Source organism: Chiloscyllium plagiosum, unplaced genomic scaffold (assembly GCF_037043375.1).
Source record: "Chiloscyllium plagiosum isolate Xiang-an unplaced genomic scaffold, Cpla_swu_hap1 HiC_scaffold_39, whole genome shotgun sequence".
NCBI lineage: Eukaryota > Metazoa > Chordata > Chondrichthyes > Orectolobiformes > Hemiscylliidae > Chiloscyllium > Chiloscyllium plagiosum.
In genome coordinates, this window is record NW_028270177.1 from 24,941,508 (window position 1) to 26,056,663 (window position 1,115,156).

The following is a 1,115,156-nucleotide window of genomic DNA, read 5'->3' on the forward strand; positions in this document are numbered from 1 at the left end:
GTTCCAAAGACTCACAACCCTCTCAGAGAAGAAATTCCTTCTCATTTCAGTCTTAAGTCAATACCCATTTATTCTGAGACTATGCATTCTAGTCCTAGACTCTCCCATGAGGGATAACGTCCTCTCAGCATTTACCCTCTCAAGGCCGTTAAGAATCTTGTATGCTTCAATGAGATCACTCAACCTGTTTAGCCTTTGCTCCTAAGACAATTCCTCTATATCAGGCCCAAGAGGCAGTGGTCCTGGTCTGCACCCATTAAGGTCCCTCCTGGCATATCATTGCCATGATGCAACCAAATCTAAAGTAGATGTGTTGCCAAACAATCTTTCAACAGAGGCGTAGGAAGGAACCCTTCTGTAAAAATCACTCCCATTTTACATAGTGATAGTAGACCCCTGTATTGGCCTTGCTATATAAGGCAGTGGTTCTGAAAGACTTAACATGGGAGACTGTATTAAGTTCCACCGAATCTGATGTCAGACTGTCTTGCATGGGACTAAGGTAGTACTTACAGAAAGAAGACTTACATCCACATTTCTCCTTATGGGCTGAGTAACCAGACTTTATCTTACTAATGTAACTTCTACAGGATTGCTAACATGCAACAATCTACATTATGTTTAAGGTCAGAACCGCCTTGTTAATATTGAGTACCCAGTCAGTGGCAGAAACCTACCCTCACATCAAGCTGTCAGTGATTGACCTTCCAAGCCAAACAAAACATGTCCTGTGAGGCTTTCCTGCCACAGTCCCTTCCCAGACAGCCATCCTCAGAAATGGTCTGGAGTCAGGATGGAGCCAAGTAATTGGTCTGTGGCCAGTTGGACTACTTTTAGCTCTTCTCTGACTCCAATCCTCATCGCTGAGGGAGGGATTGATGGAAACTTTATCATATCAAAAGGCAACTGTTGCAGTTGCTGGAGATTTGAGGGGATTACAGATTCTTTTATAAAAGAACAAGAGTTTTCAAGCGAAGATAACAAGAAAATCTGCAGCAGTCTGAAAGCAAGTAAATCCTGGCTACTATTTGACAATATAAGTAGATGGAATTATATTGTCCTATGTGCAAGACAGCAGGTAGTCAGTCAATCTTTGTCTTTCTCCTTCAGTCAACATGGATTTGTCTGTTGTTCAATATTGGCTTCTTCAGGTCTAGCTTATTATTGGGTTCAGACAAGCAACTAGATGGGAAAGACAGCCAAGAAAATAATTCATAGGGAAAGAGTGATCAATCCCCATTCAAATTAAACAAGTTTAATAACACATCGCAGAACTGGATTCATTAGTTGTTGTGGTTTGGAATGAGGGTTCTAAAGGGAAACTTATAAAAAAAATCATTTGATGCGCAGTGTTTAATCAATTTGGATTCTGGATGGAAATTAAACTTCATTCAGGACTTGAGAATGTAGGATTTCAATCCTCCTTCCTCCTCATCACCACCCCCACCGCCGGCCAATGCATACACTGAATTGTGAATATATGCAATGAGTGACCTCTTAGTCTTGAATTTGTTTGATGTCTTTTGCAATGAAGTAGATTGATATCTGCCTTGATTGCTGTTCTTAGTTCACAAGTGGAACTATTCTCATTTTAAAACTCTGCTCGCAAAGTGGGAACTGCTGTCAACACTATCTGACTGAGGATTTAAATCAGGAATGCACTTACCTCATGGTGTCAGGTTAGTTCCACAGTTGCCAACCAATTTGAAATGTCATCATATTATTCTTCAGCTCTTCACTTTCAAATTTGATCTTTTTAGAAGTGTGCTAAAAGGTAGATGTATTATCCAAGGTTGAAGGTTTACACCACCCCTACCTGTTGGAATGTAGCTGAGGGTGGGGGTAGGGTTGGGTCACAAGAGTTCTCACTACTTCCTGGCTTTGACCAGCAGCAGTGGGAGCAACTTTCTGCTTGGCAATATTTATACCCAGGAGAATGTGAGGACTGCAGATGCTGGAGATCGGAGTCGAAATGTGTGGTGCTGGAAAAGCACAGCAGGTCAGGCAGCATCTGAGGAGCAGGACAATCGATGTTTTGGGCATAAGCCCTTCAACAAGAGTATGGGGAGTCGTGGGGGAAGGTTAGTATCTGGGAGATAAATAGGAGGATGGGGTTGGGGGTGAGGTAGCTGGGAAGGTGATAGGTAGATGCAAGTGGGGGTGATGGTGATAGGTCGGAGGGGAGGGCAGTGCAGACAGGTGGGAAGAAAGATGGACAGGTAGGACAGGTCAAGAGGCTGGTGCTGAGTTGGAGGGTTGGACTTGAGATGAGGTGGGGGGAGGAGAGATGAAGAAACTGGTGAAGTCAACATTGATGCCATGTATTTGGAGGGTCCCAAGGCAGAAGATGAGACATTCTTCCTCCAAGCATTTGATGGCTTGGATTTGGCAGTGGAGGAGGCTCAGGCCTTGCATACCCAGGAAGGAGCCCTCAGAGGCAGGGACAAGAGCTAGATTTCAGCTGTAAGATCTCCCTGCCTGCTCAATCCATAGTCGCATCACCATTACCACTCCTGTCTGGCTCCAACAAAATTACCTCACTCACCCTCTTCTGGGTGTCCAATATTACTTCTGGGCCTGAAACCTGCTGCAGTACTAGCAGCGGCCACCATCACCAGTGGGGCTGATGAGACCAAAGAGCAGTTGGCCCTCCCTTTGGCTGGTGGAGGTGGGACCTTCTTCCCCCAGAGTGTCAGGAGACAATTTCAGGTCACTAGTTACTAGTTACTGGTTAAAATAGATGCATGACTTCCAGACCTAATGAAGGAGAACTCATCTGACTCATCAGTTGGCAGTGGGGCCACTACCTCCATGTTAAATCCTGGCCTAAATACTTATTGTGGAGGTGCCAGTGTTGGACTGGGGTGGACAAAGTCAGAAGTCACACCACACCAGGTTACAGTCCAACAGGTTTATTTGAAAGCTCAAGGCTTCAGAGTGTCGATCCTTTGTAAGGTGAAGTGGAGGGAAGCACACAGGCACAGAATTTATATACAGAGAGATAATGGCAAGATAATTCCAGGTAATTAAGAGTGTCACAAGGTAAATACAAATAGTGAGAGTGGAGAGTTGTCAGGCTGAATAACAAGTCTTCGCAGGCAATCAAGTGTCAGACAGTATGAGTAGAGTATCAACAGCTGAATAGCTAGTGGAGGGATGGCCTATGATCTGATTAATTAAGGCAGAGAGAGATAATTACAAAAAAATCAAAAATAAGATGGTTCTAGAGACACATCCCAAATAGCTGGAATAACAGTGGAGGCGATGGCCTAGTGGTATTATCACTGGCCTGTTAATCCAGGGACCCAGGTAATGTCCTGGGGACCTGGGTTTGAATTGCATCACAGCAGATGGTGGAATTTGAATTCAATTAATATCTGGAATTAAGAGTCTAATGATAACCATGAATCCATTGCTAAAAGTTGTAAAAGCTGATGAGGAAACTGCCGTCCTTACCTGGTCTGCAGACCCATAGCAATGTGGTTGACTCTTAGCTACCCTCTGGGCAATTAGGGATGGGCAATGAATGCTGGCCTAGATAGCAACACTCTCATCCCAAGAATGAATTTAGGAGAAAAAAAAACTCTTCATCCAGACACATGGAACAGCCAATATTTGCACCCCAAAATGCCAGCATTTTCATGCATAAGTTCAAGCAAGACTTCTTCACTGAACAGGACCTCAAATCAATATTATACACCAGATACATTGACGACATTTTCTTCCTTTGGACTCATGACACGGTATCACTGAAACGACTACACAACGATATCAACAAGTTTCATCTCACCATAAGATTTATCATGGACTCCTCCTCAGAATCAGTCTCATTCTTGGAGACATGCATCAGCACCAAGGATGGATATCTCAGTACCACACTCTACCGCAAGCCCATGGATGACTTCACAATGTTGCACTTCTCTAGCGTCCACCCTAAACATGTCAAAGAAGCCATCTCCTATGGCTAAGACCCGTGTAATTGCTGATTTGTTCAGAAGAAGGGGAATGTGATGGACACCTAAACATTCTGAAGGACACCCTGGTAAGAACGGGATTTGATGCTCAACTCATCGATCACCAGTTCCAACGTGCCACAGCAAAAACCTCAACAACCTTCTTGAAAGACAGACACAGGACACAACTGATAGTGTAGTCTTCATCACCTGTACTTCCCCAGAGCAGACAGACTATACCATGTTCTTCACAGCCTTTAACACATCATCGATGAGGATGAACATCTCGCCAAGGCCATCCCTATGCCTCCACTTCTCGCCTTCAAACAGCCACCTAACCTCAAACAGACCATCATTTGCAGCAAACTACCCAGCTTTCAGGTGAACATCAACCACAACACCACACAATCCTGCCATGGCAACCTCTGCAAGACATGTCAGATCATCAACATGGATACTACCATTGCACATGGGAACGCCACCCACCACGTGCATGGTACGTACTCATGTGATTCAAACAATGTTGTTTATCTTATACACTGCAGGCAAGGATGCCCCGAGGCATAGTAAATGAGCAAAACTATGCAAATGTTATGACAACAGATGAATGGAAACTGCACAACAACCACCAGGCGGGAATGTTCGCTCCTGTTTGGGGAACACTTCAGCAGTCAAGGACATTCAGTCTCCGATCTTTGGGTAAGGGTCCTCAGGGCAGCCTTTAAGATGCACAACAATGCAGAATCACCAAGCAGAAACTGAGTCAAGTTCCGTACCCATGAGGACGGCCTCGACCGTGATCTTGGGTTCATGCCGTGTTACATGTAACCCCACCATATTGTTCTGTGTAAGATCTTCCTTACTATTCTGTTTTGACACTATCACCTTGATGACTTGTCATGATCTCCCTACCTCAATTAGTTTGGAAGTACTAGCTTTTGGAGTGCTGCTCCTTTTGGCAGATCGTAAGACCTGCCCCACCAGCTACCTCATGAAGTAGCAGTGCTCCGAAAGCTAGTGTCTCCAAATAAACCTGTTGGACTATAACTTAGTGTTGTGAGATTGTTGACTTTGTCCACCCCAGTCCAACAGCAGCTCCTCCTCATCTTAACTAGTTTGAACTGGTTTGGATTACTTGATATTTTGGTTAGACCCTCGTCACGTGTTTCTTATAACTATCATGTTATTCCAGCCATTTGGATTTGTCTGAAGCACCATCTTATTTTTGATTTTTTGTAATTATCTCTCTCTGCCTTAATTAATCAGATCATAGGCCATCCCTCCACTAGCTATTCAGCTGTTGATACTCTACTCATACTGTCTGACACTTGATCGCCTGCAAAGACTTGTTATTCAGCCTGTCGACTCTCCACTCACACTATTTGTATTCACCCTTTGACACTCTTAATTACCTGGAATTATCTTGCCATTATCTCTCTGTATATAAATTCTGTGCCTGTGTGCTTCCCTCCACTTCACCTGACGAAGGAGCAGCGTTCCAAAAGCTTGTGATTTCAAATAAACCTGTTGCATATTAACCTGGTGTCATGTGACTGCTGATTTTAAATACTTACTGATTTTCTTTTCTTTCAAGGTCATTCCTTTTCAATCAGTTTGATAAAACCAATCAGACATGGGTTGATTTTTATCCTGGGAGAAAGTGAGGACTGCAGATGTTGGAGATCAGAGTTGAAAAATGTGTTGCTGGAAAAGCGCAGCAGGTCAGGCAGCATCCAAGGAGCAGGAGAATCGACGTTTCGGGCATAAGCCCTTCTGAAGAAGGGCTTATGCCCGAAACGTCGATTCTCCTGCTCTTTGATTTTTATCCTTACTGCCTTGGGATTTAATGACTGGTGTTCGTGCGATTCAGACAATGTTGTCTATCTTAGACGTTGCAGAAAAGGGTGCCCCGAGGCACAGTATATTGGCGAAACCATGCAGATGCACATTCTCCCTGTGTCTGCGTCGGTTTCCTCTGGGTGCTCCGGTTTCCTCCGACAGTCCAAAGATGTGCAGGTCAGGTGAATTGGCCATGCTAAATTGCCCACTGGTGTTAGGAGGGAAATGGTTCTGGGTGGGTTACTCTTCAGAGGGTCGATGTGGACTGGTTGGGCCGAAGGGCCTGTGAACACACTGTAAAGAATCTAATCTAAACGTGTTCCATTGTAGTATTGATCTGTTCTTCAGGACTCTAGTTCCAAGTCCTGAATATACATGTTGGCGTGGAAATTATTTGGTTTGTTGATTGGTGTGCTCCATCCTTTTTGTAGCAGACCTTGGAGAAAATACCTCTTTTCTTACAATGCATATGTTCTTGTGGTAAGGCTGAATAGCTTTGGTTTCGCTATTGTGAAGTTTTGGAAGCACATCTATGACAAGAAATCATTGCAAGGGTGTTCCAAAGTCCTGAAGATTTTCCATAGCAAGACCCCTTCATAAATAAGATTTGATTGCAATGGGCTATGGTTTATAGGATGTAGGCTGATGGTCCAACACGTATGAATCCTGAATTTGATTATGTTCTGTAATTCTGAAAACATGACACAGCTGATTGAAAATTTATAGATACGGACCTTATGCTAAGCTGCAGTAACCAGGGGAGTACCGTTAAGCATCGGAGTGACCAATATCTATCTGAAATTTTGATGTAATAATCAACTATAGTTTGCAAAGCCTGGAAATAGAGGCAGTGAAGCAGCTGAAGTCAAAAAATTTATTTCCACACAGTCCATGTTTTCATGCCTTATTGGTTAAAAAATAAGTTGTAATGTTTAATGACCTTTATTTCCAATACCAGAAACAAAGAATTTTTTTTTATCAGGGTTAAAAGAGCAAGATAATTGTTAAAAATCACACAACACCAGGTTATAGTGTGGCAGGTTTATTTGGAAGCACTAGCTTTCAGAGCTTTACTCCACAACCACCTGATGAAGGAGCAGCTTTTCATTATAGGACAACCCCATTATTGCAGGAGCCAATCAAGTGAAGGACCAAGTCTCAAAGCGTTTCCTTCCTTAAACATAGAGACTGAAGCTGTGCATAATATACCAGATGAGGTCAATGTATACATTGGGATTCCTGCTGTTGCACGTGTTACAGATACCTCATATATGGAAGACATGAATCATTTGCTCTTTATGCAAGCTGAAATAGGATTCATCAAATCTGTCTGTGGGATAATTAGCTACCTCGCTAATCAGTTGGCTTGCCAACCAATCAACACTCTTTTCTCATGCACTGTACATTAGTGCTCCCTTTGAAGTTTGATATTCTTGTGTCTGACCTAAGGAGAGCCTGACAGACAGCTTCAAAAAAAAATTCAGTTATAGCAGGATTAAAAATGAACTAAATAACATGCAAAGTATTCCAGCAAGTACAGCACCATGCTAATAGATGGCTGAAAAATAAAGATGATTTTTTTTTAGCAATTGCATTGCAATCTAGCGATTCTTAAATCCAGTTTAGTGCAAACTGCATTCTGGACTTGTCTTCATTTTGTTAAATAAATAGATGACTGAATGCTGAGGGTCCCAACAGGTCCTGGTGATCTCATGCTTCACTACACTTCTGTTTAATGCTATCGTCTGGTTTACATTCAGGCCACATTCAAACCCCCAGATTTCTTGAAGCACTTGGTCAGTTTTGGCCCACAGCTGAGTTCGTGAGATGGGCTACTATCACCCAAGCAGTTTTGTCATCCACTGGTTATATCTATTATTCCCATCTCTTCCTGAATTTCCCGGGGTTTTGAAAATCTTACTCGAATGTTTTTGCCTCCGCAAAATTATTCTGACTGCGTTCTGATAAGGAAAGAAAAAACCTGGATGTGAAGGAAACAAAAAGCCAAGAAATAAAAAGCCTCAAAAATGTAACAAAACTGTTAAAACCTCAACAACAATTTACTGAAGGGAAGAGAACTAAAAAGGACTGTGACCCTTTAAGAACTCCAGTGTGTTTTTCTGCACACGCACTTGGAGAATGCATACATGACAGGATCATCTATGCAGTTATTCAAGATCTATATGGAACTGTCACTCAATCCTGGCAGGGCTGATAGTTACCCTGTGGATTTTCCTTTACTTTCAGTCTGGATTACTGAGACTCCTAAGATAGGTTTTATTTAAGAAAATGATGGACAGTGGGTGACTAGAAAGAGTCAGAATCCTGTTTGATTTGTAGCCAGCACCCCTTTGATCACCAGGGCTTAGTCTGGAGAAAGCTCTTTAGCCTGACAGACTTGTTCTGTGCCATTTATGACAAGGATTATTCATACTTGGTTTCAGCAATATGTTAAAAAACTGATTCCAAAACAGAAAAATGATTAAAACTGAATACATTCAAACATTCAGAGTCATACAGCACCGAAAGAGTCTCTTTGGTCCAACCAGTCCATGCCAATCATAATCCCAAACTAAACCAGTCCCACCTGCCTGCTCCTGGCCCATGTCCCTCCAAACCTTTCCTATTCATTCACCTACCTAAGGGTAAACATTTTAAACCTTGTAACTGTGCCCGCACCCACCACTTCCTCAGAAAGTTCATTCTACATGCGAATCACTCTCTATGTAAAACATTTGCCTCTTATGTGTTTTTTAATATCTCTCTCCTCTCACCTTAAAATGTGACCCCTAGTCTTGAAATCCTCCTCCTAGGGAAAAGATACCTACCATTAACCCTTTCCATACCCTCATTATTTTATAAACCTCTCTAAGCTCACCTCTCAATCTCCTACACCCCAGTGAAAAAAGTCCCAGTCTATCCATCCTTTCTTTATAACTCAAATCTTCCATACCCGGCAAATCTCCTGACCCCTCTCTAATTGGGGCGGCATGGTGGCTCAGTGGTTAGCACTGCTGCCTCACAGCACCAGGGTCCCAGGTTCGATTCCAGTCTCGGGCAGCTGTCAGAGGGAAATGGGACTGGGTGGGTTACTCTTCGGAGGGTTGGTGTGGACTTGTTGGGCCAAAGGACCTGTATCCACACTGTAGGGAATCGAATCTAACTTGATAATATCCTTCCTAAAAGTGGACTCCAGAAGAGGCCTCACCAATGTTATACTAACTCCTGACCAATGAAATGTGTGAAAGATCACTCACTCAGACTTGAAGTCTCACATACAGGATAGTGTGAACTATTTACAACCACTAAGGGGTGACAGTGGTGTAATGTCACTGGAATAGTAATCTAGTTTAATGTTATGAGGGCACACGTTCAAATCCTACCATCGTAGGTAGTGAAATTTGAATCTAAAGGAGTAGGTTTGAAAAAAAAGCTTACTTAATTGTAACCATTGTCATGAAAACTGACCCAGTTCACTAGCCCCTTTTCAGGGAAGGAAATCTGCTCTCTTTATTTGGTCTGGCCTACACATGACTCCAGTCCCACAGTGAGGTGGTTGATTCTTAAATGCCATCTAGACAATAAACACTTGCCTAGCCAATGATGCCCACACCCAATCTGCATCTTAACAAAAACTGTTGTAAATATTACACCAAACTCTGTAATCCATCTCCTGAGGAATGATCTGTTCAACTGGTAAAATGCAAGGGATTCCAGGATCTGTGCCAAATCACTTGAGCTACCAAAGAGGACGGCACGGTGGCTCAGTGTTTAGCACTGCTGCCTCATGGTCCCAGGGACCTGGGTTTGATTCCAACCTTGGGCGACGGTGTGGAGTTTGCACTTTCTCCCCATGTGTGCATGGGTTTCCTCTGGGTGCTCCGGTTTCCTCCCACAGTCCAAAGATGTGCAGGTCAGGTGAATTGACCATGCTAAATTGCCCTTAGTGTGTTAGGTGCATTAGTCAGAGGGAGAATGAGCCTGGTTGGGTTATTCTTTAGACCTGTTTGACCAAATGACCTGTTTCCACAATGTAGGTAATTTAATTGCTGCATTAAAAGTTATATTAATTTAAAGAAATAAAAGGTGAAGTCACCACAGAAGACAGTGTCATCATAATTAGTAAAACATAAGCATTTCTATGAGATTGGAAATTCTGTGCATTCTTGGTCAAACTCAAAGGGACTGATTATTTGATCCCTTAACACGAGAGGTGTTGGGGAAGAACAGAAATTAGGAAAAGAGGAAAAAACTGTTCCGATCAATGTAGCTGAATTTTCACGACAATTGGGTCTTTGGCTTATTTTGTCAGAGTGAGCCACCCATCTGTTTAAATACGATTTTATATTTCAATGGATCTAATTTTAATTTTCTGCCTTTTCTCTTAGCAATTACAGTGTCATACAGCACGGAAACAGACACTTCAGCCCAACTAGTCCATGCCAACCATAATCCCAAACTAAACCATTCCCACCTGTCTGCACTCCCTTTGTCAACAGTCTCAAGCCTTGTAGCTTTTTTTGTCTTACACTATTGTTTCTCAATTGGCTTCAGGTACAAGATTCTGATGGTACTTTATGGATTCTTTTTCATCTGTGCTGATTAAAAATAGAGATTTTCTGTCATTCTTCACCCAACAAGACTTGATATTTCTGTAGAACTGTCAAATCTTGCCTGATAAATTCAGACATAGGATAGGGACCAATGGAATGAATATTCTGATGTCGGGTAATTATTGGAGTCACACAGATTGTGGTTCCATGTCAGGATGATGCAGAAACCCACAGCCGACTCTGTGGGAAATTCATGGGAATTTGATGATTCTGATGGATAATTCCCCTCCATCCAGGGCAGAGTTGGGTGGTCCGTGGTTGAGGGCAGGGGGAGTGAGTAGTCAGCATGAGTAGTTGAATTGTGTTGGGGTGTTAGTGAGGTCTGATTTGGAGTAGTCACATGGTTAGGAGGGTGCTTTAAAGAAACAGTTAGATTGGGTGGGGTGCTGGGGAGTTGGTGGTGGTGGAAATAGTCAGGTCTGGTTGGATAGAGGTTTGAGTCAATTTGGGTTGGGAAGATGGTTGAATGAATAGAGGCATAGTAGAGTGGGTTAGGGATTACTTGGGGTCCAGTTGATGGAATTGCCAGAGTCAGCGATTGAGGGTCAGCTTCTAGGTTTTAGATTAGGTTTTAAATTGTCTAATATTTCCTTGGTAATTATCGAGGCAAGGACTGCTGAACGATCTGAATTCTCTGACCTGAGCTTAGAGTCAGAGATATTGATGGTGCGTCGCTGGAAGCAGCGATGTTGAGTGTTGGACTTTTAAACTTCCTGGATAATTCCCACACAGGTCCCCATGCCAGCACTTCAATCTGGTCCTGACGGCACCTTAAAGCACACGTCCAGTTTCGGATACTCCAAATACTAGAGGATTTGGCCCATAAGTGTCAGTGATCAGGAGAATGGGATATGGGAGGGCAATTACTCTGGTTAATTGGGGCCTGGATCTCAGCAATAATGATTCACAACCACCACTAGGTCCTCTTTTGGCTGAGCTATGATCCACAGTAAGAAAGAAAGCGACATCTCCATTTATATAGCGCCTATCACAACTTTGTGATGTTCCAAAGCACTTTCCAGCAAATAAGATACTTTAGGACTGCATTCATGCTGTAAAGTAGGATGTAGCATTGATCTGCTTGCTCCTGACCGTGGATTACTAGACACAATATTGACTCTGACTATCTCCTTTTCACCAGCCATGCTGCAGTGCAGTCCTTAGCTCTGAGTGTCATAGAGTCCCAAACAGGAAAATGCACACACATCGACCTTGCACTGAAGCACCTCCATTGCACTGCACTGAATGATCGGGCATTGCACAGTTCCTCTTTTGTCCATAGTCTTTATTCTTCTTTCAATACCATTTGGCTAGTTTTCCTCTGCAAGGAATGAGAAATGTTTCAAAAAATTTTATAGCTTTCTAAATGATCCTAGAAAGTGGCCCCATTCCTTTAAAGTTTAACAACAATACTTTAAGAGCTGGTAGTATGTACAATGTCTCATGTCTCCTTTGCTGAACTCCTACTGCACTCACCCTGGTTGGCCCTTCCTTTTAAAGATTATGAACCTTTGATGAATTGAGAGAGGTGCTGCAGGTGCTATTCAGGCTGGCTGTCCAAAAGGACAAGATGGCCACCGAGTGGGCAGCATCTGGGCTCCTGTGCACACCCTCTTTGTCCGTTATTTTTCCTTTTTCCCTTTTCTCAAATGTACCCGATAAAGTTAGCTCTTCGGCAGGAGGGGGCTTCGGTAGGCTCTGGAGTGGCGATGGTGCCTTCAGAGGCAGCAGTGTGGGTCGCTCAGCCTCTGAAGCCTGGAGCAGGCCTCGCCCTTCCATGTGTAGCAGCTCCCTAGCGGTGGCAAAGTGTGGGCTGGCAAACCTGGTTCGGGCCTGGAGCAGCAAAGAAGGTAAAGCTGGTCTTTCTTCAAGTTACCTTTGTAAAATGTTATTCTACGCTAATGCGAATGGTGCCTCTGCACAGTGATGGTACACACTTCTCACTGTATTTTATATTGAATACATGTGACAATACAAGATTCAATTCAATCCTATAGGGTGCTTATAAACTCACAATGATCTATTGTGTCAGATTCAATAATATAAGCACCCTTGTGTAATTTACACTTTTGCGTGATCTGTTCGAAATGGGAGATGAAATTGCCTCTATGATATTGGTTTGATGAGGGTCACAGGAATTTTCTCTGATGAAACTAAAACAAACACTACCAGGAATTTCACAAAAAAAAAACCAAACTACAAAGAACACAAAGTTGGCAATAAGAATTCCCAGCACCTGCTTCCTAACCAGATGGCGATAAGTTCAAACACTTGAACTGGCTGGTACACAACTCATCTCTTATTGCTTGGCAAGAAATCCACTAGTTCTTTGACGAGTTGGAAGACAGACAAGGAAGTGCTGTCATAATTAGTTTGCTTCATTGTAAAAGCAACTCTTGACTTGTGGCAGAGCAGTATGAGAGTGTTTTACAAAGTCCACATTCAACTCCCCCAGCTGAAGAAAGGTTTTTGACAATAACTTGTTGTTCCTATCTGAAAACAAGAGGGTTAAACCTTTGCTGTCTAGTTTTGGATTCCCTACCCTGGGAAAATGACCTTGGCTACTCACCTTATCCATGCCCCTCATGATTTTATAAATCTCTATAAGGTCATCCCTCAGCCTCTGATGCTCCAGGGAAAATAACCCTAGCTTATTCAGCCTCCCCCTATAGCTCAAACACTCCAAACCCAACAACATCCTTATAACTCTTTTCTGAACCCTTTCAAGTTGAACGACATCTTTCCTATAGTACAGAGACCAGAGTTGAACGCAGTATTCTAAAAGTGGCCTAACCAATGTTCTGCACAGTTGCAACATCCCAACTCCTATATTCAATGCACTGACCAATATAGGCAATGCCTTCTTTCCTATCCTATCTACCTGCGCCTCCACTTCCTAGGAACAATGAACCTGCACTCTAAGGTCTCTTTGTTTGGCAACACTCTCCTGGACCCTATCATTAAATGTATAAGTCCTGCTCTGATTCGCCATTCCAAAATGCAACACCTCATATTTATATAAATAAACTCCATCTGCCACTCCTCGGCCCATCAGCCCATCTGATCAAAGTCTTGTTGTACTCTGAGATAACCTTCATCACTGTCCATCATGCCATCAATTTTGGTGTCTTCTGCTAATGTACTAAGCATTCTTCCTATGTTCATGTCCAAATGATGGATTCACATCCATCATCCCAGTGCCAAAGAAAACACATGCAACATGTCTTAATGACTGGGAAAGATTTAAAAGGGGCCTAAGTGGCAATGTTTTTACTCAGAGTGTGATGCATTTATGGAATGAGCTGCCAGAGAAAGTGGTGAAGAGGGGTATAATTATAACATTTAAAAGGCAACCAGATGGGTATATGAATAGGATGGGTTTAGAGGGATATGGGCTAAATGCTGGAAAATGGACTAGATTAATTTAGCCTATCAGGTCGGCATGGATGAGTTGGACCGAAGGGTTGGCTTTTGTGCTGTTCAACTCTATGACTCTTAAGTTTACTAAATGACATCACACGATCCCCTGGATTTTATGCTAAAATTCCTTCAGAAGGATATTCAACCACATGAATTCTTTTACAGCAATCAAGGGCCTGCCTTCATTTCGTGACACTCACTGGTCCTCACAGTGAAGATTAAACTCTTACTAGTAAGCCTTATTAATTCCTCAGTTACATCACCAAGATGCTCACAAGCTTTGACTTTGAACTTTGAGGTTTCAGGCAGCAATAGTTATGCTTCTTTTAATTAATGGGTTTTGATAGGTTTTGGAGAATTCTCAGAGATATCAATTTCGACATTTGGAATGATATAAATCACGAGGGGTGACAAGATCTATTTTGTGCCAATGAATAAATTGCTCCATTGGTTCCAAGTTATCATGGTAGGAATCTATAAAGTAGGGAAGCTAGAGAGAGAAGCTGCCAAAAAGGGATGCAACTGACACTTAAGGAAACATAGTGGGAGAGAATTGGAAGTAGTATCAAAAAGATGACCATCACTTTTAAAGAAACCAAACAGAAATTGGACACACATAGTTTAGACAATCTAACATTGAACATGTACTGTCCACGAGTTGGCAAGCCAGTTAGGTTTCAGTTAGTGCCAGAAAGGGTTCATAAGCGGCGATGCTTAATGATTGTGGCAAAGGGAATGCGTGGAAGGAACAATGGCAACTTGAGTCAACAGAAGGGAACAAAAGAAAAATATGTGTCCCATCAGCCAGAAATACTAGCTGGTGTTGCACAGCTGAGCAACTGAAAACTACTGCTTTTTATTGTCATTTCTTTTGTATTTGTTTCTGATAAATGTTTGCTCTGATCCTTTGAACTTGGTGAATAGGCGTTGTAATTTATCAGCAGTGGTAAACATTTAGATTGACTTTCTCAAACTTGGCTTGAATTTTTTATTGTAATTGGCTATGGGGGTTAAATGAATCTCAAAAGTTTAGACAATCAGTGCCAGACACCGAGCTGTAGGTCAAGACTGACTCCAACAGCCAGAGGTTCTATCAGAGGATCCCGATGAAGGGCTTTTGCCCAAAACATCGATTTTCCTGCTCCTCGGATGCTGCCTGACCTGCTGTGCTTTTCCAGCACCACTCTTGACTCTAATCTGCAGTACTGACTTTTGCCTCTATCAGAGGAGCCATGTTTTAGGTAATGTATTAGACGAGGCTCTGTCTGTCCTCTCAGTTTGATACAAAAGACACCATTGCATTATCCTAAAGAGGAGCGGAGAGGTTTTCTCTGGTTTCCTGTTCAATAATTATCCCTCAACTATTATCATTAAAATCCTGTGATTACTGTTCCAGGCACTTTGCTACATGCAAATTGGCTGCAACATTTCCTAATTTACAACAGTAATCTTCTCGAACTGGCATTGTGCAGAAATATGAGCGTGATTTTGTCAGGTAATGAGATATTAAGTGAAAAAGCACCGGGCGCAGCAAGTATTATCAACAGAATCACTGCTATCTCAATAGTCTGGATGTCTTTAAAGAAAGAAGGTAATAAACAGACATGGGGTAAGTCTTAAATGTTACTTCAAATGATAGTTTGTAACTTATTATAAAGTAAAGGACAATTACACATTCCCCTGTTCACTCCTTCCCTTGTGTGAACACCTTGCAACATTTTGGGGCATTTAAACAATTTTTTACTGGAATGTAGCTAGTGCTGTAAAAAGACAGCATTGTGCATTGTCCACATGCGATTCTCACCCAAGGATTCCCGTTCTGAATGATGTTTACAAGATCTGAAATCAGGTAATTGGCTGGGAGAAGCAGAGGAAGCTAAGTGGGTAATATTTTGTTCGGTTATTGTAGGAAACATGTATCCTAATACTGACAAAAACATCTGTGCCACTATCCACCTGGACACCTAAAATAGAACCTAAGGTAAATTTTGTGATGATATTGCACTTACTTTGCTTTATGAATAGAACAGATAACATAGACTCAGAGTCAATACTTTCTCAGCTTTGCTCATTGATCATCATATTTCTAACTAGTAACTAGTTATTCATTCTGAGCTAGGCTTCAGGTTTCCATGCAACTTTTACTGCTACACTGCTATAACCTCAGGGTGGCTAATTCTTCAGGTCATTAGCCATTTCTATCTTGCATCAATGTTGTGGACTGGTATGCAAAGTAGTTTGCCGGAACAGCAAGAAGTGATCTGGAGTTGCCTGGTGACTGCACTGACTTTCATGTTGAGAATTGTCACAGCTCCCATCCAGCTGAAGGCAGATGAGAAAACTGCAGAGAACTGAAGTGAGATTAATAATGAGATGTTGTTGTATACCAAAAGGCTGCTCCCCATCACTGGTGAGAATCCTATCTCACCATTCAGAGTTGGTTGGAAAATGGAACATCTTCCTCTCAATGTCGAGAAGCTCCTCACTGCCAACCTCCTGCGATTTTCCCAACTTTCTCGCTAATGCCCACATTGTTCAGTACCTGGGAAGATTCCACCCATTGCTACCAATCTGAGATGAGGTGATTGGAATAAAACAATATGTTATATTGAGCCAGATTTGGTATGTCTTGTACAAACTGATAGTCCATCAGAGAGACAAATGACAGTTGTATTGGTAAGACAGCAACAAGACTCTCAAGAGACTACTTCCCTGTCATTGTATTAATGCTGTCTATGGGTTTAGAGATCGATGATTTTTTGGCAGGGATCAGACTTTATCATATGTATCCAACAATTCTTTTGGCAAAAGGTGATTCTTAATCTGTAATATTTTTCATAGAAGGCATTTTTATTGTCGCTCACTACCTTGAGATTTATAAAAGTGTATGGCAATAAATAAATGTATATAGCTCTCATATCACTGTAAAAATCAGATAAATACAAACACTACTTAAAACATAAAAGTCTAGCCATTGCATTATGCATGAAAGCACACACACTGAACACACTTATTCCATACTGCCTGCTCACGTGGGTACAAGTGGAACATGAAATCTGGAAGTTCATGCAAATGAGCCAAACAGCAACAGACACTATCCATGAAACTATAATACAGGGGTGCAGAGGTAGGCCATTCAGCCCATTGAATCTGCTACATTATTCAATAAGATCATGGCTAACCCGATAATCCCCAACACCACTTTCCTGCCCTTTCTCTATAACCCTTGATTCCTTTTATGATTAAAAATTTATCTCAGTCTTCAATATATTTAACCAACTCACCTCTACAGCCTCGCTGCCTATTTGTTTGGGTGAGGATGGTGGATATAGAAGCCTGAACTCACGCACCAGCAGATTCTTCCTGGACGATATTAGCCTATTGAATGGACTCTCTAGCCTTCAGTAATGCTGAGCTTGCTAATGTTGATCTCTCCTGTATACCCTGTGCAATGTTACCTGCATGTCCCTGTCTAAGTCTTTTGTTCAGTACATCCTTGCTTGCTGTCTGTACTGCTTGTAAACAAAGCTTTTCACTGTACTTTGGGACATAGGACAATAAATCAACCAATCAAAGACAACAAGAAAATCAAGCCTCACTGGTGGCTATTTAAACAGTGCCAACACCCTGAGCAGTGCACTCTGGGCAGAAGATACAGCAGCTTAAACACTCGTACCAACAGGTTCAAGAACAGCTTCTTCCCCACCTTTATTGGACCTGTGAATGGACATCTCAAATTTCAAATCATATGTGTCGTTTCGTGCACCTTGTGTACAGCTGAACTTTGTATTCCTCGCTCTGTTCAATCACCCTATAACCTTTGTATGGAATGATCTGCCTATACTGCACACAAAACAAAATTTTTCACTGTACCTAAGTTCATGTGACAATAATAAATCAAATCCAACCAAATCAAAGAGGCAAGGAGAAGGCACATAGGTCCTCTGAGGCAAATGTGGAGGCCCTTGTCCATGTTAATATTTAATAGGTACGGGAGATGGATATTAAGCATCTAGCAGTTGAAGATAAGAAGATAAATAGATGTTGAGTATTGATGAGCTAAATACTTTTAAATAGTGCTCCTAAGGGTCTGTTTTATTTTTGTTTGGCTTGGTTTTGTCAAATGTGTTTTCATGAAAAGAGTTTCTTAAACATAAGTATACTTAAAATTATGCTGAAATATGTACATAAGAAAAGCCAGTCTGTGCTAGAGGGAAGAACAAGAACCAAAACAAGAGCAAGAGGAATGTTTAGGGTGAAGGATGTGGCAAACACCAAGCACCCACCACCAAAATATCTTCCCTCAGGATATACTTCACGAATCGGCTTGGGGATCCTGTAACAGTCCAAATGTGGTCAGGAGGAGGGAGATCCCGTTTGCCTGGGAAAAGCAGGCCTCAGACACATAATGTCAATACCAAGAGCCAAGTATGGGCGGCATGGTGGCTTAGTGGTAAGCACTGCTGCCTCATAGCACCGGGGACCTGGGTTTGATTCCAACCTCGGGTGACTGTCTGTGTGGAGTTTGGATGTTCTCCCTGTGTCTGTGTGGGTTTCCTCCTAGTGCTCTGGTTTCCTTCCACAATCCAAAGACGTGCACGTTAGGTGAATTGGCCATGCTAAATTGCCCGCAGTGTGAGGTGCATTAGGCAGGGGAAATGGATCTGGGTGGGTTACTCTTCAGAGGATCAGTGTGGACTTGTTGGGCCGAAGGGCCTGTTTCCACACTGTAGACAATCTAATCTAAAACTCTTAGTTGTTGGAGGATGGTAGTAAGGCCATAAAAGGTTTTGTGCCCTCACCAGAGTTTTTAAGGTAAGAATCTTACCTCTTCATTGATTTATTCTTGCCTGACACCTCCAAATGACATTATTTGCAATACTACACTCTCCCAGTCTACCATCAATGCTATTGTTATCACTCCATATTCATCTTCTTCTCCTCATACAAACCCCACATTTCGAGACTGTCACTAATAGAAGCATGCAGGAGTCGAACATTTAGTTCCTCCAACTTGCTCCGCCACTCAATAAGATCATAGGCTGATCTGCTTGTGTTTTGAACTCTGCATTCCCATTTATCCCTAAATAACAGTGGATTCTTATTAGGAAGTGGAATCAATCTTAAACATATTTACTGACCCCACCTGAAGAAGAGAGTTCCAAAGTTGCACAACCATCTGAGAGAAATAAAGTTTCCTCACCTCTGTCATGTTCTGGAAGAAATGAGGAAAATTAAATTTATATAAATAATTCACCATCCTAAAGACTCCAGTAATACAGCTTGTCGGATGTATCCTGGATTTTGTGTTGCATTTTAAACAGGAGATCTGAGAAATAGGTCAACTGCTCAATGCTTCCTTTGACATGTTAGTTAGTCACTGTCAAACCATGTATGGAACATGGGGGTAATTTTTTACACAACTTAAGAATATTACTCCAAGCTAGTAATGCTTTCACTGACCTGCACCACTGGAAATAATTGCTCATTCGGTATTGGCAAAGCCAGTTTGATTTTAGCTAAACCTACTCGGCAGTCATGGTTGTGTGAACTCCAGGTTGTCATGACAACAAGTAATAGTCTGCCACAGGTTATTGTAAACACAGTGACAGTTACAAAAACACAACCAATCTGCTAATTTTGCAGTATCTCTACCAGAGCAGCTGATTCAGGTCTATTCACTACCTAATGCTATTGTACAAGTTTCTACCAGAGTTCTGCACCAAAATGATCATTCCTGCTTTTTGCTGGATATCAATACTGTCACAAAAATAATGTCTTGCTTCTTTCCTCTCTCTTTACAATTGCTGATCTTGTTCCACATTTAACTTGTTGACAACATTTATTGAGGATCCAAATCCTATCCCAGGACTGGAGCTCAGCAATGCAGTACAGAGGAACCTCGATTATCCGAATATTGGATTATCCAGCAAGAACGCAAGGTCCCGACGCTTGGCTAAACCATTTTATCGGGCATTTGATTATCCAGAATTCAATTATCTGAACAAAATACTTTGTTCCTCTGTACTGAGGGAATACTAAACCAAAGACAGAAACTGCTGGCAAAACTCAACAGGTCTGGCAGCATTTGTGAGGAGAAAGCAGTGTTAACTTTTTGAGTCCAGTGACGCTTCATTAGAACTGTGTTATTTTCTGATGAAAAGTTACAGGATTCAAAATATTATCTCTCTTTCTCCCTCACACATTCTGTCAGACCTGCTGAGTTTTCTGTTCTTCTTTCAGATCTCCAGCATCCGCAATTCTTAGTTTTTTTTATCTGAGGGAGTGCAATATTGTTCAAGGAATGTATCAGATAGAATCATTGAATCCCTACAATGTGAAAGCATGCCATTCAGCCCATACCAACCCTCCAAAGATAGTTCCACCCAAACTCACCCCATCCCTTAACCGCACATTTCCCACGATTAAACCACCCAACCATATACATCCCTGGACACTATGGGCAATTTTAGCATGGCCAATCCATCTAACCTGCACATTTTTGGACTGTGGGAGGAAACCAGAGCACCCAGAGGAAACCCACTCAGACTGTTGCCTGAGGGTAGAGTTGAACCTGGTTCCCCGATGCTGAGGCAGCAGTGCTAACCACTGAGCTATTGTACAACCAGAAATCAAGGGACTTCTCCCAACTTCCTTATCACATTTCCAATAAATGAATTCACTTGCTATATATCTCAGGTTATGTGCAGGTTAGCCACTGTACTTTTCCATAACATTACCTTGTCTTCAAAACAAATCACTGTCTATGGAGGACTTCAGGGTATCCCCTGCTGCTAAGATGCAGATTGACTTTGTCTATATTCTACAACTTAGGTTGTCTCCCCAAATCATGTTCTCATCTTGCTGGTCTTGCCGTAGTTGATGACTTCTCTCAAATTCATTAATCTGTGGAAATCACTACCCTAGAGTGTGGCAGACACTAGGATACTGAATAAATTTAAAGAGAAAATAGAGAGATGTTCCATTACTAATGGGTTGAAGGATTATGGGGGCGGATATGATTGTATTAAATGGTGGAATAGGCTTGAGGGGCTGAAGTGTCTACCCCGTTCCTAGTCCTTACATCCCTGAGATGACTTGTTTTTTTTCCACCATAGTTTCTTTCAGTCGTCACCAGGTTCACTTTCTGTTTGGTTGCTCCTAAACCACAATGTGTTTTCCATTCCTAGTGGAATGGAGGGTAGGAGAGTTTCCCTCACCCTACTCTTTACACATTACCCTACACCAATTAGGTGTGGCTCAACTGACTGCCCTCTTATCTCTAAACCACAGAGTGATGGGTTCAGCTCACACTTCGGGGTTTCATTGTGCTATGTTTATATGATTTGGAGATGCCGGTGTTGGACTGGGGTGTACAAAGTTAAAAATCACACAACACCAGGTTATAGTCTAACAGGTTTAATTGGAAGCACACTAGCTTTCGGAGCAGTTCCCTGATGGAGGTCATTTTATTCTTTTGTAAGTTTTGGGGGACATAAGCAGAGAGTTGATTCTCACAATCTAAATTCCTCTCCTGAAATTCAAGGGGTCTGATTTAAATTGGAACATTGGACCGGAAAGTGACCATTCAATCCTTTGAATTGGATCCACTATTCAGAGAGATCACGGCTGATTTGCAACCGGATTCCATCCTATGCCCTTGTCGGGCAACGATTTATCAATCTCAGATTTAAAACAATTCAATGGAGTGCGAATGTACTGCTTTGTCAGAAGTAAGTTGCACACCTCTCTGATTCATTTGCTTCAAGTTCTGCTTTCTGACTTCCCTCCTCCTGAATGGCCTGACTCTGATGTGAAGGTTATGTTCCTTTGTCAAGTATCTGCATCACATCACCACACAGACACTCCTGGAATGCGAGAAGAGTGCGCATTGTTTGCCTCTGAGAAATGGCGATCACATTTTAAGAAGTCAGCTGTCAGCTTCCTTGAATTTGTCTGCTCTTTAATATCAGCCTGGTGCAGCCATTCTCCTGTGGCTGTTATCACAAAGAGTGACAATCAGGATTCCAACTGGTGACAGCTCAGAGCATAGTTTTTTTTCAGTCTACTCACAATCCGGTGATTACCACAGTGACCAGCTTAACTAGCATTAATGCTGAAAGGTACAATAGTATCTATTACATGCATGAGATGCTTCCCAAATGCTCTGATTTAAGTCAAGTATAAGGGATGGATAGTGAGCAGAATTGTGGACTACTTGTTGAACCTACAAAGCAAAATAAACATCCTCTGAATCCTAAACTATCAGTCTTGACAACTTGTCAGTCATTCAGTTTCACTGTAATGTCACTTAACACCACATAAATACTGTGGTTAAATACTTCTACTGTGAAGTGAATTAATTTTTACAATTTTTCCACCTCTGCTTATATTTCTCTGATTTGGTGCCCTGCTGTCCCATGAGGGAAATGTGTTACTGTACATGATGCCAGAACTAAGAGATAGTGGTAAGCTAATGGGAGGATTTGTGGAGCAGTGTGTCATATCCCTACTTCTGGGCCCAAGCTCCAGGTTCATGTTTCGCCTCAGCATCTGGAGACCATAATATGACAAGATCAAACAGGTTGATTATCAATCTGTAAATCCTTCCAACACACCTATGGCAAACAGGAGAAAGTGAGGATTGCAGATTCTGGAGATCAGAGTCAAAAAGTGTGGTGCTGGAAAAGCACAGCAGGTCAGGCAGCATCCGAGGAGCAGGAGAGTTGATGTTTCAAGCATAAGCTCTTCATCAGGAATAGCCTGAGATGGGGGAGTCCAGAACTAGAGGGAATAGTTTTAGGGTGAGAGGGGAAAAATATGAAAAGTACCTAAGGGGCAATGTTTTTACACAGAGGGTGATACATGTATGGAATGAGCTGCCTGAGGAAGTGGTGGAGGCTGGTACTATTACAGCATTTAAAAGGCATCTGGATGGGTATGTCAATAAGAACGGTTTAGAGAGATATGGGCTAAATGCTGGCAGATGGGACTAGATTAGGTTGGGATATCTGGTCAGCATGGATGAGTTGGACTGAAGTGTCTGTTTCCATGCAGTACATGTCTATGACATACACAGACACATATAATCACAGGCACTCAGACACACACACACATACACATGTAAGCTGAATACTGAATAATGGTAACCATAATCGTAGGGTGGCATGGTGGCTCAATGGTTAGCAGTGCTGCCTCACAGCACTAGGGACCTTGGTTCGATTCCAGCCTTGGGTGACTGCCCTTATGGAATTTATACATTCTCCCCTGTCTGCATGGAATTCCTCCCACAGTGTCCAGGGATGTGTAGGTTAGTTGCATTAGATAGGGGCAAATGTAGAGTAATAGGTCTGGGTGGGTTACTCTTCGTCCGGTCAGATGGACCTGTTGGGTTGAAGGGCCTGTTTCCACACTGTATGGATTCTATTCATGATGTAGAGGAACCAGTGTTGGACTGGGGTGGACAAAGTTAAAAATCACACAACACCAGTTTATAGTCCAACAGGATTATTTGGAAGCACCAGCTTTCGGAGTGCTGTGGAGTAGGATCATAAGACACAGAATTTATACAAAAGATCATAGCGTCATGCAACTGAAATGACATGTTGAACAAACCTAGATTGCTGTTACATCTTTCATCTTTTAGAATGGGTTGCAGGTTCATTGATATGTAAATTCCAGAACTTCTTTTAAGTCACATTCTCAAGACAACTTAAGGTTTTATAAAAAAAGGTGACACCTCAGCTCAGACAATGCATTAAAGAGTGAATGAAGAAAAACAAGGTTGCTACTTCAGTGCACTATTGAGAGAGTGATGCTCTTTTCAAGGTGGTGTTCTCTCAGATGCAACAATAAACCGAAGCCCCCTCCAGCTGCCCATGTGGATGTAAAGGGTCAGATGGTATTACTTAGAAGAAGAGCAGGGCAGTTGTCCCTGGTGCCCCTGGCCAATATGTACCCTATTCAACATCTCCGTCTCTCATCATTTCATCTTTAAGCTCAATCAGGGTTAAGATGGCAGATGCCAGAAGAATGCCAATTTTAATCTGTGGTGCAGAAACAGAATATTCATGGGAGTCCCCTGAAATAGTTATAACCTCTATACCAGTGGCTTCTTTTTGTTTTCTTATCTCCAGCAGAGCAGAAATACAAAACTCTTCATGTGAAGAACTGCAGGCTGTGGGCCATTATGTTATTGGCTGCACCTTGTACTGAGCACAGCAACAATGAGCTCTCCACCTGGTACAGTCCCAGAATAGGTTCTCTAACATTGTGGGAAGCATGGCATTATAATGTAGTTATGGGTCATTCCTGGGAGACCCTGCATCTTTTCAATGTGTTTTTTGATTCCTCGATGGAATATGGGCATCTCCCATATGCCCAAAGGGGAATTAAGTGTCATCCACATTGTTGTGGATCTGGAGTCACATGTAGTCAGATCAGGATATTAGTGAACGGGTTTTTGTGACAACCAATATAGTCATTTTTATGCCAGAGAATTCAAATTTCACCATCTCTCAGGGCGGGATTCAAACCTATGACCCCAAAACATTAGCCTGGAGTTTGGGATTACTAGTCCAATGGCATTAGCACTACACCATTCCCTCCACTGTCGCTGAATGGAGATTATACTGCAAGTTAGAGATGGCTGCATACAATGCACCTGGGAGACAAATCTGATCAAATTCCTGATTGAAATTGCTATGTTCAGGTTGGTGTGCATCAAAAAGTACTTTATATTAGCATAATATTGGACAAAGTGGGCTCAACCCCACCAACAATGCCAGTGTTCTCTGTCTGCTGCACACAATGAGCAGTTACACAGCATCCCACACAGATCACTAATGCATTATTAGTTTTAAGATACTGACTGTGTGTGGCAGTGAAAGAACACTGAAAGGTTCCATGCACTGAAATGAACAGATCACACACACATCAAAACATAGTGAAGTTCAAAGAGACACTGGCTATGTCATCTCTGTCACACGCTCAACTTTGTTGCACATTTTAATTCAATCTACCAGGGCTTGTGATGTCATTCGCCTGAGCATCAATCCTTTTCCCCATCAACGTGCACACATTGTGTGAAGATCGAAGTAGTGTCATTGATCAGCAATGAATCCTAATTCATTATAACTCATCCTTTAATGAGTGGGTCAGTGGCATTCTTCAATAAATTTACCACTGGGGTTAGCTGTTTATTGTGTGAATGATGTACACAGGAAGTTCAGTCCAAGTTCTCATTCAATTTAGCTGCCGAGTCCCACCCTGAAATCTGTCCTCATGTGGCTTTACAATGATTCCTATTATTGAGACTTGTTACATTTTAAAAATCTATATGTCAATCTTTATTATATGCCCTTTTTCAATGGCAACTACATAGGGACAATAAATACGGGCCCAGCCATTGACACCCACACTGTATGAGTGAATAAAAAAGATATAGATATATTTGTTATACTATGTACTTTCTCTTTGTTTATCTATATGCCACTCACTGTCTCTCTTTGATTGGAAATGCCACTGTAAAAGCTGAGAGCTGGGATCTTCTGAAACACATGAGCAATACAACGTTTCCACCACAGATGAAAAGTGACATTGGGAGGGAGGAGATTTATCACAGCAGAGACAACAGCAGATACAATGTACTAAACAATTTTCCAACACTCTGGACAGTTCACAGTTAGACTGACCAGTTGGAATCCATACCAGAAAGCACCATATGTCTCCTGGATCAACACTGCAGCTGATCAGCAGCACTAGAAATCCTTATTTAATTCTCTATCTCCTTAGAGAACGAGATCCTGAAGCACAATGTCACTCAACTTCTTAAATATCAAATGGTTTAATCTCAGGATAGTAACAGCCCACGTAGTTTAACATCAATGGTGCCAGCCAGCAGGTAGCTGCCAGGAAGAAGCAGTGGATCCAGGCTCAGTATTATCATGTGATTAACTAGAGAACACAGAGGAATTTAAAATTAAAATAATAGATTAAGAGAGCTTCTGATGATTTCTGAGCATATCTTTACACAGTATGATAGCTCATTCAATCATTCAGCATTTTTCACAGTCCAGCCTTCTGTGTTTTTTCTTAACTTGAATACATTATTGAAGATTTGCTTTATACTGTTCTGATGAAGTTAAATTATTCTACGAGAATAATCTCAGGAGATTCAGGTACTGGTTAACAATCGTTTATGTTGCCCACGCATTGAGAGAAGGCCCTGAGATAAATCTCTGGCATCAACAAGAAATCTCGGCTATTTAAACATTGCAAGTCATGTCGATAGTATGTTGCTTGGACAAACACCTTGTTTCTCACATATTCCAAAATGACAGAGGCTTCTAATATCTCTGTTCCCAGCCATTCATCGCCCTAGCTCCTTCCCTGAGGCTTTGCTTCATTTTCATCCTTGCCAAAACTTCACTGCATTCTCTTAAAAGTACGTACTCAAGGTGGTACAGGGTCACTTTCACATACCATCTCCCAGTAAGGCCTCAGAATCAGTGCTGCTTCAGTCATGTTGCGTTTTTACCAATTTCGATCTCTCTGCTACATCAGAATCCTGAGCCCACTTGTCAGTTTTAACTCTTCTTTTTAATCTGACTGTTTTTCTTGTCAGAGAATAAATGGAAGAAGAATCTGAAATAGATTATTTAAATGGTTGTTACTTATTAACATAACTCTACTTCATTCTAATCCTTGCTAACTCATTCCATACCTAATATTTCCCCAATAGTTCCTCTCATAGCAAAAATACAGGAGCTGGGACATCATGTTGGGGCTGTACAGGACAAAGGTTAGGCCATTTTTAGAATCCTGTGTACAATTCTGGTCGCCCTTTTATAGGAAGGATATAGTTAAGCTTCAGAGGGTGCAGAAAAGATTTACAAAGATGTCATCAGGACTGGAGGGTTTGAGCTATAGGGAGAGGCTGAATAGGCTGGGGCATTTTCCCCTGGAGTGTCGGAGTCATATAGGGTGATTAGCCAAGGGCATTTTCCTAGGGAGACAGAGTAAAAACTAGAGGGCATAGGTTTAAGGTGAAAAGGGAAAGAATTAAAGAGGTCCAGACGGGGTAACATTTTCATGCAGAGGGTGGTACATGTTTGGAATGAGCTGCCAGAGGAAGTGGTGGAGGCTGGTACAATTACAGCATTTAAAAGGCAAATGGATGAGTAATGATTAGGAAGGGTTTAGAGGGATATGAGTGAATTGCTGACAAATTGGGCTAGTTTAGGTTAGGATATCTGCCTGGCATGGACAAGTTGGACCGAAAGGTCTGTTTCCATGCTGTACATCTCTATGACTAAGTTGCATTAGACAGATTTTGATTGACAAGTGAGGTTGGGGTTATGAGAGACAGGTTGGAAGGTGGAGCTAAGATCACCATCAGATCAACCGTGATATTTGCTTTTTTCTGTGTTTTAAGCCAACACTACTACCTGTGCATTGGGAAACTAGTCTGGAGAATCTCAGGCTGTGGGTGTCTGCACACGCACAGTTCCTAAGGCTGCCTGTTCTTCTCGAAGTAAGGTTTTTCAGCACCTTATGTCCTGTGACACTCTTATATTTATATCTGTGCATAGTAGGTTATCAAATGCAGCTTTCTATGTTAGTATTCAAGACCCCTCTCCTCACATACTCATTCCAGATTGGTCTCCTGCATTTCTGATGTCAGACTCATGTGATGAATCACCTCATCTTGATTTGTTTGAATCCCCTTTGACCATAATCATATTGAATGGTGGAGCAAGTTCGAGGGACCAAATAGCCTCCTCCTGCTGTGATTACTTATGTTCGCAGTGTGTGCCAAAACACTTACTGTGGAATCAGTAACTGGTGAAGGGAATGCATTGTTGTAATGCAGGAAATGCAACAGACAACTTTCACTTGGTGAATCTTCACAAGCTACAATGTGATAATGAGCAATTTTTTTTTAGCTGTTCATTGAGGGACAGATATTGGTCAGAAAATCAGGGAGAACTCCTTTGTCCTTCTTCAAGTGGTACAGTGATCCTGTATATCCAAACTAAACAGTTTTAATGCCTTATTGGAAATATGGCTCTTCCAACAGCGTGATGCTGTCATAGTGCTGCACTGGACTGTTGGCGTCGATGATGTCCTCAATCTTCTAGAATGACCTCATGAGCTTTGGACACAGAAGCAGGACTGCTACCTCCAAGACAAGGCTATTACATAAGATTAGACTTATATTTGGTCCTTCCTGTAACAGGGAAAATATACTACTTGAAATAAAAATGGAAATTTTAATCACGTATTACTTCCTTCAGTCTCAGTTGATGTGAGGAACGTGGGTCTATGCAGGAGGCTGAATTGGATTGAATTGTTTCTGGAAAGTATCCTCTGCAGTTGGAAAAACCCTGGGTCTGCTGGGGTTCTTTTCCAGTCAAAAATCTGGCTCAATTAATAATATTTACCAGGATAGCATGTACATTTCATTTTAATGCATTCTTTAAAGGGATGTGGACAATTCTGACCAAAGCCGTATTTGTTTCCCATCTGTAATTTCCTTGGAGAAGGTGGTGGTGAGCTGCCTTTTTGAACCACCGCGGTCTGTTTGGTGTAGTTACACCGACAATGCCATCACGGTCAAAGTTCTAGGTTTTTGATCCAGCGACACTGAAGGAACAGAGATATCTTTCCAATCAGGAGGGTCAGCGACTTGGAGGGGAACTTGCAGGTAGTGATGTTCTCAGTTGTCCTCCTCGATTGTGGAGGTCATGGAATTGGAAGGTGCTGTTGAAAGTGGCTTGCTGGGTTGATGTTATCTGGTGTTAGCTCACATGCCACTGCCCATTCTGTCTCCTGAAGCCTTTGCAAACATATATTTAAAATGGCCCATTCATCAGCAAGAGTTCAATGAGCTGATTGGCTATGAGTGCTGCTCCTGACCTGTTTTGATGTTAATCAGTGCAATAACTGGGCCTATGCACATGCAATTCTTGACCTGGGCCTAGGAACATCTTTGAGTTATGACATAACCTGCTTTTGTAAGGTGTGATTGGTCACTTCAGTTCAAACAAGAGCAATACCAAATCAGATCGAAAATTCTCAATATGGGCCATCAATGTGAGCAGAGACCCAGATGATACTTGCACCCACATCTTCATTAGCACTTAAAGGACATGTTAACCTGTTTATTGTAATGTACTCGGCCATAGCAAGATGTGAGCATCATGATAATGTCACTGCCCTAATATTAGAGGTCCAGACTAATTCCAACACAGCAGCTGGGGGAATTTAAACACCATTATTAAAATTCTCAATATAAAGGTTGACTCATTTCATAACCATGAAATGATCATTGATTGCTGTTAATACACCACTGGTTCACTAATACCCTCTAGAGAAGGATTGTTGCTGGGTCTGGCCTACATGATTCAGGACCCACAGCAATGAAGTACAACTTTGGATGGCCAACAAATTCTGACCTTGCTAGCAATGCCCATATCCATGCAAAAATAAACTTCTCATAGTTACACAGATTAATTTCAAGGCTTAAATTACAGTGATTGATCACAAAGCAGGGATGGGAATAAACATTCTAACAGTTCTAATCCTGTGTGTCTGTGACTAACTGAGCATCAGTGTGCAATTCTGAGAGGAATTGGATTGTTTGGATTCAATACCAAGTGCCTCAGGGGATGGACTGCACCAAATACTGAGGCAACAAGGCTCTGGGCGTCTTGCCCAGACAGCTGCAGCTGGTGTAGGCCTGTGCTGGGTGACAATAACAAGAGAAGCAGCAGCTGTCATTGATGCAGCTTGCAGTAAAAAAGGGTCAAGTATCTCTAGCATGTGGGAAACCTGCAGTGGGCAGAACCTTCCCCAAAGTTTCAAAATGCGGCTGGACTGTTTAAACAGTCGTTATGTTAAAGAAGTCTGTCCACCTTTAAAGAGTGGATATCAAAAAAACTAACCGTATTGCCATTTTAAAATTGAGCATGTCTGGATTGTGGGTATTCACATTCAAGCCCAATTCTGTCGATTGTTTTGGATGAATATCTTAGCGATACAATGGTTTACAAATGTCAGACTTTCAGGTACTTTTTTTGATGTGCATCTTAACAGTGTAGTGTCTTATAAATGGAGGATTTTTAAAATTCACAGGATGTGGGCATCACTGATTGGGCCAGTGTTTATTGCCTATCACTATTTGCCCTTGAGAAGGTGGTGGTGAGCTGCGTGAGAATATTGTAATTGGCCATTGTTCAAAAGGAACACCCCACCTCAGTACAGTAGAACCTCCAGAGCCCTTGGTGTATCTTCACATATATAAGTCCCACAACCACCTACAACACCGCTAACTGCAAGGCAAAAAGCAGGTGGTGAACCTTGATATATTTGAATGGGGGAGTGAGTTTCCAATGGCCAGTGTGCTCATGCAGGTATAGACAGTTTTCACGAGCTTCAGGGAAGGATCTCAGTCGAGATTTACACTGCACGTATCCTGCAAGCCCAGTACTCACCATTATTGCTAGACAGTCACACAGCCATTCACCCATCAGTTAGAATAGCCATCTTTGCCTCAGCTGCTCTGTCAAGGCTCAGCTGCTGTGTGCACGGCTGCTGTCACTGAACAGTAACAATGAACCAGGGAAGGCTCTGGTTGGAAGTGGTATGCAAGATTTCCCCAGCAGGAGATCCGAGTGCACTCAGCACTACTCTCAAAATGTGATACGTTGACAACTAAAGATATTACATGTGGAGAAAATCATTGTAAATTAAAGAAGCTCTTGATGTGTTGGAATTGTTGCAAGTTTAGCTCCTCTTTAAAGCTGAGAAGCAGAATCTGGCTGTTGTCATGTAACTTTATCACCTGAGAGATTAGAATAATCTTAGGCACAATAATTCAGTCAATGGAAGGTACAATTGCTCTAGTTAATTATGAATGCATTAACATTTGGAAGGTATTGGATAATTCAACCCTTTGATCATTTTCCCCCTGGATTTTACTTTATGGGGATGATTTTAGGGTGGGATGAGAGAATGCTGGTGTTTATAGATGTTTACTCGGGGGATTGAGGGGCCAGTTTGATGGCATGTTGTAAGGTAGTTTATAAACTAGCTTTATTTTGAGAAAAAAAACACAGCAAGTTTCATTCACCTCCCGGAATGTACTTGGATTGACTTCCTGCTGTATTCAGCATGTTCCTTTCTGCTCACTGATAACACCATTTTCACATTGAAAGGAAGGAAATGGTATGTGAATACCTGGACAGGTTAAAGCCAACTTCTCAAAAGTTAAACTTTACTTCTTAAGTGTATACTGGAAAGTTATATTTGGTTTCATATATCTGCATTTTTATTGGTGCATTATTCTTAGTTGCTATCTGGCATTTTGTCTTTGTATTGTAAGAACATATTTCCAACTCTGCTTCTTTGCAAATGCATAGAGTCAGCGGCTTTTCTATGGTATTAGAATGGAGTAAAATGGGAATTCTTCAGTATTGCACTGGGAGGGAGGAAGAGACATTTGTTGAATCTTAGCAGTAAAAGATGCAAAGTCATTTTGGTCAAGTTTCATGAAGGGGTTTCACTTTGCAAGGCCTAACGAGTTTTCCCACTTTCCTAAACTCCACTCATTGCCACATCCCGAGGGTGCCCCATTCAGTCTATTCTCTCACCTGCTGTAGATGGAAATTCTTGCTACTCCCAGGATATCGTGGGCTCCCTGGTACTGGTACCATTTTTGAAGTCCTGCAATGCAGTTGCCCTTCACTGAGCACCTACTGGGACAGGAACCACAAACCAACCTTTCTCAGAGCACACACGGGCATGGGTGACATTGCACATACAAGTTTACAGCCTTAGATCTACCACTGGTTAATTACCAAGCCACACAAGTAAAAACAATGACTGCAGATGCTGGAAACCAGATTCTGGATTAGTGGTGCTGGAAGAGCACAGCAGTTCAGGCAGCATCCAAGGAGCAGCGAAATCAACGTTTCGGGCAAAAGCCCTTCATCAGGAATAAAGGCAGTGAGCCTGAAGCATGGAGAGATAAGCTAGAGGAGGGTGGGGGTGGGGAGAAAGTAGCATAGAGTACAATGGGTGAGTGGGGGAGGGGATGAAGGTGATAGGTCAGGGAGGAGAGGGTGGAGTGGATAGGTGGATTACGGAGGCAGGCACTGAGGAAGCAAATGTGGCTGTGGTAGCGAGTTTGTTTCACGACATGATTGAAGAGCTTCAGGGCAGAGGAAATGACCTGGAGTTGCAGTGGGAGAGGGACTCCCTGAGATTCTTGTAGAGAGAGGAGGAAAACTTCTTCAAGGCAGGCATCCTTGCAAGAGGATTCGCAGGAGGGTTAAAATCAACTAGGTAAAAACAATGACTGCAGATGCTGGAAACCAGATTCTGGATTAGTGGTGCTGGAAGAGCACAGCAGTTCAGGCAGCATCCAAGGGCATCTTTAACCACGTGGGAGGGGAAATTGCGGTCTCTAAAGAAGGAGGCCATCTGGTGTGTTCTATGGTGGAACTGGTCCTCCTGGGAGCAGATACGTGGTTAAAGATGCCCTCCAACGCATCTTGTCCACATCCCGCACCTCCGCCCTCAGACCCCACCCTTCCAACCGTAACAAGGACAGAACGCCCCTGGTGCTCACCTTCCACCCTACAAACCTCCGCATAAACCAAATCATCCGCCGACATTTCTGCCACCTCCAAAAAGACCCCATCACCAGGGATATATTTCCCTCCCCACCCCTTTCCGCCTTCCGCAAAGACCGTTCCCTCCGTGACTACCTGGTCAGGTCCACGCCCCCCCATGACCCACCCTCCCATCCTGGCACTTTCCCCTGCCACCACAGGAACTGTAAAACCTGTGCCCACACCTCCTCCCTCACCTCTATCCAAGGCCCTAAAGGAGCCTTCCACATCCATCAAAGTTTTACCTGCACATCCACTAATATCATTTATTGTATCCGTTGCTCCCGATGCGGTCTCCTCTACATTGGGGAAACTGGGCGCCTCCTAGCAGAGCGCTTTAGGGAACATCTCCGAGACACCCGCACCGATCAACCAAACCGCCCCGTGGCCCAACATTTCAACTCCCCCTCCCACCCTGCCGAGGACATGGAGGTCCTGGGCCTCCTTCACCGCTGCTCCCTCACCACCAGACGCCTGGAGGAAGAACGCCTCATCTTCCGCCTTGGAACACTTCAACCCCAGGTCATCAATGTGGACTTCAACAGCTTCCTCATTTCCCCTTCCCCATCTCTTCCTAGTTTCAAACTTCCAGCGCCGCACTGTCCCCTTGACTTGTCCGGACTTGTCCGACCTGCCTAGCTCCTTTTCCACCTATCCACTCCACCCTCTCCTCCTTGACCTATCACCTTCATCTCCTCCCCCACTCACCCATTGTACTCTATGCTACTTTCTCCCCACCCCCACCCTCCTCTAGCTTATCTCTCCACGCTTCAGGCTCTCTGCCTTTATTCCTGATGAAGGGCTTTTGCCCGAAACGTCGATTTTGCTGCTCGTCGGATGCTGCCTGAATTGCTGTGCTCTTCCAGCACCACTGATCCAGAATCTGGTTTCCAGCATCTGCAGTCATTGTTTTTACCTAGCTTACTAGTATTGTCACGTTAGGTGGCTTTAGTTGTACAAACTCTCCTGTGATCCTTTTATATACTTGGCAGATCCTAAACATTGACTCTGCACAAATAAGACCATAACAAAAGTAGGTGTTCAGCTCCTTGAACCTGTAGTGCCATTTAATAGGATCACGGCTGGTCCAACATTCCCCATTTCCACTTTCCTCCATTTTCCCCATAATCCTTGAATCATCTACTGGTCAAGAATCTAACTGAAGAGGAATCACTGAAACTGAAAAGTTATCTCTACTTTCCCTCCACAGATACTGCCAGATCTCCTGACTTTCTCCAGCAATTTCTGTTTTTGTTTCAGATTGCCAGTATCCCAGTTATTTGTTTTGTTAAGAATCTATCAATCCCAGCCTGAAGCGTACATAGGGATCCTACCCTCACAGCTCTCTGTGGCAAGGAGTTACAAAGACTCCCAAACTTCTAAGAGAAGAAATTGTTCCTCAACTCAGTCTTACGTTGGCAGACTATGCGTTCTGGTCTGACATTCTCCCACGAGGGAAACGTCCTCTCAGCATTTACCCTGTCAAGCCCCTTAGGTATCCTATACATTTCAATGAGATCAAATCTCATTCTTATAAACTCCAGTGAGTAGAGTCCCAACTTGATTAGCCTTTGCTCATTTGAAAATTCTTCCATACAAGGCATCATCCTGGTTAATCTTCTCCAGCTGCTTCTATTTAAATGATCATTTTCCTTAAATAAGGGGACCAAGACTGCTCACAGAACTCTAGTTGTGGTCTCACCAGCACCTTGTATGGTTGCAGTAAGGCTTCCCTACTCTTCTGCTCCAACTCCTGTGAAATAAAGGTCAACATCCATTAGCCTTCCCAACTACCTGCCGTACCTGTGGGCTAGCTTTCCGTGTTTCCTGCACAAGTTCCTGCAGGTCCCTTTGTGTTGCAGCTTTCTGTAATTTTCTTCACGCAAACAATACTCTGTTCTTTTGTTCCTCCTTCCAAAGCGACTTCATTTTTTTCACACATTATATTCCATTTGCCAACTTCTTGCTTTTTTCTTGACCTATCAGTAGAAATGCTGAAACTCCTTGGATAAGTGAGGGGTGGCATTTTAGGGAGAAAGGATGCGCATCATCTCTCCCTGGGTGAAAAGTCTTCAATCATATGTTTCTCAGAATCTGAATGTCTAAACCTTTGAAAAAAGATGATCCACATGTACCTATACAGCCAGTTTGCTTGAAAAGAATTAATTTATCTTTGTGAAACATTTTAGAGTAACATCGTTCCTGCAGAATCTGTTGTTATGAGAAGTTAATAGCATTTTTGTTATCAAAGAGATGTTTCAGTATTGATGTACAAAAGACAGATGGCAGATGGAGCAGTAATATAGCTCAATATCACAACTGCAAGAATATAACAATGTTCTAAGTTAATTATACATATCCTGATTTTATTAAGGAAATAATAGGCAGTGTTTAATGCTGGCAAGGTGGGTATTGTATGCTGCTGGAGAGGGACAAGGATTGCCTTCTTTCACCAAGGCCCACCTCATGAAACACTAATCAGGCAATTCAATGGACGGCTGCAGGCCTTCCCCAGGTTAAGGACCCTGCTGGTGGTGAGGTGGAAGAAAAAGTAGAGGCAGAAATCCTGTATCCCAGAGCTTTCAGACAATCGGTTGTCCATTGTAGGCCACTCCACCAGAGGCCCAGCATTGCTGAAAGATTGCTCACCAATGGTGAGTGAGGGCAGGATGGGGATCACCATGTGGGGGCCAAAGAGAGGGGGGATCAGAAGCAAGAGAGGGGTGTTTGTCCTTGATCCTAGGCCTCTTGAACACGCACTGAACGGTTTTGAATGAGGCACCCTCCCATTGCCAAAATTAGCAATGGCCAGGTGAAGTTTGCTTAAAATCCTTCCTACAAAACAAGATTCCTCAAAATGAATTAGAATGAGAGTGAATGTTAGCAAATTAACCGACAGATGAAGATGTGTGAGAAAGTGTATATAAAAAAAGCAAGGCTGTGCTAAGTCATTGTGAGCAGTGGGATATTGTGGCAGGTTCAGTAAGGCATAGGGAGGGCTGATGTGAACAGCAGAATCTAAGTGAATGTGCAACTGTGCTAACCCTGCCTGCACTGAATCCAGCAGTTCTTAATTATACAGTCATGCAGCACGGAAACAGACCCTTCAAATTCTTTCATTGGGTTGTTATGGACCAGGCCAGATCCCCTCAAAATATTTCAAGAAGGTAGCCCAGAGCTTAATTTTTCTAGTTGTTTTAAGCAGATGAAAGGTGGATATTCCAGGAGTGATGCAGCTGGTCAAACCACTCAATTTTAAATGAAACAGATTTTATTTACAGACTACCGAATGAAACGTGAACAAAAGAGAACAGAATATAAAATAACTTTACTGAAAACTCAACTGACTCTATCGCAACCCAATGTGCTGTTCCAAATTCCTGCTACATCCCCATAAACACTCCCCTTGGCAAAAAGGTAAATTCAAACATAGGTTCTTTCAAGTGAGATGTCAGAGAGAGAGAGAGTCAGCCAGAAAATATCTGCTGAAGCAGGGAACCTTCCTTCACCGTTGCTGTTTCTTTGTCCCCAGCAATTTCTAACAGCTAAAACTAAACCAAACTAGAAAAATCCCTGAACTGGGAGAACTGGCCACTCCCCTTTCATTGTCCAAGTGTTTAAAAAAAACAACCTGAAAGCCTTTATCCCTGATTGTGACCTCAGGCAGCATCTGTTAACTATAATCAAAGTAGCCACTCCCAGACAAATCAGAACCTCTACCTTTTACAAACTCATTTGAAAAATAAACAAAGGGACAAGATAACCTTTTTAAAGGAGCAGCATCATCACAGGGTTGTGGCTAGCACTATCTAGTATTTAATGCAGATCACAAGTCACTGTTGTAGTAAACAGCTTGCTGAGCTTTTTCAGAAGGTAATTAAGATGTAACTACATTACTGTTAATCCAGAAGATAGAAATTGAACCCACTTTACTGGTGTCACTCTGCATCATAAATCAACTAGACAGAAGTGGGTACTGCAGATGTTGGAGATTAGAGTCAAGATTAGAGTGGTGCTGGAAAAGCACAGCAAGTCAGGCAGCATCCAAGGAGCAGGAAAATCGACGATGCGGGCAAAATCCCTTCCTGATGAAGGGTTTTGGCCCGCAAAGTTTTTTTTCCTGCTCCTTGGATTCTGCCTGACCTGCTGTGCTTTTCCAACATCACTCCAATCTTGATCATAAGTCAACTGTTCAGCCAACTGAGCTAACTAATCCCCTTCTAAGTACAGATGTAATAAAGGACTGTTGCAGTACATAAGGATTTGAAGTGCCTCTCTTAGGGATAAGGAGCATGCAGCTGCAGGGACATTATATGTCTATACACTGAGTCAGAATACTCCACCACCGGTATCTCAATGTGAAGATGAGCAGTATTGCATTAAGTACGAGATAAAGGACTAAACAGAATGAAACAGAACATGACCGACAAATGATTTATTTAAAAGAGAAAAATGGCTTCACATCAGAGTTTTGTAATCATTTCCAAATATTAACTTTGATCCCATTATGACCTGTTAGATCGTGTACGTCCTGTTACACCATTGTCTGTCATCCATCGCCAATCTGACTCAACTGACTTAGTGGCTTCAGAAGCGCTGCAGATCAGGCAGCATCCAAGGAGCGGGAGAATCGACGTTTCAGGCATGAGCCCTTCTTCAGGAATGAGGAAAGTGTGTCGGTGCACACTTTCCTCATTCCTGAAGAAGAGCTCATGCCCGAAACGTTGATTCTTCTGCTCCTTGGATGCTGCCTGACCTGCTGCACGTTTCCAGCAACACATTTTCAGCTCTGATCTCCAGCATTTGCAGTCCTCACTTTCTCCTAATGGCTTCAGACCCACTAATGCATAACTGGATCCTCAATTAAGCTTTTGGCTCAATAGTTTAACTGTTTAACAATCTTCAATTAAAGCACTGAGGTCTTGTTATGTTAAACTGAGTTTTTCATTTGGTTTCACATTGGAGCAAAGTCAAAAGCAATCACAGCAATACTAACTATTATATCTTCACACTTAAAGGTGGATACCTCAGGGAATGGAGTGTATTATTTCCCCCTCCAACTCTATTTTGATTTAATCCCTGCCCTCCCCTTCACTGTTTGATCACGCAGCATTGCCCTCTGAGAAGGGCACTGCTTGTCCTTGGCCACTTGGGTGGTTCCTTTCTTCCTGGTTGTGGAAATTGAATAAAGATTTGCACATCTGTTGTCTTTCACTGTGTCTCACACACAACATGGGTGCTAAGGAAAATATAAACACTACCGCAGTTAGTTGGTAGTGTGGGGGTAAGGAAATTTAAAAAAATATATAATCAGAAAATAAAACTCCACACTGGCAAACCGCGACCACGGACAATGAATGTACTGCTGTAAACCTAAAAGCATGTGATCCAATGTAGCAGACTATCTAAGTATAGCCTTGCGTGCTAAAGTTGAATGGGGGTCTGTTCAGTTATCAGATTCTCCTGGTTCCCAAATGCATGTAAACGTGGTCTTGTTTAAGTAGGAGATGCCTTTAATTTGTTTGGATGGAGTTAAACTCCAATGTTTATTTGTTTTCTTGCTCTGCTACTGTACAGAACTGAACTTTGTGAGAATGTTTATATATAAAGATATGTTTTATGAATAAGGTATATTTTGAAATTTTAAAAAAATTATTGTACAATTAAGAAATGCTTTTGTTTGTTTGTTGGATAGAGTCAAACTCCAATGTTGGTTTGTTTCTTTTTATCCTACTGTACAGAACTGAACTGCTTCAGTGATTTTATATGCAGACAGTATAAAGATATTTTCTTGAGTATATTTTTAGTGTTGAAACAAAAAAATCGAAGTAGCAAATGATAATTGGCTGCTGTTCACATCTCTGCAAAGTCCATAGTGTGGTATTCAACTTTTATTCAAACAAATGCAACAAGCAAGTAGTTTAACCGTTGGGAATTGCATTACCACAAAAGCACAAACTTAATTTTAATTGACTTGGGAGATTTTGGAGTAGAAGTACTTTGAGTTGAATCTGAAATGTAAAAAAGCATTTACTGATTTTAAATTGTTGCTGAATGAAGCTTGCTTGAGATACTGAGCTAAATTTGGAATCATCACACTCAGTCAAAGAAAGGATATTCACACAATTAACTGCAAGTTACAAGGGAATAATGTAAAGGTATGGTCACCATTGTCCCATTCAAGAGAGACAGAGAGAGAGAGACGACTGATAGTGGTTTAACCTGAGAGTCGAGAAAGAGAGACCTTCAGAGTGACCTCAGCTGGTGTGAGGTTACCTCAGTTAGCTGGCTGGCTGATTTATGCTACATGGTGATACAAACAGTATGGGTTCAAATCCTGGAGAGGTTATTGCAAAGTTCCTGCCTTATCAAGTAACCCTCACATTAAACACATTTCATGTTGTGTCTCTCTAAGGAGAGAGCATCCCTATAGTCCTCTTGTTTTGGTGGGGTTGGTTAGCTCAGTTGGCTGGATGGCTGATCCGCAATGCAGGGTGATGCTGACAGCATGGTTCAACAGGGAATATAGGACTAACTGATTACAGTATAGAAACATGGGAATCATAGGATAGTTACAGCACAGAAAGCAGGTCGTGTGAGACATAGTGATATTGACCCTACCTCTAGGCTAGAAGATTCAAGTCCCACTTACCTCAGAGGTGTATGCTAACACATCTGAGCAAATTAATTTTAAAAAATTTATACAGGACTTTTGTCAATTGCACTCTTATGGCACAGCAGTAGTATCTCTACCTCTCAGCCAGGAGGCCTGTGTGAAGGTCCACCATCTCCTGAGGTGTGTAATAACATCTCTGATCATGTTGATTGTAAAATATGTATGGGAATAATTAATGACCAATATAGAACCACAGGAAAGAAAGGCACATGAGGCACAGTGGTATGTCCCTAACTCTCTTAAGGCTCTCCTGTTCCAGAGCTGTATCATACCATGTCTGAACAGATTGATTAGAAAATATCTCCAGCACGGAAGGAGACTGTTCAGCTCATTATGACTGTGGTAGATTTCTGCAAGAAAAAGTGAGAGAATCCACTCTCTCAATATTAACACTACAAATGATTTTTCTTAATTGTTGCAGGTTGTTTATTCAATTCTCTTTTGAAAGCCCCAGTTCAATCAGCCTCCACAGCACTTTCAAACACTTTTCCAGAATGCAGCCACTCACTGTGTTGAAGAGATTTTCCCCATGTCCTTGTCTGTGTCTTTTCTTGTTGTCAACCACCTTCAATCAATGTTCTCTGGTTCTTGATCCTTTCGATAATGGGAACGGTTTCTCTTTCACTCTCCCCACTCAAAACCATAGGAACAGGAGTAGGCCATTCAGCCCATCAAGCCTGATCTACCATGTCATATGATTTTAACTGGAGGAACACTTTATTGCCTTTTACCCACATTATCCCCATAGCCTTTTAAAAACCTGTGTTTTTTCCAACAGTTGACAATGGTTTCATGCTTATCATTAGACAGTCAGAGGTAGAGATACTACTGCTGTGCCATAAGAGTGCAATTGACAAAAGTCCTGTATAAATTTTTTAAAATTAATTTGCTCAGATGTGTTAGCATACACCTCTGAGGTAAGTGGGACTTGAATCTTCTAGCCTAGAGGTAGGGTCAATATCACTATGTCTCACACGACCTGCTTTCTGTGCTGTAACTATCCTATGATTCCCATGTTTCTATACTGTAATCAGTTAGTCCTATATTCCCTGTTGAACCATGCTGTCAGCATCACCCTGCATTGCGGATCAGCCATCCAGCCAACTGAGCTAACCAACCCCACCAAAACAAGAGGACTATAGGGATGCTCTCTCCTTAGAGAGACACAACATGAAATGTGTTTAATGTGAGGGTTACTTGATAAGGCAGGAACTTTGCAATTTTTATTGAATTTATTATCCATTGTCCGCCATGGTAGGATTCAAACCTGGGTCCCCAGAAGACTAATGGGTTTTTGGATTCTGGATTAATAATCTAGCAATAACACAAGTAGGCAATTGTCTGGCCCACAGATGTCACTTCCAAGGCCGTCATTTATAGAAAATTGGACGTGTCTTCCAGGTAGTCCATGCACATAGTAGACAATTTTGCTGTAAGGTTTCTTACAGAGCCTCAACTTTTAATGACACAGGTTAATGTGAGTCTTATGTGGCTTATTACTAAACATGGAAGTACTTTGAGGAAGATGGTGAGAGACCATGGAGAACATTTTGAATCCAAGCAACTGAAAGCTCTCATTTCCTTCAGTCTTCACTGCACATCTCTAAAGTCTTCATATCGTTCCTAGAGATTCCATGCTCTTAGATACATCCTTGTTAATTTTTAAAAATACCTTTTGATTTAGGAAAGGTTCCATCAGACTGGAAAGTAGCATATTTACCTGGTCTGGCCCACATGTGGCTCCAGACCTACAGCAATGTGGATACCTCTTCACTGCCCCCTGGGAAATTAAGGACGGACGATAGTGATGCCCATTTCCCATGAGTGAATAACGTAAGGCCCAGGAAAGAATAAATAGGAACGGAAATCTTTTGCTTACAGCTAACATCAAGATAACGAAGGCCAGATTAAGAGGCGGTGACTAAACTTTGGTCAAAGAGGTGAGTTTTATGGAGTATATGAAGCAAAGAGGAAATGTAAAAGGTGAAGGGACATAGAGAAGGCATTGCCCAAGTGTGTGCTTAGATAACTGAAGGCATGGCAGGTGAGGAAAGAGGATGAGGAAGAAGCAAAGAGAGCCAGAGAAACCAATAGTTTGCGGAGGTGGGAGGTGAAGTGGATGCTGTTGGGCTGCAGAAAGTTGTAGAGGATTTGAGATGAAGTGCCACAGAAATGTAGAAGTTATTTTTGTTGAGAAAGAGGTGGTGACACAATTTTGAAAGAGATGGAGGCAGTATACAAGGAGAGATACACATTTACAATGTTAGCAAGTACGGCAGTCAAGATGGAAAGTTGGGATGGTCAGCAATTAATGGGAATTGCTCTAAAGGGGCAGAGTAGACAGGCAGGAGGCTGGAAGAATACAGCAAGCCAGGCAGCATCAGGAAGTAGAGAAGTCAATGTTTTGGGTGTAACCCTTGTGCAAGGAAGGTTGTGGGGACAAGAAAGAGTCATGGACATGTGGCATTTGTCAGTAGAAGGATGTTACCACCAATCCTCTTTCCTTGACTGCATCTTAGGGTCTGAGTAGTTTACAGAGGTAGAAATATTGAAAACAGGAACAGGAATAGGCCATTTGACCCTTTGAACTTGCTCTGCCATTCAATATGCTAATGGCTGATTATCCAACTTAATAGCCTGTTCCTGCTTGTCCCCCATATCTTTAGATCCTTTAACTCCAATGTCCTATATCTAATTCCTTCTTGAAATCATCAATGTTTTGACACCGACTGCTTTCTGTGGCAGCGAATTCTGTGGTCGAGGATCAACTGCTATTGAATCTGGACAAGAAGAGGTTCTTGCCAGAAACAGGCTATCATTTATTGCATGATAGTACTCAGGTACAAGTTATATTAGCAACAAAAATATTGTTCTCCTGTTTTTCCACCCAGATCTGTGTGACATCATCAGTTTAGGTGGAGCTTAACAATCTACACTGTTAGCCCCTTTCGGAACCACTTCACCATACATTAACTCCCACAAATGGTTTTTGTGTCACAGTGGTAGTGTCCCTACCTCTAAGCTGGGAGATCACAGTTCACCTTACAATTGCTCCAGAGATGTGCAATAATATCTCTGAACAGACTGATTAGACAGTATTTCTATGCAAGCTTTTCTTCCTCCTATAGTTAGAATTTGTACATTCACGCATCTAAATATATTTACCACTACCTCAACTTTCTGAATTCATCAATTCAGGTGATCTGGGCATTTCGCAATTCTCCCAGAATGTGTTTTTCTCATGCTTGGAGGATTTGGTAGGTTTTTTTGGTTTGAGCCTGATTCTTATCTTGACGTTCTATAACCTGTAAATCATTCCTGTGCTCGAGGACCTTTTATCTCATGGATCTCTTTGATCTCTTATCCCAGCTAAATCAAGCACCTTACCTGCATCAATCTCCTGAACATCTTTCATGAAGGAATTTTTCCCTCCTAATTTGGGGAGGTGCCACATCTGGAGAGCCCTGAATTGCATTAATTTCTGTCATGCTGTTTGCTACCAAGAGAAGTCTCTTTCTTTGCAGTGGCCTGGATTTCTGAGCCAGTTAATTTCTTATTTTTGACTGTATCCTGAATCTTTAGATGTTGGTCTAGCATCCAAGGGGACACATGTAGCTCAACTCCATTGTGCATTAGTACATCTGTATTTTCAACAGCTCATTTTGACTTCAATATCTTCATTCATTCATTCACTGTGGCTGTTGAGCTGGAGTGCAAGATGTTTTCCCATCTTCAGTCATCATACTGAACTAGCTGCTTATTTAGCATTGCTCTGTCACTGGAGCTGATAATTCCACTTTAGAAGATGAAAAATTGACATGTTCCTCTTGAACTTGTGTCATTTCATCACCTGACATTTCTTCAGTGTGAAGAGGAATCTTTCCACACACTTGACAATCCTGTTTAATCACAGATTTTACGACGAGTGAGAGTAACAGAGAGCAAGGAACAGAATGAGAAGAGAAAGTGAAAATGAGAGAGAGAAAAAAATAAACCAGAGGGAGAGACAGAATGAGGAAAGAGAAACAAAGAGGGAGAGGGCATGTGAGGGAAAATGGGAGCAAGAGAGCGATGCAATGGGAAGAATTTTTAAAAAGTGCCACAACTCCTTAAAGCAGTAATTTTCTCATTTTGGTCCACAGTCCAAAATAAAGAAACATTGAAAGATGGATATTAGTGAGAGATGTCTGAGCCAAGTCAGTGGCACCATGGGCAGCTCAGCTGGGGGCAAGAAGAGTATATCAAATGACATCTTATGGATAGAGCCGAGAAACACAAAAGGAGCAGCCACACTGCAAGGCGAGTATTATAGACTCACAAATACTGTGAAGAATCGAGGAAAAAAAACATGTAGACAAATTTCTGAGTAAAAATCAACATGGCAATAAATCAACTGACGTGTGGTAATTTACATAAATGTGAGGTGCTGAATTTTGGAAAGGCAAATCAGGGCAGGGCTTAATGGTAAGGTCCTGGGGTATGTTGCTGGACAAAGAGATCTTGAAGTGCAGGTTCATAGTTCCTTGAAAGTGGAGTCACAGGCAGATGGGTTGTGAAGAAGGCATTTGATATGCTTGTCTTTATTAGTCAGTACATTGAGTACAGGATTTGGCATGTCATGTTGTGACTGTACAGGACATTGGTTTGGCCACTTTTGGAATATTGCATGCAAGTCTGGTCTCCCTGCTATAGGAAGGATATTATGAAACTTGGAAGGATTCATAAAAGATTTACAAGGATGTTGCCACGATTGGTGGGTTTGAACTATAGGGAGAGGCTGAATAGAGTGGGCTGTTATCCTTGGAGAGTCTGTGGCTAAGGGATGACATTATAGAAGCTTTTAAAATCATGAGGGGCATGGAATGGACAAGGTCTTTTCCCTGAGGTGTGGGAGTCCAAATCTATAGACCATAGGTTTATGGTGAGAGGGGAAAGATTTAAAAGGAACCAAAGGGGCAACTTTTTCACACAGAGGGTGGTGCATGTATGGATTGAGCTGCCAGAGGAAGTGATGGGAGCTGGGACTATTACAGCTTTTAAAAAGCATCTAAATGAATACATGAACAGGAAGGGTTTAGAAGGATATGAGGCAAATGCTGGCAAATGGGACTAGATTAATTTAGGATATCTGGTTGGCATGGATGAGTTGGACCGAAGTGTCTGTTTCCATGCTGTATGCCTCCAGGACTCTATGACTCTAAAAATATAACTGGGATGTAAGCAGTGTGAAAGAGGGCACAAAATTCCTCAACTGCATTCAAGAGAATGTTTTTTGCTAACACATACAAACCCAAAGAGGGGAGTAGGGCACTATTCTAGATTTAGTCCTACGAAATGAAGTTGGACATGTGGATAAATAGAAGTGGATGACAGTTTTGGAGATATTGATCAAGGTAGCACCATTATGGAAAGGATCAAATGTAGAAAGGGAGTGAAAACATTAAATTACACGTAAGCAAACTTTAGAAACCAGGGATGATCCGACTTTGGAAGACATGCTCAATGAATGAGTGAGATGTTTAGTCCTATAACCTGTGTGTGTCATTGGATAGTATCACCAGTCAATGTCTGGTTTATACAAAATATTCCACAATAGTGGATAAACATCTGATTGAGTATAAATTGCAAATATAATTCATGCCACTCAAGGAGGACCGAGAGAACTGTCAGATACGTTACAACAATGGGAAGATGACAGTGAAGGACAAAATTATGTTCAACAGGGCTTCTCGATAACATTCAGGCAAGTCTTAAATGTCACTAAAAATGGGTAAATTGTTGCATTTCAATCTGCACACTTTAAAATTGTCAATCCTCTTTGCAATGACTATTGGCCACACGCAGATCTTCATTACTTGATCATTCGTTGACAGTATTATGCTCTGGCAGTACACAGTCATTGTTTCTAAATTCATTAAGTGTCGTTCATCCACTGAATTCAAATTAAATGTTTTATCGTTACCAAACTCCCAAAAGATAATGTCAAATCCTGTCCAAATTTACTTGTAATTGCTTGAATAAGTTTGCTGAAAAAACCTGTCACTTAGTGATTTTGTTCATTGATATTCATTTTAAGAATTTGTGCAAATATTTAGCCATTTCAAAATACAATGATTGTACTTTAATCCAGTTGTTACGTGCACACAGATTTTAATGTAAAGAGGATTTTCATTACCACGGTGCGTTTTATCAACAGAGCCATGGATTCTTAGAAACATAATGACAAAAATGGAAGGGACTGAAAGGAATTTACAGAAGCAAATACCTAGCAACGGTCAACATGAGGTAACCATCCACACAAGTGACAAAGACACAAATGATAAAGACAATTGGAATTAGAATTAGCTTTTTTGTCACATGTACTCACGTGAGTAGTGTGAAAAGTTTACAAGTCTCCACTTACTGTGGCATCTTAAGTACCAAGGAATATAGGTACAGATTCTTAGAAGAAAAAAATAGAAAAATAAAGAAATTAAAAGTCCAGCAGTAAATTAGAAAAATAGAAAAATAAGAATTCAGAATAACAGTCCCTCCAACCGAGACTGCACCGGGCCTCAACTCAAGGCTGGGAGTCAGGGCCTATGCTGAGGCCGGGAGTCCGGGACCACGCTGAGACCGGGAATCAGGGCCCATGCTGAGGCTGGGTGTCTGGATCCACCTTGAGGCCAGGAGTCTGAGTCCATGCTGAGGCCGGGAATACGGGTCCACACTGAGGCCGGGTGTTTGGGTCCACCTTGAGGACTCTGAAGCTTGGAGTCCAGGCCCACGCTGAGGCTGGGAGTCTGGGTCCACCTTGAGGATGGGAGTTTGGGTCCACCCTGAGGCTGGGAGTCCAGGCCCACACTGAGGCCAGGAGTCTGGGTCCATGCTGAGGTTGGGAGTTTGGGTTCACCTTGAGTCCAGGAGTCTGAGCCCAACCTGAGGCTGGGAGTCCAGGCCCATGCTGAGGTCGGGTGTCCTTAGTCCACCTTGAGGCTGGGAGTCCCAGCCCATGCTGAGGCTCAGAGTTCAGACCCACACTGAGGCCAGGAGTCTTGGCCAACTCTGTCTTTCACCCCAGACATCGCTGATGTCACCCGAGGACAGGAGTTAAAAAGAAAAAAAGTGCGCTGAGTGAAAGAAAAAAATTGAAAGAAAATGGATGGAGCGGATGAGCTCCAGCTCAGGAATCCTACTCTGCCGCCATCTTGAATTAGGGAATTATTCCAAGACAGTTCATCAACAATTTTTCTTCCCATGAAAAATCCCACAATAGAACAAACTTTTGTAAGAAATAATCACAGTCCCATCACTTAACTACTTCAAAGACCTGATTTGAGCTGACACCATGGACTTACAAACCTCCATGGACATAACCTGAAGTTGCTCTGTCCTCATGGATTCTGCCTACTATGTCTTCTGGGAATCCGATTCAGTCCTGCTCTGTCAAGGCTGCTATCTTAGACTAGACTGTCACAACTCTGAGTCTGTTGCATCTGTTGCAAATGTTGGTGAGGCAATGCCAAACATGGTTGAGGCTGTCCTGGGAAATTGTCGCACAGCTATTTGGGATCTTGCAGCAAGACCTGCAGTCTTTGTGTTTAGCAAAAAAGTCAGTGCCAAGGGGTCCTCAAGGTGAATGCTGTGCACCAACTGTTTTGGTCAGTGGTTGTGTCCAGGGCTTTGTGGTGATATGTGGCCATTTGCAACAAATCTCACCTCGGGCCATAAAAGAGGTGCTCCACGCCCTCTTTCTTCATGCGAACAAAATTTTAATTTCGCTGCAGATGAAGACAATCACGTGACATGGATTGGCATGCAATTCTAATAAGCAATTCTTCTTTTCAATATTTTTAATATTGATTTGAGAAAACAAAGATGTCAAGTGCTTTAAAGCTTCAGTTAGTGAAACTATGAATAACAGTGTCTGACATTTTTATTAGGTTTGGAAGCAGTTTTATTTGCAAAGAAGATTTCTGAAGGAGTGGATCATCACAAGCAGTTCAAATTCAACTCTGCTAGGATCCTGGCCAACATTATTGTTCTGGTCCTTCTGTGTCAAGCTGAATCCTACAAGAACAGTGTTTTTCAATATAGCTCAAAACTCAGGGCCTAAAATCATGTCAGAATGGAGGTAGGAGGTTGGACGGAGTGCAGGAGGATGATGATAAGGACTCTATAAAGTTATAAATATTCTTCTGAGTCTTTAAGCAAGTTTTAAACCAAGAACTTTTCACTATGTGTAGAGATGTTGAAAAGGAGTGTTAAATTTACTCCATTGTAGTATGTATTTTTTTCTGTGACAAAATATCCTTTGTAATCTTAATCACACTTAATAAAACTTGAAGCGTCTTTGAACTCATTCACATTCCTAACATGACCAGACAACCTAATTTGTATGACAGCATTTCACAAACCTGTGTTGCTCCCAGTGATAGAGTTGCTTCCTGTCATATAATATGCTGCGCTTTTACCAAGTCTTAACGAAATGATACATTCTTTTTGAAGTGTTTGTGTTCCAAACAAAACCCATTTGTCAAAACCTTCCTCAAGAGGTTAGCGATGAAGCTGCAGTCCTCTCCAATTTCCACCACAAATATTCTTGTGGAATTTTAAAGTGCCATTTTTTATTTGTCATATTTCAATGACTTCCCACTTTCATGAATTTTTTGATGTATTTGTTACTACAATACACCAGCTTTATCCTTGATGAACTGAAAGGCTATAATTATTTATTTATTTCTTCAAACTACTATCCGCTGCAGCCTCGAATTTAGGCACTACTCAATTAGTCAAAAACAAAAGTGTTTAATTTATTTAGTCTTCATCTATTCTCATGTTTTTTAGTGTTAATTTAATTTTACTTTATGTTTAGTCTTATCTGCTTAGTTCAGTTTTGTCAGTTCTCACATTCCATCAGCACAGTGATTGGTTTTCTGGTTTCTAATCAAGGTTTCTGCAAGATCTACTGGTGGGTGGCTGAGATTTTGTCCTACGCCCACTTCAAATGTGAAGAAAATGTGTTTCTGCAAATTTCACTTGCCAGTATTCTTTATTTTCGAAAATGAAAGCCTCAATCAGGCATGATGAGAATGATATTGCCTTATGACAACTCGCTGAGGTAAAACAAGTCAGTTATGGTCATTCAGGGCTACTCGCAGCCTCTGTACCTGAAAGTGTGTGATCGAAAAAGCAGCATCAGTGTCAGCAGATGAAAATGAAAGCAAGAGTTTTCACGTGGAACTGATCACCTGGCTTCAACAATTGCTGCCATCTGACACCAAGAGAACCAAATCAAAAAGAGCACGCTGAAGAAAATGCATGACAAATATAAAGTCAGCAAAACATCAAGATCAATTTGAATGGTTGGATTTTGCATTGGTATTTTTCATTTGCCAAAGCATACATTTTTTGAAAGTGAAGAAGTTAGAGGAGCTAGGTCTGGAGAGGACTAGCTGGGTGGCTCTTTTGGGAGCCAGTACAGACACAATGGCCTCCTTCTCTTCTGTAAAATTGAATCTTGAACTAAATGCGGTCAATATTTTAAAAAAAACTGGGCAGCGTGGTTGTCTGGCAGGTTCCCTGTTTGATTGTGCTTTGCAGTGTCATGAGCCGAGACCAGGGGCTATTTTTTGGGCTTCTTTCCTTCAATCTTATTAATCCCTTCATGAAGCGATGTGTCACATAATGTAAAGATTGCATCGTTGTTTTTCTGGATTTTATTGAGGGACAGTAGTATTTTAATGAGTGGAGTTATATGTTGATACAAAATAGGAACTGAAGTAGGCCACCTCATCCCCGTTGAGCCTGTTCCACCATTTAATAGGAAAATGGATATTCCAGCATTTCTCACATCCACTTTTCTGCGTTTTCCCTGTAACCATTGATTTCCCGACTAATCAACAGTCTACCTATCTCAGCCTCAAATATACAGGTGGACTCTGTCCCCTAAACTCCCTGTAGCAAGGGGTTCGAAGCCTTTGCTGATAAGACAGTCCCTCTATACCTGTGAGAGAGTGCTCCAATACAGTAAAGACTCTTGGCTACCACAGTGACAGGCTGAATGCTTTACAAATGGTCAATCAAATACTCTCATATATGTACACTGATTATAATACCTGGCATTGTGCTGCAGACTCTGGGTTCTGGGCTTGTAGGCCGGGTCTGCATCTCTTCACATTGTTCTTACTCTGAAGATTGACCAGACTTTTCACTCTTACTTATACTGACTTTGGCTCCATCATTCAGTCCTATTCGTGAGCTTCCTGATGTTCTTCATCCATTGCTGCACAGCCTGAAGTGTCTGTCCTAATTCATTCAGACTTCTTTGTGGAGTGTCTTTATGTGGTATGGTCATTCCTGCTAGATCGTGGTATTTGCCAGCTCTGCCTGTACGTGGTACTGAGTAATGATTGTTTGAGGTAGTTTGTTACCACCAGTCCTCCTTTGTCTTTGCTTGGTCTTGGGCCTATTGAGAGATTTGTGGTGAAGGAAAGACAAACATCGACTGCGCCTGCAGGAACATTAACTTGGTGAAAGTTGCTCTTTGGTCTGCCCGAAACTGGTTGGACTTCCAAAGCAAGGAGTTCACTCCGACTGAGTGCAGACTGGCACATTCCAAGATATCTGCTGAGGAACACACTAAAGCTTGGGGCAACTACTGCCAAGGTACAGTGGGAGTAGACCACGGTCTGAGGTCTTCCTGCTGAACTGATCAGTTATTGGACCCTCATGGTGCCTCAAATGCCTGTAAATATAATCTGGTTCAAGTAAGAGATGCCTTTGGTTTGTTTGGGCAGAGTCAAACTCCAATGTTTGTTTTTTGCCATAATATGTTACAGAACTGAATTATGTTTGTGACTATGTGTGTATATAATATATATATAATATATATTATGAATAAAATGTATTTTGAAATAAAAAACAGATTTGTGGTGGAGGAAATGCCATCAGAGTGTATCTACAGAAGGGGTACTGCTCTTAGATCCTGAGAAGGTTTATTGCATGATAGCAGTAATTGGGCCAGGCATCATGTTCAGGACCCTCCCGAAGCTAAAACAGAATTGCGTGTCCCTACCCATAGACTGCATGTGATATCAGTAAAATGAGTGGAGCCAATGTACCATGTACATTAACCACCCCTCCCCCACCCACCCCCCCGGATCAATTACCTTAACACAACACTTTATAGCTATTGCTTTCACTTTTCTCTTTGTACACTCATTTCTGGGCTGGAGGATTTTCTATTTTCTGAACTGTGGAATGCCAGCTTTATATCATCCTGAGAACATCAGCAATTTACTTGATGCAGTCTTTTATTGTTGACATCAGTAGAAACTTCTGTTATTTTGCAAGACCTCAGAGATTATCTTTTGATTCAAGCCTTACTTATTGCTTATATAAAGTCTACATCAGTAATGCAAACGATATATTATGAACTTTTCATATATGTGGATTAATTGCTCCCTGGATACTCCACTGTGGGATAATTTCGCAAAAGAATCAAAAAATTAATCTTAATAAAAATCAAATTCCGTGTCATCACAGTACCACACTTGATTAAATTAAAGGAGCTTTTTCCTTAGTTTCACCAGCTAATAAATATTATTTGCTTGATATACATTTTTCACAACATTTGTCAGCTTGTGTTGCAATACTTTAATGATTACAAATCTTTTGAAAGTGAGAATTTGATTCCCACTTCATTAATCATACAGATAAGACAGGTTTCAAAGTTCCTCTCCATTAATTTAAAGATAAAATAATTTTAAATATTCAAATTGCTTTGCATGAGCTGTTAAACATTCCAACAGATCCAACCTGTTAGGCAAATATACAGCTCAATTTATATGCAAGAAGCGAATGTGATTGATTCAGTTTAAGTCATATGTCAAAAGGTTCTTCACCCTGAAATTGTTATACAAAGGACAGCTTCTCAACTCTGATTTATTAGGAAGAATGGATGCAATGTTCTTTAATTATCATGGTCATGACAGAAAATTTTTAGAATGATGGAAACAATTATTAGTCTATTGAATGTCAGATGGAATCTTCAGAAAGCCATGCTTCTCAAAAAATACCAACACAAGCTCCGAAAGCAACAATTCATGGCATTTGAGAGACGGCCTAGAATTAGGACTCCAAACTTCATATTTTTCTGAAGGGATGGCTCAGTGTCATATAACCTCAGACATTAGGACCAGGAGTAGGCCATTCGACCATTTAATAATGGCTGATCTGATTTTGGTCTCAACTCCACTTTCCTACCTACCCTTGATATCTTTTGACTTCTTTGTTTGTCTAGAAGTTATCTGCCTTTGCTTTTTAAAAAAAAATCAAGTCCTAGCCTCCACCATTCTTTGGGGAAAGGAATTCCAAAGACTCACAATGTCCGAAACAATTAAGAATGCAGGATAAAAAAACGAAAGAACTGCGGCTGCTGTAAATCAGAAACAAAAATTGCTGGAAAAACTCAACAGGTTTGGAAGCACCTGTGGAGAGAAATGAGAGTTAACGTTTTGGGTCCAGTGACCCTTTATCAGAACTGGGGAAGGGTCTGTGCAGTTGTGAGGAAGAGCCACTGCATCCGAAATGCTGCTAGACCTGCTGAGCTTTTTCAGCAACTTCTGTTTTTGTTTAGAACACAGGACGTTCTATTTGTACAGACTTAATAGATTTCCTGCGTTGTTATTCCTGTAAAGGCCAAACCCTGAAGTATGGTTGCTGATATTTACTGCAACCTAGTTACAAACTAAATAACAGTGCTTCACCAATCAATATAAGACAGTGCGTTTACTGAAGCAATAGACTGGGATGTGGGAAGTGTATTAAATCATGGACAGAAAAGTCAAGGTTCTGTTGATAAAATATTAGTAATTATATCAACTTACAAAACCTTTTAAAAATACTTTGTACTCTTCTCTTTCTCTAAAACCCTCAATCAGTTATTGACAGTGTTTTTGTCAGTGAATTGAAGAAATAATGTATAATAAATAAAATGCATTCTTGTCTAGTTTTGATTAAATGGTAGTTTTTAAAATCCTGACAAAATGGATAAGCATTTCAAAGGTATGAATGCAGTGCAGTGTTGAATCAATTAAATTTGCATCATTAGTTTAGCATAATAATATAAGTCTAAGATGATGAGTTTACTGGCTGTGGTATGGAATAATCTGCTCTTCAGCAAAGCCAGGTCATTGGCTACAAATACCTAACTGTTCATTTGTAATTTCAATGGGTCAGATATTCAAATTTGGACGGCATAATGCACTGTCTAAATTAAGTGGGAACCTTTTTGAAAATCTATATTCAAAGTTACCAGCAAATTTGAAACTTTGATTTAAATTTTCAAGAGGCAATTTATAATGATTATAGCTTTTATATATTGTTTTGCAAAACTATATACAAAGAATGAGCATGGTGGTCAGAGGTGTCTTTTTTTAGCATTGTTTCATCCACTGCAGGGTTTATTGTAAGTTTGATGACTGTTAATAGGGTCATAGAGTCACACAGCATCGAAACAAACCCTTCGATCCAACTCATCCATGCCAACCAGGTTTCTCTAACTAAACTAGACCCACCTGCCTGCACTTGGCCCATATCCCTCTAAACCTTTCCTATTCATGTACGTGTCCAAATGTCTTTTAAATGTTGTAATTTAACCTGCATCTACCTCTGCCAATTTATTCCAGAAACACACCACCCTCTATGTGAAAAAGTTGCCCCTCAGGTCTGTCTTAAATCTTTCCCCTTTCACCTTAAAACTAAGCCTGTTAGTTTTGAATACGCCTACCCTAGGGAAAAGACCTTTGCTATTCACTTTATCTATGACCCTCATGATTTCATAAACCTCTATCAGGCCATCCCTCAACTAGCTACAGTCCAGAAGAAAAAAGTCCCAATCTATCCAGTCTCCTTATAACTTAAAACCCTTTAGTCCTGGTAACATCCTTCTGTAACCTTGCTGCACCCTCTTCAATTTAATGCTAACACAGGGAGACCAGAACTATACACAATACTCCAAAAGTGGTCTCACCAATGTCCAGCCGCAACATGACGTCCCAATTCCTATACTCAATGAAGGTAAGTGTGCCAAACGCCTTCATCACCATCCTGTCTACCTGCGACACCACTTTCAAGGAACTATGGACCTAAGTCTCTCGTCTGGCAACACTTCCCAGGGCCCTAGTATTAACTGTGCAAGTCCTGCCCTGGTTTGTCTTACCGAAATGCAATACCATACATTTATCTGAATTAAAGTTCATCTGCCACTCGCGCTACTTTTGCAATGAGATGTCAAACAGAGGATGGACAGCGTCCCCTGCACCTTTTGAAGAGCAGGACGGTTCTCTCGAGTGTCCTGTGCTTATCCCTTGTGTGCTACTGGACCTCCAGTTTACAGTGTACAAGGATGGATGGGACCAGCATGTACCTGTCACCATTTCCCCTCTGAGGTAGCCAGTATAGCAACTGACTTGTACACCCTGGAAACCACTGGCCAGACTTCAACTGTGAGCCATGAACTTTGGAATGTCCAAAAAGAGTGCAATTTGCTAATCCAGTTGCAATGTCTCTATGTAGCAGGTGGGTGAGGCCAGGATCATTTTCCCACAGACCCTGCGCTGCAAATCTCTGACAACCAGTCAGAAAGACCAGGGACCGGCAGTGTGTACTGGAAAGGGAGGGGTTCAGTGTTTGCAGACACTGCTTCTCTACAAACCAGCGTGAAGATGGATCACGAGGGCTCAAGGAGGAACAAACAGAGAATGCTGGAGAATTCTAGCAGGTCTGTGCAGAGAGAAATGAGAGTTAACATTTTGGGTTCTTCTTGGGGGAGAGTCCAGCTGTGTGGGCCTGTGTACAAGGGGACAATACACAATACCTACCTGCCAAACAAACATGCTGCCAAGACCAGCCACCAGAGCCCCGTTATGTACCACACGACAAACACTCGAAGCACAACCCAACATGAGTCAGGTCAGCGTATAATTACAGTCGTGAATCTCTCAGTGTCTTCCATGTGGTTGGTCAGTGGAAACACTACCCATTGTGATCTATTTCTGTGCATGTTGCTCCTTAATTTTCCTTCCTAGCACTTTAATACCGGCCAAATCTGGTCTCACAGACACTGTTTTATAAGGTACTGGTTCTGGAAGACTTAATGCTGAAAGTGCATTAGCTTTACCCAATCTGATGAAATCCTTCGTCTTTGGGGAGAGGCGACTGTGTTCTAGGCTAGCCTTTGGAGAGAGCTGATTACTTGGTACTACTCTTGACAATCCTTAGTAATTATGACTAGTAATGCAAACTGTACTTATTGCTATCATGCAGCAAACTGTATTGTTTAACTAAGACCATAAGACCATCAGAAATAGGAACAAGTGGAGGTCGTTCGGTCCTTCGAGCCTGCTCTGCTATTCAATGGGAATATGGCTGATCTGACATTCCTCATATCTCATTTCCCTGTAACCCTTGATTTCCAAACTGAACAGTATTCTATCCGTCTTAAGTACTCTCAAGGACTGTACTCCCACAACTCTCTGTGGCGAGGAGTTCCAAACATTCACATTTTCCCTCTGGGAGAAGACATTCCTCCTGACCTCAATCTTAAATTGGCACCCCTTTATTCTGAGACCATGCCCTTTGGTCCTAGACTCTCTCATGAGGGGAAATATCCTCACAGCATCTACCCTGTCACCCCATTAAGAATCCTATATGTTTCAATACGAAATTCTCTCATTCTTCTAAACTCCAATGAGTAGAGCTCCAACTGTTTAATCTTTACTCATAATACAATCCTTCCAGAGCAAGGATCATTGGTGAACCTTCCCTGAACTGCTTTCATTTAAACAATACTTTGAGGACCAAGACAGCTCACAGTACTCCTGATGTTGCAGTAAGACATCCCTACCCCGATACTCCAACCCCTGTGAAATAAGGGCCAACATTCCTCTCGTCTTCCTGATCTCCTGCTGCAGCTGTGTGCTAGCTTTCTGTGCTCCATGACAAGTTCCCCCAAGTCCCTTTGTGTCGCAGCTTTCTACACTTTCTTTCTATTTAAATAATTCTCTGTTCTTTTGTCTTCCCTTCCAAAATGAACAAATTCACATTTTCCCATATTATAATCCATTAGTCAACTTTTTGCCTGGTTATTTAACCTATCAATATCTCTCCGTTTGTATCCTCGTACCTGCCATTCCACGTATTTTAGTGTCATCTGTAAATTTGGCGACAGTAATTCAATTCCTTCTTCCAAGGCATTATTATATATTGCAAACAGTTGCAGTCCCAGCACTGATCCCTGTGGAACCCCACTGGTCATGGATCGCCAACCTGAAAAGGAACCCCTTATGCTTGAACGGGTGGAGCCCAGCTTGACACCATCCAGGACAAAGCAATCCACTTGATTGGCACCACATCCACAAACATCCACTCCCTCCACCACTCGCTGATTCTGGCCCATGAGCCAATTCTGAGTTAAGACAACTGCCCCTTCTGTTTAGAGTTACCAGTGGTCTGTCCTCTTCCATTGACAGTTTGACAGGTTCTAGACATAGTACAGAGAAAGGAGGACTGAGTTACCTGAAACTCCTTTGTCCCATGATGCATTCCAGCAAAAGATGCAGAGATCATGAGGTGCAAGCGGCAGCATTGAGGGAAAATAGCAGAAGAATGGAGGATGGAAAGTTCCACCTGAACTTTGAATGTTAAACAATCTCACACTCCTCCAGTAAGGTGAGCTGTACTTATTATAAGGCAAATGCACACTGCCTGCTATATTTGTCCGAGATGACAGGATGATACAAGATGTTAATAATGTAACAGACTGAAGAATTACCTGTGCACTGCTAAAAGGACATGCTGCTTCACTGTTCAAGTAAACAGTCATCTCAGTTCCAGGACGTCTCTGCAGGAATCCCGCAGGGTAGTGTCCTAAGCCCAACCATCTTCAGCTGCTTCATCAATGACCTTCCCTCCATCATAAGCTCAGAAGTGGGAGGTTTGCCAATGATTGCACTAAGTTCAGCACCATTCATGGCTCCTCAGATACTGAAGCAGTCCGTATCCAATTGCAACAAGATTTGGACAATATCCAGGCTTGGGCTGACCAGTGGCAAGTAACATTTGCGCCACACAAATGCCAGGCTATGGCCATCACCAACAAGAGACAATCTAACGACTGCCCCTTGACATTTAATGGTGTTATCATCACTGAATCATCCACTATAAACATCCCAGGAGTTATCATTGGTTAGAAACTCCACTGGACTCACCATATAAATGCATTGGTTACATGAGCAGGTCAGAGGCTAGGAATACTGAGGCGAGTAACTCACCTCCTGACTCCCCAAAACCTATCACCATCCACAAGGCACAAGTCAGGAGTGTGACTTGCCCGGATGGGTGCAGCTTCAACAACACCGAAGCACCTTGACACCATCCAGGACAAAGCAATCCGCTTGATTGGCGCCACATCCATAAGTATCCACTCCCTCCACCATCGATACTCAGTAGCAGCAGTGTGTACTATCTACAAGATGCACTGCAGAAATGCACCAAAGATCCTCAGACTGCACCTTCCAAACACACAATCACTTCCATCTAGAAGGACAAGGGTGGCAGATACTTGGGAACGCCACCACCTTCAAGTTCCCCTCCAAGTCAATCACTGTCCTGACTTGGTAATATATCACCATTCCTTCACAGTCGCTGGGTCAAAATCCTTGATTTCCATCCCTAATGGCACTGTGGGTCAACCCACAGTTGCAGTGGTTCAAGATGGTAGCCCACCCCTACCTTATACAGAGCAACTAGGGACGGGTAATTAGTGCTGGCCAGCCAGCAGGGCCCACCTCCCATGAAATGAATAAATGTTAAAACACACAACTTTTACCAAACTTGGATTAACTGGAAATTTTGCTCAAAAAAAATTCCGTCCTTTGTTAATCTGTGGGGATCTTATGGTGATTGACATGAGAACAGAAAGGAAAAGGAACATTTGAAAGCAGACACAATAATCTTTGACTCAGAGGATTTATTTTGCTGTAATTTCTTTCACCATTTTGACATTGACTGTTGTCATATTACATTTTAAATTAATTCGTTGTTTATGTATTGAGGCCAGAGATTGGTACTTAAATACATCAGATCCTGGTGCATTGCTTTTCAATCGTTGTTTAAGTCTTTGTTTGGGCCAGATGCATAAATCTAGACATTGTTTAGCTTGGAGCAACATATGCAATACATTTGACTAAATGTAAGTATCAGATATTGAACATTAGAGATAAGAACTGAGATAAGACCTAACCCTCAGATACAGATAAATACAGATGAAATTTTGAGAGCTGTTATGGGCAAGTTTTATTCCATCATTTCACGTTACATTTCTCTCTCAATCTCTCCTTGTACTTATTTACCACCTATGGTTGTCAATATTCTGATTATAGGTGAGGTAAAACAGATGGCTAAGTCCTTTGTTTCATAGTTGTTTGTGGGATCTTGCTATACACCAGATTGTTACTGCTGCATTTCCTATTTTACAACAGTGACTGCACTTTATTGACTGTAAAACATTTGGGGATGTCTTGAGGTTATGACAAGCACTGAATAAATGCAATTCATCACTGAATAAAAATGTTACAGTATCTGGAATACTGCCTCCAATATTGGCTACTGTACTTACAGAAGCATGTTAATACATTTGAAGTATTTCAGAGAAGGTTAGCTAGACAGAATGTTTTGTGTCATGACAACAGCCTAGACAGACTGAGCCTGCATCCTCTGGAGTTTAGAACAGTCAGAATTGACTTACTTGAAACATATAAGATCCAGAGGGAACTTGATGGGATAATTGTCAAAAGGATATTTCCTCTCGTGTGAGAATTTAGAACTATGGGTCATAGCTTTAAAAAAAATTATGACAGAAATTAGGATTTTTTTTCTGTCTCAGAGGTTTGGAATTCCTTTCTTCAAAAGACAGTGGATGTGGAATCTTTAAATTTTTTAAGACAGAGAGGTACAGATTCTTGATTACCAAGGGCATGAAAGGTTCCAGGAATACTCTGCAGGAATACAGAGTTATGGTAATGATCACGTCAGCCATAACCGTATTGAATGGCCAAGCAGCGTACTCTAGTTATTTGTTAGTGTGGTTGCATCACTTCTTCCTCCTGCTCTACTACAGCTAGTCAGACCATGGGGCTGCTTGAGGGACATTGGGGTGTGAGATTTCACTGCTGTCTTTGTCATCTTCACAATTCTACAGGCAAACCACATCAGCCTCACTATGACTGGATTCTCAACACAATGAAATTAAAACATTTAATAATCCTCAAAACTGCTCCTTTGTTCTTAACCAGACTTTCTAAATAACAGATCTTGGACACCAAGTTTATATCTTAGACAAAAATTAATGTTTTATGATAAAGAATGTCATTTCAGCAGACTAACAACAAGGCAATCAACTTAATATCTATGACCAAAGCCCAATCTTCTTTGATCTTAAATCCCCACCCACACTCCAAGAGACAGACACAGTTAAGGAATAAATTAAAAAAGAAAATAAAAGAATTGTAATTGGTCAGGTGGGTAACCATTTCAACCAGGCCTTTATGAAATCCTTGGATGAGGGGATGTATTATAGCCACATAAATCTGTATATCCTGCATGAAACGTGAAGTCACTGGTCAATTCAAACAGCTTGGAGACATCTACTTATTTCCGACAAACTGGAATTCTTTTCTCAGAACTTCCAATAAATTGATAACTGGAGAATAATTTGAGAGAGCAAAAACCAAAGACAGCTCATTCTGTAAACCTACAAAACAAAACTACCTCCCACCCAGTCAGAACCTGTTCACTCCTTGTTTTCTGTTTTTTTTCCACATGGCCTGCTGTTAGCTCGTCAGCACCAGTCCTCCTTGGATTCACCAAGTCAACATCAAGTCCCTGAGCATAGCAACACCTCAGTCCCTAAACATCTACAGTGTCCTTACAGTCGTAATTAGTCCGTATTAACTTTTCTGGCCAGTTCCCAACTGCAAACATCTGTCTTCTCCCCTCTCCTCTTTTTAAAACCATTCAAAGTTTGAAGCTCAAATTCTCAACGATAAAAATGAGAAAAATAAAAAAAAATGATGATCTCTTCAATAAGAGCAACTATGTTTCATTGGCTGAGAAGAACTTTGAGAAAATGTGAAGAATGCTATAAAAATGTGAGTCCTTCTCACTTGTTTGCCCAGTGTGAAATGTCAGATTATGCTGTGCATTGTATTCTGCAAAAGCTGGGCAAAAACTGCTGACTCTATAAGCATAGCTGTGTGAGAGTATTTATTATGTTTCTGGACTAGTATTGCAGGTGCCTGCAATAATAATTCAAAATATGTGAGTTTAAATCCTGCCCAAATTAATTTAAATTCCAATAAGTGAATAAATGCACCAGCAAAACTGGCCATGTTGTCTCTCATAATCACAAATGTCCTTTAGGGAGGCAAATCAGCTGTCATTACTCAGTCTGGCTGTGGATTCATGTCAACATAGTTGACCCTGATTCCCCGTCTAAAGCAGCTTAGCAAGCTGTTCAGTTTTACCACTCTGCTTTCGACAGCTAAAGAAAAAGGTCCTCGTTATATGGAATTCATGCTTTAAGCCTTCAGGGCTGGCAGAAAGAAAATTACATTTAATAATAAGGAAGATGATACAATCCTTGTTTAAGAAATCTACAGAGTGCCTCCAGAAAATGAAGATTTAAATTCCATCGAACTGAATTTAAATTATATACTGTAACTAGCTCATCATTTCTAATTGGGTGGTGTTAAGGTGTATACAGCTTCCAATTATATGTATATGTTTGCAATTTGTTCCGGGGGTGGGGTACATGGTTTAGATTACTTTAGCTATGCTGCATGAGGAACTCTGGAGATCTGTTTTGTTTAGACACCAGTTAATAACGTTTTACAAACTTGATGTGAGGACCCGGAGTGAATAGTTCAGCGCATTATTAAGAAGAGTCGAGAGAAATAAATGTGTTGTTACCTGGCAAGGGGTCCAGCCATAGAGTAACAGGATAATCTGGAAGGTCAGACAGTCTATGTGTCGGTGTGCTAGAGGTTGGAGACAGGGAAACTGGATAATTCAGGAACAGACTGTAGTTTCTCTAATCAGAAAGATAATTACACTCATTAATAAGGGTCAAAATAGAGAAATAATGACCAGAGAAATCAGAAACATAATTGCATCAGATAATGCAATTTGTGTTAAATGTACATTGAATGAATTCAAAACATTTGAGAAAGTGAGGCTATCAATGGAATACCCACATTGTACTAATTACATTCACCAGTGCCAATGCAACATGGAGACAACAACTAGCAAACAAAGACCTGGCTTAGAACATTAAAACAAACCTGTGAAAGGAAATGTGAATACACAATTATATATAAAGAGGAAGTTATGTGGTACAGTGGGTAATGCCTCTACCTTTGAGCCAGGAGCACCGGCTTCAAGCCACTTGTCAGGGAACCCTTCTGATACGCCCATGAAGAGTTGGCAGAGTTTACTACTCATCAAGAACCATGTGGTAGCTGCCCACATTAAAAGACTCCATGGACAGGTTCTTACGATGAGTCAATCTTGTCTGGCATCCTTCGGTGCATCTCATTACCTTTCTCCTTATGTACATCAGCCCTCACAAACAGGCCACCCATTGTCATCCCCCCACCTTTTCTCATTGGAGAAGACAACAGCCCATAACAGAGCAGAGAAAGTCCAGTCTGGTAAAGGGGTGCCTGAATCAGACTCCTTACTGACTATAAGGAGAGAATTGTGACCCTCCCAGGTGAAGACCAGGATCGCTCTTGTGAGAATTCAGTGACATCTGTTTTCTAAAGCCATAGAGTCATAGAGATGTACAGCACAGAAACAGACCCTTTGGTGCAACTTATGCATGCCAACCACATATCCTAAATTAATCTAGCCCCATTTGGCTCCTATCCCTCTAAACCCTTCCTATTCATATACTCATCCAGATGCCTTTTCAATGTTGTAATTGTACCAGCCTCCACCACCTCCTCTGGCAGCCCATTCCATACACATACTATCCTCTGTGTGAAAACATTTTCCCTTAAGTCCCTTTTAAATCTTTCCCCTCTAGTTTTGGACTCCCCTACCCTGCAGAAAAGACCTTCCTGCCAAAATGTGTAAGAACCATTCTGTGGGCCATTGTCTCCCCCTATTCCCATAATCCCTGCTGTCATTCTCAATTTCACAACACCATTTTCACCACACTTCCTCTGAGGCATCTGTGCTGTCTTCATTAGACATCAACGACGGGGCATAACTTTTACCACAAGGCATAATGTCTTCTCTCTGTGCTGTGTGGCACATTCCGTAGACCTATCATTGACCAACCCAGAAGCCCCATCGGTGACCTCCTTTGAATACAGCCCTGGTGCCTCAGAAGAAGCATCAACAAAGCTGCCTCCTGCACTGCTCACCAGCTCAGGTACTGACACCGCAGTGAAGGGAAATAACCCAGTTAGCACCTCACAGCAACAGGTCTGCAGCTGGAGGGAGGAAGACATTGCCTAGGCTGCTGGCACTCAGAGGACCTCAGGAGACCAGACATATGCTCAGGCCCAGGCAGGAGAGAACCTGGTCTCTTTGGCAATCAGGGACTTCATCCAAATGCACAGGGTTGAGCAGCAGCAGCAGACAGGTACATGAGAGGCAATGACCCTCATTGCCCAGACACTGCATCAATGCAGTGAGTTACGCCCTTGTCTGCACTGCTGTATCGACGGGTTAGGGTCAGTCACTAGGAGCCAGGTCCAGCCCCATGAGGGGCTGCTCCCTGGCGCTGCCTTGTGAGGAGGGGGCATCTGGATTGGGGTCAAAATTTTCCATCCCAGTCCTGAAGACAAATGGGTAAGGCAATGGAGTGTAATGATATACTACAACACCAGGGCATGGCACACACAGGAACATCAAACCATGAAAGAAGCTCAGCTAACATACCACTCTTTAATGTCAATAGAATAGACAGAAAGTCAGGGCAGGTGGAAGTGAGGACTGCAGATGCTGGAGATTAGAGTCGAGGGTGTGGTGCTGGAAAAGCACAAAAGGTCAGGTAGCATCCGACGAGCAGGAGAATCAATGTTTCGGGCAAAAGCCCTTCATCAAGAATGAGACTGGGAGTCTTGTGGTTGGAGAGATAAATGAGAGGGGAGTGGGGGTAGGGGAACGATAGCTGAGAGTGCAATAGATGGACGAAGGTGGGAGGTAAAGGTGATAGGTCGGAGGGGAGAGTGGAGCAGACAGGTGGGAAGGAAGATAGACAGGCAGGACAGGTCATGAGGATGGTGCTGAGCTGGAAGGATTGGAACTGGGGTCAAGTGGGGGGAGGGGAAATGAGGAAACTGGTGAAATCCACATTGATCCCATTTGGTTGGAGAGTCCTGAGGTGAAGGTTGAGACGTCCTTCCTCCAGGCATTGCGGTGGTTAGGGAGTGGCGATGGACGAGGCCTTGTACCTGTATGTCCTCGGTGGAGTGGGAAGGGGAGTTGAAATGTTCGGCCACGGGGCGGTGGGGTTGGTTGGTGCGTGTGTCCTGAGATGTTCTCTGAAGCATTCTGTGATTTAGGTGTCTTGTCTCGCCAATGTAGAGGAGGCCATATTGGGAGCAATGGACACAGTAAAGGACATGTGTGGAAGTGCTGGTGAACCTTTGACGGATATGGAAGGCTCCTTTGGGGCCTTGGACAGAGTCGAGGGGGGAAGGTGTGGGCGCAAGTTTTGCAATTCCTGCAGTAGCAGGGGAAGATGCCAGGAGGGGAGGGTGGGTTGTTTGGGGGGGGGGGGTGTGGACCTGACGAGGGAGTCGCAGACGGAAAGCGGTTAGGGGTAGGGAGGGAAATATATGTTTAGTGGTGGGTCCATTTGTAGGTAGTGGAAATAGCAGGAGATGATGCAAAGTAAACGGAGGTTGGTGGGGTGGAAGGTGAGGACCAGGAGGATTTTGTTCTTGTTGAGGTTGGAGGAGTGAGGTTTGAGCGTGAAGGTGCGGGAAGTGGATGAGATGAGCTGGAGGGCATCTTCAACCACATGGGAGGGGAAATTGCGGTCTTTTAAAAAGGAGGTCATCTGATGTGTTCTGTGGTGGAACTGGTCCTCCTGGGAGCAGATGCGGGGGAGCCGATGGAATTGGGAATAAGAGATAGCATTTTTCAGGAGGCAGGGTGGGAGGAGGTGTAATCCAGGTAGCTGTGGGAGTTGGTGGGTTTGTAGAAGATGTCGGTGTTGAGTTGGCTACCGTTGATGGAGATGGAAAGGTCCAGGAAGGGGAGGGAGGTGTCTGAGATAGTCCAGGTGAATTTAAGTTCGGGGTGGAATGTATTGGTGTCATTGATGAACTGTTCAACCTCCTCATGGGAGCACGAGGTCATCAATGTAGTGGAGGAAAAGGGGAGTGGTGCCGTTGTAACTATGGAAGATAGACTGTTCCACGTACCCGATAAAGAGACAGGCCTAGCTGTGGACCATACAGGTGCCCTTGGTGACCCCTTTTGACTGGAGGAAGTGGGAGGATTCGAAGGAGAAATTGTTGAGGGTGAGGACCAGTTCAGCCAAATGAATAGGAGTGTTAGTGGAGGGGCATTGGTGGGGATGTCAGGAGAGGAAGAAACAGAGGGCTTGGAGGCCCTGGTTATGGCAGATGGAGGTGTAGAGGGACTGGATGCCCATGGTGAAGATGAGGCATTGGTGGCCGGGGAAACGGAAGTCTTAGAGGGGGTGACAGGCGTGGGTGGTGTCCTGAATGTATGTAGGGAGTTCCTGGACTGGGGGGATTGGGACAGTATTGAGACATGTGGAGATGAATTTGGTGGGGCAGGAGCAGGCTGAGACGATGGGTCAGCCGGGGTAGTCAGGCTTGTGGATCTTGGGTAGGAGCTAGAATCGGGCGATGCAGGGTTCCTGGATTATGAGGTAGGAAGCCTTGGGTGGGAGATCTCCTGAGGGGAAGAGGTTGTGTATGGTCTGGGAGATGATGGTTTGGTAATAGGAGGTGAGGTCATGGTCGAGGGAGCAGTAGGAGGAGGTGTCTTCAAGTTGGCGCCTGGTTTCAGCGGTGTAGAGGTCAGTGTGCTAAACTTGTCTGCTTGTTTGATGTGAGGTTGGGGTTGGAGCAGAGGGAATGGAGGGATGCGGGTGTGAGGGTGAGAGGTCGGATTGGGGGAGGAGTGTGGACAGGTTGAGGTGGTTAATGTCCCAGTGGCAGTTGGAAATAAAGAGGTCGAGGGCGGGTAACAGACTGACACGTGGTGTCCAGGTAGAGTCAGGCCAGGCAGTTAAAGGTCAGGTTCTCTTCCTGAACTGATATCCTTCACTGCACACAAAAGTGCTCTTGTATGTTCTGGCATAGGACTAGAGACACGTATCTCATAATGTCTGTAATAAGATTTATTCTCCACTTCACAATTTTTTTTTAGATTAGATTACATTACAGTGTGGAAACAGGCCATTCGGCCCAACATGTCCACACCGACCCGCCGAAGCGCAACCCACCCATGCCCCTACATTTACCCCTTACCTAACACTACGGGCAATTTAGCGTGGCCAATTCACCTAACCTGCACATCTTTGGACTGTGGGAGGAAACCGGAGCACCCGGAGGAAACCCACGCAGACACGGGGAGAACATGCAAACTCCACACAGTCAGTTGCCTGAGGCGGGAATTGAACCCGTGTCTCAGGCGCTGTGAGGCAGCAGTGCTAACCACTGTGCCACCATGCCGCCCGTGCCAAATGTGGAGAATAATTCTCAAATGTTTACTTTATTTCTCAGTCTCACCATCAATTTATGGTAAGATTCAAATATTGGTGCTTTTTCTCCTCTTCCTTCCTCTCAAACCTACCTCTCACCCCCTGACTGCACAATGGAGACCTCCTCAGCACTACATGAGCAACAGCCACATCAGGAGCACAGCACAGTCAGGGTGCAATGTCATTCACTGGGATTCAAGGAGCCGGCTCTTCCATGAAGAGCAGAATCTCTGCCCTCATGGTTTGGAGGCCTCGCCTGCTTCCACCAGAATTAGGTCTTTGAGGAATTAAGGAGTGCCCAGTGTTGATCTTTCTGCCTCATCCCCTGAGGCCCTCGACTGACAAATAAAGGCCCATTTAAAGGCAGTCCTGTGACTGTGCAGCTTTCCTGATAGCTGCTGCCCTTCAGACAGCTTGTCGCTCTGGGTGTGGAAGTATCTCTCAAACAAAGGCAACCATTGCCTGATCGGGAGATTGGACATTGGGTAGGAGGTGCCCACTGGAAGCTGCCTCTATTTCTGATCTCGCTTGCCTCGTTTTCCAACAGACTCTCTCAAATTCAACAAACACATCCCCTCCCCTCCCCATTGCCGTTTAGCAATAATGGTCTCATGATGAATCGCTCACCTGGGATTGATTAATGTGAAAGCTCAATTTGTTTCAAACAGTAAAACAGATTATAAATCATGAAACAAACATCACAACAACCATCTGAATTTTGCAGCTTACAAATTGAATGCAGACTAACAGTCTGGCAAAGTCAAAATATTATCTATAGATGACACATGGAATCCTGAGAGGTGTACTCTCTTAAAGGCGAAATACTTATACAACATTGATCACTGTCCTGGATCTGTTGTGAGCTCGGGACTCCAGGTGTGATGTTCTTCCATCAATTACTGTCTTCTCCATAGTGCTGCTGATCTCAAGAGCTGTCACTGCTGCCCGGCCCTCCTGCTGGGGTGTGAATACCCCAGTGTCTTGGTTCTGGGGAATGGTCTCACCACTACCTGATTGATGTGTGTTTCATTGGGTTTCCCTGAAAGGGGCAGTGCTGGTCACCCGCACTGGCTCCTGTGTCCTCAGACACTTCGAGAAGATTCATAAAGTCATAGAGTCATAGAGATGTACAGCACGGATACAGACCCTTCGGTCCAACTCGTCCATGTCGACCAGATATCCCAACCCAATCTACTCCCGTTTGCCAGCACCTGGCCCATCTCCCTCTAAACCCTTCCTATTCATGTACCCATCCAGATGTCTTTTAAATGTTGCAATTGTACCAGTCTCCACCACTTCCTCTGGCAGCTCATTCCATACGCGTACCACCCTCTGTGTGAAAAAGTTGCCCCTTAGGTCTCTTTTATATCTTTCCCCTCTCACCCTAACCTATGTCCCCTAGCTCTGGACTCCCCACACCATAATTTGTCTATTTATCCTATCCATGCCCCTCATGATTTTATTAACCTCTATAAGGTCACCCCTCAGCCTCCGACGCTGCAGCCTATTCAACTTCTCCCTGTAGCTCAAATCCTCCAACCCTGGCAACATCCTTGTAAATCTTTTCTGAACCCTTTCAAGTCCAAAGTATTCTGTCAAAAGATTCTCACAAGTTTTCCATTTTTGTTCCCCTCAGAGTACCTGAGCAGACCCCAAATAACAACTTTAGCTGAGAAACCTGTTTAATTGCTTTAACTGTGTGAAAAAGACATTCTTTCTTTATCGAATTTTCGTTCACCCCCACCAAAGTCATGATTAACCCTTCAAACCTTCTGTCCCATTGCCACTCACACAAAATGGGGTTCTGTATGCCACTTGCCAAACTTCACTGAGAGGAGACAAAACTTGGAGAGATTCATGGGCTACTTGACACATCCAACCCAACACTGCAAGGAGACCTCCAGGCACAGGGCTAAATGATATCAAACCACAGGCAGGCTTTGGGGAGAACTCTGAGCTGTTTACTGTACACAAACATCTTAAGACATGCAAAAGAAAGTTGTCTAGTAATGTCACCATTCATCATAAAGTCAGAAGTCACGTGACATCAGATTATAATCCAATAGGTTTATTTGAAATCACAAGCTTTCGGAATGCTGACTCTTTTTTCAGGTGGCTACTTCCACCTCATGGCTGTTCATCACGTCATTTTGTTTAAAACATACAGTTTGGACATTACCTACGTAAGCAACTTATAAAGAAATTGTTCTCTCAAAAACGTACTTTGAGTGATTCGATGAGGTGTCAGGGTGATATAAAATCTGATATATCTTTACAGGGAGTTTTTCTCAATTATTAGATTAGATTCCCTACAGTGTGGAAACAGGCCCTTTGACCCAACAAGTCCACACTGAGCTTCCGAAGAGTAACCAACCCAGTCCCATTTCCCTCTGACTGATGCACCTAACACTATGGGCAATTTAGCATGGCCAATTCACCTGACCTGCGCATCTTTGGATTGTGGGAGGAAACTGGAGCACCCGGAGGAAACAGACATGGGGAGATGTGCAAACTCCACACAAACAGTCACCCAAGGCTGGAATCGAACCTGGGACCCTGGTTGCTGTGAGGCAGCAGTGCTAACTGCTGAGCCACCGTGCCACCCATGTATGTGTCCCTACATACTTATAGAAATATAACAGATGCAGAATAATGTGAGTAGGGATTACAAACAATCCCACAATCTTCAATAATAGATAGTCTAAAGAAATATAATGAACACCATCACATTTTAACATTGTGATTTGTTCTTATGTCAATGAGAATTGAGGCCATATGGAACCTATAGGGTCATGGTATGGTTTGTAAACTTCACTGGTATACACTGGATCATCTCAGTTAGTGCTATTATTAGTTTTTGTAATATCCTGCCCTGGTTCATTAATGGCCTGCTAGGTCACACTGGCAAGCAAGGAGGCCACTGAATGAAGAGGATTAATGGATTAATTTGTGAATTGTCTGGACAGTTGAAATTTAACAAGCAAGAAAATTCTGACAAGAGTGGGATAACATTCAGAAATCCAATCCCTCACCTTCTCCCTTAAACCATTTCGAACATTTAATTCTTAAAACAAAAGAGAACAAATTCACCGAAAATAAAATTGTTTACTGGCAATTGCAGGTTTTAAATAAAACATTTTTCGCTGATTAGGAGATCATAAGATCAAAGATCATGTGTTCAATGTTCTAGCAGTTCAGCACAAAATCAGGACAAATTGAGTCACCATGGTAACTTGTATGAAATCTTCTAGTGCTGCAGATATAAAATGTTACTGACAGGTTGGACGCTGAACAACTTAAGTGGAAGGTTAGGAGTGAAAAAAATCAATTGCCCATATGTCCTGTGTTGTAGAATAATGATTCTGAGCAATAACGTGGGTCTGATATGATTAAAAAGTACCCAGTCTGTCAGTAATTAGTTCAAAGATGGATGACAATTTTCTCTGGTATTTTTTTATCAGCGTTTATCTTATCCTTTGCTGCACTTGTCACTTCAATCCATTTTCTAATGTCAGATCTGTCATTGCTCATGCTACACTTTCAATCAGTTTACATATCAAACAATTTTGCGTCATTGGGAACCTTAGGCATGTCCAGCAAAATATCCAGTCAGCACTTCTGTCTGAGGACAATCATGGAGATATCAACGTCAATGAAGGTGGTAACTGTTCTTCAAGCTTAAGGATTGTGAAAGGGACGAGGTAAAGTAACACACTTTGCAATCCTTGAAAAGCACAGGGGGAGCTTTCTGTACAACATGTCAAGGGTGGCATATGTTCATTTCAAAAACTTGTTGCTATCACAGCATTTTGCATTGGTTCTTGACACTTAGCCGATGCAAACCATAACTTTTAATCATCCACAAGTCAATAGCATATCATAAATTTCTTAAGGTCAATAAACACTATCTACAAGTTGCTGCTTAGAAATGGTTTGGAGAGGCTGATGTTGGACTGGGGTGTCCAAAGTTAAAAATCACACAACACCAGATTATAGTCCAACAGGTTTAATTGGAAGCTAGTGTGCTTCCAATTAAACCTGTTGGACTATAACCTGGTGTTTCTAACAGGAATGTTTTGTTATTTAATGAAATGTTTTTCTAATGAACCTGTTCAGAGATATTATGACATGCCTCTGGAGCAGGTGGCATTTGAACCCAGGCCTCCCGGGTCATGGAACAGAGAGATCACCAATTTAATATTGTCCTCCCCACCCACAATGGCCGGAGGTGGGTATTGTGGTGGAGTGGGTTATTTGATTGAGTGGGAAGGTATTGGCTAGAGATTTGGGGGGGGTGGTGTATGTGAAAGTGTGAGAAACCATACTCTCTGCCCTAGCTTCTGACCTTCACGCTTCTGCTTTGCAGCTGGAAGGCCTCCTGTCTGGTAGCTGCCTCACATTCACCTCTGGCAACAAATCCAGAGACTTCCATTGTGAGGGTTTGAGTGCAATCCTGGGGAATGGCGACCATTTCTGGTGACACTGCAGATTGGCTGGCAGCTCCCATTGGAGGCTTTCCCTCTCTGTCCAGTTCAGTGCCTCATTTCCTTGGAATTGCTTCATATCCAGGTCAGTGTCTCATTTCCTTGGAATCACTTCAGGCCTCCAGCAGAGACAGGATATGGCTCTCTCACTAGTAGGCCTCAGTAACCACCACCATTTGGTATAAAATTCCACCTCAGACAGCTAACTTGCTGAGTGCTCTCCGAGATTTAATCCAAAGTAAATTAAGTTTGTAAGAAGTTCTCTTTATATCCACTTTAAAACTACGACGCTTGAAAACAGACTGAAGTCATGGCTGTTACCTTGCCTCGGAATATCTTTTCATTTTTGTCAATGGTAATCTGTTCATTGATGCATTTGGCTGATCAAGCACCAATCCATTTGGAGAGAGGATGAACAAAATGATTTGCTTTCAATAAAACAAAAAACTGCCGATGCTGGAAAATCTGAAACAGAAACAGAGAATTTTTGCAAGGTTTGTGAAGATTTGTAGCTCAGGTTGAGGTTTAGGGTGTAGGTTTGCTCACTGAGCTGTAGGTTTGATATCCAGACGTTTCATTACCTGGCTAGATAACATCATCAGTGGCGACCTCCAAGTGAAGCGAAGCTGTTGTCTCCTGCTTTCTATTTATATGTTTGTCCTGGATGGGGTTCCTGGGGTTTGTGGTGATGTCATTTCCTGTTTGTTTTCTGAGGGGTTGATAGATGGTATCTAGATCTATGTGTTTGTTTATGGCGTTGTGGTTGGAGTGCCAGGCCTCTAGGAATTCTCTGGCATGTCTTTGCTTAGCCTGTCCCAGGATAGATGTGTTGACCCAGTCTTAAAGTATTTGGTCAGTGTTTGTCGGTTTTCTGTATACGCAGGTTTGTAGTTGTCCGACCAAAATACTTAACTACACCAGCAACCACCCCAACACACACAAACGAAACTGCATCAGAACACTATTCCAATGAGCCACCTCACACTGCACCACAGATGAACTTCAGAAAACAACGTATTCAAGAAGAACGGATACTCAAAAAATACAGTCCGCAGATTCCTCAGGAACAAACCACGACAAGCAGACCTAACACAGCCAGAAACCCTAACCACCTTATCATACATCAAAGAAGTCTCAGAAATGACAGCCAGACTACTAAGACCCCTCAGAATCCTAGTAGCACATAAATCCACCAACACTCTCAAACAAAAACCAACAAACTTAAAAGACCCAGTACAACCCATGGACAAAACCAACGTCATCTATAAAATTCCATGCAAGGACTGCCGCAAACACTACGTAGGACAAACAGGAATAAAGTTAGCCACCAGGATACACGGAACACCAGCTAGCCACAAAAAGACACGACCCTCTCTCCCTCGTAGCCCTACACACGGAGGGAAAAAACCCACCATTCCGACTGGGACAACACATCTATCCTGGGACGGGCTAAGCAAAGACATGCCAGAGAATTCTTCAACGCCATAAACAAACACATAGATCTAGATACCATCTATCACACCCTCAGAAAACGAACAGGAAATGACATCACCACAAACCCCAGGAACCCCATCCAGGACAAACATATAAATAGAAAGCAGGAGACAACAGCTTCGCTTCACTTGGAGGTCGCCACTGATGATGTTACCTGGCCAGGTAATGAAACGTCTGGATATCAAACCTACATCTCAAGGAGCAAAGCTACATCCCAGAAACAGAGAATGCTGGAGAAACTCAGTGAATCTGGCAGCATCTGTAGAGAGAGAAACACTTAAAACTTCAAGACCAGTAACCCTTCATCAGAACTAGACTTTTAATTTAATTTCACTCTTTTTTGCTTTGTCCACTTCAAATGTTTCATGATATGTGTGTAACTAGTTGTTGGCTGTCTTCAGACATATCTTTATATGTCTAGATATCAGTAATACAACATTATCTTTAAACTGTGATAATCATAGAGTCATGGAGATGTACAGCATAGAAACAGACCCTTCGGTCCAACTCGTCCATGCCCACCAGATATCCCAACCCAATCTAGTCCCACTGCCAACACTTGGCCCATATTCCTCCAAATCCTTCCTATTCATATACCCATCCAGATGCCTTTTAAATTTGTGATTGTACCAGCCTCCACCCCTTCCTCTGGCAGCTCATTCCCATACACATACCACCCTCTGCGTGAAAAAATTGCCCCTTAGGTCTCTTTTATATCTTTCCCCTCTCACCCTAAACCTATGCCCTCTAGTTCTGGACTCCTCCACCCCAGGAAAGAGACTTTGTCTATTTACTCTATCCATGCCCCTCATGATTGTATAAACCTCAATAAGGTCACCCCTCAGCCTCCGACGCTCCAGGGAAAACAGCCCCATCATACTTAAGATTTGAGCAAATAATCAAACAGGAATCATCATTAGGAATTACATAAGCAGAACTGATTAAACTCAGCATCTGTGGAGAAACAGAGTTAACATTTCAAGTCCAGTTGACTCTTGAAGAAGAGTTCAATTTCTTAAGGAGCATCGCACTGGATTCAACACTAATTCTGTTACCCCCTCCACAGATGCTGCCAGATCTGCTGAGTTTCTCTAGCAACTGGTTTCAAATTGCTGACATCAGCAGTTACTTTGCTTTTAAAGGAATCGACTTGAATGGCAGCTTGTCCACAAAGTCCCAAGTGCTCAGATGCAGAGATAGTATATGGTTCACAGGGTCTTTTGCATTTGGAATAGGTCTTGAACCGTCACATGGACACATACATTCAAAAGAAGTCTGAGAGGAAATTCCACAGCAGCTGAATATAATTTCCATGATGTGTCAGGCAAGAGTTTGAGAAAAACAACTAAACTTGTTTGAATTTTTTGATGAGAAAATGGACAGGGTTGAACATGATGCTAAGACTGTGCAATTATAGTGGATAGAAAGTAAAAGAAAAACTAATCTCTCTCACAGTACGCAGAAGAAGCCTAAAAAGGTGGGTCCCCAGAGTCACATAACTATCCATTGTTCTGTCGGGTGATGCATTCTCAATAACGAAAGGAGACATTTAGAATTCGATTAACCCTTGGACCACAAATTGGTCCCTCTAAAGATGTGACAAATCTGAGAAAATCAGGAGATTGGAGGGAGCAACAGTTTTCCTCACCCCCTGCCCCCGATTTTCGCCCTCCCCCCAGAGAATATAGCATAACTGATGCCACTTTGTGGAAAGTGGTTTATCTAAGTTGGCATAACAGTCAGCAGTCATCTTCATGCAATCTTTAAAATGGAAGCAATGAGGCACCTTTCCAAACAGAACTTCCCAGCAATGGTTCTGAGAAACATCTTCAACAAGGGGATTCTCGCTCAAGGTAAAAAGGCTTGCAGAAATCAACCACAGTTCTGCTGAGGGTTTGGTCAATCTGCAAGTGCCATAACCACAGATGCAGTGAGGAACTAGAAATCTTCTGTCTCAACAAAAGCCTGCTGTGTACTGAGTACAAGCAACCCTCAATTTTCAAAATACCGAATTGTTTGTAACTGCTGAATTCTCACTACAAGTTTTCAATCTCTTCATCTTTTGAAAGAGAATCTTCAAGCAAGTAACAAGCCTGCAATGACAACAGACTGCAAATTTCATCATTATAAATATCTTTTATCCATATCTACTTTGAATCTTTGGCACCTGAATTTTGTCTAATAATTTTGAATCTTTTTTTTACTTAGTAACATTCAACTATAGTTCTGTCATAAACTTGTCTTTGATTATGCTAAGTTTCGTTGCTGGTTATTTTTAAAATTAGAACATTCAAAACAAAACTAACAGGATGTTAAATGAGCTATACAAATTCACAATTCATGGACCATTGTAGAGAAGCACCTATATGGTTGATAAAAAGATAGCATGGTTAATATTGTTCATATGGGCTTTTATTAGGCATTTGGGAATATATTTGCGAGCAAATTTAATAGTTTAATAAGACATTGGATGCCAAAATGACAAAGGCAGAAAAACAGCTCTGGTGAAGATTATTTTTCATACTGGATAGTAGTATAACTGTTTTGTCCTGAGGCATTCATATTTGGAGCTCACAATTATCTGGTATATATATTCAATGACCTGGACTTATCTACATGGGAAATTGTTTCAAAATTTGCAGCTGATTCAGGAAGTGTGGAAAATTAATGAATAATGTGGACAGTAAGAAAGTTCAGGAAGACATAAACAGCTGTAGCAATGGTCACACATGATAGATGTCATTTAACAGATGTGTGGTGCAATGCATTATGGTGGGAAGACAGAGGAGAAACAATTACAATGAAATGCTAAAAATGTCAAGGTGAATGCAGGGACAGAGGTACTTCGGGGTGTCTGTATCCAAGCGTTTGAAGGTGGCAGAACAAATTGAGAAGGCTGCCAAAGAAAAGCCAATGGGATCTTTGGTTTATGAAGTGGAGACACTGAATACAAAAGCAAGGGAGTTAGTGTTATTCATTTGTTGGGTCCCAGCTGGAGAAATGTGTTCAATTAGAGCAGCGATGGAGAGATTCTTCATGAGGGGTGAAAGGTTTTTAGAGATGGTGGGAATATGGATTAGAGTCATAAAGTCATACAAGCAGGCCCTTCAGCCTACCATCAGGAGGTAGAGAAGTCAATGTTTCGACTCCAAACTAGTCCTGAAGAAGGGTTACACCTGAAACATTGACTTCTCCACCTCCTGATGCTGCCTAGCTTTCTGTGTTCTTCCAACCTCCTGTTTGTCTACTTTAGATTCCAGCATCTGCAGTATTTTTGTCTCTAATGTCAACTCACCATGTCTATACCGACCAACAAACACCAAACTATACTAATTCCATTTACCTGCATTGTGCCCATAGCTGACTCTGCCCTGGCATTTTAACTGCTTGTCTAGGTGTTGCTTAAATGTTGTTAGAGTAGCTGCTTCCACCACCCTCTTGGGCAGCACCTTCCATATTTCTAACACACTCTGGGTGAAAATAAACTTTTCCTCAGATCTCCTCTAAACCACTTACTCCTCACCTGAAACTTATGCCTCCTGGTCTTAGATATGTGTGTCATGGGAAAAGACTCTCATGATCTACCTGTCTATGTTTCCCTCATTTTTTGTTTATCTCAGTCAGATCCCCCTTAGCTTCCTCTGATCCAGAGGAAGTATACCCAGTCTACCCAGTCATTGTCTCAATAACGAACACGAAATGAATTTGGGATATTCACCAGCAATGCACGGTAATGTAACACAATAAAGTAATTGAGACCAATATCCTGTGATCTTTTTACCCATCTCCATTCAGAGGAAGGTGCAGACACTGAGAGCAATGAGATGGTGTTCTCGTATACTCTCAATTCTTGCCACCCCCCCTCAGCAAATCCGTTACCTTGCAGTGGAGATCAAAGACAAGGTCAGTAGTTTGACTAACATGGACATCATTTTTTATCAGACCGCCGATGATGTGAGGAAAGCTGAACAGCTCCTTCAGGATGCAAGAAGGGCAGGGTACGTTCATGGGAATGAAAGTCTTTGCTTATGTGTGACTTGGGAAGAACAATGGTAATTTTACTGGAATTGGGTTTTACTTCCAGTTGTTGTACTTGAGCTCCTGGCCCAGAGTCAGGGAGGTGCAAGATTCCTACAAACCTTTTCTTTCCCAACCACACTGCTTTCCACATGCACATATAATTGTGTTAATATATCAACATGTACACGCACCTCCAGGCATACCTGCAGAGCACATTGATTCACACACACAGGTATTCATGCACATAAAGCCTCCTGTGGTGAGAATGACCACCCTCAACCTTAAGACAGTGTTTACCTGAGCGTAGTACCAAAGAATCATGGTAAGATTAATCGGAGGTTGGTATCAAGTTTAGCATAAAGATACTTGTAGCTGTTGGAGGTCAGTCGTCTCAGCTCCAGGATACCTCTCCAGGAGTTTCTCAGGGTAGTGTCCTAGGTCCAACCAACTTCAGCTGCTTCATCAAAGACCTTCCCTCCATTGTAAGGACAGAAGTGGGGATGCTAACTAATGATTGCAGAGTGTTCAGGAGATAATCCACTCAGCCATGATCTTATTAAATCCTGGAGTACAAGGGGGATAATCTCCATTTATATACGTTTTTTTATTATTTAGAAATAGTTTTTTATTATACTGTTGTGAGTGTATTAGAGAGCCTTTATTTTTGTAAATTTTATATGCTCTATGCTCGGGATGTTCTGGATAGGGTTTCCCCTCCCGAGGGGTCTTGGATTTGCCCAGATGATTATGGTTGATCAGTCGGTTAAGTGGTGCACCTGGAATGTCAAGGGGAATAATTCGCCAGTCAAAAGGAAGAAAATATTATCAAATCTTAAGAAGGAAAGAGTTGATGTAGCTCTCCTACAGGAGACACACCTGTTGGCTAAAGAACACTTGAAATTACGACAGGGTGGATTTGATCAGGCCTTTTTTTCTTCTTTTAGCTCAAAAAGTAGGGGAGTTGTTATTCTTGTTCAGAAGAATTTCCCTTTCAAAATCCTAAATCAGATAAAAGACGAATCTGGACAATATATTTTGATTAAAGCCCTTATAAATGGAAAGGAATATGGGATTTTAAATTTGTACTGCCCCCCGGCACACCCCTTTAAATTTATAACGGAAGCCTTTTCAAAATTGATGGCTTTTGGTGCCCGTCATACAATTATAGGGGGAGACTTTAATTGTATTATGGATCCGGAAATAGATAGGATTCCCAAGAGTACTGCAGGAGTATCTCCCAGATCTAGACAATTGATGGATCTGAACAAAGAATTAGGATTAGTAGATGTATGGAGATGTCTTCATCCACAGGGCAGAGATTTTTCTTTTTACTCCAATCCACATAAATGTCATACCAGAATTGATATGTTTTTCGTCCCCTCGATTTTTTAAAATTCCATATCATCCTGTAAAATAGGTAGTGTAGCAATTTCCGACCACGCTGCTGTACATATGGAAACCAAGGCGAGGAACAATGGGACATCCCCTCGGCATTGACGTATGGACCCCTTCCTATTGAAAGATAGTAAATTTGTAAAGTACTTCTCTTAAGAATTTAAAACGTTTTTAGAAATTAATTTAGGTACGGCTAGCAACCCATCAATGATGTGGGAGACCATCAAAGCTTACACGCGAGGTTTGATCATCTCCTACTCAGCGACCCAGAAAAAATTAAAGGGAGAACAACAGCGTCTGCTTGAAGCCCGCTTAAAAGCAGCTGAAACAGCATATGCTGATAGACCTTCTATTATTAAATTGCAAAGGATTACGGCCCGTAGGACAGCTCTAAACACTACACTTACCCAAACGGCGAAGAGGGAAATATTATTTGCAAAACAAAGGTTATATGAATTTGGTGACAAACCGGGTAGATACTTAGCATTTCTTGCAAAGAAAGAAAAGGCCCCTCAAACTATTATGTCTATCAAGGAAAGTACGGGTATTTTGACTCATGATCATAAAAAGATTAATGCAATATTTCGAAAATTTTATTCTGATTTATATAAATCGCAGGATTGTGAAGACAGGACGAGGAGGATGCAATCATTTTTTAAAAATTTGACCTTTCCGGACCTAACTCCGGAACAAGTATCGGTCTTGAATGCTCCCCTAACAGTCCAAGAAATACTTGATGCAATCAGGCAACTTCAGAGCGGTAAGGCACCGGGCCCAGATGGTTTTCAAGCTGAATTCTATAAAGAATTTACAGGAGTATTGGCTGGTCCACTTATGGACATGTATAACTATGCATACAGTCAGGGCTGTCTCCCGCCTTCGCTGAAAGAGGCAAATATCTCTCTTATCCTTAAAAAAGGAAAGGATCCAGAAGATTGTACGTCATACAGACCAATATCCTTGCTAAATGTAGATTTTAAAATCCTTTCTAAAACGTTAGCAGTGAGACCAGAAAGGGTACTGCCACATATTATAAAGGAGGATCAGATGGGGTTTATTAAGGGCCGTAGATCATCCAATAATATTAGAAGGGTTTTGAATATGATTCAAGCCTGCCATCAGGGAAAGATACCAGGAGTAGTAATTTCATTAGACATGGAAAAGACATTTGATAGGGTTGAATGGTCATATTTGTTTTACACATTGGAAAGGTTTGGCGTTGGAAAGGTGTTTACTAAATGGGTCTAATGTATAGTGATCCCAAAGCAGTTGTGGTTACCAACGGATTAGGTTCGGATAGCTTCAGTGTGGGTAGGGGCTGCCGTCAGGGATGTCCCCTCTCGCCATTGTTATTTACGCTAATAATTGAACCACTGGCAGAAGCTATACGAGCTGATCCTAATATAACGGCCCCGAGGATTGGTACAGGTAAACATAAAATTACCCTTTATGCAGATGATGTTCTTCTATTCCTCAGTAATTCTCTGATGTCCGTACCTCGCCTAATCCAAGTTATTAATACATTTAGCGCATTCTCAGGCTATAAAATTAATTTTTCAAAATCGGAGGCTATGCCAATGGGTGGCCTTGCTATGATACCCCACTTAGTGGACGGATCCCTTTTTCCCTTTCGTTGGTCCCTGGAGGGCTTCTTATATTTAGGCATTTTTATTACCCCAGTATTTGGTCAGTTGTACAAGGCTAATTTTGTGCATTTACTGGAAAGGATAAGGCAGGACTTCCAGCGATGGGGAGACCTTCCAATTTCCTGGCTGGGTAGAATAGCACTAATTAAAATGAATATCCTCCTATATCCTATGAGAATGCTTCCGGTGATGCTGCCGAGGATGGCTCCACGTAAATTATATGGCTGGCTGGGTTCCTTTATCTGGAATCATAGATGGCCCCTCATTAAGCTGAAGAAGCTACATCTTCCACAGGCAAGGGGAGGAGTGGACTTCCCAGATTTTAGGAAATATCAGTTAAGTTCCCTATTAAGTTACATAGCTGATTGGGTCTTGTCTGATCCACAATCAATCTGGTTGGACATCGAGGCTTCTCAAGTAAAATACCCACTTATTAACCTTTTATTTTCAGACAAGAGGAAAATCATTACGGATCACTGTAAAAACCCTATAATACTAAACACAATTAAAGCTTGGAATATAATGCGGCAAAATGAGGGCAACTCACATAAAACATCCCCCTATGCGCCGATAGTGGGAGCATGGGGATTCCAACCGGGGTTTACAGATGCCACTTTTAAACTCGGGAGATCCAGGGGTATCTCATGTCTTGGGGACCTATTTAAAGATGGGGTCTTGATGTCTTTTGAACAGCTGCGTCAGAAATTCGGATTACCTAATGGACACCTCTTTTGATACTTCCAAATTCGAGACTATATACAGAAGAAGACTACGTTATTAGATAGTCTTTATAGATCAGATAGAGAATGTCGAGTGCTATGACCAATGGGGGTATCTTCTGTCAGTACTATTTATCACTTACTACATCGGGAGATATGGACAATCTACTTAAAATATGGGATCAGGATTTGGGACTAGAAATTTCTATAGAAACATGGAATGACATTTGGGAAAATGCTAGAAGAATTACCATCTGTAACAGAACTCAGGCTATCCAGCTGAAGATACTTCATAGGGCCCATATAGTACTGGATCGATTGGCAAAATTTAAGGCAGGAGCATCTCCAATGTGTCCCAAATGTAAAATAGAGGTGGGCACTCTTCTACATTGTCTATGGACCTGTCATAAGATCCATAGATATTGGACTAAAGTAGCAAGTACCCTGACAGAAATTCTAGGAACGGAAATTAAAGTGGACCCTGTATCTCTCCTTTTGGGCTTTTCGAACTTTCCCTCCCTGGACATGCACGGGAAGAGACTATTTTCTATTCTCTCTTTCTGTGCAAGGAAAAATATTTTGGTAAACTGGGTGGCTGAGGCCCCCCCTGGACTTTCAAATTGGCACAGATTAATTATGGAATGTATTCCCCTTGACTTCCTTACAAATATGGTGCACCGAAAGACTGAATTATTTTATAAAATATGGCAGCCCTTCTTGAATTACAAAAATACAGATATTTCGGCTATCCTAACAAGGGCTTTTATTTAATTGAGATTACGAACCTGGTTGGTCTGGGGCCCCTTAGGAGAGGAATCCCGCACGAATACGGGTTTTGTTACATTTGATGTTAACACATTCCGAGCATGTATCTCACTACTCAATTTCTATGTTATTTGTTGTTTTTTTTTTGTTTTTTTTCTCGCTGTCTTATTTGAATAATGTAAGAGACTTAAGTATACACTCTGGTTAGTTGTAGGTTAGATTAGTAGTTAGCTAAGTTTTGTTTTTTTTCTTTCTCGGTATTTTTTCTTTTGTTAAATTTTGGCTATTGTATATTTAAGATTTAATTGTATATCAATGTTTGTACTTGAAAGTTTTGTTTATTTTTGTAAACTTGTAAAAATGTTAAATTTCTAATAAAAATATCTATTAAATAAAAATCGTGAAGTAACCTTGAAAGACTGAATGACCTACTCCTGTTCCTATGGGCACCACAGTCTAGGAAGAATATTAAGGACCTGTGACAAGACACGATGAAGATTTACTAGAGTGATACAGGTACACAATCCTTGATCCAAAAAGCTCCGAAGTCCGAAGTTTCTTTCGTCAAGTTTTTTTTCTGTGTAATAAGGTTGTTTGGCATGCGAAGATGTGATCCAACTCCACACCCACTTAACCCACGTCACTCAGATGTGATGTGGCAGCGTGGCCCAGAACTGGCAGGTGTCAACTGTGTCTCAGCACTCATACTGATCACATGTGGGTCTGCTATTCGGTAAATTTTTTTATTTCACTGTGAAAATGTCATTTATTCTTAAATCCAAAAAATTCAGAAATCTGAAAAACAACTGGCCCTAAGGATTTCCGATAAGTGATTGAGTACCTGTGCCGAGGTGGGGGACTTTAATCAAGTGAAAAAGCTAGAGAAACTGGGGATTTTCTTCTTAGAGCAGAAAAGATTAAGGAGAAATTCACGGAGATACTCAAAATTATGTTGGTTTGACAAAGGAGCGGTATGCTTCCAGTAATAGAAACATTGAAAGCTAGAGAATACAGATTGAAGCTATTTGTAAAATGAGGAGATTAGGAATTCTTTTCTGCAAGTTCTGATCATAGCCTGAAAGAGTGGTGGAAATTAGATGTGTTACTCTCAAAAAGAATGGGATTAACACTTGAAGGCTGAAAAAGGGCTGTGGTGAAAGGACAGGGAAATGAGGTCAGTCTTACAATAGGGCCTCCTGCAAATGACCCTCTCTTCTGCTGTATCATTCTATATTTCTATGATATCAGGAGGGTTGTTAAAGTGAAAATTGTTAAATTGTCAACCTGGAGAGCATTCGAAGGATGACTTTGGCAACTGAAGGAATTATCTGACATGAAGAGTTGAATGGAACAAACTTCCGGCATTTGGACAGCATGTGAGAATTATAAATGCAGTTTCCCACATGATGGCGAAGGTCTCCTTATAGCTTCTATCCAGCTAAATCCAGGTAACATTGCACAATATTGTCTCTGTGATTATTTGCAAAAAAAAAACTATGTTTGCTTGATTGGTAATCCTGACATAAAGACAGCGTGCACACCCCTAATACATCCTCTGTAAAAGAAAACAGAAGCTCAAGAAGATGCTTACATGGACGTACGGTGCTCCATCAACACATGGGTTATTCCTTGGTATGGAGGATATTGCTCTTCTACAGGTTGGAGTACATTGGTGACACTTGTGAGGATCAGCGGATTGAAGTAGAAAAGCATGCCAATCCAGATCTTTGAGGTCATCATTAAGGTCCTAATGTTAGAGCAATAGCAGGACAGCAAAAGTGCTAAAAATCAGTGTAATCAAGGATGAAGAAGCTGAGCACTTTCTGTTCTCTATATCAGCTTTGACGGACCACCAAGTAATCCTATTGTGGACTATCACTGGGAAAATGACAGCCATTTTGATGTCACAAAGGTTCATCATTCGGACTTTGCCCAGCATCCTCGAACACTACCCAGGAGTTTATGGTTAAAAAAAACTTCAAGGCTGCCATCAAGTTCCTAGCTAAAAACAGAGCAGAGCAATGAGACCCACTGAAATTCCATCTCAATCAAGTTTCCAAAATCACACATCTCAAAAATAATGTAATATTTCCATAATAGGTCTGGACAATGAATGATACCTAGTTTGACTCGAATGCAACTTTCCTGTTTTCACATTATCTTCATTGCGTGGAGTAGAATAGCAGAACAGCTAGCTATCAGTGCAATGCAACTACTGATGGCAGAATTGTTACAGCTTGGTCGAAATGAGACTTTTAACATTCATTATTGATCAGTACATGTTGGATGGCAAGCAAGTTAACATTTTCACTTCAACTCTCAACAACTCTGACACTACTGACAAATAATATCCATTACTTTAGACTTGGTACAAAACTTGTCTTTACGTAGTGGTCAAGATGCTACAATATTTGAAACCACATTTTCACCATACTCCAAAATCAGATATTTCAACCTCAAAAAGAATCGAGTTAGAAATGCTGAACATTTTTTACATACAGTAAAAAATGGATCTTGACTCAAAAGGGGGATTTTCCAATACTTTATTGTACAATTGTTCACTAAATATATTTACATGACATTAATTTTAACATCAGTGCAATACATAAGAATGTTGCATATTAACAATTGTTGAAAATGTTGAAACAATGGGGTCACAGCCGAACCAATCATACAATTTTATAAAGCAACATTGTACAAGCGCATCATTGAAAATAGTAACAGCTTCACTATTTATCAGAAACATAGTAATTTCTTTGATTCAAATCACCAAAACAGCCAGTAGCTCTGTAAACATGTGGCCTCTTAATGTGGCATAAAAAATCGTTGAATGGATCTGAGATCCCTTTGGCAATTTTTGAAAATTAACAATGCCAGTTTGCTTGTGTGAGCTGTTCGTTTTTTTTAAGGAAAGTGGTTACAATGGCAGCTAAGCATCATCTTCACAGTGGTATGTCAGAAAAATCCAATGGAGCTAATGTGAATTGTTTGCACCTTGAGGATGGGGAACACCGTTTGTGTCAAATAAATCATGAAAGGTAAGAAATGCAGATGTAAAAGCAACAGCGGACTTTGTATAAATGCCTTAGTTTTGTGGAGGAATTAACAAAAATGTAAAAGATACGAGTACGTTTTAGGATGTAACTTAGCTGAGTTACACTAACATGCGCTGGATAGATACAGCCCAACATCACAGAGGTAACGAGACAGCATCTGCCACAAATGAGGGACCAACAAATACTTGTGTAAAAACTACAGAATAGCAATTTATTACTAGAATTCAATCATTTAGCAAATTGAAAAATAAAACACAAAATACCAGGGAAAAATTCCCTCAGGTAATCTTGATTTGGCACTTTATCAGAACAATTAGCTGTCTGAGACACCAAAGAAAATGTCTTTCAGTACTCCCCATTTCATCATCATAATTATGGGCTGAAGTACTTTATAATTATCTGCACACACCTGCACATATTCAGATAAACATACCCACACATTTAAACAGACATGCACAAAAGATAACTTCAACTTATGCTTTCTTGCCAGCTCTCTCTCGCTCTCTCTCTCATTCTCGCTCTCTTCATTTTATGTGGTTTCTTCAGTAGATCTGGTGTCTGATTTGAGGCGTACAAATTCTTTGGCCACTTCATCATTGGTCCTCTGTGAGAGTATTCTGAGGATTGTCAGCCCAGTTTCATCCATGTAAACATTTCTGATCAGTGCATACCACGATGCACAGCTTCCTCGCTCAGCTATGTCCTTTAACTGGATGACAGTCATTCCTATAATCCGGTCTTCTCTGGCAAAACAGTAGTCTTTCACAGAGATATGAAGTTCATAGGACTCAGGGCCATTCTCATTACTCAGGATACTGTATGTAAAAAATAAAATTGACATTTACTTTGGAGAACTTTCTCAACTACCTCCTTAATTTCTCTCATTCACCCTCATGTGTTAACAATTGTGTGTCTGTCCCTAGTCAACAGGACAGCACGCCCTTGGATTGCCATTTTCAAAATGAAACGCTTGGCAGGTTTTCCTTTCATTGCCCACCCCATGAATGCAATATTCCAGTGAACAAAGTGCTCCAATCAGCAACCAGTTGAAGAAATGACAAAACTACAACCAGCACCTACATTTTCAGAGTCAGACAGCACGGAAACAGACCCTTTGGTCCAACTCCTCCACACTGACCAGATATCCTAATCTGATCTCGTCCCAATTGCCAGCGTTTGGCCCATATCCCTCTATTCATATACCCATCCAGGTAGCTTTTAAATGTTAAAATTGTACTAACCTCCACCACTTCCTCTGGCAGCTCATTCCATACATGCACCACCCTCTGGATGAAAAAGCTATCCCTGAAATCCTTTGTAAATCCTTCCCCTCTCACATTAAGCCTATGCCTTCTAGTGTTTCCCCCACCCTAGGAAAAGGATCTTGGCTATTCACCCTCTCCAGTCCCCTCATTATTTTGTAAACCTCTGTAAGGTCACCCCTTAGCCTCTGGCAATCTAGTGGAAAAAGCACCAGCCGATTCAACCTCTCCTTATAACTCAAACTCTCCCAGCCCAGCAACAAACTTGCAAATCTTTTCTGCACTCTTTCAAGTTTTATAAGAATGGGCGATCAGAATTTTATGCAATATTCTGGAAGTGGCTTCACAGTGTCCTGTACAGTTGCAACATGACAGTCCACACCAGAAGGACAGGGGCAGCAGGTACATGGAAACACCACTACCTGCAAGTTTATCTCCAAGCTACTCACCATCCTGAATTTGGAAATATCTCTCTGTTCCTTTACTGTCGCTGGGTCAAAATCCTGGAATTCCCTCCCTAAGGGCATTGTGGCTTAACCGACAGCACCTGGACGATAGTGGTTCAAGATTACAGTTCACCACCACCTTCTCAAGGGCCATTAGGGACAGGCAATAAAAGCTGGCCCAGCTAGCGACGCCCATATCTCATAAATAAATCAAAACTAAAAGGTCTGCTGCCAACACTCTCATTCATGTTGTTGGTACTTTGAGATATGACTGTTCCAATGGACTCCTCACTGGTCTCCCACATTCTGCCCTCTGTAAACGAGAAGCTATGCAAAACTCTGTTGCTTGTGTCTTAACTTGCTGCCAGTCCTGTTTCTCTGTCACCCCTGTGCTCAATGACCTTGCATTGTCTCTTGCAGCAGCAGCATCCTGATTTTAAAAATCTCACGCTTGTTTTCAAATTCCTTCACCATCCCATGCCTCTCCATTCTCGCTTCCTCCAGCTCCACCTCCCTTTTAAACGTACGTACATATTGAATTCTGGCCTTTCCTTCCTGGCCCCACTGAATCTCTCCATCATCTCCAGCTGTGCCTTCAGTTGCCTAGGCTCTAATCTCTGATGAAGGGCGTACGCCCAAAATGTCAACTCCCCTGACCCTCAGATGCTGCCAGACCTGCTGTGCTTTTCCAGCACTCCCCTTTTTGATTCTGATTCTCCAGCATCTGCAGTCCTCACTTTCTTCTAATCTCTGAAATCCCATCCCCCCCCACCCCTCTCTGCTTTTGTTTCTATTCTTGTTCACTTAATATCTCCTTAATAACTAACTCTTGGACCAAGCTTTTGGTTGTCTTGCTGAATGTTACGTTAGGGAGCTCATTGTCATACTTGGCTTCACAATCCTTCTGTACAGCACCTTGGTGGTATCTGTGAGAGTGTAATCAGCAGTTTTAACAGATAACTCTCATCCTTTCTAGCTTGCAAGAAAGTTTTCTATTCTCTGATTTATCCTTTGACTCTACTTGCTCTGATCCTATTTATTGGTCTTTTTATCATACTTTATCCCAAGGCCTTGCTACGTTTACACTTTCCTTGTCTTCCCTCTATCATCTTTTCAAAAACGCAATAAAGTTGGTCTAAAAGTCTTTCCCTTGGAAATTCAAGCTGACTAGTATTTTTGATTTGTACATTTTTTTTGGTAGGGATTCCAATATCTTAACTTAGGGCAGCATGGTGACTCTGCAGTTAGCACTGCTGCCTCACATAGCCAGGGACCTGGGTTCAATTCTAGCCTCGGGCATCTGTCTGTGTGGAGTTTGCATATTTTCCCTGTGTCTACATGTGTTTCCTCCGGGTGCTCTAGTTTCCTCCCACAGTCCAAAGATGTACAGGTTAGGTGAATTGGCTGTGATAAACTGCCCATAGTGTTCAAGGATGTGCAGGTTAGGTACATTAGTCAGGGGAAATGTAGAGTAATAGGGTAAGGGAATGAGTCTGGGGGGGTTACTTGGAGGGTTGGTATGGACTTATTGGGCAAAAGCACCTATTTCCACATTCTAGGGATTCTATGATTAACTGACATTAGGTTGATGGGTCTACTACTAAAATCGGAATTAAATATTATAATATATCTTTATGACTTATACACATTGAAGGTATTGGCTTAAAATTAATTTAGTACTTGAAAATAACTTTAAAAAACAGACAGAAATCACATGATCACTTACAAGTGAAATGTCTCGTTGTATTTCGGGGACCAGGCATTATTTTTTGTCTTGGTGGCAAATTTTCTTTTCTTGTCACTGAGGTTCGGCCCAACCACATGAATTTCTACAAATGGTCGGAACATCGCCGTGGTTTGCCAGTTTAGCTCATTGACTGCGACAACTGCAAAGAGAATTCAGAACACCCCAGGGCTTAGAATAGTCATGTCAGCGACATTCGCCTGTTAAATAATATCCTGAAGACATTATCTTTCCTGGGTTAGGTTGTGGTCCTTACTTTTCACTGTGACTTTGTGCTCTCCTGTCCCAGGATGTGTGAAGAGATCCACGTGGACTGAGACTTCTCCAAATGTGCCGTTTGTGCACTGAACTGAAAAAACGAGAAACAATGTTTGTAAAACCAGAAAAAAAACTAATCTTAACGGGAAGCTTCCAGAAGTTCAGATATAAGCATAATTATATAATTCAAATAGAAGCATAATATACAATTATATAATTGCATAAGCATCAATCCAACACATAAGTCCTAAATATATATTTAATTATAATGCAAAATATAAAATCTCTGTTCTCTGAAAACGATAAATTGTCAATAAAGTCACAGCTGAAAATACAAGACTCAGCTTGATGGTTCTTTCTAGTTTGAAGGCCCATTGTGGATTTGAGCAGGGCGAAAGTGCTGTATTGTTCACACAATATTGTTATCAGTACAAGAAAGATATTTTGTCAAGTTAGGCCAGCTAAGAGAAGGCAAAGTACCAGAATACATCCTCGAATCTTGAAGCGATTGAGAAATGAGACCAAGAGGGCCCTCAAAATCTAATTTCAGGTTATGACTGCATTTGAAAGTTTTTGCTGGATGACTCTGTATAGATCCATGTAGGATCCATCCTTAAAAACGAGACAGGACCAACCTAGATGATCACAGATCGGTTATCTAACCGTCTGAGCTAGGAAATATTCAGAGGTTTTAACTAAAAATAAAGAGCCGCATAAATAGAGGAAACAGAAGTAGTCAGCACAAGAACACTGTTCTTGACAAAACCCCAAAGGATTCTGAGAGGAGGTAACAGATATGGTGTAGTGGAGATTTTGAGCTGTGCCTGGACTTTCGGAAAGCCTTTTACAAGGTACCATATGGGACATGGCCAAGGAAAATTAAGGGGTATTGAATTAGGGGGAGAATTGCTAGTTGGAATCACAACTGATTGAAAGGCTTGAAATGTTGACTTCTCTACCTCCTGATGCTGCCTGGCTTGTTGTGTTCTTCCAGGCTCCTGCTTGTCTACCCTGAAAGACATTAAAGGCAGCATCCAAGGACTCAAAAGCCTATGAAGCTATAAGAATTTTAGATTTTACCTCACAAAAGCGATAGAGTATAAATTCCAAAAAAAAGATAATGACGAACCTATATTAACACTAGGCAAGACCGTAGTTACAGAACGTTGTGTGCAGCCACCTCTACCACATGATATAGTCATTGAGATTTGACAGAAAGTATAATACCTTCTCTAGGGTGCTACTTAGTATGAATAAAGATTTGAATAGTTGGGTCTTTTCCATTATAATGCAGATTGTAAAGTGATGCAAGACATAGAGATTCCAGTAGTCGAAGGGTTAAGAATGAATGGCTACAGATCCAAGATTAAATGCAAACAGTTCAGCAGTGAGGCCTAGAGAAATTTATCACATGGCAGACTTGAGCCTGTGAAATCACTCTAGAATTAGCAGGTGAAGCAGAAACCAACACTATTCAGGATGAAACTGTAAAGTTGAATGAATGAAATATGTTGAAGTGTTGTAAGAACAGGATGGATAAATTGCATATTGACAATTGGCTCTAATGAAGTATAGGCAGTGTTATGAACCCTTCAAACATGTCTAGGAGATAGTCTCGACCTTAACTTTTATCTTATTTAAAGGTGCTGTGTTCCAGATTTAATTTGATTGGTTACCCGAGTCGGCTATAAGCAAAACATCCTTTATTCTTACTCTACACTTAAAATATAAACACAAGAAAGAAGAATTGACCCAATTTCAATTCTTTTGGAAAACCTAACAGAATAATAGATTATTTAATTACTAAACAGTGACTGTTCCAAAATAGTAAAATCTTATAAGCACACCTTTGGCAAAGGCAAATTCAGTAAAATCGATTGTCTCGTGCACAGTTTCTCAAGTCCAGGAGAAAAGAACCTGAAGAGAATATTCTGGCAGAGAGAGAGAAAACTCTACTGTTTTGCTGCAACAGGGATATATGGCAGCTTCAAAACCCTCAACAAATACTCAAAGCTAAACTGAAACCCTGGTTCGGTAGGAGCCTGACTCCACCCATTCATGCTGCTTCTATTGTTCCAACTTTAAAGAAACAATTCGAAGGCTTCAACAGCTGTTTACTTTATTGGTTTGGAAAAGATCACTCGCCATTCTGTCTCAACCTCCCTCTTCATAAATAGAATCAGGACAAAATACACCTCTTAAAGCCATTGTGTTGTCAAGTCAGAGTCATGGACTAACGAGCCAAAAGCTGCTTGCCGTGTTGCAATTTCTACATATTTGAAGATATAGTATATGTGCTATTTTTTGGATAATTTACTTTTTGTTTATTCACTATGGACTGTGGGCATCACAGGTTGGGTGAGCATTTATTGCCTGCTCTTAGTCTGTGAGCTACCTTCTTGAACTGCTGCAGCCCATGTGCTATAGGTAGACACATGATGCCCTTAGGGAGGCAATTCCAGGATTTTGAAAGAATATGAAACTAAAGCCCTGTCCATGAGTTCAGCTGGATATAAAAGATTCTACTGCATTCTTCAAAGAGGAGCACAGAATTCTTCCAGTGTCCTCTCTGATACTACTCTCAAATAGCACCGCCAAAGACATATTAGCTGATCATTTATTCCATTGCTGTTGGTTTGATCCTGCACTTGAGACAATCTATTTTTTCTGAATTTGCCTTTGCCAAGGGTGTGTTTATGGGACTTTACTATGTTGGAACAGTTATTGTTTCATTGTTACATAATCTACCATTCGAAAAGAGTTGAAGTTGGATCAATTCTTCTTTCTTTTATTTATATTTTAAGTGTAGAGAAAGAATAAAATATGTTTTTCTTAAAACCAAGTAGGGTCACCAATCGAATTACATCTGAAACACAGCACCTTTAATTAAGATAAAAGTTAAGGTCTAGGCTATGTTTGAAGGGTGTTTTGTCTGATTCATGACACAGCCCATATTAGAGCCAATTGTCTGCAATTTAGCTACCCTGATGACAACTGAAGAGCAACAACTGGATTTGACTGCAAAAAACTTTAAGATGTTTTGAGTATTTCCAAACAATGTGCGAACAATAAACTGTTAAATTTTAGTTACGTTTTTCAAGTTCTTTTGCAAAATAGAACTTTAATCATTAGTCCAACTAGTACATCTTATGCAATCACAATATTAATAGCTCATATTTGTCAGACAATGTGTGAAAATATAGTATACTTTATGCTGTACAGTAATCACTGAGAAGATTTCTCCAGTGATTTTCATTTCATTGTTAATTTGAGAACAAATGCATCAGCGGTAATTATTAACTAGTTGATATTATAAACATGCATAATTCATCCAAAACAGACAGCAGTAGATTTTGTTTGACAAATGTGGTCATCTGGCTAAGCGGTCAAAGGTGCTGGATTTAACCTCCAGTTGTTGTTGAGTCATGGGTTCGAATCCTGTTACCAGAGTCACACGTCATGTACCCCAAGCAGTTGCCTCAAAGGGACTGGGCAAGTTGAAACTTGCAGTATTTACTTTGGGCAGCATGATGGCTCAGTGTTTAGCACTGCAGCTTCGCAGCGCCAGGGACCCAGATTTGATTCCACCCATGGGTGACTGTGTGGAGATTGCACATTCTCCCCATGTCTTTGTGGGTTTCCTCTGGGTGCTCCGGTTTCCTCCCACTGTCCAAAGATGTACAGATTAGGTGGATTGGCCATGCTAAATTGTCCCGTAGTGTCCAGGGTTGTGCAGGTTCGGGTGGATGGGCCATGCTAAATTAGAACATAGAACATAAAACAGTACAGCGCAGTACAGGCCCTTGTCTTGAAAATATCAGTTTGCGCTCACAGCTAATAGTGTAATGTAGAGCTGGCAGTAATGTGTAATAAAGTTGGTTACACTATCCCAGGTAATCCTCTGGAACTCTGTCGACTCACTTCCAAAATGTGTGGCTATTTTTATGCATAAATACCCGATAAGTCTACAGTGCTTCTCATGATAGCAGACACAATCCAATCCGCGATACAATTCATTGTCTGCTCAGTTTCCTCTGTCATCGTGCCAATGCAAGACTGTTTTGGATAAAGACATTTGGTAATGTTGAATGTAATTTGTGAAAATTGCACTATTTTTGTGATTGCTGTACATCGGGTATTTAACTATAAGTATTCCAAAACTTTGTGGAAGTAATCTTCTGATTCTCATGTTTATAACACAGAGATTAACACGGTTATATTGTCATTCTGACTTTGTTGCACAGGCTTTCCACTTGACAGAGATGTGGTAGTTACAGTATAAGCCCAGGATCAGGGTCCAACTTGACCTTGTTGTGCAGAGGGGTAAGACTCTTTTCGGCCCCTCTACTCCCCAGGGGCATCTATCCAATCTAGGAGAAAGTGAGGACTGCAGATGCTGGAGATCAGAGCTGAAAAATGTGTTGCTGGAAAAGCGCAGCAGGTCAGGCAGCATCCAAGGAGCAGGAGAATCGACGTTTCGGGCTTAAGCCCTTCTTCAGGAATCTCCTGTAGAAGGACTTATGCCCGAAACGTTGATTCGCCTGCTCCTTGGATGCTGCCTGACCTGCTGCGCTTTTCCAGCAACACATTTTTCAGCATCTATCCAATCTGGTTAGCACACTCCCACGAAGTGTCAAGTCTGATTTAAAAGCAAAAATTTGGATAAGGCCCATCGAATGTCCTAGATTACAAAAGATTGATTGCCCTGTGCCCAACTGAGGTAATGCAGGCAGCACGCAAATGTCACTCAGATTCAAACGACTCTCACCATGGCTGTAAACACTACTGTTCAAAGAAGGTTGCAGGGTCTCACAATAACTAGGATTGCCAAGATGTCACCCAGTAGCTTTGGGAAGCAGAAACCCATTTCTAAGAATGATAGCTCTTCTACTCATTGCCAGCCTGTTGGGGATGTGAGAGTGTAAACTTCTGAACTTTAATAACTGCTCATGGATTGAAAGAAGCAGCAATAACTGCCTGGAATAGACTGTTAAGAGACAAGATAAACTGTTCTATAGGAATTCAAAGCAATTAGTCATGCCTAGGAAAGGACTAAGGCAAAGCTACATAAACAAATTAAACAACTGTTTTAACAGCTGCTTGATAAACGCCTGTTTTATGCCACAGGGACAAATGATTGTCCTGCAGAAAAGCTTAAAAGAGTTAACTGCAGGAAAGTTGTGTCTTCAAACAGACAGTCATTGCATGATCTAACAAGGAAGAGGGGAGCTACTTCTGATAAGAAGGCAAGCTACACACCTGATAGTTCCAGAGGAGTATTCAATATTGTAGATAAAAGAGTCCAAAGGATTATCAATAATGTCACACCACAAACTTTAAAGAGAGAAATTTGTGTAATTATTCATAGAACATAAAACAGTACAGCACAGTACAGGTCTTTTGGCCCACAATGTTTTGCTGAGCATTTATCTTAATCTAAGATCAACCTAACCTACACACTAATTCAACTCCAGGAATCCTTAGCAGAGAACTTTGAAGAACAGCACTACATAAGGATCATACTGTGGACATGGAGAGACAAACACTGTTGGTTCGAATAATTCCAACCATAATAAATTCCACCATTATCAGGTAATAGCCAAGTTGGGTTGTGAGGCTTCACATGTTTACTTGGGTCTTATTTTGGTTGCTACATGCAGTAAAGCTTAAATAATTGTTTCAGTATTTGATTGTCTGTGAGATTAATAAGTAGCTGAATTAAAGGTAGCTTGTAGTGATGTACACACTACGGAGAACTAGCCCTGGCTACTATTACCTCTGTCAGAGCTGCTCAAGATGGTGCTGCAATACATTCTGCAGGCTGCTACAAAATTTCACCTTCTTATAACCTTTACTTTACCAAACAGACTAAAAGCGTCATTTGCTAACCACTTCTTTCAGGAAGAAGGTTATATTATAAATTACAGAATTGAACTTTCCCTTTTATTTTAACATTACTGAAAGCCCACGTCATCAACAAGTTCCTCAGGGTTTACTTCCATTCCTTTCCTCTCTCAGTCAATTAACATTCAACCCCAGAATCGTCTTTCACAATGAGTATTTTTCCTGATGAGTCTTTCTCTCATGCAAGCAAAGTAAACCTCCGAGACTTATTAGAGATGCTTATGAGTTTCATCTTTTCCTTTTGAACGTGGCCCCCTCCCTGTATTCCCAGTGGCCCTTTGGCTCCAAGCTGCTCTTTTTCTCCCAGATTCTGGTAGACCACCTCTGGCTGAGTGATTCAAGATATCCATGAAAATCCTTACCTTTCAAAGCCCAAATCCATGATATTGAATCACAGCCGCCCTGTATCTAGATTGGAATACTGTTTATCTATCCTTGAAATCCCAACTCTCTTTTATTTTGGAAGTAGGTGAATAGTTCAAAGCGCAACTGTTTAGTAACCTGACGTTCTTGACAACTACCTGGGACTTTGTGAAAAATCACACAACACTAGGTTACAGTCCAACGGGTTTATTTGGAAGCACTAGCTTTCAGAGCGCTGTGGTGAAGGTCACCTGATGAAGGAGCAGTGCTCCGAAAGCTAGTGTGCTTCCAAAAAAATCTGTTGGACTGTAACCTGGTGTTGTGCGATTTTTAACTTTGTACACCCCAGTCCAACACCGGCATTTCCAAATCCTGGGACTTTGAAATCTAACATTCCAAACACAGATGCTGCTGCCATTGTCTCACAGTGTGACCAACTTCCACCACCTTACCAGAAAAACAACGTGGACCTCTCCTTAATCTTTAACTATCATTTCACTCAGGCCTGTTGCTTGGCAGATGTCTGAACAGATAACACAGGCCCTTCGTTTTACTCTATATTAAAGACACAGTACCAAAATGAAACAATCTTGTGAACCTCATATCTGTAACGCAAGATCTACAGGATGACTCTACCATGGTTGCTTGAAAAAACACAGTACACAAAGTAAATGATTTTTAAAAAGGTTGCAGAGTAATAGCTGCAATGAAAGTAGAGTTAATTGATATTCCTAGACTTGTTGCTATAACTGAGAGAGCCCTGAGGCTAAACTGAGCATTTAACTTGGCCCTCTCACCCATCTTAACATTAACTGCAAATCAAAAAGGTACACAGTCAATACAGGTCAACTTGAGTCATTTGAAAGCATTATTTGCTCTTAGAAAGAAGGCTGAAAGTTTAAATCTCTTGGGCTGATACTGCAGTGCACTACTGAGGGAATACTACAATATGTGAAGTCTTATGTTTCAGATGAGATGTTAAACTGAGGTGCCATCTATCAGCTGGAATACACTCTGGCACTATTCATAGAAGAGTTGGGAATTCTCCTAGTGGGTCAGTCAAAGATCTCTCTTTGAACTTGATCCCTTTTTCAGGAAAAGACAAAATTCCAATACAGGTAAAACAGACAGTATAACTAACAGATTAAAAGATGGCATAAATTAGTCCTGGAATTATGCTCTAAGATACTACGCTTTGAATTAAATGTCCTCTTTGCAAACCTGGTGCTGTGGTGCTAAAATAAATGGTTTGATGGATCTGATGTGGGCGCTGTTGGCTCAGTTGGCATTTATTACGCATGCCCTGAAGAGGGCGCTGGTGAGCTATCTTCTTGAAATACATTTTGGCCCCTCCGGCCGGCTTGGATTCATTACATTCTGGCTGATCAGATCACATTTTGAATTTAATCTCCTCAGTCACATCCAATGACGTTTGATTCCCTTGCCCAACAAGAATCCATCTCGCTCCACTATGAAAATACTCAATGTCCCACCTCTGCCACTTTCTGAGTCAGAGTTCCAAAGTCTCACAATCCTCAGACAGAAATAAAACCTTCTTATCTTTGTCGTAAAAAGGTGAGCCTTAATTTTTCTTAACAGTACCCCCTAGTTTTGGATTAAAATCCACCTTGTCAAGGCAATCTTATCTACATTTATTTTCTTCAAGGAGAAATAAATGGATTTCCACCAAAGTGTGCAGCGCGTTGACTGACACCTGGAGGCAGATGGATCAGAGACTCAGTGAGCTTCTCTGAGGCAATACTGAACATCCTGACTGTCAGCGTCTTCGGGGAGGGATCTGGGGTCAGGGGAAGGAGTCCACGTCATTCTTTCCTTTTAGATCCAGTTGCGCTCTTACACAGAACTGAACTTTGCTCTTCCCCATCACAACATCACCCGTGGTATTTCTCTTTCCCCAGCTATTAACCACTGTCAGTAATTCACCCATGTTTTCCAACTGAATATTTTCCAAGCAAAGCCCATTGCAAAGGGCAATACAAACCAACAAAGGTGAGGGAGAGGGGGAAGGGGCTAAATCAAAGTGAGTTTGGTTGGGTGGGGTGGGGTGGGATAATACAGCTGCTTACTTCTGAACCAGGAGGCTTAGGTTCATGTCCCACCTGCTCCAGACATGTGTCATAATGTCTCTGAACAGGTTAACTGAAAAAAGCTTGTCAACAATCCTCTACGTGGCTCGAATCTCTTTATCAACATGGTGTCTCGCACTGAATACAGGTTAAACCAGTTGCGAACCAAGATCGCCATTTTAATCATCCTTTTACCTTCTAAAATATTCAACCAAAATCATCTGCATTTAACAGCAGAATCATGGTAAGAAAATTTTAAACTCACATCTAGTCATTATCAATTTGATTTGATTAGATTATGATTTGATTAGATTATGATTAGATTAGATTCCCTACAGTGTGGAAACAGGTCCTTCGGCCCAACAAGTCCACACCGACCCGCCGAAACGCAACCCACCCATACCCCTACATTTACCCCTTACCTAACACTACGGGCAATTTAGCATGGCCAATTCACCTGACCTGCACATCTTTGGACTGTGGGAGGAAACCGGAGCACCCGAAGGAAACCCACGCAGACACGGGGAGAATGTATGGCATGGTGGCCCAGTGGTTAGCACTGCTGCCTCACAGCGCCAGAGACCCGGGTTCAATTCCCGCCTCAGGCGACTGACTGTGTGGAGTTTGCATGTTCTCCCCGTGTCTGCGTGGGTTTCCTCTGGGTGCTCCGGTTTCCTCCCACAGTCCAAAGATGTGCAGGTCAGGTGAATTGGCCATACTTAATTGCCCATAGTGTTAGGTAAGGGGTAAATGTAGGGGTATGGGTGGGTTGCGTTTCGGCGGGTCGGTGTGGACTTGTTGGGCCAACACTGTTTGATAACTGTCTGTTTCCATACTGTAATCTAATCTAATGTGCAAACCCAACACAGTCAGTTACCCAAGGCGGGAATTGAACCCGGGTCTCTGGCACTGTGAGGCAGCAGTGCTAACCACTGTGCCACCACGCCGCCATACAACCATCATGCCCCCTGAAATGAAACCTAAGCACAGATATTTGCAGCTATCAAAATGATAACAAAACAGATAGTGAACAACTTGGACATATATGGAAAGGAGTCATTTATACACTGCATTCTTTGGTAGCTAGCAATAGTCTAACTATAAAACAATAAAGGTATGACAGAAATGGTATTCACATTTTCAACTAACGCCTGATCTACAAAACAGAAACAGTTCTACTTGGATATAAAATTCATTTTATTCTTATACTGCATAGAATCTATTTTCCTTTGCTGATAAATAATTTACAAGGACTGGCAGCTGGGAGGATGGAATACAGTATTCACATTACACATGCAGGAGAAACAGCAGTAAAATAGGCAATGGTGATCTTGGCTTCCAAAACTGACACAATTACATAGTTATGGGACTGTCGGGGAGAACTATAAAACAAGAGGTGAAATGATTTCAGTTTTTGCAAAAGCATTCCTTAAAATATTCCTGAAACAAACCAACTTATTTCCAGAGAAGCTCATTCCTCTCAAGGCTGCATTGAAATATAGGTTTGTATAAAACTGTGGTAATCATCATATTTTATTGAGCTGCGATAGTCCCTAAACTAGGAAAGTACAACATGTCTGTTACTGCTGTCTCATCGGCAATTTTGCTATCTTCTGCATTGAAGTCACCAACTTACTCATTTCTATTCAAAAATGGAGACACTAATTCATGCAGTTGATCAGGTGACTAGCATCAAAATATGAAGATGAGACAGTGTTTTTAAACTTTTATCAACTAATAAACACATTAAAACTCTGAAACTATTTTTTAAACTTGGGAATCTCATTTTCAAATTAGAAGTAAATAATAAACACGGGATTTTAAAAGGTGTGAATCAACATTGACAAATAGAATAGAGAAGGCCAGGAAAATAGTTTTGGGATGATCTTAAAAGTATGAAGATATTTGACAGACAAATACAATAAACATATTTTCTATTGATAAGGAAACTGTCTGTGGAGCATCGATAATCACAGCTGAGTGAGGAGAGAGATTTCGAGAAATGACAGTTGTTACAACTTGGGATTGGCACAGATTGTTGTAAGGAGGGACAGTGGCAGAGACCACTACTTTTTGTTTATTAGGTAAACTGTCGAAGAGGAGAAAGATGCAGGTGTTTATAAACAGCAGAACAGCGGGATTAATTTTGCTTTGCTTTTGTTGACACAACTGACTAAATGGTGTCTTTCAGTACTGTATATGTCTGTGCTCCAAAGACCTGCAGCTCGCTGAGCCGATGTAAGTTTCTGGGATGAGACCTACTTGCACAATCTCAGTAAGAGTCCAGTCAGGATTGCTACATGAGCTGGGAAACCTGCAGTTAAAACTACCAGTTAGTGCAGACCATGACAACCCTTAGTTCTTTGCCACCTGCAGCATTCTGGGACAGCCATCATGCCTTGCAAAGGGAAACATTGCTGATGATTGTCAAGGACCAGAACTCGCTAAAGCTCGGAATCCTTTCTATAGTGTGCTGTGATGAAGCAGCATGGATGCAAGCTGGATTCGCCAGGACCGTGAGGAATCCTGCCAGTCTGTAAAGCTGCACAGCCTGCTCCAGTTACAGCCTGTTACCTTACAGGGAAGGAGAGGAAATTACTTGCTCAGGCAAGCAAGAAATCTGTCTTGCTTGAACATTGTGGCATGATTCATGTTTCTAATGTTGCCAGTGGCAGTATGGAAAGAGCTGGCAGCAAAGAACTAAGAGTTGTCATGCTCTGCAGTTACTGGAAGTTTTGTGGCGGACGACAGCTTTGACTGCAGGTAACGTTCCAGTGTGTGCTTGGCATATCGACATCACTCTGTAAATTGGTGAACTGCCATCTGAGCAATTAAGGATGAGCAATGAATGCTGGCCTAGCCAGCGATGCCCATATTCCATAAATGAATAAAAACATCCTTCCACAATCCCTAGTTTTAAAACAGTTCTGTCACTATTTCAGTCCACAATGAAAAATACAGAGAATAATGCAGCCATTACAAACTCTATGCAAGGTTCAGATGTGCAGTTAAAGGCTATTATTCAAAAGTTCCTGTCTGAACTTTGCTGCGTTGCTTTTATTTTTGAGAAAACAACATTACACTGTCTGCTTCACCATTGAAAAACATTGACAAGCAAAGAGACTGGTCCTGGGTCCACTTTTGTTTGTCATTTACATAAACGATTTGGACGAGAACTTAGGAGACATGGTTAATAGGTTTGTGGTATATTGGACTGTGAAGAAGGTTATCTACGATTACAAAGAGATCTGAATCATTTGGGTCAATGGGCTGAGAAGTGGCAGATGAAGTTTAATTTGGATAAATGCAAGGTATTACATTTCAGTAAAACAAACAAAGACAGGTCTTGTATTATAGATGGTATATCCCTGGGTAATGTTGCAGAACAGAGAGACCTACAGGTTTGAGTATAAAATTCTTTGAAATTTGCATCACAAGTAGGCAGGGTGTTTAAGAAGGCGTTTAGCATGCTTGCCTTCATTGCTTAGACCTTTGAGTATAGGACATTGGGTGTCACATTGCAGTTGCATGGGACATTGGTGAGACCTCTTCTTGAGTACTGTGTACAGTTCTGGTCACCCTGCTACAGCAATGATCCATATTATTAAAATGGACAGGGTTCAGAAAAGATTTACCAGGATGGTGCCAGGACTGGAGGGTTTGAGTTAGACTGGATAGGCTGCGACTTTTCTCACTGGAGTATAGGAGATTGAGGGATGACATTATACAGGTTTATAAAATCAAGAGGTGCATAGATAAGGTGAATAGCAAGGATCTTTTCCCTAGCGTGGGTGAGACTAGGCGGCATATTGTAAGGTGAAAGGAGAAAGATTTAAAAAGGACATAAGGGGAAACACTTTTACAGAGAGAGTGGTTTGTATGTGGAATGAACTTCCAAAGGAAGTGATAGATGCTGGTACATTTACATCATTTAAAAGAAATTTGGATAAGTATATGAATTGGAAAGATTTGGAGGGATATGGGCCAAAGCCAGTCAAGTGGGACTAGTTTTGTTTGGGAATATGTTTGGCATGGACTAGTTGAACAGAAGGGTCTGTTTCCATGCTATATGACTCTGTGACATGTGGTGGTTTAACCCGAGGGTCATCACCAGTCAGGCAAGGGGCAAGCTTGGGAAGGAGAGTCCTTCACGGTAACCTCAGCCCAGTGCAGGAACTGAACTCATGCTGTTGGCATCAATAATCATCATAAACCAACATCCAGCTAACTGACCCCTATTTATTAATAGATATAAACTGAACGCGCTGATATTTAGAGTTGGTAATAAGTAATACAAGTATACTTTTAATAACGTGATAAGTGTTAGCTACTGCTAATCATTCTGGCATTGAAATTGAGTTTGAGGTCTCATTTCTTTAGGTTTTGAGAGTTTTGACTAATTTAAACAATGTTGAATCATTTCATTCTGACTTCTCTTCTTCATTTCTCACTACCTGACTTCACCCACCTTCTCATATGTACTGTCTTCTCAGTTTTTCCCATGTTTAATTCTTTAAAGCTGATTGGTTAGGATTTAAGGAGATATCCCATTCCTGTATCTTGTTCTGCCAACACTGAATTTGGTATTGGCTGTCAGCATAGACTTAATTATGTATATGGATCTAATGTACAGCACAACAGAATTGTTTAGATATCAAAATGTTTTTATATATCATCAAGGATCCAAATCTGCAGCACTCCAAAACAAATTGGATATGGAGAAGAACACTGACTGTTAGTCACTTGAAAAATTTAAGGGAGTCAGAACTTACTTATGTGATTGAACTGAATACTGCAACAGAATTACTTTGGGGATTGAGAAAGAAGCTCCACACTCAGCTACGTATCAGCATGATGATGTCTTGTAGATACGTGTGATTTCACATCCACAAACACCAGGGTGACTCTGTATTAGTTATCAAACAGTTACACTGCAAACTTTGAATCAGTGCAAAGTGCTTTCATGCTACCCTGGTGCAAACTGATGAGCATTGAAGTGATTACAACATGGTGTTTTAGAAATCTGAAATAAATACAAATGCAAGTCACAGCAGCCCAACTACATCTTCAGCAAAAAAAATCTTGAGGATCTAGATGTGGCCCAACTTAATGGTGATAATGCAATTGCAGAAGATGTGTGGCTGAAGTTTGAGCAAGCTAACGTGACAACTGGATCTTTTCAAATTAAGACAGCTCTCAACTGGAGGCTGGTGAACAGAGATTGTTCAGCACTAGTTAGGTACACAGTTGCACAATTCCAATTTTCCTTATTGACTCTATGCTGTTCACATAGTACAACAGCAGTGCATAAATGCAAAGGAACTGAAGATATCATTGAGGCACTGGTTTGAAAATTCAAAAAGGAACTACCTGTGATTTTATCTCTCAATCCATATATTTATCCAATTTCATTTTGAATTTGAAGGCAGTCCTGCCCACCTGGTTCAATTATGTACAGACAATGTAAATTTAAAATAGAATTCCAGTTCACTCAGAACCTGAGTTGCTGTGACAACACATATTTTATATTACATGCCTGTTGTAGTCTGGAGCTAATCATAATGATGATAGAATCTCAGGTATTCTTCCTATCACATGGCCGACAAAGTACCTCTCACGCTAACTGATCGCCAGTCACACATAGCGGAAGGATATACAAATTGACAGTCAACCTACGTGGCATATTATGAGTCAACCTTCCCTGACCCTAAGGTCCTGGAGAGGGGCATGTTCCTGGAATTACTGGCTCAGAGACAGGGACGTTACCCATTTCGCCACTAGACCACCAAATGTAAAGTAGTGAAATCTAAATTCTTTCTTCACTGCTTTCTTCAATTCTTGAGTCTACATGGCCCGCTTCAGAACTGTACGGCCTGCTTCAGAACTATATGGTCCTTGCAGCTAAATAATATGAAGTATGTTGCACAGAGAATATGCTTTTTCACTGAAACAACCCGACTTGTGTCACAATTTGTGGTAAAACTTGCCACAAAAATGTAGCCAATTTAGTTTGATATATCATTGATATATCTTTGATATGTCCACTGTAAGAATGCAGATGCAAAGTCTGTTAATTAGCTAATCTGATGGGATAACTTTTTAAGATCATTCTAAGTCCACTGCTATTTGGAATATAAAATTCATTTATGGCAACTCCATCAGCAGTGCCAGTTAGTCAGCAAATAAATAGTTTTTCTCGTTGAATTTTGACAGGAATGTGCAGGGGTATCTTCAAAGACAAAATAAAAACCTGTCAGAGAGATTGACACCTGAAGTGCTACTGTAGGAACTAACACCAATTCATAATTATGGTGCTTTCCAATTAAAATGTCTAAGAAATGTTTTATCATTATAATGTAATGCAACAAAGTAGTTACTCTAAAAATAGCTTATTTGTCTTCAGGTAATAAATTGGTTCTGATTTTCCAGTCAAAATAATGGTGAGGTTAATCGCTCTCATTGTGATTAATCAGGAAATGGTGCTATCGCTTCAGATGAGGGGGAAATGCATGGTTAAATCCATTGCCCAAATCTTGCTGCTCTGCCTCACGACAGACATGCATCAAATGGCATGAAACTGCTACAGTATTGTGCAATAAATATAAACTAAAGTTGTCACACAACATCTTGGTCATTCCAAATTACAACCCTTTTCAATGATTTGTTAAATATTGCTTCCTTTCAATCAACTAGTTTGACACTGAATATTAATAATTACAATTATGGAGTCTCACTCATTCAATACTGTTATTCAGGTTTAAATAATTAATTCAATCGTTGTAGATTTCAAATTAAAATTAAAGAAAAATGATTTTTCACTCTTTCTTTGTCTGTCCTTCCTCTCTCTCCCTGTTTCAGTGTCTGATTGGCATTTAATTCAGCCATTCTAATGTACACTTGCTCTCCATTCTTGGGTTATTGATTTTACAATGTTTCAGTCTCACTCATTTGAGAGTGACAGCATCTCCCTGTCCTGGTCAATCAGGTCCAGATCCCAGTCTCTCTCACTGTGTCACGATTAGCTCATGCTTTCTATAGGCAATATGCTTCTGAAGAAAGGTCACTGGACCTGAAATGTCAACTCTGACATCTCTCCACAGATGCTGCCAGACCTGTTGAGATTTTCCAGCAATTTCTGTGTTTGTTCCATTTACTTAGCTTTCAACCACAGAGTTAGACACACAGAGTTGTACAGCACAGGAACAGACCCTTCAGTCTAACTTGTCCATGCTGACCAGATATCCTAACTTAATCTACTCCCATCTGCTGGCACTTCGCCCATATCCCTCTAAACCCTTCCCAGTCATATACCCATCCAGATGCCTTTTAAAAAGCCTCCACCACTTCCTCTAGCAGCTCATTCTATACACGGATCACCCTCTGCTTGAAAAGGTAGCCCCTTAGGTCCCTTTTAAATCTTTTCCCCCTCACCCTAAACCTATGCCCTCTAGTTCTGGACTCCCCTAACCAGAGGAACAGACCTTGTCTATTTACCCTTTCCTTGCCCTCATGATTTTATTAACTTCTATAAGGTCACCCGTCAGCCTTCGACACTCCAGGGAAAATAGGCCCAGACTTTTTAGCCTCTCTCTATAGCTCAAACCCTCCAAATCCGGCAACATTCTTGTAAATATATTCTCAACCCTTTCAAGATTCGCAACATCTTTCCTATAACAAGGAGATTTATCTACTGATGTCCGGAGTCCTGCCCATTCCAAACCGCATACTACTTGCTCACTTGCATTATCTTCAGACTGTCATACCCCTCCTGACCCTCTTATCCTCCTCTGCTAGCTCTCAAACTGGATGTCACTAGGTTTTCCTGCTGCTATGAAAAGTGGCCAACATCAGGTTTCAGCTTGGCATCATTCAAATTCCTCTGGAGAAGAAAGTCTGACCTACTTTCAGGGTTCTTGGGGTGGGGGGGGGGGGAAACCTTGTCCAAGAGAAAGCTATTGCATCAAACTATTTGGGTCAGAGCGAACTCCTGGACTGACTTTAAGGAAAGTGGAGAGAAGTTAGGATGGAATTTCCGAGATTTGCCCTGTAGTCCCTATCATCTGCATCCACAAATTTGCCTGGCTCTCTTTTCAAATTGCTTCTTGTGCTTCAGGGAATTGCGTTGCATTGTTGCGATGGGAAGAGTTCACACTGTAATACACAAAATGCGTGTGATAGCCTGAATTGAGTTGTAAAGGATTTTGTTTTTTTCTATCCATCATCATCATTTGCCCTACCCCAACAGATTATTCAGTACATTCACATTACACAGTCGCAGTAGAAGCTCAGATTCTTCTAATTTTCCTAGACAGGCTTTTACTACAACACTTTGTTCACAATCTTCACCAGTGGCAATTTCCTCAAAGTTCAATACCTCTCTTCTGTGAATTTATGAATATCCTGTAATAGATACATTATCACTTTTGTGATTCATCCCCTTTAACCTTTCCACAAAAAGCATTCAGAAATGATTTCCACCAGACTATTATCTAATGCATTTACAGTCATCTTGCTCTTTATCTCAAAGTTCAGCTACTTACTCTCAACATTAATAAATTACTCATTACATTTTACAACTTGACTTCATTATTTATGATCAGTTTGAATAACTATCCTTGGAAACAGTCAACATGTGGAACTTTATTAATGAGTGGTTACTTCATCAAAATTAATACAATTTCTGTGCGCACTAATTTATAATTTTACAAGAGCCCATCTATTTCCATTATAAATCTGTCACTGTGTTAAGCAATGAGGCAATTTCATGAGTGGTACGTGCAAGTACCCATGGTTGTAGCAACACAATAGAGAGTGTACATTACACTCCAGGACCTTGGTGCCAAGTAAATGAAACATAAATTCATGGTAAGTGTGTGAGTTGACCAATACACAGGTTAGTGCAAAGGAACCACTGCCTGCACACTACTACATTCCTGGGAAGTTATCTTAATTCTTCTAACATTGTTGATTATTCCCTCACCCATGTGCTTAAGAATGGCATGAATTACTGTTGTTGAACATACCTTCCACTCACCTTTCAAGTTTCAGGTCTGTACACACAAGGAGGAGGACAGCTGCCTTATAATTCTTCATTTCACTGCCATACCATGTAGTCTCTCCCCATGCTCTAACTGATTACCAAATACCTTAGTTGCTTTGTGTGTGAACTGTTACTTCACTAACAGTTCTTGCATTATTAGCTGATATAATTCTAAGATAAATGAATTCCTTCATAGTATTCAATTAGTTTTCATAAATATAGATCATTGGTACCACACATAGTTCATCAGGAACTGGTTAATAGTTTGACTCAGTCTTCGTCAATCCATAGGCACTAAAGGAGCTGCAAAGGTATTCATTAAAGCTGAAGAATGTACTGGCAAATTACTGCAGATACTGGAATCTGTCCTGAAAACAATAAATGCTGGAGCTCGCAGCAGGTCAGGCAGCATCCATGGAGAGAGAGCAAGCTAACGTTTTGAGGCAAGATGACTCTTCATAAGAGCTCTGATGAAGAATCACCTAGACTTGAAACGGTAGCCTGCTGACTCAGACCATGCTGCCTGACTTGTCACGGTCCCATGTTTTCAGTGAGGAATGTATTAACTGTGTGTATTCACCAATAGTATTTTGAGACCTTGTTTGATACACACAATCCCAATATATTTTTCGCAAATTCAGATCTGAATATCACTAGCTGTATAAGCCAGTATGTTGACGTAGATGAGTGCAAACAGTACAAGGTTCAGTCCCTCCTTCACACTATTTGATAAAGGGAAAGATTCAGACAGAATGTCCCTTCAGACAGTGCCACACATTTCATCACCAAACCTTAACAGGCAATTAGATTGCCTCATAAATTTCCAAAGTCCAATGTTAAAAGCTTTGATCGAGTCAACAGATACCATTGTATGGATCTGGATTTTGCGACTACCACTTCACCTAAATTTGGAGAGGAACAAACATCTATGATTCCTTCACAAGCCTTGAATCCCCATTGGATTCACGAAGCCTGTTGACTGCTATATTCAGGGACAGATGATCAAGGAGATTTCAATTCAGAATTTGGGTTGCTGTAGGTATGAAATATCAAGACTTGCAAATACTCTGATCCTAGATTAGAGTGGTGCTGGAAAAGCACAGCAGGTCAGGCAGCATCCGAGGAGCAGGAGAATCGACGATTCAGGCATGAACCCTTCTTCGGGCTCATGCCCGAAACGTCGATTCTCCTGTTCCCTGGATGCTGCCTGACCTGCTGCGCTTGTCCAGCAACACATTTTCAGCTCTGATCTCCAGCATCTGCAGTCCTCACTTTCCCCTCACAGAAAGTTGTAACAGCTCAGTGACCGACAGTATCAGGTCGAACAAGTCATAAAACAATTGAGTTCCAGGAGGTATATTTAGCACTTATTTGGCATTTGCTGTTAGCCCTGGTTTAAATGGTCTGTCTTTGATCCATGCACGTTAGACAGCTGCTATCACTGCCTGATTTATTTGTGAATGGAACATTAGACACACATCAAAATAGGGAATTTTCATCTATCACCAGCCAGAAAAGTGCCAGGGTTTAAAGTCATGTCCTTCAGTTGGGTAACTTATAGGAATGGTTATATTATTGTTAAGCCATAAGCGACATATTTCTCAGTCTCTGGGCGGATAGCTTCAACTAACTGTTGAGTTGGATCATAGAATAGGGATATTTTCCGTGGCATGGAAGTGACTGAGATGGATGCCTTGATCTTTGCTAGTTCTTCATTGACCACATTGTACTTGGTGGCCATGATATGTTACTGGCTTTGAAGTTTAATTTGTAGGTGGTTCACTGATCTCTGTATGTGCCACTTCTTCTCTTTGACTCTGTGGATCAGAGTATTAGGTAAAAACAAGGACTGCAGATGCTGGAAACCAGAGTCTAGATCAGAGTGGTGCTGGAAAAGCACAGCAGGTCAGGCAGCATCTGAGGAGCAGGAAAATCGAAGTTTCGGGCCAAAGCCCTTCATCAGGAATGATTCCTGAAACGTTGAATGTCCTGCTTCTCGGATGCTGCCTGACCTGCTGTGCTTTTCCAGCACCACTCTGATCTAGACACTGGTTTCCAGCATCTGCAGTCCTTGTTTTTACCTAATACTCTGATCCACAGAGTCAAAGAGAAGAAGTGGCACATACAGAGATCAGTGAACCACCTACAAATTAAACTTCAAAGCCAGTAACATATCATGGCCACCAAGTACAATGTGGTCAATGAAGAACTAGCAAAGATCAAGGCATCCATCTCAGTCACTTCCACGCCACGGAAAATATCCCTATTCTATGATCCAACTCAACAGTTAGTTGAAGCTATCCGCCCAGAGACTGAGGAATATGTGGCTTATGGCTTAACAATATTATAACCATTCCTATAAGTTACCCAACTGAAGGACATGACTTTAAACCCTGGCACTTTTCTGGCTGGTGATAGATGAAAATTCCCTATTTTGATGTGAGTCTAATGTTCCATTCACAAATAAATCAGGCAGTGATAGCAGCTGTCTAACGTGCATGGATCAAAGACAGACCATTTAAACCAGGGCTAACAGCAAATGCCAAATAAGTGCTAAATATATCTCCTGGAACTCAATTGTTTTATGACTTGTTCGACCTGATACTGTCGGTCACTGAGCTGTTACAACTTTCTGTGAGGGGAAAGTGAGGACTGCAGATGCTGGAGATCAGAGCTGAAAATGCGTTGCTGGACAAGCGCAGCAGGTCAGGCAGCATCCAGGGAACAGGAGAATCGACGTTTCGGGCATGAGCCCGAAGAAGGGTTCATGCCTGAAACGTCGATTCTCCTGCTCCTTGGATGCTGCCTGACCTGCTGCACTTGTCCAACAACTTTCTGTGAACAAGCTTCAAGACCACATTTGGAGATAGTCAGTTTCAGTCATTTAGAATGCTACAAGGGAGAACATGCAGCTCTATAGGCAGATATTCACAGGGTGGTCGAAGGGCAATCTGCAGAGGACACTTCATTTATCACACTGTAGGTTCAGATGTCATTCATTCGGGGAACACAACTGTCCCTTTCGGGATATTGATGATACTATGAAATTTTTTTTAGCCCAAATATGATGGTGCTCTGACTGCACTGGGGGAGCTTCCCCTTGAATTGCTGTTGTCCTTATGATGATGACACTTTTCTAACAGCATTAGGTTGACAAACGTCAAGACATCAAGCTTTGTGCCCCTTTAAAACAACTAAAAGGCAAAGTCAGCACAGTCCTACCAGTCCGACTGTAGGTCTGCTCTCTCATTACACAGAGAGAGAGAGATGACTGGTGATGGCTTAACTAGAGGGTCACCACAGCTCAGGCGAGGGAAGAGATTGAGAGGGTATCCTCAGGAATTGAATCCATGCTACTGGTGTCACTCTGCAACGCAAATCAGCAGTCCAGCTGATCAACTCCCATATGATGAGGAATAAAATGATAACAGGTATTTAAGTTGGGAGTAGCTATTATGTAGTCGTGACACAAAGAGAATGACAGGTTTCAAGATGGTTGACTGTTTCTTGCAGCCTGAAACTGTCACCAGGTTAGTAATGTTTCCTGAGGGTTTAGGTGTATGCTGGATCAGGAAGTAAAGCTGTTCCTGTTGGAATGAAAAATTCCCCATGCTGAGAGTGGTGTCATCTAGATTTTTCTAAATTTTCTAACGGTGCGAGTGGGTTTGCTGAATTTTGAAGTAGGTGGTTTAAACTGGGCTCTTCAGTCTGTGACTCTGGAGCTGCCTGTGGCTTATTAACAATTAATAGACAGTTCACACCTTTGATTGATTAAACTCGTTTTGATAGCAATTAAATGACTTGCTCCATTTTTTTTCAAATGTTTTTATCACTGTGGATGTGACGAAGCATTGTTCAATTAATAACATTATTGTAAAATTCTTCAAAATATTTTTGAAATGGTCCGCTGCTTATTAATTATATTGGCATTTGCATAACAGTACTGTGGCTCTTAAGGTATTGCATTTTTAAACAGCATTTTGCAAAAAAAAAAGGTGCTTTTTGTTACTAAAGTTACTGATCCCTGGTTTAATGCGACACAGAGCTCAAACGTGGTCTGCACTGAGGTGAAAGTTCATTTGTTTGTTTTATGGGAAATATCTTGAGGGAAATATCAGCCCAAGCAGCTGATACCTGCAAATTTCCCGGAGAGCAGAGATATATAACTGGCTCCATGTAGGGTAACATGTCCCATTCTGGATGCTACACTTTGACAAAGGATCTGAAAGCACTGGAGAGGGATTTACTAGAATGATAGTTACAGGATTTATGAGAGAATCTCTGTTGTTCTCAGAGCACGGAAAGTGAAGACATTTGAAGAAGTGCTGAAAATCATGAATAAAAGTAAATAATGGCAAGTTATTTCCAATAACTGAAGGACTTAAGGTTTAAATGTTTTAGTAGGGTCAGAGGTGGGGGTAAAAGAGGGGGAGGTGTGGCATTGCTTGTCAAAGATAGTATTACAGCTGTGGAAAGGATGATGGATGAAGACTCGCCATCTGAGGTAGTTTGGGCTGAGGTTAGGAATAGGAAAGGTGAGCTCACCCTGTTAGGAGTTTTTTACAGGCCTCCTAATAGTCCTAGAAACGTAGAAGAAAGGATTGCGAGGATGATTCAAGTGAAGAGTGAAAGTAATAGGGTGGTTGTTATGGGGGACTTTAACTTTCCTGATATTGATTGGGAAAGCTATAGCTCAAGTTCGTTAGATGGGTCAGTGTTTGTCCAATGTGTGCAGGAGGGTTTCCTGACACAATATGTAGATAGGCCAACAAGAGGTGAGGCCATACTGGATTTGGTTCTGGGTAATGAACCAGGGCAGGTGTTAGAATTAGAGGTAGGTGAGCACTTTGGGGACAGTGACCACAATTCGGTCACTTTTACTCTAGTGATGGAGAGGGATAAGTGTGCACTACAGGGCAAGAGTTATAGCTGGGGGCAGGGAAATTATGATGCGGTGAGGCATGACTTAGGATGTGTGGCTTGGAAAAGTAAGCTTCAAGGCAAGGGCGTAATTGATATGTAGAGCTTGTTCAAGGAGCAACTATTGAGTGTCCCTGATAAATATGTACCTGTCAGGCAGGGAGGAAAGGGTCGTGTGAGGGAGCCGTGGTTTAATAAGGAATTGGAATCCCTTGTTAAATGGAAGAGGGCGGCCTATGTAAAGATGAGGCGTGAAGGTTCAATTGGGGCTATTGAGAGTTATAAGGTAGCCAGGAAGGATCTGAAGAGAGAGCTAAGAGCAGCAAGGAGGGGACATGAAACATCCTTAGTTGGTAGGATTAGGGAAAACCCTAAGGCTTTCTATAGGTATGTCAGGAATAAAAGAATGACTAGGGTAGGAATAGGTCCAGTCAAGGATAGTAGTGGGAAGTTGCGTGTGGAGGCTGAAGAGATTGGGGAGACACTGAATGAATACTTTTCGTCAGTATTCAATCAGGAACAGGACATTATTGTCAATGTGAATACTGAGTCACAATTAAGTAGAATGGATGGCTTTGAGGTATGTAGAGAAGAGGTGTTGGAAATTCTGGAAAGGGTGAAAATAGATAAGTCCCCTGGGCCTGATGGCATTTATCCTAGGATTCTCTGGGAAGCAAGGGAGGAGATTGCAGAGCCATTGGCCTTGATTTTTATGTCCTCGTTGTCTACAGGAGTAGTGCCAGAAGATTGGAGGCTAGCAAATGTGGTTCCCTTGTTCAAGAAGTTGAATAGGGATAACCCTAGTAACTATAGGCCGGTGAGTCTCACTTCTGTTGTGGGCAAAGTCTTAGAGAGAATTGTAAGGGATAGGATTTATGAACATCTGGATAGGAATAATGTGATCAAGGATAGCCAGCATGGTTTTGTGAAGGGCAGGTCGTGCCTCACAAACCTTATTGAATTCTTTGAGAAGGTGACTAAGGAGGTGGATGAGGGGAAAGCGGTAGATGTGGTGTATATGGATTTTAGTAAGGCGTTTGATAAGGTTCCCCATGGTAGACTACTGCAAAAAATACGGAGGTATGGCATTGAGGGTGAGTTGGAGGTTTGGATTAGGAGTTGGCTGGCCGGAAGAAGACAGAGGGTAGTAGTTGATGGCAAAGGTTCATCTTGGAATGCCGTTAGTAGCGGTGTTCCGCAAGGATCTGTTTTGGGACCATTGCTGTTTGTCATTTTTATAAATGACCTGGAGGAGGGGTTAGAAGGTTGGGTGAGCAAGTTTGCAGATGATACGAAAGTTGGAGGAGTTGTAGACAGTGAGGAAGGACGTGGCAGGTTACAGCGGGATATAGATAAGCTGCAGAACTGGGCAGAAAGGTGGCAAATGGAATTCAATGTAGCTAAGTGTGAGGTGATTCACTTTGGTAAGAGTAACAAAAAGATGGGGTACTGGGCTAATGGTCGGATACTTGGTAGTGTGGATGAGCAGAGGGATCTTGGTGTCCATGTACACAGATCTCTGAAAGTTGCCACCCAGGTAAATAGTGCGGTGAAGAGGGCATATGGCGTATTGGCTTTTATTGGTAGAGGAATTGAGTTCCGGAGTACTGAGGTCATGTTGCAGTTGTATAAGACTCTGGTGCGGCCGCATCTGGAGTATTGTGTGCAGTTTTGGTCGCCATACTATAGGAAGGATGTAGAGGCACTGGAACGGGTGCAGAGGAGGTTTACCAGGATGTTGCCTGGTATGGTAGGAAGATCGTATGAGGAAAGGCTGAGGCACTTGGGGCTGTTTTCATTGGAGAAAAGAAGGTTTAGGGGTGACTTGATAGAGGTGTACAAGATGATTAGGGGTTTAGATAGGGTCGACAGTGAGAATCTTTTTCCACGTATGGAGTCAGCTATTACAAGGGGGCATAGCTTTAAATTAAGAGTGGGTAGGTATAGGACAGATGTTAGGGGTAGGTTCTTTACTCAGCGAGTCGTGAGTTCGTGGAATGCCCTGCCAGTAGCAGTGGTGGACTCTCCCTCATTATGGGCATTTAAGCGGGCATTGGATAGGCATATGGAGGATAGTGGGCTAGTGTAGGTTAGGTGGGCTTGGATCGGCGCAACATCGAGGGCCGAAGGGCCTGTACTGCGCTGTATTCTTCTATGTTCTATGTTCTATGACTGATAACCAGAAGCCACAGATATAAAGTGACGGGCAAGCAAATTAGAGATGGCATAGGAAAACCAGTTTTAAGCAATGAGTGGTTAGGATTTGGAACGCACGACCTGATGGTGGGGTAGTAACTGATTCATTGACAGTTTTCAAATGGAAATAGGATGAATACAAGGAGATAAACATTGAAGAGATCAGGAGAGTGAGACTAACTGGATTGCTCTTCAGAAAAGCTCAACACAATCGACTGAGTGGATAGTCTGTTTCTGTCCTATATTAATCTATGATTCTTTTCGATGTGATCCTTATTATTTGACTTGTCGAATTCCTGACATCTTATTCTTCACACCCTTCTAAATCTAGTGGACACTGTTTTATTGTGCATTCCTGCTTTAATACATAGACTCTATGTTCTGATTTCCTCATAACAACCGTAAGATTGCAGAAACTTGCTTATAAAGTGAACCATTTGGGTTGGCATGGCATCCATAATTGCTGACTGATGCACTCGGAACACCTTTTAGCATTTTAACTGTATTAAGAGGGTTTGCAAGTGTGTTTAGATTGATGTATCAGTTGTAAGTTGATTCTAATTCACAAGGAAGTGCACTGAGTGCATTTGTGTGTTTATGAGACCACAATAAAACCAGGCCAAAAAAAATCCTAAACTTCTCATTTGTTTCACTATCAGCTTTTTGAGGAATTTGTTCATGCATTACACATACGCACATTGGAAGGTATAATCCCAAATAGAGAGGGGCTGAGCAAGGAGGTGAGATTAGAGAAGCTTGAGGTATACAGTCTGCAAAGCAGAATGCTTTGGTAAATCTCAGAAAGGTTTCAAAGTTTACTGAATAATAAATTCAAAGTAAACCCTGATAACCTTTTCAGGAGCATCAGAGGGCCTCAAGGGTTGGAATAATCTTCCAGACAAGATTACATAATTGAAATCATAGGTGAGGCACAATGCTCAGGTACAAAAGAATTGGGGTTGAGGTGGTTGAGATTCAAAAACATAGCTATTTGTTGCCCTTGACTGTTCTTGTGTTCTTGTTCTGTTTGGTTGTAACAAATAGAAAACACAATCCATTTCACTGAAGTGTAATTTTCAATTTTATAAATCCTCTGGGGATCGCAAGAGTTGGCAAAGATGAGCGGAGACTTGAGTTTACAATAAATCTCATCTATTTTGCAGTGACAGGTCAATGTGATGCCCAGGGTTGCCATGTATTTCTCAGCTTTAGTCATTCGGAGAAGACCACGGTGAGCAGTACCATTTCATTGTTCACGACAACGGTGATTGACTAAAACTTCGCTTTCACTAGCACAATCGTGTGATCACTCTAAACACAGAACAACCTAAAAAATACCTCAAACGGGTTACAACAGAGCTGTTGCAGTTACTGGATCAACTTGGCAAAAAGTCATTTACAAAAGGGCATTCTTTTGGAGGCCAATATTATTTATCAAAAGAACGTATGCTTTTACGTTTATCACAAAATATAATTAGTGCTGAGGATGCTGAGAATCAATTACAATGATAAATTTTGCATTTTAAAAATGTTTTTCTCATTAAATAATGTGCCTCTTGTTTTTAAATTCGGGATGGGAGCTTCGCTGTCAAGACCTGCATTTCTTGCCCATCTCTGATTGGCTGTCAGACCTTGCAGCTGAGTCACCTTGAACCTCTGTAGCCCAGAAGCTGTAGGTGCACTGATAAGGAAGGGGCTCCAGCACAGTAATCTTGTGACAATAAAGGAACACAATACATTTCCAAGCCATGATGGTGACTGGCTTGAAGGAGGACCTCCACACAGTGACATTCATGTACACCTATTGCCTTTCTTCATATAGGTGTAGAAGTTGCATATCTTGGAAGGTATTGGAATAGGAAACTAGGGTAGGTACTGGAGGATTTGAGCTATAGTGAGAGGCTAAATAGGCTGGGACTGTTTTCCCTGGAGCATCGGAGGCTGAGGGGTAACCTTATAGAGGTTTATAAAATCATGAGGGGCATGGATAGGATAAATGGACAAAGTCTTTTCCCTGGGGGGGTCCAAACTAGAGGGCATAGGTTTAGGGTGAGTGGGGAAAGATATAAAAGAGACCTAAGGGGCAACCTTTTCACGCAGAGGATGGTATGTGTATGGAATGAGCTGCCAGAGGAAGTGGTGGTGGCTGCTACAATTGCAACATTTAAAAGGCATTTGGATGGGTATATGAATAGAAGGGTTTGGAGGGATATGGGCCAGGTGCTGGCAGGTGGGACTAGATTGGGTTGGGATATCTGGTCGGCATGGACGGGTTGGACCGAAGGGTCTGATTCCGTGCTGTACATCTCTATGACTCTATGTACGGAACAACCTTGGTTATCCAAACATCAATTATCCGAATTTTGGATTATGCAAACAAGATCTCAAGGTCCCGTAAAAATGTTATCTGTTATCTGAATAATCAGTTATCCGAACAAAATACTCCCACCCATCTCGTTCAGATAATCAAGGTTGTTCTGTACACGATAAACAGTGTGACCATTGTGCTCCATGGTTGAGACAGTGAAGGGTTATGCTGGTGGAAGGGGTACCCAATTGAAAAGACTTGGTCCTAGGTTGAGTCAAGTTCCCTCAAAGACTGTCATTCTCACCATAACTCTTGAGTTGAGCTATTTTGTCTCTGTCTGGACTGAGGTTGTAATGGGGTCTGGTACTGGAATGACCTCGGAGTACCCAGACTGACTACAGGTGAGTAGGTTATTACTGTATAAGTGCTGCTTGATAGCACTGCCATTGACACCGTCCATCATTTTGCTGAAGATTAATAGTAGACTGGTGGCGTGTGAATTGAATTGGTTGGATTTGTCCTGCCTTTTGTGGATATGACATAGCGAGTCAACTTTCACTTTACTGGGTCAATGTTGTAAGCTTACAGGAACATCTTAGCTAAGAATGTGACCAGATCTGCTGCACAAGTTATCAGGCGTACAGTGTTAATAGGCATATAGTGAGGGCATTGCTAGAGCCCAATGCAATATGCAGTGCCTGCAGCATTTTCTTAATATCAGGTAAGGTGAACTGCACTGGCAGAAGTTGGCATTTCTGATACTGAAGACCTCAAGAGGAGGCCAAAGCAGATTATCCACTTTGCAGTGTTGGCTGAAGATGGTTGCAAATTATTCAGACTTAGTCCTGCACTAACATACTAGACCCCAATTTGTGGAAGGGGACGTTTATCCAATTTGTACCTTCTGTTGGTCCTGTACTATGATTCCAGTATTAAAATGACTCCGTTTTAGAGAGTGCATGTTTACTAATTCTCACAGCTTTACCAAATCTGAGGTGCTTTATGAAATGTTCAGATTAGGATTAACAGTACAGTTACTCTATGGATTTGTCTGAGCACTTTTTATCACACTCGGTTTGTTTCTCATTTAAGCGGTTTACAATTAAATTCAGCAGGTCGGGCAGCATCTGTGGTGAGAAAGCAGAGTCAACATTTCGAGTCTAGTGACCCTTCTTTGGTTCTGAAAAAGGGTCACAGGGTTGAAATAGCAACTCTGATTTCTCTCCACAGATGCTGCCGGCAATTTTTATTTTTGTGTCTGACTTCCAGCCTTTCCTGCTCTTTGTGTTTTATCATTATTAAATTGCTTTGATCCAGGTTTAAAATTGCTATTAAAAATTATAAGAGTGCAAGCATTTGTTAAATTAAAACATGATTTACATTCCAGTTAGTCTAATAGTTTAAAATCTATTTTCTTATATGTGTTGATCTTCCGACGCACTCCCACCCAAGACAATGCTCCATTTGCTCAGCTTTGTCACACAATTGCTAGGGTCTCTTCACTATGCTTCAAGTTCCTGGGAAAAATCAGTTTGTTATAAAGAAAGTTACTGCAAATTTGCATCAAATTCATATGAGCTGAATCAATTGATAAACATTATAAATGGTTTCATTCACACCAGTTAGTGTGAATTTCTGGTGGGGAAGCTGGTGACCATTAAACTCCATTTGGAATGCCTCAAATGGAAAACAAACTCCATCCACGTTTCTTGTTGCCGTGGTAAGGCTGCCAACATCATCAAATACCCCTCCCACCCCGGTAATAGAAGGGCTTATGCCGGAAACGTTGATTCTCCTGCTCCTCGGGTATTGTCTGACTTGCTGCGCTTTTCCAGCCCTACACATTCCGCTTCCAACCTCCTCCTTCAGGCAGAAGGTACTGAAGCTCAAACACGTGCACCAACAGATTCAAGAACAGCTTCTTCCCAGCCATTATTAGACTGCTGAATGGACCTCTCCAATTTCAACCTAACGTTGACATGCTTTTGTGCACCTCCCGTGCAGTTGTAACCTTGTATGCCTCACTCTGACTAAACACCCAATGATCTGTATGTCCTTGTATGTTATGTACTGCTGTACTGTACTGCTTGCAAAGCAAAACTTTTCACTGTACTTCAGTACATGTGACAACAAATCAAATCTAGCAAAATTCTTCATGTGCGAAAAGTGAGCAAACAACATGCAGACTGTCCATAAAAACCTCTGCTCGAGAGGTAATCAGGTCTGTCACTTCAGCCATTCTTTCTCTCATAAGAACATAAGAGATAGGAGCAAGAGAAGGCCAGTCATATCTTCAATCTCACTCCACCATTCAATGGGATCACGGCTGATCTACTCAAACACCATTTTCCTGCACTGTCCCCACACTCTTCAGTCTCTGAACATGCAGAAATCTATCAATCACGATTGTATGTCCAAATCCTGCTGGGATACAGACTTCGAGAGATTCACCAGCCTCTGAATGACGAAAATCCACCTTAATTTAGTCTTAACTGATCTGTCCTTTATTCTGAGACTCGGTCTCCTGGTGCCAAACCCCTCTAGTCAGGGGAAACATCCTTCCTGCACATACATTGCTGATCAGAATGCAAGGGCTTTGTATATTTGAGTGAGGGTCTCTGTCATTCTTTTAAGCTCCAGAAAATTTGGCCCAGTCCATTTAATCTTTCCTCAGCCCAGGAATCGGTTTGGGGAACCGTCTTTGCACTCCTTCTGTGGAATGTATGTCTCAAGTTATTTGTTCTTTTCTGGCAATTAGTACTTTATGATTTTGTCATAATCTACCAAACATTTCACAGGATATTTAACAATATATTAAACTTATAATAAATGATTAATTTTCTTTTGAGATCCAAGTACTATGCATTCCCCTGCCTCCCCTTAAATTTGTAAATGTTAATAAATATGTAACTACTTCAGAAAGACATCAAAACAAACTCTATAAAAGGGCCTGTATGAAGGATTTTCATGTTGCAATGTATCTTCAGCACTTAAAGAAAACAATCTTTAGATTCCTCTCAGAATGACATAACGATATGTGCTAAATCACACATTAAAATGTCAGGTATTTAATGGTAAGATCATAATTTTAATAAAATCAAGCATTACAGTCAGGAATTCTATAGAAGCTAAAATATGAAACAAATTCAACAAAAAAGACTCCTTTTATGGTCATGCATAATCATTTCCTACATTTTGTTATCAAAAATAAAATATATAAAATCCAGAAGGCAAGTAAGAATGGGTTACTGGATGTCTGTAATAGCAAAATGAGTTGATTTATGCCCTGTATTGCCTTTCACTTTCATAATGAATGGACTGGGGACACAAAACACATGCAATTACAACTCAGGTCAATTTCTAAGTCGCAAATATTGTGCTTTAAAACATGGACCATGGCAACATCTTGCGGGGGCTAAATTTACTACAATGTAAAAACAGCAAGGTTACAGAAAGATTTATGATATGAAGTAACAGGATAATTGCACAGGACTTGCCCACAAATTCATGTAAAGCAGAACTTTGAGAGAGCTGAGGCAGGCCCCGCAGTAGCTCAATATTCCGACAAATACATTTTATGGCAAAGAGAATTAAAAGGTGATGTCGAGACAATGTGAGATGTCTTTATTTATCTATTTGTTCAAACCTCCCCACAGCCTGACCTTGTACAGGCATTGAAAATGTCAAGAGGTAGCTTTGGAAACCTTTTGCTGCTAAATGTGTTGTCTTCAGACAATGACACTGTGTTGTGCTGTGTCTCATCTTGAAACGATTCAGCTATTCATTGCAGGAGGCAAATTCCTTGTGGGCCAATCTCTTTGCCAGAGTGACTCCCCTTTCATAAAACAATTACAGCGCAGTACAGGTCCTTCGGCCCTCCATGTTGCACTGACCTGTGAAACCAATCTGAAGCCCATTTAATCTACGCTATTCCATTATCATCCATATGTTTATCCAATGACTATTTAAATGCCCTTAGAGTTGGCAAGTCTACTACTGTTGCAGGCAGGGCGTTCCATGCCCTGACTGATCTCTGAGTAAAGAACCTACTTCTGACACCTGTCCTGTATCTATCACACCTCAATTTAAAGCTATGTCCCCTCATGCTAGCCATCACCATCTGAGGAAATGCAGGATAGGACCACAGTTTGGAAAGTTCTTTGCTTCAGCCACCCTGGCCAAGCATCCTTGGTGTTGGGGTAGGTGGCTGTTCTCATCCTTTTCCTTTCTGGAGGGAATGCCTGCTCGTTGAACTGTTCCACCACGCCTGCCTTGGGCTTTACGAAAGCTGATCAACTCAATGGTTGAATCTTCCACCCCGTAATGATGTTGGGTTTTCATTTTGGTACCATAGTTTTGCACTCAACGAATCAACTTCCCTTTGTCTCCAATTGACTTTCTCGCAACTGGAGTTGCATTAGGTGTCACCTAATGCAACTCCAGTTAGTCGAAGCAGAAATATGACGGGTGTGCACAAACGCAGCTAATCTCCAGTAGTCAGTCCAGCAATTTTGGCTCATCCAGGGCATTGGTCTATTAAATTTTCTGTTCGCCAGCTGGGAATGGCTGCTTAATGCACCATAAACAGAGGTTTGGCTGACCTGAATTTGAATCATCACAATTCCACCCTATCAATCGATCAGTAATTTCCCACATTTACAATGCAATTTAATGCTTTTGCTTGCTCAAGTAATGCAGATGGGCAATACCTTACATTTTTGATTCAAAGGTAATTGTAAGTACAAATTAAAGCTCAGGAGTAGTGACACTGTACTGACTATCTTGGAGGTGAAACTCAGAAATGGACTCACTGGCATAGATAGAAAGGAATAGTGCAATTGGTTATCATGAGTTCTCACATCGCCTCACTCCCAAAGTTGCTTTCACTCCCCCCCCACCCCGCCAGGTTACATATCACCTCAAAAACAAGTGCACTTCCACGTGAATGCCATAAACTGACTTTTAGGAGCTGTACATATTTCATCAATGCATTCCCAAAATATTCCCACTTTCACCCATTCAGAGGCTGGGACAGCCTGGGAGTTTAGAGGGAGGTCAGATTGCTGGGCTTTTAGGTAAAAATCCCTCCATTTTTAATGGGTTTTCAGGACAGGAATCAGATTCAAGATGATGCCCACTATTAGAAAAAAGGTGAGGATTTTCAAAGATCCACTAACTCAGAGCTCAGCAAGGTGCCACCTTGCAGCTTATGATACTGAACCTTCAAACTCACAAACCCACGGGGGGTGGGGGGGTGGGTGGGGTGTGTGGGCTGTGATACACACTTCAGGGAGCCCAAGTACTGAGAGCAGGCCAGGGTTCGGAGTTGGATATGGGTGTATTGACCCTCTTCCAGAAGGCTTTTCTTCAGGGTTCGCAGTGTGTTTTGTGTCCAACAAACCAGTCCCACCTCCCACACTTCTGCAATAGAGCGGTAGAGATGAAACTGGCAGAGAAAGACTAAATGCAAGAAATCCTCTTAGTTCCACCTTCCTTAATGCAAGTTGGCGTGCCAGCAAAACATTAAGTGGAAAGTCAAGCAAAAAATGTTAGCTCTTTACTGGAGTCAGCAATGAAGCACAGCAGCAGGAGTTCTGTGATCAATGTATCTCATTGTTCAACGTGACTATTTCGTAAAGCTGTGCTTTGATGCTGCTAAGGACACCACAAACTGTATAGTATGCAGCACATGTGAACTGATTTGTCTTATGGTAAGAAATATCTGAAAATAATACTTGTTCCTGTTTACTTGTGGAAATTGGCTCTTCAAGTAATTCTTCAAGTAATAGTGAAGGCGGTGTTTGGTATGCTTTCCTTTATTGGTCAGAGTATTGAGTACAGGAGTCAGGAGGTCATGTTGCGGCTATACAGGACATTGGTTAGGCCAATTTGTTGGAATATTGCATGCAATTCTGGTCTGCTTCTTATCGGAAAATGTTGTAAAACTTGAAAGGGTTCAGAAAAGATTTACAAAGATGTTGCCAGGGTTGGAGGATTTGAGCTACATGGACAGGCTGAATAGGCTGGGGCTGTTTTCCCTGGAGCGTCGGAGGCTGAGGGGTGACCTTACAGAGGTTTAAAAAATTATGAGGGGCATGGATAGGGTAAATAGGCAAAGTCTTTTCCCTGGCATCAGGGAGTCCAGAACTAGAGGGCATAGGATTAGGGTGAGAGGGGAAAGGTATAAAAGAGACCTAAGGGGCAACTTTTTCACACAGAGGGTGGTACATGTATGGAATGAGCTGCCAGAGGAAGTGGTGGAGGCTGGTACAATTGCAACATTTCAGAGGCATTTGGATGGGTATATGAATAGGAAGGGAACAGTGACTATACTGCAAAAAAAAATTGCTTAATTGCCTGCAAAGATCATTGAGATGTCCTGCAGACATGAGAAGGTACTATAAATGTAAGGTCACATCAAATATAGACAGAAGTATACTAAAGAACAAAACAACATTGAAAGCTGGATAAAACATGCCACGAAATGGCTTTTTATGTTTGCATATTACTGATGCAATATAATTGGATATTTATTATGATGGTCCTTACCTTGTGAAGACTGGGTGCTGATAAATTTTTTAATCAGAGCGTCAGTAGTTTGAGTGTAGAGGCTAAGTGCATATTTCAAGGACTGCATGTCTGGACTCTTTTCTAGGAATGTCTTCTTGAGGCCATTTCCTCCAGCATGGAAATATTGCTAAAGGACGGGGAAATGCATCAAGTAAAGAAATTAAACAATGCGAACATGGCAGAAAAATCACATCAATGAGACCAATTTTTATAAAGTCACTATCAAATCTGCTGAGGGACAAATTCACACAAACACGTACTTATACTCTACAGCCCAATCAGATTGTTAGTCTAGAAATCATTTTTATAACTTGGAAATTAAGTACATAGGGCCATGACAATTAAAGTTATTTTCACATGTGCCGCTCATAGTGGAATCCAAAATCTGTCAATGGGATAATTTTACTTAGTTGAAACTTTATTGCTGGAACAGCACAGCAGGTCAGGCAGCATCCAGGAAACAGGAGATTCGACGTTTCGGGCACAGGCCCTTCTTCAGGAATCTGCAGATGCTGGAGATCAGAGCTGAAAATGTGTTGCTGGAAAAGCACAGCAGGTCAGGCAGCATCCAAGGAACAGGAGAATCGACGTTCCTGAAGAAGGGCGTATGCCCGAAACGTCGATTCTCCTGTTCCTTGGATGCTGCCTGACCTGCTGCGCTTTTCCAGCAACACATTTAAGCACAGCAGGTCAGGCAGCATCCAAGGAACAGGAGAATCGACGTTCCTGAAGAAGGGCCTGTGCCCGAAACGTCGAATCTCCTGTTCCCTGGATGCTGCCTGACCTGCTGTGCTGTTCCAGCAATAAAGTTTCAACTTTGATCTCCAGCATCTGCAGACCTCACTTTCTCCTCGATAATTTTACTTATTCTTGTATTGGCTGAATGCAGCAAATATCAGAAACTGGTTAACTGGGTGTATGAGGGAGTCTATTTAAATTAATGCACCAAGTATTTCGGGGTATCTGTCATACAGCACTCCTGGTCACACAATTGTTTGTATTTGCTACATTCAGATTCAGTGTTGCTCTTAAACAGAAAACAAGGAAAATGTATCCAATCATTGACAGGTTTGTACTTTACTATAGATTACTTTTTAAATGCAATTACAAGAAAAACAAGCAACAAGGAACACGACTGCCCTCTAAAAATTGGCAGTGATGCCCACATCCCATGAATGAATAAAAAACTGGAAGTAATGCCACAACTGACTTACCAAAGCCACCAATGGAAAGCCATGCTGCATGTGCATGCACTGTGCAGCCTGGAGGGAACATTGCAGCAGAACCAACATTGCCCCGAGCCAAACTGTTCCAGTAACACTACAACACAGGCATCTATCTGGCAAAGTGGAAAATTGCTCCGGTATTTTCTGTCTACAAAAAGCAGGACAAATTCAACCCTCCAATTATCACCCCATCGCTCTACTCTCAATCACCAGTAAATGATGGACAGGGCAGGAACTAAGCAATAACTTCATTGATGTTCAGTCTAGGCTCCACTAGGTCCACAGAGTCCCTGGCCTCTTTACAACCTTGGTCCAAGTAAGGTCAAAAGAACTGAACTGAAAATGTGTTGCTGGAAAAGCGCAGCAGGTCAGGCAGCATCCAAGGAACAGGAGAATCGACGTTTCGGGCATACGCCCTTCTTCAGGAACGTCGATTCTCCTGTTCCTTGGATGCTGCCTGACCTGCTGTGCTTTTCCAGCAACACATTTTCAGCTCTGATCTCCAGCATCTGCAGTCCTCACTTTCTCCTCAAAAGAACTGAACTCAAGGGAAGGTGTGGGTGAGAACTCTTGACAATGTTTGACTGAGTATAGCATCAAGAGGTCCTGGCTAAATGGAGTTACTAGAAATCGAGGGAAAAAAATCTACTTTGATTGAAATCATAAATAGCATAAAGGAAGATAGTTTGTGATTGTTCAGTGTCTATCATCTTAACTCCAGGACATCCTTGCAAGAGCTCCTCAGGATAGTGCACTTCCTTCAGTTGCTTATCAATGACCTTCATCCATTATAAGGTCAGAAGTGGGGATGTTCACTGATGACTGCATAATGTGCAGCACCATTTGCAATTCCTCAAATACTAAAGCAGTCCAGTCTATGTGTACTAAAACCTGGATAACCTTCAGGCTTGGGCTGATAAGTGGTAAGTAACATTTGCAACACACAAGTACCAGCCAATGACTTTTCTGTTAACAGAAAATCTAATCATTGCACTTAGCAATCAATAGCATTACCGTAGCTGAAACCTCTACTATTAAAATCCTGGGGTTACCTGTGACCAGAAGCTGAACTGGACCAGCCATATAAATACTCTGGCTATGAGCAGGGCAGAGGTTGAAAATTCTACAATAATTCTTCTCTTGACTTCCTAAAACCTGTCCATCAACCAGGCACAAGTCGAGAGTGTGATGCAATGCTCCCCATTTGCCTGGATGAGTGCAGCTGTAACAACTGCCAGAGGATGTGATGGAGGCTTGTACAATTGCAACATTTAAAAGGCATTTGGATGAGTATATGAATAGGAAGGGTTTGGAGGGATATGGGCCGGGTGCTGGCAGGTGGGACTAGATTGGGTTGGGATATCTGGTCGGCATGGACGGGTTGGACCGAAGGGTCTGTTTCCATGCTGTACATGTCTGTGACTCTGTGACTACAACATAGTTTTCTTTCTTTATATAAACTTTGTTTTATTATAACTCATGAATTCATTCCCTATGGCATTCTTGCAGCTGTGATATTCTGTATTGTTACCGCCATATTCAAGGTTAAGAGATTTGTATGAAATGGGCATTGCTGGTTAGGACAGCATTTATTGTCTGTCCTTAAATGCCCTTGAAGGTGAGGGTGAGCTTCCTTTTTGAACCACTGCAGTCTGTGTATTGTAGATAAACAATAAATCCTCCTTAACAATAATTTACAAAGAAACCTCGCAAGTTGACCAGAATCGCTATGAAATAAGCCTGCACTCCCACTTGGTGAGATCGTGATTCATCTGATTGTGGCCTCAACTCCTCCTTTCTGCATGGTATTCCCCCCCTCCCCAACCTCCCATAAATGCTTGATCAAAACTCTCTTTAATTCATCCTTGAATATATTTAAGGCCCTAACGTTCACTACTCCCTGTGGAAGAGAACTCTAAAAGAGTAATGATCCTCTGAAAGATGCAAGTCCCACTCCTCTCAATCTTCAATGGCAGACCCCAATTGTCTTTTGAAACTATATCTGCTAGCCCTGGTTTCTCCTGTGAGGGGACTATTCCCTCAGTATCTCCCTTATTGACCCTCCTCAGAATCTTACATGTTTCAATAAGATCACCTTTCATTCTTCTAAATCCCCAAACAATAAAGGCCCAACCTTTCTCCAAAGATATTGCCTTTCTCCCAGAAATTAGCCTGCTGAACACTGAATGTCTTCCAATGCAAGAGTACCCCTCCTTAATTAAGGCCAAAATTGCATGCAGTACTCTAGGTTTAGTCCCACCATTGCCATGTCCAGTTGTGACATACTTTCATGCCCCAGTCCCCTTGCAATGAAAGCCAATTTTCCATCTGCTTGTTGCTAACTTTTCATGATTTGTGGATGAGGACTCCCAGAATCCCCTATGCAGCAGCATTCATAATCTTTCTCCATTTAAATGTTTACTATAGGCAACAGTATGTCTGCTCGATTCTGATGAAGTTGGGGCCCATTTGTGCTGGGGTCAATCATTCTCTAGAAACTAGACTGGAACACCTGTCAACTCATTTCTTTCAGACGGTTAGAACTGGCTTAGGGTCCATCCAGCAGCCAGTTCAAGTGAAAGGTCAGGGATGCCTGGTTAGATGCAGCTTTATACATTTCTCAAATATACTGTAGTCATATTCATCAAACTACAGGTAAGTAACGAGATGACAGTCAGTTCTGAAATTCAACTCTGCCCATAATATGGTTTCAAACAGGCTAAAATAAACTTTTTTGTAACTTGTTCTCTAAGCTGAATTTGTTTAGTAACTGGTTGAAATTGTGCAGTTAATGACAACAGACCTGCTACCGAGCACAACTGAAATTTAAAATAACAGTGATGAATTGACCCAAAGTGTGATCTTGCTCAGCGAACTGGAAAAGTGCCGTTGTCAGCTGTTTTGGTCACTTTGTGAGGAAACAAAGTTGAAGTAAAAGTCGAAGAAAGTCGAATGTGACTGCCAAATGATCAAATTGCGAGCTCAGACGTTCATTCTGGTAGGTCAGAACAGATCCATCAACCTTGCAAAATGGGTTTTTTATTTGGCTACTTACCAGAGCTTAACTCAATTAACTTCATCCAAACTTAAATAAAATTGAAGAATCAATTAAACAAAATAATAGATTTGTAACGGAAAAGTAATTGCTGGTAAAATTCAGCAGGTCTGGCAGCATCTGTGGAGAGAAATCAGAGATAACATTTCGGGTTGAGAGACCCTTCCTCAGAACCCAAAACGTTAACTGATTTCTCTCCACAGATGCTGCTCGACCTGCTGAGGTTTTCCAGCAACTTCTGGTTTTGTTGCTGATTTACAGCATCCGCAGTTCCTCGAGTCATAGAGATGTACAGCACAGAAACAGACCCTTGGGTCCAACTCGTCCATGCCGCCCAGATATTCTAACCTAATCTATTCCCATTTGCCAGCACTTGGCCCATAACTCCTTAAACATTTCCAATTCATATACCAATCCAGGTGCCTTTTAAATGCTGTAATTGTATCAGTTCTTTTGGTTTTTATTCAGTAGCTCGGAGAATGTGGGTATACAGTATATGCAGAAGATGGGGTAGGGGAGGGGCAAACGATAGGTGGAGATGGAGGCCAAAGAGAGAGGAAAATAGTTGGGCAGACAAATGAATGGGTAAAGGTCAGCCTGAGGGAATCAGTAGCTGTTGATGGGGGACCATTAGTGACTGACAATGGGATGGTTGCAATAGTGAGCTATGTGATGACAAGGCCTGGCGGTTAGGACGTGGGAGGAGGTGCTTAGGCCCTAACATTATTGGATTTGATATTGAGTGCAGAGGCTACAAGGCCCTCAAGTGGGAAATGAGATGTTACTCTTCCAGCTTGTGCTGAGCTTCACTGGAGCACCACAGCAAGCCTGAGACAGCCCAAGTTCCAGCGAAGCTCAGTGCACATTAATTCTGCTTTCTCTCCACTGACGCTGCCATGGCTGCTGAGTTTTCTTTTTAACAATTGCTCCTCATGTTTCTGATTTACAGCATCTGCAGTTCTTCAATTTTTTAAAAATAGATTTGGAATATTGGGTGGAATTATAAAGGAGAAAGTGAGGACTGCAGGTTCTGGAGATCAGAGTCGAAGAGTGTGGCGCTGGAAAAGCACAGCAGGTCAGGCAGCACCTGAGGAGCAGGAGAATCGACGCTTCAGGCATAAAGCCCTTCACCTGAAACGTCGATTCTCTTGCTCCTCGGATGCGACCTGACCTGCTGTGCTTTTCCAGCACCACACTTTTCGACTGGAATGATAAAGGCCCACGCTGTTTGTCCCCTCTGCTTTTGTGTTGGGACTCAATGCTCATACAATTCAACTTCAACTTCAACTTCAAAGGGCATGGGAGACGCAGGCAATCCAATGGCAGGCGCAAGCTCACTGGTAGATTGTCACCATCCTGTGACAATGCAGCAGTTAAAAGTATAAAAGAATCTCCTGCACAGACAAAAAGGCTCTTCACCAAGGCAACAGCTCTACTGGCCACCCCCATTCTATTAGTGCATCATTCCTTCTCTGTCAGAACCCTTCAAACCCTCCCCCTCAAACCTCTATCCCCATAATTTTAAAGTGAAAGACAGGAGGGAAGTTGAGGTAAACCTTTTTCACCCAGATGCTGGTGGGGAATCTGGAAATGCATTGCCTGGGAAGATGGTTGAAGTGGGTAATCTCACAACTTTTAAAAATATTTGAATGAGCACTTGAAGTGTCATAACATTCAAAACAATGGGCCTTGTGTGGGAAAGTGGGATGACTGCAGTTAGTGGCATATTTTTGATGCTATAGACTTGATGGGTTGACAAACCTCTACTGTACTGAATGATACAATGATTCTATGATTAAATCCATCCAACTAAATTATATTTTAACTGTTCCAAGGTTTTGTCCCATTCTACCTCTGAAATCACATCATGTTCTGTTTGTAGCCCTGAACACTCAATTCATCCGCTTCTGTGTCTCCTTCCGTCCGTCCCTTCATCCATAATACATGACTATCCTTAAGAAACCTTCACCCTTTGATCTGACTCTCTCTACCTGGATCCCTCTGCCCTTATCTCTATCTCCTGATCAAACTTTGAAACTTTATTCAAAATACATCTAAGCTTTATTACCCTTCTCATTATGCTGCTGTGGCACGTTCATAGAGTCTCACAGGAAGGAAACAGATCCTTTGGTCCAACCAGTCCAGGTCGAACATAATCCCAAACTAAACTAGTTCCACCCTACCTGTTCCTGACCCATATCCCTCCAAACCTTTCCTATTTGTATACTTATGCAAGTTTCTTTTAAATGTAACTGTGCCCACATCCACCACTTTCTCAGGAAGTTAATTTCACACGGTGGCACAGTGGTTAGCACTGCTGCCTCACAGCGCTAGAGACCCGGGTTCAATTCCCGCCTCAGGCGACTGACTGTGTGGAGTTTGCACGTTCTCCCCGTGTTTGCGTGGGTTTCCTCCGGGTGCTCCGGTTTCCTCCCACAGTCCAAAGATGTGCAGGTCAGGTGAATTGGTCATGCTAAATTGCCCGTAGTGTTAGGTAAGGGGTAAATGTAGGGGTATGGGTAGGTTGCGCTTCGGCGGGGCGGTGTGGACTTGTTGGGCCGAAGGGCCTGTTTCCACACTGTAAGTAATCTAATCTAATCACATGCTAACCACCCTCTGTGCAAAACAGTTGCCTCTCATGTCCTTTTTAATTATCTCCCCTCTCACCTTAAAAAAAAGCCGCCTAGTCTTGAAATCCCCATTTTAGGGAAAAGCTACCTACCATTAACTCTATCGATACCTCATGTGCTTTTATAAACTTCCACAAGGTCACCTCTCAACCTCCTACACTCCAGTGCAAAAAATCCCAGCCTACCCAGCCTTTCTTTCTAACGCAAACCTTGCACACTTGGCAACATCCTGGTAAATCTCCTCTGAACCCTCGAAAGCTCTCTCTCTGGGCTTCAGCTCCATCTATCCTTTACTCCTCCCCCTTGTCCCCACTCCACCTTCAGCAATATATACCAACCTTTTCCCAGTTACAATCAGTTTTGAAGTTAACTCTGTTTGCTCTCCACAGATCCTACCAGACCGGCTGAGTTTTACCAGCAATTCCTTTTGTGTTACAAATCTATTAATTCATTTTTCAGATTTATTTAAGTTTGGAAAAAATTAAGTTAATTAAGTTAGGTTCAAGTAGATAGCCAGTCATGAAAGTACCTGAGATATTTCTCTACATTTAAGTTGCTACATAAATGTAAGATGTTGTTGCCCATTCCGTAATGTGTCCGGAAACAATCTTTTCTCATTACCCAGTAGCTACCCAGTATCCAACTTACATTAACTTGCTATAAGTAAAACATATCAAACATACACTGGAACTTGCTTCTCAATGTGGCATCATACAAATGGAGTTTATTTCCCCACATTTGTGTGCTGTATTGGCAACTATAACTATCATCATGTCTTGCAACTATACTTTATCTAGGTGTTCTCTGATCACATACCAGTAGGAAAATCCTGCTATAGGTTTATGAATAGAATGCTCTCACTGGGATTACAAAACTGTGCTCCTATTCACACTTTTACTTTATGCTGATCTTTTTAGCATGTCCAGTGGTTGTCATAAATCCCTCTCCTCCTTGTCTTACAACCTGTAAAGCAACGTGCTAACTGAAACACATAAATTCTAATAAAACAACACGGATCAGAGTTTAATTTAGAGCAATGGCAAGGACCTACGGGAAACAGCCCTTTTTATTTAACCAGGCATTTAATTATGGTGGCATCAAGTTCCTTGCACTGCTTTACACAAGAGAATACAACCCTTTGATTTTCCACACCTCAGCTGTGCTTTATTTACAGAACATTTCTGTTAAGATGTGACCTGAAACAATGTCATACTAACAGGAAGAACTCTGACAGATTTTGGTACAATAAGTAATCCCTGAAGATATTTCTTTGTGGTTGTTGTTTTTGGCAGCAGCTTCAATAAAACTGTGTGGCATTGTTTAGTCATCATACCGGGTCCCAATGATCACTCACGCGAGTTTTCTTAAACTACAAGTAGTTCTTTTGTAACGTGACAGTTGTGTTCTTGTGCAACCCCGCATTATAGAAAAATTGCGTTTTAGAAACAGTGCTTGAAGTGTTGGTGATGTAATCGTGTTTACAGCCAACACACGTTTTAAGAGTTTGCGCTTTAGAAATGGTGTCCCCAATTTGTTTATTGTGTTGCAGCAAAATTGCATTAACGAAACATGTGTTATAGCAGAACGATCTGTAATTGAAATATGTTTGCAACTGAAGAGAGGGAAAAATGTGATGGATTTTACGCTGGAATTAAAAAGGGGGCGGGTCAAATGGAACAAAAGTGGAGGCCAGCGTTTGTTAAGAGTTTGATTAAATAGCAAAGATGGCAAGGAACAAAAGGCAAAAGGAATAATAACTGTGGTCATAAAGAAACAAAGCACTGATGCAGACTCAGTGGGAATAGCAGAATAATGGTTCTGAAAGCAAAGATATGAGAACAAGATACAGACTGGCATTCTGGGCGGTAAAGAAATCCAGACAGAGAGGACAGAGCATGGTCTGAAGTTGTTGAACTCAATGTTGAGCCCAGAAGGTTGTGAAGTGTCTAACTTGAAAATGAAGGGCTTGTTTGACAGTTATCTACACAAGTGTTACACACACTGATAAGGGAGAACAGAAATCCCAGAGGGGAAAAAAAAGTGTAACTGGACCAGTGAATGATCAGTGTACCATGGGAATGGAGACCAGTAGATGCTACTGGTCCTGAAACCAGCAGTACTGGTCATGGCAGCAGTAACATGGCTCCTGAACAGGGATGCCTCTGTTCATCTCCGCCGCTGCCTGTAATCGGTGTGTTTGTTGAAAAGGAATGGGTATGTGTTTTATTAATCCTTGAATGTGTGGAAAATTTAATCAATCAGTATCAAGCCTGCCATAGCTTTAAATAAAGAGGATTATTTATTCATGTAGTCAACTCCAAAAAGTGAATGTTGCATCTCTGACTGAGTCTACATTTAATTTTGGAGAAAAACAATCTTGGAACAATAAATGATTTCTGAATATGGCATCAATTTCTTGCTAAATGAGTGATTTTATTCTGGTACAGTATGAAGGAGGCTGGTTGAGCACTATTTTTCACTATCATACTCTTAGAAGCATCAGAGCACTCTTCCAATGTTTATAATTTCTGTGATTCAAAGGTCAAATAAAGAAAAATGTGATAGTTTCCCACAGAAACATCAATAGATCCATCCAGACATGGGCATATCTCCTCATCTTTATTTCCAAAGGAAAATCCAACTTCCAAGGTAATCCCACTTCCTAGCCTTTCCCAAATTGACTCAAGAGCAGGCAGTTTGGACAAAGGAAAACCTACCCGATGTGACAAGTGGGAATTGAATACTTTTAAATTGGGCTTAGATGGATTCCTGTTAGGCGAGGCAATAAAAGGTCATTGAGGTTAAATGGGAAAGTCGAATTCAGAACACAAAGATGTCAGCCATGAATGGCTGAGCAGACTTGAAGGACCGAATGGACTACCACGGCTCCTAGATCATGGAAGTGCTTTGATCTCTGTTCCAGTAAGGACAGGTTTTACTGGTATCTGGGAGACGGTGGGTGGGCTGGGTTTGGGAGCGGACAGTAAAATCACGGAGGGTGCCCCAACTGGACGCGAAGAGTCTGCCCATTCGAGGAGTTGAGGAACCGATAATTGGTGGCTATTTCACAGGGCCATTGGCACTGTGTCGAGGCTGGGGATACGTCCTGCTTCATGTGGGCCTGCCCTGACAAATGGAGGTGGCCTCGGATAGCAACATGAGAGGCCAGGCTCGACAAGGCTCTCCACTAGGAGCAGTTCCCCTTCTGACCGCCTGCACCATGAATTTATAAAAAGGTATTTCTCCATCGACTTGGCACAGTCAGGTCTGCTGCCTGCCTCTGCAGTGACCTCCCCTCTGACAGCTTGCTGTCTGAACCAGCAGCTCCCCATATCATTGTCTTTAACTGGAAGGTGGATACACAGCAGTGCTGACAGCCAGGGTAAACCCCCCCAGCCAGGAAGCCAGGAAGGAGGACATTCACTGACAGGAAAATCTCATGCAACAGAACAAATGCTACCAGGGCAGTCAAGCTGGTTGAATGAATGGTCTGATAGTTAGCAACTATCCTTTGTAAATAGTTATTGTTGTAATGGTTAGTAACCAACCTGATTAAGTAAAGCAAAACTGACAAGTGCTCAAATAGCATAATCTTGATTTTGTTTATGTCCTGATAAATCTTAAAAAGTAAAATTGTGACATTAGTCAAAACAGCTACTGTGTATGTTCACATTATTGTGAAGTAATGATTTTATATAGGTTGGCAGGTGTTTGTTCACTTTCAGGCGAGTTGAGAAAACATGAATATCTGATTTATACTATCAGATCTGAAGAAAGGTCACTGGACCCAAAATGGTAACTCTGCTTTCTCTCGACAATGCTACCAGATCTGCTGAATTTCTCCAGTTATTTCTGCTGTTAGATCTGATTCACTCACTGGTGTGGTGTAATGGTGGTGTCCCTACCTCTTGGGTGGAAGGTCCAGGCTCATGTCCCAGCTGCCTTGGAAGTGGGCCTTGATATGTCCAAACAGGTCGATTTGATACTACCAGTGGATGTAAGGTACTGAGAGTCAACTCGCACTGAAGTCAGAGATGCAACTACTTCTAAAAACAACTGACACCTTACAAGGTGACAGAAACTACATAGCAGAATAGTCATAAAAATTGCTGAGTGTTCACCTTTCATTAATGCTATTCTACAAAATTAATTTACAATGAACTCCATTAACTGCTGCATTTAAAATAATTTCACATCCATCAAGCGGATGAAGATTTAATGCTTCATGAAGAACTATTGCAGACATCAACTTGAGTGAACTCCTTGGATCGCACTCTAAGCTGGATGTTTCTGGTGATCTACTGTCAAAACTAACAGGATGGAGCTAATCCCACACGTTTTAATGGATATTGAGAACGGGTGGATTATCGGACTCAAAACGTCAGTCTAAAACGTAGTGTTCAGGAGAGGAATTATAACATGGACCATGCAGACAACGGCAGATGAAGTCAATTTTTCATGGGCTGAGACACTGAGTTCCATAAAGCAGGAGGAAATCGAAGCTAACAGGCTCTGTGATGAGGCCCAAGTGCAGTACGTTCTGCCTTGTAAATATGTTAGTGGAAATTGAGGAAGCTGCTTGCTATTTTAATCATGATCCCTGCTTTGCTCAGGCCCCTTCCTTCATCTCTTATTCTGGATTATTGACGACTGGTGCCAGCTTCTGCTCCCACATGCTGGGGAGATTCACTGACATAGGGCTGAATCTTACTTTTCGATTAAGTGTGAGTCATGTTGAGTTGGATGGATTGATTCCCTTGATGAGGCTGAATGTGATGACTCTCATCCTATCTTATTAAATTTGCTGCATTAATTGGCAGTCCACTCCCTATGGGAGGCCTGCTTGATTACATTGCATTTCTGGAACAACCTGAATTATTCTGCATGTCTGGCACAGGCTCCATCTTTAAAAGACCATTGTGTATCTGGGCTGGCACTGCCAGTCCAGAGCTGTCCTGCTTGCTTGCTGACATTGGCTCACACTTGGCAGACAGGGGGACATTGGCAGCCCTCTGAGTAGGCAAGGACATGGCGTGCCTCCTGGACAGGGTGCTGCTGAGGTGGCATTTCCTCTTCCCCAGAGGACCAGCAGTGAAGGCTGTGACATCAGAGCTGGCCTGAGGTTACCACTCAGGTCAGACATCTTGAGGAATGCACAGCAATGTAGGAAGAAACACAATGTCCCTTTCCCCAATTGTTTCATTGTCATCATTAGATCCTTAATTCCAGATTTTTATTGAATTCAAATCCCACCATCTTCTGCCTGGGATTTGAACCTGCATCCCAGTAAATTACCTGGGTCTCTGAAATAACAGTCCAGAATATTACCACTAGGCCATTACCTCTCCAAATTATGCAGATGGTTTGAATCCCCAACAAATTTACTTTCTTACCAGTAAGCAAAAATAACTAAATCCTGTGAGTGGCAGTCTCAGAGGTGGATTTCTTTATCTTTTAATGTTCCTAGTTAAACTCAGAATGTCTGCCACAAGATAATCATTATAGCAAGCGACCTGAAGCCGAGGGAAGTCAATATCTGATATTTTTGGCATGCCATTGCTTCCAATTTTTCCATTTACTGACATCAATAGTTTAACGTGGCTAAAGGTGAATTCAGTCTAAAGGTGAATTTGACCTAAGGAAGGGTAACATCTCATGGGAATAAAGTAGTTTAATAATATTATACATTTTAGATGATTCAACACAGGAATTAAATAAATGATAAATGGTATCACTTGGTGAAAAACAATTTCATATGTAGGATGCAAGTCGAGTTCTAATAATTTGAGGACATAATAGAGAAAGGATTTTTCCAAAACTAGCACAAACAGAATTTTTACAAAAATGTTGTCAGGCAGTATGTTGACAACATTAGTTCAATCATAACAGAAGTAACTGTATTGTAACAAATGGTATTTGGCTTCTTAGTGAAATAACAACTCAATGAACATTGCTCTCTGTCCTGGGTACTGGCCATTTATAACTGAACTAAAGAATTCTACAGGGATAATATTAGGCTTTGCTTTGCAGTAATGTGAAATGATGATGGAAAGGAAAGTTGGTCAGGACACAAAATGAGCAGTAAGTTCCCTATCAACCATCCAGCACCACAATCCAAGACCGTTCTACCTACTGACAGCTTGTGGAATGTCAGTGTGTGATGAGTTTAATTTGGAGACTGAAGATTAATCCATTGCCAGTGAGAAAAATACTCTGTCTTTCTTTTTCCAAACCTTTATGTGCTGTCATAATTAAATGGGGAAACATCAATGCAGCTGTGTCCACTCAGAATCCAGCAAATATAAAATTACCTTGATTGTAGCCAACACTACTTCCATGATAGCACACTGACGTGGACTGAGACTTTTGACCTCTTCTCGAATCACATGATCCTATTTGAAAAGGATATTAACAAAAACATGTTCAGTTTACTGAAATGAATGAACATTTCAAAGTAACCTAACAGAGAAATTACTCATTGAGATCAGTTTGCCAGAAGCCTAAATCATACCAACGAATTACTGGGTACTGTTAAAGGATCTATGGCATTAGATAACCTTTACAGTAACAAGCAGGGTTTCTGGACTGAAAAATGCAGCACTTTAGATTCAGGATACAGATTTGTCTTGTAGGAACATTTTTAATAAAAGATGATGTATTATATATTTGTTACATGAACGCAGTATTTTGCATACGTTCACACAGGCTGTTATAGCAACTGTTTTTGATAAAGAATGGAGCTATTTAATATGTGTCAAACTGAAGTAATATGTAGTAACTCCAGTGTGACAGGATGGGTACAAAGCAAAAAGTTGAAATTTCCTGTCTATTACTAGCAAAAGTTCTGCTCATCCATCAATTAAAAATAAATAGAATGAGCTCTGATTTCCTAATTGTTTTGGTTGGATCTTGGGGGAATGTATCCTTGCATCATTAAAAAAAAGCAGTAGTTTTTATTTTCAATGAGGAATTTAGTTTTTGTAATACACGAGGGAATATTATTTGACAAGAGCATGGGAATCATCATTCACAAAAGTGTAATGCCCATTTTTTTTTAAAATTATGCAGATGAGCATAATTCAAGCTAAGAATCCTTCAAATTGCATGAGCATTGACTACACTGTGTATAGTATGGATTCACATAAAGAATTCAATTGTTCGTGCATGAGATATGGGTGAAAGGTATAGATTTCAATAAGGAAAGGTGGTATGAAATATAAACATTCTATACAATGCCAAGTGCATTTATATTGATACCTTTAGCTTTGATAACTGGCCCAAATCCTTAGCTGCACTGAAGATCATCTGTGCTCCCTGGATGAACAAGACAAAGAGAACATGATATCAAGTCAAAACAGTTGGCATGAATGTAGAAAATATCCTTTGAGCAACTACTTAGTTAAAAAGATTTAAAGGATCTGTAAAAGTGACCTTTTATGTTTAAACTGTGGTCAAGATTTTATGTGAATAAAATGCAAAAATAATTGACACTGTCTGAACTGATGTTAGGTTTGCAACATTTCTTGCTTGCAGATCATCAATATGATAAAGTCCATGAAAAAAAGTCATTGCAGCAGGTTGATCATAATTATGTGCTACTCCAAATTAGTATGTTATACAGCAATGAGGTAACAATTGCCAAATGCTGATATTTATGCACTGGGGAGGCTGACAGGGCTAAAGCAAGACTCTTCAATATAATTGAGTTGTTCGCTAGGCCTGTTTAGAGGGTGATAAAGAGCCAACCATATTGCCATGGGTCTGGGGGCACACATAGGCCACATCAGCCAAGGATGACAGATTTTCTTTTTGAAAACAAAATTATGACCAGATAGACTTTGAAAACTAGAAGCAAAATACGGCTGCTGCTGGAGATCTGAAAGAAAAACAGAAAATGTTGGAGAAGTGCTTGGGCTGGCAGCATTTGTGAAAAGAGAGAGAGAGAAAGAAAGAGAGAGAGAGAGAGAGAGAGAGAAAGAAAGAGAGAGAAAGAGAGAGAGGAAGAGAAAGAGAAGTGACTTTTGAATTCTGTGACTCTGCTTCAGAATAGGGTTCAGAAATGGGTTTCTCCAGCATTTTTGGTTTAGATTTTTACAAACATTGCTGGTACTAGTTTTATTTTAATACTAAATTCATTTAAAATATTGAAATTAAATTTCTCAACTTCTGAGATTTGAACTCATGTTTTCAGATCATTAGTCCAGGTCTATAGATTATTAATAACGTAACCACAATGCTACCATAGCCCCTGTAAAAATTTCAAACCAATAGTGAAACTTTACAGGACCCACAGACTGTCTGTGACTGTCACAGATTGGTTGTCTTTTTTATAATCAATGAAAACAAGTAATCTGTTTCTAAATCATCAAACAATTTGTTTCACTTGAAACCGTGACAAATGAGATAATGAAACATAATGTAACATTGCTCCCTATGCTTAACATCATGTAGGTGTCAAGACGTGCAGAAATCTACATAAAATGGTGGTGCCCTACATAGTCACAGTATAGTGATAAATTGTAGATTTACGCAAAACAAATTATGAATAAAGAAGCCCTAGATCACTGTAACTGTATGTAGTTCAGTAAGTTGAGTTACATGCTCAGGGTCTATATTAGACAATAAGACATTTAGATACAGAAGCAGAATTAGTTAATTCAGCCCATCGAGTCTACTCTGTCATTGGATCATGGCTGGTCTGTTTCTCAACCCCATTCTCCTGCCTTCTCCCTGTAACCTTTGATCCTCTCATTATCAAAAACCTCTCAAATTCTATCTTGAATTTACTCAATGTCTCAGCCTCCACAGCCTTTTATGGCAATAAGTTACACCGAGTCATCACCCTCTGGCTGAAGAAATTCCTCCTCATCTCAGTTCTAAAGGTTCATCCCTTCACTCTGAGGCTGTGCCCTCAGGGCCTAGTCTCTCCGACTAGTAGAACCATCTTCTCCACATCCATGCTATCTCGGCCCCTTATTACTCTGTCAGTTTCAGTGAGATTCCCCCTCATCCTTCTCAACTCCATTCAGTACAGATCCAGAATCCTCAACCGCTCCTCATGTGACAAGCTCCTCATCCCCAGGATCATTCTTGCAAACTTCCTCTGGACCTCTTCCAAGGCCAACATATCTTTCCCTAGATACAGGGCCCTCAACTGCTCGCAATATTCCAAATGTGGTCTGACCAGAGCCTTATACAGCCCCAGTGGGACATCCATCCCTGCTCTTATTTTCCAGCCTTCTCAAAACAAATGCTAACATTGCATTTTAATTCTAATGGAGACCAATTCAGCCTTATATCCTTCTGAAATCAAGGACTGCGTACCATATTTGAAGCTGTCAAGCAGAAGTTGAGACTACACAGATTACATCAAAGTATTTGTCTTTAGGCATTCCTGTTCATCAGGCAAACAGATATCAGCATGACTAATGATGGAAGTCTAGAGCTCCTAGAGAGACCAATCTCTGTGGGGATGCGCACCCTCTGATGTTCATAGTTAAAAATCACACAACACCAGGTTATAGTCCAACAGGTTTATTTGGAAGCACTATCTTTCGGAGCGCTGCTCCTTCATCAGGTGGTTGTGGAGTATAAGATCTAACACACAGAATTTATAGCAAAAGTTTACAGTGTGATGTAACTGAAATTATATATCGAAAACAACCTGGATTCTTTGTTATGTCTCTCATTTTTTAGAATGATCATGTTGGTTTCAGTTCTTTCATATGTAAATCGCAGAACTTTTTGAGTTACTTTCTCAAGTGAGCTTTAACAATTGGTGTCACGTTGGCCCAGATAGCGCACTGAAGGTGTGAGCATACCTCACAATCCAGGTCGTTTTTGACATATAATTTCAGTTACATCACACTGTAAACTTTTGCTATAAATTCTGTGTCTAATGATCTAATATTCCACAACCACCTGATGAAGGAGCAGCGCTCTGAAAGCTAGTGCTTCCAAATAAACCTGTTGGACTAGAACCTGGTGTTATGTGACTTTTAACTTTGTCCACCCCAGCCCAACACCGGCATCTCCAAATCTGATGTTCATGTATTGATTGTCTCAGACTGACTATCCTGACAGCACTTCTTAGGGCAGGAGCCTACCATGATAAACCGAGTTGATATTTTGGTGATGCTGTCATGGAGTTCCACTGTCAAAAGTTTGGCCTTTGGGTATTTAATTGGCTGTGCAGGACTCCATGCTGCTATATAAGTTACTGAGCATTCTCCCAGTGCTCTCAGAAAATCTTCTCATTCACCTGACTTGGATCTTGCTCCAGCCAAAATGATGGCCATATTTGCTTTTGTAGTGAATGTACTTAGAAGAAAGAAAATCCATCAGATGTGGGACACTTTAAAACCTGTTGTATAAATGCAATTTCTCTTTAGAGCTTTGATCAAAACTTAGAAAATGCTTTGATCAACATTTCTTTAATAGGTCAACTTTATCGAACATGAAAATGGAATAAATGTAATTAGTATAACTTATAGTTTATGGTTTAATTACCTGAGTTGCTCATGGAGGAGAAACACTTAAAATGCAGAAATTACAGGGCCATTTGAATGTTTAATGTTCTCCCACTAAAGCTCCTCTCTCTCTCTATGCTGTTTTGGCCGAGGCCATAATTTCAATTTGAAATCTGCTACAAATATATCTATTAAAACAGCAAAGTGAGAAATTTACTATAAGTTTGTTCAGTATTTACAAAAATTGCCAATATCTTTACCCCCCTCTGAGGTTATAATGCGCACAGAAACCAATCTCAGAATTAAAAATTGAAAATGCAGGAAATACTCAGCACATCTGGCAATGTCTGCGGAGGGAGACCTTTTTGATTTCTCTGTATTGTAGACTATTACTTAATATTCATAATAAGCCCACGTTGATTCCCACTTCTACACTTCCTTACAGCCTACAATTTGGAAGGACTCCATTCCGTCCTCCCACTTCCTCTCATTCTGTCACATTGGTTCCGATAATACAATCTCATACATCTCTTTGTTTTTCCTCAACTGAGAGTCCCTACCTTTCCCATTGTCATTGACAGAGCCCCTCGACTATATCCGCCACATTTTCTGTGCTTCTACTACCATCCTTTCCTCATCTGAAAAGATTCTCTGTGTCACCATCTTCCACACCTCCAGGTTCAATACTTGCCGGATCCTTTTCTGCTGGCTCCAGCATGAAGCAGAAAACCAATCATCACATCCTCCCATTCCCTTTCAGCAACTTGAAGAGACCGATCTCTCTGTGATACCCTGGTCCACTCCTCAATCACTCCAACACCCAGCCCTCTTCCTGTGGCACCTTTCCCTGCAAATCTAGGAAACGCAACACCTGCCCTTTTAACTCCTCACTCCTCATCATTCCAAGTGAAGCAGTGATTCACATGCACTACTTTCACTTTATTGTATGTGCTGCTTACAATGTATTTTTCTTTACACAAGGGAGACCAGAACAGATTGAAAGACCACTTTGTGGAATCCCCTCGTTCAGTCTGCAACATTAACCTGGAGCTTTCTGTGGCCTGTCATTTTAATTATCTACCTTATTCTCACACTAACACCTTTGTCCGCGCTCTGCTGCACTGTTCTGGTGAAGCTCAGCTTGAGGAATCACACCTCACCTTTCGATTAGGCACTTTAAGGCCAACTCCAGAGGGAGTTTAACAATTTCAGATTGTCAATTTTATTCTTTTTGTTTTACTCCTTTCCTTTTTCACTTTCCTCTCATTTTTGCTCTCTGACAGAAATACACCTGCTCCTGTGCATCTCCTGTTCCTTTCATTCCCCCATTGCTATTTCCTCTCACACTAGAGGACTAACTTCTTTATCATTCAATCTCTTCTGTCTTCCACCTTATCGCAGACCTTTCTTTGTTCCTGCCTCAAACATCCCTCACTCAAATCCGATTACACGTCAAAGTTGCCCCGTTCTGATGAAAGATCACCCACCCGAAAAGTTAACTCTGCTTCTTTTTCTACATGTGCTGCCTGACTTGCTCAGCATTCACAGTCTCTTTGTTGTTAATTTGGGGATGTGGACCTCACTTGCTGGGCCTACGTTTATTATCCAATCCTAACTGCCATTGAGAAGATCATGGTGAGCTGCTTCCGTGAGACGCTGAAGTCCATTTGGTGTGGGTCGACCCATGATACAGTCAGGGAGGGAGTTCCAGGATTTTGACCCAATGAGACTGAAGAAACGGTGACATATTTTCAAGTCAGGATTGTGAGTGACTTGCAGAGGAAGGTGTAGTGCTGGTGTACCCATGTCCCACAGCCCTTGTCCTTCTTGATGGTCATTGAGATGCTGGAAGAGGCTGACTAAAGAGCCTTGGTGAATTTCTACAGTTTATCTTGTATACTGTACACACAGATACTAGTGCGTGCTGGTGGTCACAGGAGTGAATGCTTGTGGATGTGGTGTCAATCAAGTAGGCTGCTTTATCCTGGATAGTGTGAAACCTCATGTGTGTTGTGGAGCTGCAGCCATCCAGTTAAGTGGTAAGTATTCCATCAGATTCCTGACGTGCTATGCCGACAGTGGACAGATTTTGGGGAGTCAGGAGATGAGTTAGTTGCTGCTGGATTCTTAGCCTCGAACAAGCTCTTGTAGCCAGATATTTATATGGTCAGCTTCTGGTCAATAGTAACTCCCAGGATGTTGATAGTGGGGAATTCAGTGATGGAGAAATGTCACTGAATGACAAGGGGTAATAGTTAAATGGTCTATTGCTTGAGATTATCATTGCCTGGCAGTTGAATGGAATGAATGTTACTTACCATTTGTCAGCCCAGGCCTCAGTATTATCAAGGTCTTGTTGCATTTGGATGTGGACTGTTCTGAGGGGGGCATGAATGATGCTGAACATTGTGCATGTATCAGTAAATATCACAACTTCTCACCATATGATGGAAGAAAGGTCACTCATGAAGCAGCTAAATTTGTTTGGCTGCGGATACTGGAGCGATACCTCGGAGCTGAGATGACTGACCTCCAACAACAACAATCACCTTCTTTTGTGCCAAGTAGGACTTAAACTGCAGAGAGTTTTTCTTCTGATGCCCATTGACTCAAATTTTATTCAGGTTTCTTGATGCCACACTGGATCAAATGTTGCCTTGATGTCAAAGTTCATCGTCTCTGTTTCTTTTTAAGATTTTCATCATCGTCAGTTTTGTGTTTTTTGTGTAGGTCTCAGTTTGGTGCTGAAATATAATACTAACTTCAACCCTGAATTATAAGAAATAGTCCTCAAAATACTGTATTTGTAACCCGGGTTGAATGTAAACATCTTATCCAATTTATTTCATCGATGTGGCTTCATAGACAAAAATGTTGGTCATGTTTGATGTGACAACGCTGTACAGATTGAGTCTTCTACTTTTCTTTACATTAATGACAGAATAGATGCTATTTGATTTTCTCTTAACTCTTACTAAAAATGTTAAAACACATGGGCTATGCTCAAGGTTGTTGTAAATTTTAGAACCGCTGAGGAAAACACAAATGGTGCAGTATTTCTGCTTTGAAATCAGCCAGCTATAAGGAACATTATCTTACTCTAGGGATCTTAGAGGGGAAAAACAAACCGTTTGCCTTAAGGTAAAGTCAAGTACAAGTAAATTCTCAGAGGGTTATCCTTCATAATGGGCACTGCTGTAAACTCAGCGAGCAAACCTACACCCTAAACCTCAACCTGAGCTACAAACCTTCACAAACCTTGAGTAAGCATTTCAGTCACAAACAAACCGAAGTACAAGTCCCAGGAAAGGCAGAATATAAAGAGCAGCTTAATTTGTTGAGAGCATTTGTAACAATCTGTGGTTGCAAGAGCTTATCAAAAGATAAGTATTTCCCTTCATGTCAAGCTGACAAGTGCCAATGGGTGGAATTTAATGTCCTCCTCCAAAACAAGTTGGAGGGAGTGTATGTGGCATTTAATTGGACAAGAGGGTGACATGCCCACTGTTTTCCCACATCTGCTCTGATTAAGTCCAGATTGGGAAGCCTCATGAAGTGTGGGAGACCACAGAACATCAATGACGAAAGTATAACTCAGTCTGAATAATAAGAGAAAGTGTGATTAGCATTTTTTTTTCTCAGAGGACATAATAAATGTTTAGAGAAGGGCAACTGCATCAGAAAATCCAGAACACAGATTGAGAAGAATTGGCATAAAAAGCTGAGTGGAATTTTTTGTTTTAGGAAGACAGCTGTTTATGATTTGGAATACATAGAGCGAGGGATGGTATGACTTTCAAAAAGAAATTTTTGAAAGGAAATTAGATATCTTGGGGAGGTTGTAAGCTAACTTGATCAGAGTGTGGGCACCAGGGTGTAATATTAAAAGTTGAAACACGAGTGCACGGAGGACTGGGACTTGTAGTGTTGGAGAGTTAGATTGTGTCAGAGAAAATACAAAAAGGACTAAATTGTTAATCTGGTAAACATTCATTTGATGACAGATGAAGGAGGTGTGTAGGTTTGTTCACATTATAGTTCTATTCCCATTCACAGACCCCAGTCTCTGCGAGAGGAGTCATGTATCTGCTACCCTTGTCCTTCTAGATGGAAGTTGTCGATTTGGAAGGAGGTGTCTGAGGATTTCTGGTGAATTTCTGCACTGCATCTTATTTAAAGACCTGTTCAGACATGTTATGACACACCTGAGGGTCAAGTAGGACTTGAACCCCAGATTTCTAACCCATTGATAGAGGACACTAGCACTGTACCACAAGTCAATTGGTTCTTCTAAATATGTCCTAACAGTTCCTCCATTAGAATCAGCTGCTCCTAGTCAGTAATGAAGCATACTTATTTACATTTTCAAGGTCACATCTTGTGGTGCAGTGCAGTTCCCTCTCTCTGGGCCAGAAGGTCCAGGTTCAGTTGTCACCAACCATGAATGTGTTTTATCACATGCCCAAGTGGGGTGGTTGAACACATTCAATCTTTTAGTTAGAGAAGCTCGAGCCTTTGGTCTGGATCACCACCCATCTCCTTGACCTGGAAATCTATTTTAAACTGGCAGGAGTTAGAGACTAAAGTTACCACAGGGAGATGGGAACTGGATAGAGCTGCTCCAGGTGTAGTCCTGCAGGGATTGAGGGCTGGTCAGAAACCAACGGATAATTGCCATCTTGTGCTACTAGGTTCCCTTCTGTGGAGTTTGTCACTACAATGCAGAAGATGCTCGTGAACACTTTTTGGGACAAGGCAGCAACATATGAGGTGCTGAGCCTTCTGCCCAGATAGGGAGGCCAGGATCAGCTCCAGATGGTCATGTTCTAAAAATTCACTTGTTGGACATGGCCATCGCTGGCTAGGCCAGCGGCACGGTGGCACAGTGGTTAGCACTGCTGCCTCACAGTGCCTGAGACCCGTGTTCAATTCTCGCCTCAGGCGACTGACTGTGTCGAGTTTGCACGTTCTCCCCGTGTCTGCGTGGGTTTCCTCCAGGTGCTCCGGTTTCCTCCCAAAAGTCCAAAGAGTGCAGGTCAGGTGAATTGGCCATGCTAAATTGCCCGTAGTGTTAGGTAAGGGGTAAATGTAGGGGCATGGGTAGGTTGCGTTTCGGCGGGTCGGTGTGGACTTGTTGGGCCGAAGGGCCTGTTTCCACGCTGTAATTTAATGTAATGTAATGTAATCTAATCTCATTTTGCTAGTCCCTATTGCCCTTGAGAAGGTGGGGTGAGCTGCCTCCATGAGCTGTAGGTTGACCCATGAAGCCCTTAGGGAGGGTTATCCAGGATTTTGACCCAGCGACAGTGAAGGAACAGCGATATGTTTCCAAGTCAGGATGGTGATTGGCTTGGATGGGAACTTGAAGGTGGTGGTGTTCCATGTATCTGCTGCCCTTGTCCTTCTAGATGGAAGTGGTTGTGGGTTTGGAAGGTGCAGTCTGAGGATCTTTGGTGAATTTCTGCAGTGCATCTTGTAGATAGTACACAGTGCTTCTACCGAGCGCCAGGCGGAAGATGAGGTGCTCTTCCTCCAGGCGTCGTGTTGCCTGAAACGTTCCACAAGTAGGCGGCCTGTATCCCCAATGTAGAGGAGGCCAATGTAGGGGAGACAGGCTGCCTACTTGCGGAACATTTCAGAGAACACCTCTGGGACACCCGCACCAACCAACCCAACTGCCCCATGGCTGAACACTTTAACTCCCCCTCCCACTTCGCCAAGGACATGCAGGTCCTTGGACTCCTCCATCGCCAGACCATGGCAACACGATGCCTGGAGGAAGAGCACCTTATCTTCCGTCTAGGAACCCTCCAACCACAAGGGATGAATGCAGATTTCTCCAGCTTCCTCATTTCCCCTCCCCCCACCTTATCTCAGTCCCAACCCTCGGACTCAGCACCGCCTTCTTGACCTGCAATCTTCTTCCCAACCTCTCTGCCCCCACCCCCTCTCCGGCCTATCACCCTCACCTTAACCTCCTTCCACCTATCACATTCCCAACGCCCCTCCCCCAAGTCCCTCCTCCCTACCTTTTATCTTAGCCTGCTTGGCACACCCTCCACATTCCTGAAGAAGGGCTTATGCCTGAAACGTCAATTCGCCTGCTCCTTGGATGCTGCCTGACTTGCTGCGTTTTTCCAGCAACACATTTTTCAGCTCTGATCTCCAGCATCTGCAGTCCTCAGTTTCTCCCAGTTCCGACATGCAGCTTCTGTTTGTCGGTCTTCTTACCTCTTTGTGGAAGACTTTTATATTTATCAGGAGTGGGTCAAAAGTGTGGAGGATCATTGCTTTCCATTGGAGCTCTCTCACATCAGGAGACTGCAACAGTGGTGAGGGAGTGGCTGCTCAGGAATTTCACTGAGGTGGATTCTCATGGCTGATGATTGGGAAGGATTGGGCTGCCGGACTGACCAGAGAGGTGGTAGTGCCGGATGTAAAGGCAATGGGCTGTATGGTGCCAAAACAACCCGTGTGCCCTGTATCAGTGATCCGTTTGCTGCAAGTTGTGTAATGGGCCTCAGAACCATGATGCTTGGCTTTGATCACACTCATGGTGGTTCAAACCTGTGGTGGACTGCTGTCTGAATGACAGAATTTCACACTGACCTCACACCGTCTCTTTGAGAAATTTGAGTTGTCTCATGGAACTTCCCTCAGTGCCATTCCATTCTGCATGGAGGGGCTCCCTGTATGGGCTGCTCCTGCTGCACACCCTCGACTTCCTCACCCTCGTCACCATTCAGACAGTGCATGCAGAGTTGCCCTGCCATTTGTGGTTGGCAGTGCCCCCTGTTGGTGGGAGGCTCTCTATGTGGGAGTCCTCCACTGTACACCAATGGGGCTCAGCGTGGAAAATGTTGCTTGCAGTAAGCTGGTGCAATACACCTTTAAAGTGGTTCACAGCCTCCCAGGCTGCCTGTGTTTTCTTGTGGCCTTGAGTTGTCCATATTCCCTATCGGTATGAGTTGTGCCAGATTGCAGCCTGGTTTCTGGTATGTGAAGGGGCTGCTTCCAGCTTTTGAGTTGGACTTCAGTCGCACGTTCCTAGCCATTGGTCAGCTGGTGCAGAGGGAGGTGGGAAAGTCAGAGCACCTCCTTGTGGGTCTGCTTCTGGGCTTGGGAGGGATCATTCAACTCAACTCAACTATCTGCCTCTTTCTTGTGGTTCTGTCTGCATCTGTGTCATACTCACCGGTAGACTTGAGCCGCCCCCCACCCCAGCTTGTGGATACCATGGGGACTGGTCTACACTCACAATGACATTTTAACTTAGATTTTAAGTTTGCTTTGACAATTTGATTTTCAAATACATGTTCCTTTGAGGAATCGTTATTCATTCATTTGGTTGAACGCTTTCAAAATGGTATAGGGACTCAGCAACACTTTTAACATCAGCATCGACGCAATTTGAAATGTGTGTCTGTAAACGCACCGAATGTGATTAATAACTGGTTGCTTTCAACTCTGTTAATGGCTTTATTTGCACTCTATGACAGTGTCCCAAGCAAATTATTTGATGCAAGACATTTCCATGGTTGTAATGGTGCGCAGCCAAGTTGGAAACACAGTCTATTTAAGCAAATGCTTTATAAATGTGTGTGCTTGGGAAGGGAAGAATAGCTAACAGTAGAGTACTAGCAGGGCAGGGGAGGAGGTGAAGTAACCTATATTGGCTTGCTTTCTTCTTTTGATTTTGGGAAGCTGGTTGAAGCACCAAGTTATGTTCTGGCATTTTCTACAAACAGCCATGTGGAATAAGAAAAGATAGAGCCCATAATTTTGATGAAGGAATGCATCCTGGGCTAAGTGCTGGAGAACAGGATTAGAATAATTAGGTAGTTTTTTTGACTGGCCTGGACTCAATGGGTTGAAGGGTATTTTTTTCTGTTGATCGCTGTGACTTTATTACTGTGTAAGAGATAGAGATATTCTAAAGGAGGTCAAGGACAGGATTTATCTGGATGCAGTTCAGAAGCATTAGAGGAGTTATAAGGCTATGTGGTGTCTTTTATAGACAATTAAATCATGGGAAGGAATTAGAAAGGTAGATTTCCAACAGAATGACTGAAATGTCCAAGAAATATAGATTAGTCATAATGAGGGTTTTTAAATACTAGGTACTGATGGGATGGTTACCGTGTTAAGGGCAAAGAAAGAGCAGAATTTCTGAAGTGGGTTCAGGAGACCTTTCTTGATCAGCATGGTCCAAGGGTAGACATCCACCCAATACTTCCCCTGCTGCTGATTAAATCAGAGTGGAATTAAATGGAAGACAGGATGGCAGGCATGGTGACACCCACCACGCTGGCACTATTTCAGGCTCCAAGCCCACCCTGGGGTGCCAGCCCATTGCCATGAGGTGGAATTGGGGAGTGGGAGCAGATAGGTAAAACCTTTCCTGCCAAAATGTTTAAAAGTGATCATTCTCCACCTGGAAGGGGACTCTGAATTGTTCGTTCCAGATCTGAAGTTTGTATCTTGGTGCAACTGATCTTGTCTCCTACGGGAATCATTGTACCTCTTAACACAAAATATTGTGGAACTGCAACAGAGGAATATACAAAATACTCAGCATACATTTTTAAGATTTGGAGATGCCGGTGTTGGACTGGGGTGGACAAAGTTAAAAATCACACAACACCAGGTTATAGTCCAACAGGTTTAATTGGAAGCACACTAGCTTTGTGGGCGGCATGGTGGCACAGTGGTTAGCAATGCTGCCTCACAGCGCCAGAGACCTGGGTTCAATTCCCGCCTCAGGCGACTGACTGTGTGGAGTTTGCACGTTCTCCCCGTGTCTGCGTGGGTTTCCTCCGGGTGCTCCGGTTTCCTCCCACAGTCCAAAGATGTGCAGGGTCAGGTGAATTGGCCATACTAAATTGCCCGTAGTGTTACGTTAAAAGGGGTAAATGTAGGGGTATGGGTGGGTTTCGCTTCGGCGGGTCGGTGTGGACTTGTTGGGCCGAAGGGCCTGTTTCCGCACTGTAATCTAATCTAATCTAATCTAATCTAATCTAATCTTTCGGAGCGACACTCCTTCATCAGGTGATAGTGGAGGGCTCAATCCTAACACAGAATTTATAGCAAAAATTTACAGTGTGATGTAACTGAAATTATACATTGAAAAACTGATTGTCTGCTAAGTCTTTCATCTGCTTGAATACCCTGATAGTTTCACTTCTTTCATGTAGAAATCACAAAACCTTTTTTAAAAAAGTTGCATTCTCGGATTAGCTGTTAACAATGGTGATAGCTAGACAATATGTTGAAGGTGTTAGCCACCTGTGTTCGCTGTCTATGCCATGATGTTTAGGTTGATTCTAATCTAAAAAGTGAGATAGTGGAGTTTTACATGAATTCATGCAGTTTTTGAGCTCAGAGTTCTACATGAATGCATGCAGTTTTTCAGCAAAGTACAATGTAACCCTGAAAGTACAAATTCACCCCACAAAATATATGTGTGCATGTGGGTCTTTGTCTGTCTGTGTGTCTGTCTGGGTTGGGGGTTGTGAGTGTGAGAAAGTGTATGTGTGTGTGTAGTGAGTATAGAGTGTCTTAAGTCAATAAGGGGGTGCATGTATGAGTGTTGAAGTGTGTGTGTCTGTAAGGGTGTGTGTGGGTGTCTGTGTATATGTGTGTCCGTGTGTATATGTGTATAGGAGTGTGTGTGTGTGTGTGTGAGAGAGAATGTCTGTGTGTGTGTACAGTGCAATGGTGGTCACCTGTAATGTGACATGAACCGAGGCCGAGCAGAGGCTAATAACTAAGTTTGGTACCCATAGGGAGGGCCTCAACCGGGACCTTGGATTCATGTCACATTACAGGTGACCACCATTGCACTGTACACACATACACACGGACACACATAAACACAGAGGTGCACACAGACACACACACTCCCACATGCACCCCCTCACAGACTTAAGACACTCTACACTCACTACACAACACATATACTTTCTCACACTCACAACCCCCAACCCAGACAGACAGACAGACAGACACACACACACACAGACAAACAAAGACTCACATGCACACATATATTTTGTGGGGTGAATTTGTACTTGCAGGGTTACATTTACTTTGCTCAAAAACTGCATGAATTCATGTAAAACTCCATTATCTCACTTTTTAGATTAGAATCAATCTAAACATCATGACATCTACAGAGAACACAGGGAGCTAACACCTTCAACATATTGTCTAGCTATCACCATTGTTAATAGCTAACCTGAGAATGCAACTTGTTAAAAAAAGGTTTTGTGATTTACACATGAAAGAAGTGAAACTATCATGGTATTCAAGCAGATGAAAGACGTAACAGACAACCAATTTTTCAATGTATAATTTCAGTTACATCACGCTGTAAATTTTTGCTATAAATTCTGTGTGTTAGGATTGAGCCCTCCACTATCACCTGATGAAGGAGCGTCGCTCCGAAAGCTAGTGTGCTTCCAATTAAACCTGTTGTACTATAACCTGGTGTTGTGTGATTTTAAACTTTGTATATTTTTAAGGATTGGATATTCTTAGCCTTTTAAGTAAACTCCCAGGCGATGAGTGATTGCTTGTATTTTAGTGGTTACTGATCAGCATTCAGCTGAAACTAATGCAGAGAAAGGGCATCTTCAACATTTAACACAGAACAAATTAAAACTGGCAGAGACTACATTTTCTTTGTGAGAGCAGTTGATTGGATTGTCATCAAGCAGTGAAAACCTCACTCAAAATCATGTCCCCCAAAATACAGAGTCAATTCCTTTCAACTCAGTTAATGACTTTCTTTGTCTCTGAAGTAAATTACTTGATGCGAGATGTCAGAACTGCCGTAATGGTGTCCAGCCAGGTTGAAAACACAGAATATTTAAGTAAGAGCTTTAAAAATATGTCTTTAGGAAAGGAAGAATAGCTGACGGGATGGAAGCTTGAGTTCAGAGTAGATTCCCGGCAGGGTCGGGGGTGGGGGTGATGTAACCCATGTTGGCCTCCCTGATTTTTTGGGGGGAATCTGGCTGAAACATAGAATTATGTTGATGGCATTTCTCAGCTTTATTTTAGTTGTATTCGTACATTTGCGTCCTCACTTTCCACAACATTGCCTCTTCTGAGCTGTGTGGTGGGCATTGCTTCCTTTGTTTGACGGTCTGAAATAACTGTATGGAGGCCGGTATCCTGTCACCGAGTGCCCCTTTATTTCCATGTGCCCAGTACATGGACTCTGAGCAGTAGGGTCAGAGTTAGTGCCTAGGTTGGGGAGACTCTCTGAGACTCTTGTTTATATCTGCCAGCCAAAGCTCCCTAATTAGCCCATGTTAACAGCCCCAATCAGAGATCTCATACTCAATAAAATCCACCTGGCCTTCATTCCACTCATATACTATCCTTCTATTCAGCTTACCATTTATATTCAGATTCATGACTTGGCAGTTTTTCTCCAAAGATGCTGGACCTGAAGTTCTCTCTGCACTCCATCTCCTTCAAAACGTTTCATTGGTTGGCAAGTGGACATTGATAGATGGAGATGTTATCATGAAGAATGCACCAGTTGGATGATGACTGACAGTTAACTACCAAGCTTTATTTAAACTAAAATTAGGCAAGTTGACTCTGATTGGTCAACGCATCTTTGAAGAGAATGGTCGTTGTCTATTTTGTTAAGTTGAAACTGGCAGATTACATGCACGTTATTTTTGTCTGCAAAGAACAGCCCTATGTATTAATATATCTATCGTCCAGTACACAGAAGTTCATTGTGAGCCCAGATTGCAAGCTTTAATTGGTGGTTAATTCTCAGTATACTCAGGATTACTCCAGTAAATACTCCCCAGTCATGGAATCTTATCAAATATTGATAGCGTATTTACCACTTGTCAAATCACCTGTCCTTTATATTTTCAGTATTTGACACCTCTTTAATACACTTCTCATCAGACATGTCTAACCACATAACAAACTCTACTCAAGGAAACATAATGTACTGAAATTTTAAAAATATCCTCATGGCCAGATTTGTACAACCATCAGTCTACGGCTTGATAGAAAGTTGCTGCCATTAGATTTACACAGGAATGAACAGAATTTGTTTTATTTAGAAATTTAGAACATAAAATGTTCTGGTGGTATGGATGTTATATAAGAAATTAAAATACCCATGCATACACATGCATCTCAAAAGGTGGGTGAGGAGTTATTATTGGGAGCTGAGGGAAAATTAAAAATATATTTATAAAACATTGCTGCAACAGGATCCAGATGGTGGAAGTGTGAAGTGTGAATGTTCCTCATGTTAAATTAAATTATCAAACTCAATGGTCCCAGCCTTGCGTTAATTTGTTTCTGCACTTTCAGAATGCCTGAAACTTCTGGCACTGTGTGGCAGTGGGTGGCCAAACTGTCCCCACATCTAACGTCACAGAGCAGCATGAAAGCCGTCTGAGTCTGTCATTCTCACATGCTGCGATTCAGAATTCAGAGCTGTTGCCATGGAAATGGTAGCACCTCCCCAGATCTGAGCTCACTGCTGTGTACCTGTTAATTTCAGAGCAAGCATGACAGAGACTATGGAACTGATGCCTTGTACATCACAGGACCCTGCCAGATTTGGAAGACATAGAAATTGACTTACTCCATTCTATGAGGAGACGGTAGAGTAGTGTTAACGTCACTGGACCACCAACCTGAATTCAACCCCACTGTGACAGCTGCTGGTGTTTAAATTCAGTGTGAATCTGAAATTGTAAAGCCAGTCCCACTAATGGTACCATGATGCTATTACCAACTGTTGCAAAACCTTATCCTTAATGTCTCTCCTGTTGTTCTTACCTCGACTGGCCTACATGTAACTCCAGACCCACAGCCACGTGGTTGACTCATGACAGCCCTCTGAAATGTACTGGAGAGGGGGCAGAGGAGATTTACAACAGCCAAGTACTGACTACATCCAGCCCACTCATGACTGGAAAACCTAAATACGTCATCAATATGTGATAAGATTCCATGACTGGGGAGTATTTACTGGTGTAATCCTGAGTGTACTGAGAATTAACCACCAATTAAAGCTTGCAATCTGGGCTCACAATGAACTTCTGCGTACTGGATGATAGATATATTAATACATAGGGCTGTTCTTTGCAGACAAAAATAACATATCCATATACTATGCCAGTTTCAACTTAACAAAACAGGCAACAACCATTCTCTTCAGAGAAATGCATTGACAAATCAGAGTCAACCTGCCTAATTTCAGTTTAAATAAAGCTTGGTAGTTAACTGTCAGTCATCATCTAACTGGTGCATTCTCCATGATAACAACTCTGTCTATTGATGTCCACTTGCCAACCAATCAACACACTTTCCTCATCCACGATTATAATGTTATTCCCTTTTACATTGGTGTTCTGATGAGTGCAAGCCAAAAATCTTGAAAAATTGTTTTTTTTTCCAGTGATAATCGAGGTCTATACTACTACTGGATAACTATTTGATAGCATCATAACTTGAGTTACAGGCAATCATGTGGAAATGGAAACTAAGTTTCATTCTGAAAGCAAACAAAGTGCTATCATAAGGTAAGCATAATAACCTGTATCTGATGAGTACAAATCTCTATTTACACAATCTAAACTGTAATAATATAACTTCAAAAATGTCTCCACAACTCACTCAATAGGGGATGCTCGTTTCTTAGGCCATCTATATGAAATAAGATTACCAAATCAAACTCAATCATGTGGGACAAAATCGTTCAAACATCTTTTGTGCCCTGCGAGATGCACAAAGAATTGTCATCAAACTTCTAACAGGGCATCTGAGATAAGATTTATATTGCACCACAGGACCAGCATTAGTTGCTGAATCTGATGCAGGATGCATGTGTTGGGGTTTGCCTATACTTCTGGAATTCAGGCACACTGAATCAGAGGGAAATATTAACTCCCTGTGTCTGGCAGAAACTGGGTGGGCAGGGTTGGTGAGCACTCAGCACCCGCTTTGTCCCCGATCTGTTGAAATTTTAAAACACCCGAGCTTTCAGACTTCAGATTCATTAAATATTCGAACCTGTAAAACCAGCATCATGTGAAATCAATAAGATGCTGATGACATTTGAACAAATCAGTCATCACAAGTCTGGTCCCATCATTGAAAAGTCCCAGTGAAGTGAGTTTGAATTTTCCCTTATTTCCCTCAGATTAAGCAGAGTTGTTCCTTTGGGATCCATCAGGTAGGTGTAGGTAACTGGTAGAGGAGATCCGGGTTATTTTCTGTTTAGTTGAATTGGAAAGTCAGCCAGTGGCATATTCTTGAGGTCCAGTCATTCCAATCAGCTGGTCCCCCCAGTGAATTACAGCACAGGTTCAATTTCTGAAGAATCATATCAAACTTGAAACATAACTCTGTTTCTCTCTCCACAGATGCTGCCAGATCTGCTGAGTTTTGCCCTGTCTCTGGAATCATTTTTGTAAATTCATTCACAAGGTATGTGTGTTACCTGCAATGCCACAATTTAATGCTCCTCCCTAATTACCCAGCAAGGTAGTTAATCAATCACATATTACGTGTAGGATAGGGGATTTCAAGACTGGGGGCATGTTTTTGAGATGAAAGGAGAAAGATTTATAAAAGATATGAGGTGAAATATTTTTACAGAGGGTACTTGGTGTGTGGAATGAATTTCCTGATGAAGTCACAATGTTTAAAAGGCACATGAATAGGAGAGGTTTAGAGGGATATGACAGATGGGATAATTTAGTTTGGGATTATGTTCGGCATGGACTAGTTGGATTTGAGGGTCTGTTTCTCTGCTCTATGTAGGCCAGAGTAGAAAAGTGTGGCACTGGAAAAGCACAGCAGGTCAGGCAGCATCTGAAGACCAGGTGCATTGACGTTTCGAATATAGGCCCTTCATCAGGAATGTGGCCAGACCAGTTAAGAATGGCAGATTTCCCTCCCTAAAGTGAATCCGATGAGATTTTAATGACAATCAACAGTAGTTAAAATCAACTAGGTAAAAACAATGACTGCAGATGCTGGAAACCAGATTCTGGATTAGTGGTGCTGGATTCCTGATGAAGGGCTTTTGCCTGAAACGTCGATTTTACTGCTCCTCGGATGCTGCCTGAACTGCTGTGCTCTTCCAGCACCACGTAGTTGTCAATAGGTTAGCTTTTAATTCCAGATTTTATTGAATTCAAATTTCACCATCTGGTACGGTGGAATTAGAAGCAATGTCCTCAGAACATGAACATGGGTTTGTGTATTATGAGTCCACTGACTGTACTGGGAGAAAGTGAGGTCTGCAGATGCTGGAGAACAGAGTTGAGAGTGTGTTGCTGGAAAAGCATAGCCGGTCAGGCAGCATTGAGAAGCAGGAGAATCGACTTTTCGGGCCAGAGTCCTTCATCAGGAATGAGGTTGGAATCCTTGGGGGCGGAGAGACAAACGGGAGGTGGGTGGGGCTGGGGAGAAGGTAGCGGAGAGTGCAATAGGTGGATGGAGGTGGGGGTAAAGTTGATAGGTCAGAGAGGAGGGTGGAGTGGATAGGTGGGAAGGTCTCACCTGTCAATCTTCCTTCACACCCTCCTGTCTCACCTATCACCTTTACCCTCACCTCCATCCACTCTCAGCCACCTTCCCCCCAGCCCCACCCACCTCCCGTTTATCTCTCCACCCCCGAGGCTGCCAACCTCATTCCTGATGAAGGGCTGAAACGTCGATTCTCCTGCTCTTCAGCTGCTGCCTGACCGGCTGTGCTTTTCCAGCACCACACTCTCAATTCCAGTGACTGCACTACCATCTCCCCTCGATCTATAACACTTTGCTTTTATTCGTTTCCCTAATGACTCCACTTTGTAGGATCACATGCCTTCCTGTTAGGAGTTGGAACACGCCTTCAAAAGCCTGCTGAGAAGTGAAGCCATCCTCTCACACTGTCTCGCCCCTTGCTGAGCCGTGGACTGTGAGACTCACTCTGATCTACACTGTGATTAGGACTGTTATAATGTAGGTGGAGCTAATCCTGCATTGCCACATATAGACCCACTTCCTGGATGCAATCAATTCTGCCTCTATTGGTTCATTAATCATTTTGTTTCACTTGAATTGACTGAGCTCGAGTCCATAGGTAATCATTTGCATGTCAAATACTGATTCTGTCTGATTGCTATCAAGACCACATGCTGTAACAAATCTGTAATGTTTGACTGAAGCTGAGTTGGCAATTCGATTCTCCCAAATTACATGATATTTATAAAACCAATGCATAGCCAGCAACTATTTATGCTTTTCAAAATTAATTTCTTTAAAAATGAGGCAACGATGTGAGATGTACACATCTTGACAATGTAACTGTCAGAAGGACCTTCACAATCACTAATATAAAGACATGGATGACTTCATGTTTAAATACACAGTCCATGCAAAAGCAATTGGAAACTATATTCCCTGACTTATAAACTTTATTGGTCATGTATTTATGGAATGAAATTACTTCCCTCCATGCTGATATTCATAGCTCATCAGTTATGCATTGTGCATCACTTGTAGTTTTGTCCTGTAAAGCTCTCGTGTCCAAGGTTTAACCTTTAGGTGATGATGTACTGAGCATGAATGTAGTTACTGTCATGTTTTTTATTTGCCACATAGCCTCTGGTAGTGCTCTAAAATCAAAGCTTTTAGTATCAACACTGTCAAAATTTACCAAACAGAAAAACAACAGATGTTGTAGAGAGCCTGATCAACTAAGTGGTTAAAAATACATTAAAACCAAATGGAGAAAGCACTAACCGAACAAAAGCATTCATCTGTTTTCATTACAACTCCTATTCACTTTCAGCTGAATCCTAAACAGGCAGATTTTAAAAGCTAGTAAGGGCAGACACTTGTGGTGCAGTGGTAGTGACTCTAGCGCTGAGTCAGGTTCAAGTCACAACTGGGACATAATTAGCAGTCACACTATACCAGATTCTCCTGTTCCCTGGATGCTGCCTGACCTGCTGCGCTTTTCCAGCAACACATTTTCAGCTCTATACCAGATTATAGTCCAACGGGTTTATTTAAAATCAGAAGCTTTTGAAGCGCTGTTCCTTTATCAAATGAAGTCCTGATGAAAGAGCAGTCATCCAAAAGCTTGTGATTTTAAATAAACCTGTTGGACTATAACCTGGCTGTCGTGTGACTTCTGATTGAGGCGTGTCATAGCATCTAGACATAGGAATAGGAAGTAAAATAGCCAAAATTGCAAATGACACTGAAGGAAGTGGTAAAGTAAGCGGCAATGAAGAAAGGAGAAATTTACAAACGGCACGGTGGCACAGTGGTTAGCACTGCTGCCTCACAGCGCCAGAGACCCGGGTTCAATTCCCGACTCAGGCGACTGACTGTGTGGAGTTTGCACATTCTCCCCGTGTCTGCGTGGGTTTCCTCCGGGTGCTACGGTTTCCTCCCACAGTCACAAAGATGTGCGGGTTAGGTGAACTGGCCATGCTAAATTGCCCGTAATGTTACATTAAAAGGGGTAAATGTAGGGGTATGGGTGGGTTGCGGGTCGGTGTGGACTTGTTGGGCCGAAGGGCCTGTTTCCACACTGTAAGTAATCTAATCTAATCTAATATGGATCGGTTAGGTGAATAGGCCAAATTTGGCAGGTGGAGTTTAACATGGATGAGTGTGATGTTATTTTGGTCAGAGGAATAGGAAGGCAACTTGTTATCTGAATGGAGAGAACCGTCACAGTGCAGAGGGATCTGGCTTTCCTCATGCATGAATTGCAGAGAACTACTGTGCAGGTAATAAGGGAGGGAAGTGGAATATTGACATTTATTAGTAATGCAATAGAGTGTACAAGTACAGAAGTGTTGCTGCTCCAAGGCATTAGTGAGTCAACCCTGGAGTACTGTATACAGTTTTATCCCCCTTACTTGAGGAAGGATGTAGTTGGATTGGAGGCAATTCAGAGCAGGTTCACCAGATTGATTTCAGAGATGAGTGGAGTCAGAGGTAGACAGTGGTGAAGGCGGCGTTTGGCTTGTTTGCCTTCATTGGCCAGTGCATTGAGTATAAGAATTACAATATAATTCCGCGGCTGTACAGGACATCAGTTAGGTCGCTTTTGAAATGCTGCATTCAATTCTGGCCTCCCTGCTATTGGAAGGATGTTGTTAAACTTAAAAGGGTTCAGAAAAGACTTGCAAGGATGTTGCTGGGGTTGGAGGATTTGCGCTATAGGGAGAGGCTGGATAGGCTGGGGTTGTTTTCCCTGGAGCTTCGGAGGCTGAGGGATGACCTTATAGAGGTTAATAAAATCATGAGGGGCATGGATAGGGTGAATCGTCAAGGCATTTCTCCCCAAGGTAGAAGAGGCAAAAACTAGGAGGCAGAGATTTAAGGTGAGAGGGGAAGGATTTAAAAGGGACCTGAGGGGCAACGTTTTCACAGAGTGTGGTGCGTGTATGGAATGAGCAGCCAGAGGAACTGGTGGAGGCTGATGCAATTACAACATTTCAAAAGCATCTGGATGGGATATGAATAAGAAGGAAGGAATAAAGGGATATGGGCCAAATTCTGGCAAATAGGATTAGATCGGTTGAGGATTTTTGGTCAGTTCAGTGTGGATGAGTTGGACTGAAGGGTCCGTTTGCGTGCTGTATAACTCTGGGAGGGGATTGTCTTATCAAGTGACATTGAAAAGTTTAAGCTTGTACTCTCCAGAGTTGAGAAGAATGAAAGGTGATCGAATTGAGAGTTATGAGACACTAAAGGGGATTGGCAAAATTGACATGGGGATGTTTGCTCATGTGGAGCAATTTGGAACAAGAGGTCACAGTTTAGAATAACAGGTAGCAGATCTAAAACAGGGATGAGGAGAAATTCCTTCTCCCAAAGGTTCATGAATCTCTGCAATTGACTCCCCAGAGTGTAGCAGATACTGGAACACTGAATCAATGTAAGGAGGAGACAGACCGAGTTTTTCTTGGTAACGGGTTGAAGGGTTATGGGGGCTTGCAGGAAGGAGGAGTTGGAGCTGAGATGAGATCAGTCATGATCATATCAAACGGCACACCGGGCTTCAGGGAGGCACAGTAGGCTTCAGGGATTGAAGTGGCTACCCTTGCTCTGAGTTCTGATAATCTCTAAGCAGGTACACAAGAAGTATCTACAAGACTTGAGGAGAGGACTCACTGTGGAGTTCAAACTTTATCCACTTTACAGCGTTAGACCCAGGAGAGCTTAATTACTGTCCTTTTTTGATAACATTCAGGAATCTCTATCTTGCCTGGATTCTAGTTTAAATATTTGCAAAGTAGATGTCTGAAAATGAATACTTTTTTTCACAAATGTTAACATTATTAGATTCATTTATTATTAGAATGGAATATTGAAAGAGAAAGGTTTTACTGCAGCTGTTCAGGCTCTTGGGACCAAGTCTGGACTGCTGTGTAAAATTCTGAGGTCCCCTTATTTGAAAAGGGATATCATGCAGTAAAAGCAGCTTCCTATCGGGTTCAATTGACTCATTCTTGGGATGAAGGGATTATCTTATAAAGAAAAGGTGAACAAACTGGGTTTCTCTCCATTGCAGTCGAAGATTTTCTTGAAACATTTAAAAAGGTTATGAGGGAATTTGATTGGATAAATACCAGGCAGTTTCCTCTTGTGAGGAAGATTAGAATGAGGGACCATAGTTTAAGAACCGGGATTTCCCTTTCAAGATGAAGAGAGGAAGAACTTTTTATTTCCCTCAGCTTGTAAATCTCTGAAATTCAGTTCCCCGGAAAGGAGAGGTGGCTGGCTGACTGAATTGTTTTGAATGGATAGGTTTTTAGTAGTTAACAATATCAAGAGCTATGGGACGGTGGAGAAGGTGTTGTCATAGAGCTGTACAGCATAGAAACAGATACTTCGGTCTAACCCGTCCATGCTGAATAGATATCCTCTATTAATTTAGTTCCATTTGCCAGCCTTGGCCCATATCCCTTTAAGCATTCCTATTCATATACCCATCCAGATGCCTTTTAAATGCTAATGGGAAAGTACAATTAAGACCACAACCAAATCTCTCCCTGTCCTTTTTCAATGTCACAGCTAGCCCAAAGGGCTGAATGGTCAATTCCTGCTCCTAAATCTAATGTTTCTATTTTGTTGAAACAAGTATAAATATTCAGCCAATACTTACGCTTTGGTCTGTTAATGGAGGCAGAACAATCTTTTTCTCGATGGCGTTCAGGACTAATTTCCAAAGTTCTTTCAGAACTCTCTTCAGAACAGTCTTCTCACATATTTTAGCAAACAGTGTGAGGCTGGAAAAAAGGGAGAAATATTGACTGACATCAGACAGTTGATGCATCAATGGACTTGGATGATAGCTCACAAAAGCTGAAGGCAAATTAAAACTGTACAGCAGCATCCCATCAGCATTTCAGCAATACATAACTGGCGAGGCAGCTTTCTGATAAGTTAAACTTAAGGGCCAAATTTCCAAACTGCTCATCTGATATTGGCATTTCAATACAAGTGATGCAACGTTCAGAAACAAATTACTGTAAAAACTATGAAGCTCAGGATGAAATGAACATTTTTGAGTTGACACATATTCTTGGAACTACGTTACTTTTTATCCAGAAGGTCCATTAGTGGCCTCAAGACAATTTCTGCATCCAGGGTTGAGCTGTTCCTGTTTGCAGACACATTCCCATTTCCCCGCATTTGATATAACTCATTGTTCATCTGCTTCACACATTCTTCAATCACAGACTGGAAGCTAAAGCAATCAAACAAAGACAGTGATAAAACAAAGCATGTGAAACCAAATATCAAACATTTCAGGCAGTAACGTTTTAAAAAATATAGTGTATCAGGTTAATGATGTTTGCACAAAATGTTAGTACATTGATTTGACCTTTTCCTTTACCTACATATCCGTTAACATCAAAAAAAGCAGTGCAGGGATTCAATTTTTAATACATGAATGACAAGGCCTTTGGTTGCCAGGTAACTGAATACATTGACACTTTGACAGACGGTGACCAATGCTATTGTTGAGAAAAAGTTGAACATCACACAATACCAGGTTATAGTCCAACAGGTTTAATTGGAAATACGAGCTTTCGGAGTGACGCTCCTTCGTCAGGTGGCTGTCCTGATGAAGGAGCAGTGCTCTGAAAGTTAGTGATTCCAAATAAATCTATTGGACTATAACCTGGTGTGGTGTGATTTTCAACTTTGTCAATCTCAGTTCAACACTGGCTCCTCCACATCATTGCTGAGATAGTACACTTTCCAAACACAATCTTGCGGTAGCTGACCTGAATATCACAGTAAATGGCAAACAAAGATTGACAAAGAGAAAGAATAGTCAATTTAGTCAGGTATTTATATTATGTTAAGACTCTCAGAAAAATGCCTGGGTGCTTTGTTAAGACCAAGAGACGAGTGGGTAAATTCCTCTCTTTGCGCTCTTGAGGTTGATATAATAGTATTTGGGATTTTAGAAACTAGTGCTTTTCAATTCAATATGTACTTGATCACATTTAAAGTTGTGACGGAGTAGGCCAAAGGGATCTTAAGGAGTTTGTTTATTGTAAACTCACTCAGCGAGTTGGTAATCTCAGTTGGCTGCATAGCTGTCTGTGACACAGAGTGATACCAACATGGGTTCAGTTCTCACATCCACCAAGGTTACCATGAAGGACTCTCCTTCCCTCCCTCTCCTGTTTCCTGAGGATTGGTGACTCTCAGATTAAACCAACATCAGGCATGATCTCTCTCTCATGAGAGCGCGGCCCTATGGTTTACTAAGACAATGGTTTTACCTTAAACTCACTCAAATAAAGGTTAAAACATATTTTTAAAAAATCAAAGAACTTATCTCAAAATCTGAAACACACGCGTACACCACATACTAGCACGTAAGAAAACAGGACCAGGTGACGCATGAGGGGAGGGGGAATTGGACAGTTCTTCGGTGAAGGCATAATATGACTTCATGCTGAAATTCACAGTCCACTTTGGGAGGGTGTGGGTGGGGGTTGGGGGTGTGAGTGGGGGTGTGCGTCGGGGTTGGGGGTGTGAGTGGGGGTGTGTGAGTGGGGGTTTGTGTGAGTGGGAGGGGTGCAAGTGGGGTGTGTAGGTGGGGGGTGTTAGTTGGAGGGTGTGGGTGGGGCATGTGAGTTGGGGTGTGAGTTGGGAGGTATTAGTTTGGGGTGTGTGGGTGTGGTTATGGGAGGGAGACTGTGTGGTTGCATCTGAACTGCTTCAGTTGGTCCTCGGACGTCTATAAACAGAAAAGAGTTTTGAATCTTAAACCGTCTCACTTCAGCATTGGTTCTTTTAATTAGGACGGACCATTTCTTGGCAGAATGGGGATATACCACTTCCAAAGAGAGTGAGACACAGAGAGAGAATGTTACATTCTGCACATAGCTCCTCTTGCAGATGTTATTGGATATTACTGTCTTCTACGGTGAAAAATACAGGCTAATAATCACGGCTTCACACAGGAGGACGGTTTTGGTATGTGCATTCTGGCTGGTGGCCTGCTTCTATTTGTTATCAAGAGCTTTGATGGTCCATTGTCAGAACTCCCCCTTCATTCTGTGATCCGGACCGAGATTTCAATGCTCTTCTATGCATAACAAGATTCAGATTTAAGTTTGTGAGAATCACAGAATCCCTACAATGTGGAAGCAGGCCATTCAGCACACCATCCTCCAAACAACATTCCACCCAGAGTCACCCTTTCCCTATAACCTTGCATTTTCCAAGACTCATCCACATAGCCTGCACATGTCTGGACACTATGGCCAATTTAGCATGGCCAATCCACCTGACCTTTGTTGCAGTAACACCTAGAGTCAAGAGCTCTCAGCCTCAGAGACATGGTGGGCTCTACATTTCAGACAATGAATGTTAATGTCCAGGTAATTACGCGTGGATAGCCTTTTCAGAATGTGGTAAACAGTTTCAGCTAGGTTATGTAAAGATTCCTTTGTATATTTCTAACAGTTTATCTACTTTCAGGTCAGGTGATTTTAGCAAACATTTTAAGGTGTCCCAGCTCATGAATAAACGTTTTCGCTCAAACTATGGCCCAAGGGTTTTTACTTAGTCAGTGAGGTTTAATGATTAGTAGCCTATATTTTACATCATTATGACAGCTTGAAATCTGGTGAATGTTGTTATGTAGGCAGCCCTTTATGAGTTCAGCCATACTGTACATACAGTGATGGGGTGCGTGATTCAGTTTGAGTGGAAGATGGTTGAGAAATGAGCAGGGAAGTGGGATTAATTAGAAAGTCTATTAAAGAGCTGGGTGGGTGCAGGTGTGATTGGTCAAATGGCCTCTGTCTGTGCTGTTATCATTCCAAGACTCAAAGAGAGTGAAGAACAAACTAGATCATCAGGAAAGCTCCTTACTCTATCAAAATAACACTGTGATCAATATGAACAACTATCTGAATGGCTGAACAAAGTTAAAATTCACACAACACCAGGTTATAGTCCAACAGGTTTATTTGGAAGCACTAGCTTTCAGTACGCCACTCCTTCATCAGGGGGTCATGGAGCAGGAGTATAAAACACAGAATTTATAGCAAAAGGGTTACAGTGTAATGCAACTGAAATGATATATTGAACAAACCTCGACTGTTGTTAAGTCTTCCATCTAGCCCAAATCCGGTCTTTCGTTACCCATGAGGATTCATGTAACAGTAGACACACACACACACACACACACACACACTGAATTTGTATGTGCAGAATGATATTTACAGGAATGATATTTACATTCTATTGTGCTCAAGAAATATACAACCAGTGGGCAATCAATGCAGGCAGTCAATCCATATAATATTTTGTAAATTCCACTTGGAAATAGAACCAGTCTGAGTCAAGATTGGGATACAGACAGACTCACACCTTTGAGGCATTGGCTGAGCTGAGATGTCACTTTTTAAAAATAAAACCTTAACTTATCTTGAGAATGTGACATAAAAGAAGTTCTAGGATTTACATATTAATGAACCAAAACCTGTAACCCATTTTAAAAGATTCTAAAGACTTTGCAACAATCGAGGATTGTTAATATATCATTTTACTTGCATGACACTGTAACCCTTTTGCTATAAATTCTGTGTCTTACGGTCCTACTCCATAACCACCTGATGAAGGAGCGGCGCTCCAAAAGCTAGTGCTTCCAAATAAACCTGTTGGACTATAACCTGGTGTTGTGTGATTTTTTTTAAACTTTGTACACCCCAGTCCAACACCGGCTCCTCCATGTCAAGAATGGCTGTGGTACAGCAGCATTCTCCATCCAATGCACAGGATTTGAGCCCAGGCCACACACTTCATTCATTAACAAGCTCATTGAACTTTCAATCTGTCAGTGTTCACATTAATAGCATGTAGATTTCATTATTTTATTTATTAAGCAAAATAGGTTGGGCAGGGGATAGAGGGCAATCTTTTATGTACAAGACAACCCTACTACATTGTCTCACTCATGCTTTTGATTTCTCAGCTTTCTTTGATTATTATGAAGATTTCATGCAAACATTGCTGTCACATCACAGAGGTTTCCTGCTCAGTGTATTGGTGCATTTGACATTTTACATGGAATATATTTTAACAGTTTTATTGCCCCAGATCATTTTATTATCTTGAAGGCAGTTTGTTACCACAGGCTCCGATTGCAAATTGCTAATGCGAATCTCAGAACAGCTTTTTCTCTTAGAAATGCAAGAAATTGGTTTCCTTGGTGATAATAAAGGGATTGCAGCTAATGACAATTCACTTGCAGAAATTATTCTTTCACGTTTCTTGAGCAACTATGAGATGCCTAATCGGTATTAACTTCCCAAACCCTTCGATGCAGCTTATGTATAGGAGGTACCTTGAGAAGAAGACCATTGGAAGACCTTAGGCAAAAGTGGGGACTGCAGATGCTGGAAACCAGAGTTTACATCAGAGTGGTGCTGGAAAAGCACAGCAGGTCAGGCCGCATCCGAGGAGCAGGAAAATCGACGTTTTGGGCAAAAGCCCTTCATCAGGAATGAAGGAAGACCTTGTTCCTGTGACAAAGTAAAAGTTCTCTCTGGCACTATAATGGATAGTTGTGGGAAAATATTGTACGGTGGAAGAGCCTCAGTTATGCAGAGGAGGTGGCTAAGGGGGAGCACATTACTGATGGTATTCTGTCTCAAAGACCTGGAGTATAAGATTAGATTAGATTCCCTACAGTGCGGAAACAGGCCCTTCGGCCCAACAAGTCCGACCCTCCGAAGAGTAACCCACCCAGACCCAGTTCCCTCTGACTATTGCACCTCACACTATGGACAAGTTAGCATGGACAATTCACCTGACCTGCACATCTTTGGACTATGGGAGGTAACCGGAGTACTTGGAGGAAACCCATGCAGACACAGGGAGAATTCTGTGTGGAGTTTGCACAGTCACCTGGGGCTGGAATTGAACCTGGGACCTTGGTGCTGTGAGGCAGCAGTGCTAACCACTGAGCCACCATGCTATGACATGACTAAGGTTACATCCTCAGGGTATTGCCTGAATGGTACTGCAACAGAGGACAATAAGGCCAGAGTTTACAAGGAAGTAAGACACTTGCAATGAATTTATTAACATTATGCAAAATTTATCATATGTGGCATGATGAGAGATAGATCTTTTTCCAAATTAAATCTTTAATGGATTACTTATCTTTTCTTATGGCTGAATTTTATGCATTTTTGGTCAATTCTGAGTCATATTGAGTTCTGTGGAGTTATTCTCACTGTGTGGCTGAGCAGGTTTTCTCTCTGTGTCTTACCAAACTCGCTGCACAAACCCTCATGATGAGAATCACATCTAACTTGCGCCCCATCTGACTCAATGATGTGCCCAGAGCAACTTGATGCTCAGTGAAGGTCTTCCCTAAGACCAACATCCATGTGGCTGTGCCATCTCCCAAAGCCAATTGATCATATCCAGAAGCTGTGCTGCTTGGCTGTGGAAAAGGTGGCAGAGAAGGGGAGGCTGGCATCACGCATCACTGAGAGGGACCTGGAGGTCTTTGTTAGGGGCGGGGGTGGGAGTGGAATGGAGAGGAGTCCTCTCCTGGGGGAACAGGCAGAGGAGGCCAGGCCATCAATATGACGCCACCGTGGTTAGACATTGGCACCACAGTCAGTGCCATCTCCATGCTGAGGAGGACTGGGCAGTAGTGCAGGGCAATCATCAATAATCTTTTCCACTCCACCAATGATCTCTGCTCCCTCACACCTATCTATTCCACCCAGCTCCCAACAATGCTTCTGCTCTCCCACCCTGCCTGTTGCATAAAGCAGCTTGACTCACTTGCTCTTGTTACTCCTCATACTCCCAAACCCCACAGCCTCTCCATGCTGCCTTCTCCCACCCTCAGGACACCCAGCTAACAGTGGCACCCGGCCTCAGCATTATCCTGTCACTGAGATCCCCCACATCACCCTCTCCTTTCTAGGGACCTCACACACTTCACTCTTCCCCAGCCCATCACCTGTGCTGTGTCCATGTGACCACAACTGAACCTCGACCTGCAGTCTGCCTTCCCACGTCGTGTGCGTGAATGGAGGCGACGGGGTGACAGTAGCTCACACCCTTCAGCAACCTGACCTTCCTGTGCCAACCCAGACCATGTCCAGACCCCTGGATGGTGGCCGCTCATGTCCCTGACAGTGACAGTCCTCCCTTGCCTCACCTACACTAAGGCCAGACCCTTATGGAGGCACAAAGGTGACGCTGAGAAAGCACAGCAGGTCAGGCAGCACCTGAGGAGCAGGAGAAACATTGATTCTCCTGCTCCTCAGATGCTGCCTGACCCTCTATTGTTTTCCAGCACCACCCTTTTCGACTCTGATCTCTCCAGCAGCTGCAGTCCACACTTTCTCCTATGAAGTCAAAGGACTGATGATGACTCACTCCCTGGGGCACAGAGGCACAGTGCCCCTGTGCAACACCACCCTGACCAGACGCCTGACCACAGCCAAATCCTGAGAGCATCCCCCACGGACCTCACTGCAGACTACTCCCCTAAGATGCTCAGACCTGTTCCACTGCTTACTGCAGATCTTTGTGTTTGCCATGAACACTGATGTGACGGGTACAGGTACTAGACTGACTTGACACATTGAGGTACACAAGGAAGCATGTGCCCTTGACTGAGGAATGCTGCACAGCACAACCACCTACCTAACTACGTCACTGTGCCAACTGCCAATGTAAGGCATGGTGGAGCAAGACAAGGCAAGCATGGGAAGGCATAGTGGTTGGTACCAGATGAAAGCTGAGAGAGCAAGGAAGGAGCCCTGGGAGGCAGCCTGGTGCATGCTGTGTTGTGGGTCCCTGTCCCTGTGTGGTGCCTGTACCAAGGCAGTCACTGCTGTTTGCTGGTGTGCCCTCCTAGACCAGCCTGCCCTTGCACAGTGATGTGCCAGTGTACTGGAGGATGCCAGGATGGTGGTGATAACCTCCTGAAATCACAGTGCCAGTGCCTGTGGTGGAAGAGTGTGTATGGTCGGTACTGGTAGGCGGGCAAGGTGAAAGAATTTTGAAGCAAGCGGCCAATTCAACCGAGCTAAGAACCTGCCCTGGTTTGTTTCCGTGAGGTGGTTTTGCGACATCTAGTTTGCAGCCTGGAGCAAGCTGAGCTGTTACAAGCTGTTTATCAAATGGTGAAGAGCTTTAGTGGGGCCCGGCCTGGTGAGAATCTCAGCACACTGCATGAGAAAGTGAACAAGATGTGGTGAGATGGTCTCAGCATAGAGGCAGGCCTCAGTGAATCTCATCTGATTCTAGCGCACATTGCAACATGGTAGGCCCTCAGCAGAGCATGGTAAGCTTTTGGCCACTGTTCACATCCTTTTGTATTTAAAACAAAGCAAAGGATTTCAAATAAGGACATGGAATAAAACAGTGGGGGAGCTGTAGATAAGAGAGAATGGGAAGGTAGCCACAGTTGAGAGTGTGTTGCTGCAAAAGCCCAGCAGGTCAGGCAGCATCCGAGGAGCAGGAAAATCGACGTTTTGTGCTGGAGCCCTTCTTCAGGAATGAGAGTTTTCTGAAGAAGGTCTTCCTGAAGAAGGACTCCAGCCCGAAACATTGATTCTCCTGCTCCTCGGATGCTGCCTGACCTGCTGGGCTTTTCCAGCACCACACTCTCAACTCTGATCTGCAGCATCTGCAATCCTCACTGTCTCCAAGGTGGCCACAGGGCAGGAAAGACGTTGGAAACAGCTGGGTTTCAAGACTAGAAGGAACAGCAGAACTCATGGTGTGTACCATATTATGTAGACATTTTTGATTTTATCTGTACCTTGTTATGTACACACAGTGTTGTGCACAAGGCTGTGAACAGCATGTAATAATCATAATGCACCATCACCGACTTCCACAGAACACTGAGGACACAGTTAGTCTTTTAGGAGAATCTACATTCAGTAAGGAATGAGACACCAATATCACTCCTGTAAATGGCAGCTACAGCTACAACCCTTCCAGGCAAATTAGATAAAGAAATAGCAATAGGATTTTGAGCTGGAATTAACAGGAGATATTACTGTTATAGGTTAATGAAGAACCTTTTAATACTGCCCTTAAACTAAGTGCAAATCTTAGTGGACATATGTTATACGTTTACAGCAGGGTATCAATGTGGAACTTCTGCCATTGCTTGCAATACTGAAAGATGAAGAAGGGAGTGGGTGGAAATTTGGATCAGAGGCAGAAGTGATCATCATACTTAATGATGGAGCAGTCTCAAGAACAAGTCTGACCCTGCTCCTATTCTCTACACTCTTAGAGCCTGGGGGCTTTGTTGCTTCGATGTGTGTGATGACATGAGGAGTTTTTGGTACTGTGGAGGCTACCTTCGGAGACGTTGCAACACTTGTGCATCGGGGTTTTCTGTAACTCGGGTAGGGACAGGGTGAGAATACAACATGTGGCAATTGTTAAAGGGCTGCATTTAAAATACTGTGCCGCCTTGGTTTGAAGATATTTACTCCTAATTGAAATGTAAACTTTGAAAGCCACCTGTTCACTCAAATCACCCACACAATGTGTTTTGTAGGAGAAGGCTACCCGCAACCTATGTGAAGATAGGACTCCATATACAGTGGGCAGATTACCGAAACATCTCAAACAGCCAAAGGGACAGGTCTGCACCCACCACCCCCTGGTAAAACCTCAGCTTCTGTTTACATTTTGCGGACAATCAGGGTTCTGCACTGGGACCTCAGTAACGGCTATCAGCCCCCTTGCTAGCTAATCCTCTTGGCTTTATCGACCAGGAATGACCAGACATTGGAGTCCAAGGTCATTGAGCCAGCAAACAGAATGTCAGCGATCTGGATAATATATTGATGTATGAACATGTAACTCTCTGGGAAATATCACCAGGGTTAGGTTGGAATATAGAGCAGGTCAGAAGTTCAGTGTGACAGTAACACACGGGGCACTGGTCATATGCTGGATGTACTCTGAAGGTCTAGCTCCAGCTGGTGGCATCATGTGATGGCAGCTTCTCTCTCTCACTGTGTTCAAGGCAGGTGAGGCAATTCACATGACATTGTTAGATAGGAGCCAGGCAACAGCTGGTCTCATGGGGATGCCTAAATTGAGCAATGGGCTTGAAGCCAGGAACAACCTACAGCATCAGTGCTACTGTTAGAGGGGTGCAACAAACAGATGCAGAAAAATGAATGAACTGCTCTCATCCACAACGTTCAGTTTGTCAAATCAAGAAGGACAGAAAAACTCCTAATTTGTGGCAAGTTGCAAACTGTTTAAGTGGTGGAATTGCAGACTGACATATTTGAGACTACCCAGGTCCCTGTTTTGTATCGATGTTCAACAAATGAGGACATGTACTGCGAAAGGCAGTGGGAATTATGGGGTCGATCTCAATCAGTTGGCATCAGTTTTGCCAGCTTCTCAAGCCAGCTCATGTTTCCAAAATGTGTTGACAGCTGATGACCCCCTGGTCCAAGGCTATAGGCATTGAGAGCTGCCACTGAAGGTCTCCTCAGGCCTCAGGTTTGTCTGGCAGCATCATGAGGTGGAGAAGTTGATGTTTCAGGTGCAGCCCTTCTTCAAGACTGGGGTTGGATGTGGGGGGGTGTGCGGGGAGGATGGTGAAGTGGGGATAGGTGAAGACAGGCAGAGGGTACAACACGGGAGGAACGAATCCGGGTGGTGGCAGGGAGTAGCAGGGGGTGGATGGAAAGGGAGTCGGGGATGGGGAGGGAGGTTACTTGAAATTGGAGAACTCAATGTTGAGTCCTCCGGGCTGTGGGCTGCCTGGGCGGAAGTTGAGGTGTTGTTCCTCCAATTTGCAGTTTGGTTCTTAGTGGCAATGGAGGAGGCCAAGGATGGTCATGTCGGAAAGGGAGTGGATAGGGGAATTGAAAGGGCGGTGACTGGCAGGTCAGGTTGGCTCCTGTGGGCCCAGTTGCGATGCTCAGTGAGCCGTTCCCTAAGTTTACGTTGGTCTCTCCGATGTAGAGAAGGTGACATTGGGAGCACCTGATGCAATAAACCAGGTTGGAAGAGAGGCAGGTGAACCTCTGTCTCACCTGGAAGAACTGTTGGCCCCCTGAATGGAGATGAGGGGGTTGGTGAACTGGCAGGTTTTGCATCTTTTCCGATTGCAGGGGAAAGTATCTGGGGGTTCGGGGGAGGTCGGAGGGGAGGGAGGCACAAACCAAGGGAATGGTCCTTGTGGAGGCAGAGAAGGGTGGGGAGAGGAAGATGCTCTTGGTGGTGAGGTCAAGTTGGAGTTGGCGGAAGTGTTTAAGGATGATGCACTGGATGCAGAGACTGGTGGGGTGGTAGGTGAAGTCAAGGGGGACTCTGTCTTTATTGTGATTGGGGGGGGGGGTTTAGAGCAGTGGAATGGGGAATAGAGATGGTGTGGAAGGCTGTCTGGATGACAGAGGGAGGGAAAGCACGTTGTTCAAATTAGGTGGATATCTGGGATGCTCGCGGGTGGAATGTCTCCTCGTCCAAGCAGGTGCGACAGGGATGGAGAAATTGGGAGAATGGGATGGAGTTCTTGCAGAGGTGAGGTGTACTCCGGGTAGTTATGGGAGTTTGTGGGTTTGTAGTAATTGCCCGTGTGGAGACTAACGCTGGAGATGGAAATGGTGAGGTCAAGAAAGGGGAGGGAGGCGTCTGAGATGAACCAAGTGAATTTGAGGGCAGGGTAGAAGTTGTGGGTGAAGTACCAGCAATTAACATTTGCGTTGGCAACAAGATTACTCTAATCTAACAGGGGCAACTAAGAGGTCAAGTCAGATTCCTCTACTTCACTTACTCTTGCACCTACACAGCAATGTAACTGGCAATCTGACATCTGACTGGACACAACTTTTGGAGGCAAATAGGAGTGATGGAAAATTATATATCCGGATGCAACTTTCTGGCCATTCACTTAAGTTTCTTAAATTACTGATCGGGAGGCCTTGTGTTGCAGTGGCACAGCATCCATGACCTTGAGTCAGAAACCTCAGGTTCAAGTCTGACTCTCGGGCTCAATGGACAGGGCAGGTGTGTTCATAATGCAGCCAAACAGGTTGAGTATCAATTTGCAAATTCTTCCAACACACACCAACAGCAGGCAGTAAAAATGGGAGGAGTTCCTAGTCAGCCATGTGACAAAGAGAGAGAGAGATTGGATATTCCTTCTAAACTAGTCACAGTTGCACACCAAGCTTGCACTGTAAATTGTTTTGTTGCCACAGCAACTCCGAGTCCTCGGAGAGAGTGGGGGGAGTAGTTAGCTCAGTTAACTGGACATGTGGTGAACCAGATCGATGTCAACACCACAGGGTCCAAGCACCTCAATCGCATGGGTTGATGTGGGATCCTCCAGCCTGTGATAGTGGTTAAGACACTGTAGATCAGATCTAGCCTCAAGTACAGAACTCACAAACAAAAAGAAATGACTAATAGTTCCCCAAAATACACCTTTGAAAGACTCTTTGTGTGATGTAAAGCAACTGGAATGACATACCCTTTCACAATATCAGAGAAGAACATGTAAAGTATTTGTGCAACTCATTCCTCATTTAGCCACTTAACTATTTCCACTATAAATACTTTACCTCGTGCCAAATGTATAACTCAGTTCATCCAAGACACCGTTAAGCTTGACTTGTAACTCTTTCAGGATACCACTTGCCTCAGCATCAAGCTGAAAAGGAAGCAATCAATCATGAAATGGCAGACATGCTATCAGGTAGTACACTGATTTCAAATAATGTTTGATCTAAAGCTTCATGTCAATTGTGGGATAAAGTTTTAAAGCGATGAATACTTGAGAAGAGCATCAATCATATTTGCTGTCTCAGATTTTATTGCTTTTCCAAATCAATTCAAATGAATCTGAATGTTTTATTTGTCTGTAGGTTGGGTAGAAAAAGATTCAAATCAAATACCAGGAAACTGGTACTAGATACTAGATGCTTTAGAACAGAGCTGATTAATTTTGGCTACATGCTGTATTGTTACGTGCAAGTAAACAGACATAGATGGCATTAATCACCAGAAGCTTAAGTGCCCAATCTGCTTAGTATTACTTTATTGGGATTTATTCGATTTTGAGAAATGCTATGACAAGCGTTGAAATGTGCACAGGGGGGCACAGTCATAAGCGAAATGATTCAATTCTCTTGTTCTCAGATGAGGCAAATCTTCATGATTTTCTTATTGCACGGCTGACCCCTTTAACCCCCAAAAAAACCGCAGCAGCTTGCTACTACAGAACTGATCTGTTGATTACTCTGTGCAGTGTAAATAGGACTGCTGTCAGCTGTGCAACAGACTTAGCAGACTTAAACCCTTTATTACAACACAATTAATCTCATACAATCACTTTATCCAACCGCATCATAATACTGAGAATGATAAGCCAAGAAAACATAGCAAGAAACAACAATGTGGATGTGCAATAAGTCTGCACCAAGGATTCGCAAAAGAATCTCATACATTAATGAGTTTAGTTCTTTGGTTTTCATTGAATCCTCTTTCATGGCATGCACTATATCTGCCCATATAACTTTTCCACCTTAACATTTTATGCCTCATTAAATGCATTTAGTTGAGCTCCATGCTTGGCTGTGGACTAGGCTGGATGGTAAATAAGGGGAAGCAAAGTTGCTCACAGTACTCCAGATGTGGTCTCACCAGTAACTTGTACAGTTATAGGAAGCCTTCCCTCCTCTTATACTCCAACTCCTTTGAAATAAGGGCCAACATTCCATTAACCTTCTTAATTGGAATGGTTAAACCAATCACCATTTGGCATGAGATGCTTTGTGGAAGATATTTTAAGAAAGGAATACAAAAGACAAATTGTAGGTTAAAAATATAAAATGGGGCCATCTGGCTCCACAAACCTGCTCCACTGTTCAATAGAATGATGGCTGATCCAATGTTCCTTATGCCCAATTTCTTGCTCTTTCCCCATAACCCTTGATTCCCATATTGATCAAGAATCAGGTTGTAAGTTTGCTCGCTGAGCTAGAAGGTTCTTTTTCAGATATTTCGTCACCATGCTAGGTAACATCATCAGTGAGCCTCCGGTGAAGCGCTGGTGTTATGTCCCGCTTTCTATTTGTGTGTCTTGGTCTGTTACGGTGAGTGATATCACTTCTGAATCTTTTTCTCAGAGGTTGACAATAAACACATCATTTTGGACCCCATTTACCAACCTCTGCGTACAAGAACCAGAAATGACATCACCCACTCTAACAGACCAAGACACATAAATAGAAAGTGTGATGTAACACCAGCGCTTCACTGGAGGCTCACTGATGATGTTACCTAGCATGGTGACAATACATCTGAAAACAAACCTTCCAGCTCAGCGAGCAAACTTACAACCTGAACATCAACCTGAGCTACAAATCTTCTCAAAAATCATCAAGAATCTACCTGTCTCGGCCTTAAATATACATAAGGGGTCTGTCCCCACAGTGCTCTCTGTGGAAAGGAGTTGCAAAGGTTTCAAGCATCTGACAGAAGAAATTGCTCTTCATCTCAGTCTTAAATTGGTGCCCATTTATTCCGGGACCATACCGTCTAGTCCCATACCTCTCCCATGAGGAGAAACGTCCTCTCAGCATTTACACTTTCAAGCCCGTTAAGAATTCTATACGATTCAATGAGATCATCTCTCATTCTTCGAAACTCCAGTGAGGTAAAGTCCCAACCTGTTTAGCCTTTGCTCATAAGACACTCCTTCCATACTAGGGATCAACCCAGTGAACTTTCACTGAGCTGGCTCCAATGAAATATCCTTCCTTAAATAAGGGGAAGCAAAATTGCTCACAGTACTCCAGATGTGGTCTCACCAGTCATTTGTAGTTATATGAAGACTTCCCTCCTCTTATACTCCAACTCCCTTGAAATAAGGGCCAACATTCCATTAGCCTTCTTAATTATCTGTTGCAGATATGTGCTAACTTTCTGTGGTTCATGTGCAAGTCACCCCAGGTCCCTTTGAGTTCAACTTCCCACAGTTTTTCACTATTTACACAATATATTTTTGTTCTCCCTTCAAGAACAACTTCACAGTTTCCCACATTATACCCCATTTGCCAACTTCTTGCCTACTTACTAAACCAGTCACCTTAATCTAACTGCAATGTTCTTGGGCCATTTTGACACATTGACCATGGCTAAACCTCATGTGTGTGAGGAAGGGGTTTACTTTGCAAAGGATTATTTTCATGGCCTTTAAACAGATTTTGAAGAAAATGAAGCAAAGGGATTACAACATTTCCTTGAGTAGTGATGGTGTTGGTTTACATTTTTTGTTGATACATGTATCTCACAAATTTCATAAACCTATTGAAAAGTTAGATTTGGTTACTTCTTGATTAATTCGCTAAAGTATTGTTACATTCCATTTCTAATATGAACAGATGAAACCAGCAGCATGCATCAGGTATTGAGAAGAGGTTACATTTGGTGCTGACCAGTCAAACATGCCAACTCAAGAATGATAGTGAACTCTATGAAATCACGGCTGGTCTGATTATAAAGGATGCTTGCAACAGTCAAGAGGAAAATATATGAATCATATACTTTGAGAACACAACTTTACATTTGAAACCGCTATACAGTTCCAAAGTAGCATTCAAATTGGTAGCATTCTCACTTCTGAGTCAAAGATTTGTGGATTCATGTTCCACTCTGGGCAAGAAAATCCATTCTAATGCTGAACTAAGGGTATGCGGCATTAATGGATGTGCATCTGTTGTACACAACGTTAAACTGAGGCCTTGTCTGCCCTCTAAGGGAGATGTAAAAGATTCCGTGGCACTATTTTGGAATAGAGAAGGGTAACTATGCCCAGTGTCCCATGCAGTATTTATCTTCCAATTAATGTCTCAAAGACAGACTATGGTAATTGCTGCCTGTGGGATCTTGCTGTGCACGGAGTGGCTGCAGCAGGTCTTGCAATGCAACAGTGACAATGCTTTGAAAGTACTTTACTGGCAGTAAAGGGTTTTGGGGTATCCAACAGTTGAGAAAGACATTTAGAAATTTAAGTCCGTTAAAAGACATTTGCAGGTCATATCTTTTCATTGCACAGAAAGGAAAATGTCAGTAACACTCAAAGAAATGTTAACTGTTTGGGCCAGATTATAACTCAGTATAAGTTGTTGGGTTCTGAGTAAATTAAAGTCTCACCCATTAACTCCAGCCAGGCCTGCAGCAACCACACTGATGAACGTGGTGACATTCACAACTCTTTGTCCCTCTCTGCAGATGATTAGCTTTCCTTGATGATCTTCGCTGGCCAGAAGATGTCCCTCAGTTATGGCTTCACTGGTGAGCCAGATCTCTCTACTGCACTAATTCTCTGTTGTACTTAGGGGGCATTTAATTCCCAGTCACTCAGTCTCCACCAATAACCATTACACCTGCACTCCATGACAAAAAAAAACCCTCCACACTGTTCACTTTTGTCACTGGTATACAGTAGTTACTGCTTAGAAATTTGGCTACACCTGAATTGTTTGAATGTCAGATAATGACCAGGTATAAGTATTCACTTTTCAGTTTGACTGTGCGCCTGTGGATTAATTATCTTAATTTTAATAACAATACAACAGTGACTGCACTTCAAAAGAATAATTCATTCCACTTTGTGACATTTCCCACATACAAGATAAGGTGGCATATAAATGCAAATCCTCTTTGTCTTCATGAACTGTCAAAAATTGACTTCTGCCCCTTTTGATAAGGCTCATTAATTGGTATTGGAGAATGAGAATTCGGAGAGCAACATTAGCTGCGGATGACTAGCCTTTCAATGTCCTCTGCCTACATCCCACCACTTACTTGCATCTGTTTTACTAAAATTTGTAAAACCAGGAATGACAGCATCTAAATTGTTTTAAATGATTTGATAAGATTCCTAAAGTACTGCTGGCTTAATATTGGAAATTTAATCCTTGAGCACATATTAAAAAAATGCTATTAATTTACTGAACGTAATTGATAGAGAACATTGCTATGTGGGCCAATCCATCTTACGGATTTATTTGGGTGTATTTCGCTTAACATATTGAAACAAACTTAAAAGCTATTCAAGAGGAGTTGATTTGTTCAAAAGACGTCCCAAATATTCTATTCCTTAATTAATATTATTTTTGAAGAATCGATGGGCATATTTTTGGCTTCCAGCAATCAAAACAAATCTGATTAAATAAAGTTTTCATAATTAAGTTACAAACAAAAGCTAGAATTATTTTAAATAAGGCAGTACATAGACCAGCATTCAAAATGGGGCTTTAACCTGCTAAAGTCAACTGTTCAACTACTCAACTAGGTGTCTTATTAAATATTGCAGCACTGCGTCTGAGGTGTCTACAGACATGTTCACATCATACTATGCAATATTAGGTGCAGTCAATATATTGTTAATATTGAGGATGTGTGTTGTGTTCTAATTTCGCCTACAGTTTAGCATATCTCTTGTAAAAGATCTTAAATTCTCAAGTTGCTTAGAATGCATCACAATTCACAATGTAATTACAAGTACAGACCAAGGGCTAAAACAAAACAAGAACATAAGGAACAGGGTATGTGTCTCAGTGAACCTGTTGCTCCTCTGTTTATCCTTCCATAGATGTGGAAGCCATAAGCAAGGTCTGTATTTTTGTTGCCCATCTCTCAGTTCAGTTAAGAAGGTGGTGGTGAGCAGCCATTTTGAATCAATTTAGCCCAAATTGTGAAGGTACATCCAAAGTGATGTTAGTCAGAGAGCTCCAGGCTTTTAACCTACCAACTCTGAAGGAAAAGCAATATAAACAGTTGTTCGGTAATATAGAATGACTTTTGCTATATTAAGAGACATGACGCTTTTTGTTTTACAGTCATCAGGGCACACGTAAGAATGCCAAATTTCAAAGGGAGCAACAATTTATACTGCATGAGAAAAGAGTGCTGAACGGTTGAGGTATTGACATGGCAAATGCATCAGAGAACAATTGCCCCCATACCGTTCTTTAATGGATGGGTTTGTTGGTAATGCAATAGCAAGGTACATATTCATCACAAATGCAGTTGCAGTGTCTATGATGTTTCTGGCAGCAATGCAGCAGCTAGATTCCTGCATCAAATAAGACTGGAATTGTACTAATTGCAATGCAGAAATTGTGACTTGCTTAACACAAATCTACAGTTAAGGCAGAAGCTTTGTTTATGAAATGTTTAGATCCTTGATATAACAACATACATTATGACAGTTGCAGCCAGCAAACAAAGCAGCGAGGGGAGTGGTGAGCAAGACTGTGAGGGTGGTGGCGAGGGCGGGAGTTACCCTGGCAATGAGGGGCTGGTGGGAGTGGGCAATGAAGAGATGGTGAGCAGGGCTTGGTGAGCTTGGAAAGCAAATGAATGAAATAGAGAAGGTACAAGTTAGACACACCGCCATTTTGCGAAGAAGAAATGCATCAAGTGTGAGGTATCAACTTAGATAAACAAAGAAACTGAAGAAAAACTTAGATTGAGAATCACTTGCAAAAACAGCAAGCAAGGGTCAGCTTCCAAAAATATGCCGGGCAGAAGTGTGGCCTCCTCTTTATGCTGGAGTGAGGTTTCAAACTCACCTACACTAGATTATGGCCAAGAATCCCTATTTCCACCTCAGTAAAAACACCTCCCTGCACCTCCACCTCACTTCATGGAGGCTAAAACACTTGATCACATCCTTTTCCATTTTTAAAAATCACACAACACCAGGTTATAGTCCAACAGGTTTATTTGCAAGCACTAGCTTTCTGAGCACTGCTCCTTCATCAGGTAGCTAATGGGGAGGGATCATAAGACACAGAATTTAAAGCACAGTGTCATGCAACTGATGTGATATATTGAATGAACCTAGATTGCTGTTATGTCTTTCATCGTTTAGAATGGGTTGCAAGTTTCCATTCATTAATATGTAACTCCCAGAACTTCTTTCAAGTCACATTCCCAAGATAGCTTAAGGTTTCATAAAAAAAGACGACATCTCAGTTCAGATAATGCACTAAAGGTGTGAGGTTAGAGTCTGTCTGTATCCCAATCTTGTATCAGACTGGTTCCATTTCCAAAATAGGAATTTATAAAATGTCACATGGATTTAAGATCAGAAAGGCAGCCTTTGTGAGGAGCCGGGGGAGTAACTAAACAAGTATTTTGCATCAGTGTTTACTGTGGAGAAGGACATGGAAGATATAGAATGTAGGGAAATAGATGGTGACATCTTGAAAAATGTCCAGATTACAGAGGAGGAAGTGTTGGAAGTCTTGAAATGCGTAAAAGTGGATAATTCCCCAGGATCTGATCAGGTGTACCCTAGAACTCTGTGGGAAGCTAGGGCCCCTTGCTGAGATATTTGTTACATCGATAGTCACAGGTGAGACGCCACAAGACTGGAGGTTGGCAAACGTGGTACTATTATTGAAGAAGGTTGGTAAGGACAAGCCAGGGTACTATAGACTGGAGGGCAAGTTGTTGGAGGGAATCCTGACGGACAGGATTTACACGTATTTGGCAAGGCAAGGACTGATTAGGGATAGTCAACATGGCTTTGTGCATGGGAAGTCACGTCTCATGAACTTGATTGAGTTTTTGAGCTGCCAGAGGAAGTGGTGGAGGCTGGTACAATTGCAACATTTAAGAGGTATTTGGATGGGTATATGAATAGGAAGGGTTTGGAGGGATATGGGTCGGGTGCTGGCAGGCGGGACTAGATTGGGTTGGGATATCTGGTCGGCATGGACGGGTTGGACCGAAGGGTCTGTTTTCGTGCTGTACATCTCTCTATAAGTAACAAAGAAGATTGACGAGGGCAGAGCAGTAGATGTGATCTACATGGTCTTCAGTAAGGCATTCAACAAGGCTGCCCATGGGAGACTGGCTAGCAGGAATACAGGGAGAACTAGCTTTTTGCATACAGAACTGGCACAAAGGTAGAAGACAGAGAGTGGTGGTAGACGGTTGTTTTTCAGACTAGAGGCCTGTGACCAGTGGAGTGCCACAAGGATCAGTGCTGGGTCCTCTACTTTTCATCATTTATATAAATGATTTGGATGCAAGCATAAGAGGTATAGTTAGTAAGTTTGCAGATGACACCATAATTGGAGGCGGAGTGGACAGCGAAGAAGGTTACCTCAAATTACAATGGGATCTTGATCAGATTGGCCAATGGGCTGAGGAGACCTTGGAGTGCAGGTTCATAGCACCTTGAAAGTGGAGTCGCAGGTAGATAGGATAATAAAGAAGGTGTTTGGTATGCTTTCATTATTGGTCAGAGCATTGAGTACAGGAGTTGGGAGGTCAGTACAGAACATTGGTTAGGCCACTTTTGGAATATTATTTGCAATTCTGGACTCCTACCTATTGGAAGTTTGTTGTGAAACTTGAAAAGGTTCAGAAAAGATGTATAAGGATGTTGCCAGGGTGGGGGAGCTATAGGGAGAGGCTGAATAGACTGGGGCTGTTTTCCCTGGAGCGTCGGAGGCTGAGGGGTGACCTCATAGAGGTTTATAAAATCATGAGGGGCATGGATAGGGTAAATAGACAAAGTCTTCCCCCTGAGGTGGGGTGGAGGGGGGTCCAGAACTAGACGGCATAGTTTTGAGGTGAGAGGAAAAATATATAAGAGAGACCTAAGGGGCAACATTTTCATGTAGTGTGTGGCACATGTATGGAATAAGCTGCCAGAGGAAATGGTGGAGGCTAGTACAATTACAATGTTTAAAAGGCATCTGAACGGGTATATGAATAGGAAGGGTTTAGAGGGATTTGGGCCAAATGCTGGCAAATGAGACTAGATTAGGTTGGGATATCTTGTCCGCATTGACGAGTTGGACCGAAGAGTCTGTTTTTGTGCTGTACACAGAGAGAGAGACCAAGAGAGTAATACAGACGGGGCGGGGGTGAGGTTTGGCGGTGGAGCATCTGCGTGTCTTATGACATTTTATAAATTCCTCCTTTGGAATTAGAACCATTCTGACTCAAGATTGGGATACAGACAGACTCTAATCTCACATCTTTAATACATTGTCTGAGCTGACACGTCACTTTTAACAAAACCTTAAATTATCTCAGGAATATGACTCGAAAGAAGTTCGAGGATTTACATATTAATGAATCGAAACCTGTAACCCATTCTAAAAGATGAAAGACATAACAGCAATCTACGGTTGTTCAATATATTATATCAGTTTATGATCTTGTGCTATAAATTCTGTGTCTTATGATCCAGCTGCATTAGCTACCTGACGAAGGAGCAGTGTTCCGAAAGCCAATGCAGGGGGAGCGATGTATCCACGGAATTGGTTTCTGTGGTTTCAGTTGTCTGGGGTTTGCTGCGGCCCGAAAATATTATTTGGAACATTCCAGAGCCGGGAACTACGGGTTGCCAGGGAGGTAAATTTCCTCTTGAAATGAATGGGTTTGCTACTATCCGTGGTTTCTGTCATTCACAGTAGGTCTTGGAACGTATGCCCGTGGATACAGGTGGACCACTTTACTTCTAAATAAACCTGTTGGACTATAACCTGGTGTTGTGTGATTTTTAACTTTGTCCACCCCAGTCTAACACCAGCACCTCTTCATCTTGTCCATTTTTGACACCGAAGAGTTCCAAGCTGTACAAAACTCAACTTTCCCTGGTCTGTTATCCTACAGTAATCTTGTTTGTCCAATTTGTCTGTAATTAATATCATGATTTGATATCATATCTTGTTTCCTTGCTGCCTTAGGTGAATTTCCCGGGCCTAGGCAAACACTCCCAGGACCTTGCCCTCCTCCTCCACATCTTCAACATTCTCCAAGTGCTCTACTTTGGCTCTCCTGAATGTGTTTTACATCTGTCCCACTTGCTTTGTTCCACAGCTTGTGACAGATTTTCAGCCATTACACCTTGATGCCGGGTACTCCATTCCATGACCATTTCTAGTTCTTGATATATGCAGGTTTGGAATTTATTTTTATCAAAACCCATATTTTCAACCGAACGTTTTAGTCATCCATCCTAACTCTTTAACCATGGCTCCTCTGCTTTTCTTTCCACATTACTCGCCCTCTATAAAGGCTTGGATATATTCCTCATTAAAAGCACAATATAAAAGCACATTTTTCTTGGATAAGTCCTGAAACTAAAGAACATCAAGTGGTACAACAATAGATCTGGGTTTGAGTCCCAAGTGCTCCAGAGATATGTATGAACAAGATAATTGAAATAAGTATAAAAGGATGCAGAATGGGTGAGGAAATGTCATTAGATTACACAGTGTCCCCGTAGGTCTCAGCTGGCATAGCACACTGAATCAATGGCTTTCATCTGGGATAACATTCCAATAGCTGAAAGCAGGATTTTAGTAGCAGGGTAGGGAATACTTGGTTCAACATTTGTCATATAATTACCAGGACCTGATCAAAATTGAGTTTGTCCTCACAATGACGTAAAAAGGATGAATTATCAGACAGATGACATGAATGAATTTCAGATATGATGAGCTCTTGAAGTAAACTCTGTTTTTAAAACATGAGGAAACAGAGGATTGCTCAATGTGAAGGTAAAGGCTCCGCAGCTTGTCATTATACAGTTTACCTTACTGCATCATATTTTGGACAAAGTAAAATTACTCAATAGATTATTTTATTCATTTTCTCCGTATGCAATTCTTAAAAGTGGGGAAAAAGATTTTAAAGCTGAATGCCAGCACCTAGATATTCTCCAAAGTAAACACAGTTTCACATTACCCAATGTACATATCATTGTGTTGTAATCTGCAGATCAGATTGAAATTGTATCACTGCCCTTGTTTAAATGATACTAATAAAACAACTCCCACTCTGCCCTTTTCTTCCAACACATTCGGAAGGTTAGAACATGACACCAAGCAAACTCCCTGAACTAATCTAAATGCAAAGTGTGAGCAGTTGACTGCACAGCAAAAGCATTAATGGATCATCTCAAACATGCCAATATTGAAGAATAACTGAAGAACTCACTACATTATTACAGTATTATTAAAGAATAGTTATATATGAAATACTAATGCCCTCGTTGAACACTGTCATGTCAAAGATTTTAAAAACAAATGATTTTTATCAACAACATTGCATACAAATTATAGATTATCATAGCAACAAGAACATGAAGTGTTCTCTTTTTTCTTTTGAAATAGAATTTATTTTCCAGAAACCATTAATTAAAATCACCAGTTCATTAAGTTGAGCAAATGCACAATTTTGATTGCAACCTTAAAAATAACATACCAATAGATTTGGTTTTGTTAAAGTTTCAAACATTAGAGCAGCTCAAACTTGGAGAAATTTACTTAAATCATACTTCCTTATAATTTAAATTCTGACCTTATATTTCCATAAATTTATACAGAATAAAAATGCTCCACTTTGGAGAAGACCTAACATTGATAGCACATCCAGTTATGCTGTGTAAATGATCTCCTTATTTGGCACCTTCTACCAATAAATCCACTATTTTCAATACAATTAGCTTGTCATGCATTAGAATTTAAGCAGTGGTTGAAAATAGTGATTGTAGATGGTAGTTATAATCACACTTGTAAATATATTAGTAAACTAAAATTATCTCCAGTCATGATTTATCTTTGACAGCCAGTCAATGCCATTGCCAAGCACAACTGTCTACAACAGTTTTACATTGACTTATTAAATTAGATCAAGAAAAATATAGTTTTATATTTGTCTTGATTTTCCATTTACAATCCTTGTTCACACAGACCTTACAGAAGGCATTTTCCCTTTCTTCCTGCAGCATAGTTGAATGCAGAACAAAAAATATTGGACAAAGACAAGACAAATTACAGATGGTGCACAAAACATGCAACAAGCTATGCTATTCAGAATATGTTAACAAAAGGTTTCCTCACACAACAGCAAACACAGCTAATCATAGGAACATCAGGAAATTACCAAATGTAAACAGTACTTAAGCAATGTACTAGTATTAAAAATGTATCCTAGTTCTCATCATGAAGCATATGTTTTTACTGCAAGAGGTAAAATTAATGACTGTAAAAACCAAATGATGTAATTTATAGCATTAAATCCTGGAAATCTTTGAGTTATGTTTATATATTTTACTGCATTGGCTTCTAGATTTTCAAAAAGCACTGACCTCTTTACCACCCATTGACTCAAACATTTTCTCCAGCTGGACCCTCAATTGTTGGATGTTATTCATCAGGATGCAAGGCTGCAAAAAAAGTTGAATTAATAAATCATTTACAAGTGCTTGACAGCGTTAATCAGATTTGCACACAGCAATATTGCACACAGCAATATGCAAGAATGTTGATGGTTCACAACTTGCCTATCGTTTCTACGGAAGAATACAATAAATGAATCAAACTTTGGCCAAAATGAAGGCCATGACAGATAATGCAGTTCATCTATGAGTAAAGACAACCTCATAACAGTCAAATGATACACACCCTGCACTCCACATAAGGTGTTTATTTGATCATTCCTCCATCTTGCAATCCTTGTATTTTGTTCAAATGCCTTCTTTCCCTCAATCTGCACCATTTTAATTTGATCTGTTCAAAATGCAAAACTGTAACAGCTCTACGATCACCTTCAGTTACTTTAGTACATAGTAACAATAAGGGTTAAGGTTATCTCATATTGTAGAAACACTAATTCATTCCTATGAAACATGGATTACAGTCCATTGAGTACAGGAGCTGGGAGGTCATGTTGTGGCTCTACAGGATATTGGTTAGGCCACTTTTGGAATCCTGCATTCAATTCTGGTCTCCCTGCTATTGGAAAGATGTTGTGGAACTTGAAAGGTTCAGGAAAGATCTACAAGGATGTTGCCAGGATTGGAGAGTTGGAGTTATAGGGAAAAGGCTGAATAGGCTGGGGCTATTTCCCTTGGAGCATCAGAGGTTGAGGGGTAGCCATATAAAAGTTTATAAATCATGAGGGGCATGAGTAAGGTGAATAGTCAGAGTACTTTCCCCAGGGTAGGGGAGTCCAAAACTGGAGGGCATAGGTTGAAGGTGAAAAGACAAAAAGGGACCTGGGGCAACTTTTTCATGCAGAGGGTGGTGTGTGTATGGAATGAGCTGCTGGAGGAAGTGGTGGAGGCTGGTACAATTACAGCATTTAAAAGGCAGCTGGATGGGTACATGAATATGAGGGTTTTAGAGGGATAGGGCCTAAATTCCAGCAAGTGAGACTAGATTAGGTTAGGATAGTTGGTCGGCATGGACGAATGGGACTGAAGGGTCTGTTTCTGTGCAGTACATCTCTATGACTCGATGAGAAAACATGAAGGTAGATGGATTAGATCGCAAAGTTTATCTGCCAATTAATGCATGGTGAAAAAGAGTACCAAGCTGATGCCTTTATAAACAAAGTTTAAATCACACTCTCTGCATATTCATTCACTGCTGACTTTATACTCATGATTTGGAGGTGCTGGTGTTGGACTGGGCTGTACAAAGTTAGAATTCACACAACACCTGGTTATAGTCAAACAGATTTATTTGGAAACACTAGCTTTCGGAGCACTGCTCCTTCATCAGGTGGTCTCCACAACCACCTGATGAAGGAGCAGCGCTCTGAAAGCTAGTGTTTCCAATGAAACCTGTTGGACTGTAACCTGGTGTGTAAATTTTGACTTTATACTCAATGGACAAAGTCTCTTTCACTTGCAAAAATCACTGGCTATAAGTAAGAGAAGAAATAAAATACATCGCTTTTGGCAAAAGTAATTAAATTTAGTGGATAGACATAATTGCAAACATATACTTATTACTAAATGATTGCTCAATAAATTACATAATCCTATAATAAAACAGATAAAAACAGGATCCAAGCTACTTTGTAAAATTATTAGCAATTTGTCTCAGAAGCACGGCTACTCAAAGAAAAAGATCCTTCATGAAACATTACTTGGCCAGTTGATTGCCAAACTGCAAGTGATGATCTAAATCCAATTAAGCATTTCTTAGGTCTACTATCCACAGCATCACTCGGGCAAATGGTGAATCGCTCTCTAATTCTCTCTATAATATAAGCTTGTTGAAATAAAGAATCCTCCAACTCAAACTCCACCCTCGAAAATATTTTTGGTAAAATGACACAGAAATTTCATTGAGTTATGCTAAATGTTGATGATTCAATATTTGTACAAGGTAACTTCAATGTCTCGTTATTAACTCCACAGTGTGAACTAAGCCCATCATATTATTATAGCCAAAGTCAGTGGAAGAGAAATAAAAATATCTGGGTTTTCCCAGAGCTACAATTACTTTGCACCTGTATAAAATCATAGAAAGTGATGAAACTAATAGAAGTGATAAAATAACGTGACACAGTTCCTTAAACCTGTCGATCTTTCTGAATACCATACTAACTGCCGTTGGTAGGATTCACACAAAGAAGGTGTTGGAATGAGATGCATAATTATAAAGATTGCAAAAGCATTTAAATAAATTTGCTGAAGAAATGACTCATTCCTCAAGTCTTGATTAAAATGATCAGGGCAACAAGAATTTTAATTTGCTGCCCACATTTGGATTTCAAAATGAAGACTTTCAAACTAAATTACATAGGTTGTTATACACTAATAAAAGCAAACAAATTCTACAAAAAAATTTGAGTGACAAATTTGTCGCTCATGTGACATTGAATCATACGGACGGAATTGCTGGATTGTGATTATAGCTGATTGAAGCCAGGAGAACAAGATCAATGCTGTAACTGGAGCAATGTCCCTAAGGAATGGAAGAGGAAGAATGTTCCTGACTGAATGTTCCATAGGGTTCCTAACTGCGATCATTATCAAGTGCCCTTTCACACAGAAAATCAACGTTTGGTGATTGAAGTGTCACACTTTGCTGTTGAACAGCTTCCTGACATTAAGGCAGAATTTTAACATGACACCATGCTGGGAGTGAGAATGGGGTTGTCAAGTGGTACCCAGCAGCACATGTCAAGCCAGATGCCAAGTGCAGTGAATCTCTCTGGATCTTTTTAACACAACCACTGCTTTTGCGTCTGACTTCCTGATTTCTCGACTGACCAGTAAATGTGTGCGGGTATTATGAGAGCCTTCATGAGTTAATTTCAACTTTGTTCGCTAAACAGGCACTGCAAAGATGACAATTAATAGATTCTGAAGATGGGGATCAAAAGATGTGGCTGCACCAGTTTTATTGATGCCTCACAGGATTTAATGCTGCAGGCTAAAAGGATCTACAGGGAGATCCTCTTCTCTCCCAGTGACAGGGAGAAACCCACCACTTAAAGAAAGAAGGCTTGGCTGAAGGTTACTTAGGTGGTGATGTTGCCAAAGTCCTGAATTCAGAGCTAAACATGGTTCCAGTGATCTACTGACATGACACACTAACATATTTAACTTGATATCTGTGTCAGACCCATCCCTTACTCTACATTCAAAAAAATCTACTTCAACTTTTCACTTTTCACAGCAGCTTACTTTCTTGGCTGCATCCATCCCTCTAACCCAGGCACATTCTCACATCCTCCCTCATCTGTCTATCCTCCAATAACATCCAACATCACAGGCTGACGGAGGTAATATCACTGATCTAGTAATATCGTGGCCCAGTTAATGCTGTGCAGAGATGAGCTCCAATCCCACAACAGCAGATTTTTTTTTGTTATTCATTCATGGGATGAGGGTGTCGCTGGCTAGGCCAGAGGGCAGTTAAGAGTCAACCACATTGCTGTGGGTCCAGAGTCACATGTAGGCCAGGCCAGGTAAGGATGACAGTTTCCTTCCCTAAAGGACATTAGTGAATGAAACTGGTTTTTCCAACAATGACTACATGGTCATCACTAGATTTTTAATTCCAGACTTTTAATGATTCAAATTCAAACTGGGAGTTGAACCCTGGTCCCCAAAAATATTAACTGGGTCTCTGGATTAACAGTTTAGCAGTAATACCACTAGGCTGTTACCTCTCCTGGAGTAATTTTAACTCAGTTAATAAATCTGAAAGTTAGTCTTAGTAACAGAGTCATCTGCTTCACTAACGTTCTTGACACATGGAAATCTACCATCGTGTGACTTCAGACTCACTACAATCTAACTGACCTTTAACAGCCCTCTGAAGGGGCCCAGTGAGCTATTTAATTCTGCGGCAAATCGGAATGGGCAATAAATGCTGGCATTGCCAGTAAAATCCACACCTTATAAAAGAATTAAAGCTTAATTAACATCTATTTGTTCATATAAAGCACCCGATAGCAATAAACATGTAAATGAAGCACAGGGACATGAGGAAGACAGGGCTGACCACTGTCCACTCTCCTCAGGATGAGGAAGACAGGGCTGACCACTGTCCACTCTCCTCAGGATGAGGAAGTCAGCTGTCCACTCTCCTCGGGATGAGGGGGACAGGACTGAGGACTGTCCACTCTCCTCGGGATGAAGGGGACAGGACTGAGCACTGTCCACTCTCCTCGGGATGAGGGGAACAGGACTGAGCACTGGCCACTCTCCTCGGGATGAGGGGGACAGGACTGAGCACTGGCCACTCTCCTCGGGATGAGGGGGACAGGACTGAGCACTGGCCACTCTCCTCGGGATGAGGGGGACAGGACTGAGCACTGTCCACTCTCCTCGGGATGAGGGGGACAGGACTGAGCACTGTCCACTCTCCTCGGGATGAGGGGGACAGGACTGAGCACTGTCACTTTCCTCGGGATGAGGGGGACAGGACTGAGCACTGTCCACTCTCCTCGGGATGAGGGGGACAGGACTGAGCACTGTCCACTCTCCTCGGGATGAGGGGGACAGGACTGAGCACTGTCCATTCTCCTCGGGATGAGGAAGACAGGACTGAGCACTGTCCACTCTCCTCGGGATGAGGAGGACAGGACTGAGCACTGTCCACTCCCCTCGGAATGAGGGGGTCAGGACTGAGCACTGTCTACTCCCCTGGGGATGAGGGGACAGGACTGAGCACTGTCCACTCCCCTCGGGATGAGGAGGACAGGACTGAGCACTGTCCACTCCCCTCGGGATGAGGAGGACAGGACTGAGCACTGTCCACTCCCCTCGGAATGAGGGGGACAGGACTGAGCACTGTCTACTCCCCTGGGGATGAGGGGGACAGGGCTGAGCACTGTCCATTCCCCTTGGGATGGGGAAGATAGGGCTGACCACTGTCCACTCCCCTCGGGATGAGGGGGTCAGGGCTGGGCACGATCCACTCCCCTCGGGATGAGGGAGACAGGTCCACATTATCAGGGAATGGTCACTGCTTCTGCAGGAGAAAGGGCCCCAGGCCGAGAAATGGCCCAATAATGGGACAAGCATTCATGACCAGGAAGAACATTAATGCAGACAAACGAGGCATGTTAGTGGAAGGAACAAATTATCACTAGTGAGTAGAGGGGAAATCTACCCTGCAAAAATCCGACAACTGTATTACCAGCGAGTATTTTGTGGCTTTACTTTCATTCAATCGGGAAATAAAAACAATACCTGTTCGTGTTGGTCCTTTGTCACATCACTGAAAACAAAGTTAAAAATCACAACACCAGGTTATACTCCTACAGGTTTATGTGGAAGCACTAGATTTTGGTGACAACATCCTGATGAAGGAGCAGTGCCCCGAAAGCTAGTGCTTTAAATTAAACCTGTTGGACTATAACCTGGCGTTGTGTGATTTTTAACTTTGTACACCCCAGTCCAACACCGGCATCTCCAAACCATCACTGAAAACATGAAAGATTTAAATATTTAGCGTTTTGTTTATTTCTTGGTTATCTTCTACACTGGGGCAAAATTCTTGGGATTGAGAACACAGCTCCTGGCATCATCTTCATTGAAATGAGGATTCCTGCTTCTTTATGGTTAGTTGTGATTTAATGTGCAGTTTCCAGGAAGATATTGTTATGGCCCAGTATGTACTAAATTTCCAGTCAACACATTAATATTTTAAAATAGGACAGAAGATGGTTGCATGAGGAACCTGACTTCTTTTGTGGATTGAAACCACTCCTGTATCTCAGGAGGAAACAAAAAATAATTCTTCATTGATTCGAAATTCTCTGAAAGCAATCAAAGGGTCTTGTTATCAGATTGAATGGAACGTTCAAAAACAATGACACAGTATCTCAAACCCTCTAGGCACCGGCCTGTTGTAACACACAATGTTGGAATCATCACAGACATCTCCATCTTATTTGGAAAATGACTGTGAATGTGATTAAACAGCCTCCTTTTCCATCACTTTTCAAATCAGCAAAAGCAGTTTTTGTAGGCAGTTCCATCGGAAATCTATCACACCAACAATTCAGTCATCAGAACACCGGAGTACAAACCTGCTGCCGGTCATTCAGCAGCCAAGGTAGCTCACAGCGAAACCCTGAAACTGGGAGACCCCAACAGAGGGGAGATGACTTCCAAACCATCCCCCCCCTCACCTGCACTGGCTTCAAGTTCACCTCAGAAATTCGAGTACAAGAAACCTCACAAAATGCTGAGAACTCATGGCTTTATAAGCTTCAGCTTAAAAGCATCAACTACATTCAAGAAAGCACACCTGCTATGCGGGAGAGTGTATATCAAGGCTGTGTTAACCATTCGAATAAAGGCAAAATACTGCCAATGCTGGCAATCTGAAACAAAGCTGAAAATGTGTTGCAGGTCAGGCAGCATCCAAGGAGCAGGAGAATGCCTGAAACATCTATTCTCCTGCTCCTTGGATGCTGCCTGACCTGCTGCGCTTTTCCAGCAACACATTTTCAGCTCTGATCTCCAGCATCTGCAGTCCTCACTTTCTCCTAATCTGAAACAAACACAGACACCCAGCAGGTCATCGAATCATGGAGCTGTATGGCACAGAAACCGACCTTTTGGTCCAACTCGTCCATGCCGACCAGATATCCCAAATTAATCTAGTCTCATTTGCCAGCATTTGGCCCATATCCCTCTAAACCTTCCTCTTCATATACCCATCCAGATGCCTTTTAAAGATTGTAATTGTACCAGCCTCCACCACTTCCTCTGGCAGCTCATTCCATACACGTACCACCCTCGGCATGAAAAGGTTACCCCTTAGGACCCTTTTATATCTTTCCCCTCTCACCCTAAACTCATGCCCTCTAGTTCTGGACTCCCCGACCCTGGGGAAAAGACCTTGTCTATTTATACTATCATGCTCCTCATGATTTTATAAACCTCTATGAGGTCACCCCTCAGTCTCTGACGTTCCAGGGAAAATAACTCTAGCTTATTCAGCTTCTCTCAATAGCTCAAATTCTCCAACCCTGGTAACATCCTTGCAATTTTTTTCTGAGCCCTTTCAAGTTTCACAACATGGTGTGGAGGTGCCAGTGTTGGACTGGAGTGGACAAAGTTAAAAATCACAGAACACCAGGTGAAGTCAAACAGGTTTATTTGGAAGTACTAGCTTCATAACATCCTCCCGAAAGCAGGGAGATGAGAATTAAATGTAGACTTCTAAAAGTGGCCTCACCAATGTCCTGTCCAGCTGCAACATGACCTCCCCACTCCTATACTTAATGGACTGTAATCCATGTTTTTATAATAATTAATAAATGCCACTTATTAATAAATAAATAAGGTGAGATAACCCTAACCTTAATCATTAACACATACTAAAGTTGGGAGACCAGAATTAAACGCAGTATTCCTAAAATGGCCTAACCAATGTCCTGTACAGCTGCAACATGACTGCCCAACACCTGACCAGTAAAGCCAAGCATACCAAACGCCTTCTTCACTACCCTGTCTGCCTGCGATCCGGCAGCATCTGATGTTAACATTGTGTGTCCCACAGAAGCCTCTTCTGAACAAGTCACACCAGGCTCCAAATGTTAATTCTGTTGCTCTCCCACAGCTGCTGAGTTCTCCATCATTTCCTGCTTTTGATACCGAGTTAGCTATAATTTGTAACAGGTTCCTATCTTCACCTGGATATAAACTTCGCCAATGTGAGAGGACATGTGAAACACTGCAGTTAATTTGGGTAAGTATGTGAGAATAAATACTGCTCTTGACTTCTGAACTCACAAACGTTTGCTGTGAGTTATTTCATAGTTTTTACACACACAAGGGCAAGGAGACAGACTTTCTCGTCGAGAGACATATCCATTATAGGCAGTAAGGAGACAAGTAAATTCTGCAGAATCTGCAACATAAAAAGGGAGTTTTCTGTAGTGAAAGTGACCACTGTAGTGAGAGTCAATTCAAAAGCAGTGAAAGTAAACCTGTGAAGGTGTGGAAGCAAACTCAGAGTGCACTTGCGGGGAGCAAATACCTTTCACACAATTATGCAAGAGAGCAGATGAAAGATTTCAATATTCCTGATGAAGGGCTTTTACCTGAAACTTCGATTTTCCTGCTCCTCGGATGCTGCCTGACCTGCTCTGCTTTACCAGCACAACTCTGATCTTGACTCTCTAATCTCCAGCATCTGCAGTCCTCACTTTCATCCCGTGAGATTTCAATACTTAGTCAATTGTTGACTGCCATTTGTTCAGCTCTCTTAAATGTCGTGTTTGGATATTATGTCACCTTGCTTTTCCTGGCAAGTTCTAGAAAATCTGGGAAATCTGTGCACACACAGCTGAGTCTTGAACCTCTTTTTGGTACTGCTCTTAATGAATTATTAATATGTTGAAGTTGCTAACCTCTCTTGCCTGAGGGGGTTTTGCGCTGCAGTTAAATGCAGAACGTGTTGTCAATTTCAGCACTTTTTAGCCCTCCCATCTGCTCCCAAACCCACTCAGTCCTGGAAGTAAAAACTCCCCCACAATGTGTAGGCTCCGTTGTGAAGAACAGTACTTTTGCACTTTAAATAGCACACTGGCTTTGGAAATATTACATGGCATGAGTCAACACCTTGAGGAGAGAAGCAAAGAAAAATATCATCTGAACAACACTAGAAAGTAGGGAAACAAAGAGCTTTTCAGCTAAATGATGGAATGTAATAGGGAGAACACAGGTCAATCCATGGAAAATCAAAATCCTTTGAGGAGCAACAATTTCTGATCCCTTCTGACTATTTATGACGCCATAAAACACGGTCAAACAATTTGCTCCATTACATTGTTAGTTGGAACTTTTCAGACAGTAGAACAAATGATCTCTTTGGTGCGTTTTCTCACTCTCTTTTGCTGTAAAAAGTCATTGCAATATTGTTTCAGTCACCAATCTTCTTGTAGTCAATATCAGGGTAATGAATGTGCCATTAAAAATGACCTACTCTGACCTGCCTATCACCATAAAACATCTGCTTTAATTAGAAACAAATTGAATTTGTGGCCATTCAAAATTTTTCAGACATGAGTGGGAACAACAAAAGATTTTTAACTTCAGAATTATTCTAAGGTTTCACCTCCAAACCTGATTGTTATCGGATATCGCCTGCTGTGGTTAAGACATCAATACTTTCTCAGGAGCATATATTATCCAAGTGCTTATAAGACCATAAGAAACAGGAGTGGGAGTAAGGCCATTCAGCCCATCGAGTCCACTCCACCATTCAATCATGGCTGATGGGCATTTCAACTCCACTTACCGTACTCTCCCCATGTCCCTTAATTCTGTGCGAGATTAAGAATTTATCAATCTCTGCTTTGAAGACATTTAATGTCCCAGCCTCCACTGTGCTCTGTGGCCACAGGCCCACCACTCTCTGGCTGAAGAAATGTCTCCTCATTTCCATTCTAAATTGACCCCCTCTAATTCTAAGGCTGTGCCCATGAGTACTAGTATCCCCGCCTAACAGAAACAATTTCCCAGCGTCCACCCTTTCTAAGCCATGCATTATCTTGTAAGTTTCTATTAGATCTCCCCTCAACCTTCTAAACTCTAACGATTACAATCCCAGGATCCTCAGCCATTCATCGTATATTAAAAGTGCTTGTTGGGATTTAAAGCAAGGAACCAAATTGCAAGTAAAGCAGTGACCATCTGAAAGGTGGTGAGGTTGGATTTTTTTTCACTGACGCAGAATACTTGATGGTTGATGCGTATTAATAAATGTTCATGTAGCAACAGCTGTGATGCACTACATCTCATTCCAAGTTGCATCAACAAATTACTATTTTACTCTCAAATATTTGGACACCAAACAACAATGGGCATTTTCTTTTGCATCAATACAATAATCAGACATTTGCCTTCCTTCTGGCACCTGCGGATTTTTGTAAATTCAAGTTTTTGAGACCATAATTTTAGGCAAAGCATATGAGGTTAACTTTTACAACAAGAAATTTGGGAATGCACAGGGCAGATGTAGGAAGGTTGTTTCCCCCTGTGGCAGAGTTGAAGAACAGAGGATATTACCTCAGAATAAGGCGTCACTCATTTAAGATAGAGATAAGGTGGAATTTCTTCTTAGAGGGTGGTGAATCTGCGGAATTCTTTACCACAGACGGCTGTCGAGGCTGGGTCATACTCAAGGTGGAGATAGACAGATTTTTAATCAGTAAGGGAATCAAGGATTATGGGGAAAAGGCAAGACAGTGGAGTTGAGAATTATCAGTTCACTGAATGGCAGAGAGGATCAATGGGCCGGAATGGCCTATTCCACTCCTCTGTTTCATCGTCTTAATACTTCAACGATTTATAATCCATGACGGGTGTTTGGAAGTGCCAAGTGACTGATAGTAACATGGAGATTGATTGCTTGTTCTAGTTCTGAATTCATAGAGGATAGCTGTCTTGGCCTATCTACCGATTAATGATAAAATTATGGATTTTGGGATTAAACTTTGTGGCTTGCCTTATACATGTGATAAATGAGAAACTAAGGATTTTGGGGTCAAAGTTGGGAGTTGACTCTTAATGAGATCGACTGTTACTTGGGTATGTACAGTTTGCAATGCTTGTCACCTTTCTTCACAGCTTCCAGCAGCTCCTCACTCCCTCCTTGCATCTCTCACTCTAGCTTAGTGTGCATCCCTGCCTTCCCTTCCTCCCACGATTCTGGCAGAATCTTGAGCCTCTTTGACCCAAACTCTACAGGTTGCTTTCTAAACCCTCCCATTTCTTCTTTTCCAATCTTTATCATCACTCTATTTCTCTTAACTCCTCACAAGGGTCAACAGTTACAGCTTTACAGTTTTGCTCTCTTTGATGAGTTTTTATATGCTTCTGCATTGAAAGCATATAAAGACAGAGTACTTTATTAAGGCCTTGACTTTTACTTTAGAGAGTATCGTTGTTCAGTTAATATTACCTAGTTGTGGTCTCTTTACAAAAAAACAACTTTTGTAAATCTTTGATTTTGTGCTTTCCTGATGAGGTTTTAAAAGTTGGAGCCAGGAAGTCTAACATAAGAACCTCTCAAATAGGAGTAGGAGTAGGCCATTTGAACCCTCAGGCCTGCTTTGTCAGTCGATAAGATCATGACTGAATCAGAAACAGAAATTGCTGGAGAAACTCAGCAGGTCTGGCAGCATCTGTGGAGAGAAAACAGAGTTAACATTTTGGGTACAGTGACCCTTCTTCAGAACTGGTTGATCTGTTTGTGGCCTCAACTCCACTCTTCTGCCTGCACCCCCGTTACCCATGACTGATGTGTCGATCAAAATTCTAACTCAGTCTTGAATATATTTCATGACCCAGTGTTCCATTGCTCTCTGGGGGAAGAGAATTCCTACAGATGAATAACCCTCTTCCAGAAGATATTCCTTGTCATCTCCATCTTAAACAAAAGAATTCTGATTTTGAAACTGTGCCCCCTCTCATTCTGGAGGGGAAACATCCAAGGCTTATATTACATTGTTTGTTTAATCATCACATCATTGGCAGAAGTGGAACAATGGCCCCTTAAGCCTGAATCAAATTAAAAAAAGAAAATGATCACATTTAACGAACAACACATAGAAGAATGTGAGCATTTGTTTGAGAATTTTGACAAATTCACAGTTGAAGACCTCCCTGATACTGGTAACTTCACTTCCATTTTCTAATAACAACACATAATTACTTTAACCTACTGAAACAACATGCCATATGTCCAGTGGGATTCTGCCAAACGCTACTAATTCATTCTAATGTGCGGAGGTGCTTGTAAATCTTGGAAAAAACCCTGCTCGGATATCAATTGTGAAGACAAATAAATGGAAAGAAGGTGGACCAGTTTTCCACAAACAAGGTTGAGAAAGGATTGGATAGAGATGTGAAAATCATGAAAGTCCTGGCCAGATTCGATAGGGAGAAACTGTTTCTATTGGCAGTAGGATTTGGAAGCAGGGGACAGAGGTTTGAGTAAACGGTGAAACACTCAAAAAGCAACATCATACAAAATGCTTTTACGTATAGAATGGTTAGGATCTGGAATGCACTGCCTTCGTGTGGAGGCAGCAGATTCAAAAGGATGCAGCAGGTTAGAATTCTTAAAGTCAGAAATGAGGCTATTCAGCCCATCAGGTCTGTAATGACTCTGTGCACAACATTCTATCCAGACCCAGCACCCCACCCTAACTCAACCATAACCCTGCATTTCCCATAGCTAACCCATCTAGCATGTAAATGCCTGGAAACAATTTAACATGGCCAATCCACCTAACCTGTCTTTGGACCTTGGGAGGAAACTAGAACGCCCAGAGGAAACCCACGCAGACACGGGAAGAATGTACAAACTCCACACTGACAGTTACCAAAGGGTGGAATTGAACCCGAGTCCCTGGCGCGGTGAGGCAGCAGTGCTAACCACTGAGCCACTGTGCCGCCCATTAGAGTTGCACAGCATACATCTTCAGTCCTGTTGCTGGCAAGTTCTCAGGGCCCATAGTCTTTGCAGCCTCCAAGCATTTTAGATAGCAAGTGGAGTGAATCGAATGGGCTAAAGATTGCCATCGGTGTTGCTGAGGGCCCTTGGTGGAGGAGACGGATCATCCACTCAGCACTTCTGGCTGAAAATTGTTGAATGCGCTTCAGCATTATCTTTTACACTACTGGGCTCCCCCATTATGGAGGGTAGGGATATTTGTGGAGCCTGTTCCTCCAAAGAGTTGTTTAATTGCCCACAATCATTCACAAGTGGATGTAGCAGGACTACAGACCTTAGATCGGAACTATTGGCTGTGGCATTGCTTAGCTCTGTCCATAACTTGCTTCGTATGCTGTTAGGCATGCAAGTCGCTCTGTTTGGTAACTTCACTACATTGATATCTGATTTTCAGATATGCCTGGTGCTGCTCCTGGCATGCCCTCCTACACTCTTCATTGAGCCAAGGTTGAACCTCTGGTTTGATGGTAATGATTGAGTGGGGGAATATGCCGGGCCATGAGGTTACAGATTATGCTGGAGGACAATTCTGCTGCTGTTGATGGCCCACAGCACCTCATGGATGGAGTTGTGAGACCCGCTCAAAGTTTGTCCCATTTTGCGAGGTGGTCGTGCCACACAACACAAGCGAGTGTATTTTCAAAGTGAAGACAAAACTTTATCTCCACAAAGACTGCGCCGATGCTTATGCGACAGGCAGACTGCTGAGGAGGCCTTCTTTTCCTTTTAAGCGATTGATGTAATTGATTGAGTAGCTTGTTCGGCCATTTTAGAGGGCAGGCAACCACATTGTTGTGCGTTTGGAGTCACATGGAGGCTGGGAAAGTTCAGCAGTTCCCTTTCCTAAAGGGCGTGAGTGAGCCAGATGGGTTTTTACAACAATCCACAATGATTATCATTAGACTATTAATTCCATATTTTCATTGCATTAAAACTTATAGATTCTAACCTGGTCCCCAGATTATTACGTGTGCCTCTGGCTTACACGTCTCGCAACAATACAACTCAACATCGCCTGCACTGCAGGAGAGCACAGGCTGATGCAGGATGTTTTGGTTGGAGATGGGAGTGAGAAACCCTGCTGCTAGGAAAACATCCAACTCTAGAATTGAAAGGTCAATCCCTAATAAACTCGAAGCAATGAACCATTCTAATCCACCAGGAATATCCCTATTTTTTAGGATTCATCTCCTTGTTTCTAATCAGTCTGCAATAAATAGATAAATTCTCGTACATTCACACAAACTTTCCACAGCAAACAATAACATGAACTAAAAGTTTTCATTATTGTGGGTTCTGTGTTTCTAACTGAAATACTGTGTATGTATTGTGTATTTTCTTCTAAACAAATCCATTAATAGGCTATGCATAAAATAACTTTCCTACCAACATAAATTGGTGTGACACAATGAGCAACATACCAAATAATAACTGATATCTACATTTCTCAGGTTAATTTTGTGGTTCATGTATCTTTACACTACTATAATTGCATTTAAAACATGATGTGGAGGTGCTCGTGTTGAACTGGAGTAGACAAAGTCAGAATAACATAACACCAGCTTATAGTCCAACAGGTATATTTGAAATCACAAGCTTTGGAAGCCCTACCCCTTCTGGACTTCACCTGATGAAGGAGCAGTGCTCCAAAGCCTGCAATTTCAGATAAACCTGTTGGACTATAAAACAGCAAGTTCTATAATTACAAACTTAAAACTAAGCATTCCTGTTGTGGAAACTCAGAGGGAGCTCATTAACAGTGTACAATAAACTTATTCCTAATTAGTAGGGCCCAGAAAGGGTCATTTGACGGACAAAGTATTTACGACTTACTAACTGTGTTTGCAATTCACTTCATAAAAAGTGCAATTCACTTCTGTTGAGCCAATATCCTGCATCAGTTTTGGTAATACATTTTGATAGCGTAGAATTGGATTCACAGTTCATGCACACAACTATACCTACCACTTTTTCCTTGGAACAATAGAGGTGGAAATCTTTTGCAACAATAGCAGCATATTGTAGGAGGACTTTACATATGGTCTGTAATGAAAATGAAAAATATGATCACCAGGTTTCATTCAGGTAAATTCCTGGTGATTTCTTTTACGAGATAATGATGGTGCATAAATATTTTTTTGGCTCTAGTACAACATGAGAAATAAAATTTATATTTGCGAACTCAGAGACTGCATTTTTTACTGAGTTTTTATAGTTATTGTGAATTTAATCTGACTGAATATCTTTTGGATTGTCAAAGTATGTTGAAAAACCTTCTTGCATATATCAGTTAAAATAATGACAACCCAGGGAAGGAAGCACAGTAACAACTCCCTGAATCTACAGAAATGCAGTAATAACCACAGAACACACCACTTTTCAAACACTCTTAAATTGGATTAGATTAGATTAGATTCTTTACAGTGTGGAAACAGGCCCTTCGGCCCAACCAGTCCACACCGACCCTCCGAAGAGTAGCCCACCCAGGACCATTTCCCTCCTAACACTAACACTAATGGGCAATTCAGCATGGCCAATTCACCTGACCTGTACATCTTTGGACTGTGGGAGGAAACTGGAGCACCCAGAGGAAACCCACGCAGACACGGGGAGAATGTCACCCGAGGCTGGAATTGAACCTGGGACCCTGGTGCTGTGAGGCAGCAGTGCTAACCACTGAGCCACCGTGCCGCCCTGTAAGTTCTTGTTTTTTAAAAATTATGAATGCATGTACCTTAGCAAATCTTCTCATGAAGTGTGCCAGTGCCTCTGGATTAGGACATTCAAGCTTTTTGATAATCTCAAAACTTTGATTCAGTTGAGTGAAGACATCCACAACAGAGCAAGAGAACAGAGCGTGTTCTGACGTTTGTAGGAACTAGATTAGAAGAGAAAAACAAATTGGATAATAGCTAAGCTCTTGAAATAAATGAGAGCGATCTGTCAAATGTAATTTACAATCTATTCCAAAGAAAATAACATTCCTGGTTACTGTTAAATAAAATCACAAAATATTCAGAACGTGTGCGTTTTAGCTGCAAGATAAGCAAGAAAATGCATTTGAGACTTGCCCCATCTTTCTTATCTCTCTCAAGTGCTCCGTGAAGAAACTCCATTGAGACAACTTCATTTTCATCCAGCCAATCAATAGCAAAAGGCTCAAACCATCTAATAAAAACAATCAGATGATGATGTTTTATTAAAATGCAAGATTATATTCATTTTAGAGTTTTATTTACCAACAATTCTGCCAGACTATAATGTCACATTACCATGGTTTCATACACATTTCACCGTAACATACACCTTCTTATCAACATTCTCAAATATTCTTAAAATGAGGATTGTATTACACAGATATGGGCGAAAACGATATATAATTTGGAAAGTGAGAGTTACACCAGTTCATTAAGAATTGTTAACCTGGAAATCTTCTGATCTTACTGCAACTCTACGACTGAACTGTCTGTATATATCGGCTTCCCTTTCAGCAAGGGCTGGCATATATTTAATCAAAAATATCCTAAGGGTCTATAAAATATAAACAGAAAGTGCTGGAGAAACTCAATTCCCATGTGACATTTCTTCAGAACTTGCTTTCTCATTGCATGGTACAGCTAGACCTACTGGCACTTTCTTTTATTTCAGATCTCCAACATCCACTGTAGTCTGTTTTTATAAATAATGTGCTTTTTCTTTTCATTTACTAAATGCATCTTACACCATTTTAAATATTTGTGTACAATTCGAATAACTTGAAAAGGTGTTGCAAAATGGCTTGGTCTTCCTCTGAAGAATAAAAACTTCAGTTAATACTTCAGTGGAGTACTGGAGTGCTGCACGGTGGGAGATGATGTCCTTTGGAGTCAACATTAAACCATTGAAACAGTTTGGCCTTGTGTTTTCTGGTTGTTACTTGCCACTTATCAACCCAAACTAGTTATTGCCCACATCTTGCTGCTTGTGGACATGGACTACTTCAATATCGAGCAGTCATGAAGATGTCTGAAGATCGTGCATTCTTCAGTGAAGTTCCCTGCTACTACCTCATGATGGAAGGATGGTCATTGATGAAGTAGTGGAAGATGTTTGGGCCAAGGACATGACGTTGAAGAACTCCTGCGGCGATGCTCCAAGAACAAAATGGTTGACCTCCATCATCCATAACTATCGAACCAGTTCTGAAGAAAAGTCACTGGACTGGAAACATTCACTCTGTTTTTCCTTCACAGATGCTGCCAAACTTACTCAGTTTCTCCAGCTATTTCTGTTTCAGATTTCCAGCATTGGCAGCTCTTTGTTTTCTTTTACCGTAACCAATGTTTTTGTGCTAGGTATGACTCTAACCAGTTGTGTTTACCCCATGATTCTTACTGACATCCAGCTTTGTCAGGGCTCCTTAGAGCTCAGTTAAATGCTGCCTTGATGTCAAAAGCAGTCACCCTGACTTCACTTCTAGAGTTTAGCCTTTTTTTTCAGGTTTGGACCAAGGCTATAGTAGGTCAGGAGTCGTGGGTGTGGTGCTGGAAAAGCATAGCAGGTCAGGCAGCATCCGAGGAGCAGGAAAATCAATGTTTCAGGCTAAAGCCCTTCATCAGGAATGAGGCTGTGAGCTGAGGGGGTGGAGAGATAAATGGAAGAGGGTTGGGACTGGGGGGGGAAGATAGCTGAGAGTGAGATAGATGGATGAGGTGGGGGGGTAAAGGTGAAAGGTTAGAGAGGAGGGTAGAGTGGATAGGTGGGAAGGAAGATGGATAGGTAGGACAGGTCATGAGGGCAGTGCCGAGTTGGTAGATTGGAACTCGGGTAAGGTGGGGGAGAGGAAATAAGGAAACTGGTGAAATCCGTATTGATGCCATGAGGTTGGACGGTCCTGAGACGGAAGATGAGGCGTTCCTCCTCCAGGCGTCGGGTGGTTAGGGAGTGGTGATGGAGGAGGCCCAGGACCTGCATGTCCTTGGCAGAGTGGAAGGGTGAGTTGGAGTGTTCGGCCATGGGGCAGTGAGTTTGGTTGGTGCGGGTGTCCCAGAGATGTTCTCTGAGGTGCGCTGTGAGTAGTTGTCCTGTCTCCCCAATGTAGAGGAGACCGCATCGGGAGCAATGGATACAGTAAACGACATGTGTGGAAGTGCAGGTAAAACTTTGATGGATTTGGAAGGCTCCTTTGGGGCCTTAGACAGAAGTGAGGTGGAGGTGTGAGCGTAGGTTTTGCAATTCCTGCAGTGGCAGGGGAAGGTGCTCTGAGGGAGGGTGGGTTGGTGGGGTGTGGACCTGACAATTGGTCAGGAGTTGAGTGTCCCTGACAGAACTCAACTTGAGTGTCAGTAAGTAGGTCATTACTCAGTGTCACTTGACAGCATTGTTGATGACCCTTCCACATGATCGAAAGTAGTCACATTGCATCACATTGCTGAACATCTGAAGGACAATGGACAATGGATCCCTAACGGAATCGGACAATGGGTTTCCTGATATTCACACTCCGAGACCCCTCTCCCACCCCCATCCCACTCTATAACTATCACTTACTCAATCTTCAAACTTTTCTCTCAGGGTCACACCAAGCCTGGCGCCTTAAACTGGGAACACAAACAGAAACGGCTGACAAACCTCAGCAGGTCTGTGCAGAGAAAGCAGTTAATGTTTCCGATCCAGTGACCCTTCTTCAGAACATTACCTGCTACCTACCTGCCCACTCCACCTATGCGTCAATGTCCATTTAAAGTTCTCAATGTCCTTATGAAGTTCTGAAGAAGAGTTACTGGACCTGAAACGTTAACTCCGCTTTCTTTCCACAGATGCTGCCAAACCCTCTGTGTTTTTCCAGAGGTTCGGTTTCTGTTTCTGATTTGCAGCATCTGCAGTTCTTTGTTTTTTTTTTAAAGCATTCAACTGGGGGTCACACCATGACAAGGTTTTTGGAAGCAACCCTCATGGGCAAGTATATTCTTCCCCATGTAATTCCTGGCCAGCCCAAGGCACATGGGTGTGATGTGGGTGGATAAACGTACAATACAGAGAAAAATTAAGATCTAGCATTAGGTTTAAGCAGCTTTCAACCATAAACCTTGTTTGACCAGCAACATTGCTTCTTCCTTTGAATCTAAAAGGAGTATTTTGCTGTTGAATAGTTATAACTGCCAACACCAAAGGAGAGTTGAAGGTTTTAACAGGCCATATGATGCAACAAGATACTGTAAAATATCGACTTATTCACCGAGGTATGGACTTGCAGCACTTTCTATTGGTGCTGCTGTTTTGTGGCCTTCTTTCATTCTTCAAAGAACGAGAAATACTTGTTAAAAAAGACCCTTCTCAAATCATATTGTGATTGTAACTGAAATGCATCTGGTAACAGGTCCTACTTGGCCAAGTCTTCAGCAGGCCTCCTGTACGTGAGCATTTCCTTACTTTCTCTTCGCTATCTTAGAACAAGTCCCTGAGGCAGAAGACTTTCTGGAATGAGGGAGGTTTTGGGAGACTGACCCCAGGGTTTGTTCCTTCATCTAAACTAAAAGGAGTAAATGATCCAGGGAGAATCCTGTATGACCAACCTAGCCAGAGCATGAATTCAAAAGCTTTCCTTCTTGGAACTGCATAAAACTACGCTGCATTTGCCTTACGGGGCTGAGATCATAAGAAGCTCATTCTAAGTAACAGGTTGTGTGTGATCAGAAGCAAAAGGTCCATTAGGGAGGTGAAACCCAGAAGAATAACACTTAATTCCTGAACCAGCCAGCCACTAAGTGCCTTCATAAATCATGTCCTGTTTCTGTCTTGATGCCTCGAGTTACAGTGCCTCTGGCTGCAGTTGTGAATAGAGCTGCACTGATGGGAGCAGGAGCCAAAGGATACACTGGACACAAAGAATGATGGAGGAACAGGTAACATTGAGGAAGCGGGGAGGGTGCAAAAGGACTTGGACAGGTTGGGACAGTGGGCAAAGAAGTGGCAGATGGCAGTGTGGGAAAATGTGAGGCTACATACTTTGGTAGGACGAATAGAGGCAGAGACTGTTTTCTAAATGTGGAAAGGTTTTGAAATCTGAAGCACACAGACTCAGGAATCTAGTTCATAATCCATTTAAGGTTAACATATAAGTGCGGTTGGCATTCAGGAAGGCAAATGCAAAGTTAGCATTCATTTCAAGAGAGCTAGAAGACAAGAGCAGGGTTGTACTACTAAGATTGTATAAGGCTCTGGTCAGACCACATTTGGAATATTGTGAGCAGTTTTGGGCCCCATATCTAAGGAAGGATATGCTGGCCTTGGAGAGGGTCCAGAGGAGGTTTACAAAAATCATCCTGAGAATGAGGGCTTGTCATTTGAGGAGCAGTTGTGGGCTTTGGGTCTGTACTTGATAGAGGTTAGAAGGATGACAGGGGATCTTAGTGAGTACTGAGAGTCCTGGATAGAGTAGACATGCAGAAGATGTTTCCACTAGTAGAATAGACCAGGAGCCAAGGGCACAGCTCACAGTGAAGGGATGACCCTTCAGAACTGAGAGAAGGAGGAAATTTTTCAACCAGAGGGTGGTGAATCTATGGAACACAAATTGCCACAGAGGGCCGTGGAAGCCATGTTAAGTTAAGGCAGAGATAGGACAGTTCTTGATTAGTAAGGGGAACAAAGGTTACGAGGTGAAAGCAGGACGATGAGGTGGAGAAATGTATCAGTCACGATTGAATAATGAAGCAGGATTCAACAGGCTGAATGTTCTAATTCTGCTCCCATGGTCTTGTGGTATATCTCCACCTTACCAAGAGTTCTTGCAGCCTTAGTGTCTAAACCTGAATCTTTTCTTCATCCATGTCTCAGTAACAGAATGTGTGAAAGAAGAAAATAAGTCAACCAAGATTTGCCCGTTTTTCAATTGAGTTAGCTGATGTACCATTGCCCTATCAGTAATACATGAATGAAACTGAGATTTATATCTAGATTCCTTCAAGAAGATCATGATAGCATACACTAGAATTTCCTGAATAACCAGATATATTCTATTCCAGGCAAGATATCCTTCTGCATCTTCCTTTTCCTTCTGTCTAAAAACCAACTGCTATCTCCTTTTCTCATCCAGCTGAGGCAATATGAGCAGCTGTCCCATTTAAATCTTGGTAGTCACCGTCAATGCCATTATAATCAGCAAACAGGGAGCACAATTCTACTGGGTAAATTTATTAATCTCAGTGTTTCGACTTCCTGGATACAATTCAGTTTTATGGCTTAATGAGAACAGAAATCTTATTACACAGGTTGTCTGATTGGACGAAGAGCAGACAAGCAAAAACACTGTCAGCCAGTCAGGGAGATTTAAGTAATGAAATACGTCAAGGTGTCAGCATCGTGCAAAACTTTCATTAACAGAAATGACAGAAACGGGATGAGAGATTCAGAGGTAGCAGAGGCTGAAGCATTGGTTATGGCTTTGGACTATGCAGTGGATTGCATATAGCAGGATTGATAAATAATGATACAAAATGTTAATCATTTTATCCAGATGATTACAGCGGGGCAGGGGAGCTGTATGACAAACTTGGCAGCTCAGTGACAAAAGCAAATCAGAAACAAAAATTGGCCAGTGTGATAAATAGACAGGTGACTGACAAATGCTTATTCCATGTAAATTTTGAAGGCAGATTTCACCTCCTCACTCAGGATATTTTGCGACTGAATGCAGGATTAAGAGGAATGGAATCTTACAACCTCAGTATGATGAAGAAACAAGTAGCATCAGAACGCTTGGTAACTGGCAATGTGATTAATTTAGACTCAATGCCCTAAATGGAACAGAACCACTCCCTTACTGTTAAACATTCCCATCAGGTAAAGATAACCAATCAGATCGCGTACGAAACCTTGCTATTGGGATAGAACTATTTTCTGGATGATCAACAAAAACAAAATTAAATTTTGTTACTTACAAAGAATATTCTGTGACTGCATCTTTGAAAGCTGGGAGATCTCGCATATATTCATTATAAAACCATTTTACTTTAAAGTGCAAATTCATATAATCAGCACTCTTGCAAAGTCGATGCTTTTCATGCTCTGTTGTAAAGCATAAAAGGAAAATAATGTCATATTTTACTTTTCTCTGAATAAGAATTGCATCAACAAATGAATGATTTATATTTCTATACTTTCACAAAGTGTTTCAACATAATGTTATATTTCAGCGAAACAATACTATTATTAAAATAGCATTAAATTATTGATATTTCTAAATATCAGATTAATGCCATGATTTTCTGGCGATTACTCTCAAATTTTAAGCATTGTGCATACTTTAAATTGACAGTTAATTCAACAATTTCAAAAGGGTGAAATATTGAGAATTATTATATTATGGGCAGCATAGTGGCTCAGTGATTAGCACTGCTGCCTCACAGCACCAGGGACCCAGGTCCAATTCCAATCTTGGGTGACCATGTGGATTTTGCACATTCTCTACGTGTCTGCGTGGGTTTCCCATCGGGTACTCCAGTTTCCTCCCACAGTCCAAAGATATGCAAGTTAGGTGGATTGGCTACACTAAATCTCCCCATAGCATCCAGAGATGTGCAGGTTAGGTAGATCAGCAACAGTGAATATGGGGTTATGAGGATAGGGTGAGACAGTCTGGGTGGAATGCTCTTTGGAGGGTCAGTGTGAACTCAATAGGCTGAATGGTGTCTTTCACACTAAGGATTCTATGATTATCATTCTGCTGAATACTCTGTTCATAGATAGTGAGTTAAGCTATTGGCGAGATTGAGATACAGCTACAAAAGCAGCCACAGAGAAAAGCTGATTTGCCTTCAATCCTGACCAACGTCACTTATCCTGAAAATGTACTGGCTCCCTTGTGATTTGACTAAAACATAATCAAAATACCTTCCCGATTATGAGGATGTATAGGGAAAAAGTATCCCAAAGTTTCACATGGTTGAGGGAAGGTCCATTGTAAAACTTGATGCTCCTACTAACACTTCTCTCTTAATAAACAATGAAATCATGGTGTTGTAAAAACTTCTCAATTAATTCAGCAAAATCTTCATTTGTTGACAAATTCTGTAGATCGTCTGCAATGACCTCTGAGTCTGCTTAAACTGTTTTCCACACTGATAGGCAAGTTAATGGAATGAATCAATAGTTATACACACATATATTTTAATAAATCTTCAAGGAAAATCATGACGACCTATAATTATTTATTGGGGGTGGTAGCAAATCCGTGCTGGAAGCTATGTTCCAGTCATATCAATCAGTATGATTTCTTTAAAAGGTGGACAGTGCCTTATAAAGCCACACATGTAACATGGAAAAGCTGCCTCGTGACAAGGAAAATGACCTCAAGGAACATCACTACAGACAGCCTGATATGTAACTCCTTTATAAGCTTAGGACAGCAGCCAGCTACTCTTATTACTGTTCAGGAGTGTCCAAAGCTGTGGAAATGTGTCAAATAATAGGAAAGTTTTAAAAATGATGCTCCTATTTGCCATATTAATAACAAAGATCATAATCTGCACAGTCTTAGGTTTTAAATGCGATATGCCTAGAAATTTCCAATTCATTTGCCAGCCTATTATATAAATGTACTGCGACAGCAATTAGCTGTCTGCTCCTGCTAAAATATAACTTAGATTCCACTCTTTAAAAATGCAATGTTGAACGGATTACTGGAAATGAATTCATGAATTGCAGAATCAGGAAACATTATTTCCCGTATTCTGCAAGAGTGAAGACAGCTGAGTAAGACATGAATTTTACATCACACATTATTTAGACAGTGTTTGGTGCAAATCTATATTTTTAAGTTCAATTGGCTTCATTGTATTTTCATATTTGTTGATTTATTGTTCCCAAAAGAATTCAGTTAAAATATGATTCCTTTTGCTTTGACAAGAAGTTATCTACATCCACCTTAAAAATATTCAGTGATTCCCACCTCCACTCCCATCTGAGGTACATCATTTCAAAGTTGCATAACCATCTGAAAGGAAAGAAAATCCCCACCATCTTGGTTCTAAAAAGGGTGACTCCTAATTTTAGAAGTGTCCTCAAGTTCAGGACTTATTCACAAAAGGAAACATTGTTTCCAAAGACATGTTGTCAAGATCATTCAGATTCTAATAAACTTCAAACAAGTCACCCTTTTGCTCCTCTCAACTCTTGTGAAAACAAGCCGAGTTTGCTCAACCTTTCTTCATAAGGAATTCAAGGTATCAATCTAGTAAACGTCATCCAATCACCTTCAATGTATTTATAACCTTCCTTAAATAAGGAGACCAAAAGTGCACACAGTATTCAGAACACTGTTTCACCAATGCCCTGTTTAACTGAAGCGTGATGTCTTTACGTTCATGGTGAACTCTTCTCGTGGTGAAGCAGAGCATTCCATTTGCCCTCTTGATGACTAGCATATTAGGTTTTTGAGCCTCATGCCCTAGATCACCTAAATCCTTCTACACCTCAGAATTCTGCTGTCATTCACAGTTTAAAGTATACTCTGCTTTTTTATTCTTCCTGCCAAAGTGAACATCTTCACATTTCTGACTTGATACTCCATCTGCCAGATTTTTGCCTACTCACTTAACCTAGTTATATTGGTCTGCATCCTTGTTATGTTATTTTCACAACATACTTTTCCACCGAGTTTTGTGATATTTATAAATTTAGTCATTACATCTTTGATTGCCTCATCTAAATCATTGATATGAATTGTCAAAGATTGAGGGTCCAGCACAGATGTGCGCAGGGAATCATATCCTTAGTTATAGATTTTTTAAAACCTGCAGATGCTGGAATCCAAGGTAGACAAGCAGGAGGCTGGAAGAACACAGCAAGCCAGGCATCAGAAGGAGAAGTCAACGTTTCAGTACTGAAAAAGGGTTACACCCAAAACATTGACTTCTCTCAGCTCCTGATGCTGCCCGGCTTGTCGTGTTCTTCTAGTCTCCTACTCGTCATAGCCTGCTAACTTGAAAAAGACCGTATTTGTGCATGTTCTCGGTTTTCTATCAGCCAGCCAATCTTGTAGCCATGCTGGTATGTTATCCCCCACTTTACGCAATCATCTTTTAGGTGGATCATGTCAAACACCTTCTGAAAATCCAAGCACAGCATATCAATGGGCAGGACATAAGCGACACTTTGAAAGAAAACTAAAATTACAACTTGTGACAAAATATATGGATGCTTGCATTACTAAGATGTAATTAGTATATGTCCTAATAATCAATAATTGATGTGTGCCATACATTGATTTTACTTTGAAATGGACATTATACGAAACAAATATTTACAACATTGAATGGACAGATTCATTCAAATGTCACATTTAAGATTGCTGAGAGTTTCAAGTTTCCAAACAACTTCTAAACTGCAAGTCTCCCCTTACTGAAAAACTATTAAGGTTGGATTAACTTTAAGATATAAAAACAGAATTCGCTGGAAAAGTTCAGTAGGTCTGACAATATATATGGAGAGAAATCAGAGTTTCGGGTTGAGTTACCCTTCAAGATTGGAGGACGGTTCACTTGACCTGAAACATTAACGCTGATTTCTCTCCACATATGCTGCCAAACATGTTGAGTTTCTCCAGCAACTTTTGGTTTTGGATTTCTGATTTACAGCATCTGTAATTGTTTCGGTTTTAACTTCAAAGTATGTTTATCTGACTTGCAAACTCTGCTCTGAAGCTTACACCATCCTGACTTGGGAATATATTATCTTTCGTTCATTGTTGCTGGGTCGGAATCCTGGATTTCCTCTCCTAACTACACTGAGAAGTGCCCTTACCACGCAGACTGCAGCGGTCCACTCACCACTGTCTCCTCTAAGGCAATTAACAACGGGCAATAAATGGTGGCCATGCCATATTCCCTGAACAACTAACAGATAAAGTTCAAAAGGAGAGCATTATTATGGAGGCTATTTGTTGTGTGTGATGAGCTAAAGTGGACTTCTATCATCTATGTTGTCTTATAATTTTTTTTATTCAGTGGATGTTCATGTCACTGGGAGATGTTCACCACAACTACAATACAGTCGGTTTTGCCATAACACGCATTTCCTTATTGCCAATTGGCTATAATGAAGAATTTGGACCACTACTTGTAGAATGTGAAATGCCCTTACCTACGTGATTCTGGTCCCATTGGCTTAAATGGTGCCACTATTACGCAATTTTCTTATAACGCAGGATCGCAAGGGAACGGAACTATCGGGTTATATCAGAACAGACTGGAGGTGGTGTCGGAAGCATCAAAGTACATGTTAGTCCTGCAAACAAGGCGTCAGCAGATATCACTGACAAGGGACACATTCATGTGTGGAACGTTTGGAAGATTTTGGCTTTCCATCAATAGAAGCTTCGTACATGACTTCGTCAAAGTTTGGAAGCTGTACTGCCATCAATCCTAGATGGAAGAGATGTCAATCTTGCTAATCATTTTCGGCGCACCCATCACATTGTTGTGCTTGGTTAATATGCATTAATGAACTGCATTCTTAATGAAATGAACATATTAAACAAAAATGAATTGCTACTTGTTAAGATTGCAGAACTCAAGTGACACTTTTCAGTTCCATGTCACAGCTAAAGAAAAATAATTCAGCTCTTCTCTTGATTATCTCATGGTTTAAAAAGGAATCAAACATTGTAGTGAAACTTTGGAGCTTTCACAGAAAAAAGATCCCAATAGAAAACCTCACGAAATTCATCCTCATTCAATAATTGCTAATATCTTCAATTTGTAATAAATAAAAATATTTTCTAAACTGGTGCTGTCTTTCTCCAAATTTGGTCACTCACCAAAGCAGTGGAATATCACTGTAATTGATATCTTGTGGTTTCCAATTCTTTCATCTCAAACCAATAGTAAGGTCAAAGTGAGTAATCAATTGTCCATTAACATAATTTAATTCTCTTTATTTTAGGGCAAATAAATATGCAGCATTGACAATCAATTTAAATTTATTTACACTGATTTATTGAGACCAAACCCTCCATATGAATGATAAATATTTGCTTTGTGAAGCCAATTGGGAGCTTATGTGCTGTAAAGATTTCAATTCATATTGTATCTTTTACCGAGTCCTTAATTAGTGGGAACTTTGTCGCAGTCACTCAAGTTCTACACTCCAAAGATTCATGAGGCTAACTAAAAATGAAGTTACTTAGACTTTTTTTTCTGATTATGTGAAGTGAAGGGGAATAGTTGTTTGACGCCTATTAATTATTCTCCCTCAAATTCAGCAATGCTGATTAAAACTGTTGTAAATAAACTATGAGTAATAACATGGGGCCTTGACATAAGAGCTTCTGACAAATGAACTACTGGGGAACAAGCTGTTAGGAGACACATTGGTGTTGGTTAATTGATGAGCAATGGTGTTCCTCTAATTTCTGGTACATCACAGAACACTTATGAAGACAGTACAACTCATAATCAGCTTTGCTGTTGATAATGACCAGTTATACAATTCAGTATAAAATCAGATGCTTAAGGCCGAATCCCGAATTATCATAATTTTACAATCATTGAATTCCAACAGTGTGGAAGCAGGCTATTCAGCCCATCGCATTCACACGGACCCTCTGAAGAGCATCCCAGCCCCAGACCTACTCCCTACCCTATCCCTGTAACCCCATATTTCCCATTGCTAACCCACCTAGCCACCTGTGGGAGGAGACTAGAGGAAAGCCACGCGCAGACAGCAGAATGTGCAAACTCCACACAGGCAGTCGCCTGACAATGGAATCGAACCTGGGTGCTGTGAGGCAGCAGTGCTAACCACTGAGTGACTGTGGTGCCCCCTTGTTTTGCTTATTTCAATACTGAACTATTTTGCAGATGTAAAACTCCCAATATCGATTCAGATTGAGCTTCTGTTAAAGAAACTTATTGACGCTGAACACCACAACCCCTGAACATCAGAAAGGCCATTATAACTGTTGGCCATGGCTGATTTGACCCAATCTATGTTAATGCTGGTCACTTTTAGTTACAAAATCTATAAATTCATTTCCTTGATGTGGGCTCAGAATACATTTCTGTTATATCTGCCTCCAGCTGTGGAACACATCCTGCCATTGGACGATATGCAGTTTGTCTGTGGAGAGAGAGAGAGGGGGAGTTAACATTTCAAGTCAGTTATGATTCTTCTTTGGAACTGGCTGCTAAGAGGAGTCATATTTGATTTGAAACGTTAATTCTGTTTTTCCACAGATGATGCCAGACCTGCTGTTTTCTCCAGCACTTTGTTTTTAGTTTATAGTTCCAGCATCCACAGTAGTTTGTTTTTGTGTTGATGTTTATCTGTGCTGTTTGTGAGGCAGAACTAATGTGTAATGAACTATTTACATGTTAAGACAATACCGTGATTTTGTTCTTCATCGTGCCATAGTAAATCCTTTGATTTAATAACAGATAACAATGTTGAAATGTCTTTCATGAGTAATTCTACCTCCTGAATCAGGTTTAATTACAAGCAGACACCCGGCAACACATAAATTATTCAGACTTTACCAACAGAACTGGGGTAAAAAAAGGGCATTGAGAAATTTGCATCTTGTGGTTACTGGTGCTCAATGAGCTTGAATTCTGTCCATTTACTTTTAATAGCTGTTAAATATTTGTGCACCATCTGTCACATCGACACTGAGGGAAAATTTCACACCAAAGTGTCCTGATTAAGATAAGAGAGTTATACATTGGGAGATTACTGCATCCTCTCTCTCTCAAAGTTTTCATTCAGATTTTGGTCAAGATTTTCTCCTTGTTTGAGCGTTAGAATCATTTTATAGTGAGATTCTCTCTGGGAAGACTGCATGAAACATTAATTTGTCATTCCAAACTCAAGGATCTAAATTTTAACTAATACAAAACATTAAGTTATTGTGCCTTAAAAATAAGTTGCTTCCTGTCTGCAGTATACAAAATGGATACAAGGTCAAGGAAATGATACTGTAACATTAAAAATCTATTCTTGAAATCTGGGCAGTGTAGGCAGTTGGGAGGTCTGTTGCAGCTGTATGGAACATTGGTTTGGCCACTTCTGGAATACTGCATGCATTTCTGATCTCCTTGTTATAGGAAGGATGTTGAGAAACTTGACAGTGTTCAGAAAAGATTTACAAGGTTATTTGCCAGGGTTTAAGTAATAGAGAGGGGCTGAATAGGCTGAGGTTATTTTCCCTGGAGCATCGGAGGCTGAGGGGTGACATTTTCGAAGGTTAATAAAATCATGAGGAGCATGGCTAGGGTGAACAGCCAAAGTCTTTTCCCTCAGGTACAGGTGTCCAAAACTAGACATCATAGGTTTAAGGCAAGAGGGGAAAAATTTAAAAGGGACCTAAGGGACAACTTTTTCACACAGAGGGTGGTGCGTGTATGGAATGAGCTGCCAGAGGAAGTGGTGGAGGCTGGTACAATTGCAACATTTAGACCATAGAACATACAGCATAGAACAATACAGCGCAGAACAGGCCCTTCGGCCCTTAATGTTGCACCGAACTGTGAACTATTCTCAGCTCGTCCCCCTACACTATCCCATCATCATCCACGTGCTTATTCAAGGATTGTTTAAATCTCCCTAATGTGGCTGAGTTAACTACATTGGTAGGTAGGGCATTCTATGCCCTTACCCCTCTCTGAGTAAAGAACCTGCCTCAGACATCTGTCTTAAATCTATCACCCCTCAATTTGCAGTTATGCCCCCTCGTACAAGCTGATGTCATCATCCTACGAAAAAGACTTTCACTGTCTACCCTACCTAATCCTCTGATTATCTTGTATGTCTCTATCAAGTCCCCCCTTAGCCTTCTTCTTTCCAATGAGAACAGACCCAAGTCTCTCAGCCTTTCCTCATAAGAACTTCCCTCCAGACCAGGCAACATCCTGCATGTTTTCCAATGTTTCCACATCCTTCCAGACATATGGCAACCAGAACTGTACACAATATTCCAAGTTTGGCCACACCAGCGTTTTGTATAGTTGCAGCATGATATTGCGGCTCCGGAACTCAATCCCTCTACGAATGAAACCTAACACACTGTATTCCTTCTTAACTGTATTTTTTTTTCACCCGCCGCCCCCCCCCCCAACACCCCTCGCTGCTGCCCACCTTGAAAACGGCCGTTTGCTGCTCCCTCCCACCCAGCGCCTCTGATCCCGGGTTCCACCCAGCAGTCCATTTAAAAGGCATCTGGGTAGTTATATGAATAGGAAGGGTTAAGAGGATATGGGCCAAATGCTGGCAAATGGGACTAGATTAATTTAGGATATCTGGTCAGCATGGACGTGTTGGACCAAAGGGTCTGCTTTCATGCTGTATATCTCTATGACTCGGCCAGACTGCTGACTGGACCTGCCCGTGAACCATGAGAACTCGCAGGGTGAAGATGTGCTAGCATTACTTAGAACCTTCCAGAATCTTATCCTGGTAATGATAATAGGTCAGTATTACACAGCAGCATGGTGTAGATCTTGAAAGTGAGTGTGTTTCCATACTGATGTTGCTCTTTCCCATGAAACCATGCATTTGGGAGGGGCTGCTGAAGAACACTCAACAGATTTACTGAGACTGTTTCCTGTAGATGCAGCCACTTACAGAGGTTTACAAAATCATAAATGGCATAGATAAGGAGAATAGCCAATGCCTTTTCCCAGCAAAAGGGAGTCCAAATCTAGAGGACAAAGGTTTAAGGTGAGAGGTAAAGATTTGACAGGGACCTGAGGAGCAACTTTTTCACTCAGAGGGTGGTATGCGTATGAAATGAACTGCCAGAGGAAGTGGTAAAGTCAGGCACAATTACAATATTTAAAATACTTTTGGATGGGTACATGAATAGGAAAGGTTTAGAGGGAAAAGGGCCAAATGCCGGCAAATGGGATTATTTCAGTTTAGCACACCTGGTCGGCATGGACGAGTTCAACTGAAGAGTCTGTTTCCATGCTGTATGACTCCATGACCCCATGAAATTTAAGCAAATGGATGCTGACAAACAGGCCAATTTCGTCCAAGGTGGTGGTCAAGTTACTTGAGTGCTGAACCCTGTAGTTTCTCTCTTTCTAAATGATACTATTCTTTATTTCTTCATGGGATATGGGCATTTCTGGCTAGGCCAATATTTATTGCTCATCCTGAATCACTCTTGAGAAGCTGTTAGCATGTTGATTGAGAGTCATATAGCACAGAAAAGGCCATTGAGCCCATCAAGTCTACACTGACCTATCTACACTAATCCCACTTTACAACACATGACCCATAGTCTTGGATGTTATAACATTTCAAGTGCTCACCCATGTACTTTTTAAAGGTTGAGGGACATGCATAGTAAAGCTAGGAGGAGTTCCAGGATTTTTGCTTAAAACTGCCCACCAATTTGGAAAGTAGTTGCCACCCGACATATTTTTACATTATATGCCATTACTCCATCTGCCAAACCTCAAAGCCCAGTTATAGCACTTTTCAGAACCTTTGAGAGCTCCCCAAAACTTGCTTTCCTCCCAACATTTGCATCAATATTATATGATCAATTCCTTCATCCAAATTATTCATATATATTTGGAATGGTTGAGACCCTAGCATTCAACCCAGTTGGTTCAGTAGTTGAAGTGAATGTTGCACAGCAAGTGACTGCTACTGTAACCATGTAGGTTTATAATAGAGTATTCAATATAGAAGCTACTGCTGGAATTTTCCCAGTTTTTGTTTGAAGTGTGGCGGAGTATTGTGCCCTCACTGCTGAGATAACTCACCCCACTGCCTGCCAATCTGCTCATTAATTACTTCACCCTTTTATTTAGATGCATGCCCAGTTTTTATATTTAATGGCTGCTGTGATTTTAAACTTTATAAACAATTTGGCTTAGACATCTTCTGTGACAACCACAGAGATTAATTCATTCACAAGGGCCTTTAAACACAAAATATCATAGTTTTTCCCCTGAAAAAGAAATAAAGCACCGTTCCAATGAAAAATAATTAGTGGACAACCAACTAAACATTTTAATTTGTGAACATCACTATTGGTCATCAGCCAAATCGTCTTTTCTCTGAATTAACACAACAGTAGCCTCAAGAGTATGAGTGAATTCTGCAGTGTGATGGTTAGTCATTGCAGCATTAATTCTGGGAATTACGAGGTATCTGTCTGTTTTCTGTGGAAGGCTTATCTGAAAGGACTCACTTGAGCGGCACTGAGCACTTGGAATAGTTCTTCGTTAGCTCTCAGCTCGTGATGGGAGTGCACATTAAGCTTTAATTTTCAGTACCCGAAAAGAGATAACCACACAGCTGCTGATTGACAAACAATTTGAAAGATTCGGAAGGAAAGAAGGCAAATGGACTAACTTTGATCTCCAGCATCTGCAGACCTCACTTTCTCCCCAAATGGACTGAATGCCCAATGTTCCTGTCAAGGTTCAGCCATACTGGTGACACGCATAGGGTGGATAACATCATCTGCCCATTTACAGGTGCTGTTCACACCCTGAAACTGGATCTTGCCTGATAGGTGCATGCCTGGAGCTCACATGATTCCAGTGTTGTGAGGCCACGAGACTAGCTCAGTAAATGGAGGCAGATTATTTCACCTCAGCTGTCATCGGCAGCATTTCATCAAAACATGCAACCTATAAATGGGTGCAATCCAATCTTAATTTTTAAAAATTCCTTCATGGGATGTGACCTTCACTGGATGGACTTGCAGTTAATGCCCATCTTTAATTGCCCAGAGGGCAATTAAGAGTCGGCCATATTGCTGTGGATCTGGACTCTCAGGTGAGGACTGCAGATCACTTTTCCTAAAGGACATTAGTGAACCGGATGGGTTTGTTTCTGACAATCGGCAAAGATTTATTATTAAACACTTAATTCCAGATTATTGTTGAATTCAAATTCCACCATCTGCCATGTGGGATCAGATCTAACCTCAGCAGTCCTGCCACATCTAGTTGTGAATGGCGGTGGGCAATTAAACAACTCACTGGAGGACGAGGCTTCACAAATATCCCCATCCTCAATGATGGAAGGGTCTAACACATCAATGTAACAGATAACGTTGAAGTATTCGCAGCCATCTTCAGCCAGAGGTGTTGATTGAACGATCCATCTCAATTCCATCCATAGATCCTCAGCATGACCATTTCTTGGGAAAATAAGGCAGGGCAGGTGACTGAGGTGTCAGTGGGGGAGCACTTTTGGGCCAGCGACCATTAGTCTATTAGTTTTAAAATAGTGATGGAAAAGGTCATACCAGTTCTAAAAGTTGAAGTTCTAATTGGAGGAAGGCCAATTTTGACGGTATTAGGCAAGAACTTTCAAAAGCTGTTTGGGCGCAGATGTTCGCAGGTAAAGGGATGGCTGGAAAATTGAGAAGCCTTTAGAAAGGAGATAACGAGTATCCAGAGAAAGTATATTCCTGTTACGGTGAAAGGAAAGGCTGATAGGTATAGGGAATGCTGGATGACCAAAGAAATTGAGGTTTTTGTTAAGAAAAGATGGAAGCATATGTCAGGTATAGACAGGATACATTGATTGAATCCTTAGAACAGTATAAAGACTGGAGGAGTATACTTAAGAGAGGAATCAGAAGGGCAAAGAGGGGACATGAGATAGCTTTGGCAAATAGAGTTAAGGAGAATCCAAATGATTTTTTACAAATGCATTAAGGACAAAAGGGTAACTAGGGAGAGAATAGGGCCCCTCAAAGATCAGCAAGGCAGCCTTTGTGTGGAGCTGCAGGAGATGGAGGAGATACTAAACAAGTATTTTGCATCAGTATTTACTGTGGAAAAGGACATGGAAGATCTATGATTTGGAGATGCCGGTGTTGGACTGGGGTGTACAAAGTTAAAAATCACATAACACCAGGTTATAGTCCAACAGATTTAATTGGAAGCACACTAGCTTTCGGAGTGCTGCTCCTTCATCCACAACACCTGATGAAGGACTGGCGCTCTGAAAGCTAGTGCTTCCAATTAAATCTGTTGGACTATAACCTGGTGTTGTGCGATTTTTAACATGAAAGATTTAGAATGTAGGGAAGTAGATGGTGACATATTGAAAAATGTCCATATTACAGAGGAGGAAGTGCTGGATGTCTTGAAATGCATAATAGTGGATAAATCCCCAGGACCTGATCAGGTGTACCCGAGAACTCTGTGGGAAACTAGGGAAGTGATTGCTGGGCCTCTTACTGAGGTATTTGTATCATTGATAATCACAGATGAGGTGCCGGAAGACTGGAGGTTGGCTTACGTGGTGCCGCTGTTTAAGAAAGGTGGTCAGGACAAGCCAGGGAACTATAGATCAGTGAGCCTAATGTCGGTGGTGGGCAAGTTGTTGGAGGGAATCCTGAGGGACAGGATTTATATGTATTTGGAAGAGCAAGGACTGATTAGGGATAGTCAGCATGGTTTTGTGCATGGGAAATCATGCCTCACAAACTTGATTGAGTTTTTTGAATAAGTAACAAAGAGGATTGATGAGGGCAGAGCAGTGGATGTGATCTACATGGACTTCAGTAAGGCATTCAACAAGGTTCCCCATGGGAGACTGGTTAGCAAGGTTAGATCTCATGGAATGTAGGGAGAACTAGCCACTTGGATACAGAACTGGCTCAAAGACAGAGCGTGGTGGTGGAGGGTTGGTTTTCAGACTGGAGGCTTGTGACCAGTGGAGTGCGAGGAGAAAGTGAGGTCTGCAGATGCTGGAGATCAAAGTTGAAACTTTATTGCTGGAACAGCACAGCAGGTCAGGCAGCATCCAGGGAACAGGAGATTCGACGTTTCGGGCACAGGCCCTTCTTCAGGAATGAGCAGAGAGTGTTCAGCAGGAGAAGATAAAAGGTAGGGAGGAGGGACTTGGAGGAGGGGCGTTGAAAATGTGATAGGTGGAAAGAGGTCAAGGTGAGGGTGATAGGTCGGAGTAGAATGGAGGCGGAGAGGTCAAGAAGAAGACAGCAGGTCAGGAAGGCGGTGCCGGGCTGGAGGGATCCGGCTGAGACAAGGTGGGGGGAGGGGGGATGAAGAAACTGGTGAAGTCCAAGTTCATCCCCTGCGGTTGGAGGGTTCCCAGTCGGAAGATAAGACGCTCCTCCTCCGACCGTCGGGTTGTTGTGGTTTGGCGGTGGATGAGTCCAATGACCTGCATATCCTCGGTGGAGTGGGAGGGGGAATTGAAATGCTGTGCTACAGGTTGGTTGGGTTGGTTCGTCCGGGTGGCCCAGAGGTGCTCTCTGAATCGCTCCGCAAGTAGGCGGCCTGTTTCCCCAATATAGAGGAGGCCACACCGGCTGCAGCGGATGCAGTAGATGATGTGGGTGGAGGTGCAGGTGAATCTGTGGCGGATATGGAAGTTTCCTTTGGGGCCTTGGAGAGAAGTGAGGGGGGAGGTGTGGGCGCAAGTGTTGCACCTCCTGCGGTTGCAAGGGAAGGTGCCGGGAGTGGAGGTTGGGTCGGTGGGGGGTGTGGATCTGACAAGGGAGTCGCGGAGGGAGTGGTCTCTACGGAAAGCTGATAGGGGAGGGGAGGGAAATATATCCTTGGTGCTGGGGTCTGTTTGGAGGTGGCGGAAGTGACGGCGGATGATGCGCTGTACATGGAGATTGGTGGGGTGGTAGGTGAGGACCAGTGGGGTTCTGTCCTGGTGGCGGTTGGAGGGGCGGGGCTCAAGGGCGGAGGAGCGGGAAGTGGAGGAGATGCGGTGGAGGGCACCGTCGACCACGTCGGGGGGGAAATTGCGGTCCTTGAAGAAGGAGGCCATCTGTGTTGTACGTATTTTGAACTGGTCCTCCTGGGAGCAGATGCGGCGGAGACGAAGGAATTGGGAGAATGGGATGGCGTTTTTACAGGGGGCAGGATGGGAGGAGGTGTAGTCCAGGTAGCTGTGGGAGTCGGTTGGTTTGTAGTAGATGTCCGTGTTGATTCGGTCGCCTGAGATAGAAACAGAAAGGTCTAGGAAGGGGAGGAAGGAGTCCGAGACTGTCCAGGTGAATTTGAGGTCGGGGTGGAAGGTGTTAGTGTAGTGGATGAACTGTTCAACCTCCTCGTGGGAGCACGAGGTAGCGCCGATACAGTCATCAATGTAGCGAAGGAAAAGATGGGGGGTGGGGCCAGTGTAGTTGCGGAAGATGGATTATTCCACATACCCTACGAAGAGGCAGGCATAGCTGGGGCCCATGCGGGTGCCCATGGCTACTCCTTTTGTTTGGAGAAAGTGGGAGGATTGGAAAGAAAAGTTGTTCAGGGTGAGGACCAGTTCGGTCAGTCGAAGGAGGGTGTCGGTGGAAGGGTACTGGGTGGTACGGCGGGAAAGGAAGAAGCGGAGTGCTTTGAGTCCTTCGTGATGGGGGATGGAGGTGTACAGGGACTGGATGTCCATGGTGAAGATGAGGCGTTGGGGACCGGGGAAGCGGAAATCCTGGAGGAGGTGGAGGGCGTGGGTGGTGTCACGAACGTAGGTGGGGAGTTCTTGGACTAATGGGGATAGGACCGTGTCGAGGTATGCCGAGATGAGTTCGGTTGGGCAGGAGCAGGCTGAGACGATGGGTCGTCCGGGGCAGTCAGGTTTGTGGATTTTGGGCAGGAGGTAGAAACGGGCGGTGCGGGGTTGTGGGACTATGAGGTTGGAGGCGGTGGATGGGAGGTCCCCTGAGGTGATGAGGTTATGGATGGTCTGGGAGATGATGGTTTGGTGGTGGGGGGTGGGGTCATGGTCAAGGGGACGGTAGGAGGAGGTATCTGCGAGCTGGCGTTTGGCCTCAGCGGTGTAAAGGTCAGTGCGCCAAACTACTACTGTGCCTCCCTTGTCAGCTGGTTTGATGGTGAGGTTGGGGTTGGAACGGAGGGAGTGGAGGGCTGCGCGTTCCAAGGGTGAGAGGTTGGAGTGGGTGGGAGGGGTGGGGGAGTTCAGGTAGCGGTTAATATCGCGGCGGCAGTTTGCTATGAAGAGGTCGAGGGCAGGTAGGAGGCCAGCACGGGGTGTCCAGGTGGATGGGGTGTGTTGGAGGTGGGAGAGAGTCTTGATTGAAGAAGAAGGCACGGAGGCGAAGGCGGCGGAAGAATTGTTCGGTGTCACTCCATGTATTGAATTCATTGACCCGAGAACGTGTGGGAACGAAGGTGAGACCTCTGCTGAGGACTGATCTTTCATCCTCAGAGAGGGGCAAGTCTGGAGGGATGGTGAACACACGGCAGGGCGGGGAGCTAGGACCTGGTGTGGGACTGGAGCTGGATGTGGGGGCGGGGTTAGGACTGGGGGCGGGGACAGAGGTCGGCGTGGGGGCGGAGTTGGACATGGTGATGGAGACCGGCGGGGGGGCGGGGCGCGGTGACGGAACTCGGCCGGGGGGTGGAGTTAGGCGCGGTGACGGAACGCGGCGTGGGGGCGGGGTTAGGCGCGGTGACGGAACTCGGCCGGGGGGCGGAGTTAGGCGTGGTGGCGGAACGCGGCGTGGGGGCGGGGTTAGGCGCGGTGACGGAACGCAGCGGGGGGGCGGGGTTAGGCGTGGTGACGGAACGCGGCGGGGGGTGCCACAAGGATCGGTGCTGAGTCCTCTAACTTTTCATCATTTACATAAATGATTTGGATGTGAGCATAAGAGGCATAGTTAGTAAGTTTGCAGATGACACCAAAATTGGAGGTGTCATGGACAGCGAAGGTTACCTCAGATTACAACAGGATCTTGATCAGATGGGCCAATGGGCTGAGAAGTGGCAGATGAAGTTTAATTTAGGTAAATGTGAGGTGCTGTATTTTGGGAAAACAAATCTTAGCAGGACTTATACACTTAATGGTAAGGTCCTAGGGAGTGTTGCTGAACAAAGAGACCTTGGAGTGCAGGTTCATAGCTCCTTGAAAGTGGAGTCGCAGGTAGATAGGATAGTGAAGAAGGTGTTTGGTATGCTTTCCTTTATTGGTCAGAGTATTGAGTACAGGAGTTGGGAGGTCATGTTGTGGCTGTAGGACATTGGTTAGGGTTGGAAATGTGTTGCTGGAAAAGCGCAGCAGGTCAGGCAGCATCCAGGGAACAGGAGAATCGACGTTTCGGGCATAAGCCCTTCTTCAGGAACGTCGTTTCCCGAAACGTCGATTCTCCTGTTCCCTGGATGCTGCCTGACCTGCTGCGCTTTTCCAGCAACACATTTCCAGCTCTGATCTCCAGCATCTGCAGACCTCACTTTCTCCTCGGACATTGGTTAGGCCACTGTTGGAATATTGCATACAATTCTGGTCTCGTTCCTATCAGAAAGATGTTGCAAAACTTGAAAGGGTTCAGAAAAGATTTATAAGGATGATGCCAGGGTTGGAGGATTTGAGCTATAGGGAGAGGCTGACCAGGCTGGGGCTGTACTCCATGGAGCGTCGGAGGCTGAGAGGTGACCTTATAAAGGTTTATAAAGTCATGAGGGGCATGGCTAGGATAAATAGACAAAGTCTTTTCCAGGACTAGAGGGCACAGCTTAGGGTGAGAGGGGAAAGATATAAGGGACACTCAGAGGGTGATACGTGTATGGAATGAGCTGCCAAAGGAAGTGGTGGAGGCTGGTACAATTTCAACATTTAAAAGGCATTTGGATGGGTATATGAATAGGAAGGGTTTGGAGGGATATGGGACAGATGCTGGCAGGTGGGACTAGATTGGGTTGGGATATCTGGTCGCTACGGATGAATTGGACTGAAGGGTCTGTTTCCGTGCTGTACATCTCTATGACTCCATTAAATTTACCAGTCTTCAGCCAATTCAATTGATGCCACATGATGTCAAGAAACGGCTGGAGGCACTGGATACCGCAAAGTCTATGCGCCCTGACAACATTCTGGCAGTAGCATTGAGGGCTTGTGCTCCAGAACTTGCTGCAACCTAGCCAACCTTTCCCAGCACAGTTACAACACTGACATCTATCCAACGACGTGAAGAATTGCCCAGGTATGTCCTGTACACAAAAAGCAGGACAAATCCAACCCAATCAATCATCACCTCATCAGTCTACTTTCAGTCCACAGTAAAGAGATGGAAGGTGTTAAGCATGTTATGGACTAGACCAAACTTCCTCAAAATATATTATGAAGACAGCCTAAGCCTAGCTTTTTCATATTTTAAAAGGTGAGTGTAAAGCATTGTGTTCCAGGTGCAAGTTGATTGGTGAAACGACCAGTCATGAAGCAAAAAACACTTTCTTCTTATACACCAGTTAAAATACAGACAAAACAAGAATGAGAAAAAAGCTCAACTGTAACTCTATCAAAATACTTAACAAAATAATAAACATGTTAACCAGTATTAACAGTTGTTCTGAGAGAGAGAGAGAGAACTGAAGTGTTTTGCAATAGTACGGGGAGAGTTACAGCAGTTTCCTAACCCTAACAGTTACTGAAAGTTAAACTAATAACCTGGTTCTGTGGGAGCTTGACCCCAGCCACTCATGCTGCTTCAATTGTTCCAATTTTAAATAAAAATATCCAAGGCTTCATGGGCTGTTTACTTTCTTGATTTGGAACAGATGGCTCTCCACTTAATCTCTTTTATTTTAAAAAAGGACAACATACATCTCTTAAAGCCACAGTATTATCACAAGCAGCACCTGCTCAGTAACAACCTGCTCAGTGATGCCCAGTTTGGGTTCTGCCAGGGCCACTCAGCTCCTGACCTCAACCAGCCTTGGTTCAAACATGGACAAAAGAGCTGAATTCCAGAGGTGAGGTGAGAGTGTCAGCCCGTGACATCAGGGCTGCATTTGACTGAGTGTGACATCAAGGAGCCCTCGCCAAATGGGAGTCAATGGGAATTAGGAGGAATCTCTCTGGTTGGAGTCATACCTGGCACTTAGGAAGATGATTGTGATTGTTGGAGGTGAGTCATCTGAGCTGCAAGCCATCTTTGGAGGAATTCCTCAGGGTCTTGTTCGAAGCTCAATGATCTTCAGCTACTTCATCAATGACCTTTCCTTCATCATAAGATCAGAAGTGGGAATGCTTGCTGATGATTGCACAATGTTCAGCACCATTCGCCACTTCTCAGATACTGAAGCAGCCAATGTTCAAATGCAGCAAAACAATATCCAGGGTCACCAGACCCAAAACATTAACTCTGATTTCGCTTCACAGATGCTACCAGCGTTACTGAGCAGGTTATTACTTTTCCAGGAACTTCTGTCTTTGTTGTTGTTGAAGACAATATCCAGGCTTGAGTTGTAAAGTGACAAGTAACGTTCATATACAACACAAATGCCAAGCAATAACCATCTCCAATAAGATGAAAGTGAGGGCGAAAGTGATTCCTGATGAAGGGCTTTTGTCCAAAGCGTCGATTCTCCTGCTCCTCGGATGCTACCTGACCTGCTGTGCTTTTCCAACACCACACTCTCGACTCTCATCTCCAATAAGAGACAATCCACCCATTATCCCTTGACATTCAATGGTATTACCATCAATGCATCTGCTTTTATCAACATTCTAAGAGTCACTGTTGACCAGAAACTCCAATGGACTTGCCACATAAACGCAGTGGCTACAAAGGTCAGAAGCTAAGAATACTGTGGTGAGTACCTCCCCTCCTGACTCCCAAAAACCTGTCCACTATCCAGAAGGCACAAGTGTGATGGAATACTCCTCACTTCCCAGGATGAATGCAGGTGCAAAAACACTCAAGAAGCGTGACACCATCAGGACAAAGCAGCCCGCTTGATTGTCACCACATCCACAAATATCCACTCCCTCCTCCACCAACGAGACTCAGGAGCACCAGTGTATACTATGCACAATATGCATTGCAGAAATTCACCAACGATCCTCAGACAGCACCTTCCAAATCCCCAATCACTACCATCCAGAAGGACAAGGGCAGTAGATACACCAGCACCTTTAAGTTCCCCTCCAAGCCACTTACCATCCTGACTTGAAAATATCTCGCTGTTCCTTCATGCTTGCTGAATTAAAGTCCTGAAATTTCTTGCTGGACAATAATGTGGGTCAACTCACAGCATATGGGTTGCAGCGGTTCAAGAAGGCAGCTCAGCACCATCTTCCGAAGGGCCATTAGGGACAGAGTCAGATGTCACACAACACTAGGTTACAGTCCAACAGGTTTATTTGAAATCACAAGCGTTCGGAGCGATGCTCCTTCGTCAGCTGACGAAGGTCAGCGTTCCAAATGCTTGTGAATTCAAATAAACCTGATGGACGATAACCTGGTGTCATGTGACTTTTGACCTTGTCCACCCCAGTCCAACATTGGCACCTCCATAACTAGGGACAGGCAATAAATGCTGGCTCCCATCTGACAGCCACATCCCATCAGTGAGCGAGATAAACCTGGGTCAGATTATTTTAACTCTGCTCACCTCCTAATTGGGCTGTTCAATTTTGTCATTGTCAACTCCTGTCACCAATATTCCATGCATTTCTTTGCAAGCTCTGGTGGCCCTATCCCAAACAGGGCCAGATCCGTTAGCATGGTAACTTCCTATGCAGTGTCAAAAAAATATTGACAACCTTGAAAAAGTTTCAGGTCTGCTGAGAAACTGATGTGTGTTTCTTCCTCTCTTAGCTGTTGCAAGAGGACCCCAGTCACATGCCAACAAGTCATCTCCCATGACATGGCACTCTGGGTGCTTGAAATCACCCAAAATATTGACTTTAAGGAACACCCCAGAAACTACTATGAGACAAGCTCATTTAATACAGTTGTCCAATGAGAAACCTGCAGCTAACGTGTCCCAATTGCAACAGAATCACAGTTGCACTGTAAAATTTCTAACTGGAATAAAAATAACCGACTTAAAAAGTGTCAAAACACATCAGAACATCCCATCAAAGAACATTCATGGAATTCTTTCCTTTCAATAGTTACCAATGACCTCACTCAACAAGATGATGGTGTTGTGGTCCAAAGATATGAGAAATTAGCATAATTGTCTAAAATTTTTTAAAAAGTTAATATTTCTAGATTCTGAGCTTGTTTACCCGGTGTGTTATGTGAATTGATACTATTCACACATTATGTAGCTGAGTTGTAGAAATCAAGATGGGATCCATTTCAACTACTGGTGTGGGTCAGCTCGGTCCATCCTAATCAGGGCATAGACTGGGCTGATAAGAAAAATCCCAAAGGTTACAAAGGGAAAATTCACTACACTTTCCTGTCCCTGTCACTACCCTGATTGATATTGTTGATAGAAGAGCATTCTTCAGGATACTGGTTGAGAGCACCGACTGGTCTCAGATGTAATGCCTCTTCCCAGGCTGTTATTGTGACTGTCACTGGACCCTTTAAAGCTCTGAGAAGAGAAGACCTTTCTTGGAAGGATTCACTAGTAGATCCTGGTCTCTAGTCCCTATCATTATTTGTCACTAACAGCCAGACCCATGAGCATGATGGAGCTGGTTAAGTAATATTTGAGATTATAAAAAATAATGACAGCTCGAAGAACCTTTAAGCTACAGGCATTTGAGCTGTGTCAGCAGCCCTTTTCCACAGCTGATGTATCTTACACAAAATCAGAAAGTTCTCCAAATGCACTGAAATAATTTGCACTAAAGTACAGAGAATCAATTCTGGTTTAGCGGTTTAAATGTCTCAGTGACAAAAGTTATCCAGACAAGTAATGTTATTAGTTCACTGGAGCATGTGTCTCTGTTGGTTAATGCAATAACATTTTTACTCACCAGCAGTCTATGGCTGAAGAAGTTGGGAAAAGGTCACAGATTTGACTTTGGATGACTTTTGTATTTTGTATGTGGGAGCAGGAGGCTGTTCGGCAGACTCTGAAACTTCAGTGATGTCCCAGGTAGGGTTGGAATGTCTACTAAAAACTAAGAACAATACAGCACAGAAACAGGCCCTTCAGCCCTCCCAGCCTGCACCACCACATTTTGCCCTCCATACTAAAACTGCCTTTACTGACAGAATCCGTATCCCTCTATTCCTTTCCTATTCATACACTAGTGCATGTGTCTTTTTGAATACTGTTAATGTGTCTGCTTCCACCGCCTCCACTGGCAACACATTCCAGGCACCCACCACCCTTGGTGTGAAAACCTTGCCTCACATATTTCTTTTAAAACATCCTCTTCCCCCTCGCCCCTTGAATACATGTCTCCTAGTAATTGACCCCTCCACCCTGGGAAATGTCTCATATTTTCCACTCAGTCCATGCCATTCACAATCCTATAAACTTCTATCAGATCATCCCTCAACCTCCTGTGTTCCAGTGAAAACAAACCCAGTCTTTTTTAGATTAGATTACTTAGATTACTTACAGTCTGCCCAACCTTTTCTCATGGCTAAAATCCCCCATACCAGGCAACATGCTGGTAAACTTTTACTGTACCCTCTCCAAAGCATCCACATCCTTATGGTAGTGTGGTGACCAGAACTGCACGCAGAATTCCAAGTGTGGCCTGACTAAAGTTCTATAAAGCTGCTGCATAACTTGTCTATGCTTATACTCAATCCACGTTCCATTGAAGGCAAGCGTGCCATAGGCCTTTTTCACTACCTTATCTACCTGCAGAGTCGCCTTCAGTGACCTGTGAATGTGCACACCCAGATCCCTCTGCATATCAATACTCCAAAGGGTTTTGCCATTCTCTGTATAATTTTCACCTATACTTGACCTTCCAAAATGGATAACTTCACATTTGTCTGAATTAAACACCATTTGCTATTTTTCTGCCCATGCCTTGAACTGATCTATATCCTGCTGTATCCTCTGACAATCCTCCTCACTGTCCGCAATCTACCAAACTTTGGATCGCCCGCAAACTTACTAATTAGACCAGCTATGTTTTTCTCCAAATCATTTATGTAGATCACGAACAGCAGAGGTCCCAGCACTGATCTCTGTGGAACATCACTAGTCACAGCCCTCCATTCCTTAAAGCATCCTCCCACCAATACCCCTGTCTCCTATGACTAAGCCAGTTCTGTATCCACCTTGTCAGCTCACCCGATTCCATGTGAATTCACTTTTTGTACCAGTCTGCCATGAGGGACCTTGCCAAAGGCTTTATTGAAGTCCATGTAACGCCAACAACTTCTCCCTCATCATTCATCTTCTCCACTTCCTCAAAAAACTGGATCAAGTTAGTGAGGCACAACCTCCCCCACAGAAAACTATGCTGTCTAACACTAATAAACCAGTTTGCTTTAAGTGCGTATAGATCTTGTCCCTGAGAATCTTTTCCAATAAGCTTCATCCACCCTCCTATCAAGCAGTACACTCCAAATTGCTAACCACATGTTGCAGAGGAATGTTTGTCTTCATATCAGCCAGTCTTTCCTGCCTGATCATACAATCCCTACAGTGTGGATGCAGGCCATTCTGCCCATCGATTCCACATCAACTTTCCACAGAGCATCGCATCCAGCCTTTTACCCTATCCCTGTAAGCCTGCATATCTCATGGCTAATCTTCATCCCTGAACATAATGGGCAATTTAGAATGGCCAATCCACCTAACCTGCACAACTTTGGATTGTGGCAGGAAAACCTTGCAGACACAAGGAGAATATGTAAATCCCATTCAGACACTCACTTGAGGTTGGAATCAAACCCGGGTCCCTGGCGCTGTGAGGCAGCAGTGCTAACCACTGAACTATTCTGTCACCCCAGTAATCATCAGACAGTAACTCTCTTTGTGGCAGTTCATAAGCACAGGGAGAGATATTATCCCCTGGGGTAACCATCACACCTCAGTGTGGAACAGTAAACTCTGATGCTTGGCTCCCATCTCTGCACACAGAATAGTAAACAAATTTGACTTCAACCGCCCGGATTTCATGCAATTCGTGACTTGCATGAATACTGTAGCTAACATCAGTGACACTGTTTTGGCCACAGGAATGTCACAGTGGAAGATGCAATGGGTGATCTGAATGTCAGGATTTTGTTCTTTCACTTTTCTGACAAATCCTTTAACCTTCCCCATTACGGAAGCTGCTGCACCAGTGCAAATGCTGCAATACATGTCCCAGGTAAGTTTGTTTTCCCTCAAGTAGGTATCTGATATTCCAACTATGTCTTTACCAGTTACATGACTGGGTAGCTCCTTAGTAAAAGGAAACATTTTTCTGAATTGAATTCCCATCAACATACTGGACATTGGTCAGCAGCTGGCAGTTTCCACTTCTATCGATGGACCTGTGGACCCGATTGTCCATTCCATCCACAGAACTGTAACCCCTCAATCTAGAGGCATTCTCGGAAGTTTCTTCTAAACCCCCTCGAAGTATATCATGCTCTTTCTAAAGTGTGCTGTTCCACACTGGCCGCAATACTGTCACTGATGTTGCCTGGGTCTTTTAGAAGTCAGCAAGTGTTATATTTTTACATATATTGGATATTTACGTGACTACTTAATCTCTTGTCAGGTTTGCCAATTTGTTACATCAAGGATCACAATTGGTCTGTTCAGCAAAAGAAAGATTATTTTGATTCTTATTGCTCAAGAGACACGTGATTGACAGTGACAAGTTAGAACAATAGGTTATTATTTTGAACTTGAGCATAAAACTAAGTAATACAGGCGGAATAATTTTATGCAAACAGCAAAGGTATATGGAAGAAGCAGCTGAGAAAGGTCATTTGCTACAAATCACATAAATGAGTTCAAAAAGGTGTTACACGTGCACAATTGCATCAAGTATCCGCTATTGCATTATGCAAAAATAACTCTAGCTACAGTGAAGCACATGATATGCTCATGACTTGACATTTATCACTGCCAAGACAAGTTTCTTCTGTCATATTTCCAATGCTTGCGACTGGACTACTATTTGCCTGCAGCCCTCCCAGCACCAAGCGTTTGATTAGCAAGAGCTGTTCAGCTACCATTGGGAAGAACATTTGATATAATCTCTAAGCACCACCAAGGTATTGAGAGATGTTGCATATTTCTCCAGCTTCAGCCTGCAAGGAAGCTGAGGTTCCTCACCATTATCACCCCCATAGCCACTGGCAAGATATATCTCACCCTGCTGTGAGGAATCTCAGTAAGGACACCCTGACTGATCAGATATCTGTTCAGTTAGGAGCATCGTTCCCTGAACATCCAGGGCAGGAACTTGCTTTGAGGCCTCCTCCCTCATCAGTGTCCCCTTTACTCAGTTTCTAAGGCAACAAGACTGTACTCATGTCTGAGAGCAACTAGTTTTTTCAGAATCCTTGAAGTCAGGGTATAATCCCATCAGTTGGTGCCACATAACTCCCTGTTGATTGCAAAATTGTATGGAACTCTAGAAATGATCAAACATTTCCACAATTACAGGAACAATCAGTAGAAGTCAATCAGTAGCTAATCTGCAAGTGACCGATGGTCATTTAACGAACGCTTGTCGGGCGTCCTTGCTACTACCTGTGGGCCAGTTTCATTCTGCCTAGACACCTCCGGATTTTCAGCATTCTATCAAACCTCGTCTGAACCTTCTCTTCACACAGGAAAATAGTCCCAGCATCTTCGATGCATCTGCAAAACTGAAGTTCCTTATCCCTGAACCTATTCCTGAGATCATTTACTGCATTTTACTCTCTCCAGTACTTTCACTACATCCCAAAATTTTGGCAACCAATACTGGACACAATACACAAGATGAGACAGAAAGAATGTTTTATTAACAATTAAAATTAGCTCCTTGCTCTTGTAATTAATGCAACTATTAATAAAGTCGAGAATACTGTGCGCTTTATTAAGTGCTCTGTTAGCCTATCCCAGCAATTTTCCCAGGTCCCTCTGCTCCTGCATCCCTGTTAGAACTGTACCTTTATTGTATGTTGTCTCTGTTCTCTTCCTCCCTAATTAACCCCTAATACTATGGTGCATTGATTTCACCTGCTACTTATCTGCCTCCTCACAGTTCACAATGCTTCCGAGCCCCATAACCTTCACAAACTGACCCCTGTCCATCAAGGTCCAAGTCATTGATTAATATCTAGAAACGCCAGGAAATACTGCACTGACCCCGCCACCCGAGACAGCATTCCAAACTCTCTATCTTACTGTTTGGTCAATATCTTAACAATGTCATTACTGTCCCTTTTAATCCACCATCTATACCTTTTTACTCAGATGTCTGTTGTGTGAGAGCGTATCAGATGCCTTTGCAAAGTCCACATACGTGACATCAACGTTCCCCTCATCAACCCTCTCTGTGACCTTTCTAAAAAGCTCTTGCAAGTTAGTCAGACAAGATGTGTCCACAGCTCTAAACAGATGTCGACTTTCCTTGATTAACTCAAATGTGTTAGTGGAATATGAGGTTTTTCCCTGTATTGCTTCTGGAAGCTTCCCTCCCATTGAAGTTAAACTGCCCAGCCTATAGGTCCTGCACTTCTCTTTAATGTCCATTATTGAATAAGGGTATCACATTTGCAAGTCACCTCTGACATCACCAGAGTCTGAGGAAGCTTTTGCTTCATTCAGTCACAGAAAATGGGCATCACTGGCTGGTTAGCCTAGCTGCCCTCGAGAAGGGAACGGTGAGCGGTTTAAGGGCTGCTGCAGTTCATTTGCTGTGGGTTGACCCATAATGCCCTTAGGGAGGGAATTCCAGGATTTTGACCCAGCGACAGTGAAGGAATGGCTATATATTTTCAGGTCAGGATGGTGAGTGTCTTGGAGGGGAACTTGTAGGCAGTGGTGTTCCCATATACAGCAAATGCTGCCCTTGTCCTCCGACATGGCAGTGGTTATGGGTTTGCAAGGTGGTGCTATGTGAAGGTGTCTTGGTGAGTTTCTGCAGTGGACCTTGTAGATATCACATACTGCTGCCATTGAGCTTTGGTGCTGAAGGAGGTGGAGACTTGTGGATGTGGAGCCAACCACTGGGCCACTTTGAATTGGATAGTGCCAAGCTCCTTGAGTGTTGTTGGAGCTGCAGCCATCCAGGCAAATGGAGAGTATTATACTACACTCTTCACTTGTGCCTGGTAGATGGTGGTCTGACTTTGGGCATTTCAGAGGTGAATTCTAAGCCTGTGATCTGCCCTTGTAGCCACAGTATTTATATGGCAGGTTCAGTCAGTTTCTGGTCAATGGTATTGTGAAGGACATTGATATTTGGGGATTCAGCCACAGTAACACCACTGAATGTCAAGGGGTGATGATCAGAATTTATTTTGTTAGAGATGGTCATTCCTGACACTACTGTGGGTTGAATATCACTTGTCAGCCCAAACCTGCACAATTTCCAGTTCTGCTGCTTTTGGATGTGGACTGTTTCAATACCTGAGGAGTTGCAAATGGCGCTGAACATTGTGAAACCATCTGTGAACATCCTCACTTCAGATCTTATGTTGGACAAAAAAAATCATTGATGAAGTGAACGAAGATGGTTCGGCCTAGGTATCTACCTTGAGAAACTCCTGTAGTAATATAAAATCCGAAAGAATGTGGATGTTATAAATCAGAAATTTCTGGAAGAGCTCAGCAGATCTGGCAGTATCTGTGGAGAGAAATCAGATTTAATGTTTTCGGTTGAGTGGCCCTTCCTCAGAACTCACTCAGAACCTTCCGAGGAAACGTCACTCAACCTGAAACGTTAACTCTGATTTCCTTCCATAGACACTGCAATACCTGCTGTGCTTTTCCTTAGTAATGTCCTGGGGTGGAGATGGCTGACCTCCAAAAAGCACAAGCATCTTCCTTTGTGCTGGATATGACTCCAACCTATGGACGGTTTTCTCAATTCGCATTGATTCCAGTTTTATTACAGTGCCTTGATGCTAAACGCTGTGAAATGCAGCGTTAATGTCAAGGGCAGTCACTCTCATCTCACCTCACCTCTAATATCTAACCAACTCCACTTCTCTCCTTTACTCTGGATGTTCCCCACAAAATATTCTCAGATTCCCTTTTATGCCAAGAAGCAGAATTTGCAGGCTCTCTGCTTGAAGGCAGCTTTGTATTTGATATTTGTTTACCATGTGACATGATCTGGTAATAACAACAAACGTGCTACACATTCTGTAGCAGAGACAATAACACATTAGCCTCCCACACAGCAAGATTCTCCTCTCCCTGGCAGCTATCTTCCCATAATGTGGATTAATGTTCGCTACCTTGCTGGTGTCAGTTTTGACTCTACATTGTAATATTTCATTTGACAAAAATGATACCCTTAGATCTGAAATTAACCAAAGAGAACTCAAAGAAGGAGGCTTTTAATTCAGAGCGAGTCCCGAGTGGTAAACTGTTCAGGAAGAGTGATTGCTCTCCCACCTGGGTTTAGATTAGATTAGATTCCTTACAGTGTGGAAACAGGCCCTTCGGCCCAACAAGTCCACACCGACCCTCCTAAGAGCAACCCACCCAGACCCATTCCCCTACATCTAACACTTATGGGCAATTTAGCATGGCCAATTCATCTAACCTGCACATCTTTGGACTATTGGAGGAAACCGGAGCACCCAGAGGAACCCACGCACGCACGGGGAGAATGTGCAAACTCCACACAAACAGTTGCCAGAGGTGGGAATTGAACCCGGGTCCCTGGTGCTGTGAGGCAGCAGTGCTAACCACTAAGCCACTGTGCAAGGGCAAGGGCACTCAGGCTGGAATCCAGGTGTGTGGCAGCAGGAAGGTTTCTTGCGGAGGGACGTTTGCTGATGCAGAGTCCACTTTCTGAATGGAGCTTCAAGGAACAATTCTGCTTGTCCTGGACCCACAAAGCAATATTTCATGCCTGAATGATCTCTTGAATCTTCTTACCAGCTGCTAGCCTGATCCTACTTTGGTATAGACAAGTACAGCAGCATTCCTGTCCCAGCATCCACTCCTTTGTCACTTTCCTACTCTGTGGGACAACACGGTGGCTCAGTGGTTAGCACTGCTGCCTCACAGCACCAGGGACCTGAGTTCGATTCCAACCTTGGAGGACTGTCTGTGCGGAGTTTGCACATTTTCCCCGTCTCTGCAAGGGTTTCCTCCGGGTGCTCCGGTTTCCTCCCGCAATCCAAAGATGTGCAGGTTAGGAGAACTGGCCATGCTAAATTGCCCATAGTGTTCAGGGATGTGTAGGTTAGATGCATTAGTCAGGGGTGAACATGGAGTAGGGGAATGGTTCTGGCTGGGTTACTCTTCAGAGGGTCAGTGTGGACTTGTTGGGCCGAACAGCCTGTTTTCACACTGTAGGGAATCCAAGTTCTCCTCTCCTTTGTCCACTCACTTTTCTCCTTCTCTAGTTCTATCACTTTGGGTTGTTGACTATCTCAGTTCTGGACCTCATCCAGTCCCCCTCTTTTACCTTCTGTTCCCTTCCTTTAGTTACCTATATGTCATATACTTCCACTGGAGGCATGGTGGCACAGTCGGGTAGTGTCCCTGCCTTTGAAACTGAAGTTCTGAACTCAACTCTCACTTCAAGACTTTTTGATCATGGAAGGAAGGTGCATGACATAGCTCAACAGATTGATATTCAACTCATTTATGATTCAACTCATTTATTCTTCGCTCATTTTCCCACTATTCCCCACCAGGGAGAAAAGCTGCATATGCACAGATATAAAACAAACACTTTCATTACTCATTCTCTTTGCTTCTCAAGGCTTCACTTCTCATTCTGCTTCACACTTCCCTTATTCCCTGCTCTCATTCATTCTTCTCTTTCACTTCCCACTCTCTGAGGTCCCTCTTTCCTTTCAGAATTAGAGGCCCAAGGTCTCCTCAGCTCGATGGATGATCTGGAAAGACTTGAGGGAGACGAGATGATTAAGCAAGAGTTTGAAGTGAGCTGAGAACTGTTTGGAGTAAGGAGGGGCTGGACATGTTGGGCAGCAAAAGAATAAGGCTGTGCTATCTGCGGAATGATCTGAAGTGAGCAAGTCGATAAATGAAAATCTAGAGCAAGCAGAAGAGTTAGATTGTAAGACAGGAAAGATGTAAATTGGGAAGGCAAGAGATTTTTACCATCAAACATACGCATCTAGCACATCACCTATCTATTACCCTCCATGTACCTTGAATTGGACTGATAACCTCAACATCTCAATGTCATTTTTCATTATTGCCAGTGTTTTACTTGTTAGAATTGCTTCGAGTTTAGTAAAGTGGATTAGAGGACACGTACAAGATATTTCATTGCTGGGTAGGTTTATTTATTGTGCAGGGGAGTCCATGGCTTTTTCTTCACTTAAGGGTAAACCTACACATCTAGGTTTCAGATCAAATTATTCTACTGTATTGGAATAATATTTTGAGAGAGGGTGAGAGATTGATTATAGAAAAGATTATGTATCTGGAACACCAAACAAATATATGGTTGCTAAATCAAATGAAGAAATAACCTGTTGTTATTTAACTCATTTATCACAGATACATTCCAAAATGTAATAGTTTACATTGTTTATAGGCTTTCATACAAAGTAAAATTAATTTACCAGATGTGCTTCTCATTTTAACATCATTAAGATGAGGAAAAGAGTACAACAAATGGACACAGTTTACACACAGCAGGTTACACTATACCTATGCACAGCCAGCCAATCTAATTATAATGATATACATTGACCACACAGAAAAGGAGGATTTTGGTGGCAAATTAAAGAGGGAGAGTCTTGTTTTGATTGACACAGACCGAACAGGCAGTATTTCCAGAAAAATAAGAGCAAGTTCCAACCCACAAATGCAAACTTAAACCGAGCATTCCTGGAATTTATAACACAGAGGTAATTAGAAATTGGAATAACCATTTTACACAGAATGCTTTTTCACTAGAACTGTCACATTAGTTGCAAAAGTACATTCTCAGATGCAGGAAAATGCAAATGCCAGCTCTATTTCTTTAACAGTTTGAATCTTGCCCTTTTTTAAAAAAAATGCTGACCATGATTATTCACACTGACTGGATGTTGTCAAAAGTCTTTAGCATTCCTCACTGAGGACTAACAATCTGCTTTCCTGCAGGAAAATGGATATTTTTCTAACCTTTTAAATGTGACATGTCACAGTTCTCTGAATATCTAGCTTAAATGAATCCAGGAGTAACACATACTATATAGTGCCTCAGTTATGTCACAGGAAGTGTGTGATGGAATGAAGTTCTGTCGATTTTATAGAAAACCTATAGGTTTCCAGATATTTTGCCTACAGTGAGTTAGAATTATATCTTCAGTGAACTAATTTGTATTTGATTTCTGAAAACATTCTGCCTGAAACTGTGAGTCAAATCGCGCACGCCATCTCTTGATCTAAAGTATGAGAAAAGCAAAATCTAAAGTTCTGAAGTTATCCACAAATAAAGTTCTAAAATGCATGCTCAAACATATTGATAAACCATGTGGCAAAAAGCCCGACTTTGATGTCATAGCTTGGGGAAAAGATACCTTAGGTTAGATGCACAAATGAAAATCATACAGATGTGTGCTGGAGAAGTTTCTCACTGTATACAATGAGCTGGAGGCAATGTAGGTGCTGCAGGAATGGCTGCACAGAAAAATATAATATAAGAGATTTTTATCTTTGAGAAAATTGTTAATGAGGGTACTCATAAAGATACTTATAGATCTGTGCAAATATACTGTTGCAAAATATTACGTTACAGTTATGTTACCAACTTTTCCAGTGTTTTTACTTGCAAGTAGTTGACAAAGCAAAGCAGGAGATAGTGCGGTGTGCAGATGCTGGAAAGTCAGAGTTGATAAAGAGAGGAGCTGGGAAAAAGCATAGCAGGTCAAGCAGCATCAGAGGAGCAGGAGAGTCAACGCTCAGGACTGGGGAAAAGTCCTGATCTGAAACCCCGACTCCCCTGCTCCTCTGATGCTGCTTGACCTGCTGTGTGTTTTACAGCTCTACGCTTTATCAACTAAGTCAAGAACGTTGTGCTGGGAAAGGTCAGGCAGCATCTTTAGCAACTAAGCAAACCAACCGTGACAATTATTTTGATCAGGAAATTGGATCTTATCAGTCAATTTTATTTCTTGCTCATTTTCATTTGTTCCTTTGATATCCCCAAGAAATAAGTTCTGAAATATAACAAAAATAAAAATTGCTGGAAAAGCTCAGCTCAGAACATTTTGAGGACGGATCACCAGACCTAACACATTAACTCTGATTTCCCTTCACAGACCCTGCCAGACCTGTTGACATTTTCCAGCAATTTCTGTTTTTGTTTCTGATATACAACATTCGCAGTTTCTTCAGTTTTTAAGTTCTGATTTGCTGCTGTTGATAGAATGATGATGCTGAAGTGTGAGCTAATAACAAACTTGGACATGAAAGTGTAATGTAACAAACATAAAGTAACACTGTTTTAATATTGCTCCCTTGGCATTGCTCATAGCACACCAGAGAACATAACATTGAAAGTGTTACATGGCAAAATGGGAAATGTATCACCACATAATAGATGGCAGTGAAAAATATACTGTTCTACTGGAAACACAACGAGAAAACTCATTTGATACGAGGTGAATTAAACAACATTCAGCTTGAGTTACGACCGCAGACAGGTACATTCCTTATATCTGTAGCTGGCTTCTTGGCAGTGTTCATAATTCTTTCTGCTTGCCTCTGCTACCTGGCTATCAGGTTCCAGATTGGCTAGTTGGTTGCAAGAGCTTTCCCCTTCAGATTTAGCTCACAGTTGCAGCCAGCCGTCCAAGAATGGCAACTAGAACCAGACTGCAACTCCATATATCCGACATCTGAGTCAGTGGGTTCAAAGATCTGTCTGGATCTTTTGGGAGGAGCTTTGAGTGTGCGTAACAGAGCAGGGGGTTTGGATCACCCCTGTGCTCCTGCTGAAGTGGTGTCAAAACCCATCAAACCAACTGAACTGATGAGAGAAAGGAATCACTGGAGTTCTGTGACGTCAGGATTGTCGTGATCTGAGTTAAAGAAGATTTGTAAAGGTACATCGTGTTGGTGGTAACAAGAATGGTGAATGGAATGCAGCTGCACGTGAATGTGACTCAACCTCTGAAACATTTAGGTGAAGAGGGTGAAATCCAACAAAATGGAGGCTGAGTTGAAAAGACTGAGTTTAAATGTGATACCACATTTGTGCAGGAAAAAAATGCAAATACTTGTATCTACGTGAGGTGTGTCTTTGTTTACTAACTATATAAATTGACAGTTTCTCTCATTATATGCAATATCATTCAGCTATGAATATTTGAGTTATATGCCGTTATTTCTTGTTACAGTAGAAGTTTTAAAATGTGAAACTTTGACTAATTATATTGATTTTCAATGCTATCTGAAATTTTTGAAAGCTTTGCAAGTTTCGTCCAGCTGTTTTAGGAGTTAAGTGAGCTCTGAGTTGCAGAGTGTCCTTAAGTGGTCATGGGTCTGGACTACAAGGGTGGAATAGTTGAAGTCTTTCTGATTTTCCCAGTGTTAGCTCTAAGCTCCAGCAGCAAAGTTTACTTTAGTGGGAGAAGATGGCTACTGAAACTCCAAAGTGAAAGAAAATAAGGAACAAACCACTTTTTGCCAGATTAATCAAACTGTTAGAAATTGCTACTGGATATATTCCTCTTCCCAGTCTGTAGTATTTAGCTTCAGCAGTAATGAGTTCTATAGGTTGTGAAGTCAAACCATCTGCTTGTAATTTCTTTTCCTGCTTCCTTAGACTTTTAATAATTTTTACAATCTTACTGAGACCCGATAGCTGCTGCCAGATTGCAGGTCTAGTGTGTGTAGTATCCATACAATGCTGTGGAATCCATCCACTCAGTGAGTCATAGTGTACAGAATGGAAACAGATCCTTCGATCCAACTCACCCATGCCGACCAGATATCCTGGATTAATCCAGTCCCATTTGCCAGTATTTGGCCCATATCCCTCTAACCCTTCCTATTCATGCACCCATCTAGATGCCTTTTAAATGTTGTAACTGTACCTCCCCCACTTCCTCTGGCAGTTCATTCCGTACATGTAAAACCCTTTGGGTCAATAGCTTTCCCCTTATATGCCTTTTATACCTTTCCCCTCTAAGCCTAAACCGCTAGCTTTGGACTCCCTTACCCTGAGGAAAAGACCTTGGCTATTCACCATACCCATGTCCCTCATGATTTTATAAACCTCTATCAGGTCACCCCCTCAGCCTCCGCACTCCTGGGAAAATAGCCCCAGCCTATTCAGCCTCCCCCATAGCCCAAACCCTCCAACCCTGAACCCTGAACCCTTTCAAGTTTCACAGCATCCTTCCTATAGCAGGGAGAGCAGAACTGAACACAGTATTCCAAAACCTTGAAAGTTGTTTCATTTTCATACCAGCTCTATTCGCCTGCTCAACAAGAAACAGTTAAAATGCATACTCTGCTCAGCCAAATCTTCAAATTCCACGCTACCAACCAACTGCCATATTATCTTCTTTTTTTTCCATGTGAACCACACGCAAGGATTGGTAAAACAAAATGGGTTCTTTATTTGAAAGTGAAACTATTTACAGACAATATCCACTAGGGGGCACATGTCTAGTCTCACCCATGTAACTTGGGGACTGGCCAACAAAGGGGATGAATCTATCCTGACATGCTATGGAATGAATATCAGTAGTTTGAGATGCATTCCCCAATGGGATGTGCAGATCATATTTCTTCAACTTTCCGTTAAAAGGAAATCGCCAGCCTGTAATAGACTCGACCACATTATTTACTAAAATGGAACCATTAAACATTGAGGTCAGCTTACAGACACTCTGCATCCACTACAGTCCCAATTATTAATCATCACTTTATATCTTTCACAAATTTGCACATCATGTCCCCAACACTGAAGCACAGTCATTAATGTAAAAGTAATTGACAGTGATCCCAAAATGAACTTTTCAGGATAGAAGTGCTGTGAGTGGACATCAATTTTCCTTTAAGAACATTTAACCAATTTTACTTCAGCAAATTATCATTAACTTGACATTTTACCCTTGGAGGTATCATACCTGTTGTGAGGTACCTTATCTAACACTTCCTGTAAGTCCGCATCATTTGTACATATTAGCTTACTCCCATCTTTTTGGAAACTATTTTGGGAGTTCATGTTAACATCATATGGGAAGACATATAGGATATCTCTAATAATACTTCTCAAGATGTTGCAAGCAAATTTTTGATTCATCAACCTTTTAAAGTGTGAACTGTGTCAGCATCCTCCCAGTTTGAGGAAGCAGTTTTCAAATGCAGTAAACGATCAAGGAGTCACACGTAGAGATTGTGTTACACCTGTCTGATTTGTTTAAGGACTCTGAGGTAGATATTACTCAGGCCTGCAGCTCAATCTATTTTAAGGTTCCTTATTTAAGGAAAATCTCAGCTGTTTTAACATGAACAAGTTTACTGTTAACAGTAACACTTACTGCTATTAGTCGAGCATCAAAAGGAATGGCTGAAGCAAAGAGCTCATTCAGTACCTCTGCCCTAAGAATCCTCTTTATCCTGTCATTGAGCACCTCTTAATGACTCACTACCATCTCAGGAAATTCCCTAACTCTTAGAATAAGTGACAAAGCTCTTCACAATACCACCACAGCTTTCCACTGTTCTCTTTCCATTAAGCTGACCTAAGAGGAGCTACAGTTTTACTGAAGTATGCATGCCAATGTTTTTCTTGTGTGAAATGTACTTTTAATCCACAAGATCATCTTTGTTAACCAGTTTTTGATTTTCGGTACAGCCAGTCAGCCTGCTTAGCTTCTCACAATACTCTGCTCTCCCGATGTTAGGGATATAGATGCTTCATTTCTGCTTTAAGTGGCTCTTTGATATATTTTAGATTCAGCATTGGAAGGTTGTGATTGACCATTTGATTTATCCAAATAATCAGTTGTTTTATTAAGGTCAGCTTTAACTATCTGGAATTAATAGATGTTCAACACCTTAGTTTTTCCCATCATTAGAAACCATTCAGCCTATCAAGTGTGTCTCTTTAATCAATCCGATCATGGCTGATCGTAGATTTTTATGTCTTTTACCTATCCTATTGCATAACACTATTAGCTATTGGTAATCAGAAATCGATCAATCTCTATCGGAAACACATAGATAGCCTGAGCTTCTACAGCCCTCTGTTTCAGAGAATTCCAAAGGTTCACAACTATCCGAGTAAAAACAAATTCTCCTTATCTCAGATTTAAGTCAATCCCCTGGTTCTAGACTTCATAACTACAGAGTCATAGAGATTTACAGCATGGAAAAAGGTCCTTCGGTCCAATTTATCCATGGTGCCCATCTTTTAAAATTAATCTAGTCCCATTTACCTGTATTTGGTCCATATTCCTCCACACCTATTCCATCCACATGCCTCTGAAATGACAAAGTAGTACTCACCTCCACCACTACTTCAGACAGCCCAATGCAGACACTGACCACCTTGTGTGTGAAAAAATTGCCCCCTGGACCTTTTTGTATCTCTTGCTCTCAATTTCACCCCAGGGAAAACATTTTATCTGCACTGACCCTGTCTATTCCTTGTACAATTCACTGCGATCACCTCTAATGTTTCCATACCTGAGAGAATGCAGGTCCAATTTGGCAAATGTCTCTTCATAGCACAGTCCTGTCATCCAAGGAACACTTTTGCTGAATCTTCATTGGACCCCTCCACAGCAATATCTTCCCTGAGATAAGACCATTAAAACCACACTCTGCAGAGCTCCAGGTATAGTATAACCAAGCTCCTCTTTACTAGAAGCAAGGCTTCACTCCTCCTGTACTCAAATGCTCTTGCAATAAAGCTAACATTCCATTAGCCTTCCTCATGGCTTGCTGCACCTTCAGTGACTATCGACAAGGAAACCTAGGCATCTTTACACATCTACACTTTTCAGCTTCTTACTATTTAAGAAACAATCTGTACATTTGTTTCTTCTATGTCACATTTTTCTGCATTCTATTCCATCTGCTGTGTTCTTGCCCATTCACCATTAAGCCTGTCAAACTCCACTCAAAACATCATCCTCACACATGAAATCCCAGTTACTTTTATATCATCTGCAAAGTTCGAAACATTTAGTCTCCATGACCAAATATTGTGAACAGCTGGACCCCAAATACTGGTCCATGCAGTATTCCACTAGCCTGCCCATGTGTGAATGACCCAATTATTCCAATACTGTCTAACAGGCAGAAAACACTCATTAATACATTACCTTCTATCCTATGTGTTTTCATTTTTCTCACCAGCCACCTGTGGGGGACCTTATCAAAAGCCTCTGAATATCTAGCTATACTATATCCATTGTCTTCCCTTTATCAATTTTGTTAATGTCATTTTCAACAAGTAACATATCAAGTTCATCAAACATGGTTTCCCATTGGCAAGTACATGCTGACCATGCCTAACCAGATATTTATCAATAATAGATTCTGACATTTTCCCAACTAATGTTACACTGACAGTCTGTAGTTCCCTGTTTTCTCTCTTGCTTTCTCCTTGAATTCAAGAGTGACGTTTGGCATCTTTTAATCCATGGGAACCACTCCAAAGTCTACTGACTTTTGGAAGATAATCACCAATACATCGACTATCTCTATTGCCACATCCTGCAGAACTCTGATCAACATTCAGCTCCAGTTACTTTCTCCAGAACAGTTGTACTGATGCCAATTTCTTTCAAATCCTCATTCTCCCTATCTACTTGGATCTTGAGTTCTGGGAGACGTTTGGTACCATCTGCTGACAAACAGACATTAAGTAATCATTTTGCTTCTCTGCCATTTCTCTATTCTCCATTTTAAATTCTCCTGATTCACCACTGTTTTAGCCAAATGTTTGCTTTACACATTCCTATAGAAGCTTTTACAGTCTGGTTTTATGTTTTTTCGCTGGATTGCAATCATATCCTATTTTCCCTTTCCTTATCAGTTGGTTTGGTCCTCCTGTGCTGTATTCTATAATTTTCTGCTATTTCAGAAAATTTTATTGGCCTTTTTGTTCTTATACAATCCTGAAAATCTCTTGCTAGCCACAGGTGACTGAACATTTTTGAAGTTTGCAATTTGAAGGAATGCATACTTACTATACCTCATGTAATAACTCTTTAAGGTGTGTTCATTGTCTATGCATAGTTATACATTTGAATGCATTTTCCCAATTCAACCTTTCCATTCTATAACACTACATCTAAAGTAGCATGGCATGAGTTGGCTGTATAACATACTGCTCTAGAAAACCATCCCTCACACACTCCAGAAACCTGTTCTCCATAGCCGTTGGTGGTCAGCAGAGAGAAGAGCCAGCTGGTCCTTACAAGTATCTGAAGGCCAGATGTAGGACTGAGATTATGTCTAGGTGAACAGAGACATTCTATAGCCATCTAAGGAAGCATGAGATTCTCTTGGTGTGGCCAGGTGGGAAGAAGAATTATTGGAGTCCTTTGGGAGTAGATTTGCGAAACTGCCCGAAAACTAACAGATGTCCCTGGACAGAGCCACTCAAAGTTACTGCTCAGTGAAAAATGAATACATGAATGTGGTAGTTGGAAATGACTGGGGACTGTTTGCTCTGAGACCAATATAATGTGTAACAAATATAAAAGAAGGGTAATCCTTTCTGTAATTAGAATTATAAACAGTCTACAATGATAATAATAGATTTTTTTTGTTATTTTTCACAGTAAAAATCTCACTGAAATATTCTCTTTTTAGCTATGAACTGGAAATTCATTTTTTTCGTTAAAAGTTATTGAGCTATAAGAAAATCTTGTCCTCTTGACACCTAATTAAAGTAGAAATCAATGATAAATAAATAATCCCCACCTTAGGCTCCTTCTCCGTTATTTTCAATTCTGGCAGAAAGAACATTTGGGCCTGATTTTAACTCTATTCAATGGAGTGGTTTGAATGAGTTAAATCTTGCCATATACTCCCACAATTTGATTTCTCACTTTAATATGGAATGTTTTCTCATTTCATTTTCACACTGTCCAGCCTTAGGCATATCATGCAAGAAATTCTATACAATTTAACAACTGCATTAATTTGGAATTTTAAGATTTTAGATGCTTCTTCATTATTGTTATTCTTCAGAAGCAGTGGCAATTCAATTCTATAAAAACAAAGATTTATTTCCTTCTACACAACTCAAAAGTGAATCCATTCAGACACCTTTAGCATGCAGCTTCTTTGGCTCCATTAAATACAAACTGACATTATTTCCAAAAATGTTAAAATAAACATTACGTCAAGATAGTATCTAACTAAATACATCATACTGTATTTTCAATACTTTAGAATTCATCTGGGGAAGTTTAAATTTTAAATGATTGGGCGCTATTCATTAGCTTGGAGCTAGGATATCTTCAATGTAATATAATAAATAGGAGCCTCATTAATCTATAGAATTCTGATCCAAATCATAGGGTCTGCTGGTGCAGTGATAATGTCCCTACCTCTAAGGCAGAAGGCTGGGTTCAAGTCCCACCCACTACTGAAGCAGCTAATAACATCTCTGAACACCTTGAGAAAGAAAATATTGGCGTCAAATCATTCCTAACTCTATATCTAGCATTATACTTTATTGAGGCGACCGACTTTACTTTGTACGACCTCAGATTTTTCGATTATGGGTTAATCCACAACATTTAAAAAACTTACTTTCCTATGGATTTACTTAAAAACAGATTTGCTGCACCGAAACACTTCATCCTCAGTTATCTTAACTAAAATCCTTAAATGGCTGGCTTTGTTCTTTACCACAGGTTTAAATACACCCGTCATTAAACCAGATCAATCAGCCACAGTTGCCAGTCATGCAATAAAAATAGGGACTAACATTATAACAAATACATTCACAGGAGGTATACTCAGGGGCAGATTTTCAACTTGAATAGCAAGTGAAATTACACGGTTTCTATTACAGATGGTTGAACCAGTTTTACAAATGGCAGTCTTACAAACAGGTAGTCGAGAATTCACCTCCTATTGGTCATTGCACAAATAAAATGCTGCTTTGGCTGGACAATACAGATGCCGCTTTACCATAAGAATTTCTTATTCATATTAGGAAATTAAATTTACGTGAACAATTTTCCCAGAGTTTGCGCAACACGAAAGATAATGCACTGCCTCTGTTACATGGCAACACAAGCAAAGAGAATCAGGGGCTGGATTTTCTGAGAAGTGAAAATCTCCAACTGATGCAAATTGCCACCCTGGATTTCTGGCAGGAGATTCTGATCAGGACTCCTTCAAAAATGCAGAGCAATCTTCCATTCTGAGCCGCCCTTTGGAGATCAGTCAAAGGAAAGCAAACTGTGCTCCCTTTTCAACAGCAGTCAGCTAAAACGGTCTGAAAATTAAAGGCCCACTACCGGAGGCAGTGACTTTGACATCTGCAGTCAATGGGTTAAGTATGTACGGCTAGTGTGAGGTGAGAGTGATGGGACATTCAACTGTCAGGTGGATTGGGGTAGGTTGCCAAATGGGTAAGAGGGTAGTTGGCCAGGTGGGTAAGGTGCCAAGGAGCGAGGTGAGAGGGGGACCAGGTAACTGATGGAATGATTAGGGGATGTAGGGTGGATGGGAGATACTGGGTCTGGCAAGAGTATGGAATGTGGGGTTTGGGTGTCAATTCTTGGGATGAGGGTCAGTTCCATCATTGGTGCAGGGGTTTTATGTCCAGGGGAGGGAGGTTGATTGGGTATTGGGTCTGGTGATAAGCCAGAGGAGTTGAGTTTGGTGGAAGGGTAGGTACTGGCAGTGGTAGGGACCAACATCAGGAGGGGAGGGATTGGGCACAGGGAGGGGTCATGTCTGTCAGAGGGAGGAGGGGGCTCAAGTCTTGAATGGAGGGAATGTCGGGTCCAGTGAAGGAGGTGTAGGATCATTGTCTGGAATCATAGGGCATCTGGCAGCGATGTAGTTGTGAGTGATGTATGTTGGGAGTTGGGCTAATAATTACTCTTTTTAATGGACTGTTTTTATCTGAGGAACTATTCACTTTTCTTCAGTGGAACCCTCAGAATTCTCCTGTTTCAATGGGTACTTTCCAATGGTTCTGGTGCAGATGAACTTCCCACAGGAGTCTCCAATTTCCAGGGCAATTCCATTGGAGTGTGCTATGATGGGGATTCCTAAATGCAATTCTGACATTTGCTTCAGAAACGAACAGCTTGTTATCGGAAAATCTGGGCCCATACCTACATCGCCTGCATCAGTATGGTGGTGAGTAAGCCAGGATTCACACATTGGGCTGAATCTTCCCATTTTTCAATGAGATTCTTTTGTTCTTATGGTCCAACATAACTCACTATGTCTTTTGTCAAGCTCATCATCTTATTAACTCTACACCTTGCTCTTCACAGCTGTACTTGTGGAATCTTGTGACAACTGTCACTATCACGTACATCCCATTCCCTAAAACTACATGAGGTGCACGGTGGCTCAGTGGTTAGCACTGCCAAAGTGCCACATAGTGTCCAGGGACATGGGGGCTAGGTGGATTAGACATGGGAAGTGCAGGGTTTAAGGTATAGGGCAGGAGGATGGGATGCTCTTTAGATGGTCAGTATGGACTCGCTGGGCCGAATGTCCTGCTCCCATAATTTAGGGTTCGATGATACATGCTTCCAAGTATGTGCAAAACAAGTGAGTGTTAAGAAAACATATTAGATGCATCCTGTGTATGATATGCGTGTATCCGTCTGCACAAGGCAATCTGAATGACTCATATCACTGTGAGTCATAGGTGAGTCTGATCTCCAAAGTGAAGTGTGGACCGGCAGAAGTGGTGTCTGTGTTCGTCTGAGAGAGGCCATGATGATGTACTGAGGCTGATGGTTTATCAAGACCAACCTGCCTGGAGGCTGATTGAGGATCATACAGGGACCTGTTGGTTTAATTTGCCCATAATCAGCACGATCCATACAGAGGATGATGGAAACATGAACCGAGTTTCTGTGGTGTCCTGTGCTCATTTAAAAAGCAGCAATGGACATTCACTGTGCCTTTAAAACTGATCACAGCCCAAGGTGAGTTAATCACTATTGGAGAGTTTCCACTAACTACTCTTGCTTGAAAATCTTTGAGGAAATTGTAAATAAATCTAAACTGGTTCTTCTGAGTCATTTGAACTTTTTCTTTAAATTTAGTAACAGATTACTGTTTCCCAATATCACCAAAAAGTACACTTTTCTAACAAGTCACTGTCAGGAATGTGAAAGCTGGTTTCTCATGGCTGGGAGGTTGATACGGGGATTTCAAATTGCTACAACTTGTGATAAAGTCAATTTCAACCTTGTTAATCAAATCTGACCGATTTATCCCACTTAAACAGATCAACATGTATTATATAAAACAATTTGTGATTTAAAAGAGCACACTTATAAATCTGAGCCAAACACAGTTGGTCAAGATAGGTTTTGGATGCTGCGCTGTGCAGCATCCAAGTTGAATAGAAACTCTAGAAAGGAGAACGTACTTCTCATCAAAATGGGCTCAGTTTTTGCCAATATGGGGACTTTCCCTAGTTATCTAGTACTTATTTAATTATGGAAAATATCACTAAACCGACCAATACAACTATGATTTAATTATTATACGTTGTGATTTTCACTCTGGCACTGTGCAACTGCAAATTCCTAAATCCATCATCACACATCCATGTCACCTAGCAAATATGTAGCGGAAAATCTAAGGAATAATCAGAGAGGGAGATCTTTATTCTGGTAGTTTCACAGTATGCAACTGTAGTTGCACATGGTTAATGTTTTGACGGAAGTAGATGGAAAACTTAAAACAAATAGTTCAAGATGCAAACAGAAAGGAACTATATATGACATTCATCAGTTTTATGTATTTTAATACATGCATGTCAAAAAATGAGGAAACTATGCAGAAACAAACCTCACAAATGCATCAGCATCAAATCTAATCTGTACTTTCTAGGATTCTCTACACTGGAGAATTGAGGATGCTTCAAGACAGAAATCAATAGATCTTTGGACACCAAAGAAATCAAAGAATTTGGGGATAGCATGTGTAGATCTCACTGAGGTAACTCAGCAGCCAAAATCTTTATTAAATCGTCGAGCAGGTTAATTCTGACATCTGCTCTTACTTACCTTATGTGTTTGACTGACCTTTCATGCTTAATTGTAATTCAACCCAGTCAAAAGTTATTCATAACAATAATACATCAATGTAAGTTAAATGTCAATTGCATCTTTGTACTTAAGCAGCTGTTTATTAACCTTGGCACCTTGCCCACAAGTCATTAAGAATTTATGTGGGACAGGCTTTACTTGAACCATGCTGGAACAAGTGTCCTGGCAAGTTGAGGAGGTGGGGCTGCAGAGTGGTCTTTGTGGGGAGAGGTGAATAAAGGCTTACAAAACAAAAGTATATGGCAGCATTTGCAGGCAGCTATTTGGACCAAAATAATCGAATTAAGGGCACAAAGAAAGGATAATAAGCATGATCTTACAGTCATTACAGAGTCATGGATATTAGGAGATCAAAGCTGGGCACTAAATATTTGGTATATGTGACTTTTTGGAATGACAATCAGTAAAGAAAGGATGGGGGGGTAGCTTTGTTAATACGAGATGGAATAAAAATGATAACAAGAAAGAGCTTGGATCAGATAATGTAGAATTCATAGTGGTGGAAAATTAAAACAGTTCTAACTCACAACAAAAATACATTAGAAGAAGATTGGTGGGGCGGGGTTCAAGGGCGGAGGAGCGGGAAGTGGAGGAGATGTGGTGGAGAGCATCGTTGACCACGTCTGAGGGGAAATTGCGGTCTTTGAAGAAGGAGGCCATCTGGGTTGTTCAGTATTGGAACTGGTCCTCCTGGGAGCAGATGCGGCAGAGGCAAAGGAATTGGGAATATGGAATGGTGTTTTTACAGGGGGCAGGGTGGGAGGAGGTGTAATCTAGATATACAGGGGACAGGGTGGGAGGAGGTGTAATCTAGGAGTAGCCACGGGCACCTGCGTGGGCCCCAGCTATGCCTGCCTCTTCGTCGGATATGTGGAACAGTCCATCTTCCGCAGCTACACTGGCACCATCCCCCACCTTTTCCTCCGCTACATCGATGACTGTATCGGCGCAACCTCGTGCTCCCACGAGGAGGTTGAACAGTTCAGCCACTTCACCAACACCTTCCACCCCGACTTCAAATTTACCTGGACGGTCTCAGACTCCTTCCTCCCCTTCCTAGACCTCTCCATTTCTATCTTAGGCGAACAACTCAACATGGACATTTACTATAAACCGACTGACTCCCACAGCCACCTAGGTTACACCTCCTCCCACCCTGCCCCCTGTGAAAACGCCATCCCATATTCCCAATTCCTTCGCCTTGGCCGCATCTGCTCCCAGGAGGACCTTCTTCTTCAAAGACTGCAATTTCCCCTCAGACGTGGTTGACGATGCTCTCCACCACATCTCCTCCACTTCCCGCTCCTCCGCCCTTGAATCCCACCCCTCTAATCGCCACCAGGACAGAACCCCACTGATCCTCACATACCACCCCACCAACCTCCAGATACATCGTATCATCCTTCGTCATTTCCGCCACATCCAAATAGACCCCACCAAGGATATATTTCCCTACCCTCCCCTATCAGTGTTCCAGAAAGACCACTCCCTCTGCCACTCCCTCGTCAGGTCCACACCCCCCACCTACCCAACCTCCACTCCCGGCACCTTCCCCTGCAACCTCAAGAAATGCAAAACTTGTGCCCACACCTCCCCCCTCACTTCCCTCCAAGGCCCCAAGGGATCCTTCCATATCTGTCACAATTTCACCTGCACCTCCACACACATCATTTACTGCATCTGCTGCACCCGATGTGGCCTCCTATACATTGGGGAGACAGGCACCCTACTTGCGGAGCATTTCCGAGAACACCTCTGGGACACCCGCACCAACCAACCCAACCGCCCCGTGGCTGAACACTTTAATTCCACCTCCCACTCCACCAAGGACATGCAGGTCCTTGGCCTCCTCCATCGCCAGACCACGGCAACACGACGCCTGGAGGAAGAGCACCTCATCTTCTGCCTAGGAATCCTCCAACCACAAGGGATGAATGCAGATTTCTCCAACTCCCCTCCCCCTCCCCACCCCACCTTATCTCAGTCCCAACCCTCAGACTCAGCACCGCCTTCTTGACCTGCAATCTTCTTCCCGACCTCTCGGCCCCCACCCTCTCTCCGGCCTATCGCCCTCACCTTAACCTCCTTCCACCTATCGCATTCCCAACACCCCTCCCCCAAGTCCCTCCTCCCTACCTTTTATCTTAGCCTGCTTGGCACACCTTCCTCATTCCTTAAGAAGGGCTTATGCCTGAAACGTCAATTCTCCTGCTCCTTGGATGCTGCCTGACCTGCTGCACTTTTCCAGCAACACATTTTTCAAGACATGAATTAGGCCTGACCTAGAATACAATAAATTATTCTGGTCTCCTTATCGAAGGAAAGATTTTCTGGCTTTGGAGACAATTCAGAAAAGGTTTACCAGGTTGATCTGGGTATAGAGTGATTTTCATTTCAGGAATGGCTGAGCAAGTTCGAGTTGAGATGAATGAGAGATTACCTTAGTAAAACATATACAGTTTTTTTTAGGTGTTTGATAGGGTCGAGAATGCAGAGAGATTGTTTCCATTTGTGGGAGACTCTAGTACCAGAGGGCATAATCTCATAATAGGGGTCGTGTATTAGGACAGAAATAAAGAAGACCTTCCTTTCTCAGAGCGTACTGTATCTGTGGGATTCTTTATTGCAGAGGCCTGTTGAAGCTGGGACATTAGTATATTCAAAGCTGAGATAAACAGATTTTTAATCAGTAAGGGAATCAAGGGTTATGGGGAAAAGGCAAGAAAGTGAATTGAGCACAATGACATCAGCCACAATCTCACTGAGTGGTAGAGCTGACTCAATCAACCAAATATCTCTCTCTTCTCCTCGGTCTTATGATCTTCTCTTAAGAAAAATTGAACAGGCTAAGCCTATATACATAGGACATTAGAAGAAAGAGAGGTGATCTCACTGAAACATATAAGGTCTTGAAATCTGAAGTTCTGGGTCGAGTAGTTACCAGCAGGCTGTTTCCGCTTGTAAAAGAGATTGAAACCAAGCACATGGCTTAACAATTAAAACAAATGAGCAGAGTATTTATCCTCAGATGGTCGTTAGAATGCAATATTCTCCTCCCCAGAAGAAGGCTGGAATTTTAAATGTATCCATGACTAAATAGGGGAAATGGGGTCACAGTGGATGGACATTTTGGTTGGCATGACCCAGCTGGGGTCAAAGGGCCTATCTCAGTGCTGCAGAACTCGATGACTCTAATTAGACAGACAAGGGAGTCAAGGGTCATGCAGCACAGACAGGAAAGTGAAGCTGAAGCCACGTCCAGATCAGTCATGGTTTTGTTGAATGTTAGAGCGGCTCAAAGGGCCAGAGGGCCTACTCCTGCTCCAAAATCCAAAATGTGTTCCTATATTCCTCATTGCAGAGTTGGCTGTGGGAATGTGGAATATCAATGAAAGCCTCAGCAACAACTATAAATCCCCCCCTGAGATTTAAGGGGGGGAATCTCTTTTATAACCATATAAATAACGGAAAAAGAACTTTTGAGGAGCGAAGCACAAATAAGGGGCTTGCATTTTTGGTGAATAACCTAAATAGTGAATGGAATATGCAAATGAAAATCAGACAATATATCTAAATAAGATGTTTGAAGAGGTAAGAACAAAGCTTTATGTCTCTTAAAAGTCTTTGGTAAGATGATGGATAAATATTACACTCTGAGGGCCTGTATTTTTCAGTTTGGGAAAAGTATGCAACTCTCTGCATTGGTGTGATGTACTTCGGAGTTGTAAAAAAGCAAGTCAGAAACCACACTACTGATAGTGGACTGTTGTGGATAATATAGAGGTATCAAGGTGTAATCAATATACTCCTAGCAGCACACTGTCATGTTAATGGAAAAACAAATGTTTGATTTCTCCCCCCTTTGGAAAGATGTCAGAAATTAATGAACAGTTGCTTAACTGCAGAGAACCAATTAGCATTTAATTTACTTCGATGTATCTGTGCTGCAAGTAACTTTGGGTCGTGCTTAAGTACATTTAAACATTAAAGGTCACCTTGTACATTTAAAAAGTAACAAACAACAGTAGTGGTTCTGAAAGAACAGTCAATGGCCTTGAAACATTAACTCTGCTTTCTCTCCACAGAGGCTTCCGTAAGTGTTGAATTTCTCTAGAAATTTCACCTTTTGTTTCAGAGTAAACATTCAACAACTCAGCGAGATTGTTTTATCTTATAGAGTCATACAGCACGGAAACAGACCCTTTGGTCCAAACAGTCCATGCCGACCATAATCCAAAACTAAACCAGTCCCACCTGCCTGTGTTTCATGTCCTTCCAAACATTCCTTACTCATGTACTTATCTACATGTCTTATAAACATAATAATTGTAACTGCATCCTCCACTTCATCCAGAAGATCATTTCACACATGAACCACTATATGGGTGAAAAAATTCCCCTTGTGTCTTTTTTTAAAATCTTTCTCCTCTCACCTTTAAAATATGTCCCTTAGTCTTGAAACCCCCACCCTAGGGAAAAGACACCTTATCTATATCCCTCGCAATTTTATAAACCTCTATAAGATTAGATTAGATTACTTACAGTGTGGAAACAGGCCTTTCGGCCCAACAAGTCCACACCGACCCGCTGAAGCACAACCCACCCATACCCCTACATTTACCCCTTCACCTAACACTACGGGCAATTTAGCATGGCCAATTCACCTGACCTGCACATCTTTGGATCACCCCTCAACCTCTTACACTCCGGTAAAAACAGTCTCTGCTTATTCCAGCCTCTCCTTACAACTCAAACGCCTGATTCCTGACAACATCCTGGTAAATCTCTTCCAAACCCTCTGCAGCTTAATAACATCCTTCCTATAAGAGGGCGACCAGAACAGGACACCCCAAGTACCTTGCCACACTATCTCCTCATCCTTTGATTCTATTAATCTAAAGATCTATTGATCTCTGTCTTGAAGCATCCACAGTTGTCTGGTGCAGAGAGTTCCAAAGGCCACAGGGTGACATTTTGGTGCACGGTTCAGGTTCCCTTTCATAAACACACTTTATTTTGAGCCATATAGAAACTCAGCCCTCTGGATACACAGAGAAATACGTCAAAATGGATATATAAACACCCTTTGCATGAACGCCTGTAAACCTCTGGATTATAAATTCTTCTACTCATATCCAGAATGCTCACATAAAACTTGTCAGGTTAAACTTATACCCTCCTCCAGAGAGAATGCTGTGCTGCCATCAGTAGCAGGAGGGTGTAATTTCAGAGTGATGCGTTCTAAATGAGCATTTTGTAAAATTGGGATACATAAAGGATATGAAAGATTACAAATGATACAAATTAATTTCAAAAAAATTTCAGATTGAATAAGCTCTGTACACTACGGCTCACCAATCCCATTTCACTTAACAATTAAGGAAGATTTACATGTAACTAGTGAGTTAATTAGGTTTCACTCTAGCAGTTTGATGTCATCAAAATCTTTGATTATATTACTAGATATGGACAGACATATGCAATCGTTTCATTTGTAACTTACACATTTGTAACACTGACAGTTATTTTTCTCCTGCCTATTAATAGTTTATTAAGAATACTGCTCATATTATTTTCCACACATAAATCATAACTTACTTTTCAATGATATATTCGTAATTGGTAATCTTTCTCGATTTATGACTTCAGGCAACAAATAACATGGATTGCATTGCTTACAGATATCTGCACTGAAAGCTGCTGTTGGCTAAATAAATGCAAGATTGAATAAACCTCACCATGAAGGTCACATACATCAATCTATATAATTAAAAGTTCTGTGGCTGTTGTGTTTTCATGGATCACAATTTGAAAGATACTTTCTTTCTTGCTTCAGCTCTCAGCCTGAGCTCCTTGTTCAGTTCTCTCAGACTTCAGTTCCCACTTTACCTCAGTGACTTAGGTGCCCCACTTAGTACCATCACTATGACCACACTCAGGCTGATCCAACTTTCTCTGTTATCCTCCTTGGTACCCACTCCAAAGCTGACACATGCTGAGTCCACCGCTGTCTCCAGATCAGATTCTAACTGCTCCACTGATTCATACCATACCACCCTCAGTGACAACTCCCTTCCTAAAAGCTGCATTGCCAACTTCCCTTGAGTGCTCTCATTTCCACAGTCTATGTGTTTCTAAACTCCTATCATTCATGGGTTTGCACATCATCATCACAGCCTGTGTTTTTTTGTAGTGATTCCTAGGAAAAAGGGTTTATCAACAGGAAAGGTTGAGCAGGTTTCGCCAATACCTATTAGAGTATACAGGAATGAGGGACCATTTTATTGTGACATATGAAAAAGTCCAGAAGAAACTTAACTGGATGGGTGCTGAAAGGAATTAATGTAACCACATAATTGAAATTTGTATGAATGAAGCAACAACTGGGGCTTGTCAAAAAGCTACAACATTAATAATTGAGATTTTAATCTGCACGTAGCCTGCAAAGATAAGATGGGTGAAGAAGTTGGATGCTAGCTTTTGGTGATTTGTGCATGAGGAGCCCTATATCTCCCTGTGCTTTCTGGAGTTTTTCTGTTTTCAAATAGTATTCAGATCCTCTACTCTCCTGCTAAAGTGTAGAACCTCACAGTTTTCCCAGATTATATTCCAGCTGCCAAGTTTCATCCTCTCACGTAACCTGTTTGTAATCCTTCTCGAGGCTATCTGCCTCATCCACCCTCTTGCCTTCCCGCCTATTTTGGTGTCATTTGCAAACTTGGTGATAGAACATTTATTTCTCTTTTCCAAGTCATTGATACACATTGTAACGGTAGCCTAAATGTGGAGTTCACAGAATGTTTCTTAGAAATTTAAGTTCTTGAGCTAAGCAGCAAGTACGTTACTCAAGACCTGGTATTGTACAAAACTATAGGTTAAATTAACCACTTTGTACTGATGGTGCTGAAGATAGCAGTAACAATATGACTGAATAGTCGACTTAAAGGAAAGAGTGGGATGAAGAATATTAATTTATGTCCACAGGTATTTTGTGTCAGTCTTCACTATACAGGATACAAGTGTTATGAAGATGGGGTCCACTGTACTTTTAAGGGAGTTAAAAGCTAACAGAACCACTTGACACTACACCAAGTGTTCTGAAGAAAATATAAGGTAACTTTTGGTCAAACAACTCGATTAGCTGGTTGCCTGGAGATGACAAAACAAATTTGAATTAGGCGAATCAGGTTAAATTATACCACCAAAAATACCAAACTCCAATCAAGTTTGAATTTAGTATATTGACAATCTTAAAAGTCAATGACACAATCTGATGCTTTGGGGGTGTAAGACTGGGGAAAATTGAACAGTTGGGAGGAGAACTGCCAAGCCACCTGCATCTGCAGACTGCCTGGAAAAAAATAGGGACCTTTATCGATCAATGACTAGTGAAACAGAAATCCCTAAGAAGAAGAAAAGAAGACAGAGGAAGATATGAGAAGATTTTACATTTGGCTGGTTTTGAAAAGTTAAATTTTGGTAAATCTTAATCAGGAGTTTGATCAAACTAGTATTATAGAAGGGAAAGTAAAAGATTGGTTAGAGGAAGGAGTTGTAAATAGTTGTTAGTTAATTATTCTCTGTTATATTTTAAGAAATAAAGTTGTTAATTTTTACATTAAATAGTTCTTGGCCTCTCAAATTTTCACAGAATACTGCACAGGATAAATCTTTTCTGTGTTGCTGGCTTAAATTAAGCAGGAGGGTTTATCCCGTGTCGTAACACAAGTCACATCCAAAATGTGGTTGCAAATCAGGAATTGGAAGGAAAAGAGGAACTAAAGAAAATTACAATCACACTGGAAGGGATCCTGAGCAAATTGCTGGAGTTGTGGGTTGACAGTTTCCTGCGTTCTGATGGGCTTCATCCTCAGAGCTTAAAAATGATCAGATTTTTTATGTTGGTTTTAATTTTCCAAAATTCGCTAGATTTGGGGAAAGCTCCATTATTAGAAAACAGTGAAGATACTTCCTTTATTCAAAAAGGGAGGCAGACAGCAGGAAATGACTGGTTTGTTAGCTTCACATCGCTCACAGAGAAGATGTTAGACGCTGTTATTAAAGGCACTATAGCAGGAAATGTAATGGTAACTGGGCAGGGTCAATATGGTTTTGTTTGTATTAGACTTGAATATAAATTGGACATATGTGCATACTAAAAGAAAGGAGATTAGAGAAGAGTCTCAGAACATGAAACATAGGAGCAGGAGAAGTTCACTTGGCTCGTCAAGCACACTCTGCAAACCAATAAGATCATGACTGAACTCTTAGTGCACTCTTAAACTCCACTTTCCTGCTTGTCATCCATATCCCTCATTTCTTTTGTGTGTCATATATCACAGAATGTCCCATTTTAGTCTTGAAAATTGTCAATGACATAGCTCCACCTGCTAATTGGGAATGGGGGAGAGAGTTACAATGACTCTCTGAGAGAAGAAACTCCTCCTCTTCTCCATATAAAGTGGACAAGCCCTTATTTTTAAACTGTGCCCCCAAACTTTAGTTTCTGCCAAGTGAGGAAACATCCTCTCAACATCCTCTGAACCTTCCATGTTTCAATCTTCTTTAGTCTAATGAGTACAGGTCCAAATCATTTAATCTTTTCTCATAAGGCACTCACTTCTTAAGAAAAATTAAGGTAGAAGCATAAAACAATGGAGGCGATTTGAACTCCTGACATGGAACAAATGGGCAATAGGCAGTGGGTATCTGTTCCTAAAGAGAGAGTAATCTTACTGCACAACATCTTCAATGCTTTGAGATTATCTTGACTTTCTGGTTACCATGAAACATAATAGAAGGCCTATAATTTGAATAATGGACAACCTAGATATCAACTAGCTGGCAATGACATAGATCTAGGGGGTGAGCCTACCCTACAGAACCACAGCAGCCTGAGTATTCCTGCTCTCGCTTCACAAAAAAAAAGTATTACTCAGAATATAGTTCTTTTGTTTCATTGCCCGGTATAACTGAGGGGAGTACACATGGTATGTTTCCATTTGTCTTTCAAAACAGTCCCATGTACATTTTCTCACATACAAGCAGAATGGAATCTCCTTTCTGGTTTAGGAAGGCAACTGGGATGAAGGCAGACACAAGCAGAATAATACACACATAGAGATAAAACTGAGAGGAGCACAGCTAAACTGACAGAGCAAGAAAAACATTAAAATGAAAACATGAACAAAACAAGAACAAAACAGTCGCAGGAAGAGGGATGTATTGTATTTTTTTCAGAGTGTAGAGGACCATCTATATTGCAACACATTTTACATTCCACAACACTCCTGCCACTAACATAGTACCTGACTTCAATTTACCATGAGAACTACTACAGTAGCACTAAATGTAGAAGCTACATGGGTGACTGGTAGTTTGTAATCTCAAGTTAGATCCCCATAGTTTGAATCGATATCTGAAACTGTGTTAAGTTGCAGCACACTGATTGGTCCAGATATCCAATAGTATCTGTTTCCATCATTAATATATTTTGATAAAGAAGTGTGATTTGAAATTGGAGGCTTTTAATGGTTACTAAATCACCATTTGTAATTATGCAAGAATAATAAAGACAAGTGACCTAATTAGTTGATCATTCAGTTGGACTTTAATATTAAATCTTTATTAAGGTCACTGGATAATTGCTTTGGACTTTATATCTATGCAGCGCAACAAGATACTTTTATTCCAAAAACTTGGTGCTTCCAATCACATTCATATTACAAGTGAGTCATTTCGGTATGTTCCAATTCTTAGAAAAATGTCAGGGTTGTCATAAATTACCTTCAAGCGCGTACTTCATGTCCTGAGCAAATAGCTGCCACATAACCTCAGCACTTACTTTTCCCATGTTAAGTTCTTGAGGGAATCTGAAATTGAAACACATATCTCTATGTCAAATACACACACTTGACTGCATAAAAATAGGTAATTTACTTTCAAAATAATTCAATTTGAACTACTCTATATTTGGAAAAATAGAATATAAATTGCATACATGCAATTTCCTTTGGTATCATTTGTTACAAGAATGTTATCAAAATTTGCAGCTTGCTCTACCCAATATCATACATTAATCTTCCCACCCCAACCCTGTCCTCCCACCAGTCTCAAGCTTTCTCACAACAGTACTAAGTACATTATATATTTTGCTAGGTAGGAACTCCTTTGCCATCCTTTTCAATTTTCCTTGGTCACATCCATGATACACCAATTACAGCTGAGAGGCCAGGCTCGATCCAAAACCTTATTCAATGCAGCTCTCCGTTAGCTGCTCAATGAGGTGAATGTGCAATCTGGTCATGAGCTTTCTAGGCAACTTTCTTTGATCTGTGGAGAGAACTGCCCTCTTTCCATTGATACTTCCAAGAATAATGTAGATAAAATGGACAGTTGAGAGGGAGCTGGAAGATGAATTTGAACTAGTGAATGATCATGGCACAGACTTATGGATGCATTAGTGTGATATGTCACAGTTCTGAATGCATTTCCAAGATGTAAAATGTACTGATTTGCTTTTGGACTTGTTCTAATATACATGCATGAATTATAATATGACGATTGACAAAACATTCATAAAAGTCACTTGTAAAGGAAGATAAGACCAGATCATTGAGTTGAAACAAAGTCAAGATCACACAAAGGGCCCAATGAGCAGATAGCAGCACTCTGGATTTATCAATGTTGGAATGCTATTTAAAAAAAATACTGCAATTCTTTGCGTGAAAGCCGACGTTGCAAATGAAAATATTTATATACAATTTTAGCAACAGAAAATTGCTTGGTATGGAACGTTGATGCTCCACACTAATAACAAATTCTTACTTTAAAAGTTAAAATTGTATTTTGACCCAGTATTGTCAGATGGAACGAAATGAATAATAAGCCAAAACTCTGATTGCTCTGACATGACAAGATGACAATTTCCAGCATCATAGTGTTCATTAGCTACTTTAACACTTGTCAGAAAAAATGCAAATATTCTTCCTTCAGTAATTAAAGAATTTAATAGCTATAAAAATGGTAACACAATTATTAAATGAAACATAATTCCAAACACTCAATATTTAATATAAATGAAATAGGACTACTGTCTGAGCAAAGGAATCTCAAGTTTTATCCATAAGTTTTCTATATGTGGAAATATTTAGCTTTGTTGGAACTGCATTTTTCATGAGCCAAAATTTCTTGTATCATTTTAAAAGATAATTAAAATGAATGTGCATAAGGGACAAATTAAGCTGCCCACACGCTTTCTGCAGTGAGCTGCAATGATAGCATGGATCAGAAGCACAATTGCAAAACTGCAGCTTTGACTCTTCAACCTGCATTTCCTGCTTCGGGGTGGGAGTTCAGAGGCCTTGCATTTATCTTACGTTTAATGAATACATGATGCTTTATTCTTCCCAAATGTCAATGGTGGCACTAAGACTCAAGTATCCCCACACTTGTGTAAAATTCCATCAGTGCTTAAAGCTACACTTAGGATGCATCACAACATTTTGAACCTTTGTGAAACTTGCTGGGGCTGTGGGATGTCAGGTTGCAGTTGCACAGGATGTTGGCGAGGCCACTTTAGGAGTACTGCATCCAGTTCTGATCAGGAAATATATTATTAAATTGCAGAGGGTGCAGAAAAGATTTACAAGGATGTTAGGAGGACTAGAGGGTCTGAGTGATCAGGAGAAGCTGGATAAGCTGGAGTGTAGTAGGTTGAACAGTGACCTTACAGATGTTTATAAAATCATGAGAGGCATGAATAAGTTGAATAGCAAAGGTCTTTTCCTTCAAGTAGGGGAGGTCAAAACTAGGGGGCATTTTTTTAAGGTGAGAGGAGAAAGATTTGAAAAGAACATGAGGGGGCAATATTTTTACAGAGTGAATTCGTATGTGGAACGAACTGCCGAAGGAAATGGTAAATGCGGTACAGTTACAACTTTTAAAAGGCATTTGGACAGGTACATGAATAAGAAAGCTTAGAGGGTTGTGGACCAAATGTAGGCAACTGGGGCGAGTTTAGTTTGGGAAACTTGGTTGGCATGGGTGAGTTGGACCGAAGTGTCTGTTTCCATGCTGTATGACTCTTTCAAAGGAGTGATCCCCAAAATGATGTGGTTATTTTCACTTTACTGTGGAATCTTGTCATGTGCAAATTGTCTGCCATGTACCTGCATTCCAACAATGCACAGTGCTTCGAAATGTCTTCATACGAAGAATATCAGAACGCATTCACTCTGAAGAGCATTAACAGTTGAATGAACAGAATAGACAGGGCACTCGTCCTCCTCTTCCGATTCTAATTTAGTTTGCAATTTTCCAATTCTCTCACCTATCCACTCACTCTTGAGGATGGTACCTATCTACTCTTCACTTCCCCAGAGTGACTGCTACCAAGTCACTAGGTATTTGCTGTCAATCCTGATGCTATCCTCACCTGTCAGCTACAGAACAGAACTGTCCACTAGAAGTGGTCAGCAAGCAACCTGCAGCAGTTAAATGTCATCACCTTCTCCAACCTCCCCCACTCCAACTGCAGCCTGAAGTCAGCAATGATGAGGAAATGATGTTCATAGAATCTGCTCTTAAGAAGGACTGGCGATTAAATATCGAAGTAGTGATTTTAAAGAAACCAAATTCTTGCACCTTCCATTTAGGACAATGCAAAGCAAAGCCAATTACAAGGTGGCTCCTGGCAAGTCATTTCAAATAGGGGATTGCAAGAAAGAGAACTTTCACAGCAGCTCTGCTTCATCATCTCTGCTGTCTTGCCTGAAATTCTTGCTGAAATAAATGCAAGAGGAAACTGTATTAATGTTCTGATATTCTTGTTATGAAGACATTTCAAAGCACTGTGTGTTGTTGGAATACAGCTACATGGCAGACAATTTGCACATGACAAGAATCCACAGGAAAGTGAAAATAACCACGTCATTTGTTTTTGGGGGATCGCTCCGTTGCTTTCTTTTCAACGCAGTACCAGAAACAGGAAAAGGATGTTTGTTTTTAAGCTCATGGAATTTACTGTTTAATTGCATAGCAGAGTTATAAAATTGCTAAAATGATACATTAAGGTGAAGCTTATTGTCTTGTACTCAATTGGACAGAGAAAAAAATATTTTCAGGAATGGGATTCAACCGTTTACCTTGTTCCTCTCTGGACCAGGGAGGTTGATTGGCATTGTACTGGCAATTAGCACATTTGAACAGGCTCCTATTTTCTTAATTACCAACCTCAACTTTCTGTGCTGAGTTTAATAGGCACTTAACCTGCAAATTCAGCAAGTTTTTAAAAATAACTTGACATTGATGTAAGATGCTGTTTGCTTGAAGCAAATGCTGGAGTAGGAAAAGTCAACTTTTAAGTTCTTAAGATTCACAATTCATGGTGTATCTTTAACTCCCTGAACCTGCAGGTCAATTTGTGTTTTAATAATGGAATCTGACATTAATACACTTTTATTTTTCCAGCAAGGCTTAATCCTATAGATGAGATCAATTAGGTAGAAGTGGATTCCTTCTAAAATTCAGGGATGAGGTTGTGGTACAATGAGATTGATGTAAACTATGATGATGAAACCAATGCATGTGAAGAGAGAGGTCTTGGACATTTTACTAGAGAGCTATATTTGAGAATCTATTATGTACAGGTGTGAATAAAGGTATGATGCACTACATTAGGAGTTGAAGAGCTTTACTTTCTGATAAGAAGCAAGCAGCCTCAGGGTCAGTGTATATTCAGGCACTCATAGCTCTAGAGACCCGGGTCCCAATGCGTGGGGAGCGAGTACTGGCTTAAAGCACAAGGTAAACCTGGCTTGCTTTTTATTTTAGAATATGAGATGTCACGAATGCAATGTAATAAAAATGATACATGTATACATATATCTTATTCATCACATCATTCTGCTCTGTCACAGTTAATTTCAAATAAATTTATTCAAGTGAATTTCTCTCAGCTAATTTAAAAGAAATTGCATTTTTAACTCAGTGTGTTAGCCTCAGCGTGATGTTTATCAAAACAAATGAGGTAAACTTCAAACTGGGGCTAATGGAAGAACAGAGCTTTGTGTACAGTGTAATGGATATTGGTCCCACTGTGATGAATAAGTGGTAACGTCAAATCTTTCAGATACCGTTGAGTCTGATTTCAATACCCATATGTTAGTAATGATGAACCCAGTGATGACATGTAAATGAGCTGGATTAACAGCTAACTGAAGTGGCCACCTCACTGATCAGGACTAAGCAAAGTGAGATTATTACTTTTGCTGCTATCAAATCTAACATAAAGGTCTAGAAATTGTACCACGCTATTCCAATTTACAGGCATTAATGGTCACAGAAACATTCAATATGGGGGGTGGACAATTTGTGCATTTGGAAATGCTTCAGAATAGGCACTCAGTACCTGACAGGGTGTTAGAACCTTTTCACATATATAAGTCATTCTGCTATAATGTGTGTTTCGTTAACATGAATTCACTTTAACGTGATTGATGAATTGGGGACGCCGTTTCTAAAGCGTGAGCTTTTAAAACGTGAGTTGGCGCTAACGCAGTTCCATCACCAATACTTTAAGCGCTGTTTCTAAAGCATGATTTTTCTATAATGTAAGGTGCACAAGAACACAACCATCATATTGTAGAAGAACTACCTGTAGATAGGGGTGTCATACCTATTTTGAATATTTTAAAGAATATTAACTATCTTGAGTACAGCTGGCAATAACATCTGCTGCATTCAGCACAACCACATCCATATCTAGTCAAACTGAGAATCCTTACCAAGAGGATCAGAGACTGCAATTTCTCCTGCTCTGCCCCAACCCCAGTACATACCTGTAGGCTTCTTGCAGTATGACCATATTAACTGATATCTACTTTACTGCACAGCTACAGGGCATTTGTGGATGGACAGATCTGATTCAACTGAAGCTCTAGGGCCAGTTTTGCTTGGGCCTACCTGTTCTGGAGTAGGGATTGGTATAATTTGTGCCAGGATGCTGGCGCTACATCATTTCTACTTTCTCATCTAGCATCCAAAGTTATTCCTGGACAATCTCATAAAAATATAGTCAATTATCAGGAAGAATGTTGTTCATCTTAGCAGTTACACAATATTTTTATTTTCGGATACAGAAGTGACAGACAGGAGGTCTCACTGTTAAGTAGAGCACACCAGATACAGCAATCCTTCGCTCCATGTTGTTTTGATAGGTATGTGTAATTTGCTGTATTTAATGTTATTTGACTTGGCAGGAAGATTGCCTTAGCTGGAATATGGCAGTCCCAAAGCACTCAGTTGTCTTGCTTGTCATCCGAAAGAATAAAAAAATTGGCATTGAGCCAACTGCTGTGGCAGGCTTGGCTATTCAATACTTGAGCCACACCGATCCTCAGTGCTCCAACACATTTTTAATGATTGACTAGTCAGCTGAGCTCATTAATGGGGCCTAGGGGGATAGACCTGTCGGAAAGCTGAGGTTCCTTCTAATCAGCTGTAAATAACTCTGCAAGTCAAACATAAAGGATGTTTCTAATTGAATAAACTTCCCTTTTATGAGATGATGCATGGTGATTAAACTCTAGTGGTAATATCAAAAGCACTCAGAGTGGAATTTAGGAAAATCAACACAGGTATCACCTGCCATCCAGAGCAGGCAAGAAGCCCAGATGTCTCCTTTCAGGACTGGAGCAGGCCATTCAGCTCAACAAACCTGCCCCACCACCATTTAATACAATCATAGCTCATTGAATATTTCAATGTCTTTTATCCATCCCATCTTCATAACCCTCTATGCTAATGGTGATCAAAAATCTATCAATTTCTACCTTAAACATATTCAAAGATAAGCAACCTCAACACTCTGTGGTAGAAAATTCCAAAGGTTTACAATGCTCTGAGTAATTCCTGACCATCGAGAGCTGCTCTTCGATTCGAGGCATTGCTCAGCAGCACCACTGATGGAAGCTGCTGGTGCTGCAGCAACATGAGGTTATGGGGGGTTTGCTGGGAGTGAAAGAAGAGTGTACTAGAGTGCCCCAGAGGGAACGGTCCCTGCGGAAGGGAGAGTTCCCGATACGCCCCGCCAGCCTCATGACAGCTTCCTTTGCAACCGAGTAAGGTGTAACACCTGTCCATTTATTTCCTCCCTCCTTAGTACCCAAGGACCCAAACACACCTCCCAGGTGAAGCAGCACTTAATTGCATTTCACACAATCTAGTCTACTGCATTCGCTGCTCACAATGTGGTCTCCTCTACATTGGGGAAATGAAGTGTAGACTGGGTGACCGCTTCACAGAACACTTGCATTCTGCCAAAAATAAAGACCCTGAGCTTCCAGGTGCCTGCAACTTCAACAGTTCCCCGGACAACATCTCTGTCTCAGGCTTGATGCAGTGCTCCAGTGAATCTCGGCGCAAGCATCTCCTTTTCCACTTGGGGACCCTGCAGCCTTCCAGACTCAGTATCGAGTTCAATAACTTCAGAGCTTGAGCTCTGCCATGTCCTTACCCCAACACCCTCACACCAGGCCTTGTTATTCACATAGTCTGTCAGTACACACAACCCATTGTTATACCAATAACAATCCCCATCAATAGCTGTTCATCCTCCTCGCCTGATCGTTACGCATTCCTGATGAAAGGCTTCTGTCCGAAACATCAACTCTCCTGCTCCTCAGATGCTGCCTGACCTGCTGTGCTTTACCAGTTTTTCGACTCTGACTCTCCAGCATCTGCAATCCTCACATTCTTATCCACTCCTTTGACTGTCCAACTGTTATTCTCTCTCTTTGGGCTCTGTTCCCACCTATAGTTTACTCTTAACTCCCTCCCCCCATCCTATCTTCTGCATATAAAACAACATTTTCCTCGCTACCGTCAGTTCCGAGGAAGGGTCACCTGACCTGAAACGTTAACTCTGATTTAGCCCCACAGATGCTACCAGATTCTGCTGAGCTTTTCCAGTATTCTCGATTTTTGTTTCTAATTTACAGCAGCTGCAGTTCTTTTGATTTTCAATTAGTCACTGGTCTGGACAGCTCTGCTATAAACGGCAGGCACAGTCTGAGCTCACTCACTGATGGGCAACACAAATGCCATGGTGGAGTGGCAGTGATTGATAGATTTTACCTTAAAGAATTAAATGGGCATCAAAAATCATCTTTGTAATTTAAGGTCTGGACAGTTCAGTAAATATTACAACATGCCACTAGTAAACATCTTTACAACCATAATCTGCTGATATATTAATAGCTCAAGGCTTATAGAGGCTCAATAGCAATTAGCATTGTTTACAAATGACACACTGGCAGGATACAATACACAGGAGTATTGGCTACTCTACTTCTGATTCACTAGGATGGCTACTGCAGTGAATTCTAATCAGCAGTCCAACAAATCTTTGGCAGAAAATCAACTCTGGAGGATCAGAGTGTGCAATAGAGTCTGACATGTGTCGTGTGGTGCCAATACTGTTATTGCACTCAATTCCAAGCATTCATTTTCAACTGCTTTAATGTAGGGCTTGCTTTGAAAGGGGTCAGTGTAAAATTAGAAAGTGTTAGGTTAGGAATTGAGTTCCCCTTTCAACATGCAGCCACAGTGTTATACAGATCAAAGAACAGGATGTGGACATCGCTACATCCAATCTGCGGTAAATCCTGGCAGTCAGTGGAAAATTGGGAGTTCAACAAATTGCTGCACATACACATACACCAAACTGTTAATCCAGGCTCCCTCCAATTGAGATCTCATGCTGAAATCTCAGCAAAAGGCTAACTGACACCTTTAGGAAATTGCACTAATTGCATTCGCTCTATGTTATACACAAAGATCTGATTTGCACTTATCATGCTTCTTGCAAAAAACAATTATAGAAAAGGAATAAATCCCGATTCTTGTTAAATAAATCACTGGTAGAAAGGAACAATGTTTTTAAAGTCTGATCTGCAGGTACAACAAGTAATTAGGAAGGCAAATGGAATGTTGTGGGCGGCACGGTGGCACAGTGGTTAGCACTGTTGCCTCACAGCGCCAGAGACCCGGGTTCAATTCCCGCCTCAGGCGACTGACTGTGTGGAGTTTGCACATTCTCCCCGTGTCTGCGTGGGTTTCCTCCGGGTGCTCCGGTTTCCTCCCACAGTCCAAAGATGTGCAGGTCAGGTGAATTGGCCATGCTAAATTGCCCGCAGTGTTAGGTAAAGGGGTAAATGTAGGGGAATGGGTGGGTTACGCTTCAGCGGGTCGGTGTGGACTTGTTGGGCCGAAGGGCCTGTTTCCACACTGTAAGTAATCTAATCTAATCTAATCTAATTGCTAAAGGGGTTCAGTTTAAAAGCAGAGAGGTAATGTTACAGCTGTACAAAGTGCAGGTGAGGCCACACTTGTGTGCAGGTTTGGTCTCCTTACTTAAGGAAGGATGTAATGGCACTGGAGGGGATGCACAGGAGGTTCATGAGGTTGATTCTGGAGTTGAGGGGGTTGGTTTAGGAGGAGAGACTGAGTAGATTGGGATTATATTCACTGGAATTCAGAAGAATGTCGGGGGGGGGGGGATTTTACAGAAACATATAAAATTACGAAGGGAATCGATAAAATAGAAATAGAGAGGATGTTTCCACTGATTGGTGAGACTAGGACAAGAGGGCATGGCCTCAAGATTAGAGGAAGCAGGTTTAGAACTGAACTGAGAAGGAACATCTTCACCCAGACGGTTGTTAATCGATGGAATTCCTTGCCCAGGGAAGTAGTTGACAGTACTTCAGTAATCGCTTTTAAAGCTAAGGTATATACTTTTTTGAAAAATAAAGGAATTAAGGGATGTGATGAAAACACGGGTAACTGGAGCTGAGTCCACGAAAAGATCAGCCATGATCTTATTGAGTGGCAGAGCAGGCTCGAAGGGCCAGACGGCCCACTCCTGCTCCTAGCTCTTCTGTTCTTAAAGAAACAGATGAAAATCATTGAAGCATCTTCGGTATTTTCTTTTGTGCTGGTTGAAAATACTGCATAAGTGAAAGCTTCTTTCATGATATCTATTAACCGAAGCACCCACTATTAATCCTTTTTCCTAAACCGTCAACTGTGCAAGTCTACATCTCTTCAGCTTTCACCATGAAATCCATGGTCTGTTAAACCAGCTGCCCAAGACTTTGCGCTTTTCGGTAGGATTGTCCCAAACCTGACAAGTTTCAGTCCCAAACCACCAACCCCACGTGACCTGAGGCTGCAGTAAATTTAATCACAAATATTGCAGCTTTGTCTTCTTACAAATGTGAGTTCTTTCATACAAATGAGGTAAACTGAGTTACATTTACCAGTCAATTTTAGAACATAACAAATTACATGACTAACGGAGAACTTATTTTAACTGTTCCTAATGGGAAGAAAATAAGATAGAATCAAGGACATTGGTAGTTTGTAAAAATAAAAATCATATTAGATCAGGGAAATTTGCTGATTTATTTCATTTTGTGATGTGCCAGTTGTTATCAGTAATGTGAATGGATCCAACAAAATATCATTCAAATAGACAGGAAGTGGCTCAGTGCAAACTTCTTTGGACTAGACACCCAGAATCCCAGGACCTAATATTCTGGGGCTGAAGATTCAAATCCCACCATGGAAGATGGTGAAATTTGAAATCAATAAAAATCTGTATTTAAGAAGTTAGCCCAACGATGACCATGCAATCACTGTCAACTGTTGTTGAAAACCCACCTGGTTCACTAATGTCTTTTAGGGAAGGAAATCCACCATCCTTACCTGGTCTGACCTACTTGTGACTCCATACCCACAACCATGTAGTTGACTCTTAACTGCCATCTGACAGGCCTAGCAAGCCACTCAGTTCAAGGACAAATAGGGATATGCAGTAGCTTCTGATCTAGCCAGCAATGTTCCCGCCCCACACAAAGAAAATAAATATCATTCAAAATACAAGCTTTTAGAGTGATAAACAAAAGTGCCTTAACACCTCTATTATTCAATAGTTCTATCAGTCCTCATTTAATAGATATCTTATTTTATACTCGTTGGAGCCTTCTGGTTTCATTATATATTTCCCTATTTGTTTGCATTTATTAACCCCATATCACTCTGGTGAATGGATTTTCTATATATGCCAGAGTCTAAAGTTTTAAAGGGATACATATATTTCGCCTTGGTTTTTGCAGACTAAAATGGGAGATACTGGGCCAGCAAACCATTTCAAATTTATTCCACAGTTCGATTAGATCGCAAAATGAGAGTTATGGCTTAAAAATTTATTTTTTTTAAAAAGGGTTTTGCTGGACAAATAATTTTGAGCAGCTGTGATGCTGCTCATCCGAGAAAACAGCCCACACAGGGGGCAGTGGCAACATTTTACAAATGGTGCAGCTTTAGGTTTGCAAATGGCTGTGAATGGTACCTCCGTGACCCCACCTACGACAGCCCTTTTCTGATCATCAACATTATCGTAAGACAAGTTCAATTAGGAGGCACGAAGTGATAGAGCAAACTTCGTGTGATCAGAGCTCAGATTTTACAAGTACACAACACAAACTGAACTGCCTGATATCGCAGGTCAGTTCAATGAAACTTGGATGTTTCCACCCTGAACATACACAAAAAAAGTACACTTTGTTTAGGTTGGCCCCATTCTTTTTTTCAGTAGCATTCCACTTCCCCTTTCAATAGTAACAAACTTCTTTAAGCTCTGACACATCTTCACTCAATAAGTTAATACAGTTGCCTCAAACCTTGTGGCTCTGAACAAACTGTCCTCCTGGATAGTCAAAACATCTGATTTTCGGGTGGTTCTAAAGTTAGAAAATTCATTTACAAATTGATAATGACGATCATGAAAGGTTAGGGGTAATCTGGTGGCCCAAAGTGGCTCTGAGTTATGCTGAGACTGTCTGGCAGAAGCCAATGCATCGAAGAACATGACCTAATATTTTTATATTCTTGCAATGAATAATTTACATATTTGGCAATATGCTTAGTAGGCTGTGCTTCCTGCAGATTTACTTCACATAAACTGTAAATTGGCTAAATAATAAACAGAAGTGTCATATCGCTTGTGCCAATAGTGAACAGATGTGCAGCACAAACATTTGACATTTTACCCTGCAATATTTTAGCTCTGCAATATTTTACCCAGTTTCAACTATTTTGATTCAAACTTACACTAAAATATCAGAAAGCAAATTAAACATTGCACATTAAGATTTCATGGTGTAATTTTAGAGCTAAGTGTAATTAATGTATGTTTATCATAGTTCAGTTTCTAAATTTTTCTGAGGTCACTCAATCTACTTGAGCATATTTACAATTAGCAAAAGTATAAAATATATTATTTCAAATTGTAAATTGCATCCAGTTCTTTATTTTAAAGAAAAGAGGATTGATATAACATTATAATTGTCAGAGTTAAAAAATGTGTTGCTGGAAAAGTGCAGCAGGTCAGGCAGCATCCAAGGAGCAGGAGAATCGACGTTTCGGGCATAAGCCCTTCTTCAGGAATGAGGAGGGTGTGCCAAGCAGGCTAAGATAAAAGATAGGGAGGAGGGACTTGGGGGAGGACGTTGGGAATGCAATAGGTGGAAGGAGGTTAAGGTGAGTGTGATAGGCCGGAGAGGGGGTGGGGATGGAGAGGTCGGGAAAAGACTGCAGGTCAAGAAGGCGGTGCTGAGTCCGAGGGTTGGGAATGAGATAAGGTGGGGGGGGGGGGGAAATGAGGAAGCTGGAGAAATCTGCATTCATCCCTTGTGGTTGGAGGGTTCCTCGGCGGAAGATGAGGCGCTCTTCCTCCAGGCATTGTGTTGCCATGGTCTGATGATGGAGAGGCCAAGGACCTGCATGTCCTTGGCGGAGTGGGAGGGGGAGTTAAAGTGTTCCGCCACGGGGTGGTTGGGTTGGTTGGTGTGGGTGTCCCAGAGATGTTCTCTGAAATGTTCCGCAAGTAGGGTGCCTGTCTCCCCAATGTATAGGAGGCCACATTGGTGCAGCGGATGCAGTAAATGATGTGTGTGGAGGTGCAGGTGAATTTGTGACGGATATGGAAGGATCCCTTGGTGCCTTGGAGGGAAGTGAGGGGGGAGGTGTGGGCACAAGTTTTGCATTTCTTGCGGTTGCAGGGGAAGGTGCCGGGGGTGGAGGTTGGGTTGGTGGGGGGTGTGGACCTAACAAGGGAGTCGCGGAGGGAGTCGTCTTTCCAGAACGCTGATAGGGGAGGGGAGGGAAATATATCCTTGGTGGTTGTGTCTGTTTGGATCTGGCGGAAATGACGAAGGATGATACGATGTATCTGGAGGTTGGTGGGGTGGTAGGTGAGGATCAGTGGGGTTCTGTCCTGGTGGCGATTGGAGGGGTGGGGTTCAAGGGCGGAGGAGCGGGAAGTGGAGAAGATGCGGTGGAGAGCATCATCAACCATGTCTGAGGGATCTCCCCCTCCCACTCCGCCAAGGACATGTAGGTTCTTGGCCTCCTCCATCACCAGACCATGGCAATACGATGCCTGGAGGAAGAGTGCCTCATCTTCCACGTAGGAACCCTCCAACCACAACTTTACCAGCAACACATTTTTCAGCTCTGATCTCCAGCATCTGCAGTCCTCACTTTCTCCCATTATAATTGTCAGCCTAATTCACAAATATGACAAACACCTTTAGCACCTCAGAGTACTATACTGCAGTTTATAGCATTCCTTTCCTACTGAAAGGCTTGTGTACTGTGTAACTGGCAATCTGTGACAAAGATGTTCTAATGAGGCTAATTTATCAAGACAAGATAGATTAAATCTTTGTGGCAAAATCATCCAAAATCCTCATTTTAGTTTTCTCATTTGAAGTATAAATAGTGTAGTTGTAATTTTAATGGAAACTGCACCAATGTGTGGCTCTGAACCAATATTGACTGCCTGAGTAAATTTGCAAATTAATGGCCAAGAATTGCCCATTTATGAATTATGTTTTTTTTGTGACTAGTGTGGACTCCATTTCCGAAAAGGGGATTGAAGATTTGGAACTGATTCTGGCACCAAATGAGTGCAATCAGCTCTCATCTCTTGTATATTTAATGACATCCTGCTTCTTACAATAACTTGTTATCATAGAACCCCTATAGTGCGGAAAGAGGCCATGATTCAACTCCTAAGTAGCTAGTGATCTGTTTGAAGGATTAACACAAGTTAGAAATGCTGGAACTGATCTGATTTTATCCATGAATTCCCTCATTGGGCAGGGGAGGTGTAAGCTTTTCTCTGTTTGCTCTGGACAATGAAGTTAGAAAACAACAAGCAGCAAATTTAATCAATATTCTCCCTAATAAAATTTTGAAAGCAACCAAATGGAATCCAAGTAATTCTGTTTAGCAACCATTCCCTGTTATTAATTTTATGACATGTTTTCATTCAGTTGCAGTTGTAATGTATATGCTAAATGGAAGAAATAAAATTGCACTACTGTGAAATTATTTGTAATCTTCAGCCTTGACATTGATGTCATTTTGCTACTTCATTGCCAACAAGAATTTTGCAAGTCAGTTTCCTGTTTAGCATTTGAATGCATATCTGAAACAGAACTTAAACTCTGACTTTACTTACTGGTTCAGGACAGGGGTATAGGCTGTCTTATCCTCGTCTATGCAAGAAACCATCAAAGTAATGAGTTTTGGCCAGAAATCTAAGTTTTTGATGGTGGGTCCCTGGTCCTCACGAGGAATCTCTTGCTTTTTACTCTGTTGAGATAAAAATACTCATTAGTTCAAAAGCAAAATGCAGTATTGGAGAAAATAAATTAATGCATCTTAATAGCTAATATTCAGGCTGTCCTTTTTACAGTATGCAGCTCAAAACCACAAAATACAGAACAACCAACATACGTTAAAGCGTAGTTAAAAAGAGGTAATAGATGGTTAAAAATTCTCCACAGGAATACCAATGCATCCCCACATATAATGTCTTGAGATATTAAGTGATGTGTAACATGTGCCCATATCTTTTTAAATTCCTTCTTCAGACATGAACATCAATAGGATAATACGTTGTTATTGTCTATCCCTAATTGGCCTTCGAAGGTGGTGGAGAGCTGCCTGCAATTGAGAGGCTTGCTGGGCCATTTTGTAAGGGAATTAAGGGGTCACACCAGACAATCAATGGCAGATTGATCTTTCATCCCTGAAAGATGAGACAAACGGGTTTTTAAAACAATCCTACAGTTTCATGATCACAGTCATTGAGAGTAGTTTTCAAGTGCAGATTTATTAGTTAATTGAGTTGAAATTGGAACTTCATGTCTCTAAAGCATGAGTTAAGTGTCTGGATTATGAGTCCAGTAACATTATCTCTGCACGACATTGTGCTGTGTCCTATTTATAAAGTTAGTTCATTGCTCTGAATGTATTATCTAAAACTTGCTGGGAAAGCCATAAATTCATGAGGGCTGAATGTCTAGAACCAACGCCATACAAATGGTTATGAGTCCCTTAGGGAAGGAATACCTACAACAAAGGGGCAAACAGAATAGAACCCAAGCACAATCTGTATTCAGGTACAGGAATTGAATATTAGGTAAAATCTAATTGCTTTTGGAAATTCAAATTTACTTTCTAAAGCATTTTTACCTCTTTATTCTTCTGTTCTACAGCTCATTTTTGTTCCAACATAAATTGAGTGGCAAAAATGACAGATAATTAGCAATTACATTGCTGAACTTTTGTACAATGCACAATCTGCTAGGAAACCAATTGGGAAATCCAGTTTGAGAACTCTAATACACAATGCAGAGATCTGGTTGCTGAATTTCTTTCTGACAAAGAGTTGGAAAATTTGCACATATACATCTTGATTGATTCATAGCAAAGAATTGTGTCTGTAACACAGCACAGAAGTGTCAACCTTCCTCCCAAGGCAGAATGTTTTGCTATAATTCTGCCTAACAAACTCTTCAGTGATGAAACTCATCACCATGAAGGGAATCAGAGCTAAGCATCAAATAGCTTGGGAGTTTGAACTTGCTGCTCTACAGTCATAAGCAAGTGTTTCCAAATCCAAACTACTGAAATCCTATATCATTTACCTGGCATGATCAAAGTCCATTGTGAAATTTGATAAGTTACAATCAATGTGACCAGCTGTACTGCCAATCATCAATAATTGCATTTTAAACCTTCTTTCAGTTGGCTATCCTCAACACTTCATTACTCCCTGTAAAACCGACTGTCATTTTTAATAACTCTGTAAGGTTATGTCTGCAAAATTGTCTAATTGTGCATTTCAATCGCATAACAACAATTGAATTTCTACTGGAATATTTTATAATTGAAACGCAGCAAAAAGAGCCAACGCACAAAAAATGCTGAGCCCTGTTCGTGCCTCCTGTGCTCTACTCCAGAAAACACAGTTTGGTGGAAATGCAGACGAGCACGTTTCCATCCCAGATACATGCCAGACATTTCTCAGAGTTGGAGGGAGGAAGAGCAGTATGAGAATGCATGGATGAGAAAGATTTTTGAAGCAGTTTGAGGTCACCTGGCCAATGATTCTATTTTTTAAAAATGTTTTTCTCACCAGGTACTTGCATTCTCCAGAGTCTTTGTTCTTTAAATTTGCTTCTCCGCACCATCTATACCCACAATTATGGGCTTGCCAATTGGAATTCCACTATCTGAGGGGCTAGGAAGAGTTACTAAAGGGACAGCAGGCCTATTTGTGTGGTATGAATTAGCACTGAGTCACTGGTACTGGCACACCTATATCTACATCACAGATGTGAACGCATCTCACTTGGGCAATTAGTTAGTACAGTTGGAGGTTCTAGCTGTCAAGGTAATTAATGACAGAAAAAAAAACAATAGTGTGCATTTTTATGAAGATTCAATTCATTCTTAGACGTGATGTTTCTTCAGAAAGAACACAAAGGTAATGTGACATTGTTAATGGGGTACTGCACAGAGGTGATCATCAGGAAGGAAAGTTGAACGTGTACAAGTCCACTATTGTTAAACCTACTCAGCAACAGTGTTATGATCCTAGCTGATGTTATTACTGGTCAAGTCAGATCCTAGACTGAAATCTGACTTGATAGGTCATATTTTGTTTAATTCTTTGGTTTTAATTAGATGGTCGTTCACTGAAATACAACATGCAATGTTGCAGGTTTAATGTTAACAACAAAACTGAAGTTTATTACCCAAAATAATAAACAAAATAAAATGAATCATTTTATATAACACTTACTTAAAGATTTTTGAGACACAACGCAAAATACAATCCAACTAATCACGCAAACCCTCCTTTATTGTACCCACATCACAGAGAATACCCTCCATTTCATATTTAAAAGGCATACTTCACTTGTGGCTTCCATGCGCCATCTTGAGAATCTGGCAGCCTCTTTCTGCAGCTTTCACACAACAGAGCTTAGACTTTCTCAGCTTGAAATAATCCCTTCATGGTTTTAAGCACTCACTTTTGGTCTCAAATTTTTAAACTAAACACCCTACATCAAAGTAATATTTTCTTTACACACAAGCTATTTACTTTCCCTTCACAGGGGAAAATGCTTGATACATCTTCTGCAAACCTTCCCTAATTGAAACTAAATAGCACTTTTTCCACACTATGGGTGTATCCCCTAAATCTTGCCAAAGATTTTAGAATTTACAATCTGAAAACTTCATGCACTTTATTGTTCATTTTGTTCACTCATAAACTGTCCAACTGTAAACAAATCCTCCTTACACTCAAGAAAGTTTCTCTGTGTGATATTTTAAAATAAATCACTAGGGCTACAGGAATACTTGTCAGTTAATCATTAAAATCCTTCAGAAACAGAAAGCCCATATGCCATTTGTTCAAAATTCAAAAATCTACAATGAATTATATTAAAACATACATATAGATCTCACAACTTGATCCCATGCAAGGACTGCACAAAACACTATATAGGACAAACAGGAAGACAGCTAACAATCCACATCCACGAACATCAACTAGCCACGAAACGACACGACCAGCTATCCCTAGTAGCCACACACGCAGACGACAAGCAACATGAATTTGACTGGGACAACACTACCATTATAGGGCAAGCCAAACAAAGAACAGCCAGGGAATTCCTAGAAGCATGGCACTCATCCACAAACTCCATCAACAAACACATCAACCTGGACCCAATATACCAGCCACTACAGCGGACAGCTGAAACTGACAACCGGAAGCGGCAGGGACAGGCCACTATAAATGCCGGAGGAAACACCACAGAAGCGCTTCACAGGAGGCTCCCAAGCACTGAGGATGTCACCTAGACAGGGGACGAAATGTTTGCAACAAAACTTCCAGCTCGGCGAACAGAACCACAGCAACGAGCACCCAAGCTACAAATCTTCTCACAAACTTTGTATCACAACTGTTAAGGGAATTGCCTTCTCATGGCCTAAGCCCTGTAGAAATCAGACAATAGAATACCGCCATGGGCTGTAAGAACACCTATTGTCAGTATGAATTTCAGAGTTGGCCCAGCAGAAAAGGGAGCTGCCAACCACAGTCTTAAGTCTGCATTCAAGGTTTCCTTATCTCTGATGCCTGGTGATCTTCAATTAATCCCTCACCTCTCCAGTTCATGCAAGCACTGTTTGTGAATGAAGATGCCTTTATAAAGGCTGTTATATTTCTACGTTCATCCCTTTAAACATCCAAACAATTTTCTGCTCCCTCAGCTAGTATGCTCCCTACACTTGCTGGAAGTGAGACTAGTGTAGATTTAGTGTGCTCTCAGCAGTATAGATGGGCCGAAGGTCGTCTTCTGTATGATACTACCTGGATCACAAGAACTATGCAAATGAGCCTGTCCATTTTGTGCCATAAGCATATTACCAGTGGGACTGGACAGCATTCATTTTTAAACTTTAAATTATATACTAATATCTGTTAGATGTTCCTGTATGTTCAACTGAAGAGCTTATAGTTTCCCCTGATAACCAAAGGTAGAATGTTTTGGTTTTGACTTGGACTCATTCTTCAGGAGCAGATGGAGATCACAACCCTGCATTGTGTAGGGATTAGTCTCCGATGGTGATTTTCCCAATTAGTGGTCAGAAGGCAAGTTGATCTTTCAGTTCAAGATAGCAGGTATGCTCATGACCCTGGAAAAGCAATGGGAGGACCACTTGGTACCAGTATTGTAGATAAAAAGTACATTCGACAGCTACACCACAATTTTGGAAAGGGAAACTTTCCACATGGTGGATAGTGGGCAGGGCCTCAGTGGAGCTACTGAATATCATTTCTACCTTTGCACAGCCACCCTGAGGCAACTGGTCAAGTTCTCAATGAGTTGGGAAGCTCAGGAAGCCAGAAAATTCCATCTCTCACAATGGGCTTTAATAGGAATTTCTAAAACCTTTATTCGGCTACTCACCACTTACAAAGTATGGTATAATCCTGATGCACGCACATCTCCTGGAAGATGCCCTAGGTTCAGGATGGAACCAGCAAGCTGGCAAATTGTCACCCATGTTTACGACTACATTTGCTCTAATTACAAAGTAAAACCCTACGCTAAGAAACATGTCGCTGAAGAAATTGTTCTTCAAAAGGAACTGAGATCCACTGAAAACATTATTCATATTCAGCTGAACACGAATATATTCTGCAAAGGATATTGGCTGCTCACATTATTCTGGAAGAGCTAAAAATAAGTGTTATGATTAAAAATGCTGTACATATTTTGACAAATTCTGGTTTACCAAATAGCTGTGTGTGTCATCATTACTGTGAATGCTTAAAATGTTGTCAGTTACTGAAATAAGGCAGTTATTAAGTACCAGCTTTGAATGCAATGTAAACATGCATAAATTGACCTGAACTTTCACAACCTATAACCTGAATAATAATTATTCAGGCGGGAAAGTTTGGGAGTACTCAAGTTCCATTAATTTATGAGAAACATACATTTGGGAAAAAATACTCCTGTCAAATCACACAAGGTCACATTACCATCCATCACTTTTGGGGGCAATGAATATTTCCTCACATAATTCCTTAGACCAAATGAGTGTCTACAGTAATGGTGTGTGTACTTGAGGCGAAGGATTGTTGCACATATTGCAGACAAATCACACACACATTCTGATCATTTGGATACAAAATGTATCTTTTATGTTTGACAGCTGTTAGATTAGATTCCCTACAGTGTAGAAACAGGCCCTTCGGCCCAACAAGGCCACAATGACCATCCAAAGAGCAACCCACCCAGACCCTCTGACTAATGCACCAAACACTATGGGCAATTTAGCATGGGCAATCCACCTGATCTGCATATCTTTGGACTGTGGGAGGAAACTGGAGCACCCAGAGGAAACCCACGCAGACATGGGGAGAATGTGCAAACTCCACATAGCCAGTTGCCCACGGCTGGAATCCAACCTGGGTCCTAGGCATTGTGAGGCTGCAGTGCTAACCACTGAGCCACCGTGCCACCCTGTTATGGATGCAAACTGCTCAAAAACATTGTACATCCAATGTGTTCTTACAGCTTCAGCTATAACTGAAACACATTGAAATCTTTTTTGGGACTAAGAGTCAGGGCAGGCATGTTAGATGCTAACTGACTCGCCACTCTCACTGCTAAGGCAACTCGAATGAACCAACTCATTAAGAGCTGACTAGTGAGCTTCAGCAAGTATCTCAGCCTATCACAGGCCTGGCCAGTGGCTTCAAGAGGGAGAGGGGTGTGTGTGAGGCATCGGGTTGAGAGGGGAAGGGATGACTTTAGAGTCCACCCAAGTACTTCCCACTGATGCCAGACTATGGCAATTGATGGTCCTCCCTTTCCCTCACAGCTTCCCCCACAGTTAGGTTGCCCTGGTTACAGATTTGGGAAAGCAGCCTCTTTTCTCACTTGCTAAGAAAGCGGGTAAACAGAGAGTGGCAGATTGAGGTCTTTGATCGACTATTTCAGATCATTGCCAAGATTAGAGTGGTGCTGGAAAAGCACAGCAGATCAGGCAGCATCTAGGGAGCAGAAAATCGACATTTCGGCAGGAGCCCTTCATCAAGAATGAGGGTTCTGATGAAGGGCTCCTGCCCGAAATGTCGATTTTCCTGCTCCTCAGATGCTGCCTGATCTGCTGTGTTTTTCCAGCACCACTCTGATCTTGACTCTGATCTCAGCATCTGCAGTCCTCACTTTTGTCTATTTCAGGTCATTACTTGGTGGTGGATTGAGTGTGTCCCAAATGGATATTCTCAACCAGAATGTAACTAGTGAGACGGTGAGGAGTGTCAGGTATAACACGTCCAATAATTTTGCCATCCCAGCATCCAACTGAGAAAAGTACAATTTGTAGTTTCCATCAGGATTGGAATGATTTCCATTTTAAGGTTCCTTTAGTTCACGGTTGTAATCAAAAGCAGGATTACATTTATGCATAAGTAACCTCATACATTTATAACAAAAATAGCTACAGCCCATCCGGTTCCTTTCCTGTGCTGTGGGCTACTGCAAAAGCAATTCTGATGGAAGGGAACTTGGAAATGACTCAGGATAATCATAAATGCAACGAAATTTGCAGAGAGTCCATTCAATCCACGGTGAACACACAGGGTGATAAGTAGCCATGTGGTCAAATCCTACTTTCCAGCACATGATTCACAGCCTTGTAGGTCATGACACTTCAGCTGGACGTTCAAGTATCTCTTCAAACATCATGAGGGCTCCTGCCTTGACCACAGAAACAGGGAAAATAGGAGGAATAGGGCAATCGGCCCTTCAAGCCTGATGTGTCATTCTATACGAACATGGCTGATCATCCAATTCAGTACCCTGATCCTGCTTCCGCCCCCATAGCCCTTGATTCCTTTTGCTCTAAGAACTATATCTAATGGCTTCTTGAGAATATTCAATGTTTTGGCCTCAAGTGCTTTCTGTGGTAAAGAATTCCATAGGCTCACCACTCTCTGGGTGAAGGAATTTCTCCTCATCTCAGTCCTATGTGGTCAGTCCTGTGTCCTTCGATGGTGACCCCTGGTACTGGACTCCCTGGTTGTCAGTAACATCCTTCCTGTGTTTACAAGTCTACTCTTGTTAGAATGTCAGATGTTTATGTGAGATCCCTACCCCATACTTTGGGCAGAGAGTACCAGACCTCCACACTCCATCACTGAAAATAATGCCCAATTTTCCTTTCAACCACTTATCTCTTTCCCTGAATCTACGCCTCATGGTATGGAACCTTCAATCACGAAGAATCAGGTCTTTCTATTATATCTAGAACTTTTGAAATTTTATACAGTTCAATTAGGTCTTCCTCAACCTTTCCTCATAATAGAAATTCTCCAATTTAGGTAAATCACATACATTTATTCTGTAGCTTCTCTCGTGCATTTATTCACATTCCTATATCGAGGTGACCAAATATTTAACATTAACTTTCGATGATCAAATAAAACAGGTGATAATGGATCAACCATCTGTTATGCACTTATCCCAATTTCCTAACTTAAAGCTGCCCACATCAACAGATGAAGTCTGAATTGTCTGAGGACATCTGCCAGTATGGGACATTTATCATAAGATCTCAAGCGATACAGTACTATTTTTCAATAACTCATTCACTGTCTATAATTTGGAGTCTTCAAAAATATTTGTGTATGCATTTTTGTAAGGCTTTGCCTATAAATGGATCTACGTAAAGTATTATTGTTGCACAAAACATACAGTCACTTGAACAGAGTACTTTGAGCATTTTGAGGTAATAGGAAATCATTCCAAATAAGGCAAAACATTGGGATGTGCCTTTGACTAAATTATGCCAAATTCACAACAAATTTACTGGGAAAATATAATATTTTGACATGATCGAAGACATAATTTTGAATTGAGAATAGCTTGATCTGCATTGACATAAAATATATTACGGATACATGAGGATAATTTGAAGCTCACACAGCTCAGCATGTCTTGTGGTGATGTCTGAAATTTGTAAATTAAATACTTGACACATCTATTTCAGGATCTTCCTGTCTTTGGCTTGCCTCCACTCTTCCAACATTTAGGAAAATAGCATCATCTTCAAAAAGCATGAGAGTCATTTTCCACTCTCAGCTAGTAACATGAAGGAAGGACTTTTTTTAAGCAATCTGACAGTTCTCAGCTGGATTTACAATCTGGTTCACATTCTGAATTTTTATCTTGCAAACAGTCCATCTGGAGATGATGTCACTTCCTCAGGAGTTTCTCAAACTGACTCACTTTTAAGACTAATGAAGCAACATTGTTCAGGCATCAATTGAATACATGATATCTCCTGGGATGTACAGATGGACTATCATTTGAAGGATATACAACAGAGAAATGTATTCGACTCAATTGATCTTACTTATTCTTTGCATAAATTTGTCATAAAAATGTTTCCTTTTTCATTTCACACATAAAATACAATAACCAAAAACGAAATTGATTGTGAGAATGTACGGTAAATTGGTGACTGTCAATAAACCCTCACATTTCAAATCACAGAACTGGCTTCAAGCCAAATTAGTATATGAGAAAAAAAAATGCAGCTTGATGGGTAGAGTTTTGTGCCTTGGGTATAATTGTTGATTCCAGCACAAATAGTATCCATTTCAGAAAATCCTACAAACTTCTTCACACTTGCATTTGCATTTCATTGAATGCCCTGAACCAGCACAATTGAAGAGTACTTTAAAACAAAATTTGAAAAAAGAAGATGCTTTAAAAATATTTCTTGATATATATCAGAATGGTAATTTTATAAGATTTTATTAATACAGCTCAAAATGGACATTTCACAGAAAAGAATTATTTTAAAATGATTACGCTGATAAACCATCTGTGAGCAGCTTTGAAAATACACAAAACCACCATTAGTTTGCTTGGGGGTGCAGTACTCAGAGTCTTTTCAAGCTTTCTTTGAAACATTTCAAAACAAACTTCATGACCCTCTGTTTAAATTTTCCAGTATTAGTATTGCCATTTGATCAACGTTACTGTGTCCAATGCCTGGAAACTCCTTCCTAACAGCAGTCCGGTTGTATCTGCACCACATGGATTGCAGCCTCTATGAAGTCGATTTACAATAGCCTCCTCAAGAGGCAATGAGGGAAGGGGATATTGCCAGCAATGCTTAATCCTCTGAACAAATAGGAAAAAATAATAATTTGGGACCTTCTAAAAGGCTCACAAAGTAATGCAACTAGGGGTAACTCCTAATTTTTAATTCACCTCAGGGCCAGGCGTGATTTGTAAGTGAAACTAAGCCAATTTTAAAAGCATTAACTAAAGGCAAAGAACTGGGGAAACAAATTTTGATGAACTCAATTTGCATTTAGAATTTAGCAATTTTGCGTACGAGTTATGCCAATACTGGGGGCTCTGTGCTCGAAAAAGTGTAATCGAACAGAAACTCCAGACCATGTTTATTTGAATTACTGCCTTTTCTTTCATTGGGAACACTATTATGAATTCCACTTTCTTATACTGAGACAGAATAACGATTTTGCATTAAGAAGATCTATCATTTGACAGAAGCCAATACCAGGAAGTTAAGTGCAGCTAACATCTCATTCATTTAAAACACAAGTCTGAATTTATGATTTGAGTTTTTACTGATTTGAGCTGGCTATGTCTGTTCCTATGTTCTGATGGTAATTTTCAAGTAATTGACTTACAACAGCTAATTATTCTACCATTTAAGGTTCCAACTTATAATTATTTTGGTAATCAGTGCTACTTATTTTCCTAAGGCTGGCAAGTGCATCTGTACAATTATCTGTTGTTTCACTATTGATAATGTTAATGCTTTACAGCTCTTATTCAGCAATCGTTCACTTAGACCAGAAAACCATACACGCCATTTCACCATTTAAAGTTATCAGGTCTGCAGCTCAGAAAGAGGTCATTCTGCACAAGTCAAAAGCAACCATCTATTTATTCTAATCATAACCTCCAGCACTTGACCATAGCCTTGCATGCCTTGGTGTACATCTCAATAGTTCTTAAATGTTAGGAGGGTTTCTGCCTTTAGAGAGAAAGTTCCAGATTCCCAACACTCTCTGAGTGAAACCCTCTCACATCCCCTGTAAACCTCCTGGCCTTTAAATCTGTGTCCCCTGCTTAATGGTCCCTCTACCAAGGGGGAAAGCACCTTCCTGCCTACCCTGTCTGTGTTCTTCATTATTTTGTACATCAATCATATCGCCCATTCAGTCTCCTCTGCTCCACGGAAATCACTCCCAGGCAAAGGTGAGGACTACAGGTGCTGGAAACCAGAGTTTAGATCAGAGTGGTGCTGGAAAAGCACAGCAGGTCAGGCAGCATCCGAGGAGCAGGAAAATCAACGTTTCAGGCAAAAGCCCTTCATCAGGAAAACCTTCCCAGTCTGTCCAATCTGTCCTCATAACTAAAACTCTCCTTCCAGACAACATCCTGGTGGATCTCCTCTGTGACCTCTGGCCTATATGTGACTCCAGACCCAATGTGGTTGACTCTTAACTGCCCTCTGGGCAATAAATGCTGGCAGAACCAAGAATACCTGCATTCCAAGAAAGAATTTTTAAACATTTTAAAAGACAAATCAAGGAATATACTGGAGTTAGCCTAATATTGGTTGCTGGGAAAATTATGAGGAATTATCATTAAAGACAAAGAGCTTAAACCCTCGGGGTTTGCGGGTTTTCGCAGCGTCTGTGTGGGTTTCCTCCAGGTGCTCCAGTTTCCTCCCATGGTCCAAAGATGTGCAGGTTAGATGGGTTGGCCATATGTACTGCCTAAAAATGTGCAGGTTAGGTGGAATATCTGTAGGAAATGTGAAGTTATCGGGATAGGTTTGTGAGGCAGCTCTGGGTGGGATGCTCTCTGGACGGTCGGTACAGACTCAATGGGCCGAATAGCCTCTTGTCACACTGCAGGGAGTCTACGATTCTGTGACAGGGGCAGCACAGTGGCTCAGTGGTTAGCACTGCTGCCTCACAGCGCCAGATACACAGGTTCGATTCCAGCCTCAGGTGACTGTCTGTGTGGAGTTTGCACATTCTCCCCACGTCAGTGTGGGTTTCCTCCTGGTGCTCCGGTTTCCTCCCGCAGTCCAAAGATGTGCAGGTTAGATGAATTAGCTGTGCTAAATTGCCCATAGTGCTCGGTGCATTAGTCAGAGGGCAATGGATCTGGGTGGGTTACTCTTCGGAGGGTCGATGTGGACTTGTTGAGCCGAAGGGCCTGTTTCCACACTGTAGGGAATCCAATCTAATGGTCTACTCCTGCTCCTGTGCTCCAATTTGATTCTTTGATTCACATTTGGCTGCTGGGAAATTGTAACAGCAAACAGTTGCTGAAATTGGGAGTTTTGTGTTTTTTATTCATTAGGGTGTCACTGGCCAGGCCAGCACATATTGCCCATCCCTAATTGCCCAGAGGGCAGTAAAAAGTCAACTGTGGATCTGGACTTACATGTAGGCCAGATCAGGTAAGGATAGCAGCTTGCTTCCCAAAAGGCCATTATTGAGCCAGGTGGGTTTTTCTGACAATTGACAATTTGTTCATGGTCATCAATAGGTAATTAAGAAGACAAATGGAATATTGTCCTTCATTGCTAGAGGGATGGGGTTTAATAACTGGGAGGTTATGCTGCAGCTGTATAGGGTGCTGGTGAGGCGGTCCCTGGAGTACTGTGTATAGTTTTGGTCTCCTCACTTGAGAAAGGATGTACTGCATTGGAGGGGGTGCAGAGGAGGTTCACTGGGTTGATTCTGGAGTTGTGAGGGTTAGTTCACAAGGATAGATTGAATAGACTGGAACTATACTTATTGGAATTTCAAAAAATAAGGGGGGGGGGAATCTTATAGAAACATAGAAAGGTTTGAAGGGAATGGACAGATAGAAGCAGGGAGACTATTTCAACTGGCAGGTGAAACTAGAAGTAGGACATAGCCTGAAATTATGGGGGAGCAGATTTAGGACTGAGTTGAGGAGGAAAGAGTTTTGAATCTGCCTGGTGAAGCAGTTGAGACTACGTTATTGAATGTTTTTAGGGCAAAGATAGTTAGATTTTGAACAGTAAAGGAATTAAGGGTTATGATGAGCATGTGGGTAAGTGGGGAGGAGTCCACAAAAAGATCAGCCATGATCTTATTGAATGGTGGAGCAGGCTCGAAGGGCCAGATGGCCTACTCCTATTTCTTATGAGATCCTAAATTCCAAACTTGTACTAAATTCAAAGTCCACCATCTGCTCTAGCAGGATTTGAACCCAGGTCCCCAGAATACTATCTGGGTGTCTGGATTAACAGTCCAGCAATATTGCCACTAGGGCTGTAGCCTATTTGCTACGCTTGCTATTCCTTGTACACAGGCATTCAAATACAATGGGGATGAGACAGATAACTTGGATATTGCCTCACTGTATTAGTGAATGCCCATTTCCAGCAGCACTGTGGATAACTGTGCCCTGGAGCCTGTGGCCAGTCCTGCTGCAGTGAGAGGATCCGTGAAAGTGAAACCTTCATGAAGATGGAACCAGGAAACATTTAGAGACTGCAGCAATATTTCAACGCGGTTGCCAGTTTCTAGAGCTTGGAACATTGTGGAGTGATCTAAACTGAGGAACATGAGTGAATGGGGGAAGATGTCAGCCTCGGGTAGGATAGCTGGCAAAATTAATTAACTCCTCCTTTATGGGCGCCAGAGATCCGGGTTCAATTCCCGACTCAGGCGACTGACTGTGTGGAGTTTGCACATTCTCCCCGTGTCTGCGTGGGTTTCCTCCGGGTGCTCCGGTTTCCTCCCACAGTCCAAAACATGTGCAGGTCAGGTGAATTCGCCATGCTAAATTGCCCGTAGTGTTAGGTAAGGGGTAAATGTAGGGGTATGGGTGGGTTGCGCTTCGGCGGGGCGGTGTGGACTTGTTGGGCCGAAGGGCCTGTTTCCACACTGTAAGTAATCTAATCTAATCTAATCTAATCCATTCACACTGGCACGTGCATATCTCCAGTAACACAGTGGGTAGGATTTGGAGTCCTGCCCAGCTGTCGGATTGATCGAGCTGAGAGTCTGGCGGGAGGCTGGCTCTGGTGGGACTCTGCCGTTTTGCTGCTTCTGCCCCGTTTATGTCCATGACAGGAAAGAGCATGGATGGTCTTCCTACTGTGCCACCAAGTGATGCCAGTAATTAGGTCATGAAATAGGCCTGCCGCAATGTTCCAGCAAGCCTCAGTGCAAGCTCAAAGAACAACATCTCACCTTTCATTTGGGGAACATGCAGCCCCTAGGACTCACTGTCAACTTTATTAACTTTAGGGCATGATTCCATCCTTCCATGTTTTTCCACTCACCCCCACAGCCAGTCCTGTTACATGGGTTGCTTTAAGCACAGTCACCCATTCTCACATACTCTTGTCACATTATGAAGTTTGCTTTCAGCACAGTCTGTCCATTCTCTGCTACCCTCAGCTCTCCTTATCACTTACCAGCTTCTCTTTTGCCTTAGACTATCATGCTTAATCCCCTTGTTTACTTCCTCCTTTCATGTTTCTCTCTCTCTCTGTCTTTGGGCTCCCTCTCCACCTATCCATTCACCTCTCCGTCTCCCCCATCTTCAGCATAAATACCATTTTGTCCAGCTGCTAATCGTTCTGAAGAAGAGTCATCAAACTCAAAACATTAATGCTGGTTTCTTCTCACAGATGCTGCCAGACCTGCTGAGTTTTGCCAGCAATTTCTCGTTTCGTTCCAGATGTCCACCATCTCCAGTTCTTTGTTTTATTATATAGCAGGCAAATAATGCCATTTCAGAGAGCAGTTAAGAATCAACTACACTGCTGTGGGTTTGGAGTTACATGGAAGCAGACCAGGTAAGGACAGCAAACTTGTTTGATTAGATTAGATTAGATTCCCTACAGTGTGGAAACAGGCCCTTCGGCACAACCAGTCCACACTGACCCTCCGAAGAGTAACCTACCCAGACCCATTTCCCTCTGACTAATGCACCATATAGCCAATTCACCTAACCTGCACTCTTTGGACTGTGAGAGGAAACTGGAGCACCCGGAGGAAACCCATGCAGACACAGGCAGAATGTGCAAACTCCACACAGACAGTCGCCCAAGGCTGGAATGGAACCCAGGTCGCTGATGCTGTGAGGCAGCGTTGCTAATCACTGAGCCACTGTCTGTGAATCAAATTACTGCAAATGCTGGAATCTGTACTTAAAAATAAAAAAAGAACGCTGGAAATACAGCAGGTCAGGCAGCATTGATGGAGAGAGAGCAAACTAATGAAAAGTTTGATGAAGAGTCATTGAGACTCGAAACAATAAACTTGCTCTCTCTCCATGGATGCTGCCTGGCCTGCTGTAATTTCCAGTATTTTTGGTGTTCAGTCTAGTAGATTTCTTTCCCTGAAGGACATGAATGAAATCTCCTCGATTCTAAGTGATGGTCCATATATTGGGACTGATCTTCATCTGTCTGCTCACACTAATCTACTTCATCCACTGCTTGGCAATCTATTCAAGTGCTTGTCTGTACACACTGCTACCTTTGCTCAGTGTATTGCACAGCTTTCTGCATCTAAATCACCTACCTAGCCTGTCGCCCCTTCTCTTGCTGTTCTTTCAACCTTGTGATTGTTTGCCCGTACAGCTCACAGCCAGACTTTCCATTCCACCCTATGTTTCCACCCTCTGTTCACTTTGCTGTCATGTTGCTTGTATCTTCTGTTGTCCATCTGTTTGCACTGCTGCCAATAATGTCAGAGTGCTCAGAGCAGATAGTCTGGTAGGCCAAACATGCCTTTCTCTGCCACAGCTAATCAGAAAGAAAGGCCTCTTTGGCAGTCATCAGTTTTATTGGAAGAAGGATAAAAATTTGAAACATACATTCAAACCCAGATACATAATATTAAAAAAAAGTGTGAGGCAGAGCTGGAAGACTATGAAATACTCTGTATATTGTCTTGTTAATTTCTGACAGCTGCATTTCTTAAAATCATGACAGTTCCGGTCGTCACAAATTGTTGCTCTAATCCTGATTTTTATCATTCAACTCACAGTTTACAGACAATCAGACAGGAATTGTAGCTCACTGCTAGCTTTCTGAAGCAATTAAGCCATCTATATTTAGATCGTGTATAATAAGGTTATGTGACTTGTAGTTTATCAACCAAACTCTCCGTTGACTGAGAGTGCTGAATAATATATAGGAGTTGATTCAATAAGTACCATTGTCGCAATGTTGCTTAAAGGAACAAATTGTCCTATCTGGAAATTTTGAGATGTTAAACTACAATAAGTGCTTACTGTAAGTAACTAAAATAGCTGCCATGTTGACTATTTTGCTCTGATTATAAACATTTCTGACCTTTTTACACACTCTTTGATTTGCAACTCATTATCTCTGGATTTTTAAATGCAGTTTATACAAGTTATTGAGGAAAATGGATTACCTGATCCACCAGCTGGTTGTACAGATCATGGCAGTTGTCAAAAATATATTTGTAGGTTGAGTCTAAGCAAGCTTTGACACAGTCTCTCACAACAGAACTTGCTCTTGGAGGGCTCTGTAATTCTTGAACCTGAAATGAGCCAATGATTGTACAATGCAAGGCATTAAAAGCAAGGACAGTGCTTTATCTAGATGAGAAATATCATGATATATGCATAAAGTGAATGCCTGCAGTAAAGCAAATAGGGTCGAAGAGTCTGGTGCTGGAAAAGCACAGGCAGTCAGGCAGCATCCAAGGAGGAGAATCGACATTTCAGGCATAAGCATTCCTGATGAAGGGCTTATGTCTGAAACATAGATTCTCCTGCTCCTCAGATGCTGCCTGACCTGCTGTGTGTTTTTCCAGCAACACACTCTTCGACTGTGATCTCCAGCATCTGTAGTCCTCACTTTCTCCTTGTAAAGCAAATAGAGCACAGAATTCAGATTCCAGATTTGTTTCCAATGTAATCACTTGTGGAGAAGGAATCAAATCAGATTTTTCAAGTAGAAGTACTTTCTCCTTTCCGAGTTACCTGATCACAGAGTCACATAGCACAGACAGAGACCCTTCGGCCCAACTCATCCATGCCGACCAAATTTCCCAACTAAATTAGTCCCACTTGCCTGCATTTGGCCCTAACCTTTCCTATTCATGTACCTGTCCAAATGTCTTTTAAATGTTTTAACTGTACCTGCATCCAACACTTCCTCTGGCAGTTCATGGCCTAGCAAGGCCAAAACCAACTGAAGTTCCTAGCACTGACCATGAATCATTTCAGTAAGTGGGTGGGTGATGGTGTTTGCATGTGTCGGTTAAGGGCTACAATAGAGCTAGCTGTACAACCCTGCCAAAATGAATAACAATCTCAAATGACAGGCTCAAAGAATGACCATTCTGATGAGCTACAAGACCACAGCCAGTGTCCGAGACCTGTACCCCAGCATACAGTCAGCATTTTCACAAACTGGGAAATAAATCAGCAAGGAGATGAAACATTGAAAGTTCTACTGATTGTTATTGTATTTAATGGAAAACATAGAACATTACAGGGCAGTACAGGCCCTTCGGCCCTTGATCTGTGGAACCAATCTGAAGTCCATTTATCCTATACTATTCCATTTTCATCCATATGTTTATCCAATCACCATTTAAATGGCCCTAAATTTGGCGAATTTACTACTGTTGCTAGCAGGGCAGTTCACGCCCCTAATTCTCTCTGAGTAAAGAAACCACCTCTGACATCTGTCCTATATCTATCACCCCTCAATTTAAAGCTATGCCCCCTCGTGTTAGCCATCACTATCTGAGGAAAAAGGCTCTCACTGTCCACCCCATCTAACCCTCTGATTATCTTAGGTGTCGCAATTAAGTCACCTCTCAACCTTCTTTTCTCTAATGAAAATAGCCTCAAGTCCCTCAGCCTTTCCTCCATACCAGGCAACATCCTAGTAAATTGCGTCTGAACCCTTTCCAAAGCTTCCACATCTTTCCTATAACGTGGTGACCAGAACTGCATGCAATACTCGAAGTACAGCTGCACCAAAGTTTTGTACAGCTGAAACATGACCTCGTGGCTCCGAAACGCAATCCCTCTACCAATAAAAGCTCACACACCAAATGCCTTCTTAATAATCCTATCAACCTGGGTGGCAACTTTCAGGGATCTAGGTACGTAAACACAGAGGTCTCTCTGCTCATCTACACTGCCAAGAATCTTACCATTAGCCCAGTACTCTTTATTCCTGTTGTTTTTTCCAAAGTGTCCAAAGTTAAATTTATGTTACTAAACAGAGCAGGATTGAAATATATTAGTTGAAAGTAGATAAGTGAACGACAGGGACTTTTCTGGTCCTGAACCTTCCTTTCTAACCAATTCATGGAGCATGCTTGTTAATAGCAATCTGAACTACACATTCTAAAACTTCTCCATCCATGGAAAAAATCATTCCCACTCTCTCAATAAAGTTTTACTATCGTGTTATGAACTCAACTAATTATCTGGCAGAGTTTTCATTGAGAACAGGTTCTTTCAAGGAAATAGGCGAAAGTGGGTACTGCAGATGCTGGAGATCAAAGTCAAGATTAGAGTGGTGCTGGAAAAGCACATCAGGTCAGGCAGCATCCGAGGAGCAGGAAGGATTTTTGCCCGAAACGTCGATTCTCCTGCTCCTCGGATGTTGCCTGACCTGCTGTGCATTCCCAGCACCACTCTTTCAAGGGAACGCTGTATCCTGATAGGAGGTCCTAAGGCAGTGTTAGTGTCTCTCTCTGTGGTTTGGTTTCAAGTCTCATGCCAGGACTTGTTGGTCAAAGATGATGCACCTATAATGCAGCCAGACTGACGCATCAAACTGCAAATCGCATCAACACACACCGATCGCAGGAATACAACTGGGAAAGGTTTATAATCAACCATGTGATGGAAAGAAATAAGAGCCTCTACTATCACTTTCCACAGCTTCAACAACCTTCAGGTAAAAGTGCATGTTCCCACAGCAACCCCGACTCTCTGAGGGGCTTACTGACTGGATAACTGGTGTGACTCAGACTATTGCCAACAGCACAGGATTCCATTCCCCCTTCTGACTTCTTCTTGAGGACCTGCCTCTTTGCTGTAGCCATTGTGGAGATTGGGATGCAGCGGATCAGACCTGTCTTCAGGCAGAGAATTGAAGAGGGCGAGTGCACCGTGACAGGTTGTGCTTGTTTTTCCTTTTGCTTCCCTTATCACACTTATAATATACAGCAGCCCCTGACCTGGGTCGCTTCACTTCATTCCAATAGCTAACATGGAGAACAAGCTTCCCTTAGAGATGAGAAGGATGGATGTGGGAAGCCCTTAAGACTGGAGAATGGTAGCAACTGAAGGTGGAGGAGACTTATTTTAAGTGCAATGTCTCAAGGAGCACATCAAATAAAATTGCACTTGGTCTATAGAGGGAACAGATTCAATGGGCCAAATGGCCTTTTCTTCTTCCTTAGAGCATGATAAGGAATACTTTTTTTCTCTCTTTGGAGTCAGAGGTGGAGGAGATGTGAGTGTGTAGTTAAGCTGTGCAGTTCCACATACAGTCTTTGTTGCTTGTCTGACATAATATTGTTTGTGGTAGATGCAGTCAATTTCACTGGAACAGCCACTTCATGACAAACGATTTCAGAGGACCCTGTAATTTCCTTAGAACTACTGGAGAGACACAAAACGGCTCAATTAAAGAAAGTCTACTCAATAACAGAATTAACCCAGATGTTGAAAATATTCTTTCAGAGAACAGATGCTAGATCGCTGCAAGAGCAAATAACCATGTACACTGTGTAATGCATTAGATCGATTCAATGTGGCAGTCAGTGCTCGCTAATAGGGTCACATCACCAGAGAAAACGTATCGGTGCGAATAACATTTAGCAAAACCAATTATCTACATCACAGCGTAAAATAAAACACAACATTTTGTTCAATGTATTTGCCATGTAAAGTAATGAGCAAACCTGCCTTCACCAAAAAAACAATTAATTTGCTTCTCCCTAATGTGCCACTAAAGTAAACTATTATCTTACCTTCATACGGAAAAATGTAATGCTGGTCAAAAGGTCCACAGTTGATTTCAGGTCTTGCAATCTTTCTGGGTTGCTGGCTGGGAAATTATCCTGGCAAGAGTAATGCGGAAACATTATAAAAGCAGAAAATACCGGAAATACTCAGCAGGTCTGGCTGCAACTGTGGAGAGGGAAACAGAGGTAATGCTTTGGCTTGATGACCTTTCACTATGTGTGGCACAGATATGAAATAATTTTAATTAAAAAAAACAGAAATAAAGCCAGTTATTTCATGGTATTCAGGAATTACACGTTACAGAAGCTAAACCTCCCCTCTGGCCTCTACAGTTTATGAATAGTGACAGTAAGAAAGAAATCCTTACATTTATATGCTAGTTTTTACAACTACTAGATGTGTCAGGATGCTTTACAACTCATGAACTACTCTGAGGTGTAATCATTGCTGTAAATGTGGGAATAATGTGGCAGCAAAATCACATGCAACAAATTCGCACCAACAGCAATGTGATAATGGCCAGATAATCTGCCTTTGTGATGTCGATCGAAAGAAACACAGTACTGGCCAAGGCAAAGAGCATAATTGTTTTATCTTCTTTGAGATAGTGTCACATGATCATTCATGGCCATCTGACAGGACAATCGGGGCCTTAGTTTATCATCTCATCCAAAAGACAGCACCTGCGATGGTACAGCACTCTCTCAGGATAGAATCAAGAGGGTCAAGCTGGATTTTCTGTTTTCAAATCCTAGAGTGGAACTTAAATCAACATCTTTTGACTTGGAAGCAGGCATGTTACCACAGAGTCACGCTTGAATCTGCCTCCTGAGACCATGTACTCAGAGGGAGTACTAGAAAACTTCAGACAGGTGTAGCTAGAACAGCTCCCAGTCTATGGCTTGGAGCTTGATGACCAGCTGGAAGCAATTCCTCGACTTACCGTATCAACTACAAAGACAGATACAAAATACCTGTCCAATACTTGTGTAATTTCCTGTTTTTAATTATTAATTCCCCAGTCTTGTCCTGCAAGAGGTTAGTGCTAATATTAGCTATTCTTTTCCTTTTAAATGCTTGTAGAAGTTTTTACAGATCTAATTAGTTTTCTCTCATTCACTAATTTCTTCCCATTGTTTAAACATCATCCTATGTCCAATCTTCTGACCAGGTGTGTTGGACATTTTTTGTTTCAATTGGATACTGTCCATTAGCTTCCTTACTTAGCCACAGGTTTCACATTCTCTCAGAGTCTTCCTTGCTCAATGTAATATATTTTTGTTCAGAGTTGTGAAATCTACTACTACTTCTCAGCCTTTTAACTTTATTTTTCCAGCTCACTTTAGCCAATTCTGCCTTTGTAACCTTGCAACTGAATATGGCTGTAATTTCAACTCCTTGTAAGTAAATCAAAAGAATACAAGTTGCGTAAAAATAACTAGTAAAACATGAGGGGATAAAATTTTATTAAGTATTTCTCTCGCACTGCTAAAACATGTTCAATTCACCAATATCATCATGAGAATACTATGTCAACTTGAAAAAAACATTTTTTTTCTAATCAACATGTTCAGAGATGTTATTGCACACATCTGAAGCAGATGGGACTTCAACACAGACCTCCTGGGCCAAGGGTAGGGACAGTCTACTGCACCACTAGAGGCCTTGGAACACTTCAACCCCAGGGCATCAATGTGGACTTCACCAGTTTCCTCATTTCCCTTCCCCCCGCCTTACCCCAGGTCCAACCTTCCAGCTCAGCACCATCCCCATGACCTGTCCTACCTGCCAATCTCCCTTCCCACCTATCCATTCCACCCTCCCCAGGACCTATCACCTCCATCCCCAACTCCATCCACCCATTGTACTCTTTGCTACCTTCTCCCCAGCCACCTCCCCCACCCCACTCTGAATGCTCCCTGCCTCTATTCCTGATGAAGGGCTTTTGCCCGAAACGTCGTTTTTCCTGCTCCTCGGATGCTGCCTGACCTGCTGTGCTTTTCCAGCACCACTCTAATCTGCACCACAAGAGGGCACATACCTAACAACTTTAAACACTACAGGTTCAATTAGATGCAGACATTCACAGATTAGCAGACAACCAGTAGACTGCATTAAGTACAAGAAGCAATTATTTTCAAAACTTGCAAACCAGATTGAATGGGTTCGATGATACTCATTCCAAACTTATGGCCTGCCAGCTTCCTGTAGCATATGTCTTCTTTCTTCTCTCCCTCCAATTTATTTAAACAAAAACTGCCATAAGAAATATAATTGTGAGACACCAGACTCATCTAAAATCTGAAAGCAGTCAAGAAAGGCACAAACAGCTGCGATTATCTAGTAGGAGACTGATTTTGTGCAGAGAAAGACAGTTAACATTTCAGGCCCATAACCGTGCACTAGAATAGTGTTTTGATGGAGATGATGCATTGCAGGCTGAGGGGTGACCTTATAAAAGGTTTATAAATTCATGAGGGGCATGGATAGGTAAATAGACAAGGTCTTTTCCCCAGGTTGGGCACAGGTTTAAGGTGAGAGGGGAAAGATTTAAATGAAACCCGAGGGGCAACTTTTTCACGCAGAGGGTAGTGCGTGTATGGAATGAGCATGCCAGAGGAGGTGGAGGCGCTGGGATAATTACAACACTTAAAAGGCATCTGGATGGGTATAAGAAGCATTTTGAGGACATGGGCCAAATGCTCGTAAATGGGAGTTGATTAATTTAGGGTATCTAGTCAGCATGGACGAATTGGGCTGTAGGGTCTGTTTCCATGCAGTACATCTCTATGATTCTATAACTCTAACTGCCTTTCTTCAAACTTAAAACACCAGTTTAGGATACATGTTTCTCATCCCCAAACTGAATATTAAGTTCTATCATGTTATGATCACTGTTGCCTAAAGGCTTTTCTTTATAATGAGGTCATTAATTAATCCTGTTTCATTACACATTAGCAGAGCTAAAATAGTTAGACCCCTGGTTAGCTCTAGAATGCTTGGAATTGCTCTAAGACATTGTCACCAGAACACTTTGTAAATTTATCTTCCAGTCTTAATTTACTAATTTGATTAATCTAATCCTTATGAAGATTAAATTATGGCTCACATTATTGCAGCTCCTTTCTTACAAGCCTCATTATCTCTTCAGTTATGTTCTGTCCTACAGAGTTATGGGAGCTATAAACTACTCCCACAAGTGAATTACTTCCTGTGCTATTTAATATCTTCACCCAAGTTGATTCTAAATCATACCGTTCTGATCAAAGGTCACCCTTCAGTACTCTACTAATCTCATCCTTTAATCTCCTGCAAAAGCTGAACCTCCTGGCTTTGTAACTGTTGTCTCCTCGCGACCTACAGCTGAAGCTTTCGTTAAATCTAAAGGTTTGGGTTTTATTTAATCAGAGTCATAAATAAAATGGGATGAGAAGACGTGTGGGAAGAATTTTGAAATGAAGGTGAACTCAGCTCCCTGTGTGAGAATATTTCACCATTACATATTGTTCTTACATACCCTATATTTAGAAAGGTCAATCCTCAGTGAGTTATGCAACTGATCCAGCAGCTTTATAAATTTCTCTCTCTGTGAAATAAATAAAACATAAGCTGTTACATGTCTTTGGAAAACATTCCTGAAACTCTAATTCTAATTCTTTAACCACAAATATTCATACAGATATTATAATAAAATTACGGGCAACTGCAGGTGGTGAAAGTAGCTTTCTCATGAATGTCACTTCTTTTCTGGTATTGTATTAAATTGATACTGCCACCGAAGTACAAGCATTTTAATGAGAGTCAACATGTACTTTGAAATGTTTTTGTTTCAGAGGGAGAGATGATGTTAAAATCAGTAGTGTATGAATGCATAATTGGACTTGGTTTTAGAAAACCTCTCTCTCCACACACAAATAAATCAATTTTAATACTGAGCTATCATGATGAATAGGAGTGTCAGCATAACTGATTAAGAGCATTCTTCTGTAATGTTGCAGGTAATCGACAGATAATATGAATTTGGCTAAGGCAATCAGCCCAAATTCTTAGGAACATGCATAGTTCATTTTCACAACCTAATTAATTCCGAAGAAACTATCATATTTTCAACTTGGATACTCAGGTCTTCAGGAATTGGAATGGGGTTAATGAGATTTTGGTGAAAAACAACTTGTCACACAGTTCTAAAACAAATTTTCTGATATTAAAAGAAAACCCGATTCATCGTGCACATTGTGATTCAGCTTTCTCTCGCTTTGTCTCAATGTAATTGATGAATAGTCAGTGATTGTATGAAACGTACATTTTTCTCTGAAGTTATTTTACTTTGGAGGTTAATATGCTCTTGCTGAATTCAGCCTAATGAATGCAGTTTGCTGTGAAATATGTTGTGCCATGCTTATAGTGAACCAACTACTAATACAGACATGTTTGAACAATTTAATAGATTTGTGATAATTATACATTTTAAACAGTTTTGGTGTTTAAGTATTTGAAACATCATAATAGGATTATGAAAATCTGTGTGTTCTTTCAGACTGTTAATTTTCAACATTTAATTTGTTAAGCAAATATTCAGCCAAGTGTTTTCCACCTAATTGGGTATCATGTCATATTAGCTCCAAACACAAGGTTACTTAGAAAGAAATTATTTATATATCAATTATTCATTGAAGAGATTTAGTTATGAAGAAAGATGTGAACAAATGGGCTGTTTGCTTTAGAAGAGACTCGTGTATGAGAAAATCTGATTACATGTTAAAAATGATGACGGATGATGTGGTGAATATGGAAATTCACCACCCTGTCAGTGAGTCAGTAACTTGATGACATAAGTTTAGGATCATCATCAAAACCACGAAAGGTGAAGAATGAGCATGGCGAGCAGATCAGACAGATGAATTGCAGTGGCACATTGCAGCTAATGCCTCCACGGAGATTCTGGGCCAAGTGGTTAACATGCAATTTCACATTTCCTCCAGTGTAAATTTGATCTCTCTTTTCCATGGAGTCTACGTACCGCTGGCAACACCAATATTTATTGCCCATCTGTAGTTGGCCTTGAACTGTGTGGCTTGATAGGCTATTACAGAAGATGGGGTAGCACGGTGGCTCAGTGGTTAGCACTGCTCCCACACAGCACCTTGGACCTGGGCTCAATTCTATGCTCAGGCGACTGGCTGTGTGGACTTTGCCCATTCTCCCTGGGTTTGCGTAGGTTTCCTCCCACAGTCCAAACATGTGTGGGCTAGATGGTTTGGCCATGCTAAATTGCCCATAGTGTTCAGGAATGTGCAGGCTAGGTGTATCAGCCATGCTAAATTGGCCCATAGTGTCTAGGGATATGCAGGCTAGGTGTATCAGCCATGCTAAATTGGCCCATAGTGTTTCAGGATGTGCAGGCTAGGTGGATTAGCCATGAGACACTCAGGCTGGCAGGAATAGGATAGTGTAGATCTGGGTGCAATGCTCTTTGGAGGGTAGGTGTGGACTTGATGGGCCGATTGGCCTGTTTCCACATCGTAGGGATTCAATGATAGTTAAGATCATCCATCTTGCTGTGGGCCTGATAATAGGGCTAAATTCAGCCTTTCAGACCAGCATATAAGCTTTGAATTATACAGCTCGCCTCTTTTGCATTTAGTTGGGGCAAAGCAGAGTGTGTGGTGTCTGGAGGTCAGTATGGTAAAATATGAAGACTCAATTGATCAGCAAAATTTCTAAAGCAAATACAATGTTGAGTTTTAATGAAGAACTTTGAAGTGTTTCAAGAAGATTTTCCAGCGGCTAAATTTCAAAATGCTTTGCATCAATAGAGCTAGATAGTTTAAAGGAAACAAAATGGATTTCAATTTGTGGCAGCCTTCTTCTTTGGTCTATTTTTATACACCTATTCCACTTTCGTATATTATCAGGATGCTTTCGTAATTTGCAAACAAGATTTCCACGTAAAGATGCAAACTAACATGGTACTTACTCCAAAGTTTGAAGCAGCAAATCGATCTGAGGCTGAAACACTTGTTGAAGCTGTAGTGTGTGCAAAGTACGCATTAATATTGGCCAACAAAGTGCTCATTACAGCAGGAACCCCTGGGCACATGTATTTGGATGACAGACAGGAGAAATGCCTACAAAAAAAAAAGCGTGTTAAGTCTTTACTTGTACATTTTTTGTCAAGGCCACCACCAATTTAGAAGTTGTTGTCATATTCAGATACATGGTTATTCCCACCCCAACCCTACTTGACTTCTCTGAACTGAAGTACAAATTTGCCTGTATTTCCAAATCTTCACTGCAGTACCTGTACCTTGCAGGTATCCAGAATGAATCAATTAATAAATATCATACCTTTTAGTGGGTATGTGTGAATGAAACAGCGACATAATCCCCATTCCCATTGTTCATTGCAGAACAAGAATTTAATTTGGTGCTAGGACATTTCATTGCCATCAAATATCAATTAACACGGAGAGCATTTTATCTGTGTTGGTTGATTTATTAATTGAAAAATGCCCACGTGACCAGGAATTGATGGAGAGGAAGGGAAGAGAATCAAAGTGGCAAAGTCAAGTTGTTCATGATTGCCACACTGCTATAGAACGACGCAGTTACACTAAGATTAGCAGAATCTCCCACCTCTCAGCCCCGAGAAACCTTTCCTCGGACATATTGAAGAAACAGTGTCAGAGATCAAACTCTGCAAGATCATCCCTGCGGAGGATTAACCCAAACATCTGCTGACACCTCCCTGCCAAATGCTCTTATTATCCCTTTCTTAAAGGGACTGGCTGAACCACAGTCATGGTTACTGATCCCTCTCTACTCCCTGCTTCTGTATTTAATATTGTAGTGGCCTTTATTCAGAGATGGAAAAAAGCAATGGATGACGGAGGTTTATAAAAGATCAAAGCTAAAAGCCAAGCTGGTCTCAAGTGGTGGACATCTTCCAACAGGATTCAGGGCATTAACCAGCTCCTCAACATTAGAAACATTAAAACTCAGAGTTGGACGGCAAAGGGGAGAAATAAAAATGGAAAGTACTGAAGGTCAGCAGCTCTGGCAGCATCAGTGGGGACAGAAACAAATGTGCCATTTCCAGCTGCAAATGACTCTTCTTATGAACTCTTATTTAAGTCGGGTGGAATTTTCTCTTCTGCAGGCCAGGTGTTATGATGAGCCGAAAAAGACAGAGGATCTTCCACTTGGGAACGATTCAAATCTTTGTTGGGTAATTACATTCTTCTCAGCACATTACACATGTACAGGGGCGGCACAGTGGCTCAGTGGTTAGCACTGCTGCCTCACAGCGCCAGGGACCCGGGTTCGATTCCGGCCTCAGGCAACTGTCTGTGTCTGCATGGGTTTCCGCCGGGTGCGCCGGTTTCCTCCCACAATCCAAAAATGTGCAGGCCAGGTGCATTGGCTATGCTAAATTGCCCGTAGTGTTAGGTGCATTAGTCAGGGGTAAACATAGGATAGGGAATGGGTCTGGACTGGGAACTCTTTGGAGGGTCGGTGTGGACTTGTTGGGTGGAAGAGCCTGTTTCCATACTGTAGGGAATCTAAAAACAGCACCACACTTTAGCAAGCTCTTCCGAAATGTTCTCCTGAAGTAAAGGAGGGAAGGGAAATGTGTTTCCCTTGAGGTGATTACAAGAAGTTATCTTGCCTGATGAAGAGAGCCTAGACATGGTTGGCTGTGGAGGTCAGTGCCCATAGGTGGCTCAAGAAAGCCCTGGCTCCAGCTTGGCAAGAATTTACTATGCTTTGCCAGGGTATATGCCTTTATCTACTTGATGCTTCGTGCTCCTGTGAAAGAAAGGTTGCACTGTGATGTTATACAATCTACAGCCGCTACACAGGAGAATGGTGCCAAGCATCATCATCAGATGCCTCATCTGTAACCAGTGTCTGTCACTCCATTGCAGCTACCAATAGCACGAGTGGCATCACAATGGCACTGCCTCTCACACATCCACCAAGGTCCACATTTAAAATATGGAATGAGCTACAGCACTCCAGCTCACCAACCTTTCATCACAAAGGGGAGAACGTACACAGTTGACAGGTTTTCACCAAATACTTGCTTGGGACATGAACACAATCATAAAGAATGGCCGCTTGAGTTGAGCTCCCTTTTGAGTTCAGCCCTGTTTAGCTGCCTTGCTTCGGTTTGCCGATGTCAGTCAGTGTCGCTGCTTTGCCTGGACAGGATTGCCAGTCAGGTCAGGTTTCACCACCAAGTGGTTTTAAGATTAACAAGCCACACCACACACTACTGAGATCTCTCAAAAGCTGGTCAACATTGAGAGGCTTCACTCTTTTACATATGAGTGTTTCCGCAAAAAGATGGCTTGGGTCTGAAGAGAAGTCACCTGACTTGAAACAATAACTCTATTTCTCTCTCCACAGATGCTGCCAGACCTACTGAGTTGCTCCAGAATCCTGTGCGCTTGTTTCTGCTGGCTCAGAGGTTGGAACACTACCACAAGACCCTCTTGAGTTTCTACATTGCTGAGCACAAATGAATCCAAAAATGCTCATCAGGTAAGTAGAGTTAGCACCCATTCATATACAATTTCCATTGGAATAATGACTCTTGTGGTGTAGTGATAATGTCCCTCCCTTTGAGCTGGGAGCGTTCAAGCCTTACCTACTCCAGGGGTGAAGTGTGTCATAACATCTTTGAAAAGGTTGATTACAAAATATCTACCATTATCAGGAATTCCAAATGCAAGACCAGATCAGTTGTCTTAGGATAGTCAGTGATTTAAATCTGGAATTTCTAACTTTGTAAGACCAGAAAAATCTCGGTTCAAATCCTGCCCAGTTTTGTGATTTAATTATTGCTACATGTTAAAGATGATTTATAAACTACAACTGGCATCAGGTGCTTGAGATTATTGATCCATTGAGATTTCAAGGATGATCCTTATGTTTAAATATAAACAAATGCAATGTTATTTTTGATGCACAGCACAATCCCAGCTCATGTCCCCACACAGTGTACTTTACATTTGAAATAAAAGGTTTATTTTCCATTTTAAAAAAAATCTTTATTAGTTATAAAATTTTGGTAATAGACTGACTGAACAGGCAGAGATCATAAGATGAAGCTTCCACTGATGAATGTCCAACCTTGCACTATCACATTGGAAAAAAACTTCATTCAAATGTACTCCTACTTCCCTCAAGCTCATTTAATAATTATTATTCTTATTATCCTGAGTCTTATTTGGAAATAACAATCCTGTTTTTAGATAACTCATGTACCCAAACATCCAGGCAAATTGTCAGCTCTACTTTCCCACAAGTCAGCTCAGTTAAAATCTAAAGTAAAGTTGCCATCATCCCAGAGGACCCTATGGTTATTCTCGCTCAACAGACTGAGATGACTGCTGGTGGTTTAACCTGAGTGTCACTGCACCTTAGTTAAGGAGAGAGGTTGAGAAAGAGAGAGTTCTTCATATTAACCTCAGCTTGTACCTACTCTGTTGGCATCACTCTGCATTCCAAACCAGCCTTCCAACCAACTGAGGAGAAAGTGAGGTCTGCAGATGCTGGAGATCAAAGTTGAAACTTTATTGCTGGAACAGCACAGCAGGTCAGGCAGCATCCAGGGAACAGGAGATTCGACGTTTCGGGCACAGGCCGAAGAAGGGCCTTCCTGAAGAAGGGCCTGTGCCCGAAACGTCGAATCTCCTGTTCCCTGGATGCTGCCTGACCTGCTGTGCTGTTCCAGCAATAAAGTTTCAACTTCCAACCAACTGAGCAAACCCAGCCAAGTTGTGTGGAAAATTGAAACCCCATCATGGCAGACTGCAACACTTCTCACAGCATGCTCCTGTGTATTGCAGTTAAGGCCCTTCATGTATTTCTTTTACAAGGAGAATCAGATAAGCACAACTGGGGAGGATCTCCGTGAGAGATAAGGGGCTGATTTTATGCTGTCTCCTGATGGGGCCTTACAATACTGGTGCCAGCTTCTGACAGTTGGAGAATACTATTCATGGTGCTGGACATTAAGGAGGGAAACCATCCCTCAGGGCCGAAGAGGAAGGCAGGTTCAGGAAAACTGGAATCAATGGGTATTGGGGGGCAAAATGTCCGCTGGTTGGATTCACACTTGGTACATAGAAAGAGATTTATTGTTGTTGGAGGTCAGTTATCCCAGCTCCAGGACATCTCCGCAGGAGTTCCTCAGGATTGTGTCCTCAGCTCAATCATCTTCAACTGCTTCATCAATCACCTTCCCTCCATCACAAGGTCAGAAGTGGGAATGATCACCGATGACTGCACAATGTTCAGCACCACTTGCGACTCATAAGGCATTGAAGCAGTCCATGTCCAAATGCAACATGATCTGGATAATATCCAGGCTTGGGCTGCCAAGTGGCAAGTGACAATTGGGCCACACAAATGCCGGGCAATGACCTCCAATAAGAAACAGTCTAACCATCACTCCTTGACATTTAATGGTGTTATCAACATTTAAGCCCTCACCCTCAACCTCCCCGGGGTTACCACTGACCAGAAACTCAACTGGACTCGCCACATAAACACACTGGCTACAACATTAGGTTTGAGGTTAGGAACACTGCAGCGGGTAACTCAACTCCTCACTCCACAAAGCCTGTCCACCATCTACAAGGTACAAGTCAGGCGTGTGATGGAATATCCCACTAGCCTGCATGGGTGCAGCTCCAACAACACTCAAGAAGCTTGACATCATCTAGGACAAAGCATTTGATTGGAACAAGCATTCATTTCCTCTACCATCGATACTCAGTAGTAGAAGTGTGTACTATCTATAAGATGCATGGTAGAAATTCACCAAAGATCCTTGGACAGCACCTTCCAAACCCTCAGCCATTACTATTTAGAAGGACAAAGACAAAGATATACGGAAACACCACCAGCTGCAAGCTCCTCTTCAAACCACTCACTACCCTGACATGGCAATATATTACCGTTCCTTCGCTGTTACTGGGTCAAAATCTTGGAATTCCTCCCTTATAGCATTGTGTGTCAAACCACAGTACAGGGACTACAGCCATTCAAGAAGGTAGCTCACCACCACCTTCTCAAGGGCAACTAGGGATGAGCAATCAATGCTGGCCCAGTGGATGGTGCCAACGTCCCATGTGTGAGTGAGAAAAACACCACAGACCTTGTGGTATAGCAACAGACCTTGTGGTATAGCTGTTAAGGAGGAAGTTTCAGGATTTTGATCCAGTGACAGTGAAGGAACGGTGATACATTTCCAACTCAAGATGATCTGTGACTTGAAGGCGAACTTGCAAATGCGGCTCCCATGTAACTCCTGCCTTTGTCCATCAAGTAATAAGGGTTGCAGGCTTGCAAGGTGTTATTCCAGGGATATCTTGGTGAGATATTGCAATGCATCCTGGATATGGTGCACCCTGCTGCTAACTATAAGTTAGTTATGGAGGGAATGAATGCTGAAGCTGTTGGACAGGGTGCTAATCAAGTGGGCTGCTCAGTCCTGAAAGGGCACTTGAACCTTCTTGAGTGTTGTTGGAGCTTCATCCATCCACCCAAGTGGACAGTATCCCATCAAATTCCTGATTTGTGCCTTCGAGATAGTGGACTGGCTCTTGGGGGGGGGGGGGGGGGGGGTCAGAGTTCCTGGAAAATGTTCAATCCTCCAAAATGGCCTGAATAGAGGATATTGGCAAAGGCTGCTCTGTTAATGGGTCCTCCAGCTTGGTGACTGTTTCTTTTTCTGGATTCTTGTTACAGATTCCAAAAAAAATGGCCTGAGTGGGCCCCTTATGTTTGAGGTGCCTTCTCTAACCCTGGAAAGTGGGATTCTCTGGGGTTTGATCAGTCCTCCAAATTAAAAGGTTTGCCCGTCATCCTCCATGCCAATGTAGGGCTCACCCATGTGAATACTTAACTAAAATTTCTTTTGAAGAGTATTTTCTGATTGAAATGAAACAGACTAACATTTCCTGCAAAATACTATCAATCCAAGGAATAAAACCCAAACCTTTAGCATTGGGAATAAGGTTGCCAATTCTGACTAGACGTTTTCTTGGAGATTTTATCACATGGGTTCTACTTCCAAATATTGCTCCCAGTCAAAAGCCCTTTCCTCTCATCTGTAGTATTGTTCCAACCAATAAAAGGAAGTGTTCAAAACTAAAAAGGATCAGACCATTTTTTTTCAGTATTGATTTTATTTGTCTCCTGGATTTTACTCGAGTTAGTGTCCAGGAGATTACATTCTAATTCTTGGAGATTGCAGGAGAATCCTGGTGAGTTGGCAACTCGATTTGGGAATGGGTGTTGGAGGTGAGAAAGAGTGTGAATGAGACAGCAACAAAGACCTCTATGAGGGAGGGTCCAGAGCTGGGGCAAACCACAAAAACCAGCTTGGATTTATGTTCAAATTTAATCATTGGTAAATCTAGTTCCAAAATTGTGTTTTGGTGTTCTGCTGAGTAGAAAGGATAAAAAACATACGGCCACTTAAAAACAGAAAATGAGAAAGTTGACAACAGAATGTAAGGTCAACAAAATTGTGTTGATTAAATTTTCCTAATACAAGGAAAATGTTGAAGCAAAAAAGAATAGATTAGATTAGATTAGATTAGATTACTTACAGTGTGGAAACAGGCCCTTCGGCCCAACAAGTCCACACCGACCCGCCGAAGCGCACCCACCCATACCCATTCCCCTACATCTAACACTACGGGCAATTTAGCATGGCCAATTCACCTAACTTGCACATTTCTGGACTGTGGGAGGAAACCGGAGCACCCGGAGGAAACCCACGCAGACACAGGGAGAATGTGCAAACTCCACACAGTCAGTCGCCTGAGGCGGGAATTGAACCCGGGTGTCTGGCGCCGTGAGGCAGCAGTGCTAACCACTGTACCACCGTGCCGCCCACAATAATTAGGCCTAAAGCTTTACATCCTAATTAGGCATGCATTTTCCTATAGGGACCAATGAGATATATATAGTGTGTCTTTAAGAAAAGGTCAATCTGAATTTGATTAGAAAAAAGAAAGTTAGAAAGTCCACATTTTTTAAAAGTCTCTTCAGTGATGGGCTAAAAATAATCTGAATAGATTTCATTGACGTTGCAATGTCAAGCAAAATGACAGCTGGTGTATTTGACTGCAACAAACACATTTTTTTGACTTAAGGATGTTAGAATAGACTTTTTTAAGAGACAAATGGTACACCAAGTTTTCACAGGTTTTAAAATCATTCCAAATTTAAATTCTCTTTTTACTATTATGTACAAATTATTTCAAGGCATCTATTAACTTGCGTTTGAACATTCAAAGTAGTGTGCATTGACCATATCTCAATAATCACCTCCCAGAGTGACACAATGGCTCAGTGTTTAGTAGCCAGGTTCAATTCCAGTATCGAGCAACTTTCTGAGTGGAGTCTGCACATTCCATCCATGTCTGTGTTTCCTCTGGGTCCTCCCACAGTCCATGTGCAGGTTAGGTGGACTGGCCATGGGAAATTGCCCATCGTGCACAGGAATATGCAGGTTAGGTTGATTAGCCATGGGAAATGTTAGATTACAGGGATAGGGTGGGGGTGGGGGGAGTTCTGGGTGGAATGCTATTTGGAAGGTTGGTGTTAACTCAATGGGCCAAATCACTTGCTTTCACATTCTAGGGATTCAATTAATTAAAAAGAAATCATTCTCAGGCTGTCAGCATCAGTGGGATTGTCAACATATAAAGTCCATGCCTAATTCTCCCAAATAGTTGTTACTGGGTCTTCTTGAACATTCTTTGTAGTGGTGCTTTGCTGTTAGTGAAGGGTTACTCTGCCAAATTATGCTTTGAAAGGGTGGTCATGGCATTAATCAACTCAAGCCTCCCCAATACTCTTGACCCACTCCAATTTGTCTTTCAGACCAACAAACCCATGCCAGATGCCATATCACTTGCCCTTCACTTGTCCCTACAACATCTTGAAACCAAGAACAGCTATGTAAGAATCCTACAGTTCAGCCTTCAACACTCGAGACTGATTACTAAACTTAGTAATCTCGGACTAAGCCCCACTCTCTGCAACTGGATCCTCAGTTTCCTGACCCACAGGCCACAGTCAGTGAAGACTGGGGACAATATTTCATCCTCACTAACACTCAACACTGGAGCTCCCTAAAGGTGCGTACTCAGCTCCCTACTGTACTCACTATATACCCATGACTGTGTCACCAAATACCAGACTAATGCCATTTACAAGTTTGCTGATGACACCACCATAGTTGGTTGAATCTCAGATGGCGATGAAACAGACTACAGACGGGTGGTGGAAGACCTGGAAAAATGTTGCACTGAGAACAACCTAGCTCTCAATACCAGCAAAACCAAGGAACTCATTATTGACTTTCAGCAGTATGTTACTCATGCCCCCTCCTACACATTAACAGCGCAGAGGTGGAGATCGTCAAGCTCCTGGGAGTGGTCATTCACCACAAGCTTTCTTGGACTCTTCATGTGGACGCTGTGGTTACAAAGGCCCAACAATGTCTCTTCTTCCTCAGGCAGCCGAGGAAATTTGGCATGACAGCGAATACCCTTGCCAACTTATATAGGTGCGCCATCGAGAGCATTCTGTCTGGATGTATGGTAACTGTACCATTCAAGATCGAAGACGGTTACAGAGAGTGGTGAACTCGCCCCGGACAATCACAAAGGCCAACCTCCCATCTACCAGACCCCGCTGTCAAGGAAAGGCTGCCAGCATTCTCAAAGATCCATCCCACCCTGGCAATGCTTTTCTCCAACCTCTGCCATCGGGGAGAAGGTACAGAAGCCCGAACACATGCACCAGCCGGTTTCAAAACAGTTTCTACCCTACTATTGTTAGAATACTGAATGGACTCACAAACTCTTAACATTCGCCTGTACCTGTGTTTTTGTTTTTGCCGCTGTTTACCTATTATTTACTTATATATGCTACTTAACTATGTGGTTGGCCTGTATTGCTCGCAAGACAAGGCTTTTCACTGTGCCTCAGTACACGTGACAATAAATCAATTCAATTCAATTCAGAAGACCCTTCTGATCCAACCATGTTATTGTGGGTCTGGAATCAGACCCTGGACTGGGATGTAGATTGCACAGGTCATTTCCTGTTCATGATGAGCAGCCAGAGGAAGTAGTAGAGGCGGGTATAATTAGAACAGAACATTAAAAAGACATTTGGACAGGTACCTGGATTGGAAATGTTTATAGGGATATGGGCTGAATGCTGGCAAATGGGATGAGTTGGGCTGAAGGGCCTGTTTCCATACTGTATGATTCCATAGCCTGTTGGTTTTGCATGACAACCTTCCAGCTTCATGGACATGTCAATCTGATACAGGCGCTTATGGTTGAACTCAAAATGCCTGGGAGAATATGAATCCAAGTCATCTGATTCATTCAGAATCAACATCAAGACAACCTGGGTCTAGGATGACTGAAAAAAAAATTATTGCAAATGAGTTACTCACGTCATGGCCTGGTAAATTGATTCAACTCCATAGCGCATTGCAAATTCATCCACGATTTCTTGACCAAAATCTTCAAAGTAGACCTTCCACGCTTCATCGCCTTTCACTTGCGGGATTTTCACAATACCATTATATTTTGTTTCAGTTAGGTGAGTGAATAGGCTCTGAAGAAAATAAGAGGAAGACTAAATTTGTGCATTGTATTTCCAGCCTTCTCGATCATTATATTCAATGCCAGAGACCCACAGAATTATCCTATTCACACTGCCTAAGCACTACTTTCATTTCAACACATATTATAATCTTTCTCCTTGTGTTTTCGAAAAATAAAACTGAACAAAGACAGGCCCAGGGTGGTGATTTATTTCTGGCAGTCACTGCTTACATACAGTATCAGATATTCCATTCAGTTGACTGCAAATGAGGTGAATGTCAATTGCTGTATATTACAGATACCCTCCTGTACTGCTCCACCATAAAGACAATACATTACAGTGGTATGTTTGTAGAAGTGGTTTTAATGAACAATAAAATGTTTTCTAATAATTAGATTAGCAGATAAGGCCATTAACCAGCTATCAGAGTCATAAGAAATCTATAGCATAGACAAAGGCTTTTCGGCCCCAGTGTCTCTCTGCTGGTCAAAACAATCACCTAACTATTCTAATCCTATTTTCTAGCACTTGGCCCATGGTCTTGTGAGCAAGGGCACATCTAAATACTTCTTAAATGGTACAAGGGTTTCTGCCTCTTACCACTCTTACAGGCAGTGAGCTCCAGATTTCCACCAGTGTCTGGATGAAAATGTTTCTCCTCAACCTTCTAAACCTTCTCCCCTTTATTAAAGCATTTGACAAGCTCCCTAATGGTAACTGATTCAGAACATTAATTTACATAGCATCCATGCTAAGTTGGTAATCTGGATACAAAATTGGCTCAGCCTTGGAAGACAGAGGGTAGTTGTGGAGGGTTGTTTTTCTGACTGGAGGTCTATGCCAGTGGTGTTCCATAAGGATCTGTGCTGGGCAAAGCTGCTTGCAATTTATATAAATGGTTTGGATGAGAGTGTAAGTGGTCTGATTAGTAAGTTTGCAGGCCATACAAAATTGATGGATGTGGATAGTGAGGCAGGTTATCAAAGGGTACAGCAAGATATAGATCAACTGTGAAGGTGAGTAGAGAAATTGCAGATGGCATTTAATTCAGGCAAGTGTGAGGTGATGTATTTTGGGAAGTCAAATGCAGAGGAAAATATACAGTAAATGGCAGCATCCTTCAGTGCATTGATATACAGAAGGATCTTAGGATGCAAGTCCACAGCTCCCAGAAAATGGCAACACAGTGGATAAGGTGGTAAAGAGGGTATAAGGCATGCTTGCCTTCATTGGGTAGCCGTGATATGGAGGTGCTGGTGTTGGACTGGAGTGGACAAAGTTAAAAATCACACAACACCAGATTATAGTCCAACAGGTTTATTTGGAAAAATAAACAAAGCGGGTACCGTTGGTAAATTTCAATCTAAATGAAAAAACACTCTGGAGCCTAGCAGGCACATTTGGAAAATTTTTGCGTATTTCAAAAGTTATGAAACATTAAACACAATAGCTGTATGATGTTGCCTTACCTCGTGTAAACATGTGTACTGCACATGATATGGGGCCACTTTCTCCTCGCCTTTAATTTCAACACTGATTTTCATTCTAATGGCGCCAGAAACTGCCGACTTGTCAGTTCTCTTCTCTGCGAAGAAGAAATACAGCCCATAATTCTGAGATATTCCACACTGCATCAAAATATCTTGGTGCTCATTTAAATGTTAATGATTTATAAATAGCATGAACGTGATACATTAGTGAAGTCCCTAAAGACTGTTCATCTCATCTTTCATTCAGATAATAGCAGTTACTCATATTGCAATTTGATGCTTCAAGCTAAGAATTATTTTATGATTCTCATTTGCATATGCTCAAAAGTAACTTTAGCAATCGAAAAACACAACAGTATGAATTACAGTCAGATCCTGTTGCAGAAAAATAGCGAGGCAAAGGAAGATTGGATTGTGTGTAAAGACGGATATAAATGGAAAGTTGGAAAGAAATTTTTTTAAAAACCCACACATGTTTAATCATTTATGAAGTGTAGGAATGAGACTCCATGGTTTCAGCTCTTGCTGTTCTGGGCTGAACAGATGAAGTGACATTAAAGGGAAATAAATGTCATTATTAAAAAGGTCCTTGCATTGTTAAATACTGGCCTTAACTCATGTAGTCAGTTCAAATGGCAATTAATATGCAAACAAATGCAGCTTCTTTTTTATTTGATTTGACGATGAATTCACTCTCTTTAACTCATCTTCCTTCTTACTCCTTCTCATGGTTATTTCTCAATCCTGCCATCTCATTGATTGAAGAGATACAAGCCTGTTTGCCCTGTTCACTCAGATCCCACATGTCCTGTTTCCTCACCAGATCATCAAATGCTCATATTATCAATAACTTTCTGGGCAATTTTTCTTTGAACTGAAGAGCCCTCTCGTAACATATTCTGGCCCAAAACTTAATGAGATTCAGCCAATTAAATTGAATCTCCAGCCATGTTCTTTGTTATCTTCACACATTACAGATTGCCATCATAATTCTTAAATTATATTCTCCTCAGATTTTATAGGTGTTCTGAAAATAATTGCCAAGTTTTTTGCTTTTAACGATGTTACATTTGGCCTGACTCTAGTTTTGCTTCTGTTAATTGTTATTTAATTGGCCCAAGCACGTCTTCAAACTTAGAATATTCGTGCAATCCCTCCCCCAAATCTGGCTTTTGATTTACTGATCAGCCTGCACCCTGTTCCAATTGTTACACTCCTGCATGGTGAATCCTAGTTAGACCCAACGCACCCTGTCAATATTCGATAAATTCCTGCTGCTATGCCCAGCGGTTACTCTGGGTAAATATCTGTTTCTGGTTTCTCTCGAGTCTTGGAGTCAGTTTTTGCTTCTCACTCACTTTGCTCCTGTGTTCTCATTTCCAGATGCACTGCCCAAATATCTGAAACCAAAGTAGCGAATTCTATCTTCTTTGGGGGACCCCAGTGCCTGAATCACCAGGGGGAATGCTACCTTTTACCAACAAGTGACAGTTAGCAAATAATCAGAGTTTCACAATCGAACAGTAAAGTACTTTGCAAACTTGCATCACTCTCAAAACCAGTTTCTCATTATTCATGCTCCATAAGATGCTGCCCATATCTAGACACACAGCAAATCCCAACCATCCATTTTACCTAAATCCTCACTGATCAACATTGGTTCCAGTTTGGTTATTCCGAAATTTTAAATTCTCATGCTTGATTTGTAATCCCTCCATGGTCTCACCTTCTCAATATCTTTAATGTCCTCAATCCTGCAAAATCAGTAAGACCTTAAACTGCTTGCCTTATATGTTGCCCTGATAATAATCACTCCACATGGGTTGCCCTGCCTTCAACTTGTTAGACTGAATCCTGGAATTCTCTCCATTAACTCCTCTTCTTTGTTAATTGTTTCTCTACCTGTAAGACATGCCTTCAAACCTAACTCTTTGACCTAGCCAGCCTTAAAACCTAACTCTTTGACCTAGCCAATCTGTTCTAATATCTCCTTGTGTGGCTACAATGTAAAGCAACTTGGGACGTTTTCCTGTATTAATGCAAGTTTTTGTTGATATCAGTATAAACAGCTGATAGCAAAAAATGGATGATGCATGGAAAGTGGCTCCTATTAATTAGAAAGATTTACGACAATTAATTTAATTCTTACATCAACTCCATATGCAAGTAAATACACTATCACTCATCCCACTTTCTAAACCTGCCATGCTATCTGAAATGATCAGTTTAGTACCAAATTGGGACATGTTACATTGCAACTGAAAGCTGAGTAGGACTTGACTAAACTCATTTCACATGAGATCGTTACAGCTGGAAGAATCATTTACCCTGTTTCATTTGAATCCAAATGGCTTCTTTTTTCACTCATGGGATGTGGGAAGTGGGCATCGCTGGCTGCTTGTTGCCCATCCCTAGTTGCCCTTGGTGGTGGTGAGCTGCTTTTTTGAACAGCACATGAACTGCATTGGTTCAAGGCAGCAGCTCTCCACCACCTTCTCGAGGGCAAATAGGGATGGATGAGAAGCGATGCCCAGGTCCTGTCAGGGAAGAAAACATTAAAATACCAGCCCAGCACCCACCTAGTTCCAATCCCTTTCACATGTACCATTACTACTAAGAGTTCTACATGTAATGTCTGTCCATAAAAATACCACTAATGATTATTGTGCTCAATTTGCCATTTGCTAGGTAAAAATCACAAGTTTCATCAAACAACAGAAAGATCAAACAATAGCAAAGATGAAAGAGATAAATTGCATTGCGGTATAATTGAGCAGATGCAATAAGCGATATACAGAGTGCAGTATCCTCTGGGGTTTGATTGTTATGAAAGCAAGTGTAAGTCAATAACAAAGATGTGGTAAGTGCTGCTTTAAGTTTTATACCTATTGTAAAAAGGACTCAAAGACAATTAATGAAAGAAAATATAAAAAGCTTTGTAAAGGTAATTATGTCAATGATAGTAAAATGGTATAGCTTTGTTCAGAGCAGAACAGAACTGAATTTAAAATTTTCACAGAGTAGAGAACTATCATGTGACAACAGATATAAAAAAATCATTGTGTGGTGTACCTAGTACAAACTGCAGAAGAAAAGTGAGTTACCGACTAAGCTGGAATGACAGGTTAGAGCACATCCGCTTTATTGAATCAACTCCTCCAGACAGTCATGTCCAAAAGCAATTCTAACTGCATCTCCCTACCCGAGCTGCCTCTTAGAGAGAGCTTGGATTCAGTCTGCTCCTTTTAGCATCAATGTGTTTGATTGAATAAGCTTGCAGCTGGTCAGTCAGACAAAGGTGTAGTCCTTTTCTTCCACTGGTGGGAGTGTCACTGGTGACCACTGCCAGCACTTGTCTGTGTTGGTTTCCTCCCACAGTCCAAAGATGTGCAGGTTAGCTGGATTGGCCATTCTAAATTGCCCAAAGTGTTTGGTGCATTAGTCAGTGGGAAATGGGTCTGGGTGGGTTCCTCTTTGCAGGGTTGGTGTGGACTTGTTGGGCCTGTTTCTACACTGTAGGGAATCCAATCTAATTTGACATAATGCCATGTCCTTACTAAGTTTGGGTGAATAAACATTGAAATAAATTATGGTTTGATTGTCCAGTTAGAAGTTATCAGACATTTATTGCACAATATTTACTAAATTAGAAGCACCTACAACTTGAATTAACAGGCATCAACAATTCTTAGCTGCGGTAATGTAGCTCTCTGCAGTCTCTAAGATTATATGAAAATGTGAAAATAACTCTAATAACTTTCCTATATAGATGCTCGAAGTCAAAATTAACAAATGCAGACATCAGAAAGTGTTTCCAACCATGAGAGTGATCAATGAATAGGATGAACAGAAGAGTAGATGCAGAAATTTGGAATTAAGAGTTAATTGGATATGTGTACAGGAGGGAATTTCAAGTCAGTCTGGATAGCTGAACTGTGATAGGCTAAATTAATTTTCTTATTTATAATTTGTTATGCTACAATTTGTTTTCAAATCTTTATTGCTTGACTTACATCCTACTTCAGATATTGTATAGATCTGTAAAATTATATAAAGTCATCTGGCTCCACAAAACACTTTTACATAAAACATGGGTAAACTGATGCTTGCAAAAGCTCAGAAGCACTGGTATATGACAAAAATCCTCCAGTTCATCTGCAATTTCACCTTAGTCTAGATTTGATGCAGTAAAGAATTCTATTTCGGATGCCAAGCAAATTAAAAAGGTTTGTAAATCATTCCAATTTAGTCTACTCGGGCTCTGGATGGGCAATTCAAGAAAACTTGTAACTTTTATCTCATTTCATTCCAGCAGATGTGCGTACAGTTGGAGATTATAACTTTATTATGGTGGCAATTGGTTTTTTATTGTGGAATAATGATAAATTCACTGAGGGTGAACAGCTAAGAAATTAGGTTACAGCCTACAGTCACAAAAATGTGAAAAAGCATTTATGCAGATGTAATAAAATTCCAAAAGCACAACTAAAATAAATTGAAAATTTAAACATAACATGGATATCTGAACTGCAAGACTCTAATCTGCGAGAGGAGTTCAGAAAATATTCTTAACCAAGGGAATAAAGTACTTTCCAAACTATCTAAACAAAATTAATTATAGCCTTTTGCTAACTCCATCTAAGTTAGATAGATAAATATTTATATTGCATTCTTCCTCCGTGAGTTGAAAGATATTCTGTTACGTAACATGGACATTAAACTACATAGAGAATAACTTGTATAATTCCAGATATATTACTCCGAAGAGTACAATATACAGGATTACAAGCTTAAGGACGATAGAGACCTTATATGGACATAGCCAGGATTGTCACCCCGCATGTAACTATGTTTGATGTCAAGGAACAAATGCAGGCAGTAGGCAGTAAACAATTCTTTGCTAAATTGATAGAATTTTAAATATCGCAGATGAATGTGATGGTGTAGATGTTGGTTGTGTACGTACATTGTAACCTGATTGCAAGTAGAAAAAAAAAAGACTATTTCAACAACATAAACATTGGAAAAACAACCATCTCACGTGAACTGGCATGCATGTGCACCCAAAGTTTAATCTGTGTCACCTTCAATTCTCAAGGGTGACCCATGCAATAATATGGACAAAACACTATTAAACTGGATGGAGTGAAGGATAGTGGATAGTTTGGATTAATTTGTTGAGGAATATTTCCATTAAATGAACTGAAATATACCTTAAGTACCATTAAAGTCAAACTGAATACCTTATATCGTGCATAATTTGCTTTGATTCATTAAATTTATAATTCACCCGAATTTCATCATGCTGATAAGAGTATGTAAAGGTGAACAAACCCGCTTTCATGTTTAAATATTCATGAAGAACAATGGGCAAAAGTAATTAACTGTGAGCCAACTTTGTTCCAATTTGATGTTTTAATATATTAGTGTGAATATAATGCTTTTAATCTTTCATTTTTAGTATGCATTCAAGGACTGTAGGTATCACTGCCTGGCCCATCATTTATTGCCTATTCCTGGTTGTCCTTGAGAGCTGTGGTATGCTGGCTTCTTGTACTGTCTATACAGTACAGCTACAGTCCATTTCATGTGGGTAAAATGCTGTCAGGAATGGATCTCCAGGATTTTGACTGGGTACCACTGAAGGAATGGCAATATGTTTCCAAGTCAGGATGGTCAGTGGCTTGGAGAGGAACTTGCAGGTGGTAGTGTTTCTATGTATCTGCTGCCCTTGTCCTCTAGATGGTGGTGGTCATGCTCTTGGAAGGCACTGTCCAAGGACCCTTGGTGAATTTCTACAGTACATCTTGTAGATGGTACACACTACTACTTCTGAGCAGAAGGGAATGAATAAATGTGGATTTCTTTTTTTAAATTCCTTCATGAGATGTCAGCACCATTAGCTGGGTCAACATTTATTGCCCATCCATAATTGCCCTTGAGAAGGGGGAAGGGGAATGAGGTGTTGCAGTCAATTGGTTTTAGGTAGATCCATAATGATATTACAGAGGGAGTTGCATTCTTTTGACTCAGTGACATTGAAGGAATGATAGTCTCCAAGCCACTCATCATTGCTTAGAGATATAACTTACAGATAGCAGTGTTCTCATTTATCCACTGCCATTGTCCTTTTAGCTGGCTGTGGTGGTAGCTGGAAGATGCTGATTAAGGAGCCTTGGTAAATTTCTGGAGATGTATTGTCAATAAAATGAGTTGCTTTGTCCTGGATGGAGTCAAGCTTCTTAAGTCTTGTTGGAACTGGAGTCATCCTGACACACTGCTGACCTTGTAGATGGTGGGCAGACTTTGGGGAGTCAGGAGGTGAGTTACTGGCTGCAGTATTCCAAGCCTACTCTTGTAGCCACTGTGCTTATGTGGTGAGACCAGCTGAGTTTCTGGTCAATGGCAACCCCCAGAATGTTTATAGTGGGGGATTCGATTATGGTAATGCCATTAAAGATCATGTTATGCTTAGATTCTCTCTTGTTGGAAATGGTCACGGTCTAGTACTTGTGCGGCACAGATGAAACTGCACATTGTGGCATAAAGTAGCTAATGTAGGGATAAGAGAGAAAAGAAAAGAGCAAGAAACAGAAATGTAAGGAGACTAAAATTACATAAATCTAAGTAAGGTTAACCTGAAAATTAGTGCCAAACCATTTAGGAATTAAAATCCAGAAGATCTTTTCCCATAAAATATTGAGAATCTGGAGCACTCACCCAAAAGGTTGGAATCAATTAAAATTCTTAAGACTGATGACATTTTTCTGTTGGGAATGGGTAATAAAAGGTAACGATCAAACAAAAGCAGATAAAATGAAGTTCAAGTACAGACCAGCCATGATCTATTAGAATCATAGAATATGCTCATGGGGCTAAAATTGTTATTCCATTTAAGCACTTCAGTAGAGGCCAAAACGTCACTGTAGTACTTTACAAGTAGGCATCAATAAATAATCACATACCTAAGTTGTACCAGACATCCATCTCACCGCTCAGTGTTCGTACTTCAATAATTGTTTGTCCAAGGAAATCATCTGATTCTTTCTTGAAATGCTGCTTAACCCGAGATTTAATATCATCATCTTCATCCCAAACTCTAACTTTTATTCTATCGGTGGAATTATGACACTCACTGTCCATAAATAAAACAATAAAGATTAAAAGCATACTATGGCATTGAACGCCACATTAGCGAATCTCGTTCTTATTTCAGGTAATAAAGAGATATTTATAAATGAAGTATCTTCTTTTTAACAAAAATAAGAAGTGGTTTGTTGGACTATAAATAAAACTTTCCTAAGAGCAATTAAGCTATGTTAGCCATCCCAAAAATAATATTTATTTATGTTTAGCTACGCATTGTGGCTTAGAAAACATATTTCTCCTATCATTGCAAATTTTCTTGAACAATTATCCAACATAAAACCAAATGAGACATCAGAGAAACCACTGCCAATGGTAGAGATTGAGCTTTGGAGTTAGTTAGATTCTGTTGCTGTGTGTGACCAGAATAAATTTCGGTCTGCAGTATTCTTCTACAACATGAGCCATTAAGATGATGAAAATATAGGTAATGTTTACAGTAATTAAGCATAAATAAGGCAAATTTCAGTCAAAACAAAGTAAATATAAAAACTCATTATTTCATATTTTCTCACCATGATTTAAATATTACAGGAGTTAATTTACTTTGAGGAAAAAAACTAAGAAACTAATTTGGTGCAGCTGACTGAAACCATGAAATTAATGGTTAATTTGCAGTTTCTGTAACTTGAGACTCAACACTTCAATAAGTATATTCAACAAGACACAAGTTAAAAAAAAATTCAAACTAGAAACAGCTATTGCCCATCTGCAGCCAATTAATGGCATTTTAACTAAAGTTTACTCAATTCAATAAGTATCTCAGAGGGTTACTGCAATTACTTATAGTGCACGATAATACCCTTAGCCTTCACTTTTAATTTAATGTAACAGTGTTTCAGTCACTTGCAGAATTCTCTGTGTAGTACTGTCATTTCAAACAGTCATTCACATACAAAATGGAGATGTTTTCACTACAGATGTAACAATCTCAGTTAGTACAGAATGCAGTCTTCACCAATTTGGCTAGTGAATATTCTGAGGCTCATTGAGCTCGGCATTCTCTTATATATAGAGTTTAAATCATTATTCATCTATGCCAACTGAAAGTATGGCGGAATATTGCATGAAGTAGCACTGAACATTTAATAGGTTCAGATTTTCTTTGTAAATATGGTTTCTCTTGTCGGTCTCAAGTGATTCAGTTTCTGTAATGCACCCTTGTCATCAGTAGAGTATGCAAAACAACAACTGCAATCATATGATAACAGAAAATGGAGCAGCAGGAATAAATAAAAAGTAGTGACAAGCTATTTAATGAACTTTGTAAATTAGGGGGAAGAAACAGAAGATAAGGAATGACTTGCTGAGATTTCGCTTGCAAACATTTGCATACAATAAATCTCCACAGGATTACTAGATTCTCTCTAAGCTGGAAGATACGGCTCTGAATAACCAGAATGGTTCATTGCACTTGCCTACTCGAGCACCATTAAAGATGGCATTAACATTAAGACTGATGAATTCCGGAGTAAGTGACCCTTTAGCAGTATGGAAAGTGATAAATACTGCTGAACAATCTATTTGGTCCTGAAAATTAATTCTACAAATGTGGGAACTCATTCCTTCAGAGGTTTTTAAAGAACAAAATAATAAAGTAATATTTTCTGCAATTGTCTCTGCTATAGTCTCATTTGCCTTTTTCAATCTTTATTTCTGCACAGAATTTAAACCTTATTCATTTCTTTTGGCTTACACTCTGCGACACGGATACTAATAGTGGAGTGGAACTTCCAATTACAAACTGTGATGAGGTTGCTCCTTTAACATGGTTATGTTGTACTTTGTTTTTTTTCAAGAGGGGTTGTCAAAGGCAGAGGTTCAGATTTGTCTGGGTTTAGGCCACTTTGCTAATGGCTACCAGATACTGCCCAAGGTAACTAACAGGGTAAAGGCTTTTAGGTTTTTTTTATTTGAAACACTTGTACAATGAAAGGAGGGTGGCCAGTTCTCCCAGTTTAGGCATTTTTCTCGTTTGAGTTAGTTTTAGTAGTTAGAAACTGCTGGAGACAGAGAAGTAGCTACATTGGAAGGAGGGTGCATGCGGCAGCAAATGATCCCCTGCTGATTCTCTCTAATATCTCTCCCATAAGAAACTGGATTTGAATTTACCTTTTTGTCAAGGGGTGTTTATGGGGACGTTGCACGAAATTGGAACAGCATCATTAAGTTGCGATAGAGTTGGTTGGGTTATCAAATCACTGTTATTTAAAATTTTGTTTTCTTTGGTTTGTGTTTCATTCAGTGGTGTGTAAATAAATTCTGTTTTACTTGAAGCCAAGTGGTTTGACCAGCTGCATCACTCCTGGGATATTCACCTTCCATCTGCCTAAAATAACTAGAGAAATTAACATCTGGACTATCTTCTCAAAATGTTTTGAGGTCCAGAACAGAACCCACACTTTAATATGATAGCGTTGTGTCAGTCCTAATCTCAGGCCTGAAGTCCAATCGAACCTGGAGCACTCTGGAGGAGGAGACAGAAGCAGCTGGCAGGGGGAAGATGCTGGTGGGATGGAGTCTAAATGACCACAGAGGGCATTGGATGGGACATGGGAAGCATCCCTGTGTTAAGTCGGTTACCTAGATAGTAATATGGAAAACAAGACTTGGGATAAAGGATGGACATTGAAAGCTGCTGAGTGGCTAAATTGTTCATTAAAACGTTTTAACTGTTAAGCAGCCTTCTGACCGAGGGACTTTGACCACACCTCCCACCTCCTCTTCAGGTGCCCAATCCCCGCAAAGGATGAGTTCTGTCCTTCATGACCCATTGCTGTTGTTTTTCACATTTTGGATAGTGCAAACTTGAGGCTCTTCCACAGAGTAGACAGTGAATAATGCACCAATTGACATTTTCAAGGCTGTATTCTGGGTGAAAGGCTTGAAAGAATGTAAATATCATTGAGTCACAGATCAGCCCATTATCTAATTGATGGAATGGAACAGGCTGGGGTAGTTGAATGGTCTACTCCAGTGCTCATGTTCCTACAAATTAAATCCCAGTTTACAAAGTGAGTTTTAATTCTCTTCAATCTCCTTTCAATTTTAATCCCGTGTGGCAAATCACTAAAGCTTTCTTGAATTAATGTAACAGCTACAGCAGCTGTAAGAGATGACCATATATGTGGAGAACTTTGACATTAGAGGCTGCAAATTGGTCTTGGCAAAGTTACTGTACGAACTGCCAACAAATCAGGATTAAATTCTGCACTGCGCCTTCTCAATGGAGGCACTAATCTGTGCATTTTAAAATCAGGTAATATCTCAGTTAAAAGAAAAGAAAGGAATTTGATATCATTGTGTTAGGCAGGAGATGGAAAACATTCCAAAAATCAGTACAAGTATTTTTTAATAGCCAACCACAAGCTGTAAGTATTGAACTGCAATGTTCAGGAGCAATATAATTAATGCATGCAGAAACTATTTGTTTCAAATTTCTAATTTTAAATACTTCTGAATCACAATTTCAATCAAGTACTTTTGTGAGAGTAGCATTTTAAACGGAAGCAGACTATGCATCTGTTCAGATCAAACCCTGGCAGATCAGTGAACTACCTTCTTAAACTTTTATCTTCTGGATATAATATCTTCACGTGGTAGTGAAGGTAGTGTTGTTGGCCATATTTCTTAGTTTGTTTGCCTCTAGCCAATATATATTTTTTTACAAACGGCAGATTTCAACAAATCTTGGGACAAAGGCATTGCCAAAGGAAAACTGATTCCTTTCCCTCAATAAGATAGAAACTCTTGCGAAAACGTATTTATTTTTCTTCAGCATTGTAGTTTAAGAGCTTTACTCAGGAAGTGGAAAGCCTGAACGAAGAGCTGTGTAATTGCAGGAATGGTTATACGGCAGTGTCTAAGCCTGGGCTTTAATGAGTATGTTCTTGTGTAGTGTTGGAGTTTCCGTAGGTTCAATATAAAATGTCATGAAGACTCAAAAAAAAGTGAAGTTACACAAAGTCCTTTCCCCAAATAATAATTTCTCAGAAGTAGCCAGAGCAGTTTTGTAAGGAAGGGGGGGAGAGAGGGAGAGAGAGAGAGAGAGAGAGAGAGAGAGACACACACAGTATCAGAGTTGTCTAAAACATGTGGTAAAACCAGGTTTGGAGAAACGCCAACAATTAAATGTAACACTAGATTGGAATACAATGAGTGTTGCAGATCACAATCTTGGAATAATATCCTGAAATCCAATTCCTAACTGAATACCAAAGTTCAAACCACACTATTTTTTTAAAAATCAATATGTTAAAGGAACTTGTCCATTGCTACACCATCATTTACTCTTACAACTAAAGTACGGGCTTTTCTGTGTGTTGGAAAAATGGTAATTAAGCTTTGAAGCTACTCTTCTAGGTCAATCTAATTCACTGTATTGATGATGAGCGTGGGTGTGGGGAAGTTTGTTAAGAAGCACATCAAAACCTTTGCATAAAAATACTATCATTATAAGGGGAAGAAAAGTGACATTTCTCAGAATGATTAAAATATGCATTTTGTAATTGGCTCCATTTTGTGTTCAGCTATAGGTGTGAAGGCATGGGTATATTTTGAGCACATCCAACAGTGAACAGTTAATAGATTATAATTAGTTCTAAATATGTGGCTCAGTCAGTTCAGAATGGAAGGAGTACTGCTGGTTTTGTTTTTGTTCTGTAGCTTTCACATCAGGGAGGAATACCTAGCATTCCAGCTAATTAAAGCCAAGAATCAGCCTTTAACCACAGAGGAGGCTTATGTGGCTCATCAGACACCAGCTGGACATCCCACAGTTAACCATTCATGCAAAAACGCCCAGCAAATGCCAGCCTTATGCTGTGCACATTTTAACGTTCAAGTTGTGTTCACCAAGAATTTTAAATCTTAAATTGACTTTGACCTATGCATGATTAGAACAAAAGTTATACTCCTGTACTTACAAGTGAAACTTTTCATCCCAGATTGGGTTGAGATTGCCAAAAATAGTTTTTGTTCTCCTCTTGGTTTTCCCCACTTGCACTGTGACATATGGGTCACTTGATCCTGTCTTGTCCTTTGCTTGTAAACCCTGAGCACAAAGCACTGTATGTACAAAGGAAAACATCAAACAAATAACTGCAGTTCAACATGTTAACCATCTACACATGCCTGATATTTTTTATTGATCAATAATTCTTGCAAAAAGTGTGTGTGGTTGTTAGGAGAAGGCCACTGGTCTAGCACTCCCAATGGGGAACCCTCAACTCAAAGGGAACGTCGATCTGAAATAGGAATACAACACTGTTCCACCAGTTCTCTGAACTGTGCCTTCTGAATTCCAAAAAGCCATGTTTGCTGACTGTTACCTATTTCACCACATGTCAAAGTCATTGAAGTTGCTCCTGATAGATGTTATCTGGGGATACACAAGGATGGGCTTTACCAAACCTTTGGAGTGGAAAGGCTGGTAAAGTGGGAGGAAGAGTCAGGAGGAGGCCAGAGTTAGCAGGTCAGGCCTACCCTTTTTGGAATTCTGAACAATGAGAGGTGACCTTACTGAAACCTACGAGACTCTTCGAGCGCTTGACAAGGTAGATGTATAAAGATTGTTTGCCCTTGTACAGCAGTCCGGGACCAGATTAAGGGATCTCCAATTAAGACCGAGGTGAGGGCAGAGACTCTGTGGAGTTGTTACCGCAGAGGGCTGTTGAGGCTGGGTAGTTAAGTATATTCAAAGCTGAGATGGACAGCTTGTTAATTGATTAGGGAATCAAAGGTGATAGAGAAAAGGCAGAAAAGCGAACTACACATGATTAGGTGAGCTATGATCTCATTGACTGGTGGACTTGATGGGCTGAATGGCCCACTTACGTTCCAATCCTACTGTCTTCCAACCACTATGCATCACACCAGTAGTACGACCAACAGCTGTATATTCAGAGTGCACTTAGCTTCCTCCGCTTTGGTAGCAATGGGAATCCCCATCACTTCCCAACCTCACTCCCTAACAAAGGAGTCACTCTAATCACCAGGGTCTATTTTCCTGTCCCCAGCACAGAAACAGAGAGATCTCATCGCCTCCTCAGGGCTGACTCAGTATAACAGTGTCCTCTCTTCTGTCCTTCCGCCTCAGCAATTACCACATCCTCCAGTGGTGGCGCTGCTGAGGCTACACTGCATTAGTCCTCGGAGCTAACAACTCTGGGATGATACCCTCCTGCCCCCAGTGGGTGCCAGTGGTAACCTCTTAGTTGGGCACTGCTGGTGAAATGCCACCTAGGAACCCACAGTCTCCCAGCGAGGGGTTGTGTCCTGTTTTCGGCCTCGTCAGAGACGCTTCTTCCCTGGTGGAAGGCGGGGGGAGCAATCTGCTGTCCTTACTAACTCTGACTGCCGAATGATAACCTGACCCTTGCCTCTCCTCTGGAGTGGGCCCAGCAATGCCACAAGCCTCAGGGTCACTTAGAGGAGTGTGAGGAAATAAGTGTTGGCTTTGCCAGTGACCCTCCCACATTCCATCAAACCTCTTGCTCTTTTTCTTTCCTATCCCCACAGTCAGTCTCCCTCCCATTTTTCCAAATGGTGAAATCCTTCCATAACCTACCTTTTTGGAACAGAATTTCTTTTAAGAAAAATAAAAGTTTTTCTGTAAAGTTCATTGTGAAGTCACAAGGTTGGAGAGCACTGAGAAAGGCCATCAAGTCTGTGCCGGTCAAAAGCAAGCAGCCCCATTTTCCAGCACTTGGCCTACAGTCTTGTATACCTGAAGGGTGCTATACAAATGCATGTCACTTCTTCCTTGATTTAACTTGACAATCTCTCCGTCCAACTGGCCTCTAATGCTACAGGACACTGGAAGCCTGCATTTCTGATGGTCGCCCTCAATCCCCTCTGAATGCACATGTTTCTACTGCCAATGATCTTTCTATCCATTTGAGGGAACTATGACTGGGGTCACTTTCTTTGCCCTTTGGAACCTGCAAGGTGGTGGTTTTTTCTCCCAGATCCGGTTGCAGCGTCTGTGATTCCAACATTATCTCCCCTTGGAAAGAGAGAATTTAAAATTTTCTAGCACCTATCACAACCTCAACACCGGGAGGTGCCTTCAGGTGAATGAGGCGTTTAGAATGGTCATTGTGAAGGTGGTGGCAGCCAATTTATCCAGTTGATGATGAACTTTATTTGTCGTGAAATTGGGTAAGGGACCAATAATGGCTCTGGAGCACCAGGGAGAACCACCTCTGCTCTTCCGATACTGGCTGTACATTTTGTAAATGCACTAGAACAGCATGGATGGGGCCTTGCCTTAAGGTCTCTTGGTTACAGGACAGTGCAGAGTTGCGCCCTGGTTTGGTCCCACAGTCTTGGGGTTGCCCAAAACTCTGTCCAAACTTGCAGAGAGTCCGCACAATCACTGACCTCCGCTGGCTGCCATTTTGCCATTATCTCATAGGAACATTGGAATTGGGAGCAGGAGTAGGTAGTACAGTTCCTTGAGCCCACTCTGCCATTTAACATGATCATGACTGATCTTTATCCTGGTCTCAACTCCACTCTCCCACCTCCTTCCCATAGCCTTTTATCCGATTTCTCAACAGAAACACTCATTCTTTCTTGAATCCGTTCATTGATTCTGCTTCCACTGCTCTCTGGGGCTGTGAGCTCCACAATCTCAGTGTCAAGGTTCCTGTCCTTGCTTTCAAACATCACTCAGATGCCTCCCTATCAATGTGACCCCGAGCCCAATGGCGTTTTTTTTTTTTTACACAGAGTGGTTCCTGTGTGGAAGGAATTGCCAGAAGAAGTGGTGGATGCAAGTATAGTTACAACATTTAAAAGATATTTGGACAAGTACATGAATAGGAAAGGTTTAGAGGGATATGGGCCAAAAGCAAGCAGTGGGACTAGTTTAATTTGGCAACTTGGTTGGTATGATGGACCAAAGGGTCTGTTTAACTTCATGATTCTAGTTGTACTCCTACTAATTCATTGTAATTTACTGCTCCATTAAAACAATCTATCCAACTGCACAAATTAAGTAATTTAAGCAAAATAACACCGACTTTGACTTTTCAAAATGAAACACCTTTGAATTTTGGGAAATAAATGAAATGAGGAAGTGTACATAAAGCAACTTTTCCCATTGATAACAAGTTTGTTAAAGTTCTCTTTTTAACCTTACGCGTGTATGAGTTCATTCACCTAGTTGTGGTTATTAATCCAAATGAAATTGTAAAATCTGTAGCAACAGCAGCTGTTTCCTCAGGCTAGAACTATTTTAGCACAAATGCTAAAACATAACTTAAAAAAAAATGTTTTTTGCTAACTTGAACGGTCAAAGGAAAACTTCAATTGATTCTTTTTAAAAAATTAACATCTCAAAATAGTTCTACATTTAAACCTAAAAACAGGTTTTCTCAACATTTTTTTTCTTTTTGCTTCTCTTCTGAAAGTAGTAATGCTCTACTTGTAAAAACATCCCTTTTTAACTTTACACGTTGTGACATTCCTCTGTGGAAGGTGGGATTTGAACCCGGATATTCTGGCTCAGAGATAGGACGCTAGCACTGCACCACCAGAATACTACATATGATTACTGTTTGTCCTTCAGCACTTCAATTAGAACGTCATTATATGTGTGAGCAGGCAATTTTATCATAGCTGAGGCCATCCTGCCCTTTCCTCCTGACTGAACACAGTTTAATTAGAAGGCACTGCTTAACTCAAAGCAGCTGGATTCCTGGCCAATTTTCTCCTCCTTTAGCCAAAGTTGCTGCAGTGCCCATCCCAACACCCCACAGAGATGAACTGGGCTTAATCAGCCACTCAGCTAAAATTGTGTTCCATGGGCTGAATTTATTCTCTGTAAAACCACCATATCAGTAGCAACACAGCAATGTCGAAAATATGAACAGGAGTAGGCCATTTGGCCCTTCAAATTGCTCCAACATTCAATAAGATCATGGCTGATCACTCTCTCCAGTACCCTGTCACTCCACAGCCTTTCAGAACTAACAATTTCTTGAAAACATTCAACATTTTGATTTCAACCGCTTTCTGTTGCAGAGAATTCCACAGGCTACCCACTCTGGGTGAAGACATTTCTCCTCAACTCAGTTTTGTTTTATTGCCATTGGGATAATTTACTTGCAGGAGAAAGCGAGACTAGGGTCCTGATATTTACTGAGCCATCCATTTGGAGGGTGTACAGGTTAATGAGTATCTTGCTGATTTTAACTGTAGGACGATCTTTAAATGTTTTTCCCAAGTGCCTGTCTGATAATCATCCTGTTTGACCTGCTTGCTATCTACTTTGTTCAAATGCCCTACTTTCCAGGTTGAACTTTACCCCTCAGTCAAGATTGATTTCTGTTCTGACAGAAGAAGAGTGATTAGCTGTAGGTATATGAGCAAGCTTCTGAAATTTCACTTGCTGGAAAGTGACATTCTACTTGTCAAACTGAACACGAGCACACCTTGTAAGCACACACAGTGGACTATAGACTCTGTTTTAGTGAGGACAATCTCAGTGAGAGCAGCACGGTGGCTCAGCGGTAAGCACTGCAGCCCCACAATGCCAGCGACCTGGGTTCAATTCCAGCCTCAGGTGACTGCCAGCATTGAGTTTGCACACCCTCCCAGTGTCTGTTCGGGTTTCCTCCGGGTACTCCACTTTCCTCCCACAGTCGCAAAGATATGCAGGTTAGGTGGATTGGCCATGGGAAATACAGGGATAGTGCAGAGGTTTGGTCTGGGTGGGATGTTCTTCGGAGGCCTGCTTCCACACTGTAGGGATTCTAATCTGGGATGTGTATGTTGGGACCTGATGGTAGCTCAGAAGGCAGGGCAAGTAATTACCCTTCCATGAATTCCATGTCTTTTTAGAACAAAGAATAAAGAAGATTTACAGCCCAGGAACAGGCCCTTCGGCCCTCTGAGCCTGAGCCGATCTAAATCCACTGTCTAAACCTATCGTCCAATTCCTAAGCATCTGTATCCCTCTGCTCCTTGTAGGTCTGAAGAGATTTCAATTTCCCTTTTGCTTTCTCTTTCCTAGACTCTGAGACTAAATCCTTAGTTGAATTAGCAAAAGATTGAAAATTATAAGCATTGGGATTGTTTACTCTGCAATACTGAGGATGTACCTACACTCCGCAGACTGCAGTGGCTCAAGAAAGCACATCAGCACCAGCTTCTCAAGGGCAAAGAGAGATGACCTATAAATGCTGACCTATCCAATGCCACCCACGTGAGAACGTAAACAGGCACATAGCATGGTCTTGTGAGGGAAGATCTTACAGAGGCTGACAAAATAATGAGGGGTGTAGATCAGGTAGCAGGTATCTTTTCCTGAAGGTGGGGGAATTTCAAGTCTGGGGGGGGCATATTTTTACGGTGAGATGAGGAAGATCTAAAAAAGACATGGGGCAATTTTTTTGGTTACACAGAGTGGTTCATTTGTGGAATGAACTTCCAGAAGAAGTGGTGGGTGCAAGTACAGCTACAACATTTAAAACACATCTGGATAAGTACATGAGTAAGAAATATTTGGACTACAACGTGGGAAAGCGCGAGGTCATGCACTTTGGTAGGAAGAATAGAGGCATGGACTATTTTCTAAATGGAGAGAAAATTCAGAAGACTGAAGTGCAAAGAGACTTGGGAGCTCCAGTCCTGGATTCTCTCAAGGTCAACTCGCAGGTTGAGTCAGTAGTTAGGAAAGCAAATACAGCAATTGCATTTATTTTGAGAGGACTCGAATATAAAAGCAGGGATGTACTTCTGAGCATCTATCAGGCTCTGGTCAGACCACATTTGGAGTATTGTGCACAGTTTTGGGCCCCATATCTCAGGAAAGATATACTTGCCCTGGAGCATGTTCAGAGGAGGTTCACAAGAATAGTCCCAGGAAAGAAAAGCTTAACAATAATTGGAATGTTTGAGGACTCGGTTTATACTCAATGGAGTTTAGAAAGACTGGGGGGGGGGGGGGGGAATCTAATTGAAGCACACAGAATATTGAACGGCTTGGACAGAGTAGATATTGGGGAGATGTTTCCATTAGTAGAAGAGACTAGGACCTGAGGGCACAGCCTTAGGGAAGACATTTTAGAATGGAGATAAGGAGGAGCTTCTCCAGCCAGAGAATGATGAATCTATGGAACTCATTGCCACAGAAGGCTGTGGAGGCCAGGTCATTGAGTATATTTAAAACTCAGATAGATAGATTCTTGAGTATCAAGAGGATCAAGGGTTACAGAGACTAAGTGGGAGAATGGCGTTGAGAAACTTATCAGCCATGACTGAATGCTGGAGCAGACTTGATGGGCTGAATGGCCTAATTTCTGCTCCTATGTCTTATGGTCTTGTGATATGGGCCCAGTGCAAGCAGGTGGGACTAGTTTAGGGATTATGGTCAGCATAGACTGGTTGGACCGAAAGGTATGTTGTATGACTATCTGCTGGAGATCCCTTCAGGGAGACTGAAATTAAAGAGGACGAAACTGATTAGTTTCTCAGCATTTGGTTACATAATGTACACCAACTTCAAAATCAAACACACCAACTCCCGATCATGCTTTAGTTACTGCTGTTGGGTTCATATGAAGCTTCATGACAGTGGACCATCGTTTGGTAGAAATGTTTACGTCAATCTTCTGAAAAAATCTAATGTGATTTGGGGATTATCTAGTTTCCTGGGCATTTCAAGCAAGCATTCTGGATGCCATTCAGATTAACTGAAATGCAACTATCTTCAGTTTTGTTCTGAGGAAGTCATTAAATGAAATCAACATCAGAGCATTTGAGGCAATTTACTCAATCATATATTTCTATAATTCAATCAGTTAAATGGTATATCATTCTTAAAACAAGATTAGCTCTCTAAATCTCTACAAGTGAGATTTCCCAGAAGATCAGGAGCTTCTTAGAATACATCTCTGCATGTTGAAAATTGTTTTCGATGTACAAAGAGCTAAATTGTTTTTATAAACAATTAAATCAATATGGTGCTCAAGGATTTAGACAAGAAGCAATTCCTACTAAATATATTATAGGATAGTCTTGTGAAGAATTGCTGGAGATGTTGTCACAGCATGAGCAAGCAGGGCAGAGGAATTCAGTCAGGGATGCACATTCCCAATTCTGTATTTATTTTGCGCAGTGCCAAGCGACTGTGAAAAAACCTGATTTCAATACTGACATTGAATATATTTAATAATCATAACGGACATAATGATCGTAACTAATGCACTGTAACTTCCCGCCAATTTAAAAAGGGGTTAAACCGTGCAGATTTCTTGTCAACTTGGCTGGGAGTGGGAGCAGCGGCCGAGTAAAGGCGAACCCGGGAGACTACAGCTAAGGTAAAACAGTTTGTTTCAAAATTACTTACCTGTAGCGGGCAGCGGTGTTTTTTATTCTCTCTTCACAAAAAGAGCGGGAGCAGCAGAGGAAGTGACAGCAAACAGAGGGGCAGCCGGGAAGGAGAACTGTGAGTATAAATACTCACCTTTTAATCACCAACGGTCATTTGAGTGGGAGCAGCGGAAGTGAGGTTGGAGCGCATAGCTGGGCGGGAAGGCAAGTGATTAGTATTTGAGTGGGTGTGTTCTAGACCCCAGGTAAGTGACTCAGTGTTATTGACTCAGTGTTCTTGTTTTTGGAGAAAGTGTACAGTCATGGCAGCGCAGGCGGTGGAATGTTCCTCCTGCAGGATGTTTGAGGTAGGGGTGACCACCGATACTCCTGCTGACTTCGTCTGCAGGAAATGCAGTCAGATCCTGATCCTCACCGGACGAGTTAGGGAACTGGAACTGGAGTTGGATGAACTGAGGATTATTCGAGAGGCTGAGAGGGTGATTGATAGAAGCTACAGGGACATAGTTACGCCGGAGAACCGAGGTAGCTGGGTAACAGTTAGAGGTGGGAAGGGGAAGAAGCAGGCAGTGCAGGGTTCCCCTGTGGTCGTTCCCCTAAAAAATAAATATACAGCTTTGGAAACTGTTGGGGGGGACAGCGTTGCAGGTGTAAGCTGCAGTGAAGGGGTCTGTGGCTCTGAGACTCAGAAGGGAAAGGGGGAGAGGAGGAGAGCGCTAGTTATAGGGGACTCTCTAGTTAGAGGGACGGACAGGCGGTTCTGTGGACATGGGCGAGACTCACGGATGGTTTGTTGCCTCCCGGGTGCTAGGGTCCGAGACGTCTCAGACCGTGTCTTCAGAATCCTTAAGGGGGAGGGTGTGCAGCCAGAAGTCGTGGTGCACATTGGCACCAACGACATAGGTAGGAAGAGGGGTGGGGAGGTCATTCAAGAGCTCAAGGAGTTAGGCTGGAAGCTAAAAGCTAGGACAGACAGAGTCGTCATCTCTGGGTTGTTGCCGGTGCCACGTGACAGTGAGGCAAAGAATAGGGAGAGAGTGCAGTTGAACACGTGGCTGCAAGGCTGGTGTAGGAGGGAGGGCTTCAGATATTTGGACAATTGGACTGCATTCTGCGGAAGGTGGGACCTGTACAAACAAGACGGGTTGCACCTGAACCAGAAGGGCACCAATATCCTGGGGGGTAGGTTTGCTAGCACTCTTCGGGGGGGTTTAAACTAATTTGGCAGGGGGATGGGATCCGGACTTGTAGTCCAGCAAGTAGGTTAGCTGTTTGTCAGGATGCCCAAGACTGTAGGGAGGCTGTGGAGAAGGTAGCACTGACAGGGACTACTTGCGGACACAGAGACGGGCTCAAGTGCGTATACTTCAACGCAAGGAGTATCAGAAATAAGGTGGGTGAACTTAAGGCGTGGATCGGTACCTGGGACTACGATGTTGTGGCCATCACGGAAACGTGGATAGATGTGGGACAGGAATGGCTGTTGGAGGTTCCTGGTTACAGGTGTTTCAGTAAGATTAGGGAGAGTGGGAAAAAAGGAGGGAGGGTGGCATTGCTAATTAGAAATGGTATAACGGCTGCAGAAAGGAAGTTTGAGGGGGATCTGCCTCTGGAGGTAGTATGGGCTGAAGTCAGAAATAGGAAAGGTGCAGTCACCTTGTTGGGTGTTTACTATAGGCCCCCCAATAGCAGCAGAGATGTGGAGAAACAGATTGGGAAACAGATTTTGGAAAGGTGCAGAAGCCACAGGGTCGTAGTCATGGGCGACTTCAACTTCCCAAATATTGATTGGAAGCTCTTTAGATCAAGTAGATTGGATGGGGCGGTGTTTGTGCAGTGTGTCCAGGAAGCTTTTCTAACGCAGTATGTAGATTGTCCAACCAGAGGGGAGGCCATATTGGATTTGGTACTCGGTAATGAACCGGGACAAGTGGTGGACTTGTTAGTGGGTGAACATTTTGGTGATGGTGACCACAATTCTGTGACTTTCACCTTGGTTATGGAGAGAGATAGGTGCGCACAACAAGGTAGATTTTATAATTGGGGGAAGGGAAATTACGATGCTGTAAGGCAGGATTTGAGGAGCATACGTTGGGAGCTTAGGCTGTCAGGGAAGGATGTGGTGGAAATGTGGAACTTTTTCAAAGAGCAGATACGACGTGTCCATGATATGTATGTACCTATCAGGCAGGAAAGAAATGGTCGTGTGAGGGAGCCTTGGTTGACGAGAGAGGTTGAATGTCTGGTAAAGAGGAAGAAGGAGGCTTACATAAGGTTGAGGAAACAGGATTCAGACAGAGCAGTGGAGGGATACAGGATAGCCAGAAGGGACCTGAAGAAAGGGATTAGGAGAGCTAAGAGAGGGCATGAAAAATCGTTGGCGGATAGGATCAAGGATAACCCCAAGGCATTTTATGCGTATGTGAGAAACCTGAGAATGACGAGAACGAGGGTAGGTCCGATCAAGGACAGTAGTGGGAGACTGTGTATTGAGTCGGAAGAGATAGGAGAGGTCTTGAACAAGTACTTCTCTTCAGTATTTACGAACGAGAGGGACCGTATTGTAGAAGAGGAGAGTGTGAAATGGACTGGCAAGCTAGAAGAGATACCTGTTAGGAAGGAAGATGTGTTGGACATTTTGAACAACTTGAGGATAGACAAGTCCCCCGGCCCTGACGGGATATATCCTAGGATTATGTGGGAAGCAAGAGAGGAAATTGCAGTACCGTTGGCAATGATCTTCTCGTCTTCACTGGCAACGGGGGTGGTACCAGGGGACTGGAGAGTAGCGAATGTTGTGCCCCTGTTCAAAAAAGGGAATAGGGATAACCCCGGGAATTACAGGCCTGTTAGTCTTACTTCTGTGGTAGGCAAAGTAATGGAAAGGGTACTGAGGGATAGGATTTATGAGTATCTGGAAAGACACTGCTTGATTAGGGACAGCCAGCACGGATTTGTGAAGGGTAGGTCTTGCCTTACAAGTCTTATTGAATTCTTCGAGGAGGTGACCAAGCATGTGGATGAGGGAAGAGCAGTGGATGTAGTGTACATGGATTTTAGTAAGGCATTTGATAAGGTTCCCCATGGTAGGCTTATGCGGAAAGTCAGGAGGCATGGGATAGAGGGAAATTTGGCCAATTGGATAGAAAACTGGCTAACCGGTCGAAGGCAGAGAGTGGTGGTAGATGGTAAATATTCAGCCTGGAGCCCAGTTACAAGTGGAGTTCCGCAGGGATCAGTTCTGGGTCCTCTGCTGTTTGTAATTTTTATTAATGACTTAGATGAGGGAGTCGAAGGGTGGGTCAGTAAATTTGCAGATGATACGAAGATAGGTGGAGTTGTGGACAGTGAGGAGGGCTGTTGTCGGCTGCAGAGGGACTTAGATATGATGCAGAGCTGGGCTGAGGAGTGGCAGATGGAGTTCAACCCTGCCAAGTGTGAGGTTGTCCATTTTGGAAGAACAAATAAGAATGCGGAATACAGGGTTAATGGTAGGGTTCTTAGTCAGGTGGAGGAACAGAGGGATCTTGGGGTCTATGTACATAGATCTTTGAAGGTTGCCACTCAGGTGGTTAGAGTTTGTAAGAAGGCCTATGGAGTATTATCGTTCATTAGCAGAGGGATTGAATTCAAGAGTCGTGAAGTGATGTTGCAGCTGTACAGGACTTTGGTTAGGCCACAGTTGGAGTACTGTGTGCAGTTCTGGTCGCCTCACTTTAGGAAAGATGTGGAAGCTTTGGAGAGGGTGCAGAGAAGATTTACCAGGATGTTGCCTGGAATGGAGAGGAAGTCGTACGAGGATAGGTTGAGAGTTCTCGGCCTTTTCTCGTTGGAACGGCGAAGGATGAGGGGTGACTTGATAGAGGTTTATAAGATGATCAGAGGAATAGATAGAGTAGACAGTCAGAAACTTTTTCCCCGGGTACAACAGAGTGTTACAAGGGGACATAAATTTAAGGTGAAGGGTGGAAGGTATAGGGGAGATGTCAGGGGTGGGTTCTTTACCCAGAGAGTGGTGGGGGCATGGAATGCGCTGCCCGTGGGTGTGGTAGAGTCGGAATCATTGGCGACCTTTAAGCGGCATTTGGATAGGTACATGGATGGATACTTAATCTAGGTTAGAAGTTCGGCACAACATCGTGGGCCGAAGGGCCTGTTCTGTGATGTATTGTTCTATGTTCTATGTTCTATGAAGGTTTCACGTGACGCATTTTTAAAGGGCAAGACCGCATTGGTGTTGATTTCTTAAAAATCTTTGCATCATTTAAAGTATGAGTTTCTTCTGTTTGCACAATACTGTATTGTACCTGGAGAGAGAGAGGGAGAGGGACAGGGAGGGAGGGTTACTGTGCAGGTGCAAGATAGTGTGCGTGCAAAAGCACGTGTATGCTGTGTGAGAGAGTGTGTGTGTGTGCCAGAGAGAGTGCACATGTGAGAGAGAATGCGTGCATGAGAGAGAATGTGTGTAAGAAACAGAATATGCGTGTGCAAGTGTGTAAGACAGTATGAGCGTGAAAGTGTCTGAGAGTGTGTCAGAGTATGTATGTGACAGAGCGAGTACGTATATATGTGTGCGAGTGAGAGTGAGATGAAGTATGTGATTGAGTGTGTGAGAGTGAGTGAGAGAGAGTGATTATGAATGAATGAGTGAGTCTGAGCGAGAGTGTGGGTGAGAGTAAGAGAGTGTGAGAGAGTATAGGAGAGAATGTGTGAGACAGAATTTGCAAGTGTGTAGATGGGAGTGAAAATGTGTGAGAGACAGAGTGCGCGAGAGAGTGTGAGAGAGACAGTGAGAGTGTATGTGAGCATGCGTGTGTGTGACAGTGTGTGTGTGTGAGTGTGTGTGTGTGTGACAGTGTGTGTGTGCGCGCACGCGCATGTGTCTGCGTGTGCTATTTATGGCTTTGCATTTCACTTTTCAATCACCTGCTTTAGATTCATTAAATGACAAGCTGTAACATACACACTTGCAGATACTGACATTACCTAGGACATGGATTGACATTAATAGACTTGATTCTTAAGATAAAATCTTGCTTGTTGAAGCTACTCAGCATCAGAACACAACATGAATAATAGGAACTGTCTATTGGTGAGATTGGAAATCAAACACTTCAAAGGCAAATCAAATTTGAGCCAATACATAATTTGATAAGCAAAAGTGTGAAGCTTCGAGCTCAGCTGAAAATGCACTGAAAAAGTCAAGGAAGCATTCTTTGGTGAGGTATAAATTAGACTAAAGCAGATAGATGTGGATTAAGGATTAGAACAGTTGTTTTATGTTAGGGTAGTTTGAATTAAGCACAATTTCTTCCACTGCCTCTGATGTTTATTACTGAAATCTATTGGGAATACCACATTTCACTATGTTTATAGAATTCCTACAGAAGCAGGCTATTCTGCCCATCAAGCCCACACCAACCCTCCGAAGAGCATCCCACCCAGACCCACTCTCCTAATCTATCCCTGTAAGACTGCATTTAGCATGGCCAGTCCACCTAACCAGCACATCTTTGGACTGTGGGAGGAAACTGGAACACCTAGAGAAAATCCACACAGATCCCTGGAGAATGTGCAAACTTCACACAGACAGTTGCCCGAGGGGGGAATCGAACCTGGGCCCCTGACGCTGTGAGCAACAGTACTAAACATTGAGCCACTGTGTTGCCCTACAGTGCCACCACCAAATCCGTCAATTGCTGTAAGTTGTATCCAGCGAGGATGTTAAATAATATGCTGTGGAATGGAACACTTCTTATTTTTGCAAATTGTGTTAACCAATAAACATTCGCGAGTGGCAGCGTGCCTCCGATGAACCGTTAGAACATCTCTGAGTGACCCAATAGTATATTAGAGCCAAAAGCCGACTCCAGGAAAGCACCTCTTTAATGCACTAACTTTAGTTCCATTTTACGTATGGCTTTTCTGGGAAAGATCCTTTCAAAGTCCTGCAAAAACGGCCTATTCTCACCCATTTATAAAGGGTGCTCAGAAGAATACACGTAAAGGGGACACACTGCACAATCACCATCCTAGGATGTGAAGCAACAATTTGAATTTATACCCCATCTTGTCAATAAACTCAAGGAGTTTGGAAGCCACTGGAACAGAAGTAATGCCTGTCAGAAACAACGCTATTAATAATGTAACTGGACGTCCGTGTTTTATTTAACATATAAGCCTGAGAAACGCCCAAACATAAATATATTCTGGTACTCGTGAGATGGTCTCAGTGATGTGACTCATTCTAACAAAAGTGTTCTATCGATAACTGACCTGTTATGTTTATCTTCGCTGACCATTTGGAAGTTCCATCCAATACACTCTGCTTTGCTGCTTTCAAATGTTGTGCATAGTCCTCTTTAGAAACTACAAACTGTTCCCGGATCAGCTCAAAGATCTCCGGCTTGTTTTTCTCTCTGATTTTCATCCTTTCCTTCATGGCTGTGATGATGTTTTGTGTTTTGTCCTCTGCACCATGTTTTGAGCTTTTCTCAGCTGCTCCTGACATTGGAAACGAGAGGTCAGTCAGTCATTCAGAATTTTAACTGAGCTGGGTTTATAAAGTAAAAACTACAAATGATCTGCGTTTATAAAAGAGAAGCTACCCAAACAATTCTGATGGCCTGACTTTGGTGCAGTAAACCATTTCAAATTACTTTCTCTGAAAATGAATTCCCAACAGCTACAACCTCTGGCTGAACAAAACTCCTTACATCACACCGTTCAATTGCATCTCTACAACAAAAAATTCAATACGTTCTGCTACTTTTATTTAATTATAAACCTCAAAGACAATCTCACAAGAAAATATAGATAAATGCCTGATGCCTAAAGACTTTGTAACCGAAGGAATCACTGGATTGCTTATTCCTTGACTTTTCCAGCAAAACAGTTCAACTTTTGGTAATTTTTATAAATAGCAAAATTTGAACTGGCAAAGTTGCTAATTCATGGATAGTTGCCCCATCTTTATAAAATTAAGTTGTTAAATATCTCAGTTAAATGGATTAATGTGACTTATGTGAGGTTTATTTGTAGCATTGGTTAAAATCCACAAACATTTCTGCCCCACTTTCTAAACCACTGCTGGTTTGCCTTCAACGTTTGTGTACATTCCTTTAATTTTCTACAGAATATGCCAAACTCTTATTGCGAGAAGGTTAGTGATAAGATATTAACATGATTGGGGGACCCAGGTGAGGGGAGGAGGAGGAATGGGGAGGGCGTGGACAGGAATTATCAAAGAGGTTAATGGGAATGTAAGATGGATTGAGGGAAGAACCTGAGAAAAGCCTCAGAATCATAAACAGAATGGGCTGGTTGCGTCTTAAATGCAAAGTGGGAATGCAGCCTGTGGTCTAAAAGACCTTCAGAGGTCTGGCCTTGGGGATTACTGATGGCCGGAAGAGATTTGGAATGATATTGCTGTAGCAGGACCTCCATACAACAGGTGGCAATAGTGAGGAGAGCATGTTAATTCCTTTCGTCCCCTTCCTGCTGGAAGCAGTGTTTTTGGCAAGTTGGTAGAATGTGGGGACAGAGGTCATGGGCATGAGACATGGAGTGAAGGAACAGAAGGCCAGGATGTGCAAGTAGCCAGTTTCTGATGCTGGCTGGAGAACCTTTTCAGGGATTTGGAGCTGGCATTTAGATACTGGATACTTAGCTGAAAGTCAGGGTAGGAAGGGCCTAGAGGAAAGAATGTACTCTCCCCCACTATCGCCACCTGTTGTATGGAGGCCCTTCTACATTCAGTAATGTCATTCCAAATTTCCTCCCGTCATCAGTAATCCCCAAGGCTAGACTTCTGTAGTTATTTTGGACTGAAATACTGAAGGGAAAATCACGTTTAACTAACTTACTTGCATTGTTTGAAGAGGTAACAGAGAGTTGATGGGAGTAATACTGTTTAAAGTGTGTAGGAATTTCCAAAATATGTTGATATGGTGTCACTCAACAGATCTGTGAGAAAACCTATAGCTCATGCAATAAATAGGCCATTAGCAACATGGTTACAAATGGTTAAAAAAACACAAAGGTATTTTAGAGGAGTGATGAGAAACAGACAGTAATAATTAATGGTGTTTTTTGGGGTGATGGAAGGTCTGTAGTGCATATTAAGATCTAGACATTGTTTATGTGTGCAGATGTAACATGAAAACTATGAGGAGCACAGTACAGAGCTCTAAAAGGTCAAAGACAAATTGGTGGAGTGGACTGATACGTAGCAGATGGTGTTCAATGCAAAGTGTGAGGTGATGCATTTTGGTAAAAACAACATGGAAATATAGTATCAAGTAAGAGCAGTATTTTAAAGTGTGCAGGAGCAGAAAGTAAGGAATCAATATGTATGTCACTAAAGGTGACAGGACAGACAGAGTCAGCAGATAATAAAGTAGACAGTATCCTAGACTTTATGAACAGGAGCACTGTAGCAATTCTAATGAGATTGGTCAGGTGGACCTCACAGAATATGTTAACCTCGTCTAATCAGGGAGCCCTGGCTGACAGATATAAGCATGAGTGTCAGGCATCCTGTTCACTCTGAGCGCTGGCTCTGAGGGAGCTGGATCAGCGTCAAGGACTTTCCACATGTAAATAAAGGGTGATTTGGTGACACCGTGCTGTCCTCTGAGGAATTATTTCAAGCCTATCTTACCAAAGCAAGGAGTTCAGGTGGAACCTGCACAAGGCACTCATTAGAACTCAGCTGGTGTACCATGTACCATTCTGAGTGGCACACTTTAGGAAGGATGGGAATCCATTGGAAAGAGTGCAGAAGCAGTTTTCGGTAATGGTTCCAGGGATGGGCACTTCTGTTATATTTTCTTTCTAACTCTTTCTCTTTGAATTCAATTTTTCTTTCCCTCTCTGTATTTTGCTCTCTGCGCATAATTTTGCTGTGAAAGCAACATTCTAGCTTGGAATTAATTTTGCAAGGTGCTGCAGGTCTCAGTGAAGAATCTTCAATCTGAATAGTTGAAAAGATACACAGTTGCATGCTGTCTCCACAGAGATCCTACAGCCCCTCTGGAGTGAACTACCATGTTGCTGCCTGAAAACAAAACTCACACAAAAAAAAATCAATAGGTAGCTCTAAGCATGACAAGCAGTGGCTGTGTGTCTACTGCTGACTGCAAAATCCAGGCAGTAAAACTGACATTTCTTTTTCTCACACTTGCTCACTGTTTCTCTCCCTTTCACAGATTAGGACATATAATAACTGGTCAGTGAAAATACTCACGTTGTAAACAATCGGCATTTAGAAGGTCTTGACATTTTTCATGGCATTTGACACCACACTCTGTACAACGCATGCCTTGCCTGGCTATGCCCCAGAGCAGCCCTTCACATTCATAGCAATAGGTAGGAGTTGTCGCAGTCCAAACCTCAAAGTTATGCGGAGTGGTTGATGACATTGGGTAGATTAAGGCCTGCAATGTTTTCTTGTAAACATGTGCTTTCTGTTAAAAATAAGATCGAGAAAATTTGGGTGTTTGTTATTATGAAGCACTGATTTAAAAACTTTAAGAAAATTTACTTCAATACGCCATGTTACAATTAGGTTTAGATTCCCTACAGTATGGAAACAGGCCCTTCGGCCCAACCAGTCCACACCGACCCTCCGAAGAGCAACCCACCCCCCTCTGACTAATGCACCTAACACTATGGGCAATTTAACACAGCCAATTCACCTGACCGCACATCTTGGACTGTGGGAGGAAAACCGGAGGAAATCCACACAGACACGGGGAGAATGTGCAAACTCCACTGAGTCGCCCAAGGCTGGAATTGAACCTGGGACCCTGGTGCTGTGAGGCAGCAGTGCTAACCACTGAGCCACCATGCCGCCCTATAAAACTGGCTGTGCTTGAAAATGGTATCACTGGAACCAACAGCATCTCTTCAACTCTGGACATGAGAATTCTTCTGTACATTGCTTTTGCCAATTGATTCATCCAAATCTTTCCTTTCGAATCAATTAAATATTTTGCTGTAGATATATTTCACAACAAGGAATAGGAATCTACTCTGTAAAGCAAACAAGTTGCAACCCTGAAAGGCTTGCATAGAAAAATACAAATGAGAGAATTTGTTAACATAGTTCTTTAGTGTTTCATTTGTGTCAATTATCAGAGGAATTTGTCAGGTTTTGTATCTGTAAAAACATCATTACAGATTATTTCTCAGAAACACAGAGTGTAATATGCTTGTGGTGTTGAGTTTTGAATTCGGAAGTTTTCTGTTCTGTAGCTCTCCATTAGCCTGGCTCTGAAGTGCAGATGGGAGGATTAATTTCTAATCCAGCCTGTCTTCTCAAGGTCACCGCTCAGGCGCTCTCTGTGGGAAGTCAGGTATTTGTATCTGCTGTAAGTTCTGAGGTGAATTAGGGGTCATCTAGTTGCTCGGAAATTAAATCTCCAGGTCAGAGTCAGCATGAAATGACCGACTTTTTTTTCCCCCCAAGTATTTTACATTTGTAACAAGGCTTGTGATTTGTTGTGTGAAACCTGTGAGTGATATTAAAAGCTACTTCAGTTAGAGATGTGGAGCGAATACTTTAAAAACGGAGACACTGAGACTTCACGAATCTCATTTTTTTAATTTTCGTGTTTGCAATTGGTCTTGAATTTGGGGAGATAAACATCAATGTGATTTTTTCACTTTGTGTGACAATGTGGGGGCAGATGTGCTAAAGTGAACAGTAGCACACCACCCCCACTGCTGAGGTGGCTAGACTTATCGTGTAGGCAAAAGTGAGGACTGCAGATGCTGGAGATCAGAGTCTAGATTAGAGTGGTGCTGGAAAAGCACAGCAGGTCAGGCAAGAGGAGCAGGAAAATCGACGTTTAGGGCAAAATCACTTCATCAGGAATGAACAGGAATGACTTATCGTGTGCCAAGCTGCTAGACAAGAGTTGATAGAAGTGTCATAAACGAGAATTTTGCCTTATCAGACGACCCGATACGGACATGCCAGGACTTCAGAAGCTGAAGTCTCTCAATCTTTTAAAGGCTGGCAGCCTGTGTACCCTAAAGGCTGACAATCGGGGCCTGGCGATCCAGGAGCAGGTAGGTCAGGGTTCTTTATCTTCAAGAGGGGGCTTCAGGGGAAGGAGTGTCAGGGAAGAAGGTATTTGGTTGGGGTCTGGTCAGAGACGAGGGGCAGGACTGTGGATTTCAGAGGCCACCCACTTGGCCATCACATCCTGGCCTGCAATTGCACCTCCCCCCTTCAGGTTGAGGCATTGTAGTCTCTCCCTTCCACCCAAAGCTGGAACTAAGGTCTCCCTGATTTCCCAGCAGGGAAACTGGCCACTATCTTTGCATGCTGGGAAGGCAGGTAAGCAAGGAGACATAGTAATGGGCAAAATCAACAAAACTAGGGTTCACATTTCAGGTGACAGAATCACACTTACCAAGTCTTCATTATTTATTGATGTTCTGTTGACCATGGCTAAAGATATACCTGCTTTTCGGGCAGCTAGAGTCTGTTGAGATAGATTAATATACAAATAGTGATGAGAAGGCATTTAAAAAACATACTCCAGGGAACTAATGAATGTCTATTGTAATGTTTTGCAAAGTAAAATGTGTATTAAAGCTTTTGTATTCTCCTAGAACCCTGGGGATGATTCTTCATGCAGTTATAACTGATGATTAACTTAGAACCAGTATATTATCCAAGAATCAATAGATGCTACTGATCTAATCAAATCGGATCTGGCTTTATCCAGTGACACTTAGAATAAAGAACAAACCCTCTGCCCCATCATCAGTGAGCCTGAGTTTTTTTTTCTTAATATGCTGTCAGGCCTAACTTCAATTATAGATTTGTGGCTATGGGATATTGAATGGGTTGATGTTCTGAATTGTTCCCTTGCTGTTCACAGGAGGAAAACAAAAGAAAGTTACCAAAATAATCCAACTTCAGAATAGCAAATAAAAGTCTTTATGAAAACAAAACTGCGAGGGAGTGTTTGGCTTTCACTTGGCAACTGTCAGCAGTGAGATGTTAGAAATGTGGAAATCACTGTGTAGGGAATCATGTGTAGGCATATCTCATTAGCTGCTGGTGAACACATTGCAGCTTTTCTTGAACAGGGTATTTAGTCAGTCAAGTGACCTTCAACCCAAGGTTGAGCAATTCTGTTGTATAAGAATGCTGATATCACTGACAGCACAAAATGCATATTTAATCTGCTCTTTATTAACTCAAGGTACTATACTCCATATATTTAGCTGTTCAAACGATCTGCAGAGTATTGGGCGATAAAACAAACGGTCCTAAAGCCTTTCCTTTCAAGGGCTTGATCATAAAAATGTTAAGCATGTGCAAAATAAGGGCTATTGCATCGTTTGTGAAAGTGAGCAATGGACAAAATCTGGATGGGATTTTGCTGGTGCTAATTGGAACCAGTGATGGGATTGGGGAAGAAAAGGACCACTGAGTGGGAAGGCAGGAAATCCCACCTTCTTTTCCGCAGTCAGCCATTTTCATGGAATCAGGGGAGGGAACAGATCTTGGAACCTGTCTGCTCCTCTGAAGGAGGCCATGTGGTTAACTTTTCAAAAATGTTCACAGTATGTGAAATAACTCCACAAAGGCTGGTATCCCATCACCAAGTCACCCTTTATTTATGCGTGTATTGTACATGACACTGACCCAGCTAGCTCAGAGCCGGCTCCTAGAATGAACAGAACGCGCTGACACTCCTGTTTATATCTGTCAGCCAGGGTTCCCTGATTGAACCAGGTTAACAGCCCCAATCAGGGAACTCCTATTCTATGAGATCCACCTTGGCTGATCTCATCCCAATCACTACAGCAGGGGGTAAATCGTAGAAGCTACACTAACTGCACAAACCATACTGGAGGCAGAAAGAAGCTAAGACAGAAGTAAAAAAGGTTTTGCCTCCTCTATGGTTCATCATGAAATGATGTCAGAGTGCTCAGTAAGGCGAGCCATGTTTGTGCTGTGGCTGAAAGCTGGAACTATCCAGTAAACAACATGGTTGGTAAATTGTCAGTTTTAGAAGCAACAATCTGTTTGACTTGAAATGCCAGCTCACCGGGCTTGCTTGAAAACACAACAATGAATAAGAATTAGACTTTCAAATGCTTGCAAGCTTTGTTGTCAAATACAAGCTCTGAGTTGTGGAAAACATACAAGGTCATTAACTTTCACGCAGTGATACAACGTCTGATCTTTTTCATTGCTTAAAAGACAGGAGAAAAAAAATGGATGTTTAGAGAAGAAATCTTATTCAACACTTGATGAGATTTCGGGAAGAGAATTCTCCGAAAGCATTTCACATACACTCCCTAAACCATTCCAAAAAAACTGCACCTTATGTTATGCTAATTAGCTGACCTGGAAATAATGAATGTAAACAGCACAACTTCATGTTGTTGCAAAACCTACCAGTCACATTAAGATCAGCCAAACAAGGCTGATATAGTTTTCAGTGAAACATATAATCAGTTTGTTGTGAATATTTTCATTACTTGTCAAAACCTATCATATTGCATATGTACAACTTTGAACAGAATTACTGTAATTCCAGGATACCTAATTGCATACGACAATACATCTAAAAGTAAGCTCGGAGAGCATTGTTAAAATGTGGATGCCGACATGCAAATATTGTGGAATATTTACTGGAGGACAAGAGAACACAACTAAAATTATCATTTTGAAATAAAATACTGCAGCTGTGTTTAAAGAAAAAGTGTTACCATTGCAGTAAGTTTGGCATTTTGTGTCTGTCAAACTGTAGCTCAGCTCAGCACAGGAAAATGCTGTTAATTTCTTCTAAAACCAGATGTTGGATGTGATACCAAAGACTAAAATCATGTAATCACAATTATTGTTTGTGAATATTTAACCACAAAAATATTTAAATTCTTATGGAGATCGAGTAAGGATTTCCATTCATTTAGGATATTTTCTTAACATGCTTACTTTTCCTGAAAAATGTAACTCAGTTCTGAAGATGTACATCATTTCATATGCTTTACAAACTGTTGTGGAATGGAGCTATTTAGCATTAACTCCCCAACCTACACTAAGAGGTGGTCAACAGATTTGGACAGTTCAGATAAAGCATAGTAACATTACCAGTTTCCATTCAGATAACTCCAGCTTTCACATCATTCTTAAATTTTGGCGGAAACACCATAGTCTAAGGTCTTTATGCCAAAGTATAATGGAGGTCCATTTTTGTATCGGACCTTCCCGGTCCATCAAATACATGTAAATAATACCTTACCATAAGACCATAAGACATAAGAGTGGAAGTAAGGCCATTCGGCCCATTGAGTTCACTCCGCCATTCAATTATGGCTGATGGGCATTTCAATGCCACCTACTCGCACTCTCCCCGTATCACTTACTTCCTTGTGAGATTCAGAATTTATCAATCTCTGCTGTGAAGACATTTAATGTTCCGACCTCCACTGTGCTCCGTGGCAATGAATTTAACCTTGCACAATGAAGAAATGCCTTTGGGCTTGTTGGAACGATAGAGAAGGTCAAACCCCCAGGGTTGTTTGGTCTCAATAAGCAAAGACTGTACAGAACCGAACTGATTTAGTAACTGCGTATGTACACAATTGTTTCTATGAATAAAGTATAGTTTTGCAATAAAGAAAGAAAATCAATCTGAGATTTTTACAGGGGCAGTGAGGGAGCATCAGGATTAAAAAAAATGGAAAGTGATATAGTTTGCTCCACATAGTCACCAATGGAGCAGCTTGAGGACTCATCACTTTAAACAAATGTGACCAAAGTATTTTGAATACTTCTATAGTGTTGTCAATTCAAACCATTATGTCACAAACTTCAGCGAAGTGAAAGTCATCCATTGAACTCTGCTTTAGCTAGTTCAGAGACTAATGTTTCAATTGTGAATTTCAAAAAATGCACCTCAGATTACTGAAACTGCTGTGCAATTAGTTCTGCACTTTTCCCTTAGCCCTTCATATTTCAAGTATGCATATTTACAAAGGGAAGTTAGTGCGCTTTCGTATTTGGGGCGTGTTAGAGACAAATGTGAGTTCATAGACTCTATATACTGTGGAAGCACGCCATTCGGTCTATCGAGCCCACACTGACCTCCAAACAGCTTCTCATCCAGACCCACCCGTCTACCCTATTCACGTGACCTTGCATTTCCCATGTCTAATTCACCTAGCCTGGACACTATGGGAAATTAAGCACAGCCAATTCACCCAACCTGCACATCTTTGGATTGTGGGTCAAAACCGGAACACCGCGCAGAAACCCATGCAGGCACGGAGGGAAGATGCAAGCTCCACACAGACAGTCACCCGAAGGCGGAATTGTGCTGTGACACAGCAGTACTAATCAGTGAGCCACCGTGCCACCCTGTTATATTGTCATCTGTCATTTGAATCTGACATCATTTTTACTATGCTTAGTAAGAGAAACCATTCATTTATTTTTGAATGGAAATCATCCTTGACCTACTTCTTTTTTTAAGTAGTTGTTACAACTGGGGCTGGTTAGCTCAGTTGCATATATCTGTAGAGTATCGTTCAGAATTACATCAACAGCACTGGGTTTGATCATTGTTCCGGCTGAGTTGGACTCTGAACTTGCCTCATTGCCCTGCATCATATTAAAATTACAGCAGAATTGAGAGTGCTGCCTATACAAGTAGTACAAGTGCTGCAACTGGTGCTTTCATGGTGGTATACTGTAAGAGATCTATATTTGAAAAGTACTTACCAAAGCCTGTTTAATCCCCGAAGCAAATGAAAGAAATACTTTGTTAGTTTCACTGATGGCAGTTGCAAGTAAATTATCAAAGTAAACGTCAATGATTTTCTTTAATAATAGGTATAAATAAACTTGCAATATAGTTAGCAACTGCAATGATATGCGAGTGTTATTATGTGATCAGCGTCACTATGTATTAGTTATTCAACAGACATGAAAATGTAACAAACCATTATTCATACAGAGTTTCTATTTTCACCTGAGCCTGGGTGGAGGCAAAATGAAGGTCAAGTAAACTAGCATCCCAGGGCACATGCCCCCACCACCCCGTCCCTCCAGTTGCTAGTTACTGAAAGATACTGTCCATACCCTAGCAACAGATCATGCTTCAGCAAATCTGATTTGATAAACTGAGGTAATATACTTCTAAAACGTGAGCACTTCAAAACCCGGGAAACAAGACTACATTTTCCTTCCGCTTATAAATCACTTGACCTGAATTTCATTTGCCATCTAAACACAGACAAACTATCTTTATCTCAAATGAAACATGATTGTTGAGCAAATTCAAGATAGCACTTACCAAATCTCGAACAATAGGCATCGTCTTCTTTCGACGCAGGTCTGGCATACTGTCAATGCCGTATAGCTCACTTCCAGGCCTATAACATTTCATACAATTCAGCAATGAGCATCATATAGCATAACTTAGAAAGCTACAATATAATTTTCACAATATTTGAGTTCTAGGTCCTATCATCTTCATTCTTCATAGCATTTAGTAGAATCTGCTAGGCATCAACATATGTGTGTTGCAGAAAACAAAATAGGCTGGAGAGCACAGTGGATCAGACAGCATTCATGGAGAGAAAACAGGCTAATGTTTCAAGTTTAGATGACTCTTCATCAGAGTTGACGTTACGTGTGGAGGGGTCACTTATGCAATAGAGAGGCAGGAGGTATTGTTGGAGTGCTGGGGGAGAAAGGATGTTGACAGTTCAGATTAAATAACTGGAATGTGAGAATGGCTGAACAAGGTGTGCCTAACTACCAGATTGGAAAGAACGGATGGTTCGCACTGGGGTTGGGGGAGGGGAGAGAAGGTGACAGAGAATGTAACAAGCAAAGCTAAAAGAAAGGGAAAGAATAGGTTCACAATCTGAAGGTGCTGAATTCAATATTAAGCCCAGAAGGTTGTAAAGTGCTTCATGTGAAAATGGGATGTAGCTCCTCCAGGTTTCACTGCGATTCGCTGGAGCATTGCAGCATGCCAAGGACAGACAAGCGGGCATGCGAGCAGGACGCTTTGTTAAAATATCAGCTACAGGAAGATCAGCGTCAGGCTTGCTCACAGGCCGGTGGTGCTCCGCAAAGCGGTCACCCAGTCTGCATTTGGTTTCTCCAATGTGCAGTAGGCCACATTGGGTGCAGCAAACACAATACACAAGACTGGAGATGGTACAAGTGAAATGCTGCTTCACCTGGAAAGGCTGTTTAGACCCTTGGATGGTGAGCAGGGAGGAGGGGAAGGAGCAGGTGTTGCACCTTCTGTGGTTACATGGGAAGGTGCCGCGGGAAGGAGAGTGGTGTTGGTGGTCAAGGAATGGAGTAGGGTGCCCCAGAGGGAACAATCCCTGCAAAATGCAGATGGGGAAGATCTATTTGGTGGTGGCATTCTGCTGGAGTTGGCTGAAATGGTGGACAATGATCCTTTGAACATGGAGGCTGGTGGGATAATAGGTGAGGACAAGGGGGACCTGATCACTCTATTGTGACTGATGGGGCGGGGCAAGGGTGGAAGCATGGGTGGTAGGTCAGATGCGGTTGAGGGCCCTGTCAACCACAGTGGGCCAGAAATCACGGTTATGGAAGAAGGATGCTATATTCGTACTGCTGTTGTAGAAGGTGGCATCATCCAAATAGATACAACGTGGGTGAATGAACTGGGAGAATGGGAGTGAATTCTTGCAGGACATAGGTGGGAAGAGCTATCCTGAAGGCAGCTATGAGAGTTAATGGCTTTGTAGTGGATGGCAGTGGACAGAGGTCAAGGAAAGGAAGGGAAGTGTCAGAAATGGATGCAAGGTATAGACAGGAGGTAACTGGAGGCAAAATGGTCAAAGTTTTCAAGGTCCAGGCAGGAGCATGAATCAGTAGTTGATAAACTGAAGAAAGGGGCAGGAAAATTGACATTTCAGGCAAACATCCTTCATCAAGAATGAAGGCAGGGAGCCTCCAGGGTGGAGAGATAAATTGGGGGGGGGCTGGGGAGAAGGTAGCCAAGAATACTATAGGTGGATGGAGGTGGGGATGAAGGTGATAGGTCAGAGGGGAGGGTGGAGTGGATAGGTAGGAAAGAAGACTGACAGGTAGGAAAGGTCATGAGGATGGTGCTAAGCTGGATGGTTGGAGCTAGGGTAAGGTGGGGGGAAGGGAAATGAGGAAACTGGTGAAGTCCACATTGATGCCCTGGGGTTGAAGTGTTCCGAGGCGGAAGATGAGGCGTTCTTCCTCCAGGCATTGGGTAGTGAGGGAGTGGCAGTGAAGGAGGCCCAGGACCTACATGTCCTCGGGAGAGTGGGAGGGGGAGTTGAAATGTTGGGCCATGGGGTGGTGGGATTGATTGGTGTGGGTGCCCCAGAGAGTGGTCTGGACAAGTGGAGATAGCATGGAGTCAAGGTAGGAGGAAATGAGCTCAGTGGGCAGGAACAGGCTGATACGATGGGCTTCCCGGGACAGGCTGGTTTGTGAATTTTGGGAAGGAGTAGAAGTGGGCTGTCCGGGGTTGGGAGACTATAAAGTTGAAGGCAGCGGTGTTGGGGGGTGGGGGCTGTTGGTGGATGGCAATTTCCAGAGGTAATGAGGTCAGTGACAGTCCTGGAAACAATGGTTTGATGTTCAGGTGTGGAGTCATGGTCCAGGGGGAAGTAGGAAGAAGTGTCCAACTACTGAAAACAAAAAATGCTGGAGAACACAGTGGGTCAGGCGTGGGGAGTTATATATGTGTACTAGGTACATTGTATTATCAAAGGGTGGTTCAGCAACCATTGCCTGCTGCTCTCTTTTTTGCCGTTTTCCACCCTTTTGTAATTTCCTAATCTGAAGACATTTGAGGGCTTTGAGTGGCTGCATTGAGGGCTTTGAGTGGCAGGAATTCTACAGAATCTTGTTCACAGCATTCATACATAAACCGTCAATGTGCCCTTTTATCAGGAATAGACTTCCAGCAGCGTTCGTTAGATCACTCTGACCATTTCCCCACTGTGGATCATTGAGCACAGATACAGTGCTCATCATCATCCATGCAGAGTGGTAGAGATGAAAACTTGAATAGAACCGATGGTTATGTTTTACATAAATGTTCATTATTGACAATCCATTTAGCTAACTATGATTTTAATGAATTTTGAATGGTTTTAGGGAGTTAGGTGAGAAGCAAAATTAGATGAAAAGAATCCAGATCTGCCTTTTGGGGTCTGCGCCTCTCTGATACAAATCAATGACTCAGAATAAGATGTTCCTGGGCTACGTGACTTGATTAATGTTTGGATAAAACGCTCATCTTTTTTCTCTTTCAAACACAGAACTGGCAATTAAGAACACACTTTTGTGGAAAAGCTAAGTTTCCAGCCATTCTCTTCATGGGTCAGACTGTAGTTGAAATGGCAGCGTATTCTAAGGGAAGTACCTTCAAGTGAAAGCATTAAACTACATTTCCACGCATAAAAAGCATCTCTTCACACAAACCCCAAAAGACAAATCGAGGTCTTTTCATGTGTCTTTTTTGTTTCTTATCTATCTCCCTGAAATCCATTCAAATGACGGTAAGTGCAAAATTCACACTTATGCAGAAAGGATTCTTCAATAGTGAATCTTTATGCACAACAAAGCCATCAGTTCTATTCACGGTTCCACATCCTCCTCCACCATTCACGTCCATCTTTCTGCTTGGATGGTTCTTCTTCGCATTGATCATGATCTGTCTGAAGAACTACTTCCTTTTATAGTCCCTTGAATATAATAATTAGTTTGACCTTACATCCCCATGTTCCATCCCTACCATTTACCATCACGGTGTGGAACTTCCTTGATGTTTTTTCTGCATCCATTACCATAACTTGTGGAGATTTTAGGTTTGTGTATAAGTACTGAATGGACTCACAAACTCCAACATTCGCCTGTACCTGTGTTTTGGTTTTTGCCGCTGTTTACCTATTATTTACTTAGCTAAGCTACTTAACTCTGTGATCTGCCTGTGTTGTTTGCAAGACAAAGTTTTCACTGTGCCTCGGTACACATGACAATAAATTCAATTCAATTCAATTAAAATTAGATCATAAACTCACTTCAAGCAAAGTTATTGTGACAGTGAAAGACCAGCACCAAGGACATTTCTGGATCAAATATTTTTATGTTACCTAATACAGAGGAACCTTGATTATCCGAATATCGGATTAGCCAAAGGAGATCTCGAGGTCCCGATAGAAACATTACATCAAAGATGTGTTTCCAACACTGATTGCGTCTTTTGTTTACAATGATTAAAAATGATCTCGGCTTACTGAAATGCTGCCAAGAACAGTCCTGGACATCGATGGGAGCCCAGGGACCGTCTCCAAATGACTGACTGCCTGCACTCTCTCTCTCCAAACATTTTCCCTGGAGTTCTACACAGGGGTGTACCCTAAACCCCCCTTCCCCAGACAAACTCTCCAAAATTGTCCTGTACAGGGCAAAGGTGGAACTTAACAAAAAGTTGCATTAAAAAGTGTGTGTGTGTGTGTATGTATGTATGTGTGTGTGTGTGTGTGTGTGTATGTATATGTGTGTGTGTGTGTATGTATATGTGTGTGTGTGTGTATGTATATGTGTGTGTGTGTGTATATATGTGTGTGTGTGTGTGTGTGTGTGTGTCACCCTCCCAAAGGCAGCAGCATCTTGGTGGTGTCTCATCCGGCTGTCCCGGAGAGGGGGTGGGGGGAGGCACACGGGGGCGTGGTTGGTGGGGCAGATGGGGGTAGGGTGGGGTGGGGTTGGGCGTGGGCAGGGGCGTGGGCAGGGAAGACGGAGTGTGGGGGTGGAGTCAGATGGGGGAGCAGTGCGGCGGGGGCTTTCGCGCGGTGTGCTGCTTCCTAAGCGCTTGAACGGGGTGTGGACTTAGCAAGTGCTCGCTGTGTCAATCCCATTGAACTGATGGGGGGGCGGGGGTGGGGGGACGGTGGAGTGCGGTGAAGGCGGGAGGCTTCAGCACCGCTGCAGGTCCCTTACACACAAGTGGGTGTGTGCTCAGAAACAAACCCTGAGACAGAGAGAGGGAGCAAGGCAGGCAGAGTGAGGAAAAAGGAAACTTCAGAAAACTCAGAGCCCCAGAGGAGAGGTATTGAATCAGTTAACCGAATAATCAATTATCCGAACAAAATACTGCCCGCCCATTTCATTCAGACAATCGATGTTCCTCTGTATCTTGTATATCTCTGGAATACTGCTTCTTAGATCTGCAACCGACAGGGTACCCTTCATTGTTCAGTATTTCCCAGGGGCTGAAAAATTACGCCATGTTGTTCGTGACCTGCAACACATTATCAATGAAGATGAGCACCTCACCAAGACCTTCCCCACACCTCCACTACTTGCCTTTAAACAACTGCCAAACCTCAAACAGATCATTGTTCGTAGCAAACTGCCCGGCTCTCAGGACAACTCCAAACAACCCTGTCACGGTAGGCGCTGCAAGACGTGGCAGAGTGTGGACATAGATACCACTATTACGCGTGGGAACACCTCCCACCTTGTACATGGCAGGTACTCATGTGACTCAGCCAACGTTGTCTATCTTATACATTGCAGACAAGGATGCCCTGAGGCATGGTACATTGGGGAAACATGGCAAAGGCTACAACAATGGATGAATGGGCACTGCACAACAATCAACAGACAGGAGGGTTCCCTCCCAGTTGGGGAACACTTCAGTGGTCCGGGACATTCAGCCTCGGACCTTCAGGTGACCATCCTCCAAGGCGGACTTCGAGACAGGCAGCAGCGAAAAGTGGCCGAGCAGAGGCTGATAGCTAAGTTCAGTACCCATAGGGAGGGCCTCAACCGGGACCTTGGGTCACATTACAGGTGACAACCATTGCACTATACACACACACACACACAGACACACACAGACACACACACACAGGCACTCCTATACACATACACAGACGCGCACACAGACACCCGCACACATCCTTACAGACACACACTCACACATGCACCCCCCTCACAGATTTAAGACACTCTACACTCACATACACTTTCTCTCACACCACAATCCCCAACCCCGACTGACTGACTGACACACACACACACAAATATATTTTGTGGGGTGAATTTGTACTTTCAGGGTTACATTGTACTTTGCTCAAAAACTGCATGAAGTCATGTAAAACTCTGTTATCTCACTTTTGAGATTAGAATCAATCTAAACATCATGGCATAGACAGGGGGCTAACACCTTCAACATATTGTCTAGCTATCACCATTGTTAACAGCTAACCTGAGAATGCAACTTTTTAAAAAAATGTTTTGTGAATTATACATGAAAGAAGTGAAACTATCATGGTATTCGAACAGATGAAAGACTTAACAGACAATCAATTTTTCAATGCATAATTTCAGTTACATCACACTGTAAATTTTTGCTATAAATTCTGTGTGCTAGGATTGAGCCCTCCACTATCACCTTATGAAGGAACGACGCTCCGAAAGCTAGTGTGCTTCCAATTAAACCTGTTGGACTATAACCTGGTGTTGTGTGATTTTTAGCTTCTTAGGCAAGTACTTTCCAGCTGAGAAGTCTAATTGTCTCCAGCGTTCCCTCATAAACTCAGTGAACAACTCCAAAACCTTTTCTTCTGCATAGTGATTCTTCACACTTGCCAGTACTTGGTTTCCCGGTTTTGTGGTGATCAGATTGGACACCACTGCTTTCTCAAATTAGCCTTTTTGCAAGTCCTTCCACCACACCAATGGCAGGCTGTAATATGTGAAAGACCCCTGTTCAGCAATGCTTAATGCATTGACAATTAAAGCTTCCTTTGTGGATAGTGTGCTGATTAAAATATTCTGCTAATTTCAACTGTCAAAATCTTGGGATGTTTCTTGAAAGATCTACAGACTTCACAAGCCTTGTTCAATACAACCATCCTTTTTCCAACAACAGTTGACAACCACACAATGTTTTCTCAGTGAGCTGTCAGCGTCAAAGAACATTCAAAAATTTCAAACACTCGAAAATAAAATCGATTTGGATTGAAATTATAAAGTTTTCTGAAAAGTTTGATTCAAAGTTAAATACATTTTCCATTCCTCTCGCCAGAGAGGAGCACATTGCATTGAGCACACAGCTTTGAGAAGATTTCACATTTCCCAAGCTGCAGGCAGTCACTGACTCTGTTTATATTGCTCTACTGGTGGTGCATATTAACTGTGAAAGCTATTGCAACCAAAATGGATTGTATTCTTGCAATGTCTAGCTGGTGTAGGAGTGTATGCAGAGAATCATGATGGCCAATGACAGTGTCATTGGCAAGTGACAGTGGCAAGAGGAAATGTGCAAACTCCTCAGCTGCAGTCACTGAAGATGAAATCAAACCTAGGTCCCTGGAGCTGTGAGGCAACATTGCTAACCACTGAGCCACCCAAAGTAAATGCTACAAGTTTCAACTTGTCCAGCTCTTTCAAGGCAAACTGCCTGGGCTACGTTACCAGTGACTTTGAGCAGTGGGATTCAAATCTATGACACTCTAGAGACTGGAGCTTAAATCCAGCAGCTTAAACCATTTGGCCACAATAAGTACTGCAGCCATTGAAATACATATTTGATGTTGGCTGCGTGGTGCAATGATTTATGTAAGCACACAGCACAGTGTTTGTGTGTTGCATGCGTCAGAAGAAATGCACACCCTGTAATCTGCAACACGGCCAACTTTGGGTCTTCATTAAGGCGGTGCTGGAAAAACACAGCAGGTCAGGCAGCATCCGAGGGGCAGGAAAATCAATGTTTCAGACAAAAGCCCTTCATCAGGAATTCCTGAATCATCAATTTCCCTGCTCCTCGGATACTGCCTGACCTGCTATGCTTTCCCAGCACTATTCTCATCTTGACTCTAATCTCCAGCATCTGCAGTACCCACTTTTGCCAACTTTGGGTTTGTCCAGTTATATGGGATTAGAAGCAGGAGTGGGTGATTCCACCCCATTTAGCCTGCTCCACCATTCAACTGAATCTTGGCTCCACTGACCTGCTTTTGCTCCATAACCATGATGCCCATAATCAATAAAAATCAATCCAGCTTTTGTCCTGTAGATCTTAATTGACCCAATATCCACAGCTTTCTTGAAGACAATAATTCCAGATTTCCATGACCCGCACAACTTCCCTTATGAAAGGGCCTACTTTAAGTTGAAGATTGTGCTACCTTTGTCTATGATTACCCCGCACGGGGAAATATTTCTTAATTTAAACACTTCTTAATTTAAAACATGATTAGATCAGGCCACATCTGTGCAATCTTTAAGCACAGACAAGCAACATCTATATAACATGCGATTATAATTTAACTCTTTAAGCCCTGGAATTATCCTGGTGAAATTTTGCTGTCTGCCTTTCAAAGTCAATAAATCTTTCCTGAGGTTTGGCACTGAACTGGATGAGATGCTTCAAAAGGGTCTTTCCAAGTCTCTCCACAAGTGAAGGATCAGCTCTTATCTGCTGAATTTCCATTAGCTTTTCCAACTGCTTTCTGGAACAATGCCCTAGCCAATTGTGATTTGTGCATACAGACACCTAAATCATTTTGATCTTTCACAGGTCCTATTCTCCATCTGTTAAGAAGATTTGCCTACTTGTATTCCTTCGATGTACAACTTCACTCCAAACCACTTTGAATTCCATTTGCTCATTCAGTTATTTTGATCTCACAGCCTTGCTCATTACCATTGTTCAGAAATTCAATAAGTATAAATATCGATGTTGCAACTTCTCCAGTCCAGGAGATAGGTTTGGAACCCAATCATTCTTTAATTTCAGAATTTTCTGGATCATTGAAAGACATTAGAAAGCTGAAATAACTTTACGAAGGCCAGTATCACCAAACCATTTTTTATTTACATGTGCATAATACCTGGACGCTGACCCAGCTAGTACAGAGTCGGCTCCTAGAGTAAGTCCATTGATATCTGTCAACCAGGACTGGCTGATTGGAGCTGTTAACCCAGTCCAATCAGGGAACTCATTCTCAATGAGATCCACCGAGCTGACATCATTCCAATCACTACATCCCTCCCTCTCTAAGTCCGAGGACATCGGCCCGTTCTTTATCCTATAGTTTCTCCTGGGATGTTTTTGCACCAGTGCCTCTGACTCTGTCTGGGTTACTGGCAGCATGTTCTGGACCATAGTCCACCTATAATGCCTGGAGTGTCTTGGCTGAAACCCATCTTCTTCAGGCAGTAACAGTGTCGAGGCTGTGACATCTGCCATGTCCACCTTGTCCCTCAGAGGTTTCTTTGACACCAGGTGGAAGGGGAGAACCCACAGGTTCTGACAGCCTTACCCGATGTTCTGAGGGGCCGGGTATGTTTGCTGCTGCCCAGTTTGTGAGGTTGCAGCTTTCATGTGATCCATGGACTGCCTCACCTACCCGACCTTTGTACATCACAGGGCCTGACCTCGTAGCGACCATGTCTCTTACCTATTCAGGCCATTCCTGTGGTTTTGATACCAAACTTCATCCCATGAAGTAAACTGTCTCTCTCGCTTGGAGGTGTATTGTGGCCGACACTGGTGTTCCTGATGCCATTTCACCCTCCCCACTCCCCTCCGCTCTGCTCCCCAACCCCCTCCCCCAGGTCCAGGAAGATCAGATTTAATCTGGTAACAGAGTTTTCTCCTCATTACCAATTCCACTGGTGCTCTCCCTGTAATTGTGTCAGGGACGGTCCTATCATTAATTAGGAACTGGGACGGTTTGGTATCTAGTGGAGCTGTAAGTTGTTTCTTTAAGCTTACCTTCAAAGTTTGGATTCCTCTTTCAGTCGGACTGTTGCATAAAGGACAATATGGAGTTGTCCTTATATGACAAATGCCACTTGACCTGAGGAAATACTCAAATTCCTGGCTGGTAAATGATGGCCCATTGTCTGTGACCAATACCTCTATTATCCCTGTGCTTGATGAATGAACTCTGTGTGCATCCAACCCCTCAGAATGGGCATTCACAATGCATAAAAACATAGAACCCATGAAAGGGACAGCATGATGTGTAAGCGAGTCCAGGATTTACTGGCCATTCCCACAAATGTGGAGGAGCTGTGGTGGTAAATGTTTTGATCTTGTTGGCACTCTGGGCACTGCCCCACCAACGCAGCTATGTCTGCATCCAATCCTGATCACCAGACATAACTCCATGCCAACATGTTCATTTTATAAGCCCCTGGATGACCCCGGTAGAGTTCAGCCAGTATCTGGCGGTGACCTTTGCTCGGGACAATCTCTCTTGCTCCCCCTAATAAAGTGTCATCCTCTACGGTAATCTGGTTTCATCAGGTCCAGAAAGGTTTCAGTTCTGGTCGTGATGGCCTTTTTGTCCTCCCCATCACCACCAGCTGTTTCAGTTTTGTCAAGGATGAATATTTTTGTGTCCCCAGTTTGACACTGTCAGCAGTGACCAGAAGGGTGTCCAGAAAGTTTAAAACCTGAACCAGGGGTGCATCTGCCAGCGGGAGGCAGCTAAAGCATCCACATTCGTCACTTGGCCTCTCGAACAATGTTCAAGCTTGTAATTGTACACACTTGGAATGAGAGCCCACTGCTGAATCTGACCTGAAGCTATGGGCAGCATGGCCCTGTCCTCTTTAAGTAGCCCTAGCAGCATTTGTGGTCTGTTACTATTACAAATGGATATTGGTGGAACATTCTCACACCAAAGATGACCACCAAACCTTCCTTCTCCATCAGCCGAAGTCCGGGAAGCATATGTCACTGGGTGTTCCTCTCTACTGGGCCACTGGTGAGTCAACACTAACCCAATACCATTCAGGGAGGCATCGCAAGCACCGCATCTTGCTCAGGATCGGAATGTGCCAACACCTTAGACAACAATGGTTATTTCTTCACTTCCCTATAAGCTACATCTTAGCTACAAGACCATTTCCAAAGCTGACCATTTTTCAACAGCAAATGGAAGAGCTCCAGAATGGAGGCCAGTAGGAATTTTCCATAATAGTTCTCCAAGGAAAGGCCAAAGGTCCAGTACATAGTGGGAGCTCCAGCACCTTTGATCACCCTCACTTTATCTTCCAATGGGTGCAACCTGGTCTTGTCAACTTTGTTGCCAAAGTAGTTCAGTTGGGGTGCCTGGAACACACATTTTTCCCTTCTGAGATGTACACTCGCTTTGGAGAAATGTTTAAGCACTATGTCCAAGTCCGTAAAATGCTCTTTACTGATCCTCCCAGTTATTAGCACATCGTCCAGATAAACAGCAATCTGGGGTAGACTTTCTCCAACATCCGCTGGAAAATGGCACAGACTAACGATACCCTGAAAGGCTGTCTCATATATTGATACAAACCCTTACGGGGATTAATTGCAGCATTTGTTTGGGAATCCACATCTGCAATTGCAGGCACCCATGGCTCATATCCAGCTTTGTGAGGGACAGCTCCCTGCCAACTTTGCGTATTAATCCTCAACGTGAGGGACTGGGTATTTATCCAGCTGCGAGAAGCAGTTCGGCCATTTGTTTGAAATCAGTACAAAAACAAACCGACCTGTCAGGCTTCACCATTGGTATGACTGGTGCTGCCCATTCCACAACCTGGACTGGTTTGATGATTCCTTTGTTTTCTAGTCTCCTGATTGCTGTCTCTACTTTTGTCCCTAAGGCAATTGGCACTGGGTAATCGTGCAGCATTACGGAATTGTTTCTTGGTCAACATGAAAGTGGACTTGGCTCCTTTGATGGGCTGTAGACCTTCCTGAAAAACTTCCAGGTATTTAATTCGGACTTCGCTCAGGCAGCCATCTTCTAATCAAAAAATGTTGAGGTGAATCTTTCTCAACCAATTTCACCCCATCAAACTTGGACCTGAGTATTTTACGAGGAGAAAGTGAGGACTGCAGATGCTGGAGATCAGGGCTGAAAATGTGTTGCTGGAAAAGCGCAGCAGGTCAGGCAGCATCCAAGGAACAGGAGAATCGATGTTTCGGGCATAAGCCTGAAGAAGGGCTTATGTCCGAAACGTCGATTCTCCTGTTCGTTGGATGCTACCTGACCTGCTGCGCTTTTCCAGCAACACATTTTCAGCCCTGAGTATTTTACTACAATCAATGGTAACTGAAGCAGCTGTTTCTCAGAGACCTGGACTAAAGTTGTCCCTTAATCTATAAAAGTTCCTCAGTGTAGGTTCTCAGTCTAGCCGAGGTCTTACACAAACCTAAGGATGGAGTCCAGAATGAAATTTGTTGAATGCTGGTTCTGCAATCACTGATATTACTGCACCAGTATCAATTTCCATTAGAAACGGGTGACCATGTAACCAGACACTTATTTTGATTGGTTCTAATTTTCATGGTGCCAAGCAATTTAACTGTTCCAAACCAGATGTAGGTGGTCTTCCCAGGGCCTGAACTCTCCTGGGTATTAGCCTCTGAATTCTGTCACTCAATTCAGGCCCGATGAGATTCTTCTGCTGACTCGAATCCGCATACCGGCAGCACTTACAATGGCTTGCCATCCTGGATCCACAAGAAAATTTTAACCTTTGGCTGAGGCTTGGCTTTGTTTTGGGGTTTTGCTGTGGACTGACCAAGAGTCCCTCTGTTCAGGGTGTGTCCTGAGTGAGGCTATGCGATTGCCTTCACTCAAGTGGTATTCCCCAAACTCAGTCAGCCTGTCGAGGGTGTCCACTTCCTTCAGAGTACCCTGCACCTCATATGCTCCATTTGTTGCACTTTCCAATGACAAAGCCAGGTGTGGTGACTGTTTGAAGTCCAGTTGGTAGGTGCTTTGGCACAGTTACACTCGGAATGTGTGGTACACGAAAGCACAGCAGATCAGGCAGCATCCGAGGAGCAGGAGAGTCGATGATTCGGGCATAAGCCCTTCAGCATAGTTATATCATTAATCTCACATACCAAACGGTGCCTCAGCATCTCACTCAGGGTTAAACCAAATTCTATGCCTCTACTAGTTGTCTTAACCTTGGAAAAAAGTTCTGATACAGATTGTCCAGGTTTTTGAACTGTCAAATAAAGGCAATAGTATCTCAGCATTAAGAGGCGGCATGAGGTTGTAATATTCTTTAACTAAATCCGTCAACACTTGAAAGATTTTATTGTCTGGTGCCTCAGGGAAAGTTAGCTTCCTAATACCCAACAAAGCTGTGGGTCCACAAGCTGTCAGGATAATTATTCGTTGCTTTTCTCATCTGTCCCAATGTCATTTGAGTGTGAAAAAATAACAAATTCTTTCCACAAACTGGGCCCAGAGGATCGAACAAGTCAAGCTTCCCAAATAGCGACATGATGCCAGAAATGCTTGCCCTAACTTAAAGACAACTGTTGCGAGTGAATCTCTGCATTGGCATGTTTTTCTCTCAACATAACTGAAATAAACCCATGAAGACTGGTATCCTGTCACCAAGCCACCCTTTATTTACACGTACGTAGTACCTGACACTCACCAAGCTAGCACAGAGCAGGCTCCAAGAGCGAGCAAATCCCCTGACATGCCTGTTTATATCTGTCAGCCAGGGCTCCCTGATTGGACCAGGTTAATAGCCCCAATCAGGAGCCCCTCTTCTCTAAGATCGACTGTGCTGACATCGTTTACAATCACTACAGAAACCTAGCCCCAAGTCCATGAACTGGAAAACACTGTAGACTTAAATAATTACAAGAAACATAAAAGCAATGTAAAACATTATAAAGCAGGAATAAAAAAAAATGTTTTATGCATCAAAATGTGATATTTTGTTTCTACTCCCAAAGCAATGTAACTTAAATGGTACCAAGTGTTGTTTAATACAGTTCAAATAATTTCCAGACAATGAACATTGACATACAATAGATTTCCACACTGGAAAGGTTACAATATCATTGTAGGGTCACACATTTCGACTGTAACTACGCAAAAGCACCCACTAGCTGAAGCCCAACTGCACTTCACACAGGCACCACACTGGCTTTGACATTGGAAAGTGCAGCAAGTGGAGCATATGAGGTGCAGGGTACTCCGAAGGAAGTGGACACCCTCGACAGGCTGACTGAGTTTGGGGAACACCACTTGAGTGAAGGCAATCGCAAAGCCTCACTCAGGACACACCCTGAACAGAGGGACTCCAGGTCAGTCAACAGCAAAAAATACAGTTGGCAATAAATATAAATCAATTCCAATATGAAATTGACTGCTGTATGTTATAAATTTTATAATACTGAAGATTTTCATAACTAAGTTGCCGCCCACACAATCACACTGGCCAAAAGGAACTAATAAACACAATGGTTTTCACAATCCAGCATTTGGAAAAATGGTAAAATGTTGTTAAGTCCCTGCGCTCCCAAACGAATGCAGCATTGGCTTCAAAATGATTGGTCAAAGACAAAAATCTTTTGTGGTCCAGAGCAGCAAATATAACAAAACCAGAAATTGGTGGAAAAGGTTTAGCAACATCTGTGGAGAGAAATCAGAATTAATGTTTCAGGTCAAGTGACCCTTCCTCAGAACTGACGGTAGCTGGGAAAATGGGGGCTGTTATGCAGAAGATAGGATGGGGGCGCGGGGAAATCAGCAAACAATAAGTGGGGATAGAGTCCAAGGGGAGAGAAGAACAGTTGGACAGACAAAGTAGTGGGTAACAATTAGCCGAGGTGAACGCGTAGTTACAAATCAGGGACTAATGAGGAACACCTCACTTTTAATTAAAAGTCGCCAATGCCCTTGTTTGCATGACATTTAGAGTCGTAGAGAGGTACAACACAGAAACAGACACTTCGGTCCAATTCATCCATGCCGACCACATATCCTAACCTAATCTAATTCCATTTGCCAGCACTTGGCCCATATCCCTCTAAACCCTTCCTATTCATGTACCCATTCAGATGGCTTTTAAATGCTGTAATTGTACTGGCCTCCACCACTTCCTCTGGCAGCTCATTCCATACACGTACCATCCTCTGCGTGAAAAAGCTGCCCCTTAGTTCTCTTTTATATCTTGCCCCTCTCACCCTAAACCTATGCCCTCTAGTTCTGGACTCCTCCACCCAAGGAACAAACCTTGTCTATTAAATCCATCCATTCCCCTCATGATTTTATAAACCTCTATAAGGTCACCCCTCAGCCTCTGACACTCCAGGAAAAACAGCCCCAGTCTATTCTGCCTCTCCATGTAGCTCAAACCCTCCAACCCTGGCAGCATCTCAGTAAATCTTTTCTGAACCCTTTCAAGTTTCACAACATCCTTCCAATAGGAAGGAGATCAGAACTGCACACAGTATTCCAACAGTGGTCTAACCAATGTCCTGTACAGCTGCAACATGATCTCCCAACTCCTGTACTCAATACTCGAACCAATAAAGGAAAGCATACCAAACGCCTTCTTCACTGTCCTATCTACCTCCGACTTCACTTCCAACGAACAATGAATCTGCACTCCAAGGTGTCTTTGTTCTGCACACTCCCCAGGACCCCACGACTAAGTTCTGCTCTGATTTGCTTTTCCAAAATGCAGCACCTTCCATTTATCTCAATTAACTCCATTTGCCACTCCTCAGCCCATTGGCCCATTGATCAAGATCCCGTTGTACTCTGAGGTAACCTTCTTCACCGTACACTACACCTCCAATTTTGGTGCCACCTGCAAACTTACTAACTATACCTCTTATGTTCGCATGCAAATCATTTATGTAAATGATGAAAATTAGTTGACCCCCAGCACCGATCCTGTGGGACACCACTGGTCACAGGCCTCCAGTCTTAAAAGATAACCTTCCACCACCACCACCACCACCCCCTGTCTTCTACCATGAAGCTAGTTCTTCATCCAAACGGCTAGTTCTCCCTGTATTCCATGAGATCTAACCTTTCTAAACAGTCTCCCATGGGGAACCTTGTTGAATGCTTTACTGAAGTCCATGTGGATCATGTCCACTGCTCTGCCCTCATCAATCCTCTTTGTTGCTTCTTCAGAAACCTCAATCAAGTACATGAGACACAAATGCCCACACACAAAGCCATGCTGACTATCTCTAGTCAGTCCTTGCCTTTCCAAATACATGTAAATCCTGTCCCTCAGGATTCCCTCCAACAACTTGCCTACCACCAATGTCAGACTCACCAGTCTATAGTCCCCTGGCTTGTCCTTACCACCCTTCTTGAATAGTGATACCACATGAGATTCCTGATGAAGGGCTTTTGCCCAAAATGTCAATTTTCCTGCTCCTTGGATGCTGCCTGACTTGCTGTGCTTTTCCAGCACTTTAATCTGGACTCTGATCTCCAGCATCTGCAGTCCTCACTTTTGCCTCGGAGATACTGAGTGGGCCTGCTCCACAAAGAGTGAGAATGGGATGACATGGAAGGAGTGATGGCTCTGGGGAGTGAATGGAGAAGCTTCATAAAGGCCTTGTGTAAATTGAACAAGGACTTCTGATCCCACCATTTGCACATAACGATTTCTGAGCTCCGAGTCCCAGGACCCCGGCTGATCTGGAGCAGCAGCATCTGGTGATGAGCATCGGATCAACGAAAGGAGGAAGAGATCGGGGTTGAGGGTGATGAGGGAGAGGTTGGCGTCATTATAGCCGAGTGGGCGATTGTGAATTAAAAAACAACAAGAACGAGCCACTGTAGTTATGATTTGGAAGTGCCGATGTTGGACTGGGGTGTATAAAGTTCAAAATCACACAACACCAGGTTATAGCCCAACAGGTTTATTTGGAAGCACTAGCCTTTGAAGGGCTGCTCCTTCATCAGGTCTTTACCAATCTATAATTTCAATTACATCACTCTGTAAACTTTGGCTATAAATACTTAACCAATGATCTTGTACTCCACAACTACCTGATGAAAGAGCAGCGCTCCGAAAGCTAGTGCTTCCAAATAAACCTGCTGGACTATAACCTGGTGTTGTGTGATTTTTATCTTACTGTAGTTATATTATTCAATTTAAAAAGAGATCCAAGATTGTGCTGGAAGATGGCAACACTTTGTGATTAGCAGACAAAACAATACTTTTCACTGTATTTTGGCACGTGACAATAAATCTAACCTAATCTAGTCCTCTGCCAGTACTATTTCTGCTATCTCCCTATGACAAAAAAAACAGTATTTTCTTAAGTACTCTAACTTTTATAAGAAAATAATAGCTTCTTGTAATTTTCCTCATTCCTGCAAGTTTTAGGGAAGATTGAATTATCCCTTAAGAACAATGTGTGCTGCAGATTCATCACCTTTCAGCAAAAATCACAATCGATCAATTCTATTTGTCTGCATGCAAAAATGTATCCTGTTCAATTGTACGATATGTATGCTGAAAGAATATCTGGGTCATTGATGTCAACTTGCTATATTGTGTTAATGCGTCCTTGTATCACCTGTCCATCATTCATCTGTGTTTGGAAGATTTCTTGCAATGCTAAAATGACATATGTCAATAAAAATAGAAGCAAGTCCATGCTCTTCAGCGCCTTGAGCCTGCTGCATTGTTCAGTAAGATTATGGCTGATCTCATTATAGCCAATTGACTGCCTGCTCCAAATAACCTTGGAAACCAAATAACTCTCCTCTCACCCTTGGATAAATTCAATGGCCATGCTACCACAGCTCTCTGTGGATCCAAATTCCAAAGGCCACTGAAAATAATTAAATACATGGATGAGATCATTACTGTTGAGAATTATTCTCTGTTCCAGCTACATTATTTAGGTTATTAAGTTGAAAAAGAGCTACTCTAAGTCATTTAATTTTCATCTATCTGTGAAATGCTTTTGAACTAATGTATGCCAACCAATTTTGAGACGTTCAACATCTCTCTAATTGGCCATTCCTATTTCCAAGTTCCAGTACAGTATAACGGCCAATGCAATCATTTTTAAAACACCGTAAACATATTTTGAGGATCAGCAAATGATACATGCACCTCATCAATTTCTAATGGAATTCAGATAAATATCAATGGTCCAGATTTATTTCCTGCATTCACCACGAGGCTGAAACCAGATGAATTTAAAATAATTGGCTCAGCAGCAAGTTCTGTTTTAATAACTTAAGTCAATAGTTGGCTTTGCTTTACTGACTTCTTTCAGTGGCTACAATTAGGTGTTCTATCTGTGATCTCCTCTGTCAGTGTCTCATTCTTCATTTGGATAGGGTTAAGAGGTGTGAAGTCCTCGCCCTTCTATCATTGGTACTTTAATGACAATTTTAAAGGTTGTAGGAACAACAGATTTTTATTTGAAAATAATTTTTTATGATATTTTTCTCTCAGCAGTTTCCATATTTGTCATTGTTACTGTATGGCACATTGGATGCTGGATGAATGGGCATGGAAGGGGTAGGAGTTTTATATTGATTTGGCACAGAGAAGGTGCAAAACATGCTGGGCATCAGATGTCTAACATCCACAATGGAACTGGTCAGGTAGAAGTGAAGAATGTAGACGTACTACACAGATCCGAATCTCACAACAATAAAACTGCAGGAATGGGAGTAGGAATCTCAGATCTGGTCACACTCCACAGTCATTTTGTATCCGTAAAATAATTGTTATGAGTGTGAGACTTAGGATATGTCAAGCTGAGATTTCTAAAGTAAGATTACGTTGTGATTATTTGAGCTGGTAAAGATTTCATGATTAAACAACACGACCACTAGTCACGAAATAGCACTGATGCAGAACTAGAAATCAGTTGACGTTGCAAGTCTTGATGCCTTTACTCAAGATCTGACCTCTCAGGTGCTTCTTGACCTGTTGAATATTGCCAGCTTTCCCATTTTGAAATTTTCAACATTTGTAATATTTTGCTTTTAGTTAGCTTCACCGTTAATGATTCAGTTGCCTCGGCACTAAGCTCCGGCATCCCTCATCTCAAGCCAATCTTTGGGCAGCATCCGAAGAGCAGCAAAATCGACATTTCGGGCAAAAGCCCTTCATCAGGAATAAAGCTTTATTCCTGATGAAGGGCTTTTGCCAGAAACGTCGATTTTGCTGCTCGTCAGATGCTGCCTGAATTGCTGTGCTCTTCCAGCACCACTGATCCAGAATCTGGTTTCCAGCATCTGCAGTCATTGTTTTTACCTAGTTGATTTTAACCCTACTGCGAATCCTCTTGCAAGGATGCCTGCCTTGAAGAAGTTTTCCTCCTTTCTCTACAAGAATCTCAGGGAGTCCCTCTCCCACTGCAACTCCCAGGTCATTTCCTCTACCCTGCTTTATTCCTGATGAAGGGCTTTTGCCCGAAACGTCGATTTTGCTGCTCGTCGGATGCTGCCTGAATTGCTGTGCTCTTCCAGCACCACTGATCCAGAATCTGGTTTCCAGCATCTGCAGTCATTGTTTTTACCTCAAGCCAATCTTTGCCATAGCTTCTTGTCCCCATTCTCACCTTTCCTAATAAGCATCAATACCAAATTTTGTTTGGCTTTTTGAGTGAATACACTTATATAAATAGTCTTGGATTTCACTATTACCTTAAGGGTGCTATATTGAATACAGATGGTGGCTATTTGTGCGCTGGTAGAACAGCTTAATCTTGCAAATGATTGAAATAACCAGAGATTTCAGTTCAGAGAAACCATGGTTTCCAAAATAGAGCAGAGTTCAGTCTCGCTGCTCCTTAACTATTAATCAGTTTATATTCCACTGACCATGAAGGTGCTATGCACCATTGATTGTTTGGTTCCTTATGATTAACTCAATGAACTGAGCATCTGATGACCAAAACTCCACCAGGCAGATTCTGAAGGGATCAATTTTATACTTCTGCCAATGTGACAAAGTAAACAGTCAATGCACTGAATAATATGTACTGAGCAACAATAGCAACATACAATGGTTTTACAATCTGTCCCAGAGCATATTGATTAGGCGCATCTATGATAAATGCAGCAGTACCAGGCAATCAATTCACCACACTGATAGAATCATTTGCACATTCACCTCATTTATCTGCAGAATTCCTGATGCCTAACTAGCTGTAACTGACTAGTTGCCAGAAGTAAAGTTCCGACTCCAAAGCAAGAGTCACATCAGACATTATCAATTTCATTTTTAATATAGATCTGATTGCTGTATCTCAATGGAAATCAGTTTTAACACTTCAGCAACAATAACTTTCATTTGCATTATTAAAATGCAGTAGTAAAATGTCTCAAGGTGCATCACAGCATTGTCACTCACTGTTTGACACCAAAACACACCAGAAATTTTAGGATGGGTGAATTACTGGTTAGTAATAGCAAACACATGTAGCTGAAGGAACTGAGTACAAATCTGGGAGGTTGATGAGTTCAAAGTTTGGGAGAAGATTTGTAGCTCGGGTGCTCGTTGTTGTGGTTCTGTTCGCCGAGCGGGGAATGATGAGTGGTAAGTTTACAGTGTTAACGGTATTTTTTTCTTAAAAATGTAATACAGCCTGTAATTAGTGATAAGCGCAAAGTACAGTGTAGAGTGTAGACCAAGTTTCGTTCTTGCAGCTTAGACAAGGCTGAGACTGTTGTAAAAGTTGAACAGTTGATTATCTAACTGGTTGAACCTGGTTTCTCTAGGCCCAGCTCTGTCAGTTGTAAAGACTGGGTTTCTTTAGTGCAGCAACATGACAAATGTGTGCAGCCCTGGGATGTTGGTGCGTGCAGACTTGATTGAAGGGGGAAGGAGCTATTTGTTTCTTTTTGATTTCCTTCCCTTCGTGCCCTGTGTGAATAGGTTCTAGCTATACTACAGAGAAAAGAGCTAGATCTTTGGTGAGTAGCAAATGTCTATTCTATTTTTAAGTTTTAATGCGGTAAATAAATTGGTGGTAAAGTTAACAAATCATGAAAAATAATATACATGAGTGAATAACATGACTAAACAATTAACTCAAACTCATTGAAGATGCCAAGATAGGTAATGTGTCAAGACTGCAACATGTGGGAGTTCCTGAAAGTTTTTGTGAGCTAGGGTAAATAGGTCTGTAGTAAATGTTGGAAGTTTTAGCAGCTTTGACTCAGAATTTATGAACAGGAGGCTGAACTACAGACACTGCAATGCATCAGGAAGACAGAAAGTTACCTGATTTCTTCCTATCAGGAAGTAGTCACACAATCTAGTCTTCTGATTTGATTGGTAGTGAGTGACAGGGGAATATGACTAAGTGAGGCAGATAAAGGGGCCCACAGGACAGGAATGCAGGAGCGTCAGCTTCTACACTTGTTCAATAGATTCAAGGTTCTCTCAGCTTTTACTTGGATGAGAGGACGGTCTGCAGGTTGGATGAGGAAAATGACCATGGTACCATGATGTTAGAAGCCATTCAAGTGATGGAAGTGACAATGAATGTTGGGATAATATACTGACGGGGATTTAGACACATTCTAGAGCCAGAGAAGAGATCTTTATTAGACTTAGTATTGTGTAATGTGACATGATCAATGAATGGCCTCAGAATAAAGGCACCCCTAGCCAGCAGTGACCATAATGTGAGAGAACTTTACATCTGGTTTGAAAGAGAGAAGATTGGGTCTAAGACACATATTGTAAAGTGAAGTAATGGCATCTACGTGAGCATGATGATTGAATTGGCTGAAGTGAATGACTATACTAGGGTAGGGGGAATACATCAATAGTGATAGACGTTTAAGTGAGTATTTCAGAATTTCAGAATAAGTAATACCTACTATCAAACACAATTCTAAAGTGTGGACCCACCATCCATGATTAACTGAAGTATCTTGGGAAACCATCAAACTTAAGGAAAAAGTCTTTAACAGCAAAAAGGTGAGTGGCAAGTGAAATGATTGGTCCGAATATAAAGAACAGCAAATAACGATTAAAAGCCTAATTAGGATTAAGAAATTGGAATATGAGCGGAAGATGTAATAACAAACAGGAAGAGTTTCCAAGCTACATTACTTAAAAAGGGAATAAAAGTAACTCAATGTGGTTCTCGGGGTGAGTGCAAGTGTGTAAACCCACACACAAGTACATCAACCATGTTCTTACTGAACAGTGAAATAAGCTCAAGGGAACAAATGGTTTACTCCTACTTCTGCCTGTATTTCTTATGTTCATATATAACATGTCAACTTAAATCAGAAACTATTACAGTGAACATGTACATTCTGATCGATGAAAAGAATTTTTAAAAAAATTATTGTACTTTTAATTTGGAAAATGTTGGTTTAATGGGATAACATTCCACTAATTGTTATTTTAACATCTCTCTGGCATTTCTTTGCAAACGATATTAATAGTAATTGCCAGTCTTGGTCTCCGAATGAATCACTGACAATGTAACATACATTAAATTAAAATAACCTTTCATTAGGACAATTACTGCAGAGACTTACAATCTCCTTTAGAGGATGTCTGTATTACGCTGGCCTCACGTCACTGGTGTGTCTTCTGATTTTATAGCCAGGATCAAAATAAGTATCTAAAATTTTAATGGTGCACGATTTCCTCTACCATCTTTGAAACAAGCAAGAAAAATGTTTGCAATGCATGGCTTTATAAATCAGAACACTTTCTGGGTACATCTAAGACCAACTTGATATGGGCATCAGGGGTCATTTAGCCATCCCCACCCCCACTGGTGAATTGCAGGCATCTGCTTGGTGTTGGCTCAATATCTAAGGAGATTTCAGTTTCAGCTTCCAACATTACCGTCAGTGGTCCTCAGCTACGTCCAAGTGAGGGCTAAAGCAGACTGTGAGCAGGACATGGGGAGCAGGATATCGAGAGAGGTGCACGGAGCAGGGATTTAAGAGTCGGGGTGAGCTTAAGTAGTGAACATTCGAAAAAGGAAAATGAGAAGTTCATATGGCCCCTCGAGTTTGTTCTACCATTCAAAATGAACAAGGCTGATCTTCTGCTTCATCTGCACGCTCCTGATCCCAATATCCCTCGATTCTTTGAGACGCCCAAGATCTTTCTCGTTAAATATTTAAAAATACACAATCCTTTACGTGAAGAAATTATTTGCATCTCCATCCTAAATGAGTGATCTCTAGATTGCATCCCATAGTCACCATTCTCTCAGTATCTAGCCTGTCAAGCCCCTTTACAATTTATATATTATGATTCGATCTCCTCTCATTAATCTAAATTCCAGGCAATATCACCTCAGTTTACTGAGCCTGTCAACATAGGATAATCCTTTCAATCCACTAGTCTACTTAAGAAAACTTTGATGTATCATTCCAATGAAAATATATCCTTACTTCATTGGGGAGACCAAACTGTACACTCTGGGTGTGGCTCTACTAAAAGGCACAGGAGCAAGACTTCCTTACTTTGTCCTCCATTTCCATTGCAATCAAGGCCAACATATCATTTGCCTTCCTGTATACTTTTTCACCTTGAAGCTAACTTTCTGAACATTAAGAAAAGATGCTGCTTTGTAATTTATAATACTGGAGTGAAAAATCCCATAGTTCTATATATCAAAAACAATCTTCCATAAAAAGAAAACACTGTGGATGCTAGGAATGGAAACTGCTGGGGAACTCATCATGTTGGAATCATCTGTGGAGAGAGAAACAGAGTTAACATTTGGAGTCCAATACGATTCTTCTTCAGAAACCAACAGAAAATGCTCACTCTGCTAAGTGCAAAGTTTCTCATTTGGATCAATTCACTCTCCTTCACACCCTAATTTACACTAATTATTTTCCATTGCCATTAAGAACCCCTTTTGCCTTTTCAATTAGGCCTCTACACTGTCTGTCTCTGGCTCCTCCTCTGCCTCTGTCAAACATGTAAAAGAAAATCTATTTTTTACCACTCTCTGATCTGAAGAGGAATCATACTGGACTCAAACCAGTATCTCTGTTTCTCTCGCCACAGCTGCTGCATGAGCTGCGGATTTTCTCCAACATTCTCTGCGTTTGTTTTAGAACCAAGTTGCCACCTGTCTACTCACTTAACCTGCCCACGTTTCTTTGCAGCCTCTTAGTATGTTCTACACGGCAGACATTCCCATCTCATGACTCTCCTCACTGCAGCAAGCTTGCAGAAGTAGACCTCCTGGTTCCACACTGAACGGTGTTCCTTTAAAAGCATCCCTGTTTGGTGATGGCCTCCAGCAGGTCCCTTTAAGCACCAGTGGATTGGCAGTCTGCAGACTGGTCTGTGCTGAAGACTGAGAATAAATTAATGCAACAAAGGGGGCCTGACACATCACATTTGCATTTGTGATGGGAATAATATTTGAGAACCAGCCCTTGACACCACCTTTTCTGCCTTTATCACCATACTGGCAGTGCACTTACAGCACTCAGTGAGCACATGCGCCCTTCCACCCACTCATCTCCAGCTCATTGAACTCTGAAATCAGGGGCTACATCAAAGATTTTCTATGACACAAAGGTCTACTTGAATTATTTTGGCCTTGCATGTTGCAACTGTTGGCCTATTTTTCTGTAGTCAAACGAATTGTTACACGTAAGCAATGCTTTTCAAATTAAACTTTGTTCAAACAGGTTTAAAATTCTCTTTTCAGTTATAAAGCTGCAGCCACTGAGACAAGAAGCTGTTTATATGTTAATGAATTAAGTGTTGAAGAGGCACTTCAACAAATAGAGGATGCAAGTATTAATTCATTCTGTGGTCTCTCACTTCCTATGAAAATCTACACCAGCCATCATTCAGGTCCAACTGTTTAGTTGATCCAAGGTTTGGAGTTTCTGTCTGCAGTTCATTCTGCAGGGGGTGTCGGAATGGGAGCGAGTATTGTTAAAAAAAAAATCACTGAATAGATTTGAAATTGGACAAGCAATCCATTTATTTCATACGTTCAGGAGTCCAGGAGGAAAAAGAACCAGCAGTACAGTGCAGAAAAAGTTATGAAATCTGTAAAACTATGTTGACTTAATGCACATCATGTTTCACATTAGTAAAGAGTAAATCAGGAATAATGTCTGACTTTTTTTTTCCCATACAGCAATGATCAACAAAGTTTGTGAGAAGATTTGTAGCTCGGTTACTCGTTGTTGTGGTTCTGTTCGCTGAGCTGGGAATTTGTGTTGCAAACGTTTCGTCCCCTGTCTCGGTGACATTCTCAGTGCTTGGGAGCCTCCTGTGAAGCGCTTCTGTGATGTTTTCTCTGGCATTTATAGTGATTTCTATCTGCCGCTTCTGGTTGTCAGTTCCAGCTGTCCGCTGCAGTGGTCGGTATGTTGGGTCCAGGTCGATGCGTTTATTGGTTGAATCTGTGGATGAGTGCCATGCCTCTAAGAATTCCCTGGCTGTTCCCTGTTTGGCTTGTCCTATAATAGTAGTGTTGTCCCAGTCGAATTCATGTTGCTTGTCATCTGCGTGTATGGCTACTAAGGATAGCTCACCAGAACGAAGGACCCGATACGCAGCATGAGCAAAACCAATGTAGTGTACAAAATCCCATGCAAGGACTGCACAAAACACAACATAGAACAAACAGGAAGACAGCTAACGATCCGCATCCATGAACACCAACTAGCCACGAAACGACACGACCAGCTATCCTTAGTAACCACACACGCAGATGACAAGCAACATGAATTCGACTGGGACTATTATCATAGGACAAGCCAAACAGAGAACAGCCAGGGAATTCTTAGAGGCATGGCACTCATCCACAGATTCAATCAATAAGCACATCGACCTGGACCCAATATACCGACCACTGCAGCGGACAGCTGGAACTGAGAACCGGAAGCGGCAGATACAAATCCCACTATAAATGCCGGAGGAAACATCACAGAAGCGCTTCACAGGAGGCTCCCAAGCACTGAGGATATCACCTAGACTGGGGACGAAACGTCTGCAACACAAATTTCCAGCTCGGCGAACAGAACCACAACAGCAATGATCACCATATAGAATGACTTTCTGCTTACAATAATTGGAGACCCATGAATCATCTGGTGATATTATAGGAAATTTTAGGACTTTTCTGAGTGGCCTTTCTATCTCGAACAACCTTGTGTTTTGTTGGAGTCATAGAGTCAGACAGCACGGAAACAGACCCTTCGGTCCAACAGTTCACGCTGACAATAATCCCAAACTAAACTGGTCCCACCTGCCTGCACTTGGCCAATGTCCCTCCAAACAATTTTTATTCATGCACTTATCTAAAGGTCTTTTAAACATTGTAACTGTACCCGCATCCACCACTTCCTCTGGAGGTTCATTCCACACAACAACCACTCTCCTGTCTAAAAACATTGTCCCTCGTGTCCATTTTAAATCTTTCTCCTCTCACTTTAAAAATTTGCTTCTTATTCTTGAAATTCCCTACCACTGGGAAAAGACACTTGCTATTCACCTTATCTATAACCCTCAACTTTAAAAAGCCTCTATAGCATCACCCCTCAACTTCCTAGACACCAGGGAAAAGATTGGAAACTTTTCAGCCTCTCTCTATAATTCAAACATTCCATTCCTGGGAACATCCTAGTTAATCATTTCCTGAAACCCCCCCTAGCTTAATAATGTCCTTTCTATAGCAGGGTGATGAGAACTGGACACAGTACTCCAGCACTCACCAATGTCCTGCACAACCTCATCATGACCTCCCAACTCCAATACTCAAAAGTCTGAGCAATGAAGGCAAACGTGCTAAATGCCTTCTTAGCCACCCTGTGACCCAAACTTCAAATAATTATATACTTGAACCCCTAGGTCTCTGTTCTTCAACACTATCCAAGGCCCTACTTTTAATTGTATAAGTCCTGCCCTTGTTTGTTTTATCAAATGCACTACCTTGCATTTATCCAAATTAAACTCCATCTACCACTCCTCAGCCCATTGACCCGATCGATCAAGATCTGAAGCTCTGACAGTTATGTCAAAATTCAGTCCAATATTGAAGTCTTCAAATTTTGCGCTTTTTGTGTATTCTCGTTTTTAAAATCTTAGGTGGTAGCTGTATTCCAATTCTCTGATCATGCCCGAGTACATTTCCAACTGGTACCTAGGGGTCTGTAAAGTCACAAATGAGCTGCCTCTGTGATTAGAACACAACAGAAACTGTTGCAACATTGTAAGCAGTGACTGAATCTGAACATCTCCCATTATCAATGCGTAAATCAGGCTGCAACATTTAGTGATTTCTTAAATTGCAAACTGGCACAAGTTGCTGCCTGAGTTAGGTTATTCTGTGACCAGTTTTCGGAAAGTAGCATCTCACATTCATTCTCCCAGTGGTTTATAATAACTATCAACAACTTCTCTTGCCTGGAAAGGAAATGTTTCTCAGGGTGGAATATCATTCCCATAGATTGTTCACACAGGATTAAAGAATAATAAGCTATTTCTTTTTCTTATCGTTCACTGGGATTTTTTTTTCTGATTTGCAGGTGTAAATATTATTATTTCAAGTCTGTCTGGGTGCTCCAGTTTACCCACAGTCCAGAGATGTACAGTCCAGGTGGATTAGCCACAGGGAATGCAGGGTTACAGGGACAGGGTCCGAGGGTGGGTCTGGGTAGGATGCTCTTCAGAAGGTTGGTGTGGATTTGATGTGCTGAATGGCCTGCTTCCACATTGTAGGGAGTCTATGATTCTATCAAGGAATCAAATCCAAGCCAGTCCAATGAAAATGGTTTATATCCAATTACTGTACACCGGTTAGGCAATAACATTGTTGCACTACAGTTAATCGTGTGACCCAGGTAATGTTCTGGGGAGCTAGGTTCAAACCCTGCCTTTGTGAAAATTGAATTCAATAAAAATCTGGAATTAAGAGGCTTATGATAACCATGAAACCACTGTCAATATTGGGGAAAACACGCCTGGTTCACTAATATCCTTTAGGGAAAGAAATCTGCCATCCTCATCTGGTTTGACCTACATGTGATTCCAGACTCACAACAAAATGATTGACTCTTAACTGCCCTCTGGGCAACTAGGGATGGGTAATAAATGTTGGACTAGCCAGTGATGCCCACATCCCATGAACGAATTTTAAAAACCTCACATTTGACTGGAAATGATGGACAAATGATGTGATAATAGTGAGGTACAATGCAAAGCCCTTTGAAATCCTATTTTGTGTCACATCACTTTAGTTTCGCACAGTATCCTTGAGCATTTGGTCAGATTAGGTCAGCAGTTGTTTCATTTCATTTTGGAAAATGTGCAATGTTCAGCAAGATGCGCTTTTCCCCAAAGCTTTGTTTTGCACAATATTCATGATGTCCATGCACATGAGAATGCACAGTTCCATTTTAGAAGCAAGGTGTTCACTTTGTGTCAAAAATCAAACAAAATACTCCTTCAGATGAAGACGACAAAGACAAATCAAACAATGCAATTCTAGTGTAGAAAACTGTTGCAGCTGTCTGAATGTAGTCTCACAAATAAAATGGCAAATCTACATTCATCACACTCAGAAGCACTGTATGATTTCAGAATTATATGTGGAAAATAACCAAATACTGATATTTGCCATTTGTCAAATTTACTTCTGATACTGGATTGCAGTTACCCTTTCAGATTTCTGTTCTTCAATTATGTAACCTCATGTTTGCTTTGAAAAACAATGTACACATATTTCAAGTATAAGTTAATAACCAAAAGTTCTTTAGAATTAGAATCCCTACAGTGTGGAAACAGGCCCTTTGGCCCAACAAGTCCACACAACCCTCTGAAGAGTAACCCACCCAGATCCATTCCCCTATCCTATATTTGCCCCTGGCTAATGCACCTAACCTACACATTCCTGAACACTATGGGCAATTTAGTAATTCACCTGGCCTGCACATCTTCAGACTGTGGGAGGAAATCGGAGCACTTGGAGGAAACCCACACAGACATGGGGAGAATGTACAAACTCCACACAGAAAGTCGCCCGAGGCTGAAATTGAACCTGGGTCCCTGGCACTGTGAGGAAGCAATGCTAACCGCTGAGCCACTGTGCCGCCCAATAGTTCATTTTATAGGGCAATTATTTTTGCTGAATATTGAAGCTTAAAAACATCACTCCATTACTGTAGATATTCAGCAGTTCGCAGCTTCCAGTTTAAATCCCCAGTGATTCTTCATAAATGCAAGTGGAATTTTAAAAACTATTTCATCATTTGTAATCAACAAATTTCATCATTATTGTCTTGTTCTTTTCATAAATATTTCTTCCTGCTATGAGTATAGTTTATTCCAAATAATCGAGTCCTCTTAATTAAAATGAGGTTACAATTCAATTATTTAGCTGTAAATTCCCACTTTGTGTTTGTTAGAATTCTTAAGTCAAATTTTTTGATCAATCATTTTTATTGCGCAAATAGCTGCATTATTAGGAGAAAGCTGTTTTATATGTAAATCATTAGTTTTCATGAATCCTTTTGTTTCTTAATCATCTACTATTATATAATATTTAGGCAGTTATTGAATCAGAGACATTATTTAACAGATTGGGGCCATTTGACCCATATCAAGTCCATATCAACTCTTTGAAAATCAATCCATTTAGTCTCATACCCAAGTAGTCTCCAAATCTCTGCAAATTTATTTCCCTCAAGTGCTCATCCAATTTTATTTTCAAATCATCGATTGTCTCCACTCTTTAAATCATCAATACCTGGTCATCACCACTTACTATGTAAAGGGAAATGTTGTTTCTCATATTCCCTTCTGCATCCCCTTGTCCAAAACCTTATATTTGTTTCCTCTTGCCAGTGTATCATCTGCAACTGGGAACATCATTTCTTTGTCTGTCATTTCTAACCTCATCAGAAACTTGCACCTCTACCAAATTTCACCTTCATCCGAGTTGTCCCAAGAAGAACAATTCTCCAACCTAACTTGATACTTCAAATCCATCAGCTCTGGAAGCATTTTTGCAATTCCCCCCTGCATTCTCTCAAATACTTTCACATCCATTCCAAAATGTGGTGAACAGAACTGGAGACAATATTCTTGTTGTTTCTGATCTGAGCTTTGTAAAGGTTCAGCATAACTTCCCTTTTTTTGTACTCAATGTCTCACAATGGAGCCCAAAGTCCCATATACCTTTATTAGCTCCTCTCAACACATTAGGCCACCTTCAAAATCCAAACACATGGCCCCAAAAGGTTCTCCCGGTCTCTGCATACTCTCTAGGATTCTGCAATTAAATCTCGCTTGCTTCTCCCTCACCCTTCTGCCAAAATGCATAGTCTCACACACCTCTGTACACACACTTCATCTGCCATTCTACCAGCTTATTCATGCTCTGTTGCAGTTATGATTTGGAGATGCCGGTGTTGGATTGGGGTGTACAAAGTTAAAAATCACAACACCAGGTGCTGCTCCTTCACAACCACCTGATGAAGGAGCGTCGCTCCGAAAGCTAGTGCTTCCAATCAAACCTGTTGGACTATAATCTGGTGTTGTGTGATTTTTAACTGTTGCAGTTAAATTGCATTATCTGTCAAACCTCTAAGTTTTGTTTTACTTTTTAAATCGATCAAGTTATTCAGGATCTAGTTGAATATTATTAAAGAGAAAGGTTACCAAAGAATTCCACCTTGCATTTATCAGGAATGACATAAAAATGCCAAATTTCAAATTATCACAACACAAATTATACTACAAAATAAGAGAATGCTGATTTGTTGTGCAGTCATGGCCAGAGTGTTGCCATGGAGAAATCAATAGGGAAATATAGGCCCTGCGGTAATTCAAAGGTTGCTATTCCTTTTGCTTGTGAAGAACAGGCCCCTGTGAAAGAACATATGCCACTCTAGCAAACTGTAATGAGCTATGTAATACAATAATAAGACAATACTATACAGCATAGGATCAGATCTTTCAGCCCACTGAGTCTGTGCCAAATCCGAATCCTTTTTTAGACCCGCTATTTATTGACCACATGTAGTACTATTCCTCAGTTTGCCTCCTGTTCATGTGTTATCAGGATACACCACCTCCACTAGCAGCACATTCCAGGCAACCACCACCTTCTGTGAGAGGAACTTTCCCTACACTTCTCCCCTAAACTTTCCTCCACTCATCTTGAAGCTGCATCCTCTTGTAGTTGAGCTTTCCACCCTGATAAAAACCCTTAACTATCTGCCCTATCGATGCCTCTCGTAATTTTATGAATTTGCCTGTCTCATATTGCTGGTTGGCTTAGGTATTAGCACACTTGAAATTGGTCAGCTCGTACTGTCCAACCACAGAATCGCTTCTCGTAGTGCATGTTCTGCTTTGGGTTTTGCAATGCAGGCTGGTTTGCACTCTGCGTACTGCAAGCAGCCAAAGCAACATGCTGTTTGATTCGGTCAGCCAGCCAATGTATAGCCTGCACATATAGCATCACACTGGGACTGAAATCATTCAGCGATCTGTTTGAGTACAGACTCTGCAGAGTATAGACTGTAGTTAACAGATCCCCGAAGAACACAAGCAGTAGTCTGCTTCCCTGAAATACAACATTTACCAGAGACTTTGGAGCATATTCTCATCTCCAGAATGTCTGAATGCACATGAGGAACAAAGAAATATGACAATTAGATTTAGATTTAGATTAGGTTAGATTAGATTCCCTACAGTGTGGAAACAGGCCCTTCGGCCCAACAAGTCCACACCGACCCTGCGAAGACCAACCCACCCAGACCCGCTCCCCCACACTTACCCCTGACTAATGCACCTAACACTACTGTCAATTTAGCATGGCCAATTCACCTGACCTGCACATCTTTATTTGCAAGAGATGAGGAAGTAATACAACGGAAATGGAGAAAATAAATATAAAGTAAAAAAAAAAGTTGGCCTGCATTGATGCGATGATGTGAATGCTGTTTTTTATGTTCTAGATTTAAAAATAAAACCAATGAGCATTAATTTGAAAAATGGCTGCTTATTAACGTTCCTCATACCTCCAAAAGTGAGTCGTGTAACCACAAACCACAGGCAGACAGAAGGAGGTCTGTTTTCATATGCTGCTTGTACTGGTTTTTGCTGGAACTTAAATTATTTGTTTAGATTGAGATATGGCATAGCTGCAATTGTTGCAAGTTGCCTGCATGCTGGCAGATTCAAAGGAACTGGCTTTCAAACTAACTGATGACCTCCAATAGCAAAAGGTGAACCATCAAGGCACAGCAGAGTCAGAAAGACCGCGTTTATGTGAACCCACAGAGGAGTCTTACTTTTGAGAAAAATCAATTCATTATTAGATGCCAACTTGCAGAATTTATATTGAAATTAGCATAATTTTACAATGAAATGTTGGAAATAAAGCTGAAAAACTCTGGAAATCAGCAAGTCAGGTATTTCTAGAGCTTTCTGCTTTTATTTGAGATTTCCAACATTCACAGTGCAGTATTCTGCCTTGCAAATAGGAAATGCAGGAATATTTTTGAAAATATTTTGTTTACATTCATACCTGACAAACCCTGATTGACAAAGCTCCCCAGTTCCCAGATAAGATACTGCATTAAATGTTTTTTTGTCACATATATCTAGTTCAAAATCCATGTTTCAGATATAACTTCTGGTTTTAGGATTTTAAAAATTTGAATTCTTGAAAATGGGGCCAATTGGTGGAGAACCCAGTAAAAGGAAGCTTGACGTATTTGTAATGAAAGAAGATTGGACTTAATGACATGTAAAGGTTGGGGCTGTGCTGTCTGTAGAAGTTAACAGCTAGAAGGGTAAGAATCAAAATACCATGTAGAGAAATTTAATGCATTGGTGACACTAATTTAGAACTTTTGGTGGAGTCACAATCCTTGCAGTAAGAAGACTCCAAAGACATGCTTTTGTTTTGGGAGTTTGAATTAAATTAATTTAGAGTCATAGAGTCATAGAGATGTACAGCATGGAAACAGACCATTCGGTCCAACCCGTCCATGCCGACCAGATATCCCAACCCAATCTAGTCCCACATGCCAGCACCCGGCCCATATCCCTCCAAATCCTTCCTATTCATATACCCATCCAAATGCCACTTAAATGTTGCATTGTACCAGCCTCCACCACATCCTCTGGCAGCTCATTCCATACACGTACCACCCTCTGCCTGAAAATGTTGCCCCTTAGGTCTCTTTGATATCTTTCCCCTCTGACCCTAAACCTATGCCCTCTAGTTCTGGACTCCCCAACCCCAGGGAAAAGACTTTGCCTATTTATCCTATCCATGCCCCTCATAATTTTGTAAACTTCTATAAGGTCATCCCTCAGCCTCCGACGCTCCAGGGAAAACAGTCCCAGCCTGTTCAGCCTCTCCCTGTAGCTCAGATCCTCCAACCCTGGCAACATCCTTGTAAATCTTTTCTGAACCCTTTCAAGTTTCACAACATCTTTCCGATAGGAAGGAGACCAGAATTGCACGCAATATTCCAACAGTGGCCTAACCAATGTCCTGTACAGCCGCAACATGACCTCCCAACTCCTGTACTCAATACTCTGACCAATAAAGGAAAGCATACCAAATGCCTTCCTCACTATCCTATCTACCTGTGACTCCACTTTCAAGGAACTATGAACCTGCATTCCAAGATCTCTTTGTTCAGCAACACTCCCTAGGACCTTACCATTAAGTGTATAAGTCCTGCTAAGATTTGCTTTCCCAAAATGCAGCACCTCGCATTTATCTGAATTAAACACCTTCTGCCACTTCTCAGCCCATTGGCCCATCTGGTCAAGATCCCGTTGTAATCTGAGGTAACCCTCTTCACTGTCCACTACACCTCCAATTTTGGTGTCATCTGCAAACTTACTAACTGTACCTCTTATGCTCGCATCCAAATCATTTATGTAAATGACAAAAAGTAGAGGGCCCAGCACCGATCCTTGTGGCACTCCATTGGTCACAGGCCTCCAGTCTGAAAAACAACCCTCCACCACCAATCTCTTAAACCATGGAGTTTTGTAAATCTATTTCCTTTTTCAGGTAAAGGAAGGAACATTAAATGATGGAAACTTAATCTAAAGATCTGTTTGAGGACATTTCAGAGCATGCCGCATCATAAAGAAGATAGGTAAGCCTCAAACAGGTTCTCGGATTTCAATTTATTTGGGCATTTGCTGAGAGTCTTAGTTACAACTTGGATTTTTGTGCAGTGACAGAAGATAACCAAAGTAGACAATAGTTAAAAATCACACAACACCAGGCTGTAGTCCAACAGGTTTAATTGGAAGCACTAGCTTTCGGAGTGCTGCTCCTTCATCAGGTGGTTGTGGAATTACTCCACAACTACCTGATGAAGGAGCAGTGTTCCAAAAGCTAGTGCTTCCAATTAAGTCTGTTGGACTATAACCTGGTGTTGTGTGATTTTTAACTTTGTACACCCCAGTCCAACACCGGCATCTCCGAATTAGACAATAGTTAGTTAGACCTATACTACAAGCAGTGAAGAAGCAAACTCCTCCATTTGTAAACAAGTAGGATTTAATCTCAGTTTGGATTTCATGAAGGGAAAGAAAAGAAGCTTGAAGAATTCATAGTGTGAAACTGGTGGAAAAATCTACACTGGCCGTCATAGAGTCTTGTGACAAACCAAAGGCATCAGTAGATTTGCTTAGAAGTATTGAAAAAGTGATCAAAACTAGACACTAAGGCCTTCACTTTCTAGAGAGGTAAATGAAAGCTTCATCTTAGAGTATTTGGAACCGAAAAGAATTAACATACTTTCCAGAGGACAATGGCTTATAAATGGACCCTGACAGAAATAATAACTTTATAAGATTGATGTATCTGATAAGGAAAAGCTTGGGAAAGAGAAAATAAAAGAGACTACACAATGCATATTGTCAAATTAACAATACCTGTTTTAAGTCCTTTAAGTACAATAAAATTTATTTCAATAGAATGTGAAATCTTGTGGCATAGTTGGAGAGATAAATAAAGTGTTCAGATTTCTCTTTAAATGTTGACAGTCCCAAAACAGATTGTAATTTTTTTGCAAATATAGAAATATATATTTGGGGTAAACAAAGTCTAATAGGGGTCAACAGAAATGTATTTCCGGTGTTTACCCAAACCTCATTCTGAACAAAGCACAACCACTGAGAAATTAAAACATAGCTATTCATCAAGTGAAGTCAGTGAAAGGTGCAGCAACATCTCAGTTGCCAAGTCAGTCAATTTAGTTTGAAATGCACAATATCATCATCTCGGGAACTGCAGTTACCACAATGCGTTTTGACAACTTAAGAAGATTATAGAACATAATGCACCCAAGGGACACCATCACTGCTTCTCAAGTTCAATTGTGTCAACTGTAACAAATGTCATGGACAATAATTTTTTTTTGACTCCATGTTACACTTATTTAATATTGAGCTCCAAGATTGCTGACAGAAAATGGGAGTATGTTTGACAGTGATATGAACAACATTGACTGGAAAAACCTGGCACATTTCATAGATGTCCTACATTGGCCACTATTATCATGCATTAATAAAATCACAGCTTCAATTCCCTCACATGAATATGTTTTTAATGTGAATAATTTAAACTAATGCTATTTTCTAAGCAACACTGAAAAGCTGAGGATTCACCACAATTTTGTCGCTGCTAAATCTCATAATAGTGACTACACTTCAAATGTACTTAACAGATTACAGTCACAGGGGCTGCAGTTTCACAATGAGGAGTTGATCATTCAGGACCAAAGTGAAATCACATTTATTCAGAGTATTGGGAATTTTCTCTCCCTGAAGGCTCAGCCATTGAATACATTTAAGTCAAAGACTAAAAGTTTTGGACAGTAATAGACCCAAGTGATTTGGAATGGGGTTAGGGAAGGTGGGATTGAGGTAGAACATCTGTCATGATCGTACTGCACGTCGCATTAACCTGAAGGGTTGAATGGCAATTTTTCTGTCACTATTTCTTATGTTTTGGCATCCTGAAGGATGATATAAAAGATGCCAATTGTTTCTTGATACTACTTTGATTTTGGGGAATTGCAGCAAAGAACTGGGTGACTCAATGCAGAGAATCATAGAATCCCAAGACTGTGGAAACAGACCATGTAGCTCCTCAAGAGCACACCGACCTTCTCAAGAGCATCCATCCTGATGCACGTCCCCTACCCTATCCCTGCAATTGCCCCTTGAAAAGCCTCAGATCCCTCACACGTAGAGACTGCCTACTCAAAACTGCTTTCTGACATTCTGCCACTGCTTATTGTGGATGAGGTATCGATGATGAAGGCGCGAGAATGGAGGTGAAAGCAGAAGCTGTTTCAGAAGTTGTGTCAAGAAACGGTGGCACAGTGGTTAGCACTGCTGCCTCACAGCGCCTGAGACCCGGGTTCAATTCCCGCCTCAGGCGACTGACTGTGTGGAGTTTGCACGTTCTCCCCGTGTCTGCGTGGGTTTCCTCCGGGTGCTCCGGTTTCCTCCCACAGTCCAAAAGATGTGCAGGGTCAGGTGAATTGGCCATGCTAAATTGCCCGTAGTGTTAGGTAAGGGGTAAATGTAGGGATATGGGTGGGTTTCGCTTCGGCGGGTCGGTGTGGACTTGTTGGGCCGAAGGGCCTGTTTCCACACTGTAATGTAATCTAATCTAATCTAAAAAAACCTTGTTGAAGTTAGAGGCGAATCCTGACCTTATGGAAGCTGTGGTGAGGAAAGTGGAGTGATTGGATCAACAGCAGGAATGAGGCAAGTCAAAACGATGAGTTGAAGTATAAGTGAAGTGGTCATGTATGAGATGGTCAGTCTGATAGAAGTGGAGAGAGAGAGAGAGAGAGAGAGAGAGAGAGAGAGCGAGAGACAACCATCTACGCACTGTTTCCATAGACAAAACCTTATCGCTGCTGTTTCTCTCCCAGTCTTCAATATTCCTGCTTATTTTTCATTTCTGATTGTTCCTAGCCTACACTGGATTCTAGTTACTCGTCTTAGATTTGAAGTTCTTATTCTCATGTTTGTCTTTGATTAATTTTGTATCCTCCCAGATAAAGGCCCCACTGCTCTACTCACTGATCATAAGTATCAGCTGTTCTATCTGATTTCTCAGGCATCATCCACAATTGATGCAGTGTTCTCAAGGGTCAAACCTAACACTATAGAATTCACAATACTGGTGCCCCCTATGGTGTTTTAGAATTCCTACAGTGCAGAAAAAGGCCATTCAGCCCATCGAGACATCCAGCAACCCATCCAGATCCCTCCCCCTCCCCACCCTATCCTTGTAACTCCACTTTTCCCATGGCCAATCCAGTTAACCTGCACATCTTTGGACTGTGGGAAGAAGCCAGGAGGAAACCCCCACAGGGAGAATGTGCAAACTCCACAAAGTCGTTGTCAAAGGCTGGAATTGAACCTGGGTCCCAGCTATTGCGAAACAGTGGTGCTAACTACTGCGGCACCGTGCTGCCCAGTAGGAATTTATTTGTATTCCCTTCCTCTCATTTCCCAGTTTTCTTTTCTTAAGTCAGTTTGCGAGTTCAGGAAATTTGCCTCATCTCTTGTTGAGCCTCCTCCGCGCATGAACCAAGACAGTGAGTCGTAACTGACAGCTTCATAGTGAGACACATCAGCCTTCAGCTACCCCTGTTCTCACCTGAAGTATAAACTTCCTATTAGGGATGAGGAGATAATGAACAGCAGAGGGAAATCTATCGGATTTTCCCAGTCTTTAAACAGGGAATAACAAAGCCAATTATTTTGCTGCTAACAGGAAGACTGATTATTTCAGCATTGACAACTGACTGATCCATGGGGCTCACCCAAAGTTAGCTCCTTTCTTATGTTTATTTTCATTTTCTAAGTGTTATGAAAGAAATTACTCTGATGTAAACTATAAAAAGAACAGATTGTAAATATTTTACAAAATGATCAAATGGAAACATGATTTACTAATGATCATTCCTACCAATCTTAAATGGAGAATAACATCGTTGAGCTTTTAAGTGCCTGAACAGGATCAAGTCAACTGCTTAAATATTAAATGATCTTTAAAGTTTGTGAACACACAGAACATGTAGAGGATGTTCACCTGTCCTACATGCACAATTTATTTTGGTAATTGACCTACTCTCTGAAATACATGTAAAATTAAATATACTGTGAGTTCCTATCCCCATCAAAATTTCAGTCACAAAAATAGAAATTGCTAGAAAAGCTCAGCAGGTCTGGCAGCATCTGTGGAGAGAAATCAGAGGTAACATTTTGGGTTTAGGCACCCTTCCTCAGAACCCATTTCAGTCTCTGCCTTAAATGTATGCAACCACTGAGCCCTCAGCTGGAGACAATTCCCAAGATTCTGTGAATAAATTCAATTGCACCCTGGTCCTGAACGAGGGGATGCCGGTGTTGGACTGAGGTGGATCAAGTTAAAAATCATACGTCACCAGGTTATAATACAAGTTTGTTTGGAAGTACAAGCTTTCAGAGCACTGCTCCTTCATCAGGTAGATAGTGGGGCAGGATACAGTAATTTATATGACTATAAATTCTGTGTCCTATGATCCTGCCCCACTAGCCACCTGAAGAAGGAGCAGCGGTCCGAAAGCTTGTACTTCCAAATGAACCTGTTGTATTATAACCTGGTGATGTGTGATTTTTAACTTGGTCCTGAATGACCAACTCCTTTTGATGAGACAACAGCCCCTCAGTTCGATATGTATCAGGTGTGCGAAATATCCTCTCAGGCTCCACTGTGTTAAATTGATTTCCTCACCATCATTTTATCTTTATATTCTCATGAATGTTTCGCTGATCATGTCCACCACTGTATTAATGACTCTTTGTTAGCGCATGGCTTATTAGGCAAAGGTACCATTTACCCTAAGTCAGCTTGATTGCGAGTATTAGTGAGTTAGATTCCTGACCCATGTGATAATCAAAGATAATGTTCTAAAGTGTAATTCGGATAGAACAATCAAAAGCAGGAACTCCTGATCAGATTTCCCTCCTTCAGCCAACTGCATCAAGGCCACTTTTATCTCCCCAGCTGAGCAGGTAATTCCCCATAAGCACAGCGCAGGGCCAAACCTTTATATTTCTGGTCTTAGCGAGTTTTGAGAAGATTTGCAGTTCAGGTTGGGGTTCTGGATGTAAGTTTGCTTGCTGAGCTGGAAGGTTTGCTTTCAGACATTTCATCACCAGACCAGGCAGCATCATCAGTGGGCCTCTGGTGAAGCACTGGTGGCATGGCCCGCTTTACATTTATGTGTTCATGTTTCCTTGGGTTGGTGATGTCATTTCCTGTTCTTTTTCTCAGGGGGTGGTAAATGGGATCCAAGTCAATGTGTTTGTTGATAGAGTTCCGGTTGGAATGCCACGCTTCTAGGAATTCTCACATGTGTTTCTGTTTGGCTTGTCCTAGGATGGATGTGTTGACCCAGTCAGAACGGTGTCCTTCCTCATCTCCATGTAAAGATACTAGTGAGAGTGCGTCATGTCTTTTTGTGGCTAGTTGATGTTCATGTATCCTGCTGGCTAGTTCTGGTCTAGATGTTACAGTTAGCAAAACAGCTGTGTGTGGATCAGAGTAACCCCCACAGCATGGGGTTCAATCCTTGCCTTGGGTTGAGTAGATTTTGGGGCTCGCCTCCTTGTCCTACTTGTGGATCAAAAGAAAACTACAACAGCATTTGGTGATAGTTGCTAATGCCCTGCCTTCAGGCAGAGAGCTTAAGAATAAGGTGTCATGAGCCATTGTCATTTTTATTATATTTTATTCCAACATCCATATGTTCTTTCCTTATTTCTTTACTTTAACTTCTATCATTTGCTGCCCCAAGCATACTTAAGTACAAAAGATGTGGAGCTTTCCCAACAAAGACTTAAAGGATCATTTTGTATCAATGACAGGAACTAGATTCTGAAAGTCTCAAGGAAGTCTCAAGCTGAATTCTCTGATTTGTAGATAATGGATGTGTCCATTATGATCATCCAGGAATAAATGGAGTTTGTTTTTTTTTCCTTATATTTCATCAAAAACTAATCAGGCTTCCACCTCCTCATATCTGATGGCCTGACACAAGCAAACAGTGCTTCTCATTCATCAAGAAAATGATCTGAGCAATTCATTCATTCCCTATTTGGACACCTTCACTGTTCACAACTGACTGCAACTGTTGGCTTACACCCCAGTGACTGCACTTTAGAAGTAACCTATTGTCTGTGACACACACTTTAGTGTGGGAAGAGGCACTTGGTAATTTTCTTGCAAATATTGGCAGTGTTGTCGGAATGGTATTAATGTCACTCAATTTGCAATCTAGCAGCCAGGTTACTGTTGTGGGGATATGGATTTAAAGTCCATCACTGCATCTGGTGGAACTCAAATTCAAATTGAATTGATCAGAAATTAAGAGCCAGTCTCAGTGATTGATAGTCTATTGTTGCAAAAGCCCGTCTGCTTCACTCTTGCCTTTTCAGGAAGGAAATCTGCCATCCTTACCTGATCTGGCCTACATGTGACTCCAGGCCCACAGCAATGTGTTTCACTCTTAACTGGATGGAGGGAGAAATAGGGAGACTTAAGGAGTGTGGAATTTGGACATTGGAACAGCTCCCAAAATGGCATCCCCACGTTTTGTTCCTCCGGTTTATACTCCAAAGCTTGGCAAATTTCCAGCCTCCCCCTTGGCTTTCCCAAACCCTTCCCACCTTAAAGGTTTGGGACTGTCTCTGTCTACAGCTGCCCTGATCTGCTTCCTGTGTCTCCTTACAGTCCTAGGCATGACCACAACCAGACTCTGGCACCATTGGGATTGTTGGAGCTGCTGCCCAATCCAATTGGCTGACAACACATGAAGGTGGGGGCTTCATGTCCAATGAGAAGTCGAGGTCTGACCCTCTATCTGTTTAAGCCATGGCCCAATTCGCCCTCACCTCAGCCGAAGAGTGCGGTGCTGGAAAAGCACAGCTGGCCAGGTTGCACCGAAGGAGCAGGAGAGTTGACATTTTGAACACAAGTTCTTCATCAGGATGGCAAGCTCTTCATCCTGACTTGAAACATCAACTCACCTGCTCCTCGGATGCTGCCTGACTGGCTGTGTCTTTCCAGCACCACATTTTTTTATACCTATGGCCAACAGTAAAAGTAGGAGTGTTTATGGTCAGGCAGGATTGTGAGGTAGCTCCAGTGATACGGCCTCTTTGACTCTGATCTCCAGCATCTACAGTCCTCACGTTCTCCTAGTCCTCACCACAGCAGCAGGCTTTTTAAAAAGCAATCTGTTCGGACTGAACTTCCCTTCCAGGCATGAGGAAACAATCTGTACATCTACTCATCCAAGAAAGCCTGCAGAAAAGCTACCCAGTCCCCAAACAGCTTAAATACCAAAGAAATTCAAGGCTGGATTGTTATTGAATTCTTTTGGCATTTAACAAGACCAATTTAATAGAGAAATTGCTCACATCTTGAAGAACATGGGAAAACTGAAGACTTGCCTTTCTTTATCCCCAGAGATCTTCAGTTTTAAATCAATTCTGCTAGTATTTTTCCCTTTTCCTGAATACTTAACCTCAAACTCAAAAAAAAAGAAAAGAAAAAGTCATAATTAATTTCAAGTGGCTAACTTTTATTGTGTGCTCTCCATTTCCTATTTCTGTGACTACTCCATGGCACCTTTAGATAATTTTCTCACCTGATGCATCTTATAATGAGCTAATCTCATTATAAAGCAAAACCAATTCCCCTCATTCTAGAGCAACTGTCTTTTCAATCCACTCCATTGACCATCAGTGGGAATCCATTCAATGTTTTCCAGGATGCAAAGATCCCTCTGCACAATTTCACAGTTTAAGCTCTGAATTCACCCAAGCTTGCCCAAGATATTCTTTCAGAAATGGCCTCACTTTCCACCATTTTAAGAACATTATTCATGTGTCTATCCAAACTAAAATGCACTTGATTACATCAACACTATTATTTGTGGCCAACAATCTCTAGAACACAGAAGGATATACAGAGGAACCTCGATTATCTGAATATCAATTATCCGAATTTTGGATTATCTGAAGAAGATCTCAAGGTTCCGATAGAAACATTACATCAAAAAAGGTGTTTCCAACACTGGTTGTGCCTTTTGTTTACAATGATGAAAAATGTACCTGGCTCACTCAAATGCTGCCAAGAACAATTCTGAACATCGATGGGAGCCCAGGCACTGTCTCCAAATGACTGACCTCCCGCCCTCGCTCTCACCCTACAATTTCCCTGGAGTTCTACACAGAGGTGAACCCTAAACCCCCCTTCGCCAGATAACCTCTCCACCATTGTCCTGTGCAGGAGGCTTCAGAATGCTGCAAGTGGGTGTCTGCTCAGGAACAAACCCTGAGACAGAGAGAGGGAGCACGGCAGGCAGAACGAGGAAAAAGGCAACTTCAGAAAACTCCGAGCCCCAGAGGAGAGGCATTGAATCAATTAACCGAATAATCAATTATCCAAACAAAATACTGCCCACCCATCTCGTTCGGATAACCAAGGTTCCTCTGTACTGTTGAAGAAAGACAAACACTTTTCTTTAAAATCAAACCCACAGGGACAGGTGATGTCCACAGGAAGTGGTAGAGTTAGATACATTTACAACATTTAAAAGATAATCAAACAGATACATTAATAGGAAAGATTTCAAGGGATATGGATCAAATGCGAGCAAATGGGACAAGTACTGTTTAGCAAACCTGGTTGGCATGGACAAGTTGGGTATAAGGATCTGTTTCTATGCTGTATGTTTCGATGACCATGAGATGTTTTTTATCCATATGCATTTACTGCTGCTGAGTATAATTTTGTGCTTCCACGTGTATCCCACAGTAGGTACCTTGCAACCAACTTGGTCTGAGAACTGATATATGATTATTTTTCTCACAGTTTTTTCGGACAATAACAGCTTCTTCATCAGACAACACCAGGTTATAGTCCAACAGGTTTAATTGGAGGCACTCAACCTGTTGGAATCTGTTGGACTATAACCTGGTGTTGTGTGATTTTTAACTTTGTACACCCCAGTCCGACACCAGCATCTCCAAATCATAATTACCAGCTTCTTCATCCTATTTTAGGTGCAGAGTTGAAAGCATTCAAAATGCTGGCTGTTCACCTGGTGGTAAATGCAAATAATTCAGGACTGTGTCGCTTACACTCAGAATAATGCACTAATATACTGCAAAGGAATCAGTTTCCCACGTATTATCGGGCACAGCAATGTGATCAATACTAATCAGAGTGTATGATGCCCTGACAAACATTGGCCTGGTGTGCAGATGCATTGTCTGAACCATTTTGACAAATCGTAAGCAAACATGAATTTAAATTAACTTTAGACTGCTAAAACAGATTATGGTTAGAGTGCAATTTAGAAGACTGCCAAAGAGAGAGATATAGCAATTTGGAATTTGCAACTTCATATAGGTCAACTGAATCCATCCTCCATAATTGATGTATTTATTCTCTGGCAGAAAATATTCATCATTGTCCTGAATCTGGTCTAGCTTATGAGAACTGACATTAGTACATGCAAACCACAATTTAAAATCCAATAAATCACTGCAAAAATTAGCAACAGAATATTACCTCTTAAATGTTGATAGGACACTGGGTCCAACTTCAGATCCTCATGCAATTACCTGAGGATTACTCCTAACACTTCCATAAACAGTCAGACTGCACCAGAGTGTCGGATAGGTCATGCAATTCCAATATTCACAATGGAATGTGACATGAATCACAGAATTATAGACCCATCTGTCAAGAGTTGGCAGAATGGAAAATGCCATCGTCAACTATGATTATTGAGAGTGCACAATCTACTGGAATGTTTATAATGGAATAAATAAACAAATCAGTTTATGGATTGAAAACTGTATAGATACAAAATGGAAGGAAAGTTTTAATAAACAGAAATCTCATTATTAGGTGGAAGAGGCAGTGACTTGTTATACTGGGTGTTTGTTAGTTGTACCACCCATTAGCAATGTGGACATGGTGCTTTCTGTATCAGGATATATGACATATTTAAAAAGATTGATCACCTCAAAGTGAAATAGTGTTAAGCCAGAACTGAAACTTTGAAAACATGTTCAACATGGTTGGTAAATTGGTATGAGTAGGCTGTGTGGCTGGAAGACAGTGTAGTAATGTTGGGAAGTGAAGTTATAAATCAAAACAGTTATGTGGGAACGTGTGAGGGGTCAGTCCTAATCGGCTTGACAGAGACTGTTAGGAAGATAGGGGCATGGAGGTTTGGGTGGGGATCCTTCAGTGACCTGGATAAGGCTTTGACTCACTGTGCCAAGTGCTGCCTTACATCCTCATGTGAATTGGAAATCAAAAATGGCCATTACCACACTTGGAGTGGGAGGACTACGTTTTTTTTCCTGTTTGAGAAGGCGGGCCCTACTTCAAGGGGCAACTGCTTTAATTGCTTTCACAGTACAGTTGCATGTCACCTGTGTGGCAGTGTCCATACCGCTGAGCCAGGAGGCCAGAGTTTAGTTCCCACCTGCTCCAGAGGTGTGCTGACTGGAAAATACCTCCTGCAGGTGAAGTGCAGGCAGTGACCGGCTGTGTGGAATATAAATTCTGATCATAGGTCACAGCATATTGATTATAATCATCTCAGTGAAGCAGAGGTAATCCCAGGTGACCTTCAAAGTGTCAGCCACGTACCACAATTCACAAAGACAATCTGGGTCTTCAGAGGCTGCATGGGGTAAGGAGCTGACTCCCTCTCAACTCGAACCGTATTCACCAACTTGCTCTTATATGCAACGCTGACATTCCTGGGAGATGTGGAGTGTGTGGTTAACAGTCAAGTACATCACTTACAATCTCCTATTGTATTTCCATGACATGGCTTGTGCTGCATGTATCGGAATAAAGTCACTATACCAAACTAATTTGGAAGCATTCCGTAGCCCTTCCTTCTCAGAGTCCTTGATCATTCTCCTGTATAGAGGACGAAGACAAACCATTATGTGAGAGTGACAGGATTGCTGACTGCTCACATGACTAAAGGACCCATTCTGTTTCTGATATTCCGCACACCGCAATCCAGCCACAGTACGGGTTATGTTCACTGTTGCTGCAGTATATCAGAGGTGCAGAGAAATGAACAAGCCACAGCAAGGCCAGGCCCAGCAGCAACCTCCAGCAGATACAGGACAGTCTCCAACTGAAGGTCCTTGGAGACCCAGAGTCTATCGTCTTCCAGGTGAGCGAGGTGGAGTGTCACTGCAAACTGACGCTGTCACAAGACATTTCGCGGAACTGTGCCAACAGGACCTGACACCTGAAGAGCAGGGCAACCATTCTATCCCAGCGCCTGACAGCCGCACTGAACTTTTATGCAACTGATTCCTTCCTAGGATCCTCTGAGGACCTGTGTGGGATCTCACAATCCTCAACTCATAAATGTGATGACGTACTTGGTGCCAGATCACACCATTGCATCTCATTTTCTCGTGATGAGGTCAGTGCTGGGCAGGAGGCTTTGCCAACATCCCTCAGGTGCAGGATACTAAAGACTGTACACATATCACATTGAGAGCATAATGCAACTAAAGTTCATCAACTGGAAAGGATTCTATTCCTTCACTGTACAAATCACCTATCATCATCAGCACCACATTCAAATGGCCTGTGCCAGCTACCCTGTGAACTGCCTGGGTGCTTATATCCTTGAGAACTCTTATGTTTCTGTTTCATTTAATGCACTGGATGCTTTACAAAGATGATTAGTGGGAGACTCGAGCTACCTTTGCAACCATGGCTGATGACTATATCATATAACCGTTTGTTAAGGCTGACATAGATAAAACATAGCCCAATATGCACAATTGGAGGGGATTGATGGACTCTGAAGAGCTGGGAGAGCTACCGCAGTCTTCTGAGGAAGAAGATAATGTTTCTCCTGCTCAATGTCCTTGTGTTCTATTTGACAGAGAGCAGCAGTGTCAGGAGACAAGCCAGACAGGAGCTGAGTGCCACCCAGTCCCCCAAGGTGAGGGCAGTTATCACTCACTAATTGTAAACATGTTGGTGCTCAAAAGGCAAACTGTCATTGTCTTTTCCCAGAAGCAAAAGCACCATTTGTGTTTTCTTTATCTTTGCTGTTGCTATTGCTGAATAGAAGTGCATGCTTTCAATTGTTTGAAGACTTCCTGGTCAGTCATAGCCCCACATTGAACAATGAGAAGATGTTCGATTAGGTGGGGATTGGGGAAAGAGTAACAATCCTTGAGCTAGGGTTCTAAAATGGAGTGACACTAACGATGAGTAACCTGTGCAGCTTGGTTCTTAAATAGCAATATCTTTACAAACTTGCACCAGTACTGGCATCGAAGTCTCAGCCTAGCCATTTACATGCCCTCATGCTTTTGGTTCCCCTCCCATTATGTGCACAGTTAAAAGGGAACTCCTGCCTGGCAGTGCTTAACCTAGCACATGTCTGTATGTTATAAATGGCGCCAGTGCTGGGAATCCCAGGACATCCTGCTAATAGCAACTACTTCTGCCCCTGGTGAGCGGTGCCTTACAGACATGGTGCATTGCTGATGTGTAGAGTTGTGGAGAACAGTGGAAAAAAAACTAGCTTGGGCTCACCTTCCAAAAGGTGGAGCTGCTTTCTGGTAAAATTCAACCCACCGATTCTCTGTCACTCAGCACATCTATCTAGCTTAGCTTTCAAATTATTCATTATTCCTGAATTCACACCCTCTGGGGAACAGCATGTCACTGACTATTGAGTCTCACAGAAAAAATGTTGCTCCTCTGAAATAACTACACAAAGGCATCAAGTCACCCTTTATTTACACATGCACCCTATATGGACTCTGACTAGCTAGCTAGCTCAGAGACCATCCCTAGAATGAGGAGACTGTCTGAGACTCCTGTTTACATCTGTCAGCCAGGGTTCCCTGATCGATCCAGATTAACAACCCCAATCAGGAATCTCACTCAATGAGATCCACCTGGCCCTCGATCCAATCACTAAATCCTCATTTCCATTTTAAGTAGGAGATCCCACATACATGGTTCTTCTGTAATATGACGGTTGCAACCCAGCATTATAGAAAAGTCATGCTTTAGAAACAGCACTTAACATGTTGTAATCACGTTACAGCCAACATGTGTTTCAAAACTTTGCACTTTAGACACTGACCCAATTCGTCAATCGCATTATGGTGAATTCGCATTAACGAAACACACGTTATAGCAGAATGACCTGTATTTATTTTTCCAACTCTCCATTAGTTCTAATTGCTCCCAAAAGGGAAACATTCTCTGAGCAGCAAATGTTACAAAAGGAAATTCTTACTCTTCAAATTCCAATGGATTTACCAATCTGATCAACCTTTCCTCACAGGATAATCCCTTCATCATGGATAGCAAGTGACCATTTTCTCAACTGCTTTTGATACAATTGTAGATATTTTCTAATCAACCTGTTCAGAGACATTACTGCACATCTCTGGAGCTAGTAGGACTTGAACCCAGGATTCCTGGCTCAAAGCTAGGGAGACTAACACTTCACCATTAGAGTCATCCTTTCAGAAATAAGGAGTTCCAAACCAGAATATGATACTCCAAATATGACCGCACTAACATCCTGCACAACCACAGAAAAACTTCCCTCTTTTTATACTCCATGCAATAAGCAACATCCCATTTGCCTTCTTAATCATTTGCTGTACCAAAGTACTAATGCTTTGTTGTTTTTATACCAGGACACTCAGAGCCCCTATAACTGCTGTTGCACAATCCATTTCTATTTAAATAACATGCAGCTTTTCAATTTTTTCTGCTAAAGTTGACAAATTCATATTTTCTCACATCTGCCAAATGTTGACCCACTCCAACTATCTATATACCTCAGCAGACTCCCTATGTCTTACATACAACTTACTAAGCTACCTTTGTAACATCAGCAAAAGTATCGTACATTTGGTCACTGACATTGATTGTAAATGATTAAGGTCCCAGCACAGATCCCGGTGGGGAATCTATTCATCACAGTTTGCAAACCTGAAAATGACCCATTTATCCCTACTCTCTGCTTCCTATTAACCTACCAATTCTCTCTTTCTCACTAATATGTTTCCATTTAGACCACAATTTTGTACATCATACTCTATGTTTTGTATATTGTGTGCACATGGTGTACTGCGTTGTAAATGTTATATGTGTCACCTTGTCAAATGCTATCTGGAAATCCAAGTATGCCACATTTACAGGTTGTTACTTCCACAGAGAGCTCTAATAAATTAGCCAGTGTGGTTTACCTGCACAAAACCATGGCGAGTCTTTCTGATCCCATTCGGATTTTTAAAGTACCCTGCTATAACCTCCTTACAATGGTATTTTCTCCATGGCTAACTGGATTGTAATCTCCTACTTCTGGTTAAAGTGAGTACTGCAGATGCTGGAGATCAGAGTAAAGATTAGAGTGGTACTGGAAAAGCACATCAGGTCAGGCAGCATCCGAGGAGCAGGAAAATTGACGTTTTGGGCAAAACCTCTCCATCAGGATGATGAAGGGCTTTTGCCCGAAATGTCGATTTTTGTGCTCCTTGGATGCTGCCTGACCTGCTGTGCTTTTCCAGCACCACTTTAATCTTGTCTCCTACTTCGTGTCTGCCCCCATTCCCTCCCTTTCTCGAACAGAGGCTTAATTTGCTACGTTCCAAGCCACGTTCCAAATTGACGTTGGTTTGCTTGTGTTAAGGATTCTACCTGGGCCAACAGCAATCCAACTCCCTCATCATTTAAGCTGCTATCCTTGAAACTAGCGCTGTTTAAGTGAAAGAATTCAAAAATTAATGGAGGTTGATATAGTGAACAAAAATCAAACAAGAACTCTTCTTTACTACTTAGGTTGCTTTTTTGAAACATGGTTCCTGGTGAAGAAGTCTCTTTCAAAATGCAATTGTTCTGTAATGAATTCATTCAACTAGTTTTCCCCATCGAATATTGCCCCTGCCGGGCCCGGTTTACGTAATGAGGGCACATAAAATTTGACTGGTAGCCGGCTCACCATCAATCTGAACTTCATCACTGGTAGGTGGCACAATGTCAAAATCAACAGCCTGCGAGCCATTTTTAAAAACTAGAGGGACCAAATGTGGTTCAGTGGTCAGCGCTGTTGTCTCACAGCGTCAGGGACCCCGGTTGGATACCCCACTTTGGACGAATGTCCGTGTGGAGTTTGCACATTCTCCCTGTGTCTGCGTGGGTTTCCTCCAGGTGTCTCCAGTTTTCTCTCAGAGCCCAAAGACATGCAGGTTAATTGGATTGGCGATGCTAATTGCCCCACAGTGTCCAGTGATGTGTCGGCTAGGTGGGTCAGCCATGGGAAATGGTTACAGTTGGATCTGGGCGGGATGCTCTTCAGAGGGTCAGTGTGGACACGATGGGCCGAATGGTTTGCCCCACACCACAGGGATTCTATGATTCTATGATCATTTTCAGATGACTGAATGAGCCTAATTTCACCCTCCACTTGTTCTGGGCTGTATATCCGTTATGATAATAGCTGCCCTCCAGAGAGGAGAATGTTGGACAGGGTTGAAATAACACATTGAATTGTCTGGAAAATCCATCAAAACAAAACAAAAGGTTGATGTTTGTGCAGCCATATGTGAACTGGAGAAGGTTCACTGGATTCAACTTTGGACGTGCTGTGTGTCTAACGCTAGATGAAATACCAAGTTAGTTGGAGAGATACTGAAATTCTGAATGAAATCTGTTCTGGTAAAGTCACAGTTTATTTTTCTAGTATAGGACACAACAAAAAGCACTGCTTGGCAGAATTAATTTAAGGCTTTCAAGTAAGATATATATTAGACAAATTACTGAGGTTACTAATACTGGACTGGACAGCTAGATGAGGCAAGGCTTCAGCGAGAACTAGGCCTTGGGTCATTTTTTCGCATTTTGACAGAAGTATTCATCTACACAGAATGCACACAAGGAGGTCAGTTCAATATTCTACAATGTTTAAAATAATTGTTAGAGCAACATAAAAATTTGTGAGGTCATATTTTGGGAATATGGCCAGTACCACAATTAACCATCTTAGAATATTGGGACTGATTTGCCCACATAAACAGTGGAATTAGGGAGTAAACTGCTGGCTATGTGGTGAGCACTGTTGCCTCTCAGTGCCAGGGACCTGGGTTCAATTCTACCCTTGGGCAACAGTCAGTGTGGAGTTCGCATATTCTCCTAGTGTCTGTGTGGGTTTCCTCTGGGTGCTCCTGTTTCCTTCCACACTCCAAAGATATGCAGGTTAGGTGGACTGGTCATGCGAAATTACCCATAGTGTCCAGGTAGGTCCAGGCTAAGTAGATTTGCCATGGGAAAAAGAGGTTACAGGGGACAGGGAGGTGGGGTGGAGTGCTAGATGACTTGATGGGCTCAATGGCCTCTATCTTAACTGTAGAGATTCTATGAATACATTTCAGTCATGACACCACAGGGAGCACTGGGATTGGTCATTCTGGGAGCGTTAGGTTTGACCCTTGAGAACAGGGTGATCAATTGTGGATAGAAGCATGATGCCGGAGAGATCAGATAGAAGAGCTGATACTTCAGGTCAGCAAGCATAGCAGTGGGGCCTTTATCTGGGAGGAGACAAAATTAATCAAAGACAAAAATGAGAATAAGAACTTCAAATCTAAGACTCGTAACTAGAATCCAGTGTAGGTCAGGAACAATCAGAAATGAAAAATAAGCAAGAATGTTAAAGACTGGGAGAGAAGCAGCAGAGATAAGTCTCAGTCTTTGGAAACAGGGTGTAGATGGCTGGCCCTCTCAGTCTCTCTCTCTCTCTCTACTTCTGTCAGGCTGACCATCTCATACATGACCACTTCACTTATACTTCAGCTCATTGTTTTATGCTTGCCTCATTTCTGTTGTTTCTGATCTGATCGCTCCACTTTCCTCACCACAATGTCCATATGAAATAGTTAGGAAAGGTTTAGAAGGATACGGGCCAAGTGCAGGGAAATGGGTTAGTGTGGGTGGACATTTAGTCGGTGTGGACCAGTTTGAACCGAAGGGCCACTCTCCGTGCTGTAGAACTCTGTGATTCATCATTTTCCCTCCACCAGGGTTCACCTCTACCTTCATCAAGGTTTCTTGAAACAACTGCTGAAATGATTTCTGCATTCACCTTATTTCTCGCACCTTCACTTCGGATACATCATCCACAATAAGCTGTGGCAGAAAGGTAGAATGCTTTTTACCGGAATGTCAGGAAGTAGATTTTGCATCGTCTTCCTGAACAGCAATGGACTAGGCATTGAGTGCCCCTGCCACATGCGTTTTGGGTGCAGGGTGGGGGAGACATGTCCCATAGCAAGAGTAACTAATCCATCATCATGACACCCAACCCCATAGCATGGAAGATACAAAGGCACTAAAATCAACAGTCCAGTCTACCAAATGTAAATAAATAACCACAAGATATGGGCAGGATGTTATTTTACAAAACTGCTTAAAATAGCAGGAGGGTGCAGGCAGCAGGGAACGATACTTGGAGAATGCCTCAGAGGTTAGCAGCATCCTCTCTTCCTTTCTGACCGCCTACAGGCCTAAACACTGTCATCCTGCCCCACCCCTTGCCTACCTACCAAAGGCACTGAAACCCCGCAACCTTCACCACCACCACCAAAAACAAGCCTTTGACATAGATCCTATTTATCCCGGAGAAGCTCTTTGTGGGTCTGCCTGGTCTCCGGGCAGCATCCAGGATGGAGCTTTGTTGCTGCCAGGACTGCAAGAGCTCCAGAAGTTGGGATATCCTCCCAGTGAGGGGCAGAAGGTCCACTCAGAGTTTGTTTAGCCCACCCACAGAGTGTCATGGCCGCATGATATCCTTCTAGCCAGCCAGACTGGGGCAGGGGCGATGGGGGTGGTTGTGGGTTGGGAGTGAGGGTGGGGGTGGGGGGGAGGTGGGGAGAGAAGAGTGTGGGGGCATTCATCTGACCCTCTGCCATTCCCAACCCAATCCATCATCTTTCGGCCCCTGATTTCGATGGACAGCAGCCTCAAGCAACATGAACCAGGGAGGTGTGGTATTATTGCTGGGCTGTTAATCCAACGACCCAGGTAATGTTCTGGGGACACAGGTTCAAATCCCAACATGGCCGATGGTGGAATTTCAATTCAAGTTTTAAAAAAAAATCTGGCATTAAGAGTCTAATGATGTCAGTTGTTGGAAAAGCCCATCTGGTCTTTTGGGCGGGAAGTTGCTGTCTTTATCTGGTTTAACAATGTGGTACACTTAACTGCCCCCTGGGCAATTAGGGATGCACAATGAATGTTGGCCTAGTCAATGACACCCACATCCCCTGAATTAATTTAAAAAAAACATTATTACACCCTTGGGCTCTACAATTATCTATTTTCAGAATTCTGAGAAAGTGACGGACTAAACAAGCTTGAGCTTCAGTCCAGTGAAAATTATAACAGCTTCCTAGGTGTGTGAAGTAATCTGTTAACACATCCAATTGTACCTCAGAAAATTATTTATAAAGTCCATATGCAATGGGGCCAGTAACATATGATTAAAAATTGTTTGCTACGATGTCAGTTCCGTGAGATTAGGACTTGATGGAATTTGAATGAAGCCAGTTCCATCACAATCCTGTAGAAAATTTGATAGTTAGTAAATATAACTGGTTCACTCTATTATGAGTCCAGTCCTAGACCATTAAGCTTCCTAAAGCTGTCAATGATATTTATAGAGAATAACGATTCCGATATGCCACATATACATAAATACTACATAACAGACTAATGCACTTGACAAAACAATCTAAAATATGGTCACTCTCTGAGCTGCAGTCTGCAGCTTATAAGTATACTTCAATTTTCAAAGTTCCTGATAAATAACTGAATAACCTGCGTTCTCAATGCAATATTTGTTTGAAGAATGCAAAAAGCTTCAAAATGTCCTCTGCTTCTCAGCTTGAAGCTCATAAACATATTTCAACTAAAATTCCCTCACCAAACAACAAACTCAGATTGACCTGGGTAAAATTTATTCCTAACTATTAGACTGTTACCTTAAAGGAGTATACAAATCCACAGTAACATCTGCATTGTGTGAAGCATTGTATAACATTCCTGTCCTTTACTACTGTTATGAAACTGGATAACTATAAATATACACTAAACTATATATGATATACCATTATAGATTAGGTTTAACAATCGAAACTGGTGATAAATAAAATGATAACCCTGTTTGCACCATGTCATAGGATAAAGCAGAGTAAATGGTAGAAACATGACCCCCTGTCTGGCCCAGATGAACCTGTCCCACTTGCCACTTCCTGGGATTCCAGCGTCTCGTGAGGACCGCACAGCAATACCAGCAATGGCCAGCACTCCTGGTGGCGCTACTGGTTTGGCCAGCTTCTGACCAACTCGCAGCTCTTCAAGGTGAAGGTGGAACCCCTTCTCCACACCAGGATTTTCCATGAGAAACTCCCCTCCTCAGCAACTAGGAAGCCAGACATTGGGAGATAGGCATTGTGTTTGGATTAAATTCCATCAGGTGTCCTGAAAATGGTTGTGAATGAGCTGCTGCAGGATGCCCTGCAACTCATAGACTGACCCCTGCAGTCACCATTAAATCCTGAACACTGGCTCTCTCTTCAAAGATGCAGCCTGTCTGAGCTGTGGGATGGTTTGTTTTCTCTAGTCATATATGTACGAGTGTAGCACGCTCTGATCAAGAAAATATTTCAAAGTATTTTCAGGTCACTTTCAGGAATGTGCAAATCATGAACTCAAACTTGAACAAATAAAATATTAAATCCTGAAAAACGATGCTGCATCTTGATTCTTTCAACACACCTTCAAAATTGTTCAACCAGTAGATTTGCTAACATAGCCTTATTTGTTGGCAATAATGTGTCGATAAAGGTGAGCACAAAGATGATTCAAAAACAAAATGTAAAAGGCAAAAGGTCGAGTGATTTTGTTTAGTTGTTCCATTGTCATTCCACAAAAAGACATTGCTGATGTGTGTTTAATTTTAAAAATACATAGGATATAAATTCAGCTCACCCTCCGGGGGTCTTGAAGCTTGAAAGGTTCGATGCATCAAATACATTACCACTTGACAGCTGAGCCTTTAATAAAGAACAAATAAAAAACTGTAAGCATTATGAAGTCCTAAATAATGTACATACAGTTTCAATGAAAAATTCAACTTTTTTTCTTTTGCACTTGCAACATGAAATACATTATGAAAAAGTATGTTTGTGGAAGTTTATTCTTAGTAATAAATGTCCTGTTTACAAATGCATCATATTTTCAACATATGACAAATGAGATAAATTATATCATGTATTTGTAAAGGTGGGTTCCATGCGATACAAACGGGATGTGAAATGAATATATTTACGATGATAACCATGTAAAAATGTAACAAAATTCAAATGAAATGATATGAAAGGTGAAACACAGCAATTTAGAACCTGTTGATCCACAGAACTGTTATCTGAAAAAGAACCAGGGAGAGGAGGACATAATACGTTAGATATTCAATATGCTAAAATTACATCATTTGATTGTCCACTCATACAAAATGCTCCACTTACTGCAGTCATGAAACCATACTTAACTTGAAACCAAATTAATGCAAACTTAAAACCAGAGGAAAACAGCTCCAAAACTTATAAAGTTGGTGAAAAATCTATTTCTAACTCTATAATTCCTATGCAGTAAATAGTTGCTACTGGCATGTTGTTTTTATTTAAAACACAAAACCCTTATTTAAATATTCCAATCATTGCTCCAATTGTGAAAGAAGTAAGAGCCAATGATTACAATTTTTACCTTTCAAGTTGAAAACACTCTATAACATGCCATTTAACCCAAGTACAGTTCCAATTTAAGTGTTTCTGCAGCTCATTACTTTTTATCATTATATTAAAAGCAATTTCCAGACTAAATACATTCTTGCGATGTTTGCCACCTTGACACACAACCTTGATTTGAACTTAATCACTGACTGAAATTTTTATTTGGAACTGTAAACAGTTCCTGAAAATGTTCACCAATTGAAACAGTTTCAATATTATGTTTTCCCATTGAGCCAGTTGAACCCATAATGGAGATAGCTTAAAAATTCAGCTCCAGTAATATGTGCATAAACAACATCAGTAGCTGCAGCCACATCAAAGTGCGACTGTCTGCGAGGGGTTAGATGGTGTGAAGAGAAGGGAGATTGTGGGCTTTCTCATTTTATGATTTATGTTCTTATAAAATTAATGTTTTTTGCATCAATAATGTCTATTAGAAATAGTTATTGTACTTTGTCAGAAGTTGATATATGAAACTAACCATTTGTTCAACTCAATTAATAGTGTTTCAAGAAAACAGGACATTAATAAGTAATACCGGTGGTGAAAAATGACTGACTATCACAGATTATACAACTGTGTTATAACTGGGGAAGAGGAACTCGAAGCAGAAGCTCTCAAAAGGCTTTCCCCAGTATTGTACTACAGCCAATAATATTCAACTGGCCAGATGTCAACAGTGAATCATACATAACACATATTGTGCCCAAACTCCATCCCTTTCACAATGGGAATTGCCTCTCAGCATCATTGTGTTGGGACAATCAACACAAGGAGTGTATGAGTTAAAGAAAAAAAGCTCACTGCTACCAAAGGAATGCAAATAGCAATGGGCACAATGAATGCAGTGTTTTGTTGCCCACATCCCATTCAAAACCATAAAACTACTCTTTTACATAACACAGTAGGATGCCACACAGCCCACTGAGTCCATGCTGGCTTATTTTAGAGAAATTTGATCGAGTCCTGTAGTCCGACATATTTACTTTGTTCCTGTGTCCACCCAATTTCTTTTCGAAATAATTGATTGCCTCTACTTCCACCGTGGGCACTGGGTTCAAGCACATTACCATTTGCAGTATAAATGAGTTCTTACTCGCATTCTTCCTGCATATTTTTGGCAAAACATATATCTATGTTCCCTGGTCCTTAAACCATACAATCATAGAGTCGTAGAGATGGAAAAAGACTCTTGGTCCAACTCGTCCATACCGAGTCATAAGTAAATCTAGTCCCATTTGATAGCATTTGGTCCATCTCTCTCTAAACCTTTCCTATTCATATACCCATCCAGATGCCTTTTAAATGTTGTAACTGTACCAAAAGTTCACCACTTCCTCATTCCATACACGCACCACCCTCTGTGAGAAAACGTTGCCACTTAGGTTCCTTTTAAATCTTTCCCCTCTCACCCTAAACCTATGCCCTCTAGTCTGGACTCCCTCATCCCAGGGAAAAGATCTTTCTATTTACCCTATCCATGCCCCCCGTGATTTTATAAGGTCACTCTTCAGTCTCTGACGCTCCAGGGAAAATAGACCCAGCCCATTCAGCCTCTCCATGTCGCACAAATCTCCCAACCCTGACAACATCCTTGTCAATATTTTTTGAACCCTTTCAAGTTTCAGAACATCTTTCCTATAGGAGAGAGATCAGAATTGCACGCAGTATTCCAAAACTGGCCTAACCAATGTCCTGTACAGCCGCAACGTGACCTCCCACTCTTATACTCAGTGCACTGACCAATAAAGGAAAGCGTACCAAACGCCCTCTTCACTATCCTATCTACATGCGACTCCACTTTCAAGGAGCTATGAACCTGCACTTCAAGGTCTCTTTATTCAGCAACACTCCCGAGGATCATACCAATAAATGTATACATCCTGTCGTGATTTGCCTTTCCAAAATGCATGACCTCACATTTATCTTAATTAAACTCCATCTGCCAGTCTTTGGCCCATTGGCCCATCTGATCAAGATCCCATGTACTCTGAGGTAGCCTCTTTCGCTGTCTATTACACGTCCAATTTTGGTGTAATCTACAAACTTACTAACCATACCTCTTTCATTCACAACTGGTAAGTGGGATAATTTTTCCCTGACCTATTCTATCCAAACCAATCATAATTGTACATCTTCCTTAAATCTCCTTTTCTCCAAGGATGATAACACCAGCATCTCCAATCTAACCTTGTTCAAATGCTCCATCCTTAAATGTATTCCAGTTCATCTTCTCTGCACTTTTGAAAGAACCTTCCCATCGTTCCTAAGGTGTGGTAACCTGACTGGAATGTCATACTCTGGCTGTTTTCAACATAGTTTCAGCATAACTTCACTGTGTTTGTTCTCAATGCCTTTAAGATCAGATCTGATTGGCTAAACACACTCTGAGATGCCCTATCACCTTCAAAGATCAATGCACGTACTCTCCCAGGTCCCTCTGTTTTCTGCACATTTGTTGTTTCTAAAGTCTCAGCTACTGCCGATGCCAAACTAACTGGCCTGTCATGATTTGGAGGTGACAGTGTTGGAGTGGGGTGGACAAAGATAAAAATCACACACCACCAGGTTATAGTCCAACAGGTTTATTTAGAAGCACTAGCTTTCGGAGCGCTGCTCCTTCATCAGGTGGTTGCCAAGATGAAGGATCAGCGCTCTGAAAGCTAGTGCTTCGAAATAAACCTGATGGACTATAACCTGGTGTTGTGTGATTTTTAACTGACCTGTGATTGCTAGAATTGTCCTCACTATATCTTTTGTACAAGGATAGCATATTTGCCAATCTCCTATCCTCTGGCAACTTTCCTGTATCAAGTGAAGATTAAAAGGTTATGGTGAGCTCTTTCACTACATACACTCTCACTTCACTTTAAAATTTAAAGTTAAAACAGTTTAGCATCTGCATAATGACAAAACCAGTCTACAATGAATGAAAATGCATAGCCACTGTTCAATTAAACAGAGCCTATTTTGTGATTTATTTCACTGTGACAGGAGGAATTATTAGAGCACGCACGTATTCCATGAACATCAATTTTGACTATTTTAGAAAATGGATGGACTACACCAAGGATTTTACGGGAAGAACTACCTATCCTAATTTCAAGAATACATCCCAAAGTCGTAGACTTTGCAGAAAGAGCTTTTTTTCTCTCTATTTGTGGACATTGAAAAAGACTTCCACCCCATCTGATCTTATCAATGTCCTGAAAACATAGATTGAGCTATTTTCCAACCTCCTGAATGCCATTATATTCCAACCCAACTTTGTGTAATCTCGCTTTATAATTCAACTCTGGGAGTTCAGGGGTTATTCTGGTAAATGAATAAGGTCAATCCATCATTCCTAAGGTCAATCCATCATTCCTAAGTTGCGATGCAAACAAAAACTGCTCACAATAAATCCAGGTGTAGTCTAACCAGGGCTTTGTATAATTGTAGCACGACTTCCACCACCTTGTATTCTAGTTGCCCAGAAGTAAAGGTCAAACTACTTTCTATACCTATGTGTGACATTTTGATGCTGTAAGTAATCAGATTGTCTGGTCTGTTTGGACAGTATTCATTTTTAGCTTTTAGGCATTTAGAAATTAAAACATATTTCTTTCCCAACCAAACTAATTACAGCACAAGACAGTCTAAAGCTACAGGTGATACAGCAACTTCAAAATTGATTGCATACCCACTAACTGCAGAACTCATTCTCTACAAAACTGTTGCTATATTGGCCAAGGTTCAATTTTATCAGAGAAAAAAAAGAGGTAAAATGTTATGCCTTTATTCTCTGCTTACTTGATAGTCTGAGATAAATAGCAGACCACAACTGGAATTGTTTTTTGAATCTTTGTTGTATTTTTTTCACTATTTCTTTTTCACACAGAACAGTCTCAACAGTCTCAAAGAACATGAAACAGAAATATTTTGTAGTTGCGTTAGTGCTACAGATGTGTTGTGAAATTAATTTTCACATTGAGCATTGGAATAAGTGCAAATTTGTTTCCCTCCACTGTAAGATATAAGATCTGAAACAGTCTGTTCGAAGCCATATGTTATAAAAGAAGGATGAGAGGCTTAGAAATTCTGAAATTGGTCACTTAAACAGAGGGTTTTAATGAGAAATCAGGAAGATTTAGCTTTGCAATTGGGCTGACCCCTTTGTTAAGTATTCCAGATGGGAACAAAAAGAACTAGGATTCCTTTCATGAGAGGGATGTCACTTTTACAATTATTGTCACAAATAAACTTGTTTTGAAACTTACATCTCACGATGATTCACTTGCTTTCCATTGGTTTTATTCAAGCGTGTTATTTTAGCAAGGAAAATGGAAAGACTTTTTGCATATACAGCACTAATTAATTAAGGAGCAGATATTAAAATGCAACAATATCAATACTAAGAGGAAAAAAAAGTGGATGATGTTGTTGCACAAAGTCAAATTGAAAATGGGAAGCTCCTATGAGCAACTAAAGATGAAAAGTACAAAACCACAGGTGTGGAGATATGAACAGTGGAAGTCCTGAGGTAAACTACTGAAGAAAGTTACTTCTGTGGAACCCATTGACATGCTTTACTACATTATATCAATGCAAGTTGCTGTTATTGATAGGGCCCAGTTCTGCCATTTTGGAGCTGGTGCACAGACATCAGACTGGCCAATTTCCTGATAGGCTTCAGGATTGCCAACTCTAGCTTTAACACCTCACCTGAAGTTCCATCAGCAACTTCCCTCCCCAATCCCCAGCAACTGTTTAAAGTGTAAGAGGCGATCTAGAAAAAGACCCAAAGTAGCCAGTTTTCTTACAGCTCTGCCAGTCGATCATTGAATCTGTGGCAGCCAAATGATAGAATCTCCATGAAATTTAGTGTCATAGGGTCTAAAACATAAAAATTTGTACAGTAGAAAAAAAGACAGTAATAGACAGAGTTAAATTTTGATTCAGCAATGAGACAAAATGCTGCAACTTAACTCCCATATCCAACAATTTGAGGATACATTATCATAATCCCAAGAAAATTGAATTGTAGAAATAAGAAATGTTTTGATTACGACCATGTATCATCAATGCCAGGTACGAATCAAACATCTCCTTTGTGAAACCCAGTTCCTTGCATTAGCATCAATCTTACTTCCTGTAACAGAGAGGTTTCAGGGTTTTGCAGTGTGGAAGCTTCCATTGTTAATGCACTGTGACATGTATGATCTATTGCTTAACCTGAAGCATCCCTAAGCTAAACAAAAAAAAAATCCATTCATGGTTAAACATGATAACTGATGGGCCACTGTAATGAATTATTTCCATTTGACTTGACACTACAATTTCTGGTTCTTTGATGGTAAATTGAGTATCAATCCACAATGGCACTCAGGTCTACTAAGCCACTGTTAAATACTGTGACAACTTGTGTGTGCAGAAACCAAACAGAAATTAAATAGATCAAATAGAATATCTAGTTTTTCTTTTGAATTTCACTTGTAATCTTGACAATGTATATAGAGTTATATATGGAGGGCCTCAAATTCTAAATGTGAACTTGATAAACCCCATTGTATCATGCAATCAAAATGTATATTTACTATAATTTACAGCATTTTGCAAAGGTACCTGATGCTTTATGTTCCTAATGTCACAATCCAAACATTCTGACATTAATCTTGAGTGCTACAGTCCAGATTAGAATTCTCAAAGTCTGCAATGAACTTGTACTACATTCCAATTCAGCTATGTCACATAACCTCCAAATCATATATGCACGGGGCCTGCCAAACTTTCCTCCAACTTGCAGCCAAATTCCATCAAAAACCAATTAATCTTGAATAACTGATGTGTTCCATCTCTTGAATAGATTAAAACTTGCTCCATCTCTTGAACAGATTAAAACTTGCAGTAGGAATCTGTTATTTCAGGAACACTTGATGCATTACTGCTCCGCAAATGATTTATGCCCATTATTTTGTAATAGCAGTCCTAGGGAGATCAGTCTAGGATATTCATCATTCTTCCATTTTTGTGACTCAACTGTGCACAATAAGAAATAAACAAAGAAGAGTAGAGTCCTAATATGGCACACCAATTGGGTTGCAATCAACAAGGTTGTTACCTTTTGCAAGTCCCACTTTCATCACTCTCAAAACTGAACACTTGGCTGCACATCACCATAATGAATGCAAGACATAAATAACTGGAATAAATGAATACTAGCCAAGCATTGGGAGGGGAGTTTTAACTATCTGCCAGCTCGGCAGGATGGTAGGATGGTAGGAGAGGGACATGGAAAAGAAAAGGTTAAACGTTTAATATTGGGAGACCCAAACCAAAACCATCATGACGGCTTAACTGGGAATGGGTTGGGGCTGGATGAGTGACCAGCACCATCTTATTGAGATGGCTTGCCTTAGATTTTGGCATCCATTTAGATATAATGCAATGCTGCTCTCCTGATCTTTTCTCACAATGATCTGCCTCTGTCTAAAAGAAACCCGTCCTTGCACTGACCTTCTGGATGGTTCTATTTTTCCTAAAGGGAAGCTCGTTCCTGTCTTCTTGTTCGTAGAATATCTCACTGTCATGTAGTCTTTCTGTCTTCTACCTTGTTTTCTAAAGCACTGAAGTATTTGGACGAGAGGACCAAAGGCTTAGTCGCTAAATTTGCTGACAACACAAAGAAAGGTGGGAAAGTGAGTTGTGAAGAAATAATAAGGAGCCTGTAAACAGCTATGGATAGGTTGAGTGGGAAAGTATCTGGAAAATGGAGCATAATGAGGAAAATATGAAATTATCCATTTTGGCAGGAAATATAAAAGATGGTGAGAGGTTGCAGAGCTCTAAGATGCCGGAGGATCTGGGCATCCTTGTGCATGAATCACAAGAGGTTAGTGTGCAGGTCCAGCAAGTAATCAGGAAAGCTAATAGAATGTTATCTTTTATTGCAAGGGGAACTGAATTGTAAGAGCATGCCTCAGTTACAGGGAATTAGTAAGACTGCGTCTGGAGCATTCTGTATAGTACTGGTCATTGTTTTTACAGAGGTATTTGAAGCTGTTAAGAGAACGTTTACAAGACTAATACCTTGAATGAGTAGATTATTTTAACAAGACAAGACAGACAGGCTAGGCCTGTAACCTCTGGGAGTGCAGAAGTGACTAAACTGTAACATGTAAGATACTGACGGGACTTGATCAGGAAAGGTTGTTTCCTCTTGTGGGAGAATCCAGAACCAGGGGTCAGTCTAAAAAAAAGGATCACTGATTTAAGACAGAGATATGGAAAAAAAACTCTCTCAAAAAGGTTGAGTGTCTTTGGAATTCCCTTCCTGAAAAGCACCGATGCAGAATCTTTAAATATTTTGAAAGCAGAGATAGATTTTTGATTCGAAGAGTGTGGTGCTGGAAAAGCACAGCCAGTCAGGCAGCATCCGAGCAGCAAGAGAATCAACATTTCAAGCACAAGCCCTTCTTCAGGAAGGGCTTATACTCTTCGACTCTGTTCTCCAACATCTGCAGTCCTCATTTTTTTTTTTAATAGATTCTTGATTAGTGAGTTTTGAGAAGATCTGTAGCTCAGGTTGAGGTTTTGGATGTAGGTTTGCTCGCTGAGCTGCAAGGTTCATTTCCAGACGTTTTGTTACCCTACTGGGTAACATCTTCAGTGGGCCTCAGGCAAAGCAATGCTGAAAATTCCTGCTTTCTGTTTATATGTTTGGGTTTCTTTGGGTTGGTGATGTCATTTCCTGTGGTCATTTTCTCAGGAAGTGGTAGATGGGGTCTAACTCGATGTGTTTGTTGATAGAGTTCTGGTTGGAATGCCATGCTTATAGGAATTCTCATGCGTGTCGTTGTTTGGCTTGTCCTAGGATGGATTTGTTGTCCCAGTCGAAGTGGTGTCCTTCCTCATCTGTATGTAAGATATTAGTGAGTGAGTCATGTCTTTTTGTCGCCCGAGGCCCACTCAAGATGTTACCTAGTAGGGTAACGAAACGTCTGGAAATGAGCCATGCAGCTCAGTGAGCAAACCTACATCCAAAAGATTCTTGATTACCAAGGAACTGAAAGATTACCAGGAGTATGCAGGAATGTGGAGCTTAGGTTAAAAGCAAATCAGCCATGATCTTACTGAATGGTGGAGCAGGCTCACAGGGTGGAGAGGCCTACTTTTGTTCCTTGTTTGCATTCACTTTGAGAATTCTTTTTAAAAACGTCTTATTTAAAATGCAAGTAAACAATTTCCAGGCAACACAGCATAAATCTTAGAAACCAAAATTGACACTAACATATAACAAATACAATAAAGAAATGTAAAACAAACATAAATTATACATGGATCTGTCCATCTTTGAACGATTAAATTTATAAATAATAATCACAACAATGTATTAAGAATCTTTACCAAACTATCAATGACATTCTGCATCGTGTGGTGAGGCACTATTATCGTGTTAAATGGGACAGACTTAAAAACAGGTCCAGCAGCTCAGAGCTGGGCATTCACAAGGTGCCACTGGCTATCAGCCAGAATGGGATGGTACCGAACCACAATCTGTAACTTCATGGTCCTGCATATCCCCATTTCATCCATTACTATCAAGCAAGGGAATCAACCTTGGTTCAGTGAGCAGGAGTGGAGCAGCACCAGGCACACTTAAAAAGGTATCAACCTGGTGAAGCTACAACACAGGAATGCTTGCAAGTTAAACAATAGACAGGGCTAATTGATCCACAACCAACAGATAAGATCTAAGTTCTACAGTCTGGTCATATCCAGTCAAGAATGAGGAATGCAAATAAAAGGCTAAAGCATTTGCAACACTTGTCAACCAGAAATGCTGTGTGGATAATTCATCTTGGCCTCCTCCTAAGATCCCTAGCATCACAGATTCCAGTCTGCAGCCAATTTGATTCATTCTGCATGGTATCAGGAAATGGTTGAAGGCATTAGATATTGCAAAGACTATGGGCACTGACAATGTTCAAGCAATAATACTGAAGGCTTGTTCCTTAGAACTAGCCACACCTATAGCTAAGCTGTTTCAGATTAGTTACAACACTTGCATCTTGCGGACAATGTCAAATATGGCCGAGGTATGTCCTATCCATAAAAACCATGGAAGATCTATCCAAGTAAATTACTGCCACATCAGTCAGCTCTCAATCATCAGCAAAGGGTCTTATGGCAGTGCTATCAAGCAGCACTTGCAAAGGAATAACCTGTTGGCTGATGCTCAGTTTAGGTTCCACCAGGGCCTCTCAGTTTCTGACCTCATTACAGTTTTGGTCTGAATATGGACAAATGAACTAAACTCCAAAAGTGAAGTGGGAGTGAATTCACTTGACATCAAGGCAGCAGGTGACCTAAATGAGCATCAAGGAGATCTAACATGGAGTCAAACTGGGAGTTATTGGCAGTTAGGTGTGGGTGAGAACTCACCATTGGTTGGAGTCATATCCAGTATAAATCAAGTTAATAATCTCAGTCTGGAATCCCTCAGGGTGGAGTCATTTGCTCAACTAACTTCAACTCTTCCACCAGTTACCTTCTCTCCATCATAGAGTCTAAAGTAGGTACTTTTGCTGATGATTGTACAATGTTCAGCACTATTTGTGATTCATCAGGTATTGCAGTGGTCTATATCGATTGCAGCAAGATCTGGACAGCATGCAGGATTGGCTGGTTAGTGTCATGTGACATACATGATACATAAGTGCCAGGCAACGATCATCTCCAATAAAAGAGACTCTAACCATTACCTCTTAATGCACATTGATGAATTCCTCACTGCTCAGCGTCCTAGAGGGTTATCACAGAGTTTTGTTTCTGATCAGTCATATAAATATGGTGGCTACAAAAGCAGTTAAGAAGCTGGAAATTCTGAAGCATGTAACTCAACTCCTGTCTCCCCAGAGACTGTTTAGGTACAAGTCAGGAGTCAAATAGGACACTTTCCATCTGGCTGGATGAGTGCAGCTCCACCAACAAACCAGAAGATCAACATCATCCAGGAGAAAACAGCCCGCTTGATTGACACCCCATCCACCACTGTCAACGTTCACTCCCTTCATCACTGACGATGACTGGCAGCAATGGGTACCATCTACATGATTCATTGCTGTAGCTCACCAAGGCTCCTTCAACAATACCTTCCAAACATATAAACCCAACCACCTAACAGACAGGAGCCACAAAAGTATGGGAGCAGTGCCTACTGCAATTTCCCCTCTAAGCCACACACATGTCTTGTCCCTGTGGCTCAGTTACTAATGGTGTACATTTACCATCAATTCAGGAGACCTGAATGTAACAATCTGAAGCAAGATGCTGCCAAATCCAGCTGTTTAAAAATTCATTCCAAACACATTATCAAATTCCAGATCTATGCTGAATCCTATCAAGACAGGATTCAAAGGTCTAAGCATAAAAAGCTCTTGAACTGCTCCACTGACTCCGAAATTGACTTCAGGAATAGTACATCATGGAGCGCACTTCTATTATAGGTGTCAACAGATAATGCCATCAGCACACCCCACTTTAGTTGAAAATCATTTGAAATTGTTTAAAACAGAGTTGATTTACCAAAGTGAAGTCACAGTTCAAGTTTTTACTTGAACATATTTGCATAATTACAAATGGAAAATCTTCCATGAACCAGCATAACTCTACTGTGTAATGTAACATAATTGTTTAATTCTTCCATTGCAATGAAAAGACTCAATATGTTTGAGTGATAAACTGGTGCCATTTTATTTCTAGCTAAGAATATTTTTTCTCAAAGTAACCCAACTATAAAATCATTGAAAATAACTTTTAAAAAAACTATACTATATAAAGCATTTACTTTGTTTTACTGACATACATTAGTCAGGCTGTTAGTAATTTGTTTTCTATTTGGTTGTACAGAACTTGAGGATTGCTTAAAAAGGAAACTTATGTTTACATCTTGCCTTCATCAGGACAGATGCAAGATTACCAAATTGCAAAGGGGACAGTTTATAGTGGTTGAGAAAAGGATACTGAATAGTTGAGAAATGGACTCTGAATGGTCATGATTTTGCCATGGAGAATACAGAAGTGAACAGTTATCCTCCCGGAAAGGAACTTATACAAATATTGTGCTTTGTTCAACAAAATAAAAATTTGAGGAGACAGATCCCCCATGGCAATGTCACAGCTAATCATTCTATTTATCACCAATGGATACCAACTTCTCATGCAATATAAACTGTTATTCCTTCTGAAATTTGCATCTGTCCCAACAAGGGCAAGATGGAAAGCTTTGACAGCAGGGGTCCCTCTTTAATTATACTCAAAATATTTTTTACATATTTGAAAATATGCTTACTGGTCCTCTTTCCACCCATAGAAAAAGCCTCACCACTTGAATACCCTCCTCAAATAGATGCAAAAGGTGCAACAGGTGGAAATTCACCAAGTTCATTCTCTCATTCTGGGTCTGGCCCGCTTTGTGGGCAGGGCCAACCCTCAGCCTTTTAAACTAGCTTCAAGATTGCAGAAAGTCAATTTATTTTCAATTTACCCTGCATTTAAAGTTCTTCAATTTTATACACTTGACAGTTTCCAGGCTAATTGCACCTAAGTGTTTAAGCTTATAAGCAATGTATTAATTTACTATAATAGAGTAAGTTTGAATGAGTCCCATTAACATTTGATGGATGCCAATCAGTTTGCAAGTGCAACAAATTCTATAACAAAGAATATTTGAGCACTGGTGTTCTTGCAACTACAAAATAAGTTGTTTTTTCCAAGAAGAAAAATTAGTTATGATAACAGATGGTCTCCTTGGTATTCAGTACAGCATCAATATAATTATTCAGTGATGGCTTGAATACTTAATCAAACAAATTAGGTATGGAAATAAAAATGTGAAAACAGACAGAGCTCCAAATCCATTATAGAGGCATTAACTGTACACACTGGTGAAGTAAGAATCTGTAATAGAATGTTAAGCAATTATTTTGCAGCTACAATTCCTCATATGGTGAGTTCTCGATTGCAGCTGAGCTGTTAGAATGGAATAAAGCAGAAGTGATGCGCTATTCCGCAGAAAGATCAGACCATATGTTCCTCAATTCCTTATTCTTGAGTTAGCTTAAGAAAAATGCCGAACTAAAACACAATTATCTCTTCATCATTCTAGAAATAGTGCACAGGTTACAAAGACGGAGATAAATAGCAAAATGCAAACTACGTTTTGTTTAAAGTAACTACATAGTAGTCTGCCATTTGTATCTGTTCAGCTTTGAAGTCATTGTCATAGACAGCAGTCAGACAGCGTGTGATAGTTATTTTCTCTCCTTTACACATTCTGTCCTCAGAATCAGAAGATTCTAGAAGGGCAGGAAAATCAGTGCAGCGGTGGATGGACAGGTCAGACCTTGTCCATGCCAGACTGAGGCAAATAAAGGTAGTGGCAGTCTGACTTATTTTATGGGAACCATGACCCCACGATAATAAAACACAATCTGAGGCTGTTTTGTTAGCAGCCACCAGTCAGGCTGTTCAATTACTACAACAGAAGAACAGTTCTGACACAAACTTTGCTCATTTCACCTTAGGAATTATAAACAGGATCTTACAATGCACACAGGAACCAACTTTGTATTTATACAGAGCCTCCCACTGGAAACAGTTGGCTATATTGTTTGCCATTTTACAGGCCTATACTAAAATTGCATTTCAACACCATCTAGAAATCATTCACTTATTTTGCATTTTTCTTGATTAGATATAATTTTCTTTTGTTGTGCTTTCTTGTGTACTTTACCCAGTTCATTTTGTAGTTTCTAAACTGCCTCCACTGATTCCAATGTACTTCCTAATTAATTATTATTAGAAGATATTTCTATTTTGCATTTTTATGATCTAGATCATGTGCATAATATAGGATCAAGAATGACATGGAATCAGAGCTTTGGGTCAGCCAACTACACCCCTCTAATATAACTCCTCTGACAAATGTTCATTACTTTCGATCTTTCAGCTACTTCACCATATATTCCCAGTGCTTACTCTGAATTCCCAGTGTTCACATTTGACAATTTTCTTTAAGAACTACATTAAAGATCATTGATTAACTTTGTTAAATGTCTTCAACTTGGGCTGTCAATAGTTGGGTAGCAAGTATTGCCTTTTGAATCCAAATGCTGCCTATTTGGTAAGAGTAAAAAAGAAATTCTTAAATTTACTCCCAATCACTGAGTCAAAGATTTTACATGTAATGGATGTAAGAACAATGAGTGAAGTAGCCTGTATTCATTTGTCAGCCTTTTTGAACATGGAACTCTTATTGATCTGTCTGCAGACTGTGGATAACTCCTCACTGTCCAATTACTGTCTCATCGTGCTTATCAGTGCATGGACAAATTGTCTCCCTCATTTCTTTCAGAATCTGGAATACTGGCAAAGCATGTTGATTTTTTTGTCTTGATGTCTTGGCGCACATTTGGAGCCTTCATTTCTATCAAGGTCATTAATTTTGTTTAGGCCATCTCATTGGGAAGTGTTGACACGAATAGGAGGCATTCGTAGAATATTTACTATTTTCTCAGTTTTGAGACTGTTTATGTCAATCAATCCCTTTTATTTTCACCCTGCACAATAAATAGAGCTTTCTGTTTATATTGCTTTATAATTCTCCTGTGACTTTCTCCAGCATTTTCAGTTTGTTTTGCTCTTACTTTGTGAAGGGTCAAATTTACTCAATCTGAGCTTGTGGGTTTTGTGTGATTTTTCTATGGCTCACTGTGATATCTCTGAAAGGTATTTCTCATCTAAGCTACTAAAATATTGTTGAATATCTAATCTATTTATAGATATCGATCTTTATCCTACAACTTTCATTGTTTCTACACTTCATTTAATTCAGATTTAAAGCTAAGTTACTGGCTCATGGAAACACCTGGTGGTGGTGAGCTAGTTTCCCATAAAATCCGTTTCTAGCCTTTGGAATGCTATTAGTAGCTGACTAAATCAAGCATTGGACTCTTGGAACATATTAATCAGAATTTTAATGCTCATTTTGGAGCAGAGACCAGAAATTGGTGCACACTGAATGTTACAGGAAATGCCAGCCTTGGACCTGTTGGTATAACTTTGTCTCTGAATTGTAAGACTGTGGGATTACCCAGGGATTTGACCCACAAACTATCATCTCAATTCAGCACTGACGGAGTGCTGTCTTTCACATAGGATGTTAAACCAAAGTCCATGTGCCCATCTCAGGTCGCCATTGAAGATCTTATGACACTATTTCAAAGAAGGGCAGAAATGTCATCCCCAGTCTCCTCATCAATATTTATTCCTCGGTCAACATCACAGAAACAAAATTATCCAATTCTGATCACATTGCTGTTCGTGGGCGTTCATTGTGCACAAGTTGGCTGCCAGCTGGTAGGTTTCCTACAGTACAACAGTGCCTACATGTCCATCGATTTACTTGTAATATTTAATTGGTTGTAAAGCCCGTAGGTCAACCTGAGGTCATGAGGATGTTATAGAAATGAACATCTTTCCTTTTCAGAATTATCAGACGTATTGATCTCACCAATACACCTTCAAGGATGGTGGGTGGGCGTTACCAAAAGGGTACACCGAGCAAGAAATAGTAACCTCAATGTACAGCAATGAGGAGCAGGAACCGCAGGAGTCAACAGTCACGTGGACTGATTCAGATCCCCACTCAGCTCAATCTGGACACTTTGATGAAATGAAATAAACATTTACCTTGCTTAAATTAAACAGAAATAAAACTGTAGCTCACAATGGAAGTTTTATCTGAGTAACTTGCAAAGATAAGAGAGTGAAAGAAATGTGCTAAGGCAAGGATCAGGGAAATGGCATCTGTGGTATAACCTCAGGCTAAATAAAACATACATTTGGCTTCTTGAGGTCCAATGTCTTTGCTATGTGCCTGGATCATTGCACTCGCCCTGTCTGAATGTGGGAGATAACAAAAATGCAGGAGTGCTGGACTTTATCAACACAGTATCAGTGCTAAACAATATTCCAAACTAAAGCAATATGCTTTACACTTTGCATTACAATTCAAGCTTATTACTGAGAACAAAGTATTTGTTCAGAAAGAATTTAATTTCTCACAAGGTAGATATAGTATTATTCGCTTTCAGTGTTATCTTACCTCAGTTTTTAGCCAAATTGCAACACTTTTTTTTTGGATTAATATATTTTAAGACAAAGATTGGTTTCACTGATATTCACCTGGTAATTTTAAGCAAGCATCAAACACACAGCAAAGTGGCCCATGTTCAGTTCTTTGGCCTGTATTTTCACTTGCATGTGAATATGTGAGTTAGGAACAGTCAATGGCCACTTGAGCCAGTTTCAAGATGGTTGCCATTCTTTTTGTGTTTGTGCTTGACAGAAGCCATACCTTAAAAGTATCCCAAATGCAGGATCTTTGGGAGCATGCAAATGTAAGATGGAGTCAGGGCCACTGCCCCTGGGTGCAGGTTGGCTGAGTTGACCACCAGCTGTATTTTGTTTGAACGGTAGGCCCTCCAACCCTCATCATTTACAACTCCTCACCACTTGCAATCCATTGTCCAAACCCAACCATGCAACTCCTGCCAGCTCACAACCCCAGGCTCCTTTTATAGCCCCAATGACAACATAATGCCAAGTCATGACCCCACCACCACCCTTCATCCTACGCCCTCCATTCCAAATTGCCCAGGCATACCTCATGAGCTATGGTGAAGTTAAATAAAATACAATCCTAAATACCTATTATAGATGTCACTAAATTTTAAAAGGCACATGCATGAAAGACCATTCAAAACTCACATATTTCATCTCCCAACATAACAGGGAAACTTACTTTCATGACCCCACATTAAAGGCAACTAATTCTAATAACCGCTTGGGGATGACAATCAAATCATAATTCTACAACACTTCCACAAACTCCACACTGTGATAATTATAGGAATTGGCAAATAGCCATTCATTAATAAGGATAGTCCTTAGGAATATGCAAACAAAAATCAAAACTACACAAACAGATTTCAAGTTCAAACAGCCTTTGAGATTGGGTTACCCTCATGCGCCAGTTACCTCCAGCTCCTGTTCATCTCCTAAACCCCAGCAGATATACAACCTGTTGTAAAGAGTAATGAGTTATCTGAAAACACGTTTCATTTCTCATTCTTGACCATCCTTGGAGTCTCCTCAACAATACAAAAATCTTAAGTGCCTGAAACACTCAACTGATCTTAGCTGGCGTACTATAATTAGTCTCAGCTCTCCATGTCTAGAGGGTGGAAACTACCTAAATGTCAATGGGGTCGGATTCAGCTCTGCTGATCCAAGTGGGCCACAGGATATTGCCCCAATGGGACAGGAGACAGGGGGATGAAACAAGGGTTTCAGTCCAATGATAGGGAGGGGAGACACAGCAAACCATCTCCAAATTGGCAGCTAGGGGTTTCTCCTAGTGCTACAAGAAAAATCTTAAAAAATGAAATGATTTACCTCTCTGCCTCTCACAGCCCCAATGACACTTCCTTCCAGCTTGCTATCAGGCCAATGTTTTTTGTACACTGGCCCCGAGATATTCAAGTGGTGCAGCACCAATAACATAACCGAAGTTGGACCTGCACATTTCCAACGCATACCTCCATCAATTGCTCTGAGCAGCATTTTAAAAATCAGAATTTGCAAGATTGGCGTGGAACGCTGATGGACAACTTTCGCAATGACTTTAACTGCTCACGTCCCTTCAAGTGGGCAGGGTGGAAACTGCCCTTCAACAAACATGTGAACAGTGGCTCCTTAGCCAAGGTGCCAAAGTTCCACCAATACCAATGTACACCAGCAGGAAATAAACACTCCAGAGAAGGGGAGAAAAGTGTCAGACGAACGAGGAAGCAGAAAAAGAAATAAAACGATCAGCTTTAAGAACTCCTACTCTTCAGGGGGAATGCCAATTATATTTTACAGACAAAGCGTCACTCGGGACACTGCTTGCTTTCAGCTTGAACAACTTTACATAAGCTCCCGCTAAGCAGAGGAAATGAAAATTTCCATGACTATGGCATGTTGTTAAAATATAGTCCCTTTCTGGCAGGTATTTCTCAACTTAAAAATGTCCTTCGGAAAGATTCATAGAGAGAAGCTGATTGAAAAGGAGAGGTGACCGTGCGATTAGACTGAAAACAAAATTACACGATTGTTTGGAAAATAAAGCTTGCAATATTTCCCACAATTCCCTCTATCACTGAAGACGTCTTCATGCTGCATGGCCACCAAAACCTTGTTATTAAAGCCTCACCTCTTACAGCAGCAGCAACAGCTCCAAGCATCTCATGGTTGTTGTATTGTTGGAAAATTAAATTTTTTTAATACACATAAAATGAAGGAGTACACTTATTTTTAATAATGCCACTGAAAGATGAGAAGTAGCTTTAGTCTCTATTTCTTATTCTCTTTACTCTGAAAACACACTTGAAATGAATTTTTCTGTCACCAACCCCCCTCCTACAGTGCCACAAAAGTACACAGGAAAAGTATATCTGGATCATGGTTTGAACTTGATCATTGGGAATGAAGAGTTCACCTGAAAAATGAAAGCAGGATGAGAGGAGAGGTGGACCTCTTGTCTGGAATTGAGGACTTGAATAAGGAAGGTGCCGCGGGTTGGTAGTGCAAAAGAGAATGGAAGGATGAAGTGAACAAGAGAAATTGGGAAAAGAGGGATTCACGGATTGTTTTGACCTCTGACCTCATTCTTCAACTAGCCAATGGATGCTCAAACTTCCTGTTTCATTCGCCAAATAAAGATTCCAAACTCGGTTTGATACAAATCTTCAAATTATCCAATATTTTAAATTAAAATCAGAGCAATAAATCACACTATAAAAAATAAATTGTCACTCACCCCCATCCCCCCCACCCCAACACCTTTCCCCCAAAGCAGATAGAAGTCTGCACACAAATCTTCCCTGTCACTCCAACTTTAGGGACCCATTCTCAATTCTGAACAACAACCCATACACAGTGAAATTTCACCTACACTTCTACAGCGCACTCAGCTTTTCTGATAATTTGGCATTTCATATAAAACAAGTGAATTCATTTAGTGCCAGTACAACAAGCATTAACGTTTACACTAACTGCCGTACCAGCAATTCAACCAATCGAAAACAACTCTCTCAACATAACAAAAACATTCCAGTTAATGGTCTAGAGGGACCATTCCTCATTTGATACACGTTAAAGGCACTATGTGAGGGATTCAGTCATTTAGTGTGACTCTTTTGTATAGAGGACATTACCTAAAGTTTGAGTTTGCAGACAGAAAATGAAAGAGATATATCCCAGGATTTTATATAGGGCTCATTTCCAAAGACATCCAGATGCCAAATTTCCCTGGGCTTAAAACTATCCCTGAATGCACAACTGATCCATTTCCATCCCATACCTTCAAGTTTTAGCAGTCTCCTACTTGCGACAAATTTGAAAGTATGTCTGTACATAGCCTGTCAAACTGACTGTAATACTGTCACACTTTTCTCGTGCACTTTTGTGGCACTGTAGGAAGGAGATGGTGACAGAAAAATTCATTTCAAGTGTATTTTTCAGAGTAAAGAAAATAAGAAATAGAGACTAAAGCTACTGCTGATCTGTCAGTGGAATTACTAAAAATAAGAGTACTCCTTAATTTTATGTGTACTAAAACATTTTGTATTTCATACAATATAAGAACAAGAGATGCTTGGAGATACTGCTACTATTTCTGAATAAATTGCCTTTTGAAGAGTAACACTATATCCTGAATCAAAATGTGAGGTCATTATACATGATTAATGTTATTTGTTTAATGGGGACACGCAGATAAAGTGAACATTTACTTTGCCAGGACTCGAACATATGTGTAATGGATAGACCAATATAGACAGCACAGATACTGTCTACTGAACAGTAAAAAACTAAAATATTATTTTAATTACACAATGATTCTGCCTGCACACAGCTGACAAGCTGAAGTGCCTCGTGAAGGAACAAAAACTTGCTAGATTGCAGCTATAAGTGCAGATCGCCGTTTTGTCTGTCAATACACATTGTAGTTGTAATGATGTTTCCTTAGTGTCAAGCCAGAAGTTAGATGGAGCACCTCAGGTCATGAATGAATTGCAGTGACAACAAGCAAAAACTGCTGCAGCATTTATTAGCCTGACTGTATAACTACTGCTGAGTGGCTCCGAGCCACACAGAAAATGATGGCATCAATACTACAAAGCGGAAATTAAGAACCAACAGGGTGGAAAAGAAGCTAAAGGGCCTACTGTAAATTAGAGAAAAATCCTACTTAGGGCAGGAATTTCCAGAAGTGGAATTCAAAAATTCCCTTTTCGGTTGTAGCCTTCATACCAAACTAAGCTCTTCATCTAATGAGTAGGCAGAGACAAGCTGGTACAATAGCTATAACAGCTGCTCGCAGTGGACCAAGCGTCAAAAGGAAGGCTGCAGAATTAGTCACAATAAAGCCAGAAAGATAGTGCCTGGCAATTGCTGGCAACCATGAGTGAAAGGAGAAAGGTCAGTGGAAAGTTAAACAGCGATTCAGCAATGGCAGTGCCTGCAGAGGATCCCAGTGAGCACCTCGGGGAAGAGTCAACTAGCAGAGACAACTGGGACGGATGTTCACTAAAAACAGCTTCAAAGAGACAATGTCATTTGCGCAATATATAAAAGATAGATGCAGGTTCTGCAACTCATCACTATCGATTAGTTTACTTGTAGAAAACCTCCTGATATTCCAGTCTCCATCAAAAGGAGATTATCTGGCTATTCACTCATTTGCTGTATTTGTGGGCTATTTTTTGCTCGAAATCAGCTGCTATACTAATCCCCACTGTAACGATAAATACATTTTATGCACCAACCTAGTTGTAAAGTGCTTTCAGAAAACACTATAAATTATACATTCATGAGTGTTTCTTGGCATGGATTGCTGCAGCATATGTAGAGATCAGTAAACCATGTGTCACAAAGAATCTTCAGGAATTACATATCTACAGGGCACCTGGACCAGATGGTATACACTGCAGATTCTGTTTGGAAATGAGCAAGGAAATAGAGCAGACTTAGATTAAAATTAATACAGATAATCAAAAGGATCAAAAATATAATCCCATATTGACAAAGATGCCATTACATCAAATAGTCATTAAGCATGCATTTTTAAAGCAGTATGAAATGCATTTATTTAGGTAACAGTGTCAGCATGGTTTTAAAAGCTATCACATCTCGGACTTCTTGTAGTCTTTTATAATGCTCGCTGATGCTATCGGCAGACAATCCCGTAACTGAAATCTGGCTCGATAGATCATTTTCTACTGTTTTCATTGAACAAGGTGATCTTTCACTGAAATGCCTGCAATGCTGCAGATTTGCTTTGACAATAAAACAGAAAAAGAAATGAAGATACAATACAACAAACCAAACTATTTACATATAACAGAAATAGAAAGCATTTGAAACACATGGTAAAATACCATCACATCAATCCCAATACCGTCATACTACAGTACTCAACCCAGAGGGGATTTTTTTCTCTGTCGCATCCATAGTTTTATATTAACTGTTTCTTTCAATACCCAGCCTTGAGAATTCAATAACCTCTAATCACGCAACTGAGACTAGACTTTCTCAGCTCTGAATAAGCCCTTTCTAATCAAATACTTCAGGTCTAGAATTACAAAGTAGAATCCTTACACTGAGCATACTTATTTCCTAACTATTCTGTATTATTTCCTTTTGTCAGGAAGAACTATTTCATTCATATGGCTTCCAATAAAACTTCTGTGAATTGGGCACCAAAAGCTTTCCAAGTTTTATCATGAAACAAAAACAAAAACAACTCTTGATTTTTCTAACTAAAAGTTAGCTACTGCCCTTCAATGTATACTTGCTGCGTTTGTAAAATTCTCCCCAATGCAAACAAGTTCCTATGAGGGCCTAAAGGACTCTCTCTCTTTCTTATTGATTTAAAGAAAATCATGGCTCCAGAAATACTGAAAAATTAATAATTTAAACCTTCTTATACGCAGCACAAAAAGAGATAGGATAGTCTATTATAAAAGGATATAATAGCAGAGCATTTAGAAACACAAAATAAAATCAAGCAGAGTCAGCATGTAGTGGAAATCATGCCTGACAGTCCTTTAGGAGGTACAAGCAAAATTGATAAAGGGGAAGCAATACCTGGAATATATTTGGATTTTCAGAAGGCATTCGATAAGATACAGCACAAATGGCTACTTTATGGTGTTGGGGGCAGTAACATTAACATGGATTTGGCCAACTGTTAGAAAACGGAGATGGGATGAAGGGGGTATTCTCAGATAGCAACCTGTAATTATTGTCACAGGGATCAATGCTGGGGTCACAATTATTTATCAGATAGACTTCGACAAGGAAGGCTTTTTTGTTCCTCTGAGAGGGTAGTGAAACCGTGGAATTTTTTTTTAAGAAGTAAAGACAGCTGGCAACGTGGGTTCATTAAGTATATCCAAGGCTGTGATGGATGGATTTTTTTTAATCAGGAAGGGAACTATGGGTAATGGAAAAAAGGCATGAAAGTGGAGTTGAGGTCTATCAGCTCGGCCATGATCTCACTGAATGGCAGAGCAGACTCAATGGGCCAAATGGCCTACTCTTGCTCCTACATCTTATGGTCAGGTGATCTAAAAGTTAGTCAAAAGACTTTATGGGCATCTTAAAAGAGGAGAGTGAAAAATAGAGGCAGAAGGAGGGATTGAGGTCTAGAGAGCTGAAAATATGCCTGCTCATGGGTGGAGCAAGAGGCCAAAATTGAGGTGTTTAGAGATTTCAAATTTATTTCTTTGCAGTGACACAAATGGATGTCCTGGTATGATCTGGAAGCACAGATCAGAAATTTGTGTGTGGTTGGGCCGGGTATTGGTGTAAATCAGCATGTAGCTTCAAGAAAAGAAATAAGAAATTAAATGGAGGGTAGAAAAGATAAGCCAAATAGCCTTGAAATATGCAAATGCTTTACAATTACATTTCCACCCCTTTCTATTTGAAGCCACCCTATCATCTCCCATCCCAACCCCAGTCAAGCATAACAATCACACCAATCAAAATCACTTTCAGGAGTCATGGGCAATGACAACAGGCTAGAGAATGCAACCACTCAGAAGACGATATTGGAAGTGTAGAGAGTGTATTCAGGAAGTAGTGAGATACAACACTTAAAAAGGTGGATATGGAAGAGAACATGGGCTGTCCTGACCTGCATTACAAGTTTATCAATAGCAACAAACAAATACATTGCTGAGCTACACACTGAGGATGTCCAGCCTCAACTTGGTGAAGGGTTTCTGTGAAACAAAGCAAGGTTTCACAGGTACAAGAAAGAAATGGTTTGGATGCAGCAGATTAAGTTGAACTTCGAGTCTCGCTGTCCATAAGATTCTTCTGGGCCAAATATCTGGTGGCACCCAAAAACAGAATGTCTTTGTAATGGCCTGAGGAATGGAGTTGTTGTGAGAATCTATGTGGTTGATACAATTTAACTCTAATTTTGGTTGGGCATTGTAGAGAGCATTTATATGCAGATGGAGTGCAAGAGTAAAATGGTAAAGCTGATTTCATACTCCCTGATATCGTCAAGCTTTAGTAAGGTCCTGGAGTATGGAACCCTGGGCTTACAACACCGTACCCTTCTAGACATTGCATCAGAAAGTATTAAAATCAACATGGTGTCAATATTGCAAGGAGTTAGTTGGAAGCCATTTGGAAGAATATTGAAAGTATAAACATTTTGGTTTTGACAGGGGTGGCATCAAGAATGGGAAGTTCAACAGTCAGGACAAAAGAACAAAGACACCATGAACAAGATGGACAAGAAAAATTTAGAAACAACAGAGGGGTGAGATACAGGAACAGCTGCAGAATAAGGAGGGTGAATGCCTGATGGAAGACGGACAAGGATTTCTACAGGAGATCAATACCCGATGCTTCAAGGGAAATGAGTTGCCAAACTTACAAATCTAACACAAGTATCGATGATAAATTATTTACTAAATGTGAATTATACTCTGATTGGGTGGGGTAATTTTGGTTGACAGCTTTTCAAACTTAGTTAAGCAATTAACTCCCATAATCAGTTTCAGCATGTCATAGAGTCATAGACTATTCAGCCTCAGCCTATTCAGCCTCTCCTTACAGCTCAAATTATTCAACCTTGGCAACATCCTTGTAAATCTAACAATGGGAGTCTCTTGTGATGTGAACTGAATATTCATAACTTGGGCAAGAATATTTTTTCAACTTGCCCAATAGCTGACCAAATTAATATTAAATGAGGTAAGGCTCGGTTTGGGGTACGAAGCTGCTTTATTCCACATTACATCAGTATAATCACTGTAATCAACTCAGTTCAATTGATAGAACTCCCTTTAGTTACCCCTATTTAGTCTCTCAATAGTTATGTTATTCCAGACATTACAATCAGAAAGTGATAAAAAAAAGTACAACACAATGGGATGAGCTGTCCATTAAATTCAAGGACAAACTATTCAGTTGGTTATTGTTCGCAGTTTATGAGAAAGCTGCATCAAAGCTAGCTGATCAGCATCTTAACTACTTGTAGTTTCCCTGTAAAAGACTCGTTATAAAACACCTCAGTCATCTGCACTGCCTTATTTCCCAAGAATAGGTCAAGTTTTGTACCTTCTCTAGTAGGTTATCTTTCTCTTCAAGTCTTGTCTGGAGAAATTGTCAAAAGATTCTGATCTTTGAGTATTAGGCAATAGAGATAAATCATTTGCATTTACTCGAGATGCTTGACAGATCAATATTAAAATTATTTTTGCAAGGTATGTGAAGGTTTATAGCTCAGGTTGAGGTTTAGGGTGTAGGTTTGCTCGCTGAGCTGTAGGTTTGATATCCAGACGTTTCATTACCTGGCCAGGTAACATCATCAGTGGCGACCTCCAAGTGAAGCGAAGCTGTTGTCTCCTGCTTTCTATTTATATGTTTGTCCTGGATGGGGTTCCTGGGGTTTGTGGTGATGTCATTTCCTGTTTGTTTTCTGAGGGGTTGATAGATGGTATCTAGATCTGTGTGTTTGTTTATGGCATTGTGGTTGGAGTGCCGGGTCTCTAGGAATTCTCTGGCATGTCTTTGCTTAGCCTGTCCCAGGATAGATGTGTTGTCCCAGTCGAAATGGTGGGTTTTTTTTCATCCATGTGTAGGGCTATGAGGGAGAGAGGGTCGTGTCTTTTTGTGGCTAGCTGGTGTTCCGTGTATCCTGGTGGCTAACTTTCTTCCTGTTTGTCCTACGTAGTGTTTGTGGCAGTCCTTGCATGGAATTTTGTAGATGACATTGGTCTTGTCCATGGGTTGTACTGGGTCTTTTAGGTTTGTTGGTTTTTGTTTGAGAGTGTTGGTGGGTTTGTGTGCTACTAGGATTCTGAGGGGTCTTAGTAGTCTGACTGTCATTTCTGAGACTTCTTTGATGTATGGTAAGGTGGTTAGGGTTTCTGGCTGTGTTAGGTCTGCTTGTCGTGGTTTGTTCCTGAGGAATCTGCAGACTGTATTTTTTGAGTATCCGTTCTTCTTGAATACATTGTATAGGTGGTTCTCCTCTGTTTTCCGAAGTTCGTCTGTGCTGTAGTGTGAGGTGGCTCGTTGGAATAGTGTTCTGATACAGCTTTGTTTGTGTGTGTTGGGATGGTTGCTGGTGTAGTTAAGTATTTGGTCAGTGTTTGTCGGTTTTCTATATATGCAGTAGTTCTCCATTGTCCTTTCTTTCGACTGTGACGTCCAGGAATGCGAGTTTGTTGTCGGTTTCTTCCTCCTTGGTGAACAATTAAAATTATTGTGAAATGCATAAGACCATGGTTCAGACTCTTGCTTGACTCCATGGTCTGACCAACAGGATTTTGAGAGACAAAGGTTTCCAACACAAAGTTTCTCCTGTGCCCACTCCTGTTTTCTGCCAGTTTTTTGTCGATGTATCAGGAATACACTGTGACACACAATTGTGGGTTAAAGCTGCATCAAGCCCTAGTCATGTGATTGGATCCAAAGTGGCAAGGTCCATACTTGCCAGGAACAAGTGCTTTATTGCCAATAGACTCACTGCCTTCTCTAGACGCAATTGCCCTCCAAGTGTTCTTACACATCAGTCAGAGTTTTGTTGATTTTTTTGTATAAATTCTTTATACAATAATTCTGGACACATCAGTCCCTCCCAAATGCTAGCTGCTCCTCTTACATTACCAGCTTAAGTATGGTGTAGTAGCTTTGATACATGAACATACAATGAGCTCCTGCATTATAATGATATTGTCCAAAGCTCACAAACAACCAGCACAGCAGCTTCAGAAGTTGAAATGTAATGTCTCATTATGTAAACATTTACTGGTTTGGCAAGTTGAATAAATTGTCTCTCTGCACTGCAGTGCAAAAGCTGACTGGACAGTTCATTCTATATAAAAGAAAAACAGCCACTCCTATGTTCCATCATATTCGCATCCTCTTTGCCAATCATGGTGTTGGGTGTGTGCATTCTTGCACAAGTTACTGCATTCCATATTTTGAGGGTCTATTATTCCCAACTAGTTAATAAAGCTCTTGTGAACTGGATGATAACTTTACTCGGATGTTATCTAGCAGAAAACTCTTGTAAGGTAAATAGGGACAAAGGAAAATCAAGCCCAAGTTAACTCCAATCTTATTATTCTTTCAAGGTTCTTTAAAGCAACTGCAGTTTTGTTCAACATTGCCAAGTTGTTTACTGTAGAAGAGGAAAGACTGTTTGTCATTTTGACAGAAATCATATCCAAAAGTAATTTGATTGGAAGGAACCCAAATTTAGTGGAGTAGCTTTTAAAAACAAAATCTTTCACAGGAAGTGGAGATTACTGGCCAGATGGCATATACTGATGAACGGCTTCTGCCCAAAATGTTGATTCTCCTGCTCCTCGGATGCTGCCCGACCTGCTGTGCTTTTCCAGCACCACACACTCTCGACTCTGATCTCCAGCATCTGCAGTCCTCACTTTCTCCTAGATAGCATGTACTACCCATCCTTAATTGCCGTTGAACTGCTCCAATTCCTGTGATGCAAATCCATTCTCAGTGCTACTAGGAGTGAGTTCCAGGATTCTGACTCCCAATGTTGGTGAAAGAACAGCAATATATTTCCAAATCAGGATGGCATTTGCCTTGAAGGGAAACTTGTAGGGGAATGGAGTTGCCATACATGTGTTACCTTTGTCCTGCTAAATGGGAGAGATGACAGGATTGGAATGTAATGATTAGTAAAAGGAATATGAAAATGTGGAATTGTGTTAATACCATGCACCCCCCACCCCCATTACCAGGAAGAAGATATGGCTCTCAGGGTGTGATGTTCCTATTTGTTTTTAAAAATTGTGGGGATGGACACACTAGATGGTGACCAACACAACACACCCACTATTGAGGAAACATGAACAATCAGAGATCTGGAGTCAAGGGCAGGTGGTTGGATTTCAGAGGCCGGCCCCTTGCCCTCATTCATGCCGCTGATTGCCCCTGGAGTGGGTCAAATGGAATGTTGATCACCACCTGCCATCCCAAACCTGGGAGGTTGCTGACCAGTAAGGAAACTAGTCATCATTCTCAGCTAATGGGAAGGCACATGTGATGATGATGCTCCTTTAACAAGGTTATGTTGTCATAGAGTCATAGAGATGTACAGTATGGAAACAGACCCTTCGGTCCAACCTGTCCATGCCAACCAGATATCCCAACCTAATCCACTCCCACCTGCCAGCACCCAGCCCATATCCCTCCAAACCCTTCCTATTCATATACCCATCCAAATGCCTCTTAAATGTTGCAATTGTACCAGTCTCCACCACATCCTCTGACAGTTCATTCCATACACAAACCACCCTCTGCCTGAAAAAGTTGCCCCTTAGGTCTCTTTTATATCTTTCCCCCTCACCCTAAACCTATGCCCTCTAGTTCTGGATTCCCCGACCCCAGGGAAAAATCTTGTCTAGTTATCCTATTCATGCCCCTCATAATTTTATAAACCTCTATAAGGTCACCCCTTAGCCTCCGACGCTCCAGGGAAAACAGCCCCAGCCTGTTCAGCCTCTCCCTATAGCTCAAATCCTCCAATCCTGGCAACATCCTTGTAAACCTTTTCTGAACCCTTTCAAGTTTCACAACATCTTTCTGATAGGAAAGAGACCAGAATTGCGCACAATATTCCAACAGTGGCCTAACCAATGTCCTGTACAGCCACAACATGACCTCCCAACCCCTGTACTCAATACTCTGACCAATAAAGGAAAGCATACCAAATGCTTTCTTCACTATTCTATCTACCTGCAACTCCACTTTCAAGGAGCTATGAACCTATAAGACCATAAGACATAGGAGTGGAAGTAAGGCCATTCGGCCCATCGAGTCCACTCCGCCATTTAATCATGGCTGATGGGCATTTCAACTCCACTTACCAGCATTCTCCCCGTAGCCCTTATTTCCTTGTGACATCAAGAATTTATCAATCTCGGTCTTGAAGCCATTTAACGTCCCGGCCTCCACTGCACTCCGCGGCAATGAATTGCACAGGCTCACCACTCTCTGGCTGAAGAAATGTCTCCACATTTCTGTTCTGAATTTACCCCCTCTAATTCTAAGGCTGTGCCCACAGGTCCTAGTCTCCTCACCTAACGGAAACAACCTCTTAGCGTCCACCCTTTCTAAGCCATGTATTATCTTGTAAGTTTCTATTAGATCTCCCCTTAACCTTCTAAACTCCAATGAATACAATCCCAGGATCCTCAGCCGTTCCTCATATGTTAGACCTGCCATTCCAGGGATCATCGTGTGAATCTTCACTGGACATCCTTCAGTGCCAGTATGTCCCTCCTGAGGTGTGGGGCCCAAAACTGGACACAGTACTCCAAATGGGGCCTAACCAGAGCTTTATAAAGGCTCAGTAGCACATCGCTGCTTTTATATTCCAACCCTCTTGAGATAAATGACAACATTGCATTCGTTTTCTTAATCACGGATTCAACCTGCATGTTTACCTTTAGAGAATCCTCGACTAGCACTCCCAGATCCCTTCGTACTTTGGCTATAGTGAAACTGCACTCCAAGGTCTCTTTGTTCAGCAACACTCCCTAGGACCCTAGCATTAAGTGTATAAGTCCTGCTAAGATTTGCTTTCCCAAAAATGCAGCACCTCGCATTTATCTGAATTAAACTCCATCTGCCACTTCTCAGCCCATTGGCCCACCTGGTTCAGATCCTGTTGTAATCTGAGGTTACTCTCTTCGCTGTCCACTACACCTCCAATTTTGGTGTCATCTGCAAACTTACTAACTGTACCTCTTATGCTCGCATCCAAATCACTTATGTAAATGACAAAAAGTAGAGGACCCAGCACCGATCCTTGTGTCACTCCACTGGTCACAGGCCTCCAAACTGAAAAAGAACCCTTCACCACCACCCTCTGTCTTCTACCTTTGAGCCAGCTCCGTATCCAAATGGCTAGTTCTCCCTGCCTTGTGTTTTTTTTAAAATCAGAGAGATCGTAAAAGACACAGACTTCGAAAAATCTCAGTTGAAGGATTTTAGGGTCAATTTGATTATATATAACAGACAATGCCTCAGACAGAAGGCTTTCAAGTAAAAATAAAAACACTTGTACAATAAAAGGGGAGTGGTCAGTTCTCCCAGCTCAGCAGTCAGGCAGTACTGAAGCTGCTGGTTCCTAAAGAAGCAGGTTTAGGCTGATCCTGCTCTCTCTCTCATGGCTTTTCTCCTGTCAGACCCTGGGTTTGGTTTTACCTTTTGTGCCAAGGAGGATTTATGGGGATTGTTGCAAGCATTGGGAACAGCATCATTAAGTGGGGATAATCGTTTGGGTTTACAGATAGAAAAAGTTATTCAGTATTCTGTTCTCTTTCATTTGTATTTCATTCAGTAACCTTGCAAATAAACTCTGTTTCATGTAAAACTAAGTGGGTTTACCAGCAGCATCTCTCCTGGAATATCTGTGTTACACCTGCTTAAAACAACTCGCAATGTTAGGGTTTGGGCCACTTTCTTGAAATGTTTTGCGGGGGTCTGGCCTGGTCCATAACAGATGAAATCGAGGAAGTGTCAAGATAAGGCCCTAAAGTGGCTATTCATTTCTGGTAGAAGGTTGAGAAGGCTGTTCGAGGATCTCCACTCCCAGGAAGGACTTACGAAGCAACATGGTAAGAAGGGTGTGACTATCTGACTAGCGCTATCTCACCCAATTGTTTCCCCCTCTTGCCAACTCCATAAAGGGAAAGGTCGCAGCATCAGAGCTGAAATAAAACAAAAACACAGCACAGCATATTGTGCGTCCATTATCTGCACAATACGTGCAGTATCTTAGTGCCCTACAGAATTTGTGCTCTAAAGCTCAGTGAGCGTGGGATGTAAATGTTCAGGGCAGTGAGGAACACAAATGTGGAGAACACAGAGAATGAGGCTGTTAAAACACCAAAAGTAGCATTCCCACCTCAGTGACCTAACGCAGTCTTCTTCAACATTACAGGCTCCAGTACAACCTCCTTTAACTTGTCACTGTTCCTGAAACAGGGCTGCAACCCTAACTCCTTCATATGTGGTCCCCAGGAGGCCACAGTCAAGGACAGTGTAGGAACTGACATGTGGAGAGAGGTAGCAACTGAAATCCTCCGACTGGACCATGGATGAACTGGCAAAAGGGCTTGCCAACGTTATTTAAGATGTTAGCGCAATACAACTTTCATCCTGCAGTGAACATTCTACACATTTGGAATTTGTTTATGTCTTTTGATGACTCTGTGGGAGATTACAGAACAAATAACTGCAACACATAAGACATGCAAATGCATCTTTAACAGCTAAAGAAAAGATGTTGGTCTAACCGGAGTTGAATCAGTTAGTTGTGTGCCATTCCAATACAGAAGTTATGCTTCTATGCTGAAATATTAAGAGCTGAAAAATAAATTAATGAAATGCTGGCTAGAACAATTAGATAAAACAAAAAGGGTCTATTTAGTTTAGAAGAAGAAATTTAAAATGCCCGAAAAATATAAGAAATGAACAGCATCTGTGTTCAGACCAGATAAGTTGATAAAGAAGCCTGACAATCAATTGAAATTGGACCCTATTGGTATGAATCCAACAATCTGTAATAGGACACCTATCAAATGTTGGCCAGCTCAAACTGGGAAGTGCAGAGGGTCTGGGTTTGGAGGGGGTGGGTTACAGCAAGGAGCTGTGATGTGGAGTAAATGGCCTGTACCCAGTATGTAGCTGTGTATAATATTAATGATTTATGATAAGGTAGCTCTACAGCCATTGCTTCATTGAGTCAGCCATGACTCAGTTAGTAGCACTCTCACCTCGAAGACACAAAGTTCAGGTCTCAATTGAGCACAGAAATCAAGGCTGACATGACAGGACAGCCCGGAGGGAATGCTGCACTGTCAGAGGTGCGGTCTTCCACTGGCAGTGTTGAACCAAGGCCCCATGCCTGCTGGGTGGATGCCAAAGTTCCCTGGGTAGTAGTTTGAGTCTGGAGTTATTCTCTGTGGCCTGTATCACATTGATCCCTCAATAACACCACAAAGGTCATCATCTCATTACTGTTTGTGGGAGTTTGCTGTGTGCAAATTGCTACATGTCCTACGTCACAGCAGTGATTATACTTTGAAAGCATTTCATTGGCTACAAAAGTGCTCGGAGATAGCTGGCAGTCATGAAAAGCATTGTCTAAATGCAAGGCTTTTTGGTTGGATTTTACAAACTAGTTGGATTTAAATATTTTGCTCATATCCAGATGGAACAAAGGTTACTTTCTGAAAGGCGTTGGACACTTTGGCCATGACTTGGCTGCTCACGTAGATGGGACATAGGGCACATAGTAAACAGCATTAGAAAAGACAGCAAGGGCAACAGAGAACAGAGAAAAACACAAAACAGAGTGTTTGATTGCAATTTCAAGAGATATGATCCGAACACTTTCAAAAAGGTTATGCAGATCAATATAAAAATGTCTTGAACGATTTGGACACTTTGCTGAAGAAAAAGTAGTGGGTACCCTAGAAACAACATTTTTCATGCAAGGAGCAGCGAGCAAGCATGAGCCATGTTCTAGAGAACTTACACAGAGGTCACATAACCCAGTTTGTGAATGGGACAAAGACAACTGCATTTTCGAAACTCAGAGAAAGAATTTAATTAGCCTGAGAAGTAACAGGCCACTGTTACACCTCTTTACCTTTGCAACACCTCTCAGCAAACTGAAACCCCATTAAAAACTGGGGGAAGAATCTGTGAAGTACACTTTCTTGGAAAATACCTGAAGCAAAAGAAATTCAGCTTGCTGCACCCCATCGCCAGCAGCTTGTTTATGCAGCATTGCTTCAGAATCATAAGACCATTTGGGACAATGTGTGGCCAGTGAGAATAACTCCAGACTCAAACTACTACCCTGGGAATTTTGGCATCCACCCAGCAGGCATGGGCCCTTGGATCAATGCTTCCTGTGGAAGACAGCACCACTGACAGTGTGGCACTCCCTCTGGGTTGTCCTGTCATTTCAGCCTTTATTTTTACCATGAGCTTGACTATTATTTGACCAAGGTACCTTAAAGTCAACACTGTGCAGCATTTTAATTTTCTTGCTACTCTTCAGACACATAATCAAGTTTGTTGTTTAAAGGGGTAAATATATCTATTTCCAAAATACAGACTACGTGCTAATAATTTTTGCATCTTTGAGTAAGTTTGTTTCTGGTCATTTGTTGTTGCCTGAAGAAACAAGCTGATTTGCTCTTAATACTGAAGCTGTTGGTCTGAGACCTATAAAACTCCCCTTCCTTTCACTCAGGAAATCATTGGGAATTGGCTCCTTCATTTTGATCTTGTTAGCTATGTTTTAATTGATGTGTGACAGCTGCATGTCTAAAAATATGAAATAAAAAATACTTGCTGCAACAGACTAAGTAGGGATTAAAAGGCAAGCCAATTCCCCTCCTCACCTGGTCATAACAAAACCTCTCCACAACTTTTTGACCCCTCCTATTGCACAATAATCCAATTGAGGCCGAACCATAGCTTTTTAAAAAATTTACAACATCAGTGCATGTGTTTTCCATGTCTCCTGAAAGGTTGCTTTGTCATGTTTAGATTAAACTCCCTTGCCGTGGATCGACAGAAATAGTTATCTCCATCTAGCTTTTCTGTTCCATAAACTTCAATCAACTCTTGGAGCTCAGATGTAATTCTGGTAAATCTATGCTGCCAGCATCCCCGCCCCCCCCCCCCCCCACCAAGTTAGTAAGTCCTTCTTAAAGTGAGGTACCTAGAAAAGCTCAAAATACTCCAGGTGTGATCTACCAGCAATTTGTTCAGGTGAAGCAAGCCTTTGCTCTTTATTTCTTATTTCTCCACATATAAAGGCCAGTATTCTGTAGTATTTTGACTTTTTTCCCTACCTTCCCATAATTCTTTAATGATAAATGTACAATGAACCCCAAATCTCTTCCCACGTCCACTATTTCTAGCTTTTAACTATTTAGAAAGTACCTAATTCCATCCCTTTTAGATCCAACATGCAAGATGTCATATTTGCCTACAATGAAATTCATTTGCCACAGATGTGCCCACTCACTTTATCTACTTTCTCTTTGTCAATTTATGCATCCATATACACCTTTGTACTATTGGCAAACTTCCTGGTAAATGGCTTTCCATAGTATCATCAGAGTTGTTGAAGGTGTTGAATATGAGAGGTCCCATTACAGGTGCCTGTGGGACACTGCCAGGCACATTAGAGTATCTGTCTTGGGGTGGCACGGTGGATCAATGATTAGTACTGCTGCCACATCGTACCAGGGATCCAGGTTCGATTCCACCCTCGGGCAACTGCCTGTGTGGAGTTCGCACATTTTCCCTATGTCTGTAAGGTTTTCCTCTGAGTATGTTAGTTTCCTCCTACAGTCAAAAGATGTGGAAGTTAGATGTGCTAAATTGCCCCATAGTGTTCAGGGACGTGCAGGCTAGGTGGATTTGCAGTGGGAATGGCAAGGTCGCGAGGATGAGGTGGGTCTGAATGGGATGCTGTTTGGAGGATCAGTGTGGGCTGAATGGCCTGCTTCCACACTTTAGGGATTCTATGATTATCCCCACCCTCTGTCACGTTTCCTAACCAGGTTACTAACTGCTTCAACTGCACAAGCTTTAACTTCAGTCAGCAGTCTCTTAATGCTTTCTCAAAGTGAATACAAATAACACCCACAGATGATCCCTGCCATTTCCTTGTTCTTCAAATGAACCTTGAATTCATGACAACACCTATATTTGGCAATATGCTAACGATTTTGCGCAGAAACTCTAAAGTGTTGCAATTTGAACCTGGATTCCAGTTGTACCCAAAATGGAATCTCTTGGACAAGATTTGTTTTTCGTTGTGTGCAATTTAGGCCCCATCATTCCTGTTGTAACAAGTGTTGCTGAACAAAGAGACCTTGGAGTTCAGATTCATAGCTCCTTGAAAGTGGAGTCACAGGTAGATAGGATAGTGAAGGCAGCGTTTGGTATGCTTTCCTTTATTGGTCAGAGTATTGAGTACAGGAGTTGGGAGGTCACGTTGCGGCTGTACAGGACATTGGTTAGGCCACTGTTGGAATATTGTGTGCAATTCTGGTCTCTCTCCTATCGGAAAGATGTTGTGAAACTTGAAAGAGTTCAGAAAAGATTTACAAGGATGTTGCCAGGATAGGAGGGTTTGAGCTATAGGGAAAGGCTGAACAGGCTGGGGCTGTTTTCCCTGGAGCGTCGGAGGCTGAGAAGTGACCTTATAGAGGTTTACAAAATTATGAGGGGCATGGATAGGATAAATAGACAAAGTCTTTTCCCTCGGGTCGGGGTTTAGAGTGAGAGGGGAAAGATATAAAAGAGACCTAAGGGGCAACTTTTTCACACAGGTTGGTACGTGTATGGAATGAGCTGCCAGAGGAAGTGGTGGAGGCTGGTACATTTGCAACATTTAAGAGGCATTTGGATGGGTATATGAATAGGAAGGTTTGGAGTGATATGGGCTGGGTGCTGACAGGTGGGACTAGATTGGGTTGGGATATCTGGCCAGCACGGACAGATTGGACCGAAGGATCTGTTTCCATGCTATACATCTCTATGACTCTAATTATTACAACATTGTATCCAAGAATTCAGCTAGGAAAAAGTGAGGATTGCAGATGCTGTAGATCAGAGTCAAGAGTGTAGTGCTGGAAAAGCACAGCAGGTCAGGCAGCATCCAAGAAGCAGGAGAATCAATGTTTTGGGCATAAGCCCTTCATCAGGACCACACTCTCAACCTCAAAAGTTCAGGCAAAATCTTTAACTTAGTCTGGCCAATTAATATTTCAGTTCTGTTCTAACTAACCACAGGCCCATTTCACCTCCCTGATTCCCACTTAGAGTTTATCCTTTCTGCCAATTTAATAAATATTAGAGAATGTAGGGGGAGGAAGAAAATCTACCACAATGACCAGTTCTCAGAAAAGCCTCACACACCTCCCAACATTTGCTTGTCTTGCTCTTTCAGATAAAAATTAGTTTGTTGGAGACTTTGAATGTTTGGATGTTTCCATTCATTCTCGGGACCCTACCATGCATAGAACTGACTAAAGTAACAAACAGGTCTTGTGACTGAACCTCAAAGGGGTAAGAATTAAAGAGCAGGAAGAAATGATTTGTTCTGTGGAGTGAGACCACATGACTATTGGGTCAAACTAGTCTGCTCAACCATCAGGCAGAGTTTTACACAGGCAACAACATTAAAAATAACCAAATGTCATGTGAAGTTGCAGAGTTCATTTCACATTCCATCAAGAGGTGCACGGTCAACACTTAAAAATAGATGGCAAGTTAAACTATTTGAGTGTCACAAATTACTGAAGGTGGGAAGCATCTTCAATTAGTTCAACTCCTGTTCAGTCTCTTTGAGCGGTTTTTAGTGGAGGCACAGAAGTGTCTCTAGTTGGTTTAAGAGCTGGCAAAACCTGCACATACACTGCCTTTACTACCTTCAAGGTCTGCCAAACAAAGCATCGCCCATACAATGGACAGCAGCTGTCCTTCTCCCAGGACCTAGCCCCCTGAGGGCAGAAGTCAGGCTCCTAAAAGCTGCTAGCCAATCTATGGCTGAACGCGGTGCATTGCTCAGCAGCATCACCAAAGGAGTGGTGGCGACAACCGGTAATGCATCCACATTCGGCCCAGGATCAGCGAAGATCTCAGACCCCTTGGTGAGTGATGGTAGGATGGATGTCCCAGGGTGGGATTATAAAGGAATGGACAGGAGTGTTGCTTTCTGAAGATAGCTTCCTTAATTGCTCACTGAGTTCCTTGGAATGAGGAACAACAATCCTAACACCTTTAGGACAGGGTCTCAAGCAACAGTGACAGCATTTACTTTTCAGGCTTCTCACCGAACAAGTTCCCTTGACCGCAACTGGATAAGTATCCGTTGTGACAGACGGAAGCCCTTCAGTCAGGCATTAGTGACCAGTTTAATGGGGGCCCTTCAGTCAGGTGTTAGCACTAACTCAGCATTTTGGTCATGGTAATCCCCTGTTAAGAAAGCTTTAGTTTTTATTTCAAACTTTTGAGAAGAACTGGAGCTCAATGATGAGCGATTTTGGTCTGTTACAAAATGAATTAAATATAAAACACTGTATCACCCATTTTTGGAAACACTGCTATCAAGCCCTTGCTGCAGAACAGCAAGTACCTGGGCTGCAGTTTTGGGAACGATTCCTGAGTTGGGGGTTGCAAAGCTGCTGAAGCCCATGCAAAATAAGTGGCAGGAATTCCACTTGCAGGCGTTCATCGATTGTGGTATTTATTAAAACTGGAAGAGTTCTGCAAAAGTTGGTAAAAGGCTCTTTAGTATCATGAGAAATGTAGGAGTATACTGTTAGGGGTGTGTGTGTGTGTGTGTGTGTGTGTGTGTGTGTGTGTGTGTGTGTGTGTGTGTGTAACATGCTATCGAACAATTGTACTGTTCCAATGAGAAACAATGCAGGAATAATGTCAAAATGTGAAATATAACTTGAACATCAACTTTCCCAGGAAATCGGATATGTACACTTGAACAACACAGCTCACTGTGGCATTCCATGTGTCCAAAGCAATTTGTCTTTTTAGGAGGGGGCGTATGATCATGTACCAGACAAACTCTAGGCTATAACTTTGACTTATGGAGCCATAGAGTTTGACAAGGCAGTCACAGGAACCAGATCAGCCTCGCTATCCTTTTATTGTTGATCCATGGCACACAGGAATCTGAAGCTGTCATGTATTTAATCAAAATTAATAGTAAAATAAATAATCTCATTGAGGTATGTAATATGATAAAGGGGATGGACAAAGTAGATACAGAGAGGATGTTTCCACATGTGGAGCAATCTAGAACAAGAGGTCATAGTTTTAGGATAAGGAATAGCAGATTTAAACAGAGATGAGGAGAAATTACTTCTCTCATAGAGCCGTGAATCTGTGGAATTCGCTCCCCCAGAGTGTGGTGGATGGAGAGATGTTGAGTAAATTTAAGGAAAAGGTGGACAGATTTTAATTAGTAATAGGTTGAAGGGCGATGGGGAGAGGCAGGGAAGAGGAGTTGAGGACTGATTGTATCAAATGGCGAAGCAGCCTTGAGCAGCTGAATTGCTCATCTTTGCTCTTAGTTACGTTCTTGTGTATTTGAGTTTTATGCTACCAAGTGAGAAAATAAGTGAAAAGGCAATAAAAAGAAAAGACAGACGAGCTAGAAAAAAAATAATTGTCTTAGTAGTTAAAATATCCTCTCTAAAGTTTAAACAGGGAGGCCAAGTACCTGCCTATAAGTTCATACATAGATGCTCAGAAAGAAAGAGTTAGGGCAAGGACTCACTCTTACTTAATCACATCCTGAAAATCTCAAGATACAAATACAGCTGTCTAAAATTAGTATTTTCAAGTCGTCCCATAGCAACATCTAAAATTTAACCTTATAAGTTCAGTCACTCGTGGGCTAGTTCCAAAGTGTTTAAACTATCTGACTTCCCTAAAAGCCAACTTCACTCACTTCATGGATTACAGCCGGTCGCCCATCCCATTCGATCCAGTATGGTTTACATGCACTTCTTGGTCCTATTTGTCACTGAATCTCAATTATATCAAGCAACAGGCAACAGCCGCTGCCTTACTGTCATTGTCCATATCCCAAGGACAAAGAGAAAGAAAAAATATTCAGTTTGTTTTTTCCACAACTACAGCTAGAGCAGAGTCAATCAAATCTCATTTTTTAAATATTAGGCATCTTACCTTTCAATTGGTTGCCTAATAATAACTATTGGTATTTCTGCATGGTGCAGTGGCTGACAGGTCTATAAGTACTTTGAATAACAAGTTCAACAACATTGATTAAACAGGGCATGTTGGCCAGGACTGCTCTTTACTTGATATTATCTGAACAAAAGTAATATCCTCCAGAATACCAAAATGTATTTGACAAAAGCAATGCAGGACTCCTTCAGTATTACAAATGAGCTGCAGTCTTGATTCTGTGCTCAAGTCCTGTCATGAGGCTTGAGACCATGAATTTTTGTTTCTGCTTAATATTAGGGTGATGAATGATTAATGATTATTAGTAAGTGCCAACGTGACAGTGAATATGACAGTCCAGGTTCAAGATCAACGTTCCCTCTGTGCTGTTGCTGGGAAACTCCATGCACACCTACCACTGTGTTGATACATGGCTTCCATTTCTGTTTCTATTGCGCATGGACCTCAGAGACTGAAAGGAAGGAAATGCTGTTCACGATCCATCTGCAATGGAAGTGTGTCAGCACACATCAGACAGACTGACTTTAAAAATCCTTTATAATCTGAAGACTGATTAAGTCAGGCCTGCCATTAACTCTATAAGTTCCAGCAATCATTTCACTCAAAGTACAATTCTACTGATGCTGAAAATCTGAAACAGACATAAGAGTACACTGGAGAAACTCAGCAGATCTGGCAGCATATGTGGAGAGAGATAGAGAGTTCAGGTTTCAAGTCTGGTACGATGCTTCAATATGACTCTTCTTCTCTCTATCTCTCTTGCTTTTAATCAGTTCACTTATTTAGTCACTCTCAGTTTCTCAGTGGAAAAGCATCTTCTGAAAGCTGACAAGTTAAAAAATGCTTTAACAGGATCTTGTGGCACAGTGGTAGTGTCCCTACCTCTGGGTCATAATGTCCAGGTCCACCTGCCTGCCAATGTTTCACAACATGTCCATAGAAATTGATTTTAATAATTATATTATTTTAAAAGAGGGTAAAAACACAGTTTACAAAAATTGGCACTTGGAATTGGAAGCAATGTATACATGTAGGCATGGAAGTTGTTAGGAGGGAGGTCATTGAGTAGGAATAATTGCCATGGACTCAAATTGGCAGCAATAATGTGTGCTTTGCTCTGGGGAATAAGCTTGTCCCTGTATTCATACGTGATTTAGATGAAGTAACAGAAAAACACATATCCAAGTTTGCTGACACACTATGTTAAGTGGTTCAGCAATTGTGCGTATGAAAATAGAAAGTTACAAGAGATATTGATACTGTAAAAAGCTCTGATAAATGGAGTTCAATGTGGAGAAGTATGCAGTCATCCTCTGTGATCTAAAGAAAGACAGATTATTCTCGACTTGGCAAAAAGCAAAGAGATTTAAGAGTTCTAGTACAACAATCTGTAAAAAGCCAAGTGGACAGGTACAAAAAGTAATTTAAAAGACACATGAAATCTTGGCCTTTATTCGATATAACACAAAGGGAATATACATGTCACAGTTATATAAATGTCTAGTTAAATCTCATTTTGAGGAATGCATTCTGATCTGGAAGGATATATTGTTCTTAGAGTGAAGTGTCACAAAGATTCACCAAATGAGACTGGCACTAACAGTGACAAATTTATCAGGATAAACTTCATGGACTCAGTTTGTATTCCTTTGAGTGTAGAACATTAAGTGCTATTTATCAGATACAAAACAGAGAGAGTAGATCAAGGTAAATTAATTCCACCACTGGGAGAGTCCACAGCAAGGGAGTCCACAACCTTACGATTGTAGCTAGGTTGATGAAAGGTGATGTCAATAAGGACTTCTTAATACAATGGGGAGTGGAAATCTGTTGTATAAGGGAATGATTCTAAAAGTGTTAATGATGGAATTATATTAGTTCATGATGGATGGAGAATCAGTCAGTCAGTCTTACAGAAGGTCCCAATGGACAAGATGTGACAAACCAAGCTCCTGATAAATGTGGCTATGTCTAATTACATACGTTGACCTTATAAATTGGCAAAACATCAAAGAAGGCAAGAATACTTATAAAACATTTAAAAGTCTTTAATAATTTCTTCAATCTGAGAACAAGTAAATTTTTTGAATGGTGAAAGATTTTCAGAAGTGTTCAGCTTCCAGGGGCATGGGTAGATAATTTCATTAATTATCTCAATAGATGAATGGAAAAACTATGACTGTGGAGCTTTGAAAGCAAAATTCATAAAAGACAGAATTGTTGACTGAGTTATTGATGAAGCTTTGTCAGAATTATTACACAACAAGAAATATTTCACTCTGGATAAAACTATTCAAACTGTGGTCGAAGCAGAAACCAGAGAGTCTCTCAGCCAGAACCCAAGAGGAAAAGAACACAATTTCAAGAGAGCAGCAAAACATTTTCATTTTATAAACCGAAAGATAATCTAAAGGGGCAGTGACAAACCATCACTGACAGTAAGTCAAACAGCAGACAACAAAAGTCACCATCAGTGCTGTAGAACAACAAAGCCTTATTAGGCACAAGTAATGCCCAGCCATGACAAAAGAATGTTACATCGGTAAGACTATAGATCACTTCCAGGAAATATGTAGAAGTAGGACACTATTTCAGAGCAGCAGAAAGTCAAACATTTACTCATATACACAGACCAATAGTGAAAATTACACAAACAAAATCAGTGGTTTAACTACTTCCTGTTTCACTGAGCTTATTAATGTCAATGGACATCTTGCTAATTTTAAACTTGAATGAGTATCACTATCCTATCCAATCAGATATCATGGCCGAAGAAGCAGAAGTTACAGCCTACAAAGTTGAGACAATATATTGCCAGTGGAACAACTCCCAAGATAAAGGTATGTTAAAAGTAAAATTACAATGCAAACTGTTTACAAGATCTGCAAATATATATTTGGTTCACAGTAAATACTCCTCACTTCAGAACCTGCATGTGTGCCATGCTCTCACCAGTCTGTTGGTACTTGAAGGAGTTTGACGAGTTTCAAGAGAAAACTTGATTCAGAAACAAACTGGTGTGTCAACCAACCACTCAAGGAGCAACAAGTAGATGATTTCAAAATAAAAACAGGAAGTGCTAGAAAAACTCAGCAACAGTGACAGCATCTGCGGACAGAGAAACAAAGTTAACATTTCGGGTCTGATATAATTCTTCTTTTGCGGTCCCAATGGAGACAGGTGTGACATCTTGGCACCTGACAGTGATAATTATGCCTAACATAATTCATTGTACTTATTGTTATAATGCAATAAGCAATACTGTGCTATGCAAGAGAAGTAACTCTTCTTGTTAAGACTTTTAATAAGTCATCCCCTACCACTGGTAATAACCAAACCCATTTAAGAGGACTGGTGCCAGCAGCTACACCAATCACTGGCTGCCAGTGTATGGTGCCCAGATCTCCATGTGATATTTCTTGCCAAAAAGCTTTTGGGGGTGAGGCCGTACGGATTTTTGTTCAATAAAAGGCAATTATTATGCAACTAAAGATGGAGAGATAAGATGCAAATCAGCCAAAATCTAATTTAATGTTGGAGCTTGTTTCAGAGTCTGAATGGCCTACTTCTGTTCATATGTTTATATTTCTAAAAATTAACTTGGAATGGCACTTTAACCTCTGCAAACAACTGAACATTAAATGTGACCTTCTAAATAAAGCATTTTTTCATTTTTTCCAGTTGCACTGAGAGATAAAAAAGAAGCCTGTAATTGAGGCTACATTTCAGAAGATATTCCTGCAGCACATTTCAAAACAGCCACATTTTGCAGTCCACTTGTATAATCCATTCCTAAATTTCTCACAGGATATAAAGAAAATGCTGAGATTTAGCCTAAGGATCAACCTCATTATGAGACAATTAAAATATTCAGGAGAAGAAAATGTCCTCTAACGCAGTGAAAGAAACCTGCAAAACTGAAAAATGGCACAGCATAATCCATTGGATTTATTCTTTATGTCTCCAAAGATAATGATTAATTTAAATGCAGGAAAGAATTAGAAATAATCACATGTACATTCTGTAGGTACAACACAACACAAGAAAAGGTTTGAAAGAGATCAACTATTGTACTGCATTAGGATTGTGAGGTTGCTGGTTATTTTAGACAAACCCCTGCAGGTATCAAGGAACTTCCAGGAACAACAATACTAGCTGAAGGAGAAAAGATTGCTACTGCATCTCCTGACTCCACGCCAAACGGTAATTTTCCAGGACTGGAAAAACATACCAATAACTGTTTCACAATTGGTCTGCATTGATTCTGGAGGAAGTTAATTGGTTATAAATGAAACTGGCTGGCATGGGGGGAGGTGTGTAGGTGGGGGAGGGGGGTATGAAAAATAGAAAAAGCAACAAAACTGCTACCTCTGCATTCCTGTCACATTAGCTTTAATGGATGGGAAATCATGTACGGAAGGTGTTCAATCTCACTGAGCATGCGCCAGGGAGACAAAAGTAGAATTTTATCTTCCACCATAAATGGTAGCCTGAAACCTTTCACTAAGGACTAGATAGCAACAATCTACCTTCTGGTGAGATAACTAGCCCAGGTAGTGGCTCCCACAATGTTACAAGAAGTACAAAATGACAATGTACAGACCTGGAAATAAAAACAACATAAGCACTTTAATTTACAGGTGGCATTGTGTCTTCTCTCATTATGAAATACACTTTAAACATTGGAGGCCAAAAAAATACCACATTTGTTCCTTATGTTGAAAATAGTAACTAAAGCCAGAATGATGTAAGTAACAGATACAAGTATAAAGCTATTTTGTCATTACTATGTAAACATAGCTTTCAGCTTGTATTTTATGCTTTACTTTTGAGATATTCTCCTTTGCGCTTTGTTTTAAAGCAATATAATCTAGTATTTAATTAACACATCAGTTGGGATGGTTTCATTATCTTTCCAGGTTGTGATGATTTTGTTCAGCTCAGCTCTATTCTTTCTTTAGTTTTCAAAGGAAGATTGCAAATAGCGTTGCATTATTTTTAATACTGTAAATTGGCACTAGTTCTTAATGGGGGAATCTATTGATGTTTTGTATTTATCCTAAGGGAAATAAATATATATGCACATAATAAAAACAACATTGAAGCATTTTGCTTTGCATTACCAGTGTTCCGTACAATTGTAAGGAATTAGCAGAAACTTTTGACTTACAATGTTTGATATTTTTCAAAGGACTCATTTAAAGCAATGTCACTACTGAACAATTCTATAAAAACAGCATTACCTATCCAGCAGGACTGACTATACTTTGCTATCTTATGTGGCAAGTTCAGTACCAAACCAGGCCAGTATAAATAACATGCCTTCCAGAAATTGCCAACTTCAAATAACTCTGGAGGAAACTGGAATTTGTAACAGGCTGTTAAATTAAAATGTTACAATCAAGAAATTATAGCTTTATTCAGGAGTGAAGCCATGAAAGACATTTTTATTGCGCATAGTAGAAATCTGAAATTTTCTCCTCTACAAAATTATGAGTACTGGAACAACCAAAAATTTCAAAAAAGAGGTTTTTGTTAGGCAAGGTTATTACGACGCATGGATCAAAGACAGCTGACCAGATTTGAGGTACATATCAGCTTTGATCTAATAAAATTGAAGAACCAATCTGAGGCACTAAATGGTCTATTCTTATATAATGGAAGCAATCACCAATTGCATTTCAAGTAATATCTCTGTCAGTGTACAAGTACAAATTGAAAAGATGTTTACCTCATGACTGATGAATGAGTTAATCTACAACAGAAGAGTGAGAAACATTTGAGGAGGAAACAATACCATCACTTTTTTGTTTAAAAACCAGTTAAGTAACCATGAAAATAAAAATGAAGAGAACTTACACCACCTTAGAGTGCACCACTGTACTGATTCAATCAGAGAATACAGTAAAGGTTGGTCACTTAAAGTTTTCCAGTAAATATCCCTAAGTAGCCAGTGGTTGAAAGTGAGATAATGCATTCCAACCAAACACTGAAAAATATTACACTAACGTGCCTTGATTTTCAGTTTAATGATAATGAACAAACACTTCAATAGGATTTGACATACATCCTGTTTCAATAAATGCTTAGAAAGACTTGATTAACACAACAAATCTAACTAATATATTTTTCTGTTGCAAAGGCATCACAAATTTAAATTAGGTAGACATGGTTAAAGTAATAAAAGTGAGTCATGGATGGATGGAAATGGAACCCTGAGATCACTGCCTGCAACTTTCTAGCAATGGGCTATAAATGCTGGCCCAGCTAGTCACATCCTATGAATGAATAAAACAAAAAATAATTTGAACTTTAACTTCATAGAAATCTCATTATGCTGTTGTTTTGTTTTCTGCCAAAACTGTGTGATTGTGGATTACAAAGAAATTCACCTTTACATACAATATAACTGCAGTGACATGTGCATTCGGACGATAAGGAATAGGGACAGAGTAGGCCATTCAGCCCCTCAAGCCTGCTCCACCATTCAATAGGACCATGACAGATCAGTCATTCCTCAAGTCCACTTTCCTGTGTTTTCCCTGTAACCCTCGATTCTCCTGCTGAGTTGTAGCATAACAATTTAGTAAAATAGCTTTGCCCATTCACGAGTTAAGAGGTCAATTTACAAGGGTATTTGTCAAAAATAAAGTCCAACTGTGCTATGTCCTCTTTATCCCTGATTAAATGTAAATCTTTATGAAAATAAAATTGGATTTTTCAAAACATCTATTCAGTTAAGCAAATGGTGGTAAAGATAAGAATGTAAATTCACTACAAATTACTGTATTCACAGGCTGAATGGTAAGGTCTGGTCTGTAAACCATCTATTTCTCAAACTTTCAGACCAACTAGTTATTACTCTGAAACTTTGAGCAATGCCAAAATGTAATTCAAGTACAAAGTACAAATAAATTATTTTAGGAAGAAGATACTTTATTCAGTCTCTTTCTACCTAATATTGCAATGAAACTGAAGGGCATTTTGAAAAGTTAGATATACTGTGAGTAAAAGTGCACAGTATTAGATTTCTCATCAAGTACCCATTGTAGTAATGGCTGACATTACCAATACAGATACACAGAGATTAATAAAAACCAAAAGGACTGTGGATACTGTAAATCAAAAACAAAAAAAAACAGAAGTTGCTGGAAAAGCTCAGCCAGTCTGGCAGCATCTGTGATGGGGAATCAGAGCTAACGTTTCAGGTCCAGTGGCCCTTCCGTACAACTGAGGCTCTGAGGAAGGGTGACTGGACCCAAGACGTCAACAGAGGGATTAATGGTGCTTTTGTATCTCAGCAAAGAATGGAACAAGAAATAAATATATTCTTACAAATTGTAAACAGATCAAAATACTTGCATTAAAGCTGGATTTTAAGTTCTAATGTACTGAGTATCCAAATCTTTAAATAGTTAAGTTTTGTACAATTTCCCACACAAAATAGAAGAGATGTAGAGCTCACAACATTTTACCAGAATCGTCAAATCATTAATTATTTGAAACCCAATTACAATAGAGTATGTGCTACACAAATCAGTGAGACCCTTTCCTTGTCTAAGTGCAGTACTTATGGCAAAGATGAACTATTAATCTTTGTGTTGTAATTGAACGTTGTAAATTGTCTTGAATGCAAGTGAAAATAATCAAGAGTTAGTGTTAGTCAGGGTGACAATTATCGCCTACTTCTTTGACAAAAGTAGTTCATTCCACACAATTAACATTGGATGACAGAAACACTTTCACAGTACAACAAATCCAAAAAGAATAGAAAATCCAAAAAGTTAAAGAAAACGTATGGGATAAACAGGAGTTGCTATTTCTGTGTGATATTGTAATATATAAGCACACAACCACCTACAGAGTCAGAATTTCACAAAGTAACAAAAATCTGAGTTCATTTCTATCTTATTTATTCAATTTTAAAGCTAAAGCCTAATTTCTGGGGCCTTGGCTTTCAGTGGGCAGTCAACAGCAAGTTACCCTATCTTTCTCTTTCTCTCACATCTTCTCACCCTGAACTTCAATTGTAGCTTGAAATCCAAAGGGAAGTCCTTTCTCTCCCACTGCCAGCAGGATGCTGGGCACACCAATAAGCAGTGCACATGTATCTTAACTCAGGAACTCAGTAGAAAAATTCAAATCTAGATCTTGCGATTAGATACCCAATACATTGCACATTATATTTAACTTCTGACTTTGGTTAGGTTCCCCTCTGCATTTCAACAAGTGTTATATTTATTTCCAAACATTTAGTACAGGTACCTGCAGAAAGAATCCTCTCTTCCATTTCTGCTACTTGTTGTCTATATGCTTTGCAAGCAGCTTGTTTGAATGTGGGTCTTATTTTGACTTTTTTTGGAACTTCAGGACATTCCTCTGGGATGGTTAGATTTTCAGATTCTCCTGATACACTCTGATGTTCATCTTGTTCGGGTTCTGCTGAGATGACAGCTGGGGATTCTATCTCTTCATCATTGCTTGTCTCATAAGGGATCTCATAACTGTCTCCTTGTAAATCTGGGGCTGTAAATTCTTCCAGACGCTCAGGTGACAACATTTGCTCATCGCTTGACTTGGGAAATGTTTTATTTTCCAGTTTTGCAAGCACTTCCTCCATCACCTCAACATAATCCATTTCGTTTTCCCCTGCCTGCTCACTGTCCTCATCTTCCTCAGCTCTGTAATAATAGGGTTCATAGTACAAGTCTGAATCAAGGGTAGTGCACGATTCATCTGCTGTGGATTGAGACAAAGTCCTGAACCGTCCCATAAAACTGCCTCTTTTTCCATCCTCACTCAGACTTTGGGTACTTCTGGAGTCCATTTTATTCCAAACAACCTCTAAGGCAGACTTAGCGCGTTGAAGTGACGATCCAAATTTTTGGAAGCTGAATCCTGTATCCGAGAGGTCAATACTCAGGCGGCTATGCCAGGATTTAGCTGGCACCTCCATTGAATCAGTGTCACTAGGAAGCTCACTCTGACTGCGACATCTTAGCGAATATTTATTTTGATACTGATAATTATCACTAGGATATGAATCACAATAGGGGTCATATGTGCTTTCCCACTGATTTTGAGGTTCCCTATCAAAACCAGAACATTCTGAGGTGTCAAGAGTTGTATCGAACGTTTCTTCTTCATATCCTTGGCCAACAGCCTGGTAATTTGCATCAAAGTCCATCGTATAGTCCAAGACATTTTGCTCAGACGGGCTATTTAATTCGGATGTAAAAACATGCTGTGAGGTGTCTAGACCAGAGTCTGTGCCTTGTTCTAAATGTTGCCATTCTTTCCATGGTGAAAGATCACCTTGCAAAGACAACTGTGAGTCACTGTAATGACTTCTATCACCAGAAACACAAAGCATTCCATTGCTCATGCCACTATCAGCGTTCTCCATGTTCTCTACTTCATTTTGTTCCATATAATGTTGATCTTCATAGTCATACTGCTGAGTACCCACATTGTTAGCCCAGGTAGCTGCTTCTTCTTCCTTACCTCTTAACCAAATATCTTTTTCTGAAGATGATACAACTGAGGCACCATCAGCTCTGATGAAGTACTGATTGTCCGTAAAATCTTCAGAGTAAGATATTGACTGGCAGAGTTTAGAAAAATCAGATTCTGAACGGCTGAGTTTGGTCGAAGTGTAATCGTTCTGGAGCCACGAGGGAGCCACTTCATTGTAATAAGGTTCCATCTGTTTCTGGGTCTCTTCAAATGGAGACGAGTGAAGGCTGTCATCAGTACATAACTGTGTTGAATCTGAATATGAGCTGCAAACTACAGTTCTGTCAATGTTAACAATGTTGTGAGATTCTGGGCCTAATTTTGAAGCAATGGACACTTTCTCAAAAACCGTTTTGGAACTCAGTTCAAAACTGTGATTGTTATGGCCTTCCTCCTGATCTTTGTCACTCGATTCAGGTGATGTCAACCCATCTCCTTTGGGTTCCTCCTCTGTGGTTGCTAACTTCATATTCATACTTTCGTATGTCTGGGATTTTGATGGAAGTGAAAATTCCTTTCTGTCCTTCAGATCAGAAAAGATCTCTGTAGAAATTCCAATGCCTGAGCCTTTCAACTTGTAACATTTTTTAAGAATTAAATCCCTGTTTTGGGGACTGTCAAAATATACAAGAATGGGACGAGGCTTGGCATTGGCGCAGTCTCTTTGTTGCCCTAGTCTGTGCACAAGTTCAATCTGAACAGTTTTTTGTGCATCTGTAAGTCCTAGTTTCTCTTCTATAATTCCATAAATTATGTTTTCTGTGTTTTCATGCAATTCTTCAGGCACGTTAATAAATCGTAGACTTACATTATTTCCTTGATAGTTCAGTTGTCTTATATAATCATGTATATCTCTGGTTTCTCTTCTGGACTGCACAAATCCTGAGCGCAATTGTTCAATTTCCGTTTGCACCACTTCCACGCTACTGGAAATTTCATCAATAGACTCTTTCAGAGCATTGACATGTCCGCGTAGCTCACATAACTCAGTTTCTATTTGGCTTATCCCCTGAAGCTCCTTAAAGATCATTTCCATGACATCATGAGTTTGACTAATGCAGCCAGTGGAACTGAATGCAGGTTCTAGTCCGCTCTTTTGCTGCAGACGTCCAGTTCTGTCCAGGGATTTGCTTCGAAAACCAAGAGATTTCTTCCATGTGCTCATTTCCGTATCTGAGGAAATACACTCTTGACTTTTCTTCCACTTGCGAAGCTTACGCAATGCACCAAGTCTCAATAATGTCCGATCTTGATCTGAGCTCCCATCAGATGCAGCTAGGCTGCTGACACTCTTCCTATTTCTCCTTACCGGCATCGTGTGCGACTTATGATCTTTTATTTTCTGCGAAGCACTTATTTCGTTCAATAACTCAGAGGTGCCACTATCAACAGACCACAACTCTGGACACAAATTGTCATTATTTGATGAGCTAATATTCTTTTTCAGCCCGTTCGCTATAGCCACTCTGTAACTCAATGTAGGAGAAAGTGAATATTCTGTTTTTCCTTCCTCGTCTTCAACAGATAAGTTATGGGCGGATTGACACTTAGCTATTCTTTTGACAGTGGTTTTCAGATTTGTTGAGAATTTTTGATTTCGTGCCGAATTAGCTTGCAGGTGTTTTTGTACTTTCTTATCTAGATTACTCTCTTTTTTCCTTGTCGTATTTGCTGGTTTCTTAGTAAACATTCCTTTGTAAAACTTTAAAAGGTAGACCTGGAGTAGATTCTTCAAAAAGGAAGAAATCATAGGGAAAGGCAACAAGTATCACTGATTCCGGTCAAAAACCAGGGCAGTTGCAATCAAGCCAGCCATACATTTCTCAGAGTGAGTGTGTCACTTTCAGCAAAAGACACATCAACAGCATCAAACCATATGTCCTAGTTCTTAGCAAGAAGACAGCATTTATAGAATGTGAAAGATTAATGCAGATAATTGTCAGAACGCAATCACAATGAATTTGTATCAGATGCAGCTAAAAGTCCTGGGGAAAGGGCAACAGCGCCGAACAGGGTGGAGATCCCATGTCTGCCTCTGTTACAGAAAAGAAGGTGTTAGCATTGAACAACTCAGAATTTTCAACGACGTCGTTTTAGCATTCAAAGCGAACATCAACATACAATGCTAGCAAACAATTAACTAGCTATGGCTACTAAAATACAAACATACATAAACATATTAAAATGCTTTTTGTGGTCAAATATTGCAGTAACAGTCTCATCTCAAAACTACTTGTTCTTTGTGAAACTAATGCAATTTAACTGAGAAAATAGTACACTTCAGTTCCATTTTTTATTATAAACGCTCCAGTTGTATGTAGTAGGAAAACTGAGCATGTAGCATTGCATTTTTTTTTATTCTTACATCTTCACTCTATTCATTTTTTTCCAACAAATTTTGTCATCACTATGCACAGGCCACTTTTCTAAAATTATTCACGAGAATTTGACTCATTCAACACAGCAATTCTTCTTTTGAAACGAAGAATGCATTATAATAGATTTCATATATACTTCATTCATTGTAGTTTTATATTTATACTTAACATAGTTTGCCAATAGTGCTTTGACAAGGACAATCAGAATGAATTGCAAGGGGCTCCGATATTGTCTGAATTTCTTCATTTGAACAGCGGACATTAAGAATACTATATGAAGATACTAGCTATGAAGAATTACAAAGATAAACAGTGTGGGGGAGCTAAACAAACAACCTAAATTTAGATAAACTACATGCTTCTGAAAGTTCTCAGTTTCAGCATTCTAAATTAGTGGAAGAATTTTCATCAGTGAGAGGGGAAGCAGGGATATGGAAATTCCCAGCTCAGCCTGCTGGTTTCAAGAGAATAGTTGAACCTCCATATGCATTCTGGACTGAGAACTCAGACATCCATTAAATTGTTGAAATAGCTGAATCCCCGGGAAACAATTGCTTGATTGACAGCTCTGTCTCTCAAAACTCTTTTGTCAATTTCACAAAGTTCAGAGAGACAAGAAAAAGAGGTTTCAAGTGCTTGCAGTTTTGGCTATTGACGATTTAAGGATCTGGATAATTGACCATTTTATTGACCTGTACTGAAATGATTTTGTTTAAAAGGTAGAATATTGTGAATTAATTACTTTTCTAAAAACCTTAGTGTTACCATAGGGTCGTTTGTTTCTATACAGTGGAGAATCTATCATAGCATAGAGTATATGAGGGTGATGGGTGCTGTGTGGGAGACCATAGTTTAGCATGAGGAGCATTGGCTTTTTTACTTTTTTAAAAGGTGCCTCACCCAGACTATGATTCATGATATCTCTCGGTGTCATGCACCACAAATCCTTTAAAGTTGGCCCAACACCATTAAAGTTATGGAGGACTAGCAGGTGTCTGTCCCTGCAATGGAGCCAGCCAGGTCAAGGATGGAGGCTGTGAACTTATGAGCCAAACCAGCCTGGGCCCTTAAATCAGCACTGAAAATCAGAAAACTCAAGTATGTGGCCAGAAATCCCAGAATCTGATCTTGACTGCCATTTTCACCCCTTCACAAAAGTGTCCCCAATTCCATGGAAATCCAGACCAGTGTCTCACATTTCAAACTCACACCTTTACCAATTCAAAGAAACATCGCAGTTCCTCTGCCCCAGCAACCCAAAAGAATCTGTAAAGTGCTAATATTTTAATCTGTTTATTTACTTTGAAATCTGTTTCACTGTTGTATGTAGTTATGTTTTTCCATTGCCAAACTAAAATGAGTGCTTAGCTCCTCTCCACGCAGTGTCACTTTTGTTTATTATCTGAAGGATGAATTTGTAGTCAGTTTTAAGTTACTGTTAGCCTCACAAGAGAAGATTTATCAAAAAGTTGTATTACTCATTGTTTAGCAATCTCAGAGTTGCAAGGGGAAATATTCTCAATGTGTCTTATTTTCACTTTTGACAGAAAATAAAAATAAACTATTCGATTCATGGAAGTACAAACTTTGACACTTCAAATTACCACACAAAATGCTAAAGGTGCATCATGGGTAGAATCTGTTAAATCATCGAGCAACTTCTTGAGCTCACTACTTTTGTACGTTTTCATAACATCACTAAAACAAACATTAACGTTCCCATGAAAATGCAATTTAAATAACTAGTGGAGAGGTAAACATTTAAAAACACAATGAACTCAAACAATTCATGTTTTAATGTTATTTTTTCCATCACATTTAATTTATAAGTTCTCAACTTCTCATTCCTTACAAAGGATCTTTAAAAGCTTTCATTTTCTTGTTTCCTCCTTTATATTAGTACTCAACATTGATGTAGGTGATGATAATTTACTAAAGTTGTGGGCCCTATTTTAATACCAGCTGAATAATAGCATCAAAGTCAAGATCATTGATCAAGTATGCCTCAAAGTCCCAGGATCTAACTTGGGTACATTTTGGATGTAATCCAATTTACTTTCTGTTGAACAAACAATCTCAGTTGGACAGTAGTTGTGTCCCTGCCTCTGAAAATATTTAAGCTATCTTGGTCCTAACTATTGACAACTGCTAGAACTCACATTGATGTGGTCAGGTTAATTATACTAAAAATAAACAGAACAGCAAGATTACAAGAATCTTTTTACAGAGACAAAACACCTCCAAAAAAAAAAGAATTAGTCTAAACACAAATGAGAGCAATGTTCAGCCAGTTCCTCCTAAATCTAGGTTGAAAAAAATGTTATGCTTTTATCTTTTAAAAACCCTATTATGAGTCATATACTCTATGTCTTTCTGTAGAAATGTCTGTTTCCATAGAACACCTTGCAAGAGAGGGCAGTCTTTTTCATAATGGTAAAATGCAATGTTCCAAGTTGGGTCTCTTCACTACACAGCAGCACATTAACCCTAGAATTGAACCTGCTGCTTAAACATCAACATTAGCAAAGGATTCAAGTCCATTTTATTAGCTAGAATACATAATAACTTCTTCAGTGTCACAGAAAACACAGCTGATAAAAATCACATGTAAAATATAATTATTTTCTTTAGAGATATCATTCAAGTTTCAGAACACTACATCCTTTTACTCAGAGCCATATGAGATTAATAAAAAGTCACACTTCACTGAACTGTTTAACTGGTAATTGTGCAAAATTGCATGAAATGAAGATGATTGTGTGTGGGGAAATGTGTAAATGCTAAGATGATGCCACTAATGTTTTGATAAAAAGGGAAGGAATGTGTCATGGTCATACTTGACATGATGGTGTTTATGTATCAAGTCTTTAAGAAATATACTGTTATTACTTTGTTGTGCCATGTTAACCTCCGTAGTAAAACTGCATGAACAACAGACTTCTTTCAAGGCTGCTAATGCTGCTGTATAACTGACTGATGTTTTTTCATTGCTCCAAACCTGGTCTTAACAACTTCTTTAACAGCATCATCCCACAGCATTGGCTAAATTCATAACTAAGCATGGGTTTGAGAGTAAGATGATCCTATCAAAGGTGTAACCTGGCAAGGGAGGTGTGTGAGGGAGGTATGTGGGAGTAGGGGTGGGGGGGGGGGGGGGGGGGGGGGGGGGGGGGGGGTGGACAGTCCAATGCTTCAAGACCAGACCACTCTCACAAAGCATATGTGAGCGTTTTCAACATGTGGAGCCTTTCTTCAAAATGTCTACAGAGCAATGAAGGTCCAACCCAATAATGTCAGAATCTCCGTTATTATATCTATGTTCTAGAAGAATGAAGAAGCTACGCAGAAAATAGTAACCTTTGCAAATTACTGAAGCCTGTGACATCTTGATTTTCATAAATATTAATTGCAGTATGAATTGGTAGGATTTTCTGCAGGTTTTGTGGGAACTTATTTCTAATGATTTCAAGTAATACAGTACATTATTGCAGGGCAAACTCGGGTGTACTAAGATATGCTTCAAACTGAAATGACCACCTCATCACTACTCTAACCACTGAAGGGTTATCAATGGGTAAAATTAAATAGTACTTTAATTTTATTCACCTGTCTCAATTGAGAGACACTTCAATTCCTGGGACAATTCTTTTATTTTTTGCAACACCAGGAAAACTTAACAATGTTAAAACATTAAATTATAAGCATATCTTTTTTTTAAATAAAGCATGATACAAGTTTGTTTCTTCGAGTCCATGCATGGTTTAAAACAATTTAGCTACTTTAAATTTGTGTAAAGTGTTGTTAAATAAGAATTCAATCTATGAAAACAAATTCTATCCTACCTATCAAAATGTACTACTGTCTGTCAATTTTCAACAACATTGAGATTTGTTCCTCTTCTAATAAAGTGTTTATCAAAAATAATTTTGATCTGAAAAGGCACATAATCAAAGCAAACCACCATAAACAGACTGAGCCTGCATACTGTATTAAGAATGTTTTGGCTTACTGTCATCAAGAATTTAATTTCCAATGTAAACTTAAATTTAATTCTACACATGCAGTTAATAGAATTGTCAGTCCACCTGTAGTTTCTTAAGTTCAGGTATGAGGTAGCATATCTCAGGGGTTGAATCACTACTTAGTACTAGACTGCAACTCTTAAAGACAAGGTTACTCCAGTAGCTGCATGGGATGAAGCAGGTTGCAAGAGCTAAAGACTGGGGAGAAAGTAGAAAGATGATACAACAAGCCAAAGAGTCTGTTTCAAGGTTGTTGGAGATCTTTGTGCAAGAGATGCACACGGGGAGTCAGGCAGAGATAAAGAGAAAGAATAAAAAAAAAGAGAGAAATTGTTTTCCTTCAGTGAGTTAGGAAGCACACAAGAGTTGAGAAGTCAGCGAGAGAAATAGGCAATATGGCAAATGCCTCCAATCTGATCCCAAGAACCTGGATGTAGCTCAAAAAGAAGTCTAATGACTTCTCATTAGTGGCCAAGGTAGGTGAAAGCATCTTCAGATGCTACAAGCCGAACACACTGCTCCATTCATCATTGATTATGCAGCAAACTCTATCAGTCTTGGTACATGTTATTGTGTTGTGTCACACCACCAGTATGTCAGTAAATCATTAAAGAGACACAATCAATGTATCATCATTGCACAGTAGCATGAGACCTCAGATGAAAAAGGCCTCATATTTCTTCTTAGCTCAGATCACTTGAAGCATGATACTCAACTGGAAGTGTGCCCCTCTGAATATCTTAATATTAGACAAGACCCTTATGTGCTTGAGGAATGTAATGCTTGCACATCATAGTTAGTTGTAGTAAATAATTCAATACCACAATTTCCATGCCCAGCATTGCCACATCAGGGAAAAATACCCAATCAGATAGACTCCTCATACAATATGCCTTACATTTTTGGCACAGCCTCCATATACTCTGCCCTAAAATGTACATCTCCCAGCATATATGTCCTGCCTGCTGTTGACCTGTAACAGGCATAACATGCAAGCAGTTTAGCATCACACTGATTGATGCATTTCGCTCCTTCTTGCGGTACCTGGTGACTGACTCTAGGTGACAACAGCAGAAGCTGAACAGTGGAGTGCAGACAAAGCTGCAGATGTTCATCTTCAGGGAGAAGACGGTGCAGGACATTCGTGAAATGATAACCACTGACAACCTGCATAAGAATGATGGTACTTCACCACCTATAACCCTACAGCTCCAATCTATTTCATGGCCATCCTCCTAGCTGTTATCATTCACAATCTTCAGATGGTGGAACCTCTTGCTTCCCCGGTCCCATTCCAGCCATTTTACTTTTGTGCCAGGGCAGTTTCCACTCAGTGGGTCACAACACCCAGTGGGAGTACAGGGCAAGATTCTGGGACTGCAAGATCCAAAGGAGCAACGGTTTCTGTGGAGCTGGGACTGAGTGTTAACAGTTATTTGGCCCCTGTAAATCCTTTTGTTTTTTTTCCCATTGGTGTGTGTGTCCTGACTGATCTTTGAAATGTGATTGTTGACATGCAGATTAAAATCTTCAACGGTGGGGTAGGCTCGTTTATTGTTGTTAAACCTTGCAATTTAAACAATTCCCACCACCTCAACCTTCTCCCGACATCAGACCCTGCTCCCCTCATGCAATAGGTAAAAATCAACACCTTTGTGAAATTCTTCACCAAAAGAGCGATAGAGGTTGGATCGTTAAGTCTCATGGCATGGTGGAACAGACCTGATGGGTGAATGGCCCTTCATTGCTCCTATGTTCTGTGGTTTTATGGAGAGAGGGGTCGTACAGGTTATCCTTTAGAGGAGTCAGTTTAGGACTATAATGGAATCCTATGCCTGTGTTTTTTTTTTAAATTTCAGATTTCCAACATCCGCAGTACTTTGCTTTCATATAAAAGAGGTGCTAGGTAAGTTGGAACAGAAAGAGCTATTATTTTTAATTTATTCACAGGTATTTGGGTGTCGTTGGCTAGGCTGACATTTATTGCCCATCCCTAGACACCATTTGTTGCAATTAGATACACATTTCAGTAGCTTGCATGGCCATTTCATTTGTGGCAGCTTTTATTCCAAGATTATGACCAAGAGGATTTTGTGATGGGCTGTAACTGGTGAAAAACGGGGATCTCATGTTTAATTCACATTGAATGATGTGCTCACAAACACTCCGTACGGAATGACAACCGCTTTCTTCTTTTCTTCCTCCTTTTCCGGAGGTGGTACTCAAATCACAATGGCAAGAGCTGGGTCCTCACAGTGACTAGGTTGAGAGAAGTTCATAAGATTGTGAATGGTATGGATAGAATGAAAAGTATGAAGCTTTTTCCCAGGATGGAGGGGTCATTTACCAGGGAACACAGGTTCAAGGTGTGAAGGGGGATTAAAAGAGATGTGTGAGGCACATTTTTCACACAAAAGGTGTGGAACGCGCTGCCCGAGGAGGTGGTTGAAGAACACACAATCACTGCATTCAAGAAGCACCTGGCTGAATCCATGAATAGGAAGGGAACAGAGAGATACGGCTCCTGTAAGTGAAGACAGTTTTAATACAGAAGGGCAAAATGTGTCGGCTCAGACTTGGAGGGCTAAGGGCCTGTTCCTGTGCTGTGTTATTGCTCTTTGTTGAGGTGATTTGCGAGAGTTTGTTCCCAGCAAAGTGTTTTACCTGGTGTGACAATGCCTATGTCATCTCCTGTAACTTAAGAAACTGTGGTTATTGTAGTATTAAAGAATCCAACTGATATTTATTACAACAAATTATGTATAAATATTACATTGCTCAGGCACATAAGTGTCTGGGCTAATAACAAGCTATTCAAATGCAATAGAGTATTATGTTTTTGGAGCATGCTTTCAGTGGAGAGTCATGTTTCAAATTATCCATTGTAGATGGAGTATGAGATCCATACACCCTCAGGTCACATACAATGATACAGTGATACTATCTCTTGAAGGCAGTTTGACACAGACAGTCTGACATAATATGACAGTGGTTGAAACAGACCACCAAGGACTGAAATACTTGTTCCAGTGAGAAGGGGTACACTCCTCCTGAGTGGTTGAGGCAGCATTGTTTCAACTTCCCAATTACTTGGTAAATGGCATTCATTGTCTGAGCATAACTCAGATATCTGAGTACTGGTATTTGGACTGTGGAGGAGAGTCATTGGCTAGATGTAGAGTGGATAGCCCTCATCGCCTAGAAACGATTTTCGACTCACATCCGGTAGAAGAAAGGCAATTGGAACAACAGACTGATGCGTGACGAATATATTGTGACTCTACCAGAAATGTAGGCACTCGCCGACAGAATATGCTGCACATGGTCACACACCCAATGTGAGTGGCAACATTTGTGGTTTCATTATGTGTCATGGTTGGGAGGTGCCCCTGCCTAAGCCTCAGGTGGAGAGACAAAGGCACTGTGTGCATCCTTCCTAGCAGACATGTGCACACTCCTCCTGCTTCTCCTGGTTCAGAGAAAAGTCGACAAGTTCCCTCTCTTCGCATACAGAATATCTACCATACTTTGATACTGCAAATGGAAGATGAACTGCAGGACGTTAGCTCTCCTCAGCAGCTGAAGATCTGCTGCCAAGAGACTGCAGAGTTTGGTTCGACCTCCTTGGTGAATCACAGACACACAACACACTGAGCCTGCAATGGGGAAAAGTGTCCTGAAAGAAACCTAGATGAGTTAAGCTGCCCCTTGGGAGTCCTTCTTGCCTTCCTTCCCTTCTTCTGCTGATGGCTTTGCTTCTTTGTTACCACTGCATCATCTCTGACCTGTACTGTAACCTAGTTGTCCTTAACTTTAGGCAGCATGCTGGCTGAGTAATTATCACTGCTGCCTCACAGCACCAGGGACCTGAATTTGATTCCAGTGTTGGGAGACTTTCGGTGTGGAGTTTGCACATTCTCCCATCTCAGCGTGGGTTTCCTCAAAGTGCACCGGTTTCCTCCCATAGTCCAAAGATGTACATGTTAGGTGGATTGGCCCTGCCTGTAATACCCAGGGAGGTCCAGACAATGGTAAATGCAGGGTTAGGGGGATAGGATGGGATGCTCCTCAGAGGATCAGTGTAGGTTCAATGGGCCGAATGGATTCTGTGATTCCCATGCAGAGTGTTACTATAGTCCTCGTGATTCAGAGGGGAATGGCGTGCTCAGAATCCAGCATTAACTCAATTCACAAACTCAAACAGTCTACTTGGAAACTAATAAGCGACTAACCTACAAGTTGTTGATGGTGTCTTTAAATTGTACTGCTGTAAATGTTTAAAGGGGGAGGGGAGGGTGTTACCAAGAGCGGCAAGCTCCATAATGGTGGGTCTGGCATCAAATCAGCATTCGATGTTGACTAACATCAAAAATGCCTACACTGCATGCTTCTGGCATGCACATGAAATGCCCATGCTAACGCCCACACCAAGCTGCTGTTTGGCTGCAGGCCATTCCCAAGGCTGGCAGAAGCTGTACAATTGCCACAAGAGCTTTGGCTGCTTAGATCCAAACCTGACAGCCATACCAGCTTGGGTTGTCAGGAACACATATCCGGCCAGTCAAGAACAGGATAACATTGTTGCCGAGTTCATTCTGAAAGGTTTAACCTCTTTAGACGTAACCACCATTTCAAGTGAAGAAACTGCATGGAGATAAGATCCCAATGAGTGGGATGAGTATGGTTAAAATGATTTTCTGCAACATACTTGTTCACAAGCCAACATCCAAGTGTTACCCACTTCCAACACACATCTCCATGAACGAAGGCTTATATAAAGAAACAGTTTGTGATCTGAGCTGCTGCCAGAGTGTCTTGCTATAACTGTTAGATATTGAAAAATAGGGCTGTTTAATTCTCAACATGCTGTGAACTGAATTTGAACTCTTGGAGATCCATGTTCAATGATGCAGTTAAGTCACAGTAGAAATTATTATTGGTGGAAATATAGGAAGCACACCTAAAGTAAATGCTATACACGTTGCCTAACAATGACTTGCCTTCACTTCTTTCACCTGTCAAAACAGTAAAGTTGTCACTGGAGCCAGATTTTCATCTTTATTGCCTCGACTATTTGCTCATGGAGCTAATTAGAGAATCTCTTTAGAGAATCCACTTGGTTTTCATTCTACTGATTTCAAAGGAGCAGTTTCATTAAGTTTCATAACAAGATGGGCGGTCCATTCTCTCTCTCTAAAGTTGACAATTTGTCTGTGCATTTTTCTTCAACATGGAAGCTTTACTGATTTAAACACTACAATGAATTAATTTGATGTGCTTTACCATGATAATATTCATTAAACAAGTGTGTAAACATTGTCTTTTTTTCTTCAGCTGGCAAATTCCAAAGTTTGCAAAGAAAGGTAAAAGGGTGCTGAGAAAGTGACATCATTCCATCATCAACTCAGCCTGACAGGATTTGTTAAAAAAAACACTTTTTTTAAGTTGAGAGGGAAAAATCGTAAACTATCAACTTAATCACACAAAGTTCATACTCTAGCACTTATAACATAGAATAGGAGGAACTTTGTCCAGCAGTTAATACAGCAGCACTCCAGCCCGAGACCCAAGACTGTCTAAAAACAGAGTTGATCAATCCTTCTAAATTATGGAAGGTCCATCAATTTAGGAAGGTCACGTCAATTGTCAGACGGAAAAGATCTTGTATAAACATGTATTAAAATGGATTTATCATTTTCCTTGCTCAAATAATGCAAGATACAGGATTTTGGCATTCCTTGGGTATGCAAGGTTTAACAGTCCAAATGTAAACTCTACCTCAGACCAGATATTAGTTCTTAAACTTCACAAGAAGCTCGACAGGCATGAAATGAAGGTGTTATTTTGCATAAAGACTTGAGGGGATCATGAAGCTGTGTCTTGATTTACATGATATAGCTCACATGGCATGTTGTTATGTTTAAACCTTCTATAAAAAAAGAGCATCGGAATGACAGAACAATAATTAAAATTACTTTCAGATGCAAAAATAGGAAGCCCTCGGTACTAAGCAGAAAGTGCAGGTACCAACTGCATGAACAACTGTCGAGCTATCTGAATAGTAGTTAAAAAAAAATCCAGCATACATTTTAAACAGGCTGCCTGTCCGTGGCAATGTTGCAGGCTGTTCATGCTGAAAGATTAATCAGGACACGGGAATGCATAAAACAGATGTAACACAACGTTTGCATGCCTAGTTGTGAATTCACTTAAAATTGCTGAATTACACAGCAAAAATGTAACACCAACATGGTGGCAATCAAGAAATTAATGTGTTCTTCAGCTATGCACTGAACTACAATCTTACAGCCCCGACACTAAAACTGTAACATACATTATATTTAAAGCTCTGAGGTATCAAATGAGATTTACTTACATTAGCAGTCCACGATTTGGGTACAACAGTTGATGCTACTATTGATTTAAGCAGAACAAAAGACAAGACTGAGCATCTTTAATAGTATTAAGTTGTGTCAAGCAGATTGATTGAAGCACTTTGAAACCAGTTGTGAAGAAATACATCTAAAAATTAAGTAATTTATACATTATGGATGCAGAAGAAACTGAAAGAGTCATACCTGTATTTTTCCAGATTTGTAATCATGAATAAAATACCCAGCAAACAAAGGAATATATGAGAATTTTTCCTTCAGTGCAGAAATACAAAGCAAAGAGCACACGTTTGATCTCCCATGCTTAATGAAAAAGGAAATGCTACAACAGACGGTAGAGCCGATCCACAGTGCTTCAACTCAAGTGCGATCAGGCATACTGGTACCCTGCAATGTTAGCTGTTCCTCTGAATTCCAGTGGTTTCCCTAAGCAGCATTAACTGCATCTTTACAACTTGCTACATGTAGTAAATTGCCGTCACTGTTCCCAAACATCACCTGAAGCATAATCTTCCCCTCCGCTTCCTTTCACGCTGCTTTGGCGTAGCTTTAGCACGAGATTAAGAGTCGGTGTCCCTGACAACTATTGAATTGCACGGCTCTCCTCAGCCACACCAGCCTGACAATCCTATCATCGTGTGCATCAGCTTCAACTTCACATAGCAACCTCCTTTGTGCCACAGCTTTATACTCTTCTGCCCACATTCTGAATGGCACGGCCACCAGTCTCTCTCCCCTCTGGTAACGTGTCTTCCTGCTTGGAGACAGTGTGAAATGAGCTCACCACATAAGAAAAACAAACCCTGCACACAGATATTACACATGCAACATTGTCACAGACCCACAGCCGACAGCAGATGCATTGCTTGCTGCAATACTGATAACAGTGCGAAGCTCTCCCTTAGGCTTGGTGAGGAAATCTGTTTGCCAGGATTGTGCTGTACCTGACCTTTCATTTATCAGCTCAACGTGACCTATTGCAGCAACCACATAACCATTTTGTATAATAGGGTGCAGTGTATAGCAGATTATTACTTTGTTACCTGATCTGATGATTGCTCCAACATATAATAAAATGTAAAATTCTTGCAGTTTATTCCAATGTAATTTCGACCCAACTATTTGTCCAATATAAACAATTAAAGGATGAGCACAACACAATAAGATGCAGCTTACTAATATCATGTAATTCAACAAGAGAATCACAGCTTCCAGTTTCTTTTCCCAACAATGCTGTAAACCAGTAATTAAGGAATTAAAACATGCCCGAATGAAGTATCCACTTATACATAATTATTTGAAAATAACTACTTCTTAATTATGTTGGAGAGGATTCAGGAAAATTAATGAATATCTAATGCATTGCATTTTAGAAACTGCAATAACAAGGATTTACAGAGATGCTGTGTTTCAAAAAAAACTTTCCGTGTATAAATTGTCCAAAGAACTGTCTGGAATCTCACTCTCCAAACACTCAGCAGCACTTTGCTGACGCCAGAAGTTCTGTCTTGTATACTCTTATTATGATGTGGAATTCAAATGAGTAAGTTTACAATAATTCATTCCAAATGAATATAATTGTTCTAATAACAGTTTCTGCAGGTTTTAAATTAAATCATCTTGCTGCAGAATTTGTCTGCAGCACCACGTGTTTTTTTAAAGAGTGAGACATTGTTGACAACTCATGGTGCACGCCATTAGTTTCCTTTGGTCCTTTTAGCTCAGAAACATATTTTGAACTGAAACCGGTTGCAAGTGAGCACTGATAGCGCCAATGACAAGGATGACAACGATCACCCAGGAGCAATACTGAAACAATAAGATTTAACGATTGAGGAAGGAACAGTAAAATCGGAGTAGAAAGAGAATTCAAGTCAACTGGGAGTATAGATAGACAAAGAGAACATTGGACTGAATTAGAACATTAGTGTGACAGAAAGGAACTTGAGAAAACAACATTTAATTTGAGATTTTTAAAACCTCTACAAACAATTGACTACTTCTAGAAATGAGATTGAACACATTTTTTTCCTACAAGTTGAAAGTCACTGCATGAACATTGCATTTTAAAAAACAGATACTTACACTCTTGGTTGCTAGACTTAATTTTCTCTGATAATATTAAGGGGCAATTAATGAGCAAATCCAGCAATTTTCTAAAGGTAATGGCAGAAGCTAAGAGGTGCCACCTGTCCAACGTTAAGTGGCAAAGAGGCATAAATTGACCAGCAAGCTCTGGACAATTGCAATGCCTGCATTGCCAGCTGATTTGCACATTAATATCAGCATGTATTATCAGTAACATTATTTTCCAGAAAATCTAATGAAATAAGATTCCTAAAGCTGCTAATATCATGACAGAATTCAGACAAGTTTACACTAATTGTACTTAATCATTCACTGTGCTTCATCATTTAAAGGGTTAATCAAAATGCAGAAATCTGACTTCCTGTGTACAGTTATGCACAGTACATAATAGTATTCATCTCTTATGTAATTTAAGTAGTTTATGAACTGCAGTGTCAAGCAACTAAGTTGCAAAAAGCATCATCATAAATATGATCTATTCAATCAGGATTTCTTGAAGAATGAAATATTCTGCTGGGAGCTACTGTAATTTTATGTGGATATATTGAGAACCACATATTGCCCACATAAAAAAGTTTGCTCAGCAATAAAATTAATTACTGAAAGAAAGCTGAATTTCACTTGCTTTATTAAATGTGTGATATAGAACACTACAGGGGACATCAATTCAAATCATGTCTGTAATTCAGTCTATATATCAAACACAGTCATTGAAGAGAAATTATAATTTTCAAAATTACTACAGAGACCTGAAAGGACTCACTGTGAGGAACAGCAAAACCATTTAGTCATTTGAGACTGTTCCACCAATTATACTGCTTTCCACAGTTCTTTTATATAGACAACCAAGTATCAATCAATCACACTAATATACCCTTACCACATTTCTCCAAACAATGTTACTTACAAATAAGCACGTGCAGATTCTGTTTCTCTACACGGAACACACTACCTAACACAGCATCAACCTTGACTCAATGCGAATGCTTCCATTTTTGATTCAGATGTTCATTGGTCAAAGTGCTTTTCCAGAGTTTTAAGCACATAACATACATTGCCGTTTGCACAACTGTGGGAGTGCAAGACCATCATATGTTTGTATTCTGGATTAGACATTAAAACAAAGCTCATTCAAAAGGCAGGGGAGTGGTTTGATTCATTCTGACAAAACATCAACAACCTGAGGCCAAACTATTTGTCATTTAATCTCTCACAGACCTTTCCTTTTGTTCTGAAGTCATACCAGACTTGAATCGTTAACTCTGTTTCTCTCTCCACAGATGCTACCAGAGCTGCTGAGTTTCCACAGCAACTTTTCTGTTTATATTTCCCTTTTGTTCTTCTATCCAGTGCCCATTTCCACTTACTCAGATTGATTATGTTTCCTGATTTCCCAGTTCTGTTGAAAGGTCCCTGATCTGAAATGCTAACTCGGTTTCTCCATCTCCACAGCTGCTGCTAGGCTGGCTGGGTTAGCGCTTTTTGTTTTGATTTAGATTTCCAACATCCACACGAGAGAGAATTTAAAAACAAAACTCTTTACTGTTTATGAAAGCTTGTGAATTAATTAGTTGATTTTTTACAACAGTGGCTACAATGAAAAGTATTTATTGTTCTGGCACGTTCCAAGAATGTGAAAGTTGCTTTTTAATTGCAAATCTACTTCCTATCAGAAGTTTTCCTCCTGCTTATAGTGTGGGCAGGTTTGGCCAAAGCTGGCAAGAGCTGAAGCTAAAGGCACTTAGGTCAATACAAGAACACTACTGGTCAACAAACAGCTAAAGCCCATAGTTTGGGAGAAGATTTGTAGCTCGGGTGCTCATTGTTGTGGTTCTGTTCGCCGAGCTGGGAATTTGTGTTGCAGACGTTTCGTCCCCTGTCTAGGTGACATCCTCAGTGCTTGGGAGCCTCCTGTGAAGCGCTTCTGCGATGTTTCCTCTGGCATTTGTAGTGGTTTGTCTCTGCCGCTTCCGGTTGTCAGTTCCAGCTGTCCGCTGCAGTGGCTGGACTAGAGGCACGGCACTCATCCACAGATGCAATCAATAAGCGCATCGACCTGGACTCAATATACCAGCCACTGCAGCGGACAGCTGGAACTGACAACCGGAAGCGGCAGATACAAATCCCACTATAAATGCCGGAGGAAACATCACAGAAGCGCTTCACAGGAGGCTCCCAAGCACTGAGGATGTCACCTAGACAGGGGACGAAACAGCTGCAACACAAATTCCCAGCTCGGCGAATAGAACCATAACAGCTAAAGCCCATGTTGAGTAAAAACAATTTGTCACTAACACTAGAATGCATTAATGGTCCATCCCAATTGACTTGAAGTGATTCTTCCTATGTCTACATGACATACTAAGCTATTTTAGAGGGGTAAGACCAATCACATCATGCAGGACATGTTATCTAGCTACAGGACCTACCATATCTGCCACAACGTTGCCTGAATCGCAGTTTCCAGTTTCAGTTTTACACATTCAGGCCACATTGATGAGCCACACTGGGCATCCATGCTACAGTACCATATAATAATGCACATGTGTCTGTTTAATGTAGCAAACAGACAGATGTGCTACACCCACTCACAGATATATCTGCATGTACTTTCTTGGAACTCAATTTAACACCCACTGAAGTGTACTCGAGCTCCTTGTTTGCATGTAGTGTTTGAACTGAAAGCAACTACATCACAGTCAGCTCACAGATAGACCTTTCGATATGATGCGCCAAGTTAATACAGTAGCATAAAATCTGTTTGGTAGCTGTCCTAATGGAAGAAACCACTTTTCCTCCCAGTCTTCACCTCTCAAAATGTGAAGGTGAAGTGTCAACAAACAGTCCTATCCAGGCATTCCAATGTGAACCAAAAACAACAGCATCATATCACTTTCATTTGTGGAAGGGTTTCTGGACTCTGGAGCAACCTTGGCACAATGTCATGAAACTGTACATCACAGAGTATAAATACCACAGGGTGGACAGTGTTAAAGTACACGAGAAGCAGCATTCTGGAAAACAATTGAGTGAGATTCTTGGGGAGGAATTGAGAGAGCATGGACGTGACCATGCAGAGATCATTCTTATCTAACATACCATAACCTGGTATATCTATGATTACTGTGTATTTAGTATTAAAATTGAATAAATTGTGTTCGTTTGAAGTCTAAGCCTGAAAACAGTCCTTGACTTTGCTTTTTCCTCAACCAATCTATCAAGAGCCCTAACTCACAATGTATGAAACTACACAACAAAAGAGCTGGCTTTTATGTTTCTATATTCATAGAACATAGAACAATACAGCGCAGAACAGGCCCTCGATGTTGCACCGACCTGTGAACTACTCTAAGCCCATCCCCCTACAGTATCCCATCATCATCCATGTACTTACCCAAGGATTGTTTAAATCTCCCTAATGTGGCTGAGTTAACTACATTGGCAGCCTGGGCATTCCACACCCTTACCATTCTCCGAGTAAAGAACCTCTGACATCTATTACCCATCAACTTGTAGCTATGCCCCCTTGTACAAGCTACCGTCATCATCCTAAGAAAAACACTTCCACCGTCTTACCCTATCTAATCTTCTGATCATCTTGTAAGTCTCTATCAAATCCCCTCTTAGCCTTTTTGTTTCTAATGAGAACAGACCCAAGTGTCTCAGCCTTTCCTCATAAGACCTTCCCTCCAGACCAGGCAACATCATGGTAAATCTCCTCTGCACCTTTTCCAATGCTTCCAAATCCTTCCTGTAATGGGGCGACCAGAACTGTACACAATATTCCAAGTCTGGCCACTCTAGCACTTTGTACAGGTGCAGCATGATATTGCGGCTCCAGAACTCAATCCCTCTACCAATCAAACCTAACACACCATATGCCTTCTTAACAGCACTATGAACCTGAGTGGCAACTTTCAGGGATCTATGTACATGGACTCCAAGAACCCTCAGCACTTCCACACTACCAAGAATTTTTCCATTGACCCAGTATTCTGCCTTCCTGTTATTCTTCCCAAAGTGAATCATCTCACATTTATCAGCATTGAACTCCATCTGCCACCTTTCAGTCCAATTCTGCAGTTTATCCAAGCCCCCTGCAACCCTCTTCTACACTGTCCACCACTCCACCAACTTTAGTGTCATCTGTAAACTTGTTAACCCATCCACCTAAACCTGCGCCTAAGTCATTTATAAAAATAACAAACAGCAGTGGTCCCAAAATAGATCCATGTGGCACACCACTAGTAACCAGATTCCAGGTTGAATATTTTCCATCAACCACCACTCACTATTTTCTTAGAGAAAGCTAATTTCTAATCCAAACTGTTAAATCACCCTCAATCCCATGTCTCTGCATTTTCTCTAACAGCCTACCATGTGGAACCTTATCAAATGTTTTACTGAAGTCCATGTACATCACATTATAGCTTCAAGTTTTATACAAGAGTTTCATGACAGAGGAAGAACGAAGTCAAACCCATGACCATTCTCAAGACATGCAGAGACCGTCAAATCTATTTCACTTGATAACGTCACAAGGATTTCCATCTGATAACTGAATGGTTACAAATTCCCAACAATTTGCTGAGATCTGGGAATGCCATCCGTAGAGTTGAAGAAATATAGTAGAACGCAAAACAAGAGGAGTGACTACTTCCCGGAGAACTGCACTCCTTCTGAATTAGGTGTCTCAATTTCTTTTCCTAATAGTACCAACAATTTTCTGTGTTTATCTTACTCTTTGCTTTACATTCCATGTCACCTTGTTCTTTTTTATGCATATTTCACTATTTCTTCAAATCCCTTCATACACTCATTTTCTGCTATGCTTCTCTCGATTAACATTCATTTCCTAGTCATTTCCCCCCCTAACATCTCAGCATCATTTGCCCACAAGGATAAATACTTACAGTTAGTGTCTTTATGATATAATAAATGCTATTTCCAACACGAGTACGGAATTATTTCAATAACTCATGTTTTGTTTTACTTTATCTCAGGAAAAGATCATCAAAATCAATATGAAAATAGTATTTTGCATCAGCTGGTGCAATTCCCTGTTTGAAACCAATTTGAACAACTAATTTGGCATACATTTTCATGTAATAGTGTACAGAGTTTAGAAAGGAGTTTTTAGCCTCACTGAAGACTCCAATAAAATAAATAAAATAGAAATGGGGGCCATGGTTTTATTGGCAGGAGTTCAAACTTGACATAAACTGCACTGTAGTTTATTGAATCTTGCCAAAGAACATCTCTAAAGGGAATAAGGTGCAACACAGATTAATGTTCCCCAATCAGATTCTAGATGCAAATCACTTTTTTTTTATCATGCTAAATTACAGGTTAATGATGCAAAAGACTCACTTGACTGCTAGCCACTATTCTGCTAAGGTGGCAGAAGTCCAATAAGCCGAGGACCGGAATACAGAAAGAATGCAGAGCTTGGTTTTACAAAGTACTAATTTCAAAACAGAGGAACTTACGAGTAAAGTTTACATTACTGGTAACGCACACATCAAAGCACTGGATAGGGGAGTAAAACTGTAACGTCTCCGATTCATTTTACGAGTCGGAACAAATGGGAGACTTGCTGCCGAAATACCGACAAACATCTAACGAGAGCCGTAGACAACCTTACAAAAACACGATCACAATCCCGATTATCACTCAGTTCATGGAGGTGCTGCTGTCTATAGTATCAGGATATCTTGTAGAATTAAAGGTAAAGTATTCACAAACTAGTGCAAAGCCTTTTAGTAAGAGATTTTAGTTGGTCACGAACACAATTAAAGTTATTTACATCTATAACTTAAATGGGTTAATTGAAGTTAAGTTTATGTGAGAAAAGTTAATGATCAAAAATTGCAGGACGCATACCAACATGTGTCAATTTGAAATGACATGATACAATATAAATTCAGTACTGGCTGTGATTATCTGCATGTTTGCATCTAAACTTTTCACAGCCCCCTTACTCTATTTTATCAAAGTTTCAACAGTATTCTTATGCAATTCTACACAACCTAAACAATACTAAAAGGAGACAAGTCAGTGGAGTATTACACCTTGCACTCCTCAGAATTAGGACGCATAATGAATTTGAATAAAGGGTGGTCACTTTTTACAGCATAAAGGCACTGCTAGATCAGGTGCACAGTGGGATATGTTTGCATGTGCTCGAAGCTACAATTATGAATATACAAGACCCTGTTTCTACAGTCAAAAGGATTTGCACACCTTTATCATGGAAAAGGTTCATAGAGCCTGCCAATCCCTGCTGCATTTCCATGGCAACACCCTGCCCAATCAGAGTCTACCTGCTTGGTCCCTGAGAGCTAAGATTGATCATTAACTGTTCTTTGCTGCATCTCAATGCGAAAGACAGCCTAATCAATCAGCACACTTTTCTCATGCCATATAATTTGCTGTCTGTATTTTTCCAAATTTGTTCCTTGTCTCCTAGTCATGATGATTACACAGTGAACAGCTTCAACTTCGTGTCTCCTTTTATTGATATTTAAGTTAAGCCCATAGTAAGCCCATAAGAAATAGGAACAGGAGTAGGCCATTCGGCCCCTCAAACCTGCTCCACCATTCAGTTGGATCCTGGCTGATCGGACGTTCCTCACATCTACCTCCCTGCCCAATCCCCGTAACCTTTGATACGACCAAACAATTGAGAATCCAGCTCAGCCTTCAATATACACACGGACTGGGCACTGCCAATACTGCCCCACCCTCCCAAAAACTCCCTCTGGCAAGGAGTTTGCAAAGACTTAAGAGAAGAAATCCATCTTATCTCAGCATTAAATTGGTGCTTCTTTATTTTGGAATTATGCTGCCTGGTCCTCAACACTCCTCTCTGCATTTATCCTTCAAGCGCTTTATATGTTCTTATATGTTCATGTCATTGACTTCAGGAAGCAGAATGGATGACACACCAATGAATGTATCAATGGTGCTGAGGTGGAGGTGGTTGAAAGCTTCAAGTTCCTTGGAGTATATATCACCAATCTGTCCTGGTCCTTTCATGTCAACACTACGGTCAAGAAAGCACACCGATGTCTTTACTTCTTTAGGAGGCTGAGGAAATTTGGCACATCCCCAATGACTCATCAATTTTTATCGCTGCATCATATAAAGCATCCTATCTGGTTTACTATGTATTTGATCTGCCTAAGACTGCAAGAAATTACGGAGAGTTGTGAACACAGCAGAGTCCATTATGAAAACCAACCTTCCATCCATTGACTCTATCTATACTTACTGTTGCCTTAGGAAAGCAGCCAGCATCATCAAAAACCCTTCCCATCCCAGTTATACTCTCTTCCACTCTCTTCCATTGGGCAGAGGATACAAAGTTTGGAAAACACTTACCAACAGGCTTAAGAATAGCGTCTTCCCTGATGTAACGCACCTCTCATATCTTTCTTTTTGCCTTCTCTGTAGCTGTAACTCTATATAGTGCATTCTGTTTTATTACCCTCTTGTACTAACGTAAGGTATATGATTAGCACACAATAAAATACTTTTCACTGTATCTCAGCACATGTGACAATGACAAATCAAATCCAATCACAGCTGAGATGGCCAAAAGGAGGAATCAGGTCAGGAACCGTGATGACATTGCTGAAATAATTGGGTGCTGGAAAGTGGGGCAGGAAAGTGGGGCGGGGAAGGGGGGGAGGGGGGGGCAAGGGGGGGAAGGGGGGGGTGCATGGCCACAAACATTATTGTAAGTAGGAGGAGGAGAATGGACATTAAAATGCTTCACACAGGATGGAGAAGTGAAGGAGAGATCATTCATGATAACTGTTGTGGGGTTGAAAGCAATTGAATTAAAGAGGAGATGCCTTGGATACTATAGACTCCTTTGAGGAGAAAGTGAGGTCTGCAGATGCTGGAGATCAGAGCTGGAAATGTGTTGCTGGAAAAGCACAGCAGGTCAGGCAGCATCCAGGGAATAGGAGAATCGACGTTTCGGGCATAAGCCCTTGAAGAAGGGCTTATGCCCGAAACGTCGATTCTCCTGTTCCCTGGATGCTGCCTGACCTGCTGTGCTTTTCCAGCAACACATTTCCAGCTACTATAGACTCCTGTTCAGCTTTTGCCTCATTCCCACTTCAGATCTTTGTAATTGGATACCATCTCATCCAAAGCACAAATATAATGTGCACAAAAGCTCAATTTTTGACTCCCTTTCTTTCATCTGCATGATGCTCGTGAGTGAGAAAATATGTAGATAGGCGATAGCAAGCATGTAGGAGAGAAATATTTCATTTATGATAATGTGCTGAATGAACAATTTCCCTCATCAACAAGCCTCAGGAACAATCAAGCCACATTGTTCAGCTGGTGCTGGGCCTTTTGGACCAGGGCTCCTGTTTGCATCCCTTGCTGACCTGCTCACTTGCTGTTTCCCCTGAACAGAAACTCAAACGTAGACAAATACAAATGTAAAATAACTGTGAATGCTGGATATCTGAACACAAATGCTGGAAAAAAACTCAGCACAAAACAAAGCAAAGGAATATCCCAATGAGAGCAATTCACTAAAAGGAGACAAAAGACTGTGGATGCTGCAGATGTGAAAAACAGAAATTGCTGGAGAAACTCAACAGGTCTGGCAGCAGCTGCCACAGGAAGTCTGTGATTCAATGCTGCCAGACCTGCTGTGTTTTGCCAGCAATTCTTGTTTGCGTGTGTTTGAGAGCAATTCACACCTTATTTAGAATGCCCTCTGTTTATATCTATGTCCCTCACTCTCTCCAGCTCTTGCATCATAAAATCTTTTGTTACTTAATTTCACGTGGTCTCTGTAGAACTGCTGTCTTCCTGCCCACTCCCCCACTCTTACATTTACATCTTTTTTCAGTTCTGATTAAAGAACAGAGACTTCAAATGATAACTGTTTTTCACCACTTGCCTCACCTGCCAGGTTCATCCAGGAGTTTTCCTTCTTATTTTAAAAACACAGACAATTTCAAAGCACCTTTAACAGAGGAAATTGTGGGCTTGCTTCCCAAGTATTTGTGTTTCTTAACTTGAAAACGTCTAGTGGGTTTTTAATCATGGGCTTAGACAGCTGAACAAGGTCAACAGGGAAAAAAAACCTCCAAGCTGCTCAATTCATCCAGTTACATTTGGAAAGAGTGGCTTTTTGCTATCGGCATTATTGTAGACTTTTATACGGTAATTATAAAAGCCAATTATTAGAACCCAAAAGAAACCAGATTGCCTGATATTACTTGCTTGTATGAAGTGTTTCAAATTAGTTTGAATTTAATAAATTTATGAAATACTGGAACAGCAGAAAAGTACAAAAGGTTTAATGTCCACACATTTCACTCATCCAAAAAGGAGAATCCTTAGATTCATAGAGTCTTAAAGATGTGCAGCACAGAAACTGACCCTTCAGTCCAATTTGTTCATGCCGACCAGATGTCCTAACTTAATCTAGTTCCATTTGCCAGCACTTGGCCCATATCCCTCAAACCCTTCCTATTCATATATCCATTCAGGTGCCTTTTAAATGTTGCAATTGTACCAGCTTCCACCACTTGGCAGTTCATTCCATAGCATGTAGCCCCCCCCCCCCACCTCCCCCCCGCATGAAAATGTTGCCCCTCCGGTCCCTTTTGTATCTTTCCCATCTCAGCCTAAACCAATGCCCTATGTGTATACATATTTATGCTAACAGATGGGTACCAGTCAACAGGAAATTGGACTGGGCACTGATGTATTGAAAATGAAGGATGCTTACAGCAATGGTTGATGATACAGTGTAACTGGTAATTAGAGAGAGGATTAATGTAAATGTAGGGCTGCTATTACTTTTGTGACTGAGCATACCTACAATCAGCAAGATTAATTAACATTTGCTGTCATCCTAGTACAGGAGGCTCCCTACAGTGATATGGCTGAGATTTACATTATCCTGGTCTCCATCAATGTATCCTTTTTGTTGATGTACATAATTGGAGAGTTGTGTCTCCTTGGTTAATGACTTGGGCATTCCCTGTATAAAACATAATAAACATAGTCCTAAATCATCATTGGCAATTACTCGTCAATGATTGCCCACTGAGGAAATGCTGTGTCACTGGTCACTGGTTCGGTGCGTCCTTGTGTGGCTGATGAGCTGCATCTCTGACCACATGTTTGGCAGGTGTTTCTGGGAGTTGGGATTGGTGCTTGGTCTCCAAATCACTTGCATTCCTTCCTCAGATTCCTTTTCCAAACTCCCTCTTGCTGTTGAGTGTTCTTGAAGCATTGTGATCCCTCATAGAGGAGCTTCCTCCAAGTTGGTTTCTTCTGAGTGAAGGTCTCCCACCCATTGATGTCTATGTTGCATTTCTTGAAGGGAGCTTCAGGGAGTTTCTGAAATGCTTTCTTGGTCCTCCTCTCATTCCAGGGCCTTCCAAGAGCTGAGTGAAGAGAATTTGCTTTGACAGTCACTACTCAAGTATCCAAAGCACGTGGCCAGTTGGTTTCAGATGAGTGTGGTCTCAATGCCAGTGCAATTGGTTGCTTTAAAGATGCTGCTGCTAGTACGCCTGTGCTCCCAGCTGATGTGAAGAATCTGTCTAGGTAAAAAAATAAGCTGGCCTCTCTATGGCATCGAAGAAGGTCTCAAAAGCCAGGTCCCACTATTCTCAAGAGTTATTCAGACATAAAAGCATTATTATTAACAACCAGAAATTTGCCTCTATGCTTATCACAACCAGTTGAATAAGACATTGATATTCAGTGTCAGAGTCCATCTCTGACAATAACCTATTGTTATGAATGTAAATAAACCTTGATTTAAATTTAGAAAAGCATTTCCCTCATGGTCATTTGATTTCCTCCTTCTGTTTATTCTGAAAACTTGGCATAAGTGTGGTTGACTCAATTGCAACATAATTTTCCTCCCTTTCATCCCTCTCTCACCACACATCTTCCCCACACCCCCACCCCGGGGGGAGTTGATCATTGCTGATATTCTCAAATTCTTGGCAATTCCCTCCAGTCAATATATTTTGGGTCTTTCCACAAAGTTCAGTTCAAACCTGCCCAATGCATACTTGAATTCAAACAATAGAAAGCAAAGGAACATAGGTCATTTTGAGATATTGATTTTCTTTTTGATGCTTATGAATTACTAGTTATTTTTGGAGGAGGCTTAATCATAACTTGAAGTGAAATCAAAAATGAATTGACCAATTTTTCTGACATTGAATTTGTAGATGTTGATTCTGAAACAAGAGATGATAAAATACACATGCATAGCACGTGTGCCCATAGATACCTAATTTTTTAAGACAAGTGCTTACACACCAGGAATCAAAGTGCTGTCGACAGCAATGCATTAATAATGTATTGCCAACAATCTACAAATTACATGGCAACACCAGGAAGTATGCATGAATGTGATTATATTTTCAGGGAGTGGAATTAGCTCACTCACTCACGAGTGTTAGTTGTGGCTCAGTTGCCAATGCTTTTTGCCTCTGAATCAGAAGATTGTGTGTTTACATCATATCCCAGGTATCTCAGCACAATAAACTCCAGGCTGCTCCTCCAGTGTTGTGTGGAGCGATGGCTGCACTTTCGGAGACGTGATGTTTGAAATGAGCCCCCATCTGCTCTCTCAGGTGGATGTAAAAGATTCTGCAGCAATATTTTTTAAGATCAGTGGGGTCTTACCTCCAGTCTTCTGGCAATATTTATCCCACAGTCAATATCACAAAAACTGATGATTTGGCCGTTCTCACATTGCTATTTATTTATAGGTGTGAGAAATTCCTATTTAACTGGAGGTCAACAATTCTCTTTGTTACATGGAATTCAAAACAATCAGTAAACATTTTTATATAAGTGACCCAAATAATCTTACTCCTGTTAGAAATAATCTAATTTCCTAAGAAAACCTTACATTTTCAAAATACTTCTCAAACACAGACAAGACTATTTCTCCCTTCAAATTATATTGGTTTTTACTTTATTAAAAATTTTAAAACAGTAGACTTATCTCAACAAATTTTGTTTAAAGCGTCCCTTTTCACATGAGTAACGATTGGATAATAAATGTGGAAATAGTCTCTAAGGAGCGACGGTTCATTTTAAAATGGCACAATATCGAGGATTTTTAAAGGAAGCTTAATTTCACAATGGTTCCCTCCATCTCGAAATAAAAACCGAAGGAATTGCAGATGCTATAAATCAGAAACAAAACCAGAAAATGCTGGAAAAGCTCATCAGATCTGGCAGCATCTGTGGAGAGAAATCAAAGTTAACGTTTCAGGAAGAGGGACCCTTCATTAGAAGAACGTTCTAAGGAAGAGTCACTGGACCCGAAACATTAAATCTGATTTCTCTCCACGGATGTTGCCAGACCTGCTGAGCTTTTCCAGCATTTTTCTATTTTCCATCCCAAATTATGTTGGTGCCTTTTGATCATGTTTTACAAATTTGCCAACTGTGAGCAGGTTGTCTATTTTAATGTTTGAGGAAAGATTCTGCAGTAGATTCAACTGTGCACCTGCAACACAGAATATGGGGTAAGAAGTGGCAGCTGTGTCCCTCTGGTGGTAACATAAGTAAACTGCAATGTGATGGCTCGGGTTTTCACAATATGCCATTATTTTTAAAACAAATCGTGCTGCCTAATTTATCTGAATTTATTGAGCTTTTTTCTAAACACAATCAATCATAGAGTCATAGAATGCTTTTATTTTAAATGTTGTTGAGTGTAAAGGAAGAAGTCAGAGAAAATACAAAAGGCAGCTATATATTGTGCACTGTATGAAATGCACAATCTTAACAGAAATTGTAATAATTGTGTAATAATAATAAGTCACATTAAGGCTAATAAGCATCAATAACTTTGGTTTTACTCAGTGAGTTAAAATAAAAATTCAATTGTTATGAACTAATTCAAGTGGAATTATATTTTCAATCAGGATGAGTTTGATTGTTCATTGTTACATTTTGGATTAATTAAAACTGCGCAAACTAAAGTGATTATGTGAAATTACAGCATGCTGTGTCTTTGAGTCTTTGATCAGTGTCTCAGTTACTGGCAATTAGAATGCATCAGCTCTTTTTAGTGTTAATTGTTGTACCTCAAAAGGTGACTTGTATTTCTTTTGTGTAGAACTAAAGTGACAGCTATTTTAAGTTCTTAGATTTGAACATTTGATTGAGAAGATTTCTGACCGTAATTTCAGTCCCGCAAATCATTCTCTTTGTGGAAATACCTGCTTATTAACAATGCTGAATTTTCCTGCATCACAGCACTGCAGTTGCCAGAGATTTTTTGTCAGAAACATTTAAAGGAATACACCACTAAAATATCTAGCGAAAGAATTTCCTTTCAATGAGATTCATAATGACACATAATTGCCTTATTTGCTCAGGACTTTGAATGTAGGCATTAGGACATCACGTAGAGGTTCTACAGGACATTGGTGGACCCCTTCTGGAGTACTGTGTACAGTTGTGGTCTCCCTGTTATAGGAAGGATATGATCAAACTAGACAGGATTCAGAAAAGATTCACAAGCATGGTGCCAGGACTTGATGGTTTGGGTTAGACTGGATAGGCTGGCACTTCTTTCACTGGAGTGTGGGAGATTGAGGGGTGACCTTATGGAGGTTTATAAAATCAGGAGGGGCAAAGATAAGGTGAATAGCAAGAGTCTTTTCCCTCGGGTTTGGGAGTTCAAATCAAGGGGCATATTTTAAGGTGAAAGGCGAAAGATTTAAAAAGGACAATGAGGCGCAACTTTTTTTTTTACAGAATGGGGTCTGTGTGTGGAATGAACTGCCAGAGGAAGTGGTGGGTGCAGGTACAGGTACAACAGTTAAAAAGCATTTGAATAAGGTACATGAATAGGAAAGGTTTGGAGGGATATGGGGCAAATACAGGCAGTTGGGACTAGTTTGAAAACATAGTCAGCGTGGAATGGTTGGACCAAAGGGTCTGTTTCTGTGCTGTATGAATATGACACCGTGCCCCATTTCTAATCTGAATAATTTGCATGTTGCAATTTAGGACACCAGCAAGTGAGACCTCAGGGGTTTTTCTGGGATTCGGGTTGGTGCAGGAGGAGTCACCTGTTCACCTGAATTCCTGGTCAGAAGTAATCGGAGTGTGTGGTAAAAGCAGAGGACAAAAGAAATGACCAGACAGCGGAACAGTGAACCTTGTGGAAGGATAAAACCAGTTGAATTCAGGACAACGCTATTCACCTATGCCAGCTGGTGGAAGACCTGGTCACTCGCTAGTTTCCCTTGACAGCCTCAGCTGTACTGACTGATGCAGAATTGACATACACCATGAGAGAGAAGTCTCCGGGGTGGAGGACAGACTACTGACCACCACCATTCCCTTACCCAAAGATGGGTTAGAATGTAACTCCCTGCCACAAACAGCAGTCATTAATAAAGGTGCATCGAAGAAGGAAGCCTCATTAATACTTAGATAAGAAAGGAGTAGACTGATTTAACGTGAAGGAAGGTAGGAAAAGTGGTGGAGGAAAAATCACTGGCATCAATCAGTATGCCAAATGGCATGCTCCTGTGCTAGATATTCTATCCAAGTTCAACTTCTGGAAGCAATTGTAGGAAGTAGTCTCGCTGGGTAGGTTTTTCTTTTGCAGACAGGACACTATATGGCTCATCATAGACAGATATTGTTTGATGTTGAGTGGCTGACTACTTACAGGGGAATTGAAACAATCATTCACATTCAATATATTTCCAGTCCCTTTTGTTGTTTGTACAAAATCTTTGCAATTTTACAAACTAAGAGGGGAAATCTAACTGCCCTTAACACCCACTGGGCTTCCTCTCATTTGTGTGAGGGCCATCCCAAATATGGTCCAAATGGCAGGATCTTATGGGCACCTGAGTGGGCAAGACATCCAGAGAGGCCCAGCTGATGCCAAGAACATCTCTCTGCATTGTTTATGCATCTGGATTAGTGGTGCTGGAAGAGCACAGCGGTTCAGGCAGCATCCAAGGAGCAGGAAAATCAACGTTTTGGGCAAAAGCCTATGCATCTGCTGAGTAGGTTTCTCATGAGGTTGTGGCAGGTTGCAAACCATGAGGAGCTCTATTTCAGAATTCTCTTAATGCTACATGCAGGTGGTTAGGAAGGCAAATGTAATGCTGGCATTCATTTCAAGAGGGCTAGAAAACACAAGTGTTGATGTTCTACTGAGGCTATAAAAGGCTCTGGTCAGACTGCATTTACAATATTGTCATGGTTTTAGGTCCCATATTTGAGGTAGGACATGCTAAGCTTGGAGGGGGTCGAGATGGGGTTTGCAAGAACGATCCCAGGGATGACGGGCTTGTCACATGAGGAGTGGTTTGGGACTCTGGGTCTGTACTCAATGGAGTTTAGAAGGATGAGTGGGGAACTGACTGAAATTCATAGAATACTGAGAGGCCTGGATAGAGTGGACAAAGAGATGTATCCACTAGTAGAAGAGACTAGGATTCGAGGGCACAGAGTCAGAGTGGAGGGATCACCCTTTCGAACTGAAATGAGATGGACTTTCTTCAGGCAAAAGGTGGGGAATCTGTGGAACTCATTGCTACAGAAAGCTGAGGAGGCCAAGTCACTAAGCTTAGTTCAGACAGAGATAGACTGGTTCTTGATTGGTATGGGGATCAAAGGTTATGGGGAGAAGGCCATATCAGCCACGATCAAATGACACACCAGACTCGATGGGCTGAATGACCTAATTCCGCTCTGAAATCTTATGGGTGCTGCTCTCCTTCCTGAAACACAAGGTGCAACATTGAAGTTTTTGCTTTTTGACAGAAACTGTTTGTGCAGGCACAATGAGCCAAACAGCCTCCCTCGGTGAGCCACGAACTGCATTACCTTTTGATGGAGTCATAGAACACTGGGAAGATGCTGTTGGTTTTGAAATTAAGTTCCAGTTCTCTAACTGGCCACATGAAGAAATCTGGAACTCAACTCATTAACCATGAGACAACAGATAAAAATAACCAAAAACAGACTGGGAAGGAAAACCTGAAGGAAAGGTAGAACTTAGCTGTTCAACTTCAAACTGCTTTGGAGGAATCTAATGAGGCTTAGTGTTTTATAGAAACGGTGATCAGACAACTCTTAGATACGGTAGCATTTTGTTTTAAAATTATGGCAAAAAGAGACGAATATTTTATCCACCCAGTACAAAGTGATGTGGAAAAATAGTGAAGATCCTCAGTTCACCATAAAAGTCATCTCTCTTCTCATTCTAGCCTTGCCCATGTGACCAAAACTATACTGTCCATTTCAACATTTAAGTTAGCCCAACATCTGATCCAATTATTGTTCAATCAAATTATTCTTTTCCCCACCTCCTCTCAATCCTAACATTTCTGTTTGCTCCCCACCCTGTCACCCAGTTATTTCAGATACTTGGTCTGCACTCCCTATCGCCTCTCCAACACACAGCAACTCAGCTTCCAATCTCTGCAGTAGTACCCATTTTGAATCATCCACCTTTCCACTTCAAAGACCTTCAATGTGATGTCACTTCTCAAAGTAATGCTGTTGTTGGAGAATTTGTAAATCATCTTATCAAAATCTCCAACATTGGTACCGTTCAGGTCAGTGACAGGGCCAAACAAGTGTTGAGTCATGTGGCCAAGGCTAATATAGGCCTAGAAATAACTGTGAAAGTGATCCCATCTAGACCCCACTCCCCCAAACCCCAACAGCATATTTACTGAAATAGTACAAAACCCAATTTCTGTTGTAGTAATCTAAGCATCTCTCTCAGAATGAGCAGTAAACTACCCTATCTAGATGCTGTATAGAAACAGCTAGATGAAAATTTACATATTAAGAGTGAAATATAGATACCAGAAATTTTACTCATGTTCTACATGTGTAGTTTAGTATCAACACTTTAAAATAAAAATCTATAATTATCATTCAAGATAAATGGGATGTATCATTACAACCAATTTACCCTTGACTACAACAGCCAATCCACTTTCACTTCCAACTCAGTGGCCGGTTATTTCTGGATATAGAGAATTCTGTGACAGGCCAACATAGCTGCTATTGCTTGACTGATTTACAATCTGCCACCCAAACCCTGTCCTCTCACCTACCACATCTTCTCCAGGATCGCCGTGTTTGATGCTGTTTAGTAGAAAACACTAGCAATTGTGAGTAAATGGAGTCAGAAGTGGAGTCAGTGGTTACAGAGGAGTGGCTATAGTCTGAATGTCAAACCATCAAACAAAACGCAACACCTACCAGTAGCATTGGGGTTCTACATGCCTACACTGGTCTACATCATACATCTTTTATACTGGCTGTGACCTCAGATGAGTGCTGATACATACAGGTATCCTAAACAGCACCAAACCCAGGTTGAACATGTTTCAATCCTAAGCATTGGTATCAACTTGAAATAATGCCAACTATAAACAGAAGTTGCTGGATAAACTTATCAAGGCTGGCAGCATCCGTGGGGAGGAAGCATATTCTGATAAAAAGTCACTGGACTCAAATTGTTAACCCTATTTTCTTCCCATGGCTGCTCGAAGACCTGCTGAGCTTCTCCAGCAATTTCTGTTTTTATTTCAGATCCCTGGCACCCACAGTTCTTTGTTTTATATTGTTTAATTGAAATAATACCAATTGCCTTGTTTTAAAAAGTTAAACTTATACCCTGTACATTGTTTTCTGGCAACAGCAAATGAGTCGAGTCACAGAGTCATACAGATGTACAGCACAAGTCACCTGTGTCCCAACCCAATCTAGTCCCACCTGCCAGCACCGGGCCATATCCCTCCGAATCCTTCCTATTCATATACCCATCCTAATGCCTTTTAAATGTTGCAATTGTACCAGCCTCCACCACTTCCTCTGGCAGCTCATTCCATACACACACCACCCTCTGCGTGAGAAAGTTGCCCCTTATGTCCCTTTTATATCTTTCCCCTCTCACCCTAAATCTATGCCCTCTAATTCTTTACTCCCCCACCCCAGGAAAAAGACTTTGTCTATTCATCCTTTTCTATTTACCCTATCCATTCCCCTCATGATTTAATAAACCTCTATAAGGTCACCCCTCAGCCTCCGATGCTCCAGGGAAAACAGCCCAGGCCTATTCAACCTCTCCCTATAGCTCAAATCCTCCAACCCTAGCAACATCCTTGTGTACAGCCACAACATGACCTCCTGACTCCTGTACTCAATACTCTGACCAATAAAGGAAAGCATACCAAACGCCTTCTTCGTTATCCTATCTACCTGCGACTCTACTTTCAAAGAGCTATGAATCTGCACTCCAAGGTCTCTTTGTTCAGCAACACTCCCTAGGACCTTACCATTAAGTGTAGAAGTCCTGCTAAGATTTGTTTTCCTAAAATACAGCACCTCACATTTATCTGAATTAAACTCCATCTGCCACTTTTCAGCCCATTGGCCCATCTGATCAAGATCTCATTGTAATCTGAGGTAACCCTCTTCGCTGTCCACCACACCTCCAATTTTGGTGTCATCTGCAAACTTACTAACTATACCTCTTATGCTCACATCCAGATCATTTATATAAATTATGAAAAGTAGTGGGCCCAGCACTGATCCTCGTGGCACTCCACTGGTCACAGGCCTCCATCTGAAAAACAACCCTCCACCACCATCCTCTGTCTTCTACCTTTGAGCCAGTTCTGTATCCAAATGGCTGGTTCTCCCTGTATTCCATGAGATCTAACCTTGCTAACCAGTCTCCCTTGTCAAATGTCTTACTGAAGTCCTTATAGATCATGTCCACTGCTCTATCCTCATCAATCCTCTTTGTTACTTCCTCAAAAAACTCAATCAAGTTTGTGAGACATGATTTCCCACGCACAAAGCCACGTTGACTATCCCGAATCAATCCTTGCCTTTCCAAATACATGTACATCCTGTCCCTCAGGATTCCCTCCAACAACTTGCCACCGACGTCAGGCTCACTGGTCAATAGTTCCCTGGCTTGTCCTTATCACCCTTCTTAAACAGTGGCACCACGTTAGCCAACCTCCAGTCTTCCGGCACCTCACCTGTGACTATCGATGATGCAAATATCTCAGCAAGAGGCCCAGCAATCACTTCCCTAGCTTCCCACAGAGTTCTAGAGTACACCTGATCAGGTCCTGGGGATTTATCCACTTTTAAATCTGCAGCTTTATTCTTGAACCCGACAAAAATATGGTAGAATTTTAAGCAAGTGACTTATGTGGAGAACTACAATATTCCCAGGAGTCCTCAAACATCATGATGTCATCTGTCCAAAGAAATGTGCCCCCACAATACTGGCCATCATTTTGCATCTTAAACCTGAGAGTCCTCCAACTCCACTTATTCCAGCATCTTCCAAGATTTGTTGAGAATTGCTGCATTCGGAAATCAGTGTTTCATTTTCTCCTCCCTGAGACCTGCTCTGCATTTTCAGGTTTTTTTAAAATATATTATTATGGCACAGGTAGAAAACACATGAAAACATGAAAAGCATCCCCAATTCTGGTTCGTAAACAGCGTGCATTTGATATGACTGTTGAGTAAATTCAGGCTCAATAGAAGAATTACAGTGATGTGTGACTTATGTGTACTTGGAGTCCAATCATTTAATAATTTGAGTATCAATTTAGGGCTAGGTCACACTTTGATATCTTCTAATATAATTGGAAATTTGTGGCTGTACATCGACATTAGTATTAGGTGCATCTTCATATTATATTCATAGCCCAGTCCATCACAGGAGCCAACCTCCCATCCATGGACTCCACTTACATGGCTCACTGTTCAGAAAGGCTGCCATCATCAAAGACCCAGCACAACCCAGTAATGATCTCCTACAACCCAGCAGAAGATACATGCACCAGTAGGTTCAGGGACAGCTTCTTCCCACGTGTATTTGACTACTGAATGGACTCTCTCACCTCAAATAATGCTGATTTTGCTAACGTTGATCTCTCTTATATGCTCTGTGCAATGTTACCTATATGACTCCATCTAAATCCTGCTTACTTTAATTTGCCTGTACTGCTCGTAACAAAGCTTCTTGTTGTACTTTGGTACAAGTGACAATAAATAAATCAATCAGTATATAATGTCTGGTTGTGCCTAAGGGAAAAAACTCAAGATCATCATTTGTGATTCAAGAGAAAAGATGATCTTAAGTATTTTCTAAACAACATTGAGGAAATAGAAACGAAGATATCAGATATTCAATCCTCCATTTCCCATTAATTAATTTGGAGGGACATTTAGTATAACACTTTCCACTGCATTTTGTAACAAAGTACACATGACAATAAATAAATAGTATTCTATTTGTTACAACATAAATACTTCCACCTCAGTAACAGAATACCTGTGCCCATGGACAGACAAAATACAAGTACACTAGAAAAGATAACAAAGGTCAGAATCAAACACCTCCCCTCAACAACTAACATCAAGTTATATGTAAATTGTAAAAGTAAAATTAAGTTGTAATATAATCCAGCTTGTAGGAGGTGTGGATCAACAGTTTGAAACTGCTAGTAATCTCACTCTACGCCACATAATGAGAAGAACTGAACTTGGAAGCTAAGGAACATGCATCAGACAAGTCAAAGGTAGCTTGATGTCGTACCACAAAAGCTTGGCAATGACTGACATACAATGCCATGAAAGAAATAGAAAGCATACTCCATCCCTCACCATTCACCATAAAGCACACAAAATTCACCAGATATAAACTTCATTATATTTCAATTCTATAATTTGAAACATAATGTTAATTTTTGAAGAATCAATGGAACAGCAGCAACTTTCCGTTTCCCTTTTATAAAAATAAGGTTAGTACTGGCGCATATTGTGATGTTTGTAGCTCAATTGAAGTGGCTGTAATGGCCACAGTCTTTGTTTAGTCATCTGCATTGATTTATTCTGTGCATATTCAACAGCATAGCAACCAGAAGGACTCCTGCACAGGGCACTTCAACAGTTACACCAGCTCATGTGATTCCATTTAGTCGTATGTATCCGCTTCAGATTAACCTGCACCTAAATTTTATTGAAAAGGAATCAGCCTTTCAAAATGTTTCAATCCATACTACGGCTTTATTTCCTAAAAGCCCATACCTTATTTTGGACATAACCAGATAATAATCTCAACATACGGCATCTCCCCAACAAATCCACTCGCCTACAAAGAGGTAATCAAATGTTTGGTTGTGGCTGATCTGTAGTGGAAATTCTTACGCCCAGATAATTTTGTAACCTCTATCCTGGATCCTCAATCTTACTCACATTATATCTTCTCTTCTCCATTCTCCATTGGCCCTAGTTCACTGAACCGATGAGTTAACCCTCCTAGAGGCACAGGTAATTTTCAGCACAACATGAACTCCAGTTAGCTCCTAAACACAGACTGAGTAATACAGCCTCTGGCTAATGCTAGATATGATACCATGGAAACTGCCGTATTAGTCAACCTTTTACGTTGTCAACAGTTAAACAATAAGTTTAAACAAACATTTATGTTCATTTCCTGTGTCCCAAAAACACAATTTGCATCAGACTCTAAGATGCTGCAAGAAACTGGTGGTCAAAGGGATTTTCAGAAAATATCTTCAGATCTGGGATCACCTTTGAAAACCCCACTAAGCACTTGGGGGAAATTGAGGCAGCAAAACAGTTACTAGCCTCAGTATTCTTTGAATTGTTATCCACTATATTGGTTAAACATTGAAAAAACTGAAACCATCCATTTCCATCTCTGCAACATAGTCAGTTTCCTTGTCACTAATTCCACTTCCTTTCCCAGTCATTCTCTTAAACTTTTTGCACCTTTAGATTTGACCCTGCATTGAGCTTCAGTCCCTCAATGCTTTCTCTCAAAGTAACAATCCACTTCCACCCTAACAAAGTGCATCTCTGCTAATTTGCTGCTGAAACCTCCATTTATGCCACTGTCCCCTCCAATCCCAATTATTCCAATGCTCTCTTGCTCTTCTCTCATTTCACCAACCCCTGTAAATAAAAGATTGCTTTATCTAAGCTTCTGTTGCCCAAACTCAATCCTGCATCAAATCCTTCGCAGTTACCAGCCCTTTCCTCTTTGGCAGGTTAAGAGTTTTAAGCTGGCTCTTAGTAGCCTCCTGAATAGTCAACACCTTCAATTTTATCCTCTCATTCATATGTTCAAATACCCAAGGATGCAATAGACTTTTCTGAACTTCTCGTACACCACAAATCTCTGGGTTACAATATTCTAACAACCTGTTTAAAATTGTAGCACTTTGTTTATATTGCCTTGCCTCATTCTGCCTGCCACAGCGCATAGCTCTATATCTAAGTCGAGAGTATGATGCTGGAAAAGCACAGCAGGTCAGGCAGTATTCGAGGAGCAGGAGAATCGACCTTTCGGCCATCTCCATCAGCTCCATATCCGCCCATTTTACCTCCTGGTGTATGTTACTACCCAGCTCACTGCTCATTGTCTTTCAGAACAGGTCAGATTAGAAACTGAAAAACTTTCCTAGTTGCAGCTCCCTGAAAATGCTGTGCCTGATGGACAAGAACAAATTGATGAATTGAAACGTATATTTTCTTGGTTAAAGAGGAAACACACTTTAGCTATTTACCTCCATTCTGGGCAAATTCTAATGAGATTTGGAGAACACTTGGGCATTTCTCCATATGAACAAGATGGGAACAGGCTTGGTTTCATTTTATATTTTATTTCTGGATTTTGTCAATGCCTGGTAATACCTTAGAAACAAATTACTGCAGATGCTAGAAACTGGACTGAAAACAAAAAATGCTGGAAAGCACAGTGGGTCAGGCAGCATCTGTGGAGGGAGAGCAAGCTAATGTTTCGACTCAAATGACTCTTCAGAGCTGTTTGAAGACGATTAGTCATCTCGACTCAAAACGTTAGCTTGCTCTCCCTCCACAGATGCTGCCTGACCCACTGTGCTTTCCAGCATTTTTCTATTTTAGTTTGGTAATAACTTTACCTCCTTTACCGGATGGATTCGCTCCTGAGTCATGATGGCAAACATTATTTATTTTTGGTTCAAAATAAATCAAAGAATTTCACAAGGCAGAATAAAGCATCATCTCTGCCTGTATTCTAACTGTAGAAATGGGAGACTACTGACTAATGTTGGAGCATAGATCCCTCCTCACCCCAACTGATAACGAGGTTTGAGAAGGTTTGTAGCTCAGGTTGAGGTTCTGGATGTAGGCTTGCTCACTGAGCTGGAAGGTTCATTTTCAGACATTTCATCACCATACTAGGTAACATTTTCAGTGAGCCTCCAGACGAAGCATAGTTGGCGTTTCCTGCTTTCTATCCATATGCTTGGGTTTCCTTTGGTGGGTGATGACATTTCCTGTGGTGACATCATTTCCTGTTCCTTTTCTCAGGGAGTGGTAGATGTGTTTGTTGATAGAGTTCCGGTTGGAATGCCATGCTTCTAGGAATTCTCATGCATGACTCTGTTTGGCTTGCCTTAGGATGGCTGTGTTGGCCCAGTCAAAATGGTGTCCTTCCTTATATATTCAGATAAGGAAGTATGGTGATGAAATGTCTGAAAATGAACCCTCCAGCTCAGCCAGCAAACCTACATCGACCACCTCAATTGATGCCACTTTGCCTCCCAAATAAGGCCAGTACTTCTACACGATATTCTCTTTTGAACTGACTCACACTCTGCTCAAAATTATAGTCAATTCAATGTTAGAAATTCATATCCGCCAAAAGATATGTTACAGCAACCCAACTTGACTACCTTCTCACTCCTTAGTGATAAAGAAAGAGGTTTCACCACATCAGTGTGCAGCTTGCTTTCACATGAAAAAGAACCAGCAGACAAAAAATTAGCAATTAAAACTCACTATTTCTTTCCAATAACCTCAATCCCTTGAGGAAAACAGAGGGTATGAAAATGTGTTGCTGGAAAAGCGCAGCAGGTCAGGCAGCATCCAGGGAACAGGAGAATCGACGTTTCGGGCATAAGCCCTTCTTCAGGAATCCCGAAACGTCGATTCTCCTGTTCCCTGGATGCTGCCTGACCTGCTGCGCTTTTCCAGCAACACATTTTCAGCTCTGATCTCCAGCATCTGCAGACTTCACTTTCTCCTCAAAGAAAACAGAGGGTATGGTTCCTAACAATGAAGCAAACTAATAGGTAAAGATCTCAAAGTGCAAAACAAGTACTAGTTTAAACAGATCTCAGTGTCAAAGTGAAAATATTCCCAGATCACTTAATATATTGCAGCTGTCCACAAGTCATCTTGTTTCAAGTACAATAATATCATCTGGGACATCAAGGAACTAATACATCAATAAATGTAGAAGGATAGGAAAATAGAAGCAGGAATAGGCCATTTGACCCTTCAAGTCAGCTCCAGCATCCAGTATGATCATGGCTGGTCATCCAATTCAGCACCGTGCTCCCACTTTTTCCGAATACCCTTTGATCCCATTAGCCCTGGTTAGCACTGCTGTCTCACAGCACCAGGGTCCCAGGTTCGATTCCAGCCTTGGGCAACTGTCTGTGTGGAGTTTGCACATTCTCCCCGTGTCTGCGTGGGTTTCCTCCGTGTGCTCCGGTCTCTCCCACAGTCCAAAGATGTGCAGGTTAGGTGAATTGACCATGTTAAATTACCCATAGTGTTAGGTGCATTAGTCAGAGGGAAATGGGTCTGGGTGGGCTGCTCTTCGGAGGGCTGGTGTGGACTTGTTGGGCCAAAGGGCCTGTTTCCACACTGTAGGGAATCTAATGTAATCTAATCAAACTGTATGTAACTTTTGAAAACATTCAAATTTTTGGCCTCAACTGCTTTCAATGGCAGAGAATTCCATAGGATCCCCGCTTTCTGGGTGAAGAATTTTCCCCTCATCTTAGTGTTAAATGACCTTTCCCAAATCCTTGAACTCTGACTCGGTTCTGGACTCCCCAGTCATCAGGAACATCCTTCCTGCATTTAACCTGTCTCGTTTTGATAGAATTTCAGATGCTTCTAGAAGCTCTCCCCTCATTCTCTGGACTCCAGTAAACATTGTCCTAATCAATTCAATCTCACATTCTACATCAATCCTGCCAGCCCGGGAATCAAGAGGTAACTTTGATGGTTTTGGCTCCTAGTAAAAGTTGACATAGAATTCAGATCGAAAGCTTGTCAAAATCACTGCTGCCAGTCTCACAGGGAAAGTAGGATAAAGCAGGAGCCATTTCCCCTTAAGAATAAGGAAAGAAATATAACATGTGGAAAAATGTTTCTGCCTGAGATCGTTCTAGTTAGGAAGTCTCATTGAAGGATGAAATGTCACACCTTCTGTCTGAATTCCCCAGTTCTATGTAAAGTAAAAGGTTCAGTAATTTCACAACACTGCGGAAATTTCCCTGGAGTTCTGCGCTGTGCTTATGAAATGTTTGTCAGCAAAATGAAAGAAATCCCGACCATACCAGTTAGCTGGATGAGCTCCAAAGAAAGTCCTGTTGTCAACAACCTGGTGGTCAAAGATGCACATGAAAATACACAATGACTTAGGATGCATGAAAATCAAAACTGTTGATTAAATTAGATTCCCTACAGTGTGGAAACAGGCCTTTCAGCCCAACAATCCACACCGACCCTCTGAAGAGTAACCCACCCAGACCCATTTCCCTCTGACTAATGTACCCAAGACTATGGACAATTTAGCATGACTAATTCACCTGACCTGCACATCTTTGGACGGTGGCTGGAAACCCACGCAGACACGGGGAGAACGTGCAAACTCTAGACAGTTGCCTGAGGCTGGAATCGAACCTGGATCCTTGGTGCTGAGAGGCATTGAGCCACCATGCCACTCCAATTGTTTACAATTACAATTGAAGTTCAGTTAATTAAACCTCTACATATTGTCTTCAGTCCCCAGCTATCACAAACATTGTGTTTTGACTATTGCCATCGATCCTCTCCCAGTCAAGAGTGCGAGGCAGAACCAGACTCTTCACAGCCTTTTGTACCCCAAGATAAGCTTCAACCTCATAACATCACCATCTCTACCGCTACTCACTTCTACCTCTGCAACATCGCCCATCTTCCCACCAAGATGGGTGGGAGAGTGAGCTGTGAGGAGGATGCAGAGATGGGATTTGGACCAGTTGAGAGTTACGTGGCAGTTGAAATATAATGTGGATAAATGTGAGGTTATCCATCTTTGGTAGCAAAAACAGAAGACAGATTATCTGAATGGGAATAGATTGAGAAAAGGGGGTGGTGCAAAGAGACCTGAGTGCCCTTGTAGAGCAGTCACTGAAAATAAGCATGCAGGTGTAGCAGGCAGTCAAGGTGGCAAATGGTATGATGGCCGTCATATCATAGCTGGGGGAAGGGGGGGTGGGGAGTTGAGTCCAGGAGCAGAGATGTCTTGCTGCATTTGCGCAGGACCTTAGAGAGACCGCACCTGCTGTACTGTCTGCAGGTTTGGTCTGAAGAAGAATGTCCTGGCTATGGAGGGAGTGCAACAAAGGTTTAGCAGACTGATTCTGAGAAAGATAGACTTGACATATGAAGAGGCGACTGGGTCAGTTAGGACTACATTCACTAGAATTTAGGAGAATGAGCAGGCAGCTAAGAAACCTATAAAATGCTAATAGGGTAAATGTCAGAAAGAGATTCCTGATGACCAGGGAGTCTGGAACAAAGGTCACATTCTAAGGATTATGGGGTAGGCCATGTAAGGCAGAGATGAAGAGAACCTTCTTACCCAGAGGGTGATGAGCCTGTGGAATTCTCTATGACAGAAACTGCTCAAGGCCAAAGCATTGAATGTTTTAAAGAAGGACTTAGATATGGTTCTCGGGGCAAAAGGGATCAAAGGGAGAAAGTGGGAAAAGGGTTCTGAGTTAGATGATCAACCCTGATCATATTGAATGATAGGACAGGCATGAAGGGCTGAATGGCCTACTCCTGCTTCTATTTTCTACATTTTTGTGTTTCACCCATCTCTACTCATCAGCTGCTGAAATCCTAACTTCTGCCTTAGTTACTTCCAGACTCAAGCACTCCAAAGTCCTCCTATACAGTTATCCACCTTGCATCTTTCATACACTTGAGCTCATCAAAATCACTGATGCAAACTGAATTATCTGCACTCGTCAGATCTGCGTAGCCCTTACTCAGCAATGTATCTGAATGTTTTCTTGCCTGTTTTCAATCCTTCCATATCTCTACCACCCAAGTTTCATCCAGCCCAACAACACTGAAGTCTCTGCACTCCTCCATATCTGGCCTCTCGAGTATCCCAGGATCTTAACTGCTCCACCATCACTGGACACTTCAAATTCCTCTCTCTCAGGTGTGGAAACTCTTTACCTTTCTGTCCATTTTTGAAATCCTCCTCAAAACCTAACTCCTTGATAATCATTTATGATGGTGAGACCAAATGCAGACTGGGTGACCATTTTGCAGGATATCTCTGCTCTGTCTGTAGGAATAACCTGACCTTCAGGTTACTTAATATTTCAGTAAACTGCACTACACCCGTGATAACATGTCTATGTGGGGTCTGCTGCAATAACCCAACAAAGCACAATCCAATATTGAATTCCAAGCTTGAGAATCGAAATGATGTTTGTTCTCCCCACCCTCACCAGCCCCCCCATCCTATCCCCATGCTATCTTGCTTTCAAATCCCTTTGTGCATCCTACCTCTATAATCATCTCAAAAGGTTGTGGGGCTAGAGATGTCTATAGCATCCACCTCTGCCCTTCTGAATGAATCCAATTTTAATCACCCCAAAGTTAATAGCAATGACTTTGTTCGCTTGGCCCTAGACTTGAGAATTCCCTCTCAACCTTACATTTTTTGCTTCAGATAGTCCTTAAAATCTAACACTGGAGCCAAGTTTTTTGGTCAGCTAACCCAATATCACCTTAAGCAGCTTGATGATTTATAATGCAGCTGTAAATGACCTCGGGCCAATTTACTTCAGTAATGGCACGACAGAAATGTAAGTTTTGTTGCAGTCCTCAAGATTAGAGATTCTATTACAGATAACATAAAGCAATCTGAATATAATCAAATATCATCTCTACAGATCATGTCCTAAATTTCTTATGCATGATTGCTGGAGACTTATCTGAATTTTCTATTGATATTAAACATCCATGCTTGCTTCAATTTATGTCACGTTAGTGATGTTATCCTTTAAGTTATTCCTACCACAGTTTCTACTCTCCACTGAGGTCAGTATTTTACCTCCTTAGGGATTCTGTCTGACGCTTTAACACTCTGAAATACAGATTTGCTTATGCAATAAGACACATCGAGTGGTACTGTTTCCTGACAGGGATTCATTTCACTGTAAACCTCGTTACTCTCTGCTTCCAGTTCCCATCCTTTTCTGCAGAATTGGTGTTCATTGTCTAACATTTATTTTGGATTTGATTTACACTGTTTTAGCACAAAATATCTAGTCAAATGGAACCAAAATAAAAAAAGAGAATATTTAATTGTTCACACTGTATGTTATTTCTCCTGAAATTTGAACATTGCATTTAGTGACAAACCTGATTTTTAACCTATTATATTATTTTATTATAGGTGCTTTGGCAATTAATTCCATTTCTGCAGGAAAGCAAATTCCTGTGAAAAAATTCCCTAACCCATACTCTGCATTCTCCGAGTGTGCAGGCAAAGTAGACAATTTTTTATATGTATTTTAAATGAAGAATTTGGAGAACAAAATCCTCTCAGGTGATTAGAATTGATCGATCTGATGCCAATCTCCGAAGGACCTGCTCAGTCCCCAGCTCTGACTGAACTACTTGAACAATCTCTCTCAGTATAAATTGGCTGGTATCATCGCCTTTCTGTGCCTGCAGGGAAATTCCAAACATTTGAAAAATGCTGCTCAGCCTAGTATATCATGGTCCAATTCATCATCGACTGCAATTCTGTTGAATGAGAGACCACCTACAACTCATTCTGTCAAATATTTGATGTTCTCAGAAACGGAATGGCTGTATTTACCCATGTAATTTCTCATCTGTGTTGTGCTTTTCTCTGAGTTTACCATAACCAGGGAATATTGTGGCTGAAACTGAGTTGAGTGCTTTGGCAGTGCTGATCAGACTGGACCACCAACCAAATGGTGACACTTGAGATCACACCAAGGAGCGTTGTGAAATCAGTTCAGTTCGGTTCAGAGATAAGTATTTATATAGTGGATGGATGTCAGATGCAATGAGCTTGAAGCAGACAGACTGAAGGAAGGAGTTCAGGAACAAGATGCTGAGGCAGTGGAAGGCAGAAACCTCACTGGTGAGGTCAAGGCTATGGGTATGATGTAACTGAGGATAAGCAGACGAAACAGATACTTCAGATGGTTTGTGGCGGGAGGGTGATGGGAACAGATGGCACTGAAAGGGCAAAGGTGTAGGGTTTGCATTTCGGATGTAAACATGACCCAAATGCAAATTTTGTATCACTTGTCATGTCACAAGTCTGAAAGGTTACATGATCCAGCACGACAGAAACACTTCAGAATGTAACTAATTCTACTCTTCTATTATAAAGTTTAAAAAAAAAAGAATAGCAATGTGGTGTAGAAATCAGGTGAAAATTCTCCAAAAAAAGAAACATTTTTACTAACTTTCTAGACCTCTGCTTGCACAAAATCCAATTTTAAATACCTTAAGATGATTTTGGAGGGGGCTATGCTGAACCGTTCACCAACAGGGACTGATTCTGCAGTTCATATCTAACAATGAGTGATGCTAGTTGCAGAGATGGATGCCGAAGCTGAAAAATGTGTTGCTGGAAAAGCGCAGCGGGTCAGGCAGCATCCAAGGAGCAGGAGAATCGACGTTTCGGGCAGAAGCCCTTCTTCAGGAATAAGGAGGGTGTGCCAAGCAGGCTAAGATAAAAGGTAGGGAGGAGGGACTTGGGGGAGGGGCATTGGAAATGTGAAAGGTGGAAGGAAGTTAAGGTGAAGGTGATAGGCCGGAGAGGGGGTGGGGGCGGAGAGGTTGGGAAGAAGATTGCAGGTCAAGAAGGCGATGCTGAGTCTGAGGATTGGGACTGAGATAAGGTGGGGGGAGGGGAAATGAGGAAGCTGGAGAAATCTGCATTCATCCATTGTGGTTGGAGGGTTCCTAGGCGGAAGATGAGGCGCTCTTCCTCCAGGCGTCGTGTTGCCATGGTCTGACGATGGAGGAGGCCAAGGACCTGCATGTCCTTGACAGAGTGGGAGGGGGAGTTAAAGTGTTCAGCCACAGGGCAGTTGGGTTGGTTGGTGCGGGTGTCCCAGAGGTGTTCTCTGAAACATTCCGCAAGTAGGTGGCCTGTCTCCCCAATGTAGAGGAGGCCACATCGGGTGCAGCGGATGCAGCAAATGATGTGTGTGGAGGTGCAGGTGAATTTGTGACGGATATGGAAGGATCCCTTGGGGCCTTGGAAGGAAGTGAGAGGGGAGGTGTGGGTGCAAGCTTTGCATTTCTTGCGGTTGCAGGGGAAGGTGCCGGGAGTGGAGGTTGGGTTGGTGGAGGGGGTGGACCTGACGAGGGAGTCGCGGAGGGAGTGGTATTTTCAGAATGCTGATAGGGGAAGGGAGGGAAGGGAAATATATCCTTGGTGGTGGGGTCTGTTTGGAGGTGGCAGAAATGACGAAGGATGATACGATGTATCTGGAGGTTGGTGGGGTGGTAGGTGAGGACGAGTGGGGTCTGTCCTGGTGGCGATTGCAGGGGCGGGGTTCAAGGGTGGAGGAGCGGGAAGTGGAGGAGATGCGGTGGAGAGCATCGTTAACCACATCTGAGGGGAAATTGCGGTCTTTGAAGGAGGAAGCCACCTGGGTTGTTCGGTATTGGAATTGGTCCTCCTGGGAGTAGATGCGGCGGAGGCAAAGGAATTGGGAATATGGGATGGTGGGAGGAGGTGTAATCTAGGTAGCTGTGGGAGTTGGTCGGTTTATAGTGAATGGCCGAAGGCCTGGTCAGTTTCTTTGCAAATTCCATATTTTTAAAATATTTATATGCCTTGAAAAGATGCCAATGAGTGTGTGCTAAAAACACTGCTTGATTTGAAAAGATTAATTGATGGGCTGCAAATGGGCATAATTAACAGAAGCTCACCATGCTCATTAATTTGACAGGGGGGAAAGAGGCAGATTCATGGGAGGGTCAGTGACACGGTAGTTGTGACCCTGCCTCTGGGCTAAACGTTACATGTTCAAATCCCACTTGCCCCTAAGGTGAGTCATTACATTTCTGAATGTTTTTTAAAAATACATATATTTCTTTTTCCTGAGAATATTTTTAAGCCAGCACAAAAGGTTGTGAAATTTGATTAATGCAGCTTTTGACTTGCAGCCAAAATTCCTTGATCTCCTGCTCTGGTTTTGCTGATTTTGGGCACATGGTGCAATCGAGTGGAAGATCTGCTGTGTTTTAAGTTTGAGGTGAACTTGATGAAGGAGCAGCTTGCGGTTTCAAATAAACCTGTTGGACTATAATCTGGTGTCATGTGATTTCTGACCTTGTCCACCCCAGTCCAACACTGGCACTTCCACATTTGGAAGCATGGGAGATGGTGAAACAAAACATAGGTCAACAATGACAGAAATTATCAGAGGACTTAGTGAGACACTACATGCCAGTGACGGAATTCAGGTGAGCTGGAGGATAGATTTCACCAGGTGTGGCGATAGAATCATAGAGATGTACAGCACGGAAACAGACCCTTCGGTCCAACCTGTCCATGTCGACCAGATATCCCAATCCAATCTAGTCCCACCTGCCAGCACCTGACTCATAACCCTTCAAACCCTTCCTATTCATATACCCATCCAGATACTTTTTAAATATTGCAATTGTACTAGCCTCCACAACGTCCTCTGGCAGCTCATTCCATACACGCACCACCCTCTGTGTGAAAAAGTTGCCCCTTAGGCCCCTTTTATATCTTTCCCCTCTCACCCTAATCCTATGCCCTCTAGTTCTGGACTCCCCCACCCCAGGGAAAAGACCTTATCTACTACCCTATAAATGCCCCTCATGATTTTATAAACCTCTATAAAGTCACCCCTCAGCCTCCAACGCTCCATGGAAAACAGCTTCAGTCTATTCAACCTCTCCCTGTAGCTCAAATCTTTCAACCCTGGCAACATCCTTGTAAATCTTTTCTGAACCATTTCAAGTTTCACAACATTCTTCCAATAGGATGGAAACTAGAATTTCCCAGGATAGGGGCAGCTGCAAAAGCAATATTTGTAATGTATAGAACATTGCCAAATGGATACAACATTAGCTTTATGATAGGAGACAGAAGGTGGTGGTGGAGGCTTGTTTTTTGGACTGGAAACCTGAGACCAGTGGTGCTCCATAGAAATTGCTGCTGGGTCCACTGTTGTATGTCATTTATATAAATGAATTGAATGAGAATTTGGGAAGCATGGTTAGTAAGTTTGCAGATGACACCAAAATTGGTGGTATAGTGAAGCAGGTTATCCAAGATTACAAAGGGATCTTGATCAATGGGCTGAAGAGTGGCAGATCGAGTGTAATTTGGATAAATGTGAGGTGTTGCATTTTGGTAAGGCCAACAAGGGCAGGACTTATACAGATAATGGTAGGGCCCTGGGGAGTGGTGTCGAACCGAGAGACCCTAGGGATTTGGGTACATAGTTCTTCAAAAGTTGCATCACAGGTAGACAGAATGGTAAAGAAGGCATTTGGCACGTTTGCCTTCACTGCTCAGACCATTGACATAGGAATTGGGACATACTGTCAAGGATGTCGGACAGGTCACTTTTGGAGTAACATATACAGTTCTGGTCACCCTATTATAGGAAGGATATTATTAAATTGGAAGGATATTATTAAATTGAAGGATATTATTAAATTAAAAAAGATTTACAAGAACGTTACTGGGACTGGAGAGTTTGACGTGCAAGGAGAGGCTGAATAGGCTGCGTCTTTTTTTTTTTAACTGGAGCACAGAAGGTTGAGGGATGACCTTGGAGAGGTTTATAAAATCATGAGGGGCATGGATAAGTTGAATAGCAAAGGTCTTTTCCCTAGGCTAGGCAGATTCAAAACTAGAGGGCATATTTTTAAGGTCAGAGGAGAAAAATTTAAAAGGGACTTGAGGGGCAATTTTTTCACACTGAGGATAGTTCATATTTGGAATGAACTGCCAGAGGAAGTGATAGATGCAGATACGGATAAAACATTGAAAAGGCATTTGGCGAGGTACATTGAGTAGGGTGGCATGGTGGCTCAGTGGTTAGCACTGCTGTCTCACAGTGCCAGGGACCCGGGTTCGATTCCCGCCTCGGGCAACTGTCTTTGTGGAGTTTTCACATTCTCCCCATGTCTGCTGGGTTTCCTACAAGTACTCTAGTTTCCTCTCACAGTCCAAAGATGTGCAGGTTAGGTGAATTGGCCATGCTAAATTGCCCATAGTATTAGATGCATTGGTCAGGGGTAAATATAGCATAGGGGAATGGGTCTGGATGGGTTACTCTTCGGAGGATCAGTGTGGACTTGTTAAGCCAAATGGTCTGTTCCCACAGGGGAGGGAATCTAATCTAATTAAAATAGGTACCATTTAGAGGGAAATAGGTCAAACACAGGCAAGTGGGACGAGTTTAGTTTGGAAAACTTGGTTGTCATGGACTAGTTGGACAGAAGGATCTGTGTCCTTGTTGTATGACTCCATGGGGTCAGGAGTTCAGCTAAGAGTTGGAAGGAATAGCGAAGCTGAGAAGAATTTGGTTTGAAATGTCACTATGGTCAAAGATGAGGCTGGAATCAATAGTGAAAGAGAAATTTGCAGAGAAAGCTGAAGTTGATGACTTCAGGCTTCCCAGTGTTGAACTGTAAATGGTTGAATAATCACATCTTACAGTACAGACATTGCTGTGGGGAGGGTCAAGAGAGGACAGAAGTAAAATGAGCATGTAAGAGACAAGAACTAGCCTCTCTTGATTTTGATGATTATGAAGGTTTGTCAAAAAATACCTAACTTTGAAAAGTAGCATTTAAGAGGTCAAAGATAAAATGGATAGAGCAATAAAACTGGATTGCAGATAATAGAGGTTAAGCAACTGTTTTCTTCATGAGAAGATTCATGCAAAGTCCAATTAATACCCCCCGTAATATGCCAAGAGCTTTGAGGCATTGTAGCCACAGCAAGATATTGCAGAAATTGATTTCGAATCAATTTGAGCTGTTAATTTTAATTACAAGTCATTTTTGTAGATTAGAAAGTGACACAATAGCTTAGAACTCCATTGGACAAATTGGCCAAATATGAAGAATCTCGATTCATACAAGTGTTTAAATTTACAATAAGAAAATTGTGATAAGCAGATTTAAGGATGTATAAATCATCTGCATTCCTTTACACTAATGATTTATGCACCTCACCTACCACTGATATCTTCACCACGTGAAGTTAAACAAAGAATCAGAAATGGGGAGAGAAAGATTGTCTTAAGACTAATCAGTATTATCCTACAATAGGCAACCTCAAGCAGCACTTAAATATAATTTTCTACCTTTTAAAGAATTTTGCTTCACTAGTTCATTATGTTACACAATAAGTTGCAAAATCTGTCGGTGTCCTGTTTCTAATGAGATTGATCTGCTCATTCCCTGTAAAATATTTGCATTTCTAATAGTCCAGATTTATTGCTATTTACACCATTTTAAAAAAAAACGCAGTTCACATCAATTTCAGAGGAACAGTAATCTTCATTAATAATGCAGGTTACTCAAAAAATGAACTCTCTACTGCACAGAGCCCAATAAGACTGTTGGGAAAATTATTTCCATTGCTACACTGTGTTCCCAATTTATCAAATGAAAGTATATCACACAAGCATTGGGAATCAACTGAAAATGGGTGCTTCTTTAATGAATCATTGTAAGGAACAATTGCCCAGCACTATTATAATGGTGTGCCTTGAACAATCACTTATAGTTTTTTTTGAACCATGATTGTTATGTTGCCTCAGATAAACGGAATTAGGCAGGATTCCTTGTTCCTATGCCTCAGTGAATGGATCGTCTGAGCACAATTAATACAAGAGTATCAGATGACACAGGGAAAAAAGAACTATCTTCAGTTCAAATGCACAATTATATTTTAGAAAAACAATATTAATAAACAGCAATTAGTCCCCAGTGACAGAGGTTCCCATGTCACTATGTATAATATGCAATCAAATCGATTCCACTGTTATTTTTCCTGTAGGTGGAACTGTAATACTGTAATTGACTTTTCTGTAATGGATGCCACTCGGCACCTTTTGAAAAAAAGATTCCTGCATCTTTGCCAATGCAAAAGTTTCTCTACATAAACTGAACTTCTAATCTAGTAACATTGATCAAAACTGATGAAGATCTGGAAAGGGAACATTATTTACAGGCTCTTCACAAATCAATCATTTTAAGAATTGTATCAGGATGTGGCTCAATTCACACATCTCACTGTTATTCATTGGAATGCATCACCTCAGATTACAACAGGATCTTGACCAGATGGGTCAATGGACTGAAGAGTGGCAGATGAAGTCTAATTCAGATAAATGTGAGGTGCTGCATTTTGGGAAAGCAAATCTTAGCAGGACTTACACACTTAATGGGAATGTCCTAGGGAGTGTTGCTGAACAAAGAGACCTTGGAGTGCAGGTTCATAGCTCCTTGAAAGTGGAGTTGCAGGTCGATAGGATAGTGAAGGAGGCATTTGGTATGCTTTCCTTTATTGGTCAGATTATTGAGTACAGGAGTTGGGAGGTCATGTTTAGATTAGATTACTTACAGTGTGGAAACAGGCCCTTTGGCCCCGCCGAAGCGCAACCCACACCCATACCCCTACATTTACCCCTTACCTAACACTACGGGCAATTTAGCATGGCCAATTCACCTGACCTGCACATCTTTGGACTGTGGGAGGAAACCGGAGCACCCGGAGGAAACCCACGCAGACACGGGGAGAACGTGCAAACTCCACACAGTCAGTCGCCTGAGGCGGGAATTGAACCCGGGTCTCTGGCGCTGTGAGGCAGCAGTGCTAACCACTGTGCCACCGTGCCGCCCACAATTCTGCGTGCAATTCTGGTCTCCTTCCGATCGGAAAGATGTTGTGAAACTTGAAAGGGTTCAGAAAAGATTTACAAGGATTTTGCCAGGGTTGGAGGATTTGAGCTATAGGGAGAGGCTAAACAGGCTGGGGCTGTTTTCCCTGGAGCGTCGGAGGCTGAGGGGTGACCTTATAGAGGTTTACAAGATTATGAGGAGCATGGATAGGGTAAATAGGCAAAGTCTTTTCCCTGGGGTTTGGGAGTCCAGAAATAGAAGGCATAGGTTTAGGGTGAGAGGGGAAAGATATAAAAGAGACTTATGGGGCAAATTGTTCACAAATTGTGTGGGGTACGTGTATGGAATGAGCTGTCAGAGGAAGTGGTGGAGGCTGGTACAATTGCAACATTTAAGAGGCATTTGGATGGGTATATGAATAGGAAGGGTTTGGAGGGATATGGGCTGGGTGCTGGCAGGTGGGACTAGACTGGGTTGGGATATCTGGTCGGCGTGAACGGGTTGGACCGAAGGATCTGTTTCCATGCTGTACATCTCTATGACTTTATGACTAATAATTGTCTGTTGCTTTACACATCTGTTCATGTCTAGAGAGTAGAACTCATCTATATGCAAGTCACACAGTCATCCACCTGATACCTGTATTCTGTGGTGTTCCAACTGTAAAGCATCTTGATCACTTTCAAACATCATTCAATTTAAAAATTACTCCTAAAAAAAACTATTGTCTGGACATCAATGATTAATGTACACCTATGGTTGGAACATAACTGCTGCATGTGAAAATTAAGCAACATTTTAGAAAGATCAATGACTAAAAAATTTAGCATAAATGCAACATTAATTTTGCAAAGCATTATTTTTTGTGCCACTAAGGGTAATGCGGTTCATATAAGCTAAATCATACTGATACACAGCTAGGTCTTGTTGTTTGAGTAATTTGATTACTGTTTAATGGTTACATTGGGAAATTAGATTAAAAGATTTGAACTGGAAAACCTCTACCAAAAATGTGGTATAGCTACAGCTAACTAGAAAAATTAAGGATAGCATTAAATTGAAACAAGAAGCTTACAGAACTGTCAAAAGAGTAATCCATTTGAGGATTGGAAAGGTTTAAAACAACACAGAACAACCAAGAAATTGAAAGAGAGGGAGAAAATAGAATGAGAATATCCTAGGAATAAAAGTTTTAAATGGTTAAAAGCTTTTGCAAACATGCACAAAAAGTGGGTCTCAGAGATAAATTCAGGAAAATTGTACAATGAAGGAATGGCAGAGTCAACATCTTATGTTTATAGAGGGCTTTTAACATAAGTGAAATGTGCTTCACAGGAGCAATACAAAGTCAAATACAACATTGAGCCACAGAAGGTCATTCTCAATCACAAGACCAAATGCTTGGACATTGAGGCAAGATTTATGCAGTGTCCTAAAGGAGGGAAGCAAGATAGAGAAAGAAAGAAAGCTATAGGGAGGATAATCAATCCAGAGCATTGGACTAAGGCACCTGAAGAGACAGGCCACAATGATGATGTAACTATAATTGGGAATACAGAATAGCGCAGAATAAAAGGGCACTCTACTTTGAACATCTGAAAGCCTGGAGAAGATTAGAGAGATAGAAAAAGCTGAGATCAGGGAGGGGACTGAAAACAAGAGTAAGAATTTTAAAACTAAAATTTCCCAAGTGCCGATGTAGCATAGTAAGCACAAGAGTGCTAGGGAAATGGAACTTGATGTAGGGTAGCCGAAGTTTGAATATTTATAGAGGATAAAAAGGTATTGAAATAGATGTGTCGAGATGTAGCAACATATCAACACCGGTTGAACTCAAACGGGCAGGTTCACATGATGTGACAGCACTGGAAAGAGGCAATCTTACTGATGATGTGAATGTAAGGTCAAAATATCAAGATCAGACCTAACACAAGTTGTGAATGGACAGGCTGTATCTCAGGGAGTGTATGAAGTTGGTTCCTGGGGAACAGAGTTTGGAGCAGGGACTTAAAAGAATTTAATTTCCAAATATTTAATTGGAAGTAATTTATGCTCACATAGCACAGGATGTCAAAGAGGCAGTTGGTTAATTCTGGAATAGTGCAGGAGCCAAGACAAGTGACGCTGATGTACAGCTTGTGGTTGCTACCTTACATATGGAAACTAACATCACGCTTTGGAATGATGCCACTGAGGGGAGCATGTCAATGAGAAATAGAAGGGACCAACGAGAGATTTTTGGGGGTCAGCAGAAACAATGGAAAGTTAAACAAGTATCTTGCATCTTCCTTTGCAGAAGAAAACTAGTTGCAGTTTATTGACTTCATGCGCAATCAAACCAGTCTCTACCTCACTTGTTTCTCCCTCTCTCTCAGGTGAAATTAGTCCTTCTGGTGTAAAAATCCATCCAGAAAATGTTGCACTATTGGAGGTCTCTTAGCTTTCACTCGCCAAGGCAAATGCAACCATTAAGATAAGAGCATTAATTTGCAATACACAGTTAATCCACTATTAAACATTTCAGCACCATGGCAACCAGGCCTTGAAATTCAAACAGCAGATTTACTTGGTTTTATTTGTCTCTGTTTATGCTGCTCCAGCTTCAGTGGATGATCTTAGTAAAAATATTCAGCTTTCCAAGTCCTTGATCAGCTTTGACATTCATTCCAACAATTCCGAGTGTGACTTCATCCATCTCAACTTCAGTGGAATCATACACTTTTCAATCCACTCTCATCTCCAAACTTCATGGTTTAAGTGCATTTTCTGCTGTGTGTCTGCAATCACCTCATTAATTTTTTTTTAACATTAATAACGATGAATGACCTGAGGAGGGAAACATCAAGCTCTGCTTGGTGTAGAGTTATTAAGTGCTTCCAATATTTAAATGGCTAGAATAATAGTATTGTGCGTACATCTCAATCTGTGGACGATTATTGTCCTTCCATGCTGAGAGAGAGGCTTAAGCAAAGACGATGTGGATATATATTTTGTTCCACAGATTCGGAAGACACAAGTTTCAGTACAACAGTGGATGCTTTATTATCAGACAGCCGGCACGGTGGCACAGTGGTTAGCACTGCTGCCTCACAGCGCTAGAGACCCGGGTTCAATTCCCGCCTCTGGCGACTGTGTGGAGTTTGCACATTCTCCCCGTGTCTGCGTGGGTTTCCTCCGGGTGCTCCGGTTTCCTCCCACAGTCCAAAGATGTGCAGGTTAGGTGAATTGGCCATGCTAAATAGCCCGTAGTGTTAGGTAAGGGGTAAATGTAGGGGTATGGATGGGTTGCGCTTCGGCGGGGCGGTGTGGACTTGTTGGGCCGAAGGGCCTGTTTCCACACTGTAAGTAATCTAATCTAATCTAATCTAATCTAATCAATGTCCCCAAAAGTAGTCGCGCGTCTACTTGTGGTGACACTTCTCCACGAATCTCTGCTCTACACACAAACGCAGCACTTTTTATAGGAATAATACAAAAGGTCTAGAAGTCACATTGTTGCTTGTCATTACATTGTTTAAGATGGGCAATTATAATTTTACAAGGCCCGGTGAATGTCGATGTCATGTGACAATGAGTGAATGGATTACAGGGACTGATCATCATATTCTTCATGATCATGTGTTGATGGGAAGACATTAAAACAGAAGGGTTTTGCCGGTTCTCAATGGGGGATTCACAAACCTACACTAATACGGAAGGGAAGCAAGATAATGGGAGCAGGAGGCAGTTTAGCAGGGTTGTGGCCAAGGCTATCAGTCTTGTCTGGGGAGGACAAATACGTCTGCCTGAGGCTGCAGAGGAATCCACATGTGTGGCTCCACTGGATTCTTTCTCTAGGTTTCAGCCAGCCTCCTCCATACTGAGATATTCTGTCTATATTATAAGAGGACAGGCTTTCAATTGATACTGCAGGGAGTCTCTTTGGTAGTGGAATGTTTAACCCTTGAGTCTCCAGTATGCCTTGAAAGAGAAGTAAAACATGGAACTGATCCCTTTGTGGCTTTCTAACTTTCTCAGCTCTAACGAAACTGATCTAACTTGCTGATGGTCATCTCTTCCTTCAGATAGGACAAAAATCCACCTCTACATCTTGGGACCACAAACATTGTCAGCATTTGTACTTGAAAGTCCATCACATGCAAACTTTTTTAAAAATAAAGTTGCAGTCAATGATTTACTTTTTTGTAAAATTTATTACACGAGCGAGATTTCTCAGAATGCTTGATATGCATTTGGGAAAAACTGGATGCTGAGTAAAGTCAGACAGAAAGGAGGAGAAAGTGAGGACTGCAGATGCTAGAAATCAGAGTTGAGAGTGTGGTGCTGGAAAAGCACAGCAGATCAAGCAGCATTCAAGGAGCAGGAGAATTGATGATTCTTCCTGATAAAGGGCTTTTGCCCAAAACATCGATTCTCCTGCTCCTCGGATGCTGCCTGACCTGCTGTGCTTTTCCAGCACCACACTCTCAAAAAAGAATGAAGGGTCCAATAAAGCATAAATATGTGGGCAAGATTTTTCAAAGTAAGAAGGTAAGTCATCTGGTTGCAGTCTGTCAGGTAGATTGCTATCTTCAGTGAAACTGTTGATACATTAAGAAGACACAAACATTAATGACTTTTATTTAGCTTTCAGCACAGGGTAATTTTCCTGGTGAAGGATGTTAACATGGGAAAGTACACTTTTCAATTTCAGCAACCAAATATCAGTATGAAATGCCCCTAAGTCAGATTTAATACATTTGTTAATAAATAGTTGCTGAATTACGCTATTGGGCTAGCAATCTGAGGCTAAGTTTTCAAAGCTCTTCATGGAAGAAATTCTGAAATTGAAATCAATAAATCTGCTAAGTACCAACTAGTGTTTGAAAGCAGCTGTGAAGACAGAAGACAGCTCTTGCTTCACAAAAAACCTTGAGGAAAGGGAACCTGTTATTTCACCCTGACCTGGCACACATTTGATTTCAGCTCCAGCCCCAGGGTCATTCAGCTTAGCAATACAGTAAATACCTCCTTCCTAGTACCAACCACTCAAGAGCCAATTTTAAATATGTCCTTCATGCTGACCAGTCAAGTTCCTGCGGTCCAGTGGGTAGCATCTCTGCCTCTAAGCTGGAATCTTGAGGTTTGGTTCCCACTCCACAACTTGATGACCAGGGAAGGTGCATTCACAATGCAGTCAAAACATTTAAGGATCAATGTATAAATCCTTCCAACTGGCAGGCAGTAAGAGACGGAGAGATTCCTGGTCAGGTGTATGATGACCCAAAATTAGAGCTTGTGCCATCAGTATCCACAACTCCAGGCTACAACACTCACGTAAAATGCACAGTGCCCCAGCAACAACTCGGGGTCCAGTTGGCGGCCTGGCTGGCGGAGTTTGGAATGATGGCCAACAGCACAGGGTATGATCACTGTCGATTCTGGAGTGGACTGAGGACCTGCCTCTTCTACCTCCGGGTGGAGCTTGCAACATTGTGGGTCAGACCTACCTGCGGGTGAAGCTGGCAGCATTGTGGGTCAGACCTGTCTGTGGGCAGAGCTTGCAGCATTGTGGGTCAGACCTGCCTGTGGACAAGCACTGAAGTCGGAAAAAATAAATGAAGTTGGCTCATTTGGCAGCGCTATCACTTCAGAGTCCGATTTGATTCAGAATGCTGGTATTTGAGTTCCTAATCTTGGCTATCCCTCCAGTCCAGCATCAAGAAAGATCTGGACTGTTGAAAGTCCTATCCTTTTAATGTAGCACTGAGATCCTGCCAGGGTTCAGGAAGGCATTCAACATCACATGACAGACTTTGAAAATAAACAGGTCTTTATCTTGGTATCTTGGCCAACACATGGCCTTGGTAAATATCAGTCCATGTTTGTCCTTTCTTTACACTGTTACAAATGTACCTTAGGTTAGTATCAATTCATAATGTAGCAATGTGCACTGCTTTACTATGATGAAACCCAGAAAATTTTAATTTATCGGACACTGAAGAATTGATAACATGCTGCACGTGCTTTCACAGTGCCTCACATCAATTGTTTCATTAATTGTACCAGCAAACCTTTCTTGTGTTATTATAGTTACTAATGTTGTCAATGAATATTCAGCAACAAAAAATGTTAAGACAACAGCCCATCTTCAGCTTTATCTGAATTATGTCTCTTTTATGGCTTATAATTATTTTTAACTCAACCTGTGCACCCTGATTACAACACAACTCTGGGACAGGTGAGATTTTAAACAGACCTACTGCCCTGAGCTAGGGACACTACAATTGAGCTACAAGAGTTCCCTTGTAGTTGATACTCAAGTCAGGCTCTTCAAACATCAGGCCTCACGCTCTGCCCTGTTGGCAAAACATAGCAACTTTCTCCTCTCAATTGGTTAAACACTATCATTATATTAGTGCTTGGACTTTGAAATTAATCCCCTGGATTCCACTAAAATTACAAAAGATAAAACAATGTATAAACTGGCCAAATACTACACCTTCATTGTTAGTTTATATTGGATTGGTGTACTGGTTGTAGTGGGGTCAGCCAGTTAGATCTCAGAGTATGAGTTCCCTGATTGGGGATGTTGGTCTGGCCCAATCAGGGAGTGCTGGCTGACAGATAAAAGGGGTGTATCAAAAATAATAAGCAGTGCTGCAGTTAGACAGTAGTGTGGGGGGGTTAAAAAAAGGGTGTATCTTCACTGTGTCTCACACCTGCACACACACAACATGGGTGTTGGAGAAAAATAAGCACTACCGCAGTTAGGCGGTAGTGTGGGGGTAAAAAAAGGAAAAAAAAAGAAGAAAAAAAGGGGTGTATCAAAAATAATAAGCAGTACTGCAGTTAGGCAGTAATGTGGGGGTTTTAAGAAAACAAAATGTGTCAGAAGTCCTGTTCACTCTGACAGTTGTCTCTGAGGGAAGTGGATCAGTGTCAAGGACTTTCCATATGTAAATAAAGTGTGACAGTGACTAGATACCAGCCTCTAGAGTTATTTCAATCATGATAAAAAAAAAGAAAAAAAAAGGGGAGTATCAGAGTAACTGATACTCTGATAAGTGCCACGGACTGGGGCAGTACTCAAGTCATGGACTGTTCATGAGTAAGTAAGAGGTGGGTTGGTGACAGGATACCAGCCTCTGTGGAATTACTTCGGTGTGGACGAGGGTAAGGCACGTTCCTGAAGAAACTTCCTCTCAGTTGTCTTTGATTTGGGGCAAGCATTTCCATCACGTGGCTTTGTTTGGAAAGCTTGATTTGTTTAACCCTAGTATCAAGGACTGAGCCCAGTATGTGGGATGAATGAGTTATTTTTTCCAGACAAATTACATTGTGACAGATGAAAGCCACGAGTAATTTTCCTGAGAGCCTGTGGCACAGCAGCATTTTCTCTTATAAGGAGCCCAACTTCCCCTGAGGCACCAGATATTAAACTCTTTCATGAACTGACAGGCATAGATAAGGAATATTATGATCCAAAGCTGAGTGGTGAATACAGATATATTAAGCCATGTCCCATTAGCAGATACACCACTGACAGGAATCCCAATGGAAGAGTCTGTAATGATATTAAATTTTCTGACCATGCTCCCAGTCACAGCTGACAATCTCAGAGTTTGAATGCAAGATGATACAGTTCTTTCAAACCTGAAACAGTTGGTCATGATAAGGGAAACCAAAGGGCCGTCATAACCAGAATTGAAATCATTTTTGGAGTCAGCGAGACCAGATCATATTAGATGGCAGCACTTTATTATGGGGAGCAAGAGTGACTGTCCTGAGCAAAGGTCGCTACTGGATATTGACTGAACTCCACCAGGGTCATCCAGGGGTTTCCAAAATGAAGATGTTGGCAAAAAGTGATGTCTGATGGCCAGGACTGCATGCAGACATTGCTGCATTGACAGGGCAGGGCCCAGAGTGTCAACAAGGATAAACATTACCCCCAGCAATTCTCCCATATCCGTGAAAAAGGCCAGATAAACCTCAGACACAGTTGTACATTGAGCTCATGAAAGGGCCTGCATAGTCAATGTTCTTAGTCATTGTAGATGCCCACTCACAATTATTGGATATGCATAGAGTTCATTGGTTAAACATGGGGATAAAAATAGAAAAATTGCACACATATTTTTAAACACACACAGTCCCAGAAGTGTTGCTCACAGATAACAGGCTATCATTTACCAGCATGGAATTTGGGTATTTCATAAAATTGAATATGATTTGACCTATAAGGACGGCTTCATATGAACCATCATCCAATGACGTGGCAAAAAGAGCAGACCATACTTTGAAGGATGGCTTGAAGAAACAGCCGACGGCCTCTTAGATACCAAGCTGTTCCAGTTCCTATTTAATTATTGATCCACTCCTCATGCAAGTACAGGGTTAGCACCAGCAGAGTTGTCAATGGGGAGAAGACCCCACACCAGGTTAAATCTGATCTTTCCAAACCTCTGGGGTTGGGGGGGGGGGGGGTGCCGAAACAGTATGGGGAATGCCAATGCCAGACTGTAAGACTCCACTGAGCGAGAGAGACAGTTTGAAGCAGGGGATGCAGTTCAGTGTTAGAATCATGGAAGCGGCCCTGCATGGGTAAGAGGCATGGTCAGCGCAAGGTCAGGACCAGCGTCATAAAACGTCCAAGTAGTTGGGACAGTCCTGAGCAAACATGTGGCCCATATCAAAGCTGCAAATTCTCAAATGGTGCGGGATCAAACATGCCTTGCCCCTCAGACCAGTCAGAAAGACGGCCAGAACCCAGGGCTTCACCCACTCCAGCAAACATTAACAAGTGGTCTGAATCAGACATGGACAATGACAGACGCTGCCGCCTCGACACCATTGCTGCCCGCAGAGCAGAGTGAAGTTCTCCTGAGATGCTCGCAGCACGATGGTGAGCTCTCCTGCGTCACACTCTGCCCGTGTCGGATGCCGAGTCAGAGAAACCTGACCCAGTACTGAAACACCCCAGGAGGCTCTCCAAGGAAAAGGACAAGCCTACGTCTTCAGATTCTGAGTGGGGGGGATGTAATGATTGTTATGAGGTTAGCCAGCTGGACCTGGTAGAATGAGTTCCGTGATTGGACCAGATTAACAGTCCCAATCAGCAAGCCCTGGCTGACAGCTAAAGCACGGAGTGTCCGAGATACTGCCATTCTGATAGCTGACTCTCAATGAGGCAGTACTAAAGTCAAGGACTATTCATGTGTAAATAAGAGGACTCATGGCATAGAACGGGGCATGAACTGGACATTTCATTTTCTTTTGGCTATTTCTTTTATTCCTGCTCCTGTTTTTAATCCTGTCTTCTGTTTGTTGAGATGGTATTGGAGCATGGGGACCCTGTTCATTCTTCATTGTATTCCTGTACTCAAGTACACCTGACAATAAAACCTAAATCGAAAATCTAAAAAAAAAATCTAAACTTGGAGAAAGGATACTAGGTGGAGCTATATCAATTGGCGTGTCCATGCTTTGACCAGTTTATATATTAAATACATTTTACCCAAATGCTCTTGTTGGTGAGGTGGACAAAGGGACACAGAATTCAATTTGTGGTCTATCTTAATTGTATTAACAAAATATTCCTTATTAACACCATCAGTAAGCATATCCTAAATTCTCATTATATTTACTATCTAGCTCAGTCCATCTGAGAAAGGATATTACATTCAAGCCATGATCCATATGTTTGAGCTAGGCTGTTGGAATCTTCTTCCTCTCTTGACATAGGAAGAAGGTAGGTTTAGCAGACCAGGGCGAGTCTTCCTGGGTTGCTGTACAGTCTCCCGCCACAAGTCTCGCTGTGAATCTTCATTGACGGGGGTGGCTTCCAGATGTGTGTTTTCATTCCTCCTCACCCTGGACTTTCCAGAATGTTCTGTGACCTTTGGCCAATGGGATCATGAGTTGGGTTCAAATCATCCAAATGGGTCGCACCAACTCCCTTCACCGTTGCCATGACGGGGAGGTGTAAAGTACACATACTCAGGCAGTTGAGGTACCAGAAAGTCTGATCGATTTTTCTCCAATACATAATCCTTGTACTGGTTGTACTAGCTCCCCCAAACCTTTGTGACCTTTGACCTTGGTTTCCACTGTTCTCTGGAGCCAATAGTTGCTGGCTGCTGTTTAATTTAGTTTGGCCAATTTCCTGTCAGGCCGGATTTCTCCAGCTATGGATTGATTTAAAATGTCCAATTCTGGGTTGATGTCACTTGATCACAACAGATTATTCTATAATCTTGCAAAAGCTCCCTGAGGAATATGCTGATTTGTGGTGTTTGGAGTTTTTTTTTAAACCCTGTTCATCTGCAGCTGATGCAAAACAAACCAGTTCCCACAATTGCCCAATGTCAAGTAGAGAGTTTTGTTCATGGGAGGAAAAGAGATGTCCAAGAGGCTAAAACCGGTTTATTAAAATGCTCAGTGAAGGTGCTTTTAAACTTATCTTTCTAGAATGCAATTGTGCCTATTATATGTTTATCAAGAAACACAAGACATTTACTTATTGGGGCAATTATCGGACAGTACACTGCCAGTCTGGTTCCTCAGCAAGTGCACAAAATTGAAAAATTACCTCCGTTGTCCCCATGTCATAGCTACATCAAGTATTCTGTTCTGCTGAGTGATTTGTTTCAGCTACAGGTCTCAGGCCAGCTGCAAATTATTGCTTGCAGTAATTATTGCTCTCGACTGTAAATCATCTATGCTGCCTATCTGGAACTAGAATTCTCTTGTTCAGGATGGAGTTCTGCATCTATGTGCTTGTCTATATGTGGAACACGATTCTTACAGCTGTTAGAATGTAAATGTTGGCAAAGCCAAAGCAGCAGCCTCCACACTTGCCTGTTGAAAGCTAGTTTAACAGCGACAATTACATTATTTCCACATGATCTGCGACTCACATTACATACAGCCATAATTTTGTAAATTTATTGCTGTGTGAGGCAGAAAGGTTATGCTGTAAACATTCACTTTAACAATCATCAGAAGGCATCAGTGATCAGTGTGAAGACCTACAAGAGCCAAGTGTTCAGCAGCATGTAGAAAGGACGTGTTTAAGCATGAACCTTGGTTTTTATAGAATGCACGACATGTAAAGTGAAAAATCAGACAAAGTCATCACCCCTGAAATTATGACCCTCCCATTTTTCTCTCTACAGATTCTCCTTGATCTGTGAAATGATTGCAGAATTTTCTATCCAATATTTCTGATTTTCAACAGCTGCAATACTTTCATTTGTTTCATAATGATGAAGTTTGTGTGAAAAGAACATTTAGGTGGGCGGCGAAGTGGCACAGTGGTTAGCACTGCTGCCTCACAACGCCTGAGACGCGGGTTCAGTTCCCGCCTCAGGCGACTGACTGTGTGGAGTTTGCACATTCTCCCCGTGTCTGCGTGGGTTTCCTCCGGGTGCTCCGGTTTCCTCCCACTGTCCAAAAGATGTGCAGGTCAGGTGAATTGGCCATGCTAAATTGCCCGTGGTGTTAGGTAAGGGGTAAATGTAGGGGCATGGGTGGGTTGCACTTCGGCGGGTCGGTGTGGACTTGTTGGGCTGAAGGGCCTGTTTCCTCACTGTAATGTAATCTAATTCAGTAATGTAATCTAATCTAATGACTAAGTTCAGGATGAGACAAAAAACAAACTGCTCACCAATCAAGCTCTTTTGCAGAATTGTCATATGCAGAAGAATACTCGGTCTCTCATGTTTGCTTTGACTCTTCAAATGACTTGGTGCCCTTTTCCTGCCTTTTCCCACAATGCCTGCACATTATTTATATTTAAATAGTTACTAATGTCTTCTTAGAACCTCCATCACAGCTCCAGGCAGTGCATTCCAAACCAAAGCCATCAGTTAGGAGAAAAAATATTTTTCTTACATTACATTTAATTCATTTACAAATCATAAGGGACTACATATTCTTCACTTCTGGAATTCAAACTGAATCAGAGGGTGGGCTGTTGTATTACTAAAATACCAGGTGAGATTACAGCTTGGAAAAAATCAACCGGTACACATTTTCAGCTGTGCAAATCAATGTTGCTTTTTGAAGCAATTGTGGAGGATATGGAGAGACAGAGTGGCACCAGGAGCCTTTGAGCTATGGGCAAGACTGCCTGACAACCGCCATGGATTGGTCAAGCTACAGCTTTGACACAAATCTTTGAGTGCAGGACAGTCAATGGTATCAAGAGCCTGTGAACTGAAAATATCACTCCAACCTATTTAGTGTGGGTGATAAAACAAAACTGAGAAAGTTTACAAGAAGGAATTCTAAGAAGAAAAGACCTAGGTCCAATCAACTATTGAAGTGAAAACAAGCATCACTTTATAGACAGCAGGATGTCATCATTGCTAAAATCAAGAAGGAACCGAGAGAGACAGCTTTAACCCACCCTTGAGATCTGCACCTTATCGTCTTTGGAATTTAGTTTTTCCAGGTTTTATAATTCTCCGACCCACGCTATCTGCATCACATCATCTGTATTTTGTCATGATTCTGAATGAGTGAGGGCAATGATTTGAGGTTTTAAAGATGCATGGTTTAAGTTGTGTAGTAGATTAGTAATCCTTTCATTTCACCGCCATTTGTTAAGTGTGCTACAATAAAGACACTCAAATAAAAGCAAAATACTGTGGATGTTGAAAATCTGAAACAAACATGGAAAACTCTGGAGAACCTCCAAAGAGTCATATCAGACACGAAACGTTAACTGTTTCTCTTTCCACTGGTGCTGCCAGACCTGCTGAGTTTCTCCAGTACTTTCTATGTTTGCTATCACTGATGAAACTAATGTGAATTGTTTTTGCCCTTGATAGTGGTTCATCAGGAAAAGTGGTCATCCTGCTGGTTTCCTTGGGATTTGGGAACAGCGAGGCACTGTCATCAGTGCAGTGCTCCGAGCTAATTCAGGACAAAATCATTTAAAATCTATATCCTCTTATACTTGATCCATTTCAGAGTGGGAAACGTTTCTCCCTGCTTTCTCATTTCAGGCCATTCACGATTTTGCTAACTTCAATATAATGTCCTTTTAGCCTTCTCCTCCCAATGGAAAACAGTCTCAACTTCTTCAGTCTACCTTCACAGGGTTGGAATTTCTCAACCCTGTAACAACTCCCACAAACCTCAAGCACAATGCGTGCATATCCTTTCTGAAGTGTGGCACTCAGAACTGGATATAATACTCCAGATGACTAATCTAAATAGTGCCTTACATAAGTTCAACATGCTATCCCTGCTGTTGTGTTTTATGCCATTATTAAGAAAGCTACTTTAAGGTGTTTTAGTTAATAAAGTGGAAAGGGGGCTGGATGCCAGGCAGCATTCCCTTGCATTTTCTTACCAGCTGGAAGGAATTCTGAGGCCCATGCATGACAGTGAGCTCTGAATCACATTGATGCTGATTGCCGTGGGCAGAACATTGGAGCAGCTGCACTGTACACAACTCAGAAGGATTGTGACAGAGTGCAAGGTGGCAATCTAAGTGATACAATATTTAGGATTGGTGGTGGAAACTGGGTCTCGCAGGGAGTGTCGGGTCCAGTGGGGGTTGATTCTGGAGTGTGGAGTTTTGTCTCAGTCTGGGTCCAGCATCAGGAACTGTCAGATTAGGTCAGGTCTGGCAGAGGGACAATTGATTGTTACCTCAGGATCTGGGGCATGCAAATGGTGATGTAGTTCAATATGAGAGTTAACAATGGGGTCAGCTTTGTCTAACTTTACCTGAGTAAATACTTCACTTAAATTTCTTTGGAACTCTCTGATATCACCAATTTAAATGGAAACTTTTAGGGGGATTCCAGGATAGAGAAATTGACCGGCGAAAAATTCATTTTCCCAGGCAATTCCTTCAAGATTCAGCAGGGACCCCATGGGCAACTCCCATCTAGGCTGGAAAAACAACCGTCTGACCAGTGGAAAATCTGGACTAATGTTTCAGGTCGATGGTCTTTCAACAGGACAGGAAAAGTTAAAGCTGCAGTTAAGTATAGAGGTAGAGAAAGGGGTACCCTCAAGAGAAAAAGGCAAGTTCTGTGATAGTGTCTAAGGCAGTGGGAATGAAATGACTAAAGGAATGCGGATGCAAGGCAAAAGGTGATAGTGACAGGGAAAGTGAAGAAACAATAGATGAAGACAAAGATGGCTCACATGGAAATCACAGAACATTATTCATCTTCAGCTTCACTGGCACTGTGTCTGAGTGAGAATGGGGTGGAGAATTAGAAAGATGAACAAAAGAAAGAGTTATCCAATCTGCATTTAGCTCTTCTAGGCTACAGGGGACCTCATTGTGAGCAGCAAATACAAGACTAATTTGAAAGGTAGAAAATTAGATCACCATTTCTCCTGGAAGGAGTGTTTGAGCTTTCTACACCAGGAAGGGAGAAGCTAAGAGGGTACACATTGCTATTCCTGTGCTAGCAAGCTTCCTGTTGCCTCTTGTTTTAATTCTTTATCTCAAATCCCACTCTAATCTCTATCCTATATTTCCGACACAGTTTGAGTCAATGAAGCACAACATTCCCCTGAGGAACAGCACCTCTCCCTTTCATTAGGCACTTTATAACTCAGCAAAATTCAACCATTTTCAGATCATAATCTCCAGCCCCCCTATTTGTTTCTGGACAATAGCTGTTATTAATGTTTCCTCTGGATTCATCTTATGTTTCTTTATCTCTTCCATTGCCATCCCTTGCACCATTTGCCTTTAGTTACTGAATTGGTCCTGTCTTCCACCCTATCGTAGACCCTCCCTTTCGTTGCTCATTCCAAGTTCATGCTTCACCCACCCCTGTACTTGTTTAACATTAAATTCTCCAGGCTCTGAAGAAACGTTTGTCCTGAAATGTTAATTCTGTTCCACTTCACAGATGTTGCTAGATGTTGGTATATTTCCAGTATAGTATTTCCGGTATTTCCTATTTCCATGGAAAAGGGTCATGCTACCGCTCCAAAAGGAGATCGTAATGAGGACGAGTTAAGAAACAAAACTTGAGTCTAAAGAAGATTCAGATGGAAATCACAAAATCGTGAATAATTGATGTCTGCAAAAAAGGGAATTTATTGAAGAAAATTATTACCTTTTTTTACTAGTGGCATATAAATTTTCTAAAGGTTCAAATTTGGAGAAGTTTGATCTCACTTGCAATCATTTGAATCATTTCCAAGCTGCTGCAGCATAAAAACCTGGAAAGGTATTATCAATCAATGGACTCTACATGAACCAGCAGATTAATTTTCTATCGAGGTAAGTATTCAATTTTGAATGTTTCTGAATTAATACTGTAATGAAGATATGCTATGTGAATTATTAATTCATAATATCCTCAGCTGAACACATATACATCCTGAACTTTTTGAAGAGAACAATTCTCAAAGTAATGGACACTAGCGACATGTGCAAGCAAAGTGTTGCACTTGCTCAGAACACGATCTGCTTGAGTAGTGTCAGTGGGTTCTGCAGCACTTTCAGAAGCAGGTCACATGACCTGGTTTGTGGGTACATGTTATTGGATTTAAGCAGAGACACTCAAAGAGAAACTGCCATTGGCAGCATAGTCTTTCTACTCTCTGCGTTTTTTCTCAAATCCCTTTTTAACAAAGCTTGAGAATCATAAAAGAACTGGAAAAGTGAAGCCTCAAGTTGAGACTTCTTATAGGAAAGATCCAAATCTACACCACTCTGTCTCCAGGAAAAGAGCACTCCACCAACCATAACTGATCCAGGAATAAAAAACAAATCACAACTTGCATGGAAATTGAATTCGACTGCAGACTAGCATTTGGACTATCTGTGAATATTATTTTTTTCTGATTTTTAATTGCTGCTTGGCCAAAGTTTATTCATAGAATTCATAGTGTGGAAACAGGTCATTTGGCCCAACAAGTCCACACTGACCCTCCAAAGAGTAACCCATCTAGATCCATTCCCCTACCCTATTACTCCACCTTACCCCTGACTAATGCACCTAACCTACACAGATAGAGGGTACAACCTGGTTGGTCAATTGGAGGAATGAATCCAGTTGGTTGCAGGGAACAATGGAAAGGAGGAGGAGGGGCAGGGAAGGGAGTCGGGGGGCGGGGAGGGAGGTTATTTGAAATTGAAGAACTCAAATGTTGAGTCCTCTGGGCTGTAGGCTGCCCAGGTGGAAGATGAGGTGTTGTTCCTCCAATTTATGCTGCAATTTATTTTGGCAATGGATGAGGCCTAGCATGGTCATGTCGGAAAAGGAGTGGTTATGGGGCAATGAAATGGCAGTGACAGGGAGGTCTATAATTCTTGCCATGATATGGAGGTGCAGGTGTTGGAGTGGGGTGAACAAAGTTAGAAGTCACACGACACCTGATGAAGGAACAGCTCTCCAAAAGCTTGTGATTTCAAATAAACCTGTTGGACTACAACCTGGTGGCACGTGACTTCTGACTTTGCCTTCTGTTCAGCATTCTATTCATCCTTTACTGCTTTTAGTCTAATTACTTTTGTATATTCGTTTGAGTAAGTTTTTTGCAACAGAATTAAACTTTCATTTGTTATCTTCAGGTGCATGCTGCATCATTTCTGAAATGGAGACGTATACACTCAAATAGTTATAATTGGCGATATAGCTTTCCTTTTTTAATTAAATACTTGAGACCACGAGAAAAGTATGACAAGGAATGAATTCATCCCTGCTCACTTGGTCGTAACAATGCAAATCCATCAAGTTAACTACATTCTGTATACATTACAATTTCCATTATATCACATTTTCGTTCACTGTTTTATTAACAATATATTAAATTATGTCCATACATATTACTATAAAATTTTTTAAACACAATACCTGCAGGAGTAATTGGAGGATATCTTTTTTCATATTGCAGTAGAAAGCACAAATTAGAAGCAGCTGTTAAATGATTCAGTCATAAAATGTAATTACTTCTTGTATTTCATTCTGTTTTCTCAAACTTCGAGTGTCAGAGAGAGAGAGAGAGAGAGATACACACAGGAAGCTCTTTAATCCATCCTGCCAGTGCCAGCCAGCGATTCAATTCACCCCAATCACATGCTGTTTTCCCACTGATTTGGTAAATATTTCACCATAGACTTATTCAACTCTCTTTTCAATGTCACTATTGAATGTACAGCCACTATTAGATCAAGCAATGCATTCCAGACCACAGCAACTCACTGTACACAAAAATAACAAGTGATTCTTTTGCTGATCTCCTCTTGTTTGATGATCCATTGCTTGCGGAAGCACTTTCTCCTTATTTATTCAGTCAAAGCCTTTCAAAATGGTCAATACCCTTTCAGATGCCCCTCTTAACAATCGTTACCATCCCAACTTAGTCTCACCTTCTTATAAATCCCTTCTGCATCCTATCCAATGCTTCTACCTCCTTCACAAAGTGTGCTGTCCACAAGTGAGCGGTAGCTTAGGTAAACAACAGACGGAAGGGTCAAGGAAGCTCCAGGAACAGCCCAACCTTCATACATAATGGAGCCCAGCAGATAAGTGCAAAGGACAAGGCTGAAGTATTTTCAAAACCAGCTTCAGTGAAAAAACAAATATAACTATGTTATGGGCTCTGACAAGACTGCAGCTTCAATGCTTAAGGTTTGTACTTTAGAAATAAGTATGCCTGTATTAAGCAGCTCAATATAGCTACACGCCTGGTAATTAACCAATAAAATGGTAAATTATCCAGGTTTCATCGCTGAGTGGTCTTCTAACAGCATGGTGGGAGTACCTTCGCTACATTGATAGCAGCAGTTCCGGAAGGTGGATCACCATCACCTTCCCCAGTGCTGCTAGAGATGGCCATTCCACTGCCTCCCACATCCCACGCTTTAGCATTACTTTCCTCTTCTCATACTTCATTCCTCTATGAATAAAGCTCCATGGATCCCATGTGTATCTTGGTTAACAGCCTTCTCAACTTGTGTCATCTTCAAAGATTTGTGTATGAACACCTCTAGGTCAATCGCTTCCTGCAGCTCCGTGAAAATTGCATAATTTAGTTCATATTTGCCTCTCCTTGGGGATTGGTTAGTTCAGTTGGTTGGACAGCAGGTTTTTGATGCAGAGTGATACCAACAGCGTGGATTAAATTCCTATACAAACGGTGATTACCATGGAGGTCCCACCTCCTCAACCAAGACATGGCAACCCTCAAACTGAACTCTCCACTAGATGTCTCTCTCTAATGAAAGAACAGCCCCGTGGTCCTCTGAGACTATGGTGACTTTACCTTTTCACTTTCCTCTCTTCATTTTTCCTGCCAAGCTCAACCATGTCAAACTTCTTAGTGTCAAATTTCACCTGCTCTGTGTCTGCCAATTTTACCGTGCTATGTCCTTCTGAAGACTATTATTGTGTCTGCTTTTTAAACTACATCACTGAGTTTCGTATCATCTGGAAACTTTAAAATGGTGTCCTACATACTGAATCAGCGTTATTAATACTCCTCAAAAACTATCCTCCAAATAAAACATCTCCCCCGTGTCCAAAGATGATTGGAAGATTGTGACCAGAGCTTCAAAAGTGTCCATTATTATATCTCTCCATTATCTAGGATGCATACAGTTTGCACCTATTTTGGGAACAACCCACTAGTAGAAAAAGCTGGCTCCCCCTAACACCTAACCGTTAAAACCAATGGATGAAGATCTTCTCATCGGGAGATAATACAGATACACTTTGCTGGATATGTTCAGGGAAACCCAGGCACAGTTGATTAGTAAAAATGAATGTGGAAATTGAATATTGAGAACCAACAGCTTAGCAAATGATTAAATGGGTTTAAGTAAAGTGTCCAGTACACTGGTATGCAAATTTGCAGCAGTTTCTTTCCATATTTTGTTGCAAAGTAATTCACGTTAAGTTTAGTGGATGCCACAACTGATTGGCTGTTCCAAAAACATTTACAGATCCTCAACTGAGAGAAGGAAGTGCCGATAACAGTCACGTAGAAACATTTGCAGGGACATTTAGACAGTCCCCCAATTTCCTGTAGAGATAGACGAGCCAATGGTTATCAAACAAGAGTTTACACTGACTCTCTGGATATCTACAAGGCTACAAACAAACATGGCGATATAGAAAACTGGTGCTAACCCTCTTGTCCCAAAACCTTCATTACTAATCTCAAGAATACAAACAGCCTAGAAATGTAAAAGTAAACTTGAAGTCAACGAAGTCTTAGAGTTAAATAAAGTTAACTACTTCATAGGTATTGTGGTTAGCAATAAGCCAACTGACTTATAATCTAGGAAAATAATGTCTACTTGTTGATTCAATAATTATATATTGCCTAGGCTACCTCAAAAAATTCTTATGTTGTGTATACAGGTGACTGCATTAAAGAAACAGAGAATACTGGAAAAACTCAGCAGGTCTCAGCATTTATGAACAGAGAAACAATGTTAACGTTTCAAGTACAGAATGGAGCTTCTCCAGCATTCTCTGCATTTGTTTCAGATTTCCAGCACCCACAGTATTTAGCTTTTATTCCAGTTTACTGAACCTACAGCTGGTTGTGTTAATGATCAGCAGTTTCCGAAGGAAGCTGTTTCTAGCTATGCAGGAATGAGCAGTCCAAAATCTCCCTGCATTTTAAATGAGAAAAGTTCATCAAGAACAACTAAAAACAGTTGCTTTGTACTAATGAAGCCAAATACTACATTCCCAAATTTCATACTGGGAGAAGGGGGGGTGGAGGCATACATTCACTATTTGTCTGGGATCTTGATTATGAAATTCAAAGGATTTTACATTTAAAGTACTAGGTTATTGCAGGCAGCCTGATATTTTAGAACTGTATGAACAGCTGAGAAATGTTTTGGGTTTTTTTGAATAACGGTTTTTGTACTGAACTGAGAAACATGTTAATTCATTGAAGGGAATAGATTGGAAGAGTTGGAACGTAAAAACATTGGAAATCTCACAAGTGACCCTCCAATCTGTGGGACTGTGAGGAGACAACCAGCCCCAATCCCAGGGCGAATCTCACTCATCCAAATCACAGAATCCACAGAATGCTGTGGAGGCTGGGCCTGCTCTCACCATGATGAAGGCACCGATAAGACAAGGGAAAAGGAAAAGAAAGAGCAGGAAAGACAGCAAGAGACAAAAGAAAAAGCAACAAAGAAAGTATACGGAGCCAGGATCGGGAGCTCAAACCCAGCACTGCTGCTCCACTGTCACCACCTTAATCCAGAAACATTGTGACAGAACATCTGATGACAAGAGCAATTTATTTGATGAGATCGAGAGGAAAGAAATGACCACAAACTGAGAAATAATACATTATCATTAAGGAAATAGATTTAAAAAATACTTAATTTTAAATATATGGAACTTTGAAGCAAATTAAGGAACACTGATAAATTGTCAAAATGATGCTGTGCCAGATGCTCCCAATGACATCGACATTTCTTGATCCAGCTGTTCATGTGTGCGCAGATAATTAACTTTGACACAGTCAACAGTTATCCAGTTTTCATCAATAATCTTCTGAGCATAATACAGTCAGATGTGCACTCTGGGTGGTACCGACATGGGATGCTAAGTACACAAGTAAATTCAGAGATTTAACTCCATTCAAAGCAGGCAACAATCTCACTCAGAAATGCAAGTCTCAACAAAAGTTCCTGAGCACTGTGTGGTTGTAACAAGGAGAAACAAAAAAAGCACTGATTGTGATTGCATATTCAGCACAAGAGACCCTTCTGTCCTTTTATAATATTCTAAGAAATAAGGTCTTTTTTGTCGTATTAGTTTTTAAAAATGTGTTGACAGTATTCAAGTGTCACTGGTAAGATCACTACCCACCCCTAATTACCCTTGAACTAAATGGCTTGCTCAGCCTTTTCAGCCATCACTTAAGAATCCAACAACATTGTTGTCAGTCTGGAGTCACATTTAGGCCAGACCAGATCATTAAAGAGCTAATTGGGTTGACATGACAACTAGCAAGAGGAATATGGCACAAAGATTTCAATTCCAGATTTAATTTTTTAATTAACCACATTTAAATTCCATGAGCTGCTATGGTAGGCCTTAATGCCATATCCCAGGTTACTAGGTCAACCCATGGATTATTAATCCCTTATCACCACAGTCTCCCCTAATCTATTGAAGGAAGTGTGATAGTATTAGAATGGTAACAATAAAGGAAATCTTAAATGGCCACGCCGTTCATGGGGTTTGTACTTGCTCTTTGAAAAAGGTTGTTCAACTAGTCTCAATTCACTATTTCTTCCTTACAGCTATACAATTTCACCCTTTGATGTGCTAACCCAATTCCCTTTTAAAGTTTGTATTTAATCTGTTTCCACTACCTTTTAGGCAGTCAGTTTCAGTGCCTCAGTACATTTTGGTTCGCAAACAGTAAGAATACAATGACTGTCCATCGGCTTTATATTAGGTAATGGTACAAACTAGCTGCATAAATACCATTTGTGTTCTTCACATGACAAATTTCAACAAAGCTAAGGACTCTTTTGCTTACAAAATTTTTCTGAATTTCCACATAGCGATGTGCAGTGAGAATTCATTCTGTTCCTCAGAATATTCCATTCATTTCCCATTTACAGTTTCAGACCCGTTGGGATTTCCTTCCCAATGACCGTCTTGATGTTATCACATTCTCTTTAATACATTCATCAGCAGTGCAAAGGAACCTTGCTTCCCTGCACATGATCAATTGCATGATCATTTAATATTCTAATTGAGGACTACTCATCAAATTGTCATTTTCTTTGGCTGAATTCCATTCCAGCAAGATCATCTAGAAGTAGCATTTTTTGGTAACTTAATACAATATGGGTTCTCCCCCCTGAAATTAAACACTTTGAGTTAAACTTCCTCTTACTTCTCATACTATATTGTCTGATTTGATTCTCCCGATTTTATTCATTAGACTGCTGTGATGGCAAACTTCTGGAGTTCCTTTCTGTCCTGGACCTCGGCCAACTTTATCTGAACCCAATGTGCATAATGACAAGATTGACACGGTCTTTCATTTTCTCTCACTCCCTGTGGAGAAACATCTAATCTTGGAATGGTCCTTTTACCAAGTAAATAGTGCCTTGCAGTCAGAAACTTTAAAAAGCGAGAGTTAGAGACATCGACCTGTTTCATGGCACACTTGAAATACAATGTGTTTTTTTTTAAATCATGGAACAGGGCCAACACCGCCAATTAATTAAAATTCACCGAATGAAATGTTATGCTAAAGGTCCAAGCATTGGCAACACAACAGCTCAGCATTTACCATATGAACATCTGTGCTATTTTTCAAAACGTTTTTCACTTATTTTGTTCTTTTACAATTTATAAAATGATTTACATGACTATTGGAGATGGGCAATATGAACAGTTCATGAATGAAAAATACAGTCTAATATCTAATATGAGATGCATTGAGATGCAGCCAAATACATTAACATTCAGTCCTGTTTCAGAAATAAATCCACATTTGAAGTGGATATGTATTCACTTGTGCTGATTGTGACTAGTCCAGGACAATGTTTGAACATTCTATACTATGACTGCAGTAAGCCACCAAAGTAGAAATCAGCAGAGAGTTTCAAATTGATATGCAAAAATGGTTTGTGACAGAATTCGGATATTCATGCTGTGCTTGAGCAAGACCAAAGGCACAGATATTTTTCAGTCTGACAGGGAAAAGCACTTGCTTAGGTTTGCACAAAAATCTGGTGAATCAGAAACTCTCCAGTTGTGAGAAAGATTGAGATAGAGAAACACAGAAAGCTACATAACTAAAGCTTGAATGGTAAGAGAGAGATGGATCAATACATTATTAGCAACTGGCAGGATGGGTCAACATTTCATAATTGGCTTTAGCTTTGTCCCTACTTTGAAGCAAAACTTGGAAAAACTACATTGCTGTATTGGAGAGAAGATACTGAATGCTTACATCATCATATTGAAACTATTTTTCAAATTGTATTGAAAGAGGGAAATAGAAATAAACTCCAGATTCAAAGTTGATTTGTAACTGGTCATGAAGATTTTGCAAAAGAATTGCATTGTAATGATCAAGCTAATTTTATCTTTGAGTAAGGGCATTTGCATCTTTAAATTGCCTCAGCCACAATTTGCTTTCTTCTGATTTTGTCCAAATGAAAAGACAATGTAGTCTACTATAAGTTGTGAAAATGCTAGAGGGCTAAGGTTTACTCCTTTTTGAAATAATACTAGGAAAATTAATATATGCATTAACCATTGTAAATTAAAGATTAATCTGTCATAAAATTATCAGAACATAACAGTTTTGTGTGACAAAAATATAGAAAATAACTTAAATCTTATATTATACATAAACAAACATATTAAATAGATGTGCATTTGGAAACAGGAGCATATTATCATGCAAACTCAGTAGAACACAAAACTTCAGGTGAACATGATTGAAGTTATGATGTGTCATAACCCAAAAAATCTTTTGCAAAAAAAACGTGTTATATTGTTGATTTCAAGAGTACAAAATGTAAATTCTCAGTCATTGGTAAGAGCTGTGAATTTGAGGAAACATCTGAGCACAGATTATTTCACACATACCACATTGTTCTAAAAGTTGTTGGACATCAACATTTCCAGACACCAGAAGCTACTTCCTTCACTAGAGTGAATTAGAATCGATGATCTTTTAATCGTACAATGAGATATAAACCTGAATTCTTGTGACAGAAAGGAATTCAAATTCCTTTTAAAAATCCAGTTAAATCTCAAATCAATAAACATAACTAATTTCACGTTTTAAATGCCTCCACATTCTCTGCATTTACATCTTTTGTTTCTTAAACTAAATCTTACTTTTAATAATAAAAGAATTTTATAAAAAAACATGGCTAATCCCAAAATATGGTGTAACCTGATTGATAAAGTTCTACTACCGATAAAGATCAGCATCTGTTCTAAACATTTAAATAAAAGGATGCACATCTACCATGTGCACTTAATATGTCACCCAGCTTCACAAAATCTGTGTGTAATCCAAAAGAAAAGGAATATTCATTTGGGGAAGCTTGCTCTGTTTTTTTAGAAAAGCAAGATCACAGACATTCTAATGTTGAAACATTGTAAGCTCTCCAGTCCAGAAACAACAAGATCAACCATGATCACATCAAATGCAGGAACAGGCGAGTGGGACTGAATCGCCCACTGTTACCCCTACTTCCTATGCTCTCCACTATAAATTTTCTTGCCTACACCTATAATGGGCCCAAATTTGTCATAGGCAACCATTTCCTTTACACATTCCTCAAGAAGTTTTTACAATCTCCCATTATATTCCTGGCTAGTCTATGCTCATATTCTCTTTTCCCTTTCTTAATTAGATTTGTGGATCTGCTTTGCTGTGTTCCAAATTACTCCCAATGCTCAGGCTTACCATTTTTCTTCTTGCATTACTAAGTTTCAACTCCTCTGATCTCTTGAAATCTTTAACCATTTTTCTTAACCGTACTTGGTTTATCTTTAAGTGTTTGAAAAGTAAAAGAATACAGGAAACGTTTTTGCAGACGCTTTGGAGCAGAAAGAAGCACTTGAAGAAAGATGCTTGAAGTGGCTTGGTGTCAGACTCTTCTGGTAGTCTCTCTCAATCAGATATTGTTTAAAATATTCACTGGCAAACAGAGTAGCCATATTTCAATCCTGTCTCATAATGTCTTTCATTTCCACAGCATCAGGGACTGAAACATTTACAGCAATCCTGACCTACCTCACCATAAAACCATACAACCTGCTTTCTTTAGAGTATCTAGTTCGCGTATGGCACTGAAAATCCATATTTCATATTATGTGGTTAAATGGCTGCCACTCCAAAGATGAAAACAAGTTACAGCAGAGGTTATGGCAAACCACAAGAATACAATTTTCAAATGCATTTCCGCAAGCATCGTATGCATCATCAGCGTCATTTTACAACAGTACATGAGAAGAAAAATGTGAAAGATACTATATTTGTTTACAACTTGCTGCTTTATACTTTTTTTCCAATGTTTATATTTCAGATAAATTTTTGTATCTACAGTGTTTGACATGCTTATGCTTAGGCATTCTGATATCATTCTATAAGCTAGAATATCCTGAAATATAGAAATAACTTTGTCCAAGCATTCTGGACTGGAGAGATTACAGTTTAGTTAAGCATCTACAGAGACAAAGAATGTTTTGAGTCTACACTTTGGAAATGCAATTACATATAGGACAGAAACAATTGTCTGCTGTGACAATGCAAAGCAACAATGTATTAAGGGTAGTGTATTGGTGCAATGAGTTGAAGGTTCTAATATCTTATGTCAAATAGTCAAGTCAGCACCTTAAACTATAACTTTGCTACAGTGCCTTTCTGATCTAGATCTCGCTACTTTGAGGAAATCCTTGAAAAGGACTGCTCTGGAAGTGGCAAAGATAAAGCAGCCAGTAAACAAAAATTAAAAGAAAAGTCAATCTAGATCATTTACAGACCAGAAATGACATTGGTCTGGGACAAAGTTTCCCGCTCATCTTCTGAGCCAGTTAACTGTGCTGAATAAAAGAGTCTAAGGACAAGAAATCTTATTTTATTTCAATAGGAAATAATTAAAACTTTTAATTGACACCAGTGAGGAGAAATCTTTCTCAACTGCATATAAAAATGTCATCTCATGAAGCATTTCTGAATAGAATGTGTTCATAGTTTAATGACAAGGTAGCACATAATAAATTAACTAACAACGGTCCTCCATTTCAGTTTGAAAGCATCAGCAAGATCCATTATCAAACTAAGTCCTCGTAATGCTAGAAATGTCACTTATTCTTTCCTATTTCACAGCATAAATATGCCAAAGCTCTCCAAAGCTTGGAAAAAATAGATTTCACAAGAGGGATTTCATTTAATGTAATCATGGGATTCAGGAAAAAAAAGCCAGAAACTATTTGAATTTTAAACTTATAATTTATGATACTACTCAATTGCTTAGTTTATAATTTCTAACCCACCAGCATTTATATATTAAATTGGATGAGATTATTTCTGACAAATTGCACTGCTGGAAATCACAGATTGCTTCATTTTTGTAAGAAGTCATTTTCAACTTGCCAGAGTGCAAAGCCATTGCTGAGAGTCAGGCATCAGGCAACAACAAAACATGACCCAAAACAGCAGCATTACACATGAACAGTGAACTGAAAACTGGTCCCCAAAGTACAAACTTCTATGCTGCAAAATGGGCATCAAAATTAAAGTAAAACAGTGCATTGCATAACCAACAGCCTAGCTATTCAAACTTACCACTTAGCAATTTACACATTTCTTCACTTTACATTCATAATTCATTTACTGGAACAGGTTGTAAAAAAAACTCAAGTTTTTCTCCTTGAGAAGCTATAATTTCCCAAGCCTATATGCTAATGAGAGTTACATATAGTCTTTATCCATTTCCATATATCACTTTCTTGCGTTTGTGAACTGCAAGCAGTGTGAACAATCCCTCGAGAAGTTCCCAATAATCATAGCAAAGAATTTCCAAAATTCACTATCTTACTTTTTCAATGACTCTTTTCCATCTTGATCTTGAAATGCTCCTCATACAGACCTCTTCTTCTTTCCTGAAAAAGACAGATTTTAATTTATTAAAATCATTTCTAATAACTTCAGAAACATGATCTAAATATTAATATTTGACAGTAATATGATCAATCTATAAGCAAAATTTATTGTCACCATATTAACAATAAAATTGGTATTATTTTTGAAGAAATGTCAGCTATACATTTGATAACAACCATCTGCAAATACTTTATAGTGCCATAAGGTAAATTTTATCTTTAAAATTTTGAAACTGAAGATCAAAGGTGAAAGAAAATTTTAAAAGCATATACCTTCCCTCTTCTAGAGCAGGAGACAGCAGTATATGACGTAAGTGTATACAATTAAGAATGGTTGAAAAGTAGTTAGAAGTATCCCATTTTGGATGGTTCTTTTTACAGTCTTCTCATACAACTCTGCACATTTTTTCTGTTCAAATCACTCTCTAATTGCCTTTTCAACGCCCTGATTGAACATGCATCCGCACACACTCAGGCTATGCATTTGAGACCCTAACCACTTGCTGCATGGAAATGTTTTTCTTATTTTGTTCCCTTCACTAATTACTTTAAATTTGTCACACTCAAACTTTTCATGCGTCTGAACATGCTCCCCCTGTTTACTCTATCCAGATGTCTCATGATCTTCAATAGTTAAATTAGATCTCAGCCTTCAACTCTCCCAGGAGAACAATCCTAACCACTCCAATTTATTTTGGAAATTCCTCATCCCTCAAAGACACTCACATAAACCTCTTCCCTAGTCTCTACAATGTCTTCACATCTTTCCTAAATTAGAATTGGATGCAATTCTCCATTTGAGGCTGAACTAGTGTCTTACATCAATTCAACATGACTTCCTTGCTCTTGTATCTTGTATCCTATTCAGTTATAACCAGCGTTTTATAGGCTTAGTTAACTGCTCTCTGAACCAGTCTTGCTAACGGCAATGACTTAAGCATGCATACATACAGGTTCCTCTGCTTCTGCATTTTCTTTAAGAATGTACGTGTTATATAAGGATGCAAGAGTCTAAAAGGGTTAGTGCACTGCCTGATAGGATGATGCTTGTGGACTTGTTTTGGAACAGGTTAGCACTGAAAGAGCAAGACTTACTAACTGGGTCAGTGTAACAATGTCTAGCGCATCAGTGTAACTTGTACCTTGTTGTTTTATTCAATAAACTACATCTTGTGTAAGACAACTGCCTCTTCACATTAGACTGCCAAGCAGTTTTTCTCTACTGCGCTCGACCAAATAGGCCCTGCGGATCCCTATCCTGTAAGAGAATGGTGACAGCTAATCTATCTTTTAGTAAGAGAGAGAACAGAGAGAACATATAGCATACAAACAGTGGTATGGGCAGTTCATGTAACACTTTACTTTCTATTGTTTGTCCAGTTCACAGGCATTTCCCAGTAGTTTTCCAAATGGTGGGTGAGACTGGAATTGAGGACATTACATCCATCCCCGGTCACCCAAACTATCTGCACTTGGGAAATGGCTGTAAGGATATTAAATGCTCAATATTAATTCTACTGGCATAATATATGCTGACTCTAGCTAAGTTCTTTGGATCTACCTAAGATTCTATCATTATTAATAATCAACGAGTTCCAATATTATTCAAACAGAATAAATGACAGCAGGATAGCTGTTGGGAGACAACATGAGCAGACTTAAATGACTTCAGAACTGTTTTAGGCAGACAAATGAACTCATGTATAATTCCCGCAATAAACATCAAATGCAAAAATTATTGTGTGCACATTTTGATCATTGCATTAAAATATATTTTTTCGTAACTCAATCAAGAACTGCAAAATACTGTACTTTGTCATGTGTGGGTTATCTTATACCTCACAGGATAGTGGTATTTCAGACCTTAAGTCAATGTGCAATGGTATGTGACATGGAAATGAGGAGCTTTCACAGGTTGTTCCCAGAGTGACATCCTGACATTGACTGAAGAGATGTACCACCAACTGTTACAAAGGGAGTTCAGCTCAATGTTCATATTAAGTAAAGTTAATGTACTGCCTTGTAGCATGCTAATTGTTATTTGAATGACATAATGTTGCTGATAATGATCTCTCAGCTGCCATCCACAGTGCCCAGGTTTTCCAAGAACAAAATGCAGGAAGGGGAACAGAACATGACCTGCGGTCATCTCCTACTTCACATGACCTGAGGATTTCTGCTGCTTCCACCAAAGAAGTCATCTGCACTTACAATAGGTCATCTCGACCCATTTTTCTGATGGCTCTCAGAAATGCTCCAAGATGTGTACACAACCTAATAAGCTATAATTAACCTTTATCCTTAACCTGCACCCTCACCTTTCCAACAGTATGTCCCAATGTAATCAGTAAAGGAAGTGTTACATGAATGGATAACTGCCGAATGGGTCAGTGTGGGTCACAGCTGTAGTAATGGTATGTGACGATGATCTGTATTAGAGCGAAAGATATTCAAAACTATCAGATTGCAAGTACTAATGCATCTCATATAATGTTCATTTGCCAAGAATGATTCCATAGGATCAATGAAGCCACACCTATTTTGGAATAGTCTCATTTGGATTCCTAATCTGATAAAGGTTTCTTTTCCATCAAGGTCCTGAAGTCTATTCTGATTTCAGCAAGTTGATTCCATCATAATTAATGCAACACCAGCTGCTTTATTATGTTTGTTGAGCGAATCATAATATCAGCCCATCTCATCCTTGCAATAAAAGCTATCTGCTCCAAAGGTCAGCCATTGAGCAGGCCATCAGGCTTCTGAAGGTGTGGTCCCAGTGCCTGGATTAGTCAAAGAACACTCTCGTACATGAGCCTTGCTCACTTTGATGAACTGTGATGCTCTCCGTAGTATGGCCCACCAGAGAGAGGTGTGGACATTGAGGACAGAGGGGTGGAGGAAGACAATATCTCATCAAAGAAAGCAGGACAGCCGGAAGTGGAAGGGGAGGAGAATAGAGGAAGTTGAGGGTGAGAAAACCAAGGTGTCCCGGGTGCACAGAGAGGAGCCCACAGATAGTGCAGGGCTCTGAGTAATCCTCAGGATGCCACAAATGTGACGGGTCAACTGATTAAAGAATGTTTCAACTGAGCCCATAAGGATCAGACATTGTATGGAGACACTGAGCTGTTTGTGCTAACACTTTGAGGCAACAGTAGGACAAGAAAACCCTTACTGCCACTGAAGGGCACACATCAGCCCAGAGGCTTTGCCATCCCCACTGAGAAACTCTTGATCTCTTTCATCATGTTTTTCCTTGTTCCAGCATAAAGAAGAGTAGTACCAAACATCTGGCTTCAAGAGGCAATATTTGCATAGACATCAGAAAGGAAAGCAGTGCACAGGTACAGCAAATATCTCAGTGAGCCAGCATGCTGCAGAGACCTCCAAACTCTCTGACTTCTAGACAGTGCTCCCCCGTGAGCTTGGAGGAGCAGGAGCAGGAGGAGGAGGAAGAAGCCTGCCCCTTTGTCTTTGCTTGCATGATGCTCACCCTTGCTGTGGATGTGTGGCAGCTGCATCATTGATAATGTTTGGCCATCTTACTTACAAACTATCATTAACCATCTACATTACATCTCCTCCTAACTTGTAATCTATTTTATACACTATTTACCATTACCCTATAGTATTCAGCTTGGAGGGTTACGTCTGATCATTAAACCTCTTCTGACACTAGATTCGCACTGTCTTGACTACGCTTTTGCCACTGACAGTGGTAACTAACTCTAATCGGGCTCAGTGATCAGTCTGACTGTCTTTCTCTGGGAAGACAACAAGGAACGTCCCTCCCCCTCTTCACTAGTCTCCAAGTATCACCTTAAGGCTTGTGTCTGAAAAACAAGCAGCCACCCTGCTCTGTGCTTCAGGTTCTCTGGAGGGATCATGGAAACGAAGAATTTGTTTGGTGTTTTCTGTGAATCTTCACCTTCCAGTCACAGATCTCAAATGGCAATCACAGCAGTGGCCACCCAGGGCCAGGTGCAGGACCCAGGAATGATTTGACTGCTGTTTTCCAGCTTCACAATGAAGATTCATCCCCAGGTATCACGCTGGAGACCCTAGTGCCTGTATGGCTCATTGTCATAATATTGAGAGCCAGCACTCAATAGCTTTGGATAAAACAGTAAACAGGAGTCTCGCCAAGTGAAGGAGGAAAAAAAAGGAACGAAAGAAAGAACAAAAGAGAGGAAAAGAGATGGGGGTTAGATAAAGAGGGGAAGACAGAAAGAGAGGGGGAAAGGTAGGAGGGGAAGACAGAAAGAGAGGGGGAAAGGTAGGAGGGGAAGACAGAAAGAGAGGGGAAAAAGGTAGGAGAGGAAGAGAGAGAGGGGAAAAGAGAGAGGGGAAGAGAGAGCAAGGGGAAAAGAGCAGGGCAAAGAGAGATGGGGGGGGAAGAGAGAGAGAGGGTAGAGAGAGGGGAAAAGAGAGAGAGGAACAAAGGGAGGGATAAAAGAAGAGAGAGAGAGACAGCTAAGAAAAATCAACAGTAAATGAGTCACAAAATAAATACTTGTATGGATGGTAGCTTCATTTTACATAGTAATTTATCATAATAGTACTTCAAATAACCACATCCATAAAAATATAAACCTGCACTACACAAACAGAAAAACTACATTTAATGCACAGTGAATACTCTGCAAAGTCAACCCCTGACATTTGGTCCAAAAATCCTCAGCTTTGTCAAATAGCTTGTGCTTTATTTCAGAGCAAGGTTGGCAAAGAACAGTCTTGCAAAGCTTTTTCTCATTTTTTTTTTCCACGTGAACAGTCAGAAATAGAGAGCCTGGGACAGGCACTCCCCTGATGAATTCAGAACCACAAGCACCGCCTGCTGAAGCAGTATCATTACTTGCACTTTTCACAAACCACTTTTCACAATCATCCATTTCTAAGCCAACTTCCTACTTTTTGCTTTAAAACCTGGACACAAAAACTCAACTTTCACATTAAGACAGACTGGAGCATTTTAAGATCAGGACACAGCAACACCAAAATAAATTGCCTGCAAGACCTTGCAGAAATGTCTTTCAGGTTTGTGCAGATTGCTGCTGGGAGCTAACAGATGTTTGCACTGTGTGCTATATGAAGTTATCCCACTGAAGCTGCATGAACACAAAACAAAATAACCACAAAAAAATGATGCAATTTCAAAGGCACCCAATTAAGCTCCCCATTGGTGATAATAGTTATTAGTGTCTTTAATGAAGCGACTGCAATTAGAGTGCCTAAGGGAGGCAGGTGAGGGGAGTTGACTAAGTTTTATGCAAAGTCACAGTAATCTGAAGGGATAAATATTGATCAAATAAGGTTAAACCTGTTTTCAAAACTCAGGCACAGTCTCCCTAACCTCCTTAACGATAAAGTCATGAACTGTACTCAACATTATATTATCTATTGAATATAAATTTGCCAAGTATTGGAAAGTCTACAAGTTTATTGTCTTCAGAAAAACGCTGACCCCCATAAGAATGTGCATAATGATTTTTGCAAACCCGCAAAGAGTAAAATAACATTATACCACGGGTAGGCTGCAACCAATGATGACATTATGCTGGAGGCTGGAGTTCCTCAGTGAATATAAAAATCAGATAAGGACCAATGGAAATATGTATCTTCAAGTCAAAGTTGTTAGGCACAGAAGAAAGCCATTCAGCCTCCTGAGTTCATGTGAGCTCTGTAGAGCAAACAAGTCAGCCCCATTCCCCATACTATCCCCATTGCTCTTTCCATTAATTTCATGCAAGTGCCCATGCTTTTCCCTTTTAAAATTGTCACCATCTCTGCCTTGCACCACCCTCATACACAGCAAGTCCCAGATTATCACTTGTTGTGTAGAAATGTTCTTTTTCACAGTTGACCTGCAATTCTTGTGCAAAACCTAAAATCTACATTCCCTCGTCCTTATTTCACCAGCTAACATGAACAGCCTTGCTTTGTCTCCTTCCACCCGGTTATAATTGTGCGTACCCCTAACCTTACAGAATCAGACTGAAAACAAGAAAGAGTTTTAAAGACCTAAATGCCCGAGCAATCATTTTCATCGTTATAATCTGCGTCATTGCTGTATATCCAACAACATTAACAAAACATACCATGACTTTTTAAAGCAAAAGCAGGAAACATTTAAACTGTGCAACAAATCAATCTGCGCCTTCAAAGAAAGGAGGCAGTTTTGCATGGACCTTCTTTAAGAAGTGATAATTCAGCAAGCTTTTTACTAGAACTAAAAGAAAAAGTGAGGCAACTTTTAACTTCTACTGTATTAAGGTCACTGTCAATAAGCTCTAAATAATTCAGGAGAACTCAACTGCCAAAATCACAGGTTTACTGCCACGATCAGACAATGGAGGATATGTCTGTGCATGCATATGGCAGATGAGATATTTAAAAGCTATATCTTTATATTTGAATTTATTTTCAAATGTAGACTGAGTTTGGAAAATGACTGTTTTATAACAATGGACTGAGGAAAAAAATTACAGAACTTTTAAAAAGCAAGCTACTGAAATTGTGTGTGTGTGGTGTGTGGTCTGTGTGCGTGCGTGTGTGTGTGGACAGTCCAGTTCTGGGGCTCTATGTACAATGTGAGTTTTGGCTCGCAACAAGTTGCTGCTTGGTTTGTTGAATTGCAACCACCTGTGGATGCCAAAGGTCATTGGCCTGACAACAACTATTTGTTTGGCTCTTGGGTAGCTAGACATGAACAATACTGTCAGGATTTGGACTGATGAAAAGGCTGATGGTATGCATCTCACTCTTGCCCCTCAAGAGGTGGGAATGAGCTGCCTTCTTGATGCATGCGCTGTAGATAAACTAGGTTTCTGTACTTACTGTGGGTCTATGTTTTCTGTTCACTTGGGTCTATCCAACAGGTAATTTGGGGGCTTTGCACATTTTGCTGACATACTTTAACTTTTGTGATGATTGCAAGAACAATGGAGCTTGTTTCCAGACCACTACCTTAGTGAGGTGTAACTAAGAATAGAAAATGTTAACGAGCATGAGTAGTGAACAGACAGGCACATTTCCAGATTAAATTCAGTCAAGTGAGGTTAGACAACCATATCTGGCTTACAACATTGTCCCTCATACTGTTCCACTGCCCGAATCTCAAAGCATTACATGTCAGCACAGTGGCTCAGTGGTTAGTATTGCTGCCTCACAGCATGAGCAATTCTGGCCTCAGGCGACTGTCTGTGTGGAGTTTGTACATTCTCCCTGTGTCTGTGTGGGTTTCTTCCGGGTGTGCCGGTTTCCTCCCACAGTCTGAAGATGTGCAGGTCAGGTGAATTGGCCGTGCTAAATTGCCCATAGTGTTCAGTGCTTCATTCAGAGGGAAATGGGTCTGAGTGGGTTACTCTTCAGAGGGTCGGTGTGGACTGTTTCCACCCGGTACAGAATCTAATCTAATGTGAAAGGCAAGCTAATCAGTATTTGCAGGACATCAAAGCAGGCTGCAAGGCCACACAAAGTAAAGGGACAATTACTGGAGTATCCTACTTTTCACTAGAAGAGGGTTTTTGCCGTCCATCACAAAAAGCTGACCAGAGTTGCCTCAACACTCTACAGCGAATGTTTTAAAATATAGATCAAATGAACAATCAAACAACCTGAATAACTGAGAGCACATTTACTCCCTTCAGTTGAAATTCTCAGATACTGATGGAACACCAGGAAGAATTCATTTTTGCATTTATGTCCCTGCATTCTCCATGTGAATTCCCACGGGTTAGCCAATTTCAGTATGACTTCTCATTAATAACACACAATACGAGATTCACTAATGTATTAAAAATTATGCAATGATACTAAATTATATAATGAAAGTTACATAGGTAATAGATTGTTTATAGAATTATACAAATGTTTATATAATTGTAAAATTATATAGTAGTTTCACATTTGTCATTTCACATTTCCTCTAAACTTCAAAAGGCAAGTTCATAAATTTAATGCGTAGGCATTACTAAGCTAGAAATTCAAAGCAGCAAGTCACACAATACCATTTCAAAGTCCGTTTAGTTCTTATTGTTATCCCTTACTGACTGGCATCTGTAACATTGGGAATTTGAATATGAATAATGTGAGAATATATTAGCAAACACAAGTTAACCATGTCAGTGTAGATACTCCTTCGACTAAGAAACCATCTTGGATTAGTATTTTTCACTGATGAGAAAATTAGGCTGCAGAATACATTTCAGACATTTGAACGATACAGATTTATATCATTATTGAGCTTACTTCAGAAAGCTCAAGAAGAAATAGAAAACAGACAAAAAGTGATTATTATGTTTATGAAAAATTCTGGAATCACAGAAGTGCGGAAAGAAGTTATTGAGTCCACACAGACCCTCTGAACAGCATCCCACTGCCCTACCCTATTCCCACAACCCAGCATTTCCCATGGCTAATCCACCTAGTCTATACATCTCTGGACACCACAGACAATATAGCCTGGACAATCCACCGAACCTTCACATCACACCAAGGTGGCACGATGGCTCAGTGGTTAGCACTGCTGCCTCACAGCACCAGGAACCCAGGTTCAATTCCGACCTTGGGTGACTGCCTGTGTGGAGTTTGCACGTTCTCCCCATGTCTGTGTGGGTTTCCTCCGGATGCTCCGGTTTCCTCCCATACTCCCACAAGATATGCAGGCCAGATGAATTGGCCATGCTAAATTACCCATAGTGTTAGGCATATTAGCCAGAAGGAAATGGGTCTGGGTGTGTTACTCTTCGGAGGGTTTGGTATGGACTTGTTGGGCTGAAAGGCCTGTTTCCACACGTAGGGAATCTAATCTAATCTAATCTTTGGACCAAAGGAGGAAAGAGCAGTACCCAGAGGAGACCCATGCAAACATAGAGTGAACGTGCAAACTCCATACAGAAGTTACCAGAGGGTGGAATCAAATCACTGAGTCACTGGTATTTACAAAATTCTTTTTTTCAAAAGTACAAAAGAATTAAACTTCATGTGGTCTTCAAGACTTACATTGGAACATGGAAAATAGGCAATAGTCCTCTCTGATCCACAAGTCTACCCTGCCATTCAACTTGATCACTGTTGGATCTCTTTACCACCCTCTGAGGAAAGAGCTTCATCATCTCAGTCCTAAATGATCTACCCTGGGGGATATACCCCAAGTATACACAGTAACAGAATTACTTGGTCCAATTCATTTGAAAATAAGCCAAAAGACAAAATTAGGAAGCTTACTGGGAGTGAACGTGTTGCATCAGATCTGTTCAGAATTTCCCTTAAAGTTCAGGGTGGAATTCTGAGCTGTCTAAAATAATAAGTATGGAAACATGTCTTACAGCAGGATCATATGGATGAGGAGCAGAAGTAGGCCATATTGATCTTTAAGACCCCTCAGCCATTATTGGTGGCCTGCTTATATCCTGAATTCCACATTCACATCTAATTCTAGATTCTTTCTATGCCCAGTGAATCAACCTACTGCCGCCTTAAAAATATTCAATAAAAATTACCAGTGTTGGATAACAGAGATGATTGGCATTAAAGCTGTACTCTTTCTGTCCCATGAGAACCTACGTCGAGAAGTGTGGTGCTGGAAAAACACAGCAAGTCAGGCAGCATCCGAGGAGCAGAAGAATCAACGTTTCGGGCATAAGCCCTTCATCTGCAGTCCTCACTTTCTTCTCCCTCAGATCCTACCCAACACCTTGCATTTTATTTACCTACATGATGATCGGGGACTTCTTCGGACACTCCCCACCTCCCCAAACCCATCAGCAAACCAGTGACAACAGCTCAGTTAGTTTGAAATAGTCTTTTTTCAATCCTGAATGATCAAGGGGAAGACAGTGACATACTAGGAGTAACCTAGAGGCCTAGGTTGTCTCTCTGAGCCATCGGAGCCACTTTTGGAATTCAAATGTAATTATTCTAAAAACACAGACGTGAAAGCTATACTCTCAGTAACAGCAACCATGAAACAATCATAAAAATCCATCTGGTTCACTCATGCCCCTTAGGGAAGTTGTTCCTTACCTAGTCTGGCCTACCTGTGACTCCAGACCCTCCAGGCTAACTGTTAATGCTCTCTGAAATGCCCTTCCATGTCACTTCCAGGGCAATTAAGGACTAGCAGCAGTTACTGGCCTTGCCATCAATGATCACATAAGTTAAAGCCGCGCATAAACACCTGTATTCCTTTTATATCACAATTTCCTTTTGATTTAATGAGATGTTGTTGGACAGGTAGAGAAGTGGAATCATGAATTGTAGAGTTAATAAAGTCATCAGTGAGGGCTTCAGCAGGACATGAACTGAGGCACCGATAAAGTCACATGGTGCAAGGTAGGTGGAAGTAGGCAATCTTGGTGAAAGATTGGAAATGTGGTCAATAGTTTATCACAGGGTCAAACGCAACCCCACGGCTATGATTGTAACAGGTCTAACTCAGCTTCAGTCTGTTGTGGCATTGAAAGGGAATGATATTATGGGGACATAGCGAGCGATTAAATGAATTTAAATTACCTTTAGTTATAATTTTCTAAGCACTTATTATGATAGCATGTGGTTATAACAGGCTGTCGAAATTACAGAAGTAGTTGTATTTTAAGCTTTCCAATTTAGATTATATTTACATGGGCAGGGGAGTCAACAGCTCAGTTAAAGCAGCAGCAGCACAGACACAGCACTTCTCTCTTGATTCAGTGGGTAAAATTTCAGTAAAGACATCATTAGATTCCATAAATATGACACTCATCTCCTTCAGAGTGCAACCTCTTACTGCTTCCACAGTCTCCAGTTGGTCACACGGTTAATCCAACCTCCCACTGCATCTGAACAGCAATTTCTTCCAGCTAAATATTGTAATGACTGAAATCACTCTCTTTGGTCTCCACGTGCTAACATCATTCCCTTTCAATGCCACAACAGACTGAAGCTGAACCAGACCTGATACAATCACAGCCGTGGGGTTGCGTTTGACCCTGTGATAAACTACTGACCACATTTCCACTCTTTCACCAAGACTGCCTTCTTCCACCTACACAGAATCATCTGACTTTGCCCCTGCTTCAGTCCATCACCTGCTGAAGACCTCATTCATGCCTTTCTTAACTCTCGACTTGATTATCCCATTTCTCTACCTGTCCAACAACATCTCAATTTTAAAATCTTCATCCTTGTTTCCTGTACAGCCTCAAAGCACCTCATTGCTTTAACCTCTCCCAGGTTTAGGAACCTTTTAAGTTGCCTCTCTCCACCAATTCTAACCTCATGTGCTGTCTTCATTTTAATTACTGTACGAGTGCCAATGGTGGAACCAGTTGCCTTGGCCCAAAGTTCTGGAAGAAGTCGACCTATCCAAACCTCTGTACACCTCTCTCCACTTTCAATACGTTCGTCAACATCTCTTCTGCATAGCAGTGTCTAAACCACTGTTTATACATAAAGCTGGTTAAGTGCCTTGGGGACTTTTTTTTATTCATTTGTGGGACATGGACATCGCTGGCGTTTTATTGCCCATCCCTAGTTGCCCTTGAGAAGGTGGTGGTGAGCTGCCTCCTTAGACCTCTGCAGTCCACGTGCTGTAGGGTGACCCGTGACGCCCTTAGGGAGGGAACTCCAATGTTACTCCACGATAAATACTGTACAAACATAGGGCATTTTGCTGTTGTAAGAGGCACTTTTATGGCTCTAAGGTCTGCACACTAGTGTAGCTGGAGCCTCAGTCTCTGCTTGGTACTCATTTTGTTGAACTTGGGGTCAATAGGGATGATTAAAATTAACACAATGATTACTGAATTGGGGCAAAAAGCAAATCAGCTCTATCTGCCCCTGCTCACTAACCAATGATACCAAAATGAACAACGTTTGGTTTCAGGTTAGGTGCAGATGTGATGTCCCTTTAGTCAAACAGCCTCTCAGCCCTTACCATCTGGGCAATTTATGAAGAATGATTAGTCGATTGGAGAACTGAAGAGTTGCCTAAACCATATAATAGTCTAGATTAGAGTGGTGCTGGAAAAGCACAGCAGGTCAGGTAGCACCCGAGGAGCAGGAAAATCGACATTTCGGGCAAAGGGCTTTTGCCCGAAACATTGATTTTCCTGCTCCTCAGATGCTGCCTGACCTGCTGTGCTTTTCCAGCACCACTCTAATCTAGACTCTGATCTCCAGAATCTGCAGTCTTCACATTTGCCTAAACCATACAATAGAATATGGTTTCTTTACACAACCTCTGCAGAAAACACCAAGCTTGTTAGAGGGTTATTTCTCCTTCACTGAAAATGTGTTGCTGGAAAAGCGCAGCAGGTCAGGCAGTATCCAAGGAGCAGGAGAATCGATGTTTCGGGCATGAGCCCTTCTTCAGGAATGAGGAAAGTGTGCCAAGCAGGCTAAGATAAAAGGTAGGGAGGAGGGACTTGGGGAAGGGTGTTGGAAATGCGATAGATGGAAGGAGGTTAAGGTGAGGGTGATAGGCCAGAGTGGGGGTGGGGGCGGAGAGGTCAGGAAGAAGATTGCAGGTTAGGAAGGTGGTGCTGAGTTCGAGGGTTGGGACTGAGACAAGGTGGGGGGGAAGGGAAATGAGGAAACTGGAGAAATCTAAGTTCATCCCTTGTGGTTGGAGGGTTCCTTGGTGGAAGATGAAGCACTCTTCCTCCAGCTGTCATGTTGCTATGGTCTGGCGATGGAGGAGTCCAAGGACCTGCACGTCCTTGGTGGAGTGGGAAGGGGAGTTGAAGTGTTGAGCCACGGGGTGGTTGGGTTGGTTGGTCTGGGTGTCCTAGAGGTGTTCTCTGAAACGTTCCACAAGTAGGCGGCCTATCTCCCCAATATAGAGGAGGCCACATCGGGTTCAGCGGATGCAGTAAATGATGTGTGGAGCTGCAGATGAAGTTGGGCCTTGGAGGGAAGTGAGGGGGGAGGTGTGGGCACAAGTTTTGCATTTCTTGCGGTTGCAGGGGAAGGTGCCGGGAGTGGAAGTTGGGTTGGTGTGGGGTGTGGACCTGACGAGGGAGTCACGGAAGGAGTAATCTTTTCGGAACGCTGATAGGGGAGGGGAGGGAAATATATCCTGGTGATGGGGTCCGTTTGGAGGTGGCGGAAATGACGACGGATGATACGATGTATATGGAGGTTGGTGGGGTGGTAGGTGAGGACCAGTGGGGTTCTGTCCTGGTGGCGATTGGAGGGGTGGGGTTCAAGGGCAGAGGAACGGGAATTGGAGGAGATGCAGTGGAGAGCATCGTCGATCACGTCTGGGGGGAAATTGCGGTCTTTGAAGAAGGAGGCCATCTGGGTTGTTGGTTATTGGAACTGGTCCTCCTGGGAGCAGATGTGGCGGAGATGAAGGAATTGGGAATATGGGATGGCATTTTTACAGGGGGCAGGGTGGGAGGAGGTGTAGTCTAGGTAGCTGTGGGAGTCGGTCGGTTTATAGTAACTGTGGGTTACTTTTTCCTTGTTCATTTTAAAAATAGAAATGTGGGCTCTGCCATTAAAAGAAAAAATGGAAAGCAAGACTTTGCCACATTAAATTATCTTTGGATTCCTCATGAGAATTATGTATGGTTAAACAAAAATTTATTTTGTTACCATAACATGAAGTTAAAGTGATTGGTCATTTTTGCAAAAATGTCAGATATAACAATCAATGGGAAAAAAACAATATAGCGCAAAAAGCGGGATTTATGGAGTTAAAGCAAATTTGATTCCTTAGTTTCACAATAAAAATGGCTCGGAGTATACATACATGTTGTCTTCTCTTTCAGGTGTATGGTTACAGGATCCATCAGGGTCCTCCTCCACTTTCAGACTGTCCTGGGATGCGCAGCTGCAGTTAGAATTGCATTGACTGCAGCACGTGCTATTCTCTTGGTCACTGGGCTGCCCTTGTGAATTCTGCTGGTAGCTGTACACAGTAGAGCGGGACTCACAATCACTCCCCACAGTAGAGTCATGTACAGCATCACTCTCACTTCCTTCAGAGTAACTTGGCAGGGAATTGCCATGACTGGGGGTTGTGGACAGGTGCTGTCTGCTTTCCAGTGAGCCACTGCAGAAATCACAAATAAACCTTCCGCATCACATTGGGCACAAAGTATTTGGAAAATAGTTTGCCTTCCTACGAACAAACTTTTATTTTCATGCAAGGCGCAGTTGAACAACTAGGCAAAATAACACATCAATTCCCATAAGAGATTAAGATCACAACAGTCTTTGTCACTTTAAATTCAGTACGGAGAAGATAATGAAGGCCAGATTAGACAGGCAAATTAAATATTTAAATACCAATCAATTTCCTGAAAAGTTGAGAACTGTTTCATTTTTGACGAGCAGTTTGATAATATACTCCAGTATATTCAGTAAGATGTGCATTATAAACTAGATAGTACACCTTCTAATTAGTGCAATCTTATGACGCCATGTTTAATGATGCTGCTCACAAAAGCTTTGTTACTGAGAGGGTGACAAACAAATAGTGGGGGTTGTGATAAGTCACATGGTGTAACAAGTCAACAATTAAGTATTTAATTATAAAACTCTATTATAAAATTTAATTTGACACACCAGGTCAAAAACTCATTGTATTGCTGTTTTCCTTTCAACCATCACATGAAATGAGAAAACTCAATGTTTAGTTCAACATTTTAATAAAAGTACTCTCCTTTGGGTATAGTCTTTGCAACAGAAAACGACAACAGCAACCCTAATAGGTTTATCAATAAACTACTACAAGATTCAGGCTGGGTAAAATAGCCTTAATCCTTACTCTTCTGAGACATAACTTATCTCAAACCATCCCTGCCTCGATTCGGAGATGCCGGTGTTGGACTGGGGTGTACAAAGTTAAAAATCACACAACACCAGGTTATAGTCCAACAGGTTTAATTGGAAGCACACTAGCTTTCGGAGCAATGCTCCTTCATCAGGTGATTGTGGATTGTGCTATAAATTCTGTGTTACGATCGAGCCCTCCACAATCACCTGATGAAGGAGCGTCGCTCCGAAAGCTAGTGTGCTTCCAATTAAACCTGTTGGACTATAACCTGGTGTTGTGTGATTTTTAACTTTGTACATCCTTGCCTCCAATAGTCTTGCTTTCATGAATCTTCCCCTTGAATATCCAACCACCCTCCAGCAATGCATTCTTACCTCTCTTTCAAGAGTTTTTTTTACAAGAACAACTAGCATCTAACTTGCTACCAAAGCTAAAGAGAGATGTAAAGAATAATTTATACAAGTTGCAACAAAGAGTTTTGCTATAGACTTGGAGAATTGATTTGTGGAAGGTCAGAAGAAAGCAAATGATGCATGTTTTGGCTCCAACAAAATGGACTTGCACGCAATATTTGCAGGGATAAGATTGGTCTGGGAAATGGGGTATCGTCACTTAAAGTCATGTGACGAAGTGAAAAGACTTTAAGTGAAACTTTGATTCTCATAGGAACCAACGTTAGGCCTGGAGTTAGGTTCTGTAAGGCTTTCTTTAGCAGAGAGAAAAGAAACTAAAACATTATACCTGTACTCTGAAAGTTGAACTACTATACCACCTATTTACCAGCTGTAAATGGCTAATTCCTTCACTGGTTAAATTAAATAACTTAATTTTTAAATCTGTTCAGTTTTAAAAGTGTAATCTTCGACTTACTGCAGCTCCTGTAGTGGACAGTCAGAAAGGAGTTAGGGGACTTGGTGCTCACAGCCTGTACCAGCAGGCCTTTCTCACTGGGCTCTGGGCCTCCTGCTGGGGCTGTTATTGCATTCTGGATGCTGACTGGAGGAGTCTTTTTGATGCTTGGTGGCACCTTGCCTGATTGCCATCTCCAGGATCCACTCAAGGCGCTGTTGGGCACAGGGCCTTCCTAACCTTCCCCCCCCACTCCCTCCCTAGCTGGCCAGCAATGGCCCAGCTGGTTGGCGTTTCCTCCTCTCTCCTCCAGAGACTGTGGGATCCCTGGGCTGAATGGTGGTCAGCAGAGGGTGGGGAATGGAGGTCAGTGACTCCCCGGTGTTGTTCTGCCTGCTGCGAACTGCAATGGGAACCACAACCTTCTGGTCACCATCACCTGGGGAGGACGGCCAACCTCAGCCAGGCCCAGTGCCATACAGCCATACATTACAGCAGCAGGATTAGGCCATTCAGCCCATCGAGTCTGCTCTGCTGTTCGGTCATGGCCAACGTGCCATAGAATGAATGGACTTCCTGATGAGAAGAGGCTAGACAGAGTAGGCCTGTATCCTCTCGAGCTTAGCGGAGTCAGAGGTGACTTAATCAAAACATACAAATTCTCCTTCAACTCCTGTCTTTTTCTTCAAGTCATAGGTGAGGCTATGGGCACCAGCATGGGCCCCAGTTATTTTTGAGAGACAATCTAAGACTAGGGGTCATTGCTTAAAGGAAAGGGGTCACCCATTTAAGACAGAGGTGTGGAAAACATTTGTTTTTCTCTCTCAGAGGGTTGAGAGCTCTGAAATTTCCTTCCTCAAAAGGCAACGGGCACATAAGCTTTAAATATTTTTAAGACAGAGGTCGAAATTTTCTCAAAAGGCGGAAGTTTATCGGGATATGCAGGAATGTGAAGTTGAAGTTAAAATCAGATTAGCCGTCATCTTATTGAACGGTGTAGCAGGTTCAAAGGGATGAGTGGCCTGTTTTGAGCCCTATTTGTACATGAATAGGCCAAGGGAGGGGGACGGTGCTGCCAAACTTGGTAGAGGTCAGCCTGGTAGGGGTAGCTCTATCCTCCTGTCTGAGAGGGTGTGTGTGTGCACGCGTGTATACGCGTGTGAGATGGGGGGGGGGGGGGGGGGGGGGGTTGGGTGCTATCAGGCTGTAGGGTGGGGAATACAGTACCACATGGAGAGTGGCCTCAACTGAGAGAGGGACACTTTGTGACAAAATGGCAGCAATCATATAAGGTACTTCAGGAAATAACCTTGACAAAAACCTCGTGACACTCCATAAGATTTCCAATTACTTAAGGCAAAGTAAAACAACACTAAAAAAGGAAACCATGAGAATGCAGACTCCCTGTACTGCAAGGTGCAGGTGGCAAGATGGAACCACAAAGTAGTGCCATTACCATAACAACATAGTAGAGCAAAAAGATCCCACTTGTAGATTTGCTCGAAGCGCTGAAATGCTCCTGGAATGGCCAATCTTGCATAAATAGTGAAAGCTTGTAGATGTTTCTAGGAAATGTTGTCAGCATTTTTTAAACACAAAAATACAGTGCTGCTGCCAGGGCACCCAGGCTGCAAGTCTTGGAATGCTCTGAGTGCTCATTAGATTCAGAAAGGAAGGATCTGTTCTTTTCACTCGAAATGAAGGCACTGATGTCTCTCTGTGACTGGTGGGGACTGTGGGCAATCGATAACCAACGCATTTACAAACGAAATGATCAGCAAAGTTCAACCCAATAAGTAAAGCTCCAACCAAAAATAGCCACATTGCCAAAAGTGCACAACCAAATTCCAATTGTGTCTTTGGTACAATAAAATATTTAGGTACACATCACAGGAACATAATCAGACAGAATACATTGTGAGTTTGGGGTGGGGAGGGTGGGGATGGTCAGAGAATGGCAGAAAGCTTGGTCAGAGTTTGGCTGTAAGAGTATGCTTAAAGACTGGGTGTTTTGTAGAGCATCGGGGAGTCAGAGTAGAAATGGCTGAAGACATAGCTGTCAATAATTACAGAATCACTACTGTATTGAAGCAAGCTATTGGGGTTCATACCAATCTTCCACTCAGCATCCCACCCAAACTCTGCCTCTCCCAACTTACCCTATCCTTATATCCCTGCGTTCCCCATGGCTAATCCACGTAGCCTGCACATCCTTGAAGACTATGGTAATTTAGCATGGCCAATCCACCTAACTAGCTCGTCTTTGGATTGTGGGAGGGAACCGAAGCACCCAGAGGAAACTCACACGGACACGGGGAGAACGTGCAAACTCCACACTGACAGTCGCTAGAGAGTGGGATCGAACCTGGGTCCCTGGTGCTGTGAGGCAGCAGTGCTAACTGCTGAACCACTGCACCTCTTTATGATGGAACAAAGGGTTGGCAGGATGGGCAAGCATCCATAGTTGAAGGAATGCAATGTCCGGATTGAGGGAGGATTGATGAAGATGAGAGAGATTGGGGATGGTGAGGCCATGGAGGGGTTCTAAGCTGACAAAGATGGGTATTTTGTATATGTGGTGGTAAACCAGCAAGCCCAGGAATGATGAGGGAGCAGCAGCTGCTGCCAGTTTGGGCATGGACTGCAGTGGTTAGACTCGTCCAATGTTATAAAGAGTGGAAGACCTGCGATAAGAGAATGGTGATTGTCCAGTTTGAATGTAGCTGGAGCACAATTGTCAAAAATCCAGGCAAGTAACAAGAATCATGGGAGGGGTTGAAAATTACTGATGACTTACATGTCTCAGATTCTAATTATAAGCTGACTCTCTGAACAATCCTAAACATACCATATACCTTCCTCATTCCCTATTTATGCTCTTTTCTGCTCTATACTCCATCTTTAATCAATGTTCCTCTGAATTTCTTTCTTCAGTTCTTTGAAGTCTCAAATAAATGCCACCCTCCTCCCTTCTTCAAAGGTGCATTGAAAGTAATTGTTACCACATTACCTCTGGTTCCATATTTAAAAAAAAAAACGGAAAGAACTCTGGATGCTGGAAATCAGAAACAAAAACAGAAATTTCTGGACAAGCTCAGCAGGTCTGGCAGCATCTGTGGAAAGACTGGTTCTGAGGAAGGGTCACTGGACTCGAAATGTTAACTCTGACTTCGGTGGGGTTTTGTGTGGAGAAATCAGAGTTAACATTTCAGGAGAAGTGACCCTTCCTCGGAACCAACCTCTCCACAGATGCTGCCAGACCTGCTGAGCTTTACAGCAATTTCTGTTTTTGCTACCTCCCATTTCATGTTGTTCTTTCTCAGTATCTTAGAACGATCAATTTTTTTTATTTATTTAATTGCCGTCTAAGGATCTTGGATTTCATGAAAAGAAAATCCAGGTTCAGTATCACAATAATTGCTTCTCTAAGTTACGTAATTTGTTTTAATTTATTGCCCACTACTGAGATTCAATCAAGGTTTCCTATAGGTTATACTTATGAAAACTGCTGTAACCAGAAAACGAGGCAACATGAAAGAATCAGTCATTTTTGCACAAGTTGGAGAGTCAGTTGCAAACTGCAAGGTAAATAAGAAATATCATGAAGTTTGGTATTAATTTAACTTATTTATGACAGAGGATTAACATCCCAGGATGTGAGAGAGACAGACACAGATGCGCGCGCGCACGCGCACACACACACACACACACCCAATACTCTTCTCGATAAACTACTTTAAAAACTTTAAAAAGATTTTAAAACTTGAGAAATGCCAGAATTACCTACATTTAAAAGCCAAACACAAAACACTGTGCTTTTTAAACTGTCGCAGATTTTTGATACAAACAAAACCACCTTGGGAATGGTTGCTCAATAACTAACAGATTGCGGCAGTGAATGGAGTAAGACACAGTTCTGTGGGAAGTGTACCCTACTTGGATGGTTATAAGGAATCAGCAGGACTATCACTATGCTATAACTGCGTGCTACATTACAAGGTTGGCTTCCAAATACTGCACTAGACGAGGCTCTACCCTCCAAAAGAAAACAGGAAAATTAAGTTCCTTGATTCAATGCCCACTGTGGGTGCCTTTGCCATGCCATTGTTTTGGGGAAAAAATTAATTGGAGAGTAACTAAATCTACACTTTTACGTAATATTTGTAATAATTAACATTGTTATATTAGTGCATTAATATTAAACTGTAAATTGGTTATTTGATGCGCTATTCATTTTTCTTTGAAAGAACAGAATCTTGTGATTTTTGAACAGTTCCTTCCAAACTTGTTTCCCCCCGACAACCAAGGACAAGGTCAGTGAATGTATAGGAACACCAGAGGTCCCTTCTAACCCACACACCATGCTGAGGAGGAATGACATCGCCTTTCCTTCACTGTAGCTGAATCAAAATCCTGGAATTCCCTCCCAACAACTTGGTGTCTGTGCACCATAAGGACTGCAGAGGATCAATAAGCTTATTCAGTCAAATTAAACTTGTGCAACTTGTTGCCAAAAGAGTGCCTTTAGCTGGAAGAAGAAATTCAGAAATACCACAAAAATTTCTAAAAAAAACTTTTTCTGGCCCAAAAGGAATTATTTTACATTAGTTATAAATAGTAAAACATGTGAGGATGTAAAGGCCATTTGTTAAAGTTCATAGAGTCATAAAGATGTAGAGCACAGAAACAGACCTTTCGGTCCAATTCGCCCATGCCAACCAGATATCCTAAATTAATCCAGTTCCATTTGCCAGCATTTGGCCCACATCCCTCTAACCCCCTCCTATCCATGTACCTATCCAGATGCCTTTGAAGTGTTGTAATTGTACCAACCTCCATCAGTTCCTCTGGCAGTTTATTCCATACACGCACTAACCGCTGTGTGAGAAAGTTACCCCTCAGGTCACTTTTACATCTTTTGCTTTTCACCTTAAACCGATGACCTCTGGTTTTGGACTCCCTTAGCCTGGGAAAAAGACCTTGACTATTTACTCTATCCATGCCCCTCATGATTTTATAAACCTAGATATAGCCAGCCCTCAGCTTCCAACATTCCAAGGAATCTTCTGTGATTTTTCACATTGAATTAAAAATGTCCAGAATTTGGATATTTTAAGTACACACATAATAGCCGTAATATTTTCCATCTGAAATGTTTGTAATTCTACTGCTATTGTCACTCAGGTAATCTTCTGACTAGAAACAGCAGGTGGAGATTATTTCAATTTCTCCTCTATCTTGCATGCCACAACCTATGTTATAGACTTCACCCCTTTCTGTTCTCACCAAAATCCCTGGGGATATTATTAACTTAGTGTGACGATTCCTGCTCTGGATTAATGATTATTTTTATCTGTTAAAAAGCCATTCACTAGACACTGACATTATTCTTAATGTACAAAAAGCTCAGACAATAGTGATCTCCCATTCTACTACTGAAAGGTATATCTGTATTTGGAATTAATATGGAAGTGAGGTCATATGATAATGTTAGTGCTCATTGTGGGAAACGTGCTCAATGTAACAGGAAGGTCAGACAGCATTTTGACTAACAAGTACTCTTAAATAAACTCTCTGATCCTGAAGGACTGATGTAATATTTGGGGAATGTCATAATTCTCCATTCCCTGGTTAAAATTACCTCTGAAATAATATAAATACTACTTATAAGTTGATATTTCAATTTCTTTCTTAATCCACATGCATGTCTCATTTATTATTTTGCTTTCTGGAAAGTCATAAAATGATAATATCTGTCTGTTACTCCTGGTGTGCTGTCTGAGAGAATTCTTGAATGGGATTGGTTGCTCAGTCTTTGTAATTCCTTTATCCTTTTATGGAATATGGTCACAGCTGGCAAGGAAAGGATATTCTGCCCATCCCTTGGGCAGAGTGGCTAGCTAGGTCAATATTATGTCTGTGGGTCTGGAGTCACATGTAGGCCAGACCACCTGAGAATGGCAGGTTTCTAAAGGACGTTAGTGAACCAAATGGGTTATCATTTACAAGTGAAAAGAGTTCCATGGTCACTGTCATGGATTAGCTTTATATGAATTGAATTTAAATTCCACCAATGCCACCACAGCACTGTTGGACTCTACAATACCAGCCTAGCAACATGACCCATACGCCAGTTCCCCCACTGCTTGGGAAAGGTACTTGGAGCAAAGAGATCTCCTATAGCTGATGTCAGAATGAAATTAAACATACTGCTTCTTTATGAACCACCAAATTCATACCATTTCATGCACATATTGCATTGCAGTATACAACAGAACAATAATGCTTTGAAGATATATAAAGATTGAGCTAACTCACCCATTAGTTAACTCTAGTGAAGGCTTGCTTTCCAGTGAATGTTGTTGACTTGATAATCGGCTGCAACTTGAGAATGATTCTCCCTCACTTCTGCTATCAAATGAGTCTTTCCCATCGTGCTTTCTGTTAATAAAAACACTTGTTTCAAACAGGACACAGTTATAAGATAATAATAGTGATAGAAAAGCCAAATATACCAAAATACCAGATGTGATCATCCACTAAACGACACCTGATTAACAGACGGAGGACTGCAGGGAATTGTCAATTATTATAGTCCTTTGTTTAAAACAAGTTCGGTTTAATAGCCCTCAGCAAAAGAGGAATGCAATTAAGGGTCTGGTTGATTTAAACAATGAACATTCTGCTAATAAATTATGACAAAAATCCAGAATCAAGCATATCCTCAGTCCATTGCCAGTCATTCATCAACCATCACTTGTTAACTTTCTCTGCACTGCCACTTTCCCTCTGATAAAAGTCAACAGCGTCACGTTTTGTCAGATTTGGCTTATTTCTCCCGAATGCTAAATCACATTCATTACGCTTCAGGGTGAACTCAAAAAGCCCCTCTGATTTTTTACTATCTTCTTTCAGTCATCAGTGACTATGGATTGAAGAAATGTCAATGTTTTGTTATTGGTGATGATTTATTATGAAGCATCCTTTTTTTTTGCACACTTCCTGCCCTGGAGTATAAAGGGCAGCCAATAACCATTTTAATGGAAACAATGTGACCTTTCTCTTCCAATCGAGTTAAGTTTTTTACATCCACAGCACATAACTGTCATCACTTTTAGCTGTCAAATTATAATAATTACAATGAACAAAGCAGAAATTTACAGTTTAATATTATTTTCCATGCTTATCAAAATATAAACATTCTCTTCAATATCTGCATAAAAATTAACAGATAAGTTTCAAGTAACCAAAAAACACTAAAAGGCCTTATGTTATTTTTGGTCACCCAATCACATTTCATTTCTTTCTGTAAACAGAAAGAACTGTGGATGTTGTAATTCAACAATAAAAACTGAAGTTGCTGGAAAAGCTCAGCAGGTCTGGCAGCATCTGTGAAGGGAAATCAGAGTTAATGTTTCGGGTCGAGCGACCCTTCCTCAGAATTCAGTTCTGAGGAAGGGTCACTCAACCTGAAATATTAACTCTGATTTCCCTTCAGAGATGTTGCTAGGCCTGCTGAGCTTTTCCAGCAATGTCTGATTCTGCTTCCTTTCTTTCTAGGCTGTATCCAGTAATTCTACATTCCCCCATCACTTAATACATCTTACCAATTTTATTCTGCAGATTCGGAACAGAACAGGATTCAATTGAAGATTTACGATATTTCGTGGAGAGGGGTTTGTTGGTGAACATGCAGCAAGAGCATGGTATTGTAGGAGCAAATTACTGCAGATGCTGGAATCTGTACAACAAATGCTGGAAATCAGTGTGTGTCAGGCAGCATCCGTGGAGAAAGAGCAAGCTAATGTTTTGAGCTTGATGTCACTTCATCGGAGCTGATTGTGTGTTTTTTTGTTTTAAATAACCTGTTTTACAGAAGACCAAGAGAATTAAGTTTGGAGGATATGGCGAGCTATTCAGGGCACATGGAGGGGCAGATGATGGACTATCTGGAGTGGGTGTGGCACGTAGGATGAGGGATAAATATTTCACAACACCAACAGGATGAAGTCCCAGAGAACGGAGATGGGCTTTTTAACCAGCTCACACTCGGCAGGCCCTGTAGCTGTCTCCATTCTGTGTCCAGGCCTGGCAAAACAAGCTCCATCCCATGCTCATCACCCCCATCCACTCCTCTCAGATTGAGGATCCAACTATTCAAGGCATTTTTCCTGCTACTTATCTACCTGTCGGAATTGGGTACTGCAGATGCTGGACATTAGAGTGGTGCTGGAAAAGCACAGCAGGTCAGGCAGCATCTGAGGAGCAGGAAAAATCGATGTTTCAGGCAAAAGCCCTTCATCACACCTGAAGCTACATCTTGAACCTCTAATCATATCTACCTGTACTGACTGAGCCTGAATGCCCAGACCTGAATGTCAGCTTGATATTGCTTAGAAAATTATTTCAAAAGATTTCTTGGCAGTCAGGAAATCATCCAATTGGGGAACTGAGTCTATTCATTTTCTAATTGGCTATGCAAGGAACACACCAGGAGGACACTGTGCCAACTGATCAATGACGTGGTTGGATCTGATGAATAGGTCCAAACAGATTTTATTCACAGTGGATCCCTTATCCACCAACCACAAGATCAGAATAGGAGGCCACTGAACTACTGCAGGTAAGAAAAGGAAAGATTCCAGCAATAAATTGTGAGTACTGGGCGTTAAAGGTGGGGTCTGATTAAAAAGTATGGATTTCCTTCCCTAAAAGGCATTTAGAGTCCGATAGGTTCCTACATGGTCTCAATTAGGTTAATCTTGATTTATTGAATTCTAATTTCCTGACCTACTTTAGTGGGATTGCCCCCCAGTATATTAGGCCAGGGTCCCAGATTACTTGTCCCTTGACATGACCATGATGTCACCTCCTTCCCCCAACAGTAACAAGATCTTGGGTCAGGACAATTGTCGTTTCAGGCATAAGCCCTTCATTAGGAAGTGAGGACTGCAGATGCTGGAGATCAGAGTCGAGTGTGTGGTGCTGGAAAAACACAGCCGCTCATCAGGAAGGGCTTATGCCTGAAATGTCGATTCTCCTGCTCCTGGGATGTTGCCCGAGCGGCTGTGTTTTTCCAGCACCACACTCTCGACTCTGATCTCCAGCATCTGCAGTCCTCACTTTCTCCTAGTAACAAGATCTTACCTACTTATGCTTGTTCTTGCATTCTCTGCCTCTGAGCAAGTTAAACAAAGGTAAATAGGCACAGCTATAATAAAAACAGAAAATGTTGGAAATACTCAGCACTTCTGGCAGCATCTGTGAAGGCAGAAACGCAGTTAATGCTGCATTCCTAGTTCTGATGAAAAGCCTCAGATCTGAAACATTAACTCAGTTTCTTTTTCTATAGATGCAGACTGAACTATTGAATATTTCCAGCATTTTTGGTTTGTATTCAGATTTCCAACATCCACAGTGTTTAGTTTTGCATAATCAAGCACAGCAGCTTCTGTCATAGAGTCATAGAGATGTACAGCACAGAAATGGTCCTTTGAGTGCAACTCATCCATGCCGACCAGATATCCCAACCCAATCTAGTCCCACCTGCCAGCACCTGGCCCATATCCCTCCAAACCCTTCCTAATCATATACCCATCCAAATGCCTTTTAAATGTTGTAATTGTACCAGCCTCCACCACTTCCTCTGGCAGCTCATTCCACACACGTACCACCCTCTGGGTGAAAAAGTTGCCCCTTAGGTCGCTTTTATACCTTTCCCCTTTCACCCTAAACCTATGCCCCCTAGCTCTGGACTCCCCGACCCCAGGGAACTATGGCATTGACATTGACACAAGCTAATTCAAGTCATTGCTCTTTGACAAATATAGACAGCTCTTATGACAGGTACATCTTGCAAAATCTGGCTACCTGAAAACTGGTGAATACTAAAAACTGGACTTTCTTTTTTAAGATCAAACTGGACAAGGCTTAACGTAAAGTGATTTGTCATCACATTTGTTGGCTTTCATGCATGGGCTAATTCACTGCCTTAAGGTGCGCCAATTTCTTTTCCTAAACATCAGCAAGTTCTGAAATCAGTCATGGTCTTGGTCACAAAGCTGCCAAGACCTGTAGTGGTGAGGAACATAGTGGCATTAAAAGCAGAAAACATGTTTCAGTTCAGCTGTTCCTCTCCTTACTGATGGAAGATCAAATGGAAAGCTCATTTATAACTTGCTACTTGAGGGAGATGTTTGAATGTGATAGATTGCATCAATACTAAAGGGATGTGAGAAAATGAAACCAATAAAATTCACTTTGGCACAACCAGAGCCTCTCATAACTACTTTGGAGAGTATTCCAACTGAAGAGGTTGTACTTGGGGGAAACGGCCCATTACAGGCTTTTTGCACTCTATTTGTACTTAATGTCAAATTGCTCGGGTATTGTGTTCTTATTTACGTTCTTCCAGCTATTACAGTCCTAACATTTCATTAATCTTCTCCCCACCAGTTCAAATGGTCACATCAGTGCAACACAAAACCATGTTTCATCTCTGGCAAATGTTGTAACAATTGCAGAGATTCTTTGGACAATAAAGGCCACCCCCACCCCACCACCTGAACTTTTCAAGAATTCAACAATTTTCATTTTCTTTACTCACTGCCCTCCATAAAAGATAGCCAGCCCGACCACATCAACATGTGTCATACAATTTATGCAGAAAATGGTTTTTATAATAAGTTTTTCTTAAATCTAAAAAAGACTTATCATAGTGATCTCAGACAGGTCCATCTTCAATTCAGCACATTTTTAAACCAGGGAAACATGCAGTCTTTTCCACGACACAATCCTGGTGATACAATTTGATGAAAATCTTACAACTTCATTTATTTCTTGGTAATTTATTTAAGAATGCTAACATTTGCTGGATCGTTTAATTGAAATTGCAATTTCATTAATTGAACCTGCAATTGCAGTACAGGAAAATGGAAATATTAAAAAAAACCCTTGAAGTCTGCTGTTCATTTCTTCTGAAATATCTATTCGACTTCTGTAAGAGCTGCTTTGAAAAATGGCAATGAGCATAAAACTAGCTTGGCACCTTAGATTGCTGTTAACTCTAAAGTGCCATGTTAGAACATAAAGGACTACAGCACTTCAACTCCAGAGAGATGCAAGAATTGTGAAAGCTGTATAATCAGCATCTTGAACATAGCATGAGATTTGGATAGCACAACAAAACTGTTAAGAATAAGTTTCTTATTTTCCAGTTGGGGACCCTGCAGGCTTCAGGACTCAACATTAAGTTCAAAAATGTCAGAACCTGAACACTTTCTTCCATGTCCTTTACCCACCCCCACAGACCCCAGGCTCTAACATGACATGGGCTGCTTCCTTTTCACTTGTGGTCCTCATTGTCAGCTTTTCTTTCTCCTGAGCACACTCCTGAACATCCAATCCTTTGTCTCCCAAGCTGTCATTCTCTCTCTCTGGGCTCCACCTCAGCCCATCCGCTCACTCCTTTTCTGCCCCCTCCTTCTGTTGTCAGCATAAATGCTACCTTTTCCAAGCTACTGTCACAGTTCTGAAGACGTATAAGCCGGACTCTGCATCACTGCCAGACCTGCTGAGTTTCTCCAGCAATTTCTGTTTTCATTTCAGGTTCCAGTATCCAGAATTCTTTGCTTCATTTAAGGATAATGACACTTGCATTATGTTAGCCTTGGTACAATGTGGAATTTTCTCTTTTTTAAACGAGCAAGGCAGGGATCAAAGCAGAAGGGACTTCCACTTGAGGGCTGGTCAGGTTTTTCCACAGAATTTTGTTCTTCTCAGCTCATTACACAGTCATGTGCAAGTGAAAAGATCCAACTTTATTGGAAGGAGATTCCAAAGTCCACCAAGACTTTCTGGGCTCCAACATCTGGGGGCCATATTTGAAAGGTAACCAGGCAACAGCAGCATCAACCCAAGAGCACCACTCCACTCCTACTCATCAACCCCTACCCAGGCAGAGTTGTCAGAGATCAAGCAAAAGCTGGGCACCTTGCTTTAATGATGCCTCTCTAGATGTTTCCTTGAAGGTTGTCCAGGAAAGAAAGCAAGCTTTTTTCCCTATGGATGGCAACAAAAAGCCATCTTGACTTATGAAGGCAGCCTGCACAGAGGTGGCTATGGTGGGCAGTGCCCTCTAGTGGTTGAGGAGAACCTGGCCCAAGTGCCACAAGAAGATAAATGATCTGCTGCGCTCTGCCAGCGAATGTACCAGTCCACTCAGTGCTTCGTGCTCTCATTACTGCCAGGTGTAGTTGTAAAGTTGCCAACCAGGAAGTTAGGTGCCAGGTATCTCCATCAAATACCTCATGGGCAATCAATGTCGATCACCTTGTTGCAGCAGCCAATGTAGTACAACTGGCACCACATTGTCACTGCCTCTCACAGATCTGTCAAAGTTCACACTTAAACAGAGAAGCAGCTAAAACAATCAGCAATCATGCCCCATCAAGGTCTTGTCAGTACAATGAAGAGAATGTCCACATACGATTGATTTTCACCAAAAGTTTGCATGGGGCAATGATATAATGCCAAGAGATGGCCTTTTGAGTGGAGCACTACTTTGAGTTAAGTCCAGCTTGTCGTGCCCTCTGCTGGTTTGCTGGCATCAGTGAGTGCCGCTCCCACACTGGGCAAGTGTAGTGGCCTGGTCAGACCCCTCGTGAGATGGTCAAAATGGAGAGGCTTTAGCCTTCACATCGTAAGCAATTTCATGAGGAAACACGTAGATTACGAAGGAGCTGAGTTACTGAAGAAGTCTGGAGGAAAAGTTCTACCCTGCCTGATACATGGCTCATATAGAAAAAAAAACAGAAATAGCTGGAGAAATTCGGCTGTTCTGGCAGCATCTGTGGAGAGAATGCATAGAGACAAAATCTTGGATCCAGTGACCCTTCTTCAGAACATGCCTCATGTATATAGTCAGGCTTGTAAAATATGTGCTTCCCATTTTTGGGGAACACCATTACTACTGAATACGAAAGAGTTTTCTGACCATTGGTCAGCCTCAGAGAAAGGGGTCAAGAAGTTTAACAGCAAAACCTGGACCAGGCATTGAGAAACTAAATTTTTGTCTCCTGCCCAGTGAAGTTCTCGCACCTTTTGTAAGTTCCAGAAGATTTTACCCAAGCATGACAAGGGGAGGTGATGACATTGTGTAATGTTGCTGAACTCACATTTCAAGTTCCAGCTAATGCTCTGGGACCTCAGGCTGAAATTCTACCACTGCAGCTGGTGGAATTGGAATTCAATTAATCAGAAGCAGGTTCACCCGAATGCAGGCCTCGGTAAGCATGACCGGGAAATTATTAACTGGCATCAAGGCTGCCTCCAGATAGATGCCATGCTCCTGATGAATGGGGTCAGCCTGCAGTCCAATGTGAAATTCCAGGAAGCCTCCGATGATGGTCTCACTTTGGCTTTTCAAAATCTTAACAAGCGACCTGAGGCTTGCAGATGGACAGTGATTTGCCTCCAGTTTGACCCTCTCGTAGCTGAAACATCAGTTGGTAACAGGGAGCTACATACCCACTTGTCTCAGTTCTCACCATTCAGCCTCTGAACGCCCTGCCCTTTGTCAACTCAACCCCTTTTTGTCATCCACTGTCTAATTTTGCACAGAGTGACCTGTACAATGTATGTTCTCCACATGATTAGTCTTTAAATCAACACAACTGGCAATAATTACATACAGGTTGTTCTGCTATAACACATGATTCATTAACGCAAATTCGCTGTCATGCGGTTGACAAATAGGGGACGCTGTTTTCAAGGCACAAACATTTAAAACATGTGCTGGCTGTAACGCGATTACATCACCGACATTTTTAATTGCGGTTTCTAAAGCACAATTTTGTATAACACGAGATTGCACAAGAACTCAACCACCGCGTTATCGAAGAACTGACTGGGTATTTCTTAAATAGAGACATGTTTTCAAAGCTTTTTGGTTTGCATACATCAGGAATGACACAAGAATGCCAAATTTCCAAAGAAGCAACACTTTGTACTGGAAGAGTGTGGTACTGGAAAAGCACAGCCAGTCAGGCAGCATCCGATGAGCAGGAGAATCGACGTATTGGGCAACAGCTCTTCATCGGGCTCATTCAATTCTCCTGCTCCTCGGATGCTGCCTGACAAGCTGTGCTTTTCCAGCACCACACCCTTCGACTCTGATCTCCAGCATCAGCACTCCTCACTTTTCCCTTTGCATTGTATAACTGTTTGGGTGGCCAACTGATTGGTGCATTCTCCATGGCAACTCTTCAACAAGAGAAATAAAGTCCCATACTTTTACTTAAATCAAAAAATAATTCACAAGGCCTGAATTTTTTTTTAGTTTACAGACAACAAGACCCAGAGTATAAATGTATTTCATTTCTAGTGATTGTAAGTGATCTTAAACTGGTTGTTTATGTGGCTATGAGCACCGTTTGGATTGTTCAATGTGTGTTGACTCAAAGTCCTAGAGATGTACGGCATGGAAACAGACCCTTCGGTCCAACCCGTCCATGCCAACCAGATATCCCAACTCAATCTAGTCCCACCTGCCAGCACCCAGCCCATATCCCTCCAAATCCTTCCTATTCAAATACCCATCCAAATGCCTCTTAAATGTTGCAATTGTACCAGCCTCCACCATTTCCTCTGGCAGCTCATTCCATACACGTACCATCCTCTGCGTGAAAATGTTGCCCCGTAGATCTCTTATATCTTTACCCTCTCACCCCCTAAACCTATGCCCTCTAGTTCTGGACTCCCCAAGCCCAGGGAAAAGACTTTGCCTATTTACCCTATCCATGCCCCTCAATTTTGTAAACCTCTATAAGGTCACCCCTCAGCCTCCGACGCTCCAGAGAAAACAGCCCCAGCCTATTCAGCCTCTCCCTATAGCTCAAATCCTCCAACCCTGGGCAACACGGTGGGTGGCACGGTGGCACAGTGGCTAGCACTGCTGCCTCACAGCGCCAGAGACCCGGATTCAATTCCCGCCTCAGGCGACTGTGTGGAGTTTGCACATTCTCCCCGTGTCTGCGTGGGTTTCCTCCGGGTGCTTCGGTTTCCTCCCACAATCCAAAAAAATGTGCAGGTTAGGTGAATTGGCCAAGCTAAATTGCCCGCAGTGTTAGGTGAAGGGGTAAATGTAGGGGAATGGGTCTGGGTGGGTTGCGCTTCGGTGGGTCGAAGGGTCTGTTTCCACACTGTAAGTAATCTAATCTAATCCTTGTAAATCTTTTCTGAACCCTTTCAAGTTTCACAACATCTTTCCGATAGGAAGGAGACCAGAATTGCACGCAATATTCCAACAGTGGCCTAACCAATATCCTGTACAGCCGCAACATGACCTCCCAACTCCTGTACTCAATACTCGGACCAATAAACAAAAGCATACCAAATGCCTTCCTCACTATCCTATCTACCTGCGACTCCACTTTCAAGGAGCAATGAACCTGCACTCCAAAGTGTCTTTGTTCAGCACACTCCCTAGGACCTTACCATTAAGTGTACACTTAATGGTAAAAGTATGGTAAGATTTGCTTTCCCAAAATGCAGCACCTCGCATTTATCTGAATTAAACTCCTTCTGCCACTTCTCTGCCCATTGGCACACCTGGTCAAGATCTTGTTGTAATCTGAGGTAACCCTCTTCGCTGTCCACTACACCTCCAATTTTGGTATCATCTGCAAACTTACTAACTGTACCTCTTATGCTCACATCCAAATCCAATCACAGATTCACACCTAATAGAAGTAGTTTTGCTTTGGGTTTAGCCTGGAAAGACAAAGATGCTTTAAAAATTTAACAACAAATTAAAGATAGTCGTTTTGTGCTGTTATAATGCAATGGGCACAATTATAAAGATGGCCCCTCTGCAGAGAGCCTGGTCTTATATGTACACATACCATTGAAGGCAACAGGACAGTTTGGGGAAGCTCTTAATGGAACATTTGGAATCTTGTGCTTTAGTTCGGGGCACAGAGTACAAAAGTAAAGAAGATGTGATAAATTTGTATCAAATTGGTTCAGCCTCAATTGGAATAATGCATCCAGTTCAGGGCACCACACTTAAGAACAGAGTCATAGAGATATACAACATGAAGGTATTCGTGAGAAAAGTCTCTGAATAGTTCTAGCAATGTAATGGCAAGTCAAGTAGTCTCAGTGCTGAGACCATTCTTTGATAACAACAATCACACTCACTGACTGTCATCTTTACTTTATCATGTTTGACTCTACCAAAGACATTCAACTAGGCGCACCAGGAACACTTTGCAAGGTTTTCAATGTGCAGCCTCATATGAAGATTGGGAAATGGACCATGTCACATAAAGCTGTAGAATATGGAAAATACTAGAATCTTCAAAAACCACTGAATCAAAAATCAAATGTTGGGACCTTCCAAAATAGTGATTTCTATTGGCTCTGAGATGGGGATGATGAATGTTCAATACAACAAAAGAAAAAACACTGAATGAAAAAACTAGCCTCATGGTGACCATGAGTCCGTTGTTGAAAAAACACCTATCTGGTGCACTAAAGTCAGCGATGCCCACATCCCATGAGTGAATAAAGAAAAACTGCTTCTTATTCAAAGCATTTCTTTGGTCTTTTCTCAAAGCCAATCACGCTGGTAAAATCCAGCCTTAATAATACTGGAAATTCCAGGCCAATGCTGTGCCATCACTGAGCTGGAATGCCATGCATCATTGTAAAGTGGAAGTGGGATGACACGTTTGCAAGTTATAATATGACTGCAAATTTCCATTTGTGTTAAATGTATTGCTTTTTCCCTTCACCATAGAAGCACAAAATATTTTCACTGGTGTAAGAACAGTTATTGACTCTTTGCACTATCTATGCTTCCGTTGTTGTTCATGGATATCTTAATTTGCTGAGTTGACTACATGAAGTAACCCAGTGTATCACTGAAAACATTGCATTTTAAGCAGCTAAATGCTGAGCTTGAGCTCAGTTCCTGACACTCTTAGTATCCACTCCACGAGGATGAAATCATCACTTCATCATTTCACTAACAATGGAAAATTACTCACTGTATTGGCTCACATCAGAAGCAGACAAAAAATGAAGTCAACCATGAATGAAACATCAAGAATTAGTCATGATTGCATTTATTGATTGAATATATTTGGTAGGATTTCTTCAAAAATGTGAAATGAAGAGGAAGCATTTCAAATATAAATATAAATTCAGAATATTGAAGAGAATATTGTTGAGTGGGGTCCCGAAGGGCTCTGTTCTTGGGCCTGTGCTCTTTGTAGTTTTTATAAATGACTTGGATGAGGAGGTTGAGGGGTGGGTTAGTAAATTTGCAGATGACACAAATGTTGGAGGTGTCGTCGATAGTATCGAGGGCTATGCAGGCTGCAGCGCGACATAGACAGGATGCAGATCTGGGCTGAGAAATGGCAGATGGAGTTCAACCTGGATAAATGCGAAGTGATGCATATTGGGAAGTCAAACTCAAATGCTGAATATGGAATTAAAAGCGGGGTTCTTGTCAGTGTGGAGGAACAGAGGGATCTGGGTGTGCAAGTACATAGATCCCTCCAAGTTGCCACCCAAGTGGATAGGGTTGTTAAGAAAGCATATGGTGTTTTGGCTTTCATTATCAGGAGATTAAGAGCCGCGAGGTTTTGCTACAGCTCTACAAGTCCCTGGTGAGGCCACACTTGGAATATTGTGTCCAGTTCTGGTCGCCCTACTTTCGAAAAGATACAGAGGCTTTGGAGAGGGTGCAAAGAAGGTTTACCAGGATGCTGCCTGACTGGAGGGCTTGCCTTATGAAGAAAGGTTGAATAAGCTCAGACTTTTCTCTCTGGAGAGAAGGAGGAAGAGAGGAGACCTGATCGAGGTATACAAGATAACGAGTGGAATAGATACAGTCAATAGCCAGAGATATTTCCCCAGGGCAGGATTGACTGGTACGAGGAGTCCTAGTTTGAAGATATTAGGAAGAAGGTATAAAGAAGATGTCAGAGGTAGGTTCTTTACGGAGAGTTGTGAATGCATGAAATGTGTTGCCAGCTGTGCTGGTGGAAGCAGAGTCATTAGGGACATTTAAGCAACTGCTGGACATGCACATGGATAGCAGTCAGTTGAGGGGTGCGCAGGTTATTATATTTTACATTGGGATTAAACCTCAGCACAATATTGTGGGCCAAAGGGCCTGTTCTGTGCTGTACTTTTCTATGTTCTATGTTCTAATATAAAATCTAGTTAGCTTGCATTAGAGACACGAAAACCAAAACATGCAAGACTGAAATGGCCCGGCACAGATGAAGCCCAGAGGGTGTAACATAAATAGGGAAGTCAGGTATCACTGTTGCATAGACAGAGCTATATTAAATGCTGCAGTGATAGTCTTGTTCACTGGCCAGAAAGTTGGTGGTTACCTTGGAAGCACCAATGGAATTCACTGCCCGTGAGGTAGCCAGTCATTAGGGCCACCGTGCCTCTTAGGGGGAAAGTCACATGTCCATGAACAGCCAATCAATTGGGAGGGTTAGTAGATGTTTGGTGCCAGCAGTGGCCACTGCCAGTACTGCAACAGGGCCCAGGTGCAGCCATGCCCCACAGTACAAATTGTTTGGATTCACTGTGGGATCAATTGGGAGGACCAATCGAAGTTGGCTGGCAGTGTGGCAGCAGAGAGAAAGAGAGAGAGAGAGAGAGAGAGAGAGAAGAGGGAGGGGACTTATTGTGGTGGACAGGCAGGGCGCATTCAGTCCCTTGTAATTTAATGCCAAGTACCTTGGTAGGCCATTAAGTGCCTGACTGGGAAGGAATCCACCAGGCTCACAGCGAGATGTTGAGTGGCTTTCTTTCCCACCCGGTGTACACCCATCCCACTATGATGGCTGATACCCACATCCTATGAAAGGACACAAAAATATCAAAGAAGGATAGCATCTGTTTGTTCAGAAAATTCGACTGTCGAATGCACAGTGACGCCCAAAACAACACAATTGTTGCGGTCGAAAAAAGAAACACCATTTTATAGATGTACAGCGTTAGGAAGAATACTCCTACTTGTTCCTATTTTTAACAAAAGATTTAAAGAAAGTTTAAACTACTTTGAGGTGCCATGAGACCCCAGCACTGCACCCTGTCCCCGCCCATCCCCACCACTTATAAAGCAACTCACAGCACATTGCTCTGTGTTGGACATTCTGCTATTGTATAGAGGAAACTGCATTACAATCTGATAAAAGGTCACAGACCTGAAATATTAACTGCTTCTCTTTTCACAGGTGTTGCCAGTCCTGCTGAGTACAACATTTTCTGTTCTTATTTTCCCTTTGAAATCGGAGACAAACCAGACGGAACTAAACGGTTTTCACTAGTCTTCTGCTTTGCCACGCTTTTATTTCTAGTAGCTCACTTCATGTACTGAATGCAGAATGAAGTATTGCAAAGCAGTATTAGGTATTCACAAAGATAGGACCTGCATGTATCAGTCTAGAAGCAGAACCCAAAATGATGGGCTGGCTCATGTCAAAAATAATAATGTTAATGATATAAAGGGGGCAGAATTACTCCCTTAGTGAAGCTGACAGGATTGGGAAATTATGGAGCAATTTGCCATGGAAAGAAACTTACCCCCTTCTCCATAAGACCATAAGACATAGGAGTGGAAGCAAGGCCATTTGGCCCATCAAGTCCACTTTGCCATTTAATCATAATGATGGGTGTTTCTATTCCACTTACCTGCACTCTCCCCGTAGCCCTTAATTCCTTGCGAGATCAAGAATTTATCATTCTCTGCCTTGAAGACACCCAACATCCGGGCCGCCACTGCACTCCGTGGCAATGAATTCCACAGGCCCACCACTCTCTGGCTGAAGAAATGTCTCCTCATTTCCGTTCTAAATTAACCCCCTCTAATCTTAAGGCTATACCCATGGGTCCTAGTCTTCTCGCCTAATGGAAACAACTTCCCGGCGTCCACCCTTTCTAAGCCATGCATTATCTTGTAAGTTTCTATTAGACCTCCCCTCGAACTTCTAAACTCTAATGAATACAATCCCAGGATCCTCAGCCAATCATCATATGTTAGGCCTACCATTCCAGTGAACATCCGTGTGAATTTCCACTGGACATGCTCCAGCGCAAGTATGTTCTTCCTGAGGTATGGGCCCAAAATTGGACACAGCATTCTAAATGGGGCCAATTCTCACCACCTCAGCAAAGTAAGTGGAAAGAAAGAAGCTCCATTTGGGATTTTCTCAACTCACTAGCAACAAAGGCCATGGAGTGGCCAATTAATGGCCAGTTAAAAAGGTCTCAACTCACCACCTCCCTGATCACCGAGTCACTAACCTCCCCCACAATCAGGAGGAAATGTGACTATCTCCAGAATGGGAAACCATGGAAACTTGCCGAATATGGCGAGTGCTCCAAAAGTCCCAATTTGGCGATGATCACAAGTGACAGAAGGTGTTCTTGGAAAGGCCACCCCACTGCCCACACCTCATTTCACCTGTACCCATGGAAGGAGGATAAAAAGCATTTTAACCACTTGATCCCCAGAAAAGCAGGCAGAGTTTCGGACCCCTGGAAGGAGCAAGCCTTGATGAGCTAGCCAGATTGCAAACAGATTGACAACTGATTGGGCGAATTACCTTGGCAGTGGGGGTGACATGTTGGTTACCAGCTAACACTTTCAACCCCACACTTTGTTTAGGTGATTAAGAAATTTACTGCAATTTTCCCAATGTTAAGCCATTTAACCAATACCACACAGACTCGGGTACTTATTGAGGCAGAGAGCTGGAAATTTATTACCAACTCATCCACATATGCTAATAGAACATCTCAGAGTTGCACAAGGTCTGGCTTCAATGGTTGCTTCTGCTGTTACAGTGTCTACATAGTTGACTGGCTGACTAACCAATCGACTAATTGTTTAACTGATTATGAGAGTAAGATGGAAAACTTTTAATTCGGGTGCCACACGCTATGATGCAATACAGATATTTGAGACCTGTGCAATATGATGTCTCCCTTTTCCCTTTGCAGTTAAATAAAATAATTCTGATCAGTACATAACAAGGAATCACATTGGTATATTAGCTTTACACATGACCTGGCAGATGTACACTACAGCCAGAGTCAGAAACAAAAACTGAAGTTGCTGGAAAAGCTCAGCAGGTCTGGTAGCAACTGTGAAGAAAAATCAGAGTTAACTTTTCGGGTCCGGTGACCCTTCCTCAGAACTCATTTTCACAGCTGGATTCAGTCCTTATACAAATGATTGACAGACACAGGTCAACTCACTGACTGACAACTTAACTGACTGAAAGTAAGGTGGAGATCTTTTAGGAGGGTGTCACATTTCCTGAAGCCATTCAACTGTCTTAAAAGGTATCGTGTCTTTCTGAAATCTGTGCAACAACACTTCGATGTGTCAATCTTTAAAATTCTCTATTAATTGTTCAACCAGCTTCACGCAAGTGGCACATCATTATTTTTAAGAACTTGCTTGATTTTCCTCATTAATTTTCCATTAAACTTTCCACAGCAAGTTATTTATGGAAATTAATGGTACATGTATAATCCTGATGTCAGCATCAGGATTGCTAACTACAGTGCAAATCTGCCTCTGCAACCCAGAAATTTAACAAAGTAATTTAAAGCATCATTCCTTCTGGTAAAAACTTTCAGCAGATATTGAAATTTTTTAATTTTAGTGTTTTTTTCCACTTTTCCTTTATCTTTTGCTCATTCTAATAAATTAATTTCTTTCCATGATTTTTATTCCTGAATCTGATCTGATGAATTCACCCATTCTAATCTACCCTCTTTCTTCATTATTCCTTAGTTTCTTAACCTTCAAGCCTCATTGATTGAGCTGACCCACCACTCACCATGACACAGTACTTCCAACAAGTTAGAGCATAACGATTTGTTTTGAGTGTTATGGAGCAGACCAAACCCCTCAAAATATTCAGAAGACAGTCCAGACCATAATTTTTCTTGTTTTAAATGTAAATGTAGGGTGTTATGTTCCAATTTGATTGGAATTCAATTAATCAAACTTCCAGATTTAAAGCAAAACACACTTTATTCATCTACTATAGTTAAAACACAACAAAAGAAGGAAGTAATTGGAATACCTTAACTCTATTGGAAAACATAACAGAATAATAGATACAGTAACTATCATTAATTAACTGTTCCAATATAGTAACATCCCATAGACACAGCCTTGGCATAATGCAAATTCAGAAAACAGATTATCTCACATGCAGTTCTCCAATCCAGGAGGAAAGAACATCAAAAGACAATTCTGAGAGAGACAGAGCTCCGGTTTTCAGCTGTAGCAAAGAACAAATGGCAGCTTTTCAATAACCCCAGCAGCTTCTGCTGAAAGCTAAACTAAAGATCCCGGTTCTGTGGGAGTTTGACCACAGCCTTTCATGCTGCTTCTATAGTTACAGCTTTTCAAAGAAAGTCCCAAGTCCTCACAAGCTGTTTACTCCAATGATTGGATTTAAGAGGGTTCATCTCTGTCTTAAAACCTTTCTTCAAACAAAACCAGGACAAAATAACTTCTTAAAGTCACAGCATCATCACATGACTCATAGGTTGCAGATAAACGTATAACCAAAGACTGAGACTACAGGATGCCTCAGTTTTGCACTCACCTCAGTTCCTCTCGATCAGGGAGGAGCGGGAGGATAGAAAAAGTTATAGCTCCTGATTACCAATCATAACAACTTAAGAAACAGGAGCAACAGGAGGCAGTTCAGCCACTTCAATCTGCTTAATCATTCAAGAAGATTGCGGGCTGATTCAATTATGGTTTCAACTCAACTTTCCCTCCTGCCTGCAAACACTCCCAGCAATGGTCATCGGATTTGACAGCTCTGTATTCAAATAGCCTATCAGAGCTCACTCTGAGTTACATAAGAATAATGATTACTCTCACCCATATTAGCACATTTCCTATAGTATGGGGTCTTTAAAGGATTCTGTATTTCCCATAAATTTCTATGAGTCAAATAACCCTAATCATTCACTAAAGACAGAGTCCTGGCCAAAATGGTCTTTGGTTTATGTTCATTCTGCTCCAAAGTCCTTCCCCATTTACTTGCAGCTGTTTCATTGCACTAAATACATTTAATTATGCCACTACAAACAACTCCTGAGCATTAAATGCACCAATCATTCCCATTTGATCAAAACGAAACCACTATGAAGGGATCACTCTCACTCAGCAGAACAACTCCCAAGCTCTCCAGCAAAGCAATCCTGGGTAACGCGGCTCCTTAAAAAGGACAAATCATGCCCGGGCAGCTCCTTAGCACAAAGCCAATCTGATTCTTGCTTGGCAGCACAGCTCACTCGCTGCCATCAAACCAGTCTGACAGTCAGCAACTACACACCTGCCTCTGGCTCAAAGACCCAATTAAAAGCAAACTTGGCAGCTGCCCAGACAAGAATATTCCTATATGAGCAGCTGTCACCTTTACGACTGTCCTCCTTCCCGTCTGCCCACATCAGTTCCAGCTGTGGTTTACAACCTTAAAATATTTAAATACATCTTCCAAGCTCCATGTTAACTGCTGATCGTTAAGAAGACTTATTCCTCCTTTAAAGAACCTGCCATCATTAACTCTTAAAGCAGCACTCTTTGGCCTATGGCACGCAGTAATCAACAAGAGACACTACTGAATATCGGGTTTACAGCCCAGATATTCCAACGGTCAGAGAGTTGGTGGAACAGAGCTGACTGGAGCTACACATTTGGACTAAACAGAATCTGGCTCTGGTGGAAACTGCTCATAAATCTTAATTCTCTGATGAGCAGTTTTTTTAAAAAATCTGGAACCCTATGAATTTCTTCACCATCTGGAGAAAGTCATTAAAAAGTCAGAGAATTTGAAAGATTCTGACTCACTTCAGCTTAATAACTACCCCGGCAGGGTTGAAGGATTAAACACCTACTCAAATGGAACTTCTAACTCCACAATGGACCCCCAAATACACCACCCCAATCCCTAATGCTGCCCGAAAAGACAACTACCTCCCCCTGACTCAATACTCTTCCCACCAGCACCTAGACCCCCAGCCCAGCACAGACTGACTCAACTGGACCTGACCACACCCTGGTCCCACTGGATTTGATGTTCCTCAGCTCACTCAGGACCAACCTGACCAACTGACCTACACTGGCATTATATCCATCTGGCTCATTGCCCTCCTATCTGTCCACCTGCCAAACCCAGCCCTCATGTACCTTGCACGCTTACCTCACCTCAGTCACTGTCAAAGTTCTTTTAGGATCTTTAACTCCTTAAATATGGCAGCAAGTGTCATTAAAACATCGGTGTGTGTTGGACTGCAACACTGATCCTGCTTATACAATACATTTCTCCCTGGTTTCCTTTAACGGTCAGATTTGGAACAGGCCCAACTCTAACTCTTGCCTTAGCCATTTTTGACATGACTGCCATTCTCTACTAATTGTAAAAGGTAAAGTGTGCATAGTCCCAGAAGACCACAGGGCTGCTCTTTCACTCTAGAGAGATGACTGGAGGTGATTAAGCATGAGGGTCACCACACCTCAGTCAAGGCAGGGTTGAGAAGCAGCCAGGATGGGAATATTGCATCTTCGGATTGTAATAACAAAGACTATGGTGTGAATTTAGGTTCTGCTGTACTGGAGCTGGGCCGTATCAGCCTTGTAGCCTCTCAGTGCTGAACAGTGAACCACCAGAGGCAGCCTGTGGCAGTATTCTCTGGAGGCAATGGATTCAGTAAAATCGAGATGCTGCACTGGCTGGTGTGATGCCAGAATTTCTAAATGGTTGACAGATTCTGCTATCACATCAATGGACAGATCAAGAAAGAAGAAAAAAAGCAGCCAGTTTATAGTCTGCATTGACGTTTTACATTAGGCCAATGTGTGGCTTGCGAGCACTACACTGGAAATCACTGCTGGAGGGATAGACAGAGGCGTTGTTTTGCTCTGTACTTGTTTGTGAATCAACCAGATCCACTGAAGACATTTGGACATTTCTGTGCAATGAACCAGTGTTGAGCTGTTGGATAAGTGCTATTTAATAAAGCCTGGCATTAAAGTTGCAGAATCATTCTGAATAACTTTAGCTTAAGCAGTGATTGGCGAAAGCATAGCAGTGTATTTTTTCAGAGTTGTTTTTGAGAGTCTGTGCATAAATCAGGGAGGACAGAGGAAAGCACAAGCCTAGTCTGGGGGATCTGGGCGCAGTGCAGCTTTAGCACAGTGAGAGAATTTAACAAGGAAAGCTTAAGAAAAAAGGTTCAAGAACAGCATTGAGGAGGAAGCATGGAGGATGGCAAGAGGTCAGTCTGTACTCTGGGTGAGGGGTTTTCAATGTTTATCACCAACAGTGGCTCTATGTCATTATTACTTGCTAATTTCTGAAGGACACAGCTGCCAGTCTGAGGTGGGCAGAAAAGCCAGAAGAGGAAAAAATATACTTCACTTTGCCCTCACCAGTCTACCTTTTGAAGATGTACCTGTCCATGAGAATACTGATCAGAGTGACTACTGCACAATCCTTGTGGAGATAAATTCTGATCTATTTCAGAAAACATTAACTGAAATCTAATTTAGTAGGAACTTGCGTTATTTCAGAGAACATTGAAAACAAACTGATTAATTTATTTTACTGTGCTATAAGTTTTAATCGTTTTAGTCCTTATTTGTTTGTATGCTTGATTTGGTAATCATTCACCATTTAAGTCAGCTGAAAATATACATACGCATTATTAATGATAGGTGAATGATCATAATTCTTTAAAGTAAGACGTCCCTTGCATTCCAAACTTTGAGACATCACTCTTCTGAACAAAACTTAATTGAAAATTACCAATATATTTAAGAGATTTGCATGATAATTCTGCTGAATTCATCAGTTATTAAGAACTCAATTGAAGGCAACCACAGGAGGTAATATCTTCTCAAGTGTAATGTTCTTCAGAATGGTCACTGAACCTGAAACGTCAACTCTGCTTTCCCTCCACAGATGCTGCCAGACCTACTGAGATTTTCCAACAATTTCTGTTTTTTGGTTCAGATTTCCAGCATCTGCAGTGCAATTCTTTCGGCTTAATGGCATTTACACATCTGGACATTCTAATGTTCCAGAAATGATTGTACACCATATATTACAAATATATAGAATTACATAATCTGAGGGTAACTGTTGACCTTTAGCACACCTTGTGCATAAACTGACACCTGGCAGCTGTTCAGACCCATGACTGGCACCAATTAATCGGCCTTGCAGCCCACAACATGGGAACATTCATCTTGTCAAACCTGCACGGCCATTTAGTCCAACTGTACCTGATTGAACACTTCAATACCTTTTACAATACTAACCCTGAAACCATTTACAGCATTGTAAATCACCTCTACTTCAAACATACTCAGAGACTGAACTTCCACAGCCCTCTGGGGTAGAGATTTTCAAAGATCCACCACGTCTCAATTCAGTCCTAAGTGGTATATCCCCTGCTTTACATTTGTACCCCTTGTTCTATACTCCCCAACCAGGGGAAATATCTTACCTGCATCTATCCCTTTAAGTATTTTGTAAGTTTCAATGAGATCACCACTCTTTCACTGAAACTCTAGTCTGCATAATCTCACTTCACAGGACAGTCCAACCACCCAAGGAACAAGTCTGGTGAACCTTCAATGCACTCCCTCTATGGGATAAGGAGACCAAAATACACATGCCAATTACACAACTGAAGTAAGACTTTACTACTCCGTATTCAAATCCTCGTGCAATTAGGGCTAACATTCCATTAGTCTTCCTAATCGCTTGATGATCTTGCATGTTAGCCTTCAGTGACTTATTGCCCAGAACAGCCAAATCTTTTGCATATCAACGTTTTCCAAGCTCTCACCATTAAAGAAATATTCTGCACATTGGTCCTTCCTGCCAAAGTGGATAATCTCTTTCCACATATAATCATAGAGTCATGGAGATATACAGCACACAAACAGACCCTTCAGTCCAACTCGTCCATGCCTACCAGATATGAGAAATTAATCTAGTCTCATTTGACAGCACTTTGTCCATATCCCTCTAAACCCTTCCTATTCATATACCCATCCAGATGTCTTTTAATGTTGTAATTGTACTAGCCTCCACCACTTCCTCTGACACGCACCAGTCTCTACGTGAAAATGTTGCCCCTTAGGTCCCTTTTATATCTTTCCCCTCTCACCCTAAACCTATGCCCTCTAGTTCTGGACTATCCCACCCCAGCGGAAAAGACTTTGTCTATTTACCCTATCCATGCCCTTCATGATTTTATAAACTTCTATAAGGTCACCACTCAGCCTCCAACGTTCCAGGAAAAGTAGCCCCAGTCTATTTTGCTTCTCCCTTTACTTCAAACTGTCCAACCCTGGCAACATCCTTGTAAATCTTTTCTGAACCCTTTCAAGTTTCACAACGTTTGAGCTATAGAGAGAGAGGCTGAACAGGCTGGGGCTGTTTTCCCTGGAGCATCGGAGGCTGAGGGGTGACCTTATAGAGGTTTACAAAATTATGAGGGGCATGGATAGGGTGAATAGGCAAAGTCTTTTCCCTGGGATGGGGAGTCCAGAACTATACGGCATAGGTTTAGGATGAGATGGGAAAGATATCAAAGAGACCTAAGGGGCAACATTTTCATACAGAGGGTGGTACGTGTATGGAATGAGCTGCCAGAGGAAATGGTGGAGGCTGGTACAATTGCAACATTTAAGAGGCATTTGGATGGGTATATGAATAGGAAGGGTTTGGAGGGATGTGGGCTGGATGCTGACTGGTGGGACTAGATTGGGTTGGGATATCTGGTCGGCATGGACGGGTTGGACCGAAGGGTCTGTTTCCATGCTGTACATCTCTAGGACTAATATTCCAAAAGTGGCCCAACCAATGTCCTATACAGCCGCAACGTAACCTCCCAATGCCTATACTCGATGGACTGACCAATAAAGGCAAGCACACCAAACGCTTTCTTCACTATCCTGTCTACCTGCAACTCCACTTTCAAGGAGCTATGAACCTGCACTCCAAGGTCTTTGTTCAGCAACACTCCCCAGGACCTTCCCATTAAGTGTGATATTCCATCTTGCCCAGTCATAAAGCCTGTCCAAATCCTCCTGAAAATGTTTCACATTTTCTCTCACAATACACATTCCTTAGTTTTGTATCATCGATAAATCTGGAAATATTACACTTGGTCTTCATGTCCATATCATTGATATATATTATGTACAGCTGAAATCCCAAGTACTGGTCTTTGTATTACACCACGTATTCCAGCCAGCCAATGAAAGAATAACTCATTTATTCCTACAGTTGGTTTTCTGTCTGATAAGCCAATCTCTAATCCATCCCAGTAAATTATCTCCTACACCATGTGCTTTAAATTTGCTAACCAATCTCTGGTGGTGGGGATCTCATCAGAGAATTCCTACAGTATGGAAGCAGGCCATTCAGGCCATCAAGTCCACACTGACTCTCCGAAGAGTATCCCACCCATACCCAACCTCCTACCATATCCCTGTAACCCTGCATTTCCCATGGCTAACCCACCCAACTTGCACATTCCTAGATACTATGGACAACTTAGCATGGCCAAACCACCTAACCTGCACATCTTTGGACAGTGGGGGAAAAACCGGAGCACCCAGAGTAGATACTGGGAGAACGAGCAAACTCCACTCTTTCAGTTGCCAGAGGATGGAATCAAATCCATGTCCCTGTGAGACAGCAGTGCTAACCACTGAGCCACTGTACCACCTTATGAAAAACTTCTGACAATCCAACTATATATACAACTAGTGACTCCTTTTTTATCAATCTTGTTCATGACACCCTCAAAAAAACTGCAAAACGTTTGTCAAAAATTATTTCCTATTCGCAAATCCACGCTGACCATGTCCAATCAGGACATTCTTATTCAAATGTGTATTTACCACTTCCTTCACGACTGCTTGAAACATTTTCCCTACTAGTCATATATGATGATAAGTCTGTAGTTCCCCATTTTCTCCCTTACTCCTTCCTTAAATAGTGGGGTTAAATTAGCAAGAATCATTCCAGAATTTATGACATTTTGGAAGATAATTATCAATGCATCAACCATCCCTATATCGAATTCCTTCAACGCTCACATTTTAAAGGTCTGATCAAGTTTGAGCATCATTAATATATCCAGTCCAACCTCCTAACTAATACTAACTTCCTTCAACTCTTAATTCTACTCAGTCACTTGGATCTCTAATTCTGGGAGATTTCTTGCATCTTCCTCAGTGAAAAACAATTTAGCTTCTGTGCCATTTCTCTATTTCCCATTACAAACTCTCTTGAATCTTCTTTTAATTAGTCCACATGTGTCATGGTCAAATGTTTCCTGTTAAGTAGCTGTAGAAGCTTTTACTGTCCATTGTTATGTTTTTTGCAACATAGCGTTCATAATCTACTCTTTCTTCTCTCATCAACTTCTCAGTTTTATTTATTCTAAAAAAGTCCTAATCCTCAGATATATTACTATTTCTGGTTACCACAAAGCATAATTCTTCCTAAAACAATTTTTTTCTCTTCGTAGGGAACAAGAATTAATCCTATTGCACATCCCAAAAACAGTCTCTGCAACTGGAGATTAATGACTAACATCCACCAGTTCACAGGCAACTTGCTTAATTTTTGGTAAAATCCCACAGGAGTCATCTAAAGAAACTAGACGTCAAACTCTGAGGTTATCACTATAATAGATTATCACCATAATGAACCATTCACTATTAAGGTAAAGACATACTAAATAAACTTTCCAAAATGTAAATATTTCTCAGTTTACATATGATTTAAAAATATTTTTGAAATGAATAAATTTACTACCTTAGTTCTCTCACTGGTAACAGTCTTTCTTTGGTTTTGGAGTACAAGTCCACTAACCCAGAACGATGCATCAACTGTCCATTTCCAGCTTTTGTTGGTGAATTATGACTGCAGCTTTGATAGTCACAATGGAAGTCTTCACGAGCGCTGTCTGAGAGTGCTGCAAGGAAGTAGGAGTAATCGTGAAACTGGAGCTTAACGTAAAATGCAACATTCTTGAAAGTGGTTTCAAATCCATGCACTACACTCAGAAACGTCACGGGAATCCTAACAGTAATTTCCAAAGGCATTGGTCTTAGCTGATATGCGCAACTGTATCGAATGACAAGACAGTAGATTATACAGTAAGAGTGCATATAATCAGCTGTCAAAGCCAAAGGCCACCTAATAAGGTGTCAACTGTAGCTCAAATAGTTGAACAAACCTCAGACATGATCATCTAAAAATTCTGAATTGTTGATTACTTGGTTAAGGATGATGAGACCTGAAGTACTTGATATCAGATCTTATAATAGAACTAGTGTGACATTACACTCTTCACCTTGTGGGCTGTAGGCAACAGCTTAGAAACCAGACCACTAGAACCACAGCCACATTCAACTAAATTGTTCTAGAGATCCAGCTGTGGATTGCAGAGCTATAGGGGAAAGATATAACACAAGGACTGGAGTTAATACTGGGCTGGGAGTGAAGTCACACAGGAAGGTTATTAGAGCAAAGAAAGGGAGAAATTGGAAACGGAAGGAGATTGAGAGTCAGGCATTTCAGGAGTTACATCAAAGGCATGGACTGGAGGCACCATTTAAAGTGGGGCATAGAGGAACTCCTTCTAATTCCGCTATCAGTGAGGGCACTTACTTACTTTGTAACTCAGGGCACTTTCCTGAGTGCGGCCATGAAGGCAGATAAGTATCGAAATAGACCCATGAAACAGGCTGCTAGGTTCTTTATTTGTTTATGCTAAATGAAGAACACTTGATTCTGTCAATGTTAAAGGACACCAATTGTTTTTCCCTGCCCAGTAATGCAAGTGGTGAAATTGTGTACATGCTCCCATCCACCATTTTGGCATCTTATTAAGCCATGTAAAGCTTGACAACAGCTTGTTACTTATCGTGCATTAAGTATCTGACAGAACAAATGAAAGGAAAATTAACTTGAAAAACAGGTACAAGGGAAACCCAAAGCTTTTCCCCTGAGGTCCCAAGCTACACTGCTCCCTCTTGACTTCCTCTGACCCATGATTCACCCACTGGTAGATCAAGCTGGATGGTGAAGTTGTCACTGCTACCCTCCTCCCCTCCCACCCCACCCCCATTCAGACCTCTGTCTAACCTTGTAATCAGATCGCTATCTGCACACTTCCGCAAGGACCCCTGCTGTTTTCTAAGGATGTTCTAGTTATCTGTTTACAACAGCAAGTCACCAGCAGGTCACAGCAAGGCAGCTGGGTCAGATGGGCCCAAAGCATACAGAGTAGACAAATCAAGTGACAATTGGTTTGTAATGCCCATTCGATGCCAGCAATGCCACTTTGAAGCTGAACTCTCCAGCTAACATTTTCCTTCATCTCACTTGCTGAATACATATTCCACACTTAGGGGTCTAAAACTGGTCTAAAGCTACAGGGCGTAGGTTTAAGGTGAGGGGCAAAGATTTAAAAGGGACCTGAGAGGCAACATTTTGATGCAGAAGGTAGTGCATGTATGAGACAAGCTGTCAGAGGAAGTGGTGAAGGCTAGTATAATTACAACATTTAAAAGGCATCTGGATGGATATATGAATAGGAAGGATTAGAGGGATATGGGCCAAATGTTGGCAATGGGGCTTGATCAGTTTAGGGTATCTGGTTGGCATGCACGAGTTGAAGCAAGGGGTCTATTTCCTTTCTGTATAACTCTATAACTCCTTCTCTACAGGACAGTGGAGAAATCCAACCATGTTGCCATAAAATCAGAATTCATGAAACCAGATTGTTTTAGGCTATACTGATGAGCCTTTGTCAGATTTATTACAGTCCAAAGAAGACCCAACTTGCAGGAAAGCAATTCAGGTGGTGAATGAAGCAGACGTCCAGTATTAAAACAGATTAATCCAAAGAATCTATTAACCTTTTAAGCTGCAAAATCACAAAATAAAAACCATATACACCAAACAATCAAAGGACAGAAACTGCAAACACTGTAGAAAAAAATCTCATGGATGCAAACAATGCCTGGTTTTTAAAACAGAATACTTTTATCATAAGCAAATAGGTAACTTTCAGAAAATGTGTCAAAGCAGGACACAGTTACAGAAAAGCAAAAGATTAAAGAACTAGCCACACAAAGAGATAAATGAGGTTGAACAGTCTCTAATAGAAGAAAAATTCTACTCCTATGGAATATTAATGACCCTGACCAAACATTTTCTCAGACATTTATGTCAATAAATAAGTTAGACACAAGAGCAAGTATCACAGTGCTGTCTGATAGAGACCACTGTAATGAAGCACTGCTTACAGTAAGCAGATATTCAGCTAAATGGTCCAGGGGCATCAGACTTGACATTAAAGTTATGCTAAGAGCAATTCCAAGAATGGGAAACACCAACTACCAGAAAACCTTCATGTACCTCACAAGCAATAAATCTTTCCCTTAAATAGATATTTTCCTTAACCTCATTCCAAAGGTGGAAAAGGTTAAACAATGAAAGTCAAGGAAAAGGCAACAGAAAATATTGTTGAATTTCACGAGCTCACAATGGAACTTAAATGTTAAGTGATGTTAGAATGAAATGTTTTGAGAGATGGCAAGCAGTACTATAGTAGTTTGGCTGAAATGTTTTTCACTGCTATCAAAACAGATCAGTTAGAGACAAAGAAAACTGCAGATGCTGGAATCCAAGGTGGACAAGCAGGAGGCTGAAAGAACACAGCAAGCCAGGCAGCAACAGGAGGTGGAGAAATCAATGCTTCAGGTGTAACCCTTCTTCAGGACTGATGAGAGCTTAGATTCCAAGTTGCAAAAACGTTCCAACTGAACTGGAAGCAAGGACATACCAGCTGTATAGTCTGCACCACTCGAGAGGAAGTATGTGATAGACAAACAATGGAAACATCAACCACAATGCAAAGATAATTTTGTCAGCATGAAGAAATGAACTACCTGATTCATCAATAATTCAGTCTCTCAGAAGGAGGGAGAAAGTCCAAAATATTCAGGACAACAAAAATAAAAAACAAGTTTCACTATGCTACTCCAAAATTCCACCAAGTTAAAGATGCAGCACACATAACCGCATGAAAAAGCACTAAGGAAAGAGAAATAGTGTGCAAAGATCCAAAATATGGAAAAGACATAAATCACCTTCTACAGTGGGGACCACATAACAGCTTTGGTGAAAGTCATATATTCCTAAAGTTACCCATGATATAAATGCACAAAGTTAACAGTCTTACAGTTCAAAGAGGAACTGCAGATATCAATTGAATAATCTTCTACAAAAAATGATCATTCTTTTAAGTTCCCCTGAGATTGTTTGTGGGAAAAGTGAAACTTTCTGAATTTGTAAAGTGAAGGTGATTTGGGGGGTAAATGGATGAGTGGTTAATATAAGCATTTAAACAAATGTATAACAATGTAATTATTATGAGGAAACAAAGGCTTGGGGGCAATGTTGCATACTGGTCTAAAACAGTCTAAGAAAGGTTAATACTTGTTTGAGTACAGGAAGCACCTCCCATTATCTTGGGAACGTGGCCGGAATAAAGAAGGATCTTGCAGGAGTCCGACCTGGTGCGCTTCTAGCAGTCTCTGTGGCAATGTAGATTGTCTTCATTGTGAACTAATTTGTAAATAGTTGCAGTAATACAATAAACCTGATATTATTTATTCAACAAGATCTAGTTAAACCAGAAAAAGAATTTTCCAAATCTATACTTAGACCACTTAGGGCTTGAAGAAACCCACACATGCAGCAGTAATCATGGCCAAGAACACTTTGTGTCTAGTTCCTTCCATTCTGGCTTTGGAGACACATGATACATCTTAATTTACTGTTCGCTATCATGTAAGAGAGGTCATGGAGGTTTTCTATTCAATGGGCGCCAATTACATTTCATCTGCCTCATCACACAACAATTAGTGAAGTAACGCAGTAGCTCAATAAGAATTGCAGGTTTCCCCATAGTGCAGGGGGCAACTGATCTCTCGTTTACACATCAACTCTGTGATTTACCACAACTAAAAAGGATTCCACGCTCCTGGTATCCAGCTAGCCAAGTAATGGAAGTCATTAACAGCAGTTACTGCACTCAGGAGAGCAAAGGAAAAGGCAGAACAACATTTCTGCTGGAGTGTGGGGCAGATAAAGAAGGAAAAGCAAACCATTCAGGTATAAAACCAGAAAGTTCTGAAGAAACTCAGCAGGCACCCTCACTCTCAGCAGCAGCATCCAGAAAACAAGTCCACCTGGCACTCAGGTTGCATTTGTTTAGATTTACATTTAGTCCTCCTCACTACTACACGTTGCCTGCTTCCCTTTAGCTTTTATCTGATTTGATTGCTTTTGTGTTTACATCCTCTTAACAGCAAAGCTTTTTATTTTTGGACAGATTTTTACAAGAAATATCCTTCATTGTAATCATAAACATATAACTGTTTACCTGTGATGTTTTATAGTGTCTGGGGGTTGCCTGCTTTGTAATGAACTGTGTTATCAAACAAGAATTATAGCTTCGAAAGTGTGGTGCTGGAAAAGCACAGCAGTCAGGCAGCATCTGAAGAGCAGGAAAATCGACTTTCATCAGGAAGGGCTTATGCCCGAAACATCGATTTTCCTGCTCATCAGATGCTGCCTGATCTGCTGTGCTTTTCCAGCACCACACTCTCAACTCGAATCTCCAGCATCTGCAGTCCTCGCTTTCTCCTCTCAGAGAGAAGTGATGTCATGTGCCATCACTTGTATTGCTTCTGCTAGACGTTGTTGAGCATATCCGTGCTTATATCCATCACAGACTTCCTTTTGAAGCCAGTTTGTGAAAATTGTGGCAATCTTTGCTTTTCTTTTAGCTGTAAAGGATGAATAATCAGTTTGATGGAGTGGCAAGAGCATCCTGCAATTTTTTTTTAACAATCCAACCCCTCAGGTTGCAACTTTTATATGGGACTCGGTGGTATGAGACATCTTCCTTGATAATCTCTCTCTCTGCATTGGTTTATTGTACATGGGAATTGGATTGGAACCGGATTTGTGAGTTAACTTGCGTTACATTGACCTACACTTGAATGTGGTGTTAAAACTCGAGCCTGAGGATATAAAAATGAGCAAGTTGTTTACAGCAGGTTTTGAAAAGACTGTACAACACATTTTTATTTGAGTGCTGGGCATAGGAATAGTATAGGTGGGCTAGTATAGATTTTAGAAGCGCATATGGGGTAAAATCCCAAATTGTTTCTCCCAATCTTTCATCATAACTTCAATTCAATCTCAGAGACTGTGGGGAAAATACATATATTTTTGTGGGAAAAAAATATCTGCCCCTGCCCACCCACAGCATGGCCACATATAAAACAGCATCTGCAGGCCTCACTTTCTCCAAGAACTTTAGCTTGCCCTTTCCATCACTGGCTCGGGAAAGCCTTTCAGCAAATTTACCTCCCTTCTCCTCAAACAGCAAGGTCTTGTCAGTAGGAAAGCCCATCACTTGTCCTTTCTTCTCCATTCCCCACCAAAAAATGAATTCTCTCAAAGTTTATCCTTCTGTCTCTCATTGTAGTTTCTGTGTTTTCTTGATTTTTCTTCTCCTCCCAACTACCCGAGCCCCTATGTATTCAAGTCTTACGTTAATACTTATCGCCTCAACTTGTGCCTTCCTCTGAACGTTACGCTGCTCTCCCTTTCTCTTTCTAACTAACTGTATCAGTTCAGACCATCGAACCTGTTCTGCTACTTAACACAAAAAAGTGAAAAATATTGTTAATAAACTTTTTTTAATATATAAAGTATCTTCAGGTTTGGATGAAGGCATTTAAAATACTTGTTTGCTACAGAGCAGTAGATACATACTGTTTTATGGTAGTGTATATAAACATGATCACAGGCCACTGTGCTCACAATCTGTGCAGAGATTGATTGGATAGGGTGCCAGCCAAATGCAATGGCAGCAACTTAATGGGCAGAATTTATGCTTAAGAGCAGAGGCACACATGCCCTCCAATTCATTGTAGAAAAGCCATAGCAAAATGCCAACAAAACAAAAATACAATATTTATTCAGTCACCCGGCAGAGTCCCTTTAAGTCCACCCCCAAATCATCAGTTGAGATCAAAATCTAAAAAGTTCCAATGAGCATTTTGTGTGGGATGAGGCAGATACTGACACAACTAAATGCAATACTGTAATGCCCTCTGCAGGCTTGTGGCAGAATTGCTGGCTCAAAGGCAATATAATGTCCTGCAAAATATTTAATTATTAAAACGTAGCACCAACCCTTTGTCACCTCCAAATTAAAGAATGCCCACAAATGTATGTGGAGAGATTCTGACCATTAATTATTTAAAAATTAATTTTATAAAATTAAAATCATATCATGAAATGTCTTTAACTGTTTTCTGTTAATCTGATGTGCCATATAATGAAGGAACAGCTTGTAGAAATCATTAATTCAGGTGTATCCAAGTTTATCATACACTCAGTAAAAGCTGGAACAATAAGACAGCCAGATTAAACAAACCGTTCTAGTTAGCAATCATCATTTTGGTAGCAGAATTCACCAGATATTATAAAATTTATTCAACTGAAGTTCGGTTGACACAAAATTTCCTGAAATATTTTGACTTTTAATTGGAGAGACCTTGTTTGCTAATGGATGACATAGAAATAGCTACCGCAGTTCAGAAGTGTGAAAAATTTTGATATGTTCAAAATCTCCCAAAACATTTTGACTCTTAATCGAAGAACCTTAATAGTATGGTTTTCTCAAGGATTTTTATTTATCTATTGCAATATACTTACAACGTCCAAGGACAGGTAACGATAACTTGACCTGACCAGGAGAACTTTTTGAATGGATATCATTTTCATTGGTTTCCTGGGGGGAAAAAAGAAATTCCTTCAATTACATTGAAGCATCTTCATAAATTCAACTAAACAAATATTGGAAAGATGTTATGAAACTTGAAAGGGTTCAGAAAAGATTTACAAGGATGTTGCCAGGGTTGGAGGGTTTGAGCTATAGGGAGAGGTTGAATAGGCTAGGGCTGTTTTCCCTGGAGCGTCAGAGGCTGAGGGGTGATCTTATAGAGGTTTTTAAATCATGAAGGGCATGGATAGGATATATAGACAAAGTCTTTTCTCTGGGGTGGGGGATTCCAGAACTAGAGGGCATAGATTTAGAATGAGACGGGAAAGATATAAAAGAGACCCCAGGGGCAACTTTTTCACACAGAGGGTGGAACTTGCATGGAACGAGCTGCCAGAGGAAGTGGTGGAGGCTGGTACAATTGCAACATTTAAAAGGCATCTGGATGGGTATATGAATAGGAAGGGTTTGGAGGGATATGGGCCGGGTGCTGGCAGGAGGGACTAGATTGGGTTGGGATATCTGGTCGGCATGGATGAGTTAGATCGAAGGGTCTGTTTCGGCCATAACATCTCTATTGAGTCAATGACTCTATCATAACAAACAAACCTGGCTTCAGCTACATGTTTTATGATTACTTTTGTGGTTTCTGATGCCCATGAAATTACACTGCAGAATAATGGGCATGGAAATGTGTCAGAAATTCCCCTCCGTCATATTTAAATTGTTTGAGTAACTCCTCTTGAATAACAAATAATATAATTTTAGATGAACTTGTGAAAACCTGCTTATGGTGTTATCTCTCCATGCAATTTCAAGAGATTTTTTTTCATACGTTTGAGGATGGAGGCATCCCTGTGCAGCTCGACAATTATTGCCCATCCCCAGAGGGCAGTTAAAGTCTACCACATTACTGTGGGTCTGGAGTCCATGTAGGCCAGACCAGGTAAAGATTGGAGTTCCCTTCCCTAAAAGACATTAATGAGCCAGAGGGCTGTTTCTAACAACTGCCAATGGATTCATGGTCATCGTTAGACTCTTAATTCCAGATTTGCATCACATTCCAATTCCATCATCTGCTATGTGGGGATTTGAACCAAGATCAACCAAGGTCAGTCAGATTAAACCCCAACAATAAATACCATTGGGACATCACTACTGACAACTACTTAGCTAGTTCTCTCAAATTCATTATATGAAGGTTTTCCTGTACTTTAGCAATAATATTCATACAAGTAGAGAAATATAACACCAAGGCTGGATAAAATTATGTTGTTATCTACACTGGTTTCACCCTGGCTCACAGACATCATAAATATATCCTGTGATAGAAATGAAATCTTGTCATCTTGTAGCAGAAAACTTTCTTCAGAGATTGAGAGGCTCCAAGCAAATTTTGATGATGCGCTATATTCCTTGAACTGGGATAGAATATTTTGCCAAAATGGAAGACTGTCCTATTGCCTGGCATAGACAAGTGCAAAAGCAGGGACAACATTTTGAAAGCACTTCTCTATAACACCTGGCTCTAAACAAATTAGGAATGATGGCAGAATGCTCTTGCAAAATTATTACAAATGCACTTCATCAAAAGAATTGTTAAACTGCTATTAGCCAAATGGAGGCTAAAAGGCAATGTTGGGTTAAAAATTAAAAGTGATTCTGACAATTTTCTTATATTACACTTACATGAACAATTGTTTTACCACACTGGGATCTTATAAAGTGTTTCATAGGTAGGTTTTCACACTGAACCACAATGACATATTAAGAGAGGTGACCAAAATACTGGGCCAAGAGGACAGTTTTCGGAAGTATTTTGATGGAAGAGACAAAGATTTGAGGAAGAGAGCTTCAGAGGTTGGGGCCTCTTCAGGTGGAAGGACAGTTGTCAAAGAGTGCGATAATGGAAATAAGGCAAGGAGAGGCCAACACTGCAGAAGCAAAGAGTACCCAGTGGCTCACGCAGAGGAAGGTGGAGGTGCAAGACCTTGGGAAGCATTTGAACACTCAAATGAGAATTTTTAATTTTAGAAATTTCCAAACTGCTAGCCAATGTAAGCCAATCTGCATAGAAATTGATGGATAAATGGAACATGGTGCAAGGTAGGATGCTGGTTGCAGTTTTATAACTGAGCTGAATTTTGCAGGGTGCTGCAAGTTGGAATATCATGCAAGGGAGCATTAGAACATTAAAGTGCACAGGCATCAAAGATTGGGAATGAGGTTTTCAGCAACATATGGATTTAGGAAAAGCCTACATTCTGACGGTGGGCACAGAGTTTTGGAAGCTAAATACATGTTCGAATCAGACACAGAGATTGCAAACTTGTTTAGTGAAGGACAACAGATAACAACAGTTTGCAGAATAGGTGCACAAATAACACATAAGTTTACTTCAATACTATATGCACATATGCAAAGTTTCATCTTAACAACAAGATATAAATGGGGACTAAAGAATTATTCAGTTTGTGAGAAGATTTGTAGCTCGGGTGCTCGTTGTTGTGGTTCTGTTCGCCGAGCTGGGAATTTGTGTTGCAGACGTTTCGTCCCCTGTCTAGGTGACATCCTCAGTGCTTGGGAGCCTCCTGTGAAGCGCTTCTGTGATCTTTCCTCCGGCATTTGTAGTGGTTTGAATCTGCCGTTTCCGGTTGTCAGTTCTCATAACTCATAACAGCACACAAACCAACAGCCACTCTCAGACAACAACTCACCAGAACGAACGACCCAATACCCAGCATGAGCAAAACCAATGTAGTGTACAAAATCCCATGCAAGGACTGCACAAAACACTACATAGGACAAACAGAAAGACAGCTAACGATCCGCATCCATGAACACTAACTAGCCATGAAATGACACGACCAGCTATCCTTAGTAGCCACACACGCAGATGACAAGCAACATGAATTCGACTGGGACAACACTACTATTATAGGACAAGCCAAACAGAGAACAGCCAGGGAATTCCTAGAGGCATGGCACTCATCCACAGATTCAAATCAATAAGCACATCGACCTGGACCCAATATACCGACCACTGCAGCGGACAGCTGGAACTGAGAACCGGAAGCAGCAGATTCAAACCACTACAAATGCCGGAGGAAACATCACAGAAGCGCTTCACAGGAGACTCCCAAGCACTGAGGATGTCACCTAGACAGGGGACGAAACGTCTGCAACACAATTTCCCAGCTCGGCGAACAGAACCACAACAACTAAAGAATTATGCACAACTGCAGTCTCTGGTACCATGATATTGTGCAAACTAGATAAATGAACTCGTGCCAAAACAACATTTATTATTGCATAAGTAAAAAGTGCAGTTGTTAGTTATAAAGACTATTCTCAAAATGAATGTATCTTGTTTATATTATCGGCTCTGATTGGACATTACAGAACGTTTCTAAATTTTCCACACGAGCTCAGGAACTAATTAAATTTTCTGTACAAGCTCAGGAACAAATACAGATCGCAACAATGACTCAGTATTCATTTTGAACAATTGGCCAATTTACAGTGTGCTAATTTAACTACACTGAATTCTACAATGGTAATACATCTTCTACATGACAAATTGAGCATGCTCTCACCACTTCATTCATATTATCCATTAATATCTTCCAGTGGCAAATTAATGGAACCAAATTAATGAAAATTTTTACAGAAAAAAATTCAAGAAATTAAGATTTTAAGAAACAACAGTGGGAAAGCACAAGTCAAAATAAGAGGTTGAAAGGTGGAACAGAAATCAGAATTGAAGTTTCTGGGAAGCATCGTATCAGAATATGATATAAAGAAACCAGAGCTAGTACAGGAATGGCAAATGATGTATTCTCCAACATCAAGCGTTCCTCCATATACAAATGAGCAGAGATTGTAAGAATATTTCTTGGGATTGTTATTTAACAGCACCTTATGTAGAGGTCTGAGCCCTAACTGTGTTTAAAGAACAGTGGACATCCATAAGCTAGTGTGATGATGCTATGGTTGAGAGAGGCTACTTTGTACTTTTCCTTTGAAGAGAGGTTTTAAGGCAGAGGTGAAGTGCAGTCTGCCAGAACAGCTAGTAAGGCCTTGAGAGTTTTAAACATTTGGAACAATAGAAGCAGCTTGAGTGAGTGTGGTCAAACTCCCACAGAGCCAGGAACTTTAGTTTAGCTTTTAGCAGTTGGTTTTAGGGTCTGAAAGAAGTGGAAGCTATTTTTTCCCTCTCTCGGTAACAGACAAAAGCTGGGAATTGTTTGGGAGTTGCACATGAGACAATCTGTTTTCTAAATTTGCCTTTTGCCAAAGGTGTGTTTATGGGATGTTACTATAGGGGAACAGTTAATTAGTAAGAGGTGCTGTATCCATTATTCGGTTAAGGTTTCCAATAGAATGAAGTTTTTCAAATTCCTTTTCTCTTTTGTTGTACTTTAACTATAGTGGCTGAATAAACTGTCTTTTACTTTATGTCTGGTAGTTTGATCAATTGAATTGCATCTAGAACGCAATACCTTATATTTGCCTTTAAAATAAGAAAACATTAGGATTGCGACTACATTTTGAATATTTTAAGGGGGTTTGGTTTGGTCCATAACACTAGAATATTGTGAAATGTGCTTCTGGAGAGAGATGGAACAGATCAGATGGACAGAACCCAAGAGAAATTAAGGGGTTCTCAGGATGTTGCAGGAGGGAGGAAGATTGTGAATGGATATCATTAACGAAACCACAGGTTAGAATGGGTTATATTCTAAGGCATGAGAACCTGCAGAAGGAGATGATTGAAGATTACTACGTCATAAACAAATAAGGGGAGAAAGAATGATGTCAGACAACATGAAAATGGGAGGATCCTGTAAGCAAGTGAAAATGAAAACACACGACTGCAAGTTACAGAGAGAATATCAGAGAGTCAAACCTTAGGCAGCACAAAACTAAGGGATTACTGGTTTGGGTTAAAGTGATAAAGTATGACTGTAAAATTTCCTATTTTATGCATTGTTTCCAAATAACAGTTGGAAGACTTAATTGGATTTCCCCAGGAAGCTGGGGATCCAGTTACAGAGAGTGGAGCCAAGAACAAGGTCGCAGAGTTTGAAGATTAGTTTGATTGGGATTATAGTGTTGAAGGCAGGTCTGTAGTCACTAAGTAGGAGCCTGATGTAGGTATCCTTATTGTCCAGATGTTCCAGTGCGGAATATAGGGCTAGGGATTACGGGTTTGGGTTAAAGTGATAAAGTATGACTGTAAAATTTCCTATTTTATGCATTGTTTCCAAATAACAGTTGGAAGACTTAATTGGATTCATATCTACCTGAGTACAGTGAAAGATTTTGCTCTGCGAGCAGTGGAGGCAAATCATAACATATAAGGACATACAGATCATAGGATGTTTAGATAGAGCGAGGCATAAAAGGTTACAGTTGCACAGAAGGTGCACAAAAGCAAGATCAACATTAGATTTAAAATTAGGGGTCCATTCGGCAGTTTAACATCAGTAAGGAAGAAGCTGTTCTTGAACCTGTTGGTGCATGTGTTTAAGCTTCTGTATCTTCTGCCTAACAGAAGAGGTTGCAAGACAGTATTACTGGGAGGGTGGGGGGGGCGGCGGAGGGAGGGGGAAGGGGTCTTTGATGACATTGGCAGCCTTTCCACAGCAACAATAAGTGTCTATGTAGTCTGCAGATGAGAGATTGGCTTTCGTGATGGTCTGGGCTGTGTACACAACTTCCCATAGTTTCTTATGGCCCTGGGCAAAGCAGTTGCCATACCAGGCCATTATGCACCGGGATAGTATGCTTTCTATGGTAATCTGTAAAAGTTGGTGAGGGTCCTTATGGACGTGACAAATTTCCTCAGCTTCCCAAGGAAGAGGAGGTGTTGTTCTGCCTTCTTGACCATCAAGTCTAAATGGGAAATCCAGGACAGATTGTTGGTTATCGTTGTTCCCAGGAACTTGATGCTCTCGACCCTCTCCACCTCAGCCCAATCGAGATAGACAGGGACATGTTCTTGTCTTTTCTTCCTGAAGTCAATGATCAGCTCTTTAGTTTTGCTGACATTGAGGGAGAGGTTGCTTTCATTGCATCACGATACCAAACATTCTATCTCCTTCCTGTGTTCTGAGACATCATTGTTTGCTATCCAACTCTCGATGGCGGTGGTCATCAGTGAACTTGTAAATGGTGTTTGTACAAAATCTGGCCATACAGTCAAGAGTGTACAGAGACTATAGTAGGGGGCTGAGTACACATCCTTGTGGGGCACTGGTGTTGAGTGTTATTGTGGAGGTGGTGCTGTTGTCTCTCTTCACTGATTGCGGTCCAGGGGTCAGGAAGCTGGGTATCCAGTTACAGAGAGTGGAGCCAAGAACAAGGTCTCAGAGTTTGAAGATTAGTTTGATTGGGATTATAGTGTTGAAGGCAGGTCTGTAGTCACTAAGTAGGAGCCTGATGTAGGTATCCTTATTGTCCAGATGTTCCAGCGCGGAATATAGGGCTAGGGAAATGGCGTCAGCTGTGAATGTGTTTTGCCAGTAGGCAAATTGCAAAGGATCGAGGCAGGTTGGGAGGCTAGAGTTGATGTAGGCCATGACGGATCTCTCGAAGCATTTCAGGATTATGGAGGTCAGAGCCACCAGGTGGAGTCACTGAGGCACACTGCATATGTTTTCTTTGATACTGCGACAATAGTGGACTTCTTTAAATAGGTGGGAAACTTCAGATTTTAGCAAGGAGAGGTTAAAGATGTCAGCAAATGCTTCCACCAGCTGGTCTGAACAGGATCTGAGTGCACAGCCAGGGACTCCATCTGGACCAGTCGCCTTCCTCAGATTCACTCTCAAGGAGGCCGATGTGATGTCTGTAGCGGTGACTTTGATTGTACTTTATTCATAAAAATAATTCGAACATTCTTAAGCCTTCATTCTTCATTCGTGGTCTAGCAGTCTTTTCAATTTTGAGGTAACCAGAAAGATGTAACAAGCAGTTCGAAAGAAGGCTAGGAAACATTAGCAATGATTACACTCTTCTGCAATCCGACTCAGAAATGGTGTTTGCAAGGAGCAGAGCAGTATTACAGTGTCTGATCATTCTGTCTGATTTTCCTCTCTGGTATTTGTCTGGGTGATGCTGTACACTTTGGCATGAAAGAAATAAATCTACCCCATTGTGAGAGATGTTCTGGATGTTCCAAAGATCCAATCAGTATGCAGGGAGTGAGAGAGATATAAATGAAACGACATGACTCAGATCAGCAGGTTGCTGAAATATTAGGCCATGATAATTCTTAAAAACCAATTCCTGCAATGAATTAATCACCACTGAAATAAAATACCACCATACATTGAGTACATAAAACAATTGTTAATTAGTGACACCGCACTTTTGCACTGGGATATTTTCACATTATCTGCTTGAATGTTTTATGCTTGTGTATCTTGAAAGGGGTGGGGGTGTTTGGGGGGTGGGGAATATTTAATCTGGCCATTCCATTCAAAAGGACAAATGCTAATGGTGAATCCCCGAATGAATTTTGCTACCATCCATTGTCACAGGCTCATGGAACTATTCACCTGGAAAACAGGTAAGACATCAAGATGGAAAATAAAATTTAGTGAACAGGGGAGTTGTGAGAGAATGGGCTCAAAAAGACAAGTGGTAAGCAGATTCTGATTTTACAACAATTGGTCAGAAAGTTTTCTCAATTACTTATTATAATGCTGCTAAATCTGATATCTTCAGGAGGTATTCTTTGGCATTACAATGCACCAGTAAGCTTCAAATTAATAAAACAGAGCAGTCAAAAGTCAATGCAGATGATTAGATATTACAGCTATTTTTGCACTGCAGATTGCTTACCATGACAATCATGGCCACAATGCAAGAGCTAATTGGCATATGCACTGAGTGGCTCTGCACTCTCGGGAGGTACTGAGACCTCTCTACGGAGAGATTTTCCCCAGATACTTGGATAATAATAGTGCCACTTTAACTGGAAACAGAAGTTGGTGAGGGTTTCCTTGTCACTCACTGGTACAGACCTTACTCTGCATTGGCAAAAAGGCCAGCAGCTGACAAAGCAATTACAATTTCCAGATAACATAATCACACACAAGTACAGCTCTTTGTTTTCCTGGTGCTATATAAGTCAGCCTTAAGACACAGATTTGGAATCTTAGCACAGTCCACTCCACAGTTATTATAAATTATGCATCACTTCTTTCTTTTCATGCACAGAAACATAAGGAATTATGTAAATGCATGTTTCCAAATTTAAAACACTGTGACCACTATTCTGATAGAATATGGATACCTGCTCGGTTTCCAGTTGTGCATTTATACTTCGAAGACGTTCAATCAAGTATTGAGCTTCATCCTCTGGGATTTCTGAAAAAGGAAAAAAGAATGACTGTTTATATTTGTAGAACAAGCTCTTTGAAAAAGAATTGTTCATGAGATGCAGGGTTCACTGACTAGGGTACTGTTTAATCCTTTAGTGCCTAGAGGACAAATTACCAGAGCCATTGCTGACAGTCTGGAGACTTCCTCCCCTCCAAGAGGAGAGTGAGTCAGATGGGTCTTTCTTTCAATCATCTTTATTGAATTCAAATTTCTGCCATGGTGAGATTTGAACCCATATTCCCAGAGAGTTAAGCTTGGTATTCTGGGTTACTAGCCCAGTGACTACACCACCACCTCCCCTATCACATACAGGCCGTGAAGAGTCACTGAGGTGAATGCAGACATCATTCAATTAAAAGCAATAGAAATCCCAAATCTCTCAATCAGATCACCCATCAGCATTCATTATGTAATGAACACATGTTAAGGAATTGCCAGCCATAATGCTCTGTCAAATTATTAAATGCCTGTTCATTTAAAATATCTTTGTTACACATGGAAATGTGTAACCTGTCGTCGCAAAATATAGGAGGTATGTGGAAGCAAGACAAATAAATCTTCTAATTGCCTTCATTTATTTTGGTATTTGTGTTGAATATGGACAGAGTTATGTTGGTATTTGTGTTGAATATGGACAGATTAGTTTACTTCTCACTAACTTCTCAGCTCTCCAGAGTCTGGGGCAAAGAGCATCCATCCACTAAATCCTCGCATATTGTTTATGCTAAAATCTTTGATTTGTAAATGTTCCCTCTATTCGGAGAAGACATATTTCCTATGTCTTCCCACGTATACACTTCTGGGAGAGAAGCATTCAAAATCATCACTTCTTGTGAGTGCCAAGTCTTGAGTCCGTCACAGTCTAAGGCATTTTTCAACACCACCATTAATTTTCTATCACTGAAAAGCGATGAGCTGTCTGTGCACCTTCCCAACATATTGTTGCATTTTCTAACTGCATATGCATGGCACTTCCCTTTATCCCTGTAGGAATTGGAGAGGTAAATTATCTCTATATCTTCCTTTTAATTTGATTTTTAATTGATTTAGGGTCAAACTTGTTCATTCTGACCTGTTTAGTTCCAAATGTACTTAATACACAAAGCTTTGAAGAGGCTCCACTTATATCGTCCTTATGTGTTGCTGGTTAACTCACCCAATCTATTTGTTTTCATAGTTCCTCACATCTCTACATTGAGCCATGTTAAACTACACTGATTCTATTGTTTTCAATGAATCCAACACACAAATCACATTGATTGTGGATCATTCTGTCCAGGCTATTCTCTGTGCTGCTATTTGTCTGGATGGCAAATGGTCACAGGTCCAGTTGAGCTGGATAAAACAAAGAACTGTGCATGCTGGAGATCTGGCGAAACTCAGCAGGTCTGGCAGCATCTGTAGGAACAAAGTGGAGTTAGCATTTCCAGTCTGCTGACTCTTCATCACAGCTTCACCTGATTTCGCCCATTTTGAGACACCACCTGAGAAACATTCCCGCACCTCCCCCAAACTTGATATATTTTCAGTAATAATCTGATTTACAGCTTTTAAAATACAATGTTCATTTGTGTGGATTTCACGTTTCTGTGAATATCTTGTCACACGAGATTGAGAAGAGGGGACACCAAAAGGCCAGAAAGTTGTGAAATGTGCTTAAAGAGCAGGACGGAGTGGCTCAGTCAGAGAGAAGTTAGAAACAGTGAAGTTCTCAGGATGGTGGAGGAAGGAAAACTATTAGTGAACATCATCAAGGAAAAGCAACAAGGTTGGACTTGCTATGTGCTAAGGCATGCGATCCTGCTAAGCAGGTGACTGTTGGAGAAACGTAGACCAACAGGGAGAACAAGAATGATAATCTGATACAGTGTGAACTGAAGCAGAAAACTTGAGGTGTGGACAAATAAGCTGATCTGCCCCAAGGCACATCATCTTCTGTATTATCTCAATTATCCTCAAGTGAAATAATGGTACTGTTGCAACCTGAGATCCATAGTAGTAAAGGGCTCCCAGGTCCATTCCCAGTGCATTGCCTCTGTTACATAAAGATTTTTAAATATTTCTCCGCAGAAATGAGCTCAATAAGCAACTCATAACGTAATTTCAGAAATCAATAAGCAACTCCTCAATTATGTTGAAAGTTGTTGCTTACTATCTAGCAATGAATAAGCAAACAGCGATGGCGTATTGTCAAAGAGATTTCTTAAAATTGGTACAATTTTTATCATTTGGCTTGGTGGAATCAGGAAGATCAGGCAACAGGAACGTCCTGTAAGATACACCAACCCATTGTGCATCACCACACACAGATTTATTTTGCCCCCCCTCCCCCAAACTCCCCAAACACACACACCATGCCCTCTCCTTGGTCCACACTTCTCTCTCCCATAACTCTGGCCTTAACAGGAACCAATTCTGCATAACCACCAGACAATTTCAGACTGTCCCTAATTAGAAGCCAACCTTGGATTACCATCCCCATGCAAATCAAACTCAACCATCACGTCAACAAAGATAGACTGATGTATTCCACCCATTGATTCTTCATTATGGTGCCAAAGTATAAAATTAAGTTCAAATTAGTTTTGCTTGAGTTACAAATCTGATCATAACTATTAGGCTCTGATTATGTTACATAATTGGACAGTATCCCAGAGCGCTGGGATAATGATTCAGATACGCGAACTGCCTCTGCACCAGCTCAGAAATTTAAATTCAGTTATTTCAATAAAAATCTAATCTCCGTTATGGTGACCTTAAAGCAACCAAATTGTCTCAAAAACTCAATCTCATCATTAGTATTCTTCAAGGAAGGCAACCTGGCACCTTACCCAGAGGCATGGGGCTGGCCTATAGTTTCTCACTGCTTTTGACAAGGCATCGCCTTGGCAATCAGAGGCAACTTGCCAACCAATCAACCACCTGCTTTTCCCTGTAGTTTAAGTTGTCATCTTTGGAAATTTGGATTTCTTGCATTTGTCCTGATTGGTGCAAGAAACATGTCATACTTTTCAGTAAAACGAGTGGTTGTTAAAGATCTCCTCAAGAGGACATCTCCACAGGAGTTTCTCATGTTAGTCTCCCAGGCCCAGACATCTTCAGCTGCTTCATCAGTGACCTTCCCTTCATCACAATTTTGTTCTATTTTGCTTCTGTGAAGCATCTTGGAATGTGTTATTCCATTTAAAATGCTGTATAAATTAAAGCTGTGGAAAGGTCAGAAGTGCAGATGTCACTGAAGACTGCAGAATGTTCAGTCCCATTCACAACTCCTCAGATATACAAGCAGCCCACGTACAGGCCATGGACAGTGTTGCAGGCTTGGGTTGATGTGAGAAGAACGCATTTGTCATAGAGGTGCCAGGTAACAAATAAATCCAACAGTTAACATTCAAATGACCTCTCCACAACATTCAATGACATTAGCATTACTGAAAGCCCCACCGTCATGTGGATCACCAATGCTCAAAGAATTAACAAAAACAACCATATAAATGTTGCTGCTACAAGAACAGAACACGTGCTGGGTTTTCTGCAGTGATCAACTTACTTTTTGATTTCACAAGGCCAGTCCACTATCAGGGATGTGACAGGATGAGTTCAGCTTCAACAACAATCAAAAAGCACTACTCCATTCAAAATTGCTCACTTGTGTGGCAATCCCTCCCAACACCTGCAACATTTAGTACTTCACCACCAGTGCACAGGGCAACAGTGTGTAGCCATCTGAAAGATGCACTGCCACCATTCACTCCCAAGGTTTCTTCAACAGCACCGTCCAAACTCACAAGGACCACCATCTAGAAGAGTAAACCCAGATGGATGCTACTGACAGGTTCCCTCAAGGCAGGTCTCATCCTGACTGGGAATTATATCACTGTCAAATTCTGGAGCTCCTTTCCTAACAATGAGTGTACTTGTACCCTACAGTTTCAAGGCGGCACCCCGCCACCATCTTCTCGAAGTTTGAACAATACACGTGGGTTTTGCCAGCAGTACCTGCATCTCCTGAATAAATAAAGAGAAGATTCTGTTATGTATGATTGTCTTACTGGGAAGTGAAATGCGTTACTTATGTCTGTCCTCTCAACAATTGAATGTTCATCTTCAGAGAGACAATTGAAAAGACATGAACACTGGTTCAAGTCAAAGTGGGGTTCTTGTACTATTGTATAATAGATTTAGGAAAGTTTGAGAATCTCCTACAAAATTAAGGCACTCCAATGTTATCAGGACTAACTAATATGACTGAACCAGTGAAGTTATGAGCATAAACCTATGAGTTATGAGGGATGCAGCATCCTAAAGCAGATGCTCTTGCCAATATGGTAAAACAAAATTAAAAGTAATCTGAAAAGTTAAGTGCAGTAGTTATCAAACATGCTTAATTTTTTAAAAGGAAGCTCTATGCTTGATGAAAGCATGTTCAACTTTCAAGTTTCATAATTAAATGATTGCATAGTGTTGAAGGGATAGGTAAAAATATTGTCTACTTTGGTCTCACAACACAGCTTGAGGTACAAATCAGCAAGCTGTCCAGCTTCAGTCTGTGCTTTTCCAATCAGTTAAATTAATACATAAAAAATTACAGGCTAGGAATGTAACTATTTCCTGATCTGCATTCCAGTGAAGCACTAAATGAATCAAAAGTGAAAAGCCTCCTCAAATTATTTAATCATTCTCAAGAGGTCCTGACCATTAAATTCCACTTTCTTGGAAAGGAGCATACAAACGCAATATCAGTTTGCTTAAACAGTCAGATTACATTGGTGGATGCACAAACTCATAAATTTCAAATGAGTTAGCACTTCAGCTAGAATAGCAAAGAGGGGAAGTTCAGACAACCATCCTAAACGTTCTGCGATGCTAAAGAAAATTTCGATGTGTTTCAATATTCTAGTCAATCCTTCTTGACTGCCTCAATTACCAAGGACTGCAAAATCAATCTGTGACAAAAGAGCCGAGAGAGATGCAGAAACAAACAGACGAATAGTACAAAAACATAAATTGCTGGAAAAGTTCAGCAGGTCTGGCAGCATCTTTGGAGAGAAATCAGGGTTAACGCTTTGAGTCAAGTGACTCTGCCTCGTGACCCTTGAGCTCTGAGGAAAGGTAATTAACTCTGATTTCTCTCCAGAAATGCTGCCAGACCTGCTGAGCCTTCTCAGCAATTTTAGTTTCTGATTAATAGCATCCGCAGTTCTTTCAGTTTTCATTTAGACGAATAGTATAACTTGATGTTCAGAGTCACAAAGTCGCTAAGTGACATTAGCTTGAAAGAGCCAAGATTCCAAAATGATGCCATGGCAAGCCATTCAGACATCCACCAGGTTTCTTCAAAGTTTCTGGGCAGAGTTTTCTCCTCCCTGGTGCCATGAGAGTAATGACAAGAGCAATAACAAACTGGGAGTGAACAATAAAGAAAAATCAGATTCTTAACATCGATTTCTTATTTCTCCCTATTTTCTCTTCTAACCTTGAATGATGACATCCATGTATTTGCATCTCATTAAAGACTTAACTTAATTTATTTACTTCCCACTTAAAATTCTTCTTGCCTCCGCCAAGCCACAAGACAGTGCAAACTCCCGACAGGTAAAAGACAATAGGTACCTTACGGCTGCAGCCCACTCATTGCCTGCCCCATCCAACAAACAACTGCTTCTTCTGATAAATGTCCCTGCATAGACCATGGTCACCAACCCTCTCAACCCTTCATCAAACCACCAGCTTCACAGCATCCTGCTTTTGGACTAATGCAGCCACCAGTGCAGACCTTCAACACTTCACTTTGGAACTATCAGACACTGACAACTTGTATATCTCTGCTATATCCCTGTGTGTACAGGGACAGATATGCATCTACACATGATTCTCTGTGCTGACAGGGACATGTGTATCTTACAGCTTCTCTCTTCCATTATCTTAAAGATCTTGATCAGGTCATTCCTTTCCAGAGTAGACCAAAAGACTGTTCAGCCCTTCCTGGTACTATCCTTGTGAATTTCTTTGGACCTACTCCAATGTCTCTATGTCCATTTTATAATATGAAGACAAGAACTTTGTACAGTTCTCCAAATATGAGCAAACCAAGGTTAAATACAAGTTCAAACAGAACTCATGTACTTTTTAAAAACACCTCTCTAGAAAAATCAATTCCAATGACTTGGCTTCCTGGTTTACAAACCCACTATTGAGATGCATCATTCCTTGTAGCCATTTGTGAAGGTGTTCCCCTTGGTGCATTAACTTCTCTGTCTGATTTAGACTCTTGATATCAAATAAACAATGTTATTATTCAATCTCCTGAAAGGTGACAGTGTAAACATATCGATACTAAAAATTGTTTGCCAATTACATGTCCATTTTGCGAGTTTATTAATATCCCCACCCTTCATGTTAGCTGCAACAATCTGAGTTAACCAAAGTTCATTGACATCAAAAGAAAAACAATATTTTTCACTTACCAGCAGGTAGTTCAAAGTAGGTATCCAGCAGGATTTTATGGGACGTTGGATTTTTTGCACCGCAAATTTCATCTCCTTTTGTAAGAACTTCAGAATTCAAAATCCACCAAGTCCCAAAGCCTTCCTAACAAAACATATGCAGAATGGTACAAATCAGCTGATTAATTGTGAGCCTTTCTTTAAGGACAGTTTACCCAGGAAAAGACAAGGAATTAAACATATAAAATGCGAGAGGAATTCAAACATGATTCAATGGCAGTGTTACCGCTATAGTATCTCAAATATAAACAAATTCAGAAAAGATACTTTATGCAGTTCTAAAAATGTTAAGTGACACATTGTAACTTTTCACATGTTGTAGAATGAACAAATGGAGTTTCTTAAGTCTGAACACTTAACCCGTCTAAGTTTTAACATCAAAGTTGCATCAATTTATTTCTTCAATTAGCAATAGACTCCTTTCATGAGACAAAAGCTGTGACTTCTGATGTATGCTTTATAAGATCAATGAAAACAACCAAAGTGGGTATTTCATCCCAGTATACATTATTACATTTGAGTGTGAAAAAAGAACAAAGAGCTGCGAATGCTTTAGATCTGAAACAAAAGCAGAATTTGCTGGAGAAACACAGCAAATCTGGCAGCGTTGGTAGACAGAAGCCAAGAGTTTAGGTCAGAGTGTTGCTGGAAAAGCACAGCAGGTCAGGCAGCATCTGAGGAGCAGCAAAATCGTTGTTTTGGGCAAAAGCCCTTCATCAGGAATAAAAGCAGGAAGCCTCCAGGGTGGAAAGATAAATGGGGGGAGGGGGGGGGTTAACATTACGTCCAGTGACCCTTATTCAGAATGAGTCCAGGAGCAGCGCAGAGTGAGCAGGCCAATTCCCAGACTCTAAACATTAACTCTGTTTTCTCTCCATAGACTGTTGAGTTTTTCCAGCAATTTTGGTTTCTGCACTATATTTGAGCAACTGGTTTTAGGAATATCGTTTGGCTACTGTTACAGGGCCCACAAACTGCTCCCCCTTCCTTTTCCTATTCTTTATCTCACCTCAAACTGATTATACATCTTACTTTTTTTTGAGTTAAGGACTTCTCTCACTAATATAATAACATCTTCAACTAATAAAGCCTTCCCACAACTTTTTCCTAGATTCCTATCTTTTCAAAAATTCAGATATCCATCAGCATTCCAGTCCCATACTCAGTTCCCATCTGTAGGTCTGTTGGTTATGGATATGTATATTGTATTGTAGAATTAGTCCGTCAATACATAACATTGATACTCTGTGGCAGAGGAGTGAGTGGGCTGATTCCCAGAGCTGGATCAGTGGTGCTGGAAGAGCACAGCAATTCAGGCAGCATCCGAAGACAGGCAAAATCGACGTTTCGGGCAAAAGCCCTTCATCAGGAATAAAGGCAGGGAGCCTGAAGCGTGGAGAGATAAGCTAGAGGAGGGTGGGGGTGGGGAGAGAGTGGCATAGAGTACAATAGGTCAGTGGGGAAGGAGATGAAGGTGATAGGTCAGGGAGGAGAGGGTGGAGTGGATAGGTGGAAAAGGAGCTGGGCAGGTCGGACAAGTCCGGACAGGTCAGGGGATCGAGTTGCTGGAGGTTAGAAGCTAGGATGAGGTGGGGGAAGGGGAAATGAGGAAACTGTTGAAATCCACATTGATGCCCTGGGGTTGAAGTGTTCCGAGGCGGAAGATGAGGCGTTCTTCCTCCAGGCGTCTGGTGGTGAGGGAGCGGCGGTGGAGGAGGCCCAGCACCTCCATATCCTCGGCAGAGTGGGAGGGGGAGTTGAAATGTTGAGCCACTGGGCGATTTGGTTGATTGGTGCGGGTGTCTCGGAGATGTTCCCTAAAGCGCTCTGCTAGGAGGCGCCCAGTCTCCCCAATGTAGAGGAGACCGCATCGGGAGCAACGGATACAATAGATGATATTAGTGGATGTGCAGGTAAAACTTTGATGGATGTGGAAAGCTCCTTTGGGGGCTTGGATAGAGGTGAGGGAGGAGGTGTGGGCGCAGGTTTTACAGTTCCTGCGGTGGCAGGGGAAAGTGCCAGGATGGGAGGGTGGGTCATAGGGGGGCGTGGACCTGACCAGGTAGTCACGGAGGGAACGGTCTTTGCGGAAGGCGGAGAGGGGTGGGGAGGGAAATATATCCCTGGTGGTGGGGTCTGTTTGGAGGTGGCGGAAATGTCGGCGGATGATTTGGTTTATGCGAAGGTTGGTAGGGTGGAAGGTGAGCACCAGGGGCGTTCTGTCCTTGTTGCGGTTGGAGGGGTTGGGTCTGAGGGCGGAGGTGCGGGATGTGGATGAGATGCGTTGGAGGGCATCTTTAACCACGTGGGAAGGGAAATTGCGGTCTCTAAAGAAGGAGGCCATCTGGTGTGTTCTATGGTGGAACCGCTCCTCCTGGGAGCAGATACGGCGGAGGCGGAGGAATTGGGAATACGGGATGGCATTTTTGCAAGAGGTAGGGTGGGAAGAGGTGTAATCCAGGTAGCTGTGGGAGTCGGTGGGTTTGTAGAAGATGTCAGTGTCAAGTCGGTCGTCACTGATGGAGATGGAGAGGTCCAGGAAGGGGAGGGAGGTGTCAGAGATGGTCCAGGTAAATTTAAGGTCAGGGTGGAGTGTGTTGGTGAAGTTGATGAATTGCTCAACCTCCTCGCGGGAGCACGAGGTGGCGCCAATGCAGTCATCAATGTAGTGGAGGAAGAGGTGGGGAGTGGTGCCGGTGTAATTACGGAAGATCAACTGCTCTACATAGCCAACAAAGAGACAGGCATAGCTGGGGCCCATACGTGTGCCCATGGCTACCCCTTTGGTCTGGAGGAAGTGGGAGGATTCAAAGGAGAAATTGTTAAGGGTGAGGACCAGTTCAGCCAAACGAATGAGAGTGTCGGTGGAGGGGTACTGTTGGGAACGTCTGGAGAGGAAAAAACGGAGGGCTTGGAGGCCCTGGTCATGGCGGATGGAGGTGTAGAGGGATTGGATATCCATGGTGAAGATGAGGCATTGGGGGCCGGGGAAACGGAAGTCTTGGAGGAGGTGGAGGGCGTGGGTGGTGTCTCGAACGTATGTGGGGAATTCCTGGACTAGGGGGGATAGGACAGTGTCGAGGTAGGTAGAGAAGAGTTCAGTGGGGCAGGAGCATGCTGAGACAATGGGTCGGCCAGGGTGGTCAGGCTTGTGGATCTTGGGAAGGAGGTAGAACCGGGCAGTGCGGGGTTCCCGGACTATGAGGTTGGAAGCTGTGGGTGGGAGATCTCCTGAGGTGATGAGGTTCTGTATGGTCTGGGAGATGATGGTTTGGTGATGGGGGGTGGGGTCATGGTCAAGGGGGCGGTAGGAAGAGGTGTCCTCGATTGGCGTTTGGCTTCAGCGATGTAGAGGTCAGTGCGCCAGACTACCACTGCGCCCCCTTTGTCCGCTGGCTTGATGGTGAGGTTGGGATTGGAGCAGAGGGATTGGAGGGCTGCGCGTTGTGAGGGTGAGAGGTTGGAGTGGGGGAGGGGGTCGACAGGTTGAGGCGGTTAATGTCCCGGCGTCAGTTGGAAATGAAGAGGTCGAGGGCAGGTAATAGGCCAGCGCGGGGTGTCCAGGTGGATGCAGTGTGTTGGAGGTGGGCAAAGGGGTCCTCGGAAGGTGGGCGGGAGTCCTGATTATGAAAGTAAGCTCGGAGGCGGAGGCGACGGAAGAATTGTTCGATGTCACGGCGTGTATTAAATTCATTGATGTGTGGACGGAGGGGGACGAAGGTGAGTCCTTTGCTGAGGACTGATCGTTCGTCCTCAGTGAGGGGGAGGTCTGGGGGGATGGTGAAAACTCGGCAGGGCTGGGAGCTGGGAGCTGGTGTGGGTGTAGAGCTGGGAGTGGGGTCGGAGCCAGTACCTGGAGTGGGTGTGATGGTGGGGGGAATGGGGGTAGAGTCATGAGCAGGGGTAGTGTTCCCCTCGGGGTTCTGGGGGGTGGGGATAGTGACAGTGGGGTCTGTGGGGGGCATGTCAGCAGAATGCAGGTGAGTGGCGCTGGTGGGGTCGGAAGTGGTGGCAGACACGGCAGTAGGGGTGGCGGAAGTCACTGAGCGTGTGGCATCGGCAATGATGTGAGGGCCGGAAGTGGCTGTGGGAGTGGCCATGATGGGGGCAGAAGTGACATCATCAATCAGCGTGGGGGTGGTAGCTGCATCAGCCGCATGGCTAATGGTGTTTCCGAGGCCAGGGGAATCTTCTGGAATGTTCAAGGAGCGCTGGTTATGGAGCTGGGTAGATAAAAGTTTGTTGTACTTACAGTTTTTGATGTTTGAGATGGAATTGAAATACTGTTTGCTGAGAGTATGAATTCTCCTGAGGATGTAGTACAGAGTGGGTCCTTTGCAATTCTGAGAGAGTGTGGCCCTCAGCTGAGGCAGGGCAGACTGTACAGAGGTTAGGTACCGGCGCATTGCTGCAAGCGTGGAGCGGAGGATCTTGATGGAGAACCGTTGCTGGTGTCCCTCCGCCCTCAGACCCAACCCCTCCAACCGCAACAAGGACAGAACGCCCCTGGTGCTCACCTTCCACCCTACCAACCTTCGCATAAACCAAATCATCCGCCGACATTTCCGCCACCTCCAAACAGACCCCACCACCAGGGATATATTTCCCTCCCCACCCCTCTCCGCCTTCCGCAAAGACCGTTCCCTCCGTGACTACCTGGTCAGGTCCACGCCCCCCTATGACCCACCCTCCCATCCTGGCACTTTCCCCTGCCACCGAAGGAACTGTAAAACCTGCGCCCACACCTCCTCCCTCACCTCTATCCAAGCCCCCAAAGGAGCTTTCCACATCCATCAAAGTTTTACCTGCACATCCACTAATATCATCTATTGTATCCGTTGCTCCCGATGCGGTCTCCTCTACATTGGGGAGACTGGGCGCCTCCTAGCAGAGCGCTTTAGGGAACATCTCCGAGACACCCGCACCAATCAACCAAATCGCCCAGTGGCTCAACATTTCAACTCCCCCTCCCACTCTGCCGAGGATATGGAGGTGCTGGGCCTCCTCCACCGCCGCTCCCTCACCACCAGACGCCTGGAGGAAGAACGCCTCATCTTCCGCCTCGGAACACTTCAACCCCAGGGCATCAATGTGGATTTCAACAGTTTCCTCATTTCCCCTTCCCTCACCTCATCCTAGCTTCTAACCTCCAGCAACTCAATCCCCTGACCTGTCCGGACTTGTCCGACCTGCCCAGCTCCTTTTCCACCTATCCACTCCACCCTCTCCTCCCTGACCTATCACCTTCATCTCCTTCCCCACTGACCTATTGTACTCTATGCCACTCTCTCCCCACCCCCACCCTCCTCTAGCTTATCTCTCCACGCTTCAGGCTCTCTGCCTTTATTCCTGATGAAGGGCTTTTGCCCGAAACGTCGATTTTGCCTGTCTTCGGATGCTGCCTGAATTGCTGTGCTCTTCCAGCACCACTGATCCAGAATCTGGTTTCCAGCATCTGCAGTCATTGTTTTTACCTCGTTGATTCCCAGAGCGCTGATTGAGTGAGCGGGCCGATTCCCAGAGCGCTGATAGAGTGAGCAGGCTGATTCCCAGAGCGCTGATAGAGTGAGCAGGCCGATTCCCGGAGCGCTGACAGGGTGAGCGGGCTGATTGCGGGAGCACTGACAGGGTGAGCGGGCCGATTCCCAGAATGGGAACAGAACAATCGGAGTGAATCCTGAGCAGAGGCCGGCATGTGGAGGTAATATGTTCAGGGGCCTGTGGGCACAGATTCATGTTGGAAAGGGACTGGAACTTCAGTCACTTTCTATTATCATTCTGGACTTTTTAAACTCTGTGACCATGCTAACCTATTGATTTTTTTAAACTCAGTTACAACATTTCAAGTATCTGTGCCTAGGTACACAGCACCTAAATCTTGCCGAGTGGGGCCATTTGGAACTCTTCATTGCATTCCTGAGTGCACATGACAACAAAGGCCATTCTATTCTATTCTATTCAAGGTGCGCCATTCTCAAATACAGAAGGCACAAATCTCTCATGCTTGACTTTTACCCATCTTCTAACTTAAATATCTATCACCTTCACCACCACCGCAGCAGTGTGTACTATTTACAAGATGCAAATCCCTTCCAGGAATCTACAAAAGACATATTACCACAAGACATAGGAGCAAAAATTAGGCCATTCAGCCCATCAAGTCTGCTTCACCATTCAATCATGGCTGATAGTTTTCTCATCCCCATGTTCCCACTTTCTGCCCATAATCCTTGATCCTCTTGATACTCAAGAAGCTATCGATCTCAGTTTAAATATAGTCAGAAATTATGCTCACTCTTTGAGCCACAAAAACGTGTGAACCACCAGAAAGAAGATTTCCGAGATGCATAAGAAGCTTGTTGAGTGGAGGTGTACCTATGGTTCGTGTCTTGTTTGTGTGCAATAATTGAACTCTGCCAACTTAGATTACTCAGAACTTCATGCTCCTCTCCTGGTGAGTTTGTTGGCACAGCAGGCATTGAATTAGGCAGGAGGGTGATTGGGAACAGTGCTGCTGCCCTGATTACGTTGCACCACCAAATTAAGTTGTAGCAGAAATTGAAACCCCTAAATGGGAAATTAATGCCTTCATCATATCACCATATTCATCCTGCAGTGGAAAAAGGGACTCCCCATGTTGGGCTGCAGACTGCTTCCAGGGGATCGCAAAGTTCAAAGGCACTCTGTCTGACTGAGAGCCTTTTATTAAGTAAGGTTGCCTTAGCACCGAAGGACCTCGGGGCTGCTCCGTACTGGAGAGAGTGCGGGGTGGAGGGTTACCCTGAGGATCAGCACACCATAGGCAAGCGGCGAATCCAGCCTGGAATCACCCAGGAATCAGCTCACTCACTCTGTCCCTGCTCCGGGAATTGGCCCACTCACTCTGTCTCCGCTCAGAGAGGCTGAGATGGTGGGATCTCAACCATCACAGGAATTGAACCCACACTGTTGGCATCACTCTCGCCAACTCAGCTAACCAATCCCTTTTATGTTAAATACTGCCCAAAGACACAGCTAGTGATTGCGATATCAAACACAGGTTACCTTTGGCTGAATTATAAATTTTAGGATAAACAAGCAGGAATGTCTTGGGCAAACGAGATCTCACACTAAAGATTTTTCTGAAAAATCCTTGCATTTCTATAGCACCATTCATGTCCTCAGACCATTTTGCCCTCAATGAAGTATTTTGGAAGTGCACTTTTGGCTCTAATGCAGAAGTGTGACAACCAATTTCTACACAAGAGCTCCTACAAACAGCAATATGACGATGACCTGATAGTAATCCATCACAAAATCTGACTATTGGCCAAGACACAGAAGATAATACTCTGCTCTTCCTTAAAACAGGACCGGAGAGGAATGACAAAACACAACACCTTCAATTGTGCTTCACATTCTCAATACTAAAAATTGCAATATTTGTCTTGATGAGAGGCACAGTGGCTCAGCGTTTAGCACTGCTGTCTCAAAGCACGAGGGACTCGGGTTCGATTCCAGCCTCAGGTGTCTGTCTGTGCACATTCTCCCTGTGTCTGCGTGGGTTTCCTGCGGGTGCTCTGCTTTCCTCCCACAGTCCAAAGAATTGCAGGTTTGGGTGAATTGGTCATGCTCAATTGCCCATTGCATTCAGGGATGTGCAGGTTAGATGCATTGGCCATGGGAAATGCAGGATTACAGGGAGAGGGTAGGGAAGTGGTCTGGGTGGGATGCTCTTTATGGGGTCAGTGTAGACTGAATGGCCTGCACCCAACACTATAGTGATTCTATGAATTCTTGGAATGGAACTTGAACCCACAATTTTAAAATTCAAACACAAGCCATTCCTCAGTTAAATAAAAATCAAACTTACGTCCATTGCATGTTCAATTTTTTTGAGTGGAATCCATGCAGTTCCCAGGAGTGTGTCCCATATCAAACCTTTATCCCATACTTCAACAACAAGGCCCTTCCTTAAATCGTTTATTTCACTGTAAGAGAAAAGCAGCTTTCTTAAATCGTGTGGCGAAAACACGTCACTTTGTAATTAATTGACCAATTTCCTTTCAATAAGTAGAAAGAAAATACAAAGGCATAAAAAACAGACACCTGAGCATTAGTAATTACTCTTTTACTGTTGTATGGAACATCATCAGACCAAAAGACTACAAAGAAAAGTAACAAAAGGAAATTCGCTTATTGCTATTACTCAAGAGAATTGCAATGAGGAAAATGTAAATTAAAAACAAAATTCCATATCAATCAGATTAATTTGTCAGATTTCTCACACATCTATCAACATCCTTCAAAATCCTATTGCACTTAACTATTTTGCAAAGCTTTGAACAATGATCAATGGAAGCACTTTCTGTATTCACAAGTGTTGAGTTGTTGCAGTAATGCACAAAGTTAGGTAAACCATGGATATTGGCGTGGCCTTGGATACTAATTACACGGAGTATCCTCTTTTAAAGCCAGTTTTGGCTTAGTTGATTCACCCTGGGACAGCTGGCAGTCAATCCAGAGGCAAGAATTCTCGCCAGTCCTTTCAGGAACAGGATAGATGTACGTTGCCCGAGCACACCAAAGGACTCGAGTGGCAGTGAATTGAAGGACCTTGAGGGACAATGTTATTCTGCATTCTATTAGCAGAATTATTAGTGGGACAACAGTACTGAAATGATCGGCAGATTGTATTTCAGAGAATGTTTACAGCAGATCAGAAACCCTTTGAAATAGATATATTTTAAACATATTTAACATACATCATCACTTAATGTTTGTCCTTTTCATTCGTGCAAATAAATGATGTGGATCAAACAGGGGCAGATTTCTGCAATTTTTCCTGGATTTTGATAGGATTCAGGCGAGGATATTTTGCCATACAACTCATACATTCACTTCAGATGGCCGAACTAAATGATACACCTGGAGACAATATTCTGTTACCCAAAGAGATGGAATTGTTAGCATTCACTGTGTTGGTGCCCTGCACTGAGATACAGTTTGTTTTTTCAAAGTCAAAACAAACTATTGCAGTGGACATGGTTGTCTGTGACCAAGCAGCCTCGAGGAGCAGAAAATCATATTTAGTATTTTCCAGAGGGTTTCCAAGGAAACTGCATAGTGTATGCAGTTATAATATGTTTCATCAGCACATCTGTGTAAGCTCATAAGAGCTAAAATGGGTTTTAAGGGGTATTTTATCGGAAGAAGGTGAGATAGGCGAACATGTATGTTGAGGATATTCCAGAGTTTAGGCCATAGGCAACTGAAGAAATGGCTTCCCAATCCAACTTGGGAATGCTCAACAGGCTAGAATCAGAGGACCACAGTAATTGCAGGCTGATGTCCACAATTCTGGCAACTACCGACTTTCCACTGGATTTTCCACTGTTGTCATGCCAACACATGCATCCTGTGGCCCAGTAAACAGAGCACCAGTCACACAGCCAGGACAGGTCTGCAGTCACACATAGTGACTGATGGTTGGCTCTCTATCTGCAGCGATACCACCACGAGTGGGGTTTGTAAGACTCCCTGGGTGTTATGATCACAGATACTGTACTAAATCGAAACCAAAATCCTGCAGGATTGCTGGAGATCAGAAACTAAAGCAGCAAGCACCAGAGAACCCCAGCAGGTCTGGCAGCATTCTCATGGAGATTCACTTTGATTCAAAACCTTATCTTGGTTTCTGTCTCCACAGATGCTGCCAAACCCACTGAGTTCCTACAGCACTTTCTGTTTCAACATGGTTGAATAATTAAAACCTTGAATCAACTCAATGGTGAGACCCAAGGCCTGCCATAAAATAAACAATGAAATCTGCATGCAGTTGCAAGCTGCAATTACCAAGAAAACTCTCGGAAAAAAATCAGCCCAATGGATCAGAGACCATAAACAAGGATCATGGTGAAATTGACAAGCGGATTATTAAACAAAGTGATATTGTGGAAGAGAAATTGACCAGAGGGCAGAAGTGAGTACTGCAGATGCTGGAGATTAAGGCCAAGATTAGAATGGTGCTGGAAAAGCACAGCAGGTCAGGCAGCATCCGAAAATCGATGTTTCGGGCAAAGCCCTTCATCAGGACAGAACTGATTCCCTGCACAAATGGCCAGAATGCTCTTCTAGAGGATTTTTCATTGTATTTCCCATCCGCGCGACTATGTGTAAATGCCCCTTTTCCTGGCATTCAGGTGTGTCCATTGTGTTTCTCCCACGAGCGAAGTCTTCCGGGGTCCCTCTTTGTTTATACAGTATTGGTTTCAATGGGAAGCGAGCCTGACCTTAAGGTATTGGGACACAGTGCTGAAAGCTTTACTGTGAAGGCTGTTTGAGAAGTGTATTCTCTGGTCTGGGAATAGCTTGGCCATGTCTGGTTTCTTTGTTATCCTGTTTGGCCGAGACTGAGGCATTGTGGTGAGTTCTGTATGTGTTGGCAGGCTTAATCCCTGTGTTTTGCGGGCCAGTTTCTGTGCTTTTTATGTGGCCATGCTGTGGGTGGGGAGAGGGGGCAGATCTTTTTTCCCAAAAAAAACATATTATTTTCCCCAAAGTCTCTCAGATTGTATTGAAGTTATGATGGAAGATTGGGAGAAACATTTTGGGATTTTACCCTATACGCGCTTCTAAAATCTTTACTAGTCCATCCCCTGCCCAGCACTCAAATAAAAATGTGTTGTACAGCATTTTCAAAACCTGCTGTAAACAACTTGCTCATTTTTATATCCTCAGGCTAGAGTCTTAATTGACGTGTAGGTCAATGTAACGACGGCAAGTTAACTCACAAATCCGGTTCCAATCCAATTCCCACGTACAGTAAACCAATGCAGAGAGAGAGAGATTATCAAGGAGGATGTCTCATACCACTGAGTCCCATATAAAAGTTGCAACCTGAGGGGTTGGATTGTTAAAGAAAATTGCAGGATGCTCTTGCCACTCCATCAAACTGATTATTCATCCTTTACAGCTGAAAATGTGTTGCTGGAAAAGCGCAGGTCAGGCAGCATCCAGGGAACAGGAGCATCGACGTTTCGGGCATAAGCCCTTCTTCAGGCTTATGCCCGAAACGTCGATTCTCCTGTTCCCTGGATGCTGCCTGACCTGCTGCGCTTTTCCAGCAACACATTTTCAGCTCTGATCTCCAGCATCTGCCGACCTCACTTTCTCCTCAAAGTATTCATCCTTTACAGCTAAAAGACAAGCAAAGATTGCCACAATTGTCACAAACTGGCTTCAAGAGAAAGTCTGTGATGGATATAAGCACCGATATGCTCAACAACGTCTAGCAGAAGCAACACAAGTGACGGCACATGACATCACTTCTCTCTGAGAGGAGAAAGCGAGGACTGCAGGTGCTGGAGATTCGAGTTGAGAGTGTGGTGCTGGAAAAGCACAGCAGATCAGGCAGCATCCGAGGAAGAGTAGAGTCGACATTTCAGGCATAAGATTCGGGCGTATACTTCCTGATGAAGGGCGTGTGCCCAAAACGTAGACTCTCCTGGTCCTGCCTGACCTGCTGTGCTTTTCCAGCACTTGACTCTTGCCAACTATGTTCAAGCTGACCAACTGAACCTATCAATGTGGTGTAACTGCAGCCTGCACCTGGATGCTGCATACTGGTGTGATCAGGTAGATTAGAACAATTAAAAAAAAACATTTTCAACTTACAACATGTAATCTTGTTCCCAGCAGGGTTCATTTCCTCGCCTGGTCACTGTAGTGCTTCTCAAATTTTGAACCTTCAGAACCACATAAGTATTAAATTTGTCTGTAAAATGAAAAAAAAATTAGTTGCACTACATTGTAAAATTATTCTGCCATACTAGATTACATAAAACGTTAAAAATGTACAATCAAACCTCCTGCGGTGTTCATAACGATAAAAATAAGGAAATAACAAAATCATGCTCTGTTAAGAGTCAGAGATTCCTGTTGTGAAGGGGTGAGATATGGACAAAAGATCAGAGTTAATATTTCAGGTCAACAGTCTTTTATCTGTTTCCATTCCTCAGCCGTTGACTGACCTCATCATTTTTTTTTCTGATCTCACGTTTTACTGCACAATGTGCATTGCTTATCTACACCAGCGCACACCAGGATTGAGTGGTGCCAATAAACCAAAAATGTAAGTTAAAAACCTGAAAGAATAGTGGATGCTGGAAGTTAGAAACACAAACAGAAATTGCTGGAAAAGCTCAGCAGGTCTGGCAGCGTCTGTGGAGAGAAATCAGAGTTAATGTTTTGGATCGAGTGACCCTTCCTCAGAATTGTAAAATGCAACTCAAAAATGCAAGTTAACCAATTGGAATTCTTGGTTAATAGTTGGAATTGACTGAAGAGCTGACTTGATACATACAGCAATTTGTAGTGACTTAGAATCTCCCCATTTGTGATTTTTTTCACTGAAAACACAGCAGGAAAAGCACTTCAATCTTGAGCCAATTCCTTTACCATCACTTTAGGATGACAACAATCTGTGTTTTAGACAATGACAGAGGCACCCATGGACAGAAAGGATTGTGGGATATCAGGGATTCCAGTTGTTGGGATGTCAGATAATGTGAATTTTATTATATTGTGCCTTTGAGTCAAAATGTATCAAATAGGGTTAGAAATCAGATTAGATTAGATTACTTACAGTGTGGAAACAGGCCCTTCGGCCCAACAAGTGCACACCGACCCGCCAAAGCACAACCCACCCAGACCCATTCCCCTACATTTACCCCTTCACCTAACACTACGGGCAATTTAGCATGGCCAATTCACCTAACCTGTACATTTTTGGATTGTAAGAGGAAACCCACGCAGACACAGGGAGAATGTGAAAACTCCACACAGAGAGTCACCTGAGGCGGGAATTGAACCCAGGTCTCTGGTGCTGTGAGGCAGCAGTGCTAACCACTGTACCACCGTGCCACCCAATGCATACAGTTACTGCGTCTGCTGTGCTAAACAGCCCTTTCTTTAAATCAGTAACAACTCACTTACGTAGCACCTTGAACATAGTGATATATTTGGCCCAAATAGTAGGTTTGAAGGGGTATCTTAAAAGAAGAATGAGAGATAGAGAGGGTGGGAGGTTTAGGGAAGGTATTGAAGATCCTAGGGTTGAAGTAACCCAAGGTAGCGTTCCAATGGTGCAGCCATTAAAACTGAGGATCCTCAAGAGGCCAGAATTGGAAGACTGCAGTTATCATGGAGGATCGCAGGCTCTAGGAGATTGAATTGGTAGTGAAAGGCAAGGCCATGTAGGCATTGAAAACAAGATTAAGAATTTGAATGATAGGACTGCAGGGAATTTAGAGATTTGCACTCAGTTTCAGGAAGGGCTGCAATATTAAATGAATTATGAACTCCATTTAATACTGCACATGGTAATGCAGCAAAGGCATATAGGAAGAGCAACTCTACTCCTAAGAAACGCAAGTTCACAGATTTTCCATCACATCTACATTGCTTTACTGTCCTCGCAAGAATTTTATAACTTCGCCTGCACTTGAGATGCTACTTATGTTGCCAAATGGCATTTGATGAAGCTAGCATTTATTGCTTGTCCCGATTTGCTCAGAGGGTAGTTAAGAGTCAACAACTTTGCTGTGGGTCTGGAGTTACACATAGGCCAGACCAGGTAAGGATGGCAATTTCCTTCCCTAAAGAACATTTGTGAACCAGATGGGTTTTTCTGACAATTGACAATAGCTTCATAGTCATCAGTTTTTTTTTAATGTATATTGAATTCAAATTCCACCATCTGCTGTGTCGGGATTCGAACATAGGCCCCCAGAACATTACATGGATCTCTGGATTAACGGTCTAGCAACAATCCCACTAAGCCATTGCCTCTCCATATTCATAATGCAGCAATTAACATAACAGTGGAGCTCTGACGTATATACTTTGTGAGTATTCTTGTGCATATTTTAGAAAGTGTACACTTTAGAAAACCTGTGCACTTTTCCATACCTGAAACGTTAACCCTGCTTTCTCTCTACATATGCTGCCAGACCTGCTGAGTTTTCCCAGCAATTTCTCGGTGTTTCTGATTTCCAGCATCTGCAGTTCTTTGGATTTTCTTCTGTTTTACGAAATGTGCAAATGTTTGTGATCAATAATAAAAGAACAGCACACACTAGCATGTTTAAAGAGGAAATGTTGCTTCTATTGGATTTCTATCCACATGTTATGGTTTCGTGAAATACGTATTATCAACGTGTTACTTGCCCTTATTGGCTGGTGCATCAAATCAGACAGGAAGAGGGACGCACCGTGTTGGAGGTGAACTAGAAAGGCCACCTTAGTAAGTATGCAGATGATGCAGCTAGGTTTACAGACCCAGGCATTGGGGAAGCTGATGGGGATAGATTTTATCAATAGACCGGACAGTTCAGGCAAAACACTGCATCAAAGATTGTCCTTGACATTACCAAGTTGTTCAGTTTCAGAATACGAGTTTTTGAGAGCCATGGATTTCACTTTTAGCCAATAAACATTACCTTTGAAGAAAAACCTGCTCCTCTCCTACTTCAGCACAGGAGCAGGGTGCTTAAAGAATAAAGGCAAGCAAAAGTTATTCAACTGCAACAATTGAGGGAGAAATTAAATCGGGCACAAACTGAGAAAAGGTAAACATTTCATTTAAAACTGAGCAACATTTCCTCTTTAAACATACTAGCAGAACACAGAAACGGAAAGGAAATCTGCAAATGCTGGAAATCTTAAATGAAAACCGAAATTGCAGGAAAAATTCAGCAGGTCTGGTAGCTTCTGCAGAGAGAAGGCAGAGTCAGTGTTTCAAGTCCAGTGACCCTTCCTCAGAACTGACAGTAACTAGGAAAGGATGGTACATATGCTGAAGACAGGGACTGGGGGAGGAGAAGGGGGGGAAGGAGTGAGTGGATAGGCGGAGATGGAGCCAGAGAGAGAGAGAGAGAGAGAGAGAGACAAAAGGGATGGATAATGGTGAGCCAAGGAGAATGAGAATTTGATAAGTAAATGCAAATGAGTTGGCTGTGATAAAAGCAGCCCATGTCATAGTCAGGGACTGTGGTGCAGGGGAGTAAATGATAGAGAAGATGGTGTTCAGATTCTGAAATTGAACTCAATTATGGGTCCTGAAGGCTGTACAGTCCCCAAGTGGAAAATGAGGTGCTGTTCTTCCAACTTAGGCTGGGCCTCACTCAAGCACTGCACCAGGCCTGAGACAGAGCTGATGGCCAGAGAACATGCTGGGGTGTTGAAATGGCAGACAACTGGAAACTCGGGGTCATCTTTGCAGAGTGAACATAAAGTGGTCTCGTGACCTGTGTTTCATCTTCCTAGGAGAAAGTGAGGACTGCAGATGCTGGAGATCAGAGCTGAAAAATGTGTTGCTGGAAAAGCACAGCAGGTCAGGCAGCATCCAAGGAGCAGGAGAATCAACGTTTCGGGCATAAGCCCTTCTTCAGGAATGAGCAAGCTACACTGGCAGCTACGCTGGCACCACCCCCCACCTTTTCCTCCGCTACATCGATGACTGTATCGGCGCTGCCTCGTGCTCCCACGAGGAGGTTGAACAGTTCATCCACTTTACTAACACCTTCCACCCCGACCTCAAATTTACCTGGACTGTCTCAGACTCCTCCCTCCCCTTCCTAGACCTCTGCAGTTCTATCTCAGGCGACCGACTCAACACAGACATTTACTATAAACCGACCAACTCCCATAGCTACCTAGACTACACCTCCTCCCACCCTGCTCCCTGTAAAAACACCATCTCATATTCCCAATTCCTTCGCCTCTGCTGCATCTGCTCCCAGGAGGACCAGTTCCAATACCGAACAACCCAGATGGCCTCCTTCTTCAAAGACCGCAATTTCCTCTCAGACGTGGTTGACGATGCTCTCCACTGCATCTCCTCCACTTCCCGCTCCTCCACCCTTTAACCCCGCCTCTCCAATCGCCACCAGGACAGAACCCCACCTGTCCTCACCTACCACCCCACCAACCTTCAGATACATTATATCATCCTTCGTCATTTCCGCCACCTCCAAACAGACCCCACCACAAAGGATATATTTCCCTCCCCTCCCCTATCAGCGTTCCGGAAAGACCATTCCCTCCGCGACTCCCTCGTCAGGTCCACACCCCCCACCAACCCAACCTCCACTCCCGGCACCTTCCCCTGCAACTGCAAGAAGCGCAAAATTTGCGCCCACACCTCCCCCCTCACTTCCCTCCAAGGCCCCAAGGGATCCTTCCATATCTGTCACAAATTCACCTGCACCTCCACACACATCATTTACTGCAACCGCTGCACCCGATGTGGCCTCCTATACATTGGGGAGACGGGCCGCCTACTTGCGGAACGTTTCAGAGAACACCTCTGGGACACCCACACCAACCAACCCAACCACCCCGTGGCGGAACACTTTAACTCCCCCTCCCACTCCGCCAAGGACATGCAGGTCCTTGGCCTCCTCCATCGCTAGACCATGGCAACACAACGCCTGGAGGAAGAGCGCCTCATCTTCCGCCTAGGAACCCTCCAACCACAAGGGATGAATGCAGATTTCTCCAGCTTCTTCATTTCTCCTCCCCCCACCTTATCTCAGTCCCAACCCTCAGACTCAGCACCGCCTTCTTGACCTCCAATCTTCTTCCCGACCTCTCCGCCCCCACCCCCTCTCCGGCCTATCACCCACACCTTAGCCTCCTTCCACCTATCGCATTCCCAACGCCCCTCCCCCAAATCCCTCCTCCCTACCTTTTATCTTAGCCTGCTTGGCACACCTTCCTCATTCCTGAAGGGGGGCTTATGCCCGAAACGTCGATTCTCCTGCTCCTTGGATGCTGCCTGACCTGCTGCGCTTTTCCAGCAACACATTTTTCAGCTTTCATCTTCCTAGTGCAGGAAATATGCTGGGCACAGTTAACAGTCCTGTCAGCCGCAGTGCAGGGGAACCTTCGTCTGAAGGAAAAGGTGGACATTTCAGAAGTTGGCACCATTAGAACAGATGTGATGGAGATAGAAATACTGGGAGAACGGGATGGTGTCTTTACAGGAGACAGGATATGAGGATGCGCAGTCTGGGTAACTGTGGGGGTTGATGAGTTTGTGGGGGATTATCGGTGGCTAGCCTATCTCCAGAAATGGAAACAGAAATATTGAGAAAGGAAAAGGAGGAAGTGAATGACAGTGTGGTGGAAATTGGAAACAAAAGTGATGGATTTTTCCAATTCTGAATGAGATAGGGGAGAAACACCGATGAGGTCATCGATATACCAGAGAAAAAGAGTTGTGGGAGATACCAGAGCAGAACTGGAACCAGGAATGGTCCATATACCCCACAAAGAGACAGGCAAATGGTGACACATGGCCATAGTTTTGATCTGAAGAGAATGAGAGGAATTAAAGGAGAAGCCCGTTTGAAGTGAGGACAAGCTCAGCCAGACACAGGAGGGTGAAGATAGTGCAGGCCTTCTTTCTGGGAAGGATATAGAACATCCTGATGTGGGGGTGAGGGTGTAAAGGCATTGCACACCCATGGTGAACAAGGAGGTGGCTGGTGCCTGCGAACTAGAAATTTTGAAACTGATGTAAAGTGTCAGCGGAATCATAAATATAAGAGAGAAGGGACTGAATGAGGAAAGAAAATGCCCTTTATCCACCTCCACAATCGAGGTCTTGTCGTGACTTGGGCCGCTTTCAGCACAGCCAACCCACTTTCACCTACTCGTCACCTGATCCTTTGTTTGCCAACCTGTCATTCTCTCTCTCTGGGCTCAATCTCTGCCAATCTGCTCACTCCTCTTTCCCTCCTCAGCACATATATCGCCTTTCCCTAGGTATTCTCAGTTCTAATAAAGGGTCACTGGATTCAGAACATTAACTCTGCTTTGCCTCTACAGATGCTACCAGACCTGCCAAGATTCTCCAGCAGTTTCAGTTTTTGTTTCTGAAAGTTCTAATGCCTGGCTGCTTACTGATGAAGACAATACTGTAAAGAGTTTGCATTTACATAGCATCTTTCATAATTGTCAAAGTCCCGAAAATGATTTACAGGCAATTCAGTGCTTTTGAAGTGTAGTCACTGCTAGTATTGTTGGAAACTCAGCAGGCAAGTATACCCAGTCAATAAGAAGTTAATGACCACATAATCATTTCAGTGATTGCTGTCTGAATGCAAAATAATGGCCAGAGAGAGAGGGAACTTCACTGCTCCTTTTAACATAGGCACTGAAAACAAAGCAAAGCAAACTTGAAATGGATGCAGTAATTGTCTTTAATTGCATTTAGATCCAATATTTACAATTATAATCATGAGATCAATCACAATATTGTTTTTAAATTGTTCAACAGTCTTTAAAAGAATTACTGCTCAATTTAATTTCTATGTTTCAATGTCTTGAAATGAAATTTCAGAAACAACGGTTTTCAGTTCTGCCTTTCAGATTACATTATTTTGCCCAGAAAGTAACGTTTTATTTGATCTGAAATCCACACAGGCCATGATGATTCAGATATGCCACACAAGCCAAGTCAAGTCTAATATGAAATGATCTGTGCTTTAACAATTAGGACATTTAACTATAAGAAAATAAATTCTGCTCCATTCAAGATGAGCTACTCAATTAAGCCTAATGGGATTTACCACCACTCAAGTCAATTGTGCCTTTCTCATTGAATGGACAGCCATGCCACTGCTATAGAATTGTTCATCCAGATGCTATCATTGCTCACCATGTAACAGAAAAGCATCAAGAATGAAGACAAATGAATTTCGCACAACCAAGTAGATTTCTTAACCATTTATTTGATTTTTTTGGAAGTTCCAATGGTAGATCTTCATTCAAGTGTGCATTCTTTGGCCACTGGGTGGCAGCAAATCCTATTCTCCACAGGTTTGAGTTTATAACACAGCAAAAATGTGAAATCTATTGAAGAAGCATTGTGAAAATCATTCCTGAAAAATCTCTCTCTCCTAGCTTCCCATCAGTAGCAGCTATTTTCCTATCAGTAATCAATTGCCAACAGCAAGTCTCACTATCACCAGCATGCAATGCTGGCAGGAGTGGTACATTTGTGGATCACTGGAACCATAAATAGAACACGAGTTAGAGAGAAGGGTAAACCTGAAGAGGGAATACTTTATTGTCGGTCCCTCAGCTCCCCCACAGTCTTAGACTGTCTCCCCTAGCTCCCCACTTTGGGTCACGTGACCTGCTCTCAAAGGGACAACACACATCCAACTACATACATAACCTCCCCTCCCCCTTTATTTCAATGCTCCCCTATTAACATATACACATCCACCAATTAAACTACTTTACAGGCATTGTAATCTATATACATCGTCAGGAATATTTACAAAAAGGAGCATGGAAAGATAAAAACACCCATTCCACAGTCTACAATGACATGATCAGTCTCTCAGGAGAGTTAATGAATCCTCCAGGATTGTCTCCTCATCTCAGGAAGCTTTCTCTGCTGTGGTCTTCCAGGCTTTCAGCAGCTCCTGTTATTCTGCAGGAACGTTCCTCTTGGACTGACTGTCGTTGCCCTGCGATGCTGCTGTTGCCTCCTCCCTGACTCAGCTGGCCCCAACGGTCCCATCTGAACCAGCTCGATATCCTGAGGGACAGCCCCACCATTGGTGAGTTGTGAATGACTAGCTGGTCTGGAGATCTCCTCCAGACCAGTTCGTCCCTGGTCTGTACCGCATATAACAACGATCCTGTTTAAGGCATCACTACTGCTGGGATCTATTTCTCCCCAGATTACAATTCCGGGCTAACACGGTCTCTCCTGTTTGGATTGTGAGATTCTCCACCTGGCATTCTTGATTTCGCTCTACCCCCATCTTCAGGCTGCAGTAAGTCAAACATGTTCTCAGCTGAATCCTTGCAGTGCAGAAAGAGGACATTCAGCCCATTGGGTCTGCACTGCCCCTCGCAGACCAGCGCCCACCCACTCCTTATAACCCTGCATTTAGCATGGGCAATCCACCTAACCTGCACATATTCAGACTGTGGGAACACAAAAAGGAAACCCACACTGACATGAGGAGAACATGCACACAGACAGTCACCCAAGGCTGTAATCAAACTTGATCCTTAGTGCTGTGATGCAGCAGTGGTAACCACTGAGCCACCGTGCCGCCCTGAACTTTAAGTATTCTGGCAAGCACTGGGTCATCTATCCCAACATCAACATGGGAGGAGGGAGACCAACATGAACTCGTCACATCAATCCCCAGCCCTCATGCCCTCTTTTCGAATTTCACAGCGTAAGGAATAGGAACGTGGCAGAATCAAGTTTCCTCACCCTCTTCCAAATCAAGTGACACAGGTGTCTTCTCAAGCCTGGGAACTTGGAGATTGTTCTATTTATTATTGTGTGTAGGTTCCATCAAGCCCACAGTGATTTAACATGGATTTATATATCTACCTTTCTGGTTTAAGAGTGATTTGTTGAGTAAATGTATTTTGTGTTTATTGACTTTAATGAGTTTATTACATTGCAACAAATTATTACGGGTTACCTGAACATGATCTACATTAATACAGCTCTGTCGACGCTTCTTAGCAACATTTAGGGGCTAGTGCTAAAGCTGAGGGAGATGTTGAGGATCAAGGGTCGGTTTCTGTCCTGTACATCTCTATGTCTCTATGTCTCACAGACTAGTCAAGCAACAGTCTGACAGTCAAATTCATGGAATTATATCTCTCAGAATGTCCCAGACACCACCATCATCATCCCTGAATAAGTCCTGTCCCATCCAGGCCCAGTTCAGTGGCGAACAGTCAGGAAGGAGTTACCCTGGGAATTCTCAACATTGACTCTGGATCCCATGAAGTCTCATGGCTTCAGGTTAAACATGGGGCAAGGAAACTTCCCATTGATTACCATGCACTGTCCTCCTTCAGCTGATGAATCAGTATTCCTCCAACACTTGGAGGAAGCACGGAGACTGGCAAGGGTGCAAAGTGTATTCTAGGTGGGGGATTTCAATGTCCAGCACTTACGAGTGGCTCAGCAGCAGCTCTACTGATCAAGCTGATCGGGCCCTAAAGGACATAGCTGCTAGACTGAGTCTGCAGCAGGTGGTGAGGGAACCAACACGAGGGAAAAACATATTTGACCTCATCCTTTCCAATCTGCTGGCTGCAGATGCATCTGCCCATGACAGCATCGATAAGAGTGACCACCGCAAGGTCCTTGTGGAGACAAAGTCCCGCCTTCACATTGAGAATATCCTCCATCATGTTGTGTGGCACAATCAAAGTGCTAAATGGGACAGACTTCAAACAGGTCTAGCAACTCAAAACTGGGCATCCATGAGGTGCTGTGGGCCATCAACAGCAGTAGAATTTACACCAGCACAATTTATAACCTCATGGCCTGGCATATTGCCCACTCAGCCATTACCATCAAGCCAGGGGATTACCCCTGGTTGAATGGAGAGGGCATACCAGGAGCAGCATCAAGCACATCTGAAGATGAAGTGTCAACCAAACTGGATTGTTTATGTACCAAACAGCATAAGCAGCAAGTGACAAACAGCGCTAAGCGATCCCACAACCAATGGATCAGATCTAAGCTTTGCAGTACTACCACATCCAGATGTGAATGGTGGTGGGCAATTAAACAACTCACTGGAGGAGATGGCTCCATAAATATCCCCATCTTCAATAATGGAAGAGTCCAACACATCAGTGCAAAAGATAAAAGGCTGAAGTGGGCGGCACGGTGGCACAGTGGTTAGCACTGCTGTCTCGCAGCGCCAGAGACCCGGGTTCAATTCCCGACTCAGGCGACTGACTGTGTGGAGTTTGCACGTTCTCCCCGTATCTGCGTGGGTTTCCTCCGGGGGCTCCGGTTTCCTCCCACAGTCCAAAGATGTGCAAGTCAGGTGAATTGGCCATGCTAAATTGCCCGTAGTGTTAGGTAAAAGGGGTAAATGTAGGGGTATGGGTGGGTTACGCTTCGGCGGGTCGGTGTGGACTTGTTGGGCCGAAGGGCCTGTTTCCACACTGTAAGTAATCTAATCTAATCTAATCTAATCATTCATAGCAATCTTCAGCTAGAAATGCCAAATGGATGATCTATCGTAACCTCCTCCAGTGGTCCCCAGCATGACAGATACCAGTCTTTGGTTCACTCCGTGTGATATCAGAAAATGGGTGGAAGCACTGAGTACTGCAAAGATTATGGACTCTGACAACATTCCAACACTACTTGCCGCTCCCATTGCCAAGCTTTTGCAGTACAGTTACAACATTGGCATCTACCCGACAAAATGGAAAATTGCCCAGGTATGTTTTGTACACAAAAAACAGGACAAATCCAATCCAGGCAGTTATTGCCCAATTAGTCTACTCTCAATCATCAGTTAATTGATAGAAGGTGTCACCTCCAGTGTCATCAAGCAGTGTCTGCTCAGCAATAGCCTGCTCAGTGACACCCAGTTTGGGTTCTGCCAAGGTCACTCAACTCCTGATCATATTAAAGCCTTCGTTCAAAGATGGACAAATGAATTGAATTCCAGAGTGGAAGTGGGAATGACAGCTCTTGACATCAAGGTCACATTCAACCGAGTAGGGCATCAAGGAAGCCTCGCAAACTTGGAATCAATGAGAATTGGGGCAAACTCTCCATTGGTTGGAGACACACCTGACAGATAGGAAGATGGTTGTGGTTACTGGAACTCAGTTATCCCAGCTCCAGGACATTTCTGCAAGAGTTCCTCAGGGTACTGTCATCGGGCCAACCGTCTTCAGCTGCTTCATCAATGACCTTCCCTCCATAAGGTCAGAAGTGGTGATGTTTGCCAATGATTGTGTAATGTTCAGCACCATTCACAACTCCTCAGGTATTGAAACAGTCCATGACCAAATGCAACAGGATTTGGACAATGTCTAGGCTTCAGCTTACAAGTGGTAAGTAACAATTCGGCCACACAAATGCTAGGCAATAACCATCTCCAATAAGAAACAATCTAACCACCCACCCCTTGACATTCAATGGTGTTGCAATCATTGAATTTCCCACTATCATCATCCTGGGGGTTACCATTGACCAGAAATTCAACTAGACTCACCTTATAAACATAATGGATACAAGTATAGGTCAGAGGCTAGAAATATTGGGCAAGAAACTCACCTCCTGACTTCCCAAAACCTTCCTATCATCTCCAAAGCACAAGTCACGAGTCTCATGGAACGCTCCCCAATTGCCTTGATTGGTGCATCTCAAACAACACTCAATTAGCTTGACACCATCCAAAAGAAAGCAGTCCACTTGATTGTCACCACATTGACAAAACCACCTCCCTCCTCCACCTGACACTCAGTAGCAGCAGCGTACACTGCAAAAATTCACCAACGATCCTTGGTCAGCAACTTCCAAAGCCATGACCACTTCCATCCAGAAGTACAAGGGCAGTAGATACATGGCTGAAAATGTGTTGCTGGAAAAGCGCAGCAGGTCAGGCAGCATCCAAGGAGCAGGAGAATCGACGTTTCGGACATGAGCCCTTCTTTGGGCTCATGCCCGAAACGTCGATTCTCCTGCTCCTTGGATGCTGCCTGACCTGCTGCGCTTTTCTAGCAACACATTTTCAGCTCTGATCTCCAGCATCTGCAGTCCTCACTTTCTCCCAATAAATGCATGGGAACACCACCGCCTGCATGTTCCCCTCTAAGCCACTCGCCATCTTGACTTGGAAATATATTGTCATTCCTTCATTGTCATTGGAACAAAATCCTGGAATTCCCTCCCTAATGGCATTGTGGGTCAACCTGGAGCATATGGACTGCAGTGGTTCAAGGTGGTAGCTCACCACCATCTTCTCAAGGGCAACTAGGGACAGGCGATAAATGCTGGCCCACGTCCCATGAGTGAAATTTAAAAAACAGAACTTCAAAGATGAAAGTGTACAAAATGAATATGGGGTTGATCTCAGAGACCTATAAAATTGTAACAGAACCAGACAGGGTGGATACAGTAAAGATGTTCTCAGTAGCAGGGGAGTTAAGGACCTGGGGCACAGTCTAAGGATGAAGTAGGCCGTTTAAGATTGAGATGATGAAAAATTTCTTCACTCAGAAAGTGGCGACCCTGTGGAATTCTCTGATACAGATATTTTGAGGCCAAAATATTGAATGTTTTCAAGAAGAAGTTAGATACAGTTCTTAGCGATCAAAGGGCAGGGGTGAAAGCAGGAACAGGGTACTGAGGCGAATGATCAGAGGAGGCTTGAACAGTCTACTCCTGCCCTATTCCTGATAAAGGGCTTTTGCCCGAAACTTCGATTTTCCTGCTCCTCGGATGTTGCCTGACCTGCTGTGCTTTTCCAGCACCACTCTGTTCTAAACTCTGGTTTCCAGCATCTGCAGTCCCCATTTTTACCTAGTCTACCCCTGCTCTTTATTCTACATTTTTATGTGCATCTGTTATCCAACTGAATGGTTCAAATTACTTACCCATTTAAAAAAACACAACAGAGCACAACATCCAGATTTCCCAAAATGTTGCAGAGGATAACCTGGCTACAAAGGAATCTGTTGCTCCCACCAATTTCTAATGCTTTTCATAGGTACAAAATCACAGAAGGTTGTTAATAGTACAACAACTCCCACAAGAAATACTAAAATCACATGTATTTTGCAATGTCTTAGTTTTTCTTGCTTGTAATTACGGTAAAATGGCTGATATAGAACATACGGTTTCATTTGTGTACAGCACATTTAATTGGGAGCAGTTTTAGATATTAGTGAGATTGCCATCATTCACTAATTCAACTAATTAGTACTTCACACTCTAAATAAAGAACCATGAACCATACAGCACAGGAACAGGCCCTTCAGCCCTCCAAGCCTGACGTGCCACATTTTGCCCTTCCATAACATTGTTAAGCATAAATGTGCATTGTTAGGTTTTTGCTGACCTAGACAGTATGCTAATAGGTAAACTGTATAGGTACAAATCAGCTTCAATTTGATATATTTATTACAGATTTCAGGCAAGTCCATTTGAAAATATATTTTTGGAGTTCATGTGCTTCTGTATCTCAGACCATTAAAAGCTGAATGCATAATTTAATTTGTTCCCCAAAGGCACAAGTGCATATTTCAAATAGATTTAGTCAGACTCTGAACAGTGCAGATTCACATCTGCACTTGGCAAAATGCCACCAGCTAAACATTGAACCTATTCAAATCAATGGGAGCTCATAGACCAGCTTTAAAGACTTCATTGCAAAACAAACTGAGTGTTGAAGTTTTATCAGTGGAAATATAAAAAGAAAGTCTTAACAGTTTCACTTCATACCTTATCGAAATCAAAATAAAGAAATGTGACAATAACATTTCCAAAGATAGAAATGTTGAAAAGCTGAAGCGGATTGAAATGCTGAACACTTGAATGTTACTGACGGACCCACATCCAAAGTCAGGCATGATGCTCACAGAAAATATCTCACAATGGATCACAGACTCCCAGTCAGTCATATTCACTCATTACAATGAGTGGATGAAAGTGAGGACTGCAGATGCTGGAGATTAGAGTCAAGATTAGAGTGGAGCTGGAAAAGCACAGCATGTCAGGCAGCATCCGAGGAGGGAAAATTGACAGTTCAGGCAGGAGCCCTTCATCAGGATAAGTGGATGGGTGATCACAGAATCCCTACAGTGTGAAAGCAGGTCATTCAGCCCATCAAGTCCACACCTAGGAACATACCATCCAGACCCACCTCACCTCAACCCTCCATTTCCCATGGCTAACCCACCCAGCCCACACATTGCTAGACACTATGGGGCAATTAAGCATGGCCAATCGATCTAATCTACACATCCTTTGACTGTGGGAGGAATCTGGAGCATCCGGAGGAAACCCACACAGACACAGGGAGAATGTGCAAACTCTGCACAGTCACCCAGGAGTGGAATTGAACCCAGGTCCCTGGTGCTGTGAGGCAGCAGTGCTAACCATTGAAGCACCATGCCACCATATAGCAATAAATTGAATTTACAAGGGCTCACAAAAATCAAGGATTGGGAGAAACAAAACCAAGAGTTAAAGTCTCAACATTAGAAAGAATATCAGATTCTTTGTTTGCATTTGCAAAATCACTTACCACAAATCTAATTTTCTAGCAATGTTTGACAAGGACCTGTTGAGCAGTAGGATGTAGACGGAAGATGTTTGAAGAGGTGGAGTTTAGGAACGGTGCAAAGCAGCCTGTGGGGAGATTAACTTAGATGATGTTGCAAAAATACGAATGAGAATTGTAGCAGCAGGTCAATGAGATGTAACTGGTGGTAGGCAATATTGTAAAGATAGAAGTTACATGGATTTGTGTTGAGATGGTGTGTGATAGAGGCTCAAAGTTCATTTATCTGGTTTAGTCTCCAATAGAAGCTAATGAGCAGATACAGGAATACCATTGGAATTCAGCTCCTCAAGTCTGTTCTAACATTCAGTTCGACTCTGGGTGGTCTGTAGCCTCATCTACCTGCCATTGATCCAAATCCTTGAAATGTTACATAACACAAATTTATCAATTCAATTCCTGTAAATTTCAACTGAAATAGCATTAACCACCTTTTGGAAGAAAGGATTTCAGAACTTCACTACTCTTTCCACGAGAAGCACAACTTAGTATCTCTTCCCCATTTTAGAATTCTAATGCCCTGGAGGTCAAGATTCTACATACTCTTTTGAATACTTTGTGTACTCATGCACAAACTTTGAACAATTTGCCTACATGAAAATTTACTCCATTTGATCCTCTACAGCTCCTAATCTTTCATAGAATCACAGAACTGTTCTAGTGCAGAAGGTGGCCATTTAGCCCTCTATATCTGCACCATTCTCCAAATGAGCATTTCACAAAGGCACCATTAAGATATTATCCTTTTGAGTGTGATACAAGGTGTGTTACTTATGTGCATTTTAATATCAATTATTTTAGAGGTTGGATTTTAAAGTAGTGGTATAGGGGTCTGTGGTCTGTGTGTAGAAAGCAATGTAATGATAACTTATCAGTACTTCTGGTACCATGGTATTTTTCTTTAGAAGAACCAAACCAGTAGGTGAGGACTTCCTGCAGCAGGATTGGGAACTTGTTTGTATTGGAACAGTTTTACAAGCAGACTGAATAAACATTGAAGAACATTAGGCTTTCAGTTAGAAGGATATGGGGTTGTTTTGTTTTGCTTAGGCAAACATTTATAGCTTGAAAAGTCTTTGGGTTTAAGTTCTCATTATTGAAGGAAGTTAGATGTGTAGAACAGTTTCTACTGAAGAAAGGATATAGTGTAGAATAGTTACGAAATATTTTATGTGATTGGAAGGAGTTTAGTTTGAAAGTTCTGCACCAGAAGTATTTGGTTAGAACCCTGAATGGGCTATTCAAAGCTGAGAAAGTCTCAGCTCAATGATGTGAATACAAAAGGAAGAGACTATCATACTCTCAAGATCAGGAATTAAAAGTGGCAGTTAAGTGAGGCCACTTAGCCACCTCTCTCATGTTTGAGAATAGACAATCCTCAGTTTGCAAATAAGCTCACAAGTTGATTTCTACACAATTCGAGACACAATGCAAGACAATATAGAATAGTTACTTGTAGGTATAGGAAATGCTTATATGTAAGGTCTTTAAAATTACACCCCTGTATGGGATCACATTCGTAAATCAGGGACCCCCCATAAAAGGAGATTTATGTAATAGATAGAATAGTGTTGTTTATTGTGTATTTTCACACTTGATTTGAAGCCAGTCAAGGTGGTGGTGGAGGAGCTGGGTAGTGGCTGGGCTCATGAGCCCAGAGCTCGTCTGCTCTGTGTACTTTTACCCTTTTCTCATTCTCTGCTTTTCTTCTCCACTTTACCCTGAGGGCAGTGCGTCCCGGAGCAGCGCAGGGGGAGAGCGCCCTGGAGCAGCGCAGGGGGGGAGCGCCCCGGAGCAGCGCAGGGGGGGAGCGCCCCGGAGCAGCGCAGGGGGGGAGCGCCCCGGAGCAGCTCAGGGGGAGAGCGCCCCGGAGCTGCACAAGGGAAGTGAGCCCTGGACCAGCACACAGGCAGCAAATCCTGATAGAGAAGACAGTCCTGGAACTTACCTTGGAGCTGCGAAGTGTCGGTACGGAGTGGTCTGGGGTTTCGAGCAGAGCGGGTTGGCTGTTGGACTGGGATCTGGCACAGGCGGTCAGACCATGTGCAGAGGCCCTGCACTGAGCTGCTGCACTGTAACATTTACTTAAAGTTTTTTTTAATCTGACTATAATGTCAATCCTTGAACAATGTCTTATTGCGAACTTATTTTTTAAATTCTGTAAAGTAATACAACTACTTTTAATTTCTCTTTCGTATCCAAGATTTGTACTGGGTGCTTGTACCTAAGATGACACCATAAGAGACAGACATGTAAAAGCTTTTCACTGTACTTCAACAATGGAGGACACGTGACAATAAAGGATATTCTATTCTAATCTTTAAAGTTACAATATATAAAATAGTTTTGTTTATTCTACTTTACCATTTTTTTTGCAGATTGACCGTCTGTTGTATTGTTAGAATCATACCTGCAGAAATGGTTGTTTGTGTTTCAGTGAAAGATCACCATGTTAAATAAAGATAAAACTAAATTTGATCTATCTAGCTGGATTTCAGTCTAGGATCTGACTTGCATAGTAACAACATCAGCTGGGATCATAACAGTGGTTCTGCTCAGTCATGCTGTCCATCCAAGCTTCTTAATAAGCTTCTCTTCCTACTCATAGGACTCACCGTCTCTCCTATCTTAGTGTCATCTGAAATCATAGGCATATATAACTCTAGAAACACATCAGTACACATCTCTTGGGTATATCAATAGTTACTTACTGCCAATCAGATAATGTTCCCTCTCTATCTTCCAGCTCCTGAACAATGTGTAACCCATGCCATAGCATTACGGCTAACTTCTGGCATTCCAATGCTCTTCTTCAAACAATGGTATGAGATATTTCATGGAGATTGAGCTTCAGTTTAAAATTGCATCTGAGAATGTACACTGCACTCATATTGCATTGAAGTGTCAAGTTAGATTGCATGTTAAATACTACAAGAGAAAACAAATTCATGACTTTTAACTCAAGAAGTGAGTAGGCCAACACTAAGTCACATTTAATAGTGCCGCGCTGAAGGAGGATACAAATGTCATATCATGTCAAACTCCATAATATAATAACATAACTTCAGCTCAGTCAAGAAATTAATCTTACAATACCTGTGTTGTCCAAGAAACCACAAAACACTAAAACTGAACCAGCGAGATCAACTACAAGGTACAATTATTGTTCAGCACACAGGCTGTCATATAAACCAAATGTTGCCAACAATAGTGGCACAATGTGGACTATCAATTTTAAACTTCCATCATCTACTTTTAATTAATAAGACCTTCATGAACCAAAATGCTTCTTCAAAAAGAAATGTGCACCTAAAATGGTTACAGCAATCTGCTGGCCACAGACTGGTTTCCTGAACTTGCCTCAAGTGAGGACCAAATGACATTGTCTGAACTAAAATCACCATTTTATTTGAAAGCACTGACACTAACACATCAATGGAGTCAAGCATCAAGAAACTCACATCTCCTTTTCATTTACACTTTTTATAAAATGTCGTACATATTAGACATAAAACATTGCCTGCAACTATACAGCTTGGGAAGACAATGAAGTTAAACACATGAATATACAAATGAATCATATTTCAACAGCTGCTGACAAACAAGCAGGAAGAGATAAAAGAAAGTGAATTGCTAACAAAGAGGAGAACACTCTCGCTGTTTTTCCTCCTAGCATCTCAAAAGTCAGCACTGATGATAAAGCAAATTGGAAAAAATATCTATACAATGGAAACTCAAGGATTCTGCAAATTTCACTACTACTGAGCATGCAAGATAGCAACTAAACAGCTATGGTCTCAGGCTCATCTTCAATTACAAGCACTCAAAGAACTTTTTAAACTACATATTCTTCATCATCTCATTATAAGAGACCCTTCCTATTTTTAAAATTTTTTCCTTGTGATTATGTTTGTTCGATGTTGTGTTTTATTTTCTCTTCTCAGGATTAGTAGGTAAAAGACATTTTTTTTCTTTCACTCAAGAAAACCTTGCAAATTGGCTCCTTAATTCTGATCTGGTGACTATGGATTAACTGACGTGAGATATAACTGTGTGCCAAAAAGACAAAAAAAAATCTTTGCTGCAGCCAACTGAGAGGTTTCAAGAAGACAGAACTGTTTAGCCACTCTCACCTGGTTGTGACATTCAGATTAGGAGTGTTGTAAAAAACATTGAAGCTTAAATCTCAGTTTACACAGATATCACAGATATCAAAACCATATATATTATAAATCTCGAGCAACATATTGCCTATGCCTGTCATCTTGCATGTAATACCTAAAATAAAGTCTTTTATTGGCTGGTGGGAGTGTGTGTTGTGCATATGCAAGCAAAATGGTCAAAAAGCTATCAGTACAGCTAATAAGAGCTTGTTCAATAGAACAAGTGTTTTCTTGTTAATATTTACTAATTCCAGTAAAATTATAAACTTCTCAAACACCGTGCCATTATGTATAGCTGTCAAAATGAAGCTAAGAAATGAGGACAAGTGAATTAAAGACAAAGCAGGCTGTTTTGTAGTGACAGAAAACACAACAAAAGTGGTTTATTTGCCTGCTTCTGCCAAACCACTACCTCAGATCATTTGTGGTGAAAGTGAGGACTGCAGATGCTGGACATCAAAGTCAAGAGCGTGGTGTTGGAAAAGCACAGCAGGTCAGGCAGCATCTGAGGAGCAGGAGAATCGATGTTTCGGGCATAAGCCCTTCATCAGGATTCCTGATGAAGGGCCTCTGCCTAAAACATCAATTCTCTTGCTTCTCGAATGCTGCCTGACCTGCTTTGCCTTTCCAGCACCACACGGTCAGATCATACCTGTTGGCCACAGAGTTGGAGATAGAAAATCAGAGTGAATTGCAACACCTGATCATGTCAGGGTATTTCGAATTACAAACAAAATTCTTTCCTCGTTCAGCTACTCATTAATTTTTGGCTTACTGCTTGCAGACCATTCTGTAAGTTTGTAGTGTCCCCCAAGATATTGGGTACAGGTTTTATCAACCTGGTCATCAGGGGAAGTCAGAATTCATTCATGAGTTTAGTTTCCCCGGCCTGTCTCTGATACTGCAGCTTAGTTTGCCCGATTGGTTTCGGCCTTCAATTGGCTGGGTAGCCGATCACTAACAGCTGTGGGCTAGGTCCTCGCAGGGGTTGAGAAAGGCAGCGGTGGGGAGTGATTATGGGAGTTACCTGTGGTGGGGAAAACCCAAGCCTGGGAGTTGCAAGGGATCAGGGCCTACTGGGGTTTGGTGTAGAGTTGAAAGCCTCAGGGGAAAGGTCATTGTGAGATGGCCCGGATTGCAGGTTGAGGCTCTCAATCAGGCATGTGGATCTCGGAGGTACCTAAGAAAGCATTTACCTCCTGAAAGTCACTGCCGGGGAGAAGCTGGCAGCAATTACATTTCACTTAGGCATGTGGGCTCATTATCATACTTAAAGCAGCAACCCTTGACTCTGTGAAGTGTGTTCGTCACCTTTTGTGTTCAGTTAATGCCGGAAATCATAGAATCATAGAATCCCTATAGTGTGGAAACAGGCCCTTCAGCCCAACAAGTCCTCACCGACCCTCCAAAGACTAACCCACCCGGATCCATTCCCCTACCCTATTAACCTCTGTTTACTCCTGACTAATGTACCTAACCTACATATCCCTGAACACTGTGGACAATTTAGTATGGCTAATTCAACTAACCTGCACATCCTTGGATTGTGGGAGGAAACTGGAGCACACAGGAAATGCACGCAGACATGGGGAGAATGTGCAAACTCCACACAGACAGTCACCCGAGGCTGGAATTGAACCTGGGTCCCTGGTGCTGTGAGGCAGCAGTGCTAACCACTGAGCCACCGTGCATTGGAATAAGGCTTAGGACAGGAAATGAAGTTCACATTTAACCTGCTGGAACTGATCCACTGTCAGTCTTGGCTTTTCTTTGTAAAACAAGATAAAATTCAGCCTATTTGCTCAGATGTATTAGTGAAAGCATAATGAACCCAGGGAACGGGAAATAACTGTATTTAAATATCATGCAACATTTATCACAGAATATGCGAAAATAAATATCTTACCTGATGGTCCATGTAGTCTTCCTCTTTTAACTAGAGGAATGTAAAAATAGGTGTTAGTACTGTATAAATACACATATAATAATATGTCGATTTGTCATTGTACACTCATCCTAAATTACTGATGTCACAAGTCGCCCTGGCATGTTCCATTAGGTCATTGGAATCCTGACTTCAACACTTGATGGAATTAAACTAAACTTCCAAAATCAACTAAAATAAAATAATTCCAATGGTTCAATAGGGAATGCCTTGTATACTCAAACAGAGGAAGCTAAATATCACAGGAATTTTTATGGATGAATTTTCTGAGGTTTTGACAATCACAGCCAAATTACTTGCTCATTTTGTTTTTTTCTGGACCTGCCACAGACCTCTGGGAATTGGACCTCTTGAGAAACAATAATTGCTCCTGATCTGGGGCTCTTCCAATGCAGTGCAGGATCAGTATTGGAGATTAAGCCATTACCCCATTTCCATAACAGGAGCTGCTGTATTCCTGGATTCCACGAGCTACGGAGCAAAGTTAAGTGAGCGAGAGGGTGGGCATGCACATAAGTAGGTGGGTGAGGGGACAGGGTGCCAAGGTGAATGGTTGAAGGGATAGGTGGCAGGTAAGTGCGTGGGTGGTGTCAGGTCAGGGGAGGTAGCGGATTCAGATGAGACTGGTGGCGCTAATCATTGGGGTGAGATGAGGAGGGTGATTAGTTTTAAGGACATCTGTGATTTACACCAGGTCTTAATCTATCTCACCTTTCCTGAGTAACTATTTAGACGAGTGTGTCAGAACTCTCCTAATTGAGCCCAGAATTATGGACATTTTCAAAGGGTTCTAGACGCAGTGTAATGGCCCATTGGAAGCTTAACCTTTTTGGACAACTCCCAGGTGATTGGTGTGCTGGAACATCCAAAAGTATCCCATCGTACCACTTTCAGGATGAATTGGTTTGGCGACTGCCCTTCCAATTAGAAGGTCTGGGCCATGGACATTAAATGCAATTGACCTTCCTTAACTTGGACATGATGTACAAAACTGTTTTAGTATTTCACATAAAAATATTGAGGGGATACTCAAATAATAGCATCAAAAAAAACTGGAATGAAATCCAGATAATGAATTTTACATCAACAATTAAGAATCAAAAGGCATGAATTGTAAGTTTAAAGGATATTATTATCAACGAGAGACTGAAATAAACTGGAGACACGACAGACAATTTCTACCTACATTTTTTATGAAAGTTGATTGACACATCGTCAATGACTTGGAGGAAGGAACTGACAATATAAAAATAGGTGGAAAAGCAAGTTGCAAGAGAGTTACAAACTGTTTACAGAAAGATAAACATTGATAGTTTAAGTCAGTAGTCAAGAGTACATTGAGGGAAAGTGCGAAGTTATTCATTTTGAAAGGGAGAACAAAAGAACAGAATATTGTTTAAATGGAAAAAAACTGCAGAAAGCTGCAACACAAAAAGTGGCTTGAACGGGCTTGAGCACTGAACACAAAGCTAACACATAGGGGCAGCAGGTAATTAGGAAGGCGAATGGAATGGTGGTCATTATTTCAAGAGTTTTGGAGAATAAAAAAGTAGGGAAGTCTTACTGCAGCGTACAAAGATGCCCTGTGAGCAGTTTGGTCCCCTTATTTACGGAAATATATCATTTCATTGGTGGTAGCTCAGAGAAGGTTAACTAAGTTGATCCCTGGTACGGAGCAAAGGCTAAATAGATTGGGACTCTTACTTATTTGAATTTAGAAGAATGAAAAGTGATTTCATTGAAACATATAAGATTGTTAAGGGGGTTGACAGGGTAAATGCTGAGAGGATGATTCCTCTTCTGGGAGAGCGTAGCACCAGAGCGTAAAGTCTCAGAATTAAGGGGCATCAATTTAAGACTGAGATGTGGAGGAATTTTTTTTCTCAGAAGGCTGAGTATCTTTGGAACTCCTTGCACAGAGATCTGTGGGGACAGAGTCCTTGTGTATACTTAAAGTGGAGATAGGTTCTTGATTAGTTGGGGAATCAAGGGTTATGAGGAAAGGGCAGAGAGGTGATGTGCCAGATCAGCCATAATCCTATTGAATGATGGAGCAGATTTAACAAGCTGAATGGCCTATTTCTGTCCCTATTTCTTATGGTCTTGTAGTATTTGAACAAATTACACCTGGTCATGAATATAGACAAAATGTAGTTAACAAATAAAAAAAGATACTGTTGTGACCAATTTACAGTACACCTGAATGGCTCAGAATTAAACAAGAGAAGATTGTCCTGTTAGGAGAGATTGTGTAGATGAGACCTTTATTCCCTTGAGTCTAGACGACTGAGCGAGTGATCAAGTCAAACAACTGAAATTTTGCATGGGCTTGACAGAAAGGAGGAACATATTAATAAAGAAAAAAGGGATTGGTCAGCGAACAGGAATAAATGTGTGTCTTTCTCGGGAAGTAAAGGTTAATAAGCTGCATCCAGCAGAGTGCTACCGGGACCAATAATGAGACCTCAACGATTTACAATCCACATCAATGATCTGGCTGAAGCAATAGAATGAATGATAGCTTAATTTGCCAATGGCACCAAGACAGCCTGTAAATTAAGCTATCCAGAGGAGGTAGGGAGTCTGCAAAAAGGAATATGATCGGTTTAGTGACATTAAAAAAAAAGACAGATGGGGTAGAATATGGGCAAATGTAAACTTGTCTATTTAAGCAGGAAGATCAGAAAACCAGTACACTATCTAAACAGCAGGAGACTGCAGTACGCAATAGTACAAAAGGATCTGGGTGTCTTGGTACAAAACGCTAGTATGCAGTTACAGCAGGTAATTAGCAAAGTGAATGGAATGTCAGCAATCAATGCAAGGGGACTGTCATACAAACAGAGTGTTTCATGGGAGCTTGGTGAGATTACACCTGCTGTACTGTACACAGTTTTCACCTCATTTTTTGTATTGAGAGTAGTTCAGAGAAGGTTCACTCAACTCTTTCCCAGAATGAAGGGGTTATCAAATGAAAAAGATTGCACAGGTTGGCCACATACCCTCTGGAGATTAGAAGAAAGAGAGATGATCTTACTGGAACAAAGATAGGGTGGACAATGGGACGGTGAGCGCTCTTTGGGATGGGCACAGTTTAAAAAGAAGTGATGAGGACATTTTGTTATTGCTCTCAATTCTATGGAATTCACTTCCCTCGAAAGCTGTAGATCACTGAATTTTATCAAAATTGAGTTTGATGGATAATCGATACATGAAGGAGTTGAGGGTTACTGTGGACAGAAAGAACAACATGGCAGCACGGTGGCTGAGTGGTTAGCACTGCTGCCCCACTGCACCAGGATCCCAGGTTCAATTCCAGACCTCGGATGTCTACCTGTGTGGAGTTTGCACATTTTCCCTGTGTCTGTGTGGGTTTCCTCCGGGTGCTCCGGTTTCCACAAGTTGCGCAACTCAGGTGAATTGGCCATGCTAAATTGCCCATAGTGTTCGGTGCATTAGTTAGAGGGAAATGGGTCTGGGTGGGTTACTCTTCGGAGGGTCGATATGGAGTTGTTGGGCCGAAGGGCCTGTTTCCACACTGTAGGGAATCTAATCTAATCTAATCTAATCTAACAGAGTTGAGACCAGCATCAGATATGACATGATCTTATCTAATGGAGGAGCAGGGTTAATGTTTCCACATTCTTAGATACTGAGAGAAAGAAATATCCCTGAGAAGGGAACCTGAAATCTAGGGCCACTGTTTCAGAATAAGGGGTTAGCTATTCAGGATTAAGGGGAGACATTTCTTCAAAGGACCATGAATCTTTAGATATCTTCACAGGGTAAAAAATTCAAGCCGTTGTATTTATTCTTGATAGAAGTCAACTATGTTTTGGACAGTAAGGATAGAAATGGGGCAAGTTTGAGAAATGAGAACTGAAGTGGAAGATCAGCCAATATCTTGTTGAATGGTGGATCTACCTTGAAGGGCCATATAGTCCAACTCCATCTCCTATTTCTCATCGAGTCATAGAGATGTACAGCATAGAAACAGACCCTTTGGTCCAACCTATCCATGCCGACCAGATATCCCAACCCAATCTAGTCCCACCTGCCAGCAACCGGCCCATATCCCTCCAAACCCTTCCTATTCATATACCCATCCAAATGCCTCTTAAATGTTGCAATTGTACCAGCCTCCACCACATCCTCTGGCAGCTCATTCCATACACGTACCATGTTCTTGAGAAATCCCCATTTCACTTGTATTCACGTCTATTTAGCCATGTACCTGACATTTGTATTATTTGCTCAGGGCACGTAGGTTGCATTGATGGGACAGTAAAATAATAGTTGAATGCAAAACTGTAGGCCTAAAAGAAATAAACCAACCTTTCTGGCCCACACTGTTAATTGTATATTAACTGGTGGTGGGTTTTATCTGAGGTTTCACTTGTGGTCGATTCATTGACTATTAAGGTACCTGTCATTTCTGTGTCTTGAGATTCACATCTTTTTCGAATATGAGAGAGGTTGCAGCCCTACTTCTCTATTTTGTTCCTCAAGTTCTGTCACACTGCTGGCTCATATGGCTGAGCTTTGGCCACAAAGTGCCAAGAGGAGTGGGGATTGTTTCTAGGAGTGGACAAGATGGCAATGAAGCAATCCAGCCAATGGGCAGTCAAAGAAGTTGACTGCCTCTCCTTCACAGCTCCGTTTCTGGTCAGGTGGCCCTGGCAAAGGAGCAAAGCATCCTCTGGTACCTAATCAGATCTCCCTTGACTGCTCGGCATGGTGAGGGGAGAGAGGGACCGGAAAACATCACTTTGGGTGTGTACTGTAATCGGATTTATTTTGTTCATTCATGGGATGTGGACGTCACTGGCTGACCAGCATCTATTGCCCGCCCCTTGTTGCTCTTAAGATGGTGATGGTGAGCTGCCTTTTTGAACCACTGCTGTCCATATGCCATGGGTTAACCCACAATGCCAAAGGGAAGGGAATTCCAGGATTTTGACATAGCGACAGTGAAGGAATGGCAAAATATTTCCAAGGAGAAAGTGAGGACTGCAAATGCTGGAGATCAGAGCTGAAAATGTGTTGCTGGAAAAGCGCAGCAGGTCAGGCAGCATCCAAGGAACAGGAGAATTGACGTTTCGGGCATAAGCCCTTCTTCAGGAATGAGGAAAGTGTGTCCAGCAGGCTAAGATAAAAGGTAGGGAGGAGGGACTTGGGGGAGGGGAGTTGGAAATGCGATAGGTGGAGGGAGGTCAGGGTGAGGGTGATAGGCCGGAGTGGGGTGGGGGCGGAGAGCTCAGGAAGAAGATTGCAGGTTAGGAAGGCGGTGCTGAGTTCGAGGGATTTGACTGAGACAAGGTGCGGGGAGGTGAAATGAGGAAACTGGAGAACTCTGAGTTCATCCCTTGTGGTTGGAGGGTTCCCAGGCAGAAGATGAGGCACTCTTCCTCCAACCGTCGTGTCTATTGCATCCACTACACCCGATGTGGCCTCCTCTATATTGGGGAGACAGGCCGCCTACTTGCGGAACGTTTCAGAGAACACCTCTGGGACACCCGGATCAACCAACCCAACGACCCCGTATCCCAACACTTTAACTCCCCCTCCCACTCCACGAAGGACATGCAGGTCCTTGGACTCCTTCATCGCCAGACCATGGCAACACGACGGTTGGAGGAAGAGCGCCTCATCTTCTGCCTGGGAACCCTCCAACCACAAGGGATGAACTCAGATTTCTCCAGTTTCCTCATTTCCCCTCCCCCACCTTGTCTCAGTCAAATCCCTCGAACTCAGCACCGCCTTCCTAACCTGCAATCTTCTTCCTGACCTCTCCACCCCCACCCCACTCCGGCCTATCACCCTCACCTTGACCTCCCTCCACCTATAGCATTTCCAACGCCCCTCCCCCAAGTCCCTCCTCCCTACCTTTTATCTTAGCCTGTTGGACACACTTTCCTCATTCCTGAAGAAGGGCTTATGCCCAAAACATCGATTCTCCTGTTCCTTGGATGCTGCCTGACCTGCTGCGCTTTTCCAGCAACACATTTTCAGCAAAATATTTCCAAGTCAGGATGGTGAGTGGCTCAGAGGGGAACCTGCAGGTGGTGGTGTTCTGTTGCCCTTGTCACTCTGGATGGAAGTTGTAGGTTTGGAAGGTGCTAAGCTTCTGTGTGGGGGGTTTGCTTCTTAAAAGCTCGACAAAGGGGCAATTAGGGCTCTTCATAGTAATTGGATCAAAAGAGATATAAACAGACAGCTGAGCTGTGGATGTTGACTAAGGAGATGGATACTTGCAATATGCATCTCCGAAAAACTACAAAGGTTAAAGAAGTGTACTGAAATTATATGAGCTGGTTCTCTGGGATATTATTTCCCACTTAGAAAGGAAGTTAGTTTTAATTGGTACAATGATAAGCTAATCTGTTACTATGGTGAGGAGAAATTTTGTAATTTAGCATTAGCAATTTTAAACTTTATCAGATTGCGGTCATTTTAAATGATCATTTATTTTTAAAAAAATGCATTTCCTGGATCAAAACACTTGCAGGACAAGCAGCACAGAACAATTTCAGAGCAAAACTTCCACAGCTAAATACATCCCGAGAACCAGGCCTTCTGGTCAGCAATTCCTACAGGATTAGTGGAATCCTGTTATGAGTTACAGTGATTAGTCATTTCCTGCAATAAAAACCTATTTTTTTTCACAAGAACAATCCACTTGATTATTTACTGTGATGTTGCAGCGGTTATTAGAATGCTAGGCCGGGAAACTTCCAAACAAAAGGATTGTAAACAATCACAGCACCTCCAAAATAAACACGCTGTATTTCGTTATTTGGAAACAGCATTCGGAGATCCCCACTGTGTGTGCTGTTAATATCTGTTTGTCTTATTGTCATGGTTGGTAGTAATTAGTCCAATTCAGAACTTGGACTCATCACTTCAGTGCAAAGCCGTTATCTGAAATATCACGAGATCATTAAACCACACAATTAATTCAAGTGGACAATGAAATTACTGATGCATTACAAATTATCTTTTATTTTGTTGAGTAGCTATTCAGGATCAGAAACCTAGCTGATTTCAGAAGGTGGACTTAGCACCTTTGATAGCTTTCTTGATTCCAATTCAGAATGGTCAAAACCTTCCAAACAACATCAAAACCACAGCTTTGACAAAGGGTCAGTTAGACTCAAAACGTCAGCTCTTTTCTCTCCTTACAGATGCTGAGAATTTCCAGCATCTTCTCTTTTGGTTTCGGATTCCAGCATCCGCAGTAATTTGCTTTTATCAAAACCACTCTTTCTGGCAATGACTAGACAAAACAATTGCCTACTTACCTGGCCCCTGTTTTTCCGACCAATCTTCTGATGGAGGATCCTGCCCTAATAAGTACGTGCAGCAAACCCTAAGATATCAGTGAAGTGAATCCATGCATAAAGAGTATTTTAAGGCACTAGCTGCTGTATTCTGGAAAGAATAGTTTAACGTCCCTGAATATCTCGGTGCTTTTTGTGTGAATGAATGAAAAGATGGCAATAGAATCAGTGTGCACAGCAAGTGGGTAAAGTCATTGGCTATCCTGCTGTTACATACAATCTTGCTTGTCAATGAATGCTTGCATTAAAATATGCATCTAATGGTTTGATAAAATGTTATTTATTATTTGGGGATTTCACGTGAACTCCGTCACAACACACGACATGTAAAGGAAGATCTTTAGCCATTTATGTCACTCCTGGCACACTCACACAAGGGCACATCAGGTTATTGTCCATTAACAGCTTACCATTCTAGAGAGAAACTTAACGCATGCTCAAGTCAGAAATACAAAGTGTCGACAGAAGGCCTAAGCTGTAACTTTTCACTCCCATACTAGGGGGTTTTGACTAACAATTTGTTCACTTGCATGTTAAAAAAAAAAAGAGCACAACACAGGAAAGCTAATTAGTATCCTGCCGTTCTTGCAGCCAAACTAGAACCTTTCCAATATTACACCTTCCATCCAAACCTCCCCAGCCTAAATAGATTGGCCAGTGTTTTGACTGAGGAGGCGGCAGTCAGAAAACCAATCAGTAGCAGCCTGTATCGTGAAACAATGCACCACAACTGCTTATCTATGGAATCTTTCCAACTTTCAGACTTTGATAACAAGGGCTTTATCAGTGTCCAATAAAATGCTGAGCAAACTTAGAAACGTTCTTCCTTCAGATCAAACTTTTTCCCCATGAGTGACATCTATTTGTTCCAGATGCAATGAATTTCGGTCCTTTTCTGTCAAATACAATCAGTTTCAAAACATGGAAAGAATTCAATCTCACTCTTTTATCACTGAATACTTAAGACAATGTACTGCACAAATGTTCAATAGTTCACGGAATTAAATCAACCATATCAGATAGAGTTGGTGCTGGTTCATTTTCTTTTTGCTCTGCTTTATTTTTTCCTTGTGTTCTTTACAAAGACTTTTTCAATCACTGTAATTGGAATATTTATTCATGGCATTCATCTTTAATTAAGTTAAGATGCACTTAGCTGTTCAGAGTGCTTACTGATTCCTCATCGTCCATCAACACTTACGTAATTTACTTCCATAAATCTTAAAACACATACTGTGCACACTGTAATGGTCTTCTCAAGGAAGGATGCATATGAATTGGAAGCAGTTCAAAGAAGGTTGACTAGACTATTAACAAGAATGGGCAGATGGTCTTATAAAGAATGGTTGGACATGCAAGGTGTGCATCCTTTGGAATTTAGAAGAACAAGACGTGATGGAAATTAAGAGATCTGGAAAGTTTGAGACACTGGAAATGATGCTTCCTCTTGTGGGAGATTCTGGAATTAAGGGTCATAGTTTGACAATAAGGAGTCATCATTTAAGACACAGATGAGGAGAAATATCTTCTCAGAGGGACACAAATCTTTGGAACATTACTTCCTCTGCCTTTTGTGGATAAGAGTTCCTGAATATTTTCTGAGGGAAATGTTGATAGATTCTCGATAAGTGAGGAGGTGATCGTGGGTAAGCAGGATTGGGGAGATAAATCAGATCAGCCACGATCCTATTGAACAACAGAGCAGACTTGAAGGGAAAAGTAGCCAACTTCTAACTCACTGATGTGCTCATATGTAAATGAGTGAATTAGCACTGGCTTCATTAACAGAAAGTGAAAGTGAAAATAAAAGTTTGTTTCTTCAGAATGGTCAGTATTTAACTTAGAAGACTGATTTAGGCCAATTGAAAACATAGAACATAGAATATAGAAGAATACAGCGCAGTACAGGCCCTTCGGCCCTCGATGCTGCGCCGATCCAAGCCCACCTAACCTACACTAGCCCACTATCCTCCATATGCCTATCCAATGCCCCCTTAAATGCCCATAATGAGGGAGAGTCCACCACTGCTACTGGCAGGGCATTCCATGAACTCACGACTCGCTGAGTAAAGAACCTATCCCTAACATCTGTCCTATACCTACCTCCCCCCTTAATTTAAAGCTATGCCCCCTTGTAATAGCTGACTCCATACGTGGAAAAAGATTCTCACTGTCGACCCTATCTAAACCCCTAATCATCTTGTACACCTCTATCAAGTCACCCCTAAACCTTCTTTTCTCCAATGAAAACAACCCCAAGTGCCTCAGCCTTTCCTCATATGATCTTCTACCATACCAGGCAACATTCTGGTAAACCTCCTCTGCACCCGTTCCAGTGCCTCCACATCCTTCCTATAGTATGGTGACCAAAACTGCACACAATACTCCAGATGTGGCCGCACCAGAGTCTTATACAACTGCAACATGACCTCAGGACTCCGGAACTCAATTCCTCTACCAATAAAAGCCAGTACGCCATATGCCTTCTTCACCGCACTATTTACCTGGGTGGCAACTTTCAAAGATCTGTGTACATGGACACCAAGATCCCTCTGCTCATCCACACTACCAAGTATCCGACCATTAGCCCAGTACCCCATCTTTTTGTTACTCTTACCAAAGTGAATCACCTCACACTTAGCTACATTGAACTCCATGAAAACAATTTTTGTTGGAAGAAATAAATTGCTTCAGGTTGAATCATTTGCAAAGCGTAACTTTTTTTTAATCAAACTGTTCACTGATGGGCTATAATGCTGTTGGCTAGGCCAGTATTTACTGCTCTTCCACAATTACCCTGGAGGAGGTGCTGGAGATCTGCCTTCTTGCACTGCTTCAGTCACTGGGGCTAGGTACACCCACAATACTATTAGGAAGGGAGCTCCAAGATTTTGACCCAGCAACTATGAAGGAATAGTGACACAGTTCTTGTCAGCATGATGTGCAGCTCGGAAGGGAGTTTGCAGGTGACATTCCCATGCACCTGCTGCCCTTGTCCCACTAGCTGGTAGGTGTTTGGAAAGCAAGTGCCATCAAAGGAGGTTTCATCATTCATTGTAGTGCATTTTGTAGACAGGACACACTACTGCTACTGTGCATCTGAAACATTAACAAGTTAGACATACTGAAGAGATGGACAATCACACCGTCCTCGCGATTTTCACGAGCAAAGGTACCAGTCTTCAGCCAAAGTCAGAAGTCACACGACACCAGGTTATAGTCCAATAGGTTTATTTGAAATCACAAGCTTTCGGAGCACTGCTCCTTTGTCAGGTGAAGTGACTTCAAATAAATCTGTTGGACTATAACCTGGTGTCATGAGACTTCTGATTTTGTCCATCCCAGTCCAACACCAGCACCTTCACATCAAGTCTTCAGTCAATTCAATTCTCTCCATGTGATATCAAGAAACAGCCCAGTATATTGGATATCACAAAGGCAAGGGCACTAATAAAATCACACTGAGGATTTGTGATCTCAAATTAGATGTGCCTCAGGCTGAGCTGCTGCAACTCAGATAGAATGCTGGCATTGGCCCAACAAAGTAGGAGCTTGTCCAGTTTGTTCTAAGGGGATTTAATCTTCGAGGAGAAAGTGAGGTCTGCAGATGCTGGAGATCAAAGTTGAAACTTTATTGCTGGAACAGCGCAGCAGGTCAGGCAGCATCCAGGGAACAGGAGATTCGACGTTTCGGGCACAGGCCCTTCTTCAGGAATGAGGCTGTCATTCCTGAAGAAGGGCCTGTGCTCGAAACGTCGAATCTCCTGTTCCCTGGATGCTGCCTGACCTGCTGTGCTTTTCCAGCAATAAAGTTTCAACTCTAAGGGGATTTACACATGGGGGCAAGAGACATGGCTGAGGTGTTAAATTAATACTTTGCATCTGCCTTTACCAAGGAGTTTGATGCTACTCAGGCCGTGATAACAGAGGAGGAACTTCTGTCACTTGAAGGGTCCCACATTGATAAGGAAGGGCTGTTGGATACTGTAATGATTGTAACGAGGTCAGCCATAGAAAGAGTTCCTTGACTGGGGCTGTTAATCTGGCTGACATATAAAAAGGGGAGTGTCAGACACGCTGAAACTCTGGTAGCTGTCTCTGCATGAGGCAGTACCAAAGTCAAGGCTGTTCATGTTTAAATAAAGGGTGACTTGGTATTGGGATACCAATCTCTGTGGAGAGTTATATGATAGGATAAAAGTTGACACAGAACCAGGACTGAAGGAGATGTATCCAAGGATATGGGAGAAACAGGGAGTGAAAACTGGCAGGGGCTTTAGCCACAATCTTTCTTAACTCGAGGAAGAACAAATCAAATCTAGCTAAATATGGCCAAGCGTCGATTGCCAAAGAGATGGAAGGTCTTGCTGATGGGCCTATTGTCCAGATCGCGTTGTACGCTGTTTCAAACATGGATAAAAGAGGAAATTCCAAAATTAAGTAAGAAGGACTGGCTTTGTCAAAAAGGCAGCATTTGTCAAAGTGTGACTGCAAGGAACTGCTAAAATGGAGTTTACCAGGATTCAGAGGAAAACTTCCTCACTGGCTGCAATTGTAGCAAGCACAAAGGAAGCTGATTGTGATCACTGACAGCCAACCGTCAGCCAATTCAATTCCCTTCATTAATATCAAGGGAGCAGCTCAGTAAGCAGCGAGGCAATGACATCAGCATCAGCCTGGGTCCAGCAGTCGCCCTGTCTCTCATCAAACAGTTCCAGTACAATTAAAATGGAAGAATACTCTAGCCAAAAAAAAACTACCCAGATATGTTTTGGATGGAAAAACAGAATATGAATTCCAGAACTGAGGTGACTGACTGCTTTTGACAAGAAGATATTTGGCCAAACATGGAATCCAGCCCTTCTTGTAAAATCAAAGTCAATGGGAATCAGAGGGAAACATCTCCATTGGTAGGAGTCATAGCTAGCTCAAAGGAAGATGGTTGTGATGGTTAAAAGACCCTCATCTCAGCTCCAGCTCATCGCTAATTGTGTTCCTCGAGTAATAGATATTTTCTAATAAATCTGTTCACAGATGTTATTATCCAGGGCTAGAGTAAGTGGGACCCAACCATGTTCAATTACTTCATCAGTGGCCTTCTGACTATCGTAAGGTCACAAGTGAAATGCTCACCATTCTGTTCCATTTGTAACTCATCTGATACGGAAGAATGCAACATTTAGGCTTGGGCTGCCAAGTGGGAAGAGGCATTGAGACACACAGTTTCCGATAACAACCACTACCCGAGAAGTAAGAGTCTAACAGCTTCCTACAGGGCTCCTGTGGTGTAGTGGTGGTGTCCTTACCTCTGGGTCAGGAGTCCTCGGTTCAATTCCCACCCGCTTCAGAAGTGTGTAATAACGTCTCTGATTAGAAAATACTTCTAACAACCTCCTCCTGCAGCATTAACATTCCCAAAATCCCCAACATCAACACCCTGAAAGGCCCTAAACACCAGAAACCTGACTGAATCACCACATAAATACTACAAAACAGTTTTTAAAAAGTCAAAGGCTGAGAGTTCACTCTCAAAAAAACTCAGCTTTTAGTTTCTCAAAGTTTTTGCCCTATGCCCAACAGTGATCACCCCCAATAATCACCATCTACAAGCCATGAGTCAGGAGTGTGACAGAATGCTCTCCACTTGACAGAATCAGTACAGCTCCAACAATAATCATGACACTTTACTCAATCCAAGAGAAAGCAGTCTGCTTGATTGGCACCACATTCACCAACTTAAATATTCATTTCCTCCATCACAAAACATGAATGAGGCTAGTCTGCATTCAGTTCAGTCAAATTTAAAATTGTTCACTTTGGCTTAAGAATTTTAAAAAGTAACTTGTATTTGTTTATCCAGCAATGTTCATTTACTGTGGATTTAATTTTGTTGCAAATAATCCATCATCTCTTGGAATTAAGCAAGTATCCTTCTAGTTTGGGCAATGACACATACCAACCAGACAGTATTGTTCATTTTTCCTAATTGTTGGAAAACAAGTGCACCATCCATAAGATGCACTGCAGGAATTCCCCCGAGTCTTTATCAGATTTCATTCATAGCCCCAATCAGAAAAAAATTACAAAATTGTGAAAGTTTTGCTCACCAGTCCAAGATTTAGTTGCTGAAGGATGGGCGATTTCATACTAAGATTAGGAGAAACCTCTTTGTTAAGGACGGTGAACCTTTGGAATTCCCTGCCTGTGGAAGCTCAATCATTGAATATGATCAAGTCAGGGATCAATAGATAGAGGTCTAGTGCAGAAAAATGATGCTGAGGTGGAACCAACTGAATGGTGGAACAGACTCGAGAGGCCAAATGGCCTACTCCTATTTCCAGTGTTCCTCTGTTGCATTGGCATGTGAATAAGAATTTCCTCCGAGGGGGATCCACGATGGCGATGATCCAGTAGCTCTGCCCAAAAAAACCCAGTCAAAGTGGGTTTCTTCCCATTGTGGTGCAATGCGCTGGTTCGAGACCCTAAGAACTGCTACTTATTACTTTCAGTGGGAAGGAAAAAAAATGACTAAGGGAAAAGGACCACGAGGACCGCAACAAGCAGGGCACTTGGCTGCAGTCCTGGACACGTCTGCGTTTGCAGCATCAGCCTCCGCGAATGCCCCTGGGGACTTACCTGTGGAACAGAGTCTGGTCTCGGAGTTCGTAAAACTCCGAGAGAAGATTGATTCAGCGATGGAGGAGACCCAGACCAGGCTGGAATCGATCTCGGTCATGCTGCAGAAGCAGAACCAGGAGATCCAGTGTCTCGGGCGGTACGTCGTGGAGGTGGAGCAGCGGGTCACAGCTTCCAAAACTGTGGTGGAATCCTCGGGGGAGGCCGGGTCCAGGCCCTGGAATGGCAGGCAGGCGAAAATCAAGGCTGTCAGAGGAATATCTGCCTGATCAGTCTGCCGGAGCAGGAAGGGGAAAGCCAGCAGGTCAGCTTCTTGGAGCAATGGCTCCCCTCAGTTTTTGAAGCTGGAAGTCGGGGTGGACTGGGTGTGGGTCGGGCAGGCCCACCGATTCGCAGTGTGCCGGCCCACTGAGACGCAGTGCACAGGCCTACCGAGACGACGCAGTGCGCAGGTCCACCGAGACGCAGTGCGCAGGCCCACCGAGACGCAGTGCGCAGGCCCACCGAGACGCAGTGCGCAGGCCCACCGAGACGCAGTGCGCAGGCCCACCGAGACGCAGTGCGCAGGCCCACCGAGACGCAGTGCGCAGGCCCACCGAGACGCAGTGCGCAGGCCCACCGAGACGCAGTGCACAGGCCCACCGAGACGCAGTGCACAGGCCCACCGAGACGCAGTGCACAGGCCCACCGAGACGTAGTGCGCAGGCCCACCGAGACGTAGTGCGCAGGCCCGAGACATAGTGCGCAGGCCCACCAGGTCATACCAGCGCTACCAACACACCCCCTTCCCCCCTCCTTGTGCGACTCCAACACTATAGAGAAAAGCAAAGAATCCACAGGCTCTGATATACACAGGATCAAGAATTATGTTATCTCAGGACATTTCTGTGGCTGTGATCTGTAAGAGGAAGGCCTTTGATGAGGTAAAGAGGAGGCTGAGAGACTTGAATATTCAGTACTCTGTAAGATCTCTGGTAATATTATGTTTCAGCCATGGAGGGTCCATGTTTAAATTTTCATTCATCTGAAAAGGCAAAAGACCTCTTGGACATCTGAAAACAGACTGGCTGTCTCAAAGGATATGGACAATCGTGTTTGCTTTGTTTTTTTCTAGTTTACCTGGTCTTATCTTTCTAATATGTGGGGGGGCTCTCTTTTTCCTTTCTCTCCTCTCTCTTTCTTCTCCCCTCCCATTAGCCTTTGTTTTTCTATCATTCCCATTTTGTTTCTCTTCCTTAGTACAGTGGGGTTGGGGGAAGGTTGGTTGGTTGTAATGGGGGTCCTTCTTTTTCTCACCAGGACTGCCTCAGGTCAAACTATGCCTGGGATGGGTTGAGTGCCCACTTTTAATTTTCTTGTTGTAAGTTGCATGTAACTTTTTTGTTCTTTGTTTTCTCTGGGTTTGGGGTACGGCTCCAGCTAAAAGAAGCCATAAAGGGGTTTGAGGTTAATATGACTGCCCCCCTGTGAGCAAGGGGGAAAGTCTCCTCTGAGTTGTGTTATATGTTGGTTCATTGCAGAACTAATTGTTAGAAGTTTTGATTTGGTAGTTTTGTAGTTATGTTTTCTAGTTTATACGAACTGTTTGCTGTTTTCACTCAGTGCGCTACAAATGGCTATGGTTAACTGCTCATTTAAATACTCCACCTGGAACATTAAGGGGAGTCATTCACCGATGACGAGAAAACAAGAAACTTACAAGCCTTAGAAAGGAAAGGGTCGATGTGAGTTTGCTGCAAGAAACACATCTAACTGATAAGGTGCACTTAAAGTTGCAGCAGGGAGGGTTCGGCCAGGTGTTTTTCTCATCCTTTAATTCGAAAAGTAGAGGAGTAGCTATACTCATTCAGAAAAATCTTCCGTTTTCAGTTGTTAAACAAAATTAAGGATGAATGTGGGCAGTTTCTGATCCTGAGACATGGAGAGGAATATGGGATCTTGAATATATATTGCCCCACCAGCAAACCCCCTCAAATTTTTAACGGATGCACTCTCCAGGTTAATGGCCCTTGGGGTGTGTGTCATACAATTATAGAGGGAAACTTTAACCAACTTATGCACCCCGAGGTGGATAGGATACCGAGGGGTCTTGCAGATATACTCCAACAGTTCAGGCAGCTGGGGTTGATGGATGTGTGGAGATGTCTTCGCCCTGAGAGTAGGGACTTCACCTTCTTTTCTAACCCACACAAGTGCTACACTAGGATTGGCATGTTTTTTGCCCCATCGGCCTTTTTGAATTCGGAGCTGTTCTGTCGAATTGGGAACATAGCCATTTCTGATCATGGAGGTTAAGGCCAGTGGCGATGGGACAGGCGCGCGGCACTGGTGTGTGGATCCTTTCCTCCTAAAGGATAGCAAATTCATTGATTATTTTTCGCGGGAATGTAAAATTTTCTGGGAAATTAATTCGGGCATGTCCAGTAATCCATCAGTACTCTGGAGACCTACCAAGACCCTATGCAAGGGGTTTGATTATTTTTTACTCAGTGACTCAGAAGCGGCTGAAGGGAGAGCAGCATTGTAAGGAGTTTATCGACATGCTGGCCGGGCCAATGTCGGATATGTACAATTACTCGTACAATCAGGACTGCCTCCCATTCTCTCTGAGGGAAGCAAATATTTCTCCTACTCTCAAAAGAGGGAAAGCCCCAGAGGATTGTACTTTGTATAGGCCTACATTGTTATTAAACGTGGACTTTAAAATTTTGTCGAAAATGCTGGTGTTGAGGTTGGAGAAGGTCTTGCCCTCCATCGTAAAGGAGGACCAGACAGATTTTATTAGGGGTTGCAGGTCCTCTAATAATATGAGGAGAGTGCAAAATATGGTCCAGATGTGCCAGCAAGGGTCAATTCCGGGATAGGTAGTCTCGCTGGATGCAGAGAAAGCATTTGACCAGGTGGAGTGGCCGTACCTCTTGCATGTCCTGGAACGGTTTGGTCTTGGAGGGGTCTTTGCCAGGTGGGTGACAGTGACCCTAAAGCAGCGGTTCTCACTAATGGCATACGGTCTGACAATTTTAGTATTGGCAGAGGCAGCCAACAAGGGTGCCTTTTTTACCATTACTATTTACATTGGTGAGTGAGCCACTAGTGGAGGCCATCTACAGGGACCCCAATATGACTGTCCCAGAAGTGGGTTTAGACAGGTATAAAATCACCCTTTATGCAGATGATGTTCTTCTCTTTCTAACTAACCCGACTGTATATGTGCCCCGTTTAATACAGCTGATTAATTTATTTAGCTCCTCCTTGGGATGCAAAATCAATTTTACAACATCAGAGGCCATGCCTGTCTGGGGTCTTACTGGAGGTAGAGTCTGATTCCCTTTCAGATGGTCACAGGGAGGTTTCTTGTATTTAGGCATTTTTATCACCCTGCTTTTGATCAATTATATAAAGCTTACTTTGTGCAGTTGCTAGAGAAGATAAGACAGGGCCTTCAGCGCTGGGAGGATCTTCCGATATCCTGGTTGGGTAGAATAGCTCTGGTCAGAATGAACGTTTAGATTAGATTAGATTACTTACCTAACACTACGGGCAATTCACCTGACCTGCACATCTTTGGACTGTGGGAGGAAACCGGAGCACCCGGAGGAAACCCACGCAGACACAGGGAGAATGTGCAAACTCCACACAGACAGGTGCCTGAGACGGGAATTGAACCTGGGTCTCTGGCGCTGTGAGGCAGCAGTGCTAACCACTGTGCCACCGTGCCACTCGTGTTCTTATATTGCCTGCGAATGCTCCCTTTGATGTTGCAGACACTACGGAGGCTTAACAGTTGGGTCGGCTCTTTTAGCTGGCATCACAGGTGGCCTCTTATTAAGTTCACAGGGGATGGGGATGTGGACTTTCCAGACTTTAAGAAATATCAACCAAACTCCCTACTATCCTAAGTGGATGATTGGGCTTGCCGGGACCTGCGGTCAATTTGGCTGTCCCCTCATTAATCTGTTGTTCACGGATAAGCTGAGGACTGTTATAGAGTACTGCAGAAATCTGATTGTCCTTAACACGGTTAAAGCATGGAGGGTAGTGTGACAAAGTGAGGGCAATTTACAAAACACTTCCCCTTTTACTCTCACGGTAGGAATGTCAAGGTTCCAGTTGGGATCGATGGATTTTGGCTTTGGCTGTGTGAGTCCAGAGGAGTTTCCTGTTTGGGAGACTTTTTTGAAGGGGAGGTCACGATGGTCTTTCGAGCAGCTGAGTCAGAAATATGAGCTATCTCGGAGGGATCTCTTTCATTAATTTCATATTAGGGACTTGATACAGAAAAAGACTACATTAATCGTTCGTCCCTATAAGTCGACTATGGAGAGCAGAGTGCTTCGGTCCACCGGCACTCTCTCAGTCAGCACCTTTTATCATTTATTAGGAGGTAGTGGATCAAAGGACATCAAGCAATTGTGTGGAATCTGGGCTCAGGAATTGTGGGTAGAGATCTCACCAGAGGAATGGGAGAGTATTTGGGAGAATGTAAGGAAGATTTCGATTTGCAACAGGACACAGGCTATGCAATTGAGGATACTCTACAGGGCTTATTTGGCACCGGAGCGGCTTGCAAAATTTAAGATGGGAGTGTCCTAAATGTGCTCCAAATATAAAATAGATGTTGGCACTCTTACTCATTGCTTGTGGTCATGCCACAAGCTTTGTAGGTATTGGGGTGCTACAGCGGGTGTTTTGGAAGGGGTCTTGGGAACTGAGAGCAAGGTAGATCCAGTGTCCCTCCTTCTCGGTTCGCCAAATCTCCCCTCTTTGGACACACGTGGGAAGAAATGGTTTTGTATTCTTTCATTTTGTATGAAGAAGAATGTTCTGATGAGCTGGAAAACGGAACTTTTTATAGGATGTGGCAGCCCTTTTTGAGCCATATAGACACAAACTTATCGGCTATATTGGTTAGGGCCTTTGTGTGGCCATGAGGGCTGTGTGGTGGTCTGGGGACCCCTGGTAGGAGGAATCCTGAACAAATACAGGTATGCCAACTGATGCTCCCAATGATGGGGAGCTTTGGTGGGATTGCACTTAGTGTTGTAACAACGTCATTTAATTTAATTTGCCTTGATTCAACTCTATTTAATTTAGTTTATTTTTATCTTGATTTAGTTATTTATTGATTTGTAGTTTGTGTAGAGTTTTTTCCTCCTATATTGTGGAGTAGAGTAGTAGTTTCTTTACTGTTAGTGTTGTTATATTGCAAAATTGTTCTATTATTTTGTCATAATTTTAAACGTTTTGTAAAAAATTCAAAATCTTCTCAATATTTATAAAAAGTGAATTTTCTCCACTCTACTCCTTTCCATTCATTACAGTTTAGAAACAGAAACTTGTTAAGATGAAGTATTTGGATGGGTATATGAATAGGAAGGGTTTGGAGGGATATGGACCGGGTGAGGGCAGGTGGGACTAGATTGGGTTGGGATATCTGGTCGGCATGGACGGGTTGGACCGAAGGGTCTGATTCCGTGCTGTACATCTCTATGACTCTACGCACATTAATATTTCATGTGCATTATTGAGGTTGGTTGAATTCCTAAAATTGACACTTACCTTAGAAAACATGCTAATGTCCCTGTTAAAAATGAAAAAAGAATTGTACCCATGATAAGTCTTGTTTCATTAAGGAAGTAATTTAAAAGATCCTTTGAAGGCTGCTTCAAACTAAGTTTCTTTTTCTCCCCAGTGTATTGTGGGTAGTACAGTGAGGTTTAAAACGTTTTATGGTTTATTTCGTGTACAGCACACATGTAATTGCTATGGATATGAACTAAATCATTGTTATTTTGAATTTTAGACTGGAATGACAGGCACTTGAGGAAAGGCAAGTAGATGAAGGAAGAGATTATCTGTCTGCCTACCTTCCTGTTTTCCATCTATTCGGAAAAATGAACAATATCGTCTGATGGGTATGCGTCATTATCCAAACTGTAAGGATACTCTCTTAATTCCATGAGATGACAGAGTAGTTGCTATAAAATTAGTGTCACAGTAAATAAGCAAATACAACTTTTTTTTTATTCTTAAGCCAAAGCAGACTTTGAGTAAACCAAATGCAGAATAATAACATTAATTCTTTGTTCTTCAACTTATGCTAATTGAACTATAAATTGTGTTATGAAGTTTCACATTTGCCTCATTTATAGATTGTGTCAAATCTTGAAAACAAAATTCAAGATGAATCCTGATTAGCCGTTTACACTACTCAAGGTAATGGATTCAGATATTATTGCAATATACCAAAAAGGTTCTGTTGCAGCCCAACTGTTTAACTCTGCTGCTGTGGTATCCAGGACTCCAACTAATATTTTATGAGGAGAAGCCTTAGGTTTTAAGTTTATTCATGGGACACAGGCATTACTGGCACACCAGCATTTGTTGCCGGCCCTACATGTCATTAAAATATGGTTGTGAACTGTAAGCTTCTTAAACTACTGTGGTGCTGCTACACTTAATGGAAGAGTTGAGAGGGAGGCTATTCACCCTGAGGGTCTAGGTAGTAGAGATTACAGAGTCTTTTGTATCTATGATGGAGGCTAGCTCATTGCATGTTTGCAAACTATACACACTATCACATATATAGCACCAAGTCTGTGCAAGGTCTCTTTTCCATGTGATTTCTGACATCACCATAGTGGGTGGTGCTACTGGCAATAGAGTCATAGAGATGTACAGCATGGAAACAGACCCTGCGGTCCAACCCATCCACGCCCAAATTCCCACAGTGACGTTAGGAAGAGAATTCTAGGATTTAGCTCCTGCGACAGTGATGAACAATGATTATAGCTACAAGTCAGGATAGCGAGAGACTTGCAGGGTAACTTGCAGTTGGTTGGGGTCCAATTGTTCTTCAAAGATCAAGCCTTTTAAAAAAGGTGCTACTGAAGAAATCTAACACCATTTATTTTAGTTTATTAGACTGAGAATTAGAATCCCTGCAGTGTTGAAACAGGCCCTTTGGCCCAACAAGTCCACACCGGCCCTCCGAAGAGTAACCCACCCAGATCCGTTCCCCTACTCTATATTTACCCCTGACTAATGCATCTAACCTACATATCACTGAACATTGTGGGCAATTTAGTCCAGCCAATGCACCAAACCTGCACATCTTTGGATTGTGAGAGGAAACTGGAGCATCAGAAGGAGACCCAAGCAGACACGGGGAGAATGTGTAAACTCCACACAGACAGTCACCTGGTCCTTGGCGCTGTGAGGAAGCAGTGCTAACCACTGAGCCACCGGGCCACTAGATTTTGAAATAGTGACATGATGGCTTTCATCCGTGTGTGTGTATGAGAGAGGGAGTGTTTTTCTGGAACGGTGATGCAAATTTCATGCATCTAGAGCATTTTACAATCAACCAAAGCAAACATTGAAAAGCATTGACTTGCTTTCAGTTTAAAAAGAATCAGGATTGTTTTGCTGAGTAAAAAAAACTGGAAACCTTTTGGTTTTCAGTTCAAGCAAATTTTGAAGGAGGTTAAACATAAGAATGAAGTCTCTCCTGGAGAAAGGAGTTGTTTCAGAACAAATAGGAAATAGGCTACCTCAGTGCAGAGGTTTTAGTTTGAAAGCACCTAATCGAAAGTGATTAATTAGAAGCCTGAAGGTGTTTTACAAAGCGATGGAAGTGTAAGCTCAACTGCGAGCCTTTTCCTTAATTATTCACACTAGCTGCCAAGACTTGGAGTTGAATGCAACAGTAAAGTCAAACCAATGGATGTGATAGACAAGGGAACTCCCTCTGATGTTTGTTTTCTATAGAGTGATGGTGTTGGTATAGATGGGATTGTACTTTTACTATTTGTTTCAAAAACTTCCAAGTTGTGTTGTGTGTAAATAGCTTGGTATATTCCATTTTATCCTCATTTGTTTTGTCCATTAACTGTCTGTTTCAATGTTAAAACCAAATCTGCAGCATTGCATGCTTTTGTGTCCCAATGAAAGACTACCTCATTAAACTAAAAAATCTATGAAGTCACATTTCAGTCTGGGATCTGACTTGTCCAATCATAATATCAGCTGCAATTACAACAAATACTCTATACTCAACTTCATGGTGCTAAAACATCACCAATAAAACAAACGCAGGTCAATCTTAAAAGGGCGAAGTGCCATGGTCTACTTTCATACAACACTGAGCAAGTGTTATTGTCAGAGGAGAATCCTGTTTTGCTTCTCAGGGAGACATCAAGCAAACAGTCAGAATGCAAACAGGTTGAAGCACCATGAAGAAACTGATGCATCAGCACTTGTGGTATAGGCATCTGCAAGACCATCACATGACTTGGCATAAATAGGCAAACAGACTCTTCATTCCCCAGACACTCAATGTGATGAAATAGACTGTTGCTTGCTACTGAGGGTAGAACTAAGGCTTTGGAGTACCCATCCCAACAGAGAATCAGATGAAAATATACTAACTACCCAGACGATTCATGTTTGCTTGCAATTTATTTTGAATGGTTTTACAGATGTTTTCCTTGAGCTTTTCTTTCATTTTGAGTGTTGCTGACAACACTGAGATTAGTTGTTCCATCCCTAGCAATGTTCCCTTCAATATCCGATTGCTGTGCTTGGTTGACTAGCGACACGAGGTGGTCCCTTTAAAGACGGTTCTCAGCCGTTATTTGTATGTGGTTCTAATTGTTTCATGCACAGCACAATCTCAACTGCTGCACAGCCACACTGCTTAAAGGAAAGAATGTCCTCGTCATCAGAGAAGGTAAACTCGAGCGTTCTTCCTGAACCAACACAGGCCATGTAGCAAAGTTATACACTCAAAAACGGTTCTTGACTCAGCAACAATATAGGAATAGTGATTTTTTTAAAATTCTGTCAGGGGATGTGACCTTCTCTGACTCAGACAGCATTATATGCCCATCTCTAATTGCCCTCGAGAAGGCAGTAGTGACCTGCTTTCTCAAACCATTGTGGTCCAAGTCAGGATGGTGTCTGATATAGAGGCAAGTTTGAAGATGATGGATTTTCCCGTGCACCATCTACCCTTACCCTGTGAGCTGAGGAAGGACATAAGTTTTGGGACTACCACTGAAGGAAGTTTAGAGAGATGTTCCAATATAAATCACTTGGACTACACTCATTGCTGCCACATTAAACAAGTGTTAAAGGGGCAATGTCCAGGAGAGTGCACAAATTATTCCTTTATTTTTCTAGTTCATATTAAAAATGACTTTAATGTTAACTATTACCTTTTTTTCTTTTTCTATGAAGGCTATGCATTCATTTTTTAAACTTTGTTTCCTTTACTACGTTGTGCCCAGGTGTTTTTGTATCTAAGTACCCTTGTATTTAAGATGGCACTGTGTGTGGCAACATTATACATTTTTCATTGTACTCCTGTACTTGAGTACATGTGACAATAAAATCTAAATCTAGACTTGCCAATCAAGCAAATTTCTTTTCCCTGGAGGGTGGCGAGCTTCTTGACTGTTGTTGCACCCATACCTGCCCTGCCAGCACAATGAAGGCCTTAAAAGCAAATAAGGCTTTTCTCTATTGGTTTAAATCTTCATTCATCAGATGCGATCATCATTTGCCAAGCCAGCATTTATTGCTGTGCCTAGTTACAGTCAAGAGTGACCCACTTGTTGGATCTGGAATCACATGTCAACCCCACACCAGGTATGGGCAGCTAATTTCCTTCTCTTTTTGGGCGGCACGGTGGCACAGTGGTTAGCACTGCTGCCTCACAGCGCCAGAGACCCGGGTTCAATTCCCGACTCAGGCGACTGTCTGTGTGGAGTTTGCACATTCTCCCCGTGTCTGCGTGGGTTTCCTCCGGGTGCTCCGGTTTCCTCCCACAGTCACAAAGATGTGCGGGTCAGGTGAATTGGCCATGCTAAATTGCCCGTAGTGTTAGGTTAAAAGGGGTAAATGTAGGGGTATGGGTGGGTTGCGCTTCGGCGGGTCGGTGTGGACTTGTTGGGCCGAAGGGCCTGTTTCCACACTGTAAGTAATCTAATCTAATCTAAAGACCAGAGAACCTGTTGGATTTTTACAACAATTGACAGTGGTAATGCAATCACCATTTGACTACCTTTTTAATTCCAGATTATTTTTTTATTGAACTCAAACTTCACAATCTATCATTCAAACTCACATGCCAGCATTATGGATTACTGATCCAATGACAACAGCACCACATCACCACCTCCACAGCTACTACACGACAGAATTTGTGAGAATTCAGACATTTTTGGGACTTAGCAAGAGAATGACCAGCTTCTGAGGTGATCACAAAGAACTTTGTGTGGTTATTCCAGTTGAGTTTCCAGTTTCTAGTGACCTGAGGACATGGCTAGTGGATGATCCAGGAATGGTGATGCTGTTGAACGTCGAAGGAAAGCTGTCTTGTTTGAGATGGTCAATGCCATACATTGTGCTCGCCACGGATGTTATCAGTCCAAGGAGAAAGTGAGGACTGCAGATGCTGGAGATCAGAGCTGAAAAATGTGTTGAGGAAAAGCACAGCAGGTCAGGCAGCATTCAAGGAGCAGGAGAATCGACATTTCGGGCATAAGCCATTCTTCAGGAATGAGGAGGGTTTGCCAAACAGGCTAAGTTAAAAGGTAGGGAGGAGGGACTTGGTGGAGGGGCGTTGGGAATGCGATAGGTGGAAGGACGTTAAGGTGAGGGTGATAGGCCGGAGAGGGGGTGGGGGCGGAGAGGTCGGGAAGAAGATTGCAGGTCAAGAAGGTGGTGCTGAGTCCGAGAGTTGGGATTGAGATAAGGTGGGGGGAGGGGAAATGAGAAAGTGGAGAAATCTGCATTCATCCCTTGTGGTTGGAGGGCTCCTAGGCGGAAGATGAGGCGCTCTTCCTCCAGGCGTCGTGTTGCCATGGTCTGGCAATGGAGGCAGCCAAGGACCTGCATGTCCTTGGCGGAACGTTTCAGAGAACACCTCTGGGATACCTGCACCAACCAACCCAACTCCCCCTCCCACTCCGCCAAGGACATGCAGGTCCTTGGCCTCCTCCATCGCCAGACCATGGCAACACGACGCCTGGAGGAAGAGCGCCTCATCTTCCACCTAGGAACCCTCCAACCACAAGGGATGAATGCAGATTTCTCAGCTTTCTCATTTCCCCTTCCCCCCACCTTATCTCAGTCCCAACCCTCAGACTCAGCACCGCCTTCTTGATCTGCAATCTTCTTCCCAACCTCTCCAGCCTATCACCGTTACTTTAACCTCCTTCCGCCTATCGCATTCCCAACGCCCCTCCCCCAAGTCCCTCCTCCCTACCTTTTATCTTAGCCTGCTTGGCACACCTTCCTCATTCCTGAAGAAGGCCATATGCCCGAAACTTCGATTCTCCTGCTCCTTGGATGCTGCCTGACCTGCTGCGCTTTTCCAGCAACACATTTTTCAGCTTTATCAGTCCAAGCCTGGAAGTTGTCCAGGTCGAGTTGCATGCACGTATTGACCAATCATAAAAAAAGCCAAACATTGTTAATTACAGAATGACGAGTTCCACTTCCAACCTTATACACGGAGGAAGAATCCTTATGAAACAGCTAAAGGTAGTTAGTCCTAGGACCCTATTTGAATGAACTCCTACAAAGATATCGTACGATTAAGTGGTTAGTTTTTTAAGACTCATATTCCTTTGCATGAAATATGGCAAATTTCCCCCAATCCCTAATGACTTCAGTTATGAGTGCTCCTTGGTGACACACTCGAATGATTGGTACCTTTGTATGAAATGCAATCACTGTCACCCCAACTCGGGAGGTCACTATCTGGTCATGTTTAGCCTGTGATTGTTTGAGAGCCAAATGGACCCACTGCAACCGAGACTAAGCAGAGAATGGGTTAGTGGTGATAACAATGTTCATGACCCTTTCCATCACTTTGCTTATGAAAGAAAGTTGGGTCAGTAACCAATTCTCTCGATTCAGTTTGAACACAGCCCACCGGAATAACTTTCAACATGATCAGGTAGAAGCTGATGGTGTACCTGTACCAAAGCAACTTAGGTAGGAACATGACTAGCTCTAGAACCATGGTCTTTAGTGAAGTTGACAGAGCCGTATGAGGGCCAGTAGACTTTGCTGTTGCAAGGCCAATGTATATGGAGGAAATTGAATTGGCTGGGAAGCTGCCTCTCTGGTTCCCTCTGTTGTTCAACTCCTGGCCACAGGTAAATGCAATCCTGCTCCATCTACTTATAGGGTCTGTTTCCATGATGTATGACTCTTCAGTCCAACCAATCTACACCGACTAAGCTAGTCCCACCTGCCTGCACTTGGCCCATATCCCTCCAAACCTTTCCTACTCATGAAAATATCCAAAATGTCTTTTTAATGTTGTAACTCTACCCACATCCATCACTTCCTATGGCAGTTCATTCCACACACGAACCACTCTGTGTTAAAATGTTTTCTCTCAAGTCCTTTTTAAATCTCTCTCCTCTCACCTTAAAAGTATGTCACCTAGTTTTGAACTCTCCCATCCTGGCAAAAAGACTCTTGTCATTCACCTTTATATGCCCTTCATGTTTTTATAATCCTCTATAAAGGTTATCCCAAACCCCTATGCTCCAGTGAAAAATGTCCCAGCCCACCCAGACTATTTTTAAATCAAACTCTATTCCTGGCAACATCCTGGTAAATCTTTAATGGACTCCTCTCCAGTTTAATAATAACGGCCGGGGGACCAGAACTGCACATACTCAAGAAGAGGCCTTATAAATGTCTGTACAACCTCAACATACTGACCCAACTCCTATATTCTAAGGTCTGAGCAATGAAGGCAAGTGTGCTGATCCTTCACAAGGCCTCTTGTGCTACAGTAGTAGTATCCCTAACTCTGAAAAAGGACACCCAGGTTCAAGCCCCACAATTATGACATAGCATCTCTAAACAGGTTGATTAAAAATATCACAAAAAGATGATCTTTGGATCACAAAGTTAGCTAAGATTCTCCTCTCACCATCATTTACAAGGCTGCTCAATGTTGCCTCTAACAGTTTCTCGGAGGCATATTCATGCTGCTCTTGGTACAAATACCCCAAGCCTGAAATTTAGGCCAATGAGTACATTTTGCACACACTCTGCCATGTTACTTCAGGTTCTGGAGGTATAGAGAATTTTGGATATTATAACAAAGCATCCAATCCTTGTCAAAGGTTATGTTAAACAGCAAAAATGGAGCCGTTGATGCACTGTAGGGACATTTATAATGCGTGTACTTTCCACTAAAATGCAATTTACAAAGACTTTACAGTGATTGCCGACTCAATCCAGAGTGAGATAAAGTAGTGAGTGAGGGAGAATGTGAAGAGGAAGAGAACGTGAGAGTGAGAAAGAGAGAGAGAGAGAGAATGAGCGAGGGACTTATGGAGGTGAGGTCAAGAGAGGGAGAGAGAGAATAAGTGAAAGGAAGAGAAAGGATGAAAGACTGCGTGAAAGAAAACAAAAGAGAGGGAGGGACAGAGAAAGAGTGGAAGAGTGAAGGAAAGAGTGGGAGAGAAAGAGAGAGAAAAAGGCAGTGAGAGCGAGAGAGAGGAAGACAGACAGAGAAAGAGAGAACATACGTCCAATTTTGAGCGTGCAAAAGTTAACTTCTACATTTTCACTGCATTTCCTTCAGTATACTGGGATCTGTTTCTCTTCTGCAGCACTTCACTATTAGAATATTCAGCCTGTTTATTACATATGTGAGAACGATGTAAAAGTTTCAAAATAATATAAACTGATAACTAAAATGATAGGTTTCAATGGTAATAATTTAGGAAGCTTTGTTTTCCAGTTCATATTATCAGTGTACAGGAGACAGAGAGCAAATGATCATGGAGATGAGTGTCAGCAATATGAAACAGTGTACATTTATAGTGGATACTTCAGAGAGATGATTTTCTGAGAGCACTCCCAAGCACAGTGCTTCATCTGTTGGAAATGTATACAGTGGGAAATCACAGATACAATCCTCCATGTTTTCTCCGATTTATATTAATTGCTGGAAAATTTGAGAAGTGTGCTCATGACTTGGAATGTCAGTCTCCTGGCATCAGCATCAGGTAACTACAAAGAAGGTGAGAAAGGTCGGTATTGCAAATATGTATGACACGTTATACTTCATTCCATTCCATAACACATTTCCTGGCATACATCTTGATAAAACTATTGTGTTTATCAGATCAGCAAAAATGTTTTTTTATTCAGTTGTAGAAAGTGTGCGCCGCTGGCTGGGCCAGCATTTATTGCTTGTCCCTTGTTGTCCTTGAGTAAGCTGCCTTCTTAAATCCTTGCAGTACACGTGCTGTGGGTTGACGCTCAATGACTGTCAGGAGGAAATTCCAGGATTGTGATCCAGTGACAGTGAAGGAACGGCGACATTCTTCCAAGTCAGAGTAGCTTGGAGGGGAACTTGCAGCTGGTGGTGTTCCTGTGTATCTGCTGCAGAAGGATGGAAGTGGTTGTGAGTTTTGAAGGTGTTATGTTAGGATCTTTGGTAAAATTCTGCAGTTCATCTTACAGCTAGTACAAGCAGTATGTACTGAGTGTCAGTGATGGAGGGATGGAATGTTTGTGGATGTGATGATAATTAAGTGGACTGCTTCATCCTGGATAGTGTCACTGGAGCTGTATCCATGCAGGCAAGTGGGGAATATTCCATCACATTCCTGACCGGTGTCTCGTAAATAGTGGACAGGCTTTTGGGAATCTGATAGTTGAGTTACTCGCCGCAGTATTCCTAGTCTCTGACCTGCTCTTGGAACTATTGCGTTTATGTGGGAAGTCTAGTTGAGTTTGTGATCAAAGTTAACCCCAAAGATGTTGGTAGTGGGGGAATCCAGTGATGGTAACACCATTGAATATCATATGGGGGGAGGGATGGGTGATTAGACCATCCCTTATTGGAGATGGTTCTTGCCTGGCATTTGTGTGGCCCAAACCTTACTTGCCATCTGGTCAGCCCAAGCCTGGATTTTGTCCAGATCTTGTTGCATTTGAACACGGACCACTTCGATACCAAAGGTGTTGCAAATGGTGCTGAACGTTGTGAAACTATCAGCAAACATCCCCACTCCTGACCTTCTGATGGAGGGAAGATCAATGACGAAGCAGTTGAAGATGGCTGGGCCTAGGACACTATCCTGCAGAGATATCCTGGAGTGGAGATGACTGACCTGCAATAACCACAATCACTTTCCTATGTGCCAGGTATGATTCCAACTAGTGGACAGTTTGCCCTGATACCCATTGGCTCTAGTTTTGCTAGGGCTCCTTCATGCCACCTTTGGTCAAACGTGATCTGAGGAACTTCAGGCGGACTTTGGGATGCAGAGTGGCTGAGCAGAGGTTGATAGCCAAGTTTGGTACCCATGAGCCTGACCTCAACTGGGACCCTGGGTTCATGTCACACTACAGGTGACCCCACTGCACTATACACTCTCACATATACACAAACACACATTCTTACATGCTCACACACTCACATTGACCCTCTCATACACACACTGTCTCTCAAACACACATACACCCCACACACTCTCACCCACATGCACACCCTCTCACAGGTTTATACTCCATCACACTCATGTACACACTCTCCCAAGCATGCACACTCACTTTCTCTCTCTCTCTCTATCTCTCTTCCCCCCTCCCCCTCACATGCACATATAAGACTATTAAGTGAATTTGCATTCGCAGAATTGTATTTACAGATACATTCTATTTTGTTCAAAAAGTGCACAATCTGCAGGCAGTCAATCCATGTGACATTTTATAAATGGATTTTATAAATTCCTGTTTGGGAAATAGAATCAGTCTGACTCAAGATTGGAATACAGACAGATTCTAACCTCACACCTTTAATGCATTGTCTCAGCTGAGATGCCAATTGTTTTTTTTATAAAATCGTAAGTTATCTCAGGAATGAGACTTGAAAAGTTCTGGGATTTACATATTAATGAATTGATACCTGCAACCAATTCTTAAAGATGAAAGATTTAACAGCAATTTAAATGTGTTCAATATATCATTTCAGTTGCATGACACTATGATCTTTTGCTATAAATTGTGTTTAAGATTCTGCCCCACTAGTCAGCTGATGAAGAAGCAGTGCTCTGAAAGCTAGTGCTTACAAATGAACCTTTTGGACTATAACCTGGTGTTGTGTGATTTTTAAACTTTGTCCATTACAGCATTGGAGATTAGTGAAAGCACAACTTGCTGATAAGTAAACAAATCTCCATCAAGGACAAGTTTACCTCAGGAGAAAGGTAAGTGACCAGATTAATTCAGACTTATAATTAGACATTTAAGAAGAAATTTCAGAATACTCAGAAAAATATATATTTCAACTACATTTTTTAAAATGAAGGACTCACTATTTACGATAAACTAAAGTATTTCAGGTAAACGTCAGAGTTAGGGAGAAAGCAAATATAACTGCATAAAGGTGAGTCAAAATTTATTTGTCAGAATAGAAAGAACTCCGGAGAATGACTGAAAGGAGGAAGAAATTAGAAAGTACACCACAACCACCCGATGAAGGAGCAGCGCTCCGAACGCTACTGCTTCCAAATAAACCTGTTGGATTGCAACCTAGTGTTGTGTGATTTTTAACTTTGTCCACTCCAATCCAACACTGGCACCTCCAAATCATGAAGAAATTAGAGTACATGAGGACGCTAAGTACACTAGACGCTAGGGGTAGTAAAAGGAAAGAAAAACAATAAGTAAAAAGTGAGTGTTGGTCCTCTACAGAGTGAGAAAGGAGAGTTCATTGTAGTAATGAGGAAAATGATGATGAAATAAAAAAAACTATTTTTCTTCTGTCTTCACTATAAAGGATATTTCAAAGTCCTGTAATTGCATATAAAAAGAGGGAGCTGGAAGAGAGAGAGGAGCAGAGTGAAATTACAAACACAAGGGAAAGGGGTACTAAGCAAACAGGAACTGTGGGCTGAAAGGTCTCTGGGCCCGGATAACTGTATCGTAGAATCTTGGAAGGAGCAATTAATAAGCTTGTAGATGACTTTGAGCTAATTTTCCAAAATTCATTCAATTTAGGAAAGGTTTAATTGGGATGGAGATGTAAAAAGGAGCAATTCAAGACGAGAGTTTGTTATGTGAAATTAATCATTAAAGAAACTATTGGTACATATTTAAAAACAAAGTAATTGGGAACAGTCAGCATGATTTAATCGAAGGAAAATCATGGTCATCCATTTTTTGAGTCCAGAGAAAGAGGAGCCTGTCAACCTACTGTACTGTCCACAAATTTCCAGAAGTTCTGAAGAAGGGTCACTGGACCTGAAATGTTAACTCTACTTTCTGTCCACAGATGCTGCCAGACTAGCACTTCCTGTTTTTGTTTAAGATTCTGCATGATCGTGACAAGGTGGAACTGAAAGGGATGTTTCTTCCTGTGGATCAGTCCAAATCTTCGATGGGGATGGAGGTGGTATGCAAATTTTGGCATGAGGGCTTGCCAGATCTGGACAGAGATGAAAAAAATGTGTTTTCTCTCTCTCAGAGGATTGAGAGACTTTGGAAATCTCCATCTCAAAAAACAGTGGAGGCAGGATCACTGAATACTTAAGGCAGGGATAGGTAGATTCTTGTTAGGTAATGTAATCAAACATTATAGGAAAACAAAATTTCAAAATGAAAAGACATTATCCTTCATCTTATTGATTGGCAGAACAGGTTCAAGGGGCTGAATGGTCTACTCCTGCTTCAATTTATGTTCAGATATTCTCAGAAAACTGGTGACCATTCATTATTGGCTAAGATTGACACAGTGGCAAGTGTTAATATACTGTGTGAATTGTAAAAAGTGCCCCACTGACTTAGAAGACCATGATGGAACCTTTGAATGTCAACTCTCAGCATACAACAAATCATCAGTTCCATATATAGGATCAACAGAACGACAAGCACAGCAGGTCGGGCAGCATCTGAGGAGCAGGAGAATCGACGTTTCCGGCCAGAGCCCTTCATCAGGAATTTTATTAGTGTTCCCTGATGTAGGCCTCTGGCCTGAAACGTCAATTTTCCTGCTCCTCGGATGCTGCCTGACCTGCTGTGCTTTTCCAGCAACACACTCTCGACACTAAAATATTAGCTGTCTACTCTGGAGGGAAAAATAAAAATTCAAGAGGAAAAGGATAGCTCAGGATAAATCTAAACTTGAGAACAGCACCTCTGAGATGAATAAGTCTTCAGGGGATACCTCTGCCCAGTTAAAAAGAGGAGTGATGAGATAGAAAGTGAAGGAAGCAAGTGGAGGATGAACGACAAGCAACTTTAACAGTGTTCACCTGCAAGACCCACATGTGCAGCGTGTACACAATGTTGTGACTCTGCCTGACAGTTAATCTGCTACAGGTCTGTAAGGTGCACACATAGACGTCAATTGGCTAACTGACTTAATGTTTTAAATAAATTTATCCACAGAGTTAGTCAATACCTGATCAGCAATTGACTGTTAGACCACTATCAACAACATGACACTTTCCCTCTCGCTAGCGAGAGGAAGCTGGAGAGGAAAGCTGTAAGTCAGGATAGTTCCAAGGGGATCAGTGTGTCGGCAAGTTGAAAGAGTTTGCAAGCTATTAAGAGTTTTTATGGTAAATAAAAATACTAAACATGTTTAGCAGAATTATTGGGCTGGTAAGCTCAAGGTAGCCAATTGATTTTTAATGTGAAAGTTATTGATCAGGAATATAAACCACCCTTACTACACTTTCTTAATAGATAATGGTTTCCATTCAGCTTGCTTTCATTTAGCACAACAACTTTGGAAACGTGTTAGGACTACTGGAGAAGGGATAACTGTCTTGAGTTGTACACCTAATCACACTCTTGAAAATAATACATTAAATAATACACAGAATTTTATTTTAGCATTGTATATTTCCTTAAACTTAATACAGTAATCAGATAATATTCTGGGCACTGATAAAGATCAGCTGGAAGCTCATAGGCACTCAATAGGAAATAACTTTATCAAATGCTACATCAAACTGTAGATACCAGAATAGGTATTTCCTGGTAACAACATGAATGGTATTCAAGAACTCTTCAATTTTGCAGCTATAAATATTCTAAAATCTGAGTCCAGATAAAAGGGAAATAACTCATTTTAAAATTTGACTCCATTCTCGCGGTGAGTTAGAAGTAAACTAAATTTACAAAATTTCTTTGAACTTTTACTTTCAAAACTTAAACTTAATAGAAAAAAAACAAGTTCAAAATACCATCAACTGCCCTCAGGCTATCATTAAACTCATGCATGGTTTACACTATATATTGTTTAATTGATTTTGTTTAATCTTCTCATGAAAAAGGACATTTAGAGTTAGCAGTACTTCAGCTATTCCTCATTCCATACATAATCACAGTTCTCATTGCATACATATTTGGTTGCACTTACAGATTCATCAGAATTTGCTGGTCATATTCTTAGCAGACATTTTTGTTTTATTTATTTCCTCTTCGTGGGCCTTCTCCTGGCTCACTCTGCACAGTACCCAGATGGAAAACCAGTTAAAAAAAAAAAGGAACAAATATAGTGAAGGCATTTGGTATGTTTTCCTTTATTGGTCAGTGCACTGAGTATAGGGATTGGGAGATCATGTTCAGAACATCGATTAGGCCACTTTTGGAATATTGCATGCCATTCTGGTCTCCCTCCTATCAGAAGGATGTTGTGAAATTTGAAAGGGTTCAGAAAGGATTTACAAGGATGTTGCTAGGGAGCATGCCAACAGTCCCTGAAGTGTCAGAGGCTGAGGGGTGACCTTATAGAGGTTTATAAAATCATGAGGGGCATGGATAGGATAAATGCACAAGATCTTTTCACTGGGGTGGGGGAGACCAGAACTAGAGGACATCGATTTCGGGTGAGAGTGGAAAAATTTAAAAAGGACAACCTTTTCACGCAGAGGGTGATGCATGTATGGAATGAGTTGCCAGAGGAAGTGGTGGAGGCTGGTACAATTACAACATTTAAAAGACATTTGGATGGGTATATGAATAGGAAGAGTTTAAAGGGATATGGGCCAAGTGCTGTCAAATAGGACTAGATTAGCATGCTGGCATCCCAGGAATGCTACCGGACCAGCAAGCCAGCAACCTGTCGGAAAGTTCTGGAAGCAAAACTTCCAATCCCATTATGATAGTTGAGGGGGGGGGATTTTGGGGATTTAAATGAATAGTTTAAATCAACAGTTTATTCAGGAATAAACTGCTAGTATCATTAATGATCATGAAAATACAAGACTGCTGTAAAAAAGCACCGTGTTTCAGTAATATCCCTCAGGCCACAAAGTCCATTTCCAATCCAGACCTTTGGGTCTGATCTATATATATATGATTTCCAACCAACAGTAATATGGCAGATTCTTAAATAACTGCTCTCTGAAATGGCTTACAATATATCACTGACAGAGGAATGTACACCTGCGGTGGTTCAGGATGGCAATTTGCTATTTCCTAATTGGCATTGAAAAAGTATGTGTAATGAATCACCAGTGACACTTCCAGGGAATAAACTTATCTTTTAAAGAATCCACAGAGTTACCATGTGATCTGTGACTTGCATGTCACAAGGCAAAAACTTCCTGCATTAACTTGCAAAACATGCAACCCACCTGAAGTAATGAAAAATATCAGTGCCACGCTCCAAGCTATTAAATGGACAGTTAACCCTCAGATTTAATCAAAGAACTATTTAAAATCCCCTGTGCACAACACTACATAACTACTTACAACAATTTCTTCACTCAAAGGGTAGTGAACCTGTGGAATGTTCTACCCCAGAATGCTACTGAAGCCAAAGCACTGAATATATTCAAGGAAGACATTATTTTAAGGTTTAATAGACATCAAAGGATATGGCAAGAAAGCAGGAAAATGGCATTAGACTGAGGACCAGCCATAAACATTCAAGTGGAAAAGCAAGCTTGAGGGGGCAAATGGCCTACTCTGGCTCTGGGTTGCTATGTAAAAGCTCAATGCAAGTATTTACAGTACTACATGAACCACACGAATATGTGTTACTTCATGAAAATGTGTTACTTCATGTCAAAAATGTTTTAGAGTAGAACAAACCAAAAAAAACTTTCTGTATAAATAATACAGGCCACTTCCTTAATCACAAATTTTCTTTTAACTCTACCAGCACAGAAGTTCCTTGACAACCCTTAGTTAAGATTAAACCCATTCTGTAAGATATGGGTGACCCTGAAATGACATGGTAAGTCCTAATGTACAAAACATTCACACATTCATCTATTTTTTTAAAAAAAAGCAAAATGACCCGAACAAGAACTGTAGACAAACACCATGAGTAAAGTAGCTTTAGGGCCAAAGCCTTTGTACATTCCCCACAGCTGAACAACCCTGCGTTATTTTCACAAAAACAACAGAAGTTAATGGCATTAACATTGAAGTGAAGCACGTTGCTGCACATTGTCTTATTATTGTCACTGCTCAGCAGGCCACAGTATAAAACGTACCAATTCAAATGGTATAGGAAGTCACTGAAAAGCAATAACTTGTTTTTAAACCAGTCGCATTTAAACCACACAATTTTTGGTTCACATCTCGCAGAACATCCAATCAACCAATAATATACTGGGATACGTGACAGGAGCATGTGCAGTAATGTTCTGAGCTATGGAGGTCCTGGTTTAAGTCCCACCTGCTCCACAAATGTGTCATAACAAGTCAATTAGATGATATCTATAGTAGAACAAGTGACTACCTGCACGATGTGTATTGTTCTAAAAAAAGCAATGATTGCAATGGCATGAACCATACAATGTTATCTAATGTAATAGTTCTGAAGTAATTAATGTCACATTGACCTCCACCCAGTCTGATGATGTACACACCATCTGTAGATGGAGACAGTTAGGTTCTACTGTACAGCAAAGCAAACCCTTAGTAATTAAACCTGACAAGGGAGGTTACTGTCTCAACTGCAATTATGCAATAAACTACATTATGATGCCACCTGAAATACATTTCTGTTGAGATTTACCAATTAACACAGACCACAGGTTCAGTATAGGGAAAGGAAGATTGTGGCAGCAAACTACTCAAAGTAGAGAACACCATGCTGGTGATGGGGCTGTCTGAAAATATGTCATACATCAGTTTTCATTCTTTACTGACACCTCACTTTCCTTCAGCAGATCAAAGATTAGCTATTCCTTTTTATAATGAAGCAAATGAATATGCAGTTGATGCTTGCCATCTGAATACAATTAAGATACAAGTACTGAAAAAATATTTGTTGCAGAAGTTTGTTTTTGTCTTACAACTCACCAGGGCAATTCATAAGAATGTCAATTTAAGGAGAAAACGAACATTTATACTGTGTGAGAGGTGGATGCTGATTGGTTGATAAGTGGACTCTGATTGGTAGAGATGTTGCAATGGAGAATACACTAGTTAATGACTTCTGACAGTTAAATGCCAAAATTTGTTTACAATTTAAACTAGGCAAAATATTCTGATTGATCAAGGCACTGCCCAAGAAATAAACCAGCAGATGACTGTCACCTATTTGTGGAAGTGAAGTAGGTACAGTGCATGTATAAGTTCTTCCTGTCTGCATGCAACAGAGCCCTGTGTCCTTTTCTACAGAAATATTCAAGTTCTTACTACCAAAGACCATTAATGTAAAACTTATATAATAGATATGCTTCGTTAAAAATCAGAGTTATACATTCACAAACTAAATTTCAGAACAAGTTACAGAATTATTTGGATGAGGATACAGGAGACATGGTTAGTACATTGGCAGATGACACCAAAATAGATGGTGTAGTGGACAGTGAACAACATTATCACAGAGTACAAGAAGTCAGATGGACCAACAGGTTGAGAAATGGCAGATGAAACTTAATTTAGATAAATGTGAGGTGTTGTGTTTTGGTAAGGCAAACAAGGGCAGGGTTTATGCACTTAATGGCCAGGCCCTGGGGAGTGTTGCCCAACAAGGAGACCTAGAGATGCAGGTGCACATTTCCTTGAAAGTGGAATCTCAGATTTGACAGAGTGGTGAAGGCGGCATTTGGTCCACTTGCCTTATTGGTCAGTGCATGAGTATAGCAGTTGGGACGTCATGTTGCAGCTGGACACGACATTGGCGAGGCCATTTTTAGAATATCGTGTACAATTCTGGTCGCCCTTCTTTTGGAAGGATGTCGTGAAACTTGAGACGGTGCAGAAAATATTTACAAGGATGTTACCAGAACTACACGGTTTGAGTAATTGGAAGAAGCTCAATAGACTGCAGCTATTTCCCCAGAGTGTCGGAGGCGGAGGTGTGACATAATAGAGGTTTATAAAATTATGAGGGGCTTGGATAGGGTGAGTACCAAGATCTTCTCCCCAGGGTAGGGGAGTCCAAAACTAGAGGGCATAGGTTTAAGATGAGATGGAAAATTTTAAAAGGGACACAAGAAGCAACCTTTTCACACAGAGGGTGGTGCATGTATCGAATGAGCTGCCAGAGTAAGTGGCGGAGGTAGGTACAATTACAACATTTAAAAGGTACCTGGATAGGTCCATGATTAGGAAGGGTTTAGGGGGGTATAAGCCAAATGCTGACTAATAGGACAAGGTCAGATTGGGATGTTTGGTCTTTTATGGACTAGGCCAGACCACTCAAAACATTCTTAAACAGGCAGCCGCAGACCATAACTTTATGATTTGTTTTGGTAAGTATAGAGTGAACCTCACCCGGAGTAAGTTAAATTAGATTAGATTCCCTACAGTGTGGAAACAGGCCCTTTGGCCCAGCAAGTCCACACCAACCCTCCAAAGAGTAACCCACTTAGACCCATTCCCATATCCTAAATTTACTCTGACAAATGCACCTGACACTATGGGCAATTTATCATGGCCAATTCATCTGACCAGTACGTCTTTGGAGCACCTGGAGGAAACCCACGCAGACACAGGGAGAATGTGCAAGCTCCACATACACAGTCACCCGAGGCTGGAATCGAACCCGAGTCCCTGGCACTGTGAGGCAGCAGTGCTAACCACTGAGCCACCGTGCCGCTATTTTTAGTAAATCAGGCCTTTAATTTTTTTAGATTAGATTCCCTACAATGTGGAAACAGGCCCTTCGGCCCAACCCGACCACACCGACCCTCAGAAGAGCAACCCAGTCAGACCCACTCCCCATATTTTACCCCTGACTAACGCACCTAACTCACGACCAATTCACCTAACTTGCACATCTTTGGATTGTGGGAGGGAACCGGAGCACCCGGAGGAAACCCACGCAGACACGGGGAGAATGTGCAAACTCCACACACACACAGTCACCTGAGGCTGGAATCAAACCCAGGTCCCTGGCGCTGTGAGGCAGCAGTGCTAACTGCTAAGCTATTGTGCCACCCTAAGCTGGGTTGACTACCAGATTTTAAAACAGACAAAAAATTATTCAAAAAATTACACAATGAAACACAAAGAACAGAAATAAAGAACTCCTACAGAACTCAGTCTATCCAAACTAGACTTAATTAGACTGTTCCAAATATACACAACAGTCCCAATAAGCAAACTCCCTTTAAAAACCAGTATGAATGGAACATATGCTTACAGGTTGAAGTTGAAGGGCAGAAAAGAGAGAGAGTTCCCACACAGCTCACTGTTGAACTTCCCAGTTCAAGACTGAACTAAACTGCTCAGCTCAGCTAAAGAGCTGACCACTCCCCTTTCATTGTACAGGTCACTTCTAAAACATGACCACTTAGGCCTGAAGTCTCATCTGTTTACATATAAACAAAAGGTCTCTCAAAATCCTTTTCATCTCTGTACCAAACCAGACTGATTGGAGCCCAGCCCGGTTTATTGCCCCTCTGAAAAAAATCAAGGACAGAATCTTCTTGAGCTGAGGTACAGCTTTTGAAAAGAAGGGACTAGCTTTGTGACAGGTTAGCATGGATCAGTAGGTCTTTGTTTCCATGCTGTATGACTCTGCTACAACAGGTGACACTACGAGGTGCCTGAAAAATTATGACTGGTAATGATTTTTTTGCAAAGCCGTTTCCTTCTTACAACCCAACAGGCCAGTTGATGACTTACAGCCACCCATTTAATTAAAATACATCCTTATTCCCCAGCATTTGTTTCAAGCCAGCATGGTCAATTGGTGTCTGTTTCTCACTCACAACATTTCATAGAAAATATATTCATCATATCACAGTGAACACTTTTTGACATAAGGAGACCGTCAGTGTTTTGGCAGTAAAGTACATTTGGAAGGCAAATAAGAAGGGTTTGTTAAAAGGAAACATTTTCCTATTTTAAGCCAGCAGATGAGTTATGAAACCATTTGCCTGAGACTACACATCAGGAATATTAGAGTGTGTGACACTTGCAAATGACTAGCTTCATCTTCTATGGAACACCTATGGATGAGAACGCGAGTACATATTTCTCCACATTTACTCATTTTCATGTTGTATTCGCCCTTGATATGTATTCTTAAACTTTACCGTCATTCAACTCTAACTTACCAAAACTAGCATTTAATCTGGTCTAAAGTACACAATCAGTTCAAACTGACCAATCAAACTTCATAATTGCTCTGTCTTTCCTTTCAATTTAATTTCATCTTTTGACGTTGACCCAGTAAAACTGTGATGGGAACATTCTCAAAACAGCATGGCTAATTTAAGGTTATTACAGCCCTGCTTTGCTTAATATCTAAACCAATATATTTGAAAGCCCCAGAAGTTTGATTCCCATTGTAAATTCTACCCTTATAATACATTTTCCAAATTCCGCAGTACCATCCCCCACTCGCGAAGTCTGCATTAAAGATGCCTTTGGTTTTCCTCTAATGTTACTAATGAAAGGGTGTGGGATCTGCTTTTAATTGAACAATGTATGTTTAGCAAAGTAGACCTCAGTATAAAATACCAAAGTCTGGAAGAAAACGCAGGCCATAGACGTGTTTGTTTACTTTTCACCGTCTACCATTGCACCTGCTGCCTTTGTGCACAGCTCCAGAACCAATACTCGCTGAAATATTATTACCCTCCCATCGCTAGAAAATAGTTTTAGCATAACATACATTCACATGAGCATGTAACCAAAAGAACAAAAAGGATTTTTAATATCATTTTTCCAGCTGCAGAAGAATTACTTAGTCACTCTTTCAAATGCCCAACAAGTCTCACTATCACCCAGTAAGTCAAATCTGCAAAGACATTTCAGTATCAATCTAACAATATGATAATGCTAATTAACCTTTATCTGGAACCTCAAATTAAATTGCAAATTCTATCGAATAATCTAAGTTATGACTTTCTCAGTATTTATTCCCATTCATTGAGAGCTAATAAAATACCTCATTCATGGCAATACTAATTTCTAAATCTATTATGAGACCTTGCTTTGATCTTTACTTTAACCTCAAATTTACTCAGACGCTTTGACCTCCACTTTCATTTTCAGGTTTGCCCAGATTACTGCTGTGACTATCCCTTGTTGAACCAGTGGGAGCTATTTCTCAGATGTCTGATTAACATCTGATGCAGGAGTTAATTACATATTCCCAATCATTCCTCACACTTTTCAAGCTCTCCTGTCTTCCATTCAATTCTTAGTCCTGAACATTCAATTAGTATTGAAACTTGTCACTGTTGCATGTCCCACAATTGTTGCACTCATCCTTTCATTTGATCCCTGCTATAATGCATACCCAAGCATGCTCTCTGGGCGACTGACCTGCAGATATGAAAGCTCTATAGGACACTTCATGATCATTCACATTACCACATTTCATCTTTTATTCACCATATTCTGCTCCTCAGGACATATATCACAAATTGTAACAACTTGGATTATAAGGTGTTTGTTTACTTATCAGTTGCACAGAGTCTAAGATCCAATTATTCACAAAGAATGATCTTTAATAGCTCAATTTCTATGATGAATAAGTTTGATCTTACTCACTTCACCTATTAGCTTACTAAGAGCTTTCCATTTTCTTTGATTCTCTTTCTTCGTATTTAATCTGTTGAATTGAAATCAGTCTCAGAGGGTTCAATGTGTTCTCCGAATTTTTTGAGACCTTGACCCTGATGAAAGCCTGCCTCCTTGCATGCAAAACATTTACATATGCAGAAAAAAAATGCAAATTATAATTGCAGTAAGCTTGCAGCATCTCTGACTGTTCTATACAAACAGAAAACTATTTGGAATTGTGCTCATAAACTAATGAATCGTTAGTTGAAGTTTTTTTTGCATACTATGCCTATGGACAACGGTTGTCAAATTTTAATGTGGTTAATTAACTAAAATATTATGCATTATTTCACTGCATGATTCCTTTGAAAAAAAATGCAATTCAGAAAGAATTTGCAGTGGAATTCATGACCATGATGAGTCTGAAATTAACTCATAGTAGGGCAAGCAAAATGCCCATGTAGCCTTAAGACAATTTGCAATTTTTTAAACCATCTTGACTCTTATTACCTCCTCTTATACTTTCTAAGAAGAGTGATTAGAAACATCAGCTTTAAGGGGTGAACACTAATATCTTGACTACAAACTGCAAATCAACTGCTTCTCCAAAAGATGACTTAACACGTTCCATATTGTTTCACTTGTACCTTTTCCGAAGGTTCATTCAACAGCATAAATAGCTCACTGGAGCCCACATCAGTGTTTATGACATGGCTTTCTCAAGCTGCTTAACATGGAATTACACACCTCTTTGGTGATCTCAAAGTGGTACCACCACTGAGCTTCAAGTGGTACATTTATATTCCGTAACCTTGTATCTATCCTCAATGCTTAGTGAATCAAAGAAGCATTTTAACTAAAACAGAAAGTGATAGAGAAACTCAGCCGGTCTGGCATCATCTATTTTTTCTCACTTCAGATACTGCCAGACTGGCTGAGTTTCTCTTATACATTGTTTTCTTGCAGATTTCCAGCATCCACAATTCATCGTTTGTATTTGAGCATTTTAACTAATTTGTCCCATAAAGTGCAAGCACTGTCTATTACTGCATAAAAAGAGTCCAGAACCAACATACTCTTCACAGAACTAAGATTCCTTGTGACCGGTACAACTTGCTCAGATGTATCATTATTTTCATCCTCCTTCATGGAATTCTCTTCATAATATGGCAGTTCTGTCTCTATGTGCCAGCTAGTTCATCTCATTGTAATGATACTTTGTGCTACACTCAAGGCATCTATTAATGTCTCTTTGGACATTCCTGAGTTCTGTTAATCTCTTATTGTGGTTACAATTTTGTCTCTGTTGTAATAAGCCAGACCTAGGAATGATGGTTCATCCTCATTACATTCAGGACTATTTCAAAACCTGTTAGAGAGTCATGAATGCTTTAGTATGTTTCACTTGCTCCGTGAAGGAACTTAATTTATTAGGACATTTTTTTCAATAAAAGGCAGGAATCATTTGATCCAATAAGTTCTCCCTCTGAAAATCAAACACTAATTACAGTCAGTAGCCTCTCTATATTAGACACCTGAGCACAATTGAGTCAGTTAAACAAAAGTACTAATATAGAAATCCCCAAATTGAGTTTTAGCTATATTTCCTACAATTTTTAATGCTCTTGACATATTAATTTATGGAATGAACATACATTTTCCAAAATCTAACAAATTGTGACCATTAAGCAGAACATCCTTTTTGTAAATCTCATCTTACAATCACAACAGATGATCCAAAACTTCATCAATACATCAACTGATAGCATCCAACTTGCAAAATATTTCTTATATGAAGTGGCAAAATTAAGGCCATAAATTGTTTCCTCTTTGAAGGAACCGAATCCATGTCAATAAATCCACTTCATTCTTCTATTGATAAAATAGTTGTAACTCTAAGGATATCAAAAGATAATCAAACCTCACCAATTTAATTTGCTTCTGTCATTCTCTACCAAGCCACTGGCATTTTAGTTTCTGACTGAAGTAATTTTTGGATCGCAGTATGGTTACAGCAAAGAAGGAAGCCATTTAGCCCATCATGCTGGGCTGTCTAACTGAAGGGATGATGGATAGTACCATTCCCGATCTTCTGTTTTTCACCTTCACCTTGCATCAACCAATGTTTCCTACCATGTTATATCCCAGAAAACAAAGCTAGGCCTGGACGTTATAAAACAAGAGTCTCCTCACCCAATTTCTACAGTTTCAGTCTGTTCATTTTTAGAGGGGTGCAATTGAACCCCCAGTTAGGGCTAACCATCTCCATGTAATAATACAATATAGCTCAGAAACAGGGCCCTTCAGCCCACCAAGCCTGCACAGATTCCTGATCATTATTTAGACCTGTTACTTATTGCCAATGCACAGTATCTATCCCTTTGTTCACTTCATAATATACTAATAGCATAATACACGTCAATAATTTTGAAAAGGGCCTTATGGCAGAACAATTTTATCTCTAGCTCTAGAGCAGAAGTTCCAGATTCAAGTTCCACTTCTGGATGTAATGACTATGGAGTTGTATCATGACTGGTCTGAACAGGTTGATTTGAAAGAAAACTTATTGAAATCTACAATAACGCCACAATAGGGGTTAAGGATAGTCACTTTGACCAACAAACATAGGAACTGGAGCTCCACATGAATTGGTGCTGAGGTCACCACTGTTACATAAAGGATTTAATCTTGGGAATCATATGTGAAATGTCAGCACTTGCGAATAGTACTGAGGTAAAGACACAGTTAATATTGAAGACGACCGCAACAAGTACAAGATACAAATTTATAGAGTAGTGTGGAATTGGCAATAGAATTTTATTGCATAGAATGAAAAGTATGAAGAAAACTTTTATCACATAGTGCTTGTAAGATGTGCCTAAATTGAGTAGGGTAGCAAACTGATTAAGCCACACACATCCAGCAGTCTTGAAAAAGTTGCAATGCATGTCAGCAAGGTCATAAAATGAAGCAAACAAAACATAGGTGTTCAGTTCTAGGGAGGCTGAATTGAAGAGCAGGGGACTCCTGCTAATCTTGTACTAGACATACTTTGAGTATAATGCAGCGTTCTGATGTCTCATAGAGGCAATTAAAATTATAAAGGAATTGGATGGGATAGACATAAAGATGATGTTATCACTTTGTGGGCAGATGCCAAAACTAAACTAGGGGCCATAAATAAGTTAGTCACCAATAAACCCAAAGAGGAACTTCTTGGCCCAAGTAATGGTAAATATGTGGAACTCATCACCATAGTGGAGGCAAATTGCCTCACTTCATTTGAGGGAATGCTTAATCAATGTACATGGAAAAGTGGAATAGAAGGGCTGGCAGACAGCCAGTCAATAGAAGGAAACTTACATGTAGAACAATGACAGATACCAGCCCTGCCAACATATTATAATGATCAAAATTCCAAGTAATACACCAACTTTGATGTGACTAAACCATTTGGAATGTCTTGGGCAGAGTGACTGCAACCAATCCTTTGCAATAGCGTCAGCCTAATACCCAAGTGGAGATGAATGCTCACAGTCTTCAGCAGAAGCTGGGCTTCATCTTGCGAGCAACTAAAATTCCTTATTTCATCTGAGGGATGGGACATCAGGTTAAGCACACTACTGTCACTGAACCATTCTGAACACACAGAGATACAGCGAACAATCAGTTAGGGTGGAATACTCGTTCCACGCCCGAAATCCCAAAGTAACCTTTAAATAATTGAAGAAAAACACACCCAGTCCCAGGCCAGTCTGCGGGAGGAGGTAAACAAAGTGACTGAAACACAGACAGCGCCAGGCACAAGAGCACAGCTGAACATGCAAAACCCAGCTCATGACTTCGAAATAAAAAATGATTTCTCACATTAAGACAAAAACCCACTTCGGGCTGCTGCTTATTATTTTTTAAAATTCTCATGCAACAAGTTTCAACAACTCCCACAGAGAAACCTCGCTAAGGTACCCCAATCAACAGCTTGCCTCGGTTCTTTACCTCTCTCTGCTTCCTTTTATTTAACTGATAAAATAAATAAATGGATTGACATGGATTGAAAACACATGTCCCTCCAAAATAAAATTAAACCTCACTTCAGGAGGACATGAATCAACGGTTAAATTGAAGCTGATTTACCTTTAACACACAGGAGTGTCATTCTAGTTGCGGGTAAATTGCGCCTGTGTTTCTTGCTGGAGTTAGAGGCGCCACTGGGCGCAGGTTTCTTCAAAGGAAAAGTGCGTGGGGAGAGGGTGGGATCTGCTGGATGATAGACAGACGAAGAGACCAATAGGATACAGCCTTGGCAAGAGGAGGGCGGACCAATTGTAGCCAGGACCAATCAGACCCTTCGGAGGGCGGGAGCTCAGTCTGCCCCAGCCCTGTGGTGTCTGTCAGGAACCTGAGTCCCAGAAAAGCTCTCAGCTCAGTGTGAGTGCAGCGCAGGGCACAGAATAGGAAAACCTCTCCTTCTCGGACCCCTGCAAACCAGGAAAAGTATTTCTACAGCTCACATTGCCCAATTATAGATTTCTCAATAGATGCAGTCAATATTAAAGGCGAAATATTTCTTTCAGAATCCTTTTAGATGTAATAATCTGTTTTAACAGTAACAGAAATTTCTGGAGAAACTCAGCAGGTCTAGCAACTTCTGTGAAGAGAGAGGAAGCAAAAGTTGTTTCGACTACCGTGACCATGATACGTTAATTCTGTTTATGTCTCCACAGATGTTGCTAGAGGCTGAGTTTCACCTTCAATTTCTGTTTTTGTTTCACATTTCAAGCAATTGCAGTTCTTTGCTTTATTTTCATTCTTTCTACTTTGTTTGATTTGTAGCTGTGTTCTTCACGTGGTTAATATAAAGGAGTTGTATGAAAGGCTCCAAATTTAGGCCTCATGTGGTGGTGATAATGTCCTTATGTCTGGACCAGGAGACCCTGAAATGTGACCATACTACGGCTTTAAGAGGTGCATTTTGTCCTGCTTTTTTTTTTGTGAAGAAAGATTGAGACCGAGTCACCAAGCAATCTGCTCCAAAGCCAATAAACAGCTTGCGAGTCCTTGGAGGATTTTGTTTAAAATTTCAACAATACATGCAGCCTGACTGAGTGAGGTCAAGCTCCCATAGAACCCGGGTTTTAGTCTTAGCTTTCAGCAGTTAATGGTGTCTTGAAGCTAGTGTGGAAGCTCTTATTCCTCTCTTTGTTACAGCTAAAAGCTGGGGTTCTTTTCCTGCTGTTAGGCTTGCATCTGGGACAATCTAAATTACTGAATATGCCTTTGTCAACGGTGTATTTATAGGATATTACTGTACTGGAACAGTTGATTAGTAGTTTATATATTTTATTTTGTTAAGCATTTTGATAAATTGCAGTTAAGCCAATTCTTTTATCTGCATTTTAATTAGATTATATGAATAAAGTGTGTTTTGTTTCAAGCCTGGTAGTTTGACCAACTGAACTGCATCCAGAATACAATGCCTTACACTTTAAAATAAGAAAAAGTTAGCGTCTATACTGTCTTCATATCTTTTAAGGGGGTTTAGTCTGGTCCATAATTTTTGTTCAATTTCCATCTGGTCCAGGCATGTTTTGTAATGTGTCTGGAGCAGACTGATTAGAAATATTAGGGACTTTAAAAAATGCACGGATGAGGTACTTCAAATGTCATAACATTCAAGCCTTTGGGACTAGTGCTGGAAAGTGGAGCAAGTGTGCATTTAATGTAGCTTTGGCAATACAGACCTGATGGCTGAAGAGCCTCTTTTGTACTGTATGACTGTGGTACAGTGGTAGTGCCCATCCACAACAAGATGTGTTCCAGTTCCACCTGATCCAGAGGTGTGGAATAGCATCTCTGAGCAGGTTGATTCGGAAATATCTGGAAGATTCTAAATTTCCTTTGTGAGTGTCTGTCATGCAATCAGAGACTGGCATGTTTTGAAAGGTTATTTATTAAGGAAAGTGATTAAATTTTTCGGTTTTACGATCATTTAGACAATTCCTGAGGTTAGGCAAACATTTAATGAATGGATTTCCTGGGAACTCTTGCAGGTGAATATCTATTTTGGTTCTCTCCTTGATTTTTAACGTGGCAATCCACGTTATTAACTTATAACTTTGACTCACGTGAATGCAGAACAAATTCAATCTCCCGGACTCCGAACCTAATAAATGCAGTCACCAAAAAAAAGGATGATGCAAAATATATTCTCTGCTGCCTAACCATGTGTTGCAATTGTGCAGCCAATGAGTGCATCGTGTCTACCAAATGTGTTATTTAGAGGGATTTCAGGAATGCAGTATAAGGGGGATTTGTATTTACATGTAAAGCCATGGACATTCTGAAGATTCAGAGGACCGTGCGTTCAGTTGCGAAAATCACATGTTGCTACTCTGCAGAGTCACTTGACACTGATGCAGGCGTGTGTGTGTTTGGCCCGGATCTGGTATTCGGGACTATATTAATCCCATTTGGCAACACCTCCACTTCCCCGTATGGGATCCACGATGTATTTAAATATCCTCCAAATATTACTGTTATTGACTTAGTATAGGCTACAAGATGTCATCGCAATGTTGCCTGCATTACAAGAACTTAATTGGGAAATGCACAATGGTAAATCAATGTTGGCAGAAATCCGTCCAGTTCTCAAACAAAACCAAAGGGTTTTCTGCCATTCTACGATGCTGGGTGCAGACTTTTTAAAGATTTGGCCCCTCCCCCAGTATGATCGCATTTAAAGCAAAAACAGAAATTCCTCATGAAAACTAAACATTTAACCACGTTTCTATTGACCTGCCTTTCATTCTAAGGCGCTCACAGAACAGTCTGCCCCCGGGGCACTCTGTGTCACATACTCTTATATTGTCATCAGTTGTGGGAAGATTCAGATTATTGATGTGTAGATCCCTGCTCAGGGAATTTCCACTCATTGAAAAGCCTCCTTGCTTTATGTCGGTCTGTTAACTGCAACCCTGAAAAGCTTGGGAGATTGTTTTGAATCGATACGTTTCCTTTTGGCGCGCTTTAGTAAAATAAGATAAGCAGGCATCCTGTCGAAAAATAAATGTGAGGAAGGAGCTCCAATTTAAACACAAACTCGACTTGTCTCTCTCCATACCTGACCTTGTTTGTAGCATTTTCTGCTTTTATTATGATTGTTTAAATGTATTTGTATTGTCCAAATTTCTTTTCAAATCAACTGATTCAGGACCTATGGAGCAGGTGGGTCTTGAAACCAGGACTTCTAGCTCAGATATGAGGACACCACCACTGTGCCAAGTATTGGTTTGTCAGCATTTTTAATCAAACAGTTCAGAGATGCTATGGCACATTTCTGGAGTAGGTAGGACTTGAACTTTCTAGCTCTGAGATAGGGATATTACCACCTCACCGTATGAGCCCTAGTATTTGTTTGTAAGCTTGTTCCTTCCACTGACTACAAAATTGTCTCGTCAACCCTTGGTGTTGACCAATTTTTGAAACATTTCCTTAATTTTATGCTTTTAAAAGTAATCAAAAATTCAAGATACTGATTAAACATGTCCCCCAATATCCTTCAACACCATTCAGTTCTTTCCTGAAAGTATTGACCATTGTACATGTTTAGAAGAAAATTTATCACTTCAATTACATTTAAGTAAAGATCACAAATAATTTTTTAAAGTATAAAATAAAATAAATGTTCCTTTATTTTCCTCATAGTAACTTTAAACAACTGTTATTTAAATGGTTAGCTGTCTTTAGTACAATTACACATACATCAACTCTACAGTCAAATTGACAATGCATCAGATTGTGAAAAAAATGACATGGAGCTTAAGGACTGCAACTTTCCCAAAGGTTTAAATGCAGGACAACTCATATACTGTGAACTGTTTAAACTTTGCTTTCTACCACCCACTCAATTTGTATAAGATAGTAAAACACAGAATGTATAGCCTATAAATAGGCTATACATTCTGTGTCTTACAATGTTATACTCCACAACCACCTGATGAAGGAGCTCCGAAAGCTAGTGCTTCCAAATAAACCTGTTGGACTATAACCTGGTGTTGTGTGATTTTTAACTTTGTACACCCCAGTCCAACATCGGCCAACAACAATGTCCAAATCAATCTTAGTTAACAGTAAACTTGAATTGCTATTAAGTGGTTAATGCCTGCAAAAGTAAATCTCTCTGCCAATATCAGTTTTAAAGTGGACAGTCAGGAGCTGGAAATCAGATGAGGAACTGGTTAAATTATGCTTCTATTCCATTTTCTACCCATTAGAATTTCAATTACATTTGAGGATAGGCATATAAAGCAGCCCCAGGCAGACCAATGTATTGTGGTACTATTCAAATCTTGAAAATACATTTTTTACCACCATTTGTGTCCTCATATTACCAGATCTGAGGACAAACTGTGCATTTCAAGCATTTATTGTAGTTAAGAGCATCTATAAAGTACCATTCTTATATCTGGGAAGCTCCTAAAAAGGCTAACCACAATGAGTTGGAATATTGCTCTTAAGTTTTCCATTCTGAACTTTACAAAAAAATGTAATTTTATTTGTGAGTGTGTTATTCTTTAAATTGTTTGGTTCTTTTTTCTTCGTATAATCATATTCCCTGAAGTCTCCACTTGCACACAAAGAGCTTATCAGCATCTGCTTGAGTTCTTTTCTTTTTCCAGGGAGAACTAGTTGTTGATTCAGAGGGGAGTTTTACCCTGGAAACAGTATTACATGATACTCCCACCAACACGCAAAGCAAATCCTTCAGTTTTCCAGACTGAGAACAGCTTTGTCCTTAGTGCCAGCTGAATTGGTGGTTCATGAACTATGTGCTTGCATTAAGATTTACTTTCCTTCATAAACAAATCTATTGAAAATTGACAGCAGTGCATCAATTGAAAACGTGTGTACACTGCATAGGCAGCATTACATTCCACATAATTTAGGGTGACTTATTCCTACATAATACAAATTATAACTTTTTTAAAAATGTGAGATCTGGTCTTTGTTATGGCTTTTGTTGTGCAAATCTTATGACAGCAAAGCAATTAATTTGGATTTAGTTTCCTTTCAGTGCAGTTTTGTTTGGTCCAATCACAAGAATTGTTTCAGTTCAGTATTTAAAACATTTCATGTGCCACCCTGAACTCAAAATTATGACAAGACATGAGAACAAAGTAGAGCATTTGACCCATTTCATGTCACAGCTGACAGTGGCTAAGTTTGACTACAGTTCAGGCAATGAGAAAAAAGAACATATGATGAAACTAGAAAAGGATTTCAAATGTTTAAAATAAACGTTTAATTAAGAACATACCAATATTTCAGATTGGCCGAAGTTTGCAGTTCATATAAGTAATTATTATTCCTAATGTATAAAAGATTCTTTAGAACTACGTACCTTTCTTTCACAAGTTTTATTTTATTCATTCATGCAGGCATTGCTAATCCTGTCATAGTCATCCAGGCAAGTGGGGAATATTCCATCACACTGTGTCTTACAGATGGTGGACGGGCTTTGAGGAGTTAGGAGGTGAGTTTCTCACTGCAGAATTCCTAGTCTGTGGCCTAGTCATGTAGCCATTAATTTTATATGGCTGGTCTAGTTCAGTTTCTGGTCAAAGATAACCTCCAGGACATTGATATTGGAGGATTCAGTGATGGTGTCACCATTGAATGTCATGGAGCATTGGTTTGATTCTCTTTCATTGGAGATGGCCATTGCCTACCGTTTGTGTGTTGTGAATGTTATTTTCCATCTTTCTGCCCAAGCCTGGATATTGTTCAGATCTTGTTGCATTTGGACATGGACTGCTTCAGTTTCAGAGGAATTGCAGATGGTACTGAACAGCATGCAATCATCAGCAAACATCTCTGTTTCTAACCTTATGATAGAGGGAAGGTGATTGATGAAGCAGCTGAAGATGGTTGGGCCTTGGACACTATCCTGAGGAACTCCTATAGAGATGTCCTGGGAACTGATCTCCAATTACTTCCATCTTCCTTTGTGTCAAATATGTCTACAACCAGTAGGGACCATTTCCCCTGAGTTCCATTGATCTCCAGGTTTACTCAGGCTCTTTGATGTCACACTCAGTCAAATGCTAAGTTAAAAATCACACAACACCAGGCTATAGTCCAACAAGTTTATTTGGAAGCAGTAGCTTTCGGAGCGCTGCTCTTTCATCAGGTAGTTGTGGAGTATAAGATTGTAAGACACAGAATTTATGGCAAAAGTTTACAGTGTGATGCAACTGAGACAATATATTGAAAAATACCTGGATTGTTTGTTAAGTCTCTCATCTTTTGGAATGACCATGTTGGTTTCAGTTCTTTCATATGTAAATCCAAGAACATTTTTAAAGTTACATTCTCTGGGATTCATATATGAAAGAACTGAAACCAATATGGTCATTCTAAAAGATGAGAGAATTAACTAACTATCCAGGTCTTTTTCAATACATCATCTCAGTTGCACGACACTGTAAACTTTTGCTATAAATTCTGTGTCTTGCGATCTTATATTCCACAACCATCTGATGAAGGAGCAGTGCTCCTCCGAAAGCTAGTGCTTCCAAATAAACTTGTTGGACTATAGCCTGGTGTTGTGTGATTTTTAACTTTGCACACCCCAATCCAACACCAGCATCTCCAAATCAGTCAAATGCAGCCTTGATGTCAAGAGGTAATGACCTCTCACCTCACCTCTGGAATTCAGCTCTTTGTTCATAGTTCAACCAAGGCTGTAATGAGGTCCAAAGCTGAATGGCCCAGGAGGAACCCAAAGTGGGCATCACTGCATAAGGATATCACATGAAAACATGTAAAGATGAAATATTCAAACTTTTAAGATATATCCACTGATTAAGAAAGAAAAAACATTTTGCAACTTGCATTCCACACATGTGTTTCATTGTGCTTAGTTCAGCACTCTATGCCTCATTGTATACCACACCTGCAGAAATATGTAAACTTAAACGGTAGTCATCAATCTAGCTTTCAATCTTTAAGAATGAATTGAGAAAATAAATTATAAATCTTAGTAAGTCTAGAAACATGTATTCGGAGAAAAAATGTTGAAACCATGGCAAGACAATTATTTTAGGATCACAACTCCACCTCATAACTTCTACAGAAACATATCCAACCAACAACTAGTCCTCAAAGCTGTTGCGTGTTTATAATCATTTGGGAAAATAGCCAACTGGGATAAAAGAAAGTTTATCATCGGGGAATTAGCAAATACATGGCTGATGTTATTGTGCGCATTAGACTACCTACACATTCTTGCAATGCAATCCATTCTGTTTTCAAAACTGTTCTGAAGAAGTATGAATATTTCTAGTTCTTTATAGATCATAATATCCAGAGAGCTAAAAAGGACAGTTCTAGACAAAATCATGTTTCCATTATTGCTCAATGGTATCTGGAAAAATAAATATGGGGAAATTGTTACTCCAAGTTAAACAGCTGTTCCTGGCACATGGCATTACACACAGTGTAAATGATTGGTGCCTGTGATATCGAAAATGCAAGCTGAGAGAAATTACAACTTCCACTGGTGTGAGAAAGCCTGTGGTCACTTCAGAGTAAAATAGCTCTATAATTTGTTTCTTTCTGATGTGTCCGGTGCAACTTTGTCATTCTTATATTTTATAAAACTTTCTTTAATGTACATTTGATTTCATGCAATAAGTTGTCCCTGGAAGAGTGCTAACATGGCAATAAAATACATCAATTTTTAAGAAATTAGTTAGAAAGAATGATGCCCTGAAGACTCAGAAAGAATTTGTCTATGATATTGTAATATTTAAGATAATGGAGCAAATATGTAAGACAAAATACAAATTAATGTGTGTTACCAGGTAAAGCTGAAAGAAATTACTTCAGCAAGGCATTTGATAAGGTTCCCCATGGTAGGCTCATTCAGAAGGTCAGGAGGAATGGGATTCAGGGGAACATAGCTGTCTGGATACAGAATTGGCTGGCCAACAGAAGACAGCGAGTGGTAGTAGAAGGAAAATATTCTGCCTGGAAGTCTGTGGTGAGTGGTGTTCCACAGGGCTCTGTCCTTGGGCCTCTATTGTTTGTAATTTTACTTAATGACTTGGATGAGGGGATTGAAGGATGGGTCAGCAAGTTTGCAGATGACACAAAGGTTGGAGGTGTCGTTGACAGTATAGAGGGCTGTTGTAGGCTGCAGCGGGACATTGACAGAATGCAGAGATGGGCTGAGAGGTGGCAGATGGAGTTCAACCTGGATAAATGCGAGGTGATGCATTTTGGAAGGTCGAATTTGAAAGCTGAGTACAGGATTAAGGATAGGATTCTTGGCAGTATGGAGGAACAGAGGGATCTTGGTGTGCAGGTACATAGATCCCTTAAAATGGCCACCCAGGTGGACAGGGTTGTTAAGAAAGCATATGGTGTTTTGGCTTTCATTAACAGGGGGATTGAGTTTAAGAATCGTGAGATCTTGTTGCAGCTCGATAAAACTTTGGTTAGACCGCACTTGGAATACTGCGTCCAGTTCTGGTCGCCCTATTATAGGAAAGATGTGGATGCTTTGGAGAGGATTCAGAGGAGGTTTACCAGGATGCTGCCTGGACTGGAGGGCTTATCTTATGAGGAGAGGTTGACTGAGCTCGGACATTTTTCATTGGAGAAAAGGAGGAGAAGAGGGGCAGTGGAATAATTCTGGAGCACAAGACTAATAGAGTCCGTTTGCTTTGTACTTTCTGATATGCAGCAGAGTCATGGATGAAATGTATACCTAATTGAGGTATACAAGATAATGAGAAGCATAGATAGAGTCGATAGCCAGAGAAGATTTCCCAGGGCAGAAATGACTAACATGAGGGGTCATAGTTTTAAGCTGGTTGGAGGAAAGTATAGAGGGGATGTCAGAGGTGGGTTCTTTACACAGAGAGTTGTGAGAGCATGGAATGCGTTGCCAGCAGCAGTTGTGGAGGCAGGGTCATTGGGGACATTTAAGAGACTCCTGGACATGCATATGGTCACAGAAATTTGAGGATGCATACATGAGGATCAGTGGTCGGCACAACATCGTGGGCTGAAGGACCTGTTCTGTGCTGTACTGTTCTATGTTCTATGTTCTAAATTCATCTAATAGAGGGAAAGATGGAGAAAGGTTTCCACAGCTAAATAGTTTCAACATTTCATCCATGACTCTGCTGCATATCAGAAAGTACAAAGCAAACGGACTCTATTAGTCTTGTGCTCCAGAATTATTCCACTGCCCATCATAGCCAATCATTTCCTATTATCCTCCTCTACTCTATTTAAAAAAAAACAAAACATAGGTAGTTTCTTTGAATGTGACCTTTGTTATGAACCCTTGGGAGGAGACTGGAAGGAAATTCTGAGCTTGACCGTCATGAGCCATGCTTGCAGCAGACTTAGGGACAAAAATGTCTTCCACCTATTCACTGCATGGTCTTTGCTGCAGGTAAACTTAGAAAGTTCTATTTTTATATGTAAATATTGAGAAAACTTTACTTTAAGAACATATGTCTGCATATCTTCGATCTCCACCTCCAAGCTGACACTGGACGTATTACTGGCTTTACCATTCACATTATCAAATAATTATAGATGAGAAAGGTCAGTTTTCTATTTCGTGTCTACAAGAATCCTAACATCAACTCAAAGTTCAGTGACTCATCTCTGCCATCACACAGAATCTTAAAATTATACAAAAGAGGCCCTTTGGCCCATCAAGTCTGCAGCAACAAAACAACTGCTTTAAATCTACACGAATTCAATTTCCAGCACTTATTGAATCATACAGTATAGAAGAAGCCCTCACCACACTCCACTCTCTCTCTCTCTCTCACACACACACACACATACACACACCCCACTCTCTCATACACACACACAGACACACACACTCTGAAGGCGCACACATAAACACACACATTCCACTCTCTCATACACATGCACGTACACATATACACACACACCTCTCTCTCTCTCTCTTTCTCTCACACACACATTTTGAAGGCACACCTTCTTCTCTCAGAACGACCCCAATCATATCTTGCAATGCGGAGGCTCGAAAAGTTATATATAAAACACAATTTAAAAAGTCTTTCTTGGGAGTAGATGGCAAGGTTGGCATCTCTTTCCTACTTCTAATTGCTCTGAGTGGCTTCCTAGGCCAGTTAAGAGTCAACCACCTTGTTGTGGGCCTGGAGTCACAGTTCTCCACACCAGGCTACACTTAACCTGTGAGAGAAACTCAGCTGCAAACGGTGACTCAGATACCGCTTGTAATGAGCACTTCCACAGGAAACTCCCATGAAATCAGAAATTCATCTGTGAAGGTCACGTAAGGAGAATTGAATCCATTCCTGCCTGACATAGCACTTCCATGCTTATACAGCCGTCCATAGGTTAGTTCTGGTTAACTGTGTTCTATTTTATTGGTACCACCTAAGTGTTTCTACAATTATCAGCATTTCTGTTCTTATCTCCCCCATTAGATTTTCCATAGAATTGCCTGGTTTCTAAATTGAATTATTGATGTGGGAACCTATGCATGCTTTGACAGCTGAAGTGAGTTCATTTTTAACAATGAATTGAATAATTGTGGCATTAAACACCACAATACTAAATTTTCCCAGTGATGTACGTCCACAAAGCTCCAGTTTATATGAATATTCTAAGCTTGCAAGAGGAGGATATCAAACTCTCAAAAGCAACTCTCCCTCTCGGCACTGCCCTCTTGAATTGTCCAACCTGTCCATCTTCCTTCCCACCAATCCGCTCCACCCACCACTCCAACCTATCACCATCAACTCCCACTTACATTTCCCTACTGCATTCTCAGCTACCTTTCCCCAGCTCCACCCCCTTCCATTTATCCCTAGCCCCCTTGGGCCTCCCGCACAATCCTGATGAAGAGCTTCTGCTTGAAATGTCGACTCTCCTGTTCCTCAGATGCTGCCTGACCAGCTGTGCTTTTACAGCACCACAGTTTTTGACTCTGGTCTCCAGCATCTGCAGTCCTCACTTTCTCCTGAACTTTCTCTAATACTTGAGCACTGTAAAATGATGGTGTTGAGATAGATTTCATTTTTGCCATCTGTTTTGAAAACTTGCAAGTTGTGTTATATCTAAATAAAAATGTAGTTTCCCACTATACCAAATATTCACCCAACAGTGCTTGTATTTAATTAATGCAACGTACACTAAGTTCAGAGCTAAATGGTAGGCAACTGAGAAATGAGCCTAAGCTTTTGTAACCAACAAGTGTTGTGGTTATTGAACTCTATTTCAGTTAAATAAAGAATTCATCCACTCTGATGAAAGATTATGATTCACCCAATTACACCTTCTGAATCTGCATTCTTTATAACCTAGAAGGACCAAGACAGTAGATACATAGGAACATCTCTACTTGAGTTCCCTCCGTCACTCACCATCCTTATTTGAAACAATATCCTTCATTGTTGCCATGTCAAAATCCTAGAACTTCTCTAACAGGACAGTGGGCTTTCCCTGTACCATATGAACTGCAAGAAGATTCACCACGATCACTTTCTCAAAACAATTAGGAATGGTCAATAAATGCTGACCTAGCCAATGCCACCCATATCCTGGGCAAGAGCATTTTGAAAGGACACTCTCCATCTTCAGTATTTCCAACATTTTTTCTTCAATTAATTCACTAATCCTGACATAAAAATGAAAGAAGCGTTATACCCGAATTTTTTTTAAAAGGTTAACTTTAGGAGAGAATTGATATTTACATAATTATTGGAGAAATTACAACTGGAAGCAATTAGAGAGACAATTTCAATGCATTACTATTTATGTGTAAGGCACAAGGAATTAAAAACTAAATTATCATGCAGACACATGCAATCATTAGATCATTAAAGGTATGCAAAATATTCAAAGTCGGAAAATTAACGCTGACACGCATTTCAACACAGATTTAGCAAAGGTATCTGCCCAGATTGTGTAGTGCTAATAATAGAAAAATTGTTAGCATTCGCATTATACTTTACAAAAACTCACATTAGAATCTCACATATGCACAGAATAACTCAAGAATCCAGAAATTGCAGTGAATGTTTCTACTTTTCTTTAATGAGCGCATTGTTGAGGCAATTACCTTCCAAACAATTAATCACTGGGATTGAATGGAATGTTTGAGAATTACTACTCTCATGTTGTTTGTTTCATGTTAAAAACTCTTGTTGAACACTTGTAAAGTGAGTGGTAGTGTGATAACTTTATAATAACCTCTAAGCAGCCTCAAACACCCTGAGAAGCTAATATTGTGTTTGTGTGATGTCAAATTGCTTCAGAATGTTGAAAAACAATGTATATCATTTGAAAGTTTGTCACTGAAGGGAGGTGAGAAAGTGGGACAGTGGTGGGGGTTGAAGGTGATGAGGTTGGGAATGAGGATGTATAATATCTTCTGGAGGCACGGTGCTTAATAAGCAGAGAATATCCTCCAATGTATATGCTCCCTTTCCTTCCTTCCATTTCAAAACCTTTCAAAAAGAAGGCTGCCCACCCCCCTCAACCTGCCCATCAAAGATATTGTCCTGTGGGCAGGATAATGTGATTTCAATTAATTGGTTCCCTTCACTATTTATTTTAATATGGTGGATGACCTGCCACACTTGGCCTGGACCCATCTCCATAGCGATGATCTATGGGCTAGGTGGGTAGGTGATGGACTAGCCACTGAGTCTATTTTACATGCCCCCACTGCTGAAAATGCCACCAGTAGGGGCAGGTGGTATCCTGTTTATTTATTTCCCTGTCTGAAAATATCAATAACATGTGAAGAATCATCAGTTCTTTAACGTTTTGAGTTTCTGCATGTGGGTACTTGAATGCAAATGGCTTTTAAATGCTTGCTGCCATCACTACTATAAACCAAGATGTCCCCTTGACTTGTAGCATCATAGAATCCCCACAGCGCAGATAGAGGCCATTCAGCCCATCAAGTCTTCACCAACCATCCAAAAGAGTATCCCACCCAACCCATGCCACAACTCTATCCCCATAACCCTGACTGGAGTTTTTACCATGACTAACCCACCTGACCTGGACACTATGGGGCAATTGTTTGTTTAAACATGCTCAATCCACCCTAACCTGCATATCTTTGGACTATGGAACCACCACCAGTCCAGATATGGCCAGATGTAAACTGCTGTTGGGAAAATGAAGTAACCATGGCACAGAGGTCAGTAAACACTTGTGAGCAGCGTTCCTTGAGATCAGTGGCAAGGTTCCTCACTTGGTTGTTCATTGACTATAAATTCTGTCCATCACTTACTCTTCAATGAGTTAGGTAGTGATCCAAAAAAAAGGTTATTAGCATCTCACATTTCATAATTGAAATAAATATCAAAGTATAAAAAAACTCTTGCTCATCAAGTAAATACTGCCAGGCAGAGTTTTTAATCAGTACAAGTAGCTATTTTACATTAAGTGCATTTGCCTTTGAGACTATCTTTATTAATGCCACATGTTCATTTTTCAAATAATACAGAAGTAGAAAAAGAACAGATGCCAACTGAGTTGCATTATTTTCTTCGTACTTTCCCAGGATGTGGGAATAACTAGTAAGGCCGGCATTTAGTGCCAGCCATCATTGCCTTTGAACATCATGTCTTGGTTGGCCAATTCAGAGGCCAGTTAAAGAGTCAACTCCATTGCTGTGGGTCTGAAGTCACATAGAGTCAGAGAGTCAGACAGCACTGAAACAGACCATTTGGGCCAACCAGTCCATGCCATCCATAACCCCAAGCTAAACTAGTCCAACTGCCTGCTCGTGGCTCAAATGTCTTCAAACGTTTCCTATTCATGTCCTAATCCAAATGTCTTTTAAATATTGTAGTTGTGCCCACATTTCCTCAGGAAATTCATTCCACACACAAGGAGGCCTTTCCTTTCCGAAAGGATTTGTGAGCTGATGAACCAGATGGATTTTTACAGCAATCGATAATAGTTGTCATAGCCATGTTCACTGAGATGAGCTTTAAACTCAAGACTTATTCAGTGAATTTAAATTCCACCAGTTGTCATGAAGATTTATACCTGTGTCTTTAGCATTAGCTGGAGTTATACCCAAAACATTGACTTCTCCATCTCCTGATGCTGCCTGTCTTGCTGTGTTCTTCCAGCCTCCTGCCTGTCTACTTAGCATCAGCTGGGGCCTGTAGACCACCTGTCCAGTGGAATTACTATTGTCTGATCACTTTCTCTCAAAAGTTTTTATGAAGCTCTGTAGCTCAGAAGCTGGTTGGATTTGTTGTTGGTAAAAACAATGACTGCAGATGCTGGAAACCAGATTCTGGATTAGTGGTGCTGGAAGAGCACAGCAGGTCAGGCAGCATCTGAGGATTTGTTGTTGGTCTGTTTGCTGAGTTGGTAGGTTTGTTGGCAGATGTTTCTAGGTGACATCATCAGTGCTGTGTTTCCTCCTGTGAAGCACTGCTGTGCTGTTCTGTATTGAATTTATATGGTTCCATTTGAGCTGGTTCCAGTTGGTGCTGTTCTGGTTTTCCATTGCAGTGATTTGTATATTGGGTCCAGGTCAATGTGTTTGCTAATGGAGTCCAAACAGGAGGACCGTGTTTCCAGGAATTCCCTTGCTGTTCTTTGTTTAGCCTGTCCTAGTATCATTGTGTTGTCCCAGTCAAACTCATGGTTCTTGTCGTCCATGTGTATGGATGCCAGGGACAATTGGTCATGTTGCTTAGTTACTAGTTGGTGTTCATGGATATGGGTCACTAGCTGTCTGCCTGTTTGTCCTACGTTGTGATAATCAAAAGAACTGAAATTGAAAACACGCGCCAGAAGAGAGGAAGAGAACAACAACCAATTCCTGTTTTCAGATGTAATGTTTACAAGGACACAAAGTGGTGAATGCACAACAGGAGTGGACAGAAACACCACACATACCGATCAGATCTTAAACTACAACAGCAACCACCCAAACACCTGCAAGAGGAGCTGAATTAGGATCCTGTTCAAAAGAGCAACATACTGCAACACCCCGGAACTGCGAAGAGAATAAGAAGAACAGCTGTACAAAGTCTTTGCTAAAAACGGAGACCCCCGCAGTTTCGTTCATAGATGTTTGATGGACAAGCAACACCACGAAGACAAGACATGCCCCAACAGACTGGCTACTCTCCCATACATTAAAAACATTTTGGAACTGACAACTAGACTGCTTCAACCACTAGGCATCTTGACATTACACAAACTGACAGCCACACTCAGACAACGGTTCACCAGAATAAAGAACCTGATGCCCACTGTGTGTAATTTACAAAATCCCATTCAGCGACTGCTCTAAGTACGATGTAGGACAAACAGGCAGACAGCTAGTGATCCACATCCATGAATACCAACTAACAACTAAGCGACACAACCAACTCTCCCTGGTATCCATACACACGGACAAGAAGAACCATGAGTTTGATTGGGAAAACACAATGATACCAGGACAGGCTAAACAAAGAACAGCAAGGGAATTCCTGAAATCATGGTCCTCCTCCTTGGACTCTATCAACAAACACATTGACCTGGACCCAATACACAAACTGCTGCAATGGACAAACTGGAACCAGCACCAACCAACAACAGCTCAAACAGAACCACATCAATTCAAAGGGCAACAATACAGCAGCACTTCACAGGACGCAACACAGCAGTGATGAGGTCACCCAGAAAGGGGACGAAACATCTGCCAACAAGCCTACCAGCTCAGTGAACGAACCCAACCTTCTCTGAAAATTTCACAAAATCATCTTGAAGACCTCACTACATGTACAAAGTTACCCTTATTTCATAGATACTTATCCATTTCCTCAACTCTGTTACGGACTACCTTTAACCTCAAACAGGTTACCACTTTTTTTTTCCCTTGAAGATAACTTGTTGTGGACAACAGTGCAAGGCCTAGTGCTCCTGCTGCCATTCACTGGCCTGCTATATTCCCTTGGAGCACTGTAACTTGCAGTATTAGGAAGAAGAGCAAAAATCCAGCAGATTGGGAGAGCTATAAAAAGTAATAAAGGGATACAAAACCAATGCAAAAAGATAACATGCGAGGAAAAATTGCAGGGGCTATTACAACGCTGCTGATTGGAGCTTATCCTGGCAGGAGATTTGCTGTAATGGTGTGCTACTCTCATTTATCTTCTGCCAGTTTCACACATCCACTAAAACCCATCTGAAACCACTTCTTGGATCTCTCATCTAACTATACTCAGGTTAGTCCTGCTTTGTGTTGCTCTCCACTTTGCCCTCTTGAAGAATTCTCTGTAGCTTTTCACCCAAGAATATAACAAAGAAAGAAACACAGAAACTGCTACATTCTATCCGCTTTCCTGTATGCTCCAGAAACCTGGACAAAAATCTGTGAAAGAAAATAGAGGTCTTTTAAATATGGATGCGAAGATGTATGCTAAAAATTTCATAGACAGACTCAAGGACAAATGAAGAGCTTTTGAAATTACAGATCTAACCCAAAAAAATGGCACCTCAAAAAGAAACTGTCAGTATTTTGACCATCATCCAGCTTGGGAAAAAATGAAGGCAGACCCAGGAATACACATGCAAACTATATTTCAGACAATAATCTTTAACCAGCAAGTGAGAAAACTGATAAATTCATAACAGCAGATCTAGATAATCCTGCTGTCTCTCCTCCTGTTTCTTTCAGTCTATTAACAAAGCAAATCAGAGAAATATCTTTCACTAAGAACTCAATAATATCTACAAAGTTATCACTCCTGTGGTTACAAAACATCAATTAAACAACCGTAGTCTCAGGTTAAAAACCAAAACCTCAAGCACTTGAAGAACCTCTCTGTAAAAATGCTTATTAGAGTCAAAGAGTCTTAGTGATGTACAGTGAAAACAGTCCCAGCCTATTCAGCCTTCTTATGGCTCAAATCCTCTAATCCTGGCAACATCCTTGTAAATCTTGATCTTTCCTTTTGTATGAGATACTGTACCCTTTTAAAAACTTATACTTTTTTTGTGTTTTGGATGTTATGTTTTATTATATTCTTTGGGTTTATTAAGTCATTCAAATTCCTCTTCTTTCACTCAAGACCTTGTAACTTACTCTTTCATTTTGACTACTAATACATTTTAATTGAAATGTGATAGTTGCATGCTTAAAAAAAAATTAAAAGATCTTTCTTACAATTAGCTGATGGGGTTAAAAGGAGAGAAACTGATTCAACCCTCCTCACTGGGTCATATCCGAGGTCCATAAAAGAACAATAGCTGCATATGGGGCTTATTGAGATATTATTCCAGTTTATGACCAGGAGACATATGTCTGGATGGTAGGGGTTCTCTAATGAGAATGTTTTGAGTCTCTAGAATACATTGTTGATGTTGTGATGGGTTCTGACACACAGCATGTCTTTAAGAGGAAACTGGACTAGTTCTTAACCCTACAGAAGTATTATAAAATATGTAATTGGACTATTTGGTATCCTAGACTGAGATTAATTACCCGAGAAAATCGGACAGAAATCTTCCAAAGTATGTTTTCACTAATTTCCACTTTTTGCCCCTCCCAGGGGTTGAGGATTTGGTGGGGGGGGGAAGACGGTGTGATGGGGGAGTAGAGGAGGGTAGGTGATGGGGGAATGGGTTGGCATATGGTGAGAAGGGGAGAAGAAGCATTTAACCTGAAGTGCAGGCCCAGTTGTGCATCTGGGTTGAAACTTTATTGCTGGAACAGCACAGCAGGTCAGGCAGCATCCAGGGAACAGGAGATTCGACGTTTCGGGCACAGGCCCTTCTTCAGGAATTCATTCCTGAAGAAGGGCCTGTGCCCGAAACGTCGAATCTCCTGTTCCCTGGATGCTGCCTGACCTGCTGTGCTGTTCCAGCAATAAAGTTTCAACTTTGATCTCCAGCATCTGCAGACCTCACTTTCTCCCAGTTGTGCATCTACTGAGCATGTTCATGAATGGCTTATAAAGCTTTCCAGTCATATGAAACTATTTACATGGTGTCCAGCTGTGTTCATGAGGGATGTTCAAATGCATAATAAACTTTGGCAATGGACAAATCCTGAGAATGAATTTGGACAAAGTATTAAAATAAATTATTCTACTACAAATGCAAGACACTAATGAAAACAATAGCCAGAGTTTAGCTTGTCCATTAACTCTGCCCTATATTGAAGTGGACCAACCTCTGTAGCTTCAATGTTTTTCCTTTGGAATATAGCAGGAGGAGCATGGTGTTTAGTCCCACAAACATGTTCCAGCATTTAATGGGGTCAAGGTTAAGCCTTAATCTAATTCCATGTCCTTGCCTTTGCCCCACATCCTTCTCACCTTTGGTTAACAACAATCCATCAATCTCAAATTTAAAATAAAGAATTAATCCAGCATCATTTACCACTTGCAAAGGACAATTCCACCCTTATGTAGAGAATTATTTCCTAATTTCATTCCTCAAAGATTTCACTCTGTTTTTAATACTTAGCTTCCTCAACCAGTGGAAATAATTCTCATCTATCTACTCTGTTTGTTTCCCTTAAGGTCTTGAAAGCTTCCATCCAATCGCCACTTATCTATCTAAATTCCAGGAAATACATTCCCAGTTTGTGAATATCTCCTCATAATTTATCCCTTCAGTCCAGGGTAGACTTATGCTGCACCCCCTTCATATCCTAAGTAAGGTCCTGACAGTACATCCTTTTAGAATAGAATATCCTTTATCATCCTAATATTGATCTCAAAGATTGTGTCTGCATCTACTTTGATATAGTCAAAACTGAAAATGAAATGCACTGCTGCTAACCACATGGTGCATGGGAACAGCTGTAATGTGGCTATTCCTGCTTTTCCTAACATTGTGAAGTCTGGAACCAAGGAATCGGAGGCAACTCTTTTGGAAGAGTTGTCTTCAGGTGAAGAAATTAATTCTGAGCTGAAACCTCTCCTCCTTCTTTCTGACTGTTGGCTTGAATTGATCTTTGTTGCTTGCAAACATTGAGAAACTATGATTGAGTGTGTGATTTGATGCCATGCACAATGATGTTCCTTGGTACCAAACCAGGCTGCCACCAGTAAATTAATAGTGCCCATAACTTGAGCATTTATTGATCCAATTGTTTGGCTATCTTCAGGTAGACCCTGTTGAAACAGAATAATTACATTTATCGGCAAGTTTAACTCTACCATGGTATGCTATTTCCAATGTTGGTTGATAACTTTAATTTTCATGTCATGAAACAGTGCTTTCATTTATGCTATTGTCCAGCTGTTGGATAATTTTGGTAAGGATCTGGTTATGTAGAAGACCTTTCTGAGATGAATATAACAACAAGAGGATAAGAAAAGAAGACATCGGAACAGAAGTAGGCCAGTTGGCCCCTCAGCCTGCTGCATCACTCAATGAGATCAACACCACTCATTTCTAAACATTCAGTCATGGGATACAAGCACTGTTAGCTCGGCCAGCAATCAGGAAGAAAGGAGCCTTAGCAGAGCTCAACAGGGCTGAGGTGGAGAAGGTGAAGAGTGTCAAATTCCTAGGAGTGACAATAACCGACAACTTATCCTGGACTTCCCACATAGACACGATGGTCAAGAAGGCACAACAACGCCTCTTCTTCCTCAGATGGCTTAGGAAATTCAGCATGTCCATAAGGACCCTCACCAACTTTTATGGATGCACCATAGAAAGTATCCTATGATGGTGCATAATGGCCTGGTACAGCAACTGCTTTTCCCAGGACTGTAAGAAACTGCAGAAAGTTGTGAACACAGTGTAGACCATCACAGAAGCCAATCTCCCATCCATGGATTCCATTTGCACTTTTCAATGCCACGGAAAAGGCTGCCAACATCATCGAAGGTCTCTCCCATCCCAGTAACCTCTTCCGTCAGGCAGAAAGTATAGAAGCTTGAACACACGCACCAACATATTCAAGAACAGCTTCTTCCCTACTATTATGAGACTGCTGAATGGACCTCTCTAACTTCAAATAATGTTGATCTTGTTTAATGCACCTCCTGTGCAGTGTAACTTTGTATGCCTCACTTTGTCTATGCACCCTACGATCTGTACATCCTGTTTGCTCTAATCTGCAAAATAAATCTTTTCACTGTACTTAGGTGCATGTGGCTACAATAAATGAAATCAAAATCAAAGCCAACATTTAATACCCTTCTATAATTATCTAGAGGACAATTGGTTTACCAGATGGGGTTTTACATAATTGACGGTGTGGTCACATTAGACAACCATTTTCATTCAAGATTTTTATTGAATTCAAATTTCACCACCTGCCCATGATGAAATTCATAGAGTCATACCGCACATAAACAGATCCTTCAGTACAACAAGTCCATGCTGACCAGGATTCCCAAACTAACCAAGTCTCATTTACTGTCATTTGGTCCATATCCCTTTAAACCTTTCAAATGTCTTTTAATTGTTGTAACTGTACCTGCTCATTTCCTCTGGCAGTTCATTCTGCAGAGAACCACCTTCCATGTGAAACAGTTGTCCCTCAGATTCCTTTTAAGTCTTTCTCCTCTCACGTTCAAATTATGCCCTCTAGTCTTGAACTTCCCTATCTTAGGGAAAAGACCTTTGCTCTTTACCTTATCTATACCCCTTATGATTTTATAAACCTCTGTAAGATCACTTCTCTATCTCCTATACTCCAGGGAAAAATATACCACACTATCCAACCTCTCCTTATAACTCAAATCATCCAGTCCCAGTAACATCCTTGGAAATTTTTTCTGCACTTTTTGTAATTTTTGTAACAAGGCAGCAGAACTATACACAGTACACCAAAGGTGGCCTCACCAACATCCAGAACATGACATCCAAACTCCAATACTCAATGATCTGAGCAATGAAGGAAAGCGTGCCAAATGCCTTCTTCATCACCGTGTCTACCTGTGATGCTACATTCCAGGAAATATGTACCTGAACCCCTCAGGCTCTCTGTTTGACAACATTCCGCAGGTGCCTATCATTAACTGTGTAAGTCCTGCCCTTGTTCATCTTACCAAAATGTTGCATAAATTAAACTCCATCAGCCACTCCTCGGCCTTGGCCCAGTTGATCAAGATCCCATCCTACTCTTTGATAAATACCACCTATTTTGGTCATTCACAAATTTAGTAACCATGCTTACTTTCTTCTTATCTAAATCATTCCTATAAATGACAAACAACAGTAGATCCAGCATCGATCCCTGCGGAACATTGCTGGCCACAGGCCTCCAGTCCAAAAAGCAACCCTCTACCACAATCCTCTGTCTTCTACCATCAAACCAATTTTGTATCCGTTGGCAAGCTCTCCCATGTGAACTAACTTTACTAACCATGCAGAACCTTGTCAAATGCCTTGCTAAAGTCCATGTAATAATGTCTACTGCTGTGCTTTCATCTATCTTCTGGGTCACATCCTCAAAATACTAATCAATTTAACCTAACTAATGGCGCCACATTAGCCACCCTCCATTATTCTGGCCCGTCACCTGTGGCTGTCAGAGACACAAATATCTATGCTTGGGGCCCCACAATTTCTTCTCTAGTTTCCCACAATGTCCTGCGATACACTTGATCAGGTCCCAGAGATGTATTCACCTTCATGCTTTTCAAGACCTCCAGCACCTCCTCTTCCATAATTGGACTACTTTCAAGACATTGACATTTATTAAACTTGTGTTCCCAGAACTTTAGCCTGGGATACTGGGTCACTAATCCAGGGACGTTACCATGACAGTACCACAGCCCCTTCATTTGCCTTGTTTTGCAAAAACTGCTATTCAGCAAGAGGTGGTTTAGAGCCCATTTGAATTCCTGAATATTTGAATCATGCAAAGCACATGATTCTTGGAAATCGTAAAGACTTGGGACAAAAATATTGCTTTCCACAACAAATGTTGCTTTAACAAGGAGAGAAACATTCAGGCTGAAATTCAACAGATCAACACAAAGGACTTAATTTGGACAAAACAAAATTAGTACAGTATCTTTAAACCAAATCAGCAAAATCGTTCAACAACAGCAACAAGAAAAACAACTTATAGTTATCTAGTACCTTGACCAAGACATATAATGTAGGAGTAGAGAGGTTATTGCCTGAACTGCATTGGTTAGAGGTAGGGAGAGGATGGCATACAATTATGATCATCTCTTTATAAGACAGGTGTGACACACAGAAATGTTGTCAAGGCTGAAAAACGTCAGCAAAGGAGAAATATTAGAGAGGATGATATTCGACCATAAGACCATAAAACATAGGAGCAGAAATTAGGCCATTCAGTCCATCAGGTCTGCTCCACCATTCTATCATGGATGATATGCTTCTCAACCCCATTCTCGTGCTTTCTCTCTGTAACCTTTGGTCCCCTTGACACTCAAGAACCTATCTATCTCAGTTTTAAATATACTCAATGAGCTGGCCTCCACAGCCTTCTGTGGCAATGAGTTCCATAGATTCATCACTCTCTGGCTGAAGAAGTTTCTCCTTATCTCTATTCTAAAAGGTCTTCCCTTTTCTCTAAGGCTGTGCCCTCGCATCCTAGTCTCTCCGAACAATGGAAACATGTTCCCAACATCTACTCTGTCCAGGCCATTCAGTGTTCTGTATGTTTCAATTAGATCCCCCCTCATTCCATTGACTATAAACCCAGAGTCCTCAAGCGTTCCTCATATGTTAAGCTTTTCATTCCCGCGACCATTCTTGTGAACTTCCTCTGAACATGTTCCAGGGCCAGGACATCCTTCCTGAGATATGGGGCCGAAAACTGTGCACAATACTCCAAATGTGGTCTGACCAGAGCCTAATAGAGCCTCAGAATTACATCCCTGCTTTTATATTCAAGTCCTCTCAAAATAAATGCCATCACTGCATTTTCCTTCCTAATTATTGACTCACCTATTCAGTTCACCTTGAGAAAATCCTGGACTAGAAATCCCAAGTCTCTTTGTAATTCAGACTCCCCATTTAGAAAATAGTCCATGCCTCTATTCTTCCTACCAAAGTGCATGACCTCGCACTTGCCCACGATGTACTCCATCTCCCACATCTTTGCCAACTCTCCTAACCTGTCCAAATCCTTCTGCAGCCTACCTGCCTCCTCAATGCTACCTGTCTCTCTACCTATCTTTGTATCATCTGCAAACGTAGGCAGAATTCCCTCAGTTCCTTCATCTGGAGCATTAATGTATAAAGTGAAAAGTTGTGTCCCAACACTGAGCCTTGCGGCTGCCATCCTGAGAAGGACCTTTTTATCCCCACTGACTGCTTTCTGCCAGTGTCTATCCATGCGAGCACCTTGCCTCTAACACCATGTGCCCTTATCTTACGGAGTAGCTTCCTGTGCGATAACTTGTCAAAGGCCTTTTTGAAGTCAGGTAGATAACATCCATTGGCTGTCCTTGGTCTAACCTGCTTGTTACTTCCTCAAATAATTCTAACAGATTTGTCAGGCATGACCTCCCCTTGATGAAACCATGTTGACTTTTCCCTATTTTACCATACACTTCCAAGTATTCAGAAATCTCATCCTTCACAATGGATTCCAGGATCTTACCCACGACTGAGGTTAGGCTAATCGGTCTGTAATTTTCCATCTTTTGCCTTACTCCCTTTTTAAACAAGGATGTCATTGTTAACAATTTTCCAGTTCTCTGGGACCTTCCCTGATTCTAGCAATCCCTGAAAGATCACTACTCTGTTATCTCTTCAGCCATCTCCCTTCAAACTCTGTGGTGTAGTCCATCTGGTCCAGTTGGGTTATCCACCTCCAGGCCACTCAGTTTTTCTAGCAGCGTCTCCTTGGTGATGGCCACCATGCTCAGCTCAGCCCCCACACTCTCTTGAATTTTTGGGACATTACTCATGTCTTCCACCGTGAAGACTGACACAAAGTAATTATTCAGTTAGTTAGAGTTAGAGAGAGTCACAGAAACAGACCCTTCAGTCCAACCAGTCCATGCTGAACATAATTCCAAATTAAACAAGTTGCACCTGCTTGGCCCCGGCCCACATCCCTCCAAATGTTTGCCATCTATCCTGAAATAAAGGAGACTTTAACTGCTCGGTGTTCTAGGTGCAGAGAACTTTTGCCTTGTATAGTTTTAGCAAAATGACCCTGTTTTTATACTCCATTGCCTCTGAAATATAGATCAATGATTTATTTGCCTTTCCCATTATCCACTGAACTTGGATGTGAATTTTCCTTTGTGATTTATGCATGATGGCTCCCATCTGTGATGTAGCTTTCTGCAGTCTTTCTCCATTTAAATTTAATTGTAGTGGAAGGTACACAAACTCAATGTTGTTGTCACAATGGGAAGCTTAATATGTCCTACAGAAAAGGTCTGAAACTGCTTTAACGATAAAAAATTGGGAATTTTTTTGTTTGCAAGTGGTTTACCCAACGGAGGAATTAAGCTTACTGCTTTCTTCCTCAGCCACTTCCTTGTTCCCCATGACTATCTCTCCAGCATCAATTTCCAGTGTCCCAATGTCCACTTTTGCCTCTCTTTTGCCCTTTATATATGTAAAGAAACTCTTACAGTCTTCCTTTATGTTACTGGCTAGCTTACCCTCATATTTAATCTTCTCCCTCCTTATTTCTTTTTTTGTTGCCCCCTGTTGGCCTTTGTAAATTTCACAATCCTCTGGTTTCCCACTATCCTTCACCATATTATTTGTTTTTATGCTATCCCTGACTTCCCTAGTCAGCCGTGGTTACTTCATGCTCCCTGTACCATGCTTCCTTTTCCACGGGATGAATTACTGTTGTGTTTCTCGAATTACACCCAGAAACTCCTGTCATTGATGTTCCACTGTCTTTTTTGCTGGGCCCCTATCCCAGTCAATTCTATCCAGCGCCTCCCTCATGCCTCTGCAGCTGCCTTTATTCAGCTATAAAACCGTTACTTCTGATTCTATCTTCTTCTCAAATTGCAGAGTAAATCCAATCATATTATAATGATTGCCTCCTAAGGGCTCCTTCACCTTATCAAGTCTGCCTTGGACAGCACTAAATCCAGTATTGCCTGTTCCCTAGTGGGTTCCACCACAAGCTGCTCCAAAAAGCCATTTCACAGACAATCCACAAATTCCTTTTCTTGCAACCCACTACCAACCTGATTTTCTCAGTCCAACTGCATATTGAAATCCCCCATGATCACTGTAACTTTGCCATTCCTACACATCTTTTCTATTTCCTGGTGTATCTTGCGCCCCAGTGTTGTTTTGTTTGGAATAGACAAGGCTGAGGAGAAACTTAATTGAGGTCAATAGAATGTTGAGGTCATTGAGTCATAGTGTTATACATGCCACTCGTCCATGCCGACCAGTTTTCCTAAACTGATTTAGTCCCATTTACCAACTTTTAGCCCATATCCCTCTAAACCCTTCCTATTCATATACCTAGCCAGATGTCTTTTCAAAGTTGTAATTGTACTTGTCTTCACCACTCCTCCAGCAGCTTGCTCTATACACACACCAACTTCTGCTTGAAAATGTTGCCTCTCAGGTCCCTTTTAAATTTTCCCCTCTCATGTTAAACCTACACACCTACACCCTCTAGTTTTGGACTCCCCCATTCTGGGAAAAAGAACTTGACAATTCACTCTATCTATGCCCCTCATGATTTCATAAGCATCTATAAGGTCTCCCCTCAGCCTCCAACCTTCCAGGGATAAAAGCCACAGCCTATTCAGCCTGTAACTCAAAATCTCCAGTCCTAGCAACATCCTTGTAAATTCTTTCTGAACCCCCTCAAGTTTAACAATACTGTTCTTGGATAGAGTGGATAGGAAGGATCTATTTCCAGTATCAGAAAGGCTTTTTTTAAAAAAACAGAGACATAGATCTAAAAGAAACAGTTAATTGAATGTTGAGTCACATTTCTACTTTAAGAAGAGGAAGATTTTCTTATCTTGAGTATCCCTGCACCAATTGGTTACAGTATCTATTCCAGTTAATCCTTATACAGTTTGAATGTGCCAGTGATGACAGATGACTCAACATTATAATCATTGCATTGCTGTTTGCTTGGGAAAGCTCTTTGTAAATATTTGTGCAAGGAGTGAATGAATTTCTCAGTGTCTGTAACGAGCTACAGACAGTGTGGTAGTCTTTACCTTTTACATCAATTAGGTAGTAATTACTGAAAATAAAATGGTATTCTGATTCTTAAAAAGTTACATTGTTAATGTTAATGTTAATGTTAAATTAAATATTTCCAAAAGGTTACTTTAAGTCTTGTGGAGTCTGTTAGCACTTGGTATAAGTAAAAATGGAATAATGAGGAACACTTACATCTCACAGACATTAAACTAGTATAAAGTTATTCAGTTGAATTACCCCAGACCCATGTTTTCAGAAATTCATAGTTGTTCAGTTCAAGAAAAAAACTCTCATTGATCATTATGGACACCACCCATTTGATGAATGTATGGTTTGTAAATAAAAAACAACAAGTTCTGTTTAGTTAATTAAGATGCAACCAATCTCCCAACAGCAAAATGTTTGTTCTGCAAATTCCATCCTCCAGTGTACAGCTACGGAAACATGACATGTTGCAGAACCAGCCACACCCTTAGCCAAGCTGTTCCAGTACAAGTCCAACATTAGCATCTAGCCAGCAATGTGCAAACATTACACAAGTATTGTCCATTAAAAGCAGGGGACAAAACCAATCCAGCAAATTATGGCGTCTGTTTACTCTCATTCATCGGTGAAGTGATGGAAGGTGCTAGGAAGCAAACTTATGCAACAATACCTCACTCACTGATGCTCAGTTTGGGTTCCATAAATGACACTCAGCTCCAGACCTCATTGTAACTGTGGCGCAGTGGCTAAGTGGTTAGCACTGCTACCTCACAGCACCAGGATCCCAGGTTTGATTCCAGCCTCGGGTGACTGTCCGTGTGGAGTTTGCATGTTCTCCCTGTGGGTGCTGTGGTTTCTTCCCACAGTCACAAAGATGTGCAGTTTATGTGAATTGGCTGTGCTAAATTGCCTGGTGCATTAGTCAGAGGGAAATGTGTCTGGGTGGGTTACTTTTTGGAGGTCGGTGTGGACTGGTTGGGCTGAAGGGCCTGTTTCTGCACTGTAGGGAATCTAATCTAATCTAATCTAATTTTGTGGGTGGCACAGTGACTCAGTGGTTAGCACTGCTGCCTCACAGCACCAGGGTCCTGGGTTCGATTCCCGCCTGCCTGTGTGGGTTTCCTCTGGGTGCTCCGATTTCCTCCCACAATCCAAAGATGTGCAGGTCAGGTGAATTGACCATGCTAACTTGCCCACAGTGTTAGGTGTGTTAGTCAGGTGTAAAGATAGGGTAGGGGAATGAGTTTGGGTGGAATTCTCTTTGGAGGGGTGGTGTGGACTTGTTGGGCCAAAGGGCCTATTTCCACACTGTAGAGAATCAAATCGAATAACATCTGTGCTAACATGGCAAAAGAGCTGAATTCCAGTGATAAGACATGAGTGGTTGCCCCTGACATCCTTACTATCTCCGATCAGGCAAGTTGTGACTGAGTAAGACTTAGTAAAATAGAGTCAATGGGAAACAATGTGAAATCTCTCTGCTGTTTGGAATCATATCTGGCACAAAGGAAAATGGTTATGGTTATTTCATATTGGTCTTCTCAGCTCCAGGACATCTCTGTAGGAGTTCCTCAGGGTAGTCTTAGCCCAAACCATCTTCAGCTGCTTATCAATAACTTCCATCCAACTTCAGCTCAGAAGTGGGGATGCTTGCTGATGATGGCACAATTGAATGATACCATTCATAACTGCTCAAGTTCTGAAGCAAGATGTGGATACTTTTTTCAGACTTCAGCTAACATGTAGCAAACAACACTAATGTCACACAATTTGCAGGCAACAATTGTCTCCAACAAGAGAAAATCCTACAATCTCCCTCAGATGTTCAACAACATGAGAGAATCCCTCACAATTTATATTCTAGGGTTTATGATTAACCAGAAACTGAACTGGTCTAGCCAAGTAATTACAATATTTACAAAACAAGTTAGAAGGTGATAATTCTGAGATGAGTAAGTCATCTTTTTACTTCCCTAAGCCTGTCCACCATCTATAACGTCTCAGGAAGGTGATGGCATCCTCTTGGAGAAGAAAGTGAGGTCTGCAGATGCTGGAGATCAAAGTTGAAACTTTATTGCTGGAACAGCACAGCAGGTCAGGCAGCATCCAGGGAACAGGAGATTCGACGTTTCGGGCACAGGCCCTTCTTCAGGAATGGTTATTTCATATTGGTCTTCTCAGCTCCAGGACATCTCTGTAGGAGTTCCTCAGGGTAGTCTTAGCCCAAACCAATCTCCCTCAGATGTCATGGCATCCTCTTCATTTACTTGTATGTGTTCAGCTCCAGCAACATTGGACAAGTTTGATATCATCCAAGATGAAGCAGCCAAGACTTAGCATCTCACCAACTACCTTAAACATTCACTCCATAATTGCCCTTGTGAAGGTACTTGTTACCTTCTTCTTGTACCAGTCTATGAGGTATAGGCATACCCATTGTGATGTTAGTTCCAGTTTTGACCCAGTGACGGTGTGGAACAGTGATGTTGTTCCATGCCAAAACATTGAATATATTCAAGATGCGGCTCGATATAGCATTTAGGGCGAATGGGACCAAAGGTTATTGGGAGAAAGCAGGAGTAGGCTGTTGAGTTTTGACGTGATGAATGGCGGAGCAGGCTCGAAGGACCAAATGGCCTCCTCCTGCTCCTATCTTCCATGTTTCTATGTCTTCATTAAAGTCACAAATTACTTCTGCTGTGACTGTGATGCATTCTCACTGCCATTCTTTTTAAATTTGTTTTACAGCTTTTCATACTGTTGTCAAAACTATTCTCCACCAGCACCAATCCTCTGCTACCTATTTGAGTGCAGTTACTTTTGCCTGCTTCCACATTTACATATTACGGCCTGGCCAAAGAATCATCTGCAATGGCTTCTCTTCCTGCCTCTGTACCATTCCTTCTGGAGAACTGCAACGATTTATCCTTGTTCCCTTCTTAGCTGATTTACATCCTATCTTCCAACAGAATCATTTCATCGGTTAATGTCACTAAAAGGCAGCAGATGAAATGAAGTAAGGTGGGGTTGAGAATAAATCTTCAGGTAATGTTAGGTTAATGACACCTAGCCCTATATTCCTACTATGTCCTTCGATGAGGTTCTTTTTCCTCAAAGGTGTGTAGAAGGCGAGAGAGAATCAGGGAAAACTGTCAAAACTGCAGAAAGGTATGCAGAACCTACTCCTGCTGCAGACGATGGGGCTCGACATTATGGAGGATCTCCAGGAGGTGAAGAGCCAGCAAGCCTCACTCTTTGCCATGGAGGCCTCCAAGATAATCTTCCAGCCCAGGGTCCATACTGTGGAGCAGGATGAGACGTGCTCACATTTCTTCTTCAGAAGAAGGTGCACAAGGAGATCTCTGTGCTCAACAGCCTGAAGAAAGAAGATGGCTCAGTAATGTCATCTCAGTTTGACATCCTGAGGATCAGTAGTTCTTTTTATAACAGTCTGTATGACACAAAGCCCACTGACAGCATGGCCACCCAGTCATTCCTGTTCTCTATCACGGAGGTCTTCGATGACAGCATGTGGGAGAGGCTGAACCAGCTGCTTTCTCTTGATAAGCTGACCAAGGCCCTCCCCTTAGAAAAGAATAAAACTTTGTCATTTATATAAATGATTTGGATGTGAGCATAACAGGTATAGTTTGTAAGATTGCTGATGACAACTAAAATTGGAGGTGTAGTGGACAGCGACGAAGGTTACCTCGGATTACAATGGGATCTGGACCAGATGGGCCAATGGGCTGAAGAGTGGCAGATGGAGTTCAATTTTGATAAATGTGAGGTGCTGCATTTTGGGAAAGCAAATCTTAACAGGACTTATACACTTAATGCTAAGGTCCAAGGGAGTGTTACTGAACAAAGAGACCTTGGAGTGCAGGTTCATAGCTCCTTGAAAGTAGAGTCACAGGTAGATAGGATAGTGAAGAAGGCGTTTAGTATGCTTTCCTTTATTGGTCAGAGTATTGAGTACAGGAGTTGGCAAGTTATGTTGCAGCTGTACAGGACATTGGTTAGGCCACTGTTGGAATATTGTGTGCAATTCTGGCCTCCTTCAAGTTCTGAAACTTGAAAGGGTTCAGAAAAGATTTACAGGGATGTTGCCAGGGTTGGAGGATTTGAGCTATAGGGAGAGGCTGAACAGGCTGGGGCTGTTTTTCCTGGAGCGTCGGAGGCTGAGGGGTGACCTTATCGAGGTTTATAAAATTATGAGGGGCGTGGATAGGGTAAATAGACAAGGTCTTTTCCTGGGGAAAGATGTGCATGGATGATTGCCCATTAGGCCCAGGGTAATACAATTAGCAGATGGGTTAGCCAAGGGAAATCCAGGGTTACAGTGATAGGGTAGAGTGGGGTGGGTCGGGGTGGGATGCTTGTCAGAGGGTTAGTGTGGATTCAATGAGCTGAATTGCCTGCTTTCACACTGTAGGGACTCTATGCTATTGTCTCCACTTTAAAAAATTGATTCAAGAGATTGGCCCATCCCTGGTTATTCTTGAGAACATTAGAGTCAAAAAACACTGCAGATGCTGGAATCCAAAATAGACGAGAAGGAGGCTGCATGAACAAAGCAAGCCAGGCAGCATCAGGCGGTGGAGGAGTTGATGTTTCAATGTAACCCTTCCTCAGGACTGGGGATGGGTGTGGGGGAAGCTGCAGCTAAAGGATAGAGGGTATGACCTGGTTGGTCAATAGGAGGAATAAATCCAGTTGCTGGCAGGGAGGAGGGTAAGGGAGGTGGGGTGGGGTGGGGGTGAGGGGAGGGGCTGGAAAAGGATTCGGGGATGGGGAGGGAGGTTATTTGAAATTGGAGAACTCAATGTTGAGTCCTCCGTGCTGAAAGCTCCTCCTACACCCAACCCCAGTCCTGAAGAAGGTTTCCACCTGAAACATCAACTTCTCCACCTCCTGATGCTGCCTGGCTTACTGTGACCTTCCAGCCTCCTGCTTGTGTACTCTTGAGAAGGTGGCAGTGAGGTGCTTTCTTAAAGCACTGCAGTTCATTTGGTGTTGGTGACGCCACAATGCCCTCAAAGAGAGAGTTCTAGGACTCTGACCAGTTTCAGTGAAGGAACGGCAACATTTTCCCAGTCAGGGTAGTGACTGACATGGAGAGGAACTTGCAGGTGATGGTGTTTCCATGTATCTGCTTCCTCATCTTTCTAGGTGGAAGTGATTATGCATTTCAAAGACTGCCAAAAACTATCGACAGCTCTTTAATATTGTCTGACTCTGCCCCTGTATCATCTCATCCACTGTTTAAGTCCTCATCCAGGTTTTTTGATTAGAAACCTTTTAAAAATGATGGAATCTCCAGAGCTCAGTATCACCTGTCTCTATGTGTAATTTTATTGTACCTCTGCAGAATGCAGTTTTTACAAGTAGTGAGAAAGAATGTCAGTGCTACACAAATAACCAATCTTAGCTGTAAGTCTGCAATTCATAATTTCTTTATTTTACATAAGTTCGATTCCTTCCTCAACGTCTTCCAGTGGCTCAACCGTGTTACTGAAAGAGTCTATTGTTTATTCGGAGGGATGATGTACCTGCTGGGACTCAGGTTGTTGACATCACTCTGCAAGCCTTGTGCCCTAGAGGAATCCGAGTATAATGAGACACATGAGGGAGGCATGAGCATTTTAAAGCAGACATTTGGGGTGTTCAAATAACGGCTTAGGTGTTTGGACTACTCCAGCTTACAGCTTGCCCCAAGGGAGTTGGAAAATTCAATTGTTGTGCTTCATTTTGCTGTGAAACGTGGACAGAGGTAACTGGTGGAATATTCCAAGAGTGGAAATTTGAAACACAGCGTGTGCAAGGCATTGCTAAGTTGCATAGACAGCATGGGGTGCACCTGGAAGTGGTGAGGGATGTACGGTTGGAAATGAGGCCCAGGACTTAAGGTGGTGTCAGAAGGCTAGAGTACTGCAAGTGTTACACTCTTATTCCAAAATGGATGTAAGCATAAAATTAGCAATTACAGCTTAGAATCCCTACAGTGTGGAAACAGGCCCTTTGGCCCAACAAGTCCACACCGACCCTTTGAAGAGTAACTCACTCAGACCCACTTACCCCTGACTAATGCACATAACACTATGGAGAATTTACACGGCCAATTCATCTGACCTGCACATCTTTGAATTATGGGAGGAAACCACAGCAAACCCACAAAGACACAGGGAGAATGTGCAAACTCCACACAGACAGGAATCAAACCTGGGTCCCTAGCGCTGTGAGGCAGCAGTGCTAACCACTGAGCCACCATGCCACCCATAATCACCCAGTTTAATCTTGTTGGTGGAAAAATGTTTAGAAAAAAAATAATCTGGGCTAAATAACCAGTCATTTGGTTCAATTAAAGAAAGCCGAGATGAATTTATTAAATAGAAATTATGTTGTATTAGCTTGTTTGGTTTTGATGTGGTAACAGTAAGTTTTGTGCAGGTAACACAGATAGTGAGGTGTACTTTGACATTCAAAGCATTTTTGATAAAATGTCACACAATGGATGTGCCAGCAAAATTGAAGCCAAGTATACGACAGCCATTGGCACCATGAATATAAATTTGTTCGTGGAACAAGAAACAGAGGTAAATGATGAACAGTTGTTTTTTGAACTGGAGAAATATATACATTGGGGTTCCCCAAATGGAAATGCCAGAGTATTTTTGTTTAAACACATGTTAACAGCCTAGAAATGGAAAGTGATTTCAAAAACCATAGATGACACAAAACCTGAAGGTATTGTGAACTGTGAGTAGAATCATGAGAGACTTCCGAAGGACATGGACAACATAATGGAATGAACAATTGAAAATTCTTGAACAAGTGGAAGTTAAAATTTAATACAGAAAAGTGGCAAGTGATGTTTTTAGGGAAGAAAAAGGAAAGACACTATAATGTCAGTAATTCTGTTTTGAAGTGTGTGCAGGATTGGAGAAACCTGTTGAAGGTATCAAGACAAGTTAAGAATATAGTTAAAAAGGCATAACAGTTCATCGTCTTTATAAATAGGGGCCTGGAGTGTGGTATAATGATATAGGGAAATGAATATGATGTAACTGCTGGTGCGACTCTAACGTCAGTAAAAGAATGCATGGAATGCGTTACCAGCTGAGGTGGTGGAAGCAGAGTCATTGGGGACATTTAAGTGACTGCTGGATATACACATGGATAACAGTGAGTTGAGGGGTGCATAGGTTAAGTTACTACCTTTTACATTAGGATTAACCTCGGCACAACATCGTGGGCCAAAGGGCCTGTTCTGTGTTGTACTTTTCTATATTCTATGTTTTATGTTCTAAATCAAACCTGAAGAAGCATGTAAAGAGGGAAAACTTAGCCATTTACTACATTAGAGAGCCATTTATAATGTACACAGGCAAGGAAAGTAGTACTCCAGTTCCATCAGGACTGGAAGCCCTTTACAACTCTCTGTAGTTTCTTGCAGTTTGGGAAGAGCAGATGCCATTACGTTGCATCAATAAAAATTGGTAAGAGTCTTTGTGGACATGCTGAATTTCCTTAGCCTCCTGAGGAAGTACAGGCATTGTTGTGCTTTTTTTACTGTCATGTTGATGTGGGTGGAGCAGGACATATTGTTGGTGATCAAACCTCCTGGGAAATTGACACTGTGGGCCATCTCCACCTCAGCACCATCGGTGCAGAGAGAGCCATGCACTCCACTTTGCTTCCTGAAGTCAATGACCAGCTCCTTCATTTGCTGATGTTGATGGAGAGATTGTTGTCTTTACACCATGACACTAAGCACTCAATCTCTTTCTTGTGCTCTGTTTTGTCGTTGTTTGAGACCCAACCTGTAACAGTGGTGTCATCAGTAACTTGTAAATGGAGTTGGGGCTGAATTTAACCTAACAGCCATGGGGGTGTAAGGATTACAATAGGGGGCTGTTTATGCAGCTTTGAGGGACACTGGTGTTGAGGATTATGGTGGAGGAGGTGTTGCCACCTATTCTCACTGATTGTGGTCTAGGTCAGGAAGTCGAGGGTCCAGTTACAGAGAGGGGAGCCAAGACTTAGGTCTTGGAGTTTGGAGATGAGTTTGTTTGGAATTATGATATTGAAAGTGCAGTAGTTAATACGTAGGAGCCTGACGTAGGTATCCTTGTTATCTGAGTGTGCCACAGATGAGAGTAGGGCTGGGGAGATGGTGTCTGCTGTGGACCTGCTGTGCTGACAGGTGAATTGCAAAGGATCAAGGCAATCTGTTAGGCTGGAGTTGATGTGAGCCATGACTAACCTCTCAAAACACTTTATAATTATGGAGGTCAGAGGCACTGGCCAGCTGTTATTGAGGCACGCTGGTATACATTGGTTACACACTGTGATGTTTATGTACTGTTGGCAAAGGGAATGAACATTGAAGGTGGTGAATGGGGTACTAATCTAGCAGGATGTTTTGTCCTGAATGGTGCCAAGTTTATTGCGTGTTGCTGCAGCAGTGAGGAAAATAGAGAATTTTTCATTGCACCCTTGTGTCTTGCAGATGATGGATAGGCACTGTCAAGACAAGAGTTGAGTTACTTTTTGCAGTATTCCTTGACTTGCTCATCAAACCACAATAATATAACTTATTGTATAATACATCTGTTAAAAATGAAATCATTGGCTGCCAAAAGCCTCCCTGTGTAACCCCCTGGAATGTTGTATCTTTATATGATGCTAAGTGAGCTTCATACATCAAACGATAAAGGTACAAGGAAATCAAACTACTCCTTCTCAGCAAAAAAGATCTTATATTTCACATGGCGGGTACGAGTTGAAAGATATTTGTAAATAGTCTATGTGTTAGTGGACTGACATCCTAATATGGACTAGTGTGCTGTGAAGGTCGTAGCTTGAGGACTGCCATTAGACATCCCGGACTGCAGGAAAAAAGAAAAAACACTCACTCATTGTGAGTACAGAAGCTAGTTAGCAAACCAATCACCACTGAAAAGGAAACAGGACAGCTGAATTTCAATTAAACTACAAAACCAAGAATCTCAACATTGGCTGCTCAGTGACTAATGTTAGCACTACAATTATCACTCAATGAAGTAGCCACAATATTCCATTCTCTACTCTTCATAAATGACCCAGAGACTGAGCTGTATATCTTTTAAATTTATCTTTTTTCTCAGACTCATTTCTTATTTCTAATCTGTGTACTGCATATTTACTTCCTCTCACAATTAGTAGCCTACAAACTCAGAGTCATAGTCATACAGTCATACAGCACGGAAACATACCCTACAGTTCAATCACTCCATGCCGAACATATTCCCAAACTAAACGAATCCCACCTGCCTGCTCTTGACCCATATCTCTCTAAACCTTATCTATTAATGTACCTAGCCAAATGTCTTTTAAATATTTTAATTGTACCCACATCCACCACTTCCTCAGGAAGCTCATCCCACATGCAAACTACCCTCTTCATTAAACAAATTGCCTCTCATGTCTTTTTAAAATCTCTCAATGGTAGTTTTCTTCTCCCTAGGATGAGGGATTTCAAGACTAAGGGGCGGATTTTTAAGGTGAAAGGAGAGAGATTTTAAAAAGGCATGAGATGCAAATGTTTTATGCAGAGGGTGATTGAATTGGTCTGTCAGTCATTTGATATTCGGATCAGGAAAAGCCTTAACTCCAGCTTTGCCTAAGCGTATCCATCATCTACAAGGTCCAAATTAAGAATGTGATGGAATATCAGCACCCTTCCCCCAACTTCCACCCTATTTTTCTGGATAAGTGTGGCTCCTACAACATTCAGGAAGCTTGACACTATCCAGGAGCTATTTGATTGGCACCCCATCTGTACCTTTAACAGGAATGTGCTGTGTAACATGCACTGTAAAGAGATTCACTGCAAAAATCCATCGAGGATTCCTTTCAGACCTGTTAACACTATTGAAATCCAATGGGAGCAGGCCCGTGGGCACACCACCTTCTACAAGTTCCCCTCCCAACCTGCATCAATCCTGAATTGAATCGCTGCTCTTTCATCATAACTGATTTCCCGACCTGATATGTGTACTTTCTTGCACAGTCTGTGGCTCAACATGAACTTCTCAAGGACAGTTAAAGATTGACAGTACATGCTGGATTGCCAAGCGAACCAGGAGTGAATAAAAAATACAACTAATTTCCTTCAAACCCTGCGCTAATGTTGCTAATTGAAACAGTTGGGGCTGGTATAAGTGTCTCAGTGTTTGGTGAGCAAATAAGGAAATAAGAAATAAAAAAGAACAGCATTGAACTTTAGTTCATAATATTGTTTCAACCCACAAATATTTTCAATGAAGATTTCTTTTTCTGGACTCTCACTCTGGAAATACAGTAGAGATTTTCTTTTTCATGCATAGGAGACATCACAGAGAGAAACGGGAAGGATCAGATACCCATAATGAAGACAGTCCATTATCCATACTCAATCCTTGTTTACGTACTCAGATAATGCGACTGAAATAACTACACAGAGGCCGGTATCCTGTCACCAAGTCACCTTTTATTTACACATGCACAGTACATGAGCTCTGACCAGCCTAGACTGAGGAGACTGTCTGAATCCCCTGTTTACATCTGTGCTCCTTGATTGGCCCAGGTTAACAACCCCAGTCAAGGATCTCCTAATCAATGGGATCCACCTGGCCCTCATTCTAATCACTACATCAACAAAGCACAAAGAGCCTAAAAATCTGTAAATTTTCAATAATCTCATAGCCCTGCATAGACTGGTCTGCCTAAAATAAATGCCAATTTACCATCCTTTACTAGGAGGAACCTGACCTGTTGATCATTACCAGCACTTTATGTTTGATTTCAGATTTCCAGTGTCCATGGTATTTTCGCTAATGAAATGAATCTGAAATATAGAGAAATGCATCAGATGTAGAAAAAGTGTCATAGGCACATTTCCTGATGAAAGGCTTTTGCTTGAAACATCGATTTTCCTGCTCCTCGGATGCTGCCTGACCTGCTGTGCTTTTCCAGCAACACTAATCTTGACTCTAACGGCAGTCCTCACTTTGTCATAGGCCAGTGCATCCTCATGTTAAAAATATTGGAACATTTTTCCTGACATTACTCAATGTCCATAATGTTGCTAGAGATTTATTCAGAGACAAAAAAAAACCTGCAGATGCTGGTATCTAAAGTAGACAGGTAGGAGGCTGGAATAACACAGCAAGCCAGGCAGCATCGGGAGGTGGAAAATTCGGTGTTTCGAGTCAAAATTATTATTGTCCAATTTTGGCTTGTTGATTGCCTGTCTCCTATTGTTAACATGTTTATACAACATCAGAGAGACATTTGTACTGTATTTTTTTTAAAAATGTGTTTATTCTCAGGATGAAGCAACAACAATAAGGGTGTACTTATTATCCATCCTTAAGTCTCCTTAGGTAGGGACATTGTGTCCCAACTGGTTAGCTTATGCTTCAGAATAATGCCTATACCATGGGTTCAATTCCTGTTTTAGCTGAGGTGAAGATCAGACCTACTTCCTTTCCCTCACTCAAAAGCAGATGATAAAGGGAAATCCCCAGTGATGAGAAAAATGACTCAGGATGAAACATTAAAAGACAATGTGCCAAGAACCAGCTTTAAGGCACAGCGCTCAAGAAATGGAATGGAATAGAAGTGTACTGAGAAAGTGATGGTGCTATTCCTCTGGAAATCACTGCATGTTTTCTTTTGCCAATAATACTAAATAATAATACCAGTAGCAGTGGTACAGGAAGAGAATTCTAGGCTATTAGCAAGCTAACAAACTGGTCAAATGGCGACCATGTAACGACTGTCTATTGTCATATCGTTGGCGTTATGGGTCTACTTAGAGCTCGTAGAATGCAAGGGTTCAAGAAAGTAGCTCACTACCATCTCACAACGTCAGCTCGGGATGGGCAATAAGTGCTGGCCCAGCAAACAATGCTCACATCCCATGAATTAATGAAAACAAACATTGGTTTCACTGGTTTGAGCTTGTTGTGATGCCAGACTCACAGCAATGTGGTTGACTCTTACCTGACCTCTGGGCAATTAGCGATGAGCAATAAATGGTGGCCCAGCCAGTGACACTCTCATCCCATAAACAAATAATAAAACAGTGCCTGACTCAGAAGGGAATTTGGAAGTGATGTAGAATTGATAACACCATCCTTCACATTTAAGAAAAAGGAGGAAAGCTGATAATTGGCTAAATTAGATTTTTCTTGGTTTTAATGGATAGGATGCATCTGAGTATTCATCGATATTGTCAGACAGATGCAATGCCATGGCTCTACTGGAAGCCCCAAAGCATCAAATTGACTGTTACAATAATATTCAACAATGACATTATATATCTGTGGAGCAGATGGGACTTGAATCTTAGGTCACACTAGCACTGTGCCATTATTAAATATTACTCAGTGTAGAAGAGAGCCCACCTGATGATGATTTTATTTTTGGTAACCATTGAAGCTGTCAACGAACTTCTTTAAGATGGAACCTGATAATGTAGTGGTTGACAGAAATGCTGGGATCAATGGATTTTTGATAGGTAACAGTACTCAGGTATATAAAGCTCAGGCAGATAAAAGCAATTTAATTAATCAGTTATGCTTGAACTGAATGAAGGAGTAGGCTTGAGATGCTGAATGGCCTTCACTGGTTCATATGTACAGTGTTTCTATCAACTTGGCTTGTGAACTTACTGGCACCTAATGAGAGTCTTTGTTATACCTGAAGATTTTACTTACTTATCTGCCTGAGCTTTATATTCGTTAGTATTCTCTTATATCTCATATATGTCTTATGGTGAACAATATGTTACAGAGTCATAACCTAGCACAGAAACAGACCCTTTGGTCCAACCAGTCCACGCCAATCATTTTCCACCTGCCTGCACTTGGCAAATATCCCTCCAAACCTTATCTCTTCACGTACTTATCCAAATGCCTTTTAAACATTGTAACTGTACCAGCATTCATGACTTCCTCTGGCAATTCATTCCACATGAACCACTCGCCATGTAAAAAAGTTGCCCCTCATTTTCTTTTTAAATCTTTCCCCTCTCACCTTAAAAATATGCCCCCTAGTTTTGAACTCGCACATGCGAAGGATAAGACCCTTGTCATTCACCTTACCTGTACCCTCATTATTTTTAAAACATTTATAAGGTCACCCCTCAACCTCCTACGTTCCAGTGAAAAAATTCCCAGTCTTTACAATCTAATTTTATGTCTCAAACCCTTCATTCCTGGCAATATTCTGGTAAATCTTTTCTGAACTCCCTCCAGTTTAATAATATCCTTCCGATAGCAGGGTGCCCAGAATTGTACGCATTGCTCCACACAAGGCATTACCAACATCCTGTACAACCTCAGCATGACATTCCAACTCTTACACTCAAAGGTCTGAGCAAAGAAGGCAAGCTGTCTTAACCACCGATCTACCTGTGATGTAAATTTCAAAGAATTATGTACCTGAACCCCGAGGTCCTTCTTTCCTATCCAGGGCCCTACATTAATTGTATTAAGTCCTGCCCTTGTTTGTTTTACCAAAATGTAACACCTCGCATTTATCCAAATTAAACTCCATCTGCAACTCGTTAGTCCATTGACTAACCGATCGAGATCTCTTTGTAATCTTAGATAATCTTCTTCACTGTCCACTATACCAATTTTGGGGTCATCTACAAACTTACTAACCATGCCTCCTAGATTCTCATCCAAATCATTTTTATAAATGACAAACAACAGTGGACCCAGTACCGATCCCTGTGGAGTACTGCTGGTCACAGGCCTCCAGTCTGACAAACAAACCTCCACCAACACTCTCTCTCTCCTACCATGAAGCCAGTTTTGTATCCAATTGGGATGCTCACCCTGAATCTCATGTGATCTAACTTGACTGATTGGTCTACCATGTGGAACCTTGTCAAAGACTTCATTGAAGTCCAAGTAAACAAAGTCTACCATCCAGTCCTCATCAATTTTCTCGATTACTATGTTAAAAGAAAGTTGGTGAGACACAATTTCCCTTGCACAAAGCCATGCTGACTATCCCTCAGCAATCCTTGCCTCTCCAAATGCATGTAAAACCTTTCTTTCAGTATCACCTCCAACAACTTACCTACCACCAATGTCCGACTCACAGGTCTATAGTTTCCTGGCTTCTCCTTCCAGCCTTTGCTGAACAACGGAACAACATTAGCCACCCTCCAGTCCTCCGGCACTTCACCCATGTTTAGAGATGATACAAATATTTCTGCTAGTGGCCCTGTAATTTCCAATTGTTGATGTCTTTCAGAAGTTAGGAACTGTAACGTCGTCTCTATTTATGGGGGCCTAGCCCAAATCAATAAATCTCGTACAAAATGTTAGAGGTGGTAAACTGGTAAGTCAATGACAAAGTGGTTCATTAGAAATAATAAAGAGATGGTATAATTAACCAGTAAAATATTAGACTGCGTTTTTAAGGAGGATAATGAACCACATACTGGCATCACAGTGGGCGCAATGGAATGGAAATGAATGACAAAACCATTAAGGGTGACATGATATTAATTATAAAAATGATGATGCACAATTCAAGCTGGGGAAAGCAGAAAAATACTTTCTGTTTATCTCCCTTCACCAAAAGCAACATTTAACATATCACAACATGTGTTTCAAGCTAGAAAGTTAACACCACTTTGTCCAGAAAATAACATGCTCTAGCAATTTCAAACTATGTTCACGTGTACAGAAACCAAGATAAATGTCATAAACATTTCACCAATTCTGTTAATGATGATACCTCTTTTTCAAAGATTTGAGGACATAATTCAGATTGACACAGAAGTGCACTGTTGGAGGTGCCATCTCAATGGCATCACAGATGATGCCAGACTTTCTCCAGCATTCTCTGTGCTTGCTTCAGATTTCCAGCATCCACAGTATTTTGCCCTTATTCATAGAGAATAATTGTACAGAGAACAATAATGTTAGCTTCCTAGCATTCAAAAATATTCCTTGATGTCTTTAAAAATGGTAACTTGGTCCAGTTTTACTTTTACTTTAAATTAGATTTGCTTAGATTCCCCTACAGTGTGGAAACAGGCCCTTCGTCCCAACAAGTCCACACCGACCCTCCGAAGAGTAACCCACCCAGACCATTTCCCTCTAACTAATGCACCTAACACTACGGGCAATTTAACATGGCCAATTCACCTGACCTGCACATCTTTGAACTGTGGGAGGAAACCGGAGCACCCGGAGGAAACTCACGCAGACACGGGGAGAATGTGCAAAATCAACACAGTCACCTGAGGCTGGAATCGAACCTGGGACCCTGGTGCTGTTATCATGAAAAAAGCAAGCATTTTTATTGAGAGGGTCTAATTCACCACCTGCACGTTTGCTTGGTTTAAATCACTGAAAATGACATTAAAAAATCAGTTTCCTAGCAAATCAAATATTTTTCAATACATAGAAGTTTGAAAGTTGTATCTATTGATGATTTAGCATCTAAACCAAATCTACTTAAACTGAAAGGAGCACAATTGTCAGAAATTTGTCATGCTCATTACAGAGGAACCTTGGCTATCCGAAGGACATGGGTGGGCAGTATTTCATTCCGTTAATCGATTTCCAGATAATCAAATGCCAGATAACATATCAAGCATCGGGACCTTGCGATCTTGCCGGATAGTCCAATATTTGGATAATTGAATGCCAGATAATTGAAGTTTTGATCAGAAGTTTGGCCAATTTATGGACTGACTTGGCTGAAAACATTTCATGGTAATGGTAAGATATAGATTCTCAAATTTCACTTCCACCATTCATGGACTAAAAGGTTTTAAAAGTAGAGACATTGACCTAAAATAGATGCAGCAAACACCTGACCACAAATCAAAGTGAGTAGGCAGAAGTAGGTACTGCAGATGCTGGAAATCAGTGTCGAGATTAGAGTGGTGCTCGAAAAGCACAGCAGGTCAGGCACCATCCAAGGAGCAGCAAAATCGATGTTTCAGGCAAAAGCCCTTCATCGGGAATGAAGGTAGGGAGTCTCTGGGGTGGAGAGATAAATGGGAGGGGGGTGAGGCTGGGGAGAAGGTAGCCAAGAGTACAATAGGTGGATGGAAGTGGGGATGAAGGTGATAGGTGAGAGAGGAAGGTGGAGCGGATCAGGGGAAGGTCATGAGGATGGTTGGAACTGGGGTAAGGTGGGGTGAAGGGAAATGAGGAAACTGGTGAAGTCCATATTGATGCCCTGGGGTTGAAATGTTCCGAGGCGGAAGATGAGGCATTCTGATAAATGGGAGGGGTGTGAATCAAAGCAAGTTTAGAGAAACCAATGTGAAATAGATGAAACTGAATTGAAATGATCATTGTGTTGCAATGTTGCAATCAATTAACTGAATCAGGCATCAAGAAACTGGCAACTCCTGTTTCAATTAGCACAAAAGTGATAAGTGTTGCCTCTGAACTATCCAGCTTGGAGAGATAATGATGCCAGATGAGAGAATATATAAATGAACACTATTTCAGCAGCTGATGTTGAGCAGCAGAAATGAGAAAGAAATATGGATTGATAACAGCACGGACTGGAAATTTGTCTCTTTATGTATTATCATCACCTTGAAAACAGTGTCAGGTATAAAAGCAAATTGGGGAAACAACCATCCACAGAGAATTATTGAGGATACACGTCAACAATTAACAACTCATGTTAAAATCTAACACCTTTTATATTCTAAGGGCATAAACTGTACAGCCTTTATTCTTTGTGAATGCACCAGACACCGTCTCCTTTTTAAATTTTATACATGGATTTTTATTGCTTTTCTTGTAGTTAGCAAGCAATAAAAATTCTCCTTGTTACTTTTGACTATTTTTACAGCTTAATTGATAATGACCATGAGCTAAATAGAATTGAACATCATTATTGTGATGGACCAAAAGGGGATTGGGGGGTGGGACTGAGAGGTAGAGATTATTTACATCATCTCACCTGGCCTTAACAGGCATCATAATAATTATAAATCATAATTTAAGATCATGGAGAGTGGCTGTGCACTTGTTAAAATTCCATCACGTTTTGGACTGGTTTGTCCAACTTCAGCTATAAATAGGCAAACCTTTAAACTGAGAATAGAATTGTCTGTGAGGTGGGCAGACTGAGACTGCAAATGGTGCTAAAACAATGTTAATATATTTAGGGATGTGGATATCATCACTGGATCTGACATCCCATTCCTAATTTCCCAGAGGGCAGTTAAGAATCAACCACATTGCTGAGGACCTGGAGTCACATAGAGCCATATCAGGTAAGGATGGTACATTCCCAGTTCTGAGGAAGGGTTACTTGTTAACTCTGATTTCTCTCCACAGATGCTGCCACACCTGCTGAGCTTTTCCAACAATTTCTGCTTTTTGTTTCTGATTTACAACATCTGCAGTTCTTTCGGTTTGTTAGGATGGTACATTTCTTTCCTGAAAGGACATTATTTAACTAGGTGCGTTTTTTTAAAATGACAATGGCCATCATAAGACCAGCTTTCTCTATGTTATGATTTGAACCCATGTTTCCAGAGAATTAGCTTGGATTTTGGATTACTAGTCCAGTGACATTATTACCATCTCCCTGTACTTTTAAGTTATTGTAATACCTGAAGAATTCTTCCAACGTTCTCATTCTCTGTAAAAATAGTTATCTTAAATAGCTGTGTTGGCATTCAGTGTTGTTTTTAAGCACAATAGTATATGTCATCTTTTTCTCTCCAGGCAAATCTCAGGAGCCCTTAATGACAATGGCTGATCTTGGCAGCTGTTTTGAGGGTAGTTCAGTCACATACCATTAGTATTAGCGTGACATTATTTTCACTTAGATATGTGTTAGTGCACACAGAAATTTCTCAGATGCTTATATTGTTTTAAAACGACTCTTCCCACACAAGTTAGTAGAACGCAGAAAGAGAAAACTACAGCAGGGCATCTTCAGTCTGAACAAGGGAATGCTGAGAACTTGGATTTGCACATAGTGTGCAATAAATAAGTTAGACTACACGAGGAAAATGATGGAACAAAAAATATTATGAACTCCTGGATGAGTTGCAAGTGTGCACATCCAGCTTTTTGCTACCATTTATCATGTAACTATTATTCTGATATTTCACAAGGCTCAAGAGAATGCCTGAAGCAGCAATGGTACAGTTGTAATTTCCCCAACCCTTGCAAGTAAATGCTGCAGAATGACTCATGCGCTGAATTCATACTCTAGCTCCATAAACTTTAAAGTGTACAAAGTTTCTTAAGGGTTTGTAATTTTGGACATTCTAAGGCCGAAGTGGAAATTATTGCATAGGCAGCACAGAAGGAGGCTAAAGCACCATTGCAACGGTGTTGAATTGTCCTCTAAATGGGATGAGGGTGTTGCTGGCAGTTCAGAGACAACCACATTGCCACTGGAGTCACATACAGGTCAGACCAGATAAGGATGGCAGCTTACTTCCCTAAAAGGCATTCATGAACCAGATGGATTTTTCCCTGACAATCGACAATGAATTCATAAGATCATAAGACATAGGAGTGGAAGTAAAGCCATTCGGCCCATCGAGTCCACTCTGCAATTTGAGAGGGAGAGGGTACAGTCGGAAGTGACAGTACTTCTGTTGAATAAAGGGAATTATGGAGCTATGAGGGAGGAGCTGGCCAAAGTTCAATGGTGCAATACCTTAGCAGGGATGACCGTGGAGGAACAATGGCGGATATTTCTGTGTATAATGCAGAAGTTGCAGGATCAGTTCATTCCTAAAAGGAAGAAAGATCCCAGGAGGAGGCATGGGCGGCCATGGCTGACGAGGGAAGTAAAGAAACATATAAAGTTAAAAGAGAAAAAGTGGGGGATCCAAGATGGCGGCGACCCAGTAAGACTGAGTCTATAGTGCTCCTCCCAAGACTTGGGCACAGTGGGTCACCTACCCCCTACCAAGCTCACCAAATCATTTATAAATCATTTTTAACAGTTTAGTAACTCAATTAGTTGTGCAATATTATATTTAAGCAACTTTATCCTAAGTTAAAATGACTAAAGGGAAGGGAGCCCGCAGCTCTCAGCAAGCAGGAACCCCTCCCCCACACTCTCCAGCTGCAGCAGAGGCGTCCACAGCCGCCCCGGGGGACTTACCTACAGTAGCAAGTCTTGCAGAAATGCTTTCCAAGCTTGACTCGAAGATCGATGCCTTTATCGTCGAATCCAGGAACCGTTGGGAGTCGTTGTCGGCCGCGCTGAAGAAGCACGACCGTGAAATTGAAGAAATTCAACGCCGAGTCGGAGGGGCGGAGCTAAAGGCCGCGACCTCGGAGACAACCGCTCAATCGGCCGTGGATCAGGTCCGGACTCTCGAGCAGCGGGTCCGGACCTTGGAAAATCATATTGACGACCTCGATAATCGAGTTCGTCGAAAAAATATTCGTTTGCTGGGCCTTCCCGAACGGGAAGAGGAAGGCCAGCTGACAGCATTCCTGGAGCAGTGGCTGCCACAACTTTTAAATCTGCAAGCTGGATCAGGCCAGGTAAGGGTGGAATGGGCCTACCGGGTAGCAATACGCGGGCCCGGCTCGAACCAGCGCCCACGCCCGGTCCTGTTCCGGCTGCAGAGCTACAGGGAGAGGCAGATACTCCTAGAAGCCTCTAGAAATCTCGGAAAAGACCCCCAAGCTATGATCTACAAAGGATCCAAGATCATGCTATTTCAGGACTTTTCCCCGGCTCTGGTTCGAAAGAGGAAGGCATTCGACGAGGCGAAGAAGCGTTTAAGGGACTTAAATGTACAGTACTCCTTACGCTACCCAGCGATGTTACGCTTTAACCATGAAGGATCTGTATATAACTTTGGATCACCAGAAAAGGCTAAGGAATTCTTGGACTCTCTTAGATAAACTGTAGGACATAATGGATGTTGGTCTGCCTTCCCCCCCCCGTTTTGGTTTATATCCCCTCCCTTTTTTTTTTCTTACCTTACTGCTTAATATTATCATGTGGGGTGGGGAGAGGGATTTGATTTTCTCCCCCCCCCCCCGCCTTGGAGTTGTTTTCTGTTATTATTTTATGTATATATGAGAGGTGTATGTATATGTGTGTGTGTATGTATATATATATATATATATATATATATGTATGTGTATGTATATATATGTATATATAAGCTGGGGGATTTGGTTAATGTTGGTGGGGGGAGGTGGTTACCTTATTCGATTTTACCTCTGTCTTTAGGAGCGGGGTTGTTTTTCCCTTCGTTATTTTGTATTATCATATTTAATTATTATTTGTTGAACTGGTAATTTTATAGTTATATGTTTATATATGGTATTAACATTACCAAATATACCCAGGTGTTGGTAGGGGTGGGGGTGGGGTGCTCACTGTTAACTCTAGCTTTGTATTATATTTGAATTTTCCTCATTTGATTGAGGAGTGCCTGGGTCAAGGGTGGGGCATCGGTTGGGAGAGGATATGAGGGATTTTTGGAGAGGAAGTGATGCCCCCTGGGAACAAGGGGGAAAGTCTCCACTTAGATACGTTTTATATTTTTTTTATTTAGAAATAGTTTTTTACTGTATTGTTGTGGGTGTATTAAAGAGGGTTTATTTTTGTAAATTTTACATGTTCCATGCTCGGGATGTTCTGGATAGGGTTCCCCCTCCCGAGGGGTCTCGGATTGGCCCAGAGGATTATGGTTGATCAATCGGTTAAGTGGTGCACCTGGAATGTCAAGGGGAGTAATTCGCCACTTAAAAGGAAGAAAATATTATCAAATCTTAAGAAGGAAAGAGTTGATATAGCTCTCCTACAGGAGACACACCTGTCAGATAAAGAACACTTGAAATTACGACAGGGCGGATTTGATCAGGCCTTTTTTTCTTCTTTTAGCTCAAAAAGCAGGGGAGTTGTTATTCTTGTTCGGAAGAATTTCCCTTTCAAAATCCTAAAGCAGATAAAAGACGAATCTGGACAATATATCTTGATTAACGCTCTCATAAATGGAGAGGAATATGGGATTTTAAATTTGTACTGCCCCCCGGCACACCCCTTTAAATTTATAACGGAAGCCTTTTCAAAATTGATGGCTTTTGATGCCCGTCATATAATTATAGGGGGAGACTTTAACTGTATTATGGATCCGGAAATAGACAGGATTCCCAAGAGTACTGCAGGAGTATCTCCCAGATCTAGACAATTGATGGATCTGAACAAAGAATTAGGATTAGTAGATGTATGGAGATGTCTTCATCCACAGGGTAGAGATTTTTCTTTCTACTCTAATCCACATAAATGTCACACCAGAATTGATATGTTTTTTGCCCCCTCAATTTTTTTAAATTCCATATCATCCTGTAAAATAGGTAATATAGCAATTTCTGACCACGCTGCTGTATATATGGAAACTAAGGCGAGGAACAGTGGGACATCCCCTCGGCATTGGCGTATGGACCCCTTCTTAATGAAAGATAGTAAATTTGTAAAGTACTTCTCGCAAGAATTTAAAACTTTTTTAGAAATTAATTCAGGTACAGCTAGCAACCCGTCAATGATGTGGGAGACCATCAAAGCTTACACGCGAGGCTTGATCATCTCCTACTCTGCGACCCAGAAGAAATTAAAGGGAGAACAACAGCGTCTGCTTGAAGCCTGCTTAAAAGCGGCTGAAACAGCATACACTGATAGACCCTCTATTATTAAATTGCAAAGGATTACAGCTCTTAGGACAGCTCTAAATACTACACTTACTCAAACGGCTAAGAGGGAAATATTATTTGCAAAGCAAAGGTTATATGAATATGGCGACAAACCGGGTAGATACTTAGCATTTGTTGCAAAGAAAAAAAAGGCCCCTCAGACTATTATGTCTATCAAGGAAAGTACGGGTATTTTGACTCACGATCATAAAAAGATTAATGCGACCTTTAGAAAATTCTATTCTGAGTTATATAAATCACAGGACGAAGAGGATGCAGTCATTTTTAAAAAATTTGACTTTTCCAGACCTAACTCCGGAACAAGTATCGGTCCTAAATGCTCCTCTTACACCCCAAGAAATAGTTGATGCAATTAGGCACCTTCAAAATGGTAAGACGCCGGGCCCAGATGGCTTTCAAGCTGAATTCTATAAAGAATTTACAGAAATACTGGTTGGTCCACTTATGGACATGTATAACTATGCATATAGTCAGGGCTGTCTCCCGCCTTCGCTGAAAGAGGCAAATATCTCTCTTATCCTTAAAAAAGGAAAAGACCCAGAAGATTGTACATCATACAGACCAATATCCTTGCTAAATGTAGATTTTAAAATCCTCTCTAAAACGTTAGCACTGAGATTAGAAAGGATACTGCCACATATTATAAAGGAGGATCAGACGGGGTTTATTAAGGGCCGTAGATCATCCAATAATGTTAGAAGGGCTCTGAATATGATTCAAGCTTGTCATCAGGGAAAGATACCAGGAGTAGTGGTTTCATTAGACGCGGAAAAGGCATTTGATAGGGTCGAATGGTCATATTTGTTTTACACATTGGAGAGGTTTGGTGTTGGACAGGTGTTTACCAAATGGATCTCAACATTGTATAGTGATCCCAAAGCAGTTGTGGTTACCAATGGATTAGGCTCGGATAGCTTCAGTGTGGGTAGGGGCTGCCGTCAGGGATGTCCCCTCTCGCCATTGTTATTCACGCTAATAATTGAACCACTAGCAGAAGCTATACGAGCTGATCCTAATATAGTGGCCCCAAGGATTGGTACAGGTAAACATAAAATTACCCTTTATGCAGATGATGTTCTTCTATTCCTCAGTAACCCTTTGATGTCCATACCTCGCTTAATCCAAGTTATTAATACATTTAGTGCATTCTCAGGTTATAAAATTAACTTTTCAAAATTGGAGGCTATGCGAATGGGTGGCCTTGCTGTGATACCCCGCTTAGCGGACGGTTCCCTTTTTCCCTTTCGCTGGTCCCTGGAGGGTTTCTTATATTTAGGCATTTTTATTACCCCAGTATTTGGTCAGTTGTATAAGGCTAATTTTGTGTATTTATTGGAAAGGATAAGGCAGGACCTCCAGCGATGGGGAGACCTGCCAATTTCCTGGTTGGGTAGAATAGCATTAATCAAAATGAATATCCTGCCCCGTCTCCTATATCCTATGAGAATGCTTCCGGTGATGCTGCCGAGGACAGCTTTATGTAAATTATACGGCTGGCTGAGTTCCTTTATCTGGAACCATAGGCGGCCCCTTATTAAGCTGAAGAAGCTACAGCTTCCACAGGCAAGGGGTGGATTGGACTTCCCAGATTTTAGGAAATATCAATTAAGTTCCCTATTAAGTTATATAGCTGATTGGGTCTTGTCTGATCCACAATCAATCTGGTTGGACATCGAGGCTTCTCAAGTAAAATACCCACTTATTAACCTTTTATTCTCAGACAAGAGGAAAATCATTACAGATCACTGTAAAAACCCTATAATACTGAATACAATCAAGGCTTGGAATATAATGCGGCAAAATGAGGGTAATTCACATAAAACATCCCCCTATGCACCGATAGTGGGAGCATGGGGATTCCAACCGGGGTTAACAGATGCCACTTTTAAACTCTGGAGATCCAGGGGTATCTCATGTCTCGGGGATTTATTTAAGGATGGGGTCCTGATGTCTTTCGGACAGCTGCGTCAGAAATTCGGATTACCCAATGGAGACCTCTTTCGATACTTCCAAATTTGAGATTTTATACAGAAGAAGACTACGTTATTAGATAGTCTTTATAAATCCAATAGAGAATGTAGTGTCCTACGACCAGTGGGGGTATCTTCCGTCAGTAATATTTATCATTTGCTACATGATGAAGTATCGGGAGATATGGATAATCTGCTTAAAACATGGGATCAGGATCTGGGACTAGAAATCTCCACAGAAACGTGGAATGATATCTGGGAAAATGCTAGAAGAATTACTATTTGCAACAGAACTCAGGCTATCCAGCTGAAGATACTTCATAGGGCCCATATAGCACCGGTTCGATTGGCAAAATTTAAGGCAGGAGCATCTCCAATGTGTCCCAAATGTAAAATAGAGGTGGGCACTCTTGTACATTGCTTATGGACCTGTCATAAGATCCGTAGATATTGGACTAAAGTAGCAAGCACCCTGACAGAAATTTTAGGAACGGAAATAAAAGTGGACCCCGTATCTCTCCTCTTGGGCTTTTCGAACTTTCCCTCCCTGGACACGTACGGGAAGAGACTATTTTCTATTCTTTCTTTCTGTGCAAGGAAAAATATTTTGATGAACTGGGTGGCGGAGGGCCCCCCTGGACTTTCAAATTGGCACAGACTAATTATGGAATGTATTCCCCTTGACTTCCTTACAAATATGGTGCACCGAAAGACCGAATTATTTTATAAAATATGGCAGCCCTTTTTGAATTACATAAATACAGATATTTCGGCTATCCTAACAAGGGCTTTTATTTAATTGAGACTACAGACCTGGCTGGTCCGCGGCCCCTCGGGGGAGGAATCCCGCACGAATACGGGTTTTATCATATCTGATGTTAACACATCCCGAGCATGTAAGAGACTTAAATATACACCCTGGTTAGTTGTAGGTTAGATTAGTAGATAGTTGAGTTTTGTTTGTTTGTGTTTTTTTTCTTTTCGTTTTTTTTTGTTTTGTTTTTTTTTTCTTTTTTTGTCAAATTATGGTTATTGTATATTTGAGCTAATTGTATATCAATGTTTATATCTGAGAGTTTTGTTTATTTTTGTAAACTTGTAAAAATGTTAAATTTCTAATAAAAATATCTATAAAAAAAAAAATAAAAAAAATAAAAAAAAAAGAGAAAAAGTATAACATAGCTAAGATAAGTGGGAAAACTGAGGACTGGGAAGCTTTTAAAGAGCAACAGAGGATTACTAAGAAGGAAATACGCAGATGAAAAATGAGGTACGAAGGTAAACTGGCCATGAATATTAAGGAGGATAGTAAAAGCTTTTTTAGGTATGTGCAAGGCAAAAAAATGGTTAGGACAAAAATTGGGCCCTTGAAGACAGAAACAGGGGAATATATTACTAGGAACAAAGAAATGGCAGAGGAATTAAATGGGTACTTCAAATCTGTGTTCACTTGGGAAGACACAAGCAATCTCCCTGAGGTAACAGTGGCTGAAGGACCTGAACTTAAGGGAATTTATATTTGCCAGGATTTGGTGTTGGAGAGACTGTTAGGTCTGAAGGTTGATAAGTCTCCGGGGCCTGATGGTCTGCATCCCAGGGTACTGAAGGAGGTGGCTCGGGAAATCGTGGATGCGTTGGTGATTATTTTCCAGAGTTCAGTAGATTCGGGGTCGGTTCCTGAGGATTGGAGGGTGGCTAATGTTATACCACTTTTTAAGAAAGGTGGGCGAGAGAAAGCAGGTAATTATAGACCAGTTAGTCTGACCTCAGTGGTGGGAAAGATGCTGGAGTCTATTATAAAGGATGAAATTACGGCACATCTGGATAGTAGTAACAGGATAGGACAGAGTCAGCATGGATTTATGAAGGGGAAATCATGCTTGACTAATCTTCTTGAATTTTTTGAGGATATAACTATGAAGTTGGACGAGGGAAATCCAGTAGATGTAGTGTACCTGGACTTTCAGAAAGCTTTTGATAAAGTCCCACATAAGAGGTTAGTGAGTAAAATTAGGGTGCATGGTATTGGGGGCAAAGTACTAGATTGGATTGAAAATTGGTTGGCTAATAGGAAACAAAGGGTAGTGATAAACGGCTCCATTTCGGAATGGCAGGCAGTGACCAGTGGGGTACCGCAGGGATCCGTGCTGGGACCACAGCTTTTTACAATATATGTTAATGATATAGAAGATGGTATCAGCAATAACATTAGCAAATTTGCTGATGATACAAAGCTGGGTGGCAGGGTGAAATGTGATGAGGATGTTAGGAGATTACAGGGTGACCTGGACAAGTTAGGTGAGTGGGCAGATGCATGGCAGATGCAGTTTAATGTGGATAAATGTATGGTTATCCACTTTGGTAGCAAGAACAGGAAGGCAGACTACTACCTCAATGGGTGTTCTTGTACACCAGCCAATGAAGGCAAGCATGCAGGTACAGCAGGTAGTGAAGAAGGCTAATAGCATGCTGGCCTTCATAACAAAAGGAATTGAGTATAGAAGCAAAGAGGTGCTTCTGCAGCTGTACAGGGCCCTGGTGAGACCACACCTGGAGTACTGTGTGCAGTTCTGGTCTCCAAATTTGAGAAAAGACATTCTGGCTATTGAGGGAGTGCAGCGTAGGTTCACGAGGTCAATTCCTGGAATGGCAGGATTACCTTACACTGAAAGACTGAAGCGACTGGGCTTGTATACCCTTGAGTTTCGAAGATTGAGACGTATAAGATTATGAAAGGATTGGACACACTGGCAGTAGGAAACATATTTCCACTGATGGGTGAGTGCCGAACCAGAGGACACAGCTTAAAAATACGGGGTAGACCATTTAGGACAGAGCTCAGGAGAAACTTCTTCACCCAGAGAGTGGTGGCTGTGTGGAATGCTCTGCCCCAGAGGGCAGTGGAGGCCCAGTCTCTGGATTCATTTAAGAAGGAGTTGGATAGAGCTCTCAAAGATAGTGGAATCAAGGGTTATGGAGATAAGGCAGGAACAGGATACTGATTAGGAATGATCAGCCATGATTATATTGAATGGCAGTGCAGGCTCGAAGGGCAGAATGGCCTACTCCTGCACCTATTGTCTATTGTCTATTCAATCATGGCTGATGGGCATTTCAACTCCACTTACCCGCATTCTCCCCGTAGCCCTTAATTCCTTGTGACATCAAGAATTTATCAATCTCTGCCTTGAAGACATTTAGCGTCCCGGCCTCCACTGCACTCTGCGGCAATGAATTCCACAGGCCCACCACTCTCTGGCTGAAGAAATGTCTCCGCATTTCTGTTCTGAATTTACCCCCTCTAATTCTAAGGCTGTGTCCACAGGTCCTAGTCTCCTCGCCTAATGGAAATAATTTCCTAGCGTCCACCCTTTTCAAGCCATGTATTATCTTGTAAGTTTCTATTAGATCTCCCCTTAATCTTCTAAACTCCAATGAATACAATCCCAGGATCCTCAGCCGTTCCTCGTATGTTAGACCTACCATTCCAGGGATCATCCGTGCAAATCTCTACTGGACACGCTCCAGTGCCAGTATGTCCTTCCTGAGGTATGGGGACCAAAACTGGACACAGTACTCCAAATGGGGCCTAACTAGAGCTTTATAAAGTCTCAGTAGCACAATGGTGCTTTTATATTCCAACCCTCTTGAGATAAATGATAACATTGCATTCGCTTTCTTAATCACGGACTCAACCTGCATGTTTACCTTTAGAGAATCCTCGACTAGCACTCCCAGATCCCTTTGTACTTTGGCTTTACGAATTTTCTCACCGTTTAGAAAGTAATCCATGCTTGTATTCTTTTTTCCAAAGTGCAAGACCTCGCATTTGCTCACATTGAATTCCATCAGCCATTTCCTGGACCACTCTTCCAAACTGTCTAGATCCTTCTGCAGCCTCCCCACTTCCTCAGTGCTACCTGCCTGTCTACCTAACTTTGTATCATCGGCAAACTTCGCTAGAATGCCCCCAGTCCCTTCATCCAGATCATTAATATATAACGTGAACAGCTGCGGCCCCAACACTGAACCCTGCGGGACACCACTTGTCACCGGCTGCCATTCCTAAAAAGAACCTTTTATCCTAACTCTCTGCCTTCTGTCAGACAGCCAATCCTCAATCCATACCAGTAGCTCACCTCGAACACCATGGGCCCTCACCTTGCTCAGCAGCCTCCCGTGTGGCACCTTATCAAAGACCTTTTGGAAGTCTAGATAGACCACATCCACTGGGTTTCCCTGGTCTAACCTACTTGTCATCTCTTCAAAGAATTCCAACAGGTTTGTCAGGCACGACCTCCCCTTTCTAAATCCATGTTGACTTGTTCTAATCCGACTCTGCTCTTCCAAGAATTTAGAAACCTCATCCTTAATGATGAATTCTAGAATTTTACCAACAACCGAGGTTAAGCTAATTGGCCTATAATTTTCCATCTTTTGTCTTGATCCTTTCTTGAACAAGGGGGTTACAACTGCGATCTTCCAATCATCGGGACTTTCCCTGACTCCAGTGACTTTTGAAAGATCTCAACCAACGCCTCCGCTATTTCCTCAGCCACCTCCCTCAGAACTCTAGGATGTAGCCCATCGGGGCCAGGAGATTTATCAATTTTAAGACCTTTTAGCTTTTCTAGCACTTTCTGTTTTGTGATGGCAACCATACTCAACTCAGCCCCCTGACTCCCTTTAATTGTTGGGATATTACTCATGTCTTCCACTGTGAAGACTGACGCAAAGTACTTGTTAAGTTCTCCTGCTATTTCCTTATCTCCCATCACTAGGCTTCCAGCATCAGTTTGAAGTGGCCCAATGTCTACTTTTGCCTGACGTTTGTTTCTAATGTATTGAAATAAACTTTTACTATCATTTCTAATATTACTGGCTAGCCTACCTTCATATTTGATCCTCTCCTTCCTTATTTCTCTCTTTGTTATCCACTGTTTGTTTTTGTAGCCTTCCCAATCTTCTGATTTCCCAGTGCTCTTGGTCACTTTATACGATCTCTCTTTTTCTTTAATACATTTCCTGACTTCCTTTGTCAGCCCTGGCTGTCTAATCCCTCGCCGGATAATCTTTCTTTTTTTGGGGATGAACCTCTGTACAGTGTCCTCAATTATACCCACAAATTCCTGCCATTTTTGCTCTACTGTCTTCCCCGCGATGCTCTGCTTCCAGTCTATTTTCGTCAGTTCCTCTCTCATGCCCTCGTAATTACCTTTATTTAACTGTAACACCATTACATCCGATTTTGCCTTCTCTCTTTCAAACTGCAGTCTGAACTCTACCATATTATGATCGCTGCTTCCTAAGTGTTCCCTTACTTTAAGATCTTTTATAAAGTCTGGTTCATCACATAGCACTAGGTCCAGAATAGCCTGCTCCCTTGTGGGCTCCATGACAAGCTGTTCCAAAAAGCCATCCTGTAAGCATTCCATGAATTCCCTTTCTTTGGATCCACTGGCTACATTATTTACCCAGTCCACCTGCATATTGAAGTCTCCCATGATCACCGTGACCTTGCCTTTCTGACATGTCTTCTCTATTTCCCGGTACATGTTGCGCCTCTGGTCCTGACCACTGTTAGGAGGTCTGTACATAACTCCCACTATGGTTTTTTGCCTTTGTGGTTCCTCATTTCCACCCACACAGACTCCACATCATCCGACCCTATGTCATTCAGTGCCATCGATTTAATTTTGTTCTTAACTAACAAGGCCACCCCACCCCCTCTGCTCACCTCCCTGTCTTTTCAATATGTTGAAAATCCTTGGATGTTTAACTGCCAGTCCTGACCCCTCTTGTAACCACGTCTCTGTGATGCCTACCACATCATAATCATTCACGATGATCTGTGCCATTAGTTCATCTGCTTTGTTACGAATGCTACGAGCATTCAAGTAAAGTGCCTTAATGCTAACTTTCTTATCATTAGAGATATTGGAAGTCATAAGATGTCCTAAGTTATCCTTCCTTTTTGCTGCATTCCCAGTCTGCCTCGAGTTTAAATCCACCTGCACATATGCTGTCCTGTTGCTTATCTTTCCATTTAACGCCATTCTCCCTGTCGCTTTCACTTTCCCTTCCCCCAAACTCAGAAGTTTAAAGTCCTACTGACCACCCTATTTATTCTCTTCGCTAGAACATTGGTACCTGATCGGTTCAGGTGGAGACCGTCCCAATGGTACAGATCCCCCCGGTTCCAAAACTGATGCCAATGCCCCATGAAGTGGAGTCATAATCATCATTAGACTCTTAATTCCAGATTTTTTTGTAATGAATTCACTACCTGCTTTGACAAGATTTGAACACAGGTCCCCAGAATATTATCTGGGCCTCTGCATTAATAGTCCAGCAAAATATTGTGGGTGGCGCGGTGGCACAGTGGTTAGCACTGCTGCCTCACAGCGCTAGAGACCTGGGTTCATTTCCCGCCTCAGGCGACTGACTGTGTGGAGTTTGCACATTCTCCCCGTGTCTGCATGGGTTTCCTCCGGGTGCTCCGGTTTCCTCCCACAGTCCAAAGATGTGCAGGTTAGGTGAATTGGCCATGCTAAATTGCCCATAGTTTTAGGTAAGGGGTAAATGTAGGGGTATGGGTGGGTTGCGCTTCGGCGGGTCGGTGTGGACTTGTTGGGCCGAAGGGCCTGTTTCCACACTGTAAGTAATCTAATCTAATACCATTAGGCCACCATCTCTCCCTGCTGTTTTAAGAACACTTCCAGTTTCTGTCCCTGTTCCTAAAGTGCTGCAAAACGTGCCCTTCAGATCTTGATCCAATTTCTTTTAAAACGTTAATACTGGTTCCACTCCTGGCAACCTTTTAAACCATGTATTCCAGATCCACAGATCACTCCATCCCTATCTCCTTTAGAAATTAACTTTATTCTATTTCTTCTAGATACTAAGAATTTCTCTTTATCTATTATCAAAACCCTTCATGAGGTGTTCGACAAGGTTCTTCATGGTAGACTGGTTAGCAAGGTTAGATCACATGGAATAAAGGGAGTACTAGCCATTTGGATACGCAACTGGCTCAGCAGTAGAAGACCGAGGGTAGTGGTGGCTTTACAGACTGGAGAACTGTGAGCAGTGGTGTGCCACAAGAATCAGTGATGGGCCCACTACTTTTTGTCATTTATATAAATGATTTGGATGGGAACATAAGAGGTACAGTTAGTGTGTTTACAGATGACACCAAAATTGGATCTGTAGTGGACAGCGAAGAAGGTTACCTCAGAGTACAATAGTATCTTGATCAGATGGGCCAATAGGCTGAGGGATGGCAGATGGAGTTTAATTTAGGTAAATATGAGGTGCTGCATTTTGGAAAGGCAAATCAAGGCAGAACTTAAACACTTAATGGTAAGGTCCTGGGGAGTGTTGGTGAACAAAGGGACCTTGGAGTGCAGGTTCATAGTTCCTCGAAAGTGGAGTTGCAGCTGGATATGATCATGAAGCTGGCATTTAGTATGCTTTTATTTATTGTTAGAACAGTGAGTATAGCATTTGGGAGATCATGTTGCGGCTGTACAGGACATTGGTTAGGCCACTTTTGGAATATTGCGTGCTGTTCTGGTCTCCCTGCTATAGGATGTTGTGAAACTTGAAAGGGTCAGAAAAGATTTGCAAGGATGTTGCCAGGGTTGCAGGGTTTGAGTTGTAGGGAGAGGCTGAACAGGCTGGGGCTATTTCCCCTGGAGTGTCAGAGGCTGAGGTGTGACCTTATAGAGATTTATAAAATCATGAGAGTAAATGATGGGCTCTTGCCTGAAACGTCAATTCTCTTCTCTCTTGGATGCTGCCTGATCTGCTGTGCTTTTCCAGCACCACACCCTCAACTCTGATCTCCAGCATCTGGAGTCCTCACTTTCTCCTAAATAGACAAGGTCCTTTCTCTGGGGTAGGGGAGTCCAAAATTAGAGGACATATATTTAAGGTGAGAGGAGATCGATTTAAAAGGGACCTAAGGGCCAACTTTTGCATGCAGAAGGTGGTTCGCATATGGAATGAGGAAGTGGAAGTGGTGGACGAAGTTACAAGTACAACATTTGAAAGACATCTATATGGGTAAATGAATAGGAAGGGTTTAGAGGGATATGGCCAAATGCTGGCAAATGGGACTCAATTTATTTAGGATATCTAGTCAGCGTAGATGTGTTGGACTGAAGGGTCTGTTTCCGTGCTGCACATTTGTATCACTATAACATTTGAATGTGGTTAGCAGTGGTTAGCACTGCTGCCTCACAGCACCAGGGATCCACTTTAGATTCCAGCCTTGGGCAATTGTGTGGAGTTTGCACTTTCTCCCCTTGTCTGCTGGGTTTCCTCTGGGTGCTCCAGTTTCCTCCGGGTGCTCCAGTTTCCTCCCACAGTCCTACGATGTGCAGGCTAGGTGAATTGGCCACGCTAAATTACCTGTAGTGTTCAGGGATGTGGAGATTAGGTTCATAAGTAAGGGGAAATGTAGAGTAATTGGGGAATGGGTCTGGTTGGGATCGTCTTTGGAGGGTCAGTGTGGACTTGTTGAGCTGAAGAGCCTGTTTCCATACTGTAGGAATTCTAATTCCTATCAAATCTTCCATTAATCATCCCTCTGCCAATTCTAGCTTTTCTAAGCTTTCCATTGAACTGAAAGCCCGAATTCCTGCTACCATTCTAATCAATAATCACACTGCTTCCTCCAAAAGCTTGATATTTTTCCTAAAAATGCAATGCTCAGAATTAGTCACAATACTCCAACTAGCATCTAACTAGTGTGTTATTGAAGTTTAGCATCACTTCCTCAGGATGAATTCTAATGTTCAGATCTATTTGAAGTGGAGGAGGTGGATAACACTGTCGGGAGCTCTGTAATATTTGTTTATCTAACTGTAATATTTATCCTTTTAACTTTATTTCTTATTTTCCACCTTATACTGTGAATCTCTTTTAGTCATGTACTTTTTTTTTGTTTATTTCTCTATTTTGTATCTAAGATTTGTACCTAGGTATGTTATACCTTATATGGCACCATGAGGGGCGATATTGTAGACTTTTCACTCTACTCCTGTATTTGAATACACGTGACAATTAACCTAATTCTAATTCTAAACTCAAAAGTTTCAGTAGCAGGGTTTGTTGGCAACATTTTAGCCAAGTCCGCATAGTCACTTATGGATTCCCTAAGCAACTGGAGCAGACAGCATGCTGAAAACTTGCATCATTCTACTTTAGCTCCTACACTGAAAGGGACCTGCAGATGTGCTCTCACAAATCCAGGCAGTACACAGATGTATGCTTAAAAATGTGTTGCTGGAAAAGCGCAGCAGGTCAGGCAGCATCCAAGGAGCAGGAGAATCGACGTTTTGGGCATAAACCCTTCTTCAGGAATGAGGAGGATGTGCCAAGCAGGCTAAGATAAAAGGTAGGGAGGAGGGACTTGGGGGAGGGGCGCTGGGAATACGATAGGTGGAAGAAGATTAAGATGAGGGTGATAGGCCGGAGAAGGGGTGGGGGCGGAGAGGTCGGGAAGAAGATTGCAGGTCAAGAAGGCGGTGTTGAGTCTGAGGCTTGGGACTGAGAAAAGGTGGGGGGAGGAGAAATGAGAAAGCTGGAGAAATCTGTATTCATCCATTGTGGTTGGAGGGTTCCTAGGCGGAAGATGAGGCGCTTTTCCTCCAGGCGTCGTGTTGCCATGGTCTGCCGATTGAGGAGTCCAAGGGCCTTGGCGGAGTGGGAGGGGGAGTCAAAGTGTTCAGCCACAGGGCGGTTGGGTTGGTTGGTGTGGGGGTCCCAGAGGTGTTCTCTGAAACATTCCGCAGGTAGGCGGCCTGTCTCCCCAATGTAGAGGAGGCCACATCGGGTGCAGAGGATGCAGTAAATGATGTGTGTGGAGGAAAAGCGCCTCATCTTCCGCCTAGGAACCCTCCAACCACAAGGGATGAATGCAGATTTCTCCAGCTTTCTCATTTCCCCTCCCCCCACCTTTTCTCAGTCCCAACCCTCGGACTCAGCACCGCCTTCTAGACCTGCAATCTTCTTCCCAACCTCTCCGCCCCACCCCTTCTCCGGCCTATCACCCACACCTTAACCTCCTTCCACCTATCGTATTCCCAGCGCCCCTCCCCCAAGTCCCTCCTCCCTACCTTTTATCTTAGCCTGCTTGGCACACCCTCCTCATTCCTGAAGTAGGGCTTATGCCCGAAACGTCGATTCTCCTATTCCTTTGATGCTGCCTGACCTGCTGCGCTTTTCCAGCAACACATTTTTAAGCTCTGATCCCCAGCATCTGCAGTCCTCACTTTCTCCTAGTACACAGATGTATGTACTTGTAAGCACTTCGGGAAAGCATCTCCGGATGTAATGGGGATCCACAAAGTATTTCTATTCCACACTCTATGGGAGAATGAAAGACAGTGTCAAAATGCGCAGTAATTTCTGAAAGTGGCTAAGGATATCAACAGCAAGATAGAAAGTGGTGGGATTAAATGGGTGCTTGCCTTGGACGATTATAGAGTCATATAGATGTACAGCACAGAAACAGACCCTTTGATCCAACTCGTCCATGCTTACCAGTTATCCTAAGTTAATCTAGCCCCATTTGCCAGGATTTGGTTCATATCTCTCCTTAAATCTTCCTATTTAAACATCCATCCAGATACCTTTTAAATATTATAATTGTACCAGCCCCCATCACCTCCTTTGACAACTCATTCCATATGCGCACCACCCTCTGCATGAAAAAGTTGCACCTTAGTTCCCTTTTAAATCTTTCCCCTCTCACCTTAAGCCTATGCCCTCTGGTTTGGTCTCCCCTACCCCAGAGAAAAGACTTTGTCTATTTACCCTATCCATGCTCTTCTTGATTTCGTAAACTTCTATAACGTCACCCCTCAGCCTCTGATGCTCCAGGGAAAATAGCCACAGCCTATACAGCCTCTCCCTATAGTTCAAACCCTGCAACCCTAGCAACATCTTTATAAGCTTTTACTGAGTTCTTTCAAGTTTCACAACATCCTTTCTATAGGAGAGAGATCAGAATTGCATGCAGTACTCCAATCGGGGCCTAACTAACGGCCTGTACAGCCACAACATGACCTCCAAACCCCTACGCTCAATGCACGTATTCCAATAGGTGCCTAGCCAATGTCCTGTACAGCCATAACATGATCAATAATGGAAAGCATACCAAATGCCTTCACCACCCTGTCTATCTGTGACTCCACTTTCAAGAAACTATACACTTGCATACTGAGGTCTCATTGTTTGGCAATGCTCCCCAGGACCTTCCCATTAAGTGTTTAAGTCCTGCCCTGATTTGCCCTGGTGTTGAGCTTCTTGAGTGTTGTTGAAACTGCTCTCATCCAGGCAAGAGGAGAGTATTCAGAATTCCCATCTGTGACCAGGTTTTGTAGCCACAGTGTTTATTTGACCTGTTCAGTTCAGTTTCTGGTCAATGGTAAACTCAAGATGTTGATAGTTGGGAAACCTAGCAATGGCAATACCATTCAAAGTCAAGTGGGAATTCTCAGCTACTCTTTTTGAGATAGTCATTGTTTGGCATTCATGCATTACAATTACCACTTGCCAATTTTCAGGCAAAGCCCGGATGTTGTCTAAATTTTCCCAACTCGAGCTACCTACTTCAGGAGTGAGAACCCGATCTCATTGGTGCAAGTTAACATATAGGCAGTAAAATTCTGGAAGTGTCCAAATTTAGGTAGCAATTACCATTTTATTTTTATGATTTTAAAGTGTTGAGCAGAATTGTTTATTTAAGACATGCTACATTAGTCTTGTTTCCTGAAACACTGTACTTTTCAGATGGGTTTACGTCACATACAATGGTATTTTCTGCAGCAATTTGCATAGTTCAGAATCTTCCCAGCATTTGTGCTTCTAAGCGTCTAACATCATAGGAAATTCCAACCCATTAAATTCGTGTAAATGGCTCTGTTTTTTTAATAAAAAATTGCTTCCTCATTCTTGTTTCTCTCTCTAGTTGTGCAAGATGCTACCTTATATGTGATGTTTGCTACACAAGGTTCAAAAGACAAAAGGATTTAGTTTAAGCAGCCCTGGCTTAGTTGCTAACATTTTTTGTTTCTGAGTACAAAAGGTCATTGGTTCAGATCCACCCAAGAACTTGAAAGGAAATCTGGATAACTGGTCCTTCTCTTGTTCTAACAACATAGCTTAAGAAAGTGTAGACACAATGTGATAAGATTTGGCAGGTAGTAGCAGGTTACTTCCTGCAGTTGGTGGCCTAAGGTCACATTTTCAATCTGAGGTCAAGAAAAATATTTCCAAAGAATTGTGAGACTGTGAGGTTAATTTCTAGAGTAGCTGGTTCAGGCAGCATCAATGTCAATGTTAAGTGCTAGATTGCATACATTGATAAATAAAATTTAGTTGCAGGGGTATGGAAACTGGACAAGTAAACTTTAAGAAAGGGGCCTGTTAATCCCGAGATCCATGTAATGGTTGTGACGACCTGGGTTCAAATCCGACCACAGCAGATGATGCAATTTGAATTCAATAAAAATCTGGAATTAAGAGTCTAATGATGACCACAAATCCACTGTAAATGTCAAAAAAGAAAATCTGCTTTATGAATGCCCTTTAGGAAAGGAAACTGCCATCCTTACCTGGTCTGGTTTACATGAGACATCAGACTCACAGCAATGTGGTGGACTCTGAACAGCCCTTTGGGCAATTAATGCTGATCGAGCCACCGATGCTTTCATCCCATGAATGAATTTTCTTAAAAATTATCACTACTTGCTCACATTGAAAGCAAACACTAACATGGACTAATTGGGCCAAATGGTTGTTTCTATATTTTAATCTTTTTGCATATTCTAAAATGACAGCCCAATACAATACTGAAGGAGTGCTGCACTGTCAAAGGTGTTGCCTTTCAGCTGTTGAACCAAAACCTGTAAAGCTCTGCTGATGGTTTAAATTGAGGTTAAAGATTGCATGGCATCATATCCAAAGGACCGGCCACACTGTTCAACACTTTGTCACTCAAGTAACACCATCAAAAAGGGTCATTTTAGATGTTCAGAAACTATGGCAAAGAAATGTGCAAAAACTACTATCTAAAAAACAGTTTTATAATTCATTCCCACTCCTAATGCAAGTTACTAAAAGTCCATGTCCTCAGCAATTCTACAAATGTTTCCCTATGATGTTTTCTGTGGAACAGAAAAGTCACGAACCAACATGGAATACAATACATGCCCACCTATGATTTTTGAGAAGATTTGTAGCTCAGGTTGTGGTTCAGGTTGTAACTTTGTTCGCTGAGCTGGAAGGTTTGTTCTCAGACATTTCATCACCATGCTAGGTAACATCATCAGTGAGCTTTTGGTGAAGCGCTGGTGTTCTGTCCCACTTTCTATTTATTTGTCTTGATCTGTTGTGGTGGGTGATATCACTTTCGGTTCTTTTCCTGAGGAGTTGGTAAATGGGGTCCAAATCGATATGTTTGTTAATGGAGTTCCAGTTTGAATGCCAGACCTCTAGGAATTCCCATTTAACCTGTCCCAGGATGGATGTATTGTCTCAGATGAGCTGGTGTCCCTCGTTGTCTGCGTGTAAGGATAGTAGTGATAGTTGTGTCTTTTGATGGCGAGTTGGTGCTCATGTATCCTGGTGGCTAGCTTCCTGCCAGTCTGTCCAATATAATGTTTGCTGCAGTCCTTGCAGGGTATTTTGTATTTGACGTTCGTTCTGTTGGTTGTTAGTACAGGGTCCTTAAGATTCATCAAGAGCTGTTTCAGTGTGTTGGTAGGTTTGTGGGCTACCATGATGCCAAGGGGCTGGAGTAGTCTAAAGACATCTCAGAAATGATGACTAATGTATGGCAGGGTGGCTAGAGTCTCTGGGCGTGTTGTGTCTTGTTTAGGTTTGTTGTGTATGCATCAGCGGAACATGCTTGTCGGGTACCCATTGGTCTTGAATACATTGTACTGGCGTTTTTCTTTGGCATCTCATAGTTCCTGGGTGCTGCAGTGTGGTGTGGCTCATTTATATAATGTCCTGATGCAGCTCCATTTGTAAGTGTTGGGATGATTGCTCCTGTAGTTAAGTATCTGGTCTGTGTGTGCCACTTTCCTGTAGTTATTGGTCTGCAGCTCTCCATTCGTTTTACATTCTGCTGTGACATCTAGGAAGAGGAGTCTGCTGTTGTTCTCCATCCAAGCTTCTGAATTGTCTGTGTTATTGTGGTTCTGTTCGCTGAGCTGGAAATTTTTGTTGCAAACGTTTCGTCCCCTGTCTAGGTGACATCCTCAGTGCTTGGGAGCCTCCTGCGAAGCGCTTCTGTGGTGTTTCCTCCGGCATTTATAGTGGCCCGTCCCTGCCGCTTCCGGTTGTCAGTTTCAGCTGTCCGCTGTAGTGGCCGGTATATTGGGTCCAGGTCGATGTGTTTGTTGATGGAGTTTGTGGATGAGTGCCATGCTTCTAGGAATTCCCTGGCTGTTCTTTGTTTGGCTTGCCCTATAATGGTAGACCACTAGGACTTATAACAGCACACAAACCAACAGCCACCCTCAGACAACAACTCACCAGAACGAAGGACCCGATACCCAGCATGAGCAAAACTAATGTAGTGTACAAAATCCCATGCAAGGACTGCACAAAACACTATATAGGACAAACAGGAAGACAGCTAACGATCCGCATCCATGAACATCAACTAGCCACGAAACGACACGACCAGCTATCCTTAGTAGCCACACACGCAGACGACAAGCAACATGAATTCGACTGGGACAACACTACCATTATAGGGTGGACTGGAAGATTATCTTGGAGGCCTCCGATGCAAAGAGCGAGGCTTGCTGGCCCTTCACCTCCTTGAGGTCCTCCGTGACATCGACCCCCATCATCTGCAGCAGGAGCAGGTTCTGCATACTTTCCTGGAGCTGGGACAGTTTTCCCCACCTCTCTCTCACCTCCTGAATACCTTTGAGGATGAAGAACCTCTTGATGTTCCCTTTTACTGTTTCACACTGTAAACTTTTACTATAAATTCTGTGTCTTACAATCTTAGTCTCCACAATCACCTGATGAAGGAGCAGTGTTCCGAAAGCTGTTGCTTCCAAATAAACCTGTTGGACTATAACCTGATGTTGTGTGATTTTTAATTTTGTACACCCAGTCCAATACTGGCATCTCCAAATAGTGATTCGTCTGTACATTGAAAAAGCAAACACACTACTCTCACATGCTGAGACCTACCAACAGGTGGCAATGGACCCAACTCCATAGCTAGAAAACTGTATTAAGGTAGTACTGAAGAAACTCCACTAGTGAAATTAACAAACAGACCTCCAAAGAATGAAACCTGAAGAAGTCAATATACCAAGTTTCTTTGGATTACCAAAGGTATACAAACCAGGGACCCCCCTCCCCCCCAAACCCATAGTTGCACTAAGTAGCACACCGACAATACAGACCAGCCAAGGAACTTCACACTAAACTGAAATACTGAGTAGAAGTCTCACACCATTCCATCCAGGAATTCCTGATCATCATCAAAGACACCAAGGTAGAGGACAATGAGGTCATGGCTTCCTTCAACATGACAACTCTTTTCACATCAATAAATATCCGCCTGGCCAAAGGAACACCGGCCACACTACTTGACAAACCAAGGACACAAATACCAGACAGCACCAACTCCATCAGCAGGACAGCATCCTCAAACTTGGAGATCTGTGCCTTACGACCCAGTTCACCTTCAATGGCAAGACCTACAAATAAATCAAAGGGATCTCCCCATGGGATCATCAATATCAGGATTCTTGGCAGAAGCAGTTATGCAGAGCTTGGAACGAGCAGCCCTCCCCACAATCCAGCCCAAGCTTTGGGACCTTTGTCATCAGGAAACGGAACAAATTAGAAGAAACCCACAAACATATAAACAACATCCTTACTGGTATAAAGTTCACCAAAGAGGAGAATAACAGACTCCCCTTCCCAGATGTCACAACAGAACAAAAAGCCAATAGAGAACTGCAGACCAGCACCTACAAGAAAGCGACACACTTACGAGATACACAATTATAGGAGTAATCATCCCAATACCCACAAACGGAGCTGCATCAGGAATTATTTAAATGCACAGCACATTGCAGCACCCAGGAACTACGAGATGCTGAAGAAAAACACCTATACAATGTATTCAAGACCAATGGGTGCTCGATACGCATGTTCCGCTGATTCGTACACAACAAACCTAAACAAGACACAACACGCCCAGAGACTCCAGCCACGCATCATGGTAGCCTACAAACCTACCAATACATTGAGACAGCTCTTGATGAATCTAAAGACCCTGTACCAACAATCAGCAGAACAAACATCATGTACAAAATATCCTGCAAGGACTGCAACAAACATCAGACTGGCAGGAAACCAGCCACCAAAAGACAACCAACTATCATGAGTATCCTTACATACAAAAAATGAGGGACACCAGTTTAACTGGGACAATACATCCATCCTGGGACAGGCTAAGCAAAGACCTGCATGGGAATTCCTCAAGGCCTGGCATTCAAACCAGAACTCCATTAACAAACATATCGTTTTGGACCCCATTTACCAACCTCAGTAAAAGAAGCAGAAGTGATATCACCCACCACAACAAATCAACACATAACCCGAGTTCAAATCCAGCCTTGTGCGACTGTATGGAGTTCGCACATTCCTCTGGGTGCTCCGGTTTTCTCCCACAGTCCAAAAGATGTCCAGGTCAGGTCGATTGGCCAAGCTAAATTGCCCCATAGTGTCAGGCCATTAATCAGAGGGAAATGGAACTGGGTGGGTTACTCTTCAGAGGGTCGGTGTGGACTGGTGGGGCCAAATGGTCTGTTCACACTGTAGAGAATCTAATCTAATATAGGTGGGACAGAATATCAGCGCTTCAACAGCGGCTCACTGATGACATTGCCTAGCATGGTGATGAAATGCCTGAGAACAAATCCTCCAGCTCAGTGAGTAAACCTACAACCTGCCAATGCCTTAAGTAACAATAGTATGATTGAAGTTTTGTAGCCAAGATGGGGAAATGTAGTGGAGGAGTGAGTGTATTGGGAAATTAACATGGCATGTGACAGCAGGAGTGAACTCTTATGTGCCAGTTTTGCTACAAGGGTAAAACTGGTAGGATTCAACACTAAAACCATTTCCTGAATGAAAAATAAATTAAAAATAAACCTTTCAAAAACAATTTCATTCCTTTACCATTTTTGCCAGCATTTCAGTGTTTCGACACGCATCTTCTTTGTTCTGCTTTGATTTTATATGGTCACAACATGCAAATTATTTTTAAATATTTAGAAGAGAAATTTTATTATACTTGAAAAATTTATTTCAGACAACACTTTCGTGAAAATACAATTTTTCTCCAGCTTTGAAAGACTAATAAATTTAATTCTCAATTCTCCCTTTTTCATCTTTTATTGTGTTTTGACACATTTGTGCATATCTGGATTGTCTCTGTAAATAATTAACATCAGACTATTGGAGGAAACATTTATCATTGAAATGCTTGAAAAGCCAAGTCAAAGCACAGACACCTTTATTGTCAGTCGTTACTTTGTAAGCACCATTTATGGAGATACAAACAGACAGTAATGTTTCTTTTCTTATCAATAATTAACACTGATCTGAGGAACACACAAAATTCCAAGTAAAATGACAGGAAGGAAGATGGCTATAATTATGGGAAAGCCTTGCATTCATTTAAAGCAGAAAAGAAACCAATAGCTCCCAACATATTGCAAAGGGCAATCATGTTATTTGAATATGGTCTCAGAGCGCTCTCTTCTGGTCAGCCAGTATAGGTAACATATATCAAATATCATGTTTATGTATATTTCTATACTATCCTGCTGACCTCAAATTAACTTGACTGATGCTGATCATCATTAGGATTCATCCACTCCAGATGCAATAAAATGTTTGTAAAGGTTGATATAACAATAAAAGAAAATAGTCTGGTTTAATTAGAAACCTCTCAATAAGTCAGTGGACACCAAAGAAAGCACTATCAGAGCTAGTGCCAATGAATGATCAAGCAAGAATTGGGTTCATATTGAGGAACCAGAAGAGACTTTAGAAAGGGAACTTTATGCATTTGGTGGCAAAGGGACAACACTTATTGCTGATCCTATTAAAAGCCACTCTGAGATTTAGAGGCCTATGAAGTATTAAGTTCCTCTGATATGTTTCAGCTTTGCATCTGGCACCATCCTATAAAGATATCTACCACCGACAGTGAAATCATTAATACACTGGCTAGTAAATCAGGACAAATTATAACGGATTTTGAAATCATTTTACTTAAAGTAAAGTTTGGGACAGGCATATGGGATTATGATAGGTTGTACATCATAGGCAAGCCTTTAAAACAAAAAACTATTTGAAGAATTACAGCTTTATATTATTGAGGCCACATGTTAGCTGTTCAGGAAATATTCAGCGGAAAAGTTTGAATTAGTACATCAGTGAAAAGACCATTTGTATCTCACTCAACAAGGCTTGACATTTTCAATGTGACAGTGAAAACAATGAAGAAAAAACTGCACGTTCATGTCAATTTAACATTTATGATCACTAATTTTGTGTTGATTATATTGGAAAGACTCCTACAATTCCACCCTCCATTTGCTCCATTAGAAGGGCATGGTATTGCTATCAGCAACTTCCAAATTTCCCATAGCATGTGTCAGATGTTAAAATTTGCTGTCAATTTTATGCAATAATTTGCTGGCAATTTCATATCACAACTGATCTGTTAACTGAACACAACTAAAGGTTATATAGTGTTGTGAAGCTTATTTTTAGATCATGGTGGAACAGTTATTAATAAGATCAGTGTAAAATTATTTATAAAGATGCTCAATAACCCAAGCATAGATTTTCTACTTTTTTCAGCACTTCCACTAACAGGGATCAAAATTAGCAGCATCACGAAATTGGGAAAGCTGATCTCAAAATGCCTTTGTAATTGGTCCCATGAATCAAGGATGCTCTGCAAATGGAGACTTCTAATGCCTTTTGATATTGTCAGTCCAAAGCACATAGGAATCTCCTTGGAAACATTGTGTTAGCATTCCATAATAGTAGCATGCATTAACAAAAAGTTTGTGTTTAAACTGGTTTTTGTTTTAGAAATGCACTAATGTCAAAAAATGTAACAAATCTCTGCATGCGCAGCTTTGTGACCAGTAGTTGGCACTCTAGTCGCTGACATAATGGTTCTATTTAAATCCTTAATCGTCAGCAGTAGTTATATCGTAATATACACTCCAATACACTATAAATGAATGAGGAGCATATACAGCAAGTAATTTAGGAATACTGGACAGTGGGATATAACATTTATAATGTGCTATTAAAACATGGCATTTAAAGATAAAAGATACTTATTCTATTTTACAAGACTTACTGACTCAAAACAAAAATCCAGAATTTATGGAAATCTTGCACAAGCCGTGTACTTTGGCAAGACTATTTGACATCTGAAAATATTTGAAGCCAAACAGTGTTCCCATAAAGATATTCATTAGAGCTTGTTCCTTCAAAATGGTTTCTTGGAGACAATTCCAGATCAGAGTTTGGATAAGATTCCTTTACACTTGATGTCTGCTCATTTAGCAATAATTTTGATTTCTGCAAACCTCTAGTTTTCAATTATCAATTCCACCCAACAATACAACAAACATTTTTAATGCCCATTTTGTAAAACAAAGAAATGGAGCCAAGGTCATTTCATTTAGTCATTTTTTTCATTACACTTTCCAAATCCTGCAAGTGCTAATACCACTTTTTTAAAACATTTCAATACTTTGAAAACATTCCAAATGTTGCACACGTCATTCCAACTGGGTCCATCACTCTTATTGTAAATGCTTATAAACAATAATTTAGTCAAATGTTATCAGGGTGCATCCCAATAGAGATTAGCTTCAATGTTTTACATGACACATGTGGTAACTTTTTTTAAACAAATATTCCTATATTTATACATCTGTCGTTCCAAAATGCATCAAGTTTAGATTTTAAAAATCCAAGCTACTCTCTGGACCTTAACTGTTACAAACTCTTTTCGCTATCAATTTCCCAGGTTTATAATTTGGCTGCATGGCCGAGGACTTTAGCAAATGTTTATTACAAATTCTCTTCCATGTCATCTATAACTTTGAACAGAGGAGGCATATCTATTGTAGTGAATATTTTAAGTAACATTGCATAAAATTACAAAAGGTTAGAATCTTCTTAAACAACTCAGTGGAATTAAATTAATTCCTCACTGTTGCTTAGATTTTTCATAGATTCTTAAAATAAACCAATGCTGTGAAGAATTGATCATGCCAAGATGGGTAAACAGAACTCTTATGGCAAGGATCCAAATCAATCTTCAGTGTCTGCCTAGCTGAAATAAAGGCTCACCCACCCAAGCCCATAACTGCAAACAAATAGCCTGGCAAAAGAATTAACTATTCAAGAGGAGTGGTACGCATGAACATCATTGAATCTGTTCAGCCCATCAAGCTGGTTTTGCCACTGGCATCACAGCTGAACTGGATCATATCTCCATTCACCTCTTGAAACCTTTATCTCAATATGATAATCCTGAACATTTCAAGTGATCCAACTCCTATTTTACAGATGGAGGGAGTGGGGTCAGAATGGGGATAATGATCAGCCCTGGCTTTCATTATCTTTTGTGATAAATTGATCCTCAAAAGGCCTGAGGTCCAATTCTAAGAATTTGTCCCTTTATCCTCCACTCCTTAGTAGAGGAAGATGCTTGCATGTTTAAAATTTATCAAACTTCATGATCAATTTAAACACCTTAAGTTTCCCTTATCATCTGGCTTCATAGAATCATTGAGATCATTTGGTCCACCTGTGCCAATTGGTCCTACTTAACTGTAACTTGCTCACTGCTTTGCAAATTTTTCCATGTCCATACCTAATTACCTTTAGCTATTGAAACTGCAGGCAACAACCCTTTCAGGCAGTGCATTGAATAAATTAGAAAGCTCTCATCTCCTTCCTGTTTCTTTCACTAATCATGTAACTGTGTGCCAATTACCAACCCTGACTGGAAATGTAGCCTACAAACATAATACTGAATGTCTCTTAAATCTCCCCACAACCTCCTCTGCTTTGAAGAACAAATTTTCTACTTTTTCCTGTATCTCCTTAATTTCTAATAGATCAACTCCACACCACTTCCCAGGTGAGGTGCCCAGATTGGACATATTAGACCTCTGCAGAATAATCAACCAATAACAGTGAAGTAGTCTCAGGTTTCAAGCTGCCACAGAAAATTTAAATATCCTGGAAGCATTTGCAGATGGGTGTTGTGGCTTCTTGCTTCATAACTGGAACACTTGGAGCAGCTCAAATTGCACCTGTGACCATCTAAGCCTGGTCATTGCCATATATGATCACCTGTTGAGAGAGATTAATTCCTAGTCGCATTAAAGTCATCCACATTGGCTTAAGTTCACACAATTGACCTAACCTTGGCAATAAATAGAGCCATACACTTAAAATGAAATTTACTGCAACTTTCTTGTACACACTTGTCTTCACAATTCAATCATTCTTATACTATCTGCTTTAGCACTGCCATGTAATGCAGTAAAATAAAGACCTATAGGTCAAGTCTAATGTGTCATTAGAGGTTCTGGAGCAGACAGTACACAAGGCAAATTATGTTAGAGTATTCCTGCTATTGAACACTTAAGTGGAGCCAAGCAACAGCTAATGTAGTGGTGTGGTCAATGCAGCGCTTGCAGACAAAAATGTCAAGGACAATGACAATATAATATTGAAGAGTGGGAGGAGGGAGTAATAGTGGCAGAGTAATTCAAACAGAAAGTATTAGAAGTTTGCACTAATCTGGAAGGCAACACATTGCAGGATCTTGGAAGGGTTTAAATAAAAACTCAGTAGTGTTCATAAACACCTTAATTCTCAGGATTTCTGAATGATGTTTGAGTTGAAGTGTTAACGTTCTGTAGAAGTCATTTAAAAAAAGAATAACTGGCGAAATACTCTCAGCATTAATAATTCATAATTAACAATCTAGTCAACCCTATCGAAGGAAGGCAGATCCAAATCTGAAGGCGAACAAAAGCATCAGCACTAAACATGGTCTGAAGAAAGATTTTACAAGCAAACACAGGGCAATGGGAAAGTGTGACACCCAAGCTAATTTCAAAGTATTTACCCAAATTGGCTTTTGGTGGATAGCCAAAAGCAGCAATGGTAGTGACAGCGTCTGGTCCAGGACATCTGCATTCTACTGGATTAATTGCAGACTGCAGAGATACATTTTAAAGATCTGAGATTAGGCTAGTATTTACTTGCCTAAAATTGTCAGCATGTGCAAATATTCACCTTTCAGACCATTAAAGTTTGAAGAAAGTGTTATAAAGTAGGATGTCTATTTCTTTCCTCAAGAAATTTGAATGTTTCACCCATACACCTACCAGCACAAGGCAGGCTAAATTTTGCTGTTAGGGATTAATTAGTTCCTAAATTTACAAATTACACAGTTTAATTTGAAGATTAAAATGAGCAGTTAACCTGTAATGAGAAAACAACTCCAATAATGAGAGCAAATGGAAAATACATGTTGAGAGCTATAAATTTAGTGTGTGCAAACATTGCAGTGCATTCAGTTTGGTTTAAAGGGGTTTATTGTTCCAAAATGTACAAAAACATTCACCAGTACAAAATAAGACCAAAACAAAACCTGAATTTCTGCCCCTTTTGATTCAATAACTTTGATAGTGCATCTTAAAATTGATACAGAAATGGGACCGGTATGGCAGACTGTGAACCCTCTTAGAAAGTGACTATTACCACCACCAAATCTCTAACCCAACCCTGGCTCCAATTAATCCTTGCATATCAAGATGTTAGCATTGGAAGTGTTTCCAGTAATTTACAGGTCTTCCTTGTCCCTCTTCTTCTTCTTTGACTTCTTTTCTTCCACTGTTACATCCAGAGGATGTGTAGATTCCTTCTTCAAGTAATTCATGAAGTCACTAACTTCACGACCTCCCTGAATTAACAACACAGTGATAAACATAATATTAAGCATCAATAGTTAACTTACACAAACTAGGAGATAAGAAAGAGAAAGTTTTGCTCAGTACAGCATTATAAGTTCAAAGCTTGGGGTTCAAAAAAATCTCCATTAAGCTTGCCAATCAACTGTCAATTACCTAACTGGTGCATTCTCCATGACAATAACTTTCAAATAGTGCGCTTACCAACCAGATGTTCTGCACATTGTTCCCCTTTACATTGGTATCCTTGCAAATGATGAGTACAAGATGATGAGTTTCACCAAAATGCATCTAACAAACAACTGTTTGAAGACTTATGAGATTTACTATCATTTAGGAGCATCTATCTGCATTTCAAGTTGGGGTTAGCTTTTCCAGCTAACTGCTGCAGTTGGCTACCTGATTTTGCATGCTTAGGCTTATTCAAAATAAAACAATGAATCATAATCTAATTAATAATATTTGATTAGCAGCTGCTTCAAAAGGAAACGGCCAGTTCCCAGATACCATCAGTCTCAGCCTTCAACATTTCAAAGTGAGATAAATCCTGTTATGTACACCATTTAAATTGCATTATGCCTAATCTTTGGACTGATGCACTTTTATCCAATCAGCCAGTCTGAGATTTTAGCATCAGGCAGAGAATAGGCTTATTTATGGAAATGATCTGACTCAAGTGATATAGACATACTTTGTATTCTTTGATACAAGGTGATCTCAGATTAAATACAAGCATGAACCTCAGCACTTGCCACAATTTCTTACGGATTTCAAATCCAAAAAGGACAAATACTCAAGACTGATCTTGGAAAAAAATTGATTCTGAAACTGAGGTGCTCAACTGATACTGCTCAAGCAATATCAAGACACCATGGTTGTTGAAACAAGATTTTCAAGAAGCACCTATTTACTAAAACTAGCTTTTACTAAGGAGTTATCTGAAAGGACCCAATTTAGTTACTTGGAAGATTTAGTTACTTAGAACTATTCAACCAATGGCTGTTAAACAACAATTCAAGTATCAACAACAAAGTCAAATTCGCATTTACTCATTTTTACAATATTTTCTATAAAAACTGCAGATCAGTCACTATATTGTTACAAAAAGATTCAAAATGCAAATTGTGTAGAAAAAAAATGAACCTACCTCATATTTCTTTGGGCTCTGCTTCTTACCCATCGGGGCAAAATAAAGTGTGGGGAACCTAAATATAAAGAAAAGAATTCAGAAAGGATTCAAAATGAGGGGCTTTAAACCAATAAGATGGCTTATGTCTCCACTCTTACCCTTGAACTTCATAAGGTGAAGGCACATCATTGGCTGTAGCATCCATCTTGGCAAGGACAATGTTAGAATCACCACTTAACTAGCATTTAAAAAAAAAGACAGACAATGTAGTGGAACAATTACATTGTAAAAATTGGAAAAAACAAACCTATCAGAATACAGTCTAACCTTTTCTCCAAGCTCCTTATACTTTGGCTCCAGACTCTTGCAGTGGCCACACCACGGAGCATAAAATTCAATCAAGACATCCTTCGTTTCATCATTTACAATGTCATCAAAATTCTCAGCGACTACAACCTGTAAAAATAGAAGTCTGAATTGTTTCAGGTAGGAACACTATATTCTAACGAAATGACATTGGAAGAGCAAATTGACGAGACAAAAAATTGTACCCAACTGTCAGCCATTGCAAAATGAGAAACACTGCTCCATTTCAATTCTGCAACTAATTTCTCTCCCCTCACATAAGTGTCAATTATTTACCAGATTGAAGGTATAGTCATTCTCAATAAACAAATGCAAACATCCAATGCTGAATGTTAAAAAAGATTAGCACAAACACACAGTCTCCCCACCCAAGTGATTACACTAAGTGGCTTACAAGTGTTGTACACACGAAAGGAACTAATTCTGGACCAGAAATTCCTTGACTTATGTGTGGGTCTATTGCAGACCAGAGATTGATTGCCATAATTAGTCAGCAACTCTACCATCACAACAGGGATCACCTCGTTTATGGAAAACACGTAGCTTTTTCAAAAGAAAGTTAATTTCCACGTTTGCTCTCAAAAAACACAGAATGGTGCCAAAGTAGGTATAAAATGGCTAACATTTTCTAGCAATTAAGTTCCTCCAAGATTCAAATCATCTGAACAAAAATATCCATTAGTGCAAGGTGCATTATTCCAAATTGTTAAACAAAATACGTGACATTTGCAAATATTTAGAACACAACATTGTTCATTTACCAATCAAACAGCTTAGTCAGCAAATAAAGCGCAGGTTGCACAGATAGTTCAATAAGATATATGGTGATTATTCTGCAGTTAAACACAGTAATAAGTCACTGCAAGCTGAAGGCTCATGGAAAGAATTGACGTCAAAGAACAATATCCAAGAGACTGACCTTCACAGGACCATCATTGCTCTCTGGAATTGGCTCAGATTTAAGATAACGTTTCAGTTTACCATCAAAGTAGTCCTCTAGAAAACGCTCCAGTGCTTTACCATCTCGCCTGGCAAAAAGAAAAACTCAGGTCCTCAAAACAATGGAAGTGCTCGTTACAAAGCAACATGTTAAATTGCTTAGTATATCAAATGCACTTTTAAGACAAAATGTCTAGTCAAAGCACCAGATTTCTGACAAGACAGCCACAAAGAGTTTGATTTGTACTTATAAGATTTGAAAGTATCTGGTCAGATTTACAATCCACAGATAATAATCTACAAAAACTAAATGTACTTTTGCAAATACATTAAAAAAACATTAAATTTTGTTCCTACAGCAATTCTCATTACAAAAACATTAGCTTTAAGAATCACTGGTTTTGCATCTGTTCTGTACACATTCAAGTGCAGAACTGAAGTCACCTTCTGTTAGCATCACTTTCTGAAGGTGCACTTTTCAAACAATCTGTCTACTTATCTAAAAACATTCCAGCTTGAGCATATCAAGTTAATGGTACAATCACTTTTCTACAAGTTTCGATATTTCCATACACATTAATCCCAGTGACAAGGTTGCTTGAACAGACCAGTGAGAGTCTCTGCTTTCCACCAACTCAATGTACTTACGAGAATTCTTCTTGCATCACGTATTTTACATCCTTAGCAGTTTTGATAGCAACCACAGGAACATCACCAGTGGCAGCGTCTAAGCCAAATTCTGAAAGTTCGTGGCCGAAGGTTTTATAGTTGGCCACAGCAAAAGTCAACTTCTTACCATCATCCAGAAATTTCTGAGCAACTTTCATCACTCTGTACAATAAGAATAGACAGACCAAATATTAAACAATGTTACGGTTTTCAAAGAAAGTTAATATTAAAGTTAATGGTTATGGAATGAATTAAGATAGGTAAGATAGATTCCATAGTTGTTTAAAAAAAAAATCTCTTGGACCCGTGGCTTCCCAAACACACTGTAGTTAAGAAAAAGCTTAAGCGAAAACATAATAGGAGCTAATATATTGTGCATCACTTTTACAGTGCTTGCTGGAATCTGATACAAGCTCTATCATTCAATACTTGAAGTGTTCTTTACATTCTCAGTACTCGCAGCTAGAAAGGAAAATAGAAACATTCTTACTATTGTGAAGGTGACAGTTTAGTTCTGATGAACCTTGAGATGGGATGAAGCAATAATCGTGTGGGACATTACACATCAAATACAACAAAGTAGTCATAGTTTAAAAGCATTTGATTAGTTCCAACGTGCAGTCAGTACCTATTTCTCCAATAGTTAGAACCTTTTGGGTTTTTTTCATAATCCACATCATAGTAAGCCACCAGCAGATCCTTCCCTTTTAACTGATCTTTATTATCTTCAGTCATATGGGGACAGATGCCAAAGCTGCATTAAACAAGAAATATTACATTACAAAAACTGACATCTCTGAACAGGCTGATTACAAATACCGTACAATCAGTTCTTTATGGTCCTTGTGGCACGGCAGTAGTATGCCTGCTTTTGAGTCAAGGCTCCCAGAGTTCAAATCCCACCTACTCAAAGTGTATAATAATATTTCTGAACAGATTGATTAGAAAATACATAATAAATTGAGCCTGTCATTTCTTTCCTCTGGCTTCTACAAACAATAGTCTTTCACCTCTTTTGTTGTTTACGTTGAGAGAGAGGACGGCACCGCAGAGTGTGGACTGTCTGATTTCTCCAACTCCTCTTTCTCCCTGCCCCCTTTCCCTCATCTTTGGTCTTTAATTAGACTGCCCTTAATGATCTTTACGTGTAAACCGGTAAGTAATTTGAAACAGATGATTTAGTGCTGGTGGATAAAAGGTGAAAAGTAACATGGGTAGTTTTGGTGGTGGAAAGAAAATCTGTTCAGTTATGCATGAAAGCACTCCTGCATGTAAAGTTTTAAAAAGCAGACCTTTAAAAGCTCCTGTGGCAGTGCCCTTTCCTGAGTTAGGAGACCCAGGTTCAAGTCACACCTTCTCCAGAGGTGTGTAATAGCATGCCTAAATAGGTTGGTTTGACACTCAGGGCTGAATCCTCCACTATTAACATTCTCAGAAGAAGAGGGAGTTACTATTGACCAGAAACTTGAATGGACCAGCCATACAAAATACTGTGATAACAAAAATTCTGCATCAAGTAACTCAATTCTATTTCCCCAAACTCTGCCTGCCAGCTACGAGGGACAGAGCATGATGAAATGTTCTTTACTGACACTTAGTCAAAAATCCTAAAACTCCCTCCCAGATAGCACCATGTGCATAACACTGATCACAAAGAGATTAGTGTACAATCAAAATTTCTGGCCTTGTTAGTGATACCCACATCCCACAAATCAAATCCCCGACAAGACATTAATAATGTAGTCTTCCAGCATGGTCATAAAGCAAAATTTTTCACGAGTTTCCTTGTGCAAAGTAAAGTTAATACACTCATTCCCTTCCCACCTCTGGAACGAACTTCAAAAACATTGCAAAACTTCAATCCATGTTTCAGTTTGAATAATCTAAACTCACGCTATTATAAAACTTGTCACAGAACCGGGACTTACATGTTGTCAAGGACAAATTTTTTGATTTTTGCATTTGTGAATTTGTCTTCTGTGTACTGCACACTGCTACTTTCAAACTTGTTTGCCAGTCGTGGAGGTCGGAACAGAATAACTCCCCTATGTAAAAGTAAAAGCAGAAATTGTCATTGCGTTCAACAATAAGATGCCAAGATCAAAACTTAGAAATGCATCCTTTCTTCTCTAAAGATAGCCCCCACTATCAACCACTCACTTAAAATAAAACTCCCCAGTGATCAGAAATGAACACAAATCCATTTTGAAATGCTCCTGAGTCAACATTTACTGCACCAGTGCTAGAGTCTGCACGGACCATGGATATTACCTTGCTGGTGCATCATTAGTCAGCTCACGGTTGGAATATGCACATCCATGGTGTACTTTGCTCACTAAGTGCTAGAAGAATTCTCAACATATTTAACATTATTAATGACAATGTTGAGTTTTAAAGGGTCAGCAACGAGCTAATAGATCTTGGCTGTCAACCAATTAAAGAACGTGCAGGAGAAAGAACCAACATCCTTTTCATTAAAATGGACATACTTATGACTTAGGACCATCTTACTTCAGGCACTCAATGACTGAGTATTTATGATTTCATCCTAGTCAGAATTAACTATTCTGATCAAATTCCAAGGAGTATGCACCAAACAAGTGGATTTTATACTGGAAAATGACTGCATTGGCTACAAAATGATTATCAATATTGAAGATTCTGCAGAACGATGAGAGCTGACAGGTTAGAGTGTTTAAACAATCATCCCTAGTTCAAATCGAATTATATGCTTCAAAGCCTGAAACGGAGGTTAAAATCCAGCAATAACACAAGACTATTAAGATGCTCAGTTCTGTAATTATGTAGTGAATGAAACCACACCAACCACAGCACAAGAGGCATTTGGGTAATGCTCGGAAGAGAATTATTAAAAAGGGTGTAGGACAAGAGTGGGAAAATCTATTCAGAGTAGAAAACCTCAATATGGCAATGACACTTATTTAGACACAAATGCTTCCAAGGTAAAGTTTCACCAGTTAGGAACTTCCAAAAACATCAACTCTGCTTTCCAAAACAATGCTGCCACTAATCCTACTGCCTCTCACTGGTTTTGCATAAAATGAGCTATAGAGCGAAATACTTGGGAAAGCACTTCATAGCCTATATGGCCGATGGCACCAGTGACATGCTTTAATTTGTCAACTGCAACTTCTTTCAGTACGAGATGACCAAATTACAAGTTGGTGACTGAACAAAAAGGAAACATTCTCAGCAGCCACTACATTGGGAAATGAAAGGAGTTTTGAGCCTTGCAGCTCCTTGAGATTACGGTTGAATGTTTACAACAATTTCACTTTCCCACTGGGCTGCCACATATTTCAACACCCTTAATATTCATCTTTAACATCCACAACTCTCAGAATGCAGAATAATAGCAAATCACAATCCCGTAAATAAAGATATTTTTCATTAGTCCTAAATTCCTTCATCTCAAAACCATAAATTCTTATTCTTGAGCTCTTCAGCCAGCATACACCCGGTCAAGCTCTCACAGCTAGAGTCACAGACATGTACAGCATGGAGACAAACCTTTCGGTCCAACCATGCTGACCAGATATCCCAACCCAATCTAGTCCCACCTGCCAGCACCCGGTCCATATCCCTCCAAGCTCTTCCTATTCATATATCCATCCAAATGCCTCTTAAATGTTGCAATTGTACCAGCCTCCACCATTTCCTCTGGCAGCTCATTCCATACATGTACCACCCTCTGCGTGAAAAAAGTTGCCTCGTAGGTCTCTTTTATATCTTTCCCCTCTCACCCTAAACCTATGCCCTCTAGTTCTGGACTCCCCCACCCCAGGGAAAAGACTTTGCCTATTTAGCCTGTCCAACCTCTGATGCTCCAGGGAAAACAGCCCAGTCTGTTCAGCCTCTCCCCGTAGCTCAAATCCTCAAACCGTAGCAACATCCTTGTAAATCTTTTCTGAACCCTTTCTAGTTTCACACCATCTTTCTGATAGGAAGGAGACCAGAATTGCATGCAATATTCCACAAGTGGTCTAACCAATGTCCTGTACAGCCGTAGTATGATCTCCCAACTCCTGTACTCAATTCTCTGACCAATAAAAGAAAGCATACCAAATGCCTTCTTCACTATCCTATCTGTGACTCCACTTTCAAGGAGCTATGAACCTGCACTCCAAGGTCCATTTGTTCAGCAACACTCCCTAGGACCTTACCATTAAGTGTATTCTTCAAATGTTTCCCTAAAACATCATCCAAAGAACTGAATTAATACTGACTGACTACATTTTAAAAATACGTACTTGTCCTGGGTGCAGTTTGTATACAGCCTTAGAGCCTCTAAAAATTACAAAGCTACTCCAACAAAAAAAAAATAAAGTCTGGAAATAAAGCGGCGCATATCTCAGTGTTTAAGTATTTTAACATGGATTGTGAAATTCTCTTGCATGTGCTTGTTAAAAGAAGAGAAACCCATTGATTAAAATGCCTACATGACTTGGTATTTGTTTGCCAATCCAGTGCACCTTAACAGCATGATCCTAAGTATTCAGCTGATTTGTAATTGCAGAAAAAGAATTATGTATTAATCAATTTATTGATCTAGATATAAAGTGATTACGTTCAATTGCAGGCTTTCCATGAATAAACAGAAGATTGAAATTTAAGTAAAAAATGAAGTTTTCAAAAACGGAGGACACTTTTGGAAGTGGCCTTGAAAATCGATAAAAGATTACAAGCGAAGATAAACATTTTGGATCAAAAGACTGTCCATATGAAAAGAAAAGATGGATAACTTTTTGATTCCGCGAAAAGACAAGTTCCAAACATCTTCACAACATTAAAGCATTTTCTACTGACGATGAAAGCAGCACCCATATGGTTAACTTTGGATGGTTCCCAATACAAGGCAGTACATACTTGGTCTTGATGTCGTATTTCTCAAGTAATTCCTCTGTATTAGTGTGTGCAAAACGGTAGTTCTCCCTCATTGCACTCGCTGCCTTGAGGAAATCTGTCTGGGCTGAGCTAGCAGAGTCTTCAAAAAAACCTGCACAACAGGCACACAAATTGATTAGAGTTTATTTTAAACATTTTGGCAAATCAACAGATTTCCTGTTGTCACTGACATTTTCAGTGAAACTACTAGCGAGTTCTGAGAAGAATTGTAGCTCAGGTTGAGCTTCTGGATGTAAGTTTGCTCGCTGAGATGGAAGGTTTGTATTCAGACGTTTCGGCACCACACTATGAGCCTCCAGTGAAGCTGACTTAGCTAGTATGGTGACAAAACATCTGAAAACAAATCTTCCAGCTCAGCGAGCAAATTTGTCCAGAATGAAACTATGTACATAAACCAAGGAGAGTTCATAGTCAGAAAAACTCTAATTAAAAAAAGTTTCTGCAAGCAAGCAAAAGTAAATTGTAAGAGAGAAAATTGATTTTATCCCTTTAGATTAGAACACTACTAAAAAGGAAGACAGCAATACGATAGCGATTTAAAATAAAGTTAAGAGACTTTTAGGTTGACAGTGGGCAAAAAATTATTTTGCCGAAGAATCAAAGAATTAATCATACCCAGAATGATTAACTAAATAATAATGAACTGATCACATGGGTACTTCAAACAAGTACTAAAGCCAGACATTTTTCGAATGAATACTTAATTTGGCACAGATTGCGGTACTAAGGAAGCTTTCACAATTGCTGCAATAAAGATGACTAGCAGAACCCCAAAGATTTACTGAACTGGATCAATACCAAAACTGTCTTGCCAAGTCTTCCAGCTCTACCTTCACCCTCCTGGAAGGTATTGCAAAATTAACTTGGTAAACATAATTGTTGTCTTTTCCACTGACAGAGCTACAAAGAGAGGAGTTCTTATTGCTCATTGTATGAGTTTATGTGAAGGAGGTAAACAAACATCAAGCAGATACGTCCAGTTTGCTCTGATTATAGTAAATAGATAGTTTGAAGTTTGCCACCATGTCATTTACTGTATCCATTGCTCCCGATGTGGTCTCCTCTACATTGGGGAGACAGGACGCCTACTTGCAGAACGCTTCAGGACATGCAGGTGCTGGGCCTCCTCCATCACCAAACCCTAGCCACCCGACACCTGGAGGAAGAACGCCTCATCTTCGGCCTTGGGACCCTCCAACCACACGGGATTAATGCGCACTTCACCAATTTCCTCATTTCCCCTCCACCCATCTATCCCAGATCCAACTGTCTAACTCAGCACCAGCCTCATGACCTGTCCATCTTTCTTCCCACATACCCGTCCCACCTTCCTCTCCGACCTATCACCATTACCCCCACCTTCATCTACCTATTTCACACTCAGCTACATTCCCCAAAACCCCACCCCCTCCCATTTAACTCTTTACCCCCTTGGCTCACAAGTCTCATTCCTGATGAAGGGCCTTTGCCAGAAACACTGATTCTCCTGCTCCTCGGATGCTGCCTGACCTGCTGTGTTTTTCCAGGACCACACTCTCGACTCTGATCTCCAGCATTTACAGTCCTCTCTTTCTCCTAAAAATAAAATGTCCCATTCAAGTTTAATTGACAGCTACTCACCAATAACAGAAGCATCAGCGTCATTAATGAAGCTCTCCAAATCTTCAGCAGTTTTAATTTCTATGGAGCTTGGTCCTGCCTGTTTCTTCAATTGGCTGACAATCCCATCTGCGCAGACATAACAAGTAAATGAGCTACTGTTGAGCTAAAGACATCCTTATAATCAAGTTAGCTTTAGCCCTGACAAGTAAAATCTAAAATAAACGTGAGTCACAAGACAGGTACACAATCTCTACACTATTTATTATTTGAAAAACCGACAAGATATTTTCAAAGGATCTTGACGCTAAAATCAGAGTTTCAGGGATGATGGCAGGTATTGCATGGCTGCAAGTAGTACAGAGATGAAATAAAATTTAAACTTTTTCAAATTTAAAAGTAGCACTGTGGAGATTACAGGCAACATTACCAAGATGCACATGTTATGATACAATGCCACTACAGGTGGGACCGGAAGCCAGGTTTTCTGGCCTTGAGAGAGGACAGTAGCATCACACCACAAGATGCCTCTATTCTCCTCTTAATGTATCTGTTCGAATGGGTTTTGGCATATCTGGGGCAGGAGGAACTTGACACCAGATCATGTAACCTGGACATAGGGACACTACTATTTTACGCTAAGATGTTTTAAAATTTGGTACTGCTGACATATGCTGACAGAAATTCAGCTTGGGGTTAACTGAGACACCAAGGTTTTCAACAGCTTGACTTGATGATGTGGCTGAGACAGGAAACCGGACCACAGGCATGAATGTAGAGTCTGTCATGGGGCCAAGGAGATAATTTCAGTCATCCAAAATGCTCACTACTACATAACTGGGTTCCAGAAGTAGTGGCAAGTCAAAACAATGGAAACTGTTTCTACGTTTCAAGATGACAGCAAGGTGTAGCTGACAAAAGGCAGGAGCCACACTGATGGATTTTTGGTGGACACCACATGTATCAATGTTAGCACGGGAGGAGATATGCTCCGGCTGCTTTGAAGACAAATAGTTTCTCTAAGTGCAATAACTGAGGGAGGCTTGCAAGGACAATGCAGCATTAAAGGCTGCAGAAGATTGAGAAAATTCTTTTGCAGACATGAGGTCAAGCAAGGAAGTGAATATATGGAAAGGAAAGAGAAATTAAGAGAAAGACATAGACCTTGCAGTGCAGGTTCATAGCTCCTTGAAAATGGAGTCGCAGGTAGATAGGATAGTGTAGGCGGCGTTTGGTGTGCTTTCCTTTATTGGTCAGAGTATTGAGTACAGGAGTTAGGAGGTCATGTTGCGGCTCTACAGGACATTGGTTAGGCCACTGTTGGAATATTGCATGCAATTCTGGTCTCCTTCCTATCGGAAAGATGTTGTGAAAATTGAAAGGGTTCAGAAAAGATTTACAAGGATTGGAGAATCTGAGCTATAGGGAGAGGCTGAACAGGCTGGTCTGTTTTCCCTGGAGTGTTGGAGGCTGGGGGGGGGGGGGGGGGGGGGGGGGGGGGGGGCGGTGACCTTATAGAGGTTTACAAAATTATGAGGGGCATGGATAGGATAAATAGACAAAGTCTTTTCCCTGGGGTCAGGGAGTCCAGAGCTAGAGGGCATAGGTTTAGGGCGAGAGGGGAAAGATATGACAGAGATCTAAGGGGCAACTTTTTCACGCAGAGGGTGGTATGTATATAGAATGAGCTGTCAGAGGATGTGGTGGAGGCTGGTACAATTGCAACATTTAAGAGGCATTCGGATGGGTATATGAATAGCAAGGGTTTGGAGGGATATGGGCCGGGTGCTGGCAGGTGGAACTAGATTGGGTTGGGATATATGGTCGGCATGGACGGTCTGTTTCCATGCTGTACATCTCTATGACTCTAAGGCTAATACCCTGTATATAAAAAACTAACAAACTTAAGGAGCAACTTGAGTTGAACAAATCTGAATTGTCATCAAGAACAAGCACTAATAACCCAAATCCAGCAAGATTATAGATGGTGATCTAAACCACAAATGGTGCAATTAGCTGCCCATGTAAAATTAAAGCCACTAATGGAACAATCATGTTAGCTCTTACCTGCTGTTCTAGGACCATCATAAGAACCAGACTCTTCACCATCACGGAATATCTTCAAAGTTGGGTAACCACTGACTCCATACTTGGTGCATGTATTTGTGTTTGCAGTGCAGTCAACCTGATTAAGGTCAATACAATATCAGACCATTAGTCCAGCTGAAGTTATTACAATATACAAACCACACAAGCGCTCACCTGTTGTTAAAAGGAAATGGGGAAAAAAGTAGCAAAACAACATTTCAATAATTTTCAATACTGTATTTACATTTTTTTGTCTGTATAACTTTAAACAGATTTAACACTAGGCCTATGCTTTTTTTTTTAAAAGCTTCTAGGCACTACCATATAGAAATAATTCAACTTATTAACTTTGGACAAGAACTAGCAATAGTGATATCCAAGTGAATTGTCAACATGTGCACTAATCTCAATTGCAAGCTTGTGTCTTTGTCGTTTCACAACTTACTTGCACACATTGCATTTCCACTGTTCTAACAAACCAAGATTAATCAAAGGAAAGTGCTTGATGAGTGTACAACTAAATTCCAACCCAACTATATCCTAAAAACTTCAACCTAACCATTAAAAACCATTGCAAGACTGACTTTAAGCAACAGACTCTCAGAACACACAATTAGGGAACAAATTAAGCTGGTATGCAAAATGAATCCAAGCTGCCAAGAATTTTGATTTGATTCATTCACAGGATGACCGCATTGAGAGGTGATTGTCCTTAAAATGGTGGTGAGCGGTCTTCTTCAATGCTCATTATTCAAGCTTCCAAGGTCAAAATCAGTACTCCGTCATTGAAGTGATCCTGTTCATAATGGCAATCACAATCTCTTCCTGGAATAAGGGCCTTACACTTCTCTATTCTCTTTACAAAATGCAGTCTATCTTCACAATAGATTGCAAAACTGTTGAGCGAGTTAAGTCATCACTGTAGTTGAAATTAATTTTCTGCGGGGGTGCCAAAAGTGCTCCAAACTTGCATTTCCATCAATTATCTTCAATTTCAGTGATATACCAATACTGGTGATTGCAACCCTTGCTATCTTAGCATTGCTGAGCTAATAGTTACAATTTAGTTCATTGTAATAGCCTACAATAAACTTTAGATAGGTTAACATATATTGCTTTGGTTACACATGCAGAAACACACTTTGGGAAAGTAAAGAAAATATATGTTTTACTATTTAATTTGGTTATCAATACAACAAAACGGTACATAATACATCAAGCAAAAAAAAAGCTTTGTCAAAATACTTGCAGATGCATATTTGAGACTTCCAGTTTATTACATTTAGATCTGAAGTTGTCAATTGTTAAACTGTACTACGTTCCTATTCGACATCCCGAACAGATACACTGAGTGACTTACCTTCGCTAGAGGAACTTTTCCTTTTAACCTAGTAGCAGCAGCTTCATATTCTGGGGCCAGCCTTTTGCAGTGGCCACACCTGTATAAAGTGAACAGTGATTAGAGAACATGATATACACAAAGCTCATGCAGATATTCCACTCATTTAGGCTGAATTGTTATTACAAATGAGTAACTGAATGAAAGGCTCCACAATTGAGGGTTTTGATAAGGTAAACAATAACAGTTTCCAAGGATCTATAAACTGGTAGCATACTAATTTAAGTAGTAAGGCGAGTTAGAAACGTTCCTTCACAAAATTTTGAATACTAATAATTTCCTATATAATCACACTTATGGAATAATTTACTTTAAGTACAATATACAATTCAACAACTGCTTGAAAAATGTGACAATATAGAGAGCGTAAAGCATCAGCACAGGCTTGTATAGTAGCGAAATACAGTGGATGCTAGATCTCAAATTTAAAAAATGCTGGAGAAACTCAACTGGTTTGGCATCATCTGTGGAGAAAGAAAGACAGCTAACATTTCTGAGTTTCAAATCTGATATTATTGATTTCCAGAACTTTATCGGTGCAGGCTTGACAGACTGACCTACTATTCATAATCAGATAGACATTCTTCAGCAGTCCTTTCCAAGACTTTACGACCATGACCCCATTTCAAGGTTTGAGAAGTGTCTCAAAGTAACTGAAACATTTGAGTTTGGGGAAGGGGAACTCCTGCTGGAACAGGGTTGTAACTGTTAGGAGCTCCATGGCAAACATTACTGTCTCAGAGCTTTCAATTAAATTATTAGCATATGACCCCAACTGGAGTCCCAATCCCCACTTCAAGAAGCCTTGTACCAGATTCTAGTTTGTTAGTTAAACTGCAGCCTGTTCAAAATTTATAGGACAGCAACTAGACTTGAAATTATTTAACAGCAGGACTTCTACCTCTACCTCCTCCACTTGTCTGCCCGCTCCTATCAGTTCAGTTAGTTACATTGTCACAACCCATTTCAATCATGCATAAAATCCCATGGCTGTTCATTTATAGTTAACATTATAAAAATACTTCAGAGCTGTCTCTTATACAGCTACAAGTTAACAAAATATGTACATTTTAAAAGATAGGTCAGAAGAGAACTTGATTTTTTTTTTAACTGCAAGGTTATGCAATCAGGGCCAAATGATTTCAAATATAAAACTAACCCTCAAGGAAATCTAGCCAAACCAAAATTTAAGTTTCAAAATAAATGCCAAGAGTTAAACTGAAAGTCCAGGTCTATCAGACACGCTCATAACATGTCATTATGAAAATTATATGCACGTTGCTTCAATGTCTTCAGCTTTTATTAGCTTTCGACAGTTTAAAAACAATATCTGTTACAACATTTGTTCAAATTCTTTAGGTTTCCAGAGACTGTCCTAAGAGAAAAACAGACAACAAACTTGATCTCAGACACCAGTAATATAACAAACCCAAACTCAGATCCAACAGTAAAGTAACTCCACACACAACTCTGTACTGGTCACAATCAGCTGCAGTACTCTGATTGATGAGAATCAAGTAGCTTAGACTTACCAATCCACTCATCAGAAGCACAAAAAAAAAGGCCAAGGATAGATCCTTGGGGAATACCAGAAGCTATGGTGCAGAAAGCCACTGGAAACGATTCTTCAGCTATATTCAGATAGCTGAGAACAGAACCAGGTAAGTGCAGCCACTCCCAGCAGGATAACAGTAGAGAAGCACTGACAGAGGAAGGCCCATCAAGCATGCTAATAAGTAGCAAGACAGGTCAAGAGGGATTAGGCAAAGTATACTTCATGTAATTTGCAATTTGTATGTGAAGAACTTTTATGGTACTACACAAGGAATTATAGATTCAAGCATGGTGCTCTGGGAAAGACAGGAAGATATCTGGGAGCACAAGATATCTGGGAGGACTTAAGGAAGGGGAGCACAAAGATGGAATGGCAATTTGCAAGGACCAGGGGATTTTTTTTGACAAGGTGAATGTTAACAGCAGACTTGTAGGAAGGATAGACACCCCAAGACAGTGAACTGTTAATATCATTGGCCTACACTTGAACAAGGAGGTCAAGTTAGGTGGTCAACAGATTAATGGGAACAGATTAGAGGGATCAGAAACTGGCCTGCATGGATAGGATAAACTAAGAGGGGAGAAACCAGAGAAAGACTTGAGTTCAAGGCTCAGGAACAGAAGTCATTAAAAGGAAGTTTGGCCAAGTAGATTTACTGCAAAGGCAGTTGATTCGATGGTCTCCATCTTTCTCAAGTACTGCCATTTATTTCTGCTATTAACTCTCGATTGGGGAAAATTTGAGATGTTTTGCCGAATTCAAGTTGTCAGCAGCATGCAGAGTCAGCAGTGTTAATCCTAAGTAGCTACTAGCTCCCATGTTATTACAAATCCTGTGAAGCACCCAAATCAGAGATTGCATGTGATAGGAATCTGCCACTTATGTATCTCATTCAGTTCAAACTGAGATGGTTTATTTGAATCCATACCCCTTTTATGTAACAGCATTATACAGGAGACTAGGGAAGGGGGAGAACACTGGTATGATAGGATATTTTCAATCTTGTCTAACATAATTTTTCTTTGTGTTACTGTGCATGTGTCAGAAATTGGTGCGACAAGTTGCTGGATTGGAGACCAAACTTACATTCAACAGTTAGGTCAAATACAATTTATATTTCTAATAAGCCACTGCTATAACTTTTTCATAAATTAAAATGATGCCTATATTTCCAGGATATTGGTTTCTCGCCAGAAACTTGGTTGAATGTTGTTCTTCAAAAGACGGATTGACCAGGAACAAAATTCATTTCCAACTGCACCACCCAACAAAGTAACAGGAGCACCATCATAATCACATGCAATGACAAATCTGCCAAGTAAATATACTGTTGGATTAGTAGCAGAAAGATTATTGTAAAAGAAACGCACCACTGACAACAGAGACTACTAAAGGGTACAATGTGCAATAACTGTTTCCAAGTTAAGTATTTACACGTGTCCACTTCTGGCATTCAGCATTAACACAAATTGCAAGACAAAGAAACCAGGTTAGTAATTCATCTATACCACAAAATGGCATCCTTTGGCACTGGTAACAAACAGCATTTCACAATTAAAGGTTCACACCCCTAGATTACTGGATGAGAACAGTTTATTTAGTTGTGAATTAATTCATTATACAAGATTTTAAAACCAATGATTGTTGCCCATAACCTAGTAAATCACTCAATAGTCATCACACAAAGTAAAATGCAAAACTTGAGTTGTGTACAGTAACTTTAATCAGAAGTAAGAAAATGCAAGAAAGGGAGTGAGGCTTTCAGTTTCACAAGTTAGTATTCTGCAATTTAACAGTCAGAAAATGTTTTGGTCATCTGATAGTATACCATCAGCAACCACTAGGCCAAGTAGAAGGTTCTGTTAAACTGTGCTCCAAATCTCCCATAGGCTGACCCATTAGTCAAGCTACATGATCATATTCTTTTCCTCACATGATATCACAAATGAAATAGGAATAGAACGTAAAGGAAGCAAAAAGCCAGCAATTGCTCAAATTGGACACGTTACATTGGGGAAAAAAGTTGGCGGGTGGCATGCTTGCTGTTTATAAAATTTTAAAATGGATCAGATAACATTCCACAATTGGTTGTAGTACTCAAGATAAATAGAGTAGGTCAGAGGAGACAACCAGCACTAGGGTAGGATGAGAGTCGAGGAAATTAAAATGCATCTGAAAACATGCTCAGTGAGAGGGAGAAAGTGAAAACATACAGTATTGACTAAATCAAAGACAAAGATCAATCAATCATACTGTACTCAAATTTTGTCTGGAAGAATGAGAGCCATAACAGACTTTTGCTGCATATTTGGAAGTCCAGATAACTTTGGACATTGGATTCCCAAAGTTTACCTACACTTAGTTTCATTTCTTCACATTTATATTCCAGATTAATCGCAATCTTTGTAATTTTTGTTTATACAACAATTAATATGATAAAGTAAACAAGATTTAAGGCCAATAGTAGAATATTGTCCGCAATTCTGGTCTCCCTTCTAACAAAAGGATGTTGCAAAATTTGAAAGGGTTCAGAAAACATTTTACAAGGATGTTGCCAGGGTTGGAGCTGATGAGCCACAGGGAGACGCTGAATAGGCTGGGGCTATTTTCCCGGGAACATTGAAAGCTGAGGGGTGACTTTATAGAGATTTATGAAATTATGAGGGGCATGGATAAAGAAAATAGACAAGGTCTTTTCCCCAGGGTAGGGAAGCCCAGAACTAGGGTCGAGAGGGGGAAAATATAAAAGGGACTGGCACTGGTATCAAACAGCAGTTGCCCTAAGTGGCAACTTTTTCACAGAGTGGTGGGTGAAATGAGCTGCCAGAGGAAGTGGTGAGAGGCTGGTACAATTACAACAATTAAATGGTATCTGGATGGGTATATGACCAGGAAAGGTTGAGAGAGATATGGGCCAAATGCTGGCAAGTGGGACTAGATTAGGTTACGATAGTCAGCATGGATAAGTTGGACTAACGGGTCTGTTTCCATGTTGTATATCTCCATGAATAGGTTAGGTTATAGTATTGTTGTGACAAATAGTTTCTGTAAAATATCCATTTCCATTAGCTGGTCAACTAAGTTAATTTTCAACAACTAAATTGACAATTTAAAATGGTGTTTGAAGATTGGTTAAAACAATTAGATTTGGCTTGGGTTCATACTTTTCCCATAATAATTCAAAAAAATATAATGCAACAGGAACACGTTCACAGAATCCACATGGAACAATCAGCATTCCTGGGTCAAAATTTTAGATTTTCCCCCCCAAAGAGGGCTGCAGGCGCAAAATGTATAGCTTTAGCCAACAAAGCAAAGGACAATGTGATCAGCAATGATTGCAATCTGCTTGTTCAAACAAACATAAGCCAGACTAGCTTTCACGCAAGATCAAATGGGCCTGAATCAAAACTGTTGAGGATGCAACTGAAAATAAATCTGGAATTAGTTGCTAGCAACAAGGGAGTTGCCGTAGCCACTTGTCAATGACCGCAGCACAATAATCACATTCATCCTGGTTACCACTTAGTAACCCATTCTAAATTTTCAGCAGCGTAGTGACACAGCTACAAAAAAGAGATTTCATTTCATGCAGCCCCCTGCGTGTGAGAATGTGATCAATGTCCTTCTCTTCCCCCCACCCCCTTTCCAGGTGCCGGGGGGGGCGGGGACAGCTACCAACCAATCAAAGCTGGCCACCCAGGCCCCGGCACCCAATCAGGCAGAGCCACGGAGTGCACGCGCCCATCGTTTCTGGCCAGGGCCGCGGCGGCGGGTGGCCGACGGGAGTTGTAGTCCCGTGGACCTGAGTGCCCCGGCCAACGGGAACTACAAATCCCGTAAGAACTCGCGCGCCGGAACCGTCCGCCGAAAATGAAGGGGGACAAAATCCCTCTCTCCCCCCCCCCGCCCCCCGCGGTATTCCATCAGGATTCACCGGCAGTGCTAATACCCCTCCCCAAGCAACTCAACCCATCCGGGATGGGGGAGGGGTTGGAGAAGAGAACCGGGGAACGGTTGGGAAAGAAGGGGTCGCCTCTGCCTCCGAAGCGGAGGAACTTTTCGACAATATCGCGCGTCGCACCGTCGGAAATAAAAACGCCGAGGGGGGGGGGTACCCGGACTCACCAGGGGGCGAAGAACTCCACCAGGATCAGCTCGTGGTCCCCGATCCGATCCTCGAAATCGTCGTCGGTCAGCTCGAGGACGTCGCTGGCCAGGCCCGCGCCGACGGCGCACGCGAGGAGCAGGAGGCGAATCATAGCGAGGATGGGAGGTGAGTGTGTCTGACTGAGAGAGAGAGAGAGAAGCCCGAGCCTCGCTAACACCGCTGGCGGCCTCCTCTCCGGCCTTTGGTGGGCGGACGCGGACAAACTGAAGGAGCCGGAGCCCCGGCGGAAAGCAACCCCGCCCCCCCACCGGTGTGTGGCGTCTCCTCATTGGTCGGCGGCCGCCTGACGTGTGAGGCAACCCGCCAATGGAACCGTCCTCGGTGCTGACCTGGACCAACCAGGAACGGCGCCCTCGGAGTCTGCGCAGTGCGGCTTGGGGGGGGGGGGGGGAAGAGAGGTGGAGGAAGTGCCCTGTCATTGCAACTTGTGCAATGCTGCAAGATTGAGTTGCAGCTTTTCACTAATGATGGGTACGCACAGCACGCAGGCACTTTTTAAAAAATAAAATGCACTGTGTCTCCAAATCCTGGAATTGCCTTTTGTAACATAAACAAATAGTAGACCATTTGGACCTTTGAGGTTGCTCCACCATCCAATATGATCAGGGATGATCATCCCATTCAGTGCCCTGTTGGTACTGAGCAGAGACAACGGTAGAGGCCACCATGAGATTACCCATAGCCTTATTGAATGGCAGAATAGCTTCAAGTGGCTGAATTATCTACTCTTGCTCCACTTGCTATCCACATGCTTTGATCTCATTATCTCCAAGAACTGTAGCTAACTCCCATCTTAAAAAACAATCTACAGTTTGGCCTCAGTTTGCTTTTTGTGGCAGAGAATTCCATAGGCAAACATCATTCTGGGTGGAACTACAATACAGGGACTGCAGTGGTTCCAGAAAGCAGCTCACCATCAACTTTCCCAAGAGTAATTAGGGGCGGACAATAAAAGTGGGAAGGGTGGCTGCATCCACTGAGTGAATGAGAAAAAGCTTTTTTTCAAATGTACTCACAGCTATAATGCACAAAACAGAGCACCTAATTTTCAGTCAACGCTTTTTCAATGGTACCTTTTTTTCAAAAGGATTTCCATCACAATGGGCTAAAGGATCTCTTTCTGTACTATAAAGCTGACCAATTTGTAAAAGTAAATCTTCAATTTCAATAGACAATAGGTGCAGGAGTAGGCCATTCTGCCCTTCGAGCCTGCACCGCCATTCAATATGATCATGGCTGATCATTCCTAATCAGTATCCTCTACCTGCCTTATCTCCATAACCCTTGATTCCACTATCTTTGAGAGCTCTATCCAACTCTTTCTGAAATGAATCCAGAGACTGGGCCTCCATTGCCTTCTGGGGCAGAGCATTCCACACAGCCACCACTCTCTGGGTGAAGAAGTTTCTCCTCATCTCTGTCCTAAATGGTCTACCCCATATTTTTAAGCTGTGTCCTCTGGTTCGGCACTCACCCATCAGCGGAAACATGTTTCCTGCTGCCAGAGTGTCCAATCCTTTCATAATCTTATATGTCTCAATCAGATCCCCTCTCAGAGTCTAAACTCAAGGGTATACAAGCCCAGTCGCTTCAGTCTTTCAGTGTAAGGTAATCCCGCCATTCCAGGAATTAACCTCGTGAACCTACGCTGCACTCCCTCAATAGTCAGAATGTCTTTCCTCAAATTTGGAGACCAGAACTGCATACAGTACTCCAGGTGTGGTCTCACCAGGGCCCTGTACAGCTGCAGAAGCACCTCTTTGCTTCTATACTCAATTCCTCTTGTTATGAAGGCCAGCATGCTATTAGCCTTCTTCACTACCTGCTGTACCTGCATGCTTGCCTTCATTGACTGGTGTACAAGAACACCCAGATCTCTCTGTACTGCCCCTTTTTATAAATTGATTCCATTGAGGTAGTAACCTGCCTTCCTGTTCTTGCCACCAAAGTGGATAACCATACATTTATCCACATTAAACTGCATCTGCCATGCATCTGCCCACTCACCTAACTTGTCCAGGTCACCCTGTAATCTCCTAACATCCTCATCACATTTCACCCTGCCACCCAGCTTTGTATCATCAGCAAATTTGCTAATGTTATTGCTGATACCATCTTCTATATCATTAACATATATTATAAAAAGCTGCAGTACCAGCACGGTTCCCTGCAGTACCCCACTGGTCACTGCCTGCCATTCCGAAATGGAGCTGTTTATCACTACCCTTTGTTTCCTATTAGCCAACCAATTTTCAATCCAATCTAGTATTTTGCCCCCAATACCATGCACCCTAATTTTGCTCACTAACCTCCTATGTGGGACTTTATCAAAAGCTTTCTGAAAGTCCAGGTACACTACATCTACTGGATCTCCCTCGTCCATCTTCAGAGTTACACCCTCAAAAAATTCAAGAAGATTAGTCAAGCATAATTTCCCCTTCATAAATCCATGCTGACTCTGTCCTATCCTGTTACTACTATCCAGATTTGCCGTAATTTCATCCTTTATAATCCAGCATCTTTCCCACCACTGAAGTCAGACTAACTGGTCTATAATTTCCTGCTTTCTCTCGCCCACCTTTCTTAAAAAGTGGTATAACATTAGCCACCCTCCAATCCTCAGGAACCGACCCCGAATCTATCGAACTCTGGAAAATAATTACCAACGCATCCACGATTTCCCGAGCCACCTCCTTCAGTACCCTGGGATGTAGACCATCAGGCCCCGGAGACTTATCAACCTTCAGACCTAACAGTCTCTCCAACACCAAATCCTGGCAAATATAAATTCCCTTAAGTTCAGGTCCTTCAGCCACTGTTACCTCAGGGAGATTGCTTGTATCTTCCCCAGTGGACACAGATCTGAAGTACCCATTTAATTCTTCTGCCATTTCTTTGTTCTCCGTAATGTATTCCCCTGTTTCTGTCTTCAAGGGCCCAATTTTAGTCCTAACCATTTTTTTGCCTTGCATATACCTAAAAAAGCTTTTACTATCCTCCTTTATATTATTGGCCAGTTTACCTTCGTACCTCATTTTTCCTCTGCGTATTTCCTTCTTATTAATCCTCTGTTGCTCATTAAAAGCTTCCCAGTCCTCAGTTTTCCCATTTATCATTGTTATGTTATATTTTTTCTCTTTTAACTTTATATGTTTCTTAACTTCCCTCGTCATATCACTCAATGTTATTTCCTGATCAAGGCTGCTTTAAAATATTTTAAATGCTGCTACACAGATTATGTTTTGCATCTTCTTTCTGCAATCTCTCACTCACAGGGCTAGCAATCGTTCTAACTCTACCACAGCTCAGCAAGGTACATGAACTACTATCTGCATCATGTTCACTTAAGGGCTTGCATGACTTTATCCTCCCAAACTACTAACCATTTATGCCCTCTGTTAGTTCAGCTCAATCGTGGGGACATCTCTACTGCACATGCATAATCATTAACTGCTCTTGCATCCATTTCTACCATACTCAAACACCCCTTTATTTCACTGGAGGAAAGACTGGCCAAACTATGGACTAATGTTTCAACAGCACCATAATGGACCTATCTGTAATACCTGGACTTCATCCGCTACAACTCTAGGACTGTCTTTGGGAAACCCCTTGTACTGTAATCAGATGAGTCCCTTGACTCATAGTAACAATACTCTCTGACTGACTGTTTTATCCTCCACTCCACTAAGGACTCTTCCCTTTGACTTCCACACAGTGCCATTTGCTTGAAATACACACACTAAGTGAAAGTCAATGATGACTATTAGATGCTAGACTATTAATCCATAAAATCAGCTAATGTTCTGGGGACTTGGGTTCGAATCATGCCATAGCAGATGGTGAAATTTGAATTCAATAAAAAAAAACTATGATTAAGATAGTTGATGATTGTAAAACCATTGGGGAGGCAATGACTTAATGATATTATCACTGACCTGTTAATCCAGAGACCCTGGTAATGTTCTGGGGAACTGGGTTCAAATCCATGACAGTTGGTGTAATTTGAATTCAATTAAAAAAAAAATCTGGAACTAAAGATCTAATTATGACCATGAATCCATTATTGATTGTTGGAAAATCTCATCTGGTTCACTCGTGCCCATTAGGGCAGGTCCGGTTGACTCTGGGCATTTAGGGATGGTAATAAATTATTAAGGAGGAGAAAGTGAGGACTGCAGATGCTGAAGAAGGGCTTATGCCCGAAACGTCGATTCTCCTGTTCCTTGGATGCTGCCTGACCTGCTGCGCTTTTCCAGCAACACATTTTCAGCTCAGTAATAAATTATTACCTTAGCCAGTGATGCCCATACTGAATGAATAAAAAGGAAAAGTTTGCTGAGTATGATACTGTAATGCTGACATTAATGTAGAAAGGCACTATATCATGACAAATTCTCCCCCAGTATGAATGATAGATTGACTGTGCTCCCAATCATTACTAGCTTCATGCCTCTTCCTCTGTGTTGAAAAGCAAGCTAATCAGAATATGAAAGAAATCTAAAAGCCATTAGATGTAAATGGTGATATCAGCACAAAGTCATGCAGATACATGAGATGTGTGGCCATCCAACTCTCTGCTGGTCTCTCTCTTTTAAGACATTCCTTAAAACCTGCCACTGATTACATGCGCCAGTATCCCCTTATGTGGCATGTCATATTTCACTGTGGCAGCATGCTGGAAAACAAGCCCTGCTATCCCTGGACTTGTCACAAAAGTGAAAATTTCACTGCATGTAAAGTACCTAGTTTATCTGTTAGATAAAGCTCGGCGATCAGAAAACATGGACCACAATCATATATTGAACAAGGTCTATTACTTATTGCAAAGATATAGTCCCTGATAAACAAGCACAAACTATCAACATATAACTCTACCAGTTAAAACTCTAACCAGTTGAAAAAAAAGCCTATGTACAATTACAGGCTGACAAAAGAAAAATTGGTCTTGTGGGTGGAGGGAAATAAACCTGGGAATGCAGTCCAATAGCCCCTATCCATATGGTTCTCCAAGATGATCCTTTTGCTTGCCAGGATTTTCTGTTCTTCAATCTGATTTCTCCAGGTTCTTTGTTGGAAGTACAGGCAGTTGAGAAGTTTCTTAGTTATTTATTAACGGCCACAACTTACAGCAACTGGTGAGAGAAAATAACCTGGCTTTTCTCAGGCTTTAGTTATGTTCCAGGAGAGAAAACTGTCCGTAGGCTTCTGTCAGTGTCATTGATACCCACAAGCTATGGGTGGCACGATGGCTCAGTGATTAGCACTGCTGCCTCACAACACAAGTGACTGGGTTCAGTTCTAGTCCGTGTTGAGTTTGCACATACTCCCCGTGTCTGTGAAACCAGGTGCTCCATTTTCCTCCCACAGTCCAAAGATGTGCAGGTTAGGTGAATTGGCCGTGCTAAATTGCCCATGGTGTTCAGAGATGTGTAGGTTAGGTGCATTAGTCAGGGGTAAATATAGGGTAGGGGAATGGGTCTGGGTGGGTTACTCTTCGGAGGGTCGGTGTGGACTTGTTGGGCTGAAAGGCCTGTGATTCTATGATGATCTATTTCGTTACCCAGGAGCCAATTACATAATTGTCAGGATGATTGCCTTTGGCATCCATTACAGTTCACAGCTCCACAAACCAATCAGTAACCTTGTTGCCAGTCAAATCTCATTTTGTACACATTCCCTGGTGCCTGCCCATCTTCAGACAGCATCTCCCACAGTTTGAAGAAAGCAGTACTGTTAACTCAGCTTACAATGAATTTCGGTAACTTCTTTTAAAAAAAAAATTCCTTCTGCAAACCTTGGTTTTAAAATTATTCTTTTCACAATTCAGTCCATAATAAAATAATACAGAAAATTAAAAAGATACCATCTTTGCAGGCATGGTGCCTACTTTTGTTTCATAATGCACCTTTGCAGTACCATGGGATATTTCACCACTTTAAAGGTGTTATATAAATTCAAATTGCTGTTGTTGCTTTATTGGTATTGGACCAATTTCATTGCCACCTTCTTTTACATCCCCTATCCTTATGTTTTACAACAAAAGCTATTATTAAAAATGGGCACTGATTCATTCCTCTCAAGCTTGTATTTCTTTACCATCTACCATTGGGAAAAGAAGAGTAGATACATCAGATAAGACATGGCAGACAGACGTCTTCACGCTATTGATACTTACTTAGTCTGTTAAGTACTGTCCAATGCCATAAACCTATATTCAGACCCATTCAAAATCAGTTGCATTGTTAGAAAACATTCCTGAAAAGCGCCAGCAAGGAACTATGCTGTCAAGGCTACAGCAGTGTTGAACTTTATTATAAATATGACAACAGATCTATGCCTAATTTAACCTCAATGTAGAGTTGCATCATGTAGATCATCAAAACATTGATGAATAAATTCAGCGGTCCCAGCAATGTTTATTGGCCAATTGCAGAAAAATCTTTCCATTTTGTACACACAGAAGTTTTCCCCGGACTAGCGGACATAATTTCTCATACATGCACATTCCAGAGTATACCTACTACTTATGCCTCTCCATGAACATGACAGGCAGTCCCTTTCAGAAGTGGGCAGCTGGTTCACAAAGTATCTATCTGTTGTCTGTTATCCCAGTCTGTCCAATGATTTCTTAATTTCTAAACCAGTCAATTGTTGTAGCAGTATTGTTTGAAAATTCACAAAGGCAACAGGTTCAGCTGCAAGGGAAACAGTGTATTCACAGCAGAAGTTATAATGTGGCCCATGCTTCTTTCTGAAACTGACTTTCTGTATCCTCTGATATTGAACGTATGGGACAATGAGTCACCAAGAATATTGCAACATACTTATTCCTTGCATAATGTTTCCCTGCCCACGGGCCTGACCATAATTCAGATTGATGAAAAAAGATGGCAACAAGCCAGGGGATGAAGGCAAGAAAGAAAAATGGTTGTGTAATGCTGAAGAGTAAAAGTGTGGCTCATTGTACAGAGAATAATATACCAAACCATTAATTGCAACAAACACAAAAAATGTTGGAGAAACTCAGCAGATCTGGTAGCATCGATGGAGACTGAAACCAAGTTAGCATTTTGAATCCACTATAACCTGTTTTCACTTTACACATGCTTAAGAGAACAATCACCTGCAAATATGTCCCAAACTCTTGCCACATGAAACAATCCATTGGGTCCACAGTCAAGATTTCTGCATAGTTTGTCTCCAATTGATTTCATGTATCTCATGTCAAAATAACCATCTTGATATATTAGAGGCTATTATATTATTATACACAGTGGATAGTATAGGTCAGAGACTGTAACCCTAACATATGCTGTCTGTGACTGTGTAGGTTTGATGTAGGTCTATATTCTTGATTACATACTTCTAAATGTTTCCTTTGTAGCTGGAGGATGGTTATGAATGTCCATGCATTCCTATAAATTTAATCTGGCTCAATGTTCATGGCTCAGAAAATGACCCCCTGCATCTGTTGGCCCTGTGGCTATTGATGTGATGACTGCCTGTTGGACTGAGGTCACACTTTAGCAATATGATTGATTGGGAGGATGTAGCATCATTCTGATGGTTGGCAAAATCAGCTTCAGTTTTTGTTCCTCCACTGCTACAGTGTGGTTACAGATCAGTGTGAGAACACACAGTTGCAAGGAAATCGAATTATTGAATTCCTGTATGTTGATAACCACAAAATAATTTTCAAAGACAGTCAATACAAACTGCTGTATTTTGGAACTCAAGATCTGAAGATTCCTTTTGATGGGACTCATGAAGGTTGCTATACTTACAAAGTCAGCCTTTGGGATTTCTGTAGTAACAGCTCTTGAAATAGGAAGCTCACCACCATGCAGTCTGCACTAATTAAATGTCTTGCAGTACCACACAAAGGCGTCTATTGATGACTCCAAACAATACAACCTGGTTGGCAAACTATCAAATGATTTGATGATTTGCTGAAGCAGAGTTATCAAATGAATTCGTAAGTAGGCCTTATGAATTATTCTGTAAATGAAAAACCTTAAAGTTAATCTTTGCATGTTACATCTCTTGAAAATCTAAATACAATTTCTTCACCTCTGCACTGACATTCTATGCTTCAGAGCTGAAAATGTGTTGCTGGAAAAGCGCAGCAAGTCAGGCAGCATCCAGAGAACAGGAGAATCGACATTTCGGGCATAAGCCCTTCTTCAGGATTCCTGAAGAAGGGCTTATGCCCGAAACGTCGATTCTCCTGTTCCCTGGATGCTGCCTGACCTGCTGCGCTTTTCCAGCAACACATTTTCAGCTCTGATCTCCAGCATCTGCAGACCTCACTTTCTCCTCATTCTATGCTTCAATAAATGCTCCACCATCAATTCACTCCATGTTTGCAGTTAGATACATCTTTATGCACAGTAAGGTGTCTCACTGTATTATTCGTCAATGTTGCAAATCCACTTGTGTAATGGAATAAATGGATAAGGAGAAAAAATGTAAAGGAAAGTGTATTAGCCATTTGGGAAGCCCCATTTTCCACTCCATGTCCATGAGCTCTTTTCTCACTTCTCATAATGAGTCTTAAGATCATAGCCTGAAGAATCACACAGATTCCTCACTCTTCTTTTCCTATGCTGATTCGTGTTATGTGGAACCTTCTCTATACAAAACAATTAAAGAAGGGTTTATGTTGGAAAAGTGGAAAGTTGGTTGTTTCAGTTGGCTAAAGTGTGGCGCACAATAAAGCATACAATACAGATTCAATCCCTGTACTGGCTGTGGTAGTTCACAAAGACCATGCTCCCTCGCCATACTCCTTGTTTATGGAATTCTCTACCCCTTTGAAATACCCTTCAACCCTACATATAACCAAATATCTCTCTCTAATGGTTTCTCAAGAAATGGGTTTGTCAGTTCAGTTGGCACACTAAGAAATTGTATTCCAGGACAATATTTATTCTTCAATCAATTATCAATACTCTCTTGTCCCCCTCCATTGATGTTTGTCAGAGCTTTCAATCTGCAAATAGGTTGCTGTGTTTCCTACATTGCACCATTTGAATACTCTTCAGAAGTACTTCTAATAAATCCTGCAACATGACAATAATTATTTAAATAGAGTTCTTGCTTTTTTAATCTACTGGCCTAAAGGACGTGTTTCAATGAGGTCTTATACTCTTAACTATTGTTTTGGAATTTGGAATGCTATTCATGTTTACGTTGCCCTATGATGTCATTTGCATGCTACTGTGACACCAGAAATGTAATCATGATATCATGAATAAAGTGTGACAAATGAAGCACAGTTCACTCAGAATCGCCTCAACTTAACGATGACGAGGTCATGCGCAACGTGGCAAATTAAAGACACCAATTAACATTCTGCTTTTATTTGAGTGAGGATTTTGGTAAGCAGCTACAATGATAAAATGACCTGGTCTCTTCCTGTGGCTCTGATGAATTTAGTGTCAGGAAAAATATACAGTAAATAGATAAGATAAGGCTATAATATTAAAAACCAATAAATAAGCCAAATTCCTCTTACTACATAGTTTGTGTATTACACATACCTTTATTTTCCTCCTGTCAAACTGAAAGTATTATCAGTGGATTTTGTGGTCTGTGATCAAACAAGGCTGCTACCTGTTGACCTTAAAGAAAGTTGCCCACAAAGATCTAGCAATCTCGAGAGGATGGGTTTCTTCCTTCTCAAGCTAAGTGTAAAGCTGGTGCCAAGTTGAGGGGATTTCCAGCCATTTGCAACAGTGCTGTCAACACGAAAGGCAAGCAGCATTTTTACAGAGGGCAAACCTGAGAGTTAGAAGCTCTAAATATTTCTGCTTTTAATTTAACTATTTCAGATAATATAGCAAACGATTAGGATTGGATTAAGATGTAAGCTAAAATGTCATGAATATTTTTTAAATGTGGGGAATTTGTATACCTTAATGGAGAAATTAGAAACTCTTCAAATATAAGATTAGCCTCTTCAGACCAGTGAGGCAATGCAGTAATCATTTTTAAGAGGTTAACAGCATGGATGTTTCTTGTTAATTCGTACATTCCCCATTGACTGCAGTCTGGGATGCTTCAACACGGTTAGTCTGGAGAAGTGTAAAAGCACTGACAAACGTTTGGATTTCTGCATATGTGTAGGCTCCTGAATTGTCAATTTCAGTTCAGTGGGTCAAAGACAGCAAAAGCTGGCAGTTTTGATGCCAATAGCACTCCAACATCTGGGCCATTGATAATTCACTAGAATAATGTTTCATGAACAGGGATCCTTTCTCATATCCAATCCAAATGGCTGTTATTAATGTGAGCCATGACAATGAATTCTCATACAATATTAGAAAGGAAGGGCTAACACATCAATTTCCTATTCTCTCCTGACCCCTGTTATGCTCTGGGCTTTTATCTGCACTGCCCAAAACATAGTTTTAAAATTCACTACAATGAACATAATATATATTTCTCAATATTCACCAGCAGAAATGGAATGGAGACTGGTTGCCATTGGAATTTGGAATTTTTAATGACAAATGCGAATGCACAAGCATTCCACATTTATTGTGACAAAATTATTCTTGAAGACCCAAAGTTCCTTGAACAGTGTTTGAAGAAAACCAATAGGCTCTGTTGCTATTCTGTGGGTACAATTTAACATCAGCAATATGGCAGAAGCCTTGTATCATCTCAGTTGAGGAAGGCCTGCTGGACATTGGTCATCCCAGTCAGAGGCCAGTAACTCTCCATTGCTCATCAACACCACCAGTAGCTGTGGGAGCAGCTGGTTATGTACCACCAGTGAACAAGGGTTGTCGAGGGGCCTGGCCACAGATGAGTCATGATAGGGCAGCTGTTACAGGGAATGAGGCTCAATGGCTTTCGACTTGGTGGTGGGGGTTGCAGTAACAGGAGAATTGGAAGAAACAGCAAAGGGTGGCTGTCAGTATTCCCCTCCTATTCTTCCTGATGTCTGGTTCCTTGATCAAGCACTGCAGAATTAAGGCCTACCTGCCAAACTACCCACTCACCTCCAATGGCACTGGGGGATGTGATCTTGAATTGCTTATGTAAAGGCCTCAATTAGCATTGGTGTAGAAAATTTGTTCATGAACCTGCTCTGGAAAAAATGCAGAGGCAGAGGTGGAAAATAGCAGGATCCCTACTGTGCTTTCTCCCACCTCGTTAAATGTCTCCCAGCCTTTAAATCCATCACTAATGGGCAGTAAATTCTACCAAATGGACGGAATCCTCCCAGGTCCTGAATGACGTGGGCTATGGCAAGAAATTTGGGAAATTCAGGTGAGATATCTGGTGAGGCCCTTTTCAATATCAAGGCCAAAGGTCACATTGAAATGACTTTCTCACGAGTGAGCAGTGAGAGGCTGTAAACAGGGATCAGTACTCATTATCACATTCATTATTACTTAATCTCCATCTATGACCCACTGGAGAGACAGTGGGAGTTCCCAACATGGAAGTTAGGGAATGTATCTGGCAACTCCAGCTTGCCACTTGTGTCCCTGGACCTTCACCTTGGATATCAGGCATCAACATTCCAGGGCACTCTCCAGGAGCAGCAATGACACATTTCCCATGTTCATAGATGCTGCATTTTGAAGTGCACTGGCTCCTCTCATTGGAATGTGTTTGCATGGACACTGCACTTGTTGAGGCACTGAGCACACAGACTGGACCAGGCTGCATCTCAGGGCTGCTTTTGGAGTGCTCACTCCCTTTGTGCCTACCAGGATGCTCACATCATCCCTGCCTTCCCTTGTCTTCTTGTGCTTTGGCCCCTCAATGAAACCTGAATCCTTCTATCTGGCCTTGCTGTTCAGAGCAGGCACAAAGCCAGGCAATTTGTCATAGTTGTCAGCTGCCATCAGATAAAGAGGTGGGCTGGTGTTGTCCAATGCCATGCTGCATCAGTGTTATATCTGCCCCAGCTGCCAGCTGAGGCCCAGCAAGTAGACAGACATGTCTCAAAATCTAAGGGGAGTAGTTCTCAGTTAAGTCCATGGCAGCCTCTGATATCAGTCTGAGGGCTAGACTTCAGTCAGTCAGCCATTCAGGGTGGTAAAAATCAGAGGGTCTGTACCTCTGCAGTCCGAGGGTAGGACCACAGCTCTGTGGGTCCAATTCAGCCAGTTTGGGGAGTGACAGGAACACAGTCAGGAAGCTGTACAAATATCAGTTAGGGTTTTGGTCTCTCATCGTTTGGGGCTGTCTAGTTATGTGGCTGAAGGGTGTTGGTCACAGTCTATCCATTAAAAGTCAAAGGGGATGGACAGGTTATCAGGTGCCACTGCTGTAGGAAGGAGGCTGGGCAACTTAATTGTGGGGATTGAAGTTAGAATGCTGGGATTCAGAGGGGACTACAATAGTGAAAAGAGGCAACTCAAAGTAGGAGTGGGGGAGAGATGATAGAGCATGGAAGTAAAAGACGTTCTGAAGAACATAGGGTGGGATATTGACAGACCATTTCTTTGGTGGGACAGCACTGTACCAGAAAGATCATAGTTGCCAAAATAGCAATTATCTGCCATTTATCCATTGCCTGCATATGGTGCAAGAGCTGGTCAATTCACACCTTGGACCATCAAACATCGTGCAGAGTGAAGGATAGCAAGGCTATAATAAATCAATGTTTTCTTTGTAATTAGACATTACACACACAGCTGATGATGAAAAGTGAATAGATATATACAAATGTGGGGATCTTCTTCCTTTCCCTCCCACAATGTTTCATTGCAATCCTGGGGTGAATGGAGAGGGCCCAGCTTACAATGGAGTCCATTGGTCTTGGAGGTTTGGCCAAGTGACTTGAGGAGCACATGTATCTATAAAACTCAGACACACTGAGTATGTCCTGCTCAGAGCTAGGTACATTCTCCTCACTCAGAGGCCATAACTGAAGTGTCCTGAGAGACTTATTGGGGGTGGGGGTGAGGTCTGCATGAAGTTATTTTCTTCCCACAGGCACCAGTCCGACTCCTTGTGAGGAATGGCCACCTGGACTGAGGTCCCTCACCCACCACCCTGCTGCCTTGCATTGCTGCTGAGCACTAATGGCTAGAGCCAGAGAATGTAGGTCTCTGAGGCTGCTGGACACCAATCTGCCCATGGAGACAGCCTGACACTCACATACCTGAGGCAGCAGAGTGCCAACCATGTCGCTCCAGTCCTGCCAGCCCATTGTCCCTGACCAACCTGCCTGCCGTTCCCATCTCTGCTTACGTGTGTTGATGAAGTCACAAATTGCTGTTGCCGTGGGGTCCTCCACTGTCTGGAGCAGTGGAAGTGTTTGGTTTCTGGAGGTCCTCTAAGTGCCAGTGGACAGGAACCTTTCTTCGGCTAAGTTCAAAGACATGGCAATGAAGTGCTCACCAGCAAGTGCCCCTGACTGTGACCTAGAGTGCAGGCCCAGCAGGGTTCCAGTATCTGAGCTGATGGAGAGCATAAATAGCAGCCTTGTCTTCTGCGAGATCTGTGCCTCATAGGATGAGGGCGTATCTTGCAGCACCATACCTTGACCGCATGAATCATGGATATGTTCCTCATGCCTACTGAAGGCAAAAGAGAGAAAGCATTCTGACCAAGAAGTTATGTCATGATAATAATACATCCACAGAGAGGATGAACGGTGAGTGGCAGTGCAATCAGCAAATCTTCTTACCTGGTTGCTGGGACTTGTAAGTTTCAGTATCTCCTCATGAGTGGTCCTGGTCCTCACCAGTGAGGGCCAGGATTCTCTCCTCATAACAGCTGAGGAGACCAATATCTATGGGTGTGAGGTCACAGACAGAAGATAGTGGCACTTCCCCTGTTGGAGCTGAGAAGGCCACTGACCTTCTTCCCTCACAGCCGGGCCTTTTGCCAGACCTTGGAAACTACACTGACATGGATTGCATCCTTAGACCAGATTGACAGGGTCTCCTCGACTAGACCTGGGGGAAAAGGACTGCCTGACCCAGTCCACCAGATCCCTGTCCAGAGAGCAGGACACGAATATCACCATGTCTGCCAAATCAGGGGCAAACTTCGCAGGGCAGCTTCAGACGATCAGTGCTTGACCAGGTGTGAAACAATTTACAAACATGAAATTGATGCTCGACATTCTGCGATATCATTGCATTGGTGAGTACTTCTACTTACGGTGAGTAGGAACGTTGGGTTAACATCTAATGAGTAGGCGCTGTAGGGCACATACAGGGTAAAATGCAACAAAAATTACACTCGACAGATATCTGGTAAGATTCAGCTCAATATTTCTTTCTTAAGCGCAGCGCCAAACACAGGTTAACGGCTCATTTATCATCTTTGTATTTGTCGGACTTTTGCATTTACTCATTGCAAGCAGGAGATTGCTGTTAATTGTCTTTATAATTATTTGTATTTATAATTGATGTAGATTTAACAGGATACAGAGTCAGTTTTACCATTAGACTAAAAGTGTGTTTTTTTTTTAAGTAGAGGGACAGATTTGATTTGATCATTATAATCATTATTCATCTTCTAACAATTACACCTACATTAATAATATGAAATTATTGTGCATTAATAGCACTTCTTCACATTTTAAAGAAAAGCCTGCCTGGGGACAACTATAAGAGTTCTATGTTGTTGACCATACGTTTTTGCCATGTTACTAAGGTGAATGAGAAGATTGATTTTCAGGGTTTTTATTTTCTGCGTTGCATGTTTGTATTGGTTCCAGATGTTTATTTGGGAAGGCAATGATTGTCAAGTTCTTACAATAATAACAATGATACTTGCATTTAGATAGCATCTTTAGCAGTGTAAAGTATCGCAGGGACTTCACAGGAACCTTATTAAACTCAAGAACAAGAACAGGCCAAAGAGATAGACTTCAGGGAGTATCTTAAAGGAAGAAAGAGGGGGAGAGATTGGACCTCGGCATCGAAAGGTGCAAAACCAATAGTGGAGCAGTTAAAAGCCAGCATGTCAAAGAGGATATCTCAGAGGGTGATGGGATTCATGTAAGATACTGATTGAAAACTTACAGCATGTAAACATTACACACTGTCTTTCTATTGACTAGCTTCTCACAATGGATACACGGAAACTAATTCCAGAACGAAAAGGAGTTTCCCATATCCATTCAAAGGAGAACCCTCGGGCTGAAATTATCCGAGCAAAACTCATTCAAGATTTTAACCTGTTGGATCATTTACAAGGATTGGTCATCAATAATCCCAAATATAACATGAATGATGTTAAAGGTACTATAGATTGTGTAATAAACAAAGTTGATTTTGCTAGTGAAAATGAAAAATGCATACAAAAGTATGAAGGGTGAATAAAACTCTCATTAAATGAGGATTTGAATTTAAGAGGGTGCTGTCTATTTAACTAGTCCAGAGTCTATGTGTACAAAGTGCAAGATATACATGTTTATCTATGCATTACAAACATGTTATTACAAAACATGGGTAAAGTCTAAAAACAACATCATCTTTCAATGCTGTTATCTTCTTGGTTTTATCATTTTAATATTGCATCTTAATGTATGCTATTTTAAAGTGTATATATTTGTTTGAATGTATATTTATGGGGAGATAACACTTAAAATCTGGTTAGTCAATCTTTCCTCCATTATGTCTCTGGTGCAGTTGAAATCATAGACACAGTAATAGCAATGTTATTATTTGTATCCAATATGTTTATTCATTCAGTATTACAACATTCTGACTTGGCAATGAGGGTCAGTTTTGCTGGTTTGTGCAGGTAAATTGTACATTAAGATTAAATAGTGGACCTAAGTGGGATTCTAAGCAATCTTCAAAAATAATTAATGGAAGGAATGCATAAGAGCTATACAAAATACTTATAAAGTAATAATGTGTGGGCAAAAAGATTTAATAATTTGTAATTATTATCTGAGCCTCAAAATAAAATAACAGTCTAAAACTTAATGTTTTATTATATGCTGGTTGTTTTCAAAAGAAACTTATCCTACTATTAGTTTCCAAAGAGCCTGAGCAGTCTCAGGCCTAGTCATTGCTCATTCCAGCCTTAGTTCAGCTGCAGTTAGAGTTCTACCAAACGCTGTGTCATTTCGCAGTCTTCTTCCTGTTCAATGAATAAATGAACTGAGGGAGGATGCAGATCTGGAGAAGATGAGACTGGTGTAATTGCATATACTTTGTGTTAATTGACTAATGGGATCTTACCATACAACAGGACCATGAAGATATGTTTATATCAACATAAAGGGAATGCTGTTGGTTGCGATGTGTTAATGACAAGACACATGGAACTGGAAGATTTCTACCAATCAGCATGATAGAAAATATGTTCTTTTAGGACAGCTTTCCTACTATATTTAAATTTCTAAAAGCAGCCAGAGGAAACTCACCTCAAAATATTTACTAACATGGAAACTGTAGAGTTGGTAGAAGAGTTTATTTTGTTTTTAGCTTATTTTCAAATCACAGTCAAGTAGCATAAGTCAGTGATGGCAGTTAGTACTGTGATACAGAATAAAAACACAGATGAGTGGTAATCCTATCAGATTTTTGTTTGTGAGGTAACTCCAGTAAAACAAAAAGTAATGTACTGTTCTCTAACCTGTGCCTCATAATTCTGAATGATTTTGTTATTAAAAGTAAGGCTTAAAATAAACATTTTTGCAAAATATGAGAGTGGATCAAAATCCCATCTCTATTCTGCTCTTGCTGGACTATTGGATCTTGATTCTGCTGATTAGAGTGTTGTTCTGTAGTTAGTGTAATGCAAGACCTGAAAATGACAAAGGCCAGTGAGCAGATAAGTGCTTAATGCAATTTTTTGATATTTTTCTATTCATTATTTTGTTAAAAGCATTAACCTCTGCAAAGTAAATTTTCTATGAAAGTTGACTGAACAGAAGTAACCAAGTCAATGCTTGTTGGGAATAATATCAAGCAGGTTGACTATTTAACATGAGAACGCTTATTGACCTTGGAGTAAGTTATTTTAAAGGCGAAGTCTTCCAGGATAAAGTTATGTTTTAATCTTTTTTTCCCACCAAGTTTCTTACCAGACAGCAGCCAGTACGGCTTTGATATCAGACACTGCTACACCACCATACCGTAAATTGATTCACCTGCTGACTCTTCTATTTACTCGCATTTGTTACTATTATTAACACAGACAAAAGTTAAAAAAAATTAAGGCTGTGTATTAGAACAGCATTATGTTCAAAACAGATGTTATTTCATTATTTGTCTGGCGGCTTAGTTTGTGAATACTTGCTTGTGGATAAGACTTGTTCTGTTTTTCCAATTACTGGCCACTTGAGGATTGCTTCCAGTCTGACCTCTGTTTTCAACAGGTTACTCTCCTAAGGCCTTGGATGGGAAGGTTAGCTGTTTTATAAAGACCTGAAAGGGTTAATACTGAAGGGTGACATAAACACCAACCTACTCTGCTGATGTAATATCGGCTTGTGTGTAGAACAACTTAGAATCTCAAAAGAATGAGATCTAATATCCAGTCATCTTCAAAGCTGCTGGAACAATAATTTTGCTTCAGGAGTATGGTGGTGGCGGCACAGACAGTATAGAGAGCTGGAATTCCCATGACATTCCTCCACCTCCGCTCACCAATGTCTGCTTCGCCTACCCCTCCCCAGGAAACCTAATCTTCTTTCTCTACCCACACTTATCTCCGCTCAGAATCATGGGATTGCTTGAAGTCTGAGAAATTCTCACCAGTTCCAATGGATTAGCTAGTAGATGTTTGGGGCAGGACATGCATCCAAGTAAAAATCTCACCTTGAGCCAGTTAATATGCCCCAGAGCACTGAAATGTGGCAGAGTATCCAACAGCAACGCTGCTGCATTTCTCACCAACCTTTTAGCTGACCGGGCAGGAAATGACACTACCTGTGATCTAGTATACTGTCAGTATTGACATGTTACATAAATTAAGAGAAAGTGAGGACTGCAGATGCTGGAGATCAGACTCGAGAATGTGGCACTGGAAAAGCACAGCAGGTCAGGTAGCACCTGAGGAGCAGGAGAATCGATGTTTCAGGCATAAGTGTTTCATCAGGAATGAGGCTTGTGGGTCGGGAATGAGAGATAGATGGGAGGGTGGTGACATGGGGGGGGTGGCTGTAGCTGGGAAAGCGATAGGTGGATGAAGGTGAGGGAGAAGGTGATAGGTCAGAGGGGGCAGTGTTGGACAGGTTCGGAGGGCATTGCGAGTTGGAGGCTTGGGACTGGGATAATGTGAGGGATAATGGCCCCCTCCCCTCACCCCCACCCCACTCCCATTTATCTCTCAGCGCTGACCCACAAGCTTCATTCCTGATGAGGGGCTTATGCCTGAAATGTCGATTCTCATGCTCCTCGGATGTTGTCTGACCTTCTGTGCTTTTCTAGCACCACATTCTCGACATGTTACATAAATGTCTTGCAGAGTAAATTTACATTTTTAAATATGACTTTATAATTAGAAAAGTGAAGATTAAAATAATGGAAAAATATTTGTAGAAAATATATGTAAAAATGCCTAAAAAAGTCAATGCACAAAAAACATATATTGATCCTCTTTCATTGAACCTTAGATCCAAAGGTGCTGAGCAAGTTGATGATCGAAGATCCTCTGCAATTGGTGCGCTTTGATTTTAATCCAATTCGGAACACAAATGTCTCCTCAAACTACAGACAGAGAAACTGTCTTCAGAATCGTTATGTCAAGTATCCACCTCTCAACATGTGGGCACAATGGATTCTGGAGAGTATCCTTATTATGTTTTATGATATTCTTCAGGTTAAACTTAATTGACGTTGGTTTCTGTTTTACAAGAGACAAGTTAATATTACCTCACATGATCTGGGCCATGTTGTCCAGGAGGTTGAGTAGCTGCATGAAATCTCAAGTTTTTTTAAACTCTCATATTGTTATCTCACCAAGTAATTAAAAGTCCAACTGAGAGTGACTCAAGGCACTGTATTAAAGTTTCATCCACTTTCACTGTCCGATAGGAGAGATTGGTTTGACAGGTTCTGCATTCACTAGAGTTTAGAAAGATGAGAGGGGATATGATTGTATCACCTAAGGTTTTAAGAGGGCTTGACAGTCTAGACACAGGAAGGATGTTTTCCCAAAATGACATGTCCAGGCCCAGGAGTCGTATTCTCAGGATATGGAGTAGGCCACTGAATGTGAATCAAAATGAAATTGAGGAAAGCTCTCTCCACTCCACAGGTAGTGAACCTGTGGAGTTGTCTACCACAGATGGCAGTGGAGGCCAAGTCATTGAATACATTCAATAAAGCAATTGATAAATTTCCAGATATTAAAGGGGTATGAGAAAAAAATAGGAATATAGTATTTAAATAAAGTATCAGCCCATGATCAGATTTAATCATGGTGGGGCAGGTTTCAAAGGCTAACTGGCCTTCTCCTGCTCCTAGATTCTATGTTTCTATATTCATATCACTGTCAATACTGTCCTGAAATGCTAACCTAGAAGTGGTTGTTTCCCTGGGGTAGGTTTTGACCCTACAAATTTCTGACTAAAAACTGTGCCTTGCTAGATGCGAAGTGATACTGGATATGTCACGTCAGTAGACCCCTGGAGCATACCTGGGGTACACCTAGACTTGAAGAAGGGGGAAAATAGATTAAATGTTATGTTCTTAACAAACATTGAAATCTGAGGTGCAACATTTTGATTCACATTGCAAGGTGTTTCAGCATGTGTTTTAATTCTGGAGAGTGAACAGTTGCTATGTCTGGTTGAATATGTTTCCTCTGTGATACTTATATTCAATGTGCTATGGGCATACACCGCAAAGTGGAGATAAGGATGAATGTTCTTTCAGAAAACAGTAAATCGCTTTCTCTTTCAGTTCTGTGTATTTCTCATTCTGCAACTTTCGTCAAAGTTGTTATTGGGAACATTTTCTCGCTCTCCAACTCCCCATTGTTTGGTGAAGGATATTCCACAGTAGGAAATTTAAAGTTGCACCTTCAAAGCTGCAGATCACCTTCTTTGAGTTGTTGAATCCATTTCTGCTTCCCAATAGTTGGGTGGCTTTAAGAAGCACTTTATGAACTGTTAACATTAGATAGCCTATCATTAATCCTGACACATCATTCAGAGTATCCTAGGACCACTGTATTTTTTTCTAATTAGCTATTACAATCCAGTCAATACATGAAGAGAAATAATGCTGCCAACACTGCAACATAATTGCAAAGTCACACCCATACTGGGAACATATTCAACATGTTTGTTTCACTTTCCAGTGTAGTAGCGATTTCAACAAGAAAGTAACAGAACTTTTGAACATGTCACTTGAATAAGGTTTGAAAAAATGATAAATCAGAAAAATGTAACTCCAAGAGAAGCCAGTGGTGAAACGCAAGGGTGATATTTATTGTCCAGTGAAGAATAAGATGACAGTGTATTTGTGTTTTTACTCCTTCATCTTGATTATTAGCTTCTTAAATATGATTTTGATATTTTGAACAGTATTCAATTGATTAATTAGCTTGGGAAAAATATGCTGCAATTTTTCCTGATCAGAGTCAACCAGGTTCATTTTTCAGAAATCTTATTCTGTATCTCATAATCCTCAACATTATTGTATTTGGTGTTTTAGTAGGTAAGAGAAAGCAAATTTCTGCTCTTTTATTGTAGATTAGATACTGGCAATCTAGACAAATACAAAAGTAATAAAATTGAAAAGCAACTAATTAGGTTACAATTGGAGTTATGTCTTTTTCCAAATAGGGTGATGTGCAGAATTCTAATTATAATCTCTTTGTAACTATACACATATCTCCTCATTATTCCACAGAAACATTCTGTGGGTTACAAATTAAAAAAAACTATTTCAAATTCAGAGAAACAAGTGCTATAGACCAGAACTTTGGACCATAATTCAAAAATGAAAGAAATTTATTACCTTTAGCACTGGAACAATTGGGGTAATTTGGTTAGATCAATTTTCTACTCATTTATAGAAACTGAAATTAGTACATATCTCATGAGCATATTTCCCCTCTCCCTCATAAATAGCATGGTAGGAATCAGATATTTATGATATGCAGTCTCCCACAAAGCTACCAGGACAAATCCTCTTGATGTTCTTGCTGCCAGGAGAAAGATTCTTTGGTCACTTTTCATTGTGTTTCAATGTTGTATTTTATCAGCACACCACATCTTTCCAAAGGTATTTATAGTTTAGAAAGATTTGAAAATACCAGCTTATGTTCAGTTACATTTTACGGTAAGTTGTGATGGTAGAAATTAGTGGAACATTTCAAAATGTATTCAAAAATCTGGCTTGCTATATGTACAATGAAATAAACAGCAAGTTATAGACTTGTAGCATTTGAGGAGGAGTGTAGAATTGCAGGTAGATGTTTTGGTCACTTGATAAATTTTGTGCAAGTTTTTTATAATGCTATGTTGTCTGACTCTTTCTCAGATGTTGCTGACAAACCAGGACCAAAGTTCCATGCCATAAAAATTATGTTAGTGATCATTGACTGGTGCATTCTTTCAGTTTTGACATGTGAAATCATTCTCAGGTGGCTTTATGATTTTGTAAATTTTTGGAAAAGTGGCTGGAACGTGTTTGATCTGACTGTCCTAATTATGGTAAGAATCAGAATCCGTATCATTTACAAAACTCCATTAGACTGCTTTACATTTCCTTCCTTTTTTTTAGAAGCTTAACTTATACAGCATTTCATTATTGTTTCTCTCTAGTAGTAAATATCATGTAACAGATTAAAAGCTTGTTACTGGAAAAGAGTATCAGGATCTCCTGTAATACGGTTGAGAGTGAAACTGGGGCTGGAAAGAAGTGAGGGTTTAGGATGAGAGAAATTGAGCCAAAAGGATGGGTCCTTGATTTCATGTTGTGAAAAGAGCAGCCAGAGAAATGATGGGAACTGTTCTTTCGAAACAGAACCTTTTGATCTGCACAAAATTGTACAGATCTCAGTGAATGAACACCAATTATGTTCAAGGTAATAACAATGACTGCAGATGCTGGAAACCAGATTCTGGATTAGTGGTGCTGGAAGAGCACAGCAGGTCAGGCAGCATCCGAGGAGCAGCAAAATCGACATTTCGGGCAAAAGCCCTTCATCAGGAATAAAGGCAGAGAGCCTGAAGCGTGGAGAGATAAGCTAGAGGAGGGTGGGGGTGGGGAGAAAGTAGTGTGGAGTAGTTGCAGTGGGAGAGGGACTCCCTGAGATTCTTGTAGAGAGAGGAGGAAAACCTCTTCAAGGCAGGCATCCATGCAAGAGGATTCACAGTAGGGTTAAAATCAACTAGGTAAAAACAATGACTGCAGATGCTGGAAACCAGATTTTGGATTCCCTCTCCCACTGCAACTACTCCATGCTACTTTCTCCCCACCCCCACCCTCCTCTAGCTTATCTCTCCACGCTTCAGGCTCTCTGCCTTTATTCCTGATGAAGGACTTTTGTCCGAAACGTCGATTTTCCTGCTTCTCGGATGCTGCCTGAACTGCTCTTCCAGCACCACTAATCCAAAAACCAATTATGTTCACATGAACCTGCTTTATCAAAACTTAAAGTGTGTGCTGAAAACAATCATCATGTTTATTGAACACATAAATTGGTCTGATTCTTTTTTATAACCAGTCTCTAGTTCCAGAGGTTGTTAAAGGAACTCAGCTCAAAACCAGCATCAAACTACACTTCTTGAAAGTTATTCGAATCTTCAGAGCTTTACGTTCTTTGAAAATGATGAGAAGATTTCATCAAGTGCGGTTGATTTTATTGGCTATAACAAAAGCATTTAAGGTAAAGGTTTATTCACTGGCAACACTAATTGATGAAATGAACTTATGTACACAGCAAAAGTATCTTGCGTTTATAAAATATCTTACATTTATATTAAATACATATCATTTCTTGAAAGTTTCAATGACAGCATTTGATGGAATATTGAAATCTTACTTAACTTTGAGTGGTAAACTTATGACTTTTTGCTGTCTTCTCAACATTATGCTTCTACTGGTAAATTAATCCTTATATTAATAAAGTGCATAGTAATGCCTTAATAGCTGCAGACTTAAATACAGTAATCGTCTCACTGTTAGTCTCCTATCTCCAGCCTCTTGAAACATTGTTGCACACATTCTGTCTTGCTTTATGATTTGGAGATGCCGGTGTTGGACTGAGATGTACAAAGTTAAAAATTGCACAACACCAGGTTATAGTCCAACAGGTTTATTTGGACCATTTGCACCATTACCATGATGCATTAAATTCGATATCATTGGGCTAAAAGTTTGGTTATCTTAGAACACAAGCACACTCTGCATATTTTCAAAGTTAAGCATGAAGAATCCAAACTTTAAGCCATGTATTAATCTAAATGACACCACATAAACATGCTGCATGGCTCAATAAGGCTCCATGTTTGTTTGAAAAAGCTAACCTCATAGAGTCATAGAGATGTACAACATTGAAACAGACTCTCCGGTCCAAACCAACCATGCTGACCAGATATCCCAACCCAATTTAGTCCCACCTACCAGCACCCGGCCTATATCCCTCCTCCAAACCCTTCCTATTCATAAACCCATCCAAATGTTGCAACATTTTAAATGTTGCAATTGTACCAGCCTCCACCACTTCCTTTGGCAGCTCATTCCATACACGTACCACTCTCTGTGTGAAAAAATTGCCCCGTCGGTTTCTTTTATATCTTTCCCCTCTCACCCTAAACCTATGCCCTCTTGTTCTGGACTCCCCAACCTCAGGGAAAAGACTTTACCTATTTATCCTATCCGTGCCCCTCATGATTTTGTAAACCTCTATAAGGTCACCCCTCAGCCTCCGACGCTCCAGGGAAAACAGCTCCAGCCTGTTCAGCCTCTCCCTATAGCTCAAATCCTCCAACCCTGGCAACATCCTTGTAAATCTTTTCTGAATCCTTTCAAGTTTCACAACATCTTTCCGATAGGAAGGAGACTAGAATTGCACGCAATATTCCAACAGTGGCCTAACCAATGTCCTGTACAGCTGCAACATGACCTCCCAACTCCTGTACTCAATACTCTGACCAATAAAGGAAAGCGTACCAAACGCCTTCTTCACTATCCTATCTATCTGTGACTCCACTTTCAAGAAGCTATGAACCTGCACTCCAAGCTCTCTTTGTTCAGTAACACTCCCTAGGACCTTACCATTAAGTGCATATGTCCTGCTAAGATTTGCTTTCCCAAAATGCAGCACCTCGCATTTATCTGAATTAAACTCCACCTGTCATTTCTCAGCCCTTTGGCCCATCTGGTCAAGATCCTGTTGTAATCTGAGGTAACCTTCTTCACTGTCCACTATACCTCCAATTTTGGTGTTATGTGTAAACTTACTAACTGTGTACCTCTTATGCTCGCATCCAAACCATTCATGTAAATGACAAAAAGTAGAGGGCCCAGTACTGATCCTTGTGGCATTCCACTGGTCACAGGCCTCAAGTCTGAGAAACAACCCTCCACCACCACCCTCTGTCTTCTGTGAGATCTAACCTTGCTAATCAGTCTCCCAAGGGGAACCTTGTCAAATGCCTTACTGAAGTCCATATACATCACATCTACTGCTCTGCCCTCAATAATCCTCTTTGTTACTTCTTCAAAAAACTCAGTCAAGTTTGTGAGACATGATTTCCCATGCTCAAAGCCATGTTGACTATCCTGAATCAGTCCTTGCCTTTCCAAATACATGTACATCCTGTCCCTCAGGATTCCCTCCAACAACTTGCCCAGCACCAATGTCAGGCTCACTGGTCTATAGTTCCCTGGCTTGTCCTTACCACCCTTCTTAAACAGTGGCACCACGTTAGCCAACCTCCAGTCACCTGTGACTATTGATGATACAAATATCTCAATAAGAGGCCCAACAATCACTTCTCTAGCTTCCCACAGAGTTCCTTTGGTACACCAGATCAGGTCCTGGGATTTATCCACTTGTATGCATTTCAAGACATCCAGCACTTCCTCCTGTGTAGTCAGGACATTTTGCAAGATGTCACCATCTGTTTCCCTACAGTCTATATCTTCCATATCCTTTTCCACAATACAACCTAAAGCTCAAACTGCACCACTTAAAGGCTTAATCAAACAATGACTGGAAGCAGGCTGTAGAAGAGCATTTGACGTACAGGAAGAGTAAAGATGGCACACAACGGCAGAAATCAGGCAACCCCATCCACATTTTCACACATTGCAGATGGAGCTAACATGCATCTGTATTTTCACCATCATTTTTCACTGTACTCCAACCTTATGCTTGTAACTTTCTCCTCTCAGATACTTAAGAACTGTCATTTTGTCAGGCAGTAGTGCTGATGCCCAAAGATCAAGAGGGCCAGGGCACTATCCTTCAATATCACCATCATTAAATCTCAGATTTGTAGCCATCACTCATCCACTGCTGCTGTGCACATGTTGACACAGAAGTGGGATCTGCAACTGGTAAGTCACTGGGCATGAGTGGCCTGGAGCCAGAGCAAGGCAAAACCATGGAATAGTAACAGTTCCTCAGAGGGTGAATTCACACCTCAGTGCTATATTTCACATAGCCCGATGATGAGAGATGGAACTAGAGTCAATCTTCAAGTGCTTTTGTAAGCATTCACAGAGTGACAGCTTATATGTATAACTCTTACACACCAATTACTTTCAGTCTTTAGCCAACAAGTGAATCCTCAGTTAATTCCCACGACCTAACAATAATTAAATGCAATTATTAAGTTATTGAGTTTTGTGCAGGTAATTCGAAAGGGGCTTTGATGGAGCAGCCCAAAATCGCTGTCTCGTAAATGCACTGCAGTGACTCCAGCAACTGCTTGAAATTTGAAATCTAGAGATCAAACTTCAGCTAATGGTGATTCTTGCAGCAAATGTCTGTCTAAGACACGTGCTGCATCCATAACTTCCCACATACTACCGGATGGATATTGTACTTGGTCAAGCTGCGCTCCCATACTTTAACTTTGACAAAATATTTCTGAAAGTAGAATCACTTACCAGTTAATCACCTGTCATCTTATTTGCCTGTGACAGCGTAAGAAACAAATACCAGATGGTGGAAAAGGTGCAAAAAGAAAGAAGCACATTCTCCCTTTCACCAATTTTCATCTCTCACCAAACAACTTATTACTGCTCATATGTTATATATTCAGACTATGACTCTTTGGGACACCTATGGTTTCATTGCACATGAATTACAAAACGTTGGTTTGCAGGTGCAGCAGATAGTTAAGAAGGCAAATGGAATACTGACCTTCATTGCGAGAGGGATTGAACTTAAAAACAGGGAGATTATGCTGAGCTCTGTAGGGTACTTGTGAGGCCACACCTTGAGTACTGTATACAGATTTAAAAATCACACAACACCAGGTTATAGTCCAACAGGTTTAATTGGAAGCACACTTGCTTTCGGAGCGCAGCTCCTTCACCTGATGAAGGAGCAGCACTCCGAAAGCTAGTGCTTCCAATTAAACCTGTTGGATTATAACCTGGTTTTGTGTGATTTTTAACTTTGTACACCCCAGTCCAACACTGGCATCTCCAAATCGTTGACAGATTTGGTCTCCTCACTTGAGAGAATGTCCTGCCACTAGAAGGGGTGCGAAGGAGGTTCAGTAGTTTGATTCTGGAGTTGAGAACATTGGCTTATGAGGAGAGATTGAGTAGACTGGGACTATACTCATTGGAATTTAGAAGAATGGGGGGAATCTTATGGAAACACATAAGGAAAGGAGTAGATAAGATAGAAGCAAGGAGGTTGTTTCCACTGTCGGGTGAAACTAGAACGAGGGGCATAGCCTCCAAATAAGAGGGATCAAATATTGGACTGAATTGAGGAGGAACGTCTTCACCCAAAGAGTTGTGAACCTGTGGAATTCCCTGTATAGAGAAGCAGTTGAGGCTAGTTTGTTAAATGTATTTAAGGCAAGGATAGATTTTTGAACAGTAAAGGAATTAAGGGTCATGGAGAGTCAGCAGATGAATGGAGCTGAGTCCATGAAAAGATCAGCCATGATCTCATTGAATGGTGAAGCAGGCTTGATGGACCAGATGGCCAGCAGAAGACATGTTGGCCATCATCTGCTCCTATTTCTTCTGTTCTTATGACCCTGTCCTCAAAGCTTGGTGGGTTTTGTTTGCATCCTTTCTGTGTTGGCTTTCACACTTAGAGTTTTTCCAGAGATGGGATCAGCGGGATTTCTCACTACAAAGGCATTCCACCTGCCTTGCCCCTTCCAAACTCATGGACATTCTGCGGGGCATATGGAAGTCCCATGCTCTCGAGACTTTCTCGAGATTTTTCTATTGAGCTATTTCGGATGGAGATTCAGCATTTGTGGCTGCTGCCAGACTTTCCAGTCCCTTCACCATATTCTTAATTACTTTACTATGGATATACGTGCTAAGACTTAAACAAATTCTAGATTTCCAATTATTCCAAAAAGTAGTGATTTTAACACACTTTGAATGTATGAAAGTTTTCCATTTACTCACTGAGTACTTCCATTAGTTTTCATAATTAACATAAAACTAAGGGCAGAGATTGTGTTTTACCTATGTCTGTATGTGACAAATTGATGATGAATTTTGTATCTATTCTAGACAATAACATTCATCCTGCTGTTGGTGTTGATATTTGCTCACATGTTTGCAGTGGTTGGAGTGTCACTTTTTCGTAGTTACACTGAATCTGACAAACCAGGACTGTATTACCATGCATCTTTTAGGTAAGTACATTTTAAAAACTCTTTTAAAATGACATGACTTTTATAAGATATAACTCTTTCCATATTTGACTCATTTCAATAAGGCAAGTTTCAGGAAGAACCCAGTTAAATGCAATGGTCTATTCAAGGATGTTCACAAATATGAGGATTTCTCTCTTTTTTTCAATATTCCAAGTAAAGGTAGAATTGACTGCCCTTACTGCTAAATCATGTGAACTATAACAAAACCAAGTCTTGACTGTTCATACTCCAGGTTAGGTCTACCACCAACAATCTGCAGTGATAGCCCTCTGCACTGTTCACATTATGTCTTAATGGCAAGCACAGGAGATTTCTGCAAATTGTATTGCATGACATTTCATATGCCAGCTGCACTTTGTAACCCTCATTAGGGAAACTGCTAATTCAAAGGTTCCTTTCAGCAGCTTTGTGTGCTTTGTGTTTATGTCTAATATAGTTAAGAACACTCAGTTTTATCAATGTTACAGTTATCAAAGAGGGTAATATATAATACCATCATTTCTGAATTGGACTGATATATAATAAGTGTCTTTGGCAACCCTTTGTAACATATAATTCTTGTGTGTGTATATACATATATATATAATCATTTGTGGGAGTTAGACATTGCTGACTAGGCCAGCATATATTTCCCTTTCAAAGGTGATGGTGAGCTGTCTACATTAATCACTTCAGTCCTTGAGGTGGAGAGACTCCCACCGGTAATGTTATGTTGTGAGTTCCAGGATTTTGACCAAGCAACAGAGAAAAAACAGTGGTAGAGTTCCAAATCAGGATGATGTGTGATTTGGCGAGGTATTTGCAGGAGATGATGTTCCTGCTGCCCTTGTTCTTCTAGATGGTGGAGGTCATAGGTTTAGAAGGTACTGTGAAATGAGTCTTGGTGTATTTCAATTGTTATTATTCATGTTATTATTTTCAGTTATTTTTGGCATTATTATCCACAGTGGGACTATATCTTCCGGCGCTATCCCTTTATTCAGGGAAAAAAAGCCTTGCATTTTTATAGTGTGTTCTACAGCTAGCAGATGCTCTAATATGCTTCATCACAAGTGTAGCACTAATCCAGCAGACATCTCACACAGAGCAAATGTACTATGCAAAATAAGAGCTTATATTATCGGTGTTAACACGTTAGCATTGGTTGGCTAAAAAGAAGCAGGAAGGGTGGGGATGCAAAACTGGGTCACTTTCAGGTTGGTGATATGTGATGAGTGGTATATGCTATAGGAATCAGTATTGGAACTTCAATAACATAGATGAAGGGACCGAATGTATAGTTCTTAAAGAATGTTTCAGAGTACTCCAGCTAAGGATACACTTCTCTACTATACACCGAAAGCAGGGCTTCACTAACTGTGGTTCTCTTGCAAGGCAAGATTCTGGGATCGCATACTCTGAGGCAATGCTGCTATCGAGCGCCAACTGAGTATTAACAGCTGCATGGTCCTTTTAAAGCCATGCTTATTTCAAATGGTAGGTTTGGCCTCAATGGACAAGTAATAACTTCTTTTGATTGACATATAGTTTTCTTACTGATATAATTAATAGTATCACTGGAAATGGCTTGATTTTGTACTTCATTGGCAGTAAAGTTACAATTCTGGCATTTTGATAGATTTCATTTCTCTGATGCAGAGGAGTTACCATCCAGTCTTTGTGAAATGGGTGTGGCAGGCAATAGCAGGTTAACTTGACAATCCTATTGAACTACAATCCAAGTTGGTTAGTTCAACAATTGATGAAGATAAGAACAGTGAAAAGTAAGAAGATGATCAATGAGGGAAGAAATATTGGGACAAGAAGTATATATTTTTGTTTGCTTTGATATTATGCAATCGAAAATAATTAGCTTTACACAAAAATGATTTTTTTTTTATCAGGAGTATCCTGCTTACATTTCAGACCCTCTTCCAGTTATTTACCTTGGACCATTGGTATGCTCTGCTCACCGACATATGGCAGGTTGATGAAGTTGATGTAATAGCAAGTGGGATTTATATAATGCTCTGGATCCTGATCGGTTCCTTCATATTCAGAAATATAATTGTCGGGATAATGGGTAAGCAAAGCGTTGTACATTTTAATTCAGCATTAAAGATGTTAAGAGGCTTGGTCCTTATTTGTTTATGTTACGCACAAAAAGTTTGAGTTTGATGTAAGGTTTGTGTTTTACATGCGTTTATTTTAGAGTTGGATTTTAAACTAGTGGCATATGCATTTTGGCTTGTGTATCTGAGGTGTTGTATGATTAAATTGTCAATATTTCTGGAGACACGATTTTTAAAATCAGACAGCATGAGAGAGTGACTTCCTTGGGTGACAATGGGGATTTGGTTGCATTGGGCAAGTTTCAAGAAGTGGACTAAGTAAACATTGAAGAACATTAGGTTGCTTTCGGTTTAGAAATTATTTTATGCTTAGAGAAAAACCCATAAATTGGAAGGTTTTCTTTTCAGTTTGTAGAAACCTGGTTGAAATAAGTAAGACAAATGAAACTGTTTCTCTTAGAGAAAGGAGCTTTTTCAAAAATATTAGGAAATAGGTTTTCTCAGTGTTAAGACTTCAATTTTAAAGTTTCAGATCAGAATTATTTATTTAGAACTCTGAAGGCATTATTCAATGCTGAAGAAGTCTAACCTAAAGGTAAGTGTATAATCAGGAAAAAGCCTATCAAACTGTCAGGACTAAGAATTGATAGGAACAGTTAAGTTAAACTTAAGGATGTGATACAGAACCAAAGATTTTGAGTACTGTAAAATGATAGTGTTGGGAGAGATGGGATTTTTTTTTTACTATGTTTTGAAATCTTTCAACTTGTGCTAAAGGTAAATAGCTTGGCTTAATCTATTTTATTCATTTTTCGTTTGTGTAATAATCTTATGTTCTGCTGTTTAAATCAAATCTGAAGTATTGAGTGCTTGTTTCAGTGAAAGACAACCTCATGAATTAAAGAAAACTAATAATGATCTACTTGGTCAAATTTCAGTCTGGGATTTGACTTGTACAGTAATAACATCAGCTTTGATCATAATGGGATCTGTAAAAACAGAAGGTGCTGAGGTTCTCTCCACTGTTTCTGTTTTCATTTCTGATGTCAAACATTAGCACCCCATTTGCTTTCTAGTAAAGAATACCATTGTTTGTATTACCCTGCTATCCTCTCTTCTCAGTCTCGAAAGCATGTGTCAGTTGATGTCATTATATACATCATCATTTGGGCAGCACAGTGGCACAGTGGTTAGCACTGCTGCCTCACAGCGCCAGAGACCTGGGTTCAATTCCCGCCTCAGGTGACTGTCTGTGTGGAGTTTGCACATGCTCCCCGTTTCCTCCGGGTGCTCCGGTTTCCTCTCACAGTCCAAAAATGTGCAGGTTAGGTGAATTGGCCATGCTAAATTGCCCGTAGTGTTAGGTGAAGGGGTAAATGTATGGGAATGGGTCTGGGTGGGTCGTGCTTTGGCAGGTTGGTGTGGACTTGTTGGCCGAAGGGCCTGTTTCCACACTGTAAGTAATCTAATCTAAAAAATTTCATTAACATATGCATTCTTATTCTAGTCCAAATGTGAGCAAGCTTGTTCCATGTAGAAGTTTGTGGGTGCAAGTCTCATTCCTCATACCATAGCCAATAATGTCATTTCTTACTTCAATGTAGCATTAATAGAGTATTGCACTGTCAGATATATGATCTTTTAGATGAGATGTTCAACTGAACCCTGACTGCTTCTGAGATGCAAGTTTAAAAAAAAAGCAGAAGAGTTCTTCTGGTATTCTGGCCAATTTTTATCCCTCAATTAATGTCATTGTTGTGTACAATTGTGAATGTTGCAGTGTGCAATTTGCCTCACTCATCTGCCAACATAAATACGGTGGTTATACTCTAAATGTACTTCATTAGCTGTGCAGATCTTTTTGGTGGCCCAAGGAGATAAATACAATCTATTTTCCCTTTGTTTGTACAATAAGATGGCACCTCATAGATTGAAGAGGTTTGGCAGATGCAATCGCATACCTTAATTCCTTTTCAGAAGGTCACCTAAGGAAATGAAGGGTGTCCAAAGCCAGGAACCAAGCTGGAACTCTGGGTCATCATGAGTAGTTATCCCATGTTATCATTCATGCAAAGGCATATTATATTCAATTTCAGATATTTCATGTAAAATACTTTATTGTGATAGGACTGATTGATGATTTTAAATTGATGCAACCATTTGACATTTGATGGGTCCAATTTATTACACCAAAAATGAGAATAATGCAAATGAAGAGTTTGCTTTGTGTGCAATGTATTCTGTGTTCAATATAATTGTAAACCATTTGGGTAACTTGCACACTTTAATGGACAATACTTTAATGGACAATAACAGAAACACTGCCCGCATAAGACTTAAGCTGATCAAAGTAATGTCTATATTACAATTTCAAAACTCATCAGAAAAGGTTTTCTGTAGTTTCAAAACATTTTTTTTGTTTTACCTGCAGTGAGCAATTTTCAGTCTATAAGGAAAGATCTATCAACACAAATTAAGCGACTTGAAGCCCAACGAAGAGCAGACCATTTTAAACTACAGATGATGCAGAGGTATAAGGCAATGTTATATTTGGGTCTGCTTGATATTGAATATGTGCAAACCACAGATCACATAAATAAGATACTGCATTGCACGTTAGTTTAAGTGGTTTCTTTCTATCCAAAATATGTCATGTTTTGAAATAGGTTGTTTTCATTGTTTTGGTGACCAGTGTTATTACAGGTCACTGCTGTCTGAATTGATACTGTTCTGGAGCACTCTCATCCACTTCAAAATTATATTCATCAGGAAGACATTCAAGTCTCGTAAAAACTAGCTTTGTAGTCTTATAGGATTTGTTCAGCAGTCAATGGATTAGTGACCTGCGAAATGCTATAAATCTCATCTGGCACATTTAGGTTACTAGCGCAGGTTTTAGACTAGCCTCAGCTGAAATGAATGTATTTTGTTTCATGTCTACTCTCTGGAACACCATATGTTTATTCTTCCTCTAATGTTGGGCTCCCAGCTTAATTTATCCACTTGGTATGTGTGTTATTCCATCACCTAGAGTCACCCTCATTTTTGAGGCTTCGTCTTTTTGGGACACCATTTTGAACCATTGTAATATAGATCCGAAAAGGTCATGAACTTGTACAAAACACTAATGTCTGTCAAACACTCACATTCACTTGATGTTCTATAGTCATCATTTAGCAGTCACAAACCATTTATCACCTTCAGGCCTGATGATGCCAATTATATTCCATCAACCGACTGTCATTTTCTAGGCTTGCTTTGCTTCTTTCTAGTGATTCAATGTGATCCAGTGCAAAGTGATTCAATGTCTTGCAGTTAGAATACTGCCTCCCCCGCACTGAATATTTGTGTGATTTCCTCCACAATATTTACAATGTGCCCTCTGACCTTGGCCCTTCTTCCTTTTTTTTCAATATGTTGTTTCTGTTTCTCAGCTGGTGGAAGTAGCAAATATCATAAGGTACTGGGCCTGATCATCTGTGAAAATACCACAGCTGCCATATAACATCCTGTAAATGATTAACATTATGATCTGCCTTCCTTACAACAATCATTCACTGCACGCATGTTAGAGCCCTCACCAAGATAGCTTTTAGTCCAAATTATACCGTTTTGATCCCTGGATGACACCCATTACATTCCAACAACATGTGAGGCCAAATTTAATTCCCATTGTCTATCTGGAGTTATATTCTGAGTTACTGCTGGCAGAGAAAGACATAGAAATGCCAGAATTTATTAATAGTAGTGCCATCCTAAAGCCATTCACTGCCACTGTTTAAAATGTAATCACTGTTGTAATGTAGTAAATATGGAAGCCAATTTGAGCTCAGCAATGTTCCACAGACAGTAATGGCTGGATTATCTGCTTTAATTAAGTTGGTTAAGGGATAAATATTGGGCAGGACATTGGGGTAGAAGCCTGCTTTGTTCTGTTTGGTTTCTTCATGAGATATCACCAGAGACCTTGGAATTGTTTTAGATATCATAATTTTTGTATGCAATTGTTATGAAGTGAGGCACTCAGATAGGGGAGGATAACAATTTAAAACTTTCTTGCTATTGTTACTGATTTTCAGGAGACTGAGCCCAGAAATTAGTATAAAAGATGTTCTGAACAAAGGGTAAGTGGCTTATAGTTCTTACTTAATATGTGAAAGTGAATTTCTTGTGTTAAGTATCAAAACATGACATTTGCAGAACTAGGAATATTATGTAAAAGGTGTCTTAGCCAAGAAATAGAAGAAAACTAATGTGAGATTTTGGATTCAGAAATTCAGATAAAACATGCTTATCAAGTACGAGTTAAGTTTTTTTTTCAATAAACATGAATGCTTGCAACTTGTCACAATCCTCCAAGATCTCGTGCCGTGGGCGGTTTCCTCCCACAGTCCAAAAATGTGCAGGTTAGGTGAATTGGCCATGCTAAATTGCCCATAGTGCATGCTGAATTGCCCATAGTGTTAGTGAAGGGGTAAACATAGGGAATGGGTCTGGGTGGGTTGCGCTTCGGCGGGTCGGTGTGGACTTGTCGGGCCAAAGGGCCTGTTTCCACACTGTAAGAAATCTAATCTAATCTAATAAATCTCAATTAAAATTACACTTATTTATCAGGGTGGCTTAGTACACATAATGTTCACACTTATACAATCCTTAATGGCATACTTTTACTATTGTAATATTGCTTCTCAAATTGATGCACTTTGTATTCTTGTCATTACTTCTCTCAATGCTCCAGCATATTCTGGTAATATTAGAAGGATTTCTCATCAGAATGCTGGGAAGCTATTTGACTCCACATGCCTTAAGTCACCATTATTGATGTTCACATTTAACGTTATTCTCACTGCCCAAAGATTAGTTTTTACATCGTACATCCAAAGGCTTGGAGACATTTTCATTCTTTGCACAGCTTAATGCAACATTGTTTTCATCACTGTGGTCCTTTTTACACAGGCGCTTTTTTTTTAAAGTGGTGATTAGCAGTTTTATTCATAAGGCTTTATGGTAACCCTTGTGGAGTGGATTATTGTGTTTTACAAGGATTCAGACACAATTTTTTTTCAGTTCACTGGCATCAATACAAGATATTTCTACATTTGTTAATATTGTAGCATCAACTGCATTACCATATTTCATCCAAGGAATAAAATCCAACACAGTAATGCTTTTACATGCTGCTACTGAAAAAACACAATATTTAAATTCTGCAATAGTTTAATGAAAGTTTAATTTTTTTTTGTAATGCACTGTACAATGACAGATTAGATTCCTTATAGTAAGGAAACAGGCCCTTCGGCCCAACAAGTCCACACTGACCCTCTGAAGAGTAACCCACCCAGACCCATTCCCCGACCCTACATTTATCCCTGACTAATGCACCTAACGCTATGGACAATTTAACATGGCCAATTCACCTAACCTGCACATCTTTGTGGACTTTGGGAGGTAACTGGAGCACCTGGAGGAAGCCCACACAGACACGGGGAGATGTGCAAACTCCACATAGACAGTCGCCCGAGGCCAGAATCGAACCCAGGTCCCTGGTGCTGTGAGGCAGCAGTGCTAACCACTGAGCCACTGTGCTGCCCTTGTGTTTGATTGTAATACAAAGGTAATGTGTTAATCAGAAGTCCAACATGCATCTAAAGGGGTCTTCATCTTTTATTTGCTCTTTTTGCCTGAAGTAGCCTTTTAAATTCAGTAACTGTGCATGAACCTTTTAAGTTATACCCTAAATATTATTAAATATAAATATTTGCATTATGTTGTTCACATAATTAATCACCACCATCAATCATTATTTTTGAGCATGTTGAAATAATTTCAAAATGCAACTATGTGATCCTTGTATTTTCACCTGGTTTAATAATCAGTTGATAAAAAGAAAATGCCGAAACAGCCAGCAAGCCATACAGCATTGATCTTTCCTACTGATTATTTCCAATATTTTACATTTCCCTTTCAGATTTCTAACATCTTCAGCTATTTTTATTTATCAGTTTAGTAGCTTCATAACTTTATTTCAAAAAGACAAAGCGAGTCCCTTAAGAGGTTTTTGTCATTGATTTTGGACAAAAAAAGTGTTTGCAGATTGCAAAATAACTGACAGAAATGACCCATTTGGTGCTGCTCCCTGCAGAATTGAAGCAAACCAGCCCGGAGAGTCCTATGTTCTTCCTAGATTAATTCTGAGTTTTCTAGATTAATTCTGAGTTTTCTAGATTAATTCTGAGTTGAGTGCTGTCACCGCCAGAAGTGCTGATAGACTTTTACGTACCTGGTCAAGGAAAGAGAAGAATCAGTCTACTTCTGATTGCCACTTTAAAGTGATTCCTGCTGGAACCTACAGATGTTCATACATCTGGGAAATGAAAGTTATATCATTGTTTAATTGAAATTCCATTTGGCTTTTCTTCCTGTTCAAGCAATTTCATTAAAAAAGAAAGTATTGGAGGAAGTTTAAACATTTGCTGAGTATAGATTGTGCTGTGTGTTATAATGACTTTTATGCAACCAACTGGAGCTCATCATCCAAATTCATGAAGAGAATTGAGTCTGCTTGGTCAATTACTTAGATCTGTTTTGTAACTACCTTCAGAAGATCAATGAAGATTATATAAGTCAGGAAAAAAACTATATTATAACATTGTGCACTACATTATTTTAATTTCTACTGCTCACTACATGCAGAGAAAGACGATCAGAATCTGACATAACTCATGTGAGTGAAATGGATTTTAAATCAAGCAGCCATGCGAGTCATTCAAGTGATCTGTCTTACAAAGCTGGTAAAGGTAAGAGATGAATGAAAACAAACTTGAAAGATTAATTTACTTTAAAACATACCATGAATTTCAAAAACACTGCATTATCGACTTTCAATTTTAACTTAACACTCTGTTTTTAACAATAAATATTGTTAACTTCCTTTTGTATTTTGCCTTCAATTTAGTGGAAATATTAGCACTGTCAATATGCATTTTGAAATGAACTTGTTAGAGGTTAGATTCTTGGATAAAGATAACAGAATCTGCTGGAAATATTCAGCGTGTCAAACAACTTCTTTAGAGAGATAAATAGTCAACCTGCTTATCCCCTTCCCTTCCACAGGACTTCTCTATGCAAGTGCAGAAGATGAACTACCTCCTCCCTTCCCACCATTCGGGGTGACAATTGTTCTACTTCATTGTAGATGCATGTTTTTCAATTTAGTATCCTGGATTTGCTGTCCATAATGTAGTCTCTTGTACACTGAGGAGAACAAATACAGACTGGGTAATCACTTTACAGAAATCTCTATTCAATCACAGGCATGGCCCCAAGTTTGAGGTTGCCTATTAATTTAATTCTCTTCTCCACTCCCTCACCTCTCTGTTGTTCTCCTATACTGATCTAACAAAACTTGATAGAAGGTCAAGAAACAATGGTAACTCACATTTATCTGACTCCTTTAACATAACAAGCTGTCTTAAGGTGCTTTATGTTAAATTTTAAAATATCAAGCTCAGTACTGCACAGAATACTCCAGGTACAATCTCACTAATACCCTGTGTAACTGAAGCATAACCTCCTTACTCTTGCATTCAAATTCCTCTTGCAATAAAGCATTACATTCTATTTGCGTAACTACTAAAATAAAACAACGATGCTGGAAATCTAAAACAAGAACAGAAATTGCTGGAGAAATACAGCAGTTCTGGCAGCATTTGTAGAGAGAAAGCAATTTACATTTCAAGTTCAGTTCTGAAGTTCACTATGGTACTGACTGCAGGATACTGGTCAAAGTGTGCCTCACTATGGTGCTGACTGCAGGACATTCTTCCCAGACTGCCTCACTGTGATGCGCAGAAAGAGATATTCATTTAGATAATCAAAAAATTGCTCAAAGAGTTGAATTCAAAGGAGGAGAACTGAGAGTAGGTATTGCAGAATATAAGCCAATGCAGATGAAATTATGGCCACTAATTGGGGATAGATTAACAAAGTGTAGACATCACGGAAGGGGCTGGAGAGTATTGTGGTGAGGAACGAGGTCATGACGAGATCTGAAAACTATTACAATCCCTGTAGAATTAATAATTCATGAAAATATATTTTATTTCTCAGTTAACAAACTTTTTAAAAATGGTACAAGATTTCAAGCTTTAAGAAATTTACTGTAATAAGCAGACTAAAAAGAATCGACAAACATTACTGAGTAGGCAACTAGTACTCATTGCACTTTTACCTTTTCTCTTATTCTCTGTGTCTTTCACTTTCTGTTCAAACCCTCAGGCAGAAAGCCTATCCACAACTACCAGTTTTAGTTTGGTTTCGGTTCAGGTGTAAACATTGTGTATTTTACTCTCAATGAGTCTCCTGCTTCCTCAGTCACCTCCCCCGATATACCCATATTACCCAATGGTCAGAGGCTTGTGGGTAGACAGAACTCATAACACATCAAGTGATTAAGAGGTTGCTTGGCTAGGAGCCAGAATGGGTCAGTGAGCATAGGGGTGATCAGGGAATAGGGCTCATTGTGAGTTGAGTCTCAGACAGTAGAATTTTGGATCACCTCAGATTTACAGAGGGTAGAACGTGGGAAGCCAGCAAGAAGTAGATTGATTTAGTCAAGTCTACAGGTGTGAATGCATACAAGACAGTTCCGGCAGCAGATGTTGGTTGATGTTTCAGGGATAAAAGTGGGGGTTTATCTCATGGTACCCAACAGCCTCGCATTTTCCAAGAGTATCCTGCACTTCAGACCCATATCTCAGGCTGTCTCCTGCATGTCCAATAACTTTGTGCTTTGTTTTTTATGTGCAGATGTCTTTGTGCATGAGCTTCCTTGCTTGTGAGCTGCTGTGACAGAATTGGCAATACCCTTACTTTTCCCACTTCTGACATAAGAACACTGACTTGTAATATTAGTAAAGTTCCCCTCTCCTAAGATATTGACTAAGCTTCTGATTGCAGTATTTTTGCTTTTATTTCAGATTTCCCCAGTATTTTATTTCTGTATTAAATTAACTAAAAAATTTAAGTTAAAGTCTCCTTCTGGATATATATTCCCCTGTGGCTGTCTTTAAATAATGAATATCTGTGCTATCATTGGTTAGTTCAGTTGGCTAGATGGCTGATTTGCAATGTGATTCAATTCCTGCGCTGGCTGAGGTTACCATTGAAGGTGCCGCCTTCTCAACCTCTCCCCTCGCATAGATGTGGCAACCCACAGGTTATACCACCACCAAGCCATCCCTGTCTCCAATGGATGAGCAACTCTATGATCCTCTGGGACTGTGGCGACTTCACCTCCTGTGACAATTGCTTTCAATTTTCAACAAGTGAGAAAATCCGACGATTGTATATATCCAAGTTCACAATGCTTTAAGCCTTATCTTAACCTTAAATAGCTAATGCAAAAAAACGGTGAAAGTAAGTCCATGCGAATGACAGATGTTGGGGTTTTTGCAGCTCATTTTAAAACCATAGGATTCTGACAACTTAGTAAGACTTAATAGCTCCTGTGCCTAGAGGCACATGAGGCAGACAAAAAAAACCTCTCTTTCGTATATACAGTCAATGTTCTCCCATTGCTCCAGCACTTCTTCCAAGGGCAGCTTTCCCGCTAGGATGTCCCTGTGAGGTGCAGTGACAGTGTCCATACCTCTGAGCGAGGAGATCCTAGTTCACATTCCATTTGTTTCAGAGGTGCATCATTAAAATGTTCCCTATGACATATGGTCCCTAAAACATGTATAGAATCTCAAAATGTGTTTTTAGCAGTTAGAATACCACATGATTAAATATGAATGAAAGAACCTTGAAATCCATTTTGGTTTAATTTCTATACAGATTGGGAGGGCTATATTCGTAAAAATATGAAGCTCATGCAAAGTAATTCAGCAAGAGAGAAGGTCATCTGGCCAAGAGATTCTTTGTTCCATTACTACGAGCTACTAGAACAGCTCCAATACAATCTGGGCGAAAGGAAGAAACTACAATTTCTTGCAGGTTAGTGCAAACACTGGCGCTAAAGGAGCAATGAGCATGCCACTGGAACACATGAGGCAATGTCAAATAGCTCAGGAATAAGCTCCCGAGATACAGGAGCTTCATTCCCGGAGTCAGTCACCATTAGAGAAGTCTCAGACTCCAGGGATGGGGAACATCAGTTACAGGGACAGATTGAAGAATCTGTGACTGCTCTGATGGAGTCATAGAGATGTACAGAATGGAAACAGACCCTTAGATCCAACTTGTGCATCCTGACCAGATATCCTAAATTAACCTAATCCCATTTGCAAGCATTTGGCCCATATCCCTCTAAACCCTTCCTATTTGTGTACCCACCCAAATGCCTTTTAAATGTAACTGTACCAGCCTCCACCAGTTCCTCTGGCAGCTCATTCCATACATGCACCACCCTTTGTGTGGAAATCTTTCTCCTCTTACCATAAACCTAAATAAACCTCTAGTTTTGGACTCCCCTACTCTGGGGAAAAAACCTCGGCTATTTACCGTATCCATGCCCCTAATCATTTTATAAACCTGTATAAGGTCACCCCTCAGCCTCCGACGCTCCAGGGAAAACAGCCCCAGTCTATTCAACCTCTCCGTATAGCTCAAACCTTCCAACCCTAGCAACATCCTTGTAAATCTTTTCTGAACCTTTTCAAGTTTCACAACATCTTTCTGATAGGAGGGTGACAGGAGTTGAATGCAATATTCCTAAAGTGGCCTAACCAATGTCCGTTACAGTCACAACATGACCTCCCAACCGCTATACTCAGTGCAATGAAGGCAAGCATACCAAACGCCTTCTTCACTATCCTGTCTACCTGCAATTCCACTTTATAGGAACTATGAACCTGCACCTTAAGGTCTCTTTGTTCAGCAACACTTCCCTGGACCTGATCATTAATTGTATAAGTCCTGTCCTGATTTACCTTTCCAAAATGCAGCATCTCACATTTATCTGAATTAAACTCCATCTGCCACTCCTTGACCCATTGGCCCATCTGATCAAGGTCCCTTGTGCTCTGAAGTAACCTTCTTCACTGTCTGCTGCACCACCAATTTTGGTGTTGCTCTTGTAGAGAGCTGGTACAAACACAATGGGCCAAATGGCAATCTTCTGCAATGTAACCATTCTCTGATTCTAAAACCTACATGTAAGATGCTGAAGAAATCTGTAATAAAAGCAAAATATTCTGAATGTTATAAATATGAGATAAAAATAGAAAGTGTTGGAGTAACTCAATATGTTTGGCAGCATCTATGGTGGGAGAAACAGAGTTAACATTTTGAATCCAATGATCCTCCTTTATTCTTCATTAGGTAATGTGAAAACTGGCAGCAGTAATATTAATAGTCAGTCTACACAAGCACTGGGATCAGATTGTTTTAGCTCAGATATGCAGATTAAGACTGTGATGGGAATAAATTTTTTCACACAGAAGGTTTTGAATCTTTTGCATGTTCTACCCCAGAAGGTGTGGTTGCTCAGTGATAAAGCATATTCATGTCTACAGTCAATGGATATCTGTCCACAAAGAGAATCAAGGACGTACGATTGGTTGATAAAGTGGAATTGATACAGTGGTACTGCCACAAACATATTGGTGGTGGGCCTGGCTTCAGGGGCATTTGGCCTCCTACTGCCTCATGTTCTTAATTTCAATTTGCAACAAAGTCGGAACATAGATGCATAAGTCGAGGAATTAAGTAAAACTACCCTTGCTCTTCCACACCAATAAATAGGAAGGTGGCTGTCTGTCAGACCTCTACCAATGTTACTTTCTAAATTACTATTTATGTGTTTTGCAAGGGCAATGAGAAATTATGATTCTATCGAAAATTCATCAAACTGAAATTCTGGACTAAATTTTCACTTTCGGCAGCTAAAACACAAACTGGGAGTATTTCCTGATCTCAATTCTTTGCAAATACAGTGGGGGGTTTTTAACAGCGTATTTAGTTTTTATGAAAGAGAACAGCATTTCAGATGTAGACTATGGAATTATAGAATTGTTACAACACAGAAGGAGGCCATTTGATCCGTTGTGTCCGTGCCAGCTCTTGAAGTGTAACTCACCAAGTCCCATAGCACTGAATGTTCCCCTGAAAATCTTCTGTAGTTGGCACAGAAAATGTAGTAAAGGTAGAGGTAAAGCTGGACAGCCTTGGAGACCTTGCAACTTCAGAGAAGCAGCAGATTGCAATAAAGAGTAAATAAGTGAGAGGTAACTTCAATGCGGTGTTCTTTCACAAACATTTTTTAAAAAAATTAAATAAAAACAAGGCAAAAACTATCACTGTGATTTGGGAGATGGGAGGGTAGAATCCCTCTACAGGCCAGCTTTTAGTAAACTCGCAGACTGGCTGGACCTTGAATGTATTTCCATTAAAATACCCTGTGTCAGGAAATTGGCTTGCTGCCCAGTGCCAGCATTTTCAGGGCTTGGCCCTTCCAACTCCGTTCCTGATCTGAGTGCATGAGCTGTTTTTCTTCCCTGATCCATGCTGCCAAATCAGCTGTTTCAGATTTTGCTGTTTTCATTTCACATTGCCAGCATCAGCAATATTTTGCTTTTGTTCAGGTGATGCTTCCTTGCTTGCTTGTAGTCCAACTCCTGACTTTTTTGCTCAACGCCTCCTCCCCACTTTATGCAACAATGGTCAGAAACCTAAATTGCCCAATCTTGGGATTGTCTGCAGTAACTCCCACAATACCTACGGCTTGCAGCTCTCACACACGAAAACACTGTGTCACTTTTGGGTATATTTGAAGGTTTCCAGTGCTATTTACAATTACAAAATAGATTTTTATTTTCAGCAGCACAAGTTAAATAGAATGTTCCAGGATCTAAACCAGGTTCAGAGCAAGGTGCTGTATTCACCAAAATTAACAGCAAGGATGTAATCTGAAATGAAACAAAGCTGTACAACTACGGTGGCTCAGTGGTTAGCACTGCTGCCTCACAGCACCAGGGACCTGTGTTCAATTCCCATCTCGGGCAACTGTCTGTGTGAAGTTTGCACATTCTCCCCGTGTCTGCATGGGTTTTCTCCGGATGCCCTGATTTCCTCCCACAGTCTAAAGATGTGCAGTTCAGGTGAATTGGCCATACTAAATTGCCCGTAGTGTTAGGTGCATTTGTCTGGAGTAAATGTAGGGGAAGGAGTCTGGGTGGGTTGCTCTTCAGAGGGTCGGTATGGACTTGTTGGGCCGAAGGGCCTGTTTCCACACTATAGGGAATCTAAACTAATGCATTTTTATTCATTTACAGCTCAGGCCCTTGTGAATATGCATGACGTGTAAAAACTCTTCAAGATCTTGTAGGCAGCCAAATTACAAATACAAGAAAGCAAAATCTGTTAATTGTAAGCTCAATAGCACTAATATTCATGAAAGCTATTACAATATTATAACTTCATAATTTCTACTTAAAGAATCATGTATTTTGTTGACACCACTTTTACCTGTAATTTTTCAGTTATTTCTATCCCTTGAGTCACATGAGGGGTTTTGGGGTGGGGTAATAGAATAGCAGGGAGGTGGGGGGAATGAAGGGGAATGGAACATGCTTGTTTCCTGCTACCTGGGAGGGCCAAAGCCTCCATATGGCATTTCCTTTGTGGCGCAAGAATAATAGACTAGCAATGACCTGTATATTGGTGTGATGTTTTACTCTTGCTAGCATTCAGAAAACAGGTGTTACCAGATCAACCAGTTGATGTGCATAATATGGAAATTAATTTTGGGGTGTGGTGTTGAGAAACACAACTGATCTGCTACTGCCTGTTTTGGTTCCAATGGTAAAAGTGAAAATCCATTGCATTCTATGCAACACATTTTGTATTCTTGACTCTGAACAGCTGAGCTGCAAACATTGAACCCCAACATAAAGAGGATTTGCCGCAAAGGACCTTAAAGAAATCCAACCTCTCTATCTAGAAATGTATCTATGAATGTACACTAAGGCACTTTAATTATGTAAAATATTGCCTTAAAACAAACCAAGAAAGGGAAAGTCAGATAGGATAACAATGGTTCTACTTTCCGTAGCATTCCTCACGATGTTTCTATCAATGGCATAACAAAGTGTACAGGAGATGTAAAGTGAAAATATGCAGCATCATTGAAAAGTTCAGTTTCACCCTTGGAACTGTCTGTGTGGAGTTTGCACATACTCCCTGTGTCTATGTAGATTTCTGCTGGGTGCTGCGGTTTCCTCCTACAATTGAAAGATTTGCAGGTTAGGTGGATTGGCCATACTAAATTGCCGCGTACTGTCCAAGAATGTGCAGGCTAGTTGAATTGGCCATGGGAAATGCAATGATAGGGTAGTGGGGCTGGGTCTGGGTGAGATGCTCTTCAGTGTGGAATCAATGGGCCGAATGGTCTGCTCCCACACTGTCGAGATTCTCTTGCTCTATGGTTACAACCCCTCCCCCCAGATTCCCAACCAAGTTTGGCAATTAGGAAAATTTGTTTATTTGTCACATTGTTGTTCAGAAATCCCAGAAAATATCAAGGCTATTTCAATGAGACACAAGTATGGTTTGTAACAGTGATCTGGGTTAAAGGTATTGCTGAAAATCCAAGCTGGGCCTGAGAAATACATGGAATATTGGTAAATGTCTCCATAATGAATCATAATTGATTTTCTTTTCAATAACGAGAAAAGAAATCCAATATTTTTCACAGCATTTCAACTTTAGAATAAAGGTATTCCTCAGTCTTTATTTTTGTCTGTATAAATTCTTTTTTAAAAAATGTGATTTGAGTATTTGTACTTTCTATTTCCTGATTGGATGACTGTGAGAGTTCTATCATGTGATTGGCTGCTTTGATAGCTCAATGATAGCACTGCTATTCCCAGTGAACAATGTGACTCCAATTGTACTGTATGAGTTAAGATTTTTACCAATTTGGATCTGGTAGACTTAGCAGTGAGCCTTTTCTCAAAAGGCGAAAGAGCAATGCTGGAGATCAGAGTCGAAAAGTGTGGAGCTGGAAAAGCACAACAGGTCAGACAGCATCTGAGGAGCAAGAGAATCCTCTACATTGGGGAGACAGAACAACAAGTCATGGAACGTTTCAGAGAACATCTCTGGGACACACGCTCCAAACCCCTGGTCCACACTTTCCATCCCAGTAATCTCCAGATACTGTGCATTATCCTCCGCCATTTTCGCAACCTACAATCAGACCCCACCACCAGAGATATATTACTCTCCCTACCTCTGTCTGCATACTGCAGAGACCATTCCCTCTGTAACTCCCTCGCTAGATCCAACTGCCCCCCCTCCCTTCTCTCGGTACCGCAAGATGTGTAAAACCTGTGCCCACACCTCCTCCTTCATCACCATCCAAGGTCCCAAAGTTTCATTCTGCATCTGACAAAGATTTTCCTGCATATCCAAACGCCTCATCTACTGTGTTTGTTCTTGATGTTGTCTCCTCTACATTGGGGAGATAGGACACCAACTTGCGGAACGTTTCGGGGAACAACTCTGGGTCACAAGCGCCAAAAGTAACCACTGCCCTGTGGCTGACCACTTCAATTTGTCCTCCCATTCTGCCAAGGACATGCAGGTCCTGGGCCTCCTCCATCACCCTTTTTTTCAATGACAATTGAGGGGACCCTTATTCCATCAAGAGAGCACAAAATGATCAAACATTGGTATGATGTATATTGTGCAAAAGGAACACCTGTTACAATGATAGATAATGTTTTGGAAGAACACAAGATATAGAAAGTAAGGAAGCAGAACATTTCATAAAATGACTGTTCATTTAATTAGAAAAAGAAAGGAAGTAAGTGGCCTTGCTTTTGTATGACAAGCAATTAACTATTTAGAATTAGGGATTAAAATTTAGTCATTTATGATATGATATTAACATTGCATCAGATGTTACAGGATTGTCTGAAATCTTGATACCATTACTTCCACATCACATTTGTACTTGGTTACTCCTTTGGTAGTAATCCCCTTCTGCTGTATTTCATGCAAGTTTGATTCTCTATAAAGAATCTTTCACTTGTAATGGGTGTACAAATGACAACAAATACGTCAAATAAACCACAAACTTAAGATCAAGTCTGAATAAAGTGCGCCAAGCTTGCATTATTTCTGCACTCATAAATGAATCAGAGTTATTTGAATGTGCTACCAATTCCTTTGCTAAGGGGCTAATAGTGAAAAATGGCAAAAATGATGATACATTTTGTGCGATATGTAACACTAGAGGCTGACATAGTTGACAGTTTGGTTTGATCAGAGTTAATGATCAATAGAGTAGCTATTGTACAATTGCCACAAAATAATGGGAAAGAGATAGACTGGCTTATTTATAGGCAAGTTACAAAAGAGACAAAAAACTCCAGAGCAGTGACATTGGGAACTTCAATCATTCTAATATAAACTGGGTTAGTAGCACTTCAAGAGACAAAGTAAGTTAGAATTCCTGAACTATATCCAGAATCAGTATGTTTCAGCCAACTGGGGAAGAAAGCCATGCTGGATCTGGTTCTGGAGAATGAAGTGGCGCACATGGAACAGGATTCAGTGAGAGAATATTTGGGTAACAATGATCCCAATATCTTTAGGCATGGAATAATTATGGAAAGAAAAAAGTACAATTAAGTATAAAACATATTTAACTGAAGGACAGACAACTTCACTGAGTTGAAAAGGGATCTGGACCAGGTGGAATCAAAAACTGGTTGGCAAAAACAGTAATAGAGAAATAGGAGGTTTTCAAAAAGAGAATTTATGATCAATGTAGGCACTCTGTGAGAGAAGAAGGGTATCCAAAGCGCAATAATAGGACTCTTTTCTCCAATCGGTGAATACACTTGAACATCTTCATATTTTTGTTCATCCAAATTGCAACCATCTGTTCTCTTTATCCTCATTTACATATCGAATTTTCCCTAAAGTGCAATTATACTATTCACTTTTGCTGACTGTGGCAGTGTTTTCCACATTCTGACCATTCTTTGAGTGAAGAGGATCCTGTTGGATTTCTTGATGACTAACTTATGTTGTTTACATCTCGCTTTGCTCTTATCCAGAAGAGGAAATACTATCTCTATATCTTTTCCATTTGAACCTTTCATAGTTTTAAAGGCCTCTGCTAGGATGCTCCTCTGGCTTATTTTCATTAAAATAAAGGAAATGCAGCCTGTCAATTCTTTCCTGATATGTTTACCAATATAATTTTGGTAATCATCCTTGCAAATCTTCACAGCACCCTCTCCAATGCAGCTGTATCCTTTTTTATGATGTGGCAACTCAAATTGCATGCAGTCCTCTGAGTCTTGACTGAGCAATAATCCTGTTTTTGGATCTTAATTTGGGCAATGCCACAGAATTTGGGTACTGGTTAAATCAATTGAAGATAATTTGGAAACTAATTTCCTCAAGTCTTTAAAATGCAATACTGAGGTCATTTTGCAGTTGGCAATTGTAGCCCGTTGTCTTTCTTGTTTTAGTGAAACTAGACTAAATGAAAGCAGTGTAGAATTATAGAATACACTTGATCTCAACCAAAAAGCCAAGAAACGATAAATTTTAAATATTTTATCAAAGCCTGTCCTTGTAACCTGAGTGTAAGAATATATTTTGTATTAGCAATATCTAAGCCATCCCATTGCACATACTTTGAACTGGAAAATAATTGGTTTCATTCATTTTATCTTGTTTGCTTTTCTTCAGTGATCATTCAACAGACTCAGGTATATGAAACTGTTCACCAGAAACTATTCAGGTGATAGCCTGAGTAAATGGTTCAATGTATTTGACCAGAAGAATGAACTGGCTAAGGAAAATAAACTGACCTGAAGTGTACAAATATCATTATTACAAGGTTCCCCTTGAATTGTTGATGCATAAAGATCAAATCTGAATAAAATGTGCTAAGCTAGTGATATTTCTGCATCCTTAATTCATCAGAATTAAATAAATGGTTTATCAGCTCTTGCACTGAGGGACTGATAATGTCAAATTACAAAATGATAATACATATTGTGACATATATAACACTGGAGAGAGATGTTGAGGGATTGAATATAAAGTTTATTTCATCACAATAGCATTTGTCTTGTTTGGTGTCAGCAAAGTTTGTTAAATTTGATGTGAGGTGAATTGCATCTAAAATGTATTTCACTTATTTCAACCTCCCCAGTTTATCCTCATCACTGAAGTTTTCTCATTCCTGGAACCAGACATGCAAAAGTCTCTTCTATACTGCCTCCAGTGCTTTCACATCCTTCCTATAATTTTGAAAAGGAAATTTTGTTTAATAAGTGAAAAATTCACTGGTGAAAATCATAAGCGACCCATTATAACAAGAATGACACACAACTGTTACAACTCCTCCCTCCCCTTCCTAGACCTTTCTGTTTCTATCTCAGGCGACCGAATCAACATGGACATCTACTACAAACCAACCGACTCCCACAGCTACCTGGACTACACCTCCTCCCATCCTGCCCCCTGTAAAAACGCCATCCCATTCTCCCAATTCCTTCGTCTCCGCCGCATCTGCTCCCAGGAGGACCAGTTCAAAATACGTACAACACAGATGGCCTCCTTCTTCAAGGACCGCAATTTCCCCCCCGACGTGGTCGACGGTGCCCTCCACCGCATCTCCTCCACTTCCCGCTCCTCCGCCCTTGAGCCCCGCCCCTCCAACCGCCACCAGGACAGAACCCCACTGGTCCTCACCTACCACCCCACCAATCTCCATGTACAGCGCATCATCCGCCGTCACTTCCGCCACCTCCAAACAGACCTCAGCACCAAGGATATATTTCCCTCCCCTCCCCTATCAGCTTTCCGTAGAGACCACTCCCTCCGCGACTCCCTTGTCAGATCCACACCCCCCACCGACCCAACCTCCACTCCCGGCACCTTCCCTTGCAACCGCAGGAGGTGCAACACTTGCGCCCACACCTCCCCCCTCACTTCTCTCCAAGGCCCCAAAGGAAACTTCCATATCCACCAAAGATTCACTTGCACCTCCACACACATCATCTACTGCATCCGCTGCAGCCGGTGTGGCCTCCTCTATATTGGGGAGACAGGCCGCCTACTTGCGGAGCGATTCAGAGAGCACCTCTGGGCCACCCGGACGAACCAACCCAACCACCCTGTAGCACAGCATTTCAACTCCCCCTCCCACTCCACCGAGGATATGCAGGTCATTGGACTCATCCACCGCCAAACCACAACAACGCGACGGTCGGAGGAGGAGCGTCTTATCTTCCGACTGGGAACCCTCCAACCACAGGGGATGAACTTGGACTTCACCAGTTTCTTCATCCCTCCTCCCCCCACCTTGTCTCAGCCGAATCCCTCCAGCCCGGCACCGCCTTCCTGACCTGCAGCCTTCTTCTTGACCTCTCCGCCTCCATCCTACTCCGACCTATCACCCTCATCTTGACCTCTTTCCACCTATCACATTTCCAACGCCCCTCCTCCAAGTCCCTCCTCCCTACCTTTTATCTTCTCCTGCTGAACACTCTCTGCTCATTCCTGAAGAAGGGCCTGTGCCCGAAACGTCGAATCTCCTGTTCCCTGGATGCTGCCTGACCTGCTGTGCTGTTCCAGCAATAAAGTTTCAACACAACTGTTACACTCCACCTTTACCAAACAAATGTAAAGAATTGACTTTCTGGAAGCACTTGGGTGTACCTGCTCCAGACGGACTGCAGCAGTTCAAGATGACAACTCACCACCTCTTTCCCAAGGGCAACTAAGAATGCTGGCCTGGCAAATCACATCAAATAAATTTTAAAAGCTGCCAAATAACAGCTGAGAAAAAGTATCAATATTGGATCACTTTATCTGGCATAAAATGAACATCTACATCGTTGGAAACATTGTATTTGCTCTGAAGTGTACTGCCTGCTACGTAGATAAAGAATGCAATGTAGACATCTAGAGTGTGCAAATGAATTTACAAATGTCTTCTGGCTTTTTAGATTGTTGTTATGTATCATGCAAGCTTACAAACGTATGTCAAAGGCTGCCACCCTTGGACCTGAAAAGTGACTAGTCTACCACCAACCACCTAGAAAAGACAAAATACCTCAATAATTTGAACAACTAGTTGAGTAAACTGCTTCATGATGCTACCATGCAGTGGATATGAGCGTGGTGTTTTCCATTAACAGGATCAACCCAAAACATTATTCTACTACCACAGACAAGATCATAGAAATGTTCACTGTGCAGAAGGTGGATAGTCAGCCCAGTGTATCTTTGCTGACTTTCCAAATGAATGTTATGATTTCATGGCATTATCCTGCCTTTTCATCTACCTTATTTAAACAATCATTCAATGCCCTTTTGAATGCCTTAACCAGCCTCCACCACACTTCCAGGCAGTACATTCCTGATCTGAGCCAATTGTTGTGCATCAAATCTCATTCTCCAAGGAGAACAGTCTCAGGCTCCCCAATCTATTCTCATCACTGAAGTATTCTGATTCCTGGAAACGTGCATGTCAATTTCTTCTATATTGTCTTCAGTGCGTTCACAGCCTTCCTGTGATATGATGTCTACAACTGTATGCACAAGTCAAGAACTGCAGATGCTGTAAATCAGAAACAAAAACAAAAACTGCTGGAAAAGCTTAGCAGATCTGGCAGCATCTGAGGAGAGAAATCAAAGTTAACCTTTTGGATTGAGTGACCCTTCCTCAGTCCCTGAAAGCCTTTAACAAATATAGCACACACTATAGCATGTCTTAAAATGCAGTTGCTGTTGCAATGGAGGGAAATGTAGCAGCCAATTTGTATACAACAAGGACACGGCTCATTTTCTTTTACCTTACTCCAAACAGTGAAGTTAAATGTAGTGCCCTTTCTACTTTCCTAGCTGCAGGCAACTCATTCAACATGGGTGCGTCAGGGTGTAATTCAGATAGTGGGAGCCCATGTGTGCACATAGCAACGTATTTTCCATTAAGTGTGGCACTGGAAAAGTACAGCAGGAGAGGGGTGGGGCTGGGGGAAGGTAGCTTGGAAGGCGATAGGTAGATAAAAGTGGGCGGTGATGGTGATAGGTCAGAGCGGAGGGTGGAGCAGATAGGTGGGATGGAAGATGGACAAGTAGGCCAGTTCAAGAGGTGGTGCTGAGTTGGAGGGTTGGATCAAGGGTAAGATGGGAGGAGGGGAGATGAGGAAACTGGGGAAATTGACATTGATGATGCATGGTTGGAAGATCCCAAGGTGGAAGATGAGGTTCTTCCTCCAGGTGTTGGGTGGCTTGGAATTTGGCAGTGGAGGATGCCCGGGATTTGCATGTCCTTGGCAGAGTGGAAGGGGGAATTGAAGTGATCGGCCACAGGCCACAGGGCTGTGGGGTTGTTTGGTGCGTGTGTCCTGGAGATATTCTCTGAAACATTCCACAAGTTGGCATACTGTCTCCCCAATGTAGAGACCACATCGAGAGCAATGGACACATTAGATGAGGTGTTTGGATGTGCAGGAAAATCTCTGCTGGATTTGGAAGGATCATTTGCAACCTTGGATGGAGGTGAGAGGGGAGATGTGGGCGCAGGTTTACACCTCTTGTGGTGGCAGGGGAAGGTGCCGGGAATGGAGCATGGCTTGATGGGGGGGCATGGACCTAACAAAGGAGTCACAGAGGAATGCTGTGGAATGCTGATAGGGGTGGAGAGGGAAATATATCTCTAGTGGTGGGGTCTGATTATAGGTGGCAGGAATGGCAGAGGATAATGTGCTGTATCCGGAGATTGGTGAGGTGGAAGCTGAGGACTGGATAGAGGTAGAGAGGGAAATATATGGGTGGTAGGAGTCTGACTGTAGGTGACGGAAATGCTGGAGGATGATGCGTTGTATCTGGAGACTGGTAGGGTGGGAATGTGAGGATCGGGGGATCTATCCTTGTTGCAGCTGGAGGTATGGGGTTCAAGGGCGGAGGTCCGGGAAGTGGAGGAGATGTGCTGGAGGGTATTGTTGACCACATGAGAAGGGAAATTGTGGTCACTGAAGTAGGAGGCATCTAGGGTGTTTTGCAGTGGAATTGCTCTTCCTGGGAGTAGATACGGTGGAGGCGGAGGAATTGAGAGTAAGGAATAGTGTTTTTACAGGAGGAGGGGTGGGAGGAAGTGTAGTCTGGTAGCTGTGGGAGTTGGGGGGTTTGAAGTAGATGTCTGTGGAATAGTCCATCTTCTGCAGTTACACCGGCACCATTCCCCAACGTTTCCTCTGTTGCATTGATGACTGTATCGGCAGTCATAGACACCTACTTCAAACCCAGTGAATCCCACAGCTACCTGGACAACACCTCCCCCAATCCCCTACTCCCAATTCCTCTGCCTCCACCATATCAGGTCCCAGAAGGAGCAATTTCACAGCAGAACATCCCAGATGGCCTCCTACTTCAAAGGCCGCAATTTCCCCCTTCACATGGTCAACAATGCCCTCCAGTGCATCTCCTCCACTTCGCGCACCTCCACTCTTGAACCCCTCACCTCCAACTGCAACAAGGATAGATCCCCCGGTCCTCACATTCCACCCTACCAGTCTCCAGATACAACGCATCATCCTCCAGCATTTCTGTCACCTACAGTCAGACTCCTACCACCCATATATTTCCCTCCCTACCTCTATCTGTATTCCGCAGAGACCATTCCCTCCGTGACTCCGTCATTAGGTCCATGCCCCCCACCAAACCACCCTCCACTCCTGGCACGTTCTGTTGCCACTACAAGTGGTGTAAAACCTGCCCTCACACCGCCCCCTCACCTCCATCCAAGACCCCAAATGAGCCATTCACCTACAGCAGGGATATTCCTCCACATCCAAACACCTCATCTACTGTGTCCGTTGCTCTCGATGCAGTCTCCTCTACATTGGGGAGACAGGACGCCAACTTGTGGAATGTTTCAGAGAATATCTCAGGACACACGCACCAAACAACCCAACCGCCCCGCGGCCGATCACTTCAATTCCCCCTCCCATTCCGCCAAGGACATGCGAGTCCTGGGCCTCCTCCACTGCCAAATCCTAGCCGCCTGATGCCTGGAGGAAGGACACCTCATCTTCCGCTTTGGGACCTTCCAACCACATGGCATCAATATGGATTTTACCAGTTTCCTTATCTCCCCTCCCACCATCTTATTCCAGATCCAACCTTTAACTTGAACCACCCTCTTGAACTGGCCTATCTGTCCATCCTTCTTCCCACCTATCCATTCCATCCACCGCTCCGATCTATCACTATCACCCCCAACCTTCATCTACCTATCACCTTCCAAGCTACCTTCCCCCAAGCCCACTCCCCTCTTATTTATCTCTCAGACCCCTTTGGGCATACTCCTCCACATTCCTGATGAAGGGCTTATGCCTAAAATATCGACTCTCCTCTTCTTGGATGCTGCCTAACTTGCTTTGCTTTTCCAGCACCACACGTTCTGATTCTGATCTCCAGCATCTGCAGTCCTCACTTACTCCTATTTTACTAAAGCCCACCAGGGGGCAGTGTACCCACTGGTACATCATGGTTTTGATATTTTTGTCACCTGCATGAAATGATATTATCAAACATTTCATAGACTTCCCAATTCTAAAATATCTTGCAAGTGAAATGAATACATTTTTGCTACTGCCCTTTCATTCCTAAAGGAGTATTATTGGGTTTTTGATGGTTATTAGCAATGTTGTCATGTTGACAAAATATGATCACATAAACTGAGGTTTGGAGAGGGAATCATTCACCCTTTTAGATATCTTTAATCAACCTGTTTAGCTGTACAATGACACAAGCTCTGGAGCTGGGGGACTTAAACCTCTGGCCTTCTAGAACAGTGCACTTGCTCCACAAGAGTGCCCTTTCTACTATTGATCTTTTATTCTTTGTTCATTGAGCAACTGTAAACCCCACCCTGCTCTTCTTCAAAATAATAGCTGTGGGATAATTTACATCCACCTGAGAGGACAAACCGGTCCTCCATTTCATGTCTCATCTGAAAGATGGCACCTACAACAGTGCAGCACACTCCCTGAGTGCCATGCAGGGTGACAGACTGTCCCGGATTTTAATTTCTTTTTTCCTATCCGGGAGCAGCAGGGGACAGAGCGGAGGTGACGTTGGATCCAGGAGGTTGCCGGGAAGGTAAGGACTTTTTATATATTCGGGCAGCGGCTAAACCCAAGATACTACAAGTGTTGTATCTCCCTCCCAACACCCCCCCCCACTCCACCTAACCAGAAGAAAAGGACTCTGTAAGGTAAGGCCTTTTCTTTTCTTTTATATATTTAAGTGCATTGTTTGGTATTAGTTAGTTGAGTTAAAGCTAAGGCTTACAATGGCAGGGGACCTCAGACCCATGGCATGGACCTCCTGCTTGATGTGGGACCTCAGGGACGTGGCTGACGTCCTTGACTCTTACACTTGCAAGAAGTGAGCTGCAGCTCTTGTTTGACTGCATGACGGCTCTGGAGCTGCGGTGGACTCACTGTGGAGCATCCACGATACTGAGGAGGTTGTGGATAGCATGTTTAGTGAATTCGTCACACAGCAGATTAGAATTGCAGAGGGAGACAGTGAATGAGTGACCAAAAGGCAGAGAAAGAGTAGGAAGGCAGTGCAGGTGTCCCCTGCGGTCATCCCTCTCCAAAACAGGTACAGTTGTCTCCTCCCTGACCTATCACCTTCATCTCCTTCCCCACTGACCTATTGTACTCTATGCCACTCTCTACCACCCCCACCCTCCTCTAGCTTATCTCTCCATGCTTCAGGCTCTCTGCCTTTATTCCTGATGAAGGGCTTTTGCCCGAAACGTCGATTTTGCCTGTCCTCGGATGCTGCCTGAATTGCTGTGCTCTTCCAGCACCACTGATCCAGAATCTGGTTTCCAGCATCTGCAGTCATTGTTTTTACCATTTTGAATACTGTTGGAGGAGATGGCTCACCAGGAGAGGGCAGAAGTTGCCAGGATTATGGCACTGTGGCGGGCACTGCTGTTCAGAAGGGTGGGAAAAAGACTCGTAGGGGATTCTATTGTAAGGGGAGTAGATAGGCGGTTCTGTGGCCAAAAATGAGACTCCCGGGTGTTATGTTACCTCTCAGGTGCTCTGGTCAGGGATGTCACCGATCGGTTGCAGAGCATTCTGAAAGGGGAGGGTGAACAGCCAGTTGTTGTGGTGCATATCGGCACCAATAATATAGGAACAAAGAAACTTTACAGCCCGGGAACAGGCCCTTCAGCCCTCCAAGCCTGTGCCCGATCCAAATCCACTATCCCCTCAACTACTACTCTCTGTCTCCAGTTGCTCAACCAGTTCTTTATCCACCTAGCTAGAACACCCTGCTCACCATGTGACTTCATTTTCTCCATTAGTTTACTAAGGGGAACCCTATCAAATGCTTTACTAAAGTCCATGTATATGACATCTACAGCCCTTCATCTATCAACTTGGTCACTTCCTCAAAGAATTCTATTAAATTGGTAAGTTGGCACTGCTACCAGTGCCACGTGCTAGCCAGTGTAGAAATGAAAGAATAGGCAGGATGAACACTTGAGGGATGGTGTAGGAGGGAGGAGTTCAGATTTGTGGACATTGGGACCAGTTCTGGGGGAGGTGAGCCTATTGCAAATTGGATAGTCTGCATCTCATCCAGACTGGAACTAATGTCCTTGGGAGAGTTTTTGTTACTCCTGTTGGGGAGGATTTAAACTAATGTGGGCTTTGAGCCTGAAGAGAAGACAGTGAGGTAGAAACTAGAAGCAGTAAGGAACAGGATCATGAAGTTAGCATTATCAAAGGGAAGAGTAGGCAGAGAGCAGATGAACACAAAGGAACTGGTGGTCTGAAGTGGATATGCTTTAATGCAAGGACTATAATGGGTTAGGCAGACAAACCTAGGGCTTGGATTGGTGCCTATTGAGATCACGAAGACTTGGTTGAAGGAAGGGCATGATTGGCAACTAAATGTTCCAGGATAGAGATGCTTCAGACAGGATAGGGAGGGAAGTAAAAGGGGGGAGGAGTTGCATTGCTAGTCAGGGATGATATCACAGCTGTGCTAAAGGAGGACACTATGGAGGGCTTGAGCAGTGAGGCATTATGGGTAGAGCTGAGAAATTAAGAAGGGTGCAATTACGTTGTTGGAGCTGTACTACAGGCCTCCTAACAGTGAGCGTGAGTTAGAAGTACAAATAGGTAAACAGCAACAAGGAGGTGGTAATGGGAGATTTCAATTTTCCCAACATTGACTGGGATATACTTAGTGTCAGAGGTCTGGATGAGGCAGAATTTGTAAGGAGCAAGCAGGAAAGTTTTCTAGAGCAATATGTTAATAGTCCAACTAGGTAAGGGGCCACATTGGACCTGGTATTGGGCCAGGTGGTAGAAATTGCAGTGGGGGATTTCTTTGGGAATAGTGACCACAATTCTTTAAGTTTTAGAATACTCGTAAACAAAGATGAGGGTGGTCCTAAGGGAAGAGTACTAAACTGGGCCAAGGCCAATTATATCAAAATTCAGCAGGAGCTGGGAAACATGGATTGGGGGAAGTCCACATTTGATATTTGGGAAGCTTTCAAAGATAGATTGAAGATGGTGCAGGATAGGCGTGTCCATTTGAAAACAAGGGATAGGAAAGGCAAGATTTGTGAACTGTGGATGACAAGAGAAATTATGCGACTAGTCAAGAGGAAAAGGGAAGCGTACTTAAGGTCCAGGCAGCTAAGAACAGAACATGCTTTGGAGGAATATCAGGAGAGTAGGACCAACCTTAAACGAGGAATCAAGTGGGCTAAAAGGGGTCATGAAATAACTTTAGCAAACAGAATTAAGGAGAATCCCAAGGCCTTTTATTCATATATGAGGCAAGATGATAACTAGAGAAAGGATTGATCCAATAAATTATAAGGAAGGAAGGTTGTGTGTCGAACCCGAGAAAATGGGTGAGATTCTCAATGACTACTTTGCATCAGTGTTCACTGAGGAGAGGGATGTCTTGAATGTTAAGATTAGAGATAGAAGTTTGTTTTCTCTGGATCACATTGACATAAGGAGGGAGGATGTGTTGGGTTGGCTAAAGGATATTAAAGTGGACAAATCCCCAGGACTGGATGGGATCTATCCCAGGTTGCTGAGGGAGGTGAGAGAGGAAATAGCTGGGGCCCTGACAGGTATCTTTGTAGCATCTTTAAACACAGGTGAAGTTCCAGAGGACTGGAGAGTTGCTAATGTTGTCCCCCTTTTCAAGATGGGTAGTAGGGATATTCCAGGTATCTACAGACCAGCGAGCCTGATGTCAGTGGTGGGAAAGTTGCTGGAGAAGGTACTGAGGGATAGGATCTATTTATATTTGGAAGAGAATGGACTTATCAGTGATAGGCAACATGGTTTTGTGTGGGGGAGATCATGCCTTACCAACTTATTAGAGTTCTTTGAGGAAGCGACCAAGTTGATAGATGAAGGAAGAGCTGTTGATGTCATATACATGGACTTTAGTAAGGCATTTGATAAGGTTCCCCATGGTAAGCTAATGGAGAAAGTGAAGTCACATGGTGTGCAGGGTGTTCTAGCTAGGTGGATAAAGAACTGGTTGAGCAACAGGAGACAGAGAGTAGTAGTTGAAGGGAGTTTCTTGAAATGGAGAAAGGTGACCAGTGGTGTTCCACAGGGGTCAGTGCTGGGGCCACTATTGTTTGTGATATACATAAATGATCTGGAAGAGGGCATGGTTGGTCTGATCAATAAGTTTGCAGATGACATGAAGATTGGTGGAGTAGCAGAAAGCATAGGGAACTGTCAAAGAATACAGAAGAATGCAGATAGACTGGAGAGTTGGGCGGAGAAGTGGTAGATGGAGTTCAATCCGGGCAAATGTGAGATCATGCATTTTGGAAGATCTAATTCTAGTAGAACAAAGTATACTGTAAACGGAAGAGCCTTGGGAAAAGTTGATGAGCAGACAAATTTGAGAGTGCAGGTCCATTGTACCCTGAAGGTTATTGCACAGGTGGATAGAGTGGTCAAGAAGGCATATGGTATGCTTGCCTTCATCAGATGGGATATTGAGTATAAGAGCTGGCACGTCATGTTAAAATTGTACAAGACTTTGGTTCGGTCGCATTTAGAATACTGTGTACAGTTCTGGTTGCCACATTACCAAAAAGGATGTGGACGCTTTGGAGAGGGTGCAGAGAAGGTTTACGAGGATGTTGCCTGGTATGGAAGGCGCTAGTTATGAAAAGAGGTTGAATTGGTTAGGATTGTTTTCATTCAAACAAAGGAGATTAAGGGGGGACCTGATTGAGGTCTACAAAATCATGAAGGGTATAGACAGGTTGCATAGAGATAAGCTTTTTCCCAGGGTGAAGGATTCAATAACGAGAGGTCACACATTCAAGGTGAGAGGGGAAAAGTTTAAGGGAGATACATGTGGAAAGTACTTTACACAGAGGGTGATAGGTGCCTGAAACACATTGCCAGCAGAGGTAATAGAGGCAGGCACAGTAGATTCATTTAAGGTATGTCTGGACAGATGCATAAGTAGGTGGGGAGCAGAGGGATACAGATCCTTCAGAAATGGGCAATAGGTTTAGACAGTGGATTTGGATTGGCACAAGCTTGGAGGGCTGAAGGGCCAGGCTGTAAATTTTCTTCGTTCTTTGTTCTGATCTGTCTTATATTTGAGGCTGTAACACCCAAGACCAGAAGTGCTTGAGAATCTCAGCAAGCATGGCAGTATCTGTGGAGAGAAAACAGAGCTAATTGTGTATTAACTCTTGTTTCTCTGTCCACAGTGCTGACAAACGTGCTGGGTTTCTTCAATATTTTGGGTGTTTATTTCAGAGTTGCAGCCTCCACCATGTTTTGCTTTAAGTAAAGAAGGAGCTGGAGCTGTTATAGGGTTGTGTCAAGTGATAATTGGGGGAGGGATTTATGTGTATCAAAAACAGAAGTTGCTGGAGAAACTGAGCAAGTCTGGCAGCATCTGTGTAGAGAAAGGACAGTTTATGTTTCGTGTTGGTGACCCTTCTTCAGAAGCATTAACTCTGTCTCTCTCGCTGCAGATGTTGCCAGGCCTGCTGAGTTTCTCCAGCAATTTCTGATTTTGCTTCAGACTTCCAGTCTCTGCAGTATTTTGACTTTGGTGAAGATGGTGCTGGAGCTTTTGGAGGTTGGGGATAGGAAGGTCTTTGAGGTGATTAAAAAAAAAGGCTCACTGGACCTGAAACATTAACTCTATGTTCTCTGCTAGACCTGCTGTTTTTCTCCAGCAGTCTCTGTTTTTGTTAAGATTTTCTGTTTCTACAGTAATTTGTCTTTGGTGAAGGATTGAGCTGTTTGGGATTTGTGCAGGAGGGCCTTTGGGAGAGGGAAGGGTTGGGGTGTGTGTATATCCCACACCTCTGCCCTCAGACCCCACCCTTCCAACCATAACAAGTACAGAACCCCCCGGTGCTCACCTTCCACCCTACTGACCTTTGCATAAACCAAATTATCCGCCGACATTTCCACCATCTCCAAACGGATCCCACCACCAGGGATATATTTCCCTCCCCACCCCTTTCCGCCTTCCGCAAAAACTGTTCCCCCCGTGACTACCTGGTCAGGTCCACGCGCCCAACAACCCACCCTGCCGTCCTGGCACCTTCCCCTGCCACCGCAGGAATCGCAAAACCTGCGCCCACACCTCCTCCCTCACCTCCATCCAAGGCCCCAAAGGAGCCTTCCACATCCATTAAAGCTTTACCTGCACATCCACCAATATCATTTATTGTATCTGTTGCTCCCAATGCAGTCTCCTCTACATTGGGGAGACTGGACGCCTCCTCGCAGAGCACTTTAGGGAATATCTCTGGGACACCCGCACCAATCAATCACACCGCCCTGTGGCCCAACATTTCAACTTCCCCTCTCACTCTGCCGAGGACATGGAGGTCCTGGGCCTCCTTCACCGCCGCTCCCTCAACACCCGACTCCTGGAGGAAGACCGCCTCATCTTCCTCCTCGGAACACTTCAACCCCAGGGCATCAATGTGGACTTCAACAGTTTCCTCATTTCCCCTTCCCCCACCTCACCCAAGCTCCAAACTTCCAGCTCAGCACCGCCCTCATGACTTGTCCTACCTGCCTATCTTCCTTTCCACCTATCCACTCCCCCCTGATCTATCACCTCCATCCCCTCCCCCACTCACCTATTGTACTCTGCTACTTTCTCCCCACGCCCACCCCCACCCCCACCCCCACCACCCTCCTCTCATTTATCTCTCCACCCTTCAGGCACTCTGCCTGTATTCCTGATGATTCGGAGATGCCGGTGTTGGACTGGGGTGTCCAAAGTTAAAAATCACACAACACCAGGTTATAGTCCAACAGGTTTAATTGGAAGCACACTAGCTTTCGGAGAGACGCTCCTTCATCAGGTGATTGTCAATCACCTGATGAAGGAGCGTCGCTCCGAAAGCTAGTGTGCTTCCAATTAAACCTGTTGGACTATAACCTGGTGTTGTGTGATTTTTAACTGTATTCCTGATGAAGGGCTTTTGCCCGAAACGTCGATTTTCCTGCTCCTCGGATGCTGCCTAAACTGCTATGCTTTTCCAGCACCACTTTATTCCAGAATCTGATTTCCAGCATCTGCAGTCATTGTTTTTAACCTGTGTGTATGTGCTTTCTCCCCGCCTCCACCCTCCCCTAGCTTATTTCTCCACGCTTCAGGCTCTCTGCCTTTATTCCTGATGAGGGGCTTTTGCCCGAAACGTCGATTTTCCTGCTCCTCCGATGCTGCCTGACCTTGCTGTGCTCTTCCAGCAACACTCTGATCCAGATGTGTGTGTCTGGGCAGGGTCTTCAGACTGGACTACAAGTCCCATCGTGCTCCGCGAGCCGGCGCCCAATAGGGAGGCGTCTTGCTGCCGATGTGGGGCAGGACCAATGAGGAGCGGGATTGTTGTGGCCCAGCGATGGCGGCGGCTGTCTGCCCGATCCGAGAGGAGCCCAGCCGCAGAGCCCAGGCCCAGGCCCCGGCGGGTTTGTGGTGTCCCTCCTGCTGAGGCCGCCGAGTCCCCTGTCATCATTGCGCTTCCCCCGAGCTCCATGAGGTATTTGGTTATTTATATTCAGTCTGACCTGTTGTGACCTGTCAGTGAACAGCCTTTTGATTTTGAGGATAGGGAATACCGAGGCAGCACCTCCCAGGGCAACCACATCTTCGCTGCAATTACAACAAATCCCAAAACTTTTCATGTATTTGTCGTTTTACAGAAAACTTTACTTTGGGATTGAAGATATTTTTTAAATCAATCTGGTCCTCCAGAGTTTGAATATTTGTGGAAAAAGTGATGTTTACATTCATTACAAGTGTGGAAACAGGCCCTTCGGCCCAACAAGTCCACACTGACCCTCCAAAGAGTAACCCACTCAGACCTACTAACACGACGGGCAATTTACCATGGTCAATTCACCTGACCTGCACATCTTTGGACCGTGGGAGGAAGCCCACGCAGACACCGGGAGAATATGCAAAATCCACACAGACAGTCGCCCAAGGCTGGAATTGAACCTGGGTCCCTGATTCTGGGAGGCTGCAGTGCTAACCACTGTGCCACCCCATGTGTTGTGGGAACTTTTCATCATCTACTAATTAGAGAGACACATACACTCGCAGCAATGTTTTCCCTATTAACACCTGAAAGCTAAGCTCTTCCCTCTGTGTTTAAAAATCACACAAAACCAAGTTATAGTCCAACAGGTTTACTTGGAAGTGCTAGTTTTCAGAGTGCTGCTCCTTCATCAAATAACTAGTTGGGCAGTTACCTGATGAAGGAGCAGCACTCTGAAAGCTAGTACTTACAATTGAACCTGTTGGACTATAATCTGGTGTTCTGTGATTTTTAACTTTGTCTACTCCAGTCCAACACCGCCACCTCCACGTCATAACACACTCTGTGTTTTGACACTGTTTATCCTGCTGACCTTTTCCACTGATAGTCATTATTTACATTCAAGTTTTGGACTTGGGAACAAGTAATTCTTACCAAACTGTTTGCAGATGGTATCAAACTGAGGGCTGTTCTGATAGCTGACAAAGGATATAACATGACGCATAACACTTTAGAAAACTCTCTTCTGACTATCTTCCACCTTGGAGAATTAGGACCTGCACTGATTAAACAGTTCAATGCTGGTCTGCACACCCTGCTGAAAATGGGGCAGGTGATGTTTGAAGAGGTCGAGGGGTTGTTCGAATTCTTCTGTTTCTGCCATTTGCACTGAGCTTTTTATGGTTCTGTCAGAGATGTTTGAGATAGTTGGTATTTCTGCAGACCTGCCTTTCCAGGATAGACAGTTGGGTGAGATTCACAACAGTTTGTGAGGATTTGGATTTTTCCACGAAGGCTTTGAGGACATCCATGAATGTGTTTTTGCCTGATTAATAACTGCATGCTGTGGTGAAGCTTTGGAATAGAGAACTTGGATCGATAACTTTTTTTGGAAGTCTTGCGTCAGGTGTGCCCTGATGCAGCTGATTGACAGTAACCAGTGTGCCATTGTTGATGATGTTAGCCTGAGAGAGGATATACTGATCGTGGAGCGCCTGTCCTGACAGTGGATCTGCAGGATTTTGGAGAAGCATGACTGATGGTATTTCTATAGGAATTTGAGATGTCTAATGTATATTGTCCATATTTCTGATACATACTGAATGGGAAAGGTGTACTACTGCCCTATGGATATTAGGCTTGGTGTCCGGTTTGAGCTTTTAGTCATTAAATGCTTTTATAGGGTTCATTGGAGGATTTTATCAACCATGACTATTTTGAAGTATGGAGGCTTTGAAGAATATAAATTGGTCCATGTTATCCAAAGGCTTGCTTGGATTTTGACCGTCATGGGACAGTGTGTGTTGGAAGCAGACTGGTAGGGAACCTTTTTTTTTTCAAGTTTTAGACCAAGGCCTATTCTCTCATGTGTGCCTCTTTGAATTTTCAACAATGGTTTGGAGCTCAGCAATTGTGTGTGTATACAAACCAATATCACCTGTGCTGTATAGCTTGGTGAAGGTGAGGAGTGGTCCTGCTTCGAAACTGGAAGTAATGCGGATTGAACAGTTTTCTGCTTCTCCTGTCATGAATCTCCACACCAGTGGTAAGCTTCGTAGATATGGAGTGATGTGTTGCAGAGAATATGCTGAAGAAAAGTATTGGTGTGTAACACAGTCTCACTTGACCCCCAGTTTGCTCACTAGTTCTGTAGTGGATCCATTGGTGAGGATCATGGCTTGCATATTTACATATAGCAGGTGGAGAATTTCTGCTGGCAGCCAATTTGAGAAGGATGTTCCATAATTCCTCCTGGTTTAGAGTCAAATGCCCTTTGAAGTCACAGAAGCCAATGTATAATGGTCGCTGCTGACCTCTGCACTTTTCTTGGACTGGTCTTCCTTTGGAGACCACGCCTCTGAGCCACTTGATGGGTGGAATCCTCATTGTAACTCCAGTAAGAGGTTATTTGCAGTTACCTTGCCTATGGTGGACAGCAGAGAGATTCCTTTTTAGTTACTACAATCAATAGGATAAATAACACAAAATGGCTAAGGCAAGCACTCTGATGTCTTCAACTGAAAACAAGATAACTGCATGGGAAAAAAGAAAATAGGAAGATTTGGTGAATGTCTGAGATGAGGTAAGAGGAGACCAATTTTGAAAGGTATAAACAACAGACTGATTGGATTGTTGATGTGCTGTATATTCTTTGCAGTCTGTTTCCTTCTGCCCTACCTGAAGAAAACTGCCTGTTTTAAAAACTGCGCTATCTCTTAAAATTGTTTCCTGCCTGATTAATGGCTGCGAGTTCCTGCGTCAAACCATTGCGTGGCTAAAAAAAATTACAAAATTATGCATAGAAGTGATCAATGCACCCATTTTTCTTAATTTTTTGCATCTGTAAGACTAACTCTTTGTATCTAAATCAATGACCCTCCACAAACTTGGTCACACCTCTGATTTTCATGTGCAGTCTCCAGTTTCACTTAATTCGAATGTCTTGCAATATTATGCCTAAGTTTTCAGATATGTTACTAAACAGTAAATGTTCGTGTCTTATCATTGCAATTTTAAAAATATTTTACAGATGTTTATTCATAGTCCTATACTCTATAAATGTAACGTTTATGACGTAAGTATAGGTCACTTTAAAAATGAAAAAGCTTTTTCCACTTGCTGGTTTTTAGCCATGATGGAATGAGTCACAAAATTCATACAAAATGCTCTTGAAGTTACACCAGTTAAATTACACCTTATATCATTGCTAAAATTATTTGTGTAATCAGTATCTTGTCTTTCTGAGTCATTAGGCAGTGTAATTGCTGACAGGTCGTTCTGCTATAATGTGTTTCATCAGTGGGAATTGGCTATAACACGATTGACGAATTGAGGATGTTGTCTGTATAACACAAACTTTCTACAGAATGGGGGTATAGCAGTTTTCTATTCGTGATCTTTTACAACATGATTTTCTACAGCAGTTTTCCATTGCACGATTTTCAATAGCGTGAGGTTGCAGAGGAATACAACTGTTGTGCTATAGTGTAAACACCTTTTTTATTTTATCTTCCACCATTATAAAGTATTTTTAATGCATTTTGAGAGGTAAGTTGGTACAACTTTGTTAATATAATTGGAAACAGAAGTATCATTAAAAATGTAATCAGATGTCTTGACTTCATCTGTGATTAACCTGATTTGCATAATGATGTAAATCAATAATTTAATAGTTTCATTGGTGCCTTTGTAAATTAACTTGTGTTTCATTTGCAGTAAATCCCATTTAAAATGTACTAAATTGTAATGTTTTCTCAAAGAAAATGACTATAATTTGCAGGCCCATTCCCCATTTCTGGGAGCTCACATGTTTGATCCTGGGGTATTTTGTCAGTAAGTCCTCTTCTCAGCAGATGCAGTCTTGGAGCACTTCAAAAGGCAGTGGAAAACATAAATGGTATAACTCATATTTAACATTCCCATTTTTTGTTATGTGCTAATATTACGCAAAGAGAAACTCTATCCGATTGTTCCTAAATGGCAATTAATGAATTGAAACTTAAGTTTTAAGTTTGTTAATTTTTCAGGCTATGATTGTGTAACCTTATTCATGTGTGGATCATCTCTAACCTAGTTTCTGCTTTGATTTTTGTTGGTCATTCAAGGTCAGCACTATCTAAACAATGTGTTGCTCCATGAGTTAAATTAATTAAAACTCCAGAAAAATACACACTAAGCCACCTGCTCTTGCAATAGCTATGAGGGATTGGATAAACATACACTTTTTTTTCAAATGTAATTTTTTTTTCACCTTTGCATTCAGGTCATTGTTTGTTTCTTGAGAATTTTTGTCAGCTTTGTTTTGTCAATGGTGCAGAGGGTTCTTTTAATTTTGATTAACCTTAGATGACTTTTCTTTTCAGGAAACCATGGATATTTGACATTATCCCAGTTGTGTAAGGTGCTTTGATCATGAACATCGATCTCTGGAAAATTATTTTGGTGGCTAAGCAGGAGAAGCACAAAAAACTATTTCTCAATTATAAGAACTTGTGCAGATTTCCTCATGAATTACTGAAAGGTGGTGGCTCAGAATACTTGGAACACCTTTACATGAAGATGAATTTATTAACAACTTTGGTATGTGTGGTATTTCCTAATCTGTTGTTTTAAAAATAAATAGCGAGGTTGTTTCAAAGCTTATGAGCAAGTAATAGGTAGTCTTGTGCATGTTTTGAGGTTCATCAGATTGTTTTGGCAATGCATTTTAAATTGGAGCTAGATCTTCTGGAACAAAATGTTTCATTTTTGACTTACAGTCTGTCATGAAGAAGCTGATTTCATACAGGGTTGAGACAGAAATACTTAAAAACAGGATTCCTGATTGCCTTGTTGGAGAAGATTCATTGCTGGAGAGTTTCTTCTGTTGATGTCAGGGGAAAGCATCTGCTTTGGTTATTGTGCCCCTGTGGTTGACAGTGTTTAGACATGCCTGAGAGTACGTTTCATTCTGCCAGAGTGTGTATACCAGCAGAGGGGTCAGGAAGGAGATACGTAAAACTGTTTTTGAGAAAGATAAATTTAAAATAATAAATGTACATTAAAAAATGCTACAACTGATGAAACCAAATGGAAACAATGCAAGGTTATACATCTCTATAGCTTAGCCTGTTGCCCATATTTGTACCGTTGCTCTAGTTTTATGCATACTGTTTACTCTCCTTCAGTAGGGAGCTGTTATCCAACTGGCTCAACTTTGGAGAAATAGTGAAGGCTGTTAGTATTTGGGTTTTAATATTTTGTGTAATAATGAATTCAGTTAAGGAGCATGAGAGAACAGACTGCCAGTGAACATTTTCTCTGGGCAACATTTTAGCTTTCAATTCAGCCAGAATGCATGATGAAATACTTCACTTTAGCCTTTAGGAATGAACTTTGGAATCATTTAAAATGGTTAGTTCTTCAGTCAGGGATCTCCTTTATTTATTGCATTGTAGAATTTTGATGAATTATATTCTGCAGTAGTGCCAAGTACAGAAAATGTGAATAAATATTATTGTAAATTCAAGCATTTTAGTTTTGGAGATGTTACAGTTTTAGAAATTAAACTACAAGAATTAAAAATAATTGTAATCTTTAACTATTTCAGCCAGACAACCTTGGGGAGAAACTTCCAAATCTCACTGAATTGTGAGTATTCTCAAAATGCTTTGTTCATTTTGGTGTATTTTTAGCCAAATGCATGTCTATTTACCATTAACAATGTAATTTGTAATGTAAACAAAGTTGTTTAATTTAAGTTATATTACCTTAAAGGTAGCCTTTTGACAACAAGACTGTTATTAACGCTGAACAGCTAAATGAATGGTAGTTTGTACAAACAGTATATTTTACAACTATACACTTTATTTTCTACAGTATTTTACAAGTTGCAAAGATGCTTCTGAGTATTTCCAAGATAATATTGATTTTTAAAGATAGTTGCTCACTTCTTACATAGCAGGAACTTAACTAGGATCCAGACCAAATTTATGCTGACCTTGGCTTAGTTGCACGCAGGTAGTACAATATAAATGTGGAATTATACTTGTTCTCAAAAAAAAGGTTGATGCTGTGTTTCATTTTAAACTAGTTAGGTTGAATGTTGTCTACATGTTTGTGGCTGAATGTACTCAGCAACATGATGAATTGGTATGCAATGCCAGTTTTTGTGTGATATTTAGATATGTACCGATGGAGAGAGAATTTCATTTTTCTGTGAGAATGAAGAATTTTAAACTTCTGATTTTATCTTATAAGTAAGGAACTATTGGATTTAGGAATGTGTAAGTTTTTGTCTCTGCCAATTGTTTTGAGTACAATGAGTCTGATTTTCATGTTACCTCTTTTTGTTTAGTTTGTTTCAATGTCGTTAAAAAGTTAGGACTGGAAATGTCTTTGGGCATTATTAATTCCATTTTAATGCAGTTAGTCCCTGACCCGATTGGCTCCATTTTAGCCTGATTTCTCTCGAGCTGAATTTGTGAGGCAGTTCCCAGCCTTCACAGCTAGAGTTGTTGCATACCCCCAATGGCCGTGCCACAGGCGCTGCCTCATGCTGCTCTTGCATGAGCACAGATAACGGCTCCTCCCTTTATCACATACACCCAGGAGGTCACCAAGTCCTCAGGAGTTTCCTGGATACGAGGGAGCCAACCCTTTTCGTGGACATGTACTGGCCACAAGTGAACTTAGCAACCCCAAACTACCTTACCCTCTCCTCAGGGTGTTTGTCAGAAATGCATGTTACCTGTAGCAGACTGTAGTTCACGGCCAGCAGAACAATACAGGAGAGTCACCAAACTCTATGATGACCAGAGGAGACATTTCCTCCCCCTTCACCCCAGCCTGGGCATCTCTGTTGCTCTCTGTCTCTGGAGAGGGAGGTCAAGGTACTTACATTTGACTAATTCAAAATTCACATTCTAAAATAAATGATATTAAAATATATAAAAATCATGTACCTTGGATCACACTAGCCTACTTTGATTACAACCAATTGAGAGACTTGGCTGTTACATCAATATATATATTTTAATATCATTTATTTTAGAATGTGAATTTTGAATTAGTCAAATGTAGGTACCTCCAGCATCTGCAGTCATTGTTTTTACCTGTTACATTAGTATGTAAGAAGATGAAGATAATGCTTTTAAGCAGGCTTGTTCTGTTTGCATGCCAGATTAGTCAAGCCTTAATTGGCTGGCATGGGTAACATACAAACATAACTCAACTTAAATCTGGCTAGTTAGTTGGAATGATTGATTAGTCTCCACAAACTGTTTCCAGTGAAGTCTTGATTAAACAGTACATCTTTGTGCAATATTCACATACAAGAGAGGTCAGTATGTGTTACAGATGCTGTAAGACATATAACTGAAGAAGCTGAAGAACGACACATTTTAAATCGTACGCTAATGAGGGGTGACCGTTTTCCCTAGGATATGAGAGTTCAAAACTAGAGGGCATAATTTTAACATGAGAGGAGAAAGATTTAAAATGGACCTCAAGGGCAACTTTTTCAAACAGACAGTGGTTTGTATATAGAATGAACTGCCAAAGGAAGTGGTAGATGCAAGTACAGTCACAACATTTTAAAATACATTTGGACCAGTACATGAATAGGAAAGATTTAGAGGGATAATGGGACAAATTCAGGCAACTGGAACTAGTTTAGTGTGGGAAGCCTGGTCGTCAAAGACAAGTTGGACCAAATAGTCTGTTTTGTGCTCTATGACTGTTTGCACAATTGGACAATGTTTGCCACATAATCCTGAGTGTGCAAAAAATTACACTGATAACCACCTTCTGATTATTGGTCAGACTCACAGTATGATGCATTCATGTGCTAAAGCTATATCTACAAATTAATACACATGGCCTTGTTCTTTGCTAATGACAAATTAGAGTCAGCTTCCTTTAAAATTCAAACAAAGTTTGACAGTTAACTGTCAGTCATTTAATTGGTTCTTTCTCTCTTGCAATACCACTACCAATCAGAATCTACTTGCCAATCAATCAGGACACTCCCCTCATTCAATATAAATGTTTTTCCCTTTACTATGTTATCTCTTGCAAATTGTCATAATGAGTGCAAGGTAAAAAGCATCATCAAAATTACCTTTTACAACAAAAACTACCAAACAATTAAACATAATTCTATTGAAATAAATAAGAGTCAGGCATAATATATCAATTTAAAGTGATTTTGAGTATTGACGACTAAATTTGGGGTCCGGTTTCACTCTGTAATCATCATTCTTTGTCAGCATCTCAATTTTTAACTGTGTGCTTTTGGAACATTGAATTCTACCTCACTTCAATCAAGAAAAATAACCCTGATTTTAATTTGCCAGAAAATTTAGATTTTACTTTTTATAAATCTAAATGAAATGCTCTACTTTGCATGATAGGACTATCCTCCCGATATCTCCTTTTGCCATTAAAGAATCTTCAATTATGCTTGTGAGCTGTTAAACTAATACCAGTATTTTGGCCTAGTTTCCACTCCTACATGAGTAGGCATGGAGGAGAGCTATTATTTCCATACTTTCTTGAGGGAGTTATCTCCTAACTTAATAATGATATTTCATTAGTGTACTGAATTTGTCTTTTCAAATCAACAAATTAAGTCCAAATACCAGTTATTCCTATTTTAAAAATATTTGTAAGAATAATTTAGTCTCAATATATAGTACAAAAGAAAGGCAGAAGAAGAGTCTTGATGTTTTTAGTCTTAAGCTGTACTGTGGTTAAGCACATTTTATGTACGGGAAGAGTAAAACATTCAGAAGTAATTGAGGCTTTGTAGCAAATCTCATTTCTTGTTGGCATAGCATACAAATTCTAATAACCTGGTTGCTTTGTCTTTCAGAAGTACATTTTGAAATTGAACAAGTATTTTCCATTCTACACTTGTGATTGGCTTCAGACAGGCGTTAGTGAAGGACTGGAAGAAGTTATGTTGTCTAGCACTTCACCCTTTCACACCCAACTCTAAGATGGATAAAATAAATTCTCCCCCCTTCTATAAATATTTAAAATGAATGAGTAATAAAGATAAAGTGCTGTGATGTGATAATGTCTGCAAGACCCACGGGTTTAATTGGTGATTAATCTCCTGGTGGAGCTTGTTGAGTATGAGTTGCCTTGGTAGCAGGCAATTGCCTACCCAATTGGAACTCATCAACTAAACACACCCTGCCCATTGTTTTCATAGTGTAGTGATTATCATATTTGTTTAAATGTGAGAGGAGCCCCCGGTTCGTAAAACAATGAGCAGAAACAGAGATGTGGCACAGTAGTGTTCATACCTCTGAGGCAGGAGGCCTGATTGAAGTCCAGTCTGCTTCTGACATGTGTAAGAATGTTTCTGAGTAAGTTGAATAGAAAGTGCCAATAAAGCAGACCCTCCCTCTTATGGTGCAATGGCAATTGCGCTGCTTGAGGTATGAAGCAAATTCTCTGAACAGGTTGATTGTAAAATACATATAAAGCAAACCCCAAAAATGCCCTGATGTTACAGTGGTGGTCTCCCTACCTCTGGCAAGGAGGCCTGAGTTCAAGATTCACCTGCTCCAGCGGTGTTAAATAACAAGTCTGTTACGATTGATTTGAAAATGTTTATAAAACAGACCTCGAAGGCTCTTACATCACCCTGGTAATGTCCCCACCTCTGCACCAGGAGCCCTTGGTTCAAGTCTCACCTCCTCCAGAGGTGTGTAACAGGGTATCTCAACAGGCTGAATGAAATATCTATAAAACAGACCCCCTGTGTTCTTGTGGCACAGTAGTAGTGACCCCACCTCTCATCCAGAAAGCCTGAATTCAAGTCCCACCTACTCCAGCAGCATGTGACATATCTCTGAGCAAGTTGATTAGAAAATAATTTATAAAACAGACCCAGGGTGACTTTCATAATGTAGTGGTAGTGTCATTATCTCTCAACTGGGATGAAAATGTGGTGCTGGAAAAGCGATGCAGATCAGGCAGCATTCAAGCAGCAGGAGAATTCATGTTTCAGGCATAAGCCTTTCATCAGAAATATTGGGAGTAAGGGAGGGATGAGAGAGAACTAGGAAGGTGGGGGTTAGGGGGCTGGGAAGGTGATAGGTAGATTTGGGGGGGGGGGTGTGAGGATACTAATTGCCTTCCCAGCTACCCTCCACCTGCACCCCCACACCCGCACCCCCACCCTCCCACATTACTGATGAAGGGCTTATGCCGAAAACGTTGATTTCTCCTGCTCCTCGGATGCTGCCTGACCTGCTGTGCTTTTCCAGCACCACACTTTTCATCCCGGTTGAGAGATAATGACACTGCTGCTGTGCTTTTCTTGCGCCACACTTGTCAACTCTGATATCCAACATCTGCAGTGTTCACTTTCTCCTAGCCTCAACTGCGAGGCTTAGTGTCGTTCCACCTGCCTCCAGTGGTATGTGACAACATTTCTGAACAGTTGATGAAAAATTTCTGTAAGCAGACCTGAAGAGCTTTTGTGGTTTATTGATAGTCCCTACTTCCGAGCGAGGAGGTGTTGTGGGTCAGGTGGACTGCAGAGGTTCAAGAATTCAGCTCACCACCACCTTCTCCAGAGCAACTAGGGACAGGGTAATAAATGCTGGCCAGCCAGCGACACCCACATCCCACAAATGGAAACAAAACAAGACACTTTGCAGCATAATGTGGACAGTCACAGGGCCTAAGAGTTTAAAACCAGCAAGAATAGCTTTAAAGTGAGAGGGGAAAGATATAAAAGGGACTTGAGGGGCAACTTCTTCGTGCAGAGGGTGGTATGTGTATGGAATGAGCTGCCAGAGGAAGTGGTGGAGGCGGGTTCAATTACAACATTTAAAAGGCATTTGGATGGGTACGTGAATAGAAAGGGTTTAGAGGGGTATGGGCCAAATGTTGACAAAGGGGAGTGGATCCATTTAGTATAGCTGGTCGGCGTGAACAAGTTGGACTGAAGACTGTATTTCTGTGCTGTGTGACTCCATGACTCTGATTGCTGTCTCATTTGAGAGATAACTGATGACGGTTTAACCTGAGAGTCACCAGCAAAGGGAGAGCTTGAGAATGAGGACTTTCATGGTAACATCAACTGGTTTGGGAATTTGTAATATCTGCATCGTGTAGAAATCAGTGGATGATGTGCTGTCGCCAAGCACACTTGCTAGTTAGTAATAGTACTCTTATCCAAGTGCAAGAATCAAAAATAATGTTTCTGGATAATGGTCTGGCACAAATATGCATCAAAAACTAAAACTTGTAATTACAAGGAACGTAAGTTATTTTTAGCTTTTTGGATAATTGTATTTGCTTCTATATACACTGGTGATAGATAGCGCTTTTCGTCTTTGCAATCTGTTCCCATTTATTCTCAAATGATCAAAGTAGTAAATTATAATAACCTTTTAAGTATTCCCCCATTGGCAATCTGGTCTCTCAATCCATGTAAGTAATCACTATTTGTCATTTTCTAAACTAAAATGCAACACACTTTCTCTTCTAGATACTTACATTCAAATAACATTGCAGTCATTCCTGAAGGTAAGCATAGTTGTATTGAAATTATTTGATGTTTCAGCAGTATTTCCATTTCTAAGAAACCCACTGTTGAGTATTCAGAACTACGAATTCCCATGAAAGTGATTTTCCCTTGAGGCTTGGAGGTTAAATGTATCCTACTTAATTACACTTATTCCAAAAAAATGTACATCATCTGGATATATGTTTAAAAGAAACACGTTTTCTCCTGCACCTTACTTTGGAGGTTAGGAGGTAGCAAGTACAACTAAACCTAAACCACTCAGCTCTAATGACAGGGCTAAAGTGCACAGAAGATTCCTTCAATAAAATAGTATGGATTTTACTTCCTGTGGCCTTCTCATTTACCCTGAAGATGGATGTTGAATAATGATTGTGACAGCTGTTTTTGGCGTGGATTTAAAAATTGATAAATAAACGATCACTTCAAAGTTTAATATGATATCTATTGTGCAAATCATGTCTTTAGATGTTTTGGAGGTACACTACTGATGCTACGGATACTTGTCAAATAACAAGGAATGTAGACTTGGCTGAGGAAAGTGAATGTACGAAAACCAAGTTTGTGGATGACTCAAAAATAGGTGGAAAGAGAGTATGTAGAAGAATATAGATCGGTTAAGTGAATGGGCAGAAATCTGGCAGATGGATGTAATGTGGGAAAATGTAAGGTTTTCTTACATTTGGCGAGAAGAGTAGAGGACATAAATATTATTTGAATGGAGAAAGATTGCAGGCAGTTACAGTGCAGGTGTAATTGGGGCACCTTGTCCATGACTCAAAAAGTTAGTATCCAAGTTCAGCAAGTAATTGGGAAGGCATATGGAATGTTGGCCTTTATTTCAAAGGGAATGGAACATTAAATATAAGGAGATTTTGCTAATTCTCTACAAGGCATTACTCAACCCACAACTGGACTGTTGTGAACAGTTTTGGAGCCCTTTATCTGAGGTAAGATATCCCAGCATTGAAGGCAGTCCAGAGAAGTTTCAGTAGGCTGATGCCAGGCGTGGAGGCTCTGTCTGAAGAGGAGAGGTTGAGTAGATTAGGCCTGTACTCATTGTCTCTCATTCTTCAAATTTCAAGCTTGTTGAAACATACAGGACTTTTAGGGGATTTGACAGCCGTGGAGAGGTTGTTTCTCATTATTGGAGAGCCTAGATGAGAGTGCATAATCTCAGAATAAGTCATCGCACACTTAAAACGGAGATTAGATTAGATTAGATTAGATTAGATTAGATTACTTACAGTGTGGAAACAGGCCCTTCGGCCCAACAAGTCCACACCGACCCGCCGAAGCGCAACCCACGCATACCCCTACATTTACCCCTTACCTAAGACTACGGGCAATTTAGCATGGCCAATTCACCTGACCTGCACATCTTTGGACTGTGGGAGGAAACCGGAGCACCCGGAGGAAACTCATGCAGACACGGGGAGAACGTGCAAACTCCACACAGTCAGTCGCCTGAGGCGGGAATTGAACCCAGGTCTCTGGCACTGTGAGGCACCAGTGCTAACCACTGTGCCACCGTGCCGCCCATATTAGACTCTAATGGTCGAATCGAGGTGTATTTGTATAGCAATAATCTGACAGTAGGAAAGGGTTTAAAATTAAAATTATGATGATAAACAGTGGTGTAACTCTTTTGCAGTTTTAATCAAAAAGCTATGGTTGCAATTCCATGGGAAAGACTTGTTAAATAAAACACCAGGACCTTGGACAGAACATGGGATTGATAGTCAATAAATGGAAAATATATCCCATGAATGTCTTCAGCTTACATATTACTATATTTTATTTAAATTACCTTCTATTCTTGTGAAGTCACTTATATTTCCTTATGAGAGGGGATAATTAAGCATGGTGCATTCCTTTAATGTTTATGTTCAATTCAGGCCACCGTCTGATATATGATCAATGTTGTAGTGTCACTTTGTGGGCAGATTTTCTTAAACATCTTAAAACATATCTGATTCCCATTTAAACTGATTGGTTTATAAAAGCAGAAGCATTCCACTCTGTGATATTGCAAAAACATACTTTGGGATCTAATGTCAAAGTTATGACAGTGATCTATGGGGAGCTCTTGTGATGTAGTAGTATTGTCCATACCTCTTGAGCCAGAAGCAAGTGGCCCATACTCCAAAGGTTTGTGGCAACATGTCGAAACAGACTGATTAAAAATATGTATTGCAGCGACGTGGTAGACAGTAAGAAATGTTGCAATTTTGCTTGCAATTCTGTTTCTCATACTTAATCTACCATTTACATTATCCCTTTTATATTATTATGAAGAAATGCTACTGACTTTTTCCAATAAAATAAAGTCCACAAAGTTTGCCCTTAGATATTAATGTGGTAACAGACCTGTTCCTTAATGTTTTTGATTGTGATTGTCTTCAAATGGGTTTTGTTTAAATTTTGATGGTAAAGAATATAATGAGTCTAAGTGACAGAATGTAATTTGTACACAAGTGTTTGTGATTTATCTGTATCCCAGATTAAAAACTTCATAAGATTGTAATTTGGGCATGACAGCAATAATGAGATGAGCCATTGCTGTTTTCTTTTGTTAAGCGTCTGGGAGAGTTTAAAGTCCTGTTGTTGTGCACATGTATTGTGCAATGTCATACTTCAATGTACTGCAACTAAACTGTATGCAGCGTCACTATATGTTTTGCTTCTTCTAAGAAGTGTACTAGTACTGGGTAAGTGCTACGACTAGTTAATGGCTTCCCATTTGTAAGAAAAGGTTTTCTATTAAACAGTGTTGTATATCCAGAATATATGTTCTGAATTGAGCTTGACTTATTGGAGTGATAACTTTTTAATTTTCCTCCTTACTAGCAATTGGCACTTTGGTTAAACTTCAGTCATTGGATCTTAGTAATAATGTGTTGGCAATTCTCTGCCCTGAGATTGGACAGTTGAAATCCTTACGACACCTGCGATTGGCCAACAACCAGCTGAAATTCCTTCCATCAGGTGAGGAAATAATGAAAGAATTAAGACAGGCGGGTGTGATTTACTGTCATTTTAGGTACCTGTAAATTCAATAACGTTTGGAATATGGACTGCAGTGCAAGTAATATTTTCATTACTCCCAGCAATATTGAAAAGAGCCAAGTATATACCTTCCTTAAATGATTGAATTTCCAAGGCTTATTCAAATAGCAAAAGATGGCTAAATGTTAGTGAAGGTCACAGAAAAGGCATGAGAACATATACCTCAAACATGAGGAAGGTATGTAGTTGTAAACTTATTGATGTCCTTGTATTTAACAAGATCCAATGTTGCTCAGTATTTCACTCATCCTTATGAGAGGAGCTGGTGGTGCAGTGGCGATTGTGAATGGGTAATTCCAGAGGCCCAGGCTAATCCCTGGAAACATTGGTTCAAAATCCCACCAGGGCAACTGTTGGAATTTAAATTTATTTAATATATCTGGAATGGAAAACTAGACTTAAGAATGATCATGAAAATTCATCTGGATTTATGGAAGGAAATTTGCCATCTTTATCCAGTGTGACCTACATGTGACACCAGTCCTGCAGCAGTGTTGTTGACTTTTAACTCCCCTGTGGAATGGCCTCTCAAATCAAGGCCACTTAAGGATGGGCAACAAATACTAGGCTTATGCAAATCCCATAACATAAATGAAGAAACATGTGTAGATTATATGTGGTCCTTCAAAAATATTTTATGAATTGATGTATATCTGGAAGGGTATTCCAGTACAGTATTTTAGTTTTAATTGAATAATGCATCTTTTATGGCAATTTATACTACCATAAGTTAATATTTCACAACAAATGTCGAACACAGAAGTCTCTCAATTTACTGAACCTGTTACCAGTGAAAGAAAATTCTGAAACAAGAGCTTCAACAGAAGACATTGATTCCCAACACTAATTTTGCAGCACACTATCTTTACTCTTAAGAACAGGATGCTTTCACTTGATGGTGTCAAAAATCTTGCATGTTATTGGAGCACTAATCCAGGCAAAGGGAAAGTCTTCACTATGACTTATAGATGGACAGACTTTGGAATGTCAGGTGCAATATGAGTGTTAGCTGATTTCTGAGCTTGTGTATAATTTGTTTAGTCATTTCTGAAGTAGCTGTAAACACTAATTTTAGAATTGAAAGGAAGCCGAAGCTTGACTCGTTTCATATCATTAATGAGATGTTTTGTAAAAGTTATACCTTCGATCCACTGGAGGGCAGAAGTACTACAGTATAATATTTTTCTCTACGGCTATAGACTATAGTAATTCTCTGATGTCTACATTGTTAAAACAATATCTCAATCTATCTATCAGTATAAATATCTGCTCACCTAATTGTTTGAAAGTTTACTTTTTTTTACACTTTCTAATCGACTTGTTTTATTGATTGTTGACTCAGTAATCTGAAACTTCAGCTCACAAAACGAAGCTCCAAGTAAAATCCCATTCCTGGTTACCCATTACACAGTTTAAAAAAAAGATGCAATTGAAACTCAGTATTGTACACGCAAAGGCAGAAAACACTTTTTATTAAAAAAAAACCTTTTTGTCCTGCTGTTATGTCTTTCTAGGCTACTGGGATTTAGTTGTATTGATTAAATCCCTGAGAAATGCTGATGTTAGACCAGTTTTTAATGGAATATTTATTTGGTTTTTTTAGAAGCATACTTCACACAAGTTACGAAATTAATTACTTGACAAATCTGTATTAATATACAAAGGCCTTCAGACATAAAATGATCAGTTTATTGCAGCTCGTTACTGCTATAGTTTATGATCATGTCCACCAGAACAATCTGTGATGCCTTGGATTCACTGTCAGCAATCTTTTTTGATATTAGTTGAGATCACTAGTACCAAATAGGAAAGGGTGCCATGTCAAAGTCTTTGACAGAAGATATGTTTGGTGGTGATAAGTAGCATAACTTTATTTCAGAGTTAATCGCCAGTTACGTTACATCTGACATGTGTAAGGCCTCAAGTAATACCTAAGAGTAAGTACACAAGACTGTTACTGAAACACTCTGGCACATGACTTTGAGACAACTGGCTACCTCCTCCCATAAACAATTCTTTATATCCATTTTGGCAGAGCTTTCTTCTCAATATCGTTGCTGCTGGCCTTGTTCATAGAGTCTTGCTCACAGGAGAAACATTAGCCCAGATCATCCAGTTTCAGGATTGTCAGCAGCCACCAAAATGTTTCCAACTCTGAGTAGAAAACTTCAGAATGTTCTGCCTTATTTGCCTGGATAATTACCCAGCAAATATCATACAGATTAAATATATGACCCAAATCATCAGAACCCAGACATTACACCCCTAAATGTCTGTTGGGACTTTAGATGGCTAACTGATTCCAATGTGCTAATTCCACGGAAATTGCCTGGGAAACTTTCCCTTCCATTGAACTATTTCTGTGCTTTCCAGGACTCTCTGAAAAGTCTCCAACGTTGAGTTGGAGATTTTGGACAGTCTCATTGTACATACTTGGATAGTTATCCATGAAATGTTAGACGGATTAAGACCATATGTACCTTGTAGGTGAGTATAGAACTAACAACCCCCCAGTGTCACAATAATTTTTTAAAAGGGGATGATCCGAGCATTAATTTTGTCAAATTGGTGACCCGTCATTTTAAAGGAATTAAATCAATGTTGTTTGGCATTTAGTAAAACAAAATGTAGTTGTCTACCAATGTGAGATTCTTGTTCCATTTTCTTGAAGGTATTTAATGTTCTTTAATGCTCATCATGATTAACATAAGTGGGATCACATCAATTGGCACAGAGCATAATTTTGAAGTATTTAACACTGCAAACTTCAATTCGGGTTTTTAGTTTAAAAAACAGTCAATGCTATCTCCTTTGAGACATTGAAAAAGTTTAAGGTAGGTAGAATTTGGATGAAGAGAATAAAAGTGGAGAAAAGTTCTGGAATTTCCTCCTTAAACCACTCTACCTCGCTACTCAATACCTCGCTTGTTCAACTGTCTCTGGCTTGGTTACAAATTTATATGATGGCATTTCTGTGAAGCCTCAGCAATGTTTTATTATATCAAAGGTTCCAAGTAAATGTTACTTTTTTTTCTTTTAAAATTCTCTGTGAATGGTTTTCAGCAATGTGGGAGACTCATAAGAAATGCTGTTTTCGCTGATTTAGAATGTTCATGCTCCCAGGCCAACGACTGCAGTGTTTGTGGACTAATTTAGTGCCAGCAAACAATCTGAAGTGTACAATTCAATTAACACCATTTTACAGGTGGTTAAATGACTGTGTTTTGGATTACCATATGTTTTGGTATGCCCACGTGCAAGCATAAGGAGTCCATTTCCAGTATTTGCCACATTTTTTTGACACGGCTCTGAATTCATGCTTTTGAAGGAATCTCTTCACTCCACAGAAAGCTAATCATGTTGATTGGGATGAGACGTTTGAGCTCTTTTAGAGACCGTCAAACAATGTGCCCAGTAAAGTCTAAGAGAAAGTCCAAATATTTATGTCCGAAAGGGTTCAGAAAAGATTTACAAGGATGTTGCCAGGGTTGGAGGATTTAAGCTGTAGAGATAGGTTGAATAGGCTACGACTGTTTTCCCTGGAGCGTCAGAGGCTGAGAGGTGACCTTATAGAGGTTTATAAAATCATGAGGGGCATGGATAGGGTAATGAGACAAAGTTTTTTCTGTGGGGTCAGGACTGCAGAACTAGAGGTCCTAAGTTTAGCGTGAGAGGGGAAAGATATAAAAGAGACCTAAGGGGCAACCTTTTCACACAGAGGGTGGTACATGGATGGAATGAGCTGCCAGAGGAAGTGGTGGAGACTGGTACAATTGCAACATTTAAAAGGCATCTGGACGGGTATATGAATAGGAAGGGTTTGGAGGCAGCTCAGTGCTGCCAGGTGGGACTAGATTGGGTTGGGATATCTGGTCGGCATGGACGAGTTGGACCGAAGGGTCTGTTTCTATGCTGTACATCTCTATAACTCTATGTTGCTTGATAAATTGAGGGTTTAAGAACAGGTGATTGTATTTCGAATGACATAAATGAAAGCTGCTGCAAGTTCAGAAGAGGTAACATAAAGACCCAGTCGAATTACAAGATTTTTATCCAGACTCAAAAAAAGTCAGAAAAAACAGGAGAGACTTATGTGAAGTGAGGCAACCCATTGAATAGACAATGGTAGCCTGTTCTTGAATTATGAAAAGTCAAAATTTTCTGTGAAGTTTTATCAGGTACAGTCATGTTCTAATATTCACTTGCTGTAAACTAAACTATCAATTGTTGCTTGACCTTGCCACATCTAGTGTTTATTCAATCTGACTGAAGATGTATTGAAAGAGCACACTTGCTGTGAACATTATGCCCAGATCTTATCTCCTGAAAGTCTGAATGATAGTACACAAATGCAAGTTTGCTTGTTCATTTCTTTCCTATTTTACTTTGAGGGAAACATTTTCTGCTGTTAGCTTTATTAATATAAAAATAGTAAATTACAATTTAATCACATCAGACTGTCCTTTACTTTCTGGTGTATTTAGATGTATTTAAGAGGACTTTTAGCTAAGGGTGTGAAAAGAAAGAATAGAAAGAGAGCGAGATGAAGTAAGATGACAGGAAGCTTACGTGGATCATGAAAAGAACCAACATATACCTATTGAACTAAATGATCTGTTTCTGCTGTAAATATGATGCCATATCCTGTGGTTCATTGTGTTGTAATCCAGCTTTGGTGATTTTTGTCTGAATATTTGCACTGAGCTACTTTCTATAAAAGCTGATAGAGTTAGGGAAGGAAGGAGAAAAAGATTGGAACTTGTGTTTTAATGTAATAATTACTTTGATTCACAAGTAACAGACTATTGCCACATTACATCTAGAAATTACACTTTTTTTTTAATTGGTGTCAGCTTTGTCTGACTTGTTTTTAAGTCTCTAAGGTTTACCATGTGCTGCAGTAGATTAACTTACATTTCTCTTAGCCTGCTGATGGATGCAGCATGCTATGGAATGCTAATTATAATAGCTCTTAAAGAATAGGAACTAATTGCTTTTTTAATAGAAAGGGAGACACAAAATAGGATTTGAAATAACGATATAGACGACAATGAAAACATCTGTGATAATGCAGCAGTCCAGTCAGGGCGTGTTATCTATATGTGTGATCACATTGGATATTGACATTTTTAGCAGTGAAACATAACCCTTCCTTGCACGTGGCAAAAACTGTGGATTTGCAAATCCCAGATTAATTTGAGCAGCTTCACACATGTAAATGGTGGGGAAGTAGCCTACAAATGTACTATTAAATAATTTGCTTTAAAATCAATTAAATTACTATGTTCAAATGTGCATAAGAATAATTCTAGGTGTTACTTTTCTTCATCTTTATTATTGACTGACTTTTGATCCATAACTAAAGCTTAGAATTTTCAATAAACAAAATGCATTGTGACCATTACAGTAAGCCTCTTGAGAGCTGTTTGTATATTTTTATTCTGGCAGGTTGCGAAAACCAATTTTGCAGCAATTTTTAGGACCCCTCTGGGGAAAGAAACTTCTCTATTTCGAACACCAACTCAAGCAAAGTATTTTGTTTCAATGTTTTCATAAAAATCAAACATCTATACTTTGATATGCTACAACAGAATGCATACAATTTAAATTACCATTGCACACTCCTACCAGTATGATGCATAAAGAATCTGACAGCTGTTTAGCAGTGGAGATGGAACCACAATGGGATGATTTTGTTTTTCTCTTTTGTTAGAAGTTTCTATGACAACACTTAGGACTTGGGGCAAAAATATTTTCACGAAGTGTACTGGGTTTAATTTGAGCAACACTTAACATTTGCCAAGCAACTCCTCCAATAAAAATTAGCCTTGCTTACATCTTGCCAAAAGCTGCATTATGATTGTGTAGTACATCACTTCCCCAAAAATTACCTCAACACTCACTCTTCTGTGTTCAGTTTTTCCACTCTTGATCCTATATTTTGGAATTATTGCGACTTCAGGATGTAATTATGCACCTTTTGTATCACTCCAGACAGCCAACACTCAATGAGTGCAGTATAATACACGAGCCAGAATGAAGCTGTGTTTTGAAAGTGACTGAATCTTTTAATGAAAGAAGAAAGTGTAAGCTTCTGTTTTGCATTCCTAATGTTAAAAAAGGGCTGCCAAGGAGCAGAGTTTTGAGTGTGTGCCCAAGATTCATTTGCTAAGTTACATGTAGTTCACAGTTTAGAGAATGATTCTCAGTCTTGATGCCATACATCGTATTCCACAATACCTGCTGAAAGCTCTACTGTTCATCACTGCTGGCTTGCAAGTAAAATATTTCAACTGTGTTGCATGTCGTTTCTTACATTGTGATTTGAAGTTCAAGAAGATTTTGTTCAATTTTGCACATTGGGATAAACAAACTAGCAATTGCATTTCTAGATTGAGTTGGCAATCTTGTTCACCGTCCCTCTATCCCCCACAGCCCCAGTTTTGTTCCCCCTAAGTAAGGAAGGAATAGTGTAACTTTATAGATGTCTCCAGTCACCCCATTACCAAGTTTGGTTTATCAGTGTTGAATAGCTCACGTTCTATAAATCTCTTGATAATTTGGCTCAAATTAACAAACATAGTCTTTGAGAATATCTTTAATATATGTTGAAGGGATACCAAGGAGCAGAGTTTTGTTCGTATGCCCACAAGTTGTGATTACAATTTGGAAGCTTTCGCATTCAAAATCCTTCCACTGTAAGCAGAACCTTTTGACCGTGCACCCTTTCCAAATTAGTGCTTTGCTACAGAATTACATGGCCATCTTTTTAGAAAGGATAACGTTTGTTTTAAAATATTCATTTTCAAATGCCGGTCAAACCCTTCTGTAAATGCTTGTGGTGCTATGTTCAGTTTTATGCTTGAATCACTTTTCCATTTATATTTCTCAAAAAAGCTCCTCTCTAGTATTTTTAAAATCCAAAAACAAAAGTTCTCTAGTTTGGCATTGCTTCACACTGTATTTATAAAACACATGAAATGACAGGTTTACTATGATGCAAAGTGACCTTGTTATCCTCATGTTTTGCATGTGATGCTTTTTATCCTGTTCTGATATTCTTCCACCCCACCAGACTTCCTTAGAATCATAAACAGACTTCCACTTCTCTTACTTGCAGATTGTTTAGTGAATAGAACAACATCCTTTCAGCAATGGTAGGTCTGACAGCAAAGGAAATGAGGCCTGACTGTGTTGTACCTTCTTTGTTTCACACATACAGCAATCATGTTAATGAATCTGTTTTTCCTTTTTTCATCATTACAAATCTCTGTAATATTCCCTAAACGACAACACTTCATGTGTCTATTGTTATACTTAACAAAATAAATTGTGTAATTATTTTGTCAAATGATTCTTAGTTTAGAGCTTTGTTTTGCATGTTGAACTAAATTATTTATTATGCTCAATTCAGTATATTTAATCTTCACTGTCTTGCATGCATTTGATAAATAAATTCTCCTTTACCTAAGGAAATACTGACGTTTAAAAGTGTAATAAGTACTATATCCAGAACAATTTTTTCTTCACTTCCAGCCACTTCCTTAAATTGTTTTTCATTCTCCTCAACTCCATCAAGTATAGTACTCGTGTTCACCTGCCTCTGCTGCTTTCTATTCTCCCCCATGTGTACTAAGCTCATGCTGTTCTTTAGATTCTGCAGTATCATTTCATCTTTTCACCAGGCTCAACATCCACCACCAGAAATTTACCTCTTCTTCCAATTATTCCAATCCACTAATCATCTGACATCCCTTCCTAGCAAGTGTGCCAGATGAATTTTTTATTTGTTTCCTTCCTCTGATACTACCCTCCTCTCTCTCAAATTCCATCCTCACCCCTTTCTCAAGAAACACATTCTCTGTATCATCACTTGTTGCAATCCAGTCCCTGGTGAGAACCCCAATTTGTTATGATTTTGTACAGGATTTTCCCAAATCATTTTACTCCCAGATGAGGAAGGAGGAAACTGGCTCCCCTTCTCTAATCAACCTCAACCCCCTTCTTTGGTGATTGAACAAGGTTGACTTAGTTGAACTACTGATTTTGAGATTGTTGGTAGTGCAGGTTAATTGAGATTCTTTAATCTTGTTTCCTTTGGTGATTGCAAGGCAGTACTTGGAACAAGCGGGTCCTTCTTTTTATCCTGTTTCCTTTTGACTGGTTTGCTGGCTTCGAGCATTTACAGAGAGAGTGCTTCACTTGCAACACAGGAATGATTAGTATTGTTCTTTGACTGTGACTCTGTGCAAACGCTAGAGCTCAAATGCAGGTTAGTAAACAAGTACCTCAGCCCACTGGCACAAGAGCACTTCTGCTTGCAAGGAAGGTCTGCAGGGAGTGGCTTCATTCTGAACACAGCACTGAGAAAGGCTGAGTGTGAAAGAAATCAAAGAATGATGTCACAGGAAATCTAAATTTATTTGTTCATGAGAAGTTGTTGTTATGGAATGAGTCTAAATAGCTTAAGACTAAAAATGCATCACAGTTATAAAGAAGAGGCAGATACTTGGCTTTCTGTCACTGAAGGATCACTGATAGAGGGAAGTAAAATTAAATAAAGTAAAATAGTAAAGCAAAAGCAAAGAACAGTAAGCTTACTTGTGTGTTTTAATGTCACGTTGAGACAATTCTAAGGGTAACAAATGATTTTCAGAGTTAGGGTATACCAAGACAGCAAGGTCCAGTTTAGAGTACATTGTTTGATATGTTGTTATGACACAGGGTAAACCCCTCTGCTGATTTAAACCCAACTCTCAGAGAAGATCACCTCATGCTGTAATCTGTTAAATTTGGAGAGGCAAAGAACTATCCCAGAGGTCACTATTTAAAGTGAAAATTAACAATTTTATCTTATAAGTCCAAAGAGAACATTAAAACCACTACTTACAACTCCTTTCTCTTAAACCTGTCTTTTACTTCCCACTCTACAATACTGGTCCAAAAAAAACCCCATTTAAGATTTACAAAACAAAATCATGTTTCAAAACCAGTCAGCTTTGTCAATTTTCCTCTGTCTATTTTCCTCTGGGTTTTCCTGGGTCGTCTGTTCTTCAGTCTTCTGCTGCACAAGTTTTCTTATGGTCAGGTACCTTTTAGTGAGCTATTCAGCTAGCAATGTGCACTTGATAGTGTTGGCAGCTCTCCCTCTAACTGCTCAAAATGTCTGGTTTTATATCCCAAAACATCAGATCATTTCATTGGTTTGATGTCTTCAAAACATTAAATTCAAATTCAATTGGATTTTGGTATCTGCAGCATAATTTAAACTGGCCGAATTTGAATTTGTTTTTGTTCCATGGTAACGCAACCTCAGTTATTTGTTTCAAACAAGTGTTACATTTTTACCTTGTTTAGCATTCTCTGTGCTTTCAGTCAGTCCTTGCTAGCTTTCTCTCTCAAAGGTACAGTACACACCTACACCTTCATAACAATGTAAAGTCATGGACAGAGCATGAGTTCCAGACAATTGCATCTTCAGGAAGTGTCACTGCTTACATAAACTTGAGCTCTTGGATTTGGAACTTGTGCAGTGACCGTTGGCAAGGATAGCTGGTATAGCAATTGTAGGCTGGTGTTGGAAAAAGAAGAATGGAGGGCAGTAGTGATAGGTGATTCCATAGTCAGAGGATAGGACAGGCTTTTCTACAGTATGTAATGTGATTCAAAGATGATGTATAGCCTCGCTGGTGCCAGGCATATGTGGCCATTGAGCAGCTGTAAGGTATCCTTACAGAGGAGGAGAATCAGCCAGAAATCATATCCATGTTAGTGTCAATGACCCTGAAGGAAAGAGTTCGTAATTGCAGAATTCAAGGAGGTAGGAAGGGAATTGAAGAGGAGGATCACAAGAACAGTAATCCCAAGAAATCTTCCTGTGCTGGATGGCAGAGAGCTTAACAGGGGGATTGATCAATTGAACACCTGTTTGGAGAACTGGTGTAGGAGGAACAGCATCAGATTTCTGAGATGATGGGATCCTGGAGCGAGTGGCACCTGTACAGGTTGGGCAAGTTAGATCTGAACAGAACTGGACTGATAACCTTGCAGATTTTCTCGTGTTTTTAGGGTTGGTCTAAATTTGCCCTGGAGTTGATAACCTGAGGATTGGAAGGGAATTAAGCTGGAAGCAGGAAATGAAGAAAAAAAACTGAAGGAAGGTTATACAAGAACTGTACAAAACATTGGTTAGGCCACAGCCACAGTATTGTGTGCCATTCATGAACCCACATAGGAGGGATGTGATAGCATTGCAGAGGTGCAGAGGAGGTTTATCAGGATGTTGCCTGGGCTGGAGAGTTTCAGTTATGAAAAGTGATTGGACAGACTGGGGTTGTTTTCCTTAGAGCAGAGGAGATTGAGAGGGGACCTGATTGAGATGTATAAAATTATGAAGGGTGTAGACAGAGTAGTCAGGAAAAAAAAAAACCCTTGATGGAAGGATCAGTGACCAGGGGCATAATTTTAAAGCAACGGGCAAAAGGTTTAGAGGCAATATGAGGAAAATGTGTTTTACCTAGAGGTCATGGGAATCTGGAACTCACTGCCTGTAAGGGTGGTAGAGGCACAAACCCTCGTTCCATTGAAGACTTATTTAGATGTGCCCTTGCTGGAAAAATAGGATGAGAATAGTTTGGTGGTTGGTTCTGACTGGCACAGGAGTGATGGACCGATTGATCTTTGAGTCTCTGACAGAGTCTGATTAGAAGACAGGAAAGGCTAGCATTGAGTGTGCCTCAAATACAGAATGATTTCAAAAAGACAAAATTAAGGACAAAGGAACTAAATGTAAAAATTCCAAATTTGCGGATGATACAAAGCTAAGTAGGATTATGTGTTGAAGAAATTGTAAAATATTTTCAAGATTTAGACAGGCTTTGGACAATGGAAGAACATGGTAGATGGAATATATTGTGAAAAATGTGAGGTTATCTGCCTTGATAGGAAGAACAGATGAACAGAGTCTTTCTTAAATAGTGAGAGATGGGCAAGTATAGAAAAGCAAAGGGATTTGGGTGTCCTTGTCGATAAGTCAGTGAAAGCTGACATAAAGCTAATAGGATGTTAACCATTAATGCACGACGACTTGAGTATATGAGCGGTGATGCCTTCCTTTAGTTGCATCGAACCTTGGCTAGACTGCACCTGGAGTACTGTGTACAGTTTTGGTCATGTTAGAAAGATATTGTTGCCAGAAGGGGAGTTTGGCAAATGTTTGTCAGACTTGTTTTCATGATGGTGGGACTGGCCGATGAATAGAGATTGTGTAAACTGACCCTGTGTTCTCTAGTGATTCAACAAATGAAACATAGAAAATACTTCAAGGGATTTTCTGGAAAAGGAAAAAGTATGCAACTATATAGAGTATAGTTTCTCCAATTCAACTGTAGAGTTTCCCCAAATTAGATATAATTCAAAGATGGAGGGGATGCCACAAGTAGATATAATGGTTAAGAAGGCAGTTAACACACTTGCCTACTTTGCTCAGACCTTTGAGTATAGAGGTTGAAACATCATGTTGAGGATGTACAGGATGTTGGTGAGGCCTCTTTTGGAATACTGTGTGTATGTCTGGTCATTCTGTTATGGGAAGAATATTATTAAACCAGAGAAGGTTCAGGAAAGATTTACCAGGATTTGTGCAGGGAATAGAGACTTTGAGTTATAAAAATAGACTGGATAGGCTATTCCACGGGCATGTGGGAGATTGAGGGGTGACCTTATAGAAAATCACAAGGGGCACAGATTAGGTGAATAGCAGAAGTCTTTTTCCTAAGTGGGAGAATTCACGACGAGGGGCCATATTTTTATAAAGTAAGATTTAAAAACATGAGTGGCAACCTTTTTACACAGAGAGTGGTTAGTGTGTGGAATGAACCAGCAGGAGAGGTGGATGCGGGTATATTTACAATGTTTGAAAGATATTCAGATAGGTACATAAATAAGAAAGGTTTGGAGGAATATGGGCCAAATGCAGGCAAGTGGGACTGATTTAGTTTTCTTTGCGAACATGGTCAGCGTGGACTAGTTGGACTGAAGGTTCTGTTTCCTTGCTGCACGACTCATTTGGGACTGAGACTTTTTTTAACTTAGAGCATTGTGAATCTTTGGAATTCACTCTCCAGAGGGGTGTACAAGTTCATTATTCGTATATATTTAAAGCAGAACTTGATATGTTTTTGTTTATCGTTGGTGTTGAGGGTTGTGGCATAGTTTAGATAAAAGGCATTGAAGTGTTCATTCAGTCACGATCGTATTAAATGACAGAGCGATTCAGTAATCCAAATTGCATTGTGCTGTTGCTATGTTCCAATGATGTGTTCGTAATCAGTGGTCACGTTGCACATAACAATTAGAACAAAAAGTACAGAAATTAGTTTTTTTGATTTTTCTGTGAGTAGTGACTGGTGAAATATTGTGGCTATTTAGTTATGTGGTTCTGGTCCCACTAACCTCGGCAGTTGAGCACTTGGTGTGGAGATTCTTGGTTCTCCAATTTAACTGAATGGAGCTACCTTGTTTCTCTTTCAGTGGTGCCTTTGCAAAGTTGTGACTCTGTCTTTTACCTACTAAAATGGGTGCCTAGTGACTGGTCTTCAGTTGTCACCTCTGGAACATACACTCTTGTATATTACTGGTAGAGGAAACACAAGCATGTCTTTCACCCATAATTGCTTTCCTTTACCTTATACAGTGTTCACAGTTTGGGTGGCATATAAGTGGCGTGAGCTGGTTTCTGCTAATGTGTAATTAACCTCCATTTATCTCTCCAACCACAGAATGTAGTTCAGGTTTTACATTGTATCTTTACTTTTGAAGTGCTCTTTCTGTCTGAAGTTCTTTGACACCCCCAGGTGCAACATTCCACGATCTCTCTGGGGACTGTATTATCCACCACAGGAATTATATTCTCAGGATTTATGTTACCAGCTGTTTTTGGCGTGTATATCCTTGCTTTTAGTTTATCACAAAAAATACTACTTAGCAGCTCAATACATCTAAAAGTAATTTGGGCCTGTGTTCCATTGTCATGACACATTGCTTAACTCTGCACTGTATCCATTCTTCCATTTCCTTCCCTGAAGTAAGGAATTATGTCAAGTGACCACATTCTTAAAAAAATTGATGCATTTCATCTTAACCAAAGTATATTTTTATGAAACTAATTGTAGCCTTTCCTAAAAGCAAGATTTTGATCTCAAGTCTCGCATGTGTGAATGTGAATTTGAATGCATCTGTACAAAATTGGACAGGAAATTGGATTTTTTTTCTCTAGAAAAAGAAACAATATGGAAGATAGTTTCTCCAATTCAAGAATAACAATACAAAATTCAGTTTTAATCCGGTTATATTTTTGATGGTGGGAATGTTTCTGTAATAAAATGTGTAATCTTTTTCATCATGTACTCTATAATGAAACTAGTGTAAGTGGTTTATGATTGTGGTTGTGATTTTTTTTTTGTCTTGAGCAGAAATTGGAGATCTAAGAGAGCTGCAAACTCTCGACATCTCAACCAATTGCTTGACGGCGTTGCCAGAGAGTCTTCATTTATGCTTCGCCCTGCAATATTTGGCAGCTGACCGAAACCACCTTACGAATCTGCCAAGACAGCTTTGTATGCTTCCAAACTTGAATGAACTCTCTGTGACGAGCAATAGTTTAAAATGTTTACCACAAGGTGAGTTTCAAGTATTGTTTTGTTACCACTGAATATAATAACATTAATATAATGTACCTTAGAACCTTTTGCTACAATGAAGGCATTATATCAATACAAGTTGTTATTGAAACTTACTATTTTCAACTGATCTTTAATCATGCAAGATTTGAAAGGTGACTTTCATTTTGCTGTTATTTCACATCTGTTAACTTTTAGTTTCTCTTAAGGATTCTTGTACAGTGATTCACCATTTCAATTCCCAAGCTATAATAGAATAATTTAAAACCTTAATGTTTTAGGCTAAATCATACTGGTATCATGCCAGTAACGATGCTTATCACACATCAAGTGACAACTTGGCTGTGGACAACATCCATTTTAGTTGTAATTATCGATATTCTCATGTATTTTGAAAATTCCCAGAACACAATGAACCTCTTCTGTAACTAATGGGAACATGAAACAATCCTCTGAACTAATGAAAGCAAGGTGGGAATTTATGATACCAATAAAATATTTTGCTTGTGCTCAATTCGCAAGTGAAGCGTTCACAGATTCAAGATGTTACATTACTGCTAACATTATATTAACATTGTGGAAATTGGCCAGGCTTTATGCCTTGTCAAGATTTCTTATGAAATGATTACAATGTATAAGAAAAATATTAACTTGAATATTTTTTGTTATCATCATAAATTAAGTTGTGAGTTGTTGCTTCAGAAATCTTAGCTGTGTATTTTTCAATTTTTTTTAATTGGTTACCCAAAAATGGATAATGAGATGCATTTGTGACAGGGAAGGCAAGATCCTTTTGAATTGTGCCTGATGTGGGCAAGACTACCTTTGTTGTTCATCTCTGGTTAAGCTGAGGGTTGGTCTCCTCCTTGAATCACTACTAAAAGTACTGATGATACTCACCAATGAATTGTAGAGTTACTGACTCAGAAATAGGAAAGGAACATGTCCAAGTATATGTTTGGGTCACAATTAACACCAGGATCTCCTCTATCTGGAGGATGAGTTAGTCTCAGCAGGCATATGACATGATTTCCTCCAAGGTAACTTGCTTTGCTTCAGATTCATGTTGAGCCTTATTTGAAATTTATACAGGTACACAATCCTTTATCTGAAATTCTTTGAAATTCTGATATCCGAAGTTTTCTCGTGAAGTTTTTTTCTGCATAACAAGGTGGTTTGGTGAGCAAAACGCTGACCGAACTCCACACTATTCAACCCCCTTCACTCAGATGTGACGTGGCGGGGTGGCCCAGCACTGCCAGGAGTCAATTGTGTCTCAGCACTCGTACTAGTCACACTAGTTGATAAAAGGTTTTGTATTTCACTGCGAAAATCTCAATTATTCTGAAATCCAAAAAATTCCAAAATCAAAAAAATAACTGGCCCCCAAGAAGTATGGATAAAGAATTGTGTATCTGTATTACTTTTCTAGCATCAGGCAAAGCAAAAAGTTGATAATTATACTTGAGGACACAATATTGTAAATAGAAACCTGATCTTATTAATTATTCCAAGTTTATAGCTGTTTCAGCATTAGCTGTTCAAAGTTTCACTTCAATTTGCAGCTTATTAACTAAATAAATTATCCATTGCAGATGGAAATGAGCCGTGTCTAAAGTGGTCATCTGTTTCATTATTTCTTTAGTGTTTCGACTATGAAGTGTGACCAGATAGTTGATTTCAAAATTATCACACGCGCTCCAAATTGAGTCAATTTTGATTTTGGCTGTGTACAGGCATGTTAAGTTTTAGTTGCCAGACTGCATTATGCACATATTGTAGAATAGTTACAAACCAATGATTTTGTTACAGTGTAAGAGAATTTATTCAGACTGAGTACAGCTTAAGTTTTTCTCAGTTTATAGATAAATGTTATTATAGTTCCTATCAAAATCTTAGCTTTCCATTCAGAAATTGATTCATTTAATTTTGAAAGATATGAAGATTGAAATTTGTGTGACAAAGTAGTCTTTAGTAGTTAGAAGAAAAATGTTAATATATTCAAGAATCTAATGATCTAGAATGTAGTATGATTCTCTGACATGAACATTCTTGATTTATTTGTAATTTTAATTCTGTTTCCCCCTCCCCCATAATCACACTGTTCATTTCATAGCAATGGGAAAATAACATATAATTGAACCCTATTTTGCCAGTGCCAAAAATCATAGTGAGACCTAGACCCAGCATATAAGTTAACCTTTCTGTCAACCCAACTTGTATTGGGAGTTAACCTGAATTTTTCATCTCAAATGACTAACGGACCCATATCCATATATTGAATGAGGCAACAAAAAACTCTGAGATTTTCATGTATTTTTATTACAAATTGACAATTTATCACAAACACCACTTTTCTCCACCTTTCCCTCCTGCAATCTGTCACTGTCCAGAAGCCCACTTCTCACTGGGGGTGAAAATCCAGCTGTTAAACGTGTAACATTTATGTTACAAAGTTGAGTGAGTGTATGTTCACTTTGAAATAGAGAGCATCTTTTTTTGATTAGATTAGATTACATTACAGTGTGGAAACAGGCCCTTCGGCCCAACAAGTCCACACCGACCCGCCGAAGCGCAACCCACCCATACCCCTACATTTACCCCTTACCTAACACTACGGGCAATTTAGCATGGCCAATTCACCTGACCTGCACATCTTTGGACTGTGGGAGGAAACCGGAGCACCCGCAGGAAACCCACGCAGACACGTGGAGAACGTGCAAACTCCACACAGTCAGTCACCTGAGGTGGGAATTTAACCCGGGTCTCCGGCGCTGTGAGGCAGCAGTGCTAATCACTGTGCCACCGTGCCGCCCACTTTTGAAATAAACTTAAAGTGCAGGCTTAACTGCCCAAAAGGAACAGCTGGGAAATGAGCTGTTCCAAAATAGATACATATAACAATTGGCTGTTAAAGGATACCTGAGTTTTAGTTGCTGTTTTGAGAACAATTCGAATTTAACTGATTAGTTTAAATTATGTTCAGGTTATACAATTGAGTTTGAATTCATTGTTTTGACAACATTGAACCAATGACAGGGAATGATGTTGTGGGGCACCTAATCAACTCAAGCTTATGACCCCCATTTACTGGGAATTTCTCATGTTTGGGAAATAATTGCACTTCCCAATCCCTGTCAAGAATGGGGTTCAATGCGATGTAGGGTACACACACGCTGATCCATTGTGAAGGGCTTTTGCCCAAAACGTCGATTTTCCTGCTCTCAGATGCTGCCTGACCTGCTGTGCATTTCCAGCATTGCTCTAATCTTGACACGCTGATCCATTCAGTTTAGTGCGTGTACAGCCCTGGAATCTAAGGGCATCACAGACTTGTTATTGCTGAGTCTTGTGTGGTTGTATGCCATTTGTCCCTCTAAGTAGTTGGGCGAAGACTGCTCTGGGGTCGCATAACTATTTAGCATGAGGGCATCTCGGTCTTTACCAGAATTAACCAGTTCACTTCACCAGGTAAGAATGACCATACACAACCACCCACAGAATTGAGAAAGAGCCATCAATCTGTCAATTGGAATAATGGAATAGGACCTAGATTCTATTTTGTTGGTTTTGAAACTGAGACCATGATTAAGAGGGATACCCAGGAGCAATTGTATTATGCCGCTGGAGGTGAAATACTTGGACCAGCGCAAGAATAACAAAAGTGAAAGCATTTACCAAGAATTTTTTCATTAATCAAAAACGAAAGTCGGAGGTTTGAAGACTATCAGATATTGTTATAGTTCCGAGCATAAACGATGCAATCCATCAGTGTTATTCCCATGACCTGCTGAGCTGTTTCCAGGAAACCAAAGTCTTTAGGTTCAGGGGGAATTCGGTTGCAAAGCAGGAACCTTAAGGAATTGACAGAGGAGCGCCCCCAGGTGTGGAACCTGCAGCTTAATTTAACTCAACATAGGAAACCTCACCCGGTCTGGACACGGAAAAGATTGGCAGATTGATAGCTCTTTCTCAATTCTGATTGGTGGAGCAATTTGTCTTGTTAATTCTGATAATGAACGAGACTCGCTAAATAGTTATGTGAACTCCGAGCGATCAACTTCCAACTTGGAGGGACAAGTGGCATACACCCACATAAGATTGAGCAATAACAAGTCTCTGATGCTCAAAAATGCCCGAGGCTGCACGCGCACTACACTGAATGGATCAGCATGTGTCTACCCTACGCTGCCAGGTGTAGGTAAACTGTTGAACCCCATTCGTGGCAGGGATTGGGAATTGCAATTTTCCATAAACAAGGAATTCCCAAATGTATGCCATAATCAATGCAAGCTTAAGTCCCCCCAACATCATTTCTTGTCATTGGTCCGATGTTGTCAAAACAATAAATTCAAACTCGATTGAGTTTTAGTAACCTGAACATAATTTAAACTAATCACTTAAATTTGAATTGTTGTCAAAACAAGAACCAAAACTCTGGTATCCATTTAATCGTCAATTGTAACATGTATTTATTTTGGAACAGCCTGCTTCCCAGCCATTACTTTCAGGCAGCTGAGCCTGCACTTTAAGTTTACTTAAAAATACAGAAAACACTCTCTACTTTAAAGTGAACATACACTCATTTGACTTCATAATATTTGCTAACATTTAACATTTATTCAATAAGACTTGTGGTGAAATTTGGGTTAGCAAAAAACTAAAGTAGAAGAAGGAGTCTGTCCTGAAGAAGGTACTCAAGACTAAATATGCCTTGCAAACAAGTACTGAGCACCGATCTGACATTAAAATACCTATCAGAATAAATCTTCAAAAGTTATTTGCATAGTTACAATCGTCACAGGAGGTATATCAAATCAAACTTAGTCCAGAGCTTTCAGAGCAACAGCCAGTTGGTGTAATCACTTTATCTAACAAACCTGTTGAGTTGGCAAGCATCAACATTGCTCAGAAACTATCAAAAGATCTCTGTCAGAAGATATGAATGCTTCTTATGTCATAATTGCAACAATGATGAAATGCCTATAAATTTTGACATGCCCAACAACCAAACTGAAGTGGAAAGACCCAAACAGTTTTAATGAAAACCATGGGGCACAAAATGATAAAATTCATTGTGGTATTAGCATGTGTGGTTGACCAAATTAGATTAAACCAATGATAATTTCAATTTAGTTTTCTACAAGTTAAGAGCTATAGTTTGTATCCTGTGTACGTGTATGAGATGGCTGTGTGTACTTGTGCTCAAAGTGACCAGGAAGAGCATGCAAGTCACAAGTGTCCCTAAGCTCCTAAGTGAAGTCCTGAAGGGCTGTATTGGATTCCAAGTTCCTGGCTTTCTACGTCTGAAATGGTGTGCACCTGGTCAGTAGCATGAGGAAGTTTGCCTCTCCTGCCATATGATGTCACCAGAAGAATGCCAAAGAGGCTGGTTGCATAACTAATGAGGAGCAGGAAATAGCGGAGAAAGATCAGAACACTGATGGAACACTGACTGTGAAACTCCTGACAATGATGCAGCCTAAAAATGGGAAAATCTAGCCCATTGTATTCTTTTCCTTATTAAGTCTTGATTTTCCAGAGTTTTGGATGAAGTTCAGGATTTTTAAAGTGCACAAACAACTGACTGGATTTCAATAAATCTTAAGGATCGTCGTATAGTTGGATAGGACTGAAGACTATTTCTTTGACTTGATAATGGCATGAAAATTTTAGCTTTTGACATAGTTTTGATGTAAACTCGAGAGGTGGCATTATAAACCATTTACATATACATCCTGAATATTTGCTTAACTTGCAGTGATGGATCAGAAATATTGTGCTGAAATTCTTGAGAGAAATTTAAGCCTCAAACCACCATGTCATGTGTAGAAATTCTATCTCTCAATGCTTTAATGAAAAGATCCCGCAATCTCAACTTCTTTTATGAAAAGTAACATCATCACTGTGTACTTAAAATCAGTCCTTTACTCCTTACAGAATTTATTCATCACTTCAAGTCAGAATCCTAGGAACTGGAGTTTTCAAGAAGGTAGCTCACCACCATCTTTTCCAGTGCAATTAGGAATGGGTGATAAATGCCAGCAATACCCACATCACATGAACGAATAAAACAAAAATAAGCATTTTGAGCTGCTAGTCTTGCTATTAATCAAGCAAATGTCTTGAATTTTATAGACATACAAATGTCCAGCATGGTTGCACAACGCCCGATGCAACAAAGTTCTTGCACAGGTCATGCACAAAGCGGCTCCTTTAAACTAATTTGCATGCAAAATAAAAATTAACAGGTCCATTCAATTAACTAAATTGTCTGTGTGACACGAAACAAAAGGGCATACATTGCTGAGAAAAGAGATTTTATCGAAACTTTTCATCTTGCACTCAGAACAATTTAAAGGGAAAATCTGCAGTTATGATATTAGAGGAGAGTGTTGATTGGTTGGCCAAATGGTTGCTATGAAGAATGCATCAGTTAGTGATGGTTAGCTTTTAACTTCCTGGGCTTTGTTGACATTTTAAGACAAGCATGTTGACTCTGGTCAAGACACAGCCCTGTGAAATAAGCCAGTGAATACCTGTCACCTGTTCTGTTGAGTTGAAGGTACATGAAATAACAGAGTCCTGTGTATTAATTTATGTAGCTTCCAGTGCATGGTAACGCACCATTCTAAGAGCATGACTGACTATCTTAACATCGGTGTCAGCACAATCTTTTGCACACTCAAGATTATGTGGCAGATGTCCAAGTGTGGAGTTAGATCTCATGTTGGACACTGTGTTGTGCATTTTCCAAGATGGAATGGTTAGGTATCTCTATAATGGTTATGAACTGCTGAAAGGATAGGCTGTTTGATACACTCCACTAGCCTTTGGGACATAGGCCCTACATAACTAGCAACATACTGGCACTGAAATTCATAAACCACAAAACTCATTTATGTGACAGGCAGAAACTGTTTTTGGCTTGATAGCATCTTGTTAATGGGAAATATCGCTCATTTGCTGTTGCGTAATGGTTTACACAGCTAGCTTTACCTGGTGATCAAATGTTATATGGCACTTGTTTTTCAAGGATAATCCAGGACTGTCTGTTAAGCTCAAACTATTGTGCACATGCATGTAATGGTGCATATATTAATTGCAAGGCTATCTTCTTTACACACATAAAGAATGTATACACACACTGTCAGTTTCAACTCAACAAAATTGATAACAACCACTGTCCAACTCATTTCTCAAGGTTATTTCTTGACGAATCAAGTGAACCTTACCTGGTTTAAAATCTAACCTAAGCTTGGCAGTTAACTGTCAGTCACTATCAACTGGTGCAATCTCCATGGCAATGCCTTTACAAGTCCACTTGTCAATCAATCAGCACTCTTGTATGTTACTGTATAGAACTTGTTTTGGCTTAATTGTTTTTTCTTGTAATTTGTCTTGTGGAGCATTAGACAAAAGGCTTCAATGAAATGTATTTTTTTGAGCAGTGGATAGTTTTTTGCTTTTATTCTGGTCTCCTGGGAGTACAGTATTGTAAACAAAAAGTGCTAACACACAGGCATTTTCGCTGAATCGAAAAAAAAGCAGATATTTGCTTCAATGTAAACCCTTAATTGAATAAAGCTGTTGAAAAATCATCTCCCAGGCGGGTTTTAAAATAATTTGGAAAGGAAAAGAAATTAAATTGTGTTGCAGCATGAGAGAATAGTGTGTACACATTGTAAACAAGGAGAGTAATCTTGATGTATGCTGGCAAACTCTGCATTGTGTACTCCGATTGTAAATCTAAGGAATTGCTAACAGACAGATCTGTTAGAAAAATATCACTTAAACCTCTATACTTTTGTGAAAGGTTGAAATCTTGAAGGATAGCTCTTGTCAAAAATAGTGTAAAAAAAATTTGCTGTTACATTTTTAGATTCCATAAATCCTGTTGCAAAGTACCTAAATTTTTCATAGTATTATGTTTGAAGCCTTAATTTGGGCCCTTTCCCAGCTTCCTGACAGGTATTGAGAATGACCAAATATTTAACTTCATTTGGTTGGTTTAGTTTCCAGTTTAGAACAAGTTTTGAGACTGTTCTTTATTTTAGCCAGTTTGAAGAATGTGACATCAGACTGTGGCAGATGGGAGTGATTTTTAATATTAAAATATCTATAATGATATGCATATGTTAAATATATATGTATAATATATTATATAACTTTTTAATTAAATGCCCCAGATTTATATACATAGGAGTAGCTACAAGGTGGGGAGACATCAGTCGGTTCACTCTATCAGGTTTATTCCCTCCCTAGGAGGATGCACCTGCCATTCGCTCTGTACCTTCCCACAACAGCACGGAATGCACCACATGGCGAATGAAAGAACAAATCCACATCCTGTCTGAAAGTGGCACAGAATGTCAGAGTTCCAGCATGCTGTGCCACTGCACCTGCTCATCATGACTTTTTTTTTCACTACGGCTGTTTCATAATATGAAGAAGAAAAAAGATTCAGTGCCTGTTGCCTTGATTGTTACAGGGACTCAGTCACCTGCTGTCCTTAATATTGTATTTTCAGGTTGAAAGACTCTGGGCTCAAATATAATTTGTGGCAAGCTTACAATTACTTCCCTCCACCAAATATTGGAGGATATTTTAACTAGAGGCAATGTCATCTCACTTGGTTCAGAAACTACATTTTTTATTTTGTACTCATTAATTAAACACTGGATCCAGACCTAGTACAACCAAGCTCTCATCTCTGAGGTATTAATAACGTCATTCAATTTCTTTCAGGGAAATAGTGTCCTTCAAAGTATGAAGTCAGCTAAATGTATTCGAGTACTCTGGATTTTAGTCACTGATTTCTCCATTCAGACATTTCCCCGAGGGCTGCATTGGCCATCATCTCATGTTTAGTATTTCCTCAAGTCTTTAACTCGCTGTCTCAATTGCACCATAATACTGAAAGCTTTCCTTCCATCTTATTCTATTCCCTGGTTATAAACTGCTGTTCTAATAAGTTCACAAAGCTGATTTTATTTTCCCCTGCTGGGACTTTCATGTGTTTATTTTATTACAGCTATCCTCTGAGGTATAATTGTTTTTGGAGTCTACCTACGGATGTGTAAGATCTCATCTTGGAGCAAATATCACTTACTGTAGTCATTTTGTTTCTCCAGAGGAGAGTTTTTGTAGAGAAATATGATCTCACCTTTCCTTGCCATATTTCCCCTCCATTATCTCCTGGGTCTTAAAAGCTTGGAGCAATCACAAACCAAATGTTATCATTGTTATAGTTTATCACCATTAATGCTGCCAAAGCTAGAGAGATGGCGTATGTTTGGGACCAAATTTAGTAATAATTCAAATTACATGAATTGCAGTTATACCATAATCATTTACAGTTTGTTTCTATCCATTTATTAATGTGATTTTGGCATGTAAAACACTAAGTTTGAAGCTGATGTTTCTGTAGATCTCCAAAGATTTCATCAGAGCGTAACTATTGGACAAGATCAAACCATGTATAATTCCTGTATTGGAATGTTTTTAAAGTTTTATTTCTTCATAACATGTTTTATATCCATGAGCGTCATGTTCTACTCTTAAAGCACTGATGATTGTAATTAGTTTTTTTTTAGGTAACTATTTATGCATATTTTTAGCCTTAATATTTTCTGTTCACTTTTAAAATTCTCCATTGATGTCATGGGAACCTTTAGTTTTCCTAATCGTAAACCAAAGAGAAACAGTAACAATTATAATTCCTTACACACCTTTCAAAGTGCAAACAAAATTAGAATTTTACCTTCAAAACCTAAGTCATAAATTTCCTATAAAACTACCATGGGCAAAATCTTTTCTTCCTTTAACCCTTTGTTGTACACCTACCCCACATTTTTCTTGCAAATAGCATTATGGCCTCTCTTGAGCCTCAGAACATTCATATCCCCTCCAAGTGTAGATATGCTGCATCAGCCAGCTCATTCCACTTATTTTGAGGTCTTATATGAAGACTTCATTGTTAACAGTATGCACCAAAGTGTATAATGTAGAAAAGAAACTACAGGGCTGAACTGAATATGTAAAATGTGTTTATGTCTATTCCTATGTTCTTTCACACTCACCGAAGTGAAGTGGACAATTAACTTATTGTGAGTAGTGAAGTAAAATGAGAAATAGCAGTCACAGCATAATTACATTTAGCGTGAAAACAGAAAGGGACAAAGAGCACTTATAGAAACAGTGAAAGGGCAAAAAGCAAAGTACATAGAGATAGGAAACGATCTGGCCCAATTTAACTGGGTAGATCAGTTGGCAAAGAACAATGGATTAGAGCAGGAATACTAATTATAGCGGGGCTGAAACACAATATAGATTTGTTGCATGATGATGGAGGTTTTAAGAATAAGGTTTTATGACAAAGTAAACAAATCCAAAAAGTGCAGACTAAAATTGGAGTAGCATTACTAAAAATCAGATAGAGAAGGGCAATGGAGAAGTTAAAATGGGGATTGAATGAGCTGAAATGACTAGTAAGTTAATAGAAAGCAATTTTTAAGCACTTAGTATTAGCTTTTAAATATAAAAGATAGAAATTCTAGGCCTTCGTTGTAAATACTAAAATCTAGCTGTGAGGTGTGGAATCCATCCAGTAGATAGACTGCTGGAGAGGAAATAATTGTAGAATAAGTTTAAAAAAAAGATTTTAATGGAACGTTAAATGGGCAAGTTATTGGCCTCTGGTCTACGTTATCATTCAGCGAACAGACAGAAAAGGTCCTGACTACCATTTTTCAATTGTTACATGAAAATTGTCAATGAACCAGGAATTGCTAATGCAATTTTGAAAGCTCAGTGTTGGTGAAAGAAGGTAGTTTGGCCCAAGTGATTTTCTATTTTTAGAGTCATAGAGATGTGCAGCACAGAAACAGATCCTTTGGTCCAACTCGTCCATGTCGACCAGATATTCTAACCTAATCTGGTCCCATTTGCCAGCACTTGGCCCATATCCCTCTAAACCCTTCTTATTCATATACCCATACAGATGCCTTTTAATTGTTGTAATTGTGCCAGCCTCCATCACTTCCTCTCCATCATTCTATACATTCACCACCCTCTGCGTGAAAAGGTTGCCCCTTCGATACCTTTTAAAATGTTTTCCTCTCACCCTAAACCTCTGCCCTCTAGTTTTGGACTCCCCACTCCAGGGAAAAAGACCTTGTCTATTTATCCTATCCATGCCCCTCTTCTGAAATTTTAAATGCTAAGGTGGCGCACTTCATGCATCTATATAAAACAACTGAAGAATCACCTTAACAATTAATGTTAGCTTTATTATTGTGGTTCTTGGAGCCATAAGAAAACTTGTAAAATAAATAACAGTTTAAAGTCTTTCTCCTTGATTGCATAGTACTGGCTAAGAAAATGGGCCAAGTGTTCTAAACTAAATTCAGCCATGCCCACAATTCACCTGGACATAGTAAAGTTTAAAGTCCCTTCTAGCCTAATTATTCATAACCTCCATGGATCTAATGAAATGCTAATTTTTTTTTGATGTTCTGAACTGAATAATTTGATTTGGAGGAAATCATTTTGCAATTTGACAGCATATTGATATGCCACTTTGAAAACCTTGGTTACAGTGCTTTTGATATCAATATAGTCAGAACTATCACATGAACATCAGAATGACTCTTGTACTGTTTCAGGTCCTGTTTCTGTAACTTTGTCTCAGTGATTTAACAACAGCCGTTTTTTTTTAAATTGGTCCTTCTTCCTGATTCCGAGACCACGTGTTTACTAACTTGCACTGGTCTCTACTTACACAAATATTGTTTACTCTCTAGCATATTTTAGTTCTAAACTGTTAACTCATGGAGTTAGTAACTATGACCAAAGAGACCACAGGTTTCTATTGCTACAGTGTTGTTGGGCAGCTCAGGCATTGTAAATGAGTTTCTAGATCAACATCTTCACATCTGGCATCTTCACAAATCCTGCAGATTGAAATGAGCAACAGGTTCTTACACAAAGTGAGGAAAAACCCTCCATAGTCTTGTGCTCACTCAAGAGCATTGCATATGATAACATGGTCAATAACTGATTTGGATTTGAGGCCATGCCACAGAATATTCACCTGAACCACTGTCCGCCTCTATCTGCATCTGGTGCTTTTTCTCCCCCTGCAATGTATCTCTGAATTCCATAATATAAACAAAATAAATAAACCAACTGAGGGTAATAAAAGTATGAAAATCAATACCTAAAGATAAGGAATCTCTATTTGCAGAGAGGAAAATTTACTGTCTTGCCAGCAACCACATCAAAACAGAAGAATCATTCAACAGTTGTCTGAAAAGATTCAGTTCAGAATAACCAGAATGATTCTGATTAAAACTAAATTCTCACTTTAAACGTACGATTTTTTTGCTGTTCACCATTATTTGTAAGAACTTTCTGTAATGGCAATCTCTTTGGTTCATTCTTGTGTTTTTTTTTAAGACCTAGGGCGATATCCAGAACTACAATACGTGTATGTAGATAACAACTTTCAGCTATATGGACTACCATCGTACCTATACAACAAAGTTATTGGTCACAGTGGGTAAGGACAACTTTAGAATTTTAATATTCAGCATCAGTGTATCACTGTGATTAGTAGTATCACAGAACAGATTGCTAAGAGCAAAATGTCATTTTAACAGACTGAAAACAAATTGCAATTGTTACAGTTCATCAGTAGCAGTAATCACATTCTGTGAAAGTAAGTATATGCTGTGCAATTGATGTTCAAAAACAATCAAAATGGGTTTGCAACCATTATGCTCAGCAGGAGTATATTCTGGAGATTTGGAATATGTAGGTCTTAAATGGGCAATTTGTTTTTAGTGGATACCTACACAAAGGAAAATTCTGTAAATTTAAATGTATTTTAATCATAGAGTCATAGAGATGTACAGCATAGAAACAGACCCTTCGGTCCAACCCGTTCAGATATCCCAGCCTAATCTAGTCCCACCTGCCAGCACCCGGCCCATATCCCTCCAAACCCTTCCTATTCATATACCCATCCAAATTCCTTTCAAATGTTTCAATTGTACCAGCCTCCACCAATTCCTCTGGCAGTTCATTCCATACACGTAGCACCCTCTGTGTGAAAAAGTTGCCCCTTAGATACCTTTTATATCTTTCCCTTCTCACCCTAAACCTATGCCCTCTACCTCTGGACTCCCCCACCCCAAGGAAATAACTTTGTCTATTTATCCTATCCATGCCTCTCATAAACCTTTATAAGGTCACCCCTCAGCCTCCTACGCTCCAGGGAAAATAGCCCCAGCCTGTTCAGTCTCTCCTTGTAGCTCAAATCCTCAAATCCTGGCAACAACTTTGTAAATCTTTTCTGAACCCTTTCAGGTTTCACAACATCTTTCCAACAGGAAGGAGACCAGAATTGCACGCAATATTCCAACAGTGGCCTAACCAATGTCCTGTACAGCCGCAACATGACATCGCAACTCTTGTACCCAATACTCTGACCAATAAAGGAAAGCATACCAAACGCCGCCTTCACTATCCTACCTACCTGCGACTCCACTTTCAAGGAGCTATGAACCTGCACTCCAAGGTCTCTTTGTTCAGCATTAATTATCTCAGCCTTGCAACTTCCTTTGATGTGTTTGTTCTTCTTTATGATGTTCATGGCGTTATGGGGATCAGTATTGAGAGAATTGTAATATACAGGAGTAATGTGGGCAGGGGATTTAGGTGAGGTCATAAGACATGTCATAGGAACTTGAGCGTATGTTGCCTGAAGCTGAGGATCATCATTTCCCTTATTTACCTGCTACTTTCCTGGTGGGAAATCTAAAGGTTTAATTTGGACAAAGGATTCTACTAAAATTCTAAAAACATAAAAGCAAAAAGATGTGTTGCTATTCAGTCCCAGATCATTACTTACTGCCTTGCTTTGTTTATTGCGGTTCCATGTTTCTGGGTTATTGGAGATTGTTGCCTGTGGAGGATAATCAGGATTGTATGATTCTTTTCTGAACAAAAGACATATTTAATCTTCACAGTCGGCAGATCATGACTTTTCCATTTTATGTGCTTTTTAATTTTTGCCCAACAATTAATCTGAATTGAATTTAAGATGATCCAACAGGCAAGTCACTTGTAAATAAAGGTAGATTTTTATAGAAATACTCTTTACAAGTTTGCTGGCATAAGAACCAGAAGTTGAGAAGTAGTTTACTGTGGAATAAAACAAAGTGAGATATTTCTGGCATGAATGTGACTTCCATTCAGATCTGTGGAGCACAAGAAATCTTGAGGACCTTGATATTGAAATGTACCCTCCTAAACAATTCTTCCTTGGTGAGTTAACTGTCTAACTTGCATGTTGAGGTGAAAGGACAGATGAGTTGTATGTGAGCATTCACTTTGAAACCTATCCATAATGCAACAAAAGCTTATAACATTATTGTTTTCATGGTACAAGTGATTTATAGTGCTTTCCATGCGCTTTTCAGTTGCTTAATGAATCAGATCATTAGTTGGTGAATTACTTTATTTATCTGCTTTTGGTGAGTGTTCAAACGTACTGGCTGCAGAATGGTCATTGGTACAAAATAAACAGGTGTGTAATTTTATTTTATATTGGACCAAATTTTGCTATGAAAATAATTATTTTTGAAGTGCAAATCAGATAGCTTTGTCTGAAAACTGCACCTACACAGTTAACTCTGGTTTGAAAATTGCAGTCTGAGGATCTTTGCTCCTGTGAAAACTCTATGAAAATGGAACTGTGCCTGGAGATTTGACTTTGGAATGCACAGAATAGTGTGAAGTTAATATACTTACCCATGAATTATCCTCTAAACCCAAGAGTCATAGAGTCAGTACAACACAGAAGAAGGCTGTTTGGCTCACCCAAAACTGTTCTCTTTGTAGAGAAATTAATCAGTCCCATTGCTCAGCTCTATTCCTTTAGCCTGCAAATTTATTTTACTCCACTGCTATTTTATATTAATAGTTGTTCATTTCCACTTACACCATTCTCATGTTCAGTGCATTCCAGGTCATTGTTTTAGATAAAAGCTTTTCCGAAAATCATGTGACATAAGAGCAGAAGTAAGCCATTCAGCCCATCAACTCGGTTCCAGCATTCAATGAGATCATGGTTGATTTGATAACATTCAACTCCACTTGCATGCTTTTTCCCAATAACCTTTATTTCCCTTGCTGATTAAAATTCTATCTCAACCTTGAATATAATTGACAACCAAATCTAGACAGCCTGCTGTGCTCAAGAATTCCACAGATTCACTACCCTCCTTATGTCTTTCTTCAATGTGTGACCATTTCCCTTTGCCAGTTTAAATAACGTTCAGCTGCTTTATTCATTCAATGAAGATGCAAACATTTTCATTTTCTCACAAGATTCCATCAGCCAAGTATTTGCCCCCTCACTTAACCTGGCCATATTCCTGTGCAGACTCTTTGTGTCATCCTCACAAGTTTCCTTCCCAACTATTTTTGTGCCATCTGCAGTACATGCATTTTCTTCATCGAAGTCATAATTAAAATAATTATGGCCCCAGCACTGATACCTGTGGCCTTTCACTTGTTGCAGATTGCCATCCTGAACATGATTTCTTATCCAAACTCTCTGTCTTCTATTAATTAGCCAATCTTCTGTCCGTGCTGACATACTGCCTCTAGTACCTGGGCTCTTATATTAATAAGTAGACTAATATGTGATACCTTATCAGATACTTTCTGAAATTTCAAATATATTACATCTGTTGCTTCAGCTTTATCTATCCTGCTTGTTTCCTCCTCAATGAATTCTTGTAAATTTGTCAGGCATGATGACCACTTCATGAAGCCATACTGATTCTGCTTGGTCATATTATGTATTTCTAGGTTAAAAATCACACAACACCACGTTATAGTCTAACAGCTTTATTTGGAAGCACTAGCTTTCGGAGCGCCGCTCCATCAGGTGGTTGTGGAGGTTAAGATCATGCTCACAGAATTTAAAGCCAATGGAGTCCTGTGTCATGGAGATGTGATACAGTAAACAATCTTAGATTAAAACTTTCATCTCTTATAATGCGAAATGCTGGTTTCTGTTCTTTGATATGTAAATCTCCGAATTTCTTTTAAATTACACTCTCAACATAGCTCAGCTTTTTAAACAATAGGTGTGAAGTCTGTCTGTGTCCCAATGCTATGTCAGACTGACAAACCCTCTGTATCGTTTTACAGAGTTTTACATGGATTCCTGGAGTTTTTGCGCAAAATAAAATGTAATGTAATTCTGCAAAAGCAAGTCCACCCCATAAGCTTATATGTGTGCGCATGTAGGAGCGACAGATTGATTGTGCATGTGAGTGTGTGGGTGTGAGTGCACGTGGTAGAGTGTGTGTAAGCTTAGCTAAGTGTGTGTGTGAGAGAGAGAGTGAGTGAGTGTGATGGGGTATGTGTGAGAGGGTGCGTGTGTTGGTGTGAATGTGGGGATGTATGAGAGAGAGAGCTTGTGTATGAGGGAGGGTCTGCAGAGAGAGCTTGTGTATGAGCGAGGGACACACACTCACACCCACACAGACCCACCCTCGTACACAAGCTCTCTCTCATGCACACACATATATCCCCTGCACTCACACCAATTTACGCATCCATCATACTCTCACAAGCAGCCATCATACTCTCTCTCACACTTAACTGAGTTTACACACATATATACACACACTGTATCATTTGCACTCACACCCACACACTTACATGCACAATCAGTCTGTCGCTCCTACATGCACACACATATAAGCTTATGGGGTGGATTTGTTTTTGCAGAATTACATTACATTTTATTTTGCTCAAAAACATCATGAATCCATGTAAAACTCTAAAACTATCCAGAGGGTTTGTCAGTCTGACACAGCATTGGGACACAGACAGACTTCACACCTATTGTTTAAAAAGCTGAGCTAATCTTGAGAATGTAATTTAAAAGAAGTTCTGGGATTTACATATCAAAGAACAGAAACCAGCATATCCCATTATAAGAGATGAAAGTTTTAACCTAAGATTGTTTACTGTATCACATCTCCATGACACAGTACTCCGTTGGCTATAAATTCTGTGAGCATGATCTTAACCTCCACAACCACCTGACGAAGGAGCGGAACTCCGAAAGCTAGTGCTTCCAAATAAAGCTTTTGGACTAAAACTGGTCTAGTGTGATTTTTAACATTGTCCACCTCAGTCCAACACCGACACCTCCAAGTTATATATTTCTAAATAATCTGCTATGATATGCAGACTCCTGTGTCGCTAAGCTGAAACCTTTTTATATCTGTGACTCATAGTCCTTTTACCGTCAGCAAATGTGAACAGTTTTTCTTTTGTAGCTCACCTTATCTGCCACTGTCTTAATTTCAGACTTCTATAAGATCTCCGTCCAATCTTTTATGCTTCGAAAAGAACCACCCCAACTTTTTAACCTAACCTTGTAGCTAAAATTGCCTGGAACCATTCTAGTAAATATCCTCTCCACCCTCTCAAAGACGCTCAGATTCTTCCCTAAGTGTGGTGATCAAAATGGACACAACCCTTGCTTGAAGGCTAACCAGAGCTTGAAACAGTTTCTGTGTGACAACTCTGCCTTTATGCTCAATACCTTTGTTTATTGAAGTTCAAGACATTCTCTTCTTTGACAACATCTCAAAATGTTGTGCCACCTCAAATGTTGCATCTAATGCCACTCTTCCCTGATATATTTGTCCCCATACACTGAGAACTGTATAGTTTATTCTATTGCCTCTCCCTTTCTCCTTCTGCCAGATTGCATCACTTCTTATTTCTGTATTAGGTTCAGATGCCACTTTTCTGTCCATTCTGTTCGCTGACCTGTTGCAGTCAGTTGGTATTGTCCACATTGTCAGCCACACACAGCTACTATATACATGTATATTCCACTTTATGGCATCCTTTAATTGTTTACTATGATTCAGTTTCTGTCTTTAAGTTAGAACTTGCCAGAAAATGTTACTGTTTGTCCATTCTCGTGTAAATAAGCTTATGGAACGATAAATCTTCTTTTCTGGTAAATGCCCTCTCATACCCCTCCCCAGTAAAAATTCATATAAGTGAGGAATCTCCTTCCTTAAGTTTGTAAATAAACTTTATCTTTCTTGGAATCCAATTTTTCTTTCCCTCCCTACCTTTCACTTTCCCTATCTGATTTAACATGGAAATAAACACACCCTATGTCATATCTCATTAAGTCTTCATTCAGTCTAATTGGATGATGTGGTCTAGTTCACACAGTTTTGAGAGCTCCTGTCAATGCCACTGCACTAATTTCCAGTAAGTGGCACTGTAAATCACGTAATCATCCTGTGAGTAAATGTAGTGAATGCTGGCACCCTTCATTCAATATTGGGAGCTAGATCCAGTTTCATTGGTTATTTCAATATGCTTATATTGATGTAAAATTATTCATTCCATACTTGTTGTGCCTTTGTCTCCTAAAATATTTATGTTGAAATTAAAGGGAGATTATTAACATTAGTGTAAAGAGAAATCAGACTCATGGCAAGGTCAACATTACTGAATTTGGGAAAGAAAATGTCTACCCAACCAGTGACACCACGTTCCATAAATGAATAAAAGAAAGCACATGGTTTGCAGAATATGTTTGGAAATGTGTCCACTTTAGTACAATAGCAAAACTTTTGATCAAAGGTTGTTGTGGTGTCATGTACAATGGTAACTCTAACATGGCAATGACTTTTGGGTGTGTGTTTTTCTTCCCTATTTAACCACAGTTGTGGTTCCTCTTTGAAAAATGAAGAAGTGAAACTTTCATTCACCCACAGACAGCTGACCATTACTGTACCTGATGAAATCCAGACAATAGGAACAGAAAATGATACTGTCGCACCACTTCAAGAAATGGTTATGAGGACCATCTACAAATTTTACCACACGTCTAAGAAAGGCATGTCTAACTTATTCTTTCTATTAATGGTCACAGCTTCATGTCTGAAAGAAAATGTAAAGTTTATTTTAATTTTAACATTAAAAGCTACAGAATCATCACAGTGCGTTTAAGATAAAGAACATATTTCGTTGTTGCTTGTTAGTTAGGAACTGGGGATGACTACTGGATATTCTCAACACATTACTTTTTTTTGTGAACATTTAAGACCAATAAAAGCAATTAGTGTATTTAAAATAATAGGAGCTAGATCCAGTTTCATCTGTTATTTCAATTTGCTTATATTTATTTAGGAACATAGCAAATAGGAGCAAGCGTAGCTCATTTGGCTGCTTGTGTCTGATCTACCTCTAAACCATTTTACTGTACCATTTCCTTATTTTTTCACATCTTCAATATCTAGAAATATGTGAATATGTGCCTTGAATATATTCAACAACTAACTGATCCCTCTCAGCATCTGGAAGAAAATTCCCAAGTTCCGTCACCTTCTGAGTGAAGAAATTCTTCCTTTTCTCAGTCCTTGATGACCAACTTCTAAATCGGAAACTGGATGGAATTTTGTTCAGGTGTTAATGGTCTGGTCAGCTGGCTGCAGAGCTGATTAGAGACCCATGCTGCCTCTTTGGGCTACGACCTGGTGTTGTGTGATTTTTTAACTCTTTAAGGAAAAGTTCCACAAGTACCACTTGGCCACTGGGGAGCCTTCCTCTGGAATCACACCCTGCATTGATTCCATGTCAAATACGTTGCAAAGAATACACCAGACTCACTGCGAACTGATACATTTGACAAATGAAACATACTAGACTTTTCCTTTTAATACAGATCTGAAGTTCTTGATCTTTGTTGTCATGTCAAGGGAAAGAATACAGTAGAGGTCAGTAATTTGGTTGAGGGTATATAGTAAAATGGAAATGTGGATATCAGACCCCTTTTCTCATGTACTCTAACAACCTCTTGAAACGCATCCTAAACTTTGCAAAACCTAGAGTCCCTCCGATTGCATAGCAAAATGATGGAGGAGGCCGAAAATTAAAGGGCTCCTTAACAATTGAACTTAGCATCTATAAGAGGCAGGACGTGTTTTGCTCATGTATTTCTCATGCAAGCTGCCTGCGTAAATCTGTGTCTGTCTCCAATCATGTCTGATTTTAATGAGCTGGCTGTGTGAAACACAGATGTGTGTGATAGAGGTTCTGCAGAGTTCTTCATAGAGGTAAGGTATCCCTTTAAATATGGCCCTGCGACATCTTAGGGGGCAGTCAGGTGTTCATTCCAATTGTTAAAGGTAGAAACGAATGTGGGTAAGAAGTGCATAAACACATCAACTGTCATGCTTATTGAACTTGACAAAGGCAACTGTCCAAAGGAATTTTCAAATACAACTGTCAAGTGTCAATGCATTTAAAACTCCTACCCTTTGAAATATTTGAGATTTCTCCTGTAATAGAATGCTTGCTGTTTTACTCTGTTTGATGACATAAGCCTGGGGATGTCCATTACTGTGTTAATTCTGCACAACTGATTTTAAACCCTTCCATTAACAGACCAGGATGACTGTAATTTCAGTTTGGTTGAAGTGAGATATTCCACTGTTTTTCTAAAGGATTATGTATTGAATGAAATGTTTGTTCTTGAAAGAGATTATGTAGTTGAAGGACTGTAAATTTAGTGGGTTTTTTTCATGAATGAGACTTTATTTAAAAGGAAACAATGTTGTGGACGCTTAGATCATTATTTTATCTCAGCATGTCTGCTGAGTTCTGCACATGATGGATACTGGGTGAATTGGAATAGGAAGTGTAGTGGAAAGGGTGATGATTTGGTATGAGCTGGCACTATTAACAAGTCTATAAAGGGCCCTGGGTGTGAGCAGAGGCACAGAGACTATTAGGACCCATGGTGTTTGGGCCTACATTGGCATGGAATGCAAGACGGGTATGAGTTTGCTGGAGGTAACGTGGCATGGATTGATATGAATAGTGCATGGGGTGGGGGGGTTCTTTTGTTTCATTAGTTCTGTTAAAATCTCCAGTTCATAGCTGGATCATTGAGGTAGGTCTTCTGTCCAGCTGCACTTCACACCCAGTACCTGCTGCACTTGTTCTAGGATTGCCAAGCCCCACTCCCAGAAAACCTGGTCATCCTGGAAAAAACTTGCAACTTCCAGAGTATTTTCTCCTGAATCACGTTTGCAGAGCTGCAAAATATTCTGTTTCCACACTCCTATCCAAAGAGACCCAATCATTCTTAGCCTTTGGCAGAAAATAGCAAATGTGCTTGTATTAATGATCCAAAAATTAATTCAATTAATTGATTGTATAAGCTGACATTTTGCATAATGTGGTTACACTTTGTAATAAGTCACATCTGTATCAAAGTCAAATTGTGTTCGTGGTTGGCATGCTAGAAATCAACACTCCATCCTGCAGCTTAAACATTTACTCCCTCCCAGCAGTACCAGCAGTGTATACTACTAATAAGGTGTACTGCAATAACACACCACCTTCCAAACGCAAAGTGTTTACCACCTACTAAAGCAAAGGTAGTAGCTTACACACACATTCCCAGCTCCAGATTCCCTGTAGTCAGTGCACCAGCCTGACTTGGAACAATATCACCATTCCTTCAGTACCACTTGGACAAATACTTGGAACTCCCTCCCTTTCAACACTGTTGGTGTATCAACACCAGATGGGCTTCAATATTCCAAGAAGCCAGCTAAACACCACCTGCTCAAGGGCAGGTGGGGACAGGCAACAAATGTTGTCCTTTCCAGTGATACACACACCCCATGAATGAATTTTAAAAATGCATCATGCATTACACTATGTTGCAGATATGGAACTTTCTTAAAAGAAACATAAAGATGTATACTACTTTAGACCATTGAAATTGAAAAGTTTTTAGTTTCAAGCATTACCTCACCCAAGTTATTGAGCTCACAATCCAAGGCCGAATTTGCTGCTAAAACAACACTAAGGAGGTTATAGGTCATCTTGGCAAATGGATGGATAATAGTTTAGATTATGTGACATAGTTTTCTCTCATCTGGCTTTAACTGAGCAATACTAGGGCAGACTGCATTTGTTTTTACTTGCCCCAGGGAGCTATGATAGGCACTTAATTGCCATCTGCAACTGTGCCTCTTCAGGCTTTCATCCTTTGGATTTTAGTAAAATCTTTAAGTCTGGCTATGATAATTGGAAAATTACAAAACCTCAAATATTAATTTTAGTGCAGCCTTTCTGAAGAATAGAGGAGGAGCTTGATATGTGTACGATTTGCATATCTATGGAATAACAAACCCCTGAAAAAGTTCAGTTTATCTACAGGAAAATTGAACCTCGCCTTTAAGTTTACATTTTGTATGTCTTTGTATTATGCAGGATATAAAGGAGTGAATCTGATGAATCATCCAAAACAGTAAATATAATCTTCAATGACTGCTACATTATTTAAGCATACACTTGAGGTAGAACTGGAAAGAGTACAACTCTGAGATATCAGCAGTGTTTGGCTGTCAGTCTCTCTCACACATTCACGCATTTGCCCTCTCCTCTTGCACACTTTCTCCCTTTATTTAAGATGCACCTTAAAAGATGACCTTTTACTAAGGTTTTGATTACCTGCCTGAATACTTTGTGGCTTTGTCAAATTTTGTTCAAAAACTCCTGTGACATATTTGCTATCTTTTCTTACCTTAAGGGATTTATATATTATGTGAGTTGTTGCAGATTTGTGTTAGCAAAGCAAGCACCAGCAGTGCAAACTGAGTTGGTAAGGCAACATTTATACATTTTCAAGCAATTAATTAATTTCAAACAATTGCAGTATTTGATTTTAAATGTACAATTTCATAACTGTGCAAATAGCACAGTTCCATCACCATTTGTTGCAAGTTGAATATTGAGCTATTAGTGTGAAGGTGGGGAAGAGATAACTATTTCCATAAAAGTTTGGAAGCAATGTCTCGAGAAGTACTGAAATGAATGGTTTCTAAGAAATTAATATACTTAGATGTGATCTTTCTCATGTAGCAATAACTTTTTTTTTAATCCTTTTCAAAAGTGTCAAGATTGGGCTGGAGAGTTATGTGGCTGATTATTTTAAGGCTGTTTGTTCTTAGAAATTTGACAAATTATAATTAATACATTTGAATCACATTAAACCGGTTTGTTTATCGGCCAGTCATGTGGAAGAAGTTTAGGCCATATTTAAAGTTAGAGATATGAGTTATAGTGCATTTTGTCTGAAATGTGGTAGATCGCCAAGTTCACATTCCTATGGAATACAATGCTAAATCTCCCATAGGATTGCTTGTGGTAACTAAGATGGTGCACTGATTACACGGATAAGTATGCTAAACTATATATAAAGAGTATTCATATATTTGCTAATTGTGACCTTTTACAACTGATAGACAATTGATGAGTGAATTAATGAAAAGGTTCATTGATATTTAAATTGGCGATTAGAAGTTTGATTTGTCAGAAGGCCAGTTAAAAGCCTGCAGATGTGGTTTTGATATGTTGTGTTTGTGCAGATCTTTTTCCACCCATGATAAATTAATGCTTTTGTTTCTGTATGCTTTTTAAGTGGTAGACAGAAATTTACACTATCATATTTCAAATATTACACATTTTCTGAATTTGCCATGTTCTGCATATTTTAAAGTATTTTTATTATTCAAATGTAATTTATATATTGTTTACTTTGTACTGATTTTTCTTTGCTTTGTAATCTGGATGATTCTGTTTGTAAATTGTGTGACTGCCAATTTGATTTTTCATCAGAGAGAAAAGCCTAGATGCACAAAAGTTTACAGGGCACAGATTTATTTGTTTAATCTACAGTGGGTGAAGAGCACATCATTTATGCACGTATACTCTATATATGTAAAGCATTGAGCAATGCATAGTATATATTTGAAGTGCTGGCAGGTGAACCTGAAAAGTATCTCCTGCATTTTCATTGGCCTAGTAGTGCCCACTGCTTTCTTTTAATTGCTTACTAATGTTTACTTAACTTTTTCTGGTTTCCATATGATGGAAAAGATATTTAAGGGAGACAATGGCACAGTGGTAAAGGAACTGAATGATTAATCCAGAGGCGAGATCAGAGTGGTGCTGGAAAAGGACAGCAGGCCTTCTGATTAATCCAGAGGACCAGGCTAATACTCTGGGATCATGAATTCAATTCCCAACATAGCAGCAAATTCATACATGGAAATGGACCATTTGGCTCAACTTGCCTATGTTGGTGTTTATACTGCTCTTCATCCAGCTCAAGGAAGGCATCCGAATGAGAAGAGGACCAAGGAAACACTTCAAAGACTCCTTAAAGGTTTACCTCAAGAATTAAAAGTAGACATTAATGCCGGGGCAACCCTCATTCAGAAGAAACCAACTTGGAGGAAGCTCCTGTATGAGAACACCCATCAGCAAGAGGGAGTATGGGAAAGTAACCCGAGGAAGGAATGCTAGTGATCCTGAGGCCAAGGATCAACTCCACCTCCGAGCAACATCGACTTTAGGATCAGGCTCATCAATCACACAAGGACCCATAGAACCCATGGCCAGTAACTGGAATTTCATAGGTGGACATTCATACTCATTAGTGCTGACAGCAACACTAAGTCCACTTTAGCCTCATCTCATCTAAGCATAACTCTTAATCACTTATTCCCTCCTACCATGTATGAGTTTAAATTCCACAGCTGCTATGTTGGGAATTGAATTCATGATCCCAGAGTATTAGCCTGGTCCTCTGGATTAATCAGAAGGCCTGCTGTGCTTTTCCAGCACCACTCTGATCTAGCCTCTGGATTAATCATTCAGTTCCTTTACCACTGTGCCATTGTCTCCCCTAAATATCTTTTCCATCATATGGAAACCAGAAAAAGTTAAGTGTGGTCTAAATGAGGTTTGGTACATGTTTAGCATAACTATCCTACTTTTCACTTCCGTCTTTCTAGAAATAAAAGCTAGTACTTGGTTTGTACTTTTTATGGCCTTGCTAACCTTGGCACAGCGTTTGATGTATTTGTGGTCCGAAATCCTTTTGTTCCTTGACCTGATATAGACATGCACCTTTAACGTAATGAGAGACCTCCATATTCTTCTTCTAAAATCAATTATCTTGCTGTTATATGTGTTGAACTTTATTTGTCAACTATCTGTCCAATGTGAGTGTTTATTAATGTTCTCCTGTAATTCATTGCACTTCTCCCCAGTATTGAGATTCCAACAACTTTTTTCCTTTTCCCTCACCCCCAAAACAAAAAGTTGATCTTTGAAGCCATGGGTTTAAGGTGAGAGGGGAAAGATTTAAAAGGGACGTAAGGGGCAACTTTCTAACGCAGATGGTGGTGTCTGAATGGAATGAGCTGCCAGAGGAAGTGGTTGAGGCCGGTACAGTTACAACATTCAAAAAGTCATGATTTGGAGATGCTGGTGTTGGACTGGGGTGTACAAAGTTTAAAATCACACAACACCAGGTTATAGTCCAACAGGTTTAATTGGAAGCATACTAGCTTTCGGAGCATCGCTCCTTCATCAGGTGAATGCTATTCATCTATATGACTCTTATGATCGGAGTGAATTTATATGCTAAGTTTAAAAGTGAACCGTTGAAGTTGGGCATCTGATGCAGAGTAGCCATGTTTTAAAGTATGTAAAACGTAGGGTGAAAAGTAGAATCTCTATTAAAGCAGAAAGTTGGTGCTGTCAATTAATATACCGAATATATTAAAAAAATGGGACCATCTTTCATAGAGGGTCGATTCATGCAACAGAATTTGTGGCAACAATCCATTCTGCCAGCTTTTGGAGAAAGTGGAGTTGGAATTGCTGGAGAAACTCAGCAGATCTGACAGCATGTGAGGAGAGAGGGAAATCAGAGTTAACATTTCATGTCGATCTTATCCATTAGTTAATTATGGAGTACATTATTGAAAACGTTTTAGAAATCCAAAACTTGTAGCTAATGCTTTACTGTTAATCATTTCTGATCTCATCAGAATATTCAAAAGGTTGGTCAAGCTAGATTTTCCCTTTTATATGTGAATTTGGCAATCCTTAGAGGAAGCTTGAACAAAACATGTGTGCTTATAATTTTACACATTCACCATCCTTCAAGTTATTGATAATTTGGCAAAGTTTAATGGTTTTCTATCCAGATTCTGAATTTTAAAGAAATCTATGCTGTATTGTTGTGTACTGGTGTTCTGGCATGAGCTACAGAATGATTGAATGTGAAGGTAGTGGTCATAAAGTGTTACTGCACAGAAACCGATGCTTCGATCCAACTCATCCATGCGAAGCAGATATCCTCAACTGATGTTGTACCATTTGCCAGCATTTGGCCCATATCCCTCTAAACCCTTCATATTCCTCTCAACCCTTCATATCGTCTACTCATGCAGATGCCGTCCAAATGTTGCAATTGTACCAGCCTCCTCCACTTCCTCTGGCAGCTTGTTTCATACACGCACCACTCTACATGAAAAAATTACCCCTTAGCACCCTTTTAAATCTTTCCCGTCTCACCTTAAACCTATGCCCTCTAGTTTTGGACTCCCATAGCCTGGGGATGTCCTCTTGTGCAGCAAGGGCAGGCTCTGAGCAACATCTGCCAAAAATAAGTTGGCATAAGGAAGGTAAATGAATACCATCTTCTTTTAGTATCTTGTAATGATAACCGATTTATGACCAGTTTGGCAGATAACGAGCAATGTCTCCACCTGCCCTTTGAGTAAAGAATTGATTTGCGGTGTGAGCACACCTGAAGGAAGAAAAACAAATACAGTGAAAATAACAAAATGCCTGTTATTATCCCCTCTCTTCTGTACTTGCCCTAACAAAAGCACGTGTAAAATAATACCATGATTGAAGCCATCTATTCCCATCTGCTGCAGTTCTAATTTATGCAGAATTACATAAGCAAGTTTAGATCAAAGCAGGAGAAAGTGAGGTCTGCAGATGCTGGAGATCAAAGTTGAAACTTTATTGCTGGAACAGCACAGCAGGTCAGGCAGCATCCAGGGAACAGGAGATTCGACGTTTCGGGCACAGGCCCTTCTTCAGGAATGAGCAGAGAGTGTTCAGCAGGAGAAGATAAAAGGTAGGGAGGAGGGACTTGGAGGAGGGGAGTTGGAAATGTGATAGGTGGAAAGAGGTCAAGGTGAGGGTGATAGGTCGGAGTAGGGTGGAGGCGGAGAGGTCAAGAAGAAGACTGCAGGTCAGGAAGGCGGTGCCGGGCTGGAAGGATCCGGCTGAGACAGGGTGGGGGGAGGGGGGATGAAGAAACTGGTGAAGTCCAAGTTCATCCCCTGCGGTTGGAGGGTTCCCAGTCGGAAGATAAGACGCTCCTCCTCCGACCGTCGGGTTGTTGTGGTTTGGCGGTGGATGAGTCCAATGACCTGCATATCCTCGGTGGAGTGGGAGGGGGAGTTGAAATGCTGTGCCACAGGTTGGTTGGGTTGGTTCGTCCGGGTGGCCCAGAGGTGCTCTCTGAATCGCTCCGCAAGTAGGCGGCCTGTCTCCCCAATATAGAGGAGGCCACACCGGCTGCAGCGGATGCAGTAGATGATGTGGGTGGAGGTGCAGGTAAAGCAGTAAACTTTGTACAGGTATGACTTAGCTTTACAAAGATTAAACTGCAATAATAGGATGTTTGTTGTGAAGCCATTTACATGTTATGTTCCCCTGTAGGTCTGGATCTCCTATCCCCAAACTCATTACCTAGGAATCTGTGCAAGTTACTATTCTACCCTCTGGGACATTGTCATCACTGCAGCCAGCCAATGTTTACTATCGTCTATCCTAAGTGTTTCCCTTTGACAGAGACCCCAATGGCTGCCTTGTATAATGGGTAATTATAAATAAATTGGTCTTGTGTTTGTGTGTCCATTTGAGACTTTCATTTAACAGGAATCCATTAACTGCTAAAAAGGAAGCACACGTTTTCTTTTATTTGATTAGCTTATTAGATTGCATCAAATGTGCAAATGTTCTGAGCCAAAAGCAGAACAATCACTTATTTTCCCATAAACTCCGGAGAATTATTTTATTGATGTTTTACACTTTTGCATTTGTTACTCAAATATTCTATAGCTTGAATTAATCATAGCAGAGATATGGTATCTGATGAGGCCTGATGCATGTTTCTGGAGCACTTGTGAAGATAATTCACGTTCTCTTTGTGATGAACATTTGAGTACACGATATTTATAAGGTTTTGAAGGTCATGCTACCAGTATTCCCTTAGATGTAGGCTGCTCACAGGCTATTCCTTTTAAGATGGTATGTTCGTAGTCACACAACAAAAACAGTAATGTTATTGTGCAGAGATAAGCAGGGTGCATAGCAAAAAAAAACTGGACAATCAATGTCTCATTGATCTTTAAGAGGCTATATTCTCTATAGTTCCTTTGCTGTTAATCCTTAACCTTATCTGCCAAGGCTGTCTCATATCCTGTCTTTCTTCTCCTGCTTTCCCTCTTAAGAATACCCCTACTCTCTTCATAGTCTTCAAGAGATTAATTTGATCCTAGTGGTCTATATCTAATATAATTCTCTTACTCGTGACGAGAACCTCAATATCTTTATTCATCCATTGTTCCCTACTCTTAACAGCCTTGCGCTTCACTGTAATGGCCATAATGCCTCTGGACTCATTATTACACTTTTGAAAGTCTCCCACTTGTCAGTCATCCCTTTATTTGCAAACAAGTCTATTGTAATCAACTTTTGAAATTTCTTGTCCCATATCATTAAAATTTGACTTGCTGCAATTAAGAACTTTAACTTGTATGAGAGGTTTATGCTTTTCAATAACATTTTAAAACTAATAGAATCATGATGACTAGTCCCAAAGTGTTCCCTGCTAACACTTCTGTCAGTTACTCTGTCTTATTTCCCAAGAGAAGGTCAATTTTGCTCATTCTCTAGTAGGTACATTTAAATATTGAACATACTTAACAAATTTCTCACCATCCAAGCCTTTAACACTATAGTAGTTGCAATCAATGTTTGGAAAATTAAACTCCTCTACAATTACAACTCTATTATGCTTACATACATCTGAGGTCTCTTTACATATTTGCTCCTCAGTTTGTGTCTGACTGTTGGAGGGGCCTATAATTACAATCCCATCAAGGTGGTCATCCCTTTCTTATTTTTGAATTATACCCACGTAGTTTCACCGGACAATTCCACATTGTCTCTCATTATGGTAGTAACATTTTCCTTCATCAAAAACACTGTTATCCCTCCTGTTTTGCTTCCCTTTCTATCCTTCCTGTGGCATCTAAAACATGGAACATTGAGCTGCCAGTCCTATAGTTCCCTTAACCAAGTTTCTGAAATAGCTATGATGCCCGAGTCCCATGTTGCCATAAATGCTTTGGGTTCATCAGCCTTACCTGTAAGACCCTTTGCATTGAAATAAATGCAGTTTAGTTAATCATTTACCTCATTCTCTGACTTACTCTTGTCTGCCTTTTCTAATTAACTTGCTCTTTTCTGATTCAGAACTATCCTCATCTGTCTATTTTTACTGCTACATGGGAACCCTGCACCATCCCCTTTTTGCTAGTTTAAAGGCACATGAAATAGAACTAGCAAATCTGCCTGCCAGAATATTGGTCACTTTCCAATTTAGGTAAAACCCAACCCTTTTCAGCTCAAGAAGAGATCCTAATAATCCAAAAATCTGAATCTTTGCACACTGTACCATCCCTTCAGCCATTGATTTATCTGCCCTATCTTTTTATTCCTACTCTCGTTAGAATGTGACACCGGGAATAAACCAGAGAGATTTACTTTTTAAAGTTCCTGTGCCCCTGACAGGAGAGTCCCCTATGACACCTATTCTTTTAAATCCTGACAAACCCTGCGTAACATAAGATTTATTCATAGTGATAAGGTCTGACTGCCACTTCTATTTTCCTCTGAGAGGTTATCCCCTTCATCAGTAGTCACAACGTAATATGTTTGGGAGAGAAATAGCCACAGGAGACTTCTAAGCCACTTTCTTACCTTTCTCAGGTATCTCTCTGACTGATCCTGCTGTGTAACCATCCTCTCTAAATGTACTAACCATTACACTCTGTCTCTTGAATGCCCGAAGTGACATTAAGTTTCAAAAGAAGCTCTTAAAAACACCTACATTAAAAAACAACTACCCCTCCTTACCCACAGATTTTAATCTTAAGTATGCAAAAGTTAAAAAAAATTACAGCCTTCAAAAAAAATCAAGCACTTAAAAGTCAACCGATTTTAAAAAAAAAAGCCTCCTCCTCAAGTCCTCTATCAGTTAAGTTTCAAATCTTCAGATAAACAAAAGAAAATCTCTCCACAGCAGTTGAACAAACACGTGGACAGGCTTCTCCCACAAGCCCAGTGTAAAGAACATTCTCTATCCTCCTTCGTGTTGATTTAAAAAAATTCTCACTTTTTTTAAACTAAAATTTCAAACAGAAAAGGTATCCCTTTCTGGATCGACACTTGACAAAAATGTGGAGGCCTCTCGCACAAATTCCGTGTGAGAAAAAAATTTCTCCGCCTTCGCATTTTTTCTTTATGTAGATTGTTGGACTATAAAATCCCCAAAAAATTAATAAAAAATTTCTGCTTCTGCTGTATAATAACTATACAAATTCCACAAACAAATGCATGAAACTCAGGAGCAGCTGCAAACTCCATACTACTCTCGTTCCACCATTTTTTAAAAATCAATTCTAAGACATTCCTAGTGTGTGTGATTCATGTATTACCTCAGTGTATTTACCAACTTTGCATCTATTTGATACCATTGCAATCATTCATGATCTTCCACTGCCACAATTATAGTCCATTGCTGAAGAGAAGTATTAATATTTTTGAGATGAAATTGGGAAATAAAATTTGAAGTGGTTGATTTACAAATGTTAGAGCATAAAATGGACAACAATATTAACTCTGGTACAAGCAGTACTGAATAAAAGCAATTTATTTTTAGGATAGTGAATTGTACTCAGTAATTCTGGAAGCAAAGCAAACCCGCACAAGTATAAGCTGTAGTTGTTGACTGACAATTAAATCTTATTTAATCGAAATATTTCTTGTGAATATCAAGATTATGATTTTTCTCTCTTCATAGGAGGACGAAAATGAGCTTCGTAGCATACTGCTGCTCCATCAAATGTCTGCAGGTTTTTGACTTGCTTAGCTGATAGATCTCATGACAAGGAATAACTTGGTGGACACGTTGGGAAGTGGGAAGGCTGCGTTGAATGGCAAGGTTCTGAAAGAGATTCTGTTGGTTAACTTTCATCCCACCTCGGAATATAGTTGCAAGCTTACAACAAACTGTAAGAAAAGTTTGCACAGATTATGATTCTTTTCGGTTCGTACTGAAAACTATTATGAATCACACCTGTGGGAAATTGTTTATTTCCAGTGAAGATATCTGTCATTTATAAATGTCAAATGGTGACGTACTTTAAGTCTGTAACCTGAACAACGAAATATAGTGTAAGCTCAAGGGGGAGAACCTACAAACTAAGAAAAAAAGAAGCTCATTTGGCATAACTACTTGAAAGTCAAAGCAAACTTTGTGAACTGCTTAATTCCATGACAAATATTTCCATTATTGTCATTCTCTTTTATTTGTCAAAAACAGTAATCATTTGGTAATAAACCATCAAATAAAATATAATGATATAATCAGTTACAAGCAGTTTGTCTGATGACAATTGCACAGTACATGTTTAGGTGGAGGTCTGCTTTAAATAATAGGTTATCCAACTCTGCTGATTTTCTATACATATGTGTAGCTGTATAGTTTATCTTGTTAGTATTTTTAGCTGAGTCATAGAAAATACTGATTGAAATGCAGAGGTTTTTTTTCTTTAAACACTAACGTTACATCATTTCTTATGCAGTAAGGTGATCACATGGAAGTTACTACTTGTATATTAAATGGTCGCGTCGAATAGGATATCAATATGATGTGTAAACAATTTTTGCTTCAGTGGCTTTGTTTAAATACAGTACATGGTGTTTTACAAATTCAGAGACTATTAGGTCTTAGGTTTGTTCGCTCATTTGTGAAAATCAAATTCATTTTATGCATAACAGCAATAAGGGATTCTCAAATTGAGCCCAATATAGTGAAAAACCAGCCATTGTTGCCAAAGCTAAAACCTAACAAGACAATGACCACCTCCAACAAGAAAGCATCTAGCCATGTCCTCTTGAACATTCAGTGGTATTACCATCGTTGAATTCCCCATTGCCAATATCCAGGAGGTTACTGTTGACCAGAAACTGAATTGAGCCAGCTGCGTAAATATTGTAGCTACAAGATTAATCAGAGGCTGGAAATTCTGAATCCTATAACGTAGACAGTCACTCCCCAGAGCCTGTCCACCATTGACAAGGCACAAGGCAGGAATGTGATAGAATGCTTTCTACTTACCTGGGTGACTGAGGCTCCCACAGCACTCGAGAAACTTCACACCATGCAATACAAAGCAGCCACTTATTGATACCCCATCCACCAACTTAAATTCACTGCCTCATTAAATTCATTGCAGGATGCATTTCAGAAATTCACCAGAGTTCCTTAGTTGGTACCTTCCAAACCCATGATCTCTTCCATATAGAAGGACAAGGAAAGAAGATCCTTGGGAACACCACCACCTGCAAGTTCCCCTCCAAGCCAATCACCATCCTAACTTGGAAATATATTGCCCTTCCTTCACTTTGCTAGATCAAAATCCTGGCATTCCCTCCTTAATGGTGTTGTGGGTCAACCCACAGCATGTGGACTGCAGTGGAGTTAGAAGAATTAAAAGGTTATTTGTTTGAAATTTAAGATACTAAGAGGATTGAAAAGCATAACTAACCCATCTAGCTGGCACATCCCTGGACTCAACAGGACAATTTTTAAGCACAGCCAATCCACCCAACTTGCACATCTTTGGAGTGTGGGAGGAAACTGAAACACTCGTTGGAGACCCACACAGACACCCAAGGCTGGCATTGTGCAGCAGCAGTGCTAACCATTGTGCTGCCTTGCCATTGTTGAAAGTGTTGACTAGTTTTAAGGCTGAGGTAGATTAACTGACAAAGGAATCAAACAAAATTAGGAGTATGTAGGAATAAGGAGCTGAAGTCTCAATCAGGTCAACCATGATCTTTTTAAATGGTGGAGCAGGCTTGAGGGACTGAATACCCTGCTCCTCGTCACATACATGTCCATATAGCAACTGGGACATGTAGAGCATGGTAATACCTATGCTGAACAGATCTGTCTCGGAAGACCACTGACTAAATAAGAATGCAGGTTGTTATATTTGTTTATAAATTCTTGGGGTTAATTAGTGTACATTTAAATTGCTTACATGGATCATGTTCCAGGTTGGAACTCAGAAGAAATGCCTTTTTACCTTCAAGTTGTATGTTTTGACTCATACCTGTTTGTGTCCGTGATTGAAAGTATCTACCTTGCCTCATCCAGTTAGTGATCCCCAGTTTCTGGCTTGTAATTGCTGTCATTTTTCACATAGCTTCAGTAAGTGGTGACCTCCTAATTCCATATATCACTATTTTATTCTCTCTAATATAAAACACTCCATAGTTGCAGTATACCAAGGGCTGAATCAGGTACTGGTGGCTGGGAGAAGCACCAGTTCATGAATTCCTGTGACTACACCAAATATACAAGAGCCAGGTTGGGACAGTCATTTGGAACTGAGCCAAAATGCAGGCATCAACTGAGAAAATTACCATTATACTGTCAGTCTTGTATCATGACCAGTTAATCAGTCAAGAGACCTGTTCAAAATCAGTATTAGTTAAAAATAAATTGCTGCTTCTTTTCTTCAGTTTATAATTAAGGAGTTAAAGGAAATTGAGTATCATTTTCACATGAGAAGCTGTCAGGTTTACAAAATATAAAATTGGTCACTGGATGTAGGTTTGCTCGCTGACTGGAAGGTTCATTTTCAGACGTTTCGTCACCATACTAGGTAACATCTTCAGTGAGCCTCCGGACGAAGCGCTGCTGATGTTTCCTCCTTTCTATTTATATGATTGGGTTTCTTTGGGTTGGTGATGTCATTTCCTGTTCTTTTTCTCAGGAGGTGATAAATGAGTCCAAGTCAATGTGTTTGTTGATGGAGTTCCGGTTGGTGTGGTGTACTATGGTGAGGAAATGTCTGAAAAAGAACCTTCCAGCACAGCGAGCAAACCTACACCCAGAACCTCAACCTGAGCTACAAATCTTCTCAAAACTCACTAAAGTTAGTAACTGTATAACTACTTGTTTCTTCATTGTGATGCAGGATTTTTCAATAAATTGTTGTAATGTTACGGTTTTCACACTGTGCATTCTGTTTGCAGCTTTTTGTATTATCAGTTAACAATGTGTTAATATTCTTTAAATTATAAGATATTACTGTGATATTTCTCATCAAGCTTTTTAAAATTGAAGTTGTGTTCACCATGTACAGAAGTACAGGGCAAATGGTATTAGGCTTCACAGCCAACTCAGACGTGACTGTGCTTTCAGTGGTATTTTGTTTTCAAAATCTCACTGATATCATTGACATTTATCTCTGCCTGACATTTTAATAGATTTTAGATGTTAAAATATCTATATATAATTTTGTGGCAAGAAGAATCTTAACTCTGATACCTGCCTTGCCCTGTCATTAACTTAAAACTCATTGTTTTGCTGCCCTGCCCATGATACACATTGGACTAATCATCAGGCATAGGAACAACCCTCGTCATGATCCATGCTCATTATAAACCGAAACAAATTGTATATTTTGCATTTTAATATTAACAATAACTGTATTGAAATGTTGATCAGTAGTTGAAGAGTCTGCCCTGTTAAAATATAAATTTTATCTTTTTTTGTGTCGATGCACAAAGCCGGCTGCCTAGGCAATTGTCATAACGTTCTTGTGATTAATCTTTTCTGCTGTTTTACTTTATTGATCCAGAGGTTAATCTGTTGTACAATAACAGCTTAATTGATAGTCATTATATGATATGTATCTGTACATACTGAAATGTCATATAAGCTCAGAAGATGTAAAGGTCTTTACTTGTCTGCATTAGGCCTCCATTATTTCTTCGTTTTTATATTCTTTAAAGCTGTGAGGAGACATTTTGTTTGGGGTCCTCTGATCAATGATCTTGAATAGTCTATGGTGTTATACTCCTGATGTCTGGTTGATAAAGGAAGTTTCGAGCCAGTCTTTACTTGGGATAGATTTATTCAGAGTGCAGTATTGAAACTGTGTCTCCTGACTCCACTCAACACTTGTCAGTATGTTTCTCTTTGGAAGTATTTTTAAACAGCCTTTTCTGGCTTGTTATGACACACCTCCCAAATGGATAGGGCTTGGTCATGGGCCCTCTGGCTCAGGTGTAGGGGCAGTAACCACTACCACTACAAGAACGCCTCAGTGGTTTTAACATTGTCAAGTAACTGTTCAATTCATTCCCTCCACCCTCTAGCAATTACACTGATAGGACTAGCAAGGAGGTTCTACTAAAAAAGCACAGGAACTAAGTTAAAAAGCACAACCTGCAAGGTAATGATCTCAGGATTACTGCCTAGGCCCTGGGCAATGTAGCATAAGGTAGATAAAGTCAAGGGGTGAAACTTGCAGCTCAAAGATTAGTGTGGGAGGAATGGGTCCTGGAATCAGTACTGGGGTTGAAGAGGTTTCAGTGGGATTGACTTCTCTTGAACTGTTCTGGGACCAGTGTCCTGATGATTGGATTAACTAGGACTGCAGAGAAAGCAAAAGTAATTTTTTTTGCAGTGGAACGTGTCTGTGTTCTGGAGTGGTGGTACGTAGGCTTACAAAACAAAAAGAAATGGCAGCATTACAGCGCAGCTATTTAGGTATTGACACACAAGCTAACAAGGGCATGATGTATAAAGATTAAGAAAAGAAAATAAGGTCAAAAACAGTGGAAAAAAATTAAGACAAAATTAATTATCCTGTATGTAAATGCACATTGGTCAGAACAAAACAAATGAATTATTGGGTGCAAGTCCAGTGTAGCACGTGTGATCATATTGCCATTATGGAGACACTGTTAATGAAATATTCAGGGTTATGTGACTTTTTGAAAGGACATGGTGGTGGGGCAATCCAAGTGGAATGATGGTGTACAAGGTGGAAGTAGTATGAATGCAAGAAATAATATTGGACCAGATGTATAGCGTCCATGTGGACAGAGTAAGGAAACTAAGACGACGACACTTAGTAATGGTCTAACAGCAGCTTTACAGTTAAAAATCAGCAGATAAGAAAGGCATTTTAAAAGGATATTGTATTAATTATGGGTGAGTTTAAATTTCATATGGATTTAGAAAAGGTAAAATAGCAAATATAGAAATGAGTTAGTATTAATAGTTTAGTAGGGCAGTTCCTCAGAACATGGTGATGTGGATCCAAGCAGGGATCAGGCTGTTATGGTTATGTTAATGTCTAATGCAGCAGGTTTAATAAATGATCTCAAAGTAAAATATCTCTTAGGAAACAGTGACCATTGCATGGCAGAATTCAGCATCAGTTTGAGAGCAAGAAACATGGGTTGGAAATAACTGTGCTTAAATAAGAATTATTACAAACAGTTGAGGCAGAGCTGACTGGTGTTGGCTGGAAAGGAGGTGGTTGCTGAACAGTCGCAGATGTTTAAGCCAATAGATCATGACTCACAACAAAGACATATTCCAGTGCTTAAGAATAATTCTAGGAAAGGATAAGCCAAACATGGTTGACCAGGGAATTATGCATAGCGTCAAATTGGGAAACAAAATGTCAAAGATAAAAACATCTAATAGAAAAAACTTTGAAGGAAAGCTAGCAAGTAATATTTTTTTCAGACTAGGATGAATGTAAGCCCTCAAAAATTGAGAGAGGTGCTGGCGAAATAATAATTGGTAATGAGGCAAAGTTAAAAATCTCACAACACCAGGTTATAGTCCAACAGGTTTATTTGGAAGCACTGGCTTTCGAAGCGCTGCTTCTTCATCAGGTGGTGGTGGAGCAGAATCATAAAACACACAATTTATAGCAACAGGATTGAGTGTCCTAAAATGAAATATGAAACAAATTTAGCTTGAATCTTTCAACTTTTAGAATGATCGTGTTAGTTTCAGTTCCTTCATATATAAATCCCAGAACTGGTAATGGCTAAGGAGTTTAATAGATATTTTGCACCAGTCTTCATGATAGAAGATTGTGAAGCAAGTAAATGGTATGTTGGCTATCATGCTGAAGGGATTCAAGTACAGGAGCATACTCATTTGTACAGGGCCATGGTGAGACCACATTCTGAGCACTGTGCAGTTCTGATTCATATATCTAAAGAAGGATGTTCTGGCTTTGGATGGAATGCAGCAAGTGTTACCAGACTGATCCCTGCGATGGCAGGACTGGCGTAAGAAGTCAAAATAGGAAAGTCTTGCTAAAAGTATACAGGGTGCGAGTTGCATTGGAAGCAGTCCAGCGAAAGTTTGTTACATTGATCCCTGGAATGGAGATGTCAAGTAATTTGGGTCTGTACTCAGTGGATTTCAGAAGAATGAGAGAAACCCTTATTGAAACATACAAGATTTTTAGGTAGCTTGACAAGGTACACTGAGCTTTCCCTAATGGGAAAGCCTAGAACCTGAGGATATAATCTCAGTAAAGGGTGGTCCATTTAAGGCACAGACAAGGAGAAATTTCTTCTCAGCGGCTAGTCTATCTGTGGAATTCTTTTATAGCAGAGAGATGTTAATTGTTAGCTGGGTTCTTAATTGTTCAAGGCTGAGATACAGATTAGAAATAAGTAAGAAAATCAAAGGTGTTCTATGAAGAACCAGCATGAAAATAGAGTTGAGAATTATCAAATCTGCCGTAATTTGATTGAGTGGAAGAATTGCCTTGATGGACTGAATGGCCTAATTCTGCTTCTACAACTTATAAAATTTATCAGTTTGTCAATTATCTCAAGAGGGTTGGAATATAAAAGCACTGTTGTGCTCTTGAGACTTTATAAAGCTCTGGTTAGGCCCCATTTGGAGTACTGTGTCCAGTTTTGGTCCCCACACCTCAGGAGGGACATACTGGCACTGGAGCGTGTCCAGCGGAGATTCACACGGATGATCCCTGGAATGGTAGGTCTAACATACGAAGAACGGCTGAGGATCCTGGGATTGTATTCATTGGAGTTTAGAAGATTAAGGGGAGATCTAATAGAAACTTACAAGATAATACATGGCTTGGAAAGGGTGGACGCTAGGAAAATGTTTCTGTTAGGCGAGGTGACTAGGACCCGTGGACACAGCCTTAGAATTAGAGGGGGTAAATTCAGAACAGAAATGCGGAGACATTTCTTCAGCCAGAGAGTGGTGGGCCTGTGGAATCATTGCCACAGAGTGCAGTGGAGGCTGGGCGCTAAATGTCTTCAAGGCATAAATTGATAAGTTCTTGATGTCACAAGGAATTAAGGGCTACGGGGAGAATGCGGGTAAGTAGAGTTGAAATGCCCATCAGCCATGATTGAATGGCGGAGTGGACTCGATGGGCCGAATGGCCTTACTTCCACTCCTATGTCTTATGGTCTTATAGTCTTGTGGTATGTGGCCTTCAGACCCCAACTGTCTCTGCAGAAAAGGACGAGTTAGGTTATAGATATCTCCTATAACATTTACAGTTGTGCACCACTTTGTGAAATAAACCTCACTTTGAGCTTAACATGCTCCTTGCACTAACGGAAGAGAACAGCCGTCTATTTATGCAGAGCACAATTATTGGCATGACATGGGGAAACAGTTCTACATTTATTAAATGGTGGGGAACAGTGAAATGTAAATTCTTGATGCCTTAGAATCACAGTCTTATCTTCCCAATGGAATCTGAGCATATAAGCATGTCCATTGAAAATTGTCAGAATCAAATCTTGAGAGAAGGGCCCTTTTTACAGCATGTGAAACAGATCAGTTACTTGGCATATTTTAAAAACGTCCTGATCGTGTTCTTGTTCCAGTTGCTTTACTAGCAGCAGTACACGTTTTGGCAGTGATAAACTGGGCTACAATCCAACAAAAGCAACAGTTGAGTAGTGCCTAAACCCTCCTTTTCATGATTACAGTAACTACTTTCATATGTGTAAAATCTTGCATTGCACATAACCAGAAGCATACCAACAATACCTTTACTCATTAAACCATTCATCAGCCTCGGTTTGGTACTTTCCACCTAATTTGCTGCTTGTGATTTAGTACAAATCCTGTGGATTTCTCCATCTATGTAACTCTTTCATTATCTAATAAGAATGAACATAACTCTGACCTGCTTTTTAAATGCCTGACTCATTCTGCGGTAATGTGTGATATATGGATACTGAGCTACAACAAACACAGCTGCAGCATTTTAAAACTCATGCTCCAAAATCATATTAAGCAGGCTACATTTAAGGTTGTATTGCAGTCTTTCTGGACCTTGCCAAGAGCAATTACCTAGATTATGAAAGAAACCGGGCAAAGGCATTGTCGATTTAGTCAACTTCCAGAACTGAATAAGTTTTGATTCAAAGCGAGAGGTTACCTCCGTTCCTTTTGAAAAGAGTCATTTTTGTCACTTTTATTGTCTGTCTTGTCGCCTATTTTTTTTCTCCTCACCCACCACTAGAAAGCCAATATACGCACAACTAATTTAAGGTCGGAGGGGATACAGAATCACAAAAGCAAAATATATTGAAAGAATTGTAGAAGAACAATACTTTCCACTGTATCTCATATGTGACAATAATATATAAATTCACTTCTCAGTGTTGAAGCTGCAAATAAGATTATTGGTGTTAATTAATAGGATCTTAATTTGCGAGATTTGATTGCTGTGGATATTATGCTACTTTTTTTTAAAACTACAAGCAATTTTAAAATGCTGCAAACTGTTTTTACAAATGATCATTAAAGAAACCAATTTTCAAGGCTGGGATAATTTTTTTATAATCAGTAAGGGAATCGAGGATTATGGAGACAAAGTAGGAAAGTGATATTGAGGATTAGCAAATCAGCCATGATCTCATTGAATGACAGAGCAGCTTCAGTGGGTTGAATGGCCTACATTTGCTCCTACATCTTAGAGTTTTATGGTCTTGAAACCAAAAATGGAAATAGAAAAACCTGAAACAATCAGCACAGGGGACAGTTAACATTGTCACTCTTGGTTTATGGAAAGAACAGATAAGTTAGCATTTTGAGACCATTTGTCGTTTTAATTCACTTTGTTAACCATCACCTTTCTCTTTTAAGGTGCATCAAAGCAGCCCATGGTAACCTGGATTGTTTGTTGCTTATTGTTTATCTGTGCTGTAAGGCAGATTTTGAATGTGCTGTTTAGGAAGATGGAGGTACAATGCCTGCATCTTATTACTTCAGTACAATGTCCTGCAATATCAATGTGTGTTTTTTTTGTTTAAATGATCCATGTGTATTAATTTAAGCTTGTCATATTGTAATTTTAAGGAAGGTAGCAGTTCCGCAATTCAGTAAGATGGTAGTTTGCAGATGATCAAATGTTTGCTCCACAAATCTTACTTCCTTACTTCAGGCAATTGCAGTTTCGTTCGCAGCAGGTTTTTTTTGACTAATCTGAAAAATCAGAGTTAGTAGTTTTGGCTTTTTTAATCCAAACCACATCATAAGCAATAATACTTTATTTTTAAACATCACTCATACTTTCATTCTCTTTTCAAATTTTCTCCCTCAGGAAAGAAAACCTATGTGGATCTGTATGTTTATATCATCAATGTGCATTAATCTTTTTTAAAATGTTTAGTTTTACTCTGATTAGAATTTCCTGTCATGGTTTTAGCCCTAACCTTTCTCATATATTATTCATTTAGAACTTCGATGAGACAAATTTTCATTGAGCTTGGGCAGTTTGAGATTTTTAATAACTTATTTATCCTCCAATACCTTTTCACCCCACCACTGCCTCCTGAATTTCTCCTTGACTTCAATCAAGAAATTGTACCATACATGGGTAGTCACAATGAGGAAAAGCTCCCACATGGACTCTTGCTTGCATCTCCTCTCTCTGTGTACACTTTACACTATCATCCTGGCAGTGTTTGGTTACTTCCCTGCCAAGTCTTGCTGAGCCTTTTCTCCAGCTGCTGCCACTAAAGGAAGCCAAGAACTTGACCTACATCAGACAACATAGATTAAAAAGCTGATGATGGAGCAAAATTAAAATGGGACAAGAATGTCTCGTTGATATTTTTTAAAGACTGTAAAAAGATTGGAAATGATATTAAAAATAAAAGGAATCCAATAAAATAAAGCATTAAAGGCTTCAACAAATTATCAGTTTTTTGCAAAGCATGTGCCTGTTGCAGAAAAGGAATGTTAATTTTCGGACCTCCTTTAACCTACCGATTCTACTACCACGTGCTGCGAGTGTTTGCTATGATTTGTTATTCCACCTCCAATTCCTAGCACACTAATCTCACTTTGTGGGCTTTTGTCTCGCCTCTGCCCTAAGATCCTCTGAAATCCAGTGCTTGACTTTGCTATCCATCAGTGATCAGCACTTTGAATGTAGCAAGTAATAGAATAAATGGATGAGCGATCTAAATGCAAGTAGCTTTTCTATCCATGAAAACGTCAGCAGCATATTTTTTGGATGTATTAGCTAAGCGATGTCTGATGCTTTTATAAATGTTAATATTGGTCTGGTTAGAATGGTCTATGACCCCAGAGTTGGTCCTTGCCTTTTGTGACTGGGTAAATCATATTTCCGGAGAGATGTTATCTCCATAATTGCTTCTAAGCAGAATTAGAATTTTTGAAGAATTAAGATTTTGTATTGCCCCTTAACTTTGAAATGTACAATTTTAACATCGTGGGAGTGCCATTTTCAAGTGTTTAAGCAAAGCTTTTTCTTTGCAACATTTATGTGGAGAATAATAAAATGGCTTTTACATTGACTTTATACTCATTTGAACTCTAATATAGAGCCTAAAATGTGCATGTTGTTGTGGTTCTGTTCACCGAGCTGGGAATTTGTGTTGCAGACGTTTCGTCCCCTGTCTAGGTGACATCCTCAGTGCTTGGGAGCCTCCTGTGAAGCGCTTCTGTGATCTTTCCTCCGGCATTTGTAGTGGTTTGAATCTGCCGCTTCCGGTTGTCCGTTCCAGCTGTCCGCTGCAGTGGTTGGTATATTGGGTCCAGGTCGATGTGCTTATTGATTGAATCTGTGGATGTGCATGTGCCCACTGCCTAACTACAGCTGATTAATTTATTTTTTGCAACCAATCTCAAATGAAAGTTAACTTTGGCATGAGATTTGTGTGGGATCTGAACATGATTATCAACAGCTATATAATTTCAATGCCAAAAATAAAACAATGTTTCTATTTACGTAAAAGCATTAATGATTTAAGCTAAACCTTTTAAATTGTTATTTCTGAAAATACTTCCTTGCATGATTGGATTAAATTGTAATTTTGTCAATGAAATGAATATACCAATACATCAAAAAAACATGCTGCTGACGTTTCATTTAGATCATGCGTTAATGTAGGAAAAGCTGTTCCGAGATACATCATAAAAGCTTTATAGCCCGAGCTGCTGCAATGCTTTAATATTTGTTAACTTATCTATAATTTAAGCATTAATATTAAAATAAAGTCTTAAATCACCTTGAATACTGCATTTTTTAATGCAAAAATAATCATTAAATTGTTGGAAAAGGGACCCATTATGACTGTCTTAATAGTATGAAAGCATTGACGTTTATGCAACTAACTGCCAAATTTTCTCATTTATCTTCAATGCAATATTTAGGCATTTGATGATTGACATTTTACACTGTCATTTCTTCAGCATAGGTTAGTTTTTTATAATATAAAAAAATTATAATATAACAATCAGGAATCAGTCTTTCATCTAGAAACAATTATGTTGAATTGTTGAAACTCTCCAAAATAATAGAAGTGTGTGACCATAATGATGAGAATCTTCAGGTAGACAACACTTGACCCATCTACCTAATTTTTCCCCGTAATTCTCAATCCATTTCTCTCTTTTGAAAAGATTGTGTATTTTAACTGACTTCCCTTCAATACATGTTAAATGTTTTGCTTAGTGTCACTTTCTTTCCTGATTAACTCAATATTTATCTTCAAATAAATCCTGTCACCCCAATCTATCTTTCAAACAGTAGCAGTTCAGTTCCTTACATTTCCCCTCCTAACTTAGCATCCAAGCACTTGCAATCACCTTCATTTATTTGTCTCTATACAAAGCAGAATCCTGAGGGATGGCCGGGAGTTTTCTGGTGAAATTTCGTGGCCAAGTACACTAACGTCCATCAGAAAATCCGATCCTAACATGTTTTACCAAACTTAGTCTAACATTGTATAATAACTTAATAACTGTTTTCTCAGATTTTGAAATGAACGTGTTCTGAGGGTAGACCAGATTAAATGGACAATTAATTGTCAAGATAGATGTGCCTTGTTCTAAATATCAAGCTATAAATTGTCAAGGTATCTCTAATAGCTGCTTGGGGGCTAAACAAAATGTTAGTGCTTCTTCATCAGCGTCTTAAAAAAAGTCTCCATAGTTCCACGCCCTCACTAGAGAGAGAGATGACTGGTAGTCACTTAACCCAAGAGTCACCAAACCTTGGGTGAAGGGTGAGGTTGAAAAGCTAGAACCATCAGTAATACAGGAATTGAACCCACGCCTTTGATATCACGTGGCCTTACAATCCAATCATCCAGGCAAAAGTGAGGACTGGAGATTAGAGTGCTGCTGGAAAAGCACAGCAGGTCAGGCAGCATCCGAGGAGCAAGAAAATTGACATTTTTGGCAGGAGCCCTTCTTCAGGAATCCAGCCAACTGAGCTAGCTAACCCCCAGGATCAGTGTTTATGCTCTACTATGCACCATTGTGATAACCATGGATGATAACTGATTTCAGAGATTTTTGGACTGAAACATTTTGGCCAAATGTTAAAGAAAAAGTATTGCCTAAGCTATGTCTCAGGCGGTATTGCTCACTAGTTAGGGAAATGTTTTTTATTTCAACATAGAGAATACAATTTAATGTTATCTATCTACTCGTTTGGAATTCCTTCTGTACCTATTGTGCTTTGGACCTGTACTGTTTGTACACCTTTCAGCTTGTTCATCAGGATTTTCTTAAAGTAAATATTCCCCATTCAAGAAGCACCCAAAATTAAATAAGTTTTCATATCTGCACTCTTACTGCAACACAAGTTGGGAGTTTGAAAAGCCTTTCAAATCCATTGATGCTGTTCCCTTTAATGGCCCAACACTCCGATTATAAAAACCAAAAGAACTGGATGCTGTAAATTAGAGACCAACGCAGAAATTGCTGGATAAGCTCAGTAGATTTGGCAGCATCTCTAGAGAGAAATCAGAGTTAACATTTCTGGTTGAGTAACCCTTCCTCAGAACTTTGTGCCAGACCTGCTGAGCTTAGCCAGCAATTTGTTTTTGGACTCCTTTTACAACATCCAGTAATATTCTAAACATGATAATGCTTTTTGCCTCTTCTGCATGATTTTACTGCTCCTCGGATGCTGCCTGAACTGCTGTGCTCTTCCAGCACCACTAATGCAGAATGCATTATTTTAATTATGAATTGTACTTAATAAGCATACTGCTAATATTTTATATTTAAAATTTGTTACCTGGTCCCACTTGCCAGTACCCTTTTACCTTGACTGACATTTTGCTAATATTTATTTTATGTATATTTCTTTGTATACATGGGATCAATCTTTGTTTGTCTTCTCACTGTGTTGAGATTTGGAGGGTTTATTAAATTCCCAAATTGAGTCTTAACTCCAATTGTGGTATGATTAATTTAGCACTATTGGAGGCTTGAGCTGTATTTACTAATTATTGCAGGCTTCACCACATTATCCAAGAATTGTAAATCACGATTGTGCTATTATTTCCCGATTCCTTTTGAACTTGTCCTCTGTCAAATCATTTCAATTCATTGCTTGATTTATAACATGGAATTGTTTATTCCGTTTACTTGTTTCATCTTTCCATGCATGTGCAATCTAAATCTTTCTGCAAAGACTTTGCAGCATTCTCATCTGCAATGTTGTCTGTCTCATTGATCTTGTAAAGCATGTGCTTACCTTCATTTCAAGGTCATTAAGGGAGATTAGGAGAACAGATTCGGGAAATGATGCCAATGTAACTGCACTGAGCACCTCCCCCTATTTAGATGTCACCTCTCATGTGGGATCTGTTTCTTTTTAGTTCCATCTATGCAATGCACATAAACAATCTAATGATCAACTAAAATTAGCTGAACAATGAACAATCTAACTCTGTTGCTTCCTTTCCTTCCCAATACAATACAAAGCTACACACCTGTTTCTGTATTGGGAATGATGGATTTGACCTTTTCATCATTTTCCATGTGCGTAGATCATGTGGCACAAAAAAAACATTGTTCTTGCACATTCTTGTGGAGTTTGACATAGCCCACATATCAAATTGCAACGCTTAATGGATGGGATTGTAACTGAAGCCTTTGACATGTGTCTGTAAGGGAACAATTGGACTCACCAATCAAACTAAAACTGGAGACCTACAAACGCACTGTACCATAAATCAGCATTTCCTCAATGTGTTTGTCCACCTGATCCAATTGCATGTCGTTACTTAACGGAAAAACAACTTATAAAATGGTACTATATAAAATGGACATTATAAAATGAAGTGTGACACCAAATCACAAGGGAGCTATGAGGTCAGATTACCCAAAAGCTTGTGAAAAAGAGAAGTTCTAAAAAGTGTCCTAAAAGGAGGAAAGGTGATGTAAAAAGGCAGAGAAGTATAAGAAGAGATTTCTGGAGCTTGGGGTCCAGAGAACTGAAGGCATTGCTGCCATTGTTGGAACAATACAATCGGAGAGTGTGGAAGAGATCAGGATTAGAGGAGTGCAGATTTATTGGAAAGTTACTGAATTCGAGGAGCTTGCAGAGCTAGGTCAGGTCTTAGAGATCTGAAAACAGGCCTGAGAATTTTAAATTTAAAGTGTTACTTGACTGAGAGCCAGTGTAGGTCAGCGTACACAAGGATTATGGAGAATGATATTAGTTGCTTGAAATGATGACAATTATTTTGTAAATTGAATGTGGGTTTCAAGTTGTTGGGATTTGCAGTACTCAAACAATACTTTGAAATAATTGTGAATTTCAAAGATACATTCAAATACACAAATTTGACTTTTGGTAAAATAATATCCTGAATATACGTGCGAAGTATTCAGGATTTGAAAGTGAAAAACAATACACCTTACTTCAGGGCTGGATCTGGTTTTGTTCTAACGTCAGTGTTCTAGTACTAGTAGTTTTTCTTTATGCCTGCAAGCCATTTTTCTGGTTGACTGTATTTTCCTCAGCCTCCAGGCTGAGGAAAATTGCAAATTTGTATAAAATTCTGAAGAACACGTAAAATACAGTGAAACTTCAGGCTAATTATAGGTTTATGGTAGTTGTCAAATTTTCCAGTTGATGCTTTAATTTAATTTTACACTTAAAAAATTGTAAGTGTCTAATCTTGAAGGTGACCTATGATTAAATGGCAATTTAAAGCACTACATAGTTATATATTTCATCAAAAAGAAGAATTAGATTGAGTTTTTGTGAATACATCAATCTGAATGTCGCAGTTTAACATCCACCAACATCTTGTGGGTGTCTTAATTATCAATTTTATTTTTATCCTTGGAAACTAAATGTGTTGATTCTGCTCACTTAATAAAAGCTGTGTCTTCCATTTTGTTTGCCTGCTCACAGCTGTTGAGCTGTTATAATTCAAGATTGCTGTCTTACTTTCTGGCAGTGAAATATGCTTTCTCTCCAGATTTGTAGGCAAATATGGTACATCCATAAATCGGAATCAGTGCCTTTACTGAGGGTCATAACAATGAGATAATACCATGCTCGACACCAGAAACAGGACCTTAGGATGAGGAAGGCAATTGTTTCCCTCGTCAAGGGACTGGGGACTAGTCAAATATTCATTTATCTGTTTCCCCTTCCAACTTTCCTTTACTAAGACCAATGGCAACACTTTTCTTTGTTTGTTCGTGGCATGTAGATGTCACTGATTGGGCCAGCATTTATTGCCACTCTGAAATTGGCCTTGATGTGCCGTTTCAGGGTCTTTAAGAGTTACCCACATTGCTGTAGGTCAGGAGTAACATATAATCCAGATTAGGAAGAATAGATTTCCTTACCTAAAGGAAATTTGTGAACTAGATGGGCTTTTAGGACACTTGACATAGTCACCATTTAAAGTAGTTTTTAATTCCAGATTTATTAATTATCTACCAACAATCGACAGTAGTTAGGAGAAAGTGAGGACTGCAGATGCTGGAGATCAGAGTCGAAAAGTGAGGCCCTGGAAAAGTATAGCAGGTCAGGCAGCATCTGAGGAACAGGAGAATTGACATTTCGGGTATAAGCCCTTGATCAGCCTGATCTGCTGTGCTTTTCCAGTGGTTCACTTTTCGAATCGACAGTGGCTGTGTGCTTGCCATTATTGAGTTCAAACTTCTTCATCTTGACATGGTTGGATTCAAAAATGCTCTGTCCCCAGAGAATTAGTCTGGCACCTGGATTATTAGTCCAGTAATATTACTGTCACTGGACCAGTAATTCAGACGTTCAGGCTAATGCTTGTATTAAATCCCACCACAGCAGCTGGTCAAATTTAAATTCAATTAATGAGTTCTAGAATTGAAAGTTAGTCTCAGTAGTAGTGACCATGAAAGAACTGTTTGTTGTCTGATTCACTGAAATCTGAGAGAGAAGGAAGTCTGCATTCCTTTTCCTCCAAAGTTGGAACAACTGAGAATTCCAAGATTTGATGAACTGCTTGTATTTTCCTGTGGTGTGTTGGGGACTTGGTCTCATTTAGGAAGGATTCCAATGGACTGTAATTTTGTGTTTATATATGAAAATTACCACACAATCTTTGGTTGTGCAGGATCTTTAGCCTGTAGCAGCTCATATCTGAATGGTCGCACATTACTGAACGTGGGGGCCTAGTTAGCAATCGTGTTTACTGTAAGGCCTGATCACTTGTGAGGAAGTGCTCAAGGAGTGAAACTTCTTCAGTGTGACGGTCGATAGGATATACATTGTATATCCAGAGAAACCAAAGGAAAATCACTTGGAGGGAAAAGCTTTTGGAAAATCAGTGCCAGTTTATCAATTTATTATTCACTTTCATTGCCCAAATGTCACACACTGTTTAAGGGAATCCGACTACAGTTGTACATTGTTCAATTAGAGTCATAGAGATGTACAGCATGGAAACAGACCCTTTGGTCCAACTTGTCCATGCCAACCAGATATCCTAAATTAACCTAGTCCCTTTTGCCAGCACTTGGCCCATATCTCTCTCAACCCTTCCTGTTCATACAACAATCCAGATGATTTTAAAATGTCGTAATTGTACCAGCCTCCACAAGTTCCTCTGGCAGCTTATTCCATACATACACCACCCTCTGCGTGAAAACATTGCCCCTTAGACCCCTGCTAAGGTTTTCCCCTCTCACCCTAAACCTGCGCCCTTTAGTTCTGGACTCACCGACACCACGGAAAAGACTGTCTATTTACCCTATCCTTGCCCGTCATGATTTTATTAAAAATAGTTACTGAAGGTGTGTAGTTTTCACTAACATGGTTTCAGCCTCCTTTCACTTCATCCTCCTGCTTTTGACACAGCTACATGTTGAATTCCACAGCCGGAACACAAACGTGCAGAATTTTACATCTCGGTGTGACAACGCTAAGAAAGAAATGGTGCACTTCCATCAGTAATTGGCCACCCAGCTGCCTTTCTATAAAAGAGCAAATTACAAGTTGTGTCTTGGAATAGAGATGCAATAGGAAATTAGACTGGTTTAAATCTGTGCATCTTAACAGAACTTCCTACAGGCCATCATTCTTTTCTAGCCCATTAAAAGGAATATCTCCAGTTTCGCTCATTTAACGGAATCAGTTCCATTGAAAGACAAATGACATTTGATATTTTCTGCAAGTTAAAAAAAATTGCTACAGGCAAGTGATTTGTTCCTTTCATGTTAATGACCATTTAATATTTTTCTGAATAGATACCATACTTGAGTCAGACCGTGAAACAGGTTTTCAATTCCCCAGCTGTGATTGAGAGATTAGCATTAACTATGGGACACTATCTTAGATTGAAAGTAGAGTATACCTTATATATTGCTCACATGGTGTGCAGGCAATAGGGAAAGAAACACTGGTAGCTTTAAAATATTTATGGAGACTGCTATTTATGGATACATTCTGCCATATTTTTCACTTTTGGTGGCACAGGGAAAGAGGTCAACCAATTACAGAATGACCTAAAAAGCTGAAAATTCCATTGGCCTCTTTAGAAATTGTTTCCATTATTTAGTCAAAGATGTCGCCTGTTGGATTACAAAAACAGATGTAGTGCTAAGATCTTTTGGTCAAGTTTCCAGGTGGTACCCCAGGAATGTGAAGTAGACTAGCCACAGAGATTACAAAGGGACTAGGTTCTATCCCCGTGCCTGTTGTGAATGAGCTAACTTCAGCTTGAGCAACAGGAGTCAAAATAATATCCCAACACCCAGACTCAATCTGATTTTGAGGTTTTTTTTGGGGGGTTCAGTTTCGGTTTCCAGGGACTCCTTTTTCCATTATCACAAAACCCTTTTATTAAGATTGCAGTCGCCTTTTGTTAATTGTGTTGAACTTTTTAGGTAGTTTCGAAATCCAAGATGGTGGCAGGATAGGACACTTCAGCCTGAGCAAGCCCACTTCCTCCATTTCTTTCACTCTCTTGGTGTTCCTTTTCTTCGTTTCTTCACTCCCGGCCTCGGTTTGGACCTGGCAAGGAGCCGCCTTGGCCTGTCCCAGCCTGTAGTGGTCTCACGGCCTGGTGTGGCTGTCTCAGCCCGTTCTTTTGGCCCACTGTGGTAGTAGCTGGAGATGCAAGTGGGTCCTGCACAGGCATGTTCTGGATGAGATCGGAGAGATGGCAGCTTCGTCAGCAGTGACAGCATCGCAGCCCATTCGCAGCAAGAGCGAGCGGTGAGGGAGCTCCCCTGGTATCTGAGGTGGCAGCGTCGAGAACAGGAAGCTGAGGTCTTCAGGAGAGTGAACTAAGCAGAGAACTCAAAGTCTATTGAACTTTTAACCTTATTCTTTTATTTTTCCACTTTATATTAAGAAGAACATTAATGTTAACTATGACCTTATTTCTTTATTTTTCTACTTATTCTATGAAGGTAATGCTTAACTTTTTAAACTTTGGTTCTTTTGCTACTTTTTTTGTACCTAGGTATCTTTGTATTTAAAATGGTGCCATGTAAGACAACATTATACACATTTCACTATAATCTAAATCTAAGGTTATGCATATACAAAAATCTTTTAACTTTAACTCCTCTGAAGCCTTCACTTATGCCTTCATTACTCTACACATGATTATTCATATACACTCCTGACTGGTCTCTCACATTCTTAGTCTGGATGTTTTAAAATGTTTCTTCGAATATGTCATTATGTTAAAGCATAATACAAAATTAAGTTGCTGAACTGGGCTTCGAAAACATTGATGACTGTATCGGCGCTACCTCGTGCTCCCACGAGGAGGTTGAACAGTTCATCCACTACACTAACACCTTCCACCCCGACCTCAAATTCACCTGGACAGTCTCGGACTCCTCCCTCCCCTTCCTAGACCTTTCTGTTTCTATCTCAGGCGACCGAATCAACACGGACATCTACTACAAACCAACCGACTCCCACAGCTACCTGGACTACACCTCCTCCCATCCTGCCCCCTGTAAAAACGCCATCCCATTCTCCCAATTCCTTCATCTCCGCCGCATCTGCTCCCAGGAGGACCAGTTCAAAATACGTACAACACAGATGGCCTCCTTCTTCAAGGACCGCAATTTCCCCCCCGACGTGGTCGACGGTGCCCTCCACCGCATCTCCTCCACTTCCCGCTCCTCCGCCCTTGAGCCCTGCCCCTCCAACCGCCACCAGGACAGAACCCCACTGGTCCTCACCTACCACCCCACCAATCTCCATGTACAGCGCATCATCCGCCGTCACTTCCGCCACCTCCAAACAGACCCCAGCACCAAGGATATATTTCCCTCCCCTCCCCTATCAGCTTTCCGTAGAGACCACTCCCTCCGCGACTCCCTTGTCAGATCCACACCCCCCACCGACCCAACCTCCACTCCCGGCACCTTCCCTTGCAACCGCAGGAGGTGCAACACTTGCGCCCACACCTCCCCCCTCACTTCTCTCCAAGGCCCCAAAGGAAACTTCCATATCCGCCACAGATTCACCTGCACCTCCACCCACATCATCTACTGCATCCGCTGCAGCCGGTGTGGCCTCCTCTATATTGGGGAGACAGGCCGCCTACTTGCGGAGCGATTCAGAGAGCACCTCTGGGCCACCCGGACGAACCAACCCAACCACCCTGTAGCACAGCATTTCAACTCCCCCTCCCACTCCACCGAGGATATGCAGGTCATTGGACTCATCCACCGCCAAACCACAACAACGCGACGGTCGGAGGAGGAGCATCTTATCTTCCGACTGGGAACCCTCCAACCACAGGGGATGAACTTGGACTTCACCAGTTTCTTCATCCCCCCTCCCCCCACCTTGTCTCAGCCGAATCCCTCCAGCCCGGCACCGCCTTCCTGACCTGCAGTCTTCTTCTTGACCTCTCCGCCTCCATCCTACTCCGACCTATCACCCTCACCTTGACCTCTTTCCACCTATCACATTTCCAACGCCCCTCCTCCAAGTCCCTCCTCCCTACCTTTTATCTTCTCCTGCTGAACACTCTCTGCTCATTCCTGAAGAAGGGCCTGTGCTCGAAGCGTCGAATCTCCTGTTCCCTGGATGCTGCCTGACCTGCTGTGCTGTTCCAGCAATAAAGTTTCAACTTCGACAACCCACACCTAAATGCTGTTTTGTTGCCCATCTACAACCTTGAGGCTATTTGATTCCTTATGTGCCTTCATCTTCAAATTTAGTTTAGTCCAGGATATTAGTACAGATCAGGAGAATCTAGCATAAATGTCTAAGGTACGTCATTCAATAATGTTTCTGAACCCATCTTCAGGTTGTGAGGGAACCCTGCTGGTCTTTGGCTCCTTTATCTTTCAGCTAGGTTGACACGACCCATCATTACAAACCTTGACATGAGATAACAAAAGTGGCTTATGTGTAATTTGAATGCAATAAATAAGAATAAAATAATATGTGGTGTATTAATTTGGACCTGTGCATTGCTCTCCTGTTGGAAATAAAGCAGTAAATGTTGGGAATTTCTTTTAAAAGTTCCTCACTTTGGCTCCAGTTGTCGCTATGATGGTGATTTGAGCTACACTTGCAAATTGAGAGTCCTACTCAGCTGTTGTTACTGTAGGCTCACAAAATGACTGGGCTTGTGGTGCGTAGGTGCTTTTGCAAAGTTGGTGCAATTACTCCCATTTTCAGCTTCATTGCTCAGGACCTGATACCAAGATTCGGTTTTAGATGGAGGTGGGGGATCATGGGGAGCTCAGGAAATCCCACTCTGTTATTCTGACACGGAGAGGGGAATTAGAGTGAGAGGAAAGTTTCTGAAGGAGGTAAAGCCTCTTCTCTAACCGCAGTGTTGTTGTTCCAGCTCAGAATGAGTAAAATGGAAAGCATAGAACGTTACAGCACAGGAGGAGGCCATTGAACTCATCATGCCTGCCACTCCTTCTGAAAAAGCTACCCAGTTAGTCCCATTCTCCGGCACTACATCCATAGCCTTAAATTCATCACTTTCAAGGGTATGATTAGATTAGGTTCCCTACAGTGTAGAAACAGGCCCTTTGGCCCAAAAAGTCCACACCAACCCTCCAAAGAGCAACCCACCCAGACCTATTCCCCTACACCTAACACCGTGGGCAATTTAGCATAACCAATTCACCTAATCTGCACATCTTCGGACTGTGGGAGGAAACCGGAGCACCCGGACGAAACCCACACAGACACGGGGAAAATGTGCAAATTCCACACAGACAGTTGCCCGAGATGGGAAGTGAAGCCGGGTCTCTGGCGCTGTGAGGCAGCAGTGCTAACCACTGAGCTACTGTGCTGCTCTGTCCTTTTTGGAAGCATCCTATAGAATCTGCCTTCACCACTTTACCAGGCGACACATTCCAAATCCAAACAACTATCTTACATTTGTTCTAGGACTTCAGTAAAGCCTTCAAGATTCAGCATGATAGACTAATTAGTAAAGTTAGGTCACATGGCATTCAGAGTGAGCTTGCCAATTGGATACGTAATTGGCTTAGCGACGGGAGACAGCGAGGCGGTTGAGGGTTGCTTTTTAGACCGGAGGCCTACCACCAGTGGTATTTCACAGGGATCAGTTCTGGGTCCTCTTGTTTCTTATTTATATAGTGATTTGGATGAGAATATAGGAGGCATGGTTAGTAAGTTGTGACTGATACCAAAATTGTTGGCAGAATAGATAATGAAGAAGATTTTCTAAGGTTACAAACAGATCTTGACCAAATGGTAGAATGGGCTGGAAAATGGCAGAAGGTGTTTGATTTGGGTAGTACAAGTTACAGTACTGTCAATCAAACTTTTGATAAATGTGAGATATTGCATTTTGATACAACCAACAAGGGTAGGGCTTGTACAATTAATGGTAGGGCCTTGGGTGGTCTTGTAGAGCAGAGGGACCTCGGGATGCAGGTAAATAGTACTTTGAAGTTTGCATCACTTGGAGACAGGGTGTTTAAAAAGGCGTTTGGCACAATTGCCTTCATTGCTCAGTCCTTTGAGCATTGGAGTTGGAATGTCATGTTGAGGTTGTGTAGGACACTGGTGAAGCCTCTTCTGGAATACAGTGTTCCGTTCAGGTCAGTCAGTTATAGGAAGGATGTTACTAAACTGGCGATGGCGCAGAAGAGATTTATCAGGATGTTGCTGGTTATGGAAGGTTTGAGTTATAAAGAAAGGCTTGTTAGGCTGGAACTTTTTTCACTGGAGTGTAGGAGAGTGAGAAATGACCTGATAGAGGTTTATAAAATAATGAGGGGTATAGATAGAGTTAATGGTAGTTGTCTTTTCCCTACGATTTCAAGACGAGGGTGACATTTTTAAGGTGAGAGGAGAGAGATTTCATATGACATAAGGGGCAAATCTTTTACACAGAGGGTGCTGCATTCGTGGAATGAACCTCCTGAGGAAGTGGTGAATGTGGGTATAATTACAACGTTTTAAATATATTTGAAGAAGCACATGAATAGGAAATGTTTGGAGGGATATGGGCCAGGAGTAGGCAGGTAGGACTAGTTTAGTTTGGGATGATGTTCAGCATGGACTGGTTGGACCGAAGGGTCTGCTTCTGTGCTGTATGACTCTATGAGCTATGAAAGAGTTTATCCTCATCTCTCTCACATCTTACAATCTTGAATTTGTGACCACTAGTTACTGACATTCGAATTAATGGAAACAGAATATCCTTCTTTACCCTGCCAAAATGGTTCATAACTTTGAATACCTCAATAAGATCATCTCTCAATCTTTTCTGCTCCAAAGGAGAACTAATCTGATTTTTCTAAACTTTCCTTGTGCCTAAAATCCCTCAGTCCTATTATCATTTTAGTAGATCTCCTTTGCACTGTCTCCAGGGCTTTAACATCCTTCCTTAAAGAAGGTGCTTGGAACTGAACCCAAATTTGGTCCAACCAGTGATTTGTAGCAGGCTCACATCACTTCCTTGTTTTTATACTCTGTGCCTCTGTTTAAAAACCCAAGCCTCTAAGCCATCTTAACAGATATTTCACCTTGCCTGGACATCTTCAGAGAATTATGCACGTGAACCCTGAGGTCCCTCTGCTCCTGTACTCCCCAGTGCAATATTTGGGGCTTCATAATTCTTTGATGCTGGGTCCTCCACAATCCCCTTCACAGTTGTGTGAGTGAGCCAACTTCTGCCAGAATCCTCCTCAGTCACTTCTCCCTATAGCCCTCTCAGTTCTGGGATTCCAATTTCAAAACCTCCCATAGCTTACATGCCAAACATATCACAAGCTTTCCCAGGGTCCCTGTCATCTTTACTGGTCAAGCTGATGGGCAGTACTGAGGCTCTGCTGTTTCTAAGCCACAAACAAGTTTTTTATAACCGTTCCCCTATCTCTTTCTCTCTTTGGTTTGACGAGCGAGGGAAACACTACAGTAGAATCATAGAATTTTACAGTACATAAGGTGGATGTTTGGCTCTTGATGTTTAGTATACTATCCAAAAGATTTTTTCACAGCCACCAAAGGATCTGGGCAAGGCAGGTTGCTAGCAGGAATAGAGTTATTGTAACAGCGGACTGATCAGCTACTGACATGTCCACTTGTGTATTAAGTTACACCTTTCAATTGCAGTTTGCTAGTCTTCAGTTCATCCAAGCATCTAGCTGTGAATTTTCTTTCCAAATAGCTGCCTGTGAATATGAGGTTTTTTCAGATGTATTCCCTCTTGGGCAAAAACACAATAACAGTTTGCAACCTGCATTTTGCTTTGGCTTAACACAAGTTTTGAGATGGACAATTACCAATGAAATTGTCGGGAGAGAGACTTCCTTCAGACAAATCGATTTTTCAAAATGCACTTCAAACAAAAATAGAAGAATTGACTTAGTCACTTATCAATGCAACTGAGCCTTCAGCATTGATAATCACAGCACCAAAAGCCAACAGAATGACTTTGTATTTGCAGAGAAGGAAGCGGCACCCAATGAAGTCCATTGACAATAGCAGCTGCTGCTGCCTTGATTTATCCATTTGCCTTTCAAAGCAAATGTCCCAAATGCCAGACAGTAACTTGCAGCCAGACTGGAGCCAGCTGACTTCTTGAATTGTAATCTGGCAAGACATGGTTTCTCAGGGACAAAGGATAGTACACTCCGTTTACATTGCTTCAATAGTTTAGGCTCCAGAAGTGATAGGGGAGCACTGAGTGAACATTTTTATTATTTGTAAAGTGAATAGATTCCTCCATTAGAAAGCATAATGATATGTAATAACCATTCTTAACTCCCAGATGTCTTCCTGATAGTACATGTGGAGAGAATGGTAATTCAATCTGAGTGGAACTGCAGGCATACTTGGATGAAACTCCCCCACGTACCTGTAACAGTGTTGTTTATGACAAATGTTCTCTTTTCCTTAGAGAGAGGTTGGGGAAATTGGCAAATGGTTCTTGGGAGCAGCTGCTTACACATCCAAACTAATTGGCAACCTGACATGTGATGTTTTGCACAATCTCTCACCTTGTGAAATATTAATGGAAGACCACGGATTGTCCATTACTGAGCAATAATCTCTCCTTGAGCTCTTTTCAATCTGCCTTTTGTTGTTGGGACTCACATCTGCACCTTGTTGCTTCCAGTCTTGATGATCTAACATTCTCTTGGTCAGCCTCTCTTATTCCAATATTTTTAACTCTCCCAACCCTGACCAAGTCCTGTTTATCCACTCACTGGCGTATAGATTGGTATGGTCTCAGTTTTAAAATTCTCATGCAGTATTTTCAGATCTCTCATGGCCTTGCTCATTCTCTCTTTCTGCAACCTGGCTTCAATGCTACAACAGTCTAGGATCTCTGCACTCCTCTTGCCCATTTCAATTGGTGGCTGTGTTATCAACCCGCTGCTGCTTCCTGTAGCCAGGAGATGATGTTTTATTTATTCACAAGATAAGGCCGAGGCTGGCTGGCAGGCATTTATTGCCCATCCCTAATTGCACAGTGTAAATCGCATTGCTGTGGATGTGGAGTCACGTAGTCCCAACCAGGTATGGATGGCAGTTTCCTTCCCTAGAAGACAGTAGTGAATCAGATGGGTTTTTCTGACAATCAGCAATGGATTCATGGTTATCATTAGACTCCAGATTTACATTGAATTAAAATTCCAACCATCTGCCTTGGTGGGATTGGAAGCCGTGTCCACAGAATATTTTCTGGGTCTTTAGATTCTAACATTGTTGCAATAATATCACTAGGCTATTGCCTCCCCTAATCAATCATGTTATGTCATCCTTTTCTGTCTCCTGTCACCTGACATATGCACTATAACCTCTGCGTGATATCGGTCATCGAATTACACCAAGATGGACACCTCATCATGCTACCCTGCAATTTACTATCTCAGAGAGATCTCTGTAATTCTGGTCAACTAGGCACAATACTGACATTTCCTTTTCTGGATGCCATTTATTAGATTTCTTTTTACTCTTGCAATTTAATATCCATCCTCATTTGTTTTTTGCAAATATCTTAGCATACACATTTCAAAGACTTTGATTTTCTTCCATAGATCTTATCATCCAGGATTCTGAAGCAGATAGTGAATAAAATTCTCCCTCTAACTCTCTCCAGCATTTCACTTTTGTTACCTTTCATCTGAAAAAAAGAGTCACACTGGACTTGAAATATTAACTCTACCTCTCGCTCCACAGATGCTACCAGACCTGCTGAGTTTCTCCAGCATTCTCTTATGGTGACTGATACATGCATAAATGTTTTGCTGAACATAGATTAAAACCACAATTACTTTTGATTTGGATAATTTAAAGATAATTTTAAAAGCATTTTACCAGAGCAAAAAAAAATCAGAATTAAAATAGCATTTTGTTAAGTAGGAACAAATGTCCTGCTGACATCAACAATTTTTCAAACAAAGTGATATCTGTTGAAAAGGAGTGGTAAACCTGATGCACATAGAGCACTTGTTACAAATAAGCAGCAAAGTACAACAGTAAATGATGCACATTTGAAACTAAATGTTTCAAATTGAGCTTTATGTGTATGCTGTAATGATCAAACGATCAGTGCAGTAACATTTCTTGCCACCTGATGTCTTTAGCTCACTGCTGCTATACTTTCAAAGTTTTCCTTTAATTGATACAACCTGCTTTTGTACAACACTATTCCAGGTACAATATCATTTCACATTGGTGAGGAAAAGTACTGGTGGAATTTCAATCTCTTGAGGAATCCTGATTTTAATTGCTCCACCATGGATGGCAGTACCTTCAGCTGCCTTAGCCTTCAGTTGTGGAATTCCCTCCCTAAACTGTTGTGTTGCTCTTTCCCCTTCCCAAACATTCCTTAAAACCTCTTTGACCAAGCTTGGAGCCATTTGCTCCAATATTGCTTGACATGGCCCAGTGTCAAATTTTGCGTTACAGCATTCTCCTGGCAAACCTGGGGGTAGTTTTAAATTAAAAGGTGGTTACACCCACAAATATTGCTTTGAACTGGATCAAATTCGCACAGTTAGCAGTTAGTAGTTATCGCTAAGCACTGTGGAATTTATGTAATTCCAAGCAGTAAAAGAAAAATAAATTGTTTATTCCTAACGTTTGGGAGGATCTGCTACTGACTGCAGTGATGAATCAATTGTGGTGTGAGTGAACAAGTTTGAATTTCATCCATCACTGCTATTCCAGTCAAGTTGATAACAACCCGTTGTGCTGCTCAAATCCAGCATTGATCCATTGTCTGCCAATAATATTTTGATGGAAGTGCAGAAGAATCTGGTAGGACTTCCAAATATATCATGGTCAGAATATATTCCAGTAAAAGCTAAAATAAACTATGGTAATTTAACTGGAATAGTAGACATGTCTCTCTCAAATCAATCTTTGAGACATCAAAACCAGGGACAGTGGAATGGGCAAAAACCTCATGGAAGTGAATGGTTACTAATTACATGCAACTGGAACCTATTTAAAATTAAATTGACCTAAACCTCTTATAAATACATCTAATCACCAATATTGGCAGCAGAAGATACAATGTATACAAAAGTCACAATCTATTCAAGCCCTACCAATGATGTTTTTAACATTTACAGGAATTTGCATTTGTTTTTATCTGGACATATCCTCTTTTTCTGTATTGTTCTCTAACCATTAACACTCCCTTTGGTTTTTGTATCATGATGCCTTTTGTGGGATTGAATTACTTTTCATTAAATTTGTCTTGATCAACTGAGGAATCAAATTATACTGTGGTTAGTTGTGAAACATCTTCTGCAAGGAAGCATAGCCATATTGGCCAGGTTTAAATTAAGCACTGGTTTTATGGTTTGTTTTGTTATTTAATCTCTTCTACATGTCACCCTATCACAGACCCTCTACTTTTAATCTTCTTGTTAATCTCCAACCCCTCCACTTGCTGGAAACCAATTACATTTCTATCTTTCCTCAATTCTGATGAAATGTTACCAACCTGAAAGTTTAACTTTGCTTCTGTCCACTGAAATACAGATTGTTTTTAGAATTTTTGTTGTTTTCTGCTTAGAGCTGACCTTTATTTTGTCATATCCCACAACTGCTCAAATATTGGAATAATTTGGCATTTCAGTTCCATGAGGTTTTGCCCATTCCACTGTCCCCAGTTTTGATGTCTGAAAGATGCAGAGTGGGAGCAAGCACCTTTGTAAATGGGCAGAAGGGCTTTAGAAATTCACAGCTTGAAGAGAATAGAGAAATGAGAACAGTAGAGAAATGATGGAGGCAACAAAGTGTACATTGAGTACAAATTGCCATTTTAATCAGTCAACAATTCCTGAGTTGTAAATATTTTATAGTTCCGTTGAATGAAATGCTATTGTTGCAAGAATAATATGCCCTGTCGAGTGCCTTGAAATGTTAGCCAGTCTAGGAAAAGAGTTATAAAAGTAAACATTTTTGGAAAGGTACTTAGAGTCACAAATACAGCATATTAATATAGTAAGACTTACTCAACACAAAACAGTAGATAAAAGATTAAGTCATCCAACATGACTAATCACACATATACTACACTGCTCCTCCAATAATTTCTCAATGACTTAAGTAGTATTTGTATTCCTGAAAGGAGATGCTGAGAGAGGGAGAACACCATAATAGGTGATATGTAAAAGAGCCTAAGTTCTAGCGGTAGACACTTGAGATCTCAGTGATCAATCAGCTAAATAACAGTTCTAAACTTCAAATCATGCAGAAAACTACTAACACCAACTTCTGTGAGTAGAGATCTGTAAATTAAACGACCAGACGGCAAAACTATTTCCATCTGCATAAAATATAAACTCTACTAAGCTAGAAGACCTGTTTCTACATTCTTAAAAAAAACCTGCTTTCTGATTTAAAAAAAAGTTAAACGTCAAAGGCTTCTTACAACATAGCTCTCCTTAATGAAATGCCGGTTTAAAATCACTAAGAGGCAGTTTCCTAATGTAACCAGTCTTACCTGTGTGCAGAGTTTGATTTGTTCTACCATTTTGTCATTCCAAATTGGTACCAAGGCAGAGGCAAGCTTGTGATATAATCATTCCTTATTTAGTGTTAATGCCATACAGTGGCTGAAATCTGAACTACAAACCGTTTTGACTTACAGGTTTGCCTTTATTATCCAATATTTTAAAAGGGACGACAGCCCAGTAAAGGAATAGTTTCTCCCCCCGCCAGAAGAAAGTGAGTAATGGAAGACAAATGGTTAATTATGGATTGGGTTGCCAATGTCATTACTCAAAGAACATATGAAGCATTCAATTTAGGATCAAGCAATAATTGTTGCTAATAAGAAAGCTGTGAAAATCTTGCTTGCCATTAACAAGGAGGAGTTTTGCAGAATTAATCTGTCTGATCTTTCCAAGTGTGAGCAGAGAATGCCAGAAAAGACCTGGAAGGTAGAAGACTAGTTCAGGACAAGAACTAACATCAGAATTAACAGACTCCAACTCATCATGGAGACAGAATTCCCCAAGTGTCTATTGAACAGTTTGGTGGATGATGTTGCAACAAACGGTATGAATGTGACTATTCCAAAGAGGGATTCTGAGACGTTCTTTGAATTTCGTCATAATCTTTGTATAGGGAAACAAGTTCTAATACTGAGAGCATTACACCAGGGACATATGGGTCTTGAAAACGTAAGACAATTAGTACATGAAGGTGGTAAAAACAATGACTGCAGATGCTGGAAACCAGATTGTGGATTAGTGGTGCTGGAAGAGCACAGTAGTTCAGGCAGCATCCAAGGAGCTTCGAAATCGATGTTTCGGGCAAAAGCCCTTCATCAGGAATAAAGGCAGTGAGCCTGAAGCATGGAGAGATAAGCTAGAGGAGGGTGGGGGTGGGGAGAAAGTAGCATAGAGTACAATGGGTGAGTGGGGGAGGGGATGAAGGTGATAGGTCAGGGAGGAGAGGGTGGAGTGGATAGGTGGAAAAGGAGATAGGCAGGTAGGACAAGTCCGGATAAGTCATGGGGACAGTGCTGAGCTGGAAGTTTAGAACTAGGGTGAGGTGGGGGAAGGGGAAATGAGGAAACTGTTGAAGTCCACATTGATGCCCTGGGGTTGAAGTGTTCCGAGGAGGAAGATGAGGCGTTCTTCCTCCAGGCGTCTGGTGGTGAGGGAGCGGCGGTGAAGGAGGCCCAGGACCTCCATGTCCTCAGCAGGGTGGGAGGGGGAGTTGAAATGTTGGGCCACGGGGCGGTGGTGTTGACTGGTGCAGGTGTCCCGGAGATGTTCCCTAAAGCGCTCTGCTAGGAGGCGCCCAGTCTCCCCAATGTAGAGGAGACCGCATCGGTAGCAACGGATACAATAGATGATATTAGGGGATGTGCAAGTAAAACTTTGAAGGATGTGGAAGGCTCCTTTAGGGCCTTGGATAGAGGTGAGGGAGGAGGTGTGGGCGCAGGTTTTACAGTTCCTGCGGTGGCAGGGGAAAGTGCCAGGATGGGAGGGTGGGTCATAGGGGGGCGTGGACCTGACCAGGTAGTCACGGAGGGAACGGTCTTTGCGTAAGGCGGAAAGGGGTGGGGAGGGATATATATCCCTAGTGGTGGGGTCTGTTTGGAGGTGGCGGAAATGTCGGCGATGATTTGGTTTATGCGAAGGTTGGTAGGGAAAAAGGTGAGCACCAGGGGCGTTCTGTCCTTGTTACGGTTGGAGGGGTGGGCTCTGAGGGTGGAGGTGTGGGATGTGGACAAGATGCATTGGAGGGCATCTTTAACCACGTGGGAAGGGAAATTGCAGTTTCTAAAGAAGGAGGCCATCTGGTGTGTTCTGTGGTGGAACTGGTCCTCCTGGGAGCAGATACGGCGGAGGCGGAGGAATTGGGAATACGGGATGGCATTTTTGCAAGAGGTAGGGTCGGAAGAGGTGTAATCCAGGTAGCTGTGGGAATCGGTGCGTTTGTAAAAATGTCAGTGTCAAGTCGGTCGTCATTAATGGAGATGGAGAGGTACAGGAAGGGGAGGGAGGTGTCAGAGATGGTCCAGGTAAATTTAAGATCAGGGTGGAATGTGTTGGTGAAGTTGATGAATTGCTCAACCTCCTCGCGGGAGCATGAGGTGGCGCCAATGCAGTCATCAATGTAGCGGAGGAAGAGATAGGGAGTGGTGCCGGTGTAATTACGGAAGATCAACTGCTCTACGTAGCCAACAAAGAGACAGGCATAGCTGGGGCCCATACGTGTGCCCATGGCTACCCCTTTGGTCTGGAGGAAGTGGGAGGATTCAAAGGAGAAATTGATAAGGGTGAGGACCAGTTCGGCCAAACGAATGAGAGTGTCGGTGGAAGGGTACTGTTAGGGACGTCTGGAGAGGAAAAAACGGAGGGCTTGGAGGCCCTGGTCATGGCGGATGGAGGTGTAGAGGGATTGGATATCCATGGTGAAGATGAGGCGTTGGGGATCAGGGAAACAGAGGTCTTGGAGGAGGTGGAGGGCGTGGGTGGTGTCTCGAACGTATGTGGGGAGTTCCTGGACTAGGGGGGATAGGACAGTGTTGAGGTAGGTAGAGATGAGTTCAGTGGGGCAGGAGCATGCTGAGACAATGGGTCGGCCAGGGTGGTCAGGCTTGTGGATCTTTGGAAGGACGTAGAACCGGGCAGTGCGGGGTTCCCGGACTATGGGGTTGGAAACTGTGGGTGGGAGATCTCCTGCGGTGATGAGGTTCAGGCCCTGCAGGAACAAGTTGATGACCTCTAAAATTGAGCTCAGAGAAAAAAAATCTACAGATCTAGGGCTTACCAGAGCATGAAGAAGGTGTAAACCTTGCTGATTTTCTCAAGACATGACTTCCTGAGTTGCTGGAGCTGGAGATTGAGTCGAGCCCGGTGAGCGTGGAGGGGGCCCATTGGATCGCGACAAGCAGGTCCAGGTCGGCCCAGCGCCCTTCCCAACCCAGTGCTAGTGGACCTCCAGCATTACAAGGCAAAGCAATTAATAATAGAAACAACCAGAAGACTGGGAGAAGATCCACAGGCTTTGACTTATTAAGGTTCAAAGATAATGTTTTTTTCATGACTTTTCTGGGGCCATAATTAAGAAAAGGAAGACCTCTGATGATGTAAAGAAAACTTTAAGGGATTTAAACTTTCAATATTCTCTGAGGTACCCGGCAGTGTTACATTTCAATTAAAGGGGAAGTGTTTACAACTTCAACTCAGCGGAAAAAGTAAAAGAAATTTTGAACTCGCTGAAATGATAGACTTTGGCCAAGGGGGAAGGAGGAAAAGATACGTGTGGACAATGGCATAATAGAATTTTTTTTCTCTTCCCTCTCTTTGTTCTTTTCCCTTTTGAGGTCTCAGGCCTTATAAGCTTGGTATTGCTTTATTATTGTATCTGTTTGGTGGTTATAGTCATTCTATTGCTCTGTTTTGCTGGGTGTGGACTGGTTACTTCTTTGATGTAAAGATGTGTCTGGTTGAGATGTGGAAGGGAGGGGGTGGGGTGCCCATCGTTAACTTGCAGGAGAGTACATAACGTCGATTTTCCTGTTCCTTGGATGCTGCCTGACCTGTTGTGCTTTCCCAGCACCACTCTATTCTAGACCCTGTTGGGTACACCTCGGCAGTCTAGATAGTTAGTGGACTTGTGTGAGGAGTTGGGACGAGTGGATATGAGGATGTGCCTCCACCTGAATGGGAGGGACTTTACCTTCTACTCCAGCCCGCACAAGTGCCACCCAAGAATTGTTCTTTGTTCCATTGTTTGTTTGGACTTGGTGTTGGCCTGCAGGATTGGGAGCATAACTATTTCGGACCATGCGGCAGTGTATTTAGATGTTAAGACCAAAGGTAGTGGAGTAGGCACACGGCACTGGCGCATGGATCTGTTTCTGTTGAAGGATGACAACTTTGTACAATAATCACAAGGGAGTTCAGGGCTTTTTGGGACATCAATCGGGGTCCGGCCAGTAATCTGTCAGTGCTCCGGGAGACCACCAAAGCATTTTTAAAGGGTCTGGTTATTTCATACTTGACAACGAGAAGGAGGCAGAGAGGAGAGCAGCAGCGGGTGCTTGAGGCCCGGCTGAAGGCAGCCAAATCGGCATATCATAACAGACCATCCGTGGTCAAATTGTAGCGGATCACCGCTCTCCGGGCTGTTCTGGACTCAGTGTTCACACAAAAGGCGAAGAGAGGGGTCTCCTTTGCAAAGCAAAGGCTGGTTGAATATGGGGATAAGCCAGGTAGATACCTGGCTTATCCCCATATTCAACCAGGTAGATACCTGGCTAGGAAGAAAAGTGCTCCACAGTCCATTGTGACTATCAGGGAGAGAGTTGGCAATGTCACTTGTGAACAGAGGAAGATCAATGCCAGATTCCGGGAGTTGTATGCAGAGTTATACCAGTCGGAGGGCTGTGGGCATGGAGAAGCGAGGGGATGCGAGCGGCCTGTGCCAGGCGGGTGGCAGCAGTTATCACGAATGGGGTTAAATCGAGCAAGTTTGGTGTGGGGAGGGGCAGCTGATAGGGATGTCCCTGTCACCACTGCTGTTTACCTTGGTACTTGAACCACTAGTAGAGGCTATCTGAAAGGACCCTGAAATAATGGCAGCAAAGGTGGGAGTTGGGGAACACAAAACCACTCTCTATGCAGACAATGTCCTTCTGTTTTTGGCTAACCCTGAAAAGTCCATACCTCGGCTAATATAAAAAAATAAATTATTTGGCATGTTTTTGGGATACAGGATATATTTCACAAAATCAGAAGTCATGCCTGTGGGGGGATTGGTGGAAGTACCGAAGCTGGAGGAAAGAATGGAGTTTCCTTTTCGATGGTCACGGAAAGGTTCTCTCTCTCTGGGGAGTTTTATTACCCCTTCCTTCCGGCAACCGTACGCAGCTAACTTTGTACAATTGTCTGAGAGGATAAAGCAGGTCTTGTAGCAATAGAAGGGACTACCCATATCATGGCTAGGCCATATAGCCTTAATTAAAATGAGTGTTCTTCCTCGGTTGTTATTCCCTATGACGATGCTCCCATTGTTATTACACAAACAGGTGCTGCGGAGGTTTGTGGGATGGCTTGGATCATTTATTTGCTACCATAGGTGCCCCTTAATTAAATTCACCAAGTTGCAATGTCCGCAGGATATGGGTGGGGGGAGAGGACGGACCTCCCAGATCTGAAGAAATATCAAATAGGCACCATGTTGTCGTATGTAGGCGAATGGGTGCACAATGACCCGAAGTCGATTTGGTTTGGTGTGGAGGCCTCACAGGCGAGATGTCCCCTCATAAACTTACTGTTCATGGATAAGATGTGATCTGTGGTAGAGCACCGTGAGAGTCTGATTATCATAAATACGGTGAAAGCATGGAGGATAATGCAGCAGGGTGAGGGCAATCTGCTTAAGGCTTCACCGTTCACCCCATTAGTGGGAGTCCCAGGATTTAGACCAGGGTCAATGGACTCCGGCTTCAGAGCATGGGAGGGTAAAGGAACCTCCTGCCTGGGAGATCTGTTTGAGGAAGAGGTCTTGACGTCTTTAAACCAGATACGTCAGAAATATGGAATCCCTAATAGGGACTTTTTCCGATATTTCCAAGTTAGGGATTAGAGACAGAAGAAAATCACGCTCTTGACCCAGCCCTACAAGTCGGATATAGAACGAAGAGTGCTCCAATGTGGGGGCGCTCTCTCAGTTAGTATCATATACCATCTGCAGAGAGGGAATGCCTTGGGCGATATGGAGTGACTCCATGAGATTTGAAGTCAGGAGGGGAAGAAATCTCATCGGAAACATGGGAAGATACATGGGGGAATGTAAAGAAAATTTCAATATGGAATAGAGTGCAAGCAATGCAATTGAAGATCCTCCACAGGGCCCATATGGCACCAGAGAGAATAGGAAAGTTTAGGAAAGGATCTTCCCTGAAATGTCCCAAATGTGAAAACAGTATTAGCACACTTACACATTGCGTTTAGTCCTGTTACAAGATATGTGGGTATTGGGGGGAGGGGCATACTAAATGACCTAGAGAGGATCCTGGTCGTGGAAGTTAGGGGGGGTTCGGTGTCCTTCCTTTTGGGATTACCAAATCTTCCCTCTTTGGGTGAGCACGGTAAGAGGTTATTCAATATTCTTACACATTGTGCGCAGAAAAACATCCTAATGAAATGGATATCAGAAAAGCCTCCAGGTCTTGCAGGGTGGCACAGACCTGTGATGGAGCACGTCCCTCAGGATCATCTGACAAGTATGGTGCACCACGGAATGGAGCAATTTTATAAGACACGGCAACTGTTTCAAAATTACATAGACATGGATCTGTCAGCGTTACTGATTAGGACCTTTATATAGCTAGGAGGGCCATATATGGTGGGCTGGGGATCCCAGGGATAGGAGGCCTAGTAAATATGGATATAATAACTTTTGCTCCTGTGGATGGGAGCCTTGATGGAGGTGCAGCGAGTGGAGTAATCTATGTAATTTAACTTTAGTGGATTGTAATTTAATTTAATGTTATTTTATTTTATTTGAGTTTATGCTAATTTGGGTTACGTTAAATAAATATGAGATGACTGTATCTTGAAGAATAGTAGACAGTTTATTGTCAATGTTACTGTAATATAATATAATAGTACAACATTATTTCTACGTTTCTGAACTTTTGTACTTTCATAACCATTTTGTATTTTTTTGTAAAAGAGTGAAAACTTTTTTCAATAAATATATACATTAAAAAAACATTATCCCAAACATATTTGCCTTTGTATAAAGGCATGAGCTGTTAATTTGATAATTACACAAGGTGGTTAAAAACAGATTACTTGGACATAACACTTTGGAGGTTTGACAACTTAGCCGGATCTGGTGACTGTATATCTGACTGAAGAGGTACGCATTGTTCTCTGACTTGCTGCTGGTTGCTGTCTCACAACATCACCATTGTACCCTCATTGTCAGAATATTCTTCCCCATTCTCTTTGTACATCATTGGCCTGAGCTGGCTTTTGTTTCTTCACAATGTAGCACCATGATCAATAGTGGCTCCATACAATGTTCTAGAAATGTTGCATGCTCTGGAAATCTTTGCTGGTATCCAAGTACTTGTGTTTGTGTTTCTGATTCACACTCATTCCCCACTGTGCGATTGTGGTTGCTCTCGGAGACAGTGAGGACTGCAGATGCTGGAAAGTCACAGTTGATAAAACGTGGAGTTGGAAAAAGCACAGCAGGTCAAGCAGCATCAGAAGAACAGGAGAGTCAACATTTTGAGTAGGACCCTTCATTAGGACTTGAGGGTGGGGGGTAAGGGAGCTGAGAGATAGTGGGAGCAAGGGTGGGATTGGAGTAAAGGTAGGTGTGATGGCAATAGGTTGATATAGGAAAGGGGTAACTGAGATTGGTCAGAAGGGTGGAGCAGATAGGTGGGAAGGAAGATGTACAGGTTAGGTCAGGGTGGAGCAGCTTCCCAATCTCTCCATCTCCTGACCTCACCCCAAGTCCAGCCCACTGTCTCTGCTCTCCCCCCCCCCCCACCTTGACTTGACCTAATCTGTCCATTTTCATTCCCACCTATCTGCTCTACCCTTCCCACTGACCAATCTCAATCTCCGCCTACCTGAGTCAACCCCCAGCTCCACCCTCCCTCCATTTATTTCTCAGTCCTCTTCCCCACCCCAACTAAGTCCTGATGAAGGGTCCTGCCTGAAATGTCAACTCACCTTACATTGCTTGACCTGCTGTGCTTTTTCCAGCTCCACATTTTATTGACTGTGGTCGTTCTCTACATGTTTGCTGGTCATGTATTTCTCATTCTCCTCTCCCTTTGAAGAAGAATGTCCCATGTCTCGGAATGGTTAGGCAATTGGTTGCTGGGCAAGATTATTCACACTTGCCTTCTCAGCACAAGTGGTGTTGCAGGAAATGGAGCAATGCAATGAGAAACACTTATTTTGTTGCTTGTCACTTCATGGTCATTGGTTTGATGATATGCACCATACGTTCGGCTAGACTGTTTCAGCATGGATCTCAACGTGATATGGTTAACCCCACTCGTTGCACAGTCTTGAAATGGTTTGTCCATGAACTGTAGATTGTTGCAATCCAGTTTCCATTCTGCAACACTGAATAAACTGAAACACAATGGCAATGATGGTTGCACACACTGTGGTGTGAAGTCACTAAATGTGGAAAATTTGGAGAAATAATCTGTCACAAGGAAGTAGTCTTCCCCATATACCGGGAATCAGTAGGTTGCTATTTTTCTCCGAGTGAATGGCCTATCATGTGGATGTAGAGGCTTTTCTTGCTGCTGGGGTTGGTACATTTGACATGCCTCACATGAATTTAACAATACCTGAATATCCCAATTCATCCCTGGCTAGTACACAGATTCATGTACTAATTCTGGATTAGTGGTGCTGGAAGAGCACAGCAGTTCAGGCAGCATCCAAGGAGCTTCGAAATCGACGTTTCGGGCAAAAGTCCTTCATCAGGAATAAAGGTAGTGAGCCTGAAGCGTGGAGAGATAAGATAGAGGAGGGTGGGGGTGGGGAGAAAGTAGCATACTCCCAGCTCTACACCCACACCAGATCCCAGCTCCCAGCCCTGCCGAGTTTTCACCATCCCCCCGGACCCTCCCCCTCACTGAGGACGAACGATCAGTCCTCAGCAAAGGAATCACCTTCATCCCCCTCCGTCCACGCATCAATGAATTTAATACACGCCGTGACGTCGAACAATTCTTCCATCGCCTCCACCTCCGAGCTTACTTTCACAATCAGGATTCCCGCCCACCTTCCGAGGACCCCTTCGCCCACCTCCAACACACTGCATCCACCTGGACACCCCGCGCTGGCCTATTACCTGCCCTCGACCTCTTCATTTCCAACTGCCGCCAGGACATTAACCGCCTCAACCTGTTGACCTCCCTCCCCCACTCCAACATCTCACCCTCACAACGCGCAGCCCTCCAATCCCTCTCTTTCAATCCCAACCTCACCATTAAGCAGCGGATAAAGGGGGCGCAGTGGTAGTCTGGCGCACTGACCTCTACACCGCTGAAGCCAAACGTCAACTCGAGGACACCTCTTCCTACTGCCCCCTTGACCATGACCCCACCCCCCATCACCAAACCATCATCTCCAAGACCATACTCCAAGATTCGGACCTGCCCCTCGGAGCTCTCCATTGTGGCCTCCGAGGCTGCGGTATTTTGTTCCACCATCTCTACATGCTGATCCAATGCCTGGATCTCCTGCTCATGCTCTGTCAGCATGGCGGTAGTTGGTTCCAGTGCTCCCTCGATTTTTTCGCAGAAGTTTGCGAACTCCATGAGTAAATGCTGTTGCCACACTGAACTTAAGGGCAACCACCATGGGAGTCGAGCTAATGGGTGGCTGGTGTGCCTGACATGGTAGGGGAGTGCCCTGCCTGCTGCGTTCCCTTTGCTCCCTTTTAATTGTTTGTCTTCATTTCAGCTCTAGATCTGTCGAATCTTAATTTAACAAAGCTCTAGGTATTCTACTTACTTTACATTACAAACATTCCTCAGGGTGACTCATGGTGGGGTGGGGGGGGGGGTGCAGTTAGGAACCCACCTTGCCTGGGGTATGGCATAATCATCTCAGCACAGCATGTGTCCTGACAGTGTAATTGTCTCAGGCTCCATTCTGATCAGGGTCACTTGAAGCATGACATGCTGAAGAAAGAGTCGAAAAATGTGGTGCTGGGAAAAGCACAGTAGGTCAGGCAGCATCTGAGGAGCAGGAGAACTGATATTTCGGGCATAAACCCTTCATCAGTATTGTGAGGTTGGGGGAAGGAGGTTGAGAGATAACTAGGAGGGTGGGGTGAGGTAGCTGGGAAGGTGATAGGTAGATGCAGGTGAGGGGGTGATGGTGACAGGTGGGAGGGGAGGGTGGAGTGGATAGGTGGGGAGGAAGATGAACAGGTAGGACTGTTCAAGAGGGTGGTGCTGAGTTGGAGGTTTGGTTCTGGTATGAGGTTGGGGGAGGGGAGATGAGGAAACTGGTGAGGTCGACGTTGATGTCGTGTGGTTGGAGGGTCCCAAGGCTGAAAATGAGGCATTCTTCCGCTAGGATTTGGCAATGGAGGAGGCTCAGGATTTGCCTGTCCTTGGCAGAATGGGAGGGAGAGTTGAGGTGATCGGCCACAAGGCAGTGGGGTTTGGTGCATGTGTCCTGGAGATGTTCCTTGCAACATTCTGTGATTTGAAGTCCTGTCTTCCCAATGTAGAGGAGACCTCATCGAGAACAACGAACACAGTAGATGAGGTGTTTGGATGTGCAGGAAAATTACTGCGGGATGTGGAAAGATCCTTTGGGGCCTTGGATAGAGGTGAGGGGGGGAGGTATTGGCGCAGGAGTTACACCTCTTGCAGTGGCAAGGGAAGGTGCTGGGGGAGGAGGGTGGGTTGGCAGGGGTCATTGACTTAACAAGGGAGTCGCGGAGGGAATGGTCTCTGTGGAATGCAGATAGAGGTGGAGAGGAAATATATTTCTGGTGGTGGGGTCTGATTGTAGGTGGCAGAAATGGCGAGTTGATGCATTGCATCAGGAGACTGGTGGGATAGAAGGTGAGGACTGGGGGTAGGGGAGTTCTATCCTTGTTGTGGATGGAGGGTTGGGAAGTGGAGGAGATGCGCTGGAGAGCATTGTTGATCATGTAAGAGGGGAAATTGCAGTCCTCGAAATGGGAGGCCATCTGGGATGTCCTGAAGTAAAATTGCTCCTCCTGGGAGAAGCGGAGGAATTGAGAATAAGGGATAGCATTTTCACAGGAGCAGGGGTGTGGGGTGGGTGGGAGGAGGTGTAGTCCAGGTAGCTGTGGAAGTCAGTGGATTTGAGGTACATGCCCGTGTTGAGTCGGTCGCTGGAGATAGAGATGGAGAGGTCCAGGAAGCAGAGCAAGATGTCCAAGGTGGTTCAGGTGAACTTGAGGTCAGGATGAAAGGTATCTGAGATGGTCCAGGTGTACTTGAGGTCAGGGTGGAAGTGTATGCTGAAGAAAGTGTTTGTAACCATTAGCTTAATATTAGCCCAGACACTGAAGTGCCTGTGACTTTAATGCAATTTTATATCAAGAATTGTAAGAAACATCTGTTGAATCTTTCTCGTGTTACCTACATTGAGTTAACATAAACATTGCCACATTGGATATAAACGCACTGATGGAAGCAAAACACAAACCACAGTGGCAGATTATTTTCATCCTTTTCTCACAAAATATGTTTAAAATTAGAGTCATAATTAAAGATTATGGTTTAAACCAAATTTCATTTGTGTAACATTTGTTTTTAAGTTAGAGTGAAAAGGTTCTTTAAAACTCTGTTTTAAGTTGAGAACGATGACTTATTGATGTGGGATGAAGTGTAACGGGCACATTAATTCAATAGTATTATTCAGATGTTGTGCTGATTAATAACTGCATCTCTCAACTTTGCTTTTCTCCGCTAAGACATGACATAAAACCTACTGCTTTGACCAAGCCTGTAGACAATTGACCTGGTATCACCTTACGAGACTTGTTGTCCTAGTTTGTCTTATTAAACCCCCATGAAGTGCCTTAGGATGTTGATCACTTTAAAGGAATTTTATAAATGTAAGTTGTTGTTGCTATTATTTTCACTGGCTCTGAAATAAAGCAGTGCAACGATTTGCCATACAATACATCAGTCTGGTCTTAAAAGGTTTGAGGAGACATGAGGGGACAATTGAGAAAGACAGGAAGATCCAGTTCAGACCATATGGGACATGTGATGTCTATGTCCCAAGTACAGTAAATATTGGACAGTGTGTACACACAAAGTGTATTGGGTACTCCGAACAGTCACCAGACTGAAATGCCCAAGAGTAGCTAAGGCACTAGGTGAACCCAGATTCAGGCCTTACGACTTGTTCTGCTGTCTCATTAGGTCATGTTCCCAACTCCATGAACCTTCCATTTGCTTTGTATTCCTTGACAGCCAGATTATCTATCGGGAAATAATATTTAACATTGCAGTCCATGCAGTGTTGATTCAGTAACATTTATTACATTAGTGACTTTTTTGTTCCTAAATGTTACTTACCCTGTTCAAAGAGAAAACAAATGTTCATATTTTCTACATTTGTATTATGAGCCAAGAGGAGTCTGAACCTAAAATATTTACTGATTTCTGTTAACTCCCGTTTCTCTCCAGCATATTCTAATTTGATTCTTTTTAAGTTGCAGTTCGCCAGCAGTTGCATTTCTTTTTATTTCCCTCCTTATTAAAGGTTAAGTTTGGAAATCTTCATTTGTTGCATATGTTTAAAATCACTTTGTACAGCACAATGCAGCTTTAATGTGTCTGTTTTGATTCAACTGATCCACTCTCAAAGTTAATGTTACTTTACACTTCAGTAAGGCATGAGACAAATATCTCAACAACAATGTGCATTTATATAGCACTTCCATATAGTATGGGCAAGTCCTAAGGCATTTTGTGAGCAGGAACTTATGGACTTTGCCACTGAATCACATAAGGATCGATAATCATAAGCTATGACAAACTGAGGCATGAGGAGGATCAAAGGACAGAATGGTTCATGGAGGGAGTGCTAAGTATTTTCTTTTTAATGCTAGTCCAGCATTTATTGCCCGGAGGGCAGTTAAGAGTCAACTACATTGATTTAATTGTAATTTGATTTGATTTATTATTGTCACAAGTACTTAAGTACAGTGAAAAGTTTTGTTTTGCATGCAGTACAGGCAGATCACACTGTACAGAGATCATAGGGTGATTGAACTGAGCAATGAATACAACGTTACGACTGCAAGAAGTGGACAAAAACCAAAATCAATATTAGATTTGAAAGTTGAGAGGTCCATTCATCAGTCTAATCACGGCAGAGAAGAAGCTGTTCTTGAGCCTATTGGTAGGTGTGTTTAAGCTTCTGTATTTTCTGCCTAATGGAAAGGTTGGAAGAGATTATAACTGGGGTAGAAGGGGTCTTTGTTGATGTTGGCTGCCTTTCCAATGCATCAAGAAGTGTAGATGGAATCAATGGCTGTATGTCTGGAGTCACATGTAGGCCAGACCAGATAAAACAGCAGATTTCCTTCCCTAAAGAACATTCATGAACTAGATGGCTTTTACATGGTTGCCATTAGTTTTTTTTTAATTCAAGATTTTGTGAATTAAAAATCCACCATCAACATGGTGGTTTTGAACCTGTATCCCCAAGACATTGGTTCTGGGTTGCTAGTGCAGTGACATTACTATGATGTCACTAGTTTCCCATGAACAGGTGCTAGAAGGCATAGCCACTAATGACGGAATGACCAGAATTGGACGGATGCTCCTGAAAGGGTCACATTGAACATGTGGTAAGTTCTGTTCAGGAATTACTTTGTGAAAGGCTCCACCAGTTTAAAAAGAAAGCATGGCAGCCTCAGATAAACACAAGAAATATAGGTGAACAGGACAGGAAGAAGAAACTGACAAGGGGTGGGTACGGCATGTGAGCATTTCACACGAGCTAGGGTGGTCTGTTGACATTCTCGCAGGATTCAGAAAGAGGTGGAGCACTGAGATCGCTGTGTAACGTAATGGGAGAGCAGATTTACAGAGATAGGTGTGGGAGGAAGCAAAGATCCCTCCTATATTATTTTATCTTGCACAGACCTCCGATGTGTGTGATTTCCAGAACCAGGAAAGCATGCTGTAATCTACATGGGTACACAGTTCACCCTGGGCAGAATGTCTGTGTACACAGCGGAGCCTGATGGGAGGGGAGGGGGAACTGAGGAATTGTGACAAAGCTGTGGAGATTTCCTGCAGGTTTGCCTGGTGTTGTGAAAATGATATGTTTTTAGCATCTGTGTTATGGTATCTTGTGGGAAATCAATGGTCAGCCACCGGGTGGACTGAACCCTTTGAAGAATAGTGGAAATGCATCCTGCCACTATTTGTATTTTATGCCTTATTTTTTGCAAACAACTATATAACCATCCGCAACTGAAACAACACCAGGAGCCCTGGGGTGAGAATGCTTCAGTTAATGGCCGGCACTTCCTCTTCAAACCAGCTGAGGAAGTTCAGAGGAAGTAGATCATGAGTCAACTTGTTGGAAAGGACCAAAAAAGGAAAACGAGAAGACAAACCACATGCCATCACAGAGTCTGGCAGCCTGAAGAAGCAGAGAATGGAATCTCCTGTCACCAATACAAGATGACTGTGAGTGCTAGAGAAAAGGGCCATAAATGCACCATAGTCAAGAAGATAGCTGAAAATCTGAAGCAAAAGCAGAAAATGTTGCAAATAGAAAAACCTCAGGTATTCCGGTAGCATCTGTGAAGAGAGCAGAAAAATAGTTAACATTTCAAATTACTAGTCAGCAAAATTATTTCCAATGAACTTTTCCATCTCTGTACCACCAACACCAAGCTAATTTTTGGACATTTGTGGAAGGTAATCATCACCAATAAAGCCCATATCCCATAATTGGTGAGCTGCCTTCTTGAACCGCTGCAGTCCACGTGATAAAGGGCCACAGGCCTGTAAGGGAGCGAGGGTTAGATGTTTGACCCCGTGATAGGAAAGGAATGGTGATGTAGTTCCGAGTCAGGATGGCGTATGACTGAGGGGGAAATCTAAATGGAGCCACGTTCCTGTACACCTGTTGCCCTTGTTTGTCCAGATTGCAGAGGTCACAAGTTTAGAAGCTGCTCTTGAAGGAGCTTCATTGAATTGCTGCAGTGCATTTTGTAAATGCAGGCTGGAACAGCTGCCACTGTGTGTCAATGGTGGAAGAACTATATGTTTAAGGTAGCAGATGAGGTGTCAATCATGGGAGCTGCTTTGGCCTGAATGACACTGACCAACTTGAATATTATAGAAACTGAACTCATCCAGGTAAGCAGAGAGTATTGGATGATGGTGGTAATGTTACTGGAATAATACATCAGAGGCCCAGGTTAATTCGCTGGTGAGGCAGATTCATATTTAATGACAGCCCATGGAATTTAATTTCAATGAGCAAATTTGGAATATAAGACTGGTGACGATGACCAGGGCAAATATTACCCATTGGTGTTAAAAACCCACCCAGCCTTCAATAAAGGATATGTGCCATCCTTATCTGGTGGAGTCTACACGTGATTCCAGACTAGCAGCAATGGAGCTGACTCTTAAGTGCATTCTGAAATGGCCTAGGCAATTAGAGACATGCCACAAATGCTGGCCTTGACACTGATGCCCATCTTTTACAAAAGGATTGAAAAAATAACCCATCTGATGGTGGAGCAGCTTTGGGGAGTCAGGAGATTAATCCATTGCTGCAATATTTATCTGACTGCTCCGTCAGCGAACATCTCACAGAAGCGCTGTATTGTTATGGTGCAGAAGGAGGCCATTCAGCCCCTATGCTTGCACTGGCTCTTTAAACAAGCTTCATCACCTCCTTGTGATGGAAGGAAGACAAAGCAGTTGAAGGTGGTTGAGTCTTGGTCATTACCGTGAGGAACTCCCACAGCAATATCTGGGGACTAGGATGATTGGCTTCCTACAATTAGAACCATCTTTCTTTGCCCTAGGTTAATGACTCTTACCAGTCAATAGATGTCCTTCTATTTCTCACTGACTTCAATTTTGCTGCGGTTCCTTAATGCCACACTTGGTCAAATGCTGTCTTGACATGAAGTTTAGTCATTATCATCCCACCTCCTGAACTCAGCTCTTTTGTGCACATCTGGGACCTAAGGTTGGAGGTGGGGAACCTTTCACAATGAGAACATTTCTAGAATAGTATCTTTTGAGTCATTGTCTGTCACTCGACAAGATACAGCAAGCTAGTGAGATTGACTGATTTCAAAGACTTTGTACAAAAGTGTGATAATAAAGTTTGTGATCTTCCATTGGAATACAAGAATTGCAAACATGGTGAGTTAATCCCATACATTTCTGTGAGTTTCTCTATTAAAAATCAACAGTGATTAATCAGAACATCTCAGGAAATCCCCTTCTTGGTTGCTTTCTCAAGGGAAACAGCAATATGGCAATTTGTTTGACTCCTCAGCTTTCAGCTGGACGTAAATTTTACACGTAGGTTACCTCTGCAGTGACCTCTTTCTCCATTCCCTTTTATTCTTATCTGTTACTGCAGAAATGTGAGCTGTGGCTCAGTGGGTTACATTCCCAGCTGAATCACAGCTCACCTTCCAAAGAGTTGAACACAGAAGCTAAGTTGGTAGTCTGGGGCAGTAGCAAGGGAATGCTGCACAGTTAAAGGTGGTGACTTTACAATGAGATGTTAAACTGAAGCCCCACGTTCCTTCCGAAGTGGACAAAAGAGCTTGTTGGGTATTATTTTGAAGAAGACCAGGAAAATTCTCCAAGGTGTCCCTCAAACATTACCAAACTTCAAGTGATCTGGTCATTGTTACATTGCTGTTCCTGAAATCTGGCTGTATGCCAATTGACTGCTACATTTCCTGCATTACAATAGTGACTGGACTGAGAGACAGTATTGGATTTGTGAAATGTGTTGCTTCATTTTAAGTCTTTCCTTACTTCATCCTTATGGCTGCCACCTCACTAACTTCATTTCTTGAAGGCTAGCTTCAATAAACTCCAGAGTATCTAGTACTTAGCTAATTCTTTTGTATGCTGTATTGTAAACATGTTCCCAACACACCAAGCGTGATAATTCTCATGCTCATTGTCAAATTCCTTGTTTCTCTCTATCTACACGGCAATATGCATCCTCTAGCCTTCTCTGATTAACTCACTTCTCCTGGTCTTTTCTTATACAAGTTTCAAACATCACATATTCTGGACCTAGTTCCCCAAAACACTTTGTGTTCTATTTCCCAGCCAGCACTCAGGAGTATCTTTGAAAGGTACTTTAAGTTTGCTTTGAGTCAGTTCTCCGAGGTCTCTGTTTTATCACAGGTTCCCAAAGTAAAGGCACCTCAGAATTGTCAGATGAAAGGCACTATTAAGCTGCCAAAGGGGGGTGCATTTTTCTTTAAATCTTAATGGGATAATTTCCAAATTGAATTAAGGGAAAAGGGTTAAGCACGTATCAATAGAGCCTTAATAATATTCATTCATTTTAATGCTCAATCTGAAAGAACTACAAGTATCTGCTTGGTGAGTTGGCAGCCTAAAATTCTCAAGGGAAGAGCAGCAGGTTTGGAACAAAAGCAAGGTGAATGAAAGGGAGGTGTTGGCATGGTGCTGAATGTTGATGAGGTAAACAGAGTTGCTGTTAAATGGAACCAAGCCAAATGGTGAAATATGAAACCAAAGACAATTCCTTTTCTGGATAATAGGTTAATTTACGGAATGCAGCATTACATATCTCCACCTCCTCGTGATCCGTATATTACTCTCCCAACAGATCCCTTTTATTCTTTCTGGTTTTGTATATCCAGGAGTGTTATCACACAACGAATGGCTTTTTGTTTCTCCCAGCACCAAATCATGTCATACTTTTCATCTATTATCAACCACCAATAAATCACCCATGTTTCCAATTAATCAAATTACGTGCAAAGCCCGGCAAGGCCAATATAGACCACCAGATGCAAAGGAAGGGGGTTAAATCCATGTGGAGTTGGAAAGGGAAGCTAATCCCTTTTATGCTGTTTTGAAAACAAAATCCGTTTAACTAATTAACTAGCCCTTGAAGGGCCCTCAAGAAATTGGAACCTGCGTCCAGCACTTTAGATGTTTAGGCAAGCCATCGACTTTTCACATGTGCTCAAAATACTTATCTAATTTAGCCTATTTTTCTAACCATCCTGTTCGGAGATGTTATTACAGGTGTCTGGAACAGATGAGACTTGAAGCTGGGCTTCTGGTACAGGGACAGGGACACTACCTCTGTGCCACAAGAGAGCCCTTTTGTTTTATTTAAACTATTTTTCGATTCGAACTGTTCAAAGATGTCATTACACATCTCTGGAACTGATAAGACCTGAACTCAGGCCTCCCAGTCCAATGGTATGGACACTACCACAGCACCGAAGAGGGCTCCATATGTGCTCAACATACTTAACCAATCAATGTCCTCCACCTGTTTATACCTAATGTTAATTACTCAGTCAACACAAGTGAACTGTATCAAGGTATTGGGAGAAAGTGAGGACTGCAGATGCTGGAGATCAGAGCTTAAAAATGTGTAGCTGGAAAAGCGCAGCAGGTCAGGCAGCATCAAAGGAGAAGGAGAATCGAATCGACATTTTGGGCATAAGCCCTTCTTCAGGAAAGCCCTGAAGAAGGGCTTATGCCCGAAACGTCGATTCTCCTTCTCCTTTGATGCTGCCTGACCTGCTGCGCTTTTCCAGTAACACATTTTTAAGCTCTGTATCAAGGTATTGTACAAGTTTACTGACATTGAGAGCAAGATATAGAAGTCTTATGAGGATATTTATTGTTTACAAGTAATGCCCAAGAAAAGTGTAAGCTGTTAATTATATTTCACAACTTACCCTTTTAAATGACCCCTTTCATTAAAGTGCAATGGAGGTTTGTTTCATGAAAAAGAGGTTAGGAAACTGGAGGAATATACATGAAAACCTGAGCAATATTCAGGTATCAGCGAGCAGGTGGTAAGTAACAGCAAGCCACACAAATGCCAGGCAATTGCCACCTCCAACAAGAGACACTCTAACTATTAACCCTTGATATTAAATCACACTGCCATCAGTAAACCATCCACCATCAACATTCCTGATGAAGGGTTTTGGCCCGAAACATTGATTTTTCCTACTCCTCGGATACTGCCTGACCTGCTGTGCTTTTCCAGCCCCAATCGAATCTTGAATCCACCATCAACATCCTGTTATTATTAACTGGACCAGCTACATGAACACCTGCAAAAGCAGGTTCAAGGTGAGGCCTTCTTGGCAAGTAACTCACCTGCCTCCTCACTTCCTGCCTGCCATCTACCAGGCACAAACCAGGAGGGTGATGGCATGCTCACCACATGCCAGGATAAATACAGCTCCAGCGACATTCAAAATGCTTGAATGGACAAAGCAGCTCACCTGATTAGTGCCTCATTCTACATCTTCAACATTCACTCCCTTCACCACCAATGCTCAGTGCCAGGAGTATGTCCCATCCACAGAAGCACTGCAATGACTCAGCAAAGCTCCTTTAGCAGCTATGCCTCCATTTGCATTGTCTACCAATGAGAAAGACAAGGGCAGAGATGCATTGAAATATGATTCCCTCCAAGTTTGCCTCCAAACCACAGGCCATCCTGCTTTGGAACTGTTGCTGAGCCAAAATCCTGGAGCACCCTCCCTGACAGTACTTACGCACCAAGGACTGCAACAGCTCAGGAAGCCTGCTGACCATCATATTGTCCAGAGCATTTAAAGATGGGCAACAAGTGTTGACCTAACCAGACACCCACATGCCAGAAATGAATAAGCGAAAGGGAGGCAAAGAGGTTCAGCTGAGAAGGTTTGTTTTTACAATGTTTGTGAAAGGGATGGAGATGAGCTAGGACATTGGTAAAACAAAACTAGCAATTTCCAATTTCTGAGGTTCCATTTAAATGAAGACAAAAATCCTAGAAAGACTCAGCAGGTCTGGCAACATCCATGGAGAGAGAAACAGAGTTAATATTTCAGGTCAATGACCTTTGCTTAGAACTCATCAGAAAATTAAAGTGCAAGAATTTCCTGCCTTGTCTATTTTGATTTCAGATTTTCAAAATCCACACTACTTTGACTTTGTGTTATTCATATTTTTATCTCATGTCTACATGACAAATTGTTTCTGGCTGCATTGATTCGCAAAGTGTGGTGCTAATAGTACATACCTTGAAATAGACATGAACCAGCACAAATAGTTAGTATTTTTTTCTTTGTACAGCAGATGTTTTGTTAAAATCCTCATTTATTTAAAGTGAGTCAATGCCAAACTGTGAAATATAAATTTTATTGTACAAGAAGGAGCTGATAACTAACTCAGCAGTCACTGTGTGACTCAGTCTGCTATGTTCAGAAATTTCCCCAGAGCAAGATTTTCCCCCGTATTAATTGGAAATTATTTGTCATATCTATCAGTCCACTAACTGAACCTATGCAGAAGCTGGTTTACTTCCAACATATTTACCTGGGATGCTAATGAAAACCTTCATGATGGTCGGTGACAGTAGTAGAATATAATTGATAATAGAATTATCAATCTGTTTATCATCTCCACAATGTATCTGTTTCCTCAGCTGAGAAATAGTGTCAAATGGAAGTTGACAAGTGTGTTGTGAAAGGTCGAGTGTGTGATGCTGGAAAAGCACAGCAGGTCAGGCAGCACCTGAGGAGCAGGAGAATCGATATTTCGGACAAGAACCCTTCATCAAGAACGAGCCCTCATTCCTGAAAAAGGGTTCTTGCCCAAAATGTCACTTCTCCTGCTCCTCGGATGCTGTCTGACATGCTGTGCTTTTCCAGCATGACATTCTCGACTCTGATCTCCAACATCAGCACTTTCTCCTCTCTTGTGAAAGGTGCCTGTTGTCCTAGAGATCTGCCATCTCATTGCTGTCAGGTGTGTGATTCACAGCAGCAGTTCTGTTGTGTTTGGGTTGCTTGTTGGCTTTTGGAGACATGGCACAGAAAACTGACATAATCCCCAGAACGGGGCAGCAAAGCTCAGATATCTGGCTTGGTCTGCGTTATTCCCCAGCAAAGTATTGTGATGTTCAGTGATTTTGTTTAAATATTTAGAATGGGCCCAGTAAAGTACCAGACGGCATGCTTGTTATGTACAAGTCTCACACAGCAGTGCTGTCCCTATAATCAATCAGGGGAGCATTCTTGGGGTTTCACATTTGGGGTGACACATTTCGGTCACAAGGTAAATGACTCAGTACGGTTGACCATCCAATTGGTTTTTAAGGAGGATTGCCAGAAGTGAGGGAAATCAAGGTTGAAAAGTTTATTTATTTGTTTGTTTTCTTTGTAGTAGAAAAGGGTTTTTTTTGTTATTCATGCACAGGATATCGTTACTTAAGTCAGCATTTATTGCCCATCCCTAATTGCCCAAAGGGGCAGTTATAAGTCAACTACATTGCTATGGGTCTGGAGTCACATGTAGGGTAGACCAGTAAGGATGACAGGTTCCTTCCTTAAAGGATATGAGTGAGCCAGATGGGCTTTTCCCAACTGACGATGGATTCATGGTCATTATTAGACTTTTAATTCCAATCTTTTTTATTGATTTAAAATTCCACCATTTACCATACCAGGATTTGAGCCCAGGTCATCAGAACATTAATTAGGTCTCTGAATTAACAGTCCAGTGATAATACCACTAGGCTGCCACCTCCCTGTAAGATTTAATGATATTGAAAACTACAAAGGGCCACAATAGAGCAAATAGGAAGAAACCATTTTCTCTGGTGAGTGGGTCAGCAAATGTTTTTGTTTAAATAACTGATAATAGACCCAAGGGGGAAATGGAGAGAAATTACTTCACCCATTGTGTTCCAAATTTAGCAATGAATGGTTGAATCAAATTCTGTAATAACTTTCAAAGGGCAATTGGACAAGAGATGGGAAAGAAAAATGGATGCAAGACAACGTAGACAGCTGTTTCAATGAGCTAGAATGGGCAGGCTGGGCTGAATGGCTTCCTTTGGTTCTGTACAATTCAATCAATCTAAGTATTTTCCTTCTGGATATGAAGCATCAAAGGCTATTAACCTGTATCTTTTTGCCCAACCCAACCATTGACACTACACCCAAGAACTTCATTTGAAGTTTTACTGGTTCCATCCTCACATTCTAAGTAGTACCTATAGCTAAACTACTCATGGATAACATCTCTTTTTGTTTATTCCAGGTTTCAAGATGTCCTGCTATGTTCTAACCCTGAGTCATTGAATTTTGAGTTTGCATATTATTCTGACAGCATTCACACCAAAAGATGTGAATTTTCTATAATATGTTGATGCTAGGCAGCTTCAAAAATGCAAGCTCAAAGTGGGTGCTTTTATTTGCAGTCTATTCATATTTTCCAGTGCCATAATTGATTTTATTTGGCCAGTGCAAGTTCTGTGCTCAGACATTGTTGCTATGGTAATGACTGTTGCCATAACTACTGGTGATGGCCTCCCGAATTCATTCCAAATTCAATCTGGCTCTACTCAGATCTGTTCAGATATTTCCAAATTAGTCCTGCTAAGACGACAAATGGAGGCATTTCTGGATTTTCACACAGAGGTGTTGCACCTCAACTGGATTGAAAATGCATTAGAGAAAGCTGCAAATCTTTTGGAAATTGTGAGCTTGACTCCCCCAGGTTTTCAACTTCCTCTTCTCTTCCCCTGAACCAGAAACGACAACTCCATCACCACCACCCCCCCACCACCACCAACCTTTTTTGGGAAAATTTGAGGGGATCATTTTACGAAACAGTTCATTCATGAGTGCTGAGAACAGTGATGCAAGTCAAAGCTGATCATCCGAGAAGGTTTTTTGACAACAATATTAACGTCTGTAAAGAACACGCAGAAAGAAAGTTATTCTGACAGGAACAAAGTGAATCTAAAGGATTGTGTGACGGAATATGAAAAATAGGTTTTTGGTGTTAGATATGTAAATAGCTCAAGGAATGTTTTATTATGTGTAATTGTTTGCAAGAAGTGTAAGATCGAAAAATTAATAGGGACAGCACCTTGCTCCTAAGAGAGATACTAAAACTTACACAAATGCAAGTTGTCTATTGTAACTCCTGGGTAGTATGCAAATTGTGATGGTTTGGTAGAGAAAAGAGAGGAAATTGTTTGCTTCCACTCAGTAAGTGGAAATAAATTTACAATCATTGCCAACAGAACAAAAGGTGAGATTACAACATTTTTTCTTTTTATTAATGGGTTGTTCAGAAAGGGAAATCTCTAACAGTGGTACTCACAGAATCCTTTCATAGGTTTATAAAAGAAGAACATAATAGCATAACAACTAGGAGCAGGAGTAGGCCGTTTGGCCCTTCGAGCCTGCTCCACCATTCAATAAGATCATGGCTGATCTTTTTGTAGCCTCAGGTCCACCATAACCCTCAATTCCTTTACTGTTCAAAACATTATCTATCTTAGCTTTAAAATAGTTTACTAAGGAAACCTCAACTACTTCACTGGGCAGGGAATTCCATAGATTCACAACCCTCTGGGTGAAGAAATTCCTTCTCATTTCAGTCCTAAATCTGCTCCCCCTATTTTGAGGCATGTCCTAGTTTCACTCGCCAGTGGAAACATCCTCTCTACTTCTGTCTTATCTATTCCCTTCTTAATTTTATATAAGATCCCCACACATTCTTCTAAATTCCAATGAATATAATCCAAGTCAACTCAGTCTCTCATCCTAAGCCAACCCCCTCAACTCCAGAATCAACCTCGTGAACCTCTGCATCCCCTTCAGTGCCAGTACATACTTTCTCAATTAAAGAAATCAAAACTGTACTCCAGGTGTGGCCTCACCAACACCCTATACAGCTGCAGCCTATAACCTCCCTGCTTTTAAACTCAATCCCTTTAGCAATGAAAGACAAAATTCCATTTGCCTTCTTAATTACCTATTGCACCAGAAGGCAAACATGAGGAAAACTAGGGATTTAGATTCAAGTGGATAACACTTTAAGAGGGTTGGAGCAGACACAATAATCTAAGTAACCTGTGTATAAACCTTGATTGCTCTGGATCGCAGAGATCAAAAATTACATTGATTCATAAATACTAAAAGGTAGATCACAATAAATCGAGTACGGGCATTTTGTAAGTTAAAACTGACCTGTTGTTTGATACCTAATTCTGGTGCATCAGATTTTAAAAAAGCAAAATACATTTGCATTGATACTTCCCAAAATTGTCTATAGATTATACATATAAATAAAATTTTTCCATCACCATCTAGTAACAGAATATCCTCTGACACCCATCACGAACAAAAATAAATGCGGGAGCCTAGTGCCACGTTGTCAACAAACAGCAGCCCCTCTGAATAGTTCTTGCATTATTTTCCATTTGCTAGAATAAATGGTTTCAATAAGTTTTTCCCTTGTGACCACCAACAGTGAAGTTATACACAGAAATCCATCCAGTCGTAATTTGTCTGAAAGATGGCATCTCTGACAATGTAGCTTTCCCCCAGCACTGCACTGAAATGTCCTCTCGACGGTGTTCAAGTCTCTGAAATAAGGTTTGGGTGCACTATCCTTTGACTCAGTGCTACCATTGAGCCTTAGCTGATTAAATGTTTCTGGTTAGAATGCTATATGAAATACGGTTCCTGGTGGCTATAGGCCACAGAATAAAATTCATCCAAATTTGGCACTATATGTGCTGGGCGAGGCCACAAATTTCCTGTACTGGGAAATGGAAACATTGCAGGTTGAGGTAACTGTCAGTCTGAAATTGAGAAAGTTTTACAATGGGTTTAATGCTGCACTTGAAATAGTGTCCAAAAATGATCAATTCCCCATCTGAGCATTCTTTATATAATGCCATTTAGGTCAGCTCTTGATGAATCTTGCATCCTGGCCCCTATAAGTGCCTTGGTACTTATCCCAGATTCTACCTCAGTCATAACATAAATTTTACAAAATTGTTTAAGCACCTAATGAATCGTAGGGTGGATTTTTCAGCCTTTGGGATCTGTGCCTCTGGCCTGGAATAGGCATTCCAGGCTGGGAAATCAGATAGGGATTGTTTTTGCCAATTCCCTACTTAATTCACATCACACACAATCTTCCTGTAATGGAAGTACAGCTGCACATTACAAAGCTCTGCCATTTTCCCAATTTGTTTTTAATTTAATGGCTTTAGTTGCGTACAGAGAAATGTGAATGGTTTTGAATAAACCAGTGTTAAAAGGGTGGCTACATAACCACAGACATGAGTTCCTGTAGCTTGTGTGGGGTGTTGGGAATTTGTAAAAACACAGGTCAGAGGCTTTAATCTGAAGATAAACCGTCTTTTCTTATGTCTAATTTGATTATGTTGTGTAGAAGTTTTAATTGGATGTGCCAAGTCAAGATAAGGTATGACATGTCCATTCATCTAGTGTTCCTAAGGTTTTGTGTGCCATTGGTCTGCTGTAATTGGCAGTATGATAGCGGTCTTTCTGACTGAGATAAGAATGTCCAGTTTTCACCACTTCTTTTGGTTAATCTCTAGATCATTTCTAAAACAGAACTTTAAAAAGTGCAGCAGTATGACAAGGTTCATGTTATTTTAGTGACTTATTTAAATAAAGCTGTGAAATTTCAGAAATTAAAATGCTTTGTTGCATTGTGTTAAATTATCATAATTATCACATTAAGTGCTGTTTTATTTGCTGCTGTGTATATTTCTTCCAACAATAAAATGAAATTAGCTTTCATTGAACCGTGTGGTCTGTCAGTATATATGTTTTTAATTATTATAGAGGCCAGGAATATAAGGCGGATTCCCAGTTTACAATCTAATAAAAAGTCTATTATCATGGAAGAGTGTGGATTGTTAATCCAGATCTATTCATTGGTTGATCCCTTTGCCCATCAACGTGGGTGTGTCTGTGTCATCTACCTTTTGTGGTGACTGGGAACAGAGTTTTGGAAATAATTTCAACTGGCCTTCAGGACAGTTTCTACTTGTGTGTGAAACCCCAGAACTTTAGGATGGAAGCTGGGCAACATCTCTTAATCTTTCTTTCTTCAACTTTTCTTTAACTGCAACTGTAACAGTGGCACACCCCCCCACCATAACTGCATTGCTGGGTAGTGAAGTTTCTTATTCATGTGAGTGCTAAGCCCATTGCTCACCGTCATTCCACAAAATTTGCAACATTCACAATCAATCTCACACTGAAGAAATGTTACCCAATTAAAGTACATTTTACTGAAAACAAAAAATGCTGGATGTCACGGCGGGTCGGGCAGCATCCATGGAGACAGAGCATGCTAGCGTTTCAAGTCTAGATGACTTCATCTAGACTTGAAATGCTAACTTGCTCCCTCTCCATGGTTGCTGCCCGACCCCTTGTGACCTCCAGCATTTTTTGTTTTCAGGGAGGAGAAAGTGAGGACTACAGATGCTGGAGATCAGAGTCGAGAGTGTGTTGCTGGAAAAGCACAGCTGGTCAGGCAGCATCCGAGGAGCAGGATGATTGACATTTTAGGCATATGCCCTTCATCAGGAAGGGCATATGCCTGAAACGTCGATTCTCCTGCTCCTCGGATGCTGCCTGACCTGCTGTGCTTTTCCAGCACCACACTCTCAACCCACATTTTTTGTTTTCAGTACAGACTCCAGCATTTGCCGTAATTTGCTCCTATAAAGTATACTTCAACCCAACTATCTTATTGAACAAACGCATGAAACTTCAGGAAAAAAGGGAACAACCACATTGAAGGTAAAATGTTCTTATCTTCAAAAACCTGAGTAAGCAATCACCCATTAAAAGCTATCACCAAAGAAAAAGACATGACCCTCTGTCACAAGTATCCTTACATACAGCTGAGGAAGGACACCACTTTGACTGGGACAACGCATCCATCCTAGGACAAGCCAAACAGAAACATGCACGAGAATTCCTAGAAATGGCACTCCAACCAGAACTCTACCAACAAACACATTGATTTGGATCTCATTTACCACCCCCTGAGAGAAAGTGCAAGAAATGATGTCACAACAGAAAATGATGTCACCACAGGAAATGACATCACCAACTCCAGGAAACCTAAACATGTAAATAGAAAGTGGGCCTTGCCACCACTGCTTCATCCAGAGGCTTACTGATGATATTACCTAGTATGGTGATGAAATGTCTGAAATCGAACCTTCCAGCTCTGTGAGCAAACCTGCATCCAGAGCTATCACCATACTTGCAAGATACAACTGACCAGACATTGAACTTTTCAGTTTTGGGTAGTCACACTAAACCTTATTACCAAGAAAAAATACTTAAACTATTTTGAAATTTGGATTACATTTTGGATGTGTCTATGACCACTAAACATTTATTAACTTATTTTTAAATGTCGTAGAGTCATACAGCACAGAAAGATACCCTTTGGTCTAACTCGTCTGCACTGACCAGACATCCCAATCTGACCTAGTCCCATTTGCCAGCATTTGACCTATATCCTTCTAAACCCTTCTTATTCTTAAACTCATCCAGATGCCTTCTAAATGTTGTAATTGTTTTCCAGTTCCAAATATATTAAAATTCATGCACTTAAATTGCATCCCTGTAAATGTTGTATTTAATCCTTGTCATATTATTCCCATTGCAGTTTATTGGTGCCACCCATTATATTATAAAACAATGATGCTGCTGAATGTCTGTGAGAAATTATATGGGCGATATACCTTTACTATATAAAAGAAGAATGGACAATTTGCTGTAATTTTCCTCAGTTATTAGTACAGGACAGCTCTTCTAGAAAAGTACCTTCTGATGAAATGTATTGGTAATTCATTTCCTTTCAATACTATCCACACATACAAATTTTTGCACATAGCCCTTCTGTTTTATTAACAATCAAGGCATTGTTGCCCCTACCTGTGTTTCTAATTGTCGTGTGACTTTCAATATGAAGGCAAGGGATCCAAATATGTGTTGCGGTATAATTTACTGATTCAAAGAAAACAAAACGATCAATAACAGTTGACACTTCTGTTGAATGCCGAGATGTAGATCTTCCCATTTACTTCTCTCAATGAAATGGACCTCCATTCAATTGCAGCTACTTTTCTTCTTCGAATGATCTTTAAACAGAATATATTTGCTTATTAAAAGCTGTAATCAAACATCTATACATACACTTCAAAGTTTATATCTGAAACATAACCAATGTGAAGTTAATCTGTTTAACATGTTCTCCATTGAGCTTAAGGGGTGGCCTCTCATTGAGGTGAACATGAAGTTGGCATTTTCCAAGGTGTTGAAAAGTTGAGTGTTTGTGATGCAACATTCAGCTCCATAAACAAGTTTGCAGGTGCCCTTTTTTCTTCAACCTGTCTGTAACAAGCTCTGTGCTAACAGATAGCAATAAATACTTCCTATCAGCATGTGGAATGCAAACCGTGACCATAGCATGGATAGCATGGTGGCTCAGTGGTTAGCACTACCGCCTCACAGCACCAGGGACCTGGGTGCAATTCCTCCCTTGGGTGACTGTCTGTGTGGAGTTTGCACATTCTTTCCCTGCCTGCGAGGGTTTCTGCCAGGTGCTCTGGTTTCCCCCCTCAGTCCAAAGATGTGCAGGTTAGGTGGATTGGCCTGGAAAATTCATGGTAGAGGAGTGGGTGGAATGCTCTTTGGAGGGTCCGATGGGCCAAATGACCTCCTTCCATACTGTAAAGACTACTTGAGTAGATTGCCAATTCTTCGGTGTGTCAGTGTGCTACGTAGTGGTCTGTTTGCTTTGGTTGTCATTGTACTTCCTGCCTGTTACAATGAGACAGACAAGCAATCTTCCTGCACTTTAACTCATTCAAATAGGAGAAATAACAAAAAATCAAGCATTACAGTTACATTCATCTTGCGTAAAGCACATCACAAATTGAAGACATTCTTTATCATTGTAATGTGCACACAGGAGCTTACGCAGCATCATTTGAACGCAGTTAGCACTGATGTAAGACCCTTATCCAGTGATAAAATTGTGGTAACAAATATACTTGACTGTCAGAGACAGTTGGCTGATTGCCCTGCCCAAAGCGAGCTGTGCCTTTGTAAACAGTATTGCATTCAAGTGCAGTAATAATCCAAATATCTTTTCCACAAAGCAGTGCAAATTGAGAATAATTTAGACCCATACAGTATTCTGATAAATTGACAGTATACCAATTCACCAGTCACATCCGTGTACCTTTTGCAGTCCTTTGTATTTTCCAGTTCTTTTTATATATCTATGGTCTTGGTGTCAAGATACTGAATAATGTTTACTTCAGTATGTATTAGACTGGAACGCAAAGAAGGAAATCCTGTATCTTCTCACAGTGTACGCGTAGGGCAGCTAACCCAAGTTCTCACTCCCATTATCTGATGACACTATCTTTCTGCAGCAGTTGCTTGCAAAATCTGTCAAAATACATTATTGATGGAGCTGCTGCTTCAGTGACCTGTGCTCTGCTCTAACACCCCCCCAGTTATGAAGGATGCATGCAGCATCTAACATACAATGAAACAGTGCAACTTGTGCGGATTAGAAAGAGTATAAATTCAGAATGGAAATGCAAAGATTATAGAAGACGAATTGTGTGTTAACATGTGTAATGATCTATGTAACATTTGGATGAATGTGTATAATATGGCTAAAGCAGAGACCAAAGGCAAATAAATAGTTAGGAGCGAATTATTTTCTGATTTCGATAAGCAGAGAACAAGTGAGCTGAAAAGCAATCCCAGGACAAACCTGTTTACCCCCATTTTAAATCCTTTATTGTCTGTTTTTGTCCTTCCCTTTTGCAAATGTTCCTTCTTTTGATTCTAACTCTCCTCCTAATTTATTCCAAAACCAGGTCAGGTGTTAGAATTGGAGGTAGGTGAGCACTTTGGGGACAGTGACCACAATTCGGTGACTTTTACTCTAGTGATGGAGAGGGATAAGTGTGCACTGCAGGGCAAGAGTTATAGCTGGGGGCAGGGAAATTATGATGCGGTGAGGCACGACTTAGGATGCGTGGCTTGGAAAAGTAGGCTTCAAGGGAAGGGCGCAATTGATATGTGGAGCTTGTTCGAGGAGCAACTATTGAGTGTCCTTGATAAGTATGTACCTGTCAGGCAGGGAGGAAAGGGTCGTGTGAGGGAGCCGTGGTTTAATAAGGAATTGGAATCCCTTGTTAAAGGGAAGAGGGCGGCCTATGTAAAGATGAGGCGTGAAGGTTCAATTGGGGCGATTGAGAGTTATAAGGTAGCCAGGAAGGATCTGAAGAGAGAGCTAAGAGCAGCAAGGAGGGGACATGAAAAGTCCTTAGTTGGTAGGATTAGGGAAAACCCAAAGGCTTTCTATAGTATGTCAGGAATAAAAGAATGACTAGGGTAGGAATAGGTCCAGTCAAGGATAGTAGTGGGAAGTTGCGTGTGGAGGCTGAAGAGATTGGGGAGACACTGAATGAATACTTTTCGTCAGTATTCAATCAGGAACAGGACATTGTTGCCGATGTGAATACTGAGTCACAATTAATTAGAATGGACGGCTTTGAGGTATGTAGGGAAGAGGTGTTGGAAATTCTGGAAAGGGTGAAAATAGATAAGTCCCCTGGGCCTGATGGCAGTTATCCTAGGATTCTCTGGGAATCAAGGGAGGAGATTGCAGAACCATTGGCCTTGATTTTTATGTCCTCGTTGTCTACAGGAATAGTGCCAGAAGACTGGAGGATAGCAAATGTGGTTCCCTTGTTCAAGAAGGGGAGTAGGGATAACCCTAGTAACTATGGGCTGGTGAGTCTCACTTCGGTTGTGGGCAAAGTCTTAGAGAGAATTGGAAGGGATAGGATTTATGAACATCTGGATAGGAATAATGTGATCAAGGATAGTCAGCATGGTTTTGTGAAGGGCAGGTCGTGCCTCACAAACCTTATTGAATTCTTAGAGAAGGTGACTAAGGAGGTGGACGAGGGGAAAGCGGTAGATGTGGTGTATATGGATTTTAGTAAGGCGTTTGATAAGGTTCCCCATGCTTGGCTACTTCAAAAAATACGGAGGTATGGCATTGAGGGTGAGTTGGAGGTTTGGATTAGGAATTGGCTGGCTGGAAGAAGACAGAGGGTAGTAGTTGATGGTAAAGGTTCATCTTGGAGTGCAGTTACTAGCGGTGTTCCGCAAGGATCTGTTTTGGGACCATTGCTGTTTGTCATTTTTATAAATGACCTGGAGGAGGGGCTAGAAGGTTGGGTGAGCAAGTTTGCGGATGATACGAAAGTCGGTGGAGTTGTTGACAGTGAGGAAGGATGTGTCAGGTTACAGCGGGATATAGATAAGCTGCAGAACTGGGCAGAAAGGTGGTAAATGGAGTTCAATGTAGGTAAGTGTGAGGTGATTCACTTTGGTAAGAGTAACAAAAAGATGGGGTACTGGGCTAATGGTCGGATACTTGGTAGTGTGGATGAGCAGAGGGATCTTGGTGTCCATGTACACAGATCTCTGAAAGTTGCCACCCAGGTAAATAGTGCGGTGAAGAAGGCATATGGCGTACTGGCTTTTATTGGTAGAGGAATTGAGTTCCGGAGTCCTGAGGTCATGTTGCAGTTGTATAAGACTCTGGTGCGGCCGCATCTGGAGTATTGTGTGCGGTTTTGGTCGCCATACTATAGGAAGGATGTGGAGGCACTGGAACGGGTGCAGAGGAGGTTTACCAGGATGTTGCCTGGTATGGTAGGAAGATCGTATGAGGAAAGGCTGAGGCACTTGGGGCTGTTTTCATTGGAGAAAAGAAGGTTTAGGGGTGACTTGATAGAAGTGTACAAGATGATTAGGGGTTTAGATAGGGTTGACCATGAGACCCTTTTTCCATGTATGGAGTCAGCTATTACAAGGGGGCATAGCTTTAAATTAAGGGGTGGTAGGTATAGGACAGATGTTAGGGGTAGATTCTTTACTCAGCGAGTCGTGGGTTCATGGAATGCCCTGCCAGTAGCAGTGGTGGACTCTCCCTCTTTATGGGCATTTAAACGAGCATTGGATAGGCATATCGAGGATAGTGGGCTAGTGTAGGTTAGGTGGGCTTGGATCGGCGCAACATCGAGGGCCAAAGGGCCTGTACTGCGCTGTATTTTTCTACGTTTCTATGTTTTAAGGATATCAATTGAATACTTATTTCATATTCTCTATTTTACGTAATGACTAACTGATCTCATTTCTTCAAAAGGTTCATTTTCTGATGAGGTTTCACATGTAAATTTCCAACCAGCAAAAGATGACCTTTGTCAGGTTCCACCATTTCTGACCAGTGATATTCTTTGGATGACAGTCAGGAAATTTGAGAGCTGCCACACAATAGAATAAACGCAAAAAATTTCCTTCCGTCCCCCTATACTCTTGGCACTACAGACAACGTGTTGGAAAGACCTGAGGCAAAACAAGACAACTATCAAAACAGACACTTTATCTTGTGTCTGTTAGACAGGAATTAATAAAGAAACATTGACCTCACTTTGCTGAAGAAGAAAATCTGACAGGATCTTTCATCTGTTAATCCTATGTTTCCATATTTAGGATTTAAATTATTTTGTATAGCCCCTAGCCAAGCTGTTCCAGTACAGCTACAACATTGGAATCCCCTGATGAGGTAGAAAATTGTCCCCCACCCTTCCACAAAAAGCAGGACAAATCCAATGCAGCCAAATACCATCCCATCAGTCTACTCGTGGTCATCAGTAAAGTGATGGAAGGTGGCATGAACAGTGCTATCAAGCAGCTGTTTCTCAACCACAACCTGTCAGTGATACCCAGTTGGGTTCCAACAGGTTCCTGACTTCATTACAGCCTTGGTTCAAGTTGGACAAAAGAGTTGAATTCCAGAGGTGAGGTGAGAGTGACAGCCCTTGACATTAAGGCTGCATTTGACCGAGTGTGGCATCAAGGAACTTTAGCAACAGTAGGATTAATAGGAATCAGGGATACACTGTCAGATGGTTGTTTGACAGCTATCACAAAGGAAATGGTTGTGGATATTGGAGATCAGTAATTTCAGCACCAACACAGAGGTCTCAGGGTAGTATCCTAGGCCTAATTGTCTTTGGCTGCTTCCCTCCATCGTAAGGTTAGAAATGGGATGTTTGGTAATGATTGCATAATGTTCAGCACCAGTCACAACTTCTCAGATACTGAAGCAGACAAAGTTCAAATACAGCAAGATCTGGACAATATCCAGATTTAGACTGAGAAGGGGTAAGTAACACTTGCACCACAAATGTGCCAGAAAATGACCATCGCCAACAAGAGAGAATCTAGTCAGCAATCCTTGACATTCAATGATGTTACCATCACAAACCTTGCCATCAACAGCCTGCAGGTACAATTGAACAGAAATTCAACTGGATTAATCATTTAAATACTACAAGAGCACGTCAGAGTTTACAAATGCTGGAATGAAAAGCTCATTCCTGACTCCCAAAGCCAGTTATAGAGTCATAGAGTCATAGAGATGTACAGCATGGAAACAGACCCTTCGGTCCAACCCGTCCATGCCGACCAGATATCCCAACCCAATCTAGTCCCACCTGCCAGCACCCGGCCCATATCCCTCCAAACCCTTCCTATTCATATACACATCCAAATGCCTCTTAAATGTTGCAATTGTACCAGTCTCCACCACATCCTCTGGCAGCTCATTCCATACATGTACCACGCTCTGCATGAAAAAGTTGCCCCTTAGGTCTCTTTGATATCTTTTCCCTCTCACCCTAAACCTATGCCCTCTTGTTCTGGACTCCCCGACCCCAGGGAAAAGACTTTGCCTATTTATCCTATCCATGCCCCTCATAATTTTGTAAACCTCTATTAGGTCACCCCTCAGCTCTGACGCTCCAGGGAAAACAGCCCCAGCCTGTTCAGCCTCTCCCTGTAGCTCAGATCCTCCAACCCTGGCAACATCCTTGTAAATCTTTTCTGAACCCTTTCAAGTTTCACAACATCTTTCCGATAGGAAGGAGACCAGAATTGCACGCAATATTCCAACAGTGGCCGAAACAATGTCCTGTACAGCCGCAACATGACCTTCCAACTCCTGTACTCAATACTCTGACCAATAAAGGAAAGCATACCAAACGCCTTCTTCACTATCCTATCTACCTGCGACTCCACTTTCAAGAAGCTATGAACCTGCACTCCAAGGTCTCTTTGTTCAGCAACACTCCCTAGGACCTTACCATTAAGTGTATAAGTCCTGCTAAGATTTGCTTTCCCAAAATACAGCACCTCGCATTTATCTGAATTCAACTCCATCTGCCACTTCTCAGCCCATTAGCCCATCTGGTCCAGATCCTGTTGTAATCTGAGGTAACCCTCTTCGCTGTCCACTACACCTCCAATTTTGGTGTCATCTGCAAACTTACTAACTGTACCTCTTATGCTTGCATCCCAATCATTTATGTAAATGACAAAAAGTAGAGGGCCCAGTACCGATCCTTGTGGCACTCCACTGGTCACAGGCCTCCAGTCTGAAAAACAACCCTCCACCACCACCCTCTGTCTTCTACCTTTGAGCCAGTTCTGTATCCAAATGGCTGGTTCTCCCTGTATTCCATGAGATCTAACCTTGCTAATCAGTCTCCAATGGGGAACCTTGTCGAACGCCTTACTGAAGTCCATATAGATCACATTTACTGCTCTGCCCTCATCAATCTTCTTTGTTACTTCATCAAAAAACTCAATCAAGTTTGTGAGACATGATTTCCCACACACAAAGCCATGTTGACTATCCCGAATCAGTCCTTGCCTTTCCAAATACATGTACATCCTGTCCCTCAGGATTCCCTCCAACAACTTGCCCACCACTGAGGTCAGGCTCACTGGTCTATAGTTCCCTGGCTTCTCCTTACCACCCTTCTTAAACAGTGGCACCACGTTTGCCAACCTCCAGTCTTCCGGCACTTCACCTGTGACTATCGATGATACAAGAATCTCAGCAAGAGGCCCAGCAATCACTTCTCTAGCTTCCCACAGAGTACTCAGGTACACCTGATCAGGTCCTGGGGATTTATCCACCTTTAACCATTTCAAGACATCCAGCACTTCCTCCTCTGTAATCTGGACATTTTGCAAGATGTCACCATCTATTTCCCTACAGTCTATATCTTCCATATCCTTTTCCACAGTAAATACTGATGCAAAATATTCATTTAGTAACACCCCCATTTTCTGTGGCTCCACACAAAGGCCGCCTTGCTGATCTTTGAGGACCCTATTCTCTCGCTAGTTACCCTTTTGTCCTTAATATATTTGTAAAAACCCTTTGTATTCTCCTTCATTCTATTTGTCAAAGCTATCTCATGTCCCCGTTTTGCCCTCCTGACTTCCCTCTTAAGTATACCCCTACTTTCTTTATACTCTAAGGATTCACTCGATCTATCCTGTCTGTACCTGACATATGCTTCCTTCTTTTTCTTAAGCAAACCCTCAATTTCTTTAGTCATTCAGCATTCCCTATATCTACCAGCCTTCCCTTTCACCCTGACAGAAATATACTTTCTCTGATTCTTGCTATCTCATTTCTGAAGGCTTCCCATTTTCCAGCCGTCCGTTTACCTGCGAACATCTGCCTCCAATCAGCTTTTGAAAGTTCTTGCCTAATACCGTCAAAACTGGCCTTTCTCCAATTTAGAACTTCAACTTTTAGATCTGGTCTATCCTTTTCCATCGCTATTTTAAAACGAATAGAATTATGGTCGCTGGCCCCAAAGTGGTCCCCCACTGACACCTCAGTCACCTGCCCTGCCTTATTTCCCAAGAGTACGTCAAATTTTGCACCTTCTCTAGTAGGTACATCCACATACTGAATCAGAAAATTTTCTTGTACACACTAAATTCCTCTCCATCTAAACCTTTAACACTATGGCAGTCCCAGTCGATGTTTGTAAAGTTAAAATCCCCTACCATAACCACCAGATTATTCTTACAGATAGCTGAGATCTCCTTACAAGTTTGTTTCTCAATTTCCCTCTGACTATTGGGGGGTCTATAATACAATCTCAATAAGGTGATCATCCCTTTCTTATTTCTCAGTTCCACCCAAATAACTTCCCTCGATGTATTTCCAGGAATATCCTCCCTCAGCACAGCTGTAATGCCATCCCTTATCAAAAATGGCACTCCCCCTCCTCTTTGCCTCCCTTTCTATCCTTCCTGTAGCATTTGTATCCTGGAACATTCAGCTGCCAGTCCTGCCCATCCCTGAGCCATGTTTCCGTAATTGCTATGATATCCCAGTCCCATGTTCCTAACCATGCCCTGAGTTCATCTGCCTTCCCTGTTAGACCCCTTGCATTGAAATAAATGCAGTTTAATTTATTAATCTTACCTTGTCCCTGCCTGCCTTGACTGTTTGACTCACTTCTGTTCTCAGCTGTACCCGTCTCAGATCGATCTCTTTCCTCACTATCTCCCTGGGTCCCACCCCACCCCACCTTACTAGTTTAAATCCTCCCAAGCAGTTCTAGCAAATTTCCTTGCCAGTATATTAGTCCCCTTCCAATTTAGGTGCAATCCGTCCTTCTTGTACAGGTCACTTCTACCCCAAAAGAGATTCCAATGATCCAAAAATGTGAATCCTTCTCCCATACACCAGCTCCTCAGCCATGCATTCATCTGCTCTATCCTCCTATTCCTGCCCTCACTAGTTCGTAGCACTGGGAGTAATCCAGATATTACTACCCTTGAGGACCTCCTTTTTAAATTTCTACCTAACTCTGTAATCTCCCTTCAGAGTCTCAACCTTTTCCCTTCCAATGTCGTTGGTTCCAATGTGGACAATGGCCTCCTGCTGGCCCCTCTCCCCCGTGAGAACATTCTGCACCCTCTCTGAGACATCCTTGATCCTGGCACCAGGGAAACAAAACACCATTCTGCTTTTTCTCTGCTGGCCACAGAAACGTCTGTCTGTACCTCTGACTACAGAATCCCCTAACACAATTGATCTCTTGGAAGCCGACGTACCCCTCGTTGCATTAGAGCCAGTCTCAATACCAGAAACTTGGCTGTTTGTGCTACGTTCCCCTGAGAATCCATCACCCCCTACATTTTCCGAAACAACATACCTGTTTAAAATGGGTATATCCACAAAAGACTCCTGCTCTAGTTGCCTACCTCTCTTACCCTTCCTGGAGTTAACCCATCTATGTGACTGTATCTGAGACTTTCCCCCCTTCCTATAACTGCCATCCATCACATACTGTTGCTGTTGCAAATTCCTCATCGCTTCTATTTGTCTCTCCAACCGATCCATTTGATCTGATAAGATTTGCATCCAATAGCATTTATGGCAGATATAATCTGCAGTAACCCTTAAATTCTCTTTAAACTCCCAAATCTGACAAGAAGTACATATCACTGTAAAGGCTATTTTTGCTCCTTCACAATCTACAGACCCAGAAAATAACACTGTCTTATTCCTCTACAAACACTGCCACAGGTTAAATTAATAGCTATGGCTTATATTTTAAGTTTAATCAAGAGACTTATCACCAAAAACATATAATCAAGAAAGAATCCACTGTACCCACTACTGCAGCCTTTCTCTTGGACAGACTTAAAACAACAATTAACTTATCGGATTCTGTGCTGTGAACTTCGCCCAACAGTTCCTCCAAGATTAGTTGTGAATTTCACTGTTTGTTAATTTTCCCAGATGCACTCCGATGTCCAGCGACGCATGAATTCAAAAACAGCAAAGGCAATAACTGTGCAGGTTCTCTCTCTCTCCTGCACTGTCCTCACCATGTGTTTGTCTGTTCTTCTCCCTTTTAAATTGCTGTTGTTTTGACTTTTTTTTTCCAAAGTTCCAAAACAATGCAACAGTATATAAAACAGTAACTGCTGCTCCTGGAATTCGAGGAAATCACCTCCAACACCTAAAATACCTCAAAAAAAGGAGCAGCTCTTACAGCCAGAAATTTTTCCCGTCCTCCATCTTGGATTACCCAGAATCCAACCCTCATTATCCACAGGGCACATGTCAGTAGTGTGTTGGAATGGCTCACACTTACCTAGAATAATGAAAATCCAACAACACTGAAGATATTTGACACCATCCAGACAAAGCAACCTACTTTATTGGCACCATTGTAGAAATATTCACTCCCTCCGCTACCGATGCTCAGCAGCAGTAGTGAGTACTACCTACAAGATGTAGAGCAGAAATTCACCACAGGTTCTTAGACAGTACCTTCCGAACCCTTGGCTCCCACCATCTAGAAAGAGAAGGGCAGCAGGCACATGGAAACACCACCACCTCCGATCTCCTCTCCAAGCCTGACTTGGGAATATATTGCAGTTCCTTCACTGTCACTGGATCAAAATCATGGAAGTCCTGCCCTAATAGCACTGTGAATGTATTGACACCAAATGGACTAAAAGTTCAGGTAGGCAGCTCACCACCACCTTTTTTTTGAGGCAACTAGGGATGGGCAATAAATGATGACCCAGCCAGCAATGCATGCATCCCAAGAATGAATAAAAGAGTGTTGCTGGAAGTGTCAGCTAATAACAGTACCATAAGTGAAATAAGACATCTGAGACCTGAATGAACACAGCAAACAGTTATGCATCTCCTTAAGCAAATAATTGAAGTATTCTGGAATTAACAGAGCAAGGATTAAGAAGGAAATGTTATTTAGAGCAGGTGAATTTATTGTCAATGCCAAATCAGATACAGAATGAAAATTAAGGGGAAAGTGAAATAACTGCACAGAAGGCGGTATCCCATTTCCAAATTACTCTTTATTAACATGTGCACAGTACATGGGCTCTGACCAGCCAGCCCAGAGCCAGTTCTTAGACTGAGGTAGATGTTTTGAATCTCCTGTTTACATTTGTCTGTCAGGGCTCCATAACTGGCCCAGGTTAACAACCCCAATCAAGGATCTCATACTCAATATGAGATCCACTTGGCCCTGGTTCTGATCACTACAGAAGGAAAAATTAAATTGAAAAAGACGTTGCACCAAAAGAGGAAGTAAAAATTCTCAAAACGATTATTTTAAGAACAACAATGATTAAAACCTGAAGAAAAGAGGGACGCATTTGTAATAGTTAATGTTTAGTGCTACAGTGTTTGTTTGTTCAGAATTAACAATTATCTCAGTTTCAAGGACACTGAAATTGACAAAAGTGAACCTTCTGTTTGGCTTGTGTCTATGGTGCAGGAACAACTTTGTGTTTCTTATGTATTTCAGTGTTGGACCAGAGAGCGAGATGCCACTTTTGCATAATTAATGGTGGAATATCAAATCTTGGACATGAACTATGGGACTTTCACCTGAAATTGTTGCAATATTTGACTGTAATTAATGTTAATTGCTAATTACCTCATTGTCACTTTGACAGTAAATTATGGGCCATTAATTTTGAACTTTTTCAACAATAGGTCAGGATTAAATTTAATATTATAGCCAGTGCTTTCCTTGATGTAAACTACGCTGATCATTTTTAATCCTTTACCAAAAAGTAACTGTGAAATGCTTGCCAAAAAAAGCATGTGGTGGAAATAAAAACAGGAATGAGAAATTTGATGATGTCTGAACTTATGTTCCAATGTTATTTTCATAAATCTATTTTTTGATGATTGATACACTTTTTTTGCAAGTTATATTTTATTGGTTTGTTTTCCAGTTTGCCTCATGCACCATCCTCCGTATATTCATTTTCTTCCTCCTCTGAAGAACTCTGCTATTCTAACACATCCTCCTCTTCAAGGTCCACACCTTTCTGCAAGGTCATGTTATGGCGAGTGAAATGGACCATCACATTACATAGCACCCTTTAAGAGATTTACTGACAAGCTTCATAATATCAGTCAAGACACTAGAACTGCATCTTCAAAGGTCTGATGGCCTGCTCAGTGGTGGTCCTTATGGCCATATGGTATCAGTTGTAGGATCTTACAATGATATGTTGAATCACAGACATATTGAGCTTTCAATTATAACATGCGTTTTCGAGAACTCAGCACATGGCCCAAAGATGACAGCCAATGTAAATCCAGTAGCTGCCTGAAGAGGAATCCTGGAACGTCACATCTGAAAGGAGGTAACAATCCTCAAAAGGGGAGCTATAAGTCGAAACAAACTGGCATGCAATCTTCTTTGCCCACAGAGATAACGTGGAGCTTATTTCCCAAACTTTAGCAGTAAAGTATCATCTGCAGAATTTTTCCCAAATTGCAGGTGCATGTTTCCTCCCCCTTTCAAGAATTCACAACAACACGGGTTTCAATCCTGATCTGTGTATCAGTGGAATAGTGTGCAATGGAGATGACAGCTTGATTTCACCCCTGCACAGCAGGTAAAAAAGTAAACATGGTCTCTTGCTTTGAGTGCTGCATGCCACCTACTTTAAAAATAAACAGGGCAAAGTACAATCAATTCAGTTGCAAAGCCAATAACCTCAAATTCTACTGCTCAACTACCAATGCCAATGCTACCAATAAAACTCAACCAACCGGGTGAAATGCCCCTGTATCTATTGTTCACAGAACTCAAGTATCTTTTTTTAGCTTTTATCTTCTTTGGACTCCCTTTTCATTTATAATCTGTGTGAATGTACGCCATACTATTGTTTCGTCTCATGCTTAGTAACTAATAAACTCACTTTCCTTTAACTTAAGAAAGCTTGATTAGATTGGCTTATTTCAAAACACAAATTACTTTGGACTGGAAGAAAGGCATCCACTGGGGAAGGGATCATTTCAAAATTAGTCTGATTTCTTGGTTTCCATGCCTCTGGTCATAAAAATCACAAACAGGTTTTTAACAATCAATCACTCGTCATATCCTGGGAGATTGTCAAGTCCCACCTCATGACTCAGTTTCTAAAATCACCACACATTAGTAACACATCGGGAAAATGTCACTGCTTTAAGGTGCAAAATAATGGCCATGCACACCTCCATTTCTGTCTCTAGTCTGCATTGAAAATTCGACTTTTGGGATAGCTCTAAAATGGAGCTGAGCAAGTAACTATTTAAAAGAGGGCAGCAGGGTGGCTTAATGGTTAGCACTGCTGTTTCATAGTGCCAGATACCTGGGTTCAATTCCACCCTCGGAAGACTCTCTGTCTTCCCCATGTCTGTGCAGGTTTCCTCTGGTTTCTCCAGTTTCCTCCCATAGTCCAAAGATGTGCAGGGTGGATTGGCCATAGTAAATTACCCCACAGTGTCCAGGGATGTGCAGGTTAGGTGGGTTGGCCGTGGGAAATGCAGGGTAACAGTGATAGGGTGGGTCTGGGTGGGATGGTCTTCAGAGGGTCAATGTGGACTTGATGGACTGAAAGGCCTGCTTCCATACTGTCAGGATTCTATGACCAGCTGGTAACATATAGGAGTGTTAGTGAAAGTATAGTCATTTCCAACTGAATTCCTGAAAATCTCAATTCTTGGCCTAATTTCTGAAGTCTTTTTACATTAAAGCTCGAAATGAACTTTCTTCCTCCCACATGGGTGAGAAGTCATATTTACAGTACATGGAAAGTTACCGGATGTGCAGAGCTTCAATAAAGTCCCTACAATTTTACAATGAAGAAATATTTTTTTTAAAAATTCAACTAAGTGGCAGCAATGGAAATTTTTTATAAGAATGGTAAGGTTTTTCATCTTGTTTTTAAGAGGAAACTTTTAACCACTAAGAGGGAACTTTTAACCAGTTTCTTTTTACAATTCTCTATCAAAATGGTAAGTCGGTATAAATTTGCTTTATCGAACGATAGTTAGCTTGTAACAATAGGAAATAACCAAATCTTAATGCAGCTGTAATAACATACCTTTCACACCTCTGCAGCAGCTGAGTATGCCTCGTCTGACAATCGCCAGAGTACTTTCTCTAGATCTGTACATCACCAATGCTTACAATTCCAGGTGTATGGCTGCAGAAACGTTTAGAGCCCAATGCTCTTGAGATTATTAGTTCTGAGAATAAATATCTCGTATGTTGGGGATGTCAGATGGTTGACCCAATTATGGCTCATGCTTTCACTAATAGTTGAGACTCACATTGGTCCATATTGATTCTTCATTTGTGAAGACCTTTCCCCTGAAACATAGCTCACAATGACTGGGATTCTACAGACTTGATTCCCAAACTCAGCCTTTCTGTTTCGCATTTATCATTGAAGAATGATATTCCTATTTATTGAGAACATAAATATTATATTTGAATTTTACATCCATCTATTGATGACATTTCCAATTAGCTGGTAAATCCCAGTATTAAGACTTTCCCCTTGCAGAAAATTATTGGCTATTCTTTTCCTGCTTGTTGCAAATATGTTTTTGATGTGCAGTATTATTTATCTTGCAAAAGATAAAGTTAAATCATACTTTGTAGCAAAAATTTTAACCATTACTTTTTTCATATTTTCTTCCATATCTGTGTATCTTCCACTTAGAGGTTTACATAAGGAGGCCATTCATCTTCCGCCGTCTGTGACAGGAATAATTCTATCTATCTGAATTTAAGGACATCGCTTGACTGCCTCACATGAACTATTATTTACGGGAGACTCGTGAAATCCAGACAAAGCTCTGTTTTTAAAATCACTACATTGGATGCAGGCCAGCATTTATTGCTCATCCTTAACTTCTCTTGAAAAGGTGGTGGTGAATCATCTTCATCTTGAACTGCTACAGCCTGCATTGTGAGAATGCAGGCACTGTGCTGTGAGGATGGGAGTCCAGTGTCTTTGATCTAGCAACAATGAAAGATCAGCAATATTTGTCCAGGTCAAGTTGATGTGTAGTTTGGAGGAGAACTTAAAGAATTAGGATTCTCATGCAACTACTTCAATCGAGCAACACAATCAAGTCATAAACTAAAATTAATCACCATTATTTATCTTCTGTTGCAGTTCATGGTGTCACATCACTGATTTCCTAGATAACAACACTCTTGAATATCTTCACTCAATTGCCTTTGATTCTGTTTTTGCTCCAATTCACCTGGAGTTATTCTGTAATAGTGTTAATATTAGTCCTGGATTGAAGCTGCATGGCTTGAGCTATAAGGAGAGGCTGAATAGGCTGGTGCCATTTTCCTGGTGTGTCAGAGGCTGAGGGGTGACCTTATAGAAGTTTATGAAATCATGAAGTGCATGGCTAGAGTGAACAGTCAATGTCTTTTCCCCTGGGTAGGGGAGTCCAAAACTAGAAGGTATAGGTTTAAGGTGAGAGGAGAAAGATTTAGATGGGACCTAGGGGCTATTTTTTCACACTGAGGGTGGTGAGTGTATGGAATGAGCTGGCAGAGGAAGTGGGGGAGGCTGGTACAATTACAACTTAAAAGGCAGCAGGATGGGCATATGAATAGGAAGGGTTTAGAGGGACATGCGCCAAATGAGACTAGATTAATTTATCTGATTGGGATGGGTGGGTTGGACCGAAGGGTCTGTTTCCATGCCGTACATCTCTCTGACTCTGTGACTCTATCTGTAACTTCGATCCACACCATTCCATAAGTGAAGTCCAGCCTCTGAATATCCAGACAGGAGCGTTTCCAGCAACAACGAATTCTTCTGTTCCTCTTATACCTCAAACTATTAATGGTGCAGAATTATTTCAACAAGTTTGCTATTGGTTCTTGCATGGTTTGGTGCTTTGGGAGTTTATGCCAATAAATGACCATGTATAAGGCACAGGTCAGGAATGGTGAAGGAATATTCTCCAGTTGCCCGGATTCCTGAAGCTCCAACAACACTCAAAATGTTTGCCACCACCCACAACAAAACAGCCTACTTGATTGATATCCCATTCATTCTTCTCCACTATTGGTGCATTGTGTATACCATTTGCACAATTTGCTGTAGCAACTCACCAACGCTCCTTCGACAAAACCTTTCAAACCCATTACTTCAACTACCTAGAAAAGCAAGGGCAATTGTTGTATAGGAACAACACACTAGTCACCCATCAAATCCTGTTCTGTCTCAGATCTATATTGAGTCAGAATCCTGAAACTCCCTCCCTAATAGCATTGTGGGAGTACCAGATGACTACAGCGGTTCAATAAGGTGACTTTCCACCACCATCCTGAGGGCAATTAGGTATGGGCAATACGTGCCAGATTTGTCAATGGTACTCACATTGCATCAAACAAAGAGAAAAGAACTCTGACTTAACCCACAGTGAAATGTTGCAGTCTCTGCAAATTCATTCCATTGTTTGCCCTGAAAATTTTATAAGTCTGTCCCGAATCTCATAGGAGCGATTGGCTGCAGACAAGATAGGAAGTCTCTGTGCAGAAAAGCTGGAAATGTGCATGGAGACAAAGGGCAATGTTTATCTTGTGAGATGAGGAATTTGTGTTCATCAAAACCTTATCTTTTGTATAACAAAAGGATTTTGTCCATTTGCCAAGTCTTAGGAAGACAAAAGAATGATTTAATCATTAAATGATGTTCTTCCTCCGGCACGTGTTTCATTCAAAATCCCTTAAATGTTCAAAATCAGCTGGATTGCTGAAGTGGGACCTGAAATCTAATAAGGAAAGGATCTGTTTCAATGTTCCAATAAAAATTAGTTGGCTCTGAAATTTCGATATTGAAAAGCAAATAGCAAATATGGCTATTGGGTAAGGCTGTGTTGTCATGTTTTGTCATGTTCTGAATACATCAGAACAATATTTACAATGGTACATCTCCGTGTTTATTTTTAATTAAGATGGCAAGCGATATAGGACACTTCTTGGGCTACAGACCCATATTAATGGGCTGCAGAGTTTACACAATGCTTGTTTACATATCTATAAGGCCATGAGACATGTTGCATTCAGATGAATGCTAATTTCAGTGGGTTCTCAATGGCATTTCTGCCCCCTCAGGGAGTGGAAGAGAAGTTAGTGATGTCGTTCTAATGCTCCCACTGTAATGTTACAGACTAACTCCTCTGTGCCCAGGATGTACATTGGTTGTTAACACTTTACAAACTTCTATGCAATTAAACATCTTTGAAGATTATGTTTCAGAGAAAGCTGTAGAGGTGAGTGCGGGATATTGTCCAGTTTACTACAAATTTCGTTCAGGAGAGTTTGTACACAGATGGTGGGAGGGTGGAGTTTGTACATTGTTATTGGAACCATGCATGTTCTTCACAAGTACACACATGCCATATGCTTCAGCAGAGCCTTGCACTTGCTCCATTTATGATGAATTTGTTTTAAGCCAAAGATATCAAGTGCACTTCAAATACAACACGTGTTCATAGCCACAAGATGGCCACTCAGTTGGACACTGCAGTTGTGCTGATCTCTCAAGTTATTCAAAGCTGTTTCAAAAACTAGCGACAGGATACTGCTTACTTCTCCTGTAGCACGTCTAGTCATGAGACCTTGACTCATAAGGGAGATTTTCTTTGTCTGTCTTCATTTTAATGTGAGATGGTGGCATGTTGGCAGTGCCACTAAGCTACCAATCTAGAGGCTACTGCTTTAGTGGACACTGGTTTAAATCTGACAAGGGTCGGTGATAGAAATTGAGTTCAGTGATAAATTCCACAGGGAAAAAAAAGTCTCAAATTGAAAGCTAGCCTCAGTCTTGCTGCCATGAAGCTATCATTGTTTGTAATGGTTTACTAATGTTCTTTTGGGAAGGAAATCTGCCATCCTTACCTGATCTCACTACATCTGATTCCAGATCTGCAGCAACGTGGTTGACTCTGAAATGACCTAAGGAATGGCCTAGCAAACCAGTTAGCTCAAGGGCAAGTAGGAATGGACAAGTGTTGGTCTTACCAGTGACACCCATACCCTATAATTATTTTTAAAAAGCCAAAAGACAGCTTGCTATGGACAGATCTAATGATGCATAATTCTTCACTGATACTCCTTTTGTCTGTCCAGAATGTGTAGACAGGAAGGGGATACCCCTTGGTCTACCTTGAAGTGTGGAGTAATGCCATTGAATTTTGAGATGAGGAGAAATTTCTTTACCCAGAGAATGGTGGGCCTGTGGAATTCTCTGTTACAGAAAGTAGTTGCAGCCAAAACATTGAATGTTTTCAAGAAGGAGATAAATATAGTTCTTAGGGCTAAAGGGTCTGGGCTAAATCAAGAATAGGTTACTGAATTAAATGATCAGCCATGGTGGAATACTATTGAAGGCCAGTTCGCCTATTTCTACTCTTACTTTCTGTGTTTGAACTGAATTGAATTGAACTTATTGTCACGTGTACTGAGGCACAGTGAAAAGCTTTGTCTTGCGAGCAATACAGGCAGATCACAGAGTTAAATAGCATAGAGTGGCAGCACGGTGGCTCAATGGTTAGCACTGCTGCCTCACAATTCCAGGGTCCCAGGTTCGATTCCAGCCTTGGGTGACTATCTGTGTGGAGTTTGCACGTTCTCCCCGTGTCTGCGTGGGTTTCCTGCGGGTGCTCTGGTTTCCTCCCACGGTCCAAAGATGTGCAGGTCAGGTGAATTGGCCATGCTAAATTGTCCATTGTTGTTAGGTGTGTTAGTCAGATGCTGGGTGGGTTATTTTTCGGAGGGTCGGTGTGGATGTGTTGGGCTGAAGGGCCTAGGGAACCTAGGTAAACAGCGGCAAAAACAAAAACACAGGTACAGACGGGTGCTAAGAGTTTGTGAGTCCATTCAGTATTCTAACAGTAGGGTAGAAACACTTTCAAAACCGGCTGGTACGTGTATTCAGGCATCTGTACCTTCTCTCCAAGGATAGAGGTTGTAGAAAAGCATTGCCAGGGTGGGATGGATCTTTGAGAATGCTGGTGGCCTTTCCTTGACAGCGGGCCTGGTACTTGGATTCTATAAATGGGAGATTAGCTTTAGTGATTCTCCAGGCCAAGTTCACTACTCTCTGTAACCATCTCCAATCTTTAATGTTGCCATACCAAGTAGTGATACATCCAGACACAATGCTCTCGATGGTGCACTTATAAAAGTCGACAAGGGTATTTGCTGGTCATGCCAAATTTTCTCAGCTGCCTGAGGAAGAGGAGATCTTGTTGGGCCTTTGTAACCAGTGTATCCACATGAAGAGTCCAAGAAAGCTTGTGGTTGATGACCACTCCCAGGAGCTTGACACTGTCCACTCGTTCCACCTCTGTGCTGTGAATGTGGAGGGGGCATAAGTAACATCCTGCCGAAAGTCAATAATGAGTTCCTTGGTTTTGCCGGCATTGAGAGCTAGGTTGTTCTCAGTGCATCATTTTTCCAGGTCTTCCACCTTCCGTCTGTAGTCTGTTTCGTCGCCATCTGAGATTCGGCCGGCTATGGTGGTGTCATCAGCGAACGTGTAAATGGCATTAGTCTGGTATTTGGCAACGCAGTCATGGGTATACAGTGAGTACAGTAGGGGGCTGAATACACACCCCTGGGAGGGCTCCAGTGTTGAGTGTTAGTGAGGATGAAATATTGTCCCCAATCTTCACTGACTGTGGCCTGTGGGTCAGGAAACTGAGAATCCAGTTGCAGAGAGTGGGGCTTAGTCCGAGATCACTAAGTTTAGTAATCAGTCTCAAGGGGATAATAGTGTTGAAGGCTGAACTGTAGTCAATGAGTAGGATTCTTAAGTAACTGTTCTTGGTATCAAAATGTTCTAGGGAGGAGTGAAGGGCAAGTGATATGGCATCTGATGTGGATCTGTTGGTCCAATAGGCAGATTGGAGTGGGTCAAGAGTAGTGGGGAGGCTGGCATTGATTAATGCTATGATCAGCCTTTCAAAGGACTTCATGACCACTGAAGTTAGGGCCACTGGGTGGTAGTCATTGGGACATGCTGCATGAACCTTCTTATGCACAGGGATGATGTTGGCCATCTTGAAACAGACAGGGACAGTGGCCTGTTGCAGGAGAGGTTGGAGATGTCCGAGAAGACCTCTGTCAGCTGATATGTGCTTGCTCTGAGTGCACGGCCTGGTACTCCGTCTGGTCCCATCGCTTTCCTTGGATTCACACAAAGGAAAACTGATCTGACCTCTGATGCAGTGACTGTTAAGATAGGTTCATCAGGACTTGTCAGAATAGGTGTTACCTCTCCGGCCAAAATCCTGCTACTTTCTATTCACACCTTCCTCCTGAAGGGTTGCAGCTTTAGGAAAATGTGCATAACTTTAGTGATTGCAGCAGAAAGTAAGGTACAAAGAAAGAATGAAATAATGGGATAGAAATACAGCTTTTCATTATAACTACCAACTACCATTTAATCCTTCAAACCTTCTGTGGCATTCTCAGTCATGTATAATCATCAACCTAATGTCATATTCACACACTATCTCCATGTCCTTTGATGTCATTTGTAACTAGAAATCTATCAATCTTTGTCTTGAATTTAATTAATGAATGAGATTCCACACCCCTTTGGGGTGTAGAATTGCAAAGATTCTCCACCCTCTGATTGAAGAGGTGCTTCCTCACCTCAGTCCTAAATGGCTTGGCCTTTATTCTGAGACTGTGTTTCTGATTCAAGATCCCAGAAGCAGGGGAGAACATCCTTCCTACATCTATTCTGCCTATCCCTTTAAGAATGAGATTACCTGTTGTTCTCCTAATCTCCTGGGAATACAGGCCATCAATCTCAGCTCCCAGACAGTGCCATCATCCCAGAGATAAATCTTGTAACCTTCCACTCTACTTCCTCTGAACAATTTTATCTTTTCTTACACAAGAGGACCAGAACTGCACACAAAACTGTGGGTGAGGTTTGACCCATTTTCTATGCCAGTGAAACAAGACTTCTGTGCTCCTGCACTCCTATCTGATGCTATTGGTTAATTCCTACAAGTTTTGCAATTGTATAATTCCAAGTAACAATACCTTATTTGGTTTGCGTGTATCTGTGTACTCATTTAAGACACTAAAGTGAAGTTTCTTCTGAGTTACCAGGGGATCTATGAACATAAGTGATCAGTTGTCTCATTGAATCTGTCCCAGACAGGCATGGTGCAATTACAGCCCCAATGAGCTCACTCGTCAGACATCACATAATTGATAAGCAAAGAGTTTGTAGACAACAAATCTAGACCAAGTAACTTTCTGATCCCCAAAGATGGTGGAAATATGATTAGCAGACCTACTGCAATCAGAGTGGCCTACTGTTTGCATCGAGTGGTATCAGTCCCAATCAGGCAGCCACCCAATTCCCTCTTGAATGTGTGCAGTGAACTGCCTGTAGCATTGTTCATAGTGAGGCAGAGGGAAATATTGCATGTACTAGTTAAAGGCAAAACATTTTGTACAGGAAAAACATCTCCAATAGTTAATCAGTAAATATTAAAATGATCATTCTCAGGAATGAAACAGTGAATTAATAAGTTTCACACTGTTTAAAAAATCATTCTCATATCCCAAGAAGAAAGGATGGCAATGAATGGTCAATGCTTCCTTTCAAATGAGGGAAATATATTACCCTGATTTTGTAACATGACTGAAAACTAGGCTAGAAAGTATGATTCGCAGACGTTAGCTACACAACAGCTCAAACTTTTTAAATTATATTTTCAAGCTGTATTTACAAAGGCATCTTGCTCCATAGTTAAATTAAGCTTCAGCCCAGTGAATAAATAATGTAGCAGTGCTGTAGTCTGGAGCTTTTATTGAGGCAGCTTGAATTGTATCGTCAGCGAGTCATTTAAAGAATGTTCTTTGTTTAGTAGATGTCAGGGGACAATAGGCTTATCAATGGTCTCACCATTCAAACACATGTAATGCCAAGGTGGCACCAGGACTAGGGGGTAAAGTTAAAACTAAACCAAGTCATAACATCCCATCTCCTTTAGGGGGATGGGAGGTTGAGGTAGTGGCTGGGGATGAGATACTCATTTGGTGAACTTTTCTATCAGGCTTCTGTAAATACAATCAAAATACATTGTCTCATAATTGCAGGTCTAGGATTCATAGTGCAGGGTTGAAAAATGTGGTGCTGGAAAAATACAGCAGGCCAGGCAGCATCTGAGGAGCAGGAGAATCAACGTTTTGGGCATAAGCCCTTCTTCAGGAATGAGGCTGGTGTGCCAAGCAGGCTAAAATAAAGGGTAGAGGGGAGGGAATTTGGGGGAGGGGCACTGGGAATACGATAGGTGGAAGGAGGTGAGGGTGAGGATGATAGGCCAGAGAGGGGGTGGGGGCGGAGAGGTCGGGAAGAAGATTGCAGGTCAAGAGGGTGGTGCTGAATCGGGGGGTTGGGACTGAGATAAGGTGGGGGAGGGGAAATGAGGAAGCTGGAGAAATCTACATTCATCCCGTGTGGTTGGAGGGTTCCTAGGTGGAAGATGAGGCGCTCTTCCTCCAGGCGTGGTGTGGTCAGAGTCTGGCGATGGAGGAGGCCAAGGACCTGCATGTCCTTGGCGGAGTGGGAGGGGGAGTTAAAGTGTTCAGCCATGGGGTGGTTGGGTTGGTTGGTGCGGGTATCCCAGAGGTGTTCCCTGAAATGTTCTGCAAGTAGGCGGCCTGTCTCCCCACTGTAGAGGAGACCATATCGGGTGCAGTGGATGCAATAAATGGTGTGTGTGGAGATGCAGGTGAATTTGTGATAGATATGGAAGTATCCATTGGGGCCTTGGAGGGAAGTGAGGGGGGAGGTGTGGGCGCAAGTTTTGCACTTCTTGCAGTTGCAGGGGAAGGTGCCGGGAGTGGAGGTTGGGTTGGTGGGGGGTGTGGACCTGACAAGGGAGTCGCGGAGGGAGTGGTCTCTTTGGAACGCTGATAGCGGTGGGGAGGGAAATGTATCCCTGGTGGTGGGGTCTGTTTGGAGGTGGCGGAAATGACGGAGGATGATACGATGTAGCTGGAGGTTGGTGGGGTGGAAGGTGAGGACCAGTCGGGTTCTGTCCTGGTGGCGATTGGAGGGGCGGAGGTGCGGGAAGTGGAGGAGATGCGGTAGAGAGCATCGTCGACCAAGTCGGAGGGGAAATTGCGGTCTTTGAAGAAGGAGGCCATATGGGTTGTTCGGTATTGGAATTGGTCCTCCTGGGAGCAGATGCGGCGGAGGCGAAGGAATTGGGAATATGAGATGGCATTTTTACAGGGGGCAGGGTGGGAGGAGGTGTAATCTGGGTAGCTGTGGGAGTCGGTCGGTTTGTAGTAAATGTCTGTGTTGAGTCGGTCGCCCGAGGTAGAAATGGAGAGGTCTAGGAAGGGGAGGGAGGAGTCTGAGACGGTCCAGGTAAATTTGAGGTCAGGGTGGAAGGTGTTAGTAAAGTGGATGAACTGTTCAACCTCCTCGTGGGAGCACGAGGTAGCACCAATACAATCATCGATTTACCTGGACCGTAATTTGTGGAGAGAGAACCAGTGTTAATAGAATCGAGCACAGTTAATTTTTTTCTGATAACTAGGGTTGCTTTAATGTTTGAGGAAAAGAAATGCTTATTTTTAGTAACGGCTGTGCATCATTCAAAATTCTCTTTGAAAATGTTGAAAGGTTTTAACTGTCTTTGCAGTATTTCTATTTATTAACTAACTTGCTGCCTGAAATCTAAGCTTTTTGAAATACTCAAACATAAAAATTAGGAGCCACCCACCCACTCTAGCTTGTTTAACCATTTAATTAGATCATGGCTGATCTGGTTACTCAACATCCCCATCCATCCCTGATAATCATTCACCATCCAGGACAAACAAGCCTGCTTGATTAGCACTACATCCACAAGCATCCACTCCCTCCACCACCAACGCTCAGTAGCAGCAGTGTGTACTATCTACAAGGTGCACTGCAGAAATTCACCAAAGATCCTCAGACAGCACCTTTCAAACTCACAACCACTTTCATTTAAAAGGACAAGGGCAGCTGATATATGGGAACACCACCACCTTCAAGTTCCCCTCCAAGCCACTCACCATCCTAACTTGGAAATACATCCCCGTTCCTTCACTGTCGCTGGGTCAAAATCCTGGAATTTCCTCCCTAATGGCATTGTGGCTCAACCCACAGCACGTAAATTGCAGTGGTTCAAGAAGGCAGCTCACTCCCACCTACTCAAGGGACAACTAGGGATGGGCAATGAATGCTGGTCCAGCCAGCAATGGCCATATTCCACAAATGAACAAATTTTTAAAAACTTGGATTGTCCAGAATCCTCTTACTTTATCTTAAATAAATTTAAAGACATCTTCCAGTTGGGGAAGAGATTTCCAAAGATTCACAATTCTCCATGAGAAAAAAATTTTCTTTCTCTCTGTCTTTACTTTTATAGTCAATTCTCCGTGCAGTAAACAGTAAATAATAACATTCTGTTAGCTTTCCCAATTACTTGCCATACCTGCATACTAACTATTTGTGATTCATGTATTAGAATACCCAGATCCCTCTGCATCTCAAAGTTTTGCAATCCCTTGTATTTTCCTGCCAAAATGTACAATTCGCATTTCCCACAGTATTTGCCACATATTTTAAATCAGATTATTAATTTCTTTAACAAAGCAGCACAGAACTTAACAGGGAAATTTGACGTCCAATGTGAATAAAGCCTACCATTTATTATTCAAAACAAGACATTAAAGAGAATGCAAACTTCTTTTTATGATAAAATCTGAATGTGGAGGAAAGAATATCATTAGTACAGAAAGAGGTTGTGTGACAAAAGGCTCCAGAGGACAATTTTTTTTTGAGTGGAAAAATAAGTCAGACACGTGCACGAAGGTATAGTCACTGCAAGTAACTCAATTTCCTGTAATTTTGGATGAATTGGACATTTTCATGATCCCCTTCATCAAATTGTTTATTTTTGCCCAAAAAGGTTGTATTGATTTCCCATAGGTTATTCCACACTTTCTCATTTAAAAATGGGCTCTTTGTCTAAACCAAAAAGCACAAGATATTACATTTCAAAAATATTAATCATTCCAATTTTTAAAATCATGCTGTTTTGATGTGAATGCTCAAGTAACTGAGACTAATCACATATATTAATAAGGCATTCATTTTAGACATGATTTTACCAGAACTGATAAGTTACTATGCTTAAAATAAGCAAACGCCTTTCTGTTGTTGTGTTCAGCAACTATTAACCAACTTACTGGTTAAGGGTGAAGGGGTCTAATGTGGTTGTTTCCAGTAATGTACTGAGTTTATGGAATTTTAGCAACGTCTGAAGATCTCAATGTCAATGTTAAGGACAATCGCAGCATTGATAGATAGAAAGTCCACTAAATGTGGGCCAGCAGTTTTATGAGGAGAATGAAGTGAGAGCTTTTCCTTTCATTTCACCGTGATTTATATGATGTGATATTCCTTAGCATAAAAACTTGGATTGAGTACAGAATACATCTCGCACCTTCCTGCTACTGACTGCACTGAGTCACATCTACATCAGGGCCTCATAAATCATGTGCTGCAAAACAAGTTTAATCAAATAGGTGTAAATTTGATCTGTAAATTTATTAGCTGCTTTGAGAATGGGGCTGGGAGGAAGGGGTGGTAGTGGTGCTGGTGGTGGGTGAGACAGATGCTACTGAGCTTTTCCAGACAAATTGTAAAATAAAAATCAGTCGTGTAATGGAGTTAACTAAATATCAGCAGTCAGATTGTAGGTTTATAATCATCAAGAGCTGGGCATTTAACCTATTGGTGTAATGTAAAGAGCAGCTGCTACATGAATGAGAGCGTTTTCATGTGTTATATCTATATTAGGTGATATGTATTCTTGTCAATGGGTGATTAATATTGGTACAACACAAACCAAGAGGAAAGACAAAAGAATGGGTAAGGGCAACATGTAAAAATCAAGAAGAAAATGTAAGTTGTTCTTCCTCCAATCATAATTTGTAACTATATCAAACATAATTTTTTTAAAAATTCCAAGTTTGATGTCCCCCCAACATGTCCTCCAAAGCACTATTGCCTTCCATATGTATATACATGTGAGTTGACACCATCGCAATTATCATTCCCTCTGCATCCCAGTGTGCTGTCTCCAATCCCAACACTTCTCTAACTTTCTGAACCTGCCTTGACTTACAGTGAACAGCCAGCCCATGGTGATCAACCTTCCTGACTAACCTTGGAAGGACAGCTCTGACCGATGAATGACCTGACCATTGGCTGATCTCAGTGCAACTCCAGGATTGACTCACTGCAGCTCTGATGCCTGGCTGCAATGGGCTGGCAGGACTGACCATAGCCCAATCCCAGGACGTTAATGATCTGAAACTTCTGAAAATGGCCGCCCCATGTGACTAACTGATCATGTCCAAGCTTTAGGACTGAGATTGAATGCCGTGCTTGATTGACTGTGGCGGGATCCCTGACTGACAATAGTCCCTCATGACTAAACACTAAGACATGGCCATTTGGTTGAAGCACATGCAGTATGTTGGTCACATAGAGTGTTGACACAAGGTGCAGGTGTGATATTGACGTAACATGGTGTAGCAAAATAACATGTGCACCCCATTAACTGATCACTGCTGATAACCATGGCAAGCTGCCTGGCTTTACATCTGCACTAAAAGGCAAATCAAGGCAAATAGGTCTCTCGCCACTCACTGGTGAGATTTGTGGCTTGCTGTTCAAATCCTGGATGGAAATTTGGAATTTGTTTATTGATGTTGAGAATCGCATCTTTCTTATCTCACCACATTTTCCCAACTGAGTCACCGTTGCCAATGTCATTCAGGGACTGGAAGAATTCTATCCACAAGACTGTTGACAATGTTTTAAAAGCTGGAGTGGACATGGAACTAGTACCACTTGAGTATACTTTCATTTGAACAAGAACAGTCAGTAAAGTAAGAATTCAGATTTTAAATCTATTGTCCAAACATTCAGAGCCACAGATAGGAAGGCAGGCAGGTTAACAAGGGAGGACAGTAAAATCTTGAGGCATGCTATTGACAGAGCCAAGTGATTTCATAACCAAGGGTCAGATCAAAACTCTGCAAACCATCCACATCCAATCCTCCCTTACCATGACTTACCATGTCAATGAAAATGATCAGGCTGAAGCAGAAAGTTATGTTGAGATAATTCAGCCTGAGATCCCCCAGTACATTTTGATTTATTCCGTATGATATCAAGAAAGAGTTAAAAACATTAATACCTCAAAAGCTATGATCCTAGACAACTTCCCAATTGAAGACTTGCTCTGCAGGATTAAAGGTGCCCTAGCCAATCCTACAGCACTGGCATCTACTTGAAATTGCCCATGTGTAAAGCCTAGACAATGCGGTTGGACAGGCTGCTCAAGATGATGAATTTATGATGGATTTACAAGGATGAGATAATAACTAAGGCATGCTGGGAAATGAAGGAAACCCTTAACCAATGTGACTGTGCTAATAAACATGCTACAGAATCCAGACAGGCTGCAGCTACCAACATTCAATATGCAACCGACCTGGTAGCTACAGGCTGTACAATACACACCTGCATTTGGATTTGAATAGAGTCAAGGGAATATCATCCTCAAGATGATTGGAAACATTGGGGTGTGTACCAGGCATCGGGGTGCCTCACGCCCTGATTTGGAGGAGGCTATGTACACCCAGTATCTCCAAGAATGGAGGCCTAAGGACCAGCCTGTCATCAACATGCCAACTGAGGGGGAGTGGCATTTTTGATAAGGCATAACATTACAGCTGTACATAGGGAGGATGTTCCTGGGAATACGCCCAGGGAAGTTTATTTAAGTGGAACTGAGAAATAAGAAAGGGATGATCACATGATTGGGATTGTACTATAGACCTTCCAATAGTCAGTGGGAATCTGTGAAACAAATTTGTAAGGAGATCTCTGTGATTTGTAAAAATAATAGGTTGGTAATGGTAGAGAATTCTAAATTTCCAGACAGAGACTGGGACTGCCATACTGTTAAGTGTTTAGTTGGAGACGAATTTGTTAAGTGTGTACTAGCAAATTTTCTGATTCAGTATGTAGATGTGCCTACTAGAGAAGGTACAACCCTTGACCTACTCTTGGGAAATAAGGCAGGGCAGGTGACTGAGGTGTCAGTGGGGGAGCACTTTGGGACCAGCGACCATAATTCTATTCATTTTAAAATAGTGATGAAAAAGGATGGACCAGATCTGAAGTTCTAAATTGGAGGAAGGCTAATTTTGACAGCATTAGGCAAGAACTTTCAAAAGCTGATTGGGGGCAGACGTTCACAGATAAAGGGATGGCTGGAAAATGGGATAACAAGAGTCCAGATACTGTATATTCCTGTTAGGATGAAAGGCAAGGCTGGTAGGTGTAGAGAATGCTGTATGATTAGAGAAATTGAAGTTTTGGTTAAGAAAAAGAAGGAAGCATATGTCAGGTATAGACAGCAGAGATCAAATTAATCCTTCGAAGAGTATAAAGCCAGTGGGAGTATACTTAAGAGGAAAATCAGCATGGCAAAAAGGGGACATGAGATAGCTTGGGCAAATAAAGTTAAGGAGAATCCAAAGGGTTTTTACAAATACATTAAGAACAAAAGGGTAACTAGGGAGAGAATAGGTTCCTTCAAAGATCAGCAAGGCAGTGTGTATATGGAGCCGCAGGAGATGGGGGAGATACTAGATGAGTATTTTGTATTAGTGTTTACTGTGGAGAAGGACATGGAAGCTATAGAAGGTGGGGAGATAGTGACATCTTGAAAAATGCCCATATTATAGAGGAAGTGCTGCTGGGTGTCTTAAAATGCATAAAGATGGATAAGTCGCAAGGACCTGATCAGGTGTACCCTAGAACTCTGTGGGAACCAAGGGAAGTGATTGCTCGGCCCATTGCTGAGATATTTGGATCCGTAATAGTCAAAGGTGAGGTGGAAGAAGACTGAAGTTGGCTAATGTGTGCCACTATTTAAGAAAATGATAAGAAAAGCCAGGGATCTATAGACTGGTGAGCCTAACATCGGTAGTGGGCAAGTTATTGGAGGGAATCCTGAGGTTCAGGATTTACATGTATTTGGATAGGCAAGGACTGTTAGAGATAGTTTCCATGGCTATGTATGTGAGAAATCATGTCTTACTAACTTGATTAAGTTTTTTTGAAAAGTAACAAAGAGGATTGTTGAGGGCAGATTGGTGGACGTGATCTATATGGACTTCAGTAAATTGTTTGACAAGATTCCTCATCGGAAACTGGTTAGTAAGGTGAGATCACATGGAATACGGGGAGAACTAACCATTAGGATACAGAACTGGCTCGAAGGTAGAAGACAGAGGGTGGTGGTGGAGGGTTACTTTTCAGACTGGAGGCCTGTGACTAGTGGAGTGCCACAAGAGTCAGGGCTGGGTCCACTGCTTTTCGTAATTTATATAAATAATTTGGATGTGAGCATAACAGGTATAGTTAGTAAGTTTGCAGATGACACCAAAATTTGAGGTGTAGTGCATAGCGAAGAAGGTTACCTTAGAGTGCAACAGGATCTTAATCAGATGGGCCAATAGGCCGAGGAGTGGCAAATGGAGTTAAATTTAGATAAATGTGAGGTACTGCATTTTAGAAAGGCAAATGAGGGCAGGATTTATATGCTTAATGGTAAGGTCCTGGAGAGTGTTGCTGAACAAATAGACCTTGGAGTACAGGTTCATAGCTCCTTGAAAGTGGAGTCGCAGGTAGATAGGATAGTGAAGAAGGTGTTTGGTATGCTTTCCTTTATTCGTCAGAGCATTGCATATAGGAGTTAAGAGTCATGTTGTAGATCTTGACCCCAAGAAGGGGTCTCTTGATTCCGCAATCGGTCAAATAATCAACAGGAATGCGGTCAGCTTCAGCAAGTTTCACAAATTATTTCAACGCCAGGCACAGACTTATCCAGCAACACAGAGGTTAACAGCTTCTGTGTTCCTTAGAGAAACTGCATGACTTCACTTAGAACAAAAGCAATTTTTATATGTTTCTCAAGAAATGGTACAGCCTTAATTACAGAATAAATCCAATAAAATGTAATAAATGACATAATGGGCAGCAGGTTAACCCAATGATATTTGCTGGAAAACAAAGTTGTTTACTGCACATTTATCTCTTCTCACCTGCATTTCAAGGTTAACTAAAATAGCTAGTAATGTCCTATCTAGCTTTAGTTAATTCTTTGCTGTGGAGGGTCCATTAATCTGCTTTATCTTTAATTCAGTTAGCTCAGCAATGCAGGAATGCAGCCTCAGCCCAAAGCCATTTTGTTATGTTACTGTGTATTAAGAAACCATTTTGTGGTTAATAGAGTCATGGAGTCATAGAGATGTACAGCATGGAAACAAACCCTTCAGTCCAACCTGTCCACGCTGACCAGATATCCCAACCCAATCTAGTCCTACCTGCCAGCACCCGGCCCATATCCCTCCAAACCCTTCCTCTTCATATACCCATCCAGATGCCTTTTAAATGTACCAGCCTCTACCATTTCCTCTGGCAGCTCATTCCATACACGTACTACCCTCTGTGTGAAAAAGTTGACCCTTAGGTCCTTTTTATTTTCTCCGCTCTCACCCTAAACCTATGCCCTCAAGTTCTGGATTACCCCACCACAGGGAAAAGACATTGTCTATTTACCCTCTCCATGCCTCTCATTACTTTATAAACCTCTATAAGGTCACCTCTCAGCCTCCAATGCTCCAGGGAAAACAGCTCCAGCCTATTCAGCCTCTTATTATAGCTCAAATCCTCCAACCCTGACAACATCCTTATAAGTCTTTTCTGAACCCTTTCAAGTTTCACAATATCCTTCTGATAGGAGGGACAATTCGCGCAATATTCCAAAAGTGGCCTAATCAATGTCCTGTACAGCCGCAACATTGAGGATCTAAAATCTGGAATCATTTCGATGGGTACATGAATAGAAAGGGTTTGGAGGGATATGCGTCAAGTGCTGGCAAATGGGACTAGATTCATTTAGAAATTCTGGTCAGCATGGACGAGTTGGACCGAAGGTCCTTTTCCATGCCATACATTTCTATGACTCCATGGTTTGGTCCAATCAATCGGGGTGATCAAGCCAGATCAATCCATTGGAGGACACTAAAGACCCTCACATGATGACTTTGGAGTATAAGAATCACTGCAACACCATGCTCAGTGTGGTAATTTCTGATCAGTCACTGAGAAGAGAAGACACCTGGGACCACCAGGAGAAGACCAGATAGTCATCACCATGTGGATCTAAGCTAATGTGGTGGGATATGCTCAGCCAGAGTTAAGTTAAAACACAAGATAGTTGATTAGATTTATAGTGTAAATTTAAAAATCACACAACACCAGGTTATAGTCCAACAGGTTTAATTGGCAGAGTGGTGTGGTGAAGGTCACCTGATGAAGGAGCAGTGCTCTGAAAGCTAGTGCTTCCAAATAAACCTGTTGGGCTGTAACCTGGTGTTGTGTGATTTTTAACTTTGTCCACCCTAGTCCAACACCAGTATATTGTTAGTTTATAGTATATTGTATATATTGTTTATAGTATATAGTATATTGTACAGTATTTTGTTGTCTTAATATGAATTATGTTAAATAAATAAATATTATTTTTTATTATTATTGTCAACGTGCTCTTGTTTAGCTGGAAATAAGAGTCAAAACTCACTGAGTGGCAGGCGCAACAACAAAAATCAGGACAAATCCAATCAGCTACTAAATCAAATTCCTGGGACAACATCCCAGTGAGTGTACCTGCAACATGTGGACAGCAGCAATTCAAGGCTGCAGCTCATCACCATGTTCTTAAGGGCAGTTAGGCACAGGTAATAACTGCAGGTCTTGCCATTGACACACATATCCCATGAATGAATAAAAAATGAAAATATTTCAGATAATTCCTGTATGAAGGCTTCAACATGTTGGATTTAAACTGCCATTATAGTTTCAAGGTAATCAATTCCATGTTTAATATTTGATGTAAACTGTACTAGGTACTACTAGAGTTTTAATTAAAACTTGGTTTTGTCAGAAGGGGCAAAATTTCCTGTTGCAAAATTGGGCTTATTTAATACGTAAACTCACACACCGCTCTCTGGCTCTTGAGTGGATTTCAAACAGTTGAAGCTTACTCACATAGGAAAGCTCCAAGAGACCAGTGAGGGAATATGGCTATTGTGCATAATTATCCTGAAAAGACAAAGGAATAATGTAATAGACTATTTGTTATGGTACATTGTATAAAACAGAAGCCTTTTAGGCACTCGAGTGGCTTCAGTGTGTGAGCTAAGATGTGGTGGTTCAAAGACCAAATCTTGTCTTCTTCCATTCCCCAATCCTATGTTAAAAAGAAGGTACTTGAGGAGTTTGTCACTGGGGTGGAAGCTTTCATGTGTAGAAGAATGACACTGGACTTAAATGTGTCTGGAGTGAATTCCAAACTAAAATGGAACTGGGATCTTTCTGACTAGCTTCAATGTATTGTAGTTGGGTTGGAATTGTTAGTTGGAGGGTTTTGTAACTCATCACAAGAAGGCTAGAATAAAATGGAATAGAATAGAAATTTATTGTCACATATACTTTTATATGAATAATACAGTGAAAAATTTTATACATTGCCCACCACAGCACCTACGTGAATGACAGAAGTCACACATAATAACAAAAAAAAAACAAAATTAAGACAAAGTTCATCACAGTTCAGTTAATGCCTCCTGGGCTCAGGGAAAACCAGAAGTCACACAACACCAGCTGATAGTCCAACAGGTTTATTTGAAGTCACAAGGTTTCGGAGCACTGCTCCTTTGTTGAGTGAAGTGGAGTAAACTGACACAGCGATCAAAAGATTGTACAAATAGTGTGACACTGGGAGAACGTGCAAACTCTTATCCTATCACCCCAAGGCTGGAATCAAACCCAGGTTCCTGGTGCTGTGAATCAGCAGGGCTAACCACTGCACCACCGCTAGTTGACCTTGTCCACTTGTAGTTCCAAATCCACATTCCTTAAAATCCTCATATTTTCATGTACCAGTCAGCTTTAACTGTGTCTGCTTAATGCCAAGAAGTCGTTTGGAAGCTGACTTAATGCCATTATTTGTTTATGATTCACAATTGACCTCTGCTTTCCCAGGCTTTAGATAATTTATCCCCAGACGGGACCTACCAGGTGGAATCTTTAAAGGGTTTGAGATACTTGCAATACAGTGAGATTTGTGATAGAATTGACCGAGACATCTGGTGAAGCCTACTTCAAGACCAGGAGCATCCCACTATATTTTTTATGCCTTTCACCGAGCAGCAGGGTGAGTTTGTTGCTAGGCAATGGTGAGTTGCTAATTAAGAGGATTTATCGCTTGTAAAATGCCTTATTAACAAAGAACCTCATTCCCATCTTGCCAAAAGGGCCAAACAAGCTAGACATAGAGAAATCTTGATGTGGAGGTCGGAATGGGTACTTGGTGACTTCAGCTCATTGCCAGCTGTGAAGAGCTTCCAGGTCGCTCAGCACCAAGCATATGAACCACGGACATCAGCCACAGACATTGGCATTATTGGTATCTGGCATTTGCCAATTCCTCATGACACCCCTCCAATCCACCAATAGGCCACTAAGGAACAACAGAGTCGCGTTGCAGGACATACAAGTATCCAGCATTAAAGGGCTGCAGTGGGGTCACTTTGCACACCCGACAGCTACTCAGCCCGGGGCTGCTGACTTTCCCTCTCAGAGCTCGCTCACTCAGCACCCATCGGCATTCATACTTTCCCTTTAGCAAATGGGTGCTTCAGAGACAGCCATTACTGCTGGACTGACATGCTGCACAGGGACAATTCGGGCTGCACGTCAGTTGGAATCTGCCTGGGGTGGACTGGGGGCTGGGTAGTGTGACACCTTGAAGTATAGCACCCTAAGATGTCATTGGACACCTACATCCTATACCAGCTGCTTAGACAGCAATTAGGCAGGGGCATGGTCTGCGCACAGTCCAGGGGTTTGGCAGCAGTCATTCATCAGCTTTGGGTGGCCAGGGGGGATTGTCTGACTTCAGCCTGGGGAATGAGCAGTGACCAAATCCAGCAGTCAGGGGAATCGCATATCGCCAGGCAGGGTATTGCAAACAGCAGTCAGGGGTCTGTTCGGTTATATTTAGGGGCTGCTGTCGAGGGCAGGATGCTAGTGGTCTGAGGCAAATACAGTCCTGAGGGTGCAATGTCTGAAAGAATCACTGCCCTAAGCTGTTGGGGAGAGAAAGTAGAAATATTCGTGGAGGTGAGAACAAGGATGTTGATGGGGTGGGGTGTGAAGCTGAATAAAAGCTAACAGTGGGACTTGTTTGAATACTTGCATGCACATGATGTTACCCTATTGGATAATAACTGTCGGCATTGAGGAAAGAATAGTGCTGACTTAGAGAGTGTCATCATTCAGGATGTATTGAGGGACAGTTAAGGTGGTTAGAAAGTGACTAGAGTAAGAGAATGGGGTTGCATGTGTGAAGAGTGAATGACAGTCATGCCAGCTAGTGCCACAGGCAGCATGGCTTACTAGCTACTGCGCCATTATGCTGCCATTGAGGTTCAATGACAGGTCTATTTGTATTTCCAGAAGGCCTTTGACAAAATGGCGCATAGAGGCTTGCTCAACAAGATAAGAGCCCAAGGTACTAGGGCAAGGTACTGGCATGGATAGAGGATTGGCTGGCTGGCAGAAGGCAGAGTGTGTGGATGAAGAGTCTTTTTCAGGATAGCAGCTGGTGACTAGTGGAGTTTCACAGGGGTCAGTGTTGAGACCATAACTATTCACATTACACATTGACAATTCAGATGAAGGAACTGAGGGCATTGTTGCTGAGTTTGTAAATGACAAAAAGATAGGTGAAGGGTCAGGCAGTGTTGAGGAGGCAGGAGGCTGCAGAAGGACTTGGTCAGGCTCAGAGAGTGGGCAAAGAAGTGGCTGATGGAATATAATGTGGGAAAGTTGAGGTAATGATATTTTGTAGGAAGAATAGAGGCATAGACTATTTTCTAAATGGGGAAGGGTTTTGAAAACCTGATGCATAAAGAGACTTAAGCATCTTAGTTCAGGATGTGGGTGGTTAAGAAGGCTTTTAGCACATCTCCCTTCATTGCTCTGACTTTTATGTAGAGGAGTTGGGACATTATATTGAAGTTGTACAGAATGCTGATGAGGCCTCTTCTGGAGTACTGTGTGCAGCTTAGTTCACCCTGTTATAGGAAGGATACTATTAAGCTGGAGAGGGTTCAGAAGAGATTAACCAGAATATTACCTTGAATAGAGTTTGAGTTATAAGGAGCAACTGGATAGACTGGGACATTTTTCACTGGACCATAGGAGGTTGAGAGGTGATCTGGTAGATGTTTATAAAATCATAAGGGGACAGATAAGGTGAATGGCAACTGTTTTTTCCCTACAGTGGGGGATTTCAAGACTAGGGGGCATATTTTTAAGGTGAGTGGAGAAAGATTTAAAAAAGACATGCGGACAATTTTTCTACACAAAGAGCAGTTTGTGTGTGGATGGAACTTTCAGAGGAAGAGGTGGATGCGGGTACAGTTGCAATGTTTAAAAGACATTTGAATAAGTACATGAATATGAAATATTTGGAGGGATATGGGCCAAGCACAGGCAGGTGGGACTAGTTTAGTTTACAATCATGGTTGGCATGGACTGGTTGGACCGAAGGGTCTATTTCAATGCTATGTGACTCTTTGACTCTAAGACTCTGTTTTCTTAAGGTTAACATGCAAGTTCAGTCAGCAGTTAAGAAAGCAAATGCAATGTTCACATCTATTTCAAGTGATGTACTATATTAGGCTCTGGTCATAACTGCATTTGGAATATTGTGAGCAGTTTTGGGTACAATATCTAAGTGCTGATCTTAGAGGGGTTGAGGAGGTTTACAAGAATGATCCTGGGCATGAAGGGCTTGTCATGTGAGGAGCGCTTGAGGACTCTGGGTCTGTAGCTGATGGAGTTTAGAAGGCAGAGGCGGAATCGCATTGAAACTTACAGAATACTGGCTGTGGAGAAGATGTTTCCACTAGTAGAAGAGATTAAGACCCAAAGGCACAGCCTCAGAGTGGAGGGAAAATCCTTTAGAACTGAGAGAAATCTTTTTCAGAGATGGTCAATCTATGGAACTCATTGCCGCAAAAAGCTGTGGAGGCCAAGTCATTGAATGTATTTAAAACAGAGATAGATATGTTCTTGATGAGTAAGGGGATCAAGGATTGTGGAGGGATGGCAGGAGAAGAGGGTTGGGAAACATATGGAATAGAATAACCACATATCAGCCACAATTGAACGGTGGAGTAGACTGACCTTTTGATTGGCGAAAGTGAGCACACACAAACCCGAAACATCGACTCTCCTGCTCCTGGGATGCTGCCTGACCTGCTATGCTTTTCCAGTGCCACACTCTCACCTTCTGAATGGTCTTTTTCTGCTCATATATCTAATGGTCTTATGGTTCTGGGAACACTGAATGATAGAAAGGGGCTAGAATCAAACGTGAGGAATGTCATAGGGACCAGCTCAGTAGTTGTGTTTGCCTAAATATGGCAAGAAATTTCATCTGGCCTTGTGCAAAAAGCTCATTGCAATTCGCACTTAGCCAAAATAACGTAAGATTCAGCCCATCGATTTCACTCTAAATAAGGGAAGATAAATATTGCAACTTTCTAACTTTGAAATGAATGAAACAAAGTGTAAACAAGATTTCAATGTTGAAGAAAATGTTTTGGTACCCTGGCTGAAGTCTAGCATTTTGATGGAAAAGTCTAGATCGTGTATGAAATGTCTTCGAAAAATAATTAAGAAAGTGATGCAAATGTAAATGGCAGAAAAAAAAAGCTCAGTGCTGTGTTGAGCAAAGCTTTCTCATGTGACAAGACTGAATATGACAGCAGAGAAAAACACAAAGTAGCTAGCTGGAGGCTCTTCAACTCAGTATGAATAATGAAGATCATGTGGTTTCCACTGAAGTCTTTTAAAGAACCAAGATCAAATAATCTATTTAGTTTATTTATTTACTCTGCATATAACATGCAGAGTGTCATGAATTATGGAGTAGTTAACCATCATGAAAGGTTCCTGATAATTTTTTTGACTAATTTAATTTAATGACAACTGTAAGTAATTGTTCAATTTGGGGAGATAAAGTTTTCCTAAACAGGCACAATTTGTTCTCTATCATGGGCAATACCTTTTAATTTGATGTTTCCTATCAATAGATTTTTTTATGTGTAAGTGAAGGTATAATGTTCCTCTCTACCCTACATTCAGAAGTCATCGACATCTTTAGCAACTTTCACTTGCTGAGCATTTTGGAACTGCTTTCAATTGCACCATCACAAATTGTTCATTCAACACAGACTGGTTATTAAAGCTGTTAGAGAACTAAAGTTAATATGGTTTGTGATAATTCGTTAGCTGTTGATTCAACTTATGATGTACTAGAAGTACAGGATTCAGTCTTTACTTGGGGCAGAGGCAGATTTATTTGAGTTCAGAATTCATAATAAAAAAAATACAATGTCAATCCAAACTTCCACCTATTCAGTATAGGCGAAGGCAATTTTCATTTTGAAGTTGCACTTCTTCACTTGGAAGACTTCCTTATGTGGAAGAATTATTCAGGAGCTAGTGCATATCAGAATTTAATAGGTGGTCTGGAGTTGGCAGCAAAAAACAGTGATAAAATAGAAGGCACCTAATGTATTTATTTTTGAGTATTATTGAAAAAACCAAACATTTTGTCAAAGCTTTTTATCTTGAGGGCAATTCATATTCTCCATGGCAATATGTCTACCAATCAGAATCAACTTGCCAACTAATTAGTACTGTCCTCCCTGACAGTTGAAATGTTGGTTTTCCCTTTTATTGATATTCATGCAAATTCTCCTGATGAATGAAAGGTGAAAATCTTCGACAAAATGTGCCTTGTTCTTTTAGCCATACTCAACTTCTATACTACCAAATGATTTTTCAAGAGGAAAATAAACCATTTCCTAGTGAGCATGTGTCCCCTGCGTATTTCTAATGACTGTGAATATGACTCACTGCAAATTGACTTCAGTGAATTCTAACCCTTGAGAAGGGAGGGCTAGCTGATTACCTGCTGAGTACATCATTTAATGTTGTTATGGAAATGTTAGTCAATTGATTTGTTTTCTTATTTTGTACAAAGGGACATCTGAGGTGATCTGAACACAGCATTATGGTGATGAACAGAAACCTTTCCCCTAAAGGCATTCAGATAAAGGCTTATTGATTTTTCTAACACGATTAATGGTGAGTTAGGGGTAGCTGAATTGATAGTTCTTATGTACACACTGTTCATGTATGCACTGTGGGGAAGGAAGAAAATGAAGATTTATTTTGGTGGTTCTCAATCACAGAGTAATCATTTAGCATTAGCACAGCATGGGCATTGTTTTCTTCTCATATGCTACATGTTAACGTTGCTTTCTTTAATCCTTTTGGACGTTGTCAGGGTTGGCAAGTACAGCATTTGTTACCCTTCTCTAGTTGCCATTGAACTGATTGGCTTTCTCTACAGAGCTGAAATTTCACAGAGGGTTCAAGAAAATGTTAAGATTGTTGGAAAATATAACTCAGACAATAACCAAACTCATCAAAAACTGTCAGGGAATCCTGTCTAGATGGATTGCACACTCAGATCATGAAGGAATTAGTTTCTGAAATCAGTCATATTCCATTGACCATCTTCAAGGAGCAAAGTCCAAACTTCAGAAAGCAATTTGTGGGAGCATGCTAAACCGGTTTTGGGGAATTAACATGGGTAATGATGGAATAGGGGGAAACAGGAGATGGTCTCAATTTGCAAAATGTTAGTACTTTCAATAACAGGGTTCGATGGGTCAAACATAAAGGAATTTGTGTAGACTGTAGATATTTTTAATCAACATATTCAGATACCACAGAATCTCTGAAAAGTTACAGCACAATGGGAGGCTATTCGGTCCATCATATCTGTACTGGCTTGTTAAGTGAGTAATGTCACCGAGTGCAGACCTCCTGTTTTCTCCCCATATTTGTTTATGTTATTTTGATTTAAATAATGTCTAATGCACTTTTGAATGCCTCAATTGAACCTGTCAAGAAATATTATTAAAAATCACACAACACCAGGTTATAGTCCAACAGGTTTATTTGGAAGTACTAGCTTTCAGAGCGCTGCCTGATGAAGGAGCAGCACTCCCAAAACTAGTGCCTCCAAATAAACCTGTTGGACTATAGCCTGGTGTTGTGTGATTTTTAACTTTTGTCCACCCCAGTCCAATACCAGCAACTCCTCTTTAAGAAATATTATGTCACACCTCTGAAACAGGTAGGACTTGAAACCGGGAGTTTGGGTAGATTGCAGACTTGCCTCATGCTACTAAATAGAGTTAATTACATTGTTTTTAAGTAGAAGAATACAAGATGGAAGTTATTGGCTTATGGAACACGACATAGGAGAAAAAAAACTGGAATTGGTGAATGGCATCTTGAAGTTTCAGCTCAGTTGCATCACAAAAGAAGTCAAATTGTCTTAAGGAAGGAGATGAACAAAACTTAAATCCCATGGAGTGACAATTTTCAGCTTCAGTAGAAAACTAACCTGGCATCATCTGGGTCTTGGATACAACTTTAGCTGCTTTACTTCACTGGGGCAGTATCCTAGCTCTGGAGAAGCTACAGAACTAAACTGATGAATGCCGTGAGGTCCCTGAATTAGGGAATGAGACAAGAAGCTAGGGGTATTTATACTGGATTGAGAAGGTCTCTGGAAAAACAGCTGAGCAAGAGACAGGTTTAAATTAATGACCTCGCACAAAGGCATTAACTTCATGCTAAATGTTGGAATAGACAGTGCAAGTTTGATGGTTATTGATAATGAACAGTGTTGAACTTAATCCTAACCTAACATACTGAGGCTAATTATAAGATCGCACTGTCATAGGCTTTACTGACACCAATTAATACAAAGCTGGAAATGTAGCTTTTTGTTAATGTTAAAGAAAAAGGTCAGCAAAGTACGATTAAGTATGTTTCTGGTGAGTATCCAAGCCACAAACATCTCAGTCCATTGAGAGAATATGTTGAATGTCCATACTTAGGTATAAGAAGTAAGAATTTCCTAGACGTACGCACTGAACCATTACACATGAGGAATCACTTTGAAGGGAGCTGCTTTGCCAGGGGAAAGGATAAGAAGGCACATCTGCCAGTATGCATTTTAATCCATTCCTTTTTCTGATTTCTTAAAGCTGATATCAATTAAAGGAAGGGAATGCAGACAACAATCTTCCATTTGACAATCGACCAATGAAACCAAACACTACATCCGGTATGCAAGCCAAGCCATTATTGAACTGGGTATTGTAAACTTTGGTAATTTCATATGGTATCAGTTTTCTAAGCATCTCAAGAAGATGATAATCAATGGCTACTTCAAATATTCTGAAGTATACAAATATTTTTTATTATTGCAGTTTGCATAATTATCTTTATCTTTTATATATTATTAATATATCAAATAACTCACTACAACATTAGGATTGCATTAGGCCCATTTATAACAAATATTTTGCCTACAATGAATGAATTTCCTCTGTTTTAGCACAGACATTGTCTGTTTCATATATTACTGCCTATTTACTAGCATACAGTGCACTCTTAATTCATAAGATGTTAATTACTGAAAGGAATTGAATACTTTTGAAATTATATGTAAAATGAATGGATTCCAGCTCCTCAGTGATCTTGCTCCTCCCTAGCTCTGCAATCTCATCCAGCCTCACAATGTCTGAGATCGTTGCATCTCCTAACTCTGACCTTTTGAGTATCCTCGATTTTAATCTCCTCACCACTGGTGCCAGGCCTTCAGCTCTCCAGGTTCAAATGTTATTTTCATTGCAAACAAGGTGAAACTTTGAAGCCAGATACTAATACTTTTCTTAATATTAGGTGTATTTACTGAATATACATGTATTTGCTTCATACTTAGTAACTCAGTGCGCTAGTTTTCTCTTTAGATTATGAGTCAAAGAGTGTGGTGCTGGAAAAGCACAGCCAGTCAGACAGCAAGAAAGTCCTGCTCCTCGGATGCTGCCTGACCAGCTGTGCTTTTCCAGCACCACCCTCTTTGACTCTCATCTCCAGCATCTGCAGTCCTCATTTTCTCCCTCTTCAGATTATGATAAATAAATCAATTAGATGAATAAAAACAAATTAACCAGATTAAACCAAATTAAAAGAACTCCCATAAAGGGACACTGTAATTAAGGTTAATCAAAATTACATCAGAATTTCATTTTATGCAGTCTCTCTTTACAATTACTCCTGTATTTAATTAAACAATATTTTTCACGGGTGCAATAATATAACTAAGATATCATTAATACCTAGTTTTGGAATTTCTGCAACCCCATAAATCTTTTCCCTCACTATCTCTTACCTCCTTCAAGACACTCATAAACATCTACCTGTTTGAGTAAGCTCTGACATCTCCCTATGGGGAAGCAGTGAGATATTTTGTTTTATAATGTTCTGGCGAACTGCCTTTGGGGTTAGTACTTTAAAGGTGTTATATTGGTGCTACAAGTTGGTATCGTATTGTTTATATAATTATATAAAATGAAAATAATTGCAATTGCAGAAAGTGTAACACCTGTCCATTTACTTCCTCTCTCCTCCCTATTCAAAGCCCCAGTCACACCTTCCAGGTGAAACAATGATTTACCTGCACTTCACTCAATCCAGTCTACTGCATTCACTGCTCACAACGTGGTGTCCTATACAGAGGGGAGACAAAACACAGACTGGACAACTGCTTTGTGGAACACCTATGTTTTGTCTGCAAAAATGTTCCTGAGCTTCCTGTTGCCTGTCACTTCAACACACCACCTAGTTCCCTGGCCAACATCTCTGTCTCAGGTTTGCTGCAGTGCTCCAGTGAAGCTGGAAAAACAACATCTTATTTTCCACTTCGAATCCTACAGCCTCTGTACTCACTATCGAGTTCAATAATTTACGGGCACCTTCTTCCATGTCCTTACCCCAATCCCCACACAACAGGCCTTGTCATCACATGGGCTGCTACCACAAACAAGCCAATGTTAGGCACTAATGGTCCCTGTGAGCAGCTAATTGATAATCCCAGGCTGACCTTTACCAATCCTTTGTTTGCCCAACTATTTTTCTCTCTCTCTGGGCTCGATCTCCATCTTTACATTAGATTACTTACAGTGTGGAAACAGGCCCTTCGGCCCAACAAGTCCAAACCGACCCGCCGAAGCGCACCCACCCAGACCCATTCCCCTGCATTTACCCCTTCACATAACACTACGGGCAATTTAGCCTGGCCAATTCACCTAACCTGCACATTTTTGGACTGTGGGAGAAAACTGGAGCACCTGGAGGAAACCCACGCAGACACGGGGAGAATGTGCAAACTCCACACAGTCAGTCACCTAAGGTGGGAATTGAACCCGGGTCTCTGGCACTGTGAGGCAGCAGTGCTAACCACTGTGCCACCTTGCAGCCCACCTATCGTTTGCTCCTTGTCCCCCCCACCCCATCTTCAGTGTATTTACCGACCCTTTCCCAGCTGCAATCAGTTCTGAAGAAGGGTGACTGGACCTGAAACATTAACTCCGCTTTCCATCCACTGATGCAGCCAGACCTGCTGAGTTTTCCCAGCAATTTATGCTTGAGTTCCTGATTAAAATCATTCTTTTTGAAACCACCAGCATATTCTATATTTTCATTTCACATTTGACTCTCTCGAATTGTTTTAATGAATTGCTGGGTGACAGTATCTGTTCAGCACTGCTGGGCTCACTGGTCTGCTATCTATTACCTTCATTGATCTTGACAGCTGTCCTTCATGTAATCCCAACTGTGATGTATTCTAGCCACAATTCATACTGGCACCTTTCTCCAAGGGAATTTCCAACTGCTACCCTGTGATTTTCCACTCCATGATATCCAGTGTATTCATTGCCTAGGGAGACACTCCTCTCTGACTCTTTCAACATACACAAACCACTTCTTACACATTTCTGCAATTGCCATTGCTCTATCTTGTTATTTTTTAACACTCTTATTTTCACAAAGCTTCCTTTTTGAAGAGTAGACAAATCACATACAATTATGGGTAGACTAGCTCTTGGAAAATTACAGTAATAGATGTATGACATTTTGTAAACTGAGGCCACCTTGCTTGCGAGTTCAAGTCTGTGCAGCTCATGACAAAATGGAAAAAAAAAATTCTACGGTTGCAACTCAGCTGTGGTGTAAACAGGGGAATGAAAAGAAGAGATTATGGGCTGAATTTTATCCAAGAACAGGTTCCCTGTGTCATACCATGTTAAAACTCTCTCTGAAGGAGTGTTATTGTTTCCATGATATGCAGTGTAGCATTAAGTCTTGTCAATGTTCAATGTGGGAGCTTGCATATTGTAAAACCTTCAAATAATGTTAACTTTTACTCAACAACAGGAAAAGTGAAGAAAAAATAAACAGAAAAGCTTCATTCACTTCTGGAGATAAATAACGGCTGCTTGCCTTTTGAACAACAACAAATTTACAGACAATGTATGATCTGCTGCACTTCACTCAGATTTTTTTATTATACATTCACAGGGTGAAGACATCGCTGGCTTGACCAGCATTTATTGCCCATCCCTAATTACCCAGAGGGCAGTTAGGAGTCAATCACATTGCTGTGGGTCTGGAGTCATATGTAATCCAGATCAGGTAAAGACGGCAGTTTCCTTCCCTAAAGGACACTAGTGAACCAGATGGGTTTTACCCCACAACTGATTCACAGTTATCATTAGAGTCTTAATTCTGGATATTTATTGAATTCAGATTCCACCATCTGCCATGGTGGGATGTGAACCTGGGTCCCCATAATGTTACCTGGGTCATTGGATTAACAGTCTAGTGATAGTACTACTAGGCCATTGCCTTCCCCCCCCAACACACACACACACACATATACACACATTCACACACACATATACACACACACCCATTGGGAACAGTTGCAAATTAAATCCTGTCTCTCTTGTTACACTGGACATTGTCACGCTCTATCACTCAAAAGTTGAGGTTGCTCCTGTTTGTTCACCTCGACAGATTGCTGCCCCACTCTCAGTTCTTCAGCATCCATCACATGCTGTGATTGTGCAGCACCCAAGGATTATTTCGCACAGTTTGTCTCAAGTCTCCTTCAGCATCGGAACCTCATCTTCAGCAGATTTGTTAATTTTTTTTGGTGGTGGAAGGTTGGGCTGCATTATATCTATGCTTCTTCTCGTTGAGCGAAGGTTGCATAAAGAACTCGTCAGCTTTAGTTGCTGAAGGTAGATCTTGTCACCCAACAGCTCTTTTGGTTAGGGATCCAGTCCTTGAAATGATGTAGGCTACTGAGAGGTCTCAAAGATATAGGCATCATGACATCTTCCAAGGTATTTGGTACAGATCTCTAAGATGTAGTACTAATGATGACAGATTTACTGAATGGAAATCTTTTCTATTGATGAAGTCTGTCATATTATGATATAGTTAAAAATCACACAACACCAGGTTATAGTCCAATTTTGACTATAACCTGGTCTTGAGTGATTTTTAACTTTATCCACCCCAGTCCAACACCGGCACCAGCACATCATGTTATGATATGGCACTCTCAGTGCACCATGTGAACAGTCTCTAATCTCCTGCGCCTGGGGGAATCTAGCTAGAGCTGAACCAGTGTGATCTCTCACAAATTACAGCATTCACATCATTGCTATCTTCGGGGGTTCAGGGTGGAGAGATCCCACACATATTCCTATTGAAGCAGTCATTTGCATTAAACTTTAGCTCACCTGTCACCCTGACAACCACTGGGTTAGGATGGCTACTCACTCCTTCAGGTAGCAAGTCCCAGGACACCCTCAGTCTGCAGCCACACTACGTCTCATCTGGAGGAACTGGCATCAAGAGCCTCCTGTACCTCCTCAGCATCCTGAGAGGACCTTAGCTGTGACCTCGTCATGTGGAGGCTGTTCAACAGCTGCTGGTTCCTGGGCTTGTGCAGCATCTGCCCCTCCTCTTTTTCTCTGCACATTTGTTACACCATAACAGTAGCAATGATAACCTGCGTTGTGGCTGGGTTCACGGGTCACACTTCCAATGACCCTGTGTGGGGAATATCAGACACACAACAGCTCCCTTACTAATGTCAACACTCAGCAATTGCATCACCCATAAATATCAGCTTAACATCGCCCTCCATGGAGTGGGGCATGGAGCCTCTGATGAGGAGGGTCATGCAAATCCCTTTATATAGACTTGCACAGAGTAGAGTGTATTCAATATATGCAGCAAAAGCCGTTATGGCCAGGATTTGTTGGTCACTGTTTACATTTCACATGCAGAATCCTAGGAATACAGATACCTTAAATGTCTACAGAACAACCTCGATTATCTGAACGAGAAAGGCAGGGAGTATTTTCTTCGGATAACTAATTGTTCGAGTAACGTTTTTACGGGACCTTGAGATCTTGTTCAGATAATCTGAAATTCGGATAATTGATGTTCGGATCAATCACTGTAAGTGGCAAGTTAATACAATTGCCACTTGAAGGGCGTCACATCAGTCACAGGTAGAGCCACATGCTCAGACAGAAAGAAACTCCTTATCCTGCCCCACGCCAGCTGTGGGGATATCTGGGTTTCATTTCCACTGCACACTTCTGATTTGGACGAGGCAACCGAAGTCACACTTCACAGAATGAGATGCAAGCTCAACACATTAATCTGGGGGACTCTTTAATCCTTCGTGTTCTTTTCTTCCTTACACTCCCTATCAACCACATTGATTCTGAGCTTCCCATTCTACCTCTTGTAAACCTTCATCTCTTCACATTGTCCCCTGAGCCACATGATGGACCAACCATGATGATGCACTGCCCTTCTATTGAAGCGAGAGTAAAGATGACCATCGATGACCCTGCCTCACTTCCTCCACTCCTTCCAAAATCAACATCCACCAATTAAGTATTGTTTCCCACACTTATATACCAAATTACCCACATCACAATTATTGTTCCTTTATGTCACAGCATGCTGCCTCCAATCCCAACAATTGACTTGTTCACAATAGCAGAACCCACGTCGCCTTGTCTTTTAGTGAACAGATCCTTAGAACTGAGCATGGTCCACTTCTCTGACCAACTTGGAATGATGGCACCAACTGATAAATGAGCAGATCCCTGAATGATCTCTGTGCAGCTCACTGACTGACCAACCACTACTTCTTGGATTGGTTGCACTGGACTTGCAGGATTAACTGTGGCCCAATAGACCATTGAGTTGTTGACTGACTGTGTCCAAGCCACTGGACTGAGATTGATTGATGCTCTTGACTGACTGTAGCAGGTCTCCGTGATTGACGACAATCCCCCATGTGATTTGATTAAGGACTGATCCTCTTACGTTTTCAGACATTCAGTTGCAGTGTGTTTGTCGCATTCACTGCTGGCACATGCTGTAGGTGAAACACTGATGTAGTTTGGTGCTGTACAGCAACATGTCCAGCCCCTTGACTGATCATTGCTGGCTAACATGACAAGCTGCCTGGTTTTGTGCCTGTACTGAGAGGCAAGACAAGACCAAAGTATTTGGAGGCTGTAAGTTCTGAATGAGGCAGACATGTGCAAAAGGTCGAGGCAAGACGAGGTAGAAGTGCAGTGAGTGTCCAGTTAAGTGCACTGTGTGAGTGCTAAGAGAGCAAGGTAAGGGCCTGAGATGAAAGCTGAACTGCTGCATTAGGACAGGATCCCTAATGCAGAGGTCTGTGAGCAGCATTGTAACGAAAGGTGTCAGTGTACTCTAAAGTTCACTCTAAAGTGTTGGAGTAGTGAAACGTAATGTAAATGAGGGAAATGTGCCAGGATGATGTGGTGAAGCTGGTGCATGTTCACCGCCAACCATTGTGGTCAAAGGATGCAGATGGTCATGATCCATGGAGCGTGCCCTGAGATACTGGGGAATTCTGGCCTGAAGGTGGAGGCCTAGCAGAGCAGGCAATGAGCTGGAGCTGCCTGGAACCTGCTCAGACCTCCATGCTGGACATAGTTGCCATCCAGTTTCTCTCCTTCACCTCATAAAATAGCAAACTGTTTATAAATTAGGTGTGATTAGATAATAGATTTTTGAAAAAATTGATTTATTCATGGATGAGAGCATTGGTGGCTAGGCCAGTATTTATTGCACATTCCTAATTGCCCAGAGGACAGTTAAGAGTCAACCACTTTGCTGTGGGTCTGGAGTCACATCTAGGCCAGACCGGGAAAGGTTAGCAGCTTACTTCACTAAAAGACATTAGTGATCTAGATGGATTTTTTCAACAATGGACTCATGGTCATTATTTAATTCCAATTTTTGTTTTATATTTCATTCAAACTCCACCATCTGCCATGTTTGGATTCAAACCTGGGCACCCAGAACGTTATCTGGGTCTCTGGGTTAATAGACCAGTGATAATACCACTCAGCTGTTGTCTCCCCTGCTGAGATATTAATGCATGCATATAGGCTCTCACCCTTCTCTAGAGAGATTCTGGTCTTGTTGTTGAAACCTTGGGTCCAAAATTGTACTTTTCTTTCTCGACATTAAGAATTTTATTTTTCAAATCTCACTGTACTTTTCCAACTGATTCACCATTGCACTTATCATTCAGGGGCTGAGTAGTTTACACCCACCATTTCTCAATGAAGTGTGCTCTAAAATGATGATGGCTAGCAACAGCCTATTGTAACTTGTTGTTATTATGAAACGAGGTAAGCCTGCAAACAACTGACAATGATACCACTGTCTGTGACAAAGTACCATATACATCATGACCGTCCATTAGGAAATTGGACACTTGTTGGAAGCGAATGTCTGATACACGTACTCAGCAGATAAAGACTTGGAATATCTGTCTTCTAATATGTTGCTTACTTAATACTTCTACTAAAATAATTTAACGAAGGAATGTCACACAATTGTATTGAACATTGTCCTACAACATGGACAACAATTATTTCAAGCCCATTAACTGCAGCACTCATAGAGTAAAGATCACTAATGGGGAAAATGGGAGAATACTTTCAGATTGAATACAAATTCATATTGTTGACCAGCTGGTATCCATGATTGGAAGTAAATCATATCTTATCGAGTGTACTTCCAAGAATGAGAGAAACAGAAAGTTCGAAACATATATGATATGGACAGCTTGAACTTTATTCATTTGCAATAGAAACTCACCTAAGTTGATTACAACCAAAAGTTGGTGTGAGAAACTGTTATTTTAGAGATGACTCGCTCCTGTATCTACTCTTTACATATTTGTGAATGATATTGATCAATGAGCCAGTGCAGAAGGCGGGATGGTTTATGACTCATTTAGTTACTAAGATTATAAAACATACCAGTCAGGACAAGTCGCACCTTGGTCCTGCAACACCATTCAATACGATCATGGCTGATTGGATTGTGGCCTCAAATAATAGCTCAGAAGTACAAAATGAAAGCTATTAAACATTCATACAATCTACCCTTAAAGTTAAACATGGTACGTCTGTATCACTAAGGGATTGTACTGTTATGGAGCATTGCTGATTGATTTTGTTGCTGTGTAATAAAGCTGAGGAATAATATATAGCTCAGTAACTCATCCTGACTGCAGCTCACAACAGTCAGATCTGACTAAGTTGACCAGATCCATAGCTCTTGTATTTGTTACTCTAGCAGGTTTCTACAAGGAGTGCTAAAAAGTTATTTTTAATCTACAGAACACTTTCTAAACTTAATAAAGCCTTGATTCAGTGTTTGGAGAAAATCAAAACTCTTACCTGTCCACTCAGAAAGTTAAAAATATGGCTGGCTGACATAGAAGCTCAGGATTGCTCCTGGTTGGAAATAGGATTGACATGCTGTAGTTTCCCTGCAAACATTATCCTTTTTAATTTGGGATTACTTTCCCAGGTCCCTTCATTTTAAATCATGTATTAAACCCAATACACTTCCGACCTCTTTGGGCATGCTTTAATTTGACAGGTCATTCCAATGAGATGTTAACCCACTCAATGAACAATGGTCCATGACATTTACAAAGTAGCATTTTAAAAAGCAGGGAATTAAGCTTGAAATGTCTGGCCTCATGTGTTGTGGTGCATGAGAGGTTGGAAATAGATTGCAAGTTGTTCATCCTTGTTTTTCCCGATGTATATTTAAGATCTAAATCTTGTTGTGCATGGGACAATTTCATAGTTTGCAGTTGATACAAAACTTGAAAGCATGAGGAGGATGGTGTAGAATTCTGAAAGGACAGTAACAAACTGGTAGAGTGGGCGGATAGGTAGCATTGAGGTTCGATGCAGAAAAGTGTGAGGTGATTCATGCTGGTAGGAGGAACATGAACAGACAATAAAATTAAAGGTGGTCAGATTTGTTCTGTGAGTGTTGCAAGGTTGTCTGGAGATTTGTTATGTTTACATGCATTTTAATGAAGTTGTTGAATGCTTGAGGTGAATATTAGAAAGCAGAAGGTATTGGAGTGAGCTAAAAACTTAGAAAGTCAGAACAATCCAGAAGAAATCAGGCAATGTGCAGGTTTATTTACAGAGAAAATATCCATAAGAACAAAAGTATTATTAACGGTCGCCAAGTGAGCTGAGCTGAAAGAAAGTCCTGAGTTATTTCAAAGTTGTGAAGAGAAAAGTTCCAGAACCAAAAGGCTATTAATGAGACATTTAAGAATCACATATAAAGGAAGATTGAATTGACTGGGCTTGTACTGACTAGAATTTAGAAGATCCTGATGGGACCAGACAGGCTAGATACAGGAAGAATGTTTCCGATGTTGGGCAAGTCCAGAACCAGGGGTCATACGAAAGAATAAAGGGTAAGGCTTTCAGGACTGAGATAAGGAAGAATTTCTTCATTCAGAGAGTTGTGAACCTGTGGAGCTCCCTCCCACAGGAAGCTGTTGGGGTCAGTTTGTTAGATACATTCAAGAGGAAGCTGGATGTGACCCTTGTGGCTAAAGAGACCAAGCGGTTTGGAGAGAAAGTGGTTTGGGATGTTGAAAGTACATGATCAACCATGATCATATTGAATGGTAGTGTAGGCTCGAAGGGCTGAATGGCCGAGTCCTGCACTATTTTCTATGTTTCTACATTTTTATGTTAAATAGTAATTGAGCTGACTTAGCAGCTTGCTTAAGATCTCAGGAAGAGGCATTAATTAAAGAAACTAACATCGAGTGAATGCAGAAATTTGCTGAAAAGTAAACAATTGCAGTTAAACATGATGCTTCAATATGGAGACTGGGTGACTCTTCATTCAGATTTGAGTATCTGTAAGTTTGATGCTGAGTAAAAGGTTGGAATGTCTCTTTCTGAGGCTTGTAATTGGACCATTTCAAATAGTTCCTCTATAATGTGATGGCATTCATGGTTTATCTTGTGTGCAATAATTTGTGTGTTGTTCTGTTAAAAGTGCATTGGCAGCCTCTTGTGAAAATGTCAGTTGCTGACCTTGTCTGCAAAAAAAACACAAACATTAAGCTTATGGTCTATAAAGCCAGATTTCACTCTTGGTCTTGACTTGTCCAGTATTACTACCAGCTGGGATTGTAACAACATGAATAAAAAATTATGAGGTCTACCATCTAAGGAGATTTGCTGTTAAGTCTGGACTTGATTACACTGCTGCAGAAAGACCTCAGTTAAGCATGAAGTAAAGTTATCTGACCTTTTCCAAGTCCAGATCTCTGCTGAGCAGTTTGCAAAGAGGGTTATAGAACATGGTGTTAGTATTCAGACCACTGTGGTATCCCTGTTATCCGAGAATCCAATCCAGAAACTTTTGGTTCACTCTAAATCCTCTGGAGTGACCATTATAACTATTCCACACTCTGATGCCTCAATATCATGCCTTGCTAGTCCTGATGAAAGGTTCCGACCTGAAACGTTGACTCCCCTTCTCCTCTGATGTTGCTAGACCTGCTGTGCTTTTTCCAATTTACTCTTCATCTATTTTGGATTATAATATCAACCTGTGCAATTCTCTGTGAAGATCCATGATTAATAAGTGTTAACTACCTCTTGTCAAGTCCAGCTTGTGAATGACATTTCTTGCCTGGCACAAAGAGACCGCTTTAACTGTATTGAGTAAGAACCATGATGTGGAAGTGCTAGTCTTAGACAGGGGTGGACAAAGTTAAAAATCTCACAACACCAGGTACTATACCTGATGAAGGAGCAGCGCTCTGAAAGCTAGTGCTTCCAGAAAACCTGTTGGACTATAACCTGGTGTTGTGTGATTTTTAGCTTTGAGTAAGAGTGACACTTTGTCTCGTCCAACTCCCCTAACCAATCCTGTTTTATTTTCTAAAGAATAATGTGGTGATCTCCAAGTCATATTCCATCTTAAATTTAGGTTTGTCAAACTCACTTGCTCAATCTATAGCTCACATTATCATCTATAGCTTCTGTAGCTGCAGTGAAGCTTTGATTAAATGATTCAGTCAGGTCTATTATGACAACAATTTTCCACCTTTTATGACACATTGTCTTGTGATGTGTAGCTTTCTTGTTTCCTGGAAATGATAAGTTTTATGAGGAGTTAAAAGTGCCACAAAAGTTGCCTTTGCAATATTAATAATTTTGATACAATTCTGCATATTTATCCATATACTGAGCCATTTGCATCTAGCCTGTTTCCAGAGGTCCATAATTTTTCATTGAAGTTTTGTACTTTGCTTTTGTCAGTGATATTCAGGTATGCTGCAAATAGCCCACTTAAATACATTCTAAGCAATTTGCCGGGGAAAACTGACTGAATCTGATTTTGAAAATGATAATACGCATGGAAAATGTAATAGTTGTAGATTTAGCGTCAGTAAGTGATTTTAAAAGCAAAGATGAAAGGAACTTTTTTTCTGAACTAATTATCAATATTCTTAAATATGTGGGCAGAGCAACAAGAAATTGGAAGGAATTGAAGGCACCCAGAACTCGAAGCCTTAAATGATTTGGAATAGAGATGCTATCTGGAATTAATGGGAGATAATCACAAAATGGGTGAATAATTCAAATTCTAATATTTCTGATATAAAATACTCATCAGTTGTAAAGCTCGACTATGTAAAATTATTAAAGTTATGCATCAAAATCATGGAGTCATGGAGTCATAGAGATGTACAGCATAGAAACAGACCTTTTGGTCCAACTCATCCATGCCAACCAGATTTCCTAAAATTATCTAGTCTCATTTGTTAGCTTTTGGCCCGTATCCCTCAAAACCCTTCTGATTCATATACTATCCAGATGCCTTTTAAATATTCTAATTGTACATCCTCCACCACTTCCTCTGGAAATTCATTCCATACACACACAGCCCTTTGCGTGACAAAGTTACCCCTTAAGTCCCTTTTAAATTTTTCCCCTCTCATCCTAAATCTATGCCCTCTAGTTCAGAACTCCCTCATCCCAGGGAAAAGATCTTGTCTATTTATCCTATCCATGCCCCTCATGATTTTATAAAGCTCTATAAGGTCACCCCTCAGCCTCCGACGCTCCAGAGAAAACATCCCCATCCTATTCAGCATCTCTCTGTAGTTCAAACCCTCCAACCCTCGCAACATCCTTTTAAATCTTTTCTAAACCCTTTCAAGTTTCACAACATCCTTCCTATAGGATGGAGACCAGAACTGCACACAATATTCCAAAAGTGGCCTAACTAATGTCCTGTACAGCTGCAACATGATCTCCCAACTCCTATACTCAATGCTCTGACCAATAAAATAAGCATATCAAACACCTTCTTCACTATCACTATTCTACCTGCAACTCCAGTTTTAAGGAACTATGAACCTACACTCCAAGGTCTCTTTGTTCAGCAACACTCCCCTGGACCTTACCATTAAGAGTATAAGCCCTGCCCTGACATGCCTTTCCAAAATGCTCACATTTATCTAAATTAAACTCCATCTACTACTTCTCAGCCTAATTGCCCATCTTATCAAGATCCCATCATACTCTGAGGTAACCTTCTTTACTGTCCACTACACCTCCAATTTTGGTGCCACCTGCAAACTAACTAACTATACCTCATATGTTCATATCAAAATCATTTATACAAATGATGAAAAACAATGGATCCAGCACCAATCCTTGTGACACACTGCTGCTCACTGGCCTCCAGTCTGAAAGATAACCCTCTATCACCTCTCTCTGTTTTCTACCTTTGAGCCAGTTCTGTGCTTGATTTCATCCTGAATGTTGAAATATTTTTGTTTTTGTAAAAACTCCTATTTTTGAAATTGGTTCATGGTAAGTGAATGTTGCTGGCTGCGACCAGCATTTATTGTTCATTCCTAATTGCCCTTCAGAAGTTGACAGTGAAGTGACCTTTGAACCACTGTATCTGTGTACTCTGAGATGTGTGAATAGTCAAATGGACACTGCCAAGGCACTGAGAGGTAATGAATGTCTCTTAAATTATCTAATGCTTGCAGGTTATTTATTATGAAACTGATGTATTCATCCAAATTAATTATTTCAGACATTGTTGATCACAAACATTTTTGTGGGAAACTGAAAGTCCCACTGGCCTAAAAGATGAGCACAGCATGTCCACAAAAGCAACTTTATTGTGTAATACTGGCAAACCATTTACAGCTGCCATTTGACATTTCTCCAGAAGCAAGTGTTAGTCAAACATTAAAACTTAAATGATGTCCGTGACTCCTGAGGGCTGCATCCATCACTGCATTCCAGAATGCCTGTGGTACCACAAACAGTTGTTATCGTATTTTGGCCAGACAGCCTTTAGGGAGCCGTGCCTTCTTGTGATGCAGACAGTCATAAGGGCCCAAATATTCTGATCAGGGTCTGAATCCCTACGTCTGACCCTGATAGATTCTTGTTGTCTAGAGGAATTAAGGGCTACGGGGAGAACGATGGTAAGTGGAGCTGAAATGCGCATCAGCCATGATTGAATGGCGGAGTGGACTCGATGGGCCGAATGGCCTTACTTCCACTCCTATGTCTTATGGTCTTATGGTCTTATGATCAGGTCAACATTTACCCAACTACAGTTAGATGTCTCTGTACTGGATAGTGGCCTCCTGTTAGGAACCTGTCCAGGAATCGATGAATCCAGCTGCGACTAAAAGTTTTGTAGAAGCTGTACCCCTTTTACAGGGGTCACTGTGCCATACCCTGACTTTAAATGTTGTGCAACTCATCTGCCACTGTGACAGCTGCTTGGAAAGGGTAAGCATGAATGTCAGGGGCATAGCTTGCCAGTGTATCAGGTGGGTAGGTGCCAGGTGGGTGAGGTTGGCAGTGTGCCAGGTATATTGGCAACAGAAAGAGTGCGCGTGGAGGCGAGGAATCAGGGTTGTCAGGTTTGGCGATGGGTTTAGGAAAATCAGGTCTGTGAGGTTGTGAGGGAGAGGTGAAGAGGTAATGAATCCAGCAGTGTCTGCTCAGAGGATATTGGCGATAGTGTTTGTCTAGGGTCCAGTGGATTCAAACAGTCGGGGGAGGCATAGTTTGTGGATGCAGTGGTCAGTGGTGAGTCAGGGTTCAGTTTAATAGCTAACTAGGAGTTAGGGAAGCTTTTAAGTTTCTAAAGTTTCCTGGCTATCTATTAAACTTAACTGAATTGGAACCGTCTAATCTTTCAGACATGAAGGACATTTTGGAGTGTTCCTGATGCAGGGGAGTTGTCTGTCAATTCCTTGGGCTGTTTCCACTGAGACAGTTGCAACAAGGATGCTGCATGTTCCTGAGTCACAACTTCAGCCCACACTGCTTCAGCCACTCTCCAGCCATCAGACTATCTGGGCCAAAATCTACTTTATAATGATAAAATTAGGAATGGTGTTGAACTGCCTCACTTACACAGGTACACAATCCGCTAAGTCTATCCAAATCCTGTTGAAACTGCTTTACATCATCCTTGCAGCACACCTCGGTTTGTGTCAATGGTGAATTTGGAAATACTACTTTGTGAACAGCCGGGCCTAAGTACCAATTGTTGTGGTGCCCCATTAATGACAAACTATCAACATGAGCTTTTCAAAAGTAAATTCTTTCATGGAATGTGAGTGAGGCATCTGTTTATTACCCATCCCGAGTTGCCCGTTGGGAGAAAAGGGCAGAATGCTGGCTCCCTGGTTAGCACTGCTGCCTCACAGCACTAGACATCCGGGCCTGTTTCTGCCCTCAGGTGTCTGTGTGGAGTTTGCACGTTCTCCCTCTGTCTGTGTGGATTTCCACTAGGTGCTCCAGTTTTCTCCCATCGTCCAAAGATGGGCAGTTTAGGTGGACTGGCCATGCTAAGTTATCTATAGTGCCCAGGGATGTGCAGGCTAGGTGGATTAGCCATGGGAAATGCAGGGAAAGGATGGGGGGGTGGGTTTGGATGGGATGCTCTTCAGAGGGTCAGTGAAAATTCAATGGGCTGAATGGCCTCTTGCCACACTCTATGGATTTCTATTCTATGATGGAAATGACTTGTTGAGGCACACAACACCAGGTTGAAGGAGCAGCAGTCCAAAAGCTCATCATTTCAAATAAACCTGTTGGACTAATACCTGGTGTCATGTGACATCTGACCTTGTTCACCGCAGTCCAACGCCAGCACCTCCACATCATTATTGAGCCACTGCAGTTCTTGAGGTATAGGTAGACCCAAAATACTGTTTGGGAATGATTTCCCAGATTTTGACCCAGGAATAGCAATATATTCCCAAGTCAAGATGGTGAGGGACTTGGAGGGGAACTTGTAGGTGGTAATGTTCCAATGCTGCCATTGACTTTCTAGATGGCTGAGATAGTGGATTTTGAAAGTGTTGGAAAAGGAGTTTTGGGGGTGCACCTTGCAGATAGTATACACAGCAGGGCCATAAATAGATGTTGTTGCCGAGGATGCCCACATCTCTTGAATGAGTAGATAAAAGACAGGCACTTCCATCAATGTGGCATTCCGTTAATATTACACAACATTTATGGGAAGCAAACAGAAAAGTAGGGTTGAGAACACAACCAGATCAACCGTAATCTTACTGAATGGTGGAGCAAGTTTGAAGAGTCCAATAGCCTATTTCTCATCCTGCAATTCCTATCTTTCTAGACATGTGAGCTAATAATAGAGTCATAGAGATGTACAGCATGGAAACAGACCCTTTGGTCCAACCTGTCCATGCCGACCAGATATCCCAACCCAATCTAGTCCTGCCTGCCAGCACCCGGCCCATATCCCTCCAAACCCTTCCTATTCATATACCCATCCTTTTAAATGTGGCAATTGTACTAGCCGATTAAATTCTCTCAAATGGAGATCAAACTCGTGACTTAGAGGATGTGACAGTATGCCAAAGCTACCAGCCAGTGAAGGACGGTGAAGCAATACACCAATATTAAAGTGCAGGATTAATATCAATTCTGCTAATCTCGTTTCTTTTTCTCTCCCATATACTGGAGAGCCAAGCATCTGCTGATTTGTTTTACAGCAAATTACATCAAATAAAGAAGGACATTCCAACACTGGAAAACCTTAGCTTTTCATTGTCACTTTTTCTGTGCTGGTATATTGACCGAGCAGGCATTGACAGTGTACGTCAGTCCTGGAGATGAGCTTTTCAGCTGCTTTTCAGTTTTAGCACCTCCAAACTATCAGCATTTCAGCAACAGGGTGCAACTGCTCCAGGCTGTAAGGTGAGAACTGCCTTGGGAATATCACTTCACAACAGGGAAAGCTAAGGCGAAAATGTGTTTCTCTACTAACCCCTATGAGATTTGTAGTATTTGTTCTGTCAACCATATGTGTTTCTTGTTTATGCACCAGCACTTTAGCAATTGAGATCAATTCTTAATCTGGCTGCAACCATACCAACTAATACAGCAGATATTAAGCTTCATCAAATACACCAAATATTTTAATCCAGTTTTCAGTTATTTATTTGGAGTAGATAATATCATTGAATTATGATCTGAAAGAATATCGACAGTTCAAAAAATATTTTCAAATAAAATACTAGTTATTGATGATCTATATTTTGAGAAATCAATCCAGGCCATTTATTGTAGATACTTTGAGGTAAACAAGCCGAAAGTGGTGTGTTTTATAATCAGTGAGACATAATGTACTTCTGTTCTCACCCACAATTACTCAAAAGGTTTTAATTAGATAGTCAGGTGCATTAGCATAAGGAAGGAAGAGAGAACGTTTGACAGTGAACGCATTTTTTTAACCTCTCAGATGGTGTAACAACAGATTGCAACTACAAGAACTGTAATGAGGCCAGATGTTTTACAAACTAATGGTTGTAAAGGAGGATTTGGAAAAAAAACTGTCACAGCGAACATGTTTTTCACACTTTAATGCATATCTTCACAATCCTGGTTCAGTGAATGATGGTTAACTGCATTTTCAGCTATCGTACTGAAGGATAAGAGAGAACTACACAGGAAAGGGGAGCATCTGTGAAGTTTCACAGCTGCTACTTTGTGTGGACTGTTTGGGTTAAAACAGCAAGTAGCAATAGATCTTTAGCAGTGTGAAGGTTCCTAGCTTCAGTATATCCACATCTTATGGTGTTCCCACGGTCATAATCTGGAAGTAGCCTGGACCACAGTCATGAACCTCCTGGGTGCCTTAGTACCATGAATACAAGAGACTTGCTTTATCTTGATTTACTGTCATGTATCTATCATGCATTTGGCACACGTATCTAGCCGTCAAAAGGCAAGTAAGTAAAAATGAAGGAACAGTCTCCATAGTTAATTAAACACATTCAGTGTATATGTCAGTTTTTCAGCCCTTCTTAGAATTTAATCTGTTGATGAACTCTAAAGCACTTGAGAAAGACTTCCAGTCAGAGATCTTTATACACCTTCACTGGACAATGATGCCAATCCTTTTGCAAGACCTGACCATCAGCAGCTCAGATAAAGGGAAGAAGGGTTTTATTGCAAAAAAGAAGGGGAAGACAGACAAAATGGTATCCTCTGGAATTTGTTCAACCCCTAGGCTCCAAGGCAATGAATTCAATACAAGAAAGGCTACAGTCAATCGCATGGAATCTGATTGTATACCTGAAGCATGGCAGGAGATGATAATCACTGTCACACTCAAACCATGTCGGCTGAATGATGACCTGGAAGCTACAGGATGATTTTTTTTTATTTCAAAAATATATTTTATTCATAAATACTTTGATCTATACAACTGGACATGCCATACATATGTAAACATTCCATTCCTTTGCGTATCGAAACAGAGTAATCATTCCTATTTACGAGTTGGTGCGATTACATTGAGCTGAGGCGCCAGCAGGGCCCAAATGACTGCGTGGGCCCCCTGTTCTTCTTTAGGCAGGCAGATGTTACACGGTGGTCTTTCCCCACCGCGCCTTGGCAGCAGCTGCCCCAAGCTTCTGCGCGTTCCTCAACACGTAGTCCTGGACCTTGGAATGTGCCAGTCTGCAACACTCAGTCGGGGTCAACTCCTTCAGCTGGAAGATCAACAGGTTTCGGACCACACAGAGAGCGTCCTTCACCGAGTTGATGATCCTCCAGGCACAGTTGATGTTCGTCTCGGTGTGCGTCCCGGGGAACAGGCCGTAGAGCACGGAGTCCCACGTCACAGCGCTGCTCGGGACAAACCTCGACAAACACCACTGCATTCCTCTCCAGACTTCCTCTGCATAGGCACATTCCAGAAGGAGGTGTGTGACAGTCTCGTCCCCCCCGCAGCCGCTTCGAGGGCAGTGTGCGGTGCGGCAGAGAGTCCAGGCATACATAAAGGATCTCACAGGCAGAGCCCTTCTCACCACCAGCTAAGCCATGGCTTGGTGCTTGTTGGAAAGTTCTGGTGATGAGGCATTCTGCCAAATGGCTTTGACAGTCTGCTCAGGGAAACGCTCGACAGGATCTGCCCTCTCCTTTTCCCGAGGGGTCTCAAGGACACTACGTGCCGACCACTTCCTGATGGACTTGTGGTCAAAGGTGTTTTTCTTCATAAACTTCTCTACGAAGGACAGGTGATACGGAACGGTCCAACTACTCGGAGTGTTCCGCGGCAGCGAGGCCACGCCCATCCATCACAACACCGGGGACAGGTAGAACCTCAGTACGTAGTGACACTTGATGTTTGCATACTGGGGATCCACGCACAGCTTGATGCAGCCACACACAAAGGTGGCCATCAGGGTGAGGGTGGCATTGGGCGTGTTTTTTCCCCCATTGCATCGGTCTTTGTACATTATGTCTCTTCGGACCCGGTCCATCTTTGATCTCCACATGAAGTGGAAGATGGCCCGGGTTCTGGGGATAGGCCAGACCTGTGCCACGTATAACAATACTGAGAGTACCTCACACCTGATGACCAGGTTTTTTCCCGCGATGGAGAGCGACCGTTGCTCCCATCTGCCTAGTTTCTGTCTCACCTTCCTGATCCGCTCCTCCCAGGTCTTGGCGCACACCCCAGCCCCCCTGAACCAAATACCCAGCACCTTCAGGTGGTTGGTCCTGACGGTGAAGGGGATCGAGGATTGGTCGGCCCAGTTCCCGAAGAGCATGGCCTCGCTCTTGCCTCGGTTTACCTTGGCCCCCGAGACCCGTTCGAACTGGTCACAGACGCACATGAGTCTGTGCATGGACAGCGGATCCGAGCAGAAAACGGCGACGTCATCCATGTACAGGGAGGCCTTAACCTGCAGGCCCCCGCTGCCAGGAATAGTCACCCTTCTCAGGCTCACATTCTTCCTGATGGACTCGGAAATGGCTCTATGCAGCACACAAACAAGGCAGGAGAGAGAGGGCAGCCCTGCCTGACTCCAGATCTGACTGGGAAGCTATCTGATTCCCACCCATTGATTGAGACTGCACTGACAATGTTGGTGTAGAGCAGTCTGATCCAATTACCGATTCCCTCCCCGAAGCCCATTTTGTAGAGGACATCCCTCATATATGTATGCGATATCCTGTCAAAGGCTTTCTCCTGGTCCAGGCTGAAGAGGCAGGTGTCCACCCCCCTGTCCTGCACGTAGGCAATCGTATCCCTGAGGAGTGCGAGACTCTCAGTGATCTTCCTGCCCGGTACAGCACAGGTTTGGTCAGGGTGAATCACCGATGCCAGAGCAGACCTGACCCGGTTGGCGATGACCTTTGACAAGATTTTGTAGTCTGTGTTTAACAGTGAGATTGGTCTCCAATTCCTAATTTCTCCCTCTCCCCCTTCTGCTTGTAGATGAGGGTGATGATGCCTTTCACTCATGGTACCTGCCTGAAGCATACTGACGTACACCTCCAGCAGGTCCTGGCCAATCAAGTCCCACAGAGCGGAATAGATCTCGACCGGTAAGCCGTCGCTTCCGGAATTTTTATTCTTTTCGAAGGACTCGAGGGCCTTGGTCAGCTCATCCAGGGATAGCGGCTGGTCCAGCCTCTCTCGTGTTCCGTCGTCTAGGACCTCCGTGATAGAGGACAGGAACAACTTGGAGGCCGCGCTGTCGGTTGGGTTCGAGTCATACAGACTGGCATAGAAGGATTTGCTGATCCTCATGATGTCAGCCTGAGATGACGTTACCGAGCCATCTTCTTCCTTCAAGCTGCTGAGCACGGAGCTCTCTTTGTGCACCTTCTGGAAGAAGAAATTGAGCACGTCTCCTCCTGCTCCATGGAGCGGACTCTGGACCGGAAGATTATCTTGGAGGCCTCTGAGGCAAAGAGCGAGGCTTGCTGGCCCTTCACCTCCTTGAGGTCCTCCGTGACATCAACCCCCATCATCTGCAGCAGGAGCAGGTTCTGCATACTTTCCTGGAGCTGGGACAGTTTTCCCCGCCTCTCTCTCTCGCCTCCTGAACACCTTTGAGGATGAAGAACCTCTTGATGTTCCCTTTTACTGTTTCCCACCAGTCCGCTGGAGACTCAAAGAAGGGCTTCATGGTTCTCCAACCTGCGTAATCCCTCTTGAGCTCCTCGATGTTTGCCGGGGTCAACAGCTTAGTGTTCAGTTTCCACGTTCCCTTACCAGCCCGCTGCTCGTCCTGTAGGTGACAGTCGGCCAGCAGGAGGCAGTGGTCAGAGAAGAACACCGGCTTGACGTCGGTGGATCTGACCGAGAGCGTTCGGGACACAAACAGGTAATCTATCCTTGAGCGGATAGACCCGTCTGCCCGTGACCAGGTGTATCTACGCTGCGCTCCGTCTGCAGGGGTGCTGAAGACGTCGAGCAGCTTGGCATCTTTGACCGTTTCCATCAGGGGTCTGGACGTGGCGTCCAGTTTACTGTCCCCCCCCGCCGGATCGTCCATCTGCATCAATGATACAGTTGAAGTCTCCGGCCAGAATGACCGGCCTGGACGTAGCCAGCAACAGTGGAAGCTGTTGCAGGACGGCCAACCGTTCACTCTTACCCGCTGGGGCGTACACGTTGATTAGTCTCACGGGAGCGTTTCTGTATGTAACATCAGCGACGAGGAGGCGCCCGCCCACCACCTCCTTAATCTCGGAGATGGTGAAGTTGCCTCCCCGCAACAGGATACCCAGGCCCGAGGAGCGGTTATCGTTGCCCCCCGACCACACTGACGGCCCATGGGCCCACAAGCTCGACCATCTCCTGTAACTGCTGAGGTGCGGTATCCCACACTCCTGCAGAAACAGGACATCGGCTTTCGCGTTGGCCAGGAAGGCCAGCATTGAAACACATCGCGCAGCAGATTTTATGCTGCGCTCACTAATAGTTGCAATTTTTATCCCCATTTTTTAACAAGTTGTGAGGTTACCTGTGTCCGATTGCCGCTGGTCCTGCCCCTCTGCGGTAGCTGTCTGCATCCCCATGGTGAACACGAACTGCTGGACCCTCGCTGGGCTGAGGTAGCTGTCCAGCTCCTCACTCGGCCCATTTGCCCGCTCCAGTGTCATCGGGCCGCGACCAGGGTCCACGCTGTCTGTTTCTATATCTGACAGCGGGGCTGTCAGAGGGTCGCTGCTCCCAGTGACCTGGAGCTGGGTGGCGGTGGGGGCCTCCTGACTTTCACCTGGTGGGGGGTGGTGGTTTCCCATTGCCTCAGGAGGTTCATCCCTTGGTTGGCAGTTGCTGCACTCCTTTCTCCTCGCAGCGCTCTGCCTCTTCTTTTGGTGACGGCCCTCCTTACGCCCGGCCTCACCCTCCGAAGAGCTGTCCGTGTCTTCCCCATGCAGCTGCCTTTTCCCCTTTTTCTGGGAGGTTTTGGCGGCCGGGTGGGTTTTCTTCCTCTTGTTTTGCACCAAGGTCCATTCATCTGCCTCCTTCTTTCCCTTCTCCACCTCCTCCTCCGCCTGTCCTGTCGGAGCTTCGCTCGGCAGCTGTCCCTCTCCAGTAGCTGTCATCTGCTCTGCTCCAGCCTGTCCTTCCTTTTGCGTGCCCCCAGAGACCATTCCCTTGCTGTTTTGCGGTGCCTTGCTGGCCTTTTGTGGCCCACCCCCGGCCAGGAGCTACAGGATGATAGTTCTCCTGCACGTGACCTAAACTCTCCAGTTACATATCGGCCTTTAGAGACAATGACTCCTTAAAGTGACATTCTGGTCTAGTCACAGTCACTGTGACTCAAGTTTTTACCTGGTAACAGTGCAGCCCTCTGTAGTCCTTGATACCATTGGCCTGTTAGCCATTAGCCTCTGCTCACAGCACAGCCAACCCATTATTGACCATTTACACTTCTCATCAGTACCCTCCTAGTAATTATCTCCTTCTTAACTTATCATTAGCAATCTATTTGTTTGCTGATCACTTTTTTCTCTCTCTCTCTCATCCCACCACGACTAACATCACCCCCACCATCAATATAACTGCACCCCAGTTATTTGCAGTTCTGATAAAAGATCACTGAACTTGAAACGTTAACTCTGCTTCAGTCTCTACTGATACAACCAGACCTGTTGACTTTCCCCAGCACTTTCTGTTGTATAAAGAACAAAGAACAACACAGCACAAGAGCAGGCCGTTGCACAGACAGATTTTGTCCGTCCATATTAAAACTGGCGTCACTTACATGATCCGTATCCCTCCATTCTGTTCCTATTCATGTACTTGTTCAGGTGTTTTCTTGAATGCTGCTATTGTCTGCTTCCACCGCCTCCTCTGGCAGCATGTTCCAGGCACTCACCACCCTCTGTGTGAACAGCATGCCTTGCACATCTCTTTTTAATTTCCCCCTTTGCACCTTGAACCTGTAGTAATTGACCCCTCCACCCTGGGAAAAAGCATCATACTTTCCACTCTATCCATGCCATTCACAATTGTGGGCGGCACGGTGGCACAGTGGTTAGCACTGCTGGCTCACAGCACCAGAGATCCGGGTTCAATTCCTGCCTCAGGCAACTGTCTGTGTGGAGTTTGCACATTCTCCCCGTGTCTGCGTGGGTTTCCTCCGAGTGCTCCAGTTTCCTCCCACAGTCCAAAAATGTGCAGGTTAGGTGAATTGGTCATGCGAAATTGCCCATAGTGTTAGGTGAAGGGGTAAATGTAGGGGAATGGGTCTGGGTGGGTTGCTCTTCGGAGGGTCGGTGTGGACTTGTTGGGCTGAAGGGTCTGCTTCCACACTGTAATTAATCTAAAAAAAAAGGTAATCTAATCTAATCTTAAAAATGTCTGTCAGGTCACCCCTCAACCTCCTGTGTTCCAGTGCAAACAAACTAGGTCCATCCAACCTTACTTCATCGTTAAAATTCCCAGTACCTGGCAACTTCCTGGTAAACCTTTACAGTAGCCTCTCCAAAGGTAAACTTTTTCTGTACCCTCTCGAAAGCTGTATAAGGTAATGGTTCTGAAGGAGCATTAATCACACAGACCTTGGGTAAAGAAGAAGCAGTCTAGCACAAGGTCGTGACAGAGACAGATGTGACACTGCTGGCTTTTTATAGGCTCAACTTGTCAGCAATGTACCCTCTGAGCTATTCGACTGTGCAGCAACCCTGAGGTTTCACTGATGTCCAGCATGTATTAATCGCTGGACCACGCATTGACGTCTAGCTTTGGAAATTGCTGCTGCTGACCTCAGGAAAATAGAGGGTGTGTTGCCTGTCAGTGTCATTTGAACCTCTCGCTATCTTGCAGAAAACTACCTTTTGCTGTATGCAATAAATGCCTTTTCTTATTTCAACACGATAGGAGTTCATTCTCCATCATTAGGTCCTTAGACTCATTGCAGAATGGAGCACTGGTTGCAGCCCAACCACAAGCCTTTTGAGGTTGTTGTGATAACATGCAACACAGTCAGGCCAATAAAGGTGGCACGGTGGCTCAGTGGTTAGCACTACTGCCTCACAGAGCCAGGGACCTGGGCTCAATTCAAGCCTCGGGTGACTGTCTGTGTGGTATTTGTACATTCTCTCCGTGACTGTGTGGATTTCCTCTGGGTGCTCCAGATTCCTCCCACATTCCAAAGATGTGCAGGTTATGGTGGATTGGCCATACTGAGATTGTCTCTGGTGTTCAAGGATGTGTATGCGAATGGAGTATCCCTGGGAAATGTAGGGATACGGTACGGGGCTAGATCCGGATGGGATGCTCTTGGGTTGGAGGGCTGCTGAAGGCTTGATCGTATGAAATCCTGACCTTATGACATTTGATCACACAACATCTATAAGTGTTTACCGCATTTCATTCAGGCCTGCTCCAGTAATGTATCTTTGTTTGTGATTTTACATAAGTAATTGTGATGTGACAAGTTCCAAGAACCAGGATGTACGGGATGGGCGAGAAATGGCCTTGATGTGGAAAATTGGTAACGATCTTGTTGAACAGCAGAACATGTGCCCTTGACCTTCCAGATGGGAGTGATCATGGGTTAGGAAGGTGCTGCGGAAAGATCTCTGTGAGTTCCAGGAGTGAATCCTGTCAGCATTGTAAGGCTTGGGAACATGGGAAGCATGGTGGCCAGGCCCCGATTCAGGGCAAGGTGCTGTCAGTGCCTGTCCATTTCCTGTCAGTGGCAAAACCTCCTCACTATGTCCCCTCACCCTTGTTAAATCAGATGGCAGAAGGGACTGACAGGATGGCAGTTAGGGTCATCAATCAGCCACTTGACATCCATGTTGCAATGCAGCTTAGTTAGGGTTAAACTACCAGGAGTTACAAACCTTCCTTGCATTCTCAAGAGGTGACTCAGCAAACCCATCAGGAGTGTCAGAAGACTCCCTAGGGGTCTCTTGAGGTCACGCCAACCTGCCCAATTGACAAGGGGCCCCGCATCAGATCTAGGGCACGGCCACTGCAAACCACCCTCTGCCTGAACTTGACCTCTGACCCCTCCCCATTTCCCAATACCCCTAGCACTCATCCTCATTCATCTTTGACCTGAGGGTGATGCTGTGTCTCTATTGGGTGCAGTACCACCATAGCTACCACTCTGGTGCTGGGATGGGAGGTTGCCGGTCTCTGATTGGCCAGTTGTCGTCTGAGGGTGGGACTTTTATCACTGAGGATCTGAACTACAGTAAAAGCCCAATGGTGGGCAGGAGGTGCCTGAAGCTCTGCCTCAGTCTGGTGTCTTTCTCAGAGCTACAGCGGTCTCCAATCGGACACCTGACCAGTGGTGAGAACCATTGCCCGGAAGGATCCCTGCCTATGCAACTTCTATCATTCTTGTTACTCTGAAATGATCTAAAAATAATTGCAGGAACTTGAATGGACTTTGTAGTCCATCTGAAGTCATCAGAGAAAGATATTACCCCTGAGCAAAGTTAACGTTATAATCAGCAACATTGTTTCAGAGTGGATATTGCATTGTGTTTTATTAGAGAAGGAACTGTGATGATTTATTACTTTCTGCAATCCAAGCAGGAATAGTTTGGTCCTGATATTGTTCCATAGCTGATACTCATATATTTTGCTGTTTGTAAACTGCAGGCCTGATTAAAGCGTTGTTTCTGCAATAATCTGAAACTCAAAGCACTCACAAGTGGGGCTTGTGATCACTCCAGGAAGCTGACAACATCGAGTGTTTAACCTCTGGGCATGCAGCATCACTCGGCATTGCATGCTTTAAATCGGACTCTCTTAAAGAGAACAAAAACTCGCTTATCAGAGCAGGCTTTGGCATCGAATGTGAGGAAAATATCAAGGTAGAGGTCTTGTAATTGCAATGTGGCATGCAACAAGAGATTTTTGACACAATAGCTGCATTTGGCAGATCTGTTTAAAAGTCTTTCCAGTGAGCTGCACTCAGGAGCCATTGTGGTTGCGAATTAAAAGCTTATCTTGCATTTATCTAGCAACCTTTAAACACCTCAAGACCTCCTAAAGTGCTGTCCAGACAATGAAGTCTTTTTTGAAGCGCAGTTGTTGTTTTAATGCAAAAACATGTGGCCAGTTTGCACGCAACAATGTCCCACTGCCAACAGCATGATAGTGACCAGATAAACGGCCTCTTTAGGGGGTGGGGAGAAAAAAAGAACAGATTGGAATATTTTTATGCAAAGATAGTATGTGTGATATCACTCTGACTGCTACCACTGACACCTCATGCTATCTGAAATCTCTAACAATATGTGGTTCAGAGTGAGGGATGCTTGGGGGAATTAGCTGCTACTAGTCAATACTTTTTATACAGGGCTTGTCTAATAATTAATGGTAGAGGCACTGTTCTTAGTTCAGAAGATTGTTTACTGCATGACAACAATTAGAACAACTACATTCTAGTTAAGCACAATTACTCAAATTCTCAGGAACTGTCCTGATTAATTTACTCCTTAAAGAAATGTCACCATAGTCCTTCTGGACCCTGGGCTACTCTATCATTAGAGAGAGAGAGAGAGTTAAAAATTACACAACACCAGGACTATAACCTGGCGCTGTGTGATTTTTAGCTTAATCCATCCCAGTCCAACACCGCTTCCTCAATATCATTAGAGAGAGAGAAGAGAAAGAGAGAGAGAGAGACAGAGATAGTGTGGTTTAACCTGAGGGTCACCACATCTAAGGTGAGGGGGGAGATTGAGAAAGGGAGTTCTCCTTGGTTACTTCAGCTATTGAAGGAATTGAACCCACACTAGAAACATAGAAAATAGGTACAGGAGTAGGCCATTCGACCTTCGAGCCTGCACCACCATTTAATATCATCATGGGTGATATGCAACTTCAGTATCCCACTCTCACTTTCTCTTCACACCTCTTGATCCCATTAGCTGCAAGGGCTACGTCCAGCTCCTTCTTGAATATATCTAACAAGCTGGCCCCAACAGCTTTCTGAGGGAGAGAATTCCACAGGTTCACAACCCTCTGAGTGAAGACATTCTTCCTCATCTCAGTCCTAGATGGCTTACCCTTTATTCTGAGACTGTGGCCCTTAGTTCCAGACGTCCCCGGCATGGTTTCCAATCTTCCCACATCACTCTGCATTGCAAACCAGCTGTTCAGCCAACTGAGCTAACCCATTCTCACTTTGCAACTCTGAGTATCGAACTCAACAGTCTCCACCCAACGACAGCTTCAGAGTGGGCGGAGCCCATGCAATTTCAACACTACCCCTTCCAGAACATTCTACAGCAGTATAGGAGCATAAGGCAAGCAGCACAACAGCATTGATAATTGTGCTAGCAAAATTGATTGCATTGATCAGTAAACGCTCCATTACCATGAATGTAGCAGGACAATGTGATGCATATTGGTCACTTTTCATTTCACAGTTTCTAAGTGTTGGTGAGGTAACTCAATTTAAAACAGTGTCACAGCATTGTTCCTCATGAGTTTATACTTCAGACATTATTAATACAAGGTGCACTAAATCTTTCTCTGCCAGGATTGACTTTGCAACGACTGATGTATCCATACCCCAATTACACCAGTTGGGTGGCACAGTGGCTCAGTACCAGGGTCCCAGATTCAATTCCAGCCTTGGGTGACTGTCTGTGTGGAGTTTGCACATTCTCCCCATGTCTGCGTGGGTTTCCTCCGGGTGCTCCAGTTTCCTCCTACAGTCCGAAGATGTGCGGGTCAGATGAATTGGCCATGCTAAATTGCCCATAGTGTTAGGTGCATTAGTCAGAGGGAAGTAGGTCTGGGTGGGTTACTCTTCAGAGGGTCGGTATGGACTGGTTAGGCCGAAGGGCCTGTTTCCACACTGTTAGGGAATCTAATCTAACATGATCGGGAAATCGGTGGTGAGAAACAAACAAAAAGATGGCTTCTTTGCAAGAAAGATTGCATCAGCAGAGTTTTACACTCATCAAATTCTAGTATTTGAGCATCTGAACTCCAAAACTGAATTTCTGTACCAACCTACAAATAATCAGTCAAGTCACATCCATGAAGTGTGAATGCAGAGAATTAAACGACATTTAAGTAGATTTTGTACCACATTGTTTCTCAAGCAGCAGTATTCTTTTAAATAGAGATTGAAAAGTATTGGGGGGCTGCTTTAATGATTTGCTTTCACCCCGAATTCTAGGTTTCCACACTAATCCCCTCCCTCACATCATGAAATGAAATAAAAGCTTTACAGAAGGGAGATCAGACTGTGGAAAATTGACACTTAATGACAGAGGCTTAGTCTCAGCTTGCTGCATAATAAAGAGGAACATGCACATAGCAAGGTCCCACAGTCAGCATTGAGATAAATGGCCAGATATGTTAAAAGCTTTGTTAACTGAGGAATGTCTCTTGGACAGGAAACTGGTGGAGCCTTGCTGCTCTTCTACATTCATCTGAGAGGACGAAAAGGATCTCTTTTCAATGACAACACTACGAACAGTGTAGCACTTGCTCAGTACTACATTGAAGTGCCAGTTGAGATCAATGCTTCACAAAACTTTTCCCACTCTAACTCCATTTCAAAGCTTGAAACCTGTTGCAACCCCTCAGTGAGGACTGCGAGAGTGAGGGTCTGTTAGAGCAGGACCACCCCTTCAAACCCACAATGCTGCAGAACGCTGGCCTAGACTATGCAGTTAATCTCTGAGTGGGTTTGAAAATCCATCATCTTCTGACTCAAAGGTGAGCAAGTTACAGTACATTAAACCAAATGGCTCCTCATAGCGCCAGGGACCCGGATTTGATTCCACCCTCAGGCAACTGTCTGTGTGGCAATTGCACATTCACCCTGTGTCTGTGTGGGTTGCCTCCCATAGTCTAAAGATGTGCAGTTTAGGTGGATTGGCCATGCTAAATTGCCTATTGTATCCAGGGATGTGTAAACTAGATGGATTAGTCATGGGTAATGCAGGGTTACAGGGATAGGATGGGGTGGGTAGATCTCGGTGGGATGCTTTTGGACAGCCAGTGTGGACTCGATGGGCCAAATGGCCTGCTTCCACATTGGAAGGCTTCTATGTTTCAAAGTACACATTAAGCAGTTTGGTAGTCGTCAAAGTAAGAGTGCACAAAAAAATATGGGGCTATGCAGAGTGTTGCAATTCATGACTACAATAAGTAATTGTCGACTGTTTAGCCTCTGTTTCTTCCCCTCTCTCTGGGTTCTGGCTTGATGAATTTAAATGGCATATTCAAACATAGGTGCTTCTTCATTCTGTTGGACCTCCTGCTCAGTGAATCACCTTGGGAAACATCTGCATTTCTCTGAGCAGCTGGTTCACAGCTGTATTCCTAAGACAGTAACGATTTGAGGACAGTGCAAATTGATGAGTGTTTAAACTGCAGCTCACAACAAGGCAAGAAATGTGACCAATTTAGTGAGAGGGACAGAGAGGGAAGCGATGTAGAAGGAAGTGTAACAGAAAGGTGGGTGAAGATGCATGAGCAAAGAAAAGAGACACATTCTCCTGGCTGTGAGTGTTTCTGATGAAATATGGAAAAGACCATGGAGGAGGAGAGATGCCTTGTGGGATGTGAAAAGGAGATGCATGTCCAATTGCAGCTTTTCAATCCTATTGACTGCTTCCCCTCAAAGATGGCACAGGTACAGAGGTCGGGTGCCCTCCGAACCAATGCTCTGCCATTGTATTGTTGGGTGTCACTTGGAGAAAGTTTGGGTCAGCAACACCGAAATGGTGAGAAGCAGGGACCTCTGAGCAGAAATAGAGAGTGTGCCTGGAGGCTGTAAACAATCAAAAGAACAGGCCGTGGGAACTGTTGGTACCAGAATGGGCTGCAATCTGGAACAAAAAGCAAATGAAAATCCAATATTGAGACAGCAGAGTGAAATATTGCAGGACATGAGTGACAACTAACAATCAAACAGCTCCACGTGCACGCAAAGGGAGAGACCACAAAGAGAAGGTTCACAGGACAGCTGTGGTCTCACTTCTGGGAACAGATCAGCACTTTCTTGGTTTAGAAATGGTTCATTCCACAATTATACTAGAAAGAAAGTGATTGATAAAGAGAAAGAAAGATTTAACATTAAGAATAGCAGTTCTCTTCATTTTTAGAAAGGCATTTATTATTGTCAGGAAATGGAGCCAAAATAGCAATGTGTCATTTCGCTGTGACAATCTCATGTGCAAGCAATACTTTGCTAGAACAGTATAGCTACACATTAAATCTTTTGCTAAAAATATTCCTCAAAATCTGAGAACAAATAGATATTTATGGGCAAGAAATGGGACAATTTCAGAAGGGAAATCTGGAAGTATAGGATTCCTAGATACCTTGCAGGGTATATTTTAAATATTACAACAGAATTTCTGTCAGACAGACAGTCGGGTATTTGGGCTGCCTGTTCCCCTGTCAGGTGAACTATCCTGAAACACAGGCTGTAATGAAGGAATAGGGAGGGAGATTTTCTGAGGGAGGAAACTGAGCAATGTAAGTTTTTCAGGTCAGAAGGAAAGACTCCATCTCTTGCTGGCCTACAAACATTGTTGTAAAGATACCTTTTGTATTTGGTCCAGCTCACTTCCATTTTATCTCTCAAGTTTCCAGATCCTTAGAAAATACGATCAAAATGAGTAAGGAATTGAAACTTTTATTAAAATGGAGAATACTTAAAAAGTTTTTATCAACTTATCTCTTGCGATTACCTTTTTTTATTCATTCGTGGAGTCATTGATTGGCCAGCATTTATTGCCTGTCTCTCGTTGCCCTTAAATTGAGTGGCTTGCTAGGCCATTTCAGAGACAAAAAAAACTGCAGTTGCTGGAATCCAAAATACACAGGCAGGAGGCTGGAAGAACACAGCAAGCTGGGCAGCTTCTCCAGGAGTGGGGGTGGGGTGGTGCGAGCTGCAGATAAAGGGGGTGGCCAGGGCAGGATGGTGAAGTGGGGATAGGTGAAGACAGGCAGAGGGTACGACCTGGTTGGTCAATGGGAAGAATGAATCTGGTTGGTGGCAGAGAGCAGTGGAAGGGGAAGGGGCTGGGAAGGGAGTTGGGGATGGCGAGGGAAGTTATTTAAAATTAGAGAACTCAATGTTGAATCCTCCAGGCTATAGGCTGCCCAGGCAGAAGATGAGGTGTTGTTACTCCAATTTGCAGTTTGGTTCATTGTAGAAATGGAGGAGGCCAAGGATGGTCATGTTGGAAAGGGAGTGGTAGGGGAATTGAAATGAGCAGTGACTGGGAGGTCCGGTCAGCCTCTGGGGGCCTGGCTGAGATGCTCGGTGAGCCATTCCCTAAATTTATGCTTGGTCTCCCCGATGTAGAGGAGACCACATCGGGAGCATCTGGAAGCTCTGTTTGGGGCCCTGGATGGAGATGAGGGGGGTGGTGTACTGGCAGGTTTTGCATCTTTTCCATTGAAGAGGAAGGTATCTGGGGGTTCATGGGGCGGGGGGTTGGTGGGGAGAGTGGCGCAAAACAAGGACTGTTGAAGGGAACAGTCCTTGTGGAAGGCAGAGAGGGTTGGAGAGGGGAAGATGTTCTTGGTGGTGAGGTCAAGTTGGAGTTGGCGGAAGTGTTTAAGGATGATGTATCAGAAGCAGAGACTGGTGGGGTGGTAGGTGATGACAAGGGGGACTCTGTCTTTAATGCTTGGGGGGGGCTTTAGAGCAGTGGAATGGGGAATGGAGGTGGTGCGGTGAAGGGCTGTCTGGATGACAGAGGGAGGGAAAGCACATTGTTCAAAATAGGTGGACATCTGGGATGCTTGTGAGTGGAATGACTGCTCGTCCGTGCAGATGTGCTGGAGGTGGAGGAATTGGGACAATGGGATGGAGATCTTGTAGGGTACTAGGTGGGAAGGGCAGTCAAGAGTCAACCACATTGTTGTGGGTCTGGAGTCACCTGTAGGCCAGAATAGGGGTGAGGATAGCAGATTTCCTTCCCCAGTGGACATTAATGGTACATGTAAAAAGCACATGGAAGGGTATATGAGCAGGAAGGGTTTAAAGGGATACGGGCCAAATGCAGCCAGATTAATTTAGGATATCTAGTTGGCACAGATGAGTTGGACAATGGGTCCATTTCCGTGCTGTACATCTCTATGACTCTCTAACTTTAGTGAGCCAGATGGGTTTTTCCCAACAATCGTTAATGGATTCACAGTCACCACTACATTTTCAATTTTTAAATTTAAATCAAATCCCGCTATCCCCATTTGGACCCAGGTCTCTGAGACATTAGCTGAGTTTCCTGGATTAATAATCGAACAATAATTGCATTAAGCCAACATCTCCCCCTTAAACCCCTCTTCCCCTGACCCTCACAATCCTATCTTCACTAAAATTAAAAGTGAATTGAGGGAGGGTTTGAAGTTTTTCAAATTTTAACTTCTCACTGACTTTAACCCACTCATTCTTAGTTGTTAAAATAACTCCCACTATTTCTTTAAAAATGAGAAGATAAACATGGTCATGTGTCGTGGGTGAGGACAGCACCAGTTATGTACTGAAAGCTATGTCGCTATTTGGTAACAGCCACAAATATCTGAGGTTTTCACAAACCTCCCATAGAAAATGCAGTGACTCTGCACAAGGCTGAACCCATTCACAGAGGAGTGTTTAAACACAACTATGTTCCCCGACCGTCTCATACATCTCAAATCAAAATGTTTCAAGGAAGAATTCTGATTACAAGTAAAGCTGCCACTGCCATCGATATGGAGCAAGAGAGTGAGGCAGTTAGTTCTAAACACAGAACATGCTGGAAATACTCAGCAGGTCAGACAGCATCGGTGGTGGGAGAGAGAAACAGAGAGAGAGAGAGAGAACACTTCCAGACTGATTTCTAGGACGGTAGGATTGACATAAGATGAGAGGTTGAATCGGTTAGGGTTCCCTTCTCTGGAGTTCAGAAGGATGAAGGGGCTCTCATATAAAATTCTAACTGGACTACACAGGTTAATTACAGGGAGAACATTCCTACTGACGATACCATCCAGAACCAGGGGTCACAGTCTAAGGACACTTTATCAACTCTAAGGAATGATCATGACGTTAAACATTAACTCTGTTTCTCGCCCCACAGATATTATCTGACCTGCTCAGTTTTCCCAATAATTTCTGTTTCTTTCTTTTTCCAGACTTCAGGAGTGCTTGGCGTTTAAGGAATTCAATTGTATTCTTTTGACTTGACATTAAGAGGAAGTCAAATTTTCAAAGTGGAGTTGGGAACCTAGCGTCCAATGAATTCTACATCCTCACTATGAAATTGCTTCGTTTGTGTGGCGCTTTTTATAAATTCCGATGCCCTAAATGGACAAAAGCTGTGCAATTGGTGGAGCTGAGTGTTTCCGGGAGGGTGGAGCTACCAGAGTGGTGACAGCAGCAAAACAAGCGGCAGCCATCTTGGGGCCTGCTGCTAACTTGCTGAGGAGAGCAGACAGTTCCTCCAAGAACCAGCAGCAGAAAGACTTAAGATAGAGTGCAAAAGAGAAAATCTGAGATCCCAATAATTTTAAACATCAAAAGCCCATTCTTGTTAGCCCATGGTGAACCCAAATGCTGTTCACTAATGTCCTCCTGAAATCTGCTTACAAATTGGCAGATCCCACCTCCATAGCCTGATAACAATCCATTAAAAAGGAGTTTAATTGTTAGTGGGACATGAGCAGGTTCACTGTTCACTTACCCTGATTTCAAAAGATTCAGATCCTGCTAGACATCTGAATGCAAGGTTGACCTTCGGGACTGCAGTTTTTAAATCGCACCGAGTTTGGGTCGTGGCTATTATCAGCAATTAAAAATCTGGCCACTCCCCAGGGAATGAAACACTTTGGTTTGCCAATTTGAGTCAACAGTTTCAAAAGTACCCAGGTCAGGCACGGTACAATCATCTATCTAGCAAAGCTCATATAAAGTGCCCACAATTTGCCTTAACTGAACCCCAAATTGGCATTCTATACTGTGACTCTGATAGTCTATCCACCTTCCACAGTTAGCCAGATTGCCAGCGAGCTTGCTGTTCTTTTCTCCACGCTAGGGATGTTCATTTTGATTGGATGTATTTCTGGATGCATCACTTGCTTCATCCTGGCATTATTGGTCAATTGAAATGTTTTGCTTCATGATGCCCTACCTTGTCAAGCCATTTAGAAAGCAAATGGATTTCTACTTACCCAACTGGGCAATTCCTGGCTGGCTCACAAATATTCTGTTTCTCTGTTCTGACGTGGAGTTGCCACAAAGATCAACTCTGTTATCTCTCCACAGATGCTGCCAGACCTGCTGAGGTTTTTCAGTAATTTCTGTTCTCTGTTTTATTTTAGCCTGTTTTTCACCTCAGATTTTCCTATAACAGGTTGTGTCCAAGGAAAACCAAAATGTGCATCGATTTTCTTTATGTTCGTATGATTATTTTGTCCCTGGTTAGTCATTGTAAAGTCTTGCACATTCTTCTTTAATTTCTATAGACACCAGAACATTCCTGGAAGCTGGGAAACTCAATTGCGTGGAAATGTCAACTTGGCAGCCATCTTGCATGATGGAGTCATACCCATTAAAATTTGGGAAAAGGTAACACAAGTTATTTAATGTCAGAAAGAGGAAGACTTTAAACTCCCTGCTAATCAGGATCAGCCAGAATATCACAAAGAGGAAAACTGATCTGGAATTATCTTAACCTGAAGACGACAGCACACGATACATTTGGGTTGTTTGGGGTAATTAGTAAACGAGTTAACAAACTAAAAATTAACTGCCAAGATACATGTGTCATAAACAGTTGATGGGTGTGATTTTTACTTTCAGAAATTACTTCTCTGTAAATGTCAACTGCCCTGAAAATGATCAATGACAACCTTTACTTCTGTTGCACTGAAAGACAATAGAACAGCCCAAAGCACGTCACATCGCAAAACCTGAAACTAATCGTATGAAGAATGTTAAGGTGGATTGACTAATTGCTGGATCAAAAGAAAGGAGTATGTTTTATATATATGAAAGAGAGGTAGAGATGTGGAGAAACATACATAGAAATAAAAGAACATTCAGGCCATTCAGCCAATCGATTCTGCCCCATCATTCAATATGATCATGGCTGATTAAACACTTCAACATTCTTTCTATTATCCTGTCTTCAGAAATCTGTTAACCTTTACCTTAAACATTCTCAAAGACTGAGCTTCCATAGCCCTCTAGGATAGAGAATTGCAAAGGTTCATAACTCATTGAGTGAAACAATTTCCCCACATCTCAGTCTAGGTGACATCCACTTAATTTTAAATTATAATCAAGGCACAGTGGCTCAGTGATTAGCCTCACAGCACCAGGGACCCAGGTTCAATTCCCACTTCAGGCAACTTGTCTGTGTGGAGTTTGTACATTCTCCCTTATCTGCATGGGTGTGCTCTGGTTTCCTACCACAATCCAAAAGTATGCAGCTCAGGTGAATTGGCCATGTTAAATTGCCCATAGTGTTAGGTGCATTAGTCGGGGTAAATATAGGGTAGGGGAATAATCTGGGTGGGTTACTCTTCGGAGGGTTGGTATAGACTTGTTGGGCCAAAGGGCCTGTTTCTGTATTTTAGGGAATCTAATCTAATAGATTCTTCTGGACTCCCCAATCAGGGGAAAAGTTTAACTTGCAGCTACCCTGTCTATCCCTTTAAGTATATAGCAGGTTTTAATGAGATCACATTTCATTCTTTGAAATTCAGAAGAACACAGGAACCAGTTTACACAGTCTCTCTCCATAGGACAGTCTGACTATCCCAGAAACAAGTCAGAGTCATAGAGATGTACAGCACGGAAACAGGCCCTTTGGTCCAACACATCCATGCCAACCAGATATCCTAACCTAATCTAGTCCCATTTGCCAGCACTTGGCCCATATCCCTCTGAACCCTTGTTATTCATTCACCCATCCAGGTGCCATTTAGATGTTGCAATTGTACCAGCCTCCACAACTTCCTCTGGCAGCTCATTCCATACACGCACCACCCTCTACATGAAAAAGTTGCCTCTTAGGTCCCTTTTATATCTTTCCCCTCTCACCCTAAATCTATGCCCTCTATTTTTGGACTCCCCCACCCCAGGGAAAAGACGTTGTCTATTTTTCCTATCCATGCCCCTCATAATTTTATAAAGATCTATATGGTCACCCCTCAGCCTCCGGCGCTCCAGGGAAAACAGCCCCAGCCTATTCAGCCTCTCTCTGTAGTTCAAATCCTCCAACTATGGCAACATCCTTGTAAATCTTTTCTGAACCCTTCCAAGTTTCACAACATCCTTCCGATAGGAAGGTGACCAGAATTGCACGCAATATTCTAACAGTGGTCTAACCAATGTCCTGTACAGCTGCAACATGACCTCCCAACTCCTGTACTGAATGCTCTGACCAGTAAAGGAAAGCATACCAAATGCCTTCTTCACTATCCTATCTACCTGTGACTCTACTTTCAAGGAACTATGAACCTGCACTCTGAGAAGACAGTTCAGCAACACTCCCTTGGACCTTATCATTAAGTGTATAAGTCCTGCTCTGATTTGCTTTTCCAAAATGCAGCACCTCATATTTATCTAAATGGGAAAGAATTCCAGATCTTCAGGGTTTGGCAGCTGAATGCTGAATGTTAATGTTATCAACGTGAACAGGGCCATAAAGGCTCCAATGTAATGCCTTTGTACAAAATGTAGGAAGAGACAGGCATTTCTCCTGAGCACATTTTGAGCACATCTATTGTAATTCCACGTAAAGACCTCAGTCAAATCTCAAATGGCTTGAAATTTAGTTGTGCAAGTGGATCAATAAAAGTCAAGGAAGTTGACCAAATGCTCTGTTCTGTCAATTAAATTTTGATCTAAAACAAGAGAAATGAGCACATGGAACTACTTGCTATACTTAATGGACGTTGCCCTGCTTCAGCCTCCCACACTGTGCTGTAGATTTCTAATGATGTTGCCAAGGTCATTCGATTCGCTGGCACATGACGGAGGGAGCCTATGATTTTCACATGATAACTGCATCCAGAGCTCTACCCTGAGGATTCAACTGAAATGGTTATAATAACAAAATGCCAGCTTTGTTATCTGAGAATGAGGCAAGTTCTTAGGAATTGGTTAGGTTTTCATACCTATTTGTAAATGTGAGATGTGTTACAACGTTTACTGTACTTGCTTTCTTTGTGGTTTGGCACTGCGGATAGGGTGTCAGTGTGCCTACTACTCATAAGGATGGCCAGATGGAGGATTTGTAAAGCATCCAAATTAATTCAAAGTAAAAGGGTAATTTTTCTTTGATCACAATATTCCCAATGTTGATTACATCTCTACAGCTTCTTAAAAATGGTTGTTCCTGGTTGTGGATGAAGTAAATGAGTTGCCCGTAGTCAGAAGTTTTATAGAACTTACAGGAGATTGAGTAACCATTATAGTAACCATCTGATTTATCATCAACAACTTTAGATACAGTAATTCCCTACTCTAACTTTTCACCTCATGCCACTGCCTTCTTATTGTCAAATATAATCTCACACAATCTCTCACGTTCCTTCTCACTCTGAAAGAGCTGTATGGTTACTGAGTCATATTTGTCCTGATGGCAACAATGTTGGCAGTAACAATGATACTTGGTAACAAGTTTATTTATTGAGTGCGGGGGAGGGGGAAGAATGGAAAGGGGGAGCGGGGAGGGTTACATTAGGACATCCTGGAAATCAGTCAAAGGAACTTTCCCCAGCAACTGGTTTACTTGAAATGGAATTTTCAACAGACTTAATTTGTGGGTAACCAAATTCCTACCAATGCAAGTGCAATTGTGTGGTGAGAAATGTTTACCTAAGCTGATTTTCCCACTTACTAGAGATGTACTGATGCCTTCCTAGCACCAACAGACTGAAATTAAATTAGTGCTATGACAACTTCTGTGTTTGCAAGAGTGTCAAAAATGATTTTCTGCTTCCACAACCAGGGGAACTGGGACTCAGAATTTGTCAATTCCAATTAATTTCAAAACTGCCACAGCCAACTGAAGGATTCCTCTTTTTAAATATTTTTCATTATGGTTGCTATCGAGGATTCTGTACAAAACTCCCAATAGGACAGTTATCCTACAAATTACACTTTCTTCCACAATTTAAACAGAAATATTCTTCACCAGATCAGGCAGCATTTTAAATCAGTGAACTTTCATCAAAGCTGGAAGATTTTTGTGGTGAACAACTATTAAGCAAGTGACAGAATCTAGGATAAGTGGGCCAGGGAGGAAAGGTCTCTGAGAGAAGGGGAGGAACTATCAAATGGCAAAAAAGGATAATGGGAAAGGAACAAAAGGGGAATAATGATGGGTCAAGTATTGAAAGAAGAGTTTTATGACCAAGACGTATAGCTTTCTGAAAAGGAATAAATGCTGCATTTAGTTTGACACAGTACAATATCACACTGAACTGCAACAGTTAATGTTTGCCAAGGGATATTTAGTATTTGATTATTTGATTCCTTTTCTAAGGCAATTCCAACATATCTGCTTTTAATATTGAACGTTCTGTTCAGTTGACTATCAGCAGTGGCGCAGGTTTTATTTCAAAGAACTGTCAGTTGTTAGTTCGATTTGGAATGCCAGCTGTCTGTTGTGATCTAGCAGATCAGGATTTAATCTCCAACATCCTAGAGTCCAGGGACTGTGAGCAATATTGACCTGCATTATATAAAGGATCTGCCCCCCAGATAGGAACAGTTGAGGGGGATATGGGCCCAATACAGGTACATGGGACTTATTCAGTTTGAGAAACCTGGGTTGGCATGGACAAGTTGGACCGAAGGGTCTGTTTCCATGCTGTATAACTCTATGCAAAAAAAATTAGAAAAAAAACACTTCCAGGCACTAAAATGTTAAATAAAAGTTGTGGTAATATTTAGCAGATTGAGCAGCATCTGGGGGAGAGAAACAGAGCTAATATTTCAGGTTGATGACTTTTTAACAAGTTAATAAATAAGTATTTAATATGTGTCATAATGTATTTATTTTTCTACTCACCAATGCTTCAGCAAACATCTTCTCTCAAGCACAATTCATGACTCCTTAGATTCTGAGAGACTCTGTGTCTATATGCAACAAGATCTGGAAACCATCCAGGCTGGCATGATTAAGTGACAAGTAACATTCATGTCACAAGCAATAACCATCTTCAACATCATGTACCATCTACAAGAGACGTGTGGCTATCTCCCCTTGATATTCAATGGCTATATCTTTGCTGAATTCCTCATCGTCAGTGGCCTTGTGTTCACCATTGACCAGAAATGTAGCTGGTCCAGCCATACAAATACTGTGGCTACTACAGCAAGACCATGTTATGAATTCCACATGATTAACTTGTTGTCTAACTTCCCAAAGCTTGCCATTGTAAGGCATGAGTCAGAAGTGAGATGGAACACTCTCCACTTGTCTGGATGAGTGCAGCACCAACCACACTCAGATAGCTCAACTCTATCCAAGGCAATGTGTAATACTGGAACAACATCCCATTCATCCACATCAATATCACTTCTCAAAGGTTGGATGGCCAGGCACCTAAGATGGTAAAGAACACTAATGGATTGTTGTCCTTTCTTAGGCGAGGTAAAGAACATAAATGTGAGGATATATTGTTAGAAAAATAAAAGAACTACAGATGCTGGAAATCAGAACCAAAAAACAGAAATTGCTGGCAAAACACTTCTGAGGAAGGGTTGCTGGGCCTGAAACATTACCTCTGCTTTCTCTCCAAGGATGCTGCCAGACTTGCTGGGTTTTTCCAGCAAGTTCTGTTTTTGAATTTTGATCAACTCACTGGTTGATGGAACTTTTGGAGTGTGTTTTTCTGGTCAGCACATGACAGGAAGTACGTAATTGCACTCGAGAGGCGACAGAGGAGATTTGCAAGAAAGCAGCCACGGGTTTGAAAATTACAGGTGTGAGGAAAGGTTGGATAGGTTAGCATTGTTTCCCTTAGAAGCAGTGGTTGAGATGTACAAAAATAATGAAGGCTTTGGATAAAGTATGTTCCCTCCTCAGGTGCTTTTTCAATGAGGGAGCCTGGTAGCTCGCTCCAACACGCTTCCACCCATCTCTACAAGATGTTGGTGGGCAGATGTTGAAATCAGCAGTCCGGCTGATGCATGTAAATAAATGATTAAAGGTCAATTAGGTTTGGTAGCAGTCTGCTGAATAATACACAGCCGTGCCTTTCTATAGGGGCATGGGCTGTGGAGGGGAGGTGGATGGGTGTTTTTCCCTGTGGTGTACATAACCAGAGTGGGGAAGGACGGGGAGCAGCTCATTCTAGGGGCCTTGCACTATACTGTGGCACCCTCCCAACATGCCACTCCTCTTTCTTCCTACTCCCTTTAATGGGAGGCAATGACCTAATGGTATTACTGCTAGGCTGTTAATCCATGTAATGTTGGGGGGACCTGGTTTAAATCCTGTTACGGTATACGGTGTAATCTGAATTCAATAAAAATCTGGAAGTAAGATTCTAATGGTGACCATGAAACCATGGTTAATTATTGGGGAAAAAACCATCAAGTTCACTGATGTCCTTCAAGGAAGGAAACTGCCATCTGTACCTGGTCTGGACTACATGGGACCCCAGACCCACAGCAATGTGGTTGACTCTTAACTGTCCTCAGGGCAATTAGAGATGGACAATAAATGCTGGCCTAGCCAGTGACACCCACATCCCATGAATGAATAATCATTATAAAAAGTGCCCATCAAGACCTGCATCTAACCAACATCCTTCCTGGGTTCTGAGTGTCCCCACATTCCCCCCGCTAGCCCCCCTCCCCCGCCCCGCTGCCACAAACACCTTCTGGGGGCGGTCCTGAACCTCTTTTGCCTACATTCCAAACAGCTTCCCATAATGAGCTCCCATGATGCCCTGGCAATAGAGTGGATGGCCAATCAGATTGGCAACACCCAAAAGTGGCATTTGTTCCTGTTGATCAATGGCAGTTCAATGATTTGCCGATTGAAGCTACCCACTGCACATTATGGTTGTGGGTCACACTTGCTTGGGGTGAGTTGGTTTCCAGTCAACATTCTTCCTTGACAGAGCAAGTCCACCACCTCCCCCAGCCCTATATGAAATGGAGCTGGCGATTAGCATTGTGGTCTAGGCCAGAAAATACAGCACAGTGGTTCCCTTTGGCACTATGAGGTTGCACAAACAGCAATAGGATAAATAACCAGTTCCTCTCTTTTACAAGGCATTGGTTGAGTTGAGAGAACTGGCTAAGAGGCAGAAAAAAATTCTTCTGCTCTTCAGATAGTGTCAGAGAATCTGCCACGTCTGGACCTCCCTTGATTACTCTCCTCATTCTAGAGATGCCACTTTCAACGATATAACATACCCCAAGTACTGGACTCAAATATCAACCTAGAATGCAGACAGTCATCTCCAGGGTAGAGTCTGGTATTTTGACCAACTTCAGAGGTGAGAATATTCTCCCAAAGCCAGGACTGATACTTTTGGAGGCCACGTCTGTTTCTTCAGCCGGATGTTAAAGAACTGCTCACACAATTCCAATAGAGAACAATGAGTCTATACTCTTGGCCAACATCCCTCGTTTCATCAGCACCATCAAAGACAGTCCTTATCATTTGGGAAGTTGAACCGTGGGATTCTGTTATAGGAAAAAAACTCAATGACCAAATGGAGATACAAGAACACTGGGCACTTGGCACGATACAAACTGTCACTGATCCTTTTGCATCAGTAAGAAAGAGTATAGAGAGCAATATTGCCCAAATTGGAGCAGAGTTACAGAAATTATTCAATTTTCAGAACAGGTACTCGGTATTTTCACAGCACAATCAGTATTGATGTGCATTCAAGGTCACTGGACACAAAACATAACTCTCATTTTTCTCTCTGCTAGTGCTGACAGATCTGCTGAGCTTTTCTGGCAATTACAGCTTTTGTGCATTTATATAGTGCCCTTAACATCGTTAAAGGTCATGAATTGCTTTATAAATGTGCAAGGACAATGTGGGAGGTTTTGACAGACAGTGAGCAATGCCTGTCTACCAAACTAGAAGCTCAGTGACCACAGCACAAGATGGCCAAGAAAAGTACCTTCTGAATGTGGCCAAAGATATTTGATAATCAGCCTGCAAATCCATTCCACCAACACTGGACATTGTAAGAGTGAGAGAGGTTCCTGGTGAGCCACATGCTGGAAAGAAGGTTGAAACCTCTCTACCATTATTACGCAAAACTCAAGACTCCAACATGCAGGAAGCCTGACTGATCAGGATGATCTGTAACACACCAAATAGAGTCATAGAGATGTACAGCATGGAAACAGACCTTTTGGTCCAAACCGTCCATGTCGACCAGATATCCCAACCCAATCGAGTTGGACCTGCCAGCACTTGGCCCATATCCTTCCTAACCCTTCCTAGTCATATACCCATCCATATGCTACATATGGGAGGGAGACCAGAATTGCACACAATATTCCAAGAATGGCCGAAACAATGTCCTGTACAGCTGCAACATGACCTCCCAACTCCTGTACTCAATAATCTGACCAATAAAGGAAAGCATACCCCCTTCACTATCCTATCTACCTGCGACACCACTTTTTAGGAGCTATGAACCTGCACTCCAAGGTCTCTTTGTTCAGCAACACTCCCAAGGACGTTATCATTAAGGGTATAAGTCCTGCTAAGATTTGCTTTCCCAAAATGCAGCACCTCGCATTTATCTAAAGTAAATTCCATCTGCCACTTCTCAGCCCATTGGCCCATCTGATCATGATCCCATTGTAATCTGAGGTAACCTTCTTCGCTGTCCACTACACCTCCAATTTTGGTGTAATCTGCAAACTTACTAACTATACCTCTTATGCTCACATCCAAATCATTTATATAAATGATGAAAAGTAGTGGACCCAGCACCGATCCTTGTAGCACAAGGACAAAGAGGACAATGAAAAAGGATCCATTCATGATCCTCATGGATAGCCCCTGTATTTAGCCAATGTTACCTCTGTTACTCCAGCATTGACTGCGTAACACTAATTGTTGGTGGCACCAGGCAGAATTCCCATTGATTTCAGCAGAGAAACATACTCTTGGAGAGATGTAAATTGGGACTGTTACTCCTTCACACAATTGCACAAAGCCAAGATCCGCCCCAATGTTTCTGGTTCTTTCAGACTTGTTGACACTAGCCCTACAGAAGAGTAGGCCCCCGTGCTGGCCTCCTACCTGCCCTCGACCTCTTCATAGCAAACTGCCGCCGCGATATTAACCGCTACCTGAACTCCCACACCCCTCCCACCCACTCCAACCTCTCACCCTCGAAACGCGCAGCCCTCCACTCCCTCCGTTCCAACCCCAACCTCACCATCAAACCAGCTGACAAGGGAGGCACAGTAGTAGTTTGGCGCACTGACCTTTACACCGCTGAGGCCAAACGCCAGCTCGCAGATACCTCCTCCTACCGTCCCCTTGACCATGACCCCACCCCCCCACCACCAAACCATCATCTCCCAGACCATCCATAACCTCATCACCTCAGGGGACCTCCCATCCACCGCCTCCAACCTCATAGTCCCACAACCCCGCACCGCCCGTTTCTACCTCCTGCCCAAAATCCACAAACCTGACTGCCCCGGACGACCCATCATCTCAGCCTGCTCCTGCCCAACCGAACTCATCTCGGCATACCTCGACACGGTCCTGTCCCCATTAGTCCAAGAACTCCCCACCTACGTTCGTGACACCACCCACGCCCTCCACCTCCTCCAGGATTTCCGCTTCCCCGGTCCCCAACGCCTCATCTTCACCATGGACATCCAGTCCCTGTACACCTCCATCCCCCATCACGAAGGACTCAAAGCACTCCGCTTCTTCCTTTCCCGCCGTACCACCCAGTACCCTTCCACCGACACCCTCCTTCGACTGACCGAACTGGTCCTCACCCTGAACAACTTTTCTTTCCAATCCTCCCACTTTCTCCAGGAGTAAGCCATGGGCACCCGCATGGGCCCCAGCTATGCCTGCCTCTTCGTAGGGTATGTGGAACAATCCATCTTCCGCAACCACACTGGCCCCACCCCCCATCTTTTCCTTGACTGTATCGGCGCTACCTCGTGCTCCCTCGAGGAGGTTGAACAGTTCATCCACTACACTAACACCTTCCACCCCGACCTCAAATTCACCTGGACAGTCTCGGACTCCTCCCTCCCCTTCCTAGACCTTTCTGTTTCTATCTCAGGCGACCGAATCAACACGGACATCTACTACAAACCAACCGACTCCCACAGCTACCTGGACTACACCTCCTCCCATCCTGCCCCCTGTAAAAACGCCATCCCATTCTCCCAATTCCTTCGTCTCCGCCGCAACTGCTCCCAGGAGGACCAGTTCAAAATACATACAACACAGATGGCCTCCTTCTTCAAGGACCGCAATTTCCCCCCCGACGTGGTCGACGGTGCCCTCCACCGCATCTCCTCCACTTCCCGCTCCTCCGCCCTTGAGCCCCGCCCCTCCAACCGCCACCAGGACAGAACCCCACTGGTCCTCACCTACCACCCCACCAATCTCCATGTACAGCGCATCATCCGCCGTCACTTCCGCCACCTCCAAACAGACCCCAGCACCAAGGATATATTTCCAGCGGAGCGATTCAGAGAGCACCTCTGGGCCACCCGGACGAACCAACCCAACCACCCTGTAGCACAGCATTTCAACTCCCCCTCCCACTCCACCGAGGATATGCAGGTCATTGGACTCATCCACCGCCAAACCACAACAACGCGACGGTCGGAGGAGGAGCGTCTTATCTTCCGACTGGGAACCCTCCAACCACAGGGGATGAACTTGGACTTCACCAGTTTCTTCATCCCCCCTCCCCCCACCTTGTCTCAGCCGAATCCCTCCAGCCCGGCACCGCCTTCCTGACCTGCAGTCTTCTTCTTGACCTCTCCGCCTCCATCCTACTCCGACCTATCACCCTCACCTTGACCTCTTTCCACCTATCACATTTCCAACGCCCCTCCTCCAAGTCCCTCCTCCCTACCTTTTATCTTCTCCTGCTGAACACTCTCTGCTCATTCCTGAAGAAGGGCCTGTGCCCGAAACGTCGAATCTCCTGTTCCCTGGATGCTGCCTGACCTGCTGTGCTGTTCCAGCAATAAAGTTTCAACTACAGAAGAGTCCACATGGTATTGCTGTTTTCCCAGAGTTGGATGCAGAGTCACAAGGATTTCATTCCTCCAAACACATAAAGAATGAAATACATAACTTCTTATGGCAGTCAATGAGGCATTTGAACACAAAGCATATCAGTGCTTAAAAGCTCTGTTCAATGTGTTGCCTTTACACTTGCAGAACCAGAAAGACCCTTTGCAGCTATTTCTATGAGCTGGCTTTGTTAAGACAACTGTAAGCAAAATGATTCATTTTGGCCATGTCAGTAAGATGTGTAAATTAAACCATGCAAGATCTTTATCATGAATCATATATTGCCTCTAAAGGCTGACAAATCAATATTTCAGTTTAATTTTAATCAAATGAATTTAAAAATGACCCTAGATTTATTAGCTGAGATTTTCTACATTTGGCAGAATCCCTGCTCTTCTTGGTTCGACAGGAACACAAAGTGAATGATTTGCAGTCACTTCTGAGTGTCAATAGTGATGCAGTCAGACGTTAGCCATAGAACTTCCTCGGAAATTAATTTTCCAATCATTCTTTCCCAAATAATGCCACCATCTACACAATCAATTACCTTGCCATTGGCTCCCGGGACCGAGGCTCACCTTTACATTTAATTTCTAAATCATCTCACTGCCATAGCAACCCTGGTTGCCAAGTGTTCACAATGCTAAATGAGGAAGTACATCAGATGATGTATGCTGTATGTATTTATATGAACAGATTGACAACCCCAGTTACTTCCAATGAAAAGTCCTGGAATTGGCAAAATACAATGAAAGACAAGCAGACCAGTACCTAACAAGTACACCTTCATTTTCTGTTACATTGGGAGTAATTTTAACTGTAAGTGGTAGTACAAAAATACACAATATTGGATCGGCCACTATTATACACCGCTTCTGATCTTCATAGCTTCCAATAGTAAGGAAAATCAGGGGGAGTGTTTAATGAATGGCTTGTTTAATATTGCATCCACAACAGTTAAATAGAGGGACACTACTCACACAAGTTCTAACCTGAATTATTCATTTCAGGCAGTTGCAGCCAACAATAATCTTGTCAGTGTTGGTGCTATCAATAACTTCGATACTTCCAGCTCTATTCCTTCAATTTTTCACATTAAGTAATGTTTCTACGGCATCTGGTACACGTCCGAATGTTTGACTCTCCTTCAACATTCCAAATGGAGTTTGCAATCCTTATGGCGTGGGGTTGCCGGTGTAACGACAAGATCATTGGACTGGATATCCAGAAAGTGTAGATAAGCGTTCTGGAGACTTGGGGTCAGATCTTATTGTCACAACTAGTGAAATCTGAGCACAATACAAAATGTGGAATAAAAAGTTAGCCTCAGTAATGGTGACTATGATTAGGTGAATAGACTGGAAATAATAAAAACTTAGAATAAGGTTAGCAAGTTTGTCAAAGTTTGAGTTTTCCTGCAAGCAACAACAAAAAAAATTAGATAATCAAGCTTGAAATGAAAACACAAACACTTGAAATTGCACTGCAACGTTCAACACGTAAGGAACATGTGCAGGAATTAGACCAACATTGGAGTAACACTCTGAGCCATAAGCCAAGTGCGGAAGTGCAAATAAAATATAGAAATTAAAACTAGAGATTATCAATGTTTCTTAATATCACAGTATATTATTGCAAAATGCTTCTTTTAATTCATACATGCTATGGGGCATCAGTGACCAACATTTATTGCCCATCCCTTATTACCCTTGAGGATTTAATGGTGTGCTGTCTTCTTGAAATGTAGCAGCCCTCCATGTACTTACAGAGCTGCTAATGAAGGGAGTACTATGATTTTGATATCACGGCAGTGAAGAAATAGTAACATAGTTCAAGCAACAAAGATATAGTGAAAAGTCAGGATGGTCTGTGGCTTGGAGTGGAGTCTGCACCGAGTGTTGTATCTGCTGCCCTTTTCCTTCCTGATGGTAGAGATCACTGATTTGTAAAGTACTGTTGGAGGAAGCTGGTTGAGAGGCCGCTGTCCATCTTGCAAAGAATACACACTGCTGCATGAATGGTGAGCGGAGAGAGTGTTAGAGATGTTAGATGGAGTGCCAATTAAATGAGTTGTTCTTTTTCTGGATGGTATCCGATTTCTTGAACATTGCTGGAGCCGCAGTCAACCAGACAACTGCAGAGAATTCCATTAGAATTTGAAAGAAATTATGTAACTGGTCCAGCTCAGTTTCTGGTCAGTGGTAACCCCAGGATATTGATAGAACTGGTCCTCACCCTGAACAACTTCTCTTTCCAATCCTCCCACTTCCTCCAAACGAAAGGAGTAGCTATGGGCACCCGCATGGGCCCCAGCTATGCCTGCCTCTTCGTAGGGTATGTGGGACAATCCATCTTCCGCAACTACATTGGCCCCACCCCCCACCTTTTCCTCCGCTACATCGATGACTGTATCGGCGCCGCCTCGTGCTCCCACGAGGAGGTTGAACAGTTCATCCACTTCACCAACACCTTCCACCCCGACCTCAAATTCACCTGGACAGTCTCAGATTCCTCCCTCCCCTTCCTCGACCTTTCTATTTCTATCTCAGGCGACCGAATCAACACGGACATCTACTACAAACCGACTGACTCCCACAGCTACCTGGACTACACCTCCTCCCATCCTGCCCCCTGTAAAAACGCCATCCCATTCTCCCAATTCCTTCGACTCCGCCGCATCTGCTCCCAGGAGGACCAGTTCCAAAAACGCACAACCCAGATGGCCTCCTTCTTCAAGGACCGCAATTTCCCCCCCAACGTGGTCGACGATGCCCTCCACCGCATCTCTTCCACTTCCCACTCCTCCGCCCTTGAGCCCCGCCCCTCAAACCGCCACCAGGACAGAACCCCACTGGTCCTCACCTACCACCCCACCAATCTCCATGTTCAGCGCATCATCCGCCGTCATTTCCGCCACCTCCAAACGGACCCCACCACCAAGGATATATTTCCCTCCCCTCCCCTATCAGCATTCCGTAAAGACCACTCCCTCTGTGACTCCCTCGTCAGGTCCACACCCCCCACCAACCCAACCTCCACTCCCGGCACCTTCCCCTGCAACCGCAGGAGGTGTAAGACTTGCGCCCACACCTCCCCCCTCACCTCCCTCCAAGGCCCCAAAGGAAACTTCCATATCCGCCACAGATTCACCTGCACCTCCACACACATCATCTATTGCATCCTCTGCACCCGATGTGGCCTCCTCTATATTGGGGAGACAGGCCGGCTACTTGCGGAGCGTTTCAGAGAACACCTCTGGGACACCCGGACCAACCAACCCAACCACCCTGTGGCTCAACATTTCAATTCCCCCTCCCACTCCACCTAGGATATGCAGGTCTTTGGACTCCTCCATCACCAGACCACAACAAAACGACGGTTGGAGGAAGAGCGCCTCATCTTCTGCCTAGGAACCCTCCAACCACAAGGGATGAACTCGGATTTCACCAGTTTCCTCATTTCCCCTCCCCCCACCTTGTCTCAGTCTAATCCATCGAATTCAGCACCGCCTTCCTAACCTGCAATCTTCTTCCCGACCTCTCCGCCCCCACCCCAGTCTGACCTATCACCCTCACCTTGACCTCTTTCCACCTATCACATATCCGACGCCCCTCCCCGAAGTCCCTCCTCCCTACCTTTTATCTTAGCCTGCTGGACAAACTTTCCTCATTCCTGAAGAAGGGCTTATGCCCGAAACGTCGATTCTCCTGTTCCCTGGATGCTGCCTGACCTGCTGCGCTTTTCCAGCAACACATTTTCAGCCAGGATATTGATAGTAGGGGATTCAGCAATAGTAATGCCATTGATTAGATTAGATTCCCTACAGTGTGGAAGCAGGCCCTTCGGCCCAACCAGTCCACACCAACCCTCCAAAGAGTAACCTACCTAGACCCAATATCCCCCTGACCAATGCATCTAACACTAGGGGCAATTTAGCATGGCCAATTCACCTGACCTGCTCATCTTTGAACTGTGGGAGGAAACCGGAGCACCCGGAGGAAACCCGGGGAGAATGTGCAAAATCCGCACTGACAGTCACCCAAGGAATGAACCTGGGACCCGCGTGCTATGAGGCAGCAGTGCTAACCACTGAGCCACCGTGCCGCCAAGGAAGATGATTAGATTCTTGCTTGTTGAAGACAGTCATTGCTTGGCACTTGCTGATGTAAACGTGGCTTGCCATTTATCAGCCAGATTCTGGATATCATCCTGATGTTTCAGCATATTAACAAGGGTGCCAGGAAAATCTTCTATAAGGTACGATTCTTGCCACTGATGGCACAAGGCTGTCATTTAACCAGACTGGGGACAGTTTTTTCCTGCATTTTTTCTCTCACAGAGTTGTGCAACGTTGGATTTCTCTGCCTCAGAAGTCAGCAGAGGCAGGTCATTTAATATTTTTAATGACAGCGATAGACAGATTTTTGTTAGCCAGGGAATCAGAGGTTATTGGGGATTGATGGAAATGTGGAAACCGAAACACAAGTTACATCAGCTACAAATGAAATGGGGCCGAAGGCTGAAAGGTCTACTTCTGCTCCTATTTTGTACATTGTTTCATTTTACCAATAACCCCCAGATGAAGGTAAGTAGGACTTTGCTGCAGGTTACAGGATTGTGCTCACCATTGTCATTTCTGATGCCTAGAGGATGATGCTTAATGGCCCATCTTGATTCATTTCTTTTACACTTTACTCCTTATTTATATTTTATATTTTATTAAACTAGAAAATGCCTCTCTCAAAAATTTGGGATGTCGATTCAGAACATAGCATTGTAAGAATCACCCCATAGCTGTACACAGTGAGTCCATCAAAGTCGGTGAAGTTACAAATGGAAAGTGACAGCACATTCTTTAACCACCACATTTGATCCTGATACACGGGGATAAGATTATAAGGAATTTATTGTGCAACCAACTTAACTGGAATTAATTCATTGTTTACAGATTAACTCTGCAATGGATTCTAGGAAAGAATAAACCTAGAATAACTTGCAGGGATGGAAGCTTCAGGGTAAAGAATAAACAAAATTCCTAACAGAAGAAACATAGTTTATGTGCATTAAATAAAGTCTTGGATTTTGGAGGAATTTCATTGGAAATCACTGAGGTGACAACATCACTTAATTCAGCTGTCATGATCAAATCCATTGCTGTATAGAACATCAATATTTGAGGGACGATGTGAGATACATAGAATAGAATCCCTAAAGTGTGGAAGCAGGTCATTCAACCCTTCGAGTCCACACTGACCTTCCAAAGAGCATCCTAACCCAGACCAACTCCATCACCCTATATTTCCCATGGCTAATCCACCTAGCCTGCATATTCCCAGACACTGTGGGCAATTTAGCATGGCCAATTTACCTTGCCTGCAGATAAAGCCCACGGAGAGAAGTGGAGGACATGCAAGCTTCACATGGACAGTCACCCACGGCTAGAATTGAACCCAGGTCCTTGGTGCCATGAGGCTAACCACTGAGACACTGTGCTGCCCAAATACTGATAGAAAAAGACTGCAGTTTTTTCAATAACAGAAACTCAGGTCCTTGGCTTCCCCTTTCTGATCATAGAACCACACTGATTCCCCTTGCTGGAGTGTAGGGTGTGTCTTGTGCCTTATGGCAACTAATCTGCTTCATGATCTGGTTGTCATGGTAGTTGCCTTCTTTTCTTTTTCCACACCCCATCTCTGCCAACTTGAGACAATGGCCATAGGGTATGAGGATGAGCCAGGAGCTGTGTCCTGAATCTCCAGCCTATCAAGAGTTCCAATTGAACGAGGCAATACCGAAATGGTGAAAGCTAATAATTTAACAGGTTGAAAACTGTGTTCCCATTCTTCTTCAGGAAGAATTTGATGGTACGGATCTCTCTTTTGACATGCCCATAGCCTGCAGGTGAACAGCTAATGTGTTCAAAGCTTAGGCCTCTGTGAAATCTCAGAAATAACTAAATCAGGAATGCTAAGCATGACAAAAATCCTCCTCAGCATATCGCTGGCATGGAGCAATGTTTGACATTGATCCAGTAAGGATAATAAACCACTACAATCATGAATTTTTTAATGTTGACCTTTAAAATAGCTATCTGAAGACACCTCCACGATTGAGATGCAGATGGGGACATCATCGGTAGAACCTTTCGGTTTTGCTTGTCGTTTACCTCAGTAAAACAATTGGAAATCGCATCTTCAATAGTTTTGGAAATTCCCAGCCTCTAAACCAACTTGCAGATCCTGATGTGGCACTTGATTATGCAAAGTTTCCAGGGTGTGACTGCTAATGATAGTCTAGCCTGAGGTGGTTGCTGGTAGGAACTCCGCAGTCAATGAGCAGTCCATGTCCTCAACAAATTGTATGCTGCTTTGTGTTGGCACTCCCATGGGAATATAGAACAATGCCGTGTTTGCTGCTCACCTTGGACAGACTCTGCAATGCTCATGAGTTGGAAGTGAAACCTTTCCACTCTGCTAATTACTTCAGCATTTATTTCAGTGTTTCAGGCTGATCAAAGGCGTAAATCTGAGGCTGAGGATAAAATTGAAGACATTTTCTCAGGCCAAGGGAACATCTGGCACCTCTGTATCAATGAGCTGTTCTGTACTTGTTGGTGTCTTGGAGGCGTAATGTCTGCAAAAGTTGTCATTCTGAATTTAGAACAGTCCAACACTTAGACCAAGGGATGACACAACAACCAGGACAATAATAGATGGCTCTGGGTCAAAGTAATCATCTACTTAATTCTGTCAACTGCCATCTGTTAGTGTTCATCCACTGTCAGGTATGGCCTAACTTACTCAGTGGTCACAATGTTTGTTAATGTGTGCTAACATAAGGAGAAAACTCCCCAGGTGAATGATCATGCCCATGGAACATTTCAGCTCTCAATGTTAAGGGGTGGTGGAAAAACCACGTTGACTGGTTTTCTGGGAGTGAACCCCAATGCCAGATGCATGGACAAGGTGGTCTTAAATGCTGCTACTCAGCACAGAGTACATTTATGGTTAAGTGTAACAGGCACAGCTCACAGCATTACTCTCAGCCTGGGATTGAGCTCCCAAGTGTTGAGGATATTTTCCCTGAGATAGATCAGTCCCCCAGGCCCTTCCAAAAATTCTGGTCATGGTACGTTGAAAAATCTCAGGCACCAAGGCAACTCTGAATAGTAATTGGTTGAAGTAATATTAGCCAAAGACTGTGATTACTCAGTCAACAGTAGCTGCCAGAAACTGCTCTTTCCAGTGGTGTGAGCATTAGTTTCCTCTACTAGCTTCATGGCGTGGTTGCTCCGTGGTTAGCACTGCTGCCTCACAGCATGGGGACCTGGACGTATTGGCTATAGTATCCAGGAATGCCCAGGTGAGATTGGCTAGCTTTGGGAAATGCAGGGATACAAGGGAATGGGTCTGGGTGGGATGCTGTTTGTGCAGACCTGTTGGGCCAAATGGCCTATTGCCACACTGTAAGGAATCTATGAATGATAAAACATGACATTGACAGAAGCAATGGAATTTGTCACGCTTTTAAGACTAAGTGAGAAGGGGTGAACTGGCTCCCCATTGTTCAACCTCCTCAGATGGTTACAACAAATGCTTAAGTTCTTCTTAGCACATGGCTATAACTCTCTCCATTTACAATGGAGTTAACTATTTTACTGCATGCAATAAGATATCCTCGAGTTAAAAATCAAATTTATTATGTCCTATCCCAGAAAAACGAAAGATCATGCAGCCTTCATGCAGTCACTTAAGCTCACACACATGTATGTCCGTACAGAATGTTAATAGGTGATATTGCCAAATTGAAAGCAAGATTAAGGGATATACAGATGAGGGTCCTTTCCATGTCCTTGAGGTGTAAAGTTTTACCCTGAGACCCTAGTTGGTTAATTGGTTCATGAATGTTGTCAGTTGTAGTGAATATTGCCATTATCTTGTCAGGTCTTGTTTTTCTGATGCTTTCTTCCAGTCAGAGCTGTCAAACTGGACACTCCTGTGAAGAGAGAGAAAGATAAAGAGACAGAGAGCCTTCTCAGCCTGTGTTCAATGCTACATTCCTAATTCCATCTCTCTTTGGTTTGCCAGAAGAGCTCCTTGAATAGCTACTGTTTGTATATTCCATGTCTACTAACGTTATGGTGTATAGGCTTGATAATCACAGATGATCTGTCATTGCCAACATATGATAATTCTCATAATGAAGTAAATCAAATAAGAGACAAGAATTTTATTATGCTTCCCATGAGGTCTGAGTGACTGATTTAATTGTCCTTGCAGAAGATGTTAATTTCATCTTAGTCTACCTTTGGTTGAATCAATCTTTGTCTCTTAAAACCTGAGTCCTGATGACGGGAAATGTCAACTCTCCTGCTCCTCAGATGCTGCCTGACCTGCTGTGCTTTTCCAGCACCACACTCTTGACTCTGATGCCCAGCATCTGCAGTCCTTACTTTCTCCTAGTCTCTTAAAACCCAGCTAACCTATGTTGGCCAGGTGTAATCTGTGGCCATTTAAAATCAGTGTTCGGTCCCTTGTTAAGACTGTTTTTGTCCAGTAATGTTCCAGGTATTAAATAGACCCATGAAAATTAAAGATCAAATCATCTATATTTTATATCACCTTGACACTTTCCATCGCCTTGCTCAACTGTGTGAGGGCCACTTGGTTGCATAGTGAGCCATTCATTTATATGATGGAACTGTGCCTGTGTACCAATGAAGGGGGGGTGTGTTAACAACTATACCACCCCTGGTGCAATGTGGATTCAATTTCTTGTCGCAGCTTTTTCAAGAGTGGGCGAGAAACCAGGTTGCCATCTGGTCTGAACAGGATTTGGTAAGCCATGTTCAGCTTTGCCAGGCATGTGAATGATTTTGGAATTTCTAACTTGAACGTCTCTGGTTGGTCATGTTTCTATTGCTCTTCCACTTTGTGGTGAAGTTGTAAATCTGAGCAGGGTGTTTGGCCAAATAATGAATACTTCGAATTATAAATAATAAAGACAGCTACTGTAATTTCTCTTCTATGATATTGAAACATGAGCATTCACCTTCAGTTGGATGCAGTCATATATTCTATTGCAAAAATTCACCAAAGTTCAAAAACCATGACTACTTCTATCAAGCAGGACAAGGGCATCAGATACATGGGAAATATACCACCTACACGTTACCCTCCATTCCACTCACCATCCTGACTTAGAAATATATCGCTGGTCCTTCACTGGGTCAAAATCCTGGAAGTCCCTTCCTAAGGGCATTGTGGGTCAGCCCACAGCATGTAGACTGCAGGGATTCAAGAAGGCAGCTCACCCCCACCTTCTCAAGGGCAACTAAGGATGGGCATAAATGCTGGTCAGCCAATGATGCCCATGTCTCATGAGTGAATGAAAACAAAAACCTCTATAGCCCTCTGCGGTAAAAAAAATTCCACAGATTCATTAACGTCTGTGAGAAGAGATTCCTTTTCAGCTCTTTGTTAAATGGATGACCCCTGAATCTGAGCTTACACCCTCTGGTCCTAGATTCTCCCACAAGTTTTCTGCATCTACTCTGTTAAGTCCCCTAACAATTTTGTATGTATCAATAATACCTTCCCCTCATTCTTGCAAACTTCAATGATCTGTTGATATTCAGGATGAGCTTAGTGAACTGTTACTAGGTTGTCACCAATACAAATGTGTCTTTCTTTAGATAGAGGATCATAACTATTTACTGTATACCAGCTGAGGTTTGATTGTGGTTTTCATAGTTGTCCATCTTAGTGTTACTTATAATCTAACCTCAAAATTTATCTTCTCCCTCTTTATTTGGATGTTGGTCATCTTTTGTTGGGTTTTTAAACTTTTTCCTATTCCCTGGCTTACCACAAATGTTTGCCATGTTGTATGATTTTTCTTTCAGTTTGACGTTACCCTTAGCTTCCCTAATTAAGAATGGTTTGATTATTCCCTTCTTAGAATCATTCATTTTCACCAGGCCTCAGCTTTGTTGGGAGCTATGAAAAATTTTCTTAATTGTCCGCCATTTGCTCCCTTTGTAACCTAAAGTAGGAATTGAAGGACTTGATCATATTTGATGGTTTCTCTTAAAATATTGTCAGTGCAGTTGTAGATGTACAGGAGCTCACTAACCTGAGCTTTTCCTGGCTTCTGAGCAAGGCCAGCATCAGCCCTTGGGTGGCTTGGTGGCTCAGTGGTTAGCACTGCTGCCTCACAGTGCCAGGGCCCTGGGTTTGATTCAAGCCTTGAGTGACTGCCTGTGCGGAGTTTTCAAGTTTTCCATGTGACTGCCTGGGTCCCCTCCGGTGTTCTGGTTTTCTCCCACCATCCAAAGATATGCAGGTTAGTTGGATGGGCCATGCTAAATTGCTCGTAATGTTCAGGGATGTGCAGGCTAGGTGGATTAGCCATGGGCAATGCAGGGTTACAAGGATGGGGTGAGTCTGGGAGGAATGGTCAGTGTGAGCTTGATGGCTGAATAGCCTACTTCCACACTCTTGGGATTCTATGATCGATACTGTGTAGAAATCAGTAATGCCAGTTTCTCCAATGTACAGTGTGGTCAAGGGTCTTAGAGATTTGGATGGAGGTATGGCTTTCTTCATCATTCTTTGCACTGTCAGTCAGTGGTCACTGGGCTGTGTTAAGTGAGTCAGTCTAACCTATTGCTGATTTTCGCAAGTGGGCTGTGCCAAGCCAATGGCCATTCACTCTTCCACTTTCATCTACAACCTTGTAAATAGTTAAAGGATCATGCACCAACATTGCCACCATGTTTTCACAACATAAGCAGCTTCAGATGAGGACTGGACACCATACTAATGAAAACTGATACAAAAATAGAAATTGATGGAGAAACTCAGCAGGTCTGGCAGCATCTATAGAGAGAAAATAGAGTTATGTTTTGAGTCCAGTGACCCTTCTTAAGAATTGATAGCAGGTGGGAAAACGTGGTGTATATCCTGAAAACAGGAGGTTGGGTGGGGGCCTTGGGAAGAAGTGTGCGAATAGGTAGGGATGGAGCTCAGCGAAGGAGAGAATGACAATCGAGGAGACAAAGGGATGGATGATAGCATGCCAGGGAGAAAGAAAAGCTGGCAATGGGGACCACAAATCGGTGAAAATGGGTGGCTGTTCTGAAAGCAGCCCATGTCATGACAGGGCCTTGGGGTGCAGGGGTGGGTAAAGTTCATAGCTGAAGGTGTTTGGGTTTTAAAATTATTGAACTTAGTATTGAGTCCTGAAGGCTGTAGGATTCCCACTCTCCTATCATGAAATTCAATGTTTATGGACCATGCCAGAAGCATAGTTGAGCTGGACCATCATTAGAAGCCCCATCACTCAGGTCCCAGTTTCATGTCAGAGTCAAAAAGTGCGGTGCTGGAAAAGCACGGCAGGTCAGCAGCATCCTTGAAGGGCTTATGCCCAAAACATTGACTCTCCTGCTCCTCTGATGCTGCCTGACTCTTATGACTCTAACTCTCCAGCAGCTGCAGTTTCATGTCTTCTGAATTCAGTAATGATGTGCTCGGTTTATTAGCTTTTACCTGTGCAACTCATCCATAATCCTCGAGGATAGAGAATTCCCATGATTTATGGCCCTATGAGTGAAGAGGTTTCTCCTCATCTCAGTCCATGATGATCAGCCCTTTATCATGAGCCTATATTCCCTTCTCCAGGAAGGGGAAACAACTTTTCAGCATCTACCTTGTTAAATCCCCTCAGAATTTTGGCTGCTTCTGTATAGTCACCTCTCATTCTCCTAAACTCCAGACAATATAGATCCAATTTCCTTAGCCTGTTATCAGTATTTAACCTCCTTGTGTCAGGGACCAATCCTGTGGACTTCTGCTGTGTTGCCCAGACTATCTTTCCTTAAATAAGGAGAATATGGTCTGAATAATGCTCTGGCTGTGGCAATCCGGTACCATGCAGACAATAGGTAACATCCACGGCACAATCAAGACATCAATCCCCTGGAGTTAGGGGAAGGAATGTTTCCGCTGCATTTTCAAAGGAAAGAAAATGAATGAAAGAACACCCAAGTGGCCCACAATTCAGATGCTCTACTTTCCCAAGAGATGATGCAGAAAAGCAACAGTATTTATAAAGCTGCCCAGTTGTGTACCTGACCGAGACTGGACACCATTGTCATGTTTCCATTGTCGGCCGGCTGTGTGGAGTTTGCACATTCTCCATGTATCTGTCCTCCCACAGTCCAAAGATGTACAGGTTGAGTGGATTGGCTCTAGGGATATCCAGGGTAGGTGGTTTAGCCCTGGGAAATGCGGGGTTACAGATAGGGGAGTAGGTCTGGGTGGGATGCTCTTCAGAGGATCAGTGTGGACTCAATGGGCTGCTTCCTCACTGTAAGGATTCTGTGATGCTACAATTGTCTATGAATACGCCGCAGGAAACCTCAGGTCAAATTGATACAATTGAGAAGGACTGCTGTCGCTCTGCTTTTGTCGCACCTTTTCCAATGAGGTCACAATGGAAGGGAAATGTGAGCAAAGAAGTGCCAACCCCTACCTCCTGTGGAAATCAGGGGGAGAAATCCTGTTTCCCTAAATTCCAGCTCCATCCCCTTCCCACCCCTCCCCGCTACCTCCAGATTGGTCAAATAATCCCAGACTGAGAACATTCAGGCTATTGGTAAAACTGGTCCACAAATTTGCTCAATGGCAGTTAAATATATAACAGAATAATGTTAAAAAATAAAGAAAATGATTTCCATTCGCCTAATCAGAAAGGTGTGAAAAACTGACCAAATGAAACATTTCAACAGCAAATTTTCCAAGTGGTACGACATATTGTCACCTGAGGAATTGTGTCTGAAAGTAGTTTTTTTTTACAAATAAAGTAATAGGCCTGTAAAAAAACACACTCATTACCGAATACATTATTGTTTTATTGTGCCTAAATTCTCCCAGTACTGACTGGTGTAGATCAATGGCAGTATATCAATGCTGTACAAACTTTCCTTTTTATTCCCAAACATGAATGCAAGGTGCAATGACTTTCCATGGAGATGGTGAAGGCTGCCAAAACTAAAACGTTCTCATCCTTGAATGTAATTTCCTAATCGAATTGTTTCCCCAGACAGCACTTCCTTGTTTTGTACTGCTGTTTAAATATAGCACCGTGAATTATGTCATATGCATCCCTCCCTTGTTCCTTAAATAACCAGATGCCCTTAAATAATGAGATGTCAGAACACTTTAGTTTCCTTGTATGTCTTGATTGTATTTCAAGACCTAAACCAATGCTGTTTAAAACATAAACTCTTCCTGGGAAACGGCTGGCCTGGCAATCAGTGCCAGTCCATTTATGTCATTACTGCCTTTTTGTGTCATTTGTGAGCATTTGATATCATTTTAATCATTGCACTTGTTTACTTTTTTTCAATCAGGAAAACAAATCATTTTGAAAACTGCAGATTAAACACACTGAATGTGGTACAACGGATGAAGCACCAGTGTGCACAACCACAGCAGTGGTATCACTTCCTGATATTGCTGATTTCCTGATTTTAACGTCATTCCTTTGCAAAGGCAAACAACAGGCACTTTGAAAGAAAACTGTTGACTGAGCCATTAAGCTTACCAGAACATTGCTCTTGTACAACTGTACTCCCTCTATCTCAGCAGCAACAGCCTTCGACCACATTGGCCCCATGCTCTAGAATTTCCTCTTGAAACTTTATGTGGCCCTACTTCAAATTTAATTCAACAATGTTCCTTTGAAACTCAGAGACAAAGGGGCTACATGAATGAAGGTTGTTGTTGCTAATTGCAGCATTAAGAGAATCTGGAAGTAGATTCATTGTCATGTAGGCGAGGAAGGCAGGAAATGCTGAACTTATCAACATAAGAAACACCTAAGATAAATAATTTTTCTTGCATGTGTCTTCTAATCATTTATATACAGTTAACTCATAGACAATTACAAAGAGTTTAGTGTGTACATTTTATTTATATTGTACTAGGCATGGAATTTTTTTCTCACTGGAATTGTTGATCGTGGGGGCGAGAAGGGGAATTGATCGGACGAGTTGGCCTTAGAGATAGACTTACCCCTTTTAACCCACCTCACTAAATGATTTCTGAGCTAGAAGCTCCACTGGGGACCTGCTAGACTTGCTGGTAATTGGGGCCCTTTAGTGGTTAATTAATGACCATTTAATGACCTCAACATGCCATTTCCCTGACTACCTGCCTTCTCAGCAGCTGAGAAAAATGGCTGGCTTCCCAATGGACAGTGAGAATTACCTGCCTATTGAGTAGAGGCATGGCAGCTTCCAATTACTCCACTCCAGAGACATGGTTGTGGGTCCATGTGCCTTGTGGTATCTCTTATACCCTTCCCTCCTACCCCTCTAATTCCCCTCTCCCTATGGCCACCACTCAGTGAGAAGCTAAAGAGCACCACTTACCTTCTTGTAGTTGGATCACACAAGCAGTGGACCTTGACCAATGGCCTTTAGGACCCAGGAGCAGCAGCCCTCTGATTGACCAGTAGGTTCTGGTGAGGTGGGGCACCACTGTTGAAGCTGCTATTGACCGAGAAGCTTATGGGTCAGCTCTGAATGAGATGGGAGGCCATTCTCAGTGGTGGGACTGACAAACCAGTCGCCATCGAACATGCTCAGTCCCCATCCAGTCTGCTAACGATCCTTTTGATATGGATGCTGATGGGGTGGTAAATGAGGACCAGGGGGACCCTATCGCTGTGGAAGGGAAGAGGGAGGTGGTGAAGGCCACAGTATGGGAGATGGATCAGACACAGCTGAGGGCCTGTCAACCAGGGTGCTGAGGAATCCTCGATTGAGGGAAGAAGGTGGATCTTTTGGAGGACCCCATGTCAGTCAATGCAAAAATGACCACTTACATGTTTTTAAAACCTAAAGGCAAATACTTGCTGATGTAAAGGTCCCCTAATAGTAACGGAAAGAACCGAAGGTGGTTCATTGGTCCAAATTGTCAGAGGCTTAGCTGAGTTTGGCGACAAGACTTAATTTAGATGTTTTGGATGTGTAACCTGGTCACAGGCAGTCAGATCAAAAGGTTTGCTGTTGTCAGGCTGACTGGCAGCAAGCAAAGGAGGGAGAGATAGGTATCAGGGATCAAGGGAGAAACCTAGGATTCTGGTGCGGTGGTAGAGACCTACTCCTACTCCTTTTGGCCAATAGCAGTGCTGCAGAGGCCTTTCGGCAAAGTCACATGACAGCAGGTTATAGTCCAACAGGTTTATTTGAAATCATATGCTTTCGGAATGCTGTTCACTCATCAGGCGAAGTTGACATCCCTTGTCCAACAGCGGCACCTCCACATCATGGCTACCGTCCTTTCAGTAACCAGGTTTCCTGACATGCAGGAAATCCTGCTGTGAAATGTTAAAACAAGCAGGGGAAAAAAAAGTCAGCCCAAATAACTACATTCAAATATTTAAACTACAATTTCCTCTGGTAAACGGATTTGGTATATATTCCAAATGTACCGTCATTAAAATTTGATGCAGGTTTTCTGTTTTACCTTTAACTTTTAAAACTCAACCCCTCCCCCATTCCTCCACCTTGTGCTGGTGGGGTTAAAAATCCCCTCCCAACCCCAGACTTGACTTTCAAACAACTCTGATGTGTCTAAACATAAAGAAATCATTTGTCACTACTCTACCCTAATTACCAATCATCTTATTATTAACCTTCATTTCCATATGTTAATAACATCAGTTGAGAACACGCATTTGTTCAGCCTGTAGGAATTCATAGCTTTATCAAAATATTGTAACATTCGTAACATGTTTTGGAAAGTCTGGACTTCATTTATTTTGGTGGGTTATGTCCAATTGTTGGTCTCAGAACTATTATCAGCTCTTTTTCATTTGATCTATCAGGAAGAGAGTTGCATATTTTTTCATAACTTGAAGTAGTCAACAGGATAGCTTCTTTCACCTCTGGGAGCTAATCGTGTTAAACATATCCTCTGCAGGATGTAAATGTTTGATGTGAAATAATTTTAGATTATTCCAAACTTTGAGTAAATGGTTTTTGTTTAGAATGCCTAATCTGGTGAAAATTGTGGCATTGTGTTGATCTGTTTCTGGGCAGCGAACTGAAGAAGGAAATTGAGATGTTTTCTAACTATGTTAATTAAAAGAAGGAAAGCCATGTACCTACATTTTACCTCTCTTGACTTTAAGACATCCAAGCACTTTACAGGCAAAGGCATAACTTTGAAATGTGGTCATTGTCATGGAGGAAGCCTAGTAGTCAATTTAGGCGAAAGTGAGGACTGCAGATGCTGCAGATCAGAGTCAAGGTTAGAGTGGTACTGAAAATGCACAGCAGGTCAGGCAGCATCTGAGGAGCAGGAAAGTCAATATTTCGGGCAGGAGCTCTTCTCTGCCCGAAACGCCGATTTTCCTGCTCCTCGGATGCTGCCTGACCTGCTGTGCATTTTCAGCACCACTCTAATCTTGACTCTAGTAGTGAATTTAGCCAAGTGGTTTACAAATTGCTGATATTTATCTTTGTTGGCATGTAACTTGAGGAAGACATATTCCACAGGAGTTGGTTCTTCACAAACCTATTCTTACCTCCTGGATATACTATATTGCATAATATGTTGCTGTGAGGAGGAGTTGCAAGCAAACGGCAACTAGCATAGGAATAATAATTTCATGAGCATGATTCAGTAAACTCTTGAGATGAACAAAGTTCCTGTGAAGGTTGGACTGGGGTAGCAAGTGGCCAGCCACAAATTCCCAGTAGACTGCTGCACCTTCAGGTTGTGATGTTCAACTCCCCTTTATCGGCATTTGGTACTTTGAATTACTTAATTGTTAAACATTGTGTCATCTTGGAACTCAGAGACAGATATTCACAATTTCCAGGTGTGATCTACAGCGTGCAATTTTACATCCTCTCCTGAGAGAGCTTGGCAGGAAAGGAGGTAATGTAAAATTACTTGTCATGGCAACAGCTCCATGTCCATTATCTACCCACTGCTAGTGTATTTTACCGTGGCAAGGGAGACACCAAGCTACTCACTTGCATTTGAGCCAATTGAGGCCCTTAAGTGGTCAATTCAAAGTGACTTCAGAGTGTCCTCTCGCAATTAGCATTGAACAGCCAAGTTCTTCAGCATATGGAATATTGTGTGTAATTCTGGTTTCCTTCCTATTGGAAGGATGTTGTGAAACTTGAAAGGGTTCCGAAAAGCTTTACAAGGATGTTGCCAGGATTGGAGGATTTGAGCTATAGGAAGAGGCTGAACACGCTAGAGTTGTTTACCCTGGAGTGTTAGAGGCTGAGAGGTGACCTTATCGAGGTGTATAAAATCATGAGGGGCAAGGATAGGGTAAATAGACAAAGTCTTTTTCCTGAGTTGGGGGAGTCCAGAATTAGAGGGTACAGATTTAGAGTGAGAGGGGAAAGATATTAAAGAGACCTAAGGCGCAACATTTTCACACTGAGGGTGATAGGTGTATGGAATGAGCTGCCAGAGGAAGTGGTGGAGGCTGGTACAATTGCAACATTTAAAAGGCATCTGGATGGGTAAATGAATAGGAAGGGTTTTGAGGGATATCAGCATGAAAGAGTTGGACCGGAGGGTCTGTTTCCATGCTGTACATATCCATGACTCTATGACTCGATGTAGAGACAATGCTCTTGGGCAGTCCACCTCTGACACAAATCATGGGAGGAGGAAATAAGTTTGGGCAGAAAAACAACTTCTGTCATTTTGTGTAATTCCATGCTGACAAAGTGCCAATAAAAGTAACATATCAAATTTCACCACGAGTACAACCAGGAAATATTTTGAAATGACACAGAATCCCAAGGCACAGTTCTTGTCTTCCCAGTGATGATGAATTCAAGGGTGAGAAACTCTTCTGGCATCTTACCAGTCATAATCACAAGGAGCTATTAGGGCGGACCCATTTCTCTCGAAGATGTGGATGAGAGCCAGTTTCCTTACTTCAGTCTGCATTGCTGGGATTGTACAGAGTCCAGAAGCAGTAAACTAAAGAAAGGCGCAATATCCCACACCAGTTTGTTGTTAGTTTTGCAAGGCATTGGAAGTGTTGACTGTGAAAAATAAGCACATGACAGGATGATTCTGTAACTCTGAGTATAGGAGTTGGGATGTCATGTTGCAGCTGTACAGGACATTGCCTTGGCTAGTCTTGGAATACTGCAATCAGTTCTGGTCTCCCTGCTGTAGGAAAGGTGTTGTTAAACTTGAAAGGGTTCAAGAAATATTTACAGGGATGTTGCTGGGATTGGACTAATGATCTACAGGGAGAGGCTGAATAGGCTGGGGCTATTTTCCCTCGAACATTGGAGGCTGAGGGTTGACCTTTTCGAGGTTTATAAAACCATGAGGGGCGTGGATAGGGTGAAGGTCTTTTTGCCAGGATAATGATGTTCAAAATTAGAGAGCAGAGGTTACAGGTGAGAGGGGAAAGATTTAAAAGGGACTTAAGAGGTAACGTTTTCATGCAGAGGGTGGTGCGTATATGGAGTGAGCTGCCAGACAAAGTGGTGGAGGCTGGGAGAATTACAATGTTTAAAAGACTTCTGGATGGGTGCATGAATAGGAAGGGTTTAGATGGATATGGACCAAGTGCTGGCAAATTGGACAAGATTAATTTCGGATATTTGGTCAGCATGGATAAGTTGGACCAAAAGATCTATTTCTGTGCTGTATAACTGTATGTCTCTGAGCATGGCACTGAGGAGTTGCCTTCAAAGAAAGTTTAGGAAGAAGCTATAGGTGCTTATTATTTATGGCCAAATAAAGAAAGGTTTAGTGATGCGGATCAATTATAATACTCATCTATGTTGTAATACAATATCAGTGGAAAGTATACATTCTGATCATACCCATTGCTAAAATGTTTCTAGGCTTTTCAAGCTCTTTCAGACCATTGACCTAGAACACGATAATTATGAGATGACTAAATACTTAAACCTGTGAGAGGTTTAAGGGGAGAATTTTGCATGATTCAGGCACTTTGCAAATAATTGGATTATTTCATTTATTTAAATTTCATTTTCAACCAGGAAAGCACTTCCTGTGAAACACAGTCCTTTTAAATATTTACACTTTCAATGATTGAGGATTCTTCTCAAGATATAGGACATTTCCGTTAGTTCTCTAAAGTCAACAAAGATTTTGTAAGGACAGAGAGACTTCAACAATAACAATATATGCCAGCGATTGCTATGGTATTATGATTAGATTAGACGAGTATTATAACAAACCCATGCCACTATTGCTTCTTCCATTTAGTAGAGTTCTCATCATAGATAATATCTGCTCACATTACTAAATATGTGTCCTATTTCTTCAACATGTTTTCTCACCCTCAGACTCGAACTTACCCATGTCTCTGACTTAATGTTTTAAACAGGTTATGTCACAATTTGCATAGCTGATCATCAGATTGAATGTTTGAACTCCTGACCCAGCTCGAAACAACAAGGGATATCAACAATGAAATCACTTCGCCATGGCAGCATGATTGAATGAATGAATTACGTTGCACAAGATCTTGAACTGACAGCCAGAGTTCACCTGAGTCATCGAGGTTTTCTTGTTGGCAATGTCTCCAGTAGTTGTTCTGTCACCCAATGTTTTTTGATATCACAGGAAGAGTGTATGATCAAGAAATTAGATGGCACTGTGTCTGTTTCTCAGTCAAGAACTGGTCACTAAATCCCTAATGGTGCAGACAATAAGTGCACAATCTTTGCAAGACCCGTGTGCATCGTGCCATATTGGTACAGGGAAAGAAATCAACATTAAGAACCACCTTGAAGCAATGGTTAATCCGGTTAATATGTGTGTCATTCCTAGGATTTCTATATTGCTGGTAAGGTAATCCCTAATTGCTCTTGTCAACATGTGGCCTAACCCAAATCTTTAAAGAACCACTATGGGCCAGCGCTAATACAATCAGCTTTAAAAATACTTAAATCAATGTGGAATCTTTGAGACTAAGCTAGTCTAATGTAGGAAGCACACGCTCCCTTTACCTTCTGATTGACACATTCCCCTCCTTCCTGATTGCTCCAATCTCTGAATTATCCCATCTTCTGGTTTCACTCTTCCCTGGTCATTTCCACCCCCTGCTCCACCTCCACTCACCTATCTTTCCTCTTGTGAATGGTCTGAAATTATTAACTTCCTTTTTCTCTGGTGCATTGCCTTGGAAGGCCCAGCTCAGTATCATTTAATTAAGGCCAGAGGCCCACCAAGAGTGAAAAACAAGTTTTAAAAATGGCAGTAATTGCTGAAAATGAACATTCTGGCCATTTTGAGCCTCTATTTTGAGGTACACAAGATAAACTGGAATGTGTCATTTGCAAGTTTTACAGTTTCTTGTTTCTTGTTAATAATAGTTACAGCTCCATCTGTTTGGAGTTTGTTGCTCTCAACCAACTTGCCCTGTGGAATTTCCAGGCAATTTAATTAGCTTCAGCCATACTTTTTCCTGGATTGTACCAATAGTATGTTGAGAACCAACTGAACTCCATAATCTGATTCTAGGCCCAAAGTCTCCCAGCACAAAGTCTGTCAGAGAATTTTGTCGTGTGCTTTATAGTCTATTTACTTACATCTACTATTACTGGCAACAACATTTACCTTTGAAATTTGCCTTTTCTTCCTGGAATGTGAGCAACTTTGACAAAGTCTCAGAAAGAACTTACCTCTATCAATTGAAAGAAAGTCTGCCTTTTTGAACAACTGTGGTCTCTGTGAGGATGGGCCCACTCCCCCATGATGACTCTAGGTTAGGGCTTTCAGGTTATCATTCCATAGTTGATGAAGTAATGGTCCAAAACCGGAAGGTGTGTGTCGTGGAGGCAAACTAAAATGTGTCCTTACATTGCATGGTTAAGGTCACAAGACAGAGATGGTATGTTAAAGTAAGTGGTGGACTTTTGTAGTGTATCCTGTTGATAATCTGTACTCCATTGTTTTGCATTGGTGGTGAAGAGGGTGAATTCTGAATTCAGTAGAATGTAGAGTTTGGCAACAATCTGCGCACTAGTGTTTACTTCGCAATGTTCTGATAAATCTTGATTGTACCTGAGAATGCGATGTATAGGATGAATAATAGTTCTCAAAGGATTAACTGGCAGCTCCACTTCTGCCTCACTTCCCAGGCAATCATCTGGTCTTGTTTGTCACTTCGTATTTGAAAAAGCTTTGGGAGAATTCCCAAGTTGAGCCTTTCCTGGAAGGTTTTTATTTTCTTCTGGGAGGCACAGTAAGTCAAGAACAGAAGTCAAGCGATGTAGCAATGCATTGTTGCTGGATGCCACAAACACCTCTATGATCAATGGAGTGCATAGTTTTATCAAAAGCACAGCTATGGATGTGTTTACAGTAGCTCCTCATTATAATTTTTATTACCATGCCCATGTCCGCACTGACAACCTGGTTGAGAAGTGATCAGGTGTTCACAGACAAGACAGCGATAAACTTCTCCCGTCGGTGAAAGGATCAAGAACAAGAGACCAGGAATATCAAGCAATCGGCAAAAGAAGCAATGAGGAGAAATTTTTTCACACAGCGAGTGGTTAGGGATGTGCCACGTGAGAATGTGATGGAGGCAGATTCAATCAAGGCTTTCAAGAGAGAATTGGATCATTATCTGAAAAGGACAAATGCACAGGGCTACAGAGAGAAGGCAGTGGATTGGCACTCGGTACATTGCTCATTTGGAGAGCTGGTATAGACATGACTGGCTGAATGGCCTTGTGTGGATGTGAATGTGCTGGAACAAATCTGTGATTTTGAAGGCCATTCATAAGCATTTGAAGATACTTAGTAAAACAGCTGCTTCTAATGATTTTTTGGCATCTACCTTTTAAAAGTAAACTGTGGAATAGACATTTTCATAACTCCCTGAGAGTGAAGCAGAGCTTCACCAGCAGTACATGACAGTCTCGTCATAAATCAGCTGCCAATTTTTCACTGTGCCAGTTTTTATTTTCCACCAAATTGGAAATTCTTGCCACGATTTTTAACTGCAAACCAAGTAAGCATGAGATGAAGAAATGAGTCTTCAAACGAATTTGGACTGTTATTCTGTGAACGTCAATGGAAAATAGATTGAGCAGAGTGAAAAATTGGCTGTTGAGTCACTCCAAACCCACTTTGTGTTCCAGTATGGACCAATTTCACCCTCTCGATCTACCCATTATAACTCCAGTATGCTTGTGTGTACTTTCTGTCTGCTACACTTCAGGCATTATTTTAGAGTGTAACTTTCCCTGTATCAGAATCTGGCTCCACACTTTGATTAGAATCCCTACAGTGTGGAAGCAGGCCATTTAGCCCAACAAGTCCACACTGACCCTCTGAAGAGTAAACCACCCAGACCCATCTCCCTTTGACTAATGCACCTAACACTATGGGCAATTTAGCATGGCCAATTCATCTGACCCGCACATCTTCGGACTGTGGGAGGAAACCGGAGCACCCAGGGGAAACCCACGCAGACACGGGGAGAATGTGCAACTTCCACACAGACAGTCACTGAGGCTGGAATTGAACCCAGGTCCCTGGCGCTGTGAGGCAGCAGTGCTAACCACTGAGCCACCATGCCGCCTGACTTTGATTATGAGTTTATTTTGATTTTGATTTTATTGTCACATGTACTCAAGTACAGAAGTACAGGAGTACAGTGAAAAGTGTATAATGTCGCTACATGAGGTGTCATCTTAGCTACAAGTACCTAGGTACAGAATCTTAACAAGGTAGAAAGAAAGAACCAAGTTAAAAGTTAAACGTTGCAGTAATTACAATACAGTGACACTTTTTAGTTTAAAGTCAAAAATAAAGAAATGAGGCCAAAAGTTCAAGCATGGAGAAAGTGAGGACTGCAGATGCTGGAGACCAGAGTTGAAAAATGTGATGCTGGAAAAACACAGCAGGCCAGGCAGCATCCGAGGAGCAGGAGAATCGACGTTTCGGGCATAAACCCTTCTTCAGGAATGAGGCTGGTGTGCCAGGCGGGCTGAGATAAAAGGTAGGGGGCAGGGGAATTGGGGAGGGGCGCTGAGAATACGATAGGTGGAAGGAGGTGAGGGTGAGGGTGATAGGCCGGAGAGGGGGTGGGGACGGAGAGGTCAGGAAGAAGATTGCAGTTCAAGAAGGCGGTGCTGAATCGGGGGATTGGGACTGAGATAAGGTGGGGGGAGGGGAAATGAGGAAGCTGGAGAAATCTACATTTATCCCGTGTGGATGGAGGGTTCCTAGGCGGAAGATGAGGCGCTCTTCCTCCAGGCGTCGTGTGGTCAGGGTCTGGCGATGGAGGAAACCAAGGACCTGCATGTCCTTGGCGCAGTGGGAGGGGGAGTTAAAGTATTCAGCCACAGGACGTTTGGGTTGGTTGGTGCGGGTGTCCCTGAAACGTTCCGCAAGTAGGCGGCCTGTCTCTCCAATGTAGAGGAGACCACATCGGGTGGAACGGATACAGTAAATGATGTGTGTGGAGGTGCAGGTGAAGTTCAAACATTACAGTCAAAGAGTTCAAAGAAACAATTCAAAATATTGCGAGGGTAGAGTACCTATGAAAACACTGAGGGAGGTAGCTGGCAATCTCCCCAATAAGAAAGCCCTAAAGACCTTTGCATTATGCCTTCTGAATGATCAATCAATACATTTAAAATGAAAATTAATAAGAAGCTAGAAAAACAATCATGGTACTCAAAGTATGTTTCATCACCTTTTGTCCACCATTTCTTTCTTTTACAGTATGCAAACTGAGGGAACAAAATAAAGTCTACAATGCCATTAAAAACCAAGGGTTCAGATCCAAGAGGACATTACAGGGCTGGAGGAAGGGTTGTGGACAGGGAAAACAGTATGTGCAATGTTGTCAAAGTCAGCACATCCTCAATGCTTATGGCATTGCTTTCTTCCAGGCTGATTTATTGAAGTAGGTTAATCATTACATTGTTCAATACGAGACAATGCGCTGTATACAGAAGCTTGAAGCAGAGCACGGCTGCATTGTTCGACAGGGTCAACACTTATGTTACATTTCCTTCTGAACAGGAAGAGATGCATGTCAGAGCTGTGCAATTTCATCATCTAGCCGGATCTCCTAAACTCTGGCAGTTTGCTGTCTCCGCTGTTTGCTACTCAGCATTTGTTGGACAGGTTGAACATTAAATCTACTTTTTCTCTCTTCTACATGTTGCACCTCGCCTCCCCCCTGTGCAATACTTTATAGCTGCTCCTACTTTATTTAACTGACATTGTCTGGTCAATTTCTATTCTTTTGCCCTAAACATTCTCCATGTTGGAGCTCTGTCCTCTCGTTCCATAACCCCTCCTAATTTGATCTTGTCTATAAATCTACTTGGATCCTTGATTAACCAACAATTGTAGTGGGTCTACTATTCATCTACGGGTTACCTCACCAAGTGCATATCTTATTGTTGATTGATTGATTTATTGTCACGTGTACCTAAGTACAGTGAAAAGCTTTGTTTACAAGCAGTACAGGCAGATCAGGACAAGCAAGGACATACAGATCATAAGGTAGAAGAAAGAACACTTGGACAAAGACATACTGGTGATATTGCACTGAGCATGCTCTAGGCAAGATCAGCATTATTTGGGGTTCGAGAATCCATTCATCAGTCCAATAACGGCTAGAAAGAAGCTGTTCCTGGTGCATGTATTCAAGCTTCTGTATCTTCTGTCTGAAAAAATCATTAACGGGGTGCGATGAGGCTTTGATGATGTAGACAGCCTTTCTATTGAAGTGAGCCATATAAATGGAATCAATTTATGGAAGATTGGCTTCCATGTTGATCTAGGCTGTGCACACAACCTTCTGTAGTTTCCTATGGTTCTGGGCAGAGCAGTTGTCATACCAGGCCATCATGCACCCACACAGTATGCTTTCAATGGTGCATCTGTAAAAGTTGCTGAGGGTCCTTAGGGAAATGCCGAATTTCCTGAGCTGCCTGAGGAAGATGAGGCGTTGCTGTGCCTTTTTGACCATTGCATCTACGTGGGAAGTCCAGGACAGGTTGTTGGTTATTGTTACTCAGAGGAACTTGACACTCTACCCCCTCTCCACCTCAGCTCTGTGCATGTAAATGGGGGGGGGGTTGTTCTCCTTTCTTCCTGAAGTCAGTGATCAGTTCTTTAGTTTTGCCAACACTGAGAGAGAGGTTGTTATCATTGCACTATGTCACCAAGCCCTCTATCCCCTTTCTATATTCTGACTCGTCGTTGTTTGATATCTGTCTTACCACCGAGGTAGATGGTATTCTTTTGGAACTTGGCAACACAGTCGTGGGTGAATAGGGAGTACAGTAGGGGACTGAGGATGCATCCCTGGGGGTCTCCAGTGTCGTGGAGGAGGTGCAGTTGTCTATCTTCACTGATTGTGGTCTATGGGTCAAGAAGCTCAGGATCCAGTTTCAATGGTCTCAGAATTTTGAGATCAGACTGGAAGGGATTATGGTGTTGAAGGCGGCACTGTAGTCAATGAGCAGGAGTCTGACATAGGTCTCCTTGTTGTCCAGATGTTCCAGGGCTGAGTACAGGGCTAGGGAACTGGTGGCCATGTGGATCTGTTACATTGAGGCAGGCTGGGATACTGGAGATCATGTGGGCCATGACCAGCCTCATAAAACACTTCATGATTATGGAGGTCGGAGCCACTAGATAGGGTAGTCATTAAGGCACATTGCATGCACGCAAGGTATCATTGGAATGATGATGGTCTTCTCGAAGCAGGTGGGGTCTTTGGCTTGTAGGAGGGAGAGGTTGAAGATGTTGGTGAATACCTCCACCAGTTGGTCCGCACAGGATCTGAGTGCTTTGCCACTCTTGCTCTTAAGCAATTCTTAATTCTTCTCCTACTATCACATTGTTTTCTAGCTTTAGTGGCATTCCTGGCTCAGTTGGTGGTATGGGATCCTAGATTAGAGTGGTGCTGGAAGAGCACAGCAGTTCAGGCAGCATTCGAGGAGCAGGAAAATCGACGTTTCGGGCAAAAGCCCTTCATCAGGAATAGTGGCAGAGTGCCTGCAGGGTGGAGAGATTGGCACTCTGCCTCAATTCCTGATGAAGGGCTCTTGCCCGAAACGTCGATTTTCCTGCTCCTCGGATGCTGCCTGAACTGCTGTGCTTTTCCAGCACCACTCTAATCTAGAATCTGGTTTCCAGCATCTGCAGTCCTTGTTTTTACCTCAGTTGGTGGTATGGTCGTCTCTCAGACTCGAAACCTATTCCAGGGCTTGAACACAAAAATCAAGACATTTCCCTGCAGTGCTGAGGGAATACTGCACTGTCAGGGGTACTATTACTTCAAATATCATGTTAAACCGATGGGTCATCTGCCAATTCAGGTGAGTCTAAATGATTCCAGGCCGGTGTTACACTGAAGGAGAGAAGGGGAGTTATGGCAGATGTCACAGCGATTTACATTCCCTAGGCAACAAAAAATACCATAGGTCCATTGTCACATTGCTGCTTATTGAGAATTTTGCTCAAACCAGCTGCTGTGTTTGTGACATTCACAGCACCTGTATTATTTATTTCGATGTAAAACATTTCTGTACACTGATTTTGTGTTCAAAATAGGCAACAATGGCTTGAAATTAAGCTTTTACTTAAAAAAATGTTAGTAATCCAGAGTTTGACCAAGAACATAGAAATAAGAAAGGCAGCTATACTCCCTCTTGTGCATCTTGATACACCCTCCATTTCCACCTCTAAGAGCATCTATTCACCATTTTACTAGTTGCAACATTAACCGTTCTTAGGCCTGTTGACAATTACCACGTTTTGTGCTGTTGATCCCTGACCACTAAGAAATGAACCGAGACTGATAATTTCATATTGGGCTCTTCCAGACTACAGAAAGAAAGCTCATTCTCATCAGCATGGTCTAAAATTTAACACAGTTCCCTGAGGTGAAATGCCAGCATCCAGCATGCTGCATTGCTCCTACACTTAGAATTTGAAGACAATTGCTGTTCGTGAAAAGACTATTCAGTTGTTCGGTGAGTGGGCTGTCATCCAGTCATAAATTTTAGAAACAGCAAAAGGTTCCAGCGCCCCAACCAAAGTAGTCTCTGCATTTCCTACACTTAGTGAGTACATAACATTTCATAGAATCCCTACAGTGTGGGAGCAGGCCATTCAGCCCATCAAGTGCACTGACCCTTCGAAGAGCATCCCAAGCAGACCCAGCTTATCCCTGTAACCCTGCATTACTCATGGCTAACCCATCTAGCCTACATACCCCTGGACACTACAGGACAAATTAGCATGGCCAATCCACCTAACCTGCACATCTTTGGAACGTGGGAGGAAACCAGAGGACAGCCACGCAGATACTGGGAGAATGTGCAAATGTAACACAGTCACCCAAGGGTGGGATTGAATCCGGGTCCCCTGGCACCGTGAGGTAGCAGTACTAACCACTGAGCCACCATGCCACAACAAAGCCTTTTAAGTGGCAAACTCACAAGTGACAAACATAAAAACCTTATTCATCTTTTCCTCATAGTAATTGAGGATTTCTTTGATCGACAATGCCTCCAAAAAGCTGCCTGTATTTGGGTGTGCAGAAAAAGGGACAAAAAAGGCTTTAATCTTGCTATTTGTCCCTGATTTGCTGAATTGTACCTGATGGAGCTCTATGCAACTCCTCAGACTGATTGCCCTGAATGCACAGAGCTAACCATGGCCCGTCACTGTAGAGATGTGGACCTCCTGATCCTGACCCACTGACTCCCACAGCTACGTGGATAACACCTCCCATCCTGCCTCCTGCAAAAATGCTATCCCTTATTCCCAATTCCTCTGCCTCCACTGCATCTGCTCCCAGGAGGACCAGTTCTACCACAGAACACACCAGATGGCCTCCTTTTTCTCTTCCCATGTGGTTGATTATGCCCTCCAGCACATCTCATTCATTTCCCACACCTCTGCACTCGAATCTCACCCCTCCAACTGCAACAAGGACAGAAATCTCCTGATCCTCACCTTCCACCCCACCAACCTCCATATACATCGCATCATCCTCCATCATTTCTGGTACCTACAAATGGACTCTACCACCAGAGATATATTTCTCTCCCCACCCCTATCCACTTTCAGTAAAGACCGTTCCCTCCGTGACTACCTCGTCAGGTCCAAGACCCCCAACAACCCACCCTCCCCTCTCAGCACCTTCCCCTACCACCACAGGAATTGCAAAACCTGTGCCCATACCTCCCTCCTCACCTCCGTCCAAGACCCCAAAGGAGCCTTCCACATCCATCAGAGTTTCACCTGCACTTCCACACGTGTCATTTGCTCTCAACATGGTTTCTTCTATACGGGGGAGACAGGACGCCTACTCGCAGAGCACTTCACAGAACATCTCCAGGACACCCGCATCAACCAACCCCACCGCCCTGCGTCCGAACACTTCAACTCCCCCTCCCACTCCGCCGAGGACATGCAGATCCTGGGCTTCGTCCATTGCCACTCCCTTATCACCCAATGCCTGGAGGAAGAACGCCTCATCTTCTGCCTCGGGACCCTCCAACTCCATGACATCAATGTGGATTTTACCAGTTTCCTCATTTCCTCTCCCCCACCTTATGCCAGTTCCAAACTTCCAGCTAAGCACTGCCCTCATGACCTGTCCTATCTGTCCATCTTCCTTTCCACCTATCTGCTCCTCCCTCCCCTCCGATCTATCACCATTATCCCCACCTCCATCCACCTATTACACTCTCAACTACCTTGCCCACAGCCCCACCCCCTCCCATTTATCTTTCCACCCATGAGGCTCCCAGTCTCATTCCTGATGAAGGGCTTTTGCCCAAAACGTCAATTTTCCTACTCGTCAGATGCTTCCTCACCCTAAAACATCAAACTCAGGTGCGTCAATGTCTAATTTCTGTGTTACAGCTGAATTTAATTGGCTGAAAATTTGTATTTGCAGAATGGGAACTACTTGACCACATATGGAACACACCAATCACCAACCAGGAATCAAATCAACCTGTCTCCCATTCAAAAAAATCCCCAATTAAAAGTCAGCAGGCAATGCTTACCAATAGTGGGTGGCAACACATGAACTGCTGTGCTTTTCCAGCACCACACTCCCGATCCTGACCCCCCCCACCTGAGTAGTCGATTGCCCAAATCCCAAATCCCTGGATTGATATCGCAGGCTGCCCATGATTCATTGAGCCAGGACTCCCTGACTAAAAGGTGGCCAACTTGACTTGACTCTCCTTAAATGTTTGAGAAATGACCATTTTCTTGAAGGACAAGCCATGTGTTCACAGCGTATGCTGCTGGCACATGGTGAAGGTGCGAGACTGAGATTAGGTGATGCTGTAGTACAATATGTCCACCTATGACTTGATAACTGCTGACACCAAGGATAAGCCTGCCTGGTTTTGTATCTGCACTAAACATCAAGGCAAGACAGAAATACTGTGAATGGGCAAACCCAAAAAGAGTAAGCAAAAAATCCTGCGATGCCATTTGAGTGAGGTAACTGCACCACCTCCCTCAACCCACCCCCCACCCCAGCTGCATTGAAAGGTGCCTGTGCATTCTAAATTGCAGTTTCGAAGTGTAGAACCATATCATCAATGGATAAGAGATCTGCTGCCATGAGGGTGCTGTAAGGCTGGTCTTTATACAATGCCAATTATCTTTGGGTGGAGGATGTGTGTACTTGCTGCCCGTAGAATGTGCCCTGAGTTGCTGGTGACTGGAATCCAAGATGGAGGGCCAGAGGAGCAAGCAATGAGTTGGAGTCATCAGGTGCTTGCTATGAATTTCATATTGGAATTATCACTGTACAGGTTCAGAAGAGATTTACCAGGATGTTGCTGGGAATGGAGTGTTTGAGTTATAAGAAGAGGTTGGATAAGTTGGGACTTTTTTCACTGGAGCGTAGGAGTTTGAGGTGTAGCCTTATAGATGCTTACAAAATAATGAGGAGTAAAAATAAGGAGAATGGCAGGTGTATTTTCCATTGAGTAGGGATTTCAAGACTAGGGGACATATTTTTAAGGTGAGAATACAAAGATTTAAAAAAGACATGAGAGGCAATTCTTTTACACAGTGAGTGGCTTGTGTGTGGAGGAAGTGGTGGATGTGGCTCCAGTTACAATGTTTAAAAGACAACTAGGTAAGTACATCAATAAGAAATATTTGGAGGGATATGGTCCAAGTGCAGGTGGACTAGAATCATAGTGTCATAGAGTCATACAGCATGCAAATAGACCTGTCAGTCCAACCAATCCATGTTGAACATAATCCCAAACTAAACTAGTTCTGCCTGCCTGCTCCTGGCCCATACCCTCCAAACCTTTCCTATTAGAGTCATAGAGATGTACAGCATGGAAACAGACCATTTGGTCGAACTCATCCATGCCAACCAGACATCCCAACCTAATCTAGTTATCCAAGTATCTTTCAAATGTTGTAATTGTGCCCACATCCCAGTTTAGTTTGAGATTATGGTCAGCATGCACTGGTTGGGCCAAAGGGTCTATTTCCATGCTGTATGATGTTAGGACTCAATGACGCTATAACTAGGAGCAGGAATAGGTGAATCAGCCTCTTGAGGCTGCTCCGCCATTTAATACGATCATGGCTGATCTCGTCTCAGCCTCAACTCCACTTTCCTCCACATAATCCTTAAACCCATTTCTAATTAAACTGATGCAGTCTCCTGGCATCCACTGGTCTCTGAAGGAGTGAATTCAAAGATTGAACGCCCTTTGAGAGAAGTAATTTCTCCCCAGCTCTCTTTAAATCTACCACCCCCAAGCTTAAAACTATGACCTCTCATTGTCCACAAAGGAAATTCACACGGATGATCCCTGAAATGGTAGGCCTAACATATAATGAACGGCTGAGGATCCTGGAATTAAATGCATTAGAGTTCAAAAAGCTGAGGGGAGATCTAATAGAAACTTAGAAGATAATGGATGGCTAAGAAAGGGTGGACACTGGGAATTTGTTTCCAATAGGCAGGGAGACTAGGACACGTGGGCACAACCTTAGAATTCGAGGGGGTCAATTTAGAACGGAAATGAGGAGACATTTCTTCAGCCAGAGAGTGGTGGGCCTGTGGAATTCATTGCCGCAGAGTGCAGTGGAGGCCGGGACATTAAATGTCTTCAAGGCAGAGATTGATAAATTTTTGATCTCTCAAAGAATTAAGGGCTACGGGGAGACTGCGGGTAAGTGGAGTGAAATGCCCATCAGCCATGATTGAATGGCTGAATGGACTCAATGGGTCAAATGGCCTTACTCCCACTCCTATGTCTTATGGTCTTATGGTCATGTATATTCTTTCAATTCCCTTTAGCATCTTATAAAACTCAATTAGATCTCCTCTCATTCTTCTGAACTCAAGTGGATATATGTCTAACCTGCTCAATCTCTCCTCATGAGACAAGTCTGTAATCTGCTGATGAAATCATGTTTCCTTTGTTTAAAACATCTAAGCCTGGGCTATGAGAAAGGGTTAAGCATTAAATTTATGCAGGTTCCTACTGCCTGGCTGCTATTCTCATTGTGAATTACTGTCTGTAACTCCTCTACTGTTCTTTGATCGACATCAAGACTGGTCATTGACAAAGCTCACCTGCTTTGTAACTTTAGTCCCTGCATTGAAACAACTATGACAATGCCCTGAGGAACTATTTTCTGGTAATGTTTGTTTTCATACAGAACTTCAAAAATAAGGAAAAGTCTAAACTCAACTTCTTATGGTGTGATTTTCTACAAAGAGAATACAGTTACTGGATGTAAGGGCTATTTGCAGCATATTACGACAGTGGGAAATGAAGGATTAGATAATACCCAGTTTCAACGTGTAATTGAACTTGATAACTTTCCTTAATTATAACTTTATATGGAGTTCACTGCACAACAGCTTTATGGAACTTATGGAGATCTGAAGAAGAGTCAGTGGAAATGTTAACTCTGCTTTGTCTCCATAGATGCTGTCAGACCTGCTGCAGCAATTCCTGTTTTTGCTTCTGATTCATGGAGCTGTTTGCTTCTCTCTGTCAAACAGTTTTCAAGAGGTCCTTGAAAAACTTCATTATCTTTCTTTTTCGATTAATTAGGAACATAAGAAATTTAAAGCACGCATCTCTTTTGACTCCATTTAGTTTCAGGGACCCAACAGGATGTCAGAGTGTCTGGGCAGTTCACTCATCAGTCACAAAAAGGAAACCATTGCGCATACTGACCAGTTCAATAGGTCACTTGCAAGCAATTAACTGGAACAAAATATACAAATGCAGTTATTTGAGATGGAAGACAAAACACTGTCCAACTACTAGTGGCTGGAATAGTCCAATTGTTACACACACTTGTAACATTCTTTTGATAGCAGTGAAGGTGGCAGGTAAACAATGATCAAATTTAAGGCATTAACAAATTAGTCCAACCCATTACAACAGAAACATAACCTCTAATGCTGTGGGTCAAACAGGCTGAATTTTTGTTTTAAGGGATCTTCATTTAGATACTACCATAATTAAAATAATGATTACCACTGGCTTTATCATGATTAATGTTTTAGACTCAAAGCACTGAAGGCCTATGGTGTTCCCTTGAATTTGCTTTCTGGCTACATGTGCCTCCAAGTTCCGTGAATGTCAGTGACTTCCAGCACCAGGAATGCAAAGCAGCGAATAGGTTCACGACCCCAATCCTGATCACAAGGTGAGGTCAGGGGCCTGACAGCCATTCTGGAGAATCAATACAGCCTGACATACTACTACTTTGTTCTACTGTGTAGACTGGTGCAAAATATTGATTCAATTCATCTGCCAGTTCCTTGTTCCCCTTAATTACTTCCCTAATTAGTGGGCGGCACAGTGGTTAGCACTGCTGCCTCACAGCACCAGAGACCCAGGTTCAATTCCCACCTCAGGAGACTGTCTGTGTGGAGTTTGTACATTCTCCCCGTGTCTGCGTGGGTTTCCTCCGGGTGCTCCGGTTTCCTCCCACAGTCGAAAATTGTGCAGGTTAGGTGAATTGTCCATGCTAAATTGCCCGCAGTGTTAGGTGAAGGGGTAAATGTAGGGGAATGGGTCTGGGTGGGTTGCGCTTCGGTGGGTCAGTATGGACTTGTTGGGCCGAAGGGCCTGTTTCCACACTGTAAGTAATCTAATCTAATCTCATTCTCTAAGGCCCACATTCATTGCCTCTCTCTTCTTTTTAGATACCTTATAGAAGCTTTAACTGTCCATCTTGATATACTTGCAAATTTGCCTACAAAGTTTATTTTCTCCCGATTCATTTTCTTTTTGATCATCTTTTGTTGGTTTTTCAAGATTTTCCAATTCTCTGGCTTACCAGTAATCTTTGCCACAATGTGCATTTTTTCTTTTAATTTTATGCTCTCCATAACTTTGGTAGTTAACCATGGTTGGCTTTTCCCCTTCTGAGAATTCTTCTCTCTCGCTTGGACTTGTATTTGCTATGAACAAATAAGTATTTTATTAAACATCTACCATTGTCTCTCAACCAAATTTGTTGCTAAACAACTTTCCCAGTACAGCTCAACCAGCTTTGCTGTCGGTAATAAACCTTATTTAAGTTTAGCACAGTTGTTTCTGACTCAAGTTTCTCCATCTCAAATAGAATGATAAACGTTATGGTCATTGTGTTCTAGGAGATCTTTTCTTCTGTGGTCATTTATTAAACTTGCTTCGTTGTTCTTCATTCATTCCAAGATAGCTTTATCTCTGGTTGGATCTGTCCTAACACAATATATTTTTCTATGAAACTATTTTGAATACACTCAAAGCATTCTTCCTTGTTGCTGCCAGTGCTAATCTGACTTTACCAATCTCGATATGAAAATTAAAGTCACCCATGATTAATGTATGTCTTTTTTAACATGCCCTCATTATATTCTGATTTATTCCCTGTCCTACCATATAGCTAATGTTAGAGGACCTTAAGACTACCCCTACTTCTTCCCTTTGATATATCTTGCCTCCACCCACATGAACTGTGTATCTTCTGATCCAAGGTAATTTTTTGCCATCATACCTGTTCATTCCTGTACTAACAAAGCTACCCCAGCACCTTTTCCCTCCTGCCTGTCCTTTCAATTGACAGAAAGTGAGGACTGCCGATGGAGAATAGAGTTGAAATGTGTGGTGCTGGAAAAACACAGCAGATCAGGCAGCATCCGAGAAACAGGAGAGTAGACGTTTTGGGCGTAAGCCCTTCCATGCCCAAAACGTCGACTGTCCTTACAATAGGTCACATACACAACTCCTCATAATCATGTTTCCATAAAAGCAGTAAGATTATATGCATTATCCTTTATTTGTGTCATTAATCCATTTATTTTGTTTGAATATTACATGCATTTAAGTAAAAAGCTATTAATTTTACATTTTTACTGTCCTGCCTGTGCACCTTTTTGATGCCATTTACTGCTGCTTCTCTATATTTATACATTCTGTCTTTTCCTGGATCCCACTCTGAATGACCTTATGCAAATAGCTGCTCAGTAATACTGCCATATCCTTTTGCTTTGCAAGTCCATTTTTCTACTTTCCCAAAATGTTCCCTAGCTCCACTCCAAACCTGGTATAAAGCCCTTTCTACAGCCCTAGTTATTTAATTTGCCAGGACAGTGGTCCTAGCATGGCTCAAGTGAAGCCCATCCCATCAGAACAGTTTCCTCTACCCCAGTACTGGTCCCAGTGTCCAAACCAATCTTTGAGCCTTTCATCCAATAAATGTACAAAGGCATCGTTGGGGTGTGCACAGGGCAAGAAACTGAGCTGGTCTCTAACAAAATAGACCATGGGAAAGATATGGATTTATATGGATTGGAAGAGCCAGTTGAGTAGGCCACAATGAGCCAGCCTGATGATTATAAAGTGAATTCTGAATAATGGACTATGTGCCATATTTAGTTTGAACTTCTAAAAACTTCTTCGATTAACTGGACAGGTGGGGTGGTGCAATGGTGAGAAGGACATGGTGGTCATTGGTGCCACTGTTGATATTGCCTTTCTGAGTTAGTATTTAGGATTCTCTTTGATGGAAGGCTATTCTTTGTGGTCTAGGGTACAGTTGGATCCTCTAATCATAAGAAAGGGAATCATCTGAAGTCTAATGATTATTGAAGAAACTCAGTGCTCTCAATGGCTCCGAAGGCAGTGTTTCAATTGTCATGTATGTGTTTTTATTCACTCATCGGATGTGGACGATGTACATGTGTGGCATTTGTTGCCCATTGCAAGTTGGCTTTGAAAAGATGGTGGTGAGCTGCTATCTTCAAAAACGTTGCAATCTATTTAGACCCACAATACTCTTCAGAAGAGTGTTCCAGGATTTTGAGCCAGCAACAATGAAGAAATGCTGATATATTTCCAGGTCAGGATGGATAGGGGGACGTTGGAGGGCAGTTTGCAGAAGGTTGTGTAATTAAACTGTTTAACATTCTGGGATTTAATGGAGTTATTTGAAAGGGACAGGTTGGCTAATCCTTGATTGAGGATTGCATGGGATGTTCTGTATATTTATTCAATTCTCTGAAGCCATGCATTATTAAGAATGATTTTATGAATTTATTGACTGAAAACCATTGATTGTATGTTAAAAAGACTGAGATAATATTCCAGTGACTATCAAATTTCTGACATTTGAATAACTATACATGAAAAATTCCAAAGTCATTTTGTGGAGCCGTGTCTGAATAGCCCATTGAAGACAATTCATTTCAGAGATTATGAATGAACCACATCTATGTCAGCATTAACATCCCAACTGTGTGGGAAACAAGCATTAGATGTGATCACTTCAGACAAAGGACAATAAAAAATGTCCAGCCGTAATCTAATCCAGTAACAACCAGATAATCCTCACCTCCACTTTCTTACTTTTTCCCCAAAATATCTGATTCCCTTGCTGTTTAAAAATCTGTCTATCTCACCTTTGGATTTACTTAATGATCCAGCCTTGACAGCGCTGTGTGGGAAAGAAAGCTATAGATTCACTAACCTCTGACAGAAGAAATTCTTCCTCATCTCTGTCTTAAATGTATGACCCCTTTTTTTGTGATAATGCCCTTTCTTCCTACACTCTCCCATAAAGGGAAACAATCTTTCCACATCTACCCCATCAAGTCCCCAAGAATCTTGTAAGTTTCAATATGGTTAACTCTCATCCTTCTACACTCCAAGAGTACAGACCCAACCTATGCAATACGTCCTCACAAGACAGTGCCACTGTACTGGGTAAATAAAAGACCAAAAGAACTGCAGATACTGGAAATCAGAAACAAAATTAGAAGTTACTGCAAAAACTCAGCAGGTCTGGCAGCGTCTGTGGAGAGAAATCAAGGTTAATGTTAGCATGAACATGAGTTTGTCCAGCAGTTTGTTTTTGTGACTATACTTGGTATCCGTCCAGACAGCCTTCTCGAGACTATCTCCATTACCAATATATATTTCTTTAGATAAGAGGTCCAAAACTATTCACAGTAATTCAGCTGTAGTTTGTCTAGTACCTTGTATAGTTTTAGCACAACCTCCCTACTTTTATGTTCCATTTCCTTTGAAATAAACGACAACATTCCACCTGCCTTCCGTACTACCCGTTGAACTTGGATGTTAGCCTTTTTGTGATTCATTTGTCTCCAATCATAGGTTCATAGAATCCTGACAGTGCAGATAGAGGTCATTTGGTCCATTGAGTCTGCACTGACTCTCTGAAGAGCATTCCATTAGACCCAGACCCCTCACTCTATCCCCATAACTCCACATTTACCATGGCTAAACCACCTTGTCTGAATATCCCTGGGCACTACGGAGCAATTTAGCAATCCACATTTAACGTGCACATCTTTGGACTTTGGGAGGAAACTGGAGCACCTGGAGGAAACCGTACAGACATGGGAAGAGCGTGCAAACTCCACACAGACAGTCATCCAAGGCTGTGAGGCAACAGTGCTAACTAATGTGCCACAATGCTGTCCAACAATGCTTATGCTATTAACATAAAAAAGCAGGCATAGATATTATGGTTTTAAAGAATCCAACAGACATATCATACAATTAACTATTATGTACAAATGTTACAAGCTCAGGCACAGACGCATCTGGGGCTAATGTTAAAATATTATGTTACAATAGAGTAGCATCCAGTAGAGTGTCATGCTTCAAGTGATCCCATGATAAGATGGAGTATGAAATCTTTGTATCGTCAGGTCACATCAATGATGTAGTGATGACATCAGGAGCATATCTCTTAAAGACATATCAGAATATTGAGCATGAGATATGATACAATTGCCTTTCTGTGCAGAGAACTGTAAGAGCAGGTAAGAGGATGACTGTCACCAGCTTTCATTTGCCAGTCTTCAAGATTTTAGTGAAGCCATTCCTGTCCTGTGTTCGGGTCTGATTCCTCATATTGGGACTGCCGAACTCATCAGACACCTTCAACCTTGCCTGCTGGGTCCAGCTGGCTGGCTTCCTTCTCCCATTCTCCAAAACAGCACCAACCTCCATGCTCTTACCATCTCCAGCCTCATCTCTTTGTGGGTGTAAGTGAAGCACAAGGACCTCTATAATTCCTTGTCTTCCTTTTATTTCCTGTGCATGTCGCTTGTCCAAATCAACCAAGCAGTATTCTCAGTACAGCCACAGCAAAGATTGCTAAATCCTGCACACTCATTCTTGTCGTTGACTCATCGTCCCACTCATCATCACATAGTTAACCATAATTGCAGAGACTGGTTCATGATTGTAGAGTCTGACTCATGATTGGAAGATTTCTGGAAGATGGAACTGGAAGACCTGTTACTCAATTGGTTCAGGTTTCAGATCTGAAAATGACACATCACTTGATACCACCCTAGGAGTTGAAATAGCCCAGACACTATTTCTGAGCCATAAACTGAGTTTTTAACTTTTGCACTGATATCCATCCAATCAAACTTGGCCTGGGGTTAAAATCAGGATATAAACTTTTATCAGTTCATTTACATTTAGTATTTTCCAAATAGCTTTGTATTGTGTAGCTGTGCTGGAGTTTTCAAAGTTATTTAAACACTTTGTAAAGTTTTCATCTTCTCGTGCAACAATTACCCTGCCAAACTTAGATGCAATCCTGCTAATAGTGATACCACAGTACCACAATTGATAGATCTTCTCTATTTCCTATGATTCTGATTATAATAGCCCTGCTTTTTAGATTTTTGTATTAAGTTTTTTTTTCTCATGTTCTATGGAAGCTTTAATGTATAACTAGCCAGCAAAAGTAACTTGTTTTCTTCAAAAGAAAGCAGCAATTGCATGAGGTAAGCCAACCCAAAACATTTTTTTCATTGTGGTTTTTCCAAGTAGCTGACTGTTACTTCTGCTTATACTCTATAGCCTGAAACAAGTTGCAATATCAATTAACATCATAGCTTCTTATAGCAGTAACATCAATTCCAGCAAAATTGTTGATCAGACACTTAGGCTATTTTGAACATTTGGTTTACTTGCAATATATTATTTTAATAAAATATTTTTTTAAAATTGAGAAAATAGCCAAAAAATTGTGGAAACACATTGGAGGTCAAATAGCATCTGTAGAAGCATAGTATTATTTAAGTGAAGAAAAACTGCAGAAAGCTGCAACACAAAGGCACTTGGGGAACTTGTGCATGAAACACAGAAAACCAGTACACAGATGCATCAGCTAATCAGGAAGGTTCATGGCCCTTATTTCAAGGGGTTGGGGTTTAAGAGGAGGGGCGTTTTGCTGCAACTGTAAAAGTTGCTGATGAAATCACATCTGCAGTACTGCGAGCGGTTTTGGTCCCTTTACTTAAGGGAAAACGTCATTTCATTGGAGGCTGTGCAGTGAAGGTTCACTGTGGTGATCCCCATTCTGGGGGGGGATTGTCTTACGAGCAAAGGTTAAATGGGGACTCTACTCACTGGAGTTTAGAAGAATGAGAGGTAATCTCATTGAAACATAAAGGATTCTTAAGGGGCTTGACAGGGTAAATAATGAGAGAATGTTTCCCTTCACAGGAGAATATACAACCAGAGAGCATAGTCTCAGAATAAAGGGTTGTCCATTTAAGACTGAGATGAGGAAGAATTTCTTCTGTAACAGGCTTGTGAATCTTTGGAACTCCTTGCCAAAGAAAGTTGTGGGGACAGAGTCCTCGTATATATTTAAGGCTGAAATAGATAGATTCTTGATCAGTGGGCAATCAAGGGTTATTGGGAAAATGCAGGAAAGTGGATGTGAGGCGTGATAGTTCAGCCATGATCCTATTGAATTTTGGCGCAGGCTCAAGGGGCCTAACAGTTAACTATTTATCATGGTCTTGTGGTTTTAAGATCTTTTTTGATGTGCATTCTTTCGATCATGAATGTTCTTGTACTGTTGTTATTTTCTTTTCCATCCAGGGCCTGGTGAGCAGATATTTCCTTGAATAAACAAAGAACAAAGAAAATTACAGCACTGGAACAGGCCCTTCAGCCCTCCAAACCTGTGCCAATCTGGATCCTCTACCTAAACCTGTCACCTATTTTCTAAGCGTCTGTATCCCTCTGCTCCCTGCCCATTCATTTATCTGTCTAGATACATCTTAAATGACGCTATCATGCCCGCCTCTATCACATCCGCTGGCAATGCGTCCCAGGCACCCACCACCCCCGCTTGTAAAACTTTTCACTCATATCTCCCTTAAACTTTACCCCTCTCACTTTGAACTCATGACCCCTCATAATTGAGTCCCCCACTCTGGGAAAAAGCTTCTTGCTATCTGCACTGTCTATACTTTTCATGACTGCAATCAGGTTCCCCCATAACCTCTGTCTTTCTAATGAAAATAATCCTAATCTACTCAACCTCTCTTCATAGCTAGCACCCTCCATACCAGGCAATATATTGGTGAACTTTCCTCTACACCCTCTCCAAAGCATCCACATCCTTTTGGTAATGTGACGACCAGAACTGTACGCAGTATTCCAAACGTGGCTGAATCAAAGTGTTATACAACTGTAACATGACCTGCCAACTCTTGTACTCAATATCCTGTCCGATGAAGGAAGGCATGCCATATGCTTTCTTGACCACTCTATCGACCTGTATTGCCACCTTTAGGACCTGAACACCCAGATCTCTCTTCCATCAAATTTCAGGATGTTTACATTTACTGTATTGTTCGCTCTTGAATTGGATCTTTCAAAATGCATCACCTCGCATTTGCCTGGATTGAACGCTCTGATCTATCTATATTCTGCTGTATTCTCTGACATTCCCCTTCACTATCTGCTATTCCACCAATTTTAGTGTCATTTGCAAACTTACCACCTATTTCTTCCTCCAGATCACAAACAACAGTGATCCCAGCATGGATCCCTGTGCAACACCACTGGTCACATTTTGAGAAACTCCCTTCCACTCCTATTCTGTCTCCTGCTGCTCAGCCAGTTCTTTATCCAGTTAGCTAGTACACCCCTGACCCCATGCAACTTCACTTTCTCCATCAGCACACCATAGGAACCTTATCAAATGCCTTACTGAAGTCCATGTATATGACATCTACAGCCCTTCCCTCATCAATCAACTTTGTCACTTCCTCAAAGAATTCTATTAAGTTGGTAAGACATGACCTTCCCTGCATAAAACCATGTTGCCAATCACTCATAAGTCCATTTTCTTCCAAATGGGAATAGATCCTATTTCTCAGTATCTTCTCCAGCAGCTTCCCTATCACTAACGCCAGGCTCATCGGTCTATAATTACCTGGATTATCCATGCTACCCTTTTTAAACAAGGGGACAGTATTAGCAATTCTCCGGTCCTCTGGGACTGCACCCATGTTTAAGGATGCTGCTAAGATGTCTATTAAGGACCCAGCTATTCCCTCTCTCACTTCCCTCAGTAACCTGGGATAGATCCCATTCCGACCTGGGGACTTGTCTACCTTAATGCCTTTTGGAATACCCAATACTTCCTCCCTCCTTATGCTGACTTGCCATAAAGTAATCAAACATCTATCCCTTACCTCAACATCCGTCATGTCCCTCTCCTCGATGAATACCGATGCAAAGTACTCATTAAGAATCTCACCCATTTTTTCTGACTCTATGCACAAAAATTTCCTCCTTTGTCCTTGAGTGGACCAACCCTTTCCCGAGTTACCCTCTTATTCCTTATGTATGAGTAAAAGGCTTTGGGATTTTTCTTAACCCTGTTTGCTAAAGATAGCTCATGACCCCTTTTAGCCCTCTTAATTGATCACTTCAGATTGGTCCTACATTCTCAATATTCTTCCAAAGCTTCGTCTGACTTCAGTCGCCTAGACTTTATGAATGCTTCTTTTTTCCTCTTAGCTAGTCTCACAATTTCATCGGTCATCCATGGTTCCCTAATCTTGCCATTTCTATCCCTCATTTTCACAGGAACATGTCTCTCCTGAACGCTAATCAACCTCTCTTTAAAAACCTCCCATATACCAAATGTCGATTTGTCTTCAAACAGCTGTTCCCAATCTGCATTCCCCAACTCCTGCTGAATTTTGGTATAGTTAGCCTTCCCCCAATTTAGCACTTTTCCTTTCGGTCCACTCTCATCTTTGCCCATGAGTATTCGAAAACTTATGGAATTGTGATCACTATTCCCAAAGAAATCCCCTACTGAAACTTCAACCACCTGGCTGGGCTCATTCCCCAACACCAAGCCATTTATGGCCCCTCTCCATACTGCTCTAGAAAGCCCTCCTGGATGCTCTTACAAATTCTGCTCCATTTAGACCCCAAATACTAAGTGAATCCCAGTCAATGTTGGGAAAATTAAAATGTCCTATCACCACCATCATGTTGCTCCTACATCTTTCCATAATCTGTTTACATATTTGTATCTCTATCTCACGCTTGCTGTTTGGAGGCCTGTAGTACAGCCCCAAGTTGTGATATCATCTCTGAGCAGTAATGCAACTCTTCCACCCCTTTTACCTCCCTCTTTATCCTGCCTGAAGCATCAATGTCCTGGAATATTTAGTTGACAATCATGCCCTTCTCTCAACCAAGTCTCAGTAATAACAATAACATCATACTCCCATGCACTAAACAAAGCCCTAGGTTAATCTGCCTTACATACTTCTTGCATTAAAACCAATACATCTCAGACCACCAGTCCCTTTGCGTTCATCATCTGCTCCCTGTCTTCTCTTCCCCTTAGTCACACTGACTTCATTATCTAGTTCCTTACAAGCTTTAGTGCACTAACTTCCTCATTTGGTTCCCATCCCCCTGCCCCAACAGCATTATCAAAAGCACCCCCAAAGACATTGGTTCCAGTTTGCTCCAGATGTAGACCATCCAATTTGTAATAGTCTCACTTCCCCAGAACAGGTCCCAATGTCCCAAAAATCTGAACCCCTCCCTTGTGCACCACCTCTCAAGCCACTCATTCATCCTCCCTGTTCTTTAATTTCTACTCTGACTAGCAAGTGGAACTGGTAGCAATCCTGAGATTACTACCTCTGAGGTCCTACTTTTTTACTTGGCTCCTAACTCCCTTAATTCTGTTCGTAGGATCTCATCCCATTTATTACCTATATCATTGGTGCTTATATGCACCATGACAGCTGGCTGTTCCCCCTCCCCTTCAGAATGTTCTGTAGTCGGTTTGAGCCATCCCTGACCCGTGCACTTGGGAGGCAACATACCATTTGGGAGTCTTATTTTCAACCACAGAAAGTCTATCTACTCCCCTTACAATTCAATCCCTATGACCATAGCCCTTCCACTCTTTTTCCAGCCCATTTGAACAGCAGAGCCAGCCACGGTGCCATGAACAGGCTCATGCTGCCTTTCCCCTGGTGAGCCATCTCCCCCAATCTTATCCAAACAGTCTATCTGTTTTGGAGGGAGATGACTGCAGGGGACATCTGCACTGCCTTCCTGCTCTTTCTCAGCTTTTTGTTCACACATTCCCTTTCTCCCTCAGAAATCCTAATCTGCAGTGTGACCAATTCACTAAATGTGCTCTCCATGACTCCCTTCGCATCATGGATGCTCCAAAGTGAGTTCATCTGCAGTTCCTGAGCCGTCATGTGATCTAACAAGAGCTGCAGCTGGATACACTTCCTGCACAAAGGAATCAGGGACATCAGCCGTGTCCCTGAGCTCCCACATTGAACAAGAGGCCTGGGATCTTCTGCCATTTTTTAATCTTAAGCTTAACTTCGATAAATGAAAAAGGAAAGAAAAGTTTCTTTACCAATCACACGATTAAGAAAAAAGAAATAGAAAATCCCTTACCTTATCAACACATCATAGAGACATTTTATTTGGTTACAGGGGGAAGGCAGGTGGGAGACACTACACGTGGAGTGTCTCAGGTTCAGCCACTGCCCAAATATATCGTTTCACTCACCCTCGCAGAGTGCAATTCGATCGCTCCCACTTGCCTCCCCGCTCTCACTGCTCCCGCAGCTGCTGAAAATGAAGGCCGCATGACCTCAAGGTAAGTCATTTTAAGAGGGAAAATTGATCTTCCCAGCAGCCCCCGGTCCTCTCGCTCACTGCTCCCGAAAGTGAAATGGTGGGAAGACTGAAGCCAGTATTGTCACTTCCTGCTCCGAGCTCCATTCCCTGACTAGCAAACCCATCCCTCTGCCTAGCCAGAGTCTGAGTTTAATTCGGTCTGTTCACAACCTCAGTGGGCATTTGATTCCAAGATGGGCTTCTGACTTCATTTTTATGACATGTGGCTGCTTGTTTCCACCTCCTTAACATCGCCTGGCCATCCCATCTCAGTGCATTTGTAATTGAAACCCTCACTCTTATCTTCATTACCTCTAGCCTCAACTATTCTGATACACTCTTGACTGATGTTCCACCTTCTATTATTTGTAAACATGAGTTAGTGCAAAATGTTGTTGTCTGTGTCTTAACTCAAAGCAAGACCTGTTTCCCTATCATCTCTGTGCTTGCTGATCTACATTGGCTCCTGGTCAAGTGACATCTTGATGTTTAAATTCTCATCCCTGTTTCTAAATCTCTTCATCATCTTGCCCCTTGCTATCACTGTAAGCTCCTCCAGCCTTACGGCCCTCCATGTTAACTGTTCTGCTCTAATTCTGGCCTTTTGTGCACCAACACCTTTAATTGCTTCATCGTTGGTGCCTGTACCTTTAGGTACCAGGCCCCTAATCTCCAGATTAATGTCCTACACACCCCTAACTTTCTCTCCTTCTTTAGGAGTATAGAATTCCTACAGTGCAGAAGGAGGCCATTCAGCCCATCAAGTCCACACTGACTCTCCAATGGACATCCCACCCAGACTCAGCCACCACCCCACCCCCACCATATCCCTGTATATCCCATGGTTAACCCACCTAACCTGAATCTCTTCATTCTGTGAGAGAAAACCCATGCAGACACAGAAAGAATGTGCAAACTCCACACAGTCTCCAAAAAATGGAAATGAACGTAGGTCCTTGACACTGTGAGGCAGCAGTGCTAACCACTGTGCCACTGTGCTGTCTGCTCTCTAAATCTATCTTTATGATCAGGCTTTCGGTGTTGGGACCTAACATCTCCAGATGTGACTTGTGTCTTACTTTGACTTATAATGCTCCTGTGTCCACTCTGGGATGTTTCATTACATTAAAAGACACATAAATATAAGTTATTGTTTTCATTGGAATAAAACTATAGGAGAGGAAAACTCTCAGAGCTGAACATACCTTGTCCTTTTCAACGCTGAAATCAGTTTGACCTTTCATACCAATGATGCAACAAGCACTTTTTCCAGCTGGATCCAGGCACTCACATTATCAGTGATTGACAACTCCATTTGCTACAAGGCACCAAGTCACACTGTCATACAATGCATGCTCGAGATGTCTCACTCTGTACTGGGACACCACCGTTCTTACCGCTGTCCCTGTGATTCAGCCTGACATTAGCATAAAAGGCAGAGTTTAAAAAACGGCCTGGGTTGGAAACGTCCCTGTCATAGCCAGCTGGCCTGGTTTTGAAGTGAAGATTTCAGGCACCTCATGCAGCACCACTACTTCAGGCATTTGGCCCAGCCGCAGGTTCTGTGAGGCATTTAGCAGCGATGACTCAAGGAACAGGTGAGATGCTTTTACACCCAGCTGACGAGTTTGGCCGGGGTAGGGGTACAGGGAGTACAGAAAAGTCACAGTCGGTACGGTACAAAGTTAGAATTGGGAAAAGTGAGGATTGTCAGTGAAACAAAAATTAATTTGTAGTGATTGAAAAACTAATAGGATTTGAAAGTGAGAATATGAACATTATACTCCACAGTGTTACTTTCTGTTGGTATTTCAGAATGAAGGCGATTGCTGCTGTTTGTTTATCTGTTCTTTTATTCGCGAGTGTGTTGCTGACAGAAATTATTACAAATTTTAAGCTAGTGAAAGTATGTAACTTAGTGCAGCATATTTAAAGCTGTCACAATATTTATGTGTCTAGAAATAATCATCTCTTATTCATTATTAGTTTGCAGCAAAACTACAATAGTCAGGCAGAAACTTTCATTTTAATGTTATGCAACAACAAAACAACAACAGTCCAAGGCTCTTAGTTCATCATGATCTTCCTGCTAGATTCTTATAATCCAACATGGTGACCCAGAAGGAGCGAGTGTGTGATGATTCATTCCAGGAACTGATGTCAGACTTTCCCATGGAAAATGAATGTAAATTTTAGTTTGATAAACTTTGAAGTGTCTAACCTCTTAAGCAGTTCAATGACACTACTGTTCTTTAATCATTTTCTTGTTTTACACATGAGATTCATGCTATTTTGATACAATGATTTTTTCCTTCTAAGGCATAAAGTTAACGTATACAGTTCAAAATATATTGGTACGTAGTCAGCATGGATCAATTTAGAAGTTCTAGCCACGTTTATTTAGTTGAGTAATCCACTTTATTAACTGTTAAAACAGATAATTGATGTCTGCAAATATTGCTGTACTTAATCTTCAGTTTCAAAGTCTTGAAATACATTCAGGATAGTGAATACGTACTATCCCATGTATTTTAATTGATTTGTTTTCCTTGTAATATATATTTTTATTCTGTCTTCACATACCAATGCTATCTCCAACACTGTGTGAAGCACTTAAAGATTTATTTCAGCCAGATATTTCCTATCTGCAGGAAGCTCAAATTTTCCTGATTTGACAGACCTGTCTCCATGTAAGTGGTCTCTGTGTAGAATACTTTCACTCTGAAAAGATGGGAGTATGATTGAAATTGGCCCATTGACCTAGAAGAAGTTCAGTTGTGAGTGAGTGCTGAGGCAGGTTGGTTAGAAGGTCCAACTCAATTTTCTGGCACTTTGTGTTAGTTGTATTAAAGTCTGTTATCACATACACTCCTCAGCCTCTCACCTACTCCCCATTTCAATTCCATGTCGCCCTATCACCTCCACATCCCTTCATGGCCCCTTTGTAATCTCCATGCCCACTCAGCTGGCATTTATTATAAATACAACTATCCATATCATAACAATGCACTTCAACAAGTACCCACTGAAAAACTCCTCTGAAAAAAAAAACTGATGCTCTGTTCACTCTATAAAACTGTCCATCTGATATAGCCATTATAGTATCAATGTAGAAGTTTTACCTCAATTCACACAACCTAATAAACATATTGAGACCTTACTAAGTTATCATTTCTGGGAAATTTCTTTCAATGTCTATGATCTCAAAGATGATAATCATTCAAGGCTACCATTCCACTTCAACCCATTTTAAAAAACCACATTCCCCCAATTAAGCTAATCTATTAATGAGTCTTAGGGTTCAGCCAAACATTCTTAATAAAACCATCTGAAGAAACAAATGTTTGACATTTTGTTCCAATCATACAGTTCACATGCCCCCACACTCTTGACCCCACAAAGTCTTCCTTTAATGCCTTTGCCTCTAGACCATGCTCTGCATATTTATAAACCTTCTCAAACTCATATTTCTAACCTTGTTTCTAGATTCTTACTTCTTCTCTAATTCTTCATAATTTCTCATTGTAAGACTCATATATCTTATTTCTACTTGCAAAATCTCCTGGGTAGTTTATTGTGCTTAATTTACATTGTTATATTTATAAGTCTTATACTTCTGAAGATTACATCAATTTTGAAATAATTGGAATGTAATTGAGAAGGACTGACAATTAATATGTCAGTCAACCCTTCATCAGGCTTTTTGCTAAGTTGGAGAGTGGAATTTGGGTAAAATTTATTTTTGATTAAATTTGACAAGGCTAAGATCCTGTGACCATTTTATCACACTCCTGTTGCCCTTCTGGTAATAATGCATTGGATGGAGAGAAAATTAGGCCAAAACATGGTTATGCTGGCTTCAAGTTTAACATCAAAGTCTTCAACTGTGTCATTGCAGGCAGAGTCTCCACTTTTCTGAAAATTATTGCTACAAGATAAGTTCAGAAATCGCATGATGCCACATTATAGTGCAAAAGGTTTATCTGAAATCACAAGCTTTCAAAGTGCTGCTCCTTCGTCGGTGAGTTGATTTTATTTCAGACAGATCTGTTGGAGTATAAACTGGTGTTGTGTGACTTCTGACCTTGTCCACCCTAATGCAACACCAGCACCTCCATATCGTGATTTCCATAAGAGGAAGAGAGAATTCATGGAGGTTAGATTTGCTCCTCCCTGACCTCTCTAAGTATGAAGCGATTGTTGATATTGGTACTTGTCATGAGGTGTATTTGACTGCTAAAATAATTCATGTGGATTCAATCTATAATTCTCGACTTGCACTGATAGGTCACCCCCACAAGGATCTTTTGGATGCCAGAAAGTCATAGGGTCATACAGAATGGAAACAGACCCTTCAGACTAACCAGTCCATGCCTACCGTAATCCCAAACTAAACTAGTCCCACTTGCCTGTGCTTGACCCATTTACCTCCAAGTATTTCTTATTCATGTACTTATTCAAATATCTTTTAAATGTTGCAATTGTACTCACATCCATTTCCTCTGGAAGTTCATTCCACATATGAACTACTCTCTATATAAAAAAGTTGCCCCTCATGTCTTTTTAAAATCTTTTCCCTCTCACTTTAAAAATCTTGAAATCCCTAACCCTAGGGAAAAGACACTTGCCATTCACCTCAGCTATACCCCTCATGATTTTATAAACCTCTATCAGGTCACCCCTCAACCTCCAACACTCCAGTGAAAAAATTCCCAGCTTATCCAACCTCTCACCATAACTCAAACTCTCCATTCCCGGCAACATCTTGCTAAATCTCTTCTGAACTCTCTCCACCTTGATAATATCCTTCCTATAACAGGGCGACCAGAATTGGATACAGTACTCCAGAAGAAGCCTCACCAATGTCCTGTACAACCTCAACATAACATCCCAACTCCTGTACTCAAAAGTCTGAGCAGTGAAGGCAAGCATGATGAATGCCTTCTTAAACACCCTATATATATGTGAGGCAAACATCAAAGGTTAATGTACCTGAAACCCTAGGTCACTCTGTTCTACAACACTACTCAAGACTCTACTTTTAATTGTATAAGTCATTGGGTCAGGCTAACCTGTGAGGCAGGCTGATGCCCCAGGCTCTATCCTCAGTAGCTCAGTTGTCTGCCAGGCATATTTACATGAGATAATAGTTAGCAAAGCTGCAAGATCACCAGTGGGCATATCACACTGTTATGGCAGAATGTGACCAGATGCCTTTAAACGTATGGCACTAAGAGGCTTATTTAGGTGGAAAGGAAATTGATAGTTACATACTTTGTGTGTCTTAAGTAATGCAGATCAAATTGCATGCTATGTTATTACATAAATTCAGAAGGTAATCATAAAATCAAAGGTTGTAATAGGTAAGTGATGATTCTGGATACTCTTCAATAAACTGTCAGTCATCAGGTTGCTTTTGCCATGTTGGTTTCATCTGTAATTGTTAACATAAATTCTCATGGTTAAGAAAGAACCAAAAACTGAGTGATACATAGTTTTCATTTCAACAGCACCAAAACTTTCATGGCAAGTGTAAATGTAATATTCTTTAAAATGTTGTTATGTGTTGGTGCAAGCTACTTTCATCTTTAACTTTCAGCTATCTATGTAGTCAGAGAGTTTATCTAAATGCAGCAATATTCTTTAAAATGTATTGAAGCTACTGTATAAGTCAAAGTAGCGGAATTGAAATTATGAATTTGAAATATCATGTGGTTTGATTTTTACTAGATAGTGAATTTGTTTATTTTATGTTTTGACTAATTTCAGGTATTGTGGTACATATTGTCACCAGATGACACCCAAACATACTGGTTAAGGTTGACTTCTGTACAAATATGAACTGGGACACAGTGCTATAATAATAAGGAAGACTGGTGATGCCCTGAATAACATGAAGGTAAAATATATCACCGTCTTCTTCTTCTCTACTCCAGTCACCATACAGTTAATATCATCCTAAAAGAAACAGAAAGTAAACAACAATAACTCCTTACCTTGCAATCGCAGCAGGTGTAACAGTCATCCCTTACCTCCTCTGTTCCCACTGTTCAACTCCCCAAACACTCCCTGCAGGAGAATCAAAGCTTTACTTCAACTTTATTCAATTCAGTCAACTGTTTCCATTGCTCACAATCAATCCCCTCTACAGTATAGAGACCAAACACAGAATGGGTGACTGCTTTGTGGAACACCTCCATTTGTTCTGAAATCATGACCCTGAACCTTTAGATTACTAGCCATTTTAAATCACTGTGTCACTCTCATGTTCACATTCCTGTCCTTGGCTGGTGTACTGTTCTAATGATGCCCAATATCAGCTGGAGGAACAGAACCTTGTCTTCTGATTAGACATTTACAGCATCCTGGACTCAGCATTGAGATCATCAATGTCAGACTTTGAACTCTGCCCTCCACTTTAAACATTTTTCTCCAAGTGTCAGTCTATTTCATGTTCGCATGCTTTTGCTTTCTGAAAAATCAGGCCTTGATTCTGCTCTAATTACATGGACTCTGAGCCAAAGCTTTATATCTTTACAACCCAACTCCCTTTACCTTTTGTCCTGTGACAGCTTGGTATTTGATCTGCCCACCCAGGCCTCTACTTATCCCTTGATCCAAGCACATTTCATGTTTTTGTTTGTTTACAACCTGACCCAATGACTGTTTTCCACAACGTAAACTCATCATTGCCACCAATATTCTGTCTAAATGCTGCTATTCTCAGGGTCTGCACATGGCGATCAATAGGCTGACTCTGTTCCGATGAAGGACCCAAAACGTTAACTCTGCTTTCTCTCCACAGATGCTGCCAGACCTGCTGAGCTTTTCCTGCAATTTCATTTTTTGTTGCGGACACTGTTTCACAATATTGAAGGTCACTGACCTCAGAGAATCCATGCAGAAGGAAGATAATTAGTGGGAAAGTTGATTTCCAATTCTCTTCAGTTCCGAAGCAGAGTCATATTGAACTTGAAGTATTAACTCTCCCCACTCAAACTTGCTCAGCCTTTTCAGGCACTTATATATGTTCTTTTAGACCTCAAGCATCTACAGTATTTTGCTTTTATTAAAAATTTTATTCAGATTTAACAAATAGCAATTTGGTTAAAACAACGCATGATTAGAAACAAGTGGTGTCTCTGTCAGCCAGGTCTGTTCAGGTTGACCATATCTGGCACCATCAGCATAATGTGGGCTGTTGCAATCTAAACCGTCAGTGAAGGCCATTTCTGGTGTCCAATGTTGAACGAGTCTCCAGCTGCAGAGCTGGATGGAGATTTCTATTTGCTGCCTGTTTCCTGTGATCAGCACAGTCATGAAAACTGACAATAAGTGTCACCAATCAAAGAATTACAATCTAATCTGTGGTGTCTTAAACGCAACTTCTATATTAAAATATTGCCAAACATTGGTATACAATATACAGCAACATAATACGTAATATATTGTGTCCCTTGACAGATGATCAGGTCTACACTGCATAAGTGTATATATGATATTGGCTTTGGATGTAATATGCAGCAGTAGGTGTTCCCTCCTGTATATTCTCATGGTAGGAAAACTGAAGGTGCAGTGGATAGCATCCTTGTGTCTGAGCAGAAGTTCTGTTTCAAGTCCCATTCCAGTACTGGATGGCAAAGGAGGTTGAATCCATAATGTGCTCAAACAGGTTGGATGTCAACTTACAAATTCCTCCAACACATGCCGACGGCAGGAGGTAAAAACAGGAGAGATGCCTGCTCAATCATGTGATGGAAAGAAATTGGAGCTTCAACCATCACTATTCATAGCTCCATGCATGTCAAAGTGAATGTTTCCACAGCAACCCAGACTCCTGAAGGGCCTGTTTGGTTCAATTGGCTGGATGGCCAATATGAGTCAGACTGCTGCCAACAGCACAGGCTTCAGTCTCCATTTTGACTGGGGCCGGTTCAGTATCTGTCTACTTGCTCTGCTCATAATGGATATTAGAGTGCTGCAGGGCAGACCTGTCATTTGGGCAGAGAACAGTGAAGGATGCTGTGAAGGGCAGGAGGGTGGGGGGGAACAAGAGGGCAATTGTACCATGGTGTGGCTAACATGTTTCTTTTATAGGATTTAAATTAGAATATCGCCAAATGAAAACTGAACTCCAAAATCGACTTTGCATGTGACCTTTACCACTCCTATCTGGGTCACACTTGGGCAAACATTTCTGTCTGCTCACTCTTCATAAGGGTTTACTGTTTTTCTGTACTAATGGTTATCATATGAAAGAATCATCTGTGAAGTTAGAATAAGAAGAATTTTGTTGTACTGTTACATGCCATAGGCAATTGCTATCAAGTGATTGGAGCTGAAAAATGTGTTGCTTGAAAAGCGCAGCAGGTCAGGCAGCATCCGAGGAGCAGGAGAATTGACGTTTTGGGCATAAGTTGAAACTTTATTGCTGGAACAGCACAGCAGGTCATGCAGCATCCAGGGAACAGGAGATTCGACGTTTCGGGCACAGGCCCTTCTTCAGGAATGAGCAGAGAGTGTTCAGCAGGAGAAGATAAAAGGTAGGGAGGAGGGACTTGGAGGAGGGGCGTTGGAAATGTGATAGGTGGAAAGAGGTCAAGGTGAGGGTGATAGGTCGGAGTAGGATGGAGGCGGAGAGGTCAAGAAGACGACTGCAGGTCAGGAAGGCGGTGCCGGGCTGGAGGGATCCGGCTGAGACAAGGTGGGGGGAGGGGGGATGAAGAAACTGGTGAAGTCCAAGTTCATCCCCTGCGGTTGGAGGGTTCCCAGTCGGAAGATAAGACGCTCCTCCTCCGACCGTCGCGTTGTTGTGGTTTGGCGGTGGATGAGTCCAATGACCTGCATATCCTCGGTGGAGTGGGAGGGGGAGTTGAAATGCTGTGCTACAGGTTGGTTGGGTTGGTTCGTCCGGGTGGCCCAGAGGTGCTCTCTGAATCGCTCCGCAAGTAGGCGGCCTGTCTCCCCAATATAGAGGAGGCCACACCGGCTGCAGCGGATGCAGTAGATGATGTGGGTGGAGGTGCAGGTGAATCTGTGGCGGATATGGAAGTTTCCTTTGGGGCCTTGGAGAGAAGTGAGGGGGGAGGTGTGGGCGCAAGTGTTGCACCTCCTGCGGTTGCAAGGGAAGGTGCCGGGAGTGGAGGTTGGGTCGGTGGAGGGTGTGGATCTGACAAGGGAGTCGCGGAGGGAGTGGTCTCTACGGAAAGCTGATAGGGGAGGGGAGGGAAATATATCCTTGGTGCTGGGGTCTGTTTGGAGGTGGCGGAAGTGACGGCGGATGATGCGCTGTACATGGAGATTGGTGGGGTGGTAGGTGAGGACCAGTGGGGTTCTGTCCTGGTGGCGGTTGGAGGGGCGGGGCTCAAGGGCGGAGGAGCGGGAAGTGGAGGAGATGCGGTGGAGGGCACCGTCGACCACTTCGGGGGGGAAATTGCGGTCCTTGAAGAAGGAGGCCATCTGTGTTGTACGTATTTTGAACTGGTCCTCCTGGGAGCAGATGCGGCGGAGATGAAGGAATTGGGCCACAGATTCACCTGCACCTCCACCCACATCATCTACTGCATCCGCTGCAGCCGGTGTGGCCTCCTCTATATTGGGGAGACAGGCCGCCTACTTGCAGAGGGATTCAGAGAGCACCTCTGGGCCACCCGGACGAACCAACCCAACCAACCTGTAGCACAGCATTTCAACTCCCCCTCCCACTCCACCGAGGATATGCAGGTCATTGGACTCATCCACCGCCAAACCACAACAACCCGACGGTCGGAGGAGGAGCGTCTTATCTTCCGACTGGGAACCCTCCAACCGCAGGGGATGAACTTGGACTTCACCAGTTTCTTCATCCCCCCTCCCCCCACCTTGTCTCAGCCGGATCCCTCCAGCCCGGCACCGCCTTCCTGACCTGCAGTCTTCTTCTTGACCTCTCCGCCTCCATCCTACTCCGACCTATCACCCTCACCTTGACCTCTTTCCACCTATCACATTTCCAACGCCCCTCCTCCAAGTCCCTCCTCCCTACCTTTTATCTTCTCCTGCTGAACACTCTCTGCTCATTCCTGAAGAAGGGCCTGTGCCCGAAACGTCGAATCTCCTGTTCCCTGGATGCTGCCTGACCTGCTGTGCTGTTCCAGCAATAAAGTTTCAACTTTGATCTCCAGCATCTGCAGACCTCACTTTCTCCTCGAAGTTTTGGGCATAAGCCCTTCTTCAGGAATGAGGAAGGTGTGCCAAGCAGGTTAAGATAAAAGGTAGGGAGGAGGGACTTGGGGGAGGGGCGTTGGGAATGTGATAGGTAGAAGGAAGTTAAGGTGAGGGTGATAGGTCAGAGAGGGGGTGGGGCGGAGAGGTTGGGAAGAAGATTGCAGGTCAAGAAGGAAGTGCTGAGTCCGAGGGTTGGGACTGAGATAAGGTGGGGGGAGGGGAAATGAGGAAGCTGGAGAAATCTGCATTCATCCCTTATGGTTGGAAGGTTCCTAGGCGGAAGATGAGGCGCTCTTCCTCCAGGCATTGTGTTGCCATGGTCTGGCGATGGAGGCGGCCAAGGACCCACATGTCCTTGGCGGAATGGGAGAGGGAGTTAAAGCGTTCAGCCATGGGGTGGTTGGGTTTGTTGGTGCAGGTGTCCCAGAGGTGTTCTCTGAAACGTTCCGCAAGTAGGCGGCCTGTCTCCCCAGTGTAGAGGAGGCCACATCGGGTGCAGGAAATGATGTGTGTGGAGGTGCAGGTGAATCTCCTATCAAGTGATTGTCAACTTTGGAATTGCCATGTCATTGGTCATAGGTTTTGTGGGCCATTGGTTGGCTAATAAGTCTGACTCTAGAGCCACTTCTTCGACCACGTTAGGTATTTCTGGGAGGTGAAGTTGGTCCCTGGCCTGGAAATCACTGGCATTCCTTTCTCTAGTTCCTTTTCTATACTTCCACGTGCCAAAGGGTGTCCTCACTGAATTGTGTCCCTTCATACAGGAGCTTCCTCCAAGTCGTTTTCTTCTGAATGAGGGTCTCCCACACATTGACATCTCGGCATTTTTTACCAATGTATCCCAGTTCATGTTCCGGACCACCCCTCCATTGATGTTAACAGAGCATTTCCCTTACCTGGGAAGGATTGTAAGGATGAGTCTTCAATGACTGTGACATTGTATTGATACCAAAATCATTGTGCATAAGGCAGTCCTCCTTCCAATTTTTCTATATGACTCAGAAACTTGGACTGTGTATAAGCCCTTGAGAATGATCATTAATAATGTATGAGATGGATTCTCCGCATTGGCTGGGAGGACTGGCAAATTAACATCAGTGTTTTTGAAGCAGCCAATAGCGCCAGCATCAAGGCCATGGTCATCTGAACCCAACCCCAACAGGTCGGGTGTTTTGGATGCCTGAATTCTGATGCCAAAGCAAATCACCTTTACCCAGCTCAAGGTAGGCACTCGAAGAAAGGAAGCATTTAAAAGAGTCCCTAAAGACTTCCTTCAAGAAACACAATTCAGATATCAATATGTGGCCCAGCTATTATACTGCAATTAAACTGAAAATTTGCATCACATTAAATCTCTGAAAAAATCTCAATTAAGAGGAATCTGATTCTTCCTGAAATTAGCCAATAAAAAAGAACATTGTAAGTAATCTAATCTAACATTTGAGTGTTATTTGAAGGGCATGTGCATGTGATAGTGTTTCTTTCATAATTTACAACGGTGGTAGCCAACACTGGAATATTAAGTTATATAAAATTATCGAACACGGACTTGTTATAGAACGCTCACTGGAATCACTGGAGATATCAAAGTTAAAAATCACACAACACCAGGTTATAGTCCAACAGGTTTAATTGGGAGCACACTAGCTTTCGGAGTGTCGCTCCTTCATCAGGTGGTTGTGGAGGACACAATTGTAAGGCACAGAATTTATAGCAAAAGTTTACAGTGTGATGTAACTGAAATTATACATTGAAAAATACCTTGATTGTTTGTTGAGTCTTTCATCTGTTCCGATACCATGACTTGTACTTGCAGAGTTACATTGTACTTTGGTCAAAAACTGCATGAATTCATGTAAAACTCATCTCACTTTTTAGATGAGAATCAGTCTAAACATTATGGCACAGACAGAGAACACAGGGGGCTAACACCTTCAACATATTGTCTAGCTAACACCCATTGCTACAGTTAACCTGAGGATGCAACTTTTAAAAAATGTTTTGTGATTTACACATGAAAGAAGTGAAACTATCATGGTATTCGAACAGATGAAAGACTCAAAAAACAATCAAGGCATTTTTCAATGTATAATTTCAGTTACATCACACTGTAAATTCCGTGCCTTACAATTGTGTCATCCGCAACCACCTGATGAAGGAGCAGCGCTCCGAAAGCTAGTGTACTTCCAATTAAACCTGTTGGACTATAACCTGGTGTTGTGCGATTTTTAACTACACCCCAGTCCCACACCAGCATCTCCAAATCATGGAGGTATCAAGTAAGTGATACACAAAGTGAAGCACTGGAGCTATTCAAGTCCATACTTGTAAGAAACTGGATTGAGGTTACTCAAGCTATTCAAGAACTCTAGCTTTTCTATTAAAATATCACAGATATTATACACCAAAGCCTTCCGACCCATCAGACTGGACTTGATTCGCACCTCGATCTTCAAGGTGAAAGGACAGTATTAATTTAGTGTGCTGTCCCATTCCAAAGAGCAGATCTATTCATTACTAAATGAAGTTAAAGTTGTGCCTTCATCGTTGGGGAAGGAGATTTTTAATGTTTCTACTTTTTTTTCTAGCATTTGTTATTCCAGCTGCTTTTGCCTGATTTTCAGCAAAGGCAGAGATTAATAGCCAGTCAGCTGCATCTGTCTCAGCTGCACTCCCTAGGAAGGTACTTCAGAACTCCCAAGACATTTTGATGTGGAAAGAGGTGTATTTGAATGATACCCCATTGTTTTTTCAGGACAATCCAAAACGTGATAAAGCAATGAATTCCTTTTGGTGTGTTGGCATTGTTGTTATGAATGCAAATGCAGCAGCCAATTTTATGCAGAGCAAGATCCAACAGATATTGAACAAATAAATGATTGGGACATTTCTTCTGACAATATCAGCTGGCCCTTCAGAAGAATTCCCTTGATGTTCTTCATATGGTGACATATAGAATCATTTTATATATATCTGAACAGGCAGACAGCTCCACATTTCATTCAAAAGCACAACACAACAGCAATTTCTCTGACTATATGGAAGCCTCAGGTTGCATTATGCTCACACACATGACCGTGGCTCAGTGAGTAGAGTGTTACCAGTTCAGACAAGCTGGTACTCAGAAAAACAAGAATTAGAATTTTGGAGTTTAAAGGACTTTACATTTAAATAGACTGTGCACTGACTGATGGGCAAGTAATCACTGATTGATTGTATGGTAGTCGATAAAGGCTTTTAAAATTTGACTCCTTAAGTTGTAGCTTGGCTGAAAATCAAAATAATATTCAACAACATCGATGCATTTAAATGTTAGTGACACAAAAAAGTTGAATCACCGTAACAGAGTTGTTCAAAATACTAAATTCACATTTCAGTATTTCTCTCCTCCTTGTTTTCTTCATTTGCAGCTGATAAACAAGCCCTTTTGAACATAAGGAACAGGTGGTCGAAGCCACACACTTCTACCACTGTGAAAGCTGTTTGAACAAAAAAAACATGTTGTAAAGGAAGGCGCGATATAAAGGGGATGTTTTGTGTGGTTTCTGTGTTTGTAAAGGAGGCAGAAGGTTTTTTTTGTTTAATGTTTGATACATTTAGATGTTTCATTAAAGGAAAATACTGTATAAATAAAATATGTACACAAATTAATATCACAATGTCCTCTGTCGCTACAATGTGGTTCATGTTCCTACTCATTAATTTGGCAAAAAGAACTTGGGTAGAAATGTTGCCAGTTTGCTACAAATTGCTAATGGTGTATTTATATGTATTTAGGGCATGAGATCCATAATTTTTTGAAAAATAGATTGTTGACAACTAATAAATGCAAAGTGCATTTTCTACCTGGCAAGGTGAAAATCATCTCCCAGATCAGATGCTGAGATTTATGAAAGGTTTCAGAGAGTGGGAGGAGCAGTATAATGGCAGGCCAGGATGAACAGGAGGAATCCTGGAGGCACAAGTGTGACAAAAAGCTGGAAGAGCTGATGTACTGGGACAAACCCAGGTAACTCAGCATGGTGGTCACCAGAGGATTTAGGCTCACAAGGCATCTTGCACAACTGATGTGGTCCTAGACCTGAAAGACTTGCAATGACCATTAATCATTTTGCCTCGCACTCTAAACAGGTGAAGATCTCCAGTGTAGTGATAGCAAGTTCAGCCAGGTGGATGATGGACCGGATCTCCCCCAAGGTGTTGAGGTGGGGAAGAAGGAGCTCCCTTCAGAGTGGAAACAGGCCATGCAGTCCAACCAGTCCACACCAACCCTCCGAAGAGTAACCCACCAAGACCCATTTCCCTCTGACTAATGCACCTAACACTATAGGCAATTTAGCATGGCTAATTCACCTGACCTGCACATCTTTGGACTGTAGGAGGAAGCCAGAGCACCCGGAGGAAATCCACGCAGACACAGGGAGAATGTACAAACTCCACACAGACGGTCACCCGAGGCTGGAATCGAACCTGGGACCCTGGTGCTGTGAGGCTGCAGTGCTAACCACTGAGCCACCGTGCTGCCTGTAATGCTGGATCTTGTAGAATGTGAGTTGCTTGACTGGGTCTGTTAACCTGGTCCAGTCAGGGAGGGTTGGCTGACAGATATAAACAGGAGTTTCAGAGGTTCTGTTCACTCTGAGGGAGCTGGATCAGTATGTATGCAAGGACTCTCCTCCTTGACTGTGTCTGAGAGGAAGGGGACTGTCCCTGGACCAGCTGCTCCACATCCAGAGAGCTCTGAGTGGGAGGGAAGGAAGGAAAGAGAAGAGGAAGGAGGAGGAGGCAGAGGTGAGAGCTCTGAGTCCTGGGCCTACTTTTGGAGCTGCAGCCTGGGCCTCACCCAGATCAAGGGAATGTTGCTGCTGACCTGTGGCCCACTCCCACTGCTGGTCTCTGGGACCCCACCTGGACCTGCCTCAGCTGCTACTGCTTGGGGCCTGCCTCACTGCTGCTGCCTGGGACTCGCCTTGGGCCCCTCCCAGGACCTCCACCGCTGCTGCCTGGGATTAAATTTTGGGGCTGCCTGGGACTTGCCTTGGGGCCCCTCCCCAACAGGTCTGCCCCCACTGCTGTGACCAAGGGCCTACCTGGGACTTGCCTGAGGCCTGCCTCCACCGCTGCTATTGCCTGAGGCCTGTCTCCACCACCGCTGCCTGGGACTCGATTTGGTGCTGCGTGGGACTCGCCTTGGGCCCCTCCCCACGACTTCCACAACTGCTGTGACCTGAGGCCTGCCTCCACCTGCTGCTGCTGCCACTACCCGAGGCCTCACCTGGACTTAACAACACAGCTGGTTCCCGGGGCCTACTAGCATTCAGCAGTACAGTATAGCGAGTCCCAAAATTGCAGGGCCCAGCCGCACCCTTAGCTGCCTTAGGGGCAGCTACTCCAACCCCGACCCCCTTCAGGCACCTGACTAAACGCCTGGGGGTCAAGGCCTATCCCCACCCCAACATGACCGTTGAAGCCTGCAGCAAGGCCATGGCTAGTGTGGTCAGCCCACTGGCCATCGCCGCTGCGGCCAGGATGTACGGGAAGGCCGTCTTTTTCCTGAAGACTGAGCAGGTGGTCCACCTGGCTGTGGAGAGGGGGCTCACTGTGGGCGGGACACATCTGCCCGTCAATCCTTTGGAGGTTACGGCCCAGAGGGTTGTGATCTCCAACGTCCCGCCCTTCATTGCCAGTGAGCTCCTTCTTTCCCATTTCAACACCTTGGGGGAGATCTGATCGGGTGTCCATCCGCTCCTGCTTGGTCTTAAGGACCCTGCCCTCTGGCACGTATACTCCTTCTGACGCCAGGTGTTCATTTGCCTGGCCCGGGAGGTGGTCACCGAGGGCTTGTTTACCCTCCTCCACGAGGGCACGGCCTACCGCGCCTTCTGGACGGTGGACGGCGTGCGGTGCCACCTATGCCGCGAGGTGGGGCACATCAGGAAAAACTGCCCCACCCAGAAAACTGCACAGCCCACGCCAACGGCTGATGGTGGTGCCGCCGCCGCACACACTCCACCTCCCCCGAAGTCAACACCACAAGTCCCGGCAGCGAGGGCTAAGCCAGAGGTTTCCAATGCCTCAGCGTCTAGCAGGGAGGGGGGTGAGCATCCGGCCGGCCGGAAGGTGCTCAGGAAGACGCAACACGCCAAGCCCGCCCACGGGTAGACCACCCTATCACCTTTCCCCAACCAAACCCACGACCGGCCCCGCCCCAGCACGACAATACCCCCTCGGCCATGCCTGCGTTGCCCCGGCGTGGGAACCCTGGCCCCCAAACCCGTACCTGATCCCAGCCCTGCTGCACCCACTGACCCATCGCCCGCCCCGTTACAGAAACCTCTGGGGCTTCAATGCCTGCTCCTGGTGCTACAACACCTGGCCTGGGGTCCCCTAAGCCACGCCCCACCCTGCCCAGCCACACCCTAGCACTAACCTGCAGGGAACCACCGCTGCCTCACCTCCTGCAGCAGGTGTGTCTCGGGGCCCCAAAGACAGAACTGGGCTCCTGCCCCGCCCACCATCACCTGATAAACCAGGGGTGGGGCAGGAAGTGACACAGCAGACCCTCCCTACCCTGGCCACGCCCCCTGCCTTCCCCCAGCCAATAGTATTCCGGGAAAGGCTTGCAGGGGCGGGACCTCAGCCCCCATGACCACCCAGGCAGGCGGGGAGGGGAAGGTCCATAAATTCCCTCCTGTCGCTCTGGGGAAGAGGTGCTGGCCCTTGGAGGAGAGAGATACTCCTCTCCAGGGGATGAGCCTACGGTGTCTCCTGACCTGACCAAGCACCCCAGGGGCTACAGCAGGACCTTCTGCTGCTATAACTTCTCTGGCCCCTGAGGAGGACTTTAATAACCACACTGGCCGTGGTGTGGGTGACAACGCCGAGCCCACTGCTGGGTTGTCGAGTGGTGGAGGGGAGGAAGGTGTTATCCTCGCTCCTCCTCCTCTTTCCCCCCCCCCCCCCCAAGACTGCATTTCCGGGGACCTTGGCCCTGGGGGAGGATCCTTTTCCCCCGAGGAGCCAGGTGTCCCGGTGTCGGGAGAGGAGCGAGGCCCCGAGCCTCTGCTGCCCGACGACCCGAACTCGGGGCATTCTAGGGAGGGGTGTGCTGAGGAAGGTACCACCGGTGACCCTGGGGGTTAGGTTGCTGGGGGTCTGAGGCCAGTTGGCGGTGCTGGACCAGCCCCTACTCTCTCGGGGGAGGAAGGGGAAGGGGTCGGTGACCGAGGGCGACTTCCCGGAGGAGGGATCAGTGGTGGACACTGGGGACAACGTGGAGTCTATTTCTAGTGATATTTTTGAGTCCAAGGTGTCCCCCACTGATCTTCCCCTCATCCTCCTCGAGGAACTCTGGGAGTTTGTCGAGGAAACTCTGAGTCGCCGGGATAGAACCCAACTGGCGCTCGACCGCTGCAGCTCATTCGAGAGAGTTTACTGGTCGGCCCACACTGCTCGCCAGGTGCCTGGGCTCGACATGAACGAGCGAAAGCGAGTCAGGAACTTCCTGGGGACACTCCTGGTGAGGGCGAGGGACTTCTGTGCCCCTCCCTCGTCCTCCCAGTAAATGTATATAGTTTGTTTTAACTGTACTGGTGGTGGTTGCACAACGCTTCCGACATGGAGACAACTATAGCCAGCCTCAACATCAACGGCAGCAGGGAGTCACAGCGCAGATTCCAGACCCTCTCGGTCCTTCGGGAAGGGAGGTATGTGGTGTGCTTCCTGCAAGAAACCCACACTATCCCAGGAGATGAAGCCACCTGGCTCCTGGAGTGGTGTGGGGGGGGTGTCTATATGAGTCACCTCACCTGCAGATCTGGCAGGGTGGCTATCTTGGCCCTGCATTTTCAGCCGGAGATCTTGAGGTCAGGGAGCCCGTGCCAGGCCGTTTCCTTCACCTGATGGTTTGGCTGGGGGGGCGAGGTGCTTCATTTGGTGAATATCTACGCTCCCCTGGCCAGGCCGAGGCAAGCGAGTTTCTTCGGACAAGTGTCCGCTCATCTCTCCTCCATCGAGAGCCAGTGCGTTGTCCTTGGGGAAGATTTTAACTGCATCCTCGAGGGCAGGGACCACGGCAGTGCCTGCACAGGTTGGGCGTCAGGGAGGAAGTTGGGGGACTTGGTCAAGTCCTTCGACCTAGTGGACGTTTGGCGGAATCTCCATCGCCTTCACCTTCGTGAGCCCTGGGGTCGGAGCGTCCAGAATCGACCGCATGTACGTTTTGCGGGCGTATGCCTCCTGTTTTATGATGGCCTCCACGCGGCAGGTGTCGTGCACGGACCATCAACTGGTGTGGGCGGAACTCCTTCCGTTCGGCGCCAGGCTCGGCTCCGCGTACTGGCACTTTAAAGACCTGCTGCTGGAGGACGAGCGGTTCCGGGACTCGTTTCGTCGTTTCTGGGCTGGCTGGAGAAGGAAGCGGGGAAGCTTCCCCTCCCTGAGGCTATGGTGGGACGTGGGCAAGGCTCACATCCGCGTTTTCTGTCAGGAGTACGCGAGGGGTCGACGAAGAGGCGGAAATCCAGAATCGAGGAGTTGGAGAGGGAGATGGTCGACCTGGAGTCACGCCTCGGTCAGCCGGACGCGGACCCGGCCCTGCGCGGGGCGTACGAAGAGAAGAAGGCCGCGCTCCGGGACCTGCAGCTCGTCGGGGCTTGGGGCTCGGGGCGCGTACGTGAGGTTGTGGATCCAGCTCCTCCAGGACAGCGGCTCCCCCTTCTACTCGCTGGAAAAAAGGCGTGGCACCCGTCAGCAGCTCCTTGTGCTGCTGGCCGACGACGGGTCCCTCGTCTCGGATCCGGAGGGCGTCAGGGCCCACGTCCGAAACTATTACACAGCCCTGTTCTCTCCGGATCCGTCCAGCGAGGATGCTCGCAGAGTTCTGTGGGAGGACCTGCCGCAGCTCGGCCCGGAGGACGCCGGAAGGCTCGACGCTCCCGTCACTTTGGAGGAGCTGACCGGCGCCCTCGACCGGCTCTCGAGGGGCAAAACCCCGGGGCTGGACGGGCTGACTGTGGAGTTCTTCAGGGCGTTCTGGGACGTCCTGGGGAGCGACTACGCACAGGTCCTGGGGGAGTGTTTAAATGCCGGACAGCTGCCCCTTTCTTGGCGCAGGGCGGTCATCGTCCTGCTGCCAAAGAAGGGGGACCTTCGTTCCTTAAAGAACTGGCGTCCGGTCTCCCTCCTCGGCACGGATTACAAAATCTTCGCCAGGGTGTTGTCTTCTCGCCTGGCCTCCGTGCTGGCCCACATGATCCACCCGGACCAGTCCTACACGGTCCCGGGCCGGAGGATACACGATAACGTCCACCTGGTCCGGGACCTGATCCATTTCTGTCGACGGGCTGGTCTGCCGAGCGCCTTCCTGTCTCTCGACCAGGAGAAGGCGTTCGACAGGGTCGATCACGAGTACCTGCTCGGGACTCTGCGGGCATTCGGGTTCGGGGCGCAGTTCGTCGCCCGGATCCGACTTTTGTACGCCGCCGCAGAGTGTCTGGTTAAAGTTAACGGGTCCCTGACGGCGCCCCTTCGCTTCGGGAGAGGAGTGCGTCAAGGCTGCCCCCTGTCCGGCCAGCTGTATTCCCTGTGCGTGGAGCCTTTCCTGCGCCTCTTGCGGAGGAGGTTGTCGGGGCTGGTTCTGCGCGGCGCGGGCACGGGGGTGGTCCTCTCGGCCTACGCCGACGACGTGCTCCTCACTTTCACCGACCCGGCTGACCTGGGGAGGATGCGCGAGTGCCAGGCCGTGTACTCGGCGGCGTCTTCCGCCAGGATCAACTGGGCCAAATGTTCCGGACTACTGGTCGGCCCGTGGCGGGTGGACTCTCTGCCGGAGGAGTTACGGGGGTTCAGCTGGAGTACCACCCATCTCCTCTACCTGGGGGTCTACCTCGGCCCGGCTGAGGAATCCTGGCCGGCCAACTGGCAGGAGCTGGAGGCCAAAGTCTCGGCTCGCCTAGGCCGCTGGACAGGACTGCTCCGAGTGCTATCTTACAGGAGTCGAGTGCTGGTCATAAACCAGCTGGTGGCCGCCATGCTGTGGTACCGGCTGGTCACTTTGGTCCCTCCTCTTGGCTTTGTCGCTGGCATCCAGAGAACGTTGGTCGATTTCTTCTGGGACAAAAAGATGCACTGGGTCGCCGCGCAGGCTCTGAGTCTCCCTATTGAGGAGGGCGGTCAGTCGCTGGTGTGCGCCCGCACCCAGGTCGCGACGTTCCGCCTTCAGACCTTGCGGCGATACCTTTACGTCGAGCCTCCTCCTAGATGGTGCGCCCTGGCGACGTATTTTTTCCGCCAGGTGCGTAACCTCAACTACGACACGCAGCTCCTGTTCGTCGACCGTGACGGTTTGCAGGTCGCCCTCAAGACGCTGCCTGTCTTTTACCAGGACCTGATCACTGTCTGGAACATGGTCGAATCGCGTCGCGCCTACCCTCCGGCTGGAGTAGCGGCTGTCGTCAGGGAGCCGTTGCTCAGGAATCCGCACCTCCGTACTCGCGGGTTCGAGTGGCTGTCGGAGGAGAGGGCCGCGGCGGCGAGGGTGACCAGGGTCGGGGACGTGCTGGGTGCCGGGGGCCTGGGCTGGACGCTGCCGCAGGACATAGCAGGCAGGGCGGCGGTAGACGTCCAGTACGTGGCCACCGCCATCCGACGCCTCAAAACGGCGGTGCTCGGACCCGACGTAGTACACCAGTTGGAGGACGCTCAGGTGTGCGGTGGGATCCCGTCCGAGCTCACCCCAGCCCGGACGGAATTTCACATTGGCCCCAAGGTCCCGTACTTCCCGCGGGAGCCTGTGCCCCACAACCTGAGCCGCCTCCGAAATTTTAACTTTGTTTCGTTTAGGGAGGTGAACAGGAGAGCCCTGTACAGACTGCTGCTGCACACCGTCCACCTCTTCTCCCTCATCCACCGTCCGGACACGCCTTGGCGTGCCCATTTGCCACCGGGCGGTGGGGATCCCCAGTGGAGGGCTCTCTACGCGGGAGTCCTCCCCCTTTCTCTCGGGGATCTGGGGTGGAGGGTGCTGCACGCAGCAGTCCCCTGCAACCGCAGATTGCGGTGGTTCACGGACTCCCAGCCCAACTGCTTGTTCTGTGGCGCTGTGGAGTCCGTGGACCACGTGTATATTGGGTGTGGGCGTTTGCACTCCCTTTTTGATTTTCTGAAAAACCTTCTCCTCTGTTTTTGGCTGCACTTCAGTCCCACGCTCCTGATCTTTGGGCACCCGGTACGGAGGAAGGAGGGCAGGTCTGAAGACCTCCTCGTGGGTCTGCTCCTGGGCCTGGCCAAACTGGCCATCAACAGGTCCAGGCAGCGGGCCGTGGAGGGGGTCGTTAGGGCCGACTGCCTGCCCCTCTTCCGCGGTTACGTTAGAGCCCGGGTGTCCTTGGAGAAGGAGCACGCGGCGTCGACCAACACCCTGGAGTTGTTCAGGGAGAGGTGGGCGCCGCAGGGAGTGGAGTGCATCATTTCTCCCTCCAATTCTATTTTGATTTAGTCCCTACCCTCCCCTTCACTGTTTTGATCACACAGCACTGTCCTTTGATGTGAAGGGCAGTGTTTGTCACTGGCCACCCGGGTGTTTTCCTGTCTTCCTGGTGGTGGAAACTGAATAAAGATTCGTGCACTTTGTGTCTTTCACAGTGTCTTACACCTGCACACACACACCATGGGTGCTGGGGATAAAATAAGCACTACCGCACTTAGGCGGTAGTGTGGGGGTTAAATTTTTAAAAAAGAAAAAAAGAAAAGAGAAAAAAAAAAAAAAAAAAAAAAAGAAAAAAAAGAAAGAAAGAAAAAAAAAAAAATCCCCCCCGAAAAAAAAAAAAAAAAAAAAAATAAATTCCCTCCTGTCGCTCTGGGGAAGAGGTGCTGGCCCTTGGAGGAGAGAGATACTCCTCTCCAGGGGATGAGCCTACGGTGTCTCCTGACCTGACCAAGCACCCCAGGGGCTACAGCAGGACCTTCTGCTGCTATAACTTCTCTGGCCCCTGAGGAGGACTTTAATAACCACACTGGCCGTGGTGTGGGTGACAACGCCGAGCCCACTGCTGGGTTGTCGAGTGGTGGAGGGGAGGAAGGTGTTATCCTCGCTCCTCCTCCTCTTTCCCCCCCCCCCCCCAAGACTGCATTTCCGGGGACCTTGGCCCTGGGGGAGGATCCTTTTCCCCCGAGGAGCCAGGTGTCCCGGTGTCGGGAGAGGAGCGAGGCCCCGAGCCTCTGCTGCCCGACGACCCGAACTCGGGGCATTCTAGGGAGGGGTGTGCTGAGGAAGGTACCACCGGTGACCCTGGGGGTTAGGTTGCTGGGGGTCTGAGGCCAGTTGGCGGTGCTGGACCAGCCCCTACTCTCTCGGGGGAGGAAGGGGAAGGGGTCGGTGACCGAGGGCGACTTCCCGGAGGAGGGATCAGTGGTGGACACTGGGGACAACGTGGAGTCTATTTCTAGTGATATTTTTGAGTCCAAGGTGTCCCCCACTGATCTTCCCCTCATCCTCCTCGAGGAACTCTGGGAGTTTGTCGAGGAAACTCTGAGTCGCCGGGATAGAACCCAACTGGCGCTCGACCGCTGCAGCTCATTCGAGAGAGTTTACTGGTCGGCCCACACTGCTCGCCAGGTGCCTGGGCTCGACATGAACGAGCGAAAGCGAGTCAGGAACTTCCTGGGGACACTCCTGGTGAGGGCGAGGGACTTCTGTGCCCCTCCCTCGTCCTCCCAGTAAATGTATATAGTTTGTTTTAACTGTACTGGTGGTGGTTGCACAACGCTTCCGACATGGAGACAACTATAGCCAGCCTCAACATCAACGGCAGCAGGGAGTCACAGCGCAGATTCCAGACCCTCTCGGTCCTTCGGGAAGGGAGGTATGTGGTGTGCTTCCTGCAAGAAACCCACACTATCCCAGGAGATGAAGCCACCTGGCTCCTGGAGTGGTGTGGGGGGGGTGTCTATATGAGTCACCTCACCTGCAGATCTGGCAGGGTGGCTATCTTGGCCCTGCATTTTCAGCCGGAGATCTTGAGGTCAGGGAGCCCGTGCCAGGCCGTTTCCTTCACCTGATGGTTTGGCTGGGGGGGCGAGGTGCTTCATTTGGTGAATATCTACGCTCCCCTGGCCAGGCCGAGGCAAGCGAGTTTCTTCGGACAAGTGTCCGCTCATCTCTCCTCCATCGAGAGCCAGTGCGTTGTCCTTGGGGAAGATTTTAACTGCATCCTCGAGGGCAGGGACCACGGCAGTGCCTGCACAGGTTGGGCGTCAGGGAGGAAGTTGGGGGACTTGGTCAAGTCCTTCGACCTAGTGGACGTTTGGCGGAATCTCCATCGCCTTCACCTTCGTGAGCCCTGGGGTCGGAGCGTCCAGAATCGACCGCATGTACGTTTTGCGGGCGTATGCCTCCTGTTTTATGATGGCCTCCACGCGGCAGGTGTCGTGCACGGACCATCAACTGGTGTGGGCGGAACTCCTTCCGTTCGGCGCCAGGCTCGGCTCCGCGTACTGGCACTTTAAAGACCTGCTGCTGGAGGACGAGCGGTTCCGGGACTCGTTTCGTCGTTTCTGGGCTGGCTGGAGAAGGAAGCGGGGAAGCTTCCCCTCCCTGAGGCTATGGTGGGACGTGGGCAAGGCTCACATCCGCGTTTTCTGTCAGGAGTACGCGAGGGGTCGACGAAGAGGCGGAAATCCAGAATCGAGGAGTTGGAGAGGGAGATGGTCGACCTGGAGTCACGCCTCGGTCAGCCGGACGCGGACCCGGCCCTGCGCGGGGCGTACGAAGAGAAGAAGGCCGCGCTCCGGGACCTGCAGCTCGTCGGGGCTTGGGGCTCGGGGCGCGTACGTGAGGTTGTGGATCCAGCTCCTCCAGGACAGCGGCTCCCCCTTCTACTCGCTGGAAAAAAGGCGTGGCACCCGTCAGCAGCTCCTTGTGCTGCTGTCCGACGACGGGTCTCTCATCTCAGATCCGGAGGGCATCAGGGCCCACGTCCGAAACTATTACACGGCTCTGTTCTCTCCGGATCCGTCCAGCGAGGATGCTCGCAGAGTTCTGTGGGAGGACCTGCCGCAGCTCAGCCCGGAGGACGCCGGAAGGCTCGACGTTCCTGTCACTTTAGAGGAGCTGACCGGCGCTCTCGAGGGGCAAAACCCCGGGGCTGGACGGGCTGACTGCGGAGTTCTTCAGGGCGTTCTGGGACGTCCTGGGGAGCGACTACGCACAGGTCCTGGGGGAGTGTCTAAATGCCGGAGAGCTGCCACTTTCTTGGTGCAGGGCGGTCATCGTCCTGCTGCCAAAGAAGGGGGACCTTCGTTCTTTAAAGAACTGGCATCCGGTCTCCCTCCTCAGCACGGATTACAAAATCTTCGCCAGGGTGTTGTCTTCTCACCTGGCTTCCGTGCTGGCCCACATGATTCACCCGGACTAGTCCTACATGGTCCCGGGCCGGAGGATACACGATAACGTCCACCTGGTCCGGGACCTGATCCATTTCTGTCGACGGGCTGGTCTGCCGAGCGCCTTCCTGTCTCTCTACCAGGAGAAGGCGTTCGACAGGGTCGATCACGAGTACCTGCTCGGGACTCTGCGGGCATTCGGGTTCGGGACACAGTTCGTCGCCCGGATCCGACTTTTGTACGCTGCCGCAGAGTGTCTGGTTAAAGTTAACGGGTCCCTGACGGCGCCCCTTCGCTTCGGGAGAGGAGTGCGTCAAGGCTGCCCCCTGTGCATGGAGCCTTTCCTGCGCCTCTTGCGGAGGAGGTTGTCGGGGCTGGTTATGCGCGGCGCGGGCACGGGGGTGGTCCTCTCGGCCTACACCGATGTGCTCCTCACTTTCACCGACCCGGCTGACCTGGGGAGGATGCGTGAGTGCCAGGCCGCGTACTCGGCAGCGTCTTCCGCCAGAATCAACTGGGCCAAATGTTCCGGACTACTGGTCGGCCCGTGGCGGGTGGACTCTCTGCCGGAGGAGTTACGGGGGTTCAGCTGGAGTACCACCCATCTCCTCTACCTGGGGGTCTACCTCAGCCCGGCTGAGGAATCCTGGACGGCCAACTGGCAGGAGCTGGAGGTCAAAGTCTCGGCTCTCCTAGGCCACTGGACAGGACTGCTCCGAGTGCTATCTTACAGGAGTAGAGTGCTGGTCATAAACCAGCTGGTGGCCGCCATGCTGTGGTCCCTCCTCCTGGCTTTGTCGCTGACATCCAGAGAACGTTGGTCGACTTCTTCTGGGGCAAAAAGATGCACTGGGTCGCTGTGTCGGTCCTGAGTCTCCCTATTGAGGAGGGCGGTCAGTCACTGGTGCATCTGCACCCAGGTCGTGACGTTCCGCCTTCAGACCTTGCAGCGATACCTTTACGTCGAGCCTCCTGGCGACATATTTTTTACGCCAGGTGCGTAACCTCAACTACGACACGCAGCTCCTGTTTGTCGACCGTAATGCTTTGGAGGTCGCCCTCAAGACGCTGCCTGTCTTTTACCAGGACCTGATCACTGTCTGGAACATGGTCGAATCGCGTCGCGCCTACCCTCCGGCAGGAATAGCGGTTGTCATCAGGGAGCTGTTGCTCAGGAATCCGCACCTCCGTACTCACGGGTTTGAGTGGCTATCGGAGGGGAGGGTCATGGCGGTGAGGGCGACCAGGGTCGGGGACGTGCTGGGTGCCGGGGGCCTGGGCTGGATGCTGCCACAGGACATAGTGAGCAGGGCAGCGGTAGATGTCCAGTATGTGGCCACTGCCATCCGACGCCTCAAAACGGCGGTGCTCGGACCCGACGTAGTGCATCAGTTGGAGGATGTTCAGGTGTGCGGTGGGATCCCGTCCGCGCTCACCCCAGCCCGGATGGAATTTCACATTGGCCCCAAGGTCCTGTACTTCCCGCAGGAGCCTGTGCCCGACAACCTGTGCCTCTGGAATTTTAGTTTTGTCCCTTTTTTAAGGATGTAAAAATGCGGGCCCTGTATCGACTGCTGCTGCACACTGTCCACCTTTTCTCCCTCATCCACCATCCGGACATGCCTTGGTGTGCCCACTTGCCACCGGGCAGTGGGAATCCCCAGTGGAGGGCTCTCTATGCAGGAGTCCTTCCCCCTTTCTCTCGGGGATCTGGGGTGGAGGGTGCTGCACGCAGCGGTCCCCTGCAACCGCAGATTGCGGTGGTTCACTAACCCCCAGCCCAACTGCTTGTTCTGTGGCGCTGTGGAGTCCGTGGACCATGTATATATTGGGTGTGGGCGTTTGTACTCCCTTTTTGATTTTCTCAAAAACCTCCTCCTCTGCTTTTGGTTGCACTTCTCACCCAGTACGGAGGAGGGAGGGCAGGTCTGAAGACCTCCTCGTGGGTCTGCTCCTGGGCCTGGCCAAACTGGCAATCAACAGGTCGAGGCAGCGGGCCGTGGTGGGGGTCATTAGGGCCGACTGCCTGCCCCTCTTCCGCGGTTACGTTAGAGCCCGGGTGTCCTTGGAGAAGGAGCACGCGATGTCCACCAACACCCTGGAGTTGTTCAGGGAGAGGTGGGCACCGCAGGGAGTGGAGTGCGTTATTTCCCCCTCCAACTCTATTCTGATTTAATCCCTGCCCTCCCCTTCACTATTTGATCACACAGCACTGCCCTTTGATGTGAAGGGCACTGCTTGTCACTGGCCACTCGGGTGTTTCTTTTCTTCCTGGTGGTGGAAATTTGAATAAAGATTTGTGCACCTTGTGTCTTTCACTGTGTCCCACACCTGCACACACACACAACATGGGTGCTGGGGAAAGAATAAGCACTACCACAGTTAGGTGGTAGTTGGGGGGGGGGGGGTTAAATAAATAGAAACAAAAAAAGTGTCAAAAAGAAAAAAAACAATAAACTGGCATTTCAGAGGTTCTATTCACTCAGAGCTAGCTCTCCGGAAGCTGGATCAATAAGTACACATTAAATAAAGGGTGATGGGATACAAGCCTTTTGTGGATTTATTTCAGAGGGGGAGGGTGTTTTATTCTGGCATTTGTTACCCTGAACCAAATTGCCCTTGAACTGAGTTGTCTTGGTGGGGAAGTTTATGAGTCATCCATATTTTTGTGTGTCTGAAATTATATGTAAGTCTGGCCATGTAAAGACGACAGGTACATCACCCTAAAGGGCGTTCGCAATGGGTTTTCACAACAATCAATCACAGTACGAATGACGGTTAAACTAACTTTCAAGGAGGTGATGGCCTAATGGTATTATCACTGGACTGTTGATCCAGAGATCCTGGTAATGTTCTGGGGAATTGGGTTGGCAGATGGGGGAGTTTGAATTAAAAGCAAATCTGGAAATCAGAGTCAAATGATGACCATTGTCATTTAGGGAAAGAAACCGCCTTCCTCACTTAGTCTGGCCTACACGTGACTCCAGACCCACAGCAATGTGGTTGACTTTTAACTTCCTTCTGAGCAATTAGAGATGTACAATAAATGCTGGCCTAGCCAGAAAAAAAGAAAGAGAAGAAACTAGACCGAAGTGTCAGAGGTCCTGATCACTGTGATAGCTCACTCTGAGGAAGCCAGACCAGTGTCAAATACTATGCATGTCTAAATAAGGAGTGACTTGGTGACAGGATACCCGCCTCTGTGGAGTTATTTCAGTGGCAATGAGAGTAAGGCATGTTCCTGAAGAAACTCGCTCTCCACAGTCATCTTTGAGTTGGGGTGAGCGTTTCTGATCATGCAATCAATTGGGAAGCTTGACTCATTCGATCCTGCTGCCAAAGACTGGAACGAATGTGGAAAGAATGCGTTACTTTTTCCAGGCAATGGAAAAGCAGTAACTCATTCTCCTGACAGCTTGTGGACCCGCACCTTTCTCAGTTATTACAAGCCTAATGTTTCCTGAGACACCAGATACTAAAACTATTCAAGAGTTGACAGATTTAGTTAAGGAATATTATGACCCCAAGCCTCCTCTAATTCAGAGATGTTATTGGTTTTACTCAGCAATTCAAGAATCCATTTTTGGCAAGATTAGGACAACCAGCAGAGGCATTTGGTTTAACCCTTAATGAAATACTGAGATAATGTGGGATTAATGATGTAACCATGCAAAAGCAGTTCTCGCTGAAGCCCAACTGGACTTCACATAGGTACTACAATTGGCTTTATCATTGTAAAATGCAGCAAGCACCCGGTACGGAGGAAGGAGGGCAGGTCTGAAGACCTCCTCGTGGGTCTGCTCCTGGGCCTGGCCATCAACAGGTCCAGGCAGCGAGCCGTGGAGGGGGTCGTTAGGGCCGACTGCCTGCCCCTCTTCCGCGGTTACGTTAGAGCCCGGGTGTCATGGAGAAGGAGCACGCGGTGTCGACCAACACCCTGGAGTTGTTCAGGGAGAGGTGGGCGCCGCAGGGAGTGGAGTGCATCATTTCTCTCTCCAATTCTATTTTGATTTAGTCCCTACCCTCCCCTTCACTGTTTTGATCACACAGCACTGTCCCTTGATGTGAAGGGCAGTGTTTGTCACTGGCCACCCGGGTGTTTTCCTATCTTCCTGGTGGTGGAAATTGAATAAAGATTCGTGCACTTTGTGTCTTTCACTGTGTCTCACACCTGCACACACACACCATGGGCGCTGGGGATAAAATAAGCACTACTGCACTTAGGTGGTAGTGTGGGGGTTAAAATAAAAAAAAGAGAAAAAAAATAAATAAAACGCAGCAAGTGGAGCTTATGGGTTACAAGACGTGCTGACAGAAGTGAACACCCTTACCAGGTCAAAAGAGCTGGAGGACACCACTTGAGTGAAGGTAATTGCATAGTCTCACTCAGGACATCCTCTGAACAGAGGCACGTTAAGTCAGCCAACAGCAAATTCCCAACACAAAGCCAAGCTTCAGCTAAATAGTAAACATTTTCTTTAGGATCCAGGCCGACAAGCCATTGTAGTTGCTGCTAATATGCAGACTCGAGACAGCAAAAGAGTCCCACTAGGCCTGAATTAAGTAAAAGGATTCATAGGGCAGTATCCAGGATAGTAAAGACCACCTATATCTGGCTTGGAATTGTTTAGCAGCATCCAAATCAGAACCAATCAAAATAAGCATTTGATTAAATGGTCACCAGTTCTAATGGAGGTTGATACTGGCGTGGCTATATAAGTGATTGCAAAACCAGTCTTTAACAAAATTTGCTCTGGACTCCAACCCTTAAGTGTGCATAGGACTTCAGCTAGACTGAGAATCTATAAGGGGGAATGTTTACAGATTAAGGGGACAACTTCTGTTCCGGTCTCGTATGAGAACCAACTTGTTCAGCTACTATTGATTATATTAAAAGGTACAGGCCAAAGCCTGATGGAGCAAAATTGGTTGAAAAAGACTCACCTTGATTGGCACAACATTTTTGATTAGAAAATGGCTGCCTGAGTGAAGTCTTAATACCCAGAAGATTTTCAGGAAGGTCTAAGGACTATCAAAACACCTTGTTGACCTGGAAGCAATTCCATGATAGTGCAAGGCCCGCCCCAATGGCATTTGCCTTATGGGCAAAAGAAGAGGCAGAAATCAGGAGGCTGGAAAGTGAAGGAATCTTGAAACCAGTCCAGTTTGTGGAATGGCTAGCACCAGTGGTACTGATTGTAAAGCCCGACGGGTTGGTTTATCTTTGTGGAAATTTTAAACAAATGGTAAACCGTCTTTCACAGCTGAATAAACACCCAATGGCTCAGATACAGGACTTGCAAAACTGACACAAAGCTGGACATGAGCCATGTGTACCTGCTAATGCGGTTAGATAAGGATTTCCAGACATATGCTACAATTAATACCCATAAAGATGTGTACAATTTATGAGACTGCCATTTGAGGTATCAGCAGTCTGTGCCATTATTTCAGCGGACAATGAAGAACATTTTACAATGTCCGTCTCTATTTATCTAAATGATGAGCTAATAACAGGGAAGACCAATAACAAGTACTTAGAGAATTGGACGTAGTCCTTAGGCATTTCTCCAAGGCAGATGTATGCCTTAGAAGGGAAAAATACTTGCTCCAGGCACTGCAAGTGACCCACTTGGGCGACAGAATTGACAAGATCACCTTACATCCTTTGGAAGATAAAGTGGGGGTGATCAAACGTGGCCTGGCTCCCATGCTTGTACGGGACCTTAGGTCTTTCCTTGGGTTGGAGAATTATTGCAGAAATTCATATGTAATCTGGCCTCCATCCTGGCACCCTTGCATCTGCTGTTGCAAAAAGTTCAGTCTTATTGCCAAGATATAGCTTTAGGGAAATGAAGCAGCAGCTATCATCGTCTCAGGTGTTGGCACACTTCAAGCCCAAGCGAGATCTTGTGTTGACATTTGATGCCGACCTGTATGGCACCAAGAGAGTGTTAACTCACAGATGGTTCAATGGAGAGCAACGCCCAATAATGGATGCTTCTAGACTTTGGCTGATGCAGAGTGCAAATTCACCCAGACAAAAAAGGAAGGTAGGTTTGGCGGCCATCTTTGGTGTGAAAAAATTCCACCTATACCTTTATGGACACAAATTTGTAATAGTAACAGACCACAACCCCCTGCTAGGGCTACTTAAAGAGGACAGGGCCGTGCTGCCCGTAGCTTCAGATTGGATTCAGCAGTGGGCTCTCATTCCGGGTGTGTACATGTACAAGTTGGAACATTGCTGAAAATGTGTTGCTGGAAAAGCGCAGCAGGTCAGGCAGCATCCAAGGAACAGGAGAATAGATGTTTTGGGCAAGTTGGAAATTGTCTGGGAGGCCAAGGTGCTAATGTGGATGCCTGGAGCAGCTTCCTGCTGCGGAAACACCACTGCTGTGCCGCCACTGGAAGGACCCATTCTGGTTTCAAACTTTCTGGACACCTTTCCAGTCACTGCTGGCAATGTCAAACTGTGGACACAAAAAGAACTGAAACCTTTCTGGACCTGATGAGACCAGATCACCGTAGAGGATGACATTTTATTAGGGGGAGCAAGAGTGGTTGTCCCGAGCAAAGGTCACCGCCAGATGCTGGCTGAACTCTACCAGGGTCATCCAGAGGTTTCCTACCTGAAGACGTACGTCTGGGGGTCAGGATTGGATGCAGACATAGCTGCGTTGGTGGAGCAATAGCCAGAATGGCAACGAGGACAAAAATTACTGCCAGCAGCTCTCCCACATTTGTGGGAATGGCCGGGTAAACTATGGACTCGGTTACGTATCAACTATGCCAGCACTTTCATGGGCTCAGTATTCTTAATCTTTGTGGTTGCCCACTCAAAATAGTTGGATGTGCAGAGAGCTCATTTGTCAAACACAGGGACAATGACAGAATAGATGCGAGTGTCTTTTGCAATACATGGACTCAAGTGTGTTTCCCTGGCCATTTGTGGGGCTGTATATAATAATGGTTTAGACTTAAATACAGGAGGCACAATGAGGGAATTTGAAGATGTCACAAAACTTGATTCGGTGGTTGATAATGAGGAGGATGGCTGTTCTTTACAAAAAGGTACCAATGGTTTGGCTGAGTAGGTGGAATTCAATCTAGAGAATTGCTCAGTTATGCATTTGTGGAAGGCAAACAAAGCAAGAAAGTACACCATAAAGTAAGACCAGAGTAAATAAAAGACCTTCGAGTATGTGTCCACAAGTCTGAGTGTAGCAGGACAGGCAGATAAGACAGTAAAGAAGGCATTGAGGGTGCTTTCCGTCATTGGGTGCAATACTGAATACAAACGTAGGAAGATGATGCTGGTGATGCCACAGCTGTAGTTTTGTGCATGGTTCTGGACATAATTGGTCCAGGGTGAATTCAGAGGAGATTTATAACAAGTTGTAAAAGCATGAATGTTGCAGCTATGAGGAGAGAGTTATTTTCTTTAGAATAAAGTTGGCTCAGGAGTGACTTAATTGAGGGATATGAAATAATAATGGGCTTGAATAGGGAAGGACTGTATCCTTGAGCAGAGAAGTAAATTATTAAGGGGGAAAATCTTTAAGGTGATTGGTTGAAGAGTTAGAAGGGACATGCAGAAAAACATTTTTGATCAAGAGGGTGGTGGTAACTGGAATTTGCTGTCGAGGTTGGTGGTTAAGGTAGAAGCCTTCAACTCATTTAAAAGGAACCTGGATCAGTACCTGAAGAGCTGAAACTTGCAAAGCTGCTGACCAGATGCTGGAAAGTGGGATTAGAATCAGTGGTTACTTTATTTAGTCAGTGTAGACACACTGGGCTCTCTCTGTGCAAAAACGTTTCTATGTTTCTATGGTTTAATATTGACTGGTACCTCACTGCTAAGCATCTCTTTATTAGTTCAAGGAATGGAGAGGTTACAGCCTAGTTGCATTATTGCTGGACTGTTAATCCAGACAGGAAGCTGAAAATTGTTGCTGGAAAAGCGCAGCAGGTCAGGCAGCATCCAAGGAACAGGAGAATCGACGTTTCGGGCATAAGCCCTTCTTCAGGAATCCTGAAGAAGGGCTTATGCCCGAAACGTCGATTCTCCTGTTCCTTGGATGCTGCCTGACCTGCTGAGCTTTTCCAGCAACAATTTTCAGCTCTGATCTCCAGCATCTGCAGCCCTCACTTTCTCCTGTTAATCCAGAGACCCAGGTTCAAATCCCGAATTTGAATGCAATATATTAAAAAATCTGGAATTAAGATTCTAATGATGACCATGAATCCATTACTGTTGGTTGGGAAAACCCATCTGTTCTTTAGGGAAGGAAACTGCCATCTTTACCTGCTCTGGTCTACCTGTCACCCCAGACCCACAGCAATGGGGTTGACTCTTTTTTTTTAGATTACTTACAGTGTGGAAACAGGCCCTTCAGCCCAACAAGTCCACACCGACCCGCCGAAGCGCACCCACCCAGACCCATTCCCCTACATTACCCCTGCACCTAACACTACGGGCAATTTAGCATGGCCAATTCACCTAACCTGCACATTTTTGGACTGTGGGAGGAAGCCGGAGCACCCGGCGGAAACCCACGCAGACACGGGGAGAATGTGCAAACTCCACACAGTCAGTGGCCTGAGGTGAGAATTGAACCCGGATCTCTGGCGCTGTGAGGCAGCAGTGCTAACCACTGTGCCACCGTGCCGCCCTCTTAAATACCTTCTGGGCAATTAGGAGATAGGCAATAAATATTGGCCGAGCCAGCAATGCCCTCATCCCGTGAACGAATAAAGAAAAAAAATTCTAGTTTGTAGTAAGTTAAGTAATGAGTGAGTGAATGGGATAGAGAATAGCCAGTACCTCTTACCTATACCTAAACCCAATGGGCATGCAACTGTATCAGAGATTATTGCTTTTCGAGACAGAGACAATGACAATGATCATTTATTCAGGATTAATAGATCACATCGAAGTACCATTAAAATACATGGTACCCTGTGCCCCGTGCTGTTCTACACATCGTACCATCAGCAATCAACTCTTCACTATAACCAAATTTCAGAGTAACAGCATGTTGGCATCTATATGATAACAATCCCTCACTCTTCACTGTGCTTAACACTTCTCCAAATACATTTGTGGCAAACATTGAGTATCTTGGTCTGGTGTTAGTCCTTTAATGCAGTAATTATACACTGTCAGTTTAAAAAAAAACAAAATGTGCAGTTCATTATTGGATTTAAAACTCTTAAATTGCTAAGAACAATGTTGAAAGGAGATAGTGAGTTCCTTTGTGTTGAAGGGAAAGAAACACAAGGAAATTGTGATGAGTCTTGACTTCAAGAGAGGAAAGCTGGGAGAATATTTGGAATTTAAACAAAATTAGAGAGGAAAATGCTGAGGAAAACATTAATGGATTTTCATTAAAAAAACAATAACTATTAGAGATTAATAAAAGGAGCTCATAACTAGGAGTGAGTGTTCACCAGATGACAAACTCTCTCTTGTATCTCATCTTGCCCATCATCGCTAAAGCATAACGAGGGCAGAAGTCACACAAATCAATCATAAACCCTCCGTTATGAATGAGAGAAGTTAGAAGAGCCTCAAATGTGTGAACACAATAAAAGTCTTGGACAATTTATTGTCCTTTAAAATTGCTTAGGGTAAGTGAAGTGGTTGGCATGAACAAAGAAACAAAATGTACCTTTAACTTGAACAATAGAATGTTAAAATCATTAAAATGGTAAGAATGTTGACTGAAGCATTAAAGGCAGAGCCAGAGCTAAAAAGTGATAAATTTTGACTTAATTTGCTGATAAGGAATTTGGAATTTCCACCAGGTTCTTTCTTGGAATTCCCAAAGAAATAGTATGGATGGACTTATCAGAGACTTGATGCATCTGAGAACCTCACAGATATTTAGCAATGAGGCACCAGTCAGTATTGAACCATAGAATGGAAAGATTCATGTTCTTTGATGTCCGTGTGCTTTTCAGCAGGAGTCACTGAGCAGCAATCAGGAACTGCTGTTCTATTAGGACATCCCTCTTCTCAGTTCAAGGACTCCAATGCAATTTGACATGTTCACTCTCTCTTCTTCCATCCCAGCTGAGATAGCTTTACATTCCCTCCATTTGTACAACTCACAGTTGCTTGGAAAAAGTAAGAGTTCACACCATTAACAATGGACAAATTGGAAGAAGAGAAACACCACAACTTTTCAATTGCCGTATCTTTCTAGTTGTTTCACACCATTTTGTCATTCACCTCCACAGACAGCAGCTCAATGCTCATTAATTTTATAAAATGCTGGATTTGCACCATAACTCACATTGAGTTTGACGCAGAAAATTACAACTCGCTCCTAAGAACATTGCACCTGTCAAATGAAGTAATGGCAATTCATATGATGTCAAAGAATTTGTCCGGAAAGTAAGCAAATTGACCTGTTGAATCGCATTTCTCCATACAGTAATTCTTTAAATAGATTATTTTAAATTATCACTTTTTTAAAAACTTATCCTTTATCACTGAATCTAATTTTTATTTTCCTCTCATCATTTATCATTTTTCCCTGATTTGATTTTAGAGTATAATTTTTCTCCATTATTCCTGTATATTTCTCAATCTTTAAATCTCATTGATTAAGGACTGTTGGTCCTGTCGTTCATTTAGGTTTCCAATGCTCTGTCAATGTTATCATGTTGCAAGCTTGATCATCATTTTTTGTACAAAGTCACACAAATGGCAATGAAGTGAACAGCTGGTTCATCTGTTTTGTGGAGGAATAAACCTGGATAGATGGAATTCTTCAACTTCTTTCATAGTCATGATTTGGAGATGCCAGTGTTGGATTGGGGTGTACAAAGTTAAAAATGTGTGATTTTTAACTTCTTTCATAGTGGCATATGATCAATCAATAGCGGCTTCTATTTAATTTTTCATCTCAAAGGAATGGCAGCTCTAACAATGCAACACTAGCTTAGCACGACACAGAAGCGCTAGCCTACATTATGCTCTCAAGTTCCCATGAGGTTAGGGTCTATGGATATAGAGAACTTAACTCAATCTTCTGAGTTAAGGTGAGATGGCTACCACTGAACAAAGTTGATACTGAAAAAGACATGACTCAGCTTTTCAATATTCATGCACTGTCATGAAATTGGAAATTGTGTTTTGGAACTTAATTGACTGCTGTGATGAAATGTAAACTCTATTTTCAAAATAAGAAGCAAAGTGCAGTAGTATTTGGATCATTATGAGAAGGTAGATCATCGAGACCCTTCTCAAGAGCAATGAGGGATGGGCAATAAATAGCGACCCAGGCAGTGATGGCCATGTCCCATGATTGAATAAGAAGTTACACTGACCTCAAGTTAGCATCTCCTTGGGATGCCGGTACTTCTGAACTGTGTAAATTGGTGCGGGAACATATTCGCATGCACCACTGAACAGTTAACTTGAAGTTGTCTTGGCAATGGCTTTCACAAGACAAAGCAGAGCATTTAATTTTATTTGAGAAAACTTTCAACCAAAGCTTTTTGCAATATGTGCAGCTCCATGATCATTATTATGCATGAAAGAGTTAAATCCAACAGCAGCAGCATTTTAGCCCACAATCTACCCCCTGGTTTCACCAAAATAGGCTTGAGTCCCAGCAGCAGCTGATACTTGAAACTGTTGTGCTCACATCAATCAGTTTTTGGACTTCACCTTCTTGTGGGAACTTCCAAAAGGAAAATGACACTTGGTCCAATCACACTGTATTTTCTTGACCACAAAACAGTGTGACCATGTATTTTCAGCTGCCTTGGCCCTAATCTTTGGAATTCTCTTCCCAAAAACTTTATGTTGTTCGATCTCTCTATCCTCCTTAAACACACTCTTTTGATCAATATTTCCATTATCTCAGCATGTGGCTGCCTGTTTAATGTTATTTGAAAATGCTTCTATAAAGTACCTTGGAAAGCTTTGCTACATTGTAAGTACGATGAAATGCAAGCTCACATTTGCTTTTCAGTGGAAGGGCTGAAATGCCACAGAAGTGAGAAGTGGATAGAGAAGTTACTAATAAAGAAACTGGCAAGAAAACTGACAGCACTGACAAGAAAATAGGTTTGTCAACTGCTCGCAAACATCATGGTGGCAATGCTGATTTATCAAGACAGCTTCAGTGATACTCATTGCTTTAGACTACATAGACCTATTTAAATTTTAACTATCCTGTCGTAAGTTCACTCAGTTTGTGGATATAAAGGTATGCATATAATTTATCAAAGTTTTGACTGTTTTAGGTAGTTTGAAGAACAAATTCTGAATGGAAGGAAAATCTTTAATAAGGCAGTAAAACATTTTACTTCTTTCTGAACACCAACTAAGTCAGCTTAATGTAGACCTGCAGCTCAAGATTAATGGGAATCGATATGAAGCTGTTGAAATCTCTCCCCCACTGCCCACCACTGTTTCTAAGCATCATGTCCACCTATTCTGTTACTATATATAACTATTTTCTCAACGCCAGCTGATGCTGCATGTTAACATACACAGCATTGCTGAAATCCCAGTTGTTCTGTGTAAACCCTACAGAGAGTCAAAGTCTGTCATTCAATAACATACTGAAGATCTTCATTTTAATTAACCAGTCACAGGTGCAACATTAAAGTTGAATTTCTACTTTGAAATTTTGTTTTAATTTTAAGGTTGAGTTTCATTTATCTATATACAATATAGTACTCTGGATCACCTCTTGTCAAATGATAGTGCATTGTTGCAATATGACATGGTTCTGATTAAAAGGAAAATATTTGTGTTTGAATAGATTAACGTGTTGTCATTCAGCTTTGCATAGTTAACTTGAAATGATTGCGTATATATGGTGTCAGGTGAGAGCAGGATTTGACTTGCTGGGTTGCACCCAATAGCTCAACAGTTTGCTGACACTCATTGCCAAGGCTACCAAGGTAACACAACAGACTGCACCTGTGAAACCTGCACTCTCACAAAGAATCAGCATTGATAGGACATTGAATTCTTTTCCTGGCAAAATGTGACTATGGATTTAGAGATTTAACAAAATCACTGCCGGCATCAGATTAACAGTGTCTGTTTGCTTGAGCTGAGCTCAGCTATCTCAAAATTGGCTGTTCCTACCTACAGGACTGCCTATCAAGAAGACCACAAAGCAAATCATGAGCCATCTGCACTGCTGACAGGTCTGACTGATGTTTCTATTGATACATACCTGTAAGTCAAAATCTATACCTTATGATGGCAATGCTTCAAGGCTTTTGGCATTCACTTGGCTGGTTTGATTCATTGATCTGCGTCAAATAGTAAGGAAGACCTGTTAAACAGGTTTTCATTGCATGCAGTTAAACCATGTGTACTATGAATTTCATAACTTACAAACATACCTGCCTTTCCCTATGGTGGGATTGTCAGACAGATTGAAAAGTGACTTCTCCACAACTTGCACTGACATCAAACAAGCTAACAAACATTATCCCAATGTTTGTACTGCAGCAACGACAATAACACAATAAATAATCTAAATAAAAAGGTGTGGCAGCTGCAATTACGTAGTTACACTCCTATCTTTGAGTTAAAAGTTAATGTTCCATTCCAGTGCTCTGATCATGTAATATAAACTGTCATTCTCAGTGTAATACTGAGGGAGTGCTGCACTGTTGTAGTACTAATGAGATGTTAAACCAAGACCCTACTTGCTTCAAGGGAAAATAAAGGATTCCACGCATTATATTGCAGAAGATCTGGGAAGACATCCCCAGTACCTTGGCCAGCATTTTCTCCTCAAACAATATTTCCTATAACAGAGTGGAGGAGAGCATCATTGTTCCCTAAGTTCTACAACTCCCCTGGTCACAGCATAAACATAAATGCATTACCAACATGGGTCTTTAATATACTTTGTCTATATTAGATTTACAATAAAAAAGTCCATCATTTGGGTAACTTAAAATAAAAAAAATCTGCATTTATTAATTTTGGAATCAGAACTTATTCAGCAAAGATGTAAAGCCGATTAACACAATTTGAAATAGTAAAGTACAATTAACTAGCAGTTATTATACATTTTATACTACTTTCTAACAGGATTGTTATATTTCATTAATAGTCTGAAAATCTAAATAGAGTGAGATTCAACATTTTTCAAAACATAATAGTGCAACCGTTGGAACTTGCAGACTTCCATAATTGATTTTGAGTTCACATTCCGAGAATAGTCTTTTCAATAATTCTTAATAACGGTTAAATCTAGCTAAGTAATTACCTCACTAAGGTCCATCTACCTCAAAAACAAGGCCAGTTAATCTCAGGTGTATTTATGCTCCAACGATAATGATCCACCACAGAGGCAAACAGCTGTTCTACAACATCTTGAACCTGTGATTGGCAGAATCCCCAAATCAGAGCATCTTGATCTTCTGGAAGATTTCAATGCAAACATTGGCTCAAATCATGAGGCAAGGTTCTCCTGCCTCAGACATTGTAGCCTGGGAAAACTCAATGATTGATTGGTTGATTGTTTTATTGTTGTCACATGTACCAAGATACAGTGAAAAGTGTTGTTTTGCCTGTTATACAGGCAGGTCGTACCATACAAACTGCATTGGAGTAGCAGAACAGAATGCAGAATATAGTGTTACAGCCACAGAGAAGATGCAGAGAGAGAGATCAGAATTTACATTTGAGAGGTCCATTCAAAAGTCTGATAATATTAGGGAAGAAGATGTTTTTGAATGTGTTTGTATGTGTATTCAATTTTCTATATTTTCTGCCTGATGGAAGAGAATATAACTGGGATGGGAGGGCTCTTTAATTATGTTGGGTGCTTTCCTGGGGCAGTAGGAAGTACAGATGGAGTAATTGAATGGGAGGCTGGTTTGTGTGATGGACTGGGATGTGTTCACGACTCTCTGTAGTTTCTTGCAGTCTTGGGAAGAGCAGTTGCCAATGCATCCAGACAGGATGCTTTCTATGTTGTGTCTATAAAAATTGGTAAGAGTCCTTGTGGACATGTAGAATTTCCTTAGCTTCCCGAGAAAGTAGAAATGTTATCATGTTTCTTGACTATTGAGTCGACGTGGGTGGACCAGAACAGATTGTTGGTGATCGTCACTCCCAGGAACTTGACACTGTTGACCATCTCCACCTCAGCTTTACTGATACAGACAGGGGTGTGCCCTCCCACTCCGCTTCCTGAAGTCAATGACCAACTCCTTTGTCTTGCTGACTTTGATGGAGAGATTATCATCTTCACACCATGTCCCTAAGCACTCACTCTCTTTCCTGTATTCTGTCTCATCATTGTTTGAGATCTGACCTACAATGGTGGTGTTGTCAGCAAATTTGTAAATGGAGTTGTGGTAGAATTTGGCTGCACAGTCATGAGTGTATAAGGAATATAGTAGGGCGATGAGTATGCAGCCTTGTGGGGTACTGGTATTGACGGTAATGGTGGAAGAGGTGTTATTGCCTATTCTCACAGATTACTGGTCTATGGGTCAGAAGTTGAGGATCCAATTACAGAGAGGGGAGCCAAGACCTAGGTCTTGAAGTTTGGAGAGGAGTTTGTTTTGAATTATGGTGCTGAAGGCAGAGTTGTAGTCAATAAGTAGGAGCCTGATGTAGATATCCTTGTTACACAGATGCCCCAGAGATGAGTGTAGGGCCAGGGAGATGGCATCTGCCATGGCCTGTTGCACCAGTAGGTGAATTGCAAAAAATCAAGGTAATTTGTTAGGCTGGAGTTGATAGGAGACATGCTAAACCTCTCGATAATTATGGAGGTCAGAGCCACTGGGTGGTCGTCATTGAGGCATGCTGCACAATTTTTCTTTGGCACCGGGATGATAGTTGTTTTCTTGCAGAAAGTGGGGATTTCAGGTCATAGTAAGGAAAAGTTAAGGATGTCAGTGAATACTCCCACCAGCTAGTCTGAACAGGTCTGAGTGCATGGCCAGGGACTCCATCTGGCTCAGTCACTTTCAGTGGGTTCATTCTCAAGAAGGCCAATCTATGATCTCCGATGGTGATTGTGGGTATAGATATATACAAGGCTGTTGGGATTGGTGACATCTTTTCACAGGCTTTCTGTTCAAAACCAAAGTAGAATGCATTAAGCTCATCAGGTAGGAGTGCACTGTTACCCATGATTCTGTTTGACTTCACTTTGTAGCCCATGACATCATGTAAGCTCAATGAGAGCGGATTAAGACGACCTGATATCTGTGGCTACCATAAGCTTTGTTTTACACCTTCTTGAACAAACCATGTTACAATGCGTTTTGGACACCCCAAAATCCTGGTATTGGTGAATCTGATCACCACCAGATGTGACTTTCTAAAGACTAGCACTGATAGTGTTGCATATTGCTGCCTGGTATACACTAGTTTTAGGACAAAACATTTGTAACTTTCGCATTCAAAGAAGAAATGGTGTACTTAATGTCAGCTGTACTATCTTCCAGATAGAAAAAAAGACAACAGTACTGTGACTTGATATAAAAAGCACTTTTCAATACTTCCATGGAGCATCAGACTGAAATGAAACATACTTTAATAGATCATTTACAAAATCAGCCTCAATACACGAGAAGCATGAGCAGAATATGCTGGTGAAAGGTTAACCTCATTCAAATGCAACCTATCTTTGAAGCCAAGAGGTCAGCTCTCATTAATTACAAAAGAGATCTTGGATGGTTGAATGCGCCAAGAGCTGCTCAAAGTAAAGTCCAACACACCGGCTAGCAGTGCATCAGTGACTACAAGCTGCCACTTTACCAGAATGTCCAGGTGTCCTTTGACAATGCTAAAGGCATAAATGAGGAGACCACAAAGGTAACAAGTCCATGAGTAAATAAAACTGCTTCATTGAAAACAAAGGAAAAATCAGACATCACCCATTGCAATAAACCTTGGTGAAATGGGTGGAAGGCTATCTCGTGCTCAACACTACTGAGAACAACGTCATTGAGGAAACTTTGGATCAGCCAGGCATTTATGGCGGGGTTGGATATTGAACCCACTGTGGGAGAATTTAACAAAGCTTGCTATGGCAAAGCTCCAAGTGTGGATGTTATACCAGTTGAACCCCTTAAGCACAGGTACTCTGCAGAATCTGCACAAACTTCTCTGTCTCTGTTGGAAAGAGAGGGAAGTGCCCCAGAAAACACATGATGCACAGATTGCAACTCTACAAAAGAACAAGGATGATTGTACCAATTGCAGCAGCAATTGAAGCAGCTCCCTGCTGAGCATTATGGAAATGGCATTTGCCCAAGTTGGTCTCATCAGACTCCAGATGCTGGGTGAACACATCTACTCCAACTCCCAGTGTGGTTTCAGAACTGGAGGTCCCACAATTAACGTCAGCTTCTCAGTTCAGCAGGTACAAGAAAATTCCATGAACAAAGGGAACCACTTTGTTGCCTTTACTGATCTGTCCATGTGAGTAGAAACAGTCTATTTAAGGTGCTGGAGAAAACTGGCTGCTCATCAAAGTTGCTGAATATGATCTCCTCTTTCCATGGCCTCAGGATGGCTAAGGTCAACTATGACAGGCCAACATCAGAATCTCTTTGAGATCTATATTGCAGTCAAGCAGGATTGTTTACAAGGACACCAACACTCTTTGGCATATGTTTCTCATTGCTCCTGTCATATGCTTTCAGATCATCTACAGAGAGTGTTGACTTACATACCAGAACTGACAGAAAGCTGTTCAACTTTATTTGCCTGAAATCAAAGACAAAGGTGTGCCAAGTCCTCACCAGGGAATTGTCCTGCATTAACAATGCTACACTAGCATTCCACACTGAGGAATATGTTCAGCAGTAGAAGCACAGACTCTCTCACACGTGTAAAGAGATAGATTTGGCCATCAGCATCGGGTCCTGGTTCAGACATTGCCATGTTTCACCATGTGACACTGCAGGCTATTGAAATCTTTGCACAGCTAGGCCCCAAATCACCAGTAATCAGTCACGTGATGCTGAGACACGGATTGCAAAAGCTGCAGTTGTTAAATCCAATCTGAATAAGGGAGTCTGGAACAACAGTAACTTAACAGAGAACACCAAGATGCGGATCTTCCAAGCTTCAATACACTCCTCTGCAGTGATGAGACCTGGACAACACATTTGCTTGAACAGTTTCCACCTGCAAGCAGAAAGTGAAAGTTCAGCTGGCTGAGATGGGGGCCCGAGGGAGCACAGGCCGGTGAATCATACATTATCTTCATCTGTAGCAAATACATCTGAGACTGCCATGCCAATCCTGGACACAAGAGCCTTGATAGACAATGCTCTCATAGAAGTGATCATCATGGCACAAATCATTGCCCTACAAGACACAAGGCTGCCACCAAATCAATACTTAAATTGAGCCTCACCCAAGCTATAATCATATGCAATGTTAAAAATCACACAACACCAGGTTATAGTCCAACAGGTTTAATTGGAAGCACACTAGCTTGCGGAGCGACGCTCCTTCATATGCAATAGTTACCAAGAGAATAGTAGGTAAAGATTTGATGTAAAACTATAAATAACTAAAGTGGATGGCTGAAATAACCTTCCTAAATGTATTGTCAATTCTCCAATTTTCTGTTTGTCTTATGTAGGTAATGTGTTAAAGATGTCTAGAATGTTCTACAAAATGCAAGCCTTTAACTTGATATGGAATGAAATGTTTTTTCATTGCACTTGGTTTAATCCATCTTACAAAAATACAAATGCCAAGAAGAATTGTGCTGAAAATATTTCTTTTTGTAGGGATTTGTTATGAATTCTATAATATAGTATCAGGCAGAGCCATGAATGAAAATTGTTAGAGTTATCAGCATGACAAGAATTGGAACTTTTGAAATAATTTCAACATCACCAACTTTCCTGAAGATTATTAAGGCTTCTTCCAAGTGCAGAATAAATTAGCAGTAGTGTTAGCTGATAAAACCCAATTGTGTTGTCCTAAAAACACCAAGGACAAGTCAAATATTAGTTCCAGTAAAACATGAAAATCTGAAGTAGGTTTGCGATTTATTAGTGATAACAAATGACCCTATTGAAAATGTATTTCAAAATTCACACGTGATGATTATGGTAGTCCTTCGGTTTTACAAACACGATTGAAAATTTATTGGAAAGACAAATGAAAAACTTTTACTTTCAAATATTGTGGTTTCCTGGCTGTAGAAGACAATATTGTCCTTAGATACTGTCTCTTCTCTCATGCATTACTGAAGAAGGGTGATAAGATTTTACCATATGCTTTTGTTATGATGCAAAGAACCTATAATCATTATATCTCATGCATGTGTAATGGAAGCAAATGATCCACTAACTGCAGACTGATGAAACAACCTTGAAATATTTTATCTGCTCACTGTCATCTGATTATTGAGTTATTCTCAGATATATTGCCATTCCAAGGAGATTCGCAGAAGCTGTTGGATGAAAATGTTCAAATATTACAATCTGTGATTGGCAAATTTTAGTGTTCAGTCTTTTAAATAAATTGTACATGGGGTGTGTGTTACTGGTCAGGCCATTACTTACTGCCCATCCCTAATTACTAGAAAACTCCCAACAGGTCCTTGGGAGAGGTCCAATGTAATTCCTCAGGTGCTTAATCGGCCACTGTTGGGTCTTTGCTTGGATTAAAGATCCCAGAGTGAAAATCCTACCTGCCACGAGCTGCTGGTCAGTCTGAGGCTGGTGATTCCTCACTGCCGTCAGTGTCAAGGAGACCAGTGCCAGTTGCAATACTGAGCTCACTGGAGGTCCAGCAACAGTGACGGACCTCAGCCCAGAATTGAGTGAGATACAATGGTGTTTCTAAAAGGGAGTGTCAGAGGGAAGGGCTTTCAGCAGCCAGTCTGCCATCTGGTGCCAGTTCGACATTAAGTTATTTTGAAAGTGACACCCCAAAATGTTTTGCTTGACTGTCTTCTGGAGGCACGAGAGAGCTCTTCCCCTCGCACTTAACACCTGAGCTAGCATCACATTCTTGTGAACTCAGGGATAATGGTGGAGCAAGTGAGGACTGTAGATGCTTGAGATTAGAGTCGAGAGTGTGGTGCTGGAAAAGCACAGCAGGTCAGGCAGCATCTGAGGAGCAGGAAAATCAATGTTTCGGGCAAAAGTCCTTCATCAGGATTCCTGATGAAAAGCTTTTGCCCGATACATCGATTCACCTGCTCCTTGGATGCTGCCTGACCTGTTGTGCTTTTTCAGCACCACACTCTTGACTCAGGGATAACGGTGTCAATTAGAATGAAATAGAATAGAAATTTATCGTCATGTGTACTTTTACATGAAAAATACCGTGAAATGTTTTATAAGTTGATCCACCGACCTTAGTATCATCCACAAATTTACTAATCCATCTTTCTACGCCCCATCCAGGTCATTTATAAAAATGACAAACAGCAGTGGCCCCAAAACAGATCCTTGAGGTACACCACTAGTAACTGAACTCCAGGATGAACATTTCCCAACAACCACCACCCTCTGTCTTCTTTCAGCTGGCCAATTTCTGATCCAAACCCCAAATCACCCTCAATCCCATGCATCTGCATTTTCTGCAATAGCCTACCATGGGGAACCTTATCTAAAGCTTTATTGAATCCATTTACACCACATAATGCAACTGTTATGCAGGTATCTATCTAACTGTATAGCTAAGGGCTTCTTGAAGCCAAATAAAATAGAGTGGGCCTCCAATTTACCATGACAGCAGGGTCCAGATTAGATGCCCAAAAGTGGCCTCCTGGCAGCAGAATGGGAAGTCAGAGCTCTAGGCAGGATGAAAGGCCCATCAACGTGATCTCCCTCCACCACTCCTTCCAACGTAGTGATAGTTTGACTTCAGAACTTATTTTTCACATTTTAAATTCAAAGAAGTTGCAAAGAAGGCATCTCCATTTCAAACTGCGATCTTCCTCACTCATGTGCCATTAAAGTCTGCTGCCCCTTTAAAGTTTGGGGCCCTCTGATTGATCCTGGACTGTTTACAGCCCATCTCCAACCCCTCATTGAATGTTGAGACTCTGTAGTCTCATTAAGGAGGTGCCATAATAAAAATAGAAGCCGGGTGGGCATTGCCTCTTCGGGTCAGGGCCAACTCCGGACAGGAAATCTTGACCTTGAGAGTTAACATTCACATGTTCAGTCCCATGGCTTTGACCATTTTTGAATGAGTGGATGGCATTATAATTAGTCACCACGTGAAGAACACGTGCCCAAGTGGAGAGATAATAAATATGAAGAAAGGTTTTGACACAGCATTAATATTATGCCCCTGGATGCCATTAGCATTTTAAATGAACATTCACACTTTCCATATTTACAAAGCATATTAAAGGAAAATCATCATTCCAATTTAGTTTTACTCCATTACACAAAACCAAATCCACTTCTTAAAACTGAACGCATATTTTTAGCTATTTAAATGTAATATTTGCCACAAAAAATATTTAGATGCTTTTACAAATCCCACTTTGATGTGTAGCACCCCTCGTGATTTAAAACCTTCTGGTGGGGTATTTACTTTGAACTTTAAGCCCCAACCTACTCCAGAATGGAGTAGCTCTTTTAATTTCAGGGAAATCCACATAGGTTTTCAGAACTTAGGTGAAACGTTCTTTTCCCATTGCAAATGTTTCTTTCTCAATAAGGAACAAAATGATTTCCCTGTTTTATATCATGCAGGTTATCCTTCATAATTCCATTTTACTAGTCAGTTCTGTTATTGTGCAGGATCTCAATACCAAACTAGTGCTTGTTAGCAAAACCAGTTAAGTAGCTTAACTCTTTAGTATTTTGTAATTGCTAAAATATCCATCTTTTATATGCCTTTGATTTGAAATTTCATTGCTCAATTTATTTTTTAAACCAGTGTGAAGCGAACTTTCACATTTCTCACTGAAATGTTAAAATTGCAGCCATTATTATGCCACAATAGAACAGAATCTTTTTTTCTTCTTGTGAGTAGCTTTACAAATTAAACGCTTTTAATGAATTCCTGTTTTTACTCAGACTGAGATGGTGATAGATTTAGAAGCATGTTGACATTTGAGTCAGAAAGTGTTTAATTTATCTCGTCAATAAACTATTGTACTTGCAAACAATATTTTATTTACGTTAGTGCTGTACAGGAGGCACATTAATGTTGGACTTAATTCAGAAATATGAATTCTTGTAGGAAGCACCAAGCCCAATATTTAGCAAAAGGGATTCTTGTTTAACAACAAGTTCAGTTTAAACCACAATAGCTTCCTCTGCTTTTTAATTATTTCTGAACTGAACCATTTATCTATTATAGGAATCTGGTAGTGTCTTTCAAACCAACTATCAAAAGTGGAGAGAGACAAAAATCAACAAAAAGATACATTTTCTGGTAATAATAGATACTTTATAGATTGTATTCATCTTTGTTAAAATGTTAGTTCTTGGCAAAATTGTTAAAATATGAAGTGTTCCTGTCTCTTTGTTAAGAATTGACTATCACTACAGTTGACTTTGAAAAAACAAACCAAATCCAATTTGTCGCCAATGTGGCTTTCCCTTAAGTTGAAAGAGCTAATCCATTCTGGAGTAAGGTCTGGCTTAAAGTTCAGAGTAAATGTCCTGTCCAGAAGACTGTAAATCACTGAGCTTTTTGTAAATATTTGTAAATATGAAAAAGCTAGCAAATGACATACTTGCATTTTACAACTGATTTCAAATTACAAATTCAGAGCTGTTACCAAGCTTCTGAAGCCAGGAAGTGGTGCCAAAGGACAAATTTAAGTAAGTGTAAAATTTGAAACATACATTAGGAAGAGCTTCTTTACACAAAGAGTGTTCTGTTTGCAATAATTTGTGAGGCAGTATGAAGTGGAGAAAGCACTGTGAGCATTCAAGATGCAGCCGGATCATATAGAACATAGAACATAGAAAAATACAGCGCAGTACAGGCCCTGTGGCCCTCGATGTTGCGCCGATCCAAGCCCACCTAACCTACACTAGCCCACTATCCTCCATACGCCTATCTAATGCCTGTTTAAATGCCCATAAAGAGGGAGAGTCTACCACTGCTACTGGCAGGGCATTCCATGAACTCACGATTCGCTGAGTAAAGAATCTACCCCTAACATCTGTCCTGTACCTACAACCCCTTAATTTAAAGCTATGCCCCCTCGTAATAGCTGACTCCATAGTGGAAAAAGGTTCTCATGGTCAACCCTATCTAAGCCCCTAATCATCTTGTACACCACTATCAAGTCACCCCTAAACCTTCTTTTCTCTAATGAAAACAGCCCCAAGTGCCTCAGCCTTTCCTCATATGATCTTCCTACCATACCAGGCAACATTCTGGTAATGGAGAAGTAGAGCTGCAAAGGGCCAAAAGAGCTTTTTTCTTAAGAATCGTAAGGTAGATTACAGTCTTGTGGCATGTGGGTATCATTGGCTGGCTAATATTATTGTCTGCCATTTCCTGCTCCTCGGATGCTGCCTGACCTGCTGTGCTTTTCCAGCACTACACCCTTGACTGTAATCTCCAGCTTCTGCAGTCCTCACTTTTGCCTAACATTATTGTCTGTCCCTAGTTGCCCTTGAGGAGGTGGTGGTGAGCTGCCTTCTTGAACCACTGGAGTCCATATACATCTTGCAATCACTAACATCCAACATATACAAGATGTGCTCCAGTAACTCAGCAAGCCTCCCTCTTAGCACCTGCCCAAACCTGCAACTCAAACACTTAGAAAGACAAGGTGGAAGTCCCCCTTCAAGTCACATACCATCCTGAATTAGAAATATATCATTGCTCCTCCACTATCATGGAGTCAAATTCCTGCAACTCCCTTCCGTACAGCATTGTAGGTGTCCCTACACCCCAAGAACTATAGCAGTTCAAGAAGACAGCTCAACATCTCCTTCTCCAGGGCTATTAGGACAGGCAAAAAATGTTGGTCTAGTCAGCAATGTTTTATATGATGAATAAATAAAAATCAAGTTTTGAGATGCATGCACACAGTTTTATAGGTTTCAGTTTGTCTGTAATTGTTGGTATTATATGAAGCACAGGGTAGAATGCTTCAATTGAGAACATCCATTGCTCAGCACACCATTAAAAAAAAATATTGTGGGCATCACTGGCATAGGCAACATTAATTTCCCCATCCCTAATTGCCCAGAGGACAGTTAAGGGTCAACCACATTCTTGTGGATCTGGAGTCACAAGTAGGCCAGATCAGCTAAGGACAGCAGATTTCCTTCCCTGAGGATGTTAGTGAATCAGATGCTTTTTTTCTTGACAATTGGCAATGATCATCCTTAAACTTTTAATTACAGATTTTTTTACTGGATGCATTTTGCAGTTCAAATTCCACCAACTATGGGATTCAAACCTAGGTCCTCAGGATATGACGTGGGTCTCTGAATTAATCTAGCAATACTGCCACTAAGTCATTAGCTCCCCATGAGTTTATCCAATAGTTGTTTCTCAGCTAATATAGTTAAATTAGGTCAGCTGCAATATGGAATTAAATGTTAAACTTGTTGTCTCCTATCCATCCACTATGTGAATAACATTTTAATTAGACTATTTTTGCTTTGCAGTGATGAAAACATATTGAATAGGTTCAATTTACAGAATATAATAGGTCCACCCAAAACATGCCCACAAACAAAACAAGTTGCAAACATTTAAATTAAAATGTCATGTTTAAAAGAGTTATAAGATTGTGTTTTGTAACTGTGTCTTTAAAGGAAGATGAAGAAGTTAATATTTTTTAGATTAGATTACTTACAGTGTGGAAACAGGCCCTTTGGCCGAACAAGTCCACGCCGACCCGCGACCCACCCCCCTACATTTACCCCTTCACCTAACACTACGGGCAATTTAGCATGGCCAGTTCACCTAACCTGCACATTTTTTGGATTGTGGGTGGAAACTGGAGCAAACCCATGCAGACACAGGGAGAATGTGCAAACTCCACACAGAGAGTCACCTGAGGCGGGAATTAAACCCAGGTCTCTGGTGCTGTGAGGCAGCAGTGTTAACCACTGTGCCACCGTACTGCCCTATATATATTGTATTCCATAGTCTTCTTGAACCCTGCCTGTGAGACTGACTATTTTGATTGTTCGAGATTAAGAGATGGTTAGATTGTTTTACAGGGTAAAGAGTATGCAAGTCTAAGAAAAGTGTACAGACTCAGTTTGTAAACCGTTTTTCATAGGCTGTTCGTTTACTTTCAAGAGTTGGGATCTCAAGGATAATTTTTGAAGAAGTGATGAAAAAGATTGATGAATGCAGAGTGGTGGACATTGTCTATATGGTTTTCAGTAAGGCATTTGACAAGATTCTACATGGTAGATTGGTTAGTAATGTTAGGTAACATGGAATACAGGGAGAACTAGTCATTTGGATACAAATTAGCTTGAAGGTAAGAGACATAGGGCAGTGGTGTAGGGTTGTTTTTTGGACTGGAGGCTTGTAACCAATAGTGTGCCACAAAGATCGGTGCTGATTATACTGCTTTTGGTCATTTACATAAATTATTTGGATGTGAATATAGGAGGTATGGTTAGTAGCTTTGCAGATTACACCAAAATTTCTGATGTAGTGGACAGTGAAGAAGGTTATCTCAGAGTACAACAGGACCTTGCTCAGATGGGCAAATGGGTCAAGTAGTGGCAGATGGAGTTTTATTTAGATAAATGTCAAGTGCGACATTTTCGTAGGGAAAATTGGTGCAGGACTTATACACTTAATGGTAAGGTCCTAAGGAGTGTTGCCAGACAAAGAGACCTTGGGGTACAGGTTCATAGTTCCTTGAAAGTAGTGTTGCAGATAGTGAAGAAGGCCTTTGATATGCTTGTGTTTATTGGTCAGTGCATTGACTATAGAAGTTGGGAGGTCATGTTGCAGCTGTACAGGATATTGGTTAGGCCACTTTTGAAATACTGTGTTCAATTCTGGTCTCCCTGCTATAGGAAGGATGTCGTGAAAGTAGAAAGGGTTTAGAAGAGATTTACAAGAATGTTGCCAGGTTTGGAGGATTTGAGCTACAGGGAGAGGCCGGGGCTACTTTCCCTGGAGCATTGGAAGTGAGGGTGACCTTATTAGAAGTTTATAAAATCATGAGGGGTGTGGATAGGTGTATAGCATGGTCTTTTCCCCAGGGTAGGGGAGTCCAAAACTCAATGGAATAGGTTTAAGGTGAGAGGGGAAAGATTTAAAACAGACCTAAGGGGCAACTGTTTCACACAGAGGGTAGTGCATGTATGGAATGAGCTGCCAGAGGAGGTGGAGAGGCTGGTACAATTACAACATTTAAAAGGTATTTGCATGGGTATATGAAAAGGAACAGTATAGCAGGATATGGCCAAATACTGGCAAATGCAACTAGATTAGGTTAGGATATCTAGTCGGCATGGACAAGTTGGGCTGAAGGGACTGTTTACATGCTGTACACCTCTATGACTCCATGATAGATGGTGAGCATTTCTTCCTGGATACTAGGCCCATGTAATTCATGTTGCCATGGAGATAGTCTTTGAGGTGGAAAGGGACTAAGATATTCCAGAAACCTCAAAGATAAGGTTTGTCTGCTAGGATCAGGGAGAGGGACAGCAGCTCTTGGCAACAAGATAATTTTGTTCACCATACAGGAATGGATGAGGGAACCTGTGTTAAATATAAATACAAAATTCATGAGGTGTTGGAAGGCTCGCTTGGCATGTTCTACGGGAAGAATCTCTGAATAAATCTCAGTCCTGAAGTTAAAAGTTCACTTCTTTACTCACATTGTCTTGATAAAATAATTAATGACCATATTCTAATTGTCCCCCAACCATAGTGTCTGACTTCATTCAACTTCCCTCTGTATATATTCCTAGTAAAAATCTTCCGAATTTACTTAATTGCTAGATTCCCAACTGATGACTCAACTATTCTATTTCCATCTCTGAATTCCAGCAACCCAGTAAAGTGTTTACTCCTTCATTCAGATTGTTTCTCCATCCCAGATTTTGCTGGATCCCATCAAGTGAGCTTCATTATCCTCTGTTAAGGTGGTGCATCACTCTGAGATTACATGAAGGGCAAAGAGGACCCTCATCTTTTTTACCTTTATCACCATCTTCATAAACCCCTCTCCCCATCCAGCAATGAATAGAGAACTCTTGAACTTCTTTCCCATTAAGATTAATATAATTGCTTAGCGCAGGAAGGTGGGGCTAGTTCAATTTGGGATTATGGTTGGCATTGACTGGTAGGACCAAAGGGGCTGTTTCCGTGCTGTGTGTCTCTATAATCTGTTCAGCTGCCTCCACTTCTTCCCTTTTGCCGCCAAGCAAATTGTTGCCTGCTGAATACTCAATCCCTAAACTTGACTCCATATCCAATTTATATTTTCAGATGCTCACTCAAAGCCCAACTTGGTTATGAGTTAATAACACTCATCTTCAACTCCCTCGATCCTCAATTCCACTAAATTGGTGACAACACCACCAGCCTATAGGATTCTCCCCACTTCCATCTCTGCCTTCATTTGCATCCAGCCTTCCCATTGCTGGCACTGCCTTTAGCTGCCTTGACACCATGTTCTAGAATTCCTCCAAACCTCCTGTCTGCCTACTCATCTTCATGAACCTCCTGAAAGCCTACATCTGGTATATTTGCAATTAGTGTGCATTCACCTTCCAATCAGCACTCTACTCTGGCACAAATGTTTTCCCTTTTCATTGTTATTTCTTGCAAATCATTCTGATGAGTGCAAGACGAAAATATATCACTTTTACAGCAATATTCAAGTTATCAGGTAAAATTGCCATAGTCTTACCAGTGCTCCCTCATTAGAGATGAACAACTGTTGGTGGTTTAACCTGTGGATCACCCAGCCTCAGGTGATGGAAAGAAGTTGAGCAAAGTGCTTCATAGTAACCTCTACCAAAGTGGAACCAAACCCATGCTGTTGGCATCACTCTGAATCTTGATCTAGCTTAGATCAGAGTGGTGCTGGAAAAGCACAGCAGGTCAGGCAGCATCCCTCCTCTGCCCATCTTGATCTAGTTGTCCAGCCAACTGAACTCCTTCAAGTTATGACGTGGAGGTGTTGGACTGGGCTGGACAAAGACATAAGTCACAGGACACCAGGTGATAGTTTAATAGGTTTATTTGAAATCACAAGCTTTTGGAGCACTGCTCTTTCATCAGGCCAAGTTAAACATTACCAAAGGACCATTTGAAATAAAGTTGGCCAATGCTTTATTTATTTTAGAAATAACAAAAGTCCTGCACAGGCAAATGTGTTTTAAATTCATCTCTTTAAATTCAATAAAATTAGGGTGGCACCTCACAAACAGATAAAATGGAGTGTTTTAAAAAAAAACATTACACCCAACGGACTCTGGGCTTGTTTGATTCTGAAAGACGTTTTACAGCTTTTGGAGCTAACGCTTGTTCGTAAGAGTTTCCAGAGACAGAGTTGGTTTGATATAACACATCCGGCCTCAGAAAGTGAAGTGTTAGCCTGAACTGGACTGCCA

The 1,115,156-nt window shown here is 41.7% G+C and overlaps 4 protein-coding genes and 2 long non-coding RNA genes across 19 annotated transcripts; 3 read left to right on the forward strand and 3 right to left on the reverse strand.

Annotated features, from left to right (window-relative positions):
- Positions 1–82,025: 82,025 nt before the first annotated feature.
- Positions 82,026–664,305, reverse strand: unc13c (unc-13 homolog C (C. elegans)). Of its 6 annotated transcripts, XM_087981432.1 has the most exons (41): positions 664,217–664,305; positions 619,083–619,112; positions 598,531–598,630; positions 594,728–594,845; positions 586,837–586,960; positions 580,281–580,354; positions 571,909–571,984; positions 564,913–565,072; positions 541,313–541,435; positions 533,117–533,419; positions 519,312–519,375; positions 394,041–394,105; positions 340,419–340,497; positions 335,511–335,582; positions 333,335–333,554; positions 330,364–330,591; positions 316,671–316,812; positions 311,565–311,734; positions 304,579–304,694; positions 302,955–303,118; positions 293,430–293,580; positions 290,970–291,038; positions 287,458–287,547; positions 283,861–283,989; positions 268,006–268,139; positions 254,199–254,284; positions 202,300–202,426; positions 196,450–196,546; positions 196,113–196,256; positions 195,344–195,421; positions 180,739–180,816; positions 180,343–180,369; positions 169,169–169,257; positions 157,645–157,794; positions 157,210–157,333; positions 133,822–133,878; positions 132,876–132,956; positions 119,633–119,780; positions 86,264–86,356; positions 85,990–86,149; positions 82,026–83,370 (listed from the first exon to the last, which is right to left on the reverse strand). In XM_087981432.1, the coding sequence occupies exons 1-41, from the start codon at positions 664,236–664,238 to the stop codon at positions 83,085–83,087; spliced, it is 4,848 nt and encodes a 1,615-aa protein (XP_087837558.1). In that variant the 5' UTR covers positions 664,239–664,305; the 3' UTR covers positions 82,026–83,084. The 6 variants fall into 6 exon arrangements, with proteins under 6 accessions (XP_087837558.1, XP_087837560.1, XP_087837559.1 ...); XM_087981434.1 differs by lacking the exon at positions 533,117–533,419; XM_087981433.1 differs by lacking the exon at positions 180,343–180,369.
- Positions 664,306–732,244: 67,939 nt separating this feature from the next.
- On the reverse strand, positions 732,245–756,064 carry pdia3 (protein disulfide isomerase family A, member 3). Its single transcript, XM_043677517.2, has 13 exons — positions 755,819–756,064; positions 750,097–750,175; positions 748,716–748,833; positions 746,670–746,777; positions 745,011–745,140; positions 742,052–742,168; positions 740,752–740,877; positions 740,103–740,285; positions 739,435–739,543; positions 738,477–738,605; positions 738,308–738,387; positions 738,168–738,225; positions 732,245–737,013 (listed from the first exon to the last, which is right to left on the reverse strand). Exons 1-13 carry the CDS (start codon positions 755,950–755,952, stop codon positions 736,894–736,896), a joined length of 1,491 nt encoding a protein of 496 aa, XP_043533452.1. The 5' UTR covers positions 755,953–756,064; the 3' UTR covers positions 732,245–736,893.
- A 14,324-nt stretch (positions 756,065–770,388) lies between these two features.
- LOC122541038 (cation channel sperm-associated protein 2-like) lies at positions 770,389–803,784 on the forward strand. Of its 6 annotated transcripts, none has more exons than XM_087981462.1 (12): positions 770,557–771,088; positions 774,421–774,594; positions 776,402–776,470; positions 777,299–777,471; positions 778,488–778,649; positions 783,488–783,612; positions 785,517–785,695; positions 788,116–788,215; positions 789,764–789,808; positions 792,378–792,481; positions 795,522–795,680; positions 803,397–803,775. In XM_087981462.1, exons 1-12 carry the CDS (start codon positions 770,917–770,919, stop codon positions 803,450–803,452), a joined length of 1,518 nt encoding a protein of 505 aa, XP_087837588.1. In that variant the 5' UTR covers positions 770,557–770,916; the 3' UTR covers positions 803,453–803,775. The 6 variants fall into 6 exon arrangements, with proteins under 6 accessions (XP_087837590.1, XP_087837588.1, XP_043533457.1 ...); XM_043677522.2 differs by lacking the exon at positions 803,397–803,775 and adding an exon at positions 792,798–792,853 and having other exon boundaries at positions 795,522–795,679; XM_087981463.1 differs by lacking the exons at positions 795,522–795,680; positions 803,397–803,775 and adding exons at positions 792,798–792,962; positions 798,959–800,415 and having other exon boundaries at positions 770,558–771,088.
- A 12,861-nt stretch (positions 803,785–816,645) lies between these two features.
- On the forward strand, positions 816,646–879,384 carry lrrc28 (leucine rich repeat containing 28). 3 transcript variants are annotated; one of them, XR_006309494.2, is made up of 11 exons: positions 816,646–816,780; positions 821,145–821,361; positions 822,371–822,411; positions 828,275–828,312; positions 831,161–831,298; positions 844,852–845,058; positions 857,518–857,620; positions 863,847–864,019; positions 872,737–872,896; positions 876,167–876,377; positions 879,153–879,384. XR_006309494.2 is itself a non-coding variant. In XM_043677523.2 (10 exons), exons 2-10 carry the CDS (start codon positions 821,194–821,196, stop codon positions 876,237–876,239), a joined length of 1,101 nt encoding a protein of 366 aa, XP_043533458.1. In that variant the 5' UTR covers positions 816,646–816,780; positions 821,145–821,193; the 3' UTR covers positions 876,240–877,006. The 3 variants fall into 3 exon arrangements, 2 of the variants coding, with proteins under 2 accessions (XP_043533458.1, XP_043533461.1); XM_043677523.2 differs by lacking the exon at positions 879,153–879,384 and having other exon boundaries at positions 876,167–877,006; XM_043677526.2 differs by lacking the exon at positions 879,153–879,384 and having other exon boundaries at positions 863,898–864,019; positions 876,167–877,006.
- A 184,039-nt stretch (positions 879,385–1,063,423) lies between these two features.
- On the forward strand, positions 1,063,424–1,075,883 carry LOC122540829 (uncharacterized). Of its 2 annotated transcripts, none has more exons than XR_015753746.1 (4): positions 1,063,424–1,063,639; positions 1,065,940–1,066,062; positions 1,067,811–1,067,940; positions 1,068,847–1,069,847. It is a non-coding gene; the product is annotated as an uncharacterized LOC122540829 (long non-coding RNA). The 2 variants fall into 2 exon arrangements; XR_006309429.2 differs by lacking the exon at positions 1,068,847–1,069,847 and adding an exon at positions 1,075,655–1,075,883 and having other exon boundaries at positions 1,063,427–1,063,639.
- A 19,677-nt stretch (positions 1,075,884–1,095,560) lies between these two features.
- Positions 1,095,561–1,100,061, reverse strand: LOC122541042 (uncharacterized). Its single transcript, XR_006309495.2, has 3 exons — positions 1,100,010–1,100,061; positions 1,099,838–1,099,916; positions 1,095,561–1,096,748 (listed from the first exon to the last, which is right to left on the reverse strand). It is a non-coding gene; the product is annotated as an uncharacterized LOC122541042 (long non-coding RNA).
- Between the last annotated feature and the right edge of the window lie 15,095 nt (positions 1,100,062–1,115,156).

Coding starts and splice junctions, on each gene's coding strand:
- unc13c (XM_043677512.2), bottom strand. CDS start 443,531: ATGATTTCTTCCTTTTTGAAGAATCTACTCCAGGTCTACCTTTTAAAG. Junction 287,548..290,969: donor TTGACCTTTCTAAATATAGG/GTATGTAAGAAC, acceptor TACTCTTGCCAG/GATAATTTCCCAGCCAGCAA. Junction 202,427..254,198: donor CATGAAGTACGCGCTTGAAG/GTAATTTATGAC, acceptor GCTTTACAACAG/AGCATGAAAAGCATCGACTT.
- lrrc28 (XM_043677523.2), top strand. CDS start 821,194: ATGAACATCGATCTCTGGAAAATTATTTTGGTGGCTAAGCAGGAGAAG. Junction 822,412..828,274: donor CTTCCAAATCTCACTGAATT/GTGAGTATTCTC, acceptor TTTCTCTTCTAG/ATACTTACATTCAAATAACA. Junction 864,020..872,736: donor TTACCACACGTCTAAGAAAG/GCATGTCTAACT, acceptor GTTCCCCTGTAG/GTCTGGATCTCCTATCCCCA.
- pdia3 (XM_043677517.2), bottom strand. CDS start 755,952: ATGATTCGCCTCCTGCTCCTCGCGTGCGCCGTCGGCGCGGGCCTGGCC. Junction 745,141..746,669: donor CGCTGATGCTTCTGTTATTG/GTGAGTAGCTGT, acceptor CCTGTTGTGCAG/GTTTTTTTGAAGACTCTGCT. Junction 742,169..745,010: donor AAATACGACATCAAGACCAA/GTATGTACTGCC, acceptor ACTTTTACATAG/GGGAGTTATTCTGTTCCGAC.
- LOC122541038 (XM_087981462.1), top strand. CDS start 770,917: ATGGATACACGGAAACTAATTCCAGAACGAAAAGGAGTTTCCCATATC. Junction 771,089..774,420: donor TAACATGAATGATGTTAAAG/GTACTATAGATT, acceptor ATTGAACCTTAG/ATCCAAAGGTGCTGAGCAAG. Junction 783,613..785,516: donor TATTACCATGCATCTTTTAG/GTAAGTACATTT, acceptor TTTTTTTATCAG/GAGTATCCTGCTTACATTTC.